Here is a 1,153,433-nt window from a genome sequence, read left to right as displayed (position 1 = left end):
GGGTAGACCAAATGTTTCATCCTACCCTGGGGTGAACAGACCTTCCTCCCTCCAAAAAAAGAAAAAAAAATGACTTCCCACCCTATTTAAGGGAGGTGGCTACCGCTCACCTTTCTGCTCCTGTGAGCCTGTGTAAACACGCACACCCGAGGCCTGCGGCCTGACCTTACTCCATCCCGGGAGAAATTTTCTCAACAGTAGCCCCTTTCCTCCTAGTATTAGTCACATCAATTCAATAAGCATTCATTAATGGCTGCTATGGCCACGCCTGGGCTAGGCACTGAGAACACAGGAATTAAATCAGACTTTGTATTTGAGAAGGTCAGAGTCGATGAGAAAAAAGACAGGGACACATTGGTAATGGCCGTGAGAGACACTTAAAATGCTGACAGTGTGCAGAGAAATCGAGGCTTGTTCTCTAGGAGGTTGGTGCTGGGGGCAGGAGTGGGGAGGGGTGGAGATCAGGGAAGGTGGTTTCTAGGAAAAGGGGGTGCCTGACAGGGGCCTTAGAGGAAGAAGGGTCAGATTTTGAGAGGGGGAAGGAGGGCAAGGCTGGGATCCGGTGGAGGAAGATGGACAGAGAGACTTAGAGAACCTTGTGCTTTGGGAACAGACCTTTGGGAGTATGGGCCCAGCCTCTCAGAAGCAGTGAGGCCATGCCTTGGTGTCCCCACAGGTGAAATGGTAATGGTGGTGGCAGTGGCCTACCCTGGGCAGGGTTTGGTGGTTCACTCTGCCCAGCCCTGTGTCCCTTTAAGGCCCTCTGCAAAGGGTCTCACGTGGCAGAGCTTTGAATGGTGCCACCCCTGTGCCCCCATAGGCTACAGGTGGGCCCAGGTACTGGTACCCTCAGTTCCCAGCATCCTCCCCTATTGATCGCAAGGTGCCCTAATAATGTCAGCATTTTCTGAATGTGCCATGTTGTGAATGAAACTGGGTGGAGTCTTGAGAGACTGAGGTGTTCAAATCTAACCACCAAGGAGGCCTCCCTCCAGTTCTTGGTTCCTATAACCCCCAAACCCTTCGGGTGGAGGCGAGAGTAGAGACGGGAGGAAGTACAAAAGAGAAGAGAAAATTGGCCTGTTGAGAGCAGAGACTGGCTCAAAAGCCCCAAGTAGTCTAATATTCCCCTGTCTGGTCAGTGTAAAAAACTGGTCCTTTGGCCTTCAGTGGGTCAGAATCCACCTCTCCTGGTGGCCTGGCAAGGACTGCGATCCCAGGATGCCTTGTCAGTCAGCCAGCATAGCTCACACAGGCCTCGTCCTGCTTGGTGCTCCTCAGAGAAGCAGCTGTTCTTGCCCCCTTCCAGCTCCACCTCTGCAAGGAGTGGCATGGAGCTTGTGTCTCCTTCCCACCTTGGTGAAGAAGGGCCCTGAGGCCTCGTCTGTGGCTACTCCCTGCTCTGTAACTTCTCTCTCGAGGGTCTGGATCACCAGGGATAGGCGGCACCCAGAGCACTGGCCAGTTAACCCCGTCCCCTCCCTAGACTGATTTCAGTAACTTCTACATTCGAAACCGTTCAAATAGGTCCCATTCCTAGGACAGAAGCACAGCTGTTCTCAAGGGATTTACCTGCCACAGGGCTAAGGCCTCAGCCGCAAGCTGCAGCTGACCCACACCCCTGTGACAGGGCTCTGGAAACAGAGTGCCAGGCAGGAGGGAAACTGGCACGAACTTCCCCCTCTGGCCCTTCTGCAAAACGTGGGGGAAGGAGGCTGAGCGCAGGAGCTCTAAAGCCCCCTCCGTCCGCAACGCACCAAGCTCTTTGGGGCCAGGTGGGCCGCCTGATGAGGGGTCCCCCTGGAGATTCAGGCTGTCACGTGATATTTGGTGGTGTGTGTTCTTATGTGTTTGTTGGTTACATGTGTCTTGAAATTTAGAATCATTTCCCACAGAATCGTTGCTTTGTCGGGAAGAGAAAATGGGCTGGAAGAAGCCCAGTCTTAGGTTTCTGGCCCTCTTACCATTTAAAATTGACATTTAATTTTTTCAAATCACTGTTGGTGCCTAATCACTTAAGTTATTAATTTATTCTGTTTTCTTTTTTAAAAAAAAATTTGTAACACGTATTTATCCTGTGAGTAGGTCTGGGGAGGGGTGGGAACGTGTTCACATGGGTCCTGTTTTCGCTGTGGTGACACATGGTACAGGCCTGGAGCTTGCAGGTCCCTTTTTACTATGGTGTTGGGTCTGGACAACAATAAAGTCCATTAGACGCAACCAGGAGGGCTGCTGAGTGTGTCTCGTCCGGAGGGGCTGGGGATGGAATGCACGCACACTGGGATCCCGGCTCGCTGTGCCAGTCTGCTCCACTTTCATGTGAACAGGAAATAACTGGGTACCCTTCTTGGTGAATCCTCCTTACCTCGGAAACTGTACTCCTGGTGCGTGAAATGGAAAGTGTAGTAACATCTGCCAATTCATCTTTCTTAGGAGGCTCAATGGACCAAAGAGATGAATTCTGAGCATGACTCTGTCTCTGACAGACGACTGTCGGCCCACTTTCGCTGGTCCCTGAGGTCTCAAGGGTCTATGGCTTTTGGGCCAAAACTCCTCCACCTGCAGCCCCTGAAGCCCCCGGCCAGGCCACTGCAGTCCCAAGCTCCAAGATGGCTGGAACCTGAGGGCTGCCGCCTACTTTCCTCCCGGCCTGAGCCCAGCCCACCCCAGATTCTCAGAGGTAAGAAGGGAGGAATGTGGTAGCAGCAGCAGTCTCTGAGCAGCCCAGAGTTCCTGGGGTCTGGAGGAGCTCCAGCCCCACCTGACAGAGTCCCTTAACAGTATCCTGTTAGGGTGGCCCCCAGCCTGTGCACCCACCCCTCCACCCCTATCTATCTGGGCACATCCCCACCACCAGTCCTCGCTGTTGATTGAGTGACACAGCACTTCAGTGTAGGGCATGCTTGCCTCCCCTGGGGCAGCACACAAGTCAGCAGGGCAGGGGCTGGTGTCCCCTCCTTCCTGTCCAGACACAGCAAGAAACCAAGGGTTAGAGCCTACCTCACAGCCAGTGACTGAGGCGGGAAGAACGACGGCTTTAACGGCTTCAGAGAACCTGTTTTTATTCCTGTTTGAGACCCTGGTTCTCTTCTCTCCATTTAGAAGGGGTACAGCAGGGTCAGGGCACAATGAGGTCAATATCTGCTCCTCACCAGACCGGCCCCATGATGACGGCCAACTGCTGAGGCGCTGAGCCAGCCAGCTTCCCTCAGGACAGATGTCGTGAGAAACACAAACATACTTGCAGGAACCTCAGGACGCACTCTCTCTTAACCAGAAGGGGGATGCAAATGGTGGCATCTCAGGCACTGAGGCAGGAGAGAGGCTTGAGGCTGTCCTCCCCTCTGTGCGTTGTTGCTTGGTGTCGGGAGGGCAGTCTCTGGTCCTGTGCCAGGCTGCGTCCCACCTACACGCCTCTCAGAAAAAGTACAAACAAACAGTGTAGGCACCCACAGACGTCGCCTCAGGCCCCTCAGAGAAACCAGGAGGCGGCCAGAGGGGTGACACAGCCGCCTTCTTTGTGCGAGGGCTTGGCTCTGCCTCTGCTTTGTACACCACAGAGAAACAAGATTGTCTGAAAGGAGCTGGGAAGGAACTGCTACTTGATGGCAAAACACCAGCGCTGTGACGTTCAGCCCTGCGGGATAGCCTGCAGCGGGTAGGGGACAAGGCCCAGAGAGTGTCCGTCTCAGCTGCTTCAAGCTGACCAGGACACTTGGGTGTCTGTCAGTAAGTCTTAACGGGGCTGATCCCAGTGTCGGGGCCTGAGGCCCGGTTTAAGGGGCTTGGGTCTCACCTCCGTATCTGAGTGAATCTCCGTGTGCCCTTCGGGCTGAGGGCAGGGGCCCAGGAGCCCCCCGCTCCACCTCTCTGGCCCTCGGAAGGGCCTGCCTTCAGGACTGGACCTGCGCAGCCTCCCTCAGACCCCACCTGGCCGAGCACCTCTGCCCAGGACCTGGGTCCCCCCTCCCCCCAACTGAGGTTGCCTGTGGCACCCTCACAAGTGCTTAGCAGGCCAGGGGATGAGGGTTCCCATTAGAAGACCAGTCTGTGGAAGTCACCACCGCTGCCACCTGCAGGGCTGCAGCCCCCCGGAGGGCCTTCATCCTCATCTTTGTCTTCGTCAAAGCCCCTCCCCCAGTGTGGAGATGTGGGGAGTGCAGAGATGTAGGCCGCCCTGCTCCGCGCCTCCTTCTCCTGCTCCTGGAAATACAGATGGGGATGGGGCCGGAAGCTTAACGGTCAGTCAGTCAGGCTCTGCAGCCTCAGTTCTCCCTGCACGCCCCCAATGCCACCCAGCCCTTCCGAGCATCACCCCAGTCCCCAGGGCCAGGCGCAGAGGAGCCACAGCTTCTGCCCTAGAGGCATTCCAGCTTAGTGGGAGGATGGGTGGGACGGACCCATAGCCATCCTGTATCTAGGCTTCCAAAGCATTCTTCCTCCTCCCCCGAATAGAAACTCCCAGTGGGGCTTCCCTGGTGGCGCAGTGGTTGAGAGTCCGCCTGCCAATGCAGGGGACACGGGTTCGTGCCCCGGTCTGGGAAGATCCCGGTTCGTGCCCCGGTCCGGGAAGATCCCACATGCCGCGGAACAGCTGGGCCCATGAGCCATAGCCGCTGAGCCTGCGCGTCCGGAGCCTGTGCTCCGCAACAGGAGAGGCCACAGCAGTGAGAGGCCCGTGTACCGCAAAAAAAAAAAAACAAACCTCCCAGCCCCCTGAAGGGAAGGAACTCATTTCTACTAACTAACTGGACTGTGAACAGCTGACAAGGGCCTGACGTGGCACCAGAAAGCAGGAGGTGCACTTCAAAGGTCACCTCATAGCCCCCAGGGACCCTTCTGCAGGCTTCCTGGAGTGGCTGCCCAGCCTCTGCCTCTCAGGGCACGAGGAACCCTCTGCCAGCGAGGAAGCTCTTCCTCCTGCTGAACTGAGGCCAGCCGTGGATTCGCCTTCTTACCACGGGCCCAGCCCTGCCTCCACCTGGACAGCTCGGCAGAAACGCAAAAGCAGAGCCAGGGTCCCCACGGCACGCAGGTGCTGCTGGCCAGGGGTCCTGACGTGCCCACACCGGCTGCCCGCGGCAGCACCCCTCATGCTGGTCCGCACGCTGGCTGTTTCAGCTGCAAAGTATTTTGATACCACCCTTGACTCTACAGAGTGGAGCCGAAGGCTCAGAGAGAAGAGGCTCAGTGAGTTGGGCGGTCCCCCCATCCGCTCGTATCCACTACTCACAGAGCCCCTCCTCCAGCACACTTATGACACCTTAATAAAAGACTGATCCTTCCTCATGTCTGTTCCTCTGAAGTATGGGGCTACGCCTGTCTGGCCCACCAATCTTCCCCAGCACTGAGTGACAGCTCAATGGATCAAGGGAAAAAGGAACAGACGCCAAGAGAGGCGCCGTCACCGTCTGAGCCGGTGGGTGCTGGGAAGCCCCTCCGCCCCCAGGGGCTGCTCACCTGCAGGAAAAGGATGTTGTCTTTGGAAATGGCTTCCATCAAGTCTTTGTGGAGGGTGGGCTCTGCCCGGGCTCGGGGAGAGCCGGGCTCAGCCTCACGCCCCTCCCGGGGCCGCTGCCGGTAAAAGAGCACGTAGGCAGTGTCCTTGGGGAAGAAGGAGGTGACGTTGCTGACAGACTCAAAGGAGGAGAAGGACACCCGGGTGTCGTTGAACAAGTACCACTGGTTGTCGGGCTCGGGCCCATCAGCCGCTCCCGTGTTCGGGGCTGGGCGGGCCGCACCCTCGCGAGCGTAGCAGTAGTAGTGGCCGCTCTCCGAGGACACCCCGGAGTGCACCACGACGCTGCAGAGGTCGTAGGCCTGGCCCCGGCCCCCGGCCAGCGGCAGCCGCAGCAGCAGGGGGATGGAGACGTCGTCCAGGATCTTGCGGCGCCGCATGGTGCGCAGGTCGAAGGAGAAGCGCAGCAGGGTCAGGATGAGGTAGCGCGGCCCCTGGCTCAGCTCCACCACCTTCTCGGCGTCCTGCAGGGAGGCGCACGACTCGCAGCGGTAGCGGTTCTCTGCCGTCAGCCTCTCGGGCGACAGGAAGTAGTTGACCAGGTCCAGGACCGAGCGGGAACCCTCCCCAGATGGGGCGGAAGCATTTCTGAGGGTCCCTGGGCTCAGGCCGTCCTCCTCCTTCTCGGCCTCCTTCTCCTTCTCGGCCTCCTTCTCGGCCTCCTTCTCCTTCTCGGCCTCCTTCTCCACTTTCTCCTCCTTTTCCACCTTCTCCGCCTTCTCCTCCTCCTCTTCCTCCTCCTTTGCCACCTCCTCCTGACTGCTCTGCCCCCCGGGGCCCTGGGGGCCCAGGCCTTCAATGTTAAGGACTGTGGGGGGAACGTCCCCTGTGATGCAGTGTTTCCTCTGCCTCCGAGGAGCCGCCCTGCTTGGCGCCTGGGCTCGCGATGGCGAAGGGAGGTCCTGGGCGCCTACGTCCTCTGCAGGGAGCATCACTGAGCCCAGGCGGCGGCGGCGGCAGCGCTCAGGCGGGGGAAAGGCAAGAGACAGGTCCGTGAAGGCCTCCTCCCTGGTGGAGATGTTAAGGCAGCGGAGACAGCATATCCGAGTCACAATCTTGCCCCCGAACATCTTCTCCACCGAGGTTGGACTCGGGCTGGGGGGCTCCTCGGGCGGGGAGGGCGAGCTGGACTGCTTCAGCTTTTGGCAGATCCTTGTCCCCGTTTTCTCCTCTTCGTGCAGCCTGGTGCAGGGAGCAAAGGGCCTTCGTCCATACACAGACCCATCCCCAGTGCACTGGCCTGACCTGTGCATCTGCCTTACTCAGCTGGCCACGTGTTTACACGCATGCAGGAGAAGGCACGGGGAACATACATATGCGTGTACGAAACGGCATCCGTGCACATGCACTCATAAGCCAGGCACACATGCTACATACTTACCTGCAGGAGGCTCACAAACCTGCCACAAAAAGACGTGCATGTGCCCCCAGAGAGCTGATGAGAAAACACACACATGCACGCTCAGGCAAGCACAGCATGGTGTACACACACACACTTACCCTCCCAGTCACAGCTCATGTCAGCATCTCCAAAACTCCCCTCCCACTCGGCCCCTGTCCCCACACTCACGACACACATCTGCTCCAAGCCTTTCCCAAGTGCAGGGCTGTGCCCCCGTTTCCAGGAAGAGACAACACAGCCCAGGGGGAGGGGGCTTTCCCACGAGCACCCTCTCCAGACCTGGAGGCCCCCGTGCAGGGCCTGGCCTCCCTTACCGATCCAGCAGGTACTTCAGGTACTCCGAGCAGTCCTGCTGGGTGCCAGGGCTGAACCAGGGTGTCCAGGATGCAGATAGAAAGTTCTCTGGAGAAATGGCAGGCCGCTAGGACCAAGGAGGGAGAAAGACAGGGCCAGGAGCCAGGGCCACTCACCAACCAGCGCCACAGTATGCTAGGCCTGAGGATGGCCCTGGGGACTCTCTGCCCCAAACTTCCAGCCTCCCCACTGAAGTCCTCCCCCTTCCCTGACTCATCCCACCAAGGCCACGCAGCCTGTAATCAGGACGTCGGGTCACGGAGGTGAACGATCCTCCGGGAGTCTGCTCCTCCCGGACACACCTCACATTTCACTCCAGGCCCTTGTTCGTTGCCATTCCCTCTGCCTGAAACACCCTTCTCCCCTGTCAGGAGCTTAGCTATAGAGTTCAAGTCCCAGGTGCAGTTAGTGTCACCTGTCCCACAGTGTCTTCCCAAGAGCCCCCATGCCCATCATGATCAACTCTTCCTCCCTAATACGCGCACTACACTCACGTTTCCCTCTGCTCAAGCACTGCAGCTGCTATCTGCAGGTTCCTCTTCCCCACCAGACTACGCGCTCCGTGGAGGCAGGACTGTGGCTGACGCATCTCTGTGCCCCCGCACAGGGCCTGGCATAATGCCTGCCTGGCCAAGGGCTTTAGGTTCCAGGAGGGCAGAGACAGCCCTCAGGGTGCCTGGCAGGCAATATGAGTGCTCAAAAATGCCAGCAGACCAACAAAGCAACACCTAATGGACTGAACCACTGCTGGGAGAGATGTGGACAGCGCAGCACAGAGGGGCTCAGGAGGCACTCCCTCGCCTGCCCGGTAAGGGCGCTGAATCGGCCCCTTGGGCTTTAGCCGTGAACCCATGCCAGCCTGGACTGGGGCCCAACAACTCACACCAGAAAGTGGGGGCCCACAGCCAGATGCAGGCAGGTCGTGGGGAAGGGGAGGGGTCAGACCGGGCCTCCTCTCCAGCATCCCCGACTCCCCCTGCGCTCACCTGGCTGTGCTCCAGGAAGGCGAAGAGCCACTGCAGCTTGGTCATCAAGGGCTGGGAGTTGTTCTCAGTCAAACGGAGCACACAGTGTCTGAAACTTCCAAACAGAGCGGGGCACCTGGAGTAAGCCAAGGGCACCCAAAGAACCTCTACTCACCCATATTGTGGCAACCCAAGGACTCCAAGCTAAAGGCAGGACAGACACCTGTAGCTCCAATCTGAGCCAGGCGCCAGGGAAGAGGAGCAGGTGAACGGCTCAGCTCGGACGACAACGTGACCCCTGCAGTCCCTTCCAGTTCTAACAGCCCATGACTCCACAATTTGAAGATTCCAGTGTCCTAAGGTCTTATGGTCTCAGGGTTTTAAAGTTGGAACTCTCAGACACGCTCCAGAGTCCATGCCAATATCACCACCAGCCACTCACACCCTTCTCCCTACTGCCCTGAGAAATGGCGTTCAGACCCGTCCAGAGCAGCACGCCCTGCTCCAACCTTGGCCCTCCAGGCCAACTATTACGGCCCCTTCTCAGGGCCCCTGCCACCCCAAGTTGTCCCTCTGCCTTCACATGGGAGGGGGTCACTGTGAGGAATATGCTGAAAAAAGAGGACGGGGGTAGACTGGGGCTCATGAAGGGGTCTGATCCCATGGGAGATAAGAAAGAGCCCCTCCTGACAACCACATTCCCCGGAACAAGCCAATTCCCAAACCCCAGCTGAGCTCCTGTTCTCCCAAGAAGCTCTGGCTAGACAGGTAGGCATCTCTCCAACCTGCACCCACTGTGCAGGACAGTATAACCAAAGTGCGGTCCACGTAGCAGTCTGTGACAAAGCAAGTTCAGAAACTGAGACTTTAGAACCTTGTATAGTGATTTGACAGTACTATGACCGTACAAGCACACGAGCATTTGCATTTCCTAGTAAGTCATTTTATTGTATTCTACAAAGGGAAAAGTCTGCAGCAGACTGGAAGTTCAAAAGATGAAACAAAACTAGTCCTTCCCCAGGCAGTTTGAGAAGCATGACAGCAGCATGTTAGGAGTTCCTAGAGTTCAGCTCCAACCTCCTCCTGGAACTGAAGCTCAGAGAGAAGAAACTGCCTGGACATCCTACCACAGCCAAAACCAAGGCTTACTTCCACTGTGACTTTTAAAAAAGATGTCTAAGCGTGGTACTGGTGAAACACACACAGTTGAATAGATCAATAGAACAGAATAAAGAGCCCAGAAACAGACCCCCATAAATATAGTCAGCTGATCGTTGACAAAGGAGCAAAGGCACTATAATGGAGCAGAGAAAATCTGTCAACAAATGGTACTGGAACAAGTACACATCCAAAACCAAAAACAAATGAATCTGAACACAGACCCTACACCTGTCACAAAAATTAACTCCAAATGGATCACAGACCTAAATGTAAAATCCAAAACTATAAAACTCTTAGAAAATAACAGGAGAAACCTAGTGACCTTGAGTGTGGGGATGCCTTTTTAGACACATCACCAAAGACACAATCCATGAGAGAAATAATTGATAAGCTGGATTTCACTGAAATTAAAAAATTCTGTACTGTGAAGTACAGTATCAAGAGAATTAGAAGACAAACCAGAGACTGGGAGAAAATATTTGTAAAACACACATCTGATAAAGGACTGTTAAAAAAAAAAAAACCTCTTAAAACTAAACAATAGGAAAACAAACAACCTGATTAAAAAGTGAGCCAAACATTTTAACAAATATCTCACAAAAAAATTATATATATATATATATATATATATATATACATATACATACATATACATACATACACACACACACACACACAGATGGTAAATAAGCACATGAAAAGATGCTCAACATCATGTCAATCAGGGAAATACAAATTAAAACAACAATGAGATACCACTGCACACCTATTAGAAAGGCCAAAATCCAGAACACTGACAACACCAAATGCTAGCAAGGATGTGGAGCAACAGGGACTCTCATTCATTGCTGGTGGGAATGTGAAATGGCACAGCTACTTTGGAAGACAGTTTTGCAGTTTCTTACACAACTAAACATACTCTTCCCATCCTATGCAGCAATCACACTCTTTGGTATTTACCCAAAGGAGCTGAAACCTTATATCCACACAAAAACCTGCACAGGGATGTTGATGCAAGCTTTATTTAGAATTGCCAAAACTTGGAAGCAACTAACATGTCCCTTCAGTACGTTAATGGATAAATGGCACTGTGGTACATCCTGGCAGTGGAATATCATTCAGTGCCAAAAAGAAATGAGCTATCAAGCCACAAAAAGAAATGGAGCAACCTTAAATGCATATTACTAACTGAAGGAAGCCAATCTGAAAAGGCTACATACTATATGATTCCAAATGTATGATTCTGGAAAAGGCAAAACTATGGAAACAGTAAAAAGGTTGCCAGGAGTTAGAGGGGGATGAACAGATAGAGCAGAGGATTTTTAGGGCAGTGAAAATACACTAGATGAACCTCTGGAACAACATTAAATGCACCATTTGCATTATAGGGGTCCCAGAAGGAGAAGAGAGAGAAAGGGCATGAGAAAATATTTGAAGAGTTAATAGCTGAAAACTTCCCTAACATGGGAAAGGAGGAATACGTCGACACATATTAATCAAATTGACAAAAATTAAAGACAAAGAGAAAATACTAAAAGCAACAAGGGGAAACCAACAAGTAATATACAAGGGAATCCCCATAAGGTTATCAGCTGATTTTTCAGCAGAAACTCTGCAGGCCAGAAAGGAAGTGGTATGATATTTTTAAAGCAATAAAAGGGAAAAACCTACAACCAAGAATACTCTACCCAGCAGGGCTCTCATTCAGATTTGACAGAGAAATGAAAAGCTTTACAGCAAGCAAAAGCTAAGACAATTCAGCACCACCAAACCAGCTTTACAACAAATGCTAAAGGAACTTCTCTAGGCAGAAAAGAAAAGGCCACAACTAGAAATAAGAAAATGATGAATGGGAAAGCTCACTGGTAAAGGCAAACATACAATAAAGGTAGGAAATCATCCACACACAAATATAATATCAAAACTAGCAATTATGAAGAGAGGAGAGTACAAATGCAGGATATTGGAAATGCACTGGAAATTAAGAAACCAGAAACTTAAAAAGCAAGCTTGCATATATATACAGACTACTATATCAGAACCCCATGGTAACTGAAAACCAAAAATCTACTCTACACTAGACACATACACAAAAAAGAAAAAGGAATCCAAACTCAACACTGAAGATAGTCATCAAATCACAGGAAAAGAGAACAAAGAGGAAGCGAAGGAAAAAGACCTACAAAAACAAATTCAAGGGCTTCCCTAGTGGCACAGTGGTTGAGAGGCCGCCTGCCGATGCAGGGGACACAGGTTCGTGCCCCAGTCTGGGAGGATCCCACATGCCGCGGAGTGGCTGGGCCCGTGAGCCATGGCCGCTGAGCCTGCGCGTCTGGAGCCTGTGCTACGCAATGGGAGAGGCCCGCGTAACGTAAAAATAAAAAACAAAAAACAAATTCAAAACAATTAACAAGGGCTTCCCTGGTGGTGCAGTGGTTAAGAATCCGCCTACCAGTGCAGGGGACATGGGTTTGAGCCCTGGTCCAGGAAAATCCCACATGCCGCAGAGGAACTAAGCCCACGCGCCACAACTACTGAGCCTGTTCTCTAGAGCCTGTGCTCTGCAACAAGAGAAGCCACCGCAATGAGAAGCCCGTGCACTGCAATGAAGAGTAGCCCCCACTCGCCGCAACTAGAGAAAGCCCGCGCGCAGCAAAGACCCAACACAGCCCAAAATAAATAAAAATAAATTTATTTTTAAAAATTAACAAAATGGCAATAAGAACATACATATTGATAATTACCTTAAATGTAAATGGATTAAATGCTTCAACCAGAAGACACAGACTGGCCAAATGGATACAAAAACAAGTCCCATATATATGCTGTCTACAAGAGACTCACACTTCAGATCTAGGGACACATACAGACTGAAAACGAGGGGATAGAAAAAGGTACTCCATGCAAATGGAAATCAGAAGAAAGCTGGAGTAGCAATACTCATATGAGACAAAATAGACTTTGAAAGAGACTATTACTAGAGACAAAGAAGGACACTACATAATGATCAGTCCAAGAAGATATAACAATTATATGTGCACCCAACATAGGAGCACCTCAGTATATAAAGCAAATACTAACAGCCATAAAAGGAGAAATCAACAGTAACACAGTAACAGTGGAAGCCCTTAACCTCCCACTTTCATCAATGGACACATCATCCAGACAGAAAATCAATAAGGAAACACAGGCCTTGAATGACACATAAGACCAGATGAACTCAACTGATATTTATAGAGGATTCCATCCAAAAGCAGCAGAATATACGTTCTTCTCAAGTGCACACAGAACATTCTCCAGGATTGACCACATGCTGGGCCACAAAGCAAACCTTGGTAAATTTAAGAAAATTGAAATCATATCAAGCAGCTTTTCCGACCACAATTCTACGAGATTAGAAATTGATCACAGGGAGAGATCAAGATATCGGAGTAGCAGGATGTGAAGTTCACCCTCTCCCACAAATACATCAAAAATACATCTACACGTGAAACAATTCTCACAGAATATCTACTGAACGCTGGCAGAAGACCTCAGACTGCTGAAAGGGCAAGAAAATCTCCACATAACTGGGTGGGAAAAAAGAAAAAAAAGAAGAAAAGAAAGCAAGAAAGGAATCGGGGTGGGACCTGCAACATTGGGAGGGAGCTATGAAAGAGGAAAGGTTCCTGCAACCTGGGAAGCCCCCTCACCGGCACGGAGGTCAGCCAAGATAGAAGGGGAGCTTCAGAGCCTTTGAGGAGAGCGCAGCAACCTGTTTGAGGCAGCCAGAGCAGAGGGAGAACTTCACAGATGGTCAGTGCCACCACCCTGTGCTCCCTAGCCTGACACACATGTCTGCCAGAACTGACAAGGGCTGGGTGCTGGAACTCGGGCTTTGGAGATCAGAACTGGGAAGAGAACTGGGGATGGCTGTGTGGAGACAGACAGGGGTGGGAGTGGTGCTGGAATCCAGTACAACCACGGCTGGGGGTGTATGTCGAGGAAGCCTGGGACGTCATAGAGGTCAGTCACCACTGTTTGGGGGATGCACAAGGGGAGGGGTGGGACCCAGATTGCAGCCTTTTTCCCTGTGGGCACACATGCAGAGGGCAAGACACTGCCTGCACGGGCTCCAGGAGCAGTCACAAGCCCCCACTGCTTCTCTCCCACATCCCAGGAGTGGTCATGGGCTCCCGCCACCACCCTCCCAGACTCCAGGAGTGGTTGCAAGTCGCATCCACTCCCATCGCATGCCCTGAGGGTGAGTCTGAGCCACTACCACCTCTGAGAACCCCAGGACCGGGCACCAGCCACCACATCTGCACACACTCTATCAAGGGGATAACAACCAGCACAAGCTGAGAAAAGAGGCTACAGGGATCCATACTAAAAACAGCCTCACACCAGATTTATTAAACCCACACAAGCTACACAGGGATGAAACCACATATACATAGTTCTCCTAGACCACAGTAGATAATTGTTTCTCCTTAACTTACAGAGTAAGAGAAATATAAGTAACATGAAGAAGCAAAGGAACCACTCCCAGTTAAATGACCCAGCGCATTCCCCTGAATGAACACTGAAGCAGACCTCTTCAGTCTAACAGACACTGATTTCAAAAAGGAGATAATAAAAATACTGAAGGAATTAAGAAAGGCTATTGACAGAAATGCAGAGTACTGTAAAAAGGGACTAGAAACTATAGAGAGAAACCAAGAAAAATTAGAAAACATATTTGCAGATATGAAAGCTGAGCTAAAGGCAATGAACAGCAGAATGAATAATTCAAAAGAATGAATAAGTGACCTGGAAGATAGAAAAATGGAAATCACCCAATCAGGACAGCAGACAGTACACAGATTAAAAAACAAAAAACAAAAAACTTATGTGAGGGCTTCCCTGGTGGCACAGTGGTTGAGAGTCCACCTGCTGATGCAGGGGACATGGGTTCGTGCCCTGGTCCAGGAAGATCCCACATGCCGCAGAGCAGCTGGGCCCATGAGCCATGGCCACTGAGTCTGCGTGTCTGGAGCCTGTGCTCTGCAGTGGGAGAGGCCACAACAGTGAGAGGCCTGCGTAACACACACACACAAAAAAAATTCTGTGAAAGTGATGATAACAACAATGAACAGCAAAAAGATATACATGAAGATGTAAAAGAGAATATCAAAATCATAAAATGTAGGGGAGGAGAGTAAGAAAATGTAGAATTTTTTTCCTGGAATGTATTTGAACCTATATGACTACCAGTCTAAGGCAAGTAGATACAGGAAGGGGTTAACATACTTGAAAAACAGGGTAACCGCGAATCAAAAACATACAATAGATTCACAAAAAAACAAAAAGAAGAGAAGAAAAGTATAATACAAAAGAAAATCATCAAACCAGAAAAGGAAAAACAAAAAGAAAAAGGGACAGAGAGGAAATATAAAATCAATGGGAAAACACGGTTTAAAATGACAACAAATACATATCTATAAATAATTACCTAAAATATCAATGGACTGAATGCTCCAATCAAAAGACACAGAGTGGAAGGCTGGATAAAAAAGCAAGAGACTACAATATGCTGCCTATAACAGACCTACTTTAGGACAAAGGACACACATATATTGAAAGAGAGAGGATGGAAAAAGATATTTCATGCAAACAGAAGTGACAAGAAAGGGGGGGGCTGGCAATACACATATCAGACAAAACAGACTTAAAGTCCATAAAGAAAGATAAAGAAGAACATCATATGATGATAAAAGGATCAATACAAGAAGAGGATTTTACACTCATCAACATATATGCTCCTAATATAGGAGCACCCAAATACATAAAACAAATACTAACAGACGTAAAGGGAGAAATTGACAGAAATACAATAATACTAGGAGACTTTAACACCCCACTCACATCAATGGACAGATCTTCTACACAGAGGATCAATAAGGCAACAGAGATACTAAATGATACAATAGGACAGTTAAACTTAATTGATATTTTCAGGACACTACATCTAAAAAAACCAGAATACACATTCTTTTCCAGTGCACGTGGAACATTCTCTAGGATTGACCACATACTAGGGCACAAAACAACCCTCAACAAATTTAAGAATATAGAAATTATCTCAAGCATCATTTCTGACCACAGTGGCATGAAACTAGAAATTAACCACAGAAAAAGAAATGAAAAAAAAAGAAAAATTACATGGTGACTAAACAACATGCTACTAAACAACCAATGAGTCAATGATGAAATCGAAGAAGAAATTCAAAAATACTTTCAGACAAATGACAATGAAAAAACAACCATACAAAATCTATGGGATGCAGCAAAAGCAGTTCCTAGAGGGAAGTTCATAGCAATACAGGCCTTCCTCAAAAACCAAGAAAAATCTCAACCTAACCTACCAATTAAAAGAACTAGAAAAAGAAGAACAAACAAAACCTTAATTCAGCAGAAGGAAGGAAATAATAAAGATCAGAGGAAATAAATAAGATAAAGATTAAAAAAACAATAGAAAGGGACTTCCCTGGTGATCCAGTGGCTAAGACTCTGCACTCCCAATGCAGGGGGCCTGGGTTCAATCTCTGGTCAGGGAACTAGATCCCACATGCCGCAACTAAGAGTTCGCATGCCGCAACTAAAAAGGATCCTGCATGCTGCAACTAAAGATCCCACATGTCGCAACTAAAAGATCCCGTATACCACAACTAAAAGATCCCACATGCCACAACTAAAGATCTCACATGCTGCAACTAAAGATCCCACATGAGGCAACAAAGATCCTGCATGCCACAACTAAGACATGGCACAGCCAAATAAATAAATAAATATTTTTTTAAAAAAAGTCAATACAAACAAGAGCTGGTTCTTTGAAAGGATAAACAAGATTGACAAAACTCTGGCCAGGCTCACCAAGAAGAAAAGAGACAGAACCCAAATAAAATAAGAAACAAGAAAGGAGACACAACAACTGATACTGCAGAAATACAAAATAATAATAATAAGGAAATACTTTGAACAATTATATGCCAACTAATTCAACAACCTAGAAGAAATGGACAAATTTCTAGAAACATACAGCCCACCGAAACTGAATCAAGAAGAAATAGATAATTGGAACAGACCAATCACTAAAAGTGAAATAGAATATGTAATTTTAAAACTCCCTACAAACAAAAGTCCAGGACCAAATGGCTTCACAGGCAAATTCTACCAAACATACAAAATATAATTTATACCAATCCTTCTCAAACTCTTCCAAAGAACTGAAGAAGAGGGAACACTCCCAAGGACAGTCTATGAAGTTACCATCACCCTGATACCAAATCCAGATAAAGATACCACCAAAGAAAAAAAAAAAAAATTACAAGCCAATATCTCTGATGAATATAGATGGAAAAAATTCTCAACAAAATATTAGCAAACCAAATCCAACAACACATAAAAAACATCATACACCATGACAAAGTGGGAGTCATCCCAAGTTCATAAGAATGGTTCTACGTATGCAAATCAATGTGATAAACCACATAAACAAGAGACAAAAACCATGTAATCATCTCAATAGATGCAGAAAAAGCACTTGACAAAATTCAACATCCATTCATAATAAAAACTCTTACCAAAGTGGGTATAGACAGAACATATCACAAAATAGTAAAAGCTGTTTATGACAAACCCACAGCCAATATAATACTCAATGGTGAAAAGTTGAAAGCCTTCCCCCTAAAATCTGTAACAAGACAAAAATGTCCACTCTCACATCTTCTATTCAACATAGTATTAGAAGTTCTAGTCACAGCACTCAGACAAGAAAAACAAATAAAAGGTATCCAAATTGGAAGGAAAGGGATAAAATTGTCATTATTTCAAATGATATGATACTATATGTAGAAAACCCTAAAGACTCCACACAAAAACTACTGGAACTGATAAATGACTGAATTCAGCAAGGCAGCAGGATACAAGATGAATATACAGAAATCAGTTGCATTTCTTTACACCAAAAATGAACTATCAGACAGGGAATGTAAAAAGACAGTAACTTTTAAAATAGCAACCCCCAAAATGAAATGATTAGGAATAAACCTCACCAAGGAGGTTAAAGACTTATATGCTGAGAACTATAAAACATTAATAGAGGAAACTGAAGATGATTCAATGAAATGGAAAGATATCCCATGCTCTTGGATTGGAAGAATTAATATTGTTAAAATAGCCATACTACCCAAAGCAATCTACAGATTTAATGTGATCCCTATTAAATTACCCATGATGTATTTACAAGACTAGAAAAAATAATCCTAAAATTCATATGGAACCATAAAAGACCCAGAATTGCCTAAGCAATCCTGAAGAAAAAGAACAAAGCAGGAGGAATAACCATCCCAGACTTCAGAAAATAGTACAAAGCTACAGTAATCAAAATGGCATGGTACTAGAAGAAAAAATAGACATATGGATCGATGGAACACAACAGACAGCCCAGAAGTAAACCCACACACCTACGGTCAATTAATCTTCGAAAAAGGAGGCAAGAATACACAATGGGAAAAAGTCTCTTCAGCAAGTGGTGGTGTGAAAATTGGACAGCCACATGTAAATCGATGAAGTTAGGAGACACCCTCTCACCATATACAAAAATAAACTCAAAGTGGCTTAAAAGACTTAAGTATAAGACATGACACCATAAAACTCCTAGAATAGAACACAGGCAAAACAATGTCTAACAAATCGTATGTTATGATTTCTTACATCAGTCTCCCAAGGCAATAGAAATAAAAACAAAAATAAACAAATGAGACCTAATCAAACTTGCAAGCTTTTGCACAGCAAAGGAAACGATAAACAAAATGAAAATACAACCTGCAGAATGGGAGAAAATATTTGCAAATGATGCAACTGACAAGGGCTTAATTTCCAAAATATACAAATAGCTCATAAAACTCAACAACAAAAAACAACTCAATTGAAAAGTGGGCAGAAGACAAAAAGAGACATTTCTCCAAATAAAACAAACATATGGCCAATAGGCACATCAAAAGATACTAAACATTGCTAATTATTAGAGAAACGCAAATCAAAACTACAATGAGGTACCACCTCATGCCAGTCAGAATAGCCATCAAATAGTCTACAAACAATAAATGCTGGAGAGTCTGTGGAAAAAAGAGAACCCTCTTGCACTGTTGGAATGTAAATTGATACAGCCACTGTGGAGAACAGTATGGAAGTTCCTCAGAAAACTAAAAATAGAGTTACAATTATATAATCCAGCAATCCCACTCCTGGGCATATATACAGACAAAAGTATAATTCAAAAAGATAAATGCACCCCCTATGTTCACAGCAGCACTATTCACAATAGCCAAAACCTATGTTTTAGGTTTTTAGGAAAAAAACCTAAATGTCCATCGATAGATGAATGGAATAAGAAGATGTGGTACATACATACAATGGAATACCACTCAGACATAAAAAAGAACAAAATAATGCCATTTCCAGTAACATGGATGTAACTAGAGATTATCATACTAAGTGAAGTAAGTCAGAAAGAGAAAGAAAAATACCATATGATATTACTCATATGTGGAATGTAAAATATGACACAAATTAACCTATGTATGAAACAGAAACAGAATCACAGACATAGAGAATAGACTGGTGGTTACCAAGAAGGAGGGTGGTGAGAGAGGGATGGATTGAGAGTTTGGGATTAGCACAGACATAGAGAATAGACTGGTGGTTACCAAGAAGGAGGGTGGTGAGAGAGGGATGGATTGAGAGTTTGGGATTAGCAGATGCAAACTGGTATATATGGAATGGATAAACAACAAGGTCCTACTGTATAGCACCAGGAACTATATTCAATATCCTGTGATAAACCATAATGGAAAAGAATATGAAAGAGAATGTATATATGTCTACCTGAGTCACTCTGCTGTACAGCAATCATTAACAAAACACTGTAAAGCAATTATACTTCAATTTTAAAAAAGGAAATCAATCACAAGAAAAATACTGTAAGAAACACAACATGTGCAGGCTAAACAACATGCTACGAAACAACCAATGGATCACTGAAGAAATCAAAGAGGAAATCAAAAAATATCTGTAGACAAATAACAGTGAAAACACAATGATCCAAAATCTATGGGATGCAGCAAAAGCAGTTCTAAGAGGGAGGTTTATAGCAATACAATCTCACCTCAGGAAACAAGAAAAATCTCAAATAAACAACCTAACCTTACACCTAAAGGAATTAGAGAAAGAAGAACAAAAAAATACCCAACTTAGTAGAAGGAAAGGAATCATAAAGATCAGAGCAGAAATAAATGAAATAAACATGAAGAAAAAATAGAAAAGATCAATGAAACTAAAAGCTGGTTCTTTAAAAAGATAAACAAAGTTGATAAATGTGTAGCCAGACTCATCAAGAAAAAAAGGGAGAGGGCTCAAATCAATAAAATCAGGAATGAAAAAGAATAAGTTACAACAGACACCACGGAAATAAAAAGGATCAAAAGAGATTGCTACAAGCAACTATATTCCAACAAAATAGACAACCTAGAAGAAATGGACAAATTATTAGAAAGGTACAAACTCCCATGACTGTACCAGGAAGAAACAGAAAATACAAACAGACCAATCACAAGTACTGAAATCGAAACTGTGATTTAAAAATTCCCAACAAACAAAAGTCCAGGACCAGGTGGCTTCCAAGGCGAATTCTATCAATCATTTACAGAAGAGTTAACACCTATCTTTCTGAAAATCTTCCAAAAAGTTGCAGAGGAAGGAACACTTCCAAACCGATTCTATGAGGCCACCATCACCCTGATACCAAAACCAGACAAAGAAACCACAGAAAAAAAGAAAATTATAGGCCAATATCACTGATAAACATAGACACAAAAATCCTCAACAAAATACTAGCAAACAATACATTAAAAAGATCACACAGCATGATCAAGTGAGATTTATCCCAGGGATGCAAGGATTTTTCAATATCCACAAATCAATCAGTGTGATACACCACATTAACAAACTGAAGAATAAACACCATATGATCACCTCAACAGATGCAGAAAAAGCTTCTGACAAAATTCAACACCCATTTATGATAAGAATTCTCCAGAAAGTGGGCACAGAGGGAACATACCTCAACATAATAAAGGCCATATATGACAAACCTATAGCTAACATCATACTCAACAGTGAAAAGCTGAAAGCAGGGACTTCCCTGGTGACACAGTGGTTAAGAATCACCTGCCAATGCAGGGGACACGGGTTCGATCCCCGGTCTGGGAAGATCCCACATGCCATCGAGCAACTAAGCCCATGCGCCACAACTACTGAACCTGCATTCTAGAGCCCACAAGTCACAACTACTGAGCCCATACACTACAACTACTGAAGCCCACATGCCCTAGAGCCCACACGCCACAAGTACTGAGCCCATGTGCCGCAACTACTGAAGCCCACGCACCTAGAGTCCATGCTCCACAACAAGAGAACCCACTGCAATGAGAAGCCCGTGCACCGCAATGAAGAGTAGCCCTCGCTCGCCACAACTAGAGAAAGCCTACGCACAGCAACGAAGACCCAAAGCAGCCAAAAATAAAATAAAAAATTAATTTAAAAAAAAAAGGAAAGCTGAAAGCATTTCCTGTAAGATCAGGAACAAGACAAGGATGTCAACATAGTTTTGGAAGTCCTAGCCACAGCAGTCAGAGAAGAAAAAGAAATAAAGGGAATCCAAATTGGAAAAAAGTAAAACTGTCACTCTCTGTAGATGACAAGATACTATACATAGAGAATCCTAAAGATGCTGCCAGAAAACTACTAGAGCTCATCAATGAACTCAGTAAAGTTGCAGAATACAAAATTAATACACAGAAATCTGTTGCATTTCTATACAGTAACAATGAAAGATCAGAAAGAGAAATTCAAGAAACAATCCCATTTATCATCACATCAAAAAGAATAAAATATCTAGGAATAAACCTACATAGGAGGCAAAAGACCTGTATGATGAAAACTATAAAATGCTGATGAAAGAAATAGAAGACAACACAAACAGATGGAAAAACATACCATATTCTTAGATTAGAAGAATCAATATTGTTAAAATGACTATACTACCCAAGGCAATCTACAGATTCAATGAAATGCTTATCAAATTTCCAATGGCATTCTTCACAGAACTGGAACAAAAAATCTTAAAACTTGTATGGAGACACCAAAGACCCCAAATAGCCAAAGCAATCTTGAGAAAGAAAAATGGAGCTGGAGGAATCAGGCTCCCTGACTTCAGACTATACTACAAAGTTATAGTTATCAAAACAGTATGGTACTGGCACAAAAGCAGAAATATAGATCAATGGAACAGGATAGAAAGCCCAGAAATAAACCCACACTCCTATGGTCAATTTATCTTCGACAAAGGAGGCAAGAATATACAATGGGAAAAGATAGTCCCTTCAATAAGTGGTGCTGGGAAAACTTCACAGCTACATGTGAAAAAATGAAATTAGAACATTCTTTACCACCATACACAAAAATAAACTCAAAGTGGATTAAAGAACTAAATGTAAGACCGGATACTATAAACCTCTTGGAGGAAAACATAGGCAGAACACTTTGACATACATAGCAGCAATATCTTTTTCGATCCATCTCCTAGAGTAATGGAAATAAAAACAAAAATAAACAAATGGGACCTAATTAAACTCAAATGCTTTTCCACAGCAAAGGAAACCATAAATAAAATGAAAAGACAACCATAGAATGGGAGAAACTATTTGCAAATGATGCAACCAACAAGGGATTACTCTCCAAAACATACAAACAGCTCATGCAGCTCTATATCAAAAAAACAAAACAAAACAAAAAAACAACCCAATCAAAAAATGGGCAGAAGATCTAAATAGACATTTCTCCAAAGAACACATACAGATGGGCAAGGGGCACATGCAAAGATGCTCAACATTGCTGAGTATTAGAGAAATGAAAATCAAAACTATAATGAGGTATCACCTCACACCAGTCAGAATGGCCATCAGAAAGTCTACAAACAATAAATGTGGGAGAGGGTGTAGAGAAAAGGGAACCCTCCTACACTGTTAGTGGGAATGTAAATTGGTACAGCCACTATGGATAACAGTATGGAGGTTCCTTAAAAAACTAAAAACAGAGCTAGCATATGATCTAACAATCCCACTCCTGGGCATATATCTGGAGAAAACCATAATTCAAAAAGATACATGTACCCCTATGTTCACTGCAGCACTGATTATAATAACCAAGACATGGAAGCAATCTAAATGTCCACTGACAGAAGAATGGATAAAGAAGATGTAGTACATATATACAATGGAATACTACTCAGCCATAAAATATGATGAAATAATGCCATTTGCAGCAACATGGATGGGTCTAGAGATTATCATACTCAGTAAAGTATGTCAGACAAAGACAAATATCATATGATATCACTTATATGTCAAATCTGATACAAATGAACTTATTTACAAAACAGAAACAGATTCACAGACATAGAAAACAAACTTATGGTTACCAAAGGGGAAAGGTGGGGAGAGGGGATAAATTAGGAGTTTGGGATTAACATATATACATTACTATAAGTAAAATAGACAACCAACAAGGTCCTACTGTATAGCACAAGGTCCTACTGTATAGCACAGGGAACTCTACTCAATATTCTATAATAACCTATATGGGAAAAAAAATCTGAACAAGAATGGATATATATATATATATATATATATATATATATATATATATATTTATAACCGAGTCACTTTGCTGTACACCTGAAACTAAATACAACATTGTAAATCAACTATACTCCAATATAAATTAAAAGTTAAAAAAAAAAGAAAATACACTATATAATACCATATGCTAGATAAATATCATTATACAGTTTTCCAACCTACAGAATGTACAATACAGAGTGAACATAATGTTAACTATGAACTCTGGGTGATTATAATTTGTCAATGTGTAGGTTTCTCCTTGGTGAAAAAAAAAAATGAACCATTCTGGTGAGTGACGTTGACAAGGGGGGAGGCAATGCGAGTGTGAGAAGAGAGGGTTGGGAAATCTCTACATCTTCCTCTCAAGTTTTTTGTAAACCTAAACCTGCTCTAAAGAAGAGAGAGGATTCTGGGATTATGGCAGAGTAGGATGCATCAGGAAACTGTCTCCCCACATACACAATAACTGTACTGGCAGAATCTGTCTGATGTAACTAGTTTTGGAACTCACTCCGGAGTCTGTTGAAGGCTTGCAACTTCCAGGGGAAAGATTCCAGGGGAAAGCTTCCAGGGTAAACTGCAGTCAATGTCAGCTCTTAGCACAGTAGCAGATGGCTGTGCACATGTTCCTGGAGCGGTTTACACACATCTTGTAGGAGCTAGAGTGGGTAAAAAGGACTCTCTCCACGCCCCCCCCCCCCAATACTGGGGAATCTGTACTCTGATTGCTGCTTCTGATCACACAGGTGCAGACATAGACATGGGCAGCCATTGTTGCACTTTCCCGCACTGTTGTAAATGCCTTCCCCTCAAGCTAAAGTGATTTCCAGGGGACTTAAAGGGCCAGCACCCTCCCCACCCTCAGTTCCCCAATTCATTTTTTGCTTTTCCCCTTTGAGGAGCCAAACATTAGAGACTAGCACATTAAAAAAACAACTGCATATATGGGGAAAATTAGAAAGTGACTGCATATGCCCAAGGAAAGACTCAGAAAAGAGATAAGAAGACATTAAATTTACACTTCAGGCTGATCGTCAGCACAGACACAGACTATAACAATAAAAAACAAAAACAATAATAAAAAATAACAAACCCATGGGAAGAAGGAGAATCTTGATTTCCAGAGTTACCATATTATTAAACTCACATGTCCAGGGCTCCACAATCACAAGACATACAAAGAAACAGGAAAGTACAGCCCATTCAGAGGAAGAAAAATAATTCAACAAAATCTGTCCCTTAACGGCAGATGTATTAGACAAAAACTTTAAAACACTGATCTTAAAGGTAATCAAAGAACTAAAGGAAGATGTGGAGAAAGTTGAGAAAATGATGTGTGAACAAAATAGAAATATCAATAAAGAGATAGAAAACCTAAAAAGAAACAAAAAAAGAAATTCTAGGGCAAAAAAGTAAAATAACTGAAATTTAAAATTTACTAGAGGGACAAAGGCAGGATTGAGCAGGCAGAATGAGTCAGTAAACTTGAAGACAGGAGAACGGAATTTAACAAGGGTGAGGAAGCGAAAGAAATAAGATTGAAGAAAAGTGAACAGAAACTAAGAGATCCATTGGACACCATCAGAAGGACCAACATACTGTGGGAATCCCAAGAGGACGAGAGAGAGAGAAAAGGACAAGAGAGAATATTTGAAAAAATAATGACTGAAAACTCCCCAAATCTGATGAAAGACAAAAATGTAAACATCCAAGAAGTTCAACAAACGCCAAGTAAGATGAATTGAGAGAGATCCACACTGAAATTCATTATAATCAAACTTTCAAAAGACTAAGGGCAAATCTTGAAGGCAGCAAGAGAAGCAAATCGTCACATACAAGGGATCCTTAGTAAGATTATCTGTAGATTTCTTATCAGACACTTTACAGGCCACAAGAAAGTAGACAGATATATTCAAAGTGCTCAAAGAAAAAAACTGTCAACCAAGAATCTTAAATCTGGCAAACCTGTCCATCAAAAGTGAGGAAGAAATCAAGACATTACCAGATGAACAACAGCTGAGGGAATTCATGACCTCTAGACCTACCCTATAAAAAAGGCTCAAAGGAGTCCTGCAGGTGAAAAGAAAGCACACTAGTCAGTACCTCAAAGCTGTGGAAAAATAAACGTCTAAATAAAGATAAATATGTGAGTGATTATTTAGTATTATTGTAACAATGGCTTATAACTGTACTTTTTGTTTTCTATATGATATAGAAGACTAATACATTTAAAGAAAAAAGACAATTATTAATGTAATAGCTAGTATTACTATAACTTTGGTCTGAAACTCCAAATCTTCTCTTCTACCATAATTCAGGAGACTAATGCATCTAAAAGAATTACTGGTTTATGTTTTAGAGCACACAGTTATAATTAATTATAATTATGATTTTGTGACATCAACAACCAAGGGGGGCAGGATAGAGCTGTGAAGGAGCAGAGTTTTCCTATGTTATTAAAGGTAAGCTGGAGTAGCAATTCTCATATCAGACAAAATAGACTTTAAAATAAAGACTATTAGAAGAGGCAAAGAAGGACACTACATAATGATCAAGGGATCGATCCAAGAAGAAGATATAACAATTGTAAATATTTATGCACCCAACATAGGAGCACCTCAATACATAAAACAAATACTAACAGCCATAAAAGGGGAAATCGACAGTAACACATTCATAGTAGGGGACTTTAACACCCCACTTTCACCAATGGACAGATCATCCAAAATGAAAATAAATAAGGAAACACAAGCTTTAAATGATACATTAAACAAGATGGACTTAATTGATATTCATAGGACATTCCATCCAAACACAACAGAATACACATTTTTCTCTAATGCTCATGGAACATTCTCCAGGACAGATCATATCTTGGGTCACAAATCAAGCCTTGGTAAATTTAAGAAAATCGAAATTGTATCAAGTATCTTTTCCGACCACAACGCTATGAGACTAGATATCAATTACAGGAAAAGATCTGCAAAAAATACAAACACATGGAGGCTAAACAATACACTACTTAATAATGAAGTGATCACTGAAGAAATCAAAGAGGAAATTAAAAAATACCTAGAAACAAATGACAATGGAGACACGACGACCCAAAACCTATGGGATGCAGCAAAAGCAGTTCTAAGAGGGAAGTTCAGAGCAATACAAGCCTACCTTAAGAAACAGGAAACATCTCGAATAAACAACCTAACCTTGCACCTAAAGCAATTAGAGAAAGAAGAACAAAAAAACCCCTAAGTTAGCAGAAGGAAAGAAATCATAAAAATCAGATCAGAAATAAATGAAAAAGAAATGAAGGAAACGATAGCAAAGATCAATAAAACTAAAAGCTGGTTCTTTGAGAAGATAAACAAAATTGATAAACCATTAGCCAGACTCATCAAGAAAAAAAGGGAGAAGACTCAAATCAATAGAATTAGAAATGAAAAAGGAGAAGTAACAACTGACACTGCAGAAATACAAAGGATCATGACAGATTACTACAAGCAAGTATATGCCAATAAAATGGACAACCTGGAAGAAATGGACAAATTCTTAGAAATGCACAACCTGCCAAGACTGAATCAGGAAGAAATAGAAAATATGAGCAGACCAAAAACAAGCACTGAAGTTGAAACTGTGATTAAAAATCTTCCAACAAACAAAAGCCCAGGACCAGATGGCTTCACAGGCGAATTCTATCAAACATTTAGAGAAGAGCTAACACGTATCCTTCTCAAACTCTTCCAAAATATAGCAGAGGGAGGAACACTCCCAAACTCATTCTACAAGGACACCATCACCCTGATACCAAAACCAGACAAGGATGTCACAAAGAAAGAAAACTACAGGCCAATATCACTGATGAACCTAGATGCAAGATTCCTCAACAAAATACTAGCAAACAGAATCCAACAGCACATTAAATGGATCATACACCATGATCAAGTGGGGTTTATTCCAGGAATGCAAGGATTCTTCAATATACGCAAATCAATCAACATGATACACCATATTAACAAACTGAAGAAGAAAAACCATAAGATCATCTCAATAGATGCAGAGAAAGCTTTCAACAAAATTCAACACCCATTTATGATAAAAACCCTGCAGAAAGTAGGCATAGAGGGAACTTTCCTCAACATAATACAGTCCATATATGACAAACCCACAGCCAACATTGTTCTCAATGGTGAAAAACTGAAAGCATTTCCACTAAGATCAGGAACAAGACAAGGTTGCCCACTCTCACCACTCTTATTCAACATACTTTTGGAAGTTTTAGCCAGAGCAAACAGAGAAGAAAAGGAAATAAAAGGAATCCAAATTGGAAAAGAAGTAAAGCTGTCACTGTTTGCAGATGACATGATACTATACATAGAGAATCCTAAAGATGCTACCAGAAAACTGCTAGAGCTAATCAATGAATTTGGTAAAGTAGCAGGATACAAAATTAATGCACAGAAATCTCTGGCATTCCTATACACTAATGATGAAAAATCTGAACGTGAAATCAAGAAAACACTCCCATTTACCATTGCAACAAAAAGAATAAAATATCTAGGAATAAACCTACCTAAAGAGACAAAAGACCTGTATGCAGAAAATTATAAGACACTGATGAAAGAAATTAAAGACGATACAAATAGATGGAGAGATATACCATGTTCTTGGATTGGAAGAATCAACATTGTGAAAATGACTCTACTACCCAAAGCAATCTACAGATTCAATGGAATCCCTATCAAACTACCACTGGCATTTTTCACATAACTAGAACAAAAAATTTCACAATTTGTATGGAAACACAAAAGACCCCGAATAGCCAAAGCAATCTTGAGAACGAAAAACGGAGCTGGAGGAATCAGGCTCCCTGACTTCAGACTATACTACAAAGCTACAGTAATCAAGACAGTATGGTACTGGCACAAAAACAGAAAGCTAGATCAATGGAACAGGATAGAAAGCCCAGAGATAAACCCACGCACATATGGTCACCTTATCTTTGATAAAGGAGGCAGGAATGTACAGTGGAGAAAAGACAGGCTCTTCAATAAGTGGTGCTGGGAAAACTGGACAGGTACATGTAAAAGTATGAGACTAGAACACTCCCTAACACCATACACAAAAATAAGCTCAAAATGGATTAAAGACCTAAATGTAAGGCCAGAAACTATCAAACTTTTAGAGGAAAACACAGGCAGGACACTCTATGACATAAATCACAGTAAGATCCTTTTTGACCCACCTCCTAGAGAAATGGAAATAAAAATAAACAAATGGGACCTAATGAAACTTCAAAGCTTTTGCACAGCAAAGGAAACCATAAACAAGACCAAAAGACAACCCTCAGAATGGGAGAAAATATTTGCAAATGAAGCAACTGACAAAGGATTAAGCTCCAAAATTTATAAGCAGCTCATGCAGCTTAATAACAAAAAAACAAACCACCCAGTCCAAAAATGGGCAGAAGACCTAAATAGACATTTCTCCAAAGCAGATATACGGACTGCCAACAAACACATGAAAGAATGCTCAACATCATTAATCATTAGAGAAATGCAAATCAAAACTACAATGAGATATCATCTCACACCAGTCAGAATGGCCATCATCAAAAATCTAGAAACAATAAATGCTGGAGAGGGTGTGGAGAAAAGGGAACACTCTTGCACTGTTGGTGGGAATGTAAATTGATACAGCCACTGTGGAGAACAGTATGGAGGTTCCTTAAGAAACTACAAATAGAACTACCATATGACCCAGCAATCCCACTACTGGGCATATACCCTGAGAAAACCGTAATTCAAAGAGAGTCATGTACCAAAATGTTCATTGCAGCTCTATTTACAATAGCCCGGAGATGGAAACAACCTAAGTGTCCATCATTGGATGAATGGATCAAGAAGATGTGGCACATGTATACAATGGAATATTACTCAGCCATAAAAAGAAACGAAATTGAGCTACTTGTAATGAGGTAGATAGACCTAGAGTCTGTCATACAGAGTGAAGTAAGTCAGAGAGAGAGAGACAAATACCATATGCTAACACATATATATGGAATTTAAGAAAAAAAATGTCTTGAAGAGCCTAGGGGTAAGACAGGAATAAAGACACAGACCTACTAGAGAATGGACTTGAGGATATGGGGAGGAGGAAGGGTAAGCTGTGACAAAGCAAGAGAGAGGCATGGACATATATACACTACCAAACGTAAGGTAGATAGCTAGTGGGAAGCAGCCGCATAGCACAGGGAGATCAGCTCGGTGCTTTGTGATTGCCTGGAGGGCTGGGATAGGGAGGGTGGGAGGGAGGGAGATGCAAGAGGGAAGAGATATGGGAACATATGTATATATATAACTGATTCACTTTGTTGTAAAGCACAAACTAACACACCATTGTAAAGCAATTATACGCCAATAAAGATGTTAAAAAAATCCAATTTGAATGTAATAACTTTAAGATGTTAAATGTAATTCCCATGAAACAACAAAGAAAATAGCTTTAAAATATACACAAAGGAAATTAAGAAGGAATTTAAACATTTTGCTGTCAAAAAAAAATCAACTGAAAACAAAAGAGGACAGGAATGCAGGAAATGAGGGACAAAAAAGCTAGAGGGCATACAGGAAACAGCACAATGACAGAAGTCAGCCCCTCCTTAACACGTAATTACTTTAAAAGTAAATGGATTAAACTCTCTAATCAAAAGACAGAGATTGGCAGAATGGATAAAAATACACAATCCAACTCTAAAGCTGTCTATAAGAGACTCACTTGAGATCCAAAGACACAAGGATGTTGAAAGTGAAAGGATGGAAAAAGATATGCCATGCAAATAGTAACCAAAAGAGAGCAGAAGTGGCTGTACTAATTTAAGACAAAATAGACTTTAAGAAAAGTTATGAGGCAAAAAAAGGACATTATATATTAATGAAAGGCTCAATACAGCAAGAAGATATAACAATTACAAACATTTACACACCTAATGACAGGCCATCAAAATATATGATGCAAAAGTAAACAAAATTGAAAAGAGAAATAGACAATTCTACATTAATAGTTGGAGACTTCAAGACCCCGCTCACAATAACGAATTGAACAACCAGAAAAAAGTAATTGAGGAACGTAACACATGTAAAAAACATTCCACCCAACAACAACAGCATACACATTTTTCTCAAGTGCACATGGGACATTTTCCGGGAAAGTCTATAAGTTAGGCCACAAATTAAGTCTCAATAGATTTAAAAAGAGAGATACCATACAAAGTATCTTCTCTGACTACCACAAGATAAACTTAGAATTCAATAACATAAAGAAAACTGGAAAATTCACAAAATTGTGGAAACTAAACAACACAGTTTTAAACAACCAATGGATCAAAGAAGAAATCACAAGGGAAATTAGAAAAAACTCAGATATGAACAAACACTAAAATACAACATACCAAAGCTTATGAGACACAGAGAAAGTGGTGCTAAGGGAGAAATTTATAGCTATAAATGTTTATGTTAAAAAACAAGAAAGATCACAAACAACCTAACTTTACAACTTAAGAAACCAGAAAAAGAACAACACAGACCCAAAGCTAAAAGGAAGGAAATGAAAGAGTAGCTAAGATAAATAAACCAGAGGAAAATAAGAGAAAAATCAATGAGAAGATCAATAAAATTGATAAAACTTTAGCTAGATGGACTAAGAAAAAAAGAGAAAAGACTCAAACAACTAAAACTAGTTGTTTTAGTAAGGTGGGAACATTACTACCAGTTCAATAAAAACAAGGATTATAAAAGAGTACTATGAACAAGCATACGCCAACAAATTGGGTAACCTAAATGAAACAGACAAATTCCTGGAAACACAAAACCTACCAAGACTACATCATGAAGCAAGAGATATTCTGAATAGGCCTATAACTAGCAGGGAGGTTGAATAAGTAATCAAAGAAAAGCCCTGGACCTGATGGATTCTTGGTGAATTCTACCAAACATCTAAAGAATTAATACCAATCCTTCGCCAACTTCTCCAAAAAACTGAAGAGCAGGGGCCACTTCCTAACTCGTTCTATGAGATCAGCATGATCCTGATACCAAAGCCAGACAAAGATACTAAAAGAAAACCACAAACCAATATTCCTTATGAACACTGATGAAAAAAATCCTCAACAAGGCAAGGGTGTGGAGAAATTGGAACCTTCATATACTGCTGGTAGGAATGTAAAATGGTGAGATCTCTGTGGAAAAGTTTGGCAGTTCCTCAAGAAGTTAAATACAGAATTACCGTATGACACAGCAATTCCACTCCCAGTATACACTCAAAAAGAATTGAAAACAGGGACTTAAAGAGGTACTGTATGCCAGTGTTCATTGCAGCACTATTCACAATAGCCAAAAGGTGGGAACAATCCAAGTGTCCATCAACAGAAGAATGAACAAAATGTGGTATATACATACAATAGAATAATATTCAGCCATTAAAAGGAATGAAGTTCTGATACATACTACAGCAGGAATGAACACTGAAATGAGCCAGACACAAAAAAACAAATATTGTAGGAAATTACATAGAGACAGAAAGTAGATTAGTGTTTATCACGGACTGGAGATGGGAGTAATGGGGAAGTTATTGCTTGATGGGTACAGAGTTTCTGTTTGGGATAATGGAAAAGTTTTGGAAATAGATAGTGGTAGTGGTTGCAGAACACTATCAATAATTAATGCCACTAAACTGTACTCTTTAAAATGGTTTAAAAAGCATACTTTGTGTTATATTTCACCAAAATTTTAAAAATACCCTAATTGAAAAATAATCCTTAACAAAATACTAGCAAACAAAATTCAGCAGAATATTAAAAGGATTATATATCATGACCACGTGGGATTTATTTCTGGAAAGTAAGGATGGTTCAGCACACGAAAATGGATCAGCATAATACACAATGCCAAAAAATGAAGGAAAAAAAACCACGTGATCACCTAAATTGATACATAAAAAGCATTTGACAAAATTCAACAGCATTTTGTGATTAAAAACACTCAACAAAATAGGAATAAAAGGAAACTACCTCCACATAATAAAAGCCATTTAGAAAACCCCATAGCAAATATAATACTCAATTGTGAAAGACGTGAAAGCTTTTCCTCTAAGATCAGGAACAAGGTAAGGAGGCCTATTTTCACCACTTCTATTCAACATGCTACTGGAACTCTAGGCAGAGCACTTAGACAAGAAAAAGAAATAAAAGGCATCTGAATTGCCAAGGAAAAAATAAAATTATATCTGTTTGGAGATTATATGACCTTATATTTAGAAAATCCTGAAGACTCCACAGAAAAGCTGTTGGAACTAGTAAATGAATTCAGCAAAGTAGCAGGTTCAAAGTCAACACAAAAAATCAGTTGCATTTCTGGACACTAACAATGAAATACCCAAAAAGGAAATTACAAAAGCAATTCCATTTACCATACTACCAAAAAGAATAAAACACTTAGAAATTAACTTAACCAAGGAGGTTAAAGTATTGTACAATGAAAACCACAAAATATTGCTGAGAGAAATTAAAGAACACATGAATAAATGGAAACACATCCCATGTTCATAGACTGGAAGAGTTAATATTGTAAAAATGTCAATATTACCTAAAGTTATCTACAGGTTCAATGCAATCCCTATCAAAATCCCAATGACATATTTTGCAGAAATAGAAAAGCCCATTCTATAATTCATATGGAATCTAAAGGGACAAATAATGAAAAACAAACTTGAAAGAAAACAAAACTGGAGGACTCACTTTCTGAACACATTTCAAAACCTACTACAAAGCTACAATAATCAAAACAAGGTGTTACTGGCATAAAGAGAGACATACAGACCAACGGAATAGAATACAGAGCCAGGAAATAAACCCTCTCATATACAGTCAAATCGTTTTTGACAAGGGTGTCAAGACCATTCCACGGAGGAAAGGACAGTCTTCTCAAGAAATGGTGCTGGGAAAACTAGATATCCACATGCAAAAGAATGACGTTACCTAACTTACTTGTTTAAAAGTAAGACCCTTACTTAACACCTAATATACAAAAATTAACTCAAAACGGATCAAGGACCTAAATTTACAACCTAAAACAATAAAACTCGTGGAAGAAAACAGGAAAAAAGCTTCATGTTGGATTTGGCAATGATTTCTAGGATATGACAACAAAGGCACAGGCAACAACAACAACAAAATAGACAAACCAGACTTCATGAAAACTTAAAATATTTGTGTATCAAAAGTCACTATCCAGGCTTCTGGTTCAAGATGGCGATGTAGGAGGATCCTGAATTCACTTCCTCTCACAGACACACTGAATATACAGCTACACATGGAACAATTCTCCCTGAAAGAAATCTGAAAACTAGCCAAGTGACTCCTACACATCAGGTTAATGAGAAAAAAACCACATCAAATTGGGTATGAGGGGTTGAGACACAATCTTGCCAGAAACCCCGCCCTTCAGTGTGGCGACCCACAATTAGGAGAGAACCCCCAACTCCCAACTTCTCCCTAAAGAGGGAAGGTTTTGAACACCACATCTGTCATCCCGACTTTTAAGGCCTGCACCTGAGGGACAGGCCCCCAAAACACCTACCTTTGAATATCAGCAGACCTTGTATCCACGAGAGCAACAAGGCTATAACAAACTGAAAAACGGTTCTTAAAGGGCTCATATGGACTAACCATGGATAAGCCCCCAGGGCCCGGCACACAGGCAGCTGACTGAAATGCACCCAGTCCTTCTGTGATAGAGGCCTATTTCCCTATCTTAAAAGCTTCAGCCTGTACAGCTGCATGTGAATCAATGAAGTTAGAACACACCATCACAATATACACAAAAATAAACTCAAAATGGCTTAAAGACTTAAATATAATGGCTTCCCTGGTGGTCCAGTGGTTGAGAGACCGCCTGCCGATGCAGGAGACACGGGTTCGTGCCCCGGTCCAGGAGGATCCCGCATGCCGCGGAGCGGCTGGGCCCGTGAGCCATGGCCGCTAAGCCTGCGCATCCGGAGCCTGTGCTCCGCAACAGGAGAGGCCACAACAGTGAGAGGCCTGCGTACCACAAAAAAAAAAAAAAAAAGACTTAAATATAAGACAAGACATCATAAAACTCCTAGAAGAGAACATAGACAAAACATTCTCTGACATAAACCGTACCAATGTTTTCTTAGGTCAGTCTCCCAAGGCAATAGAAATAAAAGCAAAAATAAACAAACAGGACCTAATCAAACTTATAAGCTTTTGCACAGCAAAGGAAACCATAAACAAAATGAAAAGACAACGTACAGACTGGGAGAAAATATTTGCAAACAATGTGACTGACAAGGGCTTAATTTTGAAAATATATAAACAGTTCATAAAACTCAGTAAGAAAAAGACAAATAACCCAACGAAAAAATGAGCAGAAGACCTAAATAGACATTTCTCCAAAGACAAACAGATGGCCAAGAGGCACATGCAAATTTGTTCAACATTGCTAATTATTAGAGAAATGCAAATCAAAACTAAAATGAGGTACCACCTCACATCGGTCAGAATGGCCAGCATCAAAAAGTCTACAAATAATAAATGCTGGAGACGGTGTAGAGAAAAGGGAAGCCTCTTACATGGTTGGTGGGAATGTAAATTGGTGCAGCCACTATGGAAAACAGTATGGAAGTTCCTCAAAACACTAAAATTAGAGTTGCCATATGATCTAGCAACACCACTCCTGGGCATATATCCAGAGACAACTCTAATTCGAAATTATACATGCACCTCTATGTTCAGAGCAGTACTATGTACAACAGCAAACAGTACTGGAAGCAACCTAACTGTTCATCAACAGAGGAATGGATAAAGATGTGGGCTGTGTGTGTGTGTGTATACACACACACACACACACACACACATATACACACACACACATACATACATACAGTGGAATACTACTCAGACATAAAAATGAAAAGAATGCCATTTGCAGCAGAGATTATCATACTAAGTGAAGTAAGTCAGAAACAGAAAGACAAATACCATATGATATCACTTACATGTGGAATCTAAAATATGACACAAATGAACTTATTGACAAAACAGAAACAGACTCAGACAGAAAACAACCTTATGGTTACCAAAGGGCAAAGAAGGTGGGGGAGGGATAAATTAGGAGCTTGGAATTAGCAGATACAAATTGCTATATATAAAAAACATAAACAACAAGGACCTACTGTATAGCACAGGGAACTAGATTCAATATCCTGTAATAAACCATAATGGGAAAGAATACGTATATATATGTATAACTGATTAACTTTGCTATACACCATAAACTAATACAACACTGTAAATCGATTATACTTGAATAAAAATTTTAAAACATAAATAAAATAAAAGAGCTTCAGCCTGAGGGACAGGCTCCTAATTTAACACACATCTAAGGGCCAACTGACATATTCTCCAAAGACCGCAGAGGCTGGCAGGCGCCATCTTCACACTCTCCTTTGCTCCAGGCTGCTGGTGTCTCCCAGAAAGGAGTCTGTGTACACACATCTGGGGCCCCAGTTTTTTGTTTTTTTGTTTTTTTTGCGGTACGCGGGCCTCTCACTGTTGTGGCCTCTCCAGTTGTGGAGCACAGGCTCTGGACGTGCAGGCTCAGCAGCCATGGCTCACAGGCCCAGCCGCTCCGCAGCATGTGGGATCTTCCTGGACTGGGGCACAAACCCATGTGCCCTGCATCGGCAGGCGGACTCTCAACCACTGCGCCGCCAGGGAAGCCCGGGGCCCCAGTTTTTATAGCTGCCACCCAGGGGATACCTCTTGAATGCCTGGCCCTGGTGGCCAGCAGGGCTTACACCTGTGGGTCCTACAGGACTGTAACAGATAGAGCAAGAGTTCTTAACTGGCTAACTCCTCAGGCAACAGTAGAGGCAGCAGACAGAAATGTGCAGTCTTCCCACGAAAGAGAACTATTAGCTTATCTTCATAGCTGTAACTTGAGGGGCACGCTTCCAATTAAACAACCACAATGCTCTCCAGACAATGGGGAGGTCCCCAGATGCCATGTTCACACTCTCCCACTACTGCAACCCAAGTTGCTTGTGTCTCCAAAAAAGGAGCTTGTGCACGTCTGGCACCCCAGCTTTTGTGGCTGTCACTGAAATGACACATCCCTGTCAGCATGGCTCCCTCTGGTAGCCCAGTGGGGCTTGTGTTCACAGGTTCAACAGGATGGTAGCAAATAGTTCTTACCTGGCGATCACCCCAGAGCTCAGTCAAGAGGGGGTAGATAGAAATGCCCATCTCCCAGGCTTCCCCTGAAAGAGGTATAGTTCCTTACTTCAAAAGCTTCTGTCCAGCTTCCAATCAGCCTGCATCTAGTTACTGACTGAGATCCTCCCCTTGGGGAAACTGGCGCTTGGCACAACCTCAGCTACTAAGAGCCACTAAGAACAAAGAAGGCTACCTAGACAATCATAAAGGTTTGAGCAAGAGCCAAGAGCAAGGGCCGGGTGGAGCAAAAAGCTTCATCTACGTGAGACCACTCCTTCAAAACTAGAAGAGGGGCTGTTTATCAAATGCACAGAAACCAACAGAGAGTCAAGGAGAATGAAAAAACAAAGAATACGTTCCAAAAAAGGAACAAGATAAAACCTCAAAAAAAAAAAAAGATTTAGGGCTTCCCTGGTGGCGCAGTGGTTGAGAGTCCGCCTGCCGATGCAGGAGACACGGGTTCGTGCCCCAGTCCGGGAAGATCCCACATGCCGCGGAGCGGCTGGGCCCGTGCGCCATGGCCGCTGAGCCTGCGCGTCCGGAGCCTGTGCTCCACAACGGGAGAGGCCACAACGGTGAGAGGCCCACGTATCACCAAAAAAAAAAAAAAATTTAAATGGGGAATTCCCCCGGCGGTCCAGTGGTTGGGACTCCACGCTTTCACTGCTGAGGGTGTAGGTTCAATCCCTGGTCGGGGAACTAAGATTCCGCAAGCCGCAAGGCACGGCCAGAAACAAAAAAGATTTCAATGAAACAGTGACAAGTGATTTAACAATAAATAGTTCAAAATGATGGTCATGAAGATGCTCACCAAAGTATGAACAATGCATGAACAAAGTGGGACTTTCAACAAAGAGAGAGAAAATATTAAAAAGTACCAAACAGAAATCACACAGTTGAAGAATATAATAACTGCACTGAAAAATACAATAAAGCAGTGGGGGGGGGGTTCAACATCAGACTAGATGAAGCAAAGAAAGGATCAGCAAACTTGAAGACACAGCATAAGAATTCATGCAATAAGAGCTGCTGAAAGGAAAGAGAATGAAAAAGAGTAAGGACAGCTTAAGGGACTTATGGGACCATATCAAGAGGACCAATATTCACATTATAGGGGACTCAGAGAAGAAGAGAGAGTAAGGGGTAGAAAACTAATTTGATGAAATAATGGCTGAAAACTTCCCATATCTAGGGAAGGAAACATTCAGATCCAGGAAGCCCAGAGAGTTCCAAAGAAGATGAGTCCAGCCATTATCATTTAACTGTCAAAAGTTAAAGACAAGGAGAGAATCTCAAAAGCAGCTAGTAAAAAACAAATTGTTATATACAAGGGAACCCCCATAAGAATACCAGCATATTTTTAAACAGAAATTTTACAGACCAGAAGGGAGTGGCATGATATATTCAAAGTGCTGAAAGAAAAAAAAAAAAAAAAAACTGCCAACCAAGAATACTCTACCCTGCAAAGCTGTCTTTCAAAACTGAAGGAGAGCGTTTTCCAGACAAACAAAAGCTGAAGGAGTTCATCACCACTAGACCAACCTTACAAGAAATGTTAAAGGGGCTTCTTTAAGCTGCAGTGAAAGGGCACTAATAAGTAACAGGAAAACATACGAAAGTATAAATCTTACTGGTAAAGGTAAATATATAGTAAAATTCAGAATAATCTCATGCTGTAAAGTGGTGAATTAATTAAGCTCGTATGAAGGTTAAAAGACAAAAGGAGTAAAAATAATATAACTACAATAATTTGTTAATGGATACACAAGATAAAAAGATATAAACTGTGACATCAAAAACATAAAACATGATGAGGAGAGTAAACATACTAGTGCTTTAGAATGATCTCGAACTTAAGTTATCAACTTAAAATAGACTATAATAAATATAAATTGTTTTATGTAAGCCTCACTGTAACCACAAAGCAAAAACCTATATAGTACATACACATACGTACACAAAGAGAAAGGAATCTAAGCATGCCACTATAGAAGATCAGGAAGACAGCAAGAGAAAAAGAATAAAGGAATTACAAAACAGTCAGAAAACAATTAACAAAAGTACAATATGTACATACGTATCTATAATTACTTTAAATGTAAATGGATTAAATTCTCCAATCAAAAGACAAGAGTGGCATTCAGGATTAAAAAACAAGACTCACTTCAGATAAGTACACAGACAGACTGAAAGTAAAAGCATGGAAAGTAAGACAGTCCATGCAAATGGACACCAAAAGAAAGCTTGAGTAGTAACAGTTTGACAAAATAGACTTAAAGACAAAGACTGTAGTAAGAGACAAAGGAGGTTATTATGTAATTATGAAAGGTTAAAGCAACAAGAGGATATGACATCTGTACCCAACATAGGAGCATCTAAATATATAAAGCAAACATTAACAGACCTAAAGTGAAAAACTGACAGCAATACAGTAACAGTAGAGGACTTTAATACCCCACTTTTATTAACAGATAGATCATTCAGAAATGTTGGGCTTAAACAACATATTAGAACAGATGGACATAATAAGACCTACAAAGAACATGACAGCCAAAAGCAACTGAATACACATTCTACTCAAGCGCACATGGAACATTCTTCTGGACAGAGCATACATCAGGCAACAAGTCTTAATGAACTTAAGAAGACTGAAATGATATCAAGCATCTGTTTTGAGCACAATGGTGTAAAATTAGAAATCAATTACAAGAAGAAAACTGGAAAATTCACAAATATTTGGAGATTAAACAACATGCTACTGAACCAATGGGTCAAAGAAGAAATCAAAAGATAAATTTAAAAATACCTTGAGAGGGCTTCCCTGGTGGCACAGTGGTTGAGAGTCCACCTGCCAATGCAGGGGACATGAGTTTGAGCCCCGGTCCGGGAAGATTCCACATGCCATAGAGCAACTAAGCCCGTGTGCCACAACTACTGAGCCCGTGCTCTAGAGCCTGTGAACCACAACTACTGAGCCCATGTGCCACAACTACTGAAGCCCGCGTGCCTAGAGTCATGCTCCACAACAAGAGAAGCCACCGCAATGAGAAAGCTGCACACCGCAACGGAAGAGTAGCTCCCTCTCGCCGCAACTAGAGAAAGCCCACGCACCAAAACAAAGACCCAACACACCCAAAAATTAATTAATTAATTAATTTTAAAATACCTTGAGAAAAATTAAAAACGGAAATACAGCATACTAAAAATTATGGGGCGCAGCAAAAGCATTTCTAAGAGGAAAGTTCATGGCAATAAATGCCTAGCTTAAGATACAAGAAAGATCTCAAATAAATGACCTAACTTTAAACCATAAGGAACTGCAAAGAACAACACACTAAAGCCCAAAGTTAGTAGAAGGAAGGAAAGAAAGATCAGAGAAGATGATATGAAATAGACACTAAAAAGACAATAGAAAAGACCAGTGACACTAAAAGCTAGTTTTTTAAAAAGATAAACAATATAGAAAAACCATTTACCAAGAAAACATGACAGAGGACACAAACAAAATCAGAAATGTAAGGAACATTACGACTGATAGCAGAGAAATACAAAAGAGCATAAAGATACCACTATGAACAACTATACACCAAAAAAAAAGGAAAACCTGGAAAAATGGATAAATTCTTAGAAACATACAACCTGTCAAGACTGAATGGTAGTGGGGAGGAATCAAGATGGCAGAGGAGCAGCACATGGAGCTCGCCTCCTCCCACAAAAACATCACAAATACATCTACAAGTGGAACAATTTGCACAAAACATCTACGGAACGCTGGCAGAAGACCTCAGACTTCCGAAAGGACAAGAAACCTCCAAGTAACCAGGTAGGACAAAAGAAAGAAAGAGACAGAGAAAGGAATTGGGACAGGAACTGTGCCCCAGGAAGGGAGTTGTAAAGGAGGAAAGGTTCCCACACCCTGGGAAGTCCCCTCACCAGGGGGGAGATCAGCCTGGATGGAGGGGGAGTTTCACAACCCAACCTCCAAGGAGAGCGCAGCAACCAGTTTGCAGAAGGCAAAACAAAGAGTGACCTGCAAAGATGATTGGTACTGCCACCCTGCACTCCCCAGCCTGAGCTACTCATCCACTGGTGCAGGCAGGGGTTGGGTGATGAAGTGCGGGCTTTGGAGGTCAGACCCAGGGAGAGGACCAGGATTGGCTGCACAGAGACAGCCTGAAGAGGCTGGAATGTGGCAACTGAGGGTGCACTCGGAAGAAGCCTGGGCCCACCAGAGAAGCAAGACACTACGGTTGGGAGGCGCACAAGAAGAGGGGCGGGACCACCATAGGAGCTTCTTTCCCTGTGCGTGTGCTCTCAGGCAACAGGACACCACCTACATGAGCTCCGGGGGCAGCATGAGCTGCTGCTGCCATCATGGGCTCCAGAGGCAGGCACGGGCTGCCACCACCACTAAGGGACACACGAGTAGGTGCCAATCACTGCCCCCACCATCGGGGAGAGCGCAAGGGCAGCAATCAGGTGAAAATCGCCGCCCCTGCTGTCCCAGGAGTGTGTGGGCAACCACAGATGCTAAGAGATGGGAGCAGGCACCAATCTCCAATCACTGCCCCTGCTGTGCCAGGGGCACACTGGACACCACCGCCACTGGGAGACCGTGTGCCAACTGCTGCCCCAGCCATACTAGAAGTGGGCACAAGCTGCCGCACCTACACGCCCCATAAAAAGGGGGAAACGAGCAGCACACACTGAGGAAGGAGGCAGCAAGTATCCAAACTAATAGCAGCCCCTCAATTCTGGACAAGACGTCAGAGTAGGACTTGAGCTCACATCCTCTCAGAAAAACACCCAAATCACAGCTAACTGGTGAACAACCATCGTCAAAAGAGACGGGAACTTATCAAAATATATATATATTTTTACATCAAAAGACAAAGAAGAAGCCACAAGGAGAAAGAGTGAGAGTTCTGATCCCATATCAGGCTCCCCAGCCGGAGGATCTGGCACTGGGAGAAGCCCCCAGAGCATTTGTCTTTGAAGGCCAGCAGGGCTTCAGTGCAGGAGCTCTATAGGACTGGCGTAAACAGAGACTCAACCCTTGGAGGGCACACACAAGGTTTCATGTACACTGAGACCCAGCACAAAGCAATAACTCCACAGGAGCCTGGGATGGACCTACCTACCGAGGCTTGGAGGGTCACGTGGGGAGGTGGGGGTCAGTTGTGGCTCACTGGGGGGCAAGAACACTGGTGGCAGAGGCCACAGAAAATATTGATCGGTGTGAGCTCTGCCGAAAATCGGTATTTTGGCATCAAGACGTGGCCCTAACCAACAGCTTATAGGCTACAGTACTGCAACAACTCACGCCAAACAACCAGCAGGATGGGAACACAGCCCCATCCATCATCAGACAGCCTGCCTAAAGCTGTTCGTAGCTCACAGCCACATCTAAACACACCACTGATCACCAGAGAAACAAGACTCAGCTTCACCCACCAGTGGGCAGGCAACAGCACCCCCCACAAGGAAGCCTGAACAAGCCCCAGGACCAACCACACCACCAGGGGACAGACACCAGAAGCAAGAAGAGCTACAATGCTGCAGCTAGCAGAAAGGAGATCACTAACGCAGAAAGTTAGACAAAATGAAACGACAGAGAAATATGTTCCAGACAAAGGAACAAGATAAAAACCCACAAGAACAATTAAATGGAGTTATGCAACATACCTGAAAAAGAGTTTAGAGTAATGATAGTAAAGATGATCCAAGATCTCAGAAAAAGAATGGAGGCACAAATCACGAAGATACAAGAGATACTTAACAAAGAGCTAGAAGATTTAAAGAACAGAGATGCACAATGCAATAAATGAAATGCAAAATACACTAGAAGAAATCAATAGCAGAATAAATGAGGCAGAAGAACAAATAAGTGACCTGGAAGACAGATTGGTGGAAATCACTGCTGCTGAACAGAATAAAGAAAAAAGACTGAAAAGAAATAAGGACAGTCTCAGAAACCTCGGGACAACATTAAATGTGCCAACATTCACATTACAGGGGTCCCAGAAGGAGAAGACAGACAGAAAGGACCTGAGAAAATATTTTTAGCGATTATAGCTGAAAAGTTCCCTAATGTGAGAAAGAAAACACTCACTCAAGTGCAGGAAGCACAGAGAGTCCGAAACAAGATAAACTCAAGGAGGAACGGGCCAAGACACATATTAATCAAACAGACAAAATTAAAAACAGAGAAAATATTCAAAGCAACAAGGGAGAAGCAACAAACAACATACAAGGGACTCCCCATAAGGTTATCAGCTGGTTTTTCAGAAGAAACTCTGCAGGCCAGAAGGGAGTGGCACAATATATTTAAAGTGATGGAAGGGAAAAACCTACAACCAAGAATACTCTACCCAGAAAGGCTCTCATTCAGATTTGATGGAGAGATCAAAAGCTTTACAGACAAGCAAAAGCTAAGACAATTCAGCACCACCAAACTAGCTTTACAAAAAATGCTAAAGGAACTTCTCTAGGGGGAAAAGAAAAGGCCACAACTAGAATTATGAAAATTATGCATGGAAAAGCTCACAGGTAACGGCAAACATACAGTAAAGGTAGGAAATCATCCACACACAAATATATCAAAACAAGTAATCATGAGAAGAGAAGAGTACAAATGCAGGACACTGGAAATGCATTGGAAATTAAGAGACGAGAAATTTAAAACAATCTTGTACATATTACAGACTGCTATATAAAAACCCCATGGGAACCACAAACAAAAAATTTGCAGTGGATACACACACAGAATATAAAAAGCAGTCCAAACACAACACTGCAGACATCAAATCACAAGAGAAAACAACAAAAGAGGAAGGGAAGAAAAAAGACCTTCAAAAACAAACCCAAGGGCTTCCCTGGTGGCGCAGTGGTTGGGAGTCCACCTGCCGATGCAGGGGACTTGGGTTCGTGCCCCGGTCCAGGAGGATCCCACATGCTGTGGAGCAGCTGGGCCCGTGAGCCATGGCTGCTGGGCCTGCGTGTCTGGAGCCTGTGCTCCGCAACGGGAGGGGCCGCGACAGTGAGAGGCCCACATACCACAAAAAAAAAAAAAAAAATCAATTAACAAAATGGCAATAAGAACATACATATCAATAATTACTTTATATGGAAATGGATTAAATGCTCCAACCAAAAGACACAGACTGGCTGAATGGATACAAAAACGAGACCCGTATACATGCTGTCTACAAGAGACCCACTTCAGATCTAGTGACACATATAGACTGAAAGTGAGGGGACTGAAAATCGTATTCCATGCAAATGGAAATCAAAAGAAAGCTGAAGTAGCAACACTTATATCAGACACAACAGACTTTAAAATAAAAACTGTTACAAGAAGCAAAGAAGGACACTACATAATGATCAAGGGATCAATTCAAAAAGAAAAAACAACAATTGTAAATATATATGCACACAACACAGGAGCACCTCAATATATAAAGCAAATGCTAACCATAAAAGGAGAAATCAGTAGTAACACAATAATAGTGGGGGACTTCAACAACCCCACTTTCATCACTGGACAAATCATCCAGACAGAAAATCAATAAGGAAAACCAGACCTTAAATGACACGTTAGACCAGATAAACTTAACTGATATTTATAGAACATTCCATCCAAAAGCAAGAAAATACACCTTCTTCTCAAGTGCATGTGGAACATTCTCCAGGATAGATCACATCTTGGGCCACAACTCAAGCCTTGGTAAATTGAAATCATATCAATCATTGCTTCCAACCACAATGCTATGAGATATGAAATCAATTACAGGAAAATTGGCATATATACACTAATAAGTATAAAATAGATAACTAATAAGAACCTGCTGTATAAAAAATAAATAAAATAAAATTCAAAAAAAATTATTAAAAAAACACAAGCACGTGGACAGTAAACAATATGATACTGAACAACCAATGTATCAATGAAAAACTCAAGGAGGAAATCAAAAAATACCTAGAGAAAGATGAAAACTAAAACATGACAATCCAAAACCTATGGGACATAGTAAAAATACTTCTAAAAGGGAGGTTTATAGCAATACACGCTCTCCTCAGGAAACAAAAAAACATCTCAAATAAACAACCTAACCTTACACCTAAATTAACTAGAAAAGAACAAAAAAACCCAAAGTTAGGAGAAGGAAAGAAATAATAAAGATCAGAGCAGAATTAAATAAAATAGAGATGAAGAAAACAATAGAAAAGCTCAATGAAACTAAAAGCTATGTTTTCAAAGAACAAAATTGATGTGTAGCCAGACTTGTCCAGAAAAAAGGGGAGAGGGCTCAAATCAATAGAATCAGAAATGGGGCTTCCCCGGTGGCGCAGTGGTTGCGAGTCCGCCTGCTGATGCAGGGGACACGGGTTCATGCCCCGGTCCGGAAAATCCCACATGCCGCGGAGCGGCTGGGCCCATGAGCCATGGCCGCTGAGCCTGTGCGTCCGGAGCCTGTGCTCCACAGCAGGAGAGGCCCGTGTACCACACACAAAAAAAAATAGAATCAGAAATGAAAAAGAAGTTACAATTGACAGCACATAAATATAAAGATCATAAGAGACTACTACAAGCAACTATATGCCAATAAAATGGACAACATAAAAAAACAGACAAACTGGGCTTCCCTGGTGGCGCAGTGGTTGAGAGTCCACCTGCCGATGCAGGGTACAGGGGTTCGTACCCCGGTCCGGGAAGATCCCACATGCCCCGGAGCACCTGGGCCTGTAAGCCATGGCCGCTGAGCCTGCGCCTCCGGAGCCTGTGCTCCGCAACAGGAGAGGCCACAATAGTGAGAGGCCCACGTACCGCAAAAAAAAAAAAAGAAGACAAACTCTTAGAAAGGCACTACCTTCCAAGACTGAACCAGGAAGGAATAGAAAATATAAACAGACAAATCACAAGCACTGAAATTGAAACTGATTTAAAAACGTCCAACAAGGGCTTCCTTGGTGGTCCAGTGGTTAAGACTAAGCATTTCCACTGCAGGAGGTGTGGGTTCGATCCCTGGTCAGGGAAGTTCCACATGCCATGAGGTGCAGCCAAAAATAAACTTCCAACAAACAGCAGTCCAGGACCAGATGGCTTCACAGATGCTCTCCATTGAACATTTACAGAAGAGTTAACACTCATCCTTCTCAAACTGTTCCAAAACAATGCAGAGAAAGGAACACTCCCAAGCTCATTCTATGAGGCCACAATTACCCTGATACCAAAACCAAAGATACCACACACACACACACAATATCACTGATGAACACAAATGCAAAAATCCTCAACAAAATACTAGCAAACTGAATCCAACAATACATTAAAAGGACCATACACCATGATCAAGTGGGATCAATCCTAGGGATGCAAGGATCTTTCTTTTCTTTCTTTCCTTCCTTCTTTCCTTCCTTCCTTTTTTCTCTCTTTCTTTTCTTTCTCTCTCTCTCTGTCCCTCTCTTTCTTTCTTTTTTTATTTTTGGCTGCATTGGGTCTCCACTGCTGCATGGAGGCTTTCTCTGCTTGTGGTGAGCAGGGGCTACTCTTTTGTGGTGCACGGGCTTCTCATTGCAGTGGTTTCTTGTGTTGCAGAGCATGGGCTCTAGGCACGTGGACTTCAGTAGTTGTGGCACATGGGCTCAGTAGTTGTGGCTCGTGGGCTCTGGAGTGCAGACTCAGTAGTTCTGGCGCACAGGCTTAGTTGCTCCGCAGCGTGTGGGATCTTCCCAGACCAGGGATTGAACCCATGTCCCCTGCATTGGTAGGCGGATCTGTAACCACTGTGCCACCAGGGAAGCCCCTCAAGGATTTTTCAATATCCACAAATCAATCAGTGTGATACACCACATTAACAAATTGAAGAATACAAACCATGCAATCATCTCAATAGATGCAGAAAAAGCTTTTGACAAAATCCAACACCCATTTAATGATAAAACCTCTCCAGAAAGTGGGCATAGAGGGAACCTACCTCAACATAATTATGGTCATATATGACAAAACTACAGCTAACATCATACTCAATGGTGAAAAGCTGAAAGCATTTCGTCTAAGATCAGGAACACGACAAGGATGTCCACTCTCACCACTTTTATTCAACACAGTTTTGGAAGTCCCAGCTGCAGCAATCAGAGAAGAAAAAGAAATAAAAGGAATCCAGATTGGAAAAGCAGAAGGAAAACTGTCACTGCTTGCAGATGACATGATACTATACATAGAAAATCCCAAAGATGCTACCAGAAAACTATTAGAGCTCATCAATGAATTCAGTAAAGTTGCAGGATAGAACATTAATACACAGAAATCTGTTGCATTTCTATACGCTAACAACAAAACATCAGAGAGAGAAATTAAGGGAACAATCCCATTTACCATCGCATCAAAAACAGTAAAATACCTAGGAGGCAAAAAACCTGTACTCTGGAAATTATAAGATGCTGATGAAAGAAATCGAAGATGACACAAACAGATGAAAAGATATACCATATTCTTGGACTGGAAGAATCAATACTGTCCAAATGACTATATTACCCACTGTAATCTACAAATTCAATGCAACCCCTATCAAATTACCAATGGCATTTATCATAGAATTAGAACAAAAAAATCTTAAAATTTGGATGGAAACACAAAAGACCCCAAATAGCCAAAGCAATCTTGGGAAAGAAAAACAAAGCTGGAAGAATCAGGCTCCCTGACTTCAGACTATACTATAAAGCAACAGTCATCAAAATAGTATGGTACTGGCACAAAGACAGACTTATAGATTAATGGAACAATGGAATACTACTCAGCCATAAAAAAGAACAAAATAATGCTGTTTGCAGCAACATGGATACAAATAGAGATTTTCATACCAAGTGAAGTAAGTCAGAAAGAGAAAGACAAATACCATATGATATCACTTATACATGGAATCTAAGATATGGCACAAATGAACCTATCTACAAAACAGAAACAGACTCACAGACATAGAAATCAGACTTGTGGTAGCCAAGGGGAAGCAGAGTGGAAGAGGGACAGGCTTGGAATTTGGGGTTGGTAGATGCAAACTATTACATTTAGAATGGATAAACAACGAGGTCCTTCTGTATAGCACAGGGAATTATATCCAATCTCTTGGGATAAACCATAATGGAAAAGAATCTTTAAAAAAGAATGTATACATGTGTAAAACAGTCACTCTGCTGCACAGCAGAGATTGGCATAACATTGTAAATCAACTATACTTCAATAAAAAAAAGAAAGAAAGAAAAAAGAAAACCACAAACTACTACCAGAAAAAAAGCCATAATCTGAATAGACATTTTCCAAAGAAGACATCCAAATGACCAACAGGTACATGAAAAGGTGCTCAACATCACTAATCATCAAGGGAAATGCAAATCACAACCAGAATGAGTTATTATCTCACACTGTCAGAACAGCTATTATCAAAAACACAACAAATAACAAGTGTTGGCGAGGATGTAGAGAAAAGAGAAACTTTGTGCACTGCTGACAGAAATGTAAATTGGTACACACCCACTACAGAAAACAGTATGGAGGTTCCTCAAAAAAGTAAAAACAGAACTACCATATGATCTCGCAATTCCACTTCTGGGTATTTATCTGAAGAAAACAAAAACATTACTTAAAAAGATATATGCACCCCCATGTTCACTGCAGCATTATTTAGAATAGCCAAAACAATGACACAACATAAGTGTCCACTGACGAATGCATAAAGAAAATGTGGTATACACACACACACACACACAAAAGAATATCATTCAGCCACAACAAATAAGGAAATCCTGCCATTTATGACAATTAGATAAACCTTGAGTGCGATACACTAAGCAAAATGAGCGATACAGAAAAACACATATACTGTATGATCTCACTTACATGTGGAATCTAAAAAAACAAACAATCTCATTGATACAGAGAACAGACTGATGGTTGCCAGAGGAGGCGATCTGGTATGGGTGAAACAGGTAAAGGAGGTCAAAAGATACAAACTCTCAGTTGTAAAATAAATAAGTCCTGAGAATGTAATGTACAGCATGCTTACTATAGTTAGTAATACTGTATTATATATTTGAAAGTTGTTAACAGAATAAATCTTAAAAGTTCTCATCACAAGAAAATTTGTAACTATGTGTGGTGATGGATGTTAAGTAGACTAATTATGGTGATCATTTCAAATATAGACATATGGTTGACCCTTGAACAATGCAGGGGTTGGGGTGCCAACGCCCATACTGTTGAAAATCCAGGCATAACTTTTCACTCCAAGACATAACTGCTCATAGCCTACTGTTGACTGGAAGCCTGACCGATAACATAAGCAGTTGATTAACACATACTTTTTATGTTTTTTATATATCAACATATATTTCATACATTCATGACATACCTTTTTCTTTTTTTTTTTGGATATTTCTAGGCTACAAGGTTTGCCTTCAATTTATTTCAAATTATTGCAAATCTCCAAAAATTCTTCCAAAATATTTACTGGCAAAAGTCCACATATAAGTGGACCCATGCAATTCAAATGTATGTTGTTCAAGGGTCAACTAACTGTATATTGAATCAATACATTGTACACCTGAAATTAATATGTTATGTCAATTACATCTCAATAAAAGTAAATTTAAAAATAAAAGCAACCTCTTTCAACAGAGAAAAAGAAAAAAACACCATCCACAGAGAATCTAAAAAAATGGTACAAACGAACTTATTTACAAAACAGAAGTAGAGTCACAGATGTAAAAACAAAAACAAAAACAAAAACTATTGGGCTTCCCTGGTGGCGCAGTGGTTGAGAGTCTGCCTGCCAATGCAGGGGACACGGGTTCGTGCCCCGGTCCGGGAAGATCCCACATGCCGCGGAGCAGCTGGGCCCGTGAGCCATGGCCACTGAGCCTGCGCGTCTAGAGCCTGTGCTCCGCAACGGGAGAGGCCACAACAGTGAGAGGCCCGCGTACCACAAAAAAAAAAAATAATAACTATTTATGTTTAGGGATTGGTTCAAGATGGTGGAGTAGAAGGACATGCTCTCACTCCCTCTTGCAGGAGCACCAGAATCACACCTAACTGCTGAACAATCATCGACAGGAAGACACTGGAAATCACCAAAAAAGATACCTCACATCCAAAGACAAAGGAGAACCCACAATGAGATGGTAGGAGGGGCACAGTCAACAATAAAATCAAATCCCATAAATGCTGGGTGGGTGACTCACAAACTAAAGAACACTTATACCACAGAAGTCCACCTACTGGAGTGAAGGTTCTGAGCCCCACATCAGGCTTCCCAACCTGGGGGTCCAGTAATGGGAGGAGGAATTCCTAGAGAATCAAACTTTGAAGGCTAGCGGGATTTGATTGCAGGTCTTCGACAGGGGAAACAGAGACTCCACTCGTGGAGGGCACACACAAAGTAGTGTGCACACTGGGACCCAGGGGAAGGGGCATTGAGCCCATAAGAGACTGAACCAGACCTACCTGCTAGTGTTGGGAGGGTCTCCAGCAGAGGCGGAGGGTGGCTGTGTCTCACCATGAGAACAAGGACACTGGCAGCAGAAGTTCTGGGAAGTACTCCTTGGCGTGAGCCCTCTCAGAGTCCGCCATTAGCCCCACAAAAGAGCCTGGGTAGGCTCCAGTGTTGGGTCACCTCAGGTCAAACAACCAACAGGGACGAAACCCAGCCCCACCCATCAGCAGTCAAGCAGATTAAAGTTTTCCTGAGCTCCGCCCACCAGAGCAACAGCCAGCTCTACCCACCACCAGTCCCTCCCATCAGGAAACCTGCACAAGCCTCTCAGATAGCCTCATCCACCAGAGGGCAGACAGCAGAAGCAAGAACTACAATCCTGCAGCCTGTGGAACAAAAACCACATTCACAGAAAGAGAGACAAGATGAAAAGGCAGAGGTCTATATACCAGATGAAGGAACAAGTTAAAACACCAGAAAAACAACTAAATGAGGTGGAGATAGGCAACCTTCCAGAAAAAGAATTCAAAATAATGATAGTAAAGATGATCCAGGACCTCGGAAAAAGAATGGAGGCAAAGATTGAGAAGATGACAGAAATGTTTAACAAAGACCTAGAAGAATTAAAGAACAAACAAACAGAGATGAACAATACAATAACTGAAATGAAAAATACACTAGAAGGAATCAATAGCAGAATAACTGAGGCAGAAGAACGGATAAGTGACCTGGAAGACAGAATGGTGGAATTCACAGCTGCAGAACAGAATAAAGAAAAAAGAATGAAAAGAAATGAAGACAGCCTAAGAGACCTCTGGGACAACATTAAACGCAACAACATTCACATTATAGGGGTCCCAGAAGGAGCAGAGAGAGAGAAAAGACCCAAGAAAATATTTGAAGAGTTTATAGTAGAAAACTTCCCTAACATGGGAAAGGAAATAGCCACCCAAGTCCAGGAAGCACAGAGAGTCCCATACAGGATAAACCCAAGGAGAAACACGCCAAGACACACAGTAATCACATTGGCAAAAATTAAAGACAAAGAAAAGTTATTGAAATCAGGAAGGGAAAAATGACAAATAACATACAAGGGAACTCCCAAAAGGTTAACAGCTGATTTCTCAGCAGAAACTCTACAAGCCAGAAGGGAGTGGCGTGACATATTTAAAGTGATAAAAGGGAAGAACCTACAACCAAGATTACCCGGCAAGGATCTCATTCAGATCAACAGAGAGATCAAAAGCTTTACAGACAAGCAAAAGCTAAGAGAATTCAGCACCACCAAACCAGCCCTACAACAAATGCTAAAGGACGTTCTCTAAGTGGGAAACACAAGAGGAGAAAAGGACCTACAAAAACAAACCCAAAACAATTAAGAAAATGGTCATAGGAACATACATATCGATAATTACCTTAAACGTAAATGGATTAAATGCTCCAACCAAAACACACACACTGGCTGAATGGATACAAAAACAAGACCCATATATTTGCTGTCTACAAGAGACCCACTTCAGACCTAGGGACACATACAGACTGAAAGTGAAGAGATGGAAAAAGATATTCCATGCAAATGGAAATCAAAAGAAAGCTGGAGTAGCAATACTCATAGCAGATAAAATAGACTTTAAAATAAAGAATGTTACAAGAGACAAAGAAGGACACCACATAATGATCAAGGGATCAATCCAAGAAAAAGATATAACAATGATAAATATATATGCACCCAACATAGGAGCACCTCAATACATAAGGCAACTTGCTAACAGCTATAAAAGAAGAAATCAAAAGTAACACAGTAATAGTGGGGGACTTTAACACCTCACTTACAGCAACGGACAGATCACCTAAACAGAAAATTAATAAGGAAACAGAAGCTTTAAATGACACAATAGACCAGATAGATTTAATTGATATTTATAGGACATTCCATCCAAAAACAGCAGATTACACTTTCTTCTCAACTGTGCATGGAACATTCTCCAGGATAGATCACATCTTGGGTCACAAATCAAGCTTCAGTAAATTTAAGAAAATTGAAATCATATCAAGCATCTTTTCTGATCACAACGTTATGAGATCAGAAATCAATGACAGGGAAAAAAACGTATAAACACAAACACATGGAGGCTAAACAATACCTTACTAAATAACCAAGAGATTACTGAAGAAATCAAAGAGGAAATCAGTAAATACCTAGAGACAATGACAATGAAAACACAATGATCCAAAACCTATGGGATGCAGCAAAAGCAGTTCTAAGAGGGAAGTTTATAGCTATACAACCCTACCTCAAGAAACAAGAAATATCTCAAATAAACAATCTAACCTCATACCTAAAGGAACTAGAGAAAGAAGAACAAACAAAACCCAAAGTTAGCAGAAGGAAAGAAATCATAAAGATCAGAGCAGAAATAAATGAAATAGAAACAAAGAAAACAATAGCAAAGATCAATAAAACTTAAAGCTCTTCTTTGAGAAGATAAACAAAATTGATAAACCATTAGCCAGACTCATCAAGAAAAAGAGGGAGAGGACTCAAATCAATAAAATTAGAAATGAAAAAGAAGTTACAACGGACACTGAAGAAATACAAAGCATCCTAAGTGAATACTACAAGCAACTCTATGCCAATAACATGGACAACCTGGAAGAACTGGACAAATTCTTAGAAAGGTATAAACTTCCAACACTGAACCAGGAAGAAATAGAAAATATGAATAGACCAATCACAAGTAATGAAATTGAAACTGTGATTAAAAATATTCCAATAAACGAAAGTCCAGGACCAGATGGCTTCACAGGTGAATTCTATCAAACATTTAGAGAAGAGCTAATACCCATCCTTCCCAAACTCTTCCAAAATATTGCAGAGGAAGGAACACTCCCAAACTCATTGTATGAGGCCACCATCACCCTGATACCAAAACCAGACAAAGATACTACAAGAAAAGAAAATTACAGACCAATATCATTCATGAATATAGATGCAAAAATCCTCAACAAAATACTGGCAAACAGAATCTAACAACACATTGAAAGGATCGTACACCATGATCAAATGGGATTTATCCCAGGAATGCAAGGATTCTTCAAGACAGATGTCACAGATGTCACAGAGACACAGATTTCGAGAACGTATGGACACCAAGGGAGAAAAGTGCCAGTGTGTGTGTGTGTGTGTGTGTGTGTGTGTGTGTGTGTGTGTGTGTGTGTGATGAATCTGGAGATTGTGATTGACATATATTCACTAATATATGTTCACTAAAAAGGGATAACTAATAAGAACTTGCTGTATAAAAAAATAAATAAAATAAAATTCAAAATTTAAAATAAAAAGGCCATTGTGTCAAAAAAAAAAACAACTATGTTTACCAGTTACGGGGGCGGGCATGGGAAGAGGAGGGATAAATTGGGAGACTGGGATTGACATATACACACTACTATATATAAAACAGATAACTAGTAAGGCCCTACTGTATAGCACAGGGAACTCTACTCAATATTCTGTAATGATCTATATAGGAAAAGAATCTAAAAAAGAGTGGATATATATATAACTGATTCACTATGCTATACAGCAGAACTAACACAACACTGTAAATCAACTATACTCCAATCAATATATAAAAAAACAAAAAACAACAATGAAAAAAGATTATCCACAGAGTAAAAAGGCAACCGCAAAAGGCTCTGGGAAAAAATATTTGGAAAGATGGTGGAGTAGAAGGACGTGCACTCACCCCTTCTTGCAAGAGCACCAGCATCACAACTAACTGCTGAGCAACCATCAGTGGAAAAATGCTAGGACCTACCAAAAAAGATACCCTACATCCAAAGACAAAGGAGAGACTACAGCAAGACGGTAGGCAGGGCGCAAGTGCAATAGAATCAAATTCCATACCCGCCGGGCGGGCAACCCACAAACTAGAAAACAATTATACCACAGAAGTTCTCCCACTGGAGTGAGGTTCTGAGCCCCGTGTCAGGCTTCCCAGCCTGGAGGTCCAGCAATGAGAGGAGGACTCCCCAGAGAGTCCAGCTTTGAAGGCCAGCGGGATTGACTGCAGGACTTCCACACGACTGGAGCAAACAAAAACTCCACTCTTGGAAGGCACACACAGTCCTGTGTGCACCAGGACCCGGGGAAAAAAGCAGTGCCTCCATAAGAGACTGGGCCAGACCTACCTGCTAGTATTGGAGGGTCTCCTGCAGAGGTGACAGGGGAGTTGTCGCTCACTGCAGGGACAAAGACACTGGAAGCAGCAGTTCTGGGAAGTACTCATTGGCATGAGCCCTCCCAGAGGCCATGATTAGCCCCACCAAATAGCCTGTAGGCTCCAATGCTGGGTTGCCTCAGGCCAAACAACCAACAGCAGGGAACACAACCTCACCCCTTCAGCGGACAAGTGGATTAAAGTTTTAAAGTTTTACTGAGCACGGCCCTCTCCACCAGATGGACAAGACCCAGCTCTACCCACCACCAGTCCCTCCCATCAGGAAGCTCGCATAAGCCTCTTAAATAGCCTCATCCACTGGAGGACAGACAGTAGAAGCAAAAAGAACTACAATTCTGCAGCCTGCCGAACAAAAACCACAATCACAGAAAGTTACACAAAATGAAATGGCAGAGGACTGTGTCCCAGATGAAGGAACGAGATAAAACCCCAGAAAAACAACTAAGTGAAGTGGAGATAGCCAAACTTCCAGAAAAAGAATTCAGAATAATGATAGTGAAGATGATCCAGGATTTCAGAGAAAGAATGGAGGCAAGGATCGGGAAGATGCAACAAATGTTCAACAAAGACCTATAGGAACTAAAGAACAAACAGAGATGAACGATACAATAAATGAAATGAAAAACACACTAGAAGGAATCAATAGCAGAATAACTGAGGCAGAAGAACAAATAAATGACCTGAAGACAAAATGGTGGAAATCACTGCCATGAAACAGAATAAAGAAAAAAGAATAGAAAGAAATGAAGACAGTCTAAGAGACCTCTGGAACAACATACCAACATTCACATTATACGGGTCCCAGAAGGAGAAGAGAGAGAGAAAGGACCTGAGAAAACATTTGAAGAGATAATATCTGAAAACTTCCCTAACAGGGGAAAGGAAACAGTCACCCTAGTCAAGGAAGCACAGAGAGTCCCAGGCAGGATAAACCCAAGGAGCAACAGGCCAAGACACACAGTAATCAAACTGACAAAAATTAAATTTTTTTTAAAAAAATTTTTAAAGCCACAAGGGAAAAACGACAAATACAAGTGAACTGCCATAAGGTTATCAGCTGATTTCTCAGCAGAAACTCTGCCTACCAGAAAGACGTGGCCTTTCATCACTATTTAAAGTGATGAAAGGGAGGAAACTACAACCAAGAATACTCTACCCAGCAAGGCTCTCATTCACATTTGATGGAGAAATCAAAAGCTTTACAGACAGCAAAAGCTAAGAGTATTCGACACCACGAGACCAGCTTTGCAAGAAATGCTAGGGCTTCCCTGGTGGCGCAGTGGTTGAAAATCTGCCTGCCAATGCAGGGGACACGGGTTCGAGCCCTGGTCTGGGAAGATCCCACATGCTGCGGAGCAACTAGCCCCGTGAGCCACAATTACTGAGCCTGTGCGTCTGGAGCCTGTGCTCCGCAACAAGAGAGGCCGTGATAGTGAGAGGCCTGCGCACCGCGATGAGGAGGGGCCCCCACTTGCCGCAATTAGAGAAAGCCCACGCACATAAAAGAAGACCCAACACAGCAAAATTAAATAAATAAATTAAAAAAAAAAAAAAAAAGAAATGCTAAAGGAACTCCTCTAGGTGGGGAAGAGACCAGCAACTTGAAACAACCTTGTGGGCTTCCCTGGTGGCGCAGTGGATAAGAATCCACCTGCCAATGCAGGGGACACAGGTTCGATCCCTGGTCCAGGAAGATCCCACATGCCGCGGAGCAACTAAGCCCGTGCACCACAACTACTGAGCCTGCACTCTAAAGCCCACGCGCAACAACTACTGTAGTTGCTCTGCAACAAGAGAAGCCACCGCAATGAGAAGCCCGTGCACCACAACGAAGAGTACCACCCACTCACCACAACTAGAGAAAGCCAACGTGCAGCAACAAAGACCCAACACAGCCTAAAATAAAAATTAAAAAAATTAAAAAAGAAACTTGTACACGTACAGACTGCTATATCAAAACCTCAAGGGAACAACAAACCCAAAACTACAATAGATAGATGCACACAAAAACGAAAAAGCAACCCAAACACAACACTGAAGATGGTCATCAGACCACAAGAGAACAAAAGAGGTAGAGAATAAAAAAGACGTATAAAAACAAACCCAAAACAATTAACAAAATGTCAATAGGAACATACATATTGATAATCACCTTAAATGTAAATGGATTAAATGCTCCAGCCAAAAAATGCAGGCTTGCTGAGTGGACACAAAAACAAGACCCAGGGCTTCCCTGGTGGCACAGTGGTTGAGAGTCCGCCTGCCGATGCAGGGGACGCGGGTTCGTGCCCCGGTCTGGGAAGATCCCACATGCTGTGGAGTGACTGGGCCCGTGAGCCATGGTCGCTTAGCCTGCACGTCTGGAGCCTGTGCTCCGCAACAGGAGGGGCCACAACAGTGAGAGGCCCACGTACCGCAAAAACAAAACAAAACAAAACAAGACCCATATATATGCTGTCTATAAGAGATCCACTTCAGACGTAGGGACACATACAGACTGAAAGTGAGGGGATGGAAGAAGTTATTCCATGCAAGTCGAAATCAAAAGAAAGCTGGAGTAGCCATACTCATATCAGACAAAATAGACTTTAAAATAAAGACTGTTATAACAAAGAAGAGACACAGAAGGACACTACATAATGATCAAGGGATCAATCCAAGAAGATATAACAACTGTAAATATATGTGCACCCAACATAGGAGCACCTCAATATATAAAGCAAATACTAACAGCCATAAAGGGAGAAATCAACAGTAACACAATAATAGTGGGGGACTTTAACACCCCACTTTCATCAATGGACAGATCATCCAGACAGAAAATCAATAAGGAAACCCAGGCCTTGAATGACACATTAGGCCAGATGAACTTAATTGATATTTACAGAGCATTCCATCCAAAAGCAGCAGAATATACATTCTTCTCAAGTGCACATGGAACATTCTCCAGGACTGACCACACGCTGGGCCACAAAGCAAGCCGTGGTAAATTTAAGAAAATTCAAATCATATCAAGCGTCTTTTCCAACCACAATGCTATGAGACTAGAAATAAACCACAAGAAAAAAACTGTAAAAAACACAAACACGTGGAAGCTAAACAATATGCTACTAAACAACCAATGGATCACTGAATTAATCAAAGAAATAAAAATATACGTGTTGACAAATGAAAACAAAAACAAAATGATCCAAAATCTATGGGATGCAGCAAAAGCAGTTCTAAGAGGGAAGTTTATAGCAATACAATCTCTCCTCAGGAAACAACAAAATCTCAAATAAACAACCTAAACTTACACCTAAAGCAACTAGAGAAAGAAAAACAAACAAAACCTATAGTAGAAGGAAAGAAATCATAAAGATCAGAGCAGAAATAAATGAAATAGAGACAAAACAACAGCAAAGATAATGAAACTGAAACCTGGTGCTTTGAAAAGATAAACAAAATTGATAAACCTTTAGCCAGACTCATCAAGAAAAAAAGGGAGAGGACTCAATTCAATAAAGTTAGAATGAAAAAGGAGAAGTTACAACTGACACCACAGAAACACAAAGGATCATAAGAGACTACTACAAACAACTATATGCCAATAAAATGGACAACCTGGAAGAAATGGACAAATTCTTAGAAAGGTACAATCTCCCAAGACTGAACCAGGAAGAAATAGAAAATATTAACAGACCACTCACAAGCGCTGAAATTGAAACTGTGATTAAAAGATGCCCAACAGGGCTTCCCTGGTGGTGCAGTGGTTGAGAGTCCGCCTGCCGATGCAGGGGACACGAGTTCGTGCCCCGGTCTGGGAGGATCCCACATGCTGCGGAGCGTCTAGGCCCATGAGCTATGGCCGCTGAGCCTGCGTGTCCGGAGCCTGTGCTCCGCAACGGGAGAGGCCACGACAGTGAGAGGCCCGCGTACCACACACACACACAAAAAAAAGATGCCCAACAAACAAAAGTCCTGGCTTCACAGGCGAATTCTATCAAACATTTAGAGAAGAGCTAACACCTTTCCTTCTGAAACTTTTCCAAAAAATTGCAGAGGAAGGAAAACTCCCGAACTCATTCCATGAGGCCACCATCACCCTGATACGTAAACCAGACAAAGATACCACAAAAAAATGAAAATTATAGGCCAATATCACTGATGAACATAGACACAAATATCTTCAACAAAACACTAGTAATCCAAATCCAACAATACATTAAAAGGATCATACACAAGGATCAAGAGGGATTTATCCCAGGGATGCAAGGATTTTTCGATATCTGCACATCAATCAGTGTGATACACCACATTAACAAATTGAAGAATAAAAACCATATGATCGTCTCAATAGATGAAGAAAAAGCTTTTGACAAAATTCAGCACCCATTTATGATAAAACCTCTCCAGAAAGTGGGCATAGAGGGAACCTACCTCAACATAATAAACGCCATATACGACAAACCTACAGCTAACATCATACTCAATGGTGAAAAGCTGAAAGCATTTCGTCTACGATCAGGAACAAGACAAGCATGTCCACTCTCGCCACTTTTATTCAACACAGTTTTGGAAGTCCTAGCTACAGCAATGAGAGAAGCAAAAGAAATAAAAGGAATCCAAATTGAAAAAGAAGAAGTAAAACTATCACTCTCTACAGATGACATGATACTATACATAGAAATGCTACCAGAAAACTACTAAGCTCATCAATGAATTTGGTAAAGTTTCAGGTTACAAAATTAATATACAGAAATCTGTTGCATTTCTATACACTAACAATGAAAGATCAGAAAGAGAAATTCAAGAAACAATCCCATTTACCATCGCATCAAAAAGAATAAAATACCTAGGAATACACCTTTCTTCCTTATGTAGGAATAGACTTACATAAGGAGACAAAAGACCTGTACTCCAAAAACTATAAGATACTGATGAAAGAAACTGAAGATGACACAAACAGATGGAAAGATATACCATGTTCTTGGATTGGAACAATCAATATTCTCAAAATGACTACATTACCCAAGGAAATCTACAGATTCAATGTAGATTGAATCAATTAATTGGATCAATAAATTAATCCCTATCAAATTACCAATGGCATTTTTCACAGAACTAGAACAAAAAATCTTAAAATTTGTATGGAGACACAAAAGACCCAGAATAGGGCTTCCCTGGTGGTGCAGTGGTTGAGAGTCCGCCTGCCTATGCAGGGGACATGGGTTCATGCCCCGGTCCGGGAAGGTCCCACAGGCCATGGAGCAGCTGGGCCCATGAGCCATGGCCACTGAGCCTGCGCGTCTGGAGCCTGTGCTCCGCAACGGGAGAGGCCACAACAGTGAGAGTCCCGCGTACCGCAAAAAAAAAAAAAAAAAAAAAAAAAAAAGACCCAGAATAGCCAAAGCAATCAGAAAAACAAAACAGGAGCTGAAGTAATCAGGCTCCCTAACTTCAGACTATACTACAAAGCTATAGTCATCAAAACCACATGGTACTGACACAAAAACAGACATATAGATTGAAAGCCCAGAAATGACACGCACCTATGGTCAATTAACGTGCTATAAATGAGGAAAGACTATACAATGGTGGAAAGACAGTCTCTTCAACAAATGGTGCTGGGGGGACTTCCCTGGTGGTGCAGTGGTTAAGAATCCGCCTGCCAATGCAGGGTACACAGGTTTGATCCCTGGTCCGGGAAGATCCCACATGCCGCAGAGCAACTAAGCCCATGCGCCACAACTACTGAGCCTGCGCTCTGGAACCCACGAGCCACAACTACTGAGCCCCCCTGCTGCAACTACTGAAGCCCATGTGCCTAGGGCCTGTGCTCTGCAACAAGAGAAGCCACCTCAATGAGACACCCGCGCACCACAACAAAGAGTAGTCCCCGCTCACCACAACTAGGGAAAGCCCACGCACAGCAACAAAGACCCAATGCTGCCAAAAATAAAAAAACCAAACGGTGCTGGGAAAACTGGACAGCTACACGTAAAAAAATGAAATTAGATCATTTTTTAACACCATACACAAAAATAAGCTCAAAATGGATTAAAGACATAAATGTGAGACTGGACACTATAAAACTATTAGAGGAAAACACAGGCAGAACACTCTCTGACATAAATCACAGCAATATTTTTTTCGATCCATCTCCCAGGGTAATGGAAATAAAAACAAAAATAAAGAAATGGGGCCTAATTAAATTCAAAAGCTTTTGCACAGCAAAGGAAACAATAAACAAAATGAAAAGACAACCACAGATTGGGAGAAAATGTTTGCAAATCATGTGACTGACAAGAGATTAGTCTCCAAAATTTACAAACAGCTCATGCAGCTTAATATCATCAAAATAAACAACCCAATCAAAAAATGGGCATAAGACCTAAATAGACACTTCTCCAAAGAAGACATACAGATGGCCAAGAGGCACATGAAAAGATGTTCAACATCACTAATTATTAAAGAAATGCAAATCAAAACTACAATGAGCTATCACCTCACACCAGTCAAAATGACTATCATCAAAACTCCACAAACATAAATGCTGGAGAGGGTGTGGAGAGAAGGCAACCCTCCTACACTGTTGGTGGGAATGTAAATTGGTACAGCTACTATGGAGAACAGTATGGAGGTTCCTTAAAAACTAAAAATAGAGCTACCATATGATCCTGTAATTGCACTTCTGGGTATATATCTGGAGAAAAACATGGTCATGGTCCGAAAGGATACATGCACCCCAATGTTCATTGCAACACTGTTTACAATAGCCAAGACATGGAACCAACTAAATGTCCATCGACAGAGGAATGGATAAAGATGTGGCACATATATACAATGGAATATTAGCCATTAAAAAGAATGAAATAATACCATTTGCAGCAATAAGGATGGACTTAGACATTGTCATACTGAGTGAAGTAAGTCAGACAGAGAAAGACAAGTATCATATGATATCGTTTATACATGGAATCTAAAAAGAAATGATACAAATCAACTTTTTTACAAAACAGAAACAGACTCACAGACTCAGAGAAGGAACTTATGGTTACCAGGTGGGAAGGGTGGGGGGAACAGATAGTTAGGGAGTTTGGGATTGACATGTACACACTGCTACATTTCAAGTGGATAACCAACAAGGACCTACTGCATAGCACAGGGAACTCTGCTCAATATTATGTACAACCTAAATGGGAAAAAAATTTGAAAAAGAATTGATACACGTATACGTATAACTGAATCACTTTGCTGTACACCTGAAACTATCACAATACTGTTAAACAACTATATTCCAATATAAAATAAAAAGTTTAAAAAAATTTGCAAATCATGTATGTGATACAGGATTAATATTCAGAATATACAAAAGGACTCCTCAAACTCAACAACAGAAAACAAACAACCCGATTCAAAACTAGGTAATGGGGCTTCCCTGGTGGCGCAGTGGTTGAGAGTCCGCCTGCCAATGCAGGGGACGCGGGTTCGTGCCCCGGTCCGGGAAGATCCCACATGCCATGGAGCACCTGGGCCCGTGAGCCATGGCCGCTGAGCCTGTGCGTCCAGAGGGTGCTCCGCAACGGGAGAGGCTACAACAGTGAGAGGCCCGCATACCGCAAAAAAAAAAAAAAACAACTAGGTAATGGATTTAAATAGACCTTTTGCCAAAGAACACATACAAATGTCCAATAAGCACATGAAAAGATGCTCAACATCATTAATCATTAGGGAACAGCAAATTAGAAACCATAATGAGATACCACCTCACACCCATTAGGATGACTATTATCAAAAAAACAGAAAAGAAGTGTTGGGAGGATGTAGAGAAATCCCAACCCTTGTGCACTGTTGGTGGGAATGTAAACTGGTGCTGCCAGTGTGGAAAACGATATGGAGGTTCCTCAAAAACAACTAAAAAACAGAACTACCGTATCACCAAGCAATTCCACTTCTGGGTATGTAACCGAAAGAATCAGAGGCAGGGTCTCGAAGAGATATTTGTCCTCCCATGTTCATGTGGCATTATTCACAACAGCTAAAACATGGAAGCAACCCAGGTGTCTGTCACTCTACCAATGAACAGATTACCAAACTGTGGTTTATACACACAATGGAATATTATCCAGCCTTAAAAAAGGAAAGAAATTCTGCAATATGCTACAATATGGATGAACCCTGAGGACATCTGCTAAGTGAAATAAGCCAATCACAAAAAGACAAATACTGTACGATTTCACTTATATGAGGTACTTAAAGTAGAGACAAAATCATAGAGACAAAACATATAACAGTGGTAGCCAAAGGCTGTGGGGAGGGGAGAATGAGAATACGGGAAGTTAGTGTTTAATAGGCACAGAGTTTCAGATTTACAAAATGAAAAGTGTTATAGGGATGGATGGCGGTGACGGCTGCACAACAATGTGAATGTACTAAGCAAGCCATAAGTTGGATAGGTAGCCACTGATGATAAAGATTTTGTTTTAGTAAAAGGGGGCATCTAAGGCCAGGATCAGTGGAAGTCCTACTGTGGAAGACACTATCCACCCCCATGGACTCTAGCAGAAAAGTCAGTGATGTCGACCAACCCAGAGCAGACTCCCTTCCCACTGCAGCTGAGCCCCTGAATCCCCAACTCAAGTTCCCATCCGGTCTTGACCTACTGCCTTGGCAATGGCCTGGAGCCCTCTGGGAACTCTCACCTGCCCTTCACATACCCACAGACCTCAGGGAATTATGCCGATAACACAAAGCAGGACCCACCCTCTCCAACCCCTACCTCACCCCCGCACACCAGGGAGCCCAGAGGAGAGAAGCAGGGGCAGACAGGGAATTCAAAAGTAGCACCTACTCGGAAGCCATGAACAAGGCCTGAAGGATGCTGTTCACATAGCACGTGTTGCCCAGATTGATTAAACCAATCTTGCCAGTGTCTGACTTGGCCATGAGCCGGGGGTAGAAGCCAGCCAGCTCACTCTTCTGCGAGGTCCAGGCATCCTGCCCCAGCAGCTGCTTGATTCGGTCCTCATTGGGAACATGGAGGTCCTGAGGGGGAAACAAGCCAGCAGGACAGTGGGCACCAGGTTTAGCTCTAAAAATATCACCTCCTCTGGGAAGCCTTCTTGGACTACAGCCTGCTACACACCTGCCCAAGCATATCACCCCAAACATGCCCTGAAGATGTGTGAGAACAGCTCCTTGCTTTCAAACATGTTCTAGGTTTTCACCTTGACGTGTGGGCCTTCTACGTGATCTTTCATGCCACAGCTACCTTAAGAAAGGGGTGAAATCCCCACCGTGTAGATGAAAAAACTAAGACCCAGATAGAGAAAGAATTTTCCTAGAGGCATGAGCCCAGGATGTGACAGACTGTAAGCAATGACAACACTGGCCCACTGGCCCAATCCAGCAGTGTCGAGATCTCAACCCTGGCCCTGACTCTTGTCCTCACAGCTCTCTGGCTGTGGTCAGTGAGCCTCTCTGACTCAGTCAGTTAACCTCCCTGGACCTCAGTTTGCTCATCTGTCAAGTGAGGATACTCCTACCTTATATCAGTTTGGCACTCTATACTTTCACATTGCTTGCTCCTGTTTTCACCTCCTCTACTTTAAAGTTTGCGGAGTCAGCTTTTTCGAATTAGTAACCCCCTACCCCAACCCTGAACTTGATCCTACAGTCAGGACAGTGGGAGGATCCTGGGGGTCTGCGGTATGGGTCCTTGGTCACGGGCTCAGGGGTTAGCATGCTTTCCCACTTGTTATCCTTTTTCACATTAAACAGCTGCACTGAAAAGAATATTACCAAGCACTGGTTCTAATAATGACATGTTTTAAGGAAAAACACCTAAGCATAATGCAGTATTACTTAGTAGATTTAAGCGATATTCATGACAGTTCCTCTAGCACAGTTCCTAGATTTGTCTAAGGCCCTTGAGCTTCAGACCAGCTTACACTGAAAGCCCTCATCGCTGCAGAAGGTCTGGCTCAAGCGGTGGTTTAACACATCTGCTCACTCATTTCCCAGGATTATTTATCAGATAATTTATCAGATCAGTCAGTCACCTCTCACAGATGATAAAAAATATAGTAGCTGTCTGAGGCAAGATAAGAAGATAAGGGCTCAGTATCTTCTCTCTTAGTCCCTTCTTTTTTCTTCCTATTATCCCCTATCCAATCCCCACCCCACACACAACGGGAACAAATAGGGACAAAAAGACAGAACCGGTATAAAATAGGTAACTAATAAGAACCTGCTGTATATAGAAAAAAATAAAATTAAGAAAAAAAAAGAATCAGGACTTCCCTGGTGGTGCAGTGGTTGGGAGTCAGCCTGCCGATGCAGGGGACACGGGTTCGAGCCCTGGTCCGGGGAGATGCCATGTGCCGCGGAGCGACTGAGCCTGTGTGCCGCAACGACTGAGGCCCGCACGCCCTAGATCCCGTGCTCCGCAGCGAGAGAGGCCACCACATTGAGAAGGCTGCACCGCAACGAGGAGTAGCCCCTGCTCGCCGCGACTGGAGAAAGCCCGTGCGCAGCAATAAAGACCCAACTCAGCCAAAAATAAAATAACTAAATAAATTTATATAAATAAAATAATTAATTAAAAAAAAAACTTCCTTTAAGAAAAAAAAGAATCAAAGCTAAAAAAAAAAAATGACAGTACCAACACCCCACCCTGCAACACAAGCATACAAGATACAAAAATGTGCACACTAGAAAAAAAAAATCAAATGCTTTTTCCCAAAGAAGGTAACTCTGTACTCTTAGGAGAATAAAGAGAACAAAAACTTTCAAATACCTTTCAAGCTCCTGACGTGACTGGAAGTCTACATACCATGTAGCTCCCTCAGCAAGGACCACAGCTCCCAGAGAAACTGCCATGACTTACTACAACTGCCTAAGTGAGAGAACTTTCCAGAATTTATAAAGGAGACTGTATACAAAGGATGTACTCCTATAATACATATGAAAGAATTTTATAAACAATAAAACCCCATGAATACTTTGCTGCCTTGCCTCTCAAAGTGGCTTGAAGCAAGGGGTAGTCAAAGCCATAGGACAAATGTCACACATCTTCCTAGAGCTATATTCACTAATATTCAAGGAAAAAAAATGTTTAAATTAAAACAAGTGTTTATGATTATGAAGTATATACTTGAATCTTTGAGATAAAATGAGATTTTAGAGAAACTCTGAGCTTGTGTCAGGCTGCAGGAGGGTGAGTCCCCTCCTCTGAGGTCAAGCACTTCAGAAGAAATGTTTGAGAAGCCCAGATCTGCTGGACCAAGTAGTCACACAACCTGGTTTTCACCGCCTTCCACTCTGCCTATCCTTCTGTTCTTCCCTCCCCCTCCACCACATTTACCACCAAACAGTACTTGCATATTCCTGCTCCCACACCTTACCCACTGACCTGTCTGGGGGCCTCCTCCTGCCGGTCCCTGTCCCTCAAGGCCTAACTCCTATATCCCCTCTCCAGAAGACTTTCCAGAATCTTCTCAAGTGGGGGTCCCACACTATCTATACCTGTCTTATAGAGCCTAACTCCCTACACCTAGTTGTATAAGTATCTGCACACTCACCTTGCCCGCTGGATCAGACTATAGCCTCTAATGTGCAAAGCCTGGATCTCACTTGGCGTAGGTTTCCCCTGGTGCCCAGGGCAGGGCCATGCTCCCTCCTCTTTGCTCACATCTCCATGATACCATACTTCACACTACAGTCCTGTTCATTCACTCAGACATTTAGTAGACACAGAGATAAAAATGACATGGTCCCTGCCCATCAGAAGCTCACAGTAACAGTCACTCCCAACAGGTTTAAGTCCTATCTTCTCCGCTCAACCACCTCCAGTGCCAGGGAGCTCATGATCTAGCAAGGCAGCTACTTCTATTGTTAGTTAGCTCTGACTGTTTAAAATAAAACAACGAAAAACACCTCTTCCTCACATTAAGTTGGAAAAACTAAGAAAATCCAAGTAAATGCCAGAGGTTTTGTTTGTTGTATCTATCACCTCTCACTCATGGTGGATTGTTCCCTTACGTGTTTTGTAATCTGGGGATTATAAACTCATCTTTAGTAGAATTCTATCTTTGTGGCTTGAAAGCAGTATCATTTCTGTTTCTATTAGGCAATCCTTGGGTATTACAAGTTTATGACTACTTTCAATGAGCTTAGGGTGCTACAACACCAAAGAAGATAAGAATTTGAACCCCTAAACCCACATGAGAGCAGTCCAATGATGACAATTTCTTTTTTCCCAATCCAGAGCCCAGACCAAGCCAGAGAGCCTTCCTTGATGTCTACTTGGAACCATGTGTATTTTTTCTAGAACACCCTTTTGCTAATGGTAAAGCCTTTCTTGGGTCCTGATTTACATGGGCCTCTCAGTGCTGATTCCCTGCTGGGGGCAGACCCTAAGCCTCAACTCCTGTCCCCACCGGCTCAAGCCCCTTGGGGACTGAGGTTGGCCATCTCACCCACTGCCCCTCCCCACCCAGGGCAAAAGAGTATCACCTCTCATTTACCATTCTGGAATTTGGTTTTCTCTTTCTTTTTGGCCCCTGGGGATTCCCCCTTGCTCTCTTGCAAGCTCAGCTATGTACTTAAAAAGACATCTGTTACATTTTAACAAGCATTTCTAGGTGTTTTGTAATGGGACACTTCTCAGGTTACCTATCTGCTGTGTTACAGAAATGGAAGTCTGACCAGAGGTTCTAAAAGGGCCACCACTTACCTGGATGTCTTTCACCCACACTTGGACCTGCCCTCTGTATCAAGCAATGGGAAAGGGCTCAGCAACCCTCAGCCCTGGCTGCATCTCCCACTACCTCCGTGACTGCGTAAGACACCAAACCTCTCCAAGTCTCATTTTCCTCATCTTTGAAACTGAAATAACTATAGTACCTGCCTCACAGGTTTCTAGTGAGCAACAGAAGACAAAATATATGGAAAGACACTGCCAAGTGTGACTCTAGCTACAAATGTTATTGTCCTAGCAACCCAGCAAGCCCGGTTCAGAAGCCCTTTCTTCCTTGCAGCCTCCTCCTCTAACTGGAGATCTTTCCCTCCTCTGCTGCATCACCGCTCTCAGGCTGACCCTCACAGGCATTTCTTAAGCTGCTTAGATCACAGTTACGGGTAAACACGTCAGTCACCCCTCTACGCTGTGAGCTCCTCAAAGGGAGGAGACGTGGTCTGCCTCATGCCTGTGTCCCCAGTTCCCAGCCTGGGCCTGGCACAGAGTAGGGCATAAGTCTTGTGAACAATTGTAAACCATCTCTGCTCTGGAATGCTCAGTCTAAGAGGAAACAGACATACAGACAGTGACAGTGTGTGACTGAGGGATACACTAGGGCTGTGGAAGCTCAGAGAGGCCATGACCCAGCTGAGGGGCAGAGTGCGGGGGGCGTGTAATTTAGAGTTATCAGGGAAGGCTTCCTGAAGGAGAAACACTTGAGCAGAACCTTCAGGAAGAAGGCTTGGTAGAAATAAGAGCTATCCAGGCAGACAAGACAGGAGTTTAAGTTAGAGAGATCGGCATATGCAAAGGCTCAGAACAATCACGAGAGGAAGATCCATCTGGGGGAATGGCAGGTGGCTCAGTGTGCCCGAAGCACACGATGGGCTGGCGGAGGTAATGGGAGACAGCCAGGGACCAAAGGATGGAGGGCGGCCCCTAACCTGTAGTGTGGCCTTGAGCAAAGCCCAAGTCAGCAACCTCCTCAGAGTGGGGCATGGGAGCAGTGGGGACTGTCACTCACCTTGATGGCCTCCATGACGGGTTCATACAGATCCGGGAAGCCGGGGAACCTGAACACCATGCAGTGAACCAGCTCCGCCAGCTGCTCCAGGCAGCTGGTCCCCGAGTTGGAGTCCTCCTTGACCAGAGAGGCCACCATTGGGGGGATGTGAGGGAGGAGCTGTGAGAGCAGAGCAGGGTTAGTCAGCACCAGTTTACCCACCTAAGACATGGGATGGTGGTCAGTGCTGGAAGCACCCAGAGCTCCTTGAAGCAAGGAGGTCTGCCCACCTGACCACTGGGCCCCTTACCTGCATAGGGCCCTGAGCTCTGCAGGCAGGTGACCCTCTTATAAGACACATGACCTTGGATACTCTTCCTCAGTCTCTTCATCTGTTTAATGGGACAAATAATTCCCTCCTCACAGCTCAGGGGAGGCCTGAGCCTGAGCCCCAGCTATTAAGTATCAGCCAACCAACCTGCCTGAAGCGCCTGAAGGTCTGAGTGACCAGGGCTACTCTGTCACCCAGGAGTGATGCTGGGGCCACAATGTGGTCAGCTGGTGGCAGCTGACAGAACATGAGCGGCAGCAAACTTTTATATGTCAAGCACTCACAGTGACATGTGGCAATTACTAGCCCCATCTTACAGAGAAGAAATTAAAGTTAGAGAGGTTATGTAATTTGCCAAGGATTTCACCATGGGTTCTGGGAGAAGCTGGTGTCTGAGCCAGGTCTGTCTGAACTCAAAGTCCATTTCTTTCCTCTGTGCTACAGTGTTAACTTTCAAACCCACAGGGGAGCTACACCATAGTGTCCCAGGGATGGAAGAGTCAGGCCACAGAAACTGGGAGCAGGGGAGCTTGGGAGAAGGATGAAAAGAAATAAATATCTACCAAGTCCCTAGAATATGGCAGGCTCTTGATAAATGTCACCTCATCTAATCCTGTCCCACCCAACCCAGGCCCTGAGAGGTAAATGCCTGGCCCGAGGTCACCCCATCTAGTAAATGACAGAGCTGGGACTCAACCCCACATAACCCCAACCCCTGGTTCTGTGCTTTTCCCACTGCACAAATCAGGAAGCATAAAGTTTCTGCAGTGACCAAGGACCATGAGAAGCTAGGAAGGACACTGGATCAGGAGTCAGACCAACTCAACTGGAATCTTCCTTGTACCGCTCACCAGCTGTTACCTGGGACATGCAACCTAATCTCCCTAAACTGCAGTTTCTTCTACTAAAAAATGGGGAAAATGATAGAACCTCCCTTTGGGGCTACCCCAGGAGTAAAATGAATGAACATGTGGACTGTCTTTAGCACTGTGCCTGCCACATAGCTGGCACCCAAGTAACACAGCTGCCATCATTCTAGGCCTGTCACTCTACTCGGGACCCATGGGGAGGTCACACCCATTCTTTGGCCTCAGTTTTCTATCTGTAAAATTGGGTCTCAAGTCTCCTCCAGTCCTAACGTCCAGGACTGGGAGGTCTTGGGCTTCAAGCCCCAACCCCTTATGCCCCAACAGAGACAGCATGTCTGGCCTCCAGCCAGACCTGTGGAGGACACAGGACCGCCCACCTTCGGGGCAACACGCAGGGGCCCTTACCAGGTGGAAGGCCTCATGGGAGTGCTGGAAGGTCAGGAGCATATACTTGAGGACAGACAAGGCGGCTCCCCGGACAATGGGATACAGAAGCTTGGAGAAAACCTGGAAGAAAGCCTCTGGTCAGGAGTCCCCCAGGCCTGGGCCACCCAAGGCCAAGGGTAGCCACAGGCCTGAAAGGGGGCCAGAGATGCTGGAGTTAAAGCAGCAGACCCATGTGGGAGTAAGAACACAGAGGTGCTCATAGACCTGGGTGGATGGATGGGTGGTGAGATGGACAGCAAAACAGTTAGATATCTGATGAATGGATGGATGGATATACCAAAAGTGACAGACACACACACTTTAATGAAGAGTCAGAAGAATGAATGGGGGAAACCTGAAGCCCAGAGAGAAGCAGTGAATTGTCCCAGGTCACAGCGAGCTTGGGTGGGAGCCCCGTGCTCTGCCTCCCAGACCTGCATTGCCCCTGGCAAGAGACTAGCAGGAAAGGCCAGAAGCCGGGGCTAGGACAGGGGCCCACCAACCTTCTCAATTTTGGCGAGTGACACCTCGATCAAGATGCTGAACTTCTTAACAGCGGCCAGGCCCTTCAGCAGTGCAATGATCCACTTGTCAATGTTCTTCCCCAGGGGCCAGGACACCCAGTCGATCATCCTGGTGAGGGGAGTGACCGTGACACAAGGATCAGAGAGGCCCAAACGCCTGGGAGGGGGCAGCCCAGGGACCAGCCATAATGACCTGAGATCCCCCCACACTGACTCACACCTACACAGGGCAGCCCTGGGATCCGTGGGATGAACAGGACACCTCTGGGAACTGCAAATATGCCCAGCACAGGCACCTGGCAGAGACTGGGGCTCCCAGCCCGGCAGAAGGGGAACGAGGCCCTCTCAGTATCCCCAACCTCACCTCATACACAGTGAGTTGCAGTGGCAGAACAGGGCTTTTGGCTGCCTCTGTCTGGACTGTGAGGCCCAATGGCAGGAGGAGTACTGCCCCCAGGCTGGAAACTCTGGCTCCAGCAAACCCTTGCTTGTGACCTGGAGCAAGTCACTTACTCTCTCTAGCCTCAGTTTCTTCCTGTCAAATGGGGATAATACCTACCTCACAGGTTTGTTATATGAGTTAAAAGAGATAACAACAGCTAACAGCTAACATTTATGTCATATTCACTCTGTACCAGGCACTGCTCCATCTGCCTTACATGTATTAACCCTTCTGACCCCCTCAAGATAATGCCTGCATGCACTGAGCATGAAGCTGCCACACAGTAGGTGCTCAGAAAAACGTCACCAGTATCATTATTTTTATATTCAGTAGACTGGGCTATAAAGAGAACAATAGAGAGCAAAGCAAATAGTAGTAATTATGGTAATAATAGCTACCATTACACTGTTCTATGCACTTTACACGTAATATCTCATTTTATCTAATTCAATCCTCACAACAAACCTGTAAGATGAGTTCAATTATACTACAAATTATGGATGAGGAAGCTGAGGCATAGAGGGGTTGAGTAACTTGCCCAGCGTCACACAGGCAAGAAGTGGGAGAGCCAGGATTTGAACTCACACAGCTTATCTCCAGGGCCTACACTCTTACCCACTGAAGACAAGGAATCCAGGAAGGCCCAATGAAGACAGTGGATCTGCACACAGGTATGGAAAGAATGGCAGGGGGGGAGGGGGGATGCCAGGTAGATGGGGTCTGTAGAGCCAAAGGCCTGCAGGCAGGAGGGTAGGTGTCATATTTGGGGATCACGGGCCAGGCATATGTGGCTAGATCACAGGTGCAATGATGTTCAAATGAGGTGGGGGATGTGCAAGAGCTCTGTGAGCTGAAAAGCACCCAAACTCCGTTTATCATACTTGCCAAACTCAGAAAGCACTTCATTAAAGTAATTTTACCTCCTATCATTGACCCTGTGGAAACCTGACAACTTCTTATACCACCTCTGCTATTACAGAGGGGAGAACTGAAGCTCAGAGACTTCACTGACTTGTCCAGGGTCACAGAGTTGGTACCTAGCCTGAAAGCATCACTAGGGCAAGGCTCTCTGTGTCTTACACATCCAGCCTGGGGCCAGGCACAGGAAGGGCTCAAAGAAGGATGGATGAATGAACAAGCATGAGGGCCTGGGCCCTCTGACACTATATCTAGCCCAGCAATCCCACCCAGTGGAAGGGGCTTCTGGGAGAGAGACCTGACCACCACTCGTCCCTCAGCCCACCTGCTGATGGCAGTCAGCATCTGGGAGTCGGTCACACTGTCATCATTGCTGAGGTTCCGGACGACACCATCCATGAGCTCCAATGGGAGGTGCTGGACCACACTGGCCAGGGCGCTAGATGGTGGCTCCTCCTCTGGAAGAGGTGCCTGGGCTGAGCTTTGCAGGACAAGTGGACCCCACACCTCCCCTATCACCACATGTCCTTCATGCTGCCAAGGAACTAGGGAGCCTGTGCAAAGAGCACATCAGGGCCACCTCCTTGCCTCCTATAGCATCCCAGCCTCTGATCTCATCTTAGCTCATTCACTCAACAAACCTTCACTGGCACTGCTTTGGCCCTGTGCTGGGCAAAGAAAAAAGCACTAACCCCCAGCTGTGCATGTATAGGCATAGACCCTTAGATGGGGTAACACTGGAGCTGGCAAGAACAGGTAGGAGAGCTATGTGACTCGGCGGGAGGGAGGACATTCCAGGTGGAACCCAATAGAGATGAAAAAAAAAAATTAGTTATCGGTCTTCCCTGGTGGCGCAGTGGTTGGGAGTCCGCCTGCCGATGCAGGGGACGCGGGTTCGTGCCCCGGTCTGGGAAGATCCCACATGCCACGGAGCGGCTGGGTCCGTGAGCCATGGCTGCTGAGCCTGTGCTCCGCAACAGGAGAGGCCACAACAGTGAGAGGCCCGCGTACCGCAAAAAAAAAAAAATTTAGTTATCAAAATTTGTTGTCCAGTTGTATAAAGACCTAGGTCCTTATACACCTGGCCTTGGTCCTTCCTCCTGCCAGGTACATTCCCTTCCTTTCCCCTGAACAGCCCTATAATCAGGGAAGGCACAGATTTTATTTCAGTCACTTAAACTACAGTCCAATTTCCACAGTTGTCAACGGAGGGCCAAGATTTACAATTCAGTTGACACATATAGGTTCTATCATGTCTCCAGACCTTCCACTCTGCCTGCCCTGAGTACCTTATCCCTGCTGCCTGGTGCTACCCAGCTCTCAAGGCCTGACTCAAAAGTCATCACTTCTACGAAACCCACCTGACCCAAAGGACATGATGACCACCCCGCATCTTGTTGTCTCAGCCCCCTGGTCCTCCTCCAGGCCCGACTGATCTGGGTCCCCTCCTCTCTGCGTGCCCAGTAGGCACCACCGGATAGGAGCCCCCCACCCGGCAGGAGCTCAGAAGGGGCCTGCTAACTAAACGAAGTAACAGCACCCGCCCCCACACACACACATACACACCTGTGCACCAGCATGCACACGCCACACCACGAGGTGGGCACGCCACACAGGAGACTCCGCACGCACGGGTCCCGCCCGCCCCTATCACACACGCACCTGTGCAGGAGATGACGGCGAACAGCTCCTTGAGGCAGGGCAAGATGGCAGCGGGCTGCGCGCGCCACAGCTGCGCCAGGAGCCCGCTCACCTGCTGGGCCTGCTCCAGGAACTCCACGGCACCCTCCTCGCCATCGGCCGGGCAGCGGAAGCGGCCAAGGCAGCGCACAAGCTGCTGGCAGAAGAGCAGGCGGTGAGGGCCGTCGGGGACGCAGCGCGGGTGCCGCGCCAGCAGCCGCGCCACCTGCGCACAGGTCGCGGGCCCCGGGCGCTCGCACACGGTGCGCAGCACCTCGCGCCGCAGCAGCGCGAACACCTCATCGGCCGAGGGCCCCTCGGGCAACAACTGCAGGCCGAGCTGTACGCAGGCCAGCGCGCGGGCGCCCGGCGGCCCGGCGCCCCCCTGCAGCAGGCGCAGCACTCGGCGTGCGCTGAAAAATTCGGCGAAGACTTCTGGGTGGTGGCGGCCGGCCACGTGCAGCAGCTGGCAGCCCACGCGGCGGGGCAGCTCATCGGCGCTGCTCACGTAGAGGCGCGTGCCCAGCGCCAGCAGCGCCAGGCACTGCTCCCGCTCCAGCGGCTGCCGCGCCGCCTCCAGCACTCGGCGCACCAGCCCTTGCTTCACGCTCGCGGGGTATGATGACGTCACCACCGCCTCCAAGATCTTGTCCATGGCGGCCACGCTGCAGGGGACAGGGAGCAGGGTCACACTCTGCCCGACAGGACCGATCCCCCACGTGGTCCCCTGCGTGCTGAGGCTTGGGGGCAAGCAGCTCAACCTCTCTGGGCCTCAGTTCCCCATCTGTGAAAAGGGGCAAGGATACCTACCTCCCCCGGAAGTGACGTGATGAGGAGAAGCACAATGCCTGGCATATAATAAGCCCCAGTGGGTTGCAGTTATTGCTGATGAGCGCCTTTCATCTCACAAAGCCTACACCTGAGCCTTCCCCCTCCTCCACCCCTTTGCCCCTCTCTCCTCAGGCCTCCCTGGGGACCTCCATCGGTTCTTGGCGAGGCAGGTAAGAGCTGGATCTAGAAGCTGCTGTCCACGGTCTTGGCCAAGCCATGTCCTGTGGGGAGATGAGCTGTGCACATACACAAATCACACCTCCAGAAAGGAAGGGCTGACAGGGCTTCCAGAGATCTCTGGTGCACTTTATTCTGCCCCCAATCAGCTTCTTGCTCTTTCTCAAATGACCTACCCTTTTCCTCTTTGTGTTCGTTGTGCCTTTTGCCTGAAACATCCTATCTCCCAAGACCTCCACCACTAACACACATTCATACAACCAGGCAAAGTCCTACTTTCCTTTAAAGCCCACTTCAAACACCCAATCCTTAATGAGAACCTCCCTGGACTTCCAGGCATGAATTCATCCCTCATCTGGACTCCTACAGCCACCTATGGCCTCTTCCTCTGTTGCAGCTGGGATCACATAGTGTGGAGTTGTACGGGTCCGAATCTCCTCCACTAAGGCAGATCATCTCATCTCTGTGCTCAACCCTGCACAGGCAGGCCCTGTCGCCTCCCAAGCCTCAGCCCACACCAGCCCCTCACTGTGGGCTCACTATGTCCTCCCTGCCCCGGGCTTTTGCACTCGCTTCTCCCTCCCCTCCTTGCTTGGCTCACCCTGCAGAGCTCAGCTCAAACTTCTTCCACACAGAAGGCCTGTCTGACCTCCTTGTATGGGTCAAACGCCCCTGTTAACAATTTCAGAGCATCCTGTCCTCCTTTATAGCACTTATCATGATTACTTGATTGGGGTCATCCTCCTCCACTATACTATATAGGTTCCTGAGGGCAGGAACCAAGTCAGGTTTTGTTCACCACAGTATCCCCAGCACCTCGCACAGTGCCTGGCACACAGTAGGCATTTGTTGAATAAGCAAATGCAGAGTGTGGTGTGAGTTACTGCTACCTTATTCCTCTGAGCCATAATATACTTCCCTCTGTCCTTCCACTCCATTTTAGTTGTTTTCTGGAAAACTTCATCCCAAGCTGACCCACTTTGATTCCTGATTCTCATGCTGGTTCCCACAGGTTCAGCTCCTAAAAGGCAGGACCACTTCTTTGCTTCCTTGTATAATCCCACACTAGGCAGGACCCAATATAAGGTTCAGTATACGCTAAGTGTTTAATTAAACATTGTCTCAGTGAAAACTACTCTACTGTTAAGACCTGGAATAGGTGTGAAGACAAGCCAGAAACTTCCTAGATGATGGGCCAGAAACTTTTATGCAAAACCATAGATACTGTGGGACCCCAAATATGTGCCAGGCCCTATGGAGACGCTCCCTTCTCTGTCCTAGCTCTCCACCGAGGTTAAACCTCCATTACTGCGTGTGTTACAATGCAATGGGCACATTTGTTTCTCTCTCTCTCACCAGGCTGTGAGCTCCTTGGGGCAGGGACCAGGCTTCTTTTTCAATGGCTGGCCAGTCACTGCAGAGTAAGGCTAGACGGTGTAGCCAGGGCACAGATCAGTGGTTCCTGAACGCTGGCCTGGTTGCCTCAGAATCACCTGAGCACTTAATACAAGTTCATATGCCCAGGGCCCACCCCAAGCTTGGAACGATGTTAGACTCTATTCTTTGAGATCCAACCGGGATGCATTCTGCTTACCATCCAGCTTACTTATGCTCTCTGAGCCTCTATTAGGAGAAATCCTAATCAATGAGATATTGACATCATGTGTGGAGGAAGAGGACCTGGGGGCAGGCAGAAATGGAGTTCTGGGGCTAAGGAAGGCTCTGGAAGTGGAAAGAAAATCAGACTAGGAATGAGGAGTCCTGCATTCTAGTGTGACCTGGAGTAAATCCCATGTAGTCCTGCAACTCATTGTGTGACCTTGAGCACATAATATCGTGAGCCTCTTTTCTGTAAAATGGGGATAAATGATAACAGGCTGAACCACATCAAAGGGAGGGATCAGATGCTGGCAATCTCCTATCATTCTACCTGATACCTATCACATAAGGTGGTCTGTGCCTGGCAGCTGGGAGCTTGGTCAGTGGAGCCATTCTGTGAGGGCTCTGATCTCCGAGGCCAGCCCTGCAGCCACTGTGCAGTCTGTGGCCTGACCACTCCAGCAAGCCCTGCCTATCTGCCCCCACTCCCACGCAAGCAGTTTGAGGTCAGCTGTCACCATGGTCACCAACAAACCCACTCAGTAATATCCTGGATGCATTCATGCAAAGGGGTTTTTAGAGGAGTGGACCTCACCTGACCCATCCCAGGCCACGGAAGGGAGGCAGAACAATGACTGCTCTCCCCACGGCATGGATGGGGAAGCCAAGGATCAACAAGGGAGAAAGACACGGCCTTGGCAGGGTGGGACTAGAACCTGCACTCATCCTCTCTAGGGGAGGAAGAAGCAGACCCCCAGTGCTCCTCGGGGGAGGGTGGGTTACCCTTCCTTCTAGGCTCTGGATGAGGAGATGGCCTGTCGACACTGGCTCTGACCCAAGAGACAGCTGCCCCATGCCAAGTGCAGCAGCGAACAGCAGCCATGTCCTCCCTCAGAAAAGCCTGCGTTAAAGCAGGAGACTAAGGTTCTCTGCTTTCAGAATCACCAGGTGACCTTGGGTGAGTCCCTGCTAGGACTCCTCAGCCTTCTCATCTGGAAAACAGGGACCATTCTGAGCCTACCACAGATGAGGTTGAGACAAGGTATAAAAAAGATAAGGGCAGGGAGTTCCCTGGTGGTCTAGTGGTTAAGACTCGGGGCTTTCACTGCCATGGCCCAGGTTTAATCCCTGGTTGGGGAACTGAGATCCCTCAAGACACAAGGTTGCAGCCAAAAAAAAAAAAAAAAAAAAGATAAGGGCCAGATAATAGATAAGAATAGGTAAGAGTCTATTCTTGGGACATCTGGCACTGAGAGGCAAAACCGACACAGTCCGGGAAGAAGACGAGGAGACACATACTCCTGATCCAGCTGATTCTACAAGGAATTTCATCCATTAGCCCTCGAAGCCAACTCATCATTTCCACGCTCTCCCCTGAGCTCCAGCCCCACCCAAGATCAGCTCCTCTTTACCTCTGGCCTGGACTAGCGCAGAAGCCTCTTAACCAATCTCCTCTTTCCCCTCCTCAATCCATCCTCCACTAAAGACATGTGTCCTGCAGGAGTACAGAGTCCAGGCTTCAAATCTAGTCCAGCCACTACCCCCACTGTGGCCACAACCATCAGTGCTGGTGTTTTTCCACCTCTCAGAGCCTCTGAACCCCAGAATGGGAGATGATCACCTGCCCACCCCTTAGCCTTTCCCAGCCAGTGCTGCGGCTCCTTCCCACACCCTTGGCTTATATCTCTCACTGCTGACATGACAGCCTGGGAGTCCCAGCAACACCCAGTCCGCTCCAGGACGCACAGTTAGCACACAAGAAAATCATGATCCCTCCCCTGGAAGGCTCAGATCCCTTTAACTGTCCCTCTCAAATGACCCTCCACCTTTCCACTGTATATTGACAGGTCTCTGTTCCTGCATAGTAGAGCCTGACTATATTCAATCTCCATCACCCATCACCCCCAAAGCACCGTGTGTGTGTGTGTGTGTGTGTGTGTGTGTGTGTGTGTGTGTGTGTGTGTGTACAGCTCCAATGTCCTGCCTCACTCCCTCCTTGGGCCCCAGCTCAGACTTCCCCATCCCCCCCTGGTCTTTCCGACACACCCTGCAAATATCATCAGATTACCTCATTAGACAATAAACTCCATCCTGCCATGCCCCTGCTCAGAACCCTCAAGGCCCCCCAGCCCCTTCAGGATAAGGTCCAAACTCCCGAGCCTGACATTCAAGTCCTTTCTGTGACACTAAACTAATAAAGGGGCAGGTGGGAGATGAACTTGACAAACTCCACTTAGTGGTGAATCTACAGGAATTTGAGCAGTGGGCTTTTTCCTGCTCAACACTTCGGTGAAGTTCTCTCTGCTGAGAAAGGGCTTCTTCCTCTTCTCTCCTGGCAAATTCTGACTCATCCTTCAATACCCAGGTCACATGCCCCCTCCTCTGGGAAGCCTTTCCAAATCCCCCTGCAACTCAATCTTTGGGCTTTGGCTTCCAAAGGACCTCTTCGCTTCTCTCATCCCTGGGCAGTGTAACTGGATTGATTCTATGCCCATCTCCCCCACCAGGCCGGGATCTCCTTTGGTAGGAAGTAGGTCCGGTCCCCCATCTGTGCCCAGTGCCCAGCACAGGACCAGGCACAGAGGTGAAGGAGTGCCAAGTGACCGAGAGACATGTGACAGCAAGATGAGATAGAACTAAGGATATGATCAGAAAAGCACCTTCCAGGGACTGGCCTAACCCTTGGTCCGGTCACTGCCCCCTCATCTGCCCAGATCTGGTCTTGCATATCCATCACCCTGAGAATCTTAAACATCAGCCAAGAAAGCCCCTACAGAGGTCACTGGATGGGCTATTCTAGAAACGACTCAAACAACCAAAGCTGAAGAAAAAGAAAACAACAAACAAACCAACCTGTTCCTGGTAACCCTCAGGTCAAAAGTTCACAGAATTTCATGGGACAGGGGAGGGGGCTTCAAGGGCTCACAATCTCTCCACACCCCAGAGCACAGCAGCTCCTCCAAGCCCTAGCAATGAGGAGCCCATTTCCTTTCCTCTCTGACCCTCACACCCAGTCTCCCTCCTTTGACTCCCCTGGGTGCCTGAGCTGCCTGGCTGCCTGGGATGGGCAGGGGGTGGGGGGAGCTCCAGGCTGTGCCTCCTGACACCGAGAAGTCCCTCCATCCCTCGTCCCCCAGGTCTCTAGTCAGCAGCATTTCTCTCTGTATTTTTTAACTGAACTTCTACCCAAGGCAGTCCCAGGAAGGATCCCCTCGCCATACTACTGGGAGGCACTCCTTTGGGCCAAACTGTCGCAAGAAAAAAAAAAAAAAAAAAGGTGGGGTGGGGGAAGGTTACTGGTAAAACCCAACTGCCCTTTTACCGAAGGAGAACTGAGGAGGAGAAGGGAAGAAGGTGGGAGCATATATTCGCTTCTCAGGAAGCCAGCCCCAATGAGGGCCACCCCTCACATACCTCTGATGCCCGCGTCCCCACCCCCATCCCAGGCTTTCTGGAAGGGCGGGCACCAGGCTGACACATCGAGGTCTCTTGTTCGCAAGGGTTCTTGTAGGGGGAGTACGCCCTGGCCGAGGATGCTGAGAATAGCAGAAGCCCATTCCAAGCGGAGGCGGCCGCTTGGCCCCTCAGTTTGCACCCCAGCTCGACCCCACCCCTCCCTCCAGTTATACCAGTGCACCCGCTACCAGCCCAGACTGGGGCTGCGGATCCCACGAAAGGCTGGCGAGCTTCATGACACTGGGAGCCGGTGCCCTCAGCCCTGAGGGGGGCGGGGGCAGGGGCGGTATCTCTATATACACAATTGATGAAGGAGATTGCGGCCCAGAGAGGGGCAGCTACTCGCCCAAGGTCACACAGCAAGGCCCAGTATGCACCTAGACCTCCCGCCTCCCATCCCCGGACTCTAAAAGCCCTACGCGCGCGTCCCGGCTCTCGACGGGTGGGTGCAGTCACTCCCTCCCCCCAAGCTACACACACGCCCCAGCCCCCTTACCTCTGGAAACCCCAGTGGCCCCTGCCTCAGAGTCAGCTCCTGGGCGGGGCGCTCAGGCCGGGCAGGACCAGGCTGGGCCAGACTAGGTCAGGGCGGGTCCTTTGCTTCCCCCAGAGTGGAGACGCCCTCCGCCAGGTCCCGGACGGCAGGGATGCTGCTTCCACTGAAAAGCCCAACCTCTCCGCCCGCTCTGCACAAGTCTGGAACAGGGGAGCCCAACTCAGCGGCGCGGCCACTGGGCTGCGGGACGAAGTGGGGGGGAGGGGCGAGGTGCGGGAAACGGGGCGGAGCCGGAGCGGGGGCCACCCCGCGAGCAGCCACTAGGGCCGCGTCCCCTTTAAGGCCAGCCGGCCTGAACGCTGGCGGGGGCGGGGTGGGAGCTGGACGGCTAACTGCAATGCCTCCTGGGAGATGGAGTTCGAAGTCGACGCGCCGAGACGCAAAGAGCCCATGGAGGACTACAAGTTCCCGAGCGCAGCGCGCGGGTCCCGGGCCGCCACGCCCCTAGGCTGGGCTCCGGCCCTCCGCCCCCCTCGCAAAGCTGCGCTGGCCGCCCGCGGAGGGGAGGTTGCTGAGCGAGGGCAGGAGGTGGGTGCGGCGCGGCCGGGGGCACGGGGCGCAGGGACTGCTGGTGAGGGAACGGCCCACCTGGGCACCTGTCCTATCCCGAGAGGTCATCTAGCCTACTCTAGCCTCGCCATTCTCATCTGTGCAATGGGGATAGCAACGCCCGTGGCTTGGGGGGAGGGGACGTTTATGGAGAAGAAGGGGCGGAGCGGGTGGAAGGAGCCTGGATGGCTGGTGATAGTAAGAAAAGCCCGGATAATAAGGGCCGAGACTGGGGGAGGAGTCTGGTGGGTGGGGCATGGAGGGGCGGGGTCTCTAGATAAGGAGAACACGCGTGAGATCGGAGAAGGGGCTGCAGAGTGGATGCTGAGAAAGCCAATGAGGCAAGCCTGGGATGGATTGGGTGGAATGGGCCGAAAAGCATTGGGGAGGGAGGGGTGGAGACGCAAAGATGAAAAGTATCCCTCTCGGCCCTGGAAAGCCCAGTGTCAGCAGCGCTGATATGGTTTGGGTAAGAGGTTGCCCGAATGGGTAAATGCCTGTGGATGCACAGAACACCTTTCTTTCCTTGTGACTAGAAGTAAAGAGCCCATCCCATGAACTCTGCGTCACATATATGGGTTCATTCAATTCACACCCTGTGAAGACGGCACCATATCTCTTTACAGTTGAGGAACCTGAGGCTCAGAGAAGTAAAGTGACTTGCCTAAAGCCACCCAGGATTCCTTACTCCAAAGAGCCCGCTTTTTTCCCCTGCACTGCACGGAGGTAGAGGTTTAATCTGTAGTGAATGGCAGGGAACAGACGAAAGTGTCCATGTGCTGCCCTTAACAGGTTGTGTGACAGGACCATCTTCCTCAACCCTTCTCAGTGCCAACCTAAGGCAACCCTCCTATGCTTATTGTTAGGATGAAATGAGGCGATGGGTTTGAAAGCCATTTGTTTATAAATTATCTTTGTTGGGAGGAACAGGAAGACCATAAGGAAGAGTGGTCAAAATGAGGTGCTTGGGCCTGAGGAAAACCACAAGGTGAAGCCTGAGGGTGAGCCAAGAGGATGAAGGAAAATTCTGGAAGAGGGTGGGGGATGGTGATAGTTATTGGAAGTCTGCACCAGATGAAAGAATACTTTGCTGTGCAAGCCAGGTCAGGTGGCTTCCCTTCTCCAGCCCACTTTTCCCAGTTGGCCAACTCCTTTAGGGGTCCATGTGTGTCACCTGAGTCTGGGAAGCACCTTTTCTCTTTGTGGTGTGGGCATAATGGAGCAGCCTGTGAGCATCTTAGAGATATGAACTGGGCAAAACAGGGCTAAAGATACAGCTCTTGGGTGTTGGGGGAGGCCAGGAAGGGTGGTGCCCCCAGACAGTACCCAGGGCTGTGAGCCAGAGTCTTTATCTGGTGGGCTGTGAGCCAGAGTCTGTATCTGGTGGGCTGTGTAAGGTGGGGAAGACGGCTCCAGTTTATTGGGAGACACGTTACTCACTTGAAGTGTTGTCATCCTTGAAATTTAGCCAACTATGCTCTGTCCATCCCCTACACACTGTATTTACTTCCACGTAATTACCTGGGCCTTGCCCTGTGCCTCAGATTCCAAATTAAAAATTCAAGAGACTATTTCAAAATAAAAAGTTTTAAAAATTCAGGAGAGACTGGTAAACCTCCCTATTGGTAGATGAGAGTCTGGGACTAGGAAAATGGATCTGACTAAATGGGAGGAGTTGTCCCCCTTCCCCTGCCTGCCTACTTCTTGGGGTACAGAGAGGGGAGATCCCTGTCCTAACAGGGTGGCCAGGCACCCATTTACTTAAGGAAAGTGGACCTTGGTAAGGAGTGAGAATAAAATGCTCTGGAGATGCAAAGAAGGGAAGAATGAATTGCAGCTGAGGGGCCTGGCAGATGACTGGCATTTTCTTTGCAGTGCAGGCAGAGGGATAGCAGATGCCAAACTGCAGAGATAGGAGAGGGCCTGGCATGGTCTATAAAGTAGGGATAATAATAAGCACCTTTATCTATGAGATTAACATGCATAAAGTGCATAGCACAATAGTAACTGCTCAGTAAATGTCAGCCATTTTTATTACTGCTATTGTTGTTGTTATGATCACCATCATATGCCCAAGAATTGGTCTAGGGCCACACAGCTAATAAAGGGGCAGAGCCTGATTCAAACGTAGGCCCAGGTGATGCCAAAGCCCATGCACTTTGCTCTCCCCACAAAGCCCCTACAGTTCTTTCTACCCATCCACATCTTTGAGGGCCAGAAGTGGTCCCTCTTTGTTAACATTCTTGGTAAGCCATGACAGGAGTTTCTTTTCTGCTGTAGTAGCAGAGACTCTGGGTTCAGGAGAAAGCAGGGGAAACAAGTCCTAAACAGCCATCTTCTCCCAGCTTGGATCTCGGCATGGAGACAGGCAGGCTTAGTGTTGTGGTTTCTGTGGGGGGTTTAGTCTATGTAGAAAGACCACTCGGATTTAAATTCTAACCCCTCCACCGACTGCGGGCTACTTTAGCTAAGCCCTGGTTGGCTTCCTCCAGAGCGCTGAGACGTCAGGAGAAGATCATGAGATGTTAATGCTTCTTAGTAGTGGTAACAACATCTAATATTCATGGAATCTGGCTATTTACTGGGGCCGGGCACACTGACTGGAACTTTACATCTACAGTCCCAGGAGGCAAGTGTTCTTTTCTTGCCCCTTCCTTCAAAATAAAAATATTTTTAGAATTTTCAAGCCTACAGACAAGTTTAAAGAATAGCCTTTCACCTAGATGCACCGATTCACATTGCCAGTTTCACTTTTACACACGCACAAGTTTTGCTAAGCTATTGAAAAGTTATAGGCATCTCCACACTTGGCCCCTAAATTCTTCAGCGTGTATCTCCTAATTATAACATGTTGCAACATAACCATAACACCAGTATCATACCTAAGAAAATTAGCAAGAACTCAATATTGTCTAATAAACAGTTGAGATTCAAATTTCTCCAACTGCCAAAAAAATCTCATATATTTTTTAATCAGATACAGTCAAGATTCATTCATTGCATTTAATTATATCTCTTTAAGCAACTCATTTAATCTAGATAGAGCCCCTCTACCTGTTTAAACTTATTTTATAAATAATTGGGTTCAGTTTGTTTTTTTGTTTTTGTTTTTTCTGGCAATGTTGTGTACTTACTGAATCACATTAGGAGGCATATGATACCAGAGTCCTACTATCCATGAATGCTGTTTGATTATTGGATAAGGTAACAGCCTGATCTCTATAAAAGGGTAAGTTTTTCCCTCTTGTAAGGAACAAGTAGTCTGTAGAGTGATTCTTTGAAACTGTCGGAATTGTGTCCAGGATAACCTTTCACTCCACATCTGTTGATGATCCTTGCCAGAATAGCAACATTGAGGGTTGCAAAATGGTAATTTGCTAATTATGTCATTCTTTGTATACTTATTAGCTGGTATTCTTTGTTACAGAATAACTTTTTCTGTGTGTGTGTGTGTGTGTGTGTGTGTTTGTCTTTCTCATTCCCTCTCCTGTCCCTCTCTTTTTTCTTTTTGGAGTAACATAGACTCATGATTATTTTTTTTAACTCAATGTGTTATAACCTATTATCATCATTAATCTTTTTGGTGTTCAAATTATCCCAAATTTGGCCAATGAGAGTCCCTTCAGGTCTGCTCCTGTGTTTTGGTTTTTGTTTTGTTTTGGTGGGGAGATATAATTGACATATAACATTGTATTCATTTTAGGTGTAAACATGATTTGATATGTGTATATATTGCAAAATGGTCACCACACATAGTTACAAAATTTTTTTTTCTTGTGATGAGAACGTTTAAAATCTGCAGATCTGCATTCTTTTGACTTCACCTCAGTAATCTTTGATTTCTTCTTTGCTGTCTGGAAAGAGATGCTCCAGGCTCACCTTAAACTTTTCCTGTCAAAGTGCTGGAAGTACTGGAATCATCAGTTCCTCCAGGAAGCCCTGGTTTCTTTTTTGTAGGAGACAACGTTTAAAAAACAAGATCTGGGGTCAGGTGTGCTCATTGCTACTCGGGTATCGTTGCTAGGCTCTTGAGCAGAGCTAAGAAATGATAGATGGATGGATGGATGGATAGATAGATAATTATCAATGCCTTGTAGATTCATTGTTAAAACAATTGGTCCTCACTGTGTAAAAGGAGTAGATTGCATGTAAAATAGCTTCATTACGGAAGCTCAGTGAGCAGTATTGTAGGGAATTGCACAGAAAGAGCCCTTGCCTGTGCTAAGGCTCTGTGAGTGTATGGGCTGTTGGCTAGGACCTATGTGTCTGGGTTCAGTCTCTTGCTCAGGACCCGGGTTAGAGAAGATCCCAGGCTGCCTCCAAAGGACTGGTCCTCTGAGTAGTGTCCAAACCTGGAACCTCCCAGAGGCTGTGACTCAGAGGTCAAGAATGGACACAAAGCCCTGGGCCAGGGACTCATCTTCCTTGGTTTGTGAAATAAAGATAATGTGATCTGTCCAGCCTGCATCCCAGAGTTGTTGTAAGGATCAATATATATTTATTTTTCTAAATTACTAATCAGTCTTTTCAACACATTTATTACAAAATTCCTTCCCCTTTTCATTGTCTTGATACCATAGTTCATTGCCTTATAGTCTGATTTCCTACATAAAACTAAGATAAATTATGCTTTTTCAAATATTCTTTCAGGTTATCACTCACCAATTTTTCCAAAACAAGATTTTAATCTTTTTTTTTAACCTTTTGAAAAAATACTTTTGGGAGTTGGACTAGGATAGCATAACAACTGTAATTAATTTTAGAAGAACAACTTTAAGATATTCCCTCTCAGAATCATCACAGGTCTCTCTTTATTCAAATCCTGTTTATGCTTCTTAATAAAATGTCGTAGCTTTGTTTCTGAAGGGGGCACAGGTTTGAAGAGAGACCGCACTTGGAATTCTAGCTCTCCTACCTCTAGCTCTGTGATCTTAAGCAGCTGTCTTCACCATTCTGTGCTTCAGTTTTATAATCCAGAAAATTGGGATGATAATCGTACCTACCTCACAGCCTCGGTGTGGTGTTTTAATGAGATAATCTACAGGAAAATGACTCACATAGCTCGGGGCATGTCCTCAGTGCTCAGGAAATGTTGATTCTCTGTGCACTGGTCTCATGTAGGTCAGAATCAAATTGAGGGGCAGGTTTGAGAGCACCTGGTAAGAGGTAGGAGGGGACAAGTGATGAACCTCTCCAAGGGGTTTGGCTGCTGAATTCCCAAGGAAGTCATTCAGAGCGTGGCAGTCAGACAGGCCTGGGCTTGAATCCTGACTCTGCCACTGCTTTCTTTGGGCAAGTTACCTACCTCTTAGGGCCTCAGGTTCTCATTTGTTAAGTAAGATAATACTTTCCTCAAAGGAATGTTACGAGGATTAAATGAGTTAATGTGTATAACGCACCTAGCACAGGTAGGGTACCCAATAAGTCCTCACCGGGCAATAGCTGTGTCCCTCGTGAGGCCTGCGGGAATGGAGACATAGTTTTAAAGGAAGACTCTCTAGAGCAACGTCTTGACTGCCCTTTCTTATGGGACACCTACTCTCAAAGCATTATATTTCCTTTGTTACAATTAGAGGTTGCAACTGGGTGATTTTTCAGGCCCCAGACTGGGATTGGCCCTTCACATGGTACCAGGCTGGGCCTTAAGATTCACCACCCCTCGTTTTGGCCACAGACCCATTTCAGGGAGGAGAGAATTTCCAGCCAACTCCGAAGTTCCCAGGCCCCCTGGCCTTCCCTGCCCAGTCAGATGGTCTGAGGATCCGCATGGCATAATTTCCTGGTTTTCTCAGAGAGGGAAATAGGCTGATCTTTTTCTTGGTTCTTTTCAAGTAGAGAGGCAGACTTGGAAAGTCTCTTGCTTAAGAAAAATTATTTGTTCAGACACAGTGGTAGGGTTTCTTTTATCTCCTACTTCGTGGTTCAGTTTGCATTCTCATTCATCTTTTCTAATCTGGCTTTTAAAAACCTGGCTTTTTGTGTTTTGCTGCTTTGTCATTAGGCATCATGAGTTGGTATCAAAATAGAAGGGTATAGACCTCTAGTGGACTTGTGGTGTGTCAGCTGTGGAGGGGCTCCAGGCCATCCAGGATCCTGTCCCCATATCCTCAGATGTGAGTGGGCAGAGTCCCAGGCCAGCCATGAACGAGCTGCCGAAAGACCTACCCCAGCCTGATCTGGACAGAGAATAAGGGAGTATGCATCTCCCACTCACGCTGGGACCTCGAGGTGGGAAGGGGAAACTATCAGAGGTGTTGGATCCACTGACCTGGATTCAGATCGCAGCTCCTCCAGTGACTAGCTCTGTAACCTTGAGCAGTCTCTTAACCTTTCTGAGCCTCAGTTTCCTTATCTGTAAAATAGAGATAATAGAATCTATCTCACAGGGTGCTTGTAAAGACATCAAATGAGGTAATGCATGTACAGAATCAGCACAAGAGTATCATCCTCTGTACTTTTCTATATATTTTTATTAAAAATAAATAAAATGCTACCATGTGTTAGGCGAAGCATTATAAAAGCAGGTGTTGTGCTCAGCAGGTGGTAGCTAGTATCTTGTCAAGCAAGCCGCATAGCAGTATTTTAAAAGGCTACTTAAGGGATTCTCACACTTGCTGAAGCTATTAAACAGCCTTTTGTTGCTATTACAACTCTCAGCAACCTGTGCAGTGGGAAGGGACTGAGCTTTCCACTGGCTGGCTGTGTGTCCTGGGCAAGTCCTCAGTCTGATCTGAGTCTCTGTTTCCTGTCTGCCAAACAGAATGATGCCTGTTTTGTAGGATTGCTATATGAATTAAAAGGGCTGATGGGTGTAAAGGCCTCGGGTGTAGTGGAATGCTCAGTGCATGTTCATTCCTTCCTCTCTCAGCCCCTGCCCCAGAGTCCCCCCCGCACCTACGGTGTGCTAGGCAGTGAATATGCAGGGACACTGCTCTCACAGAGATCACAAACTAGGCAGTGGTTTTCACAAACAATTTTCATCACAACCCACAGTATGAAGGTACACTCTATATCACAATCCAGTTCCTCTTCCTTTCTCTGTCTCTCTCACACACACACAAAGGGAACAAAAGTTTCACAACACTATATATGTAAAACTGATCATAATCCAGTGTATTGTATTGTCCGTGACACAGTCAGTCTTGATTTTCTTCCCAGTTTATGAAGGCATAATTTATGTGCAGTAAAAGTCACCCTTTTTAGGTATACAGTTATATGAATTTTTATAATCTTTATACAGTCATTTGTCTACCAGCACATCAAGATATAGAATATTTCCATCCAAAATATTCCTTCATGCCTGTTTGTAGCCAGTCTTACCCCTAGCCTCTCCAGTCACTGATCTGATTTCTGTCTCTCTAGTTTTGTCTTTTCCAGAATGTTGTATAAATAAAATCATATGCCATGTAACCTTTTGAGGCGGGCTGCTTTCACTTAATAGAATGCTTTTGAGATTCTTCTGTGTTGTGGTGTGTGTCAGTAGCTAGTTCCTTTATATTGCTGAGTCATATTCCATTGTACGGATGTACCACAATTTGTTTATCATTTACATTTTAGTTTCTGGGATTGGGCAATTCCAAATAAAGCTGCTATAATCATTCACACATGGGTTTTTGCATGGACATGTGTCTTCATTTCTCTGGGATAAATATCTAGGAGTAGGATTGATGGGTCCTATGGTAACTGGATGCCAAAAACTGTTTTCTACTGTGGTTGCACCATTTTGCATTCTCACTGGCAATGTATAAGAATTTCCATTGCTCTATGTACTTACCAGCATTTGGTATTGTCACATTTTTCATTTGAGCCATTGAAATAGGTATACTGTGGTTTTAATTTTCATGTCCCTAATGACTAAGGATACCAAGCATCTTTTCATGTGATTATTTGTCATCTATATATCTTCTCAGTGAAGGTGCTTGTTCAGATCTTTTGCCCACTTTTTAGTTGGGTTGTTTATTTTCTTACTGAGTTTTGAGAGTTCTTTATATATTCTGGTTAACAATCATGTATCAGATAGGTGTTTTGCAAATATTTTCTTGCAGTTTGTGTCTCATTTTCATTTTTTTATATAATTTTTTTAAATTTATTTTATTTATTTATTTTTGGCTGTGTTGGGTCTTCATTGCTGCGCGCGGCGAATGGGGGCTCCTCTTCGTTGCGTTGCGTGGGTCTCATTGCAGTGGCTTCTCTTGTTGCAGAGCACGGGCTCTAGAGCGCAGGCTTAGTAGTTGTGGCAAGGAGGCTTCATTAGTTGTGGCTCGTGGGCTCTAGAGCGCAGGCTCAGTAGTTGTGGTGCATGGGCTTAGTTACTCCGCGGCATGTGGGATCTTCCCGGACCAGGGCTTGAACCCATGTCCCCTGAATTGGCAGGCAGATTCTCAACCACTGCGCCACCAGGGAAGCCCTCATTTTCATTTTTTTTAACAGTGTCTTTCGAAGAGGAGAAGTTTTTCATTTGGATGAAGTCTAGTTTATTAAATTTTCTGTGATTTGTGCCTCTTAGGTCCTATCCAAGAAATCTTTGCTAACAGAAAGTCAGATTTTCTCCTAGAAGTCTTATAGTTTTAAAAAGATTTTACATTTAGGTCTGTGATCCATTTTGAGTTAATTTTCATATATGTCACAAGATATGAGTTGAGGTTCTTTTTTTGCATATGGATATCCAGTGATCTTCATCTTGAGAAAGCCAGGGAGGAGGGCCATATGCAAAGTAGATCATTACATGATGGAATGGTGGGCTGTGCAAGGGACCAGAAACCCCAAGAGGAGAGCTGGGAAGGTGGAGATCTGGGGGCTGCCTTATCGAGGCAGTGACTCATAGGCTGGGCCTTACAGGTTGACTGCGGAGATGGTGGAGAAAGTGAAGAAGGGTGGTACGAGGAGAGCAAAGGCAGGGCAGGTGAGGGCGGATGCGGAGGTGTCAGGAGTCCTGGAGCATAGAGTGTGGGGAGAGGCAGGATCAGAGGTAAGATTGGATGAGCTGGGTGGTTAGAGCAGGCAGTACTATGTCAGGAAGATCGGCCTGCAAACTAAAATGGAAAGTGGACAGAAAGGCGGAAGGGAGCCAAGTGAGGATGTTGGGGGAGCGGGGATGAGGCCTGAGCTCCAGGAGTTGTCATAGGGACAGGTACAAGGGGACAGTTGAGAAAAATGTCAGGATGCAGAGTCAGGGCTGCCTCCCAGGCTCAGGCAGACGGGTGGCTAAGAAGAGTCAACAGCAGGTTCTGGGGAAGAGGAGTTCTGTGCGAGGCTTCTGGTACCCATAGAAAATTCAGGTGGAGGTGTCCAAGAGGCAGCTGGGTACACAGGGGGGCTGGAGCTCCGTGGCCAAACCCGCCTGCCACATTCATGAAGCTTCTCAGCCCCGCCAGGTGCCAGTTCCTACGCCCCTGTGTCACTGTGGCTCTCAAACAGAGCCTGTGGATTTGCCATGGTGGACACCGTGGCACTGTGACTAGGAAACAGGGGCTTGAAGGGCTGCGTTCTCTGACTCCTGGGTCTGGGGAGAACACCACAGGGAGCACCCTCGTCTGGGGTCAGGAGACCTGCCTTGTAACCAGCCTCCGCCCTGACTGACAGCAGCTCCTGGTGCTGCCCTGGACAAACGATCAGGAGCCTCGCTGCAGGGGCTCAGGGGCAGGAAGGCAGGTGCTCTGCTGCTTTTGCAAGCAGAAAAATAGGAGTCTGGGTGCCCGTCCGAGGGCCCCCGGGTACGCCCTGTGGCTCCTCATTGTCGTCCCTACCCCTGTGCTTTGAGCTCTTCAGAACTAATGTGCTTCGGAGATACGGGGTCTGCAGCCCATGGAACTGTCAGGAAAGACAGCCCAGCCTAAGCCTGCTCTTTCCATGGAGCTGAGCCACTTCACAGAGCCTGGGCCTTAAATCAAACAGGAAAAGAGACTGGAAACTAGGTCCGGCTCCTGCCTGGACCCCCTGGAGACAAAATTGGCCAGACTCAGGCCCCAGGCCAAGCATCCACCTCAGCTGCAGGTCTCAGCACAGCCACCCCCGCTTCCTCGGAGCCCTCCCCCACCCCCTCTCTGTTGGACACCCCCTCCAACACTGTCTCACAGCCCATCTGCTCCAGGCTTCTGCTGATGATTTTGTAACTTCATCATGGGCTTGTTTCCCTTCAGACACTGCAGATGGTTAATGTCTCTCTGCGATATCAAAGTGCCCCATTACACAGGGAAAGAATTACAAAGGGCCCTCCCCACAGAGTGTTGGGTGGGACAGCCGAGCATCTTCCACACCCAGCATGGCCTCCACCCTCTGAAGTAAGGGGGTCTCAGTGCAGTCGGCCTCCTCAGAAGGCAGGGGTGGGGTGAGAACTGCCCTGGCCCGCTTGCCACCCCTGCTGGGTGACTTTCGGGAAGTCCCCCTCTTGGACCTCTGTTTTCCCATCTGGACAGTAAACATGCCAGAATTAATTCCAGACCTACTCCCACATCTCTTGGTACATCTTCCTTCCTTCCTTCCTTCCTTCCTTCCTTCCTTCCTCCCTCCCTCCCTTCCTCCCTCCCTTCCTCCCTCCCTTCCTCCCTCCCTCCCTTCCTCCCTCCCTTCCTCCCTTCCTTCCTTCTTTCCTTCTCTTTTTTTCTTTCTTTCTTTCATTGTTGAGGTAGAGTTGATTTACAATATTAGTTTCAGGTTTACAGCATAGAAATTCAAAATTTTTATAGATTATACACCATTTAAAGTTACTATAAAATATTAGCGATATTCCCTGTGCTGTAATTGGTACATTTCTCTTGTTACTGCACCCTCACTGTCTCTTGCTGTGGTCTCCTCTGCCAGCCTGGGCTCTTCTCAAGGGCAGCAGTGGGGCTGATTCCTCCCTGTGCCCTCCACACCCAACATTAGAGGAAGATTGCTGAATTCATTGCACAGGTTGGCTCCTGGGAAAGTATCGTGTTGGAAGCCAAAAAGGTACATCCCCTGATTTCTAGAACCTTAAAGAAAAGTTAGAATCCAAGACTTCAGGTTGAAGGAGACACCAGCCCTAGACACTAGAGGCTGTGAGATCAGTGGGGGAATAGTGGGGGAGGGTTGTTAAGGAGTGGAGTGGGTAAAGAGCCTTCAGGAAGGGTGCTTGGTTGCAGAGTCCCACATTTGCGCTGACCTCAAAGCAAGTTTCAGAGGAGGCTGGAGTGCCATCATGGTAGAAAAGGGCAGGCCATCAGGAGCCAAGAGCATCTTCATGGCAAGGCAAGTTGTCATGGGAGGATGAGAATCCAGAAAGGAGTGTCCAGAGGGTTGAGTGACCCATTGTGGGCCTGGTAGATAGATGGAAGTGGTACTAATCACAGCCATTTGTTGTGAATTCTTTTAGATGGAAAAAATAATTAAATAAGAAGGCAACATCGGTACAGCAGAAGGAGCATGGGGCTTGAAGTCCTAAATCTCAGAACATCTGTTAAGTACCTACAGTGGACCAGTCTTTGGCTAATAAGCATGAATACATTTTTCTCTCTCATATAAAGGAACCTGGGCTTGAATCCTGGCAGGACCCTTCACCGGTCTGAATGACCGGTGAATGAATCCTGACACAGTTTCCCTATCTGCACAGTGGGGATGATTGATGATATTGTCTATGTCAAAGGATAGTATGTAAGCAAATGTACGTAAGAGCAGCTAGCATAGCATTCAGTCCAGGCACATTATCTTTCTTTCCTTAGACCAGTGGTTCTCTGTCCTAACTGAACATTTAGAATCAGCTTTTGAAAAATACCAATGCTGAGGCCACATTCCAGGCCAATTAAAACAATCTCTGGAGGGTGGAACCCAGGCTTTATTTTATCTTTTCATTTCTTTCTTTTTTTTTTTTTTAAACTCCCTAGTGAACCTAATATGCTTTAGACGGTGTGGCAATTATTACCCATCCATTTGTTCATCAAGTATTAATTCGTTTCAACTCCAAGGGACCTACAATAAGAAATTGAGAACTGTGACTACCCAGATGTTAGGGACCAAATGATTGTGTCCCCCAAAATTATATGTTGAAATCCCAACCTCCAATGTGATGGCGTAAGGAGGTGGGGCCTTTGGAAGATTAGGTCATGAGGGTGGAGCCCTCATGAACAAGATTACTGCCCTTATAAAAGAGATTCCAGAGAGCTCTCTTACCCCTTCTGCCATATTAGGACACAGCGAGAAGACATCGCTCATCAGACATCAGATCTGCCCCTACCTTGATCCTCAACTTCCCAGCCTCCAGAACTGTGAGAAATAAATGTTTATTACTTAAGCCACCCAGTCTATAGTATTCTGTTATACCAGCCCCAACAAACTAAGATATCAGATATAGTTGGGTAATGGTCATTTCTTACTTACCTCTCTCTGTAGGACTACTTCCCAGCACCCCAGCCTCCTGCCATGTCTGACCCCATCACACTGAATGTCGGGGGGAAGCTCTATACAACCTCACTGGCAACCTTGACCAGCTTCCCTGACTCCATGCTGGGCGCCATGTTCAGCGGGAAGATGCCCACCAAGAGGGACAGCCAGGGCCACTGCTTCATTGACCGTGACGGCAAAGTGTTCCGCTACATCCTCAACTTCCTGCGAACCTCCCACCTGGACTTGCCCGAGGACTTCCAGGAGATGGGCCTGCTCCGCAGGGAGGCTGACTTCTACCAGGTGCAGCCCCTGATTGAGGCCCTGCAGGAGAAGGAGGTGGAGCTGTCCAAGGCCGAGAAGAATGCCATGCTCAACATCACGCTGAACCAGCGTGTGCAGACGGTCCACTTCACTGTGCGCGAGGCACCCCAGATCTACAGCCTGTCCTCTTCCAGCATGGAGGTCTTCAACGCCAACATCTTCAGCACCTCTTGCCTCTTCCTCAAGCTCCTCGGCTCCAAGCTCTTCTACTGCTCCAATGGCAACCTGTCCTCCATCACCAGCCATTTGCAAGACCCCAACCACCTGACTCTGGACTGGGTGGCCAATGTGGAGGGCCTGCCTGAGGAGGAGTACACCAAGCAGAACCTCAAGAGGCTCTGGGTGGTGCCAGCCAACAAGCAGATCAACAGCTTCCAGGTCTTCATGGAGGAGGTGCTGAAAATCGCGCTGAGTGACGGCTTCTGCATCGATTCTTCTCACCCACACGCTGTGGATTTTATGAACAATAAGATTATTCGATTAATACGGTACAGGTAAAAGGACCCCAGCAACATTGGAGGGGGGCTTCCTAAAGCCAAGATCTTGGAGAGTGTCTCGCCAGCGGTGTGAGGCAGGCCACTGTACTAACCTGTATTAATCGTGTAGCAGGACTTGATTTCCCCCGTGATGCAGTCCACCTGTAGGAATCCATGTGTCCTCTTGACACAGCCACCTTTTTCCTTGCTACTTTGAGCTCGGGGTGGGCAGTTTGCTCTAAGTGAAGAGTCTGCCGACATGTCCTAAAAGAGGCCACAGGAGGACTTTTTGGCTAGACAAAGGAAAGCAGTTTTTTCTTGGGTCCAGCTCTCTCTGTACCATTAGGCAGTGCCTCACTTAGCCATCTGTAAACAGAGCCTCTGGTGGAGGGGATGGGGTGAGAACAAGAGGCTCCCTCTAGTTTCCCAGGACATGAAGTACCCAGAGATTCCCATCCTGCCTGCCCCTCCGTCCCTGGGATGTGGCCAGAACCTTGGACTTGCTTGGCTGGCTTGGAAATGAAGTGGGTAGTGAGGGTGGGATTTGAGCCTGGCATGGCCTGGAGGAATTAGCCTCCAGGCAGCGTTCAGGAGATGGGGATATCCCTCTTGACTGGGCCAGATCTAGGCCTTTGGGGATTTCCGGCTTCAGAAGTAAGCTGCTGTCCCTGCGAAGATTTGAAAGTATCTGGAGCCAGTGCAACGAAAGGCGCTTCGTAATGTGGCCTGATACCTGACTTTTGTAATCCTTTCCCCAAGAAGTTGAAGTCTCATTGAAATAGATCATTTAAAACAAATATATTATGGACTCTCAGGGTTGGAAAATGATTCAACAGTCGCTCAGTCCTCCCGCACCCCCAGAACACCCCAGCACCTTTGCGGCTGAGGGCTTCTCCCCAGTACCTTCAGGAGATCAACTATCCCTGCTTGCATACCCTCAGTGACAGGAAGCTCATCATCCCCAAGGCCAGCCCCTGCCGTAGTTGGCTGTTAGAAAGTCCTTCCTTACATTGAGCCGAAACCTGTCCTTCCACAACCATTTTCTGGTCCTGGTAGACCTACCTTCTCACCCAAATGTGTATTTTCTCTTTCAAAATAGTCACTTTGAGAGGCCAGATACCTATTTTGAAAATATTATTACTCGATATTAGGATTCCCCTTGGGATTTGTCTTCAGAACCAAGCCCCTTTCATTCCCTGTAAGTCATCCCCATTTTGTCGTGGCTTCGCTTCATTTGTGACCCTCCCTCCTCACCAGACATGACTGTTCATGGCTTTTGACCATCTTCTGTTGAGTTTGAAGATTGCTGCCCCAGAGGAAGGAGACCAGGGTCTTGGCAATGTGTAACAAGGAGCCTGGGAGTGACCTGAACCATAACATTGCCCTTGGAGTAAGCGTCCAGCCCTTAAAACACTGCTCTGAAGGATGTGGGCTTCCCCTGCAGTAGTTTCTGGGCATAACCAGCCCATGGACCTCCTTGGGGTGAGACCCTGAGCCACCACTTCCCAGGGGGTGATGAGCAGTGCGTGTCTCAAAGCTGCACATTATGATTCATCCCTGGCGTGAGGGTGGCCTCGGGAGTCCCAGAATCTTCCCCACTGGGCAGGGGCCCCCAGGGGATGGTCCGAAGAAGGGGCTTCCCATAGTTACACACTGTGAATAGGGAGCTTGTACGCTGGGATGTGGGCAAGGCCACATCCCTTAGGTAATAAAGGACTTTTCCCCCCTACAGTGGGACCCAGGAGTCTCTGATAACTGTCCCATGCCACCAGGCCAATGGTATTCAGGAAAGCCCCTCAGGAGTACCCAATTTAGACCAGCCAGCAGAAGCTGTGACCATAGCAGAACAGTTCAAGGAAGAAATCTTACAAATCACCACTGTCTCTTTTTCTTTTCCATAAAAATTCTTTCTCCATCTTTCGGTGCTTCTTAATTCAAGCAGCTTGACTTTAGAGAAAGCACAGGTCCTGTGAAGCCACTAATTTGCTGTGTGACTTTATGCAAGTCACTTACCTCACTGAGCCATCTCTGTTTCTTCATCTGTAAAATGTGCATAACAGTAACACGTAACCCTACCTACCTCACAGGGCTGTTGTGAGGATCAAATGAAATAATTTATGTGAGAATACAGTATAATTGATAAATGGTTGTTATTATTTTGTGTCTACATATAAGGGAAAAAACCTTGGCTTTGGAATCAAGCTGACCTGGGTCTGAATTCTGGCTCCATCACTTGCTGTGTAACCTTGGACAAGTCCCTGGGCCTCCCTGATTTGTTTCCTCATCAGACAACAATCCCACCTCCTAGTGTTCTGTGACTTGGTTGTGTATGTGAAAATTCCTAGCTAGGCCTGGCCCATAGGAGCTCAATAAATGTTTGCTCTTTTAGGAGTAATGATGGACTGTCATGCAGGAGACACCATGAACATTAACAATTTAACAAGCCTTCTGGGGCACCTGGTGTGTGGTCCCTGAGGATGGGAACAGCCACAGATAAGTTTAGTCTAGAAAAGCTTAGAGGGCCACACAGTGTGCTGTGGGAACTTGGGGAAAGCAAGCTTAGTTCTAGAAAAGGCATAATGGATGGTCGAGCTGGGCCTTTAAGGGTAGGTTGGATGGTAACAAAATGAGCTAAGGAGGGCACTGTGGGCACTGGAAACGCCATGAGCCGAGGCCCGGGAGCCGTGCAGGTGAGGCGCCATGCAGGTGAGGCTCCACGCAGGGCCTCCGCACAAAAGGAGCCACATGCAGTACATGCAGAGTGCTCACGGTGCCCGTCTCCCTCAGGTGAGTGCAGCCACCTGCTTAGTGCAACAGACAGATACTGAGCCTGCAGGCAGCACCATCCCAGAGGACCAGTGAGTCCGGGTCGGCTGTGAGGCAGGCATGTGATTCTTGTCATGAGCCCCTAGCTGCCCGGAGCGAGACACAGTGGTGGTCAGTGATCTCAACCAGACTCAGTTTATTTAGCCTTTTGCACAGCTGAGAGCTTTGTCCCAACTAAAGGGCAGTTCTGGGCACACGACCTTGTGAGCTGTCTGTTCCTCCCCGAGCCATGCAGAGGGATGGTCAGGGAGGGTGCTCTTGAGGGAACCCTAAGGCACTTGGCGTGACCACTTGGTGAGACCTGCCACCAAACAGGGCCCCTGCATGCTGGAAGGCCAGCAGTAGCTGTCACCTCAGGCACCTCCTAAAGCTCTTTGCCCTCTTACAAAGGGCAAGCCTTCTGATGCTAGGTTCTGTCTTTGGGCCAGAGCTCCCTGTGCAGAGGTGGCCATGGCACCCCCCTTGCCAACACCTCAGTGCCCTACACAGCCCCCCGGGCTAGGGTGTGGTCACTCTGCTTTGTAAACTTCTATGTGGCCTAAAACATAGCGCTTTTGTAACTGCACCTTTGTTCACCCCAAACTTCCAGGTTTCTTTTACAAATTACTCCTAAGACAGCCTACTGTAAGTGGAGGCATAGCCAAGATCAGCCTAGGTCAATTTCACTTGTGTCCAGAGCACCAGCCCATCCCTTTCCTGAACTGTGGTCTGTTCACACTGACCACCCGAGTCTGCCTGTATCCCAGGGGCCTCAGGGCTGGTTGGGCAGTTGGCAGGGAAATGAGACCCCGTGATCATCTTGCAGAGCAAAACAACCTTGATAACGGGCCCATCAAAGGGGGGGCCCAGGCTTCTTTCCAGGCCCTGTGGGGTCCTGGCTCTGGCAGCTCCATCTATCCAGACAGCCCTGTGACCTCAGTCTCCTTCAGAACCTTCAGGACAGTGTGGCACCAAACAGCTGTGGAGACAGTCTGGTGACATGCTCACCCCAGTCTGGGGTACAGGAACCAAGGGGGGCCCTGAAGAGAAAAGTTGGCCTATGGAAACCAGAGGACCACTGAGCAACCCATGGTACCCAGAACCCCACCCGACACAAAGGACAACAAAATAAGCTCTGTGGTGCCACGGCTTAGCTCTGACTTCTGGGCAGGGAGTACATGCCCAGTCAGGTGTGTCTGACCTCACTGCCCCCTCTCCTGGACCTATTTTCCACCAAGTTCCCTGGCCCTCCCACCCCAATATATGTATTGGGGAGTATTTCAAAGCCTTTATCAACATTTCCCAGTTAACGGACGGCCCTAGAGTGTTCCACCCCATTCTTATGTCAGTCCCTCCCAAAAGCCTAGGTTCCCTTTTACTGAGGTGCTGGGTAAAGGCTCAGTTGAGTCACAAATCCTCTAGAGATCCTGCTGCATTGTGACATGTGTTCTCCCTTCCCAACCCCAATTTGTTCACTTTATAAATCCAGTACTGAATTTGCTTAAAAAAACACCCTTCTGTTTGGCATCTCATAGGTTGCCAAGCTCCTTCCTGTCCATAGTTTCATTTCACAGAACCAAAGAATGACCATGCCATGCCGTTCCACACCTCGCCTGCCCTTTACTACTTTGTCTACATAGCAAACATCTGCTCATCCTTCAACACTCTGCATAAGCCTTGCCTCCTTGGCTCACCAAGGAGAGTTACTCCCAGCCCGCTTTGTACCACCCTATATCTGGTGTGGACTTTTATCAGCATACTGCAGCTGTTCACAGGCAGCGTTGTGCTGGTAAATATTTAACAACAACTAGCTCTCATGGAAACGCACTGCTCTGTAGCATCAGCCAATTTCCATGGTGTAAATACTCTCACAGTAGTCAATTTCAAGTCACCAACATGAAGTCACTGATCATCGGGGAAGAGAGGCACACAATGGGCTCTGGAGAGCCAGAGGGAGCGTGCTCCAGCACACCTCCGTGTCCCCCACTGAACCGCATGCTTCTGAGGGCCAGGGCTCTGGCTGGCTCTTTGTATCACCAGTGCTCAGCACACAGAAAGGGCTCAATCTATGTTTGAGGGACTCTGCCACCTGTGGAATAAGACATTTTTACCTCCTTGATGTCCTCTCTTGTTCAAACTCTATCTTGCTCAAAAGTCTTGCTCAAACTTTTTCCTATAACACAAGAAAAAGTCCAAAGTTCCTGGTTCTTTATATACAGGCTTCAACCTACTTAAGAGCACAGAATCTGCAGTTAGACTGCCTGGAATCAAATCCTGGCTTTGCCACTTAGAGGCTATGTAACCTCTGGCCAGTTACTTAACCTCTCTCTTTCCTTGTCTGTAAAGTTGTGGTAATAGTACCTACAACCCATAGGGCTGTTGTAAGGGTTTGATGAGGAATACACCTTCAGCTTTTTGAATAGGGCCAGGAGTATAGTAAGTGCTCTACTTACTACATTAATTACTACCATTACTATAATTATTACTACCATCATCATATTTTCTGTCCTCATCTTTCACTGCTGTCTTGCTTGCTCATGCCCTCAGTGTCCCCTGCATAATCCACATGGATTTTTAACTCCTGACCTTTGCCCAAGGCACTCCTACTGCTTAAAGCATCCCACCTCTCCTCTCCAGTGACCCAAACCCTGTCCATCCACAGTGGATACCCTTCTCACCCTCCACCACCCTCTCACTGAGCCCTTCCTCCTCTGGTCTTTCAGTGCCCTTCTGGTTGGCGTCTCCAGGGGTCTGAGAATCAGATCTCAAACCACAGGGTCTGTTTATTCACATACTCTTTTGAATGCCTAACATATACCAACCCCAGGGCTGGGCTCTGAGAAAGCAAAGGTGAACCCTGCACATTCCTCCCTCAGGGTGTGCAGTGGGGGAGAGAGACAGGTAAACAAATTCCAATAGGATGGGCAGTGCTAAGGTGGAAGTCTGTTCCAGGTGGAGTGGACCACAGAGATAGGATAGCCTCAATGTTGACACCACTTTACAGTTTAACAAAGCACTTTGCTTTCTTTTACTCATTTAATCCTCCCAAAAAGGCTCTGAGAGAAGCAACACAGGAGGGGCTTTCTTTAATAGATGAGGATGAAACGACTTGCATGTGAACACACTGTAAGTACAGTGCCTGAACATAGTAGGCCCTTGGATCATTATGAAATTGAATTATATGTCATTTAATTCAAATTGAGTGGCCAAGTCAAGGTGAGAAACCAGTCTGAATCCTCCTTCAGGATTATTTCCCCTCAGTTGTGAGGCCAAGGACAGAACCAGGTCTCCAAGTGCCAGTACTCTGATCCAGGCTTTTCCACAATGTTCCAGGTGACCTCGGGTAAATCACGTCACTGAGCTGGGCCAGAGAGCATCCTCAGTCAAAGGCAAAAAGGTAGAGTTCAGCTCTACCAGCTAGAAGTCTCTTCTAGCCAGAGTTGGCTGGAAGAATGATCCTCCTAACTCTGGAGCTATGTGAGCAGAGACCAAAAAAATCCCTTGATGGGGCTGTCATGGGCTTCTAGCACTGGACTGGCCCCACTTGTCTTCTCCCAGCCTTTTGTGCTGTGAACACAATACTTGGTGACGGAGCAGTCCTGGGATTTTTGTATTTTCCGGTGTGAAACGCTGGACGTTATCAAGTGCTTCTGGAGCTAAAACAACCAGGCAAAGTGGAGTCGCTCAGATGTCATGTCGTACTAATATTCCCTTGAGTGAAGTCCGAAAGCTTTTGTGAGGATGAGGCTTATTCCACTGAAACATGGTGCTCCCCACCTCCTTAGAAGGGGAGGCAGATTAGACAAATCTCAGCATCCCCACATCATCCTTCCCGAGCAAAGAAAGGGGCTTCCTTACTTGGCGGCTAAGAAAAAGGGCTGTCAGAACGTGACATTCATTGGCTATTTTTGGCATAGAATCTGAGAATGTTGTCCTAGAAGGAAACTTGTAACTGACCATCAAAGGCGAAGAGGAAAGAGAACTGGCTTTCAGTCAGGCAGACCAGTCCAAATCCTGGCTCTGTCGTGTGACTTTGGCAAGCACCACCATCTCTCTCTGTCTCAATGACTTCATCTAGGAAGTGGGGATAAAAATACCTGCATTCCCTACATTGTGGAGTGATTACAAGGATGAAGTGAGAAGTACACGGAGAGCGCCTGGCTCCCTTCTCTTGGCCCTGTACTTCGTGCTCTCCACACTGGATGGGGAGATCTCTCCTAAAGCAGGGACCACCTCTCACACCTCTATATCCCTGGCCTGCAGCACACTGCTTCCAAGGGGAGCTCAGTTCACATTTGTTGAATAAATGACTGAACTCCACCTCTTTACCCTTACCCATGAGGAAACAGGTCCAGAGTGGTGGAGGGACTTGTCCCAGTTACACAGCCAGGGAGGACCCCAGGACCCTTGACTCTCAGCCCTCCCTCTCCCATACACGACGCCTTGTGCATGCCACATTTGGCAAAGCCCTCTTTGCACACTGGAGCCTTTCTTCTTCTTCTTCTTCTTCTTTTTTTTTTTTTTTCTTTTTTTTGGAGCCTTTCTTCTTTCAACCTCTTGGTTGGCGAGCAGCAGACTTGGAACAAGAACCCAGGTTTGTCAGGTTCCAAAGCCATGAGCTCATTTTATGAGGTGCACCAAAAGCTCGAGTGGGGCCTAAGCAGCTTTTTAAATCTGTTTCCCAGCCATGAGTTTAGCTAGTTCTGCAGGTGATAAGCATCAGTTGGGAAGATGCCTCACCACCCTACCTCCCTGCATAAATCTGACGTGGAACAATGGCCAAAATCCGAGGCTGAAGGCCAAATGGCCCTGCCTGCTCCCCTTCAGTAGATCTTTGTTGCCAAAAGCAAAGAAACAGGACATACTCTCTTTCATCAATTCTAAGACACATATTTTTTCACATTCCAACATCTCTGAAATCAGGAGGAGACTTAACAATTGATGGTATCTTTCAATTATAATTGACATTATGTATTCTTATGTGGTAAAACATAAAATAAACTTGTATCTTGAAATTGTCTTAGGTTAAATGAAATCCGACATTAACCAACAGAGGCAATGTCACTGCAGGTCTGCATACCATTTCCCCTGGGCTAATTAGACCCTGGAAGCTTTGCCCCTGGCCCAACATCCTTATTTTACAGATAGGGAAAATGGCCAGGGCCACAAAGCCAATCAGTGGTAGGGCTGGGTCAGCGTCCTGTGAGCTGGACCTGCTCCTCCCACCTCCTTTATTGTTATTAACACTCCTAATCCTCACCAGAGCCCTGTGAGTTAGGAACAATTTACTGTCCCTATTTTCCAGATGAATGCTATGGGATGAATTTTGGCCCCCCAAAATTCATATGTAGAAGTTATATCCTCCAGTACCTCAGAATACAACTGTATTTGGGGGACTTCCCTGGCGGTCCAGTGGTTACGACTCTGTGCTTCCACTGCAGTGGTCGCAGGTTCTATCCCTGGTCAGGGAACTAAAAGCCCGCGTGCTGCATGGTGCAGCCAAAAAATAAAGAATACAACTGTATTTGGAGGGTATTTTAAGACGTAATTAAGTTAAAAGAGGTCATTAGGATGGACCCTAATCCTATAGGACTGGTGTTCTTTTATTTTTGCGGTACGCGGGCCTCTCACTGTTGTGGCCTCTCCCATTGCAGAGCACAGGCTCAGCGGCCATGGCTCATGGGCCCAGCCGCTCCGTGGCATGTGGGATCTTCCCGGACCGGGGCACGAACCCGTGTCCCCTGCATCAGCAGGCGGACTCTCAACCACTGTGCCACCAGGGAAGCCCTAGTGTTCTTTTAAGAAGAGGAAACTTGGACAGAGAAGGACACACGAGGGAAGACCATATGAAGACACAGGGAGAAGTTGGCCATCTGCAAGCCTAGGAGGGAGGCCTCAGAAGAATCCAATCCTGTTGATGCTTTGATTTTAGATTTCTAACCTCTAAAACTTTGAGAAAATAAATTTCTGTTATTTAAGGCGCCCAGTCTGTGGTACTTTGTTATGGTAGCCCTAGCTGACTAGTACAGTGAAGAAGCTGAGGCACAGAGAAGTAAAACAGCTAGGAAGAGGCTGAGGGAGAATTTTGCACTCAGGCAGTCGGCTCTATAACCTATGCTCCAAACCACCACCTCCACCATGGAGAAGGCCTCATGGCTCCAGCCCAAAACAGTGCCACTACCGGAGCGGGCTTGTGCTTCTTGGCCCCCAGGCAGCCTGGTCAGCCTAGATGAGCTCGTGGCAGCTCCTCTGTCTCAGATTCCTCCAGCTGAGTGTGGTATGTCAAGCTGTGATAGGCTTGGGGCAGAGTGGAAAAGATGGACCACAGTGGTGAGGTTGAGAACAGAAAATACACACACACCCCTTGTTCCCACACACACCCCTTGTCTCCTAGAGCACTGTTCTTCCTCCTCTTCATGCTGCCTTGGAATTACACCATAAGGCAAACACAGTCTAATGTTCAACGCTGGTGTGGATCCTGTCATCAAAAACCCAGTTCCAAGTAACAACTACCACTGGCCAAGCACCATGAGGAGTGTTACCTATATGATCTCATCTAATCTTAACAAAAATCTGAGAAGTCACTAACATAACACTCATTTATAAGTGAAGACACTGAGGCCCATGTAGATTAAACAGCCCAAGGGAATGAAGCCAGAAAGAGGCAGAGCTAACATTGCAGATCAAGTCTTTCTGATGCAGAAGCCCAGAGCCCTCAAGTTGCACAATACCCAGAGGCTCTGTTTGCACAAAATAATAGAATTCAATATGACTACTGCTCCTTGGAGTTGTGTAGCATCCCAGAACTGGGAGGCTCCCCCTTCCCCAAACTCCTAGTGTTTCTTTTATTTTCCTTCTAGTTTTATTGAGATGTGATATAATTATACTGAGATATAATTGACATACAGCACTGTATAAATTTAAGGTGTACAGCATAATGACTCCGTGGCATGTGGGATCTTAGTTCCTGACCACGGATCAAACCCACATCCCCTGCATTGGAAGTCAGATTCTTAACCACTGGACAACTAGGGAAGTCCCTCTTGGTATATTTTGGATATTAACCCCTTATTGGATGTCTCATTTGCAAATATCTTCTCCTATTCAGTAGGTGGCATTTCATTCTGTTGATAGTAGTTTCCTTCACTTTGCAAAAGCTTTTTAGCTTGATGTAGTTTTCATTTGTTTATTTTTTGTTTCTTCTCCCTTGCCTGAGGAGACATATCCAAAAAAAAATTACTAAGACTGATGTCAAAGAACTTACTGCCTGTTTTCTTCTAGAAGTTCTATGGTTTCAGGTCTTACATTAAGTCTTTAATCCATTTTGAATTTATTTTTGTGCATGGTGTGAGACAGTAATCCAGTTTGATTCTTTTGCATGTACCTGTCCAGTTTTACCAATGCCATTTATTGAAGAGACTGTCATTTCCCATTGTATATTCTTCCCCTTTTCTCATCCATTAAATGCCCAGGTAAGTGTGAGTTCATTTCTGGGCTCTTTATTTTGTTCCACTGATCTTATGCCAGTACTATACCATTTTGATTATTGTAGCTTTGTAGCATAATTTGAAATCTGAGCACACAGTACCTCCAGCCTTGTTCTTTCTCAAGACTGCTTTGGCTATTCAGGGTCTTTAGTGTTTCCATACAAATTTTAGAATTTTTTTTTCTAGTTCTGTGAAAAATGTAATTGGTATTTTGATAGGGATTTCACTGAATCTGTAGATTGCCTTGGGTAGTATGGTCATTTTAATAATATTAATTCTTCCAATCCATGAAAACAGTAGCTCTTTCCAGCTGTTTATGTTGTCTTCAATTTCTTTCATCAGTGTCTTATAGTTTTCAGAGTACAGATCTTTTACATCCTAAGTTAGATTTATTCCTATGTATTTTATCCTTTTTGATATGATAGTAAATGTGATTTTTTTTAAACTTCCCTTTCTGACTGTTTGTTGTTAGTGTATAGTATAGACATGCTACAGATTTCTGTGTATTAATTTTATATCCTGTAACTTTACCAATTTCATGTATGAGTTTTAGTAGTTTTTTTGGTGATGTCTTTAGGATTTTCTGTGTGTAGTATAATGTCTTCAAGCAGTGACCATTTTACTTCCTTTCCAATTTGGATTCATTTTGTGTCTCTTTCTTGGCTGATTTCTGTGGCTAGGACTTAGAATTCTACATTGAATAAAAGTGGTGAGAGTGGGCATCCTTGTCTTGTTCCTGATCTTAGAGAAAATGCTTTCAGCTTTTTACTGTTGAGTATGATATTAGCTGTGGGCTCTTCATATATGGCCTTTATTATGTAGAGGTAGGCTCCCTCTATACCCACTTTATTGAGAGTTTTTATCATAAATGGATGTTGAATTTTGTCAAAGCTTTTCTGCATCTATTGAGATGATCATATGATTTTTTTTCCTCACTTTGTTAATGTAGTATATTACATTGATTGATTTGCAAAGATCGAACCATCCTTGCATCCCTGGGATAAATCCCACTTGATTATGGTGTATGATCCTTCACTGTATTGTTGAATTTGGTTTGCTAGTATTTTGTTGAGGATTTTTACATCTATCTTCATCAGTGATATTGGCCCATAATTTTCCTTTTGTCTGATATCTTTGTCTGGCTTTGGTATCTGGGTGACGCTGGCTTTTAGAATGAATTCAGAATTGTTCTTTCCTCTGCAATTTTTTGGAATACTTTCAGAAGGAGTAGTGTTAACTCTTCTCTGAATATTTGGTAGAATTCACCAGCCATCTGGTCCTGGACTTTGGTTTGTTGGGAGTTTTAAAATTACTGATTCAGTTTCATTACTGGTAATTGATCTGTTCATATTTTCTATTTCTTCCTGGTTCAGTCTTGGGAGAGTGTACCTTTCTAAGAATTTGTCCATTTCTTCTAGGTTGTCCATTTGGGGGGAATATAATTCTTCATAGTGATCTCTTATGACCCTTTGCATTTCTGTGGTGTTGGTTGTAAACTCTCCTTTTTCATTTCTGATTTTATTGATTTGGGTGCTCTTTTTTCCTTGATGAGTCTGCCTAAAAGTCTATCAATTTTGTTTGCCTTTTCAAAGAACCAGCTCTTGGTTTTATTTATCTTTTCTACTGTTTTGTAGTCTTTTTTTCATTTATTTCTGCTCTGATCTTTATGATTTCTTTCTACTAACTTCAGAATTTGTTTGTTCTTATTTTTCTACTTACTTTAGCTGCAAGGTTAGGTTGTTTATTTGAAATTTGTCTTGTTTCCTGAGATAGGCTTGTGTCACTATAAGAACTGTTTTTGCTGTGGCCCAGTGATTTTGGATCATTGTGTTTTTGTTTTCATTTGTCTACAGGTAATTTTTTATTTCTTCTTTGATTTCTTCAGTGTTCCATTGGTTGTTTAGTAGCATATTATTTAGCCTCCATGTGTTTATGTTTTTTGCGATTCTTTTTCTTATAGTTGATCTCTAGTCTCATAGTGTTATGGTCAGAAAAGATGCTTGGCATGATTTCAATCTTCTTAAATTTACTGAGGCTTGTTTTGTGGCCTAGGATGTGCTCTATCCTGCAGAATGTTCCATGACCACTTGAAAAGAATGTATTCTGCTGCTTTAAATCCATTTGGTCTAGTATATTATTTAAGGCCTGTGTTTCCTTATTTTCTGTCTGGATGATCTGTCCATTGGTGTAAGTGGGTGTTAAAGTCCCCTACTATTATTGTGTTACTGTTGATTACACTCCTTTTATGAATGTTAGCATTTGCCTTACATATTGAGGTGGTCCTATGTTGGATGCATATATATTTACAATTGTTATATCTTCTTCTTGGATTAATCCCTTGATCCTTATGTAGTATTCTTCTTTGTCTCTTGTAACAGTCTTATTTTAAAGTCTATTTTGTCTCACATAAGTATTGCTACTTTGACTTTCCTTTTTTATATATATAAATTTATTTATTTATGTATTTATTTATTTATTTATTTATTTATTTATTTATGGCTGCATTGGATCTTTGCCGCTGCGCGCGGACTTTCTCTAGTTGCGGTGAGCGGGGGCTACTCTTCATTGCGGTGCGCGGGCTTCTCACTGTGGCAGCTTCTCTTGTTGCGGAGCATGGGCTCTAGGTGTGCGGGCTTCAGTAGTTGTGGCACATAGGTTCAGTAGTTGTGGGTCACGGGCTCTAGACCGCAGGCTCAGTAGTTGTGGCTCACGGGCTTAGTTGCTCTGTAGCATGTGGGATCTTCCCAGACCAGGGCTCAAACCCGTGTCCCCTGCATTAGCAGGTGGATTCTTAACCACTGTGCCACCAGGGAAGTCCTACTATGACTTTCTTTTTATTTCCACTTGTGTGGAATACCTTTTTCAGTCTGTATGTGTCTCTAGATCTGTGATGAGTTTCTTGTAGGCAGAAATTATATGGATCTTGTTTTTGTATCCATTCAGCCTGCCTGTGTCTTTTGGTTGGAGCATTTGGTCCATTTACTTTTAAGGTAATTATCAATATGTATGTTCTTATTGCCATTTTGTTAATTGTTTTGGATTTGTTTTGTAGGTCTTTTTTCCCCTTTCTTCTTTTGTTCTCTTCCCTTGCGATTTGATGACTATCTTAAGTGTTATGCTTGGATTCCTTTTTCTTTTTTGTGTGTATATCTATTATAGATTTTTGTTTTGTGGTTACATGAGGGCCTATATATATATACATGATTGTTTTAAGTTGCTGGCCCTTGTTCTGGTCAGTTACCATGCCCTGCCTTGTGTGGAGGCTGCCAGCTGCTGATGGGCAAAGCCAGGTCATGAAGCATCTGCCTACAGAGCCTCAGGGGTCCCAGAGCTAGTACTGGCCCATTGGTGGGCAGAGCCATGTGCTGGGTGGGTGGTTACAGGACTGGGGTTCCCAGATCTAGTGTTGGCCTGCTGGTGGACGGAGCCAGTTCCTGACATGGCTGGCTGCTGGGTTTGGGGTACCCCAGAGCTAATGTTGGCCCACTGGTGAGTGGGACTATATCCCAGGGAAGCTGGCTTAGGGGTCCAAAATGTCTCAATGCTGGTGTTGGCCTGACGATTGGCAGGGACAGTGCCCAGGGGAATCCCAAAGTTAGTGCCTGCCCCTTTAAGAGTCTCTACTTCCCACAGCCCTCTGGCTCTCCCAAAAGCAAGGCCTGCAGGCCTTCAAAGCCAAATGTTCAGGGGGCTCACCTTCCTGGTGCAGGAACCCTGGGCTGGGGAGCCCAATGTGGGGCTTGGACCCCTCAGTCCTTGGAAAGAACCTCTGCAATTGTAATTACCCTTCCATTTGTGGGTCACCCACCCAGGGGTATGGGTCTTGACTATCCCACATCTCCACCCCTCCTACCCATCTCACTGTGGTTCTTTCTTTATATCTAGTTGCAGAAGATCTTTTCTGCCAGTCTTTCAGTCTCTCTCATCAGTAGTTGCTCTGTAATTGTAGTTTTGGTATGCCTGTGAGAGGAGGTGAGCTCAGGGTCTTCCTCCTCTGCCATCTTGGCCACTCTCTGCCTCCCACCCTTGTAGTGTTTCTAATCTAAGGATGTAGATGCCATTTCCTAAGACCCTGTGGGTTATGCACTGTTAGGACTGGGGGCATAGACCTGAGCCTGTCCTCCTGGCTGTCACTGCCCATTGGGGAAGACAGGTAAGGAAGCAAAGAATTTCTACATAGTGAGGTCATTGCAACATTAGAAGGACCAAGGTGAGAGGGGTGAGGGAGAGTTGAGAGAATTAGGGACCATGTTGTAGAGGAAACAGGGAACAGTCAAAGATACCTCACCTAGGAAGACACCCTTATGATGGGTATTGAAGGATGAGTAGAAGTTTCCTAGGCAGACAAGGCAAGGAAGGGCATTTTAGCCATAAAGGACATCATGTACAAGTAATAATAATAGCTAATATCAATTAAGTACTCGTTATGTGTCAGGCATCATGCTAGGCACTGTAGTTGCATTATCTCATTCAGTCCTCACAACAACACTATGCGATAGGTAGTATAACCAGTTTTATAGATGATGAAACTGAGGCTCAGAGAAGGTGATTAACTTACTCAAAGTCACACAGCTGTTAATAGTAGGACCTCAAAAGCCTGTGTCCTCACCACTACCATGTTACCATCTGTACAGAAACCTGGAGTTGAGAGTTAATAAAAGAAGTTTAATGTTTCCTTAATAATTTCTCTGATTTTTCCAACTGTGATTAATGGTTATCAGTTCTTTCTCAAGCCTTTTCTAACCAGAGAGTAGGGGGAGTTTCATGTCTTAGGACACAGTGGACTCATGTGGCAATGAGATGGGGCAAGAGAAGATGTGCCCAGAGCTTGTTTACATTTGGAAGTTTCTAGGACCTTGTGAAATTTTCAATATTTTTTTGCTTTGCCTTAAAGAAAATCCAGACAAACTAGAAAGCATTTCCTCTCCCATGGCCCCACCATTTTAATAAAAGGAAGGAAGATCCACTTAGTGAATTCTGTCCAAGTTGACTTGGTGCCCTGCTGGCCAGAGGCCCCAGCTTGAGTTTAGACTGTTTTGTTCTGCTGTTTTTGAGGACTGGGTTAGCAAAATACATCCCAAGATTGTTTGTCTGTTTTTCCCTGTTGCCTCATGACTCCCAGACAAGACTTGCCAAAACTCACTCTCCCACCAGCATTCTCAAAGAAGGCCTCTTTGGGGTGAGATGTAGACAGAATTAAGAAAGGCTCAAAGTACATGAAGGCTTTTTCAAATGTTCCACGCACAGGCAGCGTGGCTGGTGTATGAGAGCAGGGCTGGGAATCACAAGTCCTGGGATCTGGCCTTGGGTGTTTCTCTCACTTGCTTTGGGATGTGAGTAGGTCCCTCCGCCTCTCTGGACTTGTTTCCTTGTGTGTGAAAGAGTCGGGTCAGTTACTCATTCAACAAACATGAACAAAGGACCTTTCACATACAGGTACCATGCTGAGGGTTGGGGATACCGAGGCATGAGATGTGGTCCCTGTTTCAGGACAGCTTCTAGGCCGCTACTGGGAGCAACTAGTAAAGGGGGCAAAGAGGAGAGAGGGGAAGCTTCCCTTCCTGGTTGGAGAGGCAGGTGGGGTCAGGGACAAAATCTAGGAAGTACTTTAAACAGCAAGTAGGGGACTTCCCTGGTGGTGCAGTGTTTACGAATCCACCTGTCAGTGCAGGGGACACGGGTTCAAGCCCTAGTCTGGGAGGATCCCACACGCCATGGAGCAACTAAGCCTGTGCACCACAACTACCGAGCCTGTACTCTAAAGCCCGCGAGCCACAACTACTGAGCCCGTGTGCCACAACTACTGAAGCCTGCGCGCCTAGAGCCTGTGCTCCGCAACAAGAGAAGCCACCGCAATGAGAAGCCTGCACACCACAACGAAGAGTAGCCCCCGCTCACTGCAACTAGAGAAAGACTGCCCTCAGCAAGAAAGACACAATACAGTTAAAAATAAATAAACGTATTAAATAAATAAATAAATGGCAAGTACAGTTTGCTAGAGTCAGAGATTAGGGAAAGGCATTCCAGCAGAGCCCAGGCTCTGAGACTGGAAAGAGCAAGACTGCTTCTAAAACAGAGGCACTAAAAAAAGGGGTGGCTGGGAATGGTTAAGGGTCTGGGCAGACTGCCTGGCTTCGAGTCCTGGCTCTACCACTTGCTGACTATGTGACCTTCGGCAAACTATTTCACCCCCCTGAGCCTAATTTCCTCATCAGACAACTGGGGATAATAACCATACTCACCGGATAGGGTTCTGTAAGTGTTAGATAAGTCAATGCACATTAAACGCTTAGAACAATGATTGGCACCTTTTACACACTCAATGGATGATAATTATCAATATTGCTATTTTTATTAGTCGAGGCTAGAGACTAGAGTCTAGGCTAAGGGAATAGACTGAAATATACACTGGGGGCTTCCCTGGTGGCACAGTGGTTGGGGGTCCGCCTGCCGATGCAGGGGGCACGGGTTCGTGCCCCGGTCCAGGAGGATCCCACGTGCCGTGGAGCGGCTGGGCCTGTCAGCCATGGCTGCTGAGCCTGTGCATCCGGAGCCTGTGCATCCGGAGCCTGTGCTCCGCAACGGGAGAGGCCACAACAGTGAGAGGCCCGTGTACTGCAATAAATAAATAAATAAATAAAATAAAATAAAATATACACTGGGACCAGAATATGAAGGGTTTTGTGTGTTAGGGTCATTCGATTTAATCACTGAGTGTTTCCTATGTATCTGGCACTGGGGATTCAGTGCTAAACCAGAGACATACCCTGCCTCTAAGTCAATGCCACAGGGAAGGGCTGCCAGGCAGTATTGAGGGAGGGAAACAGCAGATGTTGAATGTAGTAGAAGCAATCCATGCTGGTATGTGCGTTTTATCATCATGCAGCCATTACATAACAGAAAAGGGCCCTGCCCTTAAGGAACCTGCATTCAAACGTGGAAAGATACCCCATCTTATAATTCCACATGGCACAATTGTGACCAGGCACAGGCAGTGAACAAGATTTTCCCTAGGGTTCAGGGGACAGCAAAATGGAAACAAACATTAAGAACAACATGAGCTAGATCACACTTAGAAAGTCAGGTCCACTCCTCTTCAGCTAGGAGCAACCTATGGGAGACCTCTCTCTGTATATCAGAGGCCATTTTCCACCCCACCCAGAGGTCCTATTCAGCCTATGTAGACTGCTCTGAGTGCCAGACCCCAGCAAGACAGCCAGAGAGACAGCTGGCCTTTAACTTGCCTATTTCAAGCGTATCTTTCACATTGATTTTCTCTCTTGAACTTAACTGTCCTCTACAATTTTCACAAAGAATCATAACCCCCCTTAAAGGAGAGACTTGCCCTCTGGCTTCAAGGTATCCAGGCCCTTAGGAAAACAGATGATAAAATGATTGTAGCTGCTGGTTGTCCCTCAGTATCCATTTTGCCCCACTCCTTTCTGTAATAGGAGCTCATGAATTTGTCCACTCAGAAGAAAGACCATATTTTCCAGCCTCCCTTGTTGCTAGCTATGGCCATATGACTAAAATCTGACCAACAGGATGTGAGGAGAAGTGGTGTGGGTAACTTCTGGAATGAGTCTCTAAAGTGAGGGAGTGTGCCCCTCTTTGTCCCTTCCTTCTTTATGCTGGCTGGAATGGCAGACACATGGCAGGAGCAGCCACCATGAACCATGATGTGATGGCCACATGCTGAAGATGGTGGAGCCACAATACTGAAGGAGCTTGGGTCACTGACACCATGGAGTGCTGTATCAGCCCAGAATGACAACCTCTACAATTCTATGAGAGAGAGAATGTCAACTTTATTGAAACCACAGTTTGTTTATTTTCACTTGTAGCCAAACCTAATCAAAACAAATATTTCCACCTTATCCATAAAAGAGAAACACATATAAGAACAAGGGGTCGTTTCATTACACCAAGCCAAGCTATGTGTCAAGATCCCCTTTCTGAAATTGGTCTTGCTGACCCAAGCCTGAGGCCAAGTGAGCCCACAAGGAGCTCTGATGCTCCAGCTTTACTCTTGCCCCTGGGTTGGCTCAGTTCTCCTCCCAGGGGCCAAAGCTTTGTCCAAAACCCCAGCTCCCTTGCCTGGGTCCAGAAAACTACCCAGTTCTGTCAGTCTCTCTGTCCACATTCTGGCCCCTGGACCCAGCTACCTAGTTGCAAGTTGAGGTCCCTATGAAGTTGTTCATAGGGACAACTTCCCTGGAATTTCCCTTGCCACCTGCTATGTTATAGGCCTTGTGGGTGAGGTATTTTCAGGAGGAATTGGGGAGGCTCTTTGACATACGTCACTGAAGTGGTGCCTAAAGAGTTCAAGCTCTTCTGGCAAACCTGGCATTTGGCAGTTACAGCCTCAGTTGCCTTCATTTTCCTAAATATTAAATCTCATATTGGTCCTCATCTATCCCCTAGCTTACATTCAGATTTATGTAATCATCATGTTCCTCTGATAGAGGAAGACCCTCACTCTTCCCATGATGTCTGGTGCAGCTTGGATCCACCTGTGAACTCTCTGTGCTTGTGAACTTCACAGGAAGGGGCCTAAGATGCCAAAGGCTGATGCGAGAAGATGAAATAACAATCATCTCCAAAGGGGCTGGGGCGGAGGAAGCATTAGCAAGCTCTGGTCTTCATTCTCCTTACACGGTACCTATAATGAGATGTGTGTTGTCATAGCAATGAAGGGCTGGGAGTTGGACAATGGGAGAAGATTGTATCATGATGCTATGAAAGATGAGATAGTGTGATCAAAATATACCCCACTGAGCTCAGTGGGGGATGTCCAGAGCTTATTCCTATGATGTCACTACCCTCTGCAGTGACTCCTACAACTGTGCCCAGCCCCATGCTCCAGTTTGGACTCCAGAAGCTAGTGACACTGAGGGCCGATTCAATCTACACTTTGCCCCCTGGACCCATCTATCCAATTGTAGAACTGCTGGGCAATGTTCCAAAGTAGGTCCCCTGTGTGCACCTTGCCCTCCTCTCCATGTTGACCTACCACTGAGGCCTCTGCATGTCTCTGACTCAGACCCAGGAAGCTGTAAGAGAGCCTTTACATATGAACTTCATTCTTTCTCTTTATTCATTACAATGTACCAAATCTTCCCAAATCTTTAAGATCTGGCTCAAATGGCCCCTTCTCCAGGAAGCTTTCCTTAGTCCCCGCTACCCCAAACTCGTATTGTTATTATTAATAACAACAATAATAATATTTCGTTAAGCCCTTACAAAGAGCCAGGCACCATGCTGTTATTTACAAACATAATCAATCAGTTGAATCCTCACAACGTCTTTCTAAGTGTTATCTCCACTCTATAGATGAAAAAACTGAGGCTGAGAGAGGTGAAGTGCTATGCACACGGTCCGAGAGCTGGTGAGTGACTGAGTCGGGATTCGAGCTCAGGTGTGGTCACTAATCACTGCACTGTACTGTCCCACTGAAAGTGAGCACATATTTCTTGGAACTGCCCTGGCTCTTTACCTGGACTCTCCTAGGGTGGGATAATTTCCTGATCCACTCCAGATCTGGCAGCCTAGGGTTCTGGGATCATTCGAAGGCATGGCAAAGGGGACACAGAGCCTTCTTGGTGACTCTCTAGGAAGAACCACCAGGGCCTCTGTTGCTGGGTTCTTTTCTAAAAGTGTCCTCCCCCACTCAGCCCTTGATGAAGGGTGCAGCTTTAGAATTCCTCGACTCAGCTTCTGAGTATTGTTGTTTGCAGTAGCAAGTCAGCAATTTGTGGTTTCCAGACAATGGCTCCGTGTTCTGTTATAGAACTGGGCTTGTTTGCATTTCCATCATCGGACAGGGCACAGGCCCGGGTCTGTCCTACCCTTTTGCCTGGTGACCCAGAGCTATTCTGTGGTCAGGTCATCTGCCCCAACCCTTCAGAGTGGAGAACACAGGACAGGGCAGAAGGCCCAGCACTATTATCACAAAGATAAAACCCAAACAAAACTGTACTTCTTGCCCAGAGAAGGGATCGTCATGATAACTGTTCTTTTAAATGTGCCTTTTGGTACTTTAAAGGGGAAAAGTGGGTTTAAATCCAGGGTGGCAGTGTTGATAAGAGGGTAGGGAAACAAGTACCCTTATATATTATTGGTGGGGTATAAACTAATGTGATCTCTTTGAAGGACAAGTTGGTACTATTTATTGACATTTTAAATGGAAAAACACTTTAATGCAGCACTTCAAGTTCTAGAAACTTATCTTACAGATATTCTTGTACATTATGCAAAGATATATGTACAAGATGTTTACTCTTGTATATATTATAGCAAAAAATGTTAGTAATCTAAATGACCATCAGTTGGGGACTGACTAAATAAATTATCGTTAAACCACACAATAGAACATTTTGCTGCCATTTTAAAAAAGAAGTAGATATGCATGTGCCTAAATGAAACATCCTCTGAGATGTACTGTTAAATTAAAACAGCAAGATTCCAGGGGTGCAGTGGGGGAAGCTGGATGTGAAAAAAGGTGTGTGTGTCGGAACCCTCCAACACTGTTGGTGGGAAAGTAAATTAGTGCTGCCACTATGGAAAACAGTATGGAGGTTCCTTAAAAAACTAAAAATAGAGCTACTATGATCCAGCAATCCTACTCCCAGGCATATATCCAGAAAAGACAACAACTCTAATTCGAAAAGATTCACACACCCCAATGTTCATAGCAGCACAATTTACAATAGACAAGACATGGAAGCAACCTAAATGTCCATCGACAGATGAATGGATAAAGAAGATGTGGTACATATATACAATGGAATACTACTCAGCCATAGAAAAGAATGAAATAATGCCATCTGCGGCAACATGGAGATTATCACAACCTAGAGATTATCACACTAAGTGAAGTAAGTCAGAAAGGGAAAGACAAATACCATATGATATCACTTATATGTGGAATCTAAAAAGATGATATGAATAACTTATTTACAAAACATAAATAGACTCATAGACTAAGAAAACAAACTTATGGTTACCAAAGGGGAAAGGGAGGTGTGGGAGGGATAAATTAGGAGTTTGGGATTAAGAGATACACACTACTATATATAAAATAGATAACCAACAAGGACCTACTTAGCACAGGGAACTATATTCAATATCTTGTAATAAAGTATAAGGGTAAAGAACCTGAAAAGGAATATATATATATATATATATATATATATATATATGAGAGAGAGAGAGAAGTGAGTCACTTTGTTGTACACTTGAAACATTGTAAATCAACTATACTTCAATTTAAAAATTTTAAATTAAAAAAAATTTTAAAGATACACAGAGGGCTTATCTGGTGGCGCAGTGGTTGAGAGTCCGCCTGCCGATGCAGGGGACACGGGTTCGTGCCCCGGTCTGGGAGGATCCCACGTGCCGCGGAGCGGCTGGGCCCATGAGCCACGGCCGCTGGGCCTGTGCGTCGGGAGCCTGTGCTCCACAGCGGGAGAGGCCGCAGCAGTGAGAGGCCCGCGTACTGAAAAAAAAAAAGATACACAGAAATATTTTTTTAAAAGGTGTGTGTATATGTACACACATAAAACAAAATTCTGCAAAGATGGTAGGAAACCTTCAACAATGATTACTTGAGTAAAGGGCCTGAGATTCTGGAGTAGGAGGGAGACTAACTTTTCAGTGACTACCAGTTTGAACTGGTTTGATTTTTTTTCCCCATGTACTTATATTACTTTTATTTTAAAAGTATTCACGTTAGAAAAAAAATAGTCTTATCTAAACCAAACCCTGCTCTTCTAAACTGTTTCAAAGTCGTCCTCAACAACTCCTACGGAGCACCTACTGAACGCTGGCAGAAGACCTCAGACCTCCCAAAAGGCAAGGAACCCCCCACGTACCTGGTTAGGGCAAAAGAAAAAACTAAACAGAGACAAAAGGATAGGGACGGGTCCTGCACCAGCGGGAGAGAGCTGTGAAGGAGGAAAAGTGTCCACACACTAGGAAGCCCCTTCGCGGGTGGAGACTTCGGGAGGCGGACTGGGGGAGCTTGGGAGCCGCGGAGGAGAGCACAGCAACAGGGGTGCGGAGGGCAAAGCGGACAGATTCCAGCGCAGAGGATCGGGCCGACCGGAACTCACCAGCCGAGAGGCTTGTCTGCTCGCCCGCCGGGGCGGGCGGGACTGGGAGCTGAGGCTCCGGCTTTTGTCGGAGCGCCGGGAGAGGACTGAGGTTGGCGGCGTGAACACAGCCTGCAGGGCGTTAGTGCACCGCGGCTAGCCGGGAGAGAGTCCGGGGAAAAGTCTGGACCTGCCGAAGAGGCAAGAGACTTTTACGTCCCTCTTTGTTTCCTGGTGCACGAGGAGAGGGGATTAAGAACGCTGCTTGAGAGAGCTCCAGGGACGGGCGCGAGCCGCGGCTAAAAGTGCGGAGCCCAGAGACAGACATGAGACGCTAAGGCCGCTGCTGCCGCCACCAGGAGGCCTGTGTGCGAACACAGGTCACTAGCCACACGCCCTTCCGGGGAGCCTGTGCAGCCCGCCACTGCCAGGGTCCCGGGATCCAGGGACAACTCGCCCGGGAGATCGCACGGCGCGCCTCAGGCTGCAACGTCACGCCGGCCTCTGCCGCTGCAGGCCCGCCCCACACTCCGTGACCCTCCCTACCCCCCGGCCTGAGTGAGCCAGAGCCTCCGAATCAGCGGCTCCTTTAACCCCGTCCTGTCTGAGCAAAGAACAGACGCCCTCCGGCGACCTACACGCACAGGCGGGGCCAAATCCAAAGCTGAGCCCCTGGGAGCTGTGAGAACAAAGAAGAGAAAGGGAAATCTCTCCCAGCAGCCTCAGAAGCAGCTGATTAAAGCTCCACAATCAACTTGATATACCCTGCATCTGTGGAATACCTGAATAGTCAACGAATCATCCCAAATTAAGGAGCCCTGTGGATGAAAGGCTCTTGGTGCTGCAGCCAGGAGTCAGTGCTGTGCCTCTGAGGTGGGAGAGCCAACTTCAGGACACTGGTCCACAAGAGGCCTCCCAGCTGCACATAATATCAAACAGCAAAAATCTCGGAGAGATCTCCATCTCAACGCCAGCACCCAGCTTCACTCAACGACCAGCAAGCTACAGTGCTGGACATCCTATGCCAAACAACTAGCAAGACACGAACACAACCCCACCCATTAGCAGAGAGGCTGCCCAAAATCATAAGTCTACAGACACCCCAAAACACACCACCAGACGTGGACCTGCCCACCAGAAAGACAAGATCCAGCCTCATCCACCAGAACACAGGCACTAGTACCCTCCACCAGGAAGCCGACACAACCCACTGAACCAACCTTAGCCACTGGGGACAGACACAAAAAACAACAGGAACTACGAACCTTCAGCCTGCAAAAAAGGAGACCACAAACACAGTAAGATAAGCAAAATGAAAAGACAGAAAAACACACAGCAGATGAAGGAGCAAGATAAAAACCCACCAGACCTAACAAATGAAGAGGAAATAGGCAGTCTACCGGAAAAAGAATTCAGAATAATGATAGTAAGGTTGATCCGAAATCTTGGAGATAGAATGGACAATAGAATGGACAAAATGCAAGAATCAGTTAACAAGGACCTAGAAGAACTAAAGATGAAACAAGCAACGATGAACAACACAATAAATGAAATTAAAAGTACTCTAGATGGGATCAATAGCAGAATAACTGAGGCAGAAGAACGGATAAGTGACCTGGAAGATAAAATAGTGGAAATAACTACTGCAGAGCAGAATAAAGAAAAAAGAATGAAAAGAACTGAGGACAGTCTCAGAGACCTCTGGGACAACATTAAACGCACCAACATTCGAATTATAGGGGTTCCAGAAGAAGAAGAGAAAAAGAAAGGGACTGAGAAAATATTTGAAGAGATTATAGTTGAAAACTTCCCTAATATGGGAAAGGAAATAGTTAATCAAGTCCAGGAAGCACAGAGAGTCCCATACAGGATAAATCCAAGGAGAAATACGCCAAGACACATATTAATCAAACTGTCAAAAATTAAATACAAAGAAAACATATTAAAAGCAGCAAGGGAAAAACAACAAATAACACACAAGGGAATCCCCATAAGGTTAACAGCTGATCTTTCAGCAGAAACTCTGCAAGCCAGAAGGGAGTGGCAGGACATATTGAAAGTGTTGAAGGAGAAAAACCTGCAACCAAGATTACTCTACCCAGCAAGGATCTCATTCAGATTTGATGGAGAAATTAAAACCTTTACAGACAAGCAAAAGCTGAGAGAGTTCAGCACCACCAAACCAGCTCTACAACAACTGCTAAAGGAACTTCTCTAGGCAAGAAACACAAAAGAAGGAAAAGACCTACAATAACAAACCCCAAACAATTAAGAAAATGGGAATGGGAACACACATATCGATAATTACCTTAAATGTAAATGGACTAAATGCTCCCACCAAAAGACACAGATTGGCTGAATGGATACAAAAACAAGACCCATATATTTGCTGTCTACAAGAGACCCACTTCAGACCTAGAGACACATACAGACTGAAAGTAAGGGGATGGAAAAAGGTATTTCATGCAAATGGAAACCAAAAGAAAGCTGGAGTAGCAATTCTCATATAAGTTATATATATATATATATGTAGTTTGCTTGAGTGCAGTGTTTTTTGTTTTCTGTACTGAATTCATTAGCATGGGTCGGTATAAAATTTAGCATAGGTCAATATGTAATTTGTAAACTAATAAGGTCTTAAAAGTGAGGAATTAAGTCTTTTAAATTTAATTATTTATTGTAAAGAGCAGAATAGCATACATAAACAGGTGCCTAAGGAAAACTTGTATTCTAATATGGAACTCTCATGAACACCTTTTTTTTTTTTTCTTCTAACGGTATGATAGTAGGCCATTTGATTATTTTTATGGCTTTAACTTTACAACAATGAAATATTCGTAAATTTTAAAAAGTATTTTTCTTTATTTGATGCGGGTGGGATACTGGAGAAATGAAAGGTCAAACATCTATTGAGGAATCCATACTTGTCTATATATTGTGTACTTTTATTTCAAGAACTGATTTAAAATTCCTAAAAGGATGCTATAATAAGTTATTATGCCATTTTACAGACTGAATTAAGTGAATTTCAGGGAGGTATGAAACTTGCCTAAGGCTATCCAGCTACCAAGCGGTAGAAGTGAGAATTAAATCCAGGTATACCTATAAAAAAAAAAAAAAAAAAAAAAAAAAGAAGGCGAGGGCAGCACCAGGGTATGGGGTTGTTAGTTTTATAGGGGTGAGTAATTTCATACGCTGATGAGTGGGAGGAGTATTCCAGCTATTTTGGGGAAGGGGTGGGGATTTCTAGGAATTGAGCCACCACCCACTTTTTGACCTTTATGGTCATCCTTGGAACTGTCGTGGCACCTGTGGGTGTGTCGCTTAGCTTGCTGATGTGTTACAATGAGTGTATACTGAGGCTCAAGGTCTAGTGGAAGTAGACTCGTCCGCCATCTTGGACCTATTTTGTTCTAATCAGTTTATGTTGTGTCCTCGGGCTATGTAATTCTTTTAAAGGTTGTGCCCTGCCCCCTTTCCTCCTGTTTCATATTGAATATATAATATTTACCAGAGTATGTTTTAATAATTAATACATGATATATTGTATAATTAATTTATATATCATATATATAATGATATCTATAGGTATTTGTTCTAATAAGTCATTAAAAATAAATGAATATTCTTTTTCTTTCATAAAAAAAAAAAAAACAAAGTCGTCCTCAATTTTTCCCATAAACTGAGCTGCTACTGTGTCAAGCACTATGCTCTATGCTTTACTTAAAGTTCTGCTTTACATATATTTTCATGTATGAGGTAAGTAAGGATCAGTATCTCAATTTTATAGCTGAGGAAACAAAAGATTTAAGGAAATTAAGTAACTTCCTGTGATGGTTAATTTTATGTGCCAACTTGGCTAGACTACAGTATCCAGTTTTTTAATTAAACATTAATCAAACCTAAGTGTTGCTGTCAAGGTATTTTGGACAGTTAGCTTTTATAATATGTTTTATTTGTTTACTTACTTATTTTTAATTTTTTAAATTTATTTTTGGCTGCGATGGGTCTTCGTTACTGCGCGTGGGCTTTCTCTAGTTGTGGCAAGCAGGGGGCTACTCTTCACTGCGGTGTGCGGGCTTCTCATTGCAGTGGCTTCTCTTATTGCAAAGCACAGGCTCTAGGCGTGCGGGCTTCAGTAGTTGCAGCACACGAGCACAGTAGTTACAGCAAGCGGACCCTAGAGCACGTGGGCTTCAGTAGTTGTGGTGCATGGGCTCAGTAGTTGTGGCTCATGGGCTCTAGAGCACAATCTCAATAGTTGTGGCACATGGGCTCAGTTGCTCTGCAGCATGTGGGATCTTCCTGGACCGGATCGAACCCATGTCCCCTGAATTGGCAGGCGGATTCTTAACCACTATGCCACCAAGGAATTCCTAGTTGACTTTTAGATAAAGGGGATTATCCTTGATAATCTGCATAGGCCTGATCCAATAAGTTAAAAAGGCCTTCTGTGCAAAAATGAGGTTTCCTAGAAGAGGAAGAACTTCACCTATGGACTGCTGCTTCAGCTCCTACCTGACAGTTTCCAGCCTGTTGGTCTGCCCTACAGATTCCAGACTTGCCTGGCCAGCCCCTACAATCCCAAAAGCCAATTACTTGCAACCAATCCCCTGACCTTTCTCTCTCTTCTCTCTCATTCCCTCCCTCTCTCCCTCTCTCTCTCTCTCTCTCTCTCTCTCTCTCTCTCTATATATATATATATATACACATATATATAATTTTTTTTTCCTCCTAAAGGTTTTGTTTTTGTTTCTTTGGTAGAAGCCTGACTGATACACTTCCTGAGATCACAGGGCTAATAATTGATACAAATGGAGTTCAAATCTAGGTCCGACTTCTGAACATTTGAAGTCAGAGTGAGCGTGACAAAGCACAAGTGGGTTCATGTCACAGCTTATGTGAATCCTTTCATTGAATCTATCATATACCAGAATAAAAATTCCTAGCAGGACTATGTTTGTCAAATCTGTTTTGGTTGCAAGCAACAGAAGATGCAACTCAAAATGGCTTAAGAAAAATTAAGGGGGCAGCGGGAGTGTGTGGATTTATGCCTCATGTACTGGAGAAGTTAAGAGAAGTTCTGGTTTCACCAGGAATAGTTTCTCTCCCTCCAACTCTCATCTTTGCTTTCCTTTTTTTTTTTTTTAATTTGTAATCCCTTTCTTGGTCATGCTGTCCCTTCCTGGTGGCAAGATGGCTGCTGTAGCTCCAGCCTGCACACTCCTAGGTCCAGTCCTAGGGAAGAAGAGAACTCCTTTCTCCCATATCTCAAGTATAAGTTGTAGGAAAAACTGAGCTTTGGGGGCTCTGATTGGTCTGATGTGGAGATGTGTCACTACTATCAGTGATATGCCAAGCATCAGTTGCTCTGGGTCTGAACTGTGTATGGGGATGGGGCCTGCCTACCCAACCAACATGGACTGAGAATAAGGTGGAGTAGATTCCTGAATGGAAGTCAGGGGTTGTTACTAGAAGTAGAATGAATGCTAAGCAGTCCAGAATGTCCATTTCAGTGACGTCCACGGTCAGACTCACCTGGCCCCTACCCCACTCCTCCTCCTACCCTATACAACCTACACTCCAGTTTTACCCAGACACTTGCCATTCCTTCCACGTACCCCAAACTCTCTTTTCTCTGTGCCTTTTGCCTACTATTCTCTCTGCTTAGAATGCCATTCCTTGTACCCTCCAACCTGAAAAAGGTAACCTTTTCTTTAAGACCATTTGAAATAATAACTTCTCCAGCAAACCTTAGTGGATGCCTCCAACTGAATTACTCTCTCCCTCTTTTTTTTTTTAACATCTTTATTGGAGTATAATTGCTTTACAATGGTGTGTTAGTTTCTGCTTTATAACAAAGTGAATCAGCTATACATACACATATATCTCCATATCTCCTCCCTCTTGCGTCTCCCTCCCACCCTCCGCTCCCTCTTTTGTTGTTTTTGCTGTTGTTGTTGTTTTGAGTTTGCAGCATAACTAAATTTTAAATTCTAAAATGGTCAATTACCTTGGTAAATCACCAAAAGAAAGTGCAAACATGACAACAGAAATATGAGGCTAAAACTGGGCAAAATTATCAAGGGACTGATTCTTTCAGACTTTAGAAAATACACTGATCATATCAAGAGACTTTGTTTAGCTGTTATTTCTACAGTTAGTATGCCATGACGGTTTGCTGGCTGTAATAAGCAAATAACTCTTTTTTTGTTTTTATAGAGATATTTTTGTTTCTATACAGAAGCATTTAGCACATTCTTCCTGATATTATGGTGATTTAAGCACCTGACTAGTTTCTCCTAGTCTGTGGGTTCCTTAAGGGCAAAGACAATAAATCAATCACCTTCATAACCACATGGTGCCTGTAATAGTATCTTGCATATATTTATTTGTTTGAGCAAATGTTTATGAGGCATCTGTTCTGTGGCAGGTTCTATGTTGGTTATTGGAAGAAGCACTATTTAAAAACACAACTAGACCACATATGCTTCTGTCTCAAATGGAATGGCCAAATCCCTTCAGGAGCCACTTAGCTAGGCAACAAATCCAGAATTTGAACATAGTCTGACACTGGAGTGTGCAATCTTAACCACTGTGCAACGCCATCCTCCAATGGTTAGGGCACAGCATATGGAATCCCACAGGCCTGGATTCAATTCCAGACTCTACCAATTCCTAGAGTAAGACCTTGGGTAAGTTGTCACATTCTTCTAAAACTACAATGTCCCCCATCTATGAAGTAGGCATACTATTTACATCTACCTCATGAGACTGCTGTGAGAATTAAATGAGTTAATCCATATAAAGCACTTAACACAGTGCCTGGCACAGAGGCAGTGCTAGGTAAATGTTTTTATTATTACATTTTCCAGAAAAGTTGAGCCCCTCAGGTATAATTTGGAAGGAAAACGCTAAACAGAGACAGTATAAAATAAGAATTTGATATTGGTGGGGGGAGAAGAGAGAAGAGGGAGTGGGGAATTAAGTCACAGAGCAGGGACTTCCCCGGCGGTCCAGTGGTTAAGAATCCGCCTTCCAATGCAGGGGATGCAGGTTCAATCCCTGGTCAGGGAACTAAGATCCCACATGCCGTGGGGTGACTAAGCCCGTGTGCTCTAGAGCCTGTGTGCCGCAACTACTGGGCCCACGTACCACAACTACTGAGCCCACATGCCACAACTAGAGAGAAACCTGGGCGCTGCAACAAAGAGCCCACATGCCGCAACTTAGACCCAATGTAGCCAAATAAATAAATATAAAAAAATTAAAAAGTCACAGAGCAATAGATGGAGATTCTGAGGAAAAAGTCAGCCAGTGAGAAATTCTGAATGATGGAGTTGACCAAATAATAGCAACAACAACTAGTGCTTACCATGTGCCACGCAATTCTAAGTGTTTTCCATATAATAACTCAATTCTCAATATAACACTGTGAGATACATACTATAATTTTCCTCATTTTATAGATAAAGAAACTGAGTCACAGGTTAAACCACTTGCCCAAAGTTCAACAGCTTGTGACTGGTAAAACCAAGATTTGAAGCCCCACAGTCTGATTCCCAAGTTTTTGCTCTTAATCAGTATGCTATACCATGGAGGTCAGTTTGGGGGAGTCAAAAGATTTAGGATAAGAAAGTCATCCAAAATAGGGACCAAGATTTCTGCAGAAATATGTCCTATCACAATATTATTTATTGAACATCTGCTATGTGCCAGGAGCTGCTTTTGGTGTTTACACATATTATTTAATCTGCACAGAAAACTTATGAGATAGGAACTGTCATCCCCATTTTCAGATGATGAATTTGAAATTAAGTAATTTACCCAGGGCTACATAGTTGGTAAAGCTAGTAAGCAGAATCAAGACTGGAATTTAAAAAAAAAAAAGACTGGAATTCAAATACATCTGTCTCCGAAAGCTGTGTTCTTGTCCTTATGGCAAAAAATTGGCAACAACTTAAATACCCAATAATAGAAGAACAGTTCAGTAAATTTTAATATATTCACTTTTTATATTCAAATTCAGCTACTAAAAATTAGGATTTTAATAGCATAGGAAATTTTCTTGTGTTAAGTGACTGTTTTAACGTGAACGGGTAAAACTGCATGTCTGTAATGAGTTCAACTAGGTTAAAATTTGCACAGAAAAAAGATTAGAAGGAAAAACACCATTTGCCTCTGAGTGGTAGAATTATGTATGATAATTTTTTCCATGTCTTTATACTTTTCTATACTTTACAAATTTTCTACAATGAACACATAGTATTTTTATAATCAGAAAATAGTAAAGGAGATTCTTTAAAAACTAGGCTCCATGTTTCATTTTTTGAGAGCCCTTCTCAGCACGCCACTAGTGGCAGAGCTACAAAAGAGACTGAATACACAACCTCAAGAGTCTCCTGTGTCAATGTCAAGGTCCTAACTGACAAAGGATGGAATCCTAACAGAGACGGGGACATTTTGGCAGAGTAACCTTAGAATCTTAAACTTCCAGATTCTCCAGAATTCTCTGTTCCAGCAGAAACAGCCCCTTCTCCCTTGCCATAAGAAAGTAGTCTCTCCTTGTCTGGAGATGCTACAAAAGCCCTAACTGAGGGCTTCCCTGGTGGCACAGTGGTTGAGAGTCCGCCTGCCGATGCAGGGGACACGGGTTCGTGCCCCGGTCCGGGAAGATCCCACATGCCGCGGAGCGGCTGGGCCCGTGAGCCATGGCCACTGAGCCTGCGCGTCCGGAGCCTGTGCTCCGCAACGGGAGAGGCCACAACAGTGAGAGGCCCGCGTACCGCAATAAAAAAAAAAAAAAAAAAAAGCCCTAACTGAGGCAGGTACTAGTCTTCTTCCTCAATATCTGACCCCTATTGCCCCATCTGTTGCCAGGCTAATAACCATCTCTGGGGGGAGACATCTTCTACACTGAAGGTATTGCAGACCCTCGCTGATACATACTGGAAGAAACCAGGGGAACATATGTGGGAATGGATCTTGAAGGCATTAGACTTAGGGGGCTGAAATACAAGGCTGTATAGGGGAGAATAGTTTTCAGGATTGTTGGATATGGAGTGTGAGCTGATGCTGATTACACTAGGAGAACCAAAACACCACTATAGGCCTATGGTTAGAGTGGGGAATTAAGGAAGCCAAGTGATAAAATGACTTCTAGCCCAAGTCCATTGCACAAAGTGAAATGCATTCATAGATCTACCCTGTAGTTAATTACCCAGTTTCTGAGAGTGGAGACTGGTAGAGATATATTTAGCAGATATAAGAATCTTTGCCTTGATTTCCTGATTTGAGGAATAAAACATTTAAAGCAGAAAGGGTGGGACTTCCCTGGTGGTCCGGTGGTAAAGAATCCACCTTCCAATGCAGGGGACGCAGGTTCGATCCCTGGTCGGGGAACTAAGATCCCACATGCCGCGGGGCAACTAAGCCCGTGTGCCACGACTACTGAGCTCACGCAGCTCAGTGAGAGAGCCTGCGTGCCGCAAACTACAGAGCATACATTCCCTGGAGCCTGCACGCCACAACTAGAGAGATAAAACCCGCATGCCACAGCTAGAGAGAAGCCCGCATGCCACAACGAAGAGCCTGTGCACTGCAACAAAAAGATCCCTCACGCCTCAACGAAGATCCCACGTGCCGCAACTAAAACCCAACGCAGCCAAAAAAAAAAGTAAAGCAAAAGGGGCCAAAGTGGAAGCCCTCGATAGTACCCAGACAGCCCACTGCCCCATCAAGCCAAGGGAGAAAATCATAAGCAACACTGCATCTGGAAGGAATTACAGAGATTAGCACTGACAGCCTTAAAGGATGTAAGAGTGTTCATCCCCCTTATACCCTTATTCAAGTCACCTTTCTGGCCTCTGCAAAAAGCAGATAGACCCTGGCAGATGATGGTGGATTATCATAAACTTAACCAACTTGTAACTTTAATTGTAGCTGCCATGCTTAATGGGATACCTTTACTATAACACAGCCTCTGGCACTTGAAATACGACTACGGATCTGACAAACATGTTCTTCTCGATTCCCATTGGTAAATAAGATCACCTTATTATGAACTTATGAACTGGTAAAGCAGTTCACCTTTATCTGGAAAGGATACTAGTCTACACTCACTACCTTGACTGAAGTTTATGTCAACTCTCTTGCTCTGTCACAACTCTCTTGCTCTGTCTCTTGCTCTAGACCCCTTAGTCATCTTCTCATTGCAGAGAACATTAACAGTGGTCCTCCAGAATGATGGCATCATGCCAGTGGTGCTGGTGAGCAGGAAAAGAAAGTACTTTAGATGCCCAAATAAGACATAATTGTTACAGAGAGATAAATTCCATGAAGATTCAAGGCTCACAATGTTAAAAGAAGCTTTTAGCGGTTCAATGGCCTAGAGCATGCAAAACATTCCATCTAAGGTAAAGGACAAGTTTTTGCACTAGCATTCCTATCATTGAGGAAGAACCACATGCTTGGGGGATTTTGAAGGTGGCATATACTGGGCTACAAATGCTGCTCTGGTCCATTTCCCTGATGACTTGGAAGGCTGCCAGTTCTGTTTTTTGCTCAAGGCAAGAGAGGGTTCTGCAGCAGGTTCAGTCTGCAGTTCATGTTACCTTAACACTCAGGCATATGACCTAGAAGATCTGTGGGGCATAAGGATGTTATAGAGAATCTCTGAAAAACCCTACAAGGAGAGTTGCAGCCCTAGAGTTCTGTAGCAAGACCATGTCTTCTACGGCACAGAACCACTCATCATTTGAAAAGCAGATCCTACATGTTACAGGGTCCTAGTTGAGAATAATTGCTTGACACTGGGATACCACATGTGGTAGGCTGATAGTAGTCTCCAAAAAGATATCCCTGTCTTAATTCCTGGAACCTATGAATGCTACCTTACATGGCAAAATGGAGTCTGCATGTGTGATTAAGTCATGAATCTTGTGATGGGGAAATTATTCTGGATTATTCAAGTAGGCCCTAAAAGCAATCACATGTATCTATATGAGAGAGAAGAAGGAGTTGGCACACAGATAAGAAGAGGAGAAGGCAATATGGCCGTGAAAGCAGAGACTGAAGGAATACATCCACAAACCAAGGAATGCTGGCAGGCACCAGAAATACTGGAAGAGGCAAGGACCAAATTCTCCCCTCAAGCCTCCGGAGGGAGTGTAGTCCTGCTGATACCTTGATTTCAGCCCAGTGATATAGATTCTGAATTTCTGGCCTCCAAAACTGTGAGACAATAAATTTCTGTTGTTTTACGCCACAGCTTTAAGTCTGTGGTAATTTGTTACAGCAGCCATAGGAAATCAATACACCAAGTTACTATATGACAGGAGCTGCCCATCATGAGTGAGTATTATCAGATCCAGCAAGCCATAAGGATTGGAAAAGCAATCCATTGTAGGATGGAAATGTTGCATTTGGTATCAGACCCAAGGAGGTCCAGAAAGCACAATTACAATATGCCTAGATTCCCATGTCACCTATTTCTGTTGCAGTGAGACCTCTTCATCAATTCACACCTATGGCCTTTGTGGGGAGAGGAGATGGGCCCACATAACCAACTGACAGAGAAGGGAAAAACTCAAACCTACTTCAGAGATGGGTTGGTACAATTTGTTGGTACTAGTCAAAAATGGACAGCTGCTTCATGACTCAAAGGGTAGTTGTAAAGAATAGTAGTTAAGGAACATCCTGGACAGAGATACAATCAGTACTCTTAGTTGGTTACTTTGTGAGGAAAGAAAAGTGGCCTGAGGTACAGTTCTACATGGTCTCCTGACCAATGGTGAATGGCTTGAAGTGAGTGGTCAGAGACTTGAAAGAAACACCATTGGAAGATTGGACTAAAGAAATCTGGGCAAGAAACACGTGGATGGACATGTGGGAGTTAGTATATAGGTCTTTGTATCCCAAGTTAATGCCATAAGAGAACATCCACCATAGAGAAAGTGCTCAACTACCAGGAGAGAGGATGATTTGTCCTGTGGATGTCAGTCAGCCTCTCTCCTCAGCTACTTCAGTGCTAGCACAATGGGGCCAGGAGTTGAGTGGCTATGATGACAAAGAGGGAGGCTATGCATGGGCTTAGCAGGATGGGTTCCCTCTTATTAAAACTGATCTAGTTATTGCCTTTGCTAAATACCTAAAAAGCCAGTAGCAGAGATCAATGCTGAGCTCTAATCTTTAAGGAAACCAATTAGCCTCTTGGTAACAGGTTGATTACATTGAACGCCTTTGTTACCAAGTCCAAGCTGGCTCTGCTCGCCACATGACAGGCCAATAAATCAGGAGAAAAGGTGCTGAGGCAATGAATAGCAACTTTATTCGGAAAGCCGGGCATCCATCCGAGAAGATGGCGGACTAGTGTCCTAGGGTACCATCTTATCGGGGTCTGGTTGCTACTTTCTTCTATAGAACAGAGAGGGGGAGGAGGTGAGGAAGTAAAATAAAAATGCCATAAGTCTTGCAAAATATCTCCTGGTTTTGGCCAGCCTCAGGGAGGAGATGTGTTAATTTCTTCTTTTCTGCAGCCAGTCACAGGTGGGCAGGGTCAGGGTGTTTCCTTGTGAGCTGAACAAAGACACTTTAGTTTAACATTCAGGCAGAGGGGCAGGGTTCCCCAAGGGAGGCCATTATGTATGCCTATAGCTATAGACCGAACAAAAGCAACTGAAAGCAAAGGTCAAAGTAAAAGAAACAGATCTAACATGGAGACAGGTTTTGTTCTCCCCTGTTATAATTTCCCACTGTCAATGTCCATTCCACAGTCTTGTGGGATAAGGGGTGATGACCACTCTAACTGCTTCCTGCTGTGCAGTGCTGACAAGGGCTGATCATGGACTGGAATTAATCAGCCTTGGGCAGGGAATAATTCTCAGAAGTTTTAGTAAACAAGTAGTAGAACAGGATTAAACAAGTAGATTGACCCGCCCTTCTCCAGCCACAAGGAAATTGCAATCTCAAGTTAAGGAATTTGGTGCTTTTCTATGTATGGGAAGATGCAAGAGTCTGGGCTCACTGAAATCATTTCTTTGATATACACCTCACCTATCTGGGGCCAGTATCCTGTGTTTTCACATCCTGAGTTTCCTCAAGGCTCACCGTAGGGAGTGGCTGCAGTCTGCTGGCGGCTAGATGGCAGGTATTCTTTCCTTCCTGAGTTCCGCCAGGGCTCATCAGCTCACCATCAGTGGTGGCTACAACTGCTGATGACTGTGATATCATTTGTTTACTGATATGGCAGAAAATATTCCATTACTCAGATCCTCCTCCTGGTCAGGAATTCGACAAATATTTGGGAGACACTTCATGACCGCATTTTGTCCCACAGCACTGGGAGGCTCATCCCAGATCAGGCAAAAATTCTTGTTGATATGCCGCTCCAGGTGCTAATTCTGGATTAGGCCCTGTTGATAATTAAAGACTCTCTGGATCCTCTGTCTTTCTAGTCTATTATGATCCAGGAAATCTTTTCCCTTGTTGCTTCTTCCCATACTTAGAATCACACTATTACAATTATTCTATAAGAGTCATAAATGTGATCTATTTCCTCAAGATGTTTAGCCATCATCAGTTTTGTTAGAGGCTTGGTTACACACTGGGTACTGTAAGAGACAACAATCTTATATAATAGACAGGATATAAGCAATGCAGCTAGTAACACTGACAAAGTCATAGTGCAGCAGGGAGACGCAAATCATGAACAGTTAGGAAACAAAGAACAAATTAAAACAATGCTTAGTATAACTGTTTGTAATCCAGTTATAATAAACCATCAAGTCCACAGGAGAGCCGGCTGGAGAAAGCCAAATTCTGGCAGGACCAGGTAGAGAGAAAAAGATAAATGTTTCATCGTTGTTTACAAGGGTATACTTTATCAACTTGTTGTAGCTCATAGCATAAGAGAAAAGGTTTTTCTGGAAAACAAAGATTAAGGCTAGTATATTTCCCAAAGTCATAAAGTTATAAATCATGTTCATCAGTTCATTCAGTCCCATGTAATTAATTAATTCCTGTTGATCTAGATGAAGCAATCAGGTTTTCCATTAGTTTTTTCATTTGTAACCCAGTCCAGTGGCATTATCTAAAGGCTACCAGAAACTTATATTTGTTTTTAAAAAGTTCCTTTTTATGCCTTCTAGAAGATGTGGCAGTTTTGCAAAGCATCACCTTAGCTGCCAATGAATGATAAAGGTCTTAAAAAGGCAAGGTTAAAGATCTGATTACAATTCTTCCTGGCAAAGAACCTTTTCCAAGTTGTTGTGACATACAACATTTTACAATAACAACTAAAACTATAACATTATACCATGACATATGTAAATTTCAGAAACTTTATATGATTTTTAGAATTTTATATTAATAACATTTATTCACACCATATAATCTTAGGAGGTTTATCACTCATTTGACAATGCTTTCTGTGTAATTTAGCATACTGACCAATTCTAGTCAGTTTAATATATATATTTTTTTTCCTCTGAGGTGCCTCAGGGTCACAGTTCCCTAGCCCCCAAAAATGAAGAAAATAACCAATGCTACACCACAGGCGAAACCAACGCAATAGGGAAGGATACCCTGGTATCGTCACACATGAGTCCCATTATCAAACTGGTCTCTCAGGGTCACAGTTCCCTAGCCCCACAAAAGGAAGATTCCCAACCAATGCCCCATCAGTCCAAAAAGGGAGAACCCCAACCAATGTCCCATCAGAGATGAAGCTGAATGAATGACCAAGGAAGACTCAAAAGGGAAAATCCCAACCAACGCTCTGCCGCAGGCCAAACCAATGCAATAGGGAAGGCTCTCAGGGGCTCTCTGAAGCATCCCAAAACTAGCTGAAGTCAAAAGATCTTTAATTAGAATTTGATAGGAAATTCATCAAAAAATCAAAAAAAAAATTTTTTAAACATTTGGTCAGATAGAATATTTAAGAACAAAATCCATTTATCAATTAAGTTTAACCTAACCTCAGCCTGACAATGCATAAAACTCCTTTTTACTCAAAACCTATATCCCACTTTCCTATCATATAGTGAAATGTTTTATTATTTTTAGTAGCTTTAATTACATATTTAAATTAGAATCCCCAACTCTTAAAAACTTTAATTTCTAGTGAAAACCAAGAAGCAAGTAAAAGTTATCAAAATCTGGAGAGACTGTCTTAGGTAATTTTCAGAACATAATTCTTCCTATAGAGTTTACCTAAAAGCTCTTATCTCATTTACATTTACTTTAATTTTTTTAGTACTTATCTATTTATTGTGGCTGCACCGGGTCTTAGTTGCAGCACGCAGGATTTTTATTGTGGCATGCAGGATCTTTAGCTGCAGCACATGGGATCTTTTAGTTGTGGCATGCAGCCTTCTTAGTTGCAGCATGCGAACTCTTAGTTGCGGCATGCATGCAGGGTCTAGTTCCCTGACCCGGGATCAAACCCAGGCCCCCTGCATTGGGAGGGCCGAGTCTTACCCACTGTACCACCAGGAAAGTTCCTACATTTACTTTAAAGTTTCATCCTATTAAGTTATTTTCCTTGCAACAGATGTAATAAGGTCTTTTTTGATTCCTAGGTACAATAAGGTATTATGCTTAAATTAATGACTCTAAAGACATGTCTATATTAATTAGATCAACGAGTTTAAGCTACATTCAATACCAGATATCAGTTTAATGTTGAATATTTTCCAGATCATGTGAACCCAAAATTCATTCTGGCCAGTTTTATATTCCTGAGTATTTATATAAGTGCTTAATTTTTAAAAAATTCATTTAAGTAGAGCTCTTTTACGAATTAATTTTGGTAATACCATACATCTACAACACACATAGACAAACACACAAACAAACAGAGAAACCTCATAGTTCTCATTTCAAAATTTCAGCCCTGAGTCAGGTACAGCAATGTAAAACTCATCAGTTTACAAAAGAGGTTTGATTAAAATTGGGTTTCTGGCAGATGGAACAAATCAAGCTCACTTGTCTAGATGGCTGAATCTTTTTGCTAATACTTATAGAAAAGACATTTAGGATTTCTATTTATCCTTGAGAAGTCAATTTCTAAATTACTTTACTCTCTTTTCAAAATTTGCATTTTAAAAAGATGGCAGAGATAAGGGTTCCTGAGAAGACCAGGTAGTACATTTGCATCTCAAAGATACAGGCAAGTTTCTCCTAGGATGACTTTGTTTCCCCTTTGTTTAATACACACAAGCCTCTTAAGATAAAAAGGAAAGGTTTGGGAGTGGTAAAAAGATTGGTGGGCTTTGGATCATTGTTGGAGCTGCACCTCCGGTCCTGTAAAGACTGGATTTGTAAAACAAGGACTGTGTTTTTTTTCTTTTTTTCAAAGACTTGTGTGGCTACCTCAATGATATTGAAGGACTGACATACCCATTTTCCTAGGTTGGAATGTTTTACTTTTAGCTGCTGTGATTCTTCTGCAACAGGAATGCAGAAAAAAGCATCTTTTAAGTCCAGGACTGAGAACCAGCCGTATTCTCCCGGAATAGGTGTGAGCAGAGTGTATGAATTAGGCAGCACAGGGTGTAGGTCTTGGACGACTTCATTAATAGCCCTCAAATCTTGGACAAAGCGATACTCTGCCAAGTTTGGCCTTTTGACCGGGAGGATAGGTGTGTTATATGGGGACTTGCAAGGCTTAATCAGTCCTGTTTTCAAAAACTTTTCCAGAATTGGCGAATTCCCTTTTGGGCCTCTTGTCTCAGAGGATACTGTTTTAGATTAGGTGTCCCCGCATCCATTTTTAATGAGATTTGTGTGGGTCTTGAGTTTTTGGCCTTTCCCGGAGTGCTGTCAGCCCATACTTCTGGCCTTACCTTTTCATAGACCTCAGGGGGAAAGAGCTCTTTCTCCTTTTCTTGGGTTTCCATTAGTGCCATTTGTAGGCTTAAAGCATGCTCCAGTGGGACCCTCATGTCAAGCTGTTCTGGCAAAAAAGTTACTTGAGCATTTAATTTACAAAGGATATCTTGTCCCAAAAGGGGGATTGGACACACTGGTACATATAAGAAGCTATGTTTAAGGGTGGGGTCCCCTAATTAGCATTCTAGAGGTTGTATTTCTCCGGAAACTCCCATGACCAGGATAGACAGGTATTTTCTGTGCCACCTTGGTATTTACCACAGAATATGTGGCACCCATATCTATTAGAAAGTCAATCAGGGCTTCCCTGGTGGTGCAGTGGTTGAGAATCTGCCTGCCAATGAGGGGACACGGGTTCGAGCCCTGGTCTGGGAAAATCCCACATGCCACGGAGCAACTAAGCCCGCGCACCACAGCTACTGAGCCTGCGAATCTGGAGCCGGTGCTCCGCAACAAGAGAAGGCCACGACAGTGAGAGGCCCGCGCACCGCAATGAAGAGTGGCCCCCGCTCACCGCAACTAGAGAAAGCCCTCGCACAGAAACGAAGACCCAAGACAGCCAAAAATAAATAAATAAATTCATTAAATATATATATATCTTTAAAAAAAAAAAAGAAAAAAGAAAGTCAATCAATTTGTTCCCCACTGTCATATTTACCTGGGGCTCCTGTGGGGAAATTAGAATCTGACGCCTCAAGCTCAAGGGAGTCTCCTGGCCTCTTCATTCATTAGCAGAGTGTTCCTCTCTTTCTTATATGAGAGGCTCCTGTGTTCCTTCTATTATTCTCCTTCTTATTCTGTAGTCTAGGGCAATCTTTTTCCCAAAGCCCTTCCTCCTTTCAACCCCAGTAAGCATTATATTCATAAGAGTGTGAATGTCCGCCCAAGTGGGATGGTGAGTGGCAAATATAGAGGTGAAAAGTTCAGTCAAACGGAATGGGTCCTCTCAGTAAGCAGGGTTATGGTTTTTCCAGTTAAGCAAATCCGAAGTCAAGAATGAATTGTGTATCCATAGAAACCCAGCTGGTTGGCCATCTGCATCAAGGCCTCCTACAGGATATTGGCACAAGGGAAATTGCCCTGCTGTGGAAGTGGCTCCCAGTCCAAATTGGATGCCCTGTCAGGTCTTAGATGGTGATACTAAACCAGGTCCCTGTGCCCTGGGGGTTAACACAGAAACTTCTATTCGACTCCACAGGTAGGGGAAACAGGAGGCGGTAAAAGGAATGAATATGTTGGCGACATTGGGGGGTAGTTGGAACAACTGTTGGTGCAGCGTGTTCCGCCAGTTGGGGAGCTGGATAGGCCGGAGGGGGGTTTAAGTTTTGAAGTAACATGTCCCCACTCTCATTTTCTCCCTCTTCCCCTTGTAGAGCAGGTTCCCCCTTGGGTTTTCTCAGACCGCTGCACCATAAGATGGCAGCCCTCTGACTTCTTTTCCTCCTGATGCAATAGCATAAATGCTTCTACGTATGGAATCTCACCTCTTTCTTAGTCATAGGCTCACGGCTATGTTTTGCCCATTTATCTAATATACACCCCAAAGGGCTTTCCTTCGAGATAGATGAAGTATTTCCCATTTTTATAAGTTTGATAACACCAAAACACAATAGATGCAAACAAATTCCAACACAAAAAGCGCAAACAAATTCCAACATCGATGCATACAAAACAGAAGCCAACGAACTGGTTTCCAAATCAGGCAGAGTCCAACAATCCCCCTCTCCAACAGGGTACCCCAACCCAACGCAAGACAAATCAAAGGGGGAATTTGTTCCTGGTTGTGCACACAGGAGCCACTTACCCTACAAAGATGGAGTCTGTCGGCTTACAGAAGTTTGTTGATTCCTTGCCCCAAATGCCGAGCTCTGGGGTAGCCAGTGCCACTTCAAGGAATTTTTTGAAGGGAAGATCCTTAAAACAAATGGTCCCAGCAGCTGCTAGGGCCTTGCCCCAAAATTGCCTGATCGGGGCCGGCTAGCCATGAACAGCAAGACTCCTGGCTGGCTAAGCCAAATTTGTTACTGAGTCCAAGCTCTCTCTGCTCACCACATGACAGGCTAATAAATGGGGAGATGAGGTGTCGAGGCAAGGAATAGGGACTTTATTCAGAAAGCCGAGCATCTGAAAAGATGGCAGACTAATGTCCTAGAGTACCATTTATCAGGGTCTGGATGCTAGTTTCTTTTATAGAACAGAGAGGGGGAGGAGGTGAGGAAGTAAAATAAAAAGGCCGTAAGTCTTGCAAAATATCTCCTGGTTTGGCCAGCCTCAGGGAGGGGATGTATTAATTTCTTCTTTCTTGCAGCTGTTCACAGGTGGGCAGGGTCAGGGTGTTTCCTTGTGAGCTGAACAAAAGCACTTTAGTTTAACATTCAGGCAGAGGGGCAGGGTTCCCCAAGGGAGACCATTATGTATGTTGTCTAATAGCTATAGACAACATCATTTTAGTGATTATAGTTTAAAAAAAAACAACAACAACAGAAAGCAAAGGTTAAAGTAAAAGAAACAGATCCAACATGGAGTCAGATTTTGTTCTTCCCTGTTACAGCACCACTAACAAAATAGACCATATGAAAGGTAACATTGGATATTCTTTGACACTAAAATTAAAATATTAGTTGCTGGCACAGTAGCTTAGTGCTATAAATGAGCTAGGAATGAATGAAAACTGGTCAGTTCTCACAAACACTTGCCTCTGAGGACTCATCTTGAGTTGCTCAAGTTATAAGGCCCCAGTGAAAAAGCAGCTAAAACCACAACCTTGACAAAAATACCATATGGGGTCTCTACTTCCTTCATAAATCCTATAGGAAGTTTCAGGAAATTCCAGAGACAATAAACCTGGTTAAGGAAGTGCATACACATAGCCCTTGTGCTTGAGGGCTGGGCTTAGGAAAAGGCTGATGGGATTTAATACATAAAGTTGGGGAGGGATTAAAGGGAGTTCATTCAACATCCAGCTTAACTAAGGCATTAGAGGAGGATGAGGAAAGTGTAGGTGGTAAAATCAGGTATTGTTGAATAAGAAGCATGGGCTAAAACAATTCCAGGTGGGCCCTCTGCTTTGAAAGCACTTCTTAGCCAGGCAGGTGGGTTTTAATAATAAGCTACCCAGCAGGCCAACTAGGTCCCCACGGTGAAGCTTCAGGTTATCACGTGGGGATAAGAATGAGGTGTGGTTGACAGAACAGAAAGGAATAACTAGGAGCCACCTCTCATTTTACAGCCAAAGTACAGGAAGGAAATGTGAGAGCCTGTGGATACACAGCAAGTTAGAGGCAGAACTGGGACTAGAATTAGGGCTAGACCCTTAGTCAGCCCCTTTCTTTTGCATAGCAAAGATCCCTGGGAACCATCAAATCAAATTAACATCAACCTATTCATTCTTTGATTCAGTTTTTTCAATCAATCATTCTCTCAATCATCAATTCACTTATTCTACAAATGTTATTGAGGGCTCAGTGCAGGAAGCTGGGGTAAACAAAACAAACCATGTAAGACCTGATTCAGACCCATGGGTGAAACACTCATAAACATATAATTAGGCACAGGAATGGGAAATGATTATCTCAACTGCTGGCCCCAGGATCCCTCTTTGAAAAGGAGTTGACTTCGTTTGGGAAAAAACCTTGATAAGCTCTTGGGTAGAAGAAGAGGCCAAGAGCAGAAAGTGCCCTGAAATTGCTCTGCGTGTGGAAGAGGTTTCTTGCTTCAGAGAGTAAGGGAAGACCAGAGAAATGGGAAGACTGGTACTACACAAGGAAAGAACAAAGGAGGGACACCATGTGGCCAAGGAGCCAAAGAGGACTGAAGAGGGCCAGACTGATTCCTAAGGACTTTAAAGGATTTCCTGTGTGACCTGCAGCTTTTCAAGAAAATCTTCTGTGTTCATAAATATTGTGTCTGAGCAGATTTGCCTGGAAACCAGGGAATAAGCAGAATTTCCCATCTGGATTACAAGGTAAGAATATAAGTCACAACTGAGGAAGTATAGGCATACTTCAAAAATATTCAGGTTCAGTTCCAGACCACCACAATAAAATGAATATTAGAATAAAGCAATCCCATGAATTATTGGTTTTCCAGTGCATATAAAAGTTATCTTGGGACCTCCCTGGTTGTCCAATAGTAAAGAATCCTCATTCCAATGCAGGGGACGTTGGGTTCGATCCCTGATTGGGGAACTAAGATCCCACATGCCGCGGGGCAACTAAACCCGCGCGCCACAACTACTGAGCTCATGTGCCTCAACGAGAAAGCCCACGTGCCACAAACTACAGAGCCCATGCACTCTAGAACCCGTGCACCACAACTACAGAGAGGAAAAAAACCCTGCACGCCACAAGTAGAGAGAAGCCCACACCACAAGTAGAGAGAAGCCTGTGTGCCACACTGAAGAGCCTGCGTGCCCCAACTAAGACCTGATGCAGCCAAAAAAAAAAAAAGTTATCTTTACCCTATACTGTAGTCTATTAATTGTGCAACAGTAATATGTCTAAATAAATGATGCACATGCCTTAATTTTAAAATACCTTATTGCCAAAAAATGCTAACCATCACCTGAGCCTTTAGCAGGTCATAATCTTCTTGCTGATGGAGGGTTTTGCCTTGATGTTGATGGCTGCTGACTGGTCAGGGTGGTAGCTGCAGAAGGTTGGGGTAGCCGTGGCAATTTTTTAAAATAAAACAACAAAATTTGTTGCATCGATTGACTCTTCCTTTCATAAACAATTTCTCTGAGGTGTGCAATGCTGTTTGATAGCATTTGACCCACAGTAGAACTTCTTTCAAAATGGAAGTTAATCCTCTGAAACCCTGCTGCTGCTTTATCAACTAAGTTTATGTACTACTGTATTCTAAATCCTTTGTTGTCACTTCAACAATCTTCACAGCATCATCACCAGTAGACTCCAGCTCAAGAAACCACTTTCTTTGCTCATCCATAAGAAGCAACTCCTCATCCAATAAAGTCTTATGATGAGATTGCAGCAATTCAGTCACATCTTCAGGCTCCACTTTTAATTCTAGTTCTCTTGCTATTTCCACCACATCTGCAGTTACTTTCTCCCCTGAAGTCTTGAACCCCTCAAAGTCATCCATACGGGTTGGAATCAACTTCTTCCAAACTCCTGTTAATGTTGATATTTTGACTTCTTCCCATGAATTAAGAATGTTCTTGGGACTTCCTTCGTGGTCCAGTGGTTAAGACTCCACACTCCCAATGTGGGGGGCCCAGGGTCCATCACTGGTCAGAGAACTGGATCCCACATGCCACAACTAAAAGATCCTGCATGCCACAATTAAAGATCTCGCATGCCATAACTAAAAAAAAAGATCCCGCATGCCACAATGAAGATCTTGCGTGCCGCAACCAAGACCCAGTGTAGCCAAATAAATAAATAAATAATAAAATAATCTTTAAAAAAGAATGTTATTAATGGCATCTACAATGGTGAATAGTTTCCAGGTTTTCAATTGAATTGGCCCAGATCCATCAGAGGAATCACTGTCTGTGGCAGTTATAGCCTTACAAAATGTATTTCTTAAATAATAAGATTTGAAAGTCAAAGTTACTCCCTGATCCATGGGCTACAGAATGGATGTTGTGTTAGCAGGCATGAAAAGTATTAATCTCGTTGTAGATCTCCATCAGACCTCACAGGTGACCAGGTGTGTTGTCAATGAGCAGTCATATTTTGAAAGGAATCTTTTTTTCTGAGCAGTATGACTCCACAGTGTGCTTAAAATAGCCAGTAAACCATGTTGTAAACAGATGTGCTGTCATCCAGGCTTTATTTTTCCATTTATAGAGCATGGGCAGAGTAGATTTAGCATAATCCTTAAGGGCCCTAGGATTTTTGGAATGGTAAATGAGCATTGACTTCAACTTAAAGTAACCAGCTGCATTAACCCTTAGCAAGAGAGTCAGCTTGTCCTTTGAAGTTTTGAAGCCAGGCATTGACTTCTCCTCTCTAGCTATGGAACTCCTATATGGCACCTTCTTCCAATATAAGGCTGTTTTGTCTACTTTGAAAATCTGTTGTTTAGTATAGCCACCTTTATTAATTATCTCAGCTAGATCTTCTGGATAACTTGCTGCAGCTCCTACATCAGCACATGCTGTTTCACCTTGCTCTTTTATGTTATAGGGATGGCTTCTTTCCTTAAATCCCATGGACCAACCTCTGCTAACTTCACATGCTTCTTCTGCAGCTTCCTTGCCTCTCTCAGTCTTCATGGAATTGAAGAGAGTTAGGACCTTGCTCTGGATTATGCTTTGGCTTAAGGGAATGTTGTGGCTGGTTTAATTTTCTATCCAGACCACTACAACTTTCTCCATATCAGCAATAAGGCTGTTTTGCTTTCTTATCATTCGTGTGTTCACTGGAGCAGCACTTTTAATTTCCTTCAAGAACTTTTCCTTTGCATTCACAACGTGGCTAACTGTTTGGTGCGAGAGGCCTACCTCGACATGCCCACCTCACTAAGTTTCATCATTTTTAACTTTTGATTTCAAGCGAGAGTTGTGTGACTCGTCCTTTCACTTGCACACTCAGAGACCATTGTAGTGTAATTAATTGGCCTAATTTCAATACTGTTGTGTCTCAGGGAATAGGAGAGAGACAGGGCAATGACCAGTTGGTGATGCAGTCAGAACACACAAAACATTTATCCATTAAGTTCGCCATCTTCTATGGGCATGGCTCGTGGCACCCCAAAACAATTACAATAGTAATGTTGGAGCCCAAGGTAGCCCACCCCAAAATGTGCCTCGATGGCATATTGATTATTTTGAATTAAAGTTACTTAAGAAATAGCCAACGCAAGAGGGACACTGATTCTCCCTGCTGTCTCCCTGAAAGCAGGAAAGAAATCTCTCATGTGAAAGGTGCACCCCGGCATCTGGAGGTAGAAGGACACCCTTACTGCCAAAGATAGGAAATTTGGGACCCAGAAGGCTATATAAATAAACCTTGTTACTTCTTTAATTTACTAACCCAAGCCCAAGCTCTGTTTAGATTCTTCATTAATTGGGCACCCAAAACCTAAGTTTCCTAGTCCTGTCAATTCCTCACAAATTTATTCTTTGTCTAAAAAACATGAAAGCTTCCTGTATGGCCACTTCTTAGGTCCCATTTCTATGGGACTTCCATGTGCATGAGTCAAAATTTATTTTTCTTCTGTTAATCTGTCTTGTGTCAATTTTATTATTAGTCCAGCTGCAAAAACTCAAGAAGAGTAGAGGGGGAAATTTCCCTCTCCCCAACAGTAACATCAAAAACCATTGATCAAAGGCTGATTACTTTCCCTATGGCCTTTAGGATTGTTTGCTAGGTGTTATCAACATGAACAAATTTCTCAAATAGTTTAGAGGATTCTTACAAGGTGTGCAAGGAACAGGACCTTGTTTTAAAAAAAAATCGACAAAAAGTTTGTTTTCATATCCTAGTTCATACTGCTTTGTTTAAATGATCGTATAGAATGAGGAATCGGGGCATATATTGGTTTTTTTGGGTATTTGGGCTGGTTGTTAACTGGAAAAGTATTAGATATGAACTAAGGAAATTTCTCAGGGGACAACTGACCTTACGGTTTCAAGAAAAGGAGAAATAGTCATGCCTGGTGATTTTTTGGTTGCTTGTTTTAAAATATGCACCCATCTCTTAAAATTTATATATTTTTGAGTTCAGGAATGTTGATTAAGTAGAACCTGAGCATAGCTCTATGTTTTACTGAGATAATGTGATTTTTTGGGGGTGGGGGGAAGGGGAGGATTAAAACACCAGTCATTAATTTTGCTCCCAAATCTGCAATTTGGACAGATGTGGCAGGAACCGCTTATCTTTGCTCCACAAAGTGTCCATTAGAGTGGCTTGAGGGTTAGGAAAACAAACAAACAAACAAAAAGAAAACCATTGATCACAGATCACCATAACAAACATAATGAAAAAGTTTGAGATGTTGCAAGAATACCAAAATGCAACACAGAGACACAAAGTGAGCAAATGCAGTTGGAAAAATGGCAAAATATCTCCCCAGGGTTGAAATCTACTCATTCTGGGTGGTGTACTGTGAGGGAAAAAAGCAGGGACTCAGGGGTAGGAAAGACATGGGTTGGAATCATGTTCCAGACATTCACGCCATTCAACAAATATTGAGTGCATATGTTGCACCAGCTGCTGTGCCAGTTCTGCTGCTACAATAGTAAGTAAAAACAGACAAGGTCCCTGCACTCATGGTATGAATCCCTAATGGAGAATTAGATAATCACACAAATAAATGTGTGATTGCATTCAGCTGACAGGTGTACAAAGGGAGGTCAGGGAAGGTTTCCTGGGAAAGTGGTGCTTGATCTGAGAGCTAAAGAATGGAGAGGTAACTAGCCTAGGGAGATGTTAAAAACAAGACAACAGGTCCAAAATAGAATCACTTATGCTAAGCTCCACACCACCAAACTGAGACTTGACTCAATTACAGTTTTGTCCTCCCAGAAATGGAATCTTAAACCAGAAAATCAGGAATCACCTTATCAGCATTAGCTGAGTAATGTGCCCGATAAACCCCTGGCATCCCCTATAGGCAAAGTAAACTTGCAATAACCAATCTGCTTTTTGCCTAGCATAACTTCTTTGTTCTTGCTCCCCTCTGCCTATAAAAGTCATCTTTTCCATACAGCTCTTCAGAGTTCCTCTCTGTCTGCTAGATTGGATGCTGCTTGATTCATAAATCATTGAATAAAACCAAGAAGATCTTTAAGACTTATTCAGTTGAATTTTGTTTTTTAACAAAGAGAAGGAAGAACATTCCAAATAGAGGGAAAGAATGTATAAAGGTGCAGTGACAGGAGGGAACGTGGCATGTACCAGAAGCTGAAAACAAATCAGTTAGGCTAGAGAAGAGAATAGGGGGTGGAGAAGAGTGGATGAATGTGAGAGGATTAAGGAAGTCAGACAGACAGGACCTGGCAAAAGCAGTTAGAAATACTTTAGCTGCAAGGAGCAGACAATGACCAACAGTGGCTCAGATACATAAGGATGATGATGATGTGTGCATGTGTTTCCTCAGATAATAAGAAGATAAGAATTCTGGAGGTAGGAGGGATTTGTTTAGCAGTGCAGTGATGTCAGGGCCAGTATTATGTGCCTTCCACGCCTCATGACCAAGTCCAAGGCAGGAAGAATGAAAAAAGGGGCAAAATCCATAACAACTGCCTCTTTTACCAGGAAAGGAAACCCTTTCCCGGAAACCCCCCAGCAGACTTCTAAGTCCTACTAGACAGAGCTGTCATCAGGCCACACCTAGCTGCCAGGGAAGCTGGAAGATCAACTGTTTTAACTTTTCTAGACTCTTTAGAAGAAGTGAAAAAGGGGATTGGGAATGGGTATTGAGTTAGTAAGTTCACAGTGAGTTTGCAGGTGCGGGGCAGGGGAGGTGAACAACTGAATGGTTGGTTGGTGTCATTCTCTGAGTGGATAATACTGAAAGATCACGAGTTCAGTTTTAGATATATTGAGTTTGAGGTGTGTGGTAAACTGAATAATGGCCTCCAAAGATATTTGTGTCCTAAACACTGGAACCTGTGAATATTACCTTATATGGCAAAAGGGACATTGCAGATGTGATTAAGTTAAATACTTGGAGATGGGAGGGTCCTAGATGCATTCACAGGTGTCCTTATATGAGGGAAGCAAGGGAGATTTGATTCTAGAAAATAGATGTGGCAGTAGCAGCAAGAGGTTAGAGTGATGCAAGGAAGGGGCCAAGGAATGCAGGCAACTTCTCAAGGCTGAAAAAGAAAATAGATTCTCCCCTCAGAACCTCCAGAAGGCACCAACCCTTATGACATCTTGACTTTAGCCTAGTGAGACTGATTTTAGACTTCTGATACCCAGAACTGTAAGAGAATAAGTTTGTGTTGTTTTAAGTTTGGGATAATTTGTTACAGCAGCCTAGGAAACTAATGCAAGGTGCCTTTAAAACATCTAAGAGGGCTTCCCTGGTGGCGCAGTGGTTGAGAGTCCGCCTGCCGGTGCAGGGGACATGGGTTCGTGCCCCGGTCCGGGAGGATCCCACATGCCGCGGAGCGGCTGGGCCTGTGAGCCATGGCCGCTGAACCTGCGCGTCCGGAGCCTGTGCTCCGCAACAGGAGAGGCCACAGCAGTGAGAGGCCCGCGTACCGCATAATAAAAAACATCTAAGAGATGGCAGGTAGGTAGTTAGATATAATGGTCTGGAGGTGAAATAAAAGGGCTGGGCTTGAGATATAAATTTTTTTAAATTAATTAACTTATTTTTGGCTGTGTTGGGTCTTCGTTGCTGCGCGCGGGCTTTCTCTAGTTGCGGCGAGCAGGGGCTACTCTGGTTGTGGTGTGTGGGCTTCTCATTGCGGTGGCTTCTCTTGTTGCGGAGCAAGGGCTCTAGGTGCACGGGCTTCAGTAGTTGTGGCACTTGGGCTCAGTAGTTGTGGCTTTCAGGCTCTAGAGCATAGACTCAGTAGTTGTGGCGCACGGGCTTAGTTGCTCTGCGGCATGTGGGATCTTCCTGGACCAGGGCTCGAACCTGTGTCCCCTGAATTGGCAGGTGGATTCTCAACCACTGCACCAGAAGGGAAGTCCCTGAGATATAAATTTGAATGTCATATTCATGTGGATGGCATTTGAAATTGCAGGAGGGCATAAACTCATCTGAGGAGAGTGACACTGTCACGTACCTGCTGTTTATCTTTCAGCAAGGTACTTAACTTCTCTGAAACATTTTTTATTGAATATTTATTCTGTCCTGGCATCATATCAAGCAATTTACAAGTGTCCTCATTTAATCCTCACAACCACTTTATGAGGCAGACACCATTTTTAACTTCCTATTTCCTATTAAAGGAAAATAGGGTTAGAAAGATTAGTCATTGGGGGGAGGGATATATTGGGAGGTTGGGACTGATATATACACACTACTATGTATAAAATAGATAACTAATAAGGATCTACTGTATAGCACAGGGAACTCTACTCAATACTCTGTAATGATCTATGTGGGAAAACAATCTAAAAAAGAGTGGATATATGTATAACTGATTCACTTTGCTGTACAGCAGAAAGTAACACAACATTGTAAATAAACAGTACCCCGATGAATATTTTTTTAAAAAGAAAAGAAAGATTACTCATTTGTGCAAAATCAGACAGTACAAGAGGGTGACAAGACTAGCTCCATTCCTTGTGCCTCGGCTCTTACGGCCCAGGTATCAGCAGTATCCACACCATGTAGGACTTTGTTAGACCTGCTGCATGAGAATCTGAACTTTAACAAGATCCCCCAAGCGTACAGACAGAAGAAGCACTAGGCTCTAGCCTGCCTCCACAGTGGGCTCCCCTCAGGCAGGTACTTTCCCAGAGCCCAGCTCAGAGTTCTAGAAGCGCAGAATGTTTTCCCAACTGTACCTTTGCCCAGCCCATTCTCTGCCTGGAGCTAATACTCCAGGTGTCTGGATTAGGCGCCTCCAGTATCCTCAGGTACTTTTATCTACTGTTACTCTGGGATTATAATTCTGTCTCCTCCGTTAATATGTGAACGTCTCCAGGAAAAAAAAGTTTCCTCTCACCAGGCACCCCAACAATAGGCAAAATCAACACCCAGAGCAGACGCCCAGCAACTATTCGAACCAAAGCATAAAGTAGCACGTGAAGCTTGTCGCCGTACAAACCGCGCAGACCCGGGGTAGCCCTCCCTGGCGGAGACTGAGGCGGAGCGGAGAAAGAACCCGGCGCGGGAAGTTTAAACGGTCCATCCCTGGCTTTCCGCTGGCCGAGCAGCTGAGCCGCTGAGCGCATGCGCGCAGCTCCCGGGTGCCGCCTCAGAGGGTCTTCTCCGCATGCGCGGGAGCGCGGAGGCGGGTCAAGTTGATTGACAGCGGGTGGCGCCGTAGCAATGGCGGCGCTCGGAGTTGCGACAGGTGGTGGCAATTGGTTTTCGGCTTTGGCGCTCGGGGTGACTCTTCTCAAATGCCTTCTCATCCCCACCTAGTAAGGGACCCGCACTGCCCGGGGCTGGGCGGGGAGGTCCCGCGGTCGGTCAGGGCGGGAGAGAGAAGCGTGGATGCTCCTGGGTGAGAGGAGGAAAGGGAACTTGAAGTCATGCGGTCGCTGCTACGCCTTTGCTATGCTTTCCACTCCGCCTTTTGAGTGTTATTTCACCTGTTCACTAGATCATAGCCCTGATGGCTGGGATCAGGGCTGGCACTGTCTGACTTTAATGTTTCTGAGCTTAAGGTCCTCTTCCTTAACATGCAGATAAACAACACCCGCCTCCAACATTTATTCAGCCAGTACAGTATTTATCAGCTGCCTCCTGTGCTAGGCACTGTTCTAAGTCCTGGAGAGGCATTTGAGAAAGACATTTCTGGGGAAGTTGGTGGGGCCAGACAGACAAACAGTAAAGTTTCAGATTGCGATGAGGTCTGTAAAAGAGGTAGAGAGTGATAACCGGGCAAGGCTTTACTGTCCTCTTTTAGGAGGTGATGTTTGAGTTGAAAGCTGAAGGATGAAAAAGAATAAGCAATGTGAAAAGTAGTTCAGGCATAGGAAAGAGTAAGTGTAAAGGCCCTGTGGTAGCAAAGAACTCAGAGCATTCCAGGAACAGAAAGTGAGCATTGTGGCTGAAGAGCAGTAAGGGAGGAGAGTGACACAGGATGAGGTAGGCAGTAGTCAGGTCACACAGGGTTAGACTGCTGTGCGACAAATGGATGCAGACCCAAGACTGAAAGCATGGGATCCATTAGGAAACTACCACTCAGTGGTAATGTGTATACAATGGGTACTCTGTATTTATTAATATTATTAATATTGGCTTCCACATCTGTTCATCCTTCCTATTTCCTCTCCCTTGACTTTTCCCCTCATTCCTTTGCTCCCTTCCCAGTTTAGTGTTTGGTTTATTGGTATCCTTTGGTTCAAGTTCTTGGTGACCTCTCGTTGGGTATGGAAGAGCTGTATGTATAGGTAAATCCATACTGATGTGTATATAAGCAATGAAGTGTATATGTAGGTTCAGCAAAGTGACTTACAGGGACTTGGGAAAAGAAGGCGTTGGTCAGTTGAACTTTCTGCAGAACTGAAAACAAATAAGAAACATCTTTCTCTTTTAAAAGCAAATTGGAAAAATCCTTCTAAAATGTAGGAAATTCCTTTCAAATCAGAATGAAAGGGATTTTTTTTTAATCCGTGGATATAAGGTGATGTTCCTTGCTTTAGTTACTTCAGCCTAGAAATGTGTCTTCAGGGTTGTTACTTTGAATACTGCTGTTGATCCAGGATTAAGAATGTATGTAGTTGTAGTTAATGCTCTGCTTCTCAAACAGGAAACCCCTGGAATGTGAGAGGGAAGCTACAGGATAAATGCAAAAGTATTCACCAAAATGTTTACTAACTGCTTTATTATGAACCAGGTACTGTGGCAAGCTACTAGAGGGGAAGACAAAATGGATATGATCCCTAACCCTATAAAGGGTGTAGTTTAGTGAAGATAACTGTCCCAGAAATAAATCAACACAAATATGTAATTACATAACAATGCTGTCTTAAGTGTTATGAAAGGAAAGAATGGGATCCTATAAGGCAGCTAACAAGGGGGACTTACTTTAGATTGAGTGTCGGGAAAGGTCTCTGACATAATTGTAGGCCTGAAGATAGACCCAGTACATGTCTTTTCTTGAACATATGTATGTGTTTCTGTTGAGGAAGAAACTTCCTCCCTCTATTGGGGAGGAAGACAATTTTCTCTACCTTTCTAGCCAGGTTCTGGCTGGTCTAAGAATTCAATTGACATGAGACAGATGAACAGGAGAAAATCATCAAACAAAAGTTTAATAACATGTACATGGGAGAGACTCGGGAAAATGGAGTAACTCACCAAAATGGCTGAAGCCCCTCACCTTAAATACCATCTTCAGCTAAAGACAAAAGAGGATGTTGGGGGTAGTAGTTTGGGACTTCAAAGGGGAGAAAGGCAATTCACATATATGTTTGCTGGGCCATGAAGAGATAAGAGTGGACTGTGATCTCTAGGTTCTGGTGAGTTTCCCTCACCACATGTAGCCCATATTCTTTGCAGATATCAGGGGTGATAGCTCTTTTCTGGGAACAAGCCCTTTATATAAATTCTTTAGGCAGCTAAGAGGGATGTAAAAAGAAAGACTTCCTGAGTCTTCTGTTTCTTAAAAATAATCAGCTTAAATCAATCCTCATGCCAAAAAGACACATTTTGCGTTGCCATATTTTGCTCCCCTACAAGTGTATACCTAGAAATGTAATTGCTAGGTCATCAGATCAGCTGTGAATTGTGATTTTGAGAAACCTGTAGGAAATTCAGGTGACGTTGTCAGCAGGAAGTTGGAGATGTCTCTCTTCTAGAACTCAGGAAAGAGACCAAGGTTGTATAATGTGATTCGGGAGTCATCATCACACAGTTCTTAGTGGAAGCAATAAATGTGAATGAGATTGTGCAGAGCAGAGTAAACTGCATAAGAAGAAGACCAAGAACCGAACCTGAAAGAACATCAGCATTTGCTTGATGAGTACTGGAATGGGAAGCCATGAAAGAGACATGGAAGGGGTTGGCTAAGAAACTCACGAGAGAGTTGTCACAGTGGAAATGTTGTGTAAAACACTAGAAAAGGTAAATCAGGTTTTGCTGTGGAACTCATTGTTGACTTTGGTGAGTGGTTAATTCAACAAGAATGTATTGAGCCCATCCACATATCAGGTAAGATGTGGAGGGGAAGTAAAGCAGAGTAATAAACAGAAAAATAAAGTCCTGCTAAAGAGGAGTGAAGGGCACCAGACTATGCCACCCCCAAATACGCCTCTTTGGTGTAAGGATTTTTCGGGACTTATTATCTTGAGGAACTGCAGACATAGGAGAAGCTCTGAAAACAGTAAAAGTTACTTTCGAGGGAAATTTACATTAGAAAGGAGGCCTGTACCTGGAAAGTAACTATTACCAGAGATCACTTTTTCACCTGAGAGACTTAGCTTCAAGGCAGAGCAACCTTTGCTTGCCAAACATTCTCTTGTCACCTTCCCCGCTCTTTGAAGCCCCAGACCCCTACCCCTCTCCTTAGCTCTCATGATGGTAGATAAGCCTCAATCACCTGGCCACCTTTTGAGTCTCATCTTATATCTTTCGGGGCTCCTGTACATATGTATGTAATTTAAATTGTCTTTTTTTCCCTACTGTTATTCTGTCTTAGGTCAATTTAATTCTTAGACCAGCCACAGAGCCTGGAAGGGTTGAAGGGAAAATAATTTTCCTCCCCTATATATAGGGGACATACTTGGATATATTTATATATAGTGAGAGGGGGACCAGTAAACAGAATTTGGAGACATGAGAAAGGCAGGGCAGGGGCCTTTTCCCACCTTTTCTGTCTGATGAACTCCTGCTCATTCTTGAAGATCCAGCTTCTGTGTGAGGCCTTTGCCAGATAATGAATCTTATTAGAATTGTTTGTGAACAAGAATAAGTCACCTCTGAGCAGTAGCCTGAGGGCCTCCCTTAAGAAAATGTATGGGCTTTTGGTCAGCCCTTTAGATCAGGGGTCCCCAACCCCCAGGCCACGGACAATTACCGGTCGCTCCCCATCGCTCGCCTTACTGCCTGAGCCCCGCCTCCTGTCAGATCAGCGGCAGCGTTATACTCTCATAGGAACGCAAACCCTACTGTGAACTGCGCATGCGAGGGATCCAAGTTGTTTGTGCTCCTTATGAGAATCAAATGCCTGATAATGTGACGTGGAGCTGAGGCGGTGATGCTAGTGCTGGGGAGTGTCTGCAAATACAGATTATCATTAGCAGAGAGATTTGACTGCACAGAGACCATAATAAATCAATTGCTTGCAGAGTCATATCAAAACCCTGTCAGTGGGACTTCCCTAGTGGCGCAGTGGTTACGAATTTGCCTGCCAATGCAGGGGACACGGGTTCGAGCCCTGGCCTGGGAAGATCCCATATACTGCGGAGCAGCTAAGCCCCTGCGCCACAACTGCTGAGCAATCCCCGCTTGCCATAACTAGAGAAAGCCCGCACACAGCAACGAAGACCCAGTGCATCCAAAAATAAATAAATAAAAATAAATTTATTAAAAAAAAAAAAAACCCTGTCAGTGAGTGGCAAGTGACAATTAAGCTGCATCTTATGGAGTAGACTGGACATAAGCAACACACTTTGGCTGTCACTGTCTCCCATCACACCCAGATGGGACCATCTAGTTGCAGGAAAACAAGCTCAGGACTCCCACTGATTCTGCATTATGGTGATTTGAATAATTATTTCATTATATATTACAATGTAATAATAATAGAAGGAAAGTGCACAATAAATGTAATGTGCTTGAATCATCCCAACACCATCCTCCCACCCTGCCCACTCTGGAAAAATTGTTTTCCACCAAACCGGTCCCTGGTGCCAAAAAGGTTGGGGACCACTGCTTTAGATGACTCAGAGACTCTTTTCACTTAGTGTTGGGTTGGCCAAAATGTTCGTTTGGGTTTTTCCACAACATCTTACTGAATAGGTTCCCCACCTTTTCCAGAAGGAGGTCTGGCCTCCAGGTAAGTGAGGTGTTTCCGGAATATGTAAAATACCTATTTGTGTCTTTATAGGATAGTGAGCTGTGACTATGTAGGGGATGTTGGTCCATTTAAAAGCCTAATTTTAGAAATGTGAGATTGATAAATGTTATGAAATCTCATTTTCTTCATTTGATTGTTTTGAGTAGCCATTCCACAGATTTTGAAGTGCATCGAAACTGGCTTGCTATCACCCACAGTTTGCCAATATCACAGTGGTATTATGAGGTAAGTTTTAATTTTCACCTTTTTGGTTTTTTTTTTTAAGATGATGTGTGAAATCATGTAAGTATTATTGATATTCAAACAGTTTTCCCTGTGATCATAGGTTGAATAAATCTTTATTAAAATTATAGTCTTGGGCTTCCCTGGTGGCGCAGTGGTTGAGAGTCTGCCTGCCGATGCAGGGGACGCGGGTTCTGCACCGGTCCGGGAAGATCCCACATGCCGCGGAGTGGCTGGGACCGTGAGGCATGGCCGCTGAGCCTGCGCGTCCGGAGCCTGTGTTCTGCAACGGGAGAGGCCACGACAGTGAGAGGCCCGTGTACCGCAAAAAAAAAAAAAAAAAAATTATAGTCTTTACTCATGTTACCGAACCGAACTTCGGTCCCCTTGCCTGGCACGCACAAAGCAGATCTACTGATCCTGGGTTATTGTGAAGGAAAATACAGCGTTTATTGCAGGGCGCCAGGCAAAGAGAACAGGCAGCTAGTTCTCAAAAGACCTTGTTGGCTTAAAAAATGCACAACGTCAGAGTTGTGAGTTAAGTTTTATTTGGGGCAAAATGAAGACTGCAGCCTGGGAGACAGCATTTCAGATAGCTCTGAGAAACTGCTCCGAGGGGGCGAGGGAGGAGCCAGAATATATAGGAGTTTTGCAACAAAGGGCAGGTAGTCGGGAACATCAAAAGATTACTGTTAATTAAAGAAACCAGATATGTCAAGTTAAGGAATTTAGCGCTTTTCTATATATGGGGAGATGCAAGAGTCTGGGCTCACTGAAATCATTCCTTCGATATGCACCTCAGCTATCTGGGGCCAGTATCCTGTATGTTCACATCCTGAGTTTCCTCAGGGCTCACGGTAGGGAGTGGCTGCAGTCTGATGACTGCTAGGTGGCAGGTATTCTTTCCCTTCTGAGTTCCCTCAGGGCTCACCAGCTCACCATCAGGTGGTAGCTGCCATCGCTGATGACTGTGAACTTGCCAATGGCTTTCAGGCAAGGGTTTTTAAAGGCCACAGTAGGGGTGAGGGTCTCAGGGTGCATGATCAGCTCATGGACGTTTTTCTAATTGGTTGGTGGTATGGTCATAGGGTGATGTTTTGGGAATCTTTTTTTTTTTGGCTGCTTTGGGTCTTCGTTGCTGTGTGCGGGCTTTCTCGTTGCGGTGGTTTCTCTTGTCACGGAGCACGGGCTGTAGGCACATGGGCTTCAGTACTTGTGGTGTGCTGGCTCCGTAGTTGTGGCTCGCGGGCTCTAGAGCACAGGCTCAGTAGTGTGGTGCACAGGCGCACAGAGATGTTCCCGGACCAGGGATCAAACCTGTGTCCCCTGCATTGGCAGACGGATTCTTAACCACTGCGCCACCAGGGAAGTCCTTGTTTTGGGAATCTTAATCATCAACCTTCTGGTTCTAGTCTGGGGTCTATGTGCTTGTGGTCAGCATATAGTCACCATCCTCCACTGAGTGCAGGGGTCTTAGTTTCTTCAGAACAGCTCAAAGATATGAGTCCAATTGTTGTCTATATTCATTCAGGAGGAACTAGGAGTCCTGTGACTCTATTGTTCTAATCATTAACTACTTGAGTTTGCTCTTTGGAAGGCCAAACAAGAAGTGGGGGACAGGAAGGGTCTTATACCTGGGTAGGCCCCGCAGGGTCTTACTCGGTTTCAGTCCCCCCTTTTCTTTGACACTCCTCAATTCCTGAGGAGAACATGGTGGGACAAGAAAGGGAATAACGTTTTGGATAGAGGGGTTAATCATAAACTCTGCAAGGGAACTTGGTTTTAGGAGGAGTCAGTTTCATTCAGTTCTGCCCTCTGGAACTATTAGGGAACCCCTTTACTTCAAAATGAGTTTCCCAAATTATACATGGGAAATTATAATATTTGCCACATGCTTTTTGAAAGAACATTGGATTGGGAAAGAGGGAAAATTGTATTCAAGACCTGGCTCTGCATCAGCATAGAAAATACATTTCATCTCTCTGAGCCTTGGTTTCTCATATGGCATATGAGGATTTGGAATGAATTATTTCTAAGATCCTGTCTCTCCCTAACATTTTGTGATTTATGAGGACAGGAATAATCAAATGTGATGTGTAGGTGTCTGGTAATATACAAACCATTCTATTCTATTATTAGAAAAACCATGTCTGTATTTTTATTTCTGGTATGAGTTACTAACTTGCATATGATACTTCATGGAAAACAGACATCAGCTCAAAAATGACTTGATCAAAAACAGCACTCTGCTGTCAGGAAGATTTTTTTAAGACAAACTGTAAAGTTTTCTGTGAGTTTGTTGTTGCTTTTGGGGGTTTTTGGTCAGGTCAGAATAGCCCTTTGCACTGAAAAAGCTTGAGAACAATTGACCTAATTGACCAAGTTCCTTCTCACATAACAACACTACAAGTATTTCATAAGAATGCTAAGGAACTTTAAGTAGTTTCTTTAGTGTGAAGTATTTCCATTTGCATGTATGTATGCATACCAGTGAGGAAACTTTTTGTGTGGCCTAGTTGTCTAGAGTTTGGGCTGTGATTTCAGACTGCCTAGGTTTGACTCAGCTCTGCCACTTAATACCTATGCTGGGCAACTGTGGGCAAACTACTTGACCTCTCAAAGCCTCTGTATCCCCAGCTATTAAATGATAATAAATAATTATTAGGATGAAATGAATATCATTTATGTGGTGTGCTTAACATAGTACTTAGAACAAATGTGCTCATTAAATATTATTAAAGGTGATTAATACTTAGCATTATTAATATAATGACCTTCATCCTGTAAATGAAAAGGCAGTCTCCTGTCTCACCATTTCCTCCCTGCTCTCTGACTATCCCTTCTTAGTCTCCTTTGCTAACTCTTCTTCATCTACACACTCTTTCAAAAGCTGGTTCCCTCTGCCTCTCTTTGTGGTCCCTTTTTCTTTTTAACATCTTTATTGGAGTATAATTGCTTTACATTGTTGTGTTAGTTGCTGCCCTTTTTCTTTTAATTCTATAATTCTTTCTGGCTGTTCTCTCATTTAGTCCTATAACTTTCACTACTACCTGTTACTTAGTACTCCTAAAACTGTATTTAGGCCAGAGCTGTCTCCTGTTATTGGCTTGTTTTAGATAGAAGAGGTTTATGTAAAAGAGATTCTAGTAATGGTAAAATTCTTTGTTCTTCCTGCCCTCCTCAGCAATAACAACAAAAGAAATAACAACAAAAGAAATCAACAAAAACTCAAGTGCGAGGTTCACAGTAGGATATAAGGCTGGAGAGGCACATGCCTCAGGTCTGGGAGGTCTTTCTGCCATACTAAGGAGAGTGGACATGTGAGCAGTGGATTGCTTTGTAGAGCCCTTCTTAGCTTTGACTTCTAGCCTACCTTTCTGTTCTGGCCTCAAATTAAATTGATTGGTCGATTGGTTGGGAAAGACATTAAAAAGACCCATAATAAATATTTGTGGAATGAACACAATTGTTTTGAATCTTTGTTGACCTAAAACAAGTAGACTGCCAGTTATTTCTCCAGCAAAAATGGGTTTATTCAGGTTCAGCAGAAAATAGCAATTCAGGGTCTGCAACCATAGCGAGTCATGTGCTAGTCCCTGCGTAGTGCATAGCGAGGGAAGGAGAATCTTTCAAAGAGGGAAAAAGGAAGTTGGGAGGGCTAGAGTAAACAGAGTCCATGGCTTTTCATTGGCTGAGTTGTGACAGTCTGAGCTCTTTGCAGGAAAGAAGAGACTTTCCTCTTGCTGTTGGGCTCTGCTGTCCTCCTAGGACCTGAGACCTCCCCCTTCTGGCCTTCTGATTCTATCTTAATTGAGGTTTCTGTTTATTAATTTTTACATCTTCATATGTAAAAATGAGGTTGGATGTTTTTGTACTTGAAGAAACAGCTCTGTTGTGGTAGCTTCCCGAGCTAATGGATTTGGAGTCGGAGACCCAGATTTGAGCCCCAGCTCTACCACATATAAGTGACAGAACTCTCCACTTGGGAGGAAATGTTAGCTAATCACTTTCCTGGCTTCCCAAAAGCTGTTTAGGTAAGATGATGGCCCCAGCTGGAAATCCCTGATGTCAGGAGGGCCTTCTGGGCTAGGTTTGGGAAGTCTTTTTGGGGAGAAGGACCAACATAACAGAGGGTGCCTGAGTGGTGTGGGGTTGGGGATGGCAAGGGAAGGCAGGGACATTTTGTTTTGGATAAATGACCATCTCAGGCAGCACCTGTTCCTTCTCCCAACTCTTTTCATGCTTTCTGTTCCCCATTTTATTTAAAGTAATAAATATGTCAATAAAATAAAGTAGGAAAATCTTTTAGACTTCCAATAAAATAAATGGCTCTTTAAGGGTAGAGTGAGCTCTGACATAGAAACTGTGGCTGGAAACCACAGATGTTAATAAAGTCTAGATTCATGTTGAATTTCTTGAAATTATATGGACCAGTAATTTCAAAACTTTTTAAAAAATATGTTCCCTAGCCAGAAATCATTTTTGAGCATTCACTACCCAAGACGTCTTTATAAATTATAAAGGCAAAGCCCTATTAATATACTTTTAAAAACAGAAATTAAGAAGGATAAGAGTAAAAAATAGAATTTCTAATTTTTCTTTCCATAGTTCAGTGGCTCATCACCCCACATTGAAGATTTGGGATTAGAGAAGGAACTTTTCATAAAGGAAAATTTAATGGGTGGGTTCGTAGCCTGAGTGCCCTAGACAGAGAGCCTCTGGGTTGGCCTTTGCATTTTATACCTGCAGGGGGAGTAAATAGGCTACTTCTTATTGAGACCTAAAGTTTTCATTCATCCTTATCATGAACAAAGAGCTAATAATTAGTTTGAGTCTCCCTTGCCTCATTTTATACTATAGAGAGACCCTAAATAGTAGTCCCTGTGGGCACTCAGTTAGTACCTAGTGAACCCTTAGTGCACTTCCAGAAGGAGAGGAGTTTTCCATTGAAAAGAGCAACAAATGCAGAGTAGGGAGATTATTACTGTCTCAGCTCTTCTAGGTGCAAGGTCAGGTTTAGTTTTAGGGACATGCTATGAGGATAGTAATAATGTTTTAAATGATAACAATTAACACTTTTTACTGATACTTAGTTTATATCTGGTTCAATACTGTGTGTGTATATATATATATATATATATATATGTAAAAAAATTTTTTTAATATTTATTTATTTTTGGCTGCACTGGGTCTTCGTTCCTGCGCACAGGCTTTCTCCAGTTGTGGGAATGGGGGCTACTCTTCACTGTGGTGCGCGGGCTTCTCATCGCAGTGGCCTCTCCTGCTGCGGAGCACAGGCTCTAGGCACGCGGGCTCGAGTAGTTGTGGCACTCAGGCTCGGTATTCGTGGCTCACAGGCTCTAGAGCACAGGCTCAGCAGCCGTGGCGCACGGGCTTAGTTGCTCCGCGGCATGTGCGATCCTCCCGGACCAGGGCCCGAACCCTGTCCCCTGCATTGGCAGGCGGCTTCCCAACCACTGCGCCGCCAGGGAAGCCCTATATGTAAAATTTAATAACCCATGAACTAGGTACTGTCATCCTTGTATGAATGCAGAAACTGAAATAAAACAACAAAATATACCATCATAAAGTTTATATACTTTATATTTTTATATAAAGTTTATATGTTTTTCATATGATCTATATTTTCATTTAATCATTAGTGACCATTCATTCATTTAACTAATGATTATATAATATATCAGGAACTTACTAAATGCTCAGGATACAGAAATGACAGAGTGGTTTCTGCTGTCAAGGATCTCATGACCTAGTGGAACAAAAGATAAGTAGCATCAGTGTAGCATTTTTTCGTTTATAAACGTATTTCATATGTATTAACTTATTTAGTCCTCACAATATCTCATTTTACAGATAGGGAAATTGAATCTCTGGGACAGATCTTGAACTCAAGCTAGTAAATCATTCGTTATGCCTTAGCTCCCTTTTTATATTTAGATGACTAGAACCATGTCATAACCAAGTTTATTATTAAAAGTTTTCAAATTAACTTCTTGTGAAGTATAGTTGACTCTAAGGAAATTGAAGACTGTATTAAATAACTTAGGAAACATGTTTTGGTGTTCTGCTCAGACTTAACAGAAAATTTTCTATTTATGGCATATTTTAAGTATAATTTCATCATGTGTGTTTTTTAAAGATGAGAGAATGAAAATTTCCAACCTTTGCACCTTCTTTATTTATTCAGTTACTTAGGATATGTTCTATCTTCAATTTTTACCACAGGCAACTTCAGAGTGGACCTTGGATTACCCCCCCTTTTTTGCATGGTTTGAGTATGCCTTGTCACATGTTGCCAAATATTTTGATCAAGAGATGCTGAATGTCCGTAATCTGAATTACTGCAGCTCAAGGACCTTACTCTTCCAGAGATTTTCCGTCATCTTTACAGATACACTCTTTGTGTATGCTGTCCATGAGTAAGTCTGAGAATGTCATTTCCTGTGGAAGGTGTTGAGGAAATATTATAGCATTGTTCCTCATTTGGGGCAAACAAAGTTCATATAATAGCAAATGCTAGAACAGTCCAAAATGGTTGTGTTTCAAACTTCACAATGAGTAATTACAGCAAGCAGTCTAGCTGAATCTTGTGGAAGAAAATGGGGGCTAAGGTGGGGTTACAAGTTAGAGGTAGAACAAGAGATTGTGAATGTTGTGAAAAGTAGTCCCAAGTGAGTTCCAGGACCGTTTCTCCTGCCCAAAGTGGCTCTACATGCTTCTCTTTCCTTCCTTGTAGCAGACTACCAGAGGCTACCATAACCTACCCTGTTCTTTGGGATACACATACCTACATACAGCACAGCACACTCATGCATACATACGCATAATGCTAACCACCAATGGAGTTTCCATTGTAGTAAACTCAAGAAATCTTACTGAGTGCTTTCAGTTGTAGTCTCTGGATTCTTTCCTTCATGAAGACTCTTCACTAATTTTAAGTTATGTTTATATTTTAATGTTTCGCATATTTTACTTACAAGTTACTTTTAAGTAGGTGAATACACGTACGTAGAATATTGTGCACAGTGACTTCCAAGTAGTGATTTCCCAGTTAATGTTGGTTTCTATTCTGTCCTAAGACTTAAGCCTGCTGGTGTGATTGTGACAGAGCAATAACTGGTGTCCATTCAATGACCTTTGTCATAAATAGATCATTTCTGTTTGTGAGGCCTTCTAGACTGAACTCTTGCCCCATTCAGTAAAGACTCCCTTGGGGATGTTTTAACCCCTGCTCATTTTCGTGGAATAACTGCTGTTTGGCACCCGGACCTTCATTCTCTCTATGACCTGGCAAGAGTTGAAAGTGAAGGTGATATGTAAATGTACTCCTTTTAACTCAAAATGTTTAAATTCACACTCTCAGGGAAAGTGTATACAGGCAGAGAGAGGGAGTAGAATTCATTTCCATCTACAATGTAGAGGGAACAGTTAAGTAAGATAAAAATCTGGAACAAGGCACTTTGTATAGATTAGTAACTTACTTAATTTTCTCAATTACCCTGTAAGGTTACTATCTCTATTTATGAGGAAACTGAGGCTCCATGGAGGAAAAGCAGGACACCTTTTGCTAACCCCTATTTAATTGCATCTTTTTTTTTTTTTTTTTTTGGCGTTACGCGGGCCTCTCACTGCTGTGGCCTCTCCCGCTGCGGAGCACAGGCTCCGGAGGCGCAGGCCCAGCGGCCATGGCTCACGGGCCCAGCCGCTCCGCAGCATGTGGGATCTTCCCGGACCGGGGCACGAACCCGTGTCCCCTGCATCGGCAGGCGGACTCTCAACCACTGTGCCACCAGGGAAGCCCCTTAATTGCATCTTTATTATGTCTTCTTTTGGTTTTAGATTTCTTTGGTTTTAGAATTTGCTGATATTCAAATGAAACACATTTTTTTAAAATCTTTTTATAGAATAACACATCCTTTTCATTGTCAAAATTTTGGAAAACAGAAAGCAATTATACATACACACAAAGTAAAAATGACCCATACTCCTGCACTTACAGCTGTCCCTATCAACGTTTTGGTGCATATTATTTCAGCCTCTTTCCTGTATCTGAATTTAATTTTTATAAAATAAAAATGGGATCATACTGTTTTGTCACCTGGTATTGTCACTTAATATCTCTACCTTTAAATAACATACATTTTTTCATAGGAGATTTTTAAATTATTTGGGCAATCAAGAGCTGCAGGTTTGTGGCTCTATTCTTTTTTTTTTTCAATTCCCTCCACCACCCTCTCCCAAACTATCACAGGTCTATTCTTTTTTTCTTTTTTTAATATTTTTTTTAAAAATTTTATTTTTGGCTGCGTTGGGTCTTTGTTGCTGCACACAGACTTTCTCTAGTTGCTGCGATAGGGGGCTACTCTTCGTTGCGGTGCACAGGCTTCTCATTGCAGTGACTCCTCTTGTCGTGGTACATGGGCTCTAGGCGTGCAGGCTTCAGTAGTTGCAGCACGTGGGCCCTAGAGCACGTGGGCTTCAGTAGTTGTGGCGCATGGGCTCAGTAGTTGTGGCACACAGCCTTAGTTGCTCCACGGCATGTGGGATCTTCCTGGACCAGGGGTTGAACCTGTGTCCCCTGCATTGGCAGGCAGATTCTTAACCACTGCACCACCAGGGAAGTCTTCACAGGTCTATTCTTAACTTGGCTGGTATCATAATATATAATTTGGAGTGCTATATCATTCTGGTCTGCATTTTTAGTTTTAAGGACTAAAATAGTGTGTGCCCTCTCAATTTTCAAAATCCTTACATTTGGGTTTTTGATGGATGGTTTTATTGTTTGTTTGCTTTATTAAATGAAGACTTTGTTTTCAAAAAAAAGAAAAAATGAAGACTTTTGTTTCAAATCAGCATAGCTGAGAAAGAGACGTGGAACTGGCCCTGAGGCCTTTCTTTCTGCTACCACCTTTTTAAACAGTCAAGAATGGCATGGACACCCCAATCCCTGTGTCTAATCTAATAAACTGACAGGGAAGCAACTAAAATTTTTCCAACCCACTGGAATTTCTTGGGAGAGGTGACACCTAAGGGCACCTTAATTGGAAAATTGTCAGCATCACCAGAACTGGACTCCATCACCTTTCTTTTTCCTCCCTATTAATAATTGGCAACATTAGAGCTGTGTTTTGGGTGCAGTCATATTGAAGGACTACAAGAAATTCTCTTGGAGTCCCTTTCCTCCTTTTTTAAAAAAAACCTCCCATGGTCCTTGAGAAGTAAATTTAATACTCTGAATGAAAGCATCTAGTGTGCACTGAGTACTCCATAAATACTAGCTTCATTTCCTTCATCCTTTCTCTCCTTCATTCCTCCATCTCTTTCTTCCTTTTTTTTTCCTTCATATTTGGGTTGATATAAACCTGGGTTTTCTGACTGCTAGTCAGCCTCAGTGTCACTTTTTAATCATCATTTTCAAAATAAAATAGTTCCACATTAAAAAAAAAAGAATGGTATGGACACTTTATCAGGAATGGCTAATCAAACACATCGGAGTATATCAGAGTGTACTCTGTAGAAGTATTATGGTGTTCTAATGAAGATTAAATTTGTTTCTGATTCTTTCCTCATGTTGCAATATAGGTGCTGTAAATGCATTGATGGGAAAAAAGCAGGCAGAGAACTTACAGAGAAGCCAAAGTTCATTCTGTCAGTATTACTGCTGTGGAACTTCGGGTTGTTAATTGTAGACCGTATCCTTGACGTTTTATGTACTGTTCCCTTACTTATTTGATATATACTAAGTATAAGATTAATTCTTTCTGTAATGGTGATTCTGAAATGTGAGCTGCTTTTGAAAGTGGATGTGGGGTGGGTTAGTCAGTTCCCCAAACTGTGGTCTCTGCCCAACTTCATCAGACTCTGATTGTTAGAGCACTTTGTCCCTGAAAAGTTAGTGGTGACGTGCAAGAACCAGTTAAACTGCCAGTAAAGCAATATACTGGGACTTGGTAACTGTCTTTAGATTAATCTAATACACATATCTTAAATAGTTTATAACACATTATTCTAAATACCTTTTATAGGAAACGGCGTATCACAGTGTCCATATGGAAACAGACAGGCCTTCATGCTTTTCTGCCATCTTGGCTTATGACATATTAATAGGCAAAGTTCTTAAATCCAAAGGGTCTGAATGGGGGACTTCCCTGGCAGTCCAGTGGTTAAGACTTCGCCTTCCAATGCAGGGGGTGCGGGTTTGATCTCTGATCGGGGAGCTGAGATCCCACATGCCTTGTGGCCATAAAACCCAAACATAAAACAGAAGCAATATTGTAACAAATTCAACAAAGACTTTAAAAATGGTCCACATCAAAAAAATCTTAAAAGAAAAAGCGGGGTGGGGGGTGGTTCCTGAATGTAACTAAAATCCGAATGATAGAAGCCGAATTTCTACCGTTTTCATAGAGGTAGCCAGGTGTGGAAGAAAACACTGAGACTTCCGTTTAAGTCTGACCTGGTCTTGAATCTCAGTTATGAAATTCAAGTATTGTTAGGCCATGAGTGGATTAATGCTCTGAGCTCTAACTACCTCACAGGTTCACTGTATGTGTACTGTAAACAATGGAATGCTACATGCAGTGGCCTTCAGTAGCTGTTAGTTCTCTTCCTTTCTTATCCCTGATTCTAAAAAGCAAAACAAAACAAAAAACTCCTTTAGTTGCTGGCTCTTTAAGGTACAGAAAATTTGGGAAAGTTTCCTGGTTTTCTTCTTAAACATAAATTTTAATTTAAAAGTTTGTCCAGGATTTGGCTGTTTATAGAAAACACTTTTATGAAAAGTCCAAACTGGTAGTAATATTTTTGTCTTTAATTTACCTATAGCGGAAGCATTTGCAATTTTTATACTTAGTCTGCTGGCACAGTTCATTGTGAAGTTGGCATCCTCTGTTTTCTTTCCTTGACCTAAGTCCAGATATTCATTTCCAGTACAATGGTTTTTTATCTGGATTAATGCTACTCTCTATTGCACGATTATTTCAGGTAAACACGAAATAGGCTAATTATATTAGTTTGGTTTTTAGCTTGTAAAGGTGATAGGTAAGTTTATTTGACCAACTGTTTTGAGTTGCCAAGTGCTATAGACACTTTTATTGAGTATTTCTCACAAATTCCATCTTCTCTTTTAATAATACTTTTCTCCATTTTACAGATGAGAAAATTATACTCTAAAAACTTGTTAGAGTGTGGCAGGCCTAAAATAAACTTGAGTTTCTGTATTTGGTTGGGACCATTTATCCAGGAATGAAATCTTCAGCAGTTTATACTATGTAGTAACTGTGACGGCGGGGCCTTAACCATCAGCAGCATGTAGCATAGTGTAATGGAAAGTATGGAATTTGGAACCAGAAGACCTGAGTTGAAATCCTGAATAACCCTACTAAGCTGTGTGACTCAGACAGGGGTTATTCAAAAGCACTGGCTGCTTCAGATTGGGTATGTTATATGTAATATATTATTGAGTAAACTTTGTAACTATTCTGTGAAGTTGTTAAATGTTTCCTCCTTTCATAGAGGAGGATAATTCAGATTTCTGGGACACTCCTCTGTACACTGAATCAGAATCTCTGGGATTGGGTTTTAGGAATCTCCAGGGAATTTTGATACACCATCAGGTTTGGGAACCATTAACCCAAGGCAACCATCAACCCTCTCAGCCTCAGTTTTCTCATCCATAAAATAAAATTTACCCTTGATACATTCTGTTTATAAGATGGGGCTACCTACCTCACAGGGACTTCGGAAAGATCAAATTCAATAATCTATTTTAAAGTTCTTTGGCAACTATAAATGTGTGGATAAGTTTTTTTCTTTTAACCATAAAAAGCCACATTATACGTGGATCATAACTGGTGTTCAATGAATGAATGTTGGATGGTTGTTGAACAAATGAACTAAACTTTAGCTATAGAACCAGCTAGACTTTCTCTGAATCTTAAATAAATAATAAAACCGGTGGAGAGATTTGGAAGCATCCCATTGTTTTTGCCTTATCATTCCTAACGCATCTATTCTAGACCACACCTGATGAGACAGTGAAAGGAGGAACTTGGCCTTTCATGTTCCCTCTGGCAGTGTCTCATTTGATCCTTCCAAACCCCAGGACTCCAGGACCATTGTCTCATTTGATCCTTCCAGAATTCCTGTGAGGTAGGTAGAATGTAGACTTCTTTAGTTATAGTCAACTCAGTTTGGAGGTGGTTTTTCTTTTTCCTAAATCAGAATGCCTTTAATTCTCCTAGGAAGTTTGTTAGATCTAGTACTATTGGCACAACACTTGGTGCCTTCAGCCTGATTGTAGTTTATGTTACCTAATATGTAATATAAGATTTAAGTGATTCTTTGTTAGCATAGCTTTATGTGTAATCATTGGTACTCTCATTCCCAGATCCTCTCTGGAAATCAACTCCAGCTATTGTATAACTATTAGAGGGTGAAGGTAATTAACTTCCCTAGGTTCCTTAAGGAGAATTTGTAGTGTGTTGTTATGATGATGTATCTTGTACTTCAGCATCAAACTTAGTACTTAATAAATATTTGTTGAAATAATGAATTTATAAACCGACTAGGCTCAGTATAAAAGCTGGCTGGAATCACTTGCCTCTGTTCTCCTTATATTACATTTAAACCTTTTTATTATAGAAAATTTAAATTATATACAAAAATGGAGAAAATAGTACAGTGCTCTAAACACACACACACAGAGGATTATTTTGAAACACATCCCAGACATCATATTTCATTTGTTAAGTATTTCCAAATACGGGCAGACCTCAGAAATATTGTGGGTTCAGTTCCAGACCACCACGATAAAGCAAATGTTGCAATAAAACTAGTCATGTGAATTTTTTGGTTTCCCAGTGTATATAAAAGTTATGTTTACACTGTACTGTAGTTTGTTAAGTGTGCAATAGCATTGTCTAAAAAAATGTACATACCTTAATTTAAAAATACTTTATTACTAAAAAATGCTAACCATCATCTGAGCCTTCAGTGAGTTGTAGTAGTAACCTCAAAGATCACTGATCACAGATCACCATAACAAGCATAGTGATAATGAAAAAGTTTGAAATATTGCAAGAATTACCAAAATATAGCACGGAGACAGGAAGTGAGCAAATGCTGTTGGAAAAGTGGCGCCAATAGACTTGCTCAATGCAGGGCTGCCACAAACCTTCAATTTGTAAAACACACAGTATCTGTGAAGCGCAATGAAGCAAGTCGCAATAAAACGACATATGCCTGTATATCTTCAAAACCATGTGTTTTTTTCAATATGGTAAAATACATATAAGATAAAACTTAACATCTTAAACCATTTTTTTCTTCCAGTTTTATCGAGATATAATTGACATACAGTTTAAGGTGTACAGCATAATGATTTACTTACATACATCATGAAATGATTATCACAATAAGTTTAGTGAACATCTGTCATCTCATAAAGATACAAAATTAAAGAAATAGAAAAAAAATTTGATGAAAACTCTTAGGATTTGCTCTGTTAACAACTTTCATATGTAACATACAGTAGTATTATTTATATTTATCATGTTATATATTACATCCCTAGTACTTGTTTATCTTATAGCTGGAAGTTTGTACCTTTTGACTGCCTTGATTCAGTTCTCCCTCCCCCATTCCCCACCTTTGGTACCTACAAATCTGATCTCATTTTCTTAGAGTTTGTTTGTTTTTGCTAGTTGTTATACAACATAGTGATTCAATATTTCTATCCATTTCAAAATGATCACCACATAAGTCTAGTTACAATCTGTCACCATACTAAGATATGACAATATAGTTATTGAATTTCCCACACTGTACATTTCATACCCATGACTCACTTATTTTGCAACTGGAAGTTTGTACTTAATCTCTTAGTCTCCCTCACCTATTTCTTTCCTCCCCGCACCCATTTATCTTAAGCATTTTAAAATGTACAGTTCAGTAATGGTAAGTATATTCACACTGTTGTGCAACCAGTCTCCAGTGTTTTTATTTTTTAATAAACTTTATTGTTTTTAATAATTTTAGCTTTACAGGAAAGTTGCAAAGATAATAGAGTTCCTGTACGCCCTCACTCATTTTCCCCTAATGTTACCATCTTATGGTACATTCATCAAGACTAAGAAACCGACCTTGGTACACTCAGATTTCACCAGTTTTTCCACTAACATCCTTTTTCTGTTCCAGAATCCAATCCAGGATACTACATTATTGTGTTTAGTCTACCCTGAATTTTGAATTATTTACCTTTTAAATCTCCTAGAAAAGGCATATGGAAGGAGCATTTCTCTTTGCTGTTCTCCTACATTTCAAGCACATCTACCTCTATGTAGCACCAGCTTACGGTGTATATTTACTGCGATCTTACTGTTTCACTGCAAATAAACCAGGCAAGTTTTAGTGATCATTTTATTTTATTTTTGCTTTATTTTATTTTACCTTGACTTGGTGGCTTGCTTTGTGAGAGAGTTTTATGAGGCACAACGGGTATCTCTCAGCTATTGATCCTATAAACCCTTTACCCATTCTGATTTTTCTCTGCTCTTGCCACTTCATAAAGATTGGTGTACTATCATGGGATACTTCTAGTTTTGGCGTATTGTATAAGTTACGGCTTTCCATGCTCCTGGTTAACGATAATGTTCCTTTTCTGTAGATGGGTCCATCCGATGGAACAGCTTCAGTTTTCTCCGTCTTATTTCCCTGGGACTAATTGTTTTCCTAGTTTCTGCTCTTTCGTTGGGTCCTTTTCTAGCCTTGGTAAGTCTTTTATTTGTTATAAAGAATACATGTTTGTTGTTATTTAGAAAAAAATAATAAAGCCAGGAATATATAAAATAAGGAAAACTACTCCTTTTTTACTCCTTCCCACTATGATTCCCCAAAGATAGGATGTTATTCTTTCAGACATTTCTGTGCTTATGCAAATATGTATGTGCATATATTTGTATGTTTAACTATATGCCTCACACACACACACTCACACAGAGTTGCTAATAATTAGTCACAGATTTCCATATTTGCTAATTTGCTTGTTTGCTGTACTTTATTTGTAACCTCAAAATCAGTACTCACGGTGCTTTCACAGTCATTCATTGACAGCAAACATTCTAAAGTGCCTAGAATGTTACAGATGTTCAACAGGTGTTTTTCTTTTTTCACTTCTTCCCTCATGCTGAATTCAACTAATTAGTTTTAATTTCTGCTAAAATTGGGAAACACTGCATCTCTCATCAAGCCTTCCCTGCCGTCCCCTTCTCTTTAGTAAACTTGGTAAAGCTGCAGTCTGTGTTCTCCTTTGCCCCTTATAAATTCTTCCATTATTATAGTATTGGACTGGTATTCAAAGTACTCTGATGTATCTTGTCCCACTTAACAGATGAGAAGGTTGGACAAAAAAGAGGTTCTGTGAACTGCTCAGGATCACACAACTACTTCCTTGTATAAAAACCGGAACTCAGACCTCATAACTTTCTACACGCTATGCCATAGACAGTACCCTAGTTCTCTTTTTGAATTTAGAAAATACTGATCACTGTTTAATCTCTTTTCAACAGAACCAACTGCCTCAAGTCTTTTCCCGACTCTTCCCTTTCAAGAGGGGCCTCTGCCACGCGTATTGGGCCCCAAACTTCTGGGCTTTGTACAGTGCTTTGGACAAAGTGCTGTCCGTCATCGGTATGGTAGCAAGCCTTCTTACTTTTTTTTTTCTTTGGCCGTGCTGTGCGGCTTGTGGGATCTTTCTTCCCCGACCAGGGATCGAACCTGGCCCCGGCAGTGAAAGCACCGAGTCCTAACCACTGGACCGCCGTGGAATTCCCTAAGCCTTCTTACTTAGACTATGAATATTGAAAGGACTAGTCACATTGACAAATAGAAAAACCTGTTTTGTGTTTTGAATGTGGCTGAGCTGTTTGTTCTCCAGCCCTGCGTTTCAGCTTTCAGAATGAACAGCAGAGTGGTTCTAGGGGCTGAGACTTCAGTGCAGGAAACAGACTGCACTCCTTATAAAAGCTCTTTGTGGCAGTGAGGTTGTTGCTCCTGTCCTTGGGAAAAAAATAAACTTTTTAGACATTTTTAAAAGGTAATTTTGGGACTTCCCTGGTGGCGCAGTGGTTGAGAGTCCGTCTGCCGATGCACGGGACACAGGTTCGTGCCCGGGTCCGGGAGGATCCCACATGCCGCGGAGCGGCTGGGCCCGTGAGCCATGGCCTCTGAGCCTGTGCGTCCGGAGCCTGTGCTCCGCGACGGGAAAAGGCCACAACAGTGAGAGGCCCGCGTACCGCAAAAAAAAAAAAAAGGTAATTTTACCTTAAGCAAAACGTTATTCAGTAGTTATAGCCTTAGTTTTAAACTTAAAAATGTGAAGAAGCAGGAAAGAAGAATGTGTAAGTTGTGACTCTGGGTATTGAACCAATAAGGAAAATGATGGCCATGCAGTTTAACATGAGATGAGAAGAAAGGGAAAACTTAGGCTATGCTTTTAAGTTTGAGGTGTGATGAAAAAGAATTTATAACCTTTAGATGGTTCTGAAAATAATTGTGTGGAACAACTCACAGTCTCTCATTTGTGAACACAGCCTAGCTTGATGGAAAATGGCAGGATCAAGAGAAGGATAGGTAAACTTTTCTGTAATGGGACAGACAGTAAATATTTTAGGCCACATAAGATTTTGTTTACAACCTTTAAAAACGTAAAAACCTGTGTGAGAAACAAATGCAACAATAAAGAAGTGCTAGGCTGTCAGTAGCAGGGGCTTTGGAACCAGACAGAACTGGGTTCGATTCTTCCACCTATTAGTCGTGTGACTTAGGCACATTACTCATCTCTCTGTGCCTCAGGGGGGCAAAAAGTAATGGCTACAAAGCCCTTGGCACATGGTAGATGCTTAATGCGTGGTGGCTGCTATTACCGTTTTGGCTGCGTACTTACAGGAAATCATAATTTGGTATTATTGCTCACCCACTGAGTCCGGCCTTGATGTACATGGCGTCTTATAAAGTAAGTTCTTAACATTTCTAAAAGCTTTAAACAACCAGCATGATATGAGGTACAAGGGTCGCTTGCCTTATCTGAGTCAGGAAACTGCTGTACCTCACCGTGTATATCTGTCTCCTCAAGGAGGTCGTGAATGGAAAGTCAGTGGCAGGTTAGGCAACTCTGTTTCAGGCAGATAGTGATCAGCTTTAAGAGAGAATCAGCAGGCTGAAGGAAAAAGGGACAAGGTGAATGAATAGAAAATATTTTGGTAGTCTACACCTTTCCCACATTTCACTAATTTTCAATGGCATTAGACAGGGCCATTCAGGTGCTCAGACTGTCCCTGACTGTTCTGTTAGCTTTTTGGGGGCTGGGACTTGCATCATTATCCTCAGACTTGGTTCATTTAGTAAGTATTTCTTGAACTCCTATGTGCTGGGGATAGAAATAAATTAATTGTCATTCCTGCCTTTAAGGAACCGAGTATAGTAGAGGAAATGAACATACATACAGATACAGTGCAGTGTGGTGAACAGAGACATGTATAACAGACCTTAGCCCACAAGAAAATCAGCTCTATTTCCTGAGTTAGGAGCTTTCTCAGATGAGTAAGTGAATTAGGAGTTAACTTTTAAAAGTGAGTAGGCCATTCTAAGCAAAGGCAGTAGTCTGTGCAAAAGGACACAGGTGTCAGTGGTATGTCGGCTCATTGTGGCCAAGCTGTATTTAACAAGGTGGAGTAGATGAGGCTGGAGATGTGGGAGGGGGCTAGATCATGGAAGACATATGTGCTATGCTTAGGAATGTGGACTTTATCCCATAGGCAAGGAAGGATTCAAAGCTGGCCTGTGACATGGTAGACCTGTATTTTAGAAAGCTCGCTTCATTTTAGAGCTGTTCATGCTGCCCGCCAGCAAGGTTTCTTGTTCCAATACAGACAGCTGCAGTCTAAACTAGAGGCGTTTTAGGTAGAATGGTGCAGGACCGAGTTAATGAAATCTTGACCTTGAAACAGTCTTAAGATTTAGTAGATTTATTTTTTTTCCTCAAGGAATTGATTGGTAAAATATGGTGTGCCATTAATCAAAACAAAACAAAATAAAATGTCTTTTTACTCTGTAGGTTTAGAACTGAAATTTCTTGACCCCAGCAAGATTCCGAAGGCCTCAATGACAAGTGGTTTAGTTCAGCAGTTCCAACACACAGTCCTTCCCTCAGTGACACCCTTGGCCACCCTTATCTGCACTCTGATTGCCATATTGGTAAGAATTCACACGTGGTCCTCATTTCTTGAGTTTTCTCTGCTTTTCTTTTGTGTGGCTGGTTGAATTTTAACTTTCAAGTTTTCCCAACTGTAGGATAAATTCCATGGCCGTAATCCTGCTGCAGATTGAGGCATTTCCTATTCTTAGGGTAACTTTGAACACTGTAAGGAAGGATTACTAGTAAAGCCTCTATGAGAGAGGTTCTCACCAGAAGCTAATAGACCATCTGTTCACCGTCAGATGAGGAAGAAAGAAAAGCCCAGGGGAGGGAACTTGGACCACACCGTGGAGAAAGAGGACAATGTAGTAGGGACATCAGGTTTTTGTTTTCATACATGGCTAACTGATAAAAACTCTAAATTTGTCTGTACTGCATGGATATTTTGTGACGATGATAATGAATTGAGAGAGTCAATGAATTGAGGCTGTCTGAGCATCAGATAAGAATCTTATATGAATCAGATGCTGTTATAGGCATCATTCATAGCTGTTTTTATTTGTTAGTGATCATGATGCCCTCAATTTCGTGATACAATTTTAGTAAAATTCAGGATAAATAACTTAATCATATCTAATTACACTCAGTTTTAATTTTGGTTTCTAAACAATCAAATCTACTCACAAGACACCTGACCCCACTTAACTACGTGGCAGTACTGGTAGGTAATTAAGCTCTGTTGGCCTACTTATCCACATGTTCTGAATTTAAAACTTTTTTCCTAAAACTTCAGCCTTGTAAGCTGCATATGGAAGGCCATGGTTTTGTTGTAAATTACACTCCAGCCCACAAAGTTAGGTGTTTGTTTATTAATATGCTAAGATCTAATTTATTATTAGCTCCACAATATCGATGAACTTTTGTAGTTTGACCTAATATGTTCAGTGACTATTAATTAACTAATTATGAAGGTGTAGTTAGGAGTTATACTGGATATCCTAGAACTTAATTATCATTTCATATTAATTTTGACGAATAGAATTAATTTTAATGTGTTCAATATATATTTCCAAATGCCTTTTTTTTTCCTGAGTAGTTGTTTTTATGTTAAATTTTGGTGGACTGTTCACAAAGCGAATTATCCCAGTTTGATGGAGAATAGTCTTAAGAGCTACTGTTTTTCAGAGATGATGTAAATTACATTCACCTGAACAATGTTTCAGTAAAGCCTATTTTAAATGATACTGAAGTTTTATCTTTGCCTATTGTTTCTAGCCCTCTATTTTCTGTCTTTGGTTTAAACCTCAAGGGCCCAGAGGCTTTCTCCGATGTCTAATTCTTTGTGCCTTGAGCTCCTTCATGTTTGGGTGGCACGTCCATGAAAAAGCCATACTCCTTGCAGTTCTCCCAATGAGGTAAGCAGATAGCTCAGTCAGTCAACATTTCTGGCATATTTCACAGTGATCCTATTGTTTTCCATTTGATCTGTCGCTTCTTGACATGTTCAGTGGGATGGGCAAAGGCAAAGACACGTGGGAACAGATTTATACCAGGACAGAATGGGGATGTTTAACTTGGGATCCTGGTACCTGTGAGGGTTCTAAGTATGCAAAACTGCCTGTATTGTTCCTGCATTTTTTGGTAAGGGGTACCGTAGTGATTAAGCGCCATGATACCAGGCTGTTACTTCTGGCTATTGAATAGCAGCATAGTATGGAAAAAGCATGGACTTTGGTGTCATCACACCTGTGAAAATAAGGTCCCACAGTTCCTTGTTAAGTGTTGTTAGTCAAAGTAAGGATTGAGTCCATTATGGAATAATACCTAACACATACAGCACTTCAGAGTTTTCAGAACTGCTTTTGTTGTTAGTTGGTTTTTGGGGGGCGGGGGTTGTTGTTTTGTTTTGTTTTGCATTCTTTCTTTTGAGCCTCACAACAACCTTTAAGATAATTAGTATAAGTGGATATCATCCCCTGTCTTCACATCTGCAGAAACTAGGGCTCAGAGTTTAAGTGACTTATCCAAAGTCACACAGCTAGCAAATAGCAGGGTTAGGACTTAAACCTGAATCTTATCATGCTGAATCTTAAGATCTTTTCACTGTGTCATGCTAAAAAAGAAAAAAAAAGGCATTTTAAATGCAGTTGTGTCCATTTTATATACAACTGAAACCCAGTTAGACAGATGGTAATAGAATTAGCCTTTTTCTTAAGATTTTTCTTAAATCCTGAGAGAAATCATTTAAGCTCTGAAAGGACATTAATCAAATTTGTCAGATGAGTATATCGCTTGTCTGGGTTCATTTAGCAACTTGGAGTTTCCAAATTAAAAAATAGAGAAAAACTTCTAACGTCTTTAGTTAGAATTCTTATTAAACACCAGCAGGTATGGGGCATTGTCCAAGAGAAGGACTATAGGGTTGGAAATAAAACTCCAAGTCCTGTTTCTCTAGCTGCCACCACTAGGCAGCTCCCAATCCCACAATATTCCTTTCTTTGAGGAGGCAGTTACTCAGAGGCAAGATTCTTTTTTGAATGTTCCATGACTCAGTGTGATGCATTCTTCTTTGTATTGCTTAAAGTTTCCCACTGAAAAAATTAATATTCTCAACTGAATTGGACTTGTAGCAAAGATCAGTATGTTATTTTATGCATAAGCCAGTTCTAGAAATAATATTAGATGCAGGTTATTCCAGCTATCTGCAAGTATAAGCTTCATTTGATGTTTTAAGGAATTATTATAAGAATTTTTATTTTTAGCCTCTTGTCTGTGGGAAAAGCAGGAGATGCTTCAATTTTTCTGATTCTGACCACAACAGGACATTATTCCCTCTTCCCTCTGCTCTTCACTGCACCAGGTAAATAGCTTCTTTTAAGAGAGATCTATTTAATTGCCATGCCTTTTCATCAGAGCCTACTGTCTGATCAATACTATGTGATTTAAACAACCTTAAAATCTCTTAGAAAGAGAGAGCTCATCCATTCTTTTAAATAAAACCTCCAACATGTCCCTAATTCTCAGTATCTTTACATGTCACAAAAATGTACAGTTAAGCTCCGAAAGCGTTCCTAGCACTATATAGCTGTGTCATTGTGATTATATTCCCTTAAGTACCATAAACCTTTCTCTTACCAACTTAATTATCATATGTACTTTTTTATTCTTTTAACAGAACTTCCCATTAAAATCTTACTCATGTTACTGTTTACCATCTATAGTATTTCCTCACTGAAGACTCTATTCAGGTAAGCTAAAAAAAGTGCATTTAAAATTATATTTACTCTTGTGAAATGTTTACTCCTAAATGATTGATAAGCCTTTTAAATTTTATTTTTTAAGTTTAAATAGTAACATCACAACATTACAAAATATCAGCAGATAGCAGGAGAAATTACCCATATTCCATCACTCTCACATGGCAACATAGGTCATGGCTTTAGTTTGGGGGAATATTTGAGGAGGGACTACCCAGCTTAAATTAAAACTTTATATGAAAACTAAAAAATGGAATGTAAGATATGCATTATGAGTAAAACCACATAAATACAGATGCTTAAAACCAAAAGATATGTAAAAAATTCTTACATATCTTAGAATTATGGGTGGAATTTTTTTCTTTTCTAAACTTAATGTTACCTATATAATTTTTTAAAGCTTGCTTATGGATTATATCTGATTGTGTTCATGAAACCTCAAATGCTTAATTATATGAAAACTCAGTTATAACCATATGACTCAGCAATTCCACTCTTAGGTATATACCCAAAAGAACTGAAAATAGGGACTCAAACAGATGCTTATACATCAGTGTTCATTGCAGTTTTATTCACAATAGCCAAAAGGTAGAAATAGCCCAAATGTCCATCAACAAATGAATGGATAAACAAAATAGTATATATACATATAATGGAATATTAGTCATCCAGAAAGAGAAATGAAGCTCTGATATATACTACGACATGGATGAACCTTGAAAACTTAGGCTAAGTGTAATAAGCCAGACACAAAAAGGACAAATACTGGATGATTTCATTTACATGAAATATCTAGACTAGGCAAATTCATAGAGACAGAAGGTAAATTAGTAGGTATGGAGACCGGCGAGAGCAATGGTGGTGCTGGATAGGGAGTTATTATTGCTTAATGTTTCCAGAGATTCTTTTTTGGGGTGTTGAAATGTTTTGAAAGTGGATATTGACACAACATTGTCTATATACTTAATACTACTTAATTATATACTTAAAAATGGTTAAAATACCAAATTTTATATTATTTTACCAAAACAAAAAAATTATGCATTATTTACCATATTCTTATTCCAATATCATACTATCCAGCCCCCTTTCCTCTTCCAAATGCATAGCTAATTCTCTCTCAGCAACTTCAGCTAAGTGACAACATAGATGATGGTTGGGTAAATTTGGATTGTTGAGTTAATGTAATGATATATCTTTATCATTTTTTTAAAATGTGAAATTTTATTCATTCGTTTGACTCTAGCTTTATCTGTACGTCACATCACGACAGTGCAGGTGAGAAGCTTTAGCTGAGAAATGTTTGCAAAAGCAGAATGACTCATCTAAAATCAGACTCCTCTCGTTTTTTCTTCAGAAAAGAAAAACCTCTTTTTAATTGGATGGAAACTTTCTACCTCCTTGGCCTGGGGCCTCTGGAAGTCTTCTGTGAATTTGTATTCCCTTTCACCTCTTGGAAGCTGAAGTACCCCTTTATCCCTTTGCTACTGACCTCAGTGTATTGTGCAGTGGGCATCACATATGCTTGGTTCAAACTGTATGTTTCAGTATTGACTGACCCTCCTGTTGGCAAGACAAAGAAGCAATGAATAAAGGAACTGCTTGGATGTATTCCAAGCAATTATTTCATGGGAAATTAATCAGAACTTGAAGAAAGTTGCTGGTGGCATGAGCCATTCATTTCAGTAAATCTGTTTGAGGACCATTCTTCTAAACTTGGCCTTGCCCAGCTTAGCAACCTGATTGTCACCATGGTGAGAAGCCACTTGTCCTCCATAAGCAGTGAAACACATCTGAAACAAATCTCGCCTTCCCCTATTAAAATTGTCTGAGATCATTGAGGCTGCTTTGCTTGCTCTAGGCAAGGAGGGAGTCTGATCAACAGCATGATTATCTGTAGCCTATGATAACCATTGTCAGGGTATAAAGCATAATTAGAATTATATGCTAAGGGAAATATAAATAAAATACCATTTTGTATTTCTGCACAAAAAATTTTTGGATCATTTCCAGCTCCTACATTTTCCTGTTGGCATGCATACAAGCAAGTGGTGTGCACTGTCCCCATTCTGTACACCTTGTTCCAGGAGATTTTTTTTTTCATTGAAATTATACATTGACAATACTCACAAAGCCAGGGAGAATATTTAATGAACTGTTTGGCCTGTCAGCAGACACTATAAACCACATCTACTCTTACATTAGTTAAGGACATCTTGTACAGTTCATTTATTCTAAAAGCAAGTACTGCAATTTTGATAAGGCTACTCCTTCTCAAACTTTCCTCATGTGAAAAGACTTAAGGGTGTTTTGCAGCCCAGTCTTGTCCTCCCCTCACCTTGAGAGTACTTCATACACTTTATCCAAGACCCCCGTTTGCCTAATACCTGCTGCACATTCAAATTCAACCAACATTTATCTAGCTGACACTAGGAACTTTCACACATTGTATTTACCCATTGTCCCCTAAGAAGATCAGAGAGAGACCAAGGTCAAGAGAATCCTGGGATGCTAATCCAGCTATCCCATCTCTTAAATTCACTCTATTTTCCCAGACTTCTTTTGAGTCTCATTCAAAGATAAAGATGGGGATTTTTGCCAAAGGGGGAGGGAAGTACGGCCCCTCTAGCCTGTTTTCCTCACCACAGTCCCCCTTGCACCCTATACTCCCGCTGTCCCAACAACTTAGATTTCCCAGTGTGCCATGCTATTTCGGACTTCTGCTTCCTTTCATTTTTGCCACTTCCTTTCTTTCCTCTCTCTACTGACTTTTCTACCCTATCATCTGATTGTCTGAACTTCTTCAAGATTCAACTTCACTGCTACCGTATCTATAAATATAAATGTAATACAGTGTAATGATTAAGAGTAGGGGCCTTGGGACTTCCCTGGTGGTTCAGTGGTTAAGACTCTGTGCTCCCAGTGCAGGGGACCTGGGTTTGATCCCTGGTCAGGGAACTAGATCCCACATGCCACAACTAAGAGTTTGCCTGCTGCAACTAAGATTCCACATGCTGCAACTAAAGATCCCGCATGCCACAAGGAAGATCCCATGTGCCGCAACAAAGACCTAATGCAGCCAAATAAATAAATAAAATAAATATTAAAAAAAAAAAAAGAGTAGGGGCCCTGCGGGAATTCTCTGGCACACACACACAAAAAAGAGTAGGGTCCCTGAAATCACACAGCCTGATTTTATATCTTGCCTCCATGATTTTTTTTTATCTGTAGTCAAGTTATTTAACCATCCGTTGCCTCAATGTCCTCATTTCTAAAATCACAAAAAATTTAGAAACCTGCTTAGCACATATTACATGTTCAATAAATATCATTTAAGGGAATTCCCTGGCAGCCCCGTGGTTATGACTCTGCACTTTCACTGCTGAGGGCCCAGGTTCAATCCCTGGTCAGGGAACTAAGATCCCACAAGCTGCGCAGTGCGGCCAATAAATAAATATCTGATATTTTTACGAGTCCTTTCCCTCTACCTTCTCTCCCCCTCCCCCAGAATTGAGTACCCCACCATGTGCTCCCAGGCCAGGGGTCTACTTCTACTATTAACGTCTGTAATAATTGTTTATCTGTTTTCCTCAGGAGACTTTAACAATTTGACAGCAGAGACCACACTTGTCTTGATAGTCCCAGTTTTTGGCACAGTTGAATGAATGAAAAACACCACACAGGCCATGATTAAAATCTAAATGTTTAGTAGCACCAGCAGTAACACAAGGCACCCAATGTAGTTCCTCATATCTTTGCCAATTGGTATGCAAACAAACAAAAAAAGATGAATTTGGATGCCTCTCAACAAGGCCAAATTTAATTATGCTTTGAAGGTTGTTACTGTCAAAGTGATGTGATGTCAGAACTGGAAGAGCTCATCTGGTGCGGAGGTTTCCAAAATGTTCTGCAGGGCCTTGGAGGTTCTTGAGAGCTGCCTCAGAGGCTCTGGGCCCTGAAGCATCTTCAACCAAAGCAAATATGCTTTGATCTATTATATATTAGGCATCATGTAAGTTTTTGTTTGACTTAGTCTTTAAAGCAATTCAACCCCTTATATTACCAGGAGGGCAATGGCTCCAGAGACTGAGGAAAAGCTTGTTGACGCCAACAAAGACTTCCTCCCTAGTATTCATGTATTTAAACTTTGCAAAAACATGAGTGGTTTTCAACAGTAAATTCCTAGGTTTCAGCAGTTAACTAAATAAATTAAAGTGCCGTTTCAAAATGTGTTGAAATCTAGAATTAAGTCAAGAACAAGCAAAGGTTACTATCAAAATTTAAACAAGATGTATAAGAAACCCATTTTTTACCTGCTTTTAATTTATTTGCAATGTACCCAAATTTAACAAGACGAAGAAAAAGAAAAGTGGGAGGAACTTGGTATTCTTGGTCACCGTATCTTTCCCTGGGTTGAGGGGACAGAGCCAGAACTGGGAGGGAACTATGGAAGATGCACTCTTTCTAGCCCAACACTGTCATAGTTTTCCTTGTTAATGATTTCCACCTAGAAACTATTCTTTGTGGAGGAAGCACTTCAGTGTCAGAGAGAATTGCCCCCTATGTATAGTCCATGCAGCTTGTTTGCAGTTAATGGGAGAAAAAAAATTCTATTAAAATATAACCTTTGAAAAAGATGTTTTACTCTTAAGTAGTTTGATGAAATTGCTCTTCCAGTATGATCATGGTAAAAAAAAAATTTACTTTGACCCATCTACCCCCTTTTTCGTGCTTCAAAGAAATGGGCTACTGGGACTTCCCTGGTGGTCCAGTGGTAAAGAATCCACCTTCCAGTGCAGGGTACGCAGGTTCAATCCCTGGTCGGGGAACTAAGATCCCACATGCCGTGGGGCAACTAAGCCCGCATGCCACAACTATTGAGCTCATGCGCCTCAACTACCAAGCTCGAGCACCTCAACAAGAGAGCCAGCATGCCGCAAACTACAGAGCCCGTGCACCTGGTGCACCACAACTAGAGAGAAGCCCGTGTGCCGCAACGAAGAGCCCATGCACTGCAACTAAGACCTGATGCAGCCAAAAAAAAAGAAATGGGCTACTGTGCTAATGGCAACTGAATTTAGAACAATTTTATAAACCTCAAAAACCTGAATCAATATAGCCATTAGTTTCTCACAATAAAGTCCCATATTCAGCATCCCCACTTTATAGAAATGTCAATAAATGTACTAAAAAATTCTTTTTCAGTCTCAGGAGTGTTGACTGCAAGAAAAACACACAACATAGGAGTTGTTTTAGTTTTATTCAGGGACCTTACCAAGGACTATAGTCTAGGAAACGGCTTCTCAGTAACTCTGAGAGAACAGCTCTGAAGAGGTAGGGGGAGATTCAAGTATGTATGTGACTTTTGGGCTAGGGAATACATACAGTCAAGTATACATCTTGGTAAAAGATTACTGCAAGTCACAAAGAACAGATATCTCAGCTTAATTATTTCAGTGCTTTTCTATGTAAAGGAAGATGCAAGAATCAGGGTTCATTAAAATTCTTCCGATTGGAACCAAGATGGCGGAGTAGAAGGACGTGCTCTCACTCCCTCTCGCGAGAACACCAGGATCACAACTAGCTGCTGGACAACCATTGACAGGAGGACACTGGAACTCATCAAAACAGATACCCCACGTCCAAGGACAAAGGAGAAGCCACAGTGAGATGGTACAAGGGGCGCAATCACAGTAAAATCAAGTCCCATAACTGCTGGGTGGGTGACTCACAGACTGGAGAACACTTATAACACAGAAGTTCACCCACTGGAGTGAAGGTTCTAAGCCCCACGTCAGGCTTCGCAACCTGGAAGTCTGGCAACGGGAGGAGGAATTCCTAGAGAATCAGACTTTGAAGGCTACTGGGATTTGATTGCAGGACTTCAACAGAACTGGGGGAAACGGAGACTCCACTTTTGGAGGGCACACACAAAGTAGTGTGTGCATCGGAACCCAGGGGAAGGAGCAGTGACCCAGGGGGAGACTGAACCAGACCTACCTGCTAGCATTGGAGGGTCTCCTGGGGTGACAGGGGGTGGCTGTGCTTCATCGTGGGGACAAGGACACTGGCAGCAGAAGTTCTGGGAAGTACTCCTTGGCGTGAGCCCTCCCAGAGTCCGCCTTTAGCCCCACCAAAGAGCCCAGGTAGGCTCCAGTATTGGGTTGCCTCAGGCCAAACAACCAACAGGGAGGGAACCCAGCCCCACCCATCAGCAGTCAAGCAGATTAAAGTTTTACTGAGCTCCGCCCACCAGAGCAACAGTCAGCTCCACCCACCACCAGTCCCTCCCATCAGGAAACTTGCACAAGCCTCTTAGACAGCCTCATCCACCAGAGGGCAGACAGCAGAAGCAAGAAGAACTACAATCCTGCAGCCTGTGGAACAAAAACCACATTCACAGAAAGATAGACAAGATGAAAAGGCAGAGGGCTATGTACCAGATGAAGGAACAAGATAAAACCCCAGAAAAACAACTAAATGGAGTGGAGATAGGCCACCTTCCAGAAAAAGAATTCAGAATAATTATAGTGAAGATGATCCAGGATCTCGGAAAAAGAATGGAGGCAAAGATCGAGAAGATGCAAGAAATGTTTAACAAAGACCTAGAAGTATTAAAGAACAAACAAACAGATGAACAATACAGTAACTGAAATGAAAAATATACTAGAAAGGGCTTCCCTGGTAGTGCAGTGGTTGAGAGTCCGCCTGCCGATGCAGGGGACACGGGTTCGTGCCCCGGTCTGCGAAGATCCCACATGCCGCGGAGTGGTTGGGCCCGTGAGCCATGGCCGCTGAGCCTGCGCGTCCGGAGCCTGTGCTCTGCAATGGGAGAGGCCACAACAGTGAGAGGCCTGCGTACCGGGAAAAAAAAAAAAAAAAAAAAAAAGCCTAGAGAGAAACCCACACACATATGGTCAACTAATCTATGAGAAAGGAGGCAAGGATATACAATGGAGAAAAGACAGTCTCTTCAATAAGTGGTGCTGGGAAAACTGGACAGCTACATGTAAAAGAACGAAATTAGAACACTCACTAACACCATACACAAAAATAAACTCAAAATGGATTAGAGACCTGAATGTAAGACTAGACACTATAAAACACTTAGAGGAAAACATAGGAAGAACACTCTTTGACATAAATCACAGCAAGATCTTTTTTGATCCACCTCCTAGAGTAATGGAAATAAAAACAAAAATAAATGGGACCTAATGAAGCTTCAAAGCTTTTGCACAGCAAAGGAAACCATAAACAAGATGAAAAGACAACCCTCAGAATGGGAGAAAATATTTGCAAACGAATCAACAGACAAAGGATTAATCTCCAAAATATATAAACAGCTCATGCAGCTCAATATTAAAAAAATAAACAACCCAATCCAAAAATGGCAGAAGACCTAAATAGACATTTCTCCAAAGAAGACATACAGATGGCCAAGAAGAACATGAAAAGCTGCTCAACATCACTAATTATTAGAGAAATGCAGATCAAAGCTACAGTGAGGTGTCACCTCACACCAGTTAGAATGGGCATCATCAGAAAATCCACAAACAACAAATGCTGGAGAGGGTGTGGAGAAAAGGGAACCCTCTTGCACTTTCGGTGGGAATGTAAATTGATACAGCCACTATGGATAAAAGTATGGAGGTTCCTTAAAGAACTAAAAATAGAATTACCATATGACGCAGCAATCCCACTACTGGGCATATACCCAGAGAAAACCATAATTCAAAAAGGCACATGTCTAACAAACGCAGTAAGGTAGATAGCTAGTGGGAAGCAGCCACATGGCACAGGGATATTGGCTCGGTGCTTTGTGACAGCCTGGAGGGGTGGGATGGGGAGGGTGGGAGGGAGGGAGACGCAACAGGGAAGACATATGGGAACATATGTTTATGTATGACTGATTCACTTTGTTATAAAGCAGAAACTAACACACCATTGTAAAGCAATTATACCCCAATAAAGATGTTAAAAAAAAAAAAAAAGGCACATGCACCCCAATGTTCATTGCAGCACTATTTACAATAGCCAGGTCATGGAAACAACCTAAATGCTCATTGACAGACGAATGGATAAAGAAGATGTGGCACATATATACAATGGAATATCACTCAGCCATAAAAAGGAACGAAATTGGGTCATTTGTTTGACGTGGACGGATCTAGAGACTGTCATACAGAGTGAAGTAAGTCAGAAAGAGAAAAACAAATATTGTATATTAATGCATATATATGGAACCTAGAAAAATGGTACAGATGAACCAGTTTGCAGAGCAGAAATTGAGACACAGATGTAGAGAACAAACGTATGGACACCAAGGGGGTAAAGCAGCTGGGGGGTGGGAGTGGTGGTGTGATGAATTGATTGGGATTGAAATGTATACAGTGATGTGTATAAAATTGATGACTAATAAGAACCTGCTGTATAAAATATATATATATATATATAAAATTCAAGCCATCCAACAACAAAAAAATTCTTCCTAAGATATACATCTAACTATAAGGGAACTGTTTGTCCAAAGCACAGAGCATTCTGTTGTCTTAATTTCCTCTGTCTGAAGCAGAGAGTGTACTGTCCATCAGTGACTGCAGCAGGTTAGTCCTTACAGAACTGGTCAATGAGCAACACTCCCTATTCTTCTTTGTTTAAAGGAGTCAGAAATAAAAACAGTATAGTATATATAGAAACAACTGTGAAAAGGACAGGACCCATAATATACCTATGTACAACATCATGGAATCCTAGAATCCTAGAGACTCTCAGAAGAGCATTCGAGGAGGATTTATTTTTTACAGTTTTCCTGAATGAATAGCTGATTAGGCAGTGTCGAGGTGTTCACCATCTCATAAAGCAGCCTCTCCTACATGTGCAGCTGTTTCTTAGGGCATTTAATGCTGAATTAATATTTTTCTTCCTCTTACTTTTACCAGTTGGTCTCTGGAACAATACATAATGAGGTTCTATTCCCATTTCTGACAGCCCTTCAAGTGATACACAAAGGGGAAGTCCCACATTGTGGTCCTTTCTGTTGAGAGCCTACTTATGTCAGGTACTATGCTAGGCATTATCTCTCTCTTTTTTTTTTTTTTCGGTACGCGGGCCTCTCACTGTTGTGGCGTCTCCCGTTGCGGAGCACAGGCTCGGGATGCGCAGGCTCAGCGGCCATGGCTCACGGGCCCAGCCGCTCCGCGGCATGTGGGATCTTTCCGGACCGGGGCACGAACCCGTGTCCCCTGCATCGGCAGGTGGACTCTCAACCACTGTGCCAACAGGAAAGCCCCTTTTGCTATAATTTTAAAAGGAACACTGTGGTTAAAAAAAAAAAAAAGACTGTGCATATGTCAGTAGTATTTACATAAGACAGATTCTCAGACGTAATTACTGGGTCAAAGACTGTGAACCTCTGAAACATTTGCTGCCTTCCAGGAAACTGTTCCAATATACGTTCCTTTGGAAAATCCTAACTTGAAATGTTACGGATCTGATATTGCTTTTTGTAGGCATAAAAGCCTCATCCTTTATTAACTGAAACTTAATTCTTCCACTTTGGAGATCAATACCTGATGCATACAGCTTCGCAGTAACCTCTAGTTTAATCAGCATTCCTCTAGATAAAATGTTGAAGACATTTTAGCTCCTTATCAGGAAGGGCTGTCTAAACAGAGAGCTGTTCGAAGATCGGAGCTCCTCAGTCCTGGAGGCAGGTGAGCAGAGACTGGACAATTACTTGGCAGAATGTTATAGATTCCTTCTTTTTTTTCAGTCCTCAAATCTTTGGGAAACACCTCGTCCCTCAGCGACGTGCAAGGACCTGAAGACCCAGGCTGAATTTCGAGAGTTTAGCTAAGTGATCCAGTCCTGGGATTCTCCAAATTCTTTATGGCTGCCTGGACCTTAATTTTAGGCTTTGTGGAGGGTGTGCCTGTGCGAATGAATGACAGGAAACGCAGGAAATGAAAACTAGCTTTTATTTTATTTCAATTAATTACGTTTCTTAAAACTATCCATCAAGCCCACTTGTGGGTTTTGGATACAAAGATAAATTCTTGCTGAAAGAACATTCTGGGGCGGGAAAAGGAGAGGCAATTGTGGGTGGGGGAGGTTGGGCGAAAAAAATCAATATCTCCTAGTCTTCTCGCAGTATGGCTCGTTTCCCGTACTCCTCGACCCCAGCTACCAAGCCCTGACATCCCTTCCGTGGAGTTAGCGCCGGCCGGCAAGCGAGCAACGCCGGACACTTAGTAGCCCGGAACCTCGCGTGCGCGTTTCCGGCAGCAGCGTGCAAGGGGAAGTGTTTGGGCGCCGCACCGCCTCGCGCCATGCCCTTCAGCACCGCGCTCGGAGGTGAAAGCTCGTGGCTTGGGTCCCGGCCGTGGTCTTGGTGATTTTCTTTGTAGTTGGAGGTCAGAGGCCAGGCCTCAAGTGGAAACGGCCTCACCATGATGAACGGCCGGCCGGGCCGAGTGCCCTTACAGTTCCTGCCGAATGAGGCCCGGAGCCTGCCGCCGCCCAAGCTAACCGACCCACGGCTCTTCTACGTCGGCTTCTTGGGTTACTGCTCCGGCCTGATTGATAACGCGATCCGGCGGCGGCCGGTGGCGTCGGCCGGTGAGGGCTGCGCGGGCGGGATGGTCTGGGAGGAGAGGGGGCCGTAGGGCTGAGGGCCGGCTCTGCCTTAGGCTGCCTGAGGTGCCTCCGCTTTTCCGGGCCTTTTCGCGTTAACAGGCCCCGCCTCGCCTCCCTCAGGTATCCGCGCCCCGTGAGCTTCTCAGAATCGGGCCGGCCAGAGTGTCATTTCAGGAAACTGAGATGCAGTGCAACCCACGACCTCGCAGTGAGTCTGTGAAGGACCCCGGACTGAACTGCCTGCTCCCCTCTCTGTTCGCGCTGTGGGGTGTGCAAAAATGAGCGATCAGTCGATGCAATGCACTACTGACACTGCGTGCATTATAGCATTTAGTCTTCAGACACCTTGGGTGGTGAGGTGGGGGAGAGGTATTATCCATAATGGGGAAACAGAGCCTTAGATTAAAGCAGCTTGCCCAAGGTCCTAAGTAGCACAGTCTGTTTTTAAACTTCAGAGTTTAAAGAGTGCTGTTCAGAACCAACACTTCTCAGATTGAATGTGCATACTAATAACTTGGGGATCTTGTTAAAATGCAGATGCTGGTTCATTAGATCTGGAGAGAGGCCTGATGGTCCCAATCTCCCAGGCGCTGCTGGTCTGGGGACTTCACATTGAGTAGGAGGCTCTAAACCACTGGGCTCTATTTCCTAGTAGATCAGTGTTCACCTGTCTGAGACCAGTAGTGATAGTAAGTGACACAGTTAACTGTGCTAAAGTCTATGGCTTTCCAAAGGGAAGAGAGGGAAACTTTGTAAAAGGTGTGTTTGAATTTAGCTTTGATATGTCAGACGGATACTTGGAGAGAGCCTTCCAGGCCCGTGGGAGGCTAGTGGGAGTGAATGGGGGCCAGCTGATGAGTGAGTGCTGAGTAGGGTGATAAGGCAACAAAGATTTAGGTGGATGGTGGCAATTTATTCTCTAGGCAGACGGGAACCTTACATGCTTTTGAAAGCTATCAGAGGAAGTTCAGTGATTGGACCTGTGTTAAAAGGTCAACTTTGTTAGGAACTGATTGGAGCCAGGGAGCCCAGCTAGGAAGAAGGCTAATACAATGGTCCAGGCAAGCAGGAATCACCTCACTTGTGCCTCTTTTGCCTTCTTCCAGCTGTATGTGTGCCTGGAGGTCGACTCCCAACCCACCAAATTTTGGCATTTCTAGTGCTCAAATAGAGTTGAGATCCTGTGTGCTTTGGACATGCCCCCACTCCACAGAAAGGAGTGATCTTTGTCCATTTCTGCCACTAGGAACTATGGGGTGTTCTCCCTTATCACCACTCCACACTTGCCCACGCCTGTCACTTGGTGTAATGGAAGGAGCTCCATTTTGGAATTAAATGGCCTTGCTCCGCTGCTTCCCAGCCATGTCACCTTGGGCAAGTTACTTGGTCAGAGCTCAAGTTTCCTCATCTATAAAGTGAGAATAATTCATCTTTGCATATTTTTTTTTTGAGAATTAAGTGAGATTCTATAGGCAGATGCCTGGCACACGGAAGGTGCCTAACAGGTTTCCCTTTCCTTAGCTCTTGTTATGCAAACAGTTTACCATATATTTGTTCAACCTTAACTGAGCTCTTTCTCTGTGCCAGGCAGTGTTACACATTGGGTGTATGGGGGGAGGAATACTGTCCTGCCCTTGAGGAACTCCTAATTGTGTCAGGGAGACAAACAGATCTGGGTCTAGGTGTGACAGACAGGTATTTTGATAGAGGTGGGTGAGCAGAGAGTGCTTTGGGAGCATAAAGGAGGTTCAGATCAGAGGGATCCTGTTCCAGAGGAAGAAACGGTTGGCTGAGATTTGAAGTATGTATCACTTAATCTCACCTCATTGTTGTCAAAGAATGTTTTGTGCCTTTTCTGGGAGACAGAAGAGCATAGTAGTTAAGAGCACAAGCTTTTGGATTTGACACCACCTCCTCCCTACTAGCCATTTGATTCTGGAGAAGTTACTTATCTCTGTGAGCTTTAGTTTCCTCATCTATGAAATAGGGATGGTGTCTACCTCTTTGTGTGGCTGTGAGAACTAGGTGAGATAATGGATGTAAAGCACTTAGCCCAGGCCTAGGGGTCAAAGTTCCTGAGTTCCCTGGGTTTCCCCTTAGTTGCTTTGGAAAATTCAGGTCTTGAGGACTTTATTGAAATAGTTTTCCTCAGTAGCATTTATTGAATGCATACTGTGTTTATCTAGTTCAATGTCTGGCATATAGTAATGTTCAATGAGTATTTATTGAATGAATGTGTAGATTACAAGGAAATATAAAACATTGTCCCAACCATCCAAAGATTTACAAACCAGATGTGCATATCTATTAAAAAGGTGAATTGTGGTACAACTTCATGCACATAGGAGGAGTGGGGAAGAGAAATATACAGTGGATTTTCCAACTATGGCCACGGAGAGTACCTGACATTCTGTAGGTAGTTGGAATATTCTGTCAATGAAATCAAGTTGTGCAGATCTTTTTCAAGTTAGCAGAAAATATTAAATACAATTTTTTCTTAAGCTTTTCTCCCATCACCTGTTTTTAAACCCTTGTTTCTGGTTACCCCTTACCTGCCCTAAATTTAGAGTTAGTTGGTATCTAAGTGTAATCCACAAAATTAAATGTTTATTGATTTCTAGTTTAATATATCAGTAGTTTATGGCATTCTGCAAAGAGCATCATGGCTTTCAAGTTTAGGTTCACTGAGTAAAGGAAAGAAGGGGAAAATAATTGTGGGAGGGTTGTGTATGTGGTGAAAGGGAGACCACTGCTGAAAGAGAAGAGGCTAGGGAAATGAGGACTTGAGAAGAGGCCAAGCCATGCCTTTAGGGCTAGGACACTGATATCATCTAAATCTTCTGTGAGGGATATGAGTAAGCACAGAGAGTCTGAGTCTTTGTGTAGTCCAGTGGCACATGGGAGAACCCAGCACATTTTGGTTTGCTGTATTACAGGTGGCCCATTAGGGGAAGCAGTGGCTCTTTGGGCTAAGGGAGAATGCAGAAGAGTCTGGGCCCTGTCCAGTCCCAGGTCATAGTGATACTTTGTATTTTTATTGTTTTACAATTTTTCCAAAACACTATAATAACTACTGTGAAAAAGATAGGTATTATCTTTGTTTTAGAGGTAGTAAATTGATTTGCCCAAGGCCATTCATTATATATTTATTAAGTGCTGTCTGTGTGCTGGTATACAAAGATGAATCAAACATTGACTTTGCCTGATAGTAGAGAGAGAAATAATTACTATAGCAATTTACATATTAATAGAGATGAGTTCATCCTTTTAACTCTAGGAAAGTTATAGGAAGGTTTCTTAGCAGAAGTGATGTCTGGGGCTTCCCTGGTGGCGCAGTGGTTGAGAGCCTGCCTTCCAGTGCAGGGGACACGGGTTCAAGCCCTGGTCTGGGAAGATCCCACATGCTGCGGAGCAACTGGGCCCGTGAGCCACAATTACTGAGCCTGTGCGTCTGGAGCCTGTGCTCTGCAACAAGAGAGGCCGCGATAGTGAGAGGCCCATGCACCGCGATGAAGAGTGGCCCCCACTTGTCGCAACTAGAGAAAGCCCTCGCACAGAAACGAAGACCCAACACAGCAATCAATCAATCAATCAATAAATATTAAAAAAAAAAAAAAGTGATGTCTGAGTTGAATCTTGAAGGATCAGGAAGTTGCTGGACAGAGAAGTAATCAGTGCGTGGTATATAGAAGCATGAAGGAGCCTAGTTTATGTGAGGAATTAAAAGTAGTTCAGTATTGTTGGGCACAATGTGCATATCAGGGAGTGTCAGAAGATGAAGGTGGAAGAGGCAGCTCATGAAAGGCCTGGGAGATCATATGCACGAGTTTAGGGTCCTGTTGACCATAATTGAAGAAGGGACTGACAGACTAGTTTGTGTTTTAGTAGAAATTCCTCTAATGACAGGGTAAAAGCTGGGATCAGTGTGGAGTAGAAAATGAGGTGAAAGGGAGACCAGTTAGTGTAAATGCGCACAAGTTCCCTGAAGTGAGGAAAGGAAATATTTATAAGGTAGGATTGACAGTGACTGGATGTAGGAGAAGAGGGTAGGAAAAAAGATAATTACTATGTTTATTACCCAGGACATGGATTCCTGGGTAAATGGTCTTATTCTCTGAATTAAGAAAAAGAGGTATGAATAGGAAGGAACTGAGTTTGTTTGGGGGTATTCAGGTAAACGTATCTGTCAAATATTTGGCTATATTTGTTGTTCAGCATGGGTGCCTGAGTTGGACGTTACTTATAGATTATAATAGATAAAACTATAGGAATAAAAAGTTCTCCAAAGGAACATCTATGGGATAAGAAGAGGGCTGGGAATAGAATTCTGAGGCATAGCTAGAAAACCTGCCCTTAGCCTTTTGCAAAAAAAAATTTTTGTATATAAAGTTTATACCTTTGCATCTCCCCTTCACATTTAAAATTTTGGCTTTCCTAGATCATGTGATCCTCTCCAGTCTTATAATAGGATGATTTTTTTAGTAGGATGATTTTATTTATTTATTATTTATTTATTTGCTGCTCCGCGTGGCATGCGGGATCTTAGTTCCCCAACCAGGAATCGAACCCATACCCCCTGCAGTGGAAGCGTAGAGTCTTAACCACTGGACCGCCAGGGAAGTCCCAGTAGGATGATTTTTTAAAGATAGTTTTTGAATAAGTAATATATGCAAAATTACAAAATTTAGCAGGTACAAAAGAGAATTGAGATATATTTGTCGTACAGTGTACTGTTTTAGTAACCACTAGATATGCAAAAATAAATTGGTATATGGAGACAAACCACATTGCTTTTAGACCATCTGTAGAGGACTTTACCTCTCCTCGTCATCTTCTGAACATGTCCTGGAATACAAGCTAGTGTAGGTCTAAAGTTAACTTATTGAAAAAGAAAAACTTTTTTTTCTGTTTCAGTCTGCCATTCAAGTTTTTGTACTTATCCACCTTTTTCCTTGAAGAAACTTATAAAACCTGAATTTTAAAAATCTTGGGTTCTGTTGATAGTTATATTTGTAGACTTAATGTTGCTTTTCATAGTTGCCAGATATCCTGAGGAAGATGTCCCAAAGAATACCCATGTACAAAAGCCTTTTTTCTTAAAAGAATGTCAAAAGAAATAAATTATATATCTGAAACATGAAAAATGTGATTTTTAATACACGTGACTGATTTTCGCTTTCTTTGGGATTTGTTTCAATTTCAGGTTTGCATCGCCAGCTTCTATATGTTACTTCCTTTATTTTTGTTGGATATTATCTTTTAAAACGTCAAGACTGTATGTGTGCTCTGAGGGACCATGATATGTTTGCATATGAAAAGTCACATCCAGAGGATTTTCCTGAAAAAGGTATTTCAAGTTAATTGCAGAAAACTTCTTTCTTATTCTGTATCATTTTCCCTGGTTAATCTTATTTATGCCTGTGGCTTCAGTGCCTTCTGTATTCTGTTGACTTCCACATCTTTGTCTATAGACCAGCATTCTCTTGAATTCATATATCCAGTTTCTGGCTGAGTACCTCTGTGTCCGTCAGACAGCAGACAACTCATGTCCCCTCTGCTTGCCCAGACCTTCTGTTCTGTGTCCTGCTTCAGTGAATGGCACACTGTCCACCTAGGCTCTCCAGCCAGAAGCCTGGGAATCACCTTCAAGTCTGTGTCTTTGACTTCCCATTAGTCATCAAGTCTAACCGTTCTAATCCCTAAATAATTCTCAGCTCTGAACTCTCCTCTCTACCCTTGCCACTACCCTGGTTCAGGCCCTGGTAATCTCTTGTGTGGGCTCTTGCACTTGCCTCCAGCTTGCCTCTGCCTTTAGTCTTACCAGAAATCACATCTGTGTGGGTAAATACGGATGTGCTTAAAACAGCTATCCATTGCCTTTTGGATAAAATCAAGACTCCCTAGGATGGCTTGTTTTCCCAGGCTGAGCTAATTACCTGGTAGAAACACTTAACTCATACCTCTTATCCACCCCTTATCACACACAGGCTGTGTTGTGTCCCTCACTGGACTGTAGCTTCATCTTTGTTTCTCCAGCCTCCAGCACAGAGCCTACACATAGTAGGCACTTAATAAATAATGGCTGGCCTGAACTACATAGAGCCCTGCCTCATCTCCTGCCTCATGAAATGCTGTCCTGAACCTGCCCTATATTGCTTTGTACATGCTATACCTCTTTAGTCCTCCTCTTGCCCCATTTCCACTCTGTGCACCCAACAAATTCCTGCTCAAGATTCATCATCTCAATGAAGCCTTCATCCAGCTATAGACAGGAATTTCCTTAGCATACTCTACTTATCTTTGTGCAGCTGTGAATATAACTGTAATACAGCTGTTTTCTTGTTCATATTTTATACAGATACACAATATAGATGTGTACATACGTGAATGAGTGTAGGAAATTTTTGAAATTTTGTAAATATATAGATTTTTAGATTTTCCTATTTATGTAAAAGTATAATATTAAGCATTTAAATTTCATCAGACTGAATGATGATGTGTAGGGTCCTATTTAGCTCTGAAATTGTATTACTCTAACATTTCCCTAGCCTTCAGTCACATATGTGATGTTTATGGTGGATCAGAAAGGCAACTTTTTTTTGCCAATGAAGAGCTCAAAGACTAATACAAAGCCATGAATAGTAGGTGTATCAGGGATGGGAAATACTCAGAACTGCTGGATGTTAGATCTGAAAAAGGAATCTTGGGAATATTGATTTCTAAGAGGGAGACCCAGTATTAGTTAGTCCTCAGTCCCAGACCTCTGGCTCTTTGCCTCCACATTTCCACTAGCTCCCTCTGGCAGTGAGTGTAGCCTCACGGGCTCATTCTCTCTGAGCAGCAGATTACTGGCAGGTGTGCCAAGAGCCTTCTGCACGGACAGTGCAGTCATGGAGAGCTTGAAGGCCCCAGCTCCTGGCCCCTCCCTATTCATTCCTTCTTTTACCCCTTCAGCTAGGATCCCCCTGGCAGCCCTTTGCCCCTCCAGATAACCATCTGGATGTCACCACAGATTCTTCCAAAGTTATTCTTCATTCAGTGGAACAAAATGCCTCAGTGATTGCCAAGCCATGGTTGAGGACTAGAAAATAAGGCAGTTCTTAAAAGAATATTAAGTGTTAATTTTTCTTTAGGAAATACGATTTTTTAAACACAATTTAAAAATCTTCTGTGATCTTTCTTTTTATAGATAAGAAAACTTACAGTAAAATTCTTGAAGAATTCTATCCAGTGCGTTGAAGTCTCCAAAATGCTTGCTCCGGTTTCACTGATACTGGTTTTTTCTGAATTTTGTGGAACTGTTTCTGTGACATCTGAAGTTTATGTTAATCTATACATTAACACCTTGTGATTAAAATGGTCATCATAAGCACTCTGACTCCTTTTTGTCATAAGAAAAATAGTTCATCAGAGAATGGTCAGTCTCCATTTACCTAGTTTTAAGAAGCCATCTGGGAGATTTAAAAATGGGGTTCTAGTTCAGAGTTGGCAAACTACAGCCTGTGGGCCAAATCTGGCTCACTGCCAATACAATTTTACTGGACACAGCCAAGCTCATTTGTTTATCTGTTTATGGCTGCTTCCATGCTACTGCAGCAGAGTTGAGTGGTTGTGACAGAGACCTAATGGTCTGCAAAGCCTAAAATATTTAATATATGGTCCTTTACAAAAGAGTTTTGCCTGCTCCAGTTCTAATGCCAAGCAAGCCAGATTATGGAAGGTTTTGTGAGTCGTGCAGAATAATTTTGACTTGATTCTGTAGGTAGTGGAAAGTCACTAAATGATTTTAAATAGGAATAACATGGTCATGTTTGTATTACTGAGCTCTCTGCAACAACATAGAGGGTGGTTGAGAAGGAGGAAACTCAAGACCAGGAGAACAGCTGACACGGCAACGGGGTCTCAGCTCTTAGATGGATCATCCTGGAGAAAGTGGGCTCAGTAGCTAATTCTGTCCACAGTGGAGCTTGGTGCAATTAGAAGTAAGAGATCCCACCTAACTAGAATGAGGTTACTCTTTATGGCTTATCAAGTCCAAATGCTTGTCCAAAAAGTTTTTGTTTCCAGGGTCAGATTTTATAATCAGATTAGGTTTTGGAGATTAATAAAAGTGTTTGTTTATATGTGATTTCAAATTAGGTGGCAGTCTGAATATAGGCAGATGGGCAAATCAGATGGTTCCATCTCTCTTCTCTTGAGTCCTACTTAAAAATGAAATTGTGTCTGAGAAAGTACTTTAGAGGTTAATAAAGATATGTACAAATACAAGGTCTTATTTTTTATTGCTACTGCAATAAATATAGTTCACCTGTGCTCAGCAGGTGTAAGAGTGTGAACCACTCACTCAGAGTTGGGTTTTTTTTTTTTTTTTTTTTTTTTGCGGTACGCGGGCCTCTCACTGTTGTGACCGCTCCCGTTGCGGAGCACAGGATCTGGACGCGCAGGCTCAGCGGCCATGGCTCACAGGCCCAGCCGCTCCGCGGCATGTGGGATCTTCCCGGACCAGGGCACAAACGTATCTATTTGGAACCTAGAAAAATGGTACAGATGAACCGGTTTGCAGGGCAGAAATAGAGACACAGATGTAGAGAACAAACATATGGACACCAAGGGGGGAAAGTGGCAGGGGGGTGGGGGTGGGGGTGGGATGAATTGGGAGATTGGGACTGACATATATACACTAATATGTATAAAGTAGATAACTAATAACCTGCTGTATAAAAAAGTAAATTTAATTTTTTTTAAAAAAAAGAGAAGTTATATAAGGTAACAGGATCCATATCCTTATCTGTAAATTTGAGGTGTTAGGAGACAAAGCACAGTCCCCAGATATGTTATCTGTGCAGATGCTAGATGAATGCTGAGGTCCCTCTCAACTCTAGTCAGTAATTCCATGAGTTACAATGCTTCCTCTTTACCATTGGCCTAGTCTTCTGACCAACCGTCTTGGAAGATAATAATCCCTTGCATTGCCACATTATCACAGTTGACAAACTGCATTTGCTATATTTATTAATAACTAGGAAAACGAGGCCCAATGAGAGGCTCATAGTTGCACAAGTTAGTAGCAGAGTCAAGTGAACAAGACCTTCCAAGTTCTAGTTCAGTTACCTGCTTGTAACACCACCTTGAGGGAAAAGATTTACTAGGTACCTGACGGAGAGAGGAGGAGAGCATCAGAGGGGATCTCTCACCTAGGCCACCCTCACTCCCAGTACAGAGCAGAAGCCCCTTCTGCACCCTCCTGACTGATAATCATCCGCTGGACCACTTCCTTCCTCTCCTGTGGCCAGAGCTATGAGAAAGTTCATCTTTATGTTGAGCTGGATTCTAACTCCTCATGGCCCCTCCCCATTACATGAAAATACTCACCCCACCCTAAAGTCATGGGCCTTAACTCTGCTTATATTAGCACAACAGGGTAGTGTGAAAACCCATCTCCCAGCTTTAACTTGCTCAGTCGCACAACAGCCATATGAGGCAGAAAAACATTAGTGTCGCCCTTTTCAGATGAGGACACGGAGACGCAGGCAAGGGGAGGTACTTGCCCAAGGTCTCACACATGACAGGAGGAGACTCAGCCCAGCTCCCCAGACCTCAGAAGAAAGTGACGGTTTTCCCTCTCTCCAAGTCCCCTTCATGGGCTGGCCAGGCACACAGCCGCAGGTGACCTGGGGTCATCCTGCATTGGACAGCTGGCCTTGCCTCTCCAAGGTACAGAGGGCAGCCGAGTCCAGCCATGGACCTGCTGTGAGGGCAAAGCTTCCCCTTTAACCCTTTCTGTATTGCAGGTCGCAGAGTAGAACAGAGAACATGGCCAGCTCTTCCCTCTGGCTGTGTGGCCCTGGGCTAGTCACTGCTCCTTTCTGAGCTTCAACTTCCTCCTATGTTGTAATAAAGATAAGAGCAAACATCCATTGAGGGCTTGCTATTCTAAACTAAGTTAATATATGCAAAGTGCTTAGAGCAGAACTCAATCCTTCCAATAATCCTATGGGGTCTGTTCACAGAGGAGGAAACTGAAGCCTAGGAAGGTCAAGAAATTAACCTTAAAACACACACTGTTAGTTCTTAGGCAAGGAGGAGTTGGAACAAGTGCTAAATCCTACCCACCAGTAGTTATGAGGATTAGAGATGGTGTTTGTGAAATATCTGGAATATTGCAAGACCTCAATAAACACACACTGCCTCCTGGCCACTCCCCTTTCCTATGCTATGCTCCCAATTCCTCCTTTATTCTTCCATTCTAGGACTTGCTACACACAGTTCAGTTCCTTTTGTACCTGTCCTGGCTCCCAGGACTGCAAATGCTCAGTAGATGCTGGCTGAATGATGACCGTTAGATTCACTTTTTGATACACTCTAGGGTCTTTGGTTATAATGTCCAGGCACCTTGAAAAATAGGGTCCCTGACTTGGCAGGAGGAAGTAGTAAGGACTTTGACACTTTGGCAAGGGACCCCAAGTGGCTGCAGCCACACATGGCCAAGGCACAGCAGGTGCTCAAAGCCAGCTCATGGGCCTGACTCTAAGGTGAAGCTCTTTTCCAGAATTCCAGAAGGAGAGGTGTGCCGTACTCTGTCCTGACAGTCTTCATCATGCACGGTGCTTTCCTCAATATGTTACTGCAGACAAACTGTTAGCAAGGTGTATTAGCCCAACATTACCTCCCCACCAGTCAGCTGGGAGAAGAATTTTCATAAAATTGTATCCTAAACTATGAGTGGAAAAGAGCAGGTTTTCTAAAATAATAGATTAAGTGAAAACATTTAATTTTAATAGATTACTTAAGTAAACATTTGATTAATTCATTTCCAGCCCTAAAACATTTTTTGTTTGTTTGTTTTTGACTTATACTAGGGAAAACACCACGCCGTGCACCTTGTGGGATCTTAGTTCCCCACCCAGGGATTGAACCTGCGCCCTTGGCAGTGAAGGCATGGAGTCCCAACCACTGGACTGCCAGGGAAGGGAAAACGTTCTTAAAATGTTTTCTCCTCAGGAAAATGGAGCTTCCTGTGTATTTAAACATCCAGGATGGCTGGGCAGTGTGTTTAGCCAGAGACCAGTAGGCTGGACATTGTGGTTTAGGTTCTGGGGCTGCTTCCAGGTCCACCTGTGACCAGGCTTCCAGGGCTCCAGCATCCACGAGTATAAAGTGAAGGGTTTGGAGATCTCTGAGGGAAGGCCTTTCCAGCTCTAGTTGTATAACTCCTTCTGAATCCATGTTTGGGTCACTAAGGATATTATTATCCTGCTCTACGTCTCTCATTTTTAACCCAGCTCCAGAGTCACTGACTCAGAACTGGAAAACATGATGTCCTGCTTGCAGACAGGGCTGGGAGAGCTGACCCGGCATGGTGGGCAGGTCAGGAGTGCCCCATCAGCCCCATCAGCAGCCTCCTGGGCCTACGTTTACCTTTGAATAAATAGAATTTATTCAACAAGGGGGCTGACCTTTGTTAAGTCCTCCCCAGCTCAGACTTTGGGGGACTCCAGCTGAGCACAGGGCCCCTGTGTCCTGCTGTGTCAGTCTGCTTCTGTGTGTGCATCGTAATCCCATCTCAGGCCAGTCCTTTCCCAGAAATGCTCCTGGCCCTGGCCCCGGCCCCAGGGATTGAGGGGGCGCTGTACGTGTGAGTGAGTGAGTGAGCGCACCAATTTGTAATTGGGGGAATAAATGAGCAATGTGAGTAAACAAGCGCAGAACAGACGGAGTAGCCCTGCGAAGGAGGGACAGGAAGGTCTGCGTGGCCAGGGTCATGCAGCCAGCAGGCTACAGACTGAGACTGCCTCCATGCCCACCTGGTGGATGAAAGATAAAATGTTGCTGACTCAGCAGCTGCCAGCTGGCTCCAATTATCAGGGATCTAAGGGCACAGGCTGCGCTCAGACAAGTTCTAGGAGTGGGGAAAGGAGGCAGGCAGGAAAGAAAGGACAAGGGCGTGAGGTCTTCTCAGGGGGTGCGATGAGGCAGGAGAGGTAGCCCTTGGTTCAGAAGGGCCCACTGAACTCAGGTGTCCCTGCTCTCAAGTTGCCATGTCTCAGGGTTGGGAGGTTATCTTGTCCAGCTGGGCCACTGCAGGTGGAAGTAGCAATGGAGAAGAGCGAAGTAGCAGAAGCTGAGCTAGACTTCAAGCATCATTCAGTTTCCCCAGACTTCCCTCCCACCCTCAGGTGGGGAAACTGACACCGAGTGAGGCACTTTACTGGAATGGCCTCTGCGGAGCTGCCTGTGACCTCACCTTCAGGGTATCTGAATGCCTCAAGTTGGAAAAACTGAACTGGTTCCAGATGGACTGGGGTCAAGGCCCCCAAGGGCCAGGCCAGGAACACCATGTGACCGTGGTGCCAGGGGTAAGCTGATCAAGTGCCCTGGGAAAGCCAGACTCCAAGTAACCCTGGCTGAGCTTGAGCCCAGGCAGCTACAGAATGTACTCAGACCTAGGCTGTGACAAGTTTTCTAGTTTTAAAAATGATTTATATACACACACTCATGTCACCTGATACCCATGGACCTCAGGCTGTTTGTCACTCCAGTTCTGACCTACTGGAGAACATAGGGGGTCAAGAGTCACTGAGCCCCTGCTGTGTACTTTGACCCCCTGCTGTGCCATGAGGAGTCAAGAGAAAACCGGACAAAGTCCCTGCCCTCCAGAACCAGACTCCCTCTGTCACTGGGGGGACTTCATGCACTGAGAGCCTGCAGTGTGTCTGTGCTGTGCTGGGCCTGGGGATGTAACAGGGCACGAGGGGGTCAAGGTGCCCCACTCAGACAGTTTATATCTAGTGAGAAGAAAGCTATGATGAACACATGCACAGTTAAATATGATAATATCACATCATGACATGTACTAGGAAGAAAATAAAATAAATTAATAAGCTAGAGCCTTGCTACTACAAATGTTGTCTACAGACAGAAGCATCCAATAACCAGAGAGCTCGTCAGAAATGCAGATTCTCAGGCCCTGCCCAGGACCTCCTGAATCTCTATTTCAGCGGGACCTGCGGGTCAGGAATTCACTCCAAGCATGGTAATTGCCCCAGGGAAAAAAGAAACATTTGAGATGTAAATGTTCTCAGCTTCTGGAAGCTCTGTCTTGCAGGCAGAGGGAACAGCCAGTGCTACCAATCATAAAATATTCTCCTTAAAGGCACAACTAACTCTCTAGGGAACCTTAAGCAAGTCATCTTACCTCTTTAGGCCTCAGTTTCCAACCGGGTAAATCGAGGAGTTGAACTCAATAGAGGCTCTTTCAAACTAAAAAACTACAATCCTCTGAATGGAGGATTCTGAGGCATCAAGAGTCAAATGATCTGGGGCTTCCCTAGTGGCGCAGTGGTTGAGAGTCCGCCTGCCGATGCAAGGGACGCAGGTTCTTGCGGGTCCGGGAGGATCCCACGTCCCGCGGAGCGGCTGGGCCCGTGAGCCATGGCCGCTGAGCCTGCGCGTCCGGAGCCTGTGCTCCGCAACGGGAGAGGCCACAACAGTGAGAGGCCCGCGTACCTCAAAAAAAAAAAAAAGAATCCGTCTGACGATGCAGGAAACAAGGGTTCGAGCCCTGGTCTGGGAAGATCTCACATGCCACAGAGCAACTAAGCCCGTGCTCCACAACTACTGAGCCTGAGCTCTAGAGCCCGCGAGCCACAACTACTGAAGCCCTCACGCCTAGAGCCCGTGTTCCGCAAGAAGAGAAGCCACAACAGTGAGAAGCCCGCGCACCGCAACAAAGAGTAGCCCCCACTCACCACAACTAGAGAAAGCCCGCGCGCAGCAACGAAGACCCAATACAGCCAAAAATAAAAAATAAAATAAAATTAAAAGAGTCAAATGACCAGCGAAGAAAGAGCTATTTGAGGGAGCAGCAGGGCCCTGGAGTCCTCAGGTTACCCTAAGAGGCCCAGGCCTTTTCTGTCCCTTGGGAATAGAAGTATCTCTGCTTGGGGAATCCACTGCAAACTCCACTGTTACAAAGGCTCCTTGTGAGTGGCAAACTGGCGTCAACCCAGGAAGCTGGCAGGTCTTCCTGACCAGCCTCCACTCTGGTCTTCCTCCCTATCATACCCCTCCCCCCGTTCTGGGAAGACCCAGCCCTCTTCCAGCTGATGCAACTGGCTCCCGGGGCAGCCTACAGGCTTCTGAGCTTGCTGAGTAGTAAAGAGGGGGGTTGATAGGAAAACAAAGTGCTCCCTAGTCAGTCAGTCACAAAGGTCTGGATTATCAGAGCTGGATATACTCTAGCACTCCTGCAACTCAACCTCTACCTTATTGATGAGGAGCCTGGGACTCCAAATTATATTTTCAACCATGTTTTGTTCACTCCCCTGGAAGGACTTCACCTGCCATATATATCATTTACTATAAAGCTATTATATTTTAAAATTCTGTGACCAGACAAAAGTAGTCACTCATATGGAAAACATGTCTGTCTCTCCTCTACCTGGGGTCCTTGAGGGCAAGAGACAGGTCTACCTCTTCCCTATGACCCCAGGAGCTCAGGAAATTTTCCTCGGTTTGTTGACTGAAAGGATGAATGAATGAAAATTGTGGGGACCTGTCTATCCTTGGTGTGCTTCCCAGATATTTCTTCACTCCTTCCTCTGTTGTTTTCATTCAGTACACTCTTACTGGGCTCCCCCTAGGGAGCCTTAGGAGAGAGATCCAAAAACAATATTGCTATGATATATAGCAAAGAGCGTTTTGCCTATGTTTTCTTCTGGGAGTTTTATGGTTTTAGGTCTTACATTTAGGTCTTTAATCCACTTTGAGTTTATTTTTGTATATGGTGTTATAGAATGTTCTAAGTTCATTCTTTTTTTTTTTTATAAATTTATTTATTTTATTTATTTATTTATTTTTGGCTGCATTGGGTCTTCATTGCTGCACGCGGGCTTTCTCTAGTTGCGGTGAGCGGGGGCTAGTCTTCGTTGCAGTGCGCAGGCTTGTCATTGCGGTGGCTTCTCTTGTTGCCGAGCACGGGCTCTAGGCATGCGGGCTTCAGTAGTTGTGACATGCGGGCTCTACAGCGCAGGCTCAGTAGTTGTGATGCACAGGCTTAGTTGCTCCACAGCATGTGGGATCTTCCTGGACCAGGGCTCGAACCCGTGCCCCTTGCATTGGCAGGTGTATTCTCAACCACTACGCCACCAGGGAAGCCCTAAGTTCATTCTTTTACATGTAGCTGTCCAGTTTCCCCAGCACCACTTATTGGAGAGACTGTCTTTTCTCCATTGCATATTCTTGCCTCCTTTGTCATAGATTAATTGACCATATTGTGTGGTTTTATTTCTGGGCTCTCTATTTTGTTCCATTGATCTATGTGTCTGTTTTTGTGCCAGCACCATACTGTTTTGATTATTGTAGCTTTAGGGTATAGTCTCAAGTCAGGGCACATGATAACTTCAGGACTGTTCTTCTCAATATTGCTTTGGCTATTCAGAATCTGTATCAGGATCGTTTTTACAACATCAGTTGCTCACTTCATGTCTTTGTGTCAAGTTTTGGTAATTCTTGCAGTATTTCAAATTTTTCTTTTTCTTTTTTTTTTGGCTGCACAGCATGGCATGTGGGATCTTAGTTCCCCGATAAGGGATCAAACCTGTGCCCCCAACAGTGGAAGTGGGGAGTCTTAACCACTGGACCACCAGGGAAGTCACTCATTATTACTATATTTGTTGTGGTTATCTGTGGTTATCTGTGGTCAGTGATCTTTCATGTTACTATTGCAATTTGTTTGGGGTATGACAAACTGTGCCCATATAGGATGGCAAACTTAATAGATAAATGTTGCATGTGTTCTGACTGCTCTACCAAGCAGCCATTGCCCCATCTCTCTCCCTCTCCTCAGGCCATGCAGCAATATCAAAATCAGGCCAGTTAATAACCCTACAGTGGCCTCTATGTGTTCAAGTGAAAGGAGGAGTTACACATTTCTCACTTTAAGTCAAAAGCTAGAAATGATTAAGCTTACTGAGGAAGGCATGTCGAAAGCTGGGATAGGCCAAAAGTTAAGCATCTTGTACCAGTTAGCCATGTTGTGACTGCAAAGGAAAAGTCCTTGAAAGAAATTAGAGGTACTATTCCAGTGAACACATGAATGATAAGAAAGCAAAACAGCCTTATTGCTGATATGGAGAAAGTTTTAGTGGTCTAGATAGAAGACTAAACCAGCCACAACATTCCTTTAAGTCAAAGGCCCTAACTCTCTTCAACTCTATGAAGACTGAAAGAGGTGAGGAAGCTGCAGAAGAATAGTTTGAAGCTAGCAGAGGTTGGTTCATGAGGTTTAAGGAAAGAAGTCATCTCCATAACATAGAAGGTGAAACAGCAAGGGCTGATACAGAAGCTGCAGCAAGTTATCCAGAAGATCTTGCTAAGACATTTAAGGAAGATGGCTACATTAAACAACAGATGTTCAATATAGATGAAGCAGCCTAATATTGGAAATAAATGCCATCTAGGACTTTCATACTTAGAGAGAAGTCAATGCCTGGCTTCAAAACTTTAAAGGACAGGCTGACTCTCTTGCTAGGGGCTAATGCAGCTGGTTACTTTAAGTTGAAGTCAATGCTCATTTACCATTCCCAAAATCCTAGGGTCCTTAAGAAGTATGCTAAATCTACTCTGCCTGTGCTCTAATGTGGATGACAGCACATCTGTTGACAACATGGTTAACTGACTAATTTAAACACACTGTTGAGACCTACTGCTCAGAAAAAGAGTTTCCTTTCAAAATATGACTGCTCATTGACAACGCACCTGGTCACCTGTGAGCTCTGATGGAGAGCTACAACAAGATTGTTTTCATGCTTGCTAACGTGACATTCATTCTGTAGCCCATGATTCGGGGAATAATTTTGACTTTAAAGTCTTATTATTTAAGAAACACAGTTCCTAAGGTTATAGCTGCCACAAGTAGTGATGCCTCTGATGGATCTGGGCCAATTCAATTGAAAACCTTCTCAAAAGGATTCACCATTCTAGATGCCATTAAGAACATTCTTGGACTTCCCTGGTGGCGCAGTGGTTAAGAATCTGCCTGTCAATGCAGGGGATACGGGTTTGAGCCCTGGTCCGGGAATATCTCACATGCCGCGCGCGAAGCAACTAAGCCCGTGCGCCACAACTACTGAGCCTGTGCTCTAGAGCCTGCGAGCCACAACTACTGAAGCCCATGTGCCTAGAGCCTGTGCTCCGCAGAAAGAGAAGCCACCGCAATGAGAAGCCCGTGCACCACAACAAAGAGTAGCCCCCACTTGCTGCAACTAGAGAAAGCCCACACGCAGCAACAAAGACCCAATGCAGCCATAAATAAATAAATAGATAAATAAATAAATTTATTTTAAAAAAAGAACGAACATTCTTGATTCATGGGAAGATGTCAAAATATCAACATTAACAGGGGTTTGGAAGAAGTTGACTCCAGCTCTCATGGATGACTTTGAGGGGTTCAAGACTTCAGTGGAGGAAAAAACTGCAGATGTGGAAACAGCAAGAGAACTAGAATTAGAAGTGGGGCCTGATGGCTTCTCTTGTTGTGGAGCATGTGCTCTAGGCGGGCGGGCTCAGTAGTTGTGGCTCACTGGCTCTAGAGCGCAGGCTCAGTAGTTTTGGTGCCCGGGCTTAGTTTCTCTGCGGTGTGTAGGATCTTCCCAGATCAGGGGTTGAACCCATGTCCCCTTGCATTAGCAGGTGGATTCTTAACTTCTGGGCCACCCGGGAAGCCCCATACATATACTATATTAAAGTATACACATATAGCATACATTCTATATCTATATTCTAAATATAATAAATTACAATTTTCCTGATTTCATGCATCTATATATTATTTATGGTTACATATACAGTAAATAAAAACTTACATGGGGGATAGACATAGAGTCTGTCATACAGAGTGAAGTAAGTCAGAAAGAGAGAGACAAATACCGTATGCTAACACATATATATGGAATTTAAGAAAAAAAAATGTCATGAAGAACCTAGGGGTGAAACAGGAATAAAGACACAGACCTACTAGAGAATGGACTTGAGGATATGGGGAGGGGGAAGGGTGAGCTGTGACAAAGCGAGAGAGAGGCATGGACATATATACACTACCAAACGTAAGGTAGATAGCTAGTGGGAAGCAGCCACATAGCACAGGGAGATCAGCTCTGTGCTTTGTGACCACCTGCAGGGGTGGGATAGGGAGGGTGGGAGGGAGGGAGACGCAAGCGGGAAGAGATATGGGAACACATGTATATATATAACTGATTCATTTTGTTGTGAAGCTGAAACTAACATACCATTGTAAAGCAAGTATACTCCAATAAAGATGTTAAAATGAAAAAAAAATAAATAATTGCACAGCCAACCCCAAATGTAAGAACGACTCCTATCATTCAGTCCTAGAGGGTCACAGACACACTGAATTTTTAAAGCAGATTCTAGACGATGAAATTTAGTCTTGATGATTCAAAGTATGAGGGCATAGGGTCACACGACTTCCCTAAAAAAAAAAAAAAAAAAAAACTTACATGGGAATGAAAACATCAACTTAAGGAGCCAGCTCTGGGAAGAAGGAGGGTGAAAGGGAGGAGTACATGGGTACTTTCTATTTATTAGGTCTTATTTCTTGAGCTGAGTGATGGGTGCATGGATATTTATATATTCATTCTCTCATATTTGTGAATACATTCAGTAATTAGAACCAAAAAAAAAAAAAAACCAAAAAACGGAAAAGGAAAGTGGGAAATGTTTTCCAGGTAGAGGTACCAGCTTGGGCAAATGCCCAGAGACACTAAGTAGCAGGAATACCGGTGACTCCTCAGCATGCTGCACTCTCCCAAACGCCACTACCCCCACTTCCCACCTCAGCCCTTTTGCCCAGCCTCACCCTCCGCGGCTGACCTTTCTGACCATATCAGCCCCCTCCCCTATCGGATAGGCTCTCATCCCAGTGGCAAGTGTACACCTCTCGTTTGACCGTTCAATTCCCGAATGCCTGTCTGGCCTCAAAGCCTGCAGACTCCAGGAAGGCAGGACGGCTTCCAGCCCCAAAGCTGGGTCGCAAGGCGGGGTTGCCGGCCGCTGCAGCTTCGGTCAGCAGGGGACGCTGCAGGGCAGGGCAGGCCAGGACCGGTGCTCCGCCCGCGCCGCCGCCGCCGCCCGAGCCAGCTATTGCGTCCCTGAGCCCCCGCCAGCGCGACGAGACACGTCGCCAGCGGAAACACACGAGTTTCCAAGCGGTAATTGTCCGTCTCGCTTTGATAAAAAGGGTTGGCCGATGCGGGAGACAGTGGGAGGAAAATCCTCTCATCGTTTTTAAGACCGCATTCACCAGATAGGCGTCATTAAGGTTTCGTAGCTGTTTATTAAAGAAAGGGGTTTGACTCAGCAGCTGGAAAGCACGGAGCCGATTTCTTTCTTTCCTACCACTGCCCTTTCGAACCGATTCTGTGGACTCATGCTTTACTTTAACCGGATGAAATCTCGGCAGGTCCCCTAGCTTTCCGAGAGCCTCCCGGTTATTGTCAGGCACTCTACGCGCAGGCCAGTGTTAAAGCAAAACTGCCCCTGTTCTGGCCACCTCTGGCTGGGACACCTGCTGGCTGGGGAGGGGCCTGGGCAGCCTCTCTCGCCTCGCTTTTCTGCTCCTCCTGCCCCTGCCCCGGCTGCCTCTGGCACTCCAGAGCTGGGGGGAGGGGTGGGGTAGTCTCAGCCAGGAAGGTCTACCTACGATAGAGCCCTCTGGTCTTGGCAGGTTCCAGATACTGACAGGAACACTTCTGATAGGCTCCTGGGAGACCTACCACACCATTCGGCTACAGTACCCCTAAAAAAAGGGGGTGCTTCCTCTTTGGGGCTGTTTACAGCCCCTTGGCTTCTGCATTCCTTCTCACACTTCCAGCCTCATTCTGCGGGAGTCCCCTCTCCCCTGAGCGGAAGCCCTCTTCCACGGGGTGCTTTCCAAGAAGGTCTCATCCTTCTCCTTACTGTGGGATCTACAGGTGCCCTAAGAGAAACACACAGCTGGAAGTACAGCCCCCTGACTAGAAGCGCTCCCCCTCCCCACTCACCAGATTCCAGACCTCACAGCCCCACCTCCAAGGCTCCCCAAACAGTTCTCCCAAAGCCTCTCTCCCCTGGTTCGAGGTGACGGGGGAGAGCTCCTTCCCCTCCCTGGTGAGGTGTGGTTGGGGGACAGGCAGAGTGAATGCACTGACAACTCTCTCGGAAGAGTCTTCTCTCCGGCGGTTCCTGGGGGATGTTGACTTTCTCTCCGTGGCAGTCAGGTTAGCTGAGCAATGGCTTTTAGTCCTGCCCTCTCTCCTCCTCCGGAGTTCTGCATGGGTGGTTCAGCCTCTCACTTTAAGTTTAGCAGGTCTGGCCTTTGGGGCCTCAGCTGAAATTCCGAGGTGAATGGGAAAGTCTTTGTTTACATCTTATTAGTTTCCAGCCTTTGCCTGAGAGCAATGTCTCTAACCTCAACCCAGAAAAGACCTCGCCAGAGGATCCACCCAAAATACAAATCTGTCACTCCCCTGGTAAAACTTTTCACTCTCCAGCTACTCCCAGCAGGCAAGCTGCATTTCAGCTCCTGAGCTTTACAGACGCTTCCAGAACCTCACGCTTTCTCTCGCAACTTTGCCTTTCCTTCCACCAGAGGAGTTCTAGCTCCACTTCTCCACTTGGCTGATTCCTTGAGGTCTTTGAAGACCAGAGTCAAAATGTCACCTCCTCCAGAAAGCCTTCCACTACCTCCACTGTGCTTCCACAGCCCTTGCCACAAATAGTGTTTTGTTATGATTACCTGGATTTGTATCTGTCTCCCCACTCGATCCTGAGCTCTTTGAGAACAAGGATGGTATTTGTTTTGCTGAGTGTTTAAATTTTTTATATGAAAAACACCAAAAAGAAAGTAAAAATCACCTATAATCCCAGCACTTTTTTAAAATTGAAGTAGAGTTGATTTACAATGTTGTGTTAATTTCTGCTGTACAGCAAAGTGATTAAGTTATACATATATATACATTCTTTTTTTTTAATTAATTAATTAATTTGTTTATTTTTGGCTGCGTTGGGTCTTTGTTGCTGTGCGCAGGCTTTCTGTACTTGAGGCGAGCGGGGGCTACTCTTCGTTACAGTGTACAGGCTTCTCATTGTGGTGGCTTCTCTTGTGGAGCACAGGCTCCAGGCATGCGGGGCTCAGCAGTTGTGGCACACGGGCTCTAGAGCACAGGCTCAGTAGTTGTAGCACACGGACTTAGCTGCTCCGTGGCATGTGGGATCTTCCCAGGCCAGGGCTCGAACCCGTGTCCCCTGCATTGGCAGGTGGACGCTCAACCACTGCGCCACCAGGGGAGCCCCACATTCTTTTTTTAAATACTCTTTTCCATTATAGTTTATCATAGGATACTGAATATAGTTCTCTGTGCTATACAGTAGGACCTTGTTGTTTATCCATTCCATATAACAGCTTACATCTGCTACCCCCAACCTCCCACTCCATCCCTCCTCTGACCCCCTCCCTCCTAGCAACCACAAGTCTGTTCTCCATGTCCATGAATCTGTTTCTGTTTCATAGATAGGTTCATTTGTGTCATATTTTAGATTCCACATATAAGTGATACCATATGGTATTTGTCTTTCTCTTTCTGACTTACTTCACTTAGTATGATAATCTCTAGTTGCATCCATGTTGTTGCAAATGGCATTATTTCATTCTTTTTTATGGCTGAGTAATATTCCATTGTATATATGTACCACATCTTCTTTATCCATTCCTCTGTTGATGGACTTTTAGGTTGTTTCCATGTCTTCGCTATTGTGAATAGTGCTGCTATGAACATAGGGGTGCATGTGTCTTTTTGGATTAGAGTTTTGTCTGGATATATGCCCAGGAGTGGGATTGCTGGGTCATATGGTAGCTCTATTTTTAGTTTTCCGAGGAACCTCCATAACTGTTTTCCATAGTGGCTGTACCAACTTAGAATCCCACCAACAGTGCAGGAGGGTTCCCTTTTATTCACATCCTCTCCAGCATTTGTTATTTGTAGAGTTTTTAGTGATGCCCATTCTGACCAGTGCCCAGCACTTATTTTGGATATCACAGAAAGGACAAAGAATCTTCCTTCTCCTGTATGTCCCACCAATCTCACCTCTAGTGACAAACACTTTTAAGAGGGTGATATGATTCTTTACTGACTTTTCCTGGCACACAAATGCATGCGCGTGCGCACACACACACACACACACAATTTTATAATCATCTTCATCTACAATTTCCATTTTCACTTAACAGTCTATCTTGGGTATCTTTCCATATTACTGCATATGATTCTACCTCATTCATTTTTTTAAACTTGTGTGTATTTAATTTATTTATATATATAAAACAAAAAATTTGCCATTTTAACTATTTTTAAGTGTACAATTTAGTGGCATTAATTACATTCACAATATTGAGCAACCATCACCACTATATTTCCAAAATTTTTTCATCATCCCGAACAGAAACTCTGTACCCATTAAGCAATAACTCCCCATGCTCCCCTGCCCCTCCCCTCATAACACCTGGTAACCTCTAATGTACTTTCTGTCTCTATGAATTCCCCATTTAAAAAAAATATTATTTATCTATTTGGCTGCATGGGTCTTAGTTGCAGCATACAGGATCTTTAGTTGAGGTGTGTGGGATCTTTAGTTGTGGCATGCGGGATCTAGTTCCCTGATGAGGGATTGAACCTGGGCCCCCTGCATTGGGAGCGTGGGGTCTTAACGACTGGAGCACCAGGGAAGTCCCAAATGCCCCATTTTTTAAAAATGACTGAATATTACTCTACAGTAGGAAACATGATCATCTATTTAGCCATTCTCTACTAATAGACATTTAGGGTGTTCCCAAGTTTGGATAACAAACAATGCTACAACGAATATCCTCATGCAGAAAGTTGAGGAGTGGGGTTGCTGAGACATAGGGTGTGTGCATTCAAAAACCTAACAGGTACTTATCAGCCTGTGCATCACATTCTGCATGAAGGTTTCTGACCCCCATTCCCAGATATTCTGGTTTAATAAGAATGCACATGGGCCCAGCAACCTGAATTTTTATAAAATCCTACCTGATCATTGTGATGGGAGAACACACAATGAGAAACATGGCCATGGGGCCTGGATCTGCTGTGTTCCTGGGTCCCCAGCATCTGCCCTCAGAGAGCGGGTTTCTTCCCTGGCGCTACATCATAAACTGATGTCCCTACCCACAGCCTGCCGTCAATACACCAAGGCTGCCCTGAGGACATCGGGCACAGTGTGCTGGCCCTTGGGGGGACAAAGCCTCTAAGGAAATCTTGATGCATCGTGTGTCTCCCAACCTGGAAGCCCTGAGTCACTCTGGTGTACCGTGCAGCTCCCAATTTTGTGATCTGTTAGCTCTCCCTTTTGTGGGAGTCAAACTCACCTCTCATTCAAATCAAGGCCCATGAAGGAAAAGGCTGCCTTATCTCCCTGGGGAAATTATGACTCACACAACAGGAGTGGTGGGTGGAGGACAGAGGGGAGAGAAGAGAAAACAGACAGAAACAAGGCTGAATTCCGGGGCAGGGGGGAATTAAAAGGTGAAGGAAAAAGAGTAGAGAGGAAGGGAAAGCAAAAAGACCAGAGTTAGAGGGAAGACACAGAAAGGAAAGAGAGAGAGAAAAGGGAGGGGGGAGCAAGAAGGAAGAGAAGACGGGAGAAAGAAAAGACAGCATGGAGCAGGACGTGGGGTGAGTTCCTTAGCTGGTATTTTGGATCACTCAAGAATAAGATGCTTATCAGATCTCAGGAAGACTCTGATGGTGGAGGTGGCCTGGCTTGGTTCTCAGGCCTTGCCTGTAAGCCAGCTCACGTTTTCAGCCTCGCCCGCAGCCCCCTGGGGGTTGGTGGGTGGGGTCAGACTCTGAACAGGGGCAAAAATACACTAAGGAGCTGCCATACCCTGTGTGCCTGGATGGTGGGCACAGCCTTCCTAGTCATTTGGCAACAAGGAAGAGATCCTCAAAAAAGGTGCACACTCCTTGCTCAGTGTCTCAGCTAGAAAGGATGCTCCTTGCAGGGCTAGTTACAGTAAAGGAGAAAAAAGAAAGAAAGAAGGCAGAAATGAAGTGTGGCTTAATACAGCGGTCCCCAACCCCCAGGCCGCGACTGATACCAGGCCATGGCCTGTTAGGAATCGGACTGTACAGCAGATGAGCGGCGGGGTGAGCAGGTGAAGCTTCATCTGTCGTTCCCCATCGCTCCCCGTCATTCGCATTACTGCCTGAACCAAATTATCTTCCAAGAAACCGGTCCCTGGTGCCAAAAAGGTTGGGGACCGATGGCTTAATAGATTTATGATACATTCTTACAACGCACTGTGATGTAGCCATTACAAATGGTGTATAGAAGAGCCCTTAATAAAATGGGAGAAATCCTCACAATACTAGATGGAAAAAAAAAAACATGTTCAAATTAATCTTTAAAATGGTACGATTTGGATTTCCCTGGTGGTCCAGTGGTTAAGACTCCACGCTTCCACTGCAGGGGACACAGGTTTGATCCCTGGTCGGGGAAGTTCCACAGGCTGTGGGGTACGGCCAAAAAGAAAGAAAAGGTATGAGTCAAACGTTGTTAGCGGGGCTCCCCTGGTGGCGCAGTGGTTGAGAGTCCGCTTGCCGATGCAGGGGACACGGGTTCGTGCCCCGGTCCGGGAAGATCCCACATGCCGCGGAGCGGCTGGGCCCATGAGCCGTGGCCGCTGAGCCTGCACGTCCGGAGCCTGTGCTCCACAACGGGAGAGGCCACAACAGTGAGAGGCCTGCGTACCGCAAAAAAAAAAAAAAAGTTGTTAGTGGATATGTGTGTAATGGGGGTGGCATTGCCTCTGCTCAGCTCAAAGTCTTCTCCAAGTTCAGTTCAACCCTGTGCTAAGAGGTAGTCATTTTGTTTTTGTTTTTGGCAATGTGATGTCTAGACTCTACCCCTTCCCCACTAGCCCCATGCTCTCCCTTTAGGGGAAATTCCCATTCAAGTCTTGCCAGGGTAGGTAACTGCTAGTCCCTGCTCCCGCTGCAGAAGCCCGAATAATTGACTTCTTCTTCTACCTGCCCCTGGTATAGCCAGGGGCCTGCCTGTGACCACAGCAGCAGAAGCCACTCAGTTCTGCAGTGTAATCCTAGTCAGGCTCCTGCCACTGGGACCCCTGAGCTCCTGGTGCCCATCCCCTAGGAACACTGATAATTGTGGAAATTTCCTTTTGGTTTAAAGAGCTGGCCTTGGCCTCTGCTACTGGCCACCAGAAGCCTGGTCTGACACTTTCACTGTGTTCAGCTGCAGGAAGTTCTGCTACCACCACCACTTGGTGGGCAGGGCCCCTCCCTTCCTTGGGTTAGGGTGGCTTGGGGCTGTGTGAGAAGGTGTCCATCTGGGGTAATCAACTGGGGTCTGCACACTGGGGCTGGGCAGCCAGTGAACAAGGAGGTGGATGGGATGCAGTTAATTCCTCTCCAGGAACCCAAGGAGGATGAGCTGGCAGAGGTCTTGAGTACAGGCCATGGGACATGCTCTTCTCAGTGACAATGGGTAAACAGTAACTAGCCCCACATGGTGCCTGGGCACCTAAAAACTGACCCTGCAAGACAACAGCTGCCAGCATGACCTGAAAAAGAGGGTCTGGGGAGGAGTTGGGAGGGCAACCAAGCTCTCACTCAGACTAGTCCAGAGAGAGGCCTTTGGGGCTCCAAGTGATGGCTCAGAGAGGGAGGAGCTGCCCACCAGAAGCAGGAACCCAAGGATTCTGGAGGTCCCAGGAATTGGGGCACCCACGTCAGCTATGTTGACCTATACTATCTTTGCTGGGCAGGATTCGGTCAGAAACCCTTAGATGAAAAGGGTCTCTGGGTGGGACTTCCCTGGTGGCGCAGTGGTTAAGAATCCGCCTGCCAATGCAGGGGACATGGGTTCGAGCCCTGGTCCGGGGAGATGCCACATGCTGTGGAGCAACTAAGCCCATGAGCCACAACTACTGAGCCTGCACTCTAGAGTCTGCAAGCCACAACCACTGAGGCTGTGTGCCACAACTACTGAAGTCCGTGCGCCTAGAGCCCATGCTCTGCAACATGAGAAGCAACTGCAATGAGAAGCCCGCGTGACGCAATGAAGAGTAGCCCCCGCTCACTGCAACTAGAGAAAGCCCGCGTGCAGCAACGAAGACCCAATGCAGCCAAAAATAAAAAGAAAGAAAAGGGTCTCTGTGTATGTGTTGGGGAGTATTCAGAGAGAACAGCTGGAAAGATGATCCCTGTTTCACAGCTGGTCTGGTAGGGGGAGCCAGGGGCAAGAGTGGGTGGCAATGATTTTTTAAAAAACTTTTAATTGAAGTATAACTTAAATGCAGAGGAATGCACCCAGTAATTGTCACAAGATGTAAACACACCTGTGTAACCATTACCCAGGCCAAGAACAAAAACATTACTCAGGGTCTCAGAAGCCCCCCATTTGGGTAGCAATGGTTTTAGAGAGGAAAGTGGACAGGGTCTGAGAGCAAAGGAGGAAGGAAGGAAAAGATCCTCCCAGGTGCCGCCTGACTGACAAGTGAACTGGCCTGCAGCAGGGCTCCGGGACACAACACACACCCAGAAGTTCAGGGTCGTCCCTTGGGAACTTGGTGAGCCATGGGCAGCCCTGCAAAGAAAGGCAAGCAACAGGGTGTTTGGAGAAGATCACAGACCACGCAGGACTGGGCTGAGAGCCTGAGGGCAAACAGGAAAGATGATTGCTTCTGGGCTGGGCTGGGAGGGTCTAGGAATGGTTGGTCCCAGGGTAGTGGCTGCAGCAGCCACTATTTGCTCCCTGCAGTTTGTTTGTCCAAGAATGATTCATGTGAGTTCCACTGATCAGCGCCTCCTCCTCCTTGCCCCACTGTGAGCTCCCGTGCCAAGGGCAGAGGGGCATGGGGGACAAGCACAGCTGTGACATCAGGGAGACCTGCGTTTGAACCCCGGCTCTAGGCTGTGTGACTTTGGAAAAGTCACATTCCCTCTCTAACTTCGGTCAGCAAAATGGGACAACAACCTGTGCCTCGTAAGATAGCTGTGAAGAAGAAACGAGAAAAACCACATAAAATGCCTGACACTGGGCAGGCCCTTAATAAATGCTTGCTCCTTTCCTTCGCCCTTTTTTCATTTAACAAATATTTATCTGGGGCCTGGTATAGAGCAGGCAGCTGTGCTAGGCACTAGGAAAAGAGTGGAGTATGGAGTACAAGAATGGAGACTGGCTGCCCTCATGGAGCTTAGAATCTAAGCAGTGGGACAGACATTAAATAAATAAATACACATCGTGAAGGACAAGCACAATGTATTATGAAAAAGAATATCAGTGGTGACTTCCTTCCAGTAGAGTGGTCAGGGAAGGCCTCTTGGGAGAGGTGATACACATAAACTGAGACCTAAAGGATAAGAATGAACCAGGCATTTTGGAAAGCAGGACCCAGAGTGGCAAAAAGGCACAGGTTTAGGAGCCAGATGTGGATGGGTTTCAAATCTTGGGTCCACTACTTACTCAGCTGTGGGACTTTAGGTGAGTCCCTTTACCAGTTAAGGTCTCAGTTTTATCTTCTATAAAATGTGGTTAAAAACACTTACTTTATAGAATTGTGACGATGAAACCCAACTATGTATATCAAGTGCCCTGCCTAGAGTCTCTCAGTAAAAATCAGTTCCCTTCCTCTACCAGCTCTCGATTAATTGTCGAGAGACTGGCACAGAGATGATGCATGCACACATTCAAACACACACACACACGTGCATGCGCAGTACAGACACCATCAAGAACACACAGAGGCAGGACACAGGGGCCTCCTCAAGCTGGGGGTTCGAGGAGAGGTTCATGAAAAGACTCTACAGAGATAAGGCAGGGATTGGGGAGAGAAGCAAGAAATAGTGCAGTCCTTCAGGGCAGCTAACTGTGGGGACCTAAAAGGGTGAGGAAGACAGTGGTTACCAGAACCAAAGAGAATAGCTGTGTGAAGCGGGTGCCTGAGGGACGCAGCTGACTTACCGGGACTGGGCAGGGAGATGCCCAGGGAATAGAGTCTGATCTCAGCCTCCCCTTTCCCTCTGATCTCCTGCTAGGCCTCGCGTTGGCCAAATTCAGACGGAAGCTGGAGGGCATGGGAGCCTGCACCTATAGCCCATTAGGATCAGCCTCCCAGGGTGGAGAGCCAGTGGGGGGAAGGGTGGAGAGGATCTGGAGGGACAACTGGCAGAGCCACAGTACAGAACCCTCCACCTTTGGGCCCCTTTAGAATGTAAGTGACAGATATATCCAATGTAAAATGACTTACATCAAAAGGGAATAACGTCAGGTCACCTAACTAGAAACTCCAGTGGTAGGGCCTTCGCCATAGCTTGATCAGTGCTCAAATGATGGCCAGGAACAGGTATCTCGTCTCTCAGTTCTATTTGCCTTCATATGTCAGCTTCATTCTCAAGCTGTATGTAGTGGCAAGATGAGAGTGGCAGTAGAGAGTAAAGGAGGGGTGGTCCCCAGAGGAAAACTGTAGTTCTGTATAAAGAAGGAGGGAGAACAGAAGCTGGGTGGAAACATTACACATGTCCACTACAGTTTATGTCAGGGTGCTCATAAACTCGGGTGACAGGGATTGCTACTGGGGCCAGGGTGAGCAGTCTCCTCTGTTTGAGTGTGGCCTGTTAGGGTAACGTAGATGTCTCTGGGCCACCCGTTCCCACCTGTCACTAAAGGGACCTGAAGATTACCTAGCCTAGTGACCCCATTTGACAGGTAGCAAAAGGTTTTACACAAGAGCATGCAGTTAATGTCAAGGCCAGGACTTAAACCCAGGCCACACAATCTGTCCTCCATACCTGACTTCTTTTTTAATTTTTTTAAATTTATTTTTTATTTTATTTTTTTGGCTATGCCGCATGGCTTGTGGGATCTTAGTTCCCTGACCAGGGATCAAACCCATGCCTCATGCAGTGGAAACACAGAGTCCTAACCACTGGACTGCCAGGAAAGTCCCATTACTTCTTTTTTATTTTTTTTAAGTTTTAGTTTTATATTTATTTATTTATTTTTATTTGGTTGTGCCGGGTCTTAGTTGTGGCAGGCAGGCTCCTTAGTTGCAGCTCAAGGGCTCCTTAGCTGTGGCATGCAAACTCTTAGTTGCGGCATGCATGTGGGATCTAGTTCCCTGACCAGGGATCAAACCAGGCCCCCTGCATCAGGAGCGCGGAGACTTATCCACTGTGCCACCAGGGAAGTCCCATGACTTCTTTTTTAAAAAAGAAATAAGAAAGACCCCTAGAGAGTGTTTGGAAAAGAAAGACAGGAAGGAATAAGGAAAGAAAGAAAGGAAGGGAGAGAGGGAGGGAGGGAGGGCGGGAGAAACACATGCTCTTGTCTAACTCCCAGTACCTGATGCCACGATTGACACATAGTAGGCCCTCAGATATCTATGTCCCCCATCTCTAAAGGGGAACAGCACTACCTGCTATTTGTTCTGAAGGTGAAATGGAACAAAACTCTCCAAAGCACCTGGCCCAAAGTCAGACCAGTCTCGTTCGGTCCTGGACCATTCTATAAAGACCTGGATATTTCTCAAACAAGCATGGAGCAGAGGGAAGGGAAGAGGGTTCTTGTGGGTTGGCAGGGGTCTCCCCCACTGTGGAACTCACAAAGGGAGCCTTGTGTGGGAGTGGTGGCAGGATGCTTCAAGCGACAGCTGGGCCCAGGGCTGCCAGGCCTGGGCTGGGCTGGGCTGGGCTGGGCACTCTGCCACAGGCAGCCCTCTGAGGGCCCTTTCATCTGAGTCCCAGCTGCCACTTTGCTGGCTGGCCCAAAGCCCAGCAGCCTGGAGAGGAGAGGGGCTGGCAGCTTTGTCTCAGGAAGAAGAACAAAGAGTAGGGTGCGTGGGAGGAGGGCAGAGGGAAGCAGTGCTTGCTCTTGGATTCAGGCCAAAGGGAAACAAGATCCAGTTTTAGGCAACACCAAGGGAGTGTTTGAATTCTTTTGTTGCCATAGCATCAAGCCAGACAGTTTCCCAGAGACCATCTCAAACAATATCCCAACCCCCACCACGTTACAGGTGAAGAACTGAGGCCCAGAGAGGGAGACGGATTTGGCCAAGATTACACATGAATGGTAGAGCCAGAACTGGAACCCCAGTCGGTCTCTTGTCTCCCGGTGCTGAAGGACTCTTAAAGAGGCACTTCATCTCTGGGACCCTTGGGGTCCTCATACATAAAATGGAGGTGCTAATTCCTATTTTGAATGGTGAGGGTCAAATGTGCTAATGGATATAAAAGGAAGAGGGCCATTTGACTTGGGTCTTGAAAGCTGTGTAGGAGTTTTCCAGAGAGAAGAAGCTGGTAGGGAAAGGCATTTTGAGCACAAGGAACAACATAAACAAAAGCAAGAAAGCATAGGAGTGCAGGTTGTTTCAGGGCAGCTGGAGCTGGGGGAGAAACAGGAAATGGTGCCCAGGGTTCTTGGTGCTGTCAGAAGTGCCCACTGTCCCTCCAACTGTCCGGCCCTCCTTTCTGGGGTGATGACTCTTCAGAACTCAGCGTCCCCATGGAATCATCCTGGCCCATGTGGCTGATCAACCCTCTGGGAGGAGTCAGACAATGCAAGGGGAAGGGGGGACACGTGCCGCGTGGAGCCGGCCCATGGGAAGCTCCCTAACCCAGATGCAGCGGGCAGGGAAGCCTGCTTTGAGGAGATCACAGCTGCCTCCCCATAGCTCAATCCCATTTGCAAGTCATAATGTTCAAGGTACACACCTTGCCCAGTGTCTTAATCTATTCAGGCTGTTATAACAAAAATACTGTAAATTGGGTGGTTTATAAACAACAAACATTTTTTTCTCACCATTCTGGAGGTTAGGAAGTGCAAGATCATAGTGCTGGTAGATTCGGTGTCTAATGAAACCCGCTTTCTGGTTCATAGATGGCCATCTTCTTGCTATGTCCTCATACGGTGGAAGGAAGGGGCTAGAGAGCTCTCTGGGGGTCTCATTTTTTATAAGAGCACTAATACCATTCTTCAGGGCTTCACCCTCATGACTTAATCACCTCCCAAATGCCCCATCTCCTAACATCACATTGATGGTTAGGTTTCAACATGAATTTTGGGGGGACACAAACATTCAGATCATAGCAGCCAGATACAAAGCAATTCTTTCCAGTCACAGAAAAAGAATTTTGGAGTGAGAAAGACATGGAGTTTAAGCTTGGTTCTGCCAATTACCAGCTGTGTGGCTTTTTGCCATTCACTGAACTTCTCTGAGCCTCGGTTCCCTCACCTGTACAGTAAGTCTAATTGCTTGGAAGAATTGATACAAGAGTCTGTGTTCAGTGCAGGTGTTCAACACATGATCATTTTCCTTTCATTTTCCTCCTTTTCTTGGCACAGGTGACCCCTCTGCTGGGAGGAAACCCGCGCAGGCTTCTCTCAACTAATCTCTCCCCCCTTCAAGACCCAGCTTATGTGCCACTGCTTCCATGAAGCCTTTCCAGGCCCCTCAAACTGAAAAGCTAACTTCCTTTTGTAATACCTTCTTCTTGTGTTATGTTATTGCCTTTTCTTTTTCTTTCTTTTGCTCTTTTATACTTTTTCATGTTCACTGCAACTAGTGACATAATACAAACATGTATTAAGAAAAACATTTCTTAATCAATAATTTCCCCTCTTCATTTCTATCCCATCCTACTGAATAACCAACGGTAACACCCACTGTGTATCATTCTACACTTTTCTGAGTATACGCTCAGATAAATAGATATAAATTTATATGATGAGGTTTATGTTTGTCTTTACTGAATTTCCGTAGTAAACACTGCTATTTATTTATTTATTTATTTATTTATTTTTTTGCATTACGCGGGCCTCTCACTGTTGTGGCCTCTCCCGTTGCGAAGCACAGGCTCCGGACGCGCAGGCTCAGCGGCCATGGCTCACGGGCCCAGCCGCTCCGCGGCACGTGGGATCCTCCCGGACCGGGGCACGAACCCGCGCCCCCTGCATCGGCAGGCGGACTCTCAACCACTGCGCCACCAGGGAAGCCCTGCTATTTATTTTTAATTGCTTAATAAATCATGGATGAGTGAACAGATGTAGATCTACCTCACTCTTTTAAATAGCTGCATAGAATTCCACGGCATGGACAAACCATGGTTTATTCAACCATATGTCTACATTTCTAATTTTTGCCATCACAAACAAAACAGTAATACACATATTTGTTCATATATCCTTTCAGAGAAGTGCTTTTAGTTCTATTCGATAGATTCTCAAAAGTGGAAATATTGGGTCAAATGATATCTGTATTTTTTAAAAAATTTTAGTAGCTATGGCCGTATTGCTTTCCAAAAAAGATCACAGCAGTTCACATCCAATCAGTGAAGTTTGAGTTCTTTTCTTACATCCTTACCCACTCTGGCACATTGTTATTCCTCTCAATATTTGCCAAAATGATGGATGAAAAATAGTACAACATTGCTCCCTTTGATTGCATTTTCTCAACCCCTAGTAATTTTCAGTAACTTTTCAGTTATTTTATTTTTCATTTCTAGAAGATCTATTTGGCTTTTTTCAAATCTGCCTGGTCATTTTTTTAATATAAATTTATTTATTTTATTTATTTATTTTTGGCTGCATTGGGTCTTTGTTGCTGTGTGCAGGCTTTCTCTAGTTACGGTGAGCAAGTGCTACTCTTTGTTGCAGTGTGCGGGCTTCTCATTGTGGTGGCTTCCCTTGTTGCAGAGCACGGACTCTAGGCACGCGGGCTCAGTGGTTGTGGCTCGCGGGCTCTACAGCGCAGGCTCAGTAGTTGTGGCGCACGGGCTTAGTTGCTCCGCGGCATGTGGGATCTTCCCGGACCAGGGCTCAAACCTGTGTCCCCTGCATTGGCAGGCAGATTCTTAACCACTGCGCCACTAGGGAAGCCTGCCTGGTCATTTCTGATCATATCCTCTTGGTCTTCACTCAGGTTTTAAATACACCCTTCTCTATAGTTATTTAAGCACAGTAAACACTTATTTTATATTCTATACCCAGTAATCTCAGTATTTGAGGTGCTTGTGGATCTATTGATTCTTGCTCACTGTACCTTGTGTCCTTTTGTGGTGACTTTTGATTCTGAGCTTGCATTTGTTGGACTGCTATCTGTGTGAATTCTTTGAGGCTTGGTTTGACTGTGCACTTACCTCCAGGAAGGGTTTTCATTTTGTCAGACATCTGGGGCATTACCAATCCAGGTCCGTTTTAAATTAAGTTCCTTGTTGTTGTTGCTCTTGTTGATCATGAAAAAAATGAATATTTGGACCCTGGATCTATTTGAGCTCTAGCTTATTGCCAGAATTTTTCAGGGGAGACTTTTCTCTACCTAGAACCGAGGAATGAGATAGATGTTTCCACAGCATTCACATTTGAGTGGTGGATTTTTAATAATTTACCCTTTTATAGTCTCTGATCTGACACCCAACCCTGTGAGTGGCCCAGACTTTGTCTCCTACCATCTCTCCCCTGAAAATAAAAGTTCTAGGTTACTCAGGGTTGGAGATAATCCCAGGGGAGTCCATGGAGTTGGTGTTCAAACATCTCAGAGCACCTCAGAGAAGTTCCTTGACTTTCTTGAGAGCTCAGACATATAGACACACATATATTCAATATTTTCAATATTTTGAGATGCTTTTTAGTAGGAGGATTTCCAGCAACATGGACTTCCAGCATATTTTCATATGCTCATTTACTCTTTCATTAAAGTTATTTGTGTTCATATCTTTGGAACAGACATGTCTTGCACACTTGTGTCCGCAGCCCCTAACCCCTAGCTAAGGTCAGTATCAGTAACTCTTGGGTGAACATTAAATGGAGTGACAACCCACATGGGGAGGAAGAAAAGATTGGAAAGTTATCCACGGCTGGATGGGCTGATGTTGGAAGGGTGAGGTCATAGAGTCGGGGGAATGGGCACTGACATTCACTGAGCCCCATTCTTCCTAGGCCAGTAAATGCATCATTCTAGTTTTTCCCAAATTTCTAAGATGACACGATGCTTGTTAAATATGCAGGTTCCCAGGCTCTTCCTTGGTAATTTGGTTTCAGTACTCTGGAGGTGGGGCTCTGGAATGATGTTCAACAAGCATTCTGAGAGAGTCTTAGCAACAGGGAAGTTTGGGAAACACGATAGATTGTTTTCCTCTTAATTCTCACAACAACCCAGAAAGTAAGTATTTGCATGTATTTTACAAAGAGGAAATTTGGGCTCTTTTGAGAGGGGAAGTGATGGACGATCACACAGCTGGTAAACGACAGGTCTAGCGTTCCATTCCCAGTTGTCACACTCCAAAGCTCTATTTATTTTCACCAGATATTGTCTGGTTACTATTGTTATTATTTTTTCCAAGTTTCTGTACCATTAGTTTATGACCAAAAGTCATATTTTAAAAAAATTGTGTTAAAAAACACATAAGATGAAATTTATATCTTAACCATTTTTAAGGGTATAGTTTAGTAGTGTTAAATATTTTTACATTGCTGTGAAACAGATCTCCAGAACTTTTTCATCTTGCAAAACTGGAACTCTCTACCCATTAAACAATTCCCCTTTTCCCTCTCCCCCCAGCCCCTGGTAACCACTCTTCTACTTCCTGTTTCTATTAATTTGACTACTTTAGGTACCTCATATAAGTGGAATTATGCAGTATTTGTCTTTTTGTTACTGGCTTATTTCACTTAATGTCCTCAAGATTCATCCATGCTGTAGCATGTGACAGGATTTCCTTCCTCTTTAAGGCTGAATAGCATTCCATTGTACATATATCCCGCTTTTGCTTATGCATCATTCATCCATTGATGGATATTCCACCTCTTGGCTACTGTGAATAATGCTGCTATGAAATGGGTGTGCAAATATGTCTTGGAGGTCCTGCTTTTAATTTTCTTCATATATAACCAGAAGTAGATTTGCTGGATCGTATAATAGTTCTACTTGTAGTTTTTTGTTTTTGTTTTTTTTGAGGAACTGCCATGATTAGACTGGGGTTATGGGTTTTGGGGAGGAAGATCACAGAGGCAAAGTGCCATTTTCATCACATCATATCAAGGATACATACTATCATCATGATTTATGACTTCTGATGTTGATCTTGATCACCTGGCTGAAGTTGTGTTTGTCATTTTCCCCACTGTACGGTTACTCTTCTTCCCCTCCTCTTTCCATACTGTCCTCTTTGGAAGGTCATTATGCAGGCCCATACTACCGAAGAGTAATGCCCCCCTTCATAAGGATTATGTTTTAACAAGCAAGATAACTCACACAACAGGTACCTAGCTCTTCTCATCACTGGTCATGCTCTGCACTTTCAGCAGCTGATCTGAGGTGAATAACTGGCCGCCCTATCTCCTGGAAGCTCACTCTTCTTACCTGTAAAATGGGTGTCGCTCATCCTTTACCCCTAGGACTGTAGTGAGTGGAGACAGTCTCAAGGTCGTCAATGTCAGTTCCCTCTGCCTCCCCCATTTGGCTGTCCCGCAACACCAGGCAACAGAGGGACAGTGACTAGCCTAAGGTTTCACCGCAAGGCCTCCAACTCCAGCCCAATCAGGGTTCTAACCACACCCTGGGTACAGATTCCCCCCACCCCGGGGCGGGAGCAAGGAGCACTTCCGCCAGCCACAAGTACCGCGCACGTGGCGGGCTGTGCGGGACCGGCGAGCGGCAGCCTGGCTGCGCAGCGCCAGCGCCTGCGGGGCCGGGATGATAAGCCTGACCTCGGCGCCCGATTCCCGGCCGTTGCGCCGGGCCGTGACCCCCGCGGGCCGGCGGACGGTGAGTGCGAAGCCCTGGGTGGACGAGAAGACCCTGCCGGCTCCGGCCCCGCGCCTCTCCCTTCTTTCACTCCTTCCAGGGCCCCGCGTCCTTCCCTCCCCGCGGGTCTGAATTCCCCAGCTTCCGGCGCGCCCGTCTCGGCCTGCGGCTGGGCGCTCTCTTTTCACCTGGTCAGTTCCTAACGCTTTGATCTCTCCTTCCGCGCCACAGCCTCGATTCCGGTTCCGGCTCACTCCAGTCTCTCCTCTATGCCCTCTTTCCTGCTTGGCTGCCTTTGTCTCCTCCTTCTTCTCTTTGCGTCTCGTCTCTCAGTCCCCTGGCTTGCCCCAGTCCACTGCTCTTCCTCTGCCCCTCCTCTTCCCCTGCCCCTCCCCTCCTGCCGGTGGGAGTAGACCCAACTGAGGGCTGGCCAGAGTATCATTCATTCCCTCACCCACCCTCTCTAGCCTGTCCCTGACCTCTGGCTGGGTCCTGAGTCCTCCTGCTTGCCCGTTCCCTCCCAGGGCTTGGGTGGGGGGCCCGGGGGGTGGGGGGAGGATCAAGAAAAAGCCCAGAGCACTCAAGGATCAGAACATTTAACCTTTCCCCGGCTACGTGCCATCCTGAAGACTTGTAGGAAGGGAAAGCAGATCCGGCAGTGGGGCGACTGTGGCTCTTTTCAATAGGATGACGATAACCTCATTGTTCCTGGCTAGTGACAATGTCACCTGCTCAGAGGCAGGGGCCGCTCAATGTACCCAATAAATGTCTGAATTAATTACCGGGCAAAGGAGGAAGCCAGCACCGTGCATGATGCCAAGTAGGGCAAGATTGGCCTTTATCAGAATACCAGGCGCTCCTGTAAGTCAGTGCTGAGGGTAAGTGCAGTTCAATTCAGCAGACACTTACGGAGCATCCCTGGTGTGCTGAGCACTGTAGTAGGTACTGGTAACATAAAGATGAATCTGGGATAGTCCTCCCTTAGGAACCTCCCAGTCTAGTGTGGGATACAGATGAAGGAACAGAATTACAAGAGACGTAACTACCACGACAAGGGGAAGTACATGGCCCTCTGAAATCACAAGGAGACAACCTATCCAGAAAATTCCCGGAGGAATTACCTTGAAGGATGAGTGGGCTGACTGAAGGGACTGGGGGTGTTAAATGAGTGAAGTCCTGGGGGCAGTGGGGCCCAGCCTGCTCTGAATGGGTTGGTGTTGGGGAGCAGTAGTTGGCTCTGGTAGTTGATTGCCAGGGTTGCAAAGGACCTTGTAAACCTTGTTAAGGAGTCTCGAGTTAACCTGTAAAGAAATGTGGGATCACTGAAGTGTTTAATGCAGGTGGTGACCAGATTGGATTTCCGCTTCAGAGAAACTGCTTTGGTTTCACAATAGAGACTGGATTGGGGGAGGATATTCGAGGGAGCTGGGAGCCATGGAACTGACCACACATTTAGAATGGCCAGGACTTGGTGACTGATTACCTGTGTGTGGGGAGGTTGAGGACAGGAGCAGAGTGCAAGATTAGAGTCTAGATTTCTGGCTCAGATGACCGAGATAGGGTACAGTGGGAAAAGGTCAAAGTTGTGGTGTGGGGAGAGATCTTGGGCTTGGGAGACAAATGAATGGGGGTGTCCCTCCACTGACTAGACTAAGTGTGGCCTAAGGAAATGTATGAATGTTTGGTGGGATGAGAGCTGGGCCTGATTCATCCCTGTGTCCTCGTGGCCAGCAGTAGCCTGGTACCCAGCAGAGGCTACTAAAGACCACATTTCCCCGTCCTGTGCACACAGGGCCTGGGTCAGGCTTGCCCACTCAGGAATGCTCCAGCAGGGTGACTGGTAGAACAGGTGGGGAAGAGGGGCCATGAGGAAGGGCAGGTGGTCTGGAAGAGGGATGGAAAAGAAGTCTGTATCTGCTCGAAACACACACAGTAGTATTTATGGATGAGGTAGGAGGTCTGGGATTTCCAAAGAGATTTGGAGTTTTTAGAAAACATGGAGGGAAAAGGGACATAATTAGGAAGCTTGGGAACAGGGCCCAGGTCTTGGCTGGTAAAGAAATGGGGCTGCGAATATCAGGGCAGGGGACTATTTTGTGTAGCATCTGGAAATGAGCTTCAGAAACAACATTTGAAGTGATTGGATTCATTAAACTTTCAAAGCTGGAGAGTCTTAGAGTTCTCTTCATCGATTTTGCCTCACTATTTGATAGATGACTAAACTTAGGCCCAGAGAAGGAAGTGCGATGCCCTAGGAACATAGCTAATTACTGGCAGCGGTGCGACTGGATGTTGGGAGGGTGGGGATAGGGCATCCACGCTGTCCTGAAGTCAGACCGATACGGATTTGATCCCGGCTCCAACTTCCTCACCTCCTAGCTGTGTGACCCCTCTTTCTGAGCTTTCCTCGCCTGTAATGTGGGGACGTTAAGAGCTCTCAGTGGTACAGGAGTGATGAGAGTCCATCATTGATCCATTCAGGGGTTAAAGTCTGCAAATTCACATTTAACTGCCTGCTTTACAGAGCCACCTTAGGGTTAACTAAACAGCCTTGCCAAGGAGCCTTGAGGTTTATGGGAAGAAGAGGGTGTCACAGGTTCTGGGCTTATTTTTCTCAGGGCTGTATTGTTTGGCTGCTGTCAGACTGCAACCTCTTTTCTCCCTTCTCCATTCCAGCTAGCAGAACTGTCCCTTGGTAGGAGCTGTTGCCATGGCAACTCAGTTCTCCCCAGCAGTTTGGCTGCCTTGAGTTCTCTTAATTCTAGTACTTTAATCTTAGAGGTAGAGCCCACAGACAAGCTGAAAAGGAAGTCACACCTAAATCTGACTGAAGGACATTCCTGAGTCCTGTCCCTATCCCTGGCCCTGTAATGACCTGGAGTGGAGTCTCCAGTTTGGAAATCCAGCCTTCCCCCTAATACTGTAGATCTTTTCCACAGCAGCAGCCATCACATCCCCTAGGAAACCTTCCCTGACAACCTCCAACACACATCTACAAAAAGAGCCAATCCCTTCTACCTTTGAGTCTTCCCCATCAGCACCTACACATTTAAGCCATCTGTTTCCCTTTCTCCCCTATGAGCTCCTCAAGGGCAGGGACCTTGTCCTGTCCATCTGCTTCAGAGGAGGCTTGGGTGGAATAGGTCCTCCCTACAGTCTGTTGGATGAATAGGGATTGAAGAGTGGAGGTGTTTGAAGGTTGAAAATCAATTTATGTAATGACTAAGTGGTAAATCAGACCTGAGTTCAAATCCTGACATTATCGCTTAGTAGCTGGTTGGTCTTAAGCAACTTGAACTTCACCTCCTTAAGCCTTAGTTTCTTCATCTGGAAAATGGGGATTTAATACATTCATCATAGGATTACTATGAGGGTTGAGTTGCAGAGTGTATGTAAAGCACTTTGCACAGTTACTAGACTGTGAGGGGAGGTTCTGTGTCCTGCTTGTTCCTCACTGTGTCCCAGCTACCTGGCACAAAATAGGCACATACGTGTTTTATTGAATGAGTGAGTGAATTTTAAAAGATGGAAGTTGTTCAGGAAGCTGGGTTTGTAAGGATAACAACCGGTGTATCACCTCATGTGTAATAATTGCTATAGAGTATTATGGTATTTTTGTTAGGTCTGTGTGGCAGCATTCCCCAGATGCAGCCCGACCCTCAGTCTCTTTCCAGGTCCCTCTCTGCACTCGCCTGTGGGCATTTCCAGGCAGATATCACATGGGTCTCACCCACATCCTTAGTGCTCAGCCCAAGGTCTGATCTAGAGAAGAGGCCTCTAAAAATTCTGATGAACAGCTAAATCTAACTTACATTTGCACCATACTTTACCATTTATGGGGCAGTTTTACGCCTGTTGTATTTGGTGTTACCAACCTTGTCACCACCAAGGATATTCTTGTTATTTAATCCCATGGGCCCATATTTTGAAAAAATACCCATCAAATTACATTTGTTAATCAAAGTCATGCCAACTGCTAATCAGAACTTCTGCTCTATATGAAATAAGAATTTTTATCCCCACTTCCAGCACGGATGTGGACATGCAGTAAGTACCAAAGAAATGATTCCTGAATGAATACATGTGTGATTTCTTTAGCCTTTCTGAAAGGTTGAAAATGTTTTGCACCCCCCAACCTCCCCCCACCCACTTTTTTTTTTTTTTTTTTTTACTGTATCTTATATCTAAGCATCCCTGTCAGGAACTCTTGACTTCACAATAGCTCCATATCCTCATTATAGTTTATTTATTTATTTTTTGGCCATGCCACATGGCATGGGATCTTAATTCCCCAACCAGGGATTGAACCGGTGTCCCCTGTGGTGGAAGCACAGAGTCCTAACCACTGGACCGCCAGGGAAGTCCCCATATCCTCACTTTATAAACAAGGAAACTGAGGCCTAGGGAGGGAAAAAGCCTAGCCACGGGCCACACGCTTTAGAGGTATTGTCCGTCTGACTTGCTTCCACTAATATTCTGTGACCTAAATGAGAAAATGCAAATGCTTGAATAGGTATTCTTATATCAAACTAAAATATTTTTCTTCCTTAAAATGCCTACTCTCTGTAGCTGTACAGCATAAATATAACCCCCTTCAGTAAGATGGACATTCCAATAAGCTGAAGCCAATCATTATGGCTCCCCTAAATTCTGTAGGGTATTGTTCTTTGGATGAGAATAAATCATGAGCTCCCTGGAGATGGCGCTGTGGGTTCACTCTGCCTCTTGTGCCCCCAGGAATCTCCTGTAGTGGAGCTGAATGTTGGGGGTGAGTTCTATACCACCACCTTGGGCACCCTGAGAAAACTCCCAGGCTCAAAGCTGGCAGAGATGTTCTCCAGCTCCGCCAAGGCCTGCCTGGATGCGGAGGGACGCTTCTTCATCGATCGCTGCGGCACCTATTTTGGACCCATCCTGGAATATCTGCGCAGTGGGCAGCTGCCCACACAGCACATCCCCGAGGTGTACCGTGAGGCTCAGTTCTACGAAATCAAGCCTTTAATCAAACTCTTGGAGGACATGCCACAGATCTTTGGTGAGCAGGTAGCTCGGAAGCAGTTTTTGCTGCAGGTGCCAGGCTACAGTGAGAACCTGGAGCTTATGGTGCGCCTGGCGCGTGCTGAGGCCGTGGCGGCGCGCTGCTCTAGAGTTCTGGTGTGCCTAGTACAAAACGAAAAGGATGATGCAAACTGCGCGGACGCCCTGCGCTCCCTGGAGGCGGACAAGAGGTCAGTGGTCAAATTTGGGCCTTGGAAGGCAGCCCTGGATATCAGGGACCTCCTGGACTGCATGAACATGGACATTAAGGCCCAAGGGTACCAGGTACACTATTCACACAACAGTCCATTACCGGCCAAGGTCTCCGACTACTTCTATACCTTCAGCTTCAGCTGGTGGTGATCCCCAGGGGTGGGGGCTGTTTGTTACGAGCTCTGGTGGGACTTACGAAATTAAAGGTTGCCTTCCAAAGCCATCTTCCTTTAATTTTAAAAACAAACAGACATCAAAAACTTCCAAGGTGGTCTACTTGTCTTGCCCCCAAATATGTGTTTCCCCTTTGAGGACTTTCCACTCATTGCAACTGACTCCACTGTACTTGCCTAGAGAGGTGCAGCTGTTTCCTCTTTAAAGCCTCATGTACCTGCCAGACCCTTCCCTTGAAGTCCAATAGCAAGGCAGAGGTGAACTGGAATGTTTCAACAATGCTTTGGCTGGAGATGCGGGATGACAACAGGAAAATAATAGGATGTCATGAGTCTAGACAGACCTAAAAATGTAATCTACCCAGCCTCAGCTTGTGGTCCAATCTTCTAGCCCTGGTGTGTGCCTTCATGAGGAAGATGCCAAGTTAGTATACCTGGAGTAGATGGCGCTCAGATCTCCTTTCCCGGATGCTGTGGGTATTGGCTGCTAAAGCGTCACAGCTGTCCTCTTATCTAGAGCAGTAGTTCTCAAAGTGTGGTCCCTAGACGGGCAGCATCCCCAATACCTGGGAACTTGTTAGAAATACAAATTCTCTAGTCCCTACCTCAGACCAACTGAATCAGAAACAGGGAGTTGGCCCAGCAGTCTGTTTTAAGAAGTCCTCCAGGTAATTCTGATGCACTTTAATTTTGAGATCTGATCAAGAACAGAATTGCTATCTCGCTTGTGTGGAGGTACAGCAGACTGACCCCTCACCTCAAGGAGGTGCAGTTCCTATTCTAGAGCTCCTCGTGGGATCAGGCTGAAGTCAGTCTTCACTGAACACCACATTCTTGCTTAGTGGTCTTCCTCTGCTTTACCCTGCTTCCCTCCCTCCCCCTCACCTGAGAACACATCCTCAATAAACCACTTAAACAAGAGACTCTCTCAGGTTCTGCTTCTCAACCAAACACATTAAGTAACTCTAAAGAGGACACATTCAGCCTTCTCCAAGTTCAGGTCTGGGATAGATGGCCCCCGTTCCCCACCTAGTAGGATTACCAGCCATCCTGGGTTCCCTGGGACTGAAGGTCAGGTTTAACTGTGAAGCTTTAAGGAATTAACACTGAATCAGAGAATTTCAAATTTAAACATAAAATCGCTCAGAACATAGTTATTTTCAGTGAGCGTTTTAATTCAGTAACTGCATCTGCTTGTATATTTTTTTTCTTATTTTCAAAGCTTGTTCTATATTTTCTTTTTCTTTTTTTGGTATTTAATATGGTTGACAATTTAAAGTGGAAAAATCCTGAATATCTATTTGAACTTAACATCATGAGTCAATTCAACGTTACTCATCAAGAGCCTGAAAAAAGTTCATACCCTTTGATCAGTAATTACACTTCTGAGATTTGATTCCAAGGAGATACCCTGCTCCATAAGATCTAAATAGGATTGCTTAAAATCTCAGTTTCATGAATTATGGAAAGATCAGTGTCCTCCCCAAGATTTCTGCACATTCCCAGAGGGCTTGTCTTCTTATGGTCAGCTCTGGTTCTCTGTTTCTGCTAGATTCATTCAGCATAGGGATCAACTAGATGTCTTAAACCTGTTGTGCTGTTCTACGTAATGCTTACCCAGAGTTAACACTCAGATCTTTTTCTTAATTTTTACAAATGCCACTCCCATCAGCTATTTGTGCACATAGCAGACTGTGGCAAGGGGAGTTTACCACACAGAAATGCCAACAACTTCAAACTGAATATTGGGCATATTTCTTCTTAAGGGTGCCTTAGTCACCCCCATCACTAGGGGCTTTTCACTAGTAGATTGTATTTGTGTCCTATTCTTTCTTCCCTCTCTATTCCTGCCATGCTTCTCTGTAGGTGGGAGTAATCTTCCCCACCCCACTGAGTTCGTGCTTGGCCTCATGACTTAATCTGGCCAATGGTATACGTGTGGAAGTGACAGTTGTGCCAGTTCCAAAATGAGGCTTTCGAGGCATGCCAAATTTCCACCAGCCCCCTTGTGTTCTTGTCATTTGCCAAAAGACCATGTTCCAGTTTAGCTACCTCTTTTACTGCTCTGGCTCTAGCCTGCATCCCTTTGGATCTGACTCTCTTCCTTAGCAATTTACCAAACTATTTTATTAAACGAAGGCAATTCCAATACCCCGGCCCCCCACTCCCAATCCATAATACAATTAAGATAACATGCTATTTTTATCCTACTTAATTTACAATAGCAAAACAATCGGAAATAAGCCAACTTAGTTACATCTATATAATGCAATGTTATATAGCAAAATTGCATTTATAGATGGCTTAAAATTATTGGGGAGGAGATTAATTTAATTCAGTACAATTTAATTAAATCTTTGCTCTAAAAAGGATTTAAGGTGGTGGGGCTTACAGGGCTATGAAGAAAAGAAATATCATAAAAGATATAAATTAGAAACACATAAATTAAATTGATACGCTTGGTTGCCTTCCCAATAATACCATCTCCTCCCTTCCTCTGAAATAGCAAAATAAGTAAAGCACATTAGTAATGTTCAAAATACCATCTCTGAACACCCCGATTAAAAAATGGGCAGAAGACCTGAATAGACATTTTTCCAAAGAAGATGAACAGATGGCCAACAGGCACATGAAAAGATACTCAACATCACTAATTATTAGAGAATTGCAAATCAAAACCACAATGAGATATCATCTCACACCTGTCAGAATGGCTGTCATCAAAAAGGCCACAAATAACAAGTGTTGGCAAGGATGTGGAGAAAAGGGAACCCTCATACACTGTTGGTGGGAATATAAATTGGTACAGCCACTATGGAAAACGATACGGAGGTTCCTTAAAAAACTAAAAATAGAACTATCATATGACCCAGCAGTTCTACTCCTGGGTATATATCTGATGAAAACAAAAGATACATACATCCCAATATTCATAGCAGCATTACTTACAATAGCCAAGATATAGAAGCAACCTACGTGTCCAACAGATGAATCGATACAGAAGATATGTGTGTATATATACTATGGAATACTACTTAGCCATAAAAAACTGAAATTCTGCCATTTGCAACAATGTGGATGGACTTAGAGGGTGTTATGCTTAGTGAAATCAGTCAGACAGAGAAACAAATACTCTCTGTTATCACTTATACATGGAATCTAAAAACTAGCACAAATAAATGTATATAACAAAGCAGAAACAGACTCACAGATATAAAGAACAAGCTAGTGATTATGAGTGGGGAGAAGAAGGGGGAGGGGCAAGATAGAGGTATGGGAAGGACTTCCCTGGTGGTCCAGTGGTTAAGACTCCTTGCTTCCACTGCAGGGGGTGTGGGTTTGGTCCCTGGTTAGGGGAACTAAGATCCCTCATGCTGTGCAGTGTGGCCAAAGGGTTAAAAAAAAAAAAAAGGGGGGTATAGGATTAAGAGATAAAATCTACTATGTATAAAATAAATAAACAACATGGATATACTGTACAACACAGGGAAATATAGCCATTATTTTGTAATAACTTTGAATGGAGTATAATCTATAAAAATATTGAATCACTATGCTGTACACCTGAAACTAATATAAAATTGTAAATCAACTATACCTCAATAAAAAAAAACAACACCACCTCTATTCATTTGTAGGGGTATATGTGGCTTTTCAGATCTGTTGGGATTAACTAAAGAAAATTATAGTCAGAGGAGAAAAACTTAAAACTGAATGCTAAATATAACTGTCACTATAATCCAAAGGATAAACACACAGTAAAACCTTTGAGATTGCCCTCATGGAGACACCCTACTTCATAGCACTGTGCCACGTTTTCAGGTCTCATTGTTTTCTTAGAGCACCTCTTTCATTTTTCTTCTACTTATTTTCCTTGTCTTCCCTGCCCCCCTTTCTATTCATTCTTTTCCCTTTTCTGCTCTGCTCAGTGTCCTGGAAGACTGATCTCTAGGTACTGCATGTCCAGGCCCCTTCCTGGTTGGCCAAAGCCTTGGAAAGTATGAGAGTGGAAGATTGGGGACAAGAAGGCCTGGGATGTTGGTATGTAGATGAATGTCTTGGAATGGTGAAAATATTTGTGTTTCCTATGAATGCCCACCAGAGGGCACCCATTCTAGAAGAGGCTTTCAAAACATAAATGGACACAACGATCCAAACTGTGCATTCCTGTGACTTCCCTGGTGGTTCAGTGGGTAAGACTCCGTGCTCCCAATGCGGGGGGTACCCCGGATCCATCCCTGGTCGGGGAACTAGATCCCGCATGCATGCCGCAACTAAGAAGTCCACATACCGCAACTAAAAAAAGATCCTGCATGCCACAACTAAGACCTGGCGCAACCTAAATAAATAAATATAAAAACAAACAAACAAACAACAAAAAAAAACTGTGCGTGCCAGTCAGCCTCTTTCCCCAGAGCTCAATGGAGTCATGAGAAAGGTGGCCATGATGGTAGGGATGGAGTCTGTGCGTGGGCTCTGTGGTATAGTTCCTCTTGCCAAAGCTGATCTGGTCAATGATGGATGTCCAACAGCAGAGACCAACACTGAGTCCCTGATATGGTATTATTCCCACCGGGGGACTAGATACTTCTTGGTAGTAGGCAGATAATCCTGCAAATCAGTTAGCTGTATTGCACTGTAACAGACTGTTGGGAGAAATGCTGGCATTTCTAAGCAAATGGCATTGACAGCTTTGAGGATGTTTGCAAAGCTGCCTAGGGTTAGGATGCAGATTTATTTCATTACAGGGTAGTAAAGCTAGTTTCACCCTCCAATCCTGGAGACATTTCAGGGTGATAAAAATGTTTCCCACTGGGTTGGCAGGAAAATTTGTTTCCTGACCGGTATAATAAAGATAATGTTGGGGAAAAAAGAAACCGATATTGTCTCTCTCCAGAGGGCAGGTTTGCTAGCATTCCTTCTTTAAGACTGAGCGTTTCCTAAGCTCAGTGTTCTTCATCTGTGCTACAGATCTACTGTGCATGGCATTCACCTGCATTGCTCCCATGGTGTTTAGAGGGCAAGAAGAACTAATACAAACATGAAATTCATGCTGCCTGCTATGCTGTGAATAAGCTGCCTAAATCTATTTGGGCTTGTTTTCTCCTTACCAGCTGACTCTATGGAAGTTAGCAGCTTAGGAATTGTCTAACCACATGACAACCTCTTGACCCCCAAACTTAATACCTTAAAACTATAACCATTAATTATTTCTCATAGCCTATAAATTGGGCAGTTCTTCTGGTATTATTTGATCTCACTCATGCATCTGTAGTCAGATGGGGGATCAGCTGGGGTGAGCCTGGTCTGAAATAGCCTCAGCTGGGTCAACTTGGCTTTGTTCCATGTGGTCATTTACTCTCCAGTAGATTAGGTTGGACTTACTCTCATGGCAATGGTAGGTTTCCAAAATCAAACAATAGACCTGAAGAACTGGTATGTGGGTGGACCTTGAGGCCTAGGTTCAAAACTAGCACACTGTAACTTCTGCTGTATTCTACTGGCCAGGCACAAGGCCAGCCCAATTCAAAGAGTGGGGATAGAGATTCCATCTCTTAATGGAAGCAGCTCTAGAGCTACACTTCAAAGGATTTACATACAGAGAGAGGAAAAATTGGGGCCATTTTTTACAAATCATGCTACCATATGCTTTATCCTTTCCATCAGGGAGGGAGTGGTGATTTAACCACATAGGAATAGATACATATCCCAGATTCAGATTTGACTTTTCTACTGCTATAGACAATGTTTGTGTCACCCACCACCCCCCCCACCTCCATTTCCAAATTCATATGTTGAAATCCTAATCCTCAGTGTGATGGTATTAGGAGGTCAGGCCTTTGGGAGGTGATTAGGTCCTGAGGATGGAGCCCTCATGAATGGGGTTAGTGCCCTTATAAAACAGACCCCAGAGAGCCCCTTTGCCTCTTCAACCATGTGAGACACGGAGAGAAGACAGCTATCTATGAACCAGGAAGTGAGCTCTCACCAGACACTGAATCTGCCAGCACCTTGACCTTGGACTTCCCAGCCTCCAGAACTGTGAGAAATAAATTTCTGTTGTTTATAAGCCACTCAGTATACGGTATTCTGTTATAGTATCCTAATATCTCTATATATCCTATTGGTTTTGTTTTCCTGAAGAACCCTAATGATACCTAACTGCAATGTTTCTGCCAGCCCTAGCATTCATGGATACCTTATTCATTTTCATGGTATCTCACACACTGCTTCTGACTAAGGAGCTTATTTTATGATGAAAAAGGTATAGCAAAGAAACTTCTTGGTATTGCCAGTTACCCCATTTACTCAGATGTAGCTATAATAAAAAAATAGGGCTTCCCTGGTGGCGCAGTGGTTGAGAGTCCGCCTGCTGATGCGGGCAGCAGAGGCCCAGCAGTACGCAGGCCTCTCACTGTTGTGGCCTCTCCCATTGTGGAGCACAGGCTCTGGATGCACAGGCTCAGCGGCCATGGCTCACGGGCCTAGCCGCTCCACGACATGTGGGATCTTCCCAGACAGGGGCATGAACCCGTGTCCCCTGCATCGGCAGGCGGACTCTCAACCACTGCGCCACCAGGGAAGCCCCGTGAACCATACTTTACTGTGCAAAATGTTTCTGCGTTATTTCATTCCACTGTCACTACATCTTTGTCAGGCTAGGTGTTAGTGCAATTGTAGTTGAGGCTACTTGTTCATTAAGTGCTACTCGTAGTGAAATAGGAGGGAAGGGGGCAGGGCACAACCTTTAAAAGAATGACATGGCCAGGAGTTCCCTGGTGGCCTAATGGTTAGGATTCTGGGCTTCCACTGCTGTGGCCTGGGTTCAATCCCTGGTCAGAGAACTAAGATCCTGCAAGCCATGTGGTGCAGCCAAAAAACAAACAAACAAAAAGAATGACATAGCCATTGAGGATATGACATAAACTGGTTAGAATCAACTAGGTCCAAGATGGCAGTAGACCTTGAGCCTCATTATATGCTCATTGTAATACATTAGCATATGCCAAATGACATACCTACAGGTGCCTACAGTTCCAAGGCAGACCATAAAAGGCCAAAAAGCGGGCAGTGGTCCAATTCCTGGAAATCCCCATCCCTTCCCCCAAACAGTTGAATAATCCTCCCACTCACTAGCCTATGAAATTACTCAGCCCACAAAAACCATCTACCCCATATTTCAGGGCCTCTCATCTTCTGAGATGGCTCACACTCTGTGGAGTGTGTTTCTCCCACCACTGCTCTCACTTTTTGAGATGGACTGCATTCTGTCTGTGGGATGTTGTACCTCTCTAAATAATCCACATCTTCCATATTGCATTGCCTCTCACTGAATTCCTTCTGTGCTAAGACATAAAGAACCTGAGCTTCAGTAAGTCCTGACACCAGGTGAGCAATTTTAATTAAAAGACAGTGGGTTTCAGTCCCAGTAGGAGTTTTGGCTGAGTAAAACTCCCAGTGTGAGTTCAAATCAAGTGTGAGTTTCGGCTGTGTTCAATCCCATCTGAGTTGTGCAGTCTGAAGCTTTGTTGCTTAACCCTTGGCCTCAGAATTCTTTCCACTCTCCCCTAGCTGTCAGAGGATGGCTTGAGTCCTTAAAGGATAGGTAGCTTTTGAACAACTGGAGTGAGAAAGCAGGGAGAAGTACCCTAGGCTGGGGCAGGGGTGGGGGTGGTGGCATCCAGCTTTCTGTAAGCAGGTAGGGTAGGGGGGCCCCAGAGAAAGAACCAGGCATGGCTTTCTTGACATAAGGGAAGCAATTTTTGGCCTAAGCCATTTTGTGACCTAAGCCTGACCACATTTGTCCTTGAATAGGTCTCGGTAATTAATTAAGTGAGGGGATGCAGGAACAAAGGAAAAGCAGTCAAGAAACAAGTTTCTGGGACTTCCCCAGTGGTCCAGTGGTTAAGACTCAGAGCTTCCACTGCAGGGGGTGCAGGATCGATCCCTGGTTGGGGAACTAATATCCCGCATGCCATGAGCCATGGCAAAAAAAAAAGAAACAAGTTTCTCCCCAAGGCATATACATAACAATATGATACATGTCTTTGGGTTCTACAGGAACTAAGGCTCCCCACCTAGGTGGAGGATGGAATGATGATGTCGGCCGTCCTGACTTCAATCAACTAAAGCCTGTACTCTGTTGACCTCTGCCCCAATTCTACGATGAATTCTCCTCTGCTCAAGCCCCTTCATGAATATGTACGCTCCCTTAGCTTAACGCTTCCCCAATTTTCCTGTTTGGAGAGACAATGCATTGGGGAAGATTCTTTGTTTTCCTTACTTGCAGCAAGTAATATATTCTTCCTTATTCCTAACTTTGGCTTAGTCGTGTCTTTTGGGTTCACTAAGGTGAACCACTTTTCCAGTAATGGCTTGACCAAGAGGAGAGTGCAGGCAACATACAGATGGCAAATACTGTGAACAGCAATGAATGATGCGAACGTCAGTTTGACCTCCTTCCCTTTTCTCCTGAGTCAAAATCCTTACACAGCTCCAGGTTTTGTCTCTAGCTCTGGAAAGCTCCACCTCTGCCCTTTACCCGATAGTACTTCCTCCCTCCCTGGGCTCAGTTCCCCCGCCAGTCTCTCCGTCACTCAGGTCAACAGCAAGCTCCCCAAATCCCCCATTGGCTCCTTTAGCCTTTCCCACCCGGCTCCTCCCACCAGAAGCCCCGCCCCCTGCGCTACGCTCTCGATCTGGCTTACCTTTCTACGGCGCAGGTGGCGTAGGCGACCAAATCCAGCGGCACAGAGACAGGACAGTCGAGCAGCCGGAAGCGGCCTCTCTTTTCCGGAACCCCACTGCCTTGTGGGACCGTGGCTGGTTCCTCCGGCCTGGGCAGGTTTTCCGGACTCCTCCGCTCCACCTCCCTCCTCGGGTACGGAAGCTGAGAGGGTCCGCGGACGGCCATGGCGGCGCACCTTAAGAAGCGGGTGTACGAGGAATTCACTAAGGTGGTTCAGGTAAGCTCTGGAAGGAAAGGTCCTGGCACCGGTCTGGGGTAGGGGAAGGTTCTCCACGCTCCAGGCACTTTGCCAGACCAGGCGCCACAAAGCTGGGTTGAATGCCTACTGCTTTGGTAGGCAGCGTCTCTGAGGCTACACTTTAGTGGGCGTGTCGTTTGCCGCTGTTGTTGTCAGCATTAATACGTGCAGTCTGACGCTAAAAAATTATTAGAAGAAACAAACAGCGCTTTACAAAATATCTTATTCGTTACTTCATTTTATTCGTATTACATTAGCATCCTCATTTTACAGATGAGGACTTTGAGGCTTCTGGTGGAGTATGAGCCAGTTAGTGGCAAATTGCCTCCCAACTCCCGTTACAAAAAAAGCGCCCAGGGACAAGTTGGCTGTATGCAGAGCTCAAGTGATTGGAAGAGGAGCTTATAGAAATCCTCAAGACCCAGTCAGAGCAGGCGAGGGTCACAGGCTTCATAGGGGTGGAACTTTCCGTTGGTGGAACAGTTCACTTAGGGAGGAGGGCAATACCTTCCTCCTTTAGAGTTGTTTAAGGACTGGTGGGCCAAACCCGTGTCAGCAGTTAGTGATTCTCCTTGTATTTCCTCATATATATAGCTGAAGTAGAGGTTGATCCCACGTCATACCTTGTGTCGTGCTTCTCAGATTTTGTGTATCCAAATCACCTGGGGTCTTTTTAAAATGTAGATTCTACTCAGTAAGTAAATCGGGCCGGGGAGGTGAGGCAATAATCTGCACTTCCGAGAAGCCCTCAATTGATGCCAGTCAGTAGCATCCTTCCATCCACAGACTTGTGGAGTAGCAAGCTTTAGACCATCCAGCAGGACACTGATCCTTAAACATTTCATTTATTCCTTCAACAAGAGTTTACTGAGTAAAACAGTGGTTACTACGTATTAGGTATGGTAAAAGGTGCTGAGCTACAAAGTCCAATACACAGTAGGGTCCCTGTCCTTTAGGAACTCACAGGCGAGTGGGAGATACGGAACGGCATATCTGTGATTGTAGTACAAAGACGTAATTGCATCGACAAATCAAGTCTTCCTCTTTTTACAGCTACTTGTTTTTTTAAAATAAATAAATTTATTTATTTATTTATTGTTGGCTGCGTTGGGTCTTGGTTGCTGCGCGCGGGCTTTTTCTAGTTGCGGCGAGTTGGGGCTACTCCGTTGCGGTGCGCGGGCTTCTCACTGCGGCGGCTTCTCCTGTTGCGGAACACGGGCTTTAGGCGCGCGGGCTTCAGTAGTTGTGGCACACGGGCTCAGTAGTTGTGATTTGCAGGCTGTAGAGAGCAGGCTCAATAGTTGTGGTGCACGGGCTTAGTTGCTCCGTGGCGTGTGGGATCCTCCTGGACCAGGGTTCGAACCTGTGTCTCCTGCATTGGCAGGCGGATTCTTAACCACTGTGCCACCAGGGAAGCCCCCCCAACCCTTTTTTTTAACAGCTATTTCTTTTTGTAAAAACTCCCTAGCCAAACTTCCTAGCTCTTTGTGATTTAACAGTATTCCTTCTAGCTGTATCACTGCCTTTTTTGTTTTGTGGACACTTTGTGACGTATTCCCATTGTGTGTAGGGAAGTTAGTTTGCTTCTTATTCTTGTTTTTTTCTGAAAATAACTTTGATATTTACCTTTACACTCTTTTGTTGCTCCTTTTTATGTGAAATTAGTTTTCCTCAACTTTTAAAATGAGTCAACATTCAGGAAAGCTTTCTGACTTCACAGAGCTCCCTCTTCTGTGGCTTGCTTTTTGGGATTTCCTGGCTCTGTTTCGTTTGCCCCCCTTTTTAAAAAATTGTGGCAAAATATATATAACACAGAATTTATCATTTTAACCATTTTTTAAGTGTAGGGTTCAGTGGCATTAACTACTTTCACTTTGTTGTGAAATGTCACTTCCTTTCTTTCCAGTATTCTGTTGTTCCCCCTTACCAAGACTACTCACCCCTCCTCCAGCATGCCACGTGTTTGCACCTCTCCAAACTTTTGTATCTATTGTCTCCTTTACATAGAATGGATGTCATGCTTCCCTCTCTTTGTTCTCCACTCAGTGGACTTATATTTTTGCTTTAGTCTCTCCTCCCCTGCTTCTGTAGCACTCATCTATTTGTACTTATCACTGAGTGCTACTATAATTACTAGTGTACATATCTCCCCACTAGTTTGGGCTCCTCGAGGGCAGAGATGATGCGTGGTTCATCTATGTTCCCTGGATAGACCATAAGGCCTGGCTCACTAAAATGTTATATAGATGGTTGAATGATAGCAGATATTGGTCTGTCCTTCTCCTTATATACTCCCTAGGGAAAAAAATCTTTCCAATCTTTTGACCTAACTGCAGCCCAGATAACACTGAAGATCAAATTTGTGTGGAATAGGATGGAAATTGGTAAGGATTTCAAGAGAAGAGCTCATTTCTTCACTTCATTGTTCATGCATGGTTACCATGGAGTGATGAAATGAGATCTTACTGCTTCTCTTATTTTTCCTCTGCTATGAAGATGAGGGAGAGAGAACTGATATGTATCTAGTGCTTATTATGTGTTTGCACAATAAAGACATTATACTTTAGACTTCTTAAATATCCCTATGATGTAGGTATTGTATTCCTTTTTATAGAAGAAGGAGAAGGCCTCCTCTAGCTAGTAAGTGGTAATTGAACTCAAATTCCTCTGACTTCAAAGCCCTTGGTCTTTTTATTATGCCATGCCGTGTTCCTGTCTAGAATAATCCTAGTCTCTTCTCTGTAGAAGTGTAAATTTGTAAAGAGGTGATTGCTCAAAGGTATCATTATGATGCATCAAGCGTTAAGGAAAAATTTTTTTTTGAATTTTATTTTAAATACAGCAGGTTATTAGTTATCTTTTTTATATGTATTAGTGTATATATGTCAATCCCAATCTCCCAATTCATCCCACCACCACCCCTCACCCCTTTCCCCCTTTGGTGTCCATACGTTTGTTCTCTGCATCTGTGTCTCCATTTCTGTGTGCAAACTGATTCATCTGTGCCATTTTTCTAGATTCCACATATATGCGTTAATATACGATATTTGTTTTTCTCTTTCTGACTTACTTCACTCTGTATGACAGTCTCTAAGTCCATCCATGTCTCTACAAATGACCCAATTTCGTTCCTTATTATGCCTGAGTAATATTCCATTGTATGTATGTACCACATCTTCTTTATCCATTCGTCTGTCTGTGGGCATTTAGGTTGCTTCCATGACCTGGCTATTGTAAATAGTGCTTCAGTGAACATTGGGGTGCATGTGTCTTTGAATTATGGTTTTCTCCAGGTATATGCCCAGTAGTGGGATTGCTGGGTCATATGGTAATTCTATTTTTAGTTTTTTAAGGAAACTCCATACTGTTCTCCATAGTGGCGTATTAATTTACATTCCCACCAACAGTGCAAGAGGGTTCCCTTTTCTCCACACCCTCTTCAGCATTTGTTTGTAGATTTTCTGATGATGCCCATTCTAACTGGTGTGAGGTGATACCTCATGTAGTTTTGATTTGCATTTCTCTAATAATTAGTGATGTTGAGCAGCTTTTCATGTGCTTCTTGGCCATCTGTATGTCTTCTTTGGAGAAATGTCTATTTAGGTCTTCTGCCCATTTTTTGATTGGGTTGTTTGTTTTTTTAATATTGAGCTGCATGAGCTGTTTATATATTTTGGAGATTAATCCTTTGTCCATTGATTCGTTTGCAAGTATTTTCTCCCACTCTGAGGGTTGTCTTTTCATCTTGTTTATAGTTTCCTTTGCTGTGCAAAAGCTTTTTAGTTTCATTAGGTCCCATTTGTTTATTTTTTTTAAAATTTCCATTACTCTAGGAGGTGGTCTAAAAAGAGCTTGCTGTGATTTATGTCAGAGTGTTCTTCCTATGTTTTCCTCAAAGAGTTTTATACTGTCCAGTCTTACATTTAGGTCTTTAATCCATTTTGAGTTTATTTTTGTGTATGGTGTTAGGGAGTGTTCTAATTTCATTCTTTTACCTGTAGCGGTCCAGTTTTCCCAGCACCAGTTATTGAAGAGACTGTCTTTTCTTCATTGTATATCCTTGCCTCCTTTGTTATAGATTAGTTGACCATAGGTGCGTGGGTTTATCTGTGGGTTTTCTATCCTGTTCCGTTGATTTATATTTCTGTTTTTGTGCCAGTACCATATTGTCTTGATTACTGTAGCTTTGTAGTATAGTCTGAAGTCAGGGAGTCTTGATTCCTCCAGCTCCATTTTTCTTTCTCAAGATTGCTTTGGCTATTCAGGGTCTTTTGTGTCTCCATACAAATTTTAAGATTTTTTGTTCTAGTTCTGTGAAAAATGCCATTGGTAATTTGATAGGGATTGCATTGATTCTGTAGATTGCTTTGGGTAGTATAGTCATTTTCACAGTGTTGATTCTTCCAATCCAAGAACATGGTATATCTCCCCATCTGTTTGTGTCATCTTTGATTTCTTTCATCAGTGTCTTGCTGTTTTCTGAGTATAGGTCTTTTACCTCCTTATGTAGGTTTATTCCTAGGTATTTTATTCTTTTTATTGCAATGGTGAATGGGATTGTTTCCTTAATTTCTCTTTCTGATCTTTCATTTTTAGTGTATAGGAATGCAAGTGATTTCTGTGCATTAATTTTGTATCCTACAACTTTACCAAGTTCGTTGATTAGCTCTAGTAGTTTTCTGATGATTACTATTGATTACAACTTTTATCTTCTGTTGTGATCTTCTCTATATCTACACACCAGGGCCTTACGTAAGCCCTGGAGTAACAGGTTCCCTTTTACATGAACTTTTTGGCACTCATCATATGTAACAGATGCATCTAGAATAGTTCTAGTTAGGCACCATCCTTGGGAAAGTTGAGAAAATAGTTACTCAGCTAATTTTGTGTGTTCTGTGGTTCAGATGAGGATCCCTGATTGAGATAGACTAGTGGTAGGTCATCATTTCTGATCCCTGATTGAGATAGACTAGTGGTAGGTCATCATTTCTGTTTTTTATGGATGAGAAAAATGTGAATCATGACATACTTAGAATAGAGCAGCAGAGTTGGAATCAGAGACAACTTCTAATTCCAAATCAATCATTCAGTAAATATTTGTTAAGTAGCTGCAGTTTGCTAGGCATATGGCAATGTATTTCTTTCCTATACTGACCATCCTTCTAACAAAGGTAGAATGATTTGGGTGAAAATAGTCATCTGTTATGAGAGGAAGATTTTTTTCCTCAGTGTAAGCTGCAGACCATTCCCATCAGTTGTAGTTTTCTTAGGAGGCAAGGTGAGCCTAGTAAGTGCCTCAGCACATTCTGAATATATTTGTCGAATTGAGATTTCTTTTCTAATAAGGAGTGGAGCAGATCCTTTGTGTGTCCTCTTAACCCTAAAGCTACAACAATCCTAAGAGATAGGCAGAACAAAATATTCGTGGACCTACTTTACAGAGAAAGAAACTGAGACTTAGAGAAGTTAAATAACTTGCCCACAGCTGTAGGAGCTAGTGAAAAGCAAAATTGGGACTCATAGCTTTGTCTCCAGTTGGCTCCTTTCCCAGTTCATAACACTGCTTTTTGTTTAAGCTGGGTCTGTTACCTAAATACATTATTTTGGTATAGGAAAAATTATTTCCATCAAACAAGGTAAAGTTAAATTTGCAACTCTCTGTTTTCAGTCAAGTTTTCATGTTTTATCTTTCCTACCCTCTTGCAGCAACAGCAGGAGGAAATTGCTACTAAGAAACTCCGACTGACAAAACCAAGTAAATCTGCAGCACTCCACATAGATCTGTGTAAGGCTACCTCCCCAGCAGATGCTTTGCAGTACCTACTTCAGTTTGCCAGGAAGCCTGTGGAGGCAGAAAGTGTGGAGGGAGTAGTCAGGATTCTCTTGGAACATTATTACAAGGTAAGAAGGTCTTGAGGACCTGATGAGAGTGTGTATGGGAGTATGTATAGGAGTTGTATCATGTGTCTGCAGAATAGGTTAATATGCAAAATAAATAATAAGTGTTCATTCAACAGTCTTTTACTGAGTGTCTTCCATGTGCTAGGCACTGTGGATACAGAGATAAAAAAGATCCAAAAGGTCCAAAAAGATCCTATTATCAGAAGCTTTCAGGGGCTTCCCTGGTGGCAGAGTGGGGACACGGGTTCCAGCCCTGGTCCGGGAAGATCCCACATGCTGTGGAGCAACTAAGCCTGTGCACCACAACTACTGAAGCCTGTGTGCCTGGCGCCCGTGCTCCACAGCAAGAGATGCCACTGCATTGAGAAGCCCATGCACGGCAATGAAGAGTAGCTCCTGCTTGCGGCAACTAGAGAAAGCCCACACGCAGCGAAGAAGACCCAATGCAGTCAAAAAAAAAAAAAAAGGTTACAGTGTCTAGATGGAAACAGATGTGAATGATAAAATGCATCAAATTGCTCAGAGTACTGAGAGTGCATTGGAGCACAAAGGAGGAGTTAACTTCAACCATGACCCTTCTGTAACCAGATTTGTCTCTGGCATATAGTCCTCTCATTCTGCTGTTACTGCTTTAATTCAAGGCCCTCATATCTAACTGCAATAGCCCTTTTTTTTTTTAACTTTTTTAGCTAAGTGGCATTTTATTTCTCTATTTTCATGGGTTAGAAAAAAACATCAATTCATGCATAGTTAAATAGAGGAAATATTTTAAGCAGAAAATGAAATTTGCAAAATGGTTTATTTTTCAGTTTTTATTTGTAAGTAAGATCTGAAGTAAAAGAAGAAATAATTTTCAAATATTTGAATCACAGATGACTTCGGATTTTAAACTTTAGTATGAAAATTATTGAGCTTATAGAAAAGTAGAGAATACTGTATGAACTGCCAAATACCCATCTTTGGGATTAAATAGTTATTAATATTTTGTCAAATTTGCTCAGTTTGTTTTCCTGAAGTTTTTTTAAAGCATCATAATATTTTTCCCTAAATAGTTCAGTAAAAGGGACACTTAAAAAATACAACCATCTAAGCATCTCAAGTAAAATTAACATCATCTAACAAATAGTCCATATTCACATTTCTCTAGTTGTTCCCCAAATATCTTGTTATAGTTGATTTGTTCAAATCGAAATGCAAACTGTCTCCACACATGGCATTTGCTTTTTTAAAAATCTAGAACAATTTTTATTTGGTGACATTGACCTGTTAAAGAAATTTGGTCAGTTGTTTTGTAAAATGCCTTGTTTTCTACAACACTATGTTAGTTCCTGTTACACAGTATAGTGATTCAGTATTTCCATACATTTCAAAATGTTCACCACAATAAGTTGAGTTATGATTTGTCACCATACAAAATATTAAATAGTTATTGACTATATTCCCCACCCTGTACATTTCATACCCATGACTCATTTATTTTGCAACTGGAAGTTTATATCTCTTAATCTTCCTCACCTATTTCTCTCCTCTCCACCAACCCCTTCCCCTCTGGCAAACACCTATGTATCTCGATATCTATGACTCTCTTTCTGTTCTGTTGTGTTTATTCATTTGTTTTGTTTTGTTGATTCCACATGTAACTGAAATCATACGGTGTTTGTCTTTCTCTGACTTATTTCACTTAGCATAATACCCTCTCTGTCCATCCATGTTGTCGCAAATGGCAAGGTTTCATTCTTTTTTATGGCTGAGTAATATTCCATTGTATATATAAATCACGTCTTCTTTATCCATTCATTTATTGATGGGCACTTAACGTTGCTTTAGAATCTTGGCTGTGATAATGCTGCAACAAACATAGGGGTGCGTATATCTTTTGGAATTAGTATTTTTGTTTTCTTCTGATAAATACCCAGGGGTGGAATTGCTGGACTGTATGGAATTTTGTTTTCAACTTTTTGTCATGGAACATTTCAACTATGTATACAATTAGAGAGAATAGTTTAATTCCCATGTACTCATTACCCATCTTCAACAATTATCATTTTATGTCTAAATTTGTTTTATTCCCACCCCCACTCCTACTGTCCACTTCCATTTCCTCCACTCTCACCCTCTACCAGATTCTTGTGAAAACAAATTCCTGGCATCCTATCATTTTATTCATAAATTTCAGTTTATATCTCTAAACAATAAAGACTCTTTTTAAAAACATAATCACAATACCGTTACCATGTCTAAAAGAATAATTGGACTCAGGCATTCTGATGTCAGACCCCAAGCTCTTTAACCAGGCCATGCTATGTGCATTAGTCTAGCAGATTCTAGCCCCAGAGGAAAGGAGGAGGGATGATAAATGGGTCCAGTTCTAGATTGATGACTATAGTGTTTTTTTATTCTTCTATTTTATACAGAAATATGGTATCTTGTATTTTAGTAGATAACTACTTTGGCTTCTGCTTTTCTCATCCAAGGTTTTCTGTAGCTGAACTTGTTAATATTTCACATGAGCGGTTCTTCACTTATACTACTGTGTTAGTTGCTGTGGAGGATGTTGGGAACTGTGAGACATGTTCTTTGTCCTTTAAGGGCCAGTAGTATAGTTGGTAGATCAAATATATATGTGATATATAGATGGTAAGGGCTTGAGTTATTCATTTGTTTATTTTTTTCATTCACTCTAAGTGTTCTGAATTCTAATTCTGTGCCAGGCCTTGTGCTTCATGTTGATGATACAGAGATTAATATATGATCCCTGATCTGAGTCTAGTTGGGTAGATTAGACAAAAAATGGATAATAATACAATGTTATAGGTGCTGCGAAATCTGAGATAGGTTATGATATAACTTTAAAGAGGAGGGTAATCAATTGTACTTGGGAGCACGGGCCTAGAAGGGCATTATAGAGTAGTGATGCTTGAGATGAATCTTAATCAGATTATGGGCAGTTGGAAAGTAGGAGGAAAGACGTTTTAGAAAGAAGGAGCAATTGTGAGCAAAGGCATCGAGATGTGAAATAACTTACCATGTTAGAAGAAATACAGGTAGTTTGGCTGGTGTAGATTTTATTTTATTTTATTGCTTTTTAAATTAATTAATTATTTTTGGCTGCGTTGGGTCTTCGTTGCTGTGCGTGGGCTTTCTCTAGTTGCGGCGAGCGGGGGCTACTCTTCGTAGAGGTGCGCGGGCTTCTCATTGCGGTGGCTTCTCTTGTTGCGTAGCACAGGCTCTAGGCCCACGGACTTCAGTAGTCGTGCCATTTGGGTTCAGTAGTGTGGCTTGCGGGCTCTAGAGCTCAGGCTCAGTAGAGCTCGGGCTCTAGAGCTCAGGCTTATTAGAGCTCAGGCTCAGTAGAGCTCAGGCTCAGTAGTTGTGGCACACGGGCTTAGTTGTTCCGTGGCATGTGGGATCTTCCCGGACCAGGGCTCGAACCCGTGTCTCCTGCGTTGGCAGGCGGATTCTTAATCACTGCGCCACTAGGGAAGTCCCTGGTGTAGATTTTAAATTGAGAACTCTTTACTTTAGACTAGAAATCTTGTCTAATGGAAGGTTCTTGTATTCTACCTTGGGGGTTTTTGTTTTAGACATGTCACTCTCGGGGGCGGTATGGAGGATGGAGGAACTGAATGAGGGCGGGACGGGAGTTAGGGTGACCAACTAGGAGACTGATAAGTCTACAGCAAGATGAGGAAAGCCTGAACAAGGACAGTTTTAATGTGAGAAGAGCAATTATTAGAGAGGCCTTCCCCCGAGGCAGTTTTAAGCTTAGGCATGAAGGGTACCAGGGGATAATTTCAGAAAGTAGAAGAACTTGAGTAAAGTATCTAGATGAAGAAAGAATGTTACTAGGTCAGATACTCTCTTTCCTCCTTGCCTTCCTCTTATCTGCTAGACTTAGTACTTCTGTTTTCTGTGCTGCTCCCTTGTGTTTGGAGGTCTGTGACTCCATTCCAGACCATTGAAAGACTATGTATCTTTTCTGTCCTCTTTCACTGCAGAATTAGGGTATTTGACTAATCTATTGTCTCTGAAAGACAATTACTTGATTTGATGATGTTATTTTAATGATTTGAAGTCCATAAGGAATTGGCTTTTATTTGTGTTCAAAACTGAATTTGGTATCTCCCTTCATTCTCCAGTTTACCTTATAGCAAGAAGTGTACCACCAACAATATAGACCCTTAAATCAGAAACCCAAGAAGGATCCTAAATATAACCCTCACCCTTTCCTCTCTCCATATTCCCTTCCTCACCAACTCATGTTGATTTTACCTTCTAAATATCTCTTAAGTCCATCTACCTCTCTGTTTCCATTACCTCAGTAATATAAACAACTGTCATATTTTTAATTTATTATTATTATTTTTTAATTTTTTGGCTGCACCACACAGCATCAGGATCTTAGTTCCCTAACCAGGGATCGAACCCACACCCTCTGCAGTGGAAGTGCAGAGTCTTAACCGCTGGACCGCCAGGGAAGTCCCAACTATAATATTTTTAAGCTTTATTATGAAATACAACATGTAAAGAATGCATAGAAAAACGTCATATAGCCTATTGATCAACATGAACACCGTATGTGACTACCATCCAGGTCAAGAAATGGAATATAATCAGCCTCCCATGGGCCCCCTCAAAACTCCTTCTAATTATTTCTCCCCCCTTTCCCAAAGATAACCACTACTCTCCTGACTTTTGGGGTAAAAAATTCCTTTAAAAATTTTTTTTACCATTTAAACTTGTACTAAATACAGATTTATTTGCTAAAAAAAACACTTCTTTCCTTCCTTCCTTCCTTCCTTCCTTCCTTCCTTCCTTCCTTCCTTCCTCTTTCCCTCCCTCCCTCTCTGTATGTATCTTTTTTTGTGGGACTTTTGCTCAAAATTCTGTGAGATTTATCTATATTATTAACTGTAGCTGTAGTTCATTCATTTTTACTACAGTATAAGACTTCGGGCTTCCCTGGTGGCACAGTGGTTGAGAGTCCGTCTGCCGATGCAGAGGACATGGGTTCGTGCCCCGGTCCGGGAGGATCCCACATGCCGTGGAGTGGCTGGGCCCATGAGCCATGGCCGCTGAGGCTGCGCGTCCGGAGCCTGGGCTGCGCGTCCGGAGCCTGTGCTCCGCAATGGGAGAGGGCACAACAGTGAGAGGCCCGCGTACCGCAAAAAAAAAGAAAAAAAAAAAAAAAAAGATTTCATTGTATGAGTATACCATAATTTATTTATTCATTCTATTATTGATGGACATTTAGACTGTTTCCAGGTTTTAGCTATTATAAGAAATATTGCCACAGACATTTTTATACAAGTCTCTTGGTGTGCATGGCTTGCATTTCTGTGTAGTATATACCCTGGAGTGGAATTACTGAGCCAACTGTTTTCCAAAGTGGTAATACCAGTTTACACTCGTATTAGCACTGTGTGAGAGTTCCAGTTGTTCCACATACTTTGCAATAGCTGCAATTGATTTTCTTCATTTTTTTTTTTTTAAATTTATTTATTTATTTATTTTTGACTGTGTTGGGTCTTCGTTTCTGCGCGAGGGCTCTCTCCAGTTGCGGCGAGCAGGGGCCACTCTTCATCGCGGTGCGCGGGCCTCTTACTATCGCGGCCTCTCTTGTTGCGGAGCACAGGCTCCAGACGCGCAGGCTCAGTAGTTGTGGCTCACGGGCCTAGTTGCTCCGCGGCATGTGGGATCCTCCCAGACCAGGGCTCGAACCCGTGTCCCCTGCATTGGCAGGCAGATTCTCAACCACTGTGCCACCAGGGAAGCCCGATTTTCTTCACTTTGACAATTCCTGTGGATGTGTAGTCACTGTGGCTTTAATTTGCATTTCTTAGATTACTATAAAGGGGAGCAACTTTAATACGTTTAACTGGATATTCTTTTGGGTAATACCTATGTATGTCTCTTGCCTGTTTTACAAATTTTTTTTTTTTCCCTTATTGCTTTGTGGGAATTCTTTATATTCTGGGTACAAGTTCTTTGGTTATACATGTTACAAATATCTTCTCCCTTTTTAGTCCCTTAATGTTGTATTTTGATGAAAATAAGTTCTTAATGTAACCCAATTTGACAGTCTTTTGAGTTATATTTTGTGCTTTTCTTGTCTGATTGATATAAGAAGGGTTTACCTACCCTGAGCTCATTAAGACATTTTGCTACATTATTATTAGAAGCTTATTATTTGTTTTTCATACATGGAATTGATTTGTGTGTGTGATGCTTTGGTGTATGGAAGTGCAAATGTCCCAGCACCATTTACTGAAAAGAATGTCCTTTCCCCATTGTTTTTTTTTTTTTTTTGCGGTACGCGGGCCTCTCACTGCTGTGGCCTCTCCCGTTGCGGAGCACAGGCTCCGGACGCGCAGGCTCAGCGGCCATGGCTCACGGGCCCAGCCGCTCCGCGGCATGTGGGATCTTCCCGGACCGAGGCACGAACCCATGTCCCCTGCATCGGCAGGCGGACTCTCAACCACTGTGCCACCAGGGAAGCCCTCCCCATTGTTTTGCAGTACCACCTTTCTGGTAAATTAAGTGTCTGTATATGGGTGGGTATGTTTCAGGGCTGTCTCTTCTACTGTTCTGTTTGTCTATTCTTATGCCAATACCATGCTGTCTTAGCATAACATTATAATAAATCTTGACATCTGGTAGGACAACTTCTCCCACCTTCCTCTTCTTTAAGAATATATTAATTGTTCTTGGTCTTTTAATTTCTTTATAAATTTTGAGCTGGACCAGGGCTCGAACCCGTGTCCCCTGCATTGGCAGGCGGATTCTTAACCACTGCACCACCAGGAAAGTCCTTTTGTACTTCTTTTTGTTAGTTATTCCTAGGTAGTTAATATTTTGTTATTGTAAATGATATGTTTAAAAAATTTTATTTTCTAATAGTACAGAATGGATATTCAGAAATGCAATTGATTTTTGCTTATTAAATCCTATATCTAACAACCTTGCTAAGCTCATTTAACAATTTTAATAAATTATGTGTAGATTTTGGATTCTTTACAAATAATCATATCAGCATATAACGGCTTTGTTTGATATTAATATTATGATACCAACTATCTCTTGATTAAAGTTTACATGGTATACCTATTTCTACTTTTTATTTTCATCTTTTTTATAACATTTTATTTTATTACCCATGTAAAAAACATGTAGTTAGTTTTTTAAAAATTTCACTTGACAGTGTTTGTTTTTCAATTGGAGCATTTAGTTCATTACATTTAATGTGTTTATTGATATATGCCGGTTTAAATCTACCCTCTTATTAAATGCCTTCTATTTGTCTTACCTGCTCAGTGTTCTTTTCTTTTCTCTCATTTCTTGCCATCTTTTGCATTGACTCTTTTAAAAAAATTCTCTCCTCCACCCCTTTTTTATTAGCTTGGGAGTTATACATTCTTTTACACTTCTTTTACTGGTTATAACCTAGCTATTACATGAATTCTTGACTGATCAAAGTCAAGTGTTAAATGGTACAGTTTCTATTTTGAACAATGTGAGGACTTTAACTTCATTTATCCGCCTTCCTGACTTACATGTGTGAATGAAGTTTTATGTTTTAATTCTCCATTTTTCACTCTGGAAGACATTGTTATTTTCTACAGGCAATATTCATTTAAGTTTACCTGTGTATTTATCATTTACCCACATGTATTTATCATTGCTTTTCTTTCCTTCTTGTATCTGTGACTGTTTATTCATCTGGGATTATTTTCCTTTTGGCTGATGAATACCCTCTGATATTTCCATTTATTGTGACTTTACTGGTGGCACTCAGTGACAAATTCTTTGTGTTTGTATGTATGGAAAAGTTTTAAGTTTTATGTCCATTCTTTTTTTTTTGGCCATGCTGCATGGTTTGTGGGATCTTAGTTCCCCAACCAGCCACTGAACCTGGGCCACAGCAGTGAAAGTGCTGAGTCCTAACCACTGAGCTGCCAGGGAATTCCCTTTACGTTCCTTCTTTATTTTATTTTATTTTATTTATTTTTGGCTGCTTTGGGTCTTTGTTGCTGTGCATAGGTTTTTCTCTAGTTGCGGCAAGTGGGGGCTACTCTTCGTTGCGGTGCGTGGGCCTCTTATTGCGGTGGCTTCTCTTGTTGTGGAACACGGGCTCTAGGTGCTCGGGCTTCAGTAGTTGTGGCTCACAGGCTCTAGAGCACAGGCTCAGTAGTTGTGGTGCACGGGCTTAGTTGCTCTATGGCATGTGGGATCTTCCTGGACCAGGGCTTGAACCAGTGTCCCCTGCATTGGCAGGTGGATTCTTAATTACTGTGTCACCAGGGAAGCCCCTACCTCCCTTCTTGAACGATGGTTTTGCTGTGTGTAGAATTTAGGTTGGCTGTTTTTCTTTATTTGTTTGTTTGTTTTTAGTATTTTAAATATATCATTGTATTGTTTCCTTTGAGAAGTCACACACATATGTTTTTCTTTTTTGGCATCTGTAATACCATTCTAGTTTTCCTTAGCGGGAAGGTTGTTCTGTATTATCTAGCCTGCCCCTAACGTAAGTGGGAGTCTTGGCATTGCCTTTTGCTGGACTATAGCGGTATACTGTTTTTTTTTTTTTTCGCGTATTAAGTTTTATTTAATTTATTAAAAGAATGAATGGAAAGATGAATAATTCTTTGGAACCATTCAAATTCTTTTGCTGTTCTATAATTTTTTAAATCAAATACTCCTTTTTTTATTTTTCGCTGCTCAAAGGATTAAATTTTTTTTCAGAAATATGGAATGCTTCATGAATTTGTATGTCATCCTTGCATGGGAGCCATGCAAATTTTCTCTCTGTTGTCCCAGTTTTAGTATATGTGCTGCCAAAGCAAGCACCGCAATTACTCTTAATTTGTCTCTGGCTACTTTTGCCCCTTCCAATCCAATCATTATATTGAGGCTGGTTTGGTATTTCAGAAAGTTGAATCTGTTTATGTCACTCTCCTCATTATAGTTATTCAAAGGATTTTTATTGTTCTTAGGACAAAGACTATTCATTTGTTTATTCAACAGTTAACAAATATGTATTGAATTCTGCTACATTCAGGGCACTATCAGAGGCACTTGCCATAATTCTCAAAAAGTTGTGGCACCTGCTTGCCTCTGTAGCCGCATTTCATGGTAGTCTACATTTTAGCCACATTGCCCCCTTTTTCAGTTCTGGAAGCTGTGGTGTTCTTTCATGACTGAGAGCATTCATTTATTCTTTTCTCTCTGCCTCAAATTAAAGTCCGTGTTTGTTATATGCTTTCATAGAACTCTTTATTTTTCCTTTACAGTACAACTTTGTAATTATGTATTTGGACATTACTTGACAATTGTCTGCCTTGCCCATTAAAACTTAAAGTTCCATGAGGGCAGTGTATCCCCATGGCCAAACACAGTGGCTCCTTGTAAGTACTCAGGAAATCCTGTTGAACAGATGATGGATGAATTATTTAATTCACCGAGTGAATTAAGTAGGACACGTGGCTTTTCCTTTTCCTATACTCTTCCCTTTATTTTTATCAGAATGTACGAAGTGCTTTCTGGGCATTCTGCTTGTCACTTTAGCAGCTCACAGGTTGGTTGGGGAAACAGACACAATCACATAATACACTATGATAATTACAGTGCACTGGTGAGGGGCATGATAAAGGGTTGCACCAGGCTGCTTGGGTGGTCCAAGGGGAAGGGCACTCTTGTCCAGTTCAGGCATCAGAGACAAACTTCCTGGGGTTGCTGACACCTGAGGGGCAGGAGGGAGTGGCTGTGGGAGGCAGGGAGAGCAATTTAGGCAGAGGAGCAATCTGAGCAGAAGTACAGAAACTTGAAGCCTCATGGCATCAAGCTTGGTGGGGAATTGTGGGAGCTGATGTACGGGACAGTCTTGGCAGGCCGTTGTGTCATGCTCAGCAGCTCAGGCTTCTTTCCATAGGAAACTGGAAGCTTTTGAAGGGTTATGAATGTTTGTGCGGAGTTTTAAATTTAACATTCTTTTAAAAACCCCAAACTGTAGCATTTATTGTAACAAATTCAAGCAGTATAGAAGTGTATAAAATAAAGAATGAGACTTGCCTCTGCAAATAAAAAAGTTAGAAAACAAAATACACTCTCCAGAGATTACTCTGGAGAGAATCACTATAACAGATATGTATGTATTCTTAAATGCAGCATTTTAGAATCTTCCATATTCTGGGTTTGCAACATTCTTCTGCCTGGAATGCTGCTTCCCTAAAACTTCCTATTGCTCTCTGTCTCACTCAGTTAAGTGTCCGTTCAAAAGTCATATCCGTAGAGTGGACTTCCCTCACTGTCCTGTCTATAACAGCCTCTCCACAGTATTCTTTAACCTCTTACACACGTCGTTTTTCTTCAGAATGCTTACCATCTGAAATTACATATTTTCTTTTGCCAGTCTTTATTTTTAAATTTTTTATTCTTTTTGGCCGAGCCACACGGCTTGCACGATCATAGTTCCCCGACCAGGGATTGAACCTGGGCCCATGGCAGTGAAAGCACCAAGTCCTAACCACTGGACCACCAGAGGATTCCCTCTTTCGCCAGTCTTATCCACTTGAATATAAGCGCTGTGAGAGCAGGGATTGCTTCTGTTTTATTCACTGTTGTATCCCCAGCAGCTAGAATGATGCTCGGCACATAGTAGGTACTCCTTGAATGTTTGTTGAATGAGTAAATTAATTTGCATTTTAGATAGAATAAGTACTTTCATGTGATTTTTCTAAAAAGTTAACTTTTTTTTTTTGTAAATTTACAAACATACACAAAAGGAGAGAAAATAATATGAGCTTTCCAGTGTTCCTCATCCAGCTTCAACAATTATCAACATTTTGCTCTTCTTGTTTGGTGCATTCCCCTACTTTTTTGGGGGTGGGGCAAATCCCAGGCAACATATCATTTTACCTATAAACACTTAATTATCTGTGTTTAACAAATTAGGACTTTTTTTAGGACTTAAAAAAAATGACACTTAACAATAATCCTTAATAGTGTATAACACCTAGTCCATGTTCAGCTTTCACTGATTGTCTTAAAGTCTTTTTACAGTTGGTTTGTTTGAGCAGGATTCACATGTTGCATTTCGTTAGTTTAGCTGTCCTTTTCAGTTTCTTTTAATCTATAGCATTCCCTCCCCCCACCACCTTTTCTTTCCCATGATATTTATTGTTTAAAAACCAGGCATTTTACCCTGTGGAATTTCCCATATTCTGGGCTTGGTGATTGCATCCTTATTTTTCACGTGTTTTTTATTTGCTCTTTATGGTACCTATCGGAGTACCATATTCATAGGGATTCAGTTCAGGTTTTATTACCCTCCACATGAAAGGACTGATGATCATAGAGGAAGGAAGGAAGGGCATTAATATTTGATTGCCTTCTGTATGCCCATTTCTGTGTGAGTTGTTTTCCTCTCAGTAGCTGTTTGAGGTTGTTAATAGCCCCATTTCACAGATGAGGCTTAGGAAGTTAATTAGCCTGTTCAAGACATATAGCTATTACATAGTGAGTCCAGGTTTCATACCTCAATCTGGCCAATTTCAAAGCCCTTTCTCCTTCTGCTGCACTCCACAGCTTAAGTTCCCAAGAAAATGACTTTCCCAAGGTTGAACATATGGTAAGTGGTGTGCCAGGATTCAGGGTCTTCTGACTGCGTATCTTTTGTCCCTTCTCCTGCTTCAGGCCTTCTTGTTGTGCCCAGTTACCTCCTTAGAAACTGGGGTCACATCTAGAAGGCACTTCATCTTTTGAGCATACATTTAAGTAATTTTGTCCTTGGGACAGAAATGCTTGCTTAATCTTAGCGTTGGCAAGGTACTTTTTTTTTTTTCATTTTACCTATGTTTATTGAACATCTGTCTACTTAGTGCCAGATATTGTGCTACATACTTGTGATATGGTGATGAACAAAAAGACATGTTCCTTTCGGTCTTTGGGGAAAATTTCTCACCATAGGAATCTTGGTGCAAATTAGAGACCACCTCCCGATATTGAAGCTAACTCATGTCTTAGTCTCTCTTGCCCTGGGCCCCAGACCCAGGACCTAGACCCAGACAATGATTCACCTGCCCCAGACTTTTCTTTAAAATATTTATTTATTTATTTATTTGGCTGCGCCGGGTCTTACTTGTGGCACGCAGGATCTTTGTTGCTGCATGCAGGATTTTTAGTTGTGTCATGTGGGATCTAGTTCCCTGTCCAGGGATTGAACCCGGGCCCCCTGCATTGGGAGCACAGTCTTAACCACTGGACCACCTGGGAAATCCCATCACCTGCCCCAGACTTCTGATCAGGATCTGGTGATCCAAAAAAACACAGGTAGAACGAAAACTTCTTTCTGGTGATAGCAGTAGTAGCTGCAGCACCCAATTTCTGGGACTCCAAAAACAGTGGTGCTGACAGCAATGTTGAGTGCCCAGTGCTGGCAGTGTTGGTGGTCCAAGTTGCTGCAACTCATGTCTAATGTTACTGCAAAGTGGAGGAAAGTTACTTTTAATCCCAAAAGCACACATCTCCTTAGAAGTTAATGACATCAGGAAGGCATAAAATATTCCCATTCACTTTGCAGTATTTAGGTGTAACATACAGATTGAGAAAAACTTTCTGCCCCCAAAGCATATAAAGTTAATTTTTCAGAAATAAAGCTTAAGAAATACTTGTTGACTCTGTTTTGGGATATTAGTTTCCCATGTTCCTGAGAGTAGAGCATCAATGTAACAATAGCTTCTTTTGTTTCAGGAGAATGATCCATCTGTGAGACTGAAAATTGCATCATTGTTGGGTTTACTGTCAAAGACAGCAGGATTTTCACCAGACTGCATTATGGATGATGCCATTAACATCCTGCAGAATGAAAGTAAGTTGCAATTTAAAAGCTATATAGGGAATTCCCTGGCTGTCCTGTGGTTAGGACTGAGCTGCCATTGCAGGGGGCACGGGTTTGATCCCTGGTTGGGGAACTAAGACCCCATATGCTGCAGGCCTGGCCAGAAAAAAAGAAAAAGCTGTATAATTAGATCAGAAATCTTTAGTTCCTTTTGTATACAATGTAGAACAAAATTTTGTTGTGTTGGTGGTTATTGAAAAGGAATTTGAGGGTGATTCAATAAAACCATGTACATATATTTACACTAGAGTTAAAATACAGGTTTGTCTCTTAATAGCTATCATTTATTGATCTCTACTAAGTGCCATATACTTAAGATAGTTTACATATGACATAAGATAGATACTATTGTCCCTGTTTTATAGGCTGGGAAACTGAAGCTCAGAGAAGTTAACTAACTTGTTCAAGGTTACATAGTATGTGACAGAGTTGATGTTTTGTTGACTGTGCCTACTAACTCAGAAACTGCCCTGGTGCTGCCCTGGTCATGGGGTCCCCCACAGTTTACTTCCTATAAAGGCAACATCTCCCAAGTTTCATATGTTGTTGCCTTTTCTGTTTGTTCCTTGTTGATGCCCACTAAAATTATTCTCAGTGTTTAAGGTGAAAAGGAAAACTATTTTACCTTAAAATTTTTTTTCTTTGATTATCTAGTTTTATTTATGTACAAGATTTTCTTATAGGGTTAGTGCCTCATTGCCTTGATATTTATTCTAAAATTAAATAAAATGAAATCCTTTGTGGCTGTTCCTGAAAGTACTATAGTTTTGTTTGAATTGTTTGTAGTTTCAAAAAATAGTTTTATTTCATTTTAGGATATACATATTTAAACAAATATGATTATTTAAATATTGGACAACATTTAGTCTATCAACTTGAGGTTATGAGAGTAATAAAGGTCCAGTGAACTCAAGAGACAATCTAAATTCACTTACTGTACAACTATTTAATGATAACAAATATCTTATATAAGTAGCCCATGGGTTGAAGTTGAGAATTTTTTATTTTGTTAGAAGGAACTTTAAATTTTACCTGTATTGAATTTTGACCCAAGACTTTTAATTCACAGGAAACAATCAAAATATATTTAAAAAAATTTTTTGGCATTTATTGAAATGCCAATGTAATGACATTAGGGAGAAATTTAAAAAGTATTCCTACTACTACCATAAAACAATTTGATGGGGGCGGAGTCAAGATGGCAGAGTAGGAGGACGCTGAGTTCGCATCTCTGCGCAGCTAGGGCACCTACCAGGCACTGGTGGGGGACCACAGACATCGAAGGGGATGGTAGGAACCACTGAGTGACTGGGTAGGGGGAGTGTGACATGTCGGGGAGTGAGGGGCAAGGAGAAGTGGAGGTGGGATGGGACCGGCGCCCCTGAGGGGCGGCTGGGGGAGGGGAGGGGTTCCCAGACCAGGTGGGGCCCACCCATGGTTAGCGGATCAACAGGGACAGGGGAGACCCTCGGGAGAGGGGAGGAATGGAAGGGAGCACAGCCAGCATTTCCCTGCCCACTTGGGCCCGTGGGGAGCCTGCTGAGGTCCTGGGCCTAATCCTCTGCCCTTGGAGGTCCAGCAGTGCTGAACCTAAGCTCCGTCCACACACCCTCACCCAGGGCCTTACCTCTGAACTCTAAACTCTGCACACCAAGGCCCCCCTCAGGCCGTGCTGCCTTTCCCCACAGGTGCTATGCCTAGGTTCCCCCACACTAAACCCCACCCCCGCCTAAGTTCTGCCCCTGCCTAAGCTCTGCCCCCGCAGCCAAGGGTCTTTTTTAATTTTTTAAATTTTTTTAGGTTGTGTTTCTGTTTTACCTTGTTGTTGTTGATTCATTTATATTTTGATTTTTCTAATTTTATTTTATTCTTTATAGTTTGTTATTCAGCTCCTTTTGGCTTGTTCCCTTTTTTTTTTTTCTGTTGTGGTTCTGTTTTACCTTGTTGTAGTTGTTTCACTTATATTTTTATTTTTCCTAATACATTTTTTGTTTTTTCTAATTTTATTTTATTTTTTATTTCTGTTATTGTACTGCTCCTTTTTTTTTTTTTTTTTTTTTTTGCGTTACACGGGCCTCTCACTGTTGTGGCCTCCCCCGTTGTGGAGCACAGGCTCTGGACGCGCAGGCTCAGTGGCCATGGCTCATGGGCCTAGCTGCTCCGCGGCATGTGGGATCTTCCCGGACCGGGGCACAAACCTGTGTCCCCTGCATCGGCAGGTGGACTCTCAACCACTGCGCCACCAGGGAAGCCCCTGTACTGCTCCTTTGTGTGTGTGTGTGTGTGTGTGTGTGTGTTTCTATTGCTATGCTGCGTGGCTTGCAGTATCTTGGTTCCCAGACTGGGGGTTGGGGCTGAGCTCCTTGGTGGGAGTGCCGAGTCCAAACTGCTAGACTGGGCTTCCCTGGTGGCACAGTGGTTGGGAGTCTGCCCGCCGATGCAGGGGACATGGGTTCGTGCCCTGGTCCGGGAAGATCCCACATGCCGCAGAGTGGCTGGGCCCGTGAGCCATGGCCGCTGAGCCTGCACGTCCGGAGCCTGTGCTCCGCAGCTGGAGAGGCCACAACAGTGAGAGGCCCGCGTAAAAAAAAAAAAACAAAAAAAAACAAACTGATAGACTAATAGAGTACCTCAGACCCCAGGGAATATTAATTGGAGTGAGGTCTCCCGGAGGTCCTTACCTCAGCACCAAGACCCGGCTCTACCCAACTGCCTGCAAACTCTAGTGCTGGACGCCTTAGGCCAAACAGCCATTAAGGCAGGAATACAGCCCCATACATCAGAAAAAATGAGACGACAGAAAAATATGTTACAGACGAAGGAGCAAGGTAAAAACCTACAAAATCAAATAAATGAAGTGTTAATAGGCAACCTACCTGAAAAAGAATTCAGAGTAATGATAGTGAAGGTCCAAAATCTCGGAAATAGAATGGAGGCTCGGATTGAGAAAATACAAGAAATGTTTAACAAAGACCTAGAAGGACTAAAGAACAAACAAACAATGATGAACAGCACAATAACTGAGATGAAAAATGCACTAGAAGGAATCAATAGTAGAATAACTGAGGCAGAACATTAAGTAAGTGAGCTGGAAGATTGAATGGTGGGAATAACTGCAGAGGAACAGAATAAAGAATAGAGTCAGCTGGTAGGCTCCACTCTAAGATGATCCTTTATGTCTTTGGAGGACTGTTAAATATTAGTGTTTTTTGCTGTTTTTCTGTGGCACCCATCAGCTTTTGACTCTCCTGCTAGGAAGACAGAGAAATGCCTGGCTGCTATGTGTTTTTTTTTAGCCAAAGCAACTGAAGGGAGCTAGGGAGAGGGAGGGAGTCTCATTTTCAATATGTTGATTATCTCTTAATCTTCTCTTCTTCATTATATTTCCTCCCTGTCCTCACCTAGTATTCCCCAAATTAGATCCTTTCTGTCCTAATTTTTATAGAGAACAAACCTCCTATTTCAGTGGTCATTTGGTTATAGGGAAGGAGGCAGGGGTCCAACTACTTCTTATAGCCGCTTCAAACAAATCCCTGCCTCATCCCTGTTTTGGGTTGTGTTTTGGTTGTCTTTTTATTTATTTATTTTTTTTGTGGTACGTGGGCCTCTCACTGTTGTGGCCTCTCCTGTTGCGGAGCACAGGCTCTGGGCGCACAGGCCCAGCAGCCATGGCTCACGGGCCCAGCCACTCCATGGCACGTGGGACCCTCCCGGACCGGGGCACGAACAGGGCAGTTCCCTGCATCGGCAGGCAGACTCTCAACCACTGTGCCACCAGGGAAGCCCTGGTTGTCTTTTTTAAAATCTACAATTCCTGAATCTTTCTGGGCGTATGGCTAGAATTTATTTGCTCTGTCACAACACCCTCCTCAGTAGGCATTTAGTATTAGATTTCTCAGTTTTGCCATAGACTATTTTTTTTGATTTTATTTATTTATTTATTGGCATACTAAGTATTTTTTTTAACATCTTTATTGGAATATAATTGCTTTACAATGGTGTGTTAGTTTCTGCTTTATAACGAAGTGAATCAGCCATATATATATATATATATATCTCCCCATATCTCCTCCCTCTTGTGCCTCCCTCCCACCCTCCGTATCCCACCCCTCTAGGTGGTCACAAAGCACCGAGCTGCCATAGACTTTTTAACTGCTTTCCATCTCTGAAAAATGTGTTGACTTTTCTCATCTGCTTACCTTTCCTCTCCTGTTTTCTTTGTCCTTGTAAGTTTATACCTTTTAAATTTCTTTACGCTTATATGTTAATGAGGTTTTAGGAAAGAATTAGTGATAAACAGATGTGTTCAATCTATTGTGTTTTACTGGAAGTCTTAGTAAGAGATGATTTAACCAGTGTTTTCTGAGCTTTGGTCATTTATATATCATACCATTTTTGACATAATTTGTTTCACATCTATATTATGGTTTACTTAATGTTTTTAAGTGGACAATTATTTTTTAGTTGAATAAAATTAATTTAAAGAGACTATATTAGTAAAGATAAAAGAAAATTAATGTCATCAACATAATAACTGCAATTTTTATTTTGTTCATTAAAATATGTACAAGCATACCTCTGAGATATTGCAGGTTCTGTTCCAGACCACCACAGTATTGTGAATATCACAATAAAGCAAGTCACACAAGTTTTTTGATTTCCCAGTGCAGATAAAAGTAATGTCTACACTATACTGTAGTCGATTAAGTGTGCAATAGCATTATGTCTAAAAAGAATGTACTACCTTAATACTGTATTGCTAAAAAATGTTAACCATAATCTGAGCCTTTAGTGAGTCATTATCTTTTTGTAATAGTAATATCAAAGATCATTGATCACAAATCACCATAACAAATATAATAATGAAAGTTTGAAGTATTTCAAGAATTACCAAAAGGTGACAGAGACATGAAGTGAGCAGTGCTGTTGAAAATGGCTCTGAGAGACTTGTTTGTTGCAGGGTTGAGACAAACCTTCAATTTGTAAAAAATGTAGTACAGTATCTGCAAAGTGCAATAAAGTGAAGCATAGTGAAACAAGGTATGCCTGTACAAGGTTATTAATATAAAAATGATTTTCCTAATGCCACCTAAATCCTCTTGTATACCACTAACACTACCATACCATAAGAGCCGTATTTTGGAACAAAGAAGAGAATTTAGACAAAGAAGAGAATCTGGCTAAGGTGATTGATAGTGATTCACTTAGAATTGGCTGTTTGCCCATTTATTAAGCATCTGTTGGGCATATAATTAGTCGCGCTAGATTCTGAGAATACAAAGGTGAATAAAACACAGTCCTTGCCCTTAAGGATCTTTCAGTCTCCTGGTTTTGTCTGATATACAAATAAATAAGTATCGTAAAGTGTTACAGCTGATTCAGTGGAAGCATGAGGAAGAAATGGTTAATTTTTTTAGGGGAAGAAGGAAAAGTACCATACAGGAGGTGACACTTCAGGATTAGTAGGTGCTCCCTGGGGAGTAGGGTTGAAAATGGAGTTGGATGTAGATGAAGGCATTCTAGGTAGGGAAGTTGGCCTGAGCAAATTATAAGTAATTGCGGAAAAGGGTGCTAGAGGAGACCTTAAATAGATGAGGCTAGAAAAGTAGGGAGGGCTAGACATCATGGCAGGACTGGTATGTATGTATGTATGTATATATGTATGTATGTATGCATGCCCTACTAAGGAATTTAGACTTTATCTTGAAGGCAATGAAAAGCCCTTGAATTAGTCAAGCACTAAACATTTTTGGAGCACTATGTGCCATCCTGTGGAGGACTCAAATTTTTAGACATGATCCCTTTAGGAATTTAGTTGAAGGGAATTAGGGATCAAATAGTAGAACCCAGCTGACAAAAATCTACATTCTTTACCCAAGTAAATTTAGTTTCTATAGTGATCTCCTTTTGAAATTCTAAAACCCAACTTTCCATCTTCCTTTCTAGAGTCTCATCAAGTCGTAGCTCAGCTGTTGGACACTTTGCTTGCAATTGGCACTAAACTCCCAGACAATCAAGCTATCCAGATGCGATTAGTTGATGTAGCCTGCAAGGTAAGAATATAATTGTTAGACATAGGGTTGCATCTTTCTTGAACAGTTTTGCATTATCTGGAGAGGTGATATGAGCTGTAAGATCTGCTTACCTCCATCCTAAATCTATAACTGAGAATTGCCAAGGACTCTTAATGGTTTTAAGAGCTGCCTCATTTTTTTGTTTCTTGATGTTGGATTAGGAATAAAGTTGGGTAACTTGTTATAAAATGAGCTTCCTCATCCTCCCAAAAGAAATGAAAATAATCATAGGAACTACCATGTATCCTGTACCTAATACATGCACTCTGCTTATTACAGTACTGTGTACCCAGTTATTCATTTGTTCCTCATAGTCCTTTAGGGAAGTGCTATTATACCTCTTTTACTAAGGTGGGAATTGAGGTTGGAGAAGTTTAGTTTCCCCAAGTTTTCGCAGTTAGAAAGTTGCAGAACCAGGGCATAAACTCCTTTTTCTGATTCCAAAGTCTATATTCTTTTTATGATACTTTGTTGCCTCAGTAAACAGACCAACTAGACACAAGTGTTTTCGGAAATTTTTTTTGTTTCTCTGATTATAAAAAATTGTATGTACATTAGTTGTGCCTTTTTTTTTTTTTTTTTGCGGTACGCGGGCCTCTCACTGTTGTGGCCCCTCCCGTTGCGGAGCACAGGCTCCGGACGCGCAAGCTCAGTGGCCATGGCTCACGGGCCTAGCTGCTTCGCGGCATGTGGGATCTTCCCAGACCGGGGCACGAACCCGCATCCCCTGCATCAGCAGGCGGACACTCACCCACTGCGCCACCAGGGAAGCCCAGTTGTGCCTTTGGACTTAATTTGGAGCTTTTTATTAGCTGTCTTTTGTGCATAACACCAGTTCCTAAACTTTGTAGAATTGACTACTTTTTTGTTGTTGTTGCTAACATCTTTATTGGAGTACAATTGCTTTACATTGTTGTGTTAGTTTCTGCTGTATAGCAAAGTGAATCAGCTATACGCATACATATATCCTCATATCCCCTCCCTCTTGCGTCTCCCTCCCACCCTCCCTATCCCACCCCTCTAGGTGGTCACAGAGCACTGAGCTGCTCTCCTTGTGCTATGTGGCTCCTTCCCACTAGCTATCTGTTTTACATTTGGTAGTGTATATATGTCCATGCCACTCTCTCATTTCATCCCAGCTTACCCTTCCCCCTCCCCTTGTCCTCAAGTCCATTCTTGTTTGTAGATTTTTTTGATGATGGCCATTCTGACTGGTGTGAGATGATACCTCATTGTAGTTTTGATTTGCATTTCTCTAATGATTAATGATGTTGAGCATCCTTTCATTTGTTTGTTGGCACTCTGTGTATCTTCTTTGGAGAAATGTCTGTTTAGGTCTTCTGCCCATTTTTGGATTGGGTTGTTTGTTTTTTTGATATTGAGCTGCATGAGTGCTTGTATATTTTGGAGAGTAATCCTTTGTCAGTTGCTTCGTTTGCAAATATTTTCTCCCATTCTGAGGGTTGTCTTTTTATCTTGCTTATGGTTTCCTTTGCTGTGCAAAAGCTTTAAAGTTTCATTAGGTCCCAGTTGTTTATTTTTGTTTTTATTTCCATTTCTCTAGGAGGTGGTTCAAAAAGGATCTTGCTGTGATTTATGTCAAAGAGTGTTCTGACAATTGGCTTTAGTTTTAATCTTTTTGGTAAATTTATTTTGAGAATATAAGGGGACATATGTTTGAATTGTGGAAGGGTTATATTCATGGAATTAGAAAGCCATTTCTGAACCCCAGGAAAGAGTATTTCATTTATCTTAATAAACAATGACAACAATAAACAAACCCAGAACACTTTGAGAAGTACAGTATTAAAAGCTTAAGTGGAAAAAACTAGGGATTATGTGTTTGAGAGAGTAAGTGTATCTCCCATGTGAGAGTATATATATATCTGGGAGGTTTTGCTTGTGAGAGAGGTGTTGTACTCAGTGGATTGTTCTGCTAGAAGTAACAGTTTCTTAAATTTGTTTTGAATAAACCTTTTATTATAAAAATTTATTCTCATGGAACTTTGGAAAGATACTAAAAAGTATAAAGAAAGAACTACACTCAACCATTATAAAGGCAACCATTATTATTGGTCTTTTGATGTATGCTTTCTGAATTTTTTTTCTGTATACAGATTCATTGCTTTTTTTTTTCTTTTTTTGTGGTATGCGAGCCCCTTGCTGTTGTGGCCTCTCCCGTCGCGGAGCACAGGCTCCGCGGCCATGGCTCACGGGCCCAGCCGCTCTGCGGCATGTGGGATCCTCCCGGACCAGGGCACAAACCCGTGTCTCCTGCATTGGCAGGCAGACTGTCAACCACTGCGCCACCAGGGAAGCCCGATTGCTTTTCTTTTTACACATGTAGCTGTAATCATATTCTATGTTCAATTTTGCTTTTTCACTAACGTAACAAAAGTATTTTCCTTATATTGTAAATGTTTTATAAATATTTTTAATGGTTGCATGGTATTTTGTCCAGTAATTAAACCATAGTTTGTCCTAACTATTCTCCTATTATTGGACATTTATATTGTAGCCATTTTTTAAAATTGTAAATAATAGTACAGTGAATGTGATTAATCTAAAGTATTTTCTGTATTTAGGGTTATTTCCTAAACACAGATTGTTAGAGTAGAATTACTAGATGAAAGCATTTAGAGTTTTTTGTAAGGCTTTTGATACTTTTGCCAAATTGTTTTCCAAAGTATTCCAGTTTATATGCCCATCAACAGTATATGAGAGTGCCTAATTTCACCTGTTTTTCTAACATTGGATATTAAACAAGAGATTAAGATTTAAACAAGCGATAAACCTGTTAATTTGGTAGGAGGAAAATGGAGTTTCATTTTTTTAAATTTCCTTTTTAAAAGATTACTAGTGAGACCTCATATTTGTTCTTCATTTGCCTCTCTTGAGAATGAGCTTTTCATGTTTTCCAGCTTCTCATATGGAGTTTTTGTGCATTTCTTCACCATTTGTAATAGGGTAAAAATTTGAACTACCTGGAAATGGCATATCTGTCACAAGTTTTTGCAAATTTGCATAAATGAAGACTATGATTCATAGCTACAGTTACTGTTTCTATTGCCTAGTGCTATTTTGTCTGTGATTTTTGCCATACAGTGTGCCATACAGATATGATTCACATACAATAACATTCACTCTTTTGATAGAAATAATGCAAAGTATATTTTTCAACTACAATGGAATGAAATTGGATGAGTAACAGAAAAAAATTAGGAAAAGCACAAATATGTGGAAATTAAACAACATACTCCTATTTAACCAATGGGTCAAAGAAGAAATCAGTAGGGAAATTAGAAAATACTTTGAGATGAGTGAAAATGAAGACACAACATACCAAAACTGGGCTGCATCTAATGCAATGCCGAGAGGGAAATTTATAGCAATTAGTGTCTATAGTAAAAAAGAAGAAAGATCTCATACCAGTACCCTAACCTTCCACCTTAAGACGCTGTATAAAGAAGAGCACACTAAATATAAAGCATGCAGAAGGAAGGAAATACGAAAAACTAGAGGAGAAATTAATGAAATCAAGAGTAGAAAAACATTAGAGAAAAATCAGAGAACCAAAAGCTTGTTATTTGAAAAGATCAACAAAATTGATAAACCTTTAGTTTTGGAAAGGAGGAAAAGAAGGCTCAAATTATTAGAATCAGAAGTGAAAAGAGGCTATTTCCGCTGACCTGACAGAAAAGAAAAGGAGCGTGGGGGCTCAGTAGTTGTGGCACACGGGCTTAGTTGCCTGACGGCGTGTGGGATCTTAGTTCCCCAACCAGGGATTGAACCACGTCCCCTGCATTGGAAGGCGGATTCTTAACCACTGGACCAGCAGGGAAGTCCTTTATCCTTATTATTTTTTTGAAGTTCATATTGTTCCTTTATATATTTTTAAGATGTAAGATGTGAATCTGCCATATTTTTTGTTTCACAGTAGGAAGAAAGTCATGCTTTTGGGTACTGTTAACGTTTCAAAATTCATCTCATTTTATCCTGTTAGTAATCCTTTGAGGTACATTGTACAGCTAGTCTTCATTTGAGAGATGATGAGATTTAGATTTGGCCAGGAAATTACTCAGTCTCTTCTTGTGTAGGATTCACACAACTGAAATTAGAGGTCTTCTGCTTTCTTTCCTATCTGTGAAGATTTTTCTAGAAGAATAAATATCTTGTCATTTTTGCTTATATGGCTTCCTTAGAGCCTAGTTTAATTCTTTGTTTTTCTGTTTCCATCTCACCTTCTCTTCCATTCTCTCTGTTTCTTTTCTATTCCTTTAATTCTGTGGCAAAAGTATCAAAACATCAAGCTCTTAAGGCAAAATATAGAAACATACAGCATTTTAACATTTATCAAATTTGATAACATTTAACAAAAGATAGAAACAGCATTTTAACATTTATCAAATTTGATAAACAGATATTATGTGTTGTTTGTTAGGAGAGGTTGTCTGTTAGAATCATTTCCATTGCTAAGTACACTGAATTTTTATCTGTGCTTAAAAACAATCCATATTGATGGGAATCCATATTGATGGGAATTGGCGGTCCAGTGGTTAGGACTTAGTGCTGTCAGTGACGTGGCCGGGGTTCAATCTCTGGTCGGGGCCCTAAAATCCCACAAGCCGTGCAGTGTGCTGCCTCCCTCCCCCTCCCAAAAAGAAAAAAAAATCCATATTGAAACTGAGTGAGTCAGTAAGGCATTCTTGTCTTATTTAACCTCAGTCTTAGATTTTCTTGATATACTTAATCATTGATTTTTTTCCTGTAGCAATAGTTTTAAACTGATTGGTTTAGCTTATTTTATTTTTGACGTGGATTGCTCTTATTATCAGGGATGTGGATTGCTTACTCACTCCATTAATAGAGAAATGATGGCACTTTAATGGCCTGGGTATAACACCAAAATAGCATCATCTGCAGAGCAGACACTAGGCAGCTATTAGTGATGATAGCCGTGATGTAAGTAGTGACATGTGGGGGAAGGACATCATAAAACTGTAATTGCTGCCCTGAGTGTGTGATTTAGACTTACGATCTCTTTTGGGCTAACATTCAGTGTGCAGTAATAGGCTGGTTATGAATCCGTGTTGCCTTGGTTACCTTAATAGGAACTAGAATGTTTTAATTTGTTTGAAAATCAAATAAAGTATTTGTAACAATTGCAGTAGTCTTCCAGGGGCTGGTGGTTCAGTTAACAGTTTAGTTACGACAAATGATGCTTCCATACTAAATAAAAATAGTTTAAAAAAAAAGAACAACTTTGCTGTATTAACTCTGACAGAGAGTCATTGTCAGCTTCATATCTGGAAATTTCTCTTAACTTCTCAGTTTCAGTGTGTTATTTTGTTGGATAATTTTGAGCCCTTACTATACATGACATTGTGATCACTTAAAAGTATATGTTTCACATTTCTGTAGCTTAAATAACTTGGAGGCATGAACTAACTCTGATCTAAAATGCTTGATTGAGACATTTTTATAAGGAGACAATACCTCTCTGAGAGCCCCACCCTCTGCACCTGAGCTTTCTCTCCAGGTTTCCTTTGTTCTCTCCTCTAAGTAAGCCTACCTGCCTAGTCTAACTTCACATAGAACATAGCTTCACACAGAAAGTTCAGGTCCCTTTAGTTCAGGAATTTCCCCTTGGAGCATTCTGATGTGAACCATTAACAGGTGCTTAGTACCTTTGCTGACAGACTGCCTATTATTAGACAGCTATCACTGGAAAGTTTATGCTTGTGTGTTCCAGATCAGCAGGGCTGTTTTATCCAGCTGGCCCACTTTTACCTCTGACCCTTCTCTGTTTTCTCTTTTTTGCCACTACCTGTCCTTCTTTTCCCCACTTGTTTCCCTTCTCTTCTTAAGCAGGTTGTTTTTTGTTTTTTTTTTTTTGCGGTACGCAGGCCTCTCACTGTTGTGGCCTCTCGCGTTGCGGAGCACAGGCTCCGGACGCGCAGGCTCAGCGGCCATGGCTCACGGGCCCAGCCGCTCCGCGGCATGTGGGATCTTCCCGGACCGGGGCACGAACCCGCGTCCCCTGCATCGGCAGGCGGACTCTCAACCACTGCGCCACCAGGGAAGCCCTAAACTTTCATTTTTCAAAACAATCTCTAACTTGGGAATTCTCTGGTGGTCCAGTGGTTAGGACTTGGTGCTTTCAGTGCCGAGGGCCCGGATTCAATCCCTGGTCAGGGAACTAAGATCCCCCAAGCCATGTGGTGTGGCCTTAAAAAAAAACAAAAACAAACTCTCAAACTTGAAGAAAAATTGCAAGCACAGTAATAAAGAACTTTCTTTTCTTGTGAACCATTTTAGAGTAAGTTGCTAACATGGTGCCCCATTACTCTTTAATACTTCAGTTTGTGTTTCCTATAAACAAAGATACTCTCCTTCATAACCTCAATATGACCATCAAAATCAGGACACTAACATCAACATATTACCATTTAATCCTCAAACCTCATTCAAATTTCAGTATTTATTCCAATGTCCTTTATAGGAAAAGAATCCAGTTCAGAATCACATCTTGCATTGATTGTCAACATATCTCATCAGTCTTTTTCTTTTTTGAAAAAATTAATTAATTAATTAATTGATTTTTTTGGGGGGCGTTCGGTCTTTTATTCCCCAATACTGTATATTTATTTATCCATAAATTGTATATATTTATTTATTTTAAAATTTTATTTTATTTATTTTTGGTTGCATTGGGTCTTTTTTTTTTAACATCTTTATTGGAGTATAATTGCTTCACAATGGTGTGTTAGTTTCTGCTTTATAACAAAGTAAATCAGCTGTACATATACATGCATCCCCATATCTTCCTCCCTCTTGCGTCTCCCTCCCACTCCCCCATCCCACCCCCCCATCCCACCCCTCTAGGTGGTCACAGAGCACCGAGCTGATCTCCCTGTGCTATGCGGCTGCTTCCCACTAGCTATCTATTTTACGTTTGGTAGTGTATATATGTCCATGCCACTCTCACTTTGTCACAGCTTACCCTTCCCCCTCCCCATATCCTCAAGTCCATTCTCTAGTAGGTCTGTGTCTTTATTCCTGTCTTACCACTAGGTTCTTCATGACATTTTTTTTTCTTAAATTCCATATATATGTATTAGCATACGGTATTTGTCTTTCTCTTTCTGACTTACTTCACTCTGTATGACAGACTCTAGGTCCATCCACCTCATTACAAATAGCTCAATTTCGTTTCTTTTTATGGCTGAGTAATATTCCATTGTATATATGTGCCACATCTTCTTTCTCCATTCATCTGATGATGAACACTTAGGTTGTTTCCATCTCCTGGCTATTGTAAATAGAGCTGCAATGAACATTTGGTACATGACTCTTTTTGAATTATGGTTTTCTCAGGGTATATGCCCAGTAGTGGGATTGCTGGGTTGTATGGTAGTTCTATTTGTAGTTTTTTAAGGAACCTCCATACTGTTCTCCATAGTGGCTGTACCAATTCACATTCCAACCAGCAGTGCAAGAGTGTTCCCTTGTCTCCACACCCTCTCCAGCATTTATTGTTTCTAGATTTTTTGATGATGGCCATTCTGACTGGTGTGAGATGATATGTCATTGTAGTTTTGATTTGCATTTCTCTAATGATTAATGATGTTGAGCATTCTTTCATGTGTTTGTTGGCAGTCTGTATATCTTCTTTGGAGAAATGTCTATTTAGGTCTTCTGCCCATTTTTGGATTGGGTTGTTTGTTTTTTTGTTATTGAGCTGCATGAGCTGCTTGTTAATTTTGGAGATTAATCCTTTGTCAGTTGCTTCATTTGCAAATATTTTCTCCCATTCTGAGGGTTGTCTTTTGGTCTTGTTTATGGTTTCCTTTGCTGTGCAAAAGCTTTGAAGTTTCATTAGGTCCCATTTGTTTATTTTTGTTTTTATTTCCATTTCTCAAGGAGGTGGGTCAAAAAGGATCTTGCTGTGATTTATGTCATAGAGTGTTCTGTCTATGTTTTCCTCTAAGAGTTTGAGAGTGTCTGGCCTTACATTTAGGTCTTTAATCCATTTTGAGCTTATTTTTGTGTATGGTGTTAGGAAGTGATCTAATCTCATACTTTTATATGTAACTGTCCAGTTTTCCCAGGACCACCTATTGAAGAGTCTGTCCTTTATCCACTGTACATTCCTGCCTCCTTTATCAAAGATAAGGTGACCATATGTGTGTGGGTTTATCTCTGGGCTTTCTATCCTGTTCCATTGATCTACCTTTCTGTTTTTGTGCCAGTACCATACTGTCTTGATTACTGTAGCTTTGTAGTATGGTCTGAAGTCAGGGAGCCTGCTTCCTCCAGCTCCGTTTTTCATTCTCAAGATTGCTTTGGCTCTTTGAGTTCTTTTGTGTTTCCATACAAATTGTGAAATTTTTTGTTCTAGTTCTGTGAAAAATTCCATTGGCAGTTAGATAGGGATTCCATTGAATCTGTAGATTGCTTTGGGTAGAGTCATTTTCACAATGTTGATTCTTCCAATCCAAGAACATGGTATATCTCTCCATCTATTTGTATCATCTTTAATTTCTTTCATCAGTGTCTTATAGTTTTCTGCATACAGGTCTTTTGTCTCCTTAGGTAGGTTTATTCCTAGATATTTTATTCTTTTTGTTGCAATGGTAAATGGGAGTGTTTTCTTGATTTCACTTTCAGATTTTGCATCATTAGTGTATAGGCATGCCAGAGATTTCTGTGCATTAATTTTGTATCCTGCTACTTTACCAAATTCATTGATTAGCTCTAGTAGTTTTCTGGTAGCATCTTTAGGTTTCTCTATGTATAGTATCTTGTCATCTGCAAACAGTGACAGCTTTACTTCTTCTTTTCCAATTTGGATTCCTTTTATTTCCTTTTGTTCTCTGATTGCTCTGGCTAAAACTTCCAAAACTATGTTGAATAAGACTGGTGAGAGTGGGCAGCCTTGTCTTGTTCCTGATCTTAGTGGAAATGCTTTCAGTTTTTCACCATTGAGGACGATGTTGGCTGTGGGTTTGTCATATATGGCCTTTGTTATGTTGAGGGTTTTTATCATAAATGGTGCCTACTTTCTGGAGGGTTTTTATCGTAAATGGTGTTGAATTTTGTCAAAAGCTTTCTCTGCATCTATTGAGATGACCATATATTTTTTCTTCTTCAATGTGTTAATATGGTGTATCACATTGATTGATTTGCATATATTGAAGAATCCTTGCATTCCTGGGATAGACCCCACTTGATCATGGTGTATGATCCTTTTAATGTGCTGTTGGATTCTGTTTGCTAGTATTTTGTTGAGGATTTTTGCATCTATGTTCATCAGTGATACTGGCCTGTAGTTTTCTTTCTTTGTGACATCCTTGTCTGGTTTTGGTATAGGGTGATGGTGTCCTCGTAGAATGAGTTTGGGAGTGTTCCTCCCTCTGCTATATTTTGGAAGAGTTTGAGAAGGATAGGTGTTAGCTCTTCTCTAAATGTTTGATAGAATTCGCCTGTGAAGCCATCTGGTCCTGGCCTTTTGTTTTTTGGAAGATTTTTAATCACAGTTTCAATTTCAGTGCTTGTGATTGGTCTGTTCATATTTTCTGTTTCTTCCTGATTCAGTCTTGGCAGGTTGTGCATTTCTAAGAATTTGTCCATTTCTTCCAGGTTGTCCATTTTATTGGCATAGAGTTGCTTATAGTAATCTCTCATGATCTTTTATATTTCTGCAGTGTCAGTTGTTACTTCTCCTTTTTCATTTCTAATTCTATTGATGTGAGTCTTCTCCCTTTTTTTCTTGATGAGTCTGGCTAAAGGTTTATCAATTTTGTTTATCTTCTCAAAGAAGTAGCTTTTAGTTTTATTGATCTTTATTATTGTTTCCTTCATTTCTTTTTTATTTCTTTCTGATCTGATCTTTATGATTTCTTTCCTTCTGCTAACTTGGGGGATTTTTTGTTCTTCTTTCTCTAATTGCTTTAGGTGTAAGGTTAGGTTGTTTATTTGAGATGTTTCTTGTTTGAGGTGGGATTTTATTGCTGTAAACTTCCCTCTTAGAATTCCTTTTGCTGCATCCCATAGGTTTTGGGTTGTCGTGTTTTCATTGTCATTTGTTTCTAGTTATCTTTTGATTTCCCTTTGATTTCTTCAGTGATCTCTTGGTTATTTAGTAGTGTATTGTTTAGCCTCCTTGTGTTTGTATTTTTTACAGTTTTTTTCCTGTAATTGATATCTAGTCTCATGGCGTTGTGGTTGGAAAAGATACTTGATATGACTTCAGTTTTCTTAAATTTACCAGGGCTTAATTTGTGACCCAGGATATGATCTATCCTGGAGAATGTTCCATGAGCATTTGAGAAGTAAGTGTATTGTGTTGTTTTTGGATGGAATGTCCTATAAATATCAGTTAAGTCCATCTTGTTTAATGTATTCAAAGCTTGTGTTTTCTTATTTATTTTCATTTTGGGTGACCTGTCCATTGGTGAAAGTGGGGTGTTAAAGTCCCCTATATGATTGTGTTACTGTCAATTTCCCTTTTTATGGCTGTTAGCACTGCCTTATGTACTGAGGTGCTCGCTCCTATGTTGGGTGCATATATATTTATAATTGTTATATCTTCTTCTTTGATTGATCCCTTGATCATTATGTAGTTTTTTTCTTTGTCTTTTGTAATAGTCTTTATTTCAAAGTCTACTTTGTCTGATATGAGAATTGCTACTCCAGCTTTCTTTTTATTTCCATTTGCATGGAATATATTTTTTTATCCCCTCACTTTCAGTGTGTATGTGTCCCTAGGTCTGAAGTGGGTCTCTTGTAGATAGCATATATACGGGTGTTGTTTTTGTATCCATTCAGCCAGTCTGTGTCTTTTGTTTGGAGCATTTAATCCATTTACATTTAAGGTAGTTATTGATATGTATGTTCCTGTTACCATTTTCTTAATTGTTTTGGGTTTGTTATTGTAGGTTTTTTCTTTCTGTTGTGTTTCCTGCCTGGAGAAGTTCCTTTAGCATTTGTTGTAAAGCTGGTTTGGTAGTGCTGAATTCTCTTAGCTTTTGCTTGTCTGTGAAGATTTTAATTTCTCTGTCGAATCTGAATGAGGTCCTTGCTGGGTAGAGAAATCTTGGTTGTAGGGGGTAGAGTAATCTTGGTTGTAGGTTTTTCCATTTCATCATTTTAAATATGTCCTGCTACTCCCTTCTGGCTTGCAGAGTTTCTGCTGAAAGATCAGCTGTTAACCTTATGGGGATTCCCTTGTATGTTATTTGTTGTTTTTCCCTTGCTGCTTTTAATATTTTTTCTTTGTCTGCATTGGGTCTTCATTGCTGTGCTCAGGCTTTCTTTAGTTGAGGCGAGCAGGGGCTACTCTTCTTTGCGGTGCGCGGGATTCTCATTGCGTGGGCTTCACTAGTTGTGTCGCATGGCCTTAGTTGCTCCGGGTCATGTGGGATCTTCCTGGACCAGGGCTCGAACCCATGTCCCCTGCATTGGCAGGCTGATTCTTAACCAGTGCACCACCAGGGAAGCCCCAGTCTTTTTCAGTTTGGAATAATTCTTCAGTCTTCACTTCATTTCATTAACTTGACACTTCTGAAAATTATAGGACAGTAATTTTGTAGAATATTCCTGAATTTGGGTTTGTCTGATATTTTCTCATAATTAGATTCAAGTTTTCCACCTTTGGCACGAATATCACAGACTTGATGCTGTTCTGTTCTCATTGTATCCTATTAGGCGGTACACCATTTTGATTTGTTCCCATTGGTGATGATGTTTACTTTGATCACTTGGTTAAGGTGTTGTCTGTCAGATTTCTTCACTATGAAGTTACTCTTTCTTTTTGAAATGAATTAAGTATTTTGTGGCATGGTACTACTACTTTGAAACTATGTAAATTGTCCTCCAACTTTCAATTTATTTATTTATATCAGTTATGGACTCAGATTTCTTGTTTATTCAATGTTATAATCTATTACTGTCATTATTCATCTTGTTCAAGTTCCCTGATTTTGCCAGGTGGGAACCCCTTCAGGCTGGCTTCTATGTCCTTTTGACTTTTCTCTTCAGTTACCCCTTTATCAGCTTGGGGGTTAGGGGCACTGACACTTTGAATAGTCAGAAATTCACATTTAACTTATAGTTGACCCTCCATATATGCAGTTCCTCAGTATACCCACTTCCTTTGTATCCACAGTGCTACATCCACAATTCAACCATCCACGAACTGTGTAGTACTGTAGTATTTGCTATTGAAAAAAAACTGTGTATAAGTGGACCCACTCAGTTCAAACCATGTTGTTCAAGGGTCAACTGTATATTTTTTTTAATGCGTCATTTCTTTCTGGCACAATAAAATATTTCAGGCCCACCTTGTACTTTCTCTAGTCTACCCCTGGAATGAGCTTTTCTCCAAGAAGCCCTGGTTCCTCTTAGTGGCGAAATGTATTTTGAAACCAAGTTCTGGGTACTAAGTGTGGTTGTTGCTGTTGAGGTGTTGCTACTCTTGGGCCCTCTCAGTGGAGAGAGCTAGCGGAGATACATACACATATATATATATTATATATATATATTCTAATGTAATGTCTATATATATCATATACAAACATATATATCTGTATTTTTATTTCTATATCGGTATGTAAGAAAAATCATGTTCTCATCTCTCCTTGTAAGTCAAACCCAACACTATAGTGTTTACTTGACAGTGTTTTTCTAGTATTTGTAACTTCTTTCTTAGACAGTATTATCCTTAATATATTTACTTATTTGATGTATCTTCCTGTTCAGTTTTGTATATGTGTGAATGTGTGTATGTTACTTCCACAAAGTGTCAGTGGCCTGGTTTGCTAATCATAAGAATTGGGTGGGGCTTCCCTGGTGGCGCAGTGGTTGAGAGTCCGCCTGCCGATGCAGGGGACACGGGTTCGTGCCCCGGACCGGGAAGATCCCACATGTCGCGGAGCGGCTGGGCCCGTGAGCCATGGCCGCTGAGCCTGCGCGTCCGGAGCCTGTGCTCCGCAACAGGAGAGGCCACAACAGTGAGAGGCCCGCGTACCACCAAAAAAAAAAAAAAAAACTGAAACAATAAGAATTGGGTGTTCCTGAAAAAACCATAATTCAAAAAAGGTCATGTATCACAATGTTCATTGCAGCTCTATTTACAATAGCCAGGACATGGAAGCAACCTACGTGTCCATCAAGAGATGAATGGATAAAGAAGATGTGACACATATATACAATGGAATATTACTCAGCCATAAAAAGAAATGAACTTGAACTATTTGTAGTGAGGTGGATGGACCTAGAGTCTGTCATACAGAGTGAAATCAGAAAGAGAAAAACAAATACCGTATGCTAACACATATATATGGAATCTAAAAAAAAAAAAAAAGTTCTGAAGAACCTTGGGGCAGGACAGGAATAAAGACGCAGATTTAGAGAAGGGACTTGAGGACAAGGCTGGGGGAAGGGTAAGCTGAGACAAAGTGAGAGAGTGGCATGGACTTATATATACTACCAAATATAAAATAGATAGCTAGTAGGAAGCAGCTGCATAGCACAGGGAGATCAGCTCAGTGCTTTGTGACCACCTTGAGGGGTGGGATAGGGAGGGTGGGAGGGAGACGCAAGAGGGAGGAGATATGGGCATATATGTATATGTATAGCTGATTCACTTTTTTATACAGCAGCAACTAACACACCATTGTAAAGCAATTGTATTCCAATAAAGATGATTAAAAGAAGGGGGTATTAATTTAGTATCACTGTGTTTATCAGGCAGTAATTAGAAACCCAAGCAGTTTGTCATGGCTGGAGAATAGTGATACTTGGGAGTAGCAATATAAATGTATGTAAAGAAAACAGGTATTGTAGAGCTTTTAAGTATTTAAGGTTCCAATGCCCAACTCTGAACATAGTAAGCAAAGTTTTAGAAATCATGACATTATTTATTTATGAAGCTGGATAGGGAAAAGAGCTCTAGATGGAGTGTCAGGAGACTTGGATTCCAGTATCAACTGTTCCACTAGGTTATCTTTGCGTTATTAGACATATCACTTAATCATTATCATCCTATAAAATAGGGAATTGGTGAAGGCACAAGGAGAGAGATGGGTGATTACTGAGGGTACTTTCAGAGACTGTATGTCCCAGTGTTAGAGTGAGCAAGAGGGAAACTTGTGTGATTTCAATCAGTGATTTCATTTATGGGTAGAAAATCCTGGAAAATTTGAACTTGAAGGGAATATCCAAAGATACTATTTTGTGAACTTGAAGGGAATATCTGAAGATACTCTTTTGTATTGACAATTTTACATGCAGTAATCTCATTATTTTAGATTATAGTAATAATAGCTAATAGTCATATTATGCTTTATAGTATATAAAGTTTTTTTTTTAACATTTATATTCTTATTTGAGCCTTATGATACACCTGTAAGTTAGGTAAGGCAGATATTATTGTTCCTTCTTTATAAATGAGGAAAGTGAGACCCTAAGAGGTCCAGTTGCTTGATCAATGTTACATATATAGAGTCAGAGCTGAAATTTGAAGCTAGGTCTTTTTTTTTTCAATCTATATATACTTTATAATATGGAAATTTTCAAATTTACTTATTCTTTCCAGTTTTTGGTGTAAATTTGACAATTATTTATGCTTTGTAATCTTTTTCATGTTTTTTCCTTCCACTTTTTGTTGTAGTCTGTTGTAATATTTTTAAGGAAATCCCTGACATGTTATTTAAATTATAAATACTTAAGTATGTCTCTAACTGATAATAACTGATATGTTTTTAATATAGCCATGATGCAGTTATTATCAGTTATTCCATATCATTTCATACCAGTTCATATTAAAATTTTTTTAATTGCAATAAATATCTTTTTGTAGTTGGTTTTTTTTTTTTTTTTTTGGATTAGCATGTATTACCTTTGGATAGTCTCTTGAATTTCTTTTAATCAGTAACAGTGGCCTCTTTTGTTTTTCCTTTAATTGCCACAGATTTATTGAAGAAACTGGATCATTGGTCTTGTTTATGTCCTACATTCTGGATTTGATTGCTTCCTTTTGGTGTCATATATATGTTGACAGTGGGAACCCCTACAGATTGGCTTCTGTGTCCTTTTGATCTGGACTCAGTGAGTCCTTGATATTTCCTTGCTTTTTGGCACAAGGTGTCCCAGGTTCTTCTTACATATTTCTTGCCCAGCCCTTAAATTAGTCATTTCATTAAAGTATTTTCAGTTCCTGTTATTGCATTATGCAAATAGCCTATATCAGTAGCAGTGGACTAGGATTGAGAGAGAGATCACTGAAAATTTGTTAAAAATGATGGTGAGAAGTGCCAAAATGAAAAAGATTGACAGTACTAAGGGTCGACAAAGATGTGGCATATCTGGAACATTTATGTATCACTGGTGGGAGTGTAAATAAGTTCAATTAGTACAACCAGTTTGGAATACTATTTGGCAGTCTCATCTTAAGCTGAACATATACATGTCCTGTGACCCAGCAATTTCACTTCTTACTGTATATTCAGCAGAAATGTGAACATGTATACCAAAAGCCACATTCAAGAATAAGCAGAGAGCATTATTTAGAACAGCCCCAAACTGGAAATAACCCAAATATCTGTCAGCAGTAGAAAGGATAAATGGATTATGGTGTGTACACAAATGGAATACTGTACAGTAATGAGAATGAATAAACCATTGCTATAATGCCATACTATGGATGGTTCTCACCAACATAATATTAAGCAAAGGAAGCCAGACACTATTTGATTTTATAAAGTAGAAAACTAGACAAAATATATGTTAGAAGTCAAGATAATGGCTATTTTTTGTTGTTGAAGTATAGTTGATTTACAGTATTATATGTTTCAGGTGTACAACACAGTGATTTAGTATTTTTATAGGTTATACTGTATTTAAAATTATTATGAAATATTGGCTATAATCCTGTGCTGTACAATATATCCTTGTAGCTTACTTATTTTATACATAGTAGTTTGTACATCTTAATCCCCTACTCCTATTTTACTCCTCTTCCTCTTCCCACTGGTAACCACTAGTTTCCTCTCTATATTTGTGAGTCTGTTTCTGTTTTGTAATATTCATTTGTTTGTTTTATTTTTTTTAGATTCCATTATAAGTGATAACACCCAGTATTTGTCTTTCTCTGTGTGGCTTATTTCACTAAGCATAATACCCTCCAGATCCATCTGTGTTGTTGCAAATGGCAAAATTTCATTTTTTTTATGGTTGAGTAGTATTCCATTGTGTGTGTGTGTGTGTGTGTGTGTGTGTACACGTACACCACATCTTCTTTATCCATTTATCTGTCGATGGACACTTGGGTTGCTTCCATATCTTGGCTATTGTAAATAATGCTGCTGTAAACATTGGGTGCATGTATCTTTTCCAAGCAGTGTTTTTGTTTTCTTCAGATATATACCCAGGAGTGGAATTGCTGGATGATATGGTAGTTCTATTTTTAATTTTTTGAGGAACCCCATACTGTTTTCCATAGAGGCTGCACCAATTTTCATTCCCACCAACAGTGTATAAGCGTTCCCCTTTATCCACATCTTTGCCAACATTTGTTATTTGTGTTCTTTTTAATGATTGCCATTCTGACAGGTGTTAGATGATGTCTCGTTGTAGTTTTGATTTGCATGTCTCTGATGATTAGCGATGTTGAGCATCTTTTCATGCGCCTCTTGGCCATTTGTATGTCTTTGGAAAAATGTTCAGGTCTTCTGCCTAATTTGTAATCAGGTTGTCTGGGTTTTTTTGATATTGAGGTATATGAGCTGTCTATATGTTTGGAATATTAACCCCTTATTGGTCATGTAATTTGCAAATATTTTCTCCGATTCACTAGGTTGTCTTTTTTGTCAGTGGTTTCCTTTGCTGTGCAAAAGCTTTTAAGTTTAATTAGGTCCCATTTGTTTGTTTTTGCTTTTGTTTCCTTTGCCTTAGGAGAGAGACCCAAAAAAATATTTCTATGATTTATGTCAAAGAGTGTTCTGCCTATGTTTTCTTCTGGGAGTTTTATGGTTTCTAATCTTACATTTAGGTCTTTTTTTTTTTTTTTGGCTGCGTTGGGTCTTAGTTGAGGCACACAGGATCTTCATTGTGGCATGCAGGCTCTTCATTGTGGTGTGCAGGCTTCTCCCTAGTTGTGGCGTGTGGGTTTTTCTCTCTCTAGTTGTGGCGTGCGGGCTCCAGAGCGCGTGGGCTCTGTAGTTTGTAGCTCAAGGACTCTCTAGTTGAGGCACATGGGCTCAGTAGTTGTGGCGTGCGGGCTTAGTTGCCCTGCAGCATGTGGGATCTTAGTTCCCTGACCAGGGATTGAACCTGCGTCCCCTGCATTGGAAGGTGGATTCTTTACCACTAGACCACCAGGGAAGTCCCACAGTTAGGTCTTTAATCCATTGTGAGTTTACTTTTGTATATGGTATGAGAAAATGTTCTAATTCATACTTTTACATGTAGCTGTAAAGTTTCCCCAGCACCACTTATCAAAGGGACTGTCTTTTCCCCATTGTATATTCTTTCCTCCTTTGTTGTAGATTAATTGACCATAAGTGTGTGGGTTCATTTCTTGGCTCTCTCTTCTGTTCCATTGATCTGTGTGTCTGTCTTTTTAAAAATTTGTTTATTTATTTTTTTTTGGCTGTGTTGGGTCTTTGTTGCTGCACACGGGCTTTCTCTAGTTGTGGCAAGTGGGGCTGCTCTTTGTTGCGGTGCGCGGGCTTCTCATTGCAGTGGCTTCTCTTGTTGCGGAGCATGGGCTCTAGGCACGTGGGCTTCAGTAGTTGTGGTACACGGGCTCAGTAGTTGTGGCTTGCGGGCTCTGGAGCGCAGGCTCAGTAGTTGTGGTGCATGGGCTTAGTTGCTCTGTGGCATGTGGGATATTCCCGGACCAGGGCTCAAACCTGTGTTCCCTACATTGGCAGGCAGATTCTTAACCACTGAGCCACCAGGGAAGTCCTGTGTGTCTGTTTTTGTGCCATTAACATACTGTTTTGATCATGGTAGCTTTGTAGTATAGTCTAAAGGCAGGGAGTGTGATTCCTCCAGGTTTGTTCTTTTTTCTCAAGATTGCTTTGGTGATGCTGGCTTTTTATTTTATTTTATTTTTTAGGTGGAAGGAAGCAAATTTTATTATTAATAATAATCGTAAGAGTAACAATAGCTGCTAATGTTTATGGAAATCTCACAACACTGCAGATGCTTTGCATGCACTTAATTTAAATTAGTTTACTTTCAGTTCTCCTAAGAACCCCCAAAAGAAGGCCCTTTATAATCCATATTTAGTCTCTGTACTCTGTGCTCAACGTATAAAAGATTCTGAAAGAAGCACAGTCCTTTTTTTTCTTTTTTTGGCTGCATTGGGTCTTCGTTGCTCCACATGGGCTTTCTGTAGTTGCGGCACATGGGCTTTCTCTAGTTGCGGCAAGCTCAGCTTAATCCCGCGTTGAGAAACGCGGGCTTTTCATTGAGGTGGCTTCTCTTGTTGTGGAGCACAGGCTCTAGGCGTGTGGGCTACAGTAGTTGTGGTGCATGGGCTCAGTAGTTGTGGCGCATGGGCTTAGTTGCTCTGCACCATGTGGTATCTTCCTGGACTAGGGATTGAACCTGTGTCCCCTGCACTGGCAGGTGGATTTTTAACCACTGCACCACCAGGGAAGCCCAGGAGCACAGTCTTAAAGGAGATGGACTTGTGAAAACAAGACATTGCAGTACAATTTGATGCCTGAGAGGATACTACAGCAGCTCCCAAGAGGAAGGGCCTAGCTTCCTGCTGGGGAGGACGAAGCCTGATGGTGGCTATTTTTGACGGTGGTAGAGTAGTTACTGGGAGAGTTGGTCATCTTTTACTTCCTTATCTGGGTGCTTCTTATTGGTGTGTTTTTTGTGAAAATTCATTGAGCTGTACATTTAATATTTTTGCATATTTCTGTATGAATATTAAAAGTTTGAAAATTTATGAATTTTTTTCTGTTTTTAGATTTGATAGTAAATAAAATGCAATTAAAGGGATCACTTTTAAAGTACCTAGTCTTTACAAGGCCAGGTGCTTGCTGTTGGGAGTATAATGTTGAATAAATGGGAGTCTTGTTTTCTAAGGACTCATGATTCTTTTTGGAAGACACATACTCAAAAAACATGAAGGGAATTCCTTGGCTGTCCAGTGGTTAGGATTAGGCACTTTCACTGCCAGCGCCTGGGTTCAATCCCTGGTTGGGGAACTAAGATCCCACAAGCCACACAGCATGGCCAAAAAAACAAAAAACAACAACAACAACAAACCCATGAGACTAGACAGACTAGTGAGAATGTAGTGTTTGAAGTCATTCCTAAAGTTGATTCAGTGCTTTTGTTTCTGTGTTTTTGTTTATTTTTAAGATACCTTAATCATGTCCTTTTGTTCTCTCTTTTCTTTTTGTAGCACCTGACAGATACCTCACATGGTGTAAGAAATAAGTGCCTGCAATTACTTGGTAATCTGGGTTCTTTAGAGAAAAGTGTCACAAAAGATGCAGAAGGCCTAGGTGTCAGAGACGTCCAGAAGATTATAGGGGATTACTTCAGTGACCAGGACCCACGTGTCAGAACAGCAGCTATAAAAGCCATGGTAAACGTGATCATGGAAACTAAACGGAGATACTTTTTTTTTTTTTTTTAAGTTAATGGCTAATGCCACCTTGGATACATTCTGAATCCCCCCCAGGGTATACTTTATGCACACTTTCAGGAAGGTGTTGGTGGCATCACAGAACTTAAAGGCACACATTCCTTTACAACAGTTGCTTATCTTTGGGCTTCTTTGGTAGCTTTCACCTGCATTTCTGAAACATGGAAGGTACAACTTGTATCCCAGGTCCGTGGGAGAGATGTTACTTGGTATTATAGTACAGTAGGTACAGGTTATACCTTTGTATTTCAGAAGTATAGGTGAACGTTATGGGGGAGGGTTGCTCTTTAGGGGGAGATGGTGCTAACCATTTCTTCCTCAGCCTCCTTATCATTATTTCGTATTTTTTCTGATATCCCCTTGGGACAGTCCATGGGTTAGATTCATTAAGTGTTTGAGTGTTTCTACTGAAAAGTCCAGGTTTCTTATTTATATAGCACTGATTTTGGCCAGAGGGAACCATGTTAATGTGATATAATGGGGAAAAATATATGAGATTGTGGGGAGACATTGGAAATATTGATTTTTTTTCCAGAATACTTAAACTGTATCTTTATTATCTAGTTGCAGCTCCATGAAAGAGGACTGAAATTATACCAAACAATTTATACTCAGGTACCTTAAATGATTGCTGTCTAGAAGAGGAGGGAGGTGGAGAAATCATGAAACTGGGAGGGTGGCACGCTGGTGGTCAGAATTTGAAAACATAGAGCTTCAGCTGGCTAACAGTAGCAGTGTTGTGATGAATGTGCAGTTGTATCCAAAACATACATTCTAAGAAGAGAATGGGGAATATGTAATGAATAGCACTAGTGCATGTGAGGAGGACATTTGGGAGGATTTAGGTAGCTCAGTATGAATGCCAGAGTATACAAAGAGAAGTGTAGTGTTCAGAGTAAGGAGAGTGGTAGTCTTGTTGATCTCTGGTTGGTTGACTGAAATTGACTTCAAACCTGAAGTCAATTCAGGGCACCACACTTAGGAAACTGGAGTATTTCTAGAGGAAGATGACCAAGACCATGGGATCGTATGAAAAGATATCACATGATTGTTATAGCATTGGTAAGGAAAAGCACAATGAAATTATAGTATCATTAGGAGAAGCTGACCGAGTGCCTAACCAAAAGCCCTTACATTTATTCTTGTAGAATAATTGGATGTATCTAGAGACAAGAAATCTAAATCCATGCTCAGAGACCAGTTTTTGTTAGCCTACTGAGAGTGGTTTTAGCTTTTAGAGGAAGAGGATAACTAGCCAAACCCCTGTGACTGATGTGTAAACCAAGTACGTTCTTTTACAAATGAAGTAGAATGAGTTCAGAATGGTTATGTTGGTGTGACCTATAGGAAAACTGTGTGGGAAACCAAATAATTAAAGGAAACTTGTAGAGTAAGGACTCAAAGGAAAAAGAGTTAGTCCGATGATTCAGATGTTTAGTGACATAAGACTGTGTCAGTTGGTTAGGCAAGCAATGCTGTGGACCTCAAGGGAGTGAGGATGGAATGATGGGGGAGGATTTGAGATATGAGGTAGAATTAGTTACTATAATGAGTTCATTTTGATTATCTTGAGTTTGAAGGGTTGATGGGATACTTATGAGGAGAATTCCAGGTCTGGAACTCAGGAAAGATCAGAGCTGGAGGTGGATATTTGGAGCCATCAATATCTAGGGGTCATGGGGATACCCAGGGAGAGTAAGAAGATTGGAAGTGATGAGGATGGAGCCAGGGGTGAGATCCAACGTTTAAGAAAGGAGCCCTAGAATGGAACTGAGGAGCAGCTTGATGGAGGAGGAGGAAGAATATATTCCAGAAAAGGCAAGAGGGCATTCTCATAGTCAGCAGTGTCAAATGCTGGTGAAAGGTCATTTAGGATAGCACTGAAATCTGGTCATGGGACTTAGCAACAAAGTGGTCACTAGTGAGTTTAAAGAGAGCAATTTCAGTGGAGTGCTGGGACTGGGGGAAACCAGATCAGGGTCTTTTGAGGTGAGGCATTTAAAGTCTATTGACTATGACTATACTTTAAAGAAACTTGACTATGATAGGAAAATGGGGTAGAAGTTGGTAGAAGAGGGCATAGGATTAAGGGTTGTTGTTGGTTTTTTTCCTGTATTTTAAAGACAGTTGCTAAGTATGTTTATATGTTGAAGGGAGAGCTAGTGTTATGATAGAAGAGACAAAGGGGAATAAATGCTGGAGTAAGTTCCTTGAGGCAGAAAATCAGATTCATGAGCTGATTCATCCAGCAAATGTTAGTGAGTACCTAATGCTGGCTGTATAATGCCAAGCATGTTATAATAGATAGGACCCATGCCCTTCACATTGTCATAGGTAAGACAGGCAATTAACAAATAAGCAAACACAGTTATAGCATGTGAGTACTGCTGTGAGGTAAATCAATAGGATGCTATCATAGAGAATCACAAAGAGGATCTATTTTGGAGGATGGTAAGGGATGGTCATGTGAGGAAGTGATGGGATCCATAGCAAAAGTAGAAGGATTAGGAGCTAGAAGGGACCCTTTTCCCTCAGATATTGAGAAAACAAGGGGTGGGAGAATACAGGAATAAATGAATTTATAACTGGTGTGGAGTAGTTGAGTGGGTTTGTGTCTGAGAACCTTGATTTTTCTCAGATAAACAGGTCACCTTATAGCTGGTAGTAGGATAGAAGTCCCGAGGAAAAGGTTAAGAAAAGCTGCCTTGGGGCTTCCCTGGTGGCGCAGTGGATAAGAATCTGCCTGCCAATGCAGGAGACACGGGTTCGAGCCTTGGTCCAGGAAGATCCCACATGCTGTGGAGCAACTAAGGCTGTGTGCCACAACTACTGAGCCTGCACTCTAGAGCCCTTGAGCCACAACTACTGTTGTGAGCCGCAACAAGAGAAGCCACTGCAATGAGAAGCCCGTGCACTGCAACGAAGAGTAGCCCCTGCTCGCCACAGCTAGAGAAAGCCCGCATGAAGCAACGAAGACCCAACACAGCCAAAAAAAAAAGGCTCATTAGCCACCTTTCTGAAAAAAAGAAAAGCTGCCTTGGGAAATGGAAGTGGAAAGCAGGAGTGTAAAAGATTTCAGAGTAGGACTAATAAGGTTTGAGATCATGAATCACCAATCCCCTAGAGAGTGTGGTCTTTGCCAGTGCTCTGCTGCCCTTGTGAAGACTAGAGAAAGTCTTAGGTTTGTGGAGCAGCTGTAGCAGAAATCCTGAGGGGGTTGTGTATGATGATGCAGACAATGCTGTCAAGAGACTGAAGTGGCTTTGCAGACGCCGCCACATCGGAACCTCCCGCGCTGCCCAACCATGGTCAACCCTACCGTGTTCTTTGACATTGCCGTCGATGGCGAGCCCTTGGGCCGCGTCTCCTTCGAGCTGTTTGCAGACAAAGTTACAAAGACAGCAGAAAACTTCCGTGCTCTGAGCACTGGGGAGAAAGGCTTTGGTTATAAATGTTCCTGCTTTCACAGAATAATTCCGGGATTTATGTGCCAGGGTGGTGACTTCACACGCCATAATGGCACTGGTGGCGAGTCCATTTATGGGGAGAAATATGATGATGAGAATTTCCTCCTGAAGCATACGGGTCCTGGCATCTTGTCCGTGGCAAATGCTGGCCCCAACACAAACGGTTCCCAGTTTTTCATCTGCACTGCCAAGACTGAGTGGTTGGATGGCAAGCATGTGGTCTTTGGCAAGGTGAAAGAGGGCATGAATATTGTGGAAGCCATGGAGCGCTTTGGTTCCAGGAATGGCAAGACCAGCAAGAAGATCACCATTGCTGACTGTGGACAAATCTAATAATAAATTTGACTTGTGTTTTATCTTAACCACCAGACCATTCCTTCTGTAGCTCAGGAGAGCACCCCTTCATCCCCATCTGCTCAAAATATACTGTAATCTTTGTGCTCTCATTGCACTTCTTTGGGTTCCATATTTTCCTTATTCCCCTCCAAGTTTAGCTGAATTGCAAAGTTAAGTTTATGGTTATGAAATAAAAACTAAACAACAACAACAACAACAAAAAGAGACTGAAGTAAGGACGGTTATAGAGCAAGGAAAAGGTGGTTTATTTGGAAAGAAAGGACAGAATTAAAGCAGTGGTTCTCAACCAAGGTGATTTTGCCCTCCAGGGCACATTTGGCAACGTCTGGAGGTATTTTTGACTATTTCAGTTGCTGGGGAGAGGAAGAGGGTGCAGTGCTACAACTACCTAGTGGGTAGAGGTCAGGGATGCTGCTAAATATCTTATATTGCACAGGACAGCCCCTCACAACGAAGAATTATCTAGTCCAAAATGTCAATAATAGCAAGGTTGAGAGACCCTGCTTAAACGGATAGGTAACTTAAGTGGGATGAAGAGCAGGTGTGATGGGTTAAGTCATGGCGATGGAAGAGCTGGTAGAGTAGCATATATGGTCAAAGCATGGAATATAAGATTTTAAAATTTCAAAAACCGTTTTCTGGGTGTTGTTGAAGTCTAGGGTGTAGCTATGACTGTGGGTGGAGTAGGGATATTCCATTTCAGACTAAAGTAAAAAAGGAAAATTTGGCCTCTTTTTGGCAGCTTAACGTTAAAATTGTACATTTATTTAGAGTGCTTGAATTTTCAGATGGACTGTCAGTCAGAAATTTGTGCTCTAGTTTTACAGATAGGGAAAAAACTCATCTTTGGTGTTTGAGCCTGTCAGGGTAGCACTGTGGGCTCCCAGCAAGCTTTGCTATGATTGATGCTATTCTAGATGGCTTTTGTGCTATCTATCAATCTGTGGTTCTCCTTTCAGACATGGGGTGGGAGGGTACACAGAACACAGGCAGAGCAGCTGGCAGAGGCCAAGAATTCTTTGTTGGGCAAAGGTTCAAGAAGTTAAAATCACCCATATGTGTTTTGATTGGTATCCTTATCCAACCACCGTATCTTCATTTTGAAAATAGTTTGAACATCACCTGGGAGGACACAGAACTAACAGACTTTTGGAATCCTTGTTTGCAGGCTTGTAAATTGCTCTCTGATGACTATGAACAAGTGCGCAGTGCTGCAGTCCAGCTTATCTGGGTTGTCAGTCAGCTCTATCCTGAAAGGTCAGTGTGGGTGTAAGCCAGCTTTTGTTCATTGCTAAGCCATTTTTCTCTCCTCCCACCATGCAGAAAGCCCACCTCCAGAAAAGGAATGTTGGTTAGATTTTTGGAAGGCAGTATGGAATAGGGGAAAGCATGGACCCTGAAAATCAGGATGCTTGGTCCTTGTTTTTCAGCTCTGCCTTGAACTTTCTGTGTATGCTGGGAAAGCCACTTCGCCTCTCTGGGTCCCAACCTCCTCAACTATAGATGAAGAGATTGGATGGTCTTTCTCAAATGCTATCCACTCCACCTCTGCCCAACCCTTAAAAAAAGTCTTTGAAATGGTTTGGGGCACATTTTAGTAAATACAAATGCCAGCTAAAGATACCAGGTGAATTTGAGAATAATGATCCCTTATGTAGTGTTTTCCTGGTTAAAAATATTTTCATAGGGAATTCCCTGGTGGTCCAGTGGTTAGGACTTGGTGCTTTCTCTGCTGAGGGCCTGGGTTCAATCCCTGGTCGGGGAACTATGATTGCGCGAGCTGTGTGGTGCGGCCAAAAATAAAAAATTTTTTTTCACAGTAATTAAATAATTTATCTCACAGTGATTCTTTGAGGTGGAGAGACAGGTATTATTTATTCTGTTTTATAGAACTCCTTTTATAGGAAAAAGAAGTGTTTTTTCCTCTTCATTAAACTACCTACTGAAATTGAAAAATAAGAATGAGTTAATAAAGCTATAGACACCACCCCCCATAGACACCACCCCCCACCCTCTGCAAAAAAAAAGACTAGCTGGAAATTGTCTTTTCATTTAGGACCAGATTTGCAAGTATGTTTTATATTGGTTTATTCTGAGACTTGCTATATTGACAGCAATGCAATTTATAAGAGAGAATAAACTTAAAGATAACTCTGTGGTAGCTGTTTTTGGTATCTCATAAATCTTTGAATCTTCAGTGTTAAATACTTTTTACTCAAGACACAAATTTGCATTGCAACTAAAAATAAACAAATCCCAGACTGATTTGGTTACTCTGAAATGTATTTCATCATTATAGGATGAATTTTTCAATTATCATTTCTATTTGTGCTGATTTTCATTGGTCATTCTCAGTTTATTGAACCTGCAATTTGAGGCTCATGTTTTGTCACTTGTGGTTTCTTTTCTTTTAATTTAGCATTGTCCCAATCCCTTCTTCTAATGAAGAAATTCGCTTAGTTGATGATGCGTTTGGAAAAATTTGTCACATGGTCAGTGATAGCTCCTGGGTGGTTCGAGTTCAAGCTTCAAAGCTATTGGTAAGTTACATCTTCTTTAATGAGCATATTACCTGTTACACTTGTAAAACATTTTGAGAAACTAGATAGAGACAGGTGTAATGCGCTTTTATAAACCTTAGTATTTGTTAAAATAGAAAGAAATCGTTCACTTTCCCATAGAGAAGTAGTCTTTAAGAACTAGAAAGAATTTTAAAGATAATCCTATTTAATCTTGTTAGCATATTAGACAACCAAAGTCTAGAGAAAAAGAAACATAATAATAAAAATAATTGTTACCGTTACTAAGCACCTGGTATGGCCTAGATACTTTGCTATGAGGCCACTTAATTATCTCATTTATTCTTTTTTTTATTGGAGTATAATTGCTTTATTATCCCATTTATTCTTACAGTAACCCAGCAAGGTAGGTGCTATTATTCCCACCTCCCAGGTGAGAAAGCTGAGGCTCTGAGAATTTAAGTAAATTATTCAATTTATACAGATAGGAAGTTGTAGAATGAGATTCAGATGCTAATCTGACTTTTAGCCTCATTCTTTCCTACTGTTTTGCCTTTGGGGACTCTAGTATATTTGTAAGAACATTTTTTTTTTTTTTTTTCCTGTATGTGGGCCTCTCACTGCTGTGGCCTCTCCCGTTGCGGAGCACAGGCTCCAGGCGCACAGGCTTAGCGGCCATGGCTCACGGGCCCAGCCGCTCCGCGGCATGTGGGATCTTCCCGGACCGGGGCATGAACCCGTGTCCCCTGCGTTGGCAGGCGGACTCTCAACCACTGCGCCACCAGGGAAGCCCCCTATAAGAAAAATTTTAACTTTTCAGAGATAGAACTGTCTTATAGAAGAAGGAGTGTTGGCGTAATGCTCAGCCTTATTTTATACCTGTGTTGTCTTGGACATGTCACTTTATCTTAGTCTCGTTTCCTCATCTGTTAAGTGGCTTATAATATCTCTCATGTTTACATCACAGGGTTGTCATGACACTCAAATGAGATCCTGTCTGTGAATATGTGTATAAATTGTGAAGTACTACACTATGCAGGGTGGTGGGGTTGTTATAATGTATAAATATATATGTAACTATCTATAAAAATTTGTATTAATATCACAGCAAGGATATCTGAAATTCTTTTTGATAACTTCTCTTTTGAGGGCCCCCAACTATGTCAGTCTTAGTAAGATTGTTGGCTAAAAAGTTTGGACCTGATTGTACTGGACACAGATCCTGTGATACCCCTAGTCCTTTGACCAGTATTTTGGGGGTAACTGCTGAAACCTATGTGAAGCACTTTCATGGAAAAATAAGGAACTTGGATGATTTCAGTATTTCCTGCTTACAGATTATATTTCTTGTCCATAATAAAATATAGAGTTAAACAAGCCAGCTGTTAGTGATTTTATTTTTGAATTCACATTTTAAAGCCTTGTTTTGATTTGTGGATATTTTAAAATTCAGAACAATCCAGTCATTCATCAGATTCCTTCATTCAGCGTGTACTGAGCATCTACAGTGTGCTGTGTGTGTGTGAGGGGATGTTTTAGAGGAATAATTCAATGATATGTTATCATCTGAGTAGGCAGTTAGAAAAGTAATCCTTAAAGCAGAGTCATTCAATTTTTTTTTTTTTTTTTTGCAGTACGTGGGCCTCTCACTGTTGTGGCCTCTCCCGTCGCGGAGCACAGGCTCCGGACGCGCAGGCTCAGTGGCCATGGCTCATGGGCCGTGGCATGTGGGATCGTCCCAGACCGGAGCACGAACCCGTGTCCCCTGCATCGGCAGGCGGACTCTCAACCACTGCACCACCAGGGAAGCCCCAAATTTTTTAGTTTTGTACCCCATAGAATCTAAAATTCATTTATGTAAAGCTGTATGAATAATGAATCACAGTGGTGAATTGAAAAGATTTTCACTTAGATGACTATAATTTGACTCAAGTGCTTTATGTTATTTAAGTGATTTCAAATCCAAACAACTCTAAATTACACGAGTATGATTATACTTCAAAAGTAATTAATAATCTAATCTTGCTAATAATAATAATTGTTACTATTTATAGAGTTCCTAGCCCACTGAGCTAGGCACTTTTAGTCATACATGCATACACATGCACATACACCCATTTCCTCATATACAGGCACATGTAAATATATGCCTGTACATACACTTATATACATACTCACTTTTTGTTTATAATTATTTTAAACTCCTTGAGGTAGATATTATATTATTTATTTTATAAATAATAAAACTAAGGTTTAGAAAAGTATAATTTGTCCAAGGCCACATAGATAGTAAATGATACTTCATGCTCTAAAGCCCATGTAGAATTCCTTCCTAGTGCGGGTCCAGTTATATATTGGGAGCTGCAGTTATGCAGCTAAGGCCCTGCTGGTTTACTAGTTCCTCTGTGCAAGCTAAGAGGTAAACTGCCCTGCTCCAATTCTTGAGTAGACAAATCCGTGATCAGGTAAACCATATATGGTCTTTAGACTACATATTCATCAATTCAGCAAACTCTGAGCATAATCTGTGCCTTCAAAAGAGTGGATAGGGCTTCCCTGGTGGCGCAGTGGTTGAGAGTCCGCCTGCTGATGCAGGGGACGCGGGTTCGTGCCCCAGTCTGGGAGGATCCCACATGCCGTGGAGCAGCTGGGCCCGTGAGCCATGGCCGCTGAGCCTGCGCGTTCGGAGCCTGTGCTCCGCAACGGGAGAGGCCACAACAGTGAGAGGCCCGTGTACTTCAAAAAAAAAAAAAAAAAAAAAGTGGATAGTCAGATAGGTTGACATAGGCAATCAGTCAATTACAATACCGGTACTCCTAGGAAAGAGCACCTAACACATGCACAGAAGGCTTCTTGGACGAGGTGTTTCTCAGTTGACTTTGAATGATGAGTATGGGTTAGCTAGGTAAAGAAGTAGAGAAGGAGAAAATATGAGCAGAGATACATGAGTACACTATCATGCATGCTAATATCATACTAAACTACAATATCATGTTAAACTACAAGCAGTTTAGTACTTCTTGGTGTGGGGGATAATGTTTGATTTGATGATGTGTGACAAGATTAAGCTTGGGAGGAACGTAGAAGCCAGGTTTTCAAGAACTTAGCTGAAATGATAAGGCTTTAGACTTAAGGCCATCTTGTACAGAAAGAATAGAGTCCATTGTCCTTGGCTTATAGCAGGATGAAAAATTTCAGATATGGGATGTATCAGAAAATTCAAAACCATGTAAAGGTTTGGTTTTCAGTTATCTGTAACTTCCCTGATGGAGCAAAGAAACTTGATTTTCAAGAATATAGCTCCATGGGACTATTTAGAATACAATCACTACTTTGAAATTAATTATGGTAATTGGCATCCTATCTAGAATAGGGTCCTTAGTTTAATGATTTCTTTTTAAGATGTTAAATAATTTAAACCTTATTAGTAAGGCTCCGGAAGTCTTTGACCTTAAAAATTATAACATTTTCAGACAGTTAGATTGTAGACTGTAGGTTTTTATGTTTGTAACTCTGCCCAGGGCTAGTCTTTCCCAGGGCAAATGTAGCTGTCCTAGTCAGCGGCAGTTTTATGTCTCACATAGTAGTCCATCTTTTTTTTTTTTTTTTTGGTCTGCTTCTCTTTTTCATCACCTAATGAATAGAGGCTAGGAGCTTAAAATTGAAATAGGCAAACAGTGCATAGACTTATGTTATTATACTAGTTGAGCAGTTTTTGTTCTGAGAGCAGGTTTGACGCACTTGTTTGTTAAATATCAGTTTTCTTAGTGTTATAGATTGTTAAGTAGGGGTAGTAGTACAGTTGGAGAGCTTATACCTGAATATATGTGTCTTGGTCAAAGTATACAGGAATGTAGATGTTTTTCTGATTGGTGAGATGCACTTTATGATGAACTCATTATCTTTTCGGTCCAGATTTCCTCCTTCTGTGCTTTCGTAAATGGTACCATCATTTACCCAGAGGCATTTGAGAATCCTTTCTCTGTGTCTCGTATCCACTGAGTCATCAACTCTTATCAGTACTACCTTCTCGACATACCTTGAATCTATCCCTTCTCTATTTCCACTGCGCTTGTAACAGTTCAGGTTTTACTATTTTTCAAGTGGATTATGCTGTAAGGTTCTTGCTATTTGTGGATTTAAAATGGAAAGCTTCAGCTATTCTTACATAACACTGGAAACTTGTTACAAATAATGATGTGCAATTTTTTGAGGCTAGAATTTGAATAGTACCCCCTCTTTGCTACTGTGTTGGGAGAGAGCTCAGTTGAAGGCTTTGGAGGAGGACGTTGAGATTGTGGGTTCCAGTAACTTACTGTGAAGTCATTAAAACTTTCATTCTTTGTAGAAAAACAAAGTGCCTGTTAAAAAGCCAACTGTTGGGGACTTCCCTGGCAGTCCAGTGGTTAAGATACTGCACTTCTAATACAGGGGACACGGGTTCAGTCCCTGGTCGGGGAACTAAGACCCACGTGGCTCATGGTACGGCCAAAAAAAAGACAACTGTTAATGTTGGTGGTAAGACTAAAGAGAAAGTGAGGAGTTCTTAAAAATGTATAGTTTTTATTCATAAAATTGATGTTTTGCATTAAAAAAATGAATGTTAGATTTGGTATTGGCTCAGACCTATGTAACAAACTATATACCATGTAGAGATAAGAAAAAGTGGTTTTGAAACTACTTAAGGTGAACAGTACAATTGCCCTTCTAGAATTGTAGGAAAGATGTTAACTTGGGTAAGAGTACTCCCAAAGAACATGTAACTTGATATGGAAAATGTGATTGGAGAAAAAGTCTGAGCCTGTATAAACATTTCCATATTTATTAACTTGGGAATTAGAGAAGATTTCCAATATATTCCTTAAGAATGTCTAGGACCTGCTTTAAATAGCCTCCTAACTTGTGTCTCTGCTTTGTTTTGGGTTCCTTCTGGTCCACTAGCCACATTGCTGCCAAGATGATGTTTATGAGTATAAATCTGATTATGTTTCTCTCTTATTTGAAATGAGCAAGTTACTGAATCTCTCAGCCTCAATTTCTCGTAAAAAATAAATAAAAAGTGAGGATAATGCTCATTCTTCATGGGATTATTGGGAGGGATACATTTTTAAAAGCAAGTCTTTGTACATTACTGAGCTCATTAAATATTTAATAGAAATTATCTATAGAGTTATTATTCATAAGGCAAACTCCTTACCATAACAAACAAAGACCTTTATGACCTGCTTTCTACCGACATGTCTTGCCTCATTTTCGGTACCCCCGTCCTATGTTCTATTCATAGAACCACTTGATGTTTCCCACATGACATTTTCTTTATTCATTTAATTGTGATTTCCAGTTCCCCAGATATACCTCTCTCTGCCTCCACCCCATACTGCTTTTCTTTAAGTTCCCATAGCACCCTTTATAAATGTATATTATAAAATTTCATACCATAATGCAGTAATCTCTTTACTTGTCAATTTCCCTCACTAGTGTGTGATTGTTGAGTGTAGAGTTGATGTCTTTTTATTTTTGTGTACCTGTTCCTGGTAACTCTAGGCATATAATGGAATGGTTGCTAAGTATATATTTGTTTAATGAATGAATGGACAAATGAATGGAAAGGATGGAATGAAAAGGAATGGAGAGGCAGTGGAGAGTAGTAGTAGTTAAGGCAAAGGATTCTGGAGCCTGGGTTTATAGCCCAGCTCTGTAATTTACACTGTTTGTGACCTTGAATGAATTACTTCATCTTTTTGTGCCTTCTTTTCCCCTTATATAAAACGTGACTAATATTAGTATTTACTTCATAGGGTTGTAGTGAGTATTAAATGAATTAATATATGTATAAAGCACTTAGAGCAGTGCATGACACCTAGTAGCTCTATATAGGTGCTAGCTGCTGCTGCTAGTGATTTTATTATTTTCCTGACGATTCAAAACCCATAGGGATCTTTACTATCAAGAATAATGTTATCCAAATATCGTATATTAATGCACATATGTGGAACCTAGAAAAATGGTACAGATGAACCGGTTTGCAGGGCAGAAATTGAGACACAGATGTAGAGAACAAATGTATGGACACCAAGGGGGGAAAGTGGGGGTGGTGGGGGTGTGATGAATTGGGCGATTGGGATTGACATGTATTCACTGATGTGTATAAAACTGATGACTAATAAGAATCTGCTGTATAAAAAAAAAATTAAAATTAAAAAAAAGAATGTTATCTTTATGCATTTAAGTTGGCGGCAAACTTTGAATTTGAAGATATTGTTCAGATCTTAAAAGTTGTTTAATTGCTCTGGATTCTTCCTTTTTATAGGGCTCTATGGAGCAAGTCAGTTCTCATTTCTTGGAACAGACGCTTGACAAGAAGCTGATGTCAGATCTGAGGGTAACTTGAATTCTTTGTTGTTTAAACTGGGTTTCTGAAACCAAAATCAGTGTAGCTATATGCCAAGTTGTGTTGATTTAATTTTACAGCCCATAAATTTGTTAATTAGGATGACTAGATTACATTTTAATTTAAAATCTTAGTAAATTGAACCAAATTACAAGTTACTTTTACAATTGTAAAAGTACTTGTACAATTACAAGAGGCAAGATTAACTTTCTATTTGTTAGAAACTACAAAGGTCTGGTCTTTGTAGTTGTGACTTTGTCTTTGTCTTTGTGACTCCTTTCAACAGCAGTTCTCATGGAAGAGTGAGTAAATCCTTTCTCTGAACAATAACAGAATGCCCTTAAGCTTTGACTGTGATAGTTGTCTGACATAGTTGTCAAGAACAAATATGAGTCTGAGAATATGATAGGAGCATTCATTGTCAGTATCTTTGTTTTTTATTTTTATTTTATTTTTTTTTGCGGTACGCGGGCCTCTCACTGTTGTGGCCTCTCCCGCTGCGGAGCACAGGCTCCGGACGCGCAGGCTCAGTGGCCATGGCTCACGGGCCCAGCCGCTCTGCGGCATGTGGGAACCTCCCAGAACGGGGCACGAACCCGTGTCCCCTGCATCGGCAGGCAGACTCTCAACCACTGCGCCACCAGGGAAGCCCCTGTAGTCTACTTTTTATATTTACCACTACCTCATACGCTTTTTTTTTCATATTAACTTCATACTTACTGTTTTTACTGATAGCATAATATTCTGTTAAGTAGATGTGCCATCATTTTTTTAGCCCTTTATTATACATTTACAGTTTCTCCTTAATTTTTCCACCATTATAAATCACATATAGAGAATCACCTTCATGGATATTAGATCTTTTCTTGTTTTGATTTATTCCATAAGATGAATTCTTGGGAACGGTTGGGGAGTTAATATCTGTGCTTCATGAAACATTGCCACATGGCTTTCTTGAAGGACATTCCCTTCATTTGAGGTCAGTGATTGCTTAAGTGTTCTTTGTGTATACTGGGGTGGAAGTACAAAGAAGGACACGCTCATGGTGATGGTGAGGGATGGGTAATGCAAAGGTTTCTAAGACACTTCGCAAGGTACAAACTTTACTTCTGCGTCTGACCCACATCCTTGTAGGCTGAGGTGCTATATTTCATCAGTGCCTTTGAGATGATCAGCCATGAGGATGTGGGCTCACACCAGGAAGGTTCACAGAGGCTGATATCTATGCCAGTTTATTCATTTATGAAGGTAACTGTAACTGTCAAGTAGACTCAATATTTACTTTAGCTGACTAGTATATTCCCCCTTAGGCAATCTGTGAAGAAAGTAAATTTACTAGACACTTGCTTGGTGAGCATAGTGTTGTCAAATAGAGGCTTACTTCTATGGGATGAAAAAATTATTTTCTAGGGCCAGTGTATTGTCTACCCAGGATGGTGCTTGGAAGGACACTGCCATTATTTACCTCTCTGGTTCTCCCTTTCCTGTGTTGCCATGGCAAACATAACCACCTGTCCAGTCAACATTCTTGTGCTATCTTTAATGAAGTTACTATCTTTAATAAGGTTACTATCAGCTACTGATGACCTGAGAACCTTGGTCTTAACTTCAAGTTGAATTTGCATTTCTCTGCTCTGATCTACTGAGTATTTTTTTTTTAAATGTAACTCTCAGCAATCTTATTTCCTACTTTCTCATGTTCTTGGGGTGCAACTTAGTTCTCATGAATCTCTATCAAGTGGTAATTGTTGTCTTCTATAGAGGAAACGCACTGCACATGAACGTGCCAAGGAACTTTACACTTCAGGAGAGTTTTCCAGCGGCAGGAAGTGGGGAGATGATGCTCCCAAGGAAGAAGTAGATACAGGGGCTGTGAACTTGATCGAGTCAGGAGCTTGTGGAGCCTTTGTTCATGGATTGGAAGATGAAATGTATGGTAAGAATGACTTCATAAAAATAACAGTGCCCATTTACTGAGTGGCTGCTATGTATCTGGCATTGTACTGAATGATATATACAGGTTGTCTCACTTAATCTTTATAGTCACTCAGTGAACTATCTACTATTATTTTAATTTTATAAACAGAAGAGGTTGAGGTTCGCGTGGTATGGATCAGTGGTTAAGAGCATGGACTTTGGGTTCAGTCAATTTAGGTTCAAATTCTAGCATTTTTGTAAAGCAAGGTTAATAGCAAGTGTTTCTGAATTGTGATAATGAAATGACATTACATATACATGACATGATACATAACCCAGTTATAGTAAGCACTTAATAAATGGTAGTAAAAATTGATATTTATACTGATAACAATTGTACTTTCTTATTAGTCACTCAGCTAGTAAGAGACAGAAGCAAGATTTAAACCCAGGTTAGTCTGACTAACTAATGACTAATCAAGCCTTTATTTTGCCTTCATTTTTGAAAGATAGTTTCACTGGGAATCAAATTCTAGATTAATAGTGGTTTATTTATTTTTTTGTCCTTTAAACATCTTGTTCCACAGTTTTCCAGTTTGCATTTTTCTGTTGAGAACTCTGCTGTCATTTTAAATCTTTGTTCTTCCATACATAATGTATCTTTTTTTCTCTAGCTGCTTTTAAGCTTTTCTCTTTATCACTGGTTTTAAATGATCTAATTATAATATGCCTTGGTATAATTTTCTTCATGTTTCTTATACTTGGAGTTTGTTGAGCTTCTTGGGATCTATGGGTTTGTGGTTTTCATTTGGAAAATCTTTGACTGTTATTTCTTTAAATATTTTTCTGGCCCCATGCTCCTTTGGGGACTCCCAATTACATATATATTAGGCTACTGAGGTTGTCCTGCAGCTCACAGATGCTCTATTCTTATTTTTCCATGTAATCTTTTTTTTCCTATTTGTTTCATTTTGGATAATGTTTATTGCTTTGTCTTGGAGTTCACTAATCTTTTCTTCTGCAGTGTCTAATCTGCTGTTAATTCCATCCAGTATATTTTTCATCTCAGACATTGTAGTTTTCATCCCTAGAAGTTTGATGAGAATTTGCATTTGTTTAGTATCTTCTGTATCGCTACTTAATACGCTTTATCTTTTCTTTAGCTTTGTCAACAGAGAATGTATTTACAGTAACTATCCTGATGTCCTTGTCTCCTAGCTCTGTTATTTGTGTGATTTCTGGGTTGGTTTTGATTGATTGATTTTTCTCCTCATTACGGATTATATTTTCCCGCTTCTATGCATGCCTGGTAATTTGGGATTGGATGTCAGACACTCTGAATTTTACTTTATTGGGTGCTGAACATGGTTATATTCCTATGAGTATTCTTGAGCTTTGTTCTAGAATGCAGTTAGTTCAGGTCTTGTTTTTAAGCTTTGTTAGGTGGACCTAAGTAGCATTTAGTCTAGGGGTTATTTTTCATCACTAGTGAAACAAACTCTTCTGAAAAAACTATTGTTGACCATGTGTGAGCTTTGGAGATTGTTCCCTCGAACCCTCTTGAGTGGTTCTTTCTCAGGCCTTGGATAGTTTCTTCACAGAACAGAACTTGCCTGAAGACTTGAGGAGGACCCTCTGCAGACCTCCTAGGCTTGCTCTCTCTGTGCATGTCTTTCCTTTCTGGTACTTTGCCCTATGAACTCTAGTCACATTGGCCTTTCCAGACTCCCAGCTCTGTCTTCTCAACTCAGGGCGACCTACAACCTGGAAACTCTACAGACAGTAAACTGGTATAAAGCTCACCTCATTTATTTCCTGTCTCTCAGGGATCACTACCTCTTATTGCCTGTTGTATAGTGTGTTGAATACTTTTCTTTCATACATTTTGTCTCTGTTTTTAGTTGTTTCAGATAGAAAGATAAATCTAGCCCTTGTTACTCCATTTTAGCCAGTAATAGAAGTGCTTGCAAAGCTCTTACGATTTCTTCAATATGATGCTCTCCATTTCACATAGATCACAGACTGTCAGTGCCTTGAGATGATTGACTCCAGCCTATTTTCAGTGAGGCTAACAGATGTGGGGAGATAATATTGATTGTCCAAATTTTATAGTAAATTTGTGTTAGAGGATTAGAGCTCAGGTCTTTAAAATGCCTATAAAAATGATACCTCAGAATAGAACTTCTTAGAAGGGCAAGAAAATTACTTTTGAAAGACAATTTTTCTATTAGTAGATATTAGAATTGGGTTACCCTATTCAATTTGCTGTAAGATTTTCTGTATATATGGAAATTAATTAAAGCTACCTCTGCTTATGTTCTCCATGAACTTGATATATGAATTAAAAATTTAAATAGTGTTAGATAATAAGGAATTCCAGTTATTAAAACCCATTTTATCCTAAGACAGGTAACTAGAACCTATTTTATTTTGTTTCTCCTAGCATTTTTGCTTTGTTTAGTTTCTGCAATTGAATTTAATCACTGTTAATGTTTATGTGGTTGATTTCTACAGTTTTTAGTTTGTCACTAAGGTTTACTTAAAGGAACTTAACTTTGGAAAGTGATTAGATCATAACCAGCATCAGGTATGGCAGCTCTCTAATCATACCTGTAAAATTCTGGGTAAATCAGGATTTTAGGGACACATTTGCTGGGAGTGAAATGGAGCCTTATTTCATTGGCTATAGACTGTAGTGTAGTATCACACATACTTCTAGTCCTCTAGTTGTTCCATGTTCTCCCTCCTTTCTGGGCCTTTACATGTGGTTCCTCTGCATAGAAAGGCCTTTTTCCTTTCCTCTGGCCTAGCAACTCCTTCAAGTATTATTTTAGGGGTCACTTTCTGAAAAGCTGCCTCTGATCCTGTTGAGTAGGCTATGTGCCTCTTCTGCATTTTCTTCATACTACGTGTGCTCTTCCATTGTATCATTCATCACTCTGTAATGCAATTAACTATTCTAGTCTATAGTGGCTGGGACACAGTCTTGTTGTTGTTCATCTTTGTACCTTCAGTACTAAGCATAAAGCTAGTAAGTAGCAAAACTAGGATCTGATTACATATGTTAAGACACCAGAGGATCAGTCTTTTTTTTATTCTCGAGCAAGCTAATTCCTTTTCTCTGCCCTGGACCCTTAAGGAGACTATTATATATTTTCAACATTCCAAAAAGTCCAGTAGAAATTGTTAATTTAGCTACCTGTAGCTAAATTAATTTAGCTAATTTAGCTACCTGTAGCTACCTGTAGCATGCAAAGTAAAAAACCAAGCTTCTTTGCTTCTGCTTGGAATTGCATCAGGTCAGGTCATTACTGATTATCTCATGTTGATCTGAAGTTTCTCTGTGATTCCCTTGATACACTTGCAAGAGTTACACATGAGTCAATGCAATGTAATGGATAAAGCCCTAAGAAGCAGGGTTAGCAGTTAAAACATTTGGGTCCATCTCTGGCTTGCTTTGTAATTATTAGCAATTTCCTGTTTAAATTACATAGATGTGATGTAGAGCAAATCCTTCCCTTCTGATGAAAAAGAGGAATTTATAAGTACCAAGAAAAATCTGAGTCATCTCCCTTTTGTGTAGTAACTCTGCTTTTAAGGTGTCTATAAAACCTTTCTTATACAAAAACCAAAGTATATTGGAGAGTTTTAACCACAATTTGAGTGTTTTTCTTTTCTTTTTTGAAACTGTACATTTTATTGTGGGAACCGCTGGAACAAAACAAGCTTGTGTGGAAGTCTTGCGACCATGGTCTATAGCTTTCTCATCTCTGTATCCCAACAGTCAGCACAGGGCCTGGCATATAGTACACGTTCAGGCGACAGTGTTAGTGAAAGAATGAAGGGCTTCCTGGATTCAGTGGCTTTACTGTTACATGTTCTGAGCATGTAAAGAGATAGAGGACATGCCTCTGTTTTCAAGGTGCTTACAAGATGTGTACCTAAATCGTAGCTAATATTTATTGAGCTTTTAACATATGCCAGGCAGTGTGCTATGTGCTTTACCCACGCTATGTCGTTTACTCCTCCTAACTACTCTGTAAGGAAATGGGTATTATCTCCATTTAACAGGTGAGAAAATTGATACTACGAAGTTAATTTACTTATTCAAGATCACCGTCCAAGTTAGTGGATGGATTACTTTTCACAATTCACTGTGAGGCCTCTATCATTCCAGAGCATGTACCCTTAACCACTATATGATGCTGGTCTAGAATTAGCAGACCTGGGTCCTAGTCTTATCTCTGCTCTCATTCACTTGAGGCAAGTTTATCCACTTTGCTGATTCTTATCTGTAGAATGAGAATAATGATATCGACCCTGTTTTAATCTTAATAATATTATTTTAAAAGTGCTTTTTTAAAAAGTACTTTACTGTGGTTGGACTACTGAGATAATAAGACAGCTGAGTTTTCAAGGAGTCAGGATCTAAACCTTAGTCCCTGTGGTACCAACATCCTTGTTCATAGGTCTGTGTGAAGGTGGTAGCAGAATCTGCAGGCATGGAGGAGATCTCCCAGAGAGAGTTTGTAAAGTAACAGGAGTAGAGAGGGAAACACAAACCTGAATGAGAAGGAATCCTTACATTTTTCCCATGGATCTTAACTTGACGTGCAGTTTTGTTTGGCCCTTTTTCTCTAGAGGTCCGCATTGCTGCTGTAGAGGCGCTCTGCATGCTGGCCCAGTCTTCACCCTCTTTTGCTGAGAAGTGCCTTGATTTCCTGGTTGACATGTTTAATGATGAAATTGAGGAAGTACGTCTACAGTCCATACATACCATGAGAAAAATCTCTAACAATATCACCCTTCGAGAGGATCAGCTTGACACTGTCCTGGCTGTGTTAGAGGTGAGTTTGTTATGCATTTCTTCATCAATACCTACTGAGCACCACTTTTTTTTTTTTTTTAAACCAGGCATTGATGATAAAATTTTGTAGAGGCAGCACAATTCTGCCTTCTCATCATACAACTCCTTCGTGGTGGTGGAGACTGACTATTAAACAGGAAATTAGAATAAAGCTTAGTATTGCTATGATCAGGGAAGGATAGGATGCTCTGGGAATGCAGAGTATCTAACCTGAATTGCCTGGGGTAAGGTTGAGGAGATAGGGAAGAAAGAAGGAATGCTGTAGTGGATACTTGAAGGAGTAGGACTTAATGAGGCATTTTCTTTCTTTCTTTTTTTTTAATGAAGTATAGCTGACTTACTATATTATATTAGATTCAGGTGTATGAAACATTTTCTTGGGAAGGAGTGGCACTGATAGTAGTAGGGTGGAAGGATACCAAACAGAGGGAGCAGTGTCTAAGGATCCAGAAGTAAGAGTGGATATGATATATTCAAGGAATTGGGAGGAATTCATTGTAATATAACATAGAGTTGAGAGAGAGAGGAGGGAAGGGAAGTGGCTACAGATAAGGCAGGAGCTAAATAATGAAGAATTCTTTTAGCCTTGATTTGATTTAATTCTTCTAGTGAATCATAGACAGCAGGAAGGGATCTTAGGGATCAATTCATTCAACCTTGGAGTTTTCAGAAAAAAGGTAATTTCTCTGAGGTTGTACAGGTGATAAGTGTCTGTGCTAGGATACGAACACAGATTTGCCTCCCAGGCTGTACAACTCTTTGTGGTTCTTCAATTGTTTCTTTAAAGTGTCTGGATTTTATTTGCGAGCTCTGAAGTTTTTCATTTATTTATTTATTTATTTGGCTGCATTGGGTCTTAGTTGCGGCTCATGGGATCTTCGTTGCAGCATGTGGGATCTTTTGTTGCAGCATGCGGGCTTTTCTCTTGTTGTGACCTGCAGGCCCCAGAGTGCACGGGCTCAGTAGTTGCGGTGTGTGGGCTTAGTTGCCCTGTGGCATGTGGGATCTTAGTTCCCCGACCAGGGATCGAACCCCCGTCCCCTGCATTGGAAGGCGGATTCTTAACCACTGGACCACCAGGGAAGTCACTGAAGTTTTTCAAAATATTAATAAATGAGAGTTGGGCTTTGGTTTCCCACCCCCCTTTTTTAGATATTGTGAAAGGGATAGCAATTTGATGTTTACATATTAGCACTTGTTATAGATTTCTGCTACATACTTTAGAAAACAGGTTAGGTGCTTTGATTTTGAAGGTCTTTATCATTCTCTCAGTTGCTTAGCACTTCTCTTAAGATTTTTCCTGAATTATAAATCTTTATAATTTTTTTCACGTATTTTTAAAAATAAATTTATTTATTTATTTTTGGCTGCGTTGGGTCTTCGTTGCTGCACGCAGGCTTTCTCTAGTTGTGGCGAGCAGGGGCTACTCTTAGATGCGGTGCGTGGGCTTTTCATTGCAGTGGCTTCTTTTATTGTGGAGCACAGGCTCTAGGAGAGTGGGCTCAGTAGTTGTGGCTCGCGGGCTCTAGAGCACAGACTAAATAGTTGTGGCACATGGGCTTAGTTGCTCCACGGCATGTGGGATCTTCCCAGACCAGGGATCGAACCTGTGTCCCCTGCATTGGCAAGCGGATTCTTAACCACTGCGCCACCAGCTAAGTCCCTCGTATTTTTTCCTAGGAAGATAAGTTTTCATTTTTTGTGTTGTTCTCTATGGTTGGTCTCTATAGCCTAGCCCCTTTCCTTTTAGCTTTCATTCCCATCATTCCTCACCTTGAACTTTATGCTGTAGTCACTCCGCTAATCATCCTGCTTTTCTTCACCATTTTGCCTTCATTGTAACTTGTTCTCCTCTGCCTGCAAAACTGCCACTTTTCATGTAGCACACTTCTGCTTATTCCCAGAATCCACACTAGGTAATATATCTAGGAAGCCTTCCTTAACTAACTGTACTGCTGAGTGGGCTAAATAGCACTCATCTGTATTTTTGTAACACCCTGTTTATGCTACTGTGGCATTTATCAGTAGGTGTTCTGTTTGTTTAATTCTTTATTCCACAAGACTGTGAGCTTCTCAAGGCGCCAGTCTTGATTTTTTCGTTCTTAAATTCGCAGTGCTTTGTAGCATCTACACAACTAGATGCTCAGTAAACGTTAAGTAGCTGAGCTATATCCCAAGCTATAATTTGACATACTTAATTGTTCATAGGGCCATGATAGGCTTATTTATGAACACTTTTGTATAAAACTCACAAAGAATTTGTTTAGGTCTAAACTCCTTGACTTGGAGTTCTGTCCATGAATTTTAGACTTATATAAACTCATTGTCTGTTCTTCTACCCTACTGCTCACTGCTCTATATAGTTATTGTGCCTCTGTACTTCACTGTGTTGAAATTTAGCTACCTGACCCTTCCAGCCTTAATTTGTCTCTTTGCTCCTTCCTTCCTTTCTTCCTTTCCTTCCTTTACTTTTTTTTCTTTCTTTTCTTCCTTTCTTTTACATTGAGCTACTACCTGAATTCAACAAGTGCTGTCTATGTACTGGAGGTGTAGTGGTCAAAAACAGATTCCCTGCTCTCATGGGACATATATTCTAAAGACAGGTAGAGTAAACAATATGATTTCAGAGAGTGATAAGTCTTATACAGAAGGTAAATAGTGATGGAGGAATGGGAAGTTTCACTGTAAAGTTAGGGATTAGTAAAAGCCTTTCTATGGAGACAGTGTTTGTGCTGAGTCTTTTTAAAAAATTAATTAATTAATTTTTGTCTGTGTTGGGTCTTCATTGAAGTGCGCAGGCTTCTCGTTGAGGTGGCTTCTCTTGTAACAGAGCACGGGCTCTAGGCGCGTGGGCTTCAGTAGTTGTGGCTCACGGGCTCTAGAGCGCAGGCTCAGTAGTTGTGGCGCATGGGCTTAGTTGCTCCCCGGCATGTGGGATCTTCCCAGACCAGGTCTCAAACCCGTGTCCCCTGTATTGGCAGGTGGATACTTGACCCCTGCGCCACCAGGGAAGTCCCTGTGCTGAGTCTTTTTTTTTTGGTTCTTGTTTACATATTTAATCTTAATAAACAGACGAACTTGGCACACTAATCTTCAGGACACAAATAAGGAGCAGGCAGCTGGGGCTATGGAACGCAAGTCCGCCGGGACAGCTGGTCGACCCAGCGGCTGGGGCCTGTGCTGAGTCTTAAATGACAAAAGGAAGCCAGCCATGTGAAAGTTGGAGGAAGGACCTTCAGGAAGAGGCAATAGCTGGTAGAAAGGCTCTAAGGCATAGGTGAGCTTTGGTGTGCTTCCAGAACAGGAGTAAGAAGGCTGGTATAGGTGGAACATAGAAAGTAGAAAAGTGGTATGAGATGAGGTCTGAGAGGTGGGTAGGGGCAGGTAGAGTACCTTGGAGGCTGTTGTAAGATGTTTGGATTTTATTCTAAGTATTATGAGATACCATTGGAAAATTTTATGCAGAAGGATAACATAACAATTTACCGCTTTCAACATATCTCATTCTTTTTTTTTTTTTTTTTTGAGGTATGCGGGCCTCTCACTGCTGTGGCCTCTCCCGTTGCGGAGCACAGGCTCCGGGCGCGCAGGCTCAGCGGCCATGGCTCACGGGCCCAGCCGCTCCGCGGCATGTGGGATCTTCCCGGACCGAGGCACGAACCTGTGTCCCCTGCACCGGCAGGCAGACTCTCAACCACTGCGCCACCAGGGAAGCCCCAACATATCTCATTCTTGAAGTTCATATCAAATAAATTGACTTTTTCCCTCATTCCTTCATTTAAGGCATAATTATTGAGTACCAAGTCCATGTGTCTCTTACTGTAGTTTTCACACTTTATCCATTTATGTCAGGTTTAGTATGTTTGTCTTATCTCCCTGATGAGATTGTGAAGTCCTTAAGTGACCATGTTGTACCCTTTACTGTATCCTTTCAGGGTTTAATGTGGTGACTTGCCCATAGAGGATGCTTAGTAAACATTTCCTAAAACAAATCTACACAGGTTAATTGTATAACTGGGAAGTTCTTAAGAAACACACAAGTCAAAATTGTTTTCTTATTACTTGACAATTGTTTCTCCATTACATCCATATAGCTGCCTCCTATCAGTGGTGGAGATTTGTTCATATGGAAAGCATTATATCTTATTTAAGTGTGCTACATACAGAGCCAGACAGATCCAAATCAACCTGTCATTTCTTCTCTTTGGTCCCTTTTTCCCTTTGTTTGTTTTTATTATTTATTGACCATCTGTTATGTGCCAGGCACTGTGCGAAGGGGGACACAATAGTGAGCAAAAGCCATGGCCCTGCTCTCATGGACCTTAGAATTTAGGTATGAGGTAGACAGACAAATAAGACACGAATGAAGGTGTAATATAAGTTGAAATAAGGAGCTCACGACAGAAAGAAGTGAGGTCCCATGGGGGTATATCATGGAGGTACTTGGTCTTTAGGAGTTGAGGGGGTACAGCAATCAGGAAAAGCTTCTGAACCTGAACTCTAAAGGAGGAATAAGGCACTAACTTGGCAGGAGGAGTTGGGAGTGTGAGGTGTAAGGACATTTCAGGCAGAGGAGCAGGAAGTGTAGAAACTGTGGTGGGTGGAAACATGACACAGTTGAGGGACCAAAAGAAGGCCTGGCAGTAACAGAGCTAGTGTGTGGTATGAGATTAGGCTGGAGGGGGTTGGTGGGACCAGCTCATGCAGAGCCTTTAGAACAACTAAAAGCTATTAAAGGATTTTAGCAGCCTTGCAATTTTGGACAAATTATTTAATCCTTCTGGTTCTTGGTTTTCTCATCTCTAAAGTGAGGATAATTTCACATATTCTTATGTTTCTTTTAAGAATTAAATGAGAGAATTCATGTAAAGCGCTTCATATGGTAGTAGTTCATAATATAGACATACCTCATTTTATTGCGCTTTGAAGATGTTGCATTTTTTACAAATTGAAGGTTTGTGGAAACCCTGCATGGAGCAAGTCTATCGGTCCTGTGTTTTTTTCTTCCCCCTGCACCCCCAACCTATTGGTGCCATTTTTCCCGCAGCTCACTTCATGTCTCTGTGTCATATTTTGGTAATTCTTTCAGTATTTGAAACGTTTTCATTATCATTGTATTTGTGATGGTGACCTGTGATCAGTGATCTTTGATGTTCCTATTGCAAAAAGATTATGACTTGCTGAGGCTCAGTTTTGATGGTTAGCATTTTTAACAATAAAGTATTTTTAAATTAAGGTATGTATATTGTTTGTTTAGATATGCTATTGCGTACTTAACTAGACTATAGTATAGTATAAGCATAACTTCTGTATGTACTGGGAAAGCAGAAAATTTATGACCTGCTTTATTGTGATATTCGCTTTGTCATGGTAGTCTGGAACCAAACTTGCAGTGTCTCTCAGGTATGCCTCAGAAAGTCATTCAAGAAACATTTACTGATTTTTCCTGAGCCAGGTTCTATACTAGGTTCTGAGGATGTTGAGATGGACAGTCCTCTTGCCTCTTAGTTGCTCAGTTTTATAGAGAAAACAGCAATATAAACCATAATTACAAGATCGTATCAAAAGTAAGGTAAGGGATGACATTCTCACCAGAAGGTTAGCATATGACCGCAGGTAAAGGCGGGGGATGGGGGGTGGGGTGTGAAATGGCACGACCTGGACAGGGAACATTGAGAAGTTCACATGTGGCTGTGAGGGAGAAGGGGTGGGAGGTGAAACAGGAGAGGTCAGTAGGGAACCAATTGTAAAGGGCCTGTGTGCTATGCTGAGGAGACTCAGTGTTATCCTAGGGGTGGCGGGGAAGCCAAATGAGGTTACTGAATGGGGGGATGACATGGTCAGATGTGTTTATTGAGAAGTGGGCCCCCCAATTGTATAGGGTAAAGAAATGAGAGAATTGCAGGGTAAAAGAGGGTGCTTAGAGAATAAAGAAGGCTTGTTTCCAACTGAGCTTCAAGGAAGAGTCCTCTGATTCTTAGATTTTGTTATATAGTTATGGATGTGTCTTTTAAATTTTTTAGTTTGATTTCTTTCATGTATTAAGTAAAACTTAAAAGTATAAAACTTTTAGGGGAAATATTTGTGACCTTGTCTTAGACAAAGATTTCTTAGATATGACACCAAAAACTTAATCTATGAAAGAAATAACTAGATAAACTGGTTATCAAATAAAAAAATTTCTTCAAAGAAACACTTGTAAGAAATTTTAAAGATAGCACAACAATGTGAATATACTTAGTGCCATAGAACTGTACACTTAAAATGTACATTTACTTAAAGTGGTAAATTTTATGTTATATATATTTGACGACAGTAAAGAGATAATGGAACCAAATCAAACACATATAATGGCTTTGATATATAAACTGTACCAAAAAAAGGGAGGGGTAGATTTGGATATAGAAACGCACATAGAGGGAAGACAATGTGAAGACACAGAGAGAATGCCATCTACAAGGCCATACAAGGAATGTAAGGTTACCACAAGCTAGGAGGGGGGTTGTGGAATAGATTCTGTGTCGCAGCCCTCAGAAGGAACCAACCCTGCTTACATCTTGATTTTGGACGTCAAGCTTCTAGAGCTCAGACAATAAATTTCTGTTTAAGCCAAAAAAAAATTTTTTTTTGAAAAGACATACCACAGACTGGGAGAAAATATTTGCAAAACACACATCTGATAAAGAATATATTTAAAATTCTCAGGAAATTCCCTGGCAGTCCAATGGTTGGGACTCCTCAGTTTCACTGCCAAGGGCCTGGGTTTAATTCTTGGTGGGGGAACTAAGATCCCACAAGCCATGTGGCACGGCCAAAAGGAAAAGAAAAATAAAAAGAATATATATTCAATAATAAGAAAGCACACCACCCAATTAAAAAATGAGCAAAAGATTTGAACAGACACTTAAGCAAAGAAGATAGCAGTGGCAAATAATAAATAAGCATGTGAAAACATGCTTAACATCATTAGTCATTAGAGAAATGCAGATTAAAACAATAGTGAGGGGATTCCCTGGCAGTCCAGTGGTTAGGTCCCTGGACTTTCACTGCTGAGGGCCTGGGTTCAGTCCCTGTTCAGGGAACTAAGATCCTGCAAGCTGTACCACGTGGCCAAAAAACCCCCCAAAAAACAAAACAATAGTGAGAAATTACAACAACTCATCTGTTAGAATGGGTAAAAACAAACAAACAAACAAAAGAAACCCTGACAATATCAAGTGCTGTGAAGATGGGGAACAACTGGCGCTTTTCATATACTGCTGATGGAAATGCAAAATGGTAGAGCCACTTTGGAAACTACTGTGACAGCTTCTTATAAAATTAAATATACACTTAACATATGACCCCACAGTACCACTCTGAAGTATTTACTAAAGAAAACTGAAAACTCATGTTCACACAAAGACCTGTATGCAAATGTTTATTGCAGCTTTATTTATAATAGTCACAAAACTGGAAACAACACAAAATCCTTCAGTTGGTGAATGGATAAATTAACTATGGTACATTTATACAATGGATTACTACTCGGTAATAAAAAGGAATAGCTGCTGATACGCATAACAACATGGATGAATCTCAAATGCATTATGCTAAGTGAAAGTAGCCAGACACAAGAAGCAGCATACTCTGTGATTTCATTTATATGACATTTTGGAAAAGACAAAAACTGTAGCAGAAAATGCATCAGTGGTTGCCAGAGGCTGGGGGTGAGGGGTAGACTACAAAGGGACACAAGGGAAGTGTTTGGGTGATGCAAGTGTTTTATATCTTGATTGTCATGGTGGTTACATAACTGTATTCATTTGTTGAACTCATGGAAGTGTACATTAAACAGGATGAATTTTACAGAATGTAAATTATATGTCAGTAAACCTGACTTTTTTTTTTTTGGCCAAGCCATGTGGCTTGTGGGATCTTAATTCTCTGACCAGGGATTGAATGCAGGCCCTCGGCAGTGAGAGCGTGGAGTCCTAACTACCGGGCTTCCAGGGAATTCTCAAACCTGACTTTTAAAAAAATGCTTTGGAGATCCCATTTCCCACTAAAAGGAACCAAAATTCCAAAGAGAAATGGCTGATTCCAAGTGTGGTGTAGGAAACATAACAAGATGACCTTGTACTGTCTTTGTCATACAGAAAGCAAACATTAGGTATTAGCTATTAGCTATTACCTCTAGGCTTATATCAAAAAGACCCAGGAGAGGGCTTCCCTGGTGGCGCAGTGGTTGAGCGTCCGCCTGCCGATGCAGGGGACACAGGTTCGTGCCCCGGTCTGGGAGGATCCCACATGCCGCGGAGCGGCTGGGCCCGTTAGCCATGGCCGCTGAGCCTGTGCGTCCAGAGCCTGTGCTCCACAACAGGAGACGCCACAACAGTGAGAGGCCCGCGTACCGAAAAAAAAAAAAAAAAAAAAAGACCCAGGAGATAACTTAAATAGACTCACACTGGGCAAAGGTGAAACATATTATTAAGGATTACAACTGCAAATCTGTTGAAACCCATGATTTTATAATAATTCAAAAACAAAACACTGCATTAGTCACCTTTAGAAGATGCTTAGTAATCAATTCATTATTTTGAAAACTGGTAAATTAAGGAATCAAGCATTTATCCTTCCTTTTCCTATACAGATGGAACTTCAAGACAACCAGCTAGTTGATAAGGGGAAGTTTTTCTTTGTAGAAGTATTCCAGTTGATAAATGAAGAAGAATGATAGAATTTATATATCATTGTTTTACAACTTTAATGAATTACCAGATCTAGGCAGTGATCTTCAGTGGTTACTAATATCACAAAAAGAAAAATATAGTTCCTGAGGGAGGTACACACTACTACCTGTGAAGTGGTCTTATAAAAATATTGAACCTGAATGTGATTAAACCTCTAAATCAAACTACCATCTCAGGATATACAGGGGAGAAATTGCAAGGGGAAAAAAAGTGAGATGTAAAGAGATTTTATGTATTAAAAGATACTTAAGGGACATATTACCCAATTGCAATGTGCGGACATTCTTGGAGCCTAATTACAACAAATAAAAACTTTTTGAGTCAGGGAAATTTTATTATGGAGTGGATATTTGCTATTAAAGAGTTATTAAAATTTTAGGCATGATATTGGTTTTGTGGGTTTTTTTAAAAAATAATTTTAAAAAAGATATTATGGAAATATTTACCAACAAAATGCTATGATTTCTCTGATTGGCTTCAGAATAATCTGGGAGGAGTGGGTAAATGTATAGATGAAGCAAGATTGGCTATGAGTTAATTGTTGAAACTGGAGAATTATCTCTACTTTTACATATGTTTCAAATTGTCTGTATTAAAAAGTTTTAAAGAACTGGCAAAAAACGCTATGGAGATATCAAATAAGAGTAAAACTGATATGTTTTCATTTACATTAGCATTAAGAAGTTGTTGGTGAGCTTTTCTAATCATTTTAGTGAGGTTGAGCAGAAAGTGTTGGGGAGGGAAGAGGCCACTCTCTGACATCATCTAGTACCTACTCTCTTTTTGTTTACTCTGCTGTAGCCACACTGCTATTTTTCAACATGCTTTCACCTCATGGCCTTTATGTTTGCTGTTCCCTTTGATTATGCCATGTAAAATACCCCACCTATCCTAGCACTCTTAACCTTAACCTGCTTTATAGTTTCTCATATGTGACCTATATATTTAGTTATTCATTTTTGTCTTTTCACTAAAAGGAAACTCCTGAGAGCAGGGATTCAGTTTTAATTACTGCCGTATCCCTAGCACTTGTACATAGTAGGTGCTGATAAATGTTGACTGTTTAATACGTGTTCAGTAAATGTTGAGTGTACCGATTAATGAATGAACAAATGAATGAATTCTTCAAATATCATTTCAAATTTTTCCTCCTCTGTGAACACTAGGCCCTCCCCTTTCTGAAAATTGAGAAGTTCTTTACCCTGTACTCCCACTTTAACTTGTATACTCCTCCATAATAGCTAATCCGTAGTGACTGCTATTATTATTATTACCTTTTTCTGTTTTTTAAGGATTCATCCAGAGATATTAGAGAGGCTCTTCATGAACTCTTATGTTGCACTAATGTTTCAACCAAAGAAGGGATTCATCTTGCACTGGTGGAGCTGCTGAAAAATTTAACCAAGTACCCTACTGATAGGGACTCCATATGGAAGTAAGGATTTTTTTTGCTCATTTGTTCGCTGAGTCTGATAATATGGTAAATGTACAATGTTGACATTATTTAGTGGATCATCATAGATTGGGTATGGCCTTCAATTTTGTCTTCAATTTAGAAACCTGATTCAACATAACTATACTCTCAAGAGTCTGGTTCCTAAATTGAATATCACATCTTAGGTTATTCATTTGTCCATCCATCCATCTAGCAAATACTATGTGCCTGCTATGTGCTTACTATGTGCCAAGCCCTGTGGTAAGTTTTGGAGGTACAGAGATGAGTCGATTAGATTTCCTTTTCCTCTTATAGAGTGTTAGTCACTCTTTGTCTGTTTCCATCATTGTAGAGATTAAAGGGAGGGTGAGTATTTGGTCTTCAGATGGAAAATCACAATCATATTTTCCCCTGATTACCTCTAGCTTTACTGGCTAGAGTCAAGCTTAACACTGTTCATGAATTGCTGTTTGAGGAGCTACTTGCATACATTTAATATAAAATGTGCGTTGTTGTACTCCACATATTTCAATGAGCTTATGTGATGAGATCACTGCAAATATATGATTGATTTATTTTCAAAAAAAATTGTTATTAAAAGTCGAAAAACTGTGGGTCAAATCAGGTGCTTGGAAGACATACTAAGAACTAAAAATGCCAGGGAATCTTGCTCTAGGTAACGTTTTCGATACCTGGTTTTCTGTTTTGCCATTTCTTCATGTTTGTTCAGTCCAATTCAGCTCAATTCATTGTACATTTATTGAGTGTCTTCAAGGAGCACTCAGTCATTTGGGCTGTGGGGATACAATGTCCCCTGAGGCACAGTGAGTAAATGGGCTGAGAGAGGTCAGAAAACTAGTGAATTAAGTTCTTTAAGACAGAACTGGAGAAAAGTGTACTTTCCTAACAGTATCAAGTGTTTTAAATGTGATGCCTTTCATACCCCATATAGCCATCAGTTTGTTCATGGGGTTTGTTTTCTCTCTTTTGCTGATCTTCTTATTCTCCAGTCCTTGGTGAAGTCTCATCTTCTTTGTGCAACTTTCTCCGATCATAGTGATCCCTTCTACCTTTGACAGGTAGAAAGCAGGGTATCATTCATTTGATAGTTCATTACCTTATAGTGTTAGTCATCTTTGCCTCAGTTAGATTATAAACTCAGTGAGGACATTAAATTAAGGTTTATATTTATTTTCAATTCAACACACCTTCTACACCAGAACTTAATTAAAAATAACAAAAAAGCATAAATACCAGCACACATGTAGTTCTTTATAACTTATAAAGGGCCTTTGTGTAGTCATAGTAGTTAACTAATAGCCAATTAATAATAGCTAACTAATAGTTAATTGAGTTCTTATTATATAATGGCAGACACCTTGCTAAGTACTTTTCACTCATTATCTCATTTAATCCTTATAGCAACTGTATGAGGTAATTATATTTAATCTCATTTGTAGGTAAACATATATCTGCTCAAGGCCACAGAGTTATTAAGTTTCCTGTTTCAGATCAGATCTCTTCTGATTCTAGAACTTCACCCAGGATATCAGTTAGAATGCTTTTGTCTACAAGTAACAGAAAATCTGATTAAAATTGCCTTAAACAGTAAGGTCTAATTTTTTTGCATAACAAGAAGTCAGAAAGTTGATTTCAGGATTGGTCATTCAACAGCTTAACAGGGCTAGTACTCTGGTTGACTTCTTTGCAGTTCTCTTGGCTTTCTCCTCATAGTTGCAATATGGCTACCTGATAAGACAATATCTTAAGACAGAAAGAAAAGGACATTCCCTCCATGCACTTCTCTTTTTTAAAAATTTTATTGAAGTATAGTTGATTTACAATGTTGTGTTAATTTCTGCTGTACAGCAAAGTGATTCAGTTATACATATATGTATATTATTTTTCATTTTCTTTCCCATTATGGTTTATCACAGGATATTGAATATAGTTCCCTGTGCTATACAATAGGACCTTGTTTATCCATCCTATATGTAATAGTTCGCATTTGCTAATCCCAAACTCCCAATACTTCCCTCCCCCACCCCCCTTCCCAACCACAAATCTGTTCTCTGTATCTGTGAGTCTGTTTCCGTTTCATAGATATGTTCATTTGTATGCACTTCATTTGATTAGGAAAACATTCCTGAGAAGCTCTGCAGCAGACTTCCCCTCTTGTCCCATTGACCAGAACTGGGTTACTTGACTACCTGCAAAGCAGTCTCTGTAAAATGGGCTTGGGATTGCCATGATGAGTTTAGACCAGTTGTGGTTGAGCCCTTGGGCTAGGCCTACCTTCATTGAGCACTTTGCTACTTACCTGATACCTGAGTAAAATCAGGGTTCTCTTGGCAAGGAAGCTGGGGGAAATGGTTGTTAGTTAAATAACTTGTAGTAATATCTGTCATATCAGCTCTCTGTCTTCATAATAACCAAGTTTTTAGATGAATTAACTTGAGTTCTGGAATAATTGAATGACTTACCTGAAGTCATAGAGGTAACAAAAGTAGATGGTTGAGAATTTGTAATTCTGAGTCAGGTTTTCTGATTCCAATTCTCAGTACTTTTTAAAAAAGAGGTTTGCTTGTTTCTCATTTTGCTTGTTTCAGATGCTTGAAGTTTCTGGGAAGTCGGCATCCAACCCTGGTGCTTCCCTTGGTGCCTGAGCTCCTGAGCACCCACCCGTTTTTTGACACAGCTGAACCAGACATGGATGATCCAGCTTGTATCCTCTGCTGATTTAGCAGGGGATTTTGGCATCTTTTTCTGCAGTATAGCCTGGATGGTCTGAGGGTTTTGTTTTGTTTTGTTGTTATTTTTCTTTCTCATTTCTTTTAGTTAAAAGTATATCCTGAGGGAGCCTAATGGTTATTTTCCTCAGCTTTTATTCTTATATTCACAGTAATTCAACTTTGCCATTTAATACTAATACTAAATTTTAACCATTTATTGAGCATCTACTACATTCCACATACTGTTTAAATGCTTCATACATTTTTATCACTGATCTGCAAACAACCGTGGAAGGAGGTATTATTCCCTGCTTACGGATGAGGAACTGAGGCTCAGAGAGGCTAAGTACCTCTCTAAGCAGCAAATCTGGGATTCAAAGCCAGACAGACATCTTTGGTTTTAAAGCCTGTGGACTTTTCCCTATGTCTTATTCTGTGCTTAATTTGATCTGCAGCCTGAAGGAGGGGATGGGCTGAGCTAGGCTGCATGATTACTCTAGCCCTGATACAAGTTCAAGGGGGTTGTGATAGCTTTGGGCAGCATGCCGTCGGGTTGTTTTCCAGTAATGGGAATACATTTACATCAGTACATCCATACTCTCCCGTGGTTCTTTTCACTCTATAGCACGTCCTTGGTGAGGTTTAGTGGGGTATTTATTGAGATACAGGGATCAGCCAAATAACTGGCTTTTGTGATGACCATTGTATTCTCTCTTAATTCTTTTTATTTTCACAGGGCATTTGGAGAATTCTTTAAAAGATCTGTGTAATTGATGTGCTAACCAATGCCTGACTCTGTGTTTACATCTAAAAAAGGCACGTCCTTGACCTTACCTCTAAAGGTGCAATACTATGACTATTTGAAATTCAGCTCATCAGAGAGGCTTGTGGGCTAGGTGTTATTACAAATCACACAGGACATATTAAAGTGCCCTGAAATCTGAAGCCCCTTTCACGTTAAAAAAAAATACTAAACATTTTTGGAAGCCTAATGTTAAGATATTTTTCTGGGTAGTTGGAGAATTGTGTTATTTAAGAAATATGTTTGGCTGTGAATAACAGAGATTGCCCCAAATGTATCTTAAATGTTAATTACAGTTTTTTTTTTTTTCCTCAATGTAAAAGAAGTCTGGAGGTAAGCAGTCTGGTATAGTAGTTCCACATTATTCTTGGTGATCTAGGCTCCTTCCATTTTTCTGTTCCTCCATTTTCAGTTGTCCAAAATTATTGCTAGAGCTCCAGTCATCAGGTCCAGGTTCTAGGCAGGAAGTCAGAGGATATTTGGAATAAAATCAATATTCTATTAGTAAGGAAAAAGGGAACAATGGATACTGGGTAGGCAAATAGCACACTCTGCCATAGAGATACATACAGAAGATTGGAAGGTATGTTTATCTTGTGTTTTTAATTTCTGATTTTCCCTCTGTTACAAAATATACATAGAAAGAAAACTTTTAAAAGTAGAAAGAGGAAATTTAATATGTAACACCCAGAGTCTTAATAGCCAATGTAATTGACTTAATATTTTGTTGTGTTTCCTCCTCCCTTTTAATTTAATTTAATTTTTTTTGCGGTACGTGGGCCTCTCACTGTTGTGGCGTCTCCTGTTGCGGAGCACAGGCTCCGGACGCGCAGGCTCAGTGGCCATCGCTCACGGGCCCAGCCGCTTTGCGACATGTGGGATCTTCCTGGACCGAGGCACAAACCTGCATCCCCTGCATTGGCAGGCGGACTCTCAACCACTGCGCCACCAGGGAAGCCCTCCTCCTCCCTTTTTAAAAGCTTGGGTTTGGGATTTTGCTGTCATTTTATTTTTTAACATTTTATTTCATCAACAAACATTTGATGATAGATAGCTGCTGTCATATATTGTCTATACATTTTAGAGTCTGCTTTTTTCACTTATAACAAAATGCTTATGATGCAATGTTAAAAATCTTTTATAAAGATAATTTTTAATTATTGCATAATACTCCATCAAGTAGATGAAACACAAGTTATTTAATCATTCTCCTGGTTTTGGACATTTAGGTTGTTACTGATTATTTGCTACTGTAAATGATTCTCTGCCATTTGATTTTGAGATGTGGAATTACTCAACATTCATAAGACTCATATCTAGTACCAAATTATTATTCCAAGGAATTGTGCCAGTATATACTTTAGTAGGCATTGTACCAGAAGTTCCTATTTGTTAGTATTCTTGACAGCAGACATTATTTTAAAAAACCTTTCTTTGGTAATTGGAGGGGTAATTGGGGTAATTTGGAGTGAGGTAATGTATCTCTTTGAATTTGCATTTCTTTGTTAGAAAATTGTAGTCATTTAACAGGAATTTGGGGGGTTAGAAGTAGAGGCACCAAATTCTGGCCAAGCTCAACCTTTTATACTTCCAAGTTTACTTAACCCACTTATTTATCAGACATTGCAGTTTTGGTTCTTATTTTCAATGCTGCTAAAACCTGTCCAACAATGCCTGCATTGTTCTCAGATCATACCTTCAGACACTATGCCTACCTCCGAGACAGTCTTTCTCATCTTGTTCCTGCCTTGAGGGTATGTTGAAAACATCTTTCGTTCTTGTTTTTGGTTTTTTGATTTTTAGTCCGTGTGGTGGTTAAGTGGCAGAAAGCAGACTGTGTATTCTCTGAAAACACATTCATTAATTATCTTTCTCTCTTGGGCTTTCTTCTATTGTTTTGTACTTTTCTCTGAATCTTTTTTTGTTTTTTAATAAATTTATTTATTTTTGGCTGCTTTGGGTCTTTGTTGCTCTGCGTGGGCTTTCTCTAGTTGCAGAGAGCGGGGCTACTCTTCGTTGTGGTGTGTGGGCTTCTTATTGTGGTGGCTTCTTTTGTTGCAGAGCACAGGCTCTAGGCACATGGGCTTCAGTAGTTGTGGCACACAGGCTCAGTAGCTGTGGCTCACAGGCTCTAGAGCACAGGCTCAGTAGTCGTGGCTCACGGGCTCTAGAGTGCAGGCTCAGTAGTCATGGTGCGCAGGCTTAATTCCTTTGCGGCATGTGGGATCCTCCTGGACCAGGGCTCGAACCTGTCTCCCCTGCATCGGCAGGCGGATTCTTAACCACTGTGCCACCAGGGAAGTCCCTGCTCTGAATCTTTTAAGAAGATTCATTTTTTAAATGTCCCTGGGTCTAGGGGCAGGACAGGAATAAAGACACAGACGTAGAGAATGGACTTGAGGACATGGGGAGGGGGAAGGGTAAGCTGGGACGAAGTGAGACAGTGTCATGGACATATATACACTACCATGTAAAATAAATAGCTAGTGGGAAGCAACCACATAGCACAGGGAGATCAGTTCGGTGCTTTGTGACCACCTAGAGGGGTGGGATAGGGAGGGTGGGAGGGAAATGCAAGAGGGAGGAGATTTGGGGATGGATATATGTATACGTATAGCTGATTCACTTTGTTATGAAGCAGAAACTAGCATACCATTGTAAAGCAATTATACTCCAATAAAGATGTTAAAAAAAATGTCCCTGGGTTATTGATTATGTTATATTAGGCAAGAAGAAGAAATCTGGAACAACATATTTTAAATCAAGGATAAGATTGTGTTATATCTTAATAATTACATAAAGCTATGATTCTCAGCAAGTTTTTTTTTTTGGTTGCGGGTCTTAGTTGCAGCAGACAGGCTTCCTAGTTGCGGCATGGCGTGTGGGATCTAGTTCCCTGACCAGGGATCGAACCCGGGGCCCCTGCATTGGGAGCGCAGAGTGTTATCCACTGCGCCAGCAGGGAACTCCCAAGTTTATTTATTTATTTATTTTTTTTAGAAAAAAATTTTAATGAACTATAATGATAATAATAGCAAACACTTACTGAATGCTGTGTGCAGGCACTTTTCTAAGCTCTTTATTTGTATTTACTCACCCCTGCTTAAGTAACTCTAAATGACTTTATTTAGAATAATATATGTACATGGTTAGAAAATTTAAACTATATAGAAGATACAAAGTTAAAAGTAAAATCCTTTTTGCTCTCCCTTCCTCATCCCTTTCTTGAAAGGTAGCCACTTTTAACAGTAAGAACAAGGATTATAATTATCATCATAAAAAACATTTTTACAACATGCTATGTAAACTTATTTGGGAATAAATCATCACTCTTCTATGAAGTGAATGATCAAATAAAGGTTAAAAATAAATGTGACTACAGATTAATTTTTAGTCCTGTTTCTGTGGTTAGCCCATTTATTTCAGTTAGCAATAGAAAATAATGTTATACCATTCTCTTTTCTTTTTCTCCTTGCAGCTGTAGCTGTATTCGGTAGACCATGTTCGTTTTCTCTCTCTCTTTCCCTTTCTCCCACTTAAGCTGAGGAAGGAGAAGAAGGTTGTTTACAGAATTATCTAGCTTTTTTTTTTTTTTACCATTTCTTTGTTTGGTTCACATTTTTTTCCTGGTTTCTTCGTGTTACTAAAAACTGAGCCACAGGAGTTGGTTTTTTTTTTTTTTTTTTAAGCCAGAGAATTTGATGGTGCTGTAACCCCACTGTGTTTGCTTAGTTACCAGGTAGAAAACTAGTGTCATCAGCTCTTTCTCCCAATATCATGCCTCATGAGGATCCTTCCCATCAGTTCCTGCAGCAGAGCCTTGAAAGGGTATACAGTCTTCAACACCTGGACCCTCAAGGAACTCAGGAGCTGCTAGAGTTCACCATCAGGTGAGGTGATTGACCATCCCTTTCCTTTGACACAGTTAACGTTGTTATGCTTGGCTTGATCCTTTTGATTTCTAATGTTGGTTATAGGCTAGTTTTTCTGACTGTGTTGACAGGATTTTCTGATGTTTTTATTTGGATTAGATTGTGGTTTAAGCATATTACAAAGAAAAGCTTTGTGTTCATGACAAGATTGATGATTAGTACAAAACTAGAAAGAGTTACAAAGAACCTGTTTTCAATTTTTCTTACCTTATATTAGTTAGGGTAACAGAAAATGCAACTAACAGTGGCTTAAACAGGATAAAAGGTTAATTGTTTCTCATAGGCGGACAGAGCTGAGATGGCTGATGACCTAGACTCATTCTTTCTTATTTCTCCATCTTTTGCATCAAGTGGCCTTTGGCTGAAGATCCAAACTTTAACCATCCCCTTTGTAATCCAGCCTCTAGGAAAAAGGAAAGAGCAGAAGGGCATCATTTCTACAACCACTCCCTTTTAAAGACACTTCCCCAATTTGCATGTTCTAATTTTACTTGTGTCCCATTGACTAGAACTTAAGTCACATGGCTATATCTAGCTGTAAGGAGCTAGGAAAGGTAGTCTTTGTTCTGGGTGAGCAGTGCTTAGTTAGCACTTAGTGACTCTGTTACTAAGGAAGAAGGGAAGGATATCGAGAACAATCAGCAGAGTCTGCCAGGCCCTATTAGTATGTCCTGAATGATTTGAAAAGAAATGAAACCCATTTGCCTTTATTTTTTTTAATTTTTAAAATGAATTTATTTATTTATTTTTGGCTGCGTTGGGTCTTAGTTGCTGCACGTGGGCTTTCTCTGGTTGTGGCGAGCGGGGGCTACTCTTCGTTGCGGAGCACGGGCTCTAGGCGTGCGGGCTTCAGTAGTTGTGGCACATGGACTTTGTTGCTCTGCAGCATGTGGGATCTTTCTGGACCAGGGCTCGAACCCGTGTCCCCTGCCTCGGCAGGAGGATTCTTGACCACTGAGCCACCAGGGAAGCCCCCCATTTGCCTTTAGCAAAGACAATATCTGTCTGCTTTTGTAAATAAGGTTTGATTGAAGCACAGCCACATCCATTCGTTTAGGTACTGTCTATGGCTGCTTTCATTGCTGCAGTGGTAGACTGAGTAGTTACCACAGAGACTATATGGACTACAAAGCCTAAAATGTTTACTATGTGACCCTTTTCAGAAAAAGTTTGCTGACCCTGAAGTGATGCCTGGATTACATTTTCTTTCTCATCTGCTCCCTCACCAATGTGATTAAATTTAGAAGCTGCTACTGAAGTTTTTGGCCCTGAGCCCAGGAAAAAAAGCTCTACTTCCCCACTCAGCCACACCTAAATAAACATTTAAGTTTTGTCCTTGACAGTTTTCTATCCAGTTGGCACTGAGAAGGTACAAAATGCACAAAAGCAAGCCAATTTGGTCATCACCTGCAGTGCTGGCTGTTAGTAGGTACTCAGTAGACACCCAGGTTTGAGTCACTCTTATGATCTGGATTTTATGAGGTGATAGTCCTGTTGGGCTTTGGGCTAGTCAGACCGCAGTTCTAGTGCTGTGGTCAGTCCTGGGCACTATGTTTCTAGGTAAGTGCATTCTGAGAAAGGTGGCCAGGATGGTGAAAGATCTGAAAAGGAAAGCCGATGGTGCAGCAGTTACTGATGACCTACTGTGTTTTACAAATATTATTGCAGTTAGATGTTGTTAACCATTTTACAATGAAGAAATAGAAATTTGGGGAAATGAAGCAATTTGCTAGGAAGTAGCAGAACTGGGATTTAAATCTAGCTTTGTTTGACTCTAAAATTGTTGCTGTCTGATATGCAGCAGTGAAGGGGATTCTTTTATCAGTGGAGGTACGTCAGATGATCCCTGGGGTTCTTCAGAATTTACATTTTTCCGTAGTTGCTGAAAAGTGAAATGTTAGTCAGAATTTCATACAGAAGTTTCTCTGATTAGGACTCTGGCCGTTCACTTGTTAGTACTAGTATCAAACAAACTTCACCGTCAAACACATTGTCCTTTGTTGTAATCTAAGCAGCCGTGTCACCCAAATAAGATTTCACCTCACTGCTGTAGTTCAGTGAGGACCCTGGGGGGATGATTTTTTTGGTTTGTTTTTAGAACTTGACATAACTACTTTGTCTTCACCACTGTATTTTGGGTGCCTTATTTAGGAGCTTAGTAAATATTTGTTGAAAACTCTGGTTATGATGGCTTAACCAGGAATGAAGACTTCTAATATTTTTGTAGATGGCATTTTCTTCTGGTCATACCTCACCTTCAGTTGCATGGATTTAATCTTTTATAAGGCTCCACTATCCTTGATCATAGTAAGAGCTGCTGTCTATTAAGTGCCCACTCTTCTGTTTTATGTACATTATTTCATTGAATTTGAAAAGAATTCCATGAGAATTATCCAATTTTTACAATGAGTGAGGGAGCTGGAGTTCATTAATTTGTTATATGGTTTTTTAGCGCCAAGCATTGTGCTAGGCAGAAGGGACACAATAGTAAACAAGACATAGTCTCTGCTGCAAGGGATCTTACAGCCTGGTTGGGGAAATAGCTAGGTAAACAGGCAATGCAGTATTGTGCTTTCCACACAATACATTAAGTACAGGGTTTTCTAGAAGACAGAAGGGAGCACCTAACCCTTCCTTTCATGGTTTAAGCAATGACCAGAAGAATGACTAGAAATTAGTCAAGTGAAGAAGGGAGAAGACTGTCAAAGACAATGAACAGCAAAGCCCTGGACTAGAACATAGGTTTTTCCAGCCCTTCCATCTTGTCACACTGCTCTGTTTCTGCATAAACAGTCTGTATGACATGAAGGATCTGGTATAGTGAGATTTAAAATCCAAAGACTTGTTTCAAATCAAAGAGAAAATCAGAAAAATACCTGGAGAAACAATGAAAACAAAAGTACAAAAATCCAAAACCTATGGGATGCAGCAAAAGCAGTTCTTAGAGGGAAGTTCATAGCGATACAAACTTACCTCAGGAATCAAGAAAAATCTCAAAACAACCTAACTTTACACCTAAAGCAACCATAGAAAGAAGAACAAACAAAACCCAGAGTTGGGCTTCCCTGGTGGCGCAGTGGTTGAGAGTCTGCCTGCCGATGCAGGGGACGCGGGTTCGTGCCCTGGTCCGGGAAGATCCCACGTGCCGCGGAGCGGCTGGGCCCATGAACCATGGCCGCTGAGCCTGCGCGTCCGGAGCCTGTGCTCCGCAACGGGAGAGGCCACAACAGTGAGAGGCCCGCGTACAGCAAAAAAAAAAAAAAAACCCAGAGTTAGTAGAAGGAAAGAAATCATAAAGATCAGAGCAGAAATAAATGAAAAAGAGACTAAAAGAACAATAGAAAAGTTTGATAAAACTAAAAGCTGATTCTTTAAAAAAAAAATAAACAAAATTGATAACCCTTTAGCCAGACTCATCAGGAAAGAACGGGAGAGGACCCAAACCAATAAAATCAGAAATGAAAAGGAGAAGTTAACAACCAACACCACAGAAATACAAAAGATCATGAGAGACTACTACGAACCACTGTACACCAACAAAATAGACAACCTAGAAGAAATGGACAAATTCTTAGAAAGGTACAATCTCCCAAGACTGAACCAGGAAGAAATAGAAAATATGAACAGACCGATTACCAGTACTGAAGTTGAATCACTAATTTAAATATTCCCAACAAACGAAAGTCCAGGACCAGATGGCTTCACAGGTGAATTCCATCAAACATTTGGAGAAGAGTTAGCACCTGTCCTTCTGAAACTATTCCAAAACATTTTAGAGGAAGGAACACTTCCAAACTCATTCTATGAGGCCACCATCACCCTGATACCCAAACTAGAAAAGGTATCACAAAAAAATAAAATTACAGGCCAATATCACTGATGAAAATAGATGCAAAAATCCTCAACAAAATACTAGCAAACTAAATCTAACAATACATTAAAAGGATCATCCTTCACGATCAAGTGGGATTGATTCCAGGGATGCAAGGATTTTTCAATATCTGCAAATCAATCAATGTGATACACCACAATAACAAATTGAAGAATAAAAACCATATAATCATCTCAATAGATAACAGAGAGCTTTTGATAGAATGGAACATCCACTTCTGATAAAAACACTACAGAAAGCAGGCATAGAGGGAATATACCTCAATATCATAAAGGCCGTATATGACAAACCTGTAGCCAACATCATACTCAGTGGTGAAAAGCTGAAAGCATTCCCTCTAAGATCAGGAAAAAGAGGATGCCCACTCTCACCACGGATCTTCCCGGACCGGGGCACGAACCCGTGTCCCCTGCATCGGCAGGCGGACTCTCAACCACTGCGCCACCAGGGAAGCCCCACTCTCACCACTTTTATTCAACATAGTTTGACATACAGATGGCTAACAGGCACATGAAAAGGTACTCAACATTACTAATTATTAGAGACTGCAAATCAAAACTACAGTGAGATACTATCACCTCACACTGGTCAGAATGGCCATCATCAAAAAGTCTACAAATACTAAATGATGGAGAGTGTATAGAGAAAAGGAACCCTCCTACAGTTTGTGGGAACGTAAATTGGTACAGCCACTGTGGAGAACAGTATAACCTCTAGTGTAATGTAAACATGAATTTTATGTGCTGGGAAACCAAAAAACTTGCGTGCCTACCTAGCTTTATTGTGATATTTGCTTTATTTGTGGTGGTCTGGAACTGAACCCACAATTTTCCGAAGTATGCCTGTAATTGCAGTTCACATGGTAAGGATTAAATGAGCTCAAATAAGGAAACACCTAGCACATCTAGTACAGTGCACATAGGAGGTGCTTTTTTGTACCTTTTTCATTAAAGAGTCCATAGTCTCCTGATGGATGTCTAAACTGAGGCTTCCTGAGGATCGTGGGCATAAAGAAATACAGAGAATAGGTGTCGCTGTTGCTGCTCATGTTGAGTGCACAACAGCAGCCAGACATGGGGCTGGAGGATGAGCAAAGGATGCTGATTGGATCCAGAGATCCCAAGGAGAAGGAAGAGGAGGAGGAGGAATTAGTGGATCCCCTAACAGCAGCGAGAGAGCAATGCGGGCAGCTGGAGAAATGTGTAAAGGCTTGGGAGCGGCTAGAGCTCTGTGATGAGCATGTATCCTCCAGGTCACTGACAGGAGGATTGCGCAGAGGAGGTCTTTGACTTCTTGCATGCAAGGGACCACTGCGTGGCCCACAAACTCTTTAAAGCTTGGAATAAGTGTGCCGATTCATTCACCCCAGCCTTCATCACCTGAGCGTCGGGATATTTCCTTATGGTTTTGAACATGCCATTTGTTTCTTATTTGTATAACTAAGTTCATGTGAACCTCAAGGATTTGGGCTTAGGCAGGTAGCTTCCGTGTAATTATCAGTGATTCCATCTTAATGAAGTCCAGTGGTCAGCAAAAAAAAAAAAAAAAAAGAAGAGATACAGAGAGGAAACACTGGGACACAGAGCTTTTTGAGCAGGGCTGCCAAGTTTCTATTTTTGTTTGTATAATAGTTCAGATTTCCCATGGCTAGTTGGGTTGCATCTTGTTTTGTGCAATTCAGAACAAATGCTACAGGGCAAGGGTGGTAGAATGACTTAACACATGGGGGCAGTCAGCTAATGTATAGTCAGCTGGTCAGTGTTCTCTATAATGTAGCAGAAGGCAGAATCTTTCTGGAGATGAAATGGTTCAGACGTAGAATGATTCAGGGCCATCTTTTGCAAGAGAGACATCAGAGATGCGAAAGGGAGAGACCAGCTGGCCGCCAAAATAGGATTTCACAGTTATGGTTAGCTAGTGCAGGGTCTTGCCTTTTATTGTGCTTGATTCCCACACATGAGCAGGCTCTCCGGGATTAGCTCAAATCACCAAAACTCAAAAGAGTCGGTATATAAGCCACAGACCCCAATTTCTTCAGTCACTTTGGAAATAATTCATTTTTGCCCCTTTCCAGGGCATCTCCTTTCTTGTATCAAGGTTCTCAGGAGGCAGCATTAGCTATCAGAAAGTTGCCTGAAATAAGAGGGAGGGGCTTAGTCCAATGGACAATTTTGTACAGGCTGCTATGAAACCTGATATAGTATCCCAGCCCTGAAACAGTTAACTTCCCTCATGAGCCAGATCTTTAGGTTTCCCACAGTTACCATTTCTATGTGAAATTTTGATACGACATTAAAAAACAAAGCAGCTTTCTACGAATTTTTTCTGAGATTGTTAGCTTGCTTGCTCACACTCTCTCTCATTCTCCCTCTCTCTCCTCCCCAAAAAAGAAGAAAGAAAAGAAAAACATTACTTTTTGTAGATGTGTAGCATATTTCCAAAAGAATTTAAAAGAAACTGGTATGGTAGTTGCCTCTGGAAAAGGTTATTGGTTAGCAGCACACAGGTATAGGAAAGTGGACTAATTTAATTATCTATCCTTTAGTATCTTTTGAATTCTATTCTTTATTGGTGTAATTCTATAACTAGGTATGTATAACCTATTAAAAAAATTAAATGTTTCAAATCAGTAGTCCCAGCCCTGAACACAACTATTTTATGTGTGTGTACCACTTTCTGTACTCTTGTCCACAGGCAGATGTATTTAATATGGTTGCAATCACTTTGTCTATACCTGTGTCCAGTTAGCATGCTTTAATTGTGAGTATCAGAAAACCTTATCTCAAATTAACTTATAATGGGTATTTATTTCTTCATATGAACAGAAATCAGAGGCATTTCTTAGTATGGTATGGTTAAGTAGTTCATTTATATCATTAAGGACCCAGTTTCTCTCTCTCTTTGGATTTTTCTTGTCCTCAACATTTGCTTTATCCCAAGGCTTTTTTTCTTTTAGAGTTACAGTATGACTGCCAGTGGTAATCAGGACTATAAAACATTCTTGTTCAGTCTAGTGAGAGATAGAGACAGAGAGAGAGAAAGAGAAAATGAGTGATTCATAGACCACCATCAGACCTGCTTCAAGCATTGAATATAAGTCCTTCCATTAGGACTCATAAGGCCAACCTAGGTGACCTAACCAGGAAGATGATGTGTGATAATTAGCTTAGTCCAGTCGGACTCTACCTGGAACTAGGTTTGGGGCACCTTCTCTTGAACAAAATCAGGGTTCACTTAGTAAGGAAAAAGTGGAAAATTACTAACTAGGTAGGCAGCCAATGGAGCCCACTATGATACCTTAAAATTTTTTTTTCTGATGATATAAAACATACCTCTATCTAGAAAACAGGTTGCTCTGTTTTTTCATATTTCATATATGTGTGTATGTATATATATGTGTATATATATATATATGGTTTTTACATAGTTGAGATCATATACCTTATTACCATATTATATTTTAAGGGTTGTAGAATATTCCATTGACTGTATGTACAGTAATTTATTTAATAATTCCTCTACCATTGGATATTTAAGTAGTTACTGGGTTTTACTATAACATAACAATGAATATTGCGGGGCATAAAGTATTTCATTTCTGTTGAATGTTTCCCTTAGAATTACTTCATAGCATAAAGCTACTGATCAAAACTTTTGACTATATGTGTGACTTTTATAATGTAGTACAGTTCTGTTTTCCAGAAGAATTATAGCAGCTTAAACTGCTATCAAAGTGTAAGTGAAACAGTTTCATTATAACCACTTCAGCATTGAGTGCTGTCATTTAAAATTTTTTTACCAATTTACTAGGTATAAAGTGGTAAAAAGCTTTTGACATGATCTTTAATTGGTGTTATTCTGTGTTTGGCTTGGGTTTTTATTTACTACAGGGATCTGCAAAGACTTGGAGAACTTCAGTCTGAATTGGCAGGAGTAGCTGACTTCTCTGCTACCTATCTTAGGTGTCAGCTTCTTCTCATCAAGGTTGGTTTGAATCCATTTTGTTCATGAGTGTGTTGCTAAGAATGCAGTTTAATGGACCCCGCAGTGTTTGAGGCTATATGTAGAAAAATAACTGGTTTTATGCAACTGCTTAGCAATGGGGAAATTATGTACTCTGTAGTATAATTATATTTGCCTCTAATTAAAGAATTGTTAACTCATATAGGAATTTGAATTTTTTAATTTGAGAGAATTCCTTTATCATATAATTAGAGCAGGTTGGATAACCATTTGCATTAGAATCCCAAGGATTTTAATTGTTTTTTAACAATTTGATTAGCAAAGATCTTATATAAACATTTGTATTTTATATATTTATATATTTCTAAATGCTAATTTCATTTGGTCAAAGCCAAATTAGTCAAAGGTTGATTTCATTGCTCTTAAGAGCTAATGACTTGCTGTCATTTCATACTAGGTAGTTAGAGTACATATATATACATACACAAAATTGGTACCCAAAAGCTGTTTCAGTTCCCTGAGTTGAAAACCAGTTAAACTAGCTCAATAGCTGTCAGCTTCTGCAGCAGAGTTCTGCTATAAATTTAGGCTTAGAATTTAGAAGAGCCCTTCTAACTTGATAAGACTTAACTTGGCTTTAGTTCTAAATGTGGTTAGTCTTCAAAGTTATTAAAGATATTTGACCAAAGTCAGAATAAATGGAGGCGTCAGAAATTATTTGCCACTGTAAGATATGTGAGCTTAGGGTTTTGTAGGTGTGTGTATGCATGTGAAGATGAGTGTGTACACTGAAGTAGTTTGGGATTTAAACAGTCCTTATTTGGCTAGATAGATTCTTTCAAATATATATGCCTGTGTAACCACCACCACGGTTAAGATATAGAAGATTTCCATTACCCCCCAAAGTTCCTTCATGTCCCTTTGCATAGTTATTTGGCTTTTCCAAGCTTCTGTGAAACAAGGCTAATAATAACTCTACCCAGGTAAGGATTGGTAGCAAGCAGTGCATGTGAAGACCCTTGGTCTAGTGTCTGGTACATAGTGAGTGCCATGTCAGTGCTGGTCTTCTTCCTTCTTCCTTGGCTTGTTGTCTTCTAGATAGCAATACAAGAAGGCCTTTGAAAAGAATCCACTTTTCTTTAGTAGGAAAAGAGAAGAGATTACTCCTAAAAAGAACACAGAACTATGTTTTTTATTCAGCGTCGTGTAGGAGAAGTGTAGGTAAGGGACCCAGACTTAGAACCCAAGGCAGGCAAGTGTTTGATAATAGGGGAGGAGCTAAATAAATCGTGGCATGTCCACTCAACAGTATATTCTGTAGCAGTAATGATCTTTATGAAGAATTATATAAGAACATGACCAAATGTGACATAATATTATGTGCCCAAAGAAGCACACAAAATTACTTCTGCTTTCTGACTACAACTATATAAAAAAACATGCATATAGGATGTGATTGGAAGCAAATATTTAAAAACAATAACTCTTAATGGTAATATGATTTAGGTTATTAAACAATTTCTATATCTATAATCTAGACCTGCCACTGTCAAATACAGTAGTCACTAGGTATGTGTGACCATTGAGCACTTTAAATGTTCATGTTGAGGACTTCCCTGGTGGTGCAGTGGTTAAGAATCCGCCTGCCAATGCAGGGGACACGGGTTCGATCCCTGGTCTGGGAAGATCCCACGTGCCGCGGAGCAACTAAGCCCGTGCACCACAACTACTGAGCCTGCGCTCTAGAGCCCATGAGCCACAACTACTGAGCCCAAATGGCACAACTACTGAATCCCACCCACCTAGAGCCCGTGCTTCGCAACAAGAGAAGCCACCGTAGTGAGAAGCCCATGCACCGCAAGGAAGAGTAGCCATGCTCGCCGCAATTAGAGAAAGCCCGCGCCCATCAACGAAGACCCAATGCAGCCACAGATAAATAAATAAAAAATAAATAAATTTATAAAAATAAGTAAATAAATGTTCATATTGAGATGTACTGTAAGTGTAAAATACACACTGGATTTCTTAGACTTAGTATGAAAAAAATGTAAACTATCTCATTAATAATTTAAAAAATATTGATTGCATAGTGAAATAATATCTTATTTATACTGGGTTAAATAAACTATATTAAAATTAATTTCACCTGTTTCTTTTTACTTTTAAAGGTGTGGCTACTATAAAGTGTAAAATTACATACACGGCTTGTGTTATATTTCTGTTGTATAGTGTTAGTCTAGGTTTTCTGTAATGTCATTATGTCTGTAATTAAGAAGGGCTGTGAAAATAAGAGACTATAGCAGAGGTTTAGATGAGATGGCCGTATGGATGGATAGGCGAGGAGGGAGATGGAAGGTAAAATCCATGGCTCTAAGTGATAGTTTTGAATGTGCAGAGATTGAGAGAGGGAGGAATCTAGGAAAGCTTCTTGATTTCTTGTTCGAGTATGTTGGTAAGGTGATGGGGCTGTTCAAAGGATAGAGAGCATGGAGCAAAGAAAAAGGAACTAAGTCAGGGAAGAAGGGTCTAGGCAGTCTGGTTAGTCCAGTGACTCTGGGATCAAGGAGGTCCCAGAGCCTCAGAAGCCTGGCTTGCCTGGACATTCTTGGTGAGGCCTTCATGGCTCCTGCACTCTGCTTGCAAGCTCTGGTCTGGAACATAGGGTCTTTGGGCCAAGAATTGAATGGGGAGGAGTTCATTTGGCCCAAATCATTGGTCTCCTCTCTGTCCATAATAGGTAGGGCTTATTGGCCTAAAAGAATAAGAGTGAGAGGAAGTCTTGATCACAGTAAATTTTCAAAGCAAAACAGACACTTAAGTCTCAAATTATATGGCAGTCTTTTTGACCTCTGTGTTCTGTCCTCTCCTGATTTGTTAGGCCTTGCAGGAAAAGCTGTGGAATGTGGCTGCCCCTTTGTATTTGAAGCAGAGTGATTTGGCCTCAGCAGCAGCAAAACAGGTAAGCTTATTGAGACCTTCTCCTCAGGTGGATCTCTGTCCAGATCTCTGTCCAGAAATTGCATTGTCTAAGTTAGAGTCAGAGGCCTTCACAAGGCTCTGCTGTGGCCTCCCCATTTTTAGCCTGTGTCAGAAGTTAGTGATACGAGAAGCAGCATAATTAGGGGACACAGCACTGGCTTTAGAGTCAGGGGACTTGGGTTCTGTTCCCATGTCTGCCTCTAATTTGTTGGGTGGTGTTGAGCAGGTTACTTAAACCTCCCTGATTTCTAAGATTTCTTTTGTGTTCTAAAATATTATTAGTTTGTATTTCAGATATACTAAAATCCAATAAATACTATCATGAATCTTTCATCTGAAAATGTAGCTGAATTCATTTTGAGGTGGTTATATTTTTAGCCTGTACCATCTCTCTTTCTCTCTCTTTTCTTTAACCATCTCTTGAATATTTAAAGGTCTTTTTTTTCCTCCTCAGTTCATTAAGTAGCATTTAATTTTACTTGCCTTAAGTTTATTTCTTTCTAGTTTTGAGCAATTTCCCTTCATTCTTGGGTATTGGGATTTGGTGAACTCTTCTGGGTCATGTCTTCCCAATAGTAAGTCTGTATATGACTAATTACAACCCTGTAGAAAGATAATGATGGTGACTATGATTGTTACATTACAGTTCACTAAATGATTTCAGGTCTATTTTAATTAGCCCTCATAATAATCCCATTAGGTTGGAATAAGTATTAAGTCCATTTTACAGATGAAACAACGCTCAGCAAGGTTATATTCGTAGAGCTATAGGTAGTAAGTCAGGAACTTGAGCTCAGGTACTCTGATACCCAGAGTCTGTTTTCTTTCCACTACTCTGCTTCATCTCTCATCTAATCTAGACTCCCTTTCAGACCTGCCATGTGGCTTATTGTAGGGGAGTAGAACTTAATGACAACAGAACACCAATAGGCCATGTTGGGAGGGATGGGACAGGGAGCAGTAGTCTGGAAGAAAGAGAAAGCAATTACCATTGCTGTGTGACAGTTACTGTGCTAAGCACCTTCCATACCCCATTTAATCCTTTAAATTTTATGATGTTGGTGCTGTTTCTTCTGCATTTACAGATAGGGAAACTGAGGCACCATGTAATTAGGAAACTTATCTTACTGTTAGTTGTAGAAGACAGCTGACGGGGCTCTGACTCCAAAGCCTTCAATGGGAGGCAAGCATCATTGCCTGCCATCATTGCTTGCCTCCCATTGAAGAAAGGGAAGGGAAAGAGAAGCATCATTCGGGGGGGAGTCGCTGACTTGGATAGAACAGAGCGAGAGCTTAAGGTGCACTGGGCTTGAGCTGAGGTCACTGACATTATTTTCTGCACTGATTCCCTCCCTAAAATCCCTCTGAGAGACCAGGCCCATAGAACAGTCTGGATGGCTAACAGGTGGTCAATGGTTCCTAATACTAAGTTCTTGAGGACTTTTCCTGAGGATTACGTTTCCATACGTATTCATTTGCCACCACATCACAGTGAATTTGCTTTAGTTACAAGCAGTGCTTTACAGTTTTATCAGTGTTTAAACTTTCATATCTTTATATCATCAGCTAAGATGATATTACCAGATGGAAGTTTGTTTTTTTAATTGACAAAATAATTTATTCTCTCAACATGTATATTAATTTCTCTCAAATTACACTAGTTTCTCTCAACATAGGCACTTAAAAATCTCAGTTCAGAATTAAAACATAGGCATTAAAAAAGCACTCTGTTCAGATCTGGTTTCACTTAGAATCCTGTGCTGCTCTTTGCTCTTAAGTAAGACTATAATGATATTTTTGCTGCTTATTACTTACCTTTTCCTTATAGATCATGGAAGAAACCTACAAAATGGAGTTCATGTATAGTGGCGTGGAGAACAAGCAGGTGGTGATTATCCATCACATGAGGCTGCAGGCCAAAGCCTTGCAACTTATAGTAACAGCACGGACTGCTCGAGGGTAAGATGTGTGGTTGGTGAAAAAGGGTGGCTGAGTCCTTTTAAAGACACTTAAAACTGCATTCAGAGATCTCACCAAGGTTAATGATGTGTGAAATAATATTTAGGAAAGACTACCTAAGGGATATACAAGCTCTTCATTTTTTCAGATATTCCAAGTTACATTCTTGGATCAGATTAGATCCCTGGAGAAACCCTTTGGTGGCTCTCCATTGCCTACAACACAACATAGGGCTTCATCTGGCAACAAGGCATTCTGTATAGTCCTTGATAGATTTCTTTAAGAATATAGTGCCAGAACCACTTTTTTTCTCTTCTGATGGGACTAGTGCTCTATCTTAGGCAGTAAAGACAAATTATGAGAATGCATGGTGCTGTGAGACTACTTTGTTCAAATCCTGACTCCCTACTTACTTGTTGTTTGATTACAGACAGGTTTTTTTTAGCCTCTCTGTGCCTTGTTTTCCTGTTTGTAAAATGAGAACCATGACAGCATCTATCTCATGGGGTTTCTGTGAAAAATGAATGGGATAATACATGTAAAAGCACTTAGCATGGTACTTAGTACATAGTAAGAGCTCATTATAATTGTAGCTGTTAGACTTTCTGATAATGAGAATTGCTATATTTCATTGATTCTAAAATGCACATTTAAAAATTTTACTTCTTGAAATCAGATATTTTGATGGTGTGCCGTAGTTTGAAAGTGTTTTTGTTTCTTGGTGTTTCATAAAATAAAGGTGCATCTTAAGAATAATGGCACCACGGATTTAATGTAATATAGTACTTAGGAAACTCGTTATCAGACAGGAGACACATTTGATGCTCAGTCCACCAGTTGTGTCAGCCTAAAAATAGTGTAGAGAAATAAATATGAGTGTTTAAGTAAGCACTGAAAAATACATTAAAAGGAACATTGTATTATTTTATTTCTTTGCTTATCTTGATAGTGACCTGATAAACTCAGGTAGTGATTTAATCTTAGAGATAGCCATACATTCATTTAACAAATGTTTAATTCCTGCTATGTGCCAGTCACAGCTGAGAAAAGATAGGTACTTGTGCTGGCATCTACACTTTTTTTTTTTTTTTTTGCGGTACGCGGGCCTCTCACTGTTGTGGCCTCTCCCGTTGCGGAGCACAGGCTCCAGACGCACAGGCTCAGCGGCCATGGCTCACAGGCCCAGCTGCTCCGCGGCATGTGGGATCTTCCCGGACCGGGGCACGAACCCGTGTCCCCTGCATCGGCAGGCGGACTCTCAACCACTGTGCCACCAGGGAAGCCCTACGCATTTTTATTTAAAGAAAATAAATATCTTTTTCAGTTTATGTATGATTACTGTAAAACTTTAAATATTGCAGATTAAGTGAACATTCTGTTCTCTGGTAATCTACCCCTTGTAAAACAAATGACTAAAAGTGTAGATTATAAATGCGTGTATTAGCGTAAATCGAATCATAATATACTTGGCTGTTCTGCCATATTTTCATTTCATTCAACAATATAATATTTCGTATTTCCATGTCATTGTATAAAGATTCCAATATATTTGGTGTTTACTCATGCTATATTATTTTATATTTTCCATTTGTATGCATACCTGCTTCTTTTTCTTTTTCCTTGATTTTTGCTGGAAATTTTTTATTGTTTTGTTTCTTTCTTCTTCCAGGGGTTTGAAAGTTCTGTACCCTAATTTTAACCTATTCAAGTGAGAGGCAGTAGAACATAATGATTAAGAGGGCTGGGGTGCCTCATTGATTTGATTCAGATCTTGACTCCACCATTTGCAAACTTAGTGACCTTGGACAAGTTACTTAAGAACTTGTGTCTCAGTTTATTTCCCATAAGTTAAACTGGGATAATAATAGTACTTGCTTCTCTGTCATAGGGTTATTGTAAGGATTATTGAATTATTATATGTAAAGCCCTTAAAATACTGCCTGACACATTAAGAGTAAACACTTGACAAATGTTAGCTCATTTTAGTTGTATAAATAGTATTTTTACTCATATATATATATATATATATATAAATTTTTTTTTTTATTTTTGGCTGTGTTGGGTCCTTGTTGCTGTGCACGGGCTTTCTTTTTGCAGCGAGCAGGGGCTACTCTTCGTTGCGTTGCACGGGCTTCTCATTGCAGTGGCTTCTCTTTGTTGCAGAGCACGGGCTCTAGAGCACAGGCTCAGTAGTTGTGGCGCACGGGTGTAGTTGCTCCACGACATGTGGGACCTTCCCGGACCAGGGCTCGAACCTGTGTCCCCTACACTGGCTGGCGGATTCTTAACCACTGTGCCACCAGGGAATCCCTACCCTTATATTTTTAATAAACAGATTGACCTTATATTTTTCAGCATTAAAAAATAGAATTTATGATCATCTCTATCAAGACCATATCTAATCAAAATGAAAGTTTTAGTGTATTTTTATTTGATTGTTTCATGCTGTTAAATAATTTAGAATTTAGTTTCAGATTGTTCTTTTTTTTTTTTTGTGGTACACGGGCCTCTCACTGCTGTGGCCCCTCCCACCGCGGAGCACAGGCCCCGGACGCGCAGGCCCAGCGGCCATGGCTCATGGGCCCAGCCGCTCCACGGCATGCGGGATCCTCCCGGACCGGGGCGCCAACCTGTGTCCCCTGCATCGGCAGGCGGACTCTCAACCACTGTGCCACCAGGGAAGCCCTCAGATTGTTCTTTTTTTAAATTGAAGTATAGTTGGTATACAATATTAGTTTCAGGTGTACAGCATAGTGATTCAGTATTTTTACAGATTATACTCCATTAAAAGTTATTATAAGTTAATGGCTATAATTCCCTGTGCTGTACAATATATTGGATTATGGTTTTTAACGTATCTCTTATTTTAAGAATTCTTTCTTAAAATAACATTACTCTTTATATGTACATTATCAAAATAATTTAGCTCCAGCTTACCCACCACTGTTCTTTTTGTATCACAATTGCCTTTTAAAATTCCTTGTTCTAATTCACCATTTATCTGACTGGAACACATTCGCTAGTATTGTTTTTCAGAGTAAGTATATAAGTAGTATACTCATTGAGACTTCGCATATCTAAAACTGCCTTTCTTTTGCTCTCATACATAATTGGAATTCTTTCAGAACTCTGTTAATATTGCTATGTTACCTTTTAGTATTTAATGTTACAGTTAAGATGTCTGATGTCTGTCTGGTTCTCTTTCCTTTGTAGTTAGCTTATTTTTCATGGCTCAAAGCTGTAAAGTTTTCTTTTTAGAATTCAGAAATTTCATCAGGATATGTCTAGTTATGTGTTTCCTTTCATTATTCTTACTGACTTTTAATGGGACTTCGAAGTCTCAGCTCTGTTTTATCTCAGGGATTTTTTCCCTCTATTATTTCTTTAATTACTACTTCTTCCATCCACTCCAGTCTGCCATACTAGATATTGTATCTTCTGGATCTATTTTCCCTATATCTTATCTTTTCTCTCACAATTTCAGTTTCTTTTTCTACTTTGTATTCTGAGTAAATTCCTCAACGTACTCTTTTAATTTACCATTTCAGTTTTCATCATTTTTCATTCTAGTGTTCTTCAGTTGTTGAGTTGATTTCATTATTATCATTTCCAAGTGTGCTTTCTTCTGTGTACCTTTTTTGTAGCAGTTTTTCTCACTTTATCAATGCGATATCCTTTCAAATCTCCTCTTAAATCTTAATCAGGTTGTTTATTAGAATTTTAAAAAAAGCTTTCTGTGCTTTCTTCCCTTGACATTACCTCACTGAGGTCTGCTTGGTCTCCTTTACAGCTCCTTATCATCCTTATAACATCTAATAATTTTTCATTGTCTTTGAATACTTATAAGTGAAAGTTTAGACTAGTTTAAATTGGTAACTGGTATAGGTTTCCCCGACAGTTATAGGTCAATGTTTGGTTTCCCCTAGTGGGCCTCACTCTTACATTGAAAGTGGGGGTTCTGGGCTTCCTTGGTGGCGCAGTGGTTGCGAGTCCGCCTGCCGATGCAGGGGACGCGGATTCGTGCCCCGGTCCGGGAAGATCCCACATGCTGCGGAGCGGCTGGGCCCGTGAGCCATGGCCGCTGAGCCTGCGCGTCCGGAGCCCGTGCTCCGCAATGGGAGAGGCCACAACAGTGAGAGGCCCACATACTGCAAAAAAAAAAAAAAAAAAAGAAAGAAAGTGGAGGTTCTTAGTGCTAGAGGCCTACTTCATGTACGTACCATGTAGGTGAGGCTGCCTACTCTGCTTGGGGGTTGGGGAAGAGTTCCCAAATCTTTTTGTATTTTACTGCTTGGAAATTCTCCAAGTTGGTTGTACGTGAGCAAGCCAAAAAAGGTGCTACTTGGCCAAATTGCTTTCATTTCAGTCTCTGCTTAGCTGGAGTTCTCCCTTCCAGCCCTCTCATCCTAGGTGGTCTTTGGTTGGTTAACCTCACCAGCAAATTTCAGTTCCACTTCTAGTAGTTTGTCAGAGTTAAGAAAGTTTCAAGTGCTACCTGCTTTTTAGGAAAATAATTCAAATTAATGTTGGTTGTAGAGTACATTTCCATCTGCCATTTATCATTTATCCATTCAACAAATATTTATTGCATAGCTGCTTGTGTCAGGAAATACATGATGAATGATACAAAGTCCCTACTCTCATGGAGCTTACGGTTTAGTAGAAAAACTTGACTCGGTTATTAAGAACCTTGATACCATTCTCTTACATGTTTTTATATAAGGAAAGAGTATTTGTTTTTTCTTCACTGGAACTTTACTCCTTCAATTAATAATATATTAATGAAAATGAGTGGAACATTCCCTGCAGAAATTATAATAAACAAAATGCACAAAGATCAAAGGAAAAATCTGTTGTGTGATTAGTAAGTTATATTGGCCTGGCATGTTGCCTGGCTTATCTAGGTATACATTTAAGTTTTTACAGAAATGAAATACTCTAAGTACTACTTGACCAAAGAAGCCAAGATAGAGAAGAAAGCATATAGTCTGTGTCTGTGTGCAAAGTAGTAACAAAACTTTTTCCCCTTCTGCATGAAAATTTGACCTTTGGTTTCCAGATCTATTCCCTGGTAAGCTGATCGCATCAACTCTATTACTAGGTGACACTGCTATGGTAAAAATGATCTCTGAGAAAATTACATGTACACTAGAAGGAACTATCAGTGAACTATAATTACCTAATGCAGACACCATAGCTTTGGGCTTCATTGAATGCAGTGATTCTTGTAACTGAGCATATCCCTGTGGGGACCCTGGAAGGTATGCCTTTGGATTACTTCAAGAGATATTAGCACCTATGGAGCATGAGGCTTCTAAGTGAAGATGGTCTCCACATTCGCCTGGTGTAGATCTCATCTCCTTGAACCTGAGCTGTCAGTGGCAAGGTCAGAGCTCCCAGACAGCTATGTAGATGGTTGAATGGGCTGCTGCCAAGGACTCCTGCAGAGGAGGAATATGACATTGCACTGCCTGTAAGCTGTGCTTCTGTCCTATATCCTTACTGAATCTGGTGCCAAGTGTGGCCTGTGATAGTCTTTGAATTTGAATGTACATTGAGCCTAATGGGCACTGCAGTGTTTTAATTAGGTCTTGGGATCCTGGCAAATATTTCCCCCTAGGTCCATTAGGAGTCCTCTGTTTCTCTTACGGATAATTTTTATAGTATAATATGCTCATCGTCTTTTCTTGTGGGCTCAGGTTTCTGGAACTTTGGTCTTTACTCCTCAGTTCTCAGATTTCACAAGCAAATTACATGGGTTTTTGTTTGTTTTGTTGTTTTTTCTTTTCTACAGAGTTGACCCCTTATTTGGGATGTGTGAAAAATTTTTACAGGAAGTGGACTTTTTTCAGAGGTAAGTATTTCATCACCTTCTAGCTTATTAAATCTTGGTTATGTAAAGATCGTACTTACAGGGAAACGAGCAATCACAAGCCAGAACCTTTGGTTTAGCCCATGTAGCCAAGCTATTATGATACATGCAGTGTGCCCTAATTTGTATACAGGTGGCTCTCAGTATCCATGGGTTCTGCATTCATGGATATGGAGGGTTCGACTGTATTATTCCATTTTATATAAAGGACTTGAGCATCCGTGGATTTTGGTATTTGCAAGGGGTCCTGGAACCAATCCACCACAGATACTGAGAGATAACTGTATTTTCTTTACTGGTATATAAACTTCTTAGGTTAGCTAAACATACAACATAATAATAAAAACATTAGGAATGTTTTTGATTCAGCACTCAGCTGGGCCAGAAAAAGACAAATATTATGTGAGAAAACTCAAACTCTTGTTGAAAAATCACAACTTGTCTATTTTTCTTCACCATGGTTCTTAAACTTGCATATTTCTGTCTAATCTACAAAAATTGTTCCATCATTCTATAGGTAGCTTTTATTTTGTAGCATAGATATGTTTTCTCAGGATTCATTATGAAGTAAATCAGCTAAAACATATGCAGTCAATGAGTGGAAGGCTTGGTGAAACAGTGGGGGTCGAGGTAGTGACCTTGACTGTGACCTGTGGTATGCTGGCGATACAATACTGGGAAGAAGGCATTTATAGGATTTTAAAATCTAATATTTATTAAGTCTAATATTTCATTTTTTCACTCCTTGCTTCTACCCCCATGAACTTTACCAAACCTGGCTCTACAGGTTTGTATGACTCTACACTTTTCAGGCTTTTTTAATTTGGGTGATGATGGCTTCCTATAGGGCTGAGTTGCAATACTACTCTTCACCAATAGGAGCTGCTCTCTAGTAAATGATACAATCTAGCTTGACTCTTTAGATCCTGACTTCAAATCTCTACAAAGTCCATGCCTTACTTTTGGTTTTAGATTTTTTTTTTTAATTGAAGTATAGTTGGTTTACAATGTTGTATATGTTTCTGGTGTACAGCAAACTGATTTAGTTCAACATGGTTTTAGATTCTTTAAGGTGGAGAGTCTTGTTTTTGCACAGTTGGGTTGGAGAGATTTTTGGAAAGATGACAGCTCTGATTTGCCACAGATGAGGATCTGTTGTTAAGGGCTGCACATTCTTTCTTAATTCAGCCTCTGAGTCCCTATACTTATATCACCCCTCAGTGAAATATTTTTTGACTATCTCCTTCTACAAAGCAGAGTGCTGTGGAATCATTCAGAGCTGGGAGTAAGTTACTTAACTTTTTTTAAGCCTCAGTACAACATTATCCTCTCTGAATCTCAATGTTCCTATCAGTGATGCTCCATTAAGACAGGCTTTTTTTTCTCTTTTGCTCAGTATAATATCCCCAGTGTCTAGAATAGTACTTGGTAAGACCTAAAGACATATTTGTTATATTAATTAATGAATCTGTAATATGACAATAATAATTCTAACAATGCACAGGACTACTGGGAGGATTAAATAAGATAGTGTAAAACACTTAAGAGGATGCCTGGCATATATAGGTATTTAATAAGCAAGGCTATTATGATGGTCATGTCACTACAGCATAATTACATAGGTGCATGGCTTTCCTCGGTAACCATGAACTCCTCCAGTTCATCACTTTTCCTCCCTCAGGGCTTGGCAGAAGTTTGGGGCTCAGCCTGTGGTGAATGAATGCATAGTTGCTTCTGTTTGTTCCTTCAGGTGTTTCATCGCTGATTTGCCCCACCTGCAGGACAGCTTTGTGGACAAACTTCTTGACCTCATGCCCCGACTTATGACATCCAAACCTGCAGAAGTGGTCAAAATTCTACATACCATGCTGCGGCAGAGTACCTTCCTACACCTCCCCCTTCCAGAGCAGGTCAGTGTCTGTGTCATACCCCTTCAGGCGAAATCCATCCAGAGAGCATCCAAAACTGCTCATCTTGGTGATCTTCTTTGACCAGTGGAGGAGCTGGGTTAGGGCCTTTCCTCTGATTGACTAACATGTGTCCACCCATTAGATAAGGAGACAGAAAGGCAAGGACCATGTTTTGTTACCCAGAGATGACCTGGCTTTAGAATCGTATTTTCTTCTTGCTTACAGATCCACAAAGCCTCAGCCACCATTATTGAGCCAGCGGGCGAGTCAGACAACCCTTTGCGGTTTACCTCTGGGTTGGTGGTGGCCCTGGATGTCGATGCAACCCTGGAACATGTTCAGGATCCTCAGAGCACTGTGAAGGTCCAGGTCTGTCAGGTTTTGGTTCCCATGGAGCTTCTAAACTGACTTTGTGTTGGAACTTTTAACTTTAGCACCCCTGTAATCTCTACCTGAGCGACAGAAACTGGGGAGAGAGAAGAGATAAGTTTTTATGGACAAGAGCCTGGGCATGAATCCCAGCTCTACTGCTGAGTATGGTCTGGAGGAAGTTACTTTAAACTCTGGACCTTAGATTCTGCAACTGACAAATAGGAATAGTTGACATTGAAATGAAGTGATGTGTATAAAGTTCCTGGTCCCCAGTAAGGGTTCACTAAATGACAGGGCCGCTTCTATTCTTATAATGTGAAGTTAAGACTTGGTATTTTCAGGGCTATAAGCAAACTGTAATAAGTCCTTTTCCGGTTGAAGGTGGGTCAGCTTGGTGAATACAGTTTATGGGTGGGAAAAAGTAGTCACTAGGGAGTATTCTTTCCAAGTTAGATAGATGTACTAGAGAGACAGGAGAGATGCAGTATAGGCACTAAGCAATTTAACAGTCAGTAGTTAAGCCCCACTAAGAGTCCTACCCATTTACACCCCCTCCCTCCCTCCCTCCCTCCCTCCCTCCCTTCCATCCACCCATGCTTACTCTACTGCACATGCTAAGTGCTAGGCAAGCATGTCAGAATTCGTGCCCTGAGGATGCTTAGTTTCAGGGAGAGACAGACAAATGGACAGGCAGTTGTAAAACAGAAGTTCAGTCATCAGTTCCAACAGGCACAGGATGAATTAAGAATGTCATGGCCGCTTATTAAATCCTGATTGCTCACACAACATAGATCTAACTTGGGGAGCCACTTGCAGCACTGCCTCCTGAAATGAGACCTAACTTTTTAAATAACCTGACCTATTCTCAAGACTAAGAGACTGGGACTTCCCTGGTGGTGCAGTGGATAAGACTCCGCGCTCCCAATGCAGGGGGCCCGCATTTGATCCCTGGTCAGGGAACTAGATCCCACATGCATGCCGCAACTAAGAGTTCACGTGCCTCAACTAGGGAGCCGCTTGCCGCAACCAAGGAGCCCGCCTGCCGCAACTAAGTGTTACTGAGTTCAAGCTCGCTCTGCTCACTGCACTACAGGCCAGTGAATCGGGAGATGAGGTGTTGAGACAAGGAATACGACTTTATTCGGAAAGCCGGCAGACCAAGAATATGGCAGACTAGTGTCTCTGAAAAACCATCTTATCTGGGTTTGGATGCCAGTTTCTTTTATAGAACAGAGAGGGGGAGGAGGTGAGGAAGTAAAGTAAAAAGGCCATAAGTTTTGCAAATGTCCCCTGGAATGGCTAGCCTCAGGGAGGGGATGGGTTAATTTCTTCTTTCTTGCAGCCACCCACAGGTGGACAGGGTCAGGATGCTTCCCCCAACAAAGGCACTTTGGTTTAACATTCAGGCAGAGGGACAGGGTTCCCCGAGGCAGGCCGTTATGTATAGACAGTATCCTTTTAGTGAACAACAGCAGGAAAGCAAAGGTTAAAGTAAAAGAAACAGGTCCAACATGTAGCCAGATTTGGCTCTTCTCTGTTACATAAGGAGCCCACGTAGGCAACTAAGGAGCCCGCGAGCCGCAACTAAGACCCAGCACAACCAACCAACCAACCAACGAAATAAATATAGAAAATAAAGATTAAAAAAAAAAAAAAAAAAGAATAAGAGACTGGTTCAGTGAGATAATGGACCGATCTACCGACTTAGCTTCTGGATTGTGAAGCTTCTTAGAAGTTTCAAAGGCAGGAATGAAGGGGAACATAATACACCACCCCAAAATAAGCCTTTTTGGCCTAAGGATTATTTTGGGATGATTATTTTTGAGAGGCTGTAGACTGGAAACAGAGTAGAATTGCCTTTTTGTGAGGGAAATTTACATTTATAAGGGAAATCTCCATTTGTTAAGGTATCCCCCTCTCGGTACCAGAAAGGGAAGCAAGACTAAATCTCTAGAAATTCATCAGTGAAAACTATGCCAACTTAAATTTGCATAACACTCGTACCCTTGATTATTGTGTTTTACCTGATAACCTCCCATAACAGGCTCCCTTCCTCTTCAACATCTTTCTTTTGTTTTTAGCTGAATATGGTATTTAAGGTGATGGCTTGGTTAGTTTCAGGGAGTTACTCAGTTTTCCTAGGTCTCTTCCTTATATAGAGGAGACATATTTGTTATTAACTTCTATTTGTTTTTCTCCTGTTAATCTGCCTTTTATTATAGCAGGGTCTCAGCCAAGAACCTAGAAGGTTAGAGGGGAAATTAATTTTTCTCCCCTACAGGGTTATTTCCAGTTTTGGCTACTATAAAAACATTCTGCAATATACTTAAAAAAATATATATATATATATATACACACACACACATATATATATACATATGTGTGTATATATACATATATGTGTGTGTGTGTGTGTGTGTGTGTATATATATATATATATATATAAATTATAAAGAATACTATGGAGAAGCCCTTAATTTGTAGAGTGTGACTAAGGAAGAGAAAGACTTTGTGGAGATACTGTTACATGGATGAGATAAAGGATGATTAAGAACAAAGGATAGAGGTATTCCAAGCAGAAGGAATATGAATAAAAGTTAGGGATGCAAGCACCTGCAGTAAGTACAGAAAAATAGCCTGGAGCAGGCAGGGTCGGCTTCCTGGAAGAGAGTCAGGATGAATCAGGCCCTGAAGACGGTTAATATTTACCTATGGTGACAGTAGAGGAAAAAAATCTTCTGGCTTCCCAGCAGGAATTATTAGAAATCATGAGGCCTACAGAGAACTAACTCTGAGCTGCAGTTTTATTGGATGGCAGTTTTTTGTTTGTTGGTTTGTTTCCCCCTGTCTACCGAAAAAAAAAATGCACAACGTAGAATTTGAGAGTTATGTTTTTTTTGGCAGACGTTCTTAGATTGCAGGTATAGATTGTCGCAAGCCTGGGAGACAGCATCTCAGATAAATGCTGAGAAAACTGTTCCGAAGAGGAAGGGGGAAACAAGGATATATAGGAGTTTTTGCAACACCACCAGGTAGCCGGAACAAAAGACTACTGTTAATAAAAGAAAACTAGATATCTCAAGTTAAGGAATTTGGCACTTTTCTACATAAGGGAAGATGCAAGAGTCTGGACTCATTGAAATCATTCCTTTGATATGCACCTCAGCTCTCTGGGGCCAGTATCCTGTGTTTCCTCTTCCCGAGTTTCCTCAAGCTGCACCATTTGGGGTGGCTGCAGTCTAATGACTGCGGTCATTCCTTGTTTCCTTCCTCAGTTCCCTCAGGGCTCACTGCTGGAGGGTGGCTGCGGTTGCTGATGGCCCAAAATCCTTTGTTTACTGATGTGGTGGGCAGTGTTTTATTTCTCAGCCCCAAAGTTAGTGGTTCTCCACCCGAGCTGTACTTTAGAATTATACAGAAAGTGTTAAAAAGTACTGATGCACGGGGCCTCAGCCTACACCAGTTAAATCAGAATCCTGAGAGTAGGGCCCATGACTACCAGTATTTTTTATTTAAGAGCTCATAGGTGATTCTAATGTGCAGCCCGGGTTGAGAACCCCTGTTTCACATTGTCCCTGGAAAAAGTTCGCTGACCAATTGAGCATAAATGAGATTGCAGGTATAGATAATTTTAAGGATCACCTGCTACACTCTACTGAAAGATCACCTTCAGAGTAGCTCTGCTACATGCATGGCCAGACTGTTTAGATACCTCTGCAGGCTGGGAGATGAGGAACTCGCTGCTTAGTCATGGGACAGCTCTGACAGTAGGAAAGCATTGTCCAGTTCAGCTACCATGCCCCAACACTTCCGGACAGATGAGATTATGGGGCAGGTGGGCTGAGACATGCCTCCCCAGAGTTTCAAAGTTGAAAGACCTGTGTGGTCCCTACTTTACCCCATCAGTGTATTCCCATAGCCCAGGACCTATGTGTTTGTAGGATATGCTTCATTTGTTCATTTAGCTCATTTGTACACTGTGCAGTATATAATAATAGGCCCTCTACACAGATAGCTGTGAGGTCCCCCTGGGTGTTGAGGAGAGCTCTTTGGCAGCTTGTAAGATGTGAAGAACTGGCCAGTGATTTGAGCACTGAGCACTGTCTCTGTAGAAAGAGACAGATAAACAGCTTCCTAGCTGCTTATGATCTAGTGGAGAGTTACAGAATTATTCTTAATCTTTGGTAGTTGGTGATGGATCCTGGGCCATGATATGATTTGGAGCCAGAGGAAGGAGAGTCATCCTGATGGGGGTGTCTGAGAAGGCTTTTCACATCAGGATTAATATTTTAACCTATCCATGTACTTAATAGAGGCACTTTATTCCTGTCCCTCATTCACCATGAATTCAGGAAACATTTATCACATACTGCTTTGTACTGGGGAGGGGGTAGAGAGATTTCGACAATGTTGTCCTCCCCTCCAGGAGCAGTTTTGTATGAAGGGTAGTGTCTTCTTTTCCTCCTGTTTTGGGGTTCACAGCAGATGTCACCAGCAATTCTGTTAAAAGCTCATGGCTCTTCTGCCTCTTTTTCTCATTTCTGTCACCTCTTAGGTCTCATATCCAGATGGCCAAGCTCAGATGATCCACCCTAAGCCGGCAGACTTTCGGAATCCTGGCCCAGGGCGGCACCGGCTTATCACTCAGGTGTACCTCTCCCACACTGCCTGGACAGGTAAGGAGTCAGTGGGCCAAGGCTTTTTTTTTTTTTTTTGTAGTTTGAAAAATACGTGATTGAACCAGGCCTGCTGAGGGTTGAACTTGATTTCTTAAGGAGCCTGAAAGCAGTAGAATGGAGTCTCACTGAAAGAACTGTGGGCTGGACACCAGGAGACTATTTTCTTATCCTAACACTGCCACTGACTTGCTGTGTACACTTGGGCAAGCTACTCTCCCTTCTGAATCTGTTTCCTCACCTTTCAAATTAAGATAACGGTTCTTTACTACTTAATTCTGAGGACTATTCTGTCTGGAAATTAAAGTTTTATATTTCTTACCAGAAATTTAAAATCACTCTTTTTTGTATATGAACAATACAGTTCATTCCCCCAGAACAAGTAAAATGACAACTGTTCTTGCCTTCCCTTCCCACATGGGCTGGTTTGTGCGATAATGCAAAGTAAGGTGATCTATTCCTATTTTACCCTCCCATACAGCAACTGAGAAGAACCTTGATAATTTGAGAAAACACATGGAGGTTACATAAGTATTTTTCTTTCATTTGTAAAGAATAAAACGAGAGAATACAAGTGCAATGACATTACACTTCCAAAGCCTGTAAGGCTGCTTTGGAAACTGAAAAAGACTCAGTCTGCAGAACCTAAAATGTGGGAGAGAATTGGCCTCGGTGGTGTTGCCTACGTCGTTGAAGGTGATTCAGAAGCATGGTTGTTACTGGAGAAGGTGTTCAATACCACCAAATCTGGTTTCTTTTAGAAATAGGTGGACGCCTTCTGGAATTTTATTTCACTGTATTTTTGAATACATGAGTAACTGTTTATTGCCATTATTAATGGTTTTCCTCTGTCAAGGGTGTTAGGCAGGTATAGATGACGTTATAAAGTTTTCACAAAGAGGAAGTGGTGCTGTTGAGTGTCAGGGCAGCCCCTTCGGGGGTCCAGCGGGCCTGGCAAAATTGAGGGAGCAGATCCAGCAATGCTTGTACAGAGAATCTGTCTCCCTGAGTGTCCCTCAATCCATATCCTTGCTGCCTGGAATGTTCTGCACTGTTTGCCACAGTGCAAGTCCACAGAAATGTAGTGTTCCTTATTTTAATCTCTTGTGGTGAAGGGATCCTAGATATGGGGAAAGAAATGCTGTGGGACAGCGTTGTTTTACAGGGTTAAGACTGAGGGAAGCAAAACAACATGTTAGAGCTCAGAAGAGCTTGAAAGGTAGGTTTTGAGGGGCATATTGACTTGCCCCTGGTCACACAGCAGGTCATTGCCTGAACCAGGCCTACAATTCGGGCTGTCCTGAGCCTGAAGAATTGTAATTCATCCAGGATCACCTCCTCTGAGAGGTTGCTACCTAGTCACAATTACAAATATCTATTTTAATTCTCGGCTCAGCACTTACTAGTGTCAGATGTTTTCTCATTTGTTTATTGACTTTCTCTCCAATCAGAATGTAGGCTCCTTGAGAACAGGGGACTTGCTCGTCATCTTTAACCTCTGTGTCCCTAGTGCCTGACGTGGAGTAGGTGCTCAACAAATAATGAAAACTGAATATAGGATTTTAAATTTGCAATTAAAATTCATTTAACTCTTAGACAGCTGTGTGGTGGGAATTAGTATTCTGCTCTTAATTTTGTAGATGCATGAGTGAAGGCCCGTGTAGCTGAATAGTAATGGCACTGAGGCTGGCTCACAGATTTCCTAACTCCTAAATCCCTTGTTTCCTTCACTGTGCCATCCTCCCATCTGACCTGGGACACTAAAGTGAAAATGTGTTCTCATTCTGAAGGTGCCAGCACCTCTTTCTCCTAATCCAGGAGATGGTGCCTGGTATTGGTAAGGGGTCCTCCATCTAGTCCCTCAGCTCCCTACCAAGGGCCTCTCCTTTGGGAGACAGAACGCTGCCAGGTCACAAGGTTTGAGTCGCATAGACGAGTTTCCAAATTCTGCCTTACTTGCTGTGTGATCCTGAGACAGTTATTTAACCTCTCTATCTCATTTTGCTTTAAGATTGGAGTAATAATATATACCTCATAAAGACATATTCTTCCAAGCATGATAAATAGGTTGCATGATTTGTCCCAGATGATCTTTTGTCTCTTTTTCCCACTGTCTTTTCCCTCTTGTTTCTTCTCCCTGCTCCCTTCCGCTGCTGGCAGTGGCTTGAATTGCCACTCTTCCCACGTGCTGGTGAGAAAAGGCATAATGACCAGATGGAGTTTAGTCCTCTGACCTGGGTTTAGTCCTCTGACCTTACCAGTATTTGTCTCCTGAAAGTGCTATGAGAGCCAGGGCTAGATTGTGGTTTAGGGGTTCGCAATAGCCATCTAGGACAAGAAAGGAGAGCGTAGTGGGAGAGCTGATACTGGAGCCTAGTACCAGAAAGCAGTGCTAGTTTCATTACAGATACACTCCAGGCTGGTAAAAGGCCCCATGTGAAAAGGTGATGCTGAGGTTGGTTGCTCTCTGGGGTTGGCTAGGTTGCTCTGGTTGCCTGCCAGCCTTTCCCTTCCTGGAGGACAGCAATCTAGTCTGTATTCTGATCCCTAGGGAGAAGTCTGGAAGTAGCCAGGAACACATCTGGGGAGGCATTGAGAAGTCCTGGGACCTTTGCCCTTGTTCATTTAGATCCATCCAGCCCTCATTCCTGCCCTGTAAACCTCTTAGCCTTGGGCTCATCTTTAATACTTACACCTTTCATGAGATTACCCAGTCACACAAAATCAAGGAGGACACCCAAGCTAGCGGTGTTCTTGGCCTCTGCACTTGCCCTTAGGTTTTTCTGAAATCCTCTCCCCCTTTATGGAAGCCACATGGTGAATAGAAAGATTAGTTGCTTCAATTTATGAACTAAGCTCAAATTCTGTCACTGGTGTGGATTTGGGTAGTCATTTAGAACCTCTCAGAGTCTTGGGACTTTTTTGGGATTGTGACAGTCTTTCTTTCATGGTGTGGCAGGGTAAGAACTCTTGGAGTTATGTGCTTGGCACAGAGCAGGTGTTCCATTCCAAAGCATTCCTGAGCTCCCTCCTCAGTACTTCCTATGGACTCGAGTGTGCACTGTGCTCCAGTGCAACTGTCTCTGCCTCCTCAGCCAAACAGCAATTTGAGGGAGGTCTCATTTATTTTTGCTGGGGCCTGCCACATGAAGACACCAGATCAGTATTGTAATGTCATGTCATGAAAGAACGGAAGGTTCAGTGGCGTGATTTTAGGTCCCTGAAATATATTCCTGTTCAGTAGTGAGAGTTTTCTGTCCGAACTATTTCTTTAGTGAAAGGCTTCCTCTCCGCTAATGCAGTAGAATCCACTGTGCATGTAGCCCTCAGGCCTGAGATCAGCTGTGCAGAAAGGCATGATTATCTGGGTACAAGAATTGGCCACATGCATGTACTTTGTGACCCTCTGTCTTGAGGCTGGAAGGCCTCTGTGGAAGAGGCCTTTTTAGCTTGCTCTCTGAACATCTCAGCAGCATGGCTCTGAGCTGCGGGGAGCCCAAGAGACCGGAGGAGGAGGTAGCAGTGGCAGAGAAGCAGCAGTACATCTGCAGGCTTAGGAACAGCCTCACAATATTCAGGCTGGAAAAGTGTTTTTGTATGCTGATGGGGGAAAGGAGGGATGCAGACAGATGAAGAAATGTTCTTGAAACCCTACTGCTTCTATCTTTGATGTTGCTTTTACTTGACATTTCATCCCAATTCCTAGGCGTTGCCCCATCAGAGGATTTTTGTCTTTTTTTTTCTAGAACCGTGCCAGGTGGAAGTGAGACTGCTGCTGGCCTACAACTCCAGTTCACGCATTCCAAAATCCCCCTGGATTGAGGGTGGTGAGATGTCATCCCAGGTGGAAACCAGCATCGAGGGCACCATCCCCTTCAGCAAGTCTGTAAAAGTTTACATAATGCCCAAACCCGCAAGGCGCTGAGTCACAAGTAGTCTTTACAGCCGTGGCCTAGAAGGCCCTTCTTGGGGTCAGAGTGAGCCAGAAGCCTGGAGCATTTCACCTGGACATGGTATATAGGCATAAGGAAGAACATGTGACCCTTATAGTCTTATCTGGTATCAAACATTGGATAAATTATTTTGCATTAAGAAAACAAAAACCTTCAAGTCTATCCCATCCCCCACCCCCTACCTCCCTAGCCTTGCCCCCAGTAAAGTTGAGACACCAAGCTGTCCTAGTTCCTGGTCCTTAAAGAAATCTGTGTGGCTATAGGTTCAACATTTATACCGCAGGCCTACATTCTTCGGGTGTGAAACAAAAAGATCCAATTTTCTAGCCCCTTCCAAAGAACCAGTTATTGGAGCCGTAATCTTATTTCTTAAAGCAATAGTCTGTTTGCCAGGGCCAACTCCAAAGCAGCTTTCACAGCTGTACTTTTTCACCACCGACAGTTCCTGAAGGGCCCTAGACTTTCGTTATCTTGCTGAGAGCCTCCTTCCTTAACTCAGGCAATAGCTGGCCAAGGACTGAATGAACAGCTGAAGAATGAATCACTTTCATCCCTCAGGGAAATTCTTGATCTTGCCTGCCGTTATCCTTAGAACAAAAATATGAGAGAAGGGCCATATTTTACAAAAGAAACCAGGATTATGGGAAAGAGGGACCTAGTGTAAGAAACAAAGTCATTTCCCACTACTTCTCTGATGACTCCAGCGTTGCAGCTGCGTGTGAGCTGAAGGTGCAGCAGGGGTCTAAGAACAGTAAAGGCTCCAGAGATGTGAACCACGTGAAGGCCTGTGCTATGTTCTTTACCTGTCATTTTATCCTTGCAACAGCCAAGTGAGACTAAGAGGTTAAGTCACTGGTAGGAAAACTGTAATAACACCTTTACTCGTTCAAATCCAAGATGATTCCAAAGGCCTGAGCTATACCATATGGAAAAGAACCTTCAAATTTTCTCTCTGTGCCTCAGTTTTTTCATCTGTAAAACAGAGGTAATTATACCTTAAGTGTTGTTGAATGGGTTTAATTAAATAATGCTTGGCAAATCTGAATCTGTGGCCAGTCTTGATCATATTTGGTACTTGGAAAGCTAATAAAAATAATAAGAGCATAAAATTACTCAGAGGCAGAGCTGGAATTTGAATTCAAGCATGTTTGACTTTTGGTTTAATATACCTAATGTGTGCCCAGCAGTGTTGTAAGCCATTTACATGAATTAACTCATTTAATCCTCAAAACTACCCTATGAAGTAGGTACTGTTACATTTATTCTATAAACAAGGCAGTTGAAGTTCAGAGAACTTAAAGAAACCAGGATTATGAGAAAGAGGGATCCACTATAAGAAATAATATTGTGAACTACATCTCTGATGACTACAGTGTTGGAGCTGCCTAGTTGGCCTAGGACACACAACTAGTAAATGACAGAGCTGGGATTTGAACCCAGGCAGTCTGGCTCTGGGAGGTTATAACTGCTATAGAGGGACTAAGGGAAGAAGATCACCTCCATGGGATTTACTTTTCTCGTGTGCTCGCCTGTTTAGTACATCTCAGTGATGTGCCATCAGTGGGCTCTCATGTGTCAACAGATGCCCTAAAGAAAATTGCCTGCCTTGGAGATAAAATGAAGCTTAAAGCCAGGCTGAATCATACCATGGCCCTGACACAAAGCACCTAATGATGATTACTGAGTTGAAGCACAGATGAAAACATCAAGACTCATTGCTGCTAACTGAGCCTTTGATGCCATAGCTATAGAAAGCCTTCCAAGGGAAGAATATGCTGAATCCTTTTCAGATAACACTACTCCTTTTATAAAAATCCTTCTGGGTCATTCCCCATTTTACAGGTGGGGAAACGGAGACTTAGAGGTAATGTCTTTCTCCTAAGGGGCAAGGGCGGGATTTGATCCCTAGGTCTTAAAACCCAAAATAGTACTTTTCCCACCAAAGGTGGAGAAAAACACGAAGGGGCAAAATTTACCTTAGTATCAGGATGAGTTTTTAAGAATTGAACGGGCTGCATTAGGAGCAGCCTTATTCTTACACTAATGAGCGTAAGAATTGAATGGGCTGCATTAGGAGATAAGGAGTTTTCCATGCTGGATGTGTTCAAGCAGAGGTTGAACAAGCTCCTGACAAGTTTGTTGTAAAGGAATTCAAGTATCATATGAGCAGCTGGGCTTAACCTTTTAAATTCCTTTTACTCTGAATTCTCTGTGAATTACGAGAATCTTGATTTTTCTGACAAAGACCTGGAAGGGAGCATAAAGATGGCTCCGGTGTGGCACCCTCATTTATAAGTGAATGTCCAAGCCCAGAGACACTGGGTTAGTAGAAGCAAGTCTGGAACCCAGGCCTCTCAGTCTAATATGGTTTTCACGACAGGGATCTGTTGTTATGCCTTTTCAGTGGCCAACCGTGTACCTCGTCAAAGCCAGAAACTGTCACATTGGACTCTATCCTTACGCCTCATATAAAACCAGCCATCAAGTCCTTTAGATTCTGCTTCCTTAAATGTTTCAATTCTCTTCTTGACTCGGTGTTTCTGTCCTGATGCAGCCTTCATCATCACTCCTAAGGTACGGGATTAGCTTCCTAATGAGCTGCCTGCTTCAAATCTTGCCTTGCCCCCTTCGGTCTACTCTTCACACAGCTGCCAGAGTAATCTTTCTAAAACCCGGATCTGATCACACCATTCCCCTGCTTTAACCCCCTTTAAGTGGGTCACTTCTGGCCCCAGGATAAAGTCTAAACTCCTATCCTTGAAGGCTCTTTATGCCCCTTGTGTCCTCTCCAGCCTCATACTCCGTGTCCCAAACATTCTCTACTTCTCCAGCTGTGGAGGATCATCTGTAGTTATTCCCAATACTTACCATGCTCTCTCTTGCTTCACACCTTTGCACTTGCTGAGCCCTGGAATGTGCTCTTCAGATTGTCTCCTATGGTTCTTTTCTTTTCATTCTTCAGGACTGAGCCTCATTCTGCAACCTATCTGTGTCTCCTGTGGGCTTGGTGCGTTGCACAGCCTCCTATACATTCTTCAAGCGTGGTATTTATTGCAGGTTCACAAATGCCAACCCCTGAAGCAGGTAGGCAGGGGAAAAAAAGGGGTCAGGTGGCTTTGTCAATCTAATAAATGCATCCTAGGTAATTTTCATGAATGTATTTTTCAAAATTATGAAAAATAATAATCCTTGTACAAATTAAAAAAGGGGGGGGTGTCAAGTGACCTGGAAGAAGATAACAGAGACTTGAGGAATCAGCACATTCTCTATCAGAAGAAGACAGTTGCTATTCAGCTCCACTCAGTTGTTCATAGGTATGGGCCTGGTGATGTCAGATTTTCTGATTCTTCCAGAGAAGTCAGAAACCTGCATTTTCATGTGAAAAATAACCACGTTAAAAATTTTGGTAACTAAATAAAGTAAATGTTAAAATTACTCTGAGACAAACAAAACCTGTCTCCAGGTAGATTTGTGCCAGTTTGAAACTTCTGCATCGTTACTGCATATTTACATGTCTGTTTCTTCCAACCAGTCTGTGAATAGCTAGACCTTAAGAATGTCTGTGTTGTATCCCCAGCATAGCTCCCGGCACATACCAGGCAAGGAAAGAAGGAATGAGCCCGTGAATCCAGAGCAAGGTTAGCTGTACCATGACATGCCTGCAAAACCCAGCCCTGAGAGTCAGGTTTCTGAAAGGACTTTATATTTGGCTTTGACATGATTGACCTCAGCAAACGGAATTATGGAGAAAGTACACACCTAGCACTTGGCAGACTGCTCGTCTTAGGAACCGCTCAAGCTAGAAGAAATTTAAGTGTGGGCAGAGTGAGGGCTGTGCAAGCAACTTACAAATTGAATCAAAGGGTTTAATGATTAAGACATGGGACTAAGTATAGTGTCATGGAAAAAGAGCTTCTCTCCAGGCTCTGCAAATTTCCAGCACTGACCATGCAGAACAGATTCAGAAGTAGGGGCTGTCAGCAGGTTCTATACAAAGTTTAATAACCTCACTGTCAGGTACTTCTGTCTCAAAGAAGTTTGTACTAAGTTCTGTTTAATGTAGAGACAACTCACTTAGGAACATTGATTACACCCACACCTAATTCAACACCCACTGGAGCTGTCTCATCTTACATTTGACAAAAAAATTTTTTTTATTGCATCAACCAGAGAAAGTCTAAATTTTATCAAACATCCTTCCTAGCTATATAAGTGTCTGGCTTTATGAGCTGAGGGAACTGAGATCTAGAAACATCCTGTCATCTGACAAATGGCTGGTTGTAGAAAGGGCACTGAGCAAGACCTTCTCAGACCTCTAGGCTGAGTCTCAGGTCTGTGAGGATCTCTCTCCCACGGGCCTCCTAAGGTGATAGAAAGAGATCAGGACACAGCATTGGGTTCTAATCCTGCCTTTGCCACTTTCTTGCTGGGTAAGCTTAGAAATTAGATCACTTTCCATTCCAATGGGCTTAGCTCATCTTTTCTTGCCAGGCCACATCTTAAGTTGCTGTTCAGTCTACGGATTGGCTGTCCTGAGGTCAGATGCCCAGTGGGGCCAGTCAGGCAACAGGATCATGTGGAGCAAAAATCAGCTTTCTGGGCTGTGGCTTCAACAGGGGCTGGGGTGGAGCAATTTTATTTAGTTATGACCATGATAGATAGACACCATACCTAATAAATAAAGAGTTCCCAAGTGTTTGGTGAATAAATGAACCTCTTCTTGTTCTTTAAGACTTGTGTTATGTCCTTAGTGATGTCTTCCCTAATTTTCCTCCCATTCTGGTAGGATAAGTTAGTCCACCCTTTGTGCCACCACTGGACCTTGTAACTAGTATAATGTTAGCACACTGTATCATTACTGTCTTGTTTATTTGTTTCTCTCTCACATAACTCCTGAGGGCAAGAACTATATCATTCCTGTACCCCTAGGATCCAGCAATAATTGGTCATAAGAATATTAGTAAGAGACTCTCAGTAAATGAATATAAAAGAGAAGTACTGAATAAATGAGAGAATAAAGTAGATAATTCCTTTGGGCTCCAACATTCTATGAATCTGTGAAATTATAAGCTGATATATTAAGAACCATAAAATGAAACCAGTTAGCTTTACACAGCAGCCCCATTAGGAGAAAGATACAATGGTTTCAGTTTATTGAGTCCTTACTACATGCCAATGTGCCAAGACTCTCTATGAATTACCCAACTTAACACCTATGATAACTCCAGGTACTAATATGATCCCTATCTGACAAATGAGAACAGTGAAACTCTGAGAGATTAAATAAATGCCCAACCGGTGAGTGGCCGTGAAAGCCACAGTTCAAAGCCAAGGCTATCTGACACCAAAGCTGATACTCATAACTCTTTAAAGAGGGGGAAAAATGAAAAATAAGGTAATGCTGATTACTATTATAATTCTGTCAGTCTATTCTAAGGCTTCACAAAGGCCACCTGGTGTTTAATAGAGCAAAGGCTATCCATGCCAGTAGGGACCACTAAAAGGCATTTAGTCCAGCCCCATCATTTTATAGTGAGGGAATCTGAGGCAGAGAGAACTATCTGGCAAGGCTCAGGTTTAGTTAGTAGAACAGCCTGCCTAGAACCCTAGTATCAAGGCAGAGCTCCTTTTACTGTTATTGAAGTGTTGCCTCAGTTCATTCAGGGCTCTGCTCATATGTCATTGCACAAAGACACTTTCCCTGACCACATATCTGAAATAGCCCCTCTCACTCTTTTTCTTATCTTGCTTTATTTTTCTTCATAACATTCTACTTATATTATTTGTTTACTTGTTTATTTTGCCCACTAGAATATAAGCTTCATGAGCACAAAATTTTATTGCTGTTTCTCTGGAGCCTATAGCAGTGCCTGGCATATAAGATACTTAATAAAAATTGGTTGAATTGATGACTAAACATTCCAAAGCATCAACTGCAATGTGATTTTAATGCACTGAAACTTTTCTTTGGCTTTCAAACTTCAAGTCAGAAGGCTTTCTTTATTTTTGCCTTTATTTTCGCTTACTTCTGGCCTAACATTTGCCACAATATTAAACTTTGGTAAACTTCTGTCTCCTCCCCTGATTTTCAGCCCCACCCCCCAGGACAAGGACCTTCCCTAAGTCATCCATGCATCCCAAAGCCTAACACAGGACCTGGCACGGGCAGCTGTTCAAAAATGCTTGGGGGGGGCTGGAGTGGACAGAGGTAAGAGTGACAGTCACAGGCATCATTGCTTAGTGATTTATTCTCTTAAGGCTCCATCAGCAGGTGGAATGGAAGACCCCTCCCACCCTGATGCCTTGGGTAACCAAGGCATTATACTCCTTCACTGCCTTCTCTGTCTGGAGGACCCGCACATCAATGCCTTTTTTCTTGAGGTATTCCACAGTTGATGGGGGTACCTGGGAAGAAGGAAAAAGATGAGTAAATCAGGGGGAAAGGACCCCAGGGTTTCTTTTCCTGCTATGAGGCAAGTATATTCTACAGAACTGGACAGTGACAACCATCACTCCTCAATCACCCAGCGTGTCACCAGCCCAGAATTTGGCAGTGAGTCCCAAGGAGTCAAAAGCCTTCTAAGAAGTTAACAGAAGTACCATGAAACATGTGCAGACAGCTCAGGTGATATGGAAACTGGAAAGAGCATGGATTTTGGAGTCAGTCTTGAATTTAAGTCCTTACTAGCATTGTGACTTTGGGTAAGTGAATTAAATTCTCTGAGCCTTGGTTTCCATGTATGTAAATAGGGATAACAATACCTGCTTACAGGGTTGGTATGAGAATGAATTCAGCTAAGGTATGTAAAACGTTAAATGTTTGAGTCAGTCCAACCTGACTGATTCAAATCCAGATAAATGTTAAATGTTTGAGTCAGTCCAACCTGAGTCTAAATTCTAACTTTGCTATGTACTAACCAAGAGACCTTTGAAAGTCTCTCAACTGCAATTTCCTCCCCTATAAAACGGGGACAATAATACTTAAAATCAAAGGGTTGGTGTGAGGATGAAATTTTATGAATGTATGTACACTGCAGCTCAAATGTCTTCTCAGAAAGGCCTTTCTTGATCACCCTATTTAGAGCAGCTCCTCATAAGTCACCATTTTCTTCACAGCACTTACTATGATCTGAAATTGTCTACATTTTTATTATCCATGAGGGCCATGAACCTTGTTTGCCTTGTTTAGCTTGTTGTCCCTGGTACCTAGAATAGTGTCTGCCCCATAGAAGGTGCTGAATAAATATTTGTAAATGAATTTATATAAAAGATTCTCAAGAGTGGCAGCTATTGGATATTTTCTCAACTCTGGCTTGCCTTCAATATTATTTTAAATTTAATTAGACTCTGCCTTGTCAGAAGGAGCTCTGAGTGAAATGTTTTTTAAAATGTCCTACGTTACTTTTTTATATGTTTGAACAATTTTATAATAACAGTAGTCTTACAGATAGGGATCATTTTAATGGAGGAAAAAACTAGGTTAAACTAAAAAATATAACTAAAGGGCACCTCCATTGGTAGGGAACTGGATTTTGGATTTTACGACATCTATATAAAGGACAGAATGAGGTAGATCTCTATAAACTTATGTGAAAGGCTGTCCATAATGCAATAATGTAAGTGAATAAAAAGTTACAGAACAATATGTATAGAGCGATCCTATTTATGTAAAAACATGTATATCAGTATGTGTAAGTGTGTATATATTTGCAGATGCATAGAGAGAGCATTGGAGCAGTTACGATTGGGAAGGGGAAATCTTTCACCTTTTTAATTCTACATTTTCACATTGACTCTTTTACAACAAGCATGTACTATTTCTGTAAGTACAATAAAAATAAACTTTCTTTTTTTGAAAGGGGAAAAAGGCTTAACTTGAATGTGCCCAAGAAAAGAAAAATTAAAACTACTGTAAAAATGGAAAGTACTGTAAAAATCTAAAGAGCCAAATATTGATAGCTGTAGAGCTTAAAAGAAATTCCAGGATTGAGGAATTTCTGAAAAATAGTTGAAACAGCACAAGCCTATGATTAGAGACTGGAGAGTCCAACCCTGATGAGGAAGAATAGTGCGCAGCCACTGTTTTATCCTGGGCCATCCCCTGGCTCAGCAAAATGAGGGTGCATGATATATAGAGATGAACTTCCAAGAAGGACATATCTCTAAGGTAAAGATCCAGGAGATTACCAGAAGTCCTCAGGAATGCTGTGCTCACCAATACCTACCTTCAAGGCCTCACTCATCCCTCGGCCAATGACAAGGATCTGCACACCCTTCTCGACAACTTCCTCCACATCTGCAGGCTGCACACCAGGAGAATGCTGGACATGGAAAGAGAAAGTATACCAGCTACCTGCTCTTTTCATCTTTCTTTGCGGTCAGCATTCCTGTTAGAGTCATTCATTCACCGAACAAATGTTTACTGAGGTTTACTCTAGGCCAAGGCTCACTAGGGCCCTGGGAATAGCAGAAGATACAGTACTGCCCTTATGGAGCTCTAAGTCTAGTGAAAAATATAGAAGACTACAAAGAAATTTCAGTAGTTTTACAAGTGCTACAAAGAAGTAATGTTCAGGGTGTAGTGAGAACATACAGAAAGGGCACCTAATTCAGACCTGGGGAGTCAGGGCAGGGGGTCAGGGAAGACACCCCAGAGGACGTGACATTTAAGCTGAGACCTAAAGGACAAACAGGAATTAGCCAGGTTAAAGGAAATCAGGGGAACAAGGCATACCAAATACAGGGAATAGCATGAACTAAGACTCAGAGGAAAGAGCAACCTAGTGAACTACAGTTAGTTCCATATGACTGAAGTGTAAGTGACAAGTGAGTGGAAAGATGACGTGGGAGAAGAAAGCACCTGCACACCATGCCAAAACTTGGAAAGCTCCATACCGTTTCCTTTTTCTGAGCCCCTTTCCCACTTAACTCCAGGAAAACTTTGATGCTTTAAAACCTGTCACTGCAAAGTCTTCCCAGATTCTCCCAGGGATATTTAAGGTAAGGTGTTTAATGAACATTAATCCAACGTTAAAGGATGGTGGCTTCTGAACTGCTTCCACATCAGCAAAGGGGATACAGGAGTTAGAGTTTGGTAAATACCAGCCCAACTACTGGGGAGTGAATAAGAGTGGAAAATTGTCATGGAAGACATGCTGTTTTAATTGCATCTTGAAGTATGACTAGGAGTATGCCTTGATGCAGTGGTTGTAGAAGGGGTACATTCTAATCACAGTTAGACATGGTTTAGGGAAAGAGCTGCTGAATATACCAAGACAACAACAAATGTACCAAAGAAAGAAGGGTTTTTCAGTCTAAAAAGCTGATGGTTTAGAGAAGATAGGATTGAAATTTGTTATAAAAGGTAGAAGAACAAATATGAGTAGTTTCTTTTTTTTTTTAGTAGTTTTATTAAATCCTGGAATAATAATATCTTACATGTTTAAAGTTGCAATTTTCATAATACAGCTATAGAAATTATTCCATGTGATCTGCATTAATAGCACAAAAGCATCCATTCTCCTTGTTTTATAGATAAAGAAACTGAAGCTCACAAAATACACATTAGCCAAGATGACACAATTACTAAGTAGCACAGTTGGGATTTGAACAGAAACATGTTAACCTGTGTTTAATGCACTTTATTAGAATACTGTAACCTAGGGAGCAATGTTGAAACTTGAAAGAACTAGCCCTAATGACCACAGAGTTGTGCTTAAGCCCAGTGCCTGGCCCACTGTAGGCACACAATAATTGTTATAGGTGTAACCTGATTCTTCCCTAAGGCAATTGCCTGTCACCCATACATACACATGAGCTAAAAAAACAATAAAGGAGACACACTGAAGTATTAAAAAAGACTTGATTAACCCCCCTAAAAAGGCAGGAATAAAAAACATGAGGACAAACAGAAAACAAATAGCAATATGTTAACACTTAAACATAACTGTAGCAGTAATTAACTTTAAGTGGACTAAATAGTTTAATGAAAGGCAAAGACTGAGTTAAAAAGCAAGACCCAACTAAACACTACTTACAAGGTGTATACTTGAAATATAAAGGCATAAGTTGAAAGTAAAAGGATAAAGAAAGATATAAAATGCAAACACTAAGAAAGCTGGTGTGGTTATATTAATATCAAGATAGGAAGTATTACTACAGATAAAGAGTTTCATCTCATGATACTTAAAGGACCAATTCATTAAGAAAAACATAACAACCCAAATCTGTACACTCTTAGTGAAAGAGCTACAAAATATATGAAAACAAAAATAACATATCTGGGACTTCCCTGGTGGTCCAGCCGCTAAGAAAACGCCTTCCAATGCAGAGGATGCAGGTTTGATCCCTGCTCTGGGAACTAAGATCCCACATGCGGCAGGGCAAATAAGCCCACGTGCCACAACTACTGAGCCCGTGTACCACAACTAAAGAGCCCCTGTGCCACAACTACAGAGCCCATGCACTCTGGAGCCACAACTAGAGAGGAGCCCACACGCTGCAAGGAAAGATCCTGCATGCTGCAGCTAAGACCCAACGCAGCCATAAATAAATAAATATTTAAAAAAAAAAAATAACAGAACTAAGAAAAGAGACAAAACCACTATAGTTGGATTTTTTTCAACATCTTTATTGGAGTATAATTGCTTTACAATGTTGTGTTAGTTTCTGCTTTATAACAAAGTGAATCAGCTATACATATACATATATCCCCATATCTCCTCCCTATTGCATCTGCCTCCCACCCTTCCTATCCCACCCATCTAGGTGGTCACAAAGCACCGAGCTCATCTCCCTGTGCTATGCGGCTGCTTCCCACTAGCTATCTGTTTCACATTTGGTAGTGTATATATGTCCATGCCACTCTCTCAGTTCATCCCAGCTTACCCTTCCCACTCCCCACGTCCTCAAGTCCATTCTCTATGTCTGCGTCTTTATTCCTGTCCTGCCCCAGGTTCTTCAGAACCATTTTTTTGTTTTTTTAGATTCCATATATATGTGTTAGCATACGGTATTTGTTTTCCTCTTTCTGACTTACTTCACTCTGCATGACATACTCTAGGTCCATCCAGCTCTATGGTTGGAAATTTTAACAACCTTCTCTCAGTAAATGATAAAACACATAGACAAAGAGTCTAATTAAGGAAATGGGAGCTTTTAGCAACACTGTCAGTTAATTTGACCTAATAGACATTTATAGGTTACTACACCCAACAACTGCAGAATACACATTGTTTTTTCAAGTGTACATGGAACAGTCACTAAGACCTTATGCTGACATAAGTCTCAGTAAATTTCAAAGAAATGAAATAACAATATGATATCTGACAAAATAGATTTGTTGATAACAATAAGATATTTAGAAAAGCCATAAATAATTGGAAATTGAGCAACAAAGTATTTTGAACTAAAGGGTAAAGGAAAAATACATCAAAATTTGTGGAATACAGCTATATAATGCTTATAGGCAAATTTATCACTTTAAATACTTATAATAGAAAAATAATTGTCTAAAATCAATGGTGTAAGCCCCCACCTTAAAAAGCTAGAAGAGAAGCAAATCATATTCAAAGCAAGCAGAAGACCGATAATAATGAATATATGTATGTAAATCAATGAAATGGGAAACAAATGACAGAGAAAAATCAACAAGGCCAAAAGTTGGTTCTTTCAAAAGATTAATAAAATTGAAACCATTGTAAGACTGATCAGGAAAAAAAGAGAAGACACAATTCATAAATACCAGGAATGAAGGGGACATTACTATAGATCATACGGATAGCAGAAGAATAATTTTAAAAATTGGGAATAAATTTACACTAATAAATGTGACAACTTAGAAGAAGTGGACAGATTTTTTTGAAAGACACAACTTATTAAAACACAAGAAGCAGAAAATCTGAATAGTCCTATAGATGTTAGAAATTGAATTTATAATTTAAAACCCTCCCACAGAAAAAATTCTAGACACATATGATTTCAGTGGTGAATTCTATTTTAAACATTTAATGAAAATCCTCGACAAAACATCAGCAAATCCAAGGTTGGTTCAATATTTTAAAAATCAATGTAGTTCACCACAAAGTAAAGAAGAAAAATTACACAGTTGTGTCAAATGATGCAGAAAAAGCATTTAATGAAGTTCACCATGTATTTATGATTAAAAAAAAGAAAACTCTCAGAAAACTAAACTAGAATAGCCAAGATATGGAAGCAACCTAAATGTCCATCGAGAGAGGAATGGATAAAGAAGATGTGGTACACGCACTTATGGCCAACTAATCTATGACAAAGGAGGCAAGAATATACAATGGAAAAAAGATAGTCGCTTCAATAAGTGGTGCTGGGAAAACTGGACAGCTACATGTAAAAAAATGAAATTCGAACACTCCCTAGCACCATACACAAAAATAAACTCAAAATGGATTAAGGACCGGACACTATAAAAACCCTCAGAGGAAAACATAGGCACACCACTCTTTGACATAAATAACAGCAAGATCTTTTTTGATTCACCTCCTAGAGTAATGAAAATAAAAACAAAAATAAACAAATGGGATCTAATTAAACTTAAAAGCTTTTGCGCAGCAAAGGAAACCATAAACAAAATGAAAAGACAGTCCTCAGAATCGAAGAAAATATTTGCAAATGAAGCAACTGACAAGGGATTAATCTCCAAAATATACAAACAGCTCATGCAGCTCAATATAGAAAAAACCAATCCAATCAAAAAATGGGTGAAGACCTAAATAGACATTTCTCCAAAGAAGACATACAGATGGCCTACAGACACATGAAAAATGCTCAACATCTCTAATTATTAGAGAAATGCAAATCAAAACCACAATGAGGTGTCACCTCACACCGGTCAGAATGGCCATCATCAAAAATTCTACAAACAGGGCTTCCCTAGTGGTGCAGTGGTTGAGAGTCCGCCTGCCAATGCAGGGGACACGGGTTTGTTCCCCAGTCCGGGAGGATCCGAGATGCTGCGGGGCGGCTGGGCCCGTGAACCATGGCCGCTGAGCCTGCATGTCTGGAGCCTGTGCTCTGCAATGGGAGAGGCCACAACAGTGAGAGGCCCGCGTACCGAAAAAAAAAAAAAAAAAAAGTTCTACAAACAAAAAATGCTGGAGAGGGTGTGGAGAAGAGGGGACCCTTGTACACTGCTGGTGGGAATGTAAATTGGTACTGCCCCTATGGAGAACAGTATGGAGGTTCCTTAAAAAACTAAAAACAGTTTTTTATGACCCAGCAATCCCACTCCTAGGCATATATCTGGAGAAAACCATAATTCAAAAGGATGCATGCACCCCGATGTTCACTGCAGCGGTATTTACCATAGCCAGGGCATGGAAGCAACCTAAATGTCCATCAACAGAGGAATGGATAAAGAAGATGTGGTACATATATACAATGGAATATTACTTAGCCATAAAAAGTAACAAAATAGTGCCATTTGCAGAGACGTGGATGGACCTAGAGACTGTCATACAGAGTGAAGTAAGTCAAAAAGAGAAAAACAAATATAGTATAATATCGCTTATATGTGGAAATTAGAAAAACGGTGGAGATGAACTTATTTGCAAAGCAGAAATAGAGTCACAGATGTAGAGAACAAACTTACGGTTGCCAAGGGGGGAAGAAGGGTGGGATGAATTGGGAGATTGGGACTGACATATATACACTACTATGTATAAAATAGATAGCTAATGAGAACCTACTGTATAGCAAAGGGAACTCTACTCGGTGCTCTGTGGTGACCTAAATGGAAAGGAAATCCAATGAAGAGTGGATATATATATATATGTATGACTGATTCACTTTGTTGTAGAGCAAGAAACTCACACAGCATTGTAAAGCAACTATACTCCAATAAAATTTAATTTAAAAAGTTCAGGGCTTCCCTGATGGCGCAGTGATTAAGAATCCATCTGCCAATGCAGGGGACACGGGTTCAAGGTCTGGTCCAGGAAGATCCCACATGCTGCGGAGCAACTAAGCCCATGTGCCACAACTACTGAGCCTGTACTCTAGAGCCCACGAGCCACAACTACTGAGCCCACGCACCACAACTACTGAAGCCTGTGTGCCTAGAGCCTGAGAAGCCACTGCAATGAGAAGCCACTGCAATGAGAAGTCCGCACACTGCAACAAAGAGTAGCCCCTGCTCGCCGCAACTAGAGAAAGCCCATGCGCAGCAACGAAGACCCAATGCAGCCAAAAATAAATAATAAACAAAATTTTTTAAAAATGTGGTTCATATATACAATGGAATATTGCTCAGCCATACGAAAGAATTAAATAATGCCATTTGTGACAATATGGATGGACCTAGAGGGTATTATCCTAAGTGAATTAAGTCAGAGAAAGATAAATACTGTATGATTTCATTTATATGTGGAATCTAAAAAACAAAACAGAAATAGACTCATAGATACAAAGAATAAACACATAGTTGCCAGAGGGGAGGTGGTGGGGGAGATGAGTGAAATAGGTGAGGGACATTAAGAGGTACAAACTTACAGTTACAAAATAAATGAGTCGGGCTTCCCTGGTGGCACAGTGGTTAAGAATACGCCTGCCAATGCAGGGGATATGGGTTCGAGCCCTGGTCCAGGAAGATCCCACATGCCGCAGAGCAACTAAGCCTGTGCACCACAACTACTGAGCCTGCACTCTAAAGCCCACGAGCCACAACTGCTGAGCCCGTGTGCCACAACTACTGAAGCCTGTGTGCCTAGAGCCCAAGCTCCGCAACAAGAGAAGCCACCACAATGAGAAGCCCACACACCGCAACGAAGACTAACCCCTGCTCGCAGTAAGTAGAGAAAGCCCGTGCACAGCAACAAAGACCCAATGCAGCCATAAATAAATAAATTAATTAATTAAAAAACAAAAAACAAATGAGTCACAGGGATGAAATATGCAGCATGGGGGATATAGTCAATAATAGTGTATGGTAACAGATGGTAACTAGACTTATCGTGGTGATCATTTTGTAATGTATAGAAACATGAAATCATTATGTTGTGCACGTGGAACTAACATAGTGTTGTAGGTCAATTATACTTCAATAAAAATAAATAATAATAATTATTAATATTTAAAAAATAAACTAAACTAGAAGGGAAACTTCCTTAGGTAGAGGACATCTAAGAAAAACCTACAGCTAGCTAAACATTAAGTATAATGTTGAAATGTTAAACATTTTCCCCAGAAGATTGGACATAATAATTTACTTCCTTATTATCTCTTGGACCTGTCCATTCCTCTCCATCTCCACTGCCACTACCCTGGTCTAAGCTGTCATTACTTCTTATTTAGCCTGTTGCAGTAACTTTCTAACTGGTCTCCATAAAACCACTTTAGCCCTTTCCAATTAACCATTCTTCAAATTGTAGCTAGAGGAATCTTTGCAAAACACAAATCCACTCAAGTCACTCCTCTGCTTAACAGCACTCAATGGCTTCTCATTGCCCTTAAAATAACTGCCAAACTCCTTAACATGGTCTGTAAGTTCCCAGCTGCCTCACCAGTCTTACTGCATATCACTTTCTTCATGTTCTAGCAGGAAAGCAGTTTGGCATTTTCTTAAATATGTACTTACGCAATTCAGCAATCACATACCTGGGTATTTATCCTAGAGAAATGAAAACTCACATTCACACAAAAACCTGTACATGAACGTTCATAGCAGCTTTCTATTGGGGGTGGGAGGAGGCGTTGTTAACTCTTATTTCCTAAACTTAGAAGCAGCATATCCTACTCTAGATTTTTTTTTTCCAGTTTTATTGAGATATAGTTGACATACAGCACTGAATAAGTTCAAGGTGTACAGCATATGACTTATGTATCTCATGAAATGATCCCCACAATAAGTTTAGTTAACATCCATCATCTCACACAGATACAAAAAAAGAAAAAATCATTTTTCTCTTGTGATGAGAACTCTTAGGATTTAGTCTCTTAACAACTTTCATATATATCGTATAGCATTACTAACTACAGTCATCTGTAGCAGCTTTACTTGTAGTAAACCAAACTGGAAACAACCCAAATGTTCATCAACAAATTGTGTTATAATCCAACAATGGAATACTATTCAATAATAAAAAAGGAACAAATTATTGATACCTATGACAATATGGATGAATCTAAAATGTATTATGCTGAGTGAAAAAAGTCTCAAAAGACTATATACTGTATGATTCCATTAATATGACAAATAAATGTAACGTGTATTAGGTCAACTGGCAAAATATTAATAAGGTCTGTTTATTAGATAATAGTATTGTATCAATGTTAATTTCCTGATTTTCATCACAGTGTTGTAAGAGAATGTCCTTGTTTTTTGGGGAAATACACACAGGTATTTAGGAGCAAAGGGGTAGAATACAGCAGTTCAGAAAAAAGTCTGTTGGAGAAGAGGATGATAAAGAAAATATGATAAACTTAACATTTGGGTCTGGGTAAAAATGAGAATTCTAATATTCCTGTAACTTTTCTGTAAGTCTTAAATTATTTCAAAATAAACAGCTTAAAAAATAACCCTGTAGTATTGGCAGGTTATAGATTAGCAGGAAGAGACCACATATAGGCACACATACCTACTCACTACTTCCTGATTTATTTAGCCAAGGAAACAAAGTTTAGCATAAGCCAGGTGGCTACACAAAGCAGGAACAGATGCAGCCCATCTTTTCTGGCTTTCTCCATGTCTCTTGATTCCCTGTGGGGTGTACAACTACTGCTGACACTCTTCACTCAGTGAGTGTTCCAGAGCTGATAACATAGCCAGTCTCTCACACTAACACCTTTTTATGTTCTGACTTAACTTCATCAGCATCTTCTTAAGGAATTTACACTAAGACTATATGAGCTTACACTTAAGGGAATATCAGAGTGTTCTAAATTAGAACACCTGCACGTCAAAGAGTGAACCAAACTGATCAGCAGCAATGGTACTTCCTCATCGTGGGAGGGGATGCAGAGCTAGTGGCCAGGTGGCTCTGAACAGTATCTCTGCCTCCAGCTTTCCCTATTCTCCACAAAGATCAGAAGAGATTGGGGGGGAGATTAGATTCTTTATCTCTAAAGTAATTTAGGTTTATACATTAAAAAATATATATTTGTTTATTTGGCTGCATCAGGTCTTAGTTGCGGCATGCAGGATCTTCGTTGTGGCATGTGGGATCTTTCATTGTGGCACACAGGCTCCAGAGTGCGTGGGCTCAGTGGTTGCAGTGTGTGGGCTCTCTAGTTATGGTGTGAGGGGTCAGTAGTCGTGGCACGTGCGGGCTTAGTTGCCCTGTGGCATGTGGGATCTTAGTTCCCCGACGAGGGATTGAACCTGCATCCCCTGCATTGGAAGGCAGATTCTTAACCACTGGACCACCAGGGAAGTCCCTAGGTTTATACATTTTTAAAAGGCAAAACAAAAATGGGGATATTTTTTCATTTGATTACAAGAATTGGTTCTTAAAGAATGCATCGATAAAACGATTGGATTAGATGCTTTTTTAGTTCCACAGCTCTGTGATCAATCCTAGAACCACCCTGAGCTGAACAGCTATGGTATGAAGAACTAACATTTTTTTTTTCTGGTACAACGACCAAGGTAAATATTTAACAGAATTACAAATCAGGGCTGGAGAGCTTCACCTGCCTTAAGTAAATGCATTTATCTGAAATACTGAATGATTCCTTCATTTAACAAAGAATAGGGGCTTCCCTGCTGGCGCAGTGGTTGAGAATCTGCCTGCCAATGCAGGGGACACAGGTTCGATCCCTGGTCTGGGAAGATCCCACATGCCATGGAGCAACTAAGCCCGTGTGCCACAACTACTGAGCCTGCACTCTAGAGCCCATGAGCCACAACTACTGAGCCCTCATACCTCAACTACTGAAGCCCATGCACCTAGAGCCCGTGCTCTGCAATGAGAAGCCACCGCGATGAGAAGCCCACGCACTGCAATGAAGAGTAGCCCCCGCTCCCCGCAACTAGAGAAAGCCCGCGCGCAGCAGCGAAGACCCAACACAGCCAAAAATAAATAAATTTATTAAGAAAACCCCCAAAGAATAGCATCTACTTTGAGGAGCACCATGATCCCCAGGCTGTAAGAGCTCACATTCTAGTATGAGGAAACAAGGCCACTGCTCAATGAAGTGAAAGGTCATAAAAGAGTGCAAAACCATAATCCTCTCAAGATTCAGAGACTGCAGACAGCAGGAGCCCATCAGAGTTGCTGGAGCAGTGGAACTCAATTTGGCTGTTGCGTGCTTTACTGCAGGCCCAGGGTGTCACATACAGAGCCATGAAAGATAACTGCAACAGCCTGTGGATCCAGGCCTTGGTGGGTGATTACTTACAGCCTTGCGCATAGGTCTGTGTTTGAAGCATCAGCCTGTTATTGAGGCATCCTCACCCTGCCACCAGCTCCCTCTCTGCTTCTTGCAATCCCTCCCGGCAAACCACTAAGGCTCTCTACCCTTAGTGAGTGTCTGATTCTGTTCCTCTTTAAGAGGCTTTCCATAACATGTCAATGTTACGGAAATCTTATTGTTTTCTCTTGGAGGAAAGCTATTAGCATCTTTTCATGTGTCTGTTGGATATATGTATGTCTTCTTTGGAAAGATGTATATTCAGGACCTCTGCCCAATTATTAATTGGGTTATTTGTTTGTTGGTGTTGAGTTGTATGAGTTCTTTGTATATTTTAGATATTAACCCCTTATTAGATACATTGTTTGCAAATATTTTCTTCCAAAGCCTTTTGATTTTGTTGTTAGTTTCCTTCATTGTGCAAAAGCTTTTTAGTTTGATGTAGCTACATCAGGGAAATAGAAATAAAAACCACAGTGCAATATCACCTCAGATCTGTCAGAATGGCTATTATCAAAAAGATAGCAAATAGCAAGTGTTGGCGAGGATGTGGAGAAAACGGAACCCTTGTGCACTGTTGGTGGGAATGTAACTTGGTGCAGCCACTATGGAAAACAGTACGGAGGTCCCTCAAAATATTAAAAATAGAAGTACCAGACAATCCAGCAATTCCACTTGTGTATTTTTGCTAAGAAAGTGAAAACACTAAAAGAATGAAATCTTGCCATTTGCGACAACAAGGATGTACTTAGAGGGTATTAAGCTAAGTGATATAAGTCGGACAGAGGAAGACAAATGCTGTATGATTTCACTTATATGTGAAATCTAAAAAACAAAACAAATAAACAAGTAAAACAAAACAGAAATTAGACTCATAAACAGGTGGTTGCCAGAGGGGAGGTGGTGGGGGAGATGCGTGAAATAGGTGAGGGAGATTAAGAGGTACAAACTTAACCATTACAAAAGAAATGAGTCACAGGGATGAAATGTGCAGCATGGGGAATATAGTCAATAACAGTGTAAATATTTTGTATGATGGCAGATGGTAACTAGACTTATTGTGGTAATCATTTTGTAATGTATAGAAATATCAAATCATTATGTTATGCACCTGAAACTTGCATAGTATTGTAGGTCAATTATACTTCAATCAATAAATCTGTCTATTGATAGAGTAAAGAAACATGACAACAAAATGCAATGCATGACACCTGACTGGATCTTGGGTTGGAAAGGAAAGCCAGCTATAAAAGATATTATTTTATTGGAACAATTGTTATAATTTGACTATGGAGTTGATGCTATTTAATATTATATAAATGTTGGATTTCTTGAGTGTAACATTATGATTATGTAAGGCAGAATGCCTTTGTTTTATTAGATACAGGCTGAAGTATTTAGAGTTAAGTATCATGATGTCAGTACTTCCAAATGATTCAGCAAATATAGTTATTCAGAGAGAGAGAGAGAGAAAGCCACCGAAAGATAAATAAAGTAAATGTGCCAGAATATTAAAAACTGGTAAATCTAGGTTGATGGTATACAAGTGTTTATTATTTTTTTCCAATTTGTTATATAGGTTCAAAATATTTCAAAATAGAAAAAGGGGTAGGAGAGGTTCAATAGGCTTTTCAGGTCAACCACGTTTAGAAGGTAAATGGGAAAACACAAGCAAAAACAAACACACACAAAAGCAGAAAGGGTTAGGGACAGCTCAGCTCATCTATCTTTCCTTTTGTGTCCTAAGTACTAGAACCTTTAGTCTGATCAAATGGACAAGACTCTGAGAATTATGTTATACTTTACACCTATTGCCTGTATTATATATAAAAATAAACCCACAAAATCGGCAATAGTTATAGAGGGCATTTGGGGGGAAATTTGAAGATAGGCTGTATACTAAATAGTAATATTGTATCACGGATCATATCCTTATTTGTGAGAATGATATTGTGGCTATGTAGGAGAATGTTTATGTTCTTAGGAAAGAAATGCTAAAATATCTGCCATTTACACTCAAATGATTGGGGAAAATGTGTGTGTGTGTGTGTGTGTGTGTGTGTGTGTGTGTGTGTGTGTTTAGAGAGAAAACACCAACATGGCAAAGTATTAACAACTTGAAGATTTTGAGAAAGGGTGTGCGGCTATTTATTGTAATATTCATACAACTGTTTCATAGGTTTAATATTGTTTAAAATTAAAAGGTGGGACTAAAATCAACTACATGTCAATAAAAATTTTTTTTAAATAGGTGGGGTAAAGTTTCCACATTTCCTTTGGTTCTCTTTAGGTGCCTGCTAATTGGTTTGGCTTTCTTTTAAATTTACACTTTTGTCATATCTTCCTCCTTGTCCCCTTTCAGCCTAACAAAAGGATATATAAATGAAAGACCTATGCATGTTTCCACATAGAAAACTCTTCTCCAATAAGATAGTTATTGCTTTAAGATAGAAATGAGTGAGGACAGTATGCAATAGTAGAAAACTATAGGCTTTATAGTAAGACTCAGGTTCAAATCTTGGTTCCAAAAATTATTAGTGGTGTGACCCTGGAAATGCTATATTTGATCAGGCACACAGCAGTTGTTTAATGATTGGTAGAGATTTGGGAGTAGGTAGTAGTAATTATTATTTCAAGGACACTGGTTGAAGACAGTAAATTTTCTTGATATTTCCATTCTGCAATCGCTATATCATCTGCCCCTTCCCACCCTTAAACTGATAAAAAAGGAATCACAACATTAACCTACCTCAGAAGGAATGTCACAAAGTATAAAAAAAATTTTTTAATGACATTTATAATTAAAAATTCAATGCAGCCAACATTTACTGAGCCCATACTTTATGGGCACTGTGCCAAATGCATAGTTCTTGCCCTTAGGGAGTTCACCACTTAGTGAGGGAAACACGTAAATACACACTCAGTACAATACAGGTGAACTGCACTAAGTGCTAAAATAGAGGCACAAAGTATTATAGGAATACTGAGAATGGAGTAAGCAGCTCATTCTCACAAGGATTATCAGGAAGTGCTTCATAGAGGAGATAAAACAAAAGCTAGGAATTAAAGGATATATAAGATTTCAACAGGTACCAAGGGGAGCAGGTCATTTCAAGTAAAGGAAATGGTTTTAGGGACTTCCCTGGTGGCACAGTGGATAAGACTCTGTGCTCCCAATGCAGGGGGCCTGGGTTCGATCCTTGGTCAGGGAACTAGATCCCACATGCATGCCGCAACTAGGAGTTTGCATGCCACAACTAAGGAGCCCACCTGCCGCAACTAAGGAGCCTACGTGCTGCAACTAAGGAGCTGGTGAACCACAACTAAGGAGCCCGCCTGCCACAACTAAGACCCAGCGCAATCAAATAAATAAATAAATAAATAACAATAAATAAAAGGAAGTGGTTTTAGCAAAGGTACAGAGAATCAAAGATCATGGTAGGTTTGTAAGGGAATATGTATTTGGTATGGAATAGCTAGGTCTTCAGATGTGTTATGAAATATAGGGGATGAGAATGAAGGAAAAATTTGGAACTGTATCATTGTTTTAAAAAAATGGCCCTGAACACTATCCTAAGGAGTTTTTGCTTAATTCTGAGGTCTATGGAAAGCCTTTGAAATTTTCTAAGCAGAGCAGTGACATGACTAGCTTTATGTTGGCCAAGTCAACAAATGTACTTTGTTGGATATGGTGGAGGAGAAAACTGGAGAAATAAAACTTCTGTCTGATGTTTCTCTTCTAGGTGACTGGGTGGATAGTGATTCCATTAATGGAGACGGAGAACACAAGAAAGTACCTGGATATTTGTGGGGGGTGGGGAGGTAGGGAAAAGGAAATGAAATCAGCTTTGGATGTGTTTGGTTTAAGTTGCCCAAGGAACAACTCATATGCAGATGTACAACATGTGATTGAATATTCTGATAGTCTGGATAACTGTTCAGCAAATATTCACTCTTTTTGCCCTCTTAGTGTGGGCAGAATATACTTCTGTGCCCTACTGATGTGGGAACTTATGTTGGTGAACCTGGGGCAAGCAAAGCCTTGAAATATACTTGCTCAGTGGGGCTTATGTTTGTGAGCTTCAGATAACACCATGAGAAGATCAGGTCCTGGCTAGTTCACTGGTCTAAGATGGATAAGAGACATATGGAGTACCCAGCCAACTTGCCAACTGCAGCCTGGAGTAGAGCTGCTCCAGCTAGACCTATAAGCATGATAATAAACACTTATTACTGTAAATCACTAAGTTTTGGGTAGTTCGTTAAAAAGAATAGCTGAACAAGGGAATTCTCTGGCAGTCCAGTGGTTAGGACTTGATGCTTTCACTGCTGTGGGCCCAGGTTCAATCCCTGGTTGGGGACCTAAAATCCTATAAGCTGCGTGATGCAGCCAAAAAAAACCCAAACAAACACAAAAAAAGAATAGCTGAACAATACTACTATATATTTAGAGCATGAAAAATAACTAGAGATAATACCTCCATCAGTTCATGGCATAAACAACTGTAGTACTCTAAAGTAAAAAGAAATCCCCTAAACACTCTCAGGCAATTAATTCCCTCAAGGATTCCCTATTAAGCAGCATTTGATGTACAAATCAGAGTGTTTCATGTCCAAGACTTTTAAAAGAATTAATGCAGTCATTTCTATAGTTGAGAAACATACTGTAGAGCAGTATTATGTGCTAGGCGTGGTGCTAGGTAACTAAGGGAGAAAAGAAAAAACTTAAAAAGATCAAGTGTCTACTATGTGACAGGCACTGTGGTAGATGCTTTACAAAGATGAACATATTTAGTATTCAAAGCAACCATGTGAAATATATTATTTTCCAGGTCCCATCCCCAAGAGATTATGATTCAGTAGTTGGGAAGAGTGCAGGAGATACAGAACATGCATTTTAAACAAAGCTCTAGGTGATTCTGATGCAAGAGATCCATGAATCACACTGAGAAATACTGAGTGAGAGAAAGAATGAATTTGCATGACCGTAAGTGGCATGCATTTTTCAAATTTATTCTTCCCAACCCATTTATTACTCTTACATGAAGCCATGACAAACAGACATTATTATTCTCCTTTTATAAATGGTTAAACTGAGGCACAGTCAGGCTATATAACTTGGTTAAGGTATCTAGTTAAAATGTGACAGTGCCTGGACCTATAAATCTAAATATCTACTAGGTATCTCTTGATGCCCTATTGTAAGTTCAAGCTCAACATATTCCAAAAGAATTAATCATTTTCTCTACCCAGCCTCTGCCCCAAACACAAACACATCTGTTCCTCCTCTTCATATACCCAATCTCAATAAATGGCACTACCATGTACCCATTTATCCATGCTAGAATTCTCCTTTGCCTGCTAAATCTAATAAACTGCCTTATCCTGCCAATTTCACCTTCTTTTCTTAAATTAATTTTTTTTTTTTTTTTTTGCGGTACGTGGGCCTCTCACTGTTGTGGCCTCTCCCATTGCGGAGCACAGGCTCCAGACGTGCAGGCTCAGTGGCCATGGCTCACGGGCCCAGCCGCTCCGTGGCATGTGGGATCTTCCCGGACCGGGGCACGAACCCGTGTCCCCTGCATCGGCAGGCGGACTCCCAACCACTGCGCCACCAGGGAAGCCCTTAAATTAATTTTTTACTGAAGTATAGCTGAATTACAATGTTGTGTTAATTGCTGCTGTACAGCAAAGTGACTCAATTATACATATATATACATACTTTTTCATATTCTTCTCCATTATGGTTTATCACAGGATATTGAATATAGTTCCCTGTGCTACACAGTAGGACCTTGTTGTTTATTTATTCTGTATATACCAGTTTGCATCTACTAATCCCAAACTCCCAATCCAACCCTCTCACCTTCTTAATAGTTTTCATATTTGCTGTTTCATATCCACCCACACTACTACTAACTTAACAAAGCAGCTTAATTTATTGAGTGCCTACACCATATCTAGCACAGTACAGTAACCCTTAGATCAACTCTGTGAGGTGGGTAATATTACTATCTCCATTCTATAGATGAGGACTCTGAGGCTTAATAGCTTTGATTTGATGTCCTTTTGCCTCTATACAGGTAAGTTCTAGTCAACAGCTCAGCTTTTCCTCTCATCTTTCCTAGTTCTTCTCTCTCCAACTAGTTCTAGAACACCTCCTCTTGTTTATTCTACTGACAAATGAAACTTAACAAGATGAAAACTAAACCTACAGCAAACTTTTCCTATTTTCCTGTTATCATCACTGGCAACTTCACAGTTTTGTAGTCTTTAGTGTTGAAGTTTATAAGAGGAATCATGATGTAGTAGAAAGGAACAGGGAAGAAAGTTAGAATCTGACCTGAATTTACTATTTGATTTCACATTTTTCTAGCTTTCTAGCTCTAAACTCTGTGCTTATTAAGTTTCCTTAAATACAGAATGAGGTTAAGGGTAATACTAACTCATGTAGTCTCATATGGGAAAAATATAATATATAGCGTTAAATCCATTTCTGAAGAAAAAATATCTCTCCAGTGTGGCACACTCATAAGTTGGTACTCCAATATATCTTAAACCCATAGTCTGGATCATCTTTGTCAGTCAAATCAATCTCCTGCTTAAGTATCTGAAGTGGCTATGTCTTATCTACTGAATAAAATGTAAACTGAGCTCTGCAGACACCCGACACCCTCAACTATACCACTGCCTATTCTTACACCACACTAGCTTTACTCTATGAAACAATCCAATGGAGTCATTTGGTTCACCAAGCATTATAGCTTCTTATTCCTCAGCCTGCTCTCATTCTGTCCCTTCTATATCTCAAAGCCCTCTCATTTCTTTTACCAATCCTTTCTTTTTATAAAGAAAGGTATATTCCTTTCTTTAAGATCCAGGTTGGTAGCTAACAAACAACTAGGTGTCTGAATCAAAACAATGAGTGCATGCAGTTCAAAACAAAGGCACCACAATGAGACCGGTAGGAGGGGTGGACACACGATATAATCAAATCCTGTACTCCCCGGGTGGGCAACCCACAAACCGGAGATTAATTATATTACAGAGGTTCTCGCACAGGAGTGAGAGTTCTGAGCCCCACTAAGGCCTTCCAGCCCAGGGGTCTGGCACCATGAAGAGGACTTGGCTTTGAAGGCTAGCAGGACTTGAACGCAGAAGCTCCTCAGGATTGATGGAAATAGAGACTTCACTCTTAAAGGGCATACACAAAATCTCATACACCCTGGGACCAAGGGTAAAAGCAGTAATTTGATAGAAGACTGGCCCAGACTTACCTGCTGGTCTTGGAGGGTCTCCTGGGGTGGGGGAGACCCTGGGGACATAGACAATGGTGGCAGAAACATCAGGGAGCATTCATCTGCATGAGCTCTCCTGGAGGCTGACACACCTTGGCACATCAAGACCCGGCAGAACGGAACAGGCTGTAGGCTTTACTGCTGGGATGCCTGAGGCCAAATAACAAACTGGATGGGAACATAGCCCCACCCATCAGCAGACAGGCTGCCTAAAGACTTCCTGAGCCCACAGCCACCTCTAGACAGCTTCTAGACACAGCCCTGCCCACCAGAGGGCCAAGACCCAGCTCAACCCACCAGTGGGCAGACATCAGAACTAAGAAAACTATAGTCCTGCAGCCTGCTGCAGGCTAGACACTACCCTGGGACCAGCCGGCCCCTGGCCCTTGGGTGACGAGAGGGGAGTGTAATCCTGGGATACATAGGATGTCTCCTACAGAGGACTACTTTTCCAAGGTGGAGAAACATAACTAACCTACCACATACATAAAAATACAAATAGCAATTTAGAAAAGATGAGGAGACAGAGGAATATGTTTCAGATGAAGGAACAAGATAAAACCCCAGAGGAAGAACTAAGTGACATGGAGATAGGCAATCTACCCACGAAAGAGTTCAGAGTCATGATCGTAAAGATGATCAAGGAACTCAGGAGGAGAATGGATGCACAGAGTGAGAAATTAGAAGTTTTTAACAAGGAATTAGAAAGTATAAAGAACAACCAAACAGAACTGACAAATACAATAACTGAAATGAAAAACACACTAGAAGGAATCAATAGTAGATTAAATGAAGCAGATGAATGGATCAGTGAGCTGGAATACAGAGTAGTGGAAATCACTACTGCCAAACAGAAAGAAGGAAAAAAAAATGAAAAGAAATGAGGACAGTTTGAGAGACCTCTGGGACAACATCAAATACACTAATATTCACATTATAGGGATCCCAGAAGAAGAGAGAAAGGGCCTGAAAAAACATTTGGAGAGAGAGTAGCTGAAACCTTCCCTAACCTGAGAAAGGAAATAATCACCAAAGTCTAGGAAGCGCAGAGTCCCATACAGGATTAACCCATAGAAGAACACACTAAGACATGTTGTAATCAAAATGACAAAAATTAAAGATAGAATATTAAAAACAACAAGGGAAAAGCAACAAATAACATACAAAGGAACTCCCGTAAGGCTATCAGCTGATCTTTCAGCAGAAACCCTGCAGGCCAGAAGGGAGTGGCACAATACACTTAAAGTGATGAAAGAGGAAAAACCTACAATCAAATAATACTCTACCCAACAAGGCTCTTGTTCAGATTTGACGGAGAAATCAAAAGCTTTACAGACAAGCAAAAGCTAAAAGAATTCAGCACCACCAAACCAGCTTTACGACAAATGCTAAAGGAACTTCTCTAGGCAGAAAAGAAAAGGCCACAACTAGGAACAAGAAAATTACGAAATGGAAAAGCTCACTGGTAAAGGCAAACATACAATAAAGGTAGGAAATCATCCAAACATATAGCTAGTAGGGAGGTTAAATGACAAAAGTAGTGAAATTATTTGTAACCACAATAAGTGGTTAAAGGATACACAAAACAATTAGATGTAAAATATAATATCAAAAAAAGTAATTGTGGGGCTTCCCTGGTGGTCCAGTGGTTAAGACTCTGTGCTTCCACCGCTGGGGGTGTGGGTTCAATCCCTAGTCAGCGAACTAAGATTCCACATGCTGTATGGCATGGCCAAAAAAATAAAAAGTAATTGTGAGGAAAAGAGAGTACAAATGCAGGTTATCTAAAATGCATTGGACATTAAGAGATCAGCAACTTAAGCATATATATATATATATATATATATATATATATATATACACACAGACTGCTACACAAAAGCCTCACTGTAAACAAAAATCTCTAATAGATATATGCACAAAAAAGAAAAAGGAATCCAAACATAACACTAAAGATAGTCATCAAGGACTTCCCTGGGGTGCAGTGGTTAAGAATCCACCTGCCAATGCAGGGGACACAGGTTCAAGCCCTGGTCTGGGAAGATCCCACATGCCACAGAGCAACAAAGCCCATGCGCCACAACTACCAAGCCTGCGCTCTAGAGCCTGCGAGCCACAACTACTGAGCCCACGTGCCACAACTACTGAAGCCTGTGTGCCTAGAGCCCGTGCTCCACAAGAGAAGCCACCACAGTGAGAAGCCCGTGCACTGCAACAAAGAGCAGCACCCGCTCACCGCAACTACAGAAAGCCTGTGTGCAGCAGCGAAGACCCAACACAGCCAAAAATAAATAAATAAATAAATAAATTTAAAAAAAAGATAGTCATCAAATTACAAGAGAAGAGAACAAAAGAAGAAAGGGGAAAAAAGACCTCATAAACAAATCCAAAACAATTAACAAAATGGCAATAGTAACATACCTATTGATAATTGCCTTAAATGTAAACAAACTAAATGCACAAACCAAAAGATATACACTGGCTGAATAGATACAGAACAGGACCTGTATATATGCTGCCTACAAGAGACTCATTTCAGATCTAGAGACACATACAGACTGAAAGCGAGGGGACAGTAGAAGATATTCCATGCAAATGGAAATCAAAACAAAGCCACAGTAGCAATATTTTTATCAGAGAAAGTAGACTTTAAAATGAAGATTGTTGTAAGAGATAAAGAAGGACATATGCATAATGATCAAAGGATCAATCGAAGAAGAAGATATAACAATTGTAAATACATAGGAACACCTCAATATATAAAGCAAATGTTAACAAACGTAAGAGGAGAAATTGACAGTAACACAATAACAGTGGGGGACTTTAACACACCCCACTATCCCATCCCCACTTCTGTGGTCACCTTGGAAAGCAACAACCTGGAATCACAGTGAAAACCACCAGCTTTGCAATCACCTAATGGATTAAAGCTCCTTCAAATGCCCATTCCCAGAGAACTGTCATTATTTGACCTGTCTGGTGGTTCCTTGGAAGGCCCCACTCATAGGCTCTCTTTATTTGATCTGACTTGGAGCTTGCCAGTGCAAACCATCTTTTATCCCAGAGAAGCTTGTCAAAAACAGTCGCAGACAATTGTTTAACAGTGCAGCTGCCTGAGGCAGTAGACAACAGGGCAAATGAGAGGTTCCAATAAACTAAAATGAAAAAAATAAGAAATGAGATGTTTATGGGGGCTTTGAAAAGCTCAGGTATGAACCTTGGTATTGAAAAAGCCAAACACATGTCCAGGATTGTGCACATGCTCAGGAAGGACATGAAAAGGCCCTAAGATCACAATTCTGGGTACCCTTGAGAGTCTGCATAAGCAAGGAGCAAGCAGAGTTTTAAACTGTCTGGCTAAGTATTGATTACATACCCCAAATTGCATACAGAGCCCCTTACCATAAAGTGGAACACCTATTGGTTTCAGGCATATAGGGAAACTTCTGTCATTGTTTCAGGAAACCATATCTAAAGAACTAAAGGAAAGTGTGAGAACAGTATCTAACCCAATAGAGAATAATAATAAAAAGATAGAAATTAGTTTTTAAAGGAAATCCTGGAGCTGAAAAGTACAATATTGAAATGAAAAGTTCACTAAAGGGGTACAATGGCAGGTAAGAATCAGCAAAACTGAAAGATAGGTAAATTGAGATGATCCAATCTGAGAAAACGGATAGAAAAATGAATGAAAACAATGAACAGAGCCTCAAGAGAACTGTGGGACACCGGAAACCCCTACAAAAAAAAAACCCCAAAAAACACACAACATACTCCCTAACAGTTTTCACAGAGGAGAAGGGATAGAAGGGGCAGAAAGAATATTTGAAGAAATAATGGGTGAAAACGTCCGAAATTTGATGATGAACAACAATCTACACATCTATGAAGCTCAATACATTCCAAGTAGGATAAACTCAAAGAGATCCACATGTAGATGTATCATAGTCAAATTGTCAAAAGTTAAATATAAAGAGAGAATTTTGAAAGCAGCAAGAGAGAAGTGACTTGTCAAATCCAAAGAAATCTTAATAACATTTGATTTCTCATTAGTAACCAGTTAATGCCAAAAAAAGTGGGATGACATTTTCAAAGTATTGAAAGAAAAAGACTGTCTATCACAAACTGTATATCCAGCAAAACTATCCTTCAGAATGGAAGGATCAACTTCCATCACTACTGGATGAAGAGCTCCATTACTTGCACCTAAGTGTAAATTATTAAAACAAACAAACCAACAAACATAACCTAAAAAAAATTTTTTTTAACCCCAATCATGCCAAGACTTTGGAAAAGGTTCAAAGAGGAAACAGCAAATAAGAAATACGTATTCAAGAAAAAATATAAATATTTGGTAGGAAAGGTGAAAATCTGTGATATTTCAAGAAAGACTGCTGCCTGCCTCCCTCCTCCTAGTTCAGTGAGGTGAGACTCCACTCCAGACTGCTGCAGCCAAGAACATAGGGCTATTTCTTCTCTCAGCTACCAGCTGTAAGGCTTTCTTCCTGGGAGAATCAGGACATCAATGTTTCTCATACTGCCTGCAGCTATCTATTGCTGAAGCTTAGTCCCAAGTGAGTGTGGTGGAGAGGTAGGGGGTTCCCTTCTTTTATCCAACCTCCACTCATGGAATGGAGACCCTATTTTGGGCATGGCACACTGAGAATACTTGAGGAGCTGCAATATAAGGGAAATGAAATTTCAAATCACAATGAGATAACATTTCACATCAACTAGGGTGGTATAATAAAAACAAAGCAAAACAAATAAGAGTTGATGAGGAAGGATTTAGAAAAATTGGATCCATCATACATTTCTAACATCTATAATGTAAAATGGTGCAGTTACTTTGGAAAACAGTCCGGCAGTTCCTCAAAAGGTGAAACATAGAGTTACCATATGACCCAGAATTTCCAATCCTAGGTATGTGCTTAAGAGAACTGAATGATTTTGTTTATATGAAACATCTAGAATAGGCACATCTATAGCAACAGAACGTAGTAGTTGCCAGGAGCTGGAGGGAGGGAAGAATGGGTAGTGACTGCTAATGGTTATGGGGTTTCCTTTGGGGTGATAAATATATTCTGGAGTTAGTAGTGGTAGCTATTGTACAAGGTTATGACAAAAAATCCATTGAATTGCATACTTTAAAACTCTAATGGTGAGTTTAATGGTATGTGTATTATATCGAGAGAGAGAGAGAATGAAAGAAATAGTTACTTTTTACTTGGAACTTTGTCATTATGGCTTAGGAGTTTGAAAATCACTTGGTCAGCCTCATGCAGTGTCAACCATATGCAGTGTCAACCATACACTAATAGCTTACCTCAGTTCCTGTTTCTCTCCAATCCCAAGCCCGACTTCCCCCTGGCCACACTTTGCAGTCCTTATAGATTTTAGTAGAGCCGTGTACTTTCATTTGCCCCCATGAGAGGGAAGCAATTTCAGGGGAAGACATAAGGAACTTAATTGAACTCTGAAATTAAAAGAAAAATACACTAAATCAGTTTTAAAGTAAGGTTGAAACAGCTCCAAAATACAGGAGCTATACTATAAACAGAATGTATTTCAAATTATAATGCTGTATACAAAATATAGTAAGCCCTGGTCCTCTATGAGTTAAGAAGCATCTTTCTCATTTATGTGGTTGTCACTTCTTCTCCAGAGGTCTAAAAAGTGAAATGTTTTTCTTGGGATCCTGAATCATCCAACCGTGGAAACTAGATACTACAATTACTTCTCAGACGCTGGAGGGAATTCTCTGGATTTTTTTTTGTTTTTGTGGCACGCGGGCCTCTCACCGCCGCGGCCTCTCCCGTTGCGGAACACAGGCTCCAGACGCACAGGCTCAGCCGCTCCGTGGCATGTGGGATTCTCCCGGACCGGGGCACGAACCCGTGTTCCCTGCATCGGCAGGCGGACTTTTAACCACTGCGCCACCAGGGAAGCCCCTCAGGATATTTTTGAGAGATAAAATTAAAGGTGGAGATTTACTTCAGCATGATGGAGTGAGGAAGTTGACAAATCCTTTCCCTAAAAGCAGGTATAAAGCTGGACAAAACTGTCAAAATAAAAATTTGGCACTCTGGAAATAATATTAAAGATATATTGCAAACTGAAAAACGCTTATTCATGAAAACCACTGAATTTCAGATAAGAACAGTAAGATGTTTTGTTGTTCTTGCCTGGAATTACTCCCATGCCCCTACAACAGTTCTGTTGGCACAGAGGTTCAACTTGATTGGGGCAGGGCATGAAAACCAACAGTCTTGCTGCTAAGGCAGAGGAGGCTCACTTGATTTAGAGCATTTTCAGTTAACCTGGTGATTTCAGTGGCAAGTAAATATGGGTGGCAGGTGGCTCTGCTTCCTTAATATTGTAAGCCTGTTTGGAACAAGCAATGGATTGTCAGAGTAGACAGGGATTTAAAAGGAATTCCCAAGAGGTGCTTGATAAGCTCTCTATCCAGAGTGGAGCAAAGGCTGTGAGCATATGCATCAAAGACAGGAATAGGCCTAAGTCATGGAAATGTTCTGGGCCAATGGAGCCTATAGAACATGCAAAGTGAAGAGGTGAGGGGGCTCAGAAGGACTCAGAAGAATGTAAGAGCCAGGGAAGAGATGAAAACATCTGAACATTGAATGTACTCCCCAGCACAGACACTGATCCATCAGTAGAGAGGGTTAAGTCTTACTGGCTTGAGGTGTTTGAACACAATCTTTGGCTGTACACTAAGACATATAGGCACAGAGGAGACCCCCTAGGAAGCCAAGCTTAAAAGTAAAAACAAGGGGAACTCCCTTACGGTCCAGTGATTAGGACTTGGCACTTTCACTTCTGGGACCAGGGTTCAATCCCTGGTTGGGGAGTTCCCACAAGCCATGTGGCACGGACGAAAAAAAAAAAAGAGAAAAAAAAAAAGCCCTTAATACAGATTTCAGTGGCCACACATTGCATGGGAGACAGAATCCACAGATTTAGTTTAGGCAAGTGACTAAACAGAAACAAATAAACTAAGAACAACAATGTAGGGGGAAAATCCAAATCCAGACTCTATAATACATTATCTAAAATACCCAGTTTTCAATAAAAAATTACAAGACATGCAAAGAAACAAAAAAATGTGACTCATACTCATCAACTGAAACAGTATCTGAGCACTCCCATATATTTGATTTAGCAAAGACTTCAAAGAAGCTACTCTAAATATGTTCAAAGAACTAAAGGAAACTATTCATAAAGAATCAAAATTATGATGAAACAGGGGACGGGCAAGTTAGGGGGATGGGATTAAGAGATACAAAATGCTCTACATAAAATAGATATGCAACAAGGATATACTGTATAGCACAGGAAATTATAGCCATTATCTTGTAACTTTTAGTAGAGTATAATTTGTAAAAATACTGAATCACTATGTTGTATACCTAAAACTAATATAATGTTGTAAATCAACTATACCTCAGGGACTTCCCTGGTGGTCCAGTGGTTAACAATCCACCTTCCAGTGCAGCGGACGCGGGTTCCATCCCTGGTCAGGGAACTAAGATCCCGCATGCCGCAGGGCAATGAAGCCCGTGTGCTGCAACTACAGAGCCTGCATGCCACAACTACAGAGGCTGTGTGCTGCAACTAAGACCCGACGCAGCCAAAAATAAATAAATAAATATTTAAAGAAAACTATACTTCAGTGTAAAAATTATGACAATGACTCAATGAATATAGAATCTCAATAGAGACATTTCAAAAAGGAATCAAATGGGAATTCTAGCATTGATAAGTACAATAGCTAAAAGGCGCTTGATTCAGGTTTCTCCAGAGAAACAGCACCAGTAGACTATATATATTAACAGATTTATTTCACAGAAGTGGCTCATGCAACTGTGGGGATTGGCTAGTGCAAAATGTGCAGGGCAGGCTGGCAGGCTGCTCTCAGGCAAGAGTTGTCATTTCAGTATTGACGTGTTATTTCTTCTTCCTCAAGGAAACCTCACTTTTCCTTTTGCAGCCTTTCAACTAATTGAATGAGGCCTTCCAAGAGTATTGAGGATAATCTTCTTTATTTAAAAGTCAACTAATTGTAGATGTAAACTAGGTCCACAAAACACCTTCATAGCAGCACCTAGATTAGTGTTTGATTGGATAATTGAGTGCTATAGCCCAGCCAAGCTGACACACAAAATTAACCATCACAGTCTACCCCTTGTTAATATGGTACCTATATACATGTCCTTAAACTGTATTTAATCTCCAAATAAAGACAATAACAAAGTGATATTTCTCCCTAATATTAATAACTACTAACCTATTTTTAAAATGTGTAATATAACAAAGGACATAAACACACTATCTTTGGTGCTATGGGAGGAAGACACAAATTTATAAAACATGATTCTTGTTGAGAAGTTAATATTACACTAGAGGAGAGAAGACATATGCAAATTACTAACAATTTTTTAAAGGTGACTTTTAAAAATTACAAGGTAACTTTTGAAAAGTGGTATAAGGAAATTGTAACGAACTGTTATGAGGGTTGAGAGAGACTTCTGTACTAGTCTGCTAGAGTTTCCATAGTAAAATAACAAAGACTGGGTAGCTTAAACAACAGAAATTTATTTTCTCATAGTCTGGAGACTGGAAGTCCAAGATCAAAGTGCCAGCAGGGCTGGTTTCTGGTGAGACCTCTGTTCCTGGCTTGCAGATGGATTCTTTCTTGCTTTGTCCCCACATGGCCTTTTCTCTGTTCATGAGCACTCTTGATGTCTTTTCCTTTTCTTATAAAGATACCAGTCCCATTAGAGCCCCAATCCTCACGGCCTCATTTAACTTTAGTTACCTCCTTAAAGGCTCTATTTCCAAATATAGTCCCATTGAGGATTAGGGCTTCAACATATGAATTTTGGGGAGGCACAGTTTGGTCCATAGTAGCTATCCTATGGCAGTACTACACAGTCTTGATTACTGTGGCTTTGTAGTCACTTTTGAAACCAGGAAGTGTGAGACCTTCAACTTTGTTCATCACTTAAAAAACCGTTTAGGATATCCTGGGTTCCTTGCACTTCCATATTAATATTAGGACCAACTTACACATTTCTACAAAAAAGCCAACATAATTTTTCTTTCAGTAAAAATAATTATTTCATCAGAGAAATTGGTTTCAGCCTTGCTCTTAAGAAATAAGAATAGACTGATGCATAAAAAAAAATTAAGAAAAAAATTAAGAAAAAAGATGGTAAGGCACTTCTAAAAGTGTTTCTTCAATGAATACAATTCTATTGCAACAGATAATTCAGTTATCATTAAGAGAAAGAGCCAGAAAATGGCTGGATTAAATCTTGTTTATTACTTCTTTTTATTGTCATATATTTTCCTATGAAACTATTTTGAAGACCACAGATTCCTACTTCTGTTGACATTTAACAGTTTTTTCACTACATATAACATATCCATATACTTCTAGAAGTATTTCTTGTAAAAGTGAGTTTTAAACAAACCTAAGTAAATTTGCTCATTACTAATTAGGAATTCCCAAACTGGCTCCACAATTGAATCCAGTTCACTTCAATATACATTTGCCAGGCTTACAATATCTGTAAAAAAAATTGTGTGACAAATGCAAAGATAATATGTTGGAGAGACAGAAATATGTATAAATTATTCCATTATACGGCAGACTGTTATCAATGTAATTTGACAAAATTGAAGGCTAAGCCATTAAATTTTAAAATCAAAGCATAATTACATTCAATTAAATGCAGAAATATCTTTTAGAGTTCAAGAGTTTTCACAAATGTATAAACTTGCTAGTCATGAAACAGAATGTATCTCGAAATTTCCCTTGTGCACCTTTCTAGTCAATCCCCTTCCAAGCTCAAAAGAAGCTTTTGATTTCTATTCCCATATATTAGCTAGACCTTCATATTGATGGGATTTTACAGTACCTACTCTTTTGTGTCTTTCTTCTTTCACTCAAAATGCTTTTGAGATTCACCTATGTTGTAATATATATCAAGTGTGTATCAGTCTGAGTAGTAGTCTGTTGAAAGACTATATCACAATTTATTTACCCATTCTTCTTCTGATGAGCATTTTGTTTCTTTTTGGTATTTTGAATAAACTAGTCACTAATTCTGAATGCAAAACTATTTTGTCTTTTCCCCTAAGAGAATGTGAAATGTGAACTATCTTAAGAAATTTCTTATTCATAAATAAAGACTGAGTGTAGGTAATTTACTGCTTATTTAAAGGCTTCTTTATGGAAGTAGCAATAAATCAATTACAGTTTTTTATTAAAGCTACTTATTTTTTCTATCTTTACCTTTTAGTTTGATATATATAATGCAATTATTTAACTACATAAATTGGGATTAAATTCTTGTAACCCACAAATTCTCTTAGCCCAAGGCAAGAAGAGATGGTGCTTATCATTTATTTTTTTTCCAAGAAAAGACTTAGTGAAGGTATGACCTAAACCTTGCTTTGTAGTACAACATCTCTCATCTTTTGGGTGGATATAACATTTGATGCCCAAGGACTTTGTTCTAATGCCGATCTTGATTACAAAAGCAGAAACTCTAACCTTATTTATCAGTCCCCGCTTTGAGTAACAGTGTCAGCACTGAGAAAAGAAAAAAATTATATAAAGCTTTTTTTTAGAAAGTTATATTTACAATCCCATGGGAGAGCAGGTGAGGTGCTGGAAAAGCTGAAAGCGAAGAGAGAGAAAGGAAAGAGGCAGGGGGGTAGTGTTCAGAAAACGATATAACTAAATCTTTCTTTTGGTTTGAAGGGTTTTTTTCCATCAAAATCCATTCACAAAGATATGATTTTATTTAATATTGTGTACCTGCCTTTCATTTAAGGTCAATTAAGTTATGATCTTATGAAGATTTTTTTATCTTTGCAAAACTGGTAAGTTCTGGGTCAAATTTTTCTTAAACTGGGGTCTTCGGGGCCCCAGGTATAGAGATATATATACTTGGGAGTTTGAGAGTTCTACCAATATATTTCAGTTTATTTATTTATTTTTTTAATTGAGGGATAGTTGATGAACAACATTATATAAGTTTCAGGTGTACAACACAGTGATTCACACTTTTAAAACACAATTTTTAAAGGTTATACTATATTTACATCCATTATATTGTAAAATATTGGCTATATTCCCTGGTATACAATATATGTTTTAGTTTAGTTCTGTTTCATTTCAGTGTTGTTTAACATATTTTACTACACATTAAATTAAGACTTCTCTTTTGCTATGATAATTCATCACATTTTCATAAAGTGAGACTTTTCTTTCTTTTTTTTTTAACTTTTTTTTTTTAAACATCTTTATTGGAGTATAATTGCTTTACAATAGTGTTAGTTTCTGCTTTATAACAAAGTGAATCAGATACACATACACATATATCCCCATAAAAATATGGAATGCTTCACGAATTTGCATGTCATCCTTGCGCAGGGGCCATGCTAATCTTCTCTGTATCATTCCAATTTTAATATATGTGCTGCCAAAACGAGCACTTTTTAAACTTTTCTATTGTGGCACAATATACATAACATAAATCTTACCATTTTAACCATTTTTAAGTGTGTAGCTCAATGGCATGAAGTACATTCATATTGCTGTATAGACTTTAATTACATCAGTATTTCTTAAACTGATATTTTCAAGAGCATTTGTAAATTTTATTTTTCTTTTTTATAAAATTAATTTTTATTGGCATATCTTTACAATGTTGTGTTAGTTTCTACTGTACAGCAAAATGAATCAGCTATACATATACATATATCCCCTCTTTTTTGGATTTCCTTTCCATTTAGGTCACCACAGTGCATTAAGTACAATTCCTGTGCTATACAGTATGTTCTCGTTAGTAATCTATTTTATACATAGTATCTATAGTGTATATGTGTCAATCCCAATCTCCCAATTCCTCCCCCTCCCAGTATTTGTAAATTTTAAAAGAACATTTTTTTCTTTTAAAAAGGGTTTGTAGGGACTTCCCTGGTGGTGCAGTGGTTAAGAATCCGCCTGCCAAAGTAGGGGACACAGGTTCGAGCCCTGGTCTGGGAAGACCCCACATGCCGTGGAGCAACTAAGCCCCAGCACCACAACTACTGAGCCTGCGTGCCACAACTACTGAAGCCCACATGCCTAGAGCCCATGCTCCACAGCAAAGAGAAGCCACAATAATCGCACTGCAACGAAGAGTAGCCGCTGCTCGCCACAACTAGACAAAGCCCGTGCACAGCAACAAATACCCAACACAGCCAAAAATAAATAAATAAAAATTTAAAATAAATAAATTAATAAAAAGGGTTTGTAATTTTTTTTTTTAAGTTTTTTGCTGCACCCCACTGGTATGTGGGATCTTAGTTCCCCGACCAGGGATCGAACCCTCACCTCCTGCATTGGAAGGCAGAGTCTTAACCATTGGACTGATGGGGAAGTCCCAAAAAGGGTTTGTATATTATTTGAGATTAAGAATCAGTATTCTAGGTAATAAAGTCCTCTTATAATATAGAATTTTTTTCTCTTGATAAACAAGTATTCTTTCTTTCTTTAGATAATAAGTCTGATATAGAACATTACAGTTTTTCCCTTTTTTACCTAGAAATGCAGAAGAAAATTCAATTTTTAATTGTGGTAATCATTTTTTCTGTTCCCAATATAATTACTTGCCTATATATTTCTTTATTTTCCTTTAATTATAAATGGTCCTATTTTAAATGGTTTATATTATACTTTGAAATTCTTTTTAGTAAGTAGATACTATATAAATTTTAAATGCGCACTGAAATTTTTGGCTCAAAGTAGTAAACTATCAATTACAAATAGCTGAACTCTAAGTTTTAGGAATTTTCTTCAATAGTAGCAACTAATATTTTTAAAGTATTTACAGTGTGCCAGGGCATTGTGCTAATCAATGTACTGTGAATTATCTAGTAAAATCCTATGTTGTAGGTACTATTATCACCCCGACTTTACAGAGGTTCAAAGAAATAAAAAATCTTCCGCAATGTCCTGAGGCGGTTCCGTTAGAAATCAAGTCTTGCTGAACTCCAAAGCTCAGGCTCTTAACCAAAATGCACATTGTATCCCAAGCCGCACATTCTACTTTGCATTACTGATGGTTTTTCCGAGATTCTTTGTGGGAGAATGCTCATTGCTTCTCCCAACGAAGCGGAACCCTGTCTTCTAACAAACTTTTTGCCCTTGCACAAAGTTTCCTACCATGTCCACCCTCAGTGCAGTCCTGGTCCACCCTCTGATCTTGGGCTGCTACAGAGCCTGGTCCCCAGATCTTCGTGCCTCAACAAAGCCCCTCCCCCTCACACGCTGGCAACCACAGCAGGGCCCTGTCCTCTCACACCTTGGTCCCTGTGAAGAGCCTGGTCCCTTTAGACCCTGATTTCCTAGCAGGGCCCCAACTCCGCAGACTAGTGATCCCGGCAGAGCCTCGTTCCATCAGGCCCTCGTCCCCCAGAGTTTTCAGACACTGCTTTCCAGCACAGGTGCAGTTCTTGTACCTTAGCAGTATCCCTCAGCAGACTTTCACCGAGACTTCTCCATACAAAGGTTCCAACCCAACCCCTAATTCAGGGCACCTCTCCACCTTTCCCTTCTCCACCTTTTTCTCAGAATCGTTTTTTTCCCCCCTATTCTGCTCTTTTGTTGCTTCTTATTCACTCTCCTCAACTTCCCCCACCATCTGGTGCCCCAGTTTCTGTCCCGGGAGTGCCCCCCCCAAACTTACCCAACGCCCTCTCTCCAAGGAGCAGCGATCTCGAACGGCTCCCTGCTTTACCTCTCACCTTTGCTCCCGAGGACCCGGCTAGGCGATTCCCCCCACGACTCGCGCGGCCCTGAAAAAGTCTTTTGGCCTGTTATCGAGTGCAGCTCCGCCCTCTTCAAGCCTATTGGTCACCGTTCCTAAAACTCCCGCCTCTCCAGCTTCCAGCCCGCCTCCCTGCCCCGCAGCCCTTGTTTTCATTCCCCTTGTCACACGAGGCAGTGGCGAACCCGAAGTGGGAGGAGCGAGGGAGGGGGGCGGAAAGAGAGCAGAAAGCGAAAGGCACGGGGCGCCTCTCTTTCCTACGTCTGACTAGGTTCTCGACTGCTCCGGGCCGCCGTTGTATTGTGGGATCGCTGCGCCGTGCCCGAGACGCTCGGATCCGCAGGGGCGCCCACTTGCTAGCGCCTCCTGTCGTCTGTAAGGTTGCCCTGCCATTCCTCGGCACCCCAACTCCCCCCACCCCCCTATCGCCTCCTCCTCCATCCTCCAGTTCAAAATGGCGGCGGCGGCGGCAGCGGCGGTGGCTATGGCTCCTCCGGGCTGCCCGGGTTCTTGCCCCAACTTCGCCGTAGTCTGCTCCTTCTTGGAGCGCTACGGGCCGCTGCTCGACCTGCCTGAGTTGCCGTTCCCCGAGCTGGAGCGGGTGTTGCAAGCTCCGCCGCCGGACGTCGGCAACGGAGAAGGTAAGCTAGGGGCCCGAACGCCCGGCGGGAAGCGGCCCTGGCATGCTCCTTCTCTCCGCTCTTCACAGACACCCCGGACCTCCGCGGCTCTGTCCTCCCGCTGGGGCGCAGTTCAGCCCGGCCGATCTTCTCCTCCCAGCCCCCGGGGTCTTGGGCAGTGGGGAGGCGGGGCGGAGGCCCCATAGAGCCACTCCGCCCGACGCCCAGCAGAGGTGGGGGCGTCGCGGGCTAGGTCTGGGCTGGGGGCGGGGAGGGGTCATTGTGCTGGTCGGCCGCCCCTGGGACTGCTATCCCGCGGCGGCGACCGGGCCCCCCAATCCTTCTCCCTCTCGGTGGCGGGGGAAGGGGAGCGCAGGTTCCGGCCAGCTTTGCGCTTTTCTCCTCTACTCCTCCCTCACTCCCTCCCCTCCTCCCACCATCCTCGCTACATCTCCGGGGAGGCTGGGCTCATCTTCTCGGGGCGCCCCTTTCTCTCCCTCCACCTGGGTGGGCGGGGGCAGCGGACACTTCATCTCTCCCTCCCTCTAGTGGGAACTCCCCCGAGAGAGTCGGCTCAGGTCTCTTTTCCTTTCCCCTCCAGGGCTGGTTTAACCCCCCAAACTCCTTCCTCTGAGTCCGGAGGTTTGCTCCTCCTCCTTAGGAGGGGGTCCTCCTCCATTCTCGCTTTGGGGGGTGAAGTCGGTTCAGCTTCTCCACTTTGGAGGGTAGAGGGTTAATTTCTCCTCCCCCATAGTTTTCCTCCTCCCCACCTCCCCCCAAATAATAGAAGAGCATCTCCTCACTTTTCCAGTCCCTTCCCCCTTCATCCTGGCATAAGGCTTAGGGGAAGAAGAAGTCGCCCTCCCATTTGCAGGGTAGGGTGGGGTGGTTAGTATGTAGGGTGGAGGAGGGGCTCAGACGGAGGGGAAACAGTTGAAGAAGGTGCTTGTTGCTCATGTTTCTCTCTCTGGTGCCGCCGGTCTATTATTGGTGTTCGCAAGTGGTGCTCCTTCCACATAAGGCCACCGCGCGGCTTCAGGGCGCATGCTCTGCCCGGCCCCATTGAAACTTCCTGCTGCTGCTGCGGCGGCGGCGGCTGGTGGTTCTTTTCGCTGGAGCATCTCCGCGCTGCGCCTGCTGCCTCCAGCCCTCATTGAGCGCATACACTCACTCCCTCCCTATTTATTCCCGATCCATGCCTCTGCTTTCTGGCACATTTCTTTTTTCAGAGAAGGGTTTTTTTGTTGTACTCTGAGCATTGCCTTTATCTGGGAACAGCCCTTGGCTGGAGAAGAAACGTTTCCAAATAGGTCTTTTCTTTTTCCCCCTTTTTGTCCGTATTAGGTGGCCACAGTGGACTGGGTATTGTGCAAAACAGATAGTTATTTCCTTTACAAGAAATCAGGACCGCTCTTTAATTCTCCATGGAAATGAAGAAGTTTCTGTTAACAGAATATATTTACATAGCTAGGAAGAGCCCAAGTGTGAAGTTGTTCAAAATATTACCTATAGAGAAAATTATATTATGGCTACCAAAGACTCAAATTAATACAGCAGTTATGATACAGGCATATATCTCTTCTTACCTGCCCAGATCTCCTCTACCATTCATAAATTCTGGCAAATAAAAGATTATATTATATAAAGACTTCTGCAGAATTTCTTGAAAAGTTAAACTCCCCAATATAGTAATTTCAATTGCAATTTGATGGCTGTCAAATTGTATTTACATTTCTTTTACGGAAATGATCATTATGAAGGAGAGTGGTCATTATGAAGGAGAGTGCCTTATAAGTTACTTTTAGGATACCTTGGGAAATGATGGTAATGTATCTATAAGAGAGAAATGTGGGAATTTGAGGAAAGGGATTGCTGGTAAATTGTTTTTGGAATGTATTTGGACCAAGTTGGAATGCAGGCATAAATTTTCTGTCCTGGCATTATATTTTGGGTGGTATATAAGATTGCTTGCTTCTCCATTCCTTTTAAGTATTTTGGCCACTGCATTTGGCTTCTGTTAGTAACAAGAAAAAATATCAGAGTCAGTCTAATACTTCATGTTACTTTTCTATCTAGGATTGAACAATGGGCGACTAGCTAAGTAAAAAATGAGAAGTAATACGAGTTGAGAGATTATACCAGTGGGTTCAGCCATGCATTACTGTTGGTATAGTTTCAACTATAATAATAGATCTTGTCATAAGGTGATCCAAGAATAATAATTAATGTTACGCAGTTCAAGATCCTTGGCAAGTGAAAAGTCTCTGCAGGTGAAATGCTGCTACTGTGCAGGGAAAAGATTTTCAGGCCTTTGGTGATGGTTAACCTACTTGTAGTAGTTGATAATACTGCTCCAACTAAGAAGATTTGGACTGAGTCTTGGGGAAGGAGTTGTGGTGTACTAGAAAGAGTTAAAAGACGTTGGTTTTAGTTGAACTAAATATTTTGCTGATAATCTCCGGACAGCTGAATCAACCTCTTGAATAGTGTAATAATATGTAGTTTGTGGGGCAAATTACTTAATTTCTATGGACCTCAGTTTCTTGAGTAAATAGAGGTAATATCTGAGGATCAAATGAAATGTTTCAAAAATCCTTTCATAAACCAAGTACTTATAAATATTCTTTTTTTTTTTGGACATGCCGCACTGCCTGCTGGATCTTAGTTCCCCAACTAGGGATTGAACCTGGACCCTGGTAGTGAAAGTGCCAAGTCCTAACCACTGGACCGCCAGGGAATTCCCTAAATATTCTTGTATTACAAATTTTATTAAAGATATTTGTGAGGTAGAAGACACAAAAGTACATTTGGAATGAAAATGTTAAATTTTTAGCTTGTAGTGAGAAAGGAGTTTAAGCACAGTGTAATGTTGAGCTGTTGTGCTCTTGGGGAAAAGTCTTGTTATAATCAAAGGAGTTTTGCTCTATATACATTTTAGTATTTTTAAAAGGCAGTTCTTAGTGCCATTTCAATAATCCTATTTTATAAAACTTCTGGTTTTTCCTAGTGCGATTATTCCTTAAAAGGTTTGTAAAGTATATTCTTCTGAGTTGCCAGTTAAATTCTTTTTTACCTAGTCATTGTTGTAGGTATATCGACATTATGACATCTTTGAACAAGGCTGTATTTCTCTATATTGTCCTTGTTTAGGCCCTTTATGATGTTTCCCTTAAATTTTTGTTTATAAGTCTTAATTTGACATTATGGCTTCGGCTTAGAATGCTCTTCATCCCCTACAGTGTCAATTATTAAATTTGGTTTTATAAACTACTTGTTTAGTCTTAAGGATATAAGCTACCATTTATTGAGCATTTACTATGTGCAAACATCAGCTCCTTATTTCTTACAACTATTCTCTGAGGTTGGTACTATTATTCCTATTTGGCAGGCATAGAAACTAAGGTTCAAGAGATTGATTCAGCTGTCCAGTGCCCAAGATTATACAGTTTTTGGTAGAATCTTAGATTTGTTATTGATATTAGTGAGAATAGGAAAAGAATGTGCCAACTGAAGGTGTGTTTTATTCCCTCTCCCTCAGTCTACTGTAGCCCTCCCAATTCTGTGCTCTGTATGGACCTCCCCAGCTTCCTCTTGATGGGAGGTGGTTGATCAGGAGGTATGACTGTAAACAAAAGTGGACATTGACTTTGTGGAATTACCAACATCCAAGGCTCCCAAGTATCTTCCCTCTCCTCCAGAGGGCATTCTTCTTCAAGAGGAAAATACAGTTTTTCATTCTTTAAACATAGTCTTTGTATGGGTACTGATTGAGAAGTTATATGTATCTAATAACAGTCTATTAAGGTGTGTATGGATAAGGTTGACTGAGTTACTGTATAGTATTAAACAAGTTGAATCATTAGTTTTTTGGTTTGTTTTGATTTTTTAATTTTTAGTGTAATTTTAGTTTTGATTTGTGTTTCGCATTTTTAAATGAATTGAAGTTTAACTCTTGCAGTCAAAATGTCAAGTATAAAAGGATATACCGGGTTTCCCTGGTGGCGCAGTGGTTGAGAGTCCGCCTGCCGATGCAGGGGACACAGGTTCGTGCCCCGGTCCGGGAAGATCCCACATGCCGCGGAGCGGCTAGGCCCGTGAGCCATGGCCGCTGAGCCTGCGCGTCGGAGCCTGTGCTCCGCGATGGGAGAGGCCACAACAGTGAGAGGCCCACGTACCACAAAAAAAAAAAAAAAAAAAGGATATACCTTATTTTTTTAACTGGACTTGTGATTGTAACTTAATATGTTCTCTTCTGTTGGTGATAATCGAATTGTGTGACAGCAGTTTTTAGGTTCATTCATGAAGTAGAAAGATGACTTTACCATAACTAGAGTCACCATCTGTTGCTTTGAGCAAAAGATCTTACCAGGTACATGTGCCAGGAGTTGCATGGATCTACAGTGGTAGGCTGTTGGTGGTAGCATTGCTGGAACCACAACCTCGTTTGGTCGAAATGTCTAGTTTTGGCTCTTCCACCTTTGAAAGAAGAAATATTCTTTAGACATTTATTAGAGGGAAGGAGAGAAAGGTATTTCTTTTCCATCATTTTTGGTATATCACAGAGTTGAGGTAACCAAAAGTTATGGACGTTCGGAGGGAGGTTGTTGGCATTGTCCCAGAACTGGAGGTAATAGGGACAGGAGTTTTCTGGCTAAAATTGGGCCTGTTAATGAAAACTGACTTTCTTCTTTTTTAAATTACTAAAGAGTTTGCCTTGAAATTTACCAGTGTTGTTAAATTCTCAGCTAGTAAGGAAGGTAAGCATTTATTAGCTACTTCATTTACTTAACTTGTATATTGAATATTTGCTATATTCTAAGTGCAGTAAACATTATGGTGATTATGTATTTTTTAAAATACCCCTTTTTTTTTTTTTGGCCACGCGGCTTGTGGGATTTTAGTTCCCGGACCAGGGACTGAAGCCAGGCCCTTGGCATTGAGAGCGCAGAGTCCTAACCACTGGACCACCGGGGAATTCCCTATGGTGATTATTTTAAAAAGACATTAAACATGGGCCCTTCTTTTAAGGATTTTCTAATCTAGTAAGAAGTAACAAAGCTGAGCTTGAGTTACTATCATCATTCAAATGCTTATTTTTTTCTCTGGGATTTTTTTTTTATATATATAAATTTATTTATTTATTTGTGGCTGCGTTAGGTCTTCATTGCTGCGCGCGGGCTTTCTCTAGTTGTGGAGAGCAAGGGCTACTCTTTGTTGCAGTGAGCAGGCTTCTCATTGCGGTGGCTTCTCTTGTCGCGAAGCACGGGCTCTAGGCACGCAGGCTTCAGTAGTTGTGGCACGTGGGCTCAGTCGTTGTGGCTCGTGGGCTCTAGAGTGCAGGCTCAGTAGTTGTGGCACACGGGCTTAGTTGCTCCACGGCATGTGGGATCCTCCCGGACCAGGGATCGAACCCGTGTCCCCTGCATTGGCAGGCGGATTCTTAACCCCTGCACCAGCGGGGAAGTCCCCTCTCTGGGGAGTTAGTAGTCTATGAATTCTAGTCTATAAGTTAAAAGACTAAAATTATCTCTATGACAACTTTATGGTGAGATGTACAACCTCATATAGTGTGGGAAAGTAAGAACCCAAATTCAGACCCAAAGTACATTTTAGCCTGAATCATGTATTCAAGAAAGGTATTTATGTGTGTTCCTGGATTTGAGAAAATTTCTTTGGCTCTCTACCTGATGGATATAGCCTTAATATACTGTGCCTGGGTGTTTTTGTTTTTCTGTTTTTACTGTGTGGCAGATCCCATTACAAGGGGTATCAGCGTGTTTTCTGTTTTCTTTTTATGTTAGAATTTTTGAAGTATCAAATATTGCTTGAGAGAGTAATCTGGGGCTTCATTTAAAAAAAAAGATTGATTCTTTCAACAAATGTTAATTGATTACCTAATGTGTGCCAGGTACACTATACACTGGGGATACATTGGTGAGCAAGATAGATAAGATCCTTGTCCTTATGGAGCCCATATTTTAGCAGCAAAGATAGACAATGAAGCAGTGATTTTTTTAAAAAATGTTATTATATGAGCAAATATAGTGTACACTCTGTAATGATACATATTTTTAGTGAACTTTGTTTTATAATTTGTTTAGCTTTGTATTTATCCTATCTGTATGCCTTTTTTCCCTATATTTGTACAAGTTTATCTTAATAATTTTCTGGATGGTAGGATTATAAGTTGTTTTTTCTTTGTATCATATTTTTTCACATATCCTTTTCAATACTAATTATGTATCTCTTTGGTAATCACAAAACAAATTATTTAAGAGTAGTCTTAGGGCTTCCCTGGTGGCGCAGTGGTTAAGGGTCCACCTGCCGATGCAGGGGACTCGGGTTCGTGCCCCGGTCCGGGAGGATCCCACATGCCGCGGAGCGCCTGGGTCCGTGAGCCATGGCCGCTGAGCCTGCGCGTCCGGAGCCTGTGCTCCGCAGTGGGAGAGGCCACAACAGTGAGAGGCCTGCGTACCGCCAAAAAAAAAAAAAAAAAAAAAGAGTAGTCTTATACCAAGAAGTGAAATGGGTGAAAGTGGTCAAAAGGTGCGGACTTGCAGTTTTAAAATAAATAAGTCGTGGGGATATAATGTACAGTTAATTTTACAATGTATAATTATACAATGTATAATGGTGAATATAGTTAATAATACTGCATTGTGTATTTGAAAGTTGCTGAGAGAATAAATCTCAAAAGTTCTTATCACAAGAAAAAAATTATAGTTATGTGGTGATGGATGTTAACTTATTGTGGTGATCATTTCACAATGTATACAAATATTGAATCATTTCGTACACCTGAAACTAATATAATGTTATATGTCAATTATATCTCAAAAAAAGAATTAAGAAAACTAGTTTTCTAAGAGGCTTTATAAAAGAAAAATTGAGTTGCTGCCTTATTTACTTTTAATCTTGAATTACCTCTCACCATGAATATTACCATCATCCACCCAAGTCACCCAGATCAGAAACTAAGGAGCCAACTTAGACCTCAGTCTCTCACATACTTTATTCCATGTCTTGAGTCTATTTCTTTATCCCGTTTTATATTCAGCCTCACTTTTCTATCATCATTACTACTCTGTTTTAGTCAAGCTGAACTGCTTGCAGGTCTCTGAAGGTATGAAAGGTTGTTTCACATCTTTATGCCTTTTCTTCATCCTTCTACCTGAGTTGAATATTCTCTTTCCACCTTCCTTCCCTGGCCTGCTCACTGTACTCCTGCCCATCATTAATCTGCTCTTTAAGCACCAAGTGCTCATGTGAAATTTTTCCTGCTTTCTCTGTCTCTCAGGTTAAATTAACCATTTCTGCCATTTTACCGCACAGTGTCCTGTGTAGATTTTATATCACAATACTCATAACAGGGACTTCCCTAGTGGCACAGTGGTTAAGAATCTGCCTGCCAGTGCAGGGGACACGGGTGCAAGCCCTGGTTCTGGGAAGATCCCACATGCTGTGGAGCAGCTAAGCCCCCGAGCCACAACAACTGAAGCCCGCACCCCTAGAGCCCTTGCTCTGCAACAAAGACAAGCCTCCTCAATGAGAAGCCTGCTCACAGTAATGAACAGTAGCCCCTGCTTGCTGCAACTAGAGAAAGCCCGCGCACAGCAACGAAGACCCAACGCAGCCAAAAATAAACAAATACTCATAACACTTTTTGCACTTACAGTCTAGCCTATGAGACTTTAATCTCCTTGAGGGCAGGGGTAATGTTAATGAGACGAATAGTTTTTTCCCAATTTATTATGATGCCATGTTCTGTCCTAAAACTTCATTTTATTTATTTATTTATTTATGGCGGTACGCGGGCCTCTCACTGTTGTGGCCTCTCCCGTTGCGGAGCACAGGCTCCGGACGCGCAGGCCTAGTGGCCATGGCTCACGGGCCCAGCCCCTCCGCGGCATGTGGGATCTTTCCGGACCGGGGCACGAACCCATGTCCCCTGCATCGGCAGGTGGACTCTCAACCACTGCACCACCAGGGAAGTCCTAAAACTTCATTTTAGAATTAAATCTTAGTTAAAGTTAACTTTTTAAAAAAATTTATTTATTTTATTTATTTATTTTTGGCTGCATTGGGTCTTTGTTGCTGCATGCGGGCTTTCTCTAGTTGTGGCAAGCAGGGGCTACTCTTCATTGCGGTGTGTGGGCTTCTCATTGCTTTAAGAGAGGAGGTGCATTGGGAATATAAAAGAGCAAATACCTAACTTTTCCCAGGGGATATCATAGCATCACTGTAGTTATTATGGAAATTCGGATGATTGAAGAGGAGATGGAAGAGCATTCCAGGTAGTGAACAGCATGGGAAAAGGCACAGAAGTGTGAAATAATATGGTGTGTCTAGGAAATTGCAACCAAACTTTAGGCATTAGCTTTCCAAAAGATTTGTGGTTGAGGAACTTCAGACCATGTGAGAAAATCACATTGGGACACATGAGTTATAAGCTCCTTAGAAATATATTATTTTTCTTTAAAGCAAAAAAAAAAAAAAAAGCACATGAAATAAAGGCAACATGTCAATGACTTAGCTCCATAAAGAATTCATTTTGCTTTATTCACTTTGTTTCTAGCATAGTACTTAGCATATAGTAGATGCCCAAAATGTTGGTTGAAAGAAAAAATGTCACATATTTCAAATTAGTAATGATGGCTATTTTGATGTACTTTTAGTTTTTCTTTTTATCCTTTGCTTGCTAGAGATTTGTCATGGTGTAACTCCTTTTCATTTTGGGTATTGGTTATACAGATATGTACAGTTGACCCTTGAACAACAGGGGATTTAGGGATGCCAACCCTCAGTGTGGTGGAGAATCCGCATATAACTTCACAGTCAGCCATCCGGCTGTCTCTGTATGGAGTTCCGCGTTGGCAGATTCAACCAATTGCATATCACATAGTTCAACCAACTGTAGATGGTGTGGTATTGTAGTGAATAAAATCTGTCTGTAAGTGGACCTATGTAGTTCAAACCCTTGTTGTTCAAGGGTCCACTGTACTACTAAATCCCCCTCTCTCCACTTGTTTTTTTTTTTCTTTTTCTTTCTTCCTTTCCTCCCTCCCTCCCTCCCACCTTCCTTCCTTCCGACTTTCCTCCCAGGTCCTCTCCATCTTGGGTTTTATTATTACTATTATTATTTTTAAATGGGAAGTATACTTTTATTTTTTATTATTATTTTTTCTATATTTATTTATTTATTTTTGGCTGCATTGGGTCTTCGTTGCTGCGCCTGGGCTTTATCTAGTTGCGGCAAGCGGGGGCTACTCTTTACCAATTCTGTTTTTGGCTTATATGGTTGTACCAGGTCCTTCCCCCCCCCATTTATTTATTTATTTATTTATTTTGGCTGTGTTGGGTCTTCATTGCTGCACACGGGCTTACTCTAGTTGTGGCAAGCGGGGGCTACCCTTTGTTGTGGTGCACGGGCTTCTCATTGTGGTGGCTTCTCTTGTTGTGGAGCATGGGCTCTAGGCGCGCGGGCTTCAGTAGTTGTGGCTTGCAGGCTCAGTAGTTGTGGCACATGGGCTTAGTTGTTCCACGGCATAAACCTGTGTCCCCTGCGTTGGCAGATGGATTCCTAACCACTGCGCCACCAGGGAAGCCCTGGTTGTACCAGGTCTTAAGTGCATGCCAAAGCATATGTGTTAACCTCTGTCTTCTAAGCTTATTACTTTTTATAGGAATCCTCAGAGTATAGTTTTAAAATCCACTTTTTCTTTTACCTGTCTGAAGTCATCTCAGGGAAAAGTCATTATTACTTCTCTGCTAGTTACTTTTTAAATAAAAAAAAATTCTCAGCTCAATTTCTCTGAATTGCTTTATATCATCTCCACCAGGGGTAACTTGAAGTTCTTATTTTTTTTTTTTTGCGGTACGCGGGCCTCTCACTGTTGTGGCCTCTCCCGTTGTGGAGCACAGGCTCCGGACGGGCAGGCTCCGCGGCCGTGGCTCACGGGCCCAGCTGCTCCGCGGCATGTGGGATCTTCCCGGACCGGGACACGAACCCGTGTCCCCTGCATCGGCAGGCGGACTCTCAACCACTGCGCCACCAGGGAAGCCCAGTAAAGCTTTTTTTAACTGAGATATTTTGTCATTTTCATTTGCAAAAAAAATTTGTTGTAATTTTAGAGATTGCTACGTTCTGCTGGGTAAAGATTTGTTAGTTGTTAGACATTCTGTTTCCCCCTCCCCACAAATAAAGAGATGGAACTTCAAATAAATTGAAATGCCACTCTAAATAAATAGATATGTTAAATATGTAGTGTGGATCGAGTCCATTATATAGATGAGAATACTTAAGTAAATATATGTCCTTTGTGTGTGTTGATAGTTGATGAGTAATTCTTGATTAATCTTGAAAGATTATTTAACAGAAATTTTGAGTTGAATTCCTTTTTAGGAGTGACTCTCCAACTGTTACACATGCTATTAGACACCATGTAGTAACTCAAACCTGTATTGTTCCTTGAGTTATAGTTTAAGTCTTGTCTCATGCCATTTAGTTAGTAAAGGATAGCTCCATCATTTTGAAAGACAAAATGTTACTATGTATACTTCTTAAGCTAGAATTATCAATAATGTAAATAATTGTATCTACAAGGAAATTAATATTGGGAGATTTTTTCCATTTTTTTTCTGAGGGTGATACTAGAACACAGTAAGTTGCCTTTTTTGTATTTTAATTAATTAATTAATTAATTTTTTAACATCTCAACTGGAGTATAATTGCTTTACAATGTTGTGTTAGTTTCTGCTGTATAACAAAATGAATCAGCTATATGCATACATATATCCCCATATCCCCTCCCTCTTGCGTCTCCTTCCCACGCTCCCTATCCCACCCCTCTAGGTGGTCACAGAGCACTGAGCTGATCTCCCTGTGCTATGCAGCTGCTTCCCACTAGCTATCTATTTTACATTTGGTAGTGTACATGTCAGTGCTACTCTCTAACCTTTCCCCCTCCCTGTGTCCTCAGTAAGTTGCTTTAATAACTCAAGCAATTTAAGAATCTTAACAGGCTTCCTCCCTGATCCTGTCCCACACCCAACCTGTCATGTTTTAATTAGCTGGGATTTTAGTTCCATATTGTCATTCTTTTTTTTTAAATTAATTAATTTTTTGGCTGCATTGGATCTTCATTGTTGCGTGTGGGCTTTCTCTAGTTGTGGCGCGCGGGCTTCACATTGCAGTGGCTTCTCTTGTTGCGGAGCATGGGCTCTAGGCGCGTGGGCTCAGTAGCTCTGGGGCTCAGTAGCTGTGGTGCACGGGCTTAGTTGCTCCGCGGCATGGGGGATCTTCCCGAACCAGGACTTGAACCTATGTCCCCTGCATTGGCAGGCGGATTCTTAACCACTGTGCCACCAGGGAAGTCTTTGTAATTCATTTATATTTATGTTTCTCAACAATTATTTAAATTAAACTGTATGTTTTACTAGTTTTTTTCACTCACCACTGTTTTTGATTCCCACATTTTTCCTTTTAGATTCATTCTTTTGCTGTAGTACATTCTTTTTCAAACAGGATTTCTAAGAGGTGAATTTTGAGTTCTTGCATATCTGAAAATATATTTATTTTGTTCTCTGTTCTGACTGCCCATTTAGATTGAATACAGTATTCTAGTATTCACAAATAATTTCCCCCAGAGCTTTGATGATACTGCTTTTCTGTCTTCTAGGATCCACTGTTGCTGTTGAGAAATCTGTCAGTCTGATGCTTTTCGTTTATGAGTTTCTTTTTCTTCGTGATTTTTATGATTTTTTTTCTTAATCCCCAGAGTTCTGAGATTTTTTAGGGTGTGCTTTTTTCTTTCAATTTCCTTGCTTTTGCTTTTACCGTGTGTGTGTGTGTGTGTGTGTGTGTGTGTGTGTGTGTGTGTGTGTTTGAAAGTGCGGAGTCCTAACCACTGGAAAGCCAGGGAATTCCCTTACTTTTACTTTTTAAGATGATAAAATTACAAATTTATTTGAAGTCCTCTGTATATTGCTCCTGTTCTGATTCTCTTTTGTCTGTTCCCATAGGCAACCACTGTTCTGAATTTTGGAGTTTATTGTGCCCATGAACACTTTTATACTTTTATAAATAATACATTGTATGGATTTATATGCTTTTTTTTATACTTTTTTTTTTATAAGTTTGTTTTTGGCTGCATTGGGTCTTCGTTGTTGCGCACGGGCTTTCTCTAGATGAGGCAAGTGAGGGCAACTATTTGTGGCCGTGTGCAGGCTTCTCATTGTGGTGGCTTATCTTGTTGCGGAGCACAGGCTCTAGGTGCACAGGCTTCAGTAGTTGTGGCACCTGGGTTTCAGTAGTTGTGGCTCGCGGGCTCTAGAGCACAGGCTCAGTAGTTGTGGTGCATGGGCTTAGCCGCTCCACGGCACGTGGGATCTTCCCAGACCAGGGCTTGAACCCGTGTGCCCTGCATTGCCAGGTGGATTCTTAACCACTGTGCCACCAGGGAAGCCCTGGATTTATAGGCTTTAAAACTTTATATATAATCAATATAATACTATATGCATTCCTCTACAGCTTCCTTTATTGCCTCTCAACAGTATTTTTGAAACATATCCATGTTAATGCCTTACTGTTTTAGTTATTTACTTTAACTGCTGTATGGTTTTCTATTACATGAAAATACTGTAATTTTTTTATTAATTGGTGGATATTTAGGTTTGTTTTTGTGCTATTAAGAGTAATGTTGTAATGAATATTCTAGCAGCTTTGCCTAGAGGTAGAATTGCTGGGCTAAAGGGTATACAGTCATCCCTTGGTATCAATGGGGGATTGTTTCCAGGACCCCCTTGTATACCAAAATCCGAGGATGCTCAAGTCCTTTTATTTAAATGGCCTAGTGCAGTCTGCCGTCCATATCTGCAGGTTCTGCATCCAAGGATACAGAAGGTCCATTGTTTTCCTTTTAGCCTTGGTATAGCTGGATTGATTTCCAAATTAGCTTTATCAATTTATACATTGCCAATAGTGTATGAGGGTTCCCATTTATCCAGGTAATCAAATCATAGCATTGTCAGACTTTTTAAATATTTGATAATGTGGTTGTGAATTAGTTTCTTATTGCTCTGATAAGGTTGAACATTTTTTCATGTTTTTTTTGCCATTCACTTTTCTCTTGTGTGAATTGCCTTTTTATAGCATTTCTCCCTTTTCTTTGTTGTTTTCATTGATTTGTAGCGATGTTTTATGTATTTCAGATGTCATCCTTTGTCATTTTTATATTTTTATTTATTTTTATGTTAATACTGTTTTTATAGTATCTTGTTGATCCAGACTTTAAAATTTTAGCATAGTATAATTGTTAATTATTTATTTTTACATTTATACTTTTCATATCTCATTTAAGAAACCCTTCTCTTTATGATTTTGAGGCATAAGATGTTCATCTGTATTTTCTTCTACAAGTTTTGTTTCTCAAACTGTAGTCTTAAACCTCCTGGAATTTATTTTTGTATTATGTAATTTTTTTTTCTCCCCTCACTAATTGGTAATGCCACATCTTGTATACCAGTTTCCACATATACGTGGGTCTATTTCTAGGCTCTTTATTTGTTACATTGGTGTATCCTTCACGTGGTTTTACTTGCTATAGCTTTAAAGTAAGTCCTTTTATCTGCTAAGGCAAGTTCTCGCACCATATTCTTTTGGAAATGCTGTTGGTTATTTTTAGCCCTTTACGTTCTCATCTGAATTTTAGAATTGGCATGTCAAACTTCACAAAAATCTTTGGTTGGATTTTATTCTGATACCAGCTGGTATACAGGCTTACCTTGGAGATACAGATTGGGTTCCAGACCACTGCAATAAAGTGAGTCACATGAATTTTTTGGTTCCCCAGTGAGTATAAAATTATGTTTACACCATATTGTAGTCTCTTAAGCATGCGATAACATTATATCTTTAAAAAAACAATGTACATACCTTAATTAAAAAATATTGCTAAAAAATGCTGACCACCATCTGAGCCTTCAGCAAGTTGTAATCTTTTTGTTTTTGTTTTTGTTTTTGGCCGCACTGCACAGCATGTGGGATCTTAGTTCCCCAACCAGGGATTGAATCCACATCCCCTGCTTTGGAAGCACGGTGTGTTAACCGCTGGACTGCCAGGGAAGTCCCTGTTGTAATCTTTTTGCTGGTGAAGGGTTTTGCCTCAATTTTGATGGCTGCTGACTGATTAGGGTGGTGGTTGCTGAAGGTTGGGGTGGCTGTGCAATTTCTTAAAATAAGGCAAAGAAGTTTGCCACATCGATGGATTCTTTCGCAAACGATTTTTCTGTACCATGCAGAGCTGTTTGATAGCATTTTACCCACAGTAGAACTTCTTTCAAAATTGGCGTCAATCTTCTCAAACCCTGCTGCTGCTTTATCAACTGAGTTTACGTAATATTCTGCATCCCTATTTGTCATTTCAATAATCGATTATGTTTGCCTTCTTATGTGGGTGCTTTTCATGTTGTCTCAAAACAATTACAATAGTAACGTCAAAGATCACTGGTTAAAGATCACCGTAACAAATATAATAATAATGAAAAGTTTGAAATATTGTGAGAATTACCAAAATGTGGCACAGAGGCAGTAAATGAGTAAATGCTGTTGGAATAATGGCGCCAATAGATTTGCTCCATGAAGGTTTGCCACAAACTTTCAATTTGTGAAAAATGCAATATTCAAAGTGAGACAGTGGCATGGACATATGTACACTACCAAACATAAAACAGATAGCTAGTGGGAAGCAGCCACATAGCACAGGGAGATCAGCTTGGTGCTCTGTGACCACCTATAGGGGTGGGATAGGGAGGGTGGGAGGGAGGGAGATGCAAGAGGGAAGAGATATGGGGACGTATGTATATGTATAACTGATTCACTTTGTTATAAAGCAGAAACTAACATACCATTGTAAAGCAGTTATACTCCAATAAAGATGTTTTTAAAAATGCAATATTTGCAAAGTGCAATAAAGTGAAATAGTAAAATGAGGTATGCCTGTACTGCAATACAATTCAATTCTGACACCAACCACCTGGAACTAGGTCAGATATCACAGGTTGAAGGGCATGGTCAACAGCAAGATTGCCCCCATTGCCGATGATAGCTGCTGGTTCCCATGACCTGCTTCAGGTTTGAAAATTTGCTAGGCTGACTCACAGGACCCAGAAAACTGCTATACCTGTGATTATGGTTTTATTTTAAAGAATACAATTAAGAACCAGCCAAATGAAGAGATACATAGGGCAAGGTCTGGGAGGGTCCCAGCGTAGAGCATTCATGCCCTTTCCCTGTGGAATCAGGGTGCATCATCCTCCTGGCACATCAGTGTATTCACCAGTCAGGAAGTGCCACTGAGCTTCAGTGTAGCAGTTTTCATTGGAGATTTGACGATGTGATTGAACTCCATTTCCAGTCCCTTACCCCTCCATGGAAGTGGGGCTGATATCACATGACTCAAAGCCCCAACTGTCTAATCACGTGATTGGTCTTTCTGGCATGACTAGCCCCTATCCTAAACCCTTGCATTTCTGGGATAAATCCCAGTTGGTTATGTTATGTAATTTCTTTAATACGCTGCTGGATTCAGTTTGCTTGTATTTTGTTGAATTTTTGTGTCCATATTCATAAAGGATACTCATCTTTGCAATTCTTGTGATTTTGTCTCTGGTTTGGTGTCGGGATAATACTGGAGTCGTAGAATGAGTTGGGGAGTATTCCCTCCTTTTCTATGTTTTGGAGGAGTTTGAGAAGGATTAGTGTAATTCTGTAGATGTTTGGTAAATTAACCAGTGAAGCTATTGAGTTCTGGGCTTTTCTTTGTGTGCGAAGTTGTTTGATTACTAACTTTTTTTACTTTACTTGAATCCCCTATGGGTATTCAGACTTTGTATTTCTTCTTGAGTAAGTTTTGGTAGTTTGTTTCTAGAAATTTGTCTTTTTCATCTAGCTTATGTGATATGTTGATGTTCAGTTGTTCATAGTATTGTCTTAACAATCCTTTTATTTCTGTAAAGTCATTAGTAATATCTCTGCTTTCATTCCTGTTTTCGTAGTTTGAGTCCTTTCTCTTTTTCTTCATCAGTCAAGCTAAAAGTTTATCAATTTTCTTCATCCTTTCAAACAGTCAACTTCTGGTTTCATTGATTTTGATTCCACTTACATTAAATTTCCAGATTAGGTAAATCCATAGAGACAGAAAATAGATCTGTGACTGGCCTGGGTTGAGGTGGGGGGAGATTTGGAAGGGACGTAGGTTCTTTCTGGATTGATGGAGATGATCTGTAATTAGATAGTAGTGATGGATGCACAATATTGTGACTATACTAAAGCAACTGAATAGTACACATTAAAATGGTTTAAATGATGGATTTTATGTTATATAAAGTTTATTTCAACAAATTTTTTTTTTCTTTGGCCGCACCACATGTCATGTAGGATTTTAGTTCCCCCACCAGGGATCGAACCCACGCTGCCTGCAGTGGAAGCGTGGAGTCTTAACCACTGGACTGCCAGGGAAGTCCCCCAATTTTTTTTAGTTATATGACTATATGTGTATGGGTTTATTTCTGGACCCCATATTCTATTTCTGTAATATATTTGTCTGCAGGCCAATGTCACTCGTCCTTCACTCAACTCTAGCTTTGTAATGAGTCTTGAAGCCAGGTAGTTTAAGCCCTTCACCTTTATTATTATTCTTTTTTTTAAAATATTTATTTATTTAGTTTTGGCTGTGTTGGGTCTTAGTTGTGGTGCACAGGCTCTTTGTTGTGACGTGCAGGGTTCTCTCTAGTGTGGTGCACAGGCTCTCTAGTTGTGGCGTGCAGGCTTAGTTGCCCCGTGGCACCAGGGATCGAACCCACCTCCCCTGCATTGGAAGGTGGATTCTTAACCACTGGACTACCAGGGAACTCCCTTTATTATTATTTTCAAAGGTGTTTTAACTATTCTAGGTCCTTTGAATTTCTATATGAATTTTAACATAAGTTTATCAATTTCTACAAAAAATTTCCCTGGAATTTTTATTGAGATTATCTTGAATCTACAGATGAATTTGGGAAAAATTGATACCTTAAGATACTGAGTTTTCTCTCACAGATATAGAGAAAAGACTACCAGAGGAAGAGGGGGTAGGGGATTAAGAGCTACGAACTATTAGTATAAAGTAAACTATAAGGATATATTGTATAACACAGTGAATATAGCAAATATTTTATAATAACTATAAATGGACTATAACCTTTAAAAATTTATGAATCACTGTATAATATTATATACCTATAATTTATATAATTTTGTATATCAACTATATTTCAATAAAAAGATACTGAGTCTTCTGATAGATGAATATGTTACATTGCTCCATTTATTTAGGTTTTATTTAGTTTTTCTTAGCTGTGTTTTTCGTTTTCACTATACACGTCTTCCACATCTTGCATCACTTTTATCCCTAAACGTTTTATGTTTTTTTATGATAATCTATATGGTATTGTTTAAATTTTTTATTTACTAGTTTTTCATTGCTGATATATAAAAATTCAGTTGTTTTTTGTATATTGATCTTGTATTCTGCAACCTTACTAAACTCACTCATTTTTAATAGCTTTTAAAGATTAAAAATTCTTTATACATGATTCTTTTATCTGTAAAGAAAGTCTTACTTCTTTGTTTCCCATCTGCATGCCTTTTATTTTTTGTTTGTTTTTGTTATTTATTTTAACATCTTTATTGGAGTATAATTGCTTTACAATGGTGTGTAGTTTCTGCTTTATAACAAAGTGAATCAGCTCTACGTATACATATATCCCCATATTTCCTCCCTCTTGTGTCTCCCTCCTACCCTCCCTGTCCCACCCCACATGCCTTTGATTACTTTTTCTTCCCAGAACTACATGTATAGTTGTGAATATAAGTGGTGGTTATATATGGACATTCTTGCCTTCATCCTGATCTTAGGGGGAAAGCACTCAGTCTTTCCCCCTAAGTATGTTGATAGCAGATTTTTCACTATGCCCTTCTTCAGGTTGAGAAAGTTCCCTTTTATTTCTAGATTGCTTTATCAGGACTGGATGTTGGATTTTGTCAATTTTTTTTTTTTGCATATACTGAGATGATTATGTTTTTTCATTTAAGTTTGTTCATGTGAATTATATTGATGGACTTTTTTAAACTAATCTTGCATTTTTGGGGATAAACCCCATTTTTAAGTCATTGGTATGGGCTGAATTGTGTCTCCCCCAAGTTTATATGATGAAGCCATAACCCCCAATGAGACTGTGTCTGGGGTAGGGTCTTAGGAGATAACTAAGGTTAAGTGTAGTCACAAGAACAGGGCCCTAATAGGACTGTGACCTCTTACAAGAAGAAGAGAGATTCCTCTCTTTCTCTTTGCCATGTGAGGATTCATTGAGAAGTTGGTTATCTTCAGGAAGAGAACTCTCACCAGAACCTGACCATGCTGGCTCCCTTGCTTTGGACTTCCAGGTTCAAGACCAGTGAGAAAATATATTTCTGTTGTTTAAACTACACAGTCTGTATGGTATTTTGTTTTGGCAGTCGGAGCAGACTAAAATAGTCATTATCAATTACCCTTTTTATATGTTTGCTAAAATTGTGTTAAGAAATTTTACATCTATGTTCATGAGCAGTATTAGTCTGTAGTTTTCTTTCTTTTGATGTGTTTTTCTGATTTTGATATCAGGGTAATACTGGCCTCATGGAAGAAATTGGAAAGTATTTCCTCCTTTTCTGTTTTCTGGAACTATTTGTATAGAATTGGTATTCTTTAAATCTGTGGCTTAATTTACCAATGAAACCATCTAGGTCTGGAGTTTTCTTTATGGGAAGGCTTTAAACTTACAGATTCAGTTTCTTTAATAGATATGGGATTATTCATGTTATCTGTTTCTGTTTGGATGAGCCTTGGTAATTTGTTTCTTCAAAAGAATTTTTCCATTTTCCTGAAGTTACAAAATTTATCAGCATACATTTGCTCATAGTATTCTTATGTTTTTCCTGTCTGTAATGCGTCTCATTCCTGATACTGTTAATTTGTGTTTCCTTTTTCCATTTGTGTTTCCTTTTCCCTCTTGGCTCAGTCTGGATAGAGATTTATCAATTATTTTTTTAGTTTTAAATTTTTTAATATTTATTTATTTGGCTACTCAGGGTCTTAGTTGTGGCATGTGGGATCTTCGTTGCGGGATGTGGGATCTTTAGTTGCGGCATGCAGGATCTTAGTTGTGGCATGTGGGATCTAGTTCCCTGACTAGGGATTGAACCCAGGCCCCCTGCATTGGGACCTCAGAGTATTAACCACTGGACCACCAGAGAAGTTCCAAGAGGTTTATCAATTATTTTAATTTTTCTCAAAGAACCAGCTTTTGGTTTCATTGATTTCTGCTGCTTATTATTTCCTTTCTTCTGCTGCTTCGTCTTTTTTTAAAAGTTATTTATTTTATTTATTTTTGGCTGCTTTGGGTCTTCGTTGCTGTGTGCGGGCTTTCTCTAGTTGTGGTGAGCGGGGGCTACTCTTCATTGCGGTGCATGGGCTTCTCGTTGCCGTGGCTTCTCTTGTTGAGGAGCATGGGCTCTAGGCGTGTGGGCTTCAGTACTTGTGTCTCGCAGGCTCAGTAGTTGTGGCACATGGACTTAGTTGCTCCGTGGCATGTGGGATCTTCCCGGACCGGGGCTCAAACCCGGGTCCCCTGCATTGGCAGGCGGATTCCCAACCACTGGGCCACCAGGTAAACCCTTTCTCTCTTTTTTAAAATAGGGCTTTGATTTATTTTTTTCTCTCATTTTTTTATTATATAACTTTCAAGTATACAGCATTGTAGTTTAACATTTGTGTACAATACAGAGTATCACCACCTCAAGTCTATTTACCATCTATCACCATACAGTTAACTCTCTTCACCCATTTTGCCCATCCCTGCAATCACCTTTCCCTCTGGTAACCACTGTTCTGTTCTCTGTATCTATGCATTTGTTTGTTGGATTTTATTTTGTCCTATTTTAGATTCCACATATGAGTAAGATCATACAGTATTTGTCTTTCTCTGTCTGACTTATTTCACTTAGCGAAATAGCCTCAAGTTCCATGCATGTTGTAACAAATGGCAAGATTTCCTTTTTATGGCTTAGTAGTATTCCATTTGTGTGTGTGTGTGTGTGTGTGTGTGTGTGTGTACACACATACCATGTCTTCTTTATCCATTCATCCATTGGTGGACACTTAGGTTGTTTCCATATCTTGGCTGTTGTAAATAATGCTGCAGTGGACATAGGGGTGCATAAATATCTTTCCTTATCCGTGTTTTCATGTACTTCGGAAAAATACCCAGGAGTAGAATAGCTGGGTCATGTGGCATTCTATTCTTAATTTTTTGAGGAAATCCATACTGTTTTCCATAGTGGCTGCACCAATTTACATTAAAATTTTTTTCTTTTCTTTTCTTTTCATTTTCTGCTCTGTCTGGGTGAATTCCATCATTTTTCTTTTTGCTTGCTGATTCGTTCTTCTACCTGTCCAGTCTGCTGTTGAACCTCTCTAGGGTATTTATTTATGTTGTTCAGTTATAAGTTTTTTTCAAAAAGTTTGTTTGGTACTTTCTTATATTTTCTTTCTCTTTGTTGAAGTTCTCACTTGTTCATACATTCTTCTCCGAAGTTCAGTGAGTACCTTTGTGAGTATTACTTTGAACTTTTTATTGGGTGGATTGCTTATCTTTATTTTGTTTAGTTCTTTTTCTGAGATTTGACTTGGTCTTGTGATTGGAACAAATTCCTCTGTCTTCTCTGATTCTCTTTGTTTGTTTCTGTATATCTAGTCTTGAAGGAGTGGCCTTATGTAGGAGATATTTTATAGGGCTCAGAAGTGCAATCCTGCCTGGCCTTCAGATCCCAGCACTCAGTGGGTACCCCTATGTGGGCTGCTTGCACCCTCCCATTGAGTCAGAGTTGCAGCTGCTGCTTTGGTGCACTGGTCCTGAGAATGGCTGTGGGGACTGGCTGCTGGGTGCTGGTAGGAGGGGTTTTCATCTAGCTGGGTTTCAGGCCTGAAGAAGGCACAAGAGGTGGGTGAGGCTCTTGGTGGGCCATGCCCACTGGCACTAACAGGTTAGATGGAGATCTCCAAAATGGCTCCCGCCACTGTCTCAGTCCCTAGGAAGTGTATCCCAAGTGGTTCCTCCCTCTCAGGTAGATGCTTTAAAATTAGTGAGTGGGTCCCCTTCCCCTCTGGTCCAGGTACTTTTCAAGCTCATGTTTATGCACTGGTTTTTCAGTTGACTGAGTCTGTGTGGAGTCCCCTTAAGAGCAAGTTTTTTGTTCCCTGTAATTCTGTAGTTTTCCTGGACCTATTCCTTGTTGGTTTTTAAAGCCAGGTGTCCTGGGAGCTCTTCTATTCAGGATTTAGGAGTTGGGATGCCCAATGTGGAACTCAAATCCCTCGCTCTTCAGGGAAAATAACCATACCTTTCTGATCCTTCCCAGTTGTGGATTGTGGCTGGGGTGTGGTTTTTCCTTTGGTGTCACCGTTTCTCTGTTTCTTCTACCCATCTCAGTGCTGTCCTTTTAGCCTTTGTTGTGGAGACTCTTTTCATCCAGTTTTCAGGTCCCTTTCAGAGGGAATTATTCCATATGTGGTTGTGGATTTGTTGTTTCCATGGGACAAGGTGAATTCAGGATCTTTTTACATCATCATCTTGAACCTGGCCTCTTTCGTTTGCTCTTTTCTTAAAATTTTAGTTGAAGTATAATTGACATACAATGTTACCTTAGTTTCAGGTGTGCAACATAGTGATTAGACATTTATATCATTATGAGATGATCACTACAATAAGTCTAGTTACCACCTGTCACCATTTAAAGTTATTACAATATTGCCTATGTTCTATATTCTGAATCTTACATCCTCATGACTTATATATTTTATAACTAGAAGTTTGTGCTTCTTAATTCTCTTCACCTATTCGCCTGTTTGCTAATCTCACTATTCCCCTCCACTCTGGTAACCACCAATTTGTTCTGTCTATGAATTTGTTTCTGTTTTGTTTGTTTGTTTTGTTTTACACACACACTAATGATTTTTAGTTCTATAAAGTTCTCTATAAGTACTTGTTCAGCTGCATGCCACAACACTTACATGTATTTTCATAATTTTTCTTTTTCACTATCATTTCCTCAAATAATTTTATTTCTGTTTTCTGGGACTCCCAATTATGTGTGTGTTTGACCACTTGAAATTGCCTCACAGTTTATTGATTCTCTTTGAATCTTTTTTCAGTCCTTTTTCACCATCATTTTGTTTGTTTTTTATTGCTGTGTTTTTAAGTTCACTAATGGGAGGGTGGGTAGTAGGGATAGCCAGTCTAGCCTCTATGCTATTTAGTGTATTTTTAACATCAGACACTGTAGTTTTCCTTTCTGGAATTTTCATTTATGTCTTTTTTTATATTATCCATGTCTTCACTTAACATGTTCAGTTCTTCCTCTGGCTTTTTAATCACATGTATTATAGTAATTTATAATCATATAATAAATTCTCCTGTTCCTTTTTATTCTATTATTTGGTCACTTCTGAGTCAGATCCAATTGGTTTTTCCTTCTCATTATGTGTTTAATTTTTCTGCTTTCTTTTTTGTGTCTGGTAATTTTTGATTTGATACTAGACATTGTTAATTTTAACTACGCTAAATGCCAGATATTTTTGTACACCTATAGTATTCTTAAACTCTGGGATGTGATTCAGTTACTTGGGAACTGATTATTTAATATCTTCCCTCTAAGCTTTGTTAGGTGGGATGGGATATGTGTTTATTCTAGGATTAGTTTTCTTCCAACTGACACAAGACTCATTTTTCTGTAAAGAGTCAGTAAATATCTTAGGCTTTGTGGGCTACTCAGTCTCTTTCTCAGCTACCTATCCCTTCTGTTACAGTGTGGAAGCAGCCAGAGAGTATTTAAATGAATGAGCATATTGTGAACTTTATTCTTGGACACTGTAATTTGAATTTCATGTAGTTTTCAGTTGTCACAAAATGTTACCATTTGACTATTTTTCAGTTGTTTAATAATGTAAAAACCATCCTTAGTTCTTGGGCTGTACAAAAACAGGAGGAGGAGCAGATTGATCTGTGGGATGTAATTTGCTGACCTCTGTTCCAGCCAATGCTATTTGAAATATGACCTTTTTCCATTTTGGCTGTTGGGGAATAGAACTTGCTCATAAGACTTGTATGGGTGTTGGGCATTGTTTGCTCTGTTCCTTTTAATGCTTCTTTCCTTGACCTTGGGTAGTTTCCTCACATACATACACTGATTAGTATTTTGCTGAAGACTCAGAAGGGACTGTTTGTGGATTTCCAGAGTGGTCTCTGCACCTCTCACCTCTTTGTCACTCTACTCCATGAACGCTAGTTCATATCTCTAATTTGCCTTTTTTTTTTTTTGCTGTACGAGGACCTCTCACTGTTGTGGCCTCTCCCGTTGCAGAGCACAGGCTCTGGACGCGCAGGCTCAGAGGCCATGGCTCACGCGCCTAGCTGCTCCGCAGCATGTGGGATCTTCCCGGACCGGGGCACGAACCCATGTCCCCTGCATTGGCAGGCGGACTCTCAACCACTGCGCCACCAGGGAAGACCCTAATTTGCCTTTTTGACTCGCAACTTCACCTCTTTGACAGAGGGAAATTGCCAGGTTTTGACCGGGTCCTCCCTCTTTGCCTCCTTACCCAAGTAATACACTGGAGCAGTTTAGTGTTTATCATCTTTGTTTCTAATCTTTCATGTATCATTGTTTATTGTCTTTTGTCACCTCTTATGTAATGTCTCGAGTACCAGTGTTTCATGTATTTTGTTCTGTTGTTTAGTTGTTTTAGGCATAAGGTAAATACCGTTTCTGTTACTTAATATTTATTGGAACCACAAGCCTATTACTTTTTTTCTCTCTATCTCTTTGTTTTTCTTTGTTTGTTTTTTACTGTCATTTTAAGGGATTTGTGGAAGAGGGACAGCCCACCTTCTTGGTGTAATGTACCTCCATCATTTTGAGAATGGAAATATGGGGGCCTTTTATTCCCCAAGTGTGCATTGAGTGTCTATGTTAACCCCTTTTCTGGGTCTTATGGATAATATTTTAAAGGAATTTACATTTTAGGGGGTCTCCAACATTGGATAATGAACATAATGTCCACCTATGAAATAGGAAATATATGTGTTCCTTAGGGATTTACTAGCTTGAGTGAATCATAACCAAAGGTCCACAAATCATTTAAGGTATTTTTAAATGCCAATTTTAGATTTAAAAAAATACATATCTATTTGTCCAAATGCCACATAGGCTAAAAATGACATTGTATCGTTGCTGTTTTTCTTTCTTTTTCGTTTTTTGTTTTATTTTTACTTGTTTCTTTTTTAAAATATATTTTTATTGGAGTATAGTTGGTTTACAATGTTGTCTTAGTTTCAAGTATACAGCAAAGTGAATCAGTTATGTATATATCCACTCCTATTTTTTTTCTGTTTTGACATTCTTTTCCCATATAGGCCATTACAGGGTATTGAGTAGAGTTCCCTTTGCTATACAGTGTTTCATTATTTTATAATTTTTTTTTAAATTCAGTCATTTGTATCATTGCTTATTTATATATTTATTTATTTATGGCTGCATTGGGTCTTCATTGCTGCGCGGCGCAGGCTTTTCTCTAGTTAGTGGGGTCTACTCTTCGTTACAGTGCGCGGGCTTCTCATTGCGGTGCCTTCTCTTTGTTGTGGAGCATGGGCTCTAGGTGCACGGGCTTCAGTAGTTGTGGCGCACGAGCTTCAGTAGTTGTGGCATGCAGACTCAGTAGTTGTGGTTTGTGGGCTCTAGAGTGCAGGCTCAGTAGCTGTGGAGCACAGGCTTAGTTGCTCTGCAGCATGTGGGATCTTCCTGGACCAGGACCCGAACCTGTCTCCCCTGCGTTGGTAGACGGATTCTTAACCACTGTGCCACCAGGGAAGTCCGATCATTGCTTTTATATGAAATATTCTCAACTCCCTGTGGTAATATCTTTTCCCCACATTGATCAGATATTATTACTGATAGTTAATAGTAACTTTTGCTAAGTAAAACACAGGAGATTTTAATAAATTCAGTTTGGCAAACCAGATTTCTTAAAACGTAGTATTTGTGTTGAGAAATAATGGGACGCAATGTGGTGTAGAGTGAAAACATGGTGTTTACTGTCAGCTGGGTTAGAATCTTAGCCTTGCCACTTGATATTTGTGTGAGCTGGGCAAGTTATTAATTTGTGAGCCTCTTCATAATGGAGACACGTCTAAAGTTTTAAGGATCCAATATTCCCTTTTCTTGTTTTGGAAATGTTAGAAACCAGTATCTGATACCCCTATTGTTTCTTTTTAGGTACTTGACATGTGAAAAATAGATTCATTTATAATTCATTCGTCTTTAAATTTGTATGATCTGCTCAGATACATATGTCTTTCATTTTGTTTTAAAAAATGAGGAATTTCATCTTTGGCCGTGATGGAGCAATAAGGAGTCTTTACCCACTTGTCGCAAATAGTAAACTGGACCAAAATATATGAACCGTCTTTTATTAGATAGGGCAGAGTAGGACTGTAGTCCCTGAGAGAAGGGAAGTAGGAATATGAGCTCTACAACTACCATGGCTTCCTGTCTGGAAGCAAATTTGGGATTGAAGAAGCAGGGAGAGGGAGCCTAATGAGACTGCAAGCCTCACTCAGTTGAGGAGACACAGATTGGATTTTGGAGAGACTTAGGCAGCTAGAAGTTGCACAGCCAGTTTCTGAAAAGATAGGAACTATGCAAACAAAAGAACTCCAGAAATGTTTATAGGGGCCACGTTGAATCTTTGCTGAATACTAGGTCATGAATGCATAAAGTAAAACGCTATAAGGCTAGGCAGTGAACATCCAGGGAATTACTAGCAGAACATTTACCGAATTTATGCAGGAGACGTTTAATTCTGACCAGAGTGAAGGGTCTTTTGGAGCACCCAAGGCATTCAGTGGAGACCCCACTGGATTTGTCATGTAGTAAAGACAGAAAAGTCCTCAGAGGGATAAATGGATCTGTAAATAAATGCCTGCCAAAACAAATCCCAGCTCTCTGTGGAGTGATTGCAAATACTCAAAAACAGTAGTGTGACTTTGATATTTTCCAGCATCTAAGCAGAAATCACTAGACATTGCAAGAAGCACGTCCAGGGTAACCTATAACCAGTAGAAAAATCAACCCAAAGAAACAGATTAGAATTGACGGAGGTGATGGAGCTAGCAGACAGGGATGTTAAAAATAACTATTATGGGGAATTCCCTGGTGGCACAGTGGTTGAGAGTCCGCCTGCCCATGGAAGGGACGCGGGTTCGTGCCCCGGTCCGGGAAGATCCCACATGCTGCGGAGCGGCTGGGCCCGTGAGCCATGGCTGCTGAGCCTGTGCGTCCGGAGCCTGTGCTCCGCAACGGGAGAGGCCACAACAGTGAGAGGCCCGCGTACTGGAAAAAAAAAAAAATTGTCAGTGTATAGTTATATATTCAGGAAAATATCCTTTGAAAACAAGGGTGAAATAGAAACCGTTTCAGAGAAATAAAACCAGAGAATTTATTACTAGCTAGTTGAAATATACAATAAGAAACATCTTAGATGGAAGGAAAATGGATCAGATGAAAGCTTGGATCTAGACAAAGAGATGATGAGTGCAAGAAATGATAAATATGTTTGAATATAAAATACATTTTCCCTAATTTTAAACATCTTAAAAGATAATTGGCTGTTTAAAGCAAAAATCATAATTTATGGTAAGTTTTACAACATATGTAGAAGTAAAATGTATCACATCCATAATATTAAGGATGACAGCAGGGAAATAGAAGTACTACGGTGTTGTAAGGGTAACAAGTGTTCACATTTTTGTGAAGTGAGAGAATATCATTGGTGGTACACTGTATAGAGTTAAAGATGTATATTGTAAAACCTAGAGCAACCACTGAATATTAAAATAAAGAAGTATGCCTAGTTAGCCAATAGTAGATATAAAATGAGATGCTAGAGTGTGCCCAGTTAATCCAATAGAAAACAGGAAAAGATGGAAGGAGCAAAGAAATGGTGGAATATACAGAATATAAATGGTAAGATTGTAGATTTAAATCCAATTATATCAATAGTTGCATTAAATTTAAATGGTTTTAATCAGGGTTTGGCAAGTTTCTTTTAAAAGCCAGATATTAAGAATATTTTAGGCTTTGTGATCAGTACAGTGTCTCTTGAAACTGTTCAGTTCTGCCAGTGTAGCATGAATGAAAGTAACCATAGATATTACATAAATTTATAAGTATGGCTGTGCTCCACTAAAACTTTTTTTATATAGACACTAAAATTTGAATTTTATGTAATTGTCATGTGTTGCAAAATACTGTTTTTCCTTTTATTTATTTATTTTTTTAACCCCCAACCTTTAGAAAATGTAAAACCATTCTTAGTTCACGGGCTGTACACTAGCCACCTGTGGTGTTTTAGTTAAAGTTAAATAAAAGAGATTGTCAGACTGGATAAAAAAAGCAAGACCCAACTATATGCTACAAAAATCCACTTTAATTAGAAGGTTACAGGTGAAAAATAAAAGAATAGAAAATGCTCTACTGTGCAAAACGAATCATAAGAAAGCTGGAATAGCTATACTAATATCAGAAAATGGAAACTTCAGAACAATGCTACAGGAGTTAATTTATCAGGGAGATGTGATGATTCTGACAGTGTCTTTTCCCCCAGTAACAGCTTTAAAATATGTGAAGCAAAAATTGACAGAACTGAAAGATACACACACAATCTAAAGTTATAATTGGAAATTTCAGCACTCCTCCTAGTAATTGATAGTGCAACTAGATAGAAAATCAGTCAGAATATAGGACATGAACAATGTTATCAACAAACTGGATGTTACTGACATTTCTAGAACACTACCCAACATGGCAGAAGATACATTCTTTTGAAATGACCCACTATACCTCAGATGTTAGTGAGGATGTGTATCAACTGGAACTCTTATACAATAATGGTGGGAAGATTAAATAGTGCAACCACTTTGGCGAAATGTTTGGGAGTTTCTTATTAAGTTAAACCTACATATACTATACAGCCTATCAGTTTCCACTACTATCTACCCAAGAGAAATAAAAATGTATGTCCACACAGAGACTTGTACACAAATGTTCATAGCAGCTTTACTTGTAATAGCCCCAAACTGGAAATAACCTGAATGTTCATCAGGTGATTGGATGAACAAATATATTCATATAATAGGATACTATTTATAGTAAAAAAGGAATGGACTGCTAATATATGCAGAACGTGAGTGAATGTCAGAAACATTATGCTGAGCTAAAAAAGCCAGACAAAATGAGTACATACTATATGATTCCATTTATGTGAAACGCTAGAAAAGACAGATCTTAGTGACAGAAAGCGGATCAGTGGTTGCCTCAGGTTAAAAGTGGGGTCACTGTCCAGGAAGAGGGTCACAAGGCAACCATTTGTTTAGTCATAGTCTCTTCTGGTTTCTTCTTTGTTGTTTTTTGTTTGTTTTTTGCTTATCTTAGTTTCTTCTCTTGTCACATTAGGAAACTTAATCATTCATAAAGGCAAGTTTATGGTTGGCAATTTGTAAATTGATAAGCATGGGTATAGTTGATTGCTTGGTATAAATGCACATTGCCAAGATGGATAGTCTATTTTACATGTTTCCTTTAAAGGTTTTAGAAATTTATCTGTTTCTCTGTCTGCTTCTTTAAGTATGAGCAAGAAACGTATATTATTGTTTATTCATTTGCTAATCCAGCAGTTGCTTGGGTTATGAGTTCATGTTTGTGAATAAATTACTTTAAACTTTTATTTTACATTCTTTTCCATGTTATTTTTCTTTATGGTTTATCAGAGGATATTGAATGTAGTTCCCCTGTGCTGTTCAGTAGGACCTTGTTGTTTATCCATTCTATATATAATAGTTTGCATCTGCTAATCCCAAACTCCCAATCCATCCCTCCCCCACCCTCTGCTTGGCAACCACAAGTCTGTTTTCTATGTCAGTGAGTCTGTTTCTCTTTCATAGGTAAGTTCATTTGTGTCATATTTTAGATTCCACATATAAGTGTTATAATATGGTATTTGTTTTTTTCTTTCTGACTTACTTCACTTAGTATGATAATCTCTAGGTCTACTCATGTTGCTGCAAATGGCATTATTACATTGTTTTTTATGGCTGAGTAGTAGTCCATTGTATATATGTAGTACATCTTTATTCATCTGTCAATGGACAGTTAGGCTGTTTCTACGTCTTGGTTATTGTATCAATAAATAGTGCTACTGTGAACATTGGGGTGCACTTACCTTTTTGAATTATAGTTTTGCCTGGGTATATGCCCAGGAGTGGGATTGCTGGATCATATACTAACTCTGTTTTTAGTTTTTTGAAGAACCTCCGTACTGTTTTCCACAGTGGCTGTACCAATTAACATTCCCACCAACAGTGTAGGAGGGTTCCCTTTTCCCCACACCCTCTCCAGCATTTATTATTTGTAGACTTTTTAATGATGACCATTCTGACTGGTGTGAGGTGGTACCTCATTGTAGTTTTTGATTAGCATTTCTCTAATAAAATAGATTTTTTTAAAGGCCACATCATCTATTCATTCAATAAGTGCTTATTGAATGTAAGGTATGCACTAGGCACTGTCCTAGGTGCTGAAGATAAAGGCCTATTTAATGTGGGATAGAGGTGATCAGACAGGCATTTATGATACAGTGAGATGTATAAGCAAAATCATTTTGGAATATCCAGCAGGGGCACTTAATCCTGATAAGATAAAAGAATAATCAAAGAATGGATAAAAGAATGATTTCCTAAGGAGTGACGACCAAACAACTCTGAGGGTGAATAGAGGTGGGTTGATGATAGAGGGAGCTGCACATGCTAAGGTACAAAGACTAGAAACAGCATGGAATGTTTGGGTATTCCATGAAGTTGAATGTGGTGGATTTGTTGAGCCATTAAACCAAAACTAGCAACTCATTAGTTTGGACTTCTAGAGAAGTCTGTATGAGAAAAAGTAACCCATTATATTTGTGAAGCCACTCTGGTAAGGTTTTCTGTTACTTGAACATATCCATAACCAGTAGAGTGAGACAGCATATTTAAGTTGAAATGAAGGGATGAATGAGATATCTTAGGAACAAAAGAAATGAAGTCCTAAAATAGAACCAGCTTTCAAGGAAAGGGCAGAAGTGGGCCTGCAAATGAATCCAAAACAGGGCAAAGAAATAAGAGGAGAAATCAAAAAGTGGTGTCACAGGATGGCCAAGTTTCAAAAATGAAGTTGTGATCACTGCTGTCATATGCTGCCAAATTAAGGCAAAGACTAAAGCATCCATTTAATTTAACTAGTCAGATTGTGGTGGGTTTGGAGCAAATGGGACAGGTGAGAAAATGGAAACTGAGTGCATAGAACTTTTTTCAGAAGGGTAGAGGAGGAGTGTGTGTTAGCTAGAGGGGACTTTATCATACTATTAGTATGACCGCCCCAAGTTGATTTTTCTTTTTGGTTTCTTTCTTTTTTTTTTTTTTTAATATTTATTTATTTATTTAGGCTGTACCAGGTCTTAGTTGTGGCACGTGGGATCTTCCTTGCGGCCTGTTTAGTTGCAGCATGCAGGCTCTTAGTTGTAGTATTCAGCCTTCTTAGTTGCAGCCTGTGGACTTCTTAGCTGCAGCATGCAGACTCTTAGTTGCGACATACATGTGGGATCTAGTTCCCTGACCAGGGATCGAACCTGGGCCCCCTACATTGGGAGTGCCAATTTTTATCCACTGGACCACCAGGGAAGTACCCCCCACCCCAAGTTGATTTTTCAAAAGAAATCTTCACAAGTCCTTTACTCTTACTTGAATTGTTGTTTGAGACCAGCAGCAGTTTAAAAAAAATATCCATTGAAAGTCATATATAAAAAAAAAAGTCATATATAAATGAAAATACTCATAAATATCACATTTTGTGGCTTTTCAAGGGACCCAGTCTTAGTAAACCATTCCTTCTAGGAACATTTTTTTTTTCTTTAAAGTGTAGCACTTAAGCCTGCAGTTGGTGTACTTTCAGTTAGATTGTTACGCACATAAGAACTGAGGATTGAGATAACGATGCTTCTTTGCCAACAATGAAGAGTAAGCGGTGGGGATGTTAGTTTTTCAACATAACTGAACAATCTCAGTGGAACACATTAAGATCTTGACTATCCTGAACCTGTAGGAGAAAGGGTTCTTTAAACTGGGATATTTGTATGTCTTTTGTGTTGTCTCTAAACTCTTTGAACATATTTACAGAAATTTTTATGTTTACACTTTCTTAGGATGTCCATAGCTTTCATTCAAAATTAAGAGGTTGTCTTATGTTGGATTCCCCAGGCAGTAGACCCTGAGACAGAAATGTGAGTGCAAATAGTTTATTTGGAAACTGATGCCAGGAAACACTGACAAGGGCAGGGGAAGTGATACTGGAAAGGGGGAAAAAAAGCCAATATGGGATGTGTTTTCAAGTATGTTATTTTATAGGCTACTGGGACTAAATCCTCTGTTGAGCTGAAAGACGGTGTAGATTATATCTCAGATTCATCCCAGCAAAGGGGTTAAGGAGCTCTTTCAGTTACTGGTTTAGGGATGCCCTCAGGAATGCTTAACTCCCCTGCCCTGTAGTCAGAAAAAACCCTCATGTGAAGACTTGCACATGCTTGCAGGTTGGCCTGTACTGGAATCATAAGTGCTGAGGGGATAAAGGTGAGGTGCTGCCAGCATCTGCTACAGAGGTAACAAAAAAATACAGTTTTATTTCTTGGTTAATTGAAAATGTTTTAAAATTGTTTAATTGACTGGAAATTCTGTGACATTAAAGAATTATTAGTTTTTAGGTGGTAATAATATTATTATGCTTAGTTTTAAAGAGTCCTTATCCCTTAGAGATACACAGTGAAATATTTGTGGATGAAATCATGATATCTGGAATTTGCTTTAAAATAACACGTTAGGGTGGATCAAGGTGGTATGAATGGTTAAATAACCCATATAAGACTGCCAGAAAACATGCCCTGTTGTCTTTTTCTTTAAATTATATCAAATGTGAATAAGAAGAGATCAGCTCCTTTAGAAATCTTCAGGCAGAACCTGTTTTTTATTGTTTTGCTGATGTTTCAATTGAACATACTTAAATCACCAGTATTTTATTCAGACAACCTGGTTTGCTTATTAATAATTTTTAATAGTCAGTTGGCTGGCCCCTGAATAAGGTGTCAGCATTTGCTTTAAATAAGACATGATCACCATCTGGTGGTGAATAACAGTAACTTTGGTTTGTTTATTGCTTTATGGTTTATAAAGTGTTTTCATGTACATTTTCTCATTTATTGAAATAACTGTAGAAGTTACAGTGAATTCATTTGTTATGCTTTCTGCCAAGATTTTAGGAAACTGTAAGATGACATGGTATGTTACTTATATCGTTATCTCTGCTTGTCAAATGAATGTTGATTGAAAGAAAAGTATGATCACTTGTTAGCAAGGAATAAAGATGACATAAATTTCATAAAGAAATAGTTATTTTTTTCAATTTATTTATCTTATTTATTTTGTTTTTGGCTGCATTGGGTCTTCCTTGCTGCACATGGGCCTTCTCTAGTTGCAGTGAGCAGGGGCTACTCTTCATTGTGGTGTGTGGGCTTCTCATTGTGGTGGCTTCTCTTGTTGTGGAGCACGGGCTCTAGGGCACGCAGGCTCAGTAGTTGTGGCTCGTGGGCTCAGTAGTTGTGGCACACGTGCTTTAGTTGCTCCGCAGTATGTGGGATCTTCCCGGACCAGGGCTTGAACCTGTGTCCCCTGCATTGGCAGGCGGATCCTTAACCACTACGCCACCAGGGAAGTCCCAAGAGATATAGTTCTTTTAATTTAAGTTCATAGATCTGCAGAATGGTCTTTAAAAGAAACATCAAACTGATTTCCTAACACCTAAAATCGTGGTATTGAATCATAAAGGCATCTTTTAGTGTGCTTTTAAGTTTTTAAATACTACGGAACATACATGATGGGGATAGAAATCTAGCACTTTATAGAGGTCTGGTGTTAGGAAATCACTATATAGGTATTTATTTAATTAAACTTGTGGACTTCATTATTGACTCCTGTATACAAATGTCCATGGGAGCATTCACATCTTCCATCCCTTTCCTCAAAAGGGAGAGAAAAGGGGAAATAAAACCCTGCCAATAAGTTGTTTTGGGTTAGTGCTGTCACCAGATGGCTCACACAGTGAACTGAAATTCTAAAGCCACTTTTGCCATCTTTTTCATCTCATCTCCCTCATCACTTTCCTACATACTTTTCAGATAATTTTTCTTTCACACCTAAAGGAACTTTCTTTTTTTCTAGCTGTCTGAGAACTTTTAAAATTTCCTCACTCCATCTCTCCCTGTTGCTTTCCTTGTCCTTTATTTTCTTGTCCCATTCTAGTTCATCAGATAGTTGAATGAGCCAGGAACTGTGCTTGGTGGAGGGAATACAACAATGAAAAAGGCAGATAGATCTGACCCTTACCTTGGAGCTTACATCTAAGGGTGGCAGAGAGGAAGAAGAGGAGATAGATGATAGGTAATTACAAAGTGAGACTGTAAAGGTAGTTAAGACTATATGATGTCAAAGAGCCTACCTTTATTTTCTTCCTCTTTTCCTGTTTTATACTTAGTTCTTACTCTCTCTTAATTATCAGTATTGGGGATAAATTTAAAACAATTTTTTAGCTAGCATGCTTGGTTTTCTGCTTTATTTAAATATTAAAATTGTAACATAATTTTTCCCATTATTGTGTTTAACATTATGGATAAAATCAGTTCTTGTGGGGTAGCAAGGCAGTTTGCAGCTTGGCTTTGGTTTCAGTGGATACAGCCTCTGTCGCAGGTTGAGCATTGTCTAAAGATGGTGCTTTACATTTTGAGTAACAGTGTTTGCTTTTGAATTCTAAAGCACAGTGTTTCTCACCTTTTTTTTTCTTTTTCCCATGATCACACTCCTAAAGAGAAAACTTTAATTTAAAATTAATTTTTCCCTAGCAAGAGAATTTAAATACTAAGGGGTAAGATTTTGTCAGGTAGGGTTAAGTTGCTGAGAACTGTAAACCATATCTGAGATTTTTTGCCCTCCTCAAGGATCAGTTTTTGCCCTCTTGGGTGCAGTATTGCTCCCATGGAGAATATATACTGTAGTGGACTTTACTTTTATAATTGTAAATTTTCCAGAAAGCAATTTGGAAGTGAAGTGACTGTTTCAAAACTTTTAACTATGGAAACGGATAGGAAAACAGCAACAGCAGTCATGGTTGCACAACTTTGTGAATGTTATTAATGCCACTGAATTTTACACTTAAAATGGTTAAGATGACAAATTTTATGTTATTTGTATTTTACCACAATTTAAACATTAATCATAAAACATACCAAAACCCATTGATTTGTGTACTTTAAAAGGATGAAGTGTATGGTATGTAAATTACTTTTCAATAAAGCTGTTGAAAAAAGAAAGAATGGATTGGGAGGAGGAGTAGCAGTCTTTCTGTTGTTACAGAAAGCTGGATTACATTTTAGAAATGGTTAATGGCTCAGAGTGCATAGGCAGGAACAACCCAAGGTAAAAGATAAAAACCCAGATACTGAGCTATGCCGAAAGGGTGGCTTGATTCATAAGTCAGGTCTTCTGAACTATTCCTCCATCCATTTGGTACTTTAAGAAACATTAGGAAGAGCCTTGGATTGGAAGGCCAGAGGTCTGGGATCTTGCTTGGGCTCTCTTCGACCTTGAGCAATTGACATCACATCTTAGTTGCTAAGTTTTCTAGTTTATCAGAGAGTGTGCTTTCAGTTCAAAAATGCTAAATCCTATGACGACTGCTGTGTTATTCTAAGGCAAATAAATACCTGCCTCAATACTTAGACTTGGACATTGAATATTAGAGCTGGAAGACTTTAGATCATCTGGTACAACTCCATTTATGGATGAGAAAATTGAGGTTTGCACCTCTTTCTCTTGACTCTTTCTAGTGCTTTTCATAATATACATGTAACGCAGTTTTAAAGAATACTTAGTTGGGCTTCCCTGGTGGCGCAGTGGTTGAGAGTCCACCTGCCGATGCAGGGGACACGGGTTCGTGCCCCGGTCTGGGAGGATCCCACATGCCGCGGAGCGGCTGGGCCCGTGAGCCATGGCCGCTGAGCCTGCCCGTCTGGAGCCTGTGCTCCGCAACGGGAGAGACTGCAACAGTAAGAGGCCCGTGTGCCGCAAAAAAAAAAAAGAATACTTAGTTGAAATATTAAGTTCAGGCTTTTAAGTGCAGTATGAACATTTGAAATGATGAAGAGTATGAGAAATAAGACACGGTACACATAAATTTATTTAACTTTATTATTAAATGTCTGTGTATATGTTGTCTTTCTAAATCATGACTAATCAAACAAAAAGTTGTGGTTTCTGCTTTTAAAAATGAACAAATCAATAGGAATCACATAGAAGACAGATATATAGTAGTTACTTTCTCAGATTGAGATTGGTGAAGGTGCTTGTTAGAAAATATTTTAGAAATTTTGAAATTTCCTAGATTTTGCAGTTTTCCTTGAGGGTACTTCTCTAAATCTCCACTGCTGCCACCTTCGTCCAAGCCATCATTATCTCTTGCCTGAAGTATGGCACTAGCCTCCTAGTTAGTCTAGTCGTATTCCCCACTTATACAAAGTTAGAAAGCTGTATAATGCAGTTTCACATGCTCATCACCTAGATGCAGTGAAATTTTGTAATTTTGTTTCATCTGTAACTCCATCTGTCCTCTGCTGCTTAGGTTATTATGAAGCAGAGCCTAGACAAAGAATGATCTTTTAAAAACTTAGATCAGGAAACTTTCCTAAATTCCTCCCTTGATTTCTCATTACACTCAAAATATAATCAAAACTCTTTACACGGACCTCAAGGCTTTATAAGATATGACCTTTGCTTACTTCTTCAGTGGCATCTTTTACCATTTTCTCTTTCCTGCCACACTGGAAGCTTTTATCTGCCTCAGGTCTTCTCTACAGGCATTTCCTTGTGCCTGGCATGTTCTTCCCTTCCTTGGCTTGGTTGGCTGCTGCTTTTCATTCTTTTTTTTATTAGAGAGCCTTTCGCTGATGGTTTTATCCTGTGTAAAAATGTTTACCTAAAATGTTAGCAGTTGGTGCATTTAGGTGACGGGTGTACTAGTCTTTCAACCTTTCACTAGATTTAAAATAATTGGAGGAAAAGATGTTGAGGGAAAAAAATCCCTCCTCTTCCTTAAATACCATGATATCATTATTTCTTTCTTTTAAAATTTGTTTTGGGTCTCTCTTTCCTTCCTTCCCTACCCATCCCCCCACCCCTCCCATGATTATTAAATTGAGTAGAGAGAAAAGAGAGAAGGGAAATAGAATTATCTGATTAGAGTTGGAGGTGTATGTTATTGGAAGCCATTGCCTCAAGTACCTCGGATTCCCTCTGCCAGGATGCTGTTTTTCAAGTACATATAAGGAAAGAGTAACCCTTTAAAGACTGACTGATGTGAGGGTGGCTCACATCATCTTACCTAGAGGTCTTTCCTCCCCATAAACATCTACCTTCTCCTTCAGGAAGAGGTGCTGAATGCTGGTTTTTCGAGCCTCCAGCCATACTGATGTTTATAGTAGTACACTGATTACTTTCTTTGTAGCAGAGATGTTTTCACGGCTTTGGTTCTGAAATAATCTGAGCCATGTTTGGTGTGTTTCTTTACCTATATGGGAACAGCAGTATGATTCTAAATGAAACCCAAAACCTAAATGGAGCATTAGAAACCCCTTGGTTTGCCTGCTTACATAACAACTATTCTTGGATTTTTTTTTTTCCATTATGGTAATAATGGAAAGCTGAGCTTAGTGATTTATATTACACTTACCTGGCATCTCGCATCTATAAACTGTAGCTTTTCAGATAATGACCAAAGTTTTAGTTCATAGTCTTGAGACTTCTTTTTTTTCTTGCTTTTCTGAAAACTTTAAGATGATTGATTAAATGAACTTTTTGCAGATAAGGTATATAAAAACATAATAGTTACTTCAAGGATCAAGTGGACTGTGGGACCAGTGTCATTATGGTTAAAACTGTGCTCCCCCAACAGAGTTTGTAGAAACTGGCAGTAAGTAAAATCTTTTTGTAAGCTTATACTTAAATCCCTGTATCTGAAATCAGTGTTCTTTTATCAATGGCCTACATAAAATCAACTGTGTTGTGACTCTAAGTGTATCGCTGCTTACAACCGTAGAGGAAGTTTAAGTAAAAGACTTCAATGAGAAATGAGAGGAATTACGTAATTTAGTTATTATGACCAGCTGTAAATTTCTGCCATTAAAAAGAGAATTGTACATAATAAAACTAGAATTTCAGAAGCAGCAGCATTCTTAAGGCTTGGTGCTGGAAAGATGCTTAGAAAAATGTAACTATAGAACATCTTTGGGTGATTGGATCAGTAATACATTCTGGGATCCTAACCAGTTACTGCTGTTTCATACCTGCATCATTTTGGCAGGCCCTTCATGAATTCACACAGCACCTGACCTTTTCTTCTGCTTCAGAACCTTTCACCTTCTTGAGGCCTTGTGAAAGAAACGTGTCCGTTAAAGGTTATATATCAAATCTGTCATGTGAAAAGGTAGAGATCTTGGTTCAGTTGGGACAAAACCTGTATTTTTCAGAATGACATGAAATTGGTTAATAGATAATTCTTAGAAGGAAGTTAATAATTACCTAATGTTCTCAAAATGAAATTATTTAGGAAATGTTCCAGGTGATAAATAAGTGAATTTATAGATCGTCAGTGCGTGTTATAGAAAATGATCATGGGTTTAAAAAATATGATTGATATTTTATAGCTGCACTGCCCCAAACCCTAGCCACTTACCACATGTGGCTATTTAAGTTAATTAAAAATTAGTAAAATTAAAAGTCTAATTCCTTAGTTTTATTAGCCACATATCAAGTGCTAAATAGTCACATGTAGCTAATGGCTGCTGTTTTGAAAAGTGCAGATATAGACTGCACTGTTTAGAGAATGCAAAGTATGGGAATTATAATATTTTCAATTTAACTTTTCTATTGAAGTTTTTGTCTGCTTCTTATTGACTGGCAAAATATTAAGAGCTACAAGTGTCCATAAGGTTATTAGCCTGTCAGTTCTATTTGTAACAAAAAAATATAAGTAAATTGGATGTTAACTAGACATATTGTGGTGATCATTTTGCAGTATTTACAAATATCAAGTCATTATGTTGTACACCTGAAACTAAATATAGTGTTACATGTCAGTTGTATCACCAAAAAAAAGAAAAATTTAAGTAAATTGTTAGTAAATTGTGAGTTCTAAATTTTAGGTTTAAACGTGCTAGCTCTGTGTGATCCAGTACAGTAGCCAGTAGCCATATGTGGCCCTTGAGCACTTGAAATATGGCTAGGGTGAATTGAGATATGCTGTAAGGGTAAAATGATATGTTTTGAATACTAGGTATCACCCCAAAAGTGTACAATGGTTGAAGACGGTCAAAAGGTACAGACTTTCAGTTATAAAATAAATAAGTCATGGGGAGGTAATATACAGAATGGTGACTACAGTTAATAATAGTGTACTAAAAAAAAAAGAAAAAAAAATAATAGTGTACTGCATATTTGAAAGGTGCTAAGCAAGGAGATCTTAAAAGTTCTCATAAGAAAAACAATTTGTAACTATGTATGGTGGTGGGTGTAACTAGACTTATTGTGATCATTTTGCAGTGTATACAAATATTAAATCATTATGTTGTACACCTGAAAGTAATACTGTCATATGTCAATGATGTATAATTTTAATTGAGTTATAAATTAAAAAAATAAGTAAAATGTCAAGTAAAAGTCTGAAATTTTAAATGCTGATAGTATGTTGAAATAACATTGAGCTATATAGTGCTACATAACATAAATTGTTAAAATTAATTTTGACCTGTTTTTTTTTACTTTTATGAATGAACTAATAGAAAATTTGAAATTATGTGGCTCATTTTATATTTTTATTGGATAGTACTCTGTAACAGCCAATGCTCTAATAAGGAAATCTACTTCTACATGCCTAAATCAAGAATGACTATATTTGCCAAGTGGGATGAAAAACATTTTTTGCATATATTTACTTTTGTCCTCTTGGATTTTTAAAAATAGTACCAATTGCATCAAAACTTTTTGTGATTTCATTTGTCTGTGATGTGGAGGATATGCATAAAACACAGGTGCAGAGCTTTTACCTGATAAATGAGTGACATAGATAATATGAATACTGTGGGCATTCCCAGGAAAAAGATGTTGCTGGAATCATTGGAAAGGTATCTCAGAGACTTTTAGGGCTTTTATTGACTCAACATTAAAAGATGAATATGATTCAAGTGGCAGAAAACAGTAAACTGGAGCGCTTGAATAAAAGCCCAGATAGGTTGTAGACTGGGTATGCTTAGTGGATAGTGAACAGGCCAGAATGACTTGAATCAAGCATTTCAGTGCAGAAGTAAGAGGGAAGGATTGGAGAGTTAGGTTGAAATTGAATATTGGGACTCTTTGGCTAGGGTAAGAAATCTAGATGAGTTTATGTAAGTATCTAGGAGCCATCAAAGATATTTATGAACTGGGAAGTGACATGAAAGCAGTATTTTTTTTTTAAAGGTTGCTTTGGTTACAGGAGAGTATCCATACCTGTTTTTCTGAAGTGAGAAGGTGCAATGATATCATAGAGAAATTGGGGGAGATAGGGAGCAGGTTTGAGATGTAGAAAGGTAGAATCATTAAGACTACTATGTTTGGGGAAAAGGAAAAAGAAATTGAAACTGACCTTGGTTCCCCAAATGTCATGACAGAAGTGAAAATAAAGGTATTTTAGCTTTGTATAATGTTTTCTTTTTTAAATTATTATTAATTTATATATTTTTGGCTGCATTGGGTCTTTGTTGCTGCGCGTGGACTTTCTCTAGTTGTGGCGAGCAGGGGCTACTCTTCGTTGTGGTGTGCAGGGTTCTCATTGCGGTGGCTTTTCTTGTTGTGGAGCAGGGGCTCTAGGCACGCGGGCTTCAGTAGTTGTAGCATGTGGGCTCAGTAGTTGTGGCTTGTGGGCTCTAGAGCATAGGAGCAGTAGTTGTGGCGCATGGGCTTAGTTGCTCTACGGCATGTGGGATCTTCCCGGACCAGGGCTCGAACCCGTGTCCCCTGCATTGGCAGGTGGATTCTTAACCACTGCGCCACCAGGGAAGCCCTGTATAATGTTTCCTGTTTTTAAAACTGTAAGACAGCCAGTTCAACCCTTTATTACAGACGAGGAATTTGAGAGTCATTGTTTAAAGAACTTGACCAGAATCATGGTCTCCTTGTCTTAAGTAGTAGAGCTGAGAATTGAGCCCAGGTCTTTTTCTCCCTGATGTATTGTCATTGGCATCTACTCAGTTGCCTACCTAAGTCAGTGCCTCAGTTTTTCTTGATGCTTTCCCTTTGCTCAGTCAGCCAGTCCCTAAGTTTTATTATTTGTTTCCTAAACATATCTCAAATCTCCCCACTTCTCTTGGTACCACCTCTGCCTTCAGGTTACTCCCATCTTTCTGGATTGATATTTTCCTGAATTTATATCGTCTCTACCCTGCACACCACCTCCTAAAACAAATAAGCAAATAAAAGCTATCTGTTTTCCTACAGTTCAGTTTTTGAGATCTTTCTAAATTATAGAGCACTCTCACTTAAACTTTTTAATAAAATGTAAACTGTAGCCTGTTCTTATAAGATTCTTCATGATCATACCCCTTTTTTGAGTGCTTCCACTTCCATGCTCACTTTGTTTCTCAGCCTTTTGTATTTGTTACTTTCATAAGCAGTGTCCTTTCCCCCTTTTCTCCACTCCACCCTCAATCCCGTGTATTCTGGTCTTGGCTTAGTTTGATTGTCTGTTTACTCATCTGTAATCATCCCTCCCCTGCTTCTTTCCTTTACCTCCAACTCACCCACCATTTACCTCCCCACCCCCCCGCCCCAGAGAAGACTCCCTTAAGTAGGCTCATTAAAGGTAGAGACTATTTCTTGCTTACTAATAGTGGACCCACAGAAATTTGTTGAATAGTGAAATGTTTTTATGCTTCAGGGTCATTTCAAGTTAGAAGTGGCTTTACTGGGGTGTAAAGAATCTGAAAGAATGAATGAAAAAAATTAGTCCATCACTTCCCAACCTGTACTTCAGAGCACTTGTATACTACAAGGTATTGTGTGTTTCACAGAAAAAGATTCCATGATCAAATATATTAGGGAATGCTGCAGATTATATCCAATATAGGGATATAAGACTATTTATATAAGACTAATCAATTAAGACTTCGGGAAGTTCTGTGGTAAAAATAAATATATATTTCTTTAATGTATTTGATTAGGGAAACTTTTTTTTTTTTTTTTTTTGTGCATTTTGTTTGTTCTTTCCTTTAGGTGTAAGTTCCTTTAGGTGTAAGGTTAGAGTGTTTATTTGAGATTTTTCTTGTTTCTTGAGGTAGGCTTGTATAGCTATAAACTTCCCTCTTAGAACTGCTTCTGCTGCATCCCGCAGGTTTTGGATCGTCGTGTTTTCATTGTAATTTGTCCCTAGGTATTTTTTGATTCCCTCTTTGATTTCTTCAGTGATCTCTTGGTTATTTAGTAATGTATTGTTTAACCTCCATGTGTTTGTGTTTTTTTTACATTTTTTCCCCTGTAATTCGTTTCTAATCTCATAGCGTTGTGGTCAGAAAAGATGCTTGATATGATTTCAATTTTCTTAAATTTACTGAGGCTTGATTGGTGACCCAAGATGTGATCTATCCTGGAGAATGTTCCATGCACAGTTGAGAAGAAAGTGTAATCTGCTATTTTTGGATGGAATATCCTATAAATATCACTTAAATCTATCTGGTCTATTGCGTCATTTAAAGCTTCTGCTTCCTTATTTATTTTCATTTTGGATGATCTGTCCATTGGTGTAAGTGAGGTGTTAAAGTCTCCCGCTATTATTGTGTTACTGTCGATTTCCTCTTTTAGAGCTGTTAGCAGTTGCCTTATGTATTGAGATGCTCCTATGCTGAGTGCATATATATTTATAATTGTTATATCTTCTTTTTGGATTGATCCCTTGATCATTACGTAGTGTCCTTCCTTGTCTCTTGTAACATTCTTTATTTTAAAGTCTATTTTATCTGATATGAGTATTGCTACTCCAGCTTTCTTTTGATTTCCATTTGCATGGAATAACTTGTTCCATCCCCTCACTTTCAGTCTGTATGTGCCCCTAGGTATGAAGTGGGTCTCTTGTAGACAGCATATATATATGGGCCTTGTTTTTGTATCCATTCAGCAAACCTGTGTCTTTTGGTTGGAGCATTTAATCCATTCATGTTTAAGGTAATTATCGATATGTATGTTCCTATTACCACTTTCTTAATTGTTTTGGGTTTGTTTTTATAGGTCCTTTTCTTCTCTTGTGTTTCCCACTTAGAGAAGTTCCTTTAGTATTTGTTGTAGAGCCTGTTTGGTAGTGCTGACTTCTCTTAGTTTTTGCTTGTCTGTAAAGCTTTTGATTTCTCCATGGAATCTGAATGAGATCCTTGCTGGGTAGAGTAATCTTGGTTGTAGGTTCTTCCCTTGCATCACTTTAAGTATATCATGCCACTCCCTTCTGGGTTGTAGAGTTTCTGCTGAGAAATCAGCTGTTAACCTTATGGGAGTTCCCTTGTATGTTATTTGTTGTTTTTCCCTTGCTGCTTTCAATCATTTTTCTTTGTATTTGATTTTTGCCAACTTGATTACTATGTGTCTCGGCCTGTTTCTCCTTGGGTTTATCCTGTATGGGATTCTCTGTGCTGCCTGGACTTGGGTGGCTATTTCCTTTCCCATGTTAGGGAAGTTTTCGACCATAATCTCTTCAAAAATTTTCTTTGGCCCTTTCTCTCTCTCTTCTCCTTCTGGGACCCCTATAATGCGAATGTTGTTGCATTTAATGTTGTCCCAGAGGTCCCTTAGGCTGTCGTCATTTCTTTTCATTCTTTTTTCTTTATTCTGTTCCGCAGCAGTGAATTCCACCATTCTGTCTTCCAGGTCACTTATCCATTCTTCTGCCTCAGTTATTCTGCTATTGATTCCTTCTAGTGTAGTTTTCATTTCAGTTATTGTATTGTTCATTTCTGTTTGTTTGTTCTTTAAATCTTCTAGGTCATTGTTAAACTTTTCTTGCATCTTCTTGATCTTTGCCTCCATTCTTTTTCCGAGGTCCTGGATCATCTTCACTATCATTATTCTGAATTCTTTTTCTGGAAGGTTGCCTATCTCCACTTCATTTAGTTGTTTTCCTGGGGTTTTATCTTGTTCCTTCATCTGGCACATAACCCCCTGCCTTTTCATCTTGTCTATCTTTCTGTGAATGTGGTTTTTGTTCCACAGGCTGCAGGACTGTAGTTCTTCTTGTTTCTGCTGTCTTCTCTCTCGTAGATCAGGGAAACTTTTTAGATAGTATAAATGTAATTTCTCTTAGTTTACTAGCAGTATTTGGTATTTGGGAAATGCTAAATGTGTGTGTCCTTTATTTCCCTCAGGTCTAATTAATACAGTTATATCATATAATCAGATGATGTTCAGGGGATATTTGGAGGAACTCTGGTTGTTTACAGTTGGAAGAGAAAACTTGAGGGAAGATACAGCTGTGTTCAAATATTTGAAGTTTCCAATAAAAGAGGAATTGAAAGTATTTTCTTTGAAACTAGAGAATAAGAGCAAGAAATGGGAGGAAGGTGTAGGGAGGCAGATTTTTTACTTTGTGTAAGGGTAACTTTCTAATAATTAGAATTTTGGAAGGTTAAGTAAATTTTCTGTCCCTGTAGTTTGTCAAGCAGAGATTTATAGGGATGCTATAGAGGAGTTTAGCACATTAGATAAGGGATGGGTCAGAAGAGTAGTTTTCTTCAACAGCTTGAAAACCAATTAGACTCTATTTCTGAGATATCTGTCAATTTGGAATTTATATTCGTTGATTCCTTTCTGATTCTGTGAATCTGTGTCTTGGTCTGCAATCTCAGTCAAGAAACCAAATATGTGGTATGAGAAACACAGTAGAAATTTTAGTTGTATAGTTAAGTGATTTTACTTTATGGTATTTTTTATAGACTTTATTTTTTAGAGCAGTTTTAGATTCACAAAAAAAATTGAGCACAAAGTAGAGAGAGTTCACATATACCCTCTTCCTCCGCACATGTACAACCTCTCTCACTGTCCACATCCCACACTACTATGGTACATTTGTTGAAATTGATGAACCTACATTGACACATTATTATCACCCAAAAGTCTGCAGTTTACATTAGAGTTCACTCTTAATTGTTGATGTTTTGAAAGAAAACATGAATATTCTTGTTCATGTTTAAAAAAGTAGTTTTCAGTTATTTCTTGCCCTAGTTTAGTCTTTTCGGATTCAGAGTTCTAAAAGATAACTAAATCAACGTCTATTTTGAAAAAGTATTCAGCATTGAAGAAAGTTCTTTTTTTATGATCCTAAATGTTTACAAATGTTTTATTTTGCTGGCTAACAGTATTTTTTCTTCCTTTTAAGTACCTAAAGAATTGGTGGAGCTCCATTTGAAGTTGATGAGGAAGATTGGCAAATCTGTTACAGCAGATAGATGGGAAAAATATTTGATCAAGGTAAATATTTGTAAATCACCTTCTCTATTCTATCTAGCATAAATCGATGTTATGTTTCATAATATGCTCTGATTTTTAAAATGGTCTCCTAAAAGTTGCAAAATATGACTCAGAAATCTATATGATTACTACAGGTATGTGATTCTTTTTTGCAGCTACTAAGCAATAGTCTAGAGTCCCAAAGTTAGATTTCAGAGGTGTTATCTTTTGTGTCAAACACTGTGCTCAGGACTTTTCATGTTTTCTCTCAGTTTCTTTCATGATTTCTTAAAATCGTCCTGATCAACTCAATTAAGCTATAGATGAGGCCCAACAAAGTTGTCATTTTTCTTTGAGATCACATAGTATGTGTAGACAGAGCCAAAATTTGTCTTTTACTTAAAAAGTAAAATGTCCAAAGACCTTTAGGTCAGTATGGAAGGCTTCTAAGATAACAATAGGCCAAACCTATCCTTAATGAGAACAACTTGGGTAATCAGAAAATGATTGCTTTAGGATAAACCCTATTAAGGGCACGACCATTCAGGAAAATTGTCTGGATGGAATTGCATCCAAACTTTTGAGATCCACACAATTTTGTGAGGGGCGGGGGGTGATATTTTGAACTCTAACATACTAGAATATTAGGTTACATTTTTAGGCGATTGAAAACCTGTAATTTTCTTATCGTCTTTTTAAAAATGTATGTTTATGTATACATGTATTTTCATACCTGCTTTTGCAGGCGTGTGCATATGATTGTAGAGTGCTATGAAAAGAGGAACCATCAGGGAACAGGAGTTGCTTGTTCTTATCATAAAAAATCACATGTGCTGTTTCAGTTATCTTTGCTGCGTAACACACCACTCTAAATTAAGTGACATAAAACAATAATCATTTTAATCAGCTCAGTGACTCTCTGGGTTGGGAATTTGGAAAAGGTCACTTTCACTGTACTCTGTTGGTTGAAGCAACCACAGTTCTCCCCAGATTCAGGGAGAGGAGGCATAGACCTGAACGCTCAGCAAGTGGTAGGAGTGTCTTAACTTTTGAAAAGCCCAATATGAGATGAGATATATTTCAATACTTTTGCACAAGTTTGAAGCCCTGGAAAGTTGGCTCAGCATTTCAAAAATTTGATGCTGTGTGATTTTCTAAAAGGCTTGATTAACTAATATTTAATTAAATCTCTGAACTATGTTAAACTGTGGATAATAAATGAGCAAAGTTTTAACTGTTTAAAGTCCTTTTAAACATACCAGTGAGGCAGGGGGTGGATACCAGTGAAGTTGCTGCTTTGCCTTTAACAAAATATTTGTTAACAATCTAGGTCTGGACCTTATAAAGAGGTGCTAGAATTTCAGGACAGTAGTTTTTAACATAACATTTTAAAGGGTGTAGTTGTTTGTAAATCTGTTTATTAAAGTGGGTTGGTTTGTTTTGTATATGTTCTGAGAACTGAGGTAGAAATATCTTGTATACTAATCTCAACTCTACTGTTAACAAAATTTGGGTCCACGGATAATCTCCTTTTGCTCCCTTGTATCTCAGTTTCTTCATAAAATGTGATAATTGGGACAACATGATTTTATAAACCCCTTTAGTTTTATGGTCATAACTGCAGGTTCTAGCTCAATTTTTTTGAATTGAGATACTTTCACATAACATAAAATTTGCCCTTTGAAAGTGTACAATTCAGTGTTTTTAGTATATTCACAAGGTTGTGCAACCATCACCAGTATCCAAACCAGAACATCTTCATCGCCCCAGAAGAAACCTCATACCCATTAGCAATTACTTCCCCTTTCCCCCAGTCCTTAGCAACCACTGATCTGTTTTCTGACTCTGTGAATTTGCCTATTATGGAGGTTTCATATAAATGGAATCAGAATTTGTAGTAGCCTTTGTGTCTGGCTTCTTTCACTTAGCAAAATGTTTTCAAGGTTCATCTGTGTTGTAGCATGTATCAGAACTTTGTCCGTTTTTATGCTTGAATAATATTCCATTGTGTGGATAATATTACATTTAATCTGCTTATCAGTTTATGATATTTGCCTTGTTTCTACCTTTTGGCTATTATAAATAGTACTGCTATGAACATTTGTGTACAGATTTTTGGGTAGACAGGTGATTCAGTTTTTTGAGTATATATCTAGGGTAGAATTGCTGGGTTATATGGTAATTCTTTGTTTAATTTTTTGAGGAACTGCCAGACTGTTTCCAAAACAGCTCCAACGTTTTTCCCTAGGAACCTATGAGGGTTCCAACTTTTCCACATCCCACCTTACCAACACTTATTATTGACTGATTGATTTTAGCCCTCCCAGTGGGGATGAAGTACTATCTCATTATGGTTTTGATTTACATTTTCCTTATGATTAAAGGATGTTGAACCTTCTTTTCATGGGCTTGTTGGACTTTGTGTGTATCTTCTTTGGAAAAATGTCTATTCACATCCTTGTCCATTTTTTAATTGGTTGTCTTCTTGTTTTTGAGTTTTTAAAGTTTTTTTATATATTCTGCATACTAGACCCTTACCAGATATATGGTTTGCAAATATTTTCTCCCATTATGTGTGTTGTCTTTTCAGTTTGTGTGTAATATCTTTTGATGCATGGAAGTTTTCATTTTGATTAAGTCCAATATTTTTCTAATGTGGCTAGTGCTTTGGTGTCATATATAAGAAACTGTTGCCCAAGCCAGGTCATGAAGATTTAATTCTATATTTTGTTTTAAGAGTTTGTAGTTTTAGTTCTTAAATTTAGATCTATAACCCATTTAATTTTTGAATATACTCTCAGATAGGAGTCTAACTATATTCTTTGCACATAGATATCCATTTGTTCTATTACCATTTGTAAAAAACATTCTTTCCCTCACTGGATTGCCTTGACATCCTTGTAGAAAGTCAATTGACGATAAATGTGAGAGTTTATTTCTGAAGTTTTCATTCTGTTGACTTACATGTTGTTATTTATGCTGGTACCATATAGTCTTGATTACTGCAACTTTGTGGTAAATTTTGAAATTGTTCATCTTTTCCAAAATTGTTTTGGCTGTTCTGCATCACTTTCATTTCCTTATGAGTTTGAGGATCAGCTCATCAGTATCTGCAAAAATGCCAGTTAGGATTTGCATAGGGATTGTATATAATCTATAGATAAATTTGAGGAGTATTGGCTTCTTAACAGTAGTAAGTTTTCTGATCCATGAAAATAGGATGTCTTTCAAAATATGTAGGTCTTTAATTCCTTTCAAAAATGTTTTGCAGTTTTCTGACTCCAGTCTTATACTTTTGTTCAATTTATTCCTTAGCATTTTGCAGTTTTTGAGGGTATTATAAATGGAATTTTCTTAATTTCATTTTCATATCATTCACTGCTATTGTGTAGAAATATGACTAATGATTGTATGTTGATCTTGTATGTTGCAACTTTGCCAAACTCATTATTAGCTCAAATAGCTTTTTTTGTGAATTCTTAAGATTTTCTATATACAAGATTATGTCATCTGCAAACATAGATAGGCTTACTTCCCCCTTTTCAATCTGGATACGCTTTATTTCTTTTTCTTGCATAATTGCTTTGCTGGAACCTCTGGTACACTGTTGAATAGAAATGGTGAGAGCAGACATCCTTGTCATGTTCCTGATCCTAGGGGGAAAGTTTTCAGCCTTTCAACTTTTAGTATGGTGTTATTTGAGGGTTTTTCATTGATGTCCTTTATCAGGTTGAGGAAATTCTCTTCTTTTCCTAGTTTGTTTAGTGTTTTTATCATGAAAGCTGTTGGATTTTGTCAGATGTTTTTTCTGCATCTATTGAGTTAACCACACAAATTTTGTCCTTTATTCTATTAATGTGGTATATTACATTGATTAATTTTCATATGTTGAAACCTTGCAATCCTGTAACCAATCCCACTTGGTCATGGTCCGTAATCATTTTTATCTGTTGCTAGATTTGGTTTGTTAATTTATTTTTGAGGATTTTTGTGCCTATGTTCATAAGGGATATCCGTATTTTTTTTTTTTTTTCTTGAGGTGTCTTTGTCTGGTTTTGCTATCTCGGTAATGCTGGCCTCTTATGTTGAATTGAGAAGTGTTTCCTCTGCTTTTGTTTTTTTTGCAAGTGTTTGTGAGGTATTTATTAGAATTTAGCAGGGAAGCCAGGTGCACTTGGGCTTTTCTTTGTTGAAAATTTTTGTTTGTTTATTCAGTCTCTTTAATTGTCATTGATTTAGTCAGATTTGTATTTCTTCTTGTGTCAAGTTCAGTAGTTTGTGCCTTTCTAGGAAATTGTCCATTTTATTAGCTTATCTAATTTATTGGCATACAGTTGTTCATAGTATTCACTTATAATTCTTTTTACTTCTGCAAAGTCTGTAGTAATGTTCCTTCTTTCTTTCCTCATTTTACTGATTTAGTGTTCTCTTTTTTCCTGGCCAGTCTAGTTAGAGGTTTGTAAAATTTTATCTTTTTAAGGACCAACTTTTGGTTTAATTGAATTTCTGTTTTTCTTTTTTAAATTTTATTTATTTATTTATTTTTGGCCACGTTGGGTCTTTGTTGCTGCGTGCAGGCTTTCTGTAGTTGCAGTGAGTAGGGGCTACTCTTCGTTGTGGTGCGTGGGCTGCTCATTGCGGTGGCTTCTCTTGTTGCAGAGCACGGGGCTCTAGGCGTGTAGGCTTCAGTAGTTGTGGCTCGCGGGCTCTAGAGTGCGAGCTCTAGAGCGCAGGCTCAGTAGTTGTGGCGCACCAGCTTAGTTGCTCTGCGGCATGGGATATTCCTGGACCAGGGCTCTAACCTGTGTCTGTAGCATTGGCAGGTGGATTCTTAACCACTGTGCCACCAGGGAAGTCCCTACTCTTCTTTTCTAACATGGAAGTTTAGGTTATTAATTTGAGGTATTCCTCTTTTTCAATATAGGCATTTTCAGCTATTGCATCTAATCCCTGCTTAGTTACATTTAATAAATTAGTATGTTCTCTTTTGTTTTCATTCATTTCTAAGTATTTTCTCTTTTCCCTTGTGATTTCTTTTTTGACCCGTTGGTTATTTAGTAGTGTGTTGTTTCCACAAGTTTGTGAATTTCCCCAATTTTTTCCTGTTTTTGATTTCTAATTTCATTCCATTGTGTAGGAGAACATACTTTGTTTGATTTTGATCCCTCTAGTTTTGTTGAGACTTTTTTTGCCCTTACTTAACATATATTATATCCTTCTTCAATATTAAAAAATAATTTTTCTACTTAGATATTTATAGAGATTTGCTAACTTCATATGTATATTTACAGTCCTTTTTTCCCTGTTTTTTAAGACTTTCACTGCCCTGTAAACACTCTTATGTATAAATGTGTATTTTTCCCTTATCCTTTTTTGATATGCTAAAGTCTCTACTATTTTAGTAAAGAACTATAAACTCTCCATTAACTCTTTATTTCCCTTCAGCTGCCACCCATCTGCTCGTCTTCCCCTTTATATAAGTTATTTATTGCTTTCATGACAACTTACCCCCAAACTGAGCAGCTTAAAACAATGAACATCAAACATTTATTATCTCATAATTTTTTTGTGTTAGGAATCTGGCTCAGTGTCTGTCATTAGGCTGTACGTAGTCAAGCTGTCAGCTTGCCTTGCAGTTTTCTCTGAAGGCTCAACTGGAAGAGGATCCACTTCCAAGCTCAGTCACATAGCTGTTGACAGGATTGGGTTCCTTGTCATGGCTTTTTCATAAGGCAGCTTAAAATATTGCAACAGAGCCAGTGAGTGAGAGAGAGTCCCTGAGATGGAACTCATGGTCTTTTTGTAGCCAGATCTTGGAAATGACGTACTATCACCTTTGCCATATTTTATTTGTTAGAATGAAATCACTAGATTTGGCTCATAACCAAAGCGGGTGGGGTGAAGGAACAAGGGAAGGAATGACATAAGGGGAATGAATACCAGGAGGTGAAGATCATTATGGGCCACGTAGAAGCTATCTATCTTACAGACCTCATGAAATAATTTTCTTTATTTGCTAGTCTGTTTCTTTACCTCCCATTCACTCCTTAGTCCGTTGAAAATTTCCTCCTCTGCATAATTCCATTCCAATAAAATTTCTTTTTCAGTTCAAGCGTTTGAACAGTGTCGCTTATTACTAAATTCAAGTGACACTATTTATTACATATCTTCCCAGTTTCTCTACATGTTCTTTCCTTCAAACATTCTTCTTTTGCCTTCTTTCCTACAGTACTTTCCTGGATTTCTTTCTATCCCTAGTAGTCTCCTTTGCCAGATCTTTCTTTTTATCTAAGCTCCTGAAGGTTTTTGTACTACAGAGTTTTGTTTTAGACTCTCCTCTAGTCTCACTTCATACACTCTCCCTGGATTATCGTATTTATTCCCATGGCTTTAAACCCCGTATGCCAGTGAGTCATATTTTCATCCTGAATCTTCTTAGTTCCAAGGCCAGTATACTCAATTACATAGTGAACATCTTTACTCAAAAAATAAAGTGAATCTGTGTCAGTGTAGAGACTAAACTTCTGTAACAAAATGATTCCAAAATATAATTGCTTAAATAAGCAATAACTTGGGACTTCCCAGGTGGTCCGGTGGTTAAGACTCTTAGCTCCCAATGCAGGAGGCACAGGTTTGATCCGTGGTCGAGGAACTAAGATTCTGCATGCCCTACAGCGCAGCCAAAAAGGGGAGAAAAAAAGCAATAAGTTTATTTCTCTCTATCATAACAATGACTGGTCTAGACTCTTGAGACAGTTGTGTTCCATGAGGTTATTCAGAGACCCAGGTTTCTTTTATTTCACTGTTGTACCCTAGGACATTTTGCTTTCCTGTGTTGTACAATGTACTTCAGCCTCAGAAAGGAGAAAGAAAGTAAGTTCAGGGCATGCAGTTTTCTTTTAATAAGCAAAGCAGAAGTTGCATATGTTACTTCTGTTATTCCATTAGAAACAACACAGCCACATGATTATACCTATTCGTAAAAGAGGTTAGAAAATGTCAGGTCTTCTTTAGTGGCCACAAACTCAGGAAAATGGAACAGGGTGGCCAGATTTGTGTGGGACAACTGCAAAATATTTGGTTCCCTTCCCTTTGGGAGGACTATACATCCCCCTGCTGGTAAATTCAGGCATGGTCATGTGATTAGGCTTTGGTCGGTGAAATGAAGGAAAAGTGGTATGTTAGTTAACACTTTCTGGAAAAAGCTTTAAGAGCAATGTATATTCTTTATGTGTTTTATTACCTTTGCTATGATGACTGATAATTTTCTAGATAAATGCCGCTCATTTGGGGGTGAAGATAATGTGCAGCAGAGCCACTACCAACCTGTTATCAAGACACAGTGTAGCTCAAGAATAAACTTTGTTGCTATAAACCTAGGTGTTCAGCAAACTATTTCTTAAGGGGTAAGATAGTAAATATTTTAGGCTTGTGGTCCTTATATTTTCTTTCACAACTACAGTTTCTAAATAAATGGATATGGCTGTGTTCCAGTAAAACTTTATCTATAAAAACAAATAGTCTGTGGGCCAGAGTTTGCCAGCCATTGCTGTAAATCATTGAGATTTGGGGGTCCTTTGTTACTGCAGCATAACCCTACTATCCTGACTGATACCCTTGGTTAAATAGCATCAATACCACATATTTTCTCAAACCAGAAATATAAGTATCATCCTTGATTCCTTTATCATTTCTCAAACTAAATCTTGGCCGCTCTCTCTGAACTGTTCATTTAACAGATGAAGATATTAAGAACCAAAGGGAGATACTTATTCTTGGCCATGTATCCAAGTTAGTAAAAGAGAACCAGAACTTGGATAGATCTGCTACTTTTATAGTGTTTTTTTTAATAGTCTAGAGTTTGTTCCTTAACTTGGTAAATTTGTTCCTTGGTAAAAGTTGTTCCTTGACTTGGTAAATGGTACTATTATATATTCAGAGCTGCTGGTCACTCTGGACTTCATATCAACCAAGCCCTGTTTGATTTAGCCTTCTAAATCTCTCTCAACTCAGTATACTCAACCCTCTTTGTTTCTACCCTGCTTGCAGTCATTTTCTCTCACCTGGATTAATGTGGGAACCTCCAGATTGGTTTCCGTGTCTATTTCAGTTACCACAGTAAAAATGGTAAAACGAAAATCTGAATGATCTTTCTCTTCTGTTTTAAGCCCTTAATTATGACTCCTTGTTGTCTTCTGAATGGAAAATAAATTTTTTAACATGGGAACAAAGTTTTTTATGTGATGGGCCTTGCTATTTTTTTCTCTGGATTCTTTTCTTGCTGTTCTCTTTACCACATCAGTATGTACTGTGTGGTAGTACATACAGTACAGTAGTTCTGCCATGAAGAAATACTTTTGGTTTCCAGAATGGTCATGCTGTTTCTTGATCCTTGCTTTTTTGTATAACTAAAGTAGGTCTTGCCCTTCAATCTCATCTAATCACGTTGTTTTATTTCATTCATAGAACGAAAAATCCCAAGTTTATTATTTAAGTCTGTCTTCCACAAAAACCAAATCTCAGTGAGGGCAAGGATTTTTGTCAATCTCTATTATATTCTTAGCACCTGAAACAGTGCCTAACACATAGTGATTGCTCAGTCAATATTTGTTGAATCAGTAATTGGATAAATGAACGAACACTGTCCTAGTAGAAGCCAGCCACATGAGTGTGTTTGTGTATGTATGTCTGTGTGTGTGTCTCTGTCTGCTCTCCTGTTCCCCTGCTTCCGCTCCACACCCCCCACACACATCAAAATGCAAGTTCTTTGAAATCAGGGAAGTATGCATATTTTTCAGTGTTTTCATCTAATATTATGCCTTGCTAATTGTAGGTACTCAAGCATGTTAAAAGGATACTATTATGAGATACCAATTTTTAGCGCCTATGATTTTAGTTCTTCTAAGAGTACTTTTTTTTTTAGAATCTTTATTGGAGTATAATTGCTTTACAGTGTTGCGTTAGTTTCTGATGTATAACAAAGTGAATCAGCTATATGCATACGTATATCCCCATATCCCCTCCCTCTTGCGTCTCCCTCCCACCCTCTCTATCCCACCCCTCTAGGTGGTCGCAAAGCACCGAGCTGATCTCCCTGTGCTATGTGGCTGCTTCCCACTAGCTATCTATTTTACATTTGGTAGTGTATATATGTCCACGCTACTCTCTCACTTTGTCCCAGCTTCCCCTTCCCCCTCCCTGTGTCCTCAAGTCCATTCTCTACATCTGCGTCTTTATTCCTGTCCTGCCCCTAGGTTCATCAGAACCATTTTTTTTAGACTCCATATATATGTTTTACCATACGGTATTTGTTTTTCTCTTTCTGACTTAACTTCACTCTGTATGACAGACTCTAGATCCATCCACCTCACTACAAATAACTCAGTTTCGTGTCTTTTTATGGCTGAGTAATATTCCATTGTATATATGTGCCACATCTTTATCCATTCATCTCTCGATGCACACTTAGGCTGTTTCCGTGTCCTGTTACTGTAAATAGTCCTGCAGTGAACACTGTGGTACATGACTCTTTGAGTTATGGTTTTCTCAGGGTATATGCCCAGTAGTAGGATTGCTGGGTCATATACTAGTTCTATTTTTAGTTTTTTAAGGAACCTCCATACTGTTCTCCATAGTGGCTGTATCAGTTTACATCCCCACCAACAGTATAGCAGGGTTCCCTTTTCTCCACACCCTCTCCAGCATTTATTGTTTGTAAATTTTTTGATGATGGCCATTACAACCAGTGTGAGGTGATACCTCATTGTAGTTTTGATTTGCATTTCTCTAATGATTGGTAATGTTGAGCATCTTTTCATGTGTTTGTTGGCAATCTGTATATCTTCTTTGGAAAAATGTCTGTTTACCTCTTCTGCCCATTTTTGGATTGGGTTGTTTGTTTTTTTGATATTGAGCTGCATGAGCTGCTTGTATATTTTGGAGATTAATCCTTTGTCACTTGCTTTGTTTGCAAATATTTTCTCCCATTCTGAGGGTTGTCTTTTTGTCTTATTTATGATTTCCTATGCTGTACAAAAGCTTTTAAGTTTCATTAGGTCCCATTTGTTTATTTTTGTTTTTATCTCCATTTCTCTAGGAGGTGGGTCAAAAAGGATCTTGCTGTGATTTATGTCATAGAGTGGTCTGCCTATGTTTTTCTCTAAGAGTTTTATAGTGTCTGGCCTTACATTTAGGTCCTTAATCCATTTGGAGTTTATTTTTGTGTATGATGTTAGGAAGTGTTCCAATTTCATTCTTTTACATGTAGCTGTCCAGTTTCCCAGCACCACTTATGGAAGAGGCTGTCTTTTCTGCATTGTATACTCTTGCCTCCTTTATCAAAGATAAGGTGACCATATGTGCATGGGTTTATCTCTGGGCTTTCTGTCCTATTCCATTGATCTATATTTCTGTTTGTGCCAGTACCATATTGTCTTGATTACTGTAGCTTTCTAGTATAGTCTTAAGTCAGGGAGTCTGATTCCTCCAGCTCCGTTTTTTACCCTCAAGACTGCTTTGGCTATTCAGGGTCTTTTGTGTTTCCACAGAAATTGTGCCGTTTTTTCTTCTAGTTCTGTGAAAAATGCCATTGGTAGTTTGATAAGGATTGCATTGACTCTGTAGATTGCTTTCGGTAGTATAGTCATTTTCACAATGTTGATTCTTCCAATCCAAGAACATGGTATATCTCTCCATCTGCTTGTATCGTCTTTAATTTCTTTCATCAGTGTCTTATAGATTTCTGCATACAAGTCTTTTGTTTCCTTAGGTAGGTTTATTCCTAGGCATTTTATTCTTTTTGTTGCAGTGGTACATGAGAGCGTTGCCTTAATTTCTCTTTCAGATTTATCATTGTTAGTGTATAGCAATGCAAGAGATTTCTGTGCATTCCTTTTGTATCCTCCTACTTTACCAGCTTCATTGATTAGCTGTAGTTTTCTGGTAGCATCTTTAGGATTCTCTATGTATAATATCAGGTCATCTGCAAACAGTGACAGTTTGACTTCTTCTTTTCTGATTTGGGTTCCTTTTATTTCTTTTTCTTCTCTGATTGCCATGGCTATAACTTCCAAAACTGTGTTGACTAATAGTGGTAAGAGTGGGCACCCTGTCTTGTTCTTGATCTTAGAGGAAACGCTTTCAGTTTTTCACCATTGAGAACGATGTTTGCTGTGGGTTTGTCATATATGGCCTTTATTATGTTGAGGTAGGTTCCCACTATGCCCACTTTCTGGAGGGTTTTTATCATAAATGGGTGTTGAATTTTGTCAGAAGCTTTATCTGCATCTATTGAGATGCTCATATGGTTTTTCTCCTTCGATTTGTTAATATGGTGTATCACATTGATTGATTTGCATATACTGAAGAATCCTTGCATTCCTGGGAAAAACACCACTTGATCGTGGTGTATGATCCTTTTAATGTGTTGATGGATTCTGTTTGCTAGTATTTTGTTGGGGATTTTTGCATCTATATTCATCAGTTATATTGGTCTGTAATTTTCTTTTTTTTGAGTATCTTTTTCTGCTTTTATTATCAGGGTGATCATGGCCTCATAGAATGAGTTTGGGAGTGTTCCTCCCTCTGCTATATTTTGGAAGAGTTTGAGAAGTATACGTGTTAGCTCTTCTCTAAACGTTTGATAGAATTTGCATGTGAAGCCATCTGGTCCTGGGCTTTTGTTTGTGGGAAGAATTTGAATCTCAGTTTCAATTTCAGTGCTTCTGATTTATCTGTTTATATGTTCTATTTCTTCCTGGTTCTGTCTTGGAAGCTTGTGCTTTTCTAAGAATTTGTCCATTTCTTCCAGCTTGTCCTTGTTATTGGCATATAATTGCTTCTAGTAGTCTCTCATGATCCTTTGTATTTCTACAGTGTCAGTTGTTACTTCACCTTCTTCATTTCTAATTCTATTGATTTCATTCTTCTCCCTTTTTTTCTTAATGAGTGTGGCTAATGATTTATCAATTTTGTTTATCTTCTCAAAGAACCATCTTTTAGTTTTATTGCTCTTTGCTATCGTTTCCTTCATTTCTTTTTTATTTATTTCTGATCTGATCTTTATGATTTCTTTCCTTCTACTAACTTTGGGTTTTGTTTGTTCTTTCTCTAGTTCCTTTAGGTGTAAGGTTAGATTGTTTATTTGAGATTTTTCTTGTTTCTTGAGGTAGGCTTGTATAGCTATAAACTTCCCTCTTAGAACTGCTTTTGCTTCATCCCGTAGGTTTTGGATCGTTGTGTTTTCATTGTCATTTGGCTCTAGGTGTTGTTTGATTTCCTCTTTGATTTTTTTCAGTGATCTTTTGGTTATTTAGTAATGTGTTGTTTAGCCTGTATGTGTTTGTGTTTTTTACGTTTTCTTCCCTGTAATTTATTTCTTATCTTATAGCGTAGTGGTCAGAAAAGATGCTTGATATGATTGCAGTTTTCTTAAATTTACTGAGGCTTGATTTGTGACCCAATTTGTGATCTATCCTGGAGAATGTTCCGTGAGCACTTGAGAACAAAGTATAATCTGCTGTTTTTGGATAGAATGTCCTATAAAGATCAATTAAATCTATCTGGTCTATTGTGTCATTTAAAGCTTCTGTTTCCTTATTTATTTTCATTTTGGATGATCTGTCCATTGGTGTAAGTGAGGTGTTAAAGTCCCTCACTATTATTGTGTTACTCTCGATTTCCTCTTTTATAGCTGTTAGCAGTTGCCTTATGTATTGAGGTGCTCCTATGTCGGGTGCATATATATCTATAATTGTTATATCTTCGTCTTGGATTCGTCCCTTGATCATTATGTAGTGTCCTTTCTTGTCTCTTGTAACATTCTTTATTTTGAAGTCTATTTTATCTGATATGAGTATTGCTACTCCAGCTTTCTTTTGATTTTCATTTGCATGGAGTATCTTATTCCATTCCCCACTTTCAGTCTGTATGTGTCCCTAGGTCTTAAGTGGGTCTCTTGTAGACAGCGTTTATATGGGTCTTGTTTTTGTATCGATTCAGCGAGCCTGTGTCTTTTGGTTGGAACATTTAATCCATTCACGTTTAAGATAATTACCGACATGTATGTTCCTATTACCATTTTCTTAATTGTTGTGGGTTTTTTTTTTTTTTTTTTTGTAGGTCCTTTTCTTTTCTTGTGTTTCCCACTTAGAGAAGTTCCTTTAGCATTTGTTGCAGACCTGATTTGGTGGTCCTAAATTCTTAGCTTTTGCTTGTCTGTAAAGCTTTTGATTTCTCCATCGAAACTGAATGAGATCCTTGCCGGGTAGAGTACTCTTGGCCGTAGGTTCTTCCCTTTCATCACTTTAAGTATGTCCTGCCACTCCCTTCTGGCTTGTAGAGTTTCTACTGAGAAATCACCGGTTAACCTTATGGGAGTTTTCTTGTATGTTATTTGTCTTTTTTTCTTTGCTGCTTTCAATAATTTTTCTTTGTCTTTAATTTTTGCCAGTTTGATTACTATGTGTCTCACTCAGCATATTTCTCCTTGGGTTTATCCTGTATGGGACTTCTCTGCGCTTCCTGGACTTGGGTGGCTATTTCCTTTCCCATGTTAGGAAGTTTTCGACTATAATCTCTTCAGATATTTTCTCGAGTCCTTTCTCTCTTCTCCTTCTGGGACCCCTGTAATGCAAATGTTGTTGTGTGTAATGTCCCAGATGTCTCTTAGGCTGTCTTCATTTCTTTTCATTCTTTTTTCTTTATTCTGTTCCGCAGCAGTGAATTCCACCATTCTGTCTTCCAGGTCACTTATCCGTTCTTCTGTCTCAGTTATTCTGCTATTGATTCCTTCTAGTGTAGTTTTCATTTCAGTTATTGTATTGTTCCTCTCTGTTTGTTTGTTCTTTAATTCTTCTGGGTCTTTGTTAAACATATCTTGCATCTTCTTGATCTTTGCCTCCATTCTTTTTCCGAGGTCCTGGATCAACTTCACTGTCATTATTCTGAATTCTTTTTCTGGAAGGTTGCCTATCTCCACTTCATTTAATTGTTTTTCTGGGGTTTTATCTTGTTCCTTCATCTGGTACATAGCCGTCTGCCTTTCCATCTTTTCTAACTTTCTGTGAACATGGTTTTTGTTCCACAGGCTGCAGGATTGTAGTTCTTGCTTCTGCCGTCTGCCCTCTGGTGGATGAGGCTATCTAAGAGGCTTGTGCAAGTTTCCTTATGGGAGGGTCTGGTGGTGGGTAGAGCTGTTTGTTGCTCTGGCGGGCAGAGCTCAGTAAAACTTTAATCTGCTTGACTGCTGATGGGTACGGCCGGGTTTCCTCCCTGTTGTTTGTTTGGCCTGAGGCAACCCAATACTGGAGTCTACCTGGGCTCTTTGGTGGGGCTAAAGGTGGACTCTGGGAGGGCTCATGCCAAGGAGTACTTCCCAGAACTTCTGCTGCCAGTGTCCTTGTCCTCTCGGTGAGACACAGCCACACCCCGCCTCTGCAGGAGACCCTCCACTACTAGCAGGTAGGTCTGGTTCAGTCTCCTGTGGCGTCACTGCTCCTTCCCCTGAGTCCTGATGTGCATGCTAGTTTGCGTGTGCCCTCCAAGAGTGGAGTCACTTTTTCCCCCAGTCCTTTCGAAGACCTGCAATCAAATTCCAGTAGCCTTCAAAGTCTGATTCTCTAGGAATTCTTCCTCCCGTTGCTGGACCCCCGGGTTGGGAAGCCCAGTATAGGGCTCAGAACCTTCACTCCAGTGGGTGGACTTCTGTGGTAGAAGTGTTCTCCAGCTTATGAGTCACCCACCCAGCAGTTACAGCATTTGATTTTATTGTGATTGCGCCCCTCCTACCGTCTCTTTGTGGCTTCTCCTTTGTCTTTGGATGTGGGGTATCTTTTTTGGTGAGTTCCAGTGTCTTCCTGTTGATGATTGTTCAGCAGTTCGTTGTGATTCTGGTGCTCTTACAAGAGGGAGTGAGAGCACGTCCTTCTCCTTCAGCTTCTTGAGGCAAATCCTCATTGTTTTTTCTTTAGTCTGCTCCCTGGCAGTTATTTCTACCATTTTATCTTCTAGCTCACTTACTGTTCTTCTGCTTCAGTTATTCTGTTGTTGATTTCTTCTAGAGTATTTTTAATTTCAGTAATTGTGTGGTACATCACTGTTTGTTTGCTCTTTAGTTCTTCTAGATCCTTGTTAAATGATTCTTTTATTTTCTGCATTCTGTTTCCAAGATTTTGGATCCTCTTTACTATCATTACTCTGAATTCTTTTGGGGTCAGTTGCCTGTTTCATCTTCATTTATTTGGTCTTGTAGGTTTTTACCTTGCTGCTTTGTCTGCAACATATTTTTTTGTCATTTTATTTTATTTTATTTTTGATGGGTGGTGCTGTATTCCTGTCTTACTGGTTGTTTGGCCTGAGACGTGCAGCACTGGAGTTTGCAGGCAGTTGGATAGAGCTGGTTCTTGGTGCTGAGATGAGGACTTCCCGGAGGCCTCACTCCAATTAATATTCCCTGGGTTCTGAGGTTCTCTGTTAGTGCAGCTGTTTGGATTCGGAGCTCTCACCACAGGAGTTTGGGCCCGACCTCCGGACTGGGTACCAACATCCTTCAAGCTTCATGGTGCGGTAAAAAAAAAAAAAAAGGAAGAAAAGAAAGCAGCACAATATCAAAGAATAAAAAACAAAATAAAATTAGAAAGATAAAAAATATATTAGGAAAAATAAAACTGTGGTTGAAATAGTCTCAACAAGGTAAAATAAAACTACGACAGAAAAAAGAAAAAAAAGGGTGGGTGGGTGGGGAAACAAGCCAAAAGGAGAGATCACTAACGAAGTCTAAAATAAAATTGCAAAAATAAGAGATTTATTAGTAAAAATAAAAATATAAATGAATTAGCAACAGTGAATCAACAAGGTAAAACAGAACCGCAATCTAAAAGGAAAAGAAAAGAGCTTTGGCTCTGGGGGTGGAGTTTAGGCAGGGGGTGGAACTTAGAGGCGTGGTTTAGGCTGGGGCAGGACCTAGGCAGTTGGTGGCGTGACATTTGAGCGTGGGGCAGGGTCTCTGCCTAGGACCTGTGCGGAAGGGGAGAAGCAGCCGGTTGAAAGGAGGGCCTCTCGAGTGTGCGGTTCTGGAGTTTGGAGGTAGGGCCCTGAGTGAGTGTGGGTGGGTGGGGTGTGCGGTTCTGGAGTTTGGAGGTAGGGCCCTGAGTGAGTGTGTGGGGGTGGGGTTTAGTCCCAGCGTGTTGGATGTGGTCTCCGAGTGTAGAGGGAGGGCCCTGGGTAGGGGTGTAGGAGCGAGGCTTGGGATCTATGTTTCAGGAGGGAGGCTCTGAGGTCAGAGGATGAGGCCCGGGAGCCCAGCAGGCTCCCCAGTGCCTAAGTGGATGGGAAAGCACTGACCCCATTCCTTACCCTTCCTTCGTGCCCCTTCCCTACCATCTCCCCCAGGATCTCCCCTGTGGCAACTGGGTCCCTAACCATGGGTGGGTCCCACTGGGTGTAGGAACTCCTTCCCTCCCCCAGCCATCCTTCAGGGATGCTGGTCCCAAAGTCCGTCCTTTACTTTTGCTCCCCCTTCCCTCCCTCCCACTCTCAGGACCCGCTCTGCTGGAGGGGGCCTAGGTGGGCAGAGGATCAGGCCCGGGATCGCAACAGGTTCCTGGGGGTCCAAGTGGGCAGGGGAAACCTGGCCACACTCCCTTTTTATCCTCTGCCCTCCCAGTGGTCCCCCAATTTCCCCCTTCGTGCGTGGGATCCCTTCCCCTCCCCCAGCGACCCCCTCGGGGCGCCAGTCCTCTCCCACCTCCACTTCTCCTCCCCCTTCACTCCCCCTGTGCCCCACGTCCTACCCAGTCGCTGGGGGTTCCTCCCATCCCCTTAGGTGTCCATGGTTCCCCGCCGGTGCCTGGTAGGTGCCCTGGTTGTGAGGAGACGTGAATTCCATGTCCTCGTAGTACACCATCTTCACTCCGCCCCCCTAAGGGTATTTTATACTTTTAGCTTTCTTTGATGCCAGCAAAACTTTAACACATTTGTCTTAAAGAATCCCATTGTTCCTAATTTAGGTAGCCCTAAGGTCTAGCTTAGAAAAGCTAAGGTTGAGAGACATTGCACTGCATATAATTATGTCTCACATAGGTCTGAGTACTAACTCGTATTCATTTGAGAGTCAGAAATTGCTCTTGGATTTCCTCAGTTTGGAGGACCTTGTGGTATTCCCATGAAATGAGGTTAGAAACAGGTTTCCCACAGCCTCTTTTTATTTTTAATATTAAAAAATGTAGAATGCATAGATTAAAACTAAGGATAATATAATGCCTATATTTCTGCCACTTAGAATTAATGCTTTTCTGTTTTACTAGTCCTTTCACATTTTTACTAACTTGAATTAGATAGTACTTCTCATGAAATGTGAAATCTGTCCCCACTTTATCATTATTTTTTGGCAAATATTCCAACTTTTAATTATATTAGTGAACATATATATAGTCTGTTAACTCGTAGAGCACTTTTGTACATTTTGCCTAAAAGTCTGTTAGTTTTATTTTACAACACTAAGCAGTTTTATTTTACAACACTAAGCAATTAGCTTTTACAGACAAAATGACAAACATCTCTTTTACTGATAATCAAGTACCCTCATCTACTTAGCCATTGATATATTTGTGGACTTGGAGTTTTATTGTAGTTGCAATGATTTAACTTTTAAAAATTAGTTTTAATGTATAAATAGGCCATGTTTTGAGATTACAGAACAGGTATAGATATGCTTTTAATCTTAGTTTTCTTCGAGAATTTTGTGTTCTGTGCACATAAAACATTAATTAGATTGAGAACTTCCTTTTAGCACAGCAGTTTTCAGCTTATTTTTCATAAAGCCATAGGGTTTCCCCAGAATTGCTTCTGGGCCCGAGTGTTAGTCCACTAGGGCTACTATAACAAAATACCACAGAGTGGTTAGCTTAAAATTTATTCACAGTTCTGGCGGCTGGAAGTCTAAGAGCAAAGTGCTGGCAAATTTGGTTCCTAGTAAGCACTCTCTTCCTACCTTGTAGAAGGCCTTCTTGCTGTTTCCTCAAATGGCCTTTCCTGTGGGTGTGCTCAGGGAGGTGGAATCTCTGGTCTCACAGACACCAGTCCTGTAGGATTAGGGTGGCCCTGCTCTTAAGATCTCCTTTAGCTTTAATTATGTCCTTAAAGCCCTTACCTCCATATACAGACACATTTTGGGTTAGGGCTTCAACATATTAATTTTGAGGGGACACAATTTGGTTCATAAAAACTAATGAAATATTTTGTTGGAAGAAAGTGATTATGCTGATTAATAAAAAGGGAAGTGGGGTTGAAAACTACTCGTACATTATGTAGGTCCTTCAACATAAGAATTTATTGCATTCATGTACAACTTTCCAGGAGCCTGTTTATTTTGTGAAATGGAGATTCATCCCTATAAACTGTCTTTCCTGGGATTCTAGATCTCTCTTAATTTCTTAGTAGTTTAGATTCATAGAATCTTAAATGATGCAGACAGTCAGGAATTCCCATTGACTTGAGGGTCATTAAAATTTTGATTACAGTACGGTATGCTTCAGTGAATTATCGTAGAGTCTGGTTGTAGTGATTTCTAGACTAAAGTTTAAAAGTGTTGAATTAAAAATCAGAGGGTTCAGGACTGGATTAAGATGGCGGAAGAGAAGGATGTGGAGCCCACTTCTTCCCACAAATACATCAGAAATAATCATTATGTGGAACAATTCTCACAGAATACCTACTGAAGGCTGGCAGAAGATCTCATAAACCCAAAATGGCAAGAAAGATCACCATGTAACAGGTAGGACAAAAGGGAAAAAAAAGGGAATTGGCACAGGACGTGCACCCCTGGGAGGGTGCGGTGAAAAAGAAAAGGTTTCCTCACCCTAAGAAGTCCGTTCACCAGCGTGGAGATCAGCCATGACAGAAAGGGAGCTTCAGAGGCTCAGAGGAGAGTGCAGCAGCTAGCTTGGGGCAGGCAGAACAGAGAGAGACCTGCACAGAAGATCCTGGACATCTCACTGCACTCCCCAGCTTGAGACACATGTCTGCTGGTGTGCATGGGGGCTGGGTGCTGAAATTTGGGCTTCAGAGGACAGACACAGGGAGAGGCTTGGGGTTGGCTGTACAGAAACAGCCTGAAGGGAATGGAGTGTGGTCTGAGCCACAACTGGGGGTTTGCACAGGAAGGAGCCAAGGTCTGCCATTGAAGCCCCGTTGGTAACGTGAGCCCTCTAAGGAAGGGCGGGCCTGCCTCATCCTCGACGTGCTCACGGCAGGCACGACTCTGCCTCTACAACCTCTGGGGGCACACAAGCACCTGTGAATCAATACAGACATACAGGGAGAAATTGGTGGGAATACAATAATAGTAGAGTTTAACACCCCACTTACATCGATGGACAGATCTTCCAGACAGAAAATCAATAAGGCAACAGAAATCCTAAATGATACAATAGAATAGTTCGACTTAGTTGTTAATTTTAGGACATTACATCCAAAAAATCTTTTCAAGTGCACATGGAACATTCCCTAGGATTGACCACAAGCTAGGACACAAAACAAGCCTCAGCATTTTAACACATGATTGACTGGAGATGTATTAATACATCTTTTGTTACCTGAACATTATTGACCAGAGATGTATCAATATCGTTCTACAGAGTGGTACAATTAACATCACCATGTGAAGTTGTTGGAGCTTAAAATTGATCAAGTATTCATTATACAACTTATCATTGTCATTATCATAAACATTTTGTTCCGTTAGGTTTTTGGTCCAACCTTGTGTATATTATAAACGCAAGTTTATTGCCATAAAATTTTCAAAAAACGATGCGTCGCGAAATTTAAGTGAAGAAGAATTTTTCAGTGAATTTTATGCAGATACTTTCTGTGATTGTCTGAGTGACATGTATACTAGTGTCTCAGAAGATGGTAGTTCTTCAGAATATAGTTCTGATTCAGTCGATCAATAGTTAATCAGTAGTCGACTTCAATTCAATAGTCGATCTAACTATTAGACCAACAGAAGGACAAAGCCTTTGTGATTGATTCTGATAAGGAAAGTGAAAATGAAGCTCACGGTGCTAGAGAACACTCCTTTGCTGCTACAGAAGAGTAGATTGAAGACAGCATTTCATGAAAATTAGAAGGCTTTACAGGTGTGTCAGGTGTAACTATTGAATGTAATAACCTGCAAAGTTTGTGATATAACAGAAGTAATTTTTGGTAACGACTTTTTCAAGTTGGTCGCTTCTCAGTCAAACTTGTATCACCAACAGAATGAAAAATTATATAAAAAGTATGATAAGGCTTTAAAATGGACTGATGTAACTAATAGTGGCATGAAGAAGTTTCTTAGATTAATTTTTTTTTTTTTTTTTTGCGATACGTGGGCCTCTCACTGTTGTGGCCTCTCCTGTTGCGGAGCACAGGCTCCGGACGTGCAGGCTCAGCGGCCACGGCTCATGGGCCCAGCTGCTCTGCGGCACGTGGGATCTTCCCGGACCGGGGCATGAACCCGTGTCCCCTGCATCGGCAGGCGGACTCTCAACCACTGCACCACCAGGGAAGCCTGGATTAATAATTTTGATGGGACAAATAAGAAAGTCACACTGGAAAGAATATTGGTTGACTGATCCCTTACTTGAAACACCTATCTTCCCAAAGATTTTGATGAGAAGAAGATTCGAACAAATAATGACATTTCTTCACTTGAATGATAACTTGGAAACTCCACTTCCTGCAGACAGAATTTCAAAAGTTAAACCTCTTTTGGAATATTTTCTCCAAAAATTTGAATCAATCTATATACCCAAACAAGAGCTATCACTTGATGAGGCAGTGAATCTGAGTTCATTGCCTCATGAACTCAGAGGACGACTCAGATTCAAAACATGTAAATGAATAGGACAACTCAGATTCAAAACATATAATCCTGGAAAACTTACAAAATATGGAATTTTGGTCATGATGGTTAGTGAAAGTGAAACTGGATATATATATGCAACCTTGTGATTTACACAGGTGAAGGAAAGAAACTGCAAGAAACAATATTATTGGTCCTACAACCTTATCTTGGTTCATGGCACCATATTTACCAAGACAATTATTACAACAGTGTGTCCACATCTGAAACTTTGTTGAAAAATAAAACCAGAGTTTGTGGGACTGTAAGATAGAATCTTGGTCTACCAAACCAATTAAAGGAGAAATATAAAAATCTACAGAGGGGAGAAATGACATTCTTATGGAAGGAGAAGTGATTCTTCTCATATGGAAAGACAAGAGGCTAGTCCACATGGTGACAGCTATTCATGATGCCTCCACAGCATCTACAGGAAAGGAAGACAGGAGGACTGGCCATCAGATAACTAAGCCCACTTGTATATTAGAGTATAATATATTAAAGGAGTTAATTGATCCAATCAATATCTGGAAAACTTTAGTATCCTCTGGAAAACTCAAAAATGGTATAAGAAAGTGGGTTTCTCTTTGAATAGTTGTGGTTTATTCAATGAGTTTAAAATTTATTGCAGCCTTAATGCACAGAATAAAATGACTTACAAGCAATTTTTGTTAGCAATTGCTAGAGAATGGGTAACTGACTTTTCTGGTGAATGTAGTGTTAGTCCTACACCTGGTCCTTCTTGTAGCGTTTCTAAAAGAGCCCCCACAAAGATCCACCTTGTGGACTATCAGGTAAATTAAAAGTCCATATTCTAGAGAAAATAATACCTACAGGATTAAAAAAAAACTGCTTGCTGGAAGTGTAAAGCCTGCTCTTCCAGGGGAAAGCACAGTGATACATGGTATATTTGTAATAGATGTTCTGTTCCCCTTCACAGAGGTGCCTGCTATACTGCCTATCACACTCTAACAAAATATTAGAATGCTTTACTACAACATATACAAAGTTTCAAATAAATACATTAAGTGCAAAAAAAGTTGTTGATATCTACTCAGATGTGGTATTTCAGTATTTACTTACATAACAAATTGCTGGCCACAAGCGATAGTTTCTGCAAAAATCCCCCAGTCAATAATGTGTTAAGAGGATAGAAGTTATTTTGAGCATCTTTTCAATGGCATGAAACTAGAAATCAATCACAGAAAGAGAAACGAGAAAAAAATGATTACGAGGAAACTAAACAACATGTTACTAAAATCCAATGGGTCAACGATGAAATCAAACAGGTAATTAAAAAATACCTCGAGACAGATGATAATGAAAACACAACCATACAAAATCTATGGGATGTAGCAAAAGCAGTTCTTAGAGGGAAGTTAATAGCAATACAGGCCTTCCTCAGAAAACAAGAAAAATCTCATATATACAACCTCACCTACCACCTAAAAGAATTAGAAAAAGAAGAACAAACAAAACCTAAAGTCAGCAGAAAGAAGGAAATAATAAAGATCAGATAGGAAATAAATAACATAGAGATTTAAAAAACAGTAGAAAAATCAGTTAAGCCAAAAGCTGGTTCTTTGAAAAGGTAAACAAAATTGACAGCCCTCTGGCCAGGCTCACTAAGACGAAAAGAGAGAGGAAGCAAATAAACAAAATAAGAAGTGAAAGAGGAGAATTAACAACCGATACAGCAGAAATACAAAAACCATAAGAGAATACTGTGAATAATTATATGCCAGCAAATTGGACAACCTAGAAGAAACAGACAAGTTTCTAGAAACATATGGCCCACCAAAACTGAATCAACATGAAATAGACAATTTGAATAGACTGATCACTAGAAGTGAAATAGAATCTGTTAAAAAAAAAAAAAAAAAGCAGCCCTGCAAACAGAAGTTCAGGACCAGATGGCTTCACTGGGGAATTCTACCAAACATACAAAGAACTTGTACTGATCCTTCCCAAACTCTTCCAAAAGATTGAAGAGAAGGGAAAACACCTAAAATCATTCTGTGAAGCCACCATCACCCTGATACCAAAACCAGACAGACAATACCAGAAAAGAAACAGGCCAGTATCTTTGATGAATGTAGATGCAGAAATTCTCAACAAGATATTAGTAAACCAAATCCAACAACACATAAAAAAAGATCATACACCACGATCAAGTTTTATTCATCCAAGGGTCACAAGGTTGGTTCAATATATGCAAATTAATGTGATATACCACATCATCAAAAGAAAAGACAGATACCACAACTTCCTGTAGTCCAGTGGTTGAGAATCCATCTTGCAATGCAGGGGACTCCAGTTCGATACCTTGTCATGGAAGTAAGATCCCACATGCCAATGGGGCAACTAAGTCCGTGCACCACAACTACTGAGCCTGCATGCCACAACTACAGAACACATGTACTCTGGCGCCCATGTGTCACAACTAGAAAGTCTGTGCACCACAACTAATGAGCCTGCTTGCTCTGGATACCGTGAGCCACAACTAGAGAGAAGCCTGCTCACCACAATGAAAGATCCTGTGTGCTGCAATTAAGACCTGATGCAGGAAATAAATACATACATACATAAATACATTAAAAACTTTTTTTTTAAAAAAAAAGAAAACACAAAAACCACATGATCATCTCAATAGATGCAGAAAAAGCATTTTATAAAATTCAACATCCATTCATGATAAAAACTCTTACCAAAGTAGCAGAGAGAGAACATATCTCAACATACTAAAAGCTGTTTGGGACTTCCCTGGTGGCACTCTGGTTAAGAGTCTGCCTGCCAGTGCAGGGGAGATGGTTCAATCCCTGGTCTGGGAGGATCCCACATGCCTCGGAGCAGCTAAGCCCGTGTGCCACAACTACTGAGCCTGTGCTCTAGAGCCCGTGCACCACAACTACTGAAGCCTGCGCACCCTAGGGCCCGTGCTCCACAACAAGAGAAGCCACTGCAGTGAGAAGCCTGTGCACTAAAATGAAGAGTAGCCCCTGCTCACTGCAACTAGAGAAAGTCCGCGTGCATCAATGAAGACCCAACGCAGCCAAATATAGATTTAAAAAAAATTTTTTTTAATTAAAAAGAAAAGCTGTTTATGACAAACCCACGGCCAACATAATGCTCAGTGGTGAAAAGCTGAAAGCCTTCCCACTAAATCTGGAATAAGAGACGGATGCTCACTCTTACCACTTCTATTCAACATAATATTGGAAGTCCTAACCACAGCAGTCAGACAAGAAAAAGAAATAAAAGGTATCCAAATTATAAGAGAAGATGTAAAATTGTAATTATATGCAGATGACGTGATGGTATATATAGAAAATCCTAAAGACTCCACACAAAAATTACTAGAATTGATAAACGAATTTAGCAAGGTAGCAGGGTACAAGATTGACATACAGAAATCTGTTGCATTTCTTTACACTAACAATGAAATATCAGAAAGAGAAAGTTTAAAAAAAAATCCCTTTTAAAATTGCATCAAAAATAAAAACTTAGGAATAAACCTTAGCAAGGACGTGAGAGACTTATATGCTGAGAAGTATAAAACATTGATAAAGGGCATCCCTGGTGGCGCAGTGGTTGAGAGTCCGCCTGCCGATTCAGGGGACACGGGTTCGTGCCCTGGTCTGGGAAGATCCCACATGCCGCGGAGCGGCTGGGCCCGTGAGCCATGGCCGCTGAGCCTGCGCGTCCGGAGCCTGTGCTCTGCAACGGGAGAGGCCACAAAAGTGAGAGGCCTGCGTACCGCAAAAAAAAAAAAAAAAAAAAAAATTGATAAAGGAAATTGAAGATGATTCAAAGAAATGGAAAGATTGCCAATGCTATTAGATTGGACGAATTATTACTTTTTAAATGGCCATACTGCCCTAAGCAGTGTACAGATTTAATGCGATCCCTATCAAACTACCCATGACATTTTTCACAGAACTAGAACAAATAATCCTAAAGTTTACACGGAACCATAAAAGACCCAGAATTGCCAGAGCAATCCTGAGGAAAAAGAACAAAGCAGGAGGCATAACCCTCCCAGATTTCAGACAATACTAGAAAGCTACAATAATCAAAACAGCGTGGTATTGGTACAAGAACGGACATATGGATCATTGGACAGAATAGAGAGCCCAGAAATAAACCAACACACCTGTGGTAAATAAATCTTTGACAGAGTAGGCAAGAATATACAATGGAGAAAAGACAGTCTCTTCAGTAAGTGGTGTTGGGAAGGCTGGACAGCCACACTTAAATCAATGAAGTTAGATCGCACCCTCACACCATAAACAAAAATAAACTCAACATGGCTTAAAGACTTAAATATAAGACATGACATCATAAAACTACTAGAAGAGATCATACACAAAACATTCTCTGACATAAGTGGTACCCATGTTTTCTAAGGTCAGTCTCCCAAGGCAATAGAAATAAAAGAAAAATACACAAATGGGACCTAATCAAACCTATAAGCTTTTGTGCAGCAAAAGAAACTATGGACAAAACCAGAAGCAACCTATGGCCTAGGAGAAAATGCTTGCAAACGACATGACCAACTCGGGCTTAATTTCCAAAATATACAAACAGCTCATACGACTCAATAACAAACAAGCAACCCAGTGAAAAAGTGGGCAGAAAACCTAAATAGACATTTCTCCAAAGAAGTCATACAGAGACTTCCCTGGTGGTCCAGTGGTTAAGAATGCACCTTCCAATGCAGGGGATGTGGGTTTGATCCCTGGTTGGGGAGCTAAGATCCCACATGCTACGGGGCAACTAAGCCTGCGAGCCCCAACTGCTGAGCCTGTCTGCTCTAGAGCTTGTGCGCCACAACTAGAGAGAATCCCACGTGCCGCAGTGAAGAGCCCGTGTGCCACAACTAAACCCAGATGCAGCCAAATAAATAAATATTTTTAAAAACCCCAAAACCTAGACATACAGATGGGCAACAGGCACATGAAAAGGTACTCAACATTGCTAATTATTAGAGAAATTCAAGTTAAAACTGTAGTGAGGTATCACCTCACACTGGCCAGAATAGCCATAATTTAAAAGTTTACAAATAACAAATGTTGGAGAGGGTGTGAAGAAAAGGGAGCCCTCCTTCACCATTGGTGGGAATGTAAATTGATGCATCTACTATGGAAAAGAGTATTGAGGTTTCTAAAAAAACTAAAAATAGAGTTGCCTTATGAGCCATCAATCCCACTCCTGGGCATATATCCAGAGAAAACTCTAATTCTAAAAGATATATGCACCCCAGTGTTCATAGCAGCACTATTTACAATAGCCAAGACATGGAAGCAACCTAAATGTCCATCAACAGAGGAATAGATAAAGAACATGTGGCATATATATATACAATGGAATAGCACTCAGCCATAAAGAAGAATGAAATAATGCCATTTGAAGCAACATGGGTGGACCCAGAGATAAGTGAAGTAAATCAGAAAGAGAAAGACAAATACCGTATGGTATCACTTATATGTGGAATTTAAAATATGACACAAATGAATTTATCTATGAAACAGAAAGAAACTCACAGACATAGGAAACAAACTTATGGTTACCAAAGGGGATAACTGGGGATGGGGGGAGGAGTGATAAATTAGGAGTTTGGGATTAGCAGATACTACTGGATATACAACAAGGTCCTATTGTATAGCACAGGGAACTATATTCAGTATCCTATAATCATAATAGAAAAGAATATGTGGGACTTCTCTGGTGGCACAGTGGTTGAGAACCCGCCTGCCAATGCAGGGAACATGGGTTTGAGCCCTGGTCGGAGAAGATCCCACATGCCGTGGAGCAACTAAGCCCATGTGCCACAACTACTGAGCCTGCATTCTAGAGCCTGTGAGCCACAACTGCTGAGCCCACATGCCTCAACTACTGAAGCCCACACGCCTAGAGCCTGTGCTCCGCAACAAAGGAAGCCACCACAGTGAGAAGCCCCACACATTGCAAAGAAGAGTAGTCCTCACTCGACGCAACTAGAGAAAACTAGTGCACAACAATGAAGCCCCAGTGCAGCCAAAAATTAATTTTTCAAAAAAATGTGTGTGTGTGTAACTCAACCCCTTTGCTCTACACCAGAAACTAAAACATAGCATCGTAAATCAACTGTACTTCGATTAAAAAAAAGAAATCAAAGAGTTCCAGCTCTGCTGGATAAATAAGTTTCACATTTCTGTGACTCGGCACTTCCAAGTAGAACATAAAATAATACTGAGAAAAAAGAATGCCCCAAATCTCAATATTGGGAATCATCATGTAGTAATCATAGGTGTGAAAGTACTTGGAAAAGTGAACTTCATGGAAGTGCAAATTGAGAGTTTCACCAGTAATTTGCTGGAATTTCTCAGGTAAACAAAAGATTTTATTTTCAATGTATGTTAAAACTCTGTTGGCAAGAAAAATTATCCCATTTACTCACATTATTGCATAGTTTTTGGTAAGTGGTTACCTCCAAAATAAAAATGTTAGAAGGAGAAACCACGTGGTAATTTTTCTCTTGTCCCTATTGATGGGATAACTTCTAACATAATGTGAAATTCCACTCCATCATGATTGTTGTAATAATAACAGCTACTTCCATGCTGTTCTTTGAAATAAAATGCTATTCTGTTAAAATTTATAGAATGTCCATTTGGAAACTTTTGAGTAACATTTTGTTTAAAAATAGTAATCCTGAATTTATAACTTCATTGTATTATTATAGTCAAGCTTCTTAAGAATTGCCCACAGGGACTTCCCTGGGGGCGCAGTGTTAAGAATCCGCCTGCCAGTGCCGGGGACATGGGTTCGAGCCTTGGTCCAGGAAGATCCCATATGCCACGGAGCAGCTAAGCCCGCGTGACACAACTACTGAAGCCTGTGCACCTAGATAGAGACTGTGCTCCACAACAAGAGAAGCCACCACAGTAAGAAGCCTGCGCACCTCAACAAAGATTAGCCCCGGCTTGCCACAGCTAGAGGAAGCCCGTGCGCAGCAACAAGGACCCAACACAGCCAAAAGTAAATAAATAAAAATGAAATAAAGGCCCTTCTATCAGTTAAAAAATGTATAGAATCTAAAAAAGATTTTAAAAAGAAAAAAGAATTGCCCACATGTGCTGTATTCAATATTTCAGTTCTACTGAATCTTCCCCATCTGGTTCTGACCCCACCACGCCACCAAAACCAAGTCTTGTCAAAATGAGCCTTGCTGTGTTATCAAATCCAGTGGACATTCTTTAGTTCTTCTAAAGTAAATACTTTATCAGCCTTCCACATTTGAACCTTTTTCAATCTCTCTCAGCTTTTCTTGATTTCTTCCTCTGGTTGTGTGGTTTCTTATTTTGTTTTGCTGGCTCTTCTCTTTGACCCCTGAACATTTCATGAGTAGTACACAAGACAGAATCATCTAGTAGAAAAGCTGGAAGATTCCTTAAAATCAGTCATTTAAATGCGGCTTCTAACCATAAATGTGGTTAGCTTAGAAACCACAGCTACTAAAGCTAGTAGATTTTCACCCATCTAATCAGTAAATAGTTTTTGATGGCCGGCTCTGTTAGGGACTCAGTAGGGTATTACAGGGGATATATAAGACACTGATGTTCTTCAGTCTGGAGTTCAGTGAAGGAAGAAAATAACAGATATACAAATGCATAAAGTGCCAAGCAGAAGTGCGGTGTGCTATCAGGAATAAAGTCATCTGCGGGTATGCAGATATACTCAAAATTTTCTCATCTTTTCAGTGTTTGTAGTAAAGACTGACTCATAAAAAATGAATAATCATTGATTGCTTTCCTTCTTTCTAAAGAGCAATGCTTAGGAAAATAATGTAAAAGATATAAGTAGACCAAAGTTGTGAGATAGGAAGTGTTCGACATGAAAGCATACTTCGAGAAGTGGTCACTCAGTGGTTTTTTTGTGAAAGGCATTTAGAACAGCTGATAGGAGTTGTATGGTAGACAAAAGTTGGACCCTTATGGCCTTTGTTCCTTGATGTTACATTCTTTAATATGTTATTTGGCAAAGGGGGCTTCATGGATATAATTATATTTATTAATCAGTTGACCTTAAGATAGGGTGATTTTCCTGAATTATTCAAATGGGCCCAATGTAAATTACATGAGCTGTTACAAGCAGAAGAGGTAGACAGAAGTCAAAGATAAATGCAGTGTGAGGACTCAGCATACTTCTGCCAGCTTGAAGGTGGAGGGTTATGTGGAAAGCATGAGAAGGAAATGAATTCTGCCAACAATCTGAATGAGCTTGAGTGGTTTTTTTTGCCCAGAGCCCCCAGAAGGAGCGCAGCCCTGCTAACACCTTGATATCAGCTTCATGAGACGAAGCAGAGAACCCAGTCAAGCCGGACTACACAGGACTTCTAACCCATAGAAATTGTGAGATAATAAATAGGTGTTGTTTTAAAATGTTAAATTTGTGGCATTTTATTATGCAGCAGTAGAAAACTAATACAGATTTATTGTATGAATGAAGGATTTATAATTTGATGAGAAAACTCACATATGATTGGAAGTTTAAAAGAATTCCTTGCAAAAATATTTTTACATCTTTCATTTTCATCAAAAATGTGCTCTTTTCCTGTAAAAGCCAGAAATAGAACATGAAATTCTCAGATTAGTGCATTTAATTATTTACTCCAAATCTAACCTGATGCTAAACATGAAACATTTACTTTTTGGTACTAAATGAGATATTGGGTTGGACAGAAAGTTCATTCGGGTTTTTCCATAGCATCTTACGGAAAAACCCGACTGAACTTTTTGGCCAACCCAATAGGTTAGCTGGAAAGAGTTACAGAGTTTTGATGTTAGGAAATCTGGGCTCCATTCTGGGCTTCTCAGCACTGTTGATGTCAGGAAACTTTGTCACTTGTCTGAACCCAAGCTGACTGATCTGTAAAACTGGGAAAATGCAGTCTTATTAAATGGAGAAACTGTTTATCTTGCAGAATTGTGAGAATTTAATGAAGTAATGTATGAAATGCACTCAAAACTATCATCTTCACATATTGGCTTCAAGAAGAAAACTATTATTGAAGATAAATATAATATTGAAGGTACTATTGAAGCTTACATTCTTACCTAATTTTTAAGATATATAAAAGCTAATATTAAGGTAATTTAGTTAATAGAAGGTACCACACCACAAAAACTCTTAAAGTATTTACCGGAATGGTAGGTTGTTACTAAATTCTGAAGGTAAAAATAGATGGCTTTAAATGAAACAGGAAGACAAATCAAGATATGCTCAGCATGGAAATGTCCTTTCCCTAATGACTAGGGAATCAAATTTGTATCTGTTGGTTGGCTGTCTAGGCCACTTTAGTCTTTACATTTTAATACCCTTAAATACAGTCCTTTATAAAAAAGGGAGGAGAAAGTACCTTCTATATGCATATGCAAATTATTACCCAGACCCTGCAGAGTAGATCCATATATTGATATCCCCATTTTACAGATTAGGAAGCTGTAATTGCCTTTCTAAAAATCTCTGTCCCTCACCAGAATTCACGAGAGCTAGACCCTGTGTGCCTTATTCACTTCTATGTATATCAAAAGTCCTTATATTATGGCCCCCTGCCTATTTTTATAAGGCTTGTGAGCCAAGAATACTTTTTTGCAAAGAACATTTGAAATCAGTTCATTGAAAGAGGGAGTACTTGCTTTAATTCCAATTAAGTAAACTATTATCTGTCCCCCAAATAGTTCTCTTCTTCTCATTAATACACCTGTATTACAAAAAAATTGTACCTAATTATTATATATTACACATAACATATAATGTATATGATATACTACATAGCATATCACATTTCACATGTAGTTATTATATTTTAAATTTCATCAAAAATATTGTGGAGGCAGCTCCTGGGCGGATTCGGCCTCGGCGGGCCTCGGTGGGCCCATCCTTGAGTTTACATCTGAAGGATCCCTGGCTGGGCTGAGGAAGGCCGCAAGGCTCGTGACCTTGGCAGCGTCTGAGGCCAAGCTCGCTGGCCCAGCATGGAACCCGGGCAAGCTGGAAGCTAGGCTCAGCAAGCTGCCTGCCATGTTGTAAGCAGCCCTTTGAGTGTCCCAGGTGATGGCAAAGAATGAAGACGCCTGCCAACAGCCAATGAGGAACTGAGGCACTCTGACCTGATGTGAGTGAGCTTGTGAGCGGCAACTTCCGTATCAGTTGAGTCTTTAGATCACTGCAGCCCTAGCCAATAGCTTGACTGCAACCTCATGAGAAACCGTGAGCCAGAACCACCCAGCTAAGGTACCAGTTGAATTAAGAGAAGCACACCTCCTCCCAAGAACAGTACTCCAGCTATGACATAACGCCTGGGTAGGGTTCGAAGTAGCAGCCAGGCTGTAATACGAGCTGGAACTTCAATCAAGGCAGAGAAGAAACAGTTCAGGAGCTGGCACGAGGCATGGCCAAGGACACTGTGAGTCCTCACTGACTGTCAGGAAGCAAATCTGCTTCCGTTGAATAGCTGCTTCTCCTCGTGGCCTCCTGCCTGCAGGGTTGAATCCTCTAGCCTGTGCTCTCAGGCCTTAAGGTTCTAGACGTGACCTAGCAAGACTAAAGACATGTACAGCTTCCCCAGCAGACTTTGGTAAGATTCAGAGTACAGTGGGGAACCCATGGGTGGAATACCCCTCAAACACATTTTTCCCTCTTAATCTGGACATTCAAAAATCACCAGTATGTATAGCTGCATCAGTGGTATGGAGCAAGACCAGTAAAAAGTTGGAGATTAAAAAAACAAAACAACATATTGTGTAATATGTATAAAATGGATAACTAATAAGAACCTGCTGTATAAATAAATACAATTTAAAAAAAACATATTGTGGAAATGTTTTCTCTCTTGTTACATAGGTGCCTGTATAAGATCCTTGATTTAGCCTCTTGGCCAGCAAAGCCTAAATATCAATATTTACTATCAGGCCCTTTACAGAAAAAGTTTGCTGACCCTTGGTAAGCCTAGCACAGTGCTTGACACATAGGTGCTTAATTATTATTTGTTGAATGAATGAATGAATAATGATTATAAATAACTGCAAAGGACATAAAGCCAAGTTACCAACCTAGATCTTTCTGACTTTATAGCCTTAAAAACAATAAAGTTCTCTTTATGGGCAAAAAGAAAGAAATCCTTAGGTTGTTTTTTGTTTTTGTTTTAATATTTATTTATTTTGGGTGTGCTGGGTCTTAGTTGCGGCATGCAGGATCTTTGTTGCGGCATGCGGGACTTTTTTTTTAGTTGCAACATGTAGACTTCTTAGTTGTGGCATGCATGCAGGATCTAGTTCCCCAACCAGGGATTGAACCCTGGCCCCCTGCATTGGGAGCGTGGATTCTTACCCACTGGACCACCAGGGAAGTCCCTTAAGTTGTCTTTAAAAAGGAACATTATAATTACTTGTGTATATTATTTTCTTCTCCAAATCACCAGGAGTGAACATTTTATGTGAAACCTGATAATAGTATGGATACTGGGTATAATTGATAAATACTTGACAATAAACATTTTTTATGTAAAGTTATGTTACATTATAGCTTTTCTAAAAATATAATTTAAAAATCAAAGTACAAGTTTTATTGTGGCCAAAAGCTATATCAGGAATTTTTTTCTTTAGCCGTTCTTTCTGCATTGTTAAGGAAGCTATTGATAGTCTAGAGGAGGAATTGGCACACTGTAGCCAAATCCAGCTAGCTGCCTGGTTTTGTGAAAAAGTAGTATTTGAACACAGCTGCATCTGTTTGTTTACCGATGATCTACAGCTGCTTTCATGCTCAAGTGCCAAGTTCACTGGTCTGTTTAATGGACTGTATGGTCAACAAAGCCTAAAATTCTTACTATTGGCCATTTATAGAAAAAGTTGGACACCTGGTCTAGAAAACACATTAACCACCTATTTCTCTTAGTTCTGTCGTTTATGAAATTAGAATACCAAAAAGCCACTTGGTGTTGGACAGATAAAAAGGACAAGGATGAGCAAAGAATGCATCTGTACCTGCTGCAGAACTGCTTTTGCCTGTTTTTATTATCTCTCATATTAGTTGTCTGCTGGTTCGTAAGCAGATTGGAACTATGTCTACCTTTTGGACCACAGTTTACCCAGCTCTAAGCATGTTGAATTATTGAACAAATGTATTTGTATGGAGTCTAAGCAATAAATTTCCTTGAGAGTTTATTACTAGAAAAAGTTTTACAGACGGTGACTCCCAAAGCTCTAGCTCTAGCTCAGGCTTTTCTTTTTTTAACATCTTTATTGGAGTATAATTGCTTTACAATGTTGTGTTAGTGTCTGCTGTATAACAAAGTGAATCAGCTATATGTATACATATATCCCTTATACCGGATTACAAATGTCTACATTTATATCCAACTGACTGCTTAGTGAACTGGTTTGATGTAAGCAAATCAAACTCAACATGTATCAAAAGCTAAATTCTGTTATTCCTCTATCCTTTTATACATACTGAATCCATGATGTATTCACGTCACCACCAACTTGGTGAGCCCAAGCCATGATTCTGTCATTAAACACAAAGGTTTAAAAGTAACTGTTGTATCACTTACAGAGTTACTTAGTGATTCTCTTTCTTTTAAAAATCTAAACTATGTCTTAGCATTCAAAGCTGTTAATGATTTAGCCACATCTAATGACATTCAGTCCTGTGTACCCTGCTACTTGACTCACATTCTGAGTCATTCACAGAAAATACTATCTTTTTCATTCTTCACAGTTTTTGCATGTACTGTATCTTCCGCCTAGAATGCCTTCCCACCAACTTGTTTTCCTGGCAAACATTTATCTTTTAGCTTTCACCTCAAGAATTACTTTCTTCTTGAGACCTTTCTTCTCTCAGGAAGGTGTTCCTCCATGGATTTATGTGTAACTCCATTTTAGAAGCTACTGTATGTTTTTGTTTGTTGGTTGTTTTTTTTTTTGCGGTACGCGGGCCTCTCACCGCTGTGGCCTCTCCCGTTGCGGAGCACAGGCTCCGGACGCGCAGGCTCAGTGGCCATGGCTCATGGGCACAGCCGCTCCGCGGCATGTGGGATCTCCCCGGACCGGGGCACAAACCTGTGTCCCCTGCATCGGCAGGCGGACTCTCAACCACTGCGCCACCAGGGAAGCCCGACTGTATGTTTTTTATATTGCATGTTCACTATGTACCAGGCACTGTGTTTAATATTTTCCTTATATAGCTCTCTCTTGAAGTAAATATTATCCTCATTTTATGCACAAGGAAATTGATTTTAAGAAACTAAATAACTGGACCAGTCTCTCATTGCTAGATATGGCAGAACCAGCATTGAAGCCCAGGACTTTGTGAATCCAGTGCTTTAAAACATTGCTAGTATTGCCCCTCATATTTGTCTTTGTTGTAAATTCTAAGCATCTTGAATGCTTTTTGCATCTTTTATGCATCAATATTAGATGAATTAATCACTTAAACATTTTCAGTTTTCTTTCATTTGGCTGCTAATAAGCTTAACTCTGTATTTACTTCTTAGTTGTATTAGTTGGTTACATTAGTTTTCTAGTGGAATTTTTACCTTCCCAGTTAACATGCCTCTTGACCTTTTATCTTTTTCCTAGTGGTACCATTGTGCATATGTATTATGGAGAGCTTTTTCTTTTCCTTTTGAAGTCAGTGGAACATAATTAATATAAAATTCTGTTTAAATCCAGAGCAAATATCTGACATCTGCTAGGCCTTGTTCCTTGGCTCATAGCAGATGTTACCAATCTAAGCTTTTCCTGCCCAGTCTAGATTTAGCAGACTACACTGCCACCACAGATCGTCAGCATTGGCATCTGTTTGTCTTGTCTTGTTTGTGTCTCCCTAAAACAGTTGAACTGAGATCTGTAGAATGAGCAGAAGCTTGTTAGGAAATTACTAATAGCTTGGCTTCACTATAACATAAAGTACCTAGAGAGAAGGGAGTGAGTGGAGGCCTAGGGTTCACGTGAAAGAAAGTTACTGTAATAATCCAACCGAGCAATGAAGGGGCCTGAATTAAGGTTTTGGCAGTAAGTATGGAAAGAAAAGTGTTTATGTGAGAGCTTTTTGGAAGGTAGAGTCAATAAGTCTTTGTAACTGATAGAGAGGGAAAGAGAGAGGTGTCTAGCAGCTCACCTCAAGAACGGCATTCATTGTTGTGCTATATCCTGCACTTGCTAACATATATTTCCCAATTTCATCCAGAATGTAAAGGAACCTGAAAATCTAGCTGGTGACTTTTTACTTTTAAGGTGGAGTTACCCTCCTAAAGAAACCCAGTGAGTAGAAATTTAAAATAGCAGTTCTGCGATGACCCGTTAACGTCTTGCTTCATTGGATAGGCCTTGGCCTTGTTGAGCTTCAGATTCCTTTTGGTGAGTCACAAAGAAATTTCTCTGCCAGTGAACTCTTATGCCTCCGTGAAACTCCTCTATTTCCTGTGGTTGTTAATGACTTTAGATACCATGTGAGCAATTTCAGACACCTTAGCCGTGGATAATGAATACCACCATGGCAATAAACAGATATGTGCCTTCAACAAATTCATTATCTGTGCCTCTGCTTTCCTGCTGCCCTGCCTCCTGCCCAAAAACAGCAATAAAGAGGCCCTAAAAAGTAATGGGAAAGCTAATTTTTAATAAATTATCCTTTAAAGGAGTGGATTTCCTTTAGCCTCAGAATTATTTCTAAGAGACAGATGGTAATTTATTATTGCTATTTTTCTTAAATTTTGTGATTTCTTCAGTACATGCCACAACCAGTGATTTAGAGACAGTTTTTCAATGAAAAAAGGAATACTGTCACATTGAATGTTACCATGGATTTTAAAAGGCTCTTGATTTTAAGAAATTTTAAAATATTAAAAAATATATGCTAATTACAATAAGCAAAGAGTATGTGCTGGTGCTCAATACTTGAGGGATAATGACCTTCAGTAGAAAATAACCTAATGTGTCTCTTCTGGAGTGTCTATCCACCACTTAACAGAAAATGACCTCATTTGTCCCTCAAAAGTAAAGGGAAGGATAAGAGATAATCTCTGTCCTTTGGTTTCTAGTAACAGGTTTAGAACTCTTTGGAAAGTGAATAAATTTGGCAATAGATGCCTTTAACCTAAATGACAATTTCAGTAAAGCCCATTGCCTTTACTCCTTTACTCCTTAGGAAGCTTGTCATGTGTTAGCAAGTCATAAGGGTCATCTTTTGTCATTTGCTAATTTGGATATATTTTGACAAGGGTTAGTTATTTCTGTACTGCCATAAATACTGTTTTCAAAAGTAAACTAAGGTTGTTATCTTTCATTTTTATTTGCCTTGTTAATATTAAGTTGTGTTTTACTTTATTTGAGATATAATTCATACAACATAAAATAATACAACATAAAATTTGCCATATTAAAATATATTCATTGATTTTTAGTATATTCATTGAGTTTTACTATAGTCACTGTGTTGTACAACCGTAACCACTATCTAATTCCAAAACATTTCCGTCACCCCAAGAAGAAACTACCCATAAGCAATCCGTTCCGTTCAAACCCCTTCCTGCTCAAATGCCCTGGCAGCCCCCATTCTACTTTCTGTCTTTATGGATTTGCCTATCATGGACATTTCTTATAGATGGAATCATAAAATAAGTGGCCTTTTGTGTCTTCTTTCACTTAGCATAATGATTTCAAGGTTTATTCATATTATAGTATATATCAGTATTCCATTCCTTTTTATTGCCAAACACTGTTCCATTGTTTGGTTTATACCACATTTTATTTATTCATCATCAATTGATGATCATTTGGATTTTTTCACTTTTTGGCTGTTAGGAGTAATGTTGCTATGAATGTTGCTATACAAGTGTTTGTGTGGCCATGTATTTTCATTTCTGTATGTACCTACGAGTATAATTACTGGGTCATATGGTATTTTTTTGAGGAACTGCCAAAGTGTTTTCCATAGTTGCTATACTATTTTACATTCCCATCAGCAATTTATGAGGGTTTCAATTCTCCAAAGCTTTTATTTTAATAATAATGATAAGAGCTAATATTTGAGAACTTACTATATACTAGATCCTATGCTATTTTAAGTACATTATCATTTAATTCATAGTACAGCCCAGATCATGGAGAATAAATAACTCCCGAGGTCACATGGATAGTAGATGATGAAGCAAGGGTTGAACATAAGTTTGTTGCCACAGAATGAATACTTAATGCTTTATTTATTGGAAAGCATTTTCACATACTTTTTAACTTTGCAAAATGTTCCTTAAAGAGTACCATTTACTCTGTGGTAATGTGTAAGCAGCCATAAGGTACCCTCATAAATGAATTGCATGCGGTGGTGTACGAAGAGCACTGGATTTCTAATGGGGAAAAACCTGAACTCTGCTAGTTACTAGGTGCATAAGTTTAGTTACTTCTTTGCTCTGTTTTCTCATGAAAGTATATGTGAATACTTTTCAGCATAGTCTTGTCAAATAGTTGGAACTCAGCAAATGTTGTTTAAATATTAATAATAAATTATCAGAGAAACAATGGCAGTTTTACTTTTTTTTTCCTGTGGCTGGCATTCCTTTGGTTGTTAGCAACTTGGGCCAAATTATTTATACTTGTGGATATGGAAATGTTGGGTTGCATTTTCTTTAGTTTTCTAGTGAACTTCAGGTGCTCCAGTGAATGTTTTATGTTGATAGTATACCTGCAGGCTTTTCCAGTCAGAAGGGCTCAGTGCCTTAATTATGGCTGGGAAGACCTGTGGCAAGAGTGCCCTTGTAGTTGACTTAAGAAACCTGCTTTTCCCCTCCAGAGATTTTTTTTCAAGTGTGCACACTTGTATTGGTCATAACCTCTCAATTATATACTCAGGAGTAGTGCTCCTTCATAACCACATTTGTTTATTTAGTAAACAAATGTAGTAGTATTAGTGTGTTTTGAAAGAAGTTACATAAAAATACCAATTTAAAGTTATATCTCATTGCTTTAGCTACTAAGCAGATAAACCTGGGAAGTAAAAATAAAATCTCCTAGAATTTCCTATGTATAAGAAGCTTTAGGAACCCATTGAAAAATATGATAATATGTATGTGTCTTTTATTTATTTGTTCATTTTTGGCTGCGTTGGGTCTTCATGCTGCGCGCGGGCTTTCTCTAGTTGTGGTGAGCGGGGGCTGCTCTTCGTTGCAGTGCATGGGCTTCTCATTGCGGTGGCTTCTCTTGTTGCGGAGCATGGACTCTAGGTGCACGGGCTTCAGTAGTTGTGGCATGCGGGTTCAGTAGTTGTGGCTTGTGGGCTCTAGAGTGCAGGCTCAGTAGTTGTGGCGCATGGGTTTAGCTGCTCCGCAGCATGTGGGATTTTCCCAGACCAGGGCTCGAACCCATGTCCTCTGCATTGGCAGACAGATTCTCAACCACTGTGCCACCAGGGAAGCCCGATGTGTATGTGTCTTGATTCTTGTCTGAGCTGAAAATGAGAGGATGGAGTATATAAGATGTATTGAGAATTCATTGTAGTATTTTTAGAACTTCTTTTGATTGTTGCTTGTAGTATGAAATATGTATTTCTTGAGATTTAACAACTTGCAAAATGCAGTAGATACCCTACCTCATACCATACGCAAAAATTAACTCAAAATGGAATAACAGCCTAATTAAAAGAGCTAGAATCATAAACCTCTTAGAATAAAATATAGGGATAAATCTTCACGACCTTGGCCTTGGCAGTAGAGTCTTAGATCTGACACCAAAAGCATGTGAGCAACCAGAAAAACAATAGATAAATTGGACTTTATCAAAATTAAAAACTTTTGTGCATCAAATAACGTTATGAAGAAAGTGAAAAGACAACGTACAAAATGGGAGAAAATATTTGCAAATCGTATGACTGATAAGAACTTAATATCTAGACTATATAAGGGACTCCTAAAACTCAACAACAAAAAGACCAACCCAAGTTTAAAAAGGAGCAAAATTTTTAAGTAGACATTTCTCTAAAGATATACAAAGATTAATAGTTTGCACATGAAAAGATGCTCAACATCTTTAGTCACTGGGGAAATGCAAATCAAAAACACAATGAGATATTACTTTATACTTAATAGGATGACTGCTTTTTAAAAATGGAAAATAAGTATTGGTAAGATTGTGGAGGTATTGAAACTCTGATGGGAATGCAAAATGGTGCAGCTGTTGTGGAAAACAGTTTGGCACGTCCTCAAAAAGCTAAACATAGAATTGCCGTGGGACCTATCAGTTCTACTCCTAGCTATATACGCAAAAGAATTGAAAACAGAGACTCAAACAGATACTTGTATGCCGGTGTTTATTGTAGCGTAATTCATAATAGCCAAAAGGTTGAAACTACCCAAGTGTCCATCAACAGATGAATGGATAAACAAAATGTGGTGTATTCATACAATGCAATATTTTTCATCCCTGAAAAGGAATGAAGTTCTTATATGTGCTGCCACATGGGCAATCCTCAAAAACATTACGCTAAGTAAAAGAAGCCAGGCACAAAAGGACAAATATTGGATGATTCCACTTATAAGAACTATCTAGAATAGGCAAATTCATAGAGACAAAGTAGATTAGAGATTACCAGGTGCTGCAGGGTGGGAGGAGAATGGGGAGTTATTGCTTAAAGTGTAAAGAGTTTCTGTTTGGAAGGAATTCCCTGGAGGTCCAGTGGTTAGGACCCTGCGCTTCCCCTGCTGAGGGCCGGGGTTCAATCCCTGTTCGGGGAACTAGCATCCCACAAGCCACATGGCATGTCCAAAAAAAAAAAAAAAGAGTTTCTGTCTGGATAATAAAAAAAAACTTTTGGAAATAAAAAGTGTTAATGGTTATACAACATTGTGAATGTGACTGATAAGTGCCACTGAATTATACACTTAATGGTTAAAATGGCAAATTTTATGTTTATTTATATGTAAACATTATATCTCTGTATACTAAATTCATATATATTTCACAGTATTTAAAAAGGCAGCAGTTAGGGACTTTTCTCTAGATCTGGCAGTGATTTTAGCTTCAACATATATTCACTATCATATTGGGTACAGAGTATAACAAGGCAAGCCATTCAGTATAATATAGGGTTAATTACCCAGAAAATAAAAGTAGGGAATTAAATCAGTCACCAATAATTTTGTTTAAATATGGCATGTTTTTTTAATATATCTGAAACAAAAGTGTCATGAAACAATGTTTATGTACAGTTTGAAGAATACCAATATACTTCCTACCAGCTCTTAATTCTCTGTGTATTTTCTGCTATGTTCCAGTTGGTTCTTGTGGTGTTTTTCTGGATCCATTTTCAGGTTTGCATTTATATAAGTAGCTGTGGCACTGTGAGTATCTGATCTTCCTAATCTCATCTCTTTTATTAGCAACAAAACCTCCATTTTACAGGTGAAGATCCTGAAATTCAGAAAGGTGATTGACCTAGACAAGATCACACTGCTGTTAGAGCCTGGATTTGAATCTCAATCTATTTTATACTAAAGCCTTATTTCCCTTTCTATTTAGATTATTGATATAAAGTAGATCTTTTGGAAAGAGGTACTTACCAATCACACTTTCCATTTAGGCCTATTTTAGGTATATGGTTATTCTTACCTATGATACAAAATAGCTATGGTAGAGATTTTATTTTTCTTGCTGGATTTTTGTCAGATACTTGCAAGGTACCTTTTCCTTAACTAAGACTTCATAATAGACTACTTTTGAGAGTAGCTTCTCAAATTTTTGACATGTGTAAATGTGCCAAATTTGTAGGTTAACAGATTCCAGCTGCCTGTCCCACTAAGAGTTCCTTTAGCAGGAGTTGTAGTGTCTTACTTATCCTGATTTCAAGCACAGTGTCTGGCAACAATAAAGTCCTAATAATGGACTGTTTATCCTGTTTGTGGAATGAACTAATTAACTGATACATACCTATGCTCTTGTCAGTTGTTGGGGTTTTTGTGTTCTTTTGATTTTCAAAACCATGTTAGAGAAATCTTGCCATCGAAATATTTCCTGTATATATATATATATATATGTGTATATATATATATATATATTTTTTTTTTTTTTGGTGAAAAAAAGAACCATCCAAAATTTATTCTCCGACAGACGGCATCAGCAGGTAAAAACTACAGGGGTTTCTCCGTAGATCATACATTCACAAGGCATTGTTAGCTTAACAACTGAGAAAGCCTCTGGTGTGTTTTCTGTAACAATATCCACTTCACAGTGTAAATAGGTACTATTATTGTGTTCACTTACAATTCCAGAAGGAAAGGCACAACTTGGCAAAACAAAAAAAAAATTTTTTTGGATCCTAAAGTCAGGTGCAGGTACTAAGAGACAGACTTGAGAACAGTCTCAATCCACTTTTCCACATAGAGGGGCAAAGACTTCCCCCAGAAATGTGGGTCTTCCTTTCTCCCTCCTTGTTAAAATCTCAAGAGTAACGCTTCATCGTCTGCTTAATATCACATGTACGAAAGGGGGATTAAGAAAAAAAGAATCACAACAACATCTTGAACTTCCAGCTGCTCGCACCAATACATCAACTCTTAGGTTTACGACAGGGCCTAGGAACACTTCAGCGGTCATCAAATAAGAAAATAGAGATTATAGCTACAAAAATAACACATGAATGACATAGATAAATTAAAGCTTTCACATCCAGGACTTGCCTGTTCCAACTTGGTAGCCTTCATTCAATACTCGGGGGAAAAAAAAATCTTCATAATTACTTGGCATAAGTCACAGTCAAGGAACTTCTGGTACAAATTAATATGAGAAGTTATTAGTATATAATAAGGAAACACGCCCTTCCGGTGAGTTTGTTTCTTCAAGAACGGACACCCAGCACTTCAGAGTAGGCACCGGTGAACTAAATTAAGTCACCTGCGATTCCCTGCTCAGGTGCTCACCTCTCCTGGTTTTAGAAGAAGAAGCGCATCTGGAAAGCAGAGGGAGGACCTTGGCACTCTTGGGGCCCCATCTGAACTGTATTTAAATAAGCAGCAACACACACACTGACTCTCTAAAGACTAAAATCCGTCCGTTTGAGGGCATTCTACTTAAGGCTCCAAGGTTGAAAAAAAAATTGGAATTCTACAACCTTGGTTTAAAAACAAAAAAAGTACATTCAAAAATGAAAAGAGGGGCTTCCCTGGTGGCGCAGCGGTTGAGAATCTGCCTGCTAATGCAGGGGACACGGGTTCGAGCCCTGGCCTGGGAGGATCCCACATGCTGTGGAGCAACTAGGCCCGTGAGCCACAGCTACTGAGCCTGCGCTCCGCAACAAGAGAGGCCGCTATACTGAGAGGCCCGCGCACCGTGATGAAGAGTGGCCCCCGCTTGCCTCAACTAGAGAAAGCCCTCGCACAGAAACGAAGACCCAACACACCAAAAATAAATAAATTAATTGATAAAAACTCCTACCCCCAACATCTTAAAAAAAAAAAGAAAAGAGGGGGATTCCCTGGTGGCGCAGTGGTTGAGGGTGCGCCTGCCGTTGCAGGGGACGCGGGTTTGTGCCCCTGTCCGGAAGGATCCCACATGCCGTGGAGCGGCTGGGCACGTGAGCCGTGACCACTGAGCCTGCGCGTCCGGAGCCTGTGCTCCGCAACGGGAGAGGACACAGCAGTGAGAGGCCCGCGTACTGCAAAAAAAAAAAAAAAAAGAAAAATGGGTGTAGGGTTGGGAGAATACAAAACAGGTCCCTAAACAGACGACAGACCTTGTCCATTTACCTGCATACAGTCAGCACTAAAGTAAGTATAACAGTAACCCCCACCCACCCTCTCCAGCCCCCAAACAGGCAAAACAGTTGTCTTCTCCATGGTGGTTCAACACCTTCCAACTTGAAATAAGTGACAGTCTTTTATTTCCTGTATATTTTTAAGGAATTAAAGAAACATCCATTCTGTATAACTCTTAATATACATTCTTATAGGCAGTGTTCCCAGATAGCCCATCATAATAGTTAGTTGACTCTGTAGTTATATCAGAGAACATTGATACAGTAAATACTGAGTGTCCACTATTAGCAAGGCCCTGAACTTGGGAGATACTGTAGGAAATAGAAAGATGAATCAGACTTTGTTTTTGCTTTCAAAAATCTTGTAGTTTTACAGAACATCCACCCCAAATGAAATAATGTTTGTGAAAGTTCTACTGTAAATAGTAAAACATTTACTTGGTAATATACTAGGCATAAAGCTTGTTGTTGCTTTGTAAGATATGTGTACTAACAATCTGAATCTTCCTTGAGTATCCTCTGCCAGGCTTAGCTGCAGCTTCATCACCTTTCCCGTGAATTATTGCAAAACAGGCTTTAGTGGGTCTCCTTGACCTCGGAATCTATACCCCTGTCTGTCTTGCGCAGTGCAGTAGAACTGTTTTTCATCAGTACTTCCCAATGCTTGTTGAGTCCTCATATTTATGAGCCATGACCTACTTTCATGGCCTTGTCTCTACCCACCCCCACCCCCCAGCACTCATGATCTAGGATTCTAAGGGCTCAGCATGAAGAGCTCCTCTATTTGCCTTCACATTGACAGAACATACCAAAATATTCATATCCCCATTGGTTTTCATAATCTGTTTTTCTTGAAATACTCTTTATTTACCTCTTTTTCTGGTAAAACCTCATTCATCCTTTAGGTCCTAGCATAAATGTCACCACTTGAATAAAACTTCTTTGATCGCCCTTCATCCATTGGCTGTATAAGGGTTTCTCTCCTCTGTATTTTCATAGTAGTTCATAGATATATCAGTTACTCAGTTTGTAGATGACTCTGACTGCTTTCTGCCTCTATAATTATTTGTTTTCATGACCATCTCGATCTCTGAATGCTGAACTTCTTAGAGCAGAGACTGTCTGTTAATTTATCTTTGCCCTCCAAATACTAAATGTGCTCAGTAAATGTTTCATTTAGTCCTCTGGAAAGAATATTATATACAAAATAGTCGGACATATTTAAGTATTAGATCAGGGGGACTTGGTGAGGTGGAATTTGAGTATAATAAAGGAGCTGAATGATTTCTAATTCTCAGTCTAGCTTTTTTCCATAGCTTGGTTGGTGATAACTGACCTAATTGGTGTCTTAAATGTATTACTAATTTCACCATAAATTACTAGAGATACTAACTCCTATTTCTTGGCTGAAGCACAGAACCTCCTAAGGATAACGGTACACCCATCTAAGGCTTGTGAGAATTGACTGAGTTAATATTTTAAAGCAATTGGAATAGTATTGTCACATGGTAAACACACAATAAATGTTAGCTATTATTATTATCCTGATAAGAATTTATAATGTTCTCTGAGATGTGTTGTGTTGCCTATAGAAGTTATTGGTGGTTATCTTAAAATAATAGTATTTTAAATTAAGGTAAAAACATTGTTTTTCTATGTCTTTCATGTATTCATCAGATATTTGTTTTGTACCTGCTGTGTGTCTCATACTTTGTCACAAGCTAGGGATACAAAGATGACTTCTCAGAGCTCAGCCAAAAAATTCTTCTTGACTCAGATTTGAAAAGGTTTAAGTAAAGACTGTATATGGGGCTTCCCTGGTGGCACAGTGGTTGAGAGTCCGCCTACCGATGCAGGGGACACGGGTTTGTGCCCCAGTCCGGGAGGATCCCACATGCTGCAGAGCGGCTGGCCCCGTGAGCCATGGCCGCTGGGCCTGCGCGTCTGGAGCCTGTGCTCCGCAACGGGAGAGGCCACAACAGTGAGAGGCTTGCATCCCACAAAAAAAAAAAAAAAAAAAAAAAAGACTGTATATGATCCAGTGGAAAGATCTCTGAACCAGGAGTCATAAGCTTCAAGATTCAGCTCAGTCACTAACTTTGAGAAGGATATTTCTTAGATGTCTAATACATACCTCAAACTCATTAGGTACGAAAGAGATCTCTTTTCTCTCAGGTATTCCTTTATATCTTCGTTAAAACACTTTCATCCTTCCATTTGTTCAAGGCAAGGAAGTTAGATGTCACCTTTGGTTTTTCTTTCCATTCACCTTCCATACCTGTTCTTTCAAAAGTCCTGATAATTCTACCTTTGAAATACAGCTGTCTACTTCTTTCTGTTGCCACTACTACCACTATAGGCCATGTCATCATTATCTCTTGCCTTAAAATTGGTTTCTTAGTTTCCATTCTTTTCCCTCTGCAATCTATTTTACACACAGCAGCCATTTTTGAAACATAAATCCGATCTAATTATTCCCCCATGTAAAATCCTCCCATCATATTGAAACCCTCCTACCCTGTTGGGGGGAATGTAAATTGGTGCAGCCACTATGGAAAACAGTATGGAATTTCCTTAAAAAACTAAAAATAGGGGCTTCCCTGGTGGCGCAGTGGTTGAGAGTCCGCCTGCCGATGCAGGGGACACGGGTTCGTGCCCCGGTCCAGGAAGATCCACTTGCCGCGGAGCAGCTGGGCCCGTGAGCCATGGCCGCTGAGCCTGCACGTCCGGAGCCTGTGCTCCGCAGCGGGAGAGGCCACAACAGTGAGAGGCCCGCGTACAGCAAAAAACAAAAACAAAAAACAAACAAACAAAAACCTAAAAATAGAGCTACCGTATGATCCAGCAATCCCATTCCTGGGCATATGCCTGACACTAACACAATATTTTTTAATTTTTTAATTGAAGTATAGTTGATTTACAGTGTTGTATTAGCTTCTGGTGTACAGCAAAGAGATTCATATATATGGTCTTCATCTTCTTTTCCATATGGTTTATTACAGGGTATTGAATACAGTTCCCTATGCTATACAGTAGGACCTTGTTGTTTATCTATTTTATATATAGTAGTTTGTATCTGCTAATACCAGACTCCTAATTTATCCCTCCTGCTATCCCCTTTGGTAACCATAAGTTTGTTTTCTATGTCTGTGAGTCTCTTTCTGCTTCATAGATAAGTTCATTTGTGTCATATTTTAGATTCCACATATAAGTGATATATTTTATGGTATTTGTCTTTCTCTTTCTAATTTCACGTAGTAGGATAATCTCTGGGTCCATCCATGTTGCTGCAAAATGGCATTATTTCATTCTCTTTGATGACTGAGTGGTATTTAATTGTATATATATGCCACATCTTCTTTATCTGTTCATCTGTCGAGGGACGTTTAGGTTGCTTCCATGTCTTGGCTGTTGTAAATAGTGCTCCTGTGAACATTAGGCGTGCATGTATCTTTTCGAATTAGAATTTCCTCTGGATATATGCCCAGGAGTGGGATTGCTGGATCATATGGCAACTCTTTTTAGTTTTTTAGGAACCTCCGTACTGTTTTCCATAGTGACTGCACCAGTTTACATTCCCACCAGCAGTGTAGGAGTGTTCTCTTTTCAACACAACCTCTCCACCATTTAACACAATATTCTGTATGAGCTATGCTCTCCCCCCACCCACCCCCCGCCACACACACACACACACACACACACACACAAAATTGTAAAAAATCCATCACATTTGAAATTAGATTTTAATTTCATACCCTGGCCTACATAAATTTGGCCTTTGGTTACCTCTTCAACTTTATCTTTTGCTGCTCTCCCTCTTATTCTACTTCACTTATACTGATCTTGTTTTGTGGTTTTATAATATGCCAAACCTTAAGGCTTTGTGCTTGCTGTTTCTTCTGTCTGGAATATTCCTATGCCAGGTCTTCATGTGGCTGATTTCTGTTTTATCAGTCATGTCTCAACTTTTTGTGTCAAATGTCAACTTTTTTAAATGAGGCCTCCCCTGAGCCCCCAATGCAGAGTAGCACTCAGACTTTCCTCTTTCACAGTATTCTATTTTATTTTCAACATAGCCTTTGTCTCTACTTGATATTTTCTTATGTTCACCTATTTGACTGCCTCCTAGAATATAAGCTCCATGGTGGCAGGTTGGTTATTTTCTTTACCGTGGTATTCCAGGTCCTAGGCTAGTTCCTGCCATAGAACAAGTACTCAATAAATATTTTTGGAATCAATGGGTAAATGAATCTCTTTAAATTTCATGTCTCTCAGTTAAAATAAAGGTTTTCATCTGAATGATATTCAGGGACTCCTCCATCAAAGGTAAACAATGGCAGACACTAGTTAAAGGCTGTAATGACTGATTTTATTCAATAACTACGGTGGTAGTGTTAGTGCAAGTTCATGTGCCCGACGCATAGCGAGGCCAAACACACCGAGGCATCGGAGTTTGGAGGAGAGAAAGGTTTATTGCAGGGCCACGCAAGTAGACAGGTGGCTCAAGCCCTAAAAAGCCAAGAGCTCCCCGAAGGGTTTCAGCAAAGCATTTTTAAAAGCCAGGTTGGGGGTAGGGTTCTCAGGGTATGTGATCAGCTCATGCACAATTCTCTGATTGGCTGGTGGTGAGGGAACGGTGGAGTCACAGGGGTTAACATTATCAGTCCTTAGGCTCCAGGAGGCCTGGGCCTATGTGCTCATGGTCATCAAGTAGTTAACATCTTCCATTTGGTGGGGGTTTTTCACAACTCAGGAAATGTGCATCAAATACTGTTACCTAGGTACTTCAGAGAGGAGCTAAAGCAGAGGATATGGGGAAAGGGCTGTCCTGGGAAGGCCCCCATGGGGTCCTACTCGGTTACAGTAGTAGATGGAGCTTGAGCTTAATTTCAATTTGCCCAGAGGTGGCTGGTGTTTTAAAGGGAGAATGAGGGAGTTGGGGAGATGGTAATGAGGGAGTAAAGGGGTCAAGCAGGGTTAGGGAAATTCAAAAATCACAAACACCTGGTATGAGAGTTGGTCAAAGTTAGCTTGATTTGGGCTTTTGTGCCTGCTAACTATGCAAGTTACTAGACTTCTACCCTCCCACAGAGTCTGATGATTACATACAAAAGGAATGGCTTTCAGGTCCTTGAGGACACCCTGTCTTGTAGGAGGTACATACACATCTCAGAGGGACAGAGGAAAGATTTACAATTTTAAGTTTATTTTTAAAATCAATGGGGGTATTCCCTGGCAGTCTCGTTGTTAGTACTTGGCGCTTTCACTGCGGTGGCCCAGGTTCGATTCCTGGTCGGGGAATTAAGATCCTGCAAGCTGCGCAGCATGCCAAAAAGAAAAAAAGGAGATGAGGGACCTAGATCAGGTATTGGCTGGAACAAACAATAAATTCTTTTGGCAACCTTGAGTTTTCTAGACAGCAGTGAGGGAGGAGCAGGGTTGTGCTAGGGACGTGTCCTTAGGCTGATAGAAGCCATGCTAGAGTTTGGTCTGCTCTCTCAGTGCAGGTGTTTGGGTATTCATGCTGAGAGTTTTTGCAGTTTTTCTGTACCCCTCCTCCTTTTTAATGCCTTATCTTTCGAACTGCCAAAAAGAGAAGAGTTACTGGTACTTCCATTGTGTATATGAATCTAAGATTAATATGTTAATGATCTCACTGAGATAAATTCTGTGTATTTGCTGTGTAGGCATGTGAAACTACCTTTCTTATAAATATTGAGCTGATGTGAACTTTTAAATGCCCCCCACGCCCCCTCCCCTTTATTTTCCATCCTCAACCTTGTTTTTCTCTGTGTAGAAGAAGTTAAGAAGAACAGACACAGGGAGTTTTGGAGTGATAGCGAGCAGCCAGCCAAGAGGTCTCCAAGGCTGAATGGCATTCAGCCTTGCAGGCCCGGGACATTTGATTTTGTGTATTAGAAAGACTGTTCCTTAGGCACCATACAGGGGGTCGCAACAAGATGTGACCGCTCATTAACTACATTTAGAGAGAGTCAAACTTAAAACCAGTATTATGGAATTATAACTTATGGTGATAAATATGAATGTTTTGGACATTGGAACATTCTCTAAAGAGGAATTGCATGCAAAACCAAATTATTATTATATATTGATACAAGGCTGCTTGGTTAGAATCAAGTTGGAACATGGGGAGTTAATGTGAATTACCAGTCTACTAGGGATCCCCTTGCTTTAAGGTCCCAAGAATAACTGTCTAGACAGTCTCTGATAAACAAAGCTAATTTCTGGTTCTCTAGGCAGACTGTGGCCCCTGGGTCAAATCTGGCCTGCTGCTTGTTTATGTATGGCTTGAAAACTAAGAATGGTTTTATATATTTAAATGGTTGGGAGAATGGTTGATGTATGAAAATTATATGAAATTCAAATTTCCTTATAAAGTGGTATTGTAATACAGTGAAGCTTACTTGTTTATGTATTTTCTGTGACTGCTTTTGCACTGTAACAGCAGAGTTGAATAGTTGAAAAAGAGGCCATATGGTCACAAAGCCTAAATTATTTCCTGTTTGTCCCTTAGAAAAAGTTTGCTGACTCTTGGTGAGATTATATAGTCCTGCATAAGAATTATTTAAGTGTCATTTAGAGTACCTTTTTTATTTGCAGGTTTTATTTGCAGTATTTACTTCGTGGTAACAACAGGTTAGGGCTACTTGGGCAAATCTAATTAATGTGCCTTTGGTGGGGGGGGGAGTACCTCAAATGGCACAGTAGTATGTCTACATTGCCCTTAAAGAAACAGAAAATGAATAGCATGTTTATCTCTGAATATCAGCACAACAGAGGTTTTACACCCTAAGCATTGTAAATGAAGGTCAGTAAATTGAAGCTAAGTAGTGAGGAAGCAGAGGCTTATATCTTAATTATCTCTATATCTACCTCTCTTTCTCTTTCCTCCCCTTTCACACAGTAAATGATAATCAACAGTTGTTCAGCTATATTTGGTGTCTGACGCTGTGAGCTGTTGGCCATGCTTTGGAGCTATGTCATTCTCAGCCCCTTTGGTGAAACTGAACTTCCCCACACTCAGCTTTAGCCTACATCTTCTTCTAGGGGTATGGTATACAGTAGAGCACTCAAGAAATGCTTCATCCAAATCATAAGCTTGGCTCTGTGTTGTTGGCTGTCCTTCTGTCAGATTTTTTAAAATTGAGATATTATTCACATACCGTGAGATTCACTCTTTAAAAATATGCAATTCAGTGTTTTTAAGCATATTCACATGGATGTGCTCTATCTTAACTGTAGAACACTATCATAATTATAGAGCATTTTTGTTACTCTGAAACGAAATCTGCCCATAGCCACCACTGTCTGTTCCTCCCTCTGCTTACCCACTAGCAACTGCTAATGAATTTTGTCTATATGGATTTGACTCCTGTGGAAATTCCATATACAAACTTCCATAAATTTGTGACCTTTTATGTCTGGTTTCTTTCACATAGCATCGTGGTTTTTTGGGGTTTTTTTTTTTTTTTTTTTTTTTTGCGGTACGCGGGCCTCTCACTGTTGCAGCCTCTCCCGTTGCGGAGCACAGGCTCCGGACGCTCAGGCTCAGCAGCCATGGCTCACGGGCCTAGCCGCTCTGTGGCATGTGGGATCTTCCCAGACTGGGGCACGAACCTGTGTCCCCTGCATCAGCAGGCGGACTCTCAACCACTGCGCCACCAGGGAAGCCCTAGCATCGTGTTTTGATGTTCATCCGTGCTGTACAATATATCACTACATCATTCCTTTTCATGGATGCATAAAATCCCATTGTATTTATATTCCATGTATTATTTTATTCATTCATCAGTTGATGGAAATTTGGGTTGTTCCCACCTTTTGGCTATTATACTGTGATGTTTTCATTTTTTGGGAGTACATACCGAGGAGTGGAATTGCTAAGTCATGTGGTAACTCAGTGTTAACATTTTGAGGAATTGCTAAACTTTTTTTTACAAAGCGGCTGCACCATTTTACATTCCCATCATTTGCTATTATCCTTTTTTTAAAAAAATTTATTTAATTTATTTATTTTTGACTGCATTGGGTCTCCGTTGCTGCGTGAGCCTTCTCTAGCTGGCGGCAAGCAGGGGCTACTCTTCGTTGCGGTGCGCAGGCGTCTCATTGCAGTGGCTTCTCTTATTGCAGAGCATGGGCTCTAGGCACGCAGGCTTCAGTAGTTGTGGTGCGTGGGATCAGTAGTTGTGGCTTGTGGGCTCTAGAGCGCAAGCTCGGTAGTTGTGGCGCACAGGCTTAGTTGCTCCACAACATGTAGGTTCCTCCCGGACCAAGGCTTGGACCCATGTCCCCTGCATTGGCAGGTGGTTTTTCAACCGCTGCGCCACCAGGGAAGCCCCTATCCTTCTTTTTGATTACAGCTATTCTAACAGGTATGAAGTAGTATTTCATTGTGGTTTTGATTTGCATTTCCCTAATGACTAAGGACATTGACTGTCTTTTCCTGTGCTTATTGGCCATTTATATATATTCTTTGGCAAAGTGTCTATTCACATGTTGACCTTTAGGTTTTAATATAATCATTTGAGGTCTTCCTTGTATAATATTCCAGAAATTTCCCTTATTCTGTATATCTCAATTTTTTTTCTCTACAAAATGTAGTCCTATCAGTCAGAGGAAGTATGGTATTCCAGAGAATGGAGAGCTCATTCTTCCTTTTTGCCTTTGAAGATCCCCCATGATATAGTTCCTTGCCATACTGCATTCTGTCCTAACTTGGTAAAAAAAAAAAAAGATGACACCGGTACAGGAGAGGAAAAGGGTAGCCCTCCCAGGAGGGCCAGCCTGGTCTTATTCCTAGGTTGAGGTGGTTATATAAAGGAGTTTCACTTGCCTGTTTGTTTTTCTCCTGCCAGTGTTTCTAGCTAATTGCCCAAGCTCCCAGATAATTTTGTGCCTTGTATTGGTTCTTCTCCCTTGGCCTTCATTATACGCTTTGTTCCTTGGATTGGAAAAAAAGCATGAAGTTTCTAGGTACTTTTTATCATTTTTTATACCTATTTCACAACCTTTAAGGTCAGTATTATTACTGCTCCCCTTTTATTGCTGAGGAAACTGGCTCACAGAGGTCATAAAGCCCATGGTGCATCGCCTGATAAGTGGAATGGTTATCCAGATCCTTTCCTCATCCTTTTAAAGTGTCTCTGGTTTGCTTGCAATGTTTGTATGAGAAGAGAAGCCTAGAAATTTAAGTTAATGCCACATTATAGAAGGTCTCAAATGCCAAGCAGTGGAATCTTTACCCATAATTAGGAGGATTTTGAGTTGGAGAGTTACTTGAATAAAAATGTGCCTACAGTTTGGCATGGTTTTTTTTAGCTTGCTTCTGTTGTAGGCATAGAGATGAATAAACTATTGTCCTTGCCGTCGAGGAACTTCTAGGCTGTTTGGAGAGGTGGAATCAGATAATTACTTGCATTTGGGAAAAGGTGCCACAAAAGTGTATATAAAATTCTTGAGAGCAGAGGAGAAAGCTGCAGGGATCACTGCTTACCTTAAATTCAATCATCAGACAGTAGTAAACATTTCTGGTATATTTAAGTAATAGGCATTTCAGGGTGGGATTGGATTCAGTTGTGTTTGGTATAAACTTTTTCCTTTATATATTAACAAAACTGTTAACATAATTGTACAACAAAACTACCAATGTAAATTTAAATTGCTTTTATGTATTAAGACTTTAACTTTCTCTGACAGATATGTCAAGAGTTTAACAGCACCTGGGCATGGGAGATGGAGAAGAAAGGCTATCTTGAAATGAGTGTTGAATGCAAGTTAGCACTCTTAAAGGTAATAAATTTATTATTTGTTACAGTTATTTTAATTAAAAAATTCACTTTTGACTCCTTCTGGTTGAATTGGGAAATAACTAGAAAGTAGACTTTTGGTGGGGGGCTTACGCCTGCAGCATGTGGGATCTTAGTTCCCCGACCAGGGATCGAACCTGCACCCCCTGCAGTGGAAGCACCGAGTCTTAACCACTGGAACACCAGGGAAGTCCCCAAGTAGACATTTTCACTGTTAGCGGAAAAGGACAATAGATTTTTCTTTTTCTTGTTTATTGTTTGGTGATAAAAATGTTCTTTAAATTACTGTTTTGGGTTATTTTTCAATATACAAGTATATCTAGGTTTAATGATCTCTGCTTGTAGGGACAATAGTAGAATGGGTAAACCCCACATTAATTTTATGCATTATTTGCAGCCTTCAACAGTCATTGTTAACAAATATGGTAAACTGTGGTTAATCTTTTACTGATTTACTAAATTAGTAATTTGATCATTAGTTTTCCAGATGACATGGGGCATGCCAGTGTGTACTTAATAAAAGTCTCACATAACCAAACCTACTTAATTAAAATAGGTCTTCTAAATCTAAAGTATAGATTTATTTTCAAGTTTGAGTTACCCTTTTTCTCCTTGCTTGCTTCAGGGTGTTGGCCCTAATTATTAGCAATGTGGTCAGCATAATGAAGGGGAAAACTACCTTTATAGAAGAGAGTCTACGGGCCTAGACACCACAGGCAAAGGCAAAGAGGCTATGTTAGGAACGTCATGTATTATTTGCCTGGGCAGATAGGTTCAGGGAAGAAATCTGACTTTATACACTAATCATACACAAAAATTTTAATTAAAAATCAGTTCTTCCAATTTGGTGATGTCTTTTTTTTTTTTTTAAAAGAGAATTCCGCAGAGTAAGTTATCAATAAGACTGCCTTCCTTAAAAACTGTATATGTCTCAAGCTTTCAAAAATAGATAGCCATTTCAAGAATGAAGTTCATCTAAAAGCTTTAAGAGAGAAGGAGTGATTGAAAATTTTATACCATGAACAAATTTGGGAAACTTTAGTACAAACAGACTCATTGCTTTAAAATATAACTTCACTTTTGTGTCATTGGTTGGGTTAAACCTATAAATTTCTGTAATACAAAAATTAAATGTTAACTTAGAAATTTATGTTTTAAAGTTGGTTACTGTAAAGTAAGTGTACGAAAGGGGAGAGAGGAAAGTGAAAGATGGATAAAACTAAAAGTATTCTTTCTCCTATCCCCAAATCTGTTCCTTGGTTGAACATATCACATTTATTTTCATGGAGAAACATTTATGGGGTATTTTAAACCATGTCATGACTATTTTCCAGTACCTCTGTGAGTGTCAGTTTGATGACAATCTCAAATTCAAGAATATTATCAATGAGGAGGATGCCGATACCATGCGTCTCCAGCCAATTGGCCGTGACAAAGATGGCCTCATGTACTGGTACCAATTGGATCAAGATCACAATGTCAGAATGTATATAGAAGAACAAGATGACCAAGATGGCTCTTCATGGAAGTGCATCGTCAGGTATCTTTTATTGGAATTTTTTTCATGTTTATTTGCATGTTTCTTACTTTGATCTCTTCTCTATTGGAATATAATCTCTAAAGCTGGGTGATCCTTTTCTTTTTATGGGATTGGGAATTTCCAGGACCTAGCCTAGTGCCCAGCATAATACCCAAAGCAGGTGCTCAATTATTTGTCAAATAAATATATTTAGCAGTGTGGTCCATATCAGGACAAATACCTTGTACTTTGGAAAGCTGGAATCTGAAAAATAATGATGCATAGGTAATATGCACACAGAAACTCATCGTTGGAAAGAAATGTAAGAAAAACATTATATATATATTTTTTGGCTGTGGTGCACAGCTTCGGGATCTTAGTTCCCAGACCAGGGATCAAGCCCATGCCCTCGGCAATGAAAGCCCAGCGTCCTAACCATTGGACGGCCAGGAAATTCCCAGAAAAACATTATTTGATTTTTGTTTAGCTATATAGTTTTCTATTAGGCATTATTTGTTTATTACTCATTAATGTGGCTAATTCATCTGACACTTAACTATATTTTCAGTTTTTCCTGTTCATACATTTCTTTACTGAAGTCTGAAGAAATCTGAGGAACATTCTACTTTTTTTGTCCTGATCTTTTTTTTTCTATTCTTAATTTCTTTCGTTTATTTATTTATTTTACTTATTTATTTTTGGCTGTGTTGGGTCTTAATTGCTGCACGCAGGCTTTCTCTAGTTGTGGCTAGCAGGGGCTACTCTTTGTTGTAGTATATGGGCTTCCCATTGCGGTGGCTTCTCTTGCTGCAGAGCACAGGCTCTGGGCGCGCAGGCTTCTGTAGTTGTGGCTCACGGGCTCTAGAGCACAGGCTCAGTAGTTGTGGCGCAAAGCCTTAGTTGCTCTGTGGCATGTGGGATCTTCCCAGACCAGGGATCAAACCCATGTCCCCTGCATTGGCAGGTGGATTCTTAACCACTGTGCCACCAGGGAAGTCCCTCTATTCTTAATTAATTTTTTTTCTTTTACATCTTTGTTGGAGTATAATTGCTTTACAATGTTGTGTTAGTTTCTGCTGTATAACAAAGTGAATCAGCTATATGTACACATATATCTCCATATCCCCTCCCTCTTGCATCTCCCTCCCATCCTCCCAATCCCACCCTTCTAGGTAGTCACAAAGCACCGACCTGATCTCCCTGTGCTATACCGCTGCTTCCCACTAGCTATCTGTTTTACATTTGGTAGTATATATATGTCAGTGCTACTCTGTCACCTCGTCCCAGCTTCCCCTCCCTGCCCCATGTCCTGAAGTCCATTCTCTATGTCTGCGTCTTTATTCCTGTCCTGCCCCTAGGTTCTTCAGAAACCTTTTTTTTTAAGATTCCATATATATGTGTTAGCATACAGTATTTGTTTTCCTCTTTCTGACTTACTTCACTCTGTATGACAGGTTCTAGGTCCATCCACCTCACTAAGAATAACTCAGTTTCGTGTCTTCTTATGGCTGAGTAATATTCCAACGTATATATATGCCACATCTTCTTTATCCATTCATCTGTTGATGGACACTTAGGTTGCTTCCATGTCCTGTTATTGTAAATAGTGCTGAAATGAACATTGTGGTACATGACTCTTTTTGAATTATGGTTTTCTCAGGGTATATGCCCAGTAGGGGGATTGCTGGGTCATATGGTAGTTCTATTTTTAGTTTTTTAAGGAATCTCCATACAGTTCTCCATAGTGGCTGTATCAATTTACATTCCCACCAACAGCACAGGAGGGTTCTCTTTTCTCCACACCCTCTCCAGCATTTATTGTTTGTACATTTTTTCATGATGGCCATTCTGACCAGTGTGAGGTGATACCTCATTGTGGTTTTGATTTCTATTTCTTTAATGATTCCTGATGTTGAGCATACTTTCATTTGTTTGTGGGCAGTCTATATATCTTCTTTGGAGAAATGTCTATTTCGGTCTTCTGCCCGTTTTTGGATTGGGTTGTTTGATTGATTGATTGATTGATTGATTGATTGATTGATTGATTTATGGGTATGCGGGCCTCTCACTGTTGTGACCTCTCCCGTTGTGGAGTGCAGGCTCAGCGGCCATGGCTCACGGGCCCAGCGGCTCCGCAGCATGTGGGATCTTCCCTGACCGGGGCACGAACCCATGTCCCCTGCATCGGCAGGCGGACTCTCAACCACTGCGCCACCAGGGAAACCCAGGTTGTTTGATTTTGATATTGAGCTGCATGCGCTGCTTGTGTATTTTGGAGATTAATCCTTTATCACTTGCTTCGTTTGCAAATATTTTCTCCCATTCTGAGGACTGTCTTTTCGTCTTGTTTATGGTTTCCTTTGCTGTGCAAAAACTTTTAAGTTTCATTAGGTCCCATTTGTTTATTTTTGTTTTTATTTCCGATACTTTAGGACGTGGGTCAAAAAGGATCTTGCTGTGATTTATGTCATAGAGTGGTCTGCCTATGTTTTCATCTAAGAGTTTTATACTATCTGGCCTTACATTTAAGTCTTTAATCCATTTTGAGTTTATTTTTGTGTATGGTGTTAGGAAGAGTTCTAATTTCATTCTCTTACATGTAGCTGTCCAGTTTTCCCAGCACCACTTATTGAAGAGGCTGTCTCTTCTCCATTGGATATTCTTGCCTCCTTTGTCAAAGATAAGGTGACCATATATGTGTGGGTTTATCTCTGGGCTTTCTATCCTGTTCCATTGATCTATATTTCTGTTTTTGTGCCAGTGCCATACGGTCTTGATTACTGTAGCTTTGTAGTATAGTCTGAAGTCAGGGTGTCTGATTCCTCCAGCTCCAGTTTTCTTTCTCAAGATTGCTTTGGCTATTCAGGGTCTTTTGTGTCTCCATACAAATTTTAAGATTTTTTGTTGTACTTCTGTGAAAAATGCCATTGGTAATTTGATAGGGATTGCATTGATTCTGTACATTGCTTTGGGTAGTATAGTCATTTTCACAGTGTTGATTCTTCCAATCCAAGAACATGGTATATCTCTCCGTCTGTTTGTATTGTCTTCAGTTTCTTTCATCAGTGCCTTAAAGTTTTCTGCATACAGGTCTTTTGTCTTCTTGGGTAGATTTATTCCTAGGTATTTTATTCTTTTTGTTGCAGTGGTAAATGGGAGCGTTGCCTTAATTTCTCTTTCAGATTTTTCATTGTTAGTGTATAGGAATGCAAGAGATTTCTGTGCATTAGTTTTGTACCCTGCTACTTTACCAAATTCATTGATTAGCTCTAGTAGTTTTCTGGTAGAGTCTTTAAGATTCTCTTTGTTTAATATCATGTCATCTGCAAACAGTGACAGCTTTACTTCTTCTTTTCTGATTTGGATTCCTTTTATTTCTTTTTCTTCTCTGATTGCCGTTGCTAAAACTTCCAAAACTATGTTGAATAATAGTGGTGAGAGTGGACAACCTTGTCTTGTTTCTGATCTTAGAGGAAATGGTTTCAGTTTTTCACCATCGAGTACGATGTTGGGTGTGGGTTTGTCATATATGGTCTTTATTATGTTGAGGTAGGTTCCCTCTATGCCTGCTTTCTGGAGAGTTTTTATCATAAATTGGTGTTGAATTTTGTCAAAAGCTTTTTCTGCATCTATTGAGATTATTATATGGTTTTCCTCCTTCAGTTTGTTAATAAGGTGTATCCCATTGATTGATTTGCATATACTGAAGAATCCTTGCATTCCTGGGATAAACCCCACTAGATCTTCATGTACCATCCTTTTAATGTGCTGTTGGATTCTGTTTGCTAATATTTTGTTGAGGATTTCTGCGTCTGTGTTCATCAGTGATATTGGCCTGTAGTTTCCTTTTCGTGTGACGTCTTTGTCTGGTTTTGGTATCAGGGTGATGGTGGCCTTGTAGAATGAGTTTGGGAGTGTTCCTCTCTCTGCTGTATTTTGGATGTATTTGAGAAGGATAGGTATTAGCTCTTCTCTAAATGTTTGATAGAATTCGCCTGTGAAGCCATCTGGTTCTGGGCTTTTGTTTGTTGGAAGATTTTTAGTCACAGTTTCAACTTCAGTGCTTGTGATTGGTCTGTTCATATTTTCTATTTCTTCCTGGTTCATTCTTGGTAGGTTGTACTTTTGTAAGCATTTGTCCATTTTTTTGAGGTTGTCCATTTTATTGGCATTGTGTTGCTTGTAGTAGTCTCTCATGATGCTTTGTATTTCTGCAGTGTCAGTTGTTACTTCTCCATTTTCATTTCTAATTCTGTTGATTTGAGTCTTCTCCCTTTTTGTCTTGATGAGTCTGGCTAATGGTTTATCAATTTTGTTTATCTTCTCAAAGAAGTAGCTTTTAGTTTTATTGATCTTTGCTATTGTTTTCTTCATTTCTTTTTTATTTATTTCTGATCTGATCTTTATGATTTCTTCTGCTAACTTTGGGAGTTTTTTGTTCTTCTTTCTCTAATTGCTTTAGGTGTAAGTTTAGGTTGTTTATTTGAGATGTTTCTTGTTTCTTGAGGTAGCATTGTATTGCTATAAACTTCCCTCTTAGAACTACTTTTGCCGCATCCCATAGGTTTTGGGTTGTCGTATTTTCACTGTCATTTATTTCTACGTAGTTTTTGATTTCCTCTTGTATTTCTTCTGTGATCTCTTGGTTATTTCGTAGTGTATTCTTTAGCCTCCATGTGTTTGTATTTTTTACAGTTTTTTTTTTCTGTATTTGATATTTAGTCTCATAGCATATTTGTTGAAAAAGATGCTTGGTATGATTTCAATTTTCTTAAATTTACTGAGGCTTAATTTGTGACCCAAGATATGATCCATCTTGGAGAATGATCCATGTGCACTTGAGAAGGTAGTGTATTCTGTTGTATTTGGATGGAATGTCCTATAAATATCAGTTAAGTCCATCTTTAACTGATAAAGATGGACTTAACTGATATTAAAGCTTGTGTTTCCTTATTTATTTTCATTTTGGATGATCTGTCCATTGGTGAAAGTGGGGTGTTAAAGTCCCCTACTATGATTGTGTTACTGTCGATTTCCCCTTTTATGGCAGTTAGCATTTGCCTTATGTATTGAGGTGCTCCTATGTTGGGTGCATAAATATTTACAGTTGTTTTATCTTCTTGGATTGATCCCTTGATCATTATGTAGTGTCCTTCTTTGTCTCTTCTAATAGTCTTTATTTTAAAGTCTATTTTGTCTGATATGAGAATAGCTACTCCACCTTTCTTTTGATTTCTGTTTGCATGGAATATCTTTTTCTATCCCCTCACTTTCAGTCTGTATGTGTCCCTAGGTCTGAAATGGGTCTCTTGTAGATAGCATATATACGGGTCTTGTTTTTGTATCCATCCAGCCATTGTATGTCTTTTGGTTGGAGCATTTAATCCATTTACATTTAAGGTAATTATTGATATGTATGTTTCTATTACCATTTTAATTGTTTTGGGTTTGTTTTTGTAGGTCTTTTCCTTCTCTTGTGTTTCCTGTCTAGAAAAGTTCCTTTAGCATTTGTTGTAAAGTTTTGTGGTGCTGAATTCTCTTAAGTTTTGCTTGTCTTTAAAGGTTTTAATTTCTCTGTTGAATCGGAATGAGATCCTTGCTGTGTAGACTAATCTTGGTTGTAGGTTTTTCCCTTTCATCACTTTAAATATATCCTGCCACTCCCTTCTGGCTTGCAGAGTTTCTGCTGAAAGATCAGCTGTTAACCTTATGGGAGTTCCCTTGTAGGTTTTTGTTGCTTTTCCCTTGCTACTTTAAATATTTTTTCTTTTTTTTAATTTTTGATAGTTTGATTAATGTGTTTCTTGGCATGTTTATCCTAGGGTTTATCCTGAATGGGACTCTGCACTTCCTGGACCTTCCTGGACTTGATTGACTAGTTTTTGACTATAATCTCTTCAAATATTTTCTCTTACCCTTTCTTTTTCTCTTCTTCTTCTGGGACCCCTATCATTTGAATGTAAGTACATTTAATATTGTCCCAGAAGTCTCTGAGACTGTCCTCAATTCTTTTCATTCTTTTTTCTTTATTCTGCTCTGCGGTAGTTATTTCCACTATTCTGTCTTCCAGGTCATTTATCTGTTCTTCTGCTTCAGTTATTCTGCTATTGATTTCTTTAGAGTATTTATAATTTCATTTATTGTGTTGTTTATCACTGTTTGTTTTCTCTTTAGTTCTTCTAGATCCTTGTTAAATGTTTCTTGCATTTTCTCCATTCTCTTCCTGAGATTTTGGATCATCTTTACTCTCATTACTCTGAATCCTTTTTCAGATAGACTGCCTATTTTCTCTTCATTTCTTTGGTCTGGTGGGTTTTTACCTTGCTCCTTCATCTGCTGCATATGTTTTCTCTGCCCTCTCATTTTTTTTAAACTTACTGTGTTTGGGGTCTACTTATCACAGGCTGCAGGTTCATAGTTCCTCTTATTTCTGGTGTCTGCCCCCAGTGGGTTAGATTGGTTCAGTGGCTTGTGTAGGCTTTCTTGCACAGGGACTGGTGCCTGTGTTCTGGTAGATGAGGCTGGATCTTGTTCCTCTGGTGGGAAGAGCCTTATCTGCTGGTGTATTTTGGGGTGTCTGTGAACTTAGCATGACTTTAGGCAGCCTCTCTGTTAATGTGTGGGGTTGTATTCCTGTCTTGTTAGTTGTTCAGCATGGGGCATCCAGCACTGGAGCCTGCTGGCCGTTGGGTGGAGCTCAGTCTTAGTGCTGAGATGGAGATCTCTGGGAGAGCTCTCACTGATTAATATTACATGGGGCCAGGAGGTCTCTGGTGGTCCAACATCTTGGACCCTTTCCCCTAATCTTTTTCGAAAAACCTTGATTTCTTATATTTGTATTGACAAATATATTTGAACGGAAACATTTAATGTAAAACCTTAAAATAAAACTTTCTTTTAAATTGATAAGTGACTGGGACTGTTATTCAGAATCTTTGTGTGTCCAATTTTCTGTTTTTGGTAATTAATTATTTAGAATTTATTCTTTTAATTCTCACAATTTATATTAAGTTTGAAAATATCAGGATTTATAACTACAGTAGGGATAAGTAATAGATATACATCCACTGGCTTATGAAAAAGTCCTTTAACTGTAACTCGTCTTTGTTTTTGCTCAGATTTAGCAATTTTTTGTCAGTGGTCATTTATTAATGTTTCGAAGAGATAATTCGTAGAAATTCATAATAATTGTTTGGGTCAGGGAGGCTCAACTTTCATGCCCTAAGGATAAACATTAAATGAGCTGTTGGGGGATTGTTTTATAAGCATCCTTTCCTCATATTATAATATGGTTTTCCATGTAGTTAATTTACTAAATTAAGATCAACAAAATGTTCCTGAAATAAAATATACTCACCATCTTTCCCTATGAAAACATACATTAAATGAGGTTCTGTTCGTTATGTTTTACCACCACTGCTAATTCCTATATCAAACTTGCATAGTTGTTAAAGACATATTGTCTTCTGCTTTGTAGATGAAGAACATATGGCAGAGAAAAATTATGTTTATTATTAATCAGTCATACACGCTTAAAACAACTTCTAGTTTACACTGTTTTAAGTAGATTATACCCCAGTGCATGATGTGAGAGAAAGAGCATTGATTTTATAGTTAATAACTGTTTGAATCTGGGTTCCTTTGCTTATCATCTGTAGGCAGCTTACTTAATTTCTCTGACACTCTTTCCTAAAATGAAGATGATAATACTTCCCTGTTAAATTGTTCTGAGAACTATAAGAGAAATCATACTAGGGCCATAGTACATGCTTGATATAAATTTGTTCCTTTTCTCCCAGTTAAACTATTGTCTTTTCTTACAACTTCTATCTCCAAAGATTGAAACTTAGTTTCTTTATAAAAGAAATATTTATCAGCAGGAAGAAAAAACGGCAAATTTGCCAGGCAACTTTTTCCAAATATGCAGTAATATTTGGGATCATTAATAAAACATTGGGATTTTGACTCTGATTTCAGGTAATTAAAGCCGAATTCTAAACACCTGATTGTCACACTAATGTTCCTTTATTTCATTAAACTAATAGATTTCTATCACATGCCTACTTGTGTAACTGGCTCTGTGTTGAGCAATGGGGAATATGGTAGTGAATAGTACAGCTCTGACATCTCTAGATGAGCTTCATGCACCTTTGGAATCCTTTATATTTTAAGTAGTAGCTCTTAGTTGTAATTAATGTGTGTATTTTCCGGGGAAGTACCATTGTTCCGATAGATTCTTAATGTGTCCTGTGACACGACGGTATTTCAGTTAGCTTTAACTTGACATACTAGTACTATTTTGGACAAATGTAGTGAACCGTTTTATCCATATAGGTCTCATTTTTGTGAAGGCTTTGTGAAGAGAGGGCTTCCCTGGTGGCGCAGTGGTTGGGAGTCCGCCTGCCGATGCAGGGGACGTGGGTTCGTGCCCCGGTCCGGGAGGATCCCGCGTGCCGTGGAGCGGCTGGGCCCGTGGGCCAGGGCCTCTGGGCCTGCGCGTCCGGGGCCTGTGCTCCGCAACGGGAGAGGCCGCGGCAGTGGGGGGCCCGCGTACCGCAAAAAAAAAAAGAAATGAAAAAGAGGACATCACTGTATATCCCATGGACATTAAAAGGGTAATAAAGGAATGCTGATGCTGTGAATAACTGGATTCCCACAGATTTGATAACCTAGATGAAATGGACCAATTAATTGAAAAGGACAATGTGCTAAATCTCACAACAGAAGAATAGGTAATATGCACAAGTCTCTATTAAAGAAATTGGATCAGTAATTAACCTTCTAAAATGGAACACCAGGCTCAGATGGGTTCAGTAGTGAATTCTACCAAACATTTATGGAAGAAATTATACCGATTTTCTTCTGTCTTTTTCAGAAGATAGAAGGAGAGAGAATAATTCCTAACTAATTATGTGGGTCCAGCATTACCTTAATATGCAAACCAGACAAAGATATTATCAAGAAAGAAAATTATAGACTAGTATCTCTCATGAACATAAAGACAAAAATTTTCAAAAAATATTAGCAAATTAAAACCAACAATGCATAAAAAGTATAATACACCATGACCAAGTGGGATTTATCCCGGGTATACAAGGCTGGTTCAATATTTGAAAACCAGTTTTCACACATCACCAGGTTAAAGAAGAAAATATCACATGATCATGTCAATACATACATAAAAATCATTTGATAAAATTCAACACCCTTTCATGATTAAAACTCTCAGTAAAGTAGGAAGAGATGGAAACTTCCTTGATTAAAAAATATATATATTGGGAATTCCCTGGCGTTCCAGTGGTTAGGACTCTGCAGTTCCACTGCTGGGGCCCCGGGTTCCATCTCTGGATGGGGAACTAAGATCCCGTGAGCCATGTGACGCAGCCAAAAAAACCCCAAAAAACAAACAAACTGATTTTCTATGGAGGCAGAGAATAAATCCTAATCAGAATCGGAGGATTTCCAGTACTTGGCTTTCAACAAAAGTTAAGGGGCATCTAATAGTTTTGTTAGCTGAATATTTAATTTAAAATTATTTTTTAAAAAAGCTACAAAATCCTACACGTAACATCTATTTAATGAGGAGAAACTTGAAGTTTTTCCCACTAAGATCAGGAACAAGGCAAGCGTATCTGCTCTCTTCATTCCTTTGCAACATCATACTGGAAGTTCTAATTAATGCAGTAAGATAAGAAAAGGAAATAAGAGATACACAGATTGAGAAGGGAGAAATAAAACTGTCGTTTTTTGCCAATGACATCATTTTCTATGTAGAAAATCGGAAAGAATCAACCAAAAAATCTCCTGGAACTAATTCGTGATTATAGCAGTGTTGCAGGATAAAATGTTAATACACAAATGTCAATCACTTTCTTATATACCATCAGTGAATGTGTAGAATCTGAATTTAAAAACATAGTGCCTTTACATTAGCTCTCCTAAAACTGAAATACCTAGGTATAAATCTAACGAAATAAGAAAAAGTGTATACGAGGAAAACAAAATTCTAATCAAAGAAATCAAAGAAGAATCAATAAATGGAGAGCTATTCCATGTTCAGGGACAAGACCACTTAATATTGTCAAGATGTTACTTCTTCCCAACTTAATCTGTAGATTTCACCGCAATCCCAATCAAAATCCCAGCAACTTATTTGTGGATATCAACAAACTGACTCTAAAACTTACAGACAAAAGACCTAGAATACACAGTGTTGTAGAAGAACAAAGTTGAAGTACTGACAGTACCTGAGTCCATGACTTACTATAAAACTATCATAATGAAGAGAGTGTGGTATTGGCAAGAGAACAGACAAGTAGATCAGTGGGACAGAATAAAGAGCACTGAAATAGACACACATAAATATAGTTAACTTACATTTGACAAAGGAGCAAAGGCAATACAGTGGAGAAAAGATAGTCTTTACAAATGGTGCTGGCACAACTGGACATTCACATGCAAAAAATGGAATCTAGACACAGAGCTTTACAACGTTTACAAAAATTAACTCAAAATGAATCACAGACCAACATGTAAAATGCAAAACTATAAAACTCCAAGAAGGTAACATAGAAGAAAATCTAGATTACCTCAGGTTTGATGATAACTTTTTTTTTTTTTTTTAAATTGACTTGTACACTTTATTTATTTATTTTTTGCGGTATGCGGGCCTCTCACTGCTGTGGCCTCTCCCATTGCGGAGCACAGGCTCCGGACGCGCAGGCTCAGCGGCCACGGCTCACGGGCCCAGCCGCTCCGCGGCATGTGGGATCTTCCCGGACCGGGGCACGAACCCGTGTCCCCTGCATCGGCAGGCGGACTCTCTACCACTGCGCCACCAGGGAAGCCCTGATGATAACTTTTTTGATGCAATACCAAAGGTGCAATCCATGAAAGAAAGAATTGATATTCTGGACTTTATTAAAATTAAAAAATTTCTGCTCTGTGAAAGACAGTGTCAACATAATGCAAATATAAGCCACAGAATGGCAGAAAATAATTTACAAAAGACATATCTGATAGAGGACTGTTATTCAAAATATACAAAAAACTCTTCAAGTCCAACAGTAAGAAAACAAACAACCTGATTTATAATGGGCCAAAGACCTTATCAGACAGATGGCAAATCATCACAGGAAAAGATGCACCATGTCCTATTTCATCAGGGAAATGTAAATTAAGACAACAGTGAGGTATTACCAGACACTTATTACAGTGGCCAGAATCAAGAACACTGATAACACCAAATGCTGGTGAGAATATGGAGCAATAGGAACTTTGATTCATCGCTGATGGGAATGCAAAATGGCACAGCCACTTTGGAAGACAGTTTGCTGGCTTCTTACAAAATTAAACATTACCATATGATCCAGCAATCATCTTCCTCGGTATTTGCCCAAAGAAGTTGAAGACTTAACGTCTATACAAAAACCTGCACATGAACGTTTGTAGCAGCTTTACTCGTATCTTGGCAAAACTTGAGAGCAACTAAGAATATCCTTCAGTAGGTAAATGGATAAACTGAGGTGTATCCAGACGATGGTATATTGTCTAAAACAAAACAAATGAGCTGTCAAGCCATGAACAGACGCGGAGGTTAAATCATATTAATAAAAGAAAGAAGGCAGTCTGAAATTAACTGTATGATTTCAACTATATGATGTCCTGGAAGACATAAAACTATGGAGAAAGTAAAAAGAACAGTGGTTGTCAGGGTTTAGAGAGGAATGAGGGATGAATCGGTGAAGCACAGAGAATTTTCAGAGCAGTAAAACTACTCTGTCTGATACTATTGTAATGATGGATGAGTGTTGGTATATATATGTCCAGACCCGTAGAATGTACCACACTAAGGGTAACCGTAACGTGAACTATGGACTCTGGGTGGTAGTTGTGTGTCAGGATAGATTCATCTCATAATCTTAAGAATGGAGGAAGCTGTGCATTGGCATGGAATACATGTGAAATCTCTGTACCTTCTCAATTTTGCTTAGACCCTAAAACTGCTCTTAAAAAATTAAGTTCTTGGGCTTCCCTGGTGGCACAGTGGTTGAGAGTCCGCCTGCTGATGCAGGGGACACGGGTTCGTGCCCTGGTCCGGGAAGATCCCACATGCCGCGGAGCGGCTGGGCCTGTGAGCCATGGCTGCTGAGACTGCGTGTCCGGAGCCTGTGCTCCGCAACGGGAGAGGCCACAACAGTGAGAGGCCCGCGTACTGCAAAAAAAAAAAAAAAATTAAGTTCCTAAGTTTTTTTTAAATTTAATGCTATAACATCATAGTTTTAAAACTTCTGCGATTTCCATTCCTGTGTGTGTAAAATTTATAATATAAATATATATGAGATGGATAGATAGGAAGTGGTTAACTGAAATATAATTGTATTTTAAGTTTGAACAATTAGATTTAGTAAGTTACTTACAAAATAGTAAAAATCATTAAGTTTCATTGAACCAACATTGCCGACATTGGCAATGAAATTGCCAACATTTGAACATTTTAACCTATCAAACCAGCAGTTATGTATGGCATAACTAAGTATTATGTTTCAAAAACAAAAATGTAAAAAACAAACAAAAATGTTTGAGCTCTAGCCAGTGTCCCACTCATTTCAACTAATGTTCAAAACATAATTGCCATGAAAAAATAGTATTTGTTATAGTTATTTCATCACTACTTTAGTCCTCAATGAAAGAGGATAAAGTACAGAAAAATATTTTCTATGTCTGACGAAATAACATGCTATAAGTGATATTATGCTAGGGGATATGTCAGGCAATTTTCTTTAGGAATGTAAAAGATGAGCAAAATATATGAATACCATGAAGTGGTAGTTATTGGTTATTAATGATCAGAGAATTTTAGCACATCTTAGACCAGACTTCGTTAGGCGATTCTTCAAAATCAGAAAGCGACTGCTGAAAGTGCTTTTATACTAGGTCTGCTAAGAAAGATAAAGTTTTATGCAGACTGTTGAACAGTTTCTTTGTAAAGAATATATACATATGGCCCATATTCACATGAAAAAGTGTTTGATATCATTATTCATCAGAGAATTCCCAATTTAAACCATAATGAGATACTACTTTACGTCCACTGGAATGACTAAACTGAAAATAACTTACAGTACCAAATGTTAGCAAGTATGTGGACCAACTGGAGCTCTTAAACACCTTGCTGGTGGGAATGTAAAATGGTATAACCACTTACACTTCGGCCATTTGTTCGAATGTTAAACAAACTGTTACCCTATAACCCAGTGATTTCACTCTTAGGTATTTATCTTAGAGAAATGAAACCAAATGTTTACAAAAAACCTTGTATAATAATGTTCATAGCATCTTTGTTCATAATGGTCCCCATATATGGATTATTACTAGGCAATATAAAGAAATGACCTATAATGCATGCAACTCTGTGGATTTGTCTCAAAGGCATTATCATGTGTGAGAAGCCAAAAAGTACATACTGTTTTATTCCATTTAAGTTCTGGAATTAACTAAACTGATCTGTGGTTACAGTGTTCAAAACTGTAATTCATTTTTGCTTTTGGTGGAGGAGAGGGATTGAGTAGGAGGACAGGGCAGGGGGGAATTTTCTGGGGTGATGTGTAATATTCCTTATCTTGATAGATGTGTGGATTACACAGATGTATGCATGTGTCGAAACTGATTAACTGAACACCTAAGGTCTGTTCATTTCAATGGATGTCAATTATACCTCAATAAAAATATTTTAAGTATTGATAGTGGTTTGACAATCATTTTCAAAGAGCTGATTTCTAAATAGTATACCGAGTTTTCATGAACCCATAATTAGAAAATCTGTCAAGACATGCTGCTAATATAGCACAGTGATTGAAAACATGGTCTCTGAAGTCAGACTGTCTATAATTCAGTTCTGCCTTTAATATGTACTAACTGTGACCATAAGCAAATTACTGTACCTTTCTGCATGTTCTCACTTTCCTAGTCTTATAAAATGGGGGTAATAATAGTACCTATTTAATCAGATTATATTGGAATTATATGAATTAATTCATGTAATGCTTCTGGAGTAATTCCTGGAGCATAGTGATCACTCACTAATGTTAACTTCTTTGATATCACTCATTAATACCTTCCTTCAGCTTCTTGGCCCCCTTAAGGAATACTGTCGTACTCAGTTATCCTCCTTTTTGTCTACTCAGTAATTTGGACTTGCATGAAAAAGATGGAAAATTATTGGTAAACCTTGGAATCATATATTACAGGTGTTTGCTAAAGACTTGCTATATAACTAACTGTCCTGTGCTCAGGAGGTACAAAGACATGATGCCATTCCTAAGCTCTCCATATTGTGGGAGAAAGATACAGGGAAATAGTAAATGGTAATATAGTGTCATAAATGTGATCTGTGATGGAGATCACTCCAGTGTGCTGTGGAGGAACCAGATACCTAACCCATACTTGGCAGAAGATGATACCTATGCTTGGCTGTGTTTTTGTTTTGTCTTTTTTTTTTGCGGTACGCGGCCTCTTACTGTTGTGGCCTGTCCCGTTGCGGAGCACAGGCTCCGGACGCGCAGGCTCAGCGGACATGGCTCACGGGCCCAGCCGCTCTGCAGCATGTGGGATCCTCCCGGACCGGGGCATGAACCCGCGTCCCCTGCATCGGCAGGCGGACTCTCAACCACTGCGCCACCAGGGAAGCCCCCTTTTTTTTTTTTTTTTTTTAATTGAATTGGGCTGTCAGGTCAATTGCTTCTGAACGGTTTATCCCTACCACTCTTTCTAACTCTGAACATCCCTTAGACTAAGAAAAATCATATTCCACATTATATGATAGGAATATATAATTATATATTCCAATCATATATATATATATTATATATATTATACAATTAGGATGATATGTTCTACTTCACTCAAGTCTAGATTAACTTTAGGTACAGATAGTTAAGAATCCATTAAGTCAACATCAGTCAATCTGCCCATAACTTGAGCTTCCAGCCTTTCCACTTCAGTATGTTTCTCCCATCACAGTTAAGAGCATCCATGTTTACTTGGATTCAAAACTTGGGAGGCACATCATTAACTTTTCTTTTTCTCTCACTTCCCATCCATTCTTGCAGCAAATCCAGTCAGCTCTCTATGCAAAATGGATCCAGTGTTTAAATGTTCCTCATTCCTTTCATAACTACATTCTTGTCCAAGTCACCATCACTTTTAACAAATACAATTTAGTGATTTTTAGTATATTCTCAAAGTTGAGAAGCTATCACCACTATCTAACTCCAGGGCATTTTCCTCACCCCACAAAGAAACCCCATACCCTGTGCATTAGCGTTTACTCACCATTTTCCCTTTCCCCAGCCCATGGCAGCTGCCAGTCTACTTTCTGTTTCCCTAAGTTGCCTTTCTAGACACTGTATATACATAGAATCATACAATATGTGGCCTTCGTGTCTGGCTTCTTTCAGATAGCATAATATTTTCAAGGTTCATCTATGTAGTAAGAATCGGTACTCCATTCCTTTTTATGGCTAAATAATATTCCCCCTTGTATGGATATACCACGTTTCTCCATTCTGTGTTTGTCTTTGATATAATGATTGGAGTTAGTCTGAAATGCACTTTGGGCTGAAGAGAACAGAAATGTAAACACCTGAGATCATAAGAGAACATGGCATTTTGGAGGAATATATCTGATTTAATATGCTTCAGTGAAGAAATGTTTTAAAGAAAAGAAAACAATGGAGAGAGGGAGGGCAAAACAACTGAACTGTTGTTAGAATCCACAGTCTATTTTAAAAGGTCCTGTAGGGACCTCCCTGGTGGCACAGTGGTTAAGACTCCATGCTCCCAATGCAGGGGGCCCGGGTTCAATCCCTGGTCTGGGAATTAGATCCCAGATGCATGCCGCAAGAGTGCACATGCCACAACTAAGGAGCCTGACTGCCACAACTAAGACCCAACACAACCAAATAAATAAATATTTTTTTTTAACTCCACAAATTTATTTAAAAAAATAAAAGGTCCTGTAGAGGACCAGATGGCTTCACAGGAGAATTCTATAAACCCCCCTTTTTTTTTTTTGGTTTTAATTAATTTTTTTTATTGGAGTATAGTTGATTTACAGTGTTGTGTTAATTTCTGCTGTACAGCAAAGTGGGTCAGTTATGAATTTTACCAAACCTTTAGAGAAGTGTTAACACCTATCCTTCTGAAACTATTCCAAAACATTGCAGAGGAAGGAACACTTCCACACTCATTCTATGAGGCCAACATCACCCTGATATGAAAACCAGACAAAGATATCATAAAAAAAGAAAATTACAGGCCAATATCACTGATGAACAAAGATGCAAAAATCCTCAACCAAATACTAGCAAACCGAATCCAGTAATACATTAAAAGGGGATTTCTCTGGCCCAGTGGTTAAGACTCCACACTTACACTGCTGGGGGTGCAGGTTCGATCTCTGGTCAGGGAACTAATAAGATTTCATATGCCATGTGGCGCAGCCAAAAAAAAAAACTCAGAACATTAAAAGGATCATACACTGTGATCAAATGGGATTGATCTCAGGGATGCAAGGATTTCTCAATATCTGCAAATCAGCGTGATATACCACATTAACAAATTGAAGAATGAAAACCATATAATCATCTCAATAGATGCAGAAAGCTTTTGATAAAATTCAACGTCCACTTATGATAAAAACACTCCAGAAAGTGGGCATAGAAGGAACGTACCTCAACATCATAAAGGCTGTATGTGACAAACGCACAGCTAACATCATACTCTATGGTGAAAAGCTATAAGTATTTCCTCTAAGATCGGGAACAAGACAAAGATCCCCACTCTCACCACTTTTATTCAACATAGTTTTGGAAGTCCTAGCCACAGCAATCAGAGAAGAAAAAGAAATTAAAAAATACAAATTGGAAAGGAGGAAACTGCCTTAAACTGCCACTGTTTGCAGATGACATGGTGCTGTACATAGAAAATCCTAAAGACACTACCAGAAAACTACTGGAGTTCAGCAGTGAATTTGGAAAAGTTGCAGGAAACAAAATTAACATACATGAATCTGTTGTGGTTTACATATATTTATATACACAAACACACATACACATATACGCACAATGGAATACTACTCAGTCTTGAAAGAAATTTTGCCATTTGCAGTAACATGGATGAACTTGGAGGGCATTATGCTAAGTGAAATAAGTCAGACAGAAATACAAATACTTTATGATATCACTAACATGTGGAATCTAAAAAATACAGCAAACTAGTGAATAAAACAAAATATAGGCAGACTCACAGATATAGAGAACAAACTAGTGTTTACCAGTGGCGGGGGGGGTACAGACTGTTGGGTGTAAGATAGACTCAAGAATGTATTGTACAACATGGGGAGTATAGCCAATATTTTGTAATAACTGTAAATGGAAAGTAACCTTTAAAAATCGTACTAAAAATAAAAGGTCCTGTAAGAAATTTGGATATAATTTTAATATATGTATATTTATTAAAATACCCTCTAGTTCTAATTTAGGGTTTTTTAAAAATTACTTAGCATACTAAATCTAATTGTAAGATTGAAACAGGAGAAATACAGATGGGTAGTTTTCTGTTTTCATATAATGGCTATTTTAGGTTTGCATTTTAATACTGTAGTCAGGTTAAAAGCCTTTAGGGGAGTTCTTAATTAATTTTTCTGCTAAATTTTTTTGTTGCTTAGAGTAGTGGAAGTAATTGACATGGATTTTCTAGCAATATTGGCACTCTTGTAATGTTCAGCAGCTTTTAAAAATAGGTATAGTGAAATACTTCAATATTTTTTTCAGTTCCCAGCATGACCTCAAAAAATAACAAATGGGTTGAGGTCATGCAGTTCCCAGCATGACCTCAAAAAATAACAAATAGAATTCTCAGTGAAATGTCATAGTAATAACATTAAGTGGATAGAGGCTTAGGTTAGAATCAGGTTGGTCTACTGAAATTCAGAGATAGAAACTTAGCCAAAAATTAATTTATTTAACATATCTAGGTTTTAATTTTCCTTTTTTGTAAAGTGGATGTAGTACCAGACATGATCTTGAAAGTGCATCTAATCTGACCTTCTACTATTAGGTAATTAAAATCCTAAAACTATTCATTTTATTGTATATGCTAATGTGATAGTTATATATAAACATGTATTCATTTCCATGCACAATATTTTTAATATGTATAAACCTGTGTTCATTGTCATACACAATGACAAAATGGTTGTCATTTTAATTTCTGAAAGATGTCAATCACTGGCAATTTTATTACTTTCTTTGGAAGCCAATTTAATAATACTTGAGAGAATCTAGTCTTTTATAGATAAGGAAACTCAGGGCTAATGAAGATATATGACCTGTCCAGGGGTACATCGCCATTTAGTTTAGGAACAGGGATTCTATTCATTCATTAAACATTTTTTTAGAGCCTACTTCATAAGGCAGCTAGCACAGAGGTGGAAACAGAGGATAGAGGACATATGTGGCATGACAGATAAGAAAACAAGTAGTTTCATCTTAATACTAACTACATAGAATTAGAGGTGCATGCACGGTGCTTTGATGACACAGATGGGAAGATCATGGTGCTGTTTAATTAACTTAGTAGCAGATCTAGAACTAAGTTTCTCAACTCTTAGTCCAGGGTTTCCTTTTTGTTTTCACTGTTACACCCTGTTTATTTGAGCAGGAAAATATTTAAATTAGTTTTCTTGTTTGTAAGTGGCATTAAAATTGACCATACTACACCTGCGGATTTGGTAGAAAAAACAGATAATTTGTAGATTGGTATCTTATTTATTTGGGATTTTCTTGTAATTTTTATTCAAAATGAATTCCCTTCCTGTAGTTGTAAACTCTAATTGACAAAGCAGCATCCATAACTTAAAATTTTGGGTTGTTGAACTGTGTTAGTAGACTTCCTTAGCAGTTTCAAATATTATTCTCTCTGTAGGTGGAAAAGAGTTCTTATTCCCATATGAATCAAAAACTTGAATCATTTAGTTTAAAAAAAATTCTTCTTCAAGGAAGTTTTCCATTGATTTTGTACTCCCTAGACATTGCATAGTATTTAAAAAAAATTATCCAACTTAGCTTTTTGTTTAATTTTTGTTCCTATTGTTCTTTTTAACCAAAGAGATTTGCATTGCCATTCAAATCAATAGAATAGTCTTAAGACTATTCCCCTCTTTGGGGAAGAGTTTATTTTAATATGTATTCATTCCTAATACTTAATTTTAAAATTTAAGGTTAATTAGGGTTAGCTGTACTAGTGTGTTTTTTTGTGTGTTTTTTTTGTGTGTGTGTGTGGTATGCGGGCCTCTCACTGTTGTGGCCTCTCCCGTTGCGGAGCGCAGGCTCAGAGGCCATGGCTCACGGGCCCAGCCGCTCTGCGGCATGTGGGATCTTCCCGGACCGGGGCACAAACCCGTGTCCCCTGCATCGGCAGGTGGACTCTGAACCACTGTGCCACCAGGGAAGTCCTGTACTAGTGTTTTTTGATGTTCTTAATATGTTTTTCTTTTTTCAATTTTAATTTCTAATAGATATATTCTGAAATCTCTTTAGAACAAAAGAAAGATTTTTTAAATTTTATTGAAGTATAGTTGATTTGCAGTGTTGTGTTAATTTCTGCTGTACAGCAAGGTGACTCCGTTATACATATTCTTTTTCATATTCTTTTCCATTATGGTTTATCACAGGATATTAAATATAGTCCCGTGTGCTATACAATAGGACCTTGTTGTTTATCCATCTTATATATACTAGTTTGCATCTGCTAACCCCAGGCTCCCAATTCTCTGACCCTCCCCCCCAACCCCTGGCAACACAGGTCTTAGAAAACAAGAAAGATTTTTATGCTGTCTTTTTTTTTTTTCCACTTTTTTAGAAATCGAAACGAGTTGGCTGAGACTCTTGCGCTCCTGAAAGCACAAATTGATCCTGTACTATTGAAAAACTCTAGCCAACAGGACAACTCTTCCCGGGAAAGTCCCAGCTTAGAGGATGAGGAGACTAAAAAGGAGGAAGAAACACCTAAACAAGGTTTTTTTTGTGTGTTTTGTTTTGCTTTGTTTTGTAATTTCTTCTCTTTTCTACTCCTCTTCCCAGCTATATAAATTGAAATTCCCTCAATTTGAAAATTTTTAACCCTTCCTGTAAAAGGAGGTACATTTTCCTTTTATTTAATGAAAAAAAAAAAAAAGAAGCAGCGGCAAAAAACCATTGAGGACTTTGGTCTTTTATATTGAACATTTAAAAAATTTAAATAAAAAATGTTCATATCATCAAAACATAATATCTGTTACTAATTTAAGAGTACAAAATATTAGTGAACTTTTTAAAAATTATTGTGGTAAAATATACATAACAAAATTTTATCATTTTAACCATTTTTAAGTGTACAGTTCTATGGCATTAAGTTCATTTGTGTTGTGCAATTGTCACCACCATTCATCTCCAGACTTACCTTCCCCAACTGAAACTGTGTACTCATTAAACACTAATTCCCCTTTCCTCCTCCCCTCAGCCCCAGGCATCCATCATTCTACTTTCTTTCTCTATGAATTTGATTAACTCTAGGAACCTTATTTCAGAGAAATCATGGCAGTATTTGTCCGTTTGTGACTGTCTCATTTTCATTGAGCTTAATGTCTTCAGTGTTCATCCATATTGTCCAAGTATCAGAATTTTTCCTTTTTAAGGCTAATATTCCATTGTGTGTATCTACCACATTTTATGTATTCATCTGTCACTGGATGCTTGGGTTTCTTCTACCATTTTTCTATTGAGAATAGTGCTGCTATGAAAGTGGGTGTATAGATACCTGCTTTCACTTCTTTTGGGTATATACCTGAAGTAGAATTACTGGATCTGATGATAGTTCTGTTTTTAATTTTTTGAGGCTCTGCCATACCATTTTCTACAGCCACTGCACCATTTTACATTCCTACCAATAATGCATAAGGGTTCCAGTTTTTTCACAAGGTACATACACATCACTTGTCACTTCCTTTTCTTTTCTTTGTTTTAAAATAATAGCCATTCTAATGGATGTGAGGTGGTATCTGTGGTGGTTTTTTTGAGGTACACAGGCCTCTCACTGCTGTGGCCTCTCTTGTTGCGGAGCACAGGCTCCGGACATGCAGGGTCAGCGGCCATGGCTCACGGGCCCAGCCGCTCCGCGGCATGTGGGATCTTCCCGGACTGGGGCACAAACCCGTATCCCCTGCATCGGCAGGCGGACTCTCAACCACTGCATCACCAGGGAAGCCCTATCTGTGGTTTTGATTTGCCGTTTTATAATGACTATAATGATGTTGAACACCTTTTCATGTACTTAGTCATTTGTATGTCTTCTCTGGAAAAATATCTATTCAAGTTCTTTGCCAATTCTTCAGTTGTGTGTGTGTGTGTGGTGTGGATTGGTTTTCTTTGTTTTGTTTTGGGTTGCCCTTAGCAAATCCTTAAGTCTCCAAGAATTATAATTATTAAACTTGATTTCCTGATTGAGCTTCCTAATATGCTTAACTGACCAGATCAAATCGTAACCTCTTCAGAAGGACTGAACCAAGTCCTAACTTTTCTAGAAGCAGAGAAACCAACTGAAATTTTGTCTAACATCATTTTAGTTAATACTTTTTGTTGATAACATACCTTTTAAAGACAGGGGAGAGAATTTGCTCTCCTTATTATGCTTTCTTCCTCTACTGTTAGTTTTCCTTTACTGTTTTGATTAGAATCTGAAAGCAATATGTTTTTACCTTATTCGCTGCTTTGAGGGAATTAACCATAAAGTCATCCCCTAGCTGCAAGCATTGTATAAAAACAAGTAATTATGCCTTTTAATGTAGGCTATAATGTTCGTACATATTAAGCATTGCTTTTAGCAAAAATCCTGTTTACTGTCCTCCTTTGACCAGTGTTTATATGATTTCAAATATCTTTGGTGGTCTTACTCATAAGCCATATTTCTGATTTGAAAAATTCTTTTCTGTATCTTAAAATTCAGTTTGTAGCCTACATCAGTAAAAGTTAATTTTAAAGTACTCTAAACCCACTATTGAATTTTAAGATGTTTTTAAATTGAAGTATAATTGACATATAACATTATTATTCATTTCAGGGGTACAACATAATGATTTGACATTGTATGCCTTGTGAAATGATCACCACAATAAATTTAGTAATTATCTGTCTCCATACAAAGTTACAAAAAACTTTTTCTTGTGATGAGAACCATTAAGATTTACTTTCTTAGCAAATTTCAAGTTTACTATATAATGTTATTGAATTTTCCAGATTTTTTTAGTAGCATCCCTAAGGATTAGTTCTGAGTTTAGACTTAATATTCATTTGGTCATTCATTCCTGTGTTTGCTTCTTCTCCAATGTATTTAAATCAAGACCAAAGAGGTCAAGGCAATAGAAATTTAAGAGGCAATTATTCCTATTAAGTGAACTTAAATTTTACACTGATTTTGAAGGGGGGGGGGGTCATTGTATAGTTTAAATTAGAAAGAAAAACAAACTATTTCCTCAATAAAGTAAAGCTCTTTCTTGTATTTAATTCTAAAATTTCACTGTTGGGGGCCTTATGTTGGGGGGAATTTCAACAATAACAGCAACTAACATTTATTGGGCCTGTCCTGCTTTTTTGCAGCCTACCAAATGCTTCATGTGCATTTTTATTTAATCCTCTTAATAAAAGGATTAGCAGCTCTTTGAGGTACTACTATTATTATTTCAGTTTTACAGATGAAGGAATTTGGAAGGTTATAAGCTTGCCCAAGTCATATAGATAATAATGTGTCAGAGTCTAGATTTGAACTCTGATTCTTGTAAAGCCTATGCCCTTAACTAGAGTGATCTAGAACTGTACTTCTCAAATTTTAATATGCATGATGTTTACCTAGTGATTTACCTGATTCACCATTTTTTTTCTTTTTTTTTTTTTTGTGCTACGCGGGCCTCTCACTGCTGTGGCCTCTCCCGTTGCGGAGCACAGGCTCCGGACGCGCAGGCTCAGCGGCCATGGCTCACGGGCCCAGCCGCTCCGCGGCATGTGGGATCTTCCCGGACCAGGGCACGAACCCTCATCCCCTGCATCGGCAGGTGGGCTCTCAACCACTGCGCCACCAGAGAAGCCCCTGATTCACCATTTTTACAGAGGCCAAGTTGATGCTGCTGGTCAGAGGACCACAGTTTGAGTATCAAGGTTATAAATAGGCAGTCTTCTCCTAACCTTGAAAACAAATATGGTCATCCCTTGGTCTCTCTGGGGATTGCTCCCAGAACCTCTGCCGATACCAAAATCCAAGAAGGCTCAAGTCCCTTATATAAAATAGAATAGTATTTGCATACCACCTATGCACATCCTCCCGTGTACTTCATTTAAATCATCCATAGATTACTTATAATACCTAATACAATGTAAATGCTATGTGAATAGTTGCCTGTGTATGGCAAATTCAAATTTCGCTTTTTGGGACTTTCTGGATTTTTTTTTCTGAATATTTTCTATCTGAGGATGCAGAGGGCCAACTGGACAACAAAGGCTTTCATACAGCTGTTTCTGAAAATATTTCGCAGTGAATGCTGATGTTCTGACTCTCAGTACAATTAAAAGAAAGTCTGTAGGGCAGGACATCTCTTGGAAAAGCAAAGGAGGGGAGGAGCAAGACATTTAGTTCTCTGGTTTTTTTCTTTCTCTTAGATAGTGTCTCTTCTGTTTCTCTTATTCTAACAGCAAAATAATTCTTATTCATTCGACAGATACTTATTGTGCACCTACTATGTGCCAGACATGATTTTAGGCATGGGAATTTAGTAAACAAGGCAGACTAAAATCCTTGCTTTTGTGAAGCTTACGTTGTAGTGGGTAAAATAGCTGACACGTATATCATCACAATGTGCCAACACTGTTCTCAGTGCCTTTTTTTTTTTTTCTCAATCCAGATTTAGTTCGTCAGTAAGATGTTATTGATAACATGAGCTCTGTGGCCTAGTGATTGAGTTGACATCCAGTTTTTGGTTTATAAGAGGAGCAGAACTTAACCAACAGTCAAGTTCTCAGGAGAAGGAAAAAAGCTTTTCTTAGCCCATGGAACATAGATGGCCTAGTCATGGTGTGATGCTAAGAAGCTTTGGTGGGGGGAGGGATTAAAACTTTTAATATCATTCAGGGAAGGATCTTTACCTTATCAATTAATATTTCCCAAAGACTCCAATTTATTGGGTTGGTGATATAATGGAAACATTTTTGATATTGCAATTTATGAGTTGATTTATTCATTTTTTGTGAAATTGGTTCAATAGGAAATGTAGCAGTTAAGGGATAATCTGGTGCACTTTCCTATACTACATTTGGTATCTAGAAATGGATGTTATGGCCTGCATGCCAAAATAGGTTTTCTGAATTCAGTCTTTTTTTTTTTTTAATTTATTTATTTACTTTTGGCTGCATTGGGTCTTCCTTGTTGTGCGTGAGCTTGCTTTAGTTGTGGCAAGCTGGGGCTACTCTTTGTTGCAGTGCACGGGCTTCTCATTGTGGTGGCTTGTCTTGTTGTGGAGCACGGGCTCTAGGCGCGTGGCCTCAGTTGCTCCGCAGCATGTGGGATCTTCCCGGACCAGGGCTCGAACCTGTGTCCCCTGCATTGGCAGGCAGATCCTTAACCACTGCGCCACCAGGGAAGCCCTGAATTCAGTCTTAAGGAGAATAATTAATGTTGTTTACTTTGCCTTCCTGAAGTAATATTGACAGAGTGGAGAGAATAGCTACAGGATAAATTACTGTAAACCAAACTAGTAAACCAAAGTTTACTAGTACAGTACTGAAAACTTAATGATGACCTTCATTTACAAAAATTATGTGAATATCCTGCATGTAGATGCCCTATATATACAAAACCATTCTTTAAAATTCTATCAATTTGAAAATGCCTGATAGAATTTTATTTTTTTAATAAATTTGTTTATGATATTCACAATACTTTTTTTTTTCAAGATGTTGGGAGTAGGAGTTTATTAATTAATTTATTTATTTTTGCTGTGTTGGGTCTTTGTTTCTGTGCGAGGGCTTTCTCTAGTTGTGGCAAGCAGGGGCCACCCTTCATCACGGTGCGCAGGCCTCTCACTATCGCGGCCTCTCTTGTTGCGGAGCACAGGCTCTAGAGCTCCGGCTCAGTAGTTGTGGCTCACGGGCCCAGTTGCTCCGCGGCATGTGGGATCCTCCCAGACCAGGGCTCAAACCCGTGTTCCCTGCATTAGCAGGCAGATTCTCAACCACTGCGCCACCAGCGAAGCCCCGCCTGATAGAATTTTAAAGAATAGTTTTGTGTACAGGGCTTCTATGTTCAGGATATTCATACAATTTTTGTAATTGAATACCATCATTATTTAGTTTTTAGTATTATACTAGCTCTTCATTCTACTCTATGAAGGAAGGAAGGGAGAGAAGGGAAGAAGAAGAAAAGAAAAAGAAACGTTTCATGATTAGAGAAACTGTTGAAGTTTTCTTTTCTGATTGAGTTTGTTGTGCCTAGAATCAGAAGATGATAATTTAAGTTATCATTCATAATTTTTGGAAAATGTCAGTGGCATGGTTTTTGACTCTCTACAGATTCCCCTATAAAAGGAACATATTGATGGCAAAAATAAAAAACTATAAACAGTATGTGAAATTAAGATCTTAAAGGGACTCGGGTACTCTAGGCCTTATGACTTCTCAAACTTCTCCAACCAAAGCTCCCTTCCAGGACTAAACTCCACACAGAGCTTTGTGCAATCTGCTGGGAATAGGATCTAAATTAAGTACAATAAGGACAATGGAGACAAGCAAAAAAGAAGGTGCAAATAAAAGTATGAGAAGGCTAGAGGTAGGTGACCTCATAAAATAAGTCACTTTAATTTTTAATATAAAAAATGCAGAGCTCTATAGCTGTGAAATTAGAAAAACTGTCTACTTGCCATAAAAATGAGCAACTAAAAAATTAAAAAAGATCCAGGTCAAATCCCACAGAATTATAATAACAAAATAGAATAAGAAGTAGAATAACATCACTGCAGAGAATGAAAGCTTACCCAAAACACATTCTTACTAAACATATGAAAACTTAATAGGTGGTAGAGTTATGATTTTTCAAAAATCTATGAATAACATCTCAGTCAACAAACACAAGAATTAGTGCCCTTAATAAATAGCAGATGGAAAGGTGTGTGTTTTTTTAAAAAGTTAAAAACAAAAACAAATGAATAAAGAGATAAAGATTTGAGAGAAAGAGATAAGGATTTGAAGATACGCAATGAAAATCCAACAGAGGCCCATAAAAAAGAAAACCAAAGCAAGGGAACAGGCAAAAATGCTAAAGACTATGCTTAACAAAACTTCTTGAAATAAAAAAAGGATATGAGACTACATATTTAAAAGACACTGTGTACCTTGGAAAATCAACCCAGAACAACCAACATCAAGACATATTCTAGTAAAATTATTGGGCTTTGAAGAAAGTACTTTGGCAATCCTGACAAAAAGACCAGGTAACTTATAGGGGAAAGAATATAAGACTGCCATCACTATATTTGAAAGCAATGACTTATGCCAGAAGAAAATGCCATAACATATTTAAGGGGGAAAAATGTGAACCAGAGATTTTATGTCTAGCCAAACTGACTTTTACATAGAGGCTGCAGGTAAAGTGCTATCGAAGACTTAATTTCCCATGAGTCTTTTTATAGGGATCTTCTAGTGAATGAGCTTCAGATAGCCAAAAAGACTAACAAAACCTCAACGGTGGGTGATATAGAAATAAATATAAATGTATTCATGTGTACGGTTTAATATACATACATGTATTTCTTACCTCTGTTTATGAGAGGAATCTAAGAACAATGATACCCCAGTAGCAATAAGCACCGTTAGCTTCTAGATTTTTATTTCAAAATATTGTTTTCCATTAAAAGGAACTAGTGCCCCTTAAAGACAAGATTGATTCAGGAGATGGGCAGGGAAAATACAGGATAAGCCTAGACTATCTTAAAATGACAGAAATTAAGGACATATTCAAAAAATAATTTAGGCATCTCAGTAGTACACAGTGCCAACTGGAAGGAGCTCTCAGTGGTGAGAGCAGAACTGTTTTAGCAACAAATTTATATGATGATAGATTTTAAATCTTAGAATAAAAGAAATATCTATAAGTTCCTACTTATATAAGTACCTAATTGAATAAATAAATAAATGGAGGTGAAGGGACAGGTCTTCCCTGCAGGTGAATGTCAATTAATTCCTTTTGCACTGCAGGGACTACATTTCCCTGCAGTGTAGAAGGAATGAGAATAATACAAATTTACCATTAGGGAAATACTGCAGTAGTAATTGTTGCAGGCAAGATCTCTGACAGACACTAAAATTAGTGGGTGCAAATTCGTGGAGAAACAGGATATTAGCACAATCTCAAAGTATCTCTCCAAGACATTTACCTGTTACAAAGGGGGAAACGGTTAACTTTCCAGTGGAATGAACAGCCAACACCACCGTAACTGAATGATCAAGGTATGTACATCATCATGTAGCCTCTGATATAATGCACATTTCTTTTGTGAAATTTTCATCAAAAATGTATATCTTAATCTAATCTTGAGAAAACATCAAACAAGACCAAATTGAGAGGTATTCTCCAAAATTACTGTCAAGGTCAGAAAAGACAAGGAAAGAATGAGGAATGGTCACAGATTGGAGGAGACTAAGGAAACACAAAAACAAAATGAGACATGGATCCTCAAACAGAAAGGATCTGGTGGGGGGTTGGGGGAAAAGGCAAAATTTAAATAAAATCTGTTTATGTTTAATAGTATTTTACTAATGTTAATTTCCTGGTTTTGATAATTGTGCTGTGAGTTTGTAAGTTGTTAACTTAGAGGAAACAGGGTGATGATGTACTTGAACTATTTTTGTAACACATCTATATGTCTAAAATTATTTCAAAATAAAGATTTAAAAAAGAATGTTGGGTGAGCATTAACTTGGTAGTTACATGTAACTAAATCTAAATGACAGATATAGAGAACATGTAGTCTTTAATGGCTGTGTGTTTTCACAGTAGACCTATAGTAAGACAAAACAAATGGAGAAAGAATGGGAAGAGTACATGCAAAAACTTGTGAACCTTTCATTAAATCACTTTGGTGATGGTGGTGTCATTGTTATTCTGAAAATGTGCATAATATGAGGAAAAAGTAACTGATATTCTAATTATATCATCTGTGGTGTCCTTGAAAACCAAGATTCTCAGTGTGGGAAAAAGAAATAAGATGTAAGACAGAAAAGTTAAGGAAAACAACTATCATTATGAACTCATGGGTTAATTTTATTATTTTCTAGCTCTGTCCACTGAAAAGACTTAAAAACAATGGCCAACCCAGTAGCAGTGAGCATCCTTTAGCACCCAGATCGTGGTCTTGAAATACAGTTTCCCATTAAAGTAAACCAAGGCGTCTTGGAAAAGTGGCTGATTCCAGTTCTGGGGCATAATGAGCCAAGAAACATCCTGTCATTCCAAGTAGTGTGGACTGTATCAAAGTCATTTCAGAAAGACTCAAGAGCCAACTTAAAAAGGTTTCCATTGTCTAAGATGGGACAATTTAAGCATCACAAGGATAATAACTGTAGTGGATTAAAACACATTGAATATGTCTTAAATCCATGACTTCATCATAATACTAATAGAAAAACTGGTTACCTTTGGAGGATGCCAGTAGAGACCAAATTATTATTTTGAAAATTGTTAAATAAACAAAAAGAATTGAACTTTAATCCTGACTTTTCAGTATTAACTGTACCACTGTATAACAAAATAATAAATTAGTAAAGTTTATTTTTATAGGGTTTATAATCACAGATGGAAGATTTACAGAATGGGAATACCATTTTGTATTCCCTAATAAGAAAAGGTTTTAGATACTCAGCATTAACATCTCTTAACATCACAAAAAGAGATGATCACACATTAATGCCTCTTGATAAAGAACATACCACCACTGAAGTAGTTTTGCCACAGAAATTGAACCTGAATCTGATGCAGACTATAGATTAAAGTGATGACTTACAGGGGAAAAAAGGACAGAGGAATATGGGAATGCAGTCAGCAAAATCCAGAAATTATAGAATTGAGTCACCATCAAATTACTTGATTTGGTGACGCAAATAAATTGCAAAAAAAATAAAGGATGGAGGAACAATAGTAGGTTAAAGAGACCTAAAAAAGAAAGTAAAAGGTAAAACTAAACTATAAAGCAAAATAAAGAAGTGATTGGGCTTCCTTGGTGGTGCAGTGGTTGAGAGTCCGCCTGCCGATGCAGGGGACACGGGTTCATGCCCCGGTCCGGGAAGATCCCACATGCCACGGAGTGGCTGGGCCCTTGAGCCGTGGCCGCTGAGCCTGTGCATCCAGAGCCTGTGCTCCGCAACGGGAGAGGCCACAGCAGTGAGAGGTCCGCGTACCGCAAAAAAACAAAACAAAACAAAAAAAATAAGGAAGTGATTAATATAAAAGTCAAGGTAATAGTTATACTTGTTAAAGAGGGAATTACTATTGGGAAAAGGCTTGTGTGTGGCTTTTCGGGTGCTGACAGGGTTCTATTTCCTGTTTGCCTTCTAATAATTTATTAAGTGGTTCATTTGTTTTCTGTGGGTGGCTTTACTTTTTAAATTTTTATTTATTTATTTATTTGGCTGCGCTGGGTCTTAGTTGTGGCACGTGGGGTCTTCATTGCAGCATGTGGTATCTTTTTTTTTTAGTTGCGGCATGCAGAATCTTTTAGTTGAGGCATGTGGGATCTTTGTTGTGGCATGTGGGATCTTTAGTTGTGGCATGTGGGATCTAATTCCCTGACCAGGGATTGAACCCAGGCCCCCTGCATTGGGAATGTGGAGTCTTAACCACTGGAGTACCAGGGAAGTGCCCTGTGGCTTTATTTTGTTATACTTAATTATAAACAACTTCTTGATACCTTTTTGGCAGATATCAACCATGTTGATATCATCAATTTTTAAATAAGTTACAAAAGGATTGGCACCAGTTTGTATCCCTTTAACATGCAATAAAATGATATTACTAATGTTTTAGTGAAGGCAGCTCCTATTATTTGTCCATTAAATGCATGTTGGTAATATCAAATGATGATTTCAATATTTTGAGCCCAGAAAACTACTAGAGCTCATTAATGAATACACATAAAACAGTTGCATTTCTGTACACTAACAATGAAAGATCAGAAAGAGAATTTAAGGAAACAATCCCGTTTACCATCACATCAAAAAGAATAAAATACACAGGAATAAACCTACCGAAGGAGGCAAAAGACCTGTACTCTGAAAATGGTAAGACACTGATGAAAGAAATCGAAGATGATGCAAAACAGATGGAAAGATATGCCACATTCCTGGATTGAAAGACTCAATATTCTCAAAATGACTGTACTACCCAAGGCAATCTACAGATTCAGTGTAATCTCTATCAAATTACCAATGGCATTTTTAACAGAACTAGAACAAAAAAGTTTTTAAATTTGTATGGAAACACAAAAGACCCGAATAGCCAAAGCAACCTTGAGAAAGAAAAATGGAGCTGGAGGAATCAGGCTCCCTGACTTCAGACTATACTATAAAGCTGCAGTCAGCAAAACAGTATAGTACTGGCACAAAAACAGAAATACGGATCCATGGAACAGGATAGAAAGCCCAGAAATAAGCCCACGCACCTATGGCCAATTAATCTACCACAAAGAAGGCAAGAATATACCATGGAGAAAGACAGTCTCTTCAACAAGTGGTGCTAGGAAAGCTGGACAGCTACATGTAAAAGAATGAAGTTAGAACATTCTCTAACACCGTACACAAAAATAAACTCAAAATGGATTGAAGACCTAAATGTAAGACCGGAAACTATATAACTGTTGGAGGAAAACATAGGCAGAGCACTCTTTGACATAAATCCAGCAGTATATTTTTGGATCCACCTCCTAGAGTAACAAAAATAAAAACAGGGACTTCCCTGGCAGTCCAGTGCTTAAGACTCTGCTTCCACTGCAGGGGGCATGGATTCGATCCCTGGTCGGGGAATTAAGGTCCCACATGCCGTGGGTGTGGCCAAAACAAAAAGAAAAATAGACAAATGGGACCTAATTAAACTTAAAAGATTTTGCACAGCAAAGGAAACCATAAACAATACGGAAAGACAACCCACAGAATGGGAAAAAATATTTGCAAATGATGCAGCCAACAAGGGATTAATCTCCAAATATACAAGTAGCTCATGCAGCTCAATATCAAAAAAAAACAAACAACAAACAACCCAATCAGAAAATGGGCAGAAGATCTAAAGGGACATTTCTCTAAAGAAGACATACAGATGGCCAAAAAGCACATGAAAAGATGCTTAACACCGCTAAGTATTAGAGAAACACAAATCAAAACTACAATGAGGTATCACCGCACACAGAATGGCCATCATCAAAAAGTCTACAAACAGTAAATACTGGAGAGGGTGTGGAGAAAAGGGAACCCTTCTGCACTGTTGATGTGAATGTGAATTGGTACAGCCACTAGGGAGAACAGTATGGAGTTTCCTTTAAAAAAGTAAAAATAGGGCTACCATATGATCTAGCAGTCCCACTCCTGGGCATAAATTAGGAGAAAACCGTAATTCAAAAAGATACATGCCCCCCAATGTTCATAGCAGCATTATTTACAATAGCCAGGACATGGAAGCAACCTAAATGTCCATCAACAGATGAATGGATAAAGAAGATGTAGTATATATATATATATATATAATGGAATATTACTCAGCCACAAAAAGAATGAAATAATGCCATTTGCAGCAATATGGATGGACCTAAAGATTATCATACTAAGTGAAGTAAGTTGGACAGTGAAAGATCAAATATCATATGATATCACTGATATGTGGAATCTAAAAAAAAGTGAGGGCTTCCCTGGTGGCGCAGTGGTTGAGAGTCCGCCTGCCGATGCAGGGGACACGGGTTCGTGCCCCGGTCCGGGAAGATTCCACATGCTACGGAGCAGCTGGGCCCATGAGCCATGGCCACTGAACCTGCACGTCCGGAGCCTGTGCTCCACAATGGGAGAGGCCACAACAGTGAGAGGCCTGCGTAACGCAAAAAAAAAAAAAAAAAAGTGATACAAATGAACTTATTTAAAAAACAGAAACAGACTCACAAACAAACTTCTGGTTACCAGAGGGGAAAGGTGGGGGAGGGGAATAAATTAGGAGTTTGGGATTAACATATACACACTACTATATATAAAATAGATAATAGAGATCTACTGTATAGCACACAGATCTCAATATTCTAAAATAACCTAAATGGGGAAAAAAATCTGGAAAAGAATAGATATATGTGTATGTATTACTGAATCACTTTGCTGTACACTGAATCTAACACAACATTGTAAATCAACTATATTCCAACATAAAATAAAAGATTTTTTAATTTATTGATATATATATCATTAATGCTATATGTTATATTTTTCAGATTCCACATATAAGTGACATCATACAGTGTTTGTCCTTCTCTGTCTGACTTATTTCACTTAGCATAATGCCCTCCAAGTCCATCTGTGTTGCTGCAAATGGCAAACTTTCATTCTTTTTTATGTCTGAGTAGTATTCCATTGCATATATCTACCACATCTTCTTTATCCATTCATCTGTTCATGGACACGTACGTTACTTCCATACCTTGGCAATTGTAAATAATGCTGCTGTGAACATTGGGTGCATGTACCTTTTCAGATTAGTGTTGTTGTTTCTTTTAGATATATATACCCAGGAGTGGAACTGCTGAGTCATATGGTATTTCTACTTTTAGTTTTTTGAGAAACCTCCATCCTGTTTTCCACAGTGGTTGCACCAGTTTACTTTCCCACCAGCAGTGTATGAGGGTTCCCTTTTCTTCACATCCTCACCAGCATTTGTTTGTGTTCTTTTTGATGATGGCCATTCTGACAAGTGTGAGTTAAATTTTTTTCTTGTAATAAAAAGTCATGTGGTAACCAGTTCAGGTCTGGTTCAGCAGCTCCATGAAGCCGTCAAGTACCCTTCCTAATCTGCCATCCTTAGCATGTGGCTTTGATTGTTCCCTCTCCAGGTATTGTGTGCAGGCTCTGGACAAAAAGCAGGGGAGGGCTTCCCTGGTGGCGCAGTGGTTGAGAGTCCACCTGCCGATGCAGGGGACACAGGTTCGTGCCCCGGTCCGGGAAGATCCCACATGCCGTGGAGCGGCTAGGCCCGTGAGCCATGGCCGCTGAGCCTGCACGTCCGGAGCCTGTGCTCCGCAATGGGAGAGGCCACAACAGTGAGAGGCCCGTGTACCACAAAAAAAAAAAAAAAAAAAAAAGGCAGGGGAAGGGGCAGAAGGCATAGGTCAACTGAACTTTGTATGTCTCACCCAGATTTCCTCATGCATCTCATTGGCCAGAATTGGTTCACATGACCCTTAGCTATAAGGTATCTGAAGAGGCAAGTACTTTCTTGAACAAAATTAGAGTTGTAGTAGTAAGAAAGAAGAGGAGATTGATACTGGATAGGTAACTAGCAATGTCCTTCAGTGTTAACTTACATAGACATTCAGTGTTTCATTACATAGTGATTGGGATGGGTGGGAAAGCCCATAATAGGTGATTAATAGATAATTGTTGAGTAAATGTGCTTTAAAAACCCACAGTAAGTAACACTTGTCTTGAATCACCTTAAGTTTGTCAAGCAATGTTGCTGTTGCATTGTGATTTTAGAGGTGAATTTTTCCTTGAGTCTTGTTACTTCAAATTTCATGTCTCTTAAACTTATTTGCATCTTCCTTTACAGTTAGTTTCCTTTTGACAGAACTTGTTAGAAATGCTTGTATAACTGAATGACCTTTTTACCAATTATGATTGTGCTTAAAATTTCATTTCATGTCATGGTTTTTGTGTCTTCGGTTTTAGGGATACATCCATGTGATCTACAGGAGCTAGAGATATAATTGTTGTTATGTTTTTCTCTTATAAGAGCTAAGTCAAAAAAATATATTGAATATTTTGGGGTTAAGAGAAATATAAGCCAGTGAAGAATAATTGTTGAGGTCACTTAGTCCAGCTGCTTTATTTATACATGAAGAAATGAGGATCAGAGAGTTTGTGACATATCTAAAGATACACCACTAGCTGAATTAGGATTACTGAACCTAGGAGTCTTGAAACTAATGTTACTCTTCATTTTATTTTGTCACGTTGTTACTCAAATCAAAATCAGTTTAAAGGACTTATTCATTCACCACCCCAAAAGCAAAGTGTCATTTTAGCTTGGGTGGGAGTCACAGTGAGAATCCTGGGTTGCTTTTTTTTTTGGCGGTACGCGGGCCTCTCCCGTTGCGGAGCACAGACTCCGGATGCGCAGGCTTAGCGGCCATGGCTCCCGGGCCTAGCTGCTCCGCGGCATGTGGGATCTTCCCGGACCGGGGCACGAACCCGTGTCCCCTGCATCGGCAGGCGGACTCTCAACCACTGCACCACCAGGGAAGCCCCTGAGTTGCTTTTTGAACCAAAATATATAGAAAAAATATGAAATTGTGTTTAGTATACTCTTTGTATTAGGCTAAAGTTATTTATAAAGATGGTAATCTGTATTTTAATTGTTAACCAAGATATTTATTTAATTAGACTTCCTGATACATTAACCAATTTCAATGAATAGGAATTTACTAAACCTACTTAATCAATGGGAAAGGGAAGACATTCAAACTAGATAATTTCTGCCATGTCTTTAATTTTCTTAGTGACATGCATATGTTAAATAAGTATATGACAGTTAAAGAGGGAGGCACAATACTCTAATCTCAGGTTCTCAGTAGTTATCAGTGGTTCTTGAATTTTTTATTTGCAGTATGATTGAACATAAAAGAAATGATGGTTTGTAATAAAAGTACTTAACTTTTTAAAAGAAATGTTGAATTCTCAGTTTAAAGAATATGTCCTACTTCATCTCACTTCTGTCTATTACATTTTATTCCCACGAAAACGTTGAAACTGGTGTATCAACTTGGCAAGAATCTGTTCATAAAAAAGTTTTTAATTCCTATCTTGGTAAAACTTCATTAAGAAGTGAGGTTTTTCAGTTGCAAGGATAGGGTGAGGAAAATTTAGGTAAAATTAGTAGTTAAAGAATTCTGAAAACACTGCTCAGATTCCCTGAGCACAAGTTTAAAGCGTATATGCATTCTCTGTAATTCCATTCAAAGATTTATGATATTTACTAAATATGACTCTTGTTATATTTATTTATTTATTTTTAATAAATTTATTTATTTTATTATTGGCTGTGTTGGGTCCTCGTTGCTGAGCGCGGGCTTTCTTTTAGTTGCGGTGCGCGGGAGCTACTCTTCGTTGCAGTGTGTGGGCTTCTCATTGCAGTGGCTTCTCTTGTTGTGGAGCTTGGGCTCTAGGTGCGCTGGCTTCAGTAGTTGTGGCACGCGGGCTCTAGAGCGCAGGCTCAGTAGTTGTGGTGCACGGGCTTAGTTGCTCCATGGCATGTAGGATCTTCCCGGACCAGGGCTCGAACCTGTGTCCCCTGAATGGGCAGGCAGATTCTTAACCACTGTGTCACCAGGGAAGCCCCATACTTTTGTTATATTTAAATTTGCACTATTAGATACTCCATGAAAGTTGGAAATATATAGCCGATAAGGTAAAAAGAGGAGTTGACAGATAAACACAGTTTCCTTATAAAATACTAACTTCTGAAATGTTCAGTAATGGCATTTGATAAAGTAAACTGTAATATAACCATATTGAGGGATGTTACATAATTAAGTCCAATTTCTGTAAAGGCATTTAATATCATAAGAAAATGCTAATGTTTCAGTGAGAAAAATGGGGCAGCATGATCCCAGTGTTCTCAAAAATATATAAGACTAGAAGGAAGTAACCTAAAATAAAATATTAATAGTGATTGCCTCTGGGTATTTGGATTATGGGCATGTTTTTTGTTTCTCTGTTTTTCATTTTCTGTACAGAATTGTTACTTTTATAACCTGATAAAACATAAAACATTTTCCCACTGCCTTGCTCATGTTACCTCAGTTAAATGAAGTGCTCAGTGACTTGCAAAGAACAGTTGTCAGGTTTTAAAACAAATATGGTCTTTTGGAAATGTTTTATGATATATTCTTAGTTTCATATTTTTGAGCCATCACTGGAGCTTGAATAAATTATTTGAGATGCATAAATATTTACATTTCATTGAGAACATTGAAGCTAAAAGTTTAAAGCAGAAACCTGAGTTTTTCTAAATAATAGTTTTTTTAATATCTAAAAGTTGTACTTCAGAGTTTGGTAATTTTCTTTACTGTGTGATTTTATTTTTTATTGTCAGATGTCCAGTGACAGAAGCCACCTCTTTTAAGAGAGAAACTTTGAATGGATATATATTTTATGTTTTGCCTTATATATTTTATAATCTTGAATGCTTAGATTCATGTGAACGTTTTCTGATTTTTAGAGCAACGGAAGGAAAGTGAAAAGATGAAAAGTGTTGAGCAGCGAGTAGATTCAGAAAACTGTTCTACACCCAATGCTCTAGAAGAGACTACTGTGAAAATAGAAAAAGAAGATGAAAAGGAACTTGTAAAACTGCCTGTCATAGTGAAGCTAGAAAAACCTTTGCCAGAAAGCGAAGAAAAAAAGAGTATCAAAGAAGAAAGTGATTCCTTCAAGGAAAATGTCAAACCCGTAAAAGTCGAAGTGAAGGAATGTAGAGCAGATCCTAGAGATATCAAAGGTAGCATGGAGAAGCCAGAGCCTGAGAGGCTAGATTTTGCTGGCAATGTTAAATCTTCTCAAGAAATCACTGAGAAGTCTACTGAAGAAACCGAGAAACTTAAAAATGACCAGCAGGCCAAGATACCACTAAAAAAACGAGAAATTAAACTGAGTGATGATTTTGACAGTCCAATCAAAGGACCTTTGTGTAAATCAGTTACTCCAACAAAAGAGTTTTTGAAAGATGAAATAAAACAAGAGGAAGAGACTTGTAAAAGGATCTCTACAATCACTACTTTTGGTCATGAAGGGAAACAGCTGGTAAATGGAGAAGTTAGTGATGAAAGGGTAACTCCAAATTTTAAGACAGAACAGATGGAGATGAAGTTTTATGATACAAAGGAAGATAGCTGTAGCCCCTCTAAGGACAGAAGTGTCATCATGGAGGGAAATGGAGCAGAGTCTTTAAATTCTGTCATAACGAGTATGAAAATAGGTGATCTTGAGAAAGAAGTGGTCACTTTAGGGAAAGATGCAGATAGTTCAATATCGGCCTTAGAGACACAGAGTCACAAAGGGCACATAGAGGAAACTGGTCCTCCAGAAATGGAAACTCCTCTTGAGACTTCTGAAATAGCAAAGGATCTCTCTTTAAAAACTGCTTTATCTACCGCTGAATCCTGTAGCATGAGAGTTGAAGAGAGGTCTCCCAAAAGTAAGAAGGATAAGCGCCCACCAGTCCTAGAATGTCTTGAAAAGTTAGAGAAGTCCAAAAAGACTTTTCTTGATAAAGACACACAAAGATTGAGTCCGATACCAGAGGAGGTTCCAAAGAGTACTGTAGAATCAGTAAACGCAGGGTTTCCCGAGACAGCTGAAACTTCTCCATCATCTAACGTGACTGTCCACTGTGAGAAACTAGCCTCAGAAAAAGAAGTGGTAGAGTGTCAGAATAGCAGTTCCACTGAAGGTCAGTCTTTGGAGAAAATAGACCCAGAAATTTTAAAAGTGGATGCTGAATCCACAAAGGTAGAAGTGGATGATCTGGACAATGCCCAGACCTCTGGCACAGGTGATCCTTCTGAGACAAAGGGTTCTATGCAAAAAAGCAAATTTAAATATAAGTTGATTCCTGAAGAAGAAACCACTGCCTCAGAGAACACAGAAATAACCTCTGAAAGGCAGAAAGAGGGTATCAAATTAACAATTAGGATATCCAGTCGGAAGAAGAAGCCAGATTCTCCTCCCAAAATTCTAGAGCCAGAAACCAAGCAAGAGAAGACAGAAAAGGAAGAAGAGAAAACAAATGTGGGTCGTACTTTAAGGAGGTCTCCAAGAATATCTAGACCCACAGCAAAAGTAGCTGAAATCAGAGATCAGAAAGCTGATAAAAAAAGAGGGGAAGGAGAAGATGAAGTGGAAGAAGAGTCAGCAGCTTTGCAAAAAACTGAGAAAAAAGAAAATTTGAAAAAAACAGAGAAGGATACAAATTCTAAAGTAACCAAGGTAAAATTTCTTCTACTCTGAGTTTTAATTTTTCTTAGAAATACTTGGCTCTGAGTGTTTGTAGCTGTTTGCTTTTGGCTAAATTAGCTCATTCAAAGATAACTAAAAGAACAACCACCACAAAAAAGCCTCTCTTCCTATATCTGAGATGTTTTTTCTTAGTAGTTATCTCCAGACATTAAATTTCAGACTGTATAATCTTGTCATCTTTTAAACTTTTTCTCTATTATAGGCAATATAGAAATATATTCTCTGTATTGTAAACTATCCAAGTAATACCTAACCTGTATGATTGAAAAATGAAAATTCCTTAGAAACACTATTAACAGTTTGGGCTTCATCTCTTTGCAGTCCTTTTTCCATATATTCATGTCCATGTTCGTAAATACTTCCCATTCTTTTAAAAAATAGATCGAATCAAATTATTTTTCTATGAGCTTTTCACTTAACAGTGTGTGTCTGAACTCTACATATCAGTAGATATAGTCTACTTTTTGGTTATTGGCAGCCACGTAGTATTCCATAGTGTGGGTGTACCTCAGTTTATTTAACAACTCCCTGCTTGATTGACATTTAGGTCGTTTCCAATTTTTCACTATTACAGGCAGTGCTGCATTGAAGATCCTTTTGGACATGAGTGAGTATTTCTTTAGAATAGACCCCTAGAATTGGAATTGCTGGGTCAAGGGGCATATGTGTTTTAAGTTCTGATGGCTTTCTCTATATTGCCCTCCAAAAAAGGCCCAGTTAATGTACCTTCTCATTGCCAGTGTTTGAGAGTGCCTCTGTGTCCCCATTTTAATCATTAGTCATAGAGCCAGAATTTTTTTTTTCTATGACCCTCTTATTTTAAGCAAAATCTAGTACAAGTCTTTGGCTAGCCTATGGGAGTTTGTTGTAATTAAAAGTGCTACTTTTGTTTTTGATATATTTAAGTGGTCAGATTGTTCTTAATTGCAAGTGATCCTTTGTCCCCTGAAATACTAAATTTTTACTTAAAAAAAATTTCCCCTTCTGTTGTTAGAATTATTTTGGTCTTTGGTGGGGACTTACACTGTAGGAGTGAACAGAAATATGACTTAAAATATTGTGAAGCCAGCCAATAAAAAGCAGTTCCCAACATTATAAAGTTATTCTCTGAATAATATTTTTTAAGTTTATCAGGATTTTTGTATGCATTTTTGACCCATTAAATTTTTAAAATTCATCACTAATACGGGAATTAAATTTTTTATGTAACAATATAGTCATCGCTCTATTATAGAGCCTTTGAAAAGTGCATGATCTTTGACCCAGAATCCTCTTTGAGGAATTTATCCTAACCACAGAAGTGTGTGTAAAAGTTTGTATTTGCAAGGATACACTGTTTATGAAAGTGAAAAATGGAAAACTACCTAAATGTCTGTCTAGTAGTGGATTAGATAAATATAGCTATGTGATGGCTTATACATATATATACACACACACATGATGTTAGGAGACTATTTTATAACTAGGGAAAATAGTTGTAACACAGAATGTTCATTATAATTCTCCCTTCCAAAAAGTAGAAAAAATTAATGGAAATATATACCAAAATTTAATAGTAGGTATATCTGTGGATGAAGCCACAATAATTTTTCTTTTCTTCTTTGTGTATTCACTAAATATTCTACAATGCACATGTAATCAGAAGTGTTTTTTTTAACATTCTTATTACATCAGATTATCCTAATGTTTTATTTTATACAAGGTAAAACCCAAAGGCAAAGTTCGATGGACTGGTTCTCGAACACGTGGCAGGTGGAAATATTCCAGCAATGATGAAAGTGAAGGGTCTGACAGTGAAAAATCATCTGCAGCTTCGGAAGAGGAGGAAGAAAAGGAAAGTGAAGACGCCATCCTAGCAGATGATGATGAACCATGCAAAAAATGTGGCCTTCCAAACCATCCTGAACTAGTATGTACCTGATCTAAATGGACAGTATTCAAATTATTGGCATGCTGTGGTGTGAAGCAGCCTAACTTCTGGGTTTGATCATGATTTCAGTTTTATGTGTGCAAAATAGCCTTTATTTCTGTTTCTCAGATAATAACCCAACTCTAGGGAGGATTAGGATCTTGCTTTCATTCTTACCTGGCTTTATATTGATATTTCCTCTACTTAAGCATGCACTTCTAATCTCTTCTCACAGATCAATTAGTTTATTCAAATATTTCTATTCTGTTTTTTTCCTTTAAAGTTTTCTTCTTTTCCTTTAAGTTACTTTATAATGATATTTCTGAAGTGGCAGCTTTAAATAAGTAAGACCTGAAGGGCCTGTTGCCTTTCTGTAAAAACATGTAAGTCAAGTAGTAACCTAGTAGGGCTTTAAACTTTAGAAAGTGGACAGTTGTAAAAAAAATTTTAAGAGGATAATTATAGACTAGATATATTCAGAAAAATAGTGACAGATTTACATGGGACTTCCTTATTTAGGAAGTAAGTTCTTCAAAGATTGCCTAAATCAGGAAAACCAGTTCCTAACCTATATATGTAGTTTTGCAGTTCATAAGTGCTTTCTAAAGAACCTATTGAGGAAACACTCTTGTTATGCTCAATTCTATGCAACCGTTCTGTTCTTTTGAATAGATTTGACTTTAAAAGCAAGGTCCACCTATTAAGCAGAAAGAGACATAAAGAAAGAAACTTCCACATAGGTTGAGTTGTATGGGAGCAGAAATAAGTTATGTAAAGTTGCCAAGCACAGTTCCTGATAATCTGTTGTGTGCTGGGGTAAAGCTGTTTTCTTCCTACATGTGAAAATCGTATCTGGAAACCAAATCAGTGAAGTTCATCAAATTCCAGTAGTTGCAGAGGGTTCAAGTAAAAGATGTAACTTAGACCCAGAGAATAACTTTAGCTCCGAGAAGAACAGTTGTCAAAAGTACACTGAGAAGACCCTTCTAAGCATTTTTATGATCATCAAACTATAAAAGTTAGGTAAAGACTTTCGTGTGGAGAAGGGCAAAGAGAAGATTGAGATAGTGGTCTTTTCTGCCCCTAAATCAAGTAAAAATCAATATTTGTGTTCTTTCCCTACCATTTCCTAATATTTTTTTATACTGAGAGAATGCATTTTGACTGGGGCAGCAATAGACGTCAATGACAAAGGGGTGTGAAGAAATGAAAAGTAAAATGAGGTGAGCAGAAATGACACCCAGGAGATGGAGAAAGTTGTACCCTTCTTGGAACACACATAGGATTTTTATTTGGTTATCTTAATAACTGCTCTGAAAATCCCATTGCTGATTATTGTGCCAAAGAGAAAGACATTGGAAACTGAAGATCCCAAATATGGTGGATTTCTTATGCTAGATATTTAAGGATAATCCTCAAATAAAAATATTAGGCAGCTGTTGTGTGTTAAGTGGTAGGGAAATGATGGTGAATTAGATGTGGTCCTTGTTCTCTTTGAGCTTACAGCAGAAAAGCAATAAATTCATAGATGAGTATAGAACTCTATCGGGTTTTTCAGATGTTTTAGTGAAAATAAGTGGATCATTGCCTGAAGCTTGGAAATCTCACGTAGTAGTATTTATTTTAATGGGTTTTTACCTTTCTTGAAGAATAGAGACAATCATCATTTTAGAAATAAACTGAATTCTAAAAGTTTATTTTTAACTTTGTTATTTGAAATTTAGATTATGTTTTAACATAGAAATGATGTGATAAATAGAATCAGGTGCCCAGGTTAGTCCACATATGCCTATGTAAGCAATCAATCACATAACTGAAGTATAATGTTAATATAACTGAAATTGAATTCTGGCTATTGGTAGCAAACGGAGAAGGGAGTTTTCCACTTTTAAAATGTGTGCACATTCCATCCCCCACTCTAAACCCTCCCCATGGTACATGTTAGCAATTCAGAAACTATATATAACTATATACAAATAAAACTATATACAAATAAATAAAGTGTAGATAATGGGAGCCAGCTTTCTCACTGGTAAAGGAGTTACAAATAAGGCTGAAGGCTAGAATGAACCCTGTGGTGCTGGATTAGATGGTGAGTTATTAGTATGAACTCATACTTATTTTAATATAGATATATGTACATACATGGGGTACTATACATACATGTATTTCCTAGCTCTGTCCTCTGTGAGAACTTAGAATCAGGGATACCCAGGAGCAGTGAGCACTCAGCACCCAGATCTCGATTTCTAAATACCATTCTCCAATAAAGGAACCAGTGTTTCTGGGGAAAATGGCTGATTCTAAGGCTTGGGCAAGGAAAATATAAGATGTGCCTAGAGTATCCTGTATTACCAGAAAGTAAGGAAGTGCTTTAAAAAAAAATAAAAGCATGCAAATGAGTCCTAAGGACACAGGGGCCAACCTGAAAACTCCTAGTATATCAATGGCTAGAACAATTTGAACAATAAATTAAATATTTGTTTTAGATTATAACCCAAAGAATAAAATAATATTCATTAGTTCATTCTGATAAAAATAAATAATTGAATAAACAAAAAAATGGGGTAATGGGGGAGGGACATTTTTTTTTTTTTTACAGAAGAATTCCAAATAGCAAATGTTGAGGGCATGAGGAAAACAGAAAATCACCATTAGAACACCACAGTAATAATTGTTTTGTTTTGTTTTGCTTAGTTCCCAGACCAGGGATCGAACCCAGGTCCCAAGCAGTGGAAGCGCAGAGTCCTAACCACAGGACCACCAGGGAATTCCCAGTAATAATTATTGCAGCAAGATCCACTGATGAGTCCTAAAACTAGTGGGTGAAGCTGTAAGGAAAACCAGGGTATAGCATAACTTCAACATATCTTCCCCCAAAATATTTATTAATTACTGTGGTGATTTTAACTTATCTCTACAAATTCTTTGATACTCCTCTCTTCAGAAAGTGGAGCTTAATTCCCTTCCCCGTGAGTATGGGCTGGAGTTATCACTTTTAACGAGAATAGAGTATAGAAAGTGAAAAGTAACTTTACAGTGATAAAAAACAACAGACACTACTATAACCAAGTGATCAAAGTTAATATCACCAGTAATAAGTCATATTGTACAATTTGAACAGTAAGTTATCAAATTGTTACACTATCATGTACCCCCAGATATGATGTAGTGAGCAGGGCATTTCACCTCTATGGTATTCTCAAAAACCCATAACTTCAGTCTAATCATGAGAAGACATCAGACAAACCCAAACTGAGGGCAGTCTGCATAATATCTGAGTAGTACTCTGCAAAACTGTCAAAGTCATGGAAAGCAAAGAAAGACCAAGAAACTGTTACAGATCAGAGGAAATTAAGAAGAGATGATGAAATGCAGTGTAATATCCTGGGTTGGATCCTAGAATCAAAAAAAGGACAATAGTGGAAAAACTGGTGAAGTCCGAATAATGTCTGCTGTTTAGTTAATAGTTTTATACTGATGTTAATTTCTTAAGTTTTGGTAAATGTACCATGGTTATGTAAGATATTAACGTTAGTGTCCTATCTTGGCAACTCTTCCATAAATCTAAAATTATTTTAAAATAAATGATTTTTTTAAGTTCATGAGTGTGTACCATTTTAAGTTTTAGAGAACTGGTCATCTGAAACTCGAATAGCAAAAAATAATCAGCTTAAGATTAATTATTCATAACTTTTTTATTTGAACATAATTGTCCTTAGTGTAGTTCCATTCCTCTCATGTTTGAATTTACATGATAAAAGGAGCCATGAATGTTTCTTACAGATACGTAATTGAAATGCTATTTACAGTGGAAATTATTTGTATTTTAAAAATCCTGTGTGTGGTAGGGAAGTTTATGGTACTTCAGCTATAAAACTTTGTTATAAAGAATGTGTTATATTCCTCATGGCGTACCAAAAAAGGATTGTAACTCTAGTTCAGAAAAGACTTGTTATTTTTCACTTAATTTACTAGCTTAACATATTATTTTTCTTGGTTCTAAATTTTAAAAAAAATCATATCTTAGAGGGGAGTTTCCTGGCGGTCCAGTGGTTAGGACTCCGCACTCTCACTGCCAAGGGCTCGGGTTCAATCCCTGGTCAGGGAACTAACATCCCACAAGCTGTGCAGTGAGGCCCCCCCCCAAAAAAAAGACATGTTAGGATCCTAATTAGCAGAGCTTTTTTATTATTATGCTATATGCAGATAAAGAGTATAGTATAGTATATTACTTAGTTTTATGCTAAGAAATATAGAATGTCTTTATTTTAACTTGAGTCATTGAATATTAGTCATAGAGTTAGGTTGACAATCTGTGGTTTATTTCAGATTCTCCTGTGCGACTCTTGTGATAGTGGATATCACACTGCCTGCCTTCGCCCTCCTCTCATGATCATCCCAGATGGAGAATGGTTCTGCCCCCCTTGCCAACATGTATGATGACCCAGCACAGTTTTGTTTTTCCAGTCTTTGATTTTATGTTTAAATTAATAATATTTCTTGACAGCCACTAAACATTTTAATCTTCAATTTGTAGATATTGTTCATCTCTTGTTTAAATTTCTGTGAAATTAGAGACTATTGATAAAAACTACCTTTTAGGGGTTCCCTGGTGGCATAGTGGTTGAGAGTCCGCCTGCCGATGCAGGGGACACGGGTTCGTGCCCCAGTCCAGGAAGATCGCACATGCCGCGGAGCGACTAGGCCCGTGAGCCATGGCCGCTGAGCATGTGCATCCAGAGCCTGTGCTCCGCAACGGGAGATGCCACAACAGTGAGAGGCCCGCGTACCGCAAAAAAACCCCAAAAAAACAACTACCTTTTATTAGTATCTTTTAGGTCTTCCCTTTATTTTTTTTCCAAAGCAATTCTTAGAAGACCTCTGGGTTTTGTAGAATTATAATCTCTGGTTTATTTTTTCTCACATTCATTAAAGGCACAAAAACCCCCCAAATTAAGATAATATACAAGGGAAGAAATAAGTTTCTTCCTTTTGTTTATCCCTTTGTTTCATTCTCTTTTTCATTTCTGCCTACCTTCTTTTTGTCAGTTTTATAGATGGTATTATGAATTATGCACCATTATAATGTTACTATGAATAGAAACATGGATTCTGTTTCTCTCGTATCTCGATTCAGGTGGATTTCTTTTAAAACTGAAGAGCAGGATATTTTTTTGCATCCAAGAGGTCCTTTCTCTCACAAGCCCAGTCTCATTTTACTTTAAAAATGATGGCGTTGGGACTTCCCTGGCAGTCCAGTGGTTAGGACTCCACACTTCCCCTGCAGGGAGCATGGGTTCGATCCCTGGTTGGGGAACTAAGATGCCGCAAGCCGCACAGTGCAGCCAAAACCAAAAAAGATGGCCTTTGTTGCATTTCTTAGTGAAGTGGAATGTTTTTGGCTTAGCATCACTTTTGCAATTACATTCTTCAGCTCTGTTTTGACCCAGTAACCATGTGGCATGGTTTTGTAAATTCTTTTCCATTCTCTTTTTTAAAAAATAGTGATTGGCACCATTGTATTTTATTGTACGTAAACCTTCTTCCTTAAAAATGTCTTAGGATTTAAAAAAAAATTTTAATCACTGTCATGTATATACAGTGAACCAAATGCTATTTTAAACATTGATTACTGCCAGCAAGATAGGCGTTGAACATGTTTCTCGGCAAAGCTATAAGTTTCTTTAACATGTGTGTTACTTTAAAGATACCCTGCTCATCTTCAGTTCAGTGGATGAACTGAAGCAGCATGTCTTTATTTAATTAAATATAAGGAACATTTCAGTGTTCACTACGTGGCCCCTTATCAGCTCTCAGTAGCATGGTATCTGTAGCTAATAGGCAAGAGATAAATGATTGTGGAAAGGTGTGTAAAATGACACTCATCTGTTTTATTTTTTCAGAAACTACTGTGTGAAAAATTAGAGGAACAATTGCAGGATTTGGATGTTGCCTTAAAGAAGAAGGAGCGTGCTGAACGCAGGTATTGTGATATGTGTGTTAATGTTTTACTTGGGAATTTGACCTCACAATTGTCTTCCTGAATAGACTAATGTGTCTGTCTAAAGCAGGGTTTGGCACACTCTGACCTGTGGGCCAAATATGGCCTGGCTAAGAATGGTTTTTTCTTTTTTAAATGATTAGAAAAAAACCAAAAATCATATGTCATGGCACATGAAAATTGTATATTCTGATTTCATTGTCCATAAATAAAGTTTTATTGGAACATAGCCATGCTCATGTTTATATGTTGCCTGTGACTACTTTTGCACTACAGCAGTGGAGTTGAGTAGTTGCAACAGGGACTTTATTACCCAAACCTAATTTATTATCTGTCCTTTTACAGGAAAAGTTTGCCAATCCCTGATCTAAAATGTATATCAGAACCTACTCTGAATAAGTATTGACCCAAGTATTGTGGAGTATATGTAGCTAAGTATGTAGGGAGTACAAGAAAACTGTAAGAACTGGTCTACAGTTTAGTTACCCATGTCATCTCTTTGGGTGGGCAGAATTAACGCTGGTGAAATAAAGAGCATTTAAATGCTGAACTGTGTCCTATTGACTGTAAGCAATGCCTCCCTTTTCAATATGCCACTGCAGTGTGGTCTAAAGCAGTTGAAGAAGGCTTCTTGGAGGAGGTAAGATTGGAGTTGAGCTTAATCTTTAAAGGGGGCTCAAAATCAAGACAGTAAGTTTGTATTTATTTATATTTATATGTACCTTTGTTGATTAGTCTGCTGCTAAACATTCATTCATTCCTACTGTGTTCCAAACTGAAGAGAAAAGATGAGTAAGACAAAGCTCTTGCTTACCTGGAGCTCACCTTCTACCAGAGGATGCAGATGTATGAACCAGTGATTCAATAAAGTAGACAAATCGAGGTATATTTAGAGCAATACTAGAACATTGTGGAGGAGCACTTTAGTTCTCCTAGGAGTTGGGGTTATCAGGGAAGTCCTTGGAAGATAACTAGGGGTTATATAGGTGGACATGCAGAGAAAGGATATTTCTGGCAAAGAGCACAGTACAAGCAGAGAGAGTGTAAAAGAGTGGTGGGGGATGAAGCTATAAAGGAAACTGAGGCCAAATTGTGAACAGCTTTGCATAACTGGCTAGGAAATTTGAATTATTCTCTAGAGGCATGGGGGAGCCATCAAAGGAGGAATGTGCATAATCAGACTTTTATTTCAGAAAAAATGCCCTGGTAACAGTAAGAAGAAGGAATTAGAGTTGAGGCTGTTGGAATAAAGTCTGTGAGAGCCAGTGAGGCCTGAACTAGAGCAGTCATCATGATAATACAGTAGAGAGGTTGAAGAGAATTTTCAGAGGATTAATCAGTAGGACTTGATGCCCATCTGAGAAAAATCTAAGCAGTGTCTCCTGATTGCGCCTTCATTTGCCGCTACTTTAACTCTTACCTCCTGTCACATAGTATTCCCCTCAAAACTTTAGTTTGCGTTGAGACAGTCTGCTCATTCCATAGTCCACACACTTTGTGCCAAGTTGAACCTTAAAAATGAGTTCAACTTCTAGATCCTTTTTCCTCTTTACTGCTCACCTTGAGCTCTCTCTGGCTCATGATGTATGCTGCTTAGTTTAAAGGCAAAGTTTATCTCTGAAGTTCACTAGGAGATAAAAGTAGTACTTTTTTTTTTAATTGGTTGTCTAAATACCTTTATATTTAGGAACTAACAGTCCTGTATACAGTTATTAGGACTATTTTGATGTACGAACTGCTCCTGTCATAATTTTTGACACTGGAAAAGATCTAACTAAGGATGCTTCAAATTAAATCATAATTAAAAATTAGACTCGGTCTTCCTGCAATCTGCCTGCCCTTCTGAGAAATGAGTTCATGTTCTGAAGCTGATCTGACTTAGCAGTGTAGATAGCTAATAGGCTCTCACCCTTCAAGGACTTGGAAGAAAGTAGATTCTCTCTAAAAGCCAAGAATGTAAACCACTAAGAGTTTGTCTCATACTCACATTATATCCGTTTATTCTTCGGAGGCCTGTGATGCTTGTACATTTTCTATGTGGAAAGATTGGTGAACGTATATTTTACTCTTGCCTCACACACTTTAGAATATGCTGCTGCAGTTAAATACTTTCAGTTTTAGAAATTTATGTTAAAATGTGCCACATTTGTTTATATTATTGGCCTCCCATTTACTAGTTCATCTACTTTCTCTTCTATCCTTGGTAATCCTCTTTACTTAAATGTCATCCTTTAAGAGGACATCTGTTATTGTGCCTTTACATCACACTAAATCCTATACGAGACCATTCTAACAAGGCAAGTTAACTGTTACTGTTGTTTGTGAACTCCCCCAAAAATCTGGTTAACAAAGCTTTCATTATTTATAACTCCTAATATATGTATATATTAGGAGCTCTAAATAGCAAAATATGTATGTTTCTAAAGTAAATAATATATTAACTGTAAATACAGGTGACTTCATCTCTTTTTAAAAGTGAGCATTTTTATTCATGCTGTTTCAAATCTGTGAAATAATTTCTCTAGCATTCATCCTAACAACTTAGAGCCTTGCTTACTGTCTGTGTCATAGTGCTAGAGCATCTTTCCCCTTGTTTGTTCTTTTAGTCAACATTTAATGAACATTTATTGAGCACCTGCTTTATGCTGGGCAATGTAATCAACATGAGGTGTATGATATGTGGCTCTACGGTATGGTGGAAAAGAAGGATGTGTCAGTGAGTAATTAGTACTAGCCAGCAACTGTCTATAGAGCTGGAGCTGTGATGCTCTGTGAAATCTCATGTTTCAGTCCATTCAGCTGATATGTAAATGTCCCTTCCTGGACTTGGTGCCAGAAATTATTGGGAATTCAAATAGCTATGTACTTCCAAAGTACTATTACTAGTGCTTTGCTAGCAGAGAGTTGGATTTAATCAGGGTTGGAATTTTCCAGGTAATATAACAGAGGGAAGGAGAGAAAGAGACAAGGAATTTGAGAGTGTATGCAAAGGAGTATTTGTAATGATGGACCATGGAGTCTAAGCCAGGTAAGGGGGAAAGTAAGGACACAAAGGGAGTGCCGGACAGTGAAAAAAGGGTAGGGTCAATGGATAGAGCTCCCACTGGAGTCAGGGAATGGTTGAAATCAGTGTAACAGAGGGAGTGAGCTGGAAAGTGAGTCAGTAGAAGTCAGAGAACAGGTTCCTTGAAATTGAAATTTTAGAAAGGGTGTGGTTATTGGTAATAATAAGGTCTGGGCCCAATATGATCATTGAGCTAGGTGGTGAGATAGAATGGAAGATGTGACTTTCCGTAAGATTACTGAGCAAGAGAATGCCTTGATGAGAAATCATACCTACCGTCAAGATCTTACTCAGATATTACCACCTATTTAAAGCCTTCCCGAGTTTCTCAGCTCTTCAGAGAAAATCCATTCCTTTTTCTCATTTCCATTATACCTGTTCGTAATGGACTACAGTTAGCTGTTAAATAATTGTGAGGGCAAGAACTATGTCTCATTTACCTTTCGATTTCCAAGCCTGACACAAGTCAAGACCTAACATGGAACATGACTAAGTGTTTTTTCCATTGAGTTGAGAAGAGAAATAATGGTCAAGTGAAAATAGAGCTTTTGAGGAAACTGATACCACAATAAACTTGGTTAATGTAAAGAGGGACATGTCAAACATATTTAATAAGAGAGCTGAAGTTTTGAATTATCCACGTAGCCTTTCCTATTAATTTCAGCTAGTACTGTTCTTCCTTTCCTAGTTTTTAGTTCATTAACTGTACTAATTTTTTTAAATGTTTTGATTAAAATAACTTTATTTTCTTACATGCCAGTTTTATTTAATAGCTTCATAACCCATCTCTTAAAATGACTATAAAATTCTTGTTAGCCCAGGGTTTATGGGGCAGTAAAGGCTGTGTTCTAAAGGACCCACGCAACTGGATCATTAATGTCCTATATGGGACATCACAAATAAAGGGAGGAAGAGTGGTTACTATTTCTGTTTAGTTGAACATACACTGGCATGTATGTAAAAGCTCAGCTGTTCTTGGTGTATTTGAATTAACTTTGGGAGAACCAGAGAAAGCTTCTGTTCTGTATAGCAATTCGTTGTGTAAAATTTGTTGAATTAAAATCAACAAAGATTTCTTTGAAATGAAACTCTATGTCATTAGTGTCCATAAATCCACATTTTCTGGAGAAGTCTTAACTGGCTCTGAAGATATCTTTGTTGTAAGCATCCTAGAGTGCAGAGACATATGGCTGTATTGCTGGTTTTCTTCTCTGCAAACAAGAAGTGGATGGTCTTAGAATCATTCACATACGATATTACTGAGAACTTCCAGCATAACAAAGATCCAGTTTGTCCAGAGTTGGTGTTCCATCTAATCACTTCATCAGTGAGTCACAAGCATGACTCTTTTCATCAGATTTCCTTGTCTGTTTCACTTACAGGTTTTATTTTACCTGGCATAAGTCACTTCTAAAGCTAAGTTTTCATACCTTTAGGAAGTGTTGTGCCTGCCACAGATACCAATATTATAAGTTTCATGGATAATAACTAACATGTCTGTGACCTAGCTTCTGCTGTTACCATGAATCATAATTTTAGTATTATCTGTGTTAGTAATGTTTTCATAACAATTTTATTTTTAGCAAATCTCACTTTGTGTGCTTTTTTGTTTTTTACTTAAAGGAAAGAACGCTTGGTGTATGTGGGTATCAGTATTGAAAACATCATTCCTCCACAAGTAAGTTTCTGGTTTATAGCATTTTTAAAGAGGACACTGCCAAAGTTGTTCTCAAATTTAACTCACTTTATGTAATATGAGTGGTTTTAAATATATAGTATACCTATTTTATTAAAAATGAAAATTTAGCACCTTAAAGAAATCACCCAGGGCTTCCCTGGTGGCGCAGTGGTTGAGAGTCCGCCTGCCGATGCAGGGGACACGGGTTCGTGCCCCGGTCCGGGAAGATCCCACATGCCGCCGAGTGGCTGGGCCCGTGAGCCATGGCCGCTGAGCCTGCGCGTCCGGAGCCTGTGCTCCGCAACGGGAGAGGCCACAACAGTGAGAGGCCCGCGTACCACAAAAAAAAAAAAAAAGAAATCACCCATTTCCCTCATGATTAAAATTATGTGTATGCAGATAGCCCCAAAATGTAATATCACATCCAAACCAAGTTTAAAGCTCACCCCACGGAGTTTATGTTCTATTTTTTTTTTTTTTTTTTTGTACCCTAAATTGGGTAATTCGTTTTTAGCTTCTTTATGTGCTATTTATGTGAAGTGACTAAAAAATAGTTCAGGGAGATTTGGTTTTTAATTCCCTCCTTTGGGGGTTATCAGAAACTTCAGTTTGTGTTCTTACAGTTCAGTTTCTTTGAAGGGATACCATTGTTTTGCAGTTATTAATCTAATTTATAATTGAGAAAGCTCTCTCATGAGTGAAAGTATATGTAACATGATATTCATTTGAAATGAAGAAATTTTCTTAGTTTCATATGCAGTTTCATTCAGGCTTAATTAAATCACACACTGAAATAACCTGTCTTGGTTAGTTATTTTTCTGGAGCACCTTGCCCCTTTCTTCTTCTAAACCCATTATTTCATTTATTCAGCATATCTTTTGATTTATGTGTGTTAAGTTTCATTATCGGTGGATAGACTTCATCATGATTGTTTTAAAAGAGGTAATTATAAACTCACAAAAGCATAAGTTTAATACAGAAGTGTTTTCATCCTTTGATCTCTGTACTTAGTGTTGCCATGTTTATTCAGTTTTATGGGAATCATTTCACTTTTTTTAAACCTTTCACATGTGCTGCCTAGATGGACATTAGAAAGCTGTTAATTCCAAGGAACTTTGTTCTGTTGTGATTAATAACCTATATACTTATTATCATATTTTTAAACCAGGAGCCAGATTTTTCTGAAGATCATGAAGAAAAGAAAAAAGATTCCAAAAAATCCAAAGCAAACTTGCTTGAAAGGAGGTCAACAAGAACACGGAAATGTATAAGTTATAGGTATGAAATCTGTGAGAATGAAGGAGTGGAAAATGTTTTTGAAACAACCTGACCCCAAAGTATATGCTTTTCCCATTACGATGACAGTGATGATTAGAAATTGTATATATATTTCTTACTTACCGTCTTTGGAATCATAGAATTTTAGAGCAGCCAACATCATCTTTTCCAAATGTAATTTGCTCGTGTTATCCTCTTCTGTTTAACATACTTTGTCCAATTTCTGTAGCTCTGGGGATAAGAACCGATGCCTTTAACAAGGCCCACAGGCACTGCATAGCCTGCCCTGCACTTAGCCTTTCAGCTCCACCTCATCCACATTTTCCCTTACTCTCAGGTTAGCCACACTGTCTTCTTTCGGTCCCTTTGTGTAGACTGTTTACTTGAATTTCCCTCCTGTTTTTTACCTTGTTAACAATCCTCTCTTAATCAAACCCCTCTATTATATGCCCTCATAGCAACCAGTTTTTTTTCTTGAAAGTACTTCTATATTTGTAACAATCGTGATTTTAATTTTTTGATTAATATTGCTCTCCCGCACTATACTGTTAACATGAAGGTAAGTACCATGTCTGTGTTATGCATCCCTCTGTTCTTTACAGCTAGCATGGTGCTCCATCAGTACCTATTGAGAGACTCAATAAATATAGTCTGGTTTACCATCTGCCACCAGAAATATCAGAGAGAGATTTTTCCATAGTCACTCTGTTAGTAGCTAAACCTAGACTAAAACCTTATCTTCTAATTGTTTGTTCGTCTAGTGTTCTTTCCACGACACCACCCTGTCTCACTCAAATAATAAATAAATGATATTTTAATTATTTTAGACCATTGTTAGACAACACCAAAACAGTCTTTTAACTTGAATAACTGGAGATGGATAACAGAGTTGATTTTATAGAACTTTAAGCTTGTTTCCTGTTTATAAACTTTTGTCAGTGATCATGAAAGAGTTCCCCTTGTGTAGTTTCTGTTGTTATTGTTAAAACTTTATTTTGGGTTGGCCGAAAAGTTTGTTTGGGTTTTTCCATAAACTGTTATAAATAAAATAAAATGCAGTAGGATCAGTAAGAGTAAAATCCTTAATATTTAGGGGAATGGTGTCCATCTTATTCCTTAAAAAAAAAAAAACTTTTTAAAAGTACCGTTTTTTAATAAAATCATTAAAACTAGTGAAGTCAAAACCTACTAATGGAAAGTGCAAGTGTTAAAGTCAATTCTACTAAAACACAACAAATGCATTCCTAAAAATTGCCATTGTGTGCAAAATTGCACAAAAACTATAGGGATTATGGGAAATATGGAGTTAGGGTCACACACTCAAAAACTTCATTAGTGACACATTAAAAAAGAAGATAACAATGGGAGTACCATTTGACACATCTTAAGTGGTTAAGAAATAACAAGTACTACAATAAATATGACATTTTATGTTGAAAAAAGACCTGAAGCTTGTCTGTGGAAGTGATTGTGAGGAGAGTTGCAGTTTGTAAATTATTGTGTAGTGGTAGAAGGAGAGTTACTTGAAATCAGCCAGAAACTTGTAATACCAGATGCAGATGGCTCTAGCTTATAACACACATGATGAGCTTGGGTAGCTGGTAAATATTTGTAAGATGTGTGCACGTGTTTGTTTTGTGTATTCCTACACAGCTGGTGCAGTTTTCTACATTTACCTAGTGTTTCTCACAAGGAAAATTATATATAAGCAAGTATGAAATACATGTTATGCTTGAATTATTTCCTAATAATATATCAGTTATGTTGGAACAAATTTACATTATCAGAACAAGCATCATAGGGGAACTGTATTGTCTTTCAATCCTGATGTAATTGTGGTTTTCAATGGGAGAAGAAATTTGTTTTATTAGCATTTCATCTTGGGTATATACCCAGAAGTGGGATTGCTGGATCATATGGTAGTTCTGTTTTTGTTTTTTTTGAGGAACCGCCATGCTGTTTTCCATGGCAGCTGCACCATTTTCCATTCCCACCAGCAGTGTACAGGGTTTCTGGGTCCTCCATGTCCTTGCCAACACTTGTCTGCTTTTGTTTTTTTCATGGCGGCCATCCTAGCAGATGTGAGGTGATGTCTCATGATTTTGATTTGCATTTCCTTGATGGTTGGTGATGTTGAGCATCTTTTCATGTGCTTGTTGGGCATTTGTATGTCTCTTCTCAGTTTTTCTTTTTTCCTTCTGCTTCTTAGTAATTTTTTCTTTTTCTTTTTTTTTTTTTTTTTTTGCGGTACGCGGGCCTCTCACTGCTGTGGCCTCTCCCATTGCGGAGCACAGGCTCCCAATGCTCAGGCTCAGGGGCCATGGCTCACAGGCCCAGCCACTCCGCGGCATGTGGGATCTTCCCGGACCGGGGCACAAACCCGTGTCCCCTGCATCGGCAGGTGGACTCTCAACCACTGCGCCACCAGGGAAGCCCCTAATATATTTTTTTTAAGTTTTATTCGTCATATTCAAGCTCTAATAAATACACCTAGAATTTACTTTGTACATGGGCTGCAATGGGACTGTTGTGAGGATAAAATCTAAAGCACTTAATATATCAACACAGAAAAGAAACCCTCCCCCCAAAAAAAAAATTTCATCACTACTATCATTTAATAATTGTTTATCGGATTCTTATAGCTCCTAATAGAGGATGATGTCAAAGTTGACTGGAAGGAGCATTGGATTGAGGTCCAGAAGACTTCAGATTATAGCCCTCACCACGCCACTAATTAGCCATATATCTTTGAGTGGTTGGTCCATTTCCCTGGGTCTTGGTTGACATACCTATGATGGTGAACTAACCCAGATGATCCCTTCAGCTTAAAATTATATGACAGTAATATAAACTATGTTTTTTATCATAATATGTATTGTGTGATTCATTTATTTATACCCTGCCTAGTTCCCAAAAGGAGGTAAGGAAGATACACATTCTTATGTAAGGAGCAACTTTTTAAGTATAACACCAAACACAGAAAAAATAGTGAAAAGGAAATTTGATTATATAAAATTAAGAAAGACTCAGACAAAAAGCACTTACAAAAGAAAATGTTTGCTTGCAAAGAAATTTTGTAAAGGAGTTAAAATTCAAAAGGAATGGCTTATGCGTTTTTAAAATAACAGTGAGTATATAGTTTTTTTCATAGTGGAAATAGTTTTTCCACATGGTGTCTGCAAAGACTGTTGCATACTTCAGACATTAACATTTCTGAAGTCAAGGATAAAAAGCCATTTTTGTTAGGAAATCAGTTCCTTAAGAAAAATTAAGTTTCCATGTATTTTGAAGACTAGAACTAGACAGCATGATTTGTGTTTGTTTGTTTATTTGAGAGGGATGCTGACTGGGGATGGGATGGGCACATATTTGTAATGATAGCAGGACAAAATGTCAGTCTTCCTGTCTCAAAACTTGAAAAAATAAGCAAAGGTTAAAGGGGAAATACACTTTGGGGACTTCCCTGGTGGTCCAGTGGTTTAGACTCAGCACTTCCACTGCAGGGAGCATTGGTTTGATCCCTGGTTGGGGAACTAAGATCCCGCATGCCATGGCATGGCCCCAAAAAAAGGGGGGGGCGAGGAATACACTTTGGATAGAAATAACTGCAACATATGACAAAGATGTTAAAATCTTTAATACATAAAAAGGTCTTACAGATCTGTAAGGAAAGATGAATATACTGGCTAATAAAATGGGGAAAGGACACAAACCAGTACTTGCGAATGAAAAAGGAAAAATGACCAGTAAACATGAAAATAATATTGGCTTTACTGGGTATTCAAATTAAAATTAAGGAACAAAATAATTTTGTTTTTCCGTATTAGCAAAAAAATCTTAATGGTAAAATTCACTTCATGGTTGTATTTTAAATTGCTACAACCCTTGAAGAACAATTTGTATGCCTTTAAGCCAACAATTTTATTTGTAGCAAGAATACCAGGAACAAACCTATAATCCAACAAAATCTCATAGTGGAACCAAGGGGCATCTCACCAAACAAAAGAAAAGATAGAGTTATGAAAAGATACTGAGGAATGGTAGAGTTTAGATGAAATTTAAATGAAGAGTAAGGCTCAAAGCAAAGCAGGACTGTGAAAGGGTCAGTATCATATGTGTACGGCATGGTAGACACAGGGTCCTATTTACTTGAAAACAATGAAGATAGAGTGTGGAGTGTTGTGTCCAACCCCTTATCCAAACTCTGAATCTGGAATGTAAATCAAGGCTGCTTATTTGTGTTAAAAGTGACTTAGATCCTCTAGGCAGGGGTGGGTGTTTCATTCTTACTGCTATAATTTCCTTTGTCTAAGGGTTCTGATGGTCTCTGAATTTAGAAAACAGAGTGTCTCAGTAAGAAAGTAGTAGTGGCTCAAAGAAATAGATTGTTATGGCACTTTACAGCTGCATCTTGTCCTTCGGAGAAATCCTGTTTTCCATTAACTTTATATCTTGCTGTATCTGAATCTGTTATTCTAGCCTGATGAATAGATACACCGATTGTTACTTTCTCAGAATTTATCTTAAGGAAAAGCTAAGCTATATCTATAAGGATGTTTTTCATAGCATTGTTTATAATTATGAAAAATTGGAAGTAAACTGTTGCATGTAAAAATATGTAGAAGAAGAGTTCTTAACCTGAAACTTGTGAATCCTCTGAAATTATATGTAAAATGTTATGTTTGTGTAGGTATATATTTTCCTAGAGAGGAAATCTATAGCTGTAATGAGTTTCTCAACTCAAAAGGCAAAATATTTGGCTATTAGTCATTGTTTTTTTTTTAAGGATTTTTGATTTTATTCTTTTTTTCTTTTTGGCTGCGTTGGGTCTTCGTTGCAGTGTGCGGGCTTCTCATTGCGGTGGCTTCTCTTGTTGCGAAGCATGAGCTCTAGGCTCGCGGGCTTCAGTAGTTGTGGCACACGGGCTCAGTAGTTGTGGCTCGCGGGCTCTAGAGCACAGGCTCAGTAGTTGTGGCACACGGGCTTAGTTGCTTTGCAGCACATGGGATCTTCCTGGACCAGGGATCAAACCCGTGTCCCCTGCGTTGGCAGGCGGATTCTTAACCACTGCGCCACCAGGGAAGTCCTGGCTATTGGTCTTAACTCTGTTGTTAATCACTGTGTAACTTTAATCCAATGCTGTCCAATTTACCGTGGTTATGGAAATGTTCTGTTACTTTGCTGTCCAGTATGGCAATCAGTAGCCATATGTCACTGTTGAGCACTTGAAATATGGCTAGTGAGGAACAGCATTTTTTAGTTTAATTATTTTAAATATAAATAGCCACATGTGGCTAGTAATTACCATATTTAGCATGATCTTCAAGTCACTTTATCTTTTGGTCACCTCAGTTCTAAAGTGAAAGGAGTTTTGTATGTGAATAAATCTTAGGAATCATCTAGTCTTGGTTTTTTGCTTTAAGTTGGAGGAAATAGCCCTTGTGAGATAAAGTATGTTTACCTAGTTTTAAAATTCTGACCATCTGTATATGAATTTCAGTAATAATAATAATAATATAATCTTTAATAACAACAGTAGTATACTTCTCACACTTAGTATTATTTCTGGAACACGAATTTTGTTCAGTTTACCTTGTCATATGATTTGTATAATCGGGTTGGCCTGTGGGCCAATCCAGCTCACTGCCAGTTTGTGTATAGCACGTGACCTAGGAGTGGTTTTTACATTTATAAATGGTTGAAAAAAGAACCAGAAGGATAAAATTATTTGAAAATTACATGAAATTCAAATCACAGTGTCTATAAATAAAGTTATATTGGAACACAGCTACTTTTCATTCACTTACATTGTCTGTGGCTGATTTTGCACTACAATGGCAGAGTTGAGTAGTTACGACAGAGATTGTATAGTCTACAAAGCCCATTACAAAAATATTTGTTGCTGCCTGGTATAGGTGATCTTTGAAAATGAAAAACAACTTAGAATTAGATACTGATTTACAAAACTCTGTTTTACCAAAGAAATTGAGGTTAACAGGACTGAGGTGGTCTAATCCAAGTCCCACAGCCCCAAAGTAGCAGAGAGCAGTTTCACATTCAGCCCTTTTTCACTTCAGAGGCAATTTTCCTAACCCATATGCCAGGACAGGCTGTAATGTGATTGTTGTATGTATTTTAGATTTGATGAGTTTGACGAAGCAATTGATGAAGCTATAGAAGATGATATTAAAGAGGCTGATGGAGGAGGTATGTGTTTATCATTCTCTCTTTTTCATCTAACTCGGCCAATATGTTAACTAAAATGCCCTGATTAGAAGCAGTGAGCAAGCATATTTTCTTATTCTCCTCAGTATGTATCACGATCACTACTGATGTTAAGTGTCTGAGACTGAAAATAATCTCTGGACACGGTGTCAATGTATAGACTCAGAGCTTCTAATTATGTTAAAAGTAGTATTATTTTGTAATCTGATATGAAACATAAATGTTCCTCCCTAGGTTAAATGTTCTTCCCTAGATTAAAAAATTTTCTTCTGCTTCCAAACAGAAAACTTTGCTGTTGTCTTTCCATTTTTAGATCACTGCTGCTACAAAGTCACAAAAATTATGGATAATCAGAATCTAAATGATTGCTTTAAATTAAAAATCAATTTATTAATTTCATAGTCTTTAATGGGTGACATTAAAATAGAAGAATTTGAAGATAATTTAATTAAAGAGCTATGTAGGAAATCACCAGTGCTCCAGTGTTTTTATGAAAGCTCTAGAAAGGATTAATAATAAGTAGGCTGTTTGTAGTAAAACTGAAGAAGTCACTAGCTTTTCCAGACATGTGTGCCTTATGTATATCTTTGCTGCTAAATTCTCACTTCCTCTGCCCTGCAAACACAGTTTAAAAAAAAATTTAAAAATGGATTGGCCTCTTTCTAAAGCCACATCCAAAAGACAGCTTTCAAGAAGAGATTCTTTTTTTTTTTTTTTTTTTTTTTTTTAATTTATTTTTTACTTTTTGCTGTGTTGGGTCTTCATTTCTGTGCGAGGGCTTTCTCTAGTTGTGGCAAGGGGGGCCACTCTTCATTGCGGTGCCCAGGCCTCTCACTATTGCGGCCTCTCTTGTTGCGGAGCACAGGCTCCAGACACACAGGCTCAGTAGTTGTGGCTCACGGACCTAGTTGCTCTGTGGCATGTGGGATCTTCCCAGACCAGGGCTCGAACCCGCATCCCCTGCATTAGCAGACAGATTCTCAACCACTGCACCACCAGGTAAGCCCCAAGAGGAGATTCTTGAGTGACTGCTGATAGGTATGAGGTTTCTTTTTGGGGTGATAAAAATGCTCTGGAATTAGTGGTGATGGTTGCACAACTTTGTGACTATACTAAAAACCTATGAATTATACACTTTAAAAGGGTGAATATTATGGTACATGAATCATACCAAAATTTTTGAAGAAGCAAGTTCTCTACATAGTAAACTTCTATTTAGTAGGATAAACAAAAGAGAGCTCTGTCAGCTAAAGATGTGAGAAAATTGCATATCTGTAGGAAGAAAATAAAGAAATCGAATGAAAATCTGCTAAGGACAATCTGTAGATATTAAAGGGAAGCTTTTAATAAACATATACTTGTCTCTCTCTCTCCCTCCCTCTCTTCCCCTCACCTGCCCTACACCCTGCCCCCTGGACTCAGGAGTTGGCCGAGGAAAAGATATCTCCACTATCACTGGCCACCGTGGAAAAGATATCTCTACTATTTTGGATGAAGAAAGAAAAGAAAATAAACGACCCCAGAGGGCAGCTGCTGCTCGCCGGAAGAAACGCCGGCGACTAAATGATCTGGACAGTGACAGCAACCTGGATGAAGAAGAGAGTGAGGATGAATTCAAGATCAGTGATGGGTGCGTGGTCTGTCAGTAGATCCCATTCTCTACGTCCAGGCTTGAACAGGCCTACCAGATAAGCTCGGCCCTGCTCTGATGGAGCTTTTGTTCTTCATGCACATAGACAATCTGTTTTCAGTATACGTTAAACAAATTCAGCGATGCTGATTTTGGTTCTTTCTAGATTAAAACGAAGTTTTATGGGTTGTTTGTTTTTTGGGGGTGGCCCACACGATGCAGCATGTGGGATCTTAGTTCCCCAACTAGGGATCGAACCCGTGCCCCCTGCATTGGGTGTGCCGAGTCTTAACCACTGGACCAGGGAAGGGAAGTCCCTATGCTTGTTGGTTTAATATTCAACATTGTATTTAAATTTCATGAACAGCAGTTAGCATTCATTTGTGGTGTACCTCTGTGCCACCTTCTGCCACCATGACCATGAGAGGTTCCCAGTCAAATGTGAGAAGTGGACAGGAATGAGTATTTAGAAACTATTCTCTTGTGACCCATAGGGGTTTGGGTTGGGGCAAGTAATTCAGTATGGAAGATCAGGAAAGGCTTCCCTGCAGAACAGGTATGGAAAGAATACCACAGATTTCTCCTCTCATTGTTTAGTGGAGGAAATAAACATATAAACCACAAAAAAGTCATGCTGCATGATTGCTACTAAAACATAAGTCAGGGTACAGAGAAGGGCCAGATCAATCCAGGGAGGTCAAGGAAAGCCTCAGAGTAGAAATAAAGCTTTATCTGAAATGTGAAGAATGAATTGGGCAGATTGATGAATTTGAGATTAGAAGCAGTGAAGGAAAGAAAGTATTCTAAGCAGAGAAATCCTGTCCAGGGCAGCCAGGCATAAAACGTCATAGAATATTTAGGAAACTCCTGGTGTGTCAGGATAAGAAGAATTGAGGAAGCAGCGGAAAGTGCCCTGCTGGAAATGTGGCCAAGACATAAAAAGGAACCAGATGATGGAGTATTTTGTTTGTCATGCATAAGAATTTGGACTCTTTCCTGAAGATGATGAAAACCCACTGAATGGTTTTAAATACCAGACTAATATGAGGTTTATGTTTTAGAAAGATTCATCCTGGCATTCGTTCGGAGGATTTACTGAGGGGAAATGAGTATAGAGATTAAAGAGACTTTGGGGAATTGCTGTAGTAGTTTAGATGGGATATGAGAGCCTGAACTGAGAAGAGGTATCAGGTTTGAGATATTATCTTTATGCGATAGACTCGGGAGGAATTAGTCCTTGATTAGATGTGAGAAATGAAAAGGGAGAAAGAAATTAGGATAAATACCATGTTTCTGCTTTGAATTACTGAATGGGTGACAGTACCAAATACCAGGCTAGGGAACCGAAGAGAGGAGTAGGTTAGGAAGTATGAGGTCACTTTTGGGCATGTTGAATTTGAGGTATGTGGAGGACTTCCCAAGAGGCCAAAGCAATTTACGTACAAAAATCAGCATCCATTCATGTTCATAACTCCTTCAAAAAAAAGGAGAGGGGGCAAAACATCTCGTCATTTTATAAACAGGGAAACTGATACAGTTAACTGGATATTTTACATGAAACGTTACTTAATAATTCACTGGACTTGTTAGAATTTGAACTCAGAACTCAAAAACGGGTTCACGGTTTTAAGTGTACCATCATAATTCATTTGGTTTCTCTTGGACAGATCTCAAGATGAGTTTGTAGTATCTGATGAGAACCCAGATGAAAGTGAAGAAGACCCACCATCTAATGATGACAGCGACACTGATTTCTGTAGCCGAAGACTAAGGCGACATCCCTCCCGGCCAATGAGGCAAAGCAGGCGTTTGCGGAGAAAGACTCCAAAGAAAAAGTACTCCGATGATGATGAAGAGGAGGAATCTGAGGAGAATAGTAGAGACTCTGGTAAAAATAATTTGTATCCACATCTCACCAAGTCAGTAAATTCTTATGACTTCTGGAATTAAGATTTCTTAAAATAAAATTCCATTCAATTGTAATATAAGCTTTCTGATGAAACTTTGAGTTCTATTCTTATGATTCACCACTAATTAAATCTTTCACATAAAGCACATCTGAGAAGGTAGATACAGATGGATATGTTAACTTCATGCCAGACTCATTTAGGATTGTGATGAATCCTTTTGGTGCCAAGTGTTTCCATGCCTAGACTTTACCTTCATAGTGTTTCTTGGGAATCATTCTTAATAATCTGAGAACATTTTTCTCAGATGTCTAGCTATTAGAGAAAGATCACCAATTATCTCTAACATTTAGATCATGATCAGTGATTATGATTGTTAGTTTTTATAAATTATCAGTGGTTGATGTTATTATAGCTTATGCTTATCTCTATTATCTAAATAAATAGTGAGAGGCACAGCAGGTAAAAGAACAGATAGGAGTGCTTTATGGGATTAGCAGATAGGTAGCTGTCGTCTTACTGAGGAAGTGCCACAGACAGGAGTATTATATCCCCAACTTGGGCCAGGCTTGTGGAGTTCTACATAACTACAGAAGAATATCAGAATCAGGAATTTTATTGATAAAATACTATTATCTAATCAACAGTACACATTCAAATTTTATCAGGTGTCCCAATATTCTCCTTTATATAAACATCTTTTCCTGGTCAAGTATATAGTTCAGGATTACATATTGCATTTATTCATGTCTCTTTAGTCTCCTTTAATCTGTAATATTCCTCAAACTTTGTTGACTGTAGCATTTTTGAAAAATACACACTAGTTATTTTGTAAAACATACCTCATTTGTGTTTTTGTATCCTTGTGATTAGATTCTAGTTACACATTTTTGGCAAGAATATCACAGAGTTAATGTATGTCCTCCAGGTCTCTCTATTATTTTCCCTTTTTAATTAATAAATAATTCATAGGAAGATATTTTGAGACTGTAAATATCCTGTTCCTTATCAGATGTTTCACCCACTAGCTTTAGCATTTATTCATGAGTTTTCTAACTCCTTCCTTCCTTTTATATTTAATACTTGGTGTTCTGTGAGGAAGAGCTTTCTCTTCTCCCCTATATATTTATTTCTTTGTATCAGTGTGGACTTACAGATTCTTATTTCAGTCGGTGGATATGATATGTTACCATCACTATTTTGATACACTTTGCCCTAGATTTGGCCAGTGGGGACCCCTTTAAACTACTGGCTAGCTGTTTTGAAATATTTGAAATCCATTAGAAAACAAAGCTAGATATGATGATTCAGTGGAATTTGTTAGCATTCCTGAAAAACTGCTCTGACACAATGCCATAGTGTGACTTTGGTTTATTGATCAGAGGTGACATGACAAGAATAGTGCTATTTAGCAGTGCTTTGAAAGTTAAAGTAGTCCCATGAGCTGTATTTAGCAGATTTTAATTCCGCGTGGAAAAAAGGCAAAAATGTAACTCCAGTTCTGTACTTATTTGAAACAGGCTCATCAGTTTTTGTGGTTAGAAAGTTTAACCTCTGCAGTACATTGTGAAGCTATGACTGTAGCCATACAGCTACATATATATAGAAACAGCAGATTATCATGAGGCAAAATAGTAACTATCCACCAAGAAGAGCAGTTGTGGCAGCCATGCAGCTCACTGGGTAGCTTTAGGTTATATGAGATAAGGATTATGTAAAAAGGGTTTGTTTTTTTTGTTTTTTTTTGGCCGCACCGCAGGATCTCAGTTCCCCCACCAGGCATTGAACCCAGGCCCTTGGCAGTGAGAGTGCAGAGTCCTAACCACTGAACCGCCAGGGAATTCCCTGTAAAACATTTTTTAATCTTGAGGATTGACTGCTAATAGGATACATTTGTGAGGTTTGGCATTAAAGCCCCCCCAGATGTACTCATATTATTAAGAAGAAAATGAGAGACATGAAAGTTACTGTTCATTTAAAAGTTATGACTGAACTCTGCCTAATAGCTTTATATTTTTATAACCTAAGCTAACTACTTTTCTATTTAGTGGAATTAAAATTTGTACTTGATGGGACTTCCCTGCTGGCCCAGTGGTTAAGACTCTGCACTTCCAATGCAGGAGTCCCAGGTTCAATCCCTGGGCAGGGAATTAAGATCCCACGTGCTGCATGGCACGGCCAGAAATAAATTTTTTTAAAAAAATGTGCTTGATTTCTTTTTCCTTTCTCTCTTTTTTTTTTTTTTTTTTAACAGAAAGTGATTTTAGTGATGGTTTTAGTGATGATTTTGTAGAAACTCGTCGAAGGCGGTCAAGGAGGAACCAGAAAAGACAAATTAACTACAAAGAAGATTCAGAAAGTGATGGTTCCCAGAAGAGTTTACGACGTGGTAAAGAAATCAGACGAGTTCACAAGCGTAGGCTTTCCAGCTCAGAGAGTGAAGGTAAGGAATAGCTCTCCAGTTTACAGAAGTTTGGACAAGGCAGCAGTACAAATTATAAAGTGAACTCAGGATGATGATTCTGTACCATTTCTTAGAAATTTAATATAACCCGTAATATCTTTGAGACAAAACCCATTACTTTATGCCTGGTCAACTTATAGTTTAAATAACTGATACTTGATAAGATACTAACTTTTAAGGTCTTCATTGTAATAATTAAATTCTTCATTGAAACTAGAAGAGTATCAGAAAATTATGATCTGAACAAGATTTCTTCTGCTCCCTTATTATTTACGGCCCTCATTTTGAAATAACCTCCTATGTCCTGAATACCTGAACAGTTCCAAACCAAGGGTGCCTACTGTCTCTCTCCACCATAACAGTGAGCTTTAGTTGGTAAACTTTTATTTCTTAATAGCTTTAGCTGTGTCCCATACCAGAAGTACAGAAAAAGATCTAAAATATGAACTTGTGATATCCGTTTAGTCTTTGTAGTTATTCCAGAGTTCTTCCCAAGTTCATTTTAAATGAGTCTAACCCTTACCTTCCCCCATTTCTTTTTTATATATTTAATTCTCCATTGTTTATGGTCTGTTTTGAAGATTATTTGCTTTCATAGATCCTTGTCATTTAAGTTTGAGCCCAAGCCAGGAGAGCATGGGAAAAAAATGTTTGGATATGGGAGATTAAAGGAGGGAGGTAAACATCTGGGTGAATGTATATTTATCTTCATGTGTCATTAAAGACAGATATAAATTCATTAATTCAACTATTAAAAATAAATACTTACTGAACTAGTCACTGTCCATGGCCCTGGGAATAGAAGAGTGAAAAGAATAACCAAAAACATATAACTCTGTCATGTAACTCTTACTTTAGTTGGGGGAAGAGAGACAACAAACATGATAAATAAGCAGAATATATGATATATTAGGTGGAGATAAATGCTACAGAGAAAAGTAAAGGAGAAAAGGAGTGTAGGTGAAATTTCAGATAGGGTACCAAAGGAATGCCTCACTCAGAAGACAACATTTTAGTAAAGACCTGAAAAAAATGTTGATACCCACATGTGATGAGTGGGTACCATATTGGATAGTACAGTAAAACATTGTATAGACTTTGGAATTTATTCTGTGTGAGATGAGAAATAATTGGAGGATTTTGAGCAGAGGAGTGATACGATCTGACTTACATTTTAATTTGCTATGGTATCTGTATTATGAGTACATTGAAGGGGACAGGGAGGAAATCTAGGAATCTAGTTGGGAGGCCATTGAAATAGGCCAGGCGATGATAATGGTGGGTGAGACTAGAGCAGTAGCAGTAAAGGGGTGACAAGCAGTCAAATTATGGATATACTTTGAAAGTAGACCCATAGGATTTACTACTGGCTTAGATGGGAGAAAGAAAGGAATCACGGATGACTGAGCGATTGGAAGAATAGAGTTGCCAATAACTAAGATGGTGGAGACCAGAATGGCGCAGGTTTGAGGAAGAAGTTTAGGAGCTTGGTTCTGCCTGTTTAGAAATCCAGGCATAGATGTTGAGCAGGCAGTTTGACACATGAGTCTGGAACCTATGGATTGGTTGCCTAAAACAAATTTGAGAGTCATTGGCATATGGATGGTATGCAAAGCGATGAGACCAGGTGAGTCAAGTATAAACAAGAGAAGACGTTTAAGGACCACCAAGGACATTGAATAACATGGAATAAGAGTTAGCGCAGTATTTCAGATGTCCTGAATTGGGTGCTTAGTTTCTTTCCTTATCAGTATGTTTACATGACTCCCTAATTTGAGGGCTAGTGGGAAGGAGTTGCTTAGTTTGTGACCAGCCTATCTTCATTTAATTTAAGGATTCTGCTCTTTGCTAAAATCACGGGCAAAGTATACTGTGAATCACATTGGGCATTGTTGTGGGACTGAGAGGAGAGAGAAATAAGGCCAGTTATTGAAGGGAAATAGTTATGTACAAGCAAGTCTGAAAGCAGGACATGGGATGAATATGGGGAGGAAAAGGAGAATTACTTAAATCTGTTAAAGGAGAATTACTTAGCTCTGTTAATGGTTAACTGTGCCAATGGCTTAAATGTGCTGTTTATTCTAGAGAGCTATATATCCAAGAATTCTGAAGATGATGAGCTAGCTAAAGAATCAAAGCGGTCAGTTCGAAAGCGGGGTCGAAGCACAGATGAGTATTCAGAAGCAGATGAGGAGGAAGAGGAAGGTAAACCATCCCGAAAACGGCTACACCGGATCGAGACAGACGAAGAGGAGAGTTGTGACAATGCTCATGGAGATGCAGATCAGCCTGCCCATGACAGCCAGCCCAGGGTTCTGCCCTCAGAACAAGAGAGCACCAAAAAGCCCTATCGGATAGACAGTGATGAGGAAGAGGACTTTGAAAATGTAGGCAAGGTGGGGAGCCCTTTGGACTATAGCTTAGTGGACTTACCTTCCACCAATGGACAGAGTCCTGGCAAAGCCATTGAGAACTTGATTGGCAAGCCAACTGAGAAGCCTCAGACCCCCAAGGACAACAGCACAACCAGTGCAAGCCTGGCCCCCAATGGGACAAGTGGTGGGCAGGAGGCAGGGGCACCAGAAGAGGAGGAAGATGAGCTTTTGAGAGTGACTGACCTTGTTGATTATGTCTGTAACAGTGAACAGTTATAAGACTTTTTTCCATTTTTGTGCTAATTTATTCCACGGTAGCTCTCACACCAGCGGGCCAGTTATTAAAAGCTGTTTTATTTTTCCTAGAAAACTCCACTACAGAATGACTTTTTAGAAGAAAAATTTCAACAGACCTTGAAGTCTTTCTGTGAAGTGACCAGTTTTGAACTTTGAAGATAAATTGCTGTAAATTCCTTTTGATTTTCTTTTTCCAAGTTCATGGTCCTTGGTAATTTCAGTCGTGGGAAAAAAATCTTATTGTAACAACAAAGATTTGTATATTTTTGACTTTATATTTCCTGAGCTCTCCTGACTTTGTGAAAAGGGTGGATAAGAATGCATTCCGAATCTGTGAGGGCCCAAAAACAGAATTAGGGGTGGGAGAAAGCACTTGTGCTTTAGCTTTTTCATATTAAATATATATTATATTTAAACATTCGTGGCATAGATGATGATTAACAAACTGCTTAAAAGTTCAAGTCTGTATTATTGCAGTTTGAGAGTTGTAGATAACATCATACATAAGTCATTTAGTAACAGCATTCATGAAATCAGCTTGTTTACTATTGGAGATAACCACACTTAATAAAGAGACTGAAAAAGTACCATCGTAAAAAACTCTAACCTAAGTTTCTCTTATAGCGGAGTTTGTTGTTTAAAAAAAAAAATCATCTGAAAAGCATTTGTACAGTAAAATGTATAATGAAGCTTTGACAACCAGATTGTGCTAGTAAAAAATTTTTTAAACCAGCTTTATGCAGTGGTGATGAGGTGGCCTTTAATATGCTGTCATGGAGAATTATTAGTGAAATGAGTGTGGTCTTTCATAAGGACCAGGTGGACTGTAAACTTTGCAGATAGTGTAACTCTTGTCTTCTGGCCACTTAATATTTAAATATCTGAAATATCATTTTAAAACAAGTACATCTATACATAACATACATGAAGAGATGGATGCTAAGCTGACCGCAGTATTTTAGCACATTCGTAGAAGGGGAAAGGATTTTCAGGTGAATTTTAACTGGTCTATTCTTGCCCTTAGTATCTACTTCAAATTGAAGTCTACAAACAAAGCAGTTCCTTTGGGAGGTTTTTAGTTTGAGTTTGTGTGTGTGTGTGTGTGTGTGTGTGTGTGTGTGTTGGAATTTCCTATCTGCCTGGATATATTAGCAGGGTTTGAATGTAGTTTTGGCCTTTGGCCATTAGACTTCTATTAAAATTCATTAATAGTCACACGACCAATATAGAATTGATTGAAAACCGCCAATGTACTTAATAGGTATGACATCCTTTTCAAACATCTCAACACTTTAAAGAAAGATAAAGCCCTTTGTTTCAAGAAAAAGGGGTTTGTAACTAACTAAATATCTAACATGTAATTGACACTAAAATATGAACTTGTCTTAGTTTCTGTTACAGCTGTAAAATTTCAGGCAGAGCCATAAATAACATTGTACAAAGTGTAGCACTTGTGATTAAACCTTGCCTGTCAAATTCTGAAACCTTCAGCCATTACTTCTGTGAATACTTTTGCCCTGGGATTGGGTTTTCTGTTCCAGTGCTGTGTCTGTTGCCGGCAATGGACACACCATATCTGCTGCTGGCCCAAGGAACTTCATTAATTTTTCTTTCCAAATTAAGCATTATATGTGCTAGTCAGTGTGTAGTAAAGCACTTCTCTTTTTTATTATTAAAAAGCTGGCATTAGACTTGCATTATAAATACCTCTCTAGAAACTTTATACTCCTTTTCCTCTCTCCACAGGTGTTGCCCTTAAATCTTATCTTTTGGCCTTGAAAGTTTATAGCTGTTGTTTTTCACTTGTTGGTTCTTGGTTTTTTTTGTTTTGTTTCACTTTAGTTCTGTAGTACCTACCCATTGATATTTTTGCTTTGATTCTAGCAGTGTATATGTATCTGTATAAAAAATAAAAGAATGAAAGCAGCCTAAAAATAGGATGCACCAATAGCATGTGGTTCCAAGCAAGTTGTGATTTTTATTTTGAGACAGTGTTCCACCAGAAGGGAGGGAAGGGCTTACATTCACAGACAGTAAGTAGGGCTATGTAAGGAGCCACATTCACTTACCAAGCCTGCTTTCTGGCTAGGTTTGTTTTATTTATTTGAAAGTCAGTTAAGAATGTTGGCCTTTTTAACTATCTAAAACAGGCAGGCAATAGAAGGATTCCTATTAATGCAAGGTAAGTGGTTAGAATGAGCAGGTGGCCTATCCTGCCCCCAGTCTCCCGCTACCATTTTAGTCCCGCTGGGTAAAGCCACTAAGGTGCAGAAACTCCCATGTACCCTCTCTCTACCTCTGGACACACCAGCTTCTGCTTCAGCCTATTAGTTTTCTTCAGTTAAGCAAATGACAAGAAGTAGTATTAAATGGGTAGATTATTTATTTTACAGGATGCCTAATGTGAAATAAGGAGTTCTTTTTACTCTTCTGCTATAGAGAGCAAAAGGTAATTTTTATCTTAGTAAGGACTGAGTATTCTATTTAGCAAATGTCCCACTGACATTGATACCATTTTTGCTGCCTGTTATTTACCAAACTTGAATTCAGTGTTTGTGAACTTGATAGTGTTTCCCTTTGAATTCCCTTCACATTCTGATTAAACCAGTTAACTATGCTTCATCTACAAAGAGTGCAATCTAAGCACCTGATAGTTACAAATTGCTATCATGCAGGTAGGTTAATTATGGCTGATTAAATGTTGAACAGTTCAAAAACAATTCTGCTGCTTGGTGTTTAGATTCAGTCCCTCAAAGAGTCTGTGGTTGCTGAAATACTAACTCTGAACATGCTTTGAAGAAGTTTAAAAAGAACAAAATGTAGGAAAAAGTGAATTTTCTATTTCCAAAGACATAATTCAGTCATTAGGAACTGGACAGAGTATAGGAAAGCAGCAGTTCATCTAGAGTTTAGAACATTTTGGATCCTTGTAATTAGAGTACTAACCATGGATTTAGGCTCCCAATAGCTGCCATGTAATAGAGTCCTTTAATACTTTAAACCCCCTTTTTGGAAATACAAATTGGACTCCCAGTATCAAACTCCACAGTCTATAGCAAATATATTAAGGGGAGATGTAGTTTAGTACTCAGAATATTTAGTTTGCAGTTTCTGTAAAGGTTTGAAAACTAGACAAATTTTCACAAAGCAGAAACTTTGAATTAAAATACGTGAAAAGAACTGAGACTGAAAATAACATGTTTTGGTTTTGTAGACTTGTGCTGATGAAATAGTGTTTCGTGTAAACATTTTCTGTTGTTGGCACATTACTAGAGAATGACGGCAGCGACATTCTCAAGAATATACCTGATTTATTGAGGTCAGGTTTCCTTGACACATCTTTTTCCAGTTGGTCAAGGTTGCAGATTCCGAGAATTAAAAGGAGTTTCATTTAGAATAAATTCATGTCTACTGATAATTTTTTTTTAATGATCTACCAAAGAATCAAGGACTTCAAATGCTAAAGAAGTTGTTGAAAAAAAGATTTTTAAATAAATTAACAGGACATTACAAACTCCAGTTTTTACTTTTTGGTTGATAGAACCCATCCCATAATATGCATTTGGGCAAAGAACATATATTAAGAAAAATGTAGGTGTTTACTGTTATTTAGAGTTTAAAAGGTGGGGAAATGTTAGCTATTTTTAAGTGGGACTGATGGAATTTCCTCTGTCACAAGGAATGCCTTTTTAGCTTATGTTTGTGGGGATAAGAGATGTTAACCGTTCGCTAGTTCTACCATACAATTGAAAGGAACCTAATGAATTTACAAGTTTAATATTCAGAAAAAGTTGTGAACTGCCCTTCACCAACACAGTGGAACAAACAGGTCCCTGATTCATGGCATTGCCTCACAGTGATAGGACAAGTATTCAAAGACCCAGATCTTTTTTTAAATGGAATAAACATATATATGTATGTGTGTATATATATATATATAAATTAATATGTATATACATATCTTAGATGTTAGAAGAAATAAAAATGAACCCTTTGAAATTATTTGACACTATAAAAAATAAGACATAATTGTAACTGATGTGAAATTATGAACATCATTTAATTACACAAAGCCTAGAGAAAAATAGTGAAGTTCCTCTTCTTGGTTTAACATCCTGGTTCTCCCAAGAAGCAAGAATGCCAAGACTGCATACCTTCTGTATCTACCTAGTCCTCTGCTTAATATCTGTTATTAAACTTTCTTAGAATAAATTCCATTCCTATTTTATCCACCATTCCCAGTTTGTACCTGTAAACCTACCTTGGAAGTGGCAAGCTAACTGCTGATTTACTTCATTGTTTTTATACCAATCCTGAAAGACAAGACCCTTTGCTATCAATGTATTTAAACTGAGTTATTTTGTTATGTGTGTACTTAATAATTTGTTTTCAAAATATTTCACTCTTAAATTATCATTAACATTTTGAGTGCCAAGAATTGCTAAGTAACTATGTAACGTATATTGAAGATTGTCATTCTCCAGCAAGCAAGCAGTCATTAATAAGCAAAAATGTAGTGCTCTTGGTATATAGCTACTCTAGATGGTACACTTGACACTTTTTAAAAATTCATATAAACCCTCTCGGAAATTGATTAGGATATGATTCCATTAGTGAATTTTTTCATTTTTGTCACGTAAGCTCAATTTTTTTTCATTTTATGTTTATACCATTTTGCTCTGGGAAATGCTGCAAACCCAATTCTGACACATTGTAGTGATTTCAGTTAAAGATTTTTATTTTAATAACTAAGATGTCTATCCTATGCATAAGTTTTATGAGAGGGCATAACAAATTATTGGACAAGTAGAAATTTATTCATTAAGCTCCTTAGACATTTTGAATGAGAAAAAACATTTTTAAAGGAACTACATTTGTGTTTTTTGCCAAACCGGTACAAGCTAGAAAATGCACTAGGGACTGAGTGACCTGCCTTGTTCATTTTGCCACTGGATGATGTAAGTTAAGAATGGAATTGTTAACCCTAACTATATATTTTCTTGACTTTCATCAGTTTCTAAAGAAATCTAATTCAAGTGTTTGGGATTTTGTTTGACATGTATTTATTGAGTTCTGTTCTTAGACCAGGAGCTAGCTGCATATCGTGCTTATGAATGGCCCAGAACACAATCATTGGGAAACTTAATGGCTCAAGACCTTCTGAATCATTTAACTTATTTTGTATGTTGCAAAAAAAAAAAAAAGTTTATTTTGCTTGAGAGTCACATTTTTTTATAAATGTACAGCTTTTAAGGGAGGGGAGGTGGAAAAATACCCTAAAATAGGATGTAGATTTTTACAATTGTGTTTATGCTAGAACATCTACAGGTGCATTATGTAATTAAACCTAAAATTGTTTAAAAATTTGTGCCATGGTCTTTTTCATTATCCTGCCCTTTAGCAGAGTTGGTGCACATCAGTACTGCTATATGGACAAGCCTTGAAATTAGGCTAATAACCCTGTCTCCAAAGCTTTAAGATCATTGCATGAAAATTACACACACACACATACGCACATATACACACATGTAGACATATATACACAGATCTAGTTTATATTAGTGTAAATTTTCAATTTAAGAACAGCTATAATGGCCCAAATTTGGCAGTTAGCAGCATATTCTTTAAGTGCGTGATTTTCGTGATGCCTAACTAGGGTATTCTCAACGTTGGTCTGATGTTTTGTTCTCGTATCAAAGTAGAGTCTTGATAATGGTATCTGAATTATAGCTTGCCCAAACATGCCAGGAGGTTTTGTATACACCTTGAAAGGATGTGTCCTGTGCTGGGATGGGGGGGTTGGGAGTGGAACAGAGCTTGGTTTCTTTTCAATCTGTAAAAGAAGGAGAAACTAGAATTGTTTGATTTGGTTCTTGTAGACTCAATTCAGTAGACTTAATTCCACAGGAATATTTGTCTGCTGGAGGCATGGCAGGAAGGGATATCAGGTTCAAATTCCAATTCCCTTCTTACTTGATAAAAAGTATTTTGAAATCTTGTAAATCTGCTGATTCTAGCAGCCTTATATGGCACATTTTACCATAAGTTATATTGACACCTTTGTTTAAGTGCCATTACTTTTTGCCATCTGATAATTTACCATTCTAATTTCTCACCTTTGTAGCGCAAGTGTATTCTTGTAAAGAATTAAATCCATAAACTTCTACCTAAGTTACCTGTATCTATTGTCAGTTAATGTAGGATGTCAGTTTCTTTGCTCTCCTCATCCATTCAGAAATGAAGCCTGGGAATCATTTATTTCCAGGCAAAGAATACAAATTCCAGATAAGAATTTGTAGATGGCTTATGTTAGATTTTCATTTTAATTTTAAAGTAGTAGCTAGGATCCAGGGAGTGTTTAATCAGAATGCCTCTTGGGTTGCTTTATTTTCCTATGCATAAAAAATTATTCCTGGAATAGGTTCTCAGAATGCTTTATTTTGTTTCTAGGAGATGAGAGCTAAAGCAGAAACTCCAAGATTAGCATAAAACTCTTGAGGTAATAAGGAATGTGCTAGTAGTTAAACAGGAGAAGCTGGCATGCTCTCTGCCACGTATGACATACTGCATGTATCGGGGGGGGGGGAAGAGATTTGAAAACTGGAAATGTGATTCCAATAATGCACAAAGTAAATTTTGTGCATAGAAAATATAGGAATTCCTGGTAGCTTAAAGCTTCAGGGGTTAACTGCAGTGTATGAACACCTAGTGTGTTAGAATTGCAGTGCATAGTTGTTTAAATACAATATTCCTTGTTAGTGACAACCAGAATACATTGTGGCTCATGCCAATATTTTTGTTAATGAAATGTTCAGTGTCTCACTATAGTCTGATCAAAACTCTTGGTGTTTTAAGATAGGCCCAAAGCTATTTGATGGCTATTGGCCTAATTGTGTAAATTTTCTTTCAAAATGTTTTATTATAATACTTCTGTCATTTCTTTCACTTAATATATGTCAATTGTGATAATAAAAAAATTAAATAATTTGATGTATTTAGCATGATGTGTTTGCAAACTTAGTTTATTTTAAACTTTGTAGCACATAGAAAGTTAAGAATTTTCAATAACAGTTGATGAAGGTTGAAAATTTTTATCACCTCAGGAATAGATGAATTGTTCCCTTACTATCTAGAAAGTAAATTTGCAAGTGCATCAATTTCCCCAAAATAATGTTTAAGGCTATTTGCCAAGGATGTGAATTATAGATATTAGAAAGCTTTCTTGATTTCTATCTTTAGCCTCTGGAGAACGGACACATTAAAGAGGCCTTGGACTTGTTCTGTGTGGCCCTGTGGGAGCCACAGAACTAGGCCAGAGGGCAGAAGCCATAGGCAAAAGCTTTCTATTTATTCTATGGAAATTCTTTTTTACAGAGTTCTCTAATAACTTGGATGTGAACTGTCACCAATAGGGGATGTTTGGGTTTAGGTTGAACTGCCATTTGCAGGACTGTAATAGATCAACACATTTTAAAAGGGGTTAAAAAAATAAAAATAAATAAAAAGGGGTTAGACATTTAAGGGGCCCTTCCAATCCTGAGTATAATTCTCATCTACAAATGTTGATTTGATAGATTTTCCTTACTCTTGGAATATAGTAAGATGCACAACGAACTCATTTTTTTTCCCCAACAAACTAGTGGAGTTCATTATTTGCAATTCTGATTTAAAATATTGATAAACTATTTAGGTAAAGAACTTTTGGATCAGAATTTCACTTAGTGGAGTGAAAGCTGATCTATGCTGGCAAGAAATGACCAGCTACAGTGCTTCTTAGTGATTTATTTGAAATGTTCACTTAAACTGAATTGGTCAAATACGAGTGAGATGCTGTGTTGGAGGCTAAGGGTGACAGCGCTGTGGCAGCCTTGAGAGAGCTCTTTTCTGGAGCTGACAGTGGGGTCCAGAACATGACTGTCGACCCACATCCCTTTCAGGTTATGAGACCAGAGAATGTAAAAGAGTTCTTTTCTTTTAAAAACTGAGAATCGGTCTACTATACTGTGATCATTTAGTAGCGGTAGAATTATAAAAAGTAGTGAAAACTTTCTAGTGAAACAATTAAATGTTGGGTGAGATGAATGCTTGTGTGTCGTTTTGATTCTTCAGTCACTTCACATAAGTTCTTTAAGGTCCTAAAAGTCTAAAATGGAAAAAAAACCACTCTAAGGAAATGTGAATTCATATTTGCAACATTAGTTTTACACATAAAGTTATCCCCAAAGCAAAGTCAACTAGGAACTTACTAGTTCATGGTATATATAGGTCACGTATAGCTTCCTTATTGTTCCTCTTTGCCCATTTCAGAGCCACTTTATCCACACTCGAGCACCCGTCCTTCTCTCCAGTCTCCAAGGAACAGATGTCACCTCTGTTTTTGCCACATCCCCTCTACCTGTGTCCTTGATCTGGCCCCTTCCCTCTTGCCTGCTCTGGGTCTTCCCATCTCATTGATTTCTCTCTGACCTCCATCCCTCTATATTCACTTTCTCGATACAAAACTCTCCCTTATAATGGAAAACAAGTGTCATCCTGTCTCCCATCCAATCTGTTTCCTACTTGACAACCAGTCTTTAAAATAAATAGGTTATAGAAATGTTAAACTATATTTGAAAACTCTCACTGAAATGTCAGAAATTCCGAAGAGAAACTCTAGGACCCTAGCAGGCTTCTCAAGAACATACCTGAACTCCATCATGAGGAACAATTGTTCTAGAAAGCTGAAATTTACAATATGGGAGAGGGTCCTCCCTTTTCCCTGCACTTGTTTCATGTTTTTCTTTTGAAATGTCCATTTTCTTTCCTCTTTGGCATTATTGCTTGCTAGTGGGATGCCAGTAATTGCATCTTTTTTTTTTTTTAAGGATGAATTTTGAGGTTAAGTAGGGCTTACCAACATCAAGGAGAAGCAAGCTGACTCAGTTCTAGAAAATCAGAAAGTCGGCTTCAGATTCAGACTGATTGAGAAGGCAAGGCTGAAATTTTACTGGGAGGTACTACACGCAGAGTCAGGACAGTGCCAAAGAGGCAAGGATGAAAGGCAGGGACCCACAACCAGAGAAGGCACTTTGGAAGGGGAGAGAAGGCTAGGAAGCAGCCTTCAGGATGACTGTCCTCTCCATGACACAGCCACTTTTAATAGTCTGGATGTGCTTATGCAATGGTTTCCAAAATAAATGTTCTTGTCAATTTTATTTTTAAATCTTTCTTCTTAGTTTTTAAAATTGAGATATAATTCACAAGCCATAAAGTTCACCATTTTAAAGTGTACAATTCAGTGGTTTTTACTATATTCACAAGGTTGTTGTCACCCCCCAAAATAACCCCATATCATTAGCAGTCACTCACCATCCCTCCCCCCGAGTCCCTGGCAACCAGTAATCTACTTTCTGTCTGTAAGGATTTGCCTATTCTGGACATTTGATATAAATGGAATTATACAATATGTGGCCTTTTGTGTCTAACTTCTTTTATTTAGCATGTTTTCATGATTTCACCTATATTTTAGCATGAATCAGCACTTCATTCCTTTTCATGGATGAATAATATTCTATTCTATGGATATACCAAATCATGTATATCCATTCATCAGTGGAGAGATACTGGATTGTTTCTACTCTTGGGCTATTAGGAATAATAAACGTTTGTGTACAAGTTTTTGTGTGGACATATGTTTTCAATTCTGTTAAGTACATAGCTAGGAATGGAATTACTAGATTATATGGTAACTCTTTGTTTCAAGTTCTAAGGAACTGCTAAACTCTTTTACACAGCATCTGCATCTTTTTACATTCCCACTAGCAATGCACGAAGGTTCCTATTTCTCCACATCAGTAACACTTATTGTCAGTCTTTTTTTGTTATAGCTCTCCTAGTGGATATCAAGTGGTTTCTCAGTGTGGTTTCGATGTGCATTTCCCTGATGATTAACGATGTTGAACATCTTTTCGTGTGCTTACTGGCCAGTTGTAAATCTTCTTTTCAGAAACATCTATTTAAATCCTTTGTCCATTTTTAAATTGGGTTACCTGTCTTTTAAATTGTTGACTGTCCTTTATATATTCTGGATACCACACCCCTACCAAATATATGGTTTGCAAATATTTTCTCCGATTCTGCAGGTTAGTTTTTTTTTTTCCCCCCTTTTTTTCTTGCGGTACGTGGGCCTCTCACCGCTGTGGCCTCTCCCACCACGGAGCACAGGCTCTGGACGCGCAGGCTTAGCGGCCATGGCTCACGGGCCCAGCCGCTCCGTGGCATGTGGGATCCTCCCGGACCGGGGCACGAACCCACGTCCCCTGCATCGGCAGGTGGACTCCCAACCACTGCGCCACCAGAGAAGCCCCTGCAGGTTAGATTTTTACTTTCTTGATGTTGTCCTTTGATGCACAAAGGTTTTTCATTTTGATGACATCCAATTTTTTTCTGGGTGTTTTCTTTGCTTGTGCTTTAGATGTTTTACCTCAGAAACCATTGCCTAATGCAATGTTACAAAGATTTATGTTATATATTTGTAAGAGTTTTATAAGTTTATGTTTAGATCTTTGATTCATTCTGAGATATTTTTGTATATGGTGTGAGGTAAAGATCAAAATTCATTTATTTGCATGTGGCTATCCAGTTGTACCAGCACCATTTATTGAAAAGACTGTCCTTTCCCCCATTGAATTATCTTGGAATCCTTGTCAAAACTTAATTGACCAAAAATGTATGAGTTTACTTCTGGACTCTCAATTTGATTCCACTTATGACACTACTACACAGTTTTGATTACTGTAGCTTTGCAATAAGTTTTGAAATCAAGAAGTGAGTCCTCCAACTTGGCTTTTTTTTTTAAAGATTATTTTGACTGTTCTAGGTACCTTGAATTTTCATATGAATTTTAGGTTCAGTGTATCAATTTCTGTCAAAAAGGCAATTGGAATTTTGATAGGGCTTACATTTAATCTGCAGATCATTTGAGGGAATATTGGTTTCTTAACAATAGTAAGTCTTTTAATAAATGAACATGAGATGTCTTTCCTTTTATTTTAGGTCTTCCTTAATTTTCAAGAAAGTTTTGTAGTTTTCTTTTGTTAAATATATTCCTATGTATTTTATTCATTTTGATGGTATTATAAATAGAATTGTTTTTCTTAATTTTATTTTTAGGTCGTTCATTGCTAATGTATAGAAATACAAATAATCTTTTACTTAGGAATAAACTTAACCAAAGAAGTGAAAGACTTGTACACTGAAAACTACAAAATGTTGCTGAAAGTAATTAAAGTAATTAAAGAAGATAAATGGTAAGACATCCCATGTCATGGATTGGAAGACTTAATACAGTTAAAATGTTAATACTATACACTAAGATATGTCACCTGGGCTCATTTATCACCTCCCCATCTGTCTTAGAACTTGTTACAGATTTGAGGGATAATTTGTGGCAGGCTATCTATGAATGTCAAGGGCCTGCTGTACATAGCCCTTCCCAGATTGTCCCTGCCTACTTTGTAGCCCCACCATGCCATCATGTGCCACACACAAATTCTTGCAGTTCTCAAGCATCACATGCCTCTTTTGTACCATTGAGTGGAATCACCTCCACTCCTTCTTTTCTTTCTCTGTCTTTGAACTCCTCACTCTCAAGTCCCAGGTCTCCATGAAGTTCTCTCTGGATTCTCATTCAGAGCAATCCCATGGCACTTGGGTCTGTGCAGACTTCAATACCACACTTACCACACAAGATTATAATCCTTCCTGTATCTCTTATCCCAAAGACTATGGGGCCTCTGGGTTCACTGAATGAAGACCAATTTGGAGGCTCTTACAACAGTTTACTTAAGAGGTGACATGGCTTGAAGTGGGCTGGAGGAAGAGTGAGGGGTCAGGTCATGAGATAGGAGTTAAGAAATGACAGGACTTGGTTGATTGGAGGCATTAGAATGTAGTGGTTGAAGGGTGAACGCTGTGCTGCCCAGCAGCTTAGGTTCTAAATCATACTCTGCCACTTGGTGGCTATGGACCTTGGACAAGTTACTTCAACCTTCTTACTTGTTTTCTTATTTGTAAAATAGGAATAATGACAGCATTTATTTCCTAGGGTTGCTGTGAAGATTAAATGAGTTGATACATACAAAGTGCCTAAAACAGTTAGTACCTAGCACATAGCCCTCCGTAAGTGTTAGTTGCTATTTTCTTGTTAAAATAATAATAATAATAATTGTTATTATTACTGGATATGAAGAGTGAAAGAGAGGAAGGAAATAAGGCTAAGTCCGAGGTTTCTAACCTGAGCAACTAAATGGAAGGTGGTATTTTTTCATAAAACAGGACATTGAAGAAATAACAGAATTGAGAAGATTGTAAATTCAACTTTTTTTTTTTGCTTTTTTTGGTTGCAGAATCTTAGTAACCCAACCAGGGATTGAACCCGGGCCACGGCAGTGAAAGCCCGGAATCCTAACCACTAGGCTACCAGGGAACTCCCGTAAATGCAACATTTTTCATTAAGACTTTATTCTTTTAGAGCAGTTGTAGGTTCACGACAAGTTTGAGGGGATGGTACAGAGATCCCCATATACCTCCCTCCCACTCATGATAGCCTCCCCCATTATCTACATCCTCCACCAGAGTGGTACATTTGTTACCACTGATGAACCTACATTGACACATTATCACCCAAAGTCCATACTTTATAAGTTCAATTTTTGATAAGTTGAATGACAGGTGCCTGTGGAACTTCCAAGTGGAGACGTCTAGTAGGCTGTAGGGTGTAAATGTCTGTAGTTCATGAGACAATTCTGGGATGGAGATATAGATTTGGGAATCATTCACACAGGGTAATTCAAATAATGGGCATGGATAAGCTTGCCAAGTCAAGTGTTTAAGGAGCAGCACAGTGGCTAATACTGTTCAAGGTTCTTTCTCTTTCTCTTTCTCTTCTCTTTAGTTAGTGTATTAATTATCTGTTGCTGTGTTTACCCCAAAACTCAGTGACTTAAAACAACAGCTATTTGGGACTTCCCTGATGGCCCAGTGGTTAAGAATCTGCACTTCCACTGCAGGTGGCTCGTGTTAGATCCCTGGTCAGGGAACTAAGATTCCGAATGCCACGTGGTGCGGTCAATAAAAAACAAAACAAAACCGAACAAAAACCCAGCAGCTATTATCTCGCAGTTTCTGTTGGTCATTAATCTGGGCACAGTTTGGTTGGGTGCCTCTGCCTCAAAGTCTGTCCCAAACCTGCAGTCAAGATGTTTAGACAGGGATGCAAGCATTTCAAGGCATATATAGTACTACAAAGCTCATTAAAAAAAAAAAAGATGAAAAATCCAGCATATCCTACCTGTGGTTACACTCTGTAACTTCCAAGGCTAAGTGAGAAGAGGCCATGCAGCTTCTATCAGTCTATTTCTTGGGATACTCAACTTCGGAACCCAGCTGCTGTGCTGTGAGGAAGCTCAGGCCACAGGGAGAGGCTATGTAAATGTGTTCCAGCTGATAGTTCTCACAGAGGGCCTAGCTGACAGCCACCATGTGTCCGCATGTCAGTAAGGAAGCCTCAGGATCTCAGGATCTATCTATTCCTGGTACATACTATCCACTAGTTCGCCTTCTTTCAACTCCATCTTTGCCACATCGTTGTCACTAAGAGGAAATGAAGAAATAATAAGGGTAAAGTGCTTAGAACAGTGCCTGACACATAACACCCAGTTACCATTAGCTACTATTAAGATTATTTTAGAAGTTTTTATTGCTCTTATTACTTTGCTCTTCGGCGCCTAACGAAGAAATAAAGCAAAAATTCCAAATCTAGTGGATTAATTCTTTTCCCTTCAGCGCCCCATCTGCTTACTGACATAACTAGCTCTTCACCTAGAATTAATTACCTCTTTGCGCTCGTTTGCCCGTCTGAGACCAGGGGATATGTGGCTCGTGCACTAGGACGGCCTTGGGACCTAGACTGATGTCTGGGGCGTGGCTGTTGAGACGTGAACAGGCCTAGATGAGGCGGGCGCAGGTGAGAAGGGTAGAACCCAGTTAGGAGACCTCCGACCTGTAAATCAGTGTGGTCTCTCTACTTCCTAGGCAACCTCAGGCAAGGACTCCCTGTCTCACGGTTCCGTTTCCCCTTCTGCAGAAAAAGTAATTTATTATTTGTGGTGCTTCCTCTCTCACAGGGTTGCTGTGAAGACACCGAGGTAGGAGATCGGAGAGACAACAGTCCGTTATTACAAGCCTGAAGCCTCAGAAATGGGAGGGAGAGAGGATAAGGAGTCACGTGACAAACTCGGGCCTCTCAGGCCTCCGAGAGTTTGTCCTAGAACGTCTCATTTCTATGGTAGATGGCGCTGGAATTTCCGGGGCAAAGACTTTGCTCTTCCTGAGTAATTGCTACCGCTTCCGGGGCGGGACGCGGCGAGGCTAGAGTGCTGTTCTTTAGCTCGCTGCTGACTGGTTTCTCTGCGCTCCTTGTTGCAATGAGCTTTCTCAAAAGTTTCCCGCCGCCTGGGTCGGCTGAGGGGCTCCGGCAGCAGCAGCCAGATACCGAGGCCGTGCTAAACGGGAAAAGCTTCGGCACCGGCACCCTTTATATCGCTGAGAGGTAGGTTCTCTGGTCCCCAGTGCTGGCTTCCTGCGCACCTCCTTCCCCCAGGGCGCGGGCGATGCGGAGGAGCGGGGCGACACCAAGACCTCTGGGGCTGCGGGGCGGGGGAGCGCGTGCTCCGCGTTCCCTTGGGGGTGCCTCTGCTGGGGGTAAGATTTGACTGTTCCAGTGTCGTTTGTTCGGAGCCTTTTTTTCTCCTCATTCATTATGCTTTTTACCCGCCTGTTTACCGGAGGTCTGGTGGGGTGTTGCTCTTTATTCAAGGTCTCATTTTAAGGTTTTGAGTTTCCAGGCCCTGAGTTAGAGTCATCAGTGTGCCTGCCTTCTCGATGAACAGGAGCGGGAGGTGTTACCCTGAGCAGGATATGTAGGTTTAGAGCAGATTGTGCAGTATTTTTAAAATTTGGTTAAGGAGTGTAGGTTTTCTTCTGTAGGTATGGGTGGGGAGAGGAACACCTTCAACGCCACGCAGGTTGGGGTTATATCCAGAGGGACCTGACTCTCATTTTCATTCCTAGAAGGAATTGCCCTTTTATTTGGGTATTTGGGGCACTTTGTACTTTCACAGTCAGATAGACTTGTCTTAAATGTTGAGATTGTAGAATAGAGGTTCCCATTTCCATGATACACGGTTCCATTCATCTTCAGGTCAACAGTGACACATTGAATCCTTCTGTCCTTCACATCTCTCTGACTTCTGCATCAGTTTTGTCTACATCCAGAGAAAATTCTCTGCTTCTGAGAGGTCACATGATTATATTGGACCCACACAGATAATCCAGGATAATCTCTCTATTTTATTGTCAACTGATTAGTAACCTGAATTACATACACAAAGTCCCTTTTGCCTTGTAACATAACACATTCACAGGTTTGACACCAGGGGAAATTGGAGTCATGGGGGCCAAAATTCTGACTACCACAGAGGGCACAAAAAGATGTAAAGAACCCTTGGTTTAGAAGGAAATCTAGTCACTGAGCAAAGCTTACGCTTTTGGCCAGTCACTGAGATAGGAAATATGGATGGGAGGAAAAGCAACTTTGGGGAATGAGTTTGGTCTGTATATGTGTGGATTAGTTGCACATAGGAGCATGTTTCTTGGGAGAGTGGTATTAAAGATGGATAGATTAGATACCCAAGAAGAGAAGAGGACCAAGGGTAGAACCCTGAGGACACATCTACACTAAGAGATAGGTTATAGAAGAATAGACTTGAGAAAAGTGAGAGGAGCGGTCAAATAAAATCATATCTGGAAAGCACCTATTGGGTATTGACAAGGAGACTTTCAGTGATCTTGGAAGAGCAATTTCTTTTAAAGGGTGGAAAGTGGAACACAGATATGTTCCTAGCCCCTACTCAATCCCCTTTTTCTCCATGGCTTCTCTGTGTATTCGCTCTTCTATAATATAAATCCTGTTTTGGGAAGGTCCTATACTTGTCTTTCCATTTGGAAAATTTTCAAACCTAAAGAAAAGTTGCAAGCGTTGTTAATTAATACCCATGGCTCCTTTGCAAAGATCCATCAGTTGTTAACATTTTGCCACATTTACCTCTTTCTCTTTTTTTTCTGAGCTTTTTGAGAGTTGCACACACGTCATCACTTCACATGTAAATACTTGAGCAAAAATCTAAGTATAAGGACATTCTCTTGTATAACCACAATACAGTTATCACACTGAGGAAGTACAAACTCCTTTTTAGCTCTTATCTGTTTAAAAAATTTACTTATTTCAACCTTTCACTAACAAATCTTTTTCTTTAAGAAACTATTTTTATAAAATATACATACAAAAAGAATATAAATTATAAATATATGGTTTAAGGAATTATAATTAAACTAACACCTGCATAACACCTCCAGGTTAAGAATAGAATATTACCAGTACCTTGGACACTGTTGTTCATCCCTCTACTGATTGTTAGCGTTACCTCCTTGGTCTCTTTCCCTTTTTGTTCTTTCCCACCTAGCATTTCCAAATCTTGATAGACTCAAGATCTCAACAAACTGGGAAGGCTTCCTAGAGGATGTGACAAATGAGGATTAACAGTCAGGGGAATGAGGTGGGGCTAAGAGGAAACATTCTAATTAGAAGAAACAGGATGTTCAGAGGCAATGGTGAGAAACCGTATTGTGTGTGCCAGGGTATATATCTGTGTGCACACATGCACACACACAGTTCAGCAGTTCTTCATCTGAGGGACCGAGGGAGAAAGAGTGAAAACATAATAGAGCTGGAGAAGGAGGGAGTCATGTTTATGAGCTTAGCTTATAGCCCAAAGGTTTTGGGGAAACTGTTTTAGGATTTTAGGCAAAGAGGAACAGGGTCTGATTTGGTTTTAGGTAGTTTTTCAGATGTGTATTGAGAGATTTAGAACTCTTGGGCTTATTTTCAAAGCTTAGTTTTCATAGAAAGTTGACTTTTTTCCAAATAAGGGAACAGAGGCATGAATCATTCAAAATAGATCATTTGAAACAAGTGAAATAAAATATTTAATTAAATTAAAAATAGGTATCTTAAACTTATAAATTAATGCTCTTTTTATATCTTATTCCAAAATTAATTTAAAACCAAATAATTAAGCCAGTCCAAATTCAAGACCTCTCTTACCTTTCTGTCCTGTTTTTCTCCCCATGCCAGGAATAAAGTACAGTGATACTCTTCTGCAAAGCATTGGAGGTTAGCAAAACATTCCTCTGCACCTTTACTGGCTTCCTAATTCTTTTTTTTTTTTTTTTTTTTTTGGCGGTACGCAGGCCTCTCACTATTGTGGCCTCTCCCGTTGCGGAGCACAGGCTCCGGACGCGCAGGCTCAGTGGCCATGGCTCACGGGCCCAGCCGCTCTGCGGCTTGTGGGATCTTCCTGGACCAGGGCACGAACCTGTGTCCTCTGTATCGGCAGGCGGACTCCCAACCACTGCACCACCAGTACTGGCTTCCTAATTCTTGATTTTCCCTTATGTGACTCATGGTTTCTTTGGGACTGGGTATAGTTAGATATTTTGGTTTGGAGGGCTTTTCTTCTAGAATATATGAAAAGAGAATAAATAAAAATGAAAACTTAGTAATCAGAGTGAATGTTGCTTTTAACTGAAACTTTCTTCTGTAGAGTACATAATCCATGTTCCTGTATAAGGTTATGAGAGCTCCATAGGAAATGCTGTGGTGAGGTAGCATTTGTGTTCTGCCAGCAGTAAGGAACTACAGAGTAATTATTATGTGCTTTTTAAAGTGAAAGCCATAATTTATAGGCACTGAATCTATGCTTATATTTCAGTTTTTCCATCTCCTAATTGAGTCACTAAAGAAAGTTTTGTGGCTTTGGTATTTCAAATCATTTTGGACACCGAAATTTGGAATATTCCTTTCTGACTTGTGATAATGCCAGGGGGTTATTGAGCTGAGAAAAAGGAGTTTATTTGCTTAAAGTAATGCAGTTTTAGTAAGGGACTGGCAATATTTCTGTGATACATGAGCACTATTTCTTCTCCACATTAAGAGGAAAACAGTGGAGGAAAGGCCCGTAGAACACACACAATCCAATTACAATAATAAAATCTATTTCTTTGGACCCAATGGGATGAGTCATTCTGGAAAATCATTTGTAGAGCTTTTACCACTTTAAGCATCTTAAGATTTATCACTTTAAGCTTCCCAGGTTTTCTTTTTCTCTTTTTTTAATAAGCATGTTGAATGGAAATCTTTCTAAATGACAGTGCATATTTTTTCGCTTTTCCTTTTTTAGTGTACAGTTCCTTATGTTTTAGTGTATTTACAGAGTAGTACAATTTTACCACAATCTAATTCTGCCTTTGCTTTTGATAAGTGAGGGTCAAGTGTTACACACTTGTGCTATTAGATGTTGATTTCCTTTAGGGACTAAGGTATAAAGTTCAACCTTGCCTTACATCGGATATGAATGCTCTCAAACTGCTGTGCTGTCATTGTTCCTGCACAAGGGAGTCCTAGGTTCTACTATTGTATTTGTTTTTGCTTCATTAGAAATAAGACCACCAGGCTTGTTAGAGTTGTATAGAAAATAGAACGATATGGGGGTTTTATTGCGTTAACCTCTTTTTAAAAGAAAAGCTGCATTGAGATAATTTACATAGCATGCAATCCATGTATTTGAAGTATACAATTAAATGTTTTTTTAATCTATTTACAGAGTTGTGCAGCCATCAACACAATTTTATTTATTTTTAATTTTTAATTAATTTATTTTTTTTGGCAACGCCACGCAGCTTGTGGGATCTTAGTTCCCCGACCAGGGATTGAACCGGGCCCTGGCAGTGAAAGTGACGAGTCCTAACCACTGGACCACCAGGGAATTTCCAATACAATCAATTTTAGAATATTTTCATTCCCCCTGCAAAAACTGACACCCATTAGCAGTCACTTTCTATTTTCCTCCAGCCCTGTGCAACCACTATATTGCATTAACATTTTTTTTGTGGTTTCTTAAGCATCTTTTTCCTACTTTTTTTCCTGCTAAGTGGTGAAGTATTACCAAAAAATTAGCCAGTCCTTGCTCAAAACTCAACGTACAGATTTTCTTGATATATTTCCTTTGTTATACCAATAAAATATTTGCATTAGACCACTTTTGAGGGAAAACTAGATGTTGCTTATTTGTGGCTTTCTGTTAAAGCTGCAGAATAAATGAAAGGCTTCATAAAGTCTGCCTTTCAATGTGATGACTATTTTCCAGCTTGTGGTATGATTACAGCCATTTCATGTGTATATCATTTAATGTAGGATTAGTGAAGAAATTAGTGATTCCTAGGTATTTATTGCATACTTACATGCTAAGCACTATGGTAGTGGTTTTGAAGAATGTTAAATAAAGGAATATGACAAGTTTTGTCGAGTAGCTCACGTTCTGTCAGGGTACATATAAGATTCTTTACCACAGAGTTAGGTGCTCAATAGTATATTACTGAGCATAAGTACAGTTTAGAAAAAGAAGAGATCATTATGGACTGGAATAATTGTAGGGAGGGCTCTTGGAGAGGCTGACACTTATTCAGATGAAGAGGATTTGCAAAAGCAAAAAAGGTGCCTGAAGACATTCCAAATACGGACAAGCATAAAAAGGCATAGAAACACACAGTCACTTTTCTGTGACTTAAGAAAAACTGCATTTCAAATCTGTTTGAATAGAGGAAAATAACAGAATTGGTCTTAAAGAAATTCAATTCCTGCTGTTGAATTTTCTTATTTTAGGAATATTTCTAAACAGTATGCTTGAATTTATTCACATGTATAAAAGTGTCCAAGCTGAACTTTTATAAATGTTAGGACGTTAAATTAGGATTTAAGTTCTGAAAATAATCTACTTAAAACATGTTTTTCAGCCGCCTGTCTTGGTTAGATGGCTCTGGATTAGGATTCTCACTGGAATACCCCACCATTAGTTTGCATGCGGTGTCCAGGGACCTAAATGCCTATCCACGAGAGCATTTGTATGTTATGGTGAATGCCAAATTTGGAGGTATGTATGGTACTATTTAACCTTGAGCTTCCTTTGGTAGTATATTATATTTCAAAAAGCAGTCTCTGATCATAATCAATGTAATAATCAATTGACTTATTTTGGATAATACTTTCTTAAGCAAAATTTCAGCACAGTAAAATAGTTTGGCCTTTTTAAAAAAATATTTATTTATTTTTGACTGTGTTGGGCCTTTGTTGCTGCACATGGGCTTCCTCTAGTTGTGGCTAGCGGGGCCTACTCTTCGCTGTGGTGCACGGGCTTCTCATTGCAGTGGCTTCTCTTGTTGCGGAGCACGGGGTCTAGGTGCGTAGGCCCAGTAGTTGTGGCACACGGGCTTAGTTGTTCCGCGGCATGTGGATCTTCCCGGACCAGGGATCGTACCCATGTCCCCTGCGTTGGCAGGCAGATTCTTATCCACTGTGCCACCAGGGAAGCCTGGGCACTGCCTTGTATTTTCCATATACTTGCACTTAGACTTATTTAGCTATTGTGCGTTTGTATTTCTAGTTTTTCCTCTTGAGTTTAACTGTTTATTCTTTCTCTTTGTAAAGACATTTATATTTGGCACCCTTAGAGGCTTGGATCAGTGTACTTTGCTTCTAAGAGTTTAGGATAGAACATATTTTGTTTTGTTACAGAAATGGTTCTCAGTGGTGGACATGTTGCCCTCCCCCCATATTTGGCAATGACATTTTGATTGTCATGACTAGAGGTGGAGAGGAGTGCTACTGGCATCTAGTTAGAGGCCAGGAATGGTATTAAGCATCCTACAGTGCACATAGGACAGGCTCCCACAACAAAAAATTAACCAGTCCTAATGTCAGTAGTGCCAAGGTTGAGAAACCCTAGGGTACAGGATTCCCAAGTCTTGGATAAAATACAAAGATTCATAAAAATCTAGTGTAGTTGATGAAAGAAGAAGCAAGAAAGATTTTAAAAATCCATTTTTTTAGGCTGTCCACAATAAGTTGTAAGAATTCTGAATGAGAAACAGGTTAGGCACGAAATAGAATCTTGTGCTTGACTTTTGTAAGTATAACTAAATAAGAAGTTTATATAGTGTATTGTGTTAGTTTAATATGTTCATCTTTTGTAGAAATGAACTTAGGGGTTGCAAAGACAATTGTCACATCTTTAGTAAACTTTTTCTTTTAAAATAGTGGGTTGCTTTTCTTTGAAATAGCACATAAGAGACAATCCCATGAATTTGCCTATTGAGCTATTGCTCCTTCAATTTGAGATTTTAATAGGGTTTCAGATATAAGATGAACATTTATATTGTTATACAGGTGTGGATCCTATTTTCCCAGCCTTTGTTCCTCTGGTCCTGATTCAGACTTTTTTTTCCTCTTTGGCTTACCTCCATTAACCTCTAAAGTGGACCATTGGCTTATTGTTGAGAACATTAGATTATTTTTAAAATGACTAAAAATACATTTCCATTTCTGAAAATTTAGAAAGTTTTAAGGAGACAGAGTATGGCACACACTACTATGATCTAGCATGAGATGATGAGTATTTGTCATGGTAGTATTTTCTTTTCCTAATTGTAAAAATGCTATATTACATTTCTGTTTACTGCCTTAAGATAGATTCCTGCAGATATAAAAGAAGGTATTAATTAATAGTAGTTATTTCTAGGGAGAGGACTAGAGGGTAGGGACTTTTTCCTTTGAATCCGTCTTGACTCTTTTACTTATATTTATACCAGCATGAATTACTTTTTTTTTTTTAATTTTTATTGGAGTATAGTTGCTTTAAAATGTTGTGTAGTTTCTGCTGTAACAGCAAAGTGAATCAGTTATATGTATACATATATCCCCTCTTTTTTAGATTTCCTTCCCATTTAGGTCACCACAGAGCACTGGGTACAGTTCCCTGTGCTATACAGTAGGTTCTCATTAGTTATCTGTTTTATATATAGTAGTGTATATATGTCAATCCCAATCTCCCAGTTCATCCTACTCCCCCTCCGCCCTTGGTATCTGTAAGGTTGTTCTTTACATCTGTCTCTATTTCTGCTTTGCAAGTAAGTTCATCTGTACCATTTTTCTAGATTCCACATACAAGCGATATTATACGATATTTGTTTTTCTCTTTCTGACTTATTTCACTCTGTATGACAGTCTCTAGGTCCATCCATGTCTCTGCAAATGGCACTATTTTGTTCCTTTTTATGGCTGAGTAATATTCCATTGTATATATGTACCACATCTTCTTTATCCATTCGTCTGTTGATGGACATTTAGGTTGCTTCTGTGTCCTGGCTATTGTAAATAGTGCTGCAGTGAACACTGGGGTGCATGTATCTCTTTGTGTTACGGCTTTCTCTGGGTATATGCCCAAGAGTGGGATTGCTGGGTCTGAGTTACTTTTATAATTTGAAAAGTGATATCCATTCAGTTATAGAATAATAATTACAGTATGATACTATTCTGTTTTTTTAAATGCATTGAAAAAGTTTGGTAGTACCATAATGTATTCAACTCCTTAGAATTGTTTGGAACTCTCCAATATTTTTGTATTTTACTTTTTACAGAAGACACCTCTATTATATTTGACAATTTAATAACATTAGAAACAGGACAGAAAACGTCCTATTAAATCTGCTATTTAAAACTGCTAACAGTGGCCACTGAAATTTTTTTCCTTTTTTGCTTATCTGCATTTTTTCATTATTCTGCAGTGAACTTGTATGACTTATAAAAGGTAAAAAAAATTTAGTGGATACCCCCTTATTATTGATTTCTATGAGTAGAATTGCTGCATTAAAAGTAAATATTTTTAAAGCTCTTAACATATATTGTCAAGTTGCTTTCCAGAAAGTTTATACTTTCAGTACCTCTCTACCTTATCTTCATCTATATGGAGAATTAACATTTTTTCAAAATGGTAACTGTAATATGCTAAACAAAAGTTTTATATATATATACGTATATATGTGTGTGTGTATATATATATATATATATATATATATATATTTTTTTTTTTTTCGGTATGCAGGCCTCTCACTGTTGTGGCCTCTCCCGTTGCGGAGCACAGGCTCCGGACGTGCAGGCTTAGCGGCCATGGCTCACGGGCCCAGCCGCTCCGTGGCATGTGGGATCTTCCCAGACCAGGGCACAAACCCGTGTCCCCTGCATCGTTAGGCGGACTCCTAACCACTGTGCCACCAGGGAAGCCCCAAAAGTTACATTTTTAAGATGATTGGTTGAACATGTTTTGGTGGTTTGGGGGTCTTTTTAAGTGTTTTATTGACCATTTTTTAAAAAATTATTATTATGAACTAATTCAAACATTGAAAAGTACAGAATAATAAAAAAATTCCATTATTTAATGTCCAGTGTAAATTCTAACATTTTTCATAATTATTCTAGTCTAAAAGAAATAAACTATATTAATACTACTGAAATCTTTTTTGTATCCCTCCCCATTTCGTTCCTAACTCTGTCTCCAGAGTTCATCTTAAAGATGGTGTGTGTCCTTCTTGTCTATGCTTTTAGATTTTTACTGAATATGTATATACCCATAAGCACTATAATGGTTCTCTTTTGTGTTTAAAATTTTAATGTAAGTGGTATTATATATATTCTGCAACGAGCTCTTTCACTCACTTATATTTTAAAATCTCTTCATTTTGGTACATATAAATCACATTTAGTCATTTTCAGCTGCTATCTCTCAAACATAGTATGACCAGGTTACAATACATCTATTTCCTTTTTTTATTTAACATTTATTTTTTATGTTTTCTATAGTACATATAGTAGTTCAGTAAACATTCACATACAAACTCCTTGTGTACATAATATGTACTTAAATGAGGAATTTCTGGGTAGTAGGATAAACACATGTCTGGAATGGTTTTAGCAATTTCTACTTCCACCAGCAGCATGTGCTAGTTCTCTTTATTGAACATTTGTATTTTTTTCTTGCCAACAGACTTTGTTAATTTATCTTTTGGGTCAGCTAACTTTCATGGGCCTTAGTTTTCTCATCTGTAAATTGTTGGTGATGAATCACATCAGTGGTTTACAAACTGCTGCTGGAACCCCTCGTTTCAAGGTGAAAGAAACAGACATGACAATGGAACTCTACTTGATAGAGGCCTGACTGTACAGGTTTCCTCACCCCCACCATGACGTTGGGGCTTGGAATCCCTAGGACTCAAAGTACAGTGTGACTAGACCAGAGAGACTATCCAGAGTCTTTTTTAGCTCTAAAATAACAATGTTCTTATAATTTGAAGTAAAAAATTGCAGTATTTAGATATATCAGTAAGCATCCTTTAATTTAGGCTTCTATTTTTGAAAACAAACAACATCATTAAAAAGCTATTTTTTTATTCCCTTTCTAGAAGAATCAAAAGAATCTGTTGCTGATGAAGAAGAGGAAGACAGTGATGATGATATTGAACCTATTGCTGAATTTAGATTTGTGCCTAGTGACAGATCAGCCTGTGAGTACTCTGTGGAGTTCTTTTCCCTTTAAGTACGAAGCATTCCCTCATCCCTCCCCCCACACACTTACCTTCACCCTCATTACCTCTCTTCTGTTGCTTTTTCTTCATTTTAGCATCTGTAATATCATTGAGGACCAGATAACTATTAATATAAAGATTGTGAATGAAGTGATAGTACAGTAGATGCCGTGTTGCCTGGTATGTTTTGTGAGTGGAGGAATATGTTATTTTTATGGACTTGATGCTGTTGACTGTGAATCTCACTGGATAGAGGACAGAGGACTCATGGCATTTCCAAAGTGGAAGATGCCAGGATAGCTGGAAAGAGCCCTGCCAGCTGAGGGGCTTCACCCTGAGGCCAGTGGTCTGACCAGGACACTGACACTTTTTTTTAGAAAAATCCAGCCAGGCATGAAGGGATGTCAATAATGTTTCGAAATGAACTCTTATTATTTTGTGGTGTGTCCATTGCTATCAAGCACTTTTCAAGATTGATTCTCCTCGGAATTTGGCAGGTTTTGTAAATGTTGTGACCCTAGTGTACCTCTTGTCTACTCATTAAATTTATTTGCCCTGATGGTTATTTTATTAAATTTTTATTGTACATTGGTCAGAAAAAAATTAATTAGGAATTTTTAATTTACTTGTTCAGTGGAGGCCATGTTCACTGCAATGTGTGAATGCCAGGCTTTGCATCCAGATCCTGAGGATGAAGATTCAGATGATTACGATGGAGAAGAATATGATGTGGAAGCACATGGTTAGTGAAGTGGATTTTTTAAAGTGTTTGTGTATGTGTTTCATTGTAAGCATCTATTTGTATAGGATATGGGATTATAGTTCTTTATATCTCTAAGTATCCATATAGCTTGGTTTTTAATAAAAGCGAATGGCACAATTCATGTCTCAGCCAAATTAGAAAACTTCGTGGGCTTCCGAGGCTTGAGAGCAAAAAATAGAGATTACTCAGGGGAGAAAGTGGATAGAGATAAATGGAAGGAAGGAAAATGATAGGATAGTGGGGAGTCAGGAGAGTCTTTTAAGTTGATGAAGTTGCTCTCAGAAAACAAACCTTCTCTCTCCATTGCTTGGAACCTGTATCATCTACATCTTTAACATATTCCATCTAACACCTCATTGCCAAAGTAATTTCTTTTTCCCACCACCATACTTGATTGATCTAAGAATATCTCCCTTTACCTCCCCAGAGCATAGTGCAGTCACTAGCTTGGTGTAGAGTCTTGTTACTTGAGGTGCCTGCTGTTCTCTTTTCTTTTTCCCACTGGTCTCATGTATACAAGTTTGGCTCTCTGAAGCCTTTTCCTCCATATATACCACTTCCTGGCCTGAGAACACTCATTTCTGGGATTTCCCTTTATATATCTAAATACATTCTCATCTTTGCTGAGATTTTGGGGTAATTAAAAATTTTTTTTTAAATAAATTTATTTATTTTGGCTGCATCGGGTCTTCGTTGCTGCACGTGGGCTTTCTCTAGTTGTGGCGAATGGGGGCTACTCTTCGTTGGGGTGCGCGGGGTTCTCATTGCAGTGGCTTCTCCTGTTGCAGAGCACCGGCTCTAGGCATGCGGGCTCGGTAGTTGTGGCTCGTGGGCTCTAGAGCACAGGCTCAGTAGTTGTGGCACACAGGCTTAGTTGCTCGGCGGCATGTGGGATCTTCCCGGACCAGGGCTCAAACCCGTGTCCCCTGCGTTAGCAGGCGGATTCTTAACCACTGCACCACCAGGGAAGTCCCAATTTAATTTTTTTAATCCTGTACTTTCCAGAATTTCTGATTTTTTAAAAATTAATTAATAAATTTTTGGCTGTGTTGGGTCTTAGTTGTGGTGTGCGGGCTCTTCATTGTGGTGTGTGGGCTTTTCTCTAGTTGTGGCGCATGGGCTTCTCTCTTGTTGTGGCACACGGGCTCCAGAGTGCACTAGCTCATTAGTTGCAGTGCACGAGCTCTCTAGTTGAGGCATGCGGGCTCTCTAGTTGTGGGGTGCAGGCTCAGTAGTTGCAGTGCATGGACTTAGTTACCCCGCGGTATATGGGATCTTAGTTCCCTGACCAGGGATCGAACCAGCGTCCTCTGCATTGCAAGATGGATTCTTAACCACTGGACCACCAGGGAAGTCCTCAGAATTTCTGATTTTTTAAAAGGAGCATGTATTTTAATCAGTAAAAAACACTCACATGTAAAATTCCCACCTTGGGATAATACAAGACTCCCTAACTTTAGGAACATCCTCTTTTCCTTCTAGTCTCTGGACATTTGATTCTTTGGGAATTGCTGTCTACTGGCTTGTTATGTCTTGGAATCCCTTCTCATCCTAGAGAGTAGAGACATTTTCTTTGTATCTCTGTCTTCAACAGATGGCTGATATATGTATGTTAAATGAATGTTGAGTGTTTTCCTGGAAGCCTTTTTTCATTTTAGCTACCTTCAGTAAGTGCATTATTGATTATCTTTTTTTTTTTCCTAATTGTTTTTTAGTAGCTTAAAAGCTTTTTATTTATTTAGAACAAGGGCAGGGGGACATCCCTACATTTTATACCTATGAAGAAGGATTATCCCATTTAACAGCAGAAGGCCAAGCCACACTGGAGAGATTAGAAGGAATGCTTTCTCAGTCTGTGAGCAGCCAGTATAACATGGCTGGAGTCCGGACAGAAGATTCAGTAAGAGATTATGAAGGTGAGTACACAGAATTAACTCTTTATAGCGTAGGAAACAAACGTAGAATTACATAGAATGGGAATTCTATGTAAAATTTTTTTTTAACTTTTTTCCCTAACTACAAAGACAGTCTATGTTCATAGTCAAAAAATTTTTAATGGGCACAGGCAGAGAAGCAATGAAAAATCAAGTAGAATTCTAATTGAGAGACATCTGTTACGTTCCTGCTGCATATCTTTCCAGTCTTTTTGTTTGCTTGCGATGTAAGTGTATGTGCAGGCACACATTGATGCTGCCATTTTAATTTTTTAAATGAATTCCTGCGTGATTATAGGCAAAACTAGTCAGTTGATTAAGAGGGCTAGACAGCATTCAAGAAACTTGGGATTTCTTTTAGTGACAGACATTTGAACCTTACACAAGTGGCTTTAACTGTTTCATTTGTCTCATATTTGTAAGCCGCTTTGTAAATATTTTACCTATTAGACTGGTTCCCTTTTCTAAGTGTCCTGTTTCAGTTAGAATCTTAACGTATTTCTTTTGACTCAGCCTTTACCATTTTTTCCCTTATCCAGTCCAATACTGAATTCTATGGATTTTTCCTTTAAATGACTTTTCAGATCTCTTTGCTATAATTACTGCTATCCTTCAAACCTAGCCCCTTTTCTTCTCACACTGGATTTACAATAGTAAATTTTTTGCCTCAGTCATTCCTTCCTCCAGCTCACTGTGCCATATTAATCTTCTGAGAACACTCTGTGTCCTCCCTGTATAAGGATGTCCCTTCAGTGATTGTCTGATACTCACCATATGAAGTTCAAACTCTTCTCTCTGACTCTGAAGAGACAGCTGTGTCTCTGCCCTACTTGTCTCCAGTCTTGTTCCTGCTACCCTCAATAAAACATTTAGATAGTGCTCTTATTTGCCAGGTCCTGATTTAAGCACATTATATGTATTTGCTCATTGAATCCTTCCAAGAACCCTCTGGTAGATGCTGTTATGATCCCCATTTTACAGATGAAGAAACTGAGGCACAGAAAGGTCACATAACTTGATTGAGGGCAAATAGCTAGTAAGTGGTAAGAGGATTAAATGAACTAATATGCAAAAACAATATGCCAGGCACTGTTGTGAGCATTTCTTACATCTTACATGTATTCATTTCAGTATTTTATGTTGCTGCAGAATCTTAATACTTCTAATTTTTAGTGATGGAGAATGTTCTTAAAGAGGGTTACCATAGTTTTTCTTTTATTGGTACATTTAAGTTTCTCTCATAATGTTGTGATCAGTATCTCCATGCACATAGCATTCTGACCTGGGGGTCCTGAAGTTCTGGGATATTTAATTTGGAAAAACTTAGGCTTTGGGTCACACTTTTTCCTTATGTCTCCTCTCCATTTTAAGCCCTAGGTGGTGAGCCTCTAACACAGGCTTTAGGGTGAGATGGCTCAGGTGATTTCTAGTGCTCTGCCAAACTCTTAGCTGAAAGAATTCAAGATATTTTTTTATTATAATGATTAACTGAAGAGTACCCTTGGACAGTGAAAAATCTTTCATCACTGAAGTTCCTTTGTTGTTTTTAATTGTAAAATTCCTTATTTGATGCTTTGTAGCAAGTGATTTTAAGGTCACAAACACTTGTTGCTAAAGTGAGATTTTTGGACTTGTATTCCTAAGCCTCATTAGCGTATGGAGACTTGCCTATATATAAAACTTCTTCAGCCTGTACCATTCTCTATCTTCTAAAGTCCTGGGTACCCATATCACTCTATTGCCATTTATTTGTTTATTTGACCTGTGCATTTTCTTTTTTTTAATTTATTTTTAAAATAAAAATTGTATATATTCAAGGTATACAACATAATGTTTAGATATATACATGGTGAAATTTCTACTGCTGGCATTTCAGTGCTTTGTGTGTTTGTTTATGTAAGAGGTGTTTGTTGAGCTACAGTGCCAGGTACAGAGAATACAGGAGTGCTCAAGAGAGATGCGGTTATATCTGTCAATGACAATCTAGTGGCGAGAAAAATAAATTAACTAATTAGGTAGTTATAGTACATTGTGATACAGCATTGAGATATAGGGGAGACTTGAGGAAGTGTGGAATCAGAGACTGGGCCTGTCACTTAGCTTGGATAGTCAGGGAGAGAGTCAAACTTCATGGAGTAAGTGACATTTAAGCCAGAATCTAAAGATGAATAAAAATGAACCAAGTGAAGAGGGATTGCATACAGTTTGGGGAGAGAGGCAGGTAAAAGGATCAGTCATGTGCAAAGGTCCAAGAGACCATTTAGCTTTGGGGAACTGAAAGTTCATATGTCTGGAACTCTGAGTGTGAAGGGTAGTTATTATAGCAACAGATAAAGGTGGAGTAGTGAACTGGGCTGTATATTAAAGGAACTTGAAAGCTGTGTTAATGAATTTCAACTTATGCGTAGGTCATTGGGAAACCAGTGAAGAATTTTAGTTTGATTAATGTTTCAGAAGATGACTCTGGCTATGATAACAAAAAATTAATTGCAGAGGGAAATACTAGAGGAAAGAAGAGAAACCCTGTTAAGTACTTTATGATTTAAATTAGATAAGAGATAGAGGCCTAAATTACGGAGTGGCAGTGCGTGTCAAAAGACAACAGATTTGAGAGATATTTAAGAGAGAGAAGCAACAGAAGTTAGAGACATGGTAGGGGTTTCTGGGTTGGGCAGGTAAAAGGTATCCTTTTGCAAAACTCTTTGGAGAGAGAAGCATTTTCTACGTGGAAAGATGATGAGTTAATTTTAGATAAGTGTTGTTTTTGCATGCCCTGCTGGATATCAAGGTGGTGGTGTGCCAGTGGGCTGCAGGCAGAAGCCAGTTTGTGGTGGGCTAAAGAGTTGAGGGGTGAGTGGGAAGTGAAGAAGTGGAGAAAGCAGCTTTAGGCAACTCTTTCCAGAGGGCCTTTTTTTTTTCTTGTCCTCCCCTCTGCTTTTTTTTCAATGAGATAAGAAAAAGAGATATGTAAGAACCTCACTCTACTTATTTAGTCTTCTCTCCTGAATTATGTCGTAAGCTTATGAAGATAGGACTTCATATCATAAAAAAAAGTCACACAGTAAACACCTAGCACTGTTCTGTGAAGAGAGAACAATGGATGCTTACTGCATTTGAAAGTCCCTACCTGGTGTTCTTTCAGTGTTCAGGTTGAGAATTGCGAAGTAAATGTTAAATATATAGACTAATTTTAACTTGGCCTAAATCCACAGGTGGCATTTTTCTTTCTCAGTTTGTTCCCTGGTACTTTTAATTTTCAAAAGAGAAAGAAACTGCAACTCCTACAAGCAGGGGGCACTAGCTTCCTTCTGGTCTAACTTTGAGCTGAATCTTTACCTATCGGAAGTGCTTAGTAGACTGTTGCTCAGTGGTTAATTTTTTCTTCAGATGGGATGGAGGTAGATGCTACACCAACAGTTGCTGGACAGTTTGAGGATGCAGATGTTGATCACTGAAAATGATTGATGCTGCTTTAGGGTGAGTAGTTTATTTTCTCCCTTGTCACTGAACATGAAAATCATGTGAAATAATTGATTTTTATTTTCATAATTGAGGAGAACTCCATAAAATTAGCAGTTGTGGAAAAATGTTAGTTATTCATTTATGAAATTATTTAAAATCGTGTAGGTTTTTTCCCTAAGAAATCAAGATCTGCCAACATGGTGATGTTCAGGTTAACATTTATTGAGCACTTATTACGTGCTAAGCACTATGCTAGGCATTGAGAGTACATGGAAGAATAAGACATACCCATCTTCAGTGAATCAGGAGAAGGATATTACCCTTTGTTCAGAAACAGAGATATCCCTGGTTGGCTCAGGTGGGAACAACAGAGCCTGAGGTCATGTCCTGCTCTGCTCAGTCACCTTTTCCCACTTGTGATGTTTGAAACCTTAACATACTCATCAAAAAACACAAAGCAGAGATTTGCTGCAACTCACTACTTTTCAGTTGAGGGAGGAAGTAGAAGTCATTCCAATCTGAGTTTAAGCCTTGAATCATAATCTTGTATCAGTTTCCCTCGTTTTGAATATAATGGAGGACCAAGGTCCTGGGCACTTCAGTGTTAAAGGCTGATTTGCCAAACCATATCAAGTCCACGTACAGTTGCCCAAAAGCTGTCACTTCCCAAGTTGCTTCATTCCTGCTTTTCTTGACGGACATGAGTTCACTGCCAATTTTCTCTCCTCTGACACATTCTCATGAGCTTTGCCTGAAGTTTGTTCCTGACTGTTTACTTGTTACATGCTACTCTGAGAAATAAATTGTCCTTTGTCAGTTTGAGTATCTCAACTGTATGTTAAATACTAGCTGAAGGTCATGTAACTAGTTTATATCATACTGAGCTAGGATTAGTAATTAGCAGTCCTTCCTTTAAAAACTAAGATCAGGAATACCCTGGCAGTCCAGCAGTTGGGACTCCGTGTTTTCACTGCCGAGGGCCTGGGTTTGATCCCTGGTCCGGGAACTAAGATCCCACAAGCTGTACAACGTGGCCCAAAAAAAAAAACTGTTAAGATTTTTACATTGTTAAATTGTTGTTCCACTGTCCCCTTTACAACGTCCTTCTACTGCTGACCTTATAGCATTTTCTTGAATACTAGCTGTTTTCCATTCTTTGAGTACTTATACCCAGGTTCTTTGTTTTATTAAAGCATATAGTAATAACGTGGCAAGATTTATGTATTTTTGGCTTGAGTTTATACCATTGTCAGTCATCCAATTAGGTTGTAAGATCCCTTGTTTTTCAAGTTCCATTTACCTTCCAGATTATTGCCACTGTGAAAATAACATCGCTTCTTATAGTAACCATGAATTGTGATAATGGAACTCTGCCTTCCTCTTAGATGCCAGTGGAACTATTAGAAAATAATCTTAAGAGTTCTGTGATTTAATATCTCTTTCTTTAAATATTTATTTCCACAACATTTATTTCTGTCATTGGTAGCCATATAGTCTAAAATCAGCAATGTCTCCTCTGCACTTAGCTGGAGCTCTGTTAACGTTAATTTTCAGATCTCACAGTTCCAGATGTCAGTATTTCACTATTCTACTTCATGGGAAATCTTTCAGTACCAATATAAGCCTTCTTCCCTTATTTCTCAGATTCTTATTTATTACATTCTTTATAGCGTGTGGATTTTTTCAGTAACTTTTATTGAAACTGGAAAACAGATTTTTTGATCTGGCTTTAACATATTTCTTCTTGAAAACAGACTATTCAGAGAACACCAACTACTCTACTAATAAGATTGAGAAACTTACTCGGTATGTCACAAATGGTTACACAAATGGGATGTTACAGCATTTCCTGGCGAGAATTCTTAGCATTCTTTGTAATGCAATTTTATGGTGAAATAACTGTAAAATAGCCCAAACTTTCTAATGAGCTGATGATTTGTTTTCCTTTCATTTTGTGCTACAGCTGGAGCAGAGAGATACTTTATTCATAAAGTTTATATAAGTTCTTCATCGGGATAATTGACCTCAATTCCAAACAATGTCTGTAAATTTTTAATCATTTAAAATTACATTTGCTTTTGAGGAGTGAACAAGGAATAATTAGAGTGTGTATGCAACTATTAAAAATTTCAAGATAATGGAGCTAGGACTTCTCAATGCATGAGATAGGGTGGAGAGGAAGGCACATGAATAGTGGAATCACAACTCTACCACGTACCAGCTGTGTGCCTTTGGACAGGCGTGTAACTTCTCTAATTCTCAGTTACCTCTTCCGAAAAATGAGGATGATAGTAAATACCTGGCAGGATTGTTGCTAAGACTGAGATATAATATATCTAAGTCCCTGGCACTCTTGACTAGGCATTTAATAAATTAGCTATTATTATTATAAACACTGTAAACCTTTTGTTTTTCAGATTCTGCTCATAACCTTAGGAGAGAACTTGGTGCCTCTTCCACTGTGGAGTGGGTATTGATGAAAGTCTTTTTCCTTCTCCAAAACTTACCTGAACCAGTTCTTTCTTGAGACAGATTATACTGAGATAACAAGTTGTCGCCAGCACAAGAAACTATGACCTTTATTAACAAAGGTGAATTAACTTAACCAAGAGGGTATTTGTAGTTTATCATTTACTCCAAAACTTTGTGTCTAGGTGTACCCTCCGTAGGCTTATAATTCCTGCCTTCACTATATGCATCCTCATAACCTAGTAGGACTACATGGTGGAAATGCACTGGCACTTGAAGGTGTAGGTAGACTGCATGGGAAAGAGAGGGGCTGAATACAAGATATACACCTTAGGGCCTAAGAATACCCTTACTCCTTAAAAAAAGAAAAACAGATATCTCAGATAAATCCTGGCCTATGCACAGTCTCCGCAGGGTTAAAGGTCTTTTTCTTTTTACTAATTGGGAACCCAGATTAATTAACTCTAGGGAGCCTCTTCAGAAACAGCCCAGCCACACATACTACCACTAACACAAGTGCTTTTGCCTAGCCTTTGCTCCTTTCACCATGTTTCACCAGTCTGTTCTCTTATAACCTCTTAGGTTATATCCTTCCATTCCCAACCTCTTAAGTCAGTTTCTGTAAAAGAACAAGTGAAATTGGGGTGAAGTTCTCAAAGTACTTCAGATAATTGTTTTGTCTTTGTAATAGCTTAACAAATAAATCTAGGTTTTCTATATTATTGTGCTCTTATCCTTTTTTTTTAATTCATTTTTATTGGAGTATGGTTGCTTTACAATGTTGTGTTAGCCTCCACTGCATAACAGAATGAATCGGCCATACACATACAGATATCCTCTCCCTTTTGGACTTCCCTCCCATTTTCATTCTTGCCTAAAACCATTAATGAGAAACATTTCTTAAAAAATTAGTGTTGGCAAAAACTGAGAATCTTGTTGGTCTTATTTTTGTTTGACTTTTGTTGAGAACATGAACATGAAATAAGTAAGAAAATGTATAGTTAGAGCTTCAGCCAGATGTTTAGTAGGACAAGGTCATAACACATTTCAAAGGGATTTCTGCTTCCACTTGAATCAGGAGTAATTTCTCAGGGCATACTTTTCAACTCTCAATTTTCTGTTTTCACAGACACCTGGGTAGTTATCAGGCTGATTTGTAATTACAGGTTTATACTTGGACTTTTTTTTTTTTTTTTGGCGGTACGCAGGCCTCTCACTGTTGTGGCCTCTCCTGTTGCGGAGCACAGGATCTGGACGCGCAGGCTCAGCGGCCATGGCTCACGGGCCCAGCTGCTCCGCGGCTTGTGGGATCCTCCCAGACCGGGGCACGAACCCACGTCCCCTGCATCGGCAGGCGGACTCTCAACCACTGCGCCACCAGGGAAGCCCCTATACTCGGACTTTATGACCTTAAAAATAGGTTAGGAAAGCTATTCACAGTTACTTGCCTAATTAGTGACTAGTGTGTCACCACTAAGCCCAGTGTTCTTTTCAGCACTTTTACTTGGTTTCCCTCATCTTGCATGGTAGACTGAAAAAAACGAATATTCTTTTTCCTGACCAGACTCTTATAAATACTGAATTTGTTACAACAAGCAAAGATAAAGGCCGCTTGGAAATGGGAACTGAAATTTACTGAGACCTTCTCTGTACTGTTCTGGGTTCTTTACATGCATTATGCATATAATATTCTTAACCACCTTATGAGTTATAGGTGCTTTTATGATCCCACTTTAGAGATGAGGAAACTGAGTTATACAGGGAGAGGTAAAGTAACGCTTGAGGTCACATAGATAGGGAGCTGTGATTTTTAAGCCTGTGCTCCCAAATACCATTCAGCCTTACCATCTACCAGCAGCTGAAAGGAAGCACATTTTCTTTTTACTGCAGGGTTTTCAGTGTTAAAATTTCAATAGACAGCACAGGAAGTTCCCAAATTTCTCTGCTGCCAATCTCAGCAGCACTCATAATTCTATGCTAGACGTTTATCCATTCTTCAGTAAGCAGTCTGGGTATTCTTATGGGCTAATCTTAGCAATTCTATTTGAATTCCTTTTTAAAGTCATGTTTACATACTTGTAATCACGACTTTTAGTGAAACATAAAGTGCTCTTTGATAACATATCAACAAAATGTTGAGATTCTGTGCACTGTGTTTCCTGTAGGCACTGCTGCGGTCAGCCTGGTATTGTGGATAATGCAGTCAGCTAAGATGCAGGAGACCAAGCATCTAGTTCTGACTTGGCAGACAAGATATTTAATCTCTCTGGACCTACTTCCTCATCTTTGTAAAATAAGAGGACTAGACTTTCAAAGTCTAAATGACTTTAAAAGAGTCAACTGTAACATTCTGTAATAGTAGGCAGGTGTACCCATAGCTTTGAGAAAATAAGAGAAAGAAGAAAAGATCAGGTCACACTTTTTAAAAATAAAATTCATAATGATCAGCAAGCCAACATTTCTTGATTCTATTTGAACTTAATTTTAGGGTTGCTGGAATTGTTTTGTTTACTGCTTCTTGGTGTAGAGGAAATTTTAAGAAAAGACATAGACATTCTCGCCCCATAGCTAGGGTTAGTGGTCGTCTGATCTAGGTTCTATAGTTTAAAAATGTATTCATTAAAATATCCCAGTGGATTTCTGCCTCCCTCAGGTCACTTTGTCAGATATTGATACTTTTCAGATAGGCTTGTTTAAATGTTGATTGTGTATTTTGAGATCTCGTTGGGATCTTGCCGGTATTGTTAAAGATGAGGGATTATGCACAGATGATCATAGTATATAGCCCTTTATTTTTAGAAGACAAGTGTGATTACTCATTGTTCAGAGAAATTTTAGATAAAATTTTATTTATCTGCAGGATTTCAGATAGAATCACTATATAGTTAATTGTCATACAAATCATATTTTTAAAGTATTTCTAGAATGGGTGAATCTTCATCTGGTACCCATCTTCTGTGGCTAGTAGATAGTAATTAAAATCTGAGAAAATCTCTTATGAGGATTCTGATAGAATTATTGCCATCCCTTGACAAAGAAGCTGAAATTGAAAAATACTTTCACTAGCGTCTCGCTTTGTCTGCCCCTATCTACGTAAATAAAATCAATATCTAATGTCAGGGACTTAATAACTTCAGATGAGAAATCAGGACAACTTTGGGGAGAGAGCAGTGAACTTAGAATTGTTGTTTTTAACACCATTTTAAGAAGATAAAATAGAAATACATAACTTGGATGAGAAGGCTAATAAATAAAAGTGTATACAGATGAATTCTTCTTAGGATTTTATTTTTGGATTATTTTGAAGATTGTATGAATCACTAACAGCAGTGTCTAGAAGATGATGCAATAAATGTTAATTATTACCAATAGTAGTTAATTCTTTCTATAACAGAAAGAAGCAGCTACAAATGTAATGTTAACTCAGCTCTTAGAATACATCTGAGATGGCTGATATTTAAAATTCCACTGAGCAATTAAAACAGATGTGATAAAATTATGCATTTTTCTCGAAGGACCTTCAGGCCTTCACTGCAGGTCTCTACCCTTGCTCTACAAACAGGTCCAATGGACTTGCTCATCTAGTTTCTAGGCATGTAACAGGTTAGAAAAGGAGAAAAGGGGTGGTTGCCTCAGGCATATTAATAGCAGCAGTAAACAGCTGACAGAATTATGAAGAAAAGCAAATATGTATTACCCCAAAATATAGCAGTCTAAGCCTTCATAGCGTGTAATGCAGATATGAGAGTAGTGTAGCAATTTATGTTCATAAAAGTATGACCAAAACTATCAGCCTAAATTCTGGTTGTAAATATCCAAATCTGGCTAATTTAAGCAGAAAAAAAAAAAAAGGCAAAAAAAAGGCTATCTGGTAGCTCACAAAATGGACATGAAAGCTGAAATAAACCAGGCTCAGAAAAAGGTTAGGAACTAGGATTGGTTTACATAAGATGTTGTGATTCCTCTGGGTGTTAGACTGATTGAATTGCTTCTGTGTCTTTGAGTCACCACAGGGTCCTGGTTGGCACTGTGTGTGTTGCCAGAAGACAGGACTGTCTGGCCCTTTCAGCTTCTGTAGTGGAAGGGCACTGCCCCTGCCCAGATTCTCACAGTAGTGGATTATCCCAAATAGAAAGGAGGCTTGGATGCTGGCTTGCAAAATTTACAGCTGTCTACTGCATCCCCAAACCTTAAAAAACAAACAAACAGAAACAACAACAACAAAAACTATAAATTGGGGTTGTATATAATTAAAGAAAGGTTTTTATAGAAACTGAGGGACATACTGTTGATATTTGTCAAAGCTTAAAATGCACATGAGAGACCCAGAGACTTCACTTAAAGGAATTTATCTAAAAGATAAATTTGCACATTAGGAAAAGTCATAAGCGCAAGGATATTAATTGCAACTTTATTTGTAAAAGACTGAAAACAACCTCAATGTCTATAGTTAAGCCTGGGTCAATTATTTACAGTACCTCTGTACAGTGGAAAACTGTATCCCTTAAAAAGAATTGGTTAGAGGGAAGAGATATGGGAACATATGTATATGTATAACTGATTCACTTTGTTATAAAGCAGAAACTCACACCATTGTAAAGAAATTATACTCCAATAAAGATGTTAAAAAAAAAAAAGGTTAGATACTATGTACCAATAATGAATAAGCTCCAAGATAACATTAGATTAAAAAACAAGACACAGATATTTGTATAGAAGAAAAGGGGCTGGAGGTTACAATGGGGATTATACGTATCATGTGCATAAGAAAGTTGTTTGGGGGAGAAGTAGGGGACTGGGGTAGGAGGGAGACGAGTATTTTTCCCGTGTTCATGGGTTGAATTGTGTCCCCTCAAAACGATATGTTGAAGTCGTGACCTCCAGCATCTCAGAATGTGACTTTATTTGGACATAGGGTTTTTACAGAGGTGACCAAGTTAAAATGAAGTCACTAGGATGGGCCCTAATATAATATTTACTGGTGTCCTTATCAGAAGGGAGAATTTGGACACAGAGACAGACATGGCAGAGGGAAAGCCATGTGAAGATGGGAGATTGTAGTGATGCATGTACAAGCAGAGGAATGCCTGAGGCTACCAGAAGCTAGGAGAGAGGTCTGGAACAGATGCTTCCCTAGTGCCTTTAAGAGGGATCATGGCTCTGCTGACACCTTGCTTGGACTTCTGACCTCCAGAACTGAGAATAAATTTCTGTAATTCTAAACGACCTAGTTTATGGTACTTTGTTATGGTGGTACTAGAAAACTAACACATCTCCTGCATGGTTGTAATTTTTATCTGAGGAATAGGGATCTGGGCTATATATTGTAGTTTAGAGTTTCAAAGAATTAAAAAATTTACAATTATTCATTGTTTAAATGCAAAACTCTGCAGGTAAAGGAAAAGTTGGTTATCGTTACCTAACTTTATAAATAATTTGTGTTCTGAAATATTTTGGGCATATTAAAAAGATTAACCTAGAGAATATTATGCTTAGTGGAATAAGTCAGAAAAAGACATACTATATGATATCGCTTATATGTGGAATCTAAAAATAATACAAATGAATGTATATGCGAAACAGAAACAGACTCACAGATATAGAAAACAAACTATTGGTTACCAAAGGGGAGAGAGAAGTGAGGGAGGGACAAGTTAGGGGTATGAGATTAACAGATGCAAACTATCATGTAAAAAGTAAACGGGCAACAAGGATATATTGTGTAGCACAGGAAATTATAGTCATTATCTTGTAATAACTTATAATGGAGTAAAATCTGCAAAAATACTGAGTCACTATGCTATACACCTGAAAATAATGTAATATTGTAACTCAGCTATACTTCAGTTAAAAAAAAAAATACTAATGTAACACATACCCATATACTCACATGCAGCTAAGAAATAAAATTGTACAAATACAGTTGAAGCTCCCTTTGTATTCCCCAGATCCCAGTCCCCTTCCTCCTCTTCAGAAGTAACCACCATCCCAGATTTGGTATTGATCATAACTATGTATGTGTTTGTATTTTTGCTAAATGTATATGTATGCTATAAACACTATATAGTATTGGGTTGCATGTTTTTTTTAACTTTTATTAATTGAATCTTTCTGCTGCTTTTCCTACTTAAGCACTTTATTTACTTTTTTTAAGATTTAAAATTTTAATTATTTATTTATTTTGGCCGTATTAGGTACTTTCTTGCTGCGTGCAGGCTTTCTTTGCTTGTGGCAAGCAGAGGCTATTCTTTGTTGCGGTGCACAGGCTTCTCTTTGCAGTGGCTTTTCTTGTTGTGGAGCATGGGCTCTAGGCACGCGGGCTTCAGTAGTTGTGGCACATGAACTCAGTAGTTGTGGCTCGCAGGCTCTAGAGCGCAGGCTCAGTAGTTGTGGTGCACGGGCTTAGTTGCTCCGCGGCATGTGGGATCCTTCTGGACCAGGGCTCTAACCCATGTCCCCTGCATTGGCAGGCGGATTCTGAACCCACTGTGCCACCAGGGAAGCCCCACTTATGTAAATCTTAAAGTTTGCTAGATTTTGCTAAACTGTTCTCCAAAACGATTGTAGCTATTTACAGTTCCACCATTAGGGAATAATGCTTCTCTATATCCTCATCAATTTTTGATATTTCCAGACTCCTGAATTTCTGCCAACCTGATGAATATGGAAGTAGAATTTCATCAGGATTGTAATTTCCATGTTCCTGATTATTAGTGAGATTGAACACCTTCCTGCTTTGTACATTTGACTTTTCCATATTTTTTGCCCAGTTTTAAGTTATTTTTTTCTTACTCATCTGTCCTTTATATATTCTAGATTCCAGTCTCCTAGTCTGTGACTTGTCTTTTCATTTTGTTTACAGTGTCTTTTAAAAGCAAGAAGTTGTGGAATCCTGTGTGCTTTTAGAAGCTAGGAATTATTCCTTATGTAGGATGCTTTAAAGTGTGGTTATTCTAGCCCTAGCATTCTAATACAGTTTTGCTACAGTGTGTTTTTAAATAATGTGAACTAGCTCACAAATGATTGCTGAGTAGGGCAGTGATGTCCGTATAACCCAGAAATCACATTGGTTCATGTGCAGTTTTTCCCAACACATTAATATTTTGCACCAACAGTTGTGTACAGTTTTGTAATAGTTAAATCGAAGAATATATGCCTTTAAGTCTGAAATAGAGAGCTGTTGCATGATTTGATTGTTTTAATAGGATCACTCTGGTAATAGAAACAGGAAGTTATTGCAATAATCTGGACAGGAGTAAGTAGATGGAGGCTTGACCAAACTATGCTAGTAGGCCATAATGAAAAGTATGAAAGCCTACTACCCTAGAAAAACACACGTACACAAGAAGACATGCACAAGAATGTTTTATCACATGCATTGATTTAATAGTGAGTAAGAACAAATACCATCAATAGAATGGGTAAACTATGCAGTTTGAATTAACTAGAGCTGCATGTATTAACTTGAGTTATATGTTAGACAACCAAGTATAGAGTTACATTTACAGATGGATATGAGTCTGGAGTTCAGGACAGTTGTACAAGCTGGAGACAGAAATTTGGCAGTTATTAGGATATAGTTGCCATAAAGCCACAAGACTGGATAAAATTACCAAGGGAGTAAGTATAAATAGAAAAGAGCTCAGAGGACTGAGCCCTGGGAAACTCTTATCATTTAGTTTGGGGAAAGGAGGAAGAATAAACTGAGAAGGCAATAATTTTCTGGAAGTGAAGTGATCCAGGAGGAGAAAGCAATAAATTGTATCAAATGCTGCTGATAGGTAAGAAGTATGAGAACTTGATTTAACAGCATGGAAGTCATTGATGGCCTTGGCAGGAATTTCAGTGGAATGGTAGAGTTGAAGGGCTGACTAGAATGCTTCAAGAAAAAATGGGAAGAAGAAAACTGAAGAACTTCTTCAGACTCCCACCATCACATCTGCTTAACCAACTCTTCTTGTGCCCATATATTCTTACCTTTTCTCCTGTTACTATGAATGATCTGTCTGTGCTTCTAGCTAAGGCCAGCCCCTTCAGTTGTGCACTTGCTTCCATCTTTGCTAGCCAATTAAAAACTATGGACCTGGGAAATCTCCCCTCCCTTTCCTACATCATTATTTTCTCTACTGCATCATTCCCCTCAGCATTCCCCATCAGCATGCTGATGTCTTTCCCACCTTAAAAAAGGAAATTCTTTCTTGACCCAATTTCCCCCATGTTTTCTTTGCTTACAGCAAAAGTCTTTGAAAGAACTGTCCTGCTGCTATCTCCAGTTTTTCTTCTATTTCATGTTTGGGTGCAGGCATGGAATAAGCAGACAGTTGGATTTAATCAAATTGTGGTTAAGCCATGTGAGTATGATGAGATAAAGGAACAAGGGAGTTAAGATTCTATGTAAGAGTGTAATTTAAGCTGCTGAAGGAGACGAGAGTAATTGAGAGGGGAGAAAGATGTGAAAACGTGGTGGTATCGGTGGGCAGAAGTTCCCCATGGGGGGTTCAGAGGATCATTGGAGATGAGATAGTAGGGCGAGTGAGCTGGAGAGAGGGGTTAGTGGTTGGGGAATGAGGTATTTGAGATCAGAGAAGAGTTTGAGTTATTGGTAATGACAAGCTCAAGGTTATGACCAAAGTTGTCATTGAGGCAGAAGAGAAGGGAAAAATTATTGAAGAGCCTTTCAAGTTCAGCCAATGAACTGGGAGGCCAAGATATTGGAAGGATCGTCTTTGTAAGTATTGAAATCACCAACAAATACAGCTGGAGTTGTGTTGTGGAGAGTGAGAGCGAGACAGGAACTAAATTCCTAAAGGATCAAGAGGGAATTGAGGGGACTGTACAGTAGATAACTGCAATAAGAAGTACCCAGGTAGAAGGTGGCATGGTCTGATGACATGTTTTTAATGGGGGGAGCAGAGAATAGATGAGGAGAAAGGGACCTGTTCCATCTCCAGGCCCAGTGGTATCAAGAGGTGTGATAGAGAAAACAGCTAAGCTACCATTTGAGAGGGCTGCAGGGGAAGCCGTGTCATCAGAAGTCACAACCTCTAATTCTGACAAGTGCAGTTTAGAGGGCTGGGCATTTTCACAAATTAATACTCAATTTTCTTAAACCACAGTCTCATGATAAAGAGACATGAAGAAAAAAAAATTCCTATAAGAAAAACAGCCATGAAATAATAAGTGAAATTCAGCTTCATGTTTGGAAGAGACATAGGGAGTGGCAAAGGGACTATTTTAAAGGGACCAGTCATTTTGTGTGCTTGTAATAGCAGAAGTCAGGCCTAATATTGACTGATCTTTTGATTTTTTTCAAGAGAAGCTAGAACTATGGATTTTTGTGTGGTTTAAAAGCTTAAAATAACTAGCTTGTTATTTTGTTTTAAATACTGTGCAGGCCAAATAAAACAAGTCAGAGACTGCATTTAGCCATTGTTGCAATTTTATGAACTCTGCTTTTTAAAATAGAAAATACTACGGTATGTATTCCTAAGTTCAAGAGTCAAAGTCCATGACTGTCAAACTGGCTGCCTTGTTGGGTAGCCTGCAGCAGTCTGGTTCAGTCTGCAGGTGTAAAGGGAGTGACTATCACAGGCTGATCACCAAGCAGCACTTAGATCACCTGGCAGTTTATCAGTTGCTTCATTGATTATTACTCAAACAGATCTTATTTCGCCCCCCACCCCGCTTTTTTTTTTGCTTTCAGTTTTAACTCTGATAATGGAATTCCTTTGAAGAGAAACATACTTAACCTTTTATCATCTGAACTTTTAATAAAAAGTAGACATACAATAAAAGAAAGCTTCTAATAGAGGAAAACTTGAAGGTTCTTTAAGCCTAAAAAAACCCGCTGTTAATTCCTAAACAGATTGTAACATTATAAAGTATTTAATGTTTCTTTAAAATCTTCAATTTTCCATTAGTCTTAATGATGACGGAGAATATTTTTTTGTATTGAAGTAGAAGTTTAAAGATGGTATTTGGCTGTATTTGACCTTGGGCAAAGCAGTAAACCCCCTTCTAGACTTCGTTTCCTTATCTGTAAACTGGAGATTAAAAATACATGCCCTGCCTACTTCATAAGGTAGCTGTTTAGTCCGATGAGAATGTGAAAAGCTTACACCTTGTATGAGTGCTTTATTCTACTAAAGAATGACGGTTTGCCTAAAGCTGGTGAGATTGTCTATTTAGAGAAAATATTTTAGATTAGAATATATTTAAAATTCAGGAACCCCCTTGAGTATGAGTAGGTATATAATCTACTTCCAAAAGCAACTTTCCTATTGAAAGATGACACTGCTGATGGTATCACTGTGTGAGGTAGTGGCTGAAAAGTATCCTCTCTCCAGTTTTGTAAGCATGACTGTTTGAACTTTGGTTAAAAATCTTGTTCATTCAGGTGACACATGATACACGTACTCTTTCTTGGTCCTACCATCACCTTCCCTTCCCTTCCCTTCCCTTCTCACCCTGTACTCAATTTCTTTTTCATCAAAATTAACAATTATCACTTGAGATTTATATTTAAAGAGTCTTTTCTAGCAGCATTTAATACACGCTTAAAAGAACAAGTCTTAACTGAAAAACACAGGATACCTCATTTTCACAGTAATTTTTTTTAAGTCCCAGTGATGAAAACTCTAAGGCAGTTTCTTCAAAGGAAGATAACATTGACGAATCCAGTGCAGCCAGTGTGTGAATATTAGGTGATAAAATCTTTATCACATCCATCTTGACTGTCCTGAAACTTAGTCTGAGTCTTTTAGAATAGTTACTCCTTTTTATTAATTGTGTGGTTGTTATACAGCCATGGAAGGAAAAAACTGAACATCAAAATCATCAGCAATATACCTGAAAGAAAAATACAGTAAAAACAAAACAATCCCTAAGGAAGTTCATAATCATTCAGTGGTTATAATTTAAGATTATATACAGTTACATACCTAGAGATTTGTAGAGCTATGTTTAAGAGAATTAGCTACATCAGTTCTACATGAAACATGTAGGTATTTTAAAATATAATATTCTCACATTATTTTTCTTCAACGATGAATCCTTAAAAACAGTATATACTTGGAAAAACCAATAGGATCTAAACAGTGAATTCAAAGGATAAATAAAATAGATCTGGAGTTCTAGTTCTGGCTTCATTACTGACTTGCTGAGTGAGAAACTCTGGACTTGTGTCTCCATTTTAGTCTCAAAGATTAATAGCTTTTAGAGCTGTATTAATAAGCAGAGTATCTGAAAGAAAACTTCAGTTGACGTTTTAAATCTTAAATATAAATATGTTTTTAAAAAAATCATATTAGCAAATCTTCATTTTTGAGGTCATGCCAGATAAATCTAAACTAGCATATATATATATGTATATATATGTAAACAGTGTGATTTTTTTTAAAACCATTTTTTAAGATTTAAAATTTTTCAGTGGGAAATAGGGACATTTAGGAGATTTAGGCACAGGACTCAAATCACTGTCTAACAGAGAAGTCTGCAGTGGTTAATGTTTTTATCTGAAGGTATGTAGGCTTAAAGCTCTAAATCAGTTTAAACTTAGATTAAGAATGTGTGTTTGTCACATGCAGATTTGATAGTTTACTCCTGTTTGCTAACAAGAGGAAACCTTAAGGTTTGACTAGCATTTGGATAGCTTAACATATTTTTGAAAGATGAATCTGATTTGCAAACAAAGGCTTTAGATTTTTTTAAAAGTCAGAAACAGTCTGTTAATAAATCCACAAAATTTGACATTTTCTTTATAAAGTCAGAGCTAGAAAATAAGACATTACATTTAAAGCTTTCTAAAAATGGAGTTGCAGTTTCATAGAAGCAAATAGAATTTGCAAATTTTTATTATATGAAATGTGTAAGCTAGAGAATTAATTCTATATACATTCTTAGAGTCACATTTCTAACATTTTATTAATTGGGGAAGATGGCAGGGCCCATTAAAGGAATTATAATTATCTCCGCTATGAAGAGAAACAAGAAAGAACAAGGACCATGTCTTCCAAGAATAGTGTGCTCCCTGTTTGGTCAAGAAGGGAAAGAAGATAGGTATCTTGCAATTACTCTCCTCTGTTGCACTCTGTGGCACTGCCTAGTGTGTGTTTGCTTTGACTCCTCATCTCTTACTTAGCTCTTTGAATGACTCTTGTAAAAATAAAATTTATTTTTCTTATCCTTCTTTGAGTTTAATAGTGACCTTATTTCATTTGAGGCCATTCCTTTTCCCAATGGGAATGTAATTTCAGTGTATGACAAAAGTCAGTGGCAAGCCAGAATTCAGTATTCTAAAAACTGCCATTTAGTCACATGTCTTTTATCCACACCTATCGAATTATTTCTGTATTGTTTCTCATTCACAAACCTGTGAAAGCAGTATAGGAGCATGGCTCTTTAAATGAAAAACTAGAACAGAAATTTTATTTGGGTCTGTTTACAAAAAGCTAGGAGATCCTTAGGTTAACAAAGGAAGAATCTTTGAATGTATTTTCAACAGGCTAATTAGGGCCATACATAATTGCAGAAAAGTTTGATCCCAATCCCATTTTTAAAAGATCCCTTGGATAGGAAGTAAAGAAATAAAAGTGTATTTGTTTTTCATTTACGTATTTGGATTGTTTTTTGGATAAGTGGTTCTTTAAAATGTTTTGGTAATGGCAACAAGTAATGTTCTCTTCCTGTTTGCACCACACTGTCAGGAAGAGAATATACTCTGTTTTCCTACCCTACTACTCTCTGGTCTGTATATTTGCTAAAGGGGCAGAAGTGATTGCTCCTTTTTTTTAATCTGTCATGAGACTTTTTTCCAGTATGTTCTTCCAGGAAGAAGTTATCAAGTGATTTAGGCTAGAAAATGTGTTTAAAAAAGTCATGGTCTTTTTACAGAGAATGGCAATGACTTCTGTTTCTTTTTTCTTTTAAAATTCTTTTGGAAAGGCCTACTTTTTAGTTTTTTTTCAAGTAGTGAATGACATAATTCCTTAGTATCATGGGCCTACTGTTAAAATTGTAGTTGGAGCACATTAACAAATATATAATGTTAATAATATATGTTCATTTCAAATAAGACATATTAAGAGAATTTTTCCATATAAAAACTTCAGTAGACCAGTCCAATCAGTGATGTTTTTAACTTCTTCATGAACTTCAGTGACCTTTTTTACTTCTTAAAAATTAAGAGCAGAGAAAATTTAAAGAACTTATTGGAAAATACTAGTAATCAATAGATGAGAAAAAGCTACCATTATTAGCATTTTAAAATACAGGTTTTCTCTGATATTCTTCATGTTTAGGCCTATAGATATTGCTGAGCATAATAGATACTAAATGTGAGGAAAATTCCTAAATGAAACGAATGGAAGGAATGGAAGGAGTGAAGTATGATGGCTATTCAAACCTGTTATGCCTGTGTTCTCTCCTATAAGTACCCTCCTCCCCACCCCCTTTTTTTTTTTTAAAGAAATGAGCAACAAGAAACAAAATGCAAACCGGATAAAAAGAAGGATGAACTAACAGAAGGCCAGCTATCCTCATATTCATTTATAGTTATGAATTATAGTCAGGCTTAAAACAGATGACTAAACAAAATCAAGAAATGCTGATAACTTACATAAGGAAATGCATATCATGATTACAGTTATTTTATAACTTCTTTATGTTATTTGACCTACCTGAAAAGAGGAGTTTTACATATCTGATCCAGATAGAGATAACAGGAATGCAACTTGTGGAAAATTTTAAAACTACATTTATTATAGTTCTGCATTGTTTCATGAGATGCCCTTCTGTAAAATGAGTCAAATGAACTAAATAGTATTTTATTTGGCGCTCACAAACTTGAAAAAAACAAATTCCTTTAGCAAAAAAAAAGATTATTTTTTAAAGGAAGTAATTACTCCTCACTTTTTTGCCCTCATATCTGAGGGCTTCTTAAAGTGGTATCAGACCTCAAACTGACTATCCTTAACTAGGTAATTTGTTTCTTTGAAGATAAAAACAGTTTTAAAGGATACTGCACAAAATAAAATGTTACTTCAGGCATAACATTTCCTACCTTTTTTCTTTTCTGTCCCTACTCTGGCTTTGGAAATTGACATGTTACAGTGACATTCCATATCATATTTAAAATATTCTAATCTTTTAATTATATTAAATAAAAATATGCTTACCTAAAGAAGGAGCCAGCCAATATACTATAAAAAATTGAAGGAATGCTTCATCAAAACACTTGAAATGTAGTGAAAGTGCCAAAGCTGGATTAAATACAGCTCCTGTTAGACTTCCTCCTGTAATACATTTTAAACAGAATGATAGCAAACCATATATCTTACATTTTCTTGCAACTAGAAATACAGGGATTACTAAATGTAACTATTTCATTTTAGGTATTTAAGTATTCTTATTCTGTAATATTCCTTTGCAGAATCACCTGGCATAGAGGATAAAAATAGATTATAGATTATAATATGCCAGGTGCAAAAAAGCGGGGGTGGGGGGGACAAAGGACATTAAGAATTTTAATCCAATGCTTTTCCTATAGTATATTATAAAATGCACATTGAAAGTTAACCTGCTCTGTTATTGTTCTTACAGTTTTATAAAACAGGAGATTTGGCTGCCCTTCTTAACATTCATCAACTTAAATGAGTGAATAATAATAAAAATAAGACGAAAGTACATTTAAAATGGGTACAATACCCCAAGATCCTCTTGAGCAGAAGTACCTTTGCTTTGAAAACAAAAAATGGACCACAGCATTATCATTGACTCCATTTTTACTTGGCAGCAGAGCCCTGAAGAAGTGACTGTGAGTGGTATGTGAATTATATCTCAATAAAGTGGTTACAAAATTTTTAAAAATAAAAAAAAGTGACTGAGTAGTCGTGAAAGATAAGCACAAATTCTAACTGTTGACTACTTTTCAGGATTCATGGTCCAGCTCTGCACAGGGTCTCTCTCTGAGATGGGGCCCAGGAGCTTATAGTTCTGGCTACATAGCAAGTAAGGAAAGGCAAAAGAGGTTGGACTGCCTGTCCAGTGGTTCTCACCTGAACTGTGGCTCAGCTTTTCAAAACATATTCTAATTGTATCCCTGAGATAGAGACATTTCTGGTGGTGGTTCCAAGTGGAATCTTTGGCACACTTGTCTGCCTCTGACTCAGCCACAGCTACAGATCCGGAGATCTTCACAAATTTTACGTGGACATATGCCACTATAGCATGTTAATTGTCTTTATAAAATGCAGTGAAGTAAATTAAGAGACCCTTTCATAAGATTTCACTAATGAGATTTCACTCCTGATAGGCTGAAAACATTGAAGCTGTGTGGAGGTAAAGATGTTGACACTGAACTGAGTTCACTCCATGGCTAAGAGTCCTTTTTAGCATACCAGCCTCACAGCATGATTCATATTTATGCCTCAGCAATTATAAATGACATCACATCATGGACCTTCAGGACCACTCTTGAATAGTCAAATCTTGGAATGTTAAACCTGCAACTGCCGAGGGCCAACAGAATTGTTTGGTTGGCATGTGGTCATTTCAGCTTAATTCCACAAAAAATTATTGAGTTCTTATGTTCTGGACACCATGGATAAAAATATAAGGATTCACACAGATCTTTATAATATAATATGTGCGGTGATAATATGTGACCTGTTATTTTTTTTCGGCATTTATCAATAAAAATAGACTGAATCATTGCCCTCATAATTAGTTTGCTTCAGTTTTCCCATTAGGTCTTTGGTATCTCCATTAGGTCTAAGAACACTGTCAGTCAGTTTTATACCATTCTAAAACTCCAACTACTTCACACTTATCTTCTAACCCTTACATCACCAATTCTGCTGGTAGAATTGGTAGAAGCTGCTCCTCCTACCCAGAGGTACAGTCTATTCCCCTGTCGTGGATATGGACTGGCTTTGCAACTTGCAATGACAAATAGAATGCAGCAGAAGTGATGCTATGTGAATTCTGAATGTGAGAAGCAACGCTGAGTGAATTCTAGGTTCAGGTCTCAATAAAGCCATCGTCGGTTTCCACTTTTTACTCTCTTGGAACAATGTCCTGAACCATGTAAGTGAGCTGGAGGATGAGAGGCCACAGGGAAGAAAACTGAGGCATCTTAGATGGCTGTTGGTACCAACTGCTGGACGAGTGAAGCACCTTGGCTCTTCCAGACATACTAACTGTCCAGCTATATGATCTCAGGAATTTCCTATCTAATCCACAAAGTCATGAAAAATAATAAATTACTGTTATTTTAAGGATAAGTTAACTGATTCAGAAATCCATTGTGTCAACAAAAGGCCCAAAATGTGGCATTGGCTTTGATGATTTAGACTGGGTAATTCTTTGTTGGGAGTTGTCCTTTGCATTGTAGGATTTTTAGCAGCATTCCTAGCCTTCACCCACTAGGTGCCAGTTGCACATCCATCTCCCACCTTGTAACAACCACAAATGTCTCCAGACATTGCCAAAAGTCCCCTGCGGGGGCGGGGGGCAAAACTGTCGCATTGAAAACCACTGTCCTAGAGAACTACTGGTACTTGTATACTAGTAGACACACATAAGATTGTTTATTTATAGTAGCAATGAACTGGGAAAAACCTAAATGTCCATTCAGAAGAAGGTAGCTAAATATACAACTTAGTTATTAATTTGGAATACCATTCAGTACTGAAATAAGTGAAATCTCTTTACTAATATAGATCTCCAAGATAATATCACTGAACCACACCACTAAACAAAGCAAACTGCAGAAAGTAAAGTATGATACCTTTCATGTTAACATGACCACATAATAGTTTCTATAGGGTCCTATCTATACGTATAATAAATGCACGTAAGAATTTGGAAGGACACATATGCACGCACAGAGGACTACACTGGTGAGAAGAGTAGGCAGGGAAGGAGAGGGGACAGGCATGAAGGATGGCAATCAAAAGTCTCATTGGTAATATTTCCATTTTTTACAAAAATAACACATTCATGTATTGTGTAATTAAATGTGAATTATTTAAAAAGTAAGAATCATCCATCAGGCACAGAACTTACAGAAAATGGCTTTGAAAAATAAGTTACTATTTATTGATGCCTGGAGGGGAGAAGCCATAACATATGTTGAAGAAGAGGTATCAACAGGGAGATCCAGCTGGCTGACTGCCAAGAGTTTTAGAAGACAGTATGACCTTGGTGAAATTACCACAAAGGCTGAGTCCCAAATCTGATAATTATAGGCACTAATGTTTCTCAGTACTCCTAAAGGGAATCAAATTCTCTGTGACAGAACGACACTAGTTAAAATCATGTAAGACTCGTGTAAAAGCTAGAATGTCAATTAACTAATTCATAATGGAAGCTAGGCCTTTCCAGTGACCAGAACATTTGTGCCAGTTACTTTGGGAAGAACTTGGAATACATTATTCTTCATCATAGTCTGAAGAGATAGGTAGTATTATTCTCCATTTTAAAGATGAGGAAACTGAGACCTAAATTACGTTATCTCTCCTATGGACACAGTCCAACTCCAAGGCTGTGTGCTTAACCACTATATTATACTGGCATGATTAAAAAAAAAAAGTTTTGGACCTTCGTTTGAAGCTGTTTTTCATTTGTAAATTGACACCTATTTCATATGGTTATTGTATTAAAAATAAACGTATGTAAAGGACTTAGTTCCCTTCTCCTTTGACAAATAATCTTACCCAAATTCTTCGTGACTTAGAAGGGTACAAAAACCTCCTGAATGGAGTAATGAAATGAAGTAAAAATGCAGTTACTTCAACCAATATATTAGGCTTATTTTGAAAGCTCTTAGACATAAAATATGGAATACCCAGATATGTATTACTTCTTTCTGTTTTTAAATGAATAGAGTATTTGCTAATTCATTCACTCATTCTAAAAATAATGAGTATTTATTTGTAACAGGTGACACCATGCTAAGTCCTAGTTATAATGAATAAAACAATTTTAGTCTCTGTACTCATAAAGCTTACTGTCTGGTGGAGGAAGACAGGCATTACATCAGAAAACAAGTATATAATTAAAAAATTCTACAAAGGAAATGAACAGGGTACAGTAATAAAGACAGCCTATTTGAATATGTAAAATAACAGATTTTTTCCCCAATATGTAATTAATTTAAAAATGAATGCAGTTCTCTCTTACCCTGGTCATTGAACCAAATTCTCCCAAAACCTAAATTAAGGAAGATTTGCTTGAAATTTGCATTAATAGTTTTATAGCTTTAATATGTTAATAAATCACAGGTTTTTTTACTTTATTTGGGAAGTCAATAAATACATGATAAGTGGTAATGACATCAGTGGCCTCCATCTGCACGTCAAAGTGCAGGGTGCTAAATCAATAACTACACAATCAGATGCTTGATCATTGGCTATCCAAGGAGCCTGTGGCTATGCTGCTGGACAGTTATGTTCTGTAATCTTAAATTACCAGTTCTTTTGATGTGACCTGTATTAGTGTCCTCAAAATGCAAGTGATTAAAGAAATATCCCAGCATGCAACTTAGCCAAACCAGTACTAATAGTATCTTAGAGGTTAAAAAAAAAAAAAAAAAGACATATCAAAGTAACTTGTAACGATGCCTGATTTAGCAGATGCTTCCCCTGACTTTCCTTCCCTATCCATTCTTAACTCCTTCCTACAAAAGCCTCACCTCTGCCTGGTAAGACACACACTCAGCTAGTCCCCAAACAGTTCACTCTATTTAGAATAACTGATCTAAAGTTATGACTTATATCCATAGAAAAAATGGGGAGTGACATGGCTTCGTGCAGCACTTCCCAAAATATGTTCTCTTCTGCTACACACTCCTAGACAAAAGGATTCCATAAGTTTGAAAAACTGTGTTCCACATGCTTCTCTTGTTGGAGTTTCACAATAAACAGTCGCATAGTAAAGGCTCTGTGAAGTCTTAAATTAGAAAATCTGTTTAATCCAGTGTTTGCCAAATTTACTTGGCAACAGAATCCTTTTGTGACTTAAATTTTTTCAAGTTATGCTAAAATATACATAACATAAAATATGCCATTTTAACCATTTAAAAGTGTATATTCATGGCATTAATTACAGTCACAATGTTCAATCATCACCACTATTTCCAAAACTTTTCCATCACCCCAAACAGAAACTCTGTACCCATTAAACAAAAAGTCCCTATTCCTCCCTGCTACCCAGCCCATGGTAACCTCTATTCTACTTTCTGACTCTATGAATTTGCCTATTCTGAATATTTCATGTAAGTGGAGTCATATAACATTTGTCCCTTTGTGTCTGGCTTATTTTGCTTAGCATAATGTTTTCAAGGTTCATTCCTATCGTAGTATGTATCAGAACTTCATTCCTTTTCATGGCTGAACAATATTCAATTGTATGTATATATTTTTGTTACTTTTGAGGAATATGCTGTAGAAATGCTGATAATGAAATGAGTATAAGCTTTAGTGTCAGTTTAAACCATGGTTCCAGCACATTCTAGCTGTGTGACCTTGGACAGGTCATTTCACTCTTCTGAGCCTCACTTACATAAAAATGGGAATAATGTATTCATCAGTGGGTTGCTGTAAGGATTAACTAGGATAACTCATATAAATTTCCTACATGCTTGGCATGTTGCCCAATGAATATTCTTATCTCCCTTATATTGGCAGAAAAGGAAGATCATAATAGGGTATCAATTTTTGTAACAGTGCTAAATAATTGTTAGGTTCTGTCCCTGCAAACAGCCTCCAGCACTGCCCAATATTGTACCCACTAGCCACATATGGCTATTGAGTACTTGAAATGTGGCTATAGCAACTGAAGAAGTAAATATTTAATTTTAGTTGATTTATACCTAAATAACCATATGTGACTAGTGGCTACTGAAATGGCCAGCAAAGTCTAGACTGGAGCAGTGGTTCATATTGGGATCACCTGGGAAAATTTAAAATCTACTATTGCCTAGGCCCCTTCCCACAGCAATTAAATCTTAATCTTGGCACCCAGATATGGGTATGTTTAAAACACTCCCTAGGTGACTGTAATGCAGAGAGAATGTTGAGAGCCACTGCTGTAGTGATCCCTTCACTCTCTCCTCCTCCCCTACCAATTAGTATCCTCATTTCAGCAATGTCGATGTCAATAGTGTGAGGGGAAGAAAAAGAGCAGTGTTTTTGGACACCTTAAATTGTTATTTTATGGGTTCTTTCTAATAACTCTCCTTATATTTATGTATAACTTCAATTATTATCCTGTTTCTCTTCTCTCAAAATCTTTGTCACTTATAAAATAGGTATTGGCTAATATATACAGTATTATTATGAAATCATAAATATGTATTAAAAGTACAAAAATAGGAAGAATACCAATTTAAAGATAAGAGAGGGAGGAGGAACTGTGTATAACATTTTATTAACTTAAAACATCTTTTAAATGTTTACCACTTCTAATTATATAAGTACAGAGCTAAATTGTGGCATAACTTTTTTCAAGGGATGTTTCTGCTTTGGCCCAAACCTAAAACTTTAATAAGCAACTACTCACCAACCCCTCAGATATGCATAAATCCTTCCTTCTCTCCTATACCATTTACTTCCATCTGCCTCTACCAAAAAAATGGTACTAGATCTAAAGAAGTTGAAATGGATTGGAAATTCTTTCATTTCTACCTAGGAAGTCGAGCATATGTTTAAAATTCCTTATCTTGAGGTTTGTGTCTACTCATAGTTTCCCTTTCAGTGGGCAGAAGACTGATTCTTACTACTAATTCCTTTTATTAGATTCCTGCCTCCAAAACATCTTAGAATTCAGATATAGTCCTAATGAACTATTTTGTCGTGATCATTTAAAATAACACACTTCATCATCAAACTTTTGTTTTTTGGATTTTCTTGTCCCATTTGGAATATTCAGATTATCCACTAAATCTGAGATCTGTCAAGGTGAACAAATGGTTTACAATAAATCAACAGATTCTCAAGAATTATTAGTTTTTAAAAAGCGTCTTTGATTTCAAGCACGTTTTGATTTTAAAACACATCTTTCTTGATAGGCCATTAAAAATTCACTTATAACTCAAGATGAATTATTAAGGAGATAAATGATTTTAAGTAATTTTGTAGAAAAAGAACTAAGAAATAGAACTACAGAATTTCTACTTCCCACTCTTACTACTAACCAATCAGGTAGCTTGTGCTTTAAATTGGAAGGAACTTTTGACACCCAGGATCATGTTTCAGTGAGAGTCTCAGAAAGGATCTATACCAAGTTGGCAAGAGGTAGCTGATGTTATCTTTCCTTTCTACCATTACAACAATCCCTTTGTAGGATATTTGAACCCTTGGCAATATCTCACATGATCTCAGTTTCAGCACAGAAGTGGCTTTCTCTGGGTGTTAAAAAAAAAAAAAAGCACTGAATGGAGGATCAATATTTCGACCCTATCGGTAAAGAATGAGCTGCAAAATGATTAGAATTACGGAGATACCAATATTGACTTCACAGAGGCATAATGGTTTAAAATGTATCTTGGCAAAGAACTTAGAGCCTCAAGTCAGAGAAGCTCCGGACATGCCAAGTGTTTTGTGGGAATAACAAACCTGCATAGACCAAAAAGGTGATGAGTGCTGACAGCAGGTGGATACGAAGCTTGGTTCGGACCTCCTGGAAGTGCAGCAAAGCGCTGTGGAAGATAAAGGAGGAGACGGCCTCTATGATGACCGCTTTGGGCAAGTCCACTTGGATGGGATTCCTGCAAGCGAGGCTCCTCTCGCTGACGTGATACTTGGTCAGTCCCAGGCTCCACAGGGCGCCCATGCAGTACCTGCTGCACAGGGCACCAATCAGCTGAGCTAACAGCCTCATCGCACCCGTCTCAGCGGACATTCCCCCCAGCATCATCTGCATCATCACGCCGCACGGGTTGCTTGAGGTGCCCACCAGAGTCAGGCCATGCACCAACGAGAAGAAGTAGGTTAGCGTCAGTGGCCAGGTGGGGTGCAGGGGTTCCTGCTCGCTCAGCAGTTGCAGCTCATGGGTGCAGAAGCAGAGCTGGAACGTGGCCAGAAACTCCAAGACGAAGGCGTGGGCAGTGGGCCTGTTCAGCTGCTGCCGGGTGACCACGCGGGCCAGCCCCATGAACAGCACGATCGACAGCATCAGCCCCAGCGAGATACAGGTGTCCTGCATCTCGGGCCAGAGCCCCCGCAGCGCCGTCATGGCTCTCTCAACACCAGACTGGGAAGCCTGCTCTGGCTCGGCGGGAGGCGGTCTATGGGCCGGAGTCCTAAGTCCTCAGCCCCGCCCCCTCACGCCCCTCGGGGCGGGCCGACTCTAGGCTTACTGGAGGCACCAGGGGCGCTACGCGAAAGGCTCCTCCCCTCCCCGGCTCTGAGCTAGGGTGTTGTTACCAGAGCCGGGGAGGAGGGGCGACGAGGACAGCTCTGCGAGGGCACTGCCTGAGGGGCCAAAGGTCAGCAGGAGCCGGACAAGCACAAGCCCTCGCCGCTTCCCTCAGGGACTGGAAGCAGGCGCGGGTGGGGCAGGGAGTGGAGGGAAGGCGCGCGTCCGGAGGCCATTACGCATGCGCGCGGCGGCCCGCGCGCCTTTGCGAGAGGCTAGACTTGGGACCGCCGGACCCCTGGCGACGCCGGGCGCGCTTCTCCCAGTGCTAAGCGGGAGGGCGCGCGCCCCTTGCGCTTGGACAGGTGCTTTGACGTGGGAACCTTGAGGGGTTTTCCTTCCCCGCTCCTAAAACTGTAAAGCCGGCAAGCTGGAAAGACCGCTAAAGCTCATCTCGGCCAACCACCTCGTTTTTAATTTATGGGGCGACTGAGAAGACGGGAAGTGACGGAGGTGCAACGCGGAGGTCGGGGGTGGGGCTGGGTGGTGGTTTGCGGGGAGTAGATTTCAGAGCGAACCAGGGCTTGACCTGTGTGAAGAAGGGCAGGCAACTGGGTCTCCTTGAGCCTTAGTTTTTTTCACCTGCCTGTGACTTTTACCTCGTAGAGTTGTGGGTCAGACGACCCACCTCATCGATTTGTTTTAAAAAAGCATGGAAGGCAAGTAGCACAGAGCCTGGCAGACAGGAAGTGTTCAAGAAGTGCTAGGCTGAAGTTGAAAGAGCACGTCTTGCCACCGCCCCCCACTCCCAACAGCTCGCCCACCTTGGGCGGCCCTTTGTGGGTGCAGCTGGGAGGGAATGTCTGAGATTCCTCAGACCTTGCACCTGTCGTGGTTTTCTGCCAATGGAATGGGTGTCATGGTTTAGTTGGGGGAGAGGGGTGCAAATTCCTTAGCACTCTCCAGCCTCAGTTCTGCCTCCCCTGGGCTCTGCTGAAACACAAGTCCACATTTCTGAGGGCTGGAGAGAAGTGAGAGAAGAGCTAAAATGAGAGGAATAATTAGCCCGAGCTTCAAGTGATAGAGCGCTGGGAAGGTGTTCTTGACACCACTAGGTGGCATCTCTGGGGGGGCTCCAAGGAGCTCGGGTCCTTTATGTCTCGGCACGGAAAGAATTCAGCCAGAGGCGAAGTGGTAGATAGGAAGTGATTTATTAGAATAGGATGCTTGTGAGGCTTACAAGTGGGCAGGCGAGAGGATGCTGTGCCCTGAGAACTTAGTGGGCTACAGTTTTATAATCAAAGGAAAAGTGGGGAGGGGGGGGAAACAGCCTTCTTCCTCATTCTTCAGTAGACGTCAAGCTTCCATCATCAGCTCCTCCTGCAGGTTGGGCAGGGGGGTTTTCTTGTCCCTACATGGTCAAGCCAGGACTGTCATGGCACTATGGAAAAATTATTTCAGGTCTCAGTACAGTGAGGGTCTTTCACTTTGAAATGTCACTTTTCCATAAAGTATTGTTTTTTATGTGTGCAGAGAGTATGTCCTAGGGGTCATTAACTGACTGAGTTCACTGGGCAGGATGTGAGTCTCATGCCACCATTGTTTTATTGTTTTGGGTCATGTCTCCTGCTTCGGTTGCTATGCAAGCCTGCTTGGTTTCGTGGTTAAGCAGACCTGCTTTCTTGAGTGATCATTAACTTATAGAAGTCTCCCATATTTTTTCTTTACTTACAGTCCCCTTAGTGGGATTAACTATTTAATTACCTACTTTGTCCCTTTACTCCGTCCCTGTCATTCTTGCTGATTCTCCTCAGTTTTCCTTCCCAGTCTCAATTTGTCCTCTAATAACTAATGAAAGATCTTTTTTTTTTTTTTTTTTTTTTGGTTACGCGGGCTTCTCACTGTTGTGGCCTCTCCCGTTGCAGAGCACAGGCTCCGGACGCGCAGGCTCAGCGGCCATGGCTCATGGGCCCAACCGCTCCGCGGCATGTGGGATCTTCCGGGGCATGAACCCGTGTTCCCTGCATCGGCAGGCGGACTCTCAACCACTGCGCCACCAGGGAAGCCGTCTAATAACTAATGAAAGTTCTCTTCGTAGCTCCCAAGTTTTCTGTGGTGCCAGTAGGTATTCTCTGAATTAAAAAATATAAATTTTTTCAGAAAACACACAAACTATGTAGAAAGATGAAGGCCTTTCCTCTTTCCTGTGTTGGTGCCTGATCAGGAAAGAATTTAGAGTAAATTAAAACTATTGTTTGCTCACTGCTGTTGAAAGAGGTTGCTTTTAAATCAATCCTGTGAGTGTAACGCTTTTATCGCTCCCCTTTACTAGAAGTCACTTGAGTTTTCATTAATGTGAATATATTTTGTTTACTGCTTTCCTGATAATTCACTTTTTTTTTTTTTTTTGATAATTCACTTTTACTAGCACAAGCCATGTAGAAAACTAGCCTTTTGGACTTCGATTAGAAATTTTAATAACATTATAATATACATTGTCATTAAAAGGATTTTGGTAATTCTTTCAATTAAAGAACAAGGGCAAAATAAACCCAATTAATTACTTGTGATTATTTCACATCACATGAATCTCTGTTTTCAGAAACAAGAAATCACTAATTAATCCACCCCATTTCCTTCAACATAAATGTTTGTTGGTATGGGTGACAGAGCTGCATCTTGCAAACCCAGATCTCAAAATTCCAGTTCTAAGACCAGTGTCTTCATGAGGAAGAACGACTCTTCCATAGGTTGGAAGATTAGAAGAGTCTGGCTTCCTCAGCAATGTTGGCCCCATTTTAACCACTTTGCTTCTGTGCATTTCAGAGATATCCTGTTTCTGTGAGGCAGGAAGTACATAATACTAGGTTTGGTGAAAGCACTGGATTTAGCATTTGAAAATGAGGGTTTGCATCTTACGCCATGCTTACTGTGAGATCTTGAGGAAATTGCTAAATCATTAAACTTCTCTGAGCTTCAGTTTCCTCATCATAATATTATGGTAAATAACTAATTTAGGGTTTTGTTGTGAAGATCGAATGAGAATACAGATGAAGTGCTTTGTAAAGAGTTATTACAAATGTTTATTGAGATGTAATTCACATACCATAAAATTCACCCTTTTAAAGTGTACAATTTAGTGGTTTTATTATATTCACAGATTTGTGTAACCATCACAAATTATCAGATATTTTGAGTGGTGATTCTTAGAAATGAAGTCCTAAATTTATAATGCGACTGTCTCTATAATCTTTGCCGTGAATTATTTAAATAGAATATGAAACAGTTATGTCTTATTATTATATACACTGCTTCCTATGTGGAGAGGAAACCCAAACTATAACTTTAAAGAGGTCCATAGCAATCAGTGGATCCTAAAATGGAAGATACTTATCTAGTGCTCTGTCACATATAATCAGTTAAATTTTTGTGAGAACTTTTTGCTTCTATCTCAGTAATATGTTTCCTTCCTTCCTTCCTTCCTTCCTTCCTCCCTTCCTTCCTTCCTTTCTTTCGTTCCTCCCTCCCTCCCTCCCTTCCTTCCTTATCTTTTTGGCTGTGCCATGCTGCTTGCTTGGGATCTTAGTTCCCCAACCAAGGATTGAATCTGAGCCCATCAGTGAAAGCACTGTGTCCTAACCACTGGACTGCCAAGGAATTCCCTATCTTCCTGTTAATTCTAATTTCAGTTAAAAAAAAAATTTGTTGAGCCACAGACATTAATAAGACACAGTCTGCCTCAATAACACAATCTTATAATAATATGTGATATTTATTGAGCACTACTTTGTGCCAAACATTGGATATTATTAGCCTTGCTTTACATAGGTCAAGAGAGGATTAAAAAAAAATAGAGAAGATATCATTTAATATGGTGGAAGAAGAAGAGTGCAGATAAATTAAAATTATTTTAAGGCATCACCAATGCTTTAAATTTGGACTAATTGAATCAACATATAATGGATAAGATCAGATTTTTACAGAAGTTGGCTTGTTTGAAAAAGCCCTCTAGATTGTCTTTTTCCTTTTGCTCTGATTTCATGTTATGTACTAATTTGACTTCCCATGCTTCTGTTTTTCTGAATTTTATTTAATTAATTTTTTTATACAGCAGGTTCTTATTAGTTATCTATTTTATACATATCAGTGTAGACATGTCAATCCCAATCTTCCAATTCATCACACCACCACCACCACCGCCCCACTTCCCCCTTGGTGTCCATACGTTTGTTCTCTACATCTGTGTCTCTATTTCTGCCTTGCAAACTGGTTCATCTGTACCATTTTTTCTAGATTCCACATATATACGTTACTATATGGTATTTGTTTTTCTCTTTCTGACTTATGTCACTCTGTATGACAGTTTCTAGGTCCATCCATGTCTCTACAAATGACCCAATTTCGTTCCTTTTTATGGCTGAGTAATATTCCATTGTATATATGTACCACATCTTCTTTATCCATTCATCTGTTGATGTGCATTTAGGTTGCTTCCATGACCTGGCTATTGTAAATAGTGCTGCAGTGAACATTGGTCCATGCTTCTTAATACCACGAAAAAGAAGCCTTGGAGAGAGGATACAAGAATTTCAACTATCAGGAAAGAATATGATTTACGTTAAATAATTAAATGATATTTCAGTTCATGCTTAAGGGACTAAATCATTTTTCTAACTTTTAATTATGAGAATTTTCTAACATACAAAAGCAGAGGGAATATATAGTAAATTCCTATATAGTTTTCACTATATATACTATTCAATGATTATCGATACTTTGCCAATTTTGTTTCATTTATTCAGTTTTGATGGGGAGGAGGCTGGAGTATTTTAAAGCAAATTCTATACATCTTGTCATTTTTCCTAGATATCTCTTGTGTCCCCCTCCCAGTCCACTCTTTCTCTGCCTCTCTTCCCTGCTCTGATTCCCTTGAGGCTTATCTGTATAGAATGCAGATAAGGACTGCATTACCCAATAGCATAAGGACTTCCTTACCCAATATCATCTAGTTGGGTTCTGCTAATGGATAGTATCACCAGGAGCTTATACCTTGAGGTACTATTCTTCTGGCTCCCTTTCTGAGGGTTTGTGGCAGCCAGGTGTATCCTTCAACCAAATGTCACAACTTCTTGTCACAAGACTTCTCTGTTTCTGGGTTCTGATAACCACACCCTTTCCTCACCCCTAGGCCTAGGGGTGTTAACAGTTGTTATTACTAGTCCAGGGGTACTGGGTTATCCCTTCTAGTTTCCCTACAGTCTTCCTGCATCTTTGAAAAGGATCCTTTTTATTAAATTCTCTTTAAATTACCTGATTTGATTGCTACTGTTTTCTGCTAGAAACCTGACTGAAATGTCATTTTACACATAAATACTTTAGGCTGCGTCCCTAATTGATAAAGATATTTTTTTAAAAATGTAAACACTATGTTACTGTCCCATGTAACAAATTAATGATACTTTCTAAATATCATTTAATACCCAGTCCAAATTCACTTTTCTCCAGTTGACTAAAAACATGTCTTTTGGTTTAAGATCCAAACAAAACCCATTCTTTAAAAATTATTGCACCTCTTAGTTTTCTTTAGTCTATGTTGTTGATTTATTGCAGAAACCAAGTCATTTGTTCTGTAAAATGTCCCACATTCTGGATTTGGCTGACTGCTTCTACATGGTGTCATTTAACTTTTTCCTCTATCCCTTGCATTTCCTTCAAACTGGTAGCTACATTTAAATGTTTAATTAAGTTTAGTTTCTTTCTTTTCTATTTTTTTTAAGGCAAAATACTTCATAAGTGTCACTGTGTACTTAAGGCATATAATGTACAGTTCTACTTTTGGTAATACTAAGATTGATCAAGTGGTTTATAAATATACCATCAGGGCTTCCCTGGTGGTGCAGTGGTTGAGAGTCCGCCTGCCGATGCAGGGGACGCGGGTTCGTGCCCCGGTCCGGGAAGATCCCATATGCTGCGGAGCGGCTGGGCCCGTGAGCCATGGCCGCTGAGCCTGCGCGTCCGGAGCCTGTGCTCCACAATGGGAGAGGCCACAACAGTGAGAGGTCTGCGTACCGCAAAAAAAAAAAAAAGGAAGAAAAATATTTTTTATATATATATATATATATATATATACCATCAGTCTTCCACTTTTTAGTATCCATTATTTTCATAGCTCTATTAACTTATTAGGGGTTGAAAATTGGTGATTTTCTGAATCCCTCATTCCTTTTCCTTTATCAGCTGAATTTCTTCTATAAAGAAGAATTTTCCCTTAGTAACAATTTGGTCACTCTAAAATTCAGTTTGTAAAGGAAATCCAGGATTTAATCGATATCCTTTATTAGTATTCAGAATGAGTTAGTGCCCCAGCAGCCTGTAATTATGACTAATTACCTTGTTACCATGATGAACTCATGGATTTTTATATCTTTGATATGTTTCAATACATTTAATCATTATTATTTCTGATATGCTATTTATTATTTCTATGTTAGGTCAGTGAGAGCCCCTTTTCATTGATTCCTTTAAGCCTTTATTGGATTTTGTTAGTGTGATAAAGTTTAACTTTACGAGAAGAGAGAGCTCACCTCTGGATACTGATCCACTTGTGTTTTCAGACCTGCAACACTGAGAAATAACCCTAGACTATGGTGGATTCATCAAGGTGACCCTCAATAGAGACCAGTCATCTAGCCTCCCTTGCTTACAGTTAATCACTCAATAAATGTTTTTTTTTTGAGGACCTACTCAGTGTAACATACCCTGTTAGCTTTGGTGAAATAACAGTGAAGATGTAGTCCTTGATTTTACCTACCTTACAAGAGGGAACAAAAGAGAGAAGAAAAACTAAAATATAGTGTAAAACTACTGTGGTTAAAAGAGGACACTACTCTGTAGGAGCACAGGGAAGGGCCTCCTACTCAGACTTAAGGGAAGGCTCCTTGGAAAAAGAGTCATTCTACTGATCCCTTTAGGATAAGTAGGAGCTAGAAGGTCAAGAGAAAGGAAAGAGAGACAGAGCCAGTGCAGTTTGTAAAATCCCAGAGAGAAAGCCCAGGGTGGTCAGGGTACTCTAGGCTGGGGTGTGAAAAGGGAAGTAGCAAGACATCAAGGTTAAATGAGATAATGCTATACTGGTTAAGTACTAAAAAGTACTTAGTACATGGCCAGCACATAGTTAGTGCTTAATAAAGGCTAATATATAAAAATGGAGTTCAAGCAGATGAAAGTTATATAATGATGAATTTTGCACTGAGGCCTCACATAAGATAAAGAGAAATGAAGGTGGAAGAAAACCTCACCAAAATTTAGAATTACGTTACAGTGGCATCTGTAAACAGAGAGGGAGATGGGATGTTTAAGAGATTGTAAAGGCAATTCCTTCAGCTTGATGTTATCAGGGACAGAAACTTTAAAACTCTGAATGTTAGGGAAGAGATCTGAGTCATTACATTAAAAAAACTATTTTGTAACTATATCAAGCTTACAGAAAAGTTGCAAGTGTATACAAAGAACTGTTTTTTCCTGAACCATTTGAAAGCAAGTTGCTGATGTTATTATGATGTCCCATTAACCTAAATATTTTAATGTTTATTTCCTCAAACAACATACTCCTATGTAACCGCAATAAGATCAACTAAATCAGAAAATTAACATTGTTTACATTTCTACCATCTATCCCTCAGGCTCCATTCAAGTTTGGCCAATAGTCCCAGCACTGTCCTTTATAGTAAAAGGATTCAGTTCAGAATCATGCATTGCATTTACTCATTATGTCTCATTAATCTCCTTCAGTCTGGAAAAGTTCCTCAGTCCCTCCTTGACTTGCAGACCTTGACAGTTTTGAGGATTACAGGTCAGTTATTTTGTAGCACCTCTCTGAATTTGGGTTGGTCTGATGTTGCCTAGATGTTAGTTTCAGGTTATGTATCTTTGACAGGAATACCACAGAAATGATGGGATGCTCTTCACATTGTATCCTATCAGATGACATGATTTCAGTTTGTCCTATTACTGATGTTAATTACTTTTGAGCTCCTGATGAAGGTATTGTCTGCCAGGTTTCTATACTGTAAAGTTGCTCTTTTCCCATTGTGTGGAGGGAAGGTTCATCAAACTTTACATTTATTTGAACAAAAAAAGTATTGATAACTTATAAACAGCTGAAGTGCTCAGGTCCTGTGAGCTGGTATCATGGGGGTGGGAGAGGTGAGTATCTCTATTTTCATATTTCTCTAATAGAAGAAAAGAAAAGCAATGTTTCTGTAACTTCTTAGAATTCAATACGACAATCTCCAATAATTAATAAATACGAATTTTGTTGTTGATGTGGAATTATTTTAGAACTTTGTTTTTGTGAATTTCAGTGAAAATAAAACAGATATCTGAGGAAAAAATGAGACAGCCTCAGATTTAAAAAATAAAATTAGCTTCCCTATTTTCAGTAAAATAGAGACTGGGAGCAGGGAAATCTTTTCATCTCAGTCCATCATGGCAGCAGAAAATCAGGGCTTGTTAATGTTGATGTTGTACAACCTATCTTCAATGTTGGGAACTGACATCTATAGTCTCAGGACACCTATGGACTGATTCTCTGATCATCCTAGAGAATATGAAAGGGATTAGGAGATAGCACAAGCACAGTCACTGCAGTCTGTCTGAGAAACACTGGTTCTGCATATATGCCTTTTTTAAAAAAATAAATAAATGATAGAAATCAAAAAAGAAAAGAAAAAAAACCCACAATGTTTCTGAATGGAAAGAACTCTGAAATTGGAATCAGGTTGAGTACTAGGTGCAGTTCTGCCACTGTATAAATCTGCTAAGACTGACATTACAAAATACCATAGACAGGGTGGCGTAAACAACTGATGTCTATTTTCTTACAATTCTGGAAACTGAAAGTCCAAGATTGTGGTGCCAGAGTTCGTTTCTGGTGAGATCTCTCTTCCTGGCTTGTAGACGGTAGCCTTCTCACTCTGTCCTCATGTGGCTTTCCTCTGTGTTCTCACAGAAAGAGAGAGATCTTTGGTGTCTTCTGCTCTTCCTAAAAGGACAGCAGTCCTATCAGATTAGAGGTCCAGCCTTTTGACCTCATTTAACCTTCACTACCTCCCTAAAGGTCCTATCTCCAAATATAGTCACACTGTGGGTTAGGGCTTCAACATATGAATTTGGGGGGAGGGAACACAATTTGGTCTATAACAGCCACTAAGGAATGACTACTGCTTTGTGCTTCCATTTTCTCCATCAGGGGTCCCAGCTGGAGCCTATGCTATATCTCCTTAGGATTCAAGCATTGCTGGAGGACTGGTGGAGCAGGACTTCAGGACTCTATTTATATATAGCTCCTAGAGTATCTTAGGAAAGAAGCCATGCTAAGAGAGAGCTGAGTCCCCAAGCCTGGTTCAAGGATGAGAGCCACTGTCAGAAAGGAGAAGAAATGGTGAAAGCATCATGGTCTCTGTCATTTAGATCAGCCTCCAGCTCAGCCTCCATGGATTCATGCTTCTGTCATAAGGTAAAAGGGCTGCAATTGAAAAAAAAAAAAATTCAAACTAAAGGGAAACACCCATTCAGTGGAATACTATTCACTGAGAAAAAGGGATGAGGTATTCACAATAGCCAAAAAGTGGAAGCAACCCAAATGTCCATTGACAGATGAATGGATAAGCAAAATGTGGTATAAACATACAATGGAATATTATTCAGCCTTAAAAAGGGAGGGACTTCTGACATATACTACAAGTTGGATGAACCTTGAGGACATTATGTTAAGTGGAATACGTTAGTCACAAAAAGACAAATACTGTAAGATTCTACTTATATGAGGGACCTAGAGTAGTCAAATTCATAGAGACAGAAAGCAGAATGGTGGTTGCCAGGGACTGGGGAAGGAGGAATGGGGAGTTATTATTTAATGGGCATAGAGTTTTAGTTTTGCAAGATAATAAGAGTTCTGGAGATGGATGATGAATTGCACAACGATATGAATATATTTAATACCACTAAGTGTACTTAAAAATAGTTAAGATGGTAAATTTTATGTTATGTGTATTTTACTACAATTAAAACAAAAAAAATTTTTTTAAAGAAATAAGCTAGCAAGCTAAGCAAAAACATGGATGAATCTTGAATGTATATTGCTAAATGAAAGAATCAGGTCTGAAAGGCTACAAACTATATGATTCTATTAATAGAACATTCTAGATAAGGCAAAACTATAGAGCCATAAAATACATTAGCAGAGATCAGTAGGGATTCATTGGGGAGGAGGATTGAATAGGTAAAGCACAGAGGATATTTTACAGTGGTGAAACCATTTTGTATAATACCGTAATGATGTGGATATATGATACCATGCATATACCCATAGAACCTTAATATATGCAAAATTTTTAAATAATTTAGGAGATTGGAGGATCCCAAGATGGAATAAAGGATGGGACAAAATAATCTAACTATATTATAAATCTATGAAACATGAGACTTCCCTGATGGCACAGTGGTTAAGAATCCGCCTGCCAATGCAGGGGACATGGGTTTGAGCCTTGGTCCAGGAAGATCCCACAAGCTACGGAGCAGCTAAGCCCATGCGCCACAACTAATGAGCCTGAGCTCTAGAGCTCATGAGCCACAACTGCTGAGCCCATGCACCACAGCTAGTGAAGCCCGTGTGCCTAGAGCCCGTGCTCCGCAACAAGAGAAGCCACTGCAATAAGAAGCTCACGCACCACAACGAAGAGTAGCCCCCGCTCGCCACAACTAGAGAAAGCTCACACACAGCAACAAAGACCCAATGCAGCCAAAAATAAATAAATAAATTTATTTAAAATAAATCATTCAATCAATCTATGAAACAGTCTCACTGACAGGGGTGGGAGAAAAGGTACTGACCCAAGTAACTTTGGAAATGAGTGGAGTCTGTAAAATTAAATGCCAAAGGAACTGTACATCAGCACTGTACTCTAGTTGAAAAAGTTATGTACCCATGGGGTATAAGTTAACAAATCTGAATTCAATATATATGTATACTGGAACTGAATAATTAAGTAAATGGATGGCACATTGTGGGAGCCAGGTTTCTCACTGTTGGAGTGGGAGTTTACAGATAATCAAGGGGAAGAGGCTAGAAAGCTCCATATGGTAATGAATTACAGTTGGAGATATCAGTATGAACTTGTGTAGCTTAATATAGATACAGATGTTACATACAGAAATATTTATAGTTATGTGTGTATATATATGGGTTAGCATACACACGTACATTTCCTTACGTTGTCAGCTGGGAGGGCCTAGAAGGAAGAACACCCCAATAGCAATGAGTGCACCTACTGCCCAGATCTTGGTTTCTAATACCATTCTCCCATAAAAGGAACCAGGGCTCCTTGGAGAAACGGCAGATTCAAGGACTGGGGCAGGGAATATACAGGAGCATCTGTAATGCCAGAACATCTTTTAGTGCCAGAAAGTAAAAGTTCTAAAACAAAATAAAAAAGATGGAGTTATGTCAAAGGGACATGGTAGCCAACTGAAAGAGCTGACCAAAGTGACCATTTAAGCAATACAATAAATAAAGTAGTATTGGATTATACCCAAAGTATACATTAATTATCCACAAAGCCATACTGTTATACATAAATAATTGAATAAATAAATAAATGGGAGGGAATATAAACATCTCCAGTGTAGAAGAATTCCAAATAATTTATGCAGATACTCTGCCTTCAAGGAGGCTGGGCATAGCTCCTCACTGGTTAAGTGTGGGTTGTGCATATTGACTTCCTTTCAAAGAGACTAGTCTGGAAGAGGGGGAGAGGGGAAGACTGAAAAGAGTAACTTTGCAAAAAAAAAAAAAAAGAGTAACTTTGCAATGGAGAAACCTGACAAACACTACCTCAGCCAGATGATCAAGGTTAACCTCAACAGTGATGTCATGTTGATAGTATGTACCGTTGATATGAGGTAATGAGAATGGTACTTTACTTCTGTGGCTTCCTTCCCAAAACATGTAACCCCAATCTAATCATGAGAAAAACATAAGGCAAATTCCAGTTGAGGGATATTCTGCAAAATACTTGACCAGTATTCCTCAAAACTGTCAAGGTCGTAAAAAAGAAGGGGAGTCTGAGAAACTGTCATAGCCAAGAGGAGCCTAAGGAGATATGATGACTAAATGTAATGTATCTTGGAAGGGATCCTGGGACAGCTAAAGGACATCAGGTAAAAATTAATGAAATATGAGTAAAATATGGATTTAGCTAATAATAACATTAATATTGGTTCATTAATTATGACAAATGTTCCATATTAATGTAAGATGTTAATAATAGAGAAAATTGGGTATAGGGTATACAGGAACTCTCTGTACTGTATTTGTAATTTTTCTGTCACTTTTTTTGTTTTTTAAAGTCTGTGTTTTAAGTAAAAAGTTTATTAAAAATAATAAATAATATATCATACACACAAAATAGAAGTTGCTCTTAATTTTTTTAAGTGGTATTGGAACACCAGGAAGTTTCAGCAGAGCTTGGAGTTGGCGCTGGTGGTTTTGGCAATGTTAAGAGAAGGTGAAGTCCTCAGCAACGGTTTAGAAAGAAAAGGCCTCAAGTAGGACCTTAATAGCCTTGGGGCAGGCACAAGTGGGCAGGTACCAGAGGTCCATCCGCCCTTTGAGCCTCAATAGAAACAGTGGGGTTTCTGCAGAGAGCAAGAGCTAGAGCAAGCTGGAAAAAAAATGGTGAAGACAGGAGCTCTGCAGGTGAACTTGGGGCTTCACAGAACAATTTGAGAGAAAATAAGGAAGTTTGGCTTTCCTGCAGAATGAATGGAAGCAGAGCCAAAGAACCACTGTTTTGTAGCTGTTGTTGCAGCCCTTTATTTACTGTGAAGAATGCTGTTGCCTGAAAAACAGGGGGTCTACAAAATAAGGGTACTTATTGCTATCTATAAATCTCTTTAAAATCTGTTCAATATAAAATGCAAAAATCTATAAAATACACACACACAGTAAATGCAACTTAATGACCTGAGTCAAAGAGTGTATTTTTTTATATAAAGCTTAAAAACTAACATAATACACAGATACCAGAAATCCCTTTTATTATACTTAATCTGTTAGAAATATAAACCTCAACCAACTGGTTTTTCAACTTCCTTTTGTCTCTAATGATGGGACAGGTGGTTTGAACATATGCCTAAATTTCTAGTATTGGATTTAACTGGACAAGCCTGATTCTTGCCAGGATTATAAACTCTTTGAGTTCTGGTTATGGGAGCTACCTCTTCTGAATTTCACTCCACCTAACTTCCCATTCACTGTTCCCTTTCTGAGGTTCAACTAGCTATTTCATCTTCAATCAACTTCTCTTACAGTGTGCACTGTGACTGGCTCTTCCCTGTTAAAAGTGAGATTTGTGTTTTTCAGTAGGATTAATTCTTCCCTTATCTGTAGATGGTGAATAATCTAACTGGATCTATCAAGACACCCTCTACCCCAGAACAAGTCTTGCTCAATGAAGATTATGGACAGAATGACTAATTAATAGGCTCTTACCACCATGGAGTCTTCATTCATTCAATAAGTATTTATTGAGAATCAGTTAGGTGCCAGCCAGTCTGCTAGCAATGAGTAGATACTATCCCATTACTCTTGGTGTTTGGCTATTGAGAAAGAGAGGATAATACTACAGAATGATTAAATATTATGCATATTAAGTTAGGGGAATATTGTGCTGTCATTCCTAAGACTATGATTTTTAATCTTTATTTTGAGGGAGTCATAGACCCCTTGAATCTTGTCAATCTTGCCCCAGAAAACAAATACATCCCCAAAACTTAGCAATAATTTCAAGTTGTTCATGGATCCTTTGAAGCCCTTTCATGAATTCTGGGTTTAGAATTCCCACCCTAAATGATAAATGCCAAGATAAATTCATATCTTGGAATGTCTGAAGAAGCAGACATTCCAAGATATCTGGAGGGGAAGGTAGACTAAGTGCTTAGGAGTGGCAGCAGCAAGAATGAAAAGTGAGTTTCTATAGCTTTATCTTACATGTGTTATCATCAGTTAACATACGTAATAATTAATGTTTCCAGGAATAATCCACTACTGAGGACCCAATGCCCCACAAAGTGAACCTTGGCCTCCCACAGAAGAACGCTTTAAGGAGCTACCAACTCATTTACCTTTGCTCTAGTGCAGCACCCATATTATGGGTGGTAAGAGGTACTATAAAACTAAGTAGGGTAAAGGGGATGGAAACTGGGGTTTTGTGTGTTTGTGCTATTTTATATAGTTATACAGAATGTCAAGGAAGTTGTCTCTGATAAGGTGATATTTGAGCAGGAATTTATAGAAGTGGGGGATTAAACCATGTGTGAATGTCCAGGACAGCCTTTCAGCCAAATGGAGCAGCAAATGGAAGGAGGCCAGTGAGCAGAGCAGAGTGAGTAATGAGAGAGGGAGCGTGGCCTGAGTGAGGTCAGGAGGGAGTTGAGGTGTGTGTGTCAGGTCTCTCAGGGTTGGATTGAAAGAGTCAGAGGTAAGGGACAAGCAGAATCTGAGGGTACCAGACTCAGGATCATAAAATGCTGTTAGTAATGGGAAAACTTCTCAGTGAAATCCAGTGGGGGATGTTTTGGGATGATTAGCTGGATAATATAGAGAGGCTTACCAACCCGGACCTTACCCAAGTAGGGGTTAACTAATGGACACTGTTCTGTGTGTGTGATGGGGGAGGGGATAGGGTGGAGTCAGAAACAGAAAGAACAATGGAGAAAATACTTAGGAAAGTGAATAGAAAACAGAAGACTAGGATATCTTAAGTGGGAAGAGCTTAGAAATCAAGGAAAGGAAGAAGGATTAGGAAAGAGGGGGAGGGAGTAAGGAACTAATATTTGTCACATGGCCACAATTTGCCAGGATCTTTACATTTATATTTTAATTTTGTTTTAAAGCAGTACTACAAGATGAGTGTTATTGTCCCCATCTTGCAGATAAGAAAATTTCAAGCCCAGAAAAGTTGAGTAACTTGATAAAGGTGATATGCTACTAGTAAATAGTAGGAGAGGATAACTTTATTATTTTGTCTTCAGTTCTTATTATTTTCTTATGTTGCTGTGTTGATTCATTCCTAATATTATATTTGGAGAAACAAAATGATGTTACAGGTAGGAAGACAACAGAAGGATGGCAAAGTGGCCGGCATGGTTAGAATTTTGTCCTGGGCAATCAATCCTCAGTGTTGGACTGCACACCTGGCCTTATAAAAAAGGCCACAAGGTGTCAGCGTCTTACTCGTTGGTTTGGGGGCCTCTCCTGCTCCTGTGGCCAACTGTTTCAGTATAAAAATATTGAATAAAAAGTAATGTATCACTTATAGATGATATTTAGAAACTGACCTATCTTAACCAGAAATACTTGTTGAGAAATAGTCTAAAAGTTCCTAGGTTCCCAGAAATACATCCATTGATAGGCATTGGGATCTTGACATTTGCCTCCAAGTGAGCAGGATAAAAGAAACCATTTCCAGTGATGTGTGGGGTTATGCGACATGGTAGAATGTAGTGGTCAAGTTTCCACTGGGTCGTCAGAGAGATCTGTGTTAAAATGTTATCTCCCACCTTTAGCTACATGGTATTGTGCAATTTCTTCATCGGTAAATTCCCTACCTCTTAAGTTCATTGTGAATATTAAATAGCACATAAAGAGCTCTTGGTAAAGTGCCTGACACTTACCACTCAATAAATAGTAGGCATTGTATAATATCTATCTATCTCGCTATCTAGCTAGCTATCTACCTACCTATTGCAGAACTAGCATTACCCTAATACAGTCATAGCTAATGGCTATAATACATTTATCTATGATTGCACATAATTTTTAAAAATATTTTTTCTTCTAGTTTTATTGGGATATAATTGACATATAGCACTGTATAAGTTTAAGGTGTACAGCACAATGATTTGACTTCCATACATCATGAAATGATTGCCACAATAAATTTAGTGAGCATCCATCATCTCATAGGAATACAAAATAAAAGAAAAAAAAGTTTTTTTCCCTTATGATGAGAATGTTACGGAGCCAAACTCAGGTCTGCTCACCCATGTGCAGTAAAGCCAATCTCCAATCTATTGACACCGGGTTGTGGTGAAGGAAAGTGCAGCTTTATTGTAAAGGTGCTAATACAAGGAGGACAGGTGGCTTGAGCTCAAAAAACCCCAAACTCCCTGAAGGGTTTCAGCAAAGCATTTTTAAGGGCCAGGTGAGGGAAGGGTGTCCTAGAGTATGCGATCAGCTCCTGCACAATTCTGATTGGATGATGGTGAGGTAACAGGGTGGTGGCACAGGGGTTAACATTATCAATCCTTAGGCCTGAGGGCTATGTGCTCATGGTCATCAAGTAGTTGACACCTTCCATTTGGTGGGGGGTTTTCACATCTGTGAAACAACTCAGGAAACATGCATCAGATACTGTTATCTAGGTACTTCTGAGAGGAGCTAAAGCAGAGGATATGGGGGAGGGCTCTGCCCCCAGCAAGGCTCCACAGGGTCCTGCTTGGTTACAAGTCTTAGGATTTACTCTCTTAACAACTTTCATACATAATATACAGCAGTGTTCATTATATTAATCGTGTTGTACATTACATATCTAGAAATTATCTTATAACTGGAAGCTTGTACCTTTTGACCACTTTCATCTAGTTCCCCCTCCTCACATCCCCACCTCTGGTAACCACAAATCTGATCTCTTTTTCTAAGAGTTTGTTTGTTTGCTTTTGAAGTATAATTGACCTACACCACTATGTTAGTTCCTGGCACACATGTAGTGATTTGCTATTTCTATACATTACAAAATGATCACCACAATAAGTGTAGTTACAATCTCTCACCATACAAAGATATCACATAATTATCAATCATATCCCCCCCCCCACTGTACATTTCATCCCTGTGACTCATTCTTTTTGTAACTGGAAGTTTGTACCTCTTAATCTCCTCCCTACCTCCCTCCCCTCTGGCAACTGCCTGTTTCTTTGTATCTATGAGTCTGTTTCTGTTTTGTTATGTTTGTTCATTTGTTTTGGTTTTTAGATTCCACATACAAATAAAATCATACAGTGTTTGTCTTTTCCTGACTTATCTCACTTAGCATAATACCCTCTAGATCCATCCAAGTTGTCCCATATGGTAAGATTTCTCTTTTTAACGGCTGAGTAGTATCCCATTGTATATATATTCCACATCTTCTTTATTCATTCATCCATCATCAGGCACTCAGTTTGCTTTCATACTTGGCTTTTGTAAATAGTGCAGCAATGAACATACGAGTACATATATCTTTTCAAATTAGTGTTTTCATATTCTTTGGATAAATACCGAGAAATGGGATTGCTGGATGGTATCATAGTTCTATTTTCAATTTTTTGAGGAACCTCCATACTGTTTTACGTAGTGGGTACACCAGTTTACATTCCCACCAACAGTGCACAGGGTTCCCTTTTCTTCACATCCTCACTAACACTTATTTGTTGTCTCTTTGATAACAGATATTGCCATTCTGACAGGTGTGAGGTGATATTTCATTGTGTGTGTTTTCTTTCTTTTTAATTATTTTTGGCTGCATTGGGTCTTAGTTATAGCAGTTAGGATCTTTGTTGAGGCATGAGGGATCTTTTCACTGCGGTGCGCAGGCTCTTCTTTGCAGCATGTAGGCTTCTCTCTAGTTGTGGAGCACAGGCTCCTGGGTGCGTGGGCTCTGTAGTTTGTGGCATGCAGGCTCTCTAGTTGAGGCTTGCGAGCTCAGTAGTTGTGGTGCTTGGGCTTAGTTGCCCTGCAGCATGTGGGACCCTGACCAGGGATCGAACCTGCGTCCCCTACATTGTAAGGCGGATTCTTTACCACTGGACCACCAGGGAAGTCTCTCACTGTGGTTTTGATTTGCATTTCCCTGATGATTTGTGATGTTGAGTATCGTTTTACCTGTTGGCCATTTGTATGTCTTCTTTGGCAATATGTCTGTTCAGGTCCTCTACCCATTTTTAAAATCAGGGTTTTTTTGTTTTTGGTACGCGGTCCTCTCACTGTTGTGGCCTCTCCCGTTGCGGAGCACAGGCTGTGGATGCGCAGGCTCAGCAGCCATGGCTCATGGGCCCAGCCGCTCCGCGGCATGTGGGATCTTCCCGGACAGGGCACGAACCCGTGTACCCTGCATCGGCAGGCGGACTCTCAACCACTGCGCCACCAGGGAAGCCCAGGTGTTTTTTTTTTTTTTTTTGATGTTGAGTTATATGAGTTATTTGTATATTTTGGATATTAACCACTTATCAGATGTATCATTTGCAAATATCTTCTTCTATTCAGTAGTCTGCCTTTGGTTTTACTGATAGTTTCCTTTGCGGTGAAAAGATTTTAATGTAGTCCTATTTATTAATTTTTTTCTCTTATTTCCCTTCCATGAGGAGGCATATCTAAAAAAATATTTCTAAGATCGATATCAAAGATCATACTGCCTGTTTTCTTCTAGGAGTTTTATGGCTTCAGCTCTTACATTTTCGGTTTCTAATCCATTTTGAGTTTATTTTCGTATATGGTGTGAGAAAGTAGCACAATTTAATTCTTTTGCAGATAGCTGTTTTCTGAATACCATTTATTGAAGAGGCTGTCTTTTCCCCATTGTATATTCTTGCCTCCTTTGTTGTAGATCAATTGCCCATATAAGTGTGGGTTTACTTCTGGACTGTCTCTTCTGTTCTATTGATCTAGGTGTTTTTGTGCCAGTACCATAATGTTTTGATTACTGTAGCTTTGTAGTATAGTTTGAAATCAGGATGTGTGATACCTCCAGCTTTGTTCTTCTTTCTCAAGATTGTTTTAGCTATTTATAGTCTTTTTTGTTTCCATACAAATTTTAGAACTATTTGTTCTAGTTCTGTGAAAAATGTTATTGGTATTTTGTTATGGATTGCATTGATTCTGTGGATTGTTTGGGGGAGTATGGCAATTTTAACAATATTAATTCTTCCAATCTGTGAGCACAGTATATCTTTCCATTTGTTTGTCATCTTCAATTTCTTTTTATTTTCTTCCTGTTTTATTGAGATATAATGGACTTACAGCACTGTATAAGTTTAAGGTGTACAGCATAATGATATGATTTACATACATCATGAAATGATTACCACAGTGAGTTTAGTGAACATCCATCATCTCATATAGATACAAAATAAAAGAAAAAGAGAAAAATATTTTTTCTTTGTGATGAGAACTCTTTTGTTCTCATCTTTTGTGACATCTTTGTGATGAGAACTCTTTTGTTCTCAAATAAACAAACACATTTGTTTATTTTTTGTTACTCTCTTAGCAACTTTCATACATAACATACAGCAGTGTTAATTATATTTATCATGTTGTACATTACATCCCTAGTACATATTTATCTTATAACTGGAAGTTTGGTCCTTTTGACTACCTTCATCCAAGTCCCCTCTCCCCAACCCCCACTTCTGGTTACCACAAATCTGATCTCTTTTTCTATAAGTTTATTTGGTTTTTTTGAAGTATAATTGAACTACAACACTATGTTAGTTCCTGGCATACAATATAGTGATTCAATATTTCTATCAATTTAATTAATTACGTAATTAATTTATTTATTTACTTACTTACTTATTGCCTGCATTGGGTGTTCGTTGCTGCGTGCAGGCTTTCTTTAGTTGCAGCGAGCAGGGGCTACTCTTCGTTGCAGTGTGCGACCTTATTATTGCGGTGGCTTCTCTTGTTGTGGAGCAGGGGTTCTAGGCACATGGGCTTCAGTAGTTGCAGCACATGGGCTCTAGGGCATGCAGGCTTCAGTAGTTGTGGCTCGCAGGCTCTAGAGCACAGACTCAGTAGTTGAGGTGCACAGGCTTAGTTGCCCTGTGACATGTGGGATCTGCCTGGACCAGGGATTGAACCCATGTCCCCTACATTGACAGGCAGATTCTTAACCACTGCACCACCAGGGAACTCGCTCTCTCCATTTTAAAACTATCACCAAGGAGTCTAGTTATGATCTGTCACCATTCAAGGATATTACATAATTATTGACTATATTCCCCAGGCTTTACATTTCATACCTCTGACTAATTTATTTTGTAACTGGAAGCTGTACCTCTTAATCTCCCTCACCTATTTCTGTCCTCTCCCTCTCCTCTTCCCTCTGGCAACCACCTGTTCGTCCTCTGTATCGATTAGTATGTTTCTGTTTTGTTCTGTTTTGTTTTTTAGATTCCACATATAAGTGAAAGCATAGAGTATTTGTCTTTCTTTTTTTTAAATTAAAAAAAAATTATTTTTGGCTGCATTGGGTCTTCGTTGCTGCATGTGGGCTTTCTCTAGTTGCAGCGAGCGGGAGCTACTCTTTGTTGTGGTGCGTGGGCTTCTCATTGTGGTCACTTCTCGTTGCGGAACATGGGCTCTAGGCGCGCGGGCTTCAGTAGTTGCAGCACGCAGTCTCAGTAGCTGTGGCTTGTGGGCTCTAGAGTGCAGGCTTAGTAGTTGTGGCACACGGGCTTAGTTGCTCTGCGGCATGTCAGATCTTCCTGGACCAGGGATTGAACCTATGTCCACTGCATTGGCAGGCGGATTCTTAACCACTGCGCCACAAGGGAAGTCCAATATTTGTCTTTCTCTGACTTACTTCACTTAGCCTCTAGGTCCATCCATGTTGTCACAGATGGTAAGATTTCATTCTTTTTTATGGCTGAGTAATATTCCATTGTATCTTTATCCATTCATCTACTGATGGGCACTTAGGTTTGCTTCCATATCTTGGCTATTGTAAATAATGCTGCAATGAACATATGGGAGCATATATCTTTTCAGGTTAGTGTTTTCATTTTCTTCAGATATACACCCAGAAGTGGAATTGCTGGATTATATGGTACTTCTATTTTTAATATTTTAAGGAACTCCATAATGTTTCCCATAGAGGCTGTACCAATTTACATTCCCATCAACAGTGCACAAGTGTTCCCTTTTCTCTACATCCTCACCAACACTTGTTATTTGTTGTCTTTTTGATAACAGATATTGCCATTCTGACAGGTGTAAGGTGATATTTTATTGTGGTTTTGATTTGCAATTCCCTGATGATTTGTGATGTTCTAATGTGCCTGTTGGCCATCTTTATGTCTTCTTTGGAAAAATTCCTATTCAAGTTCTCTGCCCATTTTTTAAGCAGGTTGTTTGTTTTTTAGATATTGAGTTGTATGAGTTTTTTGCATATTTTGGATATTAACCTCTTATCAGATAAATCATTTGCAAATATCTTCTCCCATTCAGTAGGCTGCTTTTTGTTTTGTTTATAGTTTCCTTTGTTGCGCAAAAGCTTTTCAGTTTGATGTATTCACATTTGTTTATTTTTTGTTTCCTTTACCTGAAGAGACATATCCAAAAAGATATTACTAAGACTGATGTCACAGAGCATACCTCCTATGTTTTCTTCTAGAAGTTTTATGGTTTCGGGTCTTACATTTATGTCTTTAATCCATTTTGAATTATTTTTGTGCATGGGGTGAGAAAGTAGGGACTGCATCAAATTTTAAAACTTCTTTAAGGTAAAGGGAACAATCACAAGAGTGAAAAGGCAATCTATGGAATGTGAAAATATTTGCAAGCCATTTATCTGATAAGCGGTTATATCCCAAATGCACAAGAAACTCCTACAACTTGGTAGCAGAAAAACAAATAATCTGATTGAAAAATGGGACAAGACTTAAAAAATATATTTCTCCAAAGAAGATATATATATGGCCACCAGGTATATGAAAAGCTGCTCAGCATCACTAACCATCAGGGAAATGCAAATCAAAACCACAATAAGATACCACCTCACACCTGTTAAGATGGCTATTGAAAAACAAACAAAAGATTACGGGACTTCCCTGGCCGCCCAGTGGTTGAGACTCTGCACTTCCAATGCAGGAGATGCAGGTTTGATCCCTGGTTGGGGAACTAAGATTCCACATGCCACATAGTATGCCCAAAAACTTAAAAAAAGAAAACAAAAACACAAAAGATTAGTGTTTGTGAGGATGTGGAGAAACCGAAACCCTTGTACACTGTTGCTGGGAATTTAAATGATTCAGCTACTATGGAAAATAGTTTGGAGATTCCTCAAAAAATTAAAAATAAAACTACCATATTATCCAGCAATTCCACTTCTGGGTATATATCCAGAAGAATTAAAATCAAGATTTCGAGGAGATGTTAGCACTCTCATATTCGTTGAAGCATTATTCACAGTAGCCAAGATATGAAAACAACCTATATGTTCATCAACAGGTGAATGGACAATGAAAATGTGGTGTATACATAGAATGGAGTATTATTCAGCGTTAAAAAGATGGAAAGCCTACCATTTATGACAACATGGATGAACCTGGAGGATATTATTCTAAGTGAAATAAACCAGCGTTATAAGGACAAATACTGTATGATTCCCCTTATATGAGGTAGCTAGAATAGTCAAACTCATAGAAGCAGTGAATAGAATGGTGGTTGCCAGGGGCTGGGAGAAGGGGAAAATGAGGAGTTGTTCAATGAGTAAAAGTTTCAGTTATGCTAGATGAATAACTTCTAGTGACCTATTGTACAACATAGTACCCACAGTTAACAGCACAGTGTTGCGCATTTTAAAATGTTAAGAGGGTAGATCTCATGTTAAGCATTCTTACCACACACACACAAAATAATGGGACACAAGGAAACTTTTGGAGGTCATGGACATGTTTATTACCTTTATTCTGGTGGTGATATCATGGTGTGTACATATGTCCAAACTCATCAAATTGAATACATCAAATATGTACTTTTTTTGGTATATCAATTATACTTCAATAAAGCTGTTGTTTTTTCTTTTTTTAAAGTCTGCTGTCTGGAGTCCCAGCCCCAGAAGTTCTGACTTAGCTGGTCTGGGGTACAGCATGGTCATTGGAATTTTTATAAGCTTTCTAGATGATTCTAATATGTAGCTAGGGAGATAAATACTTCTTTAGACTAATATCTCACTTTACAGATGGGAAAGAGAGGCTCAGAGAAAGTGAGAGTGACTTGTCTGGTGAAATGAGATCAAGAACTCAAACTGAGGTCTCCTGACTCCTAGTCCTGGGTTCTGTCTAGCACATAACGTGCCTCAGGCTCACTTCTTATGCTTCTACACAAACACTCTGTCCCGGTCAAATTGTCTCATGTTATATTCCCCGAACATACCAGGTCCATCCCTGTGTCAAATCCACAGCAGTACACGCTGCCATTGGAGTGCTTATTATGTGCCCAAACTGAGCAAACCAAATTACATGTGTTACCTCTAATCCATACATCAAGCTTTCAGGGAAAGCACGAGTATCCCCATCGTTAGAGGAGGAATCTGATGTCAGAGACTCTAAGAGACTAGTTGCAATACTGGCTAATGAGGAGAAGCAAGAATTTTTTTTTTTAAGATTTTTTGATGTGGACCATTTTTAAAGTCTTTATGGAATTTGTTACATAATTGCTTCTGTTTTATGTTTGGTTTTTTGGCTGTGAGGTATGTGGGATCTTAGCTCCCCGACCAGGGGTCGAACCTGCACCCCCTACATTAGAAGGCGAAGTCGTAACCACTGGACCACCAGGGAAGTCCTGGAGAAGCAAGAATTTAACGAAGTTCGGTTGGACCCCAAAGCCCAGGCTCTTGAGCTACACTCACTGCCATCTGTTCCTACCCTGCCTTACCTTCCTGAGTTATTTCTCCATTAGAACCAGCTCTAGTTTCAAACCCTCCCTGAAAGCCCTTCCACCCCATCTTTTTATTTACTCAATTTTCATGGCACTGATCACCCACATTAGCTGTTTGGGTGAGTCCACCTCACGTGGTAACTTATTTTGTCATGTATATGACCTGTTTCCTTCTCCTTGAGGCTGGGAAGGACAAGGACCTTCCTCTGACTATGTTTCTGTCCTGGTCCTGTAGCTGTGTCAAGATATGGTGCTATTGCAACATCATAATACTTAGTTTTTTCTGAGACTCCTCCCCTGGGAATATCTGGAGATGGGGAGAGCCTATAGGCCCAAATGAAGTTGAAAATTTGAACTAAGAAGGAATAGAGCTTTCCTCGGGCTCAGATTTGTAATAATATTTATAAGTAAGCCTCTAGGTGTCAGTAGAAAGCCTAGTTTTGATAGCGTGTCTCAAATGAAATCAAAATCTCAGGCTAGAAGGACTTTTTCTCATCTCAGTCATCAACCTAAAGCTAGAATTCCCTCTCCAACATAACAACAACCATAGCAACATTCCTTCCAGACCAGGGACTTGTGATGAGGAACCCACTGTTTCTGAGGCAGCCTCTTCAATGTTTGGACAGCTTTGTTAGAATGCTTTTCTTGATTTTGTGAAACTCTGCCTCCTTCTAGCTTTCACTACAAGGCAACTAAGTGAAAACAACACATGCACTGCATCTGGGCCTGGGCATGTGAGAGGCCTGGTGTGGCTGAGTCAGGCCTTCCACACAAGATTGATTACCCAAGGATGTTGGTGGCATCAGTGGGAGCCCCACTACTCTGGGCTATCCTGCCCATCAGCACCTCCCTTATGACCTAGCATTGTTGACCCTCAGAACACCAGGGAAGGAAGGAAGGAAGCAACACACCTCTGGCAGACTGCTGTCCTCTCAGACCCAGGGATGAAGAGGGTGACTCTTTACAGCAGAGTCCAAAGACCTGGAGAGTATGTGTCTTGCTCAGAGAAGCCTCCTTTTCACTTCTGTTCTTCCCAAGGGCTCCTGTCCAATAGCCAGATTGTTGCTTTGCCAAGCCCAATTTTTCTGCTCAAAAAATTAATAGGGACTGCCACTGTGTTTTCTGGTCCCAATTGTATTCTTTAATAATATATAGAATAAACACAGTATCTCTTTCTCTAGGAATCTCAAGATGGAAATTAAGCCATCCATCCCTCCATCCATCCATTTATCCAACTATCCAACCACTAAGCATATCTTTACTGGGAGCCTACCATGTGCCAGGCACTGAGTTTCCTAGTAAGCAGACAATAAGTGGTAAATGGTATTACTGTATTAATGACCTGATGATTAACTTAGTCAAAGGTAGGTCCAGTTTTTCTTTTTGCATTGTTAATATATTTTAATTTTTTTTTTTACATCATTATTGGAGTATAATTGCTTTACAATGGTGTGGTAGTTTCTGCTTTATAACAAAGTGAATCAGTTATACATATACATATGTTCCCATATCTCTTCCCTCTTGCGTCTCCCTCCCTCCCACCCTCCCTATCCCAACCCTCCAGGCGGTCACAAAGCACCGAGCTGATCCCCCTGTGCTATGCGGCTGCTTCCCACTGGCTATCTACCTTACGTTTGGTAGTGTATATATGTCCATGCCTCTCTCTCGCTTTGTCACAGCTTACCCTTCCCCCTCCCCATATCCTCAAGTCTATTCTCTAGTAAGTCTGTGTCTTTATTCCTGTCTTACCCCTAGGTTCTTCATGACATTTTTTTTTCTTAAATTCCATATATGTGTGTTAGCATACGGTATTTGTCTTTCTCTTTCTGACTTACTTCACTCTGTATGACAGACTCTATGCCTATCCACCTCATTACAAATAGCTCAATTTCGTTTCTTTTTATGGCTGAGTAATATTCCATTGTATATATGTGCCACATCTTCTTTATCCATTCATCTGATGATAGACACTTAGGTTGTTTCCATCTCTGGGCTATTGTAAATAGAGCTGCAATGAACATTTTGGTACATGACTCTTTTTGAATTATGGTTTTCTCAGGGTATATGCCCAGTAGTGGGATTGCTGGGTCATATGGTAGTTCTATTTGTTAGATCCACTTTTATATGGCAGATTTCTGGGAAGGGAATGGAGAGATAAGGGAATGAGCACATAGTGAACATGGACTGCCTACCAGGCAAGGTGTTAGGTGCTTGCTTTACTTGCCATATATTGTTTAAGTCTTACCACCATCTCATGATGTGTGTTATCTACATCTCCATTTTAAAAAGAAAGAAGCTAAGGCTTAGCCTAAATAAGTTGACCAAGGACACATAACCAGTAAGCAGCGGAGCTGGACTCTGGTTACAGACCTCTCCATCATGCTGTGGTCATCACATGAAAATCCCTAGGACAGCTGAAGGAACGTCATGGTCTCTTCATGTACTGTGTCTGGAATGAATACTGCTTTAAATTACGCTTTTTTTCAAGCTTTCTAACCAAAACCGCTCATTTTCTCTGTTGTATTTTTACTTTCATTTTATTTTATTTTTGGCCGCACTGCATGGCTTGCGGGATCTTAGTTCCCCGGCCAGGGATTGAACCCACACCCTTGGCAATGAAAACACGGAGTCCTAAACACTGGACTGCCAGGGAATTCCCTCTGTTGTATTCTAAATTTTAAGTTCATAGGGTGATTTCTTTGTTGTTATTTTCTATAGAAGTCAAATTTCCTGTCAATGCTTTTCCATCATAAATTTGGACACATGACAAAGCATATGAAAGTCAATAGCAGTAATTTCGGTATTCATCAGTTTGTTTTTCCTCTAGAATTAGTTCTGTACTATATTTACTTTAATTGATAAATTGCTATGATAATATCAAAGACAATTTTCAAGAAAATAAAGTAGGGGGGACCTTCAATATAGCGGAGGAGTAAGACGTGGAGATCACCTTCCTCTCCAAAAATACGTCAAAAATACATCTACATGTGGAACAACTCCTACAGAACACCTACTGAGCGCTGGCAGAAGACCTCAGACTTTGCAAAAGAAGGCAGAGCACCGCCTAAATGAGCTCCAGAGATGGGCACAAGTGCGGCTATCGGCTTGGACCACAGAGATGGGCATGAAATGCTAATGCTGCTGCTGCAGCCACCAAGAATCCTGTGTGCAAACACAGGTCACTATCCACACCCCCCTGGGAGCCTGTGCAGCCCGCCACTGCCAGGGTTCCATGATCCAGAGACAAGTTCCTTGGGAGAACACACGGTGTGCCTCAGGCTGTTGCAATGCCACACTGGTCTCTGCTGCTGCAGGCTCACCCTGCATTCCAATTATAACTTCCGTACCCCTCCCTCCCCCCAGGCCTGAATGAGCAAGAGCCTCCTAATCAGCTACTGCCTTAACCAGGTCCTGTCTGGGTGGGAACAGATGCCTGAGGGCAACCTACACACAGAGGTGGGGCCTAAACCAAAGCTGAACCCCAGGAGCTGTGCGAACATAGAAGAGAAAGGGAAATTTCTCCCAGCAGCCTCGGGAGCAGCAGATTAAATTCCCACAATCAACTTGATGTACCCTGAATCTGTGGAATACCTGAATAGAAAACAAATCATCCCAAAATTGAGGTGGTGGACTTTGGGAGCAACTGTAGACTTGGGGTTTGCTCTCTGCAACTGACATGTTTCTGATTTTTATGTTTATCTTAGTATAGTTTTTAGCACTTGTTATCATTGGTGGATTTGTTTATTGGTTTCGTTGCTCTTTCTTCTTTTTTTATTATTATTTTTATATATTTTTGCTTATTATTAAAAAAAATTTTTTTCTTTCTTTTTTCTCAATTTTCTTCTGAGCTGTATGGCTGAAAGGGTTTGGTGCTCTGGCTTGGTGTCAGGCCTGAGCCTCTGAGGTGGGAGAGCCGAGTTCAGGACACTGGTCCACCAGAGACCTCCCAGCCCCACGTAATATCAATTGGCAAGAGCTCTCCCAGAGATCTCTGTCTCAACGCTAAGACCCAGCTCCACCCAATGGTCAGCAAGCTCCAGTGCTGGATAGCCCATGCCAAACAACTAGCAAGACAGGAACACACCCCACCCATTAGCAGAGAGGCTGCCTAAAATCATAATAAGTTCACAGACACCCTAAAACACACCACCAGACATGGCTCTGCCCACCAGAAAGACAATATCCAGCCCCACCCACCAGAACATAGGCACCAGTCCCCTCCAACAGAAGCCTACACAAGTCACTGAACAAACCTCACCCACTGGGGGCAGACACAAAAACAACGGGAATGATGAACTTGCAGCCTGTGAAAAGGAAAACCAAACACAGTAAGTTAAGCAAAATGAGAAGACAGAGAAACACACAGCAGATGAAGGAGCAAGGCAAAAACCCACCAAACCAAACAAATGAAGAGGAAATAGGCAGTCTACCTGAAAAAGAACTCAGAGTAATGATAGTAAAGATGATACAAAATCTTGGAAATAAATGGAGAAAATACAAGAAATGTTTAACAAGGACCTAGAAGAACTAAAGAGCAAACAAACAATGATGAACAACACAATAAATGAAATTAAAAATTCACTGGAAGGAATCAATAGAATAACTGAGACAGAAGAACGGATAACTGACCTGGGAGATAAGATAGTGGAAATTACTACCGCAGAGCAGAATAAAGAAAAAAGAATGAAAAGAATTGAGGACAGTCTCAGAGACTTCTGGGGCATCATTAAATGCACCAATGTTCAAATTATAGGGGTCCCAGAAGAAGAAGAGAAAAAGAAAGGGTCTGAGAAAATATTTGAAAAGATTATAATTGAAAATTTCCCTAATATGGGAAAGCAAATAGTCAATCAAGTCCAGGAAGCACAGAGAGTTCCATACAGGATAAATCCAAGGAGAAACACGCCAAGACACATATTAATCAATATATCAAAAATTAAATACAAAGAAAAAATATTAAAAGCAGCAAGGGAAAAGCAAAAAATAACATACAAGGGAATCCCTATAAGGTTAACAGCAGATCTTTCAGCAGAAAATCTGCAAGCCAGAAGGGAATGGCATGATATATTTAAAGTGATGGAAGGGAAAAACCTACAACCAAGATTACTCTACTCAGCAAGGATCTCATTCAGATTCGACAGAGAAATTAAAACCTTTACAGAGAAGCAAAAGCTAAGAATTCAGCACCACCAAACCAGCTTTAAAACAAATGCTAAAGGAACTTCTCTAGGCAGGAAACACAAGAGAAGGAAAAGACCTACAATAACAAGCCGAAAACAATTAAGAAAATGGTAATAGGAACATACATTATTGATAATTACCTTAAATGTAAATGGATTAAATGCTCCAACCAAAAGACATAGACTGGCTGAATGGATACAAAAACAAGACCTGTATATATGCTGTCTACAAGAGACCTACTTCAGACCTAGGGACACATACAGACTGAAAGTGAGGGGATGGAAAAAGATATTCCATGCAAATGGAAATCAAAAGAAAGCTGGAGTAGCAATACTCATATCAGACAAAATAGACTTTAAAATAGAGACTATTACAAGAGACAAAGAAGGGCACTACATAATGATCAAGGGAGCAATCCAAGAACAAGATATAACAGTTGTAAATATTTATGCATCCAACATAGGAGTACCTCAATACATAAGGCAAATGCTAACAGCCATAAAAGGGGAAATTGACAATAACACAATCATACTAGGGGACTTTAACATCCCGCTTTCACCAATGGACAGATCAACCAAGATGAAATAAGGAAACACAAGCTTTAAATGACATGTTAAACAAGATGGACTTAATTGATATTAATGGGCATTCCATCCCAAAAGAACAGAATACACTTTCTTCTAAAGTGCTCATGGAACATTCTCCAGGATAGATCATATCTTGGGTCACAAATCAAGCCTTGGTAAATTTAAGAAAATTGAAATCGTATCAACTATCTTTTCCGACCACAACGCTATGAGACTAGATATCAATTCCAGGAGAAAAAACTGTAAAAAATAGAAACACATGGAGGCTAAAGAATACACTACTAAATAACCAAGTGATCACTGAAGAAATCAAAGAGGAATTCAAAAAATACCTAGAAACAGGGCTTCCCTGGTGGCGCAGTGGTTGAGAGTCCGCCTGCTGATGCAGGGGACACGGGTTCGTGCCCCGGTCCGGGAGAATCCCATGTGCTGCGGAGCGGCTGCCCCTGTGAGCCATGGCCGCTGGGCCTGCGCGTCCGGAGCCTGTGCTCCGCAACGGGAGGAGCTGTAGCGGTGAGAGACCCACGTACCACACACACACACAAAAAAACCTAGAAACAAATGACAATGAAAACACAATGACCCAAAACCTATGGGATGCAGCAAAAGCAGTTCTAAGAGGGAAGTTTATAGCAATACAGTCCTACCTCAAGAAAGAAGAAACATCTCAAATAAACAACCTAACCTTACACCTAAAGCATTTAGAGAAAGAAGAACAAAAAAACCCCAACGTTAGCAGAAGGAAAGAAATCATAAAGATCAGATCAGAAATAAATGAAAAAGAAATGAAGGAAACAATAGCAAAGATGAATAAAACTAAAAGCTGGTTCTTCTTTTTTTTTTTTTGCGGTACGAGGGCCTCTCACTGTTGTGGCGTCTCCTGTTGCGGAGCACAGGCTCCGGACGCGCAGGCCCAGCGGCCATGGCTTACGGGCCTAGCCGCTCCACGGCATGTGGGATCTTCCTGGACCGGGACACGAACCCGTGTCCCCTGCATCGACAGGCAGACTCTCAACCACTGCGCCACCAGGCATGCCCTAAAAGCTGGTTCTTTGAGAAGACAAACAAAATTGATAAACCATTAGCCAGACTCATCCAAAAAAACAGGGAGAAGACTCAAATCAACCAAATTAGAAATGAAAAAGAAGTAGCAGCTGACACTGCAGAAATACAAAGGATCATGAGAGATTACTACAAGCAACTGTATGCCAATAAAATGGACAACCTGGAAGAAATGGACAAGTGCTTAGAAAAACACAACCTTCCAAGGTTGAACCAGGAAGAAATAGAATATATAAACAGACCAATTACAAGCACTGAAATTGAAAATGTGATTGAAAATCTTCCAACAAACAAAAGCCCAGGACCAGATGGCTTCACAGGAGAATTCCATCAAACATTTAGAGAAGAGCTAACAACCATCCTTCTCAAACTCTTCCAAAATATAGCAGAAGGAGGAACACTCCCAAACTCATTCTACAAGGCTACTATCACCCTGATACCAAAACCAGACAAAGATGTCACAAAGAAAGAAAACTATAGGCCAATATCACTAATGAACATAGATGCAAAAATCCTCAACAAAATACGAGCAAACAGAATCCAACAGCACATCAAAAGGATCATACACCATGATCAAGTAGGGTTTATCCCAGGAATGCAAGGATTCTTCAATATACACAAATCAATATGATAAACCATATTAACAAATTGATAAAAACCATATGATCATCTCAATAGATGCAGAAAAACTTTTGATGAAATTCAACACCCATTTATGATAAAAACTTTCCAGAAAGTAGGCACAGAGGGAACCTACCTCAACATAATAAAGGCCATATATGACAAACCCACAGCCAGCAACGTTCTCCATGATGAAAAACTGAAACCATTTCCTCTAAGATCAGGAACAAGACATGGTGCCCACTCTCACCACTATTATTCAACATAGTTTTGGAAGTTTTAGCCACAGCAATCAGAGAAGAAAAAGAAATAAAAGGAATCCAAATCAGAAGAGAAGTAAAACTGTCACTGTTTGCAGATGACATGATACTATACATAGAGAATCCTAAAGATGCTACCAGAAAACTACTAGAGCTAATCAGTGAATTTGGTAAAGTAGCAGTGTACAAAATTAATGCACAGAAATCTCTTGCATTCCTATACTAATGATGAAAAATCTGAAAGAGAAATTAAGGAAACACAACCCAATCCAAAAATGGGCAGAAGACCTAAAGAGACATTTCTCCAAAGAAGATGTACAGATTGCCAACAAATACATGAAAGGATGTTCAACGTCACTAATCATTAGAGAAATGCAAATGAAAACTACAATGAGATATCACCTCACACCGGTCAGAATGGCCATCATCGAAAAATCTACAAACAATAAATGCTGGAGAGGGTGTAGAGAAAAGGGAGCCCTCTTGCACTGTTGGTGGGAATGTAAATTGGTTCAGCCACTATGGAGAACAGTATGGAGCTTCCTTAAAAAACTAAAAACAGAACTACCATAGGACCCAGCAATCCCACTACTGGACATATACCCTGAGAAAACCATAATTCAAAAAGAGTCATGTACCACAATGTTCATTGCAGCACTATTTACAATATCCAGGATATGGAAGCAACCTGAGTGTCCATCTGCATCTTTATTTCTGTCCTGCCCCTAGGTTTGTCAGAACCATTTTTTTTTTTTTAGATTCTATATATATGTGTTAGCATACAGTATTTGTTTTTGTCTTTCTGACTTACTTCACTCTGTATGACAGACTCTAGGTCCATCCACCTCACTACAAATAACTCAATTTCGTTTCTTTTAATGGCGGAGTAATATTCCATTGTATATATGTGCCACCTGTTCTTTATCCATTCATCTGTCAATGGACACTTAGGACATGCATTGGTTGACTAGTCTGTTCTTCACTTTTACCTTCCTAAATTTGTATCTATCCCCCCCCCAGAAATAATCAGCACTTTAATCTTTTAATAAAAAATAAATTTATTTATTTATTTATTTTTGGCTGCATTGGTTGACTAGCTTCTTCTTCACTTTTACCTTTCTAAATTTGTATCTACCCCCCAGAAATAATCAGCACTTTAATATTTTTTAAAATAAGTTTATTTATATATTTATTTTTGGCTGCATTGGGTCTTTGTTGCTGTGCACAGGCTTTCTCTCGTTGTGTTGAGTGTGGGCTTTTCTTCATTGCGGTGTGCGGGCTTCTCATTGAGGTGACTTCTCATGTTGCAGAGCAAGGGCTCTAGGCACGTGGGCTTCAGTAGTTGTGGCACATGGGCTCAGTAGTTGTGGCTCGTAGGCTCTAGAGCACAGGCTCAGTAGTTGCGGCACATGGGCTTAGTTGTTCTGCAGCATGTGGGAGAAAAAATCATATGATCATTTTAACAGAATGCCAAAATATTTTGATAAATATCACCATATATTTTTGATTTAAGCAAATCTTAATATGTTAGTGAATATTGATCTCAAACCAACAGCCAGTATTCTATTTAGCAGTTAAACATTAGAATCATTTTCATTAAAGTTAATAATTTGAGTGTCATTACTATTATTTAAAATTTTCCTAGAAGTGCTAATCAATGCAATAATGAGAAAAAGAAGTGAAGGAGGTATAAATATCTGACAGGAAGAGACAAAATTATCATTATTTAAAGATTATAAGGTTGCTTAAAAAACTATTAGAACTAGTGGGAGAGTTCAGAAAGATTGGCAATTATGACAGAAATATTTAAAAATTAATAGTTTCCTTATGTATCAACAATAGTTAGTTAAGATAATGAAAAAAAAGGGTTCATATCATGGCAATCAAAAATAAAATCAGGGCTTCCCTGGTGACACAGTGGTTGAGAGTCTGCCTGCCGATGCAGGGGACGTGGGTTCGTGCCCTGGTCTAGGAGGATCCCACATGCCGCGGAGCGGCTGGGCCCGTGAGCCATGGCCGCTGAGCCTGCGCGTCCGGAGCCTGTGCTCCGCAACGGGAGAGGCCACGGCAGTGAGAGGCCCGTGTACCGAAAAAAAATAAATAAATAAAAGTAAAAAAGTAAAATCAAAGTAATAAAGATAAATGTGCCAATCTCAAAATTTTGCCATGGAATCTAAAAGGAGATTTGAATAAAGAGAGAGACATTCTACATTACTGTACTGGAAGATTTAATATTATAAAGATATTAATTTTCCTCAAGCAAAGCCTATAAATTTAACAAAACCCCAACAAAAACACCTGGAAGTTTTTTAGAATGTGAAATAAATCTATTTTTTAGTTTATTTAGAAAAATCAACAAATGAAGAAAGCAAGCACATCTTTAGGAAAAATAGTAGTGAAAAGGCCTTTTCCTATCAGATATTAAAATAAGTCAGCAAGATAGAGTAATTAAAATATTACTGTTCTACGTAAAAAAATAGCTCAGAAATATATCCAAGTACATATTAGAATTTAGTATATAATAAAGCTAGTGCCTCATTCATCGGGGGGGGAGTGTTAAGATGACAGTCTAGGGGACTTCCCTGGCAGTGGAAGTGAAAGTGATTAAGACTCCATCTTCCAGTGCAGGGGGCAGGGGTTCGATCCCTGGTCAGGGAACTGTGATCCCACATGCCACGGTGCAGCCAAAAGTTTAAAAAAAAAAAAAAAAAAGCTGTCTAACTGTTAAAATAAACCCAAACTCACACAGTACACTAAGATAAATTCCAGAAGGATTAAAAATTTTAACGTTAATAGAAGAAAATACACAGGAATATTTACAAAATTTGGAGTAAGGAATGATTTTCTACACATGAAACTAAAAACAGAAAGTATAAAGGATGATAGAGATGATTATATAAGGTATAAAACTTTCATATAGCAAGATTTACCACAAACCAAATTAAAAGACAAATGACATTGGAGGAAAGTATCCTTAACCAAAGGTTTGTATCCTTAGTGTTCAAAGACTTTCTTCAAATCAATAAAAGAAAAATGAAGATACACAACTGACCAGGAAAGGTATTTGACATAAGAAAAATCCTCAAATGCTCAATAAACATAAAAAGTTCAACTTCACTATCAGTCAAGAAGTGCAAATTTAAACCATAAAGAAAAGAATAAGAATAAATATATCCATAATTAAGAGGAGTTTGGAGATTCAGGCCCTTTCAAACATTACTGGATATATAAACTTATACAGTTCTTCTAGAGGGTATAAAAGCCATAAGACAGGATTTACTCTTTAGTTTAGGAATGCTACTACTAGGAATGTACAGCAAAAAAATAATGTTACTACTAGGAATGTACTGCCAAAAAAAAAAAAAAAATATATATATATATATATATATATATATCTCCTTAATATATAACATGGCACTCTCTATAATAATGAATTGGAAACAACCTAAGTGTCCAAAAACAAGGGATGTATGCAGCCGTTTCAAAAGATGTAGAAGAATATTTAGGAACAAAAAATATTTCAGGAAAGATATTTAAAATAACAAAGCAATAATGAAAATGCAGCCAGTAGGGGGAAAGAAGTTGTAACTTTGACAACCTGACACCAGAGTTCTCATAGGGAGGGACTATTTTGATTTAGCAGAATAACTTATCTCTTTGTAGTTTAGAATAAAGCAGAAGAAGCATTGAATTGCCTTGTGCAAAAGAGGATGGGAACTGGAAATGATTGCTTTGGAGTTTATAGCTAGAGGGGGTTGAATTCGGAAAATGAAAAAGATATTCATTACCTTCTCAGGGAGAGAAGCTGGGCAGCTGTTGCTGCTGTACTGCCTCTGGAGGGATGGTCAATGAGAATTTTCCAGTGATATAAATGACTAATGGACTCTTAAAAGAGCTGCTCTCTTAACATGCAGTTTCAAGTTATTCTCTAAGCTGAGCTTCAATATAAGCCATCCTTTCTTGCTCCCAAATTTTCCCTAAAAGTTTGCCAACACACCACCTTGTTTAGGCCATATTTTGGGGAGAGAAGGGGTTGGGGAAATGAAGAAGGGACATTTCATGCCCAGAAAGTGAAATGAGCGGTGGAGATCAAGGCAGAAAATCAGAGCTAGAGGTAATCAGAAGAAACATATCCCCACCGTCACCTCCACAAAACCCCCCAAGAACCCTCAGAGATATTGGTAGGGACTTGGGCTTCACACCCTTTCATAGGACAGAGGTTTGAGCAGAATTCTTTTCCATCTCAAAGGTTGGGGAGACCCATAAAGTACATGCGATGAAGAAACTCAAGAGAACATTCTTTAGAAGGATACACAGTATGCAAAAGTTACTTAAGATGCTAAAATTATGAGCATTATTTATTTTCCTCTTTTGCTCACCTGTATTTTGATTCTTCTATAATGAATCCATATTACTTATATAATTTTTAGAAATAAAAGTGTACTGTGGGAATACGTAGATCTACCAGAAAGCTGACTGGTGGTTGCCAGGGGCTGCAGGAAGGGAGGAATGGGAAGTGACTGCTTAATGGGTGTGGGTTTCCTTTTGGGGAGATGAAAATGTTTTAGAACTAGATAGAGGTAGTGGTTGTACAACATTGTGAATGTACTAAATGCCACTGAGTTGTTCACTTTAAATGATTAATTTTATGTTATATGAATTTCACCTCAACAGAGAAAAATGAAAAAAATCTACTGAGGAGAAAAACATACAACATAGATCAGACTCCGTCACTCTTCTGCTTAAAATCCTTCAGGGACTTCCTAACTCTTTAGCATGGCAAACAAGGCTCTTCACATCCTGGCCCCGCTGCTGCTCCACCACAGCTACCCCTTCCTATACACCTTATTCTCCAGCCATACAAAACCATGTGCAGTGCTCTGAAAGGACCTATTCTTTCCTGCCTTTGTGCCTTTGTATGGCTTTGCTTTTCTTGGAATGCCCTTCCCCTAGTTAGTTTCCGCTCAACCTTCAAAACTCAGCTAAACATCTCCTCCTTTGAGAAGCTTTCCCTGATTTCATAGTCTTGGGTGCCTCTTCCCTTACACCCCAAGAACCTTCTGGACATTTCTTTATTTTATCAGTGTAGGTGATTGTGAATCTTTGGAGGACGGGGCCTGGGCCTTTCCTCTCTTTAGCTTCAAAAGTTGGCCCAGGACAGAAGCCACAAGAATGTAGAATGAATAAGAACAGACTTAAAATCACTGAAAATAACAACCTTTTCTAATGTAAACAGGTGGTTACCCTGGGCATGGAATTGAAAATGATTCAGAGATATTTAACTGGCCTACTATGGTATTTATCATAGAGGAAGAGGATATCTTTTCTTTTTCCTTTTTATGAATTATTTAGGAATTGAAGTATGATAAAAATTCTGAATGATAGGTTAATAAAAATGTCAATCTAATTAGCAAAATGGTCCCACATGGAGGGTTGCAGAATACTGATGGTTTTAGGAAAATGCCTAAAAACTCAATTACTCTTGCAAAAAAAAAAAAAAAAAAAAATCCCAAAACAAAAGAACCATGATAGGTAATAGATAAAAAGAGATTTTTTTTTTTTGATACCTTGACTCAAAACTAAGATATAGTATTGCTATCTTAGGATGATTTTTAAAAATACCTAAGTCTTATAGGATTTTTTTTTTTTTTTTTTTTTGCGGTATGCGGGCCTCTCACTTTTTGCAGAGCACAGGCTCCGGACGCGCAGGCTCAGGGGCCGTGGCTCATGGGCCCAGCTGCTCCGGGGCATGTGGGATCTTCCCGGACCGGGGCACAAATCCGTGTCCCCTGCATCAAAAGGTGGACTCTCAACCACTGCGCCACCAGGGAAGCCCCCTTATAGGATTTTAAATGAACCTAAGTTCCTAATGAAATCATGGATCTAGGCAAAAAAATCATCAATGGCTGCTAAAACTATTAGGTAAAATGTTGATGAGGAACATATGTATCAGACTGGCAGCCGCTGAATCCACTGTTCAATCTTAGCATTTACTAAAAGCAGGACAGTCAGACATTAATTACCTCCTGATAAAATGCAGTAGGAAGTACACTGCTTAAGAAACAGTCTTGCCAAAAGAATTGAACCTGAATTTAACATCTCTAATCATCATGTTGTGAGAAATATAAAGGAAATAGGAGCATGTTAAATGACCCCATTGAGGTATGAGAAATCAAATCAAGAAGATGGGAATTTGGGACTTCCCTAGCGGTCCAGTGGTTAAGACTGTGCGCTTCCAGTCCAGGGGACACAGGTTCGAATCCTGGTCAGGGAACTAAGACCCTCCATGCTGCAATGGTGTGGCCAAAAAAAAAAAAAAAAGATGGGAAATTCTATAAGACAAATGACAATTTTTTCAATGAATAAGTTGTATGAAGAAAAAGGGAGGGGAAAATCAGAATTCAAGGAAACAAAGATTTGAGACATAAATTTTGAATAAACAAAAAGATAATTTTGAGACAACCTAGGAAAATTTACATGGATTGGGTGTTGATATTATTAAGGAATTATTGTGAACTATTATGTCTGATAACAGTGATTATCATACCATTGTTCTTTTTTCTAAAGTTTATTTTATTGAGGTATAGTTGATTTACAAAACACCATTATGTTTTTTTTTAAGTTCTTATATTCAGAGATTGAAATGTTAATGGTGAAATGATATGAGGTCTTGAATTTGCATTAAAGTGCTTCCTAAAAAGTATGTGTTGGGGTAGATGAAACAATAATGCAGAATATAAATAATTGTTGACTCTGGATGATAACGGGCACATGGATTCATTATACTATTCCTTCCCCTCTCGTGTATGTTTGAAATTTTCCATAAGAAAAAGTTTTAAAGAATAAACCTAACATTCAACAGCCATGTGGCAATGTTTATAAGCCCATCTACTTAGCCAAGACTATGTCACGGGAGATGGCATTGTTGGACCAATGGGAAGATCTTAGGCCTTGGAGTCAGAAAGTCCCGGGTTTGAATTCCAGCTCTGCTACTTACTAACCCTGTTAGGTAGGCAAGTTACTCACTTCTCAGAATCTGTTTCTCATCCGCAAACAGGGATAATATTACCTACTTCAGAAGATTTGCAGAATAAGTGAGATGATATACAGAGTGTCCATCACGTGCCCCTCACAGAATAAATACTCTGTGAATGTTAACTACCTTATACTAATCCAATTATTTCCTTTATTGTTTTTTTTAAAATAAATTTAAGTAATACTCCCCCAATTTTACTCTCCAGAGGAAGGAACCACTGTTAACAGTTTGGTGTTGGTATCTTTCTGGGCTTTTTCTTTATATCTATAAATATATATAGGAATATGCATCTACTTACATACAGTGTGGGTTTTTTTAAAACAAAAATGGAATCTTATATTACATATTACTTGGCAATTTACTTCTATCACGTTACAATATATAGTGTGTCTCTTTTTGTCAGTTCTTGTGGCTCCTACATGTGATTCAATCAGTGTGCCATTCATATGCCTTTATTCCCAGGTATGAGCATTTCTGTGAGATAGAATCCTACAGAATTGTTAGGTGGAAGAGTGTGTGTAGTGCGTATCTTTATGGTACTACAAAATGGCCCTACTGCCCTTCTACAAGTTACTGAGTTACTTTCACATGAAGACCTCAATATTATCTATTTTCTATACATTTCTAAGTTGCATTCTGGAAGATATGCCCTTTCTGGTACCACTTATTTCTCAACAGGCACTGAAAGTGTTCAGAGAATAAATGTGTTTGATTAGCAAAAATCATCCTCATGGAAAATAGTCAGGCTCCATTCTGCTATTTGTTCCTGTTAGAGAATAATGCAATGCATACTGTTTTCAAGATTGAATGTAGCGGTGTATTGGATAAAATAAATGGGAGTCCTAGTTTTCTTTGTGAAAAGCCAGTGAACATTATTTGAGGCAGAATCCTGAGAGAAAGCAGGGAAATAAAACCTCCTCTCAAATGAGGTCCCAGTGAATGGCAGCCGTGGAAAAGTGGATGAGTAAAGAAAGGGGAAGGAAAGTCTGCCTTGATTCCCTGGGGAGTTCAAGATCTCACTTTTCCCCCCTGTTGTTCTAGTGACTTTTAGAGAGGACAATTCTAGAGAAGGATGGTTTCAAAAAGAAAAGAAATCCAAATGGAATCCAATTTGGCCTTACTTATGTCAGAGCACCTGCCATGTGGTGTACAATAGTCCCAGGCAGAACTCCTAAGAAAGATCACTTTGTAAACCATCCTTCTGCTGTGGGAGTTCAACAATTGTCCTTTGTCCATGCAGCCCTCCCATCATCCCGCTATGGAGTTGCTGGTCCAAACCACTGTAGTAAGGTTTGGGCAAGAAGAAATTATTCCATTGTCTTTTAAAAGTTAGATCAATAAGGGTGATATCATTCATGACGTATGGCTTTCCTTGGGTCCCAGCTATTCCAGATGTAGGAGATCATGTGCTACCCCATTGCTGGATATATTTCTCCAGATCCGTAGGCAATATGGGCACATAGAAGATGACCTGTGTCAGATGAGAATCTACTTAAGCCCCCAAAATGCTGACTTTTCTTTTAGGTGAAGTGCAATCAACATTTTGCTTAGTGACTTTTAAAACAATGCATGTAAAAAAAATAAATGTACTGTTCTTTCTTGCACTTAGAGTTAGGTTTTAAATACAAGGTACTAACTCAATTCATTGCATTTGACCTCCAGAACACTTTGTGTCTCTAATTCCTTTTTTAGTCCTGAATCAATCTTTTGCCAGTGACAGAGGGGTCGACCACAACAAATGGGCAGTTTGCACATGAGACTTAATGTACAACTCCTTGTTCGTTTTTCCTTGACAGGTAACTTTAATTATTTTGACAAATATTTAATGTGCCAGGTATTGTCCTAGGTGCTAAGGATAAAGCAGAAGAAAACAACAAAAATTCTTGCCTTTGTGGGTTTACATGCTAGTTGGGAAGCTTCATTCATTCATTCACTCATTTATTCCACAAGCATTTATTGATCTTCTAATACAACTCAGGCCTTAAACTACATACTGTGCCTAAATAGGATTTTATCCCTGCCCTCAGAGTCTAGTGGGAGAAATAAGACATGTCCCCTGTCCTCCCCTGCTGCCCGCCATATACCCTCATACATAGAAAGTATAGAAGAGGGGCACCTGGTTCAGGTTGAGTGGTTCAAAGAATGTTTCTCAGAGAAACATGTAAACAAGCAAGTAAGTTGAGGCTGGAAGAATGAACTGATGGGGGAGAAAGGCAGACCTGGTGGTGATGAGACGGAGCATGGCATAGGGCCTGGGCCAGATGAGGAGACCAATGAATGCTGTTGAATGAATGAATGAAACTTCCCCAGGAGAGCATAAACTCCATGAGATATGTTCTGGGAACTGCAAGTTCCTTCCAATGGTTGAAGTTTAAGGTGTGTGGGGGTGAGAAGCAGGAGACGGGGCTGGGCAAGGAGGCAGGGTCAGGGCTTGAGGTAGGTCTGGCTAAAGAGGTTTGTCCTGATGACAATTAGAAAATTTGTGGATCGATTTAAATGGCAATATGACATGGTCTGATTGGTTTATTCTTTTCTTAATAAAAATGTATTTAAAAAATTCCACAAATGACATATGTTTATTTTAGATGACCCTTATGGACTTTTTGTGGGAGCAATGATTTCATTATACTATTTTTGTAAATGGTACTTTGCATATCTCTTTCTGCTTCACAGTGGAAGGACACTGGACCTGACATACAGAAGTCTCTCAGTAAAGATTTGCTGTTTTTGAAATTCAATGGACACTGGTAAGTTGCAGTCAGCTTAGGTGAGGCCATGATCTGGCCCAATTGTGCCACTCCAAGAAACTGGAGTTTCATTACCTAACTAGGAATATTTAACAATTCCCCCTGCTGCATCATTGCCACTATGTTTTTTTATCTCCATTTTTGTCACTTTTTATTATGCAAAAATCCAAATATTAATGTATGTAAAAATAGGAAGGGTAGTATAAGAAACCCTCATATAGCCACCACCCAATGTCAACAATTAACAACTTACAGCCAATCTTGTCTCATTTACATCCTTTCCTCTTCCCGACCACTGCATTATTTTGAAGTAAATCCAAGACATCAGATCTTTTTGTATGTATCTCTAAAAGATAAGAACTTGTTTAAAAACATATCCATAATTATTACAACTAACAAAATAAGGAGTTATTCTTTACTGTCATTAAACATACAGTCAGTGCTCAAATTCCAACTGTCTCTCTTTTTCTTAAAGTTGGCTTATTTGAATCATGAGTTAAAGTCCACATTTGTATTGGGTTGTATATGTTTTCTTTAATTAATAGCTTCCCTCTTTTTCTTTTTTTTTTTCTTACCTTGCTTGTTATTTATTTAACTAAAGACTCTTAACAGAATGATTAAGTTGAAAACAGCACTTTAAGTGTGGCATTTTCCTTCATGCTCACCTTCACTAGGTTTTTTTTTTTTAACACCTGATAATTTTTAAGGTACAAAACTGTATCTCATTATTGCACAACATTATTTTAATTTGAAAATCATGTCTAATGTTGCCTTTTTTTTTTTTTTTTTTTGCGGTACGCGGGCCTCTCACTGTTGTGGCCTCTCCCGTTGCGGAGCACAGGCTCCGGACGCGCAGACTCAGCGGCCATGGCTCACGGGCCCAGCCGCTCCGCGGCATGTGGGATCTTCCCGGACCGGGGCACAAACCCGTGTCCCCTGCATCAGCAGGCGGACCCTCAACCACTGCGCCACTGGGGAAGCCCTAAAGTTGCCTTTTTTTATCCTGTCAGCTTTATCCAACCACTGAGACACATGGTGATCACACCATATACCAAAATGAGTTCTAGATGGAATAAAGGGTTACATATGAATAAATAAAACCATAAAAAACTAAAATAAAATATAATATTGAACATAGTTTTGGAAAGGGAATATGTTACCTAAACATAAAAGCAATGGAAAATGTCACAAAGAAAAGTATCAATAAAATCAAGTATATGCTGTTAAAACTTTTTGGTCAACAAACACAAAGTGAAAGGACAAATGATAAACTGGGTGGGGGAAATAGTTACCATCTATGAGAGACAATAGTTTAGTAGCTTTAATACACATGGTCTTGTCTAGATTGTCACTGGGTCCGGATGGGTCCACTCACAAGATGACACCAAGTTGAGATCCTTTAGACTCTTCTTTTTTAAAAAATTTTTATTGGGGTATAGTTGATTTACAATGCTGTGTTAGTTTCAGGTATACAGCAAAGTGAATCAGTTATACATATACATATATCCACTCTTTTTTAGATTCTTTTCCCATATAGGTCATTACAAAGTACTGAGTTCCCTGTGCTATACAGTAGGTCCTTATTTGTTATCTATTTTATATATAGTAGTTTGTATCTGCTAATCCCAAACTTCCAATTTATCCCTCCCTCACCCTCCTCTTTGGTAACCATAAGTTTGTTTTGGTTGTGACTATTTCTGTTTTGTAAATAAGTTCATTTGTACCATTTTTTAAGATTCCACATATAAGCAATATCATATGATCTGGAAGTTGTATTTTTTTCTCTAGATCTCCTGCCCCAGTTATTCACTTGAGAAATGTTAAGAGTGAGGGTAAGATTCCTAACATTTAGTCCCTCTGTTCTGTCTGTTGGTTTCACCATCCTTCTGCTCTGTTGACCCCAGCAGCTCTGCTGGGCCACTGCTGACCTCCTTCCCATCACTGACATCTGTCTTTCTTCTTCTCCTCTAGCAATCAGGAAAACACTTTCTACTCCTTATGACTGACTACTGTCAAAGGAGCTTCCTGCAAAAGAGCTTCTGGGCCCCTAATGACCCAGTTAATTTTGTTAGACCACAGACCTTCTGTCCCTGAACTCACAAGCACTCTTAGGAGGAAGGAAGAAGGGTGAAAGTGCAAGTCAGAGGATGATCAGGCCCCTGTGGTAGCTAAAACTTTACCCTCTCTGACTCTCAGGATCTGCTACATAAATTATTTCCTGGCCACAAGTGACAGAAGCTGATGCTGGCAGATTAGGCAGAAAAGGGATTTATTTAAAGGATATTGGGTAACTCATAGAATTGTTGGGAAGACTGGAGGAAACAATTTTGAGGCTAAGTTTCCAGGAAAATCCCCCCAAATTAGTAGCACAGCTGGCCTAATAAGCACACTGAAGCCAATGCCCTGTCACCACTCAGTAACCATATGCTGCCAGGAACTCAATTTGACTGCAACCACCGCTGCCAAAGGCATCAGTGTTACTTCTGTACCAGGAACTCAACCTTACAGACCATTCCAGTTTCCCCAAACCACATAGCTCTGCTACCCCCTCACCAGCAAAAGGAGTGCACTCTGCAGCCTTTCCCCTCTCACTGCCACTTTCTTCACCAGAATCTCACACAAATGCATCTGATTAGAGAAGCATAAGTCACATGCCTGTGTCCTAACTGCAAAGGAGAGGGACGGGAATGAGCATTTTGCGTTCTAACTTAGTGGTACTCAGAAAGGGAAAATTCTCCTAACATCAGAAGGGTGTTCAAAAGGCAGTGGATACCAAAAGACCAGGACAAATGTTTAGCAGAATGAATGACTTAGGCTGGGTATGGCATGGGGTGGTCACTTACAGATAGGGTGGCCTTATACCTACTAATTAAAATATGGACTGAGTTATAATATGGAATGACATACAAGGTTATTTGTGGAGGCATTATTTTTAATAGCAAAATATTGGAAACTATCCAAATGTTCAGTAATAGAGGTTTGATTGAATAAAAATCGTGGTACATCAATACACACATGGAAGACAATGCACCTGAATGAAGGGGAAGGAATGATCTCTAGAATATATAAGCGAAAAAAGCAAAATAGAGAATAGTATGTGTAGCACCTGTCTATTCTATAAGAAAGGTGGGGATATATTTATGGTTCAACCACAGAAATTGCCATTTTTGCTGATAAAATGGTTAATCTTTAGCAATTTCATACAATTCAACATAATACAGGGCAGAGGAGACAAGGATGGAAAAGAGACTTTTCTGAATATATTTATTATGCATTTTTGACTTTGGAATCATATAAATGTGTTTTACGCATTCAAAATTAAATTTAATTTAAACGGACAATTCCTAAGATTTTAAAACAAACCAAAAACAATGAACTTAACTGTATATGAAGTTAATTATGTAGCTGCACAGAGAGGACAATTATTTCAAGTGACTCTACAATGTGGTATATTTGCTGTACATACGTAGTGGAATATATTTTAAGGGAGAATAGAGCTGCAAAGAAATCTAACACTGCACTCAATAGTTATGTCACTAGTAGGTCTTTACATTAGTTTTTTTTTGTATTTTTTTTTTTTTTTTTTTGTGGTACGCGGGCCTCTCACTGTTGTGGCCTCTCCCGGTGTGGAGCACAGGCTCCAGACGCGCAGGCTTAGCGGCCATGGCTCACGGGCCCAGCCGCTCCGCGGCATGTGGGATCCTCCCAGACCGGGGCACGAACCCGTGTCCCCTGCATCGGCAGGCGGACTCTCAACCACTGTGCCACCAGGGAAGCCCTACATTAGTATTTTGAAACTATTTTTTATGTAGTGTAGCACAAAGTAATAATGTTAATGGTATTAGGAACCAAGATTTTTAGTGTAAGAGAAGAGAAATATAAAATCAAAGGCATTCATATAAATAGATTTTATTTATTTATTTATTTTGAACAGGATTGGGAGGGCTTTAAATGCCAGACTGAGGAGTTCAGATCTTTTTTTTTTTTTTTTTAAATAAATTTATTTATTTATTTTTGGCTGCGTTAGGTCTTCGTTGCTGTGCGCAGGCTTTTCTCTAGTTGTGGCAAGCGGGGGCTACTCTTCATTGCGGTGCATGGGCTTCTCATTGCAGTGGTTTCTCTTGCTGTGGAGCAGGGGCTCTAGGTGCACGGGCTTCAGTAGATGTGGCGCACAGGCTTCAGTAGATGTGGCGCACGGGCTTAGTTGCTCTGCAGCATATGGGATCTTCCCGGACCAGGGCTCAAACCCGTGCCCCCTGTATTGGCAGGAGGATCTTAACCACTGTGCCACCAGGGAAGTCCCTAAATAGATTTTAATATTAAATTTGAATTAGAAATATCAGTATATGCTTATGATTTTTTTCTTCTATTTCTATACTTTTCAGAAAGGCCTAGAAGCATTAAAACCCCATGGGCAATGGGCAACCTCTAGTGCCCAGACTGTGGTCCCTAAATGACATTCTGCATTTAAAGGAACCAGGGGGCTTCCCTGGTGGCACAGTGGTTAAGATCCTCCTGCCAATACAGGGGACACGGGTTTGAGCCCTTACTCTGAAAACTGGCAATTTAAGAGAAATAAGTAAACGTTATCCTGCTTTTCCAATTCAATCTGCATTTCAGGATGACCAAATAGCCCTAATTAATGAGGAAAAGTTCTTCCTTACACACAATTCCCAGCTAATATATGTGAAAGGAATGACAGAATTAGAAAAATCACCATTTTATAATCCTAATGATATAATTTAAGGCAAAGATCAATAAAGGATGAAAGCATTAGATGAAAGGCTTCAAGCCATTTCGTGATGCTGAACTCTTTTAGCTTTTGCTGGTCTGTAAAACTCTTTATCTCTCCTTCAACTCTGAATGATAGCCTTGCTGGGTATTTTTGGTTGTAGCTTTTCTCCTTGCATCACTTTTTTGGGAGCTCATTCTATCAAGAGGCCACTGGTGCTGGCAGGCACCATTTTGGAGTCCTCCCTATAGCTTATTAGTCTCAGGACCTGGAGGGGCCCACCAGCTGGTGGGCACCAGTCCTGGGATTTTGCAGGCTAAGTAGCTAAACTGCACATCTGGCCTGCTGGTGGGTAGAGCTGTGTCCCTGTATTTCGGAGCATGTGAGATTTTGTGTGTGCCCTTTAAGAGTGGAGTCTCCATTGCCTACAGCCCTCTGGCTCTCTTGAAAGTAAGCCCCACTGGCCTGCAAAGCCAAACGTTCAGGTGGCCCCATCTTCTTGTTGCAGGACCCCTGGGCAGGGGCTCAGACCACTTCCTCCTTGGGGAGAACCTCTGCAATTGTAATTAACCTCCCATTTGTGGGTTGCCCACCTGGGGGTACGTGTCTTGAGTATAATGCGACTCCACCCCTCCTACCTGTCTAATTGTGGTTCCTTCTTTATATCTTTAGTTGTAGAAGATCTTTTCTTCTAGTCTTCAAGTAGTTCTCATCAATAGTTGCTCTGTAAATAGTGGCAATTTGGTGTGCCTGGGGGAGGAAGTGACCTCAGGATCTTCCTACTCTGACACCTTGGCACTTCCCTAGAAAAACAGCTTATGGAGGACTTTACAGTGGAGAGATCTAGCTGACACCACCTGAATCTGCTGATCAATCTTAACTTCCCTAAGAGTGGGACCACCAGAAAATATGTGCTTCTTGAGATGCCCCGTTATGGAAAACAGAACCTGATTCTAACAAGTCTTTTAGAACTAACCTCCAGTTTACATGAAATACAGGAGGTAGAGGCTCAGGTTTAAGTGATGCCACAGGACATAAATGGATAAATTCAGAATATAGGAGAGTCTATAGAACAACTGAACTAGTTTAATCAAGAAGTCAATGGCATAAAGAAAAATAAAAACTTGGGGCAAGGGGGAGAAACTGTTCTAGATTATAAAAGTCTCAAAAGACATAACCATCAAATGCAGTGTGTGGACCTCGCCTGCATCCTGATTCTAAGGAGCCAACTATAAGAAATATATTTCTTTAGATATTAGGGAACTTTGAAAATGGTCTAAGAATCAGATGATATCAAGGAATTACTACTGTTGTTAGGTGTATTACTGGCACTGTGGCTATATAAGAAAATATTCATATATTTTATTTTATTTTATTTAAAAAAACAAACCCAAAACCTTCAGATTCTTTTTTTGAATTTTATTTATTTATTTTATACAGCAGGTTATTAGTTATCTATTTTATACATATTAGTGTATACATGTCAATCCCAATCTCCCAATTCATCCCACGACCACCACCCCCACCCCACTTTCCCCACTTGATGTCCATACGTTTGTTCTCTACATCTGTGTCTCTATTTTTGCCTTGCAAACTGATTCATCTCTACCATTTTTCTAGATTCACATATATGCATTAATATACGATATTTGTTTTTCTCTCTCTGACTTACTTCACTCTGTATGACAGACTATAGGTCCATCCACCTCTCTACAAATGACCCAATTTCGTTCCTTTTTATGGCTGAGTAATATTCCATTGTATATATGTACCACATCTTCTTTATCCATTCATCTGTCGATGAGCATTTAGGTTGCTTCCATGACCTGGCTATTGTAAATAGTGCTGCAATGAACATTGGGGTGCGTGTGTCTTTTTGAATTATGGTTTTCTCTGGGTATATGCCCAATAGTGGGATTGCTGGGTCATAAGGTAATTCTATTTTTAGTTTTTTAAGGAACCTCCATACTGTTCTCCATAGTGGCTATATCAATTTACATTCCCACTAGCAGTGCAAGAGAGTTCCCTTTTCTCCACAGTCTCTCCAGCATTTGTTTGTAGATTTTCTGATGATGCCCATTCTAACCAGTGTGAGGTGATACCTCATTGTAGTTTTGATTTGCACTTCTCTAATAATTAGTGATGTTGAGCACCTTTCATGTGTTTGTTGGCAATCTGTATGTCTTCTTTGGAGAAAGTTTAGGTCTTCTGCTCATTTTTTGATTGGGTTGTTTGTTTTTTTAATATTGAGCTGCATGAACTGTTTATATATTTTGGAGATTAATCCTTTATCCATTGATTCGTTTGCAAATATTTTCTCCCATTCTGAGGGTTTTCTTTTCGTCTTGTTTATAGTTTCCTTTGCTGTGTAAAAGCTTTTAAGTTTCATTAGGTCTCATTTGTTTATTTTTGTTTTTGTTTCCATTACTCTTGGAGGTGGATCAAGAAAGAGCTTGCTGTGATTTATGACAGTGTTCTTCCTATGTTTTCCTCTAAGAGTTTTATAGTGTCCAGTCTTACATTTAGGTCTTTAATCCATTTTGAGTTTATTATTGTGTATGGTGTTAGGGAGTGTTCTAATTTCATTCTTTTACATGTAGCTGTCCAGTTTTCCCAGCACCACTTATTGAAGAGACTGTCTTTTCTCTATTATATATCCTTGCCTCCCTTGTCATAGATTAGTTGAACATATGTGTGTGGGTTTATCTCTGGGCTTTCTATCCTGTTCCATTGATCTATATTTCTGTTTTTGTGCCAGTACCATATTGTCTTGATCACTGTAGTTTTGTAGTATAGTCTGAAGTCAGGGAGTCTGATTCTGCCAGCTCCGTTTTTTTCCCTCAGGATTGCTTTGGCTATTTGGGGTCTTTTGTGTTTCTATAAAAATTTTAAGATTTTTTGTTCTAGTTCTGTAAAAAATGCCATTGGTAATTTCATAGGGATTACTTGAATCTGTAGACTGCTTTGGGTAGTATAGTCATTTTCACAATATTGATTCTTCCAATCCAAGAACATGGTATATCTCTTCATTGGTTTGTGTCATCTTTGATTTCTTTCATCAGTGTCTTACAGTCTTCTGAGTACAGGTCTTTTACCTCCTTAGGTAGGTTTATTCCTAGATATTTTATTCTTTTTGTTGCAATGGTGAATGGGATTGTTTCCTTAATTTCTCTTTCTGATCTTTCATTGTTAGTGGATAGGAATGGAAGAGATTTCTCTGCATTAATTTTGTATTCTGCAACTTTACCAAATTCATTGATTAGCTCTAGTAGTTTTCTGGTGGCATCTTTAGGATTCTCTATGTGTAGTATCATGTCATCTGCAAACAGTGATAGTTTTATTTCTTCTTTTCCAATTTGGATTCCTTTTATTTCTTTTTCTTCTCTGATTGCCATGGCTAGGACTTCCAAAACTTTGTTGAATAATAGTGGTGAAAGTGGACATCCTTGTCTGGTTGCTGATCTTAGAGGAAATGCGTTCAGTTTTTCACTATGGAGAATGATGTTTGCTGTGGGTTTGTCATATATGGCCTTTGTTATGTTGAGGTATGTTCCCTCTATGCCCACTTTCTGGAGAGTTTTTATCATAAATGGGTGTTGAATTTTGTCAAAAGCTTTTTCTGCATCTATTGAGATGATCATATGGTTTTTATTCTTCAATGTGTTAATATGGTATATCACATTGACTGATTTGCATATACTGAAGAATCCTTGCATCCCTGGGACAAATTGCACTTGGTTATGGTGTATGATCCTTTTAATGTGTTGATGGATTCTGTTTGCTAGCATTTTGTTGAGGAGTTTTGCATCTATATTCATCAGTGATATTGGTCTGTAATTTTCTTTTTTTGTAGTATCTTTGTCTGGTTTGGGTACCAGAGTGATGCTGGCCTTATAGACTGAATTTGGGAGTGTTCCTTCTTCTGCAATTTTTTGGAAGAGTTTGAGAAGGATGGGTGTTAGCTCTTCTCTAAATGTTTGATAGAATTCACCTGTGAAGCCATCTGGTCCTGGACTTTTGTTTGTTGGAAGATTTTTAATCAGTTTCAATTTCATTACTGTGATTGGTCTGTTCATATTTCTATTTCTTCCTGGTTCAGTCTTGTAAGGTTATACCTTTCTAAGGATTTGTCCATTCCCTCCAAGTTGTCCATTTTTTTGGCATAGACTTGCTTGTAGTAGTCTCTTACGATGCTTTGTATTTCTGTGGTGTCCATTTTAACTTCTCCTTTTTCATTCCTGATTTTATTGATTTCAGTCCTCTCCCTCTTCTCCTTGATGAGTCTGGCTAAAGGTTTATCAATTTTGTTTATCTTCTCAAAGAACCAGCTCTTAGTTTTATTGATTTTTGATATTGTTTTGTTTCTATTTCATTTATTTCTGCTCTGATTGTTATGATTTCTTTCCTTCTACTAAGTTTGGGTTTTGTTTGTTCTTCTTTCTCTAATTCCATTAGGTGTAAGGTTAGATTGTTTGAGATTTTCCTTGTTTCTTGAGGTAGGATTGTATTGCTATAAACTTCCCTCTTAGAATTGCTTTTGCTGCATCCCATAGGTTTTGGATCATTGTGTTTTCATTGTCTTTTATTTCTACGTATTTTTTAATTTCCTCTTTGATTCCTTCAGTGATCTCTTGGTTATTTAGTAACGTATTGTTTAGCCTCCACATGCTTGTGTTTTTTACGGGTTTTTTTCCCTGTAATTGATTTCTAATCTCATAACGTTGTGGTCAGAAAAGATGCTTGATATGATTTCAGTTTTCTTAAATTTACTGAGGCTTGATTTGTGACCCAATATGTGATCTATCATGGAGAATGTTCTGTGTGCACATGAGAAGAAAGTGTAATCTGCTGTTTTTGGATGGAATATCCTATAAATATCAATTAAATCTATCTGGTCTATTGTGTCATTTAAAGCTTGTGTTTCCTTATTAATTTTCTGTCTGGATGATCGATTCATTGGTGTAAGTGAGGTGTTAAAGTCCCCCACTATTATTGTGTTACTGTCGATTTCCTCTTTTATGGCTGTTAGCATTTGCCTTATATATCGAGGGTGCATATATATTTGTAATTGTTATATCTTCTTCTTGGATTGATCCCTTGATTATTATATAGTGTCCCTTCTTGTCTCTTGTAACATTCTTTTTTTACAGTCTATTTTATCTGATATGACTATTGCTACTTCAAATTCCTTTTGATTTCCATTTGCATGGAATATCTTTTTTCATCCCCTCACTTTCAGTCTGTATGTGTCCTTAGGTCTGAAGTGGGTCTCTTGTAGGCAGCATATATATGGGTCTTGTTTTTGTAGCCATTGAGTGAGCCTGTGTCTTTTGGTTGGAACTTTTAATCCATTCATGTTTAAGGTAATTATCGACATGTATGTTCCTATTACCATTTTCTTAATTGTTGTGGGTTTGTTTTTGTAGGTCCTTTTCTTTTCTTGTGTTTCCCACTTAGAGAAGGTCCTTTAGCATTTGTTGCAGAGCTGGTTTGGTGGTGCTGAATTCTCTTAGCTTTTGCTTGTCTGTAAAGCTTTTGCTTTCTCCATCGAATCTGAATGAGATCCTTGCTGGGTAGAGTAGTCTTGGCTGTAGGTTCTTCCCTTTCATCACCTTAAGTGTGTCCTGCCACTCCCTTCTGGCTTGTAGAGTTTCTGCTGAGAAATCAGCTGTTAACCTTATGGGAGTTCCCTTGTATGTTATTTGTTGTTTTTCCCTTGTTGCTTTTTTTTTTTTTAATTTAATTTTGGCTGTATTGGGTCTTCACTGCTATGCGTGGGCTTTCTCTAGTTGTGGTGAGTGGGGGCTACTCTTCGTTGTGGTGCATGGGCTTCTCATTGTGGTGGCTTCTCTTGTTGTGGAGCATGGGCTCTAGGCATGCGGGCTTCAGTAGTTGTAGCACACAGGCTCGGTGGTTGTGGCTCATGGGCTCTAGAGCGCAGGCTCAGTAGTTGTGGTGCACAGGCTTAGTTGCTCCATGGCATGTGGGATCTTCCCAGACCAGGGCTCTAACCCGTGTCCCCCGCATTGGCAGGTGGACTCTTAACCATTGGGCCACCAGGGAAGTCCTCCCTTGTTGCTTTTAATAATTTTTCTTCGTCTTTAATTTTTGTCAATTTTATTACTATGTGTCTTGGCATGTTTCTCCTTGGGTTTATCCTGCCTGGGACTCTCTACGCTTCCTGGACTTCAGTGGCTATTTCCTCTCCCATGTTAGGGACGTTTTCGACTATAATCTCTTCAAATATTTTCTCTGGTCCTTTCTCTCTCTCTTCTCCTTCTGGGACCCCTATAATGTGAATGTTGGTGTGTTTAATGTTGTCCCAGCTCTCTCTTAGGCTGTCTTCATTTCTTTTCATTCTTTTTTCTTTATTCTGTTCTGTGGCAGTGAATTCCACCATTCTGTCTTCCAGGTCACTTATCCATTCTATGCCTCAGTTATTCTGCTATTGATTCCTTTTAGTGCATTTTTCTTTTTAGTTATTGTATTGTTCATCTCTGTTTGTTCTTTAATTCTTCTAGGTGTTTTTTCTTTAATTCTTCTAGGTCTTTGTTAAACATTTCTTTCATCTTCTCAATCTTTGCCTCCATTCTTTTTCTGAGGTCCTGGATCATTTTCACTATCATTATTCTGAATTCTTTTTCTGGAAGGTTGCCTATCTCCACTTCATTTAGTTGTTTTTCTAGGGTTTTATCTTGTTCCTTCATCTGGTACATAGTCCTCTGCCTTTTCATTTTGTCTGTCTTTCTGTGAATGTGGTTTTCATTTCACAGTCTACAGGATTGTAGTTCTTCTTTCTTCCACTCTCTGCCCTCTGGTGGATGAGGCTATCTAAGAGGTTTGTGCAAGCTTCCTGATGGGAGAGACTTGTGGTGGGTAGAGCTGGGTGTTACTCTGGTGGGCAGAGCTCAGTAAAACTTTAATCCACTTGTCTGCTGATGGGTGGGGCTGAATTTCCTCCCTGTTGGTTGTTTAGCCTGAGGTGACCTAGCACTGGAGCCCACAGGCTCTTTGGTGGCACTAATGGCAGACTCCTGGAGGGCTCACACCAAGGAGTACCTCCCAGCACTTCTGTTGACAGTGTCCTTCCCCAGTGAGCCACAGCCACCCCCCGCCTCTTCAGGAGTCCCTCCAACACTAGGAGGTAGGTCTGGTTCAGTCTCCTCTGGGGTCACTGCTCCTTCCCCCTGGGTCCTCATGTGCACATTACTTTGTGTGTGCCCTCCCCGAGTGGAGTCTCTGTTTGCCCCTGTCCTGTCGAAGTCCTTCAGTCAAATCCTGCTAACCTTCAACGTCTGATTCTCTGGGAATTCCTCCTCCCATTGCCGGACTCCCAGGTTGGGAAGCCTGATGTGGGGCTCAGAACCCTCACTCCAGATGGTGGACTTCTGTGGCATAATTGTTCTCCAGTTTGTGAGTCACCCACCCAGCGGTTATGGGATTTGATTTTATTGTGATTGTGCCCCTCCTACCTTCTCCCTGTGGCTTCTCCTTTGTCTTTGAATGTGTGGTGTCTATTTTAGTGAGTTCCAGTGTCTTCCTGTCAATGATTGTTCAGCAGTTAGTTGTGATTCTGTGCTCTCACAAGAGGAAGTGAGCACATGTCCTTCTACTCTGCCATCTTAAACCAATCCTTTCATATATTTTAGAGATGTGAAATGACGTATCTAGAGAAGAAATAACGTGAGGACTAGGATTTTTTTTTTAAGTAATTAATTAATTAATTTGGCTGCGTCGGGTCTTAGCTGTGGCACACAGGCTCTTCGTTGCAGTGTGCAAGCTCTCTAGTTGAGACATGCGGGCTCTCTAGTTGTGGCACACAGACTCTCTAGTTGTGGCACATGGGCTCCAGAGCACGTGGGCTCAGTTGTTGCAGCACGCAGGCTCTCTAGTTGTTGTGCATGGACTCTAGAGCGCACAGGCTTATTTGCCCTACGGCATGTGGGATCTTAGTTCCCCAACCAGGGATCGAACCCACACTGCCTGCATTGGAAGGCAGATTCTTAACCACTGGACCACCGGGGAAGTCCCGAGGGCTGGGATTTGCTTTAAGATACTTCCACAGAAAAAGGAGAAGGATAGATAAAGCAAGTGTGGCAAAATCCTAACAATTGTTGAATCTGAATGATGGGTATTTTTTATAATATTCTTTCCAATTTTATTTGTTTGAAATTTTTTGTATTAAGAAAAGGTAGTGGGAACAGGCAAAATACAAATCTTCTGGATGATAATTCAGCCTAACCCTTGAAAGTCAATGGAGCAAATAAACGGGAAAAGTTTTTGTAATACAGACTAACTTGCTGTTCTTTAGTTGTCAGCTCACACTATGTGGTAAAACAACCTGATGTCAGTGATCACACCTTGGATGATGTGATCATGGCCAATGGAAGGGCTGTTGGTGGGTGTAACAGTTCTTTCTCTCTCACGTCTCTTTTTTTGCTAACACCTGAAGTGGCACCTCAGCACAGCCAAGCAGAGTACAGAGAAGTTTGCAATGTTCTTTTGCATCCAAAAACTGCTAATCACACTCAGTGCCTTTGCTGATTCACTGAGGAATAACTTTTAGTCCTGTAAGTAGATCTCAAGATTGAAATCGGAACTTGGAAGAGTTTAACAAGCACGTTACCGATATCCCACTTTTCCTGACATTTCCTCCATGCCTGCCCTGTTTGAGTAAGGGTGCTGGGTGAAGGAAGAAGAAATTTTTTTTTTTTTTTTGATGAAGGATTACAAAACTCAGGGATGCAAATTCAGCCAAGTGTGTGGCCCCTCTCCATTCCAGAACCTGGGACAGGCAGACATCACAAATTGATCACAGATTTCTTTTTCTCTGGGCTCTGCTTGCCATACTACTCCAGGTAGCACCATATTGATGAAATTGTTACCAAACCAAACTTGGGTCCACTCGTCTGCACGCAGTAAAGCCAATCTACTGACACCAGGTTGTGGTGAAGGAAAGGGCAGCATTTATTGCAGGGGCCAAGCAAGGAGTCCAGGCAACTAGTGCTTAAAAGACCCAAACTCCCCAATGGCTTTCAGGGAAAGATTTTTTTTTTAACATCTTTATTGGAGTATAATTGCTTTACAATGTTGTGTTAGTTTCTGCTGTGTAACAAAGTGAATCAGCTATACATATACATATATCCCCATATCTCCTCCCTCTTGTGTTCAGGGAAAGATTTTTAAAGACAGGATGAGGGAAGAGAGCTGTGGGGTGTATGATCAGCTCGTGGACATTCTTCTGATTGGTTGGTGGTAAGGTAATTGGGAATCAACATCATCAAGCTTTTGGTTCCAACTGGTCTGGGATCTACATGCTTGTGGGTCAGCATCCAGTTAACTTCTTCCACCTGGTGGGGGTTTCAGTATCTGCAAAACAGCTCAAAGGATGTGGCTCAGAATATCATCTATAGCCCTTTAGGAGGAACTAAAAGGAATTAAAAGTCCTTGACTTTGTTTAATGGCTAAACTATTATTATTTTTTCTTACTTGACTGTTTTCCTTTCTTTCTGCATTTTGTCACTTCTCTGATTAAATTTCTTCTTTGAAACTTAGGGAAGAAGGCTAAAGTTTTTCTATGGACAAGAGGCAGGGAGAGGATGTCTGGGGGGATGGGGTGGTCCTGTTCTGGGAAGGCCGCGTAGGGTCCTGCTCGGCTACAAAATAACTCCTACTCAAAAATATCTTCAGACTAGATTATAAAGCATTTGCTTAGCTGTATTTTTAACCTTTTACAAACAAGAAGAAAAATACTTTGACTAGAAACTCAAGGAATTTAGATTAGATTGGATTTGAGGAAGAGCCTCATGTGAGGAGGTTGAAATCTGTGAATAATTACTTAGAAATATTAAGATATTTTTCTTAAAAGACCTATTAAAGCTGGGCAGATTCTTTTTTTTCTTTTTCTTTTTTTTAAATTTGGCCACATGACATTGCTTGTGGGATCCCTGACCAGGGATAAGGTGTGTACCCTCGGCAGTGAAAGTGCAGAGTCCTAACCACTGGACCACCAGGGAATTCCATATTTTTAAAAAAATTCTGGGCAGATTCTTATTGTCTGGAGTGGTCTAGGACTAATGAGGTTGAGCACCATCTTTTGGCCTATGTCAGGGCATCTGGCATTTTTGCCTGCCCAGCATCCCTTTTCCCTCCTCCTTATAATAGAATACTCTTTACTTTGAGGAAATCTGTCTGTTTGCATAGGTCTGCCCCTTCTCTTCTACATGGGGTGAGCAGGCTTAGCCAGTCGGATTACCCCATTTCCTTGAACACAGAAGTTAATACATGGATGGGCACATAATTCTAGCTGGGCCCATTAAATTCTAGCCATTTTTCAGCCAGATCTTTTGGAGAAAAAGCATTAAGTTGATAAAGTGGCTGGCTGTGAAGCTTGGGTTGCTGATGGTTACAATGCCCTTCACATGGAGAGAGCCAACAAAACCGAAATGCTGGAAACAGTTGAAAAGAAAGTCGTCCTTAAACCATTTGACCCTTTGGTTCTAACTGTGCTAGAAGCAAGATTAACTCCTGGATAATTTAAATATGAGCAAATTGTCTTTTTTTTCTCCCTTAGTTTGAATTGGGTTAGTGTCATTTCCAGGGAAAGTCTTAATTAGCATGGCATGTGAGATGCTTCATTCATTCCATTAACATTTATTAAGGTGTTGCAGTCACTTTGACACCCTGGAGATACAGGAAAAAAAAAAAGACAATCATTATTTCAAGGTGTCTACAGTTAAAGAGACAGTTATGATACAGTACTAATATAATAGATGACACTTACATAGTGCTTAATATGTTCCGAGCACTATTCTAAACATTTTATATATACTAACTTATTTAATTCTTACAGCAACCCTTTGATATAGATTCTGTTACTTTTTCCATTTTAGAGATAGGGAAAATCAGGCCCAGAGAGGTTAAGGAAATTGGCAAAGTTTACCCACTTCAGAAATAGAAGATCTGCAATTCAAACCCAACTAGCTTGGCGTTTAACCGCAACATTCTAGAGCTTCATTATACCTAAAGGTCAATGTTGGAGTTATCCTGGAGAATAATCAATAATAATGGCCACCATTCACTGAATGCTTCTTATGTGCCCAGCCCTGTGCTAGGTGCATTCCTGCCTTAACACATTAAATATTTTCAAGAATTTAATGCAACGATTATTGATTGTATAGTTGAGGGAACTGAGGCTCAGAGAGGTTAACTGGCTTGCCCAGATCACACAGCTAACAAATGGCAAAGCATAAATTTGGATCCAGACATGTCTGCTTCCAAAGGCTTTCCTCTTTCTGTCATGTTTCTCTAAGGACCATACCTTCTAGCTTTTCCCCTGGAGGTGTGGCATGTCTAGGATGCTTATGCCTGGCTCTCAGTGACTGGGAAATGGAGCCAACAGTGGGAGTCCTTTAATGCCAGAGAGTGTGGCATATTTTGTTCCCAGAAGTGCTCTCGGAATGTGTGTATACCTTGCAACCTGATAGTCCTGAGAATATATCTGCTGTAGTGGAGGGAGATTAAGAAATTCATCGGAAGTGTCTCTTCGGGAGAATAAAAAGGATGTTATTTGTTTATTTTTGGGGCCGCCATTCAAGTGTTGAAGGAGTAACTTGCTTTTGTTCTGTTTTTTGCCTTCAGACCAGATCTGTGAATAAGAAGGCTCTTGGATAAGGTATGTGTCAAGTATACTGAGGACAACGTGCACATTTAATTAGAAAATCAGGGAATAAAAGGCAGTATTTGGAGTGGGGGAGATTTCTGTAATCCCCAACAGGCATTTTTATCTAATAAAATCACACCCAATACAGGAGAAGCTCTTAAGGTACCTCCATGTAACCAACTCACAGGATTAACTGATGCTCTCCATTCCTCCTGGAAAACTTATCAACAAAGGCATACCTGTGTGCTTCTGTGCCCAAACATTTACTGAGTGCTTAACAAGATTTTTATATAGATTAACTCATTAAATCCTTACAATGCCACCATTTTACAGGTGAGAAAAATATAGCCTGAGGAAGTTAAATAACTCAGCACCAATTAGATGCTTACCAGGAGTCAGTGATGTTTGCTAGCAAACCAATTTTTGCCAGGCACACATGGTATAATTTAATTAAATAAAGTGTAAATCTGTGAAATATGAGTGTAAAGAGAGATTGAGCTATTTTTTCTATGAAAACTAAATTGAATGTTTTGGAAAGGCTTGATAATGTCTGATTCACTTTGGTGTACAACAGAAACTAACGCAGCATTGTGAAGCAATTATACTCCAATAAAGATGTATTAACAAAAAAAGGTTGCTGTTGAATTAGGTATGAGCAAGACCACTGCTCTTTCCTGTCTCTATGACTGGGCCTGCTGCTGCTAATTAGAAGTTCTTTTCTATGGTTTCCTCCCTCAAATGCTTCCTCCAGATCGATCTCCTCTGAGAAGCCTTCTGAGGTGGCCTGAGTTGTACCAGTTCTGTGACTCAGCAGCAAGTTGCTCAATCTCTCTGACCCTTAGAGTCTGTATCTGTGAGACAGAGATAATAATATCTACCTTGCAGGATTGTTGTAGAAATTAAGTGGGGTTATCTGGGCCATAGTAAGTACTCAACAAATGGCAAAAATTATGGTATGCTTGTTGTTTTGCTGGGGGCTATGGAAACAGATGAATGAGATAGTCCCTGGCTCCAGAAGCTGAAGACGAGCACAGGACTCTCTGCCTGCTTTTGGCTCCACTTGCCCTTTAGTGAGCTGAAGCAGATTTTCACAAATGTAAATGGAAACTTTTCTAGATGTTTTTAGACACTGACACCATTATGTCATCCAAGTTCTCAGTTAGCATTTGAGTAACTCATCCTGAAGGCCTGGAATGCATCAGCACAGAGATCATCTTATATTTAGTCACTAAATGATTTGTCCTGAAGCCTAAAGGGGCCGTTGGAATGCCTTCAAGAGGAACAGGTTCCAAATCACGGAGGCCACATGGAGGAGGCTCTGGGATTTCTTCAAGTTGGGTTCAAATCATGGCTCTTTGACCTCAGGAAACTTACACAATAACTCTGAGTATCAATTTCTTCATCAGAAAAATGGGGGTAATGATTCTCATTTCATAGGTGGTAACAAGAAACAGATGAGATAAAGTGTCAAGTGTTCAGCACAGTACTTGGCATATAGTCAATACCTAATAAATGTTAGTTTCTAACAAGTGAATATGAGTAGGTAGGAATGTTGTGGGCACACAGCTAACCTATGAGCTGAGGAATTGCAAGTAGGCCTTTGTTCAACACTTTCTTTGTGCTATCATCACAAAGACTCTAGTCTGGATATCCCATTGGTCTGACCCTGCACACGGTCTCCTCTTAGTCTTCCAGTGGAAATGACTAATACTCAAATTCTTATTCCATTATTTAACTGCAGAGTTGTCTTGAGTGAGGCAATCAGCCTCTGGGAGCCTCAGTTTGTTTATAACATGCAGATACAAGTGCCTACCTTGCAAGAATTATGAAAGGAATAGAAATAATGAAAAGCATGTAAGAGTGCTGACACAGGTACTCAATGAACTGTGGCTAGTTATAGTATAATAGGACGCCTTTATCTAACTAGAAGTTGGTCAGTTGATCAAAAAAGTTGATTAAAGCAGGGAATCTTAGGACTTCCCTGGTGACGCAGTGGTTAAGAATCCACCTGCCAATGCAGGAGACACAGGTTTGAGCCCTGGTCCGGGAAGATCCTACCTGCTGAGGAGCAACTAAGCCTGTGTGCCACAACTACTGAGCCTGTGCTCTGGAGCCCATGAGCCACAACTACTGAGCCCACATGCCACAACTACTGAAGCCCATGCACCTAGAGCCCGTGCTCCACAACAAGAGAAGCCACTGCAACGAGAAGCCCATGCACCACAACGAAGAGTAGCTCCTGCTCGCCGCAACTAGAGAAAGCCTGAGTGCAGCAACAAAGACCCAACACAGCCAATAAATTAATTAATTAATTTAAAAAAGCAGGGAATCATAAAAAAAAAATACAATCTTTCCTTCCCTCACCATGTCCTCCTAGTACCACTGAGATCATCAAACCTGTTAACTTCATCCCTAATGGTGGCTCCCATCCCCATTCCTGGCTCGTATGACAGACATGAGTCATCTACCTACAAAGGCTAGAAATTCTGCTCCAGGCATAAAGTTTGGTTTGCAACCTTGCAGATTTTCCTGCTCAGAGACCAGATAAATGACCACAGGCCAGAGCAGGATGAGAAAAGGGTGGGGGTGGCATTCACCATGGACCACAGAAGAGGAAGATGTGGAGAGATCTGAAATGGGGGGAGGTGGTTTGGGGGGTTTGAAGGGAGGAGGAACCATGAAGTAGGAACTGCTTCAGTGACCAGCTGTCCCTCATGCTGCTGTCTGGAGTGGACCATGCTCGGCCTACAGAATTGGGCTGCCCCCGAGCATCTCATTTGGAATGAGTTCTTTTGCCCTGGAGGGCTTGGCAAGCTTTCCTTCCCCATCTGACCTTTCACATGTTAGCAACGTTGACTCTTGTCAGCCTCAGAACATAGGGAGAGGGGATATGGCCTCCTGGAGGGGTTATGATGTCCTGAAAGGAAATCCTAACCCTGCTGTCAAAGTGGCAATAGACAGAACCAGTTTAAGCTGACCTCTGTGTTGGGATGATGGTGGAACACCCCACATTTTTATGCATATTACAAATTGCAAACTCTGTGGGTTTAGGGCTCTGTGTTTCTAAGTCAAATTGGAGGCTACTCCCACTCTGAACTGGGAGCCATATAGTCAAGGCAAAAGCCACCTGCCACAGGTGATGCTCATATTATAATCAAACGCACACTTCTGATTTAGTTCTTGCAGCTTATAATTAGACCTTGTCAGAAGAAAAAAAAAAAAAAGAAACTTGAAAGCAGCTGTGTTTTGGTGCTATTCACATCTGTGACTGACCTAGTTTTTAAAAATTAAAAATGTGCCATTTATTTGTCACATCTTTGCACCTTGCTCACACTCCTATAGGACGAGCATTGAGAAGTGTTTTCTGAGCTGTGAGCATATGGAGGAGGAAGGGCATTGTGGCTGAGGGCATTGACCAGCTCTCAAGCAAAATTCCAGAGGCATAGCTCTTCCTGAGATTTACCTTCACATGTTGAAAGGAAGATGGCAAAGTAGAGCTCTACAAATAGATGAGTTTTAGAGGTAAATAAGAGGGGATGTTGTTTATGCTGTGTTCTCAATGTTTCTGCGACCACTGGCCTAATGTAGAAGTGAGCTATAGAGCTGAAACCTTAATCATCAATCCTCCCATCCCATCTCTGGGTACAGAGGGTCTGGTTGCCAGGATATTCCCCAAAGCTTGCAGGAACGTTGGTGGTTTATTCTAAAGAAACAGAATGAATTAGGACTATCCTCTGTGTCTGGGTTTTATTTATTTATTTTATTTTTATTTTTGGCTGCATCGGATCTTAGTTGTGGCTCATGGGATATTCGTTGAGGCATGAGGGATCATTTGTTGCAGCACGCTGCCTTCTCTCTAGTTGTGGCGTGTGGGTTTTCTCTTCTCTAGTTGTGGCGCACAGGCTCCAGGGCACGTGGGCTCTGTAGTTTGCAGCAGGCGGGCTCTCTAGTTGAGGCGTGTGAGCTCAGTAGTTGTGGCACACGGGCTTAGTTGCCCCACGGCATGTGGGATCTTAGTTCCCTGACCAGGGATCGAACCTGCGTGCCCTGCATTGTAAGGTGGATTCTTTACCACTGGCCCACCAGGAAAGTCCCTGTGTCTGGATTGTAGACTTTCCAAGTATAATGGCTGGTTCTCTGCCTGCTCATTATAAAACAAAACTTTCAGCCTCCCAACCACCCTCCCACGCAGAAGTCACAGGAAGCTCTCCTCTCTCCTCATTCTCAAGCATGTATAAACAATCAATGATGACTAGGCATAAAGGACAAGATAAACTAACAGATAAAATAATAATACTGAAGGAAGCAGAGATAACTCAGGGGAACAGACCAAAACATGAAATAAACATTTAAAAGAATCATCTAATTAGTATCCTCATAGAAGATGGTGCAGCCACAAAATAAGAACAGTTTGGTATTAAAAAGGAAAATGTCAGAGTGCAAAATCAGGGCTTTCCCAAAGTTGACAATAATCCTAACAATTTATATGACCTAACCGATAATTATGTGTGAGGCAGAAAGAAACTTTTCTAAACTATCAGCTACAGAGAATGAATTTTGATCAACCATAGAGACAAGACTGAATTATCTTTCTATTCTCCCTATTGAAAATTATAAGATCATTGTCCTATGAAGAGGTTATCAAAAAAGTAAACAGTTAAAAGCTGTAGGGGAAAAAGTGTATGGAGGTGTGTCAGCTTTTTAAAACTTGTAATTTGTTGTAATTTCTTTTCTCACTCTACATAAAAATTTACTGTCAGATATAATTTTGTATTCATAATTTAATATTCTCTTCTTAAAGAGACCTCCCTCTTCCCACCTCCACACACTGCCACCAATTTTCTAACTTTCAGGCCCCCCGAAGCCTGGATGTGCCCCTAGCAGTGCATTGCTTGCAGATAGAACAGAGAAGATGGCAAACAAACTGCAGAATGATATATACCATAAGATTTCAATTCAAATACCTTTCAAATACCCAACTCTCACTATCTATTGGTTATAGCTACACATGCAGGTAGTAAAAGTTTGAAAACATAGACTAGGAGGTACACATCTAAGTTATGAGAATGGTTGCTTTGGAGTATGGGGTGCTCTGTTTTCACTTATTTTCTGAAGCAAAAATGAAAAAGTGTTAACGTGTATTTATTTTGAATGGTGGATATGTGGATGTTATTTTATTCTCGGTGATTTTCTCTTTTCATTTTAAATTGTAGTCAGATTCCCTCAGAATTTGGAAGGCATTGTCAATAGTCTTCTGGTATCCAGGTCATCCTTTGCAGTTGACCTGATTTTCCCTTCTTTTTCCTTGTGGTCCTACTATTTCACAACAATCTGTTTACGTATGGACTTTGAGTCCCTCATCGTGCTAAACTTTTGTGCACTTTCCAACTTGAGGACTCATGTCCTTCAGCTCCAAGTATTTCTTTTCTATTAGTTCTCTGTCAGTTTTGTCCTTGCCATTTCTGTTCTCTTTCTGGATCTCTTGTTAGTCAAATGTTAGACTTCGTATTTTTGTCTCACATTTTGTACAGGTTTTTACCCCCATCTTTTTTTTTTTTTTTTTTTGCGGTACGCAGGCCTCTCACTGTTGTGGCCTCTCCCATTGAGGAGCACAGGCTCCGGACGTGCAGGCTCAGCGGCCATGGCTCACGGGCCCAGCCACTCCGCAGCATGTGGGATCTTCCTGGACTGGGGCACGAACCCGTGTCCCCTACATCGGCAGGCGGACTCTCAATCACTGCGCCACCAGGGAAGCCTTCCCACACCATCTTTATGGGAGATTTCTTTTCCATCTTACAACTCTTTTGTTAAAAATTTTGGCATTTATATTTTTAATTTCCAATATTTTTTCCTTTTCATAACATCCTGTTTTTATTTTGTAAATGCTCTGTTTTCTATGAGGATGCTAATTAAATGGTTTGAATTATAACAGTTTCTTTTTTGTGTTCTTTTGCAGTTGGGATAATTTAAACACACATACTAATGTGGATTTTTCTTTAAAGAGTTAAAGGGTAGTGAGAGTTTACCTGTTATAAAATTGTTCAAATCTTGCAATATAGATACAGAAATATTTAAGGACTCTAAAATATATTTTCAAAACTTGGACGAGAAACCTGGCACAAACAAAATGAAGAGAGTTTATTCAAAAAGTTGATGAAACTCTAATGTATCATTTTTTCCTAATATATCATTTTTAACTGAAATTTGGAAAGATGTTTTTAAAAGTTTCAGTAAAATAAATGAGAAATGAGTCCTGATTTGAATGTGTATACAACTTCATATAGACTATGGTATAATATATACTTGGTCTTTGTCACCAGTTCCTGGCACAGAGCTTCTAAAACCATGGGAGTTTCCTGAGTGATAGGATTATCTTTTGTTGTTCATTAGGAGCCCCTTTCAACCACACTTCAGTTTATACTAATGAGATGACTCAGAATGAGGTTCCTAAATGGCTTTAGAATAGAGGCTGGTCAGCTGAAACAGCAACCAATTTCATTTCCACTTTCATCCCCACTCTCTGACTTCCTGGATAGTGATGGGGACTGGAGATTGGGTTATAAAAACTCTTAAACTACAAGATTGAGAGAGCTTCTGAATTGGTGAACACATCATGTTTCTGGAGGGTGGCAAAGCCTGACTCCCTGGGCACAGAGGTTCCTATGTACCAGACCTCGATCTATGTACTATTCATTTGTATCCTCATCTGGCTATTCATTTGTATCCTTTATAATAAACTGTAAAAGAAAGTATAGCACTTTTCTGAGTTCTATGTATCATTCTAGTGAATTATCAAACCTGAGCAGGGGATCGTGGGAACCCCTGAATTTGTAATCTTCTGGGAAAAAATGTGGGTAGAATGGGCACACAATTAGAAGCCAGAAGACAGGGGAACTCATTCATGTGGTCTTACAGTCAGCTCTGGAGGCACTGAGCAGAGTGGAGAAGTGTGGAAAGTGGATCTGGAGAACAAACAAGAAATCTGACACATCCCTTGCCTAGAAGTTAGGCTCTTTAATGCAATAACCTCGTCTATCTTATACTTCATTATGCCCTAGTGCCTAGAACAGACCTGATGCATAGCAATAACAGCTAACATTCACTGGGTGTTTACTATATCCTGAGTACATCTATTGGGCTTTACATGTATTAAATTATTATTATTATTTTTTAAAAACAAAACCTACCAAATCACAGGTAGGGGATGATTTTCTTTTATAAATTTATTTATTTATTTTATTTCTGGCTGCGTTGGGTCTTCATTGCCGCTTGTGCACTTTATTTAGTTGTGGCGAGCAGGGACTACTCTTCGTTGCGGTGCTCAGGCTTCTCATTGTAGTGGCTTCTCTTGTTGCGGAGCATGGGCTCTAGGCATGTGGACTTCAGTTACTGTGGCTCGTGGGCTCTAGAGCGCAGGCTCAGTAGTTGTGGTGCATGGGCTTAGTTGCTCTGTGGCATGTGGGATCTTCCCGGATCAGGGCTCAAACCTGTGTCCCCTGCATTAGCAGGCGGATTCTTAACCACTGCGCTACGAGGGAACGCCTATATTAAATTACTTAGTTTTCATGTCAACTGTATTAGTTATTACTATTAGGTATTATTATCACCATTTTCTAGGTGATAAAACTGAGGCACACAGAAGGCTAGATTTTACATATTTGTACTCCAACCCAGGACACTTGACTCTGTGACCGTCACTACTTTTTTTTTTAAATTTAATAATATACTTGATTTAACCCAATATAACCTAAATATTTTCACTTTAACGTGTAATAAAATAAAAGGCATTAATATGATTTTTTTTGGTTTTGTTTTTTCTTCCCCCCCCCCCTTTTTTTTAACATCTTTATTAGAGTATAATTGCTTCACAATGGTTGTTAGTTTCTGCTGTATGACAAAGTGTATCAGCTATACGTATACATATATCCCCATATCCCCTCCATCTTGGGTCTCCCTCCCACCCTCCCTATCCCACCCCTCTAGGTGGTCACGAAGCACCGAGTTATTCCCCCTGTGCTATGCGGCTGCTTCCCACTAGCTATTTTACATTTGGTAATGTATATATGTCCACGCTACTTTCTCACTTCGTCCCAGCTTACCCTTCCCCTCCTCGTGTCCTCAAGTCCATTCTCTACGTCCGCGTCTTTATTCCTGTCCTGCCCCTAGGTTCTTCAGAACCAATTGTTTGTTTTTTTTTAGATTCCATATATATGTGTTAGCATATGGTGTTTGTTTTTCTCTTGCTGACTTCACTCTGTATGACAGGCTCTAGGTCCATCCACCTCACTACAAATAACTCAATTCCATTTCTTTTTATGGCTGAGTAATATTCCATTGTATATATGTGCCACATCTTCTTTATCCATTCATCTGTCAATGGACACTTAGGTTGCTTCCATGTCCTGGCTATTGTAAATAGTGCTGCAATGAACATTGAGGTGCATGTGTCTTTTTGAATTATGGTTTTCTCAGGGTATATGCCTAGTAGTGGGATTGCTGGGTCATATGGTAGTTCTATTTTTAGTTTTTTGAGGAAGCTCCTTACTGTTCTCCATAGTGGCTGTATCAATTTACATTCCCACCAGCAGTGCAAGAGGGTTCCCTCTTCTCCTCACCCTCTCCAGCATTTATTGTTTGTAGATTTTTTGATGATGGCCATTCTGACCAGTGTGAGGTGATACCTCATTGTAGTTTTGATTTGCATTTCTCTAATGATTAGTGATGTTGAGCATCCTTTCATGTGTTTGTGGGCAGCCTGTATGTCTTCTTTGGAGAAATGTCTGTTTACCTCTTCTGCCCATTTTTGGTTTGGGTTGTTTGTTTTTTTGATATTAAGCTGCATGAGCAGCTTTTATATTTTGGAGATTAATCCTTTGTCAGTTGCTTCATTTGCAAATATTTTCTCCCATTCTGAGGGTTGTCATTTGGTCTTGTTTATGGTTTCCTTTGCTGTGCAAAAGCTTTTAAGTTACATTAGGTCCCATTTGTTTATATTTGTTTTTATTTCCCTTTCTCTAGGAGGTGGGTCAAAAAGGATCTTGCTGTGATTTATGTCATAGAGTGTTCTACCTATGTTTTCCTCTAAGAGTTTTATAGTGTCTGGCCTTACATTTAGTTCTATAATCCATTTTGAGTTTATTATTGTGTATGGTGTTAGGGAGTACTCTAATTTCATTTACATGTAGCTGTCCAGTTTTCCCAGCACCACTTGTTGAAGAGGCTGACTTTTCTCCATTTTATATTCTTGCCTCCTTTATCAAAGATAAGGTGACCATATGTATGTGGGTTTACCTCTGGGCTTTCTATTCTGTTCCATTGATCTATATTTCTATTTTTGTGCAAGCGCCATACTGTCTTGATTACTGTAGCTTTGTAGTATAGTCTGAAGTCAGGGTGTCTGACTCCTCCAACTCCATTTTTCTTAAGATTGCTTTGGCTATTCAGGGTCTTTTGTGTTTCCATACAAATTGTGCGATTTTTTGTTCTAGTTCTATGAAAAATGCCATTGGTAGTTTGATAAGGATTACATTGAATCTGTAGTTTGTTTTGGGTAGTATAGTCATTTTCACAATCTTGATTCTTCCAATCCAAGAACATGATATATCTCTCCATCTGTTTGTATCATCTTTAATTTCTTTCATCAGTGTCTTACAGTTTTCGGCATACAGGTCTTTTGTCTCCTTAGGTAGGTTTATTCCTAGGTATTTTATTCTTCTTGTTGCAGTGGTAAATGGGAGTGTTTCATTAATTTCTCTTTCAGATTTTTCATCATTCGTGTATACGAATGCAAGAGATTTCTGTGCATTAATTTTGTATCCTGCTATCTTACCAAATTCATTGATTAGCTCTAGTAGTTTTTTGGTATCATCTTTAGGATCCCCTGTGTATAGTATCATGTCATCTGCAAACAGTGACAGTTTTACTTCATCTTTTCAGATTTGGATTCTTTTATTTCTTTTTCTTTTCTGATTGCTGTGGCTAACACTTCCAAAACTATGTTGAATAATAGTGGTGAGAGTGGGCAACCTTGTCTTGTTCCTGATCTTATTGGAAATGGTTTCAGTTTTTCAGCATTGAGAATGATGTTGGCTGTGGGTTTGTCATATATGGCCTTTATTATGTTGAGGTAGGTTCCCTCTGTTCCTACTTTCTGGAGAGTTTTTATCAGAAATGGGTGTTGAATTTTGTCGAAAGTTTTTTCTGCATCTATTGAGAAGATCATATGGTTTTTATTCTTCAATTTGTTAATGTGGTTTATCACATTGATTGATTTGTGTATATTGAAGAATCCTTGCATTCCTGAGATAAATGCCACTTGATCACGGTGTATGATCCTTTTGATGTGCTGTTGGATTCTGTTTGCTACTATTTTGTTGAGGATTTTTGCATCTATATTCATCAGTGATATTGACCTGTAGTTTTCTTTCTTTGTGACATCTTTGTCTGGTTTTGGTATCAGGACGATGGTGGCCTCGTAGAATGAGTTTGGGAGTGTTCATCCCTCTGCTGTATTTTGGAAGAGTTTGAGAAGGATGGGTGTTAGCTCTTCTCTAAATGTTTGATAGAATTGGCCTGTGAAGCCATCTGTCCTAGGCTTTTGTTTGTTGGAAGATTTTTTTTTTTTTTTTTTTTTTTTTTTGCGGTATGTGGGCCTCTCACTGTTGTGGCCTCTCCCATTGCGGAACACAGGCTCCGGACACGCAGGCCCAGCAGCCATGGCTCATGGGCCCAGCCGCTCCGCGGCATGTGGGATCTTCCCGGACCGGGGCACGAACCCGTGTCCCCTGCATCGGCAGGCGGACTCTCAACCACTGCGCCACCAGGGAAGCCCCTGTTGGAAGATTTTTAATGACAGTCTCAATTTCAGTGCTTGTGATTGGTCTGTTTATATTTTCTATTTCTCTTGGTTTAGTCAGAAGGTTATGCTTTTCTAAGAATTTTTCCGTTTCTTGCAGGTCGTCCATTTTATTGGCATACAGTTACTTTTAGTAATCTCTCATGACCGTTTGTATTTCTGCAGTATCAGTTGTTACTTCTCTTTTTTCATTTGGAATTCTGTTGATTTGAGTCTTTTCCCTTTTTTTCTTGTTGAGCCTGGCTAATTGTTCATCAATTTTTTTGTCTTCTGAAAGAACCAGCTTTTAGTTTTATTGATCTTTGCTATTGTTTCCTTCATTTCTTTTTCATTTATTTCTGATCTCATCTTTATGATTTCTTTCCTTCTGCTAACTTTAGGTTTTATTTTGTTCTTCTTCCTCTAATTGCTTTGGGTGTAAGTTTATGTTGTTTATGTGAGATGTTTCTTGTTTCTTGAGGGTAGGATTGTATTGCTATAAACTTCCCTCTTAGAACTGCTTTTGCTGCATCCCATAGGTTTTGGGTCATCATGTTTTCATTGTCATTTGTTTCTAGGTTTTTTTGATTTCCTCTGTGATCTTTTGGTTGTTTCGTAGTGTATTCTTTAGCCTCCATGTGTTTGTAATTTTTGCAGTTTTTTTTCCTATAATTGATAATAGTCTCATAGTGTATTGGTAGAAAAGATACTTGATATGATTTCAGTTTTCTTAAATTTACCAAAGCTTGATTTGTGACCCAAGGTAAGATCTATCCTGGAGAATCCATGAGCACTTAAGAAGAAAGTGTATTCTGTTGTTTTTGGATACAGTGTCTTATAAATATGAATTAAGTCCATGTTGTTTAATGTGTCATTTAAAGCTTGTGTTTCCTTATTTATTTTCATCTTGGATGATCTGTCCATGGGTGAAAGTGGGGTGTTAAAGTACCCTACAATTTTTGTGTTACTGTCGATTTCCCCTTTTATGGCTGGTAACGTTTGCCTTAGGTATTGAGGTGCTCCTATGTTGGGTGCATAAATATTTATAATTGTTATATCTTCTTCTTGGATTGATCCCTTGATCATTATGTAGTGTCCTTCTTTATCTCTTGGAATAGTCTTTATTTTGTTTTTATTTATTTATAAATTTATTTATTTTATTTATTTATTATTTTTGGCTCTGCTAGGTGTTCGTTGCTGTGTGCGGGCTTTCTCTAGTTTCCGTGAGCTGGGGCTACTCTTCGTTGCGGTGCATGGGCTTCTCATTGCAGTTGCTTCTCTTGCTGTGGAGCACAGGCTCTAGGCACAAGGGCTCAGTAATTGTCCTCATGGGCTCTAGAATGCAGGCTCAGTAGTTGTGGCACATGGGCTTAGTTGCTCTGCGGCATGTGGGATCTTCCTGGACCAGGGCTTGTACCCATGTACCCTGCATTGGCAGGTGGATTCGTAACCACTGCACCAGCAGGGAAGTCCAATAGTCTTTATTTTACAGTCTATTTTGTCTGATATGAGAATTGCTACTTGAGCTTTCTTTTGATTTCCATTTGCAGGGAATATCTTTTTCCATCCTCTCACTTTCAGTCTGTATGTGTCCCTAGGTCTGAAGTGGGTCTGTTATAGACAGCATATATATGGGTCTTGTTTTTGTATCCATTCAGCCCATCTTTTGGTTGGAGCATTTAATCCATTTACACTTAAGGTAATTATCGATATGTATGTTCCTATTACCATTTTCTTAATTGTTTTGGGTTTGTTATTGTAGGTCTTTTCCTTGTCTTGTGTTTCCTGCCTAGAGAAGTTCCTTTAGCATTTGTTGTAAAGCTGGTTTGGTGGTGCTGAATTCCCTTAGCTTTTGCTTGTCTGTAAAGGTTTTAATTTCTCTGTTGAATCTGAATGACATCTTTGCTGGGTAGAGTAATCTTGGTTGTAAATTTTTCTCTTTCATCACTTCATATATGTTCTGCCACACCCTTCTGGCTTGCAGATTTTCTGCTGAAAATTCACCTGTTAACCTTATGGGGATTCTCTTGTATGTTATTTGTTGCTTTTCCCTTGCTGCTTTTAATATTTTTTCTTTGTATTTAATGTTTGATAGTTTGATTAATATGTGCCTTGGATTTATCCTGTGTGGGTTCTTTGCACTTCCTGGGCTTGATTAACTATTTCCTTTCCCATATTAGGGAAGTTTTCAGCTATAATCTCTTCAAATATTTTCTCAGTCCCTTTCATTTTCTCTTCTTCTTCTGGAACCCCTATAATTTGAATTTTGGTGCATTTAATGTCCCAGAGGTCTCTGAGACTGTCCTCAATTCTTTTCATTCTTTTTTCTTTATTCTGCTCTGCTGTAGTTATTTCTACTATTTTATCTTCCAGGTCACTTAGCCGTTCTTCTGCCTCAGTTATTCTGCTATTGATTCCTTCTAGAGAATTTTTAATTTCATTTATTGTGTTGTTCATCATTGTTTGCTCTTTAGTTCTTCTAGGTCCTTGTTAAACATTTTTTGTATTTTTTCCATTCTATTTCCAAGATTTTGGATCATCTTTACTATCATTACTGTTATTATTATGATTATAATTATTCAATTGCCTGAATTCTTTTTCAGGTAGACTGCCTATTTACTCTTCATTTGTTTGGTCTGGTGGGTTTTCACCTTGCTCCTTCATCTGCTGTGTGTTTCTCTGTCTTCTCATTTTGCTTAACTTACTGTGTCTGGGGTCTGCTTTTCACAGGCTGCAGGTTCATAGTTCCTGTTGTTTTTGGTGTCTGCCCCCTGTGGGTAAGGTTGGTTCAGTGGGTTGTGTAGGCTTCCTGGTGGAGGGGACTGGTGCCTGTGTTCTGGTGGATGAGGTTGGATCTTGTCTTTATGGTGGGCAGGACCATGTCTGGTGATGTGTTTTTGGGTGTCTGTGAATTTATTATGATTTTAGGCAGCCTCTCTGCTAATGGGTGGGGTTGTGTTCCTGTCTTGCTAGTTGTTTGGCCTGGGATGTCCAGCATTGGAGCTAGCTGGTCATTCAGTGGAGCAGTGTCTTAGTGTTGAGACGGAATTATCTGGGAGATCTGTCGCCGATTGATATTACGAGGGGCCGGGAGGTCTCTAGTGGTCCAATGTCTTGAACTCGGCTCTTCCACCTCAGAGGCTCAGGCCTGACATGAGGCCGGAGCACCAAGACCCTGTCTGTCACATGGAGTTATCAAGATAGTGGTCATTGGCAAGTGAAACCACAAGAGAAGAGGCCCGTGCTATGCCTGGTCCCGCTGAGCAATTTTCAGACTTCAGCTCATTCTGGCAACAGGGCAACTGTGTCGATGACACAAAGCAGGACAGGGTCCATGAGGCGGGTGGCACTCATCTGTTGCGCGACCTGAGGGGCTGGTCAAAGCCCTCGGGGAAGGCGACAGCAACCAGGACTCCGGCCTCCTGTGGCTGCGGCGTCTTTGGGGTCTCCCTCCTGGTGTCAGGTCACTCTCATTCCTGCTTTGGCGGTGATGCCTTTACCCTCAGCTTCTTCGTTGGGCGAGTGTTCCCTGAGGCAACGTGTGAAAAGTGCAGGCCTCGCTTGACCCTCACTCTTTAAAAAAGAAAAACAACTTTCCCCCCAGCTTTTTTGAGATATAATTGGCACATAACATTCTATAATTTTAAGGTTTAAAATATGTTGATTTGATACATTTATAAATTGCAAAATGATTACCACCATAGTATTAGTTACCACCTTCATCCGGTAACATAGTTACCATTTTCTTTTTGTGGTGAGAACATTTGAGATACACTCTGTATCAAGTATATGATAGAGTATTATTAGCTGTAATCACCATGCTGTGCATTAGATCCCCACACTTGTTCATCTTATCACTGGAAGTTTATACCCTTTGAGCAATATCTCCCCCTAACTTCCATCCCCCAAGTCCTGGTAACCACCACTCTACTCTCCATGACCCTCAGTCTGAATTGCCATATTATGGTGCTCAACAGAGTTACTCTCTTCTTATGCAACATCACTTCTTACAACCAGTACCCACCCATCTTTTTTTCTTTCCTGAAGCTACAGCTTTCTCTTTAAAAAATGCTCCTTTGGAGAGTTAACTCTCTGCCAATTATATCTAGCATATAGTGCATCTTCCGGCTGAAAAGAATAGGACCTTTAAGTTCTTAACGTGGGATAAGAAAACAAGTCCACAAGAGTGACCAGTTTTTAAAAATAGAATGAATTCTACTCAGATTTTCTAGAAAAGATATATCTCGGCTGCATGACCGATTGTATTGTCAACCTGCCAATATAATATTTATGTATCTGGTGAAATCTTGGAGAAGCAATAGGGAAGGGAAGTCTATGATTTTACTTGATAGGAGGCCACACAGAGAAAAATAATAATAAACATCATTTACTTTTTGGGGGCCTATGATTATCTCATTTAATTTTTAAAAAAAATTTATTTATTTTTAACCCTTTGACCAACCTCATTCTTCCCAACCTAGTCCCTGGCAACCACCATTCTACTCTCCGTTTCTATGAGTTTGGCTTTTTTTTTTAAGCCAAACATATATATATATGTTTGGCTTAAAACATATACTTTAAGCCAAACATATACTTTTCCACATATAAATGAGATATTGCAGTATTTGTCCTTCTGTCTGACTTATTTCATTTAGTGTAATACCTTCAAGTTCCTCCATGTTGCAAATGGCAGGATTTCCATCTGTTTATGGTTGAATTAAAAAAAAAATGTGTGTGTTTGTGTGTGTGTGTGTGTCACATTTTCTTTATCCATTCATCCACTGACAGACACTTAGGTTGTTTCCATGTCTTGGCTATTGTAAACAATGCTGCGATAAACATTAGGGTGCAGATCTCTCTTCAAGATAGTGATTTCATTTCCTTCAGACATATCACCAGAAGTAGAAGTGCTGAATCATGTAATAGTTTTATTTTTAGTTTCTTGAAGAGCCTTCATACTGTTTTCCAAAGTGGCTGTACAATTTACATTTCCACCATCAGTGCACAAAGGTTCCCTTTTCTCTACATCCTCTCTATCACTTGTTATTTCCTGTCTTTTTGATGATAGCTGTTCTAACACATGTGAGGTGATATCTCATTGTGGCTTTGATTTGCATTTCCCTGATGATTAGAGTGTCGAGCATCATTTCATATACCTGTTGGCCATCTGTGTGTCTTCTTTGGAAAAATGTTCAGATCTCTGCCCATTTTAAAATCAAATTATTAGTCTTTTTGCTGTTGAGCTGTATGAGTTCCTTATATATTTTGGATTTTAACCCCTTATCTGATATATGGTTTGCAAATATTTTCTCCCATTCCACTGTTTGCCTTTTCATTTTGTTGATCATTTCTTTTGCTGAAGAAGCTTTTTAGTCTGATGTCCCACTTTGTTTTTGCTTTTGTCAGTTGTGTGTTTTGGTGTCATATCCAAAAAATTGTCGCCAAGACCAATGCCAACTAGCTTTGTCCTCGTGTGTTTTTCTTTTTCTAGGAGTTTTATGGTTTAAGGTCTTACATTTAAGTTTTTAATCCATTTCTAGTTAATTTTTGTGAATGGTGTAAAGATAGGGGTCCAATTTCATTCTTTTACATGTGACTATCCAGTTTTCCTAGCACCGTTTATTTGAAAAGACTATCCTTTCCCTGTTGAGTATTCTTGGCTCCCTCGTCAAATGTTAGTTGACCAAACGTGCCTGGGTTTATTTCCGTGCTCTTGGTTCTGTTCCATTGGTCTATGTGCCTGTTTTTATGCATTTAATCTTTAAGATGTCTTTCTGTGGTAGTTGGCATTTGCTTCATTTAAACTCAAGGAAACTGAGACAAAGAGAAATGTTTTGCCCTAGGTCACATGGCTAAAATGTATTCAAGTCATTTTGATTCCAAAGCCTCTGTCTTCAACTATATCACCTTACCGCCTGGTATGGCATGTGGAAATTGTTCCTAAACCTCAGTAAACTTCCCTGTTTCTCTTGTTCCCACATATAAAAATATAGGCATAGGTATATTTGGATTTACATTTATTATTTCCACATGGGGGAACATGTACTTTCATATAATTTTGTATTATAAACAACACCTTGTAAATTAATAATAACCCAGTAATTTAATTGCATTTATATTGAGAGTGTGTTGCAAGTTGTTTAAACAGCACCACTTCAGAGGCAGCTGCACACATCACCACAGAACTGTGAGTGCAAAAATGAAATTTAGAGAGATGATATTTACATCAGCTTCAGCAATGAGGGTATGGATGAGTCATGATTGAACCATGATGTATACATATCTTAAAGTCTAGTTATTAGAAAATTATAGGACAAAAATGCTGCTGGTGCAAATATGTGTCACTGCGTGTTCTCTAACACTTAACAACCTTAACAAACAAAAAGGAGGGAGCTAAACTAACAGTAATTTTAAATTAAAGAGGAAGAATATTAGCAATTGAAAATCACAACAAACTGAAGGCAATACTACAGTGAGGATTTAATACTCTGATAACAGAGAGTCCATTCCCCAAATTAAGAGCATTCCAGCTATCTGGGTGAGGTAATGCGCAGCAGGAGGCAAATCGGGGTTAAGATTGGCCTGGCAGACAGACTTCTTAGTGGAATACTGAATTTAGACTCTTTAATAAATTCTAGTAGCCGCCCAATTTTAGTTTATGAATATCACATTTTATTAATGGATAATTCACTTAGTAGGTGACCAATGAAAATGAAAGTTTATAAAATTTTGAATTTTGGAGTCATTTTGAGGCCCATCAGTAAGACTCACGTCCATCAGTAGATGCCAGCTCCTTTTTAAAGAATCCTTTACATAGGGGGAAAAGCAGAGAGGATTAGGGTCAGAAGAGGCTGGTCTTAAAAGGCTGGTCTTTCCAGGTCTGAGACCTTGAGCAAGAATCTTAGCTGGACTGAGCTTGAGAGTCTGCGAATCACTCAGTGGTGTGCTGGAACTGGCTCATATCGGTGTTGGAGAGCTCGTGGTTAAATTTCCAAGAATTCTGCAGGCCAGTTGTTAAGCCATTGGTAGCTTGATATCAGCAACAATGGGAGTATTACACTACAAAAATCAGCAAACACTACAAATGAGGGATTTTTTTTTACATGGTTTAAAAATTTTTTTATTGCGGTAAAATTGGTATGTAACATTATATAAGTTCGAGGTGCACATTTTAATTTAATATTTATATACACTAAAAAGTGATCTCCACAATAAGTCTAGTTACCACCTGTCACCATATTGCTTATCCCTTTCACCCATTTTTCCCATCCCTCAACTCCCAACACCTCCGTTAACCATCAGTCTGTTCTCTGTATCAGTGAGTTTTGTTTTGTTTTATTTGTTCATGCATTTTGGTCTTTAGATTCCACATATAAGTGGAATCATACAGCACGTGTCTTTCTCTGTCTGACTTATTTCACTTAGCATAATACCCTCAAGGTCCATCCATTTGTCAAAAATGGCAAGATGTCATTCTTTTTTATTCTTTTTTATGGCTGAGTAGTATTCCATATATATGGAATATATATATTCCATATATATAAAACAATTTCTTTATCACTTCATTCATCATTGGACATAGTTATTTCCATATCTTGGCTATTGTAAATAAAGCTGCAGTGAACATGGGGGCACATATATCTTTTCAAATTAGTGATTTCGTTTTCTTGGGAAAACTGGAATTGCTGGATCATACGGTAGTTCTATTTTTTTTGGGGGGGTGCTCTGGGTCTTCATTGCTGTGTGCAGGCTTTCTCTAGTTGTGGTGAGCGGGGGCTACTCTTTGCTGCAGTCCGTGGGCTTCTCATTGCGGTGGCTTCTTTTGTTGCAGAGCATGGGCTCTAGGTGCAGAGGCTTCAGTAGTTGCAGCAGGTGGGCTTCAGTAGTTGTGGCATGTGGCTCAGTAGTTGCAGCGCACATGCTCTAGGGCACACAGGCTTCAGTAGCTGTGGCGCACAGGCTTAGTTGCTCTGTGGCATGTGGGATCTTCCTGGACCAGGGATCGAACTCATGTCCCCTGCATTGGCAGGCAGATTCTTAACCACTTCACCACCAGGGAAGTCCTGGTAGTTCTATTTTTAATATTTTGAGGAATCTCCATAGTGGCTGCACCAGTTTACATTCCCACCAACAGTGCACAAGTGTTCTCTTTTCTCCATATCCTTTCTACCACTTGTTATTTCTTGTCTTTTTGATAATAGCCATTATAACAGTTGTGGTTTTGATTTGCATTTCCCTGATAATTAGTGATGTTGTACATCTTTTCATGTGCCTGTTGGCCATCTGTCTGTTTTCTTTGGAAGAATGTCTATTTATTATAGATTCTCCAAGTCAAGGACTCCCCCCAAACCCCCCAGAAAACTGGCTTACCAGCATACCATTGTTTCATTCTTCCCTTCCCTCCAAAATATCACCAAATTCTGCAAAGAGGAAATAATGATTCCTCTATGAGCATTAAATTGTTTTGATATTGAACCAAAGCTAGGTAATCAATAAATATTCATTTTGTAGGGTGGCTACTAGGCATGATCCCATTTAATTCCTTTACAGGTAGATGTTATTATCCTCAATGAGAATTACATTTTTGAAAATACCTGAGAACAAACTACTGATGCTCAAAACATTACATGAATTTCGCAGCTATTATATTGAGTGGAAGAAGCCGGACACAAAATAATACATACTGTATTATTTCATCTATATGAAATTTAAGAACTGATACAAGTTCAAGAACTGATGGAAGATTATAGAAGCCAGAAGAATGCTTATCTCCAGTGGGGAGGAGAGTGGTGACTGAGAAGGGGTGTGAAGGAAACATTTGAGTGCTGGAGTGTTTCTCTATTGTGATCCAGATAGGGGTTACACAGATGCATAAAGACGCAAAGATTCATCGCAATATACACTTAAGATGATTGCACTTTATCATAAAAGTAATTTTTACTTCAATAAAAAATTTAGTAAAAGGTATGTTACACTAAAAAGAAAAAGAAGAATCTGAGAAAGTATGTTTTATAAACTGGGAAGCACTTCAAAGTCTCTTTTACCTTAAAAATTTGAGATGCCTTTGACAACCTCCCTTCTCCTAGTTTCTCCCTCTCTGTGGCCACTCAGTCTCTCTAAGGTTCGGTTGGCTTTTCTCTGCCTGTTTTGTAAGCATTGTGTCCCCAGAGTTCTGTCCTTATAACTCTCCTCACTTTATGTACTATTGACAATCTCTGTAGCTCCAACTCCTGACACAATTTCCTAACCTCCAGGTCACACTCTTTTCTCCTCTGTACCCATACTCATTCATTGAACAACTACATACTGGGTTGTCTTTACTGGGTGTCTTATGCCAAGTACTGTTCTTGGCACTAGGCCATGTCAGTCAACGAAACAGAGATCTTTGCCTTCATGGAGCTTATGTGCCCAGGTCGCTCTCCCTGGGCCTACCAAGACTCAGATGTCCCAAATGATCTCATTATCTTCACCCCTTGATTCTCCCTAACCTCAAACTTGTTTTTCCCATGCATCTTCCGTCTCTGTGATTGCACTGTCATCCTCTCAGAAACTCGGAATCATCCCTGACCCCGCTTCAACAAATCACCATCGGCCGACTATTACATGTCCTGAATATCTCTCAGAACCCTCCACTTGTCTGTATTTGCACTGCCCTGCCCCATTCTCATTCTTTCCCATTTGACTTACTAACTGGTCTCTCTGCCTCCAGTCTTCTTCCTGCCTATCACTCTCCGTACAGCCGCTAGAATGATTATAAAATGCAAATCAGGACAAGTTGCTTTCTGCCTAAACCTGTCCAGTAAAAGTCTAAATTCCTTCCCTTGTTCTCATACTCTCAACTATCAGGATATAAGCATAGCTGCTGAAACCTGGGTTCACATCCCTGCTTACCAGCATAAACTTGGGCAAAATTGTTTTATCCTTCCCATGCCTTACTTCCCCATCTATAAAATGGGAATGATAATAGTACTGACGTCGAGTTGTTATGGGGATTAAATTTATTATTGCACACAAGGCACTAAGAACAGTACCTGGTCCTCAGTATATACTCAAGAAGGCTGGTTTTCTTTTAGACGGTGCTGTAATGTTTAAATAAGTTAAAACATCTAAGAGGCTTTGCACAGCACCCAGCCTGTCTTAAATACTCTGTAATGTCAATGTTGTTGCCTCTCTAGCCTTACTTCTTGCCCTTCTTCCACACAAACCTGACTCAGCCCTATGGGGCTGGCTATGGTTCTCTTTCTTACACGTCCCTTGGTTCCTCCCTTTCCTGTCTTTTTCCTGGATGTTTCCCACCGATCCTTCAAGTCTCTGCTCAGGCACCAGCCCCTGGCTGCCTCAGCCCAAGCTGGATTGGTGGCTCCTCCTCTGTCTCTCCGTCTTAGAACCTGTGCTTGCCTCTATTACAGAACGTAGTAATTGTTTATTTAAAACATACTAAGAAGCATCCAACAACAGATGAATGGCTAAGCAAAATGTGGTATATACATACAATGGGATGTTATTCCACCTTAAGAAGGAATGAAGTACATCATGGATGAACCTCGAAAACACTGTGCTAGGTAAAATAAGCCAGGATTTAGAGCCGAGATTAGAACAGTTAGGCTAAATTGCTCTAAATCCTGGCTTCACCAGGCTGTGTGACCTGGTGTAAGGTATACAGCTTCTCTATGTTTTCGTTTCTTCATCTGTAAAAATAGGTAAATTTCCTTTATAAAGTTGTTTGAAGTAATGTGTGTAGAATACTTGACATATAACCTGGATAATGGTAAGCGCTCAATAAGTGTTTTCCCTTATTATTGTTCAGTTGTGATCTCTTTGGGCACAAGGCTCTATGATCTCTGTCACAGTTCCTTGATATGGTTTCAGATTCCACATTGCAACCAACCTTGAAGAACATATTGCAACAGATTAAATGTAGAAGCAGATATAATCATCCAGTTGTGTTCCATTGATCTAGATAGTAAAAAGATTTTTAAAAAAATGCTACTCTTCTTTTTTTTTTTTTTTTTTTTCCCCCGTTGCGGAGCACAGGCTCCGGACGCGCAGGCTCAGCATCCATGGCTCACGGGCCCAGCCTCTCCGCGGCATGTGGGATCTTCCTGGACCGGGGCACGAACCCGTGTCCCCTGCATCGGCAGGCAGACTCTCAACCACTGCGCCACTAGGGAAGCCCCAATGCTACTCTTCTTGCTAGATTTTTTTTGTTTGAGTAAATATAGTTATTCTCTGTAAAACCTTTTCTTTATGTTAATGTAGAAAGGAATTACTAATGTTATTTTAAAATAAATTAGTAAGTATTTAAATTTTTCTCAGTTTTAATTTCTAATATGGTAAATGTTGATAGATAGAACCTATATAAACAATGTTCCTTGGATCCTCAGTAATTCTTAAGAGTGTAAAGGAGTCCAGAGACCAAAAAGATTGAAAACCACTGTCCTGCCTTGCAGTTGGATCCCTGCCACACCACCCAGGACAACTGGCCTCCAGTCTGTGCTTTAGCACTTCACAGGATGGGGAGGTCATCACCTCCTGGAGCAGCTGGTTTTATCTTTGGGCTACTCTGCCTCTTAGAAGGTTCTTGCAATGAGTCAAAAATCTTTGTTTTGGAGGCTCCCACTGACAGTTCTTAGACCCACCCCTTATTTTCACACATTGCAATTTGGAATCCTCTTTCAGGTCTGGAAGACAGTCATCAATTCCCCTTTGTGGTGGTCCCAGAGGGAATCACCCTATCCTTCGTGTGACTAAAGTGCACATGTATTTTTCTGAGTCAGCCAGTGATTTGTAGGAAGCATTGCCAAGCTAGATAGCTCACAACTGCTTTTCCAGGAACCAGAAGATTATCTCCAGTCCCACACTGAATTTGAGAAACTCATTTTGTTGTTGTTTTTACCAATAAATTAAAATTTTCCATTATAAATCACATATGTTTCTTAAGGAAAATAAAGTAGGGAAAAAGAGACTTAAGAATGGAAATGGGGTCATGGTTAGTGCTGACTTTCTTGTCTTGGCATCTAGCTCCCTTTCAGGCTTGCCCTGAATGCCATTTTTTTCAGCAATTCCTAAAGCAGTTATATGTACTATGCCTCCAGAGGTCTGCCAGGTTGACAGACTGCCTGCTGCCTGGTCAGTCCCCAGCCCTTTAAGGACAGCTGAGGAGGGGCACTCAGAGGAAACAGGAAGCTCTCAAGGAACGTGATTCTTGTACTACCTGAAGGTATTTTAGGCCAGATCTCTCCAGGCAAGGTGGGGTCAGAGGGGATAGACGCTTTACAACAACAGAGATTAGTAAATTTTTTCTGCATTTTTGGGAGGTAAAAAATGAAGTTCTTATGGAAATTCTACTTCTGGGAATCTATTCTAAGGAAATGGTGAGAGATTTAAATGGTGTTATGTGTCTATCATTATTCATAAAACTTGGAAACAAGCTAAATATTCTACAATAAATGTTCAGTTTAAAAACTATCTATAAGGGAATAGGGGTTATATGGGAAATCTCTGTACTTTTCCCTCAATTTTGCTGTGAACCTAAAACTGCTCTAAAAAAATGAAAATCTTAAAAAAGAAACCTGTCTATGTGCTTGTATATTCTGTGCTGGTTAATAATAAATTACATTTACAAAATCTTTTTAATGATGTGGGAAAATTCTCAACATAGAGTGTTAGTTGCTTAATATATGACTAGTATATAGTTTTTATGTAAATATTTGTTGACTGAAAATTGAAAAAAGCAGATAAGAAACTATACAAACAGTACGGTTTTGATTGTATAAATATTTTTGTTACAGAGTGAAAAAAATGGATGACACCAATGTATCTCACATGGAGGAAACTGTCTTTATGAAAACTCTTTGAAATGCCCTGCAGACACAGATGTCAGCAGATGCCCAGCTCAGACAAGGGGAAGCTGTTTTGCATGAAACAAAGAGAGGAACATGGTTTATTGCTTGTGAAAAGGAGGGGGAAGAAAGAAGGTATTGGTCAACACTCTTGCAATTGCAAATGACAGAAATTTAACTCAATGTGGCTTAAGGGAAAACCCAGATATCTAGTTAGACATGGTTGGATTCAGGAAGTCAAACTTTGTCATCCATATCTGCGTTTTCTCTCCATCTCTTGATTTTGTTTTCCTTTGTCTTGATTCACTCTCAAGCAGACTCTTCACTTGTGCTGGCAAAGATGGGCACTAGCAATGCTAGGCTGACCTTTCTACCAGCTCAGTGACCCCAGGGGTAAGAGTCCTTCACTCACCAAGAGTTCTCTCAAGTCTATCCCTGAGTAGCAGTCTGGCCGGGGAGATGGAATGTACGGATTATGTGGGTTTCGTCACTTGTTTGGATCACTGGAATAGGCTGGGGTCAGCCCTGCTCAAGTCATGTAGAAGTTCCAAAAATAATTTGCAGAGTTCCTGGCATGGAGCTTCTAGAACCCTTGGAATTTCCTGAGTGACTAAAGTGTCTTTATTATTCATGAGTCCCTTGGATCACTCCTGAGTTTATGCTAATGAGGGCACTCATGGTGGGACCCTGCATAGCTTCAAGATTGAGACTGGTCACCAGAAAGACCAACCACTGATTAGAAGGTTGGGACTTTGAGCCAGCCCAACCTCCAGGGAGGGAAGAAGGATTGAGTTCAAGTGCATGGTCCATGATTTAATCAGTGAAACTCCAATAAACCTTTGGACAGCAAAGCTCAGTGGAGGTTCCTTGTTGGTGAACTCATGTTGGGAAGATGAGGTGCCCTCGTCCCATGGGGAGAGGGCACAGAAGCTCTGTGTTCAGGACCTTCCAGACCTTGCCCTATGTGTCTCTTCATTTGGCTGGTCTGATTTGTATCCTTTAAAACTCTAATTGTAAGTATAGTGCTATCCTCAGTTTTGTGTCATTCTGCTGCATTATAGAACCTGAGCGGGGTTGGAGGAACCCTCTGGATTTGTAGCCAGTTGGTTGGGAGTATGGGTGGCCTGGGCCCCTACTTGCTCCTGGTGTCTGGAGTGGGGGCAGTCTTGTTGGAGACTGTGCCCTTACAGCTGTGGAGTCTGACAATAACTCTGGTTGCTTAGTGTCAGAATTGAAATTGCAGCACAACAGATGACGTCAGAATAGTTGGGGTTGAAACAGAATAGGATTGAGTCTGGATCCATGCACTGCAGAACAGTGGAAGAGGTGTGGAGCCAGGAGCCTAGAGGCCAGGTGGTTATGATAACAGAAGATCACTGGGAAGAAACTGAAATCTTGAAGAGGGCTTTGGATTTTCACAGGATAAGGAGTTGGAGAGAAGAGGAGTTTAAGCCAATTTTATCTCAACCTTTCAGCAGAGGAGGGTCCCCAACTGAACTGAGTTACATACATTCATCTTTGCTATAAGAATCTGTGTTCACTTTTATGAAGTGATTACAACTTTTCCAAGTGAACAAAGTTCTTTCACTCACTCATGGTCAGACTCACTTATCTTACACATGTGCATTCAAAGACCTTCCAGTCACTCTCAGAGCCAGGTGTAGAAGCAGAGAATGGAAGTGCTGGCTGATGCAGGATAGTGGATTTGCAAGGCGAGTGCAAGAAAAAGTCAAGAGGGCAAGATACATCAACGAGGATGTGTCTGTTCTGTCTGTAAAAGCCCCAAATGCCAGAAAGTTCAGTGGTGTGTGTGTGTGTGTGTGTGTGTGTGGTGGCAGCACATATCAACTCAATGTTTTAGGGAGCAGTATGAACTCAGGACCATATCAGCTCACATAAATTAACATTCCCACTTCTGGCTGGTTTGATGAATACTCCTGGTTCATAAGTCAATGTGTGAGTTTCCCCATAGAGCAGGCCCTCCACAAAAACATGTAAAATACCGTATTGTATTTTCCTCACAAATAATCACTGAGAATGGTTGAGTCTTATTCCCTTTGTCTTTTGTTTTTAAACTAGGGTTAATAATAAAATAAACTTTAGGTTTTTTTTGTTTTTTCTAATTTATTTTATTTTTGGCTGCGTTGGACCTTCCTTGCTGCACACAGGCTTTCTCTAGTTGTGGTGAGTGGGACTACTCTTCACTGCGGTGTGTGGACTTCTCATTGCGGTGGCTTCTCTTGTGGAGCACGGGCTCTAGGTGCGTGGGCTTCAGTAGTTGTGGCTCGCGGGTTCTAGAGCACAGTAGCTGTGCACAGGCTTAGTTGCTCCGTGGCATGTGGGATCTTCCCAGACCAGGGCTCGAACCCGTGTCCCCTGCATTGGCAGGCAGATTCTGAACCACTGTACCCCCAGGGAAGCCCTAGTTTAGTTTTAATAAGCCATTGTCACAATCAGGATCATAAACATATCCGTCACCCCCAGAGTTTTTGGTGCCCTTTGTGATCTCCCTCCCACTCTTTCTCCCAAACCCAGACAACAACTGATCTCCTTTCTGTCACTATAGATTTGTTCACATTTTCTAGAATATTTTAGCAATGGAATCATATGCTATATATTCTTTTTTTATGTGGCTTCTTTCACTCAGCATAATTTGTTGAGATTCATAACTTGTTCATTCTTTTTTATTGCTGGGTAGTATTCCATTGTATGAATATACCTCAATTTGTTTATCCATTCACTTGTTGATGAACATTGGTACAATTTCATAAGTTTTGATATACATATACACACGTGGAGCCATTGCTCCAACCAAGATACCCATCACCACCAAAAGTTTATCTCCAGTGTTTGGCTATTACAAATAAAACTACTATGAATATTCATGTAAGAGAACTTCTATGGATATAGCTTTCATATGTTTTCTCTTTAGTAAGTATCTAAGATTAGAATTATTACATCATTTGGTAGGTATACCTTTAACTTTTTAAGACACTTCCAAACTGTTTTTTAAGAAACTGTTTTCTAACCTAGTATACATCACCACTCTTCTAAATTCTCGCCAACACATGGTTTGGTAAGTCTTTTTAATATTTTACATTCTAAAAAGTATATTGTATTTTATCATGGTTTTAACTTGCATTTCCATAATGGCTAATGATATTGAGCAACTTTTCATATGTTGTTAAGAGTTCCTTTCTTTTTCCTGTTCTTTATATGTATATATTAACCCTTTACTATATGGGGAAAAATGCTTCTCCAAATTTTTGCTCATTACTGAAATTTCATATTGATGGCTAATAATTTCTATTATAATTAATGTAATAACTATGGTATTTTCTAATGGAAAAGTAGGTCTAAGCTTGATATTATAATAATATTGATAGTGAACTCCAACCTTTAGATGACTCTAAATTTTGTCATTTTATGAATAAAAGGTGAAAAGTTCTGAAGCAACTGAGAATTTAGCAGCAGTTGCAGTATTGATGTTAGCCATTTTCTTATTTTTTGGAAGCTCTGAAAATCAGTGTGATCTGACTCTGCAATGAGTTTGGGAACTGCTTTGCCCAAAATCAGAGTGATTTTTGTAAAAGCTAAAACATTTATTTCAGCTCAACATGGTGGCCTCTGAGAATACATTTAGCAGAGAACATCAACTAATGCAATCTTACTATATTTTCAGAGACTCTGAATGTTCATCTTTAAATGGAATATTCTCTTTGTATTAGGGGACTTGCATAAGTTGCATTTATAGTCACCCTGGGCATAAATTCAGTGTGTAAAATCTGGCTCAATCTTCCCATTCCAGATGAGGAAACTGGGGCCCTGGGAAGTAGAGATTTGCCCAAGGGAATCTGGTGAGATAGTGGCAGTGAGCACAGTTTAGGTAAGGTGGGCAATGCTCTCTATCCTGTCTCTTCTCTGAGTGAGATCAACAGTGAGTAAATTATAAGACCATAGAAAGTGAGTGCTGAAAGGAGAATTAGAGACCACTCAGTCTACTCCTCTTATTGTAAAGTGAGAAAACTGAGGCCTGTGGCAGGGGAGCAGCATGTCCAAGGCCATGCATAGCAAGTTTATCACATAATTGAGACTGAAAGTTGGGTCTCCTGATGCTTAGTTTTCAGGATGGCTGAGCAGGTCTGCTGCCTCTCCAGTGAATGAAGGGCCAGAGTCCGGGACTTCGCACAAAACTTTGATGGGATTTGGAAGATTTCCTTGTGGAGGTGACAAGCACTCGAGTTGTCTTTATAGCCCCAGTAATAAGATGATGGCATCATCCATATTCCCTCTACCAATGACTCTTCCATGGCAACGTAGCTGAGACTGAGGCTAAAGGGCCAAAAAGGTAAGGATGCTCTCCTTAGCAGATGAAAAGTCATGCATGTGTCTCTTTCTGTGCATCATTCATTTGGCCGCCCATTTTTCCATCCCTTCATCCATCCACACACCATTCAACAAAACCTACTCTGGCCATTATCCTTGCCATTGAGGAGCTCCCTGACTCTTGGGACAGGCAGACATGTAAACAATGAATTAAGATACAAAATGTAATAAAGAAATAACTAAAGGGACTTCCCTGGTGGCGCAGTGGTTAAGAATCCGCTTGCCAATGCAGGGGACATGAGTTCGAGCCCTGGTCCGGGAAGATCCCACATGCCATGGAGCAACTAAGCCCGTGCGCCACAACTATTGAGCCTGCGTTCTAGAGCCCACAAGCCACAACTACTGAGCCCGCGTGCCACAACTACTGAAGCTCACGAGACTAGAGCCCGTGCTCCGCAACAAGAGAAGCCACCGCAATGAGAAGCCTGCGCATGGCACCCAAGAGTAGCCCCCGCTCACTGCAACTAGAGAAAGCCTGTGCACAATGAAGACCCAACACAGACAAAAATAAATTAATTAATTAAAAAGAAAGAACTAAAGATTCATTGGAAAACCTAAGAGGTAGTACCTAATCCATCTAGGGTAGAAGAAAGAAGAGAGGGCGAGAAAAGTCTTCCCAGAGGTGTTAGCATGTGTTGAGTCTAGAAAGATGAGCAGGAAATATTCAGATGAAGAACAGAAAGCAGGAAATGCATTCCGAGATGAGGGAACAGCCTGAGCAAAGATACCTCTAAAATTGTATGAATAATATCACCATTTATTTTAAAAGTATGTGTGTTTGGGCTTCCCTGGTGGCGCAGTGGTTGAGAGTCCGCCTGCCGATGCAGGGGACACAGGTTCGTGCCCCGGTCCGGGAAGATCCCACATGCCACGGAGTGGCTAAGCCCGTGAGCCATGGCTGCTGAGCCTGTGCGTCCGGAGCAACGGGAGAGGCCACAACAGTGAGAGGCCCACTTACCGCAAAAAAAAAAAAAAAAAAGTATATGTGTTTACATGTATATGATATAAAAGGGGTTATACACTAAAATGTTAATAATAGCTATTTATGGTGGGATTATAGGTGACCTTATAGAATTTCATTTTTAATTTTCATCATTTTTTAAAAAAATAAATTTATTTATTTTACTTATTTATTTTTGGCTGCACTGGGTCTTCATTGCTGCTCGCGGGCTTTCTCTAGTTGCAGCAAGTGGGAGCTACTCTTCATTGTGGTGCGCGGGCTTCTCATTGCGGTGGCTTCTCTTGTTGCAGAGCATGGGCTCTAGGCACGCGGGCTTCCGTAGTTGTGGCACGTGGGCTCAGTAGTTGTAGCTCGCAGGCTCCAGAGCGCAGGCTCAGCAGCTGTGGCGCATGGGCCCAGCTGCTCCGTGGCATGTGGGATCTTCCCAGACCAGGGCTCAAACCCACGTCCCCTGCATTGGCAGGCGGGCTCTCAACCACTGTGCCACCATGGAAGCCCTTCATCCATTTTTATTATTTTTTTTTCCAGTAGTGAATGCGTGTCACTTGTGAAATAAAATAATAATAAAAGTTTAAAAAACTTTAAAACCTTTTTCAGAGGAGCTGTTCTTCCTTTGTTATTGAAAGTTCCATATGTGGAACATAGAAAAGTGGTACAGATGAACCTGTTTGCAAGGTAGAAACAGAGACAGAGACGTAGAGAACAAACATATGGACACCAAGGGAGGAACGAGGAGGTGAGATGAATTGAGAGATTAGGATTGACATACATACACTAATATGTATAAAATAGATAACTAATGAGAACCTGCTGTATAACACAGGGAACTCTACTCAATGCTCTGTGGTGACCTAAATGGGAAGGAAATCCAAAAAAGAGTGGATATATATATACATATAACTGATTCACTTCACTGTACAGCAGAAAGTAACACACCACTGCAAAACAACTATGCCCCAATTTAAAAAAAAAAAAAAAAGGAAGTCCCAAAGTCATGAAGTTGTTTGTCAGAAAAAGCTTTCAGCCAGGTTTGGAAATCTTTGTTTCACATAAAGCTTTCAGAAAAGATTTTATACTAGATTTCTATGTATACACAAAAATTTCCTACAATTTGAAGAGGCAGAAAAATTCCCAAGCAAGGGTGTTGAAACACAGCTATTCCTTCAGACATTTATTTAACAAATATATATCATGTATCCCTTTGAAGGCCCACAGATGAGTCAGGCAAGGAGACCCCTTCAAAGATAGGCCATATAGACAAAAATGAGCATAAGACAAGATAGACAAGGCCAAGGACTGGGAGAGAGGTCAGCTGTGGGAGAGATGAGAGTCAGAGAAAGAACGATCATGGGCTTTCATAGATCACCACAACTATTCCCCCCAGCATTATTTAAAATGATAGCAAGGGCTTCCCTGGTGGTGCAGTTGTTAAGAATCTGCCTGCCAATGCAGGGGACACGGGTTCGAGCCCTGGTCCTGTAAGATCCCACATGCCACAGAGCAACTAAGCCCGGGCCCCACAACTACTGAGCCTGTGCTCTAGAGCCCATGAGCCACAACTACTGAGCCCGCCCGCCTGGAACCCGTGCTCCACAACAAGAGAAGCCACTGCAATAAGCCCACACACCACAATGAAGAGTAGCCCCCACTTGCTGCAACTAGAGAAAGCCCACGTGCAGCAACGAAGACCCAATGCAGCCAAAAATAAACAAATAAAATGAATAAAATCTATCTTTAAAAAAAGAGAGTAAATAAATAAATAAAATGATAGCAAACACCTACAACATTCAAAGTGTGAATTGCAACCCATTAGTGGGTCATGAAATCAGTTTAAATTGTCAAGCTAGAACTTTTTATTTTTCATGTTATGTAAGTTATTTATTCATTTATTATTATGGTATAATTGACATATAACATTATATTAGTTTCAGGTATACAACACAATGTATTTGTATATGCTGTGAAATGATACATGTATAATGATATTTGTATATGGTGTGAAATGTATTTGTATATGTTGTAGTATTTGTATATGTTGTGAAATGATCACCACAATAAGTCTAGTTAACATCCATCCCCATATGTAGTTATACATTTTTTTTCTTGTATTGAGGACTTCTAAGATTTACTCTCTCATCAACTTTCAAATATACAATACAGTGTTATTAACCACAGTCATCAGGCTGTATATTATACCTCACGACTTAATTTATTCTATAATTGGAAGTTTGTACCTTTTGACCCCCTTCACCTGTTTCACCACCTCCTACCCCACACATTTGGTATTTTTTTTTAATAAACTTTTTCTTTTGGAGTAACTTCAGATCTACAGATAAGTTGCAAAGATACTTCAGAAAGTTTCTACATATTTTCACCCAGCTTCCCCTAAAATGTTGACATCTTACATAACCATGGCACATTTACCAAAACTGAGAGATTAACATTGGTACAATATTATTAACTAAACTATAGATTTTACTTGGCTTGCACCTGTTTTTCACTAATGTTTTTTCTGTTCCGGAATCCAACCCTGGATTATATTTAAGAGACTAGTAAAAAGTGAAATTCGATAGAATACAATACAAAATATCAGGGTACATTGCTCAGATTAAGGATAAGTACTGTTTTATAAAACTTGTTTCCATTACATGTATAAATTGTAGTTTTACTGAAGGTGGCAGCTGAAAAAAGTAACAAAAGAGAGAGACACAGTCTTAGAAGACACCAAATAATTAAGCATGCTTACCATTATGGGGATTAATATTCTAGTGAGAAGCAAAACAAAACACTTGAATACAACAATGTGAACACTAGTGCAAAGTCAGAAAATGCAAAATAACACAGGACTGTAGGACTAACAGTCAGAGGACAGAGCAAGGTAGAGATCCTTTTGTTCTCATACTGATGGCTGAACAGCCTTGTCCTTTGGAACAGAGCATAACGGGCCCCGTACATGTTGTTGAGTTGGATGGAATTCTTGGATCAAGCAGCTGAATGGGCTGCATCACAGGAACACACTACACACAGTACTGGAGCCCAGTACCACTCTCCCCATGCCCTTCTCTTAGGCCTGGCTTTGTCCCTAGTGAACTAATTAATGGTTATAAAAGCAGTTGGTAAAATGCAGTTGGTATATGCACTTTGAATGAGTCACTTTCTCTTCTGGGCCTCGGTTTCCTCATCTGTGAAATGGGGACATGACTCTTGCCATGGCTCCTTCACAGGGCTGTTGAGAGAATCAAGGGAGAAGAAAAGTGTTTTGTAAATTGTTAAGGGCTATACAGATCTATGTAAAAATTATGATTTCAGATATAAATTTTCATTGGTATTATTGTTCTTTGGGCAGTAAACATTTTGAGAACAAGGATTATATTACTTATCTTCATAACCCTAGGGCCTATTACCATGCCTAGGCCCTCATGGCAGACTCATCTCTATGGAGACATAAGGACCTGGGCACACCTTCCCCTCCACGGACTTGCAGATGTTCACTCAATTCCCAAATGCATATCACCCCCGACTTGTTCCTCTACCCAGCAGGGCAGAGTCAAGCTAGATTAACTCTTACTGACCCTGCAGATTTGGGTCTCAGCATGGATCTTTCTACCTACCTGGAGAATCAGGAGAACCATCTGGAGAACCACACCTTTCAGATTTTATTTTTATTTCTAGGAAGTAGCCTAAATGTCCATTGATAGCTGAATGGATAAAGAAGATGTGGTATATATACACAATGAAATATTACTCAACCATAAAAAAAATGGAATCTTGCCATTTGCAACAACATGAATGGACCTAGAGGGTATTAAATTAAGCAAAATAAGTCAGACAGAGGAAGACAAATACTGTATAATTGCACTTATATGTGGAATCTCAAAACACAAAACAAACAAAAAAAAAAAACAGGAACAGACTTACAGATACAGAGAGCAAACTGGTGGTTGTCAGAAGTGGGGAAGTGGGGCGAAATAAGTGATAGAGGATTAAGAGATACAAACTTCCAGTTATTAAATAAATAGCTCATTGGGATGTAATATACAGCATAGGGAATATAGTCAATAATACTGTAATAATTTGTATGGTGACAGGTGGTTACTGGCCTTGTCATGGTGATCATTTTGTAATGTATTTGATTGTCAGATCACTATGTAGTATACCTGAAACTAACATAATATTATGTCAACTATACTTCAATTAAAAAATTTTAAAATGTATTAGATTATCCTTTGAAAAAAGTTTCAAAGACACACAACACACACCCCACATATATATATAAGAAAAATACTGAAAATTAAACCAAGAAAAGCAAATCTTACCTATAATCCTCAGCTTTAAAAAATTATATAAAGTGTGTAGAAGTCCAGTCCCCCTACCGTCCCCTTTCCAATTCCCAAGAGTAAGCACTACTAGCAATTTTTCCTATACTTATACTGATATATCATTTACCTTCATTTTAAAAAACAAAAAATGAGATTATATTATACAAATTTCTTACAGCTTGTTTTTTTGCACTCAACAACAATAAAGGACATCTTTTTAGGGCAGTACATACAGATGCATTTAATTCTGTTTAATGCCTGTATAGTATTCTGCTGTATGGATGTATCATTCGATTAATTAGTCACCTATTGATGGATATTAGGTTGTTTCCAGATTTATGTAGTCACAGTACTGCAGTAAGCATTCTTAAACTTCATGTATTTCTCCTATTTTTTTTTCCCTTGGTAGGATAGAATCCTAAAAGTGCTGTTGCTGGGCCATAGTAGATACATGCTTTAAATATTATTAGATGCTTTCAAAGTAACTTCCAATAAGTGTATGTCAGTTTACACTTCCACCGGTAGTATATAAGAGTGTCCACATGATTGGCATTATTAATCATTTTAGTGTTTTAAAAAATATATATATATATATATATTTATTTGGTTGCACCGGGTCTTAGTTGTGGCACACGGGATCTTTTGTTGCGGCATGTGGGCTCTTAGTTGCGGCATGTGGGATCTAGTTCCCTGACCAGGGATCGAACCCAGGCCCCCTGCACTGGGAGTGTGAAGTCTTAACCACTGGACCACCAGGGAAGTCCCCATTTTACTGTTTTTTTGAATCAATATTCTTAAGCCTATCAAACTAAATGTGGCAGAAATTATGGATAGATTTATTCAACATCCCATGCAGCTGCCTTCTGGTATGTCTTCCTGTACTGGAGGCTGGAAAACCAAATCACATTTCCTAGACTTGTTTCCAACTAGGATTCACAAATAAGATGTATCCTAGCAAGACTTGAGTTTGGAACTGAGTTAAGTGGGGAGAGAGGCAGGACACAAGGTAACCATTTGTGCTGGTATGAACTGCAGGAGATGGCACGGTTCTGGAGCCAGCAGCCTTAAGAGAGGCTTCTGTGGGAGGGCAACAGCTCCGTTGGTGGCTCCCACCAGTAGGACTTGGGAGTCACTCCTGAAAGCTCAGCCTGGAGTCTTTCTCTTTAGCATTCCCAATGATTCTTCAAATGATTTCATACCCTGAAATAAATATTTTATGCTGTATTTTTATCCATTTTCTACAGTAGATCCTATGGACTGTTTCCTATTATATTCAGTTGTGTGACACTGTCAAATTATTAACCTCTTTGGGGCCCAGCTTATTTATTAAAAAGAGACAATAATACCTATATATGGGGATGTTGTGAAGGTTAAATGGAATGATGAATTGAAAGTGACTGACTTACTCTGGGTTCAGCAAGGCTTGTGGGTAGTGGGTCTTTTTTCTCTTCCTTCTTTTTAGACTCACTCATCCTATGAGACCCAGCTCAAAGGCCATCTCAATACCCCTGGGGAGGCAGAATTATTGTTGTCTTCTCTGGGCTCTCACTACATTTAACTAATTCCTTTACAAGTCATAACATGTTGTACTATGACTTATTCATATATGTGTTTGTCTCCCCACTAGATTTTGTGCTCTTTGAGGGCAAGGGTATTCATGACCCATCTCTTTATTTCCAGGCCCCAACAAAGAGCAGGGGATGAGATGTGTTGGTTGAATGAATTAGCCCTAGCCCTGCCTCACTGAACTCCTCAGTTCCCCTCCCCTGCTTGTTGCAACCATCAATTTTAGTGGCCTCATTAGTATCTTAGATTGGGATCACTTGGCTACAGGGAACAGGAAGCCTTTTAAACTAGCTCAAGCAAAGATGGGTATATCAGTAAGCTTTAGATGCAGGAAACAAAAAGCGCCCAAGCTATTGTTAGTAGAAAACGGTTTAAAGAAAAATGAGGTATTTTTAAAGTTGTTGCAAATTTAGGAGGACTAAGTTATAGGCTGGACCTTCAGGAATAACTCTCAGAACAACACTGCCAAACTGACTTGCCAGTGGAACTGCCACCTTTTGTACAATTAGGGAGCAAGGGGATCAGAAGCCCACCAATGGAACTACTGATTTTCAAGAATATACAACTGAGGGGTCAGGATGCTGCTGCTGCTGCGACAACAACTACCTCGAGATAAGCGCAAAGTTAGTGAGTAGCCAGTGAGATACTGTTACAGAAAAACCCAAAGTCTCCATAACTGTTCTTTCCAGCAGCAGTAGCCAAGGCAGCAAGATGACCTCTGCCTCACTTCTGCCTTCCCAAACTTTCATGAGTGCCTTTAACTGGTGGAGCTTTCTTTCCTACCCCTCCTGTATTAGTTTTCTATTGCTCAGTAAATTTCCACAAACTTTGTGGCTTAAAACAACGCATATTTATCATCTTAGTTTCTGTGGGTCAGAAGTCTGTGGACGACTTAGGCAGGTCCTTTCCTCAGGGTCTCAGAAGGCTACAAACATGGTGTTGACAGTTTACATTATCATCAGAGGCTTCCAAACTCCCTCAAGTTGTTGGCAGAATTCATTTCCTTGTGGCTATAGAATTCCTGGTGCCATGCTTTTCAAAGGCCAGAAGGAGAGTGAGAGTGAGTCTGCTTGGAGTCTTATATATACCGAGAGCACCTGGGAGCAGTGACTCTCCCCAGTAATGAACTCAGCTAGTGCATAGACCTTGGCTTGTAAATACTGTTCTTCAACGAAAGGAATAAGAACTCTTTGGAGACATGTCTTATTTGAGGACTGGGTCAAAGAAAGTGCAAGAAGAGCCTGGAACATCTTGGGCCGAAAAGCAAGGAAGTGCTCAAAGAAAGATGGGGACATGTGAAAAGGACACTGAGTGGTATAACTATTTTGGAAGACAATTTAGCAACTCTTATAGAGTTAAATATGCATTCATTCTACAACCCATTCATTTCATATCCAAAAGAAATGAAAATATATATCCACATAAAGACTTGTACATGAATGATCATAGTAGCTTTATTCATAATAGCCAAAAACTTGAAATGCCCATCAACTGTTAAATGGATAAACTAGTGGTAGTATATCCATACAATGGAATACTACTCAGCAATAAAAAGGAAGTACCGACTGACACATGAACAACATGGATGATCTCAAAAACATTATGCTGAGTGAAAGAAACTAGACACAAAGAAGTACATACGGTTCCATTTACATGAAATTCTAGAATAGGCAAAATTAAGTTACAGTGATAGCAGATCATTGGTTGCCAGGGGGGGGCAGGGGGTAGGGGATTGACAGTAAAGGGGCACAAGGGAACTTTCTGGGTCAGAATGGGTATGGTAGTGGTTACAAGGAATAAACATTTGTCATAAATCATCAAGCTAAACACTTAAAATAGGTGTATTTTTATCACATGTAATTTATACTCCAATAAAGTTGATATTAAAAACTTGAGCAAAAGATCTGAACAGACACTTCACAAAATAGGATATCCAAATGACCAACAAACTTATGAACAGGTTTTCAACCTGATTAGTAATCAAAGGAATGCAGATAAACATAATATGATATCACTACATACCCACCAAATGATTAAAATAATAAAGATTGATAATGCCAAGTACTGGTGGGCATGTGGAACAGCTGGAACTCTCATTGCTGGTGGAAGTGTAAATTGGTTCAATTATTTTGGAACATAGGTTTGGTGTTATCTACCAAAGTTGGTTTTATAATGTGAAACTATAAAAGAAACCCACTTAGTCTGTGGCAGATATCTCTGGTACTTGTCACATTCCTTTAACCCACATCTAATTTCAGCTGAAATTTTGGAAAACAGTTCCAACTCTCCTCATGGTGCTAGTGTGTCACCTCAAGTATACACTTTACATCTTTCCTTATTCTGCCTTAGGACCTTCTCTGATACCTGTAGCCCTGCAAGCAGTCACAAGGTCCTTGGGAGTCAACAGCCCTGGGGGCAATCATCATTCAAATAGGGATGGAAGCCTGTGGATAAAAGCTCTCATCTCTCAGATGGTTCTTTTTTTTTGCGGTATGCGGGCCTCTCACTGTTGTGGCCTCTCCCATTGCGGAGCACAGGCTCCGGACGTGCAGGCTCAGCGGCCATGGCTCACGGGCCCAGCCGCTCTGCGGCCCCGGACCGGGGCACGAACCCGTGTCCCCTGCATCGGCAGGCGGACTCTCAACCACTGCGCCACCAGGGAAGCCCTCTTTTTTTAAAAAAAAATTAATTAACTAATTAATTTATTTTTGGCTGCGTTGGGTCTCTGTTGCTACGCATGGGCTTTCTCTAGTTGCGGCGAGCAGGGGCTACTCTTGGTTGCGGTGCGTGGGCTTCTCATTGCCGTGGCTTCTCTTGTTGCGGAGCACAGGCTCTAGGTGCACGGGCTTCAGTAGTTGTGGCACGTGGGCTCAGTAGTTGTGGCTCGTGGGCTCTAGAGCACAGGCTCAGTAGTTGTGGCACACGGGCTTAGTTGCTCTGCGGCATGTGGGATCTTCCTGAACCAGGGCTCGAACCCCTGTCGCCTGCATTGGCAGGCAGTTTCCTAACCGCTGAGCCACCAGGGAAGTCCTCTCAGATGGTTCTAATCTGGGAGACATTCTATATGTTTCTCTGAGGTTATGGCAGAAGTGAGACCCTCAATAACACACTCTACATTGGTTTTCCCTTCCCCCTGTCTCATTTCTGTTTTCTAGGATCACCTCCCAAATAAACTACGTGAACCCAAGTATTTATCTTAGGCTCTGCTTTTTGGGAAATCTAAATTAGTTAGCTGATACCAGGAGTGACCTCAGAGTGAACACCCTCAGGATGGATTCTGGAACTGAATCACTCACTGATCAGATGGCAACAAGGACTCTGCTGTTGATGATAAGTTGAGCAGTGATAACCCCTGATAGGCTGTGCAGTCACAACGACTAAACTCTTCACCTGTGGAAGACTGGAAGTACAAGTGGAAGGAATACACCAGACTATGTAGTAGCTCTAGCACAGGGATTCTCAGCCATTTAAAAAAATATTGTCCCCCTAGGGAGAAAAATTAAATTAATTTAAAGTATTCTGGGTGGGAGGTGGGCAAAAGAGGTGAAGGTGATCAAAAGGTACAACCTTCCAGTTATAAATAAGTCTGGGAAATGTAATGTACAGTATGGTGACTATAGTTAAACATACTGTTTTGCATATTTGAAAGTTGCTAAGAGAGTATGTCTTAAAAATTCTCATCACAAGAAACAAAAATTGTAACTGTATATGGTGATGGATGTTAACAACTTATGGTGGCAATCATTTCATAATATATACATGTATTAAATCATTATGTTGTACACCTAAAATGAATAATATGTTGTATATCAATTATAACTCAATAAATTATCCCTAGCCAGGGAAATGAAATACTAAGGAATAAGATTTTGTCGAAGAGGGTTGAGCTTTGGAGGACACAAACCATTATAAAATCTAAGATGCGTTTTGCCCAGCTAAGAACAAGTTTTCACTTCCTCGGAGGTTGATATTGTCATTATTGAGAATGCATGCTCTAGCACTTGAATGGGATGGCAGTAATGTTAATTATAATTCATGGAATTGACTGGAACTATCTTAAAAGCCCTGAAGAAAGAGAAATTCAGGCTCAGGTCATCCACCTATCAATTCAGGACATGTATGAGATCCAGAAGACCTACATGGAAGGTTTTTTTAAAACCCTCTTTTCCTGCAGCTAGAGAGGAGATTGTGCTGAAAATCAGGCCCAGAATGTAATAGTTGGGGTTTCAGAGACCCCTTGACTGTTCTCTTATGCTAAAGTCAGCGTTTCTGTGGGGAGTGGGATGAGGCCTGGGATGGAGACATTTGGGTGGATGCAACTGAGAATCTGGCACCTCTGACAAGGAGCCCTTCCCACTTGTTATCATAAGCAGTCACCCTTGACTTGAGACTGTGTCAGTTTCCTATTGCTGCTGTAACAAACTATCACAACTGTAGTGGCCTAATACAGCAAACATTCATTATTTTACAGTTCTGTGGTCCGGAAGTCTGAAATTAGTATCACTGGGCTAAAATCACAGTGTTGGCAGGGCTCCGTTCCTTGCTGGAGGTTCCAAGGAACAATCTGTTTTCTTGCCTCTTCCAGCTTTTGGAGTTGTTTTTATTCCTTGGTTGGTAGCTCTCTTCCTCTGTCTTCAAAAGGTGGATGGAGTGCTCCTCACATTGAATCACATCTCACATCTGACCTCTTACGTAGTCTAATCTACCTCTTCCTCACTCTTCCGCCTACTTTTCCCACGTTTAAGGATCCTTGTGATTGCACTGAATCCACCTGGACAATCCAGAATAACCTCCTCATCTCAAGATCTTTAATTTAATCACACCTGCAAAATCCCTTTTGTCGTTTAAGGTAATATATTCATAGGCTCTGGGGATTAGGATGTGAACATTTTTAGGGAGCCATTATTCTGCCCACCACCGAGACCATGCAAAAACAGTTTAGATTAGAATTAATTTACTGGGTTATGATCTTGGGTTAAGTTACTTAATCCCTCTGTACCTCAGTTTCCTCACCAATAAAACGGGGGGATAACAGTAGTCTATCTCAAAGGGTTGTTAGAGGTTTAAAAGAGAGGGTGCTTAGAACAGTATCTGGCACAAGGTAAGTACTTTGTGAGCATTTATTAAATACATTTTCATAACACTGATTCTTACTATATGTCAGGCACTATTCTAGATACTGGGGATATGGATAGTACGGATAGGAATATGACTTGCTCTCAAGGAGCTCGGGGCATCAGATACACAAAGAAAGTTACTATGCTGTCTGCTACATGCCATTAAAGGCATGGAAGTATTATAAGATTACAGCATTGTGAAGGGTCAGGGAAGCTTAAGAAATATTAGTTTAATGAACAAATGAAAAGGACATTTGAGCTGGGCTTTGTAGAATGAATAGGTGTTGGCCAGTGAGATAAAGAGAGAAGGGCTAGATACATGAAGAAATGTGTGTTCAAAGAACATTAAGTATCATTTCAGTGTGGCTGGAACAAAAGATATACCATGTGAGATGAAGCTAGAAAGGCTGGTGTAAGCACCAAGGTGGTACAGTGCCAAGTTAAGGAGTTTAGAGTTTATCCTGAAAGCAACAAAACCCTTTCAGAGTATTTAAACAGGGGAAGACATCAGATCTGTGGTTTTAAAAGGACATTCTGGTCACCAGTAGGAATGGGTTGAATCTGGAGAGACTGAAAGCTGCTCCATTTGTCTAGGTGATGGTAGTGAGTGAAGAGAAGGGCAAGGACTTGAGAAATAGTTAGGACTTGGTGACCAATTTGATAAGAGTGTTGAGAGAGGAAGAATGGGGGGCTATGTTCAGGTTTCTGGGTCAGTGGACTGCTGGATGGCAGTCCGTTCTCTAAGACCAGAAAGTAACGTGAGTTGCAAGCTTGGGGGAAAAACGTAGTAGGAATAGCCAACATTTCAAAGGGCTTAATACATGCTAAATTGCACTTGCTATTATTATGGTAAAACTGAGGCTTAAAGAGATCAAGTTAAGGATACACTCGTATAGAGAAATCGTGGCTTAGAAATGTTAAGGTCCTGTCACTAACATTTGTATAGCTGGAATTTGAAGCAAAGCAATCTGATTCCAAACCCTTCGTCACTAATGTTGTTTCAGTTTGGGTCATGTGGAATTTGAGGTACAGTGGGGTATGGAAGCACTGCATTGGAAAATAGAAGAGGCACTGGGAAATACAGAACCCGAGCTCAGGAAAAAGGTTTGCGTTGAATGTAGCCTTCAGGTAGGAGAAAATCGGGAAAAGAAGCCCATTCTTTTCTGTCTGTAACAGCAGTTGAAACCTCCATTATCATTTGTTTACCCCCTTACCCCCTCCAAAAAAAAAGAAACAGTATAAATGTCTGGCTCTGAGGTCCCAGGAGATGGGGTAGTTTCCAAATTCAGCGCTTGGCAAAGAGCTAGCAGATGCCGTGGTGCTTTATAACCTGAAGAGGACCATAAGACGGGGGGGTGAGCCATCTTCTTCGACACACCACTAACGTCCCCAGAAACCGTCCCAAAGCCTTCCCGCGTCCAAGGAGCCTGCCCCTGTATACTGTGCTGGGCTCGAGGTGAGACGCGGGCGCAATGACGTCACGCGGCGGCCGGGTGATTCCCCAGCCTCTTGCGTCATGCACCGATGACGTCATTCGAGGAGCTTGCTCCCCCCCCACCCTCCACCCCGGTTGGCCTCGCTCACGTAGGTCTGTCCAGCCCTCCCCGCCCCCTCCCACCTGCGGGAGGCGGGCCGAGCCGGGCAACGCCGGCGCCTAAGCCTCGCGGGGGAAAGGGCGGGGGCCGGTGGGCGAGGCGGTCGGCCCGGGGGCCGGCGTACAATAGCTCGGCTTAGGTTGGGGAGGCGGCCCTGCAGCGGCTGTAGCTGCAGCTAGAGTCCAAGGTGTCGGCAGCACCGTAGACGTCCCCTCACGGTTCCCCCCTCCCCCTCTGCTCGTCTGTCGCGCCTACCCGCCCCCTCCCTCCCTGGCTCTGCTGTCCTACTCCACAGAAGCTTTCCCTCAGACTCTTATCCCCTCTTTCAAGGAGCCCCGCGCTCGCGAGAGCCCCTCAAAGAACTCTCTGTCTCCCCACCTCCTCCCCCAGAGGCCACCCGAGCTCCTCACATCTCTGACCCTGGGAGCACGCACCCCCCTCAGCCGAGTCGCCTAGCTCCCTCCGCCTCCCCCCTATCCGACTCCCCCCACGGTCGCTGACCACCCTCCCACCCCCGCCCGGTCCTGAGGGACTCCCCGGCGCGAGCGGGGTGGGGAGGCGCCGAGAGAGCAGCGGCGGCGGCGGCGGCGGCGGCGGCGGCGGGAGGGAGAAAGTGAAGCGTCCCCTAGTGCACTCGCGCGCTCACTCCCGGGCTCGGCCGCCGCCTCCGAGCAGGAGAAGGAGGAGGAGCCGAGTCGAGCCGAACGTGCGCGGAAGGTGAGAGCCGGCCTCCCGCCCGGTACCCCTGGCTGTGGGGCTGGGGCGGCGCGGGGTGGGGCGCTGGGGCCCATTCATTCTCCGCGGTGGGGCCGGTTGGACGGGGGCGCCAGGTGAGGCGAGGCGGGGGCGGCCCCTGCGAGGCTGGCCGCTTCTGTCGGACCAACAAAGGCCCCCTGTGTACTAACCGGCGCAGCCGCCGGTCTCGGACGCCTGGGGCCCTGAGGGGCCCGGGGGAGGACAGGGGCAGGGGAGGGGACGGGAGATCCGACAGGTCCGGTTCCGGGAGCGACTCCCTCCCGAACTTTGTGGTCCTCCGATCCTAACCCTGGCCCGCGACGGGAAAGCCTAGCAAGGCGGCGTCAGATTCATTGTGCACGAAAAAATCACCCCTGTCCAGGCCGTGGGGGGGAATCACCTATAGAGTTGAACTCCTTGAAAAATACGAGTGGATAGTGCTTGACTTGTGCTGCCCCTCCCCCACCCCGGGAATACTCTGTAACATGTGGAGTTAAAAACTAAACGGGGAAAGGAGAATTGGAGTTACTTTATGTTCATTATTCCATTTCAAAAGACGAGATTATTATAGTCTTTACTGTATTGAATATTTTCACAGCAAACATTACCGGGAGTGTTTTGGAAGAATACTTGGGAAGTTTTGGGTGTTTGTGGGTGTTGGGAGCAAAGAGCTTGTTGTTTGTTAAGCCCTTTGGGTAACTGTCTTATGCTCCCCTCCCTGCCCCCCCGAACTGTGAAAGGTGAAGGGAAGGGTTAGTACTATGGTTACCAATAAAAATTCGAATCCACTAGTCTAGCCTTTAAGAGCTGTTCCTGAGAAAAATCTTTAATTTTGCCTACTGTGTCTTTGGGTTCTCTCTCTCAACTTTATCAGGAGAAAACAGGAGTCAACAGTACACAGATGCCTCCTCTTTGGTCTTACCTTATGACTTCATCTACTTCCTGTGTGACCTTGAGCAGGTGACTTCCAGTCTTAAAGTTCCAGGAGTTTGCTCTGTGCCCTAGAAGCAGGCAGATGTCTACCACCGACTTAGTTTTCAAGACTCTACTGAAGCATCCCCCCACCCCACTACCCCTAGTGTGAAGTCTTTGCTGGCATCCGCCCCCATACTCCTCTCAGGCAAAACTTTCTCACTGGGTCCCTCAGAGGCCTGGTAGGATTTCTACCACAGCACTTGTAACATTTTTTTGTTCCTATTTGGGAAATCCTAAATCAGGTGCATATGAAATCCACCTCACCTCAACTAGAAACTCTGCTTCTCAGAAAGGGTTTTGGAATGATGGACCCTGAAACATTCACTGAAGCTTACCTACATTAGTTCATGGGTCTATCTGGTAAATTTGCTTATTCAGTCATTCATTTACCCAACATTACTGGAGTCTGGAGAGCTGTGTTTCAGGTCTCCTGCTAGGGCTATGGGGATTTAGAATCTATTAAGACACTCCCTGTCTTCAAAGAGCTCAAAGTCTAGTGGGTGAGGTAGACACGTAAACAATGAAGGCTTTCCCTAGTCTCTACTCCAGTTGTACAGGGAGTAGTGTGCAATAATTGAGGCTGCTGGACCTGTTTTTCAGGTCTTGTCCTGGCCAAAGTGAGTCCTTCAGGGAAGGTGGTGACCTGCTTCTCATCTATAAAATAGCACTTGACAAAGAGCTTGTTCAGTTCAATTCAGTATACATTTACTAAGCACATGTTATGAGGCCCTGTGCTAGGTTTGGAGGAAGGAGTGCTTTCTGAAAGGAGGGCACTGTGTATCCAGAGAGATCTTTGTAAAACAAAACCCAGTGATTTATCCCCACCCCGACTAGTCATTGCCTAAAGACAAAATTTTATACACTTTGACATGAGTAAGAAGCTCTCGGAGATTAGAATACTGCCAGCCTTTGCAGCCTCACTTTCTATAACTCCCTTGCCACTCTCTTCTCATCTCTGCTTTTGCATGTGCTGTTCTTTCTGCCTGGAATGCCACCCTGTACCTGCCTGTGGAGAAGTGCTTGTTGGACCTCTGGGAAGCAGTCCCTTAGTTTCTCCTCCTATTACCTCCATAGAATGAGTTGCTCTTCCACCCTCTGGCTCACGTACAGACCACTCTTAGAGGTCTCTATAGCCCTCTATTGCAAATATTTGAGTTTGTGCCTGTCTTTTCCATGAACCTGTGAATTTCTTGAGGGCAGGATCTGTTTAGTCCTAGTGCCTAGCAAAGCTTCTGGCAGTGAATAAGTGTTTGAAATGAATGTATGAATAAAGAAGCAAGTCAAGACCCATGAGTTAGAGGTTACCTAATTCTTTGGGTTAGAATAATTAGCTCCAAGTGTGGTCTCTGCACCAGCAGCATCAATACAATCTGGAAATTTGTTAGAATTGCAAGTTGTTTGTCCCATTCCAGACCTACAAATGAAAAACTCTAGGGTTGGGGACTCCAAATATTTGCTTTAACACGTCCTCCAGGTGATTCTGACACTTGCTAAAGTTTGAGAATCACTGGGTTAAAAGATCTGCTTTTGGTAAGACCAGCTCCTTGCCACCTCCCCTCCTCCCCGCTCCCTCCTTTTTCTTCCAGGGTACAAACTGCCTGACATTCCATTCCATCTATTCCATTCTGTTCCATTCCATTCCATCCTATCCTATTATACTCCATTCCATTCCATATCATCTGTTTTTGCCACTTGATTGAAAGCTTCCTGAAAGCAGAGAATTTTGTTTTATTTACTGCTTTAATCCCAAGGCCTAGAATAGTGACTGTATATAGCAGGCACTCAAATATTTGTTGAATGAATAATATAAAGATGATTTAATCCCATTTATTGCCAGCTGCTACGTTGGGGGTTTATTCAAGAATAGTTCTCAGTAGGAAGAGGAACCACACTCCAATATGCAAAGCCAAGTGGATTCTAACATTTTGGGGGATTTATTTTAGATTGAGCTTTTCTTCCCTTTTACATCTGTCTTTCTCCACCGAAGCCTGGAGGATTTTTTTTTTTCTTTCAGCCAGGACCTTAAAATGGCACTTAAAATATCTTAGGTCAGGATTGTTTCTTGGGAACTTGCAAGTGGTTTTGCAAGTTTAAATAAGCACCCTAATTTTGAACCTTTTAACTTGAAACTATCTCTTCCTGATCTCCTGTGGTTTTTGTCTTTCTCTAGTGATGCTTAAAGCCATACAAGGGCCTGTTTGACTCCACACAAGGGTTTCTCTTCCTTGTGAAGCTCTTAAAATGTTTTGTTTCTTTCACTTTCTGCCCTAAGATACCATATCCAGTTTTCTCCTTTCCTAACTTCCCTCTGGGAGATTGGCTTCATTTGTTGATTCATTTATTTGTAAACACTTGTTGAGTCCTTCTCTACCATATGCCAGGTCCCATGCTTGGACAGGATGTTCAGATATCCATAGGATGTGGTTCAAGTCCTTAAGGAGTTAAAGATACTAAAACATGATGTGATAAGTGTGGAAATGAAGAAATTAAATAGAGGGATAAAGTGATGCATACTCATAAAGATGGGACAAAGCTTTCTAATTTTTTTTCTCAGTTTTGGAATCGTTTATCAAACAAGCATCATTTTGATAAGCAGACTTTAAAATCTTTTAATTAAGAGGTTGTTGGCTTTATTGGGGAAAACTAAAACAAAAATCAAGGTAGAATCAGCAGTTGCTAATTTGAGATAATTCTCAATTCTGTTGTTAATGAATTTTCCTTTCCCCCCTTTTTATCTTTCTAAATCATGACTAGAAAGTAGGGAAAAAACTTTTTTTTCTAAATAGTAAAGAGAGAAGTTTAAGTTTATCAAAAAGAATATGCTGTTTCATTTTAATTCCTAAGGACTAATGTTATAATTTGGGGTGGGGTGGGTAATAAAACACAGAGAAAGTCAGGAGACCTTAATTTAGTCTCTATATTACTGCATGACCTTATGGAAGTAATTTTATCTTTGTGCCTTTTGTCCTAACTGTAAAATAGGGTTAGTAACAGTTGCTATGACTAGCTTACAGCTATGAAGCAACTGAAAAAACATTGAATGTAAAGAAGCTTTTGAAAAGTATAATTTGTTAGCTGGTTGTTAGGTGGTGGTAAACTTATTAACAGCCGCTTACATTATTGAACAACTGTTATGTACCAGATACTATGGGAGATATTTTTTCCAATCTTCAAAATAAGCACGTAAGAAGATTGCTAGTATCTCTATATCATGGATAAGGAGGTTGAAACTCAGACTGGCAAAGGGAACTTGTTTAAGCTTTTGTTAAGTAAGTGGCAAACCTCAGTTCCAGTCTGTATCCATCTGATACCAGCAGTTATGTGGCATGTTCATCACCCCAGCTGCTTTAACTTTTCTGTATGGTGGGTGTAGGAATGTTTTGTAAGTGTACTGCTGTGAGAGTTAAAATCTTTCTTCATTTAGCCTCCTCTCTTTTTTTGTGCATAGAAAGACTGGTGAAGAAAGACTTACATGGATTTACATTTATCATTCATTAGGAAAAAGAATAGCACCTTTCCCTGGTGCATTTTTTTTGTGTGTGGTACGCGAGCCTCTCACTGTTGCGGCCTGTCCCGTTGCGGAGCGCAGGCTCCGGATGCGCAGGCTCAGCAGCCATGGCTCACAGGCCCAGCCGCTCTGCGGCATGTGGGATCTTCCTGGACCGGGGCACGAACCCGTGTCCCCTGCATCGGCAGGCGGACTCTCAACCACTGCGCCACCAGCGAAGCCCCTCCTTGGTGCGTTTTGTTCAGTCTTCACAACAGCCATGTGAAATAGAAATTTCCATTGGCTTGCGCAAAGGCGCATCATTAGCAAATGAATAAATATTGGTTTAAAACTACACTTTTTGAATCTAAATGTATTTTATTTTTGCCACTATATCATATTGCCTTTTAAACCCTATCAGGCTAAACTTTGGGGCACTAGAAATGTCCTTTTAGATTGCTTTCTAATCTCTCTAACCTCTTCTCACTAAGAAATCCCAACTGAAGTCCATAGTTTGAGCCCCCCAAAAATAACTGCTGATAAAACTCTGCCAGATGGTCATGATATTGCAGACTTATAGGATAACACTTCTTTACTGAAGTTGGGAGATCAGACTTTATCCATGTTCCGAGTCACCTGTGCCTGAATATTCATTTTTCCTTTGCCAATGTAGATTTATTAACATAATGTAATACATTTTTCTGCTTTAGTGTTAAGCTTTATCTCTCCTAAATAACTTCCTCCACTCTCCCATCTAGTCTTTGAGATGGGAGAAATCTTCTATGTGCCAGGATCCTCCAGATTATCCCCTCTTTAGGAATAGTGTAGTAACAAGTCAAGGAAGAACCAGAGGTTCATTGATCCCTCATAAATATGATTTTGTTTGGTATTGATTAATTCTCTAAAATTTACCTAAGTCTTAATTATAAAAAGTCCATTATGTTTTGGCTCTTATTCATGGAGTCGGGGTGTGGTAATTTGCATGCAGCCTTGGGAAATTCATTCTTGTTTATAGGGCTTTCTTCTTCCACTTTTCTACTTCCAGTTCTCTCCAGTGTCCCTTTCCCTTTCAGACTGTGTAAGTACTAACTGAGGCTGCAAGGACATTTTTCTCCTTTATAGAATCTGCCTTTTGAATCTTTTGGGGTGATAAATGACAGTGACAGTATATGTGTGGCCTCCACCCTCATCTGCCTGCCTATATCTTGAAGGCCTAGCTTTCCTTATTCTCTCTTTCCCTGATTTGCACAAAGGGATTGATGGCTTTCTCATTTGAATCCTTGCCTCATAGTACTTTGTATATTATGGCAATATTATTTATCATTTTTCTTGGGAAGGAGAGAGATGTAGAAGGAAGAGCAGTAAATTTGAAGTTAGGCAAAGACCTACTTGGACACTTATTTAAATCTCTGTTTCTTCGTTTGGAAAATAAAAATAATACCTAACTCACAGGGGTGTTGTGAAGATTAAATGAATAACAAGTGAAAATGAATTGTAAGATGTTAAGTTATATAGATGTTAGGTACAATTGTTGTAATTTTATGACTGCAATTCTGTATAGCAGTGGTTTTTAATTTTGGCTGTGGGTTTGAACTACTTGTGAAGATGTGAAAAAAAATACAGTTGCCTGGACTCTATCTCAGGTCTACTTAATCAAAATCTCTTGGAATCTATTCTTGAAAAGTTATAGATGATTCTGTTATGCAGCCAAGTTTGAAAAGTACTGCCTTATAATATTTTGCATAAATGTCTTTGGTACTTATTATATGAAAACTGTTTTAATTGTCATCTAAAGTCCCTTTATTTGCTAAACACATATTAAGCCTCAGGCATTGTCACGGGCTGTGAAGAAACAGATAGATGATACCTTGTCCCTACCTTTAAGTTTATATTTGAGAAACAAACATGTCTGTAGACAACTGTACTATATTGAGAAAAAAAATGACACATGGATATATATACTGGTGCTATGTGAAGACAGAGGAAAGGCATCTACTTCACCTGAAATAGGGGTGGTCTGGCAAGCCTTCTCAATGGAAGTGACACCTAAGTTGGATTTTGAGAGATAAGCAGGGGTTAACCAAGACAGTGGGGGAGAGGTAGAAAGAGAAGGGAGAAGGAGGACCTTTCTGAAAGAGAGAGGTATAAGGGCTAGAAGGCTTGAGAGCATGTTTGGGGAACTCTGAGTAGTTTAGTACACTTAGAGGATGGGGTGCAAGGTGGGGAGTGGTAAGAGCAGACAGGAAAGCAAGGCTCAGATGATGAATGGCCTTTTGGATAGTGTACAAAGTACTTTCACTAATGTCATCTCACTTTATTCTTTCAGCAACTCCCTGGGTTAGCTAAGACAGGAATTATTTTATGTCCATTTTATAGAAGTGAAAACAGAGGTTAATTGAATTGCCTGAGGCTGTACAGCACAGCTATGGTTTGAGGACCAGTCCTTCTGACTCTTGAGCTTGTGCTTCTTCCAATACACTGTAGCTCTCTTATACTTTTCTGGTGTTGTGAGGATCAGGTGAGCTCCATAGATAAATGCATAGCAATTCATAAGCTTTAAAGTGCTTGACTCATGTTGGCTATTAGTTGGGAGTTTGGACTAAGTGATCTATAAAAGTGCTTTTAGCTCTAAGATTCTGTGGGCATTTTCTTGGATTTTCCTTAATCATTTAAATAGATTTTTTTCCCAGGAGTTGGTAACCAGGGTCCAGCAAGCTAAAATAGCATCAGATAGTTACTCTTCCAATTTGAATGTCTACTCAAACCCCCTTGTTTGTTTTTGCGGTACGCGGGCCTCTCACTGTTGTGTCCTCTCCCGTTGCGGAGCACAGGCTCCGGACGCGCAGGCTCAGCGGCCATGGTTCACGGGCTCAGCCGCTCTGCGGCATGTGGGATCCTCCCAGACCGGGGCACGAACCCGCGTCCCCTGCATCGACAGGCGGACTCTCAACCACTGTGCCACCAGGGAAGACCCCCTTGTTTGTTTTTAAAATACATTTATGTTTCTTTTATTATGAAAGTAATATGTGATTCTTGTAGAAAATATGGAGAATACAGAAGAATAAAAGGTAAAACAAGGACAACAACAAATCTATCAGAGTTTTATTGTAGAAAGATAGCCAACAGTAAGTATTATAGCATTTCATCTATACCCTTTTAATCTTCTTAAAAAATGAGTTTGGGATAGTGATGTCCCTGTTTCCCAGCCACCTTCTCCCCCCAGCCTCATTGTATGTTGGGGATCAATGACATCAGGAACAAATCAGCACCCTCAGCCTCATTACAACTGACCTTTTACTGGGGACTTTCACAGTGCCAAGTACTTTACACTTGGTTTTTCATTTATTCCTCAGAATAATCCTATAAGAGAGATACTGTTTTATACTCATTTTACAGATTAGAAAATTTAGAAGCAGAGAGATCAAGTTGGGATTTGAAGACATTTTTATGATTATTACTGTGTAACTACGGCAAGTCACTTAACCACCCTGAGCCTCCGTTTTCCTTAGCTGTCACATAGATGTTTTAAATTTATTTTAAAAAATAAATTTATTTACTTATTTATTTATTTTTGGCTGTGTTGGGTCTTTGTTGCTGTGCATGTGCTTTCTCTAGTTGTGGTGAGCGGGTGCCATTCTTCGTTGTGGTGCGCGGGCCTCTCATTGCGGTGGCTTCTCCTGTTAGATGTATTAAATTTGATGTCAGCTTCTTAGTTCAGATATTTTATGACAGTCTTTTTAAATTTTTTTATTTATTTAAAAAATATTTTTATCTTCTTCTCTCCCCTGCCCTCACCCTTACTCCATAGTAAAATAGTCCATGATCCCCATAGTCTATCAGTAACAGTATTTCACTATGGAAACAATTCTCAGTGGGCTAGAGGAGTAAAATTTAAATTTCCAGGTTGGGGCATGGATAGAGAGGGACTTGGTATAGTTGGAAGGACTCTTAGTTCCCCAATCACCTGTTGAAGAATTACTATTTTATAACATTTTCTTCTTTCTAAGATTATTTTCCCATCTGGAATTACCTGGCCGGTCCAGAGTCTGATATTTTTGTTTGGTGTCCGGGTACATTTTGCTTGGTCAGTTCAAGAAGTTATCTATATGTAATCTGCAAAGTAACTTAAAACAAGAAACTAGATGAGCAAAGGGGAAAAATTCATTATGATACACTTTTGTAAGTCCACGTTTCCTAAGCAGCCTAGAGACAATATATATTTAGGCTATATATTTTTTTCGAAACACTTTCGTATACAGTCTCATTTAATTCTGTCCTTAATGCATCATATTTTTACAGATGGAAAGAAGTTAAGTGGCTTGTCCATGATAACAGAGCTGGGAGTTTGCAAATTGGAATCTTTAATCTATATCATCTGTCTCCAAATCTGGTGTTGGCTCCTGAACATTTGGGTGCTGCCTTGACCAGTGGCACTTCCTTCATTTTCCCTTGACTTAAAAAAAAAATCCTGGTTCCTTGGAGAATGTTAAAAGCTATTTGCAGTTCATTCTTTTTCCAAAAATCATGTTGTTTCTATCCATTGCCAGTTGCCAGAGAGTTGTCTGAAGCTGACTACTTTGTTAAGGCCCCAGGCCACTTGCGAATGGCTGCTGAGAACATCCTTATGTGTGGGTTGGTAGAGTAGGGACAAAACATATACACCTCCACATGCATACAAACCAAATGCATCTCTACAGTGCTTCTATTTATCTATCCCTTAATTAGTCTACAGATATTTGTTGATCGCTTCCTACGTGCCAGGCATGTGCTTAGTACTAGGAGTACAGTCATAAGCAATACAGAAATGGTCCTTGTCCTTGCTCTTATAAATCTTATACTCCAGAGGGGAATAAAGAGAAAAGCATTAAATGTGCAAATAAGTAGTTGCAGGTTTTGATAAATCCTACAGAAGATAAAGGAGTAGGGTAGAGAATTTTGGAGTGCTAAGAGGAAGGCCTCATTGAGGAAATGATACTTTTAAAATAAGATATGCAAGATAAGTAGAATGGCGTGTAGAGCATTGCAGGCAGAGGGAACATTTTAAGTGCACAAAGGCCCTGAAAGTAGGTAAAAGTTTAGAACTATGATGTTCAGTGTGGTAGCTACTAGCCAGTGGGGTTACTGAGCAGTTGAAATGTTGCTGGTTCATATACTGATGTGCTGTAAGTGTAAAATACATACCAGATTTCATGCTTAGTACTGAAAAAAAGAATTTAAAGTAATTAACTTTTTATATTGGTAATATATTGAAATGTTAATATTTGGATAAATTGGGTTAAATATTTTTTCAAATTAATTTAACTTGCTTTTCTTTTTTAACTTTTAAAATATAGCTACCAGAAAATTTAAGATTACCTATGTAGCTTGTGTTAGTGGCTTGCATTATATTTCTATTGGATAACACTGGTTTAGCTCAACATGGAGGAACTAAACACAGGACATTATGGTTGATGTGCTGTAGGGAGCAAGAGTGACTGGTATGAGATGAAGCTGGTGTGGTAGGAAGAGACCTTTCAAGATGCTACCCTGTGCAGTATCCTAGTTAATCCTGAGAGACTGAGAAGGGATGAATAAATCAGATTTTACAGACAGAGACAAATAGTGACTGCCCAAACCACCCCCCACCCCTTGGTGCTAGAATGAGGAGATGAACCAGCACTTTCAGCATAGTGTCTTGAGTGTAGAATGTTCTCTATCATTGTCAGCTAAAACAAACAAACAAATAAATATTGATGAGTAAATTGATTAAATTGACTAATCAAAGTTTTTAAGTGGTTTTGAGATTGCCTCTGGATATCCATAGTATCTAAGTAGAACTCTTCGTCAAAGATTGAATTTTTTATTCAACTTTTTTCTTTTTTTAAAATTTCTTTGGCACGTGGGATCTTAGTTCCCCAACCAGGGATCAAACCCACACCCCCTGCATTGGAAATGCAGAGTCTTAACCACTGGACCACCAGGGAAGTCTGAATTTTTTATTAAAAAAGAAAAATCCCTTCTTTAGGCTGACTCCTCTTGAAGCAATACACTTCTTTCAACTATTTTGTATGTTTAAAAATTCTTTATAATAAAATATTGTGATGGGAGTATGTTTAGTGAGCACTCATATACTCATTTAGGTTCTATAATATTTTACTATATTTGCTTTATTGAATATCCATCCCTTAATCTATTCATCAATCCATCTTATTTTGAAGCATTTCAAAAAAAGTTGCAGACATCAGTACACTTCACCCTTAAACACTTTAGCATTCATACTCTTACCCACTACTCTATGGCATTATTTGATTAATGTCTGTCTGCCCTACTAGACCCTATGCTCCAGAGAATCATTTTTCTTTAAGGCATGACACCTTAAAGAGAAAGAATTTTAACATAGTACCCCTTTCCTTAAAATAAAAAGTATCTTTTTTTTTGCTCCCTGTTGTAGTTACAGTTCCTAGCATATAGTAGCTACTCCATAAATGTTTTTTTTTTTTTTACTTTTTTTTTTTTTTTTTTGCGGTACGTGGGCCTCTCACTGTTGTGGCCTCTGCCGTTGCGGAGTACAGGCTCCGGACGCGCAGGCTCAGCGGCCATGGCTCACGGGCCCAGCCGCTCTGCGGCATGTGGGATCTTCCCGGACCAGGGCATGAACCCGCGTCCCCTGCGTCGGCCGGCGGACTCTCAACCACTGCACCACCAGGGAAGACCTTTTTTACATTTTTTAAAATAAATTTATTTATTTTATTTATTTTTATTTTTGGCTGTGTTGGGTCTTCGTTGCTGCGTGTGGGCTTTCTCTAGCTGCAGCGGGTGGGGGCCACTCTCGTGGTGGTGCGTGGGCTTCTCATTGCGGTGGCTTCTCGTTGAGAAGCACGGGCTCTAGGCGCGCGGGCTCAGTAGTTGTGGCGCACAGGCCAGCCACTCCACGGCATGTGGGATCCTCCCGGGCCTGGGCTCGAACCTGTGTCCCCTGCATTGGCAGGTGGATTCTCAACCACTGCACCACCAGGGAAGCGCCATAAATGTTTTTTGATTGAATGAATTTGAAAGTGGAGCCAGCATTCAAACTGAGGTCCATATGACTTCTTCACTCAAGTTTAGCAAACATAGAAGAATCCTTTCCATTGTCTGGTGTTGGGAGAGGCCAGGAGAGAAGAAACCTCACTGTGTTAAATATTTAGGTGCCCAGTACAAATATCTCTGACCTGAGTCAAAGTTGAATGCATGCCCTGGTGCTAGCTAAGGATGTGGAAAATTCTTAAGCTGATCGCCAGCTACTTTGCCATTCTGGGTCTTTCTTCATTTTATTTGAGTTGAAGAATTAAATGTTACTGAAAAATGGCATTGGATTAAAGCCCTTTTAGGCATATTTGCTTTCCAGAAGTTTCCTTAAAAAATTGTTTTTTAGTACTCTCCCAGGCAACATTTCAAAATTGGCAGAGTTCTTTTAGGTTAGTACCAATTTCTTTATAGGGCCACAATTCTAATAAGGCTTAACACGTACAATGTTACTAACTTTATTCCATTAAAAATAACAGAGCTCTGTTTAACAAACTATTTTGTAATACTGTTAATAAATTTAAAATTCAGGCACAATTCCATCAGTCAAATGAATAAACTCGTTTCCTTTTTTCTTGTATGTAAACATACCTATTTACATAATTATAATCACAATGTAGACCTACATTTGTTTGCCTTTTTTTCTTGACTTATAAACATTTCCCTCATGTTACTGTGTAGTGTTCATTATAAAATTTAAGATGTTATTCCATAATTTGCCTAATACCATTGTATCAGTCAGTGTTCTACCAGAGAAACAGAACCATAGAATTCTTTAGCAGGGAAACCTCAGTTTTGCTCTTGAGGTCTTTCAACTGATTGGGTGAAGCCTATGCAGATTATGAAGGATAATCTCCCTTGTTTAAAGTCAACTGAATGTAGATGTTTACTGTATCTATAAAATACCTTCACAGCAGCACCTAGTTTAGTGTTTAATTGAACTACTGGGTACTATAGCCTAGCCAAGTTGACATAAAACTAACCATCACAATCATTTAGGTTTTTTCCCCTGTAATAAATTATACTGTAATTTTATCTGTAACACTACATATAGCTTTTTACTTTCAGAGTTTATTTCTTTAGAATAAATTCCCATAGGTGGAATTACTGGATCAAGTGATATGAAGACCTAATAGGCTCTTGACAGGATTTAATATTTGCAAACTGAGAATACCACCACAGCCTTTCTTTTAATGATTTCTTCAGGAGTTGGTCTGTTCAACTGACTTATTTCCCATTTCCAAAAGCCTATTTTTTTCCCCCCTGTATTTTCTAGCTCTGGAAATAGCTGCTTTCCTTCAGGGTTATCTTCAATTCTCCCCTCAGTCTCCACCTGTCACTTTCTCTCTCTTTTTTTTTTTTTTTGCAGTACGTGGGCCTCTCACTGTTGTGGCCTCTCCCGTTGCGGAGCAAAGGCTCCGGACGCGCAGGCTCAGCGGCCATGGCTCACGGGCCCAGCTGCTCCGCGGCATGTGGGATCTTCCCGGACCGGGGCACAAACCTGTGTCCCCTGTATCGGCAGACGGACTCTCAACCACTGTGCCATCAGGGAAGCCCCACTTTCTCTTTTGTGCTTTCACTTCTCTACTACCCCTCACTTTGTCTCATTTATCACAAATAAAACAGAAGCTTTATATTCCTACTTCTGAATCTGAGAATCTACTTGGATTGTACCCATTTTTGCCTTCGCTCCTTTTTTTACAATGAAGGAAATGATTCTCTTTCAAGGAAAGGCCTGATCCTTCATATACTTTTAGATTCTTTCCTGTGGTCCTGTCTTAGAAACCTCACTTCACTACGTCATGACATTTTGCTTTCTACTGGGTTATCATAAGCAGCATTGAAATGTTTTATTTAAAGGAAAACAGTTTTCCCCTTCTCCACCAAACAAAAGCGGTCCTGAGATCCCATGTCAGCCTTCAGCTAAGTGCTATTTTTGCTTTCCTTCAAAACTAGTCTTCTTTAAATAGCTGTTTACAACTTCTGCTTCTAATGCCTTACCTCCCATTTACTTGGCAGCCTACTCCACTCTGCTTCTACCCCCATCCCCCCACCTTATCATAACTGCTTGTGCTAAGGCCCATAATGACCCCTATGGTGCCAAATCTACTTAAAAAAAAGAAAAAGAAAAAAAGCAAACAACCCCAAAACCGCAGCCACACATACACCACTCCCCTTCCCATAATCCCTTAATATCATCAAAATGTTCAGTTGTGGTGCAAATGTCATACTTTTCTTTCTTTGTTTTTTTTTTCTTTAACAGTTTGAAACAGATAAGGGCTACAAAGAGAGATTGGTTGACATGTCTTTTATGTTTCCTTTAATCTCTAAATTTCCTCTCAGTCTCTTTTTTCTCCCTTTCAGATTATTTGTTGAAGAAACCAGTTGTCCTATAAAGTTTCTCACTGTCTGGATTTTGCATCTCCCTGTTATAATTTAACAAGTTCCTTGGTTATACATTATTTGTAAGTTAGTATCTAGAGGCTTGATCAAATCCAGGTTTTCTTTTTTGCATGGCCACTTTATAGGTGTTGGTGTGTTCTTTCATTGAGAGGCTCACAGTGCTTGGATGGCTCTCTTTTTGTGTTGTTAGCAGCCACAGAATTTCCATTTCATTCTTATCTTTCTGGACCTCTCGGTATATTTGCCTTTATTGATTACTCCCTCTTTAAAATATGCTTTGCCTTCTGTGATATCACTTTCCTTGTTTGCCTCCTACCTCTGAGCATTCCTCAGTTTAATTTGTTGCCTTTTCTACAATGTTGATTTTAAATGTTGGAATTCCTCAAGGGAGAGATCCTCTTCTCTTACACTGTACTCTCTTTCTACTTGATTTCATTCATTGTCCTACCTTTGAATACTATATATATGCTCTCAACTTCTGTATTTCCCCAGATATCTCTAGTCTAAACCTCTCTCTTTAACTCTAGACTCATATATTCAATTGCCTACTTGATATTTCCACTCTGAGGTCTTACAACATCTCCTTCTTTATATACTCTAAACTGCGTTCTTGGTCTTTTTCCACAAACCTGGTTCTCTCCCAGTTATCACTGTCTTAGTAAGTGGCATCTTTGTTTCTCTAGTTGCTCAAACCAGAAATTTAAGGTTCATCCCTGACACCTCCTTCTCTCCTGACACCCTTCTCTCCTGTCCTTCATATGGATAACTCCACTCCCTATCTTGTTAATTTTACTTCCTTTGTATTGCTTGAATCTATCTACCTCTCTCCATTTCTGTTGTGACTTCTCTAATCCAAACTACCATCATCTCTACCTTGGACTATCTTTTTTAAAAAATTTATTAATTAATTAACTTATTTTGGGCTACCCTGGGTCTTTGTTGCTGTGTGCGGGCTTTCTCTAGTTGTGGCGAGCCGGGGCTGCTCTTGGTTGCGGTGCATGGACTTCTCATTGTGGTGGCTTCTCTTGTAGAGGAGCACAGGCTCTAGGCCCGTGGACCTCAGTAGTTGCAGCAGGCGGGCTCAGTAGTTGTGGCTCAAGGGCTCTAGAGCGCAGGCTCAGTAGCTGTGGCGCACGGGCTTAGTTGCTCTGAGGCATGTGGTATCTTCCTGGACCAGGGATTGAACCTGTGTCCCCTGCATCGACAGGTGGATTCTTTTTTTTTTTTTCCCGGTACGCGGGCCTCTCACTGTTGTGGCCTTTCCCGTTGCCACAGGCTCCGGACGCGCAGGCTCGGCGGCCATGGGTCACGGGCCCAGCCGCTCCGCGGCATGTGGGATCTTCCTGGATCGGGGCACGAGCCCGTGTCCCCTGCATTGGCAGGCGGACTCTCAACCACTGCACCACCAGGGAAGCCCGACAGGTGGATTCTTAACCACTGTACCACCAGGGAACAGGGAAGTCCCTACCTTGGACTATCTTTTAACTGAGTTCTTTGCTTGAAACCTGTAAAAGTTTTTTGTTTTATTTAGGAGAAAATATAAAATCTTTTTTTTTTTTTTTGGCTGTGCCACGTGGCTCGTATCATCTCAGTTCCACAACCAGAGATCGAACCCGGACCCATGGCAGTGAAAGCGATGAGTCTTAACCACTGGACTGCCAGGGAATTCCCAAATATAAAATCTTAAATGTGATTTTAAGTTTTTGAGTGACCTGACCTTGTTTTTTGTTTCTCTAACTTCATCTTGTGCCACTCTCCACCTCAGTGGCTGTGTTTCAGAGTGATTGGCACTGTTTTTCCTCTCCCCCCCCCCCCAGCCCCCACAAAGTTTGAGAAAGTCTTTCTTGCCTCAGGGCCTTCACACGTGTTCTTCTCCCCTGGTATGCTTTTCTCCATTTCTGGCTTCTTCACAAGTCTAGCTTTTCTCTGCCTCCCTCTTTTTCTTCTTTAAGAAAATTGAGTATATTCTTCTTTCTAAATATTGGGTATCTACTGGAAGCCAGGACCCATCTGATCTAAAGAAGATCCCCTCTATTTTCATCTTACAGTATTTGTTATTTTCTGTAATGGCTTTTATAATGACCTGTAATTCTGTACCTGTCTGTTTGTTATATGTCTAGCCTTTCAGCTCCATGGAGTCAAAGATCATCTCTTTTGTTCACCTTTGTACCCCATCACCTAGTACAGTGCCAGGACCACAGTGAGTGTTGTAAATATTTGCTGAATGAACGAGTTCACATTATCAAGAATTATCAAGCCTTGTCAGTTTTATCTCTGAAGTTATTTCCAAGTTTGTTTTTATCTTTCTATCCTCTGTGCTCTGGTTTAGACCATAATTATCTTGTCTCTAGCTTTTTAAATTACCTCTTAACTAGTGTCCTGGCCACCAGTCTTTTTGTTTTGTTTTGTTTTTTCATTTTTAAAAATTTTATAGTTGATTTACAATGTGGTATTAATTTCTGCTGTACAGCAAAGTGACTCGGTTATACACATATATATACATAATCATTTTCATATTCTTTTCCATTATGGTTTATCACAGGATACTGAATATAGTTCCCTGTGCTATATAGTAGGACATTGTTGTTTATCCATCCCGTATATCACAGTTTGCATCTGCTAATCCCAAACTCCCAATCCATCCGTCCCCCAACCCCTTCTCTCCCTTGGCAACCACAAGTCTGTTCTCTATATCTATGAGTCTGTTTCTGTTTCATAGATAAGTTCATTTGTGTTATATTTTAGATTCCACATAAAGTGATATCATATGGTATGTGTCTTTCTCTTTCTGACTTACTTCACTTAGTATGATAATCTCTAGGTCCATCCATTTTGCTGCAACTGGCATTATTTCATTCTTTTTACGGCTCAGTAATATTTCATTGTGTATATATATTCCACATCTTCTTTATCCATTCATCTGTCGATGGACATTTAGGTCGTTTCCATGTCTTGGCTCTTGGAAATAGTGCTGCTGTGAACATAGGGGTACATGTATCTTTTCGATTATAGTTTTGTCTGGATATATGCCCAGGTGTGGGATTGCTGGATCATATGGCAACTCTATTTTTAGTTTGTTTTTTTTTTTGCGGTACGCGGGCCTCTCACTGCTGTGGCCTCCCCCGCCGCGGAGCACAGGCTCCGGATGCGCAGGCCCAGCGGCCATGGCCCACGAGCCCAGCCGCTCCACAGCATGTGGGATCCTCCCGGACCGGGGCACAAACCGGCGTCCCCTGCATCGGCAGGCGGACTCCCAACCACTGTGCCACCAGGAAAGCCCTATTTTTAGTTTTTTGAGGAACCTCCATACTGTTCTCCATAGTGCTGGCCACCAGTCTTTCTGCCCTCTTATTCATCCATTATTCTGCCTGGAGTAATTTTTCTGATCCTGTTACTGTTTTTCTCAAAAGCCATCAGTGTATCCCCACTGCTGGTAGGATAACATGTAAATTGGTTTGTTATTCAGGGAACATTACACTTTGACCCCACCTACTTCTTCAGCCTCATCTCTCTTGACCCTAATCCATCCCTAAAAAGACTGAGTTTACTACACTTTCATATGTTATATCACTTTGTTCCCTCAGCCTGGAATTCCTTTTTCCTCTATGCTATTAAAGCTCTTCATTCTTCAAGATCCAACTGGGCTGCCATTTCTTCCATGTAGGCTTGCAGCCCTCATCCACCCATTCATGACTATAAATTCCTTGATGGTATGCTATAGACTAAATGTTTATGTCTCCCCCAAATTCTTTTTTTTTTTTCTTTTTGCGGTATGCGGCCCTCTCACTGTTGTGGCCTCTCCTGTTGCGGAGCACAGGCTCCGGATGTTCAGGCTCAGCGGCCATGGCTCATGGGCCTCGCTGCTCCGCGGCATGTGGGATCTCCCTGGACCGGGGCACAAAACCGTGTCCCCTGCATCGGCAGGCGGACTCTCAACCACTGCGCCACCAGGGAAGCCCTCCCCCAAATTCATATGTTAAATCCAAATGCCCAAAGTCGTAATATTTGGTGGTGGGGCCTTTGAGAGGTGATTAGGTCATGAGGGTGGAGCCCTCATGAATAGGATTAGTGTCCTTATAAAGTAGACCCAGAGAGCTCCCTCTCCCCTTCTGCTATGTGAGAGAGAAAATGGCTATCTATGAACCAGGAAAAGGGTTCTCACCAGACACTGAATCTTCTGGTGCTTTGATTTTGAACTTCTTAGCCTCCAGAACTGTGAGAAGTAAATTTTTTTGTTTGTAAGCCACCTAGTCTATGGTATTCTGTTATAGCAGCCCAAATGGACTAAGACAGGTAGTACTTTGTTTTGTTCCTTGCTGTATACTCAGTATCTTGAACAGTGTCTGGCATGTACTAGGCTCTCAATAAATGCTTGTTGAATTATTGAATAAAATAATTTATCCACTCATTCAACAAATATTTATTAAGCTTTTTTGAATTTCCATAGCACTCTTTTGGTCCTGTGCACTATAATTAGATATATAGATGTTCATTTGTTATCCATAGGAACTGATCACTTATAAAATTACTCCCCACTCAGACATCCCTCTCTGCTCACCACTGGGCTCTGTCCTCCTCACTCTCCTTGTCAGTAAGGGCATTTCAAATGGTAGGATAATTAACATCTAACAATATGATGCAAGTAGATTCTAAAAGGAAAACTGAAATTTCTGCAAAACATAAAGAATTTTATGAATTTGAAATAAAGTGATATTGGAGAATGGCTTGAACCACACACACAAAAGTCATTGACAAATGAGAATTAGGTAAAATTAGACCAGTTTAAAATTGAAGGAAAAATTAACGTGAGTTATGTCATAATAGGAGATTCAGAGGACAATGATTTGAGTAACAAAGGATTAAGAGAGACCCTTGGCAAAAACTGGTGAAGCTCCTGAATATTTTTACAAAACTGATCCTCTTCATCAACGTGTTCTGAAAGCCAAATGTGAAATGACCCATGTTCTTTGGTTTAAGAATTACCTTAGTGGCAATTATAGCTTAAATTTTGTTAAATTACAAAATTTTGTTTTATACTTATTTTGAAAAATTAAAGGCCCCATCTACTTTTTATTTATTTTATTTTATTGTAGTTTTGTCCTTCATCAGTTAACTTAAGTGGCATTTTTGGGTATTAGTTATACCCAGATAATAAGAATCCCTTTGTATGCACTTGCCCCCCATTAGATTTATTTCCCTGACGTTGGGGATTTTGCATTATTCATTATATTCCTATGGGGCCTAGCTCAGAGTCTGGCACATAGGAGATACCTAATAAAGCAAAGGGTTAGGAAGAAGTGAACAGTAATTGAAGAGATTTGGAAAAGTGTCTTGAAAAGGTACTGTTTGGGGAGGGGAGCTAAGATCCCACAAACTGCGCTGCGTGGCTAAAAAAAAAAGGTACCGTTTGGTACAGTTTGCGTGGCAGGTGAGTGAGTAGGGTTTGACTGTTATGTCCAAATAGAGAACATCTCTTATTCTTCCTTTTGCTAGCTCCTGCCTAGTGTGTACTTTAATATTCAGAGTCTGGTCTCTGCCGCAATAGCTCTTGTTCTCATTGTAATTCTTCCTAGAGATTGAGATGGAAATGAGGAAGGCTTTGGGCCACTGCCTGGGCATCCACATTCACGAGAACTTAGAAATGCAGAGGGACCAAATGCCATGCCTGACCTAGATGAATCCAGGTCAGCCAATCATTGCTTTCTTGCCTCTCCCTTTGTTCTCTGTGCTGCCAGCCTTCTATTCTGCAGGAGGTTTATGCTACAGCTGTTTATGCCAATTAATATAATGCTAATATGCCCTTTAATGAAAGCATGGAAACACAGGGTCTCAGCCGGTGGATAAGAACAGTATAGTGTCAGCTTTCAAAGTACCTTTTCACTAACAACAACTGGACTAGGCACCTGAAAAATTTTTGACATTGTTTTTGAAACCGTAGAAACAGAAGCTGAAAGTGATTTTATAAGGAAACAAAACCCCTCAGAGATGGTCAACCTCATGCCACATTAACAGTTCCATGCCTCCTATTTTAACAAAGCTCTATCTGATATAAATATAATTTTGTCCCTATATTGTGTAGCAGTTAAAAACCTCTGCTACTGACCTAACTTGGAATCCTATGGCTCTCCCAATTCCTGACTCTCTGATCTGGGGGCAGTTACTTAACCTCTGTAGTTTTAGATTCCTTATCCTTAAAGTGGTATTAACAGTAGCACCTACTTCATAGGTTTGTTACCAGGATTACATGAGGTAATAATTGTAAAGCACTTAGCAGATTCTGGCACAAAACAAGTGCTCAATAAATGTTGGCTCTCATAATTATCCATATTACAGGATAGGGAAGTGAAAATGAGCCTAATGACCAGTGCTTTAATTTACAGCCCTGTCCTTGAAACCTTTGTTCCTAATTCTCCTTCAGTTAGAGTTTAAGCCGCGTAAAAGCAAGGACCTTATGCTTGCTTCTCTGTTTCCTCAGCAACTAAAATAATTTTTAGCATACAGTAGATGTTTAGTAAGTATTTGGTGTATTAATGAATTCTTTTAGAAAAAATTTTCTCTGAATAACACCTATTATTAGATACTCTAGTGACTTGAAACTTTTTTCTTTACAGTTGTTTATATGAATTTGCACTTGTCTTTGTAGTATTTGTGTTGTATCCTTGATCTTTTCAGATGTCTTTGTTTCTCTCTATACTGTAAATCTTTAAGAGTGGAAGACTGTGATCTCTGCTTTGGGAATTTCCCTATAGCTCCTAATGTAGTAGTTTTTTTGTACACAGTTATTAGTGGTTATTAATTACTGACAACTGACTATAAAAATCACTTGTATTCAACATTATTTTTTAGCAAAACTCAGTATATGCTATAGCATCATTCCCAGCTCTAAGAAGCTGTGAATTTGTAGGGTCAGTCCTTGGTGGCAAGAGGTACTTTATTGCCTTTGTGAATGTTATTTATACTTGAAACGCTCCCTCCATCCTCCTTGCCCCTTCTCTGCCATATGTCAACTGCTCATTCTTCAGGGCTCAGTCTTCCTCTGTCAAGTTGGTTTTCTTCCTTTCTTCTGTGATTAATTCCTCATTATGTAAATCTCTTCATGGAGGAAGTGGGCAACTTTTGCAAATGGGATGATTGTGAAGGAGGACATTCCACACTGAGGGAAGAGTTGATGCAAAGACAAGGAAGGAAAGGGTCAGTTGTTATGCGAACATGATGGCAAATATTATATGTTATCTTTAGTGTAGGGTAGTTTACTGGTCAGGGTTCTTATTAGTGGGGCAAGTAACAGAATCCACTCTAGCAAGTTCAAGGAAAATTGATTTATTAAAGGATACCAGAGAGATGAAAGAGTCTTTGGGAGAATAGAAGAAATGGACCCAGACTGAGCTTCCAGGAATAAACTTTCCAAACTGCACCAAAGAATAAAGCTCTCAAGGATGCTGCTGTCTTTGCCATAATCTAGAAGCTGCAGAATCAGGCAGCTGTTGCTACAACTGCTAGATCTAGAACTATGCTGCCTCTGTTGCAGTTTGTTCCAGCAAAAGGGGTGTCCTGTGCCCAGTCTCTCCACTCATCTAATACATAGTTACAAATCAGTATCTAGTGTGAAAGCATCTGATTAGCAGAACCTAAACGACTTTTAGGAGGGAGTCTGGGAAATACAGGTTTTTTTTGCTTTCCAATCTCTGAAGTACTCAAAGCTAGAAAGGGGTTAGAATAGGTGTTGAGCAAAGCAATTTACAGATTCTGTAGAGAGTATTCAGGTGGCTTGTACCATCTTCTATTACTGAATTCTATGTCATTTGGAATTCTTTAAGCAGCAATTCTGACTCAAATTTGGTTTATATCATATTGAAATTTATATAAATTGAAAATTATAACAACACAAAAGTAAAAGATTGTGTTACTTATATCCCGAAGCTGCCTTCCATCATGGTGGTAAATTGATAGTAACCGTTGGAGGGGCTAAGTTTCTTTGTTAACCAGTGGATGAGAGAGATATAGATACATAGACAGAGGGGTGGGGGAAAGGGAGGGAGACAGGGAGAGAGGCAGAAAGAGGCAGAGAGAGAGACAGAGGCAGACACTGACTTCATCTCCCAAAATGGACAAAATTTCCCCTTTAGTGCAATTGGACCACCTTAGGCCACTTACCCATCCCTGAACTACAAGAGTTTCAAGGGATGTGCCAGATGCCAATTGGTTAAGCCTGAGTTCTTGGACTAATCACTGCAAGGAGAATAGGATTACTATATTTGGTTTGGGTGTAGAATGAAGACCTACCCTTAGAGCTAGGTTTGGGGTCAGCTTTCCCTTAGGACAGTGGTTTTCAAAAAGTGGTCAATTGGGAACTTGTTAAAAATGCAAATTCTTGGGCCAGGTATCAGACCTACTGAATCGAAAACTCTGGGTGTGGGGCCCAGGAACCTGTGTTTTAACAGGCTCTTCAGGTGATTTTTGACTCTGATAATATGCTAAAATTTGAGAACTGCCTTAGTTACATTGGCTACTGAGGAATGAATACTGGATAAAAATCAGGGCTCTATTGGGAGGGAGGAAGAGGGGAATGGATGCTGGCTAGCCAGTAGCATCCATTTCAGAACTATAAAGGTGAGTAGGGATCAGTTCATGAGAATCTTGAATGTCTGCCTCACAAGCTCGTTGTGAGATTTCAGACTAGACAAGGGATGTGTGAGGGACCTGTACAGTGAAGGAGATAGAATATAATAGGGATGAAGTAGAAAGTACGTTGAACTTGGAGTCAGAGATTGGGTTCTCATCCTGGTCTTTTTACCTCTTTGAGCTTCAAACTCCTCTTCTGTAAAATAGGGACTATAACTACTGGAATGTTGGGAGAATTAAATGAACAGAAGTATGTGGAAGCACTTAGTTCATTGTTTAGCGTATTAATAAGTAAATATTTACTGAAAATTATGATGCTTGGCTAAAGCAGTATGAACTTTATTCCGAGGTCAAGGGGAGGCTTGCTCCCTTAGGCTTGTCTTTCCTCTTAAGACAATTTCCTGGTTTCAGGAAACAATTTCCAGTTGTTTCAGATCTGATCATATTCAGATCATATTCATATACAGATCAGCTCTGGTTTAACTGCATGAGCAATGGTTTTCTGCCTCAGCAGTCTTTTCCTGAGGGAATTATGTGAATTATTTACTTCAACTGTCACAGGGCTATAGATTTTTATTTTTGCTTTTATAACTAATATGTACTGGGGGGTGATGTGACCATACGTATTTTATGTTCTGCCTTGGCATTTTTTAGAATTTTCTTATCTGAGGTCATTTTAATGTGTAACACTATGCCCTCTTCCAACTACTTTTTGTTTTTTACACATTTCACATTTTCTAAATATAGAATATTTATAAATTCATATTAGGTTACAGTGGGAAAGGTGTTTAGGATTGGTTTGGACTCTCTCCCTTACTTTATATATAAAGAAACTAAGACAGGGAAGTAATTTATCCAGTCTTGGGTCCTGCTTCTTGCCCTCTTCTGTTTTCTTGGCATGGAAGAATTACATCTGGGGTTAAATTTCATATTTTGTTCTATAATATTAAATAGTCAAGAGTCACTTGTAAATTGTTTATATCTGATGGGATTTAAAGTCATAAGCCTGGTCTGCTGTAAGTGGAGCAGAGCTGATGTCCCAACCTAGGAAGATTACCTAGTGAATAGAAGTGTTGTGACTCCAACAGTGGGAAGAAGGGCCCTGCCATGAACACACTCTTCACTCCTAGACATACTTGGCATGTTATTATATGTGCCACTTAGAGGAGGTGCCAGTGTTGTGTTATTAGGTAGCTTGTGGCCTTTTCTATGTTTACATGTAGGGTGTTCGAAGAAGGAAGGAATGAAATTGAATGGGTAATTTCTACTCTGTGGTGCTGAGCACTTCTTACCTTATCACTACAAATAACAGTAATTTTTTTTTTTTCTTTTAGAGAGTTACTTTTGGGTGGCAAGGAAACCAGAGAAACTGCTTCTAGTCTTGTTGGTACTAATTAAAACCTAGATTTCCAGATGAAGGGGAACCTAAGGGTTATCCAATCTAATACCCTTATTTTATGAATGAGAAAACTGAGGCCAAGAGAAGAAAAAATTAGTCACTTAATATTATACAATTAAAAAAATATATACAATAAGTTAGTTCCAGAGTCAGGACCATATCTCAGCCCTTCTGACTCGGTTAAGTATATTTCTACTATACCGTTCTGCAAGGCAGTGAAAGAGGAAATGTGGGGTAGTGAGAAGAGCACAGGTTTGGGGGCAAAAGATCTGAGTAAAAGCCATGGCTCTGCCACTTACTGACTTGTGCCTGAGAAAGTAATATCACTTCCTTAAGCGCCAGTTTCTTCCTTTGTAAAACAGGATAATGCTGATACTTTCTTACCTGCCTCACAGGGTTATTATTAGAATACCATGTGAGATGCAGTGGATAAAAGGAAGGCAAATTTGCTTATGGATTTCAGCTCCATCACCTATAAGCTGTGATTTTAGGGCAAGTCATTTAATTTCTGTGAACACAGTTTTTCCTTTGTAAAATTGGGACAATAATAGCTCCCTTGCAGCGTTGTTTTGAGGGCATTAATGTATGTAAAGCATTCAAAATGGTGCCTGGCACATAAGAGGTGTTCAGAGAGTGTTTGAGATATTCTCAGATGACTTAGTTCTGTCTTCTCAGAACTGTTCCTCTAAAGGCTTAACATAGATATAGCAGCACTTATTCTGGGGCTTTAAAACTATTTTGTGGAGTCTGATTCAGAGGCTGTAGGTGGGGTAGGGTGTGGGGTTTGCTGTTAGTCAGGTTTCTATTCTGAACTGTAGTGGCCTATGCTCAGGGTCTTCAATCCAGGGAAGGGCCTCTGGAGATGGCAGGCATTGAATATGGTGAATTGATTGAAGAAGAGGTGAGGTGGAGGAAACTTGGTGGCTGCGAAACTTGGGAGGAAAAATGGAAATGGGATAAGTGGTACTATTTTTGGTCACCACTGCCTGCAGCCCACAGAATATCAGTATGTCAGGACCTTAACGGTGAAAACTTTTTCATTATGATCTCAGTCTCTGACACTATAGTGCCTCAAAGTCATGGGACTATCTCTAAGTCCTCTGTTGCTCCGAACACCTGACTTACAGTAGATATACGATGTATTTTTTATTGAAAGAATGAGTATCTGAAGTGGAGAACTGCTGTGACCCATAGGGGTCCATAAACCCTTGGTGGCCCCTAATCTCTTACCAGCTCCACCATCAGACATTCTTCTGTGTGCTTTAAATACATTATCTTACCAAATGCTAACAAGTAGCTTTTTGAATTAAGCTGATGATATTGCCCTCAGTTACACAGATACAGAATATGGAGTTTAGATAAAGGAAATGACTTGCCTTAGCTAGCAAAAGGTAGATCCAGAATTTGAACCCATGTCTTTTTTTTTTTTACATCTTTATTGGAGTATAATTGCTTTACAATGGTGTGTTAGTTTCTGCGTTATAACAAACTGAATCAGTTATACATATACATATGTTCCCATATCTCTTCCCTCTTGCGTCTCCCTCCCTCCCACCCTCCCTATCCCACCCCTCCAGGTGGTCACAAAGCACCGAGCTGATCTCCCTGTGCTATGTGGCTGCTTCCCACTAGCTATCTATCTTACGTTTGGTAGTGTATATATGTCCATGCCACTCTCTCCCTTTGTCACAGCTTACCCTTCCCCCTCCCCATATCCTCAAGTCCATTCTCTAGTAGGTCTATGTCTTTATTCCTGTCTTACCTCTAGGTTCTTCAGACATTTTTTTTTTCTTAAATTCCGTATGTGTTAGCATACAGTATTTGTCTTTCTCCTTCTGACTTACTTCACTCTGTATGACTCTGTATGACAGACTCTAGGTTTATCCATCTCATTAAAAATAGCTCAATTTCATTTCTTTTTATGGCTAATATTCCATTGTATATATGTGCCACGTCTTCTTTATCCATTCATCCAATGATGGACACTTAGTTTGTTTGCATCTCCGGGCTATTGTAAATAGAGCTGCAATGAACATTTTGGTACATGACTCTTTTTGAATTATGGTTTTCTCAGGGTATATGCCCAGTAGTGGGATTGTTGGGTCATATGGTAGTTCTATTTGTAGTTTTTTAGGAACCTCCATACTGTTCTCCATAGTGGCTGTACCAATTCACATTCCCACCAGCAGTGCAAGGGGGTTCCCTTTTCTCCACACCCTCTCCTGCACTTATTGTTTCTAGATTTTTTGATGATGGCCATTCTGACTGGTGTGAGATGATATCTCTTTGTAGTTTTTTTTGTTGTTGTTGTTTTTTTTTGTTTTGTTTTTGTTTTTGCGGTATGCGGGCCTCTCACTGTTGTGGCCTCTCCCGTTGCGGAGCACAGGCGCCGGACGCGCAGGCTCAGCGGCCATGGCTCAGGGGCCCAACGGCTCCGCGGCATGTGGGATCTTCCCGGACCCGGGCACGAACCCGTGTCCCCTGCATCGGCAGGCGGACTCCCAACCAGTGCGCCACCAGGGAAGCCCCTCTCATTGTAGTTTTGATTTGCATTTCTCTAATGATTAATGATGTTGAGCATTCTTTCATGTGTTTGTTGGCAGTCTGTATATCTTCTTTGGAGAAATGTCTGTTTAGGTCTTCTGCCCATTTTTGGATTGGGTTGTTTGTTTATTTGTTATTGAGCTGCCTGAGCTGCTTATAAATTTTGGAGATTAATCCTTTGTCAGTTGCTTCATTTGCAAATATTTTCTCCCATTCTAAGGGTTGTGTTTTGGTCTTGTTTATGGTTCCTTTGCTGTGCAAAAGCTTTGAAGTTTCATTAGGTCCCATTTGTTTATTTTTGTTTTTATTTCCCTTTCTCTAGGAGGTGGGTCAAAAAGGATCTTGCTGTGATTTATGTCATAGAGTGTTCTGCCTATGTTTTCCTCTAAGAGTTTGATAGTTTCTGGCCTTACATTTAGGTCTTTAATCCATTTTGAGCTTATTTTTGTGTATAGTGTTAGGGAGTGATCTAATCTCATACTTTTACATGTACCTGCCCAGTTTTCCCAGCACCACTTATTGAAGAGGCTGTCCTTTCTCCACTGTACATTCCTGCCTCCTTTATCAAAAATAAGGTGACCATATGTGCGTGGGTTTATCTCTGGGCTTTCTATCCTGTTCCATTGATCTATATTTCTGTTTTGGTGCCAGTGCCATACTGTCTTGACTACTATAGCTTCATAGTATAGTCTGAAGTCCGGAAGCCTGATTCCTCCAGCTCCGTTTTTTGTTCTCAAGATTACTTTGGCTCTTCGGGGTCTTTTGTGTTTCCATACAAATTGTGAAATTTTTTGTTCTAGTTCTGTGAAAAATGCCAGTGGTAGTTTGATAGGGATTGCATTGAATCTGTAGATTGCTTTCGATAGTATAGTCATTTTCACAATGTTGATTCTTTCAATCCAAGAACATGGTATATCTCTCCATCTGTTTGTATCATCTTTAATTTCTTTCATCAGTGTCTTATAGTTTTCTGCATACAGGTCGTTTGTCTCCTTAGGTAGGTTTATTCCTAGGTATTTTATTCTTTTTGTTGCAGTGGTAAATGGGAGTGTTTCCTTAATTTCTCTTTCAGATTCTTCATCATTAGTGTATAGGAATGCGAGAGATTTCTGTGCATTAATTTTGTATCCTACAACTTTACTAAATTCATTGATTAGCTGTAGTAGTTTTCTGGTAGCGTCTTTAGGATTCTTTATGTATAGTATCATGTCATCTGCAAACAGTGACAGCTTTACTTCTTCTTTTCCAATTTGGATTCCTTTTATTTCCTTTTGTTCTCTGATTGCTGTGGCTAAAACTTCCAAAACTATGTTGAATAAGAGTGGTGAGAGTGGGCAACCTTGTCTTGTTCCTGATCTTAGTGGGAATGCTTTCAGTTTTTCACCATTGAGGATGATGTTGGCTTTGGGTTTGTCATATATGGCCTTTATTATATTGAGGAAAGTTCCCTCTATGCCTACTTTCTGCAGGGTTTTTATCATAAATAGGTGTTGAATTTTGTCGAACGCATTCTCTGTATCTATTGAGATGATCATATGGTTTTTATCCTTCAATTTATTAATATGGTTTTTCACATTGATTGATTTGCATATATTGAAGAATCCTTGCATTCCTGGAATAAACCCCACTTGATCATGGTGTATGATCCTTTTAATGTGGTGTTGGATTCTGTTTGCTAGTATTTTGTTGAGGATTTTTGCATCTATGTTCATCAGTGATATTGACCTGTAGTTTTCTTTCTTTGTGACATCCTTGTCTGGTTTTGGTATCAAGGTGATGGTGGCCTCGTAGAATGAATTTGGGAGTGTTCCTCCCTCTGCTATATTTTGGAAGAGTTTGAGAAGGATAGGTGTTAGGTCTTCTCTAAATGTTTGATAGAATTCGCCTGTGAAGCCATCTGGTCCTGGGCTTTTGTTTGTTGGAAGATTTTTAATCACAGTTTCAATTTCAGTGCTTGTGATTGGTCTGTTCATATTTTCTATTTCTTCCTGATTCAGTCTTGGCAGGTTGTGCATTTCTAAGAATTTGTCCATTTCTTCCAGGTTGTCCATTTTATTGGCATAGAGTTACTTGTAGTAATCTCTCATGATCTTTTGTATTTCTGCAGTGTCAGTTGTTACTTCTCCTTTTTCATTTCTAATTCTATTGATTTGAGTCTTCTCCCTTTTTTTCTTGATGAGTCTGGCTAATGGTTTATCAATTTTGTTTATCTTCTCAAAGAACCAGCTTTTAGTTTTATTGATCTTTGCTATTGTTTCCTTCATTTCTTTTCTTTTTTTTCTTTTTTTTTTCAGTAAGTGGGCCTCTCACTGTTGTGGCCTGTCCCGCTGCGGAGCACAGGCTCCTGACGCGCAGGCTCAGCGGCCATGGCTCACGGGCCCAGCTGCTCCGCGGCATGTGGGATCTTCCCGGACCGGGGCACGAACCCGTATCCCCTGCATCGGCAGGCGGACTCTCAACCACTGCGCCACCAGGGAAGCCCCTCCTTCTTTTCTTTTTCATTTATTTCTGATCTGATTTTTATGATTTCTTTCCTTCTGCTAACTTTGGGTGAACCCATGTCTTTATGACTCAAAGATAATCACTGATTGCCGTGTCTTTCTTCCTTACCAAATGGGAGCTTCTTGAGCTGTGTTTAGAGCTATTCTTCTGACTCCTAATTCAGTATTCTTTCTGTGCACATCAGAAAAACACAAATTGAGTATGTAGATGTGTTTAATGCAGTGATGGACATGAGTTCAAATGGAAGTAGGGTTCAAATAGCTGTGGCACTCACATTATTGCTGTATTAAGAAATGGTCTTAGAGTCATTAATGCCTTAATTGGTTCTGTAGGCAATCCTGTAATTTGGCATTTAAAATTAAACTGTTTTAGCTGGTTGGCAGATATAACAACACCTACCTTTGGGCATGTTCTGTTCTAAAAAGGGATGAAAAGCTGCCTCTTTCACACTATCATAGGCAAGGGGGATGAGCTCAGATTTGACCTGAAACATTGTTAGTGCTTTTGAAATCTTTCGTTTCCAAACTTTGTCATATTTTTGTCAGGTGCTGGTAACCTACATCTTCAGAGCTGTAGAATCAGACAGTTGGAACATGAATTGGAATATGGGGTTCTTACCCCAACTGTTTGAACAGCCTAAGCTCTCATCAGGGAGAGCCTAAACACAAAGTACTTTTTGGAGTTGGTAAAGGAGGACAAAAGGTAGACCTTGGGAAACACCTCTGTCTCCTTGTTTTGTGACATGGGCTATTGAGTCATCCTTTTATTCTCTGAAGTGTGACTAATAGCACATGAGTTACAGAACGGTAACAAAAATATGAAGACCAAGGTTCAAGCTCTTGTTAGCCCTATGTGAGTTTGAGCAAGTGATTTATACTTCCTAGGCCTGTTCCTTTATACGTTCTAATCCAGTGATTCTTTCCGGGGGATGTGATCCTGCTGTCCAGGTACCACACATCTCTGCTGCCTAGGGACCATGCAAGGCTCTGGGTTAAAGCTTTTTTTTTGCCATTCTTTTTTTGTTACAAATACCCCATTCATTATGGATAGTCTAAAATTTTGTTGAAATGTCTCGTCTTCTGATGTCCCCTCACCCATTCTCTTCCTTGTTTAGGTTTATACCTTTTAAAAAAAATATATATCTTTAGTATCATTTTAGTGTGATTTTTGGGGAGAACATAGGTAAATGTGTTTTTAATTTGCCAAATTTAACTAGAAGCAAACTTCAAAGGAAGTTAAAGGAACAGAACGTAAAGTTGCATTTATATATGGAGTTGCAAAAACTTCACCATGAGAGTAAATGAGAGAATAGATCTTCCCAGGAGATGTCCTGGGTTCAAATCTTGGCTTCATCATCTACTAGGTATATGGCCTTGGACAAGTTACCTTCCTGTGACTCATTTTTGAGATTGAAAATTTTTTTAAAAAGAGAAAAGACGTATCAGAAGTTGCACTGAACTGGGAATCAAAACATGAGTTTGCTTGTAGCAGATTATGGGACCTTGACCAAATCCTTTCCCCTTTTTGGACCTCAGTTTCCCTCTCTGTAAAATGAGGAAGTTGGCTGGGTGCCCTCTGAGTTCTTTCTACCCTTACTGTCCTAAGGAGTCTGAGATTTTCCTGATTCCTGAAGAGCACTGATCCTTTAATGCTAACTTCCAGCCCCTTGTTCAGGATGATTAAGGCCTTAGGACTCAGACAAACAGGACTGGATATTTTAAAGTCTGTCTGAACCGGCCTGCCATATCGACCAGAGCACGATACTTGAAAAAAAAGAGGAATCACAGTGTGGAAATCCATGGCTCTTAGACAATACACAGTAAACAGGCAGCTATTTGAAAATATTTCACCTTTTTTTTCTTTTCCTCCTGGTATTAAGATAAGCCAGGGTAACCGAGGTCTTAGCATGAGAAGAAGCAGCTTTTTGCTTTTTGCAGCCCTGATTATTGTGTGTCTGCTCTAGCAAGACAGAGAGAGACACTAGAATTACTGTAACATTCAGTGATGAATATATAATAGAGGGATGTACAAAGTATTATCTAAGCAAGAAGGGGGAAGGGAGGAGGAGAGGCAGTAAAGACTCCATAGAGGAGGTGACACTTGAGTGTGAAATGAACAGGAGTTCACCAGTTCGAAAATGTGTTGATGTCTTTCAGTGTTGCTCAGCCCTTTCTCTGGACTTCAGCACAAACCTAGAGGACTCCTTTAGGAAGTCATTGGAGCCTATTGGGAACTGAGAAGTTCTTTGGAAGTCTGAGTTAGTGTTTTTCTGATGCTGGCTTGGACTTCTGTTTATACTAGTGGCGATGTGGAACAACAAGATACTTGGCCAGACTGTTGTTCTTAGTCTGAGGTTTGGGTACTATTAATACATTTATGTCAGTTAAGCAGAAAGCAGTGTCTGCCCTTTTGAGAGCTACTGGAGTGAATTTCTGAGAACTGTTTGGAATCTCTACTTCCTATCATCCCAGGCAGCTGTTCGGTCTTCAGGACCTAACCTATTTAAGGTACCTCAATGTTTAATTCTGTTAAAGTATCTCACCAGTATATTTTTCTTTTTGGACTAAAAATTGGTACTGTTTTGATGTTGCTACTTTTTTTTTCTCAACCTTCAATGTACTTATAGCCTAGTGGTGGGTGGGTGGGTAGTGAGAAGGAGCCCTGTAGACCAATAACTAATACAATGGCCAAGGGAGAATGTGGCATTTACCATAAAAGAGAGAGAAATGATATTGTATACATTTAAGAAGATATTAGTTCAGGACTGCACTAGATGGTCTGTAAGCTCTCTTCCAGTCCCACACAGTACATGATTCTACGATTTTGTGAAATTTTTATTTATGGGTACTAGAGAGTATGCGGTATTATCTATATAATAGATATATAAAAAGCTCATGAAAAAGAATGTTGATTTTAGAATAGCTAATTCCAATATGACAGAATTATAGAAGTAGGAAAAGTGATTTTCTGGTTATCAGATTCTGAAACAACCAGCAGTGGTTGTTGAACATTTTCCAGAAAGTAATCAAGTGAACAAATGTTTCCTGAATACTTTTTCCGAGGTCAGTCTTTCCCTAAGAGTGGTAGATGATACAAAAGATGTATAAAATGGTGTTCCTCTCCTTGAGAGGCTTTGCTTTCATTAGGAAGGTAGGATGCATATGATAAAAAAAAATTAAACAGTTCCACCAAATAAACTGGGTACAAACTTTGAGAATTTAGTGAAAGGTAGATGATTAGTTTCCTAGGGCTGCTGTAACAAAGTACCACAAACCGGTTGGCTTAGAACAACAGAAAGTTATAACCTTACAATTTTGGAAACCGAAAGTCTGAAATCAAGGTGTTGGCAGGGCCATGCTCCCCATGAAGGTACAAGGGAAGAATCTGTTCCAGTCCTCTCCTTAGCTTCTGGAAGTCTCAGGCATTCCTTGGCTTGTAGATGAACATCTTCTCCCTGTGTCCCTTCACAGTCTTCTCTCTGTGTATATCTGTCTCTTGTGTCAAAATTTCCCCTTCTTATAAGGATAGCAGCTGTATTGGGTTAGGGCTGGCCCTCATGACCTCATTTTAATTTGATTACCTCTGTAAAGACCCTATTTCCAAATAAAGTCACATTCTGATGTACTAGCGGTTAGGACTTCGACAAATCTTTTTTTGGGAGACACAATTTAAACCCATAACAATGGGCTTGATGGTTAAGGAAAGAACTTGGTCAGGTAAGACTTGAATTAGCAGAGAGAAGTGGAGATATTATGAGACAAGTCTTTGCAGTATCCAAACCCTCATTAGAGGATGCTCCAGGAAATTCATCTTAGTGGAACCAAGGAGTTCTAAGATCCCCAAGAAGGGACATTTAGAGATAAAAGATTACTTCAATTTTTTTCTTAGTTGTTTTGTTCACAGTATACTCTTGTGGGCAGCTTTTCTCTTTCTATAAGCTATTTTATTGCTGCATATCACATAACCAGTCTTGACCATTAAGATATTGATTGCATGGTGCATAAAAATTTATTCTAGGTAACAGAAATTAAATTATTTTAACTTAGATAGTTGTTTATAATAATAGAAGTTTTTTGCTTTGTAAATGTAATGAATTTACAGAGAAGTAGATGACTTCACTGAGAGAATTTCACATTAGGAAATGAGGGTGGATCATAACATTTCTTAACCTGTGGCTCTTGGGGTTAGGGCAGTAGTTTTCAAGTGTGGCTAGTCCTCGAAGGCTTAAAAATACGTTGATACTCAGATCCCTGCCCCCCCTTTCCCCCCAGGACCAAATAAATTTTTTTGCAGGTGGAGGAGGGGGCAGGGGTAGTTATGGGGCCCAGGCATTAGTGTTTTTTAAAAGTTCTCCAGGTTTGCATATCTGGTTTGCATATCCAGTTTGTAGCTCACTGGATTAGGGGAATAAGAAGTAAATTGGATTCTTGTCTTTGTTGTGACCTTTGAGCATTCCCTAAACCTTTTGAGTCTCAGGTACTTCTGAGAATAAAGAAATCTAGGTATATTATCTCTGGCATGTACCAGCTGTCTAATAACCACGGGCAAATTACTGGGATTCTTTCTTAGTCTCAGTTTTTTCATTTATAGAATGGAGATTATTAACACTACCTTCCAGGGTTGCTGTGACAATCAAATATTTGTGGGTACTTCAGAATGCTTTGTAGATTCCAAAGTACTATGTAAATCTGAGGGTTTTAAAAATTTTCAATGACAGATAACTTGTCCAAGGTGTTAACAATTGCTTGGTGCCCTAGACAGGACCAGACTCTACATCTCCTGAATCTTTTAATTTCCCCATTAACTTGAAAGGTGATTTTTCTTCCTGTCTCTTTCATTTTTTCAGCTCTTTTGTTAAGTTGTGCCTGTATGCCTTCTGTATTGGATACTTTCAGGCTCCTTGGTGTAGTGAACAGCATATGGGTTTAATGGAAAGAACATGGTCTTTGGAGTTGCATGGATATGAAGTTCAATCCTGGCTCCATTACTAACCAAATGATTTTAACCTCTTTCAGTTTCTCTATGGGTTAAATGTAGCATTAAATGAGAAAATAGTGCGATAACATTTAGCACTATGCTTGATATGTAATATCAAGCACTGGTAATTTTTTCCTATTGTTATTATGAGAGGCAGTGATAGAGGGGATACTTTTAATACAGTTGGATAAGTGGCCTAGAAGATGCCTTTCCATTTGACTTCATTGAGCAGAGTCATGTCCTTTTAGTTGCTGTTGGGCGTGGGCTTGGTGGGTTACCTTCCAGGGTCTTTGTAACAACTTTAATTTGTATAGTTCCAACTATTTTAAAGATACTTTTACAAACTGTTCCCATTTAATCCTCACAATACTCTGCAAGGAAAATGTCCCTATATATTCAATGAGGAAATCACAGGTAAGAGAGATGAAGTGACTTGCAACTGGTCACCTTATGAATAAGCAATGGAGACAGTTATTATTTAAGATGAAGCCCCAACCCTTGAGGCCTTGGGTTTTGTTTCAGAGGGACTTTTGGTTTCATAACGGGCTTTCTGATGTAAACCCAGGAAACCTTAGTTTTGTGGTTCTATTAGTTATCTATTGCTGTGTAAATAAATTGCCTCTGAAATTTAGCAGCTTAAAAAATAAACATTTATCATCTCACACAGTCTCTAAGCGTGAGGAATCTGAGAGCGGCTAGGCTGAGTGGTTCTGGCTCAGTGTCTCTAATGAGGTTACAGTCAAGCTGTTACCCAAGGTTGCAGGTATCTGGAGGCTCAACTGGGCCTAGTGGATCCCCTTCCACACTCACTCATCTGGTTGTTGGCCTGCCTCAGTTTCTTGCTGGCTGTTAACAGGCTGACATCTTCAGTTCCTTGCCATGTGGCCTCTCCATAGGGCAGCTTACAGCATGTCACCTGGCTTCCCCGCAGCAAGTGATCAGAGAGAGGAGAGAGCAACCAAAACAGAAGGTGCAATGTCTTTTATAATCTGATTTCAGAAGTGACATGCTGTCACTTCTACTGTATTCTTTTGATCACACACACTGACCCTTCTACCAAGTAGGAAAGGTTACACAGGGTGCAAATACCAGGAGGCAGGGTATTTTTCTTGGAGGCTAGCTACCACAGTTGTAGAAAATCTATGAGGCCTAGCCTATACACATCATTTATTAAGGAGTTAACCGTAATGTACAGGTGCAGATTCTGTTCCATGTTTCATGCATGGTGGATGCCAGGAGAATTCCCGTATGTCTTTAAGGGATGGTTTCTCAGGACGCAGGGAGCAGGGAATCCTTCAGAAGCCTCCTGAGTCTCAGTTATCTACTATCAGTCTAAGTTGGTGACATAATCATGCCTGTTTTTATAGATAGTCAGACACTTTACTGAGGGATTGGGAACACGAGAGAATTTCTTTGCTGTTAGGTGCTGTTGTATGTGGTGAAATTGTCCTTAGAAGTCTGAGCATTACAATTATTTTATCCTTAGAGAAATTTCGCTGAGGGAACTGTACAGGTCTGTGCACTTAGTGCTTTTAAAAATGCTTTCATATTCATTTTCATGTGATTATCCCAAAGGAGTAGTGTGATGATATGGGAAATCGACTGCCCTATAAGTCAGCACATCTGAATTTGAGTTCCAGCTTTGGCAGTAACTGACTGTGTGATCTTGACAAAGACATGTTTTCTCTGGACCCTAGTTTCCTTAAGTTTAACATGGTAGTGTTAAACTGGAGTCTCAGGGGTTTGAAATGCAACCTCACAGAATATGGGGGTGAGATTAGGAAGAGGAAAGAGGCTGAGGAAGTAGAACTTCCCCATCTCCTTTTCAGCCAGAGCAGTTCTACTTTTTATCTGTTTAAGTATTGGTGTTTCCATAAGATTTGATTGGAAGAAGAGGTTGAGAGGCTTTTAAAAAAGCTTGGAAATCCCTGGATTGAGTGATCTCAAAAGACTTCTCTGTGTAAAGAAAGGGGTTGGCTTTTCTGCTGCCATTGGGTAAGCAGTTGCCTCAGGGGTGCTGGAGTACCCTCCTTTCTGCATTTTTACAACAGAACAGTGGGCCTGGATGTCTCCAAAGACATTTGTTCCCTAAGACACTGGTCCTTAGCAGTGCAGTTCCTAAGAAACTTAAGACTTTTTTCTCACCCTTTCCTCTTTAGTTTTTTGTTTTAAGCCAGTGTTGTGAGAGGTGGACATTCATTGCTGATGCCTGCATCTTCCATTTCTAAGGTGATGTAGCTTCTTCAGGAATCAGGATCCAGATCTAGGAGAGTGAAGGCCTTCTTTGGAGAGGTAGAGGTCATGGAACAGACTTCCTGGAAGAGGAGGGGGCTAGATGAGTCAGCAGCAAGTGAGAGGGCTGGTTTTCTAAGTTGACCTCTGCCTCCTTTGAATTATTTAGATGTAAACATACTTTCCCTGGCCTATAATTTGTCCCCAAGCCCGTCTATCTTTTGTTGACTAAACTAATGGAGTGGGTAGGGGTGGGAGGTATTGAGATGAATTTTGCTTCCATCATTGAGAAGGCCTCTTGTCTTTTGGAGACTCCAGTACTTTTTGTTATTTTCCTGTTTGCTGTAGAAAGCAGATCTTTCCAGCTGATTGAAGCTAATCTCTAGCAATCTTTTCCCTATTCTTTGGTCTCTTACTTTCCAGATAAATATTCTTTTTGGAATAGAAGCCTGGAAATGAATGGTTTAGTGGAACAAGGCCTAGATTTAAGAATCAGTAGCTTTGGGTGAAACTCCAGCTCTCCCACTTACCCGTGTGACCTTGGGCAAGTTTCTTAACCTTTCTCAGTTTGTCTCCTCATATGTAAACTAGCATTGCTGTGAAGATTAAAGGAGATAAGCAGGTAAAGTACTGTACCTGCCCCTTAATATGTGCTTACTAGTTGCTAAGTTTTTTTTTTTTAACATCTTTATTGGAGTATAATTGCTTTACAATGGTGTGTTACTTTCTGCTTTATAACAAAGTGAATCAGCTATACATATACATATATCCCAATATCTCCTCCTTCTTGCATCTCTCTCCCACCCTCCCTATCCCACCCCTCTAGGTGGTCACAAAGCACCCAGCTGATCTCCCTGTGCTATGGGGCTGCTGACCACTAGCCATCTATTTTACATTTGGTAGTGTATATATATATGTCCATGCCACTTTCTCACTTCGTCCCAGCTTACCCTTCCCCCTCCTCATGTCCTCAAGTCCATTCTCTATGTCTGTGTTTTATTCCTGTCCTGCCCTAGGTTCTCCAAAACCATTTTTTTTTTTAGATTCCATATATATGTGTTAGCATACAGTATTTGTTTTTCTCTTTCTGACTTACTTCACTCTGTATGACAGGCTCTAGGTCCATCCACCTCACTATAAATAACTCAATTTTGTTTCCTTTTATGGGTGAGTAATATTCCATTGTATACATGTGCCACATCTTCTTTATCCATTCGTCTGTCAATGGGCACTTAGGTTGCTTCCATGTCCTGGCTATTGTAAATAGTGCTGCAGTGAACATGGGGTACATGACTCTTTTTGAATTATGGTTTTCTCAGGGTATATGCCCAGTAGTGGGATTGCTGGGTCATATGGTAGTTCTATTCTTAGTTTTGTAACGAACCTCCATACTGTTCTCCATAGTGGCTGTATCAATTTACATTCCCACCAGCAGTGCAAGAGGGTTCCCTTTTAACCACACCCTCTCCATAATTTATTGTTTGTAGACTTTTTGATGATGGCCATTCTGACCAGTGTGAGGTGATACCTCATTGTAGTTTTGATTTGCATTTCTCTAATGATTAGTGATGTTGAGCATCCTTTCATGTGTTTGTTGGCAATGTGTATATCTTCTTTGGAGAAATGTCTATTTAGGTCTTCTGCCCATTTTTGGATTGGGTTGATGGTTTTTTTGTTATTAAGCTGCATGAACTGCTTTTATATTTTAGAGGTTAATCCTTTGTCAGTTGCTTCATTTGCAAATATTTTCTCCCATTCTGAGGTTGTCTTTTCAACTTGTTTATGGTTTCCTTTGCTGTGCAAAAGCTTTGAAGTTTCATTAGGTCCCATTTGTTTATATTTGTTTTTATTTCCTTTCTCTAGGAGGTGGGTCAAAAAGGATCTTGCTGTGATTTATATCATAGAGTGTTCTGCCTATGTTTTCCTCTCAGAGTTTTATAGTGTCTGACCTTATATTTAAGTCTTTAATCCATTTGGAGTTTATTTTTGTGTATGGTGTTAGGGAGTGTTCTAATTTCATTCTTTTACATGTAGCTGTCCAGTTTACCCAGCACCACTTATTGAAGAGACTGTCTTTTCTCCATTGTATATTCTTGCCTCCTTTGTCAAAGATAAGGTGACCAAATCTGCGTGGGTTTATCTCTGGGCTTTCTATCCTGTTCCATTGATCTATATTTCTGTTTTTTGTGCCAGTACCATACTGTCTTGATTACTGGAGTCTTGTAGTATAGTCTGAAGTCCGGGAGCCTGATTCCTCTCGTTCCGTCTTTCTTTCTCAAGATAGCTTTGTCTATTCGAGGTCTTTTGTGTTTCCATACAAAGTGTGCAATTTTTTGTTCTAGTTCTGTGAAAAATGCCAGTGGTAGTTTGATAGGGATTGTATTGAATCTGTAGATTGCTTTGGGTAGTAGAGTCATTTTCACAATGTTGATTCTTCTAATCCAAGAACATGGTATATCTCTCCATCTGTTTGTATCATCTTTAATTTCTTTCATCAGTGTCTTATAGTTTTCTGGATACAGGTCGTTTGTCTCCTTAGGTAGGTTTATTCCTAGGTATTTTATTCTTTTTGTTGCAGTGGTAAATGGAGTGTTTCCTTAATTTCTCTTTCAGATTTTTCATCATTAGTGTATAGGAATGCCAGAGATTTCTGTGCATTAATTTTGTATCCTGCAATTTTACTAAATTCATTGTTTAGCTGTAGTAGTTTTCCGGTAGCATCTTTAGGATTCTCTATGTATAGTATCATGTCATCTGCAAACAGTGACAAATTTACTTTTTCTTTTCCGATTTGGATTCCTTTTATTACTTTTTCTTCTCTGATTGCTGTGGTTAAAACTTCCAAAACTATGTTGAATAATAGTGGCGAGAGTGGACAAACTTGTCTTGTTCCTGATCTTAGAGGAAATGGTTTCATTTTTTTACCATTGAGAACGATGTTGGCTGTGGGTTTGTCATATATGGGCTTTATTATGTTGAGGTAAAGTTCCCTCTATGCCTACTTTCTGGAGGGTTTTTTTCATTAATGGGTGTTGAATTTTGTCAAAAGCTTTCTTTGCATCTATTGAGATGATCATATGGTTTTTATCCTTCAGTTTGTTAATGTGGTGTATCACATTGATTGATTTGCATATATTGAAGAATCCTTGCATTCCTGGGATAAACCCTGCTTGATCATGTTTTATGATCCTTTTGATGTGCTCTTGGATTCTGTTTGCTCGTATTTTGTTGAGGATTTTTGCATCTATGTTCATCAGTGATAATGGCCTGTAGTTTTCTTTCTTTGTGACCTCTTTGTCTGGTTTTGGTATCAGGACGATGGTGGCCTCGTAGAATGAGTTTGGGAGTGTTCCTCCCTCTGCTATATTTTGGAAGAGTTTGAGAAGGATAGGTGTTAGCTCTTCTGTAAATATTTGATAGAATTCACCTGTGAAGCCGTCTGGTCCTGGGCTTTTGTTTGTTGGAAGATTTTTAATCACAGTTTCAATTTCAGTGCTTGTGATTAGTCTGTTTATATTTTCTGTTTCTTCCTGGTTCAGTCTCGGAAGGTTGTGCTTTTCTAACAATTTGTCCATTTCTTCCAGGTTGTCCATTTTATTGGCATATAGTTGCTTGTAGTAATTTCTCATGATCTTTTGTATTTCTGCAGTGTCAGTTGTTACTTCTTTTTCATTTGAAATTCTGTTGATTTGAGTCTTTTCCCTTTTTTTCTTGTTGAACCTGGCTAATGGTTCATCAATTTTCTTTATCTTCTGAAAGAACCAGCTTTTAGTTTTATTGATCTTTGCTATTGTTTCCTTCATTTCTTTTTCATTTATTTCTCATCTCATTTTTATCATTTCTTTCCTTCTGCTAACTTTGGGTTTTTTTGGTTCTTCTTTCTGTAATTGCTTTAAGTATAAGTTTAGGTTGTTTATTTGAGATGTTTCTTGTTTCTTGAGGTAGGATTGTATTGCTATAAACTTCCCCCTTAGAACTGCTTTTGCTGCATCCCATAGGTTTTGGGTCATCTTGTTTTCATTGTCATTTGTTTCTAGGTAGTTTTTGATTTCCTCTTTGATTTCTTCAGTGATCTCTTGGTTATTTAGCAGTGTATTGTTTAGCCTCCATGTGTTTGTATTTTTTACAGATCTTTTCCTGTAATTGATATGTAGTTTCATAGCGTTGTGGTCGGAAAAGATACTTGATATGATTTCAGTTTTCTTAAATTCACCAAGGCTTGATCTGTGACCCAAGATATGATGTATCCTGGAGAATGTTCCATGGGCACTTGAGAAGAAAGTGTATTCTGTTCTTTTTGGATGGAATGTCCTATAAATATCAATTAAGTCCATCTTGTTTAATGTATCATTTAAAGCTGTGTTTCCTTATTTATTTTCATTTTGATGATCTGTCCATTGATGAAAGTGAGGTGTTAAAATCCCCTACTATTATTGTGTTACTGTTGATTTCCCCTTTTATGGCTGTTACCATTTGCCTTATGTATTGAGGTGCTCCTATGTTGGGTGCATAAATATTTACAGTTGTTATATCTTCTACTTGGCTTGATCCCTTGATTATTAGGTAGTGTCCTTCATTGTGTCTTGTAATAATCTCTATTTTAAAGTCTATTTTGTCTGATATGAGAACTGCTACTCCAGCTTTCTTTTGATTACCATTTGCATGGAATATCTTTTTCCATACCCTCACTTGCAGTCTGTATGTGTCCCTAGGTCAGCATATATATGGGTCTTGTTTCTGTAGCCATTCAACGGGTCTATGTCTTTTGGTTGGAGCATTTAATCCATTTACGTTTAAGGTAGTTATCAATATTTACGTTCTATTACCATTTTCTTAATTGTTTTGGGTTTGTTATTGTAGGTCTTTTCCTTCTCTTGTGTTTTCTGCCTAGAGGAGTTTCTTTAGCATTTGTTGTAAAGCTGGTTTGGTGGTGCTGAATTCTCTTAGCTTTTGCTTCTCTGTAAAGGTGTTAATTTCTCTGTTGAATCTGAATGAGATCCTTGCTGGGTAGAGTAATCTTGGTTGCAGGTTTTTCCCTTTCATCACTTTAAATATGTCCTGCCACTCCCTTCTGGCTTGCAGAGTTCCTGCTGAAAGATCAACTGTTAGCCTTATGGGGAAGCCCTTGTATGTTATTTGTTGTTTTTCCCTTGCTGCTTTTACTATTTTTTCTTTGTATTTAATTTTTGATAGTTTGATTAATATGTGTCTTGGTGTGTTTCTTGTTGGATTTATCCTGTATGGGACTATCTGCACTTCCTGGACGTGATTGACTATTTCCTTTCCCATATTAGGGAAGTTTTCAACTATAATCTCTTCAAATATTTTCTCAGTCCCTTTCTTTTTCTCTTCTTCTTCTGGGACCCCTATAATTCAAATGTTGGTTTATTTAATGTTGTCCCAGAGGTCTCTGAGACTGTCCTCAATTCTTTTCATTCTTTTGTTTTTATTCTGCTCTGTGGTGGTTATTTCCACTATTTTATCTTCCAGGTCACTTATCCGTTCTTCTGCCTCAGTTATTGTGCTCTTGATTCCTTCTAGAGAATTTTTCATTTCATTTATTGTGTTATTCATCATTGTTTGTTTGCTCTTTAGTTCTTCTAGGTCCTTGTTAAATGTTTCTTATATTTTCTTCATTCTATTTCCAAGATTTTGGATCATCTTTACTATCATTACTCTGAATTCTTTTTCAGGTAGACTGCCTATTTCTTCTTCATTAGTTTGGTCTGGTGGGTTTTTACCTTGCTCCTTCATCTGCTGTGTGTTTCTCAGTCTTCTCATTTTCCTTAACTTATTGTGTTTGGGGTCTCCTTTTTGTAGGCTGCAGGTTCGTAATTCCCGTTGTTTTTGGTGTCTGCCTCCAGTGGGTAAGGTTGGGTCAGTGGGTTGTGTAGGATTCTTGGTGGAGGGGAGTGGTGCCTGTATTCTGGTGGATGAGGCAGGATGTTGTCTTTCTGGTGGGCAGCACCACATCCATTGGTGTGTTTTGGGGTGTCTGTGAACTTAGTATGTAAGTTTTTAATTATTGTTATTTTTGTACTACCTCTTTGAGAATTTAGAATAGATGCTAATTATAAGAATACCAGTTTCTTATAATTTGTTAGAATAACAAAACTAATAGTAGAAAAGTTGTACAGATCATCTTATATATTTGTTTTACAGTTAGTACATTTTATAATTGGAATTGTTCGGACTCAGTGAAGCAGTAAATGGCCCAAGGTTACCCAGTGATGGCATCAGGGACTCAGTTTACAACAACTGATTCTCCAATGACAGGCGTATCTTAGGCCAGTCTGGGTGCCTGGGGCTAGATTAGATATTCACACTAGGTTCCTAACTTTATGCTTTGAGGGCCAGCAGTCTGTGTGCCATGAGAAACTGGTGGCTCCCCTTGAGTTTGCATACGGCTGGGTGGAGCCAATGTCATAATTTCGTACTGTCCTAGGAGAGAAGTATTCCCTGGTGTGGACCTGGGCCCCTGCAGATATACATGGTGGTTTTTTCCTTGACAACTTAACCCCTCATTTCCTCTTCATGAGTTGAAGACAAATCCTGAAAAGAGGAGGGTAGTATAGCCATGATGTCTCTGGAAGTGAATGACCTAGTGTGCTGTGATGGAAACACAGAAGGAAGGAGGGAAGGGGAATGGAAAAGAAAACTCCTTGGGTGTTTTTTTCCCCTCCAGAATCTGCTAATCTTTCTGTTGTGTGAGGAGAGAATTGTAGAATTTTAGGACTGAAAGTTCCCTTTAGGGGCATCTAACACAGCCTTTACCCCATGTTTAACTTTCTTCTGCAAAGTTCCTGTCAAGTATTTCTCCAGTGTCTGTTTGCATAATTTCATGATGGAGAGCTCTCTATTGCTAGAGGCAGTCATTTTCATGGCTTGACATTTTGGCTCTTAAAACTAAAATCTGCTGCTGTGTGCCTTCTAATCACTGGCCTCTCACATAAGGGCGTTTAGGCTCAGGCACTTGAAATGGTGTATATCAGGCCATTGTGTGTGCATCTTCCATTCTGCCTCCAGCTAAGGGGATCAAGCAAGACAGAGACCCATGAGCTCAGTTCTGGAGCCTCAGATTCAACCTTGTGTCTTAGTGATTTTTATTAAAACTATTTATTCTTTTTTGTGAACTTGCTGAGTTTATTAGTACTAGAATCATTAGAATTTATTACTATTAGAATATATGAATACTAGAAAGAAACTTGCTAATCATATGTCCTGTTTTCATTATCATTTTATGAATTAGTAACTGCGTTCCAGAGGGTAGAGACATCTGCCCAAAGTTATACACAGAAATTCTGTGACAGAACTGGGATTAGGACCCTGGTCTCCTGGCAGCCAGTCCTGGATGCCTTTTCATAGACAGCTCTTACAGAGAAGCTATACCAAACTCTAAAACTTTTTTTTTTTTTAGTGCCATGTGGCTGGGTACCTTGAGATTTCTATTAGGAGAGACAGAATCAGTTAAAAATTACATAGATTTCCATCTAAAAATATCATGCTGTTTTTCCCCATCACAAGACAATGTAGAAGGACTCCATCAACAAATATTTATAGACCACCAATAGGAGCTCATTTGCCACATTCTTGAAAGTGTCCACTTCAGGTCACAATTCAGAAATCTTTATTTTGTGAAGTTTCCAAACCATTCCCTCCCCCTGACCTCCATGCCTCATGGAAATGTTTCTTATTATAGAACTTTTCATGCTGTGTGGGCAGTATAGTATGGTGAAAAGAATATTGGATTCAAACAGGCAGACCTGGGTTGGATCTTGGCTCCAGTAATTCATGTAGAGTGCTTATCAAAGTGCTAGACATGTAATAAGAGTTCCTGAAATGTTGCCTACTGTTATTGTAATTATTTTTATTGTTACTCATGTCTTATTTCTCCCTTTAACCTGGGAGCTCTCAAGGGAAGTGTTTGGTTTTTTTTTTTAAGCTGTACCTCATAACCCATGGTTCACGGATTTAACATAGTATGCTGGACCACCATTTTAAAAAAGTAAAAAAAAAAAAAAGAAGTCAAATATACCAGTGAAAATATCAGAATATACTGTATATATGAAGAACAAGGATTGTCTTTTGAAACATTTGTCTCAGTTTTATATTTACGGTGTGTGTGCACACATGTGCATGTGTGTGTATGTACTGGGATTCCATCTGAATTGTATTCTTATTGTAGATTGTAGTCAGAACAGTTTGATAAACCCTGCTTTAGGGAAGAGACTGCTATTTATATCTTTTATTCACAGGATCTAGCACAGGGTCTGGAACAAATCTGATTCACATGTAACTAAGAAAAGGCACCCTGAAATTAGTTGCTTAATATATGATACAGACAGGAAATGTGATACCGGTTCAAAGAAAGGGGAAACTGTCTTGAGAAACAATTTAGTAAAGTAGTTGAGAGCTTAGGTTTTTGGTGTCTGAAAGATGTAGGGGTAAATTGCAGCTGTGCTACTTATCGGCTAAGGCAATAGGCAAGTAAGTTACTAACCTCTGCTATCTTCATTTTCTTCATCTCTGAAATGGGGCTAGCACTTCCCTGGTGGCGCAGTTGTTAAGAATCCGCCTGCCAATGCAGGTGACACGGGTTCGAGCCCTGGTCCGGGACGATACCACGTGCCGCTGCGGAGCAACTAAGCCCATGTGCCACAACTACTGAGCTTGCGCTCTAGAGCTCGCGAGCCACAGCTACTGAGCCCGCGTGCCACAACTACTGAAGCCCGCGCACTTAGAGCCCGTGCTCCGCAACAAGACACCACAGTGAGAAGCCCGCGAACCGCAACAAAGAGTAGCCCCCGCACGCTGCAACTAGAGAAAACCCGTGCGCAGCAATGGAGACCCAATGCAGCCAAAAATAAATAAAAATAAAATAAAAAAATTTATTAAAAAAAATAAAATGGGGATAAATAATTACCTCAAGTTGTGAAGATTGAATGAGATAAAGTTACTATAGTGGCTGGCTCATAATGAACTCTTGCTTAATATTTTCATGGACTGAAGTGGTCATCGGAGGCTTTTTTGAAGAGTCAGGCATTTGTCCTTGAAGTACTGGTAAGAATTAGATGTGGGAAATGTTCGAGAAGTCCTGTGTGTGGCGGAGTACTCTGTTAAAGCTCTCACTGTTTTTCTCTTATGTATCCTTTCTCCATGTTTTCCTCACCAAGATACCACAGTCGTTTTTCTCTTCAAAACCCCTTCTTGGGGAGAAAGTCCAATGTAAGTTTTTACAGCTTGCCTTTGGCCCCTTCCAGAGACCAGTTCATTCCCATAGACAAGGAAAAGGAGATTAATCCAAGTTGTCTGACCCAACAAGACAACCCAAGTTGTCTGACCATAGACAAGGAAAAGGAGATTAATCCAAGTTGTCTGACCCAACAAGACAACCCAAGTTGTCTGACCATAGACAAGGAAAAGGAGATTAATCCAAGTTGTCTGACCCAAGTTATACTTTCAGGCAGAATGCCTGCCTAACCTCGGGAGAGAGCAGTGACCAAAGCAGTTTCAGCTTGGCTCCTGCAAGAAAGGACCCAGGACAGGTAAATTGGAAGAAATCTTGGCTTCTTATCCAAAGCCTAGGCTGGAGCTCTAAAGGGCAGGTCCTTGAGAAGGCAGGCAACGGAAGGGTGGGGAGAAAGGTCAGCCCTTCTCTGACTTCTGATGATGCTAGAAAAGAAACAGATTTTGTTTCCAAACCTGGGGATGAGGGAGGGAGAGATGAAGAGGGAGAGGGTTGGAGGGAGCGGGGAAGAGAAAGAGGAAGTGCTTGCTAGGTATGTGAATTAGCTCATGGAAGGAGCACCAGTCTGGGTTCCAGTTCTGGCTTTCCCACTGAATCTCTGTTCTTTCATAAACCACTTGCCCATTTTAGCTCTTGGTAAAGTAAGGAGCTCTCTAAAATCTGTTTTAGGTCTAAAACTTTTATACCTGTTTAATAAAGTCCAGAAGAAAGATCCAGATAAAATACTCTAGGAGTTTAGAGGAGGAGGAAGAGAGAACTTCTGTTTGATTTGTTTAGTCTGTATTGGAGTTTCTCAATCTTGAGACTGTTGATATTTTGGATCATATCATTTTATGTTAGGGGCTAGGGGCTGTCCTGTATATTCTAGGATGTTTAGCAGCATCCTGTCCTCTACCCAGTAGCATCTACCCCCACTCCAGTTGTGACAGTCAAAAATGTCTCTAGACATTGCCAAATGTCCCCTAGGGAATAAAATCAGCCCTGATTGAGAACCGGTGGTCTACATACATGCAAATTGTAGGGACAGTTAAAAGATAAATTTAATGATGATGATGATGATAATAATAATAATAAAATCTCAAATAGCACCTACTGTGTGCCAGACACTGTTCTAAGGCTTTAAGTATATTAGCCCATTTAATCTCCATAATAATCCTATGAGTTAGGTACTCTTCTTGTCCCTGTTTTACAAACGGTTAAACTGAGGGAATAAGGTTCAGTGAATTGATAGCAGCTAATGTTTTTATGAATTACTATGTGTCAGGGACTCTGCTAAGTACCTTATGTATATGTTATCTCATTTAATCCTCACAGTCACTCTGTGAGGTGGGTACAGATGTTACTGCAGTTTTACAGATGGGGAAGCTGTACTGTGTCTAACCCTGTACTGAGCACTGGGGGCACTCTGGAGTGGATTAGTTTCCAAAGCACTTTTTCCTATTTTATCTTCAGAATAGTGTTGTGAAGTAGATAGAATTATCGCCATTTTATAGTTGAAGACACTGAGACTCAGAGAGAGGAGAAGAAACTGGTGGAGGTGGCATTTATTGTGTATATGTTTCATGTTTTTTTTTGTGGTTGACCGTGATGCTCTAGCCACACAAAGCAGCAGGCAGTCAGGTGACAACGTGTATGGCAAAGAAATACTGAGCCCCTATTTGTGATGGAGGGGGAGGTGAGAGGAACTCCTTCTGATTTGTAATCTAAAGTTTGTTGATGACGTTTTCTTCTGCATATGTGCTCTCCTACCCACTTCTTACTTCCTGATTGACGCTGGCTGTGTGTCACAAGTTGTAATTCTGTTACAATGGGCTTGCTTATTTATTTTTTAATATCTGACTTCTGTAGCGTTCTGTTCTGTAAACTCCATAAATACAGACTTACATGTAAACAGACTCTGTTCAGCACACTATCTCAGCACAGTGCCGTGTGTGCAGTAGTTTCTTTTATTTGTGAAATTTCTGAATTAGTAGGCACATGGGAAGGGAACAGAGTCAGAGAGAATGATTTATTCAAGATTAGGCAGCAATTTGGTAGCAATTTTGGGACTAGGTCTGATTTTCCCTATCTTCAGGCGCAGAATTCTTTGTAAAACATTGTTTTGCTTGCCATATACCTATCATACAGTTGAGATTATACGATTTTGCTGTGTGGCCTTAGGCAAATCCCTCGGTGTCCCCTTCTATAAACAAAAGTATTAAACAGCTGCTTGTTTCTTCTTTCCATCTTTGGTTGCCCACCAGTGGTGTCCTGGTGTGGCCTCCAACCACAGGATAAGTGTCTACTGTGAACCAGGAAAGCCTCATTCTCCTTGCCAACCCAGAACTAGGAATCCTGTTATCTCTCCTGAACAATGACTTCATATTTCAGTGCTAATGTGGTGGTCAGGGTATAGGAATTGAAACAAAGTAGTTTTAGGTTCTAGGGAAAGAAGGCAATCGGGTATCTACTTATACCCCTTCTTTCTTCAGTACTGCATGCTGAGTGCCTATGTTCATAACTTTAGAGCTTTCTTACTCTTCATTGTAAATTTGGGGGTCTGCTCATTTTCTTTTTATCAATAGCTTGTAGGAAAATACCACAAAGCTACTTAAATCAGGTGAGAAAAATGTCCTCTCTTTGTTTCAGATACTTTTGTCAGTGAAACTAGTGACAAGAAATGTCTATCAAGAGAAAGTAACTGTCTTAGGAAATTAGCTGTATGCAAGGCACTTTTCATGTCTGTTTTCTTACCTTATTTTCCAGCCACTATGCAAAGGTAGTGATTACTATTATTATCCTAATTTTACAAATAAAGCAAATAAGGTTCAGGGAGAAGTCATCGTGATGCAGGTAGTGAGTAGTAAGAACCAGGATTTGAACCTAGGTCTTACTCTTAAGACCAGGGGATGCTCTTGTCACTCTACCATAGTGTGTGTGTATTTAACAGCTTTATTGAGACATAGTTCACATACCATAAAATTCACTTACTTAAAGTGTACAATCCAATGTTTTTTAGTATATTCACAGGGTTGTACAACCATCATCACATGTTCTGTTGAATAGTTTTAGAACATTAGGCCTCCTAAAAGAAACCCTGTGCCCATTAGTAGGCACTCACCATTCTCCCCCATTCTCATCACCCTGGCCCTAGACACCTACTAATCTACTTTTTGTCTCTTTAGATTTGATTTGTCTATTTTGGACATTTCATATAAATGGAATCATACAGTATGTGGCCTTTTGTATCCTGTTTCTTTCATTTAGTGTGTTTTCAAGGTTCATCCATGTTGTAACTTGTATAATTTCTTTTTATTGCTGAGTAATATTTGATGATATTTTTTGCTGAATAATATTTCATTGTATGGATATACCACATTTTATTTATCAGTTTATCAGTTGATGGACATTTGGATTGTTTCCACTTTTTTAGTACTATGAATAATGGGACTATGAACATTTTGTGTGTGTGGATGTATATTTTTATTGATCTTAGGTATATACTTAGCAATGGAATTGCTGGCTCAGATGGTAGCCCTATGTTTAACCCTTTGAGGAACAGCCAGACTTTTTCCCAAAGGAACTGCAGCATTTTACATTCCCACAGCAGTGTATGAGGGTTCTAATTTCTCCACGTGTTCATAAACACTTCTTATTCTCTTTTTTTGTTACAGCCATTCTGGTGGATATGAAATGGCATCTACCTCATTGTGATTTTGATTTGAATTTCCTTAATTACTAATGATGTGGAGCAACTTTTTATGTGCCTATTGACCATTTATATATGGTCAATAGGCACATATAGTAGCATATTTTGATGCTATTATAAATGGAATTTTTTAAAATTTCAATTTTTGGATCGTTCATTGCTTGTGTATAGATATAAAATTGATTTTTGTATTGATCTTGTATCCCGCAACCTGGTTGAACTTTATAATTCTAATAGTTTTTGTGTGTGTGTGTGTTTGTGTGTATGTGTATATGTGTGCGCCTGTGTGGGTTCCTCAGGATTTTCTGTATATAAGATCATGTCATCTCAAACAGAAAAAGTTTTACTTCTTCCTTTCCAATCTGGATGCTTTTATTTCTTTTTCTTGACTAATTGCTCTGGCTAGAACCTTTAATACAATGCTAAATAAAAGTGGCAAGAGCAGGTATCCTTGTTTTGTTCCTGATTTTAGGGAGAAAGCGTTCAATTATTTACCAATTAAGTATGATATTAGCTGTGAGTTTTTCATACATGCCTTTTATCAGGTATAAGGAAGTTTCCATCTATTCTTGTTTTCTTGAGTGCTTTTAACGTGAAAAGGTGTTGGATTTTGTCAAATGCCTTTTCTTTATCAATAAAGTAATCTTATGGCTTTTTTTTATAAGCAGATATTAATTTTTTAAATTATTATTTATTTATTTATTTCTGGCTGTGTTGGGTCCTCGTTTCTGTGCGAGGGCTTTCTCCAGTTGTGGCAAGTGGGGGCCACTCTTCATCGAGGTGCACGGGCCTCTCACTATCGCGGCCTCTCTTGTTGTGGAGCACAGGCTCCAGACGCGCAGGCTCAGTAGTTGTGGCTCACGGGCCTAGTTGCTCCGTGGCATGTGGAATCTTCCCAGACCAGGGCTCGAACCCATGTCCCCTGCATCGGCAGGCAGATTCTCAACCACTGCGCCACCAGGGAAGCCCGATCTTATGGCTTTTTTTCATTTGTTCTATTAATATGGTGTATTGACTGATGTTATTGGATGTTAAAACAACCTAGCTACCTGGGATCATACTGTATTTTATGACAGGTACTTATTGGGCACCAGCTACTTACCAAGCCTGTAGGAGTACATGAATTACTAAGATGTTGGCGCCATTCACTGTAATTGAGGAGACAGAAAAAAACACAGGCTTAAAGTTGAGAACACAAGAGTGTGATAAAGACAGTATCTTGTGTTGATGTGTGATAAATAGTTACCAAATGAACTCTACAGTGACCTTATTTTCAGGCCATTCAGTGATTATAGGGTTGGCATTTTTTTTTTGGCTGCTCCACAAGGCTTGCAGGATCTTAGTTCCCCTACCAGGGATCGAACTTGGGGCCCCAGAGGTGGAAGCGTGGAGTTCTAACCACTGGACTGCCAGGGAATTCCCTAGGGTTGGCATATTGTAACTCTTTGTGAGGTATGTCCTTTCCCTTCTCCAAGTCTCAGCTTCACCATCTGTACATGGGAAGGGAAGGTTGGACTTCGTGGTATTTAAGATCCCTTCTAGTTTTAACATATTGTGAAATTACTTGCCTTTTGTGGGGCTTCTTTCACTTAGGTCCTTCTGAAGAGTTTGGGGGTTTTTTTTTGGTAAGTTTCAAGTGGCTAGGTAGTTAGGTGCCTATTTGTGTTCTGAGTGGTAAAAAGATCCTTTACTCCTTAGTTCACCTTAATCACACTCCCATCTCGGAGAGATTATTTTCTTTCATATTATTCCAAATTCCCTTGAAAAAGGCCATGTCCCTAAGTAACACATAAATTTTATGAGGAGGAAAGGTCACTGGAGAGGGAGATGGGGGTATCTTTCAGGGCTGAGATGTACATTTAGCTAACTGTTAAACATTGGGCACATCAATGCATTCTCTTCATGTTTCAGTTGCCTCACCTGTCAAATTGAAAAGAGAAGACCACTTCTATTGCATAATCTCATAGGCTTGATATTAGTTGTAAATGATATCCTAGATGCATATAGAACTGGGTATAAACATGAGTTATTTTCAGAAATTGGAGTTGCAAATAATGTATCAAATAATGTAAACATAATGCAAATGATTGTCAATGTTGTAAATAATAGCAAAATGTTATAAAATGTAGCAAAAAAGAGCTAAGTAATCGATACATTTTAAGCCGCTACTGTTCTCGGCACTTTTGATAGGTGCTTTAAGCATTATTTCTCCAACACTTCACAAGAACAACTTTATCTCATTTGGTAGGTGAGGAAATTCCAGTTCAGAAAGGTTAAATAACCAGCCCAAGGTGGCAGAGTATGGAATCAAAACTAGACCTAACTCTAGAGTCCATATTCTATTATATTTTGCTGCCATTGTCTCATTACTGTTGATGTTCAGTTTGCTAACTTGCTCAGGACGGTGTCTGCCAGGCTTCTCCACTGTGAAGCTATAATTAATAAGTATTTTATAGGAAGGTACTATGAAACTATGTAAATATCTTTCTCTTTGCCAGACTTTCAATATAGTTAGTTATTTGTATCTGTTTGGACTCTTGGCTTCCTACTTTATTCAATGGGTAGCAATCTATTGCTATATCATTTTTTATTGATGTTCAAATTCTCCCTGATTTGGCTACTAGGAGCCCCATTCAGGTTGGCTTCTGTCTACTTTTATGTCCCTATTACTCTTTGACCACTCCCTTTCTTTCTGACCAAACAAGATATTCTAGATTCATTTGTGCGTTCTGTGCCCCAGGCCTGGAATAATCCATTTCACCAAGGAGCCATAGTTCCTTTTATTGTTTAGTAGTATTTAGAAACCAAGGTCTGGCTGCTGGGTATGCTTATTGCTATTGGGTTGGTGCTGCTCCCAGGCCCTCTCAGTAGACAGAGTGAGGAAACGAAGTTCCAGCTCCCTATTATAGGCTCTTCCCACTGTGTGGATGCCCTCCTCATTCTGCGTGGGTTCCAACACCCTAACCCAGGCTGCTCTACCATTGGGACTCCTTCACTTCTTCACCTTGGGCTCTGACATACTGTATCAGGCAACCCTCCCCACACCCAATATGGATGCCCTCCTCACTGTACTCAGTCCTCCGCCCTGCCCCATGTGTGGATGCCCTTCTCACCACCTTGGGCTCTGATTCTTCTTACCAGGCTTCCTCTCCCTTCTCCCCTCCCCAATGTAGACCTGGGGTATAGACAGTGTAGACAATGTTGGGCTGCTCTTATCATCTCTTAACTAGACTATTATAACACAGTAGATTCCTAACAGTCTTACCACTTCTAATCTTCCCTTACCTTACATACTTCTAGAGTGATCTTTCTAAAATATGTCAAACACCATAGCTCTGCTTAATAATAGTTCCCCTTGTTTGTAGAATAAATTTCAAGTTCCTTAGGCTGGCATTCAAGGCCTTCTAAGATCTGACCCAAATGTGCCTTTCCTGCCTCATTTCTTATTTATTCTTCTGTGTACCCTGCACTCCAGTCATGGTCACTGGCCATTCCTTAGACGTAGCCCAGTACATATACTCTTCCATTTTGCCTTTTCCTTCTCCTCTACCTGGCTTAGCCAACTCCTTTCTTCACAATTTGACAGAATCCCTTGGAGTCCTATTTCAGATGTCTGGTGTGAGATGTCAGAATCTGAGAACAGTGTGGAGGGGACTTTTAAGGGGAGGGGGTTACCTGGTGAAGCCTCTCTGACCTTCACAGTAAAAATTAATCCCTTTTTTTCTTCTGATGGAGTACTTAGCTCATTCTTCCTTTTCTCATGATTAATTTTTATCTGTTGTCTCTGATTCATTGGCTGGTCCTCGAAAGTGCCTGATGGAAGTTATCGAGAAAATGAATTCTGGGTTGTGAGTCCTTTTTTTTTTTTTACTTTTATTGAAGTATAGTTGATTTACAATGTTGTGTTTATTTTCTGCTGTACAGCAAAGTGACTCAGTTATACACACACACACACACATATATATATATATATATTCTTTTCCATTATGGTTTATCACAGGTTATTGAATATAGTTCCCTGTGCTATACAGTAGGACCTTGTTGTTTATCCATCCCATATATAATATTGAATAGTTTGCATCTGCTAATTCCAATCTCCCAATCCTTCCCCCCCACCCACTGCAACCACGAGTCTGTTCTCTATATTTGTGAGTCCATTTTTGTATTGTAGATATGCTCATTTGTGTTGTACTTTAGTTTCCACATATAAGTGATATCCTGTGGTATTTATCTTTCTGACTTACTTTGCTTAGTATGATAATCTCTAGGTCCATCCACGTTGCTACAGATGACATTATTTCATTCTTTTTAATGGCTATGTAATATTCCAATGAATATATATACCACATCTTCTTTATCCATTCATCTGTCGATGGACATTTAGGTTGTTTCCATGTCTTGGCTATTGTAAATAGTGCTGCTCTGAACATAGGGGTGCATGTATCTTTTCAAATTATTGTTTTGTCTGGGTATATGCCCAGGAGTGGGATTGCTGGATCATACAGCAACTGTGAGTCTGTTGTTTTTATTTAAAATATGTTTATAGGCCTTGGTGAGGTCTAAGAGGCTCTTACTACAGGAAGGGGTTTGGACCGTGGCACTGCTGGGTCAGATACCTGCCCTATGCCAGAGCTCTTGTTGAGAAAATTATGTATTTACATGGCTTTCCTCTTTTGTAAATTCCAAATATGTTCTTTAAAACAAATTTGTTTACACTCTCTTCCCAAATAAAATAATTGCTGGCTACACGTATGTGGGTATTTAAAGCTGCAAGTAATAGCAGCTACATCACTACCAAAAAAAAACGCTATCCCAAACTGTATGAAGGACAGTATGATGACAACATGTGTCTTCTGACAGCCTGTCTGTCTCCGGAGAGGCATTTAGGAGGAAGTGTTAGCAAAGGAGGGTTTTAGACTTTCTCAGTGACTTACTAATCTGCATTGTTCAGGTGCTGTAGGGAGAAAAGAAGCATCACAGGTTAGGTTTCTTGCAGGTTGTGGGGGTGTTTGGGGAGGAAGAAGAGGATAGGGGACTGTGTTTTCTTAGGTCTCACTACCAGTCCTACTTGCTCCAGCCATTGTCATATCTTGATCCTCTCTGCTAATTCCCTTCTCCTGGCCTTTGTCTAGGTTTTTCTTTTCTACTCTTAAGTTTGAACTGTCTGATTTCAAAGCCTAGGCTCTTTCCATGTTTCATAATCACTGTAATGAATGGTAAAAAAAAAAAAAAAAAGATTGTTCACTTTTGCTTTTCCTGTCAGATTTTCAGTCTAGTTAAAATAATTTCAAAATTCATGTCAGAACATTGTCTAATATACATATTCAATTTTTAGCTCATCCTACTGAGGTGTGGCACAACAGGGATGGCAGTCAAGCTGTACTTACCTACAAGGCTAACTTAGTTTGATTTGGTCTGAGAGACAATGAAATGTTCTCAACTCAAGATTAGCACTGTTCCATCAGTCTAGAAGCAATTGAAAGCTTTTATTCTGTAATGTTGGCGAAGCAGTATGGGAAGATCTTTAGGATGTGATGGACTAGAATTCTATCTAATTCCAGGTCTAATACTTACTAGGTTTGCAGTCTTTGGCAAGTGTTATGCTCTCTGTGCCTCAGTTTTCTCATCTGTAAAATGAGGATAATAAAGCTGATGTTTTAGCTATTAGGATAAATATGTTTCTTCTAGGGCAGACTGATTTTGACTTTGTCAGTGACAGTGGGAGTCATCAACCTAAGCATTGTCTGTAGCCTAGTATATCATTTCACTCTTCAAGTCACTTCTATTCACATTATCTTATATTAGTCTTCACAGTGTGTTCTGAGAGGAAAAGACTGTGTGATTGTTCCTGCTTGTAAAAAATGAGGAAGCTGATGCTCAGAGAAGTTAAGTGGCTTGTCTGAGGACCAGGACTTATGAGTCCCAGTTCAGGACTCCTTCTTTTGTACACTGACCAATCCGTGGAGAGGGCAGCATGGTAAAAAGAGTCCTGAATTGAAAATCAAGAATACCCTGATTATAGTCTTAGCTAGGAAAATTTGGGAAAGTCATCTCAGTTTCTACTTTATTGAAATAAAAATGCTGACTGTTTTGCCTAACTCACTTTGGTTTGTTTATTCAGCAGACAATTATCAAACATTTACTGTGCTATACACTGGTAGGCCTGGTTCCTTCCCTTAGGCTACTCACACTTCACTATGGATAATAGATTATCTGTATGAGTGAGAAGAGCTATAGCAAATGTGTGTGTGTGTGTGTGTGTGTGTCTGTGTCTGTGTGTGTCTGTGTCTGTTTGGTGGGGTTAGGGGGTGGCCCTGGTGGTGGTAGTAGTCCACGAGAGACGACTTTGGGACTGGGCTTTGCTTGTGAGGAGAAATCTCACAGGATTGTATGCAAAAATTAAATTGGGTGATGGATACTACTGTGCTTTGTTGATTGTAAAGAACTGCATAGGGCTTCCCCTGGTGGCGCAGTGGTTGAGAGTCCGCCTGCCGATGCAGGGGACACAGGTTCGTGCCCCGGTCCGGGAGGATCCCACATGCCGCGGAGCAGCTGGGCCCGTGAGCCATGGCCGCTGAGCCTGCGCGTCCGGAGCCTTTGCTCCGCAACGGGAGAGGCCATAACAGTGAGAGGCCCACGTACCGCAAAAAAAAAAAAAAAAAGAACTGCATAAATGTTAGGGATTGTCATATATTATAGAAGGTACTTCTTTTCTGAAGCCTTGGCTGACACAGTGGAACACTATAGTTGGAGTCTAAGCTTAATTGAGAAGAAAGATTTCAGTGGCAAGAAAGATGGGAGCTCATTAAAGAGAAATCTGTGTTTAAAAGTGTTTTGGGTCTAGGATATACCTTTTAAAATGGTCTTATGCTTTGACGACACAGTGGACCTTCAAACTGCTTTTGGGTTTATAAAAAACTTATTTATAATCATCTTTTTAAAGAAGCACTTGTGTTGCTGCAGGATTTTAAATATTTAGGAGAGATATTTAAGGCAGCCTTGAAAACAAGAATATATCCTGGGATATAAGAGGAATCAGAGCAAGACAAAAGGAAATTAGGCGGCTGGGCCAAAAGGTATGTGATGTTCTTATTGTTTAGATTTGTTTGGATTCAGTAGGTATAATTGTTGAGAACCTTCTATGTATGAGGCTTTGATTAGGTACTGAGGGAGTGGAAATGAATGAATGAAACATTCCCTTACCAAAGGGACTTATAGTCTGGCTGGAAATGTAAGACACCTGTGGTAAATAAGGTGAGAAGAGTTTTCATGAGGTGCTCTAATATCCTAAGGGAGGAAGACCTATTCAAACTTTTGGGCAGGACTGCATCAGAGATGGCCAGTTAGAGGAGAGGACACCTGAAGATTAAGAGTTTTCCTGGAAACAAAGGGAGATAAGGAGAGATAAGGCTATTCCAGTCAGAAATAGCAGCATGAACAAAGGCATGAAGGCTTAGAGTAGTACCTGGTACTTAAAGCACTCAACAAATAGAGATAAATTCCTTAGAATTTAATGCTGGGATGTTGCAACTAATGAGACTGTGTGTTGTCCCTTTTTTGGGGAGAAGGTGAGAGCATTTTTAGTTTGTTAGGGTTAGTGACAATATGTTAGGCTGGAGTGTATTTTTTTCTCTACTGTTTTTTTTTAATTGAGGTATAGTTGAGGTAAATAGTCTATGTTTCAAGTGTACAACATAGTGATTCACAAATTTTAAAGGTTATATTTCATTTATAGTTATTATAAAATATTGGCTATGTTCCCTGTGTTGCACAATATATCCTTATAGCTTATGAATTTTATACATAGCAATTTGTACCTCTTAATCCCCTGCCCCATCTTTCCCCTCCCCATTCCCCTCTCCCCACTGGTAACCACTAGTTTGTTCTCAATATCTGTGAATCTGCTTTTTTTGTTGTTGTTATATTCACTAGTTTGTTGTATTTTTAGATTCTACATATGAGTATTTGTTTTTCTCTGTCTGGTTTATTTCACTTAGCATAATACCCTCCATCTCTGTTGCTGCAAATGGCAAAAATTTCATTCTTTTTTATGGATGAGTAGTATTCCATTGTGTGTGTGTGTGTGTGTGTGTGTGTGTGTATCACATTTTTATCCATTCATCTGTTGATGGACACTTAGGTTGCTTCCATATCTTGGCTATTGTAAATAATGCTGCTTTGAACATTGGGGTGCATTTTCATTTTCTTCAGATATATGCCTAGGAGTGGAATTGTTGGATCATATGGTAGTTCTATTTTTAGGTTTTGGAGAAACCTCCATACTGTTTTCCACAGGCTGCACCAATTTACATTCCCACCAATAGTGCGTGCATGAGAATGGTTTTCTCCACATCCTCTCTACCACTTGTTATTTCTGGTCTTTTTGGTGATGGCCATTCTGACAGATGTGAAGTGATATCTCACTGTGGCTTTTTTAAAAAATTAATTAATTAATTAATTTATTTTTGGCTGTGTTGGGTCTTCGTTTCTGTGCATGGGCTTTCTCCAGTTGCGGCAAGCGGGGGCCACTCTTCATCGCGGTGCGCGGGCCTCTCACTGTCGTGGCCTCTCCCGTTGTGGAGCACGGGCTCCAGACGTGCAGGCTTAGTAGTTGTGGCTCACGGGCTTAGTTGCTCCGCGGCATGTGGGATCTTCCCAGACCAGGGCTCGAACCCGTGTCCCCTGCATTGGCAGGCAGATTCTTAACCACTGTGCCACCAGGGAAGCCCTCATTGTGGTTTTGATGTGCATTTCCCTGTTGATTAGTGATGATGATAGGCTGGAGTATTTTAAAAAAAAACAATTTATATATGGAAGGAAGGTATAAGTAAGAGTTAACTGAAATGGATAGTTGTCATTTGTTTTTTACTGCATAGCACTTTGTGTCCCCCGTTTTAAAAAAAAAATTATTTATTTGTTTTTTTATGGCTGAGTTGGGTCTCCATTGCTGCATGCAGGCTTTCTCTAGTTGCGGCGAGTGGGGGCTACTCTTTGTTGTGGTGCGCGGGCTTCTCATTGCGGTGGCTTCTCTTGTTGCGGAACATGGGCTCTAGGCATGAGGGCTTCAGTAGTGGTGGCACACGTGCTCATGTGGGATCTTCCCAGACCAGGGCTCGAACCTGTGTCCCCTGCATTGGCAGGCGGATTCTTAACTGCTGTGCCACCAGGGAAGCCGCGTGTCCCCCGTTTAATGAGTCTTCTTGGTGGCAAAGATGCTGTCCCCTAAAGGAGATAAAAATTTAGATACTTGCTTCTCAAACTTCCTTGCTTCTAGGGCACTGGCAGTGACCTAGCTTTCACCAATACCGTATGCCCACACCACACTTGGTTTAGGACTTAATGACATGAGAGAAAAGGTAATGGGGAGCTAACTTTCTCTCTTTGGCTGTAGAGGCAGGTAGCATCACCTGCAAGGTTGAGTTTCTGTCACTGAAGTAGCATTGATGCTAGTGGCTGTTGCACTCAAGCCAAATTCCTGTACTGCCAGAAGAGGTCTGGTGTTCACATCCAAGAATCTTCTGACTTAGGGGTCAGCAAACTATAGCCTGTAGGACATATTTGGCCAGTTGACTGTCTTTGTAAATAAAGTTTTATTGGAATACAGCCATACTCATTTGTTTACGGCTCTTTTTGTGCTACACAGGCAGAGTTGAGTAGTTGACACAGCAATGATATGACCTGCAAAGCCTAAAATATTTAGTCTGGCCTTTTGTAGAAAAAAGTTTTCCAATCCTTGCTTCAACTGATAATGGTTGTCTCGTAACAAAACTGATATACTTCTTCCATTAGACAATGAGAGTTAATAGTTTGAATTTCACTCCCTTCCTTTTGGTTTTTTTTTTTTTTTTTTTTTTTTTTTTTGCAGTACACGGGCCTCTCACTGTTGTGGCCTCTCCCATTGTGGAGCACAGGCTCCGGACGCGCAGGCCCAGCGGCCATGGCTCACGGGCCCAGCTGCTCCGCGGCACGTGGGATCCTCCCGGACCGGGGCACGAACCCGTGTCCCCTGCATCGGCAGGCGGACTCTCAACCACTGCGCCACCAGGGAAGCCCTCCTTTTGATTTTGATTTGGCTTCCAGGATACACAGAGCAAAATTCAGTCATGAATTGCAATAGCTACCTTCAGTGTGGGTTTTTTGGTACTTGCTGTGATTTTCAACTTTATGACCTATACCCCATTGATGATTACTATTGTCCTAGGATGTCTGTCTGTCTGTCTATCTATCTTATCTATCTTTTATATGTGCAAGCAACTTGAAAGCCATTTTTGAAGAAGACAGAGTTACAACTTTATTCTTATAAAAATAAGGACTTATTAGGAAGAGTGATTGTCTGGTGTCTGTTACTGTGCAGTCCTCCTTTTATATCTACTCTGTATTTTTAAAATTTGCTAGATGATCTCCAATCTCATGCTAATAAGAGAAATTCATTTATGGTTAGGGGCCGGTGGCTGGTAAGGAATAGAGGATTCAGACTAGTAAGAATCCTCTTCCTCTTGATTCTCTAGTATGCTTCTTGTTTGTGTTAATTAGGAATGTCTTCAGCTGTAAGTAGTAGAAAAACCTAACAATGACTTAAAATGTAGGGATTAGCTTTCTTGACAAGAAGTCTGGAGGAGAAAGGATGGTTGCTGGCGTGGGTTCGGATACTCACAATACCATTTGGATTCCAGGCTATTTCTGTTTTTCCAGTCTGCATCCTTAGAGTGTTTGCTTTCAGCCTTTGTGCTTATGATCTCATAGTTACAAGATGGCTACTGTAGCTCCAGCAGGAATGTTTGAGGAAGAAGAAAGGGGGAAAGGCAGAACTAGCACTTCTTCTATGTCCTATTTTGTATTTAAAGCAACCATTTCCCCAGAATTCTTAGAAGCTTTTCATGACTTTACTGGCTAAAACTGTGTCACATGGGCACACTAAACTTTGAGGAAGGCTGGGAAAACGAATATTTAGTTGTCTCATTGCCTTCCTGAACAAAATTAGGGTTTATTTAGCGAGAATGAAGGGAAGAATAGTTATTGGTTAAGCATTTGAAAGTCATTTGACTTTGATGACTTTTTAATATGGTTTTTAAAAACGTATTTGTACTCTGTATCATTCCATAAAAATATGTCGTGGTGCCTACATTTTATTAAAGTTGCCATATTGTGGTCTGGGGATATAACAGTAAATGGGGACATAAAGTAATTTTTCAGTCTAGAGGTGAAAAGGTATATGTTTTAATCTGCTAGGCTGGGTGGCTTAAACAAAAGAAATTTATTTTCTCGCACTTCTGGAGACTGAGAAGTCCAAGATCAAGGTTCTGGCAGGATTTGGCTTCTTGTAAGAGCTCTCTTCTTGGCTTACAGACTGCTGCCTTCTCACTCTGTCCTCGAGGCAGAGAGAGAGAGAGAGAGAGAGAGATTCTAGTGTCTCTTCCTCTTTTATAAGGACAGCAGTTCTATTTGATCAAGGTTCCTCCCTTATGACCGCATTTAACTTTTTTTCCTTTAGAATTATTTTATTAAATTATAAACGTATAACAGCTTTTTAACTCTACCCATGCACTTAAATTTTTTTTAAAGGAAAAACGTTATGTCTTATTACACCATGATCCTGGCTAATAGCTTTTCAAAACTTTGAGAAAAATCTTAAAAAAGGTTTCACATGTCACCTGAAACTTACAAATTTAACATTATCAAAGAAGGACTGCTTCTATATTCTTACAAAGACCACTAGAAAGAAACAACAATTAAAAAGCTAAGAAACTGTCTCAAAGGCTTTTTTTTTTTTTTTTTACAATCCTTCCTCCCCAGTAGGTAATGTTATTAAATAATCCAATCCATTCACAAAATGGCTCTCTGCATCTTACTCTGGTGTAGTCTGCATATTTATGCATGACTGAGATGAGAGTTTCCTTAACATTGTTATTTCGATAACCTGAAGATGTTCTGTTACCTCTGGGCTCTCATCCTCTCCTATTTATACAGAGAAGCCCATGGTAAGTAGAAAGAAGCTCAATATTGGCTTCTCCCTCCATAACCTCCACTTCCTTCACTACCTCCTGGACCATAGTTTCCTCCACCATATGGTGCCCCCTTGTTCCTGCTACCACCAAAGTTTCCACTCTTCATTGAGCCATAGTTAGTAGGCTGCTGATTATAATTTCCAAAATTATTAAAATTTCCACTTCCATAATTTCCTCTTCCATAGTTTTCATAGCCATCTCCGTAGCCCCCACCCTGGTTGCCATATCCAGGTCCTCCACCACCGTATCCTTCTCTTCCTCCTCCATAACCAGGGCTACCTCCAAAATTACCACCTCCAGGTCCTCCTCCATACCCATTATAGCCATCCCCCAATCCACGACCACTTCCATATCCATCAGATCCTCCTCTGAAGTTACTTCCTTGACCTCATTTAACTTTAATCACCTCCTTACAGGCCCTGTCTCCAATACAGTCACAGGTGGGGTTAGGGCTTCAACATATGAATTTTGGAGGTAAGGAGGGCACAATTCAGTCATAATAATATATTAACAAACACTTTTAGTAAATTGGGATAAGTGGACAGATTGCTCTGAGGACCATAAGTAGCAGTGGCTAACTCTGTTTGAGGGAGTTTGGAAAAACCTTGGTAGAGGTGGTGACATTTGAACTGAATCCAAAAGGATAAGCAGAGGGGAAAATTATGGGAGAGTAGTTTGTTACTGCATCCTACGTGCTGAGAGGTTGATTGAGGGTGTTAATACTTTAAAGATTATCCATTTCATTATTGTTACTTCTGATTATTATAATGTTCTTATATTGATATAAAATAGAATTCCCCGTTACTCTCTCTGTCACTATTTGATGGAGAAGACAAGGTGATTTGTATGGCATATGACAAGATAATCACTCTTGGGTAGTCTCTTCTTTAGGCCAATTCTAAGATTATATCCACATTTCTGGCCTTCATTGGTCTTTCTAGTTTCTTCCTGACTGGTCTTTCCAGCTCCACTTATTCATTCACTTATTCATCCATTCAGCCATTACTTACCAATCTCCTACTGTGTGCAAGGAATAGTTCTTAGGTCGGGGGATAAAGGAAAAGTTTTTGCTTGTGGGGCATATGTTCTATTGGTGGGAGTCAACCAAAAAGCAAACAAATATGTCAGTTGATGGTAAGTGCTATGGATACAAATAAAGCAGAGTAGGAGGGAATAAAGAGTGCTGAGATGGGGTGAAGAGAGGTTCCTGTCGTTTTATGAAGAGTGGTCAGGGAAGACCTCTGATGAAGTGATATTTGAGTAGAGACCTGAAGGAAGTGAGGAAAGTAGTCATACGGATATCTGGGGGAAAATGTGTTTTTAGGCGGAGTGACCATAGGTACCAAAGCCCAGAGGTGGGAGTGTACATAGCCTGTTGGTGGAAGCCATTGTGCCTGGAGCAGCATGAATGAAGGAGAGAGAAGTAGGAGACCAGGTCAGAGATGTAGCAGGGTAAGATGGGGGGTGGAGGAGGAGGATAGAGGTAAGATCATGTATGGCCTTGTAGGTCTTCATAAGAACTTTAGCTTTTACATTGAGGGACTTGGGAAGCCACTGGAAGATCTTGAGCAGAAGAGAGTGATGTGATCTGAGACTTACATTATAAAAGGATCATTCTGGGAGGCAGGAGTGGATCTGTTAAGAGTCTACTGCAATACTCTAAGTCACAGTTTCTCCACTATTAACATTTTGGGCCAGATAATTCTTTGTTGCGAGGGGCTGTCCTGTGCATCATAGTATTATTAGTAACATTCCTGACCTCTGCACATTAGCTGCCAGTAGTACCTCCTCAGTTGTTTCAACAAAAATTTCTCTAGACATTGCCAAATTTCTCCTTTGGAGAAAAATCTCTCCCCCCTAGCCTCCAAATATCGAGAACCACTATTCTAGGTAAAAGTTGCTGTTGGTTTGGACCAAGGCAGTAGCAGTAAAGGTAATGAGAAGTGATTGGATTGTAGATATATATTGAAGGTAGAGTTGTTAGGGTTTGCTGGTGACTTTGAGGTAAAGATGATAGAAAAAATGGAGTCAAAGATGAATCAGATTAGGATTTCCCCAGTGGTACAGTGGTTAAGAATCCGCCTATCAATGCAGGGGACACAGGTTTGAGCCCTGGTCTAGGAAGATCCCACATGCTGTGGAGCAACTGAGTCCTTGAGGCACAACTACTGAGCCCACGTGCCACAACTACTGAAGCCCATGCACCTAGAGCCTGTGCTCCACAACAAGAGAAACCACTGCAATGAGAAGCCCACGCACTGCAACAAAGAGTAGCCCCTGCTCGCTGCAACTAGAGAAAGCCCGTGCATAGCAACAAAGACCCAACACGGCCAAAAATAAATAAATAAATTTATATATATTAAAAAAAGATGAATCAGATTTTTGGCTTGGGTAATTGGAAGAGTAGAATTGCATTGAGATGGGGACAGGTGAAGAAGGAACAGATTTTTGGATCTGTTAAGTCTGAGTGCCAGTGACACAGGTTTGTCTTCTGTTGTCTTTAAAAATGCTCTGTTTCTTGAAAGTAAGAAGTAGGTCTCCTCATATTTTCATCCTTTGTGACTGCACTGTATCTGGCATGTAGAACAAATTCAGTAAATGGTGAATGAATGATGAGATTATTTACTATTTCCTTGAATGTCTAGATTGTTTATTATTTCCTAAACAGAGCTCATGCTTTTTCCTCCTTTGGGCCTTTGCTTTTGTGGTTCCCTCAAGGGGATTCTCAACCCTCACCCCCATTCTCAGTACCTCTATTTATGAAAATTCTACTCCTTTTTAATACCCAACCCAAATACTGTCTCCTTCACAAAACTTCCCCCAGCTCTACAGATGTAGTTGGTGTCTCCCTTCTCTGTACTTTTTGCCTTGTTTGAACTTCGTGTACATTTTGATTTAGTTAGTTGCTTTATATCTGACTGGCACTGAATAGATTTTTGCCTTTTTCCCCCCTTTTCCATCCTTCCATTGCTTATTTCTTTTCTTGAAGTATTTTGGTAAGCCATTATTGTTATCTATTTATTTTATTCTCCACCTCATTCCATAGTCCTTAATAGACAACAGGCTCTGCCATGTAATTACAAGAAAGAATGGTATATTAGGTGACTATTTTAATAGAACCCAAATCATCATTGTTGACTGACTTCCTCCTACATATTTTTTAAAGACTTTATTTTTTAAAATTATTATTTTTTATTTTGGCTGTGTTGGGTCTTTTTTGCTGCGTGCAGGCTTTCTCTAGTTGCAGTGAGCAGGGGCTACTCTTCGTTGGGGCACGTGGGCTTCTCATTGCAGTGGCTTCTCTTGTTGCGGAGCACAGGCTCTAGGCACACGGGCTTCAGTAGTTGTGGTGCATGGACTCAGTAGTTGTGGCTTGCAGGCTCTAGAGCTCACACTCAGCAGCTGTGGCACACGGGCTTAGTTACTCTGCGGCATGTGGGATCTGCCCAGACCAGGGCTCGAACCCGTGGCCCCTGCATTGGTAGACAGATTCTTAACCGCTGCGCCGCCAGGGAAGTCCCCACTTCCTCCTACATTTAACTGGTAATATCAGAAGTTGTAATTCTCAATCAGTAAATGTATTGGTCTTAAATTATTTGTGGTTGCACAAGAATCAAATAAAAACAATCACTTTCAAATCCTACAGCCACTATCAGTTGAAACCTGTAATGTCTAAACAAATTTTGCTGATTATTACTGATCATTAGTCTTTATATAGTGTTAACAGTGGTTGCAAACTCATATGCTTGTAGAAGTCAGCTGAATAACCTAAAGGGCCTGATTAGGCTAAGATGACTACATAGACAAAACATCACTGGTCAAGATCCATGGGTTGAATGAATAGTTTGTGAATTATTTACTTTGGAAAACCAAAGGACTATATAAATGCAAGGAGTAATTGCACTTAAAACAAGTTAACTGCTAACTTGTGTAAACTTGGGCCAGTTATTTGATATATGTAGGATTTTATTTCTTTCACTGACTATGTAGTTTAGTCTTTTAAAGTCCCTTCTACCTCATTTGATTCTGCTTTTTCATTTCTTTAGCTAATAGTTTCTTCCTTGATTATAATTTACTAGCCCTCATTAATAAATAAAATGCCGGCTTCTTATTAATATACCTCAATTTCATGAGTCTTGTATTTCATCAGAGGAAGCCATGGTTAGCCAAGCTTCCTATAGCAGTACCCACCATTGAAAGAGACAGCATGTGAGCTGGCTGGTCTGCATTCTATAACCAAACCAGCATCTGGTTTTTGAGAACTGAAATCTAGAATAGAAGATGCCTGAATTTGATCTTCCTTGCTAAAGACATTAGTGGTCCTGCCTTATACTATATGATACATGTTTTGTAGTTTCTTCCATCTTATCCTGTTTATTTTGTTTATTCAGTTTTCTAGTGCAGTACTTTTTACAGTTTTATGTATGCCACTCTCCCTTATTAGTGGTGATTCCTGGAGTCATAGGCCATTTCTAGGTCATCTTTAATCCCTGTAACCAAGTACAGGCAAGGGCACATGGCAGATGTTTGATAAATGTTTGAAGAGATAGAATACTTACTAGATTTGCAGGTGATAAAGACTGGAAGGAAAAACTACTATGCTAGATGGCACAGAGAGAGAGAGACAGAGAGAGAGAGAATGAGCGAGTGAGAGCGAGTGAGCTTGAAAAGGTGGGTTGAAGCCAAAAAAGATGAAATTTAAGGTGGATGGCAGTGAAGTTCTATATTTTAAGTCTGAAAGAAATGGCAAAATATGGGGAGCCTAGAGGAGACCTAGCCTGATGCTATTCTTATGAAAATTGTGGTTTTGGCTGCCTAAGGCCAGTGTCAGCCAAAGGCACTGCAGTGGCTAAAAAGCTAGTGCAGCTTCAGACTGAATTATTAGAAGTACAAAGTATAGTTAATGGAGGTGATAGTCCAACTACGTTCTATAGGGGATAGACTGCCCTTAGACTATCACCTTTCCCATAGGGTACCAGGCAGTAAGAGGGTCATTGCAAACAGGACTGTGTTTAGTGGAAGGTGCCCTAGTTGCACCAGGGTCATTGCAAACAGGACCGTGTTTAGTAAAAGGTGCCCAGATCACTCAAAGTAGAGTTTGAACTGTTCCCAGTCTGCAATGAGGTAAGCATAGAAATTGAGAGAGTTTAGAAACTTTTACAATAATTTGACAGAGTAATTTTACGTCTAATGAATCTAATGAAAAAGAAAATGAGGTTTATCTTATATGTCTTTTTTTGTTTGATATTTGCCCTTTATTTATTTTATTTTAATAGACTTTATTTTTCAAGCAGTTTTAGGCTTATAGAAAAATTGACCAGGAAGTACACAGACCTCCTGTGTACTCCATCTCTCCCACTCCTCCCAGCACTTCCTCTATTAACATCTTGTTATCAGTGGGTACAATTGATGAATCAGTATTGATACATTATTATTAACTAAAGCTCTTTGTGTTGTTTATTTCTGTGGGTTTTGACAAATGCATCGTATCAGGTATCCACCATTATAGTATCATACAGAATAGTTTTACCACCTTAAAAATGCCCTGTGGGGACTTCCCTGGCAGCCCAGTGGTTACAACTCCGAGCTTCCACTGCAGGGGGCATGGGTTCCATCCCTGGTTGGGGAACTGAGATCCCGCACGCTGCGCTGCGCAGTCAAAAAAAAAGGCCCTATGTTTCACCTGTTCATCCCTGCCCCCACTTTCTTAGCCCCTGGCAACCACTGATCTTTTTGCTGCTTCTATAGTTTTTCCTTTTCCTGAATATTATATAATTGGAGTCAGCCTTTTCAGACTAGTTTTTTCACTTAGCAGTATACATTTGGGGTTTTTCTAGGTCTTCATGGCTTGACAGTTCATTTCTTTTCTTTTTTTTTTTTTTGCGGTACGCGGGCCTCTCACTGTTGTGGCCTCTCCCGTTGCAGAGCACAGGCTCCGGACGTGCAGGCTCAGCGGCCATGGCTCACGGGCCCAGCCGCTCCGCGGCATGTGGGATCTTCCCGGACCGGGGCACGAACCTGTGTCCCCTGCATCGGCAGGCGGACTCTCAACCACTGCGCCACCAGGGAAGCCCAATAGTTCATTTCTTTTATTGCTGAATAATACGCATTGTATGGATGCTTGTCTATCCATTCATCTATTGAAGAATATCTTGCTTACTTCTGAATTTTGGCAATTATGAGTATGGCTGCAATAAATATTTGTGGACAGGTTTTTCAACTCATTTGGATAAATACCTAGGAGTGCAATTGCTAGATTGTATGGTAGGCCTATATTTAGCTTTATAAGAAACTGCCGAACTGTCTCAGAGTGGCTGTACTATTTTGCATTCCCCCAGTAGTGAGTGAGAATTCTTGTTGCTGCACATCCTCACCAACATTTGCTGTCATCACTCTTTTGGGTTTTAGCCGTTCTGATAGGTAAGTAGTGGTATTTTGTTGTGTTTTAATTTGCAAGTCCCTAATGACATATGATGTTGATTATCTTTTCATGTGCTTATTTGCCATCTCTATATCTTCTTTGGTGTGGTGTCTGTCCAGATTTTTTTGGTCCATTTTTTGATTGGGTTGTTTGTTTTCTTATTGTTGAGTTTTAAGAGTTCTTTGTATATTTGGAATATAAGTCCTTTATCAAATGTGTGTTTTGGTAATATTTTCCCAAGTCTATGACTTGTCTTTTCATTCTCTTAATACTGTCTTTGGCAGAACAGAAGTTATAATTTTTAAATAAGTCCAAGTTATCAACCTTTTCTTTTATGGATTGTGGTTTTGTTGTTGTATCTAAAAAGCCATCACCCAATCTAAGGTCATCTAGGTTTTCTCTTTTGTTATCTTCTAGTCATTTTATAGTTTTGCATTTTACATTAAGGTCTGTGGATACATTTTGAGCTAATTTTTGTGAAAAGTGTGAAGTCCGTGTCTAAATTGTTTTGCAGGTGGATGTCAAGTTGTTCTCGCACCATTCATTGAAAAGACTGTTCTTTCTCCATTGAATTTCCTTTGCTCATTTGTCAAGTATCAGTTGACTATATTTGTGTATGTCTATTTAGGGTCTCTATTCCGTTCCACTGATATATTTGTCTGTCCTTTCACCAATAACACACCACCTTTATCACTGTAGCTTTATCGTAAGTCTTGAAATCAGGTAGTATTAGTCCTCTGATAGATATCTATATGTAGCTATAGTTATATTGATCAGATGCATTGCCTAGGCTACATCCCAGACCAGTTGAGTCAGAATCTCTGCTAGGACTTCAGTATATATTTTTAAAGCTTCCCTGGTAATACTGATACACAGGGCGAGTTAAAAACTGCCATACTCAAACCATAAACTTCTTGAAGGTGTAGTCCTGTTCGATGGTGTGTATGTCTCTGGTGGCTTGTACAAGATGCTTAAATAGTTATTGAATGAACAAATGATTAAAAGAACTGAGTGTGTTTATTCTGGAGAAGAGAAAATGTGCATGGCCTTGATAGATCACCATATACACATATCTGAAAGACTTTAATATGATTTGGCATTGAAGGATGTTTTCTGAGTGCTCTAGTAGCCAGAATTGGAAGGCACCTGGAAGCCAGAGAGGCACCTGGCTGAATATTAGGAAGCACTGTCTCATAGTGCTCGTTGCAGATGAGCTTTCTGTTCCTGCATATTCCAGCAGAGCCTATCTGTAAGAGCAAATGCTGCATGGGATGGGAAGTTGGGTAAGGTCATGTTATGATTATTGATGATTACTTTGAAAAACTATGTCCAAGACTGCGGACTCTTTTTGGTTCTCCTCTCATTCATAAGTTGAAGGACAAGGGTGTGGGCCCAAAAGAACATCCTAAAACTACTTTGAAGCTGAGTTCTCGTAGTGCAGCAGATCCCTCCAGTCTGTATTACTGACCGATTCTCTGTGTGGGCAAGGGGATCTTCAAGAAATTTCCTGTCTCCTCTACCAAATTTGAGACTTTGATAGTTGGAATAACACAAGTACTCAGGGTCTGGGAAAGGTGAAAAATACTTAACAGAAGAGCTCTTTCTGTCCTCCTGGAGTTCTTCCTCTACATCCTTCTGCAATTAGATTACTTTGGGCATATCAAATGGAGGTGTAGACATCTGTCAGGGAAAATTTCTCTCTAGCACACTTAAATTATTGATCAGACATAATGCTGGTTACCTGCTCTTTGCCAGGCTGTAGGGAGAGGGACATGGTAGTCAATACAAAGATGACTGACATGGCAGAGAAAAATAAAGCATAGGCTTAAGAGTCAGACCAAAGTTGGAATGACTCAGCCATTTACCAGCTGTGTGGTCCTGGGGAAGTCACTGCCCTCTCTCACTCATCACATCCTGTCTTTTACCGAGTTCGGCTGCTGCTTCTTCCAAGCTGTATGCTTAGAATATTCTTGTTTCTTCTCATCTCTTCTTCCAATATATTATTCTAAATCATTACCGTCTTCTTCTGCCTGGAGTTCTGAAAGAATCTACTGATTTGTCTTCTTATTTCCATAACTCTCCCCTCTGTTCTCCATTCAGCAGTCAGTGATTTTTAAAAAATATAGATTAGACCTTGTCATTCTGCTTAAAACCTTCCAAAGCTTTCCCATTGCTAAAGCCTAGAACAAATCCCAGACTCCTAGTTATGACCCACAAGAGACCCTGCATACTCTGACTCCTGACATCTCTCTCAAGAGCAAGACATAGAGGGGTAGTTGACGAGGTAATTTGACGTCCTACGGAGCATTTGGAAATGTGTGAAGGTGTTTATTATTGTTTCAATTATTGAGGGGCACTACTAGCATTTAGGGGGTCTGGGCCAGTGTTGGTAAATATTCTGTATTGTTCTGCTCAGGGCCCTTTACAATGCCTGATTCACAATATGTGTTTAAGAAATACTTATTGTACAAAACCATATTCTTCCTGGGACTCAGTTTTGACACATGTGAATTGGTAGTGTGTCTACTTCATAAGGTTGTGGTGAGACAGACATAAGATTTTGTAAAGTACCTGGTACACAACAGCACTTAATAAATGGTAGCTGCTGCTGAGTTTCTTTGCTTAGAAGCAGCTATAAGCATCCACCCAGTGTTCTCCCTAGGGCATTAGAATTAGCACCTGACACCTTTGTTCGAGGCGGTGGGTAGGCGCATTTCTTTCCTTGAAGCCTAATCTGATAGAATGCTAGGTTTGGTTTGAGTTGTCCTGGAGTCCAGACCCAGCTGGAGAAACTAAGGCACAGGGGAGCTCTGGTTCTCTTCCTTGACTCTGGGGCCCACCCAGGAAGCTCTGACAGTCCCTGGAAAGACTTGATTCACTGAGAAATTACCCCCTGCTGAAGACTAGGTTGGGGAGAATAGCTGAGAGGGTGGCAAGGTAGTAGTCTCCCCGCCTTCCCTCAGAGCCTCTTTGCAGAAAGGAGAAGCGCGGTTTTCTCCCGCCTCCTTCCCTCCCTTATTTCCCCGCCCCTTCTGCTTCGCCAACCCTGGAGCAGAGCTTTCGCTGCGCCCTGCGAGGGCGGGAGCGTGTTGCGCCCTGGAGCCAGAGCTGGGGCGGCCGAGCTGCTGGGAGCCCGGCCCCAGCTAAGTAGAGCCACCTGGGTGGAGCCCAGGGTGTTGCGCGGCCGGCCAGGCGTGAGGGAGGTGCGGCTCTGCTACAAAAACCGTAAGCAGAGATGCCGGGGCCATATCCCGCCGCCAGGTAATGCTGGCCCACCCTGGGGCGCGCTCAGCTGCGCGGTGCTGGGGCGGGGGGTGGGGGGGGTGGGGACGTCTCTGCTGGCTTCCGGGGAGTGGTGACGCGAGTCCGGTAGATTTAGGGTCTCTTCCTTTAAGAGACCCTAAGTGAGAGAAGGGGTTTAGGGTGGAACCCCCAGATGAGCCCACCCAGGCCTAGGCCATCCCTGGAATCAGAGCTCTGGCTAGGGAAGAGTGTGAAGGGGAAGCTGGTTTGGGGGGAACTTGCTCTGCCTCAGGAGCCTTGCCCCTTTGCAAGCACCCTTCTGCTTGGCGGCTAGGGTGATGCTTCCCTCAGCCTTGGATTAGCGGCTGGCCTTCTGGGACCATGGGGGCTTTTCTCTTGGGTGCTGGGGGGGGCATTGCATTATAAGTGACTTGTTAAGAGGTGGAGTAAACTGAGAGCTGTGAGACCTGGGGTGGGGTGGGGGGGCTGGTCCTGTTCAGGCAGCTTCTGTGGAGCCTCAGTTTCCTTATCTGTGCAATGAAGGGCTTGACATTTTGTTTGTGACTCTGGCATTTTCAGGCTGTCAAACTGCCTTTTGGACAGGTGAGTTGGTAAAAGCCCTAGAATGGACTGCAGAAATGTCCCCCTCAACACTGTAGGAGATAGGCAAACTTGGGAAACAGACCTTGGAGGCAAACTTGGGAAGAAGACCTTGGTACCCTGTCTTCCAGCCAGTCTTTTGAATGGCATCTTACTGGGCTGCTCAGGACCCAGTGGCTTCACAGACGAGGCAGAGGTTGAGAATGCTGATTATTTTAGTGTTGAGTGTAGGTATATTGGGTGTAGGGAGATGGGGTTGGGAAGAAGCAGATCAAGGTATATTAATGGTTTTTCTCCAAACTGGCCAATCGTTCGATACTTGGGCATAAAGCTGCTTTAAACTTGGCTGTCTTCTCTGGAGCTTCCTCCGTACTCCGTCAAGCTAATGACAGACCTTGAGGCTGTGTAATGTCTTAATCGCTATAATTCTTTCCTTTTTGATCATCTGAAACTAAGAAACACATGTCAGGCCTGATACTAACCTACCTTGATTATTTTGGACTGCCTTCCTCCCCCCAGTTGTTCTGTGACTCTGCCTCCTTATCATCTTCTCCCCACTTTTCTTTCTGCTTCCTACTCCTGAACATTTTTCCTGTCCTGCGCTCTACCACCTTTTCTCCCATCCCCACTTTCTCCATTCTTACTGCTCCCCTTTCTAATCCCTTTCCTCTCATGCTTCGCCTTTCTAATCCTTTCCCCTCCATGGCAAATTTTTCCTGATCACTATCTTATGTACCATCCCCATCCCTGTCCCTTCATATTCACACGAACTACTCTTTAATTTTTATTATGGACTTGACATTGTATATTTATTTGCTTATTTCTTTGCTTCTCTTACTAATCCATAAAGTTCATGAACACAGGGACTTTGTCCTGTTCAGCTAGATTAGTATTGGTACACTGTAGATGCTAAATAAGTGTTTGTGGAATGACTGAATATGTGTGTGTGTGTGTGTGTGTGTGTGTGAGAGAGAGAGAGAGAGAGAGAGAGAGAGAGAGAGATTGATTAATGTAGCTGCTGAAGGAGGAGATCATTCCAGGTGAGAGGAGGGAGTACAAGCAAAGGAGTAGAGGGAGAAGAGAGAATGAGAGGATGGCTTTTGATGGGAGAAGGGTCACCTCCTTCATTGTAACTGGGTGGTACAGTGCAGGGAAGCATACAGATTTAGGAGTGGGAAGATAGAGTTCTTTTGCAAAGATTTCTGTTTTCTCATTGAAATTTGGCTCATTGGCTAAGGGAAGGGGTGAATGAGAAGCCCAGTTGATGCTCATTTGAGGCAAGGTAATCATAAGTAGGGAGAGCCCATAATTTTGAAGCTGAAACAGTCAACCAGGTAATGTTCTCTAGGATACTCAGCTCTTTCAGTATAGAGACAGTTTGGAGAGAGTTGAGCTCAACCATCCCAAAGCTGGGATTTTGTCAATTGAATTTTGGAAAGGGAGAGAAGGCAAGGGGGTTGATTGTTCTTGTTTTTGTTTTTTATTAGATTTACCTTGCCTCAAATGAGCATCAACTGGGCTTCTCATTCACCCCCTCCCTTAGCCAATGAGCCAATAGTTTATTGTTCGTAGTTATGAACATGGGTGTACAGATAGCTCTTACAGACCCTGCTTTCAATATTTTGGGGTATATACCCCAGAAGTAGAACTGCTGGATCATATGGTAATTCTGTAATATTTTTAATTTTTTGAGGAACTGTTTGCTCTACTGTTTTCCATAGTGGCTGTACCATCTTATATTTCTACCAGTAATTCATAAGGGTTCCAGTTTCTCCACATCCTCACCAACACTTGTTGTTTTCTGGGGTTTTTTGATAGTAACCATCCTAAGGGTATAAGGTGGTGTCTCGTAGTTTTGGCTTGCATTTCCCTAAATATTAGTGATGTTGAGAATCTTTTTTTGTGCTTGTTGGCCATTCATGTATCTTCTTTGGAGAAATGTCTATCCAAATCCTTAGCCCATATTTGAATTGGGTTGTTTGTTTTTTTTGTTGTTGAATTTTAGAGGGTTCATTTTTTTTTTTTTTTTTTTGGCGGTACGCGGGCCTCTCACTGTTGTGGCCTCTCCTGTTGCGGAGCACAGGCTCCAGACGTGCAGGACAAAGCTCACGGGCCCAGCCGCTCCGCGGCATGTGGGATCTTCCTGGACCGGGGCATGAACCCGTGTCCCCTGCATTGGCAGGCAGACTCTCAACCACTGTGCCACCAGGGAAGCCCAGGTTGATGGTTTTTGATGTTTAAGCGATTTTGTTGGACTATGTTTAGGGAAAAAAGAAAGTGATTGTAGTGGGGACTAACCGATAGTGGATTGGAGCTCAAAAGAGAGTCTGGGAATTGTAGTGGAAGTTCTTGAACAAGTGAGCTACATGGATAGGAAGTTGTGTTTGGAGTATATATGATTCTCTCTAGATATTGGAGTCAATGAACATTTTGAGGATAAGGTCCAGGGTGTGATCATGGGAGTATTGGTTAACTTGGACTATAGGTCAGCAAATGAAATAGCCAGAGTATTGGAAGGGTTATCATTGTGGCTGTTGAATCACCTAGAATGTTAACTGGAAGGGTACAGAAGAACACTGATCTAGGGACCTTTGAGTGGAGTGTCCAGGAAGTAGGTATTAGGCAGCAAGGGAGTGTGATAGCAGCCAGTGGAGGCTACTCAAAGGAACAGAAGTTTTACAAGAGGAAGAAAAAGGAGTGGTTTGGAAATGGCACTGAAAATTAAGGACCACACTGATAGGTTGGATGTAAGAGAGAAAACAGCCTTCAGTTGAGAGAGCTGCTAGAGAAGTCTCTTTCTCAGGAGATAACCAAATTTCTTTTAAGGCAAAGAGGCAAGGGGAATGAGCCCATGACAAATGGGAAGTTCCGGAGGAAATAGTGGGAGGGATCCAGAGTCAGGAAAGGGTTGAGGAATTTGGTCAGATTAGAGGACATACAGGAAAGGTTGGGTTTGAGAGTTTGGGTGGTCAAGGCTGTCTGAAGTAAATGGACACTGGAAGCTTGATTAAATTAGTTGTGATTCTCTTTTAAAGGAGAGAGGTCAGTCTATTTTCATTCTTTTGTTCCTAATACTTCCAAGAGAATATGTTCCTTTGAGGCAGCGTGTGGCAGTGTGGGAAATCATAGGATATGTTCAGGCAGATTGACTGGAAGATCATCTATCTAGGAGAGCAGAATAGATTCCAGTGTTTCTTGGGAGGTTAAACTAGATCACCTTATTGGTTCCTTCAGCTCTCAGATTGTATGAGCCTCAGGTTTTAGTGATTATTTTCTCATTTCAGGCCATCCGTGGGGAGGGCTGGAGGTTTGAAGCTTAAATTTGAATTTTTCCCTTAACTATTGGGAATAGCTCAATGGGGGATACAGGTCAGGAATTTCCCAAGATGGTAGGAGGAGGATTATAAGACATTTGGTGCTGGTTTCTGTGAGTGACTCTAGTGACTATCTGCAGGGGTGATAGGGGTGAGGAAGATGTGTAGTATTATTGGTAGGGGGAGGAGAGGGTGAAGGTATAGGGTCAACATAAGTTAATTTAAGTCTCTGACTCCAAATCTCTCTGCCTTTTCCATTTCACTTTGCTGCCTCTCATACCTCTCCAATTGTAGGAAGTTTTCCAGGTATTCTGTTTCATTGAGTGATCTTAGCTAAGTTGCATACCCTTATGGGTTTCATGTTAGAACTATGAAATAAAGATTTGGAACTAGCTGATTTTTCAAGATCCTTCCAACTCCTGTGTTTTTCTTCTCTAAACCAGGCTGCCTTTTAGTCAGTGAACCGTTACTAATTACCTAGTTGTGCCAGGTCTGTGCTGGGTGGGACTCGGGGACATAGACATGAATCAGACTTAGTTTTGTCCCTTGACTTGTTCATGGTCTGGTGAGGTTGATATCATGAAATATGGAACCTGCTGCATAGAATTATGTATAAAATGCTATTAAATTTGGGGCAAGGTAGAAATAGGAGGGCTGTGTGAAGGTTTTGTAGAGGAAGTGAATCAAGCGGGGTCTTGAAGAATGAGTAGGAGTTTTCTTGGCAGACAAGTTGGGACATTTTAGGCAGAGAGAACAGTGTGGGCAAAGGCAGTAGCCTGAAAGCAGATTGGGTTGGAATGACAAGTTTAGAGATAGAAGAGATGAAACTGGATAGATGAGTGGGGGATGAGAACAGGTATTTTTTGAACATCTATTTTGTGTCAGGCAGCATGCTAGGAGCTTTTATATATGCTTTTCAATTCTCATGATAGCTCTGTAAAATAGACAATCCTATTTGTATTTTAAAAAAGAGGAAACTGAGGGTCAAAAATTAAAGTAGCTTTCCTAACAGCTCAGAAAGAGCTTCCAGTTTTCCTCCCTGCTACCTTAGCAGTTGCTTTCTTGTTGCTAAACCACTGCGAGTGGCTGGAGGCTGCACAGCGGGAATGTCTTTGACTTGTCAGAAGGACATCCCTCAGCAAATTCAAGACTGTAGCATTCCAGGCTTCTGCCAAAGAAAACCTCCTGGCACAATTTAATTAAAGATCAGATTCTCATAACCAGGTGTCAAGGGCATGCAGTACTCCCCAGTCTTGGGTGGAGTGTTGAGCATGCCAGTCTTAGCAGCTCTGAGTTGTTGGAACTGAGAAATGTGATTAATACATGAGATAGGTTTTATTTCTTTTTTCCTTCCGCATCTTCATTTAAATAATGGCCTGAGGTAATATTAAAGGTTATCTAGTCCATTCCTTTGCCTCTAGAGTGAACAGTGAGGTATGGTATGGTGGAAAGAGAGGTGATTCTGCAGTCACACAGACTTCATTTCAGGTTCCTGCCTCTGCTCTCCACTAGCTGTGTGACCCTGGGTGGCTGGCAGCATCTCTGAGATTTTGCTTCTTCTGATTTGTTCACTCTTTTATCCCCAGCGCCTAACACAGTCTGGCAAACAGTAGGTGATGAATAAATATTTACATGAATGAATGAGAAAAATAATACCAACCAAATAGATTTCCAGGTTTTCTTGTACACTCCATTAATGTTAGTGGTTATTGAAATATCAGCCCCAGGTGATGGCTGAAACCCTATTTGTAAAGATGGTTAGTCCAGAAGGTTCAATGGGGATACTCTTAAAAGAATTTTAGCAACTTTGTTAGTCAATTTAGAGAACTCTCCTAAATTCCAAGTCCCATTGTGTGAGCTCAAGGCACCACAGAGTCGTCAGTGCAGATGGATAGCAGCTGGTCCCCTCCTCCAGGGAACACTTCTTTTCTCATTGTCATCCCTCAGCCTTTTTTAATCAACAGCGTCATCTTTTATTTTTAACATGGGACATTCATTGTACAGATCTAGAACTGCTTAGAAAGGACCATTTTTCTGACTAGCGCTGTATGTATTGCAGAAAATGAAAGGTCCTCTGTGATTGCTGTGTCCTACTTTTTCACCTTCATGTTGCGTTCTACCACACTGTACTCTCACACATGTTATTCCTATGATCTGGGATATATTTGCCTTCGTCGTTCTCTGTCAAAATCATTCATTTTATTGTCTGTTTTCCTTGGTCAAGGTAATATACCAATGCCTGGGCCTATCCCAGACCAATTAAAATAAGAGTTAAAGCAGTGGTATTCCCCCCACACCCCTGCCGCCCCCGCTTTTTAATTAGGAAAATCTGAAACATACAGCAAAGTTGAAAGAATTTTATAGTGAATACCTGTGTAATCGCCATGTAGATTCTTCTACCATTAACATTTTCATGTTAACTTGCTTTATCACATCCATTATATATTGACATGTATATTATATTACATCCCTATGTTCATCCACTAATGTATCTTTTTAAAAATGCATTTCAAAGTAAATTGCAGATATTAGTATACTTCCTCTCTTAAGTACTTCATCTGGTGTTTTAAAATGCTCCTAGGGAATTCTAATAGTCCAGAGTCAAAGACCACTAGTCTGACCTATTTATTCTTTAAGCCCCTACTCTTTTTTTTTTTTTTTTGGCTGCACTGCGCAGCATGTGGGATCTTAGTTTCCCGACCAGGGATGGAACCCATGCCCCCTGCAGTGGAAGTGTGGAGTCCTAACCACTGGATCACCAGGGCATTCTCCTAAGCCCCTACTCTTAACACCACTTCTTCTGAGAAGCCTCACTGATGACCTCAGTTTAATATAGTCTTTCCTTTCTGTTTCTTCTGACATTTTACTGCTTGTACTATTCTACAGCACTGTTCACAATTGGCCTGACATTGTGGTTTTCTAGGTCCTGTCTGTTTTGCTTACTAGACAGTGAGAACCTCTAGAGTCGGGAACATATTCATTTATTTATCTCTATATCCCTGGTTTCTGGCATAGCACCTTACAAGTAAGTACTCATTAAAAATTATTTGAATTGTACTTGAATGAAGAGCCTGCAACTGCAGTAAAAGGTGTACATAACTTTCACATGGCTGATTTGAGGACCAAGAAATTATTTATCTTCTCTGTTGCTTGCTCATGGCAGACATTTAGTAAATATCAATCTTAAGTCCAGCCCAAACATGTTTATATATTTCTATATTTGCCATTGGCTAGATTTGACGGATCTAAATGTAAATCAGAAGTAGCATAGTTTAGGTCAGAATAGGTACAGCGGGGTGAGAATTACCTCAAGTATAGTTGGAAAATCCTTTGGCAGAGAGTCAGAAGACTTGAGTTCCAGTCCCCACCTTTAAATTTCTGTGTGATCTTTGGCAATTTCTTTCTGCTTTTTGGACCTCCGTATTCCTGTTACGTGAGGGGGTCAGATTAGATGACCTCTAAGGTTGCTTCTGGCTTTGATGTTATGTGTATCTTAAAATCTTTGATTATCTTGGCTGTGACTTATACTTGTGGCTGTGGAATCCAGATGTGGTAAAGTAGAAAGAAGTAATTGTTGGTGAACATACTCCTCTGAATCCCTGACTGGTTTTGTTCAGTATGTAAAGTACCTTGTACATACTGGCTACTTGAAAAGTGTTTTCTTTCCCTTTTTTCTACTCTAGCACTGTATCTTTATGCTTTTTATAGAAAAAGAAACATAAATCACTTCCCCTCCTTGGTTGCCTCTTGACTAGTGTCTGTCTAGAGACTGACTGCTCAGGAGGAAACAACAGTTTGCAGCTCATAGGTGAAGAGAGTTCTATTAGGACTATAGCTAGTAAATAACAGAACCAGAACTTAAACTTGTCTGATTTTAACTCCAGTCATCTTTTTACTATATCGCCCTGCCAGTGGCCCTTTTGAAACCTCACAGTGATCCTACATTTATTATAGAGTCATTCAGTTGATTAATAATTAGTACTTCAGTATAATTAGTTGCTTATAAATTAGTACTTCAGTATAATTAGTTGCTTATAAATGAGCCTCTGGGGCATTGGTAACACATGGTCAATCTGTCTTTCTCTCTGTTATATCAGTCTGTCATCTAGGATAGATAAAGGTTAGTAAAGATTTTAAGATACACATAACATCAAAGCCAGAAGCAACCTTAGAGGTCATCTAATCTGACCCCCTCACGTAACAGGAGTATGGAGGTCCAAAAAGCAGAAAGAAATTGCCAAAGATCACACAGAAATTTAAAGGTGGGGACTGGAACTCAAGTCTTCTGACTTTCTGCCAAAGGATTTTCCAACTATACTTGAGGTAATTCTCACCCCGCTGTACCTATCCTGACCTAAACTATGTTACTTCTGATTTACATTTAGATCCGTCAAATCTAGCCAATGGCAAATATAGAAATATATAAACATGTTTGGGCTGGACTTAAGATTGAGGAACTTTCATTCTAAATGTTGGCCTCGGGCTTAGCTTTATTCTGCAGCTTGTCAGAAGGCATTGGCTTGTCATCCTTCCAAATCTTTGACCAGCAGAGATTGCTAGAAGATTTAATATATATTTGGTCATGTTATTCAAGAGCTGAGTGTATTTCTTGCAAATCAAAACTACAATGAGGTAACATCACACGGGTCAGAATGGCCATCATCAAAAAATCTACAAACAATAAATGCCAGAGAGGGTGTGGAGAAAAGGGAACCTTCCTACACTGTTGGTGGGAATGTAAATTGGTACAGCCACTATGGAAAACAGTATGGAGGTTCCTTAAAAAACTAAAAATAGAACTACCATACGACCCAGCAATCCTACTCCTGGGCATCCGGAGAATACTGTAATTCAAAAAAAGATACATGCACCCCAATGTTCGTTGCAGCACTATTTACAATAACCTGGACATGGATGCAACCTAAATGTCCATCAACAGAGGAATGGATAAAGAAGATGTGGTACATACATACAATGGAATATTACTCAGCCATAAAAAAGAACAAAATAATGCCATCTGCAGCAACATGGATGGACCTAGAGATTGTCATACTGAGTGAAGTAAGTCAGACACAGAGACAAATATCGCTTATATGTGGAATCTAAAAAAAAAAGGGTACAAATGAATCTTATTTACAAAACAGAAGTAGAGTCACAGATGTAGACAACAAACTTACCAGGGGATAAGGGTGGGGACAGATAAACTGGGAGATTGGGACTAACACATACACACTACTGTATGTAAAGTAGATAACTAATAAGAACCTGCTGTATAGCACGGGGAACTCTACTCAATACTCTGTAATGGCCTATATGGGAAAATAATCTTTAAAAAACAGTGGATATATGTATTTGTATAACTGATCACTTTGCTATATACCTGAAACTAACACAACATTGTAAATCAACTATACTCCAATAAAAATTTTAAAAAAAAGAATTCTTTTTCCTATCAGGATTGAAATTTTGGACTCGTTTCCCTATAAACAAAGTTTAGAATAGTGTATGTTTTAAAATGTGCTAATTATTGTGCTAGGTATAGATGGACAAAATGACCTCTGAGTGGATCTATGAAGTGTAAAGAGAGTAAAGACTTGTGCAGAAGCCATAGGAAAGGACTGGATGGAGGGCTGCAGAGAAACTGGAAAGTAGTGTAAAAATATTAAGTCCAAGTAAGTTCAAAGGAAAGGTTCAAGAAGGCACAAACTTGTGTTCTGTGAGTATAGTTGAAAGTACTGGCAATGTTTAGCACTGAGAAAATAGATTTTGGGCAGTGGAGGGAGTCTTGAGAGATGATTTCAGGTACGTAAAGTTCTGAAGAGGCAATAGACTTTCACTGAGTAGCCCTCATATAGGATTTAGGAATAATAGATGGAAGTAGTGTTTGTTCATTTGTTGTTCTTTTATTTATTCATTTGCTTGTTCATTTGTTCAACAAATCTTTACTGATTACCTGTTCTGTGCCAGGCCTGGTGTTGGGGATTGCGATGACTGAACTTTGTTCTTGAGGAGTTCATAGTCTTAAGTCTGGCAGGGAAGGGAAGTGCAGGGAGAGGCAAATGTGTAAACAAATAATTGCAATTCAGTGTGAGAAGATAAAACAATATAAGTGAGGGCTTCCCTGGTGGCGCAGTGGTTGAGAGTCCGCCTGCCGATGCAGGGGACACGGGTCCGTGCCCCGGTCCGGGAAGATCCCACATGCCGCGGAGCAGCTGGGCCCGTGAGCCATGGCCGCTGAGCCTGTGCATCCGGAGCCTGTGCTTCGCAACAGGAGAGGCCACAACAGTGAGAGGCCCACGTACTGCAAAAAGAAAAAAGCAATATAAGTGAGAGCTCTCTAAATGAGGTCACCAAAGATAGAATAGGCTGACTTGTGAGACTGTAGATTTCCTATCACTGGAGGTTTTCAAGCACAGGCTAGATGACCTGGGCTGGAATGTGGTACAGAGTATTCAAACATTGTATTCCAACAACAGATTTTAGGTTTTAATAATTTAGAATTTTTTTTGAAATTGGCGATCTACCACCTAGAGTTCTCCAAACACAGTGGAAGAACTGAGAAATGAAGAAAAGCCTTATCAGAAAGGTTGATGAAGCCTTTCTTTTTTTTTTTTGCAGTGTGCGGGCCTCTCACTGCTGTGGCCTCTCCCATTGTGGAGCACAGGCTCCGGACGCGCAGGCCCAGCGGCCATGGCTCATGGGCCCAGCCGCTCCGCGGCATGTGGAATCCTCCCAGACCGGGGCACAAACCCGTGTCCCCTGCATTGGCAGGCGGACTCTCAACCACTGCGCCACCAGGGAAGCCCTGATGAAGCCTTTCTTGGTGAAATTCTGGGCTGTCATCCTGGAAAGGAGTAATATTCAATGAAGCTTTTGGCTGAAGGACCTAAGAGGCAAGGAAGGGCCTGCTTAGGGTATCAGGTGGCTGCAGGGAGTGTAATTTTGGAACTGGCAGTCTGGAGTGGGAAGGTACTCTTGAGAACTGGGCCAGTAGAAATTCTCTTTGGGGGAGCTGAGGGACTTGAGTTGGGGCTGGGAGGGAAAGCAAAGACAAATCTGCAAAATGAAACTGGAAGAAATGGATAAAAAGCACACCACCCAGAGAGTTACTCTAGATTAACAAGATTGTCCTTGCTTACTTGATTTCTTTTGTTCAGAAAGAGAAGTGAGGAGCAGTGGGTTTGTCAGAGGTAGGTCAGGATGAATTATATAAACAGATGAAGTTTAAATTTGATCTTAAAAGATGAGTAAGATTTTCATCAGTCAGAGGAGGGAGAAATCACTGACAAGAAGCATTGGGGATGGGGGGTGTAGGGCAAGAGGAGGGTAAGAGACTACTTGGCAAATTCAGGAGAACAGAGACTTCTGAAGTGTGGTTTGAATGCAAGCTGTGTGTCCAGGTACAATGGCTTAGTTTGTGAGGCAGTTCAATATCAAAGATTGCAAAGGACCTTAAAATTTCGTCTGTACTGAATTCCTTAAAGGCAAGGTATATAACTATGTCAAACTTTTGATTAATAGAAATATTTATTGAATCCACTGTTGAGTTAGATACTATACTAGGCTCTTTTGGATTACAAAGGTGACAAAATCGTGCCTGACCTTTGGGTTACATTCTTCTGGTGAAGATAATTAAAACATAGTAAAAATAAATGTGATAACCTGGAAATATACCCATTGCCTTTGGAGTGTGGAGGAGGGGACCTTAACTTCTTGAAGGTGAGAACATTTCAAAAGGGCTTCATAGGAGAAATAGCAGTTGAGGGGCTTCCCTGGTGGCACAGTGGTTGAGAGTCCGCCTGCCGATGCAGGGGATGCTGGTTCGTGCCCTGGTCCAGGAGGATCCCACATGCCGCGGAGCAGCTGGGCCCGTGAGCCATGGCCGCTGGGCCTGCGCGTCTGGAGCCTGTGCTCCGCAACGGGAGAGGCCACAACAGTGAGAGGCCCGTGTACGGCAAAAAAAAAAAAAAAAAAAAAAAAATAGCAGTTGAAGGATGAGTGAATTTGAGGATAGGGAAATTGGCATTCTAAGCAGAGGGAACAGCATGTGTACAGGACTGAAAGTGTGAAAGCTACAGTATACTTGAAGAAGTTGGGTGTGGCTAGAGTATAAGGGGAATTAGAGGGAGTGGTAGTGGTGGGAAATGAAGCTGATGGTGGAATGGGTTAAACAATGGGAGGGCCTTTAAAAGCAAGCTAAGGAACTTTCGCTTTTATTCTGGGATGTCACTGAAGGGTTTTAAGTAGAGGTATGAGTATTTTAAGATCACTGATGGCGTGTGGAGAAAGGATTGAGGGAAAAAAATGGATGCAAGCGATCATTTAGCTCTGCATTTATTAGAAAATGTTAAGACTCCTATAGATTTTGTCCATAGCATTTAAGTAGTTAACTTCTAAAGCAGTGGTATTCAATTCTGGCAGGCACTGGGATCACTAAGTTTTAAAATTATAAATTTTGGGCTTAACCCAGCCGTACTAAATCAGAATTTATGAGGGTCATACAAGGACATCTATATTTCTGAAAAGTTTTGGTGATTATTACACTGTTTTGTTTTTGTTTTTTTTTGATGATTAGAAACTTCAGTCTAAAAAGCACTGTTGTATTTGACTCTAAGGAGCTTACATTCTAAATAGTCATGGTTAAAGATATAATTTCCAGGGGCTTCCCTGGTGGTGCAGTGGTTGAGAGTCCGCCTGCCTATGCAGGGGACACGGGTTCGTGCCCCGGTCCGGGAATATCCCACATGCTGCAGAGCAGCTAGGCCCGTGAGCCATGGCCACTGAGCCTGCGCGTCTGGAGCCTGTGCTCCGCAACGGGAGAGGCCACAACAGTGAGAGGCCCGCGTACCGAGAAAAAAAAAAAAAGAAAGATATAATTTCCAGTGTAGCATGAAGAATAATGAGAAACTTTATTAACTCTGGATATATTCATATTTATCTATTGTCAAGCACACTTATTTAAGGTAATAACATCTATCTTCACTAAAACTACTGGTTCCATCTGATAGGGATTTTTTTCCTTTTCTTTTAGATTTTATTCCTTCTGTTTCCCAGAAGCACTGGAAATTGCCTGTAAATTCAGCACCATATAGGACAAGATGGTTAATGCATTGATCATCATATATTTAGAACAAGGTCAAATTTTAGAGGAAGGAGATACTGGAGAGATGATAAAGGCCAGGGATCAGCAAACTTTTCTTGTAAATGACCAGATAGTAAATATTGTAGGTTTGTGAACAACCTAAATATTTTAGGCCTGTTGCAACTACGTAGTATTGCCATTAGAATGTGAAAGAAGCCATAGACAATATGTAAGTGAATGGATGTGGCTGTGTTCCAGTAAAACTGTTTACAAAACCAGCAGCTTTACTGACCATTGGTATAGTGATACAATTCCTACCAGAGAAGGAATGATTTTCCTAAGGTAACAAAATTAGAGCTTGGCAGAGAACTCACTATGTGGAATACTGTTGGCAGTTTTATTTAATCTTCATGTGAATGACTGAATGGAACCCAAGTGGTTAAGGAATTTCTCTAAAGCTTGTTAAGTAGCACAGGGATTCATTCTCAGTTTAACTGGGCCAAATTTCTGCCTTTTAAATCACATCATGGTGGCTTTTTGTGCTCTCCGATGCCTTAGATAGGAGAATGAAGAGAAAAGCAAGAACCTTGTGAATTTTCAGCAGTGCTTGGCACAGAGTAGGTATTACATCTTTGAGTATGGTGGACTGAATAAGATAGCAGTAGTCATGGTATGCAGTGGAAGGGCTTGAGGTGGGTCCTGGAGGAAGGGTTGTAAAATTTGGATTCCTTTAAAATTTTCAATACCTATTTCCTTTTGCTCAAAAAATAATAAAAGAGTTATGTTCTTCTTTCTGATTCCAGTAGCTGCTGCTGGTGCTGACAATGTCGAATAACGGCCTAGATATTCAAGACAAACCCCCAGCCCCTCCGATGAGAAATACCAGCACTATGATTGGAGCTGGCAGCAAAGATGCTGGAACCCTAAACCACGGTTCCAAACCTCTGCCTCCAAACCCAGAGGAGAAGAAAAAGAAGGACCGATTTTACCGAGCCATCTTACCTGGTGATAAAAGTACAGTATTTCATTTCTTTCTCATCATTTGTATACTTAAAATTTTTTTTGGTAACCTGAATATAATATTTGTCCCTTCCTTGATTTAATTTTCCTTTAATTCCTCTTTTTCTCATTAAATATTTTCCTTATTCCTTATCTTCTTTTCCTGAAATGACTGTGAAGTCAAATGGAAAATAGACCCATTATTATACTCTATTAACTATATCTGACCAAAATTCTAGGAAAATAATTATGCTCTTGCCAGATTTTGGGCAATCTGAAGCCATATATTTACTTTTTTTTTTTTTTCTTTCATTTTAACATCTTTATTGGAGTATAATTGCTTTACAATGGTATGTTAGTTTCAGCTTCACAACAAAATGAATCAGTTATATCTATACATATGTTCCCATATCTCTTCCCACTTGCGTCTCCCTCCCTCCCACCCTCCCTATCCCACCCCTCCAGGCGGTCACAAAGCACCGAGCTGATCTCCCTGGCTATGCGGCTGCTTCCCACTAGCTATCTACCTTACGTTTGGTAGTGTATATATGTCCATGCCTCTCTCTCGCTTTGTCACCGTTTACCCTTCCCCCTCCCCATAGCCTCAAGTCCATTCTCTAGTAGGTCTGTGTCTTTATTCCTGTTTCACCCCTAGGTTTTTCATGACATTTTTTTTTTTAAATTCCATATATATGTGTTAGCATACGGTATTTGTCTTTCTCTTTCTGACTTACTTCACTCTGTATGACAGACTCTAGGTCTATCCACCTCATTAAAAATAGCTCAATTTCGTTTCTTTTTATGGCTGAGTAATATTCCATTGTATATATGTGCCACATCTTCTTTATCCATTCATCCGATGATGGACACTTAGGTTGTTTCCATCTCTGGGCTATTGTAAATAGAGCTGCAATGAACATTTTGGTACATGACTCTTTTTGAATTATGGTTTTCTCAGGGTATATGCCCAGTAGTGGGATTGCTGGGTCATATGGTAGTTCTATTTGTAGTTTTTTTAAGGAACCTCCATACTGTTCTCCACAGTGGCTGTATCAATTTACATTCCCACCAACAGTGTAAGAGGGTTCCCTTTTCTCCACACCCTCTCCAGCATTTATTGTTTCTAGATTTTTTGATGATGGCCATTCTGACTGGTGTGAGATGATATCTCATTGTAGTTTTGATTTGCATTTCTCTAATGATTAGTGATGTTGAGCATTCTTTCATGTGTTTGTTGGCAGTCTGTATATCTTCTTTGGAGAAATGTCTATTTAGGTCTTCTGCCCATTTTTGGATTGGGTTGTTTGTTTTTTTGTTATTAAGCTGCATGAGCTGCTTATAAATTTTGGAGATTAATCCTTTGTCAGTTGCTTCATTTGCAAATATTTTCTCCCATTCTGAGGGTTGTCTTTTGGTCTTCTTTATGGTTTCCTTTGCTGCACAAAAGCTTTTAAGTTTCATTAGGTCCCATTTGTTTACTTTCGTTTTTATTTCCATTTCTCTAGGAGGTGGGTCAAAAAGGATCTTGCTGTGATTTATGTCATAGAGTGTCCAGCCTATGTTTTCCTCTAAGAGTTTGATAGTTTCTGGCCTTACATTTAGGTCTTTAATCCATTTTGAGCTTCTTTTTGTGTATGGTGTTAGGGAGTGATCTAATCTCATACTTTTACATGTAGCTGTCCAGTTTTCCCAGCACCACTTATTGAATAGGCTGTCTTTTCTCCACTGTATATTCCTGCCTCCTTTGTCAAAGATAAGGTGACCATATCTGCATGGGTTTATCTCTGGGCTTTCTATCCTGTTCCATTTATCTATATTTCTGTTTTTGTGCCAGTACCATACTGTCTTGATTACTGTAGCTTTGTAGTATAGTCTGAAGTCAGGAAGCCTGATTCCTCCAGCTCCGTTTTTCGTTCTCAAGATTGCTTTGGCTCTTCGGGGTCTTTTGTGTTTCCATACAAATTGTGAAATTTTTTGTTCTAGTTCTGTGAAAAATGCCAGTGGTAGTTTGATAGGGATTGCATTGAATCTGTAGATTGCTTTGGGTAGTAGAGTCATTTTCACAATGTTGATTCTTCCAATCCAAGAACATGGTATATCTCTCCATCTATTTGTATCATCTTTAATTTCTTTCATCCGTGTCTTATAATTTTCTGCATACAGGTCTTTTGTCTCCTTAGGTAGGTTTATTCCTAGATATTTTATTCTTTTTGTTGCAATGGTAAATGGGAGTGTTTTCTTGATTTCACTTTCAGATTTTTCATCCTTAGTGTATAGGAATGCCAGAGATTTCTGTGCATTAATTTTGTATCCTGCTACTTTACCAAATTCATAGATTAGCTCTAGTAGTTTTCTGGTAGCATCTTTAGGATTCTCTATGTATAGTATCATGTCATCTGCAAAGAGTGACAGCTTTACTTCTTCTTTTCCGATTTGGATTCCTTTTATTTCCTTTTGTTCTCTGATTGCTGTGGCTAAAACTTCCAAAACTATGTTGAATAAGAGTGGTGAGAGTGGGCAACCTTGTCTTGTTCCTGATCTTAGTGGAAATGCTTTCAGTTTTTCACCATTGAGGACGATGTTTGCTGTGGGTTTGTCATATATGGCCTTTATTATGTTGAGGAAAGTTCCCTCTATGCCTACTTTCTGCAGGGTTTTTATCATAAATGGGTGTTGAATTTTGTCAAAAGCTTTCTCTGCATCTATTGAGATGATCATATGGTTTTTCTCCTTCAATTTGTTAATATGGTGTATGACGTTGATTGATTTGCGTATATTGAAGAATCCTTGCATTCCTGGAATAAACCCCACTTGATCATGGTGTATGATCCGTTTAATGTGCTGTTGGATTGTTTGCTAGTATTTTGTTGAGGATTTTTGCATCTATGTTCATCAGTGATATTGGCCTGTAGTTTTCTTTCTTTGTGACATCCTTGTCTGGTTTTGGTATCAGGGTGATGGTGGCCTTGTAGAATGAGTTGGGGAGTGTTCCTCCCTCTGCTATATTTTGAAAGAGTTTGAGAAGGATAGGTGATAGCTCTTCTCTAAATGTTTGATAGAATTCGCCTGTGAAGCCATCTGGTCCTGGGCTTTTGCTTGTTGGAAGATTTTTAATCACAGTTTCAATTTCAGTGCTTGTGATTGGTCTGTTCATATTTTCTATTTCTTCCTGATTCAGTCTTGGCAGGTTCTGCCTTTCTAAGAAATTGTCCATTTCTTCCAGGTTGTCCATTTTATTGGCATAGAGTTGCTTGTAGTAATCTCTCATGATCTTTTGTATTTCTGCAGTGTCAGTTGTTACTTCTCCTTTTTCATTTCTAATTCTATTGATTTGAGTCTTCTCTCTTTTTTTCTTGATGAGTCTGGCTAATGGTTTATCAATTTTGTTTATCCTTTCAAAGAACCAGCTTTTAGTTTTATTGATCTTTGCTATCATTTCCTTCATTTCTTTTTCATTTATTTCTGATCTGATTTTTATGATTTCTTTCCTTCTGCTAACTTAGGGGTTTTTTTGTTCTTCTTTCTCTAATTGCTTTTAGGTGCAAGGTTAGGTTGTTTATTCGAGATGTTTCCTGTTTCTTAAGGTAGGATTCTATTGCTATAAACTTCCCTCTTAGAACTGCTTTTGCTACATCCCATAGATTTGAGTCGTTGTGTCTCCATTGTCATTTGTTTCTAGGTATTTTTTGATTTCCTCTTTGATTTCTTCAGTGATCACTTCGTTATTAAGTTGTGTATTGTTTAGCCTCCATGTGTTTGTATTTTTTACAGATCTTTTCCTGTAATTGATATCTAGTCTCATAGCGTTGTGGTCGGAAAAGATATTTGATACAATTTCAATTTTCTTAAATATACCAAGGCTTGATTTGTGACCCAAGATATGATCTATCCTGGAGAATGTTCCATGAGCACTTGAGAAAAATGTGTATTCTGTTGTTTTTGGATGGAATGTCCTATAAATATCAATTAAGTCCATCTCGTTTAATGTATCATTTAAAGCTTGTGTTTCCTTATTTATTTTCATTTTGGATGATCTGTCCATTGGTGAAAGTGGGGTGTTAAAGTCCCCTACTATGAATGTGTTACTGTCAATTTCCCCTTTTATGGCCGTCAGTATTTGCCTTATGTATTGAGGTGCTCCTATGTTGGGTGCATAAATATTTACAATTGTTATATCTTCTTCTTGGATCGATCCCTTGATCATTATGTAGTGTCCTTCTTTGTCTCTTCTAATAGTCTTTGTTTTAAAGTCTGTTTTGTCTGATATGAGAATTGCTACTCCAGCTTCCTTTTGGTTTCCATTTGCATGAAATACCTTTTTCCATCCCCTTACTTTCAGTCTGTATGTGTCTCTAGGTCTGAAGTGGGTCTCTTGTAGACAGCAAATATATGCGTCTTGTTTTTGTATCCATTCAGCCAATCTGTGTCTTTTGGTGGGAGCATTTAGTCCATTTACATTTAAGGTAATTATCGATATGTGTGTTCCCATTCCCATTTTCTTAATTGTTTTGGGTTCGTTATTGTAGGTCTTTTCCTTCTTTTGTGTTTCTTGCCTAGAGAAGTTCCTTTAGCAGTTGTTGTAGAGCTGGTTTGGTGGTGCTGAACTCTCTCAGCTTTTGCTTGTCTGTAAAGGTTTTAATTTCTCCATCAAATCTGAATGAGATCCTTGCTGGGTAGAGTAATCTTGGTTGCAGGTTTTTCTCCTTCAACACTTTCAATATGTCCTGCCACTCCCTTCTGGCTTGCAGAGTTTCTGCTGAAAGATCAGCTGTTAACCTTATGGGGATTCCCTTGTGTGTTATTTGTTGTTTTTCCCTTGCTGCTTTTAATGTTTTCTTTGTATTTAATTTTTGACAGTTTGATTAATATGTGTCTTGGCGTAGTTCTCCTTGGATTTATCCTGTATGGGACTCTCTGTGCTTCCTGGACTTGATTAACTATTTCCTTTCCCATATTAGGGAAGTTTTCAACTATAATCTCTTCAAATATTTTCTCAGTCCCTTTCTTTTTCTCTTCTTCTTCTGGAACCCCTATAATTCGAATGTTGGTGTGTTTAATGTTGTCCCAGAGGTCTCTGAGACTGTCCTCAGTTCTCTTCATTCATTTTTCTTTATTCTGCTCTGCAGTAGTTATTTCCACTATTTTATCTTCCAGGTCACTTATCCGTTCTTTTGCCTCAGTTATTCTGCTATTGATCCCATCTAGAGTATTTTTCATTTCATTTATTGTGTTGTTCATCATTGTTTGTTTCATCTTTAGTTCTTCTAGGTCCTTGTTAACTGATTCTTGCATTTTGTCTATTCTATTTCCAAGATTTTGGATCATCTTTACTATCATTATTCTGAATTCTCTTTCAGGTAGACTGCCTATTTCCTCTTCATTTGTTAGGTCTGGTGGGTTTTTATCTTGCTCCTTCATCTGCTGTATGTTTCTGTGTCTTCTCATTTTGCTCATCTTACTGTGTTTGGGGTCTGCTTTTTGCAGGCTGCATGTTCGTAGTTCCCGTTGTTTTTGATGTCTGTCCCCAGTGGCTAAGGTTGGTTCAGTGGGTTGTGTAGGCTTCCTGGTGGAGGGTACTAGTGCCTGTGTTCTGGTGGATGAGGCTGGATCTTGTCTTTCTGGTGGGCAGGTCCACGTCTGGTGGTGTGTTTTGGGGTGTCTGTAGACTTATTATGATTTTGGGCAGCCTCTCTGCTAATGGGTGGGGTTGTGTTCCTGTCTTGCTAGTTGTTTGGCATAGGATGTCCAGCACTGTAGCTTGCTGGTCGTTGAATGAAGCTGGGTCTTGGCGTTGAGATGGAGATCTCTGGGAGATTTTCACTGTTTGATATTATGTGCAGCTGGGAGGCCTCTTGTGGACCAGTGTCCTGAAGTTGGCTCTCCCACCTCAGAGGCACAGCACTGACTCCTGGCTGCAGCACCAAGAGCCTTTCATCCACAGGGCTCCTTAATTTGGGATGATTCGTTGTCTATTCATGTATTCCACAGATGCAGGGTACATCAAGTTGATTGCGGAGCTTTAATCCGCTGCTTCTGAGGCTGCTGGGAGAGATTTCCCTTTCTCTTCTTTGTTCTCACAGCTCCCAGGGGCTCAGCTTTGGATTTGGCCCCGCCTGTGCCTGTAGGTCGTCCTGAGGCACGCCGTGCGTTCTCCCGGGGGAGTTGTCCCTGGATCCCGGGCCCTGGCAGTGGCGGGCTGCACAGGCTCCCCGGAAGGGGGTGTGGATAGTGACCTGTGTTCGCACACAGGCTTCTTGGTGCCGGCAGCAGCGGCCTTAGCGTCTCATGTCTGTTTCTGGGCTCCGCACTTTTAGCCGCGGCTCGCGCCCGTCTCTGGAGCTCTCTTAAGCAGCGTTCTTAATCCCCTCTCCTCGTGCACTAACGCCCTGCAGGCTGTGTTCACGCGGCCAACCTCAGTCCTCTCCCGGCGCTCCAACAGAAGCCGGAGCCTCAGCTCCCAGCCCCGCCCGCCCCGGCGGGCGAGCAGACAAGCCTCTCGGCTGGTGAGTGCCGGTCGGCCCGATCCTCTGCGCTGGAATCTCTCCGCTTTGCCCTTCGCACCCCTGTTGCTGTGCTCTCCTCCGAGGCTCCCAAGCTCCCCCACTCCGCCACCCGAAGTCTCCGCCCGCGAAGCGGCTTCCTAGTGTGTGGACACTTTTCCTCCTTCACAGCTCTCTCCCGCTGGTGCAGGACCCATCCCTATCCTTTTGTCTCTATTTTTTTCTTTTGTCCTAACCAGGTACGTGGGGGGTTCCTTGCCTTTTGGGAGGTCTGAGGTCTTCTGCCAGCGTTCAGTAGGTGCTCCGTAGGAGTTGTTCCACGCGTAAATGTATTTCTGGTGTATCTGTGGGGAGGAAGGTGATCTCCGCGTCTTACTCTTCCGCCATCTTCCCGGAAGTCCTTTTTTAACCCATATATTTACTTACTTTTTAAGTTCTTAAACTGTTTATGACCTCACAAAATATAAGAAATATTGAAATGTCTTCATTTGGATATGGTTTTTCCCCCAAACTAGTTTCATTTGGAATGTCATCTTTCCAGATTCTTTTTTTTTTGAAAAATTTTATTTATTTATTTTTGGCTTCATTAGGTCTTCATTGCTGCGCACGGGCTTTCTCTAGTTGTGTTGAGCGGGGGCTACTCTTTGTTGCGCTTCACAGGCCTGTCATTGCAGTGGCTTCTCTTGTGGCGGAGCCCTGGCTCTAGGTGCTCAGGCTTCAGTAGTGGTGGCATGCGGGCTCAGTAGTTGTCGCTCGCGGAGTTAGTTGCTCCATGGCATGTGGGATCTTCCCGGACCAGGCATCAAACCTGTGTCCCCTGCATTGGCAGGCGGATTCTTAACCACTGCACCAGCAGTGCAGGGAAGTCCCTTGTATCCAGATTCTTTTTTTTTTTTATTTAATTAATTAATTAATTTTTGGCTACGTTGGGTCTTCGCTGCTGAACCCAGGCTTTCTTTAGTTGCATTGAGCAGGGCCTACTCTTTGTTGCGGTGCACAGCCTTCTCATTGCAGTGGCTTCTCTTGTTGTGGAGCACAGACTCTAGGTGCACGGGCTTCAGTAGTTGTGGCACGCAGGCTTCGGTAGTTGTTGCTTGCGATCTCTAGAGCGTAGGCTCGGTAGTTGTGGCACACAGGTTTAGTTGCTCTGCGGCATGTGGGATCTTCCCATACCAGGGCTCGAACCTGTGTCCCCTGCATTGGCAGGCGGATTCTTAACCACTCTGCCACCAGGGAAGTCCCAATACCCTTTCTCTTACTCTTTCATTGAAGCTAGGAGGCATAGCTAGTAGGCTACATGGTAAAGTCAGAATTGGGATTCTGAAACAGTAGGCCAAATATGTCAAGTACAGTGGTGAATTGCAGAAAATATGTTGCAGAAAAATATACCTGCATAACTACAGATCAGGGGAGATGGTAGATAATAGTATCATTAACCAAATAGGGAACACAGGAAGAGGAACAAGTGAGGAAGGTTGATGGTTGGAGAGCAGGAAAGATGATGACTTAAACACATTGCATTTGAAGTGAAAAGATAATATTAGACACTTTGTATTTGAGACGTCTTGACATAGAGGTGTCTAATAGGCAGTGATCTTACATATAGGAAATGATTGTTGAAAAACTGAAATGAGAACTATTGAGGACTCTTATCGAGTACATTGGGCATGCATCTTTGTGTTTACCCTTTCCTCTACCCCACCTTCATTGTGAGCTCTTTTGGGGTCTAGATAGAAGAGGCACACATAAGTTGCTTAACTTTGTTTTCTGGCTAATTCATTTATGTAGTAGCTGCCAACTTCCTAGGCGAGGGGCTATGATCTAGGTGATGTTACTCTACCATAGAATCTTTTCCCACATATATAGCCACTTTGTTTATCCCTCAGTTTAGATGTGTGCTTATTTTTAATATTGTACTTTATCAGCCATAATTCTTGATCTCTATAAATAAGTAGGCTTTCAGCCCAAGTTTCTACATGCAGTAAGGAGGACTTTTAAAAATAAAAAGCTGGAATTGTTCTTACTGACAAACCAGGAAGATCATGAGATTCCTGACCAATAGACATCATCAAAATTAAAACTTTTGTGCTTCAGAAAGAAAGAGAAAAGATAACCCACAGAATGGGAGAAAATTTTCCCAAATCATATGTCTGATAAGGATGTTATATCAAAAATATAAAGAGTTACTATATTACCAAAAATGAAAACATATGTCCACACAAAAACTTGTACGTGAATGTTTATAGCAGCATTATTGATAATAGCTAAAAAGTGGGAACAACTCAAATGTTCATCAACTGATGAATGGATAAATAAAATGTGATATATCCATACAAAGAAATATTAGCTGGTAACAAAAAGAAATGAAGTCCTGATCCGTACTACAAAGGGGGAACCTTGAAAACATTATTATTAGTGAAAGAAGCCAGTCACAAAGGATCACATACTGTATGATTCTGCTTATATGAATTATCCAGGCAGATTCATAGACAAAAAGTGAAGAGTGGTTGCCTAGGGTTGTAGGGGGATGTGAATGGGATTTAGGGGACAGTGGCTAAGAGGTATGGGGTTTCTTTTTGGGGTAATGAAAATGTTCTAAAGTTGATTGTGGAGATGATTCCCCAGCTCCATGAATGTATTGAGTCACTGAATTTTAGACTCTATGGGTGAATTGTATAGTATGTGAATTATATCTCAATAATACTCTGTTAAAAAAAAAACAAACAGCTGATGGAAGTGTTTAGACATCATTGGGAACCGAAGGGATGACCTTATGTATTGAATGGGGAGATGGGGATTGGGATATGGGTGTTGTAGTCTTGGTTCTCTCATAATTTGGCTGCCTGGTTTGGGTCAGTTACTTGTCTTTGGACTTCAGTGCCTTCATCTAAAATATTAGAGTCACACAGATATAGGGAACAAACTAGTGGTTACCAGTGGGGAGAGGGAAGGGGGAAAAGATAATATAGGGGTATGGGAAAAAGAGGGTTATTATGGGGTTATATGAAATCATGTGAGAATGGATGCATGTATATGTATGGCTGAGTTGCTTTGCTGTGCACCTGAAACTATCACAACCCTGTTAATTGGCTATACTCCAATATAAAATAAAAAGTTAAAAAAAAAAGAAATCATGTGTGAAACCTTTGAAAATTGTAAAGCACTCTAGAATTTGAAGAATCTTTCATTCAATAAAAAACAATTTTAAAAAATTAGTCAAACCAGTAGACATATACAGTCTCTTATAGTTTTGAAATGCTATAATTACATAAATGAGATATAAAGATGAGGTTGGATCAGGTTGTATAAGTACGTGAAACAAAACTAGGCCATTGTGAAGTACTTTGTTCAGCAATAAAGCTGTAGATGCAGAGGTTCTTCTGGAAATCCTCGCTGAGTAACCCTAGGCCAAATCTGGTCTGAAAATAAGTCTCATAGCTCAAGATCAAAGCTGTAGCTCTATAAGTTCAAAGCATAGATGTAGAAAGCATAGAGTTCTAAGAACTTGTGAAACGATGTAGTGGCCTCTCTTTCACCACCTAGTTTTGTATTTCCTATACATTCCCTGAGCACATAGGTTTCACTCCTTTGCTTTAAGACCTTAGATGGCTATAATTAATGCATACATCAAAATGAAATAAATGCATTTTTTCCTTTTGTTTGGAAACTTTATTCAGCTTGATTTTGTACTTTTTGATTTTATCATTCAACCAATAAGGATTTGTTGACCTGCCACTTCGTGCTTAACTTAGTCCTAGAAGGATGCACCGCAGTGTTGGCAGTCTTTGAAGTGGTATGCCCTTCATGAAGTATTTGAGAATTTATACCAGCTATACAGAGAAATGGGCTAGAACTGGACTTAGTCTGGATTGAGTCCTACCTCTAACATTTATTAACTCTGTGATTTTTTGCCCTTTTACCTATTTATTTTAATCCCTGTATCCTTAACTGTAAAGTGGGGAATGATTATAATTCCCATCCATCCCATATCATGAGTAGGCTTTTGTCATTTGACATAGTGGATGTAAAAGCATTTTCTAAACTCTAAAACACTATACAAATATGAAGTTTTTTTTTTTTTTTTTTAAGGGAAACCTCATTTCTTGTTTGATCTGATATCTGTAACAACTCATTTTCAGTTGGGGAGGCTGAGGCTTAGAGAAAAGTAAATTGATCAACGTCTTACAGTTGGAAAGTGGCAAGGATGAGTATGGAACTAAGTCTTCCAAAAGTATCTATTACATCACAACATACTATCTCTGTTAGTTGTTCCCAACCCAGATTACACATCCGACTCACTCATGGTGCTTTTCTGAAATACAGTTGCCCAGATCCTCCCCAGACTTTTGGAGCCAGAATTTCCAGAGGGGTAGTTTTGGGGTGTAAAGGGATTTGGGGGATGAGAAAGAAGAGCTCTCTGTGGGCTGCGTTAGTGGTTGAGATTTGAGCTGGCAATGGGTAGAATGTCTATGGGCATTACCTAATGCTGACCTCCAGCGTGGCTTCAGTGTGTGCCTGGGGGGATGCATAAATGATTGCAAGAAGCTGTAATTGAGGGCCTGTGATAGGTGGCGCTGAGTTGCAGAATTCCATATGGGAAAGCCTGGTTCCTGTGGTTAGGATCTGGAGCCTTTGGTTTATTCTAAGAAGTTCTGTAGCATTTAGTTTGGAATCTTTTCCTGGCTGCATTTTCACAACCGAAGTGGAATTCTCCAAGCTTGGGAAGAGTTTAGCAAAGTTAATTTTAAAACTGGACTACGTCAGTGTTTATCTCTCCAAGTTTGGAGTGTTTTACTGCCTTGAGCTTAGATTAGGTCATCTGAACCAATGAGAAGGGCTTCTTAAAAATATATCTTTAAAAAAAAAAAATAAGGTCAATGATTTGTGCTGAAACTTGGATGGCTGTACTGCAACCTGGGATTTTGTAATGTCAGCCTCATTTCCCATGTTACCAGAAAGCCAAATGGACTTGGCCAAAGATAGGGTTAATATTGGGATGGATGGTTTTGCAGGCTTCTTTTTTCACTTTATTTCCTCAAGTCTGTGATCTCTAGTTTCATGAAATCAGATGATTCGTTCTGCTTTTTCCTTAGCCACAGTTTCTAAACTGTCTTAATGAGTGGGTTGGTAAATCTTACTCTGACACTTTCTTTTATTAATGATAACTCATGTTTGTAACGCTCTCTAGCTTCTACACAGCACGTACATTTTCTTTATCTTCATTAATCCTTAAAATAATAAGAACAATAGTAATAAAAATAGTAATAACAAATAGTACTAACACAGTAGTAATAACCATAAAAAGTAACAGCAGTAACCAAGCTACTATTTATTGAATGCCTGTTAGTTACCACATATTATATTAGGAACTTTGACGTTTGTGAAATGTGCCAATTTTTCAGGGAGATAAATATTTCACTTTGTAGACAGTAAACTGAGGTAGTTCAGTTTGAGTAACTTGCCCAAGGTCATCTGGTTAGGAGTGGCTGATCTGCGATTATAGCTTTTTTCTATGATTCCAGGGACCTTTCCACTATACAACCCTGATACTCTTGTGCTCAGAGAGTCAAGGACTTGCCCAAGGTCATATGCTACATGGTTGCGGTGCATGGATTCTGCATTTGAACAATTGTCTCTTGACTTCTGGACTGTGCTCTTTAATTCTTCTAAGTCCTCAGACACCATTGAAGGCTCCCATCCTAGAGATGTTCAGACTAATGCCTTTAGTAGAACTGATTTGGTTAGTTCTTTTAACTTATTTTAAAACAAATTTGCATTTAATGACCTCCGTTCATATTCACTTAGTCTGCAGAAGGCATAGTGCATGTAGAAGCAGCTATATTGGAGTTCAGGCACTGGAGGTTATCACCATTGACCATCCCTAATTTTGGGACCTTTGGTAAGTTGCTGTACCTTCCTTCACCTCACTTATCTTACCCGTAGTATGGGTACATAATAATATTTATCTCAGAGAGTTGCTGAATGGATTTATAAGACTAAAGATGTGAAAAAGGTTATGCAAACTGCAGCTTTATTAAGAGTTGGAAGTAATTTTGTGGCTATTATTGCTTGCAGTCATGGTTTTCTTTTGGAATCTGTGATTAACACTTAAGAGTTGTTATGAGATTTACAAAAGAACAACTCTTAATGGGATTCCTCCAAGATAGAATTAAAGAATGGTCCTGGGGTAAAATACCTTTCTCTTCCTACATATAGCCTGTATTTCCTGTTGGTTTAGATAGGGCTATTAGGCCAGATTAAAGAATTTGTGCACTGAGGCTAAACAGACCCAAGGAGAGGTTTCCTAAGGAGCTCTCAAGAGTTCTCTGTAATGTCAGAAGCAGGATTCTAAGCTCTGGACGTGGGCCTGGACCTCTGGAACAAATACTCTATTTGAAACTGAGGCCAAAAAGGTAAGCCTCTTAAAACTACAAATCTCAGATACTCTTTATGTGTTCATGTGTTAAGTGATTTCACTTCCCTAGGGCTCTTTTCTATAGGCTATTCATCCTCTGAGCCACTGTCTTTCTGTGTTTCCATTACCGAAGTTTGTTTTGTATTTGACATTCCGTGCCTGTGATGGTATATTATATGGCATATTAATAGGATATCATAGAAATAATATATAAAATATAATATATATAACTATAAAACAAAAATCTAAGTAAAACATAAAAATAATCTAAGTAAAGCATAAAAATAACATAAGTGTTCTTCTCTACAATCTTTTAATGGACTAGATCAGAGGAAATTTAGGAACAGAAAGCAATTCCAAAGCCCTGCGACATGTCCCATGCATTCTAGCTATGAGTAAGACAGATGGACTTATGTCATAAATGAACCATTTATGAACCGTAATAAACCGTTCCCTTTCTCAAAGCAGCTGCTTCTGGAAGGGAAATTGCCAAGTGTAAAAATAGCTTAAACCCTAGCAATTGGCATGTAGGCAAATGGTTCTCACTAAGATACTAAGGAAAGAACCTTTGGAATCAGACCTGGGTTCAAATCCCAGCTCTTACTAGCTGTATGAGCTTGAGCAAATTATTTAACTGCTTTTTAGTTTCCTCATCTGTAAAATGACAGTAGTAATAATATATCCCATAGGATTATAAGAATTAAGGAAAATATTTTATGGTTGTAGTATCTTATACATGGTAAGTTCTTATTTAATGTCATTTCTTCTCATTATAACAAAGTATGTTTTCTTGATTCAACTTGAAATTCTTTAGGGGAGGTAAAGTAGTAGAATGTAAAGGGCCTTGGCTCTTGACGCCACACTTTTTGAATTTGAATTACTTCAAGAACTGTAGGCAGGTCCATGCTTCAATTTCCTAATCTCCAGGTTAGGTTGACTCTCAGGATTGTGGTGATTATATGAAATGATGTGTATGAAGTACCTGTTAAAACTGTGGGATGCTGTGTCAGGAAGAAATGTAGATACAGGGCTTTGAGAGTGCTGATCTTTCTGTTTTCAAAGACATTTGGAGTGTAGGAGCTAAAAGGGCACTTAAGATCATCTAGTTCATTCTCCCCATTGTTCAGATGAGAAAGCTGAGCACCTGGACTGTATGGTGTGGTAGAGGCAAAACTGGCCTGGATTCTAGACCTTCTTGTGTGTCCCCCCCCCCCGCCACTGCCGCCCCCTGCATTTTGCTGCCTTTCATCAGGGTTATATTGGGTCTGTGGAGGCATTAGGACCTCAGAATATCTTTTGGCCAGTGTGCTGAGCTACCACAGAGCAGGATTTTAAAATGGGAATGTGAAAATCATGTCAGAGCTGATAAAAATGGAACATTTATTCCTGCCCTGGAGAGAATTTGCATGTCTTAGGCAGATTCCTTAGACTCCTTGTCAAGTTGAGTTAGGTGTCTGATTGTTTGTTCCTTTCTTCACTCCGTGTCTGAGCACCTATTTTATGCCTGGCTTTTGCTAGCTGTTGGGGATTCGTGATAAATTAGACATGGCCCCTGAACTTAGAATTCAGTCTGGTTGGAAAAATAGACCCTTAAAATAGGCAATTACTATCATGGTGCTGTGGGAACAGAGGGGAGGGTGAAGAACTCCCCAACCTAGAGATCAGGGAAGACTTCACAGAAGAGATGACCTTTAAGCTGAGACCTGACAAGGATAAATAAAAGGGTTTGTGTGGTGAGGTGGCAAGGGAAGGGAAAGGGAGAGGCAGGATTCACAGGCAAAGGGAGTAACTTGAGACAATAGGAAGAGGTGTGAAAGAGCCCATTACTTTTGGTGAACCATCACTGGTTCAGTGGTGTAGAATGTGTGAAACGTAAGTACAGGCATGCCTTGGAGATACTGTGGGTTTAGTTCCAGTTTTATTGTGATGCTCACTACCACAATAAAGTGAGCATCACAATAAAAAGAGTCACATGAATTTTTTTGGTTTCCAAATGCATATAGAACTTATGTTTACACTATACTGTAGTCTGTTAAGTGTACATTTATGTTTAAATAAACAATGTACATACCTTAATTAAAAAATATTTTATTGTGGGCTTCCCTGGTGGCGCAGTGGTTGAGAGTCTGCCTGCCGACGCAGGGGACACGGGTTCGTGACCCGGTCGGGGAAGATCCTACATGCCGTGGAGCGGCTGGGCCCGTGAGCCATGGCCACTGAGCCTGCACGTCCGGAGCCTGTGCTCCGCAACGGGAGAGGCCACAACAGTGAGAGGCCCACGTACCGCAAAAAAAAAAAAAAAAACTTTATTGCTAAAATATGCTAACCATCATCTGACAATGCAAGGTTGCCACAAATCGTCAATTTGTAAAAGGTATAATATCTGTGAAGTGCAGTAACTCCAAGCACAGTAAAACGAGGTATGCCTGTAGTGGGAGATAAAGAAGATGTAAGTCTGTAGAGCAGAGTTCTCAAAGTCTTTAAAAAAAAGAGTTTATTTTTTAGAGCAGTTTTAGGTTCACAGCAATATTGAGTGGAAAGTACAAAGATTTCCTATAAACCTCCTGCCCACACATATGTACAACTTACCTCACTACCAATATCCTATACCAGGGTGGTACATTACAATAGATGAACCTACATCAACACATCATTTTCACCTTAAGTCTGTATTTTACGTTAGAGTTCACTCTTGGTGTTGTACATCTATGAGTTGAACAAGTGTATGTATATAGAGACAAATATCCACCATTATAGTATCATATAGAATAGTTTCACCACCCTAAAATTCCTCTGTGCTCTGGTAATTCACCCCTCCTTCCCCTCAAATCTGTGGCAACCACTGACCCTTAATACTGTCTCCATAGTTTTACCTTTTCCAGAATGTCAGATAGTTGGAAGCATATGGTATATAGTCTTTTCAGACTGGTTTCTTTCACCTAGTAATATGTATTTAAGGTTCTTCATTATCTTTTCATGGCTTGATAGCTCATTTCTTCTTAGTGCTGAATAATATTCCATTTTCTGAATGTATCACAGTTTACTTATCCATTCACCTATGGAAGGACACCTTGGTTGCTTCCAAGTTTTGGTAATTATGAATAGAGCTGCTGCAAACATCCACGTGAAAGTTTTTGTGTGAACAAGTTATCAGCTCCTTTGGGTAAATAATGGAGCACGAATGCTGGATTGTATGGTAAGAGTATGTTTAATTTTGTGAGAAACTGCCAACGTGTCTTAGTGACTGTACCATTTTGCATTCCCACTACTAATGAATGAAAATTCTTGTTGCCCCATATTCTTGTTAGTATTTGGTGGTGTCAGTTTTGGATTTTGGCCATTCTAATAGGTGTGTAGTGGTTTTTCATTGTTGTTTTAGGTGTGTAGTGGTTTTTCATTGTTGTTTTAATTGCAGTTCCCTAATGAAATACAATATTGAGTATCTTTTCTATCTATATCTTCTTTGGTGACGTGTCTCTTCAGGTCTTTTGCGTATTTCATTAATTGCGTTTTCTTATTGTTGAGGGTTTTCTTGTGTATGAAATTATAGCTTTTATTTTTAAAATTTTTATTGGAGTATAGTTGACTTACAATGTTTTGTTAGTTTCAGATGTACAGCAAAGTGAATCTGGTATACATACACATATATCCATTCTTTTTTAGATTCTTTTCTAAAAGCATAGTAATAATATATATTACTATTATATAATGTAATATATGCCATTACAGAGTATTGAGTAGAGTTCCCTGTGCTGTACAGTAGGTCCTTATTAGTTATCTATTTTATATATAGTAGTGTAAGAGAATACAAAGGCCTTGGGGTTGGGAGGCCGAAGACCTCAGTGCTGGCCCCAGATCTGCTTCTAACTTGCTCTGTAACATTGGGCAGGCTATTAACTTCTTGGAACCTCTGGCTTCTTCTGTCATATGGGCACCAAAATCACTACCCTGCTTGTCACACAGTTGTTTTGAGGCTCCAGTGGACTAGGTCTAGCTAATACCAAGGCCAGAAAGTCTTTTGAGTTGGAAAAGGATTATATTAGTTTGCTAGAGCTGCTGCAACAAATTACCACAAACTAGGGGTCTTAAATAACAGAAATTTGTTGTTTCAGTTTTGGAGGCTAGAAGTCCAAGATCAAGGTGTTTGTAGGGTTGGTTCCTTCTGATATCTGTGAGGAAAAATCTGTTCCATTCCTCTCCCCTAGCTTCTGGTGATTTGTTGGGCTTGAAGAAGCATTGCTCTGATCTCTGTCTTTATCCTCATAAGGTGTTCTCCTTGTGTACGTTTGTCTTCAAATATCCCCTTTTTATAAGGACATTGACTGGATTAGGGAGCTGAACCTACTCCAATTTGACCTAATCATATTTTAAATAATTATATCTGCAATGGCTCTGTTTCCAAATAAAGTCACATTCTGAGGTACTGGGAGTTAAGAACATATGAATCTTGGCGGAATACAAGGGTACGACAAGGGCACGACAACTCTTTAAATATTGAAGCTTTTTAGGCCAGATCAGCAGAACCTTAGTGAACACCTACTGTATGCAACACCCTTGATGATTACAAATATTCAGACTTAGTGATTCTTTAAGTTTGTAGCCTAGGGAAGCAGCATAGTAGAGTGGTTTAGTGCTCAGGGCCTGGGCCAGACGGCCTGGATTTGGGTCTGACTGCTGCCAGTTACTATCCAGTTGATCTTGGGCAAATAACTTAGTCTCTGTGCTTCAGTTTCTTTATCTGCAGAATAAGGATGACAGTACCTAACTACAGGGTTGTTGTGAGGCTACAGTGAATATTAATAAAGAACTTGAATTAATTCATAAGATACAAGGATATACTTTACAGCACAGGGCATATAGCCAATATTTTATAACAACTTTAAATGGAGTATAATCTATACAAATATTGAATTACAGTGTTGTTCACCTGAAACTAATATAATATTGTAAATCAACTATAATAGAAAAAAGAAGGAACTTGAATCATTGCACATGATAAAATATTAGCTATTCATTTAATTAAAACAATTTCCAAATCTAAAATTCTGTAATGTAGAGAACCTTAAAGTGGTCCATAATCAAGGATCAAACAAGCAGAAGCAGGTTATATAAGCTCATAGAATGTAGGATGTCTGGGTTGGAAGGCTCTTTAGAGACCATCTACTTGAGTCTTCTCATTTTGCAGATGGGGAAACCAGGGTTCAGAAAAAAGGAAGTGACTTGCTCTGGGTCAACTGACTCATTTGTATCACAGTCCTTGGCCTCTAAAGGAGCTTAGAGCTCAACAAAGAGCTAAATAAGCCTAAAAATGTAGTAATGTCCTTGTTTTTATCTCCTTTTTCCTGTTTCTCTTACAGCAAATAAAAAGAAGGAGAAGGAACGGCCAGAGATTTCTCTTCCTTCAGATTTTGAGCACACGATTCACGTTGGTTTTGATGCTGTCACAGGCGAGTTTACAGTAAGTCCTGGGTCACAGAAAGACATTTGGTCTTTCAGAGTTCTGGCTATGCACTGTTAGATTTAATCCTTTCCAGACTTCCTGATGCCTCTATCTTTGCCCGAGACCCTCATTCCTATCTTCTTATAGTAATGAGAGGGACACGTTCCTCCCCTCCAGAATTGTACTAGAGAAGCCTTTGAATCTATTCCTTAAATAGACCTCGGTTAAGTGGCCCCTTGGCATCAGGCTCTGTGCTGGGCACTGATGATCCAGAGACAAATCAGACATGATTCCTGCTGTAAAGGAGGAATAGCCTGGTGAAGGGGCAAATACCACAAGAAATGACAGATATAGTAAGAGATGTGTTATAAGAGAGACCAGTATGGAACTCTGAGGGCAGAGAGAGAAAGGAATGACTAAAGCCATCTTTAGCTGCCATCAGTTATCAGAGTTAGTTCTGAATTTCATTCAGGGTCCCCTGTGATTATGCCTTGCTGACAGCCTTGCATGTCTCTCTTATAGGGGATGCCAGAGCAGTGGGCCCGCTTGCTTCAGACATCAAATATCACCAAGTCGGAGCAGAAGAAAAACCCGCAGGCTGTCCTGGATGTATTAGAATTTTATAACTCGAAGAAGACCTCCAACAGCCAGAAGTACATGAGCTTTACAGGTATGGGGATTGTGTCCAGGGCAGTCTAGGAAAAAAGAGGTTTTCATCTTAGTAGATGCCTGTTGGTGTGGGGTGGAGGAAGAACATATCGGAAAGAGTGGAGATGGCACGTTCACTAAGATGGAATTTTGGAATTTGAGAGCCAAGATGATGGGTTTTTGCATGAAACTTGAGTCTTTACTCTGAAACTGCATGTTTTGAAAAAGTACTGTGATATTACGTGTTAAGAACATAGACTTTGTGCTAGAAGATCTAGATTCTGATACTCACTATGTTCTAGTAGTCAGTTCATTTCTTTGAGCTTCAAAATGAGAATAATAATTCCTATCTCAAGAGGTTGTAATGAGGATAAATGAGCTCATTGATACGAAAGTTCTTTATAGGTTGCAAAATGGCACCATGAAAATGTAGCCATCATTATCATCGTTTTCAATATCAGTAGGTTATGTGATAACCCAGTTAAGTAGGCAAGCCCAATTTCTTCCTCAAGGAACTGATTTTTATCAGTCCAATCAGTCCAATGAAAAACTGGCCAGTAATAATAAATGTTCTTCAGATGTACTCTCTCTATATGTATAAGGGACTGTGTTTTTCAGAATGTTTTTGATTGCAGAATTGGGATTAGAATCCAGGTCTCCTAACTCCTAGACCAGTACCTTTTCAGTTTACCACTTGCTTCTAGTAACTCTATTTGGAGCACCTCCTTCCATAGCAGAGAGATTTTTCTTTTCTTAGGCAAGTCATAGGAAGGCCTACATTTCTGGAAACTTGCCTTGTATATAGCATCTTAGAATGTTAGGGCAAGAAGTATCTTTAGTATATACCACTTCCAGTTTCCCCTTGTTTTGCAAACATTAGAGCCCAAAATGCCTTTCTAATGTGGCTAAATTAGTGATCTCTTAACCACTGGTCTTAACTCTGAGTCCAGTGCTTTTTCTGGTGTTCATGCTGTCTCTTTCAAAGGGCAGTATTGTTGGGGAAGGTGAGAGCCGGGATGAAACTAGCTAACTTTGAAGGATGCTTTCCCCAGCAAGTATCTGGCTTGCAGCAGTAGGCACAGATGGTGAGGATGACAGACTGCAGCTTTGCTCATGCTGTATAGTGGTGCCAGTAGAGTGTCATACATGTTCCTAGCATGTTTCCTTCCTGATATCTGGCCCCGCTGGGTCTGTATCACTTCTTTCATTGAGGGACTGGGTCATTCCAAGGCAGTATTGGGGTTGAGGGGTGATGGGTAGGAAAGTTTTCTAGATTACGGCTTGTGTTTTCAAGAGTTTGTTGTGGAGACCTCAGATTAGAAGCTGGCTTTGAAAGCTTCAGCAGCAAAGTCTTTCGAAGAATCTGTTTTTATGTATATGTGTGTAGATGTGTACAAATACTATTTATGTATATGGAAGCATAGCTATGTGGGTTTGCATATGTTTGGAATTAAAGTCCACTTAAGTATTTATGAGTGAATATGGGTATAGATATACACATTCAGGTAATTGTGTATATGTTCCTCCATGCATGCATAAATGAATAACATTGAGTGTATATGTATAGAATGTATAGATATGTGTCCATACAGCTACTTCTGTGTGTATAAATTTGTGCAAATATGTGTGTGTGTGTGTGCGCACATGCACACACACGTGAAGGATTTTTTGTTTTCTGTAAGTTGAAGACCAAGGCAATTCCAAGCAAAACTGTATATTTGGCACTTTTTTAAAAAAATTTTTTTAAATTGCAGTATAGTTGATTTACAATGTTGTGTTAATTACTGCTGTACAGCAAAGTGATTCGGTTATAAATACATTCTTTTTTAAAATATTCTTTTCCATTATGGTTTTTCATAGGATACTGATTATAGTTATCTGTATTATACGCAGGACCTTGTTGTTTATGGCACAGTTATTTTTTTACTTTTTTATTTTTTTGCGGTACGCGGGCCTGTCACTGTTGTGGCCTCTCCCGTTGCGGAGCACAGGCTCCGGACACGCAGGCTTAGTCAGTGGCCATGACACACGGGCCCAGCCGCTCCAAGGCATGTGGGATCTTCCCGGACCGGGGCACAGACCCGCGTCCCCTGCATCGGCAGGCGGACTCTCAACCACTGCGCCACCAGGGAAGCCCTGGCACAGTTATTTTTAATGTCCTATCTCTCATTTTCCTATTTCCTTTCTTCTCATACTATTAATTATGATAACACTACTTCAATTTGTATATGCTTGCACATAAACCATCTCATTTGATTCTCATGACGGCCTTGGGAGATTGGAAATGCAAGGGCATTATCCCCATTTTGCAGACTCAGGGAAATTAATTAGGCTCAGGGAAATTAAGTGACTTATTCACAGAACCTCAACATATCAGTTGAGTGATATACCAGTGTTGGAAGTGTGTTTTCAACTTGGGCCTTTAAATCCTTTGCTGTCTAAAAGCCCAAGCACAATCCTCCCTGCCAATTTTTTGTTAAGTTTCCTGTCTTTTCATCACTTTATTTTCTGTACCAACTAGTAGCTAATGTGATAAGCAAAGCCTAGACTAGATTGACAATGCCAGGTTCTGGGTTTTAGCCTTACTTTGCGACTGATTTATGTAACCTTGAACCAGTTTCTTTTCCTCTAAACCCTAGTTTATTTATTTGTAAAATGAAGGGATTGCAAGTACTTTCTGCTCTGTCATTCTGTGCTATGGAATTTGATTTTTATATACAGAAATTGTACATCCCATTTTAAAGGAGCAAACGTACTTATTTTTTATATGGTGGAGATATATTTATTACCAGAATACCCAGTCCTCAAAAATACTAGCAGTACATAAGGTTAGGGGTGGTGCAAGGAAGGCATAGTATTGCACTTGGTATAGAATGTGCTTTTGGACAAGAAAAACAAGTGAATTATGTTTAAGCTATATCCTGAATTGATTTATCCAGAGTACAGCTGGCTATTTAGGGTTTGTTTTAAGAACATATTGCCACAGTTTATGGGTTCATAGTTTGTCATAGGACCAAAGAAACTATACCTGATACTTTCATGTATGATGGAATTGAGATCTTGGACATTCTCTGGGCTTGTTTCTTGGTGAGGAAGATGTAGGATTTGATATAATATTTCTTCTCCTTAATTCCCATTGGTGGTGAACTGGTGAAATCAATTTCTTCTTGGACTTTTAGGAATTAAAGAATAAATCCAAACACAATACTTGGTCTTTAAACTTATTTTCTTGCTAAGATTTCCATTGGGTCTGTTTCATAGTTTATCAAGTCTAAGATATCATTGATTGTAAGGTGCATTGTTATTTTACATGCCCCTAAAGAAAAAGAAGCTGCCAATTAAATCATGAAATACTTTTGATTGTAGGACACATCTCTTTCTGAGATGTTAATGTGAAAAAATACGTGTCTCGGAATTAATAAAATATGGTGATTATCTGATTGAAGGAGCTTGGACCTATTCTTAGAAATAAGACCCTGCCTTTAATTATACTTGACATGACTAATGCATCTCTTTTCCTAAGGCTTAGTCTTTCTCTCCTTGTGGGGAATAGACATGGATGTAGAAGGATCCTTTCTAAAAGCTAAAGCCACATGCTGGTCATGATTTGTTATAGATGGCTCAGGGTGATGCCAGCCAGGAGTTCTTTCCCTTTCTCTTAGAATGCAGGAAATTTCCTTGATCATTGAGGCCTGATGATGTGGATATAGTTCTAACATAGTATTTAGAATTAGACCAGGATTCAAATCTTGACTCCTAATAAACTTTGTGTTAAGTAATTTGTGGACAAATTACTTCTCTTCTCTGAACATCAGTTTCCAAATCTGTGAAAGTGGACATACTAATAGTACTGAGAGCTGTAGTGAGGATTAGAGGACGTAACGTGTATAATGTGTTTAAAATGGTGTTGGGCCTGTAGTACCAGTAACACTGTTATTATTCTGAGCTTGGCAAGTGCTTTAGTGAATAGGCTTCCTTAGGTCTCAAGAAAGGATTAACTGTAATTGTTTACTGACTGAGTCCCTTGTCTTTTTCCTTTTGCAGATAAATCAGCTGAGGATTATAATTCTTCTAACACTTTGGTAAGCCTTTATTTCCTCTATTCTGATGTGGGCAGGTATGATTTTTTAGGGATCAAGTCAAGTGTGGTAGATGCAGAGCCTGGGCTGGGGGGTACTCATCTTGGTCACTTTCCCAGCCTGGGCCTCAGAGTAAAGGAATTGGACTTAATAAACAATAAGCATCCCTTCCAGCTTTAATTTATGAATGCTCTAGAAATCCTAACCCTGAAACCAGAAGAACTGGCTGCTGGGCTCAATTTTCAGTTTTCACTTTGACCCTTAGGAAAGCCAGTTTGCCTTTCTGAGAGCTTCAGTTTTTTCATCAATAAATGAGAATGATACACTTTACTTAGAGATGTCTTCAAATAGCTGCATTTAGAGGAGAATTCTTTCTTTTGGGTTGGTTGGGTCTACAAAACCAGGATTAGGGCTAATTGTTGAAGGGAGCAGATCCTATTAATTTAAGGTCATTCATTCTGTCCTCTGAAGTTGTAGTGAATGCCCTATCACTTGAAGGAATGTGATAGGAGTCATTGGTGACCTCAGAGGTCCCTCTGCCCTTCATTACTTACAAATTCTGTTTTCCAAGGCAGATTATAAGATGAGATGCTGATGTATCCGAAAGGGTCTTAATGGCTATTAAGCTGTGACTTATATACTAGAATACTGCTATTCTTTATATCCAGTGTTGTCTCTTGTGCAAAGTTGGTTATTTCATTTGATTTACTAAACATTTGCAAAGCCCCTATTCTATGCCAGGTCCTGTGTGGAGAAGTGGCAATATAGGGATGAATCAGACATTATCCCAACTCCTAAGAATCTCCCAATCCTGTAAGTGACATGAAGGCACAAACAGTTACAGTGCAGCATGCTAAAACTTCATGAGGCCAGGAGCTATGTTTGACTTGTCAATTACTGGATCCCTGGCATCTGGCAAGTAACAATTTACTGAATAAAAGATTGGGTGTATAAAGAAAGCTTCTTGATGGTGCAGTCTGAGCTGAATTAGTTATCTTGGGGAAGAATTATGAAGAGACAAGCGTATTCCCGACAGAGAATAATTAGCATGTGCCAAGACAAGGAGGTTCGTGAGGTAGGCTTGTACAGAGAACTGCAAGTGGTTTGTCATGATTGGAATGTGAAGAGACTAGAGGTGGCTGGTGGGGAGAGGAGGGGAGGGGAGGCAGGTCAGATCATGTAGGAATTTTAACTTTATCTTAAAGGTAATGAGAAGCTATTGAAGAATTTTAAGTGGGGGAGTCATACATTCTAACACAATACTGAGTCACCATCCAAATACTTTGAACCATGCTTCCAGCAATGAGGATTGGTTTATTCTGAGTCATTTATACTGTAATCGATGATAAAAAATGTTCATATGTCCATTGCCTTGTCGCATACTGAGTCCTTTCTTATTCACTACCTCTTGTAATCTTCATAGGAGTTTAATGAGGTGGGTTATTATCCTTGTATAATCGATGATAAAACTGAAATTGAGAATGGTTAATGGCAGTAGGTATCTGATTCCCAGTCTGCATCGCTTTCCCCTGATTCATTCTTTCATCAAATGGAATAGATACAATTAAAAGGTGGGGAAGAATTTGCTAATGTTAAGATCCTTGGGAGTTTCTCCCCATTATTGAACTGCACGTTATTGAAGAAGGGACCTTAACCAAAGCTGAGCTGTGCCTTGTGGCACAAATGTCTTTATGCCTTTATAGGAGGAGTAACAGCTATTATTTATCGTGTAGCTAATATGTGCCAGGCAGTGTGCTAGTAACTTTATGTATGTTAGCATAATTAGTCCTCACAATTACTTAGTGAAGAGATTAGCATCCCCACTTCACAGGTAGGAAAACAGACTTTCCTGAAGGCTCATAATTGCTATTGTGGCACAACCAGATTAGAACTAGGGTCGTCTGAGTCCCTCTCCTGGATTCTTTTCACTGTGGCAGGGAACTGAGAAAGACGATGTCAGAGAGGTCTTATAAAGGAGACTGCAGTAAAGCCTTAGCTCTGTTGTTCCTTAGTGAGGAGGAGGGGCCCTGGGGCTCATGCCATATGGCAGAGAGGATGACACCTGCTTGGTAAAAACCTGTACTGGTTTACCAGGCTGTAAAGGACATTTTTCTCCCCAACTCAGAATTTTCCCTGTGGCTCAGTCCTCTTTATTTTCTTACTAGTTTCACATGGGGGATATGGTTTGTACTGTGGTAGTATTGCATTGTTTTCCATATTGGTTTCACACAGATCTTTCCAATTGATTTGGGAAATAATTGGATGAGATTATAACCTCCATGACACAAGTTAAGAAATTGGGACTCAGAGAGATTATGTGACTTGCTCCCTATCCTTGAATGAATTAGTAGTAGAAACCAATACAAAATTCAGTTCTCCTCAGCGTTCATTTATACATTCATACCATAGATATTTACTTAGCACTTTCTTTGTGCCCAGGTGTTAGTGATACACAGATAAATTTTACACTGTCTTAGTCCTTGAGAAAAAATTAACAACAGAATAGAAGCATAAGGGCTGCAAGAGGGGTACATGAATAATGTACCATGGGGGTCGTATTTGATGGAGTGATTTATTCTGCTTGGTAGTACAGAACAGTTTGCACAAGGTTCTTGGGCCCTACGATTTGTTCATTTAATAAACATAACCTTTAAGGTTTCTTCTAGCTCAAAAATTCTTTTATTTGTGGCTCATTGGTCTGAGATATATCTCCCAGATTACATAGCACTTAAGTGCCTGAATTCTCATTTATAAAATGATCACCTATTATGTGATAGGCTCTTTGAGTGCCTAAGATCAAGAGCAGGTAAGGTCATTGCTCTTGATCTTACAGTTTAGTGAGGAATCAGAACACGTAAACAAGGATTGATAATACAGTTTCAGGTAACATAGGCAATGATACTAGCCAGAGAAAAGGGCAATCAATGCTTTCTTGTGTGAGGTAGCATGAACAAATGCCAAGTTGTTAAGGATCCATCATGTCAGGCAAAAGAACTTGGACTGTGTGCTGGAGCTAAGAAAGTATTTTATTTTATTTAATTTTTATTTTTTTAATATCTTTATTGGAGTATAATTGCTTTACTATGGTGTGTTAGTTTCTGCTTTATAAGTGAATCAGCTATACATATACATATATCCCCATATCTCCTCGCTCTTGTGTCTCACTCCCACCCTCCCTATCCCACCCCCTAGGTGGTCACAAAGCACTGAGCTGATCTCCCTGTGCTATGTGGCTGCTGCCCACTAGCTATCGATTTTACATTTGGTAGTATATATAAGTCCATGCCACTCTCTCACTTCATCCCAGCTTACCCTTCCCCCTCCCCGTGTCCTCAAATCCATTCTCTATGTCTGCGACTTTATTCCTGACCTGCCCCTAGGTTCTTCAGAACCATTTTTTTTTCTTTTAGACTCCATATATATATGTGTTAGCGTACGGTATTTGTTTTTCTCTTTCTGACTGACTTCACTCTGTATGACAGGCTCTAGGTCCGTTCACCTCACTACAGATAACTCAATTTTGTTTCTTTTTATGGCTTAGTAATATTCCATTGTATATATGTACCACATCTTCTTTATCCATTCATCTGTCGATGGACACTTAGGTTGCTTCCATGTCCTGGCTATTGTAAATAGAGCTGCAGTGAACATTGTGGTACATGACTCTTTCTGAATTATGGTTTTCTCAGGGTATATGCCCAGTAGTGGGATTGCTGGGTCGTATGGTAGTTCTATTTTTAGTGTGTGTTTTTTTTTTTTTTTGCGGTACGCGGGCCTCTCACCGTTGCGGCCTCTCCCGTTGCGGAGCACAGGCTCTGGACGTGCAGGCTCCAGACGCGCAGGCTCAGCGGCCATGGCTCACGGGCCCAGCTGCTCCGCAGCATGTGGGATCTTCCCAGAACGGAGCACGAACCCGTGTCCACTGCATCGGCAGGCGGACTCTCAACCACTGTGCCACCAGGGAAGCACCTATTTTTAGTGTTTTAAGGAACCTCCATACTGTTCTCCATAGTGGCTGTATCAATTTACATTCCCACCAACAGTGCAAGAGAGTTCCCTTTTCTCCACACCCTCTCCAGCATTTATTGTTTGTAGATTTTTTGATGATTGCCGTTCTGATTGGTGTGAGGTGATACCTCACTGTAGTTCTGATTTGCATTTCTCTAATGATTAGTGATGTTGAGCATTCTTTCATGTGTTTGTTGGCAGTCTGTATATCTTCTTTGGAGAAATGTCTATTTAGGTCTTCTGCCCATTTTTGGATTGGGTTGTTTATTTTTTTGATATTGAGCTGCATGAGCTGCTTGTAAATTTTGGAGATTAATCCTTTGTTAGTTGCTTCATTTGCAAATATTTTCTCCCTTTCTGAGGGTTGTCTTTTGGTCTTGTTTATGGTTTCCTTTGCTGTGCAAAAGCTTTTAACTTTCATTAGGTCCCATTTGTTTATTTTTGTTTTTATTTCCATTTGTCTAGGAGGTGAGTCAAAAAGGATCTTGCTGTGATTTATGTCATAGAGTGTTCTGCCTGTTTTCCTCTCAGAGTTTTATAGTGCCTGGCCTTACATTTAGGTCTTTAATCCATTTGGAGTTTATTTTTGTATATGGTGTTAAGGAATGTTCTAATTTCATTCTTTTACATGTAGTTGTCCAATTTTCCCAGCACCACTTACTGAAGAGGCTACTTTCTCCATTGTATATTCTTGTCTTCTTTATTGAAAATAAGGTGACCATATGTGCATGGGTTTATCTCTGGGCTTTCTATCCTGTTCCATTGATCTATATTTCTGATTTTATGCCAGTACCATACTGTCTTGTTTACTGTAGCTTTGTAGTATAGTCTGAAGTCAGGGAGCCTGATTCCTCCAGCTCCGTTTTTCGTTCTCAAGATAGCTTTGGCTATTCGGGGTCTTTTGTGTTTCCATACATATTATGCAATTTTTTTGTTCTAGTTCTGTGAAAAATGCCATTGGTACTTTGATAGGTATTGCATTGAATCTGTAGATTGCTTTGGGTAGTATAGTCATTTTCACGATGTTGAATCTTCCAATCCAAAAACATGGTATATCTCTCCATCTGTTTGTATCATCTTTAATTTTTTTCTTCAGTGTCTTATAGTTTTCTGCATACAGGTCTTTTGTCACCTTAGGTAGGTTTATTCCTAGGCATTTTATTCTTTTGTTGAAGTGGTAAATGGGAGTGTTTCCTTAATTTCTCTTTCAGATTTTTCATCATTAGTGTATAGGAATGCAAGAGATTTCTGTGCATCAATTTTGTATCCTGCTACTTTACCAAATTCATAGATTAGCTCTAGTAGTTTTCTGGTAGCATCTTTATGATCTCTGTGTATAGTATCATGTCATCTGCAAAGAGTGACAGCTTTACTTCTTCTTTTCTGATTTGGATTCCTTTTATTTCTTTTTCTTCTCTGATTACTGTGGCTAAAATTTTCAAAACTATATTGAATAAGAGTGGTGAGAGTGGACAACCTTGTCTTGTTCTTGATCTTAGTGGAAATGGTTTTAGTTTTTCACGATTGAGAACGATTTTGACTGTGGGTTTGTCATATATGGCCTTTATTATGTTGAGGTAAGTTCCCTCTATGCCTACTTTTGGATGATTTTTATCATAAATGAGTGTTGAATTTTGTCAAAAGGTTTTTCTGCATCTATTGAAATGATCATATGGTTTTTATCCTTCAATTTGTTAATGTGGTGTATCACATTGATTTGCGTATATTGAAGAATCCTTGCATTCCTGGGATAAACGCCACTTGATCATGGTGTATGATCCTTTTAATGTGCTGTTAGATTCTGTTTGCTAGTATTTTGTTGAGGATTTTTGAATCTATGTTCATCAGTGATATTGGCCTGTAGTTTTCTTTCTTTGTGACATCTTTGTCTGGTTTTGGTATCAGGGTGATGGTGGTCTCTTAGTAGGAGTTTGGGAGTGTTCCTCCCTCTGCTATATTTTGGAAGAGTTTGAGAAGGATAGGTGTTAGCTCTTCTCTGAATTTTTGATAGAATTCGCCTGTGAAACCATCTGGTCCGGGGCTTTCGTTTGTTGGAAGATTTTTAATCAGAATCTCAGTTTCAGTGCTTGTGATTGGTCTGTTTATATTTTCTCTTTCTTCCTGGTTCAGTCTCGGAAAGTTGTGCTTTTCTAACAATTTGTCCATTTCTTCCAGATTGTCCATTTTTTTGGCATATAGTTGCTTGTAGTAATCTCTCATGATCCTTTGTATTTCTGCAGTGTCAGTTGTTACTTTTCCTTTTTCATTTCTAAGTCTATTGATTTGAGTCTTCTCTCTTTTTTCTTGCTGAGTCTGGCTAATGGTTTATCAATTTTGTTTATCTTCTCAAAGAACCAGCTTTTAGTTTTATTGATCTTTGCTATTGTTCCTTCATTCTATTTCATTTATTTCTGATCTGATCTTCATGATATTTTTTTCTTTCTACTAACACTGGGGTTTTTTTGTTCTTCTTTCTCAAACTGCTTTAGGTGTAAGGTTAGGTTGTTTATTTGAGGTGTTTCTTCTTTCTTGAGGTAGGCTTGTATAGCTATCAAGTTCCCTCTTAGAACTGCTTTTGCTGCATCCCATAGGTTTTGGGTCATTGTGTTTTCATTGTCATTTATTTCTAGTTATTTTTTGAATTCCTCTATGGTTTCTTCAGTGACCTCTTGGTTATTTAGTAGTGTATTGTCTAGCCTCCATGTGTTTGTATTTTTTACAGATTTTTTCCTGTAATTGATATCTAGTCTCATAGCATTGTGGTCAGAAAAGATACTTGATATGATTTCAGTCTTCTTAAATTTACCAAGGCTTGATATGTGACCCAAGATATGATCTATCCTGGATATGTTCCATGAGCACTTGTGAAGAAAGTGTATTCTGTGGTTTTTGGATGGAATGTCCTATAAATATCAATTAAGTCCATCTTGTGTAATGTGTCTTTTTTTTTTTTTTTTTTGTGGTACGTGGGCCTCTCACTGCTGTGGCCTCTCCCATTGCTGAGCACAGGCTCTGGACGCGCAGGCCCAGCGGCCATGGCTCACGGGCCCACCGCTCCGCGGCATGTGGGATCTTCCCTGACTGGGGCACGAACCCATGACCCCTGCATTGGCAGGTGGACTCTCAACCACTGTGCCACCAGGGAAGCCCTAATGTGTCATTTAAAGCTTGTGTTTCCTTGTTTATTTTCGTTTTGGATGATCTGTCATTGGTGAAAGTGGGGTGTTAAGGTCCCCTACTATTATTGTGTTACTGTCAATTTCCCCTTTTATGGCTGTTAGCATTTGCCTTATATATTGAGGTGCTCCTATGTTGGTTACATAAATATTTACAATTATTATATCTTCTTCTTGTATTGATCCCTTCACCATTATGTAGTGTCCTTCCTTGTCTTTTGTAATAGTCTTTATTTCAAAGTCTATTTTGTCTGATATGAGAATTGCTACTCCAGCTTTCTCTTGATTTCCATTTGCATGGAATATCTTTTTCTGTCCCCTCACTTGCAGTCTGTATGTGTCCCTAGGTCTGAAGTGGGTCTCTTGTAGGCATATATATGGGTCTTGTTTTTGTATCCATTCAGCCGATCTTTGTCTTTTGGTTGGAGCATTTAATCTGTTTACCCCTAAGGTAATTATTGATGTATGTTCTTTTACCATTTTCTTAATTGTTTTGGGTTTGTTAGTGTAGGTCTTTTCCTTCTCTTGTGTTTCCTGCCTAGAGAAGTTCATTTAGCATTTGTTGTAAAGCTGGTTTGGTGGTACTGAATTCTCTTAGCTTTTGGTTTTCTGTAAAGGTTTTAATTTCTCCATCGAATCTGAATGAGATCCTTGCTGGGTAGAATAATCTTGGTTGTAGGTTTTTCCCTTTCATCACTTTAACTATGTCCTGCTACTCCCTTCTGGCTTGCAGAGTTTGTGCTGAAAGATCAGCTGTTAACCTTATGGACATTCCCTTGTATGTTATTCGTTGTTTTTCCCTTGCTGCTTTTACTATTTTCTCTTTGTATTTAATTTTTGGTAGTTCGATTAATATGTGTCTTGGCCTGTTTCTCCTTGCATTTATCTTGTATGGGACTCTCTGTGCTTCCTGGGCTTGACTATTTCCTTTCCCATATTAGGGAAGTTTTCAACTATAATCTCTTCAAAGATTTTCTCAGACCCTTTCTCTTTTTCTTATTCATCTGGGACCTCTATAATTTGAATGTTGGTGCGATAAATGTTGTCCTAGAGGTCTCTGAGACTATCTTCAATTCTTTTCATTCTTTTTTCTGTATTCTGCTCTGTGGTTGTTATTTTCACTATTTTATCTTGCAGGTCACTTATCCGTTCTTCTGCCTCAGTTATTGTGCTATTGATTCCTTCTAGAAAATTTTTAATTTCATTTATTTTGTTGTTCATCATTGTTTGTTTGCTCTTTAGTTCTTCTGGTCCTTTCTTGTATTTTCTCCATTCTATTTCCAAGATTTTGGATCATCTTTACTATCATTACTCTGAATATTTTTTCAGGTAGACTGCCTATTTCCTCTTCATTTGTTTGTTCTGGTGGGTTTTTACCTTGCTCCTTCATCTGCTGTGTGTTTCTCTGTCTTCTCATTTTGCTTAACTTACTGTGTTTGGGATCTCCTTTTCACAGGCTGCAGGTTCGTAGTTCCCGTTGTTTTTGGTGTCTACCCCCAGTGGGTAAGGTTGGTCAGTGGGTTGTGTAGGCTTCCTGGTGGAGGGAACTGGTGCCTGTGTTCTGGTGGCTGAGGCTGGATCTTCTCTTTCTGATGGGCAGGACCCCATCCAGTGCTGTGTTTTGGTGTGTCTGTGACCTTATGATGATTTTAGGCAGCCTCTCTGCTAATGGGTGGGGTTGTGTTCCTGTCTTGCTAGTTGCTTGGCATAGGGTGTCCAGCACTGTAGCTTGCTGGTCATTGAGTGGAGCTGGGTCTCAGCATTGAGATGGAGATCTCTGGCAGAGCTTTTGCTGTTTGATATTATATGGAGCTAGGAGGTCTCTGGTAGACCAATGTCCTGAACTCAGCTCTCCCACCTCAGAGCCACAGGCCTGACACCGGTGTGAGCATCAAGACCTTGTCAGGCACACGGCAAAAAGAGAAAAATGAAAAAAATGTATATATCGTTGCTCTCAAAGTTCACTGCCTCAATTTTGGGATGATTTTTTGTCTATTGAAGTATTCCACAGATGCAGGGTACATCAAACTGATTGTGGAGATTTAATCCGCTGCTCCTGAGGCTGCTGAGAGAAATTTCCTTTTCTCTTCTTTGTTCTCACAGTTCCTGGGGTTCAGCTTTGGATTCGGCCCCGCCTCTGCATGTAGGTCACCTGAGGAATTTTGTTCTTCGCTCCGACAGGACGGGGTTAAAGGAACAGCTGATTAGGGGGCTCTGGCTCACTCAGGCCAGGGGGAGCAAGTGGTACGGAATGTGGGGCGAGCCTGCGGCATCACAGGCCAGCATGATGTTGCCACAGCCTGAGGCATGCCGTGTTTTCTCCTGGGGAAATTGTCCCTGGATCACGGGACCCTGGCAGTGATGGGCTGCAGAGGCTCCCTGGAGGGGAGGTGTGGGTAGTGACCTATGCTTGCACACAGGCTTGTTGGTGGCTGCAGCAGCAGCCTTAGTGTTTCATGCCCATCTCTAGTGTCCGTTTGATAGCCGTGGCTTGCACCTGTCTCTGGAGCTGGTTTAGGCTGGTGCTCTGAATCCCCTCTCCTCGAGCACCCCGAAGCAATGGTCTCTTGCCTCTTTGGCAGCTCCAGACTTTTTCCTGGAGTCCCTCCTGGCTAGCTGTGGTGCACTAGCCCCCTTCAGGCTGTGTTCACACAGCCCACCCCAGTCCTCTCCCTGGGATCTGACCTCCGAAGTCCGAGCCTCAGCTCCCAGCCCCCACCCATCCCAGCAGGTGAGCGGACTGGTCAGCATCGATCCTCTTTGCGGGAATCTCTCCGCTTTGGCCTCTGCACCCCTGTTGCTGCGCCCTCGTCCGTGGCTCTGAAGCTTCCCACCCCCACCCCCGTCTCTGCCAGTGAAGGGGCTTCCTAATGTGTGGAAACTTTTCCTCCTTCACAGCTCCCTCCCAGAGGTGCAGGTCCCATCCCTATTCTTTTGTCTCTCTTTTTTCCTTTTTCTTTTGCCCTACCCAGGTACTTGGGGCATTTCCTGCCTTTTGGGAAGTCTGAGGTCTTCTGCTAGCATTCAGTAGGTGTTCTGTAGGAGTTGTTCCACATGCAGATGTATTTCTAATGTATTTGTGGGGAGGAAGGTGATCTCCACTTCTTACTCCTCCGCCATCTTGAAGGTCTCCTAAGGAAATATTTTAAATTGGAAGTATTTTAAGTGAGATAGTTAGATGTGCATTTTAGTCTAAACTACCATCTTAGAAAGATTCCTCTGGAAATTGGGTCAGTGTAGTGGGGTGAATTCATATGTTTACGTCTCCTGCTATACTAAATTTCTTAATTTCAGAAAAGATACATAAAAAATGAATTCAAAACAGTGCTCCAAAACAAAAACAGGACGTTAATAAACCATTGTCGGGAATTCATGGAAGGTAGAAAGCAGATAAGATCAGATTGATTGGAGCAGCCGAAAGCACAGCTGCTGTATGTATGTGGAAGACAAATTTCCTAGGAAGATAAGAGTAGCTCAAGAGAAAATGGTCTGAGAGAATATATATAAAAAGCAGGAAGGAGGGCTTCCCTGGTGGCGTAGTGGTTGAGAGTCCGCCTGCCGGTGCAGGGGACGCGGGTTCGTGCCCCGGTTCGGGAGGATCCCGCGTGCCACAGAGCGGCTGGGCCTGCGCGTCCGGAGCCTGTGCTCCGCAACGGGAGAGGCCACAACAGTGAGAGGCCCGCGTACTGCAAAAAAAAAAAAAAAAACAGGAAGGAGTCTTGGGTCATCTTCAAGAGTAAATTAAATTCTGTAAGTGAAACAGCAGGGGCAGTGTCCATGTTACAGTGAGCAAAAGGTACCAGAAGGTTGATCCTAAGCTTAAACCAGATACTTGTCTGAAGAAGGTAAACTGCCTACTTGAGGAAAATGCCTAGTGTGGGTACAGGGAGAGAAGAGAGAGAAGCAGAGCAGAACTGGAGTTAACTACAGATCTCTACAACAGGCATAAAGTAAAGGAAAAAGGAGAAGTAGCTCTGCAGTGGAAGAAAATACATTAAATTTCTGCATCCCAAGGATAAATTCCTGATGCTTTTGATAACTGGGAAGAGAGGTATACATACCATACATACTCTTCCATGGCAGCTCACCCTGAAGTGATGCTTGCCAGTTACCACATCTGTATAACTCACGTACAGACTGCATCAGACCTCCCATTCAGAGGAAGGTACAGCAGAGAAATAGACGTACACAACTACAGAGGAAACTCATGCTAGTCGAATACACTAATTAATATGGTTTTTCACTGATAAATATGAGGGGAGAACCAAGGATCTCTAGACATTTGAGAGAAACAAAGCATTAAAGAGAAGGACCAAGAAAAAGAAATAAAACTGACCCCAGAGGAAATTGATAATTCAGGAAAGAAAGTTTTAAAAAATCTAATGTATTGAGAGGTTCTATAGATGTTGCATCCACAAAAACACTGCAGGTAGATCAATCAGAGGATAAAAAAAGAATTCTTAGAAATTAAAAATATAGTTGAAGAAACAAATTCCCAAGGATTAAAAAATGCATGTAAGAGTGGATTATTGATATAAAATATAAAAACACATGGAAAATATGAGAATAAGGGACATAGAAGATTATTCAAGGAGATTCAGGAAGAATTAGAGGATTAGAAGATTAAGATTATTGTTTTTTAAGATTATTGTCTTTGAAATTTCTGTATTGGAGTTTCTCTGTGCAATGCTTCTTCATTTTTAGTTGGCTTCCCAGTTTGGCGCTCCATCTTCCAGTAGCTTTGAGAAAGTAAATATTTAATATCTTTCAGGTCTCAAAATGGAGCACCTCTATTCTATTCTACCATTTGATTGATATTTGGCTGAATATGGAATTCTGGGTTGAAAATAATTTTCTACCAGTATTTGGAAAACATTGCCCTTTTGTCATCTAGCTTTCAGCATTGGCTATTCAAATTCAAAGCTATTTATTCCTGCATCTTTGCATCTGACCTATTTTTTATTTTTCACTTGGGAAGTTTGTAGCATCTTTATTGTCACCACTGCTTTGAAATTTCATAATTACATCCCTATATTCACCTACTTAATTTGTGAGGAGCTTTGTGGACTCTTTCAACCTGGACTCAAGGCTTCACTTTTAGGAAATTTTCCTGAATTATTTCGTTGATGATGTCTTCCCCACATTTTTTTGTTTTCTCTTACTGGAACTCCTGTTTTTTTAGACTTCCTGGACTGATTCTCTGTTTTTAAAAATATTTACTCTGTTTTACCTTGCCTTGATTTTGCAGCATAGATATGTAGATTGGTTTTCAGGTTTGCCTACCGTCAGCTTTGGAATCATTCTCCTTGACAGTACTGCTCATCCATCAGTCATTGCCTCCTTTGCTAATCTTGCCTCCTATCCTGTTCTCTCCAACCTTTGGGTTTAATGCCTTTAAAAGGCCATTCGTTTACTATAGTTCTAGTGAGGTTTTAAGAAATAGACGCCTGTGTTCAATCTGCCCTCTTTGTCAGGCATTCCTGAGGAGTTTTCACTTTTAACTCCTTATGTATCTGTATTATGTGAAATGTATAATGAGAACCTACTGGTTTTACATATAATTTAAAAATTTAACTTTTAAAAGGCAGCATTATTGAGGTATTATTTACATACCATAAAATTCACCCATACTGATTGTACAGTTCAATGATTTTATTAAATTTATAGACTTGTGCAACTATCACTAGTCTAGTTTTAGAATATTGCCACCACCACAAAAGTTCCCTTGTACTCGTTTACACTTCATTCAAACTCCCGTGCCTAACCCTAGGAAACCACTGGTCCTCTTTCTGTCTGTATAAATTTACCTTTTCTAGACATTTTGTATAAATGGACTTGTATAACATGTAGTCTTTTGTGTCCAGCTTCTTTCACTTAAAAGCTTGCGAGGTTCATCCGTGTAGTAGCATGTATCAGCATGATTCCTTTTTATGTCTGAGTAATATTCTATTGTATTGATATACTACATGTTTTACATTCATCAGTTGATGGGCATTTGGCTTGTTTCTTCTTTTTGGCTATTCTAAATAATGCTCATACTAACATTCATGTACAAGTTTTGGTGTGGATCTATGTTTTCATTTCTATTTGGTATATACCTAGGAGTAGAATTTCTGAGTCATATGGTGACTCTATGTTTAACCTTTTGAGGAACTGCTAGGCTGTGTTCCACAGTGGCTGCACCTTTTTAAAGTCCCACCAACGTTAGGAGGCTTCTGATTTCTCCATATCTTACCCCACATTTGTTATTGTCTGTCATTTTTAAAAAATATTTATTTGACTGCATCGGGTCTTAGTTGCAGCATGGGGATCTTCATTGCCATGTGCGGAATCTTTTTAGTTGCAGCATGCAGGATCTTTTAGTTGCGACATGTGGAATCTTTAGTTGTGGCATGTGGGATCTAGTTCCCTGACCAGGGATTGAACCTGGGCCCCTTGCATTGGGAGCGTGGAGTCTTAGCCACTGGACCACCAGAGAAGTCCCTATTGTCTGTCTTTTGATTATAGCCATCTCAGTGGATATGAAGTGGTATCTCATTGTGGTTTTGATTTGCATTTCCTAATAATGATGTTGAGCATCTTTTCATGTGCTTTTCGCATTTGTTTATCTTCTTTGGAGAAATTTCCTTTTTGTTGTTTATCTCTAATTTAATTCTGTGGTTAAAGAATACATTTTGTGTGTTTTCAGTCATTCAAAATTTATTGAGATGTGTTTTATGGCCCAGCATATGTTCTATCTGAAGAATTACCCATAAGTGGTTAAAAGTAACGTGTGTTCTGTAGAACTTGGGTGGAAAGTTTTGTACATGTCAGTTAGGTTGAGTTGATTGATAGTGTTGTTAAAATCTATATCCTTGCTAATTATTGAGACCTCTTTCAGGGCTGTCCAGAAACTTTTACTTTCTGCTTGGCTCTTCCGAAGTTTTTATGTACATGCACAGAGCCAGGCATGTATGACTAGTATGGGGCCTCTCTCTAGTGTCTGCTGTACCTTTGGCCAGAATTTGTTTGCCTTATTCAGGATTGCAACCTCAGGCTAGTAGTGGTTGACACTCTCCTGCTACTACCTCTGGGAGGTCACTTCCACTGGTGGCACCACTGGGCCTGGGCATTGCCCACTGCTTCAAATGAATGTAAGCCCTCTTGGGTCCCATAGTTACAGCCTACCTCGTCCTGGAAGAACCCCTCCTCTGATGGAGCTAGGGTGGGATGGATGGGAGCAATCCTGGGCCAGAACGTCAGAGATTCCTATGTTTCTACCCAAAGTTCAGCAGTTTTAAAATCATAAGCACTTCTCAGTAGTATAGGTAGGCACCTGGAGGTTTTGGGAACACACCAAGCATGTCCCCTTCTCTCAGAGTCTTTGTGTTTCTTCCATCTGCCAGGAATATTCTTTTCCCAGAGGGTCTGATGGCTCATTTTCTCATTTCATTCAGGCCATTAGAGAGGCCTTTCCATGACTACTGTATGTAAAGTAATAATTCCCTACCCTCAACCATTCTCTGTTCTCCTATGTTTATCTTATTACTGCCTGGTAGTTTGGTGATTAATTTTGACTGTATCTTCTTCTCAAATGTAATCCATAAAACCAGGCGCTTTATCTAATTTGTTCTTCAGTATAGCCCCAGGGCTTTAAATAGAGCCTGGTACACAGTGAATGAATGGGTGAGTTGATGTCACTTCTTAAAAAAGAGGTTTGTGGTTATTAAACGTAATGATAATTTAATTGATTCCTTACATCTTTCTAGCCCCTTGCCATTTACAAAGTGCTTGTATACTCACATCACTTCATTTCTTCCTCCCAGTGGCCCTCTGAGGTAGGCAGAGAGCTTCTGTCATCACCTCCATTTTATGGATGAGAAACTGTAGCTTAGAGTGGGACAGCCTTGCCAAAGAACACAGGGATAAGAAATAAAAATCTGGGACAAAAACCTAAATCTCTTGATTCTGGTAGTTGTTAATACTACCACACAAAGCCATCACCTGTGGAAAACAGAGTGTGTTGCTAAGGTGATGAAATCCCCTTCTTTATAGTTTTAGGAGGCAACAAACAAGTGTTTAGAGTCTACATTAGTCAGACCGAGGGCCCTTCACCTGATGATGAAGAGGCTGCTGAGTTAACCTCATTCTCATTTTGGGTTCCTCGTTAAATTTTGCTGAGTGAACTATTAGGGAGAAAAGAAATTAGAGCAGAAAAATATCAAAACATGTGCTTTGGCAAGGGAAGAACCTCTATTGGATTTTAGAACTAAAAGTGACTTAGGGTCACCCCTCAAATTATACCTGTCCTATTCTTCCACGTTCCTCGAGTGATGAAACTTGAGACCCAGAGGATGGATTCATTGCCTGTGATCACCAAAGCTAGTTGCTTACATATGCCTGTCACTGGCAGTTTTCTAGTTATGCCCTGCACTGGAGGCCCTGTTAGAATCGATGAGCTTGCCAGTTTTCTTTATCTTAGTATGTCAAATGTAGTAAAGACCAGGCTCCCACACAGTAGCTCTAGACTAGCATTTGACCAGACAGTTCCTTCACTTATCCCCTGTCATTCTGACTCCTGACATTCCTCTCTCCAGAGGCCCCAAATGGCAGCAGAAGGGAATTGTCCCTCTGTCTCTTGCATCATATGGTGAGCTGCTTTAGGACATGGGCCATCTTTTTCATTTTTGTGCATTTATATCAAAAGCATTCATCACAGTATCTTACTGAGCACAAAGCAGATGCTCTGAAAATATCTGAAACTGTTGAATTATAGCAATATATACAAAAAATCCCTTGCTTCTCTGGCCCTACACTGTAATCATTTAATCTCTATCAAAAATCTCATGTTTTGGAGCTATTTTGTCTCTTGAATATGTGTTATAAACAGTAATGGTATGATCTTTTTGCCTGGACCTGCCCTAAAACCTGCCAGTCTTAGCCCAGCTTTGGTACAGTTTACATGGGAAAATCAAGTTGCTGAGATTATAGCATATTCAATTAGTGGTATAGCATATTCAATTAGTGGTAAGGTTCATTCCAGGACAGGGCAAAAGCTTAGTGAAATAGATAGCATCCAATCTGGGGAAAAACTCATTGTCTTCTTGAGACAAGGGTCTTCTGATGTTCTGTATCTTCAGGTTGAGGCAAGGGCACCTGATGGCATAATGGTTGCAGTAGGTTTTCATAAAGAAAGGAGAAGGAGAGGGAAAGGCCTCTCAGGACTTCCACTTATCATATCAGAAAGGACTAAGGAATTACAATGATAATCTTTATGAAATCCCAAACTTTTGATCCCTCCCCTGCATTTTGTACTTTATCCTCTCTTTAGCATAGAGAGTAAAATTCATAGAAGAAGAAGGAACTATGATCTTGTGTTCAGGGTTTGGATTGGGCTAGGCACGTAGAGAAGCTGTAAGCTGGTTTCCCCATCCACAGTTAGGCTTTGGGTGGGAGAAGGAAGCCCCCAAGGGCCTGAGTGGGGAGTGGTATCTAAAAGAAGAGAGGGAAGGTGGCTGAGTTCCTGAGACTGGCTACAGAAAGGTGGAGATCTTGAGGCTGATGTGTGTTTCAGAAGGAGTGACAGGAGAAGGTTTCTTCTGGGAGATTGGTGACTCTGGTAGCTTAAGTTGCATGTCAGCTGGACATGATGAATCTGGCTTTTCTCCACTGTGCAGAACGTGAAGACGGTGTCTGAGACCCCTGCAGTGCTACCAGTTTCAGAAGATGAAGATGATGATGATGATGCTACCCCACCTCCAGTGATTGCTCCACGCCCAGAGCACACAAAATCGGTGAGTCTTTGGGGACGTGGGCAGCTTTGTGATATATTAGAGTTTGGAGGGGGAGTGAGGGGTGGGTGCTGAGGCCTAGAGGTTTAATAATCTGGTAGCGGTCCTTAGATTTTGCAGGTGGTGAAATCACCAAATTACCTTGATTGAAAGGTATTTTCTGTATGATTAAAGACAAGAAGTGGTGTATTTATTTATCATTAGTTTGCACATAGTCCCAAAGTGTCCTAGATAATTGGTCTTTGTACCAACTTAGGCCTAGTTTACTTAGCCTGTTCACATACAGAAAGATATACAGAATTAATGTTACTTAGTGCAAGACTAACATAAATTATTCCAGTCTCCTGGGAAGCAACATATTAGTCTGCTATAGATCTTTTCTTCTCTGTTAAATGTGCAGTGTTCAGCCTCTTAGTACATCATTGATGATACTGTAAGACTCAAGAGAATTTATAAAAACATTAGTGCTATTAATATGCTGGACATCAGGAGTGCCTTTTTTTTTTTTTTTTTTGCGTTACGCGGGCCTCTCACCACCGCGGCCTCTCCCATTGCGGAGCACAGGCTCCGAACGCGCAGGCTCAGTGCTCATGGCTCACAGGCCCAGCCGCTCCGCGGCATGCGGGATCCTCCCGGACCGGGGTACGAACCCGTGTCCCCTGCATCGGCAGGCGGACTCCTAACCACTGCGCCACCAGGGAAGCCCGGCAGTGATTTTTATTTAACTTCTTTTGAGGTTCTTGCATCTCTGAATAGCCAGGTCCCTCTGCCCTCACTTGGCACAATCTGCCTTTTACATGGTTTGGCATCATTGAGCACTGATCTCTCATCAGATGATACTCTACTAGTGTTTCTTTGTTTGGACTTTTTATTATGACAAGAGCTTCATAATGAAAGAATGATCTGGGGCTTAAACTCTGTGATAATACAAAAAAAGATTGTCTCTGGATTAGAGAATTCGTGGAAGTGTTCAAGCAGATGTTGGTTGACTGACTATGGAGATGCTGTGGAGGACCTTCAGGGGGATTAGATGACCTTTAGGATTAGAATTTATAAGCAGAATCTGTGGAATCACCCTTTCTGTAGGCTACAAAGTCACTTTAAGGAAAATAAGCTTCAAATTGGAGCGTTCTCAGGATATCTCATATTGGTATGTTTTTTTGTTTTGCAAGTATGTTCATTTAAAAATTTTTCCCACTAAACCACGAACTCCTGTGTGTGTACACACACACACACATATACATTTACACACACATATATATGCAAATACATATATATATATATGTATGCATTTGCAGTGCTTAACATAGCTCTTGGAAGGTTTTAGAAAGGCAGTTAGTATTGAATGAATTGATAAATTTGATCTTGATAGCATTGCTTTCTAAAAAGACATTGTTAATTCCTAATTTATAGAAGAAGCTGAGATTTGGAGAGGTAAATTGATCTACCCAAAGTCTCTAAGTAAGCAAAAGAGCTAGAACTTGAAAGCAGGTAATTGACCCCAGGTCCAGGTTGTATTCCAGCGTAGCACAGTGGCCTTTTTATGTGAGCAGACCTGTGCTGGGAGCCAGAAAAAGAGAATTTTAGAGAAGGAAAAAGCAGGGTTCGTGCCCTTAAGGAGGCATGTCAAGAAAACTAAAGGAGGAGGAGAAGGCATGAAAGTACAGGTTTAGGTGCCAGGTATATAGTTTGTCTACATGTACAAGAATAGAAAATTAAGAAATCATTATGCTGGAATAGTCAGGAAAGAAACTATAGTCTCTGGTCTGTGTCTTGACTTATTGCTATTTCCACTATGTGGAAAGTTCTCTCCCTTTTCTACCTATTAAAATCATGTCCATCCTTCAAGATCCAGCTGAAGAATCCTATTTATTTATTTATCGATTCATCAAACATTTTCCTGAATGCTTGCTTTCTGTTAGGCAACTGGTTAGATATAGGAACTCAGGGATGAATGACACAGATTCCCTGTCTTCATAGAGCTTATAGACTAACCAAAAAATTGTGATATTTTTATGAAAAAAGGTGATAAATGCCTTGATGCATCTCCTGGGGAAAGGCAGTATAACGTATGATCACCTCTTCTGTACATTAATAGTATACAGTTTGCTCGTATCTTCTGACATTTATCCCTTTTGCCTTGCAGTTAGGACTTTCTCCAAGACTTCCTTCACAGGAATAGTGGATGGGGCAGCATTTTGTACAGCAAGGCAAAGAACAGATTCTCAGTAAATGTTTATTAAGTAAATGAATGAATAGGAAATATAATAATATTTGCCAAAATTTGAAAGCTTAGTGTCTTTTGGGTGTGATATTACTCATTTCACACATTAATTAATTTATTACCACAGCAACTCTAAAAGATAGGTATCACTAACATCACCATTTTACAAACGAGGAAACTAAAGCATAGAGAAGTTAAATAATCTGCCCAAAGTCATACAAGGTAAGAATAAGAGTTGGGGGCTTCCCTGGTGGCGCAGTGGTTGAGGATCCGCCTGCCGATGCAGGGGACACGGGTTCATGCCCCGGTCCGGTAAGATCCCATATGCCACGGAGCGGCTGGGCCCGTGGGCCATGGCCGCTGAGCCTGCGCATCTGGAGCCTGTGCTCCGCAACGGGAGAGGCCACAACAGTGAGAGGCCCACGTACCGCAAAAAAAAAAAAAAAGAATAAGAGTTGGGATTTAAGTCCAGTCAGTCAGTTTCCAGAGTCTGTGATCTAAATGACTACACCGTTACTGCCTCTTAAAGAAGAACAATTGCAGTTCCTTCTCTGTGAGGGTTCAGGATTTAAAGAGGAAGTAACTCAAATGAAGATAATGTTGTGTTGTATTAGCCGTGGAAAGTACTATGGGAATACAGGATATTCATTTCAGCTTGGGAAAGAATAGAATTTTACAGATGAAGGGGATTCCCATCAAATGACAGAATGTCCTTTAAACTATTTATAATGAGAGTTGTCTAACTTGTACTGAATATCTTAAGTGCTCAGACTGTCACTAACCCTTGTGTGTACAGTGAGAGCAAGGAAGGCCATTCCATCCTCACAGCCTGAGTATAGAGGAAGAGTGACATAGATTTTGACCTAGGAGAAGGGATGAGTTTACTGGGATTTGTTCTGTGGATGTTCTAACACACACATCTAAGAGAGACTGGCCTTGACAAATTTTTGCACCAACAATGCAGGTATACACACGGTCCGTGATTGAACCACTTCCTATTACTCCAACTCGGGATGTGGCTACGTCTCCCATTTCACCTACTGAGAATAATACCACTCCGCCAGATGCTCTGACCCGGAATACTGAGAAGCAGAAGAAGAAGCCTAAAATGTCTGATGAGGAGATCTTGGAGAAATTACGTAAGCACTTCCCAGGTTTTTTAATTTCCCTCTGGTATGTGACTGGTCAAGCACAAAGGTGGAATTCTATTGCTATAAAGATCTTGGTTCTGCGCTAGGTGTATGTGGCTGGCTGGCTGTGCTTTACATCTTGGCCAGACTGTGCTTCTCTTCACCTGTCCTTGCACCCACCTCCTCTGTCTCACCAGCCCTGATTAGATGCAACATTAGGATGGGAATGTGATGATAGCGTGGATAGCCCACTTTAAGGGCTAGAAATCACTTACCACTGGGCATGGGTTATGGAGATGACAAATAGCTTTTACCTAGTGAATAGTCTGGAATGTTGTGTTGAGAAAGACCGAGGCCTTGTCTAAACCTGGTGGGAAAGAGTGCTATGTTGATTATTGATGTTTCTGTTGACAGAAGATGGATCTGCCGTCTTGGCTGAAGGAAAAGAAGTAAGGGAAACTAACATTTTGTGAGCCTGTGTTATGTGCCAAATGACAAGCAAGGCATTTTCTTGATTTTTTTTCATTTACTCCTCATTTTAACCCTTGAAGACAGACATTATAATCCTCATTTTTTTGCAGTTAAGGTATTTGAGGCTAGCGATGCTAAATACTCTGCGAAAATTCACACAGCCAAAAAGTGACAGAGCTGGGGTTAGAGCGCAACTTGTGCTCCTGTGATCAGAACATGCTGTTTCTTGCAGTCAGGTGGAAACTTCCATTTTACTTTTTTTTAGTGACCATAAATATTAGGGTAGCTTGTTTCTCTTTTTCAGTAATCTGCAGGAGAATTCATATGAGAAGAAGGGACTGGGTTGGTCTGTAGGCTTGGAAGAATCATCTGACAAGGCCTTTGATTTATTCTTTGAACCTATCTACTTCTAAAGAGGATTGGATGTGACTGATTTGGTCAAGTCTGCACACTGGCATTGCTTGTTAATGCTGAGGTTTCTGGTTCCTCAGCTTAGCAGCTCTCGATTTTGTCCTGATAATTCTTACTTGACTTTTAAAAAAAATTTCACTCTTTTAAAAGTTGCCCTTGCCCAGAGCCCTTACGAAATGATGAAATAAGAAAAGCCACTTACCTAGCCGTCTGTTTACTCTTGTATGTATTCTTTTTCTCTGAACCAGATTTTTTTTAAACAGTGATACTTAGAACATAGAATTCTGGAAAGCAGACTGGCCTGGGAGTTATGGACCCTTGGGTTGAAGCACAGCCACTAACCTGCATGTTGGGCGATTTCCTACTGTTCTCTGGCCCTTGTTTTTCTCACCTTTTAAATAGGGATGTTAATACCTGTCTCATTTGTAAGTCAGATGAAATAATGTATGTGAAAAGTACCAAATACTAGTAATTGGTATTAGTGGAAAGGACTTTGGACTGGGAGACCAAAACCAAGCTCCTAGTCTTAGCTCTGACACCAATTTGCTGTGTGACCTTGAGGGGAAGTATCTTCCTTTCTGTGGGCCTCAGTTTTTCCATATCCAGAATACTTTTTTTGAAACTGTCAACTCTCTCATACCTCTGTGTCTTTGCACTTGAAGTACTTTCTGTTGTAACCCTTTCTTGACTTTCTCTCCCTGGCTAATTCCTACTAACCCTGTAAAAATTAGTCTAGCTATCACTTCCCTTCTGAAGCCTTTCCAGTCTATATTTTTGCCTCTTTCTGTATCACCACAGTTATTATATTTTCATGGAACTTTATACTTATTGTCTGTCTCCCCTGAGATTAGAGCTTCTTGAGAGCAGAGACTGTCTTAACTGTGTCTCATCTATCTCTTTATTTGTTGCATTCAACATAGAGCTTAGTACATAGTAAGTGAGCATGTTAAAATGAGTTAATGTCTATTGAATGAATGGATTTTAAAATGAATGAATAACTTTTAGGAGTTTAGAATTGGATTAGAGTACTATGAATAAAAGCGGTAAGGAGATGAAACTTTTGGTTGAAACTTAAAGAGGGAAAACTAAGGACCTGCTTAGTGTGGTTTTTAGGTATTGGAGATAGTTCTTTAATCCTTGCCAGCTCAGCATTTGGGAAAATATGGGGCCTGTTTTGTATGTTGATCTGGGAAAAACTGATTCATGTTCTCTGTTTCTTTCAAAGGGAGCATAGTGAGTGTGGGTGATCCTAAGAAGAAATACACACGGTTTGAGAAGATTGGACAAGGGTTAGTAGGGGCATTTTCTTCCCTAGAAAAATGACTTAAAATTGTGTGTGCTGGTATATATGATTTTGCTTTTGTTTTGCCTCTCATAAATCTTGTTCTGCCTCTCATAAATCTTGTTCTTCTTTCTCCACCTCACCCATCTGAAGGCGTTTTGTTAGGCTGACCTCAGGTTTACAGAATTATGTTTAATATGTGAGATGTGCCATTAGCTGACATGGTTGCTAAAAATACACCTGTGGTGAGAGTGAAAAACCCATTTATTTTCTTGGCACAAAACCTTCTTCCCAAATTATAGCTCTGCTTTTCCAGATTAACCCTGTTTACCTGATGCTGAGACCTACCAGCACTAACATGAAATGGAAGACTCAGAACTGCAGACTCTTCTGCTAGTATAATGGGATCTGTTTTTCTAGTGGATGCCAGAATTCATGTCTCCTGCTCTCTGATTCCTTCTCTGCATCTTGTATACTGCCCTCAATGTACTGAACTCAGCAGATCTTAACTGAATTCCTGTTAGGTGCTAGGCACTGTGAATACAGCTATGAATCAGTCTCTCCCTTCAGAGACCCCATGGCTACAGAAGGAGATAGACAGTCAAACAAAAAATTATAATATACTGTGATGTCTTAAAAGTGGCCATTATTTTGAGTAAGAGAAGCCAGATACAAAAGAGCAGGTGCTGTATGATTTTATTTATATGGAGTTAAAGAACAGGCAAAACTAATGCTAATATAAGTCAGAATAATCATTGCGTCTGGGAGGGGAGTGTTGATTGGGATGTGGCAAGAGAGAACCTTCAGGGGTGATCGTGATGGTGAACATGTAGGTGTGTACGTATTGAAAAATCATCAAGTTGTGTACTTGAGATTTGTGCAGATTAAGTAAGTTATACCTCTGTATAAAAAAGAAAAATAATAAGTTTTTTACAGATATACCCAATTAGCTAAAATTAAAAAGAAACTGAAGAAAAGTGTCTGGCTTGTAGAAAGCTCTCAGGGTTACTTGAGTGAAAGCATTGTTGTTAATGAAGTAATTGAAGCTTTCTGTTTTAGTTTTCTTTTTTATGCATCCAAGAACTTCTGAAATAAGATAAAGTAATGCATAATATACTGATGTTGTATTTGTACAGTATTCTACAGCTTACATCTGTTATTTGCATCTATTGTTTAATTCAATCCTCAAAACAACCCTGGACTTGAGTGCATCTCATTTTTTCCTGGTCTGGTGCTTTTGTGAGTCTGAACTGGTATAAGGTAGTTAACACCTTGAGAAGAAATTGTTTTGCTTGCCTCAGAGTAATCTGGGATGGTATTTCCTTTAGATAATTACATTGAGATATTAAGAATGTAGCAGAAAGGTACACAGACAAGTGTGGGCAAGTCAGGTCCTATCTCTGGACTTCAGTTTCTTCATTTAAGCGAAAGGGGCTGTGGATTCAGGGTCTTTCACCTCCCAAACTGCTGATGTGTGTGTTCAGATGTATGACCCATAAATAGGCACTATCTGCAAAAGTTGTTTTCCTTGCTTACTTGACAGGTGTGTTAGTGCTAAGGGAGGAATGCAATATGTATTAAGCACCTATGCTGATGTTTCCACATTCCATGATTTTAAAAGTGTACATGGCACATAAATAAGATAAATTAGTACTATTAAAATTTTGCTTGTTTTTTTTTTCCCTTTAAGACCTGAAGGTTTTTTTGACCTGGAATTCATATGTCTAATCATATGTCTATTTGAGGCAGAAACAATCAGGAACTAACCAGTGGGCCTCAATAGCTTCTGAGCCTCTGTAATCATGGAGACACAGTCTCAAAATGTCCAGTTCCCTGAGGACTGGGCATATTTGCCCTTAAAGAATGGTGTATCTGGTGGGATAGGGGAGAATGGGGACAGGAATATAGACATCAGCTTTATGACAGAAGATGTCTAAAGGTAGGATGATCAGGCAATGGGGAAAAAACTGCCAATGCAAAGCATCCCATCCTTATTTGATTGTCCATATCTTATGATGCCAACTTCCTGACATGTAGCTCGGATCCTAACTAAAGAGTTGTAGTTGGGAAGCTGGTGACCATAATTTCTTTCTTCCAGGCAAACTTACAAGTGACTTTTCCCCCAAATTGACCTGACTTCCCTGGGAAGCATAATCACAGAGCTTGCCTAGAATACATTTTTGCAGTACATAGAATTTTAAGTTTCTTTCAATTGTATCATATAAGTCTGACATACTGACATGTAAGGTTACAAATATTGTTGCATATCACTCATCTACAAACACACAGGGTTCATGGTTATAGGCATAAAGTGTGGTTTTTAGTCATTTAGAATGGACATGATTACTTTCCTAGCATTATTCCTAGTTTTTCTCTGCCATTCTTCGTCCGTCCCTCCTTTCTTCCCTCACTTCCTGATGGCCACTAGAGCATATATTCTCTTTACTACTACATACTGCCTCTCATGAGAGTGGAGTGGGAGAGGCAATGGGGAGGATTATTTTTGCTGCTATTTTTATTAACACTTGCATTGCCAGATTGTGTGTAGAGCTTCATTTGACAAATGTCACTTCATCTAACACCTGTTTTTTTCCTTCCCCCACCTGTTGTTCAGTGCTTCAGGCACTGTGTACACTGCAATGGATGTGGCCACAGGACAGGAGGTAAGTATCCACCACCAACTACTACTCCTTCAGTTCCACTGTTTCTTTTTTCTTTTTGTTAAGTTTTTGCCCTTCTTAGCTCAATAGGGACACTTCTAGTTTCTCAGTATTGCAGACTAGAACTCCTTAACATGATGAGATTTACAGATTTTGGAAAAAGTCACTTGTGCCTACAGTGCAGAGAAGAGATTGGGGGAGATAAGAGTGGAGCAATGAGTCAGGAGGTTACTGTGTAATTCCATGTGAGAGATGATGGTCTGGACTAAGGTGGTAGCATAGTATGAATGGGGAGAAGTGGATGAATTTGAGAGGTACTTAAGTAGATATGACAGAATTTGGTGAATGTGAGGTTGGCTCACAAGTGAGTGGTACTAGTCAAGGAGAAAGAACAAAGGAGGAGGTACAGATTTGAGGAAGTTAGATGTTGCCTGAGAGACTTTCTTGTGAAACTGCCTGGTGGACAATTATTTTTACAAGTCTGGTGCTTGGGAGAGAAATCTGATATAGAAGAGATTTAAACATGTGTCTCTTGCCTCCCAATCTAGTGGTCCTTCCGTTACTCTGTGCCCAGGATTCCAGTAGACATTGAAGTCCTCATTTGGAGGCACCCCTTTGTCTCTCACATTTCATAAGCTGGGAAGGCTCTGATCTTATTGCTAAGGACTGATGACCCAAGCTCTTATCTTCAGCAGAAGAAGCCATGAAGGGAATCTAGAGTACCTGAGGTTTCTATCCATCAAAATCATTGGTTGTAGAGCAGGAATGTTGGAAGGTGGGTTGTATATGTGAGTTGCCTGGGGAAGATCTTAGCTCAAAAGACTAATGGGGCTCAGAGCTTAAGAGAGGCACCTCCTGTTCCAGTGAAAACAGAGTTGGGCTCTTCTGAGGGAGGCTACTAGGACCTGCTTGTATATGTTTGGTGGTTGAAACCCCATGGTGTACTGGAGAAGTCATGGTTAATAGGGACAGCACGTACCTCACTGTGCTCTGGTCAGGCTTTTACAAGTGTCTGAGCCAAATATTGAGGCTCCATCGAGGGTAAGTCAACTTAAAAAAAAAAACATTATTATGTTTAAAGATTTATTAATTGTTCTTTGATGTGAGAATCCAATAACCTAGATGTTTACCTTTACTTACTTATAAAACCTTGGGGAAGTCATTTGACCTCCTAAGCCTGAATTTTATTTATTTATAAAATGTGCATGATAACATATACCTTACAAAATGTGAATGAGTTGAGTGAAGTAATGCGTGCGAAAATATACCATAAACTAAGAATTACATATATATTAATATTTATTTGTATGTATTTATTTATTCTACAGAATGTTTACTGAACATCTGCTTTATGCTACACTTTGCGCTAAGACCTATGTGAAAGATTCAGGCATTAAAATCATATATGTAAATGTAAGAAACCATACTTTCTGTTGTGTACATATAAAACTCCTATAATGCTGGCAGGAACCTGTGATAAAATAATGGTAAAGAAGGACGGATGGTATCATTCTGCTGATTTTAAATATGCTGTATTGGAGGTAGAGATAGAAAAAAGGAGGTTATATTAAATATTAATACTAAAAAGAACCCTACCTGGTAGGTGATATTATTTCCTTTTTACTGATGAGGAATTTGAGACCCGGGAGTTTAGTAACTTTGGCCGGGTTGTGCTAATAGCAGTTAGCAAGGGCTGGGTTAGAATCTTTTGATTCTGAAATTTTAACTTGTGCTTTCTGGGCTGCAAGGCCGCAGCAGAGCTAAGGTTAGGCACCACGGCCCCTGGTCGTGTTTCTGGCCTCTGGGGCCTCACAGCCCTTGATGGGAGGCAGGCTGGTGCTGGCCGGTTCCTGGAAGGCCTGGAGGCTCCATGTGTGAGCAGCTGGCCACAGGAAACAAACGTGACTTCACTATGTGCCTGCCTTGTGGTTACAGAACTATGAGTGAAAGCGAGTGCATTAGGGTGGCTAATGCAGTGTAGCCAGGAAGGCCTCATTTCCTCCCCCAGGGAGTGTAAATCTTTAGTGGAGCTGGCGGGATACTCTGTGTTTGTGAGCAAGTGCCTATTGGGAGTTATCCAGCTGAGAAGAGGAGAGCTATTGTCTGTCATATGTAAGAAGATTAGCATATTAGTGCTGGAAATCCTCCAGTTACAGATCCAGCAATTAATTTTCAAGCCCATTTTTTAGAGGGAATGTGTGTAATAGAAAGAATAGACTGGAAGAGGCTTTGAAGTCATATGAACCTGAAAGCATTGATTATGACCTTGGGCAACTTTCTGCAAGTCTTAGTCTTCATTTTCTTCCCTGAAAATGCAGATAATGATTTTTGCTCGACAGGCTTGTTGTTAGGTTTTACAGAGATAATGTCAGTAGAGCACCTAACACAGCGCTGGCACAGAGTAGGCATTCAATAAACAGTAGTGGTGGGAGGGTGGTTTGTTTTTGCTGTCATTCCTGCTGTTAACGTTGTCACTCTTGCTGCTCTGTGCCAATTACTCATCAAATGCAGTTATGACAATGATTAGCATTTTCATTGTTGTCTTACTGTATTATTTACATTTCTTATGTATGAGTAACACATTGACCACTGTCTCATTTAGTTCTCAGAACAATCCTGTGAGGAGGGGATTCAGGGTGGGATTATTATCCTCAGTATTGATAAAGGGACCGAGGCTCAGAGAGCTTGTGACTAGTCAAGGTTAGTAAGTGACAGCCCCAGCCCCAGAGCTTAGGCCCCCAGAGTTCAAGTCCAGTTTTTTTTCCGTTATAGGAGTGCTATCTGCTGGCCTGAATAGGAGGGATCTGATTAGGTGAAGGGCATTAGCCTAGCCCATAGTTAGTCAGTAGCTATTGAAAAGGATTCCTGGTGTCTTGCCACCCCGTCTGTTATCCACAGGCTGCCTCTTTTCTCCCTTGCTGCTGCAGCAGTGACCTCTGTGAGGTTCACTAGCACTGTCGCATCCTCCAGGATGGCCTGAGGAACTGCAGAGAACCCAGATCTTAGTATGTGTTGTAAGGGCTTACAGTCTTAATGTAATGTGTCTTTAGATCACTGTGTTCCTCTTCAGACATTAGAAAAAGCTAGTCATCAGCTGTGATAGCAAGCTGCAGCCAGACCAGAAGCCTAACCTGGTAGGAGACTCCACTCCAAAGCAATTTTTTCTCACTTGGGGCAGGGAATGGAGGTGATCAAAATGTTTTAAAAAATCATTTCTATTCTTACTGATGAACTGGCTCTTGGCAGAAGATTGTTCATACTTGATTGAAGAAATAATAGAATTTGGATTTTTTCCATAAAAGTTGAATTATTCATCCTCTACACTTCTTGCTGATTCTGGAAAGACTAATTTTAGTTGTTCTGTTAGGTGTTCATATTCTTGGCTGTTATTTCTAGGGAATAAACATTTAGGAAATAATTTAAAGTCTACTCCTATAGGATAGGGCAGCCTATTGCTAATGCTCTTTGTGGTTTAAAAACAAAGTATTTATCAACCCACTCAATTCTGTCTTTTCCTCTTCATTTCTGAAAAGATTTGCTGAGCACCCACTGTGTGTCAGGCCCTGTGCTTGGCACCAGGGATTCTGAGCTTTCAAATGAGCTCTCAAGCTTCTCGAGAGACACGCCCTAACTAATCATCATACAATTCAGTATGTGCTGAGTTCCACAAGAGAGGTATAAGTATAATCTTATGGGGCTTTAAAGAAGGCAAAAAGCCTATCTGGTTTGGAGAATGAGGTTTCTTTTGGTCTGATACAAAGTATGAGAAGGTTTGGAACATGTGAAAACAGTGGAGCAAGATGTTCTAAATGGAGAGAAGCTCAGATTGTAGTATATGAAGGAATACAGTGAGAAAGAAGTAAGATAGGGGTCAGATCATAAGGACTTCGAATGTTGGGCCAAGGAGCATCTCTAGGCAAACAGGAGCCATTTCTGCTTTGAACAGGGGAGAGAGTCACCAAATGTGTACTGTGGGGAAGATTAATCTGGTTGTGTGTGCAGGATAAATGAGCGTCACTTTTGAGATTCTAATCCTGACTTTGCTACTGAATAGCTGTGTAGACAAGTCACATATCCTCTCTGAATCACAATTTCCTTATCTGTCAAAGGGGGTCAATAGTAATATTTAACTCATAACGTGTCTCAGAGGATTAAATGAAATACATTTGAGAATACCCTACATAGTACCCGACACATAAAAAAGGACACAGGGCTTCCCTGGTGGCATAGTGGTTGAGAGTCCGCCTGCCGATGCAGGAGACACGGGTTCGTGCCCCCGTCCGGGAAGATCCCACATGCCGCGGAGCGGCTGGGCCCGTGAGCCATGGCCGCTGAGCCTGTGCGTCCGGAGCCTGTGCTCCGCAACGGGAGAGGCCACAACAGTGAGAGGCCCGCACACCGGAAAAAAAAAAAAAAAAAAGGACACAAAAGTGCCTTGGAAACTAACGTGTTCCTTAAATTTGTATTATGTGAAAATTTGTTTATTTCCGTAGACACAAAGCCTATCAATTTCTTTTTCATACATAAACATTAAGGATCCCTTTTTTCTATTCTTTCTTAACCTGGTCAACTCTGATTTATTTTTCCACAACAAGTTCAAAAACTCATCTCCCCTTTATGAAACCTCTGCATTGATAGTGTGAAAGAGTTCTTGGCCGAGTTTTATGTTCCTGTAACACTTTGTAGGGACTTTTGTTATAGCATACCTCTTTTATATTGTGATTTTTAAAAGTATTTTTCTAATATAAGTATTTTATTTAGTAGCAAGTTTGATCTTCACACTTTGGTGCACATGAGAACTGCCTGGAGGGCTTATTAAAGTACAGAGTTTTTGAGGAAAAGGAAGTCCCTATTTACTTGGGCTTGGATTAAGTAGAGACCTAAGAAGGTAGAGAGATGAATGGAAAGATCAGTTTTTAAATTCTTTCACTTCCTCATTTAAATTCTTCATAACTATGTCTTATCCTCATCTCCAGTGACACCAGTACCAATACCAAGTAATAAATGATCCTTATACTCAGCAAGTGAACTTTTCCATTAAATAGAAAGTTTGAGCAAAAAAAAAAAAGCAAAACAAAAAAAACAACCCACAGAATTTCTGATTCAGTAGGTTTATGTGGGGACTGAAAATTTTTGTTTGTAGCACATTCCTAGATAATGTTGATGTTGCTGGTCTGGGACCTCACACTGAGTACTACTGGTCTCCGGAGATGAACTGTGATTTCCTCAAGGGCTAAGCCCATATCTTACTCATTTCTATCTCCTTAGTGTTTATGTCTGGTACTTAGTAGGTGTTCAGTAAATGCTGAGTGACTCTGGTTGTACATTGAATGTACTCTAATTTCAGGTGGCCATTAAGCAGATGAACCTTCAGCAGCAGCCGAAGAAAGAGCTGATTATTAATGAGATCCTGGTCATGAGGGAAAACAAGAACCCAAATATTGTGAACTACTTGGACAGGTATGGAGTGGTAGTCCTGTCAGAGAGACAGGGCCTTAGGGATGAATGGATGCTGAAGCTCTTAGGGGAGAAGGCAACACCAGCACTCAGAACTGCCTCCATTTAAGATTCATCTGTGATGTTTGGCTCTCTGCCAATGACCCTGCATGTTGCTGGACACCTCTGATTGCTGTACAGTATTCTGGGTTAGGCTGAACCCTACCACCCTGTAGCTTCTCACAGCTGGTCCTGATACTGTTTGTTCTACCCCAGGGAATGCCTTCAGCCCATCTGCCTGAGTCAAACATGTAGGTCTTTAAATCATTATGCATCTCAGATCTTTCCTTATCCTGCTTACCCTGCTGAATAACTTCTAGTTTGTCTGCATTCTCTTAAAATGTGACATTCAGTAGTTTCGTTTGAGATTTCACCATTATGGAGACATTGGGACCCCTCCTTTGTTCTAAACACTACAGAACTTGATTTGATTTTTTTTTTTTTAAGAGTTCTGTTTCATTGTTGACCCCTGGTAAGTTTGTAGTCAATTCAAATCTCTGATCCTTGTTTGTTGGAAGATTTTTAATCACAGTCTCGTGTTCAGTGCTTGTGATTGGTCTGTTTATATTTTCTATTTCTTCCTGGTTCAGTCTTGGAAGGTTGTGCTTTTCTAACAATTTGTCCATTTCTTCCAGGTTGTCCATTTTATTGGCATATAGTTGCTTGTAGTAATCTCTCATGATCCTTTGTACTTCTGCAGTGTCAGTTGTTACTTCTCCTTTTTCATTTCTAATTCTATTGATTTGAGTCTTCTCTCTTTTTTCTTGCTGAGTCTGGCTAATGGTTTATCAATTTTCTTTATCTTCTCAAAGAACCAGCTTTTAGTTTTATTGATCTTTGCTATTGCTTCCTTCATTTCTTTTTCATTTATTTCTCATCTCATCTTTATGATTTCTTTCCTTCTGCTAAGTTTGGGGGTTTTTTGTTCTTCTTTCTCTAATTGCTTTAGGTGTAAGGTTAGGTTGTTTATTTGAGATGTTTCTTGTTTCTTAAGGTAGGATTGTATTGCTATAAACTTCCCTTGTAGAACTGCTTTTGCTGCCTCCCCTAGGTTTTGGGTCATCGTGTTTTCATTGTCATTTGTCTCTAGGTATTTTTTGATTTCCTCTTTGATTTCTTCAGTGATCTCTTGGTTATTTAGTAGTGTATTGTTTAGCCTCAAAGTGCTTGTATTTTTTACAGATTTTTTTCTGTAATTGATAATCTAGTCTCATAGCGTTGTGGTTGGAAAAGATACTTGATATTATTTCAATTTTCTTAAATTTACAAAGGTTTGATTTGTGACCCAAGATATGATCTATCCTGGAGAATGTTCCATGAGCACTTGAGAAGAGCATGTATTCTGTTCTTTTGGAGGGAATGTCCTATAAATATCAATTAAGTCCATCTTGTTTAATGTATCATTTAAAGCATGTGTTTCCTTATTTATTTTTATTTTGGATGATCTGTTCATTGGTGAAAGTGGGGTGTTAAAGTCCCCTACTATGATTGTGTTACTGTCAATTTCTCCTTTTATGGCTGTTAGCATTTGCCTTATATATTGAGGTGCTCCTATGTTGGGTGCATAAATATTTACAATTGCTGTGTCTTCTTGGATTGATCCCTTGATCATTATGTAGTGTCCTTCTTTGTCTCTTGTAATAGTCTTCATTTTAAAGTCTATTTTGTATGATATGAGAATTGCTACTCCAGCTTTCTTTTGATTTCCATTTGCATGGAATATCTTTTCCCATCTCCTCACTTTCAGTCTGTATATGTCTCTAGGTCTGAAGTCGGTCTCTTGTAGACAGCATATGTATGGGTCTTGTTTTTGTATCCGTTCAGCCAGCCTATGTCTTTTGGTTGGAGCATTAATCCATTTACATTTAAGGTAATTATCGATATGTATGTTCCTATTACCATTTTAATTGTTTTGGGTTTGTTATTGTAGGTCTTTTCCTTCTCTTGTGTTTCCTGCCTAGAGAAGTTCCTTTAGCATTTGTTGTAAAGCTGGTTTGGTGGTGCTGAATTCTCTCAGATTTTACTTGTCTGCAAAGGTTTTAATTTCTCCATCGAATCTGAATGAGATCCTTGCTGGATAGAGTAATCTTGGATGTAGGTTTTTCCCTTTCATCACTTTAAGTATGTCCTGCCACTCCCTTCTGGCTTGCAGAGTTTGTGCTGAAAGATCAGCTGTTAACCTTATGGGGATTCTCTTGTCTGTTATTTGTTGTTTTTCCCTTGCTGCTTTTACTATTTTTTTTTTTGCATTTAATTTTTGATAGTTTGATTAATATGTGTCTTGGTGTGTTTCTCCTTGGATTTATCCTGTATGGGACTCTCTGTGCTTCCTGGACTTGATTGACTATTTCCTTTCCCATATTAGGGAAGTTTTCAATTATAATCTCTTCAAATATTTTCTCAGTCCCTTTCTTTTTCTCTTCTTCTTCTGGGACCCCTATAATTCGAATGTTGGTGCGTTTAATGTTGTCCCAGAGGTCTCTGAGACTGTCCTCAATTCTTTTCATTCTTTTTTTTTTATTCTTCTCTGTGGTAGTTATTTCCACTATTTTATCTTCCAGGTCACTTATCTGTTCTTCTGCCTCAGTTATTGTACTATTGATTCCTTCTAGAGAATTTTTAATTTCATTTATTGTGTTGTTCATCATTGTTTGTTTGCTCTTTAGTTCTTCTAGGTCCTTGTTAAACGTTTCTTGTATTTTCTCCATTCTATTTCCAAGATTTTGGATCATCTTTACTATCATTACTCTGAATTATTTTTCAGGTAGACTGCCTGTTTCCTCTTCATTTGTTTGGTTTCGTGGGCTTTTACCTTGCTCCTTCATCTGCTGTGTGTTTCTCTGTCTTCTCATTTTGCTTAACTTACTGTGTTTGAGGGTCTTCTTTTCACAGGCTTCAGGTTCGCAGTTCCTGTTGTTTTTGGTGTCTGCCCCCAGTGGGTATGTTTGGTTCAGTGGGTTGTGTAGGCTTCCTGGTGGAAGAGACTGGTGCCTGTGTTCTGATGCATGAGGCTGGATCTTGTCTTTGTGGTGGGCAGGACCACATCCAGTGGTGTGTTTTGGGGTGTCTGTGACCTTATTATGATTTTAGGCAGCCTCTCTGCTAATGGGTGGGGTTGTGTACCTGTCTTGCTAGTTGTTTGGGATAGGGTGTCGTTGAGTGGAGCTGTTAGCTTTGAGATGGAGATCTCTGGGAGAGCTTTCACCGTTTGTTATTACGTGGAGCTGGGAAGTCTCTGGTGGACCAGTGTCCTGAACTTGGCTCTTCCCCCTCAGAGGCATAGGCCTGGCACCTGGCCGGAGCACCAAGACCCTGTCAGCCACACAGCTCAGAAGAAAAGGGAGGAAAAAAAGAAAGAAAGAAAGAAAAAAAGAAAATAAAGTTATTAAAATAAAAAATGTTTTTAAATTATTAAAAATAAAAAAAATTAAAAAGTAATAAAAGAAAGAAAGAAAGAAGAGAGCAACCAAACCAAAAAACAAATCCACCAATGACTACAAGTGCTAAAAACTATACTAAAACAAAACAAAACAAAAAAACGGACAGACAGAACCCTAGGACAAATGGTAAAAGCAAAGTTATACAGACAAAATCACACAAAGGCATACACATACACACTCACAAAAAGAGAAAAAGGAAAAAAAATACATATATATAAAAAAAAAAGAGGAAGGGAGCAACCAAATCAATAAACAAGTCTACCAATGATAATATACTCTAAATACAAACTAAGATAAACATGAGACCAGACACAAATTAGATGTAGAAAGCAAACCCCAAGTCTACAGTTGCTCCCAAAGTCCACCACCTCAATTTTGGGATGATTCGTTGTCTATTCAGGTATTCCAGAGACGCAGGGTACATCAAGCTGATTGTGGAGATTTAATCTGCTGCTCCTGAGGCTGCTGGGAGAGATTTTGCTTCCTCTTCTTTGTTCACACAGCTCCCGGGTTCAGTTTTGGATTTGGCCCCACCTCTGCATGTAGGTCACCTGAGGGCATCTGTTCCCACCCAGACAGGACAGGCATAAAGTAGCAGCTGATAGGGGGCTCTGGCTCACTCAGGCCGGGGCAGGGGGTGGGGGGTGTGGGGGGGAGGGAGGGGTACGGGATGCGGGGCTAGCCTGCGGTGGCAGAGGCCAGCATGACGTTGCCACAGCCTGAGGCACGCCGTATGTTCTCCCAGGGAAGTTGTCCCTGGATCACGCCAGCCTGGCGGTGGTGGGCTGCATAGTCTCCCGGGAGGGGAGGTGTAGATAGTGACGTGTGCTCGCACACAGGCTTCTTGGTGGCTGCAGCACCAGCCTTAGCGTTTCATGCCTGTGTCTGCTGTCTGCACTGATAACTGTGGCTTGCACCCGTCTCTGGAGCTCATTTATGCTGTGCTCTGAATCCCTTCTCGCACACCCGAAACAATGGTCTCTTGCCTCTTAGGCAGGTCCAGACTTTTTCCTGGACTCCCTCCCAGCTAGCTGTGGCATACTAGCCCCTTCAGGCTGTGTTCACACAGCCAACCCCAGTCCTCTCCCTGGGATCTGACCCCCGAAACCCAAGCCGTAGCTCCCAGCCCCCACCCATCCCAGTGGGTGAGCAGACAAGCCTCTCGGGCTGGTGAGTGCTGGTCGACACTGATCCTCTGTGCAGGAATCTCTCCGCTTTGCCCTCTGCACCCCTGTTGCTGTGCTCTCCTCTGTGGCTCCGAAGCTTCCCCCCCCCGACCCCCGTCTCCAGCAGTGAAGGGGCTTCCTAGTGTATGGAAACTTTTCCTCCTTCACAGGTCCCTCCCAGAGGTGCAGGTCCCATCCCTATTCTTTTGTCTCTTTTTTCTTTTTTCTTTTGCCTACCCAGGTACGTGGGGAGTTTCTTGCCTTTTGGGAAGTCTCAGGTCTTCTGCCAGCTTTCCGTAGGTGTTCTGTAGGAGTTGTTCCACATGTAGATGTATTTCTAATGTATTTGTGGGGAGGAAGGTGATCTCCACGTCTTACTCCTCCACCATCTTGAAGGTCTCTCCTAGGTGACGTTTTTGTTTATCACATAACAGAGCTGAGTGATCCAGTCCCTGAGTGAGACTATCAGTTTTAACTCATGTTAGCCCCATAATCTCTCTAGGGATACAGTACTAACTGGAAACCCTTGGCTTCCAGAAGCAGCTTTGGTTTTGCAGCCTTTACTGAATTTATTCCATTCTTAGAATCAGAGACATTCAAAATGGAGATCATTGTCAGCATAATGGCTATGGGTATAAAATTCTACAGCTTTTCAATGGCTCTTATAGTCAATACTTCATTTTACATTTACAGTTATCTTTTATTTTACTCATTGAATTATTCGGTAAATATTGACATCTACTGTGCCACACTTTCTGGGAATGGAATCTTGAACAAGAGCCAGTATGGGTCTTATGGATCTCAAATCTAATAGAATTCTAAAGGAGGTTTAGTGACTTTCCCTAATATTGGTAAGATGGACTCCAAATCCCATCTTTGTCAAATGTTTGGATGCTCTCTCCTTTCATGCAGAGAGGTGTGGGAATCATGCCTGATTTTAGGAAGTACTACTTTGTGTTGTGATGAAATAATTTTATATCTTCAACCTAGTGATTGTAGTTCTGTCTTTTGGGGCTTCACAGAACAGTGTGCTTTGATTTCCCCAGGCGAATCCTTAAGAGATGTCAAGTTAGTGAACCTGTCCCACAGATTCTGCTTTTCCTTAGAAAAAAGAACCCTGGACTCTTCCAGAACTGAGGGAAATGCAGAGTCACTCTGGTATATGCTTATCCTTTGAAAGCCACTGCTATGGTCCAGTGTACTCTATTCCTCCTCACCCTTTATCTTTACTCCTACAGTTACCTCGTGGGAGATGAGCTATGGGTTGTCATGGAATATTTGGCTGGAGGTTCTTTGACAGACGTGGTAACAGAAACCTGCATGGATGAAGGCCAGATTGCAGCTGTGTGCCGTGAGGTAAGGCAAGTGGCCAACCAGACTTGAGCAGGACGTGGTCTCCATGTCCATATATATCAAAGTTCTGCATCTGAAGGAATCTCAGCCTGGGCACTGTAGAGGTGGGAGAAATTAGTTGTACTCTCTCCCATCATCCTCTTTTTATACCTGTTTTTAAAGATTACTATATTCTGAAAGTTAGAAAGTTCCAAAATATATATATATATACACACATATGTATATATATGCATAATCACGCATAATTTCAACCTCTTAAAAATAACTGCTATGAACACTTATTTTCCTTTACCTCTTTTATATGGGTATATGTTTTAATCATATTTTTATTCTGCTTTCCTGCTTTATTCATGTGCTATGAAGGAAATAAAGTAGAATAAAAAGATAGTGACAGGGCTTCCCTGGTGGCGCAGTGGTTGAGAGTCCACCTGCCGATGCAGGGGACGCGGGTTCGTGCCCCGGTCCAGGAAGATCCCACATGCCGCGGAGCAGCTAGGCCCGTGAGCCATGGCCGCTGAGCCTGCGGGTCCGGAGCCTGTGCTCCGCAACGGGAGAGGCCACAACAGTGAGAGGCCCACGTACTGGCTGTTATGGATGATGCCGTGAACATTCACGTACAAGTTGTTGGTTGGATGTATGTTTTCATTTCTCTTGGGTATATGCCTAGGAGTGGAAATTCTGGTCATACAGTAACTCTATGTTTAATATTTTAAGGACTGGCCAAAACGTTTTCCACAGTGGCTGTACCATTTTATATTCCCACCAGCAATGCATGAGGGTTCCAATTTCTTGAAATCATCCTTTTTGTTTATATATTTTTTAAATTAATTAAGTTTTGGCTGCGTTGGGTCTTCGTTGCTGCGTGTGGGTTTTCTCTAATTGCGGCAAGCGGGGGCTACTCTTTGTTGTGGTGCACGGTCTTCTCATTGCAGTGGCTTCTCTTGTTGTGGAGCACGGGCTCTAGGTGAGTGGGCTTCAGTAGTTGTGGCTCCCAGGCTCTAGAGCACAGGCTCAGTAGTTGTGGCGCACAGGCTTGGTTGCTCCGTGGCATCTGGGATCTTCCTGGAGGAGGGACTGAACCCATGTCCCCTGCATTGGCAGGCGGATTTTTTTTTTTTTTTGCGGTACGCGGGCCTCTCACTGTTGTGGCCTCTCCCATTGCGGAGCACAGGCTCCGGACGTGCAGGCTCAGCGGCCATGGCTCACGGGCCCAGCCACTCCGCAGCATGTGGGATCTTCCCGGACCGGGGCACGAACCCGTGTCCCCTGCATCGGCAGGCGGACTCAACCACTGCACCATCAGGGAAGCCCCAGCAGGCGGATTCTTAACCACTGCGCCACCAGGGAAGTCCCTGTTCATAATTTTTTACATCCAGAGGCCAAAGTCTCTAGCCTCCTTAGGAAAGCAAGTCATACTTTTCCAGGGAAAAGCCGCTTCTGAATATTGGTTTGTTTTTAATTTAGCCATTGATATGTTCTTAGAAAGTGAAGTATTAAGTTGAGAATATTTAAATAGTATCTTCTAACTGGTTTGCATTTTTAGTGTTTTTTAATCAGTGGAAGCCCCTAAAATTTTAGCTTTCGGTTATGAACTTAAACTAGTAGATTTAGTACTAACTCTGAGAGTATCTTTTCTGATCCCCACATTTTACAGATGGGGGATAGCCAGTAGCCCAGAGGGAGTAAGAGATTTGTCTAGAATAATATTGTTGGTCAGAACCATGCATTTTCATTGTTCCATTCAGTCTCTATGTTACTTATTCTGCTTGCTAAGTCTGGGTATTTTCCAAGGTTCTTTTCTTTCTCCTCTATCTCCTATAGCATTTGCCAGTTCCAACCATTACCATAACTTAAAAAGAAAAAAAAAATCACCTCTTCACGAATGACTTGTAAACATTTATTTCAAGTCCAGCCTCTCCACAGAACTCAAGATTCACATCTGCAGTGGCCTACGGACGTTAGTCTGCAACTCTTTATAGGAATATAAAAACCAGCATACCCCAAACAGTACAAATTTATCTCCTCACCAAAATAAGATTATCCTCCTAAGTTCACTGCTTCTAATATCATTTCCGTTTGTCTAGTTTCCCAAATGTAACTCTCACTTTCCTCCAGTTTTTTCATTACAAAATCCCTTCCATTCTTCCTCAGTATTTATTTATTTTTTGTTGCCTCGGGTTCTTTGTCAAGGTGCTGATGTTCTGTAAACAACTCTAAAATACTTTGGAGGAACTCCTGTAGTTAAAGAAAACTATTGTAAGCTGTGTTATAATACGGTATGGTCAAGTATATTATAAGAAAGATATAAGGCAGCACGGAATGTTAAAAGAATGCTTAGCTAGGAGACAGGAGACTAGGTTCCAGACCTGCCTCTTCCGCTTATTTGGAGTAAGTCCTTTTACTCACTGGGGCCTCACTTTTGTTATCATCAAATGAGCAGGTTGGATTAGCGATATTCTGTAAGTCTTCATATTATATGTCCTTTCTTTCTCCCTCTGCCCACACCGCTTCAATAGTGCCTGCAGGCTTTGGAGTTTCTGCATTCGAGCCAAGTTATTCATAGAGACATCAAGAGTGACAACATCCTGTTGGGAATGGATGGCTCCGTCAAGCTAAGTGAGTAGGAGTGGTAATACTTCTCTTCCCTGCGGGACCGTCTCCTCTGGGATGAAGAGTAGCTATAAGACTCACCAGAGAATCTGTATTTCCTTGGATATGCGGACACTTTATATTACTCAGCACTATATAGGATGACATTTCTTTTTTTTCCCCCACTCATTTATACATTCAGCCAAAAAACTTTACTGAATGCCCACTATGTGCTAGGACCCGTGATGGGCGCTGAGGATACTTCTGCCTGTATTTAAGTAGTTCCCAATCAAGTATGGGGAACACAAAATACATAATTAGAAGAAAGAGTTTAGTGTAACTTCTTTCATTCAGTCATTCATTCAGCAAACTTTTATTAAATGTCTGTTGTATGCTGGGCCCTCTGGGAATGAAAAAAATGAGTAAGAAGACAGTCCTTCTTATTGAAGGCCTCATAATTAAATAAACATATAATTGCAATACAATGGGAATGAACTGCAGGCAGAACATTTTGTTCGAATGTGTAAGGACCAATAGTCCAGACAAACAGGTTGTGTCACAGGTGGATGGGCTGCTTATGGGAGGACTGTTAGCAGTCTCTGTCCTGGGGCACAGGGTGAGGAACTTAATAAAGCAGGGCCATGCCTAGTTGTACGTGATTAGGGTTTAAGTCCAGGACTCATGCCCAGGAAATAAAGCAAGGACCTAGTTACCAGATACTGGTGTATGGGAATGATTCTCAAGAAGAAAGCAGTACTGGGGCAAGTAATCAAGGTCAGTGGGGGTGGCTTGGACTTTAATGCCTAGCGCTTCTGGTTTGAGGAGGGGTAAGGAAGCCAGAGATGATATTTGTTATGTTCCTCCTTCAGGGTTGAACAGGAGACAGGCTAAGAGCTGAAGGTGGCAGTTAAGTGATTCTGGCTTTGGAGAGACAAGGGATGCAGTGGCTAGGATGCAGGCAGAGCTTGATACCTAGGGGTAGGCACAGAGTCAATATTTACAGAAGGCATACCCTACATATAAATCCTTTCTGTCTTGTCCTTTCTTTTTCTAGCTGACTTTGGATTCTGTGCCCAGATCACCCCAGAGCAGAGCAAACGGAGCACCATGGTGGGAACACCGTACTGGATGGCACCAGAGGTTGTGACACGGAAGGCCTATGGGCCTAAGGTTGACATTTGGTCCCTGGGCATCATGGCCATCGAAATGATTGAAGGGGAGCCCCCATACCTTAATGAAAATCCTCTGAGAGTGAGTGTTACTAGGCCCATATCAAGATGTTTGGGCTGTTGGATTTCTCTTTTCTGGATAAAAACTAGGCACTGTTGAATTTAAAGTATAAATGCTTAAAGAAAAGGTATATTAGCAGTCATTCATTCATTTATTCAATGATTATTTGAGTTCTTATCATGGGCAAGAAACTGTTCTACTGATGATAAATTAATAATTCTCTGTTTGTATTGCCAGGCCTTGTACCTCATCGCCACCAATGGGACCCCGGAGCTTCAGAACCCAGAGAAGCTGTCAGCTATCTTCCGAGACTTTCTGAACCGCTGTCTTGAAATGGATGTGGAGAAGAGAGGTTCAGCTAAAGAGCTGTTGCAGGTAACTGTCCCTATGCAGGGAAGCACCTAATTCGGGAAATCACTAAACCAAGGCTTTTTTTGCTTCATTTTTGTCTGTGAGGTACTGGCTGTTATAGAACTAAGCTTCTGTCCTAGCACATCCCATGCTCAATTTGTATTCCTAGTTCCCTCATCTTTATCCTTGGGCCTTTGCTCATGTTATTCCCTTAGGCTCTTCTTCAGCCTATTAAAACTCTGTACATTCTCCTAGGCTGTATCTTATAGAGTTACTTTCTGAGCTCCTGTTGAGCTTTGCTTGTATCTTCCTCTGGTGCCTGTTTTGTTCTGCCTGAATTAGTCTGGCAGAGTTTGAGTGAGTCTTAATGAGAAGAAACTCTTTGATGTTCAAATCTTATACAAGTTATATTTTACTGGGATAAGCTCAAAAGATAGATTTTCAGTATATCAGAGGGCATTAGTTTAGAGGATAGTTAGTGCAGCTTTTCAAGTCTTCCCAGTTTCTTCATTGGAAACCCTCTCAGATGGTGGGGGTGATAGTCTGCTTGTTTGTTTGTTTATTTATAAAATTTTTGGCTGCACCACGCAGCACGCAGGATCTTAGTTCCCTGACCAGGGATCGAACCCACGCCCCCTGCAGTGGAAGTGCAGAGTCTTAACCACTGGACTGCCAGGGAAGTCCCATATAGTCTGCTTGTTTGGAGTAAGATCCTGCCAGGCTGTGGGGAACCTGGAGCTGCGGGTTTACCAAGCCTATTATACTCCACCAGCTTAATCCTGAAATTACAGCATAATTATTTCATATGGTTGTAAAAACTGCTTTTAGCTGACCACATTATTTGTATTTAACATTTATGTCTCGGGTACAATTTCTCATTCCTAGTGTTATTTTACTACAGTGCCAACTGGTGCTTTAATAAGTATCACATGCAACTTAATGACAATGATTAATTTGTAGGCTTTCATAGTCAGTTACTTTCGTATTATGAGGACGAAGAGCAACTGGTCAGGGCAGGGCAGGACCTACCATACTGTACCACATTAAAGTTAGTTATGAACAATTCTGTCTTTCTTACTAGATTATAACTTCTATCTTATTAATCTGTTGTCTCCTCTTATACCTGAGACCTGACTCAAAATAGGTATTCAGTGGGAGAAAACATTTGCGAGTGATATGACTGATAAAGGGTTAATATCCAAACTATATAAACAGCTCATACAACTCAGCAAAAAAACCCCAAAACAACCCAGTTAAAAAATGGGCAGAAGACCTGAATAGACATTTCTCCAAAGAGGAAATGCAGATGGTCAACAGGCACATGAAAAGATGCTCAACATCACTAAGCATCAGGGAAATGCAAATCAAAACCACAATGAGATATCACCTCGTATCTGTCAGAATGGCCATCATCAAAAAGAACACAAATAATAAATGCTGGAGAGGGTATGGAGAAAAGGGAACCCTCCTACATTCTTGGTGGGAATGTAAATTGGTGCAGCCAATATGGAAAACAGTATGGAAGTTTCTTAAAAAACTCAAAATAGAACTACCATATGACCCAATGGTTCCACTCCTGGGTATATATATGAAAGAAACAAAAGCACTAATTTGACAAGATACATGCAGCCCAATATTCATAGCAGCACTATTTACAATTGCCAAGATATGGAAGCAACCTAAGTGTCCATCAACAGATGCATGGATAAAGAATATTCCATACAGTGGAATACTACTCAACCATAAAAAGAATGAAATCTTGCCATTTATAACAACATGGATGGATTTGGAGGATACTATGCTAAGTGAAGTAAGTCAGAGAAAAATACCGTATGCTAACACATATATACGGAATCTAAGAAAAAAATGGTTCTGAAGAACCTAGGGGCAGGACAGGAATAAAGATGCAGACAGAGAATGGACTTGAGGACACAGGGAGGGGGAAGGGTAAGCTGGGACGAAGTGAGAGAGTAGCATGGACATATATACACTACCAAATATAAAATAGATAGCTAGTGGGAAGCAGCTGCGTCGCACAGGGAGATCAGCTCGGTGCTTTGTGTCCACCTAGAGGGGTGGCATAGGGAGGGTGGGAGGCAGACGCAAGAGGGAGGGGATATGGGGATATATGTATATGTATAGCTGATTCATTTTGTTATACAGCAGAGATTAACACACCATTGTAAAGCAATTATACTCTAATAAAGATGTTAAAAAAAATTGTGGGGCCTCCCTGGTGGTGCAGTGGTTGGGAGTCCGCCTGCCGATGCAGGGGATACGGGTTCGTGCCCCGGTCCGGGAAGATCCCACATGCCGCGGAGTGGCTGGGCCCGTGAGCCATGGCCGCTGAGCCTGCGTGTCTGGAGCCTGCGCGTTCGGAGCCTATGCTCCGCAACGGGAGAGGCCACAACAGTGAGAGGCCTGTGTACCGCAAAAAAAAAAAAAAATTGTGAATCACTATATTGTACACCTGTAATTTATATAACATTGTACATCAGCTACACTTCAATAAAATATAGGTATTCAGAAAATACTTGTTGAATTAAATGGGATTGCTTAAACCTTCATTGAAATGTTACCCTCTGGAATATATTTAGCACCTCTTTGTAATCAGAGTAACTGACTACAGAGCACTGGTCTATTAGATATGAGATCTGAGTTCTGCCAAGTGTAACCCATTAGTTTCTAGCATCCTTTGGGAATAAAACCCCCTTAAAACAGGCAGTATAATATAGGATCCTTTGCCTTCTATATGAGGTTTGTTCTGGAAACCCTAAGCTTTGGGAAATGTGCAAATACTATTCTAAGCCTCAAGATGATATTGTTAATTAGGTATTAAAATATAGTTTTTGAAAGATGAATGCCTTCTAGAGTTTCCTTCCTGATATAATATAACTACTAATAAATACATTATGTTGAATTTTTACCACATTCTAGGCACTAAGCACTTTATATATTTTTTCATCTATTCTTTTTAAAAACCTTGTAAGTTAATAGATTCTTGTTTTCCCATTTCTACAGGTGAGGCAACTGAGGTTTCAAGTGTTTAGTAACTTTTCCATGATTATGTAGCTGATAAGCAGTGGATCCAGGATGTCAACCTATGTCTATTTGGCTCTCAAGTGTGTGTGCTCTTGGCCACTGCTTGGCTCAGTGTTAAAACTTGAAAGACCTTAGGGCTTATCTCATCTGCTTTGTTCATTACACAGAGAAGGAAATTGAGGCCTCCCAGTTGGGTGTTGGATCATGCTGCTTTCTCAGCTGGGAGGGGAGTTGTATAAACATGTGATCTGAGAACACTGACTCTTTAATTTGTTACTGTACATTGTAAATATTCAAAACCATGACTTTCAGAGTCTTAAATCATGAAAGCTTCACATCTTTGTCTCCTGTGAAAACACATATATGGACAGAAATACATAGGGTTTTGTGTTTGAATTCATATCTTCATGATTTAGCCAAGATCTTTTATTCCTTTTGTAGTAATAGTAACTTCTTGCTCTCAGTACCTCTTTATATCCTATCTCTGTCCAAAAAGAAGTTGAAGCACTTCCAGCAAAGAATATGTGTAAATATGTCTATATGTGTGTGTATATACATATACAATATGATTAATAAAGAGACTTATGAGGATGGCAGAAGAATCAAATATGCTAATCATTTGAGTTAAATAGTTTTGTTTAAACATCAGATTTGGTTCTTAGTTTCCTGGTAGCGAGGACAGAAAAGGAAATATGTTAGTTCCTATGTTTCTTATCAAATGGAAGAAACATCCTACATCCTCAAGACACAAAGCTTTTTCACTAGTAAATGTAAGAAAAGTCATTTACGGTTAAGAGGCTCTGAGTTGCATAAAGAATCGTTTTCCATAATGTTTTTTACTGAAAACGTAAAAAGAGGTTTCATATGGTGTTTTCTCCGAAATGGTCTTCTTTAATAGTTGTGGGTGTGGCCCAAAGTACAGCCCAGTGGGAGTGGTTTGGGAAAGAACCAAGCCGTTGAAGTCCTTCCTGGGTTAATTAGCCTGACTAGATTCAAGGATAGAACAACAAGTTGCTAGATCAATGCTCCTGAAATGCAGTATTGCAATGTACCATTGGGTCATGATCAATTAATAACCTTCCCTCTGAGCTGATTATTATTCTGATTATCACCGTAGTTTGGTCTTACCTAATATAGAATAGAATCATACAATATGAGCTCTCTTGTGTCTGGCTTCTTTCATGCAACATAATGTCTGTGCGATCCATCCTGTTGTTAGTGTATCAATTATTTATCCTTTTTTGTTCTGTAATTTTTGTGTGGTATTATATAAATATAATATTATTCATTCTGCCATTACCTTGGACATTTGGGTTCTTTTCAGTTATGACTGTAATAAGTAAAGCTGCTATGAGCATTTTTGTTTGTGTCTTCTGGTGGATTCACAAGCTCATTTCTCTTGGAAATATATCTAGAAGTGGAATTGCTGGGATATAGGATAGACGTGTATTTAGCTGTAGGTAGATATTGCCAAACAGTTCTCCAAAATGATATGTTATCTTTTAAAGATATGCTTCAATTTGGGGATGATGATCTGAAGCTCTCCAGGCAGCACCTTGTGCAAACATGGATGCCCTTATCATCTTGTAATGGTTGCTGAGGAAGAATGGTAAATTGTCATGTGTCTTTTGTTCTTTTTCTCCTCTTTAGCATCAGTTCCTGAAGATTGCCAAGCCCCTCTCCAGCCTCACTCCACTGATTGCTGCCGCAAAGGAGGCAACCAAGAACAATCACTAAAATCACGTCACCCCAGCCTCATTGTGCCACGCCTTCTGTGAAGTAAATGCTCATTTCGGAAATTCCAGCCCCTGATGCTCTTCCTTGTCTTGCTCCTCCCCTTTCCTGATCTAGTGCTCTCAAGACTTTGATCCTTGAAAACCATGTGTCCAGCATCGAAGAGAACTGCAGTTGACTAATCGGATGATGGCCATTTTAAAATAAGGAATTTGCTCCCAATCTGTGGATGTGAGGGTGGTTTATGATCAAGGGCTTATATGAATAAACCCTTGGACTCCTGTTTCTACATAGCAAAATCCTTCCTCCACCCATCAGTTCTTGACTGTATAAATTTTTGGCTTTATAACATTATCAGTTTGCAGTCGGTTGAGATTTTTCTTTAGTGCTTGCTTTTCTATTTCAAAACTGCCCAAACACACTATTGTACTTGAAAATTGGAATAACTTGAGAAATGCCATGGAGGTTGATATTCTTCCAGGGACATGAAATGGCTCTTTTTTTCTGGACCATGACTTTGGCACAGCTGATCCTGATGTGGGAGGGAGAGCTACCACATTTTTCTTTGTGTACGCTTCTAGCAGCTGTGTGGGAGGATCTTGACCCAATAGTGTTCCCCACGCTATTTCCTGTGAAATGGTCTTGGCTGTGTAGCAGCTTTTGACTCCCTAAATCCCCCTAGGCTGCTGCCCTCATTCTGTCCTTGTTTAGAACGTTGAGAGGTTTCCTAGAGCACATGCTGGGTGAGAGCAGTGTGAAAAGTCAGGAAAAAAAATTTAGCTGCTTTTAGAACAAGGCTGGGCATCAGCACCTGTCCAGCTATACCTATGTGATGTTTCAAGAACTCAGCCTCTTTTTCCATCAGCAATAAAGAGCTAAAAGATTAACTCAGATCTTCTGATGGCCTGAATCTTTGGGTCAAGGGAACGATCTCCAAATCTGAGGCTACGTGTTAGTTTTGGATGGATTTGTTGGCCTGAGATGATAGTCTGCCAGCTGTGAGGGGACCCTGTTTTTACAATGCATGGCCAAGCTCTCTGCAAATGGAAATGCCTGCACTGGGTGTTGGGGATGTTTGCTACCTCCTGCTATCCTTGTGGTTTTGGTCCTCCCATTATGGTAGGACCCCTGGCCAGCACTATGGCTTGTCATGTCAGCCCCAATGGCTACCTTGTCATGCTCTGAGGTACTACTGCCTCTGCAGCACAAGTTTTATTTCCTTCAATAAAAGGAGATGAAAATATTCTACTTGGAGTATGCCTGCCTTTGTTTCTTTCCTTCCTTCTCCCCTTCCTTTCTTTTCTAATTTTTTATTTTGATATTTTGAAAGTTAAGGGAAAAAAAATTTTTTTTTCTTCCGGAATCATTTGAGATTAAGTTGCAGATAAGCTGCCCCTTTACCACTATATACTTCAGTGTGTATTCTTTATTCTTAACACTTTAAAATATAATTTAATTAAGAGAAATGGGCCAAAAATGTTCGTATATCATAAGGTATTGGCTTAGGTAGTTGTGGAGGGTGAGAAGTCCCATGATCTGCATCTGCAAGTTGGAGACCCATGAAAGCCAGTGGTGTAGTTTGAAGGCCAGACAGCCAGAGAGCCATGGTGTAGATTCTAGTCCAAGTCTGATGCCTGAAAACCAGGAGCACTGAGGGTAGGAGAAGATCAATATCCCAGTTGTATAGTCAGACAGAGATCAATGTCCCAGCTGTATAGTCAGAGAGCAGCCTTCCTCTCCCTTTTTGTTCTATTCAGGCCGTCAACTAATTGGATGATGCCCACATTGGGGAGGGCCATCTACTTTGTTCAGTCCATCAATTCAAATGCTAAACTCTTCTGGATACACCCTCAAAGACACACCCAGAAATAACATTTAACCAGATAATGGGCTTCCCAGACAAGTTGACAGAACTAACCATCACACTCCCCATCCCCACCTCCAAGTGAAGGAGGTAACTCCAGTGAGGACTGAGTGAGCCAACAACTCTTATAAAGCTATGTGGTTATGGCTTTTAGATTAAGGGGTCAAAAGTGGTGATTGGTGACCCCCGATATTATGAAAAAAAATACACAGGCACAGGAGAACCTCCATGCAGTTACTGAAAGGACAAGTACAATTGGATTGGTTATGTATAAGGTAGAAGGAATGTTAGATGATGGTATGGCCCATCAAAAGACAGGAATGATGAAGACCCAAAGATTGTATCTCCTTACTTTGAGATTGCAGAAGTAAACTGGTTAGTCTGATGAGGGCTGAGGAATTGTTAGTTAATTACCCCTCTGGAATCTTAGAGTTATCTGATTGGTTGGGTTTTAAAACCCCAGTGTTGGCTGTCCTGTGAACTTTCCAACACTCAGTTTAAGCATTAGAGGGATGACTGTTTATGAAACCGAACAGGACCCTGTGGGGCCCACCTGGGCACAAAAGCAGTTCCATGTCCCCTCCTTTCTTATTTGCAAGGATCAAGGCTTCAGCCTTCTAGACCTTACTGAGTTCCAAAGAGCAGATTAAACAGTTTCTAATCAGTGAAGTAAGGAAATGCAGACACAAAGGAGGAAGAATCAAGAAACTGTAGTGCAGGACTTCCCTGGTGGTCCAGTGGTTAAGACTCCACACTTCTAATGCAGGGGGTGTGGGTTTGATCCCTGGCTGGGAAACTAAGATCCCACATGCTGTGCAGTACAGCCAAAAAAAAAGAAACTGTAATGTAGCCATTAAAGCAGGATCCTGGTTCCTCCTCAAGGGATATACGTAACAACATCTTTGAGTTCTTCTGCAGGAACTAAGGCCCCCATGCAGGTGGAGGATGGTACAGGCTGAGCACAAGATTCCTGGAACATCAACCTGTTACCTCACCACCAACCAATCAGAAGAAGTCACACAACCCTTCAGCCCTCACCCCAAATTTTGCCTGTAAAAACTTTTCTCCAAAAACCATTGGGGAGTTCGGGGTTTTTGAGCACGAGCCACCCATTCTCCTTGCTTGGCTCTGCAGTAAGCCTTTCTCTGCTCCAGACTCTCACGTTTCGATTTGTTTGGCCTTACTGTGTGTCTGACACTCAAACTTTTGTTTGGTAACATTTACTACTGGTATATCTAGACATCCACTCAGATAATGGAATATTCTTCAGGTCCATGCAGCTTAACCGCATATTTCCATGCCTTTCCTTGCCTGCAGAGTGTGGAAACAGAACTCTGAAACTCTCTACTCATAGACAATCACTGCTTGTCTAATTCTATATGAGTACTGAACACATCTGTCCCCTATGTGTTAGTTTTCTATTACAGCATAACAAATTACCACAAACATCGTGGCTTAAAACAACACAGATTGTCTCACAGTTTCTATAGGTCAGAAGTTGGAGCACGATGTGGCTGTTTTACCAAATCACGTCCATCTGGTTGTTGCTCAAAAATCAATACTCGAGAGAAAGAAACAGATGTTGGTAGAAAGGAAAGTTGCTTTTAATCAGAATGCCAGCAATCCGGGGAGCTGGTGGATTCATTGTTCCCCCAAAACCATCTCCAAAGATTCTGCTCAGCCATGAAAGTTTTTAAAGGGAAAAAGGGACATAATCTCAGTTAATCGTTGAGATGGAGGTCAGAGTCATCACCATCCCACACTGTGCAGGCTTGTGTGCTGGCTTGTTGACTTCTTGTGATTTTTCTTTAGATGCTATCTTGTTCACAGAGTTTGTTCACAATATTACTGAAGGGGAACCTAGGGAAGAGATCTGGTCATCTGTTAATTACTTCATTTCTACTTCTTTGATCTACAGAAAGAACCAAGAGATTAGACAAGGTATTGTGTGATCAAAAGATTTGAAAGGTGTGCTAGGGCCAGAGATGAGTAGAGCATGGGGGTGCCTGGTTTAAGGTTAGCGACAAGACAAAAGGGTGCCTCCTGCGGAGAGCTTTTTCCTGCAAAGAGCTCTTTCCTGCCAAAAGCTGCTTACAAATCCCCGCTTGTCAAGAACATCGTTCCATTTCTATGGGATTATGAGTGAAGGTCGGTCTTCTGTAACTTCTTCACGCTGAAATAGGGCATCATGTTCTTAGAGTGGAAGATGTTGACGTGGGTCTGTACCATCTCTTTGCTGACCATTGTAGTTGCTCATTTACATAGAAAGGCAGAACAAGCTAAATTATTTTGATGCCCACAAGGATATAGATTATTATGAGCAATAGTGTTAATCCCATTCTCTTAAGGCCAGTTCTTGGAATTGTGCTAGCCATAGATTCAATATTGCTCAAGATGGAGCAGTTCATGTCATGGCTGCAGTCTGATCATCATGCAGTTAGCTTTTTCCCTCTGGTGGCAGTTACAGTGTCTGTAAAACAACTCAGGAATGTGCATCAAACACTGAGTCTGTGATTCTATTGTCCTAATCATTAGCTGCTTGAGCCTACTCTTTTGTGACTCAGGAAGGCCTGGAGACTTCAGCTTTTCTATAAAGAAGAGGCAGGAGACATAGAGGGGATTTGTACTTGGGAGGGGGGCACAGGGTTCTGCTCGGTTCCAGCTGGTTTTTCTGTTCAAGGTCTCATCAGGCTGAAAGTCCAGGTGTTAGCCAGGGCTGTAGTTCATGTGGGGCTTGGAGTCATCTTCCAGGCTCACTGGTTGTTGGTAGAATTCATTTTCTTGTAGTTGTAGGACTGAGGTCCTCATTTTCTTTTCTTTTTTTTTTTTAATTTATTTATTTTGGCTGTGTTGGGTCTTCATTGCTACATGCAGGCTTTCTCTAGTTGTAGCGAGCAGGGGCTACTCTTTGTTGCAGTGCATGGGCTTCTCACTGCTGTGGCTTCTCTTGTTGGGGAGCAGGGGCTCTAGGCGCATGGGCTTCAGTAGTTGTGGCACACGGGCTCAGTAGTTGTGGCTTGCAGGCTCAGTAGTTGTGGCGCATGGGCTTAGTTGCTCCGTGGCATATAGGATCTTCCCAGACCAGGGCTCGAACCCATGTCCCCTGCATTGGCAGGCGGATTCTTAACCACTGCGCCACCAGAGAAGTTCCTGAGGTGCTCATTTTCTTGCTAACTGTCAGAGGAGGACCCAGCTCCTAGAGGCTGCCTGAAGTTTCTTGCCACATGGCCCCCATAGGCAGTTCATAAAATGAATGTTTGCTTTCTTCTATACCAGCTAGAACATAGCTCTTTGACATCCACTTTGGCAACTAGCCAGAGAAAACTGCTTTTAAAGGGCTTACATGATTAGGTCAGCCTTAATTAGATAATTACCCTATCTTAAAGTCAACTGATTTGGGAACTTAATTACATCTGCAAAATCCCTTCACTATAGTACCTATATTACTGCATGTATTGAACAACTGGGAAAAGGTACATGTATACCAAAGGCAGGGAATATTGGGGGGCTGTCTTAGTCTGTTTGGGCTGCTATAACAAAATACCACAGACTGGGTAGCTTATAAACAGCAGAAATTTATTTCTCAGTTCTGGAGGCTAGGAAGTTTAAGATCATGGTGTCAGTATGATCAGGTCCTGGTGAAGGCCCTCTTCTAGGTTGCAGACTGCCAGTTTCTCTCTGTGTCCTCACATAGTGGAAGGGGCTAGGGAGCTCTATGGGGTCTCTTTTATAAGAGCACTAATCACATTCATCAGGGCTCCACCTTCGTGACCTAAGCACCTCCAGAGGGCCCACCTCCTAATACCATCACATTGGGCATTAGGATTCCAACATATGAATTTGGGGGAGAGGGACACATTCAGACCGTAGAAGGGCCATCTTAGAATTCTGCCCAGCAAACCCTGCAAGGGTCTATATGCTCTCAGCCATCTGTTAGGGACCCAGGAGTTAGGGGATGGGGAAATAACTGGAGTAGTACATGGACCTGAACCTAGACGTTCCTTTCTACACCTCTGCACTTTTTCCTAAACCCTGATTCTCTTTGGTAGTTGGGAAGTCTGCACAATACCCTGTACTAAGAGTGAGCAGATCCAACCTGAAGGCACTGCTACGCCATGAGGCTGGGTAGTGGTGGCCCATCCAACTGAGGTCACAGTAATATCTTTATTCTGCATTTGATATTATTGTAAACCTTGCCACCTAGCATTGTGCTAGGTGTCCTCACCTCTGGGTGTAAGTAAATGCAGTCCAACTACTATGGGACCATGGAGCAAGGAGATTGGTGGTGATGGGGCTACTCCTGGGTTCCTGTTAAGGTGATTATGTTGGGCCAGTTATAGATGCTTTCAGAAGAAGCCTCTCACCAGAAATAAGGGAATACCTGAAACCATGGGAGGCATTTATTTGGAGGAAGTACATACTATCTTATACTTGGATCCCTTCCGGAGGATTGTCACCCAGGCCACCCCATTCTTCCGTGCATCACTTATTGACAGTGGCTTCTTTGCTAATGTGTCACAATGCTGAATCAGTCATCAGTTACTGGATGCAGCAAAGGGAGCTTGAAGCACTCCAGTGTTTCCTAACACTTATCTACTCCCAGTTTCCTATGTTACTCCATTGAATTATACTACCCACTCCCTGCCTATGAAATTGACTGTGAACAATGGACACTTAAGTTCCATGTTTAGTTCTTTCCCTACCTCCTGGGATGACAAGATTCTTGGTGATTGGGAAAGACTTGGGAGCAATCCTACAGGTCTTGGTTAGTTTTTATTCAAGCCCTGTAACTATGAATGTTAACTTTAACTACACACAATGTACACACGTACACACAAAAACACACACAATGATGGACTGCATAATATGCCCTTCCTAGGCTGTTTTCCTGTGTGGTCAAATGGCTGTCACCTGTTTCCCTCCATTAACCATGACCTAGAACCTGAGGTGATAACACAGCTGTTTCATGTTTTCTGTGATTCTCAGGCCCATAGCCACCACCTGGCTGAGATGTAAAGGAGAAAACTTCCCAGTTGGCAGTGGCAGGGAGGGCTAGGAGACATTACATAGTCTTACTCCTGGTTGGGGGTAATTGTGGCTGAAGACAGTAGGAAATCTGCCAGTTATGCTATAGCTTGTGAGACCACTCTAGTCACTGAGTGGATTAGCCTGGATTCCTTAGCCAGGATGATTTTATTTTTATTTATTATTGTTATTATTATTCTTTTAACCAGGTGGATTTAGATCACAGAACTGATCTTCATAATCTTATAGCCAAAGGGCTATCTGTGCCCTAATCAACACATCCTGTTTTTATGGATGATGATTAGTGGCAAGTAGAATAATCTGTATTCTGCATATGGGAAAAGGCACTATAGTTATCCAATGTACCCCAGTCAGAACTCTGGTACCTCATTTCTTGTCTGAGTCTAAGCTCCCTTAGCCCCTGATTTAGGAAAGGACTATTCATGGCTTTCCTTTTTCCAGAGATTTTCAAAGTGTGGTACCTGCCCCAGCAACATTAGCATTATCTGAGAACTCCTGCAAATTCTCAGAGACCTCCGTGGATCTGCATTCTGCAGATGAGCCCTCAAGGTGATTCCGACAGCCCAACTTTGAGAACCACTGCCGTAGTCACTGTACTAACCATTCTACAGGGTTGCCTATAGATTGAAATGGTATATATTACAGATGGAATGGGGTATAATGCATAGAGGCCATACCGAGATTGGAGTTGGAGAACTTCAGTGGTTGAGAAATAAAGGCTAACTTTCCCAAGATTCTCTGCAGGCTGGCCTCCTAGAAAAGACATGGCCTTTGAGTTCCATGGGAACTAGCTACATTTGAATGCTTAAGGAAATCAGTTCTACTGGAATGCTTGTCTACCATATCAAGACATGTCCTTTTGCCCCTTGTCAGGAAACAGCCTGTGCACTCCTACCTGATGTATGATAAAGTGGTGAATGGGGCTAGAAGCCATGGTTCTGCCATGTCATGCGTCTATTGGATCACAACCCTTGTCAGGCAGCCACTCTATGGTTTTAAATCTCTTCCTTTGTGAAGAAACAACCTTCCTTATTGGCAGTGAGAGAGGAGGGAGTTGATTAGGAGACACTGTACAGCCTTATTCATGCCAGGACCAGGATCCCTTTCATCCCTGTGTGCTGACTTCAAATTGCAGTGAGCAACAGGGGACTTCCAAACTTGCTGTTGGTTTCCTCCTATAAATCCTATTCTAAAGGCCTGGTGTGTGTGCTGTCTGGTCATCTGACTTTGTTTGCTCTGTTATTCAGTTGTATGAATGTGCAGATATTATTTATTCGTTCTTCTGTTGAGCATGTAAATTAGCTGCTATTTGGGGCTATGACAAGTAATGCTGCTATGAACAGTGTTGTATATTTATCCTGGTGCCCACAAGCACACATTTATCTAGAAGATACCCTAGGTGTGGAATTATTAGATCATAGGGCATGTACCTCTTCAATTATTTTAAGATAATGCCTAAGAGTTTTACAAAGAAGTTGTACCACTTTAATCTCCCACCAGTGTTGGAGTTCATACACATTGCTCAACCTTTTTCACATTGCTGAGTCAGTCCTTGCTAACATTTGATATTGTCAGACTATTTCATCATAACCAGTCTGGTGTGTGTACTGCAGTATTGCATATAGCTTTTACTCTTTTGTGAAGTGCCTTTTCAAATCTTTTCCTCATTTTTTTCTACTTTTTCATCTTTTAAATATTTTATTTGTTGAAATTTTTTGTATATTCTGGATAATTACTCTTTTTATATTTGTGTTATAAAATACTCTTATTTTGTTGCTTGTATTTAAAGTTAAACTCTTTATTTTGAGATAATTGTAGTCACATGAAATGTAAGAAATAATACAGAGGTATTCCACATACTCTTTATCCAGTGTCCTCCACTGGTAATGCCTTGCAAAACTATAGAACAATATCACAACCAAAATGTTGACATCGATATAATGAAAATGCAAATATTTCTGTTACCACATATTACTTTTATAGCCACATCTACTTCCCTCCTGCCTCATACCTCTTTATTATAATTTCCTTCTTGCTGCTGGCTTTGTTTGCTCTATGTTATGGTTTATTTTGCTCTTCTTTTTCTAGGTTCTTGAGATGGGAGTTTAGATTATTGATTTGAGACTTCCTCTTTTCTAATTTATGCATTTAGTGCCATAAATTTCCCTCTCAGCGCAGCCTTAGGTGTGTCCCACAATTTTTTTGTGTTGTATTTTCACTTTCATTCAGTTCAGTGTGTTTTAAAAATTTACCTTGAGATTTGTTCTTTGACCCATAGATTATTTAGAAGTATGTGGTTTAGTTTGCAAATATTTGTAGATTTTTATGTTATCCTTCTGTTATGATTTCCAGTTTGATTCCAGTGGATCAGACAATACACTGTGTATGATTTAAACCCCTTTAAATTTGTTGAGGTTTGTTTTCAAGCACAGAATATGGTCTATGTTATTATATGTTCTATACACACTTGAAAAGGATGCATATGCTGATGCTCTTGGGTGTTCTATAAATATCAATTAGATCCTGTTGGTTGATGTTGTTGTTGAATTCTTCTACATATTCACTGATTCTCAGTCTAACTGTCCTGTCAATTGTTGTGAGTTGGGTGTTGAAGACTTCAACTGTTATTGTGGATCTGTCCATTTCTCTTTCAGTTCTATCAATTTTTCATTCACATATTTTGTAATTCTGTTGTCTGCTGCAAATACATATTTAGAATTGCTATATCTTCTTTGTGGATTGACCTTGTTATCATTATATAATGTCCTTCTCTGTTTCTAGTAATTATCTTTGCTCTGAAATATAATTTATCTGATATGAATGTAGCCTATTCTGCTTTCCTTTGATTCATGATAAAAACTTACATGATAAAACTTTTTCCATGCATTTACTGTTTTTTGCTTTTTTTTTTTTTTTTTTTTTTTCTGGTACGCGGGCCTCTCACTGTCGTGGCCTCTCCCGTTGCGGAGCACAGGCTCCGGACGCCACCAGGGAAGCCCCTCCATGCATTTACTTTAATCCAGCCTTTATTGTTATATTTGAAGTGAGCTTATTGAAGACAGCATATAGTTGGCTCATGAGTCCTATTCTGTACCTTATACCAGAAAGGTCATACAAAAATCAGGTCATGTGTCCTGATTTTTATTTATTTATATTTATATCCTGCCTTTTCCACAAATAATTTAAGAAAACCTGCAAACAGAACATTTTCAGTGAAACAATAAGAAAAAAATACAGGCAGAAAATCAGGACCAAGAAAAAGATGAACACAAATATGTTGACCACAGGGGCTAAAGTATTGCTATACTTGAGCTTAAACTGAAGCTCAAGTATAACAATACTTGATACTTGACTTCCTGGAAGTCAAGTAACGAGGTAATTTATGTAATTCTCATTATCAGAAAAGAGAGAGAACTTCCCAGTTACCAGAGACTCTAGACCAGCACTGTCCAATAAACTTTCTGCAATAATGAATTCTATAACTGCATTGTCTAGTATGGTAGCCACTAGCCACACGCAGCTATTAAACACTTGAAATTTGGTTAGTGACTAAGGAACTGACTTTTACATTTTATTTAACTTGTATTAATTAAAACTTAAATAGGGGGCTTCCCTGGTGGCGCGGTGGTTGAGAGTCCGCCTGCCGATGCAGGGGACACGGGTTCGTGCCCCGGTCCAGGAGGATCCCGCGTGCCACGGAGCGGCTGGGCCTGTGGGCCATGCCCGCTGAGCCTGCGCGTCCGGAGTCTGTGCTCCGCGACGGGAGAGGCCACAGCAGTGAGAGGCCCGCGTACCGCAAAAAAAAAAAAAAAAAAAAACACATAGCCATAGGTGGCTAGTAGCCACTTAACTGAACCACATAGGTCTAAGGAAACCAAGTAGCACAGTGTAATTGGAGTCAAATGGGCTGGGTTAATGTTTGGCTCTGTCAGAGGTATGTGTGACTGTGGAGAAGCTACTTAATCTTTCTGAGCCTCAGTTTCTAGATCTGTGAGATGAGTACAATTATAGTATTTAAGACCCTGAAGGAAATAAAACGTGTGCAAGCATTTAACACGATCCCTGTCGTGTTAACAAATGCAGTCCTATTTTATAATGCTTGGAATTACCTGGTCTGTCAGGAGATTTTATGCCTCATACTCTTTTATTGGCACTAAATTGAAGGTTTTATAGAAGAACCAAAAACTAGGAGTCTAAGTTGTGCTTGAGCCTGTTAGCCAGTAACTGGTTTTGGTCCACAGAATCACAGGCCAATCAACATTGATAAAAACCTGTATCCACTTGAGGCTGCTTGAGGATTCTCTGTTCAAAAGCATGGGCCTCTTTTTCTTTCTTGCCAAGCTGCTAAGGGATTAAGCCCTAATGTTAGTATTTAGTATCTCTTTCAGACTTGTAGTTCGATATTTCTTTATTATGGGTGTATTCAAAGCAAAATATTAATTTCAGTGACCTTCCACTTAAAAGGAGATTCATTCCTTTTAATAAGGACATTTGTTACAACAGGAATGCCGTATATATTTAGCAGCAGTAAGGCCCAAACTTTGGGGCTGATACACTGCTGCACAGTTGACTAGAATCTGCATCAAGCCCCAGCATGCTGCCTAGAAAGAGAAATCAGAGGCTGGCACTCAGCTGGTGAGATGACATTTATCTATAGGTCTCAAATTTATCTCTTTCTTTGTGTCAATTTTATCATTTTTCGGATTTAGGTAACTGGTACTTAAAACAACCCCTGACTCATCCTTCATTCCAAGCAGTGAGCAATAAAATTGCTTTTACAGTAATTAGAAAACAAAAAGTTGAGATAGATATCGACTAGACTTTAGGATGCAGGCAAAGTTAGGAATTTGCTGTGTTTTTATACAACTATTAGCTTCTTATATTTTGCTGAGAAACCTCTCCTATATGCAAAGGCCTAGGTGACCATGTGCCATCCTAGATGTTTAAACAGCATACAGCTTTGTGTGTGTGTGTGAGAGAGAGAGAGAGACAGACAGACAGACAGACAGAGACAGAGAGAGGGAGAATATACATTTGCAAAGTATTTGAATTAGACTTTATGGTCCATAGCAAACTACAATTTCTCTTATGTCATTTTAAGCAGAATTTTCCCTTAGATGATAGTGTAACAATGATCACTAGAAAAAACCATCTCAGGTCATCTTGCTCCTTATGGAAGCTATTGGACTAAGAATCTATATTCTACAGAAGGAAAGTAGAGTTTTGAAGAAATGACTAACAAACTTTCAGTTTGTAGTTTTGAAAGAGTCTTCAAAAAAACCTAAGTTCTTCCAACACAGTCTTGTTTGAGTTCATCATACTTTTTGTCTAGGATCAGATAGGGCCCACCACACTTAAAATAATATTTATTACAAATTAATTAGATGAATGAGTTTCCAAAATTGAGTCCGTTTTGTTGGGACAATAAAGCTGGGAAAATAACCTTCCCAGATATCAGTGGAAAATCTGTGGTTTCTTACTTTCATGTCCCCAAGTCAACTTTCATTACTGATTTTTAACAGGCAAGTTAAAAGTTAAAGCCTCCCACAGAGATTAATTGAATACTTATGTTCTTTGAAATAATAATGTGATAATTAGACTTACTTGATGAGCTCTTTGGTGCCTTTTCTATATTCTGTATCGCATGCTTTAGTTTTATGCTTCTGCTTTAAAACCAAGGGTGATAGGATCAGGTCTGTATTTGCCCTAACATGGGACCAACCTCTACAGCTTGTTTCATTCTCTGTTGATAAGAGGAAAAGGTGTCTAAAGAAAAAGTCAGAATGAAGTTTCAGAAAATCTTCATATCACAAAAGATCGCTTAATCCCTTGATTTCTACCTCATCTCAGTGGGTGCAATCATTTGGGGGGACATAAGGGACAAGAGGAAGAAGTATTTAACCGAGTCTGGTGGTGAGGAATGGGTGGTGATGATCAAAGAAGGCTTCCTGAGCTGAGTCTTCCACCAACAAGAGGAGTTAACAGGTGAAAGTGGGGGGGTGGGAGGTGGGTTAGCCTGGCAGTAGGGACAACATGAAGAAAGATACACAATGGTGTAGGGGAGCAGTACAAGTGGTTTGGTTTTGCTGGAGTTTCAATATGAGTGGGGATGAAGGAGAGTCGGCGGAAGATGAAGCTGGAGAGAAAGGCAGGATCCAATTTAAGGAGCTTAAACTTTAACCTTAGGAATGAATTTTAACCATGTTCAGGTTTGCATTTTAACAAGATCACTACCTGATCTTTGAAAGGTAGATTTTGTGAAAGATAAACTGGAAGCAGTGAGATTCTTTGGGAGTCTACTGTAGTAACTACCTTAACGCTTATCATAGATAGCAGTACTAAGCAGTTGATACCCAGGGAGATGATTAGGGGCCTAGTGGGCCTTGAAATTAACAAGAGAATGACTAGGAGAAATGAATAGAAATGAATATTAATATATTCATATATTAATAAGGAAATATAATAAGCAGAATTTGGTTGGTATAAGGTGGGAGGGGGTTTGCAGAGGAAAAGGAGGAGGTAAGAATGAGGAGTAGGTTTCAGATCTTGTTATTTAGCAATTTGGAGCCACAGGAGATGGAAAGATAATTTAGGTTACGGTTTACTGAGTTTGAGGTGTCTACAGCAGGACATTCAGATGAAGATGACCAGCAGGCAGTTGGAGACAAGAATCTAGAGCTCAGAAATGAGGTCAGAGCTAGAGAAATAGCTGTATGAATCAAAGATTAAACAAACAAGACTAAAACAGGTGTATTTTTAAAGCAGCTTAGGGAAAAAAAGGCAAGAAAAAATAGTAAAAAAAAAAAAAAAGACAATCTATGAATAAGTGGGCTGGAAAATAATGCCTGAACTAAATGTTAACAAGAGTTAAGTTTATATTTATGTTATTTTTAGAAGAACAAAAACAAAACAAACAGGGTAAACCTGAAAAGACATTTAAAGCGTGGTGCTTGGAGCTAAGGTCGGGTGTCGGCTTTAAATTCAGTCTTCGTGTCTGACTGGGCATCTGGGGCCAGGCCCCACCCGCCCCTGCAGCCTTGGGCTCCTCCTTCCGCCTGGCCTCCATCTTGAGAGACGCAGGCTTCTCCAGCCTGAATTCCAGGTTTAGGTCTGGGGCTGTGAAGTTACCGTAAGTACCGTGGCCAGTTCCGTGCTTGCCCCGTAAGCATCTCTAGAAAATACTCTAATACATTAATACTCTCAAGTTGGCAGGCACACCTGAGGCCCTCTATCCAGTCAGTTCACCACGTCAGGTGAAGCTGTAGCTGCAAGCTGCCACTGTGACCCCTGCCCGAGGGACGACGCTGAGAGCAAAGGGCTCCACCTGAGCCGGCCCCCAGCCCCCATTCGGCCCAACGGTACCAAGCCCCGCACCCCCTGGGCAGGCCCGGTGGCTCGGCTTATCTAGAAGTCCCTGCAGGTGTGAAGGGCGCGCTCGTCTGTTTCTCTTCTTGAGGGTCACTGCTCACGGCTGCCTTTTCAATGTCTGAAAGTAGTTGTTTCATGCATTTTGTCCAGTTTTCTAGTTTTTATGGGGGGAGAGTGAGTCTTTTTCTGGTATCTTAATCCTGACAGGCAAGCCCGGGTTTTTGCCTCAGGCAACTGTGTGAAGAGTGGTGCCCTTTACTGAGATGGGACAGGCTTCAAGAGGAACAGGTTTTGGAAGGAAAGTCAAGGGTTCGGTTTTGGACATATTAATTTTGAAATGCCTCTGAAAAATCCAGGTGGGGATTTCAGTAGGCTGTTGGATACATGGGTTTGGAAATCAGAGAAGGAGCTTCAAGGGAAACAATATTTATTGATCTTTCCCTAAATATTGTTGATTTTCATGTGAACTTGCCTACTCTGACTGTTGAACACAAAATTAGAGATCTGTAGATATGTGGAAAATGGTTATGGTAATGATTCTGGTTTAAATGCTCCCTTCTATTCAGTATTCAAGCAGCTCACCTTCCTCCCAGTCACAGAACTTTTGTTCACAGCATATTTCTTAGACGCTCCAATATTTGCAGCTAGTCATACCAAGTTCATGTAGTTTCATCATCAACCGATTCAAACTCTTTTCTCATTTCAATTGTGGTCTTTTTCCTTTGACCCATGGGTTTTTATAAATATGGTGTTTAATTCCCAAATGTGGGATTTTCTAGTTCTCTTTTTCTTACTGATTTCTGGCTTAATTGTACTTTTGATAAATGTTCCATTTCCATTTGAAAAGAATATAAATTCTGCAGTCATTGAGTACAGTGTTTTATAAATGTTTATTAAGACTAATTTATTAATCAAGTTGTTAAAATCTTCTATATCCTCACAGACTTTTTTATCTGCTTATTATATCTTTTATTGAGAGAAGTGTGCTTAATTTCCCACAATGATTGTGGATTTGTCTGTTTCTCCTACAGAGGCTGTGTGATTAGGTGCCTATAAATGAAAAATTGTTTAAAAGTAATTTCTCATCATTATGAAATGTCCCTCTTTGTCTCTGCTAATGCTTTTTTTTTTTTTGGTGGTGGTACGCGGGCCCCTCACTGTTGTGGCCTCTCCCGCTGCGGAGCACAGGCTCCGGACGCGCAGGCTCAGCGGCCATGACTCACGGGCCTAGCCGCTTCGCGGCATGTGGGATATTCCCGGACCGGGGCACGACCCCGTGTCCCCGGCATCTGCAGGCGGACTCTCAACCACTGCACCACCAGGGAAGCCCCTCTGCTAATGCTTTTTGCCTCAAGGTTTTTTGATTTGCTGATAATATAATGAGGTAGATTATATCATTTGGCCTCGATTCTCACCCTTCTTTAATTACACTCTTTGTGTTCACACCCTTTGCCATGCAGCTTTACAGTGCCCTCTACCATGAGTTGACTTTGACTTCAAGACATCCCTTGAAGCAGAAGCTTGAGATGGGCTTGACATTGAGACTTGTTCTCTTGGATAACTTCCATCACCATGAAAACATACTCAGGCCAACCTGGTTGAGTGACACATGGAGCAGAGTTGTCTGGTCATTCTAGCTGAGGCCAGTCTAGATAAGCAGAATTGAGGGCCGATCAACTCAGATGTGTTAGTAGTAGATGCTTTTTGTTATATGTGACTAAGGTTTTGTCCATGCTTGGTACATAGCATTATCCTGGTAATGGAATACTGATACATGTAAAAGGTATATCTTTTTCCTTTTTTTTTTTTTTTCGCTGCATGGCATGACCTGTGGGATTTTAGTTCCCCGACCAGGGATTGAACCTGGACCCTCGGCAGTGAGAGCACGGAGTCCTAACCATTGGACGGCCAGGGAATTCCCCATCTGATATGAGAATTGCTATTGCAGCTTTCTTTTGATTTTCATTTGCATGGAATTTCTTTTTCCATCCCTTAACTTTGTATGTGTCCCTAGGTCAGAAGTGGCTCTCTTGTAGACAGCATATATACAGGTCTTCTTTTTGTATCCATTCAGCCAGCCTATGTCTTTTGGTCAGAGCATTTAATCTATGTACATTTAAGGTAATTATCAACATGTATGTTGCTATTACCATTTTCTTCATTGTTTTGGGTTTGTTTTTGTAGGTCTTTTCCTTCTTTTGTGTTTCCTGCCTAGAGAACTTCCTTTAGCTTTTGTTGTAAACGGTTTGGTGGTGCTGAATTCTCTTAGCTTTTGCTTGTCTGTAAACATTTTAATTTCTCTGTCAAATCTGAATGAGATCCTTGCCAGGTAGAGTAATCTTGGTTGTAGGAGTTTCCCTTTCATTACTTTAAAAATGTCCTGCCACTCCCTTCTGGCTTTCAGAGTTTGTGCTGAAAGATCAGCTGTTAACCTTATGGGGATTCCCTTGTATATTATTTGTTGTTTTTCCCTTGCTGCTTTTACTATTTTTTCTCTGGATTTAATTTTTGATAGTTTGATTAACACGTGTCTTGGCCTGTTTCTCCTTGGATTTATCCTGTATGGGACTCTCTGTGCTTCCTGGACTTGACTGACTATTTCCTTTCCCATATTAGGGAAGTTTTCAACTATAATCTCTTCAAAGATTTTCTCAGACCCTTTCGTTTTTTCTTTTTCATCTGGGACCTCTATAATTCGAATGTTGGTGCGTTTAATGTTGTCCCAGAGGTCTCTGAGACTATCTTCAATTCTTTTCATTCTTTTTTCTGTATTCTGCTCTATGGTAGTTATTTCCACTATTTTATCTTCCAGGTCACTTATCTGTTCTTCTGCCTCAGTTATTCTGCTATTCATTCCTTCTAGAAAATTTTTAGTATCATTTATTTTGTTGTTCATCATTGTTTGTTTGCTCTTTAGTTCTTCTAGTCCTTGTTAAACGTTTCTTGTATTTTCTCCATTCTATTTCCAAGATTTTGGATCATCTTTACTATCATTACTCTGAATATTTTTTCAGGTAGACTGCCTATTTCCTCTTCATTTGTTTGTTCTGGTGGGTTTTTACCTTGCTCCTTCATCTGCTGTGTGTTTCTCTGTCTTCTCATTTTGCTTAACTTACTGTGTTTGGGGTCTCCTTTTCACAGGCTGCATGTTTGTAGTTCCCATTGTTTTTGGTGTCTACCCCCAGTGGGTAAGGTTGGTTCAGTGGATTGTGTAGGCTTCCTGGTGGAGGAGACTGGTGCCTGTGTTCTGGTGGATGAGGCTGGATCTTGTTTTTGTGGTGGGTAGGATCACGTCCGGTGGTGTGTTTTGGGGTGTCTTTGACCTTATTATGATTTTGGGCAGCCTCTCTGCTAATGCGTGTGGATGTGTCCCTGTCTTGCTAGTTGTTTGGTATGAGGCATCCAGCAGTGGAGCTTGCTGGCTGTTGCGTGGAGCTGGGTCTTAGCATTGACACTTAGGTCTCTGGTAGAGCTCTCGCTGATTGATATTACGTGGGGCCACGAGGTCTCTGGTGTTCCAATGTTCTGAACTTGGCTCTCCCAACTCAGAGGCTCAGGCCTACAGCAGGCTGGAGCACCATGACCCTGTCAGCCACGTGGCTTAGAAGAAAAGGGGGAGAAAAAAAAGAGAAAAAAAATACAATAAAATTATTAAAATAAAAAAAATTAAAATACAAAAATAAAGAAGTAATTAAAAAAAAGAAGAGAGCAACCAAACCAATAAACAAATCCACCAATGATAACAAGTGCTAAAAACTATGCTAAGATAAACATAAAAATCAGAAACTAGTCAGTTGCAGACAGCAAACCCCAAGTCTACAGTTGCTCCCAAAGTCCACTGCCTCAGTTTTGGGCTGATTCATTGTCTATTCAAGTATTCCACAGATGCAGGGTAGCTCAAATTGATTTTGGGGATTTAATTCACTGCTCCTGAGGGTGCATGGAGAAATTTCCCTTTCTCTTCTTTGTTTGCACAGCTCCTGGGGTTCATCTTTGGTTTAGGCCCCACCTCTGCGTGTAGGTTGCCCTCAGCCTTCTGTTCCCGCCCAGACAGAATGGGGTTAAAGCAGCAGCTGATTAGGGGCTCCAGCTCACTCATGCCAGGGAGAGGGAGGTGTACAGTAGTTATAATTGGAATGCCGGGTGAGCCTGCAGTGGCAGGGGCCAGTACGACATTGCAACAGCCTGAGGTGTGCCTTGTGTTCTCCCGGGGAAGTTGTCCCTGGATCACGCAACCCTGGCATTGGCGGACTGCACAGGCTCCTGGGGCGGGGTGGGGGAGCTGTGTATAGTGACCTGTGCTTGCACACAGGATTCTTAGTGGCTGTAGCAGCAGTGTTAGCGTTTCATGCCCGTCTCTGGTGTTCAAGCTGATAGCCATGGCTCGTGCCCATCTCTGGAGCTTGTTTAGGTGGTGCTCTGCCTTCTGTTGGCACACTGGAAGGGAATCCCCTCCCCTCACGCACCCTGGAACAATGGTCTCTTGCCTCTTAGGGAGGTCCAGAATTTTTCACGGACTCCCTCCCAGCTATCTGTGGCACACTAGCCACCTTCAGGCTGTGTTCATGCAGCCAATCCCAGTCCTCTCCCTGGGACCTGACCTCTGAAGCCCAAGCCTCATCTCCCAGCCCCCACCCACCGTGGTGGGTGAGCAGACAAGCCTCTCAGGCTGGTGAGTGCTGGTTTGCACCGATCCTCTGTGCGGGAATCTCTCTGCTTTGCCCTCTGCACACCTGTTGCTGCACTGTCCTCCATGGCTCTGAAGCTTTCCCCCTCCCACCCCCCGTCTCTGCCAGTGAAGGGGCTTCCTAGTGTGTGAAAGTTTTCCTCCTCCCAGAGGTGCAGGTCCCATCCCTAATCTTTTGTCTCTGTTTTTTCTTTTTTCTTTTTCCCTACCCAGGTACGTGGGGAGTTTCTTGCCTTTTGGGAAGTCTGAGGTCTTCTGCTAGCATTCAGTAGGTGTTCTGTAGGAGTTGTTCCACATGTAGATGTATTTCTGATGTATTTGTGGGGAGGAGGGTGATTCCCACGTCCTACTCCTCCGCCATCGTGAAGGTCCCTTCCCTGGGCGTTTTTTTTTTTTTGCCCTTCAGCCAGTGCATGAAGGCCAGCTCTGAGGGGGCTTTTTTTATTGCTCAGCAGCAGGCACTGGCATGTGGGGAGAGAGAGGTTACAAGAGCAGCTCCTTCCCCTGTGTGTGACTCAGCAGTAATGCCCTGCTTCCAAGGCAGTCAGTCTTCCTCTGTAGGCATTCCCTGCTGCGGGTTTCCTCCCTCCTGTCCCCTCAGTCCGTCTACCCACAGCCAACAGCAGTTCTCGCTCCAGGCCTCTTCTCAAATCCCCACACTCCAGCTCCCAGCCCCCTTGCACATCTGTGAACACACCTCCAAGTCCGGGACACGTTGGGCCATGGTACAGACTATCTGTGTATTGCTCACTCTGTCCCATCTGTCACAGATTGGCCACTTGGCCCTCTTCCGACAGCCTCAGATGCTTCCCTTCTGTTCCAGTTGATTTCTGTGTTGGAGAGAGGGTTTCCCCGAATTCGGGAATCTCTCCTCTGCTTCACCTCCCCTGCCTCGGCGTGTAGGCCCTGTCCCACTTCCTCTCCTCCTCCTCTCCCTTCTTTTTTCATCCTACCCAGTTATGTAGGGATTTTTATAGTTCTTTCCAGGGTCCAAGGTCTTCTGCTAGTTTTCAGCTGGTGTTCTGTGAGAATTGTTGCATCTATAGATGTATTCCTGATGCTTCCATAGAGAGAGATTAACTCCACGTCCTTCTACTCCTCTGCCATCTTGAATCTCCTCTCTCAAGTAACTTTAATTCAAAATAATATGCATTATGGCATATCTTGGGCAGGCTACTCTGAGCCCCAGACTGTTCTTGTATTTGGGAAGTCCTCTACTTTAAGAGACAGGACCACCTCCTGCTATAAAAACTGGAAAGGCCCATACTGTTTTGATTACTGTAGCTTTGTAGTATAGTCTGGAGTCCAGGAGCATGATTCCTACATCTCTGTTCTTCTTTGTCAAGATTGTTTTGGCTCTTCAGGCTCTTTTGTGTTTCCATACAAATTTTAAAATTATTTGTTCTAGATATATGAAAAATGCCATTGGTATTTTGATAGGGATTACACTGAATCTGTAGATGCCTTGGGTAATATTGTCATTTTAATAATATTAATTTTCTAATCCATGAACAGTATATCTTTCCATCTGTTTGTGTTGTCTTCAGTTATTTCATCAGCATCTTATAGTTTTCTGAGTTCAGTTCTTTTACTTTCTTAGTTAGATTTATTCCTAGATATTTTATTCTTTTTGGTGCAGTGATAAATGGAATTATTTTCTTAATTCTCTGATAGTTCATTGTTAGTATATAGAAAAAGTGGTGAGAGTGGGCATCCTTGTTTTGATCCTGATCTTAGAAGAAATGCTTTCAGCTTTTCACCTTTGACAATGATGTTAGCTGTGGGCTTATCATACATGGTCTTTCTTATGTTGGCATATGTTCCCTCAATACCTACTTTGTTGAGAGTTTTTATCATAGATGAATGTTGAACTGTGTCAAAAGCTTTTCTGCATCTATTGAAATGATCATATGATTTTTATTCTTCAATTTGTTAATGTGGTGTATCACATTGGTTTGTGGATATTGAACCATTCTTGTATCCCTGGGATGAATCCCACTTGATCATGGTGTATGGAGCTTTTAATGTGTTGTTGAATTCAGTTTCTAATAGTTTGTTTAGAATTTTTACACCTATGTTATTCAGTGATATTGGCCTGTAATTTTTTCTGTGTGTTGTATCTTTGGTTTTGGTATTAGGGTGATGCTGGCTTCATAGAAAGAGTTTGGAAGCATTCCTTCCTCTGCAATTTTTGGGAATATTTTGAGGAAGATAGGTGTTAACTCTTCTCTAAACATTGGTATAATTCACCTTTGAAGCCCTCTGGTCCTGGACTTTGTTTATTGGGAATTGGGTTTTTGTTGTTGTTGTTTGTTTGTTTGTTTTTATACTACTGATTCAGTTTCACTACTGGTAATTGGTCTGTTCATATTTTCTATTCCTTCCTGGTTCAATCTTAGGAGATTTTACATTTCTAGGAGTTTTTCCATTTCTTCTAGATTGTCAATTTATTGGCATACAGTTGTTTGTAGTAATCTCTCGTGATACTTCATATTCTTGTGGTGTCAGCTGTAAATTTTTTCATTTCTGATTTATTGATTTGGGCCCTCTCTTTTTCTTTTTTTTTAATTTATTTTTTATTGAAGTATAGTTGATTTACAGTGTTGTCTTAGTTTCTGGATATATATATATATATATATATATATATATAAAATATTCTCTTTCATATTCTTTTCCATTATGGTTTATTACAGAATATTGAACATAGTTCCCTGGGCCATACAATAGAACCTTGTTGTTTATCCATTCTATATATAATAGTTTGCACCTGCTAAGGACGCTCTCTTTTTCTTGATGACTGTGGCTAAAGGTTTATCAATTTTGTTTATCTTTTAAAAGAAACAGATCTTAGTTTCATTGATCTTTTCTATTGTTTATTTTTTTAGTCTCTATTTCATTGATTTTTGCTCTGATCTTTGCATTTCTTTCATTCTAAACTTTGGGTTTTCTGTGTTCTTCTTTTCCTAGTTCCTTTAGGTGTAAGGGTAGGTTGTTCATTTCAGATTTTTCTTGTTTTCTGGGGTAGTCTTGTGTCACTATAAACTTCCCTCTTAAAACTGCTTTTGCTGTGTTCCATAGATGTTGGCTTGTTTTCATTTGTCTCCAGGTATTTTAAAATTTCTTCTTTGATTTCTTCAGTGATCCATTGGTTGTTTAGTAAGCTTATTGTTTAGTCTCTACGTGTTTGTGTATTTGCAGTTTTTTTCCTTGTAGTTGATTTCTAGTCTCATAACATTTTGGTCAGGACAGTTGTTTGATATCATTTCAGTCTTCTTAAATTTATTGAGACTTGTTTTGCGGCCTTTCCTGCAGAATTTTCCATGTGTACTCAAAAAGAATGTGTCTGTCTCCTGCTGCTTTTGGATGGAATATTCTATTAAGTCTAATAGATACACATTTCGTCTAATGTGTCATTTAAGCCCAGTGTTTTCTTATTGATTTTCCTTTTTTTTCATGTTTTACACTTATCTTTTTATTTATTTATGTTTTTAACATCTTTATGGGAGTATAATTGCTTTACAATGATGTGTTAGTTTCTGCTCTATCACAAAGTGAATCAGCTATACGTACACATATATCCCCATATCCCCTCCCTGTGGTGTCTCACTCCCTCCCTCCCTATCCCACCCCGCTAGGTGGTCACAAAGCACTGAGCTGATCTCCCTTATTGATTTTCTATGGATGATCTGTCAATTGATGCAAGTGGGGTGTTAAATTCTCATAGTATTATTATGTTTTTCTACCTGTTTTTCTGTTAATATTTGTTCTATGTATTTAGGTGCTCCTATGTTGGGTAAATATTTCAATTTTTATATCTTCTTTGGTTGATCCCTTGATCATTATGTAATGTCCTTCTTTGTCTCTTGTTACAATCTTTGCTTTAATGTCTATTTTGTCTGATATAAGTATTGCTACCCTGGCTTTTTCTTTGTTTCCATTTGCATGCAATATCTTTTTCCATCCCCTGCTTTCTCTGTGTCTGTGTCATTAGATCTGAAGTGAGTCTCTTGTAGGTACTATACATATGGGTCTTGTTTTTGTATTCATTCAGCCACTCTAGGTCTTTTGACTGGAACATTTAGGCCATTTATATTTAAAGTAATTATGGATTGGTATATACTTATTGCCATTTTGTTAATTGTTTTTATAGTTCTTTTTTGTTCCTTTTGTCTTCTTTTTTCCTCTTTCCTTGTGATTTGATGACTACCTTTAGTGTTATGTTTGGATTCCTTTCTCTTTTTTTTGTATCTGTTATAGATTTGTGGTTTCTGGTTACCATGAGGTGTATAATAGCAATGTGTATGTGTGTGTGTGTGTGTGTGTGTGTGTGTGTGTGTGTGTGTGTGTGTATCTACTTACATATATCTATTTATATATATACTTCTATATATATGTAAATATTTTAAGTTCCTAATTTCTTAATTTCTAACTCATTTTAATAACTCTGCATTTTCAGTCTTCTTTCCCATGGTTTTTGACATCATATCTTACTGCTTTTTGTTTTGTATCCCTTAATGCTAATTGCAGATGTATTTGATTTTACTGCTTTTGTTGGTCTGCTGGTGGGGGTGCTGGTTCCTGACATGGCTGGCTGTGGCTTCCGAGATATCTCAAAACTGGTACTGGCCTGCTGGTGAGTGGCACTGGACCCCAGAGTGGCTGGCTGAGGAGTCCAAGGTATCTTGGTGCTGGTGTGGCCTGCTGGTGTGGGGCCAGAGCCTGGGGCATCATGGGCTAGTGCCAGTTCACTGGTGGGTAGAGGTGGGTGTCAGAATCTCTTGCTGCAGGGTCCTGGGGGTACTGGAGCTGGTGTGGCTTGCTGTTGGGTGGAGCCAGTTCCTTACACAGCTGGCTCTGGAGTCCAGGGTGTCCAGAAGCTTATGTCAGCCCACTGGTGGGTGGGGCTTTATCCTAGGATAGCTGGGTGAGGGGCCCAAGGTGTCTCAGAGCTGGTGTTGGCCTTCTGGTAGGTAGGGCTCTGACCCAGGGGGTCCTGGGGTGGTACCAGCCTGCTGGTAGGTGGTTTCGGTCCTGCTATGGCAGGCTCTGGGGCTGCATTGGTCCTGGGGCTGGTGTCCACCTGCTGGTTGGTGGGGTCAGGGCCCAAGGGATCCTGTTGCTGGTTCCCACCCACCAGTGGATGAAGCTGAGTCCTGGGGCTAGTGCTGGTCCACTCACTGGCAGAGGTGTGTCCTAGGGTCTCTGGCTGCAGGGCCCTGGGGTCCTGGGTCTAGTGCCTGTGTACTGGTGTGTGGGCTGTGTCCCAGGTCACCTGTGGGCTCAGGGGGTCTTAAGGCAGTCTGACTGCTGGAGAGTGGAGCTGTGTTCCCACCCAGGTAGCTGCTTGGCCTGAGGTGTCTCAGTACTGGTGCTGACAGGCTGTTGGGTTGGGCTGGGTCCCAGTGTTAATAAGCTAGAGGGAGGATTGCAAAATGGTGCTTGCCAGCACCAGTGTCCATGTGGTAGAATGAGCTGCCGAAAATGGCTGCTACCAGTGTTTTTGTCCCCAGGATGAGCTCCAGTTGCCTCCTGCCTCTCCGGGAGACTCTTTGAGATCAGCAGATATGTCTAAACCAGGCTTCTTTCAAATTTCTGCTTCTGCCCTGGGTCCTGGATCATGTGAGATTTTCTGTTCGCCCTTTAAGAATGGAGTCTCTGGGACTTCCCTGGTGGTGCAGTGGTTAAGAATCCACCTGCCAATGCAGGGGACACAGGTTCGAGCCCTGGTCCGGGAAGATCCCACATGCCGCAGGGCAAATAAGCCCATGTGCCACAACTACTGAGCCTATACTCTACAGCCTGGGAGCCACAACTGCTGAGTCCACGTGCCACAACTACTGAAGCCCACAGGCCTAGAGCCTGTGCTCTGAAACAAGAGAAGTCACTGCAATGAGAAGTCTGCGCACCACAACAACCCCACTTGCCACAACTAGAGAAAGCCCGCGTGCAGCAACGAAGACCCAACACAACCATAAATAAATAAATCTATTTAAAAAAAGAAAAGAAAAAATGGAGTCTCTATTTCCCACAGCCCTCTGTGTCTCCCAAAAGTAAGCCCTGCTGGCCTTCAAAGCCAAATGCTCTGTGGGGTCATCTTCCTGGTGCAGGATCCCTTGACTGGGGAGCCGGATGTGGGGCTCAGAACTATTGCTTCTTGGGGAAGACTTCTGCAATTGCAATTAACCTCCCATTTGTGGGTTTCCCACCTGGGGGTATGGGTTTTGAGTACACTGCAACCTCACCCCTCCTACATGTCTCATGATTCCTTCTTTATATCTTAACTATAGAAGATTTTTTCTGCTATATTCTGGTCTTTCTCATCAATAGTTGCTCTGTAAATATTCGTAATTTTGGTGAACCCGTGAGAGGAGGTGAGCTGAGGGTCTTCCTACTCTGTCATCTTGGCCAAGCTCTCCGTATACCTTTTTAAATTGGTTTTCCATGATAGTTTGCTCAGTTTCCCCCTTTTTAAATGTTTCATGTCTCTGCACTAGATTTTTCTTTTGCAGTTACCATGAGGTTTGAATAAAATGTCTCATAAATAAATTAGTCCGTTTTCTACTGATAGCAACTTATCTTCATTTGCCCATACAGGTTCTGTTCTTTTGTTCTTCCCCTTTTATAATTTTGCTGCCAGAAATTACCTCTTTTTATACTGTGAGTTCATTACTGAATTATAGTGGCTATAGTCCATTTTAGTGCTCTTTTCCTTTAACCTTTATGCTATAATCAAATGTTTAACACCCTATTCTAAAATAGAGTTACAGTTTCCTAATCCTGTTTATCACCTTCCTTAGAGTTTTGTGTACTTTTGTCTTTTCTTTTCAGATAGAAGAGTTCCTTTCAACATTTCTGGTAAGGCAGGTCTAGTGGTAGCAAATTCCCTCAGCTTTTGTTTGTCTAGGAAAGCCTTTGTTTCTCCTTCATATCTGAAGGATAACTTTGCTAGATAGAGTTTTCTGGGTGGCAATTTTTATCTTTCAATATTTTGTATATGTCATTCCACTCCCTCCTGGCCTGTAGAGTTTCTGCTGAGAAATTTGATGATAGTCTAGTGGGTTGGTTTTTTTTGAAGGTTACTCCCCACCACCCCCAACAGCAGTCTTTAAGATTTTTTTTCTGTATCATTGACTTTTGACAGCTACATTATAGTGTGTCTTGGAGAAGGTTTTTTGCACTGAGATAATAAGGTGATCAATTAATTTCATGGATGTCCAGGTCTTTGCCCAGGTTTGGAATTTCTCAACTATTATTTCCTTTAGTAAACTCTCTGTCCCCTTTTCTTTTTCTTCTCTTTCTGGTATACCCATTATTCTTATGTTGGCTCTAATAATGGAGTCTGATAGCTCTTGCAGGGATTTTTTTTTTACTTTTTAAAAACCTTAGTTCTATCTCCTACCCAAACTATTTTTAGATTCCTATCTTACAGCTCACTGTTCTCTCTTTCATCTGATCTGCTCTATTTTCAGTGCATTCTACTGCATTTGTTGAGTTCTTTGACTCCAGAATTTCTGTTTGGTTCTTTTTTAGAATTGGAAAACTCCCAAATATTAAAAAAACACACCTCTAAATAACCCATAGATAAAAGGTAAATGTCAAGGAAAGTTAGAAAATACTTTGAACTGAAAGAAGATAAAAATACAACATATTAAAATTGGTGGATTACAACTAAAGCACTGCTTAGAGGAAAAACCCTAGGATTATCTGCTTATGTTAGAAAAGAAGCATCTCAAATAAATAACCTAAGCTTTCTCTTTAAGAAACTAGAAAAAGAAGAGCAAATTAAACCCAAAATAAGCAGAATAAATTATAAAGAACAGAAATCAATGAAATAGATACAGAGAAATAGAAAACGTCAGTGAAACAAAAACTTATTCTTTAAAGAAACCAACAAAACTGATAAACCTCTAGTCAACTGACCAAGACAAAAACGGAGAAGACGAATTTTCAATATTAAGGAAAGAAAGAATGTTCCTCATTACAGACTCTCCAGACATTAAAAAAGGATAATAATGAAATAGTGTGAACTGTGGAGCTGGCTCATATTGGCTCATGAGGGCCAATTATTACATTTCAGAACTTTTGAAACTAGTTGTTAAACCCAGTTACAATATTAGGCATGGTTGTAGTATTTAAGCAACAAAAATTGGCAAACAGTACAGATCAGGCCTTTATATTCATGGAGAGCCCATTGTTAAACATTTAGCAGCACACCATTTTCTATGAACAACTCTATGCTCATAAAGGTGACAATTTAGATGAAATGGAACAATTCTTTAAAGACACAAACTACCAAAACTCACTCAAGAAGAAATGCGCAAACGAAATAGTATTATATCTATTAAATAAATTGAATCTGTAGTGTAAATACTTCCCACAGAAGATTCCAGTTGCTGATGTATTTGTTAACATAAGTTCGTGTGCCCAACACACATTGAGGCCAAACAAACTGAAACGTCGGAGTTTGGAGCAGAGAAAGATTTTTTGCAAGGCCATGCAAGGAGACAACGTGGCTCATGCCCTAAAAAGCCCCGAGGTCCCTGAAGGGTTTCGGCAAAGCACTCTTTCTTTGTTTTGTTTTGTTTTGTTTTTTGCGGTACGCGGGCCTCTCACTGTTGTGGCCTCTCCCGTTGCGGAGCACAGGCTCCGGACTCACAGGCTCAGCGGCCATGGCTCACGGGCCCAGCCGCTCCGCGGCATGTGGGATCTTCCTGGACCGGGGCATGAACCCGTATCGGCAGGCAGACTCTCAACCACTGTGCCACCAGGGAAGCCCTCGGCAAAGCACTTTTAAAAGCCAGGTGAGGGAGCCGGAGTTTGAAGGGTATGTGATCAGCTTGTGCACAATTCTCTGATTGGCTGATGGTGAGGTATAAGGGTGGTGTCACAGGGATTAACATCATCAGTCCTTAGGCTCCAGAAGGCCTGGGGCTATGTGCTCCTGGTCTCAAGTAGTTAACACCTTCCATTTGTTGGAGAGGGGGGATTTTTACATCTGCAAAACAACTCAGGAAATGTGCATCAAATACTATTATCTAGGTACTTCAGAGAGGAGCTAAAGCAGAGGATATGGGGGAGGGTCTGTCCTGGGAAGGCCCCCATGGGGTCCTGCTTGGTTACATATTCACTGGTGAATTCTACAAAATGCACAAGGAAGAAATAAGACCAATTCTACAAATACCTTCCAGAATATAGAAGAGGAGAGAATAATTTCTAATGAATTTTTATGATATCAGCATTTGTCTGATAACAAATCCATAAAAAGGCATTTGAAGAAATCCTTTTTTTTTTTTAGGCTGCACTGTGTGGCATGGGGGATCTTAGTTCCCTGACCAGGGATCAAACCCTTGCCCCCTGCATCAGGAGCATGGAGTCTTAATCACTGGAAAGCCAGGGAAGTCCCAGCCATTTGAAAAAATCTTTAGAACAGTATTCCTTGTGGATAAAAATACAGACATCCTCAACAAAATATTAAAAAACTGAATCTAGTAATATATAAAAAGGGTAACATGTCATGATCAAAGGGGTTTTATCCTGAGAATGCAAGTCTGGTTCACAGTTGAAAATGAATGAATTTTATCATGTTAACATACACAAAGAAGAAAATAATATAATTAAGTTCCATTCTTGATAAACTCTCTCAGAAAACTAAAAACAGAAAGCAGCTTTCTTAACAGTATACCTATAGCCACATCATACTGAATGGTGAAAGACTGAATTCATTTCCATAAGACCTGGCAAAAGGGAGGATGCCTCATCACTCTATTTAACATCATATTGTTAGCCCTAGCCTGTGCAATAAGTAAGGAAAAAGGCATGCAGATTGCAAAGGAAGAAAGAGAACTATTTCTGTTTGCAGAGGACCTGATTGTCTATGTAGAAAATCCCAAGAAATCTACCGGAAATATCCAAGAATTAATAGGTGAGTTTAGGGTGGACACAGGATACAAAGTCAATATTTGAAGAAGGCAAACCCCCAAACCCCCTTAATCTGATCAGAGAGGACTTCCAGTTTCAACTTTGATATATAAAGAGTTTGGAAGTTGTCACTGCCCTCCTTAAAACAACAAAAAATCCAAGCAAACTGAAAATCAATGAATTTTCTTGGATACATTTGAGAATTGAAGTTGTAGGGCAAACCGTTACTCTGAAATCTGGAGAGACAAGTGAATATAGAGAATCACAGCCAAGATCAGTTTACCAGAAGCAGAAGCCATTGGAGCCAGTAACTGGTAGGAGCAGTGTAAGTATAAGTGGTAATATTGAGTAATTGCTGAAGGCTGAATGTGAACTAGTTTGAGTCTTAAAAACTCCTGAGGGCCCAGTTTTATACAGGTCCCGACATTTTTGTGGGTTTTGCATCCAAGAACTCCATCAGGTTCTTACAGTGAAGATCAAGAAAACAAAATCATCTCTGGTTTTAAACAGGGAAAGGAGAATATAACCCTTTTGAAATACATCCAGAGTATTCTCCATTACAAAGGCTTAGTCTCCAGAAGTAACCACATTACCATAACCTTATCACATACATGGGGAGGGAAATCAGCCAACTCAAGCCCTCTCTAGCCTTCCTGTCATGTAAAGGTAGAGAAAAAAAATACTAAGAAATGCTTTTGAAAGTCATAGCCCAGACTCAGACCCACTAAAAAATACAAAGATTTAATCATAAGGTTATAGTATACTTCCCTTCCTCAGCACCTTACCGCTACATGAACAGGGCTTCTGTATAATAAAAGTGGATTATGACTGAGAGAACTTAAACAGACTCTGTTTAAGTTCTTAAGGAACCCAGAGAAATAGGATAGGACACAAAATAAAACAAGGAAACTGAATCCTCTGGTACCTATAGCTATAGCAGACATTAAACATAGTCCAGGTCCTAGCAAGATTAATATAAAACCTGACAGTAAAAGCATGATTATCTCAGTTCCTATTACTGTTTACATCATATCCAACTTCCAGCCAAAAAATTATAAGATATGCTAAAAGACAAGAAAAAACACAGTATGAAGAGACAAAGCAAGTATCACAACCAGACTCAGGTATAACACAGACTTTGGAAATGTCAGAGAATTTAAAATAATTATAATTAATATGTTAAGGGCTCTAACATATTAGAAGTGTGGAAAAAGTAGACAACATGAAAGAAAAAATAAGTAGTGTAAGCAGAGAGATGGAAACTCTAAGAAAGAATCAAATGGAACCACTAGAAATCAAAAACATTTAACAGAAATAAAGAATGCCTTTGATGGACTCATCGGTAGGCTGGAAAATGATAAGGAAAAATTAGTGATATTGAAGATATATCACTAGAAACTTCCTACACTGAAATGTAAAAAAAAAAGAAAAGAACAGGACAGAATAGCCAAGAATTGTGGGATAGTTACAAAAGGTATAACATACATGGGATAGGAATTCCAAATGGAGAAAGAAAAAGTGAAAGGAACAGGAGAAATATTTGAAGTACTAATGGCAGAAAATTTTCCAAAATTAATGACAGAAACCAAACCACATATCCAGGAAGCTCAGAGAACACCAAGCAGGATAAATACCCAAAAGATCTATACCTAGCCATACTATATTTAAACTGCAGAAAACCAAAGACAAAGAAAAGAATCCAAAGAGAGGGGTAAAAATCCTCACCTACAGAGGAGCAAAGATAAGAATTACATCAGCCTTCTCATCAGAAACCATGCAAACAAGAAGAGTACACAATTTATAATGTTGAAAGAAAAAAACCCACTGACCTAAAATTATATATCCAGCAAAATTATTCTTCAAAATTAAAGGAGAAATAAAGACTTGTTCAAACAAAAACTGAGGTAATTTGTCACCAAGAGAATTGCCTGGCAAGAAACATCAAAAGAAGTTCTTCAGAGAGAAGGAAGATAACATAGGTCAGAAACTTGGATCGACATGAAAGAAAGAGAATCAGAGAAGGAATAAATGACACTTAAAAATAAAATCTTCTATTTTTATTATTCAGTATAGACTTCTGGTAGAAAGTGTAGACGAAAACTGCAGTGACCCTGGATTAGTAAAGAGTTCTTAGAACAACAAAAGCATGATCCTTAAAAGAAAAAAATTGATAAGTTGATCTTTATCAAAATGAAAAACTTGCTCTGTGAAATACATTGTTAAGAGAATGAAAAGACAAGTCACAGACTGGGAGAAAATATTTGCAAATCACATATCTGATAAACGACTTTTATCTAGAATAATAAAAAAAAACTCAAAAATCAGAAATTAAGCCATTTAAAAAATGGCCAAATATTTGAATAGCTACTTCACCAAAGAAGTACATGGATGGCAAATAAGCACATGAAAAAATGCTCAATTTAATTAATCATTAAGGAAACGCAAATTTAAGCCACAATGAGATACTATGGTAAAACCTATAGAATGACTTCAAAAAAAGAAAGTCTTGGGAATAGCAATAACTGGTGAGAATATGGATCCCTTGGACTCCCATGCATTGCTGGTGGGAATGCAAAATGATACAACCACTCTGGAAAACCATTTGGCTGTTGCTTGTAATGATAAACATACACTTACCATAGATTTGTAAACAAGGAATATTGCTAAGATTAAAAGTAATTCAGGGCATACCAAACATATCTAAGTGTTTCTGGCATCCTTCTTGCTTGTAAGTAGGATATGGCATATAGCATGAAGAAGTCAACCTTTGATACTTTGCTATCTAAGAAACAGCACATAATTTCGTTGTAAAAGTATTTAATAATTTTACAGTTGACCCTTGAACAACATGGGCTTGAACTGCATGGGTACACTTACATGCAGATTAAAAAAAAAATGCATACCGAGCACTGCACCATCTGTGGTTGGCTGAATCCGCAGATGCAGAACTGTGGACAAAGAGGACCAACTGTAAAGTTACAGTCAGATTTTTGACTGCGTGGGGATCAGCACCTCTAACTCCTGCGTTGTTCAAGGAGTTCTGTTTTTCTGAATTTAGAGTCCTATACTGGAAAGGTGATATAAAAAATGTTATTGTAGTGGGTTGGTCACTTAAGAATATTACGTACTTGAGAACAATGAATGTTTGTAGTTTTACTACCTATTAAGCAGACTGGTAATACAATGTTTTAAAATAAAAATAGCAGAAGATAACATAATTTTAAGGAACTTGAGTTCCTTCAGAAGTGAGGAACTTCTGTTTTTATTTAAAAATAATACCAGGCATGCCAAGGTTACCACAAAGTACACAGTTATTTTGGGGAAAAATAGGACAGATATTTTGGGCAGATGACCCACAAGGTAAATAAAGATTTAGTCCATATTTTAAGGAAAAGACTGAATATTCAAAGATCAGTTTTGTCATTTTAACAAAGAGAAAACTGAATTACAATCTTGCAATAATATAACATTTGTTGGTAAAGGATTCACAAGACTTGAAAAAATCTTAAATGAGCTTGTTTCTGAACCAACTTTGTCAAAATTTTAATGTATTTAATTGATTCTTACCACATTCATTATTTTCAGTTATCATAAACTAAAGCAACTATAGTTCACTTTCTCTCAAATCTTCTGTAACTTATTGTACCCACCTATTTGTTTTTAATTATTATTATTCTAGAACAACCGGATAATTTAAATCAGCTGTGTCACTAAACACACTGTTTAGTTCAGTTGACTTTTTTCTTTACATAGCAAGATTTCTTGGTGACAAAAGTAGTTGGTTAAAATATATTCTGGTACAAACTCCCCACCTCATTACTAACCAGTACTTTGAATACCCTTATTCTAACATATTTATAGTGGGAAATAATACAGCTGAGGAAAGCATCCCAGCATCAGGGTTAGATTTTTGCCTGGAATTGTTCATCAATTGTTGAACAGTTGGGTGTCACTTATCATTTACCTATTAGTTGAACCATTGGGCATGTCATTTATGCTTTCAATCTTCAGTTTTTTTCATTTTTAATGTCGTGTTCTGCGGTTGAATTAAATAATGCATTTGAAGTTTTCTGCAAATTGTATTTTATTGTTACTGTAGTCCAACTCTAAGAAGGTCACTTTTTCAGTGACCACTGTCATGGAACCTATATCATGTTTTATTTGTCTGTCTGTCTTATCTCCCTTACTATACTGTGAATATCTTGAGAGCAGGATTGGTGTTTTATGAACGCACAGCATAAGCTTGCTGAATGAATGGTTATCCAGGGCTTAGTAAGCAAATCTGTGTGTCATACTCATTTCTTCTCTCTCAATGTTGTTGAAAATGTATAGTTAATGGCATTGATAAATTAATTTTCCTGTAACACTGCATTTCAAGTACCATCCACTGCCACGAAACCAAGTCCAATGCAAGTCCTTATAATTGCGTTTAATAAACATCACCCACCCAATGGAGCTGCAACACAAAGTGTTAACAATGGTGCTAGTTGGTTAAAAGTAAATTTAGTGCTTTTTTATTTTCTATATTTACTCAGGCTAAAGAATTTAAAGTGTGATGTATGCCGAGGGCTTGGGCTATGTTATTTATAATACTATAATAAATTATATATTTATTGTATCAGCCAAAGTGAAAGACAAATTTTTGATAATTACCTCAAATTATTCAATTCCTGTTGATGGAATCAATATCCTTAGAAGGCTGTTTCCTAGGAAATATGCTATTTTTTCAGACTCTTTATAAGCAGATATTGTTTTCTAAGGGTTTGGGGAGTCCTACAATTGGAGAGGTCTAACAGCCCCAGAGAACATTTAACCTTGTCCTGGGTTAACGTCAAAAAGCTTGATTCCCACATATTAAAAGAAGACAGAAATTATACAAGGGACACAACCAACTTTAGTGAAATTTATGTATATTGTCTCTGAGAATTGTCATGACAAACATTCACTATTACACCCCAAGCATTTTAAAAAATCTTCTACTAGCTTAAGTATATTTCCCTTCATTTAGGTATTACTTACACAAATAATCATTATTGAGTTGGTGTAGTAGGCTGATTGGTGACCCCAGAAAAGATATAGCCACATGCTGATCCCTAGAACCTGTGACCATTATCATAAAGGCAAAAGATGTGATTAAGTTAAGGATCTGGAAAGAAGGAGCTTATCCTGGATTATCTGGGTGGGCCTTAAATATAATCATGTATTGTTGTAATGGCGAGACAAGGGAAGAATAGACATACATATAGAGGAGACCACACAGAGAAGGGAAGCGATGTGATCATGGAGGTAGGAAGGAGTGATGTGGCTATTAGCCAAAGAAGGCCAAGGCATGTCAGCAGTCACCCGAAGCTAGTACAGACAGATTCTCCGCCAGAGCCTCCAGAGTGGGCATGGGCCTGATAACACCTTGGTTTTAGACTTTTGGCCTCCAAACTGTGAGAGAATAAATTTCTCTTCAATTACCAAGTTTGCATTAATGATGGAATTCTTGAATTCCATAGGTTGGTCTTTCTTTTCTATAAGAGGCCCTTGTCTAAGGACATTAATCAGAGCATTCTGTTTAGATCATCTGTTGATGATCTGCCAAAGTATTTCCTCTAATGTCTGTTTTACTGTGGGGCTCTACCTTTAGGACAGCAATTTGTTTGGGGAGTTCCAAAACATCTAGTAATATGCGTATTTATTATTCATTTTTAATACAGATAACTGAAGAGGTTAAAAATCTCTATTTTTCCCCCATAACATTCCAAAGTTGTGAATCACTTGAAAGGCAAACAAGCAATGCATGTATTTACCCTTTTATTTTTAGTAATCCCACATGCCATAGAGACAGCCATAATTTTGGCCAGTTGAGCCAATTTGATATCTGGTAATGGATCTGAGATTCTATAAGGGAATCTAGAAAAATTATTGCATAATCAGCCTATTACCTTTTTTCATTTTTAAGTTTAACCTATCAATAAGTAACATTAAATCAAGATTTGATATAGGAGCATCCAAAAGATCTGTTCTAGGTATGGACAGTTCTCAAATTATAGAAATGATGAGATTCTCCTCTGTTGATAAGGATAATACAGTTGCTATTAAGCGTGTTACATTAGTAACTGGTAATATGAGAAAGAGAAGGTAGGTATTTTGTAATTAATCAACTAATATAAAAATACTGGATATTTTAAGTTAACAAGAGGCATTATATTGAATGTGGTACCATAAAATAGATGAACCTATTATGAGATCTGAAGATTATTAGACTAATTTAGCTAAGACTGCATGTTTTTCTGAGGCAAAGATAAAAAGCCTTGGATCAAGGAATAGGCATTAATAGGCAGTCTTTGATGTACGTCTTGTCGTTAAATTAATACCCATAGACTATGGCCTTCCCTTTTTACTTTCAAAAAGAAAGATTTATGATGATCTGGAAGATCAGCAAAGATGATGGTTGAAGAAATATTTTGAGATCACTGAAGGTCTTTCTGTGTTTTGTGAGAATGGTTCCAAGATGTAAGTCAAATCATACAGAGTGCTATTTCAAAAAAGCTTGCTACCTATACTCTACAACATCCAGTTAATCCCAGAAATCATCTTAATTTTCTTGAGTGTTTGGCCTTGGATAATTTGTAATCTCTCACTAGATTATGTCTCTCCTTAGCCAATAGGTCATGGCCGAGGTCAGGGGCTTGCAAACTATGGCCTGCTGTTCAAATCCAGCCCACTGACTATTTTATAGCTTGTGAGCTCAGAATGGTTTTTGCATTTTTAAATGGTTGAAGAAAAATCAAAAGAATAATGTTTCATGACACATAAAAATTATATAAAAGTCAAATTTCAGTATTCATAAATAAAGTTTTATTGGAACATAGCCATACTTATTCACTTATGAATTGTCTATGGCTGTTTTTGCAATATAATAGCAGAGTTGAATAATTGTGACATAGACTATATGTCTAACAAAGTCAAAAATGTTTAGTGTATGGCCCTTCACAGAGTAAGTTTGCTGATTCCTGGATAATGAAATGTTATTTTGTAGAGTTAAAATTTCTCCTTAGAGTCTATGTGAATAGAATTTATAGAGTCAGTCTTAGAATTTCAAGATGGGTATGGGTTACTGCATATCCTTAAGATCTTGGTTTAAGACTTGAGAAAAGTAGGATGGGACTTCCATAAATGCCTGAAACATAACTTTCCAGGTGAAGTGTTGATTTTGCTCTGGTGAAAGCAATAAATATTGGCTATCTTTATAAGCTAGGAAATGAAAGAAAGTAAAGATAGGACCAAAGAGAGTACATTCAGGTTAGGCAGTGCTAGAAAATGAGGTATAACTCTTTGGTTAATAGCTCACAGATATTGATGGCAGACCACCATCTCAGTTTTGGGGTTTTTAAAAAACATGTAAAATAGACATATTGCTTGGACTAATGCAAGGGATAATTAAGCCTTGTTATATTGCCTGTTATAGTTGGCTTAGATCTTTTCTAACTTCAGCATTAATAGGATCTTAGGCAACAGTGTCAACAGAGTCAATCTGAACTCCTGTGGGTTTAACTCCAATTATTCTGCCTCTTTTCCCCTTGGGTTCTGGTACCGTGGACAATTATTTGGTTATTTTTTTGAATCAACATACTCAAGTCCATGGTTATAATTTGATAATGTGCAGTAGAATTTTCTGTGACTCCTGATAGTAATTTGTCTGTGGTACATTTCTTCTGGTGGTTCTTGCAAAGTAGGTTCCTAACAAAGCTATAAGAGTGTGCCATAGAGAAGAAAGTAGTGTTCTTCTGACAGTTATAGATAAAGACATGGAAAAGGACTTAGAGGACTTTTAACTTAAAAGGACTTTTAACTTAGTTGTTAAAAATTCCCACTTCTTGGTTTTAGTGCTCTGAGAAATGTGATTTGCTATGGTAGTGACATTAATAGTAAAGGTAGTTGTACCTGTATCAACAAGAAAACTGTATTGTTGTTCATTGATACTTACAGATAGTTCTCATAATTGTCTGTTGAGCGGTATTGTTTCCCTCAGAGTGGCATCATTGGGCAGATTTTGGATAATTTTCCTACTTCTAAACCAATATGATACATTGAATCACCCACTGGCTCTTCTACTTGAAATTTTTCTAAGCATAGGCATAGAGAACCAAGGACTTTTTAGTACTGTTTTGAAAATGTTCAACTTTACATTGGAGATAGTCTAAACTGGCATTGTCCCTTTCCAGTTTATTTTTCTGAATAAGTGCTCCCATTTTATATATAAAAAAGAGGCTCAACTTACTTCAGATATTAGATCTACCCTGTAATGCTATTTAGAGATTACTGGAATCTAGTTTTAAACTCTATTGATTAATCTTTATAGTTTTACTATTTTGAATTTTTCATCCACTTTATCATTAAAGTAAAGGTTTCATAAATAAATGTCCTTGTATAGTGCATTTCTTATTCCCTTTTCCCATTCAGGGACATTTTAAAAATTATGCACGGCTGAGTTATTTAAATCCTTTCTCGGTCTTTCCCATCCTGTTCTTTTAACAATTTTCCCCTCATGAAGGTCTAATGATTAAGTGCATCAGTTGGTCTAGATCTGGTAGAATCTAACAAAAGCTTGTATTCCAAAGCAAATTTCTATTTTCCTGAGGATTAAGAAAACCTTTACTTATAAACCTCTACTCAGATGTAGACCATGGTTTAATTCCAGACTTACGATCTGCCTTCAGGTATAGCATGGGAATATTGTGCAATGTGATTTTTATTCTTTCTTGAGAAAAAGGTGAGAAAGGGCAGGTTGCTTAGGAAGTCAAAGGATGGAGAAGAAATGGAAAGTGTGAGAAGGAGAATGAAGATAAAGTTGTATAGAGAAAAAGAGAGATTATTTGAGTCTTGGTAAAATGTGAGGCAGCTGCTGCTTCCTTTCCTGAGAGATAGCCTGTTATCACTGACTTTACCTACAAATTGGCAAATGACAATAAAAGTAGCCATCTCTTAAAGTTAATATAGCTAATATATGTATGGACTGAGGTATAAGATGAAATGCTGTGTACTGCAAAGAAATTATAACAGTTCCTGCCATTAGGGAGTTGCACTGCAGTAGAAGCAGTAGAGAGCGAGGGAACTATTGTGAATTGTGCACTTCTCTGTGTACCAGACATGCTCCTAGACCTGGTAAATATTTCATCATACTTGATCTTCAAAATAATCCTGTGAATACATAGATTACTTCTCCCCTTCCCCATTTTATATTAGGGTAATGAAGACTTTGACATTTTAAATGGTTTTACCAATGTTACACAGCAAGAAGTATATGAAGCTAGGATTTGAATCTGGTCTAGGATATGTACAAATGACTGAAGAAGGCAGAATGAGACATACAATTACAAAGGCCTAAAAATGGGTCATTGGGGTTTAGCACCATTGAAGTCTCTTTAGTTTAGGAATATTTAAGGGAGGGTTCATTACGGAGGTAGCATTTGAACTGGGCTTTGCAGTTTGAGGATAGGATTTTAACAGGTGGATATGGTAACAAAGGCAAATGAGTGATAGAGCTGGGATTGAATTCAATTCAGTCTGAAGTCAAAACCTATTTTCTTTCCATTACACAAAACTAGAACAGTGAGAGAAAATGTGGAAGCCAGTGCAACTGAAAGGGGATTGTAATATTTTGAGTTATAGTAAAAAAAGGTTGACAAGGAACTTCAAGACAAGAACATGAAGGACCTTCAGTACAAATACAGCAGGTTCTACAATATAGAATAAATCATTCCAAATACCATGATTACCTATGGAGATTACATTTAATATCTCTTCTTGGCAAATCTTCTCTCAGGACCAGTACTTTGGAGGGCCTGGTGGGTTGAATGGTAATGGACCAACATGGAGGTAGGGCTGGGTATGGGACTAAAAGCAGGAGAATTGGAAAATGCTTTTGATAGGAGCCAGTGTTTTCTCTGATATATTTATTTTTAGTTCAGACCATTTTACAATATGAAGCCCCTATCAGAGGCTGATAGAGAAAAAGCAGGAAATCAGAAGATTCCAAAACTAGCTGAATTATTGGAACTTGCACAGAAGGAAAAAAAATCTGTGATATTTGATCTTAATGCCCCTGCACCAAGACATTTTCACAGAAGCTTGTATGTCCGCCATGTAGTAAGCGTGATCCTTGACTCTAAGATTGAGCAACATCTGGTATGTCTATCTTAGTATTTATGGTAGAGGTTGGGAGGTGGGTAGCATGTCCCAGGAGCATAGCAGCTGAATCTGACCTACCTTGTAGATCTTCCCTGGGATCCTAAAATAATTTTGCTCCCTGTAAAAATGGAGATGACTACTTTATACAGCTATATGTGGCAATCTAAGAATGACCCAATGAAATTTACATCAGTGGGGAAAAACATTGAGGCTATTTGCTATTACAAACCAAATGAAATGTCACCACTCTGTTAAAAGGGAATGTGTGTAATGGCTATATGACGTGACCTGCACCATCACCAGCGTACAGCTATTAGAAAGAGCCTTGAGGTAACGGGGAGAAATACCCCATCTTTCTTCTCTTAGTTGCTGCTCCCCACTGGGGGGAATAATTTATTTAATTGGCCAAGCCACTCAAGTTCTATAGCCATTGGTCCTTATTAAAAAAAAAAAAGAAAGAAAAGAAAGAGCCTTGGTATGGAACACTAAGGCTTTGAGGACTTGGCTTTCATTAATGACATATAAAGAGACTTTTTGAGCAGAGAGTTTTTCATCATGTTTTTCAGAAGCAACTCTGCATTTGGGCAGTCAGTCATTCCAAATGTCTTAAATTCTCAGAATATAGAAGAAAGCTATGAGTGAAACAAATATGTGTCTTTTTGCAAATAGAACTATTTCCACAGATGAGTCATAATAGCATTCCCTGTTGGCAGGAAATGACCCCCTGCAAAGATGATTCTTAGCATCATTAGCCAGAGGAGATGTTTATGATTCCCACCTTTCCTCCACACGAACCAGCTCCTCATCCACTCTGGCCAGTGTGAGGACACAGTGGACCCTTGGTCCCATGATGTTAACTGGGAAAACTCAGCTCCAGAACAACCTGGGTGAAAGCCCCATTATAAGAATTCATTAGACAGTATTAGGCCAGGTTGACTCTATCACCAAGGGCTAGAATCTCTCTGCTCCCTATAGACTGTTACCCATGCTGGAATGGGGCTCCAGCCATTCTACTTGGGGCTGTTTGTACCTAAGCAGCTGGATTATCCACTGAAAGACTTCCTGTTTTTCCTTACAGATTTTTTGGTTGCCTGGTTTTGATAGGGAGTATGTCAGGAAAAGAGCTCCTGGTTTTCAGCAAGTGGGCCAGTTATTCTCCATTGAACGCCTCACAAAAGAAAATATCAGTAGAATAAATGTTGACCACAAGAGGCGGTTCTACAGTGGATTGAGGTAAGTGTTTCACCACATCTCTTTTGGCATATATTGCCTTACTTGCACGAAATCTGTATCCCAACCAAGCTACTTAGGTCCCCCCTCCCACCTCAAGATTTCTGTGTGTGGCTATCTTTTTGGAATCTCCTGTTTTCATCTTCTTACCCTTCCCTCCGTCTCTGCCAACAAACATTTATCAAGGGTAGACTCTTCCTGGAACATACTCTTCAGCTCCTCTTTCATGCTTCAATCTCTCATCATTCAACACACCTTTTTGTATGCTTGGTGTTTTTGTTTTTATATAAATTGATCATTGAAAAGTCAGAACTCAGAAAGTTGTCGATTTCCTTCTGCCATTACTAGATGGATTGCAGTACCTTGTAAATAACTTTGTAATCCAGATAGCCAGATTTCTTATAGATATAATTCAGAACATAATTAAATCATTATTAGAAAAACCCTTAAAACAGCCAAGTATGAGAAGAAACTGAAATTCTTAACCACCACATTTATAAATATATAATCAGAGACAGATTTTTAGAATTAAAAGCACCTGGGAATAAAGTGGTAACTTTTTCAAACTTAGCTATTATTAATCACTGTTTAATTTAATCCATATTCCCTTTCTCTTAGATTAAAAATAATTTTTTTCAGATAATTGTAAAGGCTTCAGAGACAGTCTGAACATGTATATGTATTTTGTTCAGATATACATATATATCTCCAAAATCTCTTGAGCTAGTAAAAATTCCCCTAGATATCTTTCTGTATCTCAAGCCATGAGCTAGGCTGTTGGATACACCTCTGTTCATGTTCTGACTTTTCCAGCCTCTCTGGCCATGGGGGTAGATGATCATAAAATATGTCTTTTTTCTTTTAGAATTAGATAATTATACATGTATTACCTCTTTTTCCCATTCAGAAGATTTCTCTTTGCCCAACTACTTCTCTGTTTTGAGTGTATTTGCTTCCTTTTCCTTTTTTTTTTTTTTTTTTGCGGTACGCCGGCCTCTCACTGTTGTGGCCTCTTCCATTGCGGAGCACAGGCTCCGGACGTGCAGGCTCAGCGGCCATGGCTCACGGGCCCAGCCGCTCCGCGGCATGTGAGATCCTCCCAGACCGGGGCACGAACCCGTGTCCCCTGCATCGGCAGGCGGACTCTCAACCACTGCGCCACCAGGGAAGCCCCCCTTTTACTTTTTTATCAAAGAGAAAATGGCTCCAAGATGATTTGCTTCTCTCCTAATCATAATTTAGATTCATCTAGTAGTTGGAAATAATTATAATAGCTTCCACTATTGAGCCTTTATTATGTGTCAAGTTCTGTTGGTAGACCACAGGCTCTTTTTGAAATTCTGGCTTACCCATCAGCTATGCGTGTGACTTTGGACAAGTTTCTAATAATCAGTTTTCTCATTTGAAAATTAAGGATAACAGTAACTTGATAGAATGGTTAAAAGATTAAGTGACATAATTCATATATGCACAGAGCAAAATGCTGGGCAAATATATGAACATAATGTTGTTCATATGTTGTTGTATGAATGTTGCTTTTATTATCACCATCCTTACATTCTGTGCCCTGGAAATTATCATCACCACCACTCTGCGAATGAGGCATCTTGCCTGTAAAGAGGAAAAGTTCAGGGAGGTTAGGTAATTCACCAAAGTCAATACAGTTGGTCAGTAAGGGACCACACTGAGATTTAAATATAGGCCTGACAGACTCCAGAGTCCAAATTCTTTCACTAATAAGCCTTTAGTTATTCATTGGCCATAGTTATATGGACGTAGTTTCAGCTGGCATCAGACTTAAGAGAGATCATATCCTGAGTCCTATTAGAAAATCAAGCAGTTTAATTTAGCTCAGCAAATATTCACTGAGTAGTAATATGTACAGCGCGCCATGCTAGTTTTATGTGAAAAGTCAACATAAGCGAGGCATCATCCTTTTTCTTAAGGAAACTATATATTCTAATAAGAATAAGGGTTTCTTCCATATGCCTATAATACAAGGTTGATTGTGACAGTTCATGAGCAGACTTTATTCCAAGTTATTCCCCTCAAGAAACACTAAATTTTAAGAAGTTAAGCGGTTGTAACTTGTTATTTGTATACTGTTCATGACCAGAATACTTATTATGATCACATTTCCAATACATTCTCTGTGAGCAGTGCTTACTTCCATCAGACCACACTCACAAGACATTGTGACCTTGCCATTTTGACTGAGAATGCTTTAAATACATTACTTTGATCAAACTTATATGAATATAGAGATGCCCTCTGTTTTATTTCTGATGTGGGAATTTTTAAGTGTTTAAAAATTTTAATTTATTAAAAATTGAGTGAGGTGAAATTCACATAAAGTTAACCATTTTAAAGTAAACAATTCAGTGGCATTTAGTACATTCACAATGTTGTGCAACTGTCACCTGTAGTTCCAATACATTTTGGTACTGAACATTTTTATTTTCCCTCTGATTCTTGGTCAGTCTTGCCAGGGGTTTATGAATTTTACTAACCATTTCAAAACACCAAATTTTGGCTTTGTTAGCTTTATTCTGTTGCACATTTTCTTTCCTATTTCTTTGACTGCTGTTATCTTTATTATTTTCTTTCTTCTATTTCCTTTAGGTTTAATTTGCGCTTCTTTTAGAAGCAGAAAATTAGGTGATTGATTCTAGATCTTCTTTTCTAATGTAAACATTTAAGGCTGTAAATTTCCCTGCAAGCATTGCTTTAATTGCATTCCACAAATAATTTTGATATATTCTTATTATCCAATTTAAAATATTTAAAAGTTTTTTTAGTTCCCACTTGACTCATGGATTATTTAGAAACGTGTTGCTAACTTTTTTAAAATTTGAGGATTTTCCGTCTACTCTAGTGTTATTGACTTCTGATTTAAGGTCACTGTGACCAGAGAACAGCTCTATATTTCAATACTTTATTTTTAAATTTTTAATTTTACTGACACGCCTTTGAAAGGTTTGTTTTGGTATAAGGCAAAGCGGCCAATTTGAAATACAAACAGATGGACACAATGTGTATATCAGATGTTGGGAGTAAAGGTGGTTTATTGATTGAAATAATAGAGGCATTATTCTGATTTGTCTTGACATGAACGCTGATTTATAAATCTCCTCCCCATTGATTTCTTCCTGTAGTCCAGACACATAGAAATGATAAAAAATCTCACCAAAGCTCACCTTGGTGCTAATCAAGAGTACTCGGTGAACATTATAAAACACATGATTTCAATACTTTAAATGTATTTAAACTTTCCTTATAGACCACTATGCTGTATATCTTGGTGAACTTCCCATGTCCACCTGAAAAAGGTGAGCTCTCTTCATTTGTTGGGTGTGATATTCTATAAATATCAATTAGTTTAAATTGGTTGATAGTCTTTTTAAGCATTTTATAATGCATCTTCCCCCTGCTTTTCCTATTCAGTTAACACGAAACATTAGTTTGCAGATCAAACTCACACACATCAGAGAACTTACCTACTATGAAGTTTTATTATTAATTTCAAAGATACAGCAGTCTATCAAGAGGCTCAGACAAAGCAAGGAGAGGTCAGAGACATTGATTTCAACTTTGCAGGTTTCTTCCTTTATTGGACCCATACTCTGTGGCCCACAGTAATAGATACGGCCTCCAAGTGAGTGTTTGCAGGGTTATTTCACTTAGAAGGAGAGCACTGAGTTACAGAACATCTGCATTTAATACTCCCAGGGAGTTGTATGGCTTATGTGACTTTCTCCAGGGACGCATGCCTCATAAATCCACATTCTGTATTTATTTACAAAATATATAATAAGGAAATACTCAACCAGAAACATCTTTTTAAAAAATGTTCTATACATAAGGCCTTTCTTCCTGGTAAATATTATTATTATATTTAGAAAATATGTAGGTATCATGTTGACAAGGAGATTAGACCATGTCTTCTTCCTTCATTCTTCTGGGAGCAACCTCTTCAGTCAGAGAGAAATTAAGGCCTCCTTGTGCATCATCTGTCAGTTATGGAGAAGGGGGTGTAGTATCTCCAATTATGATTGTTGATTTGTATATTTCTCCCTTTAGCTCTGTTTGTTGCTGTTATTGTGATTGTTATGGTTGTTTGGCTTCTCATATTTTAAACTCTTTTATTAGGTGTATTTGCATTTTAGAATTGTTAGATCTTTTTGGTGAATCCACCCTTTCATTATGAAATGTCCATTTTCTCTGGTTATAATTCTTGCCTAAAGATTACTTTTATTAATATTGCCACACTTGCTTTCTTATAATTAGTATTTGTGTGATATTTCTTTTTGTGTCCTTTGCCTTTCAACTGCTTTGTGTCTTTATATTTAAAGTACATCTCTTATAAACATCTCATAAAATATTATTGGTTCTTGCTTTTATATTTAGTAGGACAGTCTCTGCTTTTCAATGGGAATGTTTGGCCCATTAATATTTAGTTTAATAATTAATATACTTGGGTTTATATTACATCATACTATTTTTTTCTATTTGTCCTTTTTATTCTAGGTTGTTTATTTTGGTCATTCTTTTCCTGCCTTTTAATTTTTTTTAGTTAATCAATTATTTTTTAGTATTTTATTCTATCTCCTCTACTGGCTTCTTACATTTTTAAATTATTTTTTACTGGTTGCTCTATGAATTATAAAAAGTATCCTTATCTTATTACAATCCACCTTGAGTTAAATTATTCCATAATATAGAGTATAGAATATTAAAATCTTAATTCCATTGACTGCTGCCCTTTGTGCTATTGTTGTTATAAATAATATTTTTGTTATAAACCCAGAGTACATTTTTATATTTTTAAAAATTGACTACCACTGGCATTTTTCACAGAACTAGAACAAAAAATTTCACAATTTGTATGGAAACACAAAAGACCCCGAATAGCCAAAGCAATCTTGAGAACGAAAAACGGGGCTGGAGGAATCAGGCTCCCTGACTTCAGACTATACTACAAAGCTACAGTAATCAAGACAGTATGGTACTGGCACAAAAACAGAAAGCTAGATCAATGGAACAGGATAGAAAGCCCAGAGATAAACCCACGCACATATGGTCACCTTATCTTTGATAAAGGAGGCAGGAATGTACAGTGGAGAAAGGACAGCCTCTTCAATAAGTGGTGCTGGGAAAACTGGACAGGCACATGTAAAAGTATGAGATTAGATCACTCCCTAACACCATACACAAAAAGAAGCTCAAAATGGATTAAAGACCTAAATGTAAGGCCAGAAACCATCAAACTCTTAGAGGAAAACTTAGGCAGAACACTCTATGACATAAATCACAGCAAGATCCTTTTTGACCCACCTCCTAGAGAAATGGAAATAAAAACAAAAATAAACAAATGGGATCAAGGCCAAGGGCACAATCTCACAGGGCCAGTGCTGTACTGAGGCCCTCTGGTGGCGGTGTAAAATTGCTTCCCTCTTCTTTCTTGGTGGCTCGGGCAGTTTTCTATAGATGACCCTCAAGGAAACCTTGGATGGCAGGTCCCTTGGCATAGGTAAAGCCTCTCCACTTGTCTGTCCCCATACCATCCTGCTTCATGTATGTACTATATACTTTTCTAACATTTTTGTTTTTTAAAATTGATTGCAAAGTAAACTCGTTCATTATATAAAATTCAATCGTTATGAAAATCTATAAATTAGAAAGCAGTACACTCCTCCATAATCCTATCCCCCCTAAATCAGTAATGTCTTAAAGTTGTCCCTTTGTATATATCAAATAAAACTTTATTAAGTAAAACTTTTCATTTTAATATTTTAATTCATAATATTTGAATTGATAATAAATTCATGTGATTCAAAATTCAAAGAGTATAAAAGAATGTAAGTAAAAAACTTCCTTCTACACCTGGCCTGGGCTTTTTTAAAGGACCCAAAGTCACTTTGTTCAGGGAGGTGGGGCCAGTATCCCAAGGACTTTCCTAAGCAGCCCACACTCTGGGTTAGAATATGCAGATTCAAATCTTGGCTCTACCACTTACTGTGTGACCTTGGAAATGTTAGTTAACCTGTCTGGGCCTCAGACAGGTTATTTGTTTATTTGTAAATTGGGAATAAAAACACTACAATAGGGAAATCTTCAAGATGGTGGAGGAGTAAGATGTGGAGATCACCTTCCTCCCCACAAATACATTAGAAATCCATCTACATGTGGAACAACTCCTACAGAACACTTACTGAACGCTGGCAGAAGACCTCAGACTTCCCCAAAAGCAAGAAACTCCCCCACGTACCTGGGTAGGGCAAAAAAAAAGAGAAAAAACAGAGACAAAAGAATAGGGACGGGACCTGCACCTCTGGGAGGGAGCTGTGAAGGAGGAAAAGCTTCCACACACTAGGAAGGCCCTTCGCTGGCGGAGGCTGCGGGTGGCGGAGGGGGGAAGCTTCGGAGCCACGGAGGAGAGCGCAGCAACAGGGGTGTGGAGGGCAAAGCGGAGAGATTCCCTCACAGAGGATCGGTGCCGCCCAGCACTCACCAGCCTAAAAGGCTTGTCTATTCATCCGCCGGGGTGGGTGAAGGCTGGGAGCTGAGGCTCGGACTTCGGAGGTCAGATCCCAGGGAGAGGACTGGGATTGGCTGCGTGAACACAGCCTGAAGGGGGCTAGTGCACCACAGCTAGCTGGGAGGGAGTCTGGGGGAAAGTCTGGAACTGCCGAAGAGGCAAGAGACCATTGTTTCGGGGTGCTTGAGGAGAGGGGATTCACAGCACTGCCTAAACGAGCTCCAGAGACAGGTGTGAGCCGCGGCTATCAGCGCAGACACCAGAGACAGGCATGAAACGCTGAGGCTGCTGCTGCTGCTGCAGCCACCGAGAAGCCTGTGTGCAAGCACAGGTCCCTATGCACACCTCCCCTCCCGGGAGCCTGTGCAGCCCGCCACTGCCAGGGTCCCGGGATCCAGGGACAACTTCCCCTGGAGAACACAGGGTGTGCCTCAGGCTGTTGCAACGTCACGCCGGCCTCTGCCACCGCAGGCTCGCCTTGCATTCTGTAACCCACCCCCCCCCCCGCCCCGGCCTGAGTGACCCAGAGCCCCCTAATCAGCTGCTACTTTAACCCTGTCCTGTCTGAGCAAAGAACAGACGCCCTCAGGTGACCTACATGCAGAGGCAGGGCCAAATCCAAAGCTGAACCCCAGGAGCTGTGCGGACAAAGTAGAGAAAGGGAAATTTCTCCCAGCAGCCTCAGGGACAGTGGATTAAATCTCCACAATCAACTTGACGTACCCTGCATCTCTGGAATACCTGAATAGACAACGAATCATCCCAAAATTGAGGCAGTGGACTTTGGGAGCAACTGTAGACTTGGGGTTTGCTTTCTGCACCTAATTTGTTTCAGGTTTTATGTTTATCTTAGTTTAATATTTAGAGTTTATGATCATTGGTAGATTTGTTTATTGATTTGGTTGCTCTCCTTTTTTATATGTAGATATATATATATTTTTTCCTTTTTCTCTTTTTGTGTGTATGTGTATGCTTCTTTGTGTGATTTTGTCTGTATAGCTTTGCTTTTACCATTTGTCCTAGGGTTCTATCTGTCCATTTGTGTGTGTGTGTGTCTGTGTTGTTTTTAGCACGTGTTATCATTGGTTTTTTGGTTTGGTTGCTCTCTTCTTTCTTTCTTTCCTTTTCTTTCTTTAAATTTTTTTAGTTTTTAATAATTTAAAAATTTTTAATTTTAATAACTTTATTCTTTCCTTCTGTCCTTCCTTCCTACCTTCCTTCCTTCCCTCCCTCCCTCCCTTCCTCCTTCCTTCCTTCCTTCCATCCTTCCTTTCTTTCCCATCTACCTTTTCTTCTGAGCCATGTGGCTGACAGGGTCCTGGTGCTCCGGCTGGGTGTCAAGGCCTGTGCCTCTGAGGTGGGAGAGCCGAGTTGAGGACACTGGTCCACCAGAGACCTCTCGGCTCCACATAATATCAAATGGCAAAAGCTCTCCCAGAGATCTCCATCTCAACGCTAAGACCCAGCTCCACTCAAAGACCAGCAAGCTACAGTGCTGGACACCCTATGCCAAACAACAAGCAAGAGAGGAACACAACCCCACCCATTAGCAGAGAGGCTGCCTAAAATCATAAAAAGGTCACAGACACACTAAAACACACCACCAGACACGGTCCTACCCACCAGAAAAAAAAGATCCAGCCTCATCCGTCAGAACACAGGCACCAGTCCCCTCCACCAGGAAGCCTACACAACCCACTGAACCAACCTTACTCACTGGCAGCAGACACCAAAAACAACGGGAACTACGAACTTGCAGCCTCCAAAAAGACCCCAAACATAGTAAGTTAAGCAAAATGAGAAGACAGAGGAACACAGAGCAGATGAAGGAGCAAAGTAAAAACCCACCAGAACAAACAAATGAAGAAGAAATAGGCAGTCTACCTGGAAAAGAACTCAGAGTAATGATAGTAAAGATGATACAAAATCTTGGAAATAAAATGGAGAAAATACAAGAAACATTTAACAAAGACCTAGAAGAGCTAAAGAGCAACAAACAATGATGAACAACACAATAAATGAAATTTAAAATTCTCTAGAAGGAATCAGTAGCAGAATAACTGAGGCAAAAAACGGATAAGTGACCTGGAAGAAAAAATAGTGGAAATAACTACCACAGAGCAGAATAAAGAAAAAGAATGAAAAGAATTGAGGACCATCTCAGAGACTTCTGGGACAACATGAAACGCACCAACATTCAAATTATAGGGGTCCCAGAAGAAGAAGAGAAAAAGAAAGGGACTGAGAAAATATTTGAAGAGATTATAGTTGAAAACTTCCCTAATATGGGAAAGGAAATAGTCAATCAAGTCCAGGAAGCACAGAGTCCCACACAGTATAAATCCAAGGAGAAAGACACATATTAATCAAACTATCAAAAATTAAATGCAAAGGAAAAATAGTAAAAGCAGCAAGGGAAAAACAACAAATAACATACAAGGGAATCCCCATAAGGTTAACAGCTGATCTTTCAGCAGAAACTCTGCAAGCCAGAAGGGAGTGGCAGGACATATTTAAAGTGATGAAAGGGAAAAAACCTACAACCAAGATTACTCTACCCAGCAAGGACCTCATTCATATTCAACAGAGAAATTAAAACCTTTACAGACAAGCAAAAGCTAAGAGAATCCAGCACCACCAAACCAGCTTTACAACAAATGCTAAAGGAACTTCTCTAGGGAGAAAACACAACAGAAAGAAGAGACCTTCACTAACAAACCCAAAACAATTAAGAAAATGGTAATAGGAAAATACATATCGATAATTACCTTAAATGTAAACGCATTAAATACTCCAACCAAAAGACATAGACTGGCTGAATGGATACATAAACAAGACCCATATATATGCTGTCTACAAGAGACCCACTTCAGACCTAGGGACACATACAGAATGAAAGTGAGGGGATGGAAAAAGATATTCCATGCAAATGGAAATCAAAAAAAAGCTGAAGTAGCAGTTCTCATATCAGCCAAAGTAGACTTTAAAATAAAGAGTGTTACAAGAGACAAAGAAGGACACTACATAATGCTCAAGGGATCAATCCAAGAAGAAGATATAACAATTGTAAATATTTATGCACCCAGCATAGGAGCACCTCAATATATAAGGCAAATGCTAACAGCCATAAAAGGGGAAATCGACAGTAACACAATCATAGTAGGGGACTTTAACACCCCACTTTCACCAATGGACAGATCATCCAAAATGAAAATAAATAAAGAAACAAGCTTTAAATGACACATTAAACAAGATGCACTTAATTGATATTTTTTGGACATTCCATCCAAAAAGAACAATACACTTTCTTCTCAAGTGCTCATGGAACATTCTCCAGGATAGATCATATCGTGGGTCACAAATCAAGCCTTGGTAAATTTAAGAAAATTGAAATCATATCAAGTATCTTTTCCAGTCACAACACTATGAGACTAGATATCAGTTACAGGAAAAAATCTGTAAAAAAATACAACCACATGGAGGCTAAACAATACACTATTAAATAACCAAGAGATCACTGAAGAAATCAAAGAGGAAATCAAAAAGTACCTGGAAACAAATGACAATGAAAACACGAGGACCCAAAACCTATGGGATGCAGCAAAAGTTCTAGGGGGGAAGTTTATAGCAATACAATCCTACCTCAAGAAACAAGACATATCTCAAATAAACAACCTAACCTTACACCTAAAGCAATTAGAGAAAGAACAAAAACCCCCAATTTAGCAGAAGGAAAGAAATCATAAAGATCAGATTAGAAATAAATGAAATAGAAATGAAGGAAATAATAACAAAGATCAATAAAACTAAAAGCTGGTTCTTTGAGAAGATAAGCAAAATTGATAAACCATTAACCAGACTCATCAAGGAAAAAAGGGAGAAGACTCAAATCAATAGAATTAGAAATGAAAAAGGAGAAGTAACAACTGACACTGCAGAAATACAAAGGATCATGAGAGATTACTACAAGCAACTCTATGCCAATAAAATGGACAACGTGGAAGAAATAGACAAATTCTTAGAAAAGCACAATGTTCCCAGACTGAACCAGGAAGAAATAGAAAATATAAACAGACGGATCACAAGCACTGAAATTGAAACTGTGATTAAAAATCTTCCAGCCAGCAAAAGCCCAGGACCAGATGGCTTCACAGACGAATTCTATCAAACATTTAGAGAACAGCTACAACCTATCATTCTCTAACTCTTCCAAAATATAGCAGAGGGAGGAACACTCCCAAACTCCTTCTAAGAGACCACCATCACCCTGATACCAAAATGAGACAAAGATGTCACACAAAAAAGAAAACTACAGGCCAATATCACTGATGAACATAGAGTCAACAAAATACTAGCAAACAGAATCTAACAACACATTAAAAGGATCATACAGCATGATCAAGTGGGGTTTATCCCAGGAATGCAAGGATTCTTCAATGTACGCAAATTAATCAATGTGATAAACCATATTAACAAATTGAAGGAGAAAAACCATATGATCATCTCAGTAGCTGCAGAAAAAGCTTTCAACCTAATTAAACAGCCAAAAACCCTACAGAAAGTAGGCATAGAGGGAACTTACCTCAGTATAACAAATGCCATGTATGACAAACCCACAGCCAACATCATTCTCAGCGGTGAAAAACTGAAAACATTTCCTCTAAGATCAGGAACAAGACAAGATTGTCCACTCTCACTACTATTATTCAACATAGTTTTGGATGTCCTAGACACAGCAATCAGAGAAGAAAAAGAAATACAAGGAATCCAAATCAGAAAAGAAGAAGTAGAGCTGTCACTGTTTTAGATGACATGATGCTATACATAGAGTATCCTAAAGATGCTACCAGAAAACTACTAGAGCTAATCAATGATTTTGGTAAAGTAGCAGGATACAAAATTAATGCACAGAAATCTCTTGCATTCCTATACACTAATGATGAAAAATCTGACAGGGAAATTAAGGAAACAGTCGCATTTACCATTGCAACAAAAAGAATAAAATATCTAGGAATAAACCTACCTAAGGAGACAAAAGACCTGTATGCAGAAATCTATAAGACACTGATGAAAGAAATTAAAGATGCTACAAACAGAAGGAGAGATTTACCATGTTCTTGGATTGGAAGAATCAACATTGTGATGACTGTACTACCAAAAGCAAACTACAGATTCAATGCAATCCCTATCAAACTACCAATGGTATTTTTCACAGAACTACAACAAAAACTCTCATAATTTGTATGGAAACACAAAAGACCCCGAATAGCCAAAGCCATCTTGAGAAAGAAAAACGGAGCTGGAGGAATCAGGCTCCCTGACTTCAGACTATACTACAAAGCTACAGTAATCAAGACAGTATGGTACTGGCACAAAAACAGAAATATAGATCAATGGAACAGGATAGAAATCCCAGAGGTAATCCCATGCACATATGGTCACTTTATCTTTGACAAAGGAGGCCAGAATATACAATGGAGAAAAGACAGCCCCTTCAATAAGTGGTGCTGGAAAACTGGACAGCTACATGTAAAAGAATGAAGTTAGAACACTCCCTAGCACCAAACACAAAAATAAACTCAAAATGGATTAAAGACCTAAATATAAGGCCAGACACTATAAAACTCTTAGAGGAAAACATAGGCAGAGCACCCTATGACATAAATCACAGCAAGATCCTTTTTGACCCACCTCCCAGAGAAATGGAAATAAAAACGAAAGTAAAAAATGGGACCTAATGAAACTTCAAAGCTTTTGCACAGCAAAGGAAACCATAAACAAGACCAAAAGACAACCCTCAGAATGGGAGAAAATATTTGCAAATGACACAACTGACAAAGGATTAGTCTCCAAAATTTATAAGTAACTGATGCCACTCAATATCAAAAAAACAAAGAACCCAATCCAAAAATGGGCAGAAAACCTAAATAGACATTTCTCCAAAGAAGATATACAGATTGCCAAGAAACACAAGAAAGGATGCTCAACATCACTAATCATTAGAGAAATGCAAATGAAAACTACAATGAGGTATCACCTCACACCAGTCAGAATGGCCATCACCAGAAAATCTACAAACAATAAATGCTAGAGAGGGTGTGGAGAAAAGGGAACACTCTTGCACTGTTGGTGGAAATGTAAATTGATACAGCCGCTATGGAGAACAGTATGGAGGTTCCTTCAAAAACTAAAAATAGAACTACTGTACGACCCAGCAATTCCACTACTGGGCATATACCCTGAGAAAACCATAATTCAAAAAGAGCCATGTACCACGATATTCATTGCAGCTCTATTTACAATAGCCAGGACATGGAAGCAATCTAAGTGTCCATCGACAGATGAATGCATAAAGAAGATGTGGCACATATCTACAATGGAATATTACTGAACCATAAAAAGAGACAAAATTGAGTTATTTATACTGAGGTGGATGGATCTAGAGTCTGTCATACAGAGTGAAGTAAGTCAGAAAGAGAAAAACAAATACTGTAGGCTAACACATATATATGGAATGTGAAAAAAAAAAGGTTCTGAAGAACGTAAGGGCAGGAAAGGAATAAAAATGCAAATGTAGAGAATGGACTTGAGGACACAGGGAGGGGGAAGGGTAAGGTGGGATGAAGTGAGAGAGTGGCATGGACATATACACACTTCCAAATCTAAAACAGATGGCTAGTAGGAAGCAGCCACACAGCACAGAGGGATCAGCTTGGAATTTTGTGACCACCAGGAGGAGTGGGATAGGGAGGGTGGGAGGGAGCTGCAAGAGGGAAGATATATGGGGATATATGTATCTGTATAGCTGATGCACTTTGTTATACAGTAGAAACTAACACACCATTGTAAAGCAATTACACTCCAATAAAGATGTTTAAAAAAATACTACAATAGAAGCAATTTTATCCAAAATATCCTGTTTGCTTAGCGGTCTGTTAATTCAAAAATTTTAAATGGGGAATCGTGAAATAAATGATATACAGTGTATTAGCTTTTTGCTACATTAAAAAAACGTACCTAATACTTAGTGGCTTAAAACAAACAAATGTTTGTCACATTCTCTATGATGGCTGAGTGGTTTCTCTGTGCTCAGCCAGTTTGGTTGGACTAAGTGGTAGGATGACCTCATTCATATGTCTATGGTCTTACCTGAGATGACTGTGGTCTCTCTTCGTTTGGTCAGTCATCCTTAAGGAATCCAGCTTGTGTATGTTCACCTGGTTGCATTGGGTTCTCAGCAGCAAGAGAGGTCAAGTCCCAATGCACATACCTTTTCAAGGATATCCCAGTGTGATGTTTGCTAATGTTCCATTGGTCAAAGAAAATCACATGGTCAAGTCCAGATTCAGGGTGGGGCAGGGAAGAAACAGACTTTACCTTTTGATGGAGAGGAAAAGCAAAGTCACATTGCATATAGACCTGCATTTTGGGAGGAATATTTTGGTCTTTTTTATAAACAATCTACCACATACATACCTCACACATTTTAATTTAAATCATTCACTTTTTGACATAGACTCAATGTCTTTCCTTTGAGTGTATTTCAGCTGATTGATTTCTGTATTCTCTTGCTTATGTATACTTTCCAATGAACCATCTATGATTTCTACGTTTTGTTTCCTTAAAGCACAACAAGAACTTGAGGGACTTCCCTGGTGGTCCAGAGCGTAAAACTCTGCGCTCCCAATACAGGGGGTCTGGGTTTGATCCCTGGTCAGGGAACTAGATCCCGCATGCATGCCACAACTAAGAGTTCGCATGTTGCAACTAAGAAGCCCACATGCTGCAACTAAAAGATCCCGCATGCCACAACTAAGAGCCCACATGCCATAACTAAGAAGTCTGCATGCCACAACTAAGAAACCCGCATGCTGCAACTAAAAATTCCCGTATGCCACAACCAAAAGGCCTGCGTGCTGCAACTAAGTCTGCATGCCACAACTAAGAGGTCCGCATGCCGCAACTAGGAGTCTGTATGCCACAACAAAAAGATCCGGCATGCCTCAACTAAGACCTGGCGCAGCCAAGATACATAAATAAATAAATACTTCAAAAAATTAAAAATAAAACAACGTGAAGTCATTTGGAGAAATGACGGGAATGAGGAAGCCACCCAGTTTTTTATAATCCTCCCCTCATCTCTTAGTGTTTCTCTCATACCTAAATCAAAAGCAGTTTATTTTTTAATGACCTTTTCTTTCTTCATCAAGTTTTTCAAAGCATCGACTTAGTTTCCTTGAAAATGACATACTTTTTAAACTCAGATTTTACAGATTTAAGTAACACTGAATTACACTGCGCAATTTAAACAACTGGTACAGCTGTTCTAAGCCATTTGGGTAGTAAGAACAACTGATTCTTGGTGACGGTACAGCTCACTTAGTGGGCAACCTGAAGCAGGCCAAAGCACAGGTCAGTTAGGTTCCCAGAGAGGATTAAGAGCCTCAATTTAGTGGAAGTTGGTTAAGAGCTTCTAATGTACATGCCTAGTAGAGCTGTTGTGAGGATTAACTGTGAAAATACCTTTGAAGTGCTTGGAATGCTTCCTTAACTCCTGTAAATTCTCATTAATGTTAGCTGTTGTTCTCATCATTATCATGATAGTTCATGTTATTGTTATTATTATCATTGTTAATCAGTCCAAGGAAAGACCATGGGATAGGGTGGAAATGGCATAAGAAAAAATAAAAATGATAGACCCAGTACCATCAAGTAATACTAGAAGGGGGACAATGAAGGTGGAAAGGGATGAGTAAACTAGCGAAGTGAAAAACTCATACAAGAGAACCTAGAAGATGGAGCTCTGTGAAATGGGTGATTCAGGCAAGGAGACTAGAGAAGTTGGCATGTTAGTTAAGAATTATAATTTCAACATATTTATCTGAAGCATGATGATTTAGGAGAAGGATTCCTAAATGCTGGTTTACAGACTGGTTGCTTTTTCCTGGGAAGCTTGTTAAAAATACAGAAATTCTAATTCCTGAGTCTGTAGTGAGGCCCAGGAACCTGTATTACTAAAAGCTGCTCAGGTAGATTTGGATGCACAGCCAGGTTTGGGAAGCCATGCCATGAAAACAGAGAACACTGGAAGTCAAGAAACTTGGGCTGTAGTCCTGGGTCCAGAATACACTTGCTCTGTGGCATCTCTGGGACTCCCTCAAACACCTATCTTGAGGGTCCAGGGAGAGGTGTGGGAAGTATTTTATCCTTTGTAGAGCCTTTGGCACATGTAAGGGGGGATTGTTAGGATAGCAGCAGGTACTCTCTGTGTTTGAGACCAACCCCATCATCAAGGTTCCTCTGCCTGGTCTGCCCCCTCTCCTCCCGGGCAGCCAAGCAAGGGACCTGGCCTACATGATCTAAAATCCCTTCTAGCTGTAAATCCTTTAACTATTTTCTATTTTGCAGACACCAAGTTACTATAAGTTCATGTGGATTCTCGTGGATTGTGTTTCTGCAGTTTTCATTGTTGCCATATTTTATTTTCATTGGTAAGCATATGTTTGTAATTTTAAATGATTTTTTCCCAAAATAAAAATATAAATGGTCCTTATGTAAATCTGAGAAAAAACAGTTACATTTTCCCCATAATTCTATATGGCGAATTCTCAGGAAGACAGGGTTTTATCATCTGAACCTCCCATTTCTTCTCATGCTGCTTGCAGCTCCTCACACCCCTTCTACCTCCTAAAAATGAGACCATATTCTAAGAATAAGGACTCTCACTAAAGCTTAATCAAATCCTGTTACTACTGTTTTGGTGTGGATCAGTTGGGAGAGGACAGGGATTGAAGGTTGTTCAGAACAAGTGTCTCCACCTCCCCACCTTCCACAAAATTGGACATGCAGAGTGCTGTGTAAAGAGCAAGTTCACAAACTGGGGAGCCTGGATTTTAGTTGTGGCTTTGCCCTTAGTTTCTGGGTGACCCTGGGAAAATCACTGCCCCTTTCCAGACCATAGTCTTTTTATCTGTCCAAGAAAATAACATTTGAGAATTCTCGAGGGAAAATGCTTCAAGATTGCAAGGTTCAGGGTGGGAGAGGGGACATCTGGTAGAAGAATTTTAGCTAGAAGAGTCCATGGTGGTTTAGACCTCATCATGCCCATCATTTCCTCATTTGAGTTCTCCTTTAAAGGCGGAAACTACAAACCCTCTGCTTAAGGTAGAATTTGACTGGATAATGTTCCTTTCTGGCCACTGCCTTGAATTATGGCCTATTTTGGAAGAGGTCTGTGAGGCTCATGGATAGTCTGCTTCCTTCCAGGTGGAGAGAGAGCCAAAAAGAAAAATTACTCCAGCGCACTGGCATTCACACAGGTAAATCAGAGGCCTAGCCCACTCTCTTAATTCCTACACATTGCCTCCAGGATACAGGGCCTGCCTTTAATGTTTTTGACAAGCGTTGAAAGAGTGGGGACCAGTGAGAAGTTGGGACAAAGAGGCTGGGCACAGATTCTGGAGGGCCCTTGGCATAAGGATTCATTGTGGACTTTATCCTCTAAACAATGAGACTCCTTGGAAGATTTTGAACACGGGTATTTTTTGTTCACTTGTTGATATATTCATTCATCACATAGTTATTGAGTACCTACTTTGTGCCAGGCACTGTGAGAGAGACTGAAGTAACTGAAAGCCGTCTATGGGGTGACACAAGAGAACAGAGGTTCTGGCCCACAGAGAGCAGTGGCGAAGCAGGCAGAGGCATAGCAATTGATGCCATTAGGCTAGGCCCCTAGGTCCAGGACAGAGAAGGTGCCATGCTTACCAGGGCTGAATGTGTTTTATATGGCTTCAGTTGTGGGTGATGTATATTGGAAGGTGGAGAGAGAAAACTGTGGAGGGGGGATGCTGGAATCGAGTCTAGGCTCTGCATATAAGCAATCAGGAGATGGCAAGTGAATTTCAAACAAGGGAGCTTGTGCAGACTTCTGAGTAAAGGGATGGAATAGCAGAATAACTTATTATTCAACAGAATAACTCAGAGGCTAAGTGAGATAGGTCCAGTAAGGGAATGGAAGCTAGAGTTTATTATTCAGGTGGTTGTGGGTATAATCACACAGTGAGTTACAGGTTTGGGAAGTCAGTGCAGTGTCAAAGGGAAAACCAGTTAGGAAGCAGAGGACTGTGCAGTACCAGATACAGTTTCTTCCCATAGCTCTTGGAGCCTTAAGTAAAGTTGATACAGTCACAAAATCATGAATTAATTTAATTTATTGTGGACAATGGTAAAGATCATGAGATGCCATGTACCAGCTGGCAGAGAGTTAAACTCATATATTACTTAGAGTTGCAGCAATGGATCCAAAGGGACCATGAAAAAATAAGTTCAGAAATTTGAATAAATTAAATGAAAGGAAATAGACTTTCATTCTGTGAAACTGAAGGTTTAAACCAAGCTCACTCAAATCTCTTAAGGGACAGAGAGATCTCAAATAACACTGAGTTACATGGATTTTTAGATCATCCTGCTGGCTGTTAAGAAGTCTGAAGGCTATGTTCCAGCTCCCTTATGACTTTTAGTAGTTTTATTAGTAAACTAGGGCTGCCATAACAAAATACCATGGACTGGGTGGCTAAAACACAGAAATTGACTTTCGCACAGTTCTGGAGGCTAGAGGTGCAAGATCAATGTGTCAGCAGGTTTGGTTTCTACTGAGGCCTCTCTCCTTGGCTTTCAGATAGCCACTTTCTTCTGTGTCCTGACACAGCCTTTCTTCTGTGCACACACCTCTACCCACCCCTGCCTCATGTCTCTCTGTGTGTCCAAATTTTCTCTACTCTAGTCAGACTGGATCAGGGCCAACCCCAATGGCCTCATTTTAATCTAGTTTCCATATAGTCAGATTTTGAGGTTCAACATATGAATGTGGGACACAATTTAGCCCATAACAGTAATCCAGTGAAGAAATGAAAAGAATATGGGAATGTTGAGGAAAGCATGAACGGAGAGAACTTTTAAAGGAAAGCTCAAAGAGCTGTTTAAATTGGGATAAAAGACATGGCTATAATGCCTTAGAAAAGTACTCAGTTAACTTGACCCCAACTTCCAACTGTGTTGAATGATGATAAGAAAGTAAGGTAAGTAGGAAATAAATTAAGAATTTTTCCTGTTTTTAAGATTTTTTAGTTGCCCAATTAGGGAAACCAATTTTGCCTGAACTAAGTAAATGCATGAGAAGGCTGTTTGAGTACCTCCAAGAGATACCTAGAAGGGGTGGACCAAGTTTGGAATCAGGCAAGGAACAAGGAAGACTGGAAAGAAGCCGAAAACACAGTCCAGACCAATCCAGTTTGGGGAGAATAGAGCCTTGAACACTAAGCATAGTGTCACATCTTGCACCATGACCATCTCCAAGATGGGCATGTACTGCTGCACCTACTGCTGCCACTGGAATGCTTTATCACCTCTCTAGCTTTAGGATATATTTTTCAGACCTTTAAAGAAGTTGATCCTTTGTCTTCCGTCTCATATAGTTTCTTATGAAAAGTCTTCCAAAAAGATCTTTCATTTTTTAAAAAAAAATCATTGTTTTTTTTACTTGTATATGTCCTTTTTCTCTGGCTGCTTTTAAAGATTGTTTCTCTTATTACTGGTTTTCAGTAATTTGATTATAGTTTATCTTGTTGTATATGAGTGTGTATATGAGTGAGTGAGTGAGTGTGTTTGTGTGTGTGTGTGTCCATCCTGCTTGGAGTTTTTTGAGCTCCTTAGATCAGTCAGAGTATAATTTTTATCAAACTGGATAAATTTTCAGTCTTTATTTTTCAAAAATTTTTTTGCCTCTACCTTATTTCTGGGATTCCAATTACATAGATGGTAGACAGTTTCATTTTATCCTATAAGTGACTGAAACTCTGTTCATGTTTATTTTTAGCCTATTTAATTTCTTTGCTTCATTTTGGATAGATTCTATTACCATATGTATTAGTTTTTATTGCTATAGAAAAAAATTACCACAAATTTAGCAGCTCAATACAACACAAATTTATCATCTCACAGTTTGTGTGGGTCACGGGTGGAGGCATGGGTTTGTTGGGTCATCTACATAGAGTCTCTCCAGGCTAACATTGAGGTGTTGGCCTGGGCAGCAATCTCTTCTGAGACTTAGAGTCTCCAAGATCACTGGTTGTTGGCAGAATTTAGTTCCTTACAGGAACTGAAATGTCCCTTTTTTTGTGATCACTGTTGACTGGGTTTTGATTTGAGTTTAGAGACCATATCCAGTCCTAGCCATTTGGCCCACTCACAATGTGGCAGATTTTTCTTCAATGCCAGCAAGAGAATCTCTCTTTATAGTAGATGGATTCAGAGAGAAAAGGACAAAGGAGGCAAAATAACAGACAAAACAAATAGAAGACAAGTTGAAACATGGTCATCATTAATTCAACCATTTAATTACTTACATTAAGTATAAATGGATCAAATACTCAAATCAAAAGTAGAGATTGTCAGACTAGATAGAAAAACACAAGACCCAACCATATGCTGTCTACAAAAGAAATACTTCAAATACAAAGGTACAAATAGATTACAAAGTGGAAGGATGGGACAATGATACGCCATGCAAACAATAAACATAAAAATATTTTCTGAAAAAGAATAAACTTCAAAACATGGAACATTACTGGAAACAGATAGATTTCATAATGATGAAAAGGTCAGTATATCAGGAAGGCATTATAATTATAACTCTGTTTTCAGTTAATAACAGAGTTTCAAAACATGTTAGACAACAACTGAAAGAGAGATCATAGGTGGAGATTTTAACATTCTTTACTCAATACTTGAAAGACCAATTAAACACAAAAAATAAAACAAAAAGAATATAGAAGTCTGAACAGCACTTTCAGCCACCTTGACCTAATTGACATATAACATCTTACCCAACAACTGCAGAATATTTTCAAGTGTACATGGCATATTTCCCCAAATAGACTACATGACAATCTATACAACAGCCTGGGAAAGACAGCTGATATACCAAATACATAGAAAGAAACAGAGAATTAGGCAAAATGACGAGAGAGAGGAATATGGTCTAATCAAATGAACAAGACAAAAACCTCAGAAAAACAACGAAATGAAACTGAGATAAGCAATCTACCTGATAGACTTTAATGTAATGGTCATAAATACGCTCATCAAACTCGGGAGAGGAAAGGATGAACGTAGTGAGAACTTTCACAATGAGATAAAAAATATAAGATAGTACCAAACAGAAGTTATGACTGAATTGAAAAAATGCACTAGCAGCTTCAACAGCAGAGTAGATGAGGTAGAAAAACTAATGAGCAAGCTAAAAGAATGGTGGAACTCCCCCAGACAGAGCAGCAAAATGAAGAAAGAATTTTAAAAAGTGAAGATATCATATGGAAGATTTGGGAAAACGTCATGTGGAATAACATTTGGGTCTCAGAAGGAGAAGAGAGAGAGAAAGGGCCAGAAAAATTATTTGAAGAAATAGTGACTAAAAAATTTCCTAATCTGGGGAAGGAAACAGATATCTGGGTCCAGGAAGCCCAGAGAGCTCCAAATAAGATGAACCCAAAGAGACACATTACAATTAAAATGGTAAAAGTTAAGGATAAAGAGGGAATCCTTAAAGCAGCAAGAGAAAAATAACTTGAGGCAATAAAGGAGTGGTGGGACATATTCAAAGTGCTGAAAGGAAAAAAAAAAATCTCACCAAGAACTCTCTACCCAGCAAGTTTATCACTCAGAAATGAAGGAGAGATTAAGAGTTTCCAAGATAAGCAAAAGCTAAAGGAGTTTATCACCACTACACTGATTCTACATGAAATACTAAAGGGACTTCTTTAAACTGAAAAGAAATGGCACTAACTGATAATAAGAAAACATACAAAACTTAAAATCTCACTGGAAAATGTAAATATATAATAAAGGTAGGGGATCAATCACTTATAAAGCAAGCATGCAGGTTAAAAGCAAGCATGAAGGTTAAAAGACAAAAGTAAAAATAACTAAAATTGCAATAATTAAGGAATGCATAAAATTAAAAAGTGTGAAAAGTGTCATCAATAGATGAATTTCAAAAGACTGAAATCTTACAGAGTATGTTCTGTGACCACAGCAAAATTAAACTAGAAACAAACATGAATTCTAGATGCTGGAAATTAACGTATTTCTTAACACCCCATTGATCAAGGAATAAATCACAAGGGAAGTTGGAAAATATTTCAAACTAAAGGATAATGCATATACAACAACAGAATTTGTGGGGTACAGCTAAAGCAGGACTTAGAGGGAAATTTCTAACTTTAAATGTTAGAGGGAAGATTGGTTTAATATTGATTAATTTTCTACCTTAAGAATCTAGAAAAAGAAAAGTAAATTTTTCTCTAAGTAAAAGGAAGGAAACACTAAAGACAGCAGGAATCAATGAAATAGAAAAGATACAAACACAGAGAAAATGAAAAGTTGGTTCTTGAAAAGATAAATAAAATTGATAAACTTTTAGCGAGAGAGAGTTTGATTGCCAATATGATAAATGATGAATGAAAGAGGAAATATCACTCCAGATCCTAGACATAAAAAGGAATATTATGAACATTTTTATGCCATTATATTTGACAACTTGAAGTAGAGAAATTCTTTGAAATACAAAACTTACTAGAATTGAGAAAAGATACATAAATTTGTAATAGCCTACTGTCTGTCAGAGTCAAATTTGTATATCAAAAACTTCACCATAAAGAAAAGTCCAGGGCCAAAGAGTTTCACTGGTTGATCAAGTATTTAAGAAATAAAAAGGAAGGAAGGAAGGAAGGAAGGAAGGAAGGAAGGAAGGAAGGAAGGAAGGAAATCCCATACCAACTCAGAAAAAAGAAGAGGAAGGAACACTTCCCAGCTGATTCTTTGAGGTCAGCAATAAACTCATATAAAACCTGACAAAGATGTTACAAGTACTAAATATACAGATCAATATCATTCATGAACTTAGACAAAAATCCTGAACAAAATATTAGCAAATTGAATCTATCAGTATATAAAAAGGGTAATGCATCATGAGTAAGTGGGGTTTATCCCAACAGTGCCAGATAAATATGTCATTTGAAAATTAATCATTATAATCCACCATATTAACAAAATAAAGTAGAAAAAGCGTATTTGACAAAAATCAACAGCCATTTATGATCAAAGCTCTGGGCAAACTAGGAATAGAATGAGACTTCCTCAATCTGATGGAAAATATTTACAGAAAACCTACAGCCAGTATCATTTTAATGGTGAAACAATGAATATTTTCCCTCTAAGATCAGAAATAAAACAAGGGGAGCCTGATCAAGATGGTGGAATAGAAAGATGGGGAGCTCACCTCCTCCCACAAATACATCAAAAATACATTTACATGTGGAACAGTTCTCACAGAATACTTGCTGAATGCCTGCAGAAGATCTCATAAAACCAAAATTACAAAAAAGATCACCACATAACTGGGTAGGAGGAAAGAAAAAAAATGAAATTGGGATGGGACCTGTGCCCTGGGCGGGAGCTGTGAAAGAGGAAAGGTTCCCTAAGACTGGGAAGCGCTTTCACTGGTGGGGATATCAGGTAGAACAGAAAGAGAGCTCCAGAGGCTTGGAGGAGAGTGCAGCAGCCAGTTTGCAGCAGGCAGAACAGAGAAAGACCGGCACAGAGGGTCTGGCCACCTCCCTGCACTCCCTAGCCTGAGACACATGTCTGCTGGTGTGTGTGAGGTGCTAGGTGCTGAAGCTTGGGATTCAGAGGACAGACCCAGAGAGAAGATGGATTGGCTTCATGGAGACAGCCTGAAGGGGCTGGAGTGTGGTTCAAGCTGCAACTGGGGGTGTGTGCAGCAAGGAGCCCAGGTCCACCATTGAAGCCCCATTGTTAACATGCATGCTCGAAGGGCGGGGTGAGGCTCTCCACAGCAGCTTCATTCTCAGCGTGCTCACAGCTGGCAGGGCTCTGCCACTGAAGCCCCACGGTTAATGTGCACGAAGGGAGGGATGGGCCCCACCATAGCAGCTTTACTCAACTTGCTCACAGCAGGGTGGCTCCATCTCTATGAGCTCTGGGAGCACGCAAGCGCTGGTAGGTTGCCCATAAGTGGAGGTGGGGTTGAAATTCCAGCTGATCCCCAGAGGCTGAGCGACTTCAGAAGCAGGACTGAAAGCTGAGTGTGCAGTGGTTCTGCAACCCAGGGACTTATGCGACACACGTAGCTATGTAAACTCAGTTTGTCTGGGATATCCAAGCAGATTACTGGTGTTCCTGTGGCTGGGGCGGATCCGGCGATAGTGGCTGCAGGCTTTGCCGCACAAGCACACTGAGGCGGGGCCAATGTTTGGACAGACTCAGTAGCTCCCATGGTGGGTCCAGGTGAGTGACTGTGGCAGTCTCGGTGCCTGACTTCAGTGGTTCTGTGCCAACAGATCTGTGCTAGAGGTTTTGTGAGTACAGTGCCTGAGGGACACCTGGGCTGATTGCCTGAATTCCCATGGATGAGTCCGGGCTGAGGGCAGTGCCAAAAACAGTGTATGGGTGACAGGTGATACCACAGAGTACACTTCCCAGTACAGTAAGTCTCCTACATAAGAACAAGTTCCGTTCTGAGAGCACATTCATTAAGTCCAATTTGTTCATAAGGCCAACAAAGTTAGCCTAGGAAACCAACTAACACAGTCAGCTATATAGCACTATACTGTAATAGGTTTATAGTAACTTTTCACACAAATAGTACATAAAAAACAAACAAGGGCTTCCCTGGTGGCACAGTGGTTAAGAATCCGCCTGCCAATGCAGGGGACACAGGTTCGAGCCCTGGTCCAGGAAGATCCCACATGCCACGGAGCAATTAAGCCTGTGCACCACAACTACTGAGCCTGCACTCTAGAGCCTACAAGCCACAACTGCTGAAGCCTGTGTGCCTAGAGCCTGTGCTCTGAAAAAAAGAGAAGCCACCACAATGAGAAGCCTGTGCACCGCAATGCAATGCATTTACCATTGCAGCAAAGAGAATAAAATACCTAGGAATAAACCTACCTAAGGAGAAGAAAGACCTGAAAGAAATGAAAGATGATACAAACAGATGGAGAGATATACCATGTTCTTGGATTGGAAGAATCAACATTGTGAAAATGACTATACTACCCAAACAATCTACAGATTCAATGCAGTCCTTATGAAACTACCAAGGGCATTTTTCACAGAACTAGAACAAAAAATTTCAGAATTTGTATGGGAACACAAAAGACACCGAATAGCCAAAGCAATCTTGAGAAAGAAAAACTGAGCTGGAGGAATCAGGCTCCTGGACTTCTGACTATACTACAACGGTACAGTAATCAAGACAGTATGGTACTGGCACAAACACAGAAATATAGATCAGTGGAACAGGATAGAGAGCCCAGAGATAAACCCACACACATGTGGTGAACTTATCTTTGATAAAGGGGGAAAGAATATACAATGGGGAAAAGACAGCCTCTTCAGTAAGTGGTGCTTGGGAAAACTGGACAGCTACATGTAAAAGAATGTAATTAGAACACTCCCTAACACCATACACAAAAATAAACTCAAAATGGATTAAAAAACCTAAATTTAACTCTTAGAGGAAAACATAGGCAGAATACTTTATGACATAAATCACAGCAAGATCCTTTTTGACCCACCTCCTAGAGAAATGGAAATAAAAACAAACAAAAAAAACCCAAACAGGACCTAATGAAACTTAAAAGCTTTTGCACAGCAAAGGAAACCATAAACAAGACAAAACAACAGCCCTCCAAATGGGAGAAAATATTTGCAAATGACACAACTGACAAAGGATTAGTCTCCAAAATTTACAAGCAGCTCATGCAGCTCAATATTAAAAAAACAAGAACCCAATCCAAAAATGGGCAGAAAACCTATATAGACATTTCTCCAAAGAAGATATACAGATTGCCAACAAACACATGAAAGGATGCTCAACATCACTAATCATTAGAGAAATGCAAATCAAAACTACAATGAGGTATCTCCTCACACTGGTCAGATAGCTATCATCAAAATATCTACAAACAATAAATGCTGGGGCTTCCCTGGTGGCGCAGTGGTTGAGAGTCCGCCTGCCGATGCAGGGGACATGGGTTCGTGTCCCGGTCCGGGAAGATCCCACATGCCGCGGAGCGGCTGGACCCATGAGCCATGGCCACTGAGCCTGCGCGTCTGGAGCCTGTGCTCCGCAACGGGAGAGGCCACAACAGTGAGAGGCCCGTATACCACACACACAAAAAAGAAAATAAATGCTGGAGAGGGTGTGGAGAAAAGGGAACCCTCTTGCACTGTTGATGGGAATGTAAATTGATACAGCCACTGTGGAGAACAGTATGGAGGTTCCTTCAAAAACTAAAAATAGAACTACCATACTACCTAGCAATCCCACTACTGGATATATACCCTGAGAAAACCATAATTCAAAAAGAGTCATGTACCAAAATGTTCATTGCAGCTCTATTTACAATAGCCAGGACATGGAAGCAACCTAAGTGTCCATCGACAGATGAATGGATTAAGAAGATGTGGCACATATATACAATGGAATATTACTCAGCCATTAAAAGAAACGAAATTGAGTTATTTGTAGTGAGGTGGATGGACCTAGGGTCTGTCATACAGAGTGAAGTAAGTCAGAAAGAGAAAAACAAATACTGTATGCTAACTCATATATATGGAATCTAAAAAAAAAAAAGTGGTTCTGAAGAACCCAAGCACAGGACAGGAATAAAGATGCAGACGTAGAGAATGGACTTGAGGACACGGGGAGGGGGAAGGGTAAGCTGGGATGAAGTGAGAGTGTGGCTTGGACATATATACACTACCAAATGTAAAATAGATAGCTAGTGGGAAGCAGCCGCATAGCACAGGGAGATCAGCTCGGTGCTTTGTGACCACCTAGAGGGGTGGGATAGGGAGGGTGGGAGGGAGACGCAAGAGGGAGGAGATAAGGGGATATATGTATATGTATAGCTGATTCACTTTGTTATAAAGCAGAAACTAACAGAGCATTGTTAAGCAATTATACTCCAATAAGGATGTTAAAAAAAATAGAAAACAAAAGAAAAAACATTTAGTATGAATTAAAAAAATAATAATACAAATGAATCTGTATATAAAACAGAAAGAGACTCACAGACATAGAAGACAAATTTATGTTTACCAAAGGGGAGAGGGAAAGAGGAAGGGACAAATTAGGGGTATGGGATTAACAGATACAAACTAGATATAAACTACTATATATAAAATAGATAAGCAGCAAGGATTTACTGTATAGCACAGGGGAACTATACCCAATATCTTGTAATAACCTATAATGGAATATAAATTGCAAAACTACTGAATCACTATGCTGTACACTTGAAACTAACACAACATCGTAAATCAACTATGCTTCAATAAAAAGATATCATTCCTCCTCTGAATTACCAGAGAAGCAACGCTTTCCCCCAGGAGAGTCCCAGTTGCCTCCTGACTCTCTGTGAGGCTCTCCAACATTAGCAAATGTGTCTGACTCAGGGTCTTTTCAAACTACTGCCTCTACACTGGAACTCAGAGTGTGTGAGCTTTTGAGTGTGCCCCTTTAATAAGAGTGGACTTGAGGACACGGGGATTGGGAAGGGTAAGCTGGGACGAAGTGAGAGAGTGGCATGGACATATATACACTACCAAATGTAAAATAGATAACTAGTGGGAAGCAGCTGCATAGCACAGGGAGATCAGCTCAGTGCTTTGTGACCACCTAGAGGGGTGGGATAGGGAGGATGGGAGGGAGTTGCAAGAGGGAGGGACATGGGGATACATGTATACGTATAGCTGATTCACTTTGTTATACAGCAGAAACTAACAACAATGTAAAGCAATTATACTCCAATAAAGATGTTAAAAAAAAAAAAGTGTAGGCTCTTTCCTCCAGCTCTCCTGAACAGAAGACCCACTGGTTTTCCAAGCCAGACTTTCTGGGGGCTCATCTTCCTGGTTCAGGACCCTCCGGATGCGGAGCCCAATGTGAGGCTTCAACCCCTCGCCTTGCGGAGAACCTCTGCAATTGTGATATTCCTCCTGTTTTTGGGTTACTGGCCCAGGGGAGTGGGTCCTGACTATACTGCGTCTCTGCTCTTTCTACCCATCCTGCTGTGGTTCCTTCTCTACATGTTTAGGTGTGGTAAATCTTTTCTGCTAGTCTTCGGGTTATTCTCATAGGTAGTTGCTCTGTAAATTGTTGTAATTTTGGTGTGTCTGTGGGAAGCAGTGAGTTCAGGGTCTTCCTACTTCACAGTCTTGGCCATCTCCAGCCCTGAACTATTTTATTTTTAAAGGAAACCTCATTTCTTGTTTTATCTGATACCCACAACAATTGATTTTCACCTGGGGAGGCTGAGGCTTAGAGAAAAGTAAATTGATCAAGGTCTCACACCTGGAAAGTGGCAGGGATGAGTGTGGAACTAAGTCTTCCTGAAGATTATGTCACAACATTCTATCTCTGTTAGTTGTTCCCAGCCCAGCTTACACAAACTGACTCACTCATGAAATACTTTTCTGAAATACAGCTGCCTGGGTCCCACCCAGACTTTCAGTGTCAGAATTTCCAGAGTTGTAGTTTTGGGGTCTAAGGGGATTTGGGAGATGAGAAAGAAGAGCTCTCTGTGGGCTGCGTTAGTGGTTGAGATTTGAGCTGGCAATGGGTAGAATGTCTATGGGCATTACCTAATGCTGACCTCCAGTGTGGCTTCAGTGTGTGCCTGGGGGGATGTGTAAATGGTTGCAAGAAGCTGTAATTGAGGGCCTGTGATAGGTTGCGCTGAGTTGCAGAATTCCCTGTGGGAAAGCCTGGTTCCTGTGGCTAGGATCTGGAGCCTTTGGTTTATTCTAAGAAGTCCTACAGCATGTAGTTTAGAATTCTTTTCTGGCTGCGTTTTCGCAACGAAGGTGGAATTCTCCAAGCTTGGGAAGATTTTAACAAAGTTGATTTAAAAACTGGACTACGTCAGTGTTTCCTCTCTCCAGTTTGGAGTTTTTACTGCCTTGAGCTTAGATTAGCTCAGCTGAACTAATGAGAGGGGCTTCTTAAAAATAAATCTTGAAAAAATAAACAAGGTCAGTGATCCGTGATGAGACTTGGATGGCTGTACAGCAACCTGGGACTTGGCAATGTCAGCCTCATTTCCCATGCTACCAGGAAGCAAATAGATTTGGCCAAACATAGGTTGGATAGGGTTGCAGGCTTCTTTTTCCACTTCATTTCCTCAAGCCTTTAATCTCTAGTTTCATGAAATCAGGTGATTCATTCTTCTTTTTCCTCAGCCACAGTTTCTCTGTCTTAATGAGTGGGTTGGGAAATCTTACTCTGACCCTTTCCTTCATTTAATGATAACTCATGTTTGTAAATCTCTTTAGCTTCTACAAAGTAAATACATTTTCTTTACCTTAGTTGATCCTCAAAATAATAAGAACAGCAATAATAAAAATATGAATAACAAATAGCAATAACACAATAGTAATAACCATAAAATAGAAACAGCAATAACCAAGCTACTATCTATTGAATGCCTGTTAGTTACCACATATTATACTAGGGGCTTTCATGTTTGTGAAATGTACTGATCCTTTCAGGGAGATAAATATTTCACTCTGTAGACAGCAAACTGAGGTTCATAGTTTTAAAGTAACTTGCCCAAGGTCTTCTAGTTAGGATGGCTGAACTGGGATTTTAGCTCTTCTCTATGATTCCAAGCACCTTTCCACTGTACAACAGTGATACTCTTGGGCTCAGAGAATCAAAGACCTGCCCGAGGTCACATGCTGCATGGTTGCAGTGCATGGAGTCTGCATTTCAACCATTGTCTCTTGATTTCTGTACTGTGCTCTTTAATTCTTCTAAGTCCTCAGACACCATATAGTATTTGAAGTTTCCCCATCCTAGAGATGTTCAGACTAATGCCTTTAGTAGAAATGAGTTAGTTAGTTCTTTTAACTTTAAAACAAATTTGCATTTAATGACATCCATTCACATTCACCTGGTCTGCAATATGGGGAAGGCACAGTGCACGTAGAAGCAGCTACATTGGAGTTCAAGCACTTGAGGTTATCACCATTGACCATCCCTGACTCTGCGACCTTTGGTAAGTTGCTCTACCTTCCTTCACCTCAGTTGTCTTACCTGTAATATAGGTACATAATAATATTTACCTCACAGAGTTGCTGAATGGATTTATAAGGCTAAAGGTGTGAAAAAGGTTATGCAAACTGCAGCTTTAAGAGTTGGTAGTAATTTTGTGGCTATTACTGCTTGCAGTCATGGCTTTCTTTTGGAATCTGTGATTAACACTTGAGTTGTTATGAGATTTAAGAAATAACAACTCTTAGTGGAGTTGCTCCAATATAGAATTAAAGAATTGTCCTGGGGTAAAAAGGCTTTCTCTTCCTACATATAGGCTGTATTTCCTGTTGGCTTAGATAGGGCTATTGGAAAGGCCAGATTAAAGAATTTGTGCACTGAGACTAAGCAGACCCAAGGAGAGGTTTCCCAAGAAGTTCTCAAGAGTTCTCTGTAATGTCAGAAGCAGGATTCTAAGCTCTGGACACGGGCCTGGGCCTCTGGAACAAATACTGTATTTGAAACTGAGGCCAAAAAAGGTAAGCCTCTTAAAACTACAAATCTCAGATACTCTTTTTTTCTTTCTTACTCTAACCATCTCCCTTTTCCCTTTCTTTCTTTCTCTTCCTCTGTGTTCTCCTAATTCACTTACATAGTTGTTGTCAACAGGGTTGGAAACATTGCTGTACATACGATATACCAGGAGTTAGGCTTATCAACCAACTATGTGTTCACGATTCTCTAAGTAATAACATTTAAAAATATCCTGGGGCTTCCCTGGTGGTGCAGTGATTAGGAATCTGCCTGCCAAGGCAGGGGACACAGGTTTGAGCCCTGGCCTGGGAAGATGCCACATGCTGTGGAGCAACTAAGCCCATGTGCCACAACTACTGAGCCTCCACTGTACAGCCTGTGAGCCACAACCACTGAGCCCATGTGCCACAGCTGCTGCTGAGGCCTGTGTGCCTAGAGCCCATGCTCCGCAACAAAAGAAGCCACCACAATGAGAAACCCACGCACCGCAACGAAGAGTAACCCCCACTCACCGCAACTAGAGAAAGCCCACGTGCAGCAATGAAGACCCAACGCAGCCAAAAATAAATAAATAAATTTATTAAAAAAATAAATGCATCTGTTAAAAAATATAAAATATCTTGCTTGGGGTTTTGTCCCTATTGCAATGTTTCCACTTGTTGTGTGACAACTCCATGACCTTCTCTAGGCTTCAGTTTCTTTCTCATCTGTAAAATGAATAAATTGGACTGAATGCTCTGTAAGGTCATATGTAGCTCGTGAACCATGATTCTTGTATGTTCCTCCACTGCATTTGTTAAATCTTTATATAGAAAAACGCACAGTTCAGCAGTGTACAGCTCAATGAATTATCACATTGAGCACCTGTGTGGCCACTACCTTGACCAACAAACAGGGTATAACCAGCCCCCTGTAAGCTCCCTATGTTTTCCCTTTCAGGCACTAACATCTGTCTCCTTCAGAAGATAAACATCATAAATGAGTTTGCCTGTTGTTGAACTTTCTATGCATAGAATCATGCAGTGTATGTTATTTTCTTTGCCTTCATTAGATTAACATTGATTATAAGATATTTCTATTTTTTTTACATACATGTTTATTTTCATTGCTATATAATATTCTCTTATAAGAATATCTTCCATTGTAGTATTGATGAATATAGGGTTGATTTCAGTAATAGACTCTTTTAAAAATAAAAATTAAATTTTATTGAAGTATAGTTGATTTACAGTATTATATTAGTTTCAGGGATACTTTTTCACATATATATTCTTTTTCAGATTCTTTTCAATTATAGGTTATTACAAGATATTGAATATAGTTCCCTGTACTATACAGTAGGTCCTTGTTATTTATCTGTTTTGTATATTGTAGTGTGTATCTGTTAATCCCAGACTCCTAATTTATCCCTCCCCTGGCCCTTTCCCCACTGATAACCATAAGTTTGTTTTCTATGTTTGTGAGCCTATTTCTGTTTTCTAAATAAGTTCATTTGTGTCATTTTAAAAATATTCCACATATAAGTGATATCATATGATATTTATCTTTCTCTGTCCCACTTACTTCACTTAGTATGATAATCTCTGGGTCTGTCCATGTTGCTGCAAATAGTTTTACAGTTAAGTCTCCTACATAAGAACATTCTGTTACAAGAACGCATTCCTAAGTCCAACGAAGTTAGCCTAGGTAGCCAACTAACACGATCGGCTATATAGTACTGTGCTGTAATAGGTTTATAATACTTTTCATACAAATTATACATAAAAAACAAACAAAAATAAAGAAAACATTTTTAATCTTACAGTACAGTACCTTGAAAAGTACAGTAGTACAGTTCAACAGCTGGCATATAGGGGCTGGCATCGAGTGAACAGGCAAGAAGAGTTACTGACTGGAGGAGGGAGAGGGGGTGGGAGATGGTAGAACTGAGGGATCATCAACAGCAGGAGATGGAGGCCAGGCTGCAGTTTCACTGATGCCTGATGCTGATGGCACAGGGTCTGGTTCCTTGCTGGATTCAATTCTATCTACCCTCTTGAAAAAACGATCCAGTGATGTCTGGGTAGTAGCTCTTTTGTTCTCATCATAGATGACATGGTAGCACTGGATTGCGTTCTGAACGGCCGCTGCAACCTTCGTGTACCATTCTACGTTTGGGTCCTATGCTTCAAAAACTAACAGTGCCTCCTCAGATAAAGAAAATCCCCTTGCCATTTCCTGCGTCGTGACTCTCTTCAGTTACTTCTTCTTCCTCTTGTCTGTCTTCGTCCTTTCTCTGGGCCTCCAATTCTGTCAGGTCTTCATTAGTAAGCTCCGTGTTCGCATCTTTGAAAGTTCACAACTTGAAGGTTCATATGTAGGGGACTTACTGTATTTCATTCTCTTTTACAGCTTAAAATATTCCATTGTATATATGTCCATCTTCTCTATCCATTCATCTGTTGATGGACATTCAGTTTGCTTCCATGTCCTTGCTATTGTAAATAGTGCTGCTATGAACATTGGGGTACATGTATCTTTTTGAATTAGAGTTTTTGTCTTTTCTGGATATATGCTCAGGAGTACTCTTTATGCTCTTTTTTTTTTTTTTTATGCTCTTAATGGTATCTTTGATAGATGCATGACATGGTGTCTTTGATAGAATTTTAATATAGTCAAATTTATTAATTATTTCCTTTCTAATGCTTTCTGTTCTATATCTGAAATCTTTACCTACTCTAAGATATGAAGTTTTTTTCTATTAGCACTTTCTATGTTTGTATACATGATCATATTATCCATAAATTGTGATAGTTTTGTTTTTTCCTTTCTAATCCTTCATTTTCTTCTTTTACTTTCCTAATTGTACTGCTAGTACCTTCAGTATAATGATGAATAGAAGTAGTGGTAGCACATCCTTGTCTTATTTCTAATCTAAGAGGGAAAACTGTCAACATTTCACCACTTAGTATGGTTTTTGCTCTAGGGTTTTTGGTAATTAGCTTTTTTTTACTGGATGAAGTAAATTCCCTTGTAATCCTAGATTACTAAGAGGTTTTAATCACAGTTGGATGTCGAATTTTAGCAAATCCGTTTTTGCATTAATTGATTCCATACGTTGTCTTCTTTATTTTGTTAATATGGTAAATTACATTTACTTTTTTAAAAACATTGAGATGTAATTCATGTACCACATAGTTCACCATCTCAAAGTGTACAATTCAGTGATTTTTAGTACATTACAAGGTTGTACAACCATCACAACTATCTAATTACAGTGTATTTTCATCACCCTAAAAAGAAACTGTTAGTAGCCATACCCCATTTCTCCCTTCCTTCAGCCCTTGCCAACCACTGATCTACTTTCTGTGTGTGGATTGGCCTGTCCTGGACATTCATATAAATGGAGTCATGCAATATGTGGCCTTTTGTGACTGGCTTCTTTCATTTGGCATAATGTGTGCAAGGTTCATCCACGATGTAGCAAGGATCTGGATTTCTTTTTTCTTTTTAAGGACCAAATAACATTCCATTGTGTGGCTATACCACGTTTGATTTATCCATTCATCAGCTGAGGTACATTTGAGTTTCTACTTTTTGACTCTTCCGAATAACGCTGCTGTGAATATTCACTTCCACGTTTTTGTGTAGACACAAGTTTTCATCAGATGCCTCTAGACTCATACTTCTGTCCCCATAAGACAAACCAAAACCAATCATCTGCTTGCAGCAGCAGTAGTCCCAGGGATCCTGATATCTGTGGCCTGGGGATATGGGACTAACAGGATCCTGAGTTTGCTTCATTTTCTTTATTTTATCTTCCCTCAGTCTCAAGCCCAGAGTACACCCTTAGTAAGAGTTTATAAAATTTGCTTGGCTTGCTGGACAGGCGGAAAGCTGGGACAAAGATCCCTGTCACTACTCCTCTGGGTTTCTGTTTATTCTGTTTCTTTCTGGAATGGCCTTCCCCATCTCTGCCTGACCAACTCCTCTTTATCCTTCGCGAGTTCTTTGAGGTAGTATCTTCTCCAGAAAGGTGATTTATTACTTACCTTTCTCTCTAGCCTGAGCGTGGATCATTGACCTGTTTTACAGAGTGAGGATTTGAACTCAGAGAAAGAAAGGGACTTGCCCAGGTTCGTAAAGTGAGTTAACGGCAAGGATATGCTGGATCCATCTTCCTCTGGCTCCTAGTCCAGGATATATTTCTTTCTTTCTTTTTTACGGACAAGAATCATTTGTATTATCATCGGTTTGCTACAATTTTCGGGGTTGTAAACTAAAACAATGAAAGGCAGCAATACTACAGGTGGATGAACTAGGCAAGATATATTTCTTTAATTGCCTGACCTCAGTATTCTTAGCTGTAAAATAGAGGTAACTCATGCTGTTCAGTTCCTGGAGTATTTGTGAGGAGCCAGTTAGACAGTGACTGTGAATGGGGTTTGTGAAGGGCTATACACATGTGAGGGAAGTGATTGTTACTTCCAGGAAGATATTTACTGAGTGCCAGATGCTTCTGTGATTGCATGGCTTCTCCAGTTCTCTCCTGCTTTCCTGCCTCAGGTACCCAGTTTTCTGCTGTGACCTCCAGCCAGTAAGTACTCAGCCTAAATTGCACAGCACTCATAATAAGTCCTGGCAGCTAAGTTTCATTTCCCCCCACACTTCCCTCCTCTCCCACTTCAGCCAAGCTCTTCCTCATATTATTCCTCAGGACTGGTCTGTATTCAACTGTTATTTCAGTCAGTAGTTGCTTCCAGTCAAATCAGTCAGTAGGGGTCAGGGGATATCACAAAGGGTAAAAGACTTGATCAGGTAAACTGAGTATTACCGCTATGCGCTCTATGACACAAGCCCCTTTCCTCGGGGAGTAGAGTAACCTCGTCTCTGAGGTCACTTCCTAATATCTTCTGAGGTGTTCCTGAACTAAGTAAGCTTGGTGTTGGGTCCTACTTGAGATTCAGAAGTATAATGATCATAATAGGAAGCCATGATTGTAGGCCATGATTTTGGTCCTCAAGAAGATTACATTTTAGGTAAGGAGGTAAGTCTTAAAAACATCAAAGAATCATACAAATCAGGAAATGACTAAATGCATGGTGATTTGGCAAACTCCATGTCTTGGGAATTCATAGAGAGTGGAGAGGTCAGGAAATCCTTTCAGGGAGAAGTGGCACTTGAACCAGTCTTTAAGTGGTGGTTGAGAGTTTGACAGGGAGAATGAAAGGAACAACATTCTAAGCAAGGAGAAGGAAAAGTAAGCAAAAACTTGGAGGTGGGGATTTGGAAGGTATATGCAAAGGTTGTGGGGTGAAAAGTGACCTGTGGAAACAAAGCCAACTTCAGCATTTCCCTATATGTTTGTTCATGCATTAAATGATTTCATTTCCCTGGGGCTATACAGTTATCTCATCCTCTGAGCCACTCTTTCACGTCACTATTACCAAAGTTCCTTGTGCATTTTTTGTATTTCACGCCTATGATTGTGTATTACACAGTATATTAATAACATATAATGGAAATAAAATATGAAAATATAAAGCACATAAATATAAAACAAAAATCTAAATAGAACATAATTTTTTTTTCCTAAAATCTTTTTTTTTTTTTTTTTTTTTTTTTGCGGTATGTGGGCCTCTCACTATTGTGGCCTCTCCCGTTGTGGAGCACAGGCACCGGACGTGCAGGCTCAATGGCCATGGCTCACGGGCCTAGCCGCTCCGCAACATGTGGGATCTTCCCGGACTGGGGCACAAACCCATGTCCCCTGCATCGGCAGGCGGACTCTCAACCATTGCGCCACCAGGGAAACCCCCTAAAATCTTTTAAGTGACTAGATGAGAGGAAATTTAGGAACAGACAGCAATTCCAAAGCCCTGCAGCATGTCCCATGTATTCTAGCTATGAGTAAGACAGATGCGCTTATGTCATAGATGACAGCTTAATTTGGGTCCTGATACACCCTTAGCTTTCCCTTTCTCAAAGCAGCTGTTTCTGGAGTGGAAATGGCCACTTATATAAATAACTTAAACACTAACAACTGGCACGTAGACAAATAGTTCTCATTAAGATATTGAGGAAGGGACTTTAGGAATGAGATCTGGGTTCAAATTCCAGCTCTTACTAGCTGTATGAGCTTGGGCAAATTATTTAACTGCTTTTTAGTTTCCTTATCTGTAAAATGACAGTAGTAATAATGTATCCCATAGGATTGGAAAATAGTTGTGAATGGTATCTTATACATGGTAAGTTCTTATTTAATGTTATTTCTTCTTCTCATCATACCAAAGTATGTTTTCTTGACTCCACTTGAAATTTTTTTAAGGGAGCTAAAGTAGTAGAAATATAAATGGCCTTGGCTGTGATGCCAGACATTGTGAATTTCAGTTACTTAAATAATTGTAGGTAAGCCCATCCTTCAACTTCCTAATCTCCAAGTAAAAATTGAGCCTCAGGACTGTGTTCATTATATGAAATGATGTGTGTGAAGTACCTGTTAAAGACTGTGGGATGCTGTGTCAGGAAGAGATATAGCTACAGAGCTTTGAGTGTACTGATCTTTCTGTTTTTCACAGACATTTAGAAAGTAGGAGCTGGAAGGGCACTTAACATCGTCTAGTCCAGGTAGGCCAAGAAGGTGGAGGAAGACCTTGAGCTCACCTTCTTTCAAGGGCACACCAAAATTACAACAATTTACAGAGCAACCATCGATGAGAACAATCGGAAGACTCACAGGAAAGATTTTCCACGACTGAAAAGATAAAGAAGGAAACACCATGAGACGGGTAGGAGGGGCGGAGATGAGTGTAGTCAAGACACACACCCCTGGGTAGGCCACCCACGAACAGGAGAATAATCACAATTGCAGAGGGGTCCCCCAAGGAGCGAGGGGTCTGATTCCCACATCAGGCTCCCCAGTCCAGGAGTCTTGCACGAGGTAGATGAGCCCCCAAAATATCTGGATTTGAAAGCCAATGGAGCTTTTGTATGGGAGGGGTGGAGGGCTGTAGGCAACAGACTCTGCTCTTAAAGGGCATGCACAAAATCTCATAAGCTCCAAGTCTAGAGCAGAGGCAGTAATTTTAAAGGAGCCTGGGTCAGACCCACTTGCTGACCTTGGAGAGCCTCCCAGAGAGGCAGAAGGCAACAGAGATACCCCATGGGAACACAGACTCCGGTGGCAGCCATCTGGGGAGCTCATCATACCACAAGGACACTGGTGCTGGCAAGCACCATTTTGGAGTCCTCCCCCTAGCCTGTTAGTGCCAGGAATGTGCCCACAGTCAGTGTACCAGCACCAGGTCCATGACCCCCAAGGCCAAACAGAAAGCTGGATAGTAACCTGACCTCACCCATTTGTGTGCTGGCACCAGCCCTGGAGCCCTCCTGGGTCTTGACACCAGCTACAAGACCTCCAGAGCCCCACAGCCAGCCATCCCAGGACCCAGCTCCACCCACCAGCAGGCAGACATGGTCTCTGGGACCACATGGCCACGAAGGCAGCCACAATCGGACCTGGCCTTGCCCAGCAGCAGGTCGGAACAAGACCCAGAATCCCCTGGTCTGCAAGCCAGCCAGGCTAGGACAAGGCCCTGCCTCCTGTAACTGACAGCCACTGAAGGAAGCAGGTCCTCACAGCCAGCTGGGCCAGAGTCCAGCCCCACACACCAGTGCATGCACAATAGTCAGCCTTGTCATGAAAGTAGGACCCACAAAACCAACATTGGGGCACCCCTGTAGCATTTAGCTCTGGTGACCAGAGGGGAACCCCAGAGGACATCTCCTCCATAAGGTCAGTTCTCCAAAACTGGGAAGTGTAACAGACCTATGTAATACATAGAAAAGAACACAGAGAATTAGGCAAGATGAGTAGACAGAGGAATACATTCCAAATGAAGACACAAGATAAACCCCAGAAGAAAAACTAAGTGAAGTGGAGATAAGCAATCAATCCAATAAAGGGTTCGAGGTAAAGATCATAGAGCTGCACAACAAACTTGGGAAAAGAATGGATGAACACAGAGTTTAACAAAGGCCTAGAAAATATGAAGAAGAACCAAAAGAGATGAAGAACACAGTAACTGAAATAAAAAATGCACAAAGGGGCTTCCCTGGTGGCGCAGTGCTTGAGAGTCTGCCTGCCGATGCAGGGGACCATGGGTTCGTGTCCCGGTCCGGGAAGATCCCCCGTGCCGCGGAGCGGCTGGGCCCGTGAGCCATGGCCGCTGAGCCTGCACGTCCGGAGCCTGTGCTCCGCAGCGGGAGAGGCCACAACAGTGAGAGGCCCGCGTACCGCAAAAAAAAAAAAAAAAAAAAAAAAAATGCACAAGAAGGAAGCAACAGTAGAATAGATGATACAGAGGAAAAGATCAGTGAACTGGAAGACAGAAGAGTGGAAATCACTCAAGCTGGACAGAAAGAATAAAAAGAGTTTTAAAAAATACGAATAGTTTAAGAGACCTCTGGGAAAACATCAAGCACACTAACAGTCACATTATAGGGGTCTCAGGAAAAGAAAAGAGAGAAGAGGGGGCAGAGAAGTTACATGAAGACATAATAGCTGAAAACTTCCCTAACTTGGGGAAAGGAACAGACATCCAGGTCCAGGAAGCACAGAGAGTCCCAGACAAGATGAACCCAAAGAGGTTCACACCAAGACATATTGTAATTAAAATGGCCAAAATATTTAAATATAGAGATTCTTAAAAACAGCAAGAGAAAAGCATCTAGCTATGTACAAGGGAACTCCCAAAGACTACCAGCTGAATTTCAGTAGAAACTTTGCAGGCTAGAAGGGAGTAGCACTATGTATTCAAAATGATGAAATGAAAAAAACTACAACCAAGAATACTCTGCCTGGTAAGGCCTTCACTCCAATTTGAAGGAGAAATAAAGAGTTTTACAGATGAGAAAAGCTAAAAGAGTTTAGCACCACTAAACCAGCTTTACAAGAAATGTTAAAGGGACTTCTCTAAGTGGAAAAAAAGACCACAAGTAGAAACATAAAAATTAAGCAAGAAAAAAAAATCTCATTTGCAAAGGCAAACATACAGTAAAAGTAATAGATCAACCCCTTATAGCTAGTAGGAAGATTAAAAGACAAAAGTATCAATAGTAAAATCAACTATATCCACAGTCAGTAAGAGGTTAAGGGACACATAAAACCAAAGGAATAAAATATTATGTAAAAAAAATTAAAGTGGGCAGGGTAAAAATGCAGGCTTGTTGGAACGCATTTGAACTTAAGAGATCATCACCTTAAGATCAGCACTATATATACATATATGTTGTTATATAAGAACCTCAATGGAACCACAATCCAAAATCTATAATAGATACACAGAAAAAAGAGAAAGAAATCCACACATAACACTAAACCACAGGGAACGCGAGCAAAAGAAGAAGAGAGGAATAAAAAGTACTAAAAAAACCCCCAGAAAACAATGAATAAAATGTCAATAAGTACATACTTATCAATTTAAATGTAAATGGACTAAATGCTCCAGTGAAAAGACAGAGTGGCTGAATGGATTAAAAAAACAAGACTCATATATATGCTGCCTATAAGGAGCTGACTTCAGATCTAAAGGCACAGCCTAAAGTGAGGTAATGGAAAAAAGTTATTGCATGCAAATGGAAACAAAAAACGCAAGGGTAGCGACACGTATAATGCCAAATTGTAACAAGAGACAAAGATGGACATTATATAATGATAAAAGAATCAATCTACACTACCAAATGTAAAATAGGTAGCTAGTGGGAAGCAGCCACATAGCACAGGGAGCTCAGCTTGGTGCTTTGTGACCACCTAGAGGGGTGGGATAGGGAGGGTGGGAGGGAGACACAAGAGGGAGGAGATACGGGGATATATGTATATGTATAGGTGATTCACTTTGTTATAAAGCAGAAACTAATACACCATTGTGAAGCAATTATATCCAATAAAGATGTTAAAAAATCTATATCAAATGGTTACATTTCAGGAGACAAAGCTTGAGCTAGAATAAAGGAATGAGATTCAAAAAGAAATAATGAGTATAAAGCTTCATAAATACATCAATAAATTTAAACTATTATTGACACATTGAATAAAAATAGGTAATTTGAGAATAAAAATTAAGTGAAATATAAAAAAAAGAATCAATCTAACAAGAAGGTATAACAATTCTAAATATATATGCACCTGACATAGGAGCATCTAAATACATAAAGCAAATATTAACAAACATAAAGGGAGAAATTGACAGTAGCACAGTAATAGTAAGGGACTTTAACACCCCACTTATCTCAATGGACAGATCATCTAGACAGAAAAATCAATAAAGAAACACTGGCCTTAAATGACACATTAGACCAGATAGATTTCCAGATATACAATACGTAAGTCCTGGGGATGTAATGTACAGCCTTGTATGGTGACAGATAGTAACCAGACTCATTGTTGTGATCATTTTGTAATGTGTAAAAATATGGAATCACTTTGTTGTAGGCCTGCAACTAATATTGTAAGTCAATTTATTTCAATAATAAAAAAATCATCTAGTCCGTTCTTTCCATGGTTCAGATAAGAGAGATGAACACCTGGACTATATGGTGTGGTAGAGGCAAAACTGGCCTGGACTCTAGATCTTCTTGTTTGTCCCCCCATTTTGCTGCCTTTCATCAGGGTTGTGCTGGGTCCCTGGAGGCACAAGGACTTCAGAATACCTTTTGGCCAGTGTGCGAAGCTCCCATAGAGCAGGTTTTAAAACAGGATTGTGTAGGTCAGGTCAGAGCTGGTAAAAATGAAACCTTTATTCCTGCTCTGGAGAGAATTTGCATGTCTTAGGCTGATTCCTTAGACTCCTTGCCAGGTTGAGTTTGGGGCCTGGTCATTTATTCCTTTCTTCATTCATTGTCTGAGCACCCGGTTTATGCCAGACCCTTGCTAGCCGCTGGGGATTCACGGTAAATTGTATGTGGCCCCTGCACTTGGAACTCAATTTGGCTGGGAAGATAAACCCTTAAAACAGACAATACTAATATGGTGCTGCGGGAGACCATACTGGGGTCTGAGGAGGAGACGGTGAAGAACGGCCCAAACCAGAGATCAGGGAGGACCTCACAGAAGGGATGACCTTTAAGCTGAGACCTGACCAGGATAAATAAAAGGGCTTGTGTGGTGAGGCGGCAAGGGAAGGGAAAGAGAAAGGCAGGATTCACAGGCAAAGGGAGCAACTTGAGACAAGCTGAAAGGATGTGAAAGAGCCCATTATGTTTGGTGAACCATCACTGTTCAGTGTAGTGGGTGTAGAGTGTATGAAGCGTAAGTAGTGGGAGATGAAGGAGAGGATACAAGTCTGCAGAGCAGAGCTTCCCAATCTATTTGTTAAATAGCGTTTTTTTTTTAAAGAAGATGTTGGGGGAAGGAGTTTATTAATTAATTAATTTATTTTTGCTGTGTTGGGCCTTCGTTTCTGTGCGAGGGCTTTCTCTAGTTGTGGCAAGCAGGGGCCACCCTTCATCACGGTGCGCAGGCCTCTCACTATCGCGGCCTCTCTTGTTGCGGAGCACAGGCTCCAGACGCGCAGGCTCAGTAGTTGTGGCTCACGGGCCCAGTTGCTCCGCGGCATGTGGGATCCTCCCAGCCCAGGGCTCGAACCCATGTCCCCTGCATTAGCAGGCAGATTCTCAACCACTACGCCACCAGGGAAGCCCTAAATAGCTTATTTTTTAGAGCAGTTTTAGGTTCACAGTAAAATTAAGTGGAAAGTACACAGATTTCCTATAAACCTCCTGCCCACACGTATGCACAACCTTCCCCACAACCAACATCCTGTACTCGGGTGGCATATCTGTTATAATTGATGAACCTACATCAATACATCATATTCAATTTATGACCATATTTTACATTAGGGTTACAACATTTTACACAGGTTGTACATTCTGTGGGTTTGGAGAAATGTATAATGACAGGTATCTACCATTATAGTATCATAGAGAATAGGTTTTACTGCCCTACAGTTCCTCTGTACGCCACCAATTCATCCCTCCTTCCCCCCTAACCCATGGAAACCACTGATCTTAATATGTATTTTAGGTTTCTCATTGTCTTTTTATAGCTTGATAGCTCCTTTCTTTTTAGTGCTGAATAATGTTTCATTTTCTGGAAGTACCACAGTTTATTTATTCATTCACCTACTGAAGGACGTCTTGGTTGATTCCAAGTTTTGACAATTATTAATAAAGTTGCTATAAACATCCGTGTGCAAGTTTTTGTTTGTGAACATAGCTTTCAGCTCATTTGGGTAAATAACAAGGAGTGTGATTGCTGGATTGTATTGTAAAAGTATGTTTAATTTTGTAAGAAACTGCCAACTTGTCTTCCAAAGGGACTGAACCATCTTGCATTCCCATCAGCAATGAATGAAAGTTCTTATTGCTCCACATCCTTGTCAGCATCTGGTGTTGTCAGTTTTGGATGCTGACCATTCTAATAGGTGTGAAGTGGTATTTCACTGTTGTTATAATTTGCAGTTCCTTAATGACATACGATGTTGAGCATTTTTTCCAACTGTATATCTTCTTGGTAAGGTGTCTGTTCAGATCTTTTGCCCATTTTATTAATCAGGTTGTTTGTTTTCTTCTTGCTGGGTTTTAAGAGTTCTTTGTACATTTTGGATAATAGTCCTTTATAAGATAGAGTCTTCCCTTAGTATCCATGAGGGATTGGTTCCAGGACCCCACAGGTACCAAAATCCATGGACGTTCAAGTCCCTTATATAAAATGGCATAGCGTTTGCATATAACCTACACATATACTTTAAATCATCTCTAGATTACTTATAATAACGAATACAGTGTAAATGCTATGTAAATAGTTGTAACTACAATGTAAATGCTATGTAAATAGTTTCCAGTGCAGCATTTCAAGTTTTGATTTTTGGAACTTTCTGGATATTTTTCCAAATATGTTTGATCCACAGTTGGTTGAATCCATGGATAAAGAACCCATGGATATGGAGGGCCGACTGTGTATCTTTTGCAAATATTTTCTTCCTGCCTCTGGTTTTTCTTCACATTCTCTTGATTCTCAAACTTTTACATGCACATGTAAAAGTTACATGGATCATTTGGGATCTTATTAAAATTCAGATTCTGATTCAGTAGGTCTGGGGTGGAGCTTGGGATTCCACGTTTCCAGCAGTCTCCCAAGTGATGCTGTTGCTGCTTTGATAGCAAAGCTATAGATCACCCTGGCAGCTGTTTCCATTGGAGGGGACCAGAATGCAGGTGACAGGTTATTGTTAGAATGATTCAGGCCACAGATAACGATGGCTGAAATAGGGTGGTGGCCATGGTGACAGAGAAAAGTGGGTAAATTTGATCACTGTATAGAAGATAAAATCATTAATGACTTGGTGAGTGGAATGCATTGGGAGAGAGAGGAGAAATAACATCATCATGAGCAGCAGCTGTCCAGAGGAGGCAGAATGACTGAATACAAAGGCCTTGGGGCTGGGAGTCCGAAGACCTCAGTCCTGGCCCCAGATCTGCTGCTAACTTGCTATGTAAACTGGGGCAGGCTACTTAATTTCTTGGGACCTCTGTTTCTTCTGTCAGCTGGGCACCATAATCACTGCCCTGTTGTCACACAGTTGTTTTGAGGTGCTAATGAACTACGGTATGTGAAAGTGCTTTGTCAAAACGAGAGCATGACACAGATGAAGGTGATTATTGTAATTATTATGAAATGTAAACTAGAGCATGACACAGATGAAGGTGATCATTGTAATTATTATGAAATGTGACTCTAAAGTGCTATGGGGTATCCTTGTTACTGACCCCTTTGAGTCAGGCCCCAACAAGGGTCCTCCTGCCCAGTGTCATTTGAGCCAACAGAATGAGACTGAGTTTGGTTTAGAAGCCAAGGAAAGTTTTATTCTTGGATCAAAGCATGGAGAGGTGTGAGCCTGTGCTCTAGAGCCCCTGCTTCAGCTGAAAGGCGGTGGGCGGGGCTGCTTTTAGGGTTCTTCTCCGCAGGGAAGGGGGAGGAGTCCTTGTGGGCGGGCACTGCTGCGCTGCTCAGGCTTAAGATTGCAGAGCCAGGCGCAGCGTCTCGGTTCGCGGCCCCTCGCTGCCATCTTGGATGCGGTGTCCTGCCAGAGCTTCTGCCCATGGCCCTGCGGAGCTGCGGTGTCGGGACCAGCCGTTTCCCACTAGGAGCTTTGGTCTGAAGGGCTTGGTGCAGGGCTTCTGCACACGGTACCCAATGAGCAAGTGAAGCTAGACTAAGCAGCACAAAGGAAAAAAAAAGGTTAGACTTTATTACCCGGTTCTATGTTTGTTTCCTGCGAATTGTTAATGGGCTTTGCCGGTGACATACTGATAATTTCTTTGGCCTGTAGGAATATTCAGTCTGGTAGTGAGGCTCAGACATTTCAACCTGGAAGGGCAATAGAACAAGTGTTACAGAATAAGTGGCTCATGTAAATGCAGTCCAGCTCTTCCTGGGCACTGGGGCCTTAACTGTGGACTTGGGAGTCTTATTTTAGCCCATGGGCTTTAGCCTATACTTTTAATATGAACTCCAAGGATAGGCCCAGACAAGCCTGGCATTCAGCCCCTGTCTGACCCCAGCCCAGATACTGCTCATTGAATTCCTTTTTTTTTTTTTTTGCAGTACGCGGGCCTCTCAGTGTTGTGGCGTCTCCCGTTGCGGAGCACAGGCTCCGGACGCGCAGGCTCAGCGGCCATGACTCACGGGCCCAGCTGCTCCGCGGTATGTGGGATCTTCCCGGACCGGGGCACAAACTCGCGTTCCCTGCATCGGCAGGCGGACTCTCAACCACTGCGCCACCAGGGAAGCCCTCACTGAATTCTTTTAGAGGTGAATTTGGGGCTTCCATTCTTTAACGCTGAGCCTTGCTGGTGTATGGTCCTGGGCATTTCTAGGAGGGAAAATGTCTAGCTTGTCATGCAGCCAAGGATTTTGTGACATGATTGTGATAGGGTGGAGAATAACTTCTCCTACAAGGAGAAACTCTGGAGGTTTTCTTGGGAGATTGGTAGTGGGGAAGACCAGAGGCTCAGGGCTCCTGGCCTTTCCTCGCTCACTTGCCTTAAAGAGGGGATATTCTGGTCTTGCCTCATAGGCCTGCAATGTGTTTCTGGTTTGAGTATATGGCAAGTTGGATACTTTCAGGTCATGCTTGTCACTGATACTCAGGAATGGTCAAGCAAATTATTAAAAATAAGTACTATAAAATGGGGATATTAATATCTGTTTTGCAGCATTTCATGAGTATTCAGTGAAATAACACATACAAAATTCTTAATGCATGCCTGGCACATACTAATAGCTTCATAAATGGTAGCTTTTGCAGTTACCCTCTGAAACCAGTAACCCTAGGTGATATGTAGGGAGTTCTCTGCAAGTTTAGACCACATGGTCCTGTCCTCTACCTCTTCCCTAGGACATTGAAGGAAGAAGAACCTTGGCTGAAGGAAGGGGGAGGGTTTCTACAGGTGTTTAAAATCTTGGCTCTGTAGGTCCCCATCTAGGAAGAAAGATGATCAGGCTGAGCCTTGGAAGGTATTTAAGCCTGTTTCAGCTGGGTTGCATTTGCAGGTGCTTGCTGAGGTCTAGATAATAGCAACAACCTGAAACTCTTTTTAGTTGGAAGAGGGTTATATTAGTTTGCTAGATCTGCTGCAACATATTACCACAAACCAGGAGCTTAAGCAACAGAAATTTATTGTTTCTGTTCTGGAGGCTAGAAGCCCAAGATCAAGGTGTTTGTAGGGTTGGTTCCTTCTGAGACCTGTGAGGAAAAATCTATTCCATGCCTCTCCCCTAGCTTCTAGTGACTTTCTGGCAATCTTTGGTGTTTCTTGGCTTGAGGAAACATTGCTCTGATCTCTGCCTTTATCTTAAGATGTTCTCTTGTGTGCATCTGTCTCCAAATTTTTTTTCTAATAAGGACACCAGAGTTATTGGATTAGGGGCCCACCCTACTCCAGTATGACCTAATTATAACTTAACTAGTTATATCTGCAAAGGCCCTCTTTCCAAATAAGATCACATTGTGAGGTACTGGGAGTTACGGCATAGGAATCTGGGGGAACACAATTCATCCCCTAACAAGGGTACTTCAGCAATACAACTCCTTAAATATTGGACGTTTTTCCTGTCAGGTCATCAGGACCTTAGTGAACATCTACTGTATGCAAGACTCTTGATGGGAGAGGGATGACTACAAGTATTTGGACTTCATGATTCTTTAGGGTCCTAGCAAGAGAGGCAGCATAGCATAGTAGTTAGAGCTCAGGCTCTGGGCCACACTGCCTGGGTTTGGGTCTGGCTACTGCCAATTACTAATCATGTGATTGTGGACAAGTCACTGAATCTCTGTGCTTCAGTTTCTTTATCTGCAAAATAAGGATGATAGTATCTAATTGGTACGGTTGCTGTGAGGCTGAAGCAAGTTAATACATGTGAAGAACTTGAATCACTGTCTACTGAACACCTGATATGATAATATTAGCAATTCATATTATTAAAACAAGTTCCAAATCTACAATGCTGTAATTTAGAGAACCTTGCAATGGCCCATAATCAAGGACCAAAATGGTGGGATGCAGCTTATAGAAGCTCATAGAATGTAAGATGTCCGGGGCTGGAAAGGTCTTTATAGACCATCTATTTGAGTCTTCTTGTTTTGCAGATGAGGAAACCAGGGTTCAGAGACAGGAAGTGACTTGACCTACCACTAATGAGTCAGGATCAACTGACTCATTAGTGGTAGAACCAAGACTATTAACTCTGATGAAAGTTCTTTCTGCCCCTCCCTTACTTTAGATCAATGAAAAGCCTTTAATCATGGCTTAATTTACTACTCCGTCTACTCCAACCTAGATCCAACACTGAGCTCTGTAAATACACATGTGAATTTTTTTTTTTTTTTTACGGTACGCGGGCCTCTCACTGTCGTGGCCTCTCCCGTTGCGGAGCACAGGCTCCGGATGCGCAGGCTCAGCGGCCGTGGCTCACGGGCCCAGCCGCTCCGCGGCATGTGGAATCTTCTCAGACCAGGGCACGAACCCGTGTCCCCTGCATCGGCAGGCGGGCTCTCAACCACTGCGCCACCAGGGAAGCCCCTCCACATGTGAATTTTTAATCACAGTCCTTGGCCTCTAAAGGAGTTAAGAGCTCAACAAATAGCTAAATAAGCCTAAAAATATAATAATGTCCTGGATTTATCTACTTTTCCCTGTTTCTCTTGCAGAAAAAAAAAAAAGCAGGAGAAGGAACAGTCAGATTTCTCTTCCTTCAGATTTTGAGTACACGATTCACATTTTTGTTTGTTTTTTAAGAAGATGGGGGTAGGAGTTTATCAATTAATTTATTTATTTTTGCTGTGTTGGGTCTTCGTTTCTGTGCAAGGGCTTTCTCTAGTTGTGGCAAGTGGGGGCCACTCTTCATCGCGGTGCGCGGGCCTCTCACTATCACGGCCTCTTGTTGTGGAGCGCAGGCTCAGTAGCTGTAGCGCACGGGCTTAGTTGCTCCGCGGCATGTGGGCTCCTCCCAGACCAGGGCTCGAACCCACATCCCCTGCATTAGCAGGCAGACTCTCAACCATTGCGCCACCAGGGAAGCCCTCAAATTGGTTTTGATGCTGTCACAGGCGAGTTTACAGTAAGTCCTGGGTCACAGAAAGACATTTGGTCTTTCAGAGTTCTGGCTATGCACTGTTAGATTTAATCCTTTCCAGACTGCCTGATGCCTCTATCTTTGCCCGAGACCCTCATTCCTATCTTCTTATAGTAATGAGATGGACACGTTCCTCCCCTCCAGAATTGTACTTGAGAAGCCTTTGAATCTCCATTCCTTAAATAGACCTCAGTTAAGTGGCCCCTTGGTGTCAGACTCTGTGCTGGGCACTGATGATCCAGAGACAAATCAGACATGATTCCTGCTGTAAAGGAGGAATAGCCTGGTGAAGGGGCAAATACCACAAGAAATGACAGATATAGTAAGAGATGTGTTATAAGAGAGACCTGTGTGGAACTCTGAGGGCAGAGAGAGAAAGGAATGACTAAAGCCATCTTTAGCTGCCATCAGTTATCAGAGTTAGTTCTGAATTTCATTCAGGATCCCCTGTGATTATGCCTTGCTGACAGCCTCGCATGTCTCTCTTGTAGGGGATGCCAGAGCAGTGGGCCCGCTTGCTTCAGACATCAAATATCACCAAGTTGGAGCAGAAGAAAAACCCGCAGGCTGTCCTGGGTATATTGGAATTTTATAACTCGAAGAAGACCTCCAATAGCTAGAGCTTTACAGGTATGGGGATTGTGTCCAGGGCAGTCTAGGAAAGAAGAGGTTTTCATCTTAGTAGATGCCTGTTGGTGTGGGGTGGAGGAAGAACGTATCGGAAAGAGTGGAGATGGCACGTTCACTGAGATGGAATTTTGGAATTTGAGAGCCAAGATGATGGGTTTTTGCATCAAATGGAGTCTTTACTCTGAAACTGCAGGTATTTTATTTTATTAGTTTTTTGGGGGGCTGTGCTGTGCAGCTTGTGAGATCTTAGTTCCCCAACCAGGGATTGAACCTGGACCGCCTAGGAATCCCCTGAAACTGCAGGTTTTTTAAAAGTAGTGTATTTTGTATATTTAGACTTTGTGCTAGAAGATGTAGATTCTGACACTCAGTAGGTTCTAACAGTCACTTCATTTCTTCGAAGTTCAAAATGGGAATAATAATTCCAATCTCCAGAGTCTGTAGTGCAGAAAAATGAGCTCACTGATGTAGAAGTTCTTCTTTTTATTTTTTAATTAATTAATTTATTTATTTTTGGCTGTGTTGGGTCTTCGTTGCTGCTCGTGGGCTTTCTCTAGCTGTGGCGAGCAGGGGCTACTCTTCTTTGCAGTGCACGGGCTTCTCATTGTGGTGGCTTCTCTTGTTGCGGAGCACGGGCTCTAGGCACACGGGCTTCAGTAGTTGTGGCACGTGGGCTCAGTAGTTGTGGCTTGTAGGCTCTAGAGCACAGGCTCAGTAGTTCTGGCGCACGGGCTTTGCTTCTCCGCTGCATGTGCGATCTTCCTGGACCAGGGCTCGAACCTGTGTCCCCTGCACTAGCAGTTGGATTCTTAACCACTGCACCACCAGGGAAGTCCCAGTTCTTTATAGGTTGTAAAACAGAACCATGAAAATGTAGCCATCATTATAAACTTTGTTTTCAATATTAATGAATTATGTGATGACATTTAATGTGTATCTTTTAAGTAGGCAAACCCAATTTCTTCCTCAAGAAACTGATTTTTATCAAATGAAAAATAGGCCAGTAATAATAAATGTTCTTTAGGTATACTCTTTCTCTCTCTATATATATAAGGGACTATGTTTTTCAGAATGTTTTTAATTGCAAAATTGGGATTAGAATCCAGGTCTCCTAATTCCTAGACCAGTACCTTTTCAGTTTACCACTTGCTTCTAGTAACTCTATTTGGAGCACCTCCATAGCAGAGAGATTTTTCTTTTCTTAGGCAAGTCATAGGAAGGCCTACATTTCTGGAAACTTGCCTTTTATATAGCATCTTAGAATGTTAGGGCAAGAAGTATCTTTAGTATATACCACTTCCAGTTTCCCCTTGTTTTGCAAACATTAGAGCCCAAAATGCCTTTCTAATGTGGCTAAATTAGTGATCTCTTAACCACTGGTCTTAACTCTGAGTCCAGTGCTTTTTCTGGTGTTCATGCTATCTCTTTCAAAGGGCAGTATTGTTGGGGAAGGTGAGAGCTGGGATGAAACTAGCTAATTTTGAAGGATGCTTTCCCCAGCAAGTATCTGGCTTGCAGCAGTAGGCACAGATGGTGAGGATGACAGACTGCAGCTTTGCTCATGCTGCATAGTGGTGCCCTGGAGAGGGTCATGCATGATCCTAGCATATTTCCTTCCTGACATCTGGCCTGCTGGGTCTGTCTCACTTCTTTCATTGCAGGCCTGGATCATTCCAAGGAGTCATTGGGGTTGAGGGGTGCTGGGTAGCGAAGTTTTCTGGTCAGGAGATGAAGGCTTGTGTTTTATAAAGTTTGTCATGGAGACAACAGATTAGAAGATGGCTTTGAAAGCCTCAGCGGCCAAGTCTTTGGAAGAGTCTGTTTTTATGTGTATGTGTGTAGATGTGTACAAATGCCATTTACGTATATGGAAGCATAGCTCTGTGGGTTTGCCTATGTTTGGAATTAAAGTCCATTTAAGTATTTATGACTAAATATGGGTATAGATATACACATTCAGGTAATTCTGTGTATGTTCATCTGTGCATGCATAAATGAATAACATTGAGTGTATATGTATAGATATGTGCCCATACAGCTACTTCTGTGTGTATAAATTTGTGCAAACGTGTATATGTGCATGTGTGTATGTGTGCATGTGTGTGCATGTGCACATGTGAAGGATTTTTAATTTTCTAGAAGTTGAAGTCCAGGGCTAACTTTCCCCTCTTCTCATACTACTAATTATGATAAAACTACTTCAATTTATATGTGATTACACATGAATTATCTCATTTGATTCTCATGATGGCCTTGAGAGATTGGTAGGGAAAGGATTATTATCCCGATTTTGCAGACTCAGACAAATTAATTAGGCTCCGGGAAAGTAAGTGACTTTCTCAGAGCGACTCAACTGATATGTGATGGAAGGTGTTTTCAACTTGGGCCCTTAAACAGTTTGCTGTCTAGAATCCAAGCACGATCCTTCATGCCAATTTTTGTCGCGTTTCCTATTTCTTTTAGCACTTTATATTCTGTACCAATTAGTAGCTAATGTGATAAGCAAAACCTAAACTAGATAGACAACCCAAGGTTCTGGGTTTTAGCCCTACTTTGCCACTGATTTATGTAACCTTGTACCAGTTTCTTTTCTTCTGAACCTTAGTTTATTCATTTATAAAATGAAGGGATTGAAAGTACTTTCTGTTCTGTCACTCTGGGCTATGGAATGTGATTTTGATACATAGAAATTGTAAATCACGTTTAAAAAGAGCAGTGCTTACCTGTCTTTTATAGAGCGGTGATATATTTAATACCAGAATATCCAGTGCACAAGATGAAGGCGTAGTATTATACTTTGTTCTGTCTAAGGTGATGCACTTTTGGACAAGAAAAAAATGTGAATCAATCCTGAATTGATTTCTCCAAGGTACAGATGGATGTTCAAGGTTTATTTTAAGAACTTATTGTCACAGTTTATGTATTCATGATTTGATTTGTCATCGGACCAAAAAGCTGTACCTGGTAATTTCTTATCTGATGGAATTGGGATCTTGGACATTCTTTGGGCTTGGTTCTTGTTGAGAAATAGGTTGAATTTGGTAGACTTTTCTCCTCCTTAATTCCATTGGTAATGAACTGGTGAAGTCAGTTTCTTCTTAGACCTTTAGGAATTAAAGAATAAAAAGAAACACAATACTTGGTCTTTAAACTTATGTTTTTGCTATGATCTCCATTGGATCTATGTTTCATATTTCATCAAATCTAAGCTATCATTCATTGTAAAATGCACCATTATTTTATATGCCATTAAAGAAAAATAGTTGAACCATGGAATGCCTTTGATTGTAGGACAAATCTGTTTCAGACGTGTTAATGTGAAAAAATATACATCTAAGAATCGGTGAACTATGGTAATTATCTGCTTTCAGGAAGTTGGATCTATTCTTAGAAAATAAGACCCTGCCTTTGGTTAAACTTGAGATGATTAAAGCCTCTCTTTTCCTAAGGCTTAGTCTTTCTCTCCCTGTGGGGAATAGACACGGATGTAGAAGGGTCCTCTCTAAAAACTGGTCGTCATTTGTTACGGGTGGCTCAGCACAGTGCCAGCCATGAATTCTTTCCCTTTCACTTATAATGCAGGAAATCTCTTTGGCCATTGAGGCCTGATGATGATATAGTTGTTGATATGGATACAGTTCTAGCATAGTGTTTAGAAGTACACCAGGATTCAACTCTTGATTCCTACCAATCCATGTGTTAAATAACTACTGGGCAAATTACTTAACTTCCCTGAACCTCAGTTTCCAAATCTATAAAAGTAGACATAATAATAGTACTGAGAGCTGTAGTGAGGATTAGAGGAGGTAATGTGTATAACATGTTTAGCACGCTGTTGGGCCTATAGTACCAATAACACTATGATTATTATTCTCTGAGCCTAGCAAGTGCTTGACTGAATAGGCTTCCTTAGCTCTCAAGAAAGGATTAACTGTAATTGTTTACTGACTAAATCCAGTGTCTTTTTTCCTTTGGAGGTGAATTAGCTGAGGATTATAGTCCTTCTAACACTTTGGTAAGCCTTTATTTCCTCTATTCTGATGTGGGCAGGTATGATTTTTAGGGATCAAGTCAAGTGTGGTAGATGCAGAGCCTGGGCTGGGGGGTACTCATCTTGGTCACTCTCCCACCCTGGGCCTCAGAGTAAAGGACTTGGACTTAATAAACAGTAGGCATCCCTTCCAGCTTTAGTTTATTAATGTTGTAGAAATCCTAACCTTGGAACCAGAAGAACTGGCTGCTGGACTCAGTTTTTCATTTATAGATTTGAACATTAGCAAAGCCAATTTGCCTTTCTGAGCTTCAGTGTTTTCATCAATAAAGTGAGCGTAATACACTTTGCCTTTCCTGACATGTCTTCAAATAACTGAATTTAGAAGAGAATTCCTTCTTTTGGGTTTGTTGGGTCTACCAAACTAGGATTAGGACTACTTGTTGAAGGGAGCGGATTCTATGAATTTAAAGTCATTCATTCCGAAGTTGTTGTGCATGTCCTGTCACTTGAAGGGATATTATAGGAACCATTGATGAATTGGGTAGAAAGTAAGATTAAAGGACCTCAAGGATCCCTCTGTCTCTCTCAACTTACAAATTCTGTTTTTCAGAGCAGATAAGACGAGATGTGGATGTATTTGAAAGGGTCTTATAAGCTGTGACATAACTGAGAGAATACTGCTATTCTTTTTTATTTTAACTTTATTTTATATTGGAGTAGAGTTGATTAACAGTGTTGTGTTAGTTTCAGGTGTACAGCAAAGTGATTTAGTTATATATATATATATGCACACATACATGTATCTATTCTTTCTTGAATTCTTTTCCCATTTAGGTTGTTACATAATATTGAGCAGAGTTCCCTGTGCTATACAATAGGTCCTTGTTGGTTATCTATTTTAAATATAGCAGTGTGTACATGTCAATTGCAAACTCCCTAACTATCCCTCCCCCCTGCCTCCCCCCCACCCTGTAGCCATAAGATCATTCTCTAAGTCTGTGAGTCTGTTCCTGTTTTGTAAAGAAGTTCATTTGTATCATTTCTTTTCAGATTCCACATGTAAGTGATAGCATACAATATTTCTCTTTCTCTGCCTTACATACTGCATTCAGTATGACAATCTGTAGAAAAGATGTTCAATATCACTAATTATTAGAGAAATGCAAATTAAAACTACAATGAAATATCACCTCACATCAGTCAAAATGGCTATCATCAAAAATCCACAAACAATAAATGCTACAGAGGGTGTGGAGAGAAGGGAACCCTCTTGCACTGTTGGTGGGAATGTAAATTGGTACAGCCACTATGGAGAACAGTATGGAGGTTCCTTAAAAAACTAAAAATAGAGCTACCATATGATCCTGCAATCCCACTCCTGGACATGTATCTTGAGGAAAACATGGTCCGAAAGGATACATGCACCCCGGTGTTCATTGCAGCACTGTTTACAATAACCAAGACATGGAAGCAATCTAAATGTCCATTGACAGAGGACAAAGAAGATGTGGTAATATATATAATGGAATATTACTCAGCCATTAAAAAGAATACTGCTCTTCTTTATACCTGATACTGTCTCTTGTACGAAGGTGGTAATTATATGGATTTACTAAATCATATTGATTTACTAAACATTTGCAAAGTCCCTACACTTTGCCAGGTCCTGTGTGGAGAAGTGACAATATTGGGATGAATCAGGCATTGTCCCAACTCCTAAGAATCTCCCAATCTTGTGAACAACATGAAGGCACAAACAGTTACAGTGCAGCATGCTAAAACTTCATGAGGCCAGGGGCTGTGTCTGACTTGTTAATTGCTGGATCCATGTATCTGACAAGGAACAATTTACTGAATGAAAGGTTGGATGTATAAGGAAGGCTTCTTGATGGTAGAGTCTGAGCTAACTGAGTTATTTAGGTTGAGAATTAAGGAGAGATGAGAGTATTGCAGACAGAATAATTAGCATGTGCTAAGGTCACAAGGTTCACGAGGTAGGCTTACACAGAGAACTGCAAGTGGTTTGTTAGGATTGGAATGTGAAGTGCGAAGGGACTAGAGGTGGGTGATGAGGAGGGTAGACAGGTCTGATCATATAGGAGTTATAACTTTAAGGTAATGAGAAGCTATTGACAAATTTTAAGTGGGGGTCGTACGTTCTAATACAATACTGAGTGACCATCCAAATACTTTGAATCATGCTTCCGGAAGTGGGGAAGTTTACTCTGAGTCATTTATACACTTATCAATTATAAAAAGTATTCACATATCTAATGCCTTGTGGCATACCAGGTCCTTTTTTATTCACTATCTCTTTTAATCTTCACTGGAATTTAGTGAGGTGGTTTATTATCTTTGTTTCGTAGATGATAAAACTGAAATCAAGAAGGGTTAATAACAATAAGGTCTGCGGTCTGTGTCACTTTCCCCTGATCCACTCTTTCATCAAATGGAAGAGATGGAATTAAAAGATGGGGAAGAATGTGCAAATGTTGAGATCCTTGGGAGTTTCTCCCCATTGCTGAACTGTAAATTATTGAAGAAGGGGGTCTGAACAAAGCTGAGCTTAGCTTTGTGACTCAAATGTCTTTATGTTTTTATAGGAGGAGTAACAGCTATTATTTATTGAGTAGCTAACATGTGCCAGGCACTGTGTTAATAACTTTATGTATGTTAGAATAATTAGTCCTTACAATTACCTTGTGAAGAAAGTATTATCCTCCCCTCTTTGCTGGTGACAAAACAGACTTTCCTGAAGGCTCATAATTGCTATTGTGGCAGAACCAGATTAGATCTAGGGTTTTCTGAGTCCCCATCCAGCATTCTTTTCACTGTGGCAGGGAACTGAGAAAGATGTCAGAGAGGTCTTATAAAGGAGAGTGCAGTAAAGCCTTAGGTCTGTTGTTGCTTGGTGAGGAGGAGGGGCCCTGGGGCTCATGCCATATGGCAGAGAGGATGACACCTGCTTGGTAAAATCCTGTACTGATTTAGTATCTACAATTAAAACTACTCAGGCTGTCAAGGACATTATCTCCCCCAGTTCAGAATATTGTCCCTGTGGCTCGGGCCTCTTTATTTCCTTGCTAGTTTTATGTGGGGCATGTGGTTTTGTATTGTGGGAGCATGGCATTGTTTTCACACAAATCATTCCATTTTATTTGTAAAATAATTGGTTGGGATTGTTATCTCCATGACACAAATTAAGAAATTGGGACTCAGATACTTTACATGACTTGCTCTGTACCCTTGAATGAGTCAGTAGTAGAGACCAATACCAAATCCAGTTCTCCTAAGCATGCATTTATTCATCCATACCAAAAATATTTGTGTAGCACCTTCTTTGTGCCCAGGTGTTGGTGATACAAAATTGAATATGCTCTCTCTTAGTCTTTGAGAAAAAATGAACAACAGGATAGAGGGATAAAGGCTGCAAGAGAGGTACATGAATAATGTACAATGAGGGTCATATTTGATGGAGTGACTTATTCTGTCTGGTATTACAAGGAAATTTGTATGGAATCGTTGGGTCCTCACTATTTGTTCATTTAACAAACATGATATTTAAGGTTCTTTCCACTCTAAACTTCTTTTATTTGTGGCTCATTGGTCTGAGATCCAGCTCTTTCAGTAGCACTTTTGTGCCCAAATTCTTATTTATAAAATGAACAACTGCTATGTGATAGGCCCTTTGGGTGCTGAAGACTCAAGGACTGGTAAGGTCTTTGCTTTTGATCTTATAATTCAGCGAGGACTCAGAACATGTAAATAAGGATTTATAATACAGTGTCAGGTCAACACAGGTAAGGATACGAGCCAGAGAGAAGGGCAATTGTTTCTTGTGTGAGGTAGCATGAACAAAAGCCAAGTTAAAGATTCATCATGTCAGGCCAAAGAATTTGGACTTTGTGCTGAAGCTGAGGAAGCATTTTAGATGGGAGATTAATATAGTTGGATGGGCATTTTAGTCTAAACTACCATATTAGAAAGAATTTTGATCAGGGTAGGGTAGTAGAGTGAATTCATGTGTCTCTCTCTGGTTATGCTAAATTTCTTAATTTCAGAAAAGATACATAAAAAATGAACTCAAAACAGTGCTCCAGGGCTTCCCTGGTGGCGCAGTGGTTGAGAGTCTGCCTGCCGATGCAGGGGACACGGGTTTGTGCCCCGGTCCGGGAAGATCCCACATGCCGCAGAGCGGCTGGGCCCGTGAGCCATGGCCACTGAGCCTGCGCGTCCGGAGCCTGTGCTCCGCAGTGGGAGAGGCCACAACAGTGAGAGGCCTGCGTACAGCAAAAACAAAAAAAACAAAAAAAACCAAAAAACAGTGCTCCAAAACAAAAACAGGACATAAATGGACCATGGTCAGAAGGTTCATGGAAGATAGGAAGCAGGTAAAGTCAGACTGATTGGAGCAGAAGAAACCACAGCTTAATTATGTAGAGGAGAAAAATCCTAGAAGATAAGAGTAATTCCAGAGAATATGGACTGAGAGAATATATATAAGAAGCAGGTATGAATCCTGGGTTATATTCATGGATAAATTAATTAAAATTCTGCATTTGAAAGAGCAGGGACAGTCTCCTTTTTTTTTTTTTTTTTTTTTACTTTTTGGCCGTACTGCGTGGCATGTGGGATCTTAGTTTCCCGACCAGGGATCGAACGTGCACCCCCTGCAGTGGACGCACAGCGTCTTAATCGCGAAGTCCCACAGTCTCCATTTTGCAGTAAGAAAAAGGTAGCAGAATTTTGATTCCAAGCTTATACCAGATAATTTTTTTTCTTTTTTTCATTGAAGTATAATTGACTTACAATAGTATATTAGTTTCAGGTGTACAACATAGTGATTCCATAGTTTTACATGTTACAAAATGATCACCATGGTAACTGCTTACCATGTGTCACCATAAAAAGTTATTACAATACTTTTGACTATATTCCCTATGTTATGTATTATACCCTGTGACTTATTTATTTTATAGCTGGAAATTTGTACCCCTTAATCTCACTCACACATTTTTTTCATCTTCCCACTTCCTCCCTGGCAACCACCTGTTTGCTCTCTGTATCTATGTGGCTGTTTCTATTTTGTTATGTATGTTTGTTTTGATTTTTAGATTTCACATACAAGTGAAATCATATGATATTTGTCCTTCTCTGTCTGACTATTTCACTTGGCATAATACCTTCTAGATCCATCAATATTGTGGCATTTGGCAAGATTTTGTTCTTTTTTTATGGCTGAGTAATATTCCTGTGTGTGTGTGTGTGTGTGTGTGTGTGTGAGTGAGTGAGTGAGTGAGTGAGTGTGTCTTCTTTATCCATTGATCTATTGATGGACACTTAGGTAGCTTGTTATATCTTGGCTAGGGTAAAGAATGTTTCCATGAGCATAGAGGTGCATATATATTTTCCAATTAGTGGTTTTGTTTTCTTTGGGAAAATACCCAGAAGTGGAATTGCCGGATCATATGGGAGTTCTATTTTTCATATTTGGGGGAATATCCATATTGTTTTCCTAGTGGCTGCACTAGGACTGCAATTTACATTCCCACCAACAGTGCACAAGTTTTTTGTTTTCTCCACATCCTTGCCAATGCTTGTTATTTCTTGTCTATTTGATAAAAGCCATTCTGATAGGTGTGAGATGGTATCTCATTGTGGTTTTGATTTGCATTTCCCTGATGATTAGTGACACTGAGCATCTTTTCATGTGTCTGTTGGCCATCTGTATGTCTTCCTTGGAAAAATGTCTATTAAGGACCTCTGAATTTTTGTTTTTGTATGTTGAGTTGTATGAGTTCTTTATATATTTTAGTTATTAATCCCTTATCAGATATGTCATGGCAAAGAGATCTTCCCATTGAGTAAGCTGCCCTTTCCTTTTGTTGATAATTTCTTCTGTTGTGCAAAAGATTTTTAATTTGATATAATCAATTTTATTTATTTTTTGCTTTTGTTTCCTTGCCTAAGGAGACATATACAAAAAATATATATATTGCTATGACCAGTGTCACAGAGTGTACTGCCTAAGTTTTCTTCTAGAAGTATTTTGGTCTCATATCTTATGTTTAAGTATTTAATCCATTTTGAGTTTATTTCTATATATGGTGTGAGAAAGTAATACAGTTTGATTATGGTGTGAGAAAATAATACAGTTTGATTCTTTTGTAAGTAGGTGTCTGGTTTTCTCAACACCATTTATTGAAGAGGCTGTCTTTTCCTTATTGTATACTTTTGCCTTTTTTGGTCATAGATTAATTAACCATATGAGTGTGGGTTTATTTCTAGGCTCTCTGTTCTGTTGCATTGATCTATGTGTCTGTTTTTGGCCTAGTACCATATTGTTTTGATTACTGTAGTTTTGTGGTATAGTTTCAAGTCAGGGATCATGATACCTCCAGCTTAGTACTTCTTTCTCAAGATTGTTTTGGATATTCAGGGTCTTTTGTGTTTCTGTACAAATTTTAGAATTATTTGTTCTAGGTCTGTGAATAATGCCATTGGTATTTTGACAATGATTGCTTTGAATCTGTAGATTTCCTTGGGTGGTAAGTTTATTTTAACAATATTGATTTTTCTATTCACGAGCATGGTGTATCTTTCCCTTTGTCGGCGTCATCTTCAATATCTTTCATCAGTGTCTTGCAGTTTTCCAAGTACAGTTATTTAACCTCCTTGGTTAGATTTATTCCTCGTTATTTTATTCTTTTGATGCAATTGTAATTGGACTATTTTCTTAATACCTCTTTCTGATTGTTCATTGTTATTGTATAGAAATGCAAGATTTCTGTATATTAATTTTGTATTCCGCAACTTTTCTGAATTCATATGTTAGTTCTACTAGATTTTTGTGGCATTTTTAGTTATATACAAGGGAACTCCCATAATACTATCAGCTGAATTTCAGTAGAAATTTTGTAGGCCAGAAGGGAGTGCCATCATATATTCAAAGTGAATTCTAACAAACACTTAAAGAAGAGTTAACACAAATTCTTCTCAAACTATTAAAAAATAATTACAGAGGAAAGCCTGCTTCTGAACTCTTTCTATGACACCAGTATCACCCTGATATGAAACCAAATAAAGACTCCCTGAAAAAGAAAATTACAAGCCACTATCACTGATGAACATAGATGCAAAAATCCCCAACAAAATATCAGCAAACTAATTTCAACAATACATTAAAAGGATCATACGTGATAATGAAATGAGATTTATCCCAGGGATGCAAGCATGGTTCAATGTCCACCAGTCACTCAGTGTGATACACCACATTAACAAACTGAAGAATAAAAATCATATGATTATCTCAATAGGTGCAGAAAAACTTTTTGACAAAATTCAACATCCATTTATAATAAGAATTCTCAACAAAGTGGCTACTGAGAGAACATACCTCAACATAATAAAGGCCATATATGACAAGCCCACAGCTAACATCATACTCGATGGTGAAATGCTAAAAGTACTTCCTGTAAGATCAGGAACAAGACAAGTATGTGCACTCTCACCACTTCAACATAGTATTGGAAGTCCTAGCCAATGGAATCTGACAAAATAAATAAAAGGAATCCAAATTGGGAAGGAACAAGCAAAACTGTCACTGTTTGCAGATGACAGGATACTATGTATAACAAATTCAAAAATTAATTAGGCCATGTCGGGTCTCATTTGCAGCACGGGGGATCTTCGTTATGACATGTGGGATCTTCATTGTGACATGTGGGATCTTTCATTGAGGCATGGGCTTCCCTAGTTGCAGCACGCTGGCTTCTCTCTAGGTGTGGTGTGTGGGTTCCAGAGCATGCGGGCTCAGTAGTTGCAGCTCACAGGCTCTCTAGTTGTGGCACACTGTCTTCAAAGCACGTGGGCTCGGTAGTTGTGGCGTGTGGGCTCTCTAGTTGTGGTGTGTGGGCTCCAGAGCATGCAGTCTAAGTAGTTGCAGTGCATGGGCTCTCTAGTTGTGGTGAGCAGGCTCTAGAGCACATGAGCTCAATAGCTGCGGCATGCGGGCTTAGTTGCCCTGTGGCATGTGGGATCTTAGTTCCCTGACCCTCTCCCGTTGCGGAGCACAGGCTCCGGATGTGCAGGCCCAGCGGCTATGGCTCACGGGCCCAGCTGCTCCGCGGCATGTGGGATCTTCCCGGACCGGGGCACGAACCCGCGTCCCCTGCATCGGCAGGCGGACTCTCAACCACTGCGCCACCAGGGAAGCCCCAGTTTTCTTTATTTTTGTGTTTAGAATTTAGGCTGATCAGATCCAGCGAAGAATCTTCTAATCTGCTGCTTTGAGAATAAAAGTTTGAGTAATATTTCAGGAGCACAGTAAGATAAGAGGATTAGGGATCTCAGCATTAGTATGCATATATTTACTTTATTACCCTGTTTTTCCTATGATACTCTTATATTTAACTGTACTTTACATTGCCTAATCCAGAAATCCTGTGTTTTTCCATCTCCAGAGAATAAACCTCCAATTTTCTGCTGAGGAAGGTGTAGGCAATCACTCAGTGTTACAGAGTAGGGAAAGAGTTTGGGGATCTAACTGCATTTAAGTGACTTTCATTGAATCTGGCTTTAGTACCCCCCACCCCTGCTCCACTCCTCCAGTTTCAGAAGCATATTGTGCTACCAATTCCTGAACCTTTTGAGGATTCTGAAGCATAGATATATAAATTGGTCTTCAGTTTTGCCCACTGTCAGCACTGGATTCCTCCTTGAGTTATTTACTGCTCACCAATATGTCATCGCCTCCTTTGCTGATCTTGTCTCCTTTCCTGTTCACCCCAAACTTCTAGGTTTAATGGCTTTAAAAGACCATGCCTATGTTCAATCTGCCATCTTTACCACATCCCTGAAGAATACTCACCTTTAACTCCTTATATTTCTATATTATTTAAAATATAATGAGAACATAACTGGTTTTAAATAAAATTGAAAAATTTTACTTTAATTTATTTTTTAAATTAATTTTTATTAGGGTATATTTACTTTACAATGTTGTGTTAGTTTCTACTGTACAGGAAAATGAATCCACTATACATAAACATACATTCCCTCTTTTTTGGATTTCCTTTCCATTTAGGTCACCACAGTGCATTAAGTAGAGTTCCCTATGCTATACAGTATGTTCTCATTAGTTATCTATTTTATACATAGTATCAATAATGTATATATGTCAATCCCAATCTCCCAATACCTCCCATCCCCCCTTCCTCTCGATATCCATACATTGGTTCTCTACATCTATGTCTCTATTTCTGCTTTGAAAATAAGATCCTCTATACCATTTTTCTAGATTCCACATATATATGAGTTAATACATGATATTTGTTTTTCTCTTTCTGACTTACTTCACTCTGTATGACACACTCCAGGTCCATCCACACCTGAACAAATGACCCACTTTCATTCCTTTTTATGGCTGAGTAATATTCTATTGTATATATGTACCACATCTTCTTTATTCATTCCTCTGTTGATGGACATTTAGGTTGTTTCCATGTCCTGGCTACTGTAAATAGTGCTGCAATGAACATTGAGGTACATGTGTCTTTTTGAATTATGGTTTTCTCTGGGTAGATGCCCAGTAGTGGGATTGCTGGGTCATATGGTAGTTCTATTTTTAGTTTTTTAAGGAACCTCCATACTGTTCTCCATAGTGGCTGTACCAATTAATATTCCCACCAACAGTGCATGAGGGTTCCCTTTCTTTCTATGCCCTCTCCAGCATTTATTGTTTCTAGATTATTTGATGATGGCCATCCTGACCTGTGTGAGGAGGTACCTCATTGTACTTTTGATCTGCATTTCTCTAACAATAAGTGATGCTGAGCATCTTTTCCATGTGTTCGTTGGCTATCTTTATGTCTTCTTTGGAGAAATGTCTAGGTCTTCCGCCCATTTTTTGATTGGGTTGTTTGTTTTCTTAACATAGAACTGCATGAGCTGTTTATATATTTTGCAGATTAATCCTTTGTAAGTTGCTTCATTTGCAAATAATTTCTCCCATTCTGAGGGTTTTCTTTTCATCATGCTAATGGTTTCCTTTGCTGTGCAAAAGCTTTTAAGTTTAAGTAGGTCCCATTTGTTTATTTTTGTTTTTATTTTCATTACTGTAGGAGGTGGGTCAAAAAAGATCTTGCTGTGATTAATGTCAAATAGTGTTCTGCCTATGTTTTCCTCTAAGAGTTTTATACTGTCTGGCCTTACATTTAGGTCTTTAATCCATTTTGAGTTTATTTTTTGTGTATGGTGTTAGAGAATGTTCTAACTTCATTCTTTTACATGTAGCTGTCTAGTTATCCCAGCACCACTTATTGAAGAGACTGTCTTTTGTCCATTGTAAATCCTTGCTTCCTTTGTCATAGATTAATTGACCATAGGTGCATGGGTTTATCTCTGGGTTTTCTATCCTGTTCCATTGATCTATATTTCTGTTTTTGCTCCAGTACCATACTGTTTTGATTACTGTAACTTTGTAGTATAGTCTGAAGTCAGGAAGACTGATTCCTCCAATTCCATTTTTCTTTCTCAGAATTGCTTTAGCTATTCATGGTATTTGTGTTTCCATAGAAATTAAAAAAAATTTTGTTCTAGTTCTGTGAAAAATGCCACTGGTAATTTGATAGGGATTGCATTGAATTAGTAGATTGCCTTAGGTAGTATAGTTGTCAATGACTTTTGATAGCTTTTGTATAATATGTCTTGGGCAAGGTCTTTCTGTGTTGATGTAATTAGGTATTCTCTTAGCTCATGGACCATATAGTTGTCCCCCAGTATTGGGAATTTCTCAGCTATTATTTCTTTCAGTAATCTCTCTGCTTCCTTTTCCCTCTCTTCTCCTTCTGCTGTACCCATTACCCTAATGCAGCCCTTCCTAGAAGAGTGGGATAGGTCTAGTAGAATTTCCTTATTTTTTCAAATCTTATTTCTCTTTCCTCTTCTACTTCTATAATTTCTAGATTTCTGTGTTTGAGCTTGCTAATTTTCCTTCCATATGTTCTGCTCTCATTCCAATGCATTCTAATACATTCTTCGTCTCATTTACTGAGTCTTCAGCTCTAGAATTTGTTTTGTTCTTTTCATATATTCAATCTCTTTGAAAAATTATTCCTCTGTTTATTAATTTTATTCCTGAGCTCATTAAAATGCCTTTCTGAGTTTTCCTGTAGCTTGTTGAGTTTCTTCATGCCAGCCATTTTGAATTCTCTATCAGTTAGATTGCAATATTCTCTGACTTTAAGCTTGGTTTCTGAAGAATTATCATTGTGTGTGTGTGTGTGTGTGTGTGTGTGTGTGTGTTACAGTGTTACTGTGGTTCTTCATGGTGCTTGATTAGTTGTTCCTCTACCAGTGCATTTGAAGTAGTGAACATCTTTCTACTTGTTTCTAACAATTCAACAGATAAGAAATTAGAGGTCTTTCTTTTGTTTTCCAGTAGGTGGCACTACAGCACATGTCTTTGGTTTCACTTACCTGACCTGCCTCTGATTATATTTGAGAGTCCACACTTTACATCCTCCACTTTATGTCTGTTGGAAGTTTGGCCCCTTGCACTCACTATAATTTCTTGTGCTTCCACAGTCACTGGTGCCATACTGCTGCCACTGTTCCTGGTGATGCTGCCTGGGGCACCAAGATGATGGCCTCTTCTGTTGTGTCTGGGACCTGCTGAGCTTCAGGCTTCACTCTTGCAGGTGGGGGTGGGAGTGGGCAGGGAGCTGGGTCAGGTAGACACCTCTGCCATGTTCCTGTTGTCAGGTTCTCGGGCTCCACTACTGTGTGTAGGGGTGGAGTGGAGTTGTGGGTGCCTCTGTGGCTGGATGGGTAGGGTTCACTGCTTCCTAGTTACCTGTGGCCATGGGTGCCACTGTAGCTGGGAAGCCAAAGTCATGTGTGCCACCTCCCCTGCTGCTACTGGGTTCTCTGGGAATGTGGACTCAGCTGTTGAGGCCAGGGAGCTGGGATTCTTCACTGCCTCCATGGTTCCCCTGGTTCCACCTCCTCTATGTGTTCCCATATCTTCACCTTTAGATATACAGATGTGTAGAATTCTCCACCATTGTGATGCGTTGGGCAGAGGAACCTTTGTTGAGTTATGGATATTTTACTGGTTAGAGATTGAGGAGAGAGACAAAGGGAACGTCTTTCTCTCCATCTTGATGCTGACATCACTCCTGGACAATTATTTTTACAAGTCTGGTGCTTGGGAGAGAAATCTGATATAGAAGAGATTTAAACATGTGTCTCTTGCCTCCCAATCTAGTGGTCCTTCCATTACTCTGTGCCCAGGATTCCAGTAGACATTGAAGTCCTCATTTGGAGGCACCTCTTTGTCTCTCACATTTCATAAGCTGGGAAGGCTCTGATCTTATTGCTAAGACCTGATGACCCAAGATCTTATCTTCAGCAGAAGAAGACATGAAGGGAATCTAGAGTACCTGAGGTTTCTTTCCATCAAAATCATTGGTTGTAGAGTGAGAAGGTTGGCAGGTGGGAGTTGCCTGGGGAAGTTTTTAGTTCAAAGACTAAGTTTTTGAACTAATAGTTCAAAGACTATTGGGGCTCAGAGATGAAAAGAGGTACTTCCTGTTCCAGTGAAAACAGAGTTGGGCTCCTCTGAGGGAGGCTACTGGGACCTGCTTGTATATGTTTGGTGGTTGAAACCCCATGGTGTACTGGAGAAGTCATGGTTAATAGGGACAGCACGTACCTCACTGTGCTCTGGTCAGGCTTTTACAAGTGTCTGAGCCAAATATTGAGGCTCCATCGAAGGTAAGTCAACTTAAAAAAAAAAAGATTTATTAATTGTTCTTGGATGTAAGAATCCAATAACCTAGATGCTTACCTTTACCTACTTACATAACCTTGGGCAAGTCATTTGACCTCCGGAGCCTGAATTCTATTTATTTGTAAAATGTGCATGATAACATATACCTCATGAAAGTGTTGAAAAAGTTGAGTAAAGTAATGCCTGTGAAAATGCATCATAAACTAAGAATTACATATATATTAATTTTTACTCGTGTTTATTTGTTCCATAAAGCATTTACTGAACATTTGCTTTATGCTTTATGCTACACCTTGTGCTAAGAACTGTTAAAGATTCAGACATTATAATCATGTAGTATACAAATGTAAGAAACCATTTTTTCCATTATGTACGTATAAAACTGTAGTGCTGACAAGACACCTGTGTAAAATAATGGTGAGAAGTTAGCATGGTACCACTCTGCCGATTTTAAATATGGCTAATTGGAGGCAGAAATAAAGAAGAGGAGATGATACCAATTCTAAAAAGAACCCTAAAAATGAGATGATACCAATACTAAAAAGAACCCTACCTGGTAGGTGATATTATTTCCTTTTTACTGATGAGGAATTGGAGACTCGGGAGTTTAGTAACTTTGGCCGGGTTGTGCTAATAGCAGTTAGCAAGGGCTGGGTTAGAATCCTTTGATTCTAAAATTTTAACTTGTGCTTTCTGGGCTGCAAGGCCGCAGCAGAGCTAAGGTTAGGCACCACGGCCCCTGGTCGTGTTTCTGGCCTCTAGGACCTCACAGCCCTTGATGGGAGGCAGGCTGGTGCTGGCCGGTTCCTGGAAGGCCTGGAGGCTCCATGTGTGAGCAGCTGGCCACAGGAAACAAACGTGACTTCACTATGTGCCTGCCTTGTGGTTACAGAACTATGAGTGAAAGCGAGTGCATTAGGGTGGCTAATGCAGTGTAGCCAGGAAGGCCTCATTTCCTCCCCCAGGGAGTGTAAATCTTTAGTGGAGCTGGCGGGATACTCTGTGTTTGTGAGCAAGTGCCTATTGGGAGTTATCCAGCTGAGAAGAGGAGAGCTATTGTCTGTCATATGTAAGAAGATTAGCATATTAGTGCTGGAAATCCTCCAGTTACAGATCCAGCAATTAATTTTCAAGCCCATTTTTTAGAGGGAATGTGTGTAATAGAAAGAATAGACTGGAAGAGGCTTTGAAGTCATATGAACCTGAAAGCATTGATTATGACCTTGGGCAACTTTCTGCAAGTCTTAGTCTTCATTTTCTTCCCTGAAAATGCAGATAATGATTTTTGCTCGACAGGCTTGTTGTTAGGTTTTACAGAGATAATGTCAGTAGAGCACCTAACACAGTGCTGGCACAGAGTAGGCATTCAATAAACAGTAGTGGTGGGAGGGTGGTTTGTTTTTGCTGTCATTCCTGCTGTTAACGTTGTCACTCTTGCTGCTCTGTGCCAATTACTCATCAAATGCAGTTATGACAATGATTAGCATTTTCATTGTTGTCTTACTGTATTATTTACATTTCTTATGTATGAGTAACACATTGACCACTGTCTCATTTAGTTCTCAGAACAATCCTGTGAGGAGGGGATTCAGGGTGGGATTATTATCCTCAGTATTGATAAAGGGACCGAGGCTCAGAGAGCTTGTGACTAGTCAAGGTTAGTAAGTGACAGCCCCAGCCCCAGAGCTTAGGCCCCCAGAGTTCAAGTCCAGTTTTTTTTCCATTATAGGAGTGCTATCTGCTGGCCTGAATAGGAGGGATCTGATTAGGTGAAGGGCATTAGCCTAGCCCATAGTTAGTCAGTAGCTATTGAAAAGGATTCCTGGTGTCTTGCCACCCCGTCTGTTATCCACAGGCTGCCTCTTTTCTCCCTTGCTGCTGCAGCAGTGACCTCTGTGAGGTTCACTAGCACTGTCGCATCCTCCAGGATGGCCTGAGGAACTGCAGAGAATCCAGATCTTAGTATGTGTTGTAAGGGCTTACAGTCTTAATGTAATGTGTCTTTAGATCACTGTGTTCCTCTTCAGACATTAGAAAAAGCTAATCATCAGCTGTTATAGCAAGCTGCAGCCAGACCAGAAGCCTAACCTGGTAGGAGACTCCACTCCAAAGCAATTTTTTCTCTTTTGGGGCAGGGAATGGGGGTGATCAAAATGTTTAAAAAATCATTTCTATTCTTACTGATGAACTGGCTCTTGGCAGAAGATTGTCTATACTTGAAGAAATAATAGAGTCTAGGATTTTCCCATAAAAATTTGCATTATTCTTCTCTACACGTTTTGCTGATTCTGGAAAGACTAATTTAGTTCTGTTAGTTTTTCATGTTATTGTCTGTTAAGCAAGAAAAAGATAAACATTTACCAAGTAATTTATAGTCTAGTCCTATGGAATAGAGTAGCCTATTGCTGATGCTTTTTGTTGTTTAACAACAAACTACTTATCAACCCACTGAATTATCTCTTCCCCTCTTCATTTCCACAAGTGTTTGCTGAGCGCCCACTGTGTTCCAGGCCCTGTACTTGGCAGCAGGGATTCTGAGCTTTCAAATGAGCTCACAAGCTTCTTGAGATACACACCCTAACTAATCATCATAAACTTCAGTATGTGGAACTTTTTTTTTCAATAAAAATAAATTTTATTGAAAATACTGTATTCGGAAGAAAGTATTGAAATTAAGAATATCTCCAATTTTCCCTTCCTTTTCTGAGTGTGAGGTGCTTCTAAGTGAAAAAAATAATTTACAATTAAGAGTCATTTGATAAGTCTTGGCAAATTCTTTTCTGGTATTCTTCGTCAAAATTAAAGTGAGTATAGTGCAGGACTATAAGGGCTGGGTAACAAATCCTCTTGCAAGTCAGGTAGCTTTTTTCGTTCAGTTACACATGTACATGGATTTATTCTTTTTAAACTTCTTTTCCCATTTAGATTGTTACATAATATTGAGCAGAGTTCCATGTGCTATATAGTAGGTCCTTGTTGGTTATCCATTTTTAACATAGCAGTGTGTACATGTCAAGCCCAAACTCCCTAACTATGCCTCCCCTCCACCTTTCCCACTTGTAACCATAAGTCATTCTCTAAGTCTGTGAGTCTGTGCTGTTTTGTAAATAATTTCATTTGTGTCATTTTTTTTAGATTCTACGTATAAGCAATATCATATGATGTTTGTCTTTCTCTGACTTGCTTCACTCAGTGTGACAATCTCTAGGCCCATCCATGTTGCTGCAAATGGCATTGTTTTGTTCTTTTTTATGGCTGAGTAGTATTCCATTGTATATATGTACCACATCTTCTTTATCCATTCCTCTGTTGATGGACATTTAGGTTGCTTCCATGTCCTGGCTATTGTGAATAGTGCTGCAATGAACATTGGGGTACATGTATGCTTTCAGACCATGTTTTTCTCTGGATATATGCTCAGGAGTGGGCTTGCTGGATCATATGGTAGCTCTATTTTGAGTTTTTTTAGCAATCTCCATACTGTTCTCCACAGTGGCTTTACCAGTTTACATTCCCACCCAGAGTGTAGGAGGGTGCCTTCTCTCCAAACCATCTCCAGCATTTATTGTTTGTGGCTTTTTGATGATAGCTATTCTGACTGGTGTGAGGTGATAGCTCACTGTAGTTTTGATTTGCATTTCTCTAATAATTAATGATGTTGAACATCTTTTCATGTGCTTTTTGGCCATCTGTATGTCTTCTTTGGAGAAATGTCTATTTAGGTCTTCTGCCCATTTCTTTTTGTTGTTGTTGTTGTACGCGGGCCTCTCACTGCTGCGGCCTCTCCGGTCGTGGAGCACAGGCTCCGGACACGCAGGCTCAGCGGCCACGGCCCACGGGCCCAGCCGCTCCACAGCACATGGGATCCTCCCAGACCGGGGCACAAACCCGTGCCCCCTGCACTGGCAGGTGGACCCTCAACCACTGCACCACCAGGGAAGCCCCTGCCCATTTTTTGGTTGGGTTGTTTGTTTTTATGATATTAAGCCACATGAGCTGTTTGTAAATTTTGGAGACTAATCCCTTGTCAGTTGCATCATTAGCAAATATTTTCTCCCATTCTGCGGGTTGTCCTTTTGTTTTGTTTATGGTTCCCTTTGCTGGGCAAAAGCTTTTGAGTTTAATGAGGTCCCATCTGTTTGTTTTTTTTCCATTACTCTGGGAGACGAATCAAAAAAGATACTGCTGTGATTTATGTCAGAGGGTGTTCTGCCTATGAGTTTTATAGTGTCCGGTCTCACATTTAGGTCTTTAATCTATTTTGAGTTTATTTTTGTGTATGGTGTTAGAGAATGTTCTAATTTCGTTCTTTTACATGTAGCTGTCCAGTTTTCCCCAGCACCAATTATTGAAGAGACAGTTTTTCCTCCATTGTATAGTCTTGCCTCCTTTGTTGTAGATTAATTGACCATAGGTATGTGGGTTTATTTCTGGGCTTTCTATCCTGTTCCATTGATCTATATTTCTGTTTTTGTTCCAGTACCATACTGTTTTGATTACTATAGCTTTGTAGTATAGTCTGAAGTCAGGAAGACTGATTCCTCTAGCTCCGTTTTTCTTTCTCAAGTTTGATTTGGCTATTTGGTGTCTTTTGTGTCTCCATACAAATTTTAAGATTTTTTGTTCTAGTTCTGTGAAAAATGCCATTGGTAATTTGATAGGGATTACTGAATCTGTAGATTGCCTTGGGTAGTATAGTCATTTTGACAATATTGATTTTTCCAATCCAAGAACACAGTATGTCTTTCCATCTGTTTGTGTTGTCTTCAGTTTCTTTCATCAGCATCTTATAGTTTTTGGAGTACAGGTCTTTTGTCCCTTATGTAGGTTTATACCTAGGTATTTTAGTTTTTTGATGTGATGGTAAATGGGACTGTTTCTTTAATTTCTCTTTCTGATCTTTCATTGCTAGTTTATAGAAATGCAAGATTTCTGTGTATTAATTTTGTATCCTGAAACTTTAGCAAATTCATTGATGAGCTCTAGTAGTTTTCTGGTAGCATCTTTAGGATTTTCTATTTATAGTATCCTGTCATCTATAAATAGTGACAGTTTAACTTCTTCTTTTCCAGTTTGGATTCCTTTTGGACTCTTGCTGTAGTTAGCCTCTTTTATATTGTGATTTTTAAAAGTATTTTTCTAATATAAGTATTTTATTTAGTACAAAGTTTAATCCTCAAGCTTTGGTGCACATGAGAATTTCCTGGAGAGCTTATTAAATCACAGAGTTTCTGGTTCAGGTCTGGGTGGGGCCTGAAAATGTTCATTTCTAGCTCATTCCCAGATGATGTTGATGTTGCTGGTCTGGGGACCTCACATTGAGTACCACTGGTTTCCGATAATAAACTGTGAGTTCCTCAAGGGCTAAGACCATATCTTATTCATCTCTGTCTCCTAAGTGCTTATGGTCTGGTACTTAGTAGGTGCTTAGTACATACCGAGTCACTCTGTACATTGAATGTATTCTGATTTCAGGTGGCCATTAAGCAGATGAACCTTCAGCAGCAGCTGAAGAGAGACCTGATTATTAATGAGATCCTGGTCATAAGGGAAAGCAAGAGCCCAAATATTGTGAACTACTTATGGAGTGGAGTCCTGCCAGAGACATAGGGCCTTTGGGACAGATGGATGGTGGAGCTGTTAGAGGAGAAGGCAACACCAGTGCTCAGAACTGCCTCCATTTAACATTAGTCTATGATGCTTGGCTCTCTGCCTCTGACCCTGCATGTTGCTGGACACCTCTGATTGCTGCACAGTATTCTGGGGTTAGGCTGAACCCTACCACCGTGTACCTTCTCACAGCTGGTCCTGGTACTGTTTGTTCTGCCCTAGGGAATGCCTTCAGCGCATCTGCCTGAGTCAAACATATAGGTCTTTAAATCATTCTGCATCTCAAATCTTTCCTTATCCTGCTTACCCTGCTGAATAACTTCTAGTTTGTCTGCATTCTCTTAAAATGTGACACTCAGTAGTTTCCTTTGAGATTTGACCATTATGGAGTGGCTGGGACTAAGCTTTTGTTAGAAACTCAACACAACCTAATGATTTCATTCATTGTTCTGTGGTTTTTTTTTTTTAGGTGGTCTTTTTCATTGTTGACCCCTGGTACAGTTGTAGCCAATTTAAATCTCTGACCCTTTTCTTAAACATGAGATTGCCTTAAGCTGGTAACATAGAACTTTTAAATCATCTTCATTAAACCCCATTTTGAATATTCCACTCCATTGTTCCAGTCCATCAGACTTCTGTTCTTCAGCATAATAATAAGGGCTGTAGCTAACGTTTGTGTCATGCTTTACTTTGTACTAAACACTTTCCTGAACAGTAGTATCTCATTGTGAGGCAGGGTTTATTATCTATATTTTACAGATGAAGAAACTGAAGTTCATAGAAGTTAATAACTTGTCCAAGATCAGGAAGCCAGAGTAAGTAGCAAAAGAGGGTTTTGGATTTGAATATTCCTACATCAACATCCATTCCATTTCCATTTTTCAAATGTAAAAAAGAAAGTGAGCTTCTTGCCCAGCTCAGAGATGTCACAGGTGCAGGTGATATTGGACCAAGTCTTGGACTCTAATTCCTTTACTGTTTATATTGCATTGCCTGCTAGATTTCATTTCTGCTAGATTCCGCCAGATTCTTGTTCTGCATCTAAAACATTGGTAAGTTTCTGTTTTGTCTTAAGAGGACTTTGATCTTTCCAACACATGATGTTGATAACTGTAGAAAATAGAGCCTTATCCTTTTGGGGGATGATTGTCTCTCCACAATGTGGGTCATGACTGGCTCTGAAAAAGCCTCTGAAAGTTATTTTCCATCTTCTCATCTCTTTTATGAACTCATACAGAGAATAGTGTGTGGACAAAGTACTAAAAGTTATAAGGTACCAGATTTTGTCTCAGGATAAGCAAAAATGAATGCTGTCCAATAGAGTTATGGCCTGTCTCATAAAACAGGGAGTTTCCCATCATTTAGTTATCTAAACAGTAAATACATGACAATGTTGTTGAAGGAATTTGTGTTCTAAGAAGGGATTAGAAGATTTATAAATTGTTTATTGATCGTGCCTCTTCTGGTATCTCCAGAGGCTTTTACTGTGGAATCACAAGTATAAGGCTCAGTCCCTGCCATCAGATAGCTCCTAGTCCGGCATAGAAAAGAATACCGGGGGGCTCCTGCGGGAGGACAAAGTGGGTGCTCTTAATCTGAGCACTCAGTGAAGGTACTGCATTTGAGAGTCTATGGCTTTTGTGAGTTCCCAGAAGAGAGCTCCATTCATATTACTTCTTCTCAAAATATGTGATGCTCTGAGGTTTTACCTTGAGATGTGATTTTAATCATACAATGAAAAGGCTATCTGCTTTTTTTTTTTCTTTTTTTTTTTTTGCAATGCTGCTTGGCTTGTGGGATGTTAGTTCCTTGACCAGGGATCAAATCCGGGCTCTCAGCAGTGAAAGTGCAGAGTCCCTACCACTGGACAACCAGGGAATTCCCTGAGATGTGATTTTAGAAGTTACCTTGGCACAGTGTGTAGTCACTAAGTGTTTGAGACAACCTGAATCTAGTCTTGCATTGTATTAGTTTTGACAGGGACATGTCGGACCCAGGAAAGAGAATCAGCTTTGTCAGTGTCTAGAGATAGTCTTTTGGACCCTCATATTTTCCCCCAGTCAGTCCAAGCTGAAGATGTCTTCTCCATGTGCTGGGTGACAGGCCATAAATGTGTATTCTTTGTCAGTGAGGAAATAGGCTCCTGGCAAGTGGAAGGCTTTTTACCCAGTCCTGATTCTCTTTTGGTCCATGTTCCCATAGTCTTCTCTCTCAGAAGTGATTGTTGAAGAGAAAAGCAATCTGTCATATTTATTCTTCATGGACATTAAAAAACTACATGACTTTCAAGTGTAAAGAATGAAGAATATTATGGAAAGAGGACTGGATTGAATCATAGTCAAGAGAATAGGGCTCAAAGCTTACCCTTTGGTTGAGACCATGTGTTTTTTCCAGTAGTCTCCCTGTCTGCCCAGCAATAGTCCCAATATCTGGATGAAGATAAGATGACATACCACACAGCTTAAGTCAGTCCAGTCTAGCTTCTTTGTCTAAAGCGAGCACAAGAGTCTGTAGAGCTCTGGACTATCTTTGTTGTTATTTGTCTTATTCTACTGCTGAGGAAACTGACCAGACAGGCCAAGTGACCTTTTTATTTATCACATAGTAGGGCTGAGTGATCCAGTCTCTGAGTGAAGCTATCAGTTCTAACTCGTGTCAGCGCCATAATCTCTCCGAAAGTACTTAATTGGCAGCCCTTGGCTTCCAGAAGAGGCTTTGGTTCTGCAGCCCTTACTGAATTCATTCCATTCCTAGAATCAGAGACATTCAAAATGGATATCATTGTCAGCATGATGACGTGTGTATAAAACTCTACAGCTTTTCAGTGGCTTTTATGATGCTTATTTCACTTAGTATTTACAATTATCTTTTATTTGATTTATTCAGCAAATACTGACATCCATTGTGCTGGACTCTCTGGGTATGGAGTTTTGAACAAGACCCAGTGCGGGTCTCATGGATCTCAAATCTAATAGAACTCAAGGAGGTCTAGTGATTTTCCCTAATATTGGTAGCATGGACTCCAAATCCCAACTTTGTCAAATGTTTGGGTGCTCTCTGCTTTCTTGCTTTTAGAGGTTTGGGAGTCATGCCTAATTTTAGGCATTACTACTTTGTGTTGTGATGAAATAAAATTTTATTATATCTTCAACCTCTCGATTTTAGTTCTGCCCTTTGGGGCTTCACAGAAGAGTCTACTTTGTTTTCTCCTGGTGAATACTTAAGAGGTGTCAAGTTAGTAATCCTGTCCCCCAGATTTTGCTTTTGCTTAGAAAAAAGAGCCCTAGATTCTTCCAGAGCTGAGGGAAATGCAGAGTCACTCTGTGTGTATTCTTGTCCTTTGAAAACCACTGCTATGGCCCAGGGTACTCTATTCCTTCTAACCCGTTATCTTTACTCCTACAGTTACCTTGTGGGAGATGGGCTATGAGTCGTAATGGAATACTTGGCTGGAGGTTCTTTGACATGGAATACTTGGGAACCCACATGGATGAAGGCCAGGTTGGAGCTGTGTGCCATGAGGTAAGGCCAGAGGCCAACCAGCCTTGAGCAGGACGTGGCCTCCATATCTATGTATCTCAAAGTTCTGCACCTGTTGAGATCTCAGCCTGGGCACTGTAGAGGTGGGAGAAATTAACTGAACTCCCCCTTCATTCTCTTATTACACCTGTTTTGAAATTTCTGTTAACATAATATTTTCTTTGATGATAACTTTATTTTGAAAACAAAATTATGTTAACATTGTAGACAAATTGGGAAGTACCATGTATATTTTTTTCACTCATAATTTCAACCTGTTTATGTTAATTGCTGTAAACACTTTGTAATATTTTCCATTATCTCTTTTATATGGATATATATTGATATCATATTTTAATTTTACTTTCTTCATGTGCTATGAAGGATATAAGGAAAAGAAAGAAGGTAATGACAGAGGGGGGGTACTATTTCAGACAGAGTAGTCAGGGAAGGTTTTGCCATACATTTGACTAAAGATATTAATGGTATGCAGAAGCAAGCCAGGCAGAAATCTAGGGTAAAGTACTTCCAGGCAAAAGAAATGGAAAACAAAGCTTAAATCGGTATCCCTTTCTCCTCATTGCTATTAAAAATTTAGGGTCTGGGGACTTCCCTGCTGGCGCAGTGGTTAAGAATCCGCCTGCCAATGCAGGGGACACGGGTTGGCTCCCTGGTCCGGGAAGATCCCACATGCCGCGGAGCGGCTGGGCCCGTGAGCCAGGGAAGCCCCTGTAGTTGTATGTTTAATCAATATTAGGAAAAATAAAATCACGTGAAATTGTAACTGTCCTAGAAAATATGATCACCTTTGCATTAAAACCCCTGAGATCTAGAACACGCACGTGCACGCACACACACACACACACACATGTTAATGGAAGTAACACAGGCCTGGGATGCTTAGGAGATCTGACTTATTTTCTTTGCTGTACCACTAAGGCAGTGTTTCTCAACTTTTTTTTCATTGTCTCCACTCGCCCCCACCTGCCCCAGGAGCCATTTAAGACATTGCTTCCTAATCACATAAAATTTGATATCATAGTTCTACTATATACCTGTTTATGTACAGTGGCCATTTGGAAAGCCACAACAATTGGAATATCTAAGATGTTTTTCACTCACCCCAGAAATTGACTTTCACTGGTAGAGAATACATGCAAATGTATGCTTGGGGAAATCAATACGCCTCAAATTATTTATCTTTAAATTGTAAATTAGAACATTCATACTGCATGTATCTTAGGGGTGCCATATGGCTCAAAAAGCACTTGGAAAAAAATTAAGTGTTACCCAAATGAGTGGCATTACTGTTATCCTTAAGTTCGCGTACAGATCACCCTCCTTTTAAAAAATAACTTTATTGAGATATAATTCACACACTATATAATTCACTCATTTAAAGTATGTAATTTAATGAGTTTTGTATATCGAGTTGTACAGCCATCACCATAATCAATTTTGAACACTTTCATTATCCTAAAAAGAAACTCTATACCCAACTGGCTTCCTGACCCTCCCAGCCCTATGTAGCCATTAACCTATTTACTGTCTCTGGAGATTTTTGTTTCAAGCATTTAATATAAACCGGATCACACAATATGTACTAATTGGGACTGGCTACGTTTTTTTTTGTTTTTTTTACATCTTAATTGGAGTATAATTGCTTTACAATGGTGTGCTAGTTTCTGCTTCGTAGTTTCTGCTTCATAACAAAGTGAATCAGTCACACACACACATATGTTCCCATATCCCTTACCCCTCACGTGTCCCTCCCTCCCACCCTCCCTATCCCACCCCTCTAGGTGGTCACAGACCACCGAGCTGATCTCCCTGTGCTATGCAGCTACTTCCCACTAGCTATCTATTTAATGTTTGGTAGTGTATATATGTCCATGCTGCTCTCTCACTTTGTCACAGCTTACCCTTCCCCCTCCCCATATCCTCAAGTCCATTCTCTAGTAGGCCTGCGTCTTTATTCCCATCTTGCCCCTAGGTTCTTCATGACATTTTTAAAATTAGATTCCATATATATGTGTTAGCATATGATATTTGTTTTTCTCTTTCTGACTTACATCACTCTGTATGACAGACTCTAGGTCCATCCGCCTCACTACAAATAACTCAATTTCGTTTCTTTTTATGGCTGAGTAATATTCCATTGTATCTATGTGCCACATCTTCTTTATCCATTCATCTGTTGATGGACACTTCAGTTGTTTCCATGTCCTGGCTATTGTAAATAGAGCTGCAATGAACATTTTGGTACATGACTCTTTTTGAATTATGGTTTTCTCAGGGTATATGCCCAGTACTGGGATTACTGGGTCGTATGGTAGTTCTATTTTGAGTTTTTGAAGGAACCTCCATACTGTTCTCCATAGTGGCTGAATCAATTTATATTCCCACCAACAGTGCAAGAGTGTTCCCTTTTCTCCACACCCTCTCCAGCGTTTATTGTTTGTAGATTTTTTGATGATGGCCTTCTGACCAGTGTGAGATGATATCTCACTGTAGTTTTGATTTGCATTTCTCTAATGGTTAATGATGTTGAACATTCTTTCATGTGTTTCTTGGCAATCTGTATATCTTCTTTGGTGAAATGTCTGTTTAGGTCTTTTGCCCATTTTTGGATTGGGTTGTTTGTTTTTTTGATATTGAGCTGCATGAGCTGCTTGTAAATTTTGGAGATTAATCCTTTGTCAGTTGCTTCATTTGCAAATTTTTTCTCCCATTCTGAGAGTTGTCTTTTCATCTTGTTTATGGTTTCCTTTGCTGTGCAAAAGCTTTGAAGTTTCATTAGGTCCAATTTGTTTATTTTTGTTTTTATTTCCATTTGTCTAGGAGGTGGGTCAAAAAGGATCTTGCTGTGATTTATGTGATAGAGTGTTTTGCCTATGTTTTCCTCTAAGAGTTTGATAGTGTCTGGCGTTTCATTTAGGTCTTTAATCCATTTTGAGTTTATTTTTGTGTATGGTGTTAGGGAGTACTCTAATTTCATTCTTTTGCATGTAGCTGTCCAGTTTTCCCAGCACCATCTATTGAAGAGGCTGTCTTTTCTCCACTGTATATTCTTGCCTCCTTTATCAAAGATAAGGTGACCATATGTGTGTGGGTTTATCTCTGGGCTTTCTATCCTGTTCAGTTGATCTATATTTCTGTTTTTGTGCCAGTACCATACTGTCTTGATTACTGTAGCTTTGTAGTGTAGTCTGAAGTCAGTGAGCCTGATACCTCCAGCTCCGTTCTTCTTTCTCAAGACTGCTTTAGCTATTCGGTGTCTTCTGTGTTTCCATACAAATTGTGAAATTTTTTGTTCTAGTTTTGTGAAGAATGCCAGTGGTAGTGTGCCAGGGATTTCATTGAATCTGTAGATTGCTTTGGGTAGTGGAGTCATTTTCACACTATTGATTCTTCCAATCCAAGAACATGGTATATCTCTCCAATTATTTGTATAATCTTTAATATCTTTCATCAGTGTCTTACAATTTTCTGCATACAGGTCTTTTGTCTCCTTAGGTAGCTTTATTCCTAGATATTTTATTCTTTTTGTTGCAATGGTAAAAGGGATTCTTTCCTTAATTTCACTTTCAGATTTTTCATCATTAGTGTATAGGAGTGCTAGAGATTTCTGTGCATTAATTTTGTATCCTGCTACTTTACCAAATGCATTGATTAGCTCTAGTAGTTTTCTGGTAGCATCTTTAGGATTCTCTATGTATAGCATCATGTAATCTGCAGACAGTGACAGCTTTACTTCTTCTTTTCCGATTTGGATTCCTTTTATTTCTTTTTCTTCTCTGATTGCTGTGGTTAAAACTTCCAAAACTATGTTGAATAATAGTGGTGAGAGTGGGCAACCTTGTCTTGTTCCTGATCTTAGTGGAAATAGTTTGTTTTTCACCATTGAGGATGATGTTGGCTGTGGGTTTGTCATATATGGCCTGTATTATATTGAGGAAAGTTCCCTGTATGCCTACTTTCTGGAGGGTTTTTACCATAAATGGGTGCTGAATTTTGTCAGAAGCTTTCTCTGCATCTATTGAGATGATCATATGGTTTTTCTCCTTCAATTTGTTAATATGGTGTATCACATTGATTGATTTGCGTATATTGAAGAATCCTTGCATTCCTGGGATAAACCCCACTTGATCATAGTGTTTGATCCTTTTAATATGCTGTTGGATTCTGTTTGCTAGTATTTTGTTGAGGATTTTTGCATCTATGTTCATCAGTGATATTGGCCTGTAGTTTTCTTTCTTTGTGAACATCTTCGTCTGGTTTTGGTATCAGGGTGATGGTGGCCTCATAGGATGAGTTGGGAAGTGATCCTCCCTCTGCTATATTTTGGAAGAGTTTGAGAAGGATAGGTGTTAGCTCTTCTCTAAATGTTTGATAGAATTTGCTGTTGAAGGCATCTAGTCCAGGGCTTTTGTTTGTTGGAAGATTTTTTTTTTTAACATCTTTATTGGAGTATAATTGCTTTATAATGGTGTGGTAGTTTCTGCTTTATAACAAAGTGAATCAGTTATACATATACATATGTTCCCATATCTCTTCCCTCTTGTGTCTCCCTCCCCCCTCACCCTATCCCACCCCTGTAGGTGGTCACAAAGCACCGAGCTGATCTCCCTGTGCTATGTGGCTGCTTCCCACTAGCTATCTATTTTACGTTTGGTAGTGTATATATGTCCATGCCGCTCTCTCACTTTGTCACAGCTTACCCTTCCCCCTCCCCATATCCTCAAGTCCATTCTCTAGTAGGTCTGTGTCTTTATTCCTTTCTTACCCCTAGGTTCTTCATTACATTTTTTTTTCTTACATTCCATATATATGTGTTAGCATACGGTATTTATCTTTCTCTTTGTGACTTACTTCACTCTGTATGACAGACTCTAGGTCCATCCACCTCACTACAAATAACTCAATTTCGTTTCTTTTTATGGCTGAGTAATATTCCATTGTATCTATGTGCCACATCTTCTTTATCCATTCATCTGTTGACGGACACTTCAGTTGTTTCCATGTCCTGGCTATTGTAAATAGAGCTGCAATGAACATTTTGGTACATGACTCTTTTTGAATTATGGTTTTCTCAGGGTATATGCCCAGTACTGGGATTACTGGGTCGTATGGTAGCTCTGTTTTGAGTTTTTGAAGGAACCTCCATACTGTTCTCCATAGTGGCTGAATCAATTTATATTCCCACCAACAGTGCAAGAGTGTTCCCTTTTCTCCACACCCTCTCCAGCGTTTATTGTTTGTAGATTTTTTGATGATGGCCTTCTGACCAGTGTGAGATGATATCTCACTGTAGTTTTGATTTGCATTTCTCTAATGATTAATGATGTTGAACATTCTTTCATGTGTTTCTTGGCAATCTGTATATCTTCTTTGGTGAAATGTCTGTTTAGGTCTTCTGCCCATTTTTGGATTGGGTTGTTTGTTTTTTTGATATTGAGCTGCATGAGCTGCTTGTAAATTTTGGAGATTAATCCTTTGTCAGTTGCTTCATCTGCAAATTTTTTCTCCCATTCTGAGAGTTGTCTCTTCATCTTGTTTATGGTTTCCTTTGCTGTGCAAAAGCTTTGAAGTTTCATTAGGTCCCATTTGTTTATTTTTATTTCCATTTGTCTAGGAGGTGGGTCAAAAAGGATCTTGCTGTGATTTATGTGATAGAGTGTTTTGCCTATGTTTTCCTCTAAGAGTTTGATAGTTTCTGGACTTACATTTAGGTCTTGAGTTTATTTTTGTGTATGTTGTTAGGGAGTGTTCTAATCCCATACTTCTACATGTAGCTGTCCAGTTTTCCTAGCACCACTTATTGAAGAGGCTGTCTTTTCTCCACTGTATATTCTTGCCTCCTTTGTCAAAGATAAGGTGACCATATGTGCGTGGGTTTATCTCTGGGCTTTCTATCCTGTTCCATTTATCTATATTTCTGTTTTTGTGCCAGTACCATACTGTCTTGATTACTGTAGTTTTGTAGTATAGTCTGAAGTCAGGGAGTCTGATTTCTCCAGCTCCATTTTTTGTTCTCAAGATTGCTTTGGCTATTTGGGGTCTTTTGTAGTGAGGTGGATGGACCTAGAGTCTGTCATATAGAGTGAAGTAAGTCAGAAAGAGAAAAACAAATACTGTATGCTAACCCATATATATGGAATGTCAGGGGAAAAAAAAAAAGGTCATGAAGAACCTAAGGTTAGATGGGAATAAAGACACAGACCTACTAGAGAATGGACTTGAGGATATGGGGACTTGAGGATATGGGGAGGGGTAAGCTGTGACAAAGAGAGCGGCATGGACATATATACACTACCAGACGTAAAATAGATAGCAAGTGGGAAGCAGCCGCATAGCACAGGGAGATCATCTCTGTGGTTTGTGACCACCTAGAGGGGTGGGATACGGAGGGTGGGAAGGAGGGAGAAGCAAGAGGGAGGAGACATGGGAACATATGTATATGTATAACTGATTTACTTTGTTATAAAGCAGAAACTAACACACCATTGTAAAGCAATTATACTCCAATAAAGATGTTTAAAAAAAAAAAGGCAACCTCTCAGGAACTCCGAAGGTAAGTGATGCAATCTTTAGACCCTCTGTGGTCACTCAGGCTGACAAAGACTAGGGGATGATTGCCAGAGTCAGAGAAGGAGAGGTGGCATGGGCACGCGTTGGGGGTAAAGATCTCATCCGACACGCACATCCTGTTGTACAGTGTGCAGTGGGTGCGTCCTAATAGCTTGGCATTGGCTGATTCCCCAGTGGGGTGATGGGCATAATCCCATGTCCACCCAAAGGCATTTGGTCTTGAAGGGAAACTAGAGCTGAGAATACCTGTCTGGGAGCCCAGCGTTAGAAGCAGCAAGTTGTGTTCCATTATGTGCCCATCAGGTATTCACACGCCTCCAGGGCTCATATTCCCATGTATTTGATGATGACACCACAGCACCTTCCTTGGGGCTCAGATTTATCCCGGGCTGACTGTGGAGGAGTCATGTGAACATTGGTGGGGCAGGGCTGCCTCAGGTGGCTGCACTGTCCTCCCAGAAAGCAGGGCTGTCTGGTTTGCGGCCTCCATTTCACCAGCCAGCCCCTCCACCTCCTGCACAGGCATCTGGAGAGAGCAGGAATAGCACTCCCTGTGGAGTGGTTTGTCACCTCCATGCAGGTGACCCCAGACCCTTGAGTGTGTGAGGGCAAGTGGAGCTGGGCTGGCTGTGCTGAAGTACCGGGGGGGCCTTGAGGACAGATCACAAACATGCCAACCTCTCCCCTGTCATTTCTCTAGGCGCTCATCCCAGCCACAGCCCAGAAGGATGCCCACCCCCAGATCACACCTTCCCTGTCTGAATCCCCCACCCCCGGACCTGCCCAGGTCCTGTCCAAACTTGTATGTTCCATCCTGGTCACAAAGTAATATTTTACAGGCACCTACTGGACGTAAGCATTCATCCCAAGGCAGCATGGTTCCTGAGGTTCTTGGAGGTTTCTTGATGAGCCAAGGAGATGTTTCTGGCAGGACGCAAGGGCCACTCTTGATCCACTGGCCCTAGGTAAGGCCCAGAAGCTGGTTCCCCCCTCTGGATCTCCAGCTCATCCACACTTAGGTCACCACCTCCGAGGGCAGCATCCCCTCAGCCTGCCCCAGGCTCAGCTCCCAGGGCAGCATCCCCTCAGCCTGCCCCAGGCTCAGCCAGTCCTTTAAGCACCCCCAACCAACCCCCAGACCCAGACCAAGGAGACAGTTCTATAGGCCACTCCCCCAAAGGGCCCTGTCCTGGCCCCACACCCTGCCCCTCCCCCAGCAAAGACACTACAGGGCCAGAAGATGGAACACATGCTTTATGCCTGAGGTGATCAGGGGAGCCTCGAGCAGGGGCTCAGCACTCACTCACACTGTAATATATAAAAGTGGTCTGTCTCCCTCACCCCAGCTGAGGCTCCTGGACTTAGGGGAATGAAGCCAGTCCTTTGGCTTCAGAACAATCTTCGTTGGTTGTTCCCAGCATGAAGAACTAGGTAGTCCTCTTGGTTACCTTTCCTGGTGGTGCACAGAAAGTCAAAAGAGGTCACATAGTAGGGCTAGTCTGAGCTAAGAACGGCATCCAGGGAGCACAGGGTTTTACAACTGGGACGGCCACAGCAAGCCAGGACTAGAACCAACCGGGTGCTTCAGGGGTGGAGGGGAGTTCTGCATCCCGGCAAGGCCGCTGCACCGGAAGAAGGCTCAGAGGCCACGATGGTACGGTCAGTGGTGGCCAGCCGGCCCAGCCTCCCTGCCTCGATGGCAAAGGTCTTCCCCTGGCTGCAGAGGTAGCTGATGGTCGTGAGCCGGCTGCTGCCTAGAGGCAGGCACAGAGCCAGCGCCACCTCCCCACTGTTCACTTGCCACTTCTGGAGCTCCGCTGTTTGCTCATGGCTGTGAGCATCTGGCTAATATAGGAAGTCAGGAGGTCATCCATCTTGTAGCCCTGGAACAGCAGCAAGAAGATAAACAGATGTAGGACACGGCCACCCACTCAGACCCAGGACACAGCTCCCAGCAAACTGCAGTGGACAGAAGCCCGGACAAAGGCAGATCCTGCCCCCTGCTCTGGACTTAAGTAAGTCTCCCCAGCCACACAGCTGAAGGGTTGGATTCATCCAGCCAGACATCTAGGGCTCTAAGCTGTTGCGACCTCACATTACGGTGCTAATTTGTGGGTCCCTCAATTGAAGCTGCAGGTGAGGCAGGGGAGCCCGCCAGGCCTGGAAGGAAGAGCTCTCACCAGTGACGTCTCACAGAGAAGTTTGCTCCCGCGCACCAGGTTCCCGATGGTGATGTGGAAGTAGGTGTTGCCGCTGCTCCAGTTGGAGATCTTGGTGAAGGGGTGAGTGGTCAGGATGTCCTAGGGGAGCAGAGAGAGTCTGAAGCTGCACGGCCTGGACCGTCTGGCCTCACTCTCCTCAGCTCCAGCCCACAGACACCACCCACGCGAAGGACCTCAGACTCTCAGACGAGAAAAGGGGCAAAGGGAAGAGTCCAGCTGTGCTGTGGAGCTGCTGTGGGAAGCAGATGCCTTCCCCCTCCAGGCCTTGGGTGGGGCCGGCTGGTGGGACAACCAAGGAAGCCCAGGAGGCTGTCAGGTGTATGGGGCCCGGAACTGGAAATCTGAGAGCCTGAAGGAACTGAAACTGTGGTCACAGATGAGATGGTCCAGCGGAGTTGGAGGGGGGAGACAAGAAGACACAGACTGGGTGAACACAGTGTGTGGGCTGTGTAGAGAAGAAGCCCAGGGAAGTGCCTGAGAGGGAGACCAAGGGGGACATGAGGAAAACCAGGAAAGTGGGCACATGGAGCCACGGGGAAGATGGTGGTCGTTGCCCCCTTCACCAACAGCCCCCGTTGTACCCTCCTGTGTCAGTGGTAGGACTTGTCTCCTGGCCCCCTCGGTAGGAACTGCTCAGGCCCACAGACCTGAGCAGCAGTTACCCCAGTAGAGCCTCCCACCCTGACCAGTGTGGACAGAGAGCATTCTGGGAGGAAGTGCCTGGAAGTATCCAGTGACGCTGAAAGGCCAAGCACTAGAGTGATGGGATGTAGTAGCGAGGGCTTTGTTAGTAACTCAGCAGTTTTGATGGAGAGATGAGAGGTAAGGAAGTAGACGCAGCAAACACGGTGCTTCTCAAGATGTGTGGCCAGGTGGGTGGATGAAGCGAGGTTGGTGGTGGCTGATAGGGTCTCTCGGGGTTTGAGTCTGGGGGCCTTTGTTAGAAGTGCAAACAGAGAAGCCCACCCCCGCCTCTTCCCTGTCGCTGCTCACCTTGGTTCTGGGATCAATGAGGCTGACCCCATACTTGTTGATGGCGATTAGGAGAATCTCAGGGAAGTTTGGCTCTGTAGTTTGCTAGTTAAAAAAAAAAAAAGCCAGAGACATCAGGTGGGGAGCCGCCCCCAGGAGCCACCCCCAGCTGGGCCAGGGGTGCACTGGTGCTCCACGACCTCGTGGTTTCTAGCAATACCTCTGCTGGGCCCCCAGAGCTACCCCAAATCCCTTCACGGGCCCCCAACCAGCCCGGCAGCAGTTTCAGCCCTTCTGTCCTGCTTCTCTAGGAGTCGCTGCTATTGCTCCCTCTCAGCCCTAAAGCCCCTCATCTTTAAAAAGCCTCCTTGAACCCTACACCTGCCTCCAGGCTCTCTTCGTTGCACAGCCAGGCTTCTCAAAGGGGCCCTCTCCTCAGTGTGTAGCAAGGCCATTCCCCCCTCTCCATCCTGACCTATCCCCTCACCCCAGCCACTTCACCATTCTCCTGCCTCTGGTCCTGCCCCTCAGATCCACCCCCACCCTGAAGTCAGAGTGGGCTCTGGCCCCATCAATCATCCCTGTGCAAAACCGTCCAGGCTGGGCACCACCTGCAGGAGGAACCCTACTGGCCTCTCCTGCTCGCCAACCTGCTGCTTACCGCAGTCTGCTCGCCTCACACCCCCGCCCATCCACACTCACCCACTCGCACTTCCTGCCCAGGCCTGAGCCCTCACACCTCTGGGTCTTTGCTCGTGCCAGGCCGTCTGCCAGGAACCCTCCCCTCAGGGTGTCCCTGGAAAGCTCAACGTTGCCTCCTCCAGGAAGCCGCCTCAGCCTTTGCCGTCTGGTTGGGCCTCCCAGGCTCTGCCACCCCACTGTCACGGTGCAGATCGTCCTGCATTACTCTGGCCTTTGTACACATCTGCCTCCCCTGCCAGGCTGAGATAATGGCCCCTCAGTGTCCCAGGACTAAGCCCAGGGCCCAGTACTTAGCTGAGACACCTAGCTGGGCCATTTCCTCCTTTCCTTGCCAGGCAGGTGGCAGAGGCCACTGCAGTTTCCCAGAGCCATGGGGAGGAGTCTCTGTGCCATCTGGTTCCCCCTCGTCCTGAGAAGCACGCACCCACGGCATACCTTCACCTCGAAGAAGGCTGAGCCGAAGGTGGGCCACTTGAAGATGAGCTTCAGGAAGGCCAGCTTGGCATCCTCCTTGGACTTCCCTGCGTGCTTGTTGAAATAGGCGACGATGGACTGCAGGGGGAGCGGGGGGGTCAGAGTCCTCTCCCCTGCCGCTCCTGCCCCATCTGCACTGTCAGCAGCTGCCATGGGCCCTGGAGGGCCGGGTGGAGGATGGGGGTCCTGGAGGCTATGAAGCCTCCCCACTTATACCAGGTAATGGACTCCTGACAGCCCCTCCCTCCCCAAAGCAAGCAGGCCAAACAGTATCAATTAAAATCCGGTCACCATGGTAACCAGGACAGGGCAAATTACTGCCAAGTGGCCGGCTGAATTTACAGGGGCCACAAGAGATACTTCCCTGGGCTGCTGTCCAGCACCTGCCCCCTTGACCCTGGGGTACCCAGAGAACCATTCAGGGGGCCCCTATTCCCACTGTCTCCCCCACGGTCACCCGCTTCCAGTCGTCAGGCGAGATCTGCCGGATGAGGTCCTGGGGCACCAGCTCCCGTAGAAGCTTGGGGATACTGGGGAAGTAGGACTTGTCCTCCTCAAACTTGGCCCTGTAGATGAGTGCCCCCAGCTGCAGCACTTCCTCCCGCGTGCACTTGTGGTAGCCTCGGAGATACTTGGGCAACTCCTGCCAGAGACAGAGCAGGTCACAGGCAGTGGAGGCACCTGGAGGAAGTGGGCTCCTTCCCTTAAGCACCCCCCACCCCCCCGTGAGGCCAGGTCTACTGCTTTACCCCACAGTTGGGCCCACCTGCTTCCCCAACCTCAGCTGACACTGCTCCCCAAGGGGGTAAGGCACAGTACGGGGAAACAGGATTATGCCACAGATTCAGCGCTTTACAGATTTAAAAAGGCAGATGGAGGAGATCAGAGAGAAGGTTATGGGCTTCTTCCCGATGAGAGAAGATGGTGGACCGACCCAAGTTGGTGGAGGTGGTGATGGAGAGATGTGAATGCGTTTCAGATAAGAGATAGCCGGGAGGTAAAGTCTTCAGGTGAGTGATTTGGGACATGGGAGAGGTCCATGCTGACTCAGGTTTCTGCCTTGGGGGAGCTGGTAGTTAACGGTGCCACTTGCTAAACGGGCAACATGGGGCAAAGGGGAAAGGGGAGAGTAAGATCCTGGGTTTGAAGGAAGGCGGCCCTTCTGGCTCGCAGGCCATGGTTCTCTCTACCAGGGCAGCTGTCTTCCCCGCCACTGGCGCCCCTCCCAGCATCCTGGTCTGTCTGTCCCACAGAACAGTAAACGGCCACCTTGGAAGAGACCACTGAGTCTGCAGTCATGAAGACCTGGAATCAAACCCCAGTTCCATCAGCGCTGTGATCCTAATTATATCACTTGATCTGAGTGTTCCTCTGTGAAATGGGAACAACATAACTCCTTCTTGGGGGTTGTTGGGAGGACAGAACGAGTACAAGCTGCCAGACACATGATAGAGGCTCAGCCTGGGAGCCACCTGCTGGCTTCCCGCAGGCCCATGCCCTGCTGGAAAACGTCTACAGACCCAGGTGTACCAGCAGAATCCCAAATCCAGAGCATAGCCCCTCACCAAGGGAAGGGCCTGCGAGCTCAGCCCGAGGGCTGGAGGGTTGGGAAGGAGAAGGATCTGAGGTTGGGCCACCTCCGGAGACCCCAGCAGGAATGGCTTCCAGTCCATGCTGCTGCCCCTCCCCTGGCAAGGACAGCAGGCAACCACAGCAGAGAGGCTCTGGGCAGCTCACCTGGTAGTAGTGGAAGATGGAATCGGCCATGGGGTCCTTCCCTGGCACCGTGGTGGTCCACAGCTTCTTCATGAAGAACACTTGGTAGGTGAGCGAGGGCACGATTCCTGCGGCAGAGGGCAGTCGGTCACCCAGAAGATCCCAGCACCAGCCCTGGAGGAAGGCCTGACTCGGGCCCCACCCAGGTGGGCCTCAGGTATGGCCCCGAGCCAGGACCTGCTGGCCCCAGGCCTCGGATGATCCCAGGACTCAGCCTGACGTTACCATCCTTGACGGGCCGTGCTTTCTTTATCCAGTCCGTCAGGTGTCGTACAAAGTCGAAGAAGAAGTCATTCTCAGGAACGCTGATGACCTAGGGACATGGCCATTCTAGTCCAATCATTTTAATTGGAGCAATACTGAGTTTTCCGACTTTCCCACCCAAGGCCTCCCCGGCAGCCCCTTCTCCAGAAGAACTCCTGCTCGCAGCCAGAGGGGGTGTCCATGTATCAACCCCATCTTGCACCCGACTGTGCCTGTTGAGTGTGTCTGTCCAGTGACAGTGACTCCCTTCAGTCATTCAGCAAAGAGTCACTGATTGCTGCTCTAGGACCCTGGAAAAAAGGCCGAGAAAGGGGCCCAGTCCCTGCTTTGGACATTCTCTGGTATCCGTGTCCTGCTCCTCCCACAGGCTCTAAGCCCCGCTGGGTCCAGGACCTCACGGAGATCACCTCTGGGTCACAGTGTCTGGCACAGGGACAGACATGAAGTGAGGAGACAGACATGGATGCACAGGGAACTGTGGGTGAGCGACAGGAGAGAGCACCTGACCTGCCTGCAAGGGTCAGGGAAGCCCCCCAGGGGAAGGGGCTTTCAAGCTGGGCCTTTGACTCCCATGGACATAAATGGGGCGGGGGGCAATGTGGGGTGAAGGCAGGGGCCTGTGCTTCAGAGTCAGCCCCACCTGGATCTGAGTCCCTGCTGTGTGACCTGAGATAAGTCACTTAACACTTCTGAGTCCAGGTTTTGTGGTCTATTAGGTGGGGATGGTCATCCTCCCTTCAAGGGCTTTTTCAGAGGTGAGCTGACCTCAGCCTGGCAGCTGAGGGACCAGTCAAATCAACTCTGGAAAGTACATGTGTATTGGGGCAGGGCGAGGAGCCTAGTGTGTCCAGAGCACAGAGTGCTCCCAGGAGGTCTGTGGCCAGGCTGTGCAATGCCTCAGAGGAGAGAGATGTAGGCATAGCTGCTGCATGTCAGGGGGCCATTGCAGGGATGTAAGAAAGAGACGGGCACAATCAGATGCCGTGTGCAAGAGGGCCTCTTCCTCTCCCCGTCCCTCCTTCTGTCTCTGTCCCCACCCCCGCTGCCCCATGAGCTCCCAGGGCGCCAGCAATTTCCCATGAGACAGACCAAGAGCAGGCAGATAAGCAAGCAATGCCCCCCCAACCCACCTTATCTGCAATTTTGACAAAGAGGCTGAATCCCTCGGAGGACTTGAGGAGCAGCCGGGCGGCGATGTTCTGGCAGAAGTCCTTGGCCTTGGTGCTGGACTCCACCTCGAAGGCCTGGGGGAAGGGGTGGCGGGGAGCACCTGCTTGCCTCTGGCAGGGTCTCTCCCAGGGCCTCTTGCATCCCTGTGGCTGTGCCTCCAGCTGGACGGAGCCCCCTCCCATGCAAGACACCCTCCTCCTGAGGGGGCTTCCCCAGAGCTGGGCACCATGCTTAAGACAAGGAAGAAGTATAAAACCTACCCTGTATAAAATAAACTACAAGGATATACTGCACAACACAGGGAATATAGCCAATATTTTATAATAATTATAAATGGAACACCACCGTTAAAATTTGTGAATCACTGTGTTGTACAGCTGACACTCATATAATATTGTACATCAACTAAACTTCAATTAAAAATAATTTTTTTTAAAAGAAGGAAAAGCAACTCCTGTCTGGGTCTTCCCAGATCGTGCCCTTCCCAACCCTTCAAGCGGGACTAAGCCTTGGCCTCCAGGGTCCTGGGCCCAGCTGTACAAGCATGAGTGATGGCAGAGGCCAAGGGAGCACAGGAGGGACAGGGTGAATGGAAGGAGAGAAACTGGAGGAAGGAGAGAGCAAACTCCAGAAAGGGGGAGGAGTCAAGAGCCGGGAAGCAGCCCAGACCGGGCTTGAGAGGGATGGGAGGGTCTGGGGAAGCCCAGATGAGGGAGGAGTGCAATTTGAGGGGTGGGGGGTGCTCCATGTAACCCTCCATAGGGGACAGGAAAAGATTTTAGGAAGTTTTTCTGTCCATGACCTAGAATCCCCTAGTGGTATTTCTGAGTCTCTAGTCTAGACAAGTTTTTAAACTGTTTTAAACTGCTTTTCAAACCGAAAATTTCACTGTTGGTCTTGTTTATCTGAATGAGATGCTGTGCTGGGATGGAGCAGGGGGTGTAGATCAGGAGCCGGCATGACAAGAAGACAAACAGGACTTTTGCCCAGGGGACCACGGTGGAGGGGACTCACACTCAGGTCAGGTGAGAAGGAAGGAAGGGTCAGTCTGCAGGAGAGTGGGCTCGGGGCAATGGGGGAGGTCTTGGGCTGCGGAGCAGTCAAGCCTGTGCCCAGGAACAGAGCTGGCATCGGAGATGACGTCAACACAGAGCTCAGCTCAGAGGGAGAAAGCACGTTTCTCCAAGCAGAGGCTCCTCAGAGAGAGGGAGGGGTGACCTTCTCAAGGAAGCTGATCAAGGAAGTGAGAGGCTGAACCAGGAACCCAAGGGCTCCTGACCCGAGGCGTCTGTGGCCTCTTGACTGAGCCCCGACTCCACTGAGGGGCAGGAGGGTGGGGGTGGTGGGGAAGAGACAGCAGGGCTGCCCCGTGTCCCCGAGGGAGCCTGGTCCTTCAGGGGCACCCACAGACCAAGAAGCCAGAGTCCCTCACCTCGTCTGTGTCATCGGGAAAGTAGACCTTGTGGAAAATCTGGGTGGTTTTGTGCTGGATGGCCTCCACCTCCACCAGGTGCGGGGGGTACTTCCGGGACCCGTTTCTGAAAACCAGTGGGGTGGGGGGAAGGGGGGCAAGTCAGGAGGCAGCAGATTCCTGGGGCCATGGGGAGCAGAGAGCACTTTGGAGACAGGCAAACCCAGTCCTAATCCCCAGCCACCACTTCCTACCAGGTGACAACCTCTCAAGCCTCTAGTTCCTCATCTATAAAATGAGGTGATCATGGTACCCGCCAGATAGGGATGTGGAGGGGACCGAACGAAGCAAAGGGTACAAGGGGGCTTTGCAGAGTGTGGAGTGCGGCCCAGGTGTCTGCCTCCCCAGCAGACTTGAAGGTATGAGAAAATAACTTCCTGAGCAACCAGACTCTCAAACTGTCCAGAATGGGTACTGGGCACTGCCACCTTCGTCAGCCTGGCAGCTGTGGGACCCCGAAGATGGGTCCCAATCCCAAAGATAGGTCAGGACCTCAGCATCCCCAAGGGACTCGTCTCGCAAGCCAGGGTGGCCGGAAGCCCATCCCAGTGCCTGCCGCCACGCACTATGCCCACTGCCCCCTCTGCCCCTTGCAGCCCCTGCTGTACCTCAGGGCTTTCTGGAGCCGCTGCAGGCAGTCGATGGCGAGTGGGTAGTGCTTGCGGGACTGCAGGAAGCGCTGCACATGCGGCAGGAGGATGTTGCTGGGCGGGAAGAGCCCTGTGCACAGCCAGAGCAGCTCCCAGCCCCGCTCCTCACTATACCTGCAGGAAGAGGTGTGGTGTCCAGCAGGGCCACCGCGGGCCGATACGCCTCAGCTCCTCACACGGCAGCACATGCCTGCCCTCACCCCCACCCCTGTCTGAGGACCAACACGGACCCACACCCCCTGACAGCCTGATCCCATTAGTGCTACTCAAAGTCTGGTCTGCCAACCCCACCCCAGGCCGCACACTTACTAGTCAGGTGGAGGTAAGGTGCTTGTGTCAGCTGTGTCACCAAGCACTCTAGCTAAGATTTTTTTTTTCTTAGAAGGACTTTCCTATGACAGAAGCAGTGTGTGATTTATATTATGGCAGCAGCTCTTTAACTCGTCTGTTATTTGAGTAGCACTACGTGAGACCAGCCCCAGGACTCCCTCAGGCACTACTCTGAGCTCCTTCGGTCTGGCAGGAGGGAAGCCTGGAGGGCTTCTAGGAGGAGGTGGCATTTGATCTAGGCTTTGAAGACTGAGGCAAATTCTGATATGCAAAGGAGAAGAAAGGTTTTCCTGGCTGTGGGCACAGAATGTGCGAAAAGATCTGACGCATGGTCCAATGGTAGACTTGTGTAAGAGATGTAGAGGGTGACAAAGCTGGGGAGGGAGTTGGAAGTCTGGGAATAAAGGGAGAGGTTGGGGCTTCTCTCAGGCTCTGGGATGAGCATGTGCCTGACTTCCCCCTCCTGCCATGGTCTGTGCCATCAGGGAGGCGGTGACACCCTCTGGGGTCCAACACCCCCAGCCCATGAGAGTTTTTTTTTTTTTTTTTTTTTTTTGCGGTACGCGGGCCTCTCACTGTTGTGGCCTCTCCCGTTGCGGAGCACAGGTTCCAGACGCGCAGGCTCAGCGGCCATGGCTCACGGGCCCAGCCGCTCTGCGGCACGTGGGGGCACGAACCCGCGTCCCCTGCATCGGCAGGCGGACTCTCAACCACTGCGCCACCAGGGAAGCCCCCATGAGAGTTTTTATCCAGAGCTTCTGACTGACAGCTCAGCCTGAGCCAGGGATGGGACAAGTGCTCATGAGATGCACCTGTAGGTGACAGTGGCATCTGGGCTGGGGAGGGTATCCAGAGGAGGCCCAGGCAGAGAGCAGCGGGAAATGAGGAGGAGCTGGGGCTGTTCAGCTTGCAGGGAGGACAGACTCAGGGCGCAGCCACCACCTCTTGGTTCTTGACCCTCTTCCTTGGGCCTTGAGGGGGAGCTAGGACATGAGGGGGCCTGAGGACAGCTTCCTGCCCTGAGTGAAGAAGGACTGTTCCCAGGCAGAGCCAGCTGCTGCCTCGGCAGGGAGTGAGCTCACAGTGGGAGGAGGACCTTTACGGTTACCTTCAGCTGTTAGCAGTGGGTGGGGGGGCCTGCCCCTCACCCTCCCACCATCCCGGCTTACCTGATGTGGTTGTCAGTCAGCTGCTTCAGGATCTGCACGTACACCTCGTCCTTGAGGGGCTCAGCCTTCAGGGCACCCTCGAAGATCTGGTCTGTGAGCTCATTGACGGAGCGCATCCTCTTGGACGGGTAGTCACCCATGTACTTGAGCACGGGTGGGGAGCTGTCAAGGAAGGCTGTGGCCAATCGGGGAACAATGGCCCGGGAGGCAGGCGGCCACACTCTCCAACAGGGTCTGCCACCCCTGATCGTGTGGCCCTGGGCCTCAGGCTACTCACCCAGGAAATGGGCATAATCTGCCCACACTGCTCTCCATGCCCACTGCCCACCCTCTCTCCTCAACTCCTCTGGCCACCTCCTCACTGGCCATCGTGCTCCAGGCCCCAGCCCCACTACCAGAGTCCTCACAGCAACCAGAATAAACTTTCCAAATCACAGATCTAACCATGCCACCCCCTGCCCCAGTGGCTCCCCATGGCTGCACCGCAGGACACAGTCCAAGCTTCTTAACAGGCCTTGGGAAACTTTCATCCATCAGCCCACATCTTAGGATTCCCTTCTTGAACTCTAGCCTCTAGCTGTGCTGAGTTAATTTCTGCCCTTGAAACAGCCCTGCTCTGTTTTGCCTCAGGGCCTTTATACATGCTGCTCCCTCTGTCAAAAACATTCCCCACTTATCTCCCCTTTGGCCAAGGCCTACCCAGTCTCCAGCCTAGATATCACTTCCTCCAGGAAGTCCTCCCTGCCCTCCTCCAAGGCCAAGTCAGGTCAATGTGCTGTCGGGTCCCATCACAGCACTGACCCCGATCAGCACATCTCCACTCTCAACTACGAGCACCATGAGGCTAGGGACTGGGTCTGCTCACCGCCGTGTCTCCACGCCTGCCCCAGCACATGGCACGATATACATCTGTCAACCAAGTGACAGGGTGTGAGGAGACAACGGGTGAGGCAGCCCCCTGCACGCTGTAAGGTGCCGGGCACACAGAGGGAGCCGCTCCGTCAGCATCCCCCACGTCTGCCCAGGCCCCAGCTGGGCCCCTCAGAAGGAAGTAAGTGTCTAGACGAAAACCCTAGAGGCCAGGCCCAGCCCAGCCCTCCCCTGCCCTAGGCGCCCCCTCCCCGTGCCCCCCCCACCCCTGAGGGTGCGGATATCGATGAAGGCCATGCAGGCCTCCTGCGAGAGCTCCTCGCTGCCCAGGATCTTCTTCAGCAGCGCCTGCTTGAGCGGCTCCCGCGTGTGGCTCCACAGCCGGTCCTTGCCGCGGGCCTTGGACACCATCACGCGGCTCAGCGTGTGCTTGGGTGGGGGCCTGCACAGCACAGGACAGTCCACACTGACGGCCAGGTTGTGAGACTCCAGCCCCATCCCGCCCACCCCGTGCAGGAAGCGGAGCGGAGGTAACCGGCTTCCCTGCTGCGCCGCGTGACCTGGGATGAGTCACCAGCCCTGCCCAGGCCTTACTTTCTCAGCCGACAGACGGAGATACTAACAAGGCTGGCTGGGCCCCGGCAGCCCTGCCCGCCTCCCCAGCCTGCTCGCGCCTGCTTCTCTCTGCTCGCTCTGCTCCAGCTGTGGCGCTCCTCCACCCGGCTCACCCCGCCCCAGCTTAGCTCAGACACCACTTCCTCCACGAAGCCTCCATCTCCACCCCGACCCAGCATCTCCATCCCAACACTGGGCGCACAGAATAACAGCCGCCTGGTCTCAGGCCTGTCTCCCCACCAGGACTGTGAATCGGTGAGGCAGGTACAGCCTTGAGTCAGGAGTGCCCAGGACTCCACCTAGGGTGGGCGCAGTCACAGTATCTTAAATGAAGGAAGGATAAGATGACACAACATGAGAAGCGTCATCTCGATGGACTGAAACTGCCCTCTGGTTCCCTCTGACCTGGGCACTGCTCACAGACGGGGACACCACAAAGCAACCCCAGCACGCAGACCAGAGGGTAGCAGAAGCCTGCAGCTCCCTGTCCTGGGGCCCTCTCTCCCCTTCCCCCGTCACCTGAAGTAGTCGTAGGAAAATTCCTCCAGCGTGTAGGGCTTGGCGCGCACCTCAGGCTCTGCCGTTCGCAGCTGCAAGAGCCGGATAACATCCTGCCTCTGGTCGGGGGTCATGGTGACCAGGGCCTAGAGACCGAGAGACGGGGAGCTGAGGTCAGGCGCCCCTGGATCTCTACCCCGGGCCCCTGGATCAACATGGTAAAGCCCAGAGCCTTCTTAAGTGGGTCTGGAGGTGGACCCTGTGCCCCATTCTGACCCTGGGAACACCTTTCCTCCTGGGGGATCTCTGCCGTTACCACTGCCTCCATCATGCTGGCCTTAGGACCCTTCCCTTGGTGCCCTGTGTCTGAACTAAGTTGGGTCAGTCAGAAAGCCTGGACAAGGCAGCGGATGCAGTGTGAGAACTGCCCCGTCAACAGAGCCTGGCTCCGGAGCTGCCTGGAAAGCTGGGCTCCGAGTCCTCAGTGCTGGCTCAAGGGGCTCCAGAGGAAGCAGGGCCTCACTTCCCATCTCTGCCCTCACTGCCTTTCTGGACAGTGCAAGCCCCTACCCCCGTCCCCATCCCCTAGGCCACTCTTCTCTGATCCCCTACCCCTGGGCAGTTCCTCCTCTGATGCAATTTCTAGGTCCCTCTCCACCTGGCATACATTTGATAGTTGCCCCCAACTTTCAGTTTATGGTCCCATAAGACCCCCAGATCATCTTCACAGAAGCTGCAAAGCATGAATCTACCGTAACCCCTCACTCCATTTTATGTGGGAAGAAGACAAGGAGGGGCCAGGGGAGGGGCCAGGGGAGCCTCCCATGCATCTGCCCCACCCCGGGGCACGTACCACAATCTCCCGCGGTGGCATGGTGACAGTGGGCATGACATACACGCAGTCGGTGGGGAAGTCCCCACGCTGCTTGGTCCGCTCATTGATGCCGTTGGCCCAGCCTGAGTTCATGACCTGCTCTCCTGTGTCATGGTCCAGGATGATGAGGTCCCCCTTGGCAAAGCTGAGGAAGCCTGACTCCTCGCCAGCTGGACGGCGTGGGTGAGCAGGGCCACATGGGGGCAGAGAGAGAGGCTGGGTTGGAACACCTCTCTTGGGGTTGATGACCCGTAAGCCTCTCCTCCCCACTGGAACTGAGGCCCCGTCCCGTACCTGCTCAGCAGCCGCTCTGCCTCTACCTTGCACAACCCCCAACACAGATAGCCATCGGAGGGGCCACTTCCCAGCTCAGCCACTTCCCGTGGCTCCCCACTGCCCTAAAAGGAACCCCACACTCCTCGACACGCTACAGGCCTGTTGCTGGCACACGGCCTTCCTGGCGTCTTCTGCCTCACCTTTTGCCCCTCCCGCCTCACCTCACCCATTCCAGCCGAAACAAACTACCCGCAGTTCCCAGACACACCTGCCCCCTCCAGCCTCTGCTCGGTTCTCCTCTCTGCCCCAAACGTTCTGTTCACACATACGTCCTCCCCGAACCCCAGGCTCCCACAGCCTCTGGGCTTCCCGGGTCACTGCACTATCACAGGGATGGTCACTGTCTGCTCCCACCCCCTCCCCACTGAGGGCAGGGCTGGGTTCATTTCGTCTCTTTCTCATGCTCTGCTCGGGACCTCAAAGGCCCGGGGATGCACAGTCCATAGTTGTTACCACTGTCATCATTTGAAGATGGTGGGTATTGGGGGAACACCGAGGAGGAACCCCTGATCTCATCTGGAGAAGTTGGCAAGTAATAGGTATTTAAGACCAGGGGGAGGTAGGTTCCCCACAGGGCACAGATTGAAGGCACAGGGTTGAGCTATTTGGTCCAGCTGGAACCGAAGGTGTATGGGGAAGAATGGGTAACAGGCTCTAGTGATCCTGAACGCCAGGCCAAGGCCAGGGCACGTAATCTGCCTAACACCCTGACCCCGGGGACTGGCATCTCGTGCCAGGAGCCACTCACCAGGGCTGGGGTTGTCCTGCAGGGCCACCACATACTTAGACCTCTTTCGGAGCCCCTCCAGGAAGGTGACCACCAGGTCACGGATGTCCTCAGCATTGCTGGAGGTGAAGGTGTACTCATCCCCCTTGATGGTGGCCAGCGTAAAGCTGGGGGCTACCAGTTTCGCTCCCCTGCAGGACCAACACGGAGAACAGGGCCCTGTCGGGGTCACTCCTGCCCAGCCCGAGTGAGATGCAGCACAGCCCAGGTCAGAGCAGCCCAGCGAGAGCGAGACACGGCACTCCCTGAAGGAGACCAAGGCCAGCCCAGTCAGATGAAAGAGGCCAGAAAGAGGCCAGCCCAGCCAGGGTGAGATGGGGCCCAGGCAGCCACAGCTCAGCCTGAGTCAGCCACGGCCAGGCCAAAGTCACACATGGTCCTGGGAGGCCTGCAGGGGGAGCTCACTTCCCCTTTGTTGTCTAATTCCCACTCACCCTTTAGGGCTCAGCCTAGAAACCACCGCCTCCAGGAAGCCCTCCCTGCCTTCCCATAGCCCTCAGCACACTGGCCCGTACTTTACAATGGCTTATTCGATGCCCATCTCCCCTCTCAAGTGAAGCTGCAAGAGGACAAGGACTATCTTGTCACCACTGCATCCCATGTGCCTGGTCAGAGCTGGACATGACCCAATCCCTGCCCACATCGGACACAGCCCAGAGACACTCCTACAAGCCCCAGAGGCGGGGAGGAGGCACTGCTGGGAATGCCAGTCCATTCCAGGACCCACTCCCAACGTTGCTCCCATGTGCACTGCACTTCTCAGTTTACAAAGAGCTCTCCTATCAATTATTGCATGTATTCCTCACCACTGTACTGATGGAAAGTTAAGACCTCCATTTTAGAGATGAGGGCATGGAGGTGAGTCCCACACGGAGCCCTGAATCTCAGGCCAGCTTTTTGTACACGCTCAACTGTCCCTGACTGTTCTAACCACCCGTGCCCATCTCAGAACAGCCACGAATGTGCTGTAAATACCCGCCCCCCCCACACCCTATAGGGAGGAAGGTGCCTGAGGGGTCTGCAGGGTGCAGCACATACTGCTCGGTCACATGCGACCAGGACAGGCCACTGCGTGTCTCTGCACCTTGGTGATGTCCTCTGTTAGGTTTCCTTCAAAGGCCCCCATGACCCGCAGAAAAGCCCCGGGAGCTCTCTCCTTCCCTGTGTGTCCGCCTGTGTCTCCATCTGCCCCTCCTCACTTCAGAAAGTGCTGAATCAAGACCCTGGGTTTGAGTCCCATCCCTGCCACTGGTCTTCATGCGGCTTTGGACAAGTCCCCACCCTGCACTAACGCGGGGAGTGGGGGCTGGACTAACCTACTGCTGGACACGGCCATGATCTCGGGGAAGGACAGCTCCAGGAGCACCTGCTCCTGCTCGTCCACGAAGTAGACGCCCGTCCAGTTGACGGCCACGATGACGTCGTTCTTGGGGAGGCTGGGGCCTGGGGCAGAGACAGAGGCACTGAGAGGGCACCTGCCCGCTGCCGGACCCAGCCCTTCTCGATCCTCATAACCACCAGGGAGGTGGCCAGGGTGGGGTATGTTGATGTCCATTTTACAGATGGGGAAACTGAGGCTCGGAGAACACAACCTCCCTACGAGCCAAAACCCCAGGTGCAGTGGGAAGAGAGTGTTGGATTAAGGACCTGGGTTGGAGCCGCCTTCCTGCCACTGGTCAGTGCAGCTTGGGACAAGTCCCTGCCCTGCAGTATGGTGGGATACGGGGAGGAGTCAGACAAACTGAGCCCCAACGTTCCCTCGAACCTGCTATTTGGTGGTTCTGTGAAGCCACCTCCAGCACAGGGCCTGGCATGGAGCAGGTGCCTGGTACCAGTGGCCCGAGGTTGGCTAAGCAAGTGGCCGGTACAGGTCTGTCGGCTGCATCCACCCTCAGCTTCACGGGTTCGGCCCAGCCTGTGCTCTGGGCCACCCTCTTCTGTACACAGTAGGTGCTTTAATGATCACAATACTCAGTCAACTGTTTGACCCAGTGTGTTGCTGAGTACCTACTATGTGCCACGGAGCCCTACTGGGCTGCAGGGAGGCAGGACCCACTCAGCACACTGACTTGGAGGCCAGGCAGCCCTGCGGGCAGGAGGCTGGCTGACTGGGGAGTCTGGCTCAGGCCAGTCCCCTCCCTCTGCCACGGACCAGAGCCATCGAGGGAGGGACGGGAGGCAGGTGGGCTGAGGGGTACCTGAGAACTTGTAGGCTTCGTAAAACCTGGAGAAGAGCAAGGGCCACTTGAAGCGGGCATAGTTGACCACATCCTCTTTGACCTTCTGGGCATCAGTTCTCCTCTGGGCATAAATCCCCTGGAGGGGCACAGACAGGGACAGGGGACAAGAGACTTGGCACAAGCTCCGCCTGGAAATCAAACGTCCCTGTCTGCAAGTCAGAAGTGGGCCCCAGGCCACCGTGTCCTCGTGTACACCATGGCCTCACCCCACCCCCCCAGCCCACAGCCTCCCCGTCACTCCATCTTCCTCCGATTCCATCAACCGCAGTGAGCACTTGCTAGAGGAACATGGGTCCCCCCTCCAGGAGCTCCCGATTCAGCAGAGTGACAAGAAAGCCCACAATCCCAGCCGGCGCATGTGCAAGGCACAAGGGCAGGGATCAGGGAAGGAGTTTGGGGAACAGGAACATGAGTGGCTAAGGATGGGGCCGGGGGGGTGCCAGGCCTGACCAAGAAGAGGGAGTGGGAAACCAGTGAGTGGGAGCCAGGTCACAGAGAACCATGGGCGAGGCCACCACTGTGAGGCTGGTCTCTTAGTGGAAACTGACAGGTAAACTTGGGAGTTAGGAAGATTGCAGGGTAGAGAAGGGTTGGAGCCTGGAGTGGGCAAGCAGCTGGGGGAATAATGCAGTGCTCCTGGCAAGAAATTAATGCACGCATGTTTTATTATCTAAAAATATTCTGCCGAGCTTTAATAAGAACTTGGTGGTATTGGAGTAGAATTGGAGGGATCAGAATGAACTCATGGTTTTTATCATCTATGAACACAAACACAGATGAAGACGTGTGTGTGCCAGCCCCTGTGCTGTCACATTTCCATGCACGAAGAGGGCCCAGAAGCAATGCCATCCCAAGAGCTGTGAGTATTCAGGGATAAGGGGCTCAGCATCTCCAACCTAATCTCAGATGGCTCAGAAAAAATAATAACATGTATGTGTGCAGAGAAAATAAAAGCAAATGTGGGACAATGTTAACATCTGGTGAGTCTAGGTGAAGTGTATACTGTACACAGCAGGCCTAGCTTTTTAACTTGCAACTTTTTCGTAAGTTTGAAATTATTTCAAAATAAAATGTTTTTACTCCTCTGACCCTAATAATCATGCTAATTCGGACCTGTCCACTCTACAAGAGGCCAGGGCCAGGGCTCTGGAACGCACAGGCCAGGGCACTACAGTCCAGCGGGGAGACACACGAGCTCGGTCATGGGCTCTGAGAGGGCAGAGGGCACATCTGTTGTACTCGCAGCTGTGTCTCCAGGGCCTGGTGCAGTGCCCAGCACATGGCAAGCACCCAAAACAAAGGGAATTCATGAGTGATGGCACCCAACCCAGAACATGCCAGGTGCCACATGCACATTGGCTGCGCACACCGAGGACCCAGGGAAGGCAGAGGAGTGGAGGTGGGGACGGAGGCTGGAGCTGTTGGCAGGTGGAATGCACGGGCTTCAGCAGCTAACCAAGTGTGAGGGGTGAGGGAGAGGAGGTGGCCAAGGACAGAAAGAGTGGGGGAGGGAGTACATGCATCTCTTCTGGAGGGGGCTGAGGACAGGGAGGTCCTTGGGGGTGAGCCAGGCCTAGAAGCACAGGGGGTGCAGGGAGCATTCGGGTACAGGTGGAGACTTGTGGGCAGCTCAAGGGAAGGCAAAGAGCTCAGGGGGAGACACATGGGGCTCCTGGGTTAGGGAAGAGGCCACGTGGCGTAGGGGTTGAGACACACTGATCTTGGAGCCCTTGACAACTGTGTACAAAGAGTATTCTGCTCTTATACAACCAGGGCCTGGAGATGGGGAGGCCCATGGGTCCCCTCCAGCAGCCAGGGTCCCCCACCTCCACCAGGGCACCCCTGCTCTACTTGGGGCGGGTCTCTTAGCTTAGAAGGGAGCTACTCAGGGCTGGTTATGGGCCTGGGGCCTTAAACAAGAGGTAGAGGGGGCCAGTACCTCAAATTCCCCAGGCAGGAAGTTGGGCCAGAGCTGTTTTAGGGGAAAGGAGGTACACTTCCTAGAAGCTCCTCCAGCATGCACCAACTCTCCTGAGCTGTAGCACTAATAAGCGTTGGTGGGAGGCCAGGAGCTGGGACCCCCAGTGCCCATGGACCCATGGTTTCCCTCATGAGGCCATGGGGCTAGATTTGATCCATCTCTGTGTCCCTGGCGCCCAGTGCAGAGTAGAGGGCAGAAAACACAAGTGAACTGATATCCATGGTGGAGAAAGGCTGCTGGGAGCCAGGAGGTCAAGGGTGCCATCCTGTCCTCCCAGCCCCATGGACAGACAGAGGTCAGGTAAGAGCTGTGACCTCTTTGATTTCTCAGGTCCTTACCCTTCAGCCAGGTCATCAGAAAGCCCCTCCTTCAAAACCCCAGCCTCTGACCTTCTTGTGGGCAGCAATGGCCAGCTGGGCCCACTTCTCCAGCGTCCTCAGGGGCGTGATCTCGCGGTCAGGGATGTAGGTGGGCACGAGGTTCAGGAGGCGCTCCAGGATCATCTCAGAGCCGTAGTCCACAAAGTACTGCTGGGAGGCCAGCTCGGCCAAGTCATCCTCCTAGGTGTGGGGAGGTCTCATTCACACACGCTCTGGGAAGCCATTCCGGGCCACCAGAGCCCCCAGGCCCTGCATCCTGTAGCTTTCAGACCCTTGCCATTGGGACCCTGTGCTCTCCCTGACTCACCAGGACCTCCTGTCTGCTTGGTGGAGCCATGAGCACCCCAAGGGCAGGACCACACTCACCTGCTCCTGGGTTTCCTCAGCACCAGCACAGAGCTGGACTCTGCCCAGGGGCACATGAGCTGACCCAGGGGGACCAGCCAGCCCATTGGTAATGGGTCAGCCACTACCTTCTCAGCCTGATGAGAAAGGCCTGCCCTGGAGAATGGGGGACGTGGGTACCGCTGGAGACTATCAGAGGAACAGGGTGCATCACTACCTCCATCACCATCACTACACCCCCTGGGGACAGTCAAGGCATTGAACAACCAGTGAGCCATAATGCAGAGGTTGCAGAGAGCCAGATGGGCACTGAGCATTTGCCCCTTTTCTGTCTGAGGCTGGTGCATGGCAGCCCCAGTGATGCCTGCCTGGGGCTCCCCAGGGCTATGGCAGCAGGGGCAATAGGGAAAGGGTCTTGTGCACCTTGAAGGCAGTAGATATTTTCCAACTAGTTCAAAGTATTTTGGAATTTTAGCAACTGATATGGCTGTACTAATACATTCTGCTTGAATATCAGCTCGCCAACACCAAAACCACCACTATTACCATCACCACCATTACCAACACCAACACCACCATCAGCAGCACCATCATCATCATCACTACCTTCACCACCACCTACACCATCACTACCTCCACCATCATCCCTCATTTCCATCATCTCCATCCTTATTCCTGCATCATAATAACCAACAGAACCATTAAGTGTCATGAAAACCATCATCACCATCAAAAACAAAGCAACCACATCAATCCTGTCCTCAGGAGATAAAAGGATACACGTTTGTAAACTGTGGTCTAAACGAGTGGATCTCTTACTCCTTTAGAGCAGAGTTTCTAGACTAACTAACAATACAGCAAGATGCACAGACAAGATGGTGGAGTGGAAGGACCTGAGCTCACTTCCTCTCACAAAAACACCAAAATCATAACTAACTGCTGAACAACCATCGACAAAAAAGCACTGGAACCTAACAAAAAAGATATTCTACTTCCAAAGACAGAGAAGAAGCCACAACAAGACAGTAGGAGGGGTGCATTCTCAATACAATCAAACCCCATGCCAGCCAGGTGGGCAACCCACAAACTGGAAAATAATCGTATCACAGAAGTTCTCTCAAAGGAGTGAGAGTTCTGAGCCCCATGTCAGGCTCCCCAGTCTGGGGGTCTGGCAAAGGGAAGAGGGGGCCCTGGAGCATTTGGCTTTGAAGGCCAGCTGGGCTTGATCACAGGAACCCCACAGGACTGGGGGAGAGAGAGACTGCAGTCTTGGAGGGCACACACAAGATTTCACATGCACTGGGACCCAGGGCAAAGTAGTGACTCCACAGGAGCCTGGGCCAGACCTACCTGCAGGTCTTAGAGGGTCTCCTGGGGAGACGGGGTGGTTGTGGCTCACTGTGGAAACAAAGACACTTCTGGTGGAGGTACAGGGTACTCATTGGCATGAGCTGTCCTGGAGGCTGCCATTTTGACACTAAGACCTGGCCCACCCAACAGCTCGAAGGCTCTAATGCTGGGACATCTCAGGCTGAACAACCAGAAGGCCAGGAACACAGCCCCAATCATCAGCAGACAGGATGCTTAAAGTCTTCCTGAGCCCACAGCTGCCTGTAAACACACCCCTGGACATGGCCCTGATCACCAGAGGGACAACACCCAGCTCCACCTACCAGTGGGCAGGAACCAGTCCCTCCCACCAGGAAGCCTCTTAGACCAGCCTCATGCATCAGGTGGCAGATGCCAGAGCAAGAGGAACTAAAATTCTGCAGGCTGTGGGACCATAAACACAGAAAGTTAGACAAAATGAGACAGCAGAGGAATATGTTCTAGATGGAGGAACAAGATAAAACCCCAGAAGAACAACTAAGTGAAGTGGAGATAGGCAATCTACCTGAAAAAGAATTCAGAGTAATGATGGTAAAGATGATCCAAGATGTCAGAAAAAGAATGGAGGCAAAGATTGAGAAGGTAAAAGAAATGTTTAACAAAGACCTAGAAGAACTAAAGAACAAAAACAGAGGTGAACAATACAAAAACTTAAATGAAAAATACTCTACAAGGAATCAATAGCAGAATAAATGAGGCAGAAGAAAGGGTAAGTGAGCTGGAAGACAGAGTGGTGGAAATCACTGCCACAGAACAGAATAAAGAGAAAAGAAATGAGGACAGGGCTTCCCTGGTGGCACAGTGGTTAAGAATCCACCTGCCTGGGCTCCCCTGGTGGCAGAGTGGTTGAGAGTCCGCCTGCCGATGCATGGGACACGGGTTTGTGCCCCAGTCCAGGAAGATCCCACATGCCGTGGAGTGGCTAGGCCCGTGAGCCATGGTTGCTGAGCCTGCGCGTCCGGAGCCTGTGCTCCGCAACAGGAGAGGCCACAACAGTGAGAGGCCTGCGTACCGCAAAAAAAAAAAAAAATCCACCTGCCAATGCAGTGGACACAGGTTTGAGCCCTGGTCCAGGAAGATGCCACATGCCACGGAGCAACTAAGCCCATGTGCCACAACTACTGAAGCCTGTGTGCCTAGAGCCCATGCTCCACAAGAAAAACCACCACAATGAGAAGCCTGAGCGCCACAACGAAGAGTAGCCCCTGCTCACCTCAACCAGAGAAAAGCCTGCGCACAGCAACGAAGACCCAACACAGCCAAAAATAAATAAATAAAATTAATTTATTTAAAAAAAGAAAAGAAAAAGAAATGAGAACAGTTTAAGAGACCTCTGGGACAATGTTAAATGCACCAACAATCACATTACAGGGGTCCCAGAAGGAGAAGAGAGAGAGAAAGGACCTGAGAAAATATTTGAAGAGATAATAGCCGAAAACTTCTCTAACATGGGAAAGGAACCAGTCACCCAATCCAAGAAGTGCAGAGAATCCCATACAGGATAAACCCAAGGGGGAACACGCTGACATACATATTAATCAAACTGACAAAAATTGAAGACAAAAAGAAAATGTTAAAAGCAGCAAGGGAAAAGCAACAAATAACATACAAGGGAATCCCCATAACGTTATCAGCTGAGTCATCAGCAGACCAGAAGGAAGTGGCACGATATATTTAAAATGATGAAAGGGAAAAAACTACAACCAAGAATACTCTACGCAGCAAGGCTCTCATTCAGATTTGATGGAGAAATCAAAAGCTTTACAGACAAGCAAAAGCTAAGAGAATTCAGCACCACCAAACCAGCTTTACAACAAATGCTAAAGGAACTTCTCTAGGTAGAGAAGAAAAGCCCACAACTAGAAGTAAGAAAATTACAAATGGGAGAGCTCACTGATAAAGGCAAACATACAGTAAAGGTGGGAAACCATCCACACACAAATATGTTAACAAAATCAGCAATGGTGAGAAGAGGGTACAAATGCAGGATGTTGGAAACACATTTGAAATTAAGAGACCAACAACTTAAAACAATCTTGTATATATATAGACAGCTATATCAAAACCTCATGGTAACCACAAACCAAAACTCTACAATAGAGATACCCACAAAAAAGAATCCAAACACAACACTAGTCATCAAATCAAAAGAGAAACAGAGAGGAAGGGAAGAAGAGAGAACTACAAAACAATCCCAAAACAATTAACAAAACGTCAATAAGAACATACATATCAGTAATTACCTTAAATGCAAATGAATCAAATTACCTTAAATGCAAATGAACCAAAAGACATACACTAGCTGAATGGATACAAAAACAAGACCCATATATATGCTGTCAACAAGAGACCCCCTTCAGATCTAGGGACACATATAGACTGAAAGTGAGGGGATGGAAAAAGATATTCCATGCAAATGGAAATCGAAAGAAAGGTGGAGTAGCAATATCCATATCAGACAAAATAGACTGTAAAATAAAGGCAGTTACAAGAGACAAAGGTGGACACTACATAATGATCAAGGGAGCAATCCAAGAAGAAGATAAAACAATTGTAAATATATATGCACCTAACATAGGAGCACCTCAATATATAAGGCAAATGCTAACAGCCATAAAAGGAGGAACCAACAGTAACACAATAATAGTGCGGGACTTTAACACCCCACTTATATCAATGGACAGATCATCCAGACAGAAAATCAATAAGGAAACACAGGCCTTAAATGATACATCAGACCAGGTGGACTTAATTGATATTTATATAGCATTCCAACCAAAAGCAGCAGAATACATATTCATCTCAAGTGCCCATGGAACATTCTCCAGGATAGATCACATGCTGCGCCATAAAGCCTTGATAAATTTAAGAAAACTGAAATCATATCAAGCATCTTTTCTGACCAGAGTGCTATGAGATTAGAAATCAATTACAAGGAAAAAAACTGTAAAAAACACAAACACGTGGAGGCTAAACAATATGCTACTAAATAACCAATGGATCACTGAAGAAATAAAAAAATTCCTAGAGACAAATGAAAATGAAAACATGATGATCCAAAACCTATGGGATGCAGCAAAAACTTTTCTAAGAGAGAAGTTTAAAGCAACACAATCTTACCTCAGGAAACAAGAAAAATCTCAAATAAACAACCTAAACTACACCTAAAGCAACTAGAGAAAGAAGAACAAACAAAACCCAAAGTTAGTAGAAGGAAAGAAATCATAAAGATCAGAGCAGAAATAAACGAAATGGAGATGAAAAAAATAACAGAAAAGATCGATGAAACAAAAAGATGGTTCTTTGAGAAGATAAAAAATTGATAAACCATCAGCCAGACTCATCAAGGAAAAGAGGGAGAGGTCTCAATAAAATTAGAAATGAAAAAGAAGTTACAGCAATACCACAGAAATACAAAGGATCATAAGAGACGACTACAAGCAACTATATGCTGATAAAATGGACAACCTAGAAGAAATGGACAAATTCTTAGAAAAGTACAGTCTCCCAAAACTGAACCAGGAAGAAACAGAAAATATGAACAGACCAATCACAAGTACTGAAATTGAAACTGTGATTTAACAACTCCCAACAAACAAAAGTCCAGGACCTGATAGCTTCACAGTGAATTCTATCAAACATTTAGAGAAGAGTTAACACCTATCTTTCTGAAACTATTCAAAAAATACCACACAAAAAGTCCAATATCACTGATGAACACAGATGCAAAAATCCTCAACAAAATACTAGCAATCCAAATCCAACATTACAAGGATCATACACCACGATCAAGTGGGATTGATCCCAGGGATGCAAGGATTTTTCAATATCTGCAAATCAATCAGTGTGATACACCACATTAACAAATTGAAGAATAAAAACCACCATTCCAGGTTGTGCCCTGCCCCCTTCCCTCTTGTTTCATTCACACCTAAGGAAGATGGCTTGTGCTGAATATTCTTTTCATCTGTCAAGTCTAGAGGAGCTTGTTGGAGTTCTGCAGAAGGTGCTAAAGGATAACTTTGCTGATGTCCAGGTCTCTGTAGTTGAGTGCCCTGATTTGACTAAGGACCATTTACCTTTCCTGTAAAAGGCATCTGTGGGAAAACTAGAATTGCAGAAGTAGGAGGTATGCCTTACTTATTGCCTCTTGTAAATCAAAAAACAAGTTTATAACCTAAATAAGATTGCAAAAGAAATCCAACTTCCCAGAGCTTTTATTCTTAGAGCAGGAGTAGACCCATTTCAGACTCTTGGATTCAATTCTGAGTTTATGTCAGTTGTTCAAACAGAAAGTGAACACAAACCTTCTGTGTATTGAAGTTAATTTGCTCGTGTTAACCCTAAAGATGGAGGGTGCCTACTAGAGAAATACAGTGAGAATATCATGATTTGGGGTGTGCATTACTGGCTAATTTTTGCCAGTGGGGGTCAACCTGGAAAGGTCATTGAGATGAAAGCCAAAAGAAGAATTGGAAAACTTAACTTTGTGACTTGTATGAGACAGACTCTTGAAAAAGATTATGGAGATAAGCCTGTGGGGATGGGAGGTACTTTCGTGATTCAGAAGAGAAAAGTGAAGACTCACATTATGCCCACAGAATTGTCTTCCTGCCCATTGAACTCTGATGAAGACGTGAATAAATTGTTGCATTTTTATGAGATGAAGGCTCCTTTGGTCTGTCTGCTGGTTTTTGTCTTCAGAGACCCAGGGTTTGATTTGAGGTTGGAGCACACTCGGTGTTTCAGTCATCATGGAAAAGGTGGACACTACTATTATGACACCACCCCAGATATAGTGGAATAACTTGGATACTTCTTACCTGCAGAGTTTCTGTATTGCATTGACCAACCAAAAGAGACCCATTCTTTTGGGCGAGATTAAATCAACTGATACTCATTTAGAAGAAGAAATAATTAAGGTTAATTGATTGATTAACCCATTGATAGATAGTAATATAAAATCCAAAGGGGTCAGCAAGATGGCAGAGGAGTAGGAGGACGTGGAATTCATCTCTCCCCACAAACGCATCAAGAATACATCTACAAATGGAACAATTCTTACAGAGCACCAGCTGAACACTAGCAGAGGACCCTGGATACCTAAAAGGACAAGAAAGATCCCTGTGTAACCAGGTAGGATGAAAGAAAGAAAAAGGGAAAAAGAAAAGGAGAGGAAGCGGGATGGGAACGGCACCCCTGGGTCGTGGGGAGCTAAAGGAGAGGAGAGGGTCCCACATCCGGGGAAGCCCCCTCATAGACAGGGGCATGAATTGGGACACAAGGGAATTCATGGGCTATTGGAAGAGAGTGCCAACAGATGAGCAGGACAGAGTGAAACCTACACAGATGGTCTGTGCCACAGCCCTGTGCGCCCCAGCCTGAGACAGGTGTCCACTGGTGTGCACAGAGGCTGAGTGCTGGAACATGGGGTTTGGAGAGCAGACCCAGGAGAGGACTTCTGTTGGCTGTGAGGAGACAGCCTGAGGGGGTGGAAGTGAGGAAATCCACAACCGGGAATGCTTGTGGAGGAAACTTGGACTGCCACAGAAGCAAAGAGCCATAGTTAAGTGATGCGTAAGGGGCAAAGCTGCCATTGCAGACTCTCTCCCATGTGCCAGCCCCTGCCTCCCCGGGGAACTAAGAAGGGCCCCCGCTGGGGCCAGCTCTCCTGTGCCTGTGACTGCTGGCTCCCCCACGTGCCCATCGCCACCAGGGCAGACTCATGTGCTCCAGGGCAGCCTCGGGAGCAGACCCCTGTGGGTGGCTCACACACAGAGGTGGGGCTGAAACGACAGCTGAGCCCCAGGGGACATGCAACTAAGGAAGAAAAGCTGAAATCTCTCTTCACAGCTGCACAAACCATGAATTGACACCCCCGTGACTGGCCTTGTAAAGTTAGCACCTACAGAACATCTGAATGGACAATAAGTGCTCCTGCAGCCAAGGCAGGTCTAGCTTTAGCAGCTGTAGACTTTGTGGGCACATACACATGAGGGTTGGGCTGGCCTAGAGTTGGAGCTGCCCCCATAGCATCCACAGTGGGTCCAGATCCATGATTACTGCAATCCTAGGACCTGACTTCAGTAGATCTATGCTGGTGGCCTGGTGAAAACAACATATGAGAGACACCAGGGCCGATTGCTGGCATACCCACATTTAAGGTGGGGCTGAGAGGAGTGCCAATGATGGTGTAATCTGAGAGCTCACACAACAGGTGAAAGGTGACACAACAGAGCATCCCCACAGATGAACAGCTCCAGAGGAGGAATACTCAGTGGCTTCCTTCCCAGTGGGAGTGCTCCAATCCTGCCTACCTCACAGTGCAGATCAGAACCACAGCTAAGAAGAAGATCTGGGGGCCTCTACTCCAACAACTAGGGAGTAAAGCCCATCTCTGATAGGGCAGTGACAACCACAGAGCAAAGGGGATGCTCTGCTCAACATCCAGTACAGGCTATGTTCACCACAACATCAGTCATACCTCCTATAAAGAGGCTAATGTCCAGAATACACTGAGGAAAGAAATGGCAGATATCTATACTAAAAACAACCCTCGCACCAAAAAATATTAAACCCACGCAGGCTACACATGGACATTCCCACATAAAATAGCCCTCCAAGACAGTGTGAGAGTCTGGCATTGGGCAGAAGAACCCCCAGAGCATTTAGCCCCAAAGGCCAGCAGGGCTTGAGGGCAGGAGCTCCACAGGGCTGGAGGAAATGGAGGCTCCACTCTTGGAGGGTGCACACAAGGTCTCACGTGCACTGGGACCCAGCACAAAGCAGTACCTGATAGAAACCTGGATTATACCTACCTAGGGGTCTTAGAGGGTCTCCTGGGGAGGCGAAGGTCAACTATCACTCACTGTGAAGGCTAGGACACTGAAGGCCCAGGGAATACTGATCAGAGTGAGATCTTCCAGGGGTGCACATTTCAGCACCAAGGCCTGGCTTGAGAGCTGGAAAGTCTCAGTCCAAACAATGCCCAAGATAAGGACACAGCCCCACCCATCAGAAGACAGGCTGGCTGAAGTCATACTGAGCTCACAGCCACCTCAAAACACACCCCTTCACACTGCCCTGCCCATCAGAGGGACAAGACATAGCTCCATCCACAAGAGGGTAGGCACCAGTCCCTCCCAGCAGGAAGCCTACACAAGTCGCTGGACCAACCTCACCCACCGGGGAGCAGACACCAGAAACAAGAGCAACTATGATCCTGCAGCTTGTGGAAAGGAGACCCCAAACACAGAAAGTCAGACAAAATTAGTTGACAGAGAAATATGTTGCAAATGAAGGAACAAGATAAAATCCACAAGAACAACTAAATGATGAGGAGATAGGCAATCTACCTGAAAAAGAATTCAGAGTAATGATAGTAAAGATGATCCAAAAATCTGAAAAAAAAGAGTGGAGGCACAGATCAAGAAGGTACAAGAAATGTTTAACAAGGAGCTATGGACTTTGCTGGTGGCGCAGCAGTTAAGAATCCACCTGCCAATGCAGGGGACACAGATTCAATCCCTGCTCCAGGAAGATCCTACATGCCGTGGAGCAACTAAGCCCATGCTCCACAACTACTGAACCTGCACTCTAGAGCCTGCAAGGTGCAACTACTGAGCCTGCGTGCCACAACTACTGAAGTCCGTGAGCCTAGAGCCTGTGCTCCGCAACAAGAGAAGCCACTGCAATGAGAAGCCTGTGCACTGCAACGAAGAGTAGCCCCAGCTCGCCACAACTAGAGAAAGCCTGCAAGCAGCAACAAAGACCCAACACAGCAATAAATAAATGAATGAATGAATGAATGAATGAATAAAATTTTTAAAATTATTTAGTTAGTTAGTTAGTTATTTAAAAACCCAAGGAGCTAGAAGATTTAAAGAACAAATAGAGAGGAACAATACAATAACTGAAATGAAAAATACTCTAGAAGGAATCAACAGCAGAATAAATGAGGCAGAAGAAAGGATAAGTGAGCTGGAAGACAGAGTGGTGGAAATCACTGCCACAGAACATAATAAAGAAAAAAGAATGAAAAGAAATGAGGACAGTCTCAGAAACCTCTGGGACAATATTAAACACATGAACATTCGCATTATAGGGGTCCCAGAAGGAGAAGAGAAAGAGAAAGAGCCTGAGAAAATATTTGAAGATGTTATTGCTGAAAACTTGCCTAACATGAGAAGGGAAAAACTCACTGAAGTCCAGGAAGCACAGAGAATCCCATGCAGGATAAACCCAAGGAGGAACATACTGAGACACATATTAATCAAAACAACAAAAATTAAAGACAAGAAAAATATTAAAAGCAACAAGGGAAAACCAACAAACAACATACCAGGGAATCCCCATAAGGTTATCAGCTGAATTTTCAGCAGAAACTCTGTAGGCCAGAAGGGAGTAGCATGATATATTTAAAGTGATGAAAGGGAAGAAACTACAACCAAGAATACTCTACTCAGGGACTTCCCTGGTGGTGCAGTGGTTAAGGATCTGCCTACCAATGCAGGGGACATGGGTTCAAGCCCTGGTCTGGGAAGATCTCACATGCCTCGGAGCAACTAAGTCCATGAGCCACAAGTACTGAGCCTGTACTCTAGAGCCTGTGCACCACAACTACTGAGCCTGTGTGCCACAACTACTGAAGCCCGCACGCCTACAGCCCATGCTCCACAACAAGAGAAGCCACCGCAATAAGGAGCCTCCACACTGCAATGAAGAGTAGCCACCACTCACCGCAACTAGAGAAAGCCCAGGCGCAGCAATGAAGACTCAATGCAACCAAAAATAAATAAATTAAATAAATAAATTTATTTAAAAAAAAAAGAATACTCTACCCAGCAGAGCTCTCATTCAGATTCAACAGAGAACTCAAAAGCTTTACAGCAAAAGCTAAGAGAATTCAGCACCACAAGACCAGCTTTACAACAAATGTTAAAGGAACTTCTCTAGGTGGGAAAGAGACCAGCAACTTAAAACAAGTTGGTTTTATATACAGTGGTACATATATACACTGCTAAATCAAAACCGCAGGGGAAATGCAAACCCAAAACTACAATAGATACACACACACAAAAGAAAAAGCAACCCAAACACAACACTAAAGATGGTGATCAAACCACAAGAGAAGAGAACAAAAGAGGAAGGGAAGAAAAAAGATGTACAAACCCAAAACAATTAAGAAAATGGCACTAGGAACATACATATTGATGATTACTTTAAATATAAATGGATTAAATGCTCCAACCAAAAGACATAGATGGGCTGAATGGATACAAAAACAAGATCTGTATATATGCTGTCTACAAAAGACCCACTTCAGATCTAGGGACACATACAGACTGAAAGTGAGGGGATGGAAAAAGATATTCCATGCAAATGAAAATCAAAAGAAAACTGGAATAGCAATACCTATATCAGACAAAATAGACTTTAAAATAAAGACTGTTACAAGAAACAAGGAAGAACTCTACATAATGATCAAGGGAGCAATCCAAGAAGAAAATATAACAATTGTAAATATATATGCCCCCAACACAGGAGCACCTCAATATATAAGGCAAATGCTAACAGCCATAAAAGGAGAACTCAACAGTAACACAGTAATAGTGGGGGACTTTAACAACCCACTTACAGCAATGGACAGATCATCCGGACAGAAAATTAATAAGGAAACACAAGCCTTAAATGACACATTAGACCAGATAGACTTAATTGGTATCTATAGGACATGCCATTGAAAGCAGCAGAATACACATTCATCTCAAGTGCACATGGAACATTCTCCAGGATAGATCACATCTTGTACCACAAATCAAACCTCACTAAATTTAAGAAAATTGAAATCATCTCAAGCATCTTTTCCAACTACAATGCTATGAGATTAGAAATCAATTACAAGGAAAAAAAAACGGTAAGGAACAAAAACACATGGAGACTAAACAATATGTTACTAAACAACCAATGGATCACTGAAGAAATCAAGAGGAAATTTAAAAATACTTAGGGACTTCTCTGGTGGTCCAGTGCTTAAGATTCCATGCTTCTACCACAGGGGGTGGTGAGTTCAATCCCTGGTTGGGTAACTAAGATCCCACATGCCACGCAGCACAGCCAAAAAGATTTTTTAAAAATACCTAGAGACAAACGACAACAAAACCACGACAATCCAAACCTATGGGATGCAGCAAAAACTGTTCTAAGATTGTATAGCAATACAATTTTACCTCAGGAAACAAGAAAAATCTCAAGTAAACAACCTAACCTTATACCTAAAGCAACTAGAGAAAGAACAAACAAAACCTAAAGTTAGTAGAAGGAAAGAAATCATAAAGGTCAGAGCAGAAATAAATGAAATAGAGACAACGAAAACAATAGAAAATATCAATGAAACAAAAAGCTGTTTCTATGAAAAGATAAACAAAATTGATAAACCTTTAGCCAGACTTATCAAGAAAAAAATGGAGAAGGCTCAAATCAATAAAATTAGAAATGAAAAAGGAGAAGTTACAACTGACACCACAGAAATACAAAGGATCATAAGAGACTACTACAACCAACTGTATGCCAATAAAATGGACAACCTGGAAGAAATGGACAAATTCTTAGGAAGGTACAATCTTGAAGATGGCAGAGTAGAAGGACGTGTGCTCACTCCCTCTTGACAGAGCACCAGAATCACAACTAACTGCTGAACAATCATCAACAGGAAGACACTGGAACTCACCAAAAAAGATACCCCACATCCAAAGACAAAGGAGAAGACACAATGAGACGGTAGGAGGGGCGCAATCACAATAAAATCAAATCCCGTAACTGCTGGGGGTGACTCACAAACTGGAGAACACTTATACCACAGAAGTCCACCCAGTGGAGTGAAGGTTCTGAGCCCCATGTCAGGCTTCCCAACCTGGGGGTCCGGCAACAGGAGGAGGAATTCCTAGAGAATCAGACTTTGCAGGCTAGCAGGATTTGATTGCAGGACTTTGGCAGGACTGGGGGAAACAGAGACTCCACTCTTGGAAGCCACACACAAAGTAATGTGCACATCGAAACCCAGGGGAAGGAGAAGTGACCCCATGGGAGACTGAATCAGCCCTACCTGCTAGCGTTGGAGGATCTCCTGCAGAGGCAGGGGGTGGCTGTCTCTCACTATGAGGACAAGGACACTGGCAGCAGGAGTTCTGGGAAGTACTCCTTGGTGTGAGTCCTCCCAGAGTCTGACATTAGCCCCGTCAAAGAGCTTGGGTAGGCTCCAGTGTTGGGTCACCTCAGGTCAAACAACCAACAGGGAGGGAACCCAGCGCCACCCATCAGCAGACAAGTGGTTTAAAGTTTTACTGAGCTCTTCCCACCAGAGCAACGCCCAGCTCTACCCACCACCAGTCCCTCCCATCAGGAAACTTCCACAAGCCTCTTAGATAGCCTCATCCACCAGAGGGCAGACAGCAGAAACAAGAAGAACTACAATCCTGCAGCCTGTGGAACAAAAACCACATTCACAGAAAGTTAGACAAGATGAAAAGGCAGAGGGCTGTGTACCAGATGAAGGAAAAAGATAAAACCCCAGAAAAACAACTAAATGGAGATAGGCAACCTTCCGGAAAAAGAATTCAGAATAATTATAGTGAAGATGATCCAGGACCATGGAAAAAGAATGGAGGCAAAGATCGAGAAGATGCAAGAAATGTTTAACAAAGACCTAGAAGAATTAAAGAACAAACAAACAGATGAACAATACAATAACTGAAATGAAAAATACACTAGAGGGAATCAATAGCAGAATAACTGAGGCAGAAGAACGGATAAGTGACCTGGAAGACAGAATGGTGGAACTCACTGCTGCGGAACAAAATAAAGAAAAAAGAATGAAAAAACCGAAGACAGCCTAAGAGACCTCTTGGACAACATTAAATGCAACAACATTCACATTATAGAGGTCCCAGAAGGAGAAGAGAGAGAGAAAGAAAGGACCCGAGAAAATATTTGAAGACATTACAGTTGAAAACTTCTCTAACATGGGAAAGGAAATAGCCACCCAAGGCCAGGAAGCACAGAAAGTTCCAGGCAGGATAAACCCAAGGACAAACACGCCAATACACATAGTAATCAAAGAGACAAAAATTAAAGACAAAGAAAGTATTGAAAGCAACAAGGGAAAAATGACAAATAACATACATGGAAACTCCCATAAGGTTAACAGCTGATTTCTCAGCAGAAACTCTACCAGCCAGAAGGGAGTGGCATGATATATTTAAAGTGATGAAAGGGAAGAACCTACAACCAAGATTATTCTCCCAGCAAGAACCTAATTCAGATTTGACGGAGAAATCAAAAGCTTTACAGACAAGCAAAAGCTAAGAGAATTCAGCACCACCAAACCAGCTCTCCACCCAATGCTAAAGGAACTTCTCTAAGTGGGAAACAAAAGAGAAGAAAAGGACCTACAAAAACAAACCCATAACAATTAAGAAAATGGTAATAGTAACATATATATTGATAATTACTTGAAACGTGAATGGATTAAATGCTCCAACCAAAAGACACAGGCTCACTGAATGGATACAAAAACAAGACCCATATATATGCTGTCTACAAGAGACCCACTTCAGACCTAGGGACACGTAGAGACTGAAAGTGAGGGGATGGAAGAAGATATTCCATGCAAATGGAAATCAAAAGAAAGCTGGAGTAGCAATACTCATATCAGATAAAATAGACTTTAAAATAAAGAATGTTACAAGAGACAAGGAAGAACACTACATAATGATCAAGGGATCAATCCAAGAAGAAGATATAACAATTATAAATATATATGCACCCAACATAGGAGCACCTCAATACATGAGGCAATTGCTAACAGCTATAAAAGAGGAAATCGACAGTAACACAGTAATAGTGGGGGACTTTAACACCTCACTTACACCAATGGACAGATCATCCAAACAGAAAATTGATAAGGAAACAGAACCTTTAAATGACACAATAGACCAGATAGATTTAATTGATATTTATAGGACATTCCATCCAAAAAGAACAGAATACACTTTCTCCTCAAGGGCACATGGAACATTCTCCAGGATAGATCACATCGTGGGTCACAAATCAAGCCTCGTAATTTTAAGAAAATTGAAATCATATCAAGCATCTTTTCTGACCACAATGCTATGAGATTAGAAAGCAATTACAGGGAAAAAAACGTAAAAACAAAAACACATGGAGGCTAAACAATATGTTACTAAATAACCAAGAGATCACTGAAGAAATCAAAAAATGCCTAGAGACAAATGACAATGAAAACACAATGATCCAAAACCTATGGGATGCAGCAAAAGCAGTTCTAAGCAGAAAGTTTATAGCAATACAAGCTTACCTCAAGAAACAAGAAAAATCTCAAATAGACAATCTAACCTTACACCTAAAGGAATCAGAGAAACAAGAACAAACAAAACCCAAAGTTAGTAGAAGGAAAGAAATTAAAAAGATCAGAGCAGAAATAAACAGAAACAAAGAAAACAATAGCAACGATCAATAAAACTAAAAGCTGGTTCTCTGAGAAGATAAAGAAAATTGATAAACCATTAGCCAGACTCATCAAGAAAAAGCGGGAGAGGAGTCAAATCAATAAAATTAGAAATGAAAAAGGAGAAATTACAACAGACACCACAGAAATACAAAGCATCCTAAGACACTACTACAAGCAACTCTGTGCCAATAAAATGGACAACCTGGAAGAAATGGACAAATTCTTAGAGAGGTATAACCTTCCAAGACTGAACCTGGAAGAAACAGAAAATATGAACAGACCGATCACAAGTAATGAAATTGAAACTGTGATTAAAAATCTTCCAACAGGAGGAGCCTCCGCAATGGCGCCCGCCAGCATGGGCTTTGTGCAGTAGAAGGAGCTCCCCTGTATGTGCTGCAGCTGCCCTCCGCCTCTCCAGGAGACTCTCCAAGACCAGCAGGTTTTCAAACTAGCCACAGAAAAGATGCCGAATCATCTCCCAGGGTAAAGGAATAATCGTTTCCAGGCTGCTCAGAGTGAAGGAGGACACATGGGAGACTGATACACAGACTTCCCACCGTTCCTGTTTTCAGCTCCATACTCCACCCTTACCTTCTGAGCCGTGTGGATGAAAGGCTCTTGGTGCTGCAGCCAGGAGACAGTGCTGTGTCTCTGAGGTGGGAGAGCCAACTTCAGGACACTGGTCCACAAGAGACCTCCCAGCTCCACATAATATCAAACGGCGAAAATCTCTCAGAGATCTCCATCTCAACACCAGCACCCAGCTTCACTCAACGACCAGCAAGCTACAGTACTGGACATCCTATGCCAAACAACTAGCAAAACAGGAACACAACCCCACCCATTAGCAGAGAGGCTGCCTAAAACCATAATAAGGTCAAAGACACCTCAAAACACACCACCAGACATGGACCTGCCCACCAGAAAGACAAGATCCAGCCTCATCCACCTGAACACAGGCACTAGTACCCTCCACCAGGAAGCCTACACAACCCACTGAACCAACTTTAGCCACTGGGGACAGACACCAAAACCAATGGGAACTACGAACCTGCAGCCTGCAAAAAGGAGACCCCAAACACAGTAAGATAAGCAGAATGAGAAGACAGAAAAACACACAGCAGATGAAGGAGCAAGATAAAAACCCACCAGACCTAACAAATGAAGAGGAAATAGGCAGTCTACCCGAAAAAGAATTCAGAATAATGACAGTAAAGATGATCCAAAATCTGGGAAATAGAATAGGCAAAATGCAAGAAACATTTAACAAGGACCTAGAAGAACTAAAGATGAAACAAACAATGATGAACAACTCAACAAATGAAATGAAAAATACTCTAGATGGGATCAATAGCAGAATAACTGAGGCAGAAGAACGGATAAGTGACCTGGAAGATAAAATAGTGGAAATAACTACTGCAGAGCAGAATAAAGAAAAAAGAATGAAAAGAACTGAGGACAGTCTCAGAGACCTCTGGGACAACATTAAACGCACCAACATTCGAATTATAGGGGTTCCAGAAGAAGAAGAGAAAAAGAAAGGGACTGAAAAGATATTTGAAGAGATTATAGTTGAAAACTTCCCTAATATGGGAAAGGAAATAGCTAATCAAGTCCAGGAAGCATAGAGAGTCCCATACAGGATAAATCCAAGGAGAAATACACCAAGACACATATTAATCAAACTGTCAAAAACTAAATACAAAGAAAACATATTAAAAGCAGCAAGGGAAAAACAACAAATAACACACAAGGGAATCCCCATAAGGTTAACAGCTGATCTTTCAGCAGAAACTCTGCAAGCCAGAAGGAACTGGCAGGACATATTTAAAGTGATGAAGGAGAAAAACTTGCAACCAAGATTACTCTATCCAGCAAGGATCTCATTCAGATTTGATGGAGAAATTAAAACCTCTACAGACAAGCAAAAGCTGAGAGAGTTCAGCACCACCAAAGCAGCTCTACAACAACTGCTAAAGGAACGTCTCTCAGCAAGAAACACAAGAGAAGGAAAAGACTTACAATAACGAACCCAAAACACTTAAGAAAATGGGAATAGGAACATACATATCGATAATTACCTTAAATGTAAATGGACTAAATGCTCCCACCAAAAGACACAGATTGGCTGAATGGATACAAAAACAAGACCCATATATTTGCTGTCTACAAGAGACCCACTTCAGACCTAGAGACACATACAGACTGAAAGTAAGGGGACGGAAAAAGATATTTCATGCAAATGGAAAGCAAAAGAAAGCTGGAGTAGCAATTCTCATATCAGACAAAATAGACTTCAAAATAAAGACTATTAAAAGAGACAAAGAAGGACACTACATAATGATCAATGGATTGATCCAAGAAGATATAACAATTGTAAATATTTGTGCACCCAACATAGGAGCACCTCAATACATAAGGCAAACACTAACAGCCATAAAAGGGGAAATCGACAGTAACACATTCATAGTAGGGGACTTTAACACCCCACTTTCACCAATGGACAGATCATCCAAAATGAAAATAAATAAAGAAACACAAGCTTTAAATGATACATAAAACAAGATGGACTTAATTGATATTTATAGGACATTCCATCCAAAAACCACAGAATACACATTTTACTCAAGTGCTCATGGAACATTCTCCAGGATAGATCATATCTTGGGTCACAAATCAAGCCTTGGTATATTTAAGAAAATTGAAATTGTATCAAGTATCTTTTCTGACCACAACGCTATGAGACTACATATCAATTACAGGAAAAGATCTGTAAAAAATACAAACACATGGAGGCTAATCAATACACTACTTAATAACGAAGTGATCACTGAAGAAATCAAACAGGAAATAAAAAAATACCTAGAAACAAATGACAATGGAGACACAACGACCCAAATTCTATGGGATGCAGCAAAAGCAGTTCTAAGAGGGAAGTTTATATCAATACAATCCTACCTTAAGAAACAGGAAACATCTCGAATAAACAACCTAACCTTGCACCTAAAGCAATTAGAGAAAGAAGAACAAAAAACCCTCAAAGTTAGCAGAAGGAAAGAAATCATAAAAATCAGATCAGAAATAAATGAAAACGAAATGAAGGAAACAATAGCAAAGATCAATAAAACTAAAAGCTGGTTCTTTGAGAAGATAAACAAAATTGATAAACCATTAGCCAGACTCATCAAGAAAAAAAGGGAGAAGACTCAAATCAATAGAATTAGAAATGAAAAAGGAGAAGTAACAACTGACACTGCAGAAATACAAAAGATCATGAGCGATTACTACAAGCAACTCTACGCCAATTAAATGGACAACCTGGAAGAAATGGACAAATTCTTAGAAATGCGCAACCTGCCAAGACTAAATCAGGAAGAAATAGAAAATATGAACAGACCAATCACAAGCACTGAAATTGAAACTGTGATTAAAAATCTTCCAACAAACAAAAGCCCAGGACCAGATGGCTTCACAGGTGAATTCTATCAAACATTTAGAGAAGAGCTAACACCTATCCTTCTCAAACTCTTCCAAAATATAGCAGAGGGAGGAACACTCCCAAACTCATTCTACGAGGGCACCATCACCCTGATACCAAACCCAGACAAGGATGTCACAAAGAAAACTACAGGCCAATATCACTGATGAACATAGATGCAAAAATCCTCAACAAAATACTAGCAAACAGAATCCAACAGCACATTAAAAGGATCATACACCATGATCAAGTGAGGTTTATTCCAGGAATGCAAGGATTCTTCAATATACGCAAATCAATCAACGTGATACACCATATTAACAAATTGAAGGAGAAAAACCATATGATTATCTCAATAGATGCAGAGAAAGCTTTCGACAAAATTCAACACCGATTTATGATAAAAACCCTGCAGAAACTAGGCATACAGGGAACTTTCCTCAACATAATAAAGGCCATATATGAGAAACCCACAGTCAACATCGTCCTCATTGGTGAAAAACTGAAAGCATTTCCACTAAGATCAGGAACAAGACAAGGTTGCCCACTCTCACCACTCTTATTCAACATAGTTTTGGAAGTTTTAGCCACAGCAATCAGAACAAAAGGAAATAAAAGGAATCCAAATCAGAAAAGAAGAAGTAAAGCTGTCAGTTTGCAGATTACATGATACTATACATAGAGAATCCTAAAGATGCTACCAGAAAACTACTAGAGCTAATCAATGAATTTGGTAAAGTAGCAGGATACAAAATTAATGCACAGAAATCTCTGGCATTCCTATACACTAATGATGAAAAATCTGAAAGTGAAATCAAGAAAACACTCCCATTTACCATTGCAACAAAAAGAATAAAATATCTAGGAATAAACCTGCCTAAGGAGACAAAAGACCTGTATGCAGAAAATTATAAGACACTGATGAAAGAAATTAAAGATGATACAAATAGATGGAGAGATATACCATGTTTGTGGATTGGAAGAATCAACATTGTGAAAATGACTCTACTACCCAAAGCAATCTACAGATTCAATGCAATCCCTATCAAACTACCACTGGCATTTTTCACAGAACTAGAACAAAAAATTTCAGAATTTGTATGGAAACACAAAAGACCCCGAATAGCCAAAGCAATCTTGAGAACGAAAAACGGAGCTGGAGGAATCAGGCTCCCTGACTTCAGACTATACTACAAAGCTACAGTAATCAAGACAGTATGGTACTGGCACAAAAACAGAAAGATAGATCAATGGAACAGGATAGAAAGCCCAGACATAAACCCACACACATATGGTCACCTTATCTTTGATAAAGGAGGCAGGAATGTACAGTGGAGAAAGGACCGCCTCTTCAATAAGTGGTGCTGGGAAAACTGGACAGGTACATGTGAAAGTATGAGATTAGATCACTCCCTAACACCATACACAAAAATAAAGTCAAAATGGATTAAAGACCTAAACGTAAGGCCAGAAACTATCAAACTCTTAGAGGAAAACATAGGCAGAACACTCTATGACATAAATCACAGCAAGATCCTTTTTGACCCACCTCCTAGAGAAATGGAAATAAAAACAAAAATAAACAAATGGGACCTAATGAAACTTCAAAGCTTTTGCACAGCAAAGGAAACCATAAACAAGAGAAAAAGACAACCCTTGGAATGGGAGAAAATATTTGCAAATGTAGTAACTGACAAAGGATTAATCTCCAAAATTTATAAGCAACTCATACAGCTTAATAACAAAAAAAAAACAACCCAATCAAAAAACGGGCAGAAGACCTAAGTAGACATTTCTCCAAAGAAGATATACAGACTGCCAACAAACACATGAAAGAATGCTCAACATCACTAATCATTAGAGCAATACAAATCAAAACTACAATGAGATATCATCTGACACCAGTCAGAATGGCCATCATCAAAAAATCTACAAACAATAAATGCTGGAGAGGGTGTGGAGAAAAGGGAACACTCTTGCACTGTTGGTGGGAATGTAAATTGATACAGCCACTGTGGAGAACAGTATGGAGGTTCCTTAAAAAACTACAAATAGAACTATCATATGACCCAGCAATCCCACTACTGGGCATATACCCTGCGAAAACCATAATTCAAAAAGAGTCATGTACCAAAATGTTCATTGCAACTCTATTTACAATAGCCCGGAGATGGAAGTAACCCAAGTGTCCATCATCAGATGAATGGATAAAGAAGATGTGGCACATATATACAATGGAATATTACTCAGCCATAAAAAAACCGAAATTGAGCTATTTGTAATGAGGTGGATAGACCTAGAGTCTGTCACACAGAGTGAAGTAAGTCAGAAAGAGAGAGACAAATACCATATGCTAACACTTATATATGGAATTTAAGAAAAAAAACCTGTCATGAAGAACCTAGGGGTAAGACAGGAATAAAGACTGTGTTCTACTAGACCTACTAGAGAATGGACTTGAGGATATGGGGAGGGGGAAGGGTAAGGTGTGACAAAGCGAAAGAGAGGCATTGACATATATACACTACCAAACGTAAGGTAGATAGCTAGTGGGAAGCAGCTGCACAGCACAGGGAGATCAGCTCGGTGCTTTGTGACCGCCTGGAGGGGTGGGATAGGGAGACTGGGAGGGAGGGAGACACAAGAGGGAAGAGATATGGGAACATATTTATATGTATAACTGATTCACTTTGTTATAAAGGAGAAACTAACACACCTTTGTAAAGCAATTATACTCCAATAAAGATGTTAAAAAAAAATCTTCCAACAAACAAAAGTCCAGGACCACATGGCTTCACAGGAGAATTCTATCAAACATTTAGAGAAGAGCTAACACCCATCCTTCTCAAACTCTTCCAAAAAATTGCAGAGGAAGGAACACTTCCAAACTCATTCTATGAGGCCACCATCACCCTGATACCAAAACCAGACAAAGATACTACAAAAAAAGAAAATTACAGACCAATATCACTGATGAATATAGTTGCAAAAATCCTCAATAAAATACTAGGAAACAGAATCAAACAACACATTAAAAGGATCATACACCATGATCAAGTGGGATTTATCCCAGGGATTCAAGGATTCTTAAATATATGCAAATAAATCAATGTGATATACCATATTAACAAATTGAAGAAGAAAAACCATATGATCATCTCAACAGATGCAGCAAAAGCTTTTGACAAAATTCAAAACCCATTTATGATAAAAGCTCTCCAGAAAGTGGGCATAGAGGGAACCTACCTCAACATAATAAAGGCCATATATGGCAAACCCACAGCAAACATCATTCTCAATGGTGAAAAGCTGAAAGCATTTCCTCTAAGATCAGGAACAAGACAAGGATGTCCACTCTACTATTATTCAACATAGTTTTGGAAGTCCTAGCCACGGCAATCAGAGAAGAAATAAAAGGGACACAAATTGGAAAAGAAGAAGTAAAACTGTCACTGTTTGCAGATGACATGATACTATACATAGAGAATCCTAAAGATGCCACCAGAAAACTACTGTAGCTAATCAATGAATTTGGTAAAGTAGCAGGGTACAAAATTAATGTACAGAAGTCTCTTGCATTTCTATACACTAATGATGAAAAATATGAAAGAGAAATCAAGGACACAATCCCATTTACCATTACGTCCAAAAGAATAAAATATCTAGGAAGAAACCTACCTAAGGAGGCAGAAGACCTTTACTCTGAAAACTATAAGATGCTGATGAAAGAAATCAAAGATGACACAAACAGATGGAAAGATATACCATGTTCTTGGGTTGGAAGAGTCAAAATTGTCAAAATGACTATACTACCCACTGTAATCTACAGATTCAATGCAATCCCTATCAAAACACCAATAGTATTTTTCACAGACTTAGAAGAAAAAAATCTTAAAATTTGTATGGAAAAACATAAGACCCCAAATAGCCAAAACAATCTTTGGAAAGAAAAATGGAGCTGAAGGAATCAGGCTCCCTGACTTCAGACTATACTACAAAGCTACAGTGATCAAAACAGAATGGTACTGGCACAAAAACAGAAATATAGATCAATGGAACAGGATAGAAAGCCCAGCAATAAACCCATGCACCTATGGTCAATTTATCTATGACAAAGGATGTAAGACTATATCATGGAGAAAAGACAATCTCTTCAATAAGTAGTGCTGGGAAAACTGGACAGCTACATGTAAAAGAATGAAATTAGAACACTCCTTAACACCACACACAAAAATAAACTCGAAATGGATTAGAGACCTAAATGTACTGGATACTATAAAACTCTTAGAGGAAAACATAGGCAGAACACTCTTTGCCATAAATTGAAGCAAAATCTTTTTCAACCCGTCTCCTAAAGTAATGGAAATAAAAACAAAAATAAACAAATGGGACCTAATTAAACTTAAAAGGTTTGCACAGCAAAGGAAGTCATAAAGAAAATGAAAAGACAACCCATAGAATAGGAGAAAATATTTGCAAATAATGCCATAAAAAAGAATGAAATAATGCCATTTGCAGCAACATGGATGGACCTGAAACTAACACAACATTGTAAATCAAATATACTCCACACACAAAACAAAACAAAAAAATATATACTCCACAAATAAATAAATTAAATAAGTGATCTAAAGAGGTCAAAAAAAAAAAAGAACAATACAGCAAGTTCTGAAGCATGTACAGTCACTGCAGCAAAGCAGGAACTACTTGCAGAATTCAGGCTACTCTTCAAAGCCCTTGCTCCTATAGATCGTGTTAAATCCAGGAGAAGCCTAGATAATGCCCAGCCTCCATCTGGCTAACCTCCACATTTGCTGACGGTGAGTCAAGGGCAGCAACACTCAGCCCAATTCAGCACACAGGTGACTTGACCAAACAAACTCAGCCAGAAAATTAGCTCTCACTCACCTTCTCACACCTGTACTCCCCAAACTTGACCCCTCGCACCACCTGCTGGTAGATGAGGTTGGTGGCCACATTGTCTTCTGAGGGGTTGTGCCAGGGAGTGAAGACCTCCTTGCGGAAGAAGAGCCTCCATGGGGCGTTGCGCTCCTGGGCGCCCTGCTCCTTGGCATACTGCTCACACTGGGAGATGGCGTCCATGACGTGGTCGCTGCCACTGCCCAGGGAGGACACCTGCGGGCACAGGGCTGGAGGTCACCCAGTGGAAGGGTGAGCAGGCTGGGAAGGACCGCAAGGAGCTACTGACTGTGCCAACTCTTCTCATTTGGATGGAAAACCAAGGCTCAGAGAGAGGAGGGGCTTGCCCAGGTCACCCAGGAGGCAGACCAGCCACGTGGGAGTTTCCATTTCCTAGTACAAGCCTTTGGTGAAACTCTGATGGACAAATGGCCACTGAAAACACGGGAGGTAGCTGTTGGTGAGAAAAGTCCAGGCAAACGGCATCAGACAACATGTGCCTATCGCTGGACCTGCTGGGGTGAGGGCTGGGGGTCACCTCTGCTGTGGGTGGTGATGCTGGGTGTGGAGGCAAAATCACCCACGCCCAGGGCCAGCTCAGCAGAGAAGACTCCAAGCCCAGATGTGCCCCGGGAGGTATACACTCTGGCTGGTCGGTAACAAGTGAAGAGGAACTACCATAGCAACCTGATAAGGAATCACATGCCCATTTGCAAATGGGAAAACCCATTTTTTTTATATCAGCGAGCCAGTGGCTCTCTCTCTCTCTGCCATGTTCTTCTTCTGTCACCAGCAGAGGATTGAATCCACCTGTGCACACACGAGTGCAGTAAGCCCTGGATTTCAATCACCAGTGTGCTGTTGGGTTTCTCTTTAGGTGCTTTGGAACTCTCCCTGATCCTAAGGAGTTGGGGCAGGACCGGGGTTACCACTGGTTTACAGGAGGAAACTGAGGCCCTGGAAGGTCAGTAACCATGCAAGGGCACCTGAGCCAGTAGGTGGCAGCACTGGGGTGGGAGCTGGTGGGTGGCCCTGGGGGCGCCAGGAGGAGGGGCATCAGGGCCAACCTCACCTTATCAAACAGGGCGATGTAGAGGGAGAACCCGAAGCGGTCCTTGAGCGAGGTCTTGTCCGCTAGCGCGTTGCAGAGCTCCTTGGCCGTGGTTGCCGAGTCTGTCAACAGGGTCTTGGTGGTCCCGTCCATGAACGTCACAGGCAACATGATGGGCTTCTTGGACTTGGTGGCCTGAAAGTGATCCAAGGCTTTGTGGGAATCCTTTCACTTCAGAACATCTCCCTCTGAGCTCCTGGCTCCCTGCTCCCTATGGGGTTGGAGCCCTCGGACCTCAGCATCCCACGGCGCATTGCCTGTCCCTGGTCACAGGTGCCCAGGGAGCCCTGCTGTGCTCCCCACCCTGAAAGGACCTTCAGGGTCCCTGAGGTGGGGCACTAGGGCTGGGTGGTTGGGCTTTGCCACATTCAGGGGCTTCTGCCCTCCTGTCATGTAACCATCACAAGACCCTGTGAAATGAATATCTTTACTGTCATGTTGCAGATGAAGCCACTGAGACACAGAGGAAACCCCCTGCCCAAGTCACTTTGACTATAAAGCCAGCAGGTGGGAGTCCTCACCACTGTGGGCTTTCCCGTTCCAGTAGCCCTGAAATTCCAGAACTTGAGGGTGGGTGCTTGAATGACCACAGAATCCCAAAGTAGGCAATGTTTCTGGGGCACTGGGGTGCACTGGCGACACACACACACACACACACACGCCTGGGGGCCACACCTGCAGCTCCAGCCAGCTTGGTGGCTGTGTCCGTGTCCCATTGACGAAGGTCCTCCGGAGCCGCTCCTCACAGTATGGGGCATAGCCAGGTGGTCCCCCGTGGATGAAGTTCCGCAGGTACTATGGACAGAGGACCAGCTGAGGGGGCCCCACTCCAGTCTCCCTCGGCCTCCCCACCTGTGAGATAGTGTGGGACCTGGGACCCTCTACTGGAGTGCTTGCACCTGGACAAACGTCTCCTCCAACAATAAAATACAAAGAAATCAAAAGGGACTAAAAACTGCACACATGTGCGGTCAGGGCAATTATGAACAATAAGATACAAAAAGGCCACAAACCAACTGCCAGGAGAAAAGCAGGGAACTGCCCATGACCCCTGCACACAGCACCACCAAGGGGGTGGGCAGACCACCTAAGCCCCCCCTCCAGCCCGACCCACCAATCCGCCACCGCCCTCACCTCGTTTAAGGGACCAGCCCGCCCCCACTCAGGGAGTGAGCAAGGGCCCCTGTTTCTTGTTCTCACTCCCCTCGTGCTAAAGCAGCATGAGTCCCAGTAAAGCCTTGCCTGAATTTCTTGTCTGACCTCTTATCAACTTCTATCGATTAAAGAGGACCCAGGTCGGTAACCCCCGGACCATCAGAGCAGCCTCACCGGGTCTCCTGCCTCTGGTCCCTCCACCCACACTGAACCCGCTCCTCAAGGCCCATCCATCCCCGTCCCCCCTCGGCTTTCCAGGCCTCCCCACTGTCCTCCAGATCAAGTCCACCTCCCTCACGTTTGGCAGCACGGCCACCATGATCCGGCCCCGCCTAGTCTCAGCTGCACCTCCTGCCTCACCCCACACACCATACCCCCTTCACCCAGCTTAACTGCTCCTCTTCCTCCAGGGCCCACCTCCCTGAGCCCTCCCTCTTCGCAGCGCTGACCAGCTGGGTTGATCCAGCCGTCACCTGCTCTGCCTCCGTGTCCCCAGCACCCAGGGCCTGACACTAAGGAGGTCACGAAAGGGCCTGAGATGAACGGAAGTGCTTCAGACCAGCATGTGGTCTAGGGGGCGCTGTTGTCACGTTCAGCATCCACATAATGAAAATGGGGCTCGGAGGAGATGGAGCGCAGTGGTGGGTGCCCAGGAGGAGGGGGCCTGAGGAGGTGGGGAGGCCTGGGAGGAGATGACCCGGGCAGGGCCTCATTGCCAAGCCCCTCTGAGTTTCCTCCCCGTGCTCTGCCCCTCAACCCCAGGGACCGGGCGCGGCTCCCCTTCCCACCCCCGGAGGCCAAAAGCCTCCCCTACCTTAACGAACTTCTCAGAGGGGGCAAAGCAGCCCACGCAGAGGGACACGAGGATCCAGCCCCGGGCGTAGCTGCTCTTGGAGGGGTTGTGGGTGAGCTGCTTGCTGATCTGGCAGTAGATCTCATCCCTAGGCGGGCGGGGGTGGGGGGCAAGGACGGGAGACGCACTGCCTCAGAGGGAAAGCCCCACCCCTCCCAGCAGCAGGTAGGATGCTTGCTCTCCCACTCGCCAGAGACCACCTGGGAGGAGGCAGGCGAGGCCAGGTGGGGAAGGCTGAGCCCAGGGCTCTGCGGCTACCGCAGGAGATAGGCTCATCAGGCAGGAAGCACACACGTTCCTGACTCCAGTCCAGAGTCCACGGCCGGGGCCCCATGATCCAGAGGGCGGTGCGTACCCTGCTCCTGGGCACAGTGGCCCCAGTCACTGGTGACCACTTTGATGAGAAGCACAGGCTCCCCACGTGCCTCCTCCCTCACCAAGCTGCACGGCCTGGGCAGGTGAGCTCACCTCGGAGCCTGGCCCACAGACACGGCAGCAGGTACAATTTCTACTAATGGTAACTGGCAGAGCAGAAACAGGAAGGACAGCTGGGGAGTTTCTCTGGGGGATGGAATGACGTTCTCTTGATGTAGTGCTATAATATTTGAATATTGAAATGGCCATGCTTTACTTCTGCAATCAGATTAAAGCAATGAAGGTAGTTTTTCGTTTTGTTTTCATTTTAAAGGGAAATGATACCACCCCTTCCTTACAGGATTTCTGTGAAGAAAAATGAGCCAAGGCGTATACAGCACCTGGCACGGTGCCCAGCACAGTAAACCCCCCGCAGATGCCAGCCTAGCTGCAGCTGTGAAGATGCTGCATGCCCCCTGCAGGGCCAAGGGCGGGACCCCCCCAAGATGGAGTGACCACCAGGGGGCACTAACTGCTGCTCCTCCCTCTGTGAAGGGCAGGTATCTAATTCAGTGGCTCCCCAATTTTGAGAGCTCATGGACCAATGCAACCTCAAAATAAATTGTGGACGTCGCTAACTTATTATCAAGACAATAAGGACATTTAAAACACACCACACACACAGCACCTGCCCACTATCTATCACAATCATTTTATAAAACAAATGTAATTTTAATATCCAAAAAGTAGGAAGGGCAAAATCTCAGAACAAAGAACAGTGCTTTAAACAAGTCAAATTTAGAAACATCCTTATTTTTCCCATCTTGCTACAGACCAGTGACAACTATCACCCGTAGCTGGGAGCCCCTGACCCCGTTCGATTCATGGACAGGGAGACGGAGGCCGGGAGGAGGGAGGGATTAGCCATGGTCCCTCAGGGAGTTGGCACCCCAGGCTTCTAACGGTCCAGGGCTCCTGGCACTGTGTTCTCTAGAAGTACCCCTTTAGGTCTGATGGTGAGCTAACTGGGAGGCAAATTCTTGCCCTTAAACATACCTTGGGCAGCCACCTTTTCTTCCTGGAGGCTGGCGGCCCCAAGTGCTACATCTCTGGCGAGCGAGGTAGTCACTGGCCTCGAGGAGCAATGAAAGGGAGGCCAGTGACCCCTGGGCAAACCTCTTCCTCTCTGGACCTCATGTCTCCCACTGGGAAAATGACACTTGACCTCCCCACCCGGCCCATCCTGCTGTCCTCCCAGCCAGCACACACAAGTTCATGGGATCAGCTCTCCTAACCAGCCATCCCGTGCAGATGGAGTTCTCAGAGAAACCCTATCTGCCTTCCCTCCGCTGATGCAGCTGAGTTGATTCCGTAATTGCTCCTGGAAAGTCATGGATCATCGCAGCTCCTCCCCAACACCCCAGGGACCTGAGCAAAGGCCTCTCCTGGGCCTGCGTGGGGAAGGAGCCACTTGCAGGATCCCAGGCATTCTGACCACAGTAACCCTGACCACGGGCCTGGGCTGGGTCACCGAAGGTGCCGGCAGGGATAGGGTTACAGCAGAAGATGCATGTCAGATAATGCTAACAACAGCTACCGTTTACTGAGTGCCCACTGTGTAGGTCCTGTGTCACACTTTCCATAGTTTTATCTGCCCACAAGCCTACAAGGTAGGTACTTTTATTATTCCATCTTTACAGATGAAGAAACTGAAGCTTACAGAGCTGAAATCACTCTACCAAGGTCACACAACCAGCTAGCAGCAGAGCTAAACCCTGGCCTGCTTTGCTTAATCAGTTGCTAAAGTGACAGAGCTACCACTCAGCCAGCAAAAGCCTTTCAGGTCTGGAAGTACGGGATGCCTCCCCTGACAGCTGTCCCCTCCCTGTGCCCCTGCCCCTCAGGCACTGACCGGAGCGCTGGCCGCAGGATGCCGTTGCCAATGATGAAGTGCAGCTTCTCCAGGTTGGAGGTGGGCCGGTCCTCCAGCATGCTGTTGCCCTGCACCGTGGACTCTCCGTCATGCAGCCTCTTGGTCACCTGGGCCACAGGGAGGGGCAAGGCTTGACCAAGGCTTGGCCGGGGCCCTGCTGTTTGCCTGAGTCTGCCCACTCCCCCAGAGAGCAGAATCCTGGGAGTAGCCAGAGAGCTGGCTCCCCACCACTGTCACAGCCCCGCCCATGCAGAACAGATGCTGGGTGGATGCCTGGCCCGGGGCTACGTGCTTCTGGGGATAAGGCTCCTCTGCAGCCTCCTTGACATCTACCCCCAGCCCTACCCCAGGGAAGTCCCCTCATCCAGGCCAGGGGCTCCTCTGACTCCTGATGGGATCCCTCTCTCTCTGAGGTGGGCCACGCACCACTCCGACACCCAGAGTACACCTGGGCTCCAAACACCCGGCCACCATCACCTGTCATTAACTCCCTGGCTTCTGTGTGAATAGCCTTGGGCCTGGGTTCTTATAGATGGGCTTTTCCTCTCTGGTTCCACATGGGCCACAACGCCAGCCCCGCGCTCTGCCCAGAGACAGGGTGAGTGGCAGGAGCACGCCCCTGCAGGCAGTCCTCATGTCTGCTGAGCACCCACGGCCATCATCTCACGCCATCATTCCAGGAAGCCACTAGCAGGCATTTTCTTCCCTGGGTGCCTTGGATACCGAGCAGTGGAGCTGGGACTCAGATCTGGGGTAACATAGCTACAAGACTGGATTGGAGCCTCAGATGGGGAACAAAATGAGGACAGAGACAAAGCAGGCTGAGGAAGCCCAGGAGAAGCAGCCTGACTCTGCTGTAGAGGGGAAGGACCCCCCCAGGCACAGAAGAGGAAGGAGGAATTTTAGGCAGAGGGACCGGTGTGCACAAAAGCAGGGGCATGGAGGAACCAGTCCCTCTGCACCGTGAATGCCTTAGTTTGTGTCTGTCGGCCCTCCCAGCCTGGACTGTCCTGGAGCAATGGGCCAGGACGGTGCTCAGAAAACACAAGGTGACTAAATGAATGACAAACAAACTAATAGTGTTAATGCCCCATGGGCACTGTTATCCCACAGAAAATTCTCTTCGACTAAAAGGTCCCTGGATCAGGGCTTCCCTGGGGGCGCAGTGGTTGAGAGTCTGCCTGCCGATGCAGGGGACATGGGTTCGTGCCCTGGTCTGGGAAGATCCCACATGCCGCGGAGCGGCTGGGCCTGTGAGCCATGGCCGCTGAGCCTGCGTGTCCGGAGCCTGTGCTCCACAACGGGAGAGGTCACAACAGTGAGAGGCCCACGTACCACAAAAAAAAAAAAAAAAGGTCCCTGGATCAAAGGCATCGGGTCCATGCCCTGGCACGTCCTCCCTCTCACCATCTGCCACTCCAGCCCTCCCCAGCTCTCGTGGCCCATCTTCCAGGAAGCCTCCCTGACCGACCCCAGCCTGAGAACAGCGCCCTCTCCCTTGCATCCTGTCTGCCTGATCACATCCAGCGCTGTCCTGCTGGCCATCCTGGTCCCCTGAGGACAGGCAGTATCCACTCCACTCCCGTCCCTGTTGGTCCCAAGCCCAGCCTTGCCCCAGCCTGGGCGACCAAGGCCGTGCAGGGTCTTTTCTGACCTCCTCTGTCAGTTTGGACTTCTTCTTCAAGGTCAAGTGCACCAGTTTGTGCCTCACGCTGCTCTTCTTCTGCCCCTCAGGGAGCTGGGCCTGCCGGACAAACAGGGGTCAGAGTCAAACGACTGGACCGAAAGTAATGACAAGAGCAGTTGACAACGTGGTTAGAACTGTCTCACCTCCACACTAACGTGTATCACCCCAGCCCATCAGCCCAGTGACAAATGGGAAAACTGAGATTGAAAAGCGTAGTAACCCACCCACCGCCTCCCAGCAAGTCAAAATTGAAGCTGGCTGTGACTGCAAAGCCTGTCTGCCCTGCCACATGGCCTCAATCGTGGTCAGCACTTTACAGTTTATATCAAGCTCACACTAATCGTTCCCAGGAGTAGACAGAGGAGGGCAGGGGTCCGGGAGGTGAGGCAGAGGCAAATTTTGGGGTGCTCCTTCTGCTGAGGACCTTAAGGCTGGGGGTGGCCTGGAAGGGACCCTGGCCAGAGGGCACCTGCGACTCACCTCACCCTCGCCCTGCAGGGCCTGAAGCTCCCTCTTGTATGTTTTCTTGCCCAGAGTCTCATAAATCTTGGTCATCACGGGAATCTTCTCGCTGCCGTCACTCATGGCCGTGTGGTACTTGGGCTCAGGGAGGTCCCCCATGAACCGGAGGACAGTGATCCAGACCGCCAGGGCCGCCTGGGGACAGACCCAGGCCAGTCAGAAAGCCTGAGTGCAGGATGTGGCTGAAGCCGTCAAAATGACCCAGGGGTGGGGGAGAGGCTGGGGAACCCCACTCCCGCCAACCGGAGGAGGACCACTGAGCTGAGTGCCTTGTGGGCGTTCCTCAGGGCCTTGCCCTGTGGCCCGGCCGCAGGCTGGGTGCGGGATGAGGTCAGCCCTGGTCCCTGCACAGCTGGGCCCCAGCCCCTCGGCACCCACGCTGCCAGCACAGACAGCCCCAGCCCTCACCAGCTGGTCGCCCTCATCATCGTGGTACAGCAGCGGCTGCTTGAGCGGCCGCCGGGTGTAGGTGTGCGTGGTCGTGCCCTGGAAGTAAGTGGCAGCGAACTTGGCGAATTTATAATCGGAGAGGTCTTCCTCATCCTCATCAGGCAGGGGCAGGGCCGCATCCAGGTCTTCCTCCACCATCTCCCTCCGCCCGCGCTCCAGGTCCTGGGGAGGCAAAAGGGGTTCCCTGCCATAGGGGCAAACGGGGCTGGGCTGCAGTCCCCCAGCCTGTCCCTGTAGGGCCAGCTCTTCCTCCAGAAGTGTAGGGTGCTGTTCATCCTGTTCACTCCCCAGACAGAGCCCAGTGCAAGGTAGATCCTCAACACATGAATGAATAAAGGCTTGTGAATGGCCCTGGAGGGGAACAGTGATTGGCCCAAGGTGGCTGGACAGGGCCTGGGACTGCGGCCCCGTCCCAGGTCATCACAGCTGCCTTCTGCTCAGAGGGGACCACGTGGACTTTAACACAGAGGGGCGCAAGAGGAGGGACAGCACCACACTGGGGCCTGTTCCAGCCCCTTCCCCAGCTTGGTACCTCGAAGCCACTAGGTGCCTGGCCCTCCTGGCCTGGCAGGCTGCCCGAAGTCCCCAGGAAGCCAAACATCTTGTCCACCATGTCCGAGTGATTGATGGGCTCGTGGCGGGCCCTCTCCATCTGCTCCAGGAGCTCCTTCTTCCGCCGAGACTCCTCCTTCTCCTTCAACTCCCGCTCTGCGTCCTCACGGGCCAGCTGGGCCAGGCGCTCCTGCGAGGTGGGGGTGATGCAGCGTCAGGGAGCAAGCCCCCCGTGGGGAGCCCACTGGAGCCCCTGCAGCAGCCAGGCCAGAGTCCCAACCTCCTCGGGGCCCTCCTGACCGCTGGGAAGGACAGAGCCTCGGGCCTCTCCACCCTGGGACACACCAGCTCATCCCTCACAGCTCAGTGCAGACAGATGCCCGGTGCTGAGCCACAGACAGCTCACAACAAGCTCAGACAGTAACGTCACCTGCCTGCCTCGAGGCTCAGCTGGGACCACCTCCTCCAGGAAGCCTGCTCAGGTCTCCCCACCCGAAAGGGACCACACCAACCCCAAAATACAAGAGCCACTGGGTATAGGCTCTAGACCACCGCCGTCCAATAGAAATATAATGCAAGCCACATACGTAGTGGCTACATTCAAAATAGTTTTTCAAAAAATAGGTTAGATCAACTTTAATAATGTATTTCATTTAACCCAATATTTCCAAAGTATTATCTTGACATGTAATTAATATTAAAAAATAGTACTGAGATATTTTATATTCCTTTTTTTTTTTTTTAACTGAGTCTTCAAAATCTAGTGTGTAATTGGGAATTCCCTGGAAATCCAGCGGTTAGGACTTGGTGCTTTCAGTGCCGTGGGCCCGGGTTCGATCCCTGGTCGGGGAACTAAGATCCCACAAGCCTCACTGCGTGGCCAAAAAGAAAAAAAAGAAAAAGAAATCAAGTGTGTATTTTGCACTGACAGTGCTTTGCCCTTTCGAGTGCTCTGTAGCTACGCCTGGCTGGGGGCTCCCACCCCAGCTCAGGCTGTTTATCCTGTTACAACACAGCTGAGGGCCTGGACCCGCTCGCCCTGGAGCCACAGCCCTCTGGCCTGGCCTGGCACAGAACAGGCACCCAGCACACGAAGGAAGGTCGCGTGGACAGGGGCTGGACAGCCGGTGTTGGCTGAGGGCTGCTGAACCAGTGAATGGATGTCTAAGGAGTCGGCACATCCCCAGCTCACCTGATGCTTGCGTTCAGCCTCCTCCTTGGCCTTCTTGGCGCTCATCTCCTTCCGGAGCTTCTGCTCCTCCGCCAGCCGCATTTTCTCAGCCTCCAGGCGCCGCAGGTACTGGGGGAGGGGGCGGCAGGGTGCGCACCAAACCGTGTGTGACCCTCACGGTGCTTCCCGCCAGCTCGACCCCACCCCACCCCGGCTGAGTTCTGGGACTGGGAATGACTTTGCCAAATAATTTGGTAGAGGGAAACTGAGGCACATGAGAAACCCTCCAGGTGCTACAGCGGGTTGGGGGCACCGCTGATCCCAAAGCCACAGCAGGTTCGCCTTGGCCTCCCAAAGAGTCACAGCAGGGACTGGGCCCCTGCCCTGCCCCTGGCTGGAAAGAGGGAAATGAGGGAGCCAGTCTTGTGCATGCTTCCAAAGAGGTAGAGCCCTACATCCCCACCCCCGACAGGCTCAGGCCACACGTGGGGGCGATGTGTCTGCCTGAGGTGGAAGAGCACCCCTCGGAGGACACAGCTCTCACAGGGCTCAGAGCTGTGTCTGCTGTGGACCTGGGACCCTTACCTCAGCCCTGAGGCGCCGGTGCAGCCTGCGGGCGATCATGCCCCGGGCGTAGGCCTGCACGGTGATCACAGCCCAGAGGCGATGACGGAAAGCCTTGCGCACCAGGTAGGCGCGGCAGCGGGCCTGGAACCCGATGATGCGCCGGCGGGCCAGGCAGTACTGCTGGTGCAGCTTCCGGGAGCGGTGCAGGGCTTGCAGCCGCAAGAAGCCCAACCGCATCTGCAAGGATGGCCGCCTGCTGAGAACCAGGGCCCTGATTCCAGACCAACCCTGCCCAGTGGAGGTCACTGCCCCGGGCTCCACTCTCCAACCTGCATGCCCCGAAGGCACAGCTGTCTCCTCTCAGACCAAAGTTTCCCAGGGAGTGGCCTTGGCTTCCCCTGTGATGCGGTCCCCCCAAGAGACTCCCATCCTCAGACCAGGAGCGGGCCTCCTTCCTGTCCACCTCCCCAGCCCCAAGGCCAGTTCCTTCACAGGGGTCCATGGGACACACCCGTTCCTGGCCCCCTCTGAGGTGTTTAATAACCCAGGTGTTCATCACCCACCAAAACATTCCAGAAGAAAAGCACAAACATTGCTGACCAGATGGGGAGAGCTGCAAAAACAGACTCGGACTTTGGGCTGGAGGAATGGTAGGGGCTGGCAGGGTGGCAAGAGGTCAGCCAGGCCCCGCAAACAGGTAAGTCCTGCTGCTATGGCAACAGGGCCAGGTTCAAAGGCTTCATGAGGCAACAAGCAGCTCCCTCGAGGAGGCTCACCAGCCCGTAGTTCTTCCTGCAGTTGTGGCCCCGCCAGTGCCTCTGGATCAGCGTGGCAGCGCTCTTCAGCTTCAGGAAGTTGGACCTAAAACAGCAGTGTGATGCAGGAGGGCCTCTGCCAGGGTCCGGGGGGCGGGGCTTGGAATTAGGAGAGCAGGGCTGAGTCCCAGCTCTGCGTCTCCTTGGCTCCATGACCTTGGGCAAAGGCGTATAACTTCTCTGCACCTCAGCTTCCTTATCTGTAAAATGTGCAGAATGATACCTGCCCTGCCTGCCTCACAGCCTCGTCACATAAACCCAGTAAGGTGGACATTCAGAAGGTTACTCATGAATAAATGTATGAGTAGTCAGTAAATAGAGATTAAACACTTTGAAAACTGTAAACAGCACTTATTACTGAGTACCTAACTCCCTCATTTTAGAGGTGAGGAAACTGAGACTTGATGAGGTTGGGCTGGAGCCCTCGTCTTCTGACTGACTGAGCGCCATGCTTTTCCCTGCGTACACTAGGCAGCTTCTACAGGCCGACAGTCACCTTCAACCTGATGGAGGACAAGAGACCACACATCAAACAGCAGGTGTCTCCTGAACATAGAAATAAATAAGGGAGGAGTGAAGAATGGCTACGTCAGTGTGGGTGAGCCAGCCAATTCCTGGATACACGCACAAACGAGGGCACAGCCGTGGGACGAGGGACAAGTTGATGGACAGACAGGTGGATGGACAAAGGATGGCTGGACAGATGGACAGACAGATGGACAAGTGGGTGGACGGATAGAGGAGGGGAGCGACCAGATGAACTGCAAAAGATGCAGGCTGTGGGATTTTTGTGGAGCTGAATCACACTCCAGAGTCAGCCCTGCCCATCTGAGAACTGACACAGCTGTACACGTGCCCCTTACATGGAATATGGGACACACTTTGTCACTCACAAAATCTCAAATTTCCTCTTTGGGAAATTTCATCGGGCATCTGAGACCAACAGAGGGTCCACTTGTGTGCCTTACGTACCCACATGTGCAAGCCTGTGTGTAGGTGGGGGTACTGTGTTACTGGGCACGGGGGCACAGATGGGTCCACGTGTCTGAGTGTTCAACCCTGTTCTCATGACCCTGTGGGCATGCTGTGCACGTGTGTGCATGTTTCTGTGTGTGCACGTGGGTGTTTATTCCGTGTTCACGTGGGAGGAGCGGAGGTGAGCCAGGCACACACACACACACACACACACACACATGCGGGCTGAGGTGGGGAAGAGCTGGTCCAGGTACGAACCTGTCTTTGAAGCCCCGGATAACCTTTTGGAGGAGGATGACTCTGTCAGTGATGGCCTTGTCCCGTTCCACCTCCAGCAGCATGTCATGGTGGTCCTGGAGGGCAGAGCTCCTAAGCGGCGCCCCTACCAACCTCTCCAGTCCCAGAGCTGAGGCCGCCCCAGGTGGGCCCCCTCTTCCTTCACTCAGAGCCCAGGCCTAGGGCTCATTTGGGCCCCAAAGGCTCCCAACCCTGCCCTGGCCCCATGGGGCAGCCTCTCACAGCCTCAAGTACAGACAGGTACTGTCGTGGTGGGTGCCAGAGGCCTGGGAGGGACAAAGGGAGCAGGGGGCGCCTAATTTGACTGCATGGAGTCGGGGGCCCAACACGCACACACACTGGCTTCATCCTATGGCCATCTCTACCCCAGTCCCAGCTCTTCTAGGTGTCTCTGTCACATCAGCCCCTGGCCTGGGCCAGGCCACCATCGTTTCTCTCCAGGATCTTAGAAACAGCCTCCTAACCAGTCTCCTGTCCTCTGTCGCTCCCCCTCTGGCCTTCCCTCAAGGACAGATCTCACAGAGATACCCCACTGTCTCCCGGGGTCAAGCCTGGTCTCCTCCCCTGGCACCCGGGTCCTCTACCATCAGGCCCTGCCCACTTCTCCAGCCCCCTCTCCTTCTCACCCCTGAGCCCCTAACCCTCACTCCAGTTGGACAAAACTCATGGTTCATTCAATACATGAATCAAATATCTCCATGTGCCAGCCGTGTGCTAAGTGCTAGGGTGAGGCTGCAATGAACCAGGCAGACCTGGGCCCCGCCCTGGGGAGTCTCAGTCTGGTGGGGGAGGAACATGCATCAGATAATCGCAGGACACATCAGCTGGGGACAGGGCCCGGCACAGAGGGGCTGCTTAGCCAAGGCTTTGTGAACGAGGGAGGGAACGAATGAGAAGCAGATGTTTGGGGTCTAGAAACCACTACTGGTTTCTGAAGAGCCCAGAAAAGTGAGGATGTGGAGGATGGGGACAATGACGTCTCTGGGACTAGATGCCGCCATGCCGCATGCCTTCCCTCCCTTACCCATGTGGGCTGGGCATCAGAACCACAGCCTGGAAGCCCTGCTCTCCACTCCAGGGTAGCGCCTGACCATGCGCACCTCACCCCTACGTGCTAAGCCTCTGAAACGGGCATAATAATTCTATCTCACGGGCTGCTGTGATGACTAAATGAGTGATGATGGACAAAAAGCCCCCACTGGGGCCTGGCCCATGGAACGTGTTCTCCAGGTGGCAGTTGTGAGACACACAGGCAGGGAAGAGTCAACACATTTTTCCGATGAGGAGATGAAGGCTCAGAGATACGAAGGCACCAGCCCAGGCCCCTCAGCCAGGGAGGAATTAAACTAGATCCCAGCACTCCCTCCAGCGCAGGGCTGGCTCCCCCGTTCCCTCTCCCCAGCTGTCCTGGGCTGCCTGGGCCCACCCTATGCAGAGGAAGGAGCCCTGCCCCATCACCCAGGACAGCCAGAAATCTAGAACAGCAGAAACGGAAATGGAGAAGCTAGCGCTCACGCTGTCCCTGCTCTAGCTGTCCCGTCTCCACCAGCTCCAGCAAGCTCCCCCGGCCCAGCTTCCTGCTCCCAGCCCTGCCCCCTCCCTGACCGCCCAGCCCCCAAAGTCCTGCCCAAGCTGTGGTGGGAGCCAGAGGGCCCCAGGTGTCTGCTCGGGGAGCGCGGGAACAGGCCCGGGGACACCAGAGAGCAAGGTGAGTAGCACACGGCTGACCACAGCCTAGCATGAGCCCCGCCTGGCAGGAAAAAAGGGAATGGACCAAAGGTACACTCAACAGCCCCCTACCACAAGCACATCCCATTTTACAGATGGGAAAATGAGGCTCAGAAACGGCCAGTGACCTGCCCAAATTCCCAGGACAGACAACCACAGGGTCAGGACTGAACCCAGGCCTCCCTGATGAGCCCACCTCTGGCCTTCGGTTTCCTTACCCGGGGTCACTGCTCCAACCCCACCTCCAGGTCATAGATGCTCTCAAATGCCAACTGCCCCTCCACTACCCGCTCCAACCAGCCACAGCTGCAGGGCAGGAGGGTCACAAAGGCCCAGCACTGACCCCATTCGGTGCTGCAACTCCTCTATAGCACACCCCTAGGACCTGTTCCCACCGTGACGGGGAGCCCACAGCCCCGTCAAGGCAGCCGGACTCAGAGGCCGTGCTCACTTTCAGAAAAATCTTGGTTTTGCCGATCTGCCAGTCATCGTGGGTGCCCAGCACAGCCTCAGCCATGCGCTGACATGTCCCCTGAAGGTCATCCTGTGGGGTACATAAGAGAATGGGTGGCCCCACCCGTGGAAAGGCCACCTAGTGTCCCTCCCGAGGCTGGGAGGCGGGGCTCTTGCTCCAGCTCTGCGCCTAACTGTGTGTGGTCGCAGCCGGGCCCTGCCGTCTCTGACACTCGCTTTTCTCCTTCGCTCAGCCCGGTGATTGCAAAACCCTTGCCTCCAGCTAAGAGCCAGGGCCCACTCACCACACGTGTGAAGTCCACACCAGCCGAGCATGGCGATGGAAGCTCTCAGATGCACTCCACTGCCTGACCCCAATTTTCCCAGCCATACCTGAGGGGGCCGAGGGGATGTCACGCCCAGCACACTGTTCCAATGAGAACAAGGGACCTTCGCCCAGCCCAGGGCTGGGACCCACCCGCCCGCCTATGCCCCCAGCTCCGTACCTGCTTGTAGGCCGGCTTCACGCCGGGCAGCAGGACTCGGTACCGCTCCACGAACTCCACGAAGCTGTAGCGGATGGGATAGCCGGCTCGGCGGATTCGGATGGTCTCCATCATGCCCGAGTACCGCAGCTGGCGCACACACAGGTGCCGGTCGAAGAGCTGCCGAGCAAGGAGCCAAGGGCGTCGGGGCTGGAGGCCCCCGCTGGGAGGCCAGCCCTGCTCTGTATTTTCCTGGCCCCAGACAAAGGCCCCGAGAGGCCAAGGTCACACAGCACATGAGGAGCAAAGGCGGGACCACACGCGGCTCTGCAGTCCAAACCCCACGGAGCAGCACGGAATGAGGCCCTCACGTGGGGTGAGCTGAGTGCTTTGAGGGCACAGGGGACAGACAGCTTAATTCCCCTTGGGACCTCTCGAGGGGGCTTCGTGGAGGACCTTTGCTCTGACCCTGACAGGAGAGAGGGTGCTGGAGGAGCTAGCTCAGGCAAAGGTGAGCAAGCCTGAAAGCACAGGACGTGTTGGGGGATTTTATGGGGACTGAGGAGGCTAATCTATGCCAGGATTATGGCTGTGCAGGTGGTGGGTGCCTTGTACAACCCCAGGGGTCGCCCTTCATATTATAGCCATCTTAGATTGATAGTTTTTCAGACAGCTTTCTGGCTGCTGACAGCAAAGTACCTTCCTTAAGAAAGAGATACATTTTTCTAATTGGCACAAAGTCATTTTTGTGATAGCAGCAGGGTTGTTGGATGGGCTGTGAAGGACCTGAGCGACCAGGCTAGGGAAGCAGAAGGTGACCGGGTCAGATTTGTGTTTGAGAACCATGTCTCTCACTGCAATGGGGAGGAGGACGGGAGTGGGGGACGGGAGGCAGGAGGCCCAGGGAGGAGGTCCTGCAGCCAAGGGCCAGGCCACAGATGCTGAGGTCAGCCCAAAGAAGGTTCCAGAGGCATCTGAGAGCAAGAGAGATGGTGCCCAACTACAGGGCCCTGGCCTCAGTCCCCTGGACCTCCTGCCTTAGAGGGGAGCCCACTGGAGCCCTCTGTGACTCTCCCTGAAGACCCCGTCCCGATCCCCAGGGGGACTGGCCAGCCCACTCTGGGGAACGTTTCCAGGCAGGGGACAGGGGACAGAGTTAGCATGCGGAAGGCTGGCTGCCGCCACCTGTTTCCTCTCCCTACAGGCACTTTCCCTGGCCCAGTACTGGCCTCCCGCCTTCCGTCCCTCCCCAGACCCTCAGGCCCCAGCTTCCCCTGGGCCTCCCCTCCTATCTCTGGGAAGAGGCTTGTGGTAAACAACACCTCCCAGAGCTGGGGAAGGAGAGGGCTCCCAGGGAGGGGCGGCCCAGGCTCCTGGATCTGCAGCCTCAAGCCCCTCAACCTCCCTGAGCCTCTGCTTCCACATCTCGAACATGGGGCCATAAACGTCCCTCCCTCCTGGGCTGTTGGGAAGGTTAAATGAAGCTCTGGAGAGACAATCCATTCTGCTCCGGACACACAGAAAGGGCTCAACAGATGTTATTCAGAAAAACCAAAAACGAAAATGTTCCCAACCAATCAAAGGAATCCAGGAAGGCTTCCAGGAGGAGGTGGTCATTGGCTGGACCAAAGGAGAGAAGGCTTTCAAAGTCAGGGCCACAGCAAGAAACACAGCTGCCATTTACTGAGTGCCTTCCTAGGCGCCAGGCAGTTTGCATGCGTTATTGCATGGAATACCCCCAGGAGGTGGGTACGATCAGTCCCATTTCCATCTGTGAGGAAACTGAGGCACGAGAGAATGAAGTGACTTGTCTACAGTCACCCAGTGAGAAGGTGGTGGAGTTGGGATTTGAATCTGGCTCGAGCCCACGACTACAGAGTCCAGGCTCTTTCCAGGGTACCTGCTGCCTCCAGTAAATAGGAACTTTGCTCTTTAAGCCCCTCAGGGGCCCTGCCGTTCCCCACAGAGCACAAAGTCTCACATGGCGCAGCCCCTCCCACCCCCCAGGCTGGTCCTATCTGCCTCCCCCTTGCCCCCTTCCAGGCCAGGGCTGCTCACCATGGGCTTCTTGAACTCGTTGGGCTTGATGCAGCGCACGAAGAAGGGCTGGCAGGCACCCAGCGTGCGCATCAGCAGCTCCAGGGACCGCTTGAACTGGCTGCTGAGTGTGGGCGAGCGCTTCCTGGTCTCGGCGCCCTGGGGGGATGGACCACAGCGATGGGAGGGGCTGACCCGTACCCCTCCGGAAGGGAAGCAGGAGAGGAGAGGTCAGCTGGTCAAGGGCCTGAGGGAGAGCCGCCCAAGGAAGCAGGCTGGCCAGGCACATGGGTTTTCCTGTGACCCGCCTGGTCTGCACTGGAGCTTGGGTCCCAGACGCACCCCCTTCTGGAAAGCCTCCCTGATCCTGGGCCCAGGAGCGCGGCACACGCCCTGGTGTGCTGGATGACTCTGGGCAAGACGCAGTCCCTCTCTGAGGCTCCATCCTCCCTTCCCAGTATAAATGAGTGGCCAGACTTGGTCGCCTCAGGACGATGGGGTCATCTCTAGAGACGGGTTAGACAGACCTAAATTCAAACCCTGGCTCACCACCTCCGAGTCCCGTGATTTCAGGCAGGTCACTAAGCAACACTGAGCCTGTCTCCTAAATGAGAATAGTGCCACCTATCTAGCTGACCAGGCTGTGAGAGTGTCTCAGTAAACAGCAGCCCGCGAGGGCGGCGGTGCTACCTACACCCTCTGCCCTCCCTGTGGGATTAGCAGGTCAGCAGCGGGGGGGCGGGGCAGACCCAGATAAGCCTCCTAAGAAGGCCCGAGCTGGCCTCCGGCCGCCGTCCAGCACCAAGGCCCAGGGGCCCCGTGCTCCACCAGCCACCATCTGGGTGAGCCGGCCAGCGACCCCCTGCGCCTCCCTGCCCTGTTGGGGTCCCCCTCTCAGAAGACTAGGAAATGAGGTGGGGTCCTGGGGGAGGACCTGAGCAAGAAGCAAACAGGAAGCAGAACCTCTCAGACCAAGAAACTGGACATAGAAACAACATTCGATTCCAAAGCGCTTTGCTGTTATTGTTTTCCTGGCAATTTCTTTGGGGTGAGGATTTTTTAATTAGTGAATTTGATTATTATTGTAAGATTTTATATTTTAAATGAGTCATCATTTTATCTGATATCCTGTAGCACCAAAAGCCAAGGATGCAGATGTCAACGTGTGAGATATGGGGGGAGGGAGAGGCATTTAACCCCTTCTAAAGTTAGACCACACACCCCCGGAATGAAATGAAACTTGCCAAGAAACAGCAAATGCTTGCTCTTCTGAAATTTGCCATGTTTTCTGTTTTAGTATTATCTGGAACATATTCTAGGATTTTGCCAAGAGAAGCTGAGGAGTGTCTGCACTGGGGTAGGGTGAACGTCAGGTCTTCAGCCCCCAAGTCTGCCCCAGAACCTGATCCAGCAGTAGCACTGGGTGACCCCCAGTTGGGGGGGAAGCTGTCCAGGGTGGGCTGTACACAGCCTGCATTAGAGGCCTTGCCAGGAGCACGTGTGTGCACACACAGCACACACACAGGCACACACAGCACACATACATAGACACACAGACACATAACACACAAATGTACACACAGACACACATATACACACACGCCACCCACAAATACACACGGCACACACACACCACATACACAGAAATACACACACAGAGCACACCCGCACACACAGCATGCACACATGCACAATACACACAAACAACACACACACACATAGGACACACCCTTCTTCGGTTTCGATCAGCACTATGGAACCACTTTCTGTCTGTCTTCCCTGCTGAGCTGTGAGCCCCGTGAGAACAGGCGGGTCTGCCTAGTTTACTGCTGTGCCCCAGGGCCCAGCAACAGCAACAATCAACAACACTTTGCTGAACTGAAGTGGTGCTGAACTCTGAGAAATTGTCCCACTGCTCAAGCCACAGATCTGGGAACCATTCCCAACTCCTCCTTCTCTCATATCCAATATGTCAGCAAATCTTATTGGCTCTACCTCCAAAATGGACCCAGAATCTGACCCCTTCTTACCACTTCCTCCACTGTCAGCCTGGTCCAAGCTGCCTGCATGGCTCTCTCGTTATTGCAATAACCTCCAAACCGGTCTCCCTGTTTCTGTTGCCCACTCTCCACACCGCCCTCCACTCCACTATCGACACAGGGATAGTGAGTGAGGCTGTTAAAACACAAATCCAGTCATGTCTCCCCTCCCCCAACCAGCTCAAAATCCTCAGTGGCTCCCCAGTTCACTCAGCATGAATGCCAAGGTCCTTTGTAAGAACCCACCCCACAGGACCTGGTCCCAGTTACCTCCAGCCTCTCCACCACTTTATTCCCTCCCTTCCAGCCACCCCTGCCTCCATGCTCTTCCCAGGGCAGGTTGGGGCTTAAAAAGCGCCTTAGGGTTTTGCAGTTGCTGTTCCCTCTCCCTGCGATGCTTTTCCTCCAGAAAGCACGTGGCTGGCTTCTTCACTTCCTCACCAACCTCTCAGTAAGGCCTCTCCTGACCCCCTATTCAAAACTGCAAAGCCCCCCCACCAGCACCCTTCCCGCCTTCATTTTTCCCCATCTCATAAGTCACCATCTAAAATTATGTAATACACTGATTTATTTGCTTATTAACTATTTCCTCCTTCTGCTAGAGCACAAGCTCCACGAGGACAGAGTTTCTTTCTGTTTTGTTCACTACTGTGTCCCCAGCACATATGACGATGTCTGACATATAACAGGCATTCAGTAGGTATTTGTGATGGAAGGAAGGAATGAGTGAATGGGGTCTATGATCCCAGGATCTGCTCTCACTTCCCTGGCCACCTGGTTTCTGATTTGGTTTTATTTCATTGAGGGGAAAGGTCGTCTTTTCCGACATTTGTTGTTTTCTGGGATAATCTGCAGATAACTAGGGACGGGGTAAAGGCAGAAGTGAGAAGTCCAAAGGTCAGCGTTAAATGATGCCTCGGAGGGGATGTGAGGCACAGGCACCCGAGCAGGATGTGATCGGGGCTGGGAAGTCACTGTCAGGAGGAGCCACCTGCATAAGGAGCGAACCAGCGTCCTGAGAGGGCGCCTGGGTCATGTGCCTGGGGTTGGGGGTGGGGTGGCGTTCACACCCTGGAAGAGCCGCCCTGCTCTGCTGCTCCCTCCAGTGGCAACGATTGGGGTGGGGCTGCCCGGGGCGCCCTGAGGAGGCAGACACAAGAGTCAAAAGGGTAGAAATTCAGGGGCTGGGGACCTGCGCAGGACACAGGTCAGATCACCGAAAGGACGTGGGCCCTCATCCTAAGGAGAACGCTGCGGCTGGTACGCTGTCATCCAATAAACTGACTCAGCATCCACACTTCACCAAGCCCATTTCCTTGTTCCTTTAACAGAGCTATCATGTTTCCAACAGTTACGAAGTATTTTTTCTTTCCTTGAGGCAAAGCTTGCAGATAGCACAGTACAGTGAAAAGGAGCAGGGACAAGAAAGCCTCACTGTAGCCCTCACTTGTACGTGACCTTGGCCAAGTCCCTGCACCTCCCTGACACAGACCTGGAACCAATCCCTGTGTGTCACCAGCTGTGTGACTTCTAGCAAAGACCTTGGCCTCTCTGGGCCCCAGTTACTTTACCTATAAGGTAGGGGCAATAGTAATTACTCACGGGGATGCCTAAGTGGGCCAGAAGAGTAGATGTAATTGGTATCAAATCTGTCACTGCCATGTTCTCATTCTGTGCTCCAAAAACTCCCTCAGGAGCGGGCCACTTCTGGACACCCCACAGTCTCACACTTGGACCTCTCCACGGTTCCTCAGCAAGTGGGTTCTATTCCCAGAGTTCAGGGAAGGGGGCTTAGAACAGGAAACTTCATGGAGAGGTCCTCACATGCCTCCACGGGCTTGGGAAAGAGAAGTAGGAGGAAAAGATGGGTTCAGTGTCTTCCGGGACTGCCCAAGACCAGGACGAGTGGGTAGGCCTGGTAGGGGCTGGGCTGGCGTCTACAGAAGGACAGGAGAGAGTGGGGGAGAGTCCAGAGCCACACCTGTGTCACCAACACTGCGACCGGCAGTTTGTGGGCTTCACGTTGGGGACTGCCGGTGCTGGAGCTCCAGGCGCCTGGGCCCCTCTCTGGTGGTGGCCCTACGTTCATCCCATCAACCGGCTGGACCAGTGTTGGCCTGGAGCCGACTGTGGGCAGAGGACAGAGGCCTCCTTCCAGATGACCTCCCTGCTCTTGATGTGCTGGGGGCCCTGCACTACCAGTGGTTTTGTGATTTCTGCCAGAACTCTGCAGGCACCAGGCAGCAGGGGGATGCCAGACATGCAGGAAGGAAGGGGGACCCAGCGTTAAGAGCGAGTGTGAGAGGATGTCAGCATCAGGCAGAGAGGAAACTGAGGGCTGAGAAGAGAAAAGGGAGGCGAAGGGACGCCAGAGCTATGCTGCTGCTAAGGGTACCCAGCATCTTTGGGGCCCAAAGAGCCTTGGGAGCCACGCACGACCTGCAGCTGGTGGTCAGGACACACCAGGGATGGTGTTCCAGGGCCTAAGGAGGTCAGGGGGCAGGGAGTGGCTTCTAGTCCCAGCTCCCCCAGATGCTGTGACTGGGAGTGAACCACACTCCATCTCTGAGCTTCAGTCCCCCATCTGCAAAATTCAGAAAATACTACCACCTGTCTCTCCTGATCTACAAGGTTAATCAGAGGATCTGACTGAGTCATGGACATAGAAACCCTTAGTAGGGCCTGATGGAAGGAGCAGGCCTTGATGCCTCCAAGAGACTCCGTGGAGGCAGAGAACTTGGGAGAGAAGGGTTCGAGTCCCAGCCCTGCCCCGATACACCGGGCAGGTCTCACACCTCTTTTTCTAGGGCTCAGTTTCCTCCTTTAAGAAACTGAGATGCCTGAAGTCCACACAACTCAGAAAACAAAAATCAAAGCACTCCACAAACCACTCCACAAAAACGCATACTCCAAAACAATAAAGAAAAAAGGGCCCTTTCCCCAAGCCTCAGTGCCTCAGGGTCTGAGGACACAGCCCAGCCCCAAGGGCTGCTGAGGCCTCTCCCGCCATCCTCCGGCCCCGGGCTGGGGTCTATTACCTTCGCAGAAGCCGCTGACTGGCGGAGAGTGCCCGATGAATAACCACAGAGAAACTACAACAGGAACCACAGTGCACGGCGAGATGGGGTGGGGGGCAAGGAGAACGTGGCGGGTCAGAAAACAGGGAGCAAAATCCACCAGGGAGAGAGGACAACCCTCAGGGCAGTGGTCTGGGCTTCTGGGAGGCTGGGGGCAACACAGGCAGCAGGACAGGCACTGAGGGGGCAGCGGCTCTGCCCCCCACCTTGAGCCCCTCCATGCACTCTCCAGGAAGCCATGGGACAGGAGGAAAATATGAGATAAAAAGGCATATAATCCTGCAAGAAACAAGCCCACCCATTGAGAAGGTGGTGGAGTTGGGATTTGAACGTGGCTTGAACCCACTACTACAGAGTCCAGGCTAACACGCTAGGGCCAAAGAAATGTCGAGGGTGGGAAATTCTCCCCCCACCCCAGTTTGGGGTCCAGGGCTGGTGCAAATATGCCTTTTGGGCCCATTTCTCTGAACACCCACACCCGTCCGCGTCCTCAAGGCTGGACGTCCCCTCTTTGCCCGTGCTCCCTGTTAGCTGCTGGAGGTCAGGGTGGGGGAGGGGCCCCCCATGGAAAACCGAGTCCTGACCAAGCTCTGCTCCGCAGCACCCCATGTGATCCTTCTCTGGGCCTTGCACCCCACCCACTCTACCTCATTAGTACAAGAGGACCCGATAGGAGGACCTTGGAGGCCCTCCAGCCCCTCCCGGAACCACAGCAAAGCACCACCCCTGCTCTATGGCCAGAGGAGCTCAGCTGAAGCCACTAGACAAGGGAGCATCTAGATACCGGCCTGGCTTCTGGGGGCCCTTCCTGCCCAATGAAAACCACACCCCGACATTACCATGGCGACGTCAGCCTGGAAGATCTGCTTGATGAACTTGTTCCTGGAGGAGTGGACCAGCTGGATGATGTCTCCGTGCAGGGTGTCCCGGTTCTTCTCCAGGAAGCCTGGGTGGCGGCAAAGAGCGGTCACACCTCGCCAGCTCCGGCAGCCTCCCCCTGACAAGACTCACCCCTTCCCCGAAGCCACAACACCTGGTCCAGGAAGACCCTCAAAAGCCACCTATTTCAACCACATCCACTTTACAGCTGGGGACTCTGGGGCCTGTAGAGGACAGTAGCTTGCCCACGGTCCCAGAGAAAGCGAGGGGCAGAGCCAGCACTGGAACTCGTCTCCCCAGCCTCACAGCTCACCTCTTCCCGGCCTGGCCAAAGCGGAGGGCAGGAAGTCTCAGGCCCCGGGAGGGAGCGGGGCACCTTGCCAGCTCAACCACCGCAACCCCTGAAATGCCAGCTTCAGTCTTTTGGACGAAGGGGAGATAGGCTGGGACCTGGGACCCTCTACCGGAGTGCTCGCACCTGGACAAACGTCTCCTCCAGCAACAAAATACAAAGAAACTTAGGGACTAAAGATAACCACATGCATGTGCGGTACCAGCAATTGTGAACAATAAGATACAAAAAGGCCACAAACCGACTGCCATTCCTGAGCTGCTGGGAGCAAAAGCAGGGAACTGCCCGTGACCCCAGCACACAGCACCACCAAGAGGGTGAGCTGACCACGTAAGCCGCCCCACCCCCCAGCCCGGCCCACCAATCCGCCACCGCCCTCGCCTCATTTAAGGAACCAGCCCGCCCCCACTCAGGGCGTGAGCAAAGGCACCTGTTTCTTGTTCTCACTCCCTCGTGCTAAAGCAGCACGAGCCCCTGTAAAGCTTGCCTGAATTTCTCGTCTGGCTTCTTACCACTTTCTATTGATTAAAAAGTCCAAGGACCCAAGTTCAGTGACAAAGGTGTCAAAAGCCCTTGTTAAGTGTGTGCCCTGGGAGAGAAACCAAGTTCTTCTGGTACCAGCTAATAGTAAAGGAATGCATTTAAAATACCTTGTGTTTGGGAAGTGGCTTCACAGCTGGAATGCTCACAACTCCCCCTGTATATGCAGGACAGGTGGAGACTATCTTCCCCACTCTCACAAGGGAAGAAATTGATGTTCAGAGAAGCTAAGCAAATTGTCTAACTGCACACAGCAAGCCACGGGCAGAGTTAAGACCTGAGCACAGGAGCCCTGGCACCAGCCCAGGGAGGCTCCCCTGCACCAGAGACTCCAAAGCAGGCTACCATCACCAGGGCCTGAGGACTTAGGAACTGGTTAATGGGGGGCCTTGCTAGCACGGGGATGAAGATGAGGAGCCCAAGGGCTGGGGATGCCCGAGGAGGAGGAACCCTGCAGAGAAGCAGCACCCTTTTCCCCCAGGACTCAGGCTGCCCTGGCTGGCAGATGGCACAGAGACCCAGTGCGGAGCTGCCCACCTGGCATCTGGGGGAGGGTGAGCTGCAGGTGGCACTCAGTACTGGAAGGGGGGCTCTGAAGTTGGGATGGAATTGTAGGGTCCTAATTAAAGCTCTATGACAGACTCACTACGGGACCCTAGGGAGGTCCCCTTCTGGGCCTCAGCTTCCTTATCTGTTGAATGAGCATGATGCAACCGTAAGCTCTAGCTTCTTTTTGGATCACCTAGCACCACACATGTCATAAATAAAATTTACTGAATTGAAACAGTGCTCTGTACACAGAAAATGCTGACACAATTGTTTAAAGTAGCTCAAAACTGATTAGTGACCTTAGGCAAGTCATTTCCCTCTCGGGGCCTCAGTTTCCAAATCCATAAAAGTAGATGAGCCGTATGTTTCCTCCACATCTAATAATATTCTATAATTTTATAACTGAGTAGAGTTTGCTCAATTTTCATTTTCGTCTCCTCAGCCACATCATGAAGCCTAGGACATAATAGATGCTCAGTGAACGTTGGTTGGACTGCACTGAAAAAAAAAAACCCTCTCTTACTCCAAACAACAGATTTGTTTGTCCAACACTCCTTCAAACTTAACATTGGTTTCCTTCTTTCTAACAGGTGGGGCAGATCTCACACCCTAATGAGGGCGAGCAGCCTTCTGATTGCATAATTGCCGCATGGCTTGCTCTCTGCCTCCTGGACCAACTCAACAAGGAAGTATGAAAGCAGCGGCTCTTTGCTTGTTCGTTTGGAATTTCACTGGCTTTGGCTGTGGCTGGGACCCTTTGGGACTGAAGGCGGGAGGGCAAACACATCCCACAGCTGATGCCCATTCAAGGCCAGCCCTTTGCACCAGGGTGTGAGGACTGCGGTTGGCAAGGTCAGTCTGCCCGCTTTTGACAGACCCTGTAGGAATTCCAAGTGGGGAAAACTTGACCGTTTTCTGACCGTCTTCCTCACTTCTAGCTTTAAAATGAGCCCAATCGTATCTCCCAGGAGAAAAGAAGATACATCTCCTTCAAAGACCAAACTTGGTCTTGCTGCTCAAAGAGTTTTGGTGAGTAACGGGGCTAGTTCTAGGCCTGGCTTTGCAGCCAGTAGGCCGTGTGATCTAAAAAAAACGTTAACTGCCCCTTCTGAGACTCAGTTTCCCCATATGTGCAAAAGAACATTGAGCCCACCCGAAGAATTGAAAGCAGGGACTCAAAAAGATAGGTATACACCCATGTTCATGGCAGCACTGTCACAACAGCCAAAAGGTGGAAACAACCCAAATGTCCACCGACAGATGAATGGATAAATAAAATGTGGTGTATACACACACACACACACACACACAATGGAATATTATTCAGTCATAAAAAGGAAGGAAATTCTGACACATGCTGCAACATGGATGAACCTTGAGGGCATTATGCTAAGTGATATAAGCCAGGCACAGAAGGTGAGATAGTGTGTGTTTCCACTTATATGACGTACTTAGAATAGTCAGATACATAGAGACAGAAAGTAGAATGGAGGTTATCAGGCACTAGCGGGCGGGGGGAGGGTGGAGAGTTACTGTTTGGTGGGTACAGAGCTTCTATGTGGGGTGATGAATAGGCTCTGGAGCGTGGTGATAGTTGTACAATATTGTGAATATACTTAAGGCCACTGAACTGTAGACTTAAAAATTGTTAAAATGGTAAATTTCATATTACATATATTTTACCACAATTTTTTTTAAATCCCTAAAAAAGAAGCACTGAGCCCAATGCTTCCTAACATCCCTTCCCTCTTTGTATTCCAGGGCCCTGGTCTCTGTCCTGGGCTGGACAAGGGGAAGGAAGGGAGGGGACACAAGCAAAGAGAGACAGCCAGCCCCGGAGGGCCCACCTGTACCTTGACTCTCATAGTAAACAACGCCTGCAAAGTGGTTGATACCGAACTGGGTCTCGTGGTTGTTCTTGGGGGGAATGTAGTTCGAGTTGAGCTTGTGCTGGGAGTTCAGTTTATGCAACATGGTGGTGTCTGTGCCCTGTGGGAACCAAGCAGCAGCTGTCAAGCCCACCCACTCCTCCCCGTCGTCCCACTCTCTACCAGGCCCTACTGCCTTTCCTGCCCCCTGTCTTTTCACCCCCTCTTCTGTTTTTCCCAACAGCTTCCCTCCCTTTATTTATTCCCCACACAGGAGCTCTCTGGGCCTCCATTTCCCCATCTGTTAAGCGGGTGAATTGGAATTACACAACCTTGAAAGTACATTCCAGCTTAGAAAATCTATTTTCCATGATTAAAATCATGAGAGCAGCCCCTCCCCCACTCCAAGACATATTCTGTGTCTGGAGCACCTATTCTGCACCAGCTGCATGCTTAGATCTTCATAGTTTGGTCCAGGACCCACTGGACCGTAGGTAATTCCCAAATGTCAGATGAGCGCATTTGAACCGGCCCCAAAGCTGCTCTGAGAGGCGCGTATCATTAGTCCCATTCCACAGATGAGGAAAGCGGAGGCTCAGAGCGTGGAGGGGACGTGTCCGCCCCGCTCCGCTGCAGGCCCACCTTGGGGAACTTGCTCTCCTCATCGATGAGGGAAATGATGTTCATGGGCTTGTTAGCGATCATGTCCAGGGCGTCCTGGTTGTCTGTGAACTCGATGTGCAGCCAGTCGATGCTCTCCAGGTCATACTCCTCCTGTTCCAGCTTGAACACGTGCCGCACGAAGAACTGCTGCAGGTGCTCATTGGCGAAGTTGATGCACAGCTGCTCGAAGCTGCAGGGAGGGGTGCAGGGCACAGGTGGCAGCAGGAGGCAGGGGGATGCTCAGGCCCTGCCTTGCCGCTCAGGGGCCGGCCCCAGCTTGGTGTGCAGTGTGCCCCTGGGACTTCCAATCTCTGAGGTGAACCAGCATTGCAAGTCCCACCCCCTCCATTACCAAAGAGGACACGGAGGCCCAGAGAGGGCACAGCACTTGCCCAAGGTCACTCAGTGAGTCAGAAGGAGAGTTAAGGCTGGAGCCCTTTTCCCTGCATGACGAGGCCCTGAGAGAGGGCTGGTGGATGGGCACCACACCCCTGGCAGAGCACCTGGGAGAGGAAGAGCCAAAGCACTGGGGAGGGGCCTCAGAGAGAGATCCAAAGCGTCAGCAGACATGGGAAGCGGGCTCGCGAGATTGGGCAAGAAGGGCCTTGACAGTGACATCTCTGCGCCACCAACTCAGTGCTCTCCTAGGTGACAGACACTTCGTGTGTTCAGTGTGAGTGTTTTGGTGGTGTGGAGGGCTTTGAGACATCTGAACATTACAGGAATTGAAGTGACTTGCCTGGGGTCACACAGCTAAAAAGTGGGGCAGGGCTGGCTGCCACCAGCTCCAGTGTCCACCTGGGCCTGCTCCATCGATCTGCCCCTCACACAGCCCCCGAGTGGGACACCAGCTATGGCCAACACCCCATCTCAAGCTTGGCTCAGGCCCGGCCTCACCTGCTTTGCGGCACCTTGGAGCTTGGACACTGGACTGATGGGCAGCGGGGACTAGAGTGTCTGTGATGGTGTAAGAAGAGCCTTCACTCCACCACCCCAGCTGGCCTCAGCTGACCCAGGGACTGGAGGGGACAGGGAAGAAGGGGAAAGGGCCCCAGAAGGTGTCTGGAGTCAAATTTTCCAACAGCCTGGCAGAGTGTGCTTGGGGCCAGCTAAATGTAGTTTAAAGGGAGAGATTTGACACTGAAGTCCACGTTGCAGAAGAAAATTCCCACAGGACACAGCCCACGTGGTACCTGTTCACGGCAAAGTTCTCGAACCCAAAGATGTCCAGGAGGCCAATGGACCGTCGAGAGTTGTTCACTTCCTGGGAGGGAGGCTTGTATATTGCCGCGTTGATCTTGTCCACAATCCACACGAAGAGCCGCCCGTAGATGCCCTGCGGGGAGAGGCAGCCACGTAAGCCACGGGTGCAACCACAGCCTCCCAGGAGGACCGGCCAGGCTCCTGGGCCTCGGTGGCCTCGCTCCGGCCCCTTCCTGCAGCACGAAACCCCCAAGCTTCACCCTCTCCTGCCAGAACAATTCCTGCCTGTCCTTCAAAGCTCTGTGGAGACGTCAGCTCCACCAAGAAACTTCTCCTGACCTCACGCAGTTTGGTCTCCCATCTCTCCCAACCATCTCTGTCTCCCCTTCAGCTCTGATTATCACGAGGGTCCCAGAGCCCAGCACAGGGCCTGGCACAGCAGAGGGGCTCAACGGATGACAAAATGGCAGGACTGGGCGGCTTCTCCACCCGACCCAGCCCCTCTTTGGCGGTCTTCGTTGGAGAGATCAGAGAGGGTATGCCCTGGGCTGGGAATAGCACAGCAGACCGAGTGACCAAAGGTTATGATTCAGCATGAAGCTGACCAGGTGTGGAGGGCCTCAGGGTACCAGAGCTGTTGGGGCCGCTGAAGAGCACAGCTCCCACCCCTTGTGGGACAGACGAATGAGGCTCCGGGGAAGGCAGGCTCTTGCCCAAGCCCCAGAGAGCGCCAGTGGCTGGAGCCGGACCCAAGGGCAGACCGGGGTCAGGGCCCAGACGTCCTTCCAGCTCTGTGGACTCCTCGGCTCCTGTCCGTGAACAACCCCACCTCCCGTGGGGCGGGGAGAGCCGGCAGCCACTCCACCTTGACGAAGGCGTCTCTCACGTCCAGCGCTTGCTCCCTGCTGAGCGGGGTGGACACCGTCTCCCCACGGGTGATGAGGGTGTGGCTGGTCAGGCAGCTCATCAGGTTTGGGGGGTTCACCTAGTGGGGCAACATTAGGCACCCACTCAGCCGCCCGCCAGCCTGCCCCTCCCTCCATCACACCTAGAACCCCTCCCGCCTTCCACCAGGCCTGACTCAGACTCCGCCCTCCACGGCCATATCCTCCCCAGTCATCAAACTGAGAAGGGCGGCTGAGAAGGAACTGCTCTCTCCTCGACAGCCCCCTCCCATCCCCCCAGCATGTCCCCTGTCCCTCCGGCACCGGCTTTGACTCTGGCTTTATTTATACCAGTTTTCCAAGTCGAGGCAGAGTCTGGTAAATCTTTACTACAAGACTGACTGACCTTCTCAGGGCCCCCCATGCTCCACACCCTCCCCAGGGGCAGCCGTGCTAGGTCCCCACTCCTCCTCTGGGACCCGTGCCCAACACAGATCCTGCACACAACCGGTTCTCGACGTCGAACTTCTAGAACTCTCCAAGCAGAGGGCCCCAGCTCCCTGAGCCTGAAGTCAAAACTGCTCCTCTGGGAGAGGGAGAAGCAGGCGAGGGGACAGAAAGCTCTCACTGACCTCGAGCAGAGACGCGGCTGTGGCCAGGGATGGGGAGAAGAGGACCTCGCAGGCATCCAGGTTTTCAAACGTACGGTCTGTCAGCAGCACCAGGGCGCAGCGTCAGGCAAGGGGTGGGGGGCGTGGGGGGAAAGGGACAGTCTAGCAGGACAAGGCGGCTCTTGTCTCGAGTCTCAGGGGGACTGCCCTGCCCACAGAGGGCATCAGCACCATGACTAAATGCTTTTCTGGGTTAATATCAGTTTGACGAATGTTGTCACCGTGAGCCACGGGCACCAGGAGGGTAGGGAGCATGTATGCCCAGCATCTGGCTTCATGCCTGACATCTACGTAGCGGACACTGGCAGTCACGGCCCTCTCTCCCATGACCCTCACTCCAGACCCCCAGAGCAATCAGGGGCTCCTGAGACAGGCTTGGAGAACTTGTCTAGCTCTGTGCCTGATACCATCTGCCCTTCGCCAAATGTGCCCTGCTCTCTCAGGCCTCAGGACCTTTGCACAGGCTCTTCCTTCTGCCTGGTGCGTGCTTTCTCCACGTCTCTTAGTCTTTCAAGACTCACTAGACTGTGAGCTCCTTAGAGCTGGGATCATTCATTCATACTGAGCAAACATTCCCAGAGCTCTTACTCTGTCCTGGGGCCATGCTGGACACCAGGGCAAGAGCAGAGTGGACTTGGTGCCTGTCTCAGAGGACCTCCTCCCAGCCTGGCACATCGCTGGAGTGTCAGATGAGTGAACGTGTTCCCCTTTCTAGCCTGCCTTCCTTTCTGAAGATGGCTGTTCAGTCACTCACCCTCATAATTCAGGTTGCCCAGGTGCAGGATGGCGGCCAGGAGCTTTGAGATCTCCCAGTTCTCCGTGTCTGTGAACATAAGCACCTTCATGGCCGAGCGGATGTTGGCATACTCCTGGCTGTCCTCGCGGCCCTCACAGGTTATGCAGTTACCCTGGTGGGAGTGGGTGGGAGAGTGGGGTGCAGAAGGGTGTCGGGGAGGCCACAGGTACCCACAGTGCCTGGGCTGAAGGGCCCTCTGCCTGGCCAGGCCAGCCTGGGTTTCTGAGCACTGACTTCACCTATGACTCCTCCAGGAAGTCTAGAAAGCTCCTGGCTGGCCTTCTCAGGAATACATTGCCCACATCTGGGGAGCATGGATGCCCCTTCTTCCCATGAGTGAGAGGAGCCAGGTCACCGATGCCAGGCCTGCCCCCGTCACCCCGCCTGGCAAGTCACAGCACCAAGGCCTTACCTTACCCCTCTCCCCCCATGGACATCCACCCTCAGGAACCTGAACCCCTCACAAGGTGCAGCCTGGGGTAGAAGGCGGGAGGTGGTAACTACAGACAGGCAGGGCATCGCCTGGGGTCTGCCCCATTGTGTGTGCCTATGAGACCCGTGTGTGCACGTGTGTGTGTGTATCCAAGTGTGCCAGCCAGCTAACGGAAGTGTCCAGAAAGGCCTCCCACACCTACAATACACAGACATACACACACACCCCTTGGTTGTCCCACATCCCTCAGCTGCCATGGCCCACACTTGTGTCCACGTGGCTGGCCCACCTCAGGTCCAGACAACCCGGCGTGGGCTCCCCCCAGTCCAGCCTGCTGTGTGCATGGCCCACCACTGGCGCTGAGTGGCAGCAATGGTCTCAGGCCCACTTTTCCCTTATGTCCAGACAGCAAGAGGCTGGCAACAGGGCCCTGCAACCAGTAAGCCCCCGGGGCTGAAGCCACAGCAGGCTGTACCCTACAATCCTGGGGGCCCTGGCAGAGGTCCCAGTCTCCACGTCCTCAAAGAATAACGTATCACCTCACACGTGTGCAGACAGGGCCGGGTGTGCGTACACGTGGGCATGTGTGTGTCTATGCGTCCCTGGGTCTGGGACGTCTACACATTTAGGCATGTGTGTGTCTGTGGTGATAATTCGTCTAGATGTGTGTACAAGCAGGTGTGTGCCCACGTGGGGAACAGGCCTTATGGTGGGCTGGGGCCAGTCAGAGGATGGAAGAAAGCCCACAGAGAAGTTCCTACCCACCAGGCCTGGAGCTGCGGAGGGGCTGGGACGGTGTCCCCCTCCCCGGGTGCCCCACCTGGGCCTCACCATGGCCAAGTAGTTATAGTCTGTGGCCTGGCCCAGGCCCAGCTTCCTCTTCTGTTCCTCACTCATGCCCTCCAGCATGCAGTAGAACACGTGGTAATTCCTTTCATCGGGGGCCTAAAAATGGGAGCACAAGGTGTTGGGGAATGGGAGGGCGGGAGGAGGCCATCCGGAACCAGACAGACAAGCAGACTGTAAACAGTACTATGTTAGCAAGTGCCTTTCATGAAAAAGTCCCCGTGGGTGGGTTTCCTGCTGGGATTTCAGGCACTGAGGCAAGCGAACTGCAACACAGGGACAACCAAGGCCATGCAGACGGTGTGCACCCCACACCCCCCTGCGGCTGGGGCTCCCGCGCAGCTGCAGCTCTGCCCAGGGGCTCGGGCCCACCTGGCGACAGACACGTGACTTCTCCAGCAGGTACTGCTCGATCCTGGCACCCTCGATGGCGCCCCGCTTGTTGAAGTGGATGTCGATGTACTTCCCGAAGCGGCTTGAGTTGTCGTTGCGAATGGTCTTGGCGTTCCCAAATGCTGCAGGGTGGGCAGACGTTCATGGGTCACGGTCAGTGTCATTCGCCCCCAGCCCCCCGGCCCCGCCCTGAGAGCCCGGCCCTACCTTCCAGGATGGGGGTGGCTTCCAGCACCTGCTGCTCGATCCATGAGTGCTGCCCGCTGATGGCCGCCAGGAACTGCAGGATCAGCTTTGTGCTCTCCGTCTTCCCTGCCCCAGACTCCCCACTGCAGAGGAGCCCCAGGCAGAGGCAAGACCTGTTACTGCCCTAAACTACGGCCCCCCCCTCCAACCAGCTCCCTATCTGTAAAATGGGCTGACACTACGGACCTTCCAGGTCTGGGGAAGGCGAAAGGAGCTCAGCGCCCTGCCACAGCTAAAGGTTACCTTCTTTCCCCTTATTCAGACACACACACTCCTCCACCCATACTGCCACACAGCATGGCACGAACTAGATGCTCGATCAATGCTTTGTTGTTTTACCCTCTGCCCAAGAGAGAACAGGAGCCTAAGGTTGCAACTGACCATAATTTAACAGGAGCCAGCAGTAAACAAGGTTGGTCTCAACAGTTAACATGCGCTTTGGTAGCATTAATAGAGGTATAAGGCCTGGGCAAGGGGAGGTGATTCTCTATATTAGGAGGCATTAGCGGGAGCACAGAGCAGGAGTTCTAGGGGCCAAGCCTGGAGCTCCATGCTGGTCCTGGGCCGCCCACCTGATGATACAGCACTGGTCACGGCTGTTGCGCTTCATGTTGAAGTAGCAATTGTCAGCAATGGCAAAGATATGTGGGGGCATCTCCCCAATCTTCTTGTTGGTGTACTGGCGGATGTGTTCTGGCGAGTAGATAGAGAGCAGCTGGTAGGGGTTCACAGCCACCAGGATGGAGCCCGTGTAGGTCTGTGGGCAACAAGGAACAGGGAGCTCACTCCTTCCCACGTGGGAGGCTCTGACTCTAGAAAGCTCTCAGGCTCTGCCCTGCTCCGTCCCTCTGGAAGGGACAGCACTGGCTTTGGAGTCCCATGGATCTGGGGTCAGAATCCTACCTCCCTATGAGCTGGGGGTGGGGCCTTCAGATTAGCATTGGGTCGGGCTCACAGTAGGTGCTCAGAGACATTTGATGAAAGGAGGGAGGAAGTGGGGAGGGAGGGAAGGCGGGTCTTAAAGCCTCAATTTCCTTATCTTTATCCGTAAAATGGGCATAATATAACTTTATGAAAGAAGATGGTGGACTTTAAAATTTATAGCACACTGCAGGTAATTCTCAAATGCTGGCCCCCACCTTTGCCTACAAACCCTGCATCCCAAACCTTCAGAGCAAAATTCACAAACTGGACCTTCCCAGAGTGGAGGAGTTGGGTTGGTGAGGGGGGAGTGGAATGAAGCCATAAAGAGCTAAAGGGGCTGGGTGGGCCCCAGTCTCTGCAGCACTGCCCCTGTGCTGTGGGGGACAGAGTGCCTCCAGCCATCCCAGGCAGTGGGGACACACAGGCCAGACACACCTCAGAGAGCCTTCTGGGGGCTTTCTCTCCTCGGGCTCCTCTGCTAGGGCACCTACATGCAAAATTTCCTGCTGTGGGCCCTGCTACACAGGGGACACAAGGCCTGGCCCTCCTGCCACCAGGACACAGGGAGGCCCTCAAGGGTTACTTCTCCTTCCCTCCCCACCTCTCCCCACTCCAACTCAAAAAGGTCAGGCCCAGCTTATAAATGGTGACGGATCTATTGACATCTGGGCCCAGAGGGGTTGAAGAAAGACGTGACTGTGCAGGGGAGGCGACAGCCCTGCCCATCCCCTCCCACCCAGGGCCCAGTGCACCATACCAGAGCCCCAGTCACACCCTAGCAGCCTCGGCCCAAGGAGGCCGTGCAGGGAAGGCGCTGCTGCCAGCACCGCATGCCAGGGCAACTGCCCACCCCGGGGGCAGGTGTGGCCATGCAAAGCTGCCCTGGGCTGAGCGCCCCAGACCCAGGCTTCTCTCCTGCCAGACATTGTCCTTTTGGGCCCCAGTGGACTCTCCTCTCCCCCTGGCTCTTCCTACCAGCTAGACTCTGGTAACCAGGTAGGAGAGACAGCCACAAGGAACATCCCTTTGGCAGATCACTTTGCTTCTCTAAGCTTCAGTTTGCTCATCTGTAAAAGGGAGATGGTTAACACCCACCTCCCAGGGCTGTCATAGAGACCAAAGGGCACAACCTTTGACAGGTGTCTGGTATAGAGTCAGCTGTCCACAAATGCTCCCTTCCTTTCTTCTGAATACTTCCCTAACAAAGCGATGCTCAACGACCTGGCCTCGGGCCAGCTAGGCTCCGTGCTGTCATTCAAGAACCCTTCCCTGAGGCACGTGGGGAGGCTGACAGCCACACGCTGGGTGGCAGGGAGGGAGAGCCTGGGGCCCTGGCAGCTTGCACCGAACACGAACACACGGATTCCTTGAGATTGGGGCGGTGGGGGGGGGGGGGGACGGGGGAGTGGAGGGCTCATCAGTGGGGATCAAGCACAGAGGCATAAAAGGACAGGACACTTGGGAGGATTGCTGGGAAAAGGTCACCCTGGCAGCTGGGGCGAATGAAGAGCAGCTACAGACGCAGGAGGCAGAGACACTATTTCAGACCCAATGAACCGATCGACGGGGGGAGTCAGAGCCAGACCGAGGTGGCCCTGAGGACAGACCAAGCACAGGGCAAAGGGAATGCTGAGATGCCACAAGCAGCCTTCCAGGGGCTGGGCCTGGACCCTCTTCTCCCCCTCACAGCTCCCATGGCCCAGAGGGCCCTCCTGAGCGCTAGACCCCTCAGCCTCCTCCCCCACTTGATGTCCACCAGCCTGTCCAGAAGGGAGCTCATTCTCCCCTCAACCCTGCTCCTCCTCTGCCTCCCGGCTCGGCCAACAGCACCACCACCATCCTTCACAGCTGACCTTCACCGCCGACCTTCACCGCCGACCTTCACCACGGACCCTCACCAGGGCGGACCTTCACCAGGGCGGGACCCGGGAGGCCTCCCTCTCCTTCATAACAATGCACTTCACTCCGTGGGCACGGCCACCTCCCCGGCCAGGCGCCTCCCCTCTGGGCTCCCAGCTTCCACACTGGCCCCTACAATCTGTCCTTCACTGGGAACCAGAGTCAGCTCTGAAAATCTGACTGTGTCATCCTCCTCCTGAAAACCCTCAGGAGATTCCCCATGGCCTCAGGACAAAGTCAGTATCCTTCCCCTGCCCACAGACCTCCGAGCCCTGGCCCTCAGTTATCTGCATCCCACAGCCAGAGGCTCCCTCCATATTAAACCTTCTGTTAAAAGCACCAAACTCCATCCCCTGCCCCCTCACCCAGCTAACGCCTGCTCATCCTTCAGGTCCAAACGGAGATGAGTGCTCCCCCCGCAGGAAGCCAGGCGCCCTCCTGTGTGACCCATCACAGCCTCCATGGTCCCCTTCACTTGGCCCCCGACTCCTCCATAATTCTGGTTCAAGGCCTCTGCCCCCCAGCCTCACTCGTCTCTCTACCTGGAGCCCAATACTGTGCATGGTGCGTAAGACACGCTCAGCAAATGTTTGGCAAGTGAACGAATGAGTCACTAAATTAATGGATGGAGAAGAAATTCACTGCTGTCCACAGGAAACAGCAAGAAAAGGAGCTGAGGGGACAGGCCTGTCAGCAACACTGCGGAGGGCCTGCCTACGCTGACAGGAAGGATGGCCCGGGCTGGGGCTAGTGGAAAAAGCACACAGGTGTGAGGAGAAATGCTATCATTTGTGTAGAAAAAATTTTAATTATATATATATATATAATTTAATATCATATATATCATATATATATAGTCTTTCTCTTAGAGGATAGATAAGAAGTGAGTAGCAGCGGTCATCTCTGTGGCAGAAGGAATATTTTCCAATCTGTAGCACATGTACCCATTTCAAACTAAATAATAAAAACGAAGCCTTTTCCTTCAGCGAGAGGACCTGGCCCAGCAGAACAAGGACACACCACCTGCCAGGAAGATCCCTGTCGGGCGCAGGACTTGCAGCTTCCAGGCCATCTCTCTCTGTATTGTCAGAAGGCCCCTGTGAGATGTAGTCATGACGCCCCTTCTCAGATGGGAGAACTGAGCCTCTGAGAAGGGGTGGGGCTTGCCAAGGTTGCACAGCAGATAAGCAGGGAGTGGGATGAAGGAGGGACCCTGGCACCAGAACCCCAGCTCTCGCCTCCCCACCTGGGCTCCCCCAAATCCCAGGAATTCACCTGTGAGACTGCGGAGCTGGCAGTGGGGGAGGTAAGAGAAGTGAGGGGCTTGGCCACTGCTGACAATGAGACCCAGGCCCATCCTGCCTTTCTCTGGGCCTTAGCACCCGTCCGTGCCCTGAGGTTCTAGGCACTGCTCCCTGAGGCCCTCTGGCTCTGTCTCTCCAAGGGTTCATGGTCAGCAGAGAGTTAATGTCCAACTACCCAGCACAGGCCTCTTCTCCAGTAATAAAGCCTGCCCTGTGGGCCCATGGGCTGGAGTAGGGAAGAGATAAGGATTATTCCCAAGACAAGGACATAGCACACAGGTCCCTAGGGGCCCCCAAGTCCCCAGGTGGAGATCAAGGAGCCTCTCCTGGGCCAGAGACACACGCCAGGAGATATGGTAGGAATCCACCTCCTCCAGGAAGCCTCCGGGCCTGCTAGCCCTGGGGCCTCTCCCTTAGCAGACCATGGAGACCAAGACATACATCTTAGACACATTCACCTTCCCAGTGTCACAGAGGCACCCAGCCCATTGTGCCAAAGGGATGGCTGAGACCAGAAATGGGTAGGGACTCCCTAAAGGCAACCTGTCAAGACCTGGATCCAGGCCCCCCAGCCCCCAGACCAGGGCTCCAGCCCATGTTTAGCATCAGCCCTGCCACCTGTTGCCCGCAAGACCCAGGGACAACCCCTGGCCTCTGGGACCACCCAGTGAGAGGTTGCTAGGTGTCCTCTGAAGGCTCTGCTCCATGTAGGGTGCCTCGGGCTGACTTACGGCCCTGGGGTGCTGTCCCTCACGCACCTGGGGCCAGGCCAGCTGGAGCAGGCAAGCCCTGGGCAGACAGTCAGGGACAGAGCGTCCTCCGGGCCAAAGGCTGTGAGTGGCCGTGGTAATCTGAGGAAATCCTGGGCGCGTGGGGGTGTGCCCAGGGTAACCCAAGCCATGAAGTGACCAGGGGTTGCCATGGTTAGGGACAGGTACGGTTTCTGGGCAGGACAATGGCCTGGCTGCTTCTTCAAAGCCCTGCTCTAATCCTACTTCACGCACCCAGTCACAGAATCATAGAGTCAGAGCGTCATTTGAGCTGACTCTTGAGCCCTACAGTTGTGGAGCACGGCTCCCCAGACCAACAGACACCCAGCATCTCAGGCCCACAGACTATCCAAGCTGGGCACCTTCCAGGCGCCACGACTTGACTTCCAGCCATGAGTCTCTGAAGGAGAAAGACAGCTCAGACACCTCATGTGGGCTCCACCCCCATGCCCTCCCCCCCTCACCCAAAAATCAGTCAGAAAGGCTACTAGTGAAACTTCTAATGAGGCAAACGGTGCAGATCCCAGCGTTCTCTGGAGAATCCACAAAACTCTAGAATTCTTTTCTTTGATCCCACAGTCAACCTAGGTAAGGCCTAATGTTCAGGCTGATTTCTCTGCCGGCTGCCAGTCTACCCTCAAAACTTCACAGACAAGATTCACTGATCTCGGACTGTCTGAAGTTTTTTCCTCCTCTCTCCCTTTTGAATCCTGCGTTTGCCTTTGTTCTTTGATTCAGTCTACCAACCGACCCCCTCACTTGCAAAGAACCAGTTTGCCGGCAAAATCACTAAACAACGTGCAAAATAACCAACTACATGCCTCTGAATTATTCTTAGACATTGTCCGCGGGGTCCCTGGTGGAAACAACTCCCACCTCACTCAGCTCCCCCCTGTGAAGCTCACCCCCAAAAGGAGATTGTGTCAGGACGTCAGCTCTGCAGTGGCCTCCCTGGGCAGGCAAGTAGGTAGGCTCCCACTCACCTCCAGACCCAAGTGTCAGACTCCACCCAGGCCTGGGTGGATGGCCATGGAGAGCCCCTGGACCATCCTGTGTCCACCTGCTGTCCAGAGAGAGGAGGGAGGAGGGAACCGCCAAGAACTGGGGTGCAGACACCAGTGGGTCCCATGGGATATCTCTGGCCTGGGCTCAAGTCCTAGCTCCCCCCCGCCATTGTCTAGGTGACACTGCTCACATCTGGAGGTGCCATTGTGCCCTGCCCCCTGGGTGAGGAAAGGAGTGAGAGGGGCTTTGTCGGTACTAAGGGTCTCCCTGAGAAAGCTGCTTGCTGTGCCAATGCAATCAACGTACGTCAAGGGCCCAAGCACAGCCTCTTCTTGGGAGCTCAAAGCTACAGAAGGACCCAGAGTGGGGAGGCTGGCAGGGGGCCTCCCGAGCAGCTGAGGCACCACAATTCCAGGACTTCTGAGGGCCCGAGAGTTCCTTGTTGTGCTTCCTCAGGTTCCCTCAGACTCTCCCAGCTCTGTCTCCCTGGCTCCCCTTCACAGTCCTGACAAATCACTCACTCGGCACGGTCCTGCCTCAGGCCTTCTGTTCGTGAAGTGTCCCTTCCTGAACGCCATCTCCACCAGCGGCCAGGAGGTGACCTGGGAGCGAGACCTCACTCCTACAGACTCTGCGGAACCAGCTCCGCACCCCTCTCAGGCACTTATCACCCCACACCTCCCCTGAGCGTGCCCGGCCTGGGGACCTGGCTCAGGGGGCTCCCTCCTGCTCTCTCCTTGTTGTACACCCACAGCTTCCTTCACCCCTGAGCTGCTTGGGCACACAGCTCTGGGCCTGGCTAAGCCTTATAGAGCCTGAGTTTCCCTGTCTGTAAAATGGGACTAGGTCAGCAGTTCTCAGAGTGTGGTCCAAAGACCCCTGAGGGTCCCAGAGACCCTTTCAGGAAGTCCATAAAGTCTTGTCTTCTCCACCTCCATATCTGTGAGGCCAGATTTTCTTCATACACTTCAGTCAACACAATGTCACATCAGTCTGGATGTGAAGCAGATACAGGAATCGGGTTGTCTTCTATTGAGTCAGATACTAAAAATATTTGAAAAAAATGTAAAACAATGCCCCTCTTCTTACTAATTGTTTTATGTTGGCAAATATAGTTATTTTTCATAAAAATACATTATCCTGTAATGGATTTTTTGTGGTTACTTTTAAATGTCTCAGTTAAATTTCTAATATGTTAAATATCAATAGATACAACCCACATAAACAAAAGCTCTTTGAGGTCTGCAATAATTTTTAAGAACACAAAGCATTCCTGAGGCCAGAAAGTGTGAGAATCTCTAGACTAAATGATCTTGATGGGCCCTTCTTGTTCTCATGGTCTCTCAGCTCACCTCTTGGGATCAACTCACCCCTGGCTGAGTGAGATGCTCTTTATTTGTCCTCTTGAGTTTCAAGGTGGGGAAGTGTGGGGGGGTGTGTATGACTGGTTCTAATTTCAAGGGTTTGGGGGATCAAGGAGCATGTCCAGCCTCCATCCCCTTCAAGAGGACACAGACTTCCAACCCATCCCCTCTTGACTTTGAGGACCCGTGGCAGGTCCTGACCCCACAGCAAACCCAGGGAGAGCAGCAGATCCCCCATCTCTGGGCAAAGCACTGAGCCTGTCACCGTCCCCTCCCTGGTCTGGCCTCCCGGCGGTTTCAGCCCTACGGAGGCACATGAACCTCTGGAAAAAAACCTCCCCATTCTCCAATCACAGACCACACAAGCCACAGCCCCAAAGAGAGGATGAGCCACAGACCCGAGCGGCTGTGGGCATGGGCTGAGTCCCTGGTCCCCAGTGGCCAGCTGCAGAGGCTGGGCAGGGCTGGCTGCAAGTCAGAGGGACTGAGAGTGGGCGGGGCTGCTGGCAGGCGGGGCGGCACTCACGTAGATGAGATGGTCTCGGTATCTAATGAGCAGGTTGCGCAGGATGCCAGCTTCGTTGAGGTCCCCCAAGCGGATCATGTCCTCCACGCCGTGGACCGACGTGGGGTGCATGGGCTTGATGTGCCTGGCATTCTGCGGGGAGATCCAGTGTTCCTGTGGGGAGGCACAGTGGCTAACGTAAGCTAGTTGCGTCCTCCTGGCTGCACTTTGCTAGAGAAGAGTCCCGGGAGGGACGGGAACCCCGGGTACCTGCGACCCCATAAGGGCCTCTCCTGCGGCCAAACACTATCATTTCTAACATCTATGAGGATGTTAGCGCCCACCCCTACCCTTCATGGACCACTCTTCCTCCTCTTAGGGGATTCTCTCTGCAGACCTAAGAGGTGGGCATGGCAGGGATTTTGGCCTACCTCATGGTTGTCATAAAGGGGATTAGTCTCTCCAGCCACCTTACAGGATGGAGTGGAAAGTGTAATCACTGGAGTTAGACAGACTTGGCTTCAAATCCAAACTCCGATAAACAAAGGCACAAGAATTATTCAGATAGTGCAGTATTTCCTGCTGCCACGGGGGGCAGATGGTTGCACATCTGGGCCATAGCCTTTGTTCTTTCAACAAGTTTGTGAAGCCGTGGTTTCCTCTGACCTCCCCCAGGTGGTCTCCAGCACCCTCTACTCACAGCCCCAGCTTCTCAGAGAAGTGAGAATCTCTCCTGTGCTCTGCACTGTGGCTACAACCTGAGTCAAACCTCCAAAGCCCTCTGGGGCCCCCTCCTTGTTCCCAAATGCCGGAACCCTGGGAGCCTCAGGACCAGGCAGAAAGCTGACTGGTTCCCCAGGCTGGGGTCGGTGCCTCCTCTGGGCTCCCACATACCCTAGGTCTCCCATTGCAAGGCAATGGTCACTGCCACTGTCGGAGCGCAGTTCTGGCCCTGACCCCTCAATTTTCCCCAAGGCTGGTTCCATGTCTGCTATACGCCTGGTTCACAGTGCCTCATATAGGGGCCAGGCACAAATGATGTGGCAGGGGATCCCCGATGAGACAGATGGCCGGCTGGGGACTACTAGGAACCAGTCTGAATTAAAAGCAGAGTCCTAGTCATGGAGAGACCCCAGAAGTCCCCTATTCCAGCCCCCTCACATCACATGAGAAAATAGGATCAGAGGACCACGGCCCTCAGAGAGGTGAGGGGCAGGCCAGCGATTGCTCATGACTCCAGTTTCCCTGGCATTTCACGGCATCTCCTGGGCCAGGGCATTACATTCCAGGTCAGGCCCTCAGACAGCCCTGACATGAATGCGCCTGGTGGTGAGATCAAAGAACCTGCCGACTTTCCAATCCCGTGTGGAACATTCCTCTCTCCCACCCTATTTCTTGATAAAACCTGATCCAATTGGAAAATTCCCTTTCCCTGACTCGGTCCTAAGCCCTGGAGTGGGCCAGAGGGGAGAGGACGCTGGGCAGGCTGTCTGCCTTCCCCGCTCGACCCCAGCCTCTGGTCCCATAATTCTTCCCCAAGACACTTCCGCACAGAGTTAAGAGGTGGCTCAGCCACTGCAAGACCTGTAGCCCTGTGCACATCGCTTTGCTTTCCTGAACCTCTACAACCTCATCTGTGAAATGGGAATGAGATTAACAATCCCTTTTTCTTGGAGATGTTGGGAGGGTTAATTGATACAGTAATGGCCAACCTCTGTTTCACTCCTGCCAGGTCTAAAAAGCACTGGTGCCTGATAATTGCTCAACCAGTGCTGGGTATTATCACTTTAATGTTTTCCAGTTTTTGTTGCAAAAGAGATGTATGTTCTCATTTGTTTCTCTTATCATCTCATCATGGAATTACCAGTCCCGTTTTACAGTGAGGAGTCACATTGGAGAGGTAAAGTGGCGTGCTCAGTTAGATGGCAGAGCTGAGCCTTTCCCCACCCCTTTCCTGCATGGAAGGTCGCCCAGCTGAGGTCAGCAGCGCTCAGGTCAACGTCCACAGACACCTACAGCACAGACCAAAGTGTAACCAGGGCAGAAACTGAGGCCTGGCCCTGAAGGCATACCAGCGAGAGACAGAGAGGGAACATGGCCAATTCTAGGGCCTGGGGGCACATTTGGGAAAGAGCTGGCCTGGCACTGAACTCAGAGAGGCAAGGACCACATGCTCTGTAGAGGAAGGGAAGGAGGGGTACATCTGCCAATGAGAACAGCTTGGACAAAAGCAGAGCCTTAGGACTCCAGTGAGGACGGAACCATGACCTTTCATTCATTCAGCAAGTCTTTACAGAGGACCTTCTCTGGGAGACCTTTTGTTGTGCTCTGGGGAACCAGATGTGATTCACCCGGTCCCTGCCCTCAAGCTGAGGGAGTCTGTGGGCAGACAGAGGGGTCAAAGATGATGGCCTGGAGGTGGGGTAGGGGGAGGGAGTGGGAGTAGGAAAGGCTGGTGAAAGGGGAGGCCAGAAGCCGCTAGGGGTCCAATGCCACTGAAGCAAACCCAGCCCCCTAACCTGCTCCCAGCCAGCCAGCCACAACCCTCCCCCTTCTGCAGCCCCCGTTCTCAGGGGGCAAGTGGGAGGGGACCTCTGGGATCCGGTGACACAGTTATGGGACACCATCTGACATGCAACATGACCCAGATGAAACTCAAGCCTGCAGGCAGAGTCCCTGGGCCCCACCCGGGGGGTCCAGGCTAGCCTGTGGGCCTGTGTGTGCTGCCAGCCAAATCCGTGTCCCCCTTCTGAGGCTGCAACCTCACAGGGGCTTCCTAGAAGGCCCTGGAACTGGAGCCTCTGGAATGACGTTGCAGGCACTCCATTTCTAAAAGCTCAGGGGACGAAAGTGTGGTTAACAGAACCTGAGCTCTAAGCTGCCACTGAGATGCTGGGAGAGGAAACACCTACACAGAACCCAGAGGTCCCGGGTCCTGACCCCAGCACCATCATTCACTAGCTGGGTGACTCGTCCTGAGGGTCCCTCTCTGGACTCCAGTTTCCCCTTGGGGTAACAGTTGCTGTCCTCCCTGCCTTTCACAGACACTGTGAGGACCTAAAGATAGAACTTCGGTCAAAGGGCTTTGCAAACCCCAAGGCGGGTATCCCCGGGGGCTGCAGGGATAGCAGTGATGTCCCTGCCTCCTCCACGTTCAGTACCAGGCCTCCAGCGTCCTGAGCCCTCCCCTGGCGCTCAACAGCGCCTTCTTCTCCAAGTCACTGCACCCTCTTCCACCCCCATCAAACTAAGAGGCTAAGATGGGGACTGTCTCTGTGCCCCCAGCGCCGGCCATAGCATCAGGCATAACCCAGATTACGGTGAAACCTAATCTCTCTGGTCCTCCACGTCCCCACTAAGCTGTACATGTGCCCCTGCCGCATACACACATGCCATGCACACGCACACATGTCCAGAGTTCCCAGGCTTCCCCTCTGGGCCCTCATCAGGGTCGCCTTCTCTAAGGCAGGACCCTGACTTAAGACCTTTTCTTCCCTCCCCAAGGCCCCACTCTCACTGTCTATTAAACTTACACTTCCTGTGGCCCTTTTCTTCAGGGCCACAAGAGATAAAGCATTCAACTGTTAGACTAATTCCAGGGCAGCGTCGGGGTGGACAGTGAATTCGTGTGATGCCATAACCCCGAGAGCGGGCGTTTTCAGACCCCCTCACCCTCTTCTGAGGCATTCACGTGTGATCTCACATATGAATCAATAACCCTGTGAGGGTTCAGGAGGGAAAGAGATTTGGCCAAGCTTGCATAGCTAGCAAGTGGGCAGGATGGGATTTGAATCCGGTCTGTCTGACCCGAAAGCACCCCTGTACCTGAGGAGCTCCCAGTCCGGTGCCACTTCCTGCCCCACTGTACACACCGGTATGCCCACGCAGACACACATTTTTAATACCAGGCAGAATGGACTGAAGTGCTGGTGGAACTAGAACAGGTAGCCTGGGGCAGAAGGGGAGGCTCCCTCCCATGGGGGTGATGGAGAAAGCTCCATGGGGGAAGGGGGCTCTGAGAGGCAGAAGCGGGGCACAGGCACTGCCTCCATCCCCCTGAGGCAGGTCACCTGTCAGCCTGGGTCCCCCCCAAGGCCTGGGGGCGGGGTGGCCACGGGCTACTCACATTTCCTTCATCGTCCACCACCTGGATCTGCCCAGAGTCACAGAGCTTCACCACTGCCCCGATGGGCACATCAAACTCCTGCCCGGATCTCAGGTCCATCCAGACATAGTCCCCCTGCGGGTGAGAGAGGCCCAGGCCAGGTGAGCAGGGAGGGGGATCGGGTACTCCTTCCAAGCAGTCCTGTGCCCACCCCTCCACCACCAGAGGCTCTTGTGCCAACCACAGAAGAGGGAAGAGAAGGGAACTGGCACTGTGGAAGCCATGGTGCCAGGGCCTGGGCTGGGCACGATGTAGTGTCATCAATCCCTCCTCTGGGGCAGCTGTTACTGTCCCCAGTTTATAATGAGTAAGCAGAGGCTCAGAGAGGGGAAGAGCCAACACCACACAGCTGGGCAGCTTCAAGCCCAGGCCTGTCCAAAGCCCTGACCTCTCCCCAAGACGCTACAGCCCACACATGTACAGCAGACTCATTGCAGTTTAGGCAGAAACACTTCCCCTCTGTCCTAAAGGAGGCGTACCCCCAGGACATTCAAACAGCCTCTGTCACCTCCTTGGTCAACAGTCACAGTTATGACTTCCCTGCAGTGATGCTGCTCTGTGCCAGGCCCCATGATATATGTGGGCATCGCTCTCAGCCACACTGTCTCCTGGCTTGTGGGGACATCCCGATCTGGGGCCAGGGGACCATTATATTTGTGTCCCCTGCAGCGTTCAGCAAAGGGCCTGGCTCCCACTACACGCTCAGTAAGGGTTCACAGAAGCCAAATCTACAACCCAGAGTCAGAAAATGGACTTAGAACAACCACTTTCAGCACTGATGCGTTCAACATGCATGTACTGAGCACATACTGGGTACACGGCACTGATGGATCTAAATGCTGGGGATCGAGCAGTGAGCATGGAGTCCACATTCTAGTTGCGAGGAGACAGAAAACAAACAACTGAGCGAGTACACGGTCACTTGGGATGGCGATAGTGCTGTGATGGAAGCGAGCACACCAACGCTGGAGAAAGACAGAGCCGGCCAACCGGAGACTCATTCGCCGGAGAAGCCACTCTATGAAGGAAACCTCTGAGCTGAGACCTGAAGAGCGAAAAGCAGTCAGGCTAGGAAAGAGCAAGGGTAGAAATCTGGGCAGCAGAAATGATAAGTGCAAAGGCCCTGAGGCAGGAAGGAACCGCAAAGAGGTGGTTGTTGCAGGACCTGATGAGAGAGAGAGATGGGCAAGATTCAGGACTCATAGACTCTCATTGGCCTGGAGGTAAAAGTTTGAATTTTATTCTAATCTTTTTTTTTTTTTTTTTTTTTTTTTTGCTGTATGCGGGCCTCTCACTGTTGTGGCCTCTCCCGTTGCAGGGCACAGGCTCCGGACGCGCAGGCTCAGCGGCCATGGCTCACAGGCCCAGCCACTCCGCGGCATGTGGGATCCTCCCGGACCGGGGCACGAACCCATGTCCCCTGCATTGGCAGGCGGACTCTCAACCACTGCGCCACCAGGGAAGCCCTTATTCTAATCTTAATAAGATTATTTTTGGGGGGTGGTTCCCAAGTTCCCCAGAAGGGTAAGAGAACCTAGACATCCTAATAAAAATATAACTTCCTATTAACGGCAGTTAAAAACATAACAGCTGCTAAAACTGATTCACAATGAAATAAGCCCATGGGGATGGCCCAGGGGAAACAGCTCTGGGCTATGAGACTGGGATCCAGGACCCACTTGGCCTCCAGTAAATCGCTGACCTCTTTGAGCTTCAGTTTCCACATGCCTCAGTGAGGCGTGGGCTTGGTGAGTCCCAAGGCCAACTCTTCACTGTTTCAGCCTCCTCCTGTTCCCATCAGAACCAACTACTTTTCAGCCACAGCCGCCATTATGGGCCTTCACTTCATGGGAGGTTAGCACATGTTAGAAACAGACTAGCTTCAAACCCAAGCTGCCTCCCAGAGAAAGTGAGAAAAATTGGAGAGCATCTGGGATGGGAGGAGAACTCATGCGTTTGCTGAGCATCTACTGTGTGCCCAGGCTGCATGACTGCTTCCCATTTAATCCTCACGACTGCTTTAGTCCCAAGTCCAAGCTGTGCTTCCAGCCACACTCCTCGCCCTCTCTAAGCGCCAGCCCAGGACCACCTGACACAGTCCTGCTCAGGCTGTTCTGTTCCAACTGCCCCCAATCTCACCCCACCTTTCCACTGAGTGGACACCCAAAGCAAATAGCAACTCTTCCCTGGCCCCTCCTCACTGCTGCACCTTCCACCTCCTCCCCAATTCCTAAAGAGTTAGTTCATTCATTCAGTACATATCTGTGGAGAGTCCGCTGTGGGCCAGTTGCACTCCAGACCCTGGGGCCAGAGCAGTGAACAGAGGGAAAAGCAGAGGGCCTAGTAAGGGCCGGCCCAGGTTGGAGCTAGATGAGGGGGCGCTTGGAGGATATGGGCAGCACCAGGGCCCTGGGAGCCATGGACAGACGTTGGACTTTCTTTCAAGTAGGACAAGTAGCCACTGGGAGGTTTTAAAGCAGGAGAGAATGGCATGATAGATTTACATTTTCAAAACTTCCCCCTGGCTGCTATGTAAAGAACACAGGCTCTCCTCCAGTCTTCGGGGCCCCTGGGCTTGCCCCTTAACAGCCAGCACCACTCTGGGTCATCACCATGGGTGTCCACTCCCCGCTAGCCTGCAGCCCCGTGAGGGCAGGGCTGGTCTGAGTCTTCCATTGGTGACTCCCCAGAACCAAACATAGAGAAACAGTTCTTCTCTCAGTGAGACAGAGAATCAGAATGTGAAACAGCGTGTATGTGAGCATGTGTGTGAGTAGGTAAGAGGGAGCATGTGACAGAGTTCGTGTGTGAGAGAGAGAAAGAGAGAGACTACCTGATTCCCAGAGGCCAGCGGTGGCGGGCAGTGGCACCAGGACATTGCTCTATGCAAACTCAATACCCCTGCAACAGGCCAGGTAGTGACTTACGTGCTTCCCTGTAATTAACTGTCTCACCGAACCTTATGACAGCGCTTAGGCAGGGCACTCTCTCTCTACTTCATCTCCTCAAAGAGGTCAAGAAACATGCACAAGGTCACACGGGTGTTTTGTGGTAGAGCTGGGAATGAAGCCCACGCCTGGCAAACTCCAAATTCAGTGCTCTCTCCCTACATCCCCTGGGCCCCACCCTGAACCCAGCTCTGCAGGCAGAACAGGAAGCACTGATAGGGTCCCTGGCTGGAGATGGTTTGTGGACCCAAAAGGCAAACTGGAAGCTCCAGCTAAGGGCAGCAAAGCAAACAGAAATGTCTAGAACCCTCCTAGCCAAGGACTGTCACCAGGAGGGTGGCGACTTAACTTTCTCTTCTCTTGGTCTGAACTCGAGGAAAGAGGCTAAAATGGCAGCTAAGAGGCTTCAGGGAGGAATCTGGGGCCTGAGAACCTCTGAGGGGGACAGTTCCCATGGTCCCATGGAAAGTACTTGGGGCATCAGAATGCAGCTGGGTTGTAAGGGTCCCCATTTTACAGGTGAGGAAACTGAGGCCGAAAGCGAGAAAGGGATTTGGCCATAGTCACTCATCAAATCAGTGACTGATGAGACTGTGAGCATCTGCAGGGCAGAGCCTGAACCCAAAACGGGGTAGGTCAGGAATCGCTGGATGCGTGAAGGAAGGAGCAGAGGAAGGAAGATGTAAAAGAACATGACACTTTTTTGAGGGGCAGGAGAGGGGAGGAGAGGAAAGGGGCACTGGGCTCAGGTCTAACCCCACCAGCCCCTCCCCACAGCCGATTCCAGGCAGCCCATGACTGTATCTGGCCCCATTCTTACCACTCCACTGTGAGGGGTGCCCCACTAGGGACCTCACCCGGAATCAAAAGTTCCATTTGTGTAGACACCTGCCTCTGTGTGGCTGTGTAACCTGGGGCAAGTTCCAGCTTCTCTGCTGTCAGTTGAGTGGTTCCCAGCCCCAGAGCGGTGAGTTCCTAGATGGCTTTGCCTAAATGTTCTCAAGGGTACACCACAACCCTAGTGGGGGTTCCTCCAGGGAAGCTGGCCCACATCCACAATGAACACAAGGTAAAGAGTTCTGGGTTCAGGTCCCAGTTCTGCCACTAACGCTGTGTGACTCTGGGTAAGTCTTTCAGTCTCTCTGAGCCTTAGAGTTCAACAACCTTAACAGGAAAGGAGTCAGTGCTTGTGAAGATGAGAGACCCATGCAAAGGGAAGTTGTGTTTGATGTCCACCCACCTTCCCTCCTAGGCATGAGCCCAGGATCAGATCAATATCAACTCCCGGCAGGGCCTTAGCCTTACATGCCTCTTTCCTCCTCTGGGGCAGGGCCCGAGGTTCAGTCCCCGTTTGTGCAAGGAAAAGGAGTCTGTCTCAGGACACTCCCCCCACCCTCACTTATCCTCATAGCCACTCCGGGACATTGGTTACATTAGCCCCATTTTCACAGGTGAGAAAGATGGGCCAGCTGACTTGCCAGGGGCGCCAGTGAGCAAGCGTCTGGTTGCTAATCTTCGGTGGAGGAGGGGACCCGCGGGCCATGCTTTCCTTCTACCAGCCGGTCAGCCAGTCCACAAACGTCTCCCCGAGCCCCCTCCGTGCACCTGGGGTCACCCCCTGCTCTGGACCCGGGCAAGGGCAGGGAAGCCCCTTCCCAGCGCTGGCCCATCCACCTCCCGTTTTCCAGCTGCACAAGCTCCCCGCCCAGGCAGGGGCAGCTGGGGGCCAAGTTCCCGCCGGGCGTCTAGGGCCGCGCGGCACCAGAGGGCTCAGGTGTGCGTGCACCCTGGGGCTTTGCGACCCTGCGGCCCGCCTGGCTCCAGACAGACGGGGAAACCGAGGCCCAGGACCGGGTCCGCGGGGCGCGTCCTCCCCCTCCCGACCCGGGCCTCACCGGCAGGACCGCGTATGTCTTCAACGCCTGGTTCAGGCTACGCAACAGCGCCCACTTGCCCGGCTGCTTGGCGCGCGCCTCGGCAGGGTCGCCGGGGTCAGCGGCGTCCTCGGGGCTGGCGGGGTCTGCGGGATGGGCAGGGGGCTCCATGGCGCGGAGGGCCTAGCGGCGGCTACGGTGGCAACACGTCTCGAGCTCCCTAATTCACCTAATCCCGTGCGCGCCGCCCGCCGGGGAACCCTAAACCCGGCCATCTGCCGCGGGCCCATGGCAACGGCGGCTTAGGTGACGCCCGCTGGCGGGAACGAGGAGGGGGCGCCCGCGCCGCCCCAGCCCCCTCCCATCCTGGCGCGACCCCAGCACCCAACATCGTCGGGGATTCCGGGCCCGCCTCACCAGGACCTCTGCGAACGGCACCCAGGAAACGAGATGCGGGGCCTCGGCAAAAACGAGGCACCTGGAACCTCACCTTGACCGCAGTTTTGGAGAAAATCAGTATGTTTTCTGCGGAAAGAAACGTGGGGATGTTATGGAGTGGAACACAATAAACTTCGTAAATTTTTTAAGACTAAAGGGAAGGTGCGTCAAAGATCTTTCTGGCCCACTGGCTGCCTCTGGGGAATGAGGGCAGATAAAAGCCTTGAGGTTGGGAGGGGACTTTATGAGGAAACCCCTGGAAGAGTCTCTGGTCCTCACCCAGCCTCTGAGGCCAGCCAGCTGGTGATCTCCAGGTCAAAGAGGAGGCACTGAGGCCTAAAGGAGTGGCGTCCCCTCGTTCCCCAGGACAGCAAGTCACCCCTAATGGCTCAGAGCTCACCCCACATTGGGCGCCAAGCTGGGCTCCTGTGTCCTGGCAGCCACACAGGACTGGGTGCCAGCCTGGGTCCATGCTGGGCTGCAAGCCACAGTGGCCACTGTCCCATCCAGAAGGCGTGGAATGCCCAGGCCTTATGACTCTCCTCCTACACCTGCCTCCTCCTCTCTCCCTACTTATCCTTATCCTCTCCCCTCTTTTCTCCTATTCTCTCTTCAAGGTCTCATTTCTGGCCCTCAGCGTTGCCTGAAATCCTGGAAGACCCAACTTTCTGTTCTAGAGGAGCAAACCACAGCGGGGAGTAGAGGGAATGACAAGGAAGGAGACAGTGATGCCTCACACAGAACTCGGAGCTGCCCCTCTGGACCTGGGCTTCCTTCTACACGCCCCCCCCCCCTTTTCCAGCCTCGAGGACCGAGCGCTCTGCCACCCAGCACACAGATGACTGTCAGCAATGATTCCCACCCATTTCCTGTGCCCTCTCAGGGGCCCTGCTCTCAGAAGGGCTCCTTTCCAGAGTTAAGCCCAGAACAAGCACACCTACCCCTGCCCACCCTCCTAGGAGAGTCCGTGGGGACAGGAACCAGACCCTCAGACCCAGGGAGGTGCTAGAGTTGGGCTTCGAGGCATCCTTCCATCTGTCTATTTAAAAAACCTTCACAGGGACTCCCCTGGTGGTCCAGTAGTTAAGACTCCGCCTTCCAATGCAGGGGACATGGGTTCGATCCCTGGTCAGATCCCACGAACTAAGATCCCACGTGCTGCAGGGCAACTAAGCCAGCATGCCGCAACTACTGAGCCCAAGAGCCACAACTAGAGAGCCCGTATGCCACAACTACAGAGCCCATGTGCTCTGGAGCCTGCACGCCACAACTAGAGAGAAGCCCACGCACCGCAACGAGAGATCCTGCATCTTGCAAATAAGACCCAACACAGCCAAAAATAAATAAATATTTTTAAAATTAAAAAAAACCAAAAACCTTCACAGGCTCAGGCTAAAGCTTAGGGGACACCGTCCTCAGAGCTTCCAGCCTGGGGGTGGATAAACCCAGACACAGAAAAGGATGGTACCACCAGATAAGGGACAGATTAACCCTGGAGAGACAGGATAGAATGGCTCCTATGAGATTGGACTCTGGAACCAACACCAGTTCAATGATGACAAGGCCATTCATATGCTGTGTGACCTTGGGCAAGTTCCTCAACCCCCATGTGCTTTTGTTTTCTCATTTGTCGGATAACAGGATAACAGTACCTCATTAGGTGCTTGTGAGGGTTAAACAGGTCGTGGGTAACTCACTCAGATCGGTGCCTGTTAGAGCAAATGCTGTGTGAGTGTTAGTTATTATTAACTGAGCAAGTCATGTTGTTGTGGTGTTGTGATTATTTAGGCAGATACGAGGGAGAAGGGTGTTCCAGAAAAGAAAACAGCAAAGCACAGAGAAGCAGAGGTAAGGAGGAAGAGATGGTGAAACAAGTCTGGTGGATGGAGAGAGGCCCCATGAGAGAGACCTAGTAAAGTACTGAGAGACTGGCCCTCCCTGACCCAGACCCACTACTCAACACCCTGCACCCAGGCCACCCCTGAGATGAAGCCTAGGAGTAGGTCCCTTCCCTGCAGGTGGCTGCACACCAGGTCTGGGAGGCAGGTCTAATGCCCCTGGGACCCACTCTGGCATCACACCAGACTCTCTCCCAGAGCCAGGGCTCACTGCTCCCCCAGCCTTGTCTCCTGCTGCCTGGCCACACAGGACAGGGCCTCCTACCTTTGCTTATGCTGAGTCCTCTGCTAGGAATGCTCCACCTCCACCATACTCTTCCCTGCCCCCACTTAGCCACCAAGGCTCCACTTAGCTATGTGCCCCCTGGTCCCCACACCTCACTACTTTCTTTTCTCCTCCCTTCATGCCTCACACCCATAGTGCTGCTGTCACCTCCACCATACCACCATCTGGTCCAATTCTGGCCACCCATATTACATATGGGGAGACTGGGGTTCAGAAGGGGCAAAAGGACCTATCCAAGTATACATAGCAAGCTGGAACAGAAAAGCTTTCAGGAAATAACTGTGCCAGTTGTCATCAGCAAGTGATATCAGCAAAGAGTAGAGAAGTCTGCCAAGAACTCTACAGAAACACCAAAAAGCATAGCAAAAATTGTCAGAGTCAACTTTACTGGAACTCTAGAAAATATGCAAAGGTTTACAGTAACCATTTGAACATTTAAGGAAGAGGAAGATGACTGAAACCCCACAGGAGAGCTTTGTGGTACTTTAACCTACCCATCCTCCCTCACCCCCCACCTTGAGGATGGCAGCCTGTATCCCTGGTGTGGGTTTTTGGGGTCAGAGGGAGCAGAACAGACCTTTTTATCAAAGAATTTTGATGGTTTTAACCTGTCTGGGGGACCCCTGAAGGAATAATGCTAAAGGTTTGTCTTTATTCCCTAACTAGGGACCCCAGGGTAGAGAAGTAGCTATGGAGGGCATTGGTCAAAAACATCCAAAGGCAAATGAACTACTACCTGGGGAAAAAAATAATCAGTTGGAGCAAACAATAGACACTCCAAAAAGCCTGGAAGAAAGGCAGGGGAATGAGATGCACCAGGGAAAAAGGGCTTTGTAAAAGCTTCGGCATATACTGGGGAATCTAGAAGACCACGTACACACCCAGGGTTGGACAAATGTTCAGAAAAAGTATGAGAAACCCTAAGCTCTCACCTCTGACTGACCTCAAGCTCCATGCAGACAGGGAGTGAAGGCTAAGTCAGAGTTGTAAACGTCCTGACTGAGCATTGAAGTCATGCGCCAACATACACACAGCCCAACTGCAAAGTCTGAGATTGTTTTTATTTGTTTTGTTGTTTTTTCCAGGGGTTTAAGAGACTTCAGTGACCACACACAACAAAGAATCTAGTCTTCACACACAAACACACACACAAAATAGTTTAGAAAAGTCACTCAACAAAATTACAATTCACAATAAGCAGTAACAACAAACCCTGGGGAGGGGGAGAATCTGACTTCTGGAGTTATCACATTATAGTAAGCAAAATGTCCAGTTTTCAACAACAATAACACACACACAAAAAACTATGAGACGTACAAAGAAACAAGAAAACATGGCCCACTCATAGGAAAAAAAGAAATTAATAGAATCTTTCCCTGAGGAAGCCGAGACACTGGACTTAATAGACAAAAACTTTAATCAACTGTTTTAAATATGCTCAGAGAACTGGAGAAAACCAGAACAACATCTCATCAAGTACAGGCTATCAATAAGGAGACAGAAATTATAAAAAGGGACCAATTAGAAATTCTGGAGTTGAAAAGTAGAATAACTGATATGAAAAATTCACTAGAGGGGTCAACAGCAGATTTGAAAGGGCAGAAAGAAGAATCAGCAAACCAAAGATAGCTTAACTGAAATATCCAGGCTAGGGAGCAGAAAGAAAAAAGGATTAAGAAAAATGAGCTGAGACTAAGAAACCTACAGGACACCATCCAATGGACCAATATATGCACAATGGGAATCCCAGAGGGAGAGGAGAGAGAGAGGCAGAAAAATATTCGAAGAAATAATGACCCCAAATTCCCCAAACTTGATGAAAGATATGAATCTACACATCTAAAATGCTCAATAAATTCCAGGTAGAATAAACTCAAAAAGATCCTCACTGAGACACATTATAATCAAACTATCAAAAGACAGACAAAAAGAGAATCTTAAAAACAGTGAGAGAGAAGTGACTCATCATATACGAAGGATCTTCAATATGATTAATTGCTGATTTCTCATCAGAAACCATGGAGACCAGAAGGCAGTAGGATAATATATTTAAAATGCAGAAAGGAAAAAAACACATTTCCAACAAGAATTCTGTATGTGGCAAGAATATTCTTCAACAGTGAAAGAGAAACTAAGACATTCCCAGATAAACAAAAACTGAGGGAGTTGGTAGCTAATAGACCTGCTCTACAAGAAATGCCAAAAATATTCCTTCAGGCTAAAATTAAATGGCACCAGACAGTAACTCAATGCCATACAAAGAAATAAAGAACCCAGTAAGGTAACTACAAAGGTAAATATAAGAGCCAGCCTTATTGTTATTTTTGGTTTGTCACTTCTTTTTTTTCCTATGTGATTTAAAAGACAAATGCATAAAATAGCAATTATAAATCTATGTTAATGGGCACACAGTGTATAAAGATGTAATTTCTGACAATAATACTGTAAAGAGAGAGTGATGGAACTGTATAGGAGCAGTGTTTTCATGTACTATTGAAGCTAAGTTGGTGTTAACCCTCACTAGATTGTTATAAATATAAGGTGTTAATTGTAAACCCCAGAGTAACTACTAGGGGGGGAAAAAATATATATATATATATATAGAGAGAGAGAGAGAGAGAGAGAGAGAAATGAATGAGAAGGGAACCAAAACAGTAGAGTGGGGGAAAAAAATCAAACACAAAAGAAGGCATCATAGAGTAGAATCTAAAAAAAAAAAAGATACAAATGCACTTAAATATAAAACAGAAATAGACCCACAGAGATAGAAAACAAACTAACTACGGTAACCAAAGGGGAAAGTGGAGGAGGGATAAGTTAGGAGTTTAGGATTAACAGATACCCACTACTATTTATAAAATAGATAACCAACAAGTACCTACTGTATAACCCAGGGAACTATACTCAATATTTTGTAGTAACCTATAAGGGAAAAGAATCTGAAAAAAAAAAAAAATATATATATATATATGTATATAACTGAATCACTTTGCTGTACACCTGAAACTAACACAACATTGTAAATCAACTATACTTCAATTAAAAAAAGACGTCATTGTAGCGGAATTGACAGGGGAAAGATATGACATATAAAAAAAACAGCAAAATGGAAGAAGTAAGTCTTTAAATGGAAACGAATTTAACTCTCCAATTAAAAGGTAGAGGTCGGCAGAAAAGGTTTAAAAAAAATAACACATGATCCAACTATATGCTATCTACAAGAGACTCACTTTAGATCCAAAGACACAAATAGGTTGAAAGTGAAAGGATAGAAAAATATACTCCTTGAAAACAGTAACCAAAAAAGAGCTGAGGTGGCTGTACTAATATCAAACAAAATTGACTTTAAATCAGGAATTGTTACAACAGACAAAGAAGAACATTATATTTTAATAAAAGACTTAACCCAACTGTTATCAACAGTCCACAGATTTATCTTCAAACTTCACTCTGATCCAGGAATCTGGGCAAAGTACATCTAGTCCCTACACTGGCCTCACCACAGAGCCAGAAATCACATCTTACCGAAGAACAGCAGACTTCCCTGAGGTCCTAAAGAAGTGGGTCACATGTACCACAGATCTCTGGGTTCTCACAAGCACCAGCTAGCCTTGCAACGTGGGGCAAGTCCCTCCTCCTGAGACCACAGCCCCCCATCTGTATGTGAGGGGCTACCACGACAGCCTCAGAGCCTTCCCTGACATCACCACCCCACCCTGCCGTACCGCAGGCGGGGCAGAAGCCTCCCCCATCCCCAGGCTCCCTCCCACCCTACTCCACCCCCAGGACTCCTGCTATCACAGGAGTGCTCATGGGCACCCTTGCTCATGGGCACCCTTGCTGTGTTTTGGAGCTGCCTCCCCCTTTGGTCTGGAAACTCCTCCAGGACAGGGAGCAGTCAATTTATCTCTGTATCCTTTGTGCCCTGCCCGGTACAGAGAAGGGGCTGAGTGCCACTTTGCTGGGTGGGTGAGTGAGTACTTGGCTGAAGGAGGTGGCTTCTGGCACACTAGGAACCTCCAGACACTCCCACCTACTCCCAAAGCCATCAACATGATGGGTCTGCCCAGCCTACCACAGGGTGCCTGGGAAAGAGCTCACGCTCTGCGAATGCCACCCAGCAGGGGAAGTCTGACCTCCTCCCCTGAGCCCTGTGCCTGCTCCTTGTGCCACAGCCCTGTGCCCTACACAGCAGCCTCTTCCCAAGGTCTCTTCTCCCTGCATGCTGCCCCCCGCACCAGCATGGCTCCCTATCCTGTCTGGACCTGCCCCAGCTCATGTCTAAATTACCCTATCTGGGACATATATACGTTGCCAAATGTAAAATAGATAGCTAGTGGGAAGCAGCCGCATAGCACAGGGAGATCAGCTCAGTGCTTTGTGACCACCTAGAGGGGTGGGACAGGGAGGGTGGGAGGGAGATGCAAGAGGGAGGAGATATGGGGGTATATGTATAGCTGATTCACTTTGTTACACAGCAGAAGCTAACACACCATCGTAAAGCAATTATACTCCGATAAAGAAGTTAAAAAAATAAATAAAAGCATAGCTGAAATTTAAAAAAATTAAAAATAAACTACCCTATCTGGGCTCCAGTTTCTTCACCAGCAATATCGGCACAAAGATCCCTCCCCTACAGCCTTACGGCAATAAAATGAGATCATGTATAGAGAGTACCCGGCACATAGTAGGACCAATGTGGATGCTACTTTTGAAGAATTAGAACCCTCAACAAATGAATAACATTTTTTCATAATGAAGAGATTTGGATTCTGAGCACAACTTATGAAAGTGTTCTCTGTGCCTGGTACTCTGGGGGGCTCAGAAAGGCTGGCATGATGGATGAATGGAGGGAATGAGGGAGGGATGGGTGAGTATCTGTCACTGATATGTCCCACACTGGGCCACTCTACACACGGGGCAAGAAACATCATATTCTCTGAGGTCTCCTCAAATAATTTATCCCAAATAAATATTTATGCCAAGTAAAGTAAAAGAGAGAAAAGAATGGGAAATTCTCATACACAGGAACACTACTGATATGATTTTAGTAGTGGTCGCCGCGGCCGTTAAACTCTTTTGAGCTGTGTCCAGCATTGGGTTGAGCGTTGTACATGTGTTACGATATTTTGTTCTCCAACATCCCTTTGAGGTAGGTATCATGCTCGCCCCAGCCCCTCGGACAAAATGAGGGTGAAATCACAATCGTTCATTCGTTCGGCACAGAGCTCCATCTCTGCGGGTGCTGGCGCTGGAGCTGAGGAGGCCGTGGGGAGCAGGATGAAGGCTGTCCCCCATTTCTGGGCTCACCAGGACGCCCCAGGAAGGCAGGGGAAGAAGGTGGCATGCGGTCAGACTCTAGTGCGCGCAGAGGAGGGAAGGGTCCCAAAGGGAGTCGTGGCCACAGCGAGGACTTAGAAGTCAGTCAGAAGAGGGACCAAGTGCTCGGGCAGACCGACCGTCTTTCAGAACAGGGAAGGCGTGGCGGGAGGAGGCGGACCTGGTAGGCAGGTGAAAGGCAAGTGCTCTGACTGAACCCCTCGTGGCATTTCACCTTCACAGCAACCATCCTGGGAAAGGAGGGTTTTTATCCTCGTTTTACAGATGAGGAAACTGAGGCTCAGGAAGGCTGAAGGACGTGCGTGCCCCAGGTCCGCACACTTATCAACAGCAAAGCCCAAGATGAGCCCAGGGCTGCGGGCTCTGCCTGTGGAGCTGCGTGGCTGGCTGGCTCCCCAGAGCTGGGACTTCATTCAGGACCAAAGAAGTAACAGAAATGTGCTTTCTGTGTGAGGGGTGGGCAGAGCCAGGTCCACCGGCAGATACCTGCTCCCAGCAGAGGCTGCCAGACGAGATGGGCCAGCGTTCAGGGGGGCTGGTTGGAGGAGGGTGGACAGCAAGTCAGAGGCCTCCCGAGGGAAAGCGGCTGTGGGAGCTATGAGTGGCCCAGGCCCTCCCTCTAGGGTCTGCAAATGTCCCCATCCACCCAGCCCCGCCTGCAGCCCAGGCCCTGGCACCCAGCAAACACTCAGTGACAGTGACTTTTCCTTCTGTTTTTGGTCTTGGCCATCTCTGATGGGCCTTTGAAGAGACTCTCAGGCCGAGGGGCTCTAGGGGGTGACTCTCCCAGCCCCAGGACAGAAGACTGTCTATCCTGATCCTGCCCTGACGCCTGCCTTCTCACATACACACATATACATAACTCACACTCAAACACGCAGCTGCAGGGCACGGCTGCCCATTGGTCCCACATGGTCCTGGAGGACATGAAGCCACTGGCCAAGCCTCCACTGCACACACCCCTACCAGCCCAAGGGCCTGGTGCCAGGCCGACCTGGCTCAGGGCCCACATTCCTGAATCTGGAGACCAGGAGCTCATTAGAGCTTCAGGCTGATCACGGGGAAGGGCTGAGGGTCAGGGGCCACTGTGGCCCTGGGAAGGAAGGGGGGCTGGAGGACTCAGCCGGGGGCAGCACCTCTGCTTCTTCCCCATATTACCCTCGGAGCCTGTAGCTCTGGCTACGTCATCCCCCCTTCACTTCTCCCCAGTCAGGCTCAAGGCCCTTCCCGGTCTGGCTTCAATAGACTTGCCAACTTTGTCTTCCCTTTCTCCAAGGGCTTCTCTACATCTGGGCCTTTGCACATGCTGTTCCACTGCCTGGACTACCTGGGGATTCAGAGATGTGTATAAATAAGTAATTTCTGACCAGTGGGGTGAGTGCAATGAGAAAGGGAGGCCCCAACAGACACATCACAGGGAGAATGGGCCCTGAGAGTCAGGGAAAGTTTCATACCTGGGTTTTGAAGCATAGATAGGAGTTTTCTAGAAGAAAGGATTAGGGAGGGGATTCTACAGCTAAGAACATGGATAAGAGAATATGGGATAGGGAAGGATGAGCCACCCAACAGGGTTATTCCTGATAGAAAGACGAAGGAGCCCTCACCTGCTGAAGAATCACCATTGTCCTTGGTCAAATGCTCCTACCGCCCGCCTGGCCAGCCACAGTTCTGCAGGGAGAGAGACCATGTCAAACCTCTGAGCCAGCCAGCCCTGGAAGCACTGAGCCTGGCTGGGTCACCTGGGCTCTTCCCAAAGCCCCAGCCCCTCCTCCCTGAGGAACCCTCCCTGGCTTCTCTCCCTCTGGCCACAGCCCAGCCTGCGTGACCTGAGCCTCTGCCACCATCACCAGTTCCACTGCCCAGAGCAGCTGAGCTCCCTTTTTACTACTGTTATTCAGAGATTCCCAAAGGGCTCCTAAGAAGTAGAAAGTCCAGCCCCCTCCCCTGGACATATGGGCAAAGAGGCCAGAGAGGGACCAAGACTTGCCAAAGGTCACACAGCAGCACAGGACAAATTCAGGATTAGGACTTGGTCTCTGGCCACCCAGCTCAGAGCTGCCCCAGGAGTACAGGTGACAGGGACAGCCTGGCCCAAGAGGAGGGTCAGGCTGTACATGACCTGCTCATGACACGACGTGCCTAAAACCCTTCCAGAGCACCCCCGGCCTTCAGGATGGGGGCTCTAATCCTGCCCCCATCTTGCGTTTAAGGCCCAGCACTATGCGTCTCAGTCTTGCCTCTCTCTGCTTTCTTCCTTCCCCACCCCTGCCCTTGGGCCGTTCTCAGCACTCACTCTTCCTGAAATATGCTGGCCCTTTTTATACCTCTTAGACTTTGTATACACTGGACCCTCTGCCTGGAATTCTGACTAATAAATTCCCACCTATGCTTCACGGCTCAGTTTAGATGGTACCTCCTCCAGGAAGCCTTCCCTGACTGTCCCCAGGCTGCCAAGAGCCCCAATATTTCCCTCTATCCAGCCCTGACTATATGCGTTTGTTGTCTGGTCAGGGTCTGTCCCCACCTCTGCTCCCAAAGTGAGGGAGTTGATACAGGGTAGGGTGTGGGGCTCAGCCATCACCTCACACAGCACAGGGACAGCTCAGGAAGGACTCGTGGGACTGAGTGGGGTGATCAAAAGCAGCCCCAGCCCATTGGCCCCGGCATGAGGCCCCTCTGGCCCCCTACCTGCCTCCCAGGATGAGCATCAATTTTTCACAAGGTGCATTCAGAGGCGCTGGGGCATTTGATCCTCTGCCCATGACACTACCTGACACCCGAGCCCTGACCCCTGCCCTGGGGCTCCGGGATACAGCAGGCACACCATCCTTCTGGAGACCTGCACCTGGCCTGGGTGTCTGGCTGAGAAGGGAATTCAACAAAGGCCAGCAGGCAGCTGCCATGGGGAGCTACGTCTGTGAAGAGGATGCCCAGCTGCGGTGCTGGCATCCTGCACCAGTGTGAGCCCCGAGAGCCAGGGGCAGAATCAGGGCCTTCAGGGCCTTGGCGGGTGGAAAGGGGTTGAAAGGGCATAGAATTTAAGGGCCACGTGTAAGGAAAAAGCTACAAAATAGACATTTTTTTTCTTCAAAATAATAACTAATCCCTGTTCAAGTTAATTGCTTTTTAAATTGACAACAGAGAACACAGAACCATATTTACATTTCTGTACCCATGCTCAGTTTACCTTGTCCTCCCAACAACCATGGCTGATGGGGCTTCATCTCCCATTTCACAGATGGGAAATTTGAGGCACAGAGGAAGGAAGCGACTTATCCAAGGAGAGAAATAAAGAAAGAGATAGTGGCTGAGAGAGGCCTAAGGAGACAAAGAGTCAGGGACAGAGGACTCTGTCTGCCACCCCCAGCATGTCTGCCCCCCGTCCCAGCTCTGGTCAGAGATGGCAGGGGGCCCAGACCAGGAGCAATTGGCTGTGGGGACAGTGGCTCCAGGGTGGCCTGAGCCCATGACTCCCCCGAAGTCCAGCAAACCCTTCTCCCAGGGCTCAGGACAGCGGGCAGCCCATCCTTACCTGGGTCCCTGCTGCCCACCGGCCTGGCTGGAGCTGCCACCAGCACAGAGGGCTCGGAAAGCTGGGGTGGCAGGTGTGGGAAAGTCTGCAGACACAAGCCCCCTCTTCCTCTGTCTTGCTCCGTGACTTGCTCTGGGGGTCTCTCTGGGTCTTGTGGTCTTTCGCTGTGTGACTCTCTCAGTCTCTCCCTTTCCTTCCTGCCCAGGGCAGCTCTCCGGCCGGCACTGCTGCCCTCTCCTCCCCACTCCAAGGCCTTCCCCCGGGAGGCGGAGTTGGAGGGCCCTCCGAGGTCTGGGTGTCGTGACATCAGCATGGGAGGCGGGCTGTGCTGCCCAGGGCCCTGGCGGAGCCCTGGCCGCCCAGCGGGGAGGCCGGGGCACTGGGGTCTTTCTCAGCTGTGCTGCCGACCGGCGTGGGAGCAGGCCCGGAGCCACTCATCCCAGCCTCAGCTGCCTCCTGTCATTTGCAGTAATGCCCACCACCTGCTCTCAGCACCTGGGCAGGAAACCTTGTTCTGATCCCGACTTGGTCACTGATTTGCTGAGTCTTGGCCCCTGCCTGCTGTCTGCCAAGACTGTTTCCTTCTCCGCAAAATGGCTGTTTGAGACTCAGAGCAAAGGACCAGGCGAGGCAGGGCAGGAGGAAGCAAGCCCTGCCTCCTGGCCCTTTCTGCCGCCCTGCCCCCACCCCCCACAGACACTGCCCTTGCCCCAGGCCACTTCCCAAGGGCTCACCTCAGATGCGTCCCCCTGAAGTTCATCACTTCGCCACTGCCCCACAGCTTGTTCTGGGGGCTGGGGCGCGAGATGCCTGCTGTCTCTAATCATGCAGGGAACCTTCTCAAAGCAGCTGACTGGGAGCAACGCTGCATGTACCAGGGGCTCGTGCAAACTGAGGTGGAAAATGCGATTTTACAGTAGGGGAGGAGGGTAGAGAGTGAACAACATGTTCGTTATTAGCATCAGCGAAGACGGTGACACCGAGGACTCCCTGTTGAGACCTGGCCCTTGCACGCCGTGGCCCTTCGCCTGCAGCGACCCTGGCAGCAGCTCTAGCCACGCAGGCCTCTCCGGGACAGGTTTGGCCAGGGCGGAGGGAGGTACTCTTTTGGAGTCTCTGTAACTGGGTTGTGCCTGCAGGGAAGGGGCCACCTGGCTGCCACCCAAAGGATGGGGTGGGGGACCCAGGGAGGGACCAATGGCCCAACTGCGCCACCTCCCGGGCACAGCTGCCCGACGGTGCCTCCTGGAGAGCAAGGCTGAGCATCCGGCCTCCGCCTGGAGCAGCGGGTGGGAAGCGATGGTGCTGGGACCCAGGCTGTGCCGAGGCTGGGGCTCCCTCTGACCCGACGATCCTGACCCCTGAAGACCCCTGAATGCTGGCGTGTGCTTGGCTGGGTGCCCATGACCGGAGCTGCTCCTGAACAGTCCCCACTGCTGGACTCCCACCTGCCGTCCGCACTCGATACCTACCACCCCTCTCATCATCTCTTGCTGAGCCGGCCAGACGGGGGGTGGCGAGTGGTGTCAGCCTCACACAGATGGGAGAGCTGAGGCCCGAAGAGGAAATGGTGCCCCAGGCAGAACGCAGGTCTGAGCTGCGAAGGATGGGTGTGGAGTGGCGCGGGGGGGTGTGGTCCCCTCCAGATGCTGCACAGCTGCAGCTACTCAGCACCCAACAGTGGCCAGGCACTACGCTAGGGCAGGCACATCGCTCAGCACATCCTTCTCTCTCAGTCTGATGAGGAAATCTTGGTCTTAGTTCATTTACTTTTCCCTTACTCCCCACTCCCAACCCAGCCACCAAGTTCTGTCCACTCTACCTCTGAAATCTCTCTGGTTTCTCCTCCCCGCCACCCCCGCCTTTCTGGCTCGAGCTGCCATCATCTCCCCCTCAACAGCCTCCACTCTGATCCCCTACATCCACCTGTACCCCCATAAGCCCATCTCCTTTTTGGCTGCCCTTCATGCGGCTGCCCCCCTCTATTCCACAACTGGCTCAGGGCGAGGCCTTCCTGCCCCCAGCAGGCTCAGGGAACACCCTGAGCTCCCACATTGCCTCGCCACTGGTTCTCTGCATGTCTTCCCCACCAGTTTGTACACTGCCCCGGAGCAGGCACTGTGGCTGCTTCCCTCGCCCCCGTGCCTGGGACGGGACTTGGGAAAAGGCCAGGTGAAGGGACAGCCGAATGCCAGCACGGTCCCACCAGGCAGGCATCGGGGTCCAGCTTCAGCTGTAACTCCTTCACGTGGCTCTCTAAACAGACAGTCACCCAGGCCTGGGAAACATTCCCTTCATTGTCCCATATCTCCAGAGGGACAGACAGACACAGGAAGGCCTTTCTGGAATTGTGGTAACATTTATTCTGAGAACGGAACAGGTCTCCACTCCCCTGACCCTGTGCTCAGCCCTGAGGAGAACGCAACCCAGCTCGGGGTGCTGTGCAGCAGGGGCCCCACCCATCTGCAAATGGGGACTTGAGGCCCCTGTGGGCTGCAGGGTGCACCAGGCAAACAGAGTGGCTGCTCTCCCCACTCACCCTCCAGTCCCAGCCTGAAAGAGCTCCATCCTCACCTGCCCAGTCCCCAGGGCCTCCGGGGGACCAGGATCCCCACACAGCCAGGAGCCAACCAAGAGGGGCAGGGAGCAAGGGCAGGGCTGCCGAACCAGTTCTGTCTGAGAAGGGAGTCGAGGGACAAAATGCCCAGCCCCCAGGCTAAAGCCCACACAGGTCTGCCAGCTGGTCCTGGTTTGCCCCCGTAGCCCAGGTGGACATGGCTGAGCAAAGACCCGTGTGTCGGCCCCAGAGGCCCCAAGCTGGCTTATCCGGCCCTTGACACTCCACCCAACTCAGGAGTCTTCCTTTCAAACAGACACTGAGAAGTGGTGATTACATGACTGTATATAGTGTGTACGGCTACAAAGATATATAGAGAAAGGGTATTGTTTTGCCCTTATACAGCACTTGCCAGGAAGAGTGCTGACAAACGATAATCACTGGCCCCACTTTGCAGAGGGGGAAATCGAGGCACAGGAGGTTTAAGCAACTTGCTCCTGGTCACACGCAAAGTCCTCACCCTAGATTCGGGTTCTTGAGGAGAAGTCCCAGCTTTTCGAGAAGGAATCCTTTTGTCCTCCTTGTCATTCAGTTCCTGGGCCCTCCCCAGGGCCAGGACAGAGGAGCAGAGCCAGCCAGAGCGAGGGGTCAAGAACCCAGCATATCCAGCCAGGTCACTGCACCCAAGAGCCAGATCTGGAGCTGAAAAGTCAGGTTCCCCAAAGGAATTCCCAGCAAGGCCACAGGAATTCCTGATCTTGAACCAACTGGACTTTTTCACTGACATCACCTGGTCTGGAGCCTGAGAAGGGCACAGGGAGATCCAAAGATGGTCACAGCGCCAACACTCTCCAAGAACGCAGTAGGTGCTGGCTTGTAAAACATCCAGGTACAAACCCCCATCTTCTTCATCCACCTCCAGACCTCCTCTGAGAAGGTATGACCTTGCCACGTCCCTCCCCAAGCAGATCGAAATAAAATCAGAGGATCACAGGAACTGGAGCTTAAGAAGAAAAAAGGGTTCTGGCTTTCAGTTTTCCTTTAAAAACCCCTGGTTAAAATTGAGAGTTAAAACGGAAAGAATATAAAACGTTGAGGACTAAAAGGAGAGTTTTGGTCCAGGCAGCAAGAGGGTGATGTCTCCTCGGCTACGCTTTGAGGGGAATGTTGGTAGAAGGGCCTCTGGTCAGACAATGGATTTACCATCTCCTGTCAAGCCCAATGTGCAAACTGATGTCAGCGGGCCTGAGACCACCACTCCAGAGTCCCTGCTCCCGGGAAAAGCCCAGGTCTTGCAGCAGAGGGGGGTGCCTCCTCTCAGGTCTCTCCCCGCCTGGCCCACTACATCAGACACACTCCTTCCCGCGTCAGGGCAGTGGAGGCAGGACGCCCTTCCTCTCCACCCCCTCTCCAGGGACCCTAAACCAGAGGCTGGGAATGCAATCAGAACCTAGAAGGAGAAGGTGGCTGCAGCTCCTCTGGGCGTCTGTATCTGAGAGGACCTGAGAGCAGAGGCGAGGCCCAGGACGGACGCCGGGTCTCCCAGAGCTGCGAGGAGAGGCCCGGCTCCACATGGGGTCTCATGGGCATCGTTTATTCATTTGGCGAATCTCCTTTGAATTAATACCTGATGGGCGGGTGAGTGGATGGGATTCGAGAATGGACAGATGTCACCTGGACATTTCCCAAATTCTAGCCTGGGCAGGAACCCAAGAGCCCAGAGTCCTTTCAAGGTGGCTAGAAAACCAGATGTAGGTGACAAAGAAAGCAAGTCTTGGACACTGGGGCAGGTCTGGGACACAAGGGGCAGGAGTGGGCCTTGGGGATGTGGTAGTTTGTGTGTAAACAAGTGACATCTTTGGCACTCTGCTGGCAGACAGCAGGGCCTTGGGACAAGGTTTTCAACGGATAGAGGCCCTTAGCCATGGTGGCAGTTGGGGTAGGGAGGGCTATTTTAAATCTCAGGCAAGACGACTCCTCTATGAGAAGGGAATGCTTTGGGGTCCTCGGGACGCTGAGGCAAGTGTCCTTGAGAGGGACAGAGACCTCCCAAGGTCACACAGCAAGTCAGTGGAAAAGCTGGGAAAAGGACGCCAGTGTCCCGGCTCCCAGGTTAGTCCCTGGCCTGGCTGGGGACATGCGGATGGTGGTGAGAACTGTGGGTGCAGGTAGATGGGCAGGTATCAGATGGCCGTGAGGGAGGCACTGCTGAGGATGCGCACAGCAACGGTGCCCGGCAGGTCGCTGGGCTGCTGGCTGTTGCGGTCTCGGAGGTGGAGGGTGTGCAGGGCCTGGAGGTCGTCCGAGCTGGCCTTCAGGTGCACCTGGCCCAGAAACTCATCCTTCAGGACTCGGTAGTTCCAGATCTGGAAGGAGACAGAGGATGGTTGGGGGCCATCTCCAAGACAAGGACTATGGGTCTGAGGGCTGCTGACAGCGGCGGCAGAGCCTTGACTCCCCTTCCTGTGATGCAAGCTGGGCTGAGGAAAAGGAGCCCTGCATCTGCCTCACCATGGACCTTGGGCAAGGCCATGCCCCTGCCAGAGCCTCAGGCTTCCTCCCGTATGTCAAAGCTCCCCTCCATGTATACAATTAAATCTGTCATTATTAGCTCTGCTGTTGACCTTGGGTGACCTTGGACAAGTGATACACCCCCTGCTCTGGTTTCCGCATCTTCAACATGAGGTTTGGATCAACGGCTCCTAAGGGTCCTTCCAGCCCAAACATCTATGGGTCTGTGATTTGATCCGGAAGGACTCAGTGTTAAAAAACTTGGAAACCCTATAGTAGCTCCCCCAGGATACCCGAGCGTTTGTTTACAGATGGTTTCTCACCGGGAGAGATGCTGGCCTGGACCCCAGGGACAGAGGGCTTCCTGCCAATGAGCTCAGAACTGTGGCCCCCTTGGCCTGAGAGGGGAAGGAAGCCCGTGCCCAGGACCCTGGCTTTCTGATCCCCTGCTCTCAGGCAATAGTCACTCCCACCATCTGCCACCAGGGGAATTTAAGGAACAACTCCCAAGGCTTTGGGGCAAGACTGGCAGAGATGCCCACTGTCCCTGGCCAGGAGTCTGACCCTGCTGTGTCCCTCAATCCCTACAGCTAACCCAACTCATCCCACCCCACAGAGGGGACTCTGGGGCACCGGGAGGGGCAGGCAAGAGAATTCCCTAGGCCACACCATGTCAGGGACAGAGTGGGAACCAGAACCCAGTGTTCCTGGGTCCCTGTCAAAGGCCCTGCCACGCTGGGCCCAGCCACTCTGAGTGCGGAAGCATGAGGCAGGGGGCCCAGGAGGGACCCCAGACAGGTGGGTCACCTGTACAGTGATGGGCTGGCTTGGCTTCTTGCGGTAGAAGATGCCTTTCACATCATACTCAGGCGTCGAGGTGCCTTTCTGCACGGCCGAGCGGACTTTGTCCCCCTCACTCTTGATGATCACGTACGAGTTAGCCCCTAGAAAGAGGGAGTGGGCAACGGGGTGAGGCTGGGGCTGGGACAGGCCCCGGATGAGACAGAAGCCTGGGCTCGTGTATTCAGGAGAAGGGAGACCAGAGCCTGGCCAGCTCCCTAACTTCCAGAGACAGGAGGGGGCACACTGGTAATCTCTGGTCTCCAGACCTTTACCCAAGCTGTCCCCCCTGCCCGGAGCACCTTTCTCCCCTACCTTCCTTCACCAGGCTTCACGCCTTAATACCTCCTTAGCCTGGAGAAAGGCCCCCCCTCCAAAAGCCTTCCCTGAGCCTCCCTCCTAGCTGCCTGTCCCTGCGGCTGACTGCCCTGGCACACTGGAAGCCGCCCAAGGGCAGGAGGCAGAGCGTGTTCTTCTCTATACGCCCAGCTTCATCCCAGGGCTGGGCCCAAAGTGGATGTCAGGATGGGTTTGCTCATTCAATGAGTGAGAGCAGGAGAGCTCTGGAGGCTGTGTCTGTGGCTTGGGAGGGGAGGAGGGCTGGGGGTTTTCTCCAGGCAAGCTCACCTGTTGGGGAGTCCTTGAGACCGGCGGCCCCCAGGACATGCACCTGGGTCACCTGCTGGGGGTAGCCGCACAGGGAGCTCCAGCAGGAGTGGGGAGGTTCATCCAGGCGTAGCTCCCTGATGCAGGGCAGAGGAGAAGGGGCGGGAGGTGATGGAGAGGGTCCGGGAAGACGGAAGGTCAGGGGATTCGAGAAGAGTGGGGCGGGGGTCAAGAGCAGCGTTTAGTCCAGACAATGCTTGTCTCGGGCAAACAAAGCCCCATAAGCTTCCTGCTGCCCCATCCCTACCCAAGGGTGCCCCCTCCTCTCCCAAGGGAAAAGCAATGTACCGAGCGTTACTGTGTGCCAAGCACTCTCCTGGGATGTTACAGGTATTGTCTCTAATCCTCACACAGCCCTGGGAGATAAGTGACTGCCACTCTGCCCATTTTACGGATTAGGAAGCATCAGGATCGCTGGGGGGAAGGGGCTTGCCCAACACAGCACAGACTGGCGGGACCGAGGTCCGCTAATTCCACAAGCTGCCCCCCCAGTCTGGGACGTGGGCAGGGAGCACCGACTCTGGGCCGCCTAGCAAGGTGGGAGGGCAGTGTGGGACGCACAGGTCTGCACTGCAGCAGGGATGGGGGTGGTTTCAGGGTCCACCTAGCCGGACTCTGCCACTGGTGGCACGGACTCAGAAACCACCCCCAGCCAACGTCGATCCCCAGTTCTGATCTATAAAATGAAGGGGTCAGGCCTCCCACCCGAGGGTTCAGGAAGAGAAAATGAGCTGAGTGAAAGCTTGTTTGTAAACTGTGAAGCGCTCTGCACACGTGAGCAGCTGCTCCTTCGTGTGGCCAAGAGAGGCTGGGACAGGGGAGGAGAGGAAGGGGAAGAAAGGGGATGGATGCTAATGTCAGGCCAGGGAGGCTGGAGGCCCAGGCTCCATGGCTTAGGACGACACTGAAGATCTCTGGGCTGCAGATTGCGGGCCAGCCTGGTGTGGACCTAGGCCCTGCCAACCCAGGCCCCCAGCCAGTCCCCACGCACCGGCAGTTGGAGGGCACATCAGTGAAGACTCGGAGCAGGAACTCGCCAGTGTGTCCTGGCTCGAAGGTGGTGGGGATGATGACGTAGCGGCCCTCGGGCTGCTCCGTGCGCAGGAAGACACTGCGGGAGTTGATGTAGATAGAGCTGGCGGTCCTGTGCTGCAGGCTGTGCATACGGTACTGGCGGTTCTCCTCCACCTGACGGGGGTGGAGACATCGGGTCACACAGAGCCCCTCACCCCACCCCGCACCCCACATCTCCCCCTCGTTGCCGGAAGAGGCGTATCTACAGAGTCAGAAGTACATGAGAATCTGTCTGCCTAGGGCTGGCGGGGAGGGAGGTGGATGCAACTGGGTGGTGGCGGCTAAAGGGTGCGGGGTTTCTTTTTGGGGTGATGGAAGTGGCCTCAAATTGACTGTGGTGATGGCCGCACAACTCTACAAATACACTTTAAGTGAGCGAGTCATATGGTAGGTGAATTATATCTCATAAAGCTACTGAGAGAGGTGGCAATGGGAATCCCCCTGGTGACAATGTCTGCGGGGTTTCTGACATCACAACAGAATCAAGTATCACTATCTGCGCAGGACACAGCATGTGTCCATGAAATGACATCCAGCTGCCGGGACATGCTGGACAATTCCTGGAATAAGTGCCATGATAAGCTATAGTCACATCAGCGAAGGTCATGTCACGTCAAAGTCACAACGTCAGCACGCAGTGAATGTTCCAACATGCTGACGTGGACAAACGGTTATGATACGACCCAGCACATCAAATGCCAGGGCCTCGACTCAAGCCGTGGGCCCAGCACATGCACTTGGTTTCATTAGGTTCTTGGTGTCTGGCAGGCCCACGGCGCCCCGCTACGCTGCGTGTCGTCACACACGGGGCGTCACAACGTGTGGAAGGCCTTGGGGCCCAGGCCAGGGGAGTGGCCAGTGGGAGGCCCTCCTGGCTCTGCCCAGGATGCTTCTTCCCAGTGCCCAGCAAGGCTTCCAACTCAGGGGGGCCAGAGCCCTGAGGGAGGAAGCCGTGGGGGGCCCCCCAGAGCCTAGGCCCGACCACCAGCAATCGTCCCCTTCCCCGTCCAAACAGCCTGTGGGTCTGGGCAAGAAGAAATCAGGCTGAGAGCTCCAGTGGGACCAATCCGAGGCAGGCTGGGCCTCTGTGGGGATCGAAACAGGACCTGTGTCACAGCACAACCATGGCATCAGCCAATGTGGCCAGGGGGACAGGGGTGATGTCGGAGACCAAAGTGTTCTAGAGTGTTCTCCCCCAGGCCCAGGCAGCCCAAACTCTCCTTACCCAGAGCAGGGGTCCCAGCTGGCCTCACCTTGTAGATGTCAAAGCCAATGGCCAGATTTTCACCCTTGCCATCCCGGCGGGTGGACTGTTTGGGCCGTTGCTGGATGCAGATCAGCACTTCATCTTCTGGCTTTTTGACATCAAAGATGTACTGCGGGTGCAGCAGAGGAAGAGGGGCGCACGGTGAGACCACACCGAAAACGGCTCCCGAAGCTCGGCCCAGAGCTCAGCTGTGTGAACTTGGGCAAATCACGTCACCTCTCCGAGCCTCAGTCCCTCATCTGTGAGATGGGCTGGCAGTGTCCACCCCGCACGTGGGGTGGGAGGACTCGGGGAAACGATGGATGCTCAGCTCCGAGCCTGCATGCAGCTGGTGCTCAATGAGGGCACACCGGGCGTGAGGACCAGGCGGGTGCCAGGGTCATGACCGAGGAGGCCGCAGGGGAGGAGTCCCGTGGGGAGCCAGCCTGGCCAAGTCTCCCCAGAAGGAGCAGCACCATGTGTGAAAACAAGGGGTTTGAGGCCCCAGCTCAGCCTCTAAATACAATGTCCCCGTAACTCTTATCAGGGCACTCATTAGTCCTCAGAGCCTGCAGGTCACATTGTGAGGTTGCGGGTGACAGGACCTCCCAGACACGCCCATCCAACCCCGCTGTACAAACGGTGCACCGAACCCCACGGAGGTACAGGGATGTACCCGAGGTCGTGCCGGAGTCCGTGGCAGGACGGCGCCGAGGGCCCCACAGTTGCTCAAGGGGTGGGGGCGGGGGGGATCCCCAAGGAGGCCCACCTGCGGGTTCTGGAAGAAGGTGTCCTTGTGGTTGATGCAGCCCCCGCTGCGGTTGTGCAGCGGGTCCTCGTGCCGCGTCCAGGCGCCGCACAGCCGGGCCTCCTCCCACGTCTTGTGGATGCTCAGGTAAGACGTGTTGATCAGACGGCACTTGATGATGTCCGTGAAGTATCGGCACACGTCCTCAAAGGTCATCCTGGGCGTGGCAAGGGGCTGAGCCGCTGGTCTCCCCACCCCACCCCGCCCACCAGCCTGCCCACTCGCCCCACATGCTCTGCACCACGGCCTACACAGCAAGTGTGGACATGGCATCACACGGACCCTTCACATCTCTTTTGGCCTCAGTCTCCTGCTTTGTAAAACGGGAATAAATCTAATGACAGCTGCCTACCTCAGAGTTAGTGCAGGAATTGAGCAATGCAATAACAATAAAAGCATGTAATACAACTTCCAGCAGACAGGAGTTGCCAAAGGCTGGCCGTTACAATTATTAATAGTATGAATAACTAATGTGTACAGCCCTCTACAGTTTCCATCCATTGTCATCCACAGCTAGTGGTGGAAACCCCTTGGTAGGCGAGCTGCAGTGGCCAGGATACTGCCACACCTGCAGGAGCCTGGGCGGGGGGAAGGGAAGTGCCCACCCACCTTCAAGTGTGCACATATATGAGAATATGCACATATATGCATCAAGGGTGAACATATCTGAGAAAGGCCTTAGGAGGAAGCCCTTTCCTGATGAGGGTTTTCTACTGCTATGTTTTAATTCGACTGGCCCCTGAGCCAGACTGGGCAAAGTGGATCTCATCCGCAGGAGCCCAGACCAAAAGGCCTGGGGGGCCTCCTGCAGCGGGTCCCCTGACACCTGCAGGAGGGGACCTCCAGGATCACTGCCATCTGCCTCTGGATCTGCCTGGGGCCCTCACAACATCTCCCACACACAGGGTACCCTGTATCCCTCCAGGAAGTGGTTCAGTCTCCAAATCAAGTGTCCTGCTGAAGAAAGACACTGAGCCTGGCAAGCAGGGCTAAATGCAGAATGAATGAATGCCGAATGAATGAATGCAGGAGTGAATGAATGCAGGAGTCACTATCACGCTCTTTAAGCAAGGCCGTTGCCATCCTCCAAGCTCACCTCCTCACCTCCCTGAACTCACTCTTCCCATCCCAAACCCAAGTGTGCTCTCTTGCCTCTGGGCTGGGTCTCTGTCCTCGCCCAAGGGCTCCTCTGCACCCTGAGTCTTAGCTCCTCCAAAGGGCCTCTCCTCTTCCTACCTGCTCTCGGCATCAGGCTGCCAGCATGCCCTCTGCCCTCTGGTCAATTCCCCACCTGCTGGTACCCTGGCCTACTTGCCGAGGGCTCAGCCCGGGTACCAGAGCAGCCCAGGGTCCCCTGACATGGGCAGTGGAGGCTATGGGGACGAAAGGGTCCATTCTGCCCAATTCACTTTACAGAGGAGGAAACAGGCCCAAAAAGATGCAGTGGCTTATCCGAGGCCACACGGCAAGTTGATGGTGGGGCATTTTTAGAGCCCTGGCTCCCGCCTCCCTGTCCAGCGCCTCCTGCCCGGCACACAGGAGGCTCCCCTCTCAGCCCTGGACATCCGCCCAGGGCAAGAGCACACTCACCAGAACTCGCCGTCATCCTGCACAGTCACACCCAACTTCTCCCGCTCACTCTTGCTTACTTTCTGCCACTCCTCTGAGCTGGGATGTGAGCACAGGGGAGGGAAGAGAGAGGAGTATCAGAGGGACGCCCTCAGGGCCACTCTGGCAAGGGTCAGGAGGCATGAGGGACAGCTCAGCACTAGGCCTCCATCAGTGTGGGTGTAGTTGGGGGCACGCAGGGCCATGCCCAGGCCCCGCTCCAGGAAGTGCTGTCTGCCCACTCTCTCAGGCAACCGTGGGCTGCCACCATGCCGGGGATCCGGAGGTCCGGGAGCAAAGCTGCAGGCTTGGGGCAAGTGGGGGGACTGACCCTCAGTGAAGGGAGCTCCTTCACTGGGGGCCTAGGCTCTGCTCCTCTCCTGGCCTCACCAGGGCCATTAACCAAGCACAGGGCAGTCACCCCCATTCCCACCCTTGGTGGCCTCCCTCCCTGCTTTCCTCCCCACTCAAGCACCAAGACTGGTCTCTACATCCCCTATAGGAATCAGCTCATCCCACCTCCAGACCTCTGCCCATGCTGAATCTATCCCCCCACACACATGCCTGCTCCCAAGTAAGTCTTCTCCTAATGTCATCCTCCCCCCAAATCCTTTAAGGCCCAGCCCTGGTGCCACCTCCTCCAGGAAGTCCACCCTGTCCTTGCCCAAGCCCCGGGCCTCACGTGTCACTCCAGGGCCCGTTCCACTCCCGCTCGCCCCAGGGGTTGCGCAGGCGGATCATGTCCAGCTTCTCTGACTTGAAGAAGGCCAGCAGGCCACGGCCCAGGCGCACCTTGCGCACATCAGTGATGGCATACGCATGGCCCTTCACGAGGCCACACGCCAGCCGGGCCTCCATGTCTGCCGCTGTCACTGCCTGTGGGACACAGTTGCTCAGAGGCAGGGCAGGGCAGGCTCCACCTGGAGCCAGAGGCCACACCACCGCCTACAGGACGGGGAGGGAATGGCAGCCCCGCACAAAGGAGAGACATCATTCCTCTGAGGTTAGGGACTGACCTCCGCATTCACAGCCCCTTACAAAGCCGGGGAACAGCAGTGGGGGATAAAGGAAGGGACCTGCAGTGGGATCGGCCCAGGGCTGTGTTGGAATCGACTAGCACTGGCTCAGTTTTGCAATCTGGTTGTTAAAACGTTAGCCTGAAATCAACCACGGTGGGAGTATTTACACCACAGAAGTCAGCAAACCAGGGCTTTTAAATTTTCCAGTCTTTTATCAACATACCACTGGGTCAGCCAAACCTGGGTTCAAATTCTGCCTTCACTGAGTCCCAACTTTCCCACCCAAAATGTGAGCAGTCAATGAAATAAGACGATCGTCTTGAAGAGCCCAGGCCTGTGCCAGCAGGCAGTAGGGGCTCCCTCACCCTTCCCATCGCCTCGCAACTGTGATGCCTTAAACCTTGGCCAAAGGACCGATCACTCCGTTATGAAACGGCTGGAAAAGGGGGACGCTAGTTGAACAGTGTGGGCAAGGCCTTTCGTAGTGTAAAGGTTAGGGCAGGGGGCCTGAGGCTTGTGCTGTCCAGCACTGGGGAGGGGCTGCACCCTCTAACTGCTCCCCTCCATGAGGCTGAGGGTCTGGATTTGTGATCCAACCTGGGCAGGGGCTCTCCCTGAAAAGCCAGTCACCTCCCACCCCAATCAGGGTCAGTGAAGGGGAGGGGCTGCCCCTGGGGCTCGGCTCTGTGTTCTCACCTTGATGGAAGCACTGATGAGGCCTCCCCGGCTGTGCACTTTCAACACGCGCTCAAAGAGCTGGTTCCTCTTGGCCTCATCACTGGCAAAGTCACCCTCGGTCAAGTCGATGGGCTCGGAAACCCCACCTGTGAAGTCCACCAGCGCATCCGCTGTGTTGCCTCCATCCAGGGCCTGGTAACAGCCTGCCAGCCTGGAAGCAATGTGGAAAGAACTCCCAGCTCACGTTCCCCAGCCAGTCTAAATCCTTCACCTGATAGGGGAGATTTCTGAAATTCAGAGAGGTCAAGAGAACTGCTAAGGTCACACAGCAGGCCACACAACCGAGCCAACCCAGGTCTCCGGCTCCCAGGCCAACGTCTGTCCCACTGAACCACACCATTTTGTCACTCAAATTCCCCTTGGCCTTCATAGCCCCATCTTCAAAAATTAGCTGTCCAGAAATCCAGCAATTCTTTTCAGAAGTGTCAAAAGTTCATATGTCTTTTGACATAATTCTGGACGAGTAACATTATTTATAACAATGTAAAACTAGCAATCACCTAACCGTCTAACAACAGAGAACTGGTTTTAAAAGCTAATGTTGCATCTCAAGCAGCCATTGAAGAAAACACTGTAAAGGAATTCCTACTGCAGGGAAAATGCTAGTGCCTGCTTGTTACATTTGAAAAGGCAATACAGCCGGATTCCAATTGTGTCTAAAATGTATGCAATAATTCATTTCAAAAAGATTAAGCATCTACTATGTGCAATAGAGCAGGTGCTAGGACACAGCTGTGGCTCCTTATTTAAATGTTAGGAAAAAGGTTGGGGTCTTAAAGGCAGAGTGCCAAATGCGAACATGAGAAGCAGAATGGGATCTATGACAAAATACCATTTCCATAAATTGAAAATATGCACCCACAAAACACCAGCACAGGTTTTGCAAGGTAACCTACAAACAAAAGAGCCATCAAAGATGTTAAAAGAGCTGCCAGTGGTGGGGGAGGGTGCAGGGAGAGCAAAGGGAAGAAATGGAAGACATGGAGAGGGGGTGGGGCCTTGAGGGGACAATGTCCTGCTGTCCGGAACAGAGGAGCTGCCCCATTAACCCAGATGGCCCAAAACAGGGAAGGGGTGAACAGCAACCTGGGAGAATATGCAGGAGTATAGGAGAGGTTTATTATCCTCTGCATGGTTTCCTATATTTTCTGGATTTCCTATAACAGACATGCATTCTTTTTATAATTTTAAAAGTAAATAATTAAAAACAACAACAACAACAAGCATAACTGGTGCAGCCCCTGTGTCAAAACAGTTTGGTGGTTTCTCAAAAATGTAAGCACAGAACTACCATATAACCCACCAATTCACTCCTAGGTATATATTCCAAAGAACTAAAAGGAGACATTCAAACAGATACCTGCACATCAATGTTCATAGCCACATTATTCATAATAGCAAGCAGGTGGAAACAGTTTACCCGAGTGTCCATCAACAGATGAATGGATAAACAAAATGTGGCACACACATACAATGGAATACCATTCAGCCATAAACAGGAACGGAATTTTGATACATGCTACAACATGGAAGGACCTTGAAAACACTATGCTAATTGAAATAAGGCAGACACAGAAGGACAAATAGTCCACTTACATGAGTTACCTGGAATAGGAAAATTCATAGAGACAAAAAGCAGAATGGAAGTTCCCAGGGTTGGGAGAAGGGAGAAAGAGGGAGTTATTGTTTAGTGGGTAACAGAATTTATGTTGGGGATGATGAAAAGTATCATCATCTATACTGGATATAGACAGTGGTGACGGGTACAAAGCATTGTGAGTGTAATTGATGCTACTGAATCGTACACTTACACATGGTCAAAACGATAAATATTATATTTTGGACAATTTTTTTAAATAATAAAAATTTTACTTAAAAGAAAAAAAAAAAAAAGAGCTAGCCCACTGAGTCACTGAGTGGGTCTCCCAGAGTGGGAGGAGAGGAGCCTGCACCGGGGACCACGGTGACCAACTGACCACCAGGGGGCGGGTTTCGCTTTCTTAGGACTAAAAATGGAATCTGCCGACATGTTTTCATGGGTTTTTCAATTTTATTTTTTTATACAGCAGGTTATTAGTTATCTATTTTATACATATTAGTGTACACATGTCAATCCCAATCTCCCAATTCATCCCACCACCACCCCAGCCCCCGGCACTTTCCCCCCTTGGTGTCCATATGTTTGTTCTCTGCATCTGTGTCTCTATTTCTGCCCTGCAAACCAGTTCATCTGTACCATTCCTCTAGGTTCCACATATATGCATTAATATACGATATTTGTTTTTCTCTTTCTGACTTACTTCACTCTGCATGACAGTCTCTAGATCCATCCACGTCTCTACAAATGACCCAATTTCGTTCCTTTTTATGGCTGAGTAATATTCCATTGTACATATGTACCACATCTTCTTTATCCATTCATCTGTCGATGGGCATTTAGGTTGCCTCCATGACCTGGCTATTGTAAATAGTGCTGCAATGAACATTGGGGTGCATGTGTCTTTCTGAATTATGGCTTTCTCTGGGTATATGCCCAGGAGTGGGATTGCTGGGTCATATGGTAGATCTATTTGTAGTTTTTTAAGGAACCTCCATACTGTTCTCCACAGTGGCTGTATCAATTTACATTCCCACCAGCAGTGCAAGAGGGCTCCATGGGTTTGTTTTTGATGATGGAGTTTTTGTTTTTCCTTCACACACACACACACACACACACGCACACACACACACGCACGCACACACGCACACGCACTGTCCAAGGAGAGTGACAAACAGACCTGGGAGGAAGAATCAAGGAGAGGCTCCCACAGAGCTGGTCTCTGACCCCACTGGCCCTCCTGCGCCAGGCCTGCACCTGTCCTGCAGGGGCCTGGGCAGGTCACTCTGCCCCAAAGCCCTCCACAGCTCAGCAAACCTTTGCTCATGCCCATGCTGGGAACCCAGGGCCTGGCACAGAGCAGGAGGAGGGGCAGCAAAGATAGAATGGCTGGACAGTCAGGTAGACAGACTAGTGGGTGGGTGAAGGGGAGGCCCAGCCAGCAGGAAAGGCAGGGGTTTGTCCCAACCTCCTCGACCAGCCCAGGCTCGGAGACACCACATGCCCAACAAGGTCTCCAGGGACGGCTCAGCAACTTGGATCTTTGGAAAAGAACCATCGACCTGAATATGGTTGCTGGCTCTGCCCCCGGCTACCTGCAGGACACCTGCCTGGGCCTCCATCTTCCCAGGTAGAAGCGGGCTTCCCTAGGTGGGCGGGTTGTGGGGACCTGACACCAGGTAGCCAGAGGCCCTGCAGTCCAGGCCTGCACCACACCCGGCTGTGCTCTGGGTGCCGGGCTCTGAGTTCGCTGTGTGTGTTTGCACCTGCCCCTCACCTCTCTGTGCCTGGAGCCCCAGCTAGAGGAACACCCGCACAGAGCCCAAGAGCAGTTCCACCCCAGCCTGGCCGCCCGACCCTGGCACCTACTTGGCGTAGGCCTTCTCCACCAGGGCACACCAGAACTCATTGCGGGAGCTGGAGTGGCAGTAGATGAGCTGGTTGTTGACTGTGGGCAGCCGGTCATCGATGACCACGTCCACCCACTCCCCGAAGCGCCAGAAATGGAAGTGAAAGATGCCCACGTAGGTGTTGGGCTTCTCGGGGTCCCACTCCTGCTCTTTCCAGTCTGGGATGACCTGGATGGGGAGGGGGACAGGATGGGACACACTGAGGGTCACGGCTGGCTTCCTGAGGAAGTGGGGCTGCGTGCCTCCAGGGAATCAAATGGAAAGGAATACTGGGTTCAATTCCCATCTCTGCCATGAACCAGTATGGGACTTGGGCAAATCCTTCTCATCTCCGGGCCTCAGTTTCCCCATCCCTGAAGGGGTTGAGGCCCCCTGAGGCTCCTCCCAGCTCTGTCATTCTAAGATTCTATGAGCTTCCCCTTCCCTTCCTCATGCCTCCATCTGCATCCTCCCCCTCAGAAATATAGCACATGCACCCAAGTTCCCGCCTGGTCAGTGGTGCCACCCTGCCCCTGCCCTGCCCGAGCCAGAAGTCGGCAGCCATGCCGGCCTCCCCACTTTCCCTCTCTCCATGCAATCTGAGCTCCCACATTCTGCTAAAATGCATCTCCTCCTCTCCAGCCCCCCGGCACCACCCTGGCCCGGTCCCCCATCTCCTCGCCCCGGGACACTAACAGCATCAGCAACCACATCTGCTCTTGCCCCACACAGCAGCAGAGTGATCTTTCTGATCAGGTCCCCTGGAAAATAAAGCCCAAACCCTTAATATGCTCTGTCCCCAGGCTCGTGTCTCTACCCTCACCCACCCCAGCCTCCACCTACTGCGCCCTGCTCCAGGCTCTTTCTCTGGTCAGGAACTCCGCACCTGCTCTTCCTGCAGCTGACTCTCACTTGTCCTTTAGGGCCTACCCTCCTCCTCCAGGAAGCCCTCCTTGACTCCTCAGACTAGGCCAGGACCCCTGTCCATCCATCTCACAGCCCCTGGCACTTCTCCTCTGAGACACTCTCCCCAGTTATAATTACACAAGTGTGTGACATTGTGTTCAGTGCTGATACTGTCACTGGAATGTCAACTCTCTTAGGGCAGAGACACGTCAGTCTTGGTCACTGCTATCCACCCAGCACCTAGTCCAGGGCCTGGCTCAGAGAGGGTCCTCAATAAACATGTGTTAACTGAATGAATAAATTCACAGGCATCCACTGGGACTCTTAATAAAATTGATTATTTAGGGAGCATCTTGGAAATGTCAGATACCAAGCCTGTGACTGCCATGGGTTATCTCGGTTCAATTCACACAACCACCCCATGAAATTACTAATATATCCATCCTTACATTACAGATGAGAACATCAAGGCTCAGAGAGGGCAAGTAACTTGTCCAGGATCACACAGCTAGAAAATATACACATTCTTTGGAGGCAGGCAGACCTGGGTTTGAAGCCAGGATTCAAACGCAGGTCTGTCTGCCTCCAAATAAGGAGTTCTTTATCAGTGTGGACCACTCTGCACCCAGCCCCACACTGGCACTGAGGACCCAGATGATTCAGACATGGTCCCTGCCCTCGGGAGGCTCCCAGTCTGGTGGGAGAGGCAGGCACACAGGCAAGTGCTGAGGCTGACACGGGGTACATGCGGGGCCATGGAGAGAAGGGAGTGGTGGGCCTGACCCTGGAGGACAAGCAGTAGCTTCTGAGCAGGTGTCCTGAGAGCTGGCAGTGGGCATCGCCCCAGCAGACTAGGACAAACAGAGGAATTTGGGGCAGCAGGAGGTGGGGAGGCAGGGAAAAAACCCTCACCCTGCTGAGTCAGGGGGACCTGCTGGCCCTTTCGGGCAAGGACCCAGAGGAGCCAAACCCCATCAAGACCAGAAGAACCATCTTCTAGAAGAAAATCACTCCCAGGTATGGGGGTGGGCACACAGGCAATCCACCTGAGGAGCCAGAGATGTATCAGGAGGCTGTAAATCCCAAGGTCTGGAGCAGCCTGAGCACAGAGACTTCAGCCAAAAGCCATTCCCAACCCCCACCCTCATTAAGGATGCTTCTGTTTACACGCCTCTAACCATCAACAGGGATGCTGGCAAAGAAATGCTCCCTAGTGCGACATTCGGGACCAAGACAATGAAAATGATAAGCCCAGTGAGAGGCGCTACAGCCACTAATGGAGCCCAGCTAAGTGCCGAAGCGCCTGAACCCTCAGGGCTGTCTTCTGAGAGGTAGGGCAGGAAGTCGCTGCAGAAGGCCACCCACAGGCACCAGTGAGGGAGGCAGGACTCACACTCAGGGCTTCAGAGCCTGACACAGAGTCTAGAACCCAGCAAGGGCTGATTACTAGCTGGTCCCTTTTCAGTGAACTGGGTGTCCTTTCTCAGTGAAAACTCCCAGGCCGGCCTCTGCCCTGACCCCTGGCAGGTTCCCTGACACTTGATTTCAGGACAGAAAAGTGTATCAAAAATGGGTTACAGGGACCTCCCTGGTGGCGCAGTGGTTAAGAATCCGCCTGCCAGTGCAGGGGACACGGGTTCGAGCCCTGGTCCAGGCAGATCCCCCATGCCATGGAGCAACTAAGCCCGTGTGTCACAACTACAGAGCCTACACTCTAGAGTCCGAGAGCCACAACTATTGAGGCCATGTGCCACAACTACTGAAGCCGCACGCCTAGAGCCCGTGCTCTGCAACAAGAGAAGCCGGCCAGTGAGAAGCCCGCGCACCGCAATGAAGAGTAGCCCCTGCTCGCAGCAACTAGAGAAAGCCCGTGCGCAGCAGTGAAGACTCAACGCAGCCAAAAATAAATAAATAAATTTATTTTGCAAAAAAGGGGGTACATGCCGGGGCACAGAGCAATGGAGAGTCGGAAGCTGGGAACACTGGCCTGGCCACTGCACCCTCCTCCACTCCTCCCTGCTCTGAAAGCTCTGGATTGCACGGGATGCAGAAGAAGGATGGGGGAGGAGGGAGGGAAGAAGAGGAGCCCTCGCAGGAGCTGGGAGGTACCACTGGGGCCACGGGAGGATCATTAAACCCAGGGCTTGGCTCTGAACCCTCTGTTACTCAAAAGGCAGCTAATGAGGCTCCAGGGCCTGTGATAAGAGTCAGCGATCTCCATGGGCCTCAATTTCCCTCCCACACCACAGCCCTTCAAGGAAGCCCTTCAAGGAAGCCCCAGGCCAGCCTTCTCACCCCTCAGCCCCTCTCTGCTGCCAGCCAGGGTACCAAGCGAGAGGAAGCAGTCTGTCCAGGGAGGTGTGCTCCCACGGGCACACAAACCAGACACCCTCCACACCACATCCGGTCATGCCAGAAATCAAGGAAGCAACCAGAGGATTCAGGACCAATCTGAAGAGGCTCCCACTAGCCAAAGGCGGGCCAATCTGAGCAGCAGTAAAGGATAATGACAGTGATGAATGAAAACACATCCGATATGTTCAAATCCATGAGACCATGATGATATTAACACAAACAAATAATTAGTCACTATTGGAGGGTGGCAGGGAAACAACTCATTTTTTTGAAACTGGAAATCGAAAGAAAAAAAAAAAATCAAAGACTTAACCTGACTTTTCTAAACAAACTGTGCCACAGAGTAACCAAGAGCAGATGAAGGGAGGTTTTTATCTGGTGATGAATTCCATCTAAGAAGTGAGAAGAAATTAGAATATTAGACTCCTATTCTTTTTTTTTTAAAATATATTTATTTATTTATTTTTGGCTGCGTTGGGTCTTCGTTGCTGTGTGTGCGGGCTTTCTCTAGTTGCGGCGAGCGGGGGGCTACTCTTCATTGTGGTGGGCGGGCTTCTCATCGTAGTGGCTTCTCTTGTTGCGGAGCACAGGCTCTAGGCGCACGGGCTTCAGTAGTTGCAGCACAAGGGCTCAGTACTTGTGGCTCGCGGGCTCTAGAGTGCAGGCTCAGTAGTTGTGGCGCACGGGCTTATTTGCTCCACGGCATGTGGGATCTTCCCGGACCAGGGCTTGAACCCGTGTCCCCTGCTTTGGCAGGTGGATTCTTAACCACAGCGCCACCAGGGAAGTCCTAGACTCCTATTCTTTTGCAACCACTGACAAATAATGGATTTAGGTAATCATGGCTTCTAACATCGATTTAGGATCACCGATGGTTCCTATGTCACAAAAAAGAGACAACCCGACATTATGTACCTCCTGAGACAACTTCGCCTATGAAACAGTTGTGCAAAAAAAATTGTGCCGCATCTTATGAAGCCTCCAGAGGTGAGTGCTACCTCACAGGAAACTCAGGGCACAGACAAATATTAATCAACACCATGAAAAAGAAGCCTGCAAAATCCAGATGGTTGGAAACTCCCAGGACAAATGACTGGCTTCTTCAGCAACTAGATTGCAAGGGAAAAAAATGAAGAGATGAAGGGGAACCAACGGACTGCAGTAATGGACCTTTGGATCTGATTCAAACAAACTGTAAAATATACATATAAACATTTGTGACCCAGAGTGGAAACCAGAACATTTACTGGGTATTTGATGATATTAAGGAATTATTATAAAGTGATTTTAGTTATGTTAAGATATTATGGTTCTGGGTTTTGAATGAGTCCTTATCGTTCAGAGATACATCCAGAAATATTTACAGATGAAATGACATGCCGCCTGGGGGGAGCGGGGTTGTAGAGGAAACAAGAGCAACCACGAGTTGGCAGTGGTTGAGGTGGAGGGATGGGTCCAAGGGCTCACTAGGCTGTCTCTCTCCTCTCGCATGACTACAGTTGAAAAGCCCCATCGCCAGGGACACTAGCTGCCTGGCCCGGCATTCAAAGCCCTGCAGGCAGCTCTCAGCTTCACCCCTGAACACTGCCTCCCTCAGGCCCTATAGGAATCTACACCCCGTGATGCCTCAGGCCACCTCAGCTTTGCACGGGTGGCTCCCTCTGCCGGCCTCATCCCGTCCCTGTCCCTCCGGGGCCAGCTGAGCAGCAGCTTGCAGGGTCCTCCTGACTCCACCCTCCCCTTGGGCGCCGTCCAGCAGCCCCTCCCCCAAGCTCCTGCTCCGATCCCCACCGCCCGGCACAGGGCCAGGGCCAGCTCCACAGCTGGCTGAGTCTTTCTGGGAGGAAAATCCCCAAATGCCGGCCGCAGCGAGGGCCTGGACAGCTGGTGAGCTTGTACACACTACTGGTGTGAAAGGAAAATACACATGGAGTCAGTTTTACTAAGACAGCGCTCTAAAACGGAGCTGGGAGGCCACTGAGAAAGTGTGATTTCTGCACGTCATCACCTGCACGGAATCCGAACTTTGACCACTTCTTGTCTTAACGCAGCCATCCGGAACGTTTGCCCAGTGTTCCAGAAACTCAAGATATTTATTGGATCCTTACCCTAAAATAACTCTTGACAGCCTCAAGGACACATATTTCCTTTAACGACCTTATGGCTTTCGCCTTTACAAGCCCGACTTCCTCTTCCCTGGACCGCTCTTTGGTTCTACCTGAATCTGTGTCGCCCCCGTTGCAATTCCCAAGACCTGCAAATAAAGCTCCTTGTCCTCTGTAGCCTTGATACTGATTGTCGTTTGATGCTGGACATCAATTTACCAACCTCGGTGTGTGGCTGGGACTTAAGCTTCGACTAGGTCACCTCTCGGAGCCTCAGTGTCTCCGCATCTACCTACCCTCCCTCCAAGGCTGTTGTGGGAACGAAGGTGGAGAACGGCCTTGGCTGTACTGCATCAACTGTGGAGGGCTGTGCACACATGAGGGGTCGTCCCTGCTGGTGTGTGGAGTACATGGTGTGTGCAAACCTCGGGGGGACCTGGTCAACCTCCCTCCCAGGAGGAGAAAGGAAAACCTTAACAACAGTCCACTGTGCAGATGGGAAAAACAGGCCTGAAGGGGCTGAGGCACCTCCTTGGGCTGACCGGGCAGTGAGGCAAGAACTCTGTGGGATTTGGAGCCCCTCGTGCGCCCATTAACAGCCACCCACTGCAGAATCACCCAGAAACCTCAGAGTCCCACTGATGGGTGTGCCACAGTACCCCCTGGTGCCCCAGCACCTGGAGCACCCCCCGGTGATCTCCCCCAGGGACTCCCACCCAGACCCAAGTGGCTGGGCTCAAATCCTGCTGGGACCCTGGGTAAGTGAGTGAACGCCCGTGTGTGAGTGTGTGCACAGAAGCATGCATGTGTACGTGCAAGTGTGTGCGTGTGTGTCTGTCCGTGTGGCAGAGAGGGAGCTTCCCACACATTTCTGCTTGGGACCCCAGAGGGCCAGCCAGGAGCATTTCTAAACAAGGCCAGTAGGGCTGCAGGCTGAGGGGCTACAGTGGAGTTTCCTGTGCTACCCAAGCTGGGTGAGGTGAGCCACAGTCCTCTCCAGATCCTCAGAACAAGAGGGTCCCTGGTTCTGAGCATCTGGTTTCTCAGTTCTCAGCTTCTGATTCCAAGAGTCTCAAATTCCCGAGTTTCAGACGCCACGGCTGGAAGAAGCCAGGAAGATTGGGCAATCCCCACCCCCAGCCCCTTGGGAGAGGAGCGCCTCCAGCTCACCACCTGGAGCGTGGGGTGCGGACACACCTGCAGGGGGCCCCGGGATCCCTGTTCACAAGGAGTGAGCACAGCCAGACGCTCAGAGACCTGGGCGGCCCCTCGGGCTAGGCTCCCAGGCTCGACTGTGAGGGCTTAAGGTTCCCTCAGCCGGGCCCTTCCAAGCCTGGTAATGGTGAGGAGAATCCACTCCCCCATGACCACTCTCTCCAACCACAGAGCCAGGCCTGGACCCTGCCTATCCCTCCACCCCACACTGCCTAAGCACTGGCTGCTGTGTTGCCTCAAGCAACTCACTACACCTCTCTGAACCCTACACTCTTCCTTAGTAAGTAGGTTCTCCTAACACCCTCCTCTCAGAATCATGGTGCAAAGTGAGACTCTGTGTCTACAGCGACTGGGAAAGTACAAGGAGGAAATCCAGAGAGGAAGCCCGTGTGCCTCTCAGGAAGCTCAGTGCTTCACTAGCTTTAAGTCATTTCATCTTCACAGTGACCCGATGAGGAAAGAACCATTACTATCCCCACCGACAGATGAGCAAACAGGCTCCGAGAGGCTGCTCAGGGTCACGCGGGTGGTGGCTGGCGGCAGCGCCAGGCTGGGTCCCTCACACTACCGTACACTGGCTCAGTGGGAGGCAGGAGCTCAGGAAACGGCGGGTCTCTCTGCTCGGTGGTTTCTCACGGGTTCCGTGGAAAGCAGGTCCTCATTTCCCATTCCCTGCACTCCCCCCAACCCAGTCTCAGGAGCAGAACCAGGCCTTCTACTGCTGTCCTCGGGGTGGGAAGCTTGGGTTCCCGTCTCTGTTCCCCCCACCCCTCCCAGAAGTATCTTCAGGAGTGGATGGAGGCTGGGGCTGGAGGGCAGGGCTTGGGGAAGGGAAATGAGGCGGCAGCAGCTGCTCTGGGCAGGGCTCTGGGGTGGAGGAACACGGGGATGCGAGACCTGCCTGGGGAGCTGTTCCCAAGCAAAGCCCCAAGAGCGGCCTCGGAAGCGGGGCCTGCCCTTGTCTCGGGGGAGAAGCCGGCCTTGCCCGGGCCTGGGTCCTCAGATGGGATGGGGGCATCGGCCCTTCCTGTCCCAGGGGGCCAGGGTCATGGGGGCGAAGGTCCACAGACCCAGAGCTTGATCCACGTGCACCCCGTCGCCGGCCCCTCCACACACCCTCTGTGACTTCGGGCCGGCAGCCTCCTCCCCGGGCCTCTGTTGTCACTGTCCACAAATTGAGTGAGGGTCAGGGTCAGGTGGGGCACTAAGGCGACATGGTGACATGGGTCTTCTCTGGTCAGTGGGGGGGCAGGGCCGCAAGGGGCTTCAGAGAACCAGGCTGTTCCCTTTAGAAGGTCTGAGGCTGGGAGAGGGTCAGGGGCTGCCTGAGGACATACAGCATGTTAGGGAAATCGGGGCACAGGCCTGATCCCACCCCACCTCTCAGCCACTCCCCTGTCCCGTCTGCCTCCTGCCTGGCCACCCTGCAAGGGAGGGTGACTCCAGATTGAGCACGGCTTGGTGGGTCCCCACCATCCCCTGTGGGCCCCAAGTGTCTCCCCGAGGCCTCAGCATGGCTCTCTCCATGCCCCATACAGAGGCTGGTCTGGGGGCCACTGGAGAAAAAACTGTCAGGGCTGTTGGTTCCTGGCTGGGTGTCACGGGACCTGGTTTCAAACCCCATGCTGATGTCTGACCTTGGGCCAGTCACCACCTGCTCTGGGCCTCAGCCCTGAAAGCGGCAGGAGGAGGGGGCAGGGGTGTGGAGGGGGCCCAGGGAGGGGTGGCTCCTGGGAAGAGAACGCGTACCACGAGGCGGGGACACACAGGCTTTACCGGGGACACGCAGTGAGCACGGCAGAGGCACTCACATGCCTGCACAGAGCAGACGCGCTGGGGTGCGGATACAAGCAGTCTGCAGCAAGAGGGGCCCCAGAGCGGCAGGGAGAGGTCAAGCAGAGGGGCAGAAGGACAGGGCCATCCACAGGGGTCTAGCCTCCAGGCTCCCCCGGAGTCAGCAGAGAAGCAGGCAGGAATCCAAGCATGTCCCGGAACAGACACCCGAGCTTCAGGTTAGAAAGGACCATCGCTCACACCACGGCCAAATCCCCCACTGAAGAATCGACTCCAACTGCTTCTGCTTGCCTGCCTCCAAAGTGGGGGCCTGCCCTCCCGGCAGCCCTGGCCACTAGGGTTGGCTGACCCTCCATCTCTCAGTGCCTCTGCTCCCAGGGCCCTGCAGCCCCCCGACGGCTCTGCTTCACGAGGGAAATGTCACGGGCACGTCCCTGACACAAAACAGGGCTGACCTGGAGACACGGTGTTGGGGGCGCTTCCTGAGGTGCCCTCGGCTGGTGCCAGGCCTCAGAGGAGCTCACTGGGCCTGTGCAGCGTGAGGGGCGCTTGGAACTGAATCTGCTGGCAATTATGCCTCAGTTTCCCTCTGTTTGGTGAGTGGGTTCTGCCCTGTACCTCTGAGGCCAGTGTTCCGCCGTCACACCACACTGTCACCTCCAGCCCACTTCTGACCACCATCCATCGCAGCTCCCCTCCAAGGCTGCCCCCGATTCCCACCCCTCAACCCCACCAAAGATGCCGCACCAGGATGACACACCTGCCTTCTCCGACCAGTTAGCCAGGAAAAGCCTGACATCCCAGGAGGGCACACCTCAGGCCCCAGAGATGTTACTGTCTCCAGCTCCAGGGCTCTGGACCCCCTCTCTCCAGCTTCCCCCAGGCAGAGGGCAACCTGTTTACTACACTGTTCCCCACTTCACCGGCTCAGGAGCTTCCCCTCCCCAAGGCCATCCTGATCAAGCCCCTGCTAAGGGCCACCAGGGAACCAGCTTGGCAATTCAGGCTTATCCACAGGGCAGGTATGGAATACAACCGTATGAATATAGCATGCTCTCTCTCAATACATATGTGTATGTATAGATAGACACATCTCTATGCAACGTTTTTGAGATCTCCACCTTCACTTCTCCCCTCCTGAAGTCCCAGAAAACCAAGAGCTGGCCTGCACAGCCTCCAGCATGCCAGCCACTGCCTACTGCCCAAATCAGCCCTCACAGCAACCCTGCCCAATGTCCTAAGAGCCCTGAGGTGTCGTGGGCCCACACAAGGTGCCCGGAGCAGCAGGCTGAGTGTTCACCTCCAGACACGGACACTGGGAAGGGGCATCGTGCCCAGGAGGGCAGCAGATGCCTGTGTGCCAGACTCTCCAAGGAAGCTGCTTTGTCATCTCTGGGCCCCTGTCTCCGGAGGAAGCCCAATGGCTGGTTCCTTAGAGGTGTCTCTCTCGGTCTGTGTCTGTCTCTGTCTTGGTCTCTCAGTCTCTCTCCCAACAATGGAGCAGAGAGAAGCCCATCTCCCATGGCCTCTCCATCTTCCCACACTAGCCCCGACCAGGTCTCCATGGTCTACGGCAGAAGCAGCGGCAGCCAGGTCAGCTTCTAGACTACGGAGCCCTTGCATCTTCCTCCCGTGAACAGGAGCGCCAGCACCAGGGAAAGGAGAGAAGGAAGGACGCAGGCTCAGGGGTCCTGGCCAAGCCAAGTACAGGCCAGCAGCTAGAAGAATGTCCCCATACACACACATGGGGGAAAGGGGTATGGGCAGGGGTCAGGCAGGTGGGCCAAGGGAGAGGGTAGCAGCGGGCAGCTGTCATCAGAGCTGGCTAAAGACCACGGAGGCCTTCAGGCTGGCAGGCTCGACGCCCTCGCTGAAGGTGATGAGGAAGTACATGACCTTGCGGATCTTGGCCAGCTCGGACAGGCGCTCCCCAAACTCCAGGGCGTCGGCCTCATTCCAATCCATGGCTTCCGAGTCCTCCTTGCGCCAGAAGATGGCAGCGGGGTCCAGCAGCTGCCGCGTCATGAGGTTGGTGAGGTCGGGCATCCAGATCTGGGAGGTGCCCGTGATGGTGACCTTGCCCGGCTTGTCCAGCATGACGTTCAGCCTCTGCTGCTGGATGAAGTCGATGCGGTACACGGACTCGGCTGGCGGCGGCAGCTTCTCGCCATCCTGGCGCTTCCCCCCGCGCTGCTTCAGACTCTCCACGCACAGCCGCATCTGCTTGGTCAGGTCCTCGCCCAGGACCAGGGGCGTGTCCAGCTGGGTCAGCTTTGGCTCGTCCTCCGCCATGGCCCCCTTGCTGCTGCCGCCTCCACCGTCCAGGAGCCGAGTGGACTGGGGCCTCACGGCCAAGGCGAGAGGCCACCAAAGAGGGGCCCCGTCTCCCCTTTCGCCCCCCTCCTCGTCCCGCCCCTCTTTGCCACCGGCTCTTCCCAGCCCCACCCCGTCCTCAAAATGGAGTGTGCAGGAGGGCGGGCGTCCCCACATGCCTCCTTCTCTACTCCTCGCAGAAGCGGTAATGGAGGGTGGCCGGCAGGAGGGTGGCAGGCTCCTCAGGGACCAGCTGCTGTGGCAACCGCGCTGGCCACCACGGATGGGCTGAGAGCTGGCTTGCTGTGAAGAGGGAGCACTGCTTACAGGCAGTAAGAGGGCAGGAGGCGGGGGGCAAGCGCTCACTGGAGACACATCAGGAGAGGCTGAAGACGCCCTGGCAGGAGGGTGGGAAATAGGGCTCAGAGGGGCCCACCGATTTGAGACTTGAAGTCACCTAAGCCAAACCTTGGCGCTCTCCTTGACTCGGCCTCACCCGCACCCCTCCAGGCCCGATCGGCAAGGCCTGTGGATTACCTTGGAAACACGTCTCCCCAGCCCCACTGCCAGGACCCCGGCCCAGCCACCATCATCTCTCACCTAGACCGATGTTCTCAAACTTCAGGGAGCATCAAAACCAGCTGCAGGACTTAAAACTCAGTGTGCTGGGCCCCACCCCAGAGTTTCTGATTTAATCGGTCTCGGATGAGGCCTGAGAACCTGCATTTCTAACAACCTCCCAGGTGATGCTGATACCGCTGGTCCAGGAGCTGTATCTTGAGAATCACTGACCTGGATGATTCTTGCCTGCTGGTCCCGCCTCAACCCTGCACCGCATGGCAGCCACATGCCCAGGAAGCTCTTCTACTAAAATCCCACCACTTATCACCCCTGTGTTGAGCCTCAGTTTCCCCCAGGAGACTTGAGGCCATGGAAGAATCTGACAAACGTCTGTATCCCCGGTGCCTGAGGGGGAACCAGGAGCTCAGCTGTTATACGTGGGCAAATGGAAGAAATGTGAGAGTAACTGGGGGTGGGGGTGAGGGAGAGGGGAAGCTGCCATGACACCGCCACACACAGAAAAGAGGACAGAAGCACAGGCCAAAGTGTAATAACTGAAAACAATCTGAAGGGCCCAGTGGACCACAAGCACAGTCAATTGCTAGATGGAAGCTAAGTAAGTCAGTGGGGTCTTGGGCTACACAAACAGCAAGAGGGTCACCAAAGGGGACCACGCACCCGATCCTGTTAAGACAACACCTCAAGCCCTTGGGTCAGTTCTGGGGGCTGCTGACAGCAATTCCCCGATGGTATTCGAGAAAACCAGGCAGCAAATGTTAAACTGCCTGTCCCTCACAGAACCTTTTACTTTGTAGCTGGAGCAGCAGAGGAGAGGGGAACAATGTGTCTGGGGAGTGACTGTTCGGGGAGCTTCTCTCTCCTTCATGAGGAGGAGCTATTTCCTTCCCAGCACTAAATTTTGATTTTTATTTGTACATTTGCTTTGTTTTTGTCTGTGATGTCTCCCCACCAAGAGGGCAGGGACTGTGGCTGTCTGGTTCATCACTCTAGTCACTACCTAGCACAGGGCTGCCACATAGGAGGCCCTCAGAAATCCTGAATGAATGAATGAACGAATGACACTGACAAGAGAATAGCTGATGATCATGGGGCCTAAGGACAAGGACGACAAGAGGAAGATGGGCACATGGGGAGAGAGTACACGGGCATTGACCGAAGTCAAAATGTGGTTTAGAGACAACTGTGCATCGGCACAGGAAGGAGGGAGATGGCTGGAAGGTGAGGGTGATGGAGGAACAGAACCAAGAACTGGGCCAGGGTGATGAGGGCAGGGTGTCAGCCACACAGGCACAGTAACCCCTGGGACGCAGTAGTACTTGGGGTGGGAAAGGCTGGGAAACTGGAGGTGCTGAGCCCTTGATGCCTGGGTGCCAGGGTAGCTGGTTGCCAGGGGATGGCAGTAAGGTGGGCTGCTGGTGGGGGCCGGGGGTGGGGGGAGTGGGGGACTAATGGCATAAGCCTGCAGGGGTCTATATGGGGAGGGTGTGGTCTGGAGGCATCACTGAAGGGAGAGAATGCCGCCACCGCTCGGGGCCTGCAGGACATGGTGGGAGGTGTCCAGCTTCTACCAATGAGGATTCAGAGGCCGCAGGACCCTGGGGAAGGGCCTGGTCTCGGCCTGGGCAGAGGGTTACCAAGCGGCAGGAAGAAGCTGAAGGTGGAAGCTGTTACCACAGCTGGGGCCTCACAGACAGGCAGGGCAGGAGGGAGGGAGCCGTGGGGACCAAGGACAGCCAGAGGGGAAGGAAGGGCAGGCGGGAGGCTGTGGGTGGGGCTGGCCCACTGCTTCCCACAAACCTCTGCTTGGCCACCAGATGCCTTGGGAGGCCCCACCAAAGGCTGGACGTAGGAGTGAATAGAGAAGAGAAAAGCAAGGTCCAGACTGGCATCCGTGACTGCAAACATGTGATCATAACAAATGAACAAGCCCCTCTTTAACCCCCAATGGAAAAAAGACTAGAAGGAAATGTAGAAAACCCTCAACACTGGCTGTTTCCAGGTAGTTTTTAAAATCACCTGTCCCCAGTACCTAGAGTGGGGCTGGGGCATAGCTGGTGCTCAATTATCGAGTGGTGCATGAACTGCTATATGCTAAAGGGCGGGGATTGCTCATATAACATGGGCAGGGGTGGGATGGGAAACGTTTTTAAGAGGAACTAAAAGACTGCGAGGCCCTGCCACCAGGTGCCTCCCCCAGGCCCCGGCCCAGGATGCCCACCCCCCAAAACTCGCTCTCAGACACTCGGGCACCCCGCTGGGTTTCTGCTCAATTCTGCTCTCCCCCCACCGGGGTCATGGCTGTCTCCTCCTGGGCCTGGGTACCCCGTGACTCAGAGCAGGGCTCAGGCCTGCCCTTGTGCCTGGGGCCACGCCAGGCTCTAGGGAAGGTGCGCTCACCTGGCTTGGGCCAGGCCAGGCTAATGGCAAATGCTCCATCCCAGTGTCACATCTGACGTCTGGTCCACAAAACCTGGTCACCTAAAGTCCACTGCCCTGCCCTCAGGGAATGCACAGTCAAGTTGGGGAGACCATAATGCCCCCGTCAGGGATCCCATAGGACGGGGAGGCCTGCTTCCTAGAAGTGTCCGGCAGAAGAGAGGAATAGGTGGGAGGCCAGAGGAGGGGCAGAGAGGGATTTAGATTGCTGCTAAATGCCATGGGCTTGCCCCACACCCCTACCCCGTGGGCTCCTTTAATCCTCCCACTACCATGGGGACTGGAAAAGTCAGGTTTACACAGAGGCCAAGAGAAGAAACATGACCTGACCAAGGTCACACGACTAGCGAGAAACCCAGTCAGAATCAAACCCAGGACCCGCTGGCTTCAAATCCCCTGCCTGTCGGCCCCAGGCCGTGTCAAGTACTAGAGGTAAAGGGGCGGCTTCCTGGAGAAGGGGGCACGTGTGTCGGGGCGTGATGTGCCTGCACTGAGGCTCAGCACCCCCAGAGTGTGAGGTGGGTGGAGGGAGCAGGGGTGCAGCTCAGGCTGAGCGCCCCCATTCCATGGAGAAAACAGGGTGGGGCAGGGGAGGCCCTGCAGGGCAACAGGCCCAGCAAGTGAGGGGTGACAACAAACAGGGCCCAGTCAGCAGGGACAGGAGGGGAGGTAAGGCACAGTAATGAGCTCCCCGGGGCCTCGTGCCTGCCGCCGGGACCCAGGGTCTGTCACCACAGCAGCACCAGAAGGCACAGTGCGATTAGCCCAGAGCAGCCCTGACTCGCCCAACCTCCCAGGGACCTAAGCTCCTGGAGATCTGCCCCTGAAGCTTCCAGACAAGCCAGGCTGGGTGCCCCAACACCCTGCAGGAGGAACCTTAGGCCCAGAGACAAACACAGGCCTGCCCATGGTCACAAAGCACCAACAAAAACCTCTTGCCTGCGGGTCCGGGGCCCCTTCTTCCACTTGCTAGGTGGAGAGCTGTCCCAGGGGTCGGGCCCAGGGCAGGGCACACGGTAAGCTGAGGCTCATCTCTACAAATGACTAGACAGCCCGTTCCCCAGGAGGGGACACAGAGGGCCAGGCCCCGGCCCCACTGCAGGCCCCGGGAGGCCTGGGGCTGCTGGCCAGTCGCTGGGGAGGAACTCTGTTCTCAAAACTTTCTTGAGCCCTCTCTGTGCCGGGCTCCTGCTGGGCTCAGCTTTGTCTGTGAGCTCGAGAGGGGAGATCACAGATAAACAGGCAATTACAGGGCTGGGTGCCCCACAGGGTTCCCATGTGCCACCTCCAGCCCTAGACGGAGCCCTGACCGGGGCACCTTGTTCTGGGCTCAGAGAAGGGGGTTGGAGCCTGGAAGCAGGAGGGTGAGGACAGCTCTACACCCGAAGAACAGCGCCAGATCCCGAGCCTCTGTGGGCCATGAGGCTCTCCAAGGCCCTCCCAGCTTGGACGCCCCGTGACCACCCAGGGCCTCTGCCGAGGGGCCTACAGCACAGAGCTTCCCATATCCCACAGGACCACCGGGGCCAGGCCCCAGGGATGCCCACTCGGGGGTGGCTTTGAGAGGTCACACCCCTGTTCAGAAGACATGACAACAGGACACCTACCACAGTCCCAGCCTCGGCGAAGGGCACAGCTCCCTCTGACGGCTGAGGGACGCCTCAGAGGATGAGAACAAACTCATCTGCCCCTTGCACCCTGCTTGCCCGGGAACACCCATTATGTTCCATGAATCTTAATGATCACAACACTGGTCACTGCAGCGCTGCCCTGCACAAGGCCCTGTAAGCACTGTACCTTGTTCCACCCTCACAGCTCCCCGAGAGGGAGCTACTCTGATATCCCAACTTTCTGGATGAGTAACCTGAGGCTAATTACAAAGCTATGAAACGGCGAGGCTGGGACTCGCACCTGAGCCTGTAAGACTCGGATGCCCGGTGTTCTTAAGCCCTACCGCTAGTCCCTACAGAAAGAGCAGAAAGGGCAGGGATGAGAAAGGGGCAATGACTTGTATTTGCTGGCGTGGGAACCCAGGATGCAGTCCCCATCAGTTACTCTTTAGAAACCATAACTCCAGCCTCCCTGCTTCCCCAAGGAGGGAGCTCTGAGTGTTGGACTTAAGGGCTGCACCGCCGAATGCTGCCACGAGAGGGCGAAGTGTCAGGACTGGAGCCCATTCTTTCCAACCTAAAACCCTGTGGTTCTGGTCCAGAATATCAGCTGCTTGGAACCATGAATCATGAAACAGGATTGTCTGGATCACTCCAGCTGTTCAGAGTGAGAAGAGTGAGGCCCAGAGAAGGACAAGAGCTGGCCAAGTCGCACAGCAGATACCGGCAGGGGTCTCCTGAGCCGCAGTTAGTGGTGTCTCCGCACTGCACATGCTTTAGGCAGCCTCCACATTTCACAGGTGCGTATTCTGCTCAGTGGGCCCCCAACAGTCAAGAGCGGCCGCATCAGAACTGGGAGCTCTGCAGATTCCCAGCACCTGCCCCTGAGCTGGCAGGGGCAGGGAAGGTGATTCTGATGCTCAGTCAGTACTGGGGAGCCCTGGCATCACCCCGCCCCATCCCCACACAGGCTGTCGTAACGTCTCACCTGCTCACTCAGGCTGCACCTCCCCCATCTGATGGGGAGGGCGCCAGGCTGAGTTGAGTCTCCCCAGCACCCCTGCCTGAACCGGGCCTCACCTTTTGCCACAGTGACTCGCGGGAAGCGAGGGACGAGCAGGCCGCCACAAACCAGCAGTTGCCCACCTGGCCCTGGTGCAGGTCGTGGGAGCTGATGCCATCCACAAAGAGGCGGGGGTCCTCGCATATGTCCTGTGGAGAAGCCGAGAGGAGACCTCACTGTCTGCTGGAGATTCGCACGCCTCCCCTTGCCTACTGGGGCCCTGGGTCAGCTTCTCCAAATCCAGCTTCCCCCAGGGCTGCCCAGAAAGCCCTTCTCCCCTCCCCTGGCTGAAGAACTCTGCTCTTCTGCCGAAGTTTGGATGATGAGCAAATACTGTGGAAGGACTTCGAGGGGCTGGACCCGGGCCACCACCTTCCTCCTGCCCTCTGTGGTCCTCCCTGACCAGCAAGGGCTCAGTGTCCATCATCCTCCAGCACCAGCCCTGCAGGGCCCGTCCCAGCCAGCTCTCAGGGGCCCACAGTCACAAAGTGGGGTGAGGTGCAGGGCAGAAACACATCAAAATTGCACATGACGAGTGCAAAGGGCCAGGGAGAAGCGAGGAGACAACCATCCCAGGACCCATATGGGCACATCCTCGGGCTGTCTCATCTGACCCTCACCCCACCCAAGCAGTGTGGCATTTTTATTCCATTTTATGGATGAGGAATGAAGGTTCAGAGAGAGGCAGTGACTTTCAAGGACACACAGCAAGAAATGCCGAGCAGAGCTGAGCAGACACCCCCAGAGCTCCCCGAGTGCCCACTCCAGTCCCCTCCTCCTCACCCATCAGCATCTTCACTCTACAGAGCTGAGAGCGAGTGACTGCTCTCCAAGGGGGGCAACAATACGGGCTGGGGGAGGTAAACACTGAGACATGCCTTCCTTCCTGCTGGCACTGTGATCTATCCTCACCATGGTCCTGAGCGGTGAGCATTGTGCTCATTTCACAGATGAGGAAACTGAGGCCCAGAGAGGTTGAACAACATACCCCAGCCACACAGCACTGGCCTGCCTCCACTTCAGCTGGTGCTCCTGAACCAGTTCAATCACAAGAGCTACTGAGGTCCTACCGGAGGCAGCCAGCAGAGGGCAGCAGAGTCAGGAAGACAGAATTCAAATTCCTGCTCCCCATTTACCGGCTGTGCAACTTTGGGCCAGTGGCTCAACCTCTCTGAGCCTCCATTTCCTCCCCGTGCAAAGGAAGCTTGCAGGGCTGTGTAAGGACTCCACAGAACATGCAGGCAGAGCACTTGGCAGGGGAAAACGGGGCAAAGGGCCATCAGGTCTCACTAAGGTGTTCAGGACTCCTGTTGCCACCTCTGCCTGGGAAAACCAGAGTTTGGGAGGGCCATTGAGCGCTGTAACTCCCCTGAGGGCATGAGCACTCCAGATGGGATTTCAGGGTGACCCAGGGCCAAGTTGCAAGAGGCTCCCCCAGAGTACAGACTGTGGAATGCCACGGGTCTGAGTAACACTGCCCCAGGTCATGGAAACCCAGTGAGGCTGGAAACCCAGTGAGCTCTCAGGAAGCAGTGGCTTTGCCTCCCACCCAGCTGCCCTCCTTATCTTATCTCCCAGGCCCAGCTGAGAATTCTGAGCGAGAGGGAGCCATGACTTAGGATCTGCCTCCCTGGGGCCCGGAAGGGCAGGCAGGACAAGGGTGGAGGGGGGCTTCGTACCTGGAGGACCCCAGCCACATCCCCACCATGGGAAAAGAGACAGCTACCGCCTGGCATCAGAGGAAGTGACGTTTGAGGCACCCCTCCCCCTTGTGGGCCCTGCACAGAGACAGGACCACCCATTCCACAGAGGAGGATGCGGAGGCCCAGGATGGGGCAGGGACGCCTGGGGTCATGAGGCAGGTGGATGGATGAGACAGAGCCCAGCCCCCGGAATAGAGCTCTCCTCCCCACTAAGCGGCACTGCCAGGGCAGCCTGTGGGCAGGTCCAGCCACCCCAGCCTGCCCCAGACACTCCTCTGGCCCCTGGGAGAGACTGAGCTAGAGCTCCGGAGTCCCTGGTTCCAGGCTCGGCACCGCCCTGACTCCCTGTGATAGAGCAGAGACCTGGGGCGAATCTGCCAGCCTGGGAGGGAGCGGAGAGGAGGAGGTGGTCTGGGTGTGTTCCCACTGCCAGGAGAGGCGCGGGTTTTCCAGCTCAAGATAGAGAAATGACTTGAGGTTGGCGGCGGCACCTGGGGTTGGCCCTGGAGTCCAGCGGCCACCTTGGGACACCTGGAGTCCAGCGGCCACCTTGGGACACCCTGAATGGAACAATCAGACACAGCTTGCAATGACTGGGCACCTGCTGTGTGCCCAGCTATGCAGAACAACCCTGTGAGACATGTACGGTTAGCATCCCCATTTTATAGATGAGGAAACCAAGGCACAGAGAGGGTAAGTCATTTGCACAGGGCCACAGAGGAAGAGGTGAACTGAGATTCCAATTCAGACAGTCAGCTCCAGAGCCTCCAGCTGGGCCAGGACTTGAGTGACAAAGCTACCATCCCTTCTCCATCCCCTGCACCTGTCCTTAGCCCAGCTTGGGGGACTTGCTATATGGCAATGAGACCAAGGGGTCAGGGGCAGCACAGACCCTCACCTTTGTCACCATACAGCCCCGGCTTCTCAAGACCAGTGTTTGTCGTTCCACCTTTCCTGGGCCATTGGGTAAGCACAGAGGACAGAGCCAGTCAGAAAATTCCCAGCCCACAGGCAGCGCCCTTGAGGAGGAGAAGCCTGAGTGTAACCCTCCATGTGAGCACAGCTGTGACAGCAGGAACCCAGGGAGAGATCAGAGGAGGCTGCCTGGAGGCGGTGACGCCAGCAGAACAGGCATGGAGAGGGCTGATGGGCAGGGAGGCTCCAGAGGGGAATGGAGACTCCAAACTCCCCCCCCCAAGATGGGATCCAGCCACAGCCTCGAGACCAATGCCACCTCTGACGCCATCCTCCCCGGGGCCCCCAGCCAGCTGTGCTCCCTCCCAACGCTGCCCTCCCTGAAGTTCACCTTTGGGTCTCCCTCACCAGCCTGAAAGCTCCAGGGCAGGGCCCAGGTCTGGCTCTGCCCACCTCCAGTGTCAGGAACAGGACTTGTCAGGTTCTGCTGCGGGCAGGAGCCCTGGGAGGAAGGGACAGCAGAGTGGCCTGCAGGACAGGGCTGGGGTGACCACTCCTCCGGTCAACGTACATCTCTGTGGGGCACAGCCTCCTGCTCCTGCGGTCACCTCTCACCTCTTGGCCCCTTCCAGCCTGCCGGGCCAGCTGCACCAGACATAGGTCACAGCCCGTAACCATCTCCTCACTGAACCAGAACTTCAGGTTTCCAGGCCTGGTGCAGAAACAGGAAGGCAGCTAGTCAACGGATCCAGGGCGCCTTCAGCCCCTCCGCTCTCCCCGCTTCTCCTCATCCATCCACCTTCACCCCAGTCACCTCCCTCCTGGAAGCTAAGATCACAGCTGGAATCGATTAGAACGGGGAAACTGAGGCCCAGGAAGGAAGCAGGACCTCTGCCTGGGACCGAAAACAGGGCAGTGTTCTCAGGGGTTACAGCCTGTGCCCCATCCCCTCTGCAACAGACTTGCCTCCCCGCCCCATCCTCCCATCCTTCAAGGCCACCGGAGCACATGCCAGGGAGGGGATCATTCCTGGGCGGGGCAGGGCAGAGGCCCAGGTGGCTGGACTTGACGCAAACTGCCTGCTTCACAACATAAAGGGGCCTCATGTTCAGCACAGCCAAGGAGCGGGGCCTTCTCCAGGTGCTGGTGCGAGCATGAGCCCCAGATGGGGCGGGGACCACCAGGCCACCTTGCGAGAATTCTGGGAGGTTGCAAAACTGACGTCTGCTTGTGGGATCCCTATTTGTTCCCTTCTTGGTTCCAGCAAAGGACCTGCAGGTTCATCCCCAGAGATGGGACAAGGCACAGTGCAGCAAGGGGGGACATGAGGTGGAGTGGTACGCAGGGATGAGAAGCGGCGGTACTAAGGCCTGGGCCTGACAGAGGAGGAAGCCTCCCATCCACCCATCCCCTTGGGATTCCCCCTGAGTCCCAGGCCTCCTCAAGTCTCTTATCTCCTCTTACCTCCCTGGCCAGGCCCCTAAGGGAGGCCAGCAGATGTTTACTGAATGGGAAAAAAAAACAAAGAAACACTGGACCTGGGAGGAGGGTGTGGGCCGAGGCAGGTGCCCTGGGTGGGACTGAAGTGGACCAGAGCGTCCAAGAGATGGGACTTCCGGGCAAGGCTGGCTCTCGGTCCCCAACACCAGGCTGGCAGGAGCAGGCGGTGAGAGCAGGCGGGTTGTCATCTGCCCCCTGTGTGCTGAACAGCACAGATATACCTCAAATCACTTCAACCTCCAGAAACCAGGAGCAGCGAGAACTATTCTCCCCATTCACAGATGAGGTAACTGAGGCCCGGGGAGGGGAAGTGACTTGTTCAAGGTCACACCTCCTGCAAGGTAGGGCCAAGGCCATCTGGCTCAAAAGCCAGCCTCCTCATTCCATTTTGGGAGAAAGAAGAGGGAGGCTGGCAGGCAGGGAGGCTGGCCGAGGAGATCCCCCCAAGAGCAGAGAGGCCACAACTAATGTCAAGAGAAGGAGCTAGGGGAGGGGTGGGAGTGAAGACGGGCTTCCCCTGGGCCTTCGAGAAAGTTGGCTTTTTGCTCCATTTGTAAACAGTCAGGTCACAGGACCCAGGAAATGGGACTCCATAGAAACACGGCTGCCTCGGGCCATGCTCCACCTCAAGGGAGTTAATGGTCACCCCACTGGGCTGGCCCCACCCCACCAGCCTGAGGCAAGTGAGCCTGACTTCCTGCTCCACCAACCCTACATCCCGCATGCTGTGGAGCAGGGCCTGCCCGCCATCCCACCCTGCCACCACCTACAGCCCCACTTACAAAGGGCCGTCCATCACACACACCCCAGTCCACACCGTCTCACCCCGTCATCCCACACCACTCAGAAGTGCCTGGCCCTGAACTGCCTCCCAACCCAGAACTGACCCCCACCGCCGCCCCTGGGCCCCGCTCAGTCGTCTCCGTCTCAACGCCAACCACCACAAGCTGCCTGTCACTGGCCTCCACATCCAAGGCAGGCGCACCTCCGCTCCTCCTCTTTATGTGTCTAGGAACAGCTAGGCACCAAGCCCAGGGAGAAAGGCAGCGAAGGAGAGTGTGCCGTGGCAGGACTCCTGAACTGGCAGGCAAAGGGCCCAGAGAGGGCAGGTGACTCCAGCAGGGTCACACAGCAGGGGGATGCTGAGCCCAGCCAGCTTGGCATTTCCTCCTCTCACTGCAGCAAGCCATGCCTCACCAGCCTCCTTCCAGAGCCGCAGGATCTAAACTGTCTGAGTGATGGCCAGAGGGCAGCAGAGGGTCAGGAGGGGAGCAGTGAGGGGGTGGAGTGAGAGGAGGGCAGGGAGCTCGAGTACCCAAGGCCTCACAAAGGCCTATTGAGGCCGGCCTCCTTCCCCACCCACCAAACATAGGAGAGGGAGGAAGCCATGGGGGTTGGGGGTTCACCAAGGGGCAGGAGTCTCAGGCCAGGCCAGGAGGAGGCTGGGAGTTCGGAGAACCAAGGCAGCGCAGCTCATGGGGCTGAGGTCCCCAGGGGGCACCAAGGACCCTCTATCTGGGACCGGGGAGGTGGGCCAGGGCGGGCAGGAGCCCGGGGAGGAAGGGACAGCCCAGTGGCCTGCAGGACCAGTGCAGGCCACTCTGCTGCGCCCCACTGGGCGATCGGGGCACGTGCTCGCCCCTCCCGGACTCAGTTTCCCTACCTCTTAAGCACCCCAGTCCAAGAACATCGGATTCTGTGCATTGGAAGGGACTTGAGAGCCTGGCCCGTGAGAGGAACATGAAAACTGAATTTCACTTTCCCAAAATGTCCAGCGGGGCTGGAAGGCACTTTGTAACGTGCAAATCTTCCCCCGTCACACGCTGCTGACAGCCTGGCCTAAGATCCCCGCTGCCTCAGAGCACAGCTGCCCTGGCCCAGCCCTGCCGACCCCAGGGCCCCCGGGGCTTCCTCTCCCCTTACTTCACCCCACACACCCCACGCTCCTGCCACGTCCCAAATAAGGCTGAGGTTTCAAGCTCGTGTCTTTCTCACACCCCACGCTCTCACCCCTCAACTCTTGAGATGCCTCCTCTGAGTACTGGAGGGGGAGTCTCCCCCGCCCCAGGCACCTCGGTCCAGCACCGTCTCCTGTACTGAAGTCCCTCCGGTGTGACCAACTCTCAGTGTCACCAGCACAGCCGCGGGGACTGGGGAGGGGGCCTGGGGCACTGGCCTTCAGCAGTCTCTCCGTCACCCAGGCCCCCGGGACACCCACTCTCACACTCAGGAATCGGGGTTAAAGAGAATGAGATCATGCCATGAGGCCAGAAGCTTCTGTTCAACACGTTCCAGCCACAGCGACCAAGGCTGGGACAGAGGGAGCCGCCAGACAGATGCTCCGTAATTCACAGATCCCGGCAATAATGGTGACAGCTGGCTTACGGGTGCCAGGCGTGGCGCCAGGCGTTCAAGCATCGTCTCTTTTAATGCCCACAACTCTATGAGGTACTATTATTTCTTACTATTTCTATTATTACTGATTACCCATCGTAATAAATACCTTCCATGTACAGCAAATGACTATTTCAAAATCACTATGACAATAATCAGCGAAGTACATTCCTTCTACTTGAATGTCACTCTACGTTGTACTAAAAAAAAAAGGCACGTCCAAGTCACCTCATTTGTATCCGAAAAACGACCCTGGCAGGAGGGTTTGCAGAACAGAGGGCCCCACTTTCCTCATAAGGAAGCTGAGGCCCAGAGAGGTCCTGGCTGGGCAGTGGTGGCCACGGAACTGGGGGCCGCTCTCCTGGCTCCCCAACCGGATGAAATCCCACAGCAGGCGGGCCCAGCGTCAGCCGCTCCACTTTCTCGGTTGCCTGGGGCCTCAGAGCGACCCCTGCCAGTCACCCGCTGTCCCCTGCAGACTGGGTGGGTCTGGGCTTGCCCACCTCGGCACCAGTTCGGACCAGACACTGACCTTGGGGCGCTTCCACCTGACGGCGGGCCCTGGGGTGCCCGTATAATACAGTGAGTCGTCGGTGGCGGGGAAGGTCGGGTCCTCAAAGAGCACCTTCCTGCGCAGACAGGCCCGTTTCAGGGCCGAGTAGTTCTGGTCCTCATAGGGCTTCACACAGGAGAACATGGTGACCGCTGACCTGGGAGGGGAGGCCGAGACAAGGCAGCAGAGGGCAGCTCCTGGGGCACCTGGGACGACAGAAAATCAGAAAAGCATCACTTCCTGAGGACTGGAGGCCCCGAGGGATATGCTGAGTGAGGTGGTCCCCGCGTGCTCCCTCCCCACAGGTCTGGGAAGTGGGCACCCTCATCCCCATTGCACAGGCCAGGAACTGAGGCTCAGCGAGGGGGAGAGACCTACCCAAGGTCACACAGCTGGTATGCACAGAGCAGGGAGAGGAACCGACTAACTCCACAGCCTGAATTTCCTCATTTCTGATGCCTAGAGGTGACGCCAGGCCCGCGGGCCGACAGGGCACAACCACGATGGCGCTCAGGGCTGCCTGGCCGCACCCACGACCTCCCTTCCTTTGTTCCACCAGCCTTTCTAGAGCTCCCGGACAGAATCAGACCAGTGGTGACCCAGCAGTTCCCTGGCTGGTGTCACACCCACAGGAAAGCGGCAGCACTGTCTCCAAGTTTCCCTCTTCCGGACCCTCACGCCTTAGCCTAGAGCCGCAAGATCATCTCTGTCCTGTGTGGAAAACCCTTGGCCCTGGAGGCCCGTCCAGCCTTCAGTCACATCCCTTCTCACCGCCTCCTTCCAGCACTCTGCCTTCTCCACCGCACTTCGGAATAAATGCCTCCAGTTCTGTAGGGAGCACTCTCCTCCACGCTGGTGACCTAACCTCCCCCGAGGACTCCCAGTCCCACCCTGTGACCTTCTAGTCTCCAAAGCCAGACTCTCCCACACGGCCTCCCAGACCTTGCAGCGTCTCACACTCCTGGACGGTCGGTCTCCTCTTCCTAGGCCTCGGGGGCATCTAGCGCTGGTCCGGACCCAACTCCCCCTCTGACCTCCCCTCCCCCTCAGGGGTCCCCTGGCTGATGGATGACCCCCACATCCCTCTGTTCAGCCTGGACCCGTCTTCTAGGCTTCCAACTGGCCCATCTCCTGCGAGGCCCAGACTCCACAGCAGAGTCTGGACTTGTATCCACACGCAGCCCTGGCACATGAAGGTGCTGCGCCTATCAGCGCCCCGCAGTCCAGCACCCTGAACCTTGTAGCCGTGTGCTGACCAAATGCAAGAGACCCAGACTGGACCGACTCAGGAAAGGGCTCTGGGAGGGGAGGGGAGGAGAGGGAGCCGCAGCCAGGTGCCCTGACAGAGGCTGGGACAGCCAGGCACCTGACTGACAGCCCCATCTATGGCCCTGTATCTCACACTCCATCTGGGCTGCTGGCTCCAGCCGGGATCTCCACACCCCCGGGCCTACTTATCACTGGGCCTGCTCAGGGCAATGCTGCAATCCCGAACCCCCAAGACACAGGCCCCAACTTCACAGCCTAGCTGAGGGAAACTGAGGCAAGCTAGGCCAGCTTCTAGGGCCAACATGAGTTTGTGAGCAAACTGATATGGGTGTCAGTCCCAGCTGTACTACTCACCTGCTGTGTGGCCCTGAACAAGTCACTCAACCTCTCTGATTCCCTATTTTCTCATCTCCAAGATGGGAACAACGTTGCTTCAGTAACTGGAAGATGCCAGTAAAATTAACCAGAGGCTGCGGAGACTGCTTAGCAGGCCAGAGGGAAGAGGAAGAACAGAAGTAGAAAAGCCCCTCTCATTCCCAAGAGAGAACCTCCGCGTCTGTGGCACCTGCCGTGTGCAAACCACCCGGCTAGAGGTTGGCGTTTAGGATTTGCTGGGTAGGCCTTTCACTGTTGCCATTTTTCAGAAAAGAGAACTGAGGCTCAGTGAGGGGAGGCAACTTGCCCAAGTTCCATGGCAGAGTCTGGACTTGAACACACATCCTCTGACTTTGGAGCCTCCATCTTGGCCTGGCGACCCCAAAGCGCGGGCAGGGCTCACCCCACACACACCCTGGCTGAACCAGCCCCACAGGATTCGAGGGAGGGGAGAAACAGGGAAGGAAGGAGGTGAGAATGGAGGGGTGAGGGTGGAACACGGATGCACAGAAGGGAGAGTGGGGCTGATGGTCCCCGCCTGCCGAGGGTCTGAGGGCTGGCCTGTCCCCTGCTCTGGACCCACAGCCACTTCAGCTTCTGCCCATACGTCATACAGGGCCCCCCTGTCCCACTGCTGTGTGACCTCAGGCCAACCCCCTTAACCTCTCTGGCCATAGCTCTACCCGGGAAGGCCCATAACCCTGCCCCTTCCCACCCACCCTCCCAGCGTTGGGGGCCTGAGGGAAAGAGAAGGGGGGCTGGAGGGGCAGCCCCAGGGCTCTTGCACACAGCCACCAGCAGCGCCATGAGCCCCACAGTTTCCTGAAAGGCCTGTTTAGGAAGCAATTTAAGCTGCAAGAATTAGATCAAAGAAGCTGAAAGCAAGAGCCCAGAAATCAGCTCTAGCAATTCCAGTGTTCAGAGCCCAGAACCCAAGGAGGAGGAGCGAGCTGGCCGAGGTCACAGAGCCAGGCCGGTGGAGAATGAGGGCTCTGGCCACCCTCCAGGCCGCGCAGCGGCCAGCGCTGCTGGGAAGGTTTGCTCCTAGGACAGAAGGGAGGAGCGAACAGAGAGGGGGAAGCTCGGCTCGGCCCAGGTCCAGAACCGGGACCAGGCCTGGCTGGCTGAGGGTCTGACCCAGTTCAGCCATCTCTCCAGCCTCACCCCTGGCCGCCAGGCTGACCCTGGCCTACTTATGCCAGGCTCTCTGGCCCTGGCCTTTGCACAGGCTGCACCTCATGCCGACCGTCCTCCTGCACCCTCCATCTGCCCCAAGGTCGCCTCCCACTCCACCACTGAGTCAACACGCCCAGGGGGTCAGAGTCACCAGCCTCTGAGCTCTGCTCTCTCCCTCCAGTTCCAGGCATAACCACTGATAGATACAGATAAACCAGCAATCAGGAAGGCCAGCTTCTAAACCCTGGCCTCTTCTCCCTGGGTCTGAGCTTGGGGCTGGGGCACATCCTGTCTTCAGGACACTGAAGTCTGAGCCAGGCACTACCAGGGCAGCCTGAGCCTCCCAGCTGCCCCCCAGCCTGCCCTCTTCCCTCTGCCCCTGCCAATCTCGCTCCCCCCTGGGCCTAGGTTCCAGTGCTACGAGCTCCTTGTGGTCCACTCAGGGCCTCTGCACACACTGTTCCAGCCACACATGCACACCTGGAGAACTCTGGTCACCTTTCAAGACTCAGCCCAAGTACCTCCCACCTGTGCGACATTGTTCCTCCCCTTACCTCCACAGTCCTGGAACCCCTGTGACAGCGCCCGTTACATTGTACCCCATCTGCATATGACTCGTCTGCCTCCCCAGCCTACAGCCCTCCAGGACAGAGCCCACGTCCAGCTCCTCTCTGTATCCCTAGTGTCCAACATTGGGGAGCGGGGGTGGATTCAGTGAATTTGGGTTGAATGAGCCAACACAGATGATGCATGAGGAATTCCTTCACTGATGGGAAAAACAGGTTCAAAGAGTGCCCAGGACTCCCAAGGGGGATCAGCTTTCCGTGTCAGAGCTGCACCAGCTCTCAGGTCTCCTGAAGGCCAGGGCTCGCCCCTTCCCACTAGATCAGGCCTCTCTCTCTCTCTCTCCCCTCCTCCCCTCCTGTTCCTGATGCTGTCCGTGGAAAATGCAGCTAAAGCCCTGGAGCTCTCTGCTGTGGCCCAGCCCTTCTCTAGCTCCTGACGGAGACCTGGCTTTAGTTTCGCAATGTCCCCCTAAGCTGTGAGACCTGGACAGGCCACGTCACCTCTCTGGTCTGCATGGTCCTTGTGTGGAAGGAAGAGATAATGTGCCAGGGCCTCTGGGAGGATCAAATGAGACATGGCCGCATGGACTAGCACTTGGCAAACTTCAATGCACTGTGTCCCTGGGGGATGTCAGCATGGATGTCTGGGTCACATCTACTATGTGCCTCCCCTGCCAGGAGGGTTACAACAATTCAGGGTTCCTGTCCCCAAGGAACTTCATGGTCTACTGCAGCCAACAGACACAAGGCAGCATGGGATATGAGTCATTCCAGCAAGAGGGACACAAAGAAGCCTTCACAAAGGCCTGGACCCAGAATTCAGCTGTGCTTTAGGAGAGAAAGGCCACTCCAGGCAGAGGAAATAGCTCAAGCAAAGGCTCAGAGGCAGGAAAGCACAAGTTGATTCAGACCCAGCCTGGCACAGTGGGATTCCACAGACTGAGCATGGGGGCACTGACCCGGGTCAGAACAAGGGCATGGGAGCACCCACCAGGGAGCTCAGGGAACCCAGCCTTCCAGCAGGTCAGTCAGACGTGAGTTTGAATCCCAGCTGCGCCACTTAGCGCTGTGTGTCCTTGGGCAATTTACTAACCCCTCTGAACTGCTATCAGCCCTTCCTGGTTCCAGCCTCTAAGGTGGCATCTGCCCCGGGGCCTGCCCCATAGGAGCTCTATCTATCCTCACCTTGGAAACAGTGTGTACCTCCTTCCGGGAGGGTGTGCCCTGATCTGCTGTCCCTGGACCTGCTGGAGGTGGCAGGGACAGGCCAGGGGTGCGTGGGCAGAGTAAGGGCTCATCTTGCAGCAGGCCACAAGGAGCCAGCTACAGCGGGGGCAGATAGCACTGAGCCTTCCTGGACAGTTCAGCCACCGCAGCCAGGGGGAAACAGGAGACAGTTTCAGTCCCTTTTTTTTTTTTTTTTTTTTTGCGGTACGCGGGCCTCTCACTGTTGTGGCCTCTCCCGTTGCGGAGCACAGGCTCCGGACGCGCAGGCTCAGCGGCCATGGCTCACGGGCCCAGCTGCTCCGCGGCATGTGGGATCTTCCCAGACCGGGGCACGAACCCGTGTCCCCTGCATCGGCAGGCGGACTCTCAACCACTGCGCCACCAGGGAAGCCCTCAGTCCCATTTTTTAGATGAGAACATAAAAGGAACATGCACAAAACCTGCAGCCCATGAGCTGGACCTCAAGCCTCCAGCCTCCTCATCACACCAGGGCTTCCCAAAGCAGGCCCCACGTTAGTACTGTGATCATTTTAGGGGTCGCTCTAAATTGCTTTACGTGGCAGTAAATAAGTCAGTAAGAAAGTTATTCCCCATCCACTTCTCTCTCAAGGAGAACTCAGTTCGGTCCAGCAAGTCTTGAAACCCTCACGGCCCTTGCCCACCTACTTAACAAAGGAAGAGCCAGCCCCAGGCTCACAGCAACAGCACCTGGCTGCAACGGAAGGGATTTTTCTGTTGTTTTCCTTCAGTTTTAAGATTCTTCCAGTTACCTTGTACTTAGAGAGTAATACTGACTTTCCATTTAGAGTAAATGCACAGCTTCCTTTCAAAAATATCAAGGAAGAAGGAAGGTGATTTCCAGAAATCTGTTAAGTTCCCGGTGGTGCAGGCGGGCACCGCAGCATTACATCACACCTGGAGGGCAGGGTGCTGCCCAGGAAGAAGCCAAGACTGCGTTCCAGAACTGTGTGGCAGGGGAAAGTCACCTCCCCTCTCTGAGCCTTGGGGCTTCCACTAAGGGGTGGGATAACAGAGCCAGCACTCAGGGGGCCAAGAACAGCCGAGCCCATTTGAAAAAGAGCAGCTGGAGGACTCACAGGTGACAAGACCTTCCACAAAGCTCTAGTGATTGACACAGTGTGGGGCTGGCATAGGGTAGACAAACAGACTAGAAAGCCCTCCAAGACGAGGACACCTGATTTTGACAAAAGGTGACATCACAGTGCATTAGGGAAAGGATGGTCTTTTCAATGAATGGTGCTCAGGTGACTAGCTATCCGTGTGGGAAAAGCTTCATATTGACCCCGAACGAACGCACACTACACTCAAAAGCAATTCCACATAGACTGCAAATCTAACCGAAAGGTAAAACAGTGAAGCTTTCTGAAGAAAATATTAGGAAGAGAGCATATCCAAATGGCCAATACATGGAAGGAAAGTGCTGGACTTCACTAATCATCAAGGAAATGCAAATTAAAAGCACAATGAGATACCACTACGCCCTGACCGGAATGGCTGCAGGGGAAAACACCACACACACACACACACACACACACACACACACACACACACACACTCTCTCTCTCTCTCTCTCTCTCTCTCTCTCTCTCTCTCTCTCTCCCCCCCAAGTCCAGCTCTTCCACGTTGGCGGTGGGAGTGTCAACTGATACAACCACTTTGCAAAAACATCTGACCGCATCAATTAAAGCTGGACAAATGCATACTCTATCATTCAGTAATTCTACTCCTAAGTAGATACTGAACAGAAGCACGTGCACATGTTCACCAAAAAACAAGTACAAGAGTGTTTAGTGTCGTAGTATTTGTTATAGATAAAAATTAGAAACAACCCAAAATGTCCATCACCAGAAGAAAGGATGAATATGGTGTTTAATGGAATATTATACAGTAATGAAAATGGACAAATTATTGCTGCATGCAACTCATGGCTGGCTCTCATGAGCACAATAGTAAACAAGAGAACCATACTTCGATTCCACTGATGTAAAACTGGAAAGCAGATATAAGCCATCTATGGTGAGTTGAAGGCAGGATGGTGGCTGCCTTTGGGGGTAGTGACTGGAAGGGGTAGGAGGGGGGCTTCTGGGGTTCCAGTAACACTGCTCCTTGATCTGGGTGGTGGCCGCATGGATAGGGTCACAGAGCTACGTATCTATGACTTAAGCATTGTTCTGTAGGTCAGTTGTGCTTTAATAAAATCTTAAACAGAAAAAGCCTGTGCAGGGGCCCTGGGAAGAAGGCCTAGCTGAATCTAGTGACCCCGATCCCACCAGTTTTGGGGACATTACATACCCGTAGGGTTCTGCCTGGCACCCAGGGTGGGAAGACCCAGGGGGTGTAGAGCAGGGAAGAAGCCCAGGCTGGGTCACAGCACTAGTCCGGGCTCGGCCTTTTTCATGCACAGGCTGTGACTTCCTGCGAGCCGCCTCCTCTGTCTCTCAGGACACCTGTGGCTTTGACCCTTGAGGTCAAAGTCCAAGTCCAAGAGAGGATCCCACAAGGTCGGGGTGGCAGCCCCACACCCCACAGGGCACACACCACCAAAGCTTCCTCTCTGAGGAGGGGGTACCAACCAGCCAGGCCCCATCCTCAGGAGATGTTCTCGGCCCTGAGGGCAGGCAGGGCGCTCAGGGAAAGGAACTGAGCTGAGGCAGAGTGGCGGTGTGGGTGCGGGAGGAGACCACAGGCAAGGCTGCCCAGGATCCCAGCCAGAGGTCCCGGAAGGCCAGGCGCAGGGATCGGGCTTCATCCTGAGGTGATGGAGAGCGGGAAGGGTGCTGAGCAGGGGAGGGACTTGAGATCCACCTGGCTGCCACATGGAGAATGCACTGGAAAAGGACACGACCGGGGCAGCAAAACCGGAAGGCAGGCCAGAGAGCCTGTGTGCCCATGTGTGAACGCAGAGCTGGGTGGGAGGCAGACCCAACTCTACCTGGGGACCAGCCAGTTGCGGGAGTGAAAGGAGACTGCAGGAGGCCTGCTGCGGTCCCTCCTCTGTGCCCCAGTCCCCACACCCCACAGTGGGTGCCCATGGCGCAGCATGGCCTGGCAGAGTGGGTGTCATCCAGGGCCGGCCGAAGGAGCCAAGGATGCCCGACAGACAAAGCTCCCCGACCCCGGCCCCGCTCCCTCAACCTCCCACCACATCCCACTCCAGGCAACAGAGCCCCCTCCCCTACGCCACATGACCAGGGAAGGGCTGAACAGCTGCAGCTTGTAATTCAGGGAACAGTCAATTCCAACGTGCTCATCTTCTTTGGCACCCCTCTGGGCTGGTCCTGAGCTGACAGGAGGGGGTCAGATCCTCACAGCAGTCCCAGGGAGGAGAGGCACGGGGTGACAGGCACAGACCAAGAACTAAGCCAGACACACTGTGGTCAGTGGTCCCAGAAGCAATGCATGTTGCAGGTGGGGCTATAGGGGCAGGAAGAATGGTGGTGTCTCTCCAAGATGGAACTGGACAGAGCAGGGCTGGAAGGCTAGGCGGGAATCTGCAGGGGGAGCACGCAGGCAGGATGCACTGCAGGTGGAGGGAAGGCCAGGGTGCAGAGCTTTGAGTGGGGAAAGCTGGCAGGACCGGGTTTGCAAGACTGGGATGCCGGCTTTGGGAAGTGGGCTCTCACTGAGGGCATGGGGCAGCCAGGGAGGGGTGGAGGGGTGAGACCGAGGGTCAGGTGCTGAAGTAGTAACGCGGGCCAGGGAGAGCCTCAGCCAGAGCCAGGGCAGGGAAGGCCAGAGGCCAGGGAGGGGGCCTGGAGCCTCAGAGTTTGGGTTTTATCAATGAGTTCCTTCCCTTTTATTGTAGAGCCACTCCCACTCCTCTCTTGCCCCACGAGCCACCGTTTCATTAACATGCTCAACACATCTCTCTGTGTCCGACTGTGGTTGTGTTGTGGCCTCCCAGGACCCCATCTCCCCCATGCACCCTGTGCTGAGGAACGGATGGCAGGGTGGCGGGGGAGAAGGGGCGAGAAGCGTGAGCTGCGCCGGGGCCACGGGGGCTCCGGCAGCAGAACCAGGGGGCCAGGCCCAGTGAGTCACTCTGGCCAAGGCCAAGCAGGCGTCACCGGGACTGGGAAATCCTGTCTTTCTTCTCCACTGCCCTCCCCTTATGGTTTCTATCTGTGTCCAATCCAGTCTCCACCCAGCTGCAGTGATCTTTCTAATACGTAAACCCGACCAAGCGCTCTGTGCTAAGAGACAAGTGGGTCTGGAGGGCAGGGCCAGGCGTGTTTGGGGCTCAGGGTCCCTCGCTGGTCCTGGGGGGCAGCGGTCCTGGGGTGCTGATGTCCCCCGGCCGGCCGTGTCTATGAGGGGAAAGCTAGCCTCGGGGCTGGCTCGCTGTGTGGCCTCTGCCCCTCAGCGGTTCCCACTGGGACTTGGGTGTTGTGAGGAGGGGGCCGGGGAGCCTCAGTAAGCAGGTGAGATCCAGCTGGATCTGCCGGGCATCAGCAGGGACAGGAAGAAGCTGGGAACCTTCATGGGCAGCAGGCTGGCCAAGGCTCAGCATCGGGCAGGGTGAGCAGCTGGCTTGGGCACTGAAGGTCACTGGGCCTGGGAAACCCAGCCCAGCAGCATATCTGGTGAGAAAGTGCAGAGGGAGGGGCAGGTGCCACTGAGCACCGGAGCAGCAGCGGTTCTTCCTTACCCTACTGGGGCGGGGTTGACACCTGCAGCTCACAGGTGCTGCTCACTCCCCACAGGGGAAACAACCTACAAAAATGAGACTTGATCAGGTCACTGAAGCTGCCTCAGCTCCACTGGGCTGTGTGACCTCAGGCAAGACCCTGCCCTCTCTGGCCTGCAGGCTCTCACCATTGAATGGTGGAGAGGGGGACACTTCTTGCTCTTTTCCAATCAGCTATGTTTGTCACCAGGACAGCCTCTTTTTCTGCTTCCTGCATAGGTAGTCTGTGCCTCTCGCACCACCTGCCTCCAAGAACCAAGGTTGGAAACCTGGTGGGATGGTGCCCATTTCTCAGACTGGGAAACTGAGGCTCAATTCCTAGGTCAAACTCCTGTACACCCTCAGAAATGAGCTGTACTGTTCTCATTGCACAGATGAGGCCCAGGGGGCGCAGAGAGGGAAGAGGTGCATTCAGGACAGTCAGGAGCCTGTCTCATGTCAGAGCTCTGCTCTGCCTGGCCCACCACTCCCTCCCTCAAGCAAAGGCAGTGACCCACTCATCAGCTCCAGGGAGTCCCACTCAGCCGCACGCCCCCATTCAAACTTCCCACACCTGCTCTGCGCCTGGCCAAGGGGGCAGCGAAAAGTCGGACCAGGCTCAGCCCGGGAGGTCAGCCTGGTGGTGGAGAGACAGCAACCCCAGCACCAGCCAGAGAGATCTGCTCTAAGAGGGCAGTGATGCGTTCAGACGGGGCAGGAAAGGCTCGAGGAGGAGGCGGCATCTAAGCAGGAGCTCATAGGGTGGGCTGTGATTTTTAAGAGACAGAACTGGAAGGTTCAGAGGAAGACGGAACCTCCTGGGAGGAGGAAACCATTTAGGCAAGGCGGGAGGACAGGGTGCAGGGGAGAGGAAGAAAGGGCTAGCAAGGCAACACTGCCACAGCCAGGTTATGGGGACCCTGAAAGCCAGGCTAAGGACTCGGGAGCGTGCCAGGGTGTGAGCTGGGCTCCTGGAGGATTCACAAGAAGTCTGGATGGAAAGGAGGCCAGGACGCAGGCAGGGAGACCAGGCTCTAGAAATGGACCTGCAAAGCATGGCCTTGGCCATGGAGATCCATGCAGACCCACACTGGGGCAGGGGCCACAGCGCACAGCCAGGTGCTGTCTGGGGGTTTGGCTGGGGGTCCTTCCTTGGAGGCACCAGGAGGCTCACGACCTCCCAGGATGACAACCACGTCTCTGGGCAAGCGGCGTGCTGGCGGCACTTCCGGGCCCCATGTCACATTCCTGCCCGAAGCAGCCTTGAACGCCAGTGCCTCCTCCTCCCCGAGCCCAGAGGAGAAATCAGAGCCTCGGAATGTCCCGTCCACATCCTTATCTTCAGATGGGGAGAATGAGGCCAGAAAGGGACAGGAACAGTTACCTCTTTGTGCCTCAGAGTTCTCATCTATGAAATGCAGGTCTCCTGCTCTGCTGGCCCAACCTGCCCTCACCCCTGGCTCCCCTCACACATCTCTGCTCTAGGCAGGGCTTAGCCCCAACTGTCCTTGGTATACTCATCTGCAAAATGGGGCTCCCGGCCTGGCCTTCACAGGGTGACGGTGGGGATCAAGTGACCCTGCACAGCACTGGGGCTAGTGAATGAATGTCTGAGATGCACTCCACTCTGGAAGGCTTAACCTACTCTTATGTTAAGGACCCCAGGATGGGGTCTGGTCTCTGGGTCAACCTGTGGGGACACGCCAGCACGCTCCCCTCTTCCAAACATCCCTGAGCTCTGCCTACTGTGGCCTCAGGCTGGGCTCAGGGCCAGAGATGCAGCAGCCCAGGCTCTGCCGGCAAAGGCTCCTATGCTGAGGCGGAAGCAGACACTGAGGGTGACCCCCTCGGGGAAGCAGCTGTGGGCCCCATGGCGCCTGCAATGACACTGCAGTTGGCTCCTGTGGTAGGCTGAATAACTGCTCCCCAAAATGCCAACATCCCAATCCCTGGAACCTGAGAATGTTACCTTAGACGGCAAAAAAGACTTTGCAGATGTAATTAAGGATCTTGAGATGGAAAGGTTATCCTGGATTACCCGGGTGGGCCCTAGATGTAATCACAGGTGTCCTTAAGAGGGGGACAGAGGGAGATTTGACTCCAAAAGAGGAAAAGGCAATGAGGTTACGGAAGTAGAGAGAATGGGGTGATGAGGTCGTGAGGAACGCAGACAGCCACAAGGAACAGAGGCTCCCCTGGAGCCTCCAGAGGCAACCGGCCTGACACCTTAATTTTAGCTCATAAGACTCTTTTCAGCCTTTTGACTCCAGAACAGTAAGAGAATAAATTTGTGTTGTTTTAAGCCACTAAATTGGTGTTCATTTGTTACAGCAGCGAAAGGCAATGTGTACCATTAGTATCATTCCTGTGGGTAAGTATGTAGTCTCACACCTCTCTCCTGCTCAAGGAAGTGAGTGAGCGAGGATGAACTGCTCCAGTGGAAAACAAAGCCACCCCAAACTCCAGTGTCTTAGTTACTATATTATTAGTAACACACCAGTTGAGTCCTACCACCGCACCCTGACTAGCAGAAGTTACCCAGCAGTGGGCAATGGGGCAGGGGCTGGCTGGGCAGGGGCAGGCAGATCAGGCCAGCAGGCTCTCTGCCTTTTGTCCCCCAGGCTGCAAGATCCTGAGGCCATCCTGGGCATACCCTGAAAGTGCTGGCCGGCTGGGTACCAATGAATGGGCTTGGTCTAGTCCGGCCACCAGTCCCCTGTCTCACAGCTGACCACATGCACCACTGTGGCAGAAAACCACAGTCCACGCCCACAAGCCACCATGGCCTCAGCCAGTGGCACCCTCATACCCCTGGTCCTGGGAAAGCTGAGACCCCTAGAAACACATCCCTGAACAATCAGAACGGGGAGCAATAGCTCGGGCCATTACAGGCCAGCAAATGTTCACATTTCGCAACTTCCTACGTCCAAGCCTGAAGGCTGGCTTCCTAAAAAAACCTGGATTAGAACCCCAAAGGGACTTGGCCCATTTTGCCATTAGTGAACAGGGAAAGGCAAGGCCTGAGGCCAAAGTGAAGTCAGCAGCTCGGCCTGAACTAAAGTGAGGCAATCCCAGGGCATCACCATCGACCCAGGGAGGAGGAGAAGCTGCAGAGTCTGGGGCCCTCAAGGCGAGGCCCGGGAGGCCAGCCAAGGAATGCTTTGAGCAGAAAGGGTGAGGCATGAAGGGGCAGAAGAGGTCTCCGGAGGGGCTAGAGGGGTGGAGGGGAGGGGGTTCTAAAGGCACTCAAAACACTTGAGGACCCTGGGGCAGAGAAAGTCAGGCGTGAGGTGAGAAGACCAGCAGCAGACAGACTTCTCACCTGCCAGGCCCCAGATAGTGAGCCCCGCCACAGGAGGGCTGAGAAGGCCACAGTTCTCAACCACTGAAGCCAAGAGGGGCTTCCACTTCAACGGGAGAGACCCTGTTTCCTTTCACCCTTCTCCTCCCAAAGTCGGCCCCTCCTTCCTCTGGGTTGTCCCTCCCCCAGGGAAGAAGGGATTAAGTGGTGCTGACTGTTAGGTACTATTAGTTATAATGACTACCAGACACCATGTACTTCGCAAAGCACTTTCGGGACTTAACTTCATCATCAACCCTTAAATCCCTATGACTAGGCAGCATTTACCCCCATTTTGCATATGAGGAAACTGAGACTCACAGGGGAAGTTCCCTGCCTCAAGGTCACGTGCAGAGCCAGTCTCAGCGAGGAGGAGGCGTGACACAATGACAGGCCCTGCAGGTAGGAGAGGTCATGGAGACAGGCTTCCCTGTGGCCACTGGGGCCTCCGGGAGGGCCACCTGTTCAGGGATCAGGGCTTCAGGGCTGTCCTGAGAGCCCACAGGGAAGGCAGGGGCAGAAGCAGCCAGAGACAGCACTGGCCTGGGAGCAGTGGCCTGGATGTCACCCCCCGAAGCCCACAGGCCTCTCACACTTCATCGACTTCCCCCAAACCCGCTCCACCCCCAGTGGTGGCTCCCCTCCCCCCCCTCCCCCCTGCTCCACCACCCCTCCTGTGCAGGCTCTGGGAAGCCCCATCAGATGCCCCCCTCAGGTGCCAAGCCTAGCCCTGGGTGGGGAGCTGGGGAGGGGAGAGGCAAGGGGAAAGAGGAAGGGGCCTCCCCCTGCTCGGGGCTCCCTAGCAACTCACCCACCACAGAGCCAAAGACGACACTTCTGGGATGCACTTCTGATGATTTAATGCCCCTCCCTATGGGCTATCATTCAGTTACATGTGTCCAGGCCTCTACCCATCTATTCCTTGGGCCTGCAGTGCCCTGCCCTTGCTTTTCTGCTTGGTGAACTTTCCATCCTTCAGCACCCAGCACCGATATATCCTTTGCAGTGAAACCTTCCCCAGTTCCTGGGCAGGGACTGGCACCCAGCACTGGGTGCAACTCTGGGCAGGGGCTTCTCGGTTTGACCCATCTGCCTCGTCAGTCAGAAGAGAGGTTCCTCAGGGCCCCACCTAAGCACATCGAAGTCCAGGCTCCCAGCTCTGGCCTGAAGCAGCAACAGCTGTGCCCAGCTTGCCCCGCCCTCAGCCTGGGAAAGCAGCCAGGCCTCTCCACCCCCACCCCAGGACTCTGGGGACTGCAGCAAAGGCTAGGCCCAAAGACCCTGGGTGGGAGGCTTTCAATCCTTGCAGCAGAATACAGTAGTTTCTTCAGGAGGCCTCACACTCATAGGGTAGGCTGAGCCCCACACTCAAACACCCTCCCTTCCAGGAAGTCTGCCCAGATTTCTCCCTCCCCAGAATCCTACAAATAACTGCCCTGGGCACTTCTCTCTTCGATGCTGGTGTAGGGAGAGGATTCTGGTTTGAGAGCCAGGGCAACCCAGCTGCAAATTCTGGTTCAGCAACCCTGAGAGAGAGAGTAGGTCACTTCACCCTCTGTGCCTCACTCTCCTCCACCCTGTGGGGTCTGGGGCTGAATCCCACCACAGGAAATGAAGCCTGGCGAGAACTTGGCACCTGTTAACGATCCGGCCTGCTTCACCTCTGGAACCCAGGTGGGTCTCCTCAGATGCCCAACTCTGAAAGGTGGTGGCAGGATCAGAGCAGCCCGAGATCCATTCTCCCCCAGCTGTCCCTGCCTCCCTGGCCCCCTCACACACACACCCAAGCTCAGCAGCCCAGGAGAAAAGGCCCCTATTCAACCTGGGAAGATGGTGAGGAAGGGAATCGATTGTGGCCTTGCCCCCTTTCCCAAGCCGGGGGACGGAGGATGGGGAGGTACCCGGGAGGGGTTGTGGAATTAAATGGGTGGAGGCCTGGGAAGGGACACGAAAGGGGAATTGTGAGGAAGAGGAGGGCAAGGGCCGGTCAAGCCACGGGAGGTAAACCCCGGCGCGTAAGCACCATGAAACCAGCTCCGGACACTCGGGTGCAGTGGGAAGAGGCCCCTAGCCTCGAGCGGGGGTGGGGACGAACCCCCGGGGCCGGGGCGGATCCTGGAGGTCCCCCCCCACCCCGGGCCTCAAAGCCAGCGCTCACCTCCTTCCTCCCCGGCTGCAGGATGTGCAACCCCACACCCACCGATTCGCGCTCACAGGGCACGCGCTGGCCCTCGCTGCACCCATAACACACACACACACACACACCTCCGAAACACACACACGAACACACGCGCGCTCGCACACACCTCCCTCTGCGCAGCGCCTCCTACCTGCCGCGCCGCCGCGGGTCCAGCGGACTCGGGGATGCCGGGCTCGGCGCTGGCACTGGAGCGGAAGCTGGACCGGCCCCCTCAGCTGCCTCTGGCTCCGGCCGGAGATCAGCTGGGGCTGGCCTGGGGCGGGGCTCGAGCTAGGACTCCCAGGCGGCGGGGCCCGCCCAGCGGCCTCCGCCCATTGGGGGACAGAGGCGTGGTTTCCAGCTGGGCGGGAGGGCCAGGATTGCAGCGCATGCGAACTGGCGCCGAGCTGTGAGGTGAACGGGCAGGAAGGTGGCTGCAGAGTTCCCGCTGGAGAGTAGGTGAGGATTTGGGGGCCTGCGCGGCGCAGCCCGACCCCTCTCGGCTTGATCGGGCCCGCTCTCCGGTCCCTCCCTCCCAGCATCTCCGGGAGTTCCCCAGAGCCCAGCCTAGGTCGGCACCGAGGCAGGGTGCTGGGAAAAGAAGGACTGGAAGAGGCGAGCGCTATCTCCATGTCCATATCCATCCCCAAGATTCTGGATGGAGGAGCGGGACCCAGACCCCAGGAGTCACAAGGAGGGCCCTTGTCAGATGGGGAAAGCAAGCTCCAGGCCCGTATTGAGTATTTATTTACTCAATATGCTATGATGGGGCGACAGCAGGAGGGGCATATTTCCCACATAAGACTGAGAAGGTTTGTGAGTGACCAGCCCTAGCACACAGTAGGGGCTCTGGGACGGCAGGGCAGACGTGTTTGTTATGCTCATCCGAGGCCTGTGTCAGCCCACTTCGCAGATGGAGAAGCCCAGGCCCACTCATCTCTCCTTCCAGTGTTCCCAGTGTACCTCTAAGTCACTCTGACTAATCAGCCCCCCTTTTGTATTTCTGACTGTTGGAGCCACAAGAGGAGTGTTTTGTGGTGGTTGCAAGAATGTACACTGGACTCACTGCCTGGGCTCCTATTAGCTGTGTGACCTTGGACAAGTGACCCAAACTCTCTGTGCCCCAGTCACCTCACCTATAAAATTATTATAGTAGCACCCACTCCATGCTGTTGTTGTGGGGATTAAATGGACTGAGCCATGTAAAACCCCTAGAGTGGGCCCTGACTCAAAGTAAGTGCTCTCGATGTTATTTCAATCTAGCCCAACCCCCTCATTTTCTGAAGACACTGGGTCCCAAGAGCAGAGACATGTACACATGGCTGGTTAGAAGCCCAGCCATCCTAGGATGTTAGAACTGGAAGGGCCCACCTCAGAGCCCATCTCTGGCAGCTCCCACCTTCTCTGAGAGATGAGGAAAGAGACCTAGAGAGGGACAGTGACCTGTCCAGGGCACCCAGCCTGGTGCAGTGGGGGAGGCATTGGCCCTGCTCTTGTTGGGGGTTAAGATGGAGAGGTTTCCAGACAAGCCAGGAAGAGCTTGGTCTCCCAAAAAATTGGGGGAAGGGGCGGGGCTCTGATGATGCTCTGGCCCCAAGTCCCTGCTGGTCGGTTGCTATAAACTGATTCCCGTGCCATCATGGGGCCTGCTGTGCAGGTGCTTTTCCCATGTAATTCTCACAACCACCTTGGCAGGAGCCCTCATTAGCCCCATTTTACAGATGATAGAACTGAGCCTCAGGAGATGCCCCGGTCACACAATCAGGAAATAGCAGAACTGGGATCCTCCCTACCCTGTCTGACTCCACTCGTGCCCTTCCCCTCTTCCTCCTCCTCTATCCCCCTCCTCCTCTTCTCTCCCCCAGGGAAAGGCCACCTCTGATGGCTTCTTGACTGGATGTCCAACCTCTGCTGCATCCCCCTGTAACTGGGAGCTCATTTCCTCACAGGGCAGCCCTTTCTACTTGTCTTGGGAGAGTCTCTGTCACCCAGAGCTGTGACCTAGTTCCCTCTTCCTAGCTCTGCAGGACTCCATAGCCTCCACCCCACCAGAGCCCTGGAGAGAATCTTCTTTGCTACAGGCCAGCAAACCCCTATCGTCACTGCTCCTGTATGTAACGAGTTTCCCAAGTGAAATCCTTATAATAATAATTTCTTTTAAAAATCCCAACAGATCTAATTGTCTAGCTATTGTTTGAGAACCCTAAAGGAAGCCCCTTGGCATGGGAAATGGCTCAACACGAAGGCTCCTAACGCCTGGTGTCTTAGGGTAAAATATTCAAGTAACCATTCAAGTTCCCCCACACCCATCTAGCCAAGGGGACGGGATCGCAGGGAGAGAAGTGGAGTTGGACATACAGAACTTTTCAGGACATGCAGAACTAATAGTATTCTCCTGAGAGTTTGAGAAATGGGAGAGTCACACTGGACTCCAGGGGAGAGCACACACCATGGAAAATAGGGATATGAAGGACAAAATGAACTTTGAGTTGCTCTTAATTCCATGCTACTCTGAAACACTGCTTATATTTTGTTAGTATCCTGGATATTATTAAGAACCAGCCAAAACCAAGTGGGATTTATTCAGGAATACAAAGTTGGTTTAATAACAGGAAATCCATTAATAGCATTAGTTTGCTAGGGCTGCCATAAGAAAGTACCACAAACTGGGCAGCTTAAACACAAACTTATTGTCTCACAGATCTGGAGGCTAGAAGTCCAAGATCAATGTGTCATCAGGGTTGGGTCCTTCTGAGGGCTGTGAGGGACAATCTGCTCCGTGCCTTTCTCCTAGCTTCAGGTGGTTTGCTGGCAATCTTTGGCACTCCTTGGCTTGTAGACACAACACCATGATCTACGCCTTCATGTTCACATGTGTTCTCCCTGTGTGTCTGTCTATCTCTGTGTCCAAATTTCCCCTGTTTATAAGGACACCAGTCATATTGGATTAGGGTCCTTCTAATGACCTCATTTTAATTTGATCACCTCTGTAAAGACCCTATTTCCAAATTTACATTATGAGGCACTGGAAGTTAGACTCCAACATCTTTGGGGGGACACAATTCAACCCATAACAAGTATGCACCATATTAATGAACCTAAGGGGAAAACCATGATTTTTTTCTATAGATGCCAAGAAAGCCTTTAACAAAATTCAACACCGATTCACGATAAAAACATTCAATGAAATAGGAAGTGAGGGATACGTTCTCAACACAATAAAATGTAGTCCTAAAGCCGACATCTTATTTAATCAAGAAACACTGGAAGCACTTCCACTAAGACCAGAAACAAGGCAAGAATAACCTCTATCTACACCACTATTCCACATCGTACTAGAGGTGTTAGCCAATGCAATTAAACAAAATAAATCAACTTAAGGCCTAAGACTGAGTAAAGAAAAAAAAAACTATATCTATTTGCAGATGATATAATGTTATACCTGGAAAAAAGAGAAAAACCAGAGAACCAATGATAAAACTAATTCAAATAATGAAAGAGTTCAGTGAAGTAGCAGGATTCAAAATTAAAATACAAAATTCAACGGCCTTTATATATACAAATAATAAACAAAGGTCATAAGGATAGATAAAACCCATTTCATAATAAAAACAAAAAAGATTAAGTGCTTAGGAACAAATTTAATGAGAAATGCATAAAACCTACATGAGGAAAATTTTAAAACATTCTTGAAAGACACCAACTAAGAACAAATGGAAAGATATCCCCTGTTCTTGGATTTTATGACTCAACATTATAAAGATGTTAGTTCTCCCTAAGTTAATTTGTAAATTCAATACAATCCCAATAAAAATACCAGCAAGCTCTCTTATGAAGATAGACAAGATGCAAAGTCCATATGGAAAGATAAACATGCAAGAATGGGAACACTGAAAAAGTAATACTATGAGGAGGAAAGAGCTCTAGCAGACATAAAACAATAAAAGCTTCTAAAATTAAAAATGGGTGGCTGGGCTTCCCTGGCGGCGCTGTGGTTGAGAATCTGCCTGACAATGCAGGGGACACGGGTTCGAGCACTGGTCTGGGAAGATCTCACATGCCGAGGAGCAACTGGGCCCATAAGCCACAATTACAGAGCCTGCGCGTCTGGAGCCTGTGCTCCGCAACAAGAGAGGCCGCGATAGTGAGAGGCCCGCGCACCGCGATGAAGAGTGGCCCCCGCTTGCCACAACTAGAGAAAGCCCTCGCACAGAAACGAAGACCCAACACAGCAATAAATAAATAAGTAAATAAATAAATAAATAAATAAAATGGGTGGCAGACTTCCCTGGTGGCGCAGTGGTTAAGAATCCACCTGCCAATGCAGGGGACATGTGTTCGAGCCCTGGTCTGGGAAGATCCCACATGCCGCGGAGCAACTAAGCCCGTGTGCCACAACTAGTGAGACTGCGCTCTAGAGCCTGTGCTCCGCAACAAGAGAAGCCCGCGCCGCAACGAAGAGTAGTCCCCGCTCGCTGCAACCAGAGAAAGCCCACACGCAGTAATGAAGACCCAACGCAGCCAAAAATAAAATAAACAAATAAATAAACAACCGCCTCACTCTCCCTAGGACCCCTTCTGCCCCTCAGATCCCTTCTCCCACAGCCAACTGAACTTTCTAGAATACAAATCCAATCTCTTATCTATAGCTTCAAACTCTTGAGACCAGGAGTAAAGAAAGAAAAAAAAAAGACATTTTAAAAACGTCATTTCTGTGTTCTTGGGAGTATGAGAACTAACCTTTCGGAAAGACTGCTCTTAAGCTGGGAGAATAGGTTAATGGACCTGTTTGTTCCTCCAAGGCCAGGCTGAGTCCAGGCTGGAGGGGAGGAGAGGGTCGTCACCACTACAGAATCATTCTGCGAATGACCGTCCCAGGGTGGAGAGAGGCCAGCTCTAACAACTGTTACGACGTTGAGTCAAGGCTAACACGTTGAGAGTTCTCCACCCCCACCGCGAAAGCCGGGCAGCCAGCCCGGGAGGCCCCTTCAAAGCCGGTGGTTCTGCTCTCCCGGCTTCAGCCTCCGGCTCAGAGCCCAGCCTTGACGGGCGGAGTCCTCACTCTGCTTGGGCAGCGCCGGGTGGGGCTTCACTCAGGGCCCGAGCAGACAAACACTCGAAGTAGTTATTGTTCAAACCCCAGAGCATCTGCTCCCCAGGGCTGCATTCCGAGCTGGGGTCGGGCCTGGGGCCCTCACTGTGTGACGCTGAAGCCACTGCGCCTTTCTGGCCCGCTTTCCCTTCCACTGGGGCTGGGGGCAGGGAAGGCATCTCTCCGGGCCCTTCAGGCTCGGACTTGGTCTCCCCAGAATCATTATTTGCTCTTTTCTTCCGGGTTTGAGGGCGGGGATAGGTATGGCATCTGGGTGGAGGAAACTGAGGTAGGGTCTTACCTTTGAGCTCCACCCTCCCCTCCTGCCTCGAAGGGTTACTGCCTCCTGCTCCCAAGTTCCACTGAGATGGGTTGAGGGGGTTTTCCCTTGCTGAAGTCACAAATAATGTCATGGCTCTGTGTGTGTGTGTGTGTGTGTGTGTGTGTGTGTGTGTGTGTGTGTCAAACTGCTGTCTGCCTCCTTCTCTCTGGAGCCTAGAGACCTGGCCTCTGGCCTTGTGCCGCTGCAGCCTTGGGCTCTGGGTGTGGTGGACGTCAGGCACGGTGCCCGGGGCAGTGGTCAGGGCCCAGGAATGGCAGGCAGGAGGCCCGGTCATTTACTTACCTGGGCCTCAGTCTCCACATCTGCCCAATGGGGATGATAATAATCCCTGTTCCCTGGATGGGGGGAGGATACAAGGAAGTCAGGGGCTTGGAGGTGCTTTATAACATGATATCTCGACATATTAATTTAGATGTTTAAAAATACCTTAACATTTTTTTCTTGCATCGCTTTTAGATTCGGTCCTAGGTACATTTTTATTTCTATTATAAATGGTACTTTTACAAATGACTTTTCCTGATCGCTTGTTACTACTATATAGAAGTTAAATTGATTTTTGTACATTAATTTTGTACTGGAAGACTTGGTACATTTAAAAATTATTTTAATTAATTAACTGTAGGATTTGTGTGTGTGTTTTGGGGGGTTTTCTAAGTAGGCTAATGGTTCTCAATGAGGTGTACTGCCCCCTGGGGGGAGATTTGAAAATTTGTAAGGGAGTTTTTTGTTGTGCCCAAGAATTTACACATCATAATTCATACAATTTTATTTGTCTTTTATTAACCTTTTATATTACAATAAAAGAATTATATTGAGTTTTGGAAAATATATGTGTGGACAGATTATATTCTCTAAGAATTTCATTTCAGAATAGGGAGTATAGCATTAATTTTGTGGGGAAATTGGATCTGATAGGGTTGCAAGCCTCTGAAGTTCTGATAATTTTCTTTCTTTTTTCAAGTCATTATCATTTTATTTCTTTAGTTTTTGGCTGCCCTGCATGGCTTGTGGAATCTTAGTTCCTGGACGACCCATGTCCTCGACAGTGAAAGTGTGGAGTCCTACCTACTGGACCACCAGGGAATTCCCTCATTATCATTTAAAATCTTTATCTTGCCTTGCTGTGCTCTCAAGCCTTGGACAATGTTGAACAGTGGTGATGATGGACACATCTAGTCTTTTCTGACTCTTAAAGGAAATGCTTTCACCTTTTACCAAGATTTTCTTTAAATCACGAACGGATGTTGAATTTTATCAAACATTCCCTCCCCCCGCCACGTCTGAGAGATTCATATTTCTCTTGATGTGATGTGCCACATTGACAGATATTCCTTTTTTATCCATGTATTCTGATTCCTTTTCTAATGCTAAGCCCACCTCAAATTTCTGGGATAAATCCATCTGGGTGCTCTCACATCCTTTTTACATACTGCCACATTGTCTACTAGCGTTTCGTATAGGATTTTGCATCTGTGTTTGTTAGTGAGACAGCCCTATCATATTCCTTGCTCGTGGGGTTCTTGTCAGCTAGGCCGGCCTGGTGAAGGGAGTTGGGAGCACAGGCTCCTGGGGCCCAGATTTACCCAGACCCAAAGACCAGCCGCCCGCCTTCGCGAGGAAACTGTATGCAGGGCGCGCCCCCTGGCGGCTGCGGGGCGCAAAAGAGCCCGATGAGCCAGGCGAGGGGAAGGCACCAGGTAACATCAGGGGGTGCCAGGGCTGCGCGGGCCGTAGGCCTTCGCTGGGCCTGGTGACAGTGAGCAGCCCAGCTTCAGAGATGGGTTGACCAGGACCCAGAGTGACAAAGTAGGCCTATAAATGTGGCGTCCTGACTCTTCTGAGCTGTGAGTTTCCTGAATCGTAATCTCTTTACCCATAAAGTGGGGATAATCCACCTGCCTGTCAGGAAAATGGGAGGAAGTTGTCACAGCACAGAATTCAGACTTTTCCAAGGACACAGAGGCGTCCTCTCCCGACCCCTCAGCCTTCTTGTTTTCTTGTCTGTTACAAGCACTTGATAAATGGCAAGTGGGAAGAGAATTCAGGGTTAATGATACTCAGCTGTCCAGAATGAGTTCACATCACAGAGGTCCGTGTGAAGGAATCACATCTGTTAATTTATTAATTTTTGTTCATTATTTCATTATTGTTCATTTATTCAACAAATACTTATTGGACACCGTCGTATGAGAAATAATGGCCCCCAAAAGATGTCTAGGCCCTAATCCCTGAAACCTATGCATATGTTAGGTTACATGGGAAAAGGGAATTAAGGTTATAGATGGAATGAAGGTTGCTGATCAGCGGGCTTCCCTGGCGGTGCAGTGGTTGAGAATTTGCCTGCCGATGCAGGGGACACGGGTTCGTGCCCCGGTCCGGGAGGATCCCACATGCCGCAGAGCAGCTAGGCCCATGAGCCACAACTACTGAGCCTGCGCGTCTGGAGCCTGTGCTCTGCAACAAGAAAGGCCACGACAGTGAGAGGCCCGCGCACCGCGATGAAGAGTGGCCCCCGCTTGCCACAACTAGAGAAAGCCCTCGCACAGAAACGAAGACCCAACACAGCCAAAAATAAATAAATTTATAAAAAAAGAAAAAACAGGAAGATAATCCTGAATTACCCAGGCAGACCCAGTGTGATCAAAGAGTCCTCATAAATGAAAGGGGAGGCAGAAGAGTCGGAGGATATGGGACCAGTGGAAGCAGAGGTCAGAATGATGTGACTGCTGGCTTTGAAGATGAAGGGAGGCCACAAGCCAAGGAGTGTGGGCACACTCTAGAAGCTGGAAAAGGCAGGGGAATAAATTCTGCCCTAGAACCTCCAGAAGGAATGCAGGCCTGCTGACACCTTGACTTTTAGCCCAGCAAGACTCATTCTGGACTTCTGATATGTAGGGCTATAATAACTGTGTTTGTGTTTTTAAGCCAGAAAGTCTGCGGTAATTTGTTACAGCAGCAATAGGAAACTGATACACTCTCCCGATGGATACAGTTCACGCCACTCGGACAGATGGGCACAAATGAGTGGGCACATCATTCATTTGTTCACCCCTAAAGCATTTAGGAAGTATTTACTATGAGCCAGACCCTGCTCAGAAGCAAGGCCGGCAAGGGACAAGTGGCCAAGGCACTGGGACTGCAGAAAGGGTGTTTGGATGGTGCCTTTCCTCCTGCTCTTTCCACCTCCCAGAGCCAAGAGTGAGCCTGCAAGATGCCAGGGCCTCCCTCCGCGGGGTAACACCCGACGTGATTCAAACATGGTACCTCCCTCTGGGAGCAGCCAGTCTGGTTGGGGGGAAACAGGGATCAGAGAGGACACATTAGGTTACCTGGGATAAGGCAAGGCTGCCCTAACAAAGTGCTGACAAAATCCCAGAGGCTCAAAAAACATAAAGGTTTATTTTGTTCTTCTCAATAGTTTGAGCTGAGTATTCCAGGTCAGTCTATGGGCAGCCCGGCTTCCTGGAGTGAACTGGGAAGCCCTCTTGTTTCCCTGCCTTCCTCTAGGCCAGTGGTTCCCACCACAGGTGACTTTGCTCACCAGAGTACATTTGGCAATGTTTAGAGATATATTTGGCTGTCATGACTCGGGGTGTGATTCTAGCATCTACTGGGCAGACGACACGCATACGGCTAAATGCTCTCTCATGCTCAGGAACCGCCCTACCCCAAATGGCAATAGTGTCAAGTCACAAGACCAGCCCAGATAAAAGGGGTGAGGAGGAGTTCCAAAAATTTGTGGCCATATTTAACCTACCACATGGCATTTGAGGTGGTAGGGAGTTTTCCCAGCAGGTAAGGAGTGGTGTAAAGAGGGAGAGGGCACTCTGGGCAGAGGTACAGAGGTGGGACTAAACAGGACATGTCTGGGAAACATTCCACGTTTTGTGTCGTTGGAAGGGTAAATATTGGGAGTTGAAGGTGCAAAGATAAATTAGAGGTTCCTGAGAAGGGCCTTGAATGCCGTACCTGGAGTTTTAACTTGATCCTTTGAAAGTTTTGACCAGTCTGTATGTGTTTTCAAGAGTCCATTGTAGGGCTTCCCTGGTGGCGCAGTGGTTAAGAATCCGCTTGCCAGGGCTTCCCTGGTGGCGCAGTGGTTGAGAGTCCGCCTGCCGATGCAGGGGACACGGGTTCGTGCCCCGTTCCGGGAACATCCCACATGCCGCGGAGCGGCTGGGCCCGTGAGCCATGGCTGCTGAGCCTGCGCATCCGGAGCCTGTGCTCTGCAAAGGGAGAGGCCACAACAGTGAGAGGCCCGCGTACCGCAAAAAGAAAAAAAAAAAAAAAGAGTCCATTGTAGCAGCCCATATGTGGTATAGATGCCAAAGAGGGAAATAGTGGAGGAAGGGAACCCAGAGACGGGTACAGTGATCCATGAGAGAGAGGTGAGGCCCAGGCCTGAACTGGGCAGGGGTCATCAGAAGGTCAGGGATGGTGTCCTCAGAGCTTGGTAACTTACTGGATTCTGTAAGAATGTTCCACCTCTCAGGTTCCTTGTTCTCCTTGCTAATTTAGAGGGGCTGGGCAGGGGCAAGGGGGATGTCTGGATGAGAGAAGAGTGAGGATACGTATGAGGGGAGAGTGGTGGGACGGGCCTGACTGTATTCCTCCCCAGACTGGTCAACTCCTGTCCCACTCATGGCTGAGTCCAAGGCCTGACACAGAGCAGACATCCATCCAGGTTGGCCCAATGACTTAATGTTGTTAACTCACTTTCTCCAAGCTCCCTAAAAACTCATCTTTTCTCTTTAGCAGAAATGTCTTTCGGGAAGTTTGGGGGTGAATTGAAGTGGGGAGAAAGTTAAATGGCGGTAAGCTTATTGGAATAAAGTGACCAGACTTTAGGACAGGCAGTGATGACCTCTCTAGGAAGGTTCTGGAATGGCCAGGGAGGAACTGAGTGAGATGTATGTACTGGGTATGGGTGGTAGGGTGGTATCTGAGAGGTGTATTGTTCAGAGGTGGAACAAAAGAGCTGGAGTAAAGCAATCCTAACTCCTTTTCAGCCCTCACCTTTACAGTGGGTGATTGCTTTCACCTAGTGTGAAAGGTCTTGGTCCATTGCTTGCCCTGCCACACATTCGTCAGAAAAACGGGGGATGGGATAAGGCAGAGGAACCCGTCCCCACCTCCAAGACAAAGGGGTTCTGTGGGCACAGGTCAGCCAGATGACCAGGAAGGGGAGGAAAGTTGGTTGTTCCAGGTTGAACTGGCCAGTGGAAGAGGGGTTGACCCCTCAGGTCTGTCCAGCAGTTTTTTTTTTTTTTTTTTTGCAGTAAGTGGGCCTCTCACTGTTGTGGCCTCTCCCGTTGCGGAGCACAGGCTCCGGACGCGCAGGCTCAGCGACCATGGCTCACGGGCCTAGCCGCTCCACGGCATGTGGGATCCTCCCGGACCGGGGCATGAATCCGTGTCCCCTGCACCGGCAGGCGGACTCTCAACCACTGCGCCACCAGGGAAGCCCGGAAATTCTAATTTGTTTTACATCTTATAAGGCACTTTGGTCATTGCCAAAGATAGGACGCTAGACATATGTGGCTTATGCAGTAAGTTTTTTCTGTTTCCAATATGTCCCCCTTCATTGTGTGAAGCTGGAAGGTTCATGCACTTACTCCAGAGCTCATAAAGTTAAGAATGCTGTGTACTTATGGATCATTAATGTTTAATTGAAAAGTTAATAGCTTTTAACCTTGTAAATCACCCAGGCTTGGAGTAGAAATTTACTGCAGTATCACTTAAGACTAATGACAAAAAAAGTCATAATTACTAAACATCCTTCCCATGAACAGGATTGCTGCTGGCCTATACAGCCCCCTTCACTCAGAAATTGGAAAAAAGTGTGTCGTGAGACGCAACTCTTCCAAGGCACATACCGTGAGGCTTCAGCCTGTACTAACCCCCTCCCCCAACTGGGTACCATTGTGCAGTGCACAAACTGTATAACTAAACATGTGGCCCTGCCTTTATATAAGTGTACAGATACATTAAATAGAAACCAGGGATAAAACATTACCAGAAGTCTTATTCAGAACAGTATCATTTAATACTTTCACCTATAGTGAGGTGATTAATGCTGACATATAGCCTAGATTACAGCAGAATTGTGTATAAAATTACACAATTCTATCTTCTAGAAAAATAACTGTGGCATTGGCAAATCAAATAGAAAAAGTGAATAAGCAAGTCTGAGATCACCTGAAAATGGTTAGTTCCTTGTATAGATTCACGACCACCTATGTTTATTAAATAATTGCTAGTAGAACAAATATCTGCACCAAAATGAAACCAGGAAACCCTGTACTAGCTTGGAAAGTTTACCTAATGGTCACACTGATAAATGACTCAGAAATATCCAAAGTATGGAAATGTTTGAGAGTAAACAATGCCTTATAATACATTAAACGAAAATTATACCTATTTCTTAAAATGATTCATTTATTAATTGCTATTGAGTAATTTAGTTCTAAAAGAGCCAAAACAAACAAGTACTAATTGTGGAAAGGATTTCGAACTTCTCCTTTTGGAAAGTAAAAAAATGTGTACACGACTACGATAGTTTATTAGTCCCTTGACATTACCACATGACACATTTTACGTGGCATGAGAAAAAAATGGTCAAATGATCTCATCTTTCTGGAAGTCAACTCAAAAGCTGAATGCAAGTAGCATTTTTGGACTTTATAGCAGGGAATGGAATTTCCTTTATAACGAAAACAAAATCATGTAATTTCCCCCAAAGATTTAGGCACTTTGCAGCAGGCTGTTGCCAATCTAGTAAAACTGGTATGAAGAAATACTTTATAGTGTAAATATTTAAACACAAACCCTATGATTACATTCAACAAAGAAGTGAGCGATGTCTCAAATGTATATTTCATTCTGACAAATACACACTGGAATCACCCTATGGAGAAGTGCAGTGGGAAGGACTTTCGACCTTCCATATTTGCGGAAGGTCTAGAGAATGGGGGGCAAACTCCCAGAACGAGATAGTGAACATTTGAGGCCTTGCGGACACACACGTCTGTAACATATTCTTCTTCTTTTTTTATTTTTAAAAAAATTATTTATTTTTGGCTGTGTTGGGTCTTCGTTTCTGTGCGAGGGCTTTCTCTAGTTGCAGCGAGCGGGGGCCACTCCTCATTGCGGTGTGCAGGCCTCTCACTGTCACGGTCTCTCTTGTTGTGGAGCACAGGCTCCAGATGTGCAGTCTCAGTAGTTGTGGCTCACAGGCCCAGTTGCTCCACGGCATATGGGATCCTCCTAGACCAGGGCTCAAACCCGTGTCCCCTGCACTGGCAGGCAGATCCTCAACCACTGTGCCACCAGGGAAGCCCCCTCCTCTCCTTATTATTGTATGTTTCAACAATGCTTTTAAAGTGTAAAGATCATTCTTACTTTGCAGGCCATACAACCGCAGACTGGATTTCGTCTGTGGCCTGTAGTTCACCAACCCCTGGTCCAGAGCCACTGGATATCACAGAACTTTCATCGTTTTCTTTTAGGTGCAGATGATGTCAGGATGAATATTTGTAGGGAACCGTATTTCTGTGCTTAAAGATTTCTCTAATAAATGTGCTCTGCTGCAACCTTAGAGTTACTTCTGCACACTCGATTTAAAAGTGATGATATGCAGATCTGACATTTGCCAGAGAAGTTTCAGAAGCTTTATGACATTTTCGTAAATATTTAAATTACCAATGACTAAATCTGGTGCACATTGCAACACTGTGCTCCTTAAAAGCCATGAAGCAGGTCTCGTAATAAGGGTTAAAAAGGAACTGAGAGCAAAGTGTGACCTGTGATTGGTGCTGTAATATTGACAGCTGCTGAGCTAAACAGAGTGGGACAATTTTAGGTCACTTGCAGGCCTGTAATCGAGTGGGTTTTAGGGTTTTCTAGTAGGAAATATTCTTGTGATCATTTTCTACGCTAGCTACCAATCAAAACAGGCAGCAATTTGCTGATTTAATGATAATGAAGGTCTTGTGAAACAATACCAGATATTTAAAGTGTGTAAAGATGGTGGTCAGTCTGCTTATTCCAAATGCGCATCAAAAACAGCAGAAATTCTGTAGGTAACAATACCGCTTAAATTCCTTAGTGATCTGTCTTCTCCTTAGCTGCTCTGATGGCCACCTTTGTTTTCCACCTTTCCCTCGAATATGTCAAGGTTTCATTACCCAAGGTGAAAGGTTATGGTCTAAAGCTAGAGTTTTATCTTCAGTGTGAATTTCAAGTGAAGAAGTGTCTTTATCTGGGTCTAGGTAATGTCCAAATAAGATAAAATACTGAAAAAAAAGATAAAATACTGAAACATTAATTACTAAGCATAAATTTATCTACTTTTGACTTATTTTTACAGAGGGACTAAACATGTTTGGGTTTGTTGATAAACATGTCCTTTTACCACATTCAAAAACTGTACTATAAAGAAACATATGCTGGGCTTCCCTGGTGGCACAGTGGTTAAGAATCCACCTGCCAATGCAGGGGACACAGGTTTGAGCCCTGCTGGGAAGATCCCACATGCCATGGAGCAACTAAGCCTGTGTGCCACAACTACTGAGCCTGCACTCTAGAGCCTGCAAGCCACAACTACTGAGCACGTGCGCCACAACTACTGAAGCCTGCATGCCTAGATCCTGTGCTCTGCAACAAGAGAAGCCACCACAATGAGAAGCCCGTGCACCATAATGAAGAGTAGCCCCCGCTCGCTGCAACTAGAGAAAGCCCATGTGCAGCAACGAAGATCCAACTCAGACAAAACTAAGTAAATTAATTAATTAAGAAAAAAAAAGAAACATATGCTTCTATAAATTGAGGTGGTGTATTCATAAATTTGTTAATCTACTACAGAATTCTGATGTGACAGTTCACAATTGTCTAATTCCTCATTTTCACTGGAAATTAAGGTTACTAAGGGTTAAGAATTCTAATCAATATACATAAAAATACTAGAAACAATAAAGAAGGAAAGCAATCTTGAAAGGTCTGAAAGAAATGAAGGATGTGTTTTTGTTAAAGAAAAAAGGAGAGTAATTTTGTCCTAAAGTAGTTGCTTAGAGGTTGTCAAATGGTTTACCAGAATGAGAAAGAGGAAAGTAAAGACAAAAACCTGAATGGGTATAGAAAGTTGTAAAGGGGCTGCAGATGGTGGGGGGAGGAGGAGAGGTAGAGAAGGGAATGGGGGCAGGGAGAATATCTTATTCATGTGGTCAAGCTGGCTAAGACTGAATGCATTTATTTATAATTTTAAAAAACTGAGCTCAATGAACTGCC

General features: G+C 42.4%; 15 protein-coding genes, 3 long non-coding RNA genes, 3 other non-coding genes and 2 pseudogenes across 53 annotated transcripts in view; 15 read left to right on the top strand and 8 right to left on the bottom strand.

The window, feature by feature from the left end:
* Nucleotides 1-2,220, top strand: part of GAB2 (GRB2 associated binding protein 2) — a 177,065-nt gene extending 174,845 nt beyond the window's left edge. For both annotated transcript variants that reach the window (XM_004279841.4, XM_033405807.2), the window contains exon 10: nucleotides 1-2,220. This exon is cut by the window's left edge and continues 1,859 nt beyond it. The gene's annotated coding sequence lies outside the window, so the exon portion shown is untranslated.
* Nucleotides 1-80,016, bottom strand: part of USP35 (ubiquitin specific peptidase 35) — an 873,752-nt gene extending 793,736 nt beyond the window's left edge. Inside the window, exons 1-11 of one of the 3 annotated variants that reach the window (XR_007478832.1) lie at nucleotides 79,656-80,015; nucleotides 73,079-73,761; nucleotides 71,742-71,874; nucleotides 70,036-70,165; nucleotides 69,512-69,613; nucleotides 67,928-68,086; nucleotides 63,016-63,209; nucleotides 8,261-8,354; nucleotides 7,235-7,341; nucleotides 5,461-6,700; nucleotides 3,867-4,203 (exon numbers count right to left, since the gene is read on the bottom strand). Coding sequence is in view for 2 of the 3 variants with exons in the window: in XM_004279840.4 (XP_004279888.1) it covers nucleotides 4,036-4,203; nucleotides 5,461-6,700; nucleotides 7,235-7,341; nucleotides 8,261-8,354; nucleotides 63,016-63,209; nucleotides 67,928-68,086; nucleotides 69,512-69,613; nucleotides 70,036-70,165; nucleotides 71,742-71,874; nucleotides 73,079-73,751 (3,000 nt within the window). In the remaining variant the exon portion in view is untranslated. Of the gene's footprint in view, nucleotides 1-2,118; nucleotides 4,235-5,460; nucleotides 6,701-7,234; nucleotides 7,342-8,260; nucleotides 8,355-63,015; nucleotides 63,210-67,927; nucleotides 68,087-69,511; nucleotides 69,614-70,035; nucleotides 70,166-71,741; nucleotides 71,875-73,078; nucleotides 73,762-79,655 lie in introns of those variants that run through there. The other 2 variants (XM_033405806.2, XM_004279840.4) reach the window with 2 other exon arrangements.
* A 74-nt stretch (nucleotides 80,017-80,090) lies between these two features.
* Nucleotides 80,091-106,127, top strand: KCTD21 (potassium channel tetramerization domain containing 21). Its single transcript, XM_004279839.3, has 2 exons — nucleotides 80,091-80,243; nucleotides 92,613-106,127. The coding sequence occupies exons 1-2, from the start codon at nucleotides 80,106-80,108 to the stop codon at nucleotides 93,423-93,425; spliced, it is 951 nt and encodes a 316-aa protein (XP_004279887.2). The 5' UTR covers nucleotides 80,091-80,105; the 3' UTR covers nucleotides 93,426-106,127.
* A 38,414-nt stretch (nucleotides 106,128-144,541) lies between these two features.
* Nucleotides 144,542-172,992, top strand: ALG8 (ALG8 alpha-1,3-glucosyltransferase). The gene is made up of 13 exons (XM_004279838.3): nucleotides 144,542-144,700; nucleotides 149,451-149,529; nucleotides 155,773-155,966; nucleotides 159,130-159,239; nucleotides 160,463-160,530; nucleotides 163,820-163,946; nucleotides 164,213-164,316; nucleotides 165,114-165,234; nucleotides 167,660-167,799; nucleotides 169,016-169,155; nucleotides 170,503-170,600; nucleotides 170,916-170,988; nucleotides 172,355-172,992. Exons 1-13 carry the CDS (start codon nucleotides 144,606-144,608, stop codon nucleotides 172,584-172,586), a joined length of 1,581 nt encoding a protein of 526 aa, XP_004279886.1. The 5' UTR covers nucleotides 144,542-144,605; the 3' UTR covers nucleotides 172,587-172,992.
* On the bottom strand, nucleotides 154,569-178,262 carry LOC117196589 (uncharacterized). 2 transcript variants are annotated; one of them, XR_007478840.1, is made up of 4 exons: nucleotides 176,998-178,262; nucleotides 166,657-166,762; nucleotides 155,240-155,296; nucleotides 154,569-155,083 (listed from the first exon to the last, which is right to left on the bottom strand). It is a non-coding gene; the product is annotated as an uncharacterized LOC117196589 (long non-coding RNA). The 2 variants fall into 2 exon arrangements; XR_004476839.2 differs by lacking the exon at nucleotides 166,657-166,762.
* Nucleotides 178,263-181,289: 3,027 nt separating this feature from the next.
* NDUFC2 (NADH:ubiquinone oxidoreductase subunit C2) lies at nucleotides 181,290-189,004 on the top strand. The gene is made up of 3 exons (XM_004279837.3): nucleotides 181,290-181,614; nucleotides 186,836-186,979; nucleotides 188,822-189,004. Exons 1-3 carry the CDS (start codon nucleotides 181,446-181,448, stop codon nucleotides 188,869-188,871), a joined length of 363 nt encoding a protein of 120 aa, XP_004279885.1. The 5' UTR covers nucleotides 181,290-181,445; the 3' UTR covers nucleotides 188,872-189,004.
* Nucleotides 189,005-217,235: 28,231 nt separating this feature from the next.
* Nucleotides 217,236-231,212, top strand: KCTD14 (potassium channel tetramerization domain containing 14). Of its 3 annotated transcripts, XR_007478837.1 has the most exons (4): nucleotides 217,236-217,492; nucleotides 222,209-222,699; nucleotides 226,824-226,935; nucleotides 230,956-231,212. XR_007478837.1 is itself a non-coding variant. In XM_033405803.2 (3 exons), the coding sequence occupies exons 1-3, from the start codon at nucleotides 217,421-217,423 to the stop codon at nucleotides 230,960-230,962; spliced, it is 570 nt and encodes a 189-aa protein (XP_033261694.1). In that variant the 5' UTR covers nucleotides 217,236-217,420; the 3' UTR covers nucleotides 230,963-231,212. The 3 variants fall into 3 exon arrangements, 2 of the variants coding, with proteins under 2 accessions (XP_033261694.1, XP_004279901.1); XM_033405803.2 differs by lacking the exon at nucleotides 226,824-226,935; XM_004279853.4 differs by lacking the exons at nucleotides 226,824-226,935; nucleotides 230,956-231,212 and having other exon boundaries at nucleotides 217,239-217,492; nucleotides 222,209-223,815.
* A 505-nt stretch (nucleotides 231,213-231,717) lies between these two features.
* On the top strand, nucleotides 231,718-344,201 carry INTS4 (integrator complex subunit 4). Of its 3 annotated transcripts, XM_004279834.4 has the most exons (23): nucleotides 231,718-231,860; nucleotides 237,588-237,782; nucleotides 250,530-250,647; nucleotides 256,624-256,730; nucleotides 276,184-276,369; nucleotides 276,994-277,044; nucleotides 281,422-281,510; nucleotides 282,673-282,793; nucleotides 289,083-289,154; nucleotides 290,925-291,099; nucleotides 295,722-295,927; nucleotides 305,972-306,114; nucleotides 308,724-308,839; nucleotides 311,269-311,402; nucleotides 313,381-313,538; nucleotides 321,363-321,456; nucleotides 324,314-324,394; nucleotides 326,243-326,373; nucleotides 332,168-332,227; nucleotides 333,996-334,155; nucleotides 334,381-334,524; nucleotides 339,083-339,203; nucleotides 342,950-344,201. In XM_004279834.4, the coding sequence occupies exons 1-23, from the start codon at nucleotides 231,807-231,809 to the stop codon at nucleotides 343,126-343,128; spliced, it is 2,895 nt and encodes a 964-aa protein (XP_004279882.1). In that variant the 5' UTR covers nucleotides 231,718-231,806; the 3' UTR covers nucleotides 343,129-344,201. The 3 variants fall into 3 exon arrangements, with proteins under 3 accessions (XP_004279882.1, XP_033261691.1, XP_049569567.1); XM_033405800.2 differs by lacking the exon at nucleotides 276,994-277,044; XM_049713610.1 differs by lacking the exons at nucleotides 231,718-231,860; nucleotides 237,588-237,782; nucleotides 256,624-256,730 and having other exon boundaries at nucleotides 250,529-250,647.
* LOC117196592 (U6 spliceosomal RNA) lies at nucleotides 246,523-246,629 on the bottom strand. Its single transcript, XR_004476858.1, has one exon. It is a non-coding gene; the product is annotated as a U6 spliceosomal RNA (small nuclear RNA).
* LOC101290078 (peptidyl-prolyl cis-trans isomerase A-like) lies at nucleotides 279,677-280,258 on the top strand. The gene has a single exon (XM_033405804.2). The coding sequence runs from the start codon at nucleotides 279,735-279,737 to the stop codon at nucleotides 280,227-280,229; it is 495 nt and encodes a 164-aa protein (XP_033261695.1). The 5' UTR covers nucleotides 279,677-279,734; the 3' UTR covers nucleotides 280,230-280,258.
* Nucleotides 316,854-320,818, top strand: LOC125965203 (cytochrome b-c1 complex subunit 6, mitochondrial-like; annotated as a pseudogene).
* Nucleotides 344,202-349,386: 5,185 nt separating the features above from the next.
* AAMDC (adipogenesis associated Mth938 domain containing) lies at nucleotides 349,387-382,793 on the bottom strand. Of its 3 annotated transcripts, none has more exons than XM_049713622.1 (4): nucleotides 382,660-382,793; nucleotides 374,165-374,314; nucleotides 351,382-351,477; nucleotides 349,387-349,561 (listed from the first exon to the last, which is right to left on the bottom strand). In XM_049713622.1, exons 2-4 carry the CDS (start codon nucleotides 374,294-374,296, stop codon nucleotides 349,421-349,423), a joined length of 369 nt encoding a protein of 122 aa, XP_049569579.1. In that variant the 5' UTR covers nucleotides 374,297-374,314; nucleotides 382,660-382,793; the 3' UTR covers nucleotides 349,387-349,420. The 3 variants fall into 3 exon arrangements, with proteins under 3 accessions (XP_049569579.1, XP_004279880.1, XP_049569580.1); XM_004279832.4 differs by having other exon boundaries at nucleotides 382,602-382,763; XM_049713623.1 differs by lacking the exon at nucleotides 382,660-382,793 and having other exon boundaries at nucleotides 374,165-374,318.
* LOC117196587 (uncharacterized) lies at nucleotides 349,561-365,780 on the top strand. Its single transcript, XR_004476835.2, has 2 exons — nucleotides 349,561-350,978; nucleotides 365,284-365,780. It is a non-coding gene; the product is annotated as an uncharacterized LOC117196587 (long non-coding RNA).
* Nucleotides 380,258-380,364, bottom strand: LOC117196591 (U6 spliceosomal RNA). Its single transcript, XR_004476857.1, has one exon. It is a non-coding gene; the product is annotated as a U6 spliceosomal RNA (small nuclear RNA).
* Nucleotides 382,794-382,915: 122 nt separating the features above from the next.
* Nucleotides 382,916-554,729, top strand: RSF1 (remodeling and spacing factor 1). 5 transcript variants are annotated; one of them, XM_033405799.2, is made up of 16 exons: nucleotides 382,916-383,323; nucleotides 428,064-428,155; nucleotides 480,516-480,608; nucleotides 481,960-482,165; nucleotides 502,068-502,222; nucleotides 518,736-520,501; nucleotides 522,234-522,440; nucleotides 526,773-526,877; nucleotides 528,347-528,426; nucleotides 533,132-533,186; nucleotides 534,356-534,465; nucleotides 540,605-540,672; nucleotides 542,113-542,320; nucleotides 543,988-544,208; nucleotides 546,482-546,670; nucleotides 549,433-554,729. In XM_033405799.2, exons 1-16 carry the CDS (start codon nucleotides 383,137-383,139, stop codon nucleotides 549,450-549,452), a joined length of 3,762 nt encoding a protein of 1,253 aa, XP_033261690.1. In that variant the 5' UTR covers nucleotides 382,916-383,136; the 3' UTR covers nucleotides 549,453-554,729. The 5 variants fall into 5 exon arrangements, with proteins under 5 accessions (XP_033261690.1, XP_004279879.1, XP_033261689.1 ...); XM_004279831.3 differs by having other exon boundaries at nucleotides 548,777-554,729; XM_033405798.2 differs by lacking the exon at nucleotides 382,916-383,323 and adding an exon at nucleotides 446,839-446,906 and having other exon boundaries at nucleotides 428,066-428,155; nucleotides 548,777-554,729.
* On the top strand, nucleotides 546,305-546,377 carry TRNAG-UCC (transfer RNA glycine (anticodon UCC)). Its single transcript has one exon. It is a non-coding gene; the product is annotated as a tRNA-Gly (tRNA).
* Nucleotides 554,730-563,739: 9,010 nt separating the features above from the next.
* CLNS1A (chloride nucleotide-sensitive channel 1A) lies at nucleotides 563,740-598,218 on the top strand. 6 transcript variants are annotated; one of them, XR_004476829.2, is made up of 8 exons: nucleotides 563,771-563,953; nucleotides 569,314-569,450; nucleotides 573,811-573,912; nucleotides 574,568-574,675; nucleotides 576,439-576,612; nucleotides 580,018-580,107; nucleotides 581,847-581,898; nucleotides 582,510-583,280. XR_004476829.2 is itself a non-coding variant. In XM_033405794.2 (7 exons), the coding sequence occupies exons 1-6, from the start codon at nucleotides 563,829-563,831 to the stop codon at nucleotides 580,083-580,085; spliced, it is 714 nt and encodes a 237-aa protein (XP_033261685.1). In that variant the 5' UTR covers nucleotides 563,740-563,828; the 3' UTR covers nucleotides 580,086-580,107; nucleotides 597,160-598,218. The 6 variants fall into 6 exon arrangements, 4 of the variants coding, with proteins under 4 accessions (XP_033261685.1, XP_033261687.1, XP_004279878.1 ...); XM_033405794.2 differs by lacking the exons at nucleotides 581,847-581,898; nucleotides 582,510-583,280 and adding an exon at nucleotides 597,160-598,218 and having other exon boundaries at nucleotides 563,740-563,953; XM_004279830.2 differs by lacking the exon at nucleotides 581,847-581,898 and having other exon boundaries at nucleotides 563,746-563,953.
* Nucleotides 586,400-605,107, bottom strand: AQP11 (aquaporin 11). The gene is made up of 3 exons (XM_004279829.2): nucleotides 604,176-605,107; nucleotides 596,736-596,852; nucleotides 586,400-593,409 (listed from the first exon to the last, which is right to left on the bottom strand). Exons 1-3 carry the CDS (start codon nucleotides 604,792-604,794, stop codon nucleotides 593,330-593,332), a joined length of 816 nt encoding a protein of 271 aa, XP_004279877.1. The 5' UTR covers nucleotides 604,795-605,107; the 3' UTR covers nucleotides 586,400-593,329.
* Nucleotides 605,108-611,011: 5,904 nt separating this feature from the next.
* LOC117196585 (uncharacterized) lies at nucleotides 611,012-701,336 on the top strand. 4 transcript variants are annotated; one of them, XR_004476831.2, is made up of 8 exons: nucleotides 611,016-614,434; nucleotides 619,012-619,141; nucleotides 645,115-645,218; nucleotides 646,096-646,169; nucleotides 662,542-662,575; nucleotides 686,189-686,374; nucleotides 690,360-690,587; nucleotides 700,627-701,336. It is a non-coding gene; the product is annotated as an uncharacterized LOC117196585 (long non-coding RNA). The 4 variants fall into 4 exon arrangements; XR_007478838.1 differs by having other exon boundaries at nucleotides 611,012-614,434; nucleotides 686,189-690,587; XR_004476833.2 differs by lacking the exon at nucleotides 690,360-690,587 and having other exon boundaries at nucleotides 611,014-614,434.
* A 3,136-nt stretch (nucleotides 701,337-704,472) lies between these two features.
* On the top strand, nucleotides 704,473-901,929 carry PAK1 (p21 (RAC1) activated kinase 1). 7 transcript variants are annotated; one of them, XM_033405790.2, is made up of 16 exons: nucleotides 704,473-704,900; nucleotides 789,507-789,717; nucleotides 807,975-808,075; nucleotides 808,580-808,727; nucleotides 812,750-812,787; nucleotides 829,625-829,741; nucleotides 832,927-833,101; nucleotides 835,200-835,263; nucleotides 837,871-837,919; nucleotides 843,264-843,376; nucleotides 849,257-849,374; nucleotides 851,888-851,987; nucleotides 853,015-853,211; nucleotides 853,428-853,565; nucleotides 898,458-898,612; nucleotides 901,890-901,929. In XM_033405790.2, the coding sequence occupies exons 2-16, from the start codon at nucleotides 789,528-789,530 to the stop codon at nucleotides 901,912-901,914; spliced, it is 1,728 nt and encodes a 575-aa protein (XP_033261681.1). In that variant the 5' UTR covers nucleotides 704,473-704,900; nucleotides 789,507-789,527; the 3' UTR covers nucleotides 901,915-901,929. The 7 variants fall into 7 exon arrangements, with proteins under 7 accessions (XP_033261681.1, XP_033261682.1, XP_033261683.1 ...); XM_033405791.2 differs by lacking the exon at nucleotides 704,473-704,900 and adding an exon at nucleotides 724,401-724,511; XM_033405792.2 differs by lacking the exon at nucleotides 704,473-704,900 and adding an exon at nucleotides 736,381-736,401.
* A 78,925-nt stretch (nucleotides 901,930-980,854) lies between these two features.
* MYO7A (myosin VIIA) lies at nucleotides 980,855-1,082,032 on the bottom strand. The gene is made up of 48 exons (XM_012536694.3): nucleotides 1,081,970-1,082,032; nucleotides 1,067,543-1,067,656; nucleotides 1,063,438-1,063,590; nucleotides 1,056,218-1,056,402; nucleotides 1,055,607-1,055,728; nucleotides 1,055,379-1,055,521; nucleotides 1,054,992-1,055,105; nucleotides 1,053,686-1,053,839; nucleotides 1,052,893-1,052,969; nucleotides 1,052,242-1,052,361; nucleotides 1,051,367-1,051,509; nucleotides 1,050,153-1,050,363; nucleotides 1,049,496-1,049,631; nucleotides 1,046,162-1,046,268; nucleotides 1,040,228-1,040,365; nucleotides 1,038,191-1,038,349; nucleotides 1,037,683-1,037,775; nucleotides 1,035,465-1,035,559; nucleotides 1,034,193-1,034,277; nucleotides 1,033,435-1,033,653; nucleotides 1,032,871-1,032,978; nucleotides 1,031,659-1,031,868; nucleotides 1,031,085-1,031,288; nucleotides 1,030,635-1,030,811; nucleotides 1,030,122-1,030,211; nucleotides 1,028,447-1,028,574; nucleotides 1,026,142-1,026,268; nucleotides 1,024,848-1,024,967; nucleotides 1,024,134-1,024,307; nucleotides 1,023,050-1,023,277; nucleotides 999,408-999,578; nucleotides 996,996-997,113; nucleotides 996,114-996,240; nucleotides 994,759-994,928; nucleotides 993,654-993,844; nucleotides 992,822-992,946; nucleotides 991,972-992,129; nucleotides 990,818-990,971; nucleotides 989,277-989,432; nucleotides 988,630-988,735; nucleotides 987,158-987,271; nucleotides 985,989-986,076; nucleotides 985,725-985,831; nucleotides 984,445-984,630; nucleotides 983,949-984,065; nucleotides 982,833-982,916; nucleotides 981,798-981,917; nucleotides 980,855-981,500 (listed from the first exon to the last, which is right to left on the bottom strand). The coding sequence occupies exons 1-48, from the start codon at nucleotides 1,081,985-1,081,987 to the stop codon at nucleotides 981,411-981,413; spliced, it is 6,534 nt and encodes a 2,177-aa protein (XP_012392148.1). The 5' UTR covers nucleotides 1,081,988-1,082,032; the 3' UTR covers nucleotides 980,855-981,410.
* On the top strand, nucleotides 1,005,073-1,006,017 carry LOC101287834 (ester hydrolase C11orf54 homolog; annotated as a pseudogene).
* A 4,204-nt stretch (nucleotides 1,082,033-1,086,236) lies between the features above and the next one.
* Nucleotides 1,086,237-1,139,042, bottom strand: CAPN5 (calpain 5). 5 transcript variants are annotated; one of them, XM_004279822.3, is made up of 13 exons: nucleotides 1,138,865-1,139,034; nucleotides 1,123,874-1,124,100; nucleotides 1,116,847-1,116,978; nucleotides 1,100,431-1,100,639; nucleotides 1,096,923-1,097,115; nucleotides 1,095,890-1,096,083; nucleotides 1,095,190-1,095,267; nucleotides 1,093,561-1,093,756; nucleotides 1,092,799-1,092,921; nucleotides 1,091,463-1,091,659; nucleotides 1,090,433-1,090,548; nucleotides 1,089,773-1,089,909; nucleotides 1,086,237-1,088,820 (listed from the first exon to the last, which is right to left on the bottom strand). In XM_004279822.3, the coding sequence occupies exons 2-13, from the start codon at nucleotides 1,124,036-1,124,038 to the stop codon at nucleotides 1,088,638-1,088,640; spliced, it is 1,923 nt and encodes a 640-aa protein (XP_004279870.1). In that variant the 5' UTR covers nucleotides 1,124,039-1,124,100; nucleotides 1,138,865-1,139,034; the 3' UTR covers nucleotides 1,086,237-1,088,637. The 5 variants fall into 5 exon arrangements, 2 of the variants coding, with proteins under 2 accessions (XP_004279870.1, XP_033261679.1); XR_007478834.1 differs by lacking the exon at nucleotides 1,086,237-1,088,820 and having other exon boundaries at nucleotides 1,089,876-1,089,909; nucleotides 1,090,433-1,091,659; nucleotides 1,138,865-1,139,042; XR_007478835.1 differs by lacking the exons at nucleotides 1,086,237-1,088,820; nucleotides 1,100,431-1,100,639; nucleotides 1,138,865-1,139,034 and having other exon boundaries at nucleotides 1,089,876-1,089,909; nucleotides 1,090,433-1,091,659; nucleotides 1,123,874-1,124,014.
* Nucleotides 1,139,043-1,153,433: the final 14,391 nt, after the last annotated feature.

Source organism: Orcinus orca, chromosome 8 (assembly GCF_937001465.1).
Source record: "Orcinus orca chromosome 8, mOrcOrc1.1, whole genome shotgun sequence".
In the NCBI taxonomy this organism is placed as follows: domain Eukaryota; kingdom Metazoa; phylum Chordata; class Mammalia; order Artiodactyla; family Delphinidae; genus Orcinus; species Orcinus orca.
Note: the sequence above shows the minus strand (reverse complement) of the source record. Positions and strands in the feature narration are given on the sequence as shown.

Excerpts from the sequence above, each read along its gene's own strand:
- KCTD21 (XM_004279839.3), top strand. The coding sequence starts at position 80,106 with ATGGAGGACTACAAGTTCCCGAGCGCAGCGCGCGGGTCCCGGGCCGCC. Across the intron at positions 80,244-92,612 it reads TTGCTGAGCGAGGGCAGGAG|GACTACTTCCCAGCACCCCA; the intron begins GTGGGTGCGGCG and ends CTCTCTCTGTAG.
- ALG8 (XM_004279838.3), top strand. The coding sequence starts at position 144,606 with ATGGCGGCGCTCGGAGTTGCGACAGGTGGTGGCAATTGGTTTTCGGCT. Across the intron at positions 155,967-159,129 it reads TTTGTGTATGCTGTCCATGA|GTGCTGTAAATGCATTGATG; the intron begins GTAAGTCTGAGA and ends GTTGCAATATAG. Across the intron at positions 167,800-169,015 it reads GCACTCTGATTGCCATATTG|CCCTCTATTTTCTGTCTTTG; the intron begins GTAAGAATTCAC and ends TATTGTTTCTAG.
- NDUFC2 (XM_004279837.3), top strand. The coding sequence starts at position 181,446 with ATGATGAACGGCCGGCCGGGCCGAGTGCCCTTACAGTTCCTGCCGAAT. Across the intron at positions 181,615-186,835 it reads GCGGCCGGTGGCGTCGGCCG|GTTTGCATCGCCAGCTTCTA; the intron begins GTGAGGGCTGCG and ends TTTCAATTTCAG. Across the intron at positions 186,980-188,821 it reads AGAGGATTTTCCTGAAAAAG|ATAAGAAAACTTACAGTAAA; the intron begins GTATTTCAAGTT and ends TTCTTTTTATAG.
- KCTD14 (XM_004279853.4), top strand. The coding sequence starts at position 217,421 with ATGATAAGCCTGACCTCGGCGCCCGATTCCCGGCCGTTGCGCCGGGCC. Across the intron at positions 217,493-222,208 it reads CCCCCGCGGGCCGGCGGACG|GAATCTCCTGTAGTGGAGCT; the intron begins GTGAGTGCGAAG and ends TTGTGCCCCCAG.
- INTS4 (XM_004279834.4), top strand. The coding sequence starts at position 231,807 with ATGGCGGCGCACCTTAAGAAGCGGGTGTACGAGGAATTCACTAAGGTG. Across the intron at positions 231,861-237,587 it reads AATTCACTAAGGTGGTTCAG|CAACAGCAGGAGGAAATTGC; the intron begins GTAAGCTCTGGA and ends ACCCTCTTGCAG. Across the intron at positions 324,395-326,242 it reads CCTCAGCAGCAGCAAAACAG|ATCATGGAAGAAACCTACAA; the intron begins GTAAGCTTATTG and ends TTTTCCTTATAG.
- LOC101290078 (XM_033405804.2), top strand. The coding sequence starts at position 279,735 with ATGGTCAACCCTACCGTGTTCTTTGACATTGCCGTCGATGGCGAGCCC.
- AAMDC (XM_049713622.1), bottom strand. The coding sequence starts at position 374,296 with ATGTCTTCCCCTGAAATTGCTTCCCTCTCATGGGGGCAAATGAAAGTA. Across the intron at positions 351,478-374,164 it reads GGAGAGAAACAGGAACTGAG|CATTCTCCTGGTGTGCAGCC; the intron begins GTAAGCTATTAG and ends TTCCATGTCCAG. Across the intron at positions 349,562-351,381 it reads GGATGAGTGAGGCCTTGAAG|GTACCCCCATCAACTGTGGA; the intron begins GTAGGTATTGGT and ends CCTTCTTCCCAG.
- RSF1 (XM_004279831.3), top strand. The coding sequence starts at position 383,137 with ATGGCGGCGGCGGCGGCAGCGGCGGTGGCTATGGCTCCTCCGGGCTGC. Across the intron at positions 520,502-522,233 it reads CAAATTCTAAAGTAACCAAG|GTAAAACCCAAAGGCAAAGT; the intron begins GTAAAATTTCTT and ends ATTTTATACAAG. Across the intron at positions 546,671-548,776 it reads TTCCAGCTCAGAGAGTGAAG|AGAGCTATATATCCAAGAAT; the intron begins GTAAGGAATAGC and ends TGTTTATTCTAG.
- CLNS1A (XM_033405794.2), top strand. The coding sequence starts at position 563,829 with ATGAGCTTTCTCAAAAGTTTCCCGCCGCCTGGGTCGGCTGAGGGGCTC. Across the intron at positions 563,954-569,313 it reads ACCCTTTATATCGCTGAGAG|CCGCCTGTCTTGGTTAGATG; the intron begins GTAGGTTCTCTG and ends CATGTTTTTCAG. Across the intron at positions 574,676-576,438 it reads ATATGATGTGGAAGCACATG|AACAAGGGCAGGGGGACATC; the intron begins GTTAGTGAAGTG and ends TTATTTATTTAG.
- AQP11 (XM_004279829.2), bottom strand. The coding sequence starts at position 604,794 with ATGACGGCGCTGCGGGGGCTCTGGCCCGAGATGCAGGACACCTGTATC. Across the intron at positions 596,853-604,175 it reads CACCTTTTTGGTCTATGCAG|GAGGAAGTCTAACAGGAGCT; the intron begins GTTTGTTATTCC and ends AATGTATTACAG. Across the intron at positions 593,410-596,735 it reads TTGGCTGGCTCCTTCTTTAG|GTATATTGCTGATGATTTTG; the intron begins GTAAGCATATTT and ends TTTTTCTTTCAG.
- PAK1 (XM_033405790.2), top strand. The coding sequence starts at position 789,528 with ATGTCGAATAACGGCCTAGATATTCAAGACAAACCCCCAGCCCCTCCG. Across the intron at positions 808,728-812,749 it reads GAAGTACATGAGCTTTACAG|ATAAATCAGCTGAGGATTAT; the intron begins GTATGGGGATTG and ends TTCCTTTTGCAG. Across the intron at positions 835,264-837,870 it reads TTTGAGAAGATTGGACAAGG|TGCTTCAGGCACTGTGTACA; the intron begins GTTAGTAGGGGC and ends CCTGTTGTTCAG.
- MYO7A (XM_012536694.3), bottom strand. Across the intron at positions 1,053,840-1,054,991 it reads ACTATAACTACTTGGCCATG|GGTAACTGCATAACCTGTGA; the intron begins GTGAGGCCCAGG and ends CACTCCCACCAG. Across the intron at positions 1,052,362-1,052,892 it reads CAGCCGCGTCTCTGCTCGAG|GTGAACCCCCCAAACCTGAT; the intron begins GTCAGTGAGAGC and ends TTGCCCCACTAG.
- CAPN5 (XM_004279822.3), bottom strand. The coding sequence starts at position 1,124,038 with ATGTTCTCCTGTGTGAAGCCCTATGAGGACCAGAACTACTCGGCCCTG. Across the intron at positions 1,096,084-1,096,922 it reads TCATCAGTGCTTCCATCAAG|GCAGTGACAGCGGCAGACAT; the intron begins GTGAGAACACAG and ends TGTGTCCCACAG. Across the intron at positions 1,091,660-1,092,798 it reads TTGGCTTTGACATCTACAAG|GTGGAGGAGAACCGCCAGTA; the intron begins GTGAGGCCAGCT and ends CACCCCCGTCAG.